The 857,619-nt window shown below is 39.1% G+C and overlaps 3 protein-coding genes, 1 long non-coding RNA gene, 1 other non-coding gene and 1 pseudogene across 11 annotated transcripts; 3 read left to right on the top strand and 3 right to left on the bottom strand.

Annotated features, from left to right (window-relative positions):
- The first annotated feature begins 289 nt into the window (after nucleotides 1–289).
- Nucleotides 290–81,579, top strand: TARBP1 (TAR (HIV-1) RNA binding protein 1). 4 transcript variants are annotated; one of them, XM_060191976.1, is made up of 30 exons: nucleotides 299–1,485; nucleotides 3,493–3,590; nucleotides 5,523–5,592; nucleotides 10,346–10,494; nucleotides 11,262–11,314; nucleotides 14,799–14,896; nucleotides 17,009–17,144; nucleotides 19,024–19,120; nucleotides 20,928–21,017; nucleotides 25,228–25,369; nucleotides 28,379–28,475; nucleotides 29,994–30,166; nucleotides 32,560–32,657; nucleotides 34,033–34,194; nucleotides 36,851–37,038; nucleotides 37,373–37,631; nucleotides 37,738–37,926; nucleotides 39,833–40,023; nucleotides 40,196–40,267; nucleotides 40,640–40,760; nucleotides 46,386–46,496; nucleotides 50,921–51,070; nucleotides 52,784–52,870; nucleotides 66,854–67,050; nucleotides 72,304–72,385; nucleotides 74,144–74,315; nucleotides 77,720–77,911; nucleotides 78,294–78,418; nucleotides 79,571–79,707; nucleotides 81,191–81,579. In XM_060191976.1, exons 1-30 carry the CDS (start codon nucleotides 570–572, stop codon nucleotides 81,351–81,353), a joined length of 4,815 nt encoding a protein of 1,604 aa, XP_060047959.1. In that variant the 5' UTR covers nucleotides 299–569; the 3' UTR covers nucleotides 81,354–81,579. The 4 variants fall into 4 exon arrangements, 3 of the variants coding, with proteins under 3 accessions (XP_060047959.1, XP_060047960.1, XP_060047958.1); XM_060191975.1 differs by having other exon boundaries at nucleotides 300–1,485; nucleotides 28,376–28,475; XM_060191977.1 differs by lacking the exon at nucleotides 50,921–51,070 and having other exon boundaries at nucleotides 28,376–28,475.
- Nucleotides 81,580–86,011: 4,432 nt separating this feature from the next.
- Nucleotides 86,012–91,245, bottom strand: LOC103113388 (cytochrome c oxidase assembly factor 6 homolog). Of its 3 annotated transcripts, none has more exons than XM_007522918.3 (3): nucleotides 91,109–91,245; nucleotides 90,492–90,651; nucleotides 86,012–86,353 (listed from the first exon to the last, which is right to left on the bottom strand). In XM_007522918.3, exons 2-3 carry the CDS (start codon nucleotides 90,633–90,635, stop codon nucleotides 86,258–86,260), a joined length of 240 nt encoding a protein of 79 aa, XP_007522980.1. In that variant the 5' UTR covers nucleotides 90,636–90,651; nucleotides 91,109–91,245; the 3' UTR covers nucleotides 86,012–86,257. The 3 variants fall into 3 exon arrangements, with proteins under 3 accessions (XP_007522980.1, XP_016043547.1, XP_060047962.1); XM_016188061.2 differs by having other exon boundaries at nucleotides 91,000–91,125; XM_060191979.1 differs by lacking the exon at nucleotides 91,109–91,245 and adding an exon at nucleotides 90,795–90,930.
- Nucleotides 91,246–91,404: 159 nt separating this feature from the next.
- On the top strand, nucleotides 91,405–94,141 carry LOC132538903 (uncharacterized). The gene is made up of 3 exons (XR_009550208.1): nucleotides 91,405–92,058; nucleotides 92,167–92,369; nucleotides 93,408–94,141. It is a non-coding gene; the product is annotated as an uncharacterized LOC132538903 (long non-coding RNA).
- Nucleotides 94,142–174,767: 80,626 nt separating this feature from the next.
- SLC35F3 (solute carrier family 35 member F3) lies at nucleotides 174,768–656,206 on the bottom strand. Of its 2 annotated transcripts, XM_007522917.3 has the most exons (8): nucleotides 655,971–656,206; nucleotides 655,348–655,577; nucleotides 298,160–298,484; nucleotides 193,596–193,815; nucleotides 187,186–187,311; nucleotides 181,611–181,803; nucleotides 180,452–180,541; nucleotides 174,768–176,354 (listed from the first exon to the last, which is right to left on the bottom strand). In XM_007522917.3, exons 1-8 carry the CDS (start codon nucleotides 656,021–656,023, stop codon nucleotides 176,119–176,121), a joined length of 1,473 nt encoding a protein of 490 aa, XP_007522979.1. In that variant the 5' UTR covers nucleotides 656,024–656,206; the 3' UTR covers nucleotides 174,768–176,118. The 2 variants fall into 2 exon arrangements, with proteins under 2 accessions (XP_007522979.1, XP_016043545.1); XM_016188059.2 differs by lacking the exons at nucleotides 655,348–655,577; nucleotides 655,971–656,206 and adding an exon at nucleotides 321,707–322,062 and having other exon boundaries at nucleotides 174,775–176,354.
- LOC132539128 (U6 spliceosomal RNA) lies at nucleotides 460,782–460,889 on the bottom strand. Its single transcript, XR_009550434.1, has one exon. It is a non-coding gene; the product is annotated as a U6 spliceosomal RNA (small nuclear RNA).
- On the top strand, nucleotides 547,307–547,785 carry LOC132538902 (large ribosomal subunit protein eL21-like; annotated as a pseudogene).
- Nucleotides 656,207–857,619: the final 201,413 nt, after the last annotated feature.

Genomic DNA, 857,619 nt, shown 5'->3' on the forward strand with positions numbered 1-857,619 from the left:
ACTGACAAATAACCAAGACAGCACCATGCAATGTAAACTGAGGTTCTGTTTCTGTATTTAACAGCAATGCTGTCAGAAACGCAAAAATACAGACACAGAAACTAACATTTCTGAGACTGCATGTGAGGGTACAAGCGTTGTGCGGGAAGAGCTGTTTGCTACAGTAAGCTTAGGCAGTTGATTCTAAGAGCTGGGGCTGGGGATGAGCGTGTTTCAGTACTTTTAAGAATCTTTCAGTAAGTCGTTATGGTGTTTGTTTTTTGTCCAGAATCCATTTCAGAGTTACTGTATCGACTTGCACCCAGGCAGTTGGCGTAAATACTAAATTCATGTTTAGCAAGATAATCTTTTCATCTTAAAAAAAAAGAGAGAGAAAAAAACAATAGTTGGGGCAGGAGACAGGATGAGGTTTCTGACAGCTGGAGGAGCCAGTATAAAGCGCTCTTTCCAGTACTGCCGGCCGCCAAGCCACGCCCAGTCAGCGCGTGCCGGCGCCTCGTGAACGCGCACGCACCCGCGCACGCCTGCGCCTTCCTCCGCGCGCCCGGCGGCGGTAGCGCGCTCAACAAATGGAGTGTGTGCTTGCGGAAGCGCTGCTCTCGCAGATCCCGGACCCCCGGGTGCTGTTTGGGGCGCTGTGCCGCGGAGAGGCGTCCGTAGAGCGCGTGGAGACACTGCGCTTTCTTTTGCAGCGATTGGAGGAACAGCAGGCGTGCGGCGACGGCGGCGCGGCCGCGCTCCCGGCGGCGGCCCGCCAGGTGGCCGTGGAGTACTTAGTGTCTCTGATGCGGGCTGGCCCCGCGGTTGACCCGGGCCATCAGCGCCGCCGTCTGCTGAGGGCGGCGGGTGCAGCCTTGCGCTCCTGCGCGCGTCTGGCCGAGGGTCAGCAGCTGGCGGCCGCCCTCGCGGAGGAGGCGCTGCGAGACCTGTGTGCCGGGTGGCCGGCGTCCGGGCCAGAGGGCGCTGCCCGGGCTCCGCGCGCCGAGGCGGCAGTGGAGGTGCTGGCGGCCGTCGGGCCATGCCTGCGGCCCTGCGAGGACGAGGGGCTGCTGCGGCGAGTGGCGCGCGTCTCCCTGGCGCTCGCCCTGGGCGGGGAAGGGGGTGAGGCCGGGCCCGCCGAGGATGTGGCGGCGCTGGTGACCGGGCGGCTGCTGCCCGCGCTGGGCCAGTGCGGCGGGCCGGCGCTGCGGGCCGTGTGGGATGGGCTGGTCGGGCCCGGGGCGCCCTCGGAGCTGGGCAGCGTGGGCCCGAAGCTGCTGGTCCTCAGCGCCCTGGCGGAGAAACTGTTGCCGCAGCCGGGGGCGGGGGCGGACACGGGCCCGGATGCGCGGAGCTGCTGGCGCTTCTGGAGGAGCGTGCAGGCGGCCTTGGCGCAGGCCCAGGACGCGCTAACGCGCAAGCGCGCGCGCTACCTGCTGCGGCGGGCGGTGGAGGTGTCGGCGGAGCTGCGCGCAGACTGCTCCTGCAGCCTCCAGGACCGAAACGGTACAGCCCCCTTCCACAACTAACTTGACTTTAGGGGAGAGAGTTCCCTGGTTGCAAAAACCAGTCCTTCGGCATCATCTCTGAGATACGGTTCCCATATCGCTGAAAAAGCTTGGGATCTCATTTTGAGGGCAGTGACACAAAGTAGCTGAGAACAGTTTACGTTCAGTATCTGCAGGGCTTTTACATACCCAGCTTGGTAGCTGTGTTCTAAGGGCAAGCAAGGATTAACTTTCATCAGATTAAATGAACAGTTATTTCCAATGAATTGAGTCTTGATTGTTAAAACTTTGTCATAGAGCTCAGATTCTTTTGAAATTGCCTTTTTGTAGACTTCTTAAAGTTTTACTAATGTTTGTTAAACATATGATCCATAAGCCAACATCTTGACGGTATTTCTCCCACTGATTGAACAGATTTCAGTTGTTTTTTTACATGCTTTTAGAAAACATTCATACATGTATGTGCTTTTTAAAATATCAGTATGACTTTTATTAATAATTTGATAGTGGCTTACATGGTTGTAAGATTACATGCGTTTAGTTCCATACCGCACTTACTACCAAATTTCTTTTGCCCCCATGGTAACTGCCAGAGCTCTCTTAAAGCCTTGGGAGTTTGTGTTTAATCACGAAACAAGAGTAGGTGAAATAACAAGTCATACCTTTAATTTGGCGTGTTACTGTTGATTGTCTTGTTCACTGAAATGTGTGAAAATACACGTTACCCCTCTTAGTTTCTGCGTTATCAAAATGGGTTGATTTAAAATTGACTCAGTAAATTGAAATACTTGGGCTCTTGGTAAAGTGTGTGGTCCACCGACAGAGCTATCTCCTGGCTTTAGATTTACCTCTTTCAGCTGATTTTTTTTTTTTTTTGATGTTTACTGGCATGACTTCATATGTAGTTCAAAAAATCCATTGTTACGATTTTGGTTAGTTGTGAACATTTACAAGATTAAGACTACAAATACATTGTCCACAGGAGGAGATTACAGTTTCTCTGCAAGTTTTTCCTAGAGTTATTTCATTTAAACATTTTTTGTTTCTTTTGATACTTACCAGCTTCAAAATTTCATCCAGTTCTTTCTACAGACAAAATTTGATCATCACGTAGTTTATGCACTTTCTTGAAATCTTAGGACCCTTAGCCAGTTAGTTGCACAGCTGACACTTATATCTACTTTCATCATCATTGCCTTCACTGGTACCATGCTAGAGAACTCTGGAGTTCATATTGTCTTTTTTTTTTTTTTTCTCTCCAATTTACTCTTTGGTATAGTGTATTTTCCAGTGGTTGTTGAAGTACAATGCTTGTGTCCTTGGTAATTCCATCAAATGATATTTTGTATCTGATAAATTTTTATTTCTATCATTTGTATCTGATACTTCTTACATTGGGTTGTTGGAAAAGTCATGGTGTATTTTTTCTGTGCAAAAATGAATCATGACTTTTTCAACAACTCAGTTTTTTTTAAAAATATATTTATTTATTCCCTTTTGTTGCCCTTGTTTTATTGTTGTAGTTATTATTGTTGTTGTCGTTGTTGGATAGGACAGAGAGAAATGGAGAGAGGAGGGGAAGACAGAGAGGAGGAGAGAAAGATAGACACCTGCAGACCTGCTTCACCGCCTGTGAAATGACTCCCCTGCAGATGGGGAGCTGGGGTTCAAACCGGAATCCTTATGCTGGTCCTTGTGCTTTGCACCACCTGCGCTTAACCCGCTGCGCTACAGCCCGACTCCCAACTCTTAGTTTTTAACTCCTGAAAATTAACATCTGTTCATGCATGCTATTGGCTAGTACTTCCATTAGATTTCTTAATATTAATCATAATCTCAGTTCTGTTACTGAATCCATCTCTGACTTTGGTTTTATTTTCTGTTTTTGCAATGGCTCGCTTCTTTCTTTCTTCCTTTCATAGAGGCTGAAGCAAATAATTGTGTATAGAGAAACTTTAAAAATTGCAAAAAGAGTTAACAAATTGACTTTTTTAAACCATGTTAGGCCCAAGTCTGTTTTGGTGGGATGAAAAGAAAAAAGATGAACTTCTAAAGTTTTGGGAAAACTATATTTTAATTATGGAAGCTCTGGAAGGAAATCAGGTGAGTGTTTATATATTTTAACAAATCATGCATAGGTAGTCTTTTTTTCCCAAACATTCTATAGAAGCAATTCAAAAGGACCAGAATTGTGTGTGTGTGTGTGTGTGTGTGTGATTAATAGTAGGTTACAAGATTGTAAGGTTGCAGTATATAGTTCCGTAGCACACCAACCACCAGAGTTTTGTGTCCCTACCCTCCCACCACCCAAAGATAACCACTATAATTCTCACAAGTTTTATAAACAGCTGCCTTCCATCCTTCTTTCCGTCCTTCCTTCCTTTCTTTTTTTTTCCTTCTCAAGCTCATGTGTATCAGTTCTTTAGCTTCCACATATGAGTGAAACCATTGGGTAGTTATCTTACATTTCTTTACTTATTTTGCTAAGCATAATCACCTCCAGTTCTGTACATTTTGTCCCAAAAGACACAGTTAAAAAAACCCAACTTGGATATAGTAAAGTACAAGTGTACAGGTGATCCTTGACCAACTGTGGGCAAGGGCTTCAGACCCCCTACCCTACCAGTGCAGTTGAAGCTCATTGTATAACTCCTGAGGTTGGTTGAATCCATAAGTGCAGAACCTGCAGATAGAAAATGACAAACTTAAGAGTGAATATGAGCAGTTGAAACTCTGTTGCTCAGTAACTGTACTTGGCTGGCATATAAGTTCAGTACAATTAAATATAAACTCAGGAAATTAAGGAATAATTTAAGCCACATTAGATTATCATTAAATGAATTTGATTTTTAAACTTTTATCTCGACAGTGACATATAAAGTATTAGTTTTCAGTTGCTCACCATAACAAATAATCGCCAAAGAAATTTGCACGGGACACTTTTACTGAAAGCAATTCTGTGGTAGTTTGTAGTTAAGTCAATAAATTGCTCTATAATTTTGTAGTCTTTCTTATATTTGTACATACCTGGTCCTGAGAACTGATACTTAAAAAAAAATCATTTTAGACTTTGAATGGTTGAAGAAGACTCACTTAAGTTCACACACACACATACACATCTCTGAAGATAACCCATGCAAGTGTGAAATTTTAATTTTCATCAGATAGTTGCAAACTCAGATAGTTTCTTAAAGTATGTATTAATGGACCCAGTTTCCAGAATTTGTAATTCAGTTGATCTGTGTGGTGTCCAATATTTTGAATATTTTACAAGATTCCAAATGATACCTTTGCTGTCATTCTGGAATCACGCTTACAGAACCCAATATTTAAGCTGCAGACTACTATGGGACCTGTCATCTTTTTTAAAAAAATTTTATTTATTCCCTTTTGTTACCCTTGTTTTATTGTTGTAGATATTGTCGTTGTTAGATAGGACAGAGTGAGAGAAATGGAGAGAGGAGGGGAAGACAGGGGTGAGAAAGATAGACACCTGCAAACTTGCTTCACCACTTGTGAAGTGACTCCCCTGCAGGTGGGGAGCTGAGGGCTTGAACCGGGCCAGTCCTTGCACTTTGCACCACCTGCACTTAACCCGCTGCGCTACCACCCAACTCCTGGAACCTGCCATCTTTGTGGGTTTCTATGAGTTAAATCGTTAGTAGATGCCAGTTACAAATGGCCACCAGGCATTGCTTGTGAACAGAAATAACAGATTATACATACATGCTAATTTGCAGCTTTCTAATTTCCACAGGTGAAGAAGTAAAGGGAAAGCATTTCTAAATCCAAATGAACTTCACTGCCTTTCCTTAGTCAGTACATCATAAGACTTTCACTGTTTACTAATTCACCAACATTTTGAAGGGTATATGCAATAGATTTTGTTGCAGTGGTATCTGCAACATGTTCTAGTTAGTGTGAAGTACCCAGAAGGGCTCTTGTTACATAAATATATGAAATTTTTCTTACATGTTTAAAATGAATTTTTACTTGTTTTATAATGTTTTTGTTTTTTTCTACTCTTGTTTTCAGATTCATGTGATAAAGCCTGTTTTACCAAAGCTAAACAATCTGTTTGAGTATGCAGTGTCAGAGGAAAACGGTAACGGTTATTTTTATCTTTATTCTTTTTTTAAAATTTAAAAAAAAAAATTTGTTAATACTTATTTATTCATTTTATCTTTTTGTTGCCCTTGTTTTATTGTTGTAGTTATTGTTGTTGTTGTTACTGATGTCATCGTTGTTGGATAGGACAGAGGAAGGGAAAATGGGGAGAGAAAGATAGACACCTGCAGACCTGCTTCACCACCTGTGAATCGATTCCCCTTCAGGTGGGGAGCTGGGGACTTATGCCAGTCCTTGTGCTTTGTGCCAACTGTGCTTAACCACTGCACTACTGCCCGACTCCCTATCTTTATTGTTTTACATAATTTTTAGGTTTTTTTTCTTTGATTTTATAACTTGTTTTTGTTCATTAGAAAATTTAGACAAGCCAGGAAAGTGTAAAGAACATATGAATCTGTTGTGACCAAGAGTACCACTGTCAAGCTATCAGTGTTTCATATATTTAACTATAGTACTGATTGTTCTTAAAGTTTTTTTCTTCCATCGTAATATACCCACTGACATTTGTTCATATACTTAGTTGATAAGAACATACTTTTAGGCAATAGTAGGTTATTTTATTTAAAAATAATTTAGAGATATGTTTAGTTTTCTGAATTAAAAAATTTATTATCTTTATTTATTTATTGGATGGAGACAGAAATTGAAGGGGAGGAGGAAGTTAGAGAGGAAGAGAGATACCTGCAGCACTGCTTCACTACTTGCAAAGCATTCCGTCGACAGGTGAGGACTGGGGGGGCCTTGAACCTGGGACATTGTGCATTGTAACATGTGCTCAACTAGATGCTCCACGACCCCTGTGAACTTTTTACTATAGGAAATTTCTAGCAGTTCTAGGAAAGTCTTATTTATGTTAATCCCATCACTCCTATCAGCAGTGATCATCTTATGACAGACCTTTTTCTTTATCATGCAGCCTCCCCTCCTTCCCTTTCTCCCCATCAAATGGCTTAGAATCCCTAGAAAGTATAGATTTTCATCTACTATTATTTCCTTATGTCCTTAAAAGATAAAGACCTTGAGTTTGATCCCTATTAAACATGAGTACCATGAATAGAACCAAGAATGAAAATCGATTAGTGGAGTGGTGATTTGATCTCTCTTTCTCAGAATGTAGACTAAAAAAAAAAATTGGGGGCCAGGTGGTGGCAAACCTTTTTGAGTGCACTTGTTACAATGCGCAAGGACCCAGGTTTGAGCCCTCCATCCCCACTTGTAGGGGGAAATCTTTGCGAGTGGTGAAGCAGGGTTGCAGGTGTCTCTCTGTCTTTTTCCCTTTCAGTCTCCCCCCTCCTCTCGATTTCTGGCTATCTCTATCTAATAAATAAATAAAGTTAATAAAAAAATTAAAAAGTTCTTTAAAAAAATTGGGCTGGGGTATGAGCTTAGCAGTATTACACATGTGCAAGCCCCGAGTTCGTTTCATAATTCTGTATTTAAAAAAAAAGATAGATTCTCTGATAATGTTTGAGTGATGGCATACTCTACATTTTTTTTTTTTCCTCCAGGGTTATTGCTGGGCTCGGTGCCTGCACCATGAATCCACCGCTCCTGGAGGCCATTTTTCCCCTTTTGTTGCCCTAGTTGTTGCAGCCTCGTTGCGGTTATTATTGCCATTGTTGACGTTGCTTTGTTGTTGGATAGGACAGAGAGAAATGGAGAGAGGAGGGGAAGACAGAGAGGGGGAGAGAAAGCAGACACCTGCAGACCTGCTTCACTGCCTGTGAAGTGATTCCCCTGCAGAGGGGGAACCGGGGGCTCGAACCAGGATCCTTCTGCAGGTCCTTGTGCCTTGCGCCGTGTGTGCTTAACCTGCTGCACTACCTACCGCCTGACCCCCATAATAAGTGTTTTTATATCTTATTTATTTATTTATTTATGAGAGGGATAAGAGGAGAGAGAGAACAAACCAGATATCACACTGGCACATATGCTGCTGGGGATCAAATTCAGGACCTCATGCTTGAGAGTCCAGCACTTTATCCTGGATCACAGTATAATAACTTTAAATATGGCTTCTAAGTCCTCAAACAGTATTATAGTTTTTTTTAAATGAAGGGGTTTAATGGTTTACAGTGCAGTCATTGCCATGTGCATATAATTTCATTATATAATAGGCCTCCACAGAGTTTTCTTCCTATCTTCCCTCCTCCTCTCTCCTCAGAGTCCTTTGTTTTGGTGCAATACACCATGCCCAGTCCATGTTACACTTTGTGCTTTCCCTCCCATGAAAATTCTTTTAGGAGAAATCAAATGGGGGCCCAGCGGTAGCGCACTGGGGTGGGGCTGTGGTGCACTGGATTAAGTGCGCATAGTATGAAGCGCAAGGACCTGCACAAGGATCCCAGTTCGAGCCTCTGGCTCCCCACCTGCCTGGGGGTCACTTCATAAGTAGTGAAGCGGGGTCTGCAGGTATCTGTCTTTCTGTCTCCTCTCCCATCTCAATTTCTCTCTGTCCTATCAAAAAAATGGCCACAGGAGTATTGGATTCATAGTGCAGATATCTAGCTCCAGTGATAACCCTGGAGGCAAAAAAAAAAAAAAAAAAGGAAAGAAATCAAATGAAATTGCAACTCTCTAGTATTTTATAAAATTAAGTTGAGATTAGTGAAACAGCTAAATAAAGACTAATATTTTTTTGTGTTCATATGAGTGATAGAATGCTACAATATCGTATTTACACATGAGAATTATCCTGGGTAGGTGAATTTTAGTGCCTACTGTAGGTAATTATAGCTTCAGTTGTTTGGTCCCCTTAAGAACTGAGCTTAATTCAGCGGATTTATTATTATTTTTTTCTTTTCTCTTTTCTTTTTATAAAGATTCTTTTCTTTTAATTTTTTAAATTTATTTTCCCTTTTGTTGCCTTTGTTTTATTGTTGTAGTTATTGTTACTGTTGTTATTGATGTCGTTGTCGTCATTGTTGTTAGATAGGACAGAGAGAAATGGAGAGAGGAGGGGAAGACAGAGAGGGAGAGAGAAAGATAGACACCTGCAGACCTGCTTCAACGCCTGTGAAGCGACTCCCCACCTGGGAGTCGGAAGCTCCAACGGTTGCTTTGCGCCATGTGTGCTTAACCAGCTGCACTACCGCCAGACTCCCTTCTTTTTTTTTTTAATTTTTTTTCTGATACACTGAAATTTGTCACAGACTGTAAGGATATGTAATCCTATGTGGGGCAAGAATTTAGTTGAACCCTGTTGTGACTTCACTTACAGATTTACTATTAAAATTACTCTCTTATAACCACATTTTGCCCACAGCTTTAAGCAAACCACATCAAATAGCACTGACAGGTTTTGAAAAATTACCATTACTAAAGATGTGAAGAAACATCTTGGTATAAATGACATATAATAGACAATTTATTTATGTAGCAATATACCTTGAGCTAAAAATGCCATTTTTTCCCAGTATAATTAAATGGTATGTTAATAGGCTTCAAAAAAATCTAAGTTACATATCCCATTTTTTGTTTTCTCACATATATAATAGGTATTTCCTTCCTATATATTAAGCATCAAGGTAAAATGTGATGTACGGTATACTATTTTTATTTGATTTTTTTTCTATAAAAAAGTAGTTTTAGGGGAGTCGGGTGCTAGCGCAGCAGGTTAAGCGCACATGGCTCAAAGTAAGGACTTGTTTAAGAATCCCGGCTCAAGCCAGACTCCCCACCTACAGGGAAGTCACTTCACAAGCGGTGAAGCAGGTCTGCAGGTGTCTTATCTTTCTCTTCCCTTCTTTGTCTTCTCCTCCTCTCTCGATTTCTCTCTGTCCTATCCAACAACAATGACATCAATAACAACAATAATAACTACAACAATAAAACAAGGGCAATAAAAGGGAATAAGTAAATAAATTTTAAAAAAAGAAAAAAGTAGTTTTAACTATATAAGTATATGAAACAGCATGTACTGAAACAGAGTGGGGCCATATACTAGAGTAGATAGGGGAGACCTGCACTAGGGATGACACTGAACTTCCTAAATGAGAAGACAGCCCCATGTGCAGAAGCCGGACAATTTGGGAAGGGAGAGATTAGAAAGGCCAGTGTGGTATAGCAGGATAGGTATAAGACCCTAGGGTAAATAGAGTTGATATAGTTGTCAGAGGCAGTTAATACCTTATTTTGATTTTACTCTAAAAACTGTGAGAATCCATTCAAGAATTATAAGCAGAACAGTAACAGTTTCAGTTTTCTATATAAAAATGGGTTAAATAGATAAGAGAAGAGTTTGTTTTGACATCACTCTAAATCTGAAGTTCTAACTTGTATACATGAGTAGTATTTATTTTTTTGTACACTGTAGTTGCTATAGTATTTGTTTATAGTCTTTCTAAATCAGTCTTTGTTTATGAAATGCAGAGTATTAAAGTTATTTTGTTTAGTAAATTATTTCATATATAGTTCAAAACACTTACTTTTGGGCCGTCTTTGGGGATAATGTCATTGGGGAGGATGCCTGCTTTGCCGTGGATGGGATTCAGGTGTGAACCAGACGCCTATTGCACTGGGGTAAGCTTTGGTGCTGTGAAGTCTTTCCTCGTCTTTCTCTTTCCCTCTGTCTCTTTCTTTCTATTTGAAAGGCCCATAGTGGTGAAGCCTGGATGATGACAAAATAAAAAAGTCAATTTTATAGTTTTACATAAGAGTTAGTATGTATTTGGATTTGTTTATGAATATATTTTATAGGTAGTAACATAATTACATGTTTATTTTCACAGATTGTTGGCTCTTTCATCCATCCTGGCATTTGTGTATCTATAAAAGATTGTTTGAAAGTGAAAATAAAATCCTAACTAAAGAAGGTGTTATCCATTTTTTGGAGCTGTATGAAACAAAAGCTCTTCCATTTTCACAAGAATTTTCTGAGGTAATAATAGCCTCTCTTTTCCTTTGTTTTCTTTGCCAAAGGTGTTTTATTGACAGTATGTGCATTAATTAAAGAATTACTGCTGTTTGGTGATGCTGCTTTCCAGTTCTAAGTCAGTGAGCAGAGATTGCTTTTTGAACTATATTTAGTAGTAGTTTTATTTCCTTTTTTTTTTAAATAACTCACAAAACAAAATAAGAATGTGGTTTTAAGTTTAATGATATAGTACCAAGTAAATCACATTATTTCTTAGGTCTTATAATTAAATCTCAATTAGTGGTAACTTTGGTGAACTTTATTAATTGTTTGACTATGTCCTGTAGTGTTTTAATATGTACTACTTTTCATATTCTCCTATCCTTTCTGCACTTTCCATAAATTAATATTTTTGACCAATGTCTGCTAATATTCTTGATATATTTTCTTCTATTGTCTTTTAGGCATAGGGGCTTGTATTTTCCTTTTTTGTTTTGCTTTTCTTTGGTAATTAACCTTTATTTTCCACCATGTGTTCTTTTGCTGGGTGTCTTTCTTATGTACCCAGTATGAATTCTTTGAGAGATCCTATTCATTTTTTTCAGGTGGGGGAAATTCTGATTTGTCTAGTGGAATTGCTGTACTTTATAAGACCTGAATCAAGAGTTCAATTTAACTTACAGCAGCTCTTCTGCAGTTATTATGTAGGATGTTCAGTTAAGAGTAAGCTGACCTTTCAAAATTACAATTACAGCTTAACATAAATTCCTTCTATTATTATTATTTTTTAGTTTATTATTGACCAATTAATGGATGCACTTTCGGAGAGCTCTTTATATAGCAGGTAAATGAATGTTATCTTATTTGGTTGTGAATTTAATATATAAAGTTAATGTAGTTACTAGATATGACCAGATTTTTAAATGTATTTGGTATATAATGCATGTATGTTGTCTAATAAGCACTCAGCCTTTTCTTAACATACACTTCCTTCTATTGTCCCTTTTTTTTTCCTTTTTTCTTTCCTGTTGTAGCCCTTCCAGTCTTAGACTTTTGGAAATTATATCCTAGCATAATTTACATTCTTGGAAATTGTAGTGACTCTGGCTAACTAATTCTTTAAGCATTTTTTCTTTTAACTTTTAGCTTTGACTTATTTTTCCCCCAAACCTGCAGGGAGGAAGCTTCTCGAGTGGTGAAGTAGGGCTGCAGGTGTCTGTCTCTCCCTCTATCTTCCCCATCTCTCTCAATTTCCCTCTGTCTCTAGCCAGTAATAGAAATAAATAAAAATAAAATGTCTTAAAAATAATCACAAAAGTTTGTCAAAAATAAATAATGCAAAGAAATCTCACTTATTTTTTCATCCATAGTCTCCTACTTATGTTTTAGTATATTTGCTTAATTACTTCCTAAAGAAAGAACCTATTTATTTCTGTCTGCTAAGCAGACTTACCCATCTATATTTAGTTCATTGTCTGTCTGTTACTTCACCCCTGATTCATTTATTTATCCATATTAGGAACCAAGAATTAGGCTAGGGAGATAGCTCACTGGGTATTATACCTGCAGTCATGTGCACAACTCAGGTTTGAATCTCTGCATCATGCCTGATGTACTGTGGGAATGGAGAACACTGATGCTGTGATGTCTCCCTCTCTGTGTTTCTTTCTGAATGAAAATATCCTGTAACAGTGAAATTGTACATGCCTATAGTCCTAGTTCCACTAAAATAAATAAATAAATACATAAGCAAATGAATAAAAATCAAGAAGTCTTATCAGCATTTCTTTTGGCCACTAGGGATATTGCTGGGACACAGTGCATGCAGAAAGACTCCACTGCTCCTAGTTGCCATTTTCACCTTTTGATAAGAGAATAAGAGTTAGAGATAGAGAGCGAGGCAGAGAAAGAAACATCTGCAGTGTTGCTCCACTACTTGTGAAACTTACCCCCACAGATGTGAACATACCAGTATTTCCAATTCCAGTTTAATATCACACTATTCACTCTGACTTCCCCTTCCCCAATCATGTGATGGCTATTGTTACCTGTAACATTACACTTGCCACTTTTATCCTTTGAAAACGTTGACAGTGACAACAGTTTTTACTGTTGTGCCTTAGCTTCATTTTTTGAGCATTGGTTCTATTCCTGAACTATTAAAAAATATTAAACTTAGGGGAAGCAAAGTAGATCACTTGGATAGTGTACTTATTTTGTCATGTGTATGACCCAGGTTTGAGTTCAAGACTGAAGACTTGTCTTAATTTGATTTTTGCTTGCCCCCTTGCTTTATTTTGTTATTTCCCACATATAAGTAAGAACATTCAGCATTTTTTGCTTTCTGTAAGTTCCATTAATATTTCTTGTAGGACTGGATTAGTGGAAAAATAAATTCCTTTATTGCTTATCTGACCATCTCTTCATTACATCCTTAGATCTGGCTGACAACTTACTAGATGGAGTATTTTCGAATAGAGGTCTCTTCTATTCAATATTTTGAGTATGCCTTGCCAGCCTTTCTAGCCTTTAGAGTTCCTTTTGAGAAATCAACTGATAATCTTATGGGAGTTCCTTTTTAAGTGACTCTCATCTTTCTTTTGCTACATTTAATATTCTCTTATTACCTTTGATCTTTGTCATTTTTATAATTATGTGTTTTGCTGAGCTTAAGAAATTACTATTGCTAGTTTTCTGATTCAAGTAGAAATTGGAGAGCAGTAAAACTAACTTGGTACTTTCTAAGAATTAACAGGTACAGTTATTATGAAATATCTTCAGTTTTCTAATACGCTAATATGTTCAATTTAATGACAGTGTTCTTTTTAGAAGCATATAGCAGGGGAAAAAAGGACTCTACTAGATGTTAACCATTAAGTGTTCTTGAAGAAGTTATTCATTACTTATAATATGTTGGACTCTAAGGCACGAGGTCCTGAGTTTGATCCCTGGCACTGCATGTGCCTGAGTGATGCACTGGTTCCCTCTCCCTGTCTCTCTTGTTAATAAGTAAATATGAAGAAAAAAAAATAAGTATGTCCTTTAAAAAAAGGTCATACATTTCTTATATGTGACATTCTATGAAATTAACATCCAAGGATTTTAAATTATTGAGTTATATTTTGAAAAATATAACTATTTGCTTTATATATATATTTATTTTTATTGTTGTGTTATGGATGTTGTTGTTGGATAGGGCAGAGAGAAATGGAGAGAGGAGGGGAAGACAGAGGGGGAGAGAAAGATACTTGCAGACCTGCTTCACCACTTGTGAAAGCAAACCCCGCTCCCCCCCCCCGCAGGTGGAGAGCCAGGGGGCTCGAATCAGGATCCTTAATGCTTTGTGCCACCTGTGCTTAACCCACTGCACTACCGCCGACTCCCTATTTGCTTTTAAATTTATTATTTATTATGCATTATTTTTAATCTGATAGGACTGAGAGTAGTTGAGAGGATATTTAGAGAGACACTTGTAGCACATCTTCATCATGCTTGGTAACGTGTGTGCACTCAATTTAGTGCACTGCTGCCCACCCCCCAAAAAACACAGCTTTAAATTATCATTCTTATGACACTATTTCTTTTTAAATTAAAAAAATTATCTTTATTTGGTGGATGGAGACAGTCAGAAAATGAGGGGGAGGTGGAGATAGAGAGACAGAGAGACACCTGCAGCACTGCTTCACCACTTGCAAAGCTTTCCCCCTGCAGGTGGTGACCGGGGGCTCAAATCTGGGTCCTTGTGCATTGGACCATGTGCACTCAACCAGGTGTGTCACCACCTGGATCATTTAAATGACACTATTTTGCATGGTTCATAGATAATGTAATTTCAAAGAAAGCTTAATTAAAAGGAAATCCACATCTACTGAATATGGTATATTACTAACCCATACTCCTTTTCTTGAAAGATCTGGATGATTTTGTAATCAATCAAAATTTTATTCAAAGTAATTCTCAAGGGGTCAAGTGGTGGCACACCTGGTTAAGCGCACACATTACAGTAAGCAAGGACTCAGGTTCAAGCCCCTGGCCCGTACCTGCAGGGTGGAAGCTTCTCGAGTGGTGAAGCAGGGCTGCAGGTGTCCCTCCCCTCTCAATTTCCTTCTGTCTCTAGCCAGTAATATAAATAAACTAATAAAATAAATTAATAAATAAAAATAATTACCAAAGTTTTGTTAAAAAATAAAATGTAGGTTTAGAAAAAGTAGATTTTCCTTTTTGTAATTGTTGAAAAGCTTTTGAGTTGCATTCTGTTTGCTTTGAGTATAATAATTTGCGAATAGATTTTAAATGTTTTGTCTTTTTCTTTTCTTCTTTGTTTTTAGGTTCCCGGGTCAGCTGATAGGAAGTGCCTCTCCATTGGGATTGAAATTACAGAAGTTTTTAGTCACTTATGTTTCACTTCTTTCAGAGGAAATAAAGAGTACGTGTCAATAAAGACAAATACTTGTTTAAGTTTTTAAAAATAAGTATATTGGTTGTGTTATCTTATGACTATCATAATTAATATTTCAGTTGGTGTACTTTTTTTCAGGATATGTGTAGTTTTCAAAATCACACAGATTGAATGTACATCTTTTGTATATAGTATATTACCAGTATTGGCATGAGTAGTTTGGAAGTAATTTTAGTAGGTATGCTCCAGTTTTCTGTCTTTTCTAATTATCTATGTTGATTTTTAAGGTAGCAGTAGATAGTCTTGGTTAAGGGAAAACATGTAACTAGTATGTCCTTTGTGGCAGTGTTTCTCTTTAAATGACAGAAAGATTAGGAGAAGAATATACTTGCTTTATGTAGCATATTGTGTCCTAGAAATGTCCCTCCTCTTCTGACTAGGTGCATATATTTCTTTCTGATAAGTTGGCAAGCAAAATACAAAGCCAGTATTATTTTGTTTGCTAGACACTAGAACTTACTCTACTTTTGAGCTCCTTTTTTCATTCTTGGTTTAGTCACAATGTAATTGTGGGCATGAAGTTTTTCTTTTGTATTTAATCTATGAGTAGAGGAAGATAATGACAATTACTGGCATTTATTCAGAAGTCAGAAAAGAAAAAGAGCAATGGTCTATCTAGCCCAATTTCAGATTTATAGAAAGTTGGAGAAGAGAACTGTTAGGGCCACCCTTTTGTTTGCTAGATTTTAGCAGTTTCTGTAGTGTTGGGTTATTTGCTGACCATATTGACACAGTGATTGAAGTGATTGTGGTTCAGTGCTAGATAACTAGTAGTCATTTGTAATTGTGTTGAGTGAATGTGAGCTGGAATCTTTCCTGTTGCCATTGTATTAGAAATAAGGTGTTAGACAAAAGATAGGAATTGAATTAGTTTAGTTGTAGAAAGGGCAAGTAATATTTACTAGAAGTTACTTGTACCTGGGGCTGCATTTAATTTAAGACATACATTTTATCTGCTCAATCACCTCTCTGGCCACACATTATTTTCTTTAACATCATTTATCCTCCAGTATAGTCGAGTACTAATCTTATGAAATTGAAATAGGTGATTGTTTTCAACAACCTTTCTCAGATGTAATTTATGTACCATAAAATTCACATTTTTAGTGTTCAGTGTAGTGTTTTTTTCCTTCTAGTATATTCACAGTTTATATAACCATCACCACTAATTCCAGAATATTTTCATAATGTCATGCACATTAATAATTGCTTCTCATTTTCCTTTCTCCCTAGCACTTGTCAGCCAATGATTTATTGATATTTGCCTCCATGATTTTCCTGTTCTAGACATTTAATATTGGTGAAATAATGTTTCCTTTTATTTTATGTCTTGTTTCTTTCACTTAACATATTATGTTTTTAAGATTCAACTGTGCTAGGGAGTCGGGCTGTAGCACAGCGGGTTAAGCGCAGGTGGCGCAAAGCACAAGGACCAGCATAAGGATCCCGGTTCGAACCCCGGCTCCCCACCTGCAGGGGAGTGGCTTCACAGGTGGTGAAGCAGGTCTGCAGGTGTCTATCTTTCTCTCCTCCTCTCTGTCTTCCCCTCCTCTCTCCATTTCTCTCTGTTGTATCCAACAACGACATCAACAATAATAACTATAACAATAAAACAAGGGCAACAAAAGGGAATAAATAAATAAAATAAAATAAAAATAACAAAAAAAAGATTCAACTGTGCTATAGCATACATCTTTTTTTTGTGGTTGAATAATATTCCACTGTATAAATATTTCATGTTTTATCTACCCATCCATTAATTGGTAGATAACTTGGGTTGCTTCCACTATTGATGATTATGAATAATGCTGCTATGAATTTTCATATATAAGGTTCTTTTTTAAGAGGAGCTAACAACTGTTTTCCACACTGGCTGCACCACTTAGGGGTCCAATGTCCATATTTTTTTGATAATGCTTATTATCCTCTGCCCTTTTGATCGTAGCCATCATAGTGGATGTGAAGTTGTATGGTTTTTTAATTTGTGTTTTCCTACCTACTGGCTAATGATGCTGAACAACTTTTCATGTGTGCATTGGCAGCAATGACTAATTTTTTTTTTTTTTTTTTGTCTTTCAGGCAGTTTCCTATTCAAGTTTATTCAGAAGATGACAACTAGACATTGGTGTGCTGTTCCCATTTTGTTTCTATCTAAGGCTTTGGCAAGTGTTCCAACATGTAAAGCCCTGGGTCTAGAAGGACTTTTTGCTCTAAGGTAATTTACTTAGTGTATGTTGACATGTGCCTGTTTCTCACACTTTGCATCTCTGTTTTAATTTGTAGTGAGTGATTTTTGTTAGCATTGACATTAGGGTTTTTGAACCTTAATTTTATGTAAGAAATGTAAAATTAAAATCTGTCATTTATGTAAACTTTTTTTTATTAATATTTGGCCATATGTTTTCTTTCTTTTTTAAAAAATATTTATTTACTCCCTTTTGTTGCCCTTGTTTTATTGCTGTAATTGTTGTTGTTGTTATTGATGTCATCATTGTTGGATAGGACAGAGAGAAATGGAGAGAGGAGGGGAAGACAGAGACTCCCCTGCAGGTGGGGAATCGGGGTATTTATGTAAACTTAACCTCCTTTTTGAATTACTGATTTAAAATTGTGCCATAATCATTTTAACATATTTTGATCTCTTTAAAATAGGCCAATCAGATTTTTTTGCTATATCATTAAATAATGTCAGTATTTACTAGGTAGGGATAAAATATCAAATAGTGGGAGCTGGGAATAGTGCAGCTGGTTAAGCACACGTGGCTCAAAGCAAAAAGACCGGCATAAGGATCACAGTTGGAGCCCCCAGCTCCCCACCTGCAGGGGTGTCGCTTCACAGGCATGAAGCAGGTCTGCAGGTGTCTATCTTTCTCTCCCCCTCTCTGTCTTCCCCTCCTCTCTCCATTTCTCTCTCTCCTATCCAACAATGCATCACTAACAACAACAATAACTACAACATAAAACAACAAGGGCAATCAAAGGGAAATAAATATTTAAAAAATTAAAAAACATATCAAATAGTAATATTGATTACAAAGTACTTCAAAAGATCTAAACATTTTTACTTTAAAAATATGTGTTGTATTATTTTTATTTTTTGTATGCTGGGCTTCATGCCTATGTGATTCCATTGCTCCCTTTAGATTCCTTTTTGTTTCAGAAACAGGGAGGGAAGGAGATGGAGAAAGGGAGAGAGAGATACAGGGATATCATAGGATTGTTGATGAAGCTCCCCTTGGTGCAGGTGCTCTCATGTAGTTCTGGGTTTCAAACCCTGCTCCTCACACATGGAAGTGTTTGCTTTACTTGGTAAACTATCTCCTAGTCACCAGTCTGTTGATTTTTAAAATTCTTTTTTTTTTTAATGAGAGAATAATACATGCAGGGAAGGGGGAGGACACCAGAGTCCCTGCTCTGGTTTATGGTGGTGCTAAGGATTGAACCTCAGACCATGGAATATCAGGCGTGAAAGTCTTTCGTATAACCATTATGTGATCTTCTTATCCCTGTTATTTTAAAAGGAGACTTGTTTTATATAAAAAGTGAGCTTTAGGGTGGCAGTAGATAGTATAATGGCTATGTAAAGCGACTTTAATGCCCAAGTCTCTGAATTCCCAGGTTCAATTCTCACACCAGAGCTGAACATTGCTCTAGTAATAAATAAAGTGAGCTGTGATGGAGGTGATTATGCTTAGTGAAATAAGTAAAGAGATAAAAGACAACCAGATGGTTTCTACTCATGTGGAATCTAGAGCTCTAATTCACATAAACTTGCTAAAACAAAACAAAACAAAACAAAAAACCAGAAGTAAGCAAATTGTTTCTTAGATTTGTGAAAACTATGGTGGTTATCTTTGGGAGGTGGGGTGATCAGGATACAGAACTTTGATGGCAGGTGTGGTGTGACAAAACTATGCTTTGTTATCTTATAGTCCTGTATCATACGATTAATAACAAATAATAAAATAAAATCAAAGCTTTCAAATTCTGACAGTGACTTTTTACACTACAGATGGTAGTTACAACTGATATTTACTAATTATGAGAATTGTCCTTGGGAACATGGACATGAATGTTTTGTTTTTTGTTGTCAGGGTTGTTCTTCAGTGCACTATGATCACACATCAGATTCTGTTGAGAGGAGCAGCACAGTGCTACCTTCTTCAGACTGCTATAAATTTGGTAGATGTGGTGAGTTTACCTCATGATATTTGAATTTAAAGGCCTCCCTTAGTGAATGAATATGCAAAAGACAGTTGACTTAAGCTTAAGATATACCTTTAGTATACTTTGAGTTAATACTGTATTAGGGGAAATTCATTGGTCTTTTGTTTCCCCAACATTTAAAAGTTCATCACTCATAATCTCAACAGCGAATTGAGGAGAGAGCATGTTTTTTAGGAATTTGAAACTTTCTTCAGGAAAACTGGAAACATTTACATGTTAGGCCGTGAGAGAGAGAGAGAGAGAGAGAGAGAGAGAGAAAGAGTGGAGCCCTTTTATTCACATCTTGTCTGAGGCCCACCTAGGCAAGAGAGCAAGAGAAAGAGAGAAGCTCCTCAGAGGTCTCTTACTAACATGTTGATGGGGTATTCACCTACGGCTGAGAGCACAAAAAAATAAAAGAGAGAGAAGCCTCCCAGAGCTCTTACTCACATGGTGACCTAGGCAAAGAGACTGAAGCCATGCCTACAGGTCTAGCTTATAAGACCCGGGCCCCACCTTCACCTTTCTCAGCCATACCTGGCACCACTACCATTTCCTGGATAGTACCCTCCAGGTTCTTGTTCCTCAACAATACTTTATAAAATTGACCGCAGCTAGCTTTTGGGAATTTGGATTTCAGGGGAGGTCTCCCAACTTATAATTGTGGCTTACTATGCCTGAAGTTTTTGTATAGAATATATGGTTCATAGTGAATACCTGCTTTCTTTCTGACGGTCTAATTTTAGTGGGTACTATGCAGAAGGTGTCAATGTGAATAACTCTTAAGAAAAATTCTAAACAGTGAGTCTTTAGTGAGCTTTCCTGATAGAGATAGCAATTCATACTTTTATCACAACTAACTGGGGGATTCAGCACATTCTGGTGACTTCTCAGGGAGAGGACTGTGGAAATATTTTGCTAGGTTTACTCTGTTCTGCCACATCTTTCAGAAATTTGATTGTTAAGGAATATCTATTGCCTTTATCTACAGTTTTAAAATCAGTTTATTTATTATTAGATAGAGACAGAAAGAAATTGAGAGGGTGGGAGAGATAGACAGACAGACACCTGCAGCCCTGCTTTACCACTTGTGAAGCTTTCCCCCTGCAGGTGGAGACTGGAGTTTGAACCTGGGTCTTTGCACACTGTAATGTGAGCACTTTTATTTATTTATTTATTTATTTATTTATTTATTTATTTATTTATTTATTTTATAACCCCTCAGTAATATTATTGCTGGGAATAGGAGGCAACACACTTTTTTTTTTTTTCTGTGAAGAGCCAGGTTAGTATATACTTTTGGCTTGCAGATCATTTGTCTCTGTCATACCTAGTCAAAAGCAGCCAGAAAGTTTATAAATAAATGGTTATGGTTGTGTTCCAATGAAACTTTACAAAATAGTCTGTGAGTGGTATTGCTAATCCAAGGCCTAGAGCAAGACATTTAATTTCAAGTTACACAGTCTTTTGGGAATAAAAAAACCTTCATGGTTTTCTTAATGCAGAGGATATTTTTGCGACTTTGGTAAGTAGTAAGAATGTTGTACTTTTAGGTGTGACTGTCTTGTCTTTAAGAAAGAAGCTTCATTTTAAGGAAGATGGATTTATAAAACAGCCTTTCATTTTAGGTGATATATTGGTTTTAACCTGTGTGTTCATTTTAAATGTTGAATGATATCTTTTTAAAAATAGCTTTCTTTTGATTTAACTAACAGTCTATTTTAATTGTATACTAGATTATTTTTATAGTGAATTTATTTTACTCAATTAAAATATAAAACTTCTTCCTCAGGAAAAAGTGTCACTTTCTGATGTTTCAACTTTTCTCACATCTCTGAGACAAGAAGAGTCCTTAGCACGAGGAACTTCATTGTGGACAGAGGTGAGATTGAGAATAACTTAATTTCCAGTTGAATTCATTATGGTCATTTATATAAAAAATAATGACTTTTATTATCTATCAACATACACTTTACATAGTGTATATTTACTTTGAGTAGACCTAGTGAAAAATGCTGCTAATAGTCTTATGAAGAAGTAAGAGATGGGAGACAGAAAAATGCTTGGGATAGGGATAGACCTATAAGAAGAGAAGAGAAGAAAGTGTAGTTGGCACATCTCAGTTTTAGATGAGATATATTAGGAATAATGCTGATTAACTAGTTCAGTAATATAAACCTTCTCTTTCTCTTTTTTCTGTCAGTTGATGTCACTTTTCATCTACTCAGTTGCTCAAGCCTGACACTTGGTAATTAGTAATTCTGACATTATGCCAGTGTTCCTTGAGTGGCAGGGTAGGAATGACCCAGCCCTCCTTCAGAGAATGGCTTAGTCCCTACCATTGCTACTTTCTAGGGAGGACAAGTTCCTGGAGTGTCCCACAAGAGGGCTTATCATGATGTTCCTGATGGACATGACCAGTGATGATGGAGAGGGATTTGTTAGAGGTCTAGGCCTATCATATCTATGTGGGAATCCAAGGATTCCCTAACTCAGGCCCCAGGTAGTGGGGTGGTCTGGTATTGACCAAAAAGGCCATGATTAAGTGAGCCAGTCCATATCCAGTTTTTTGGGGGCATATCTTTTCAACTCATTTGAGTAAATATCAAGGAGTAGTTATTGGGCTACTTGCTAATATTAAGAAGCTGCCAAATTTTCTTCCATAATAGCTGTACCATTTTTCCAGATGTGAATGAGAGTGTAGTTGCTCCACATCTTCATCAGCATTTAGTACTGTTGGTATATTGTATTTTAGTTATTCTACTTGGTATTTATTGTCAACTCATTGTTCTAATTTGTAGTTTTCTGATGCCATGTGATGCTGAGTATGCTCTCATATTCTGTGGTATCTCTATGTCTTTCATAAGGTTATTATTTAGATCTTCTGCCCATTATTTTTTTTTTTGTTAGTGAGTTACAAAATTTTAAGACATTATTTCCACTACCAGAGTTATATGTTTCTATCCCCCTCCAGCAGAATCTGCAATAGTTCTTCCAAGGTCTCAGATATGGGTTGACTATATATTTAAATCTATCTGTCTGTCTGTCTGTCTATCTATCTATCTATCTATCTATCTATCTATCTATCTATCTATCTCTCTATATTTTTTTGCCCATTTTTATTCATTTCTACAGCTCTGTGTTCACTTCCTCTCTAAGTCACACCAGCATTTATGACTACATTCAAGTATACTTCCTTTTTAACCTTTTTTTTTCTTTTATTATTATTATTATTTTATTTCCACCAAGACTATTGCTGGAGCTTGATGCCTATATGATGACTATATGATGAATCCACTGCTCCTGGCAGCCTTAAAAAAATTTTTTTTATAGGACAGAGAAATCAAGAGGGAAAGGGGATATAGAGAGGGAGAGACAAAAAGTCACATGCAGCACTGCATTACTGCTCCTGAAACTTTCCCTTGTGGGAGGGGCCTGGGGGCTTGAACCCATGTCCTTTTGCATGGTAATCTGTGCACTCAACCAAGTACAACATCAGCCCCTTTTTTTTTTTTTTTTATTGATAAGCTTTAAGAATTCTTTGTGCTTTTTGGATGTCAGTTTTATTTGTTAGAAAATATTTTTTCCCAGTCTGTGCCTCTTTTCTCTTTAGTATTTAAATATAAACTTTGGAGATTGGTATTATAATGGGAAATCAAGGGAAAATGTTTCGCAAAGACTCCTGGCTAGATGCTATCTTATACTCTAAGGCCAATATGTAAACTCTTAGAAAGGAAAATAGTCTAAATTCGACAAAGGGAAAAAAAATCAAATTTGAACTTGAGTTTATTTGCCAGTTATCCTGTTATGATAGGATCATTTCTTATGGGTATGCATGATTTTGATGTGGACCTAAACCCTGAAATTTTAAGATCTTTTAAACCACTGAAAAAAAAAATTCTAGTCTTGTAAGTTTGAGGTGAACATAAAGAGAAAAAGTAGATATTGTTAAAAGATACTGAGGCTATGCTGCCGATGTCTCTCTCCCTATCTTCCCCTTCTCTGCTTCTCTCTGTCTCAGTCAACCAGTCATCAAGAAATATACTTAGATTATGTTTTAAGATTATCCTATTGGATAATTCCTACACAGAAAACTTCCTTTACTGTTACTGATCTGCTCACTCAATGGAATGTCATTAGAATGTCTTTTTTTCTTTTTTTTTGTCATGACAGATTTGTTTATTCTATCATCTATTTTTTCTTTGGCCAAATGATGCATTGCTATTTTATTTTTCTATGAACTGATAATTTTGTTGATCATTTTTTTTAGTAAAAAAGTATGCTTAAAAGCATTTTTATCTTTAGAAAGAGACATTTTATACTTACTTTGTATTTAAACTCATGTATTGGTATAAACATTAAAAGATATATTGTAGGGGAGTCCGGCGGTGGCGCATTGGGTTAAGCGCACGTGGCGCAAAGTGCAGGGACCGGCGTAAGGATCCCGGTTCGAGCCCCGGCTCCCCACCTGCAGGGGAGTCACTTCACGGGCGGTGAAGCAGGTCTGCAGGTGTCTATCTTTCTCTCCCCTCTCTCTCTGTCTTCCCCTCCCTCTCTCCATTTCTCTCTGTCCTATCCAACAACAAAGCAACGTCAACGATGGCAATAATAACCGCAACGAGGCTGCAACAACTAGGGCAACAAAAAGGGGGAAAAATGGCCTCCAGGAGCGGTGGATTCATGGTGCAGGCACCGAGCCCAGCAATAACCCTGGAGGAAAAAAAAAAAAGATATATTGTAAGAAAATTAAGAGTACAGTTAAATTTCAGAAAATTCATATCACATATGATGAGATACTTTGTTAAATCCTGTGACCTATAGTTCTGTAAGTCTACCAAAAGAATAATTGAATATAGGCCATGACAGTATTTCTGTTTTTTTAAATTAGTGATTTAATATTGATTTACAAAATTATAAGATAATGGGTATAATTCTACACTGTTCCTACCACCAGAGTTCTGTGTCCCCCATTCCCTCCATTAGAAACTGCAGTAGTTTTCTATAGGTCACAGATATGAGTTGATTATTAATTCTGTAGCTATCTGTTTATATTTATATATATTTGCCTATTTTTTTCCTATGGTCCTGCCTTCCTTTCTAAGTGACACCACTACTTCTGAGTGTCCCCCCCCCTTTTTTTTTTCCTCTTGTCTCTCCGGGTCCTTAATATAATTGGAGTTCAGAGCCATCTGGTCATCTTCCCTAATATTTCTCCCCCTCTGGGATTATAGACCAAAGTTCTTTATGGGCTGCAGAAGGTGGGAGTTCTGGCTTCTGTAATTGCCTCTGTGCTGAACATGGATGCTGGCAGATCCTCCATAACCCCACCCTGTTTCTGTCTTTCTCTAGTGGAGTAGGGCTCTGGAGAGGTTAGGTTCCTTGACACATTGGTGAGGTTGTCTGCCCAGGGAAGTCAGGATGGAATCATAGTAGCATCTGCAACTTGTGACTGAAAGCAGGACAAAACATTTAATAAACAGGAACCAAAGAGTAGGAATAGAGCAGATGAGAATAGAGCTCTGATTAATGTATTCAAAAGCACACATGAGGGTGGGGGAAGTAGCATAGTGGTTTTGTAAAGAGTCTCATGCCTGGCTCCAAGGTCCTAGGTTCAATCGTCTGCACCACCATCAACCAGAGCTGAGCAGTGCTATGGTAAAAAAGCAACAACAGAACTACATATGGTAAACTGATGGGAGCATAGGGACTTTAATTATGACTTATGTTTTATATTCTACAGTCCCTTAGTATATAAAGCTGCAAGGAACTTTAAAGTTGTTAATAGTTTCCTGTGATGTCTTATTTTTAATATAATGTTCTTTATAATATATAAAAATTATATGCTTTACAAAATATTGACTGTTAGTGAAGTTTATAAATTCTTCAACAGAAATTAGAACATGCATCTATATTTAATTATATTCACATTTCATGTATGTGTGCAATTATTTTTTTTTGGCATTGTCTGAACTCATTATTTTACTTGTATGCAGTTACTTCAGTTAGTTGCAAAAAATAAATTTGGTTTGGGAAAATTAAAAACCCTTTGTTTAGTTAAACTTTTAAGATAAAGTGATTGTTTTCTCTTTTAGCTCTGTGATTGGTTGAGTATTAATGAAAGCTGTTTTAGGCAACCGTCAGCTTGTAGCTCTGTTGAACCTCACGAGACATCTTCTTTAAAAACTTATGTAAAGGACCTTGTTCAACAATATGTTAAAACACCTTCTTGGGAAAGTAAGTGAAATGATGTTTATAGATTCATATAATCAGAATATTTTCCAGGGGATTTTAATTTTTTTTTTTTTTTTTTGGTCAAGATGCAAACTTAATCAAATGCATGTCAGTTTATTGATGTCAAACTTGTATTTCAGTCAAATAATGAAAATAATAGAATGTAGAAATACTGTTTCTTTATCTCCTCTAGAATTTGGTATTTTAAACCATTTTATGTGTTTTATTTTTTAAATATATTTATTTTCCCTTTTTGTTGCCTTTTTTATTTTTCATTGTTGTAGTTATTATTGTTGTTGTTGTTGATGTCATTGTTGTTGGATAGGACAGAGAGAAATGGAGAGAGGAGGGGAAGACAGAGATGGGGAGAGAAAGACACCTGCAGACCTGCTTCACCACTTATGAAGGGACTCCCCTGCAGGTGGGGAGCCAGGGGCTCGAATTGGGATCCTTACACCAGTCCTTGCGCTTTGTGCCACGTGCACTTAACCCGCTGCCCTACTGCCCGACTCCCCATTTTATGTGTTTTAAAAAGCTAAAATTATCACCAGAGTAAGAATTATATACAAATATATACAAATAAATTTAATCTGTTCTACAATTTCTGAATCCTTTGGGCACTAGGTAAATGGATATATTTTTGGAGCTTGTGTAGATAAATCTGTATTTCTTCAGTTTGTTTTCAAAATTATCTACTTTGAACAGATTATGAAAAATAATTTTGGAACAATTACACTTGAAAAGATTTTCTTGTAAACTAAATGCTTATTTATATTCAATTTTGCAGCATCTGTGGAGAAGAATGTTAGACTACATGAGGGAAGAACTAATAGCACATTCATTATTAGGATTCCTTTTTTCTTTTTTTAGTGTTTCCTCTACATTAAATTATTAGTGATTATTTTGAGGGAATTGCATTTTTTGATTTAATGTATCTTTAATTTCCTAGCTTTGTCTTAAACTAAGTAATTTTCATCTACTGATAGTTCTAATCTGATCATGAAGTACATCTTACATGATCAGATCATTATCTTCTAAAGTTCATGAACTTAACCATTCATTCCTCTTAGAACAATTCTGTTTTTGGGTGTTTTGATTGTCTTTATTGTACAGTAAATCTGTGCTTTACTTAGAAATTCTTTTCACTAATTCTGTGAATGTTTTGATATCTACGCTAGAGTAAAAATAGATTAACTGGGAGTCGGGTGGTAGCTCAGTGGGTTAAGTGCACTTGGCTCAAAGCACGAGGACTATCTTAAGGATCCCGGTTCGATTCCCCGGCTCCTCACCTGCAGGGGAGTCGCTTCACAAGCAGTGAAGCAGGTCTGCAGGGATCTTTCTCTTCCCCTCTCTGTCTTTCCCTCCTCTCTCCATTTCTCTCTGTCCTATCCTACGACAATGACATCAATAACAACAATAATAACAACAACAATAAAACAATAAGGGCAACAAAATGGAATAAATAAATAATAAAAAAATTAAAAGATAGATTAACCTTCCTAAAATAGCTATACACTTTGTCTTTATAATTGAGACTATATAGCAACATTAGATAAGACGAACTATTAAAACTGGATAAAAGATTCTTCTCAGTTTCTACCTTAACAGTTCTAGGATTTTCAATTCACAACTGAAATACTAGAATTACTGTTATTTTAAAATTTATACAATGGAAATATCGACGAGACCATAGGATAAGAGGGTACAATTCTATAGAAAACCCAGAACCAAAACTCCATATCCCATCTCCTCCCTTGAAAGCTTTCCTAATCTTTATCCCTCTGGGATTATGGACCCAGAATCATTATGGGGTACTGAGGGTGGAAGGGCTGGCTTCTGTAGTTGCTTCTCTGTTGAACATGGGCGTTGGCAGGTCGATCCATACTCCCAGCCTGCCTCTCTCCCTAGTGGGGCAGGGCTCTGGGGAAGCAAGGTTTCAGGACACATTGGTGATCTGCCCAGGGAGGTCTGGTTGGCATCATGGTAGCATCTGGAGCCTAGTGGCTGAAAAAAGAATAAATAAGACCTTATCCATTTCTTTCTCTTCTTTATATAGAACTACTTTTCTTTCATTATCTATCTATCTATCTATCTATCTATCTATCTATCTATCTATTTATTTTTTACTTTTTAATTGCAGCCAGAGTTATCATTGGTGCTCATTTCCCAACCCTAACCCTAACCTCCCTGTTCCTGGCTACTATTTTTTCTTTTCTTTTATTTAATAGGACAGAGAGAAGTTGAGAGGGAGAGAAAGAGAAACACCTATAGCACTACTTCACCACTTGTGAAGTTTCCACTGCATTTGGAGGTGGGGTGCTTGAATCTGGGTCCTTGTACTTGGTAACCTATGTGCTTAACCAGATGTGCTACCTCCTAGCCCTGTATACTACTACTGTAACTTCCAGTAACTTCCTCTAGCCTGATAAATAGAAACAGAAGCCCTTTACATATTTACTATTTCCTCTGAGTGTTTCTTCTATTTGTGTAGCCTTGTCTTTGTTAACCTCACAGTTACCCTAGCAACCTTCCATTTCCTGAAATAGGACACGGCCTCTCCCCAGTGGACTTGTGATAAACTATTCTTCACCCATTTTTCAGCCTCATACCCAGTCCAATTTAGGGTGGCATTCTATTCCTACCTGGATGACGACATGTTCTCCTAACCTACACTATCCTGTTACCATTTATGACCATCACTGCAATGATAATTTCACCTTCCTTTGTGTATTCTTTGGTGGGTATTTTTCCCCTCTGTGCACTGTCAACCCCATGTTCACATGAGCCATTGAATCTGTAGCACAGAGTCAATATGTGGGAGACATGCAAAAATCTCTTTGAATTCATACTTACATGTGTAGAACAGTGAGCCATGCAGTAGTATATTTATTCTGCTGTATTTCATCTTAGCTGTATTTCTTTTTATTGTTGGCAAAAACAATTTGCTGTTCTGACTTTGAAGAATTATGTTAATGCTTTGCAAACCTGAACTAGTCATTGTTATCCAAGCAGGAGAAAAATGCTATATGCCTGACTGGCTTGAAGCCAAACTGGTTGCTACAATGGTCTTACTGGCTGTTGATGTGGAAGCAATGAAAGTTCAATATGGGTAAGTGTTTCTAGACTTGAAAGCTTAAAACTGCTAATCAGTAAGACTTTTTAAATAATTGGTATGGAATTGGTCATAGAAGGTATTAAAGGAGAGAAATAAACATGTAACATACTAAAGGAAATTTCAAAATGACAGGAACAAAAGTTCTTTTGTTCTTTAGGTTGGTAAGTTAAAGTGTTAAATTAAGAAGGTCAAAATTGATATACATTTATTGCTGAATTTATGTAGAAGATGAGTTGTAAGATCCTAACATAATTTACTGGACTTGTCCCTTTGTAAATGTCTTTTTTTTTTAAGATAACAAAAAAAAAAATCTCTTATTTTGAAAATTTGAAGACATAAATTCTCACCAGATTATAATTGTTGCAAAATAACTTTCATAGTATATTTATAAACTAAATAGTTATTTACCTAGTATGAAATCTGCTTTCTAGACATGGTGATAGTACTAAAACTTACTGTAACAGTTTTTCATAAGTCCTTAATTTCTTAATGTGCTTTTATTAACATGTTAATTTTTGCTTTCTGTATTTTTGAATTGCAGAAGCAGAGTCTCAGCATTTTAATTTGCAGATAAATGTGGGATTTCCTTCATACTAGTTTCTAAAGTTGAATACACTGTATTTTCCCCTATGCTTTCTTTTTCTTTTTCTTTAATTAATTTCATAATGACCCATAAGACCATAGGATAAGGGGGATACAGTTCCCACCATCAGAGTCCCATATGCCATCCCCTCCATTGGAAGCTTTCCTATTCTTTATCACTCTGAGACCATGGACCCAGGATCATTTTGGGGAGCAGAAGGTGGAAGGTCTGACTTCTGTAATTGCTTATTCACTGGACCTGGCAGTTCATAGGTCGATCCATACTCCCAGCCTATTTCTATCTTTTCGTATTATGGCAGGGCTCTGGGGAGGTGGGGTTTCAGGGTACATTGGTAGTGTCATCTGTCCAGGGAAGTCAGGTTGGTTAGCATCTGCAACTTAGTGACTGAAAAAGCAGTAAGATACAAAGCAAGCTCCTGTGCTGAATATGGGCCCCAGATCAAATTGATGGGGTTTACAGTTAATAATATTTATATACTTTTCCCATATTTGGGAGTTGCTCTCTATCCAGATCCAGATTTCTAGTCCTATTTTAAACTCTTACACCATCTCCCCAGACAATCCCTTTAGCTCAACTGCATGCTAGCTGTTAGGCTCCGACAAAAATTGGGAAAGTCATAGGCCCCTTGGAATATACCTAAAATAGACCTACTAGCTTTTTCTAAAATGAAGATCCCACATCTCATCTGCTTTCTTCTTTCTGTGAATGACTGGTCACTGACAAAGACTGAACGGTCAGTGAGAAAACTGGAAAGATCAGTTCTAATAGGTGCTAGGTATTTAAATCACTCAGAAGAGTAACACTTTCTGGTTAAACCCGCTAGCTAATTAATGCCACAGATTATAGATGGAAAATAATTTTCTTATGCTTTTGAAATGCTTGATTTGGACATGTCTTTTAATATGTAGTGATGAACAGAGAACACAGAATGTATTGAGGATGTTCTTAGATCCACTTCTGGATACCCTCATGAAGTTTGCTACAAATGCCTACATGCCACTGGTGAAAACGGACAAATGCCTTCAGTTGCTGTTGAAGTTATTGCATACCTGCTTGTTGAAAGGTCCCAGAACCCAAGATGGTGAGGATAAAGAGTTTCTGTTAGCTTTTTTGACATAGCATTGGTATTTAGCATGAGAGCAAATTCACGGCCTTTGTGATAAAAAAAAAAAAAAATCTTCATGCATTTAGCAAATATTTACTGAGTATCTCCAGGTGTTGCTGGGGGATATTGTAGAAAAGGAATAACCTGTTATGCTCATGTAGTTTGATAGCTAGCATGAAGTTAGATAAAAATATTGTCTGGGAAAATGGTGTCAGAGTAGAGAAAAGGGACAGAAGTTGGACTAGGACAGAAAGTAGCTCCCATCCTTGAAAAAATTCTATGAATAAAATTAACTGTTTTATAGAGAGAGTCTAAAAGAGGTTTCCCTCTGTCCTCCATGTTGTCCTTTTCTCTCTTCTTCTCTCCTTCTCTTCCTCTTTCTCCTCCTCCTTTGTTTTTCCTATTAAAACTAGGGATGACATAGGAAGAAAAGCATAATATGAAGGAACTGATGCAGAAACTGTGTAGTCAGTTGCTTTCTTCCCCTCCTTTATTTAGCCTATTGTTACTATCCTGATATTCAAGTTTATTGATTGTTTTATTAATTAAAAAGTGGTTTACAAACTATTTCAGAAGTATAATTTCTTACCTCTTCAGAATGTGTTATCCTAACTTGTCTCCAGCAGAGTACCAGTATCGCTCCCCCAAAGTTCATTGGAGCTTCTCTACCCTTTTAACCCAGACCCCCCCTCCCCAGTCCTCTTGATAAGCTCAGTTTTTCAGTTGGAGACCAAAGACTTGTTCTGTTTGTTCCCTTTCTTGTATTTCTTCCAGTGTGGTTATTTTAGTCAGTTATTATATGGTTTGCCTATTAAAAAAAATTGATTTCAGGACCAGGCATCTGGTAGAGTGTACACGTTACATAGTGTACAAACCCCTAGTCCCCACCTGCATGAGGGGGGCTTCATAAACAGTGAAGCAGTGCTCTAGATATCTTTATTCCCCTCTCTTTTTCTTTCTCCCCCTTCCCTCTCAGTTTCTTTCTGTCTTTATTAAAAAAAGTTGCTGGGAACATTGAATTTATTGTGCAAGCACTGAGCCCCAGCAATAACCCTAAGAGAAAAAAATTGGATTTGATTTTTGTGTATATGTTCCATTTCCTCGCTGAACCTATTTATTTCAAGAGTGTTTTGTTTTGTTTGTTTTATTTTTGTTTGCTGCCAATATCATCTCACTGGGATTTTCTTCTTTTCTCTAGATAGAGGATAAGAAACAGAGAGAAAGAAGTAAAGGTGAAATGGTGTGTGTGTGTGTGTGAGAGAGAGAGAGAGAGAGAGAGAGAGAGAGAGAGAGTAAAGCTACTGTTAGCACTGGTAGCTGAAGACTCTGAAAGGTAAAAAGCAGTTTGAGAAAGTAGTGACACCAGTCAGCAGTGCCCTGAGGCCTCATCCCTGGTAATATGTGCACCCACATGTGCAGTCTACCAGGTGAGCCACTTGCCAGCCCCCTCAAAACCACTCTTGATGTTGAAGAGTATTAGAACATTTTTTTTTTCTTACTAGGTTTTCCTAGCATCAGCAGCATCCTGGTTTTGCTATTTGTCTTTTCCCATGTTAACTAGGAATTTACTGATTTTTCAGATGTCCAACTATTTCGGGTTATAGCTTATTGACTGTTACTTTGTAAGACTCTGGATCTTCTTTAAATTGTGTGGAAAATGTTGGTAATATTTTTGTTAAGCAGTCGATCAGGTTAAATTTAAGACTTCTGACCCAACTTCTGTTCCATATCAGTTTTGTTTTCAAGTCCTTTGCAATGCCATCTTGACCTGTGTCCTATGTGTTGCAGCTAGTGTCTAGTCTAGGACCTGGGGATTTGTCTTTGCTCTGTTCTGAATGTCTTATATGCTGATTAATAACGTACATAGCAGCACAGGTGTGAGCCCAGGAATTCACAAATCATTTTGGGAGCCAGTTTCCTACCTCACATCTCTCTAGAACAGCTTAGGTACTCATTGTTGGCTTTTCTGGGGTTCTTTTTCATCTTCTGCTAGAAAGTTGGGGCTTAATCTGTTGCCCATTTTCTTTACTGTTTCTGAATCGGATTCCAGCCTACAGGAGAACCAAAGTAGACTTTCTGCAATTCACTGTCACTTCTTTCTGAACCTATCTGCTACTTTTACATTTTAGACTCTTCAGCTAGCTGTTTCAGATACTCTACATGGGCATTTAGCTGCTGTTTCAGCATATCTATAACTAGAAATCCTAAGTGAATTCTAGGATTAATTATAGATTTTTTTCACAGCTTTATTGACTATTACATTATTGGAATTTATTTTTCATAAATGATTAATCTGTGTGATTATTATAGATTATTATAGATTATTAACATTTCTATTACTTTAGTTACATCTTTTACCCTCCATACAGATGAAGTGTACACTCTTCTTCAGAACTTGGTCATGTCTACTACAGAGAGCATTTCTGAATTTATTCTCAGAAAACTTACTATGAATGAACTAAGTAGTGTAAGTATTCGTTGGTATAACTTTTCATTATTTGATTGTCAGGCACTGTATTAAATTAAAAAGAATGTAATAATAAATTAAGAAGTGGCTTTTGGAAGCAAATGAGTAAATTAGAACTCTAGAATCTTCTAGTTCTGGTTCCATCAGTATAGTAATTCTGATCTTGGAAAGTTATATAACCTTCCCAACCCTCAGTTTCTTCATCTGCAAAACAGAGATCATACATCTGGAGTTTGGTAGGTTTAAATAGTATAACATAGTTGAAATACTTAGCATATTCAGTTTGGTCCCAAATTCTGATTTGCTAGGATGGAATAGGACTAGATAACATTACATAATATTTACTTTTAGGGCTAGAGAGATAGCATAATGGTTATGCAAAGAACTTTTGTGTCCAAGGTTCTAAGGTTCCAGATTTAATCCCCAGTACCACCATAAGCCAGAGCTAAAAAATGCTCTGGTAAAAAAATAATTTAAATTAATTAATAAATATAAGTATATATAAGCATTTTTGTGTATATATATATATATATTTAAACTTATTGCCGCCTGGATTATTATTGGGGCTTCATAATTTGTGTTCTTGGTGGACATTTTTCTCTTTTTCTTTTTTCTTTTTTTTAATTAGAGGGTGAAAGTCAGGAAGAGAACATAATATTTAATGTTAAAGCTCTATAAGTGATTCTAAAAAGCAGTTACAATTGGGAAAAAAAAATAGGGCTGAGGCAAAGGATGTTGTGAATATGCTCTGCTCTCTGCATTATTCTTTTTAGGCAGTTGAACAAAATTAAAGTGTGGCCACCCTCCACCCCCACAGAATGTATTGAAGCACCAGTTCTTGTAGATTGTGGTCCGGGAGGTGGCTCAGTGATAAAGCTTTGGACTCTCAAGCATGAGGTTCTGAGTTTGATCCCCAGCAACACATGTGCCAGAGTGATGTCTGGTTCTTTCTCTCTCCTACTATCTTTCTCATAAATAAATAAAATCTTAAAAAAATAGAATTGGCTGTTATTTCATATATATATATATATTTGTTAAAATCACTAGGGAAAATTTTTGAGGCAATCAGAAGATTAAATTGTCAAAGTAAGAAAATGTACTTATTTTAACATTGATTAAGTCCTCTCCTCTCTTATCCTCTCCTCTCCTGTCCTCTTCTCTCCCTTCCTCTCACCCTCCCTTTCCCTCCCCTCAAAAAAAAATCCAGTTTATAGTGGTATTAGGGATTGATCCTGGGACTTTGGAGCCTCAGGCATGACTTTTTTTTTTTTTAATATAACCACTATGCTATCTCCCCTAAATTAATTTATTTTGTATCTCCATTTTATGAAATCTTGGATTGACTTGCGTGTTAACTATCTGCTATTTATTCTAGGTTTCAGATATGGATCGTTGCCAATTATACCTGATGGTATTGACTGAACTTATAAATCTCCATTTGAAGGTTGGGTGGAAAAGAGGTAACCCTGTTTGGAGAGTTCTTTCTTCTTTGAAAAATGCATCTATTCGGCATCTTCAAGAGATGGGCAGTGGGCAGGTAATCCTCTTTAATTCAGGCTTGCCGTTATTTTTTAGTAAGACATACATTGATATCATAGAAAGCATCTGCCAAGATTCAATTTTTCAAATAGTGTCCTTTGTTCATAATAATTGCTGAAGATTGAGGCTCCTATTAGCATACTAGATATAATCTTTCACCTTCTGTATCCCACAATGATCTTGGGTCCATACTCCCAGAGGGTTAAAAAATAGGAAAGCTATCAAGGAAGGGGATGGGATACGGAGTTCTGGTGGTGAGAATTGTGTGGAGTTGTACCCCTCTTATCCTATGGTTTTGCTAGTGTTTCCTTTTCAAAAATAAAATAAAAAAATAAATAATACTAGATATATGTATGGTGATTTCAATCTTGAAGTTATTTATACAGATATAGTGGGTTTAAACTATTTGCTGTTCATGAACCAGCAATGAACACTTTTTTGTGTGTCCAAAGTTATCAGTCTGGCAGAACCCTCCATTCTTGACTTTCTGCCTCATTTCTCTTCCATCCCATGGTGTACCTGTGCAGCTGTCGCTGGAGGCTACCATATAGAGTTCCACAGATCACAAGCACATGCCAGCTTTCTCACCAGGGCTTTTTTTCTGTCTGGTGCTACCTCTGAGAATGCCTTCCCTACCTGGATAGTGAGCCTACTTTGTCATGTCCACAGGTCTAGCTCAAGCCTGACTTCTGCCACATCGGAGGAAGCTGTTTTGCTGAGGTGTTCTCTCTCTTCCCTTTCCTTCTCTGTTTGATAAAGTCAGGCTAAAGGGGGCTAGACGGTGTTCTACCTGGCTAAGCACACATATTATTATTCTTTTAAATTTTTTTATTATCTTTATTTATTGGATAGAGGCAGCCAGAAATTGAGAGGAGGAGGGGAGATAGATAGAGAGAGAGAGAGAGGGAAAGAGAGAGAGAGAGAGACCTCCAGCACTGCTTTACCACTCACAAAGCTTTCCCCCTGCAGGTAGGGACTGGGGGCTTGAACCCAGGTCCTTGTGCACTCAACCAGGTGCGCCACCACGCAGCCCCATGCGCACACATTACAGTGCACAAGGACCTGGGTACAAGCCCCTGGTCACCACCTGCAGATGAAAAGCTTCACAAGTGGTGAAGCAAGGCTGCAGGTTTCTCTCTCTCCCTCTGTCTCTATCTTTCCTTCCCCTCTCAATTTCTCTCTCTATCCAATAATAAATAAAATACTAAAAAAAATAAACATAAAAAATGAAGTCATGCTAAAGCAGAAAAGCCCAGAGGACACCCCCTAAAAAATTAAGAAAAAAGAAGAACCGGGTGTGTGTGTGCGTGCATGTGTGTTTATGTATGATGTAATTGTGTCTCATCTTTCTCTGTGGCAAAACTCAAATCACATTATCTTTCATTTAAATTTTAATTATGATACACAGAGAAATAGGGTGTGAGAGGGAGAGAGGGAAGAGAGACATCTGTAATCTGCTCTACTGCTAATGAAGCTTCCCCCCTGCAAGTGGGGATATGGGGCTTGAACCAGGGTTCTCACACATGATAACATAACTTGTATAATTTACCCATTGTGATGCCCTGTGCCCCCAAATCACATTTTATTTTAGAGGTCTTTATAATCAGTATCTCATTTTTTTTTTTCTTTCACTTTCCTACTGCTCTTTACCCATTATGGTATTTATTTCCATCTTATTTTTGGAGTAATTTATGTCTTCTCTGCTGGTTTTTAGCACCTAAAGACAGTTCTTACACATGACAGAATAAAATACAGTGGTTAAGAGTACAACTTTTTAAATATATATTCTCTTTTGTTGCCCTTGTTTTTTTTATTGTTGTAGTTATTATTGTTGTGGTTATTACTGATGTTGTCATTGATGGATAGGACAAAGAGAAATGGAGAAAGGAGGGGAAGACAGAGAGGGGGAGAGAAAGATAGACACCTGCAGACCTGCTTCACCGCTTGTGAAGTGACCCCCATGCAGGAGGGGAGCCGGGGCCCCCCACCGGGATACTTACTCTGGTCCTTGCGCTTCGTGCCACGTGCGCTTAACCCGCTGCGCTACTGCCCAGCTCCCAAGAGCACAACTTTTATTGTTGATCTTTGTCTTGTAAGTATGAAACCAAGATATCTTGGTTTTCTTCTTTTATACTCTTAAATGTATAATTTCAAATACTTTACATAATACAACCCAATAGTTAATCTTAGTAATGCTGTGAAATAGATTCTTTTACTCTTCCCATGACACATTCTTTTCTCCATTATTATTTTCCTTCTTTCCTTTATTAACATTCTTCAGCCAGACCAAGATTCACATATAGGGCTTTTGCTTCCAAATATATACAGGTTGAGAAATACTGAATCATGCAGTTTGGATTTTGTTTATAGCTAGTCTGTTATATACAGACTTCAAGGAACCCTTCCAAATGAAAGTATCAATTTGTCCTTTTAGTGTGAATTGCTGAATTTTTATTGCCATTTTACAGATTTGTTACACATTTGTAGAGGAATGTTAAAAATGAAATGGTGTGTTGTTTCCTTTTATTTCCTCTTATTCATAAGAAGAGGGGGTGGGATTGACAGACATACAATTTTGAAGTCCTTACTGCTTTACTTGCTTCTCTATAAATCTTGCTTCTGTTTAAGTTAAGACTATACTGTGATCTCCTCAGGAGCCAACACTTAGTACACAGATTCAGAGAGTCGTTAGTATGGCCTCCTTGGCCATGATATGTGAAGCCGTTGACCAGAAGCCAGAACTTCAGCTGGACACTTTGGATGCTGGGCCGACAGAAGAGTTCCTCTCTTCTCTTCAGCTCAATCAGACACTGCAGAAGCCCCTCACAGAAGAGCAAGGCAGGTATGTCCACCCCTTGATTGTAGACTATGCATGGAAGGTATCCTCACTATAGATACTTAAAAAGTCATTTTTTTGTTTCAATTGTGATTACCCAAATTTTATAGGATTATAGAAATTTTCAGTGAATCATAACATGAGTGAAAAATAGCCTACTTTTAGGGTCTTTAGAAAATTGAGGTTTGTGTAGTTTCCTTGTTGTTTTTTTTTTTTTGTTTTGTTTTTCTGAGCTGTTTAGTCATGATTCTGGTACTAAATTCTCCACTCGTAAAGATAGTATCCTACATGCAAAGTAAATTGCTTGGGTGACTTTATTCTACTTGGACTTTTTTTTCAGTGTTTTGGAACAATCATCTTCCCAAGGATGGGGGAAAATAGTTGCGCAATATATTCATCACCAGTGGGTCTGCCTCTCCTTCCTATTGAAAAGATATCACACCCTTATACCAACCTCAGAGTGTGAAATTCTGGAACCCATTTTACCAGCTCTTCAAATGCCAAAAAGAACTTTGCAGTTTGCACTAGAAGCTCTCACTGTTCTTCCTTCTGATCAAATTTTACCTGTGTTCCATTGCATGAAAATTTTGGTTCCCGTGGTAAGTTATAGTAAGACATAATTTGAAAGATACATATAAGATCAGAAATCAGTTGCTGAAATTGTGATAATTCTGTACCTTTTTTTTTTCCTTCTTTTCTTACCAGCTGCTGACTTCTTCTGAATCACTCTGTATAGAGTCTTTTGACATGGCTTGGAAAATTACATCTTCTTTAAGCAACACACAGTTGCTATTCTGGTCTAACTTAAAGGCTTTTGTTCAGTTTGTTTTTGATCCTAAAGTTCTTAGTATTGCTGCAAAATTGAAGAGCCAAGCATATCTCAAAATAAAAGAGGTAATTTTAAAACATTGGGGTAAAAAAAAAGAAATTTATCATCTTAGTCATTTTTAAGGATACATGTGAATTAAGTATATTTATATTATTGTAACTGATCTCCAGAATTTTATCTTGGAGTATTGAAAATAACTGCTTTTCTCCAACTTCCCAAATCCTAGTTCCTATAGCTACCACTTTACTTTCTATTTATTTTTTACTTTAATTAATTAATTAATTTATTTTTTGCAACCACAGTTATAACTCAAGCTCAGTGCTTGCAAGAGGACATCTGCCAGAATTGCCAATTTGGGATTTTTTCCTCCCTCCCCTCTTGCTTTCTCTTTTTCTCATGGAGACAGTAATAGAGAGCAAGAGAGAGAGAAAGAGAAAGAGACATTTTTACCACCTCTCACCTCTCATTGATTCTTCTGCCCTAGATGGGGATCTAGGACTTAAACCTGGGTTCTTTCTGGGTCTGCCACCACCCAGGCCTTTATATTTTATTTCTATGAATTTGATTACTCTATATAAGAATGTAACTAGTGTTTTCTTTTTAATTTATGTGAATTGTAATACATGGGAAACTAAAATACTAGAATACTTAAAACTACTGGATTTGGGGAGTCGGGCTGTAGCACAGCGGGTTAAGCACACGTGGCGCAAAGCACAAGGACCGGCATAAGGATCCCGGTTCGAACCCCGCTCCCCACCTGCAGGGGAGTCGCTTCACAGGCGGTGAAGCAGGTCTGCAGGTGTCTATCTTTCTCTCCTCCTCTCTGTCTTCCCCTCCTCTCTCCATTTCTCTCTGTTGTATCCAACAACGACAACAACAATAATAACTACAACAATAAATCAACAAGGGCAACAAAAGGGAATAAATAAATTTTAAAAAATTAGATTTAAAAAAAAACTACTGAATTTGTTGCTTATCTCACCAATAAATATTTGAAACTTCTTCATTCAGTGTCATAAGAAGAAAGTATCTGACATGAAAAAAATAAGTGTTGAGTTGTCGGAAAAGTCATCATACAGTTTTGCATTGAAAAACAGAAATGCATCATGACTTTTCCAACAATCCAATATTAATTCATGGTAGGCCATGAATCACATCTGTTTCACATTTTATTTTATAAAATTTTTTATGTTTCAACTTTTTAAATTTGTGTGAAAATCTTGGGAAATTGGGCAGTTTGGCAACACAGGTCGTTTATGCATGTCAGCAATTTATTTGCGTAGGACTTAATCTGCTTCTCCACTTGCTGTCATTCTTTAGCATCTGCTGGTGCTAAAAGCAAATGTCAGAGCACCACTTGTGACTGCATTTATGCTGTTGATTTTTATGTTTAAAAATAATTATTTGAATATAACTTTTATCAGAGATCTCTCTGGTTTCTGAAGGCATTTGCCCATACAATCACTGATATATCATATGGAACATGACATTGCTGAAATGACAGATTGCCTAGGAATTCACATGTACCTCTTTATCCAGAGCAGGAAATGGAAGGTTAAATTCTCTAATTATTCCCACAGTTCTACAATGCCTCTCAGTTCTTTTGTGCATAATGTACTCTATAGAGACCCCAGTGCCTCAGGAAAAGGAAGGCCACTGACAAAGTGCAAATCAAACTGAACGTGTCAGTGTCCTGGTGGTTATTTCCTTCTTCCATTCTTTAACTTTTAGCAATTTCTACTACAGAATTGTGGGTGGACATCACTATTAGTAGAATTTTGTTAGTAATGAGAAATGAAGAATTAGCATTTGGTGATTATTAGCCATTTTGCAAAATTCTAGCAATAATCCATTTTTAATTTTTATCCTTTGCTCAAACTATCATTCAAAGTTCATTCAAATAACAGTTTTTGGCAAATATTATACTTAAAAATAAGTTAAAGAGAAAATAACCATTGTATTTTATTATAGATTATGTTCAAGATAATTGAAATGTCTGCTATAAAAACTGGAGTTTTTAATACACTGATAAGTTATTGCTGCCAGTCTTGGATAGTTTCTGCTTCAAATGTATCCCAAGGATCACTATCAAGTGCTAAAAATTATAGTGAACTTGTCCTTGAGGCATGTATATTTGGAACTATGTTTAGGCGTGATCAAAGGTAAAAAGATATCATTATTTAAATATGTATTAACATATGTCAAATAACATATTGAGTAGAGCTATGTCTTTAATTTGAGTTTTAAATGACAAAACCACGAAGCATAGGTTAATTTTACATTCGAGAGTTTTGATTTTTTCTAAGCTAACATCTATTATTCTTTTATGGAAAGACTTGTTCAGGAAGTACAGACCTTCATAGAAAATCTTGGACATGATTGTGCAGCAAACATTGTTATTCAAAAGTAAGTATAATGGATTTCCCATATCTTGATATAAATGGACTATGGAAAACTTAACATCAGATGAGAGGCATTGCATAACAGTTAAATATAATCAATGTCTACTAATGATGTCAGTATAGAATGAGCCTTCCAGAAGGATGTTAGAAAATGTTTTTCCCTGGCTATACTTTCTATGCCAGCTCTCCTTTTGATATATACACATATATATGTATTTGTTGTTCTCTGTCTATTTAAAAAACATTGTCAGTAAGTGTACAATTAATTTTATAAAACTTTGGAACATTTTAATATTATGATATTTCAAAGCTAATATTTGATCATTATTATGTTTTGAAAATGTATTAACACAGTTCATCATTTTATATTTTCTAGTACTAAAAGAGAGGACCATTATGTGAGAATCTGTGCTGTTAAATTCCTGTGCTTATTAGATGGCTCAAATATGTCTCATAAATTGTTTATGGAAGATCTTGCAATCAAACTATTAAATAAAGTAAATATGCTTTCTTTTACTTAAATGTATTTTTGTTTTTATATGACTTATAAACCAGTACCCAACATACATGCTTTATGTTCCTAGACCTCATATTTCTGGGTATTTTTTTAATCAAAAACAACATTAAGTTTATGTTCTGTGTTTTTAGTTAAATTTTGGCTTTAGAGAACAATATTTTCCTATTCTTCTGAACTTGGCTTTTGTGTATTTCCATTACTGCCCCCCCTTCCTTCCTTCCTTGTCTCTTTAATTGTCAGGTGTTTTTTATTTTACTTTTCTTATTTTTACCTCTTAATCTAGTTGTATTTCTTTTTTTGTGTTTTTTAATTTTTATTTATAAAATGGAATTATTGACAAGACTATAGGATAAGAGGGGTACAATTCTACACAGTTCCCACTACCAGAACTCTGTATCCAATCCTCTTCCTTGATAGCTTCCCTATTCTTTATCCCTCTGGGAGTATGGACTCAGCATCATAATGGGGTGCAGATGGTGGAAGGTCTGGCTTCTGTAATTGCTTCCCCTCTGAACATGGGCATTAGCAGGTCAATCCATACTCCCAGCCTGTCTCTCTTTCTTTAGTGGGGCAGGGATCTGGGGAGGGAGGGCTCCGGGACACATGCTAGGGTCGTCTGCCCAGGGAAGTCAGGTTGGCATCATGATAGCGTCTGAAACCTGGTGGCTGAAAAAGAGTTAAGATATAAAGCAGAGCAAATTGTTGACTAATCATGAACCTAAAGACAAGAATATTGCAGATGAAGATTTGGGGTCTCTGTTTTGGAAAAAGCTAGTAGATCTATTTTAGGTATATTCCAAAGGGCCCATGACTTTACTAGTTTTTGGCTGAGCCTGACATCTAATATGCAGGTGGAACCAGGTTATTGTCTGGGGAGATGGCATCATAGTTGGAAAAAGGACTAGAAAGCTAGATCAGGGAAAAGAGTAGCTCCCAAATATGGGGAAAGTATATAAATATTGTTGACTGCAATCCCCATCAGCTTGATCTGGAGCCCATATTCAGCACAGGAACATGTAACCTCTGCATCCCTGTAGGTCTGAGCCTGCATCCTGTGGTTACGGCTAGGAACATTCCAGGCTACACTAATTTCAGGACCCATCTTCCTCTGATAGTAGGTAGAGTATGTTGTCCAACCTCCCTTTGGAAAATGGAACAGTCCCTACCATTGTTGATTCACATTGAGGACAAGGTCCTATAGGGGCCCACAGAGGGGTCCATTATGTTGTTCCTGATGGAGAAGACCAGTGACAGTGGCAAGAAGGATCTGTTAGAGGTCTAGGCCATCATGTCTGTGTGGGAATTCTGGAACCCCCTGACTAGGGCCCCAGGTGATGGGGTAGCCTGGTAATGACTAAAGAATCATCATTAAAGTATGCCAGTCTCTTGCCCTTATTAACCTTTTTAAAAAAAAAAATATTATCTTTATTTATTGGGTAGAAACAGTCAGAAATTGAGAGAGTAGAAGGAGATAGGGAGATAGACACCTGCAGCCCTGCTTCACCACTTGCAAAGCTTTCCCCCTGCAGGTGGGAATCAGGGGCTCAAACCTAGGTCCTTGTGCATTATAACATGTGCGCTCAACTGGGTGTGTCACTGCCTGCCCTCCTTATTCAGCTTTTGAAGTCCTTACTTTATGTCTTACAAAGTTAGCTTTGGTGTGATTGAGGGACGTGTAATAGGAGGTAGGTCAGGAGAGGGTATCTAGTTCTAAGTAGAAACTTCTCTCCTCTCCTTGCCTCTTCCATCTCTTCCTCTCCCCTCCCCTCCCCTCCCCTTCCTTCCTTCCTTCCTTCCTTCCTTCCTTCCTTCCTTCCTTCCTTCCTTCCTTCCTTCCTCCCCCCCCCTTCCTTCCTTGTTTCTTATAGAGACAGAACTGGAAAGGGAGAGAGGGGGAGAAAAAAATACTTGAGCCCTGTTTCATCTCTAGTGAAGCTTCTGCCCTGCATATGGGAACTGGGGATTGAATCCCTGGCCTTTGTGCTTCTGGTATGGCACCACCTTCCAGCCCCAATAACTTATTTATTTATTTATTTTTCACTCTGATTTTTTTTTAATTGGGGAATTAATGTTTTACATTCAACAGTAAGTACAATAGTTTGTACATGCGTAATATTCTCCAGTTTCCCTCTAGGTCCTCTGAATCCTTCTTGGACCTGTATTCTCTCCACCCACCCACCCCAGAGTATTTTACTTTGGTGTGATATGCCAATTCCATTTCAGGTTCTACTTGTGTTTTCTTTTATGATCTTGTTTTTCAACTTCTGCCTGAGAGTGAGATCATCCCATATTCATCCTTCTGTTTCTGACTTATTTCACTTAACATGAATTTTTCAAGGTCCATCCAAGATCGGCTGAAAACGGTGAAGTCACCATTTTTTATAGCTGAGTAGTATTCCATTGTGTATATATACCACAACTTGCTCAGCCACTCATCTGTTGTTGGACACCTGGGTTGCTTCCAGGTTTTGGCTATTACAAATTGTGCTGCCAAGAACATATGTGTACACAGATCTTTTTGGATGGATATGTTGGGTTCCTTAGGATATATCCCCAGGAGAGGAATTGCAGGATCATAGGGTAGGTCCATGTATAGCCTTCTGAGAGTTGTCCAGACTGTTCTCCACAGAGGTTGGACCAATTTACATTCCCACCAGCAGTGTAGGAGGGTTCCTTTGATCCCCACAACCTCTCCAGCATTTGCTGCTGTTACCTTTTCTGTTGTATGACATTCTCACAGGAGTGAAGTGGTATCTCATTGTTGTCTTTATTTGCATTTCTCTGATAATCAGAGACTTGGAGCATTTTTTCATGTGTTTCTCAGCCTTTTGGATCTCTTCTGTGGTGAATATTCTGTCCATGTCCTCCCCCCGTTTTTGGATGGGGTTATTTGTTGTTTTATTGTTGAGTTTGGCAAGCTCTTTATATATGTTGGTTATTAAACTCTTGTCTGATGTATGGCATGTAAAGATCTTCTCCCATTCTGTGAGGGGTCTCTTGGTTTGGGTAGTGGTTTCTTTTGCTGTGAAGAAGCTTTTTAATTTGATGTAGTCCCATAGGTTTATACTTGCCTTAGTCTTCTTTGTAATTGGATTTGTTTCATTGAAGATGTCTTTGACATGTATGCGGAAAAGAGTTCTGCCAATATTTTCTTCTAAGTATCTGATAGTTTGTGGTCTAACATCCAAGTCCTTGATCCACTTGGAATTTACTTTTGTATTTGGTGAAATACAGTGGTTCAGTTTCATTCTTCAGAAAATACAACCCAACAATATGCTGTCTACAGGAAGCCCACCTAACTCAACAAGACAAACAATAATTGATTGTTTTAAGTATGAAATTATGTTTAAGTTAATATTACGTTGAAAGAATATTACATTGAAAAACTAGTAAAGTAAATGTGCAGTTAAGGACACAAATTGTAGTTTTCCACAATGAATTCGATAAATACGTGAAATAAACATAAGGAAATTCCATTAATACAAGAAAGTAGACATGGCTTAAGACAAAGTTGTTTGTAAGGCTGAAGCAACATTGTTGAAATTAGAAGAAAGGTTATATGTTCAAAGTAAGAGGATACATTGGGTTAAGGTCCTGAAAGAAGGCAGTAAAGATACTAAATTCTCGTTATGGAAATTGGAATGGGAAGAGAATTAAAAAAAGCAAAATTATTGTTTAGGACAATAATTTAAATGTCTTCTCTGGAGCAGAAGCATTAGTATTACCAAGGGACTCAGAAAACTAGATTCTTTAGAAATATAGTTTCTCTTACCAGAAACTATAGGGATGGTTTCCAGCAGTCAGATTTATAAGTTCTCACAGTGATTCTGAAACTGTAGTTTGAGCATTACTGGTCTAGCATGGATGAGTGCCCAGTTAAAACTACTAAACATATTTCCTATGAAGATAGTTGGGGCAGGTGACATTTACTATTATTATTATTTCTTTTAGCAGTTTCTGACAACTTGAAAGATAAGAAATCAAGACCATGGTGTTGATATGTATGTAGAGTTGAGGTTAAATTAAAGACAAACAAGCAAAAAACTTGAAAGTATTGTAGATATTATTCTTGGAGTTCATTTGGTTGGGAGGTACATAAAACCTGAGAGGGCTGATAGACTAGTAGAGAAAAAGAAAGATCATTGTGAATTAAAAAGCAAGTTGAGTAGAACAGGTAAATTGACAGGTTTTACACTGGAAAGGAATTTTGATACATTCAAGTGAGCTTCTGGTGATATGTTTATTGGATCAAAAACCCTTATACTGGATATATATTTTTGATTTGCCCTAGAAATTCTTTTTTTTAAAAAAAGATTTTATTTGTTTGTGAGAAAGACAGGAGGAGAGAGAAAGAACCAGACAGCACTCTGGCACATGTGCTGCCAAGGATCAAACTTGGGACCTAATGCTTGAGAGTCCAAAGCTTTATCACTGCGCCACCTCCTGGACCACTGCCCTTAGAGATTCTATTTGTAGCTGCATTGACACTGAGCAGTATATAAAAATCTAAAAATACCTGTATCAAAAGAAAGCCTTCCCAAAGAAGTGACAATATTAGAGGAGGAAATAATGGTACATTTCTTCAAGTTTAAGACTTTATTTGTTTATTGGATAGAGACAACAGTTGAGAGGAAGGGGGGAGATAGAAGGCAAGAGTATGCCTGCAGTACTGATTCATCACTCATGACCTGCTGCTGTTGACCTGGGGCTTGAACCCTGGTCCTTGCACGTTGTAATATGCACTCTACCAGATTCATCACCATCTGGCCCTGGAAATAATGAAATTGTAATCATTATCAGGAGTAACTAAAATGTTTGTTAGCTCATATCAGTTTATATATAATCAAACACATAAAATGAGATTGTGGAAGAAAAAGATAATTTAGAGTGGTGATTAGTACTATATGCTAAATGCAAATGGATTTGGAGATGGTGGATGATGTATTTTTTATTTTGAACACATTTGAAAGTATAATGTTAACTTAGCAACTAGAGGACTAGTACTTAATAGAACAAAAGTAAATATAACAGTTGGCTGGATTTAGACAGCATAGATAAGTACAAGTAAAGGAAAGCTGCTAATGTAGACAGACTCTGTGCTATTTTACTGTATCTCGTGGCATTGAAGTGTCTATTTCTGTGGTGCTGTTGTCTCTGTGATATTTCTGTGAATTACAGACAACATTTCCAACTTAAATAAGACAAAGAGACATAACATGAGAAATTTCTGTATCAGTGAGTACACTGTAATAGCAATATCTCAATGTCATCTCACTCCTATGATTCTATTTGTATTTCCCCCTTCACTGGACACAAAGAAATTTGGAAATGTATTTCTAAATGTTCTTTGTACTAAGTAGTTACATTGTTCCTTTTCTAATTTTAAAAGCAAGTAAAAGTTAAACAAGAGCAACTAAATTTTTCTTAAGGAAACTGTAAAGGGTATTACAGAAAGTATATTTCTTCATCTTCTTTCTGCCTTTTGGGGTTTAATAAACACCATGCACAGTTTAAACTTCTTAAAATTGAAGTCATCATTGATTCCATTTTCACTAATCATAAATTCAGTTTGTAATTTAATATTGACTCCCCCCTCCCACCCTAGGATGAATTGGTGTCCAAGTCTAGAACTCGATACTATGTAAATTCTCAGCAACACAGAGTGAAAAACCGAATATGGCAGACTCTGCTAGTACTCTTTCCCAGATTCGATCAGGTATGATATTTATACCTCTAAGCATTTTTCCCCCACATGAGTGAACTGTTAAGTAGAAACTATCTTACGCTGTTTTGAATTTGATAAAATGATTTGCTTGTTTGTGTTCTTAAAACTAAAGCAATTTAGAGTTTTTTTTTTAATATTCTTTTTGTCGCCCTTGTTGTTTTATTTTAATTATTATTGTTGTTATTGATGTCGTCATTGCTGGATAGAATAGAGAGAAATGGAGAGAGGAAGGGAAGACAGAGAGGGAGGAGAGAAAGACAGACACCTGTAGACCTGCTTCACCACCTGTGAAGCAACTCCCCTGCAGGTGGGGAGCCAGGGACTCAAACCAGGATCCTTATGCCTGTCCTTGCACTTTGCACCACGTGCGCTTAACCCACTGCGCTACCGCTCTACTCCCCAGAGTTTTTATAAGTAAGAAAGTGCCTAGGTGTTTAGTTATTATAGAAGTGAATATAAATTGATTTACATGGCCCCATTTAATATTTTTCCTTCAGTATTTTAATGTATTTTAACCATTTAAAGTTGCAAATGTTATTTGATCAGAACATGTAAATAACTTTAACTCTTAATTTTCCACAGTTAAATAAACTTGGAGTGCTGTGGTTTGAAATTTTCTGTGTATTTAGAGACTGCAGACTGTACAATTTAGCATAGGACTGTCTTTCCACATCACTGATTTTCTTGCTCTTGCTTTTAAAAGTACTGTGGCCATATAAACCAGAAAAATAAAGGCCAAGTTTTCTGTCTCTTTCAACAGTCTTTTTGCCCGAGAGTAGCCTTTTCTTTTCCTTAAGGAAGCAAAGAATAAGTGATTATACTCTTTGTCTTATTTCTCTAATTATCTGTGCTTACTGTTCCTATTAAGAAAATAAATTATCAGGCCAGGGAGGTAGTGCCATCTGTAGCAGAAGCAGGTTCTTATGCTTCAATCACCAATGTCCTGGGTTCAATTTCCAGCATTACCATAAGCCAGAACTAAGTAGTGCTCTGATTTATAAAGAAAGAGGAGGAAGACAAGGAGGAGGAGGCAGTGGCCTAGTTCATGCAATTTTAAATTTGTATTGCATAGGTGATCACAGAAGCAACTTTTTTTTTTCTTCCTTATACCTTAGCACTGCTCAGCTCTGGCTTATGGTGGTGCTGGGGATTGAACCTGGGACCTTTGGAGGCTCAGGCATGAAAGGTTTTTACATAACCATTATGTTATCTTCCTAGCACTTTTATGTAATTTTTAAGCATTTTTGAATGCTGAAAAACTCCTTTGGATCTTTGAAGTTTCCTACCATCAGCCCTCTTTAGCCTCCTAAATGTTGTATGGAAATTACATTTTATCTCCTTTTTGTGGCACTGCAGTCTCATACATGTGAGAATCTATTCTTTCTAGGCTTTTCTTTTCACTCTTCTTAGATTTCAGATAGATACTCAGCACTGCTTCATCATTCATAGAGCTTTTCCCTGGTGACATGGTCCTCCCATGTGATGCTGGGACTCAAGCATCATGCATGGTAAGGTCTGAGCTCTGCTAGATAAGCTATCTTCTAGCCTTAAGAGATAATTTAAAAAAACTTACTTTTGTATAATATAATTTTTAAAATATAGGTAATAAATATCCAGTGACTAAATATTTAAATGTACTTAGCTTAATGTTTGGTTAAATGTAAAAAGAAATAGCTAAAGGAGTTCTTTCTGGGGAGGAATACTGTTAGCTATGTGATGGGGACTGCTGATTTACATTATTGAGCTGATAATATTTGATTTTTAAAATACTGGGCTGGGGAGACAGCATAATGGTTATGCAAAAGACTTTTCAGATCTGAGGCTCTGAGGTCCTAGGTTCAGTTCCCAGCACTAACTACCATAAGCCAGAGCTGAACAGTGCTCTGCTCACTGTTTCTTCCTCCCTCCCATCCTTCCTTCCTTCCTTCTTTCCTTCCTTCCTTCCTTCCTTCCTTCCTTCCTTCCTTCCTTCCTTCCTTCCTTCCTTCCTTCTTCCCTCCCTCCCTCCCTCCCTTCCTTCCTTTTTAAAATTTTACTTTATTAGCAATTGCATAATGATCAACAAGATTGTAGAATAAGAGGGGTACAGTTCCATAGAATTCCCACCACCAGAGTTCCATATACCCTTCTCTCTATTGGAAGGGTCCCTAGTCTTTATTCCTCTGGGAATAGGAACCAAAGATTTTTATGTGGTGTAGAAGGTGGGAGGTCTGGTTTCTTTGATTGCTTCTCTACTAGACACAAGCATTAACAGGTTGTTCTTTCTTACTCTCTGTTTCTCTCTCTTCCCCCCTCTCCCTTGTTAACATAATATAAAATAAAATATTTTTAAAGGTATATATATATTATTTATTAAACATAAATTATATCTAAAATATTTTAGAAGTGTTTCACTTGATTATTGATAATATCCCTCCCTCCTTGAATTAGTCTCACCCTCCCCACCTCTAGGAATAAGATATTAAGGGAAGATGGGGCAAATGTCAGAGCAGGCAGGTCCTGTAAAGAAGGAAAAACAACATATTTTGGAGCATCCTTTGCTGAGAATTTAATTGTTATATCTTTTGATGTTGTTTAATCTTCATAACAGTCTTCCAGAGCTGGCCATAAATATCCCTGTCTTACACATGTAAGGGGGCCTGCCTAAGTAGCATAGCTAGTAAGAAGTGGAGATGTACTACAAAACCAAGTCTGACTTGAATTCCTACTCTACTTGTTAACACTGCTTCAGAACTTAAAAGCTGCATTTCTATTCCTTTTTTTTTCTCTACCAGTAAGGAATTCTTAATTAATATGGAATCTCCTTTCGAATAAAGAAATACATGAAGGGAGTTGGGAGGTTAAGCGCACGTGGTGCAAAGCGCAAGGGCCCGCATAAGGATCCTGGTTTGAGCCCCCGGCTCCCCACCTGCAGGGGAGTTGCTTCACAAGTGATGAAGCAGGTCTGCAGGTGTCTGTCTTTCTCTCCCCCCTCTGTCTTCCCCTCCTCTCTCCACTTCTCTCTGTCCTATCCAAGAGTGACAACAATAATAATAACTACAACAATAAAACAAGGGCAACAAAAGGGAGTAAATAAATATAATTTAAAAAAGAAATGCATGCAGTGCACTTTTTATGTGCTTATATATATATATCACCTGCTATATAGATTTGTTTGTTTACCTAGACATAAGTGCAGTTTGGGGCAATGCTTTTGGAGCTCAGGACTGTAGCCAGAATTGGGGAGGCAGAGAGGAAGAATCGTAGTTAAAAAAGACAACAGAGAAATAAGAGGCCTGTTTCTCTTGACTTATATTTGCCTCCTATTCTTTTTGGCATTTGTCATCCTTGTTTAAGTCAATGGCATATTAGCAGATCTTGATTTTAATATGAAATCTGCCATTTACTGTGTTTTGGGCTATGAAAAGTCATTTAATTTTTTTTTGAATCTTTTCCTTTTAAAATGCAGACAATGAGAACTTTTTGTAGGGCTGATAGGCAAGTAAAATGCAAGGTGTTAAAAACACCACAATCTTTCCAATAATTTTTTTTAAAGAATTGTTGTTAGGAGAGTTACAGATTCAATACTTTAATAAAACTGAAGTTTTTTTTTTTTTTTTTTTTTTCCCTGCTAGAGTTTTTTGTTGGGACTTCCTGTATGTTTTTACTTCTTTTTTAAATTTATTATTTTTTTTTAATTTTAAAAAATATTTATTTCCTTTTGTTGCCCAGTTTTATTGTTGTAGTTATTATTGTTGTTGTTACTGATGTCGTTGTTGGGTAGTACAGAGAGAAATGGAGAGAAGAGGGGGAGATAGAGAGGGGGAGAGAAAGACAGACACCTGCAGACCTGCTTCATCGCTTGTGAAGTAACTCCCCTGTAGGTGGGGAGCTGAGGGCTGGAACCAGGATTCTTAAGCTGGTCCTAGCGCTGCTGCCCGACTGCCATGTTTTTACTTCTATTCCCAGTTTACTGTCTCCTTTTTTCCTTCAGATAGAGTGTGAGGTATAGAGAGGGAGAAAGAGACGGGGAGAGAAACAACATTATCCTACTGGTCATGAAGCTTCCCTTGTGTAGATGCTCTCATGCAGTAACTGAGGGTTCAAACCTAGGTCTTTGTGTATGGTTGTTCATGCTCTACCTGGTAAACTGTCTCCCAACTCCTTAAATTTTGTATAACTAGTTTTCATCAAAATTAATAACCATTCCACAGTTGCTAAGAGACAGTATCTTGTTTCCACAGAAAATAAGTGATAATTATGCAGTGTGATAGAAGTACTACCTAATGTTTTTACAATCATCACAATATGTTAAATGAATGTATCAAATTAACATTAAATTTACACAATGTTACATGTCTATTTCATCAACAAAATTAATTTTTAAAAATCATTTACTACCGTGACTATTAAATTTGTGAACTTCTTTTCCTCAGAATTTCCTGACTAGAATTATTGACAAGATTTTTCAGGCTGGTTTCACAAACAATCAGGCATCTATAAAATATTATATAGAATGGATTATTATATTGATTCTTCATAAGTTCCCTCAGTTTCTTCCAAAGTTCTGGGATTGTTTTTCATATGTAAGTAAAATAAATGTCTTTTTTTTTTCTTTAATTAAGGAAAGATATGGGCAAGTTGAGAGATTTAGTTCATTTGTAATAGTTGATTTTTGATGATAAATTTCTTTGTTCCTCAAATGTTGACAGTAATTTCTGTATTTATGACACAAAAATTTTAACATTTAACTTGTTTTTGAGTACTTAACCTGTTTCAACAAAATGAAACTGAGAGAGCTTTTATTATTGAAAAAGGGATAGCATCCTTAAGCAATACCTTCTCCCCAGTTCACCCCCCCCCATTTTTCTGTGACTAGTTCCTAGTTGAACATTCCTTTGCTTCTAATGAAATAGAGAAAATAATAGAACACAGGGTAGACTCTAATGCTTGCTCACTAAGAAGAGGAACCTCTAACACTCAAATAACAACAAATGTCAGTCTATTAGTATTTATATTTTATCTGTATCATCCACACCCTTAACTCTTCTTCAGTTTCTTTTAATGCAGTGTTGAGAGACGAACAGAGACCTCATAGTGCCATACTGCTGAGTGACCTCCCTGCCCATTTTTTTCTTTTCTTTTATATACCTGAAGAGATGAAGGGAAAAAAAGTTAGAGAAAGAGAGGAGGGATGTCAATGCCCTGCTCCACCATCTGTGCTTCTCTCCCTGTGCTATCCTTGATGTTCTCAGGACTCAAACCTGGTGTTTTGTAACACACATACTCTAAAAAGTTAATATATTTCCTTTCTTCTATTATGGGTGGCATAGTGGTTATTATAATTGGAATTTTATTTCACTATCTCATTTGATTGTCTCTGTATATTCTATGTTTCATGAAGTGAAGGGCCTTATTTATGTTTGTTTTCCTCTTTCTGACACAGTACCTAGCACATGGAAGAAATTAACTAACTGATAGTTTAATAAAAGAATTCATCATTTGATTTGCCTTTTGGAACAGTTTATGAACTGCAATGTCCTTTCTAATCTAGCATCTGTCAGTTTATTGCCACTACAGCAATGTGTTATTTCAAATTACTATTATTAGGGTTTCTAAATTCCAGTTTAATACTCATCATGACTTTTAAAAGTTATCTGCAAAATTTCACATTAAGGTTTTAGTCTTAAACTCTTGTTATTCCCAGTCTACGCTGTTTTCTTCACATCTAGTTTGCCTTTGCCTTCCATATACCTTGTTCCTTTGTTCATCTTACTTACTTTTTTACCTTCTTTTCTCCTTCGTGCCTACCCACCCTTCTTTTTAAAATTTATTTATTTATTTATTTTCCCTTTTGTTGCCCTTGTTTTTATTGTTGTTGTAGTTATTGCTGTTGTTGTTGTTAGATAGGACAGAGAGAAATGGAGAGAGGAGGGGAAGACAGAGAGGGGGAGAGAAAGACAGACACCTGCAGACTTGCTTCACCGCCAGTGAAGCAACTCTCCTGCAGGTGGGGAGCTGGGGGTTTGAACCAGGATCCTTACACTGCCATGTGCGCTTAACCTGCTGCACCCAATTCCCCCCCACACACACACACTCTTAAGACCTAACCTTGTCTGAAGGAAATTTGACTCTTCCACCTATTTTACAGTATGATTAGTACCATATTTTGACTTCTTTCCTTTTAATCCCATATTCCTACCCAGCCCCTACCTGCCTCAGAAAAGAGGCTGCTTCACAATGCTCACAGATTCAATCTAGTCTTGAATAGTTATTTTGCTTATCTGATTTATTTTCAGAGTGAAGAAAGCTTTAAAACAAGCATTTGTACATTTTTGTCAGTTTTGTCACATACGGACATCATTACTGAAAATATTCCAGAAAAGGTGGGTTTAAGTTGCATGTGAGAGGATCTTAAATTTGTGTGTGTGTGTCTCCAGGGCTATTGCTGGGGCTCAGTGCTTAGACTACAAATCCACTGCTCCTGGAGACTATTTTTTTCCTTGTTGTTTATTGTTGTTTTTGTTGTTGTTATTGCTGCCATTGTTGTTAAATAGGACAGAGAGAAATCGAGAGAGGAGGGCAAGACGGGGAGAGAAAGACACCTGCAGAATTGCTACACCGCTTATGAAGTGACCCCCCTGTAGGTGGGGAGCTGGAGGCTTCAACCAGGATCCTTGAGCTAGTCCTTGTGCTTCACACAATGTGCACTTAACCTGCTGTGCTACTGCCTGGCCCCATACATTTATATATCTTTTTAAAAAAAATTTTATTTATTCCCTTTTGTTGCCCTTGTTTTTTATTGTTGTGGTTATTATTATTGTTGTTGTCGTCATTGTTGGATAGAACAGAGAAATGGAGAGAGGAGGGGAAGACAGAGGGGGAGAGAAAGATAGACACCTGCAGACCTGCTTCACCGCTTGTGAAGAGAGTCCCCTGCAGGTGGGGAGCCAGGGCTCGAACCGGGATCCTTACACTGGTCCTTGTGCTTTGCACCACCTGCGCTTAACCCGCTGCGCTACAGTCCGACTCCATCATTTATATATCTTAATGCTGAATATCCTTTGCAGTTTTTGTTGTATCTCATGTTCTATGTCACTGCTTTGCTAATGCACGTACATACACAGACACAATGCAGTTAGGTATTGTCTGCTTGCACACATACACAATGAGCTATTATGTCAGAGTACATACTGAGTCTATAGACAAATGAATGCACAATCTTTTTTTTTTTAAATTTTTTATTTAAGAAAGGATTAATGAACAAAAACATAAGGTAGGAGGGGTACAACTCCACACAATTCCCACCACCCAATCCCCATAACCCACCCCCTCCCATGATAGCTTTCCCATTCTCTAGCCCTCTGGGAGCATGGACCCAGGGTCGTTGAGGGTTGCAGAAGGTAGAAGGTCTGGCTTCTGTAATTGCTTCCCCACTGAACATGGACGTTGACTGGTCGGTCCATACTCCCAGTCTGCCTCTCTCTTTCCCTAGTAAGGTGTGTCTCTGGGGAAGCTGAGCTCCAGGACACATTGGTGGGGTCTTCAATCCAGGGAAGCCTAGCCAGCATCCTGGTGGCATCTGGAACCTGGTAATTGAAAAGAGAGTTAACATATGAAGCCAAACAATTTGTTGAGCAATCATGGATCCCAAGCTTGGAATAGTGGAGAGGAAGTGTTAGGGAGGTACTCACTGCAAACTCTAGTGTACTTCTGCTTTCAGGTATATATTTTGCAGTAGTTTATGGATACGTGTGCATATAAGCTCTCTCTCACAGAAACTGGTGTATATCTAGGTTATGGGACTTTGTTAGAAAGTGAACTACCTGAGATGAAATTAGAGTGTACTATAAAAGGAAAGGTCTCACCCGAGTAATGAAGCTGAAGGGTTGTCATTCCACACGTGAAGTCTCTGGATACAGCCTGAGGTGAAGCATGTTGAGGTGGCAATCGTTGCTTTGGTTAGGTTGTGATCGGCGGATGCAATATTATTTGGTTTGGATTGGGAGATGCATACGGGAAAGTGGGCCCTATCCAAGGGTTCCAGGACTGGGGGAAGTAGGGGCTCTATAGTGAAGATGTGAGGTTCCTGCTGTCTTAGAGTTCAAAAAGACAATCGATAGTTAATATTATCATCACATTATTTGTTAATTGGGTTAACTTTGAAAAGTCCTTTTGTTATGGTTTGCTGTACAGTATCCAGTATCTTGTATATAGCTGTGCTATTGGATGCTTCTAATCTATTTGGTCTAGGCTTTTGAGAGAGTCTGCATATCAAATACATAGCCTATATATTAAAAAGATTCAGTTTGTCTTTTGAGAAACTTTGAGACATACAATTGATTTCCCCCTCTCTTATTAATTAACTACTGATTTATATGTCTACATTTTGCTAGGAGTGTACATAAACACCATTCCCACCACCAAAGGACTGTGACCCATCCCTCCCGCCCACTCCCACCCCCCACTGGCCCAGGAAGCTACATGTCTACCCCTCACCACTGGGTTTTTACTTTGGTGCCCTACTTACAATTTGATCAGGTCCTGCTTTTAGTTTCCCTTTCAGATCTTCTTAGTCAGCTTCTGTTGATGAGTGGGATCATCCCATACTCATCTATGAATGCACAATCTTTTACAGTACTATTTTTAAATTTTATTTTAACGAGAGGGAGAGAGAGATACAGAGACAAAGAGTCCAGAGCACTGCTCAGCTCTGGTTTATGGTGGTGCTGAGAATTGAGCAGTACTATTCTTTTTATACATATATAATTAGCACTTCTTTTATTACAATTGTCTTATGTAATTTGAATTATAAAAAAGTCATTCATTCAAATACTTGATGTTTAATAAGTGCTATTTATTATTGGGTAGAGACAGAAATTGAGTGGGGAGAGGGAGGTAGAGAGGAAGAGAGACAGAGACACCTGTAGCCCTGCTTCAGCACTCATGAAGCTTTCCCTCTGCAGGTGGGGAAAAGAGCCATGAACTTACATCCTTGTGCACTATAATGTGTGCACTTAACCAGGTGTGCCACTGTCTGGCCTCAGTAAGTGCTTTACTATCATGTACAGGCAAGTTGAAATACATTAGAAATAGAAAAATTGTGTACACATTAGGCTGAGTAAATTCTGTGTAACTGATAAACAGCCAGTAGTGGAAACTTTCTTTCCTTAGACATCATATCTAAATTTACAGCTGATGAATTTTTGTATTTTTATTTATTTAAATTTCATCTTACCTCTAACAGAACTAGTAAGACTTTTGAAAGGCTGTGTTCATCTTTGTGGTTTTTTTTTCTGCTTAACTCTGTAAGGCTTTTCCTGGGCTTCCAAAGTTATCACAAAGAGCCAGTGCCCTCTATTGGCTTTCCTTCAGTATGCCTCTTACCAAAGACACTGTGGCTGTCTGGGTTGTTTCTAAATATTCTGCATCCATAACTCAACTGCTAAATGAGTGACTTAAGAAAACGATTGCTGGGGGGTTCCTGGAAGATGGCGGACTGAGAAGCTGTTAGTGGCTTGAGCTCTGACCACATCTTCTGGAAACGGTAGGATTTTCTGCCTTTAGTAGGCCAGTCAATAAGGGGTCCTAGCAGTGAAACCAAGGAGGTGACTATAACTTAATTTGGGTTAAGAAATAGAGTAGAAAAAAAGGGAAAAAAATTTTTTCCTTTTAATTATTAAGCACACTGCCTCCCCCCCCATAACCAGTCCCTGGGGACCAGCTCCTAGCAGTCTCCCCTGCTGAGCTTCTGTCTTTACCAAATTCCTGTCCCACCAGGGAGTATCATTCATTCTAAGTCTATACCCTTCTGAAACCTCTGGCCTTTTTTCTTTCTAAGTAGCCAACCCCCCCACCTCACCCCACATAGCTAATTAAATAATTAAAAATAAATAAATAAACTTTCCTTTCACCGCTCTTTTATGACTGTTCTTTTTCTTATCTTTTTCTTTTCTCTCTCTTTCTTTTTTTATTCTTTTTCTCATTCTTGTCATCCTTTCTTCCTTAATCCTACAGCTTCCAAAGCCACAGGCCCCAGCCCCCAAACAGTGTGCTTTTTTGAATTCACTGATACACATTTGGGAATTATTTTGGGGAAGAATTCTGACTCAGTGTGGACTCCCACTGTGAGTGTCTCTGCTCAACTTCCCTTCCTCCTTTAGCCACCCCTAGAATATACAGTGGATAGTAGATGTGCATAACTGTCTATTTCAGCTATCCTTGTCTAGTCCTGAGGTTCTTTTTTTTCCCTCATTCTTAACAATTAGCTGCCTCTGATCACGAGGTTTGAAGTAATCTGGGACAGGGTTTTTTTTTACCCTGCTCTATTTTATTATTAATATTATATAAAGGCATATATCTTCCCCCCCTTTAGGTTAATCAGAATTAACTCTTAGGGTATCTTTCATTGCTAGGGTAGTGGGCATCTTATCTATTGTGGGAGGAACTTCTCTCCTTACTCCTACCTCCTCTACAGACTCTCCCCTCCCTCCTTCTCCTAGCTAATTAAAAAAAATTAAATTAAATTAAATTAAAAATAAAGTAATCAAAAAAAACCTTTCCTTTCACTGCTCTTTAATCTCTTTAATTACAGCTCTTTTTCTTATCTTTTCCCTTTTCTCTCACTTGTCTCTTTTTTCTTTTTCTTTTTTTTTTATATCTTGTCATACACTTCTTTCTTCTTCTTTGCCTTTCTGAATTTGTGAATTATTTTGGGGAAGAAATCTGACTCAGAGTGGACTCTCTGTGTGTATCTCTGCTCTAGTTCCCTTTCCCCTCTTGTTACCCCTAGAATATACAGTGGATAGTAGATTTGCATAACTGTCTATTCTTGCTATCCCTTCTTTCTTTTCTCTTTCTTCTTCACTGGGATTTGGTTACTATTCTTTCACAGGCTGGAGAAATTGTTTGGCTAACTGGTAGTGATTAAACTGCTTCAATACTTGCTTCAGTTGCTACTGTAATTCCTGAGGTTGGTGAGTGCAATTGTCATAAAGGTATTTAGTACAGTGTTGCTTGTGCTCAATACACAACAGCTGAGGAACAACAGAGCATAAAAAAAGAAACACATAAATCAAAAAAATGGGTAGATCAAAAACAAATAAAACTGCTACTCCAATGAATGAAGACAAGAGCCCAGAAGAAACTACAAATCAGCCAGAAGTAACCATAGATAAGAAAAGTATGCAAGCAATAATAAACTTATTAATCACAGAAATGAAAACAACATTGGAGGAAAGGAATGGCAGTATTAGGGAAACAACATTGGAGGAAAGGAATGGCAGTATTAGGGAAACAACAGTTGAGACCCCCAAGGAAAATACTGATTATCTTGAGGCAATTAGAGAACTGAAAGCTGAAGTAGCTGTAATGAAGAAAGAAGCTGAGGCAAGGGAAAGCAGACTAACAGAAGCAGAAAACAGAATTAGTCAGACAGAAGATGAGTTAGAGAAAACTCAGAAAGGTGAAAGAGCTCAAAAAGAGATTGAGAGACACTGAAAACAACAACAGAGACATATGGGATGATCTCAAAAGAAGTAACATTCGCATAGTTGGCCTGCCAGAGGAAGAAAGAGAGGAAGGAGAAGCAAACATTCTAGAGGAAATAATAGAAGAAAACTTCCCAGACCTGAATAACAGAAAGGACATCAAGATTCAAGAGGCCCAGAGAGTACCAAACAGAATTACCCAGACCTGAAGACACCAAGACACATCATAGTCACAATGAGAAGAAGTAAGGATAAAGAAAGGATCCTACAGGCTGCAAGAGAGAAACAAAAAGTCACATACAAGGGAAAACCCATAAGATTATCTGCAGACTTCTCCACTCAAACTCTAAAAGCCAGAAGAGAATGGCAAGATATCTATCGAGCCCTGAATGAAAAAGGGTTTCAACCAAGGAAAATATATCCTGCTAGACTTTCATTCAAACTAGATGGAGGGATCAAAACCTTAGACAAACAACAGTTAAAGGAGGCAACCATCACCAAACCGGCCCTGAAAGAGGTTCTAAAAGACCTCTTATAAACAAGAACATCACTATAATACTGGCAATATATCAGAGCAAACAAAAAAAAATTTTTTTTTGAACAATGGCACTACAATACATTAAATCCATAATATCAATAAATGTCAATGGCTTAAACTCACCCATCAAAAGGTACAGAGTTGGGGGATGGATCAGAAAACAATCCAACCATATGCTGCTTGCAAGAATCCCATCTGTCACAACAAGATAAACACAGACTTAAAGTGAAAGGATGGAAAACTATCATACAGGCTAATGGACCACAGAAAAGGGCAGGAACAGCCATTCTCATCTCAGACACGATAGATTTTAAATTAAATAAAGTAATAAAAGATAGGCAAGGACATTACAAAATGATTAGAAGATAAATCAGCCAAGAAGACAATAATCATTAACATCTATGCACCCAATGAGGGACCATCTACATACATCAAGCACTTACTGAAAGAATTTCAAAAATACATCAATAGTAATACAATAATAGTGGGAAACTTCAATACCCCATTCTCACACTTAGACAGATCAACAAAGATACAAGAGAATTGAATGAAGAGATTGACAGACTAGACCTCTTGGACATTTTCAGAGTCCTTCAAGGATAGACCACATGTTAGGCCAGAAAGACAGCATCAATAAATTCAAGAACATTGAAATCATCCCAAGTATCTTCTCAGACCACAGTAAAGTAAAACTAACATTTAACAACAAACAGACAATTATTAAAAGTCACAGAATTTGGAAACTAAACAACATGCTCCTTAAGAACCACTGGGTCAGAGATTCACTCAAGCAGGAAATTCAAATGTTCCTGGAAACAAATGAAAATGAAGACACAACCTATCAAAATATTTGGGACACAGCTAAAGCAGTACTGAGAGGGAAACTTAATAGCCATACAATCACATATTAAACTCCAAGAAGAAGCTCAAATGAACGACCTTACTGCATACCTCAAGGACTTAGAGGAAGAGGAACAAAGGAACCCTAAAGCATCCAGAAGGACAGAAATCACTAAAGTTCGAGCAGAAATAAACAACATTGAAAATAAAAGAACCATACAAAAGATCAATGAAGCCAAATGTTGGTTCTTTGAAAGATTAATAAAAATTGACAAACCCCTAGCCAGACTCACCAAACAAAAAAGAGAGAAGACTCAAATTAATAGAATTGTAAACGATGGAGGAGATATCACAACTGACACCACAGAAATCCAGAGAATCCTGCGAAACTTCTATGAAGAACTATACGCCACCAAGCTAGAGAATCTGGAAGAAATGGAACAATTCCTAGAAGCATATGCCCTTCCAAAACTGAACCAAGAAGAACTACAAAATCTAAATGCACCAATCACAGACAAAGAAATTGAAACTGTTATTAAGAATCTCCCGAACAACAAAAGTCCTGGACCATATGTCTTCACAAATGAATTCTACAAAACTTTCAGGAAACAGTACCCATACTTCTTAAGCTTTTCCATAAGATTGAAGAAACAGGAATACTCCCTTCCACCTTCTATGAAGCCAACATCACCCTGATACCAAAAGCTGATAGGGACAGAACAAAAAGGAAAACTACACACCAATATCTCTAATGAACATAGATGCCAAAATATTAAACAAGATCTTGGCCAACCGGATACAGCAACATATCAAAAAAATTGTTCATCACGACCAAGTGGGATTCATCCCAGGAATGCAAGGCTGGTTCAACATCCGTAAGTCAATCAATGTTATTCACCACATCAATAAAAGCAAAGCCAAAAACTACATGATTATCTCAATAGATGCAGAGAAACCCTTTGACAAAATCCAACACCCATTCATGCTCAAAACTCTACAAAAAATGGGAATAGATGGGAAATTCCTCAAGATAGTGGAGTCTATATATAGCAAATCTACAGCCAACATCATACTCAATGGACAGAAGCTGAAAGCATTCCTCCTCAGATCGGGGACTAGACAGGGCTGTCCACTGTCACCGTTACTCTTCAACATAGTACTGGAAGTTCTTGCCATTAGCAATCAGGCAAGAGAAGGGAATCAAAGGAATACAGATTGGAAGGGAAGAAGTCAAGCTCTCACTATTTGCAGATGATATGTTAGTATACATAGAAAAACCTATAGAATCCAGCAGAAAACTACTGGAAGTTATTAGGCAATATAGCAAGGTATCAGGCTACAAAATCAATGTACAAAAAATCAGTGGCATTTCTTCATGCAAACACTAAATCTGAAGAAGAAGACATCCAGAAATCACTCCCATTTACTGTTTCAGCAAAATCAATCAAATACCTAGGAATACAGTTGACCAAAGAAGTGAAAGACTTATATACTGAAAGAAAACGATTGCTTGGATTGAACACAAATCATTTGACCAACAAAAGGAAAAATGTAGAATGAACTGTTTTTGCCAGTATCAATGATAATAGTATTCTTTCTCTTTCCAAAAGACATTTATTTCATTTTTCTTTAAAATTCCATTATTGATTAGCTGAACTGTTGACTTTACTTGACTTACTTTAAAATAAACTGAACTAAATCTAGTCAAAGTGACCCAACAAAGAGGAGTGATAAAGGACCATCCTTCTGGCTATAAGGGAAGCCTCATATTCTCTAGGATTTTCTTATTTTTACAAACTGGGAATGGGTTAGAGCATCCTATGAAAAGAAGTTCCATTAGGACAGTTTAGACACTTTCAGAGGCCAACCATTCAGACTCCCAGAGTAATATTTCTGGACTAGAATTTTTAATCCTGCAGTCCTTGATGTTATTTTTTTAAATAGACTACTTTATTGGGGGCAATATCACAAGATAGTTGTTGTCACTTGTGTACATTTTATTCTTAATTTAATAATAAGTGTGTACTTCAGATTGTAAAAATCATACTTCCCATACTAAATAAAGTAGTTATTTAACAGTGATCAAATATTTAAATAACTGGTGTAATTGTTAACAGTTTTTTAGGGGCTAGATGATAGCTCAGTCTCTAGAATATCTATTTACCACTCAAGACCTGGGGTTTGAACCCTGGTACCTATCACAGGAGACCACAATAGACAGCACCAGAGGAAACATCATGAAAAGTGGAGTGGGTTGGGCTGGCAAAATAATATACCTGGATAGTGTGCCTGCTTTGCAATATATGCAATCCATTAACTCCATAATATCAATAAATGTCATTGGCTTAAATTCACCCATTAAAAGGCACAGAGTATGAGGATGGATCAGAAAACACAACCCAACCATATGCTGCTTGCAAGAATCCCACTTGCCCCAACAGGACAAATATAGACTGAAAGTGAAAGAATGGAAAACTGTCATACAGGCTAACGGACCACTAAAAAATCAGGAACAGTCATTCTCATTTCAGACATAATAGACTTTAAATAAAATATAGTAATAAAGGAGTCTGGCGGTAGCACAGCAGGTTAAGCACAGGTGCTGCAAATCACAAGGACCGGCGTAAGGAACCCAGTTCAAGCCTCAGCTTCCCACCTGCAGGGGGGTCACTTCACAAGCAGTGAAGAAGGTCTGCAGGTGTCTGTCTTTCTCTCCCCCTCTCTTGTCTTCCCCTCCTTTCCATTTCTCTCTGTCCTATCCAACAATGACATCAATAACACAACAATAATAACTACAACAATAAACAAGGGCAACAAAAGGGAATAAATAAGTAAATATTTAAAAAAATAAAGTAATGGGAGTCGGGCTGTAGTGCAGCAGGCTAAGCGCAGGTGGTGCAAAGCACAAGGACCGGCATAAAGATCCCGGTTCGAACCCCGGCTCTCCACCTGCAGGGGAGTCGCTTCACAGGCGGTGAAGCAGGTCTGCAGGTGTCTGTCTTTCTCTCCTCCTCTCTGTCTTCCCCTCCCTCTCCATTTCTCTCTGTCCTATCCAACAACGACAACAACAATAATAACTACAACAATAAAACAACAAGGGCAACAAAAGAGAATAAATAAATGAAATAAATATAAAAAAATAAATAAAGTAATAAAAGATAGGCAAGGTCCCTACAAATGTTACTTTTAAAAACGTGCAACAAGGAGAGTTGCTTAAAATCTGTTAAGGGGATCATAGGCAAGAAACTGCTATCTATCGTAGTGTAGATGAAATAGCTCAAGATTAGTTCTGAAAATAGATTCACCTTATAAGCTGTTCATGATAAGATTTGATATAAACAGCATTTTTTTTCTATTAAGCCCTTTTTATAGATGCAATATGCTACATCTCATTTTACTTTTTAAATAAGCTTTAGGATAGAATATTCTCAATTTCAGTTATCTTCTGAGGGAAGAAACTAAATGGAGATACTGATCTACTTGGTTATCTCTCCATTTCTAATTTATACAGTCCATTATTGAGATGGTGAAGTAGCTTAATTGGATAGTGTACTACTTTGCCACATGTGTGACCTAGCACTCCTAGCCCCCTATGCATTGAAGGAATCTTTAGTGCTGTGGTCTCTTTCACTCTATGCCTCTGCTTCTGTCTTAAAAAAAAAAAAAGTCCATTGTTATCTAATAACTGTTTCCTGCTTAAAGACTTCTTAGGGGGCCAGGCTGTGGTGTACCCAGTTGAGTGCATGCATTACCATGGTCAAGGACCTAGGTTCAAGCTCCTAGTCCCTACCTACAGTGGGGAAGTTTCACGAGTGATACGCAGTGCTGCAGGTCGGTCTCTCTCTCTCTCTCTCCCTCTCCCTCCTTCCCTCCCTCTGGGACTTCCTCTCTCCTTCCCTCTCTCTCTCTCTTTATCTTTATGCCCCCCTTTCTTCTCAATCTGCTTCCAAAATAAGTATATAAATAAAAGCATTAAAAAAATACTTCTTAGTAAATAATTTAAAATGCCCATGTTCTTTATGATGTTACTGATATTTATTTCATAAGTAAATTAATATTTACTTTATAGTGTTGCCTTTCATTTTACTTAGCTTACTTGGACTAAGTAGTCAGGATTTAGAACTAAACAGAACAAATGTGAGAACACAGTGTTAGGTGGAGATTAAAAGACAGGGCTTAGGAGGTGACTCAATAGGAGAGCGTGCCTTCTGTTTTTGAAGCCCTATATTTGATCCCTGACACCACCACCCTGAAGTGGATAATGATATTCTGATGTCAGTCCTCTCTCCCCCCCTCAGTAAAAATTCAGTCAAAATAAGTTGGAAGTATCTTATATCAGAAGTAGAGAAATTACACCCTTCCACCACACGTGCACATGTAAGAGTTATAGAAACCAACTAACAGAATTCCGAATGACTAAAGCTGAAACAATTTGAGCAACAAAATAAAATAGTAATTTAATACATCCTTCAATGTGAATAAGTAAAAAAAAAAAAAAAAAAGAGGCAACAAATTTGTTTTTCAGAACTCTAAATCATTTATGTTCATATTCTGTCCTTAATGGGAGTACACAGCTCTTGTTCCTTAATCATGATTTGTAGTAGTGACATCATTCTAACTAATTGAGTATGGGGGCCCAGGTGATGGCACACCTGGTTAAGTGTACAAGGACCCGTGTTCAAGCCCACAGTCTCCACCTCCGGTGGGGAAGCTTCATAAGCAGTGGATTAGGGCTGCAGATGTCTCCCAAGGGCAACAAGAGGGAAAAAAAAACAAAACATACCATGACTTAGGAAGCAAAAGGAGGCAGGACCATAGAAAAAAGTAGGCAAAAATATATAGATAGTTATAGAAATAATAGACATCCTATGTCTATGACTTTGGGAGAACTATTGCTGTTTCCAATGGAGGGAATGAGAACACAGAACTCTGGTGGTGAGAACAGTGTGGAATTATATCCCTGTTATCTCATAATTTTGTAAATCAGTGTTAAATAACTTTAAAAAAAAAACCAAAACTGGAGACTTGACCAAAGCATAGGCAGAGTGTTAAGGTTGTGAAAGGGCTGTAAGCAGTTTGAAAGGGAAATGGTTCCTGTACCTGGGGTAAGACATTCAGTTTATATTCCTTCAGTTTTCCTATTATATGAAAGGGGTGTAATGCTACCTGTGTTACAGAATTGTTGCCAAGAGTAAATAACATGAAAGTGCTATATGTGTGAGTGTTGGTTTCTTTTTATCAGAATCATCTTATTTCTTCTTTGTACCTGTCAGAGTTTGGGATCAAAGCTTTTTGCCATTCATTCATTTATATTTACTCTATCCCCCCCACCCCCATAGCACTGCTCAGCTCTGGCTTAGATGGTGCTGGGGATTGAACCTGGTACCTCAGAGACTCAGGCATGAAAGTCTGTTTGCATGATCATTAAAGAATATACTTTATTTATTTACTTGTTTTAATGAGAGAGATATAGAAGGAGGGGGAGAGACAATAGAGCATTGCTCAGCTCTGGTTTATGGTGGTGCTGGGGATTGAACCTGGGATCTTGGAGCCTCAGGCATGAAAGTCTCTTTGCGTAACCATCATGCTGTCTCCCCAGACCCGTTTTTTTTTTTTTAATGCTTTTACTCAGCACAATTCTTTTATTTATTTATTTATTTATTTATTTATTTATTTATTTTACCAGAGCACTGCTCAGCTCTAGCTTATGGTGGTTCAGGAGATTGAACCTGGGGCTTTGAAGCCTCAAGCATGAGAGTCTCTTTGCATAACCATTATGCTATCTACTCCTGCCCTGATACTCAGCACAAATTCTAGATCATGGCTATAAAGAAATAAGCAAGGTGTAGTTTTTGTTTTTGTTTTTTCCATTTTGTTGGGGGGATTCATGGTTTACAGTATCGTTGTTGACACGAGTACTATTTCTCATCTTTCTGATAGGTGTCTGCAAAACATTCTCACCCTCAACTTGGGTCCTTTTCCACCATCAAACACCAGGATCCCAACAACCCCACTCCCACCCCCGGCCAGATCCTGCCTTTCCCTTTCCTCCCAAGAGTTCATTGCAATGGTGCAATACACTAAAAAACAGTCCCAAGCTTTATTTTATGTTTTCCCTTTTTCTACACAAGGTGTAGATCTATCGAGAGAGGTATGTAGACCAAAATGTGATTTCTCCTATTGTAGAAGGAGTGCAGGGTGCTGTGGGAGCACCTAGAAGGGACTTTGTGATCTTCAGGGCAGACTTCTTATTCAGCACAGAGACCTATAATCCAGGAAATAGTAGTAATATAAAAGGATGCTTGACACAGTTATAAGATTGTTTTGTTGGAGATGGAGGCTCTAGTTTGTGATTGGAGAGGGAATCAGGTCCAGTTTATGAAGGGCCTTTGTAAAACTTAAAAAGGTTACCACAGTGTGAGAGAATGAGTCTTAGAGCCAGACAGACCTGGGACCACATCATAGCCTCACCTCCTACTTGGTTTGTGAACTTGATCAAATAAATTAAAATTTTTTAAAGTTCTGTTATCCCCCTTCTAAACAGTGGCATATGTTGTACAGTAAGTGGCTTATGAGGAATTTAGACTTTATCTAAACTGTACTGGAGAGATGTTGAAGGATTTTAAGTACTAATATAACCTGATTTTTTTGTTTTGTGGATGCAGTGAAAACTTGGTCATACTGAGAGTTTGTTTCTTTAAAATCATTTCTGCCTAACTAGCTACATTTTGTTTTTGCATGTGAATTCAATGGGAAGATTAAGATTAATTGCCACCAAGTTTATTGCTGGAGCTTGGTGCCTGTATGACAAATCCATCACTCTTTGCCATCCCCCCTCTTTCTTTTGTAATAATCCAAATTGAGAGAGATGGGGGAGATGAGAAAAGAAAAGAGTCACTTGCAGATTTTCTTCCCTGTGAAGCTTCCCCCTTGCAGGTAGGGACCCGGGACTTGAACACAATCCTTGAGCATGATGTTTGTGTATTCAACTGGCTGTACAAAGTGGAGTGGTAGAGATGGTTGTGAAAACACTTTGGTTCTATAATGACAACATAGAACTACTGTATCTACTTAAAGCTAGGTATGGGGTGTAGGGGAAGATACACTGCAGATCTAAATGTAAAACAAATGGCTACATAATATGTTTTTTCTCTTTTAAAATTTTTAAAATTATCTTTATTTATTCATTGGATAGAGACAGCCAGAAATCAAGAGGGAAGGGGGTGATAGAGAGGGAGAGATACAGACACCTGCAACACTGCTTCATCCCTTGTGGAGCTTTCCCTCTGCAGGTGGGGACCAGGGACTCAAACTTGGGTCCTGAGAATATGCTGTCTCTTGAGGAAATTGTTAATGGCAGAGTGCCTAATTTCTCTTAGAAATATAAAGCTGGTGAAATGAAACTAACATTTTTATTATTTGTTTGCCTTGTTTGTGGTAAATACAATAAAAATAAAATGGTCCATATTTACATATGAGAACTTTTTTTAAAATCTTTTCAGAAACCAATTCTGAAGCAAGCCCTTATTATTATACTACAATGGTGTTTTAATCACAATTTTAGTATTCGACTGTATGCACTAGTCGCTCTTAAGAAAATCTGGAGCATCTGTAAAGTATTACATGTTGAAGAATTTGATGCTTTAACTTCTGTTATTGAATCAAGTCTTAATCAGGTGGAAAGCATGCATGGAGCAGGGTAAGTAAATATGTATTCTTTAATTTACCTCCTCCAATAAAGTACATGCAGAAGGCATTGAACTTTGTGTCCCCATATTACTAGCTTTTCATTATTCCTTCATGCTGGATAAAGCAAGGCTTAAGCAGCACACTGAACTACAGAACTACAGTAGTAATTATCAACTTTGCTTATTGTTTCATTGCTTTTAAAATTCTTGATCTTTTATTTTACAAATAATATTTTATACCCTTTAGGTGTTTCTTTTCAATATAGCCAAGTGTTGTCATCTTCTGTTATCAAAAGAAAATAAAAACTACTGAAAAACAGTATGATTTAACTATTCATGATATTCTCTTAACCTCACACTTGTATTAATTAAAACTGGGCACTTTTTTTCTTTGTGAAAGAACTCTGTTCTTCAATTAGAATATAATACTGACACAGAAAATCAGTATTGAGTTAAATGCTACAGTGGATGGAATGGGAAAGGGATCCATATCCAGTATTTTGTAAAGCCTATTCTGTTCTTTCACACTCATTAAGTTGCCACACAAAAGCAGGCTTAAATTTCTTCTGGAATCTGAACTTACTTCATCTTTAAAGTGTGCTGTTATTGTTGCCATTATTGTTTTATTATCACTGATTATTACCAGTTAGTAATGCTGAGGCTTTTATAAATTTAGGAGACCCAATAAATACAAAATCAGCATAATTTTTTAAGAAACTCAAAAAAATTACTAATTTATATAAATACATTGAAAAAGGCTGGAAATAGTATGTTAAGCATTTGAAATACTGAAAATGGGGAAGTGCATAACATATAGGGTATTTATCTTGACTGTTGAATAATTATATGGTACAAATAAGACTGTGAGTCCTACACAAAGATTCATGTGGTTCTCTTGGTCATTAACATTAGTAGTTCAGAAATGCTAGACTTACTAACTTTTTAGCTATATCCCTGATAACGGGAATTAAAAAAATATTTTATTAACTCAATGAGAAGGGATAGGAGGAGAGAGAAAGAACCAGACATCACTCTGGTACATATGTTGCCAGGGATTGAACTCAAGACCTCATGCTAGAGAGTCCAATGCTTTATCCATTGTGCCCCAGATAATATCTCTGCCAAGTCTTATTTTTTAAATATATATATTTTAATTATTTATTTATTTATTGGATAGACACAGCCAGAAATTGAGAGGGAAGGGGGTGATAGACAGGGAGAGAGACAGAGAGAGATACCTGCAGCACTGCTTCACCACTCATGAAGGTTTCCTCCTGCAGGTAGGGACCGGGTACTCGAACCTGGGTCCTTGTGCACTGTAACATGTATGCCCAACCAGGTGTGCCACCACCGGCCTCATTTTTTTTTTTTTAGTGTGTGAGTGCATATATATTTGTCGTTTCTTAGAATTGATGTATATGCAATTGAACTTATTTATGAGAGTAGATTTAGACATAGCAATTTTTCCACCAGGGTTATCACTGGTGTGCCATTTATTCCAATTATTATTATTTTTTTACTTTATTATTTTTTTTCTGATAGGACAGAGAGAAACTCAGATGAAGGGCAAGACAGACAGAGGAAAGGGGGACCTGTCTGCAGTACTGCTTCACTGCTCATGAACCTTCCTTGCTGCAAGTGGGGACCAGAGACTTGAATCTAGGACTTCACACTTGGCAATATGTGAGCTGTGCTGGATGCACCAATGCTTGACTCCATAAATGGGTTTGAATAGCTGCCAACCTTTCCATCAGTGACATGATTGTGTTACAGACTATCTCAGTCCTCTGTTACGCATTTTAATGAGGTTTTGTTTAGGTTTTAAATATTAGACATAAAGCCTTTTTGAATAGGCTGAAAAAATGCTACCATGGAGAAGAGGAGATAATTCAGAAGAGGGGAAGTAGAGCAATTATTTTTTAAATATTTATTTATTTATTTATTCCCTTTTGTTGCCCTTGTTGTTTTATTGCTATAACTATTGATGTCGTCGTTGTTGGATAGGGCAGAGGACAGAGAGAAATGGAGAGAGGAGGGGAGACAAAGAGGGGGAGAGAAAGACACCTGCAGACCTGCTTCACCACTTGTGAAGTGACTCCCCTGCAGATGGGGAGCCGGGGGCTCGAACCAGGATCCTTACACCGGTCCTCACATTTTGTACCACCTGCGCTTAACCTGCTGCGCTACCACCTGACTCCCAGTAGAGCAATTTTTAAGGGATGGCTCACTAAGGAAAGATAGAAACAGGATGGTGGTGTGGAACAACCTGCCAACAATGCTCATGTCCAGTGGAGAAGCAATTACAGAAGCCAGAACTCCCACCTTCTTCACCCCATAAAGGATTTTGGACTATACTCCCAGAGGAGTAAGTTTTAGGGGAAGATGACCAGAGGACTATGAACTCCAATTTCATCAGGACCTGGAGAGAGAAGAGAGAGAGAGAAAAAAAAAAAGGTGGCGTGGGGGGACACACTCTGAAGTAGTAGGCATGACTTAGGAAGAAAAGGCATAGTCATAGAAAAAACAGGCAAATATATATAAATATAGATAGTTATAGAAATAATAGTCAACTGTGACTAATGAGAACTAATGCAGTTTCCAATAGAAGGAATGGAGTCACAGAACTCTGATGGTGGGAAAGATGTGGAATTATACCCCTGTTATCTTATAATTTTGTAATTCAATATTAAATCACTAGTAAAAAAATTGAAAAAAAAAGTTTAAGGGATGGAAATCAGTGTATATATTGGGGTCTTATCCTTTGAAGTGAGACCCTTGAAAACCAAAAGGGAAAGACAGGTACAAAAAGAGGTAATAGGATATGAAAGATTTTTTCATCCAATGCCTTCTAGTTCTTAACCCAATTAAATGTGAGGCATGCCACTTACTTGATGGCAAGAAGTTAAGAAAGTGTTTGAAACTTTAGAAAGAAAGATACATTGGCCATGGCAGGAGAGTAATCTTGTCAGGAACATACCTTGAAATTGCCTCTTAACTTGGGTTGATCATTAATTAAGTTGAAACTTAATCATGTATCATTTTTGTCACTAACTTCTTTTACCTTTAAAATTTGGCAGACATAGGGGCCAGGCGGTGGCACACTAGGTTAAGCACACAAGTTACAGTGCACAAGTCACAGGTTCAAGCCCCCGGTCCCCACCTGCAGAGGGAAAGCTTCATGAGTAGTGAAGCACTGCTGCAGGCGTCTCTCTGTCGCTCCCCTGACTTTCTCAATTTCTCTCTGTCTCTATCCAGTAATAAATAAAATAAAATTGGCAGAGGTCAACCAGGAAGTAGCTCACACACTAGAATGACCATCTTATCATGTATGAGTCCCCAGGTTAAAGTTCTGGTATCACATGAGAATGTCAAGGTGGTGGTGGTAGGGGCTGGGGGGAGGAGTGTGTATTGTTTCTCTCTGAAATAGAATGAAGAGCACTGGAATCATGAATGTGTAAAGCCCTGGTGCCACAAATAGTAACACAGTTCTTTAAAAAAATAAATAAAACAAATATTAAGAATTTTAAATGGTTTTATTAGGGAAATGATTATTTACATGACATTTGTGACATGAATATACCTTCTTATCTCCCCATGATTTGTATCTACATGCCACTATCACCATCAGCTTAAGTCTTCCTCCATCATAGTGCATTGGGTTCCCAAAGCTCTCTCAGTCCTTTCCCCACCCCGCTTCCTTAGAGTTTGTAGCTTTGCTGGAGTAACCTCTAGTCTTAAATTTCACCTGCGTTTTCCTAGTTTTTCTCTGTTTCTTATGTCCCACCAGTAAGTGAGATTATTTAGTATTCACCCTTCTCCAAGCTTATCTCACTTAGAATGTAAACAATTTAGGCTACCCAGGAGGTAGTATAGTAAATAAGTGTTAGACTCTCAAGCATAAGGTCTTGAGTTTGATCCCTGACATAACATATACCATAATAATGCCCTGGTTCTCTCCCCCCATCCCATTAAATGAATAAGTGTTTTTGTTTTTTTTTTTAATATTTATCCCCTTTGGTTGCCCTTGTTGTTTTTTGTTGTTGTAGTTATTGATGTCATTGTTGGATAGGACAGAGAGAAATGGAGAGAGGAGGGGAAGACAGAGGGGGAGAGAGAAAGATAGACACCTGTAGACCTGCTTCACTGCTTGTGAAGCGACCCCCCTATAGATGGGGAGCCGGGGGCTTGAACCGAGATCCTTACACCGGTCCTTTCGCTTTGCACCACATGCGCTTAACCGGCTGCGCTGCGGCCCAACTCCCAAATGAGTAAGTGTTTTTAAAGGAATTTAAAACTTTCTCATATTAAATTTGTATAGTTTACGAAGGCTAGTACAGTCTGGTTATGTGTTGCAAATTTTCAGAGTTGAAAGGTGAATTTTATCATAATGGTTTTCTTTCTTGGTGGGTGGAGGGGAAGTATTTCCTGCCTGAGGTTCAAGGATTTCTATCCAGATTTCTTACATTGTTTCTTTTATAACTTTTTCAGCAAGCATGTAAGCTGTCTGTCTGGTAGGCTATGAACATGAGGTTTTCCCCATCAGTATCAGCTGATGACCACACTGTTGCTTCCTGTCACATTTGTGGAGCATAAACCTCTACACACTCTACTATATATTTATCAATACTCATACTGTACCTGTAAAGAAGAGTGCTTCATTTTTTGCTGAATCATGGTTTGTAATATGACTTTGGGACAGCTCTTTAATTTCTCTGTCTTTAATTTCAATTTCAAAAATCACAGTCTCAGTTTTTAAAGGATCTTGATCTTGAACTTAGGAATTATAAATCTTAGGATAAGTGGGGACTGGGCGGTAGCGTAGTGGGTTAAGTGTACATGGTGCAAAGTGCAAGGACCAGCATAAGGATCTGGGTTGGAGCCCTGGCTTCCCACCTGTAGGGGAGAGGGGATCACTTCACAAGCAGTGAAGTGGGTCTGCAGGTATCTATCTTTCTCTCCCCCTCTTTGTCTTCCCCTCCTCTCTCTGTTCTATCCAACAACAATGACAACAATAACAACCAGGGCAACAAAGGGGAAAAAATGGCCTCCAGGAGCAGTGGATTCATAGTGCAGGCACCAAGTCCAAGCAATAACCCTGGAGGAGACCAAAAGAAAAAGAAAAAGTTGTCATAAATCTTAGAATAAATTCCACAAAATAATTCCTTCATACAGAAGTATGCAAAAAAAGATTTGTAATTGATATCTTACCTTTGCCAACATTGATTTCATTTATCTGTAGTTCATACCATATTTTTAATTACCAGGAATGCCAAGAAGAATTGGCAACGCATCCAGGAGCATTTCTTTTTTGCAACATTCCACCCACTTAAGGATTATTGTCTGGAGGTAAGAAGGAAATGTCATTTATAAATTTTCTGTATCTTATATACTTGTATTGCTGAAGGGTTTTGTTAACACATCTTTTTTCTCTTGCTTACAAACAACACCTTAACATTGTAAAATTCTAAGTTTAATTTTGTCACTTATGAAGAGGACTTGCTTGCATTTCACACATAGTGGTGACAATTGGCTAGTCATTTTCACTTTCTATTTCTCAGGCAGTGTCTGGCTTGTAAACACTGGAAGGGGGAATATTTAACTCTAAACAGAAATCTGTTCTGACATTAAAAGGAATTGAGTGAGAACATTTGTGCAGGTGAGATTTTGTTGTTAATGAAAGAAGGAAAAAGATCTACTTTTTTGTAAATTGCATTTTGTAGTTTCTGGGTGACGAAAGTTGTATAGCAAAAGATACAACACCTCATTGATTGTAATAGAATGTGCTTATATGTCTTTAAGAACTACAAACATGTTTATGAAAACTAGCATATAAGTTAACATAATACATAAACTAGTAAAAGTTATATAAATTAGGTTACTTTTTCCCATTTTCAGTTATAATTATAATGTTCTGCCTTTGAGTTTAAAGCATATGACCTAGGACTTTTTTTTCTAAACAACTTGAGAACATCAGTAACTTTAGTTTTATATGTTTTTGTGAATAACTAATTAACATTTAAGGAAATACAGATTTTCATGTAGAGCACTAATGTATACTTGGCTGTTAACTCATTGAAAAAAAAATTACGATTTTTCAGATACTTTAACATGCTGTGTTCTGTGTTCTGTAGTATCCAGAATGCTTTGCCATCTTTCTGAAGAACTCTTTTAATAACTTTAGTGTTATTAAAGTGTCAGTCTTTTCTATTCAGTTCTCCAGCAGGAGTAAGTCCTTTTGCTTCTGTTTTTGTCTTGCATTTGATTACTTCACTCATACATTTTTTTATATTTTGCTCTTCATTTATAATCACAACTATATTGTGTAAATAAAATAATGGTTTTATTTCTTTATACCTTTGAAACTATATGTAGTATCAGCTTAACAAACAAGCAGTTGCAATCATTACACAGTTTAAATTTTTACAAATTCTATTAGCATGAAGAAAACCATATTCATCTTAAGTGCTTTTATAAAAACTTGTACATTATGAAGACTTAGCATTTCATTTTGAATTGTTATTTTTTTCTTTCACTTTTATGTGTCTAGACTTCTGATGATTTTATGGTTCCCAGTATTCTTTTAATAGATAAGAACTGCTGGGATAATGTCTAGATAATTACTATTTATAATGATGTCAAAGCGTGGAGTTAAACCTAGCAAACTCAGTGGCATTTCTGTCTAGTCAAAGCAGACTTTAGATAATAAATTTAACAGTTACAAGAGTAAAGATTGGCATCAAAGAGCTTCGATTTGACTGCTCATGAAGGTGTTTGATTATCAGTAAAGCACGTAGCCAAATGTCCAACATTAATGATGATTAATTCAAAAATACTTTTTACTAAGAGCACACTGGAAAATTACAGCTTAAAATATCAATGTGGAAGGTCTGCCTAATCTCAAGGATCTCCTAAATTAACCCCCAATTCTCTAGAGAGTAAGAGAAATAAATATGTAGATAGTTGCATCAAGATGTAAGTAAAAACACTTGGCTCATTTTGATGGTTTGGAAGAATGCATCTGTCCTGGGTTTTACTTTGAACATACTATATGTTTCATTGTCATTTTTAAGAGGAAAAATTTAGATTTCACAATTTTCTTTTCAGACTATATTTTATATCCTTCCACGCCTTTCAGGCCTTATTGAAGATGAGTGGATTTCCATTGATAAATTTACTAGCTTCACTGACATTCCTTTAGACGTAGGATTTCAGTGGTACCTCTCTTCAACTCAACTTTGTGAACTAAAGGCGGGTGACTGGTCTCAACAGGACATAGGTAAAAATTATTTTTAAGAGTTCCCTTTACTTCTTTTGGTTAGTTATACTGATTCAAGTTCCTTAGAACAGTTGATGGCATTACTGTTTTAATTGATGTGGTGTACTCTGTTCTTTCATTAAGAGAAAGACAGTGAATAAATACGATATATTGATATAATATATATATTGATATATATATATATAGTATATAACGTCATATGTGGGCCATACAAAATTACCAACTTAAAAATTAGCGCTTAATGTTGCTGAAAAAAAAAAAGCAACAAACTAGACATACTGAATTTTGAGTGCCATCTGTGGTTGCCTTGTAAGAGCCCAAACCAAGTGATTTTGATGGTGGCTTTCCCCATTCCTGGCCTGTGTAATTTTAACTTTCAAAATCTTTATTTCTGTTCAGCCTCATGCCCCCCCATTTTTTTTCCTCTAGGATTATTTATTACTGGGGCTCAGTGTCAGCACTATGAATGTACTGCACTTGGTGGCCATCCCCCCCCCTTTTTAATTGGAGAGGATATAAATTGAAAGAGGAGGGGGAGATAGAGAGGGAGAGATAATGATAGACACTTGAAGACCTGATTCACTGATTGTGAAGCATCCCCACTGCAGGTGGGGAGCTAGCACCTCAAATCTGGATCCTTGTACTTAGTACTATGTACACTTAACTGGGCCACCACCTGGCCCCTGTCCAGCCTTTTTCTTGAGCCTGCTGGAAACTTGCAACTAGAAAACTAGATTTTCCAAACTCTTTATACTTAACATAGCAAAATCTAATTTATCTTTTTCTGTTGTCATATTCATCTATTACCAAATCTTTATTCCTTTGCTTCTCAAATATGGTTTTTTCTCATATTCTTTAAGCCCCCCTTGTAATGACTAAATTTAGACTGTCTTGCTGGACTAATAAAAAAAAAAAAGAAACTTTCAGTGGTTTTCTAACTCAAAATATCACTTCTCAGAAGGATTTTTCTAAAATACAAAACCAAATACAGATCTTTCTCAATTTATAATGTATATTCTGATTATAAGTTGAAACTTGGAAATTTAAGTTGAAAAGCTCATCAGTTTTGGCTTACAAATGAGTATTATATAGGGGTTCCTACTAACTTTTGTTTTCTCCATTATACTGTTGTAAACTTAAAAAAGCTCACGTCAAGCCATACAGTCATTCATTGTCTTCAAATCCCTTTATGGCTGTTATCTTTAGATTAAACTCTTTTTTAATTTTTTTTTTTAATTTTATGTTTACTTATCCTTTTGTTGCCCTGTTTTTTTTTTTTATTGTTGTAGTTATTGTTGTTATTTATGTCGTCATTGTTGGGTAGGACAGAGAGAAATGGAGAGAGGAGAAGAAGACAGAGGAGGAGAGAAAGACACTTGCAGACCTGCTTCACCACCTGTGAAGCGACTCCCCTCTAGGTGGGAGCCAGGTGCTTTAACCCGGATCCTTCCACGGTCCTTGCGCTTGCGCCACGTGCGCTTAACAGGCTGTACTACTGACCGGCTCCCTTTTTTTTTTTTTTTTTTTGCCTCCAAAGTTATCCCTGGGGCTCAGTGTTGGCGCTACAAATCCACTGCTCCTGGAGGCCATTTTTTCCATTTTTATTGCGTAGGACAGAGAAATTGAGAGGGGAGGAAGAAATAGGGAGACAGAGAGACACCTGCAGACTTGCTTCCAGCTTGTGAAGTGACCACCCTGCAGGTGGAGAACTGGGGGCTCAAACCTGTATTCTTGCGTGGGTTCTTATGCTTCATACTATGTGTGCTTAACCCGGTGCACTACTGCCGCCAACCCCCCCCCCCAAATAAATTCATTTTAACTATATATAAAATCCTTCAGGCGGTAGTGTAGCTGGTTAAGCGCACATGGTGCAAAGCGCAAGGACCAGCCTAGAGATCTGGCTTGAGCCCCTGGCCTCCCACCTGCAGGGGCAAGCTTCATAAGCAGTGAAGCATGTCTGCAGATGTCTTATCTTTCTCTCCCCGTCTTCCCCTTCTCTCGATTTCTCTCTGTCCTATCCAACAACAGTGATGGCAATAACAACAACAGTGATAGCAACAACAATGATAAACAACAAGGGCAACAAAAGGGAAAAATAGCCTCCAGGAGCAGTGGATTTGTGATGCAAGCACTGAGCCCCAGCAATAACCCTGGAGACAAAAAAAAAAAATCCTTTGGAGAGGCTCCAAAATCCCTGGCACTACCATAAAACAGAGCTGAGCAGTGCCCTGGTAAACAAACAAGAACAGCAGAAATAGTACTATATTTTCAGCAGTATATATCTGCAGGAAATTCCCATCTACTGCACTGTTGTTTCTGAGATACACCGTTGCTTTATGAAGCTCTAGAAGAAAGCAAAATGCAATCCTGGAAAATAGCATACTTTATGCAATAGACTTTCATGCCTTAGGCACCTGAGCTCCGGAGTTCAGTCTCTGGAACCACCATAAGCCAGAGCTGAGCAGTATTCTGACAAAGAAAATGATAACCCAGAGCTGAGCAGTATTCTGGCAAAAAAAAAAAAAAAAAACGAGAGAGAGAGAGAGAGAAATGTCACTTATTTATTTATTTATTTATTTATTTATTTATTTATTTTTACCAGACCACTGTTCAGTTGATTGAATCTGGGGACTTTAGAACCTCAGGCATGTGAATCTCTTTGCATAACCATTATGCTATCTCCCCTACCTGCTACCAAACTTGATGCTCCTATCTGTGGATTCTAAAATGCTTCCCAATTTTATGTAATGCTAAAATATTTTTTAAATGTGTTTTCAGTTTTCATAAAATGTTGTGATATGTTAGCTGTAATTTAAGTTGATAACTTAAAATTATTTCTGAAAGGGAGTTGGGTGGTAGCACAGCAGGTTAAGTGCATGTGACGCAAAGCGCAAGGATCATGGTTTGAGCCCCTGGTTCCTGGCTTCACAGGCGGTGAAGCAGGTCTTCAGGTGTCAGTCGTTCTCTCTCCCTCTCTGTCTTCCCCTCCTCTCTCCATTTCTCTCTGTTCTGTCCAACAACGACAACATCAATAACAAGTGCAACAAGAGAAATAAATATTTAAAAAAATTATTTCTGAAAAGTGGCAATTTTGTCAAAATGCAAGGAAGTTCTTTAGTTAATGAACCTCACTCTAAACTTTTAAACTCTTAAAAACTATGTAATGTGAGCCAGGAAGTGAAACAGTAGGTAGAACATCTGACCTGTGAACATAAGGCTGCAAATTCAACCCCTTGCATCACGCTTGCTAGAGTGATACTATGGTTTTCTGTATTAATACATGAGTGATATTCTGGCTTTCTGTATTAATACGTAAGTAAATTTAAAAATTAAAAAAACTAGGTATATAAAAACTAATAAACGTAGGAAGACAGATTTATATAGGAATTCTTTTTTCTTTTCAGATTCTAACTCAGGTGAAGCAGATTACCCATCCGAGTGGACTGATGTTCAGAAGAAGATTATTCCATGGAAAAATAATGTTACAGATTTAAACTTGGAGCAAGTATTTCAGGATCGTGCTGCCAAACTTGGGAAGTCAATTAGTAGGCTGATTGTCGTGGCCTCACTCATTGATAAGTCTACCAATTTAGGAGGTAAAATAGTTTTCTGGGGGACTTGCTTACATCTTTTGATTCTACAAATTTATTTATTTATTTTGGATAAGAGACAGAAAGAAATTGAGAGGAGAGGGGAGGTAGAAAAGAGGGGAAAGAGACACCTGCAGCCATGCTTCACCCCTCAAGAAACTTCTCCCCTGCAGACGGGTCCTGGGGGCTTGAACCCAGGTCCTTGTGCATTGTAATGTGTGTGCTCAACCGTAACTGGATCCTGATTCTATAATTTTTGTATTTAATCAGTTGTCTTATGTTGCCTTTTTCAATATTTAATTCTCTTTGGAAACTTTAGAGGAATATATAGAACTAATTGAGTTTAGCATTATACCAGAAACAATAATCCCAACTTGTTTCTTTGTAGGACTGTGCCGCACCTGTGAGGTATTTGGGGCATCAGTGCTTGTTGTTGGCAACCTGCAGTGTATCAAAGACAAACAGTTTCAGCACCTCAGTGTTTCAGCAGAACAGTGGCTTCCTTTAGTGGAGGTGTGTAGAATGTAATTTATTATGGAATTTTTAGTTGCTAAAATTTTTCAGAGTACTGTTTTCATGTATTATCCTTTGAGTAACTTATGGTAGTACAGCCTCTAGTGGTTTTAAAAATAATATATAGATCAAAATACAGCTCACTTCTGCTCTCCTATTCCCTGTATTGTCTTTCATGCTGTTGTATATTTGTAGAAATTATCAGTAAAAAAATTCTTTTATGCAAAATTATGTTCTATTGCTACTCATCTCTAGATTTAGGAAAAATTTGTATGAATTTATATGATGTTGGAGGCAGGCTTTTATCCATTTTTAGATTTCTTTTATAGTGATTGGCAAAATTAGATTGCATGGATATGATTCCACACTTCCCCCCCCCCCCCCGACTCACCCAAGGATAACCACCATAGTGTTCATAAAGTCTTAGAGACAGTTTGGCTACTTTTTGTTTTACCACCAGGGTGTTTTTCTTTTTACCAAAGCACATCTGAACCCTAGCTTATGGTAGTGGCAGGGATAGAACCTTGTTCTTCAGAGCCACCTGACATGAAGGTCTCTTATGTAACTGCTGTGCTATCTCCCCAGTCCGGCCTAGAGGGCTTTTCACTGGGGCTTTGCACATGCAGGATTTATTGCTCCTGGTGTATCTTTTCTCACTCTCTCCCTCTCTTTTTTTACTTCCTCTCTTTTTCACCTCCCTCCTCCCTTTCTCCCTCACTCTTCTTTCTTCCTTTTCTTCTCTTTTCTTTCTTTTTCTCTTCTTTTCTTTCTTCCCTTTTAGAGGGAGAAGGGGAGTGAGGTGGGAAGAAGAGAAACACTACAACACTACTCTTGTACTCATGATGATGTGTCTCTTCTGCAGGTATCCCCATGTAGTGACCTGAAATTCAAACTCAGGTCCTTCTGTATGGTGTGTGTGAACTGGGTGAACTATCCTCTGGCCCCCAGAGTAATATATATATATATATATATATATATATATATATATATATATATATATATATATAATAATTCTGTCCTTTTCCTTTAAAAAACAAACAAAAACCTTTTAACCACCTTAATTTAGTAAGACTGTTTTTGACACCGACTTTACTCCAAGCAGGACTATAATTAAATGACTGACTAATATGCTCTTTTTAACCTAACGTTAAGGTAAAACCACTTCAGTTGACTGATTATCTGCAACAGAGAAGAGCAGAAGGGTATACCATCATCGGTGTTGAACAAACTGCCAGAAGTTTAGACCTAACTGAGTACTGCTTTCCTGAGAAATCTCTACTCCTACTGGGGTAAGAAAATTCCCTTGACTTGATTTAAAACATTTGTAGGAAGCCCCCTAGTTTTTATTTTATTTCATTTATTTGTAATGGCCAGATGAACACAGAATTGACCTACAGATCTTGTTACACTGTTGTTTATTTTATTTGCATCATGTCTTTTTTTTTTAAATATTTTTTATGTTTATTTATTTTCCCTTTTGTTGCCCTTATCTTTTATTGTTGTTGTAGTTATTATTGCTGTTGTTATTGATGTCATCATTGTTGACAGAGAGAAATGGAGAGAGGAGGGGAAGACAGAGAGGGGGAGAAAAAGACAGACACCTGCAGACCTGCTTCACTGCCTATGAATCGACGGAATCCTTATGCCGGTCCTTGTGCTTTGCACTGCCTGCGCTTAACCCATTGCTCTACCGCCCGACTCCCGCCATTATGCCTTTCTAGTAACATTAAGAACATTATGTGATTTGCTCCTGTGGTCCTCTGTGATTTCAGTATTTACATGGGATTTATATTTAAATAAATAACTTCCCAAAGATTCATGTCTGGAACTTTGGGGGCCATCCTGTAGGAGCATGGCAAACAGAGTAGCACCTACTACTGGGTTTCTCATTCTTTTACTGGCTAGTTACATAATACACCAAAGGAATTCTTAAACAGTTCCATCAACAAAAAAGCATAATGGGTTCATTGACAAGAGGAACAAAATGGAGAGGGGACATCTACAGAAGGGCTGTGGCAGAGATAACAAATAGCAAGGCCATCAAATTTCTTTTTTTTTTTTTAATTTCTTTCCCTTGTTCTTTTGTCATTTTGCCCTTGTTCTTTGTCATTGTTATTGCTGTCGTTGTTGGATAGGACAGAAAGAAATTGAGAGAGGAGGGGAAGACAGATGGAGGGGAGAATGATAGACACTTGCAGACCTGCTTCACCACTTGTGAAGCAACCCCCCTGCAGGTGGCGAGCCGGGGCCGAACAGGGATTCTTATGCCGGTCCTTGCACTTCACACCATGTGCACTTAACCCACTGTGTCACCGCCCAGCTCCTGCAAGGCCATCAAATTTCTACTAACAAACTTACAGTATTTCAAGGCTGATTTTAACTAACACCCCTAGTGGGATCTTAGCAGATATATGGCTGCCAGTAGCTAACAGGTCACGTACCTCCTCATTCACGTTGGGAGCTTATCACTGTTACAAGATGCTCTGGCTCAAGGCAATGGCCTCATAAGTAACTGCTGGCATTTGAGAAGTAACAGAAGTTGTTAGCCCTTCAGAATAGTTAATTAGGTCCTGGTTTGTATGACCTGAGGTAGGCACAAGACCTGGCATGCTAAGATACATGCTCTCCAACAATATTAGAGGAACACCTCTCATGGGGAGATGAGGAATTATACTGATGTATCAAACCATACTGTAAACCATTAACCCAGTAAAATATGTCAGAGGAAAAATTATTACAAGAAAACTTCAGTCTTCAACTTTTCTTCATCAGAAATGAACGTGAAGGAATTCCTGCAAATCTGATTCAGCAGCTGGATGTTTGTGTGGAAATTCCTCAACAAGGTATCATCCGCTCACTTAATGTCCATGTGAGTGGAGCTCTGCTGATTTGGGAATATACCAGACAACAGCTGCTTAAGCATGGAGTCCACTGAGTTAAGATGTGCTTTATCTGAGATGAATTATTGGTGCTATTGGAACATTTTTAAAAACTATTTGGACTAATGAAATAGACACTGAAGTTTACTGGGATATGTATTTTTTTTTTCTTAAAGTTTAATGCCAAAACTTTTTCATGTGCCTTAAGTATAGTGATATATATTGTTCCATTTAATATTTTAACTAAATTATACTTCTTTAATAAAGTATTTTAAGAAATTACGGAAATATAGTAATGTATTATTTCTTTACTAGACACTACTATTTTTCAGTATTATGACCTGTGGTAGAAGGCAGAGTTAAAGTCACTGTCATCTATGAATACATGTGTATTATGCCACGAGGAAGCAATGTCTGGGGTAGAAACAAAGGCTCTGTCTGAGGAATGCCAGGTCTTGTGCCTACCTGCGGTAGGCACAAGACCTGGCATGCTAAGATACATGCTCTCCAACAATATTAGAGGAACACCTCTCATGGGGAGATGAGGAATTATACTGATGTATCAAACTATACTGTAAACCATTAACCCATTTTTTACTGCTATTTGACTTGACAGCATGCTTTTCTATAAATTTCATAATGCTCAGGTAACAAGCTCAGATTTATTTTTAAAGATCATAAACTAGGTCATAAGTACTTCGGAAATTTTTAGCAAACACCTTTGCTCAGAATTCTACAGAAGTAGACAACTACCAACATGGACCCATATTAGGTAAATTCATCTTGAACTCCATTAGCAGAAGTGAGAATGGTACTCAAAAGGGTTGATAGACTCTTCCTATTTAAAAAAAATTTTTTTTTGGTATTACTTAAATGTACTCTGGGTAATTGTGTTTATACTTTTTTGTTTAAGTAATACCTAAATTTGTTTATTACCTGGATATATTTTTGTCACTTTATTGAAATAATTTGTTTTTCAGAAGAATCAAGATAGTAGATAGTTTATGTATTGCTTTCAGCTGATTCTGCTACAGTATCTTGGATAACCATGGACATTTATCAAAATTAAGAGAGTAGTTACAGTAATGTTCACTAAACTATATTGCTTGTTTCCCTACTAATGTAACATGACAGCTCTTGGGGCTAGCAAGGTAGCTTGCCTGGGAAGATATGAAGAGTGTCAGTTATAATGGCAGCCCACAGGCCTTGAGATTATGCAAAATGCGTTATCTGTTGTAACTCCTCACCTCTGGCTGCTACCCTGAAGGGCTTGGGGTTTGAATATTTCTTGATGTCTCCTATACCTTGAAAGTAATTTGTGCTTCGATAGTTTCTACTGTTTACCTAAAAGTATCTTTGATCTTCCTGTTCCTTTTGATGTGATTTTATCAATAAATATTCTGCCTGGAGTTCTGATCAGTGGCACACCTGAGAGGCTCCCATCTCAGGTGTCTAGGTGCTATCCCTCCAGATTCTTGAGATAAACTATAAAGTGACTGAAGTTTCTCTTCTCAACCCTGAGTGTCAGATCTCAAGGTCCTGCTTCTCCTACCCACATATAATAAGCCAGTCCCTTTGTATACCTAGAAAAAAACACTGACCCAAAGCAGTGAAGCCCCAGTGATGGCAAAATAACTTTGTGTTTGAGGAGTCATCCCAGGATGTAGTATTGTATTTAATCATCACGTCTCCTAATTGTCCAGTCTCTTGACAGTCTCATCCTTCCCTTATCTCTTCTTGACCTTGACACTTGGGAGATTTGTCTGGTGTTTTACTATTAAACTGAACTTCTGGGTTTTAAGGAAGTGTACTTAAGAGATAAAGTGCTCCTCTCATCACAAGTCAATATGGCTAACAACCTCCAGAATTTGTTTAAAACACAACTGGTCACATTTTCTATAAAGTTGCTACTTCATTTCTCCATGGTGAAAAGTTTAAGTCACTGAAGTCTAGTCTAAATTCAAAGGTAGCAAAAACAAACTGTCACCTTTGGAGGGAAGACTATTGAAGAGTTTGAAGAAAACAAAATGCAATTATTCTGGAGGGAATGCCTGTAAATTTTTGCTAATACACATTTTCTTCTAAACACTTTGCCCATTAACTTTACTTTTCATTGATGTACTTTTGGTTTACAAAATTGTGTGCCAGGAATGTAGCTTCACACCTCAATATGCCACACTATACCCTCTACCAAAGGTATAGTACCATTCACCCCATCAAATTAATAGCCCACTAATTATGGTGATACTCTAAATAACCCTAATTTCATATACATTTATAATTTGGAATTCTGTATAGAAGGCTTTCTTATTCAGTATCATTATGAATGGTTGGCTCTTGTTTCCTTTTTGATATGCACCTATTTTTTTCCCTCTCATATTCTTAATTTATGGCAATATTTCCAGATTCACCTTTTAGCTTCTGTACCCCAAACCTTGAATCAGACATTTCTGTAAGTAGTACTGGTTTCACTTACTGGAGTAGTGTTTTCTATGATATGAGTGCTAGGTGTGCTTGCTGCTGCTGAACGGGTTGGAGCTAGGGAAAGTACATGTCTACCAAACCATGAATATGTAAGTACAATGTCTAGGTATGTTAACATAAACATGAGATTTACTGGCATCTCTGTCATTGATTTACAACCACAAGATTTTACCATTCACTTCATTTTTATTAGCTATTAATGTGTCACAAACCTGATTCTCATTAGTTTGACTTGTAAAACAAAACTTTCTCAATTGGTGTAATTCCCTTTACAGTATCTTCTCAAAAACCACTTTTCAAAGTTAAATTAGCCTTTTTCTAGCCCACCTCTTTCACTGAGTTTACACACATTTATCACAATCAGCATTCTAAAAAACTCAATAGCACTCCCACCTTCTGCACCCCCAAAAGAATTTTGATCTATACTGCCAGAGGGATAAATGATAGACGTAAACCAGAGGGCTTTGTACTCCCATTCCATCTGGATCCGAGTATTTATCACCAGGAATCTTGTTTTTATAGTATTGATAAAAAGTAAGTGACTATGGAAAACAGAGAAAGCCAGGCACCATCTCTCTTCTCTGAGAGAGAAGAGAAAAAAAGGAAAGACTACCCAGAAGTAGTAATAGGTGCAGAGCTGACTTAGGAAGTGAAGGCAAGACTATTTAAAAAGTTGGGGGAAAAAAATACAATTACAGAATCAGCCTGTATTGGTGACCTTGGGAGAACTACTACAGTTTCCAGTGGAGGGGATGGGATACAGAACTCTGGTGGTAGGAACTGTAAGGAGTGATACCCTTATTATCTTATAATTTTGTAAATCAATATTAAACCACTAACAACCCATTGGGTCCTTCCAAAATCCTGCATACAAGTAATTATTTATACTGTATATTTATGTGGGTTTTGACAAATACATACTTATGGACTCACCAACACAGAACAGTTTCACAAACTAAAAACTTCTTTTTCTTCTATACTCAAACTCTAAAGCACCAGCATTTAACTGGCAGTTTATTTTAGCTTTTCCAAAATCATATATAGGTGATCTCTGATTTTAAAATGGACATACATTTTACTTTGTGGCTGTGTGAAAGCAAAACATATTCAACAGAAACTATACTTTGGGTGGCGGATAGTGGTGCACCTACTTTAGCTCATGTTACCATGTACAAACATGTTACCATGTACAAAGACCTTGAGGATTCAAGTCCCCGCTGTCCACCTGCATGCAGGAGGGAAGCTTCACAAGTGGGGAAGCAAGCACTACAGGTGTCTTCTTCTGTTTCAATTTCTCTGTCCTATCAAATAAATAACTTTATAGGCTCTGAGCCCCAGCAATAAATAACTCTGGAGATGAATAAACTATACTTTGAATTTTGATCTTTTCCTGGGCTAGTGGGAAATGTGTTGCAAAGGTCCAGTGGACTTTAGTGGACTGGTGTTTTGGTAAAGGGGGTGAACTGTGGTCATACATTTTGAAGAGGTAAGAAATTTTACTTCAGGGGCCAGGCAGTGGTGCACCTGGTTAAGCACACACATTACAGTGTGCAAGGACTTGGATCAACCCCTGGTCTGTACCTGCAGGGGAAAAGCTTCACAAGTGAAACGGGGCTGCAGGTGCCTCTCTCCCTTCTTTCAATTTCTGTCTCTATCCAGTAATAAATAAGTAAATAATTTTACTTCTAAAACTCTTGTAAACCAAGGTTATCTCAAAACTATACATTATAATATTACAGGATTATAGTTTTACATTACACCCACCACCAAAGTTTTTTTTTTTTTTTTTTTTAACAATGATTAACAAGATTGTAGGATAAAAGCAGTACAAGTCTATACAGTTCTTGCCACCAAGTTCCATAACCCATTTTCTCCACTGGAAGCTTTCCTATTATTTATCCCTTTGGAAGTATGAACCCAAAATTCCTCATGGGGCACAGAAGGTAGGAGTTCTAGCTTCTATAATTGCTTTGCTGAACATGGATGTTGGCAGGTTGTTCCATACCCCCAGCCTGCTTCTGTCTTTCCCTAGTAGGATAGGACTCTGGGGAGGTGAGGTTCCAGGAAGTCAGGTTGGCATTATGGTGGTGTCTGCCTGTCCTCCCATAGCCATCATAATCCTCACAAAGTCTGAGACATTAAAATGTTAATCTGCATTAAAATGTTAATTTCAACGACAAGAGCTATAACATCTGTTTACTAACCATCCTCCAAACAACAGAAAAGTACATGATTTTATAACAGGCTTTAATTGTGCTCTTCAAACATAGACTTCATACTAAATTAAGTAAAAAGTATATTTTGTACCTTTTTAATGCTTCATAGTTTGAACAACGGGATCTTTTTGTTACTTGGTCATTTTTAATTACTGAGAATTATACAAATGTAGCAAGTATTGATGTTTACCATGATTCAAACTACTATTGTTCAACATTTAGTGGAGCATTTCTGAATATCCAGAAAGTTCAGGAACAGTCTAGGATTTTGCAGTTGTTTGTGATGGCTCGAACTGTCCTGCTTCAAATTTTTCTTTGAATTTTAAGTAGTCTCTTCTCTTATCAAAATATTTTATCTGTTAAAAGGGTTTAAATAAAGACAAGTCATATAGTTTAGATAAACAAAAGCATAAATTTGAATTATTCAACATAAGTTACATAAATGGCATGACATATTCTAAGACCATTTCTGAATATGTGCATGTCTTTAAAATGATTTTTAAAACTTTAGTTAATTCAATAAGAGAGAAATTGAGAGGGAGGGGAAATAGAGAAGGAGAGACAGACACCTGCAGCCCTGCTTCACCACTCATGAAGCTTCCCCCCTGCACGTGGGGACTAAAGGCTCGAACCCAGGTTCTTGAACACTGTAGTGTGTGTGCTTAACCAGGTGTGCCACTGCTCAGACTCTGAATTTGTGGGTCTAAATTTCTAAAGTGGATTACAGACCTCACTGAGATTTTAATCCAGTAATCTCCAAAAACATAAATGCATTTTGACATGTGAAATGTGCCATGAAACTTCAGAGTTCATAGAGCTCTCAGCCGTAATACTTCATGATTTAAAGACACTGTGAGTTGGCAAGATAGCTTACTTGGATTGTGTGCTTGCTTTTGTTATGGAAACAACAGAGGTCTGAGTCTGATTTCTACAATACTGAGGAAAGCTTTTGTACTGATTCTTTCTCTCTGTATCTGTATCTCCTATCTGAAAAAAAGCCGTGAAGACCAAAAAGAGGTGGAGAGAGACAAAGCAGACACAGAGAGACATGAGATATTGTACAACTTCTTGTAATATACTAAGTTAATGACATTTTGCTGATTCATCAACCGTAATGTTTTAATCCATTTTATCTCATCAGAAACACTCTCAAGGCAGATAATGAATAAATCATTTCATTGCAAAGTTTCATAAATCATAAGGACTTCCAGATTACAGCATCTTCTTTCCATAAGGAACTTGGCAAAATGGTAAAATTAGAGAAGTAGAAAATCAAGGCCAACCACAAAACTGAGGTGCCAAAACAAGGGCAAACTCACATTTTCAGTGTCAAAACAGAAAACACTAACTTTTTGTTGCTGTTGAAGGTATTTCTTAAGATTTAATTATTTACTATTTCAGTGTAACTTGAGTAAGTGTAATTAATTAGCTTAGGCTGAGAATGTAAAAATCTTCCAAGTCCAGATTCAAACTAGGATAACAGACATGAGAGCTACCTACAAATTTAACATTTCTCCTGAGGACACCCTGCAGCCATGGGACATTCTAATGGACCGCTTATTTCTTACTCACTAATATACCTTGTTTTCTAAAATCAAACTATCAGAAATTTGCCCTCAAGTTCTACCAGCAAGCATGAAATATGCAATGCCTGCCTAGAGGATCTAAGGACCTTTGAAACAGAGAAGCAGCCTGAATTTCCAACCAGGGTATTGAATTATAAGTAAAGGATTTCTGAACATCCCTGTATGACATTCAGTGTTCATATATGTAGAAAATAGGACTCTGTTTTCAGTCAGAACTGATTATCTATTTATACAGTCCTGCTTTGCTCTGAGTCTTTCAAAGCACTGCTTTATTTTAAATTTAAACCACAGCTTTGCTCCAAATCCTGGTTGTTCCTTCCCTTTGATTGATGTAATGCTTGTAATTTCTCTGATGTTCAAGCTCCTTGATTATAATTGTTAATAAATCTGATTGTCAGGCTAGAAAAGTTATTTCTGGTGGTTCTAGGCAGATGGTTGGGATAGGTATATATATATTTCCAGACATATTTGTGGAATATTAAATCTTTGCACCATGGACAATTCCATTTAGATATATTATTGACATTTCAGTCCCAGTTTGCCTAGACTCTGCTCCTCTCCAAACATGTATCTCCTCTAACACCTATTTCAAGAGTGTATTACTCACCACCCACTCTGACATGAGATCTCTTTCCCTACTTGTTCTCACTTGGATTGTTCTCATAACTCTTTACTGGTTTCTCTACCTCGTTAATCTATCTGAAACATTATTGCCCAACACAATCTTTTAAGAAGCTAAATCTGAACATGTCACTTGCTTAAAATCTGCTGGTTTGAAGGTAAAAATCTTGACAAATCTAGTTTCTTCATCTAGTCCATCCCCTCTGAATTTACCACCAGTTCCCGAAGTGCTAACTGTATAGAGTAAATTCGTTTCCTTACTTCATGTTGTTTGCATAGACCACAAACTACTCAAAAAGATCTTTTCCCTCTTTCATTATATTTGAGCCATAGTATGTGTGATTTCTCTAGGCTGATGAGAAAAATTGTGCACATTTAATGTCAGAGTTCTCTAAACCATTAAATAAAGCCTGATTGTGTGAATGTCAAAATATTGGGATTTCTGAGACATCTCAAGTGCTTATATAAAAAAAAAAATCAGCATCTGAGTTTGTTGTCAGGATCAGATATCTTGGATGATGCTAGAATGATAGATTATTCCTTCACACACAGTGAGGCAACAGAGACTTTAAATAGAAACATTTTCAAGTTAGACGGAAGGGTATTACAGGAATAGACGGAAGGGTATTACAGGAAATAAGCAGTACTAGAGAAGAGTAACTTATTTTTGTGACAGGTAGCTATTATGTAACAATTTTAAAGTTCTAATGTTTTATAAGTATTCATGTAAAATTCTGTTTGGTGATTTTATTTTTATCTTTACTTCATAACTTCAGCCAAGTAAAAGAAGACAAACTTTGGAATCAGAGGCCTACATGAAAACACCCTCTCTACAGCCTTACTGGTTAGCTGATATGGAACAATTTTTCACCTCTCTGAGCTTTAGTTTCTATTGTGTAAAACAGACACAATAACACCTCACAAAACTAAATGAAAAAGTGAATAAAAGCAAAATGTCTCACACAGAATACACTCAGATCAGACTTCCATTTCTGCCCCCTTCTCCTGCCTTCCCCTTATAGTTATTAACTTCAGCAAGTAATAACTGAGTAAATACCACAGCACAGGTTATAATGGAGCAAACAGCTGAGGGGGTAGGCTAAGAAAGAGAACTTAGTTATGAGCTAACTAACATTAGTATCTCTAGAAAGTCTTCAATGAGGAAGTGATTATGATTTTCAAATGCTGCAAAATTATTTTGTTACAGTGCCCTTCTCCCTACTTTGTTTGAATCATCTATAACTTTGCAGGTTGTTTTCTGTAATAAGCATTTCATAACTATTGGGTGATTTTCGTATCCTTTACTACCCTCGTCTCAGACTTACTTAACCCATCTTGCTCTTCAACCTACCTTGCTCTCAGGATTGCTCTCAAGACTTTGTCCTTGACAATAATTACAGCTCTCTCAAATCCCAATTCCAATCCTCCAATCACCACCTCTTTATTTTCCCCATTAAGGTCCTTATTGATGCCAAAACTCCACTGACCCTACCATCTTTCAACTGACTGTCCCATCCTCTCATATTTTCACTTGTCTCTTTAATTCTCCAATAGCTTCCTATAATTATGTAAAAGTGACCATTCTTGGTCTATCACCTCTCTGATCCTGTTAGTCTCTCTGTGCTGTTCCTTAAACACACTAGACCTTTCCCCTCTGCAGGGCTGTTGTGTGCGTATGTTATCTACTTTGACTCCTTGGATTACTTCAGAAATTCACCAGTAAACGTTAATGACCTAATCTCCAGGGCTGTGTTGATGTTAGTGTCCTTTGCTAAGGTTGGCAATATGGGAGTTCTGTTGGACAGGGACCAGGAAGTGTTCAGTCTTATTTATACAATGGTTAAGACTGCTTCTTCATAACACCCAACTTGAGAGCTCGACAGAAGAAAGGGCCAAGCCAGAGATGCAGTTCTGGGCACGGACATTTTAAGCCATGGTTGTAGACAAGTTTGTCTTGGTATGAGTGTAGCACAGAAGGGAGCTGTAGGGAGCATTAGTCTTTATCAGGAATTCATTCCAAAAACCAACCGCTGCTAGAAGAATAAAACTAGAAGAGTCAAGTATGAAAAGAAAAAAAACCCAAAGATAAAGGGCTTTTATATTTAAATAGACTTGAATTATTACTATGCTCTAACAACACTGGGCTTGTACAAGTTAGTATTATGACTCCTTATCTTTCATGAGAAGCGCAGGAAAAGTATGTAGAGCAGGGAAGTGCATGGAACGTGGACTCAGACTGAGCCCAGATGCAGACATACAGAAAGAAATACATCCAAATCAGACTTACCCACTGCTGGGGACAACTTGATTCAAATGAGCTTCTTAACTTTTTACACTGAGAAGCGTCCTCTGTATGCTCGTCTAAACACTTCCAGTAGGCATCCCGGGCTCCCCAGCAATCCTGCCTTTCTTTCATAGACGGGGCTGCCATTCCCAGTGGGGCCAAACTGTTGGGCAAAATAACGTTTTTAACAAGGAGTTTGTCATTTGAGAACAGGCAAAGCAAGTCAAAATAACTATCCTCTCTAACGATCCGTTTTAAAGTTATGCCTCAGTACTTCAAATCAAATGGTACCGTCACAGCACCCACTTTTAAAGTTTATCCCTAAACCAGGCAGCCGGGTTCCACCGATGGGGTGGCTGCCTGATGCCAGAAAGCCCGCGTCAGTCTGTAACTTGGGGTTCATTCATTATCTTGAGTCTGCAAAACCACCAGCAATACCAGAGTACAGCACCCAGTTCACAAGCTTGCGGTGTGAACCAAAGTGCAGTACAAACAAAACCACTGGAACAACCTTAGGCGCAGGTCAAGGAGCGCCACCCCATTTTTCAGGAGAGGAGCCCGTGGCTCCCGGAGTCAACGACGCCGAGTCCACACTCCACGGACGCCCGGCCGAGACCCACCAGCAGGCCCAGCTCCTTCAGCTCCAAGGAGAGGAAACGACCGTGCAACACAAGTCACTGGAAGGGCGGGGACCGCAGGGTCGCGGGGACCGCAGGGTCACTTCGCCCGCATGGGGACAGGCTGCGTAAACTCCACTAAGTCAAGAACAAGCTTCCCGGCGGCGAGCGCCTCTTTTGTCCCTTACAAGCCACCGTTTACAGTTCAGTGGGGCTGGACTTCCGGTGCCGCGCGCCTACCTGTAGGAGGGACTTCCGGCTCTGTTCAAACAGAAGAGGCGGTGCTGCGGGAGCGAGGCTGGGGAGAGATTAGTGTGCGGTCCAACCTTAGATCCACCTTGGCTTTATCAGCATGTTCTTTCGTAATTCACCGGCTGTTTTCCTACAGGAATTGTGCCCCTTTCGTAAATCTAAAGTTCTATGTATTAGCTACATCCAGCGCTGCTTGATATACTTGGCAAAGCGTTTTTGTGCAGCAGTTTTCACTTGAACAATGGCTGGAAACTGAAAGGCCTCACTCCTCGCTACTTAAAGTGAAAGAAACTTGCCCCAGAAAGACGCCTGATCAGGCTGAGAATCCAGGGTCCGAGCTCTGGGCCGCCCGGCTGAAGTTTCATCCCCAAATTTCACCCTACTGTCACTTTAGCTTAAGGCCTTCGAATTATCTTCGGTGGTGGGAAGCTCTTTTTAGTTGCTATTTAAGCAACTTTAGTAACAATATGGAAGCCAAGTTTCGATCCACTGAGATGTGCTCCTTGGTAAGAATGAAATATACGACCGAACAGAGTTTACAGCTGTGATCTGTGGACTTGGAGCTGGAGTTTGCGCAGGAGAGTGAAAAAAAAAAAAAAAAAAAAAAAACAGACTTGTAGCCCTTTATTCCCCAAGTGCCAAGGTATTTTAAAAGAGAATGAAAAGAGCAGCTCCAGATAATTTGAAAGGGCTCCATTTAAGTACGTAAATAAGTTCTCTCTGAATAGTATCTTTAATTTAAATCACATTTATGGTACGGGTCATCTGACATCTGGTTCTCCTAACAATCCTTTTGTTCCTTCATCTAGGGCTGTCTGCAATCTAAACGCTTTTGGAATGGATAAACAGATTACAACTCTGCACTCAGGCTTGGTGATTGAGCTTTTTAAAATTCAGCATATGTAGATTTTCAGAGTCCATGAAAATGTATGAAACTCAGTACTGCCAAGCATGCTTTATAATGTTACTGGCTTTCTGGAAGCATTTCTGCAATAATTGATACACTCAAATGGTGGGTTGCTTTAGCTTTACCACTATCACTCATTTCTGTAATAATAATAATAGTTGTAGTAATAATAATCAGTATTTATCCTTTCTCCTCCTTACCTTCCCTCCTCTTTTTCCCTTTCTCCTTCCTTCCTCCCTCCCTTTTTCCTTCCTTTACTTCCCCTCCCCCTCCCTGTCCCTTTTCCCATCCTCTCCCTCTCTCCATCTTCCAGGGTCATCACTGGGGCTCAGTGCCTACAGGACGAATCCAGTGCTCCTGGTGGCTATTTTTTTTTCCTGTTTCTTTTCTCTTTATTCTCTCTCTCTCTCTCTTTCTCTTGTTCTATCTCTCTCTTTCACCAGACAGAAAGAAACTAAAAGCACAGAGGGAAATCAAAGACTGCTGCCTGGCTTTAGAAGCTTCCCCTCTGTAGTTGGGGACCCAGGGCTTGAACCGAGATCCTTGTACATAGTAACCTGTGTGCTCATCCAGGTGGGCCACCACCTGGCCCCCTATCTTATTTCTTTTACACATCTTTCAAGGGAAGCTTATAGGAAAATAATCTTTTAAATATAAGACAGAGACTTGCATGAGTTCTGAATTGGGAAAAAAAAACCTGCTTTGAATTTTTAATTAGCAGCTGGGGAAATAACTCATCAGCTTTGCATGTCATACATTCCCTGGCACCACATCAACATATGTGGTTCTCTGACTTAAATCTCTGTCTCTCTCTCTCTGCTAAGTGTAAAACTCTCTTGCATATGTAACAAATAAAAATATAATACATGAATTTTTAAGTCTGTAGGTACTTTAAGATATGTAACATGATACTTCACAGACTTACAAATATAACTGGTGGTCAAAGAAAAAGCCATTCTGTCAGTAAAAATGTTGGGCCCAGGAAAAATTTAGTAAACTCATGGGCCCCTTGGAATATTCCTAAAGTAGACTTCCTAGCTCCTTCCAACATGAAGATCCCAAATCTCATGTACATATATTCTTACCTTTAGGTTCCTGATAATTAAACAATTTGTTCTGCTTTATATCTTATTGCTTTTTCAGATGACACCAAACTGACTTTCCTGGGCAGATGACCTGTGTCCTGGAACCCCACCTCCCCAGAGCTCTATCCCACTGAGGGAAGATAGAAACAGGCTGGGAATATGGATCAATCTGTCAGTGCTCATGTCCAGCGGAGAAGCAATTACAGAAACTAGACCTCCTACCTTCTGCACCCCATAAAGATCTTTGGTCATGGTGCAGGAGGTGGCGCAGTGGATAAAGCACTGGACTCTCAAGCATGAGGTCGTGTGTTTGGTCCCTGGCAGCCATGTACCAGAGTGATGTCTGTTTTATTCTCTATCCTCCTATCTTTTTCATAAGTAAATAAAATCTTTTAAAAAATTAAAAAAAAAAAAAAACAACTTTGGTCCATACCTCCAGAGGGATAAAGATAGGGAAGCTTCCAATGGAGAGAAGAGGATACAGAACTCTGGTGGTGGGAATTGTGTGGAATTGTATCCCTCTTATCCCACAGTCTTATTGATCATTATTAAATCACCAGCAAAAAATTTTTAAAAAATTTTAAATTGAAAAAATATTTCTAGCTGAACAATAGTAACATCTGTAAATGGAGCTAATGTAGTACTTAATATGGAGAGCCTTCATTAACTACATGGTGAGCACAATTAAAGGCAGAAGAGGGAAATAATGTTAAAAATAGAAATGAATGAAGGGAAATACAGGTGGTAGGTCAGATATTGCCTATACTGGCTCAAGAAAGCTAACTATTTGCATATACTGGGAAGGTGGGGTTCCAGGACACAGTGAGGAGACCGTATGCCCAGGGAAGTCAGGTTGGCGTCATGGTAGCATCTGCAGCTTGATGGCTGAAAAGCATTAAGATACAAAACAGCCACCTGCAAGGGAGTCACTTCACAGGCGGTGAAGCAGGTCTGCAGGTGTCTTTCTCTCCTCCTCTCTGTCTTCCCCTCCCTCTCTCCATTTCTCTCTGTCCTATCCAACAACAACAACAACAATAATAACTACAACAATAAAACAACAAGGGCAACAAAAGGGAAAAAATAAAATAAAATAAATATAAAAAAATTAAAAAGAGAAAAGATACAAAACAGCAAATTTTCTAATAATCAGGAACCTAAAGGTAAGATTATAGTAGATGAGATTTGGAGTCTTCATGTTCAAAGAAGCTCAGAAGTCTATTTTAGCTATATTCTGATGGGCTCATGACTTTACTAATTTTTGCCTAGGCTGGATGGCTCTTGTGCAGGTGGGCTAAAAGTATTGTTTGAGAGGATTTTGGGAATAGGACCAAAAAGCTGAATCAGGACAGAAAGTTGCTTCCAAATATGGGAAAAGTATATAAATACCATTAACTGTAAATTCCATCAGTCTGACCCAGAAATGTGTTTTTGTTTTAATACATCTGGCTCTAGGGATTTTAGATAAATTATGTGAACCTATATGATTGAATGAACTTACTACTTTGGGATTGAGAAGAATGCTTTGGGCCGTAAAGAAAAAGTTCAATAAGTAAGACTACATTAAAACTAAGGACTTTATTTACCAAACAATACCATAAAGCAAGTGGAAAAGACAAATTTACTGTGTGGGAGAAAGTTTGTAAAATGTGTAATGAATAATTAGTTCTTAGAATATATAAAGAGCACAAAACAGAGACCAGGTGGTGGCACAACTGAGTGCACGTTACAGTGCACAGACCAGAGTCATTACACATTTTGACCATGTGTCAAATTTCAATAGTGAGAGAAGAAATTTGACCAGAGAATACAGTTGTATTTCCATTTATATAAGGTTCAAAGCTGGAAAAAATAACTATACTGTTTAAATATTTGCTTAAGTAATAAACCAACTAAGAAAAAAAAATCATGAAGGAATGTATAGAGGACTTCTGAAGTAAAGACCAGGTTCAGTTTCTGAACTTGTGTGGTTGTCTTATAATTTTTCTTTAAACTGTGGAAATATTATGACTTCATTATTCTGTATGAATGATGTATGCAAATTGTTAAGCAAAAAGAATAGAGGAGTAGTTTGATAAGTCACCATTAGTATATTTGCTTCACAGAAAGCTAAAAATAATAGTCATACAGAAAGTTTGAGGTATGGGCAGTGGCACACCTGGTTAAAGGCACATGTTACCATGCAGAAGGACCTGGGTTCAAGCCCCTACTCCCCCACCTGCAATGGGAAGTTTCATAAGTGGTGAAGAAAGTATTCCAGGTGTCTCTTTTGTCTCTCTCCTTCTCTCTCTACTCCTCTTCTCTTTGGCCTATGAAAAAGAAAAAGATAGTCACATGCAAGTTTATTGTACAATTACTATTTTTTAAAAAATTTTTATTTATAAAAAGCAAACACTGACAAAAACCATAGGATAAGAGGGGTACAACTCCACACAATTCCTACCACCAGAACTTTGTATCCCATCCCTTCTCCTGATAGCTTTCCTATTCTTTATCCCTCTGGGAGTATGGACCCAGGGTCATCATGGGGTGTAGAAGGTGGAAGGTCTGGCTTCTATAATTGCTTCCCTGTGGGGAAAGGCCCACTTTCTGGGAAATCCAGGATATTATTTCCATGAGAGTCCAAGAGGGTCGACGGCGAGCCCCTCCTCAAAGGAGGGGCGGTAGTCAGGTCCCCACTCGACCCCATAACCTTAAGATAGATGGAGTTTTCCTGACCAGGAACCTTCTTGCACATACTTCCTCACTACTTTTGAACAAAGGCCATAAATTACCATATATGGTCAACTGAAACCCACTGTAAATATCCTGGTTTTGCTTAACTGCCCCCTTCCCCCCTGGCCTGAGGTGCTGGTGATTCACCTTTAGAGAGAAGCCTGCTTATGTATGGTGAGCTCATGACCAGACCTTATATGGTAACTTCCCAGTAATGTCCAAACACCTGATAGGTCAAGATTTAACACCGCACTGTGTGTGGCTTAATGATTACCTTAACTTTTTCCTAACCCTTGAGTATATCTGCTTGCTTGTACACCCAATAAACGAGATGTTTCCTTGAAGCTTCTCCCAGAGTGGTGGTTTATTCTGTGCGATTGTGTCCCCAGAACTCCTCAGGGTGGCCCGTTCCCCCTCCTCCATGGTCGTGGGTGGATGAGCAGAGGAGAACCATAGAGGAGAACCGGCCCCCACACTTCCCCACTGGACATGGGTGTTGACAAGTCAATCCATAGTCCCAGCCTGTCTCTGTCTTTCCCTCGTGAGGTGGGGTTCTAGGGAAGTGGGGCTCCAGGACACATTGGTGGGGTCGTCTATCCAGGGAAGTCTGGATGGCGTCATGGTAGCATCTGGAACCTGGTGGCTGAAAAAAAAAGTTAACATATAGAGCCAAAAAAATTGTTTACTAATCATGAACCTAAAGGCTGGAATAGTTCAGATGAAGAGCTGTGTTTTATAAATATTTAGTAGTCCTATTTAGTAGTTATATTTCAAAGAGGACATGACAATACTAGCTTTTTTTTTTTTCCCCCTGAGCTGGGCATCTGATGTGCAGGTGGATCCAAGTTATTGTCTGGGGAGATGATGTCATGGCTGGAAAAAGGACCAGGCAGCTGGGTCAGGGAAGAGAGTAGCTCCCAAATATGGGAAAGGTATATGAATATTATTAACTGTAAACCCCATCAATTTGATCTGATCTGGGGCCCATATTCAGCTTAGGAGCCTATATGGCCTCTGCATGCCTTAAACCCCAAGACAGCAGGAACCTCCCACTTCCTCTATAGAGCCTATATTTTCCCCAGTCCTGGAACCTCTAGGGTGGGGCTCACTTTCCTGCATGCTTCTCTCATTTCATACCAGATGATATTGCATCTGCCGATCCCAGCCTAATCAATCCAATGAGTACCATCTCAGCATGCTTCACTTCAGGCTATATCCAAAGATGCCAGGCATGGAATGTCAACTCTTCAGCATCATTACTGGGGTGAGACCTTTCCTTTCATAGGGTTCTCTAATTCCATTTCAGGTGGTTCAGTTCCTAACAAAATCCCAAATCCTACTTAGGCTAGGTCCCATGAGATAGAGCATATGTTCACATGTATCCATAAATTAGGGCAAAATATATACCTGAAAGCAAAAGTGCACAATTAGTATGCAGTGAGTCAGTATATGCAGCAAGCAAGTAGAAAGACCTGAAAAGGCACCATAAAGTATTTTTAAATTTATTTTATTTTTATGAGAGTATTACTTAGCGCTGGCATATGGTGTTGCGAGTATTGAACCTGGGACTTCAAAGCCTCAGACATGAGAACCTGCTTATGTAACCATTATGCTATGTATCCCCACCCACTAATTTTAATGGATTTCATATTTTATGTGCCTTTGTATATCAAAAGTCACTAGTTTGGTGTTAACTGCTATTTGTGAAGCTAAGAAACTTCAACTGTTAGTGGTAGGCCCAGACCTAGACAAAGAAACTATTATCAAAGAGGTTCAAAAAATCATAATAGGGGTCGAGCGGCAGCGGGTTAAGTGCACTTGGCACCAAGCACAAGGACCAGTGTAAGGATCCCGGTTTGAGCCCCGGCTCCCCACTTGCTGGGGAGTTGCTTCACGGGCGGTGAAGTGGGTCTGCAGGTGTCTATCTTTCCCCCCCGCTGTCTTCCCTTCCTCTCTCCATTTCTCTCTGTCCTATCCAACAACGAACAACATCAACAATAATAACCACACAAGGGCAACAAAAGGGGGAAAAATGGCCTCCAGGAGCAGTGGATTTATGGTGCAGGCACTGAGCCTCAGCAATAACGCTAGAGGCAAAACAAAACAAAACAAAAAACCATAATAAATGCCCTCACTTTTACTCCCAAGAAAATCTGTGTCATCAATGAGCAGTAGTGGTTTAGCTAATGGAGCTAAAGCCAATGGAAGGGAAAGTTTTTGATCTTTTGAAGATCAAAAGTTTAATACAAGATAAAAATTGCAATGACCACATTCAACATATAAAATTTTGAAGATGACAGGCAAATAAAAAAATGTGGGTGCCTGGGAGTCGGGTGGTGGCGCAGTAGGTTAAGCGCACGTGGCACAAAGCACAAGGACCCGCGTGAGGATCCCAGTTCGAGCCCAAGTCTCCCCACCTGCAGGGGGGTCGCTTCACAAGTGGTGAAGCAGGTCTGCAGGTGTCTGTCTTTCTCTCCCCCTCTCTGTCTTCCCCTCCTCTCTCCATTTCTCTCTGTTCTATCCAACATCAATAACAAACAACAATAATAACCACAATGTTAACAAGGGCAACAAAAGGGAAAATAAATAAATATTAAAAATTTTTTTTAAATGTGGGTGCCATAAGATGATTTTACATGTGCTGTTTTGACACAAAGGGGGTGTAATCTCTCAGCCTATGTTTGGAGGAGCGTGGAGGCGAACAGAGTCAGTGTGAGAGATGGAAGACGTGCTGGCTGTTGGTATCCAGGGGGAATTTCGTGTGGGTGTTCTCTAGTCTGAACTAAGTAGATCCTGAAACAACTGGTGGGCAGGGCCAGACAGAGCCAGTAGCACTTGAAAACGTATGTGTTGTTTTTCTGTTGCTGCCCACAGACTTTTATTTATAATCTCAACTGTTTTACAAAACAGTTATCACAGACACCTACTCAGGGATACAAAGAGAAGAAATTCCTTTGATTTCGGTGTTGCTGCAGCAAACCTGCATTTCTTCTAGACCTCTGGGGTGAATCCTTGTCTTCTTCCTCCCATTGCCTTTAGAAATGATCCAAGATATTGTCATTCTTTTTCCCTTTTTCTTTTTTCCTTACCAAGAGCTCTCTCATAGCTTCAGCTATCAGAAAGAATTATGAGTGTATGTCTTAGTGCTAAAATAACCTTTTGCCAGCTTTTACTACCAATAGACTTCTCAAGTTGTTTGTCATTCCATCAATCCAAATACATTCAAAACTGTCCTACAAATTTTGTCTGCCACTGTGGAAACTTTGAATCCTCTTTTATCTTCCTAGTCTATATTTACATTGTTACTTTCCTCCCTATAATATTAAACACACAGTGCAAGTAGTTGTGCTAGGTCCTTGGAGATAGACAAATAAGACAAATCTTGACCCATCAGAAGTTCAGGCAAGTAGAGAATGTGGGGCATATTATTCTTTTTTTTTAAATAATTAAAAAATATATTTATTCCCTTTTGTTGCCCTTGCAGTTATTATTGTTATTGTTGTTGATGTTGTCATTGTTGGATAGGACAGAGAGAAATAGAGAGAGGAGGGGAAGAAAGAGTGAGGGAGAGAAAGATAAGACACCTGCAGACCTGCTTCACTGCTTGTGAGGCGACCGCCTTGCAGGTGGGAAGCCCAGGGCTTGAACTGGGATCCTTAAGCCAGTCCTTGCACTTTGCCCCACATGCACGTTTAGCCCGCTGCACTACAGCCTGACTCCCCACATTATTCTTTTAAAGAGAAATAAGAGATGTGAGTGAGACATTCACCAATTGTAGTGGGAGCTAGAGAGGAGTATATTCACTCCCATTTACTGTCTCAGCAAAATCAATAAAATACCTAGGAATAAAGTTGACCAAAGAAGTGAAAAACTTGTATACTGAAAACTATGAGTCGCTACTCAAGGAAATAGAAACTGATACCAAGAAATGGAAAGATATCCCATGCTCATGGACTGGAAGAATAAATATCACCAAAATGAATATTCTCCCCAGAGCCATATACAAATTTAATGCAATACCCATCAAAGTTCCACCAAGCTTCTTTAAGAGAATAGAACAAATACTACAATCATTTATCTGGAACCTGAAAACACCTAGAATTGCCAAAACCATCTTGAGGAAAAGAAACAGAAATGGAGGCATCACACTCCCAGATCTCAAACTATATTATAAAGCCATCATCATCAAAACAGCATGGTACTGGAACAAAAATAGGCACACAGACCAGTGGAACAGAATTGAAAGCCCACACCTGTGGACATCTAATCTTTGATAAGGGGGCCCAAAGTATTAAATGGAAGAAGGAGGCTCTCTTCAATAAATGGTGCTGGGAAAACTGGGTTGTAACATGCAGAAGAATGAAACTGAACCACTTTTGCTGGGAAATTGTGCAGAGCCATGTTGTCCCCTCAGGCTACTGCTAGTTCCCGCGAGAGTTGGGACATTCTCAGAGTGCCTGTTTTGCCATGTTGTGCCCTCAGGGCATTGTCTATTTCCCCCGCAATATTTGGAGTGCTTTGGCCACTCCTCCCCCTTCCCATTCTCATGAGAGTTATTATCCTATCCTGGAGTGCTATGGTTACTCTTCCCCCTTCCCATTCTCGCGAAAGCTGCTCCTATAAAAGCCCTTCTTTTTCCACACGTCACTCTCTTGCCAGTGCTCCACTCTGGTGTTCAGACGCAGGAAAGGTTACTGCGTGAGGCGGCCATTTTCGCTACCTCCACGTGGCCCAACCTGCTTCTCTAGCACCCAACTCTAAGGTGCCAGCACAAATAAAGATTTGTGTTCCCTCTTCGCTCTGGACCTCCTCTGTCTCATCTCCGCGGCCCACACAACAACACACTTTATCTCACCAGAAAGAAAAATCAACTCCAAATGGATCAAAGACCTGGATGTTAGACCAAAAACAATCAAATACTTAGAGGAAAACATTGGTAAAACACTTTCCCACCTACACCTCAAGGACATCTTTGATGAAATAAATCCAATTGCAAGAAAGACTAAAGCAGAAAGAAACCAATGGGACTACATCAAATTGTAAAGCTTCTGCACAGCCAAAGAAACTATTAAACAAACAAAGAGACCCCTCACAGAATGGGAGAAGATCTTCACATGCCATACATCAGACAAGAAACTAATCACTAAAATATATAAAGAGCTCAGCAAACTTAGCAACAAAAAAGCAAATGACCCCATTCAAAAATGGGCAGAGGATATGAACAAAACATTCACCTCAGAGGAGATCCAAAAGGCTAACAAACATATGAAAAACTGCTCTAGGTCACTGATTGTCAGAGAAATGCAAATTAAGACAACATTGAGATACAACCTCACTCCTGTAAGAATGGCATACATCAAAAAGGACAGCAGCAACAAATGCTGGAGAGGCTGTGGGGACAGAGGAACCCTTTTTGCATTGCTGGTGGGAATGTAAATTGGTTCAGCCTCTGTGCAGAGCAGTCTGGAAAACTTTCAGAAGGCTAGACATGGACCTTCCATATGATCCAGTAATTCCTCTCCTGGGGTTATACCCCAAGGACTCCATAACACCCAACCAAAAAGAGGTGTGTACTCCTATGTTCCTAGCAGCACAATTCATAATAGCTAAAACCTGGAAGCAGCCCAGGTGCCCAACAACAGATGAGTGTCTGATAAAGCTGTGGTATATATACACAATGGAATACTATATAGCTATCAAGAACAATGAACCCACCTTCCGATCTTGGACAGAGCTAGAAGGAATTATGTTAAGTGAGCTAAGTCAGATAGATAAAGATGAGTATGGGATGATCCCAATCATCAACAGAAGTTGAGAAAGAAGATCTGAAAGGGAAACTAAAAGCAGGATCTGACTAAATATGGAGTAGGGCACCAAAGTAAAAACCCTGTGGTGAGGGGTAGACATGCAGCTTCCTGGGCCGGTGGGGGGTGGGGGTGGGTGGGTGGGGTGGGACATAGTCCTTTGGTGGTGGGAATGGTGTTTATGTACTCTCCTAGTAAAGTGTAGTCATATAAATCACTAGTTAATTAATATGAGAGGGGGAAAATTATATGTCTCGAAGTTTTTAAAACACAGACTGAGTCTTTTTAATATATAGGCTGTGTATTTGATATGCGGACTCTCTCAAAAGCCTAGACCAAGTAGATCAGAAGCAACCAATGGCACAGCTACATACAAGATACTGGGTACTATACAGCAAACTCTAACAAAAGGGCTTTTCAAAGTTAACCCAATTGCCAAATAATGTGATGATAATATTAACTATCCATTGTCTTTTTGAACCCTAAGACAGCAGGAACCTCACATCTCCACTAGAGAGCCTATATTTCCCCCAGTCCTGGAACCTTAGGATAGGGCCCACTTTCCCGCATGCCTCTCCCAATCCATATCAAGTAATATTGCATCTGCCGATCGCAACCTAATCAACGCAACGATTGCCACCTCAACATGTTTCAGCTCAGACTGTGTCCAGAGACTTCAGGTGTGGAATGACAACCCTTCAGTTTCATTACTCGGGTGAGACCTCTCCTTTCATAGTATACTCTAATTCCATCCCAGGTAGTTCACTTTCTAACAAAGTCCCAAAACCTAGATATAGACCAGGTTCTGTGAAAGAGAGCATATGTTCACACTTATCCATAAACTAGTGCAAAATATATACCTGAAAGCAGAAGTACACTAGAGTTTGCAGTGAGTACCCCCCTAACACTTCCTCTCCACTATTCCAACCTTTGGATCCATGATTGCTCAACAACTTGTTTGGCTTTGTATGTTAACTCTCTTTTCAGCCACCAGGCTTCAGATGCCATCAGGATGCCAGCTAGGCTTCCCTGGACTGAAGACCCCACCAATATGCCCTGGAGCTCCGCTTCCCCAGAGATCCACCCACCCTACTAGAGAAAGAGAGAGGCAGACTGGGAGTATGGACTGACCAGTCAATGTCCATGTTCAGCAGGGAAGCAATTACAGAAGCCAGACCTTCCACCTTCTGCAATCCACAATGACACTGGGTCCATGCTCCCAGAGGGATAGAGAATGGGAAAGCTATCAGGGGAGGGTATGGGATATGGAGATTGGGTGGTGGGAATTGTGTGGAGTTGTACCCCTCCTATCCTGTGGTTTTGTTAATTTATCCTTTCTTAAATAAAAAATAAATTTTTAAAAAAGTTAGTGGAATCCTAATTCCACTGAATCATAAAGTCTGATAAGAGTTTGAAGACTCTGCCACAACTATTTTTAAAAAGCAATTGACAAAATAATTTATTGGTTTTTCTTGAAGATAAATGGTACTCTTTGTTTTTCAACTTCTAGATAAAGTTATCTGATCAAAAAGTAGTTTTTCTTAAAAAATAATTTTAAAAAATATTTATTCCCTTTTGTTGCACTTGCAGTTATTATTATTGTTATTGTTGTTGATGTTGTCATTGTTGGATAGGACAGAGAGAAATAGAGAGAGGAGGGGAAGAAAGAGTGAGGGAGAGAAAGATAGACACCTGAAGATCTGCTTCACTGCTTGTGAAGCAACCCCCCTGCAGGCGGGAAGTCCAGGGCTTGAACTGGGATCCTTAAGCCAGTCCTTTCGCTTTGCCCCACATGCGCGTTTAACCCGCTGCACTACAGCCTGACTCCCCACATTATTCTTTTAAAGAGAAATAAGAGATGTGAGTGAGGCATTCACCAATTGTAGTGGGAGTTAGAGAGGAGTATGTTCAGAGCAATCAAAAAAGGGAGCAGCACAAGAGGTAGCAGAATATAATGTATAAGAAGGCAAGTTCTGGAGCCAGACCAGGTTTGACTCCTATCTCACTTTTGAAACTTTAATAGGTTACTGAAAACACTGTTTCTTCAACAAGAATGTGGACAAATTTATTTTTTGTGTGCTGCAACAGTAAAAATAATACATGCAAAACTCTTGAAACTATGCCGAGCACATGAAAATATTTCATTCAGCAAATATTGTTGAGAAATAACTATGGGCCAGGTGTTATTTCAGGAACTTGGGAGACATCAAATATGTGAAAGTGAACATTCCTGCCTTAGTGGAATGTGCATTCCAGCAGGAACACAATAAATAATAAACATAAAAAGTTCTATATATGGCATATAAGTATTACAAGTAAAAGATAAATGTTAGTTAACTATTATTCTGCTTTCAAAGTCAATCTTGGTCTTAAGGATAAACCCTTTAAATAAGACTCTTTGCATAATCATTATGCTATCTACCACTGCTTATGCTTTTTTCCCCATCATGCATTGCACTATTAAAAAAAGTTTTTTTATTTATAAAAAGGAAACATTGACAAAACCATAGGATAAGATGGGTACAGCTTCACACAATTCCCACCACCAGACCTCCGTATACCAACCCCTCCCCTGATAGCTTTCCTATTCTTTGACCTTCTGGGAGTATGGACCGAAGATCATTGTGGGATGCAGAAGGTTGAAGGTCTGGCTTCTGTAATTGCTTCCCTGCTGAACATGGGCATTGACAGGTCGATCCACACTCCCATCCTGTCTCTCTCTTTCCCTAGTGGGAAAGGGCTCTGGGGAAGCGGAGCTCCAAGGCAGATTGGTGGGGTTGTCTGTCCAGGGAAGTCTGGTCACATCCTGTTAGCATCTGGAACCTGGTGGCTGAAAAGAGTTAATATATCAAGCCAAGCAAACTGTTGGACAATTATGGACCTAAAGGCTGGAATAGTGCAGGTGAAGCATTGGGGAGTCCTCCATATTGTAGATAGCTAGTAGGCATATTTTAGTTATTTTTCAAAGGGCCTGTAGCTATACTAGTGTTTTTTTTTGTTTTGTTTTTTGCCTGAGCCTGAAATCTGATAAAACTGCACCATTTTTTAAAAATACCAAGAAAGGAAATAAGCACTGCCCAATTACATAATACATACTCCAATTTTTTATTATCTAAAATTCTTATGTTAACTTATTAAAAAATTTAGACATACTTATGAATTATTTATTTTGTTCAATAGATCAGAGAGAAATTGAGAGAGGAGGATGAGCTAGAGACAGAGAGATACCTGCTGCACTTGCTTCACCACTTGTGAAGCTTCCCCTTGCATGTCCTGGCACATGGTAAAGTTTATGCTTAACCTAGCACACCACTGCTGGCCTAAGGCATGGATTTTTAAAATCCTCACCTGCAAGGGGGGGTCACATCACAAGTAGTGAAGCAGGTCTGTATGCAAGTGTCTCTCTTTCTTTCCCACTCTCGGTCTTCCTCTCCTCTCTCAATTTCTCTCTGTCCTAGCCAACAACAACAGGGGAACAATAACAGCAACAAGAACAATAATAGGGGGAGGGAGATAGCTGCCAGGAGCAGTGAATTTGTAGTGCAGACACCGAGTACAAGCACCGAGCTCCAGTAATAACACTGGAGGCAATAAATAAATAAATAAATGTTTTGGTTTTAAATCCCCAACCTGCTAATTCCAACATTCCTGTTGTTTCTGATTATGATGTTTTCCTTTCAAGTTATTATTTTTGTTTTTGGAGTGCCTTGTAATTTTTCTCCTTGGTCTCTGGACATGGTGCACCATACAATGAGAACTGCCTTAATGTACATTATCTTATCTTTTTTTAAAAATTTATTTATTTAAGAAAGGAGACATTAACAAAACCATAGAATAAGAGGGGTACAATTGCGCACAATTCCTATAACCCGATCTCCACATCCCACCCCCTCCCCTGATAGCCTTCCCATTCTCTATCTCTCTGGGAGTATGGATCCAGGGTCGTTGTGGGTTACAGAGGGTGGAAGGTCTGGCTTCTGTAATTGCTTCCCCGCTGAACATGGGTGTTGACTGGTCGATCCATACTCCCAGTCTGTCTCTCTCTTTCCCTAGCAGGGTGGGGCTTTGAGGAAGTGGAGCTCCAGTACACACTGATGGGATCGTCTATCCAGGGAAGTCTGGTCAGCATCTGGAACCTGGTGGCTGAAAAGAGAGTTAACATACAAAGCCAAACAAGTTGTTGAACAGTCATGGACCTAAAGACTGTAATAGTGCAGATGAAGTGTTGGGGGTATTCCCTGCATGCTCTTGTGTACTTCTGCTTTCAGGTATATATTTTTCCCCTAGTTTATGGGCACGGGTGAACCTATGTTCTATCTCAGGGGACCTGGACTATATCTAGGTTTGGGGACTTTATTGGGGAGTGGAACACCTGGAATGGAATCAGAGAATACTATGAAAGGAGAGGTCTCACCGGAGTGATGAAGTTGAAGGGTTGTCATTCCACACCTGAAGTCTCTGGTCACAGTCTGAAGTGAAGCATGCTGGGGTGGCACTCGTTGCATTGATTAGGTGGTGATCCGTGGATGCAATATTATTTGATTTGAATTGAGAGCAGCATGCAGAAAAGTGGGCCCCACCCTAAGGTTCCAGGACTGGGGGAAATATAGGCTCTATAGTGGAAATGTGAGGTTCTTGTTGTCTTAGGGTTAAAGAAGACAATGGATAGTTATTGTTATCATCACATTATTTGGTGATAGGGTTAACTTTGGAAAGTCCCTTTGATAGGGTTTGGGTATAATACCCAGCATCTTGTATATAGCTGTGTTGTCGGTTGCTTCTATTCTCCCTGGTCTACGGTTTTGGGAGAGAACATATCAAAGACAGCCTATGTATTAAAAAGACTCAGTCTGTGTTTTAAGAAGTTCTAGACATATCATCAGTTTTTGCCTCTCATATTAATTAAATAGTGGTTTATATAATGTTTACACTTTAATAGGATTGTACGTACATTGTCTTTTCTAATTTAATCGTCAGATGTGGAGAGAAGAACTCCCCTACAGTCCTCTGAGTAGGTCTTTTTGTCTTAACAAGTCTGTGCTTTGGGACTACAGACTTATCAAGTCAATCTTAAGGTCCCCCCCTTCGATGGGAGAAGATGTCTAATGTAAATTGAAGTTGAATTATTTCCCTTCCTCCAGGTAAGTTAGGCTGATAATATCCCCATAAGTGTATCTCTGTTTAACTTGTTCCTCCTGAGGAAAGACCTGGTTAAGAACAGATATATTTCAAAATGTTTTTATTTTATTTTATTTTATTTATAAAAAGGAAACACTGACAAAACCGTAGGATAAGAGGTGTACACCTCCACACAACTCCCACCACCAGAACTCCATATCCCATCCCCTCCCTTGATAGCTTTCCAATTCTTTAACCCTCTGGGAGTATGGACCCAAGGTCATTGTGGGATGCAGAAGGTGGAAGGTCTGGCTTCTGTAATTGCTTCCCTGCTGAACACTGGCATTGACAGGTCAATCCATACTCTCAGCCTGCCTCTCTCTTTCCCTAATGGGTTGGGAGTCTGGGGAATCAGAGCTCTAGGACACATTGGTGGGGTTGTCTATCCAGGGAAGTCTGGTTGGCACCATGCTAGCATCTGGAACCTGGTGGCTGAAAAGAGAGTTAACATATAAAGCCAAACAAGTTGTTGACTAATCATGAACCTAAAGGCTGGAGTTGTGCAGATGAAGAGTTGAGGGATGGGGTCTCTGTTTTGTAGCTAGCTAGTAGGCATATTTTAGTTAAATGCCAAAGGGCCTGTGGCTAGACTAGTTTTTTATTTTTATTTATTTATTATTTTTTTCACCCGAGCCTGAAATCTGATATGCAGGTGGATCCTAGTTATTGTCTGGGGAGATGATGATGTCATGGCTGGAAATAGGACCAGAAAGCTCGATCAGGGAAGAAAGTAGCTCCCAAATATAGGGAAAGTGTATAAATATTGTTGACTGTAAACCCCATCTATTTGATCTGATCTGGGGCCCATATTCAGCTTAGGAGCCTGTGTGATCTCTGCATCCCTGTAGATCTGACCTCACATTCTGTGGTCATCAGTAGGAACATTCCAATATCAGGGCCCATCTTCCTCAGGTGTAGCATAGAGTATGTTGTCCAGCCTCCCTTCAGGGGATGGATATTTTGTCCTAATTTATGGATACATGTGAACATATGCCCTATCTCATTCTCTACCATTGTTGATCTTAGTTGAGGGCAAAGTCCTATGGGGGGCCCACAAAGGGGTATGTTTTGTTGTTCCTGATAGAGATGACCAGTAACAATGGAGAGAGGGATTTATTCAAGGTCTAGGCCCATCACGTCTGTTTGGGAATCTCAAGACTCCTCAACTAGGGCCCCAGCTGATGCGGTGGCCTGAGAGTGACTAAAGAGTCATTGTTAAATTATGCCAGTCTCTTGCCCTTACTCAGCTTTTGCAGTCCTTGCTTAGATAAAAATAGTTTGACAGTGAGTGAGGGAAGTGTAATAAGAAGTAGTTGAGGAGGGTATCTTAGTCTAAGTAGACACTATTTCATTATGAACTTCATACTGACTCACTGCAGACTATTGTGCACTTTTGCTTTCAGGTATATATTTTGCCCTAATTTATGGATATATGTGAACATATTCCCTATCTCATGGGACCTGTTCTATATCTAGGTTTTGGGACTTTTTTAGGAAGTGATGCACCTGGAATGGAATTAGGAAATCCTATGAAAGGAAAGATCTCACCAGAGTAATGAGGCTTAAGGGTTGACATTCCATGCCTGACGTCTCTGGACACAGTGTGAAGTTGAAGCATACTGAGGTGGTACTCACTGCTTTAATTAGGTTTGGATCAGCAGATGAGATATCATTTGATATGAATTGAGATGTTTTATGCAAGGATTTTTCTCAGATATCTACTGTGGGGACCTGGCTATTGTGAAATAAAGCTTACAATAGTGTGGAGGCACCCCTGCAACCAGGTTTCCCCTCTCCCACTGAGCCTCCAGCTCACGTCTGGTTTTTATACACTTGCACTAGTTCCAGTGAAGGTTTCTGGAATTTTGTCTCTGTTTTATTCAGTTTTATCTATATTCTATTTGTCTCTAACCTAGGGGACAGTTGTTTGCCCTGTGTCGTTGCTGCTTTTGTAGATTGTAGAAGGTTTCCTTCCCCCTTCAGTTTGTTTACATTTTAGTTATTAAGATGTGATGGTGAAGTGGAAGGGATTTACTTACTAAAAATTTTAAAAAGAAATACTGAAGTAGAGCAAAACACAAATGATGACAGAAAACAAACATTGCAAAATTCAGAGGCTTCTCCCAGTTGCTCCTCTGATTCTTCAGCAATAGAGCTAACACCTTCTGCAGGGACACTATTACTCTCCTTCCAAGAGTCAATTCCCTCAAGGCTCAGCCTATCTCTCAGTATAAAAACAAGCCCCCCTCACTTCTTTTTTTAAATATTATTTTAATTTATTTATTATTGAATAGGAACAGAGAGAAATTCAGATGGGAGGAGGTATATGAGAGGGAAAGAGACAGAGAAACACTGGCAGCCTTGCTTCACCAGTTGTGAAGCTTTTCCCCTGCACGTGGGAACCAGGGGCTTGAACCTGAATCCTTGTACACTGTGATGTGTGCACTTAACCAGGTGCACTACTGCCTGTCCCCAGACCCCCATTTCTTTTTGGAGCTTTCTCTAGTGTGGGACTATGTATAAGCTTGGTAGAGCTTAGGGAAAACTCCCCCCATCCCTGGATGGAGGTCTAGGAAAGACACCCCCTTGTTAGCCTCTCTCACAGAGATGAGCAAAGGGGAAAAATGTCTCTCAGACTCAGTTTCCTCTTATCAGACTCTCAAGCCCACAGAGAGCTCACTGTTTCTCCCTGCTAACTGCAGGCCATATGGCTGTCTGCTTTAAGGTTCATTCAAAGTTCACATAGTCACCCAGAGTTCACATAACTACCTCACTTTTGATCACGAAAGAGAACATACTCCATGAAACACCTCCCTGACATCAGTCAGCGAAGCCCCCAAAACACTTATTTCCTTATATCCTTTGATATGATGATTTACATCAAGCCTTGTTTATCTTCTCTCTATCTCACCCTGCTGGTTTAACCCCTATGCTCTCTCAAATGCCCTTAGGTAATTAACCTGTTTGCATCATGGAGAATAATTATCTTGACCTTTATGTATCGCATCAATTCTTGTCATACCAGCTCCCTACCACAGGGGCAAGCTGACCTTTAAAAAACCTGTAATTTCTGACGTATTTGAAAAATGTTCTTTGTCTGCATCCCTATTTAAACCCAAGCCCACCTTCCAATAAATGAGAGTGTTCCAATTTTCCCCAGTGTCTCTTGTCTATATATCGTTGAGTCCTCGAGCTAGTGAGGGAGAACTGGTAGTTTACTTTCCTGGCTGAGAGTCACCCTGCGTAAGCCCCAGCACTCTAGAGCCTGTGCTGATTAGATATGCCTCTTCACCTACATTTGATTTCCAGCCAGTAAAGTTCTGTTATTTAAAAGTTATTTTAAATAACTTATTTTAAAGTTCTGTTAGTACCTTGGATTTTTGGACCACACATAGGATTTATACTTTCTAGTCCTTGTAGGTCTGTAAATATGTAGAGACTTAGTCAGCTTTACAGAGACTCTATTTACAAAGCACAGGTTATTTGCCAGTAAATTCACCTCCAGGTAAAGTTCCTTTTCACCATAAGCCCATGCTGTCATAGTTCTTTTTTTAAAGTTAATAATAACTTTGTTTGGTTTTGAGATAACCTGGGTTACGAACCTACAAATGTTTCAGAAGTACCAGTTCTCACCTCCTCAAAATGTCTTACCCCATCTCTACCTCTACAAAGGTAGGAGTGTAAAGTACTTTCTTTGGTGGAGTATTGTTTCATTCAAAACTTTTAGTGTATTTTGCCCATACCTTTTTAGCCTCTAGAGTTTATTTATTTTTTATTTCATCCCTTCATTGCCCTTGTTTTTATTGTTTGTTAATGTTATTATTGCTGTCATTGTTGTTTGATAGGACAGAGAGAAGTCGAGAGAGGAGAAGACAGAAGGGGGAAGAGAAAGATAGACACCTGGGAGTCGGGCTGTAGCGCAGTGGGTTAAGCACAGGTGGCGCAAAGCACAAGGACTGGCATAAGAATCCTGGTTCAAGCCCCGGCTCCCCATCTGCAGGGGAGTCGCTTCACAGGCGGTGAAGCTGGTCTGCAGGTGTCTATCTTTCTCTCCTCCTCTCTGTCTTCCCCTCCTCTCTCCATTTCTCTCTGTCCTATCCAACAACGACAACAACAATAATAACTACAACAATAAAATAACAAGGGCAACAAAGGGAATAAATAAATAAAATAAATATTTATATAAAAAAAACCCAACAAACAAAAAAAAGAAAGATAGACACCTGCAGACCTGCTTCACCACCTTTGAAGCAACTCCCCTACAGGTGGGGAGCCAGGGGCTCAAACCAGGATACTATGTTGGTCCTTGCATTTCATGCCATGTGCACTGAACCCTCTGTGCACCTGCCTCTAGAGTTTCTGCAGAGAACTAAACTGATAGCTATATGGTATTTCACTCATAGGTGACTCTGCTTTTCTCTAGCAGCTCCTAAGAATCATCTGTCTTTGATCTTTGCCATTTTAACTACCAATGTAATGTTTATCCAAATATTAGTTCTACCTAAGTTAGAGATGAGAGTGTTCTGCAGAGAATGTCCTTTCTTTCATGGGGAGATGAGGAACTGTATCCATGTCTTAATAATAGTTCAGTAAACCATTATCACTCAATATAATGATAAAAGACAAATATTAATTCTATCACTTTTCTAATTCTCCTTGTCTCCCTATAGCATGAATTTTATGTCATAATACACACACACACACACACACACACACACACACACACACACGATTTGGTGACTTCTTCTACCTTATCCCTTATTTTCTTGCTCTCCCCTTCAACTTACTTTGCTTGCTTTCCATGTCTTCCTGCAGACATTTCCCTTGCTTTAGTTCAGTCACTGCACTCTTCACTCCTCTGATCACTGTTACACAATTATCTATAAATTTTATTATCATTTCTCTGAAATTTGCTACAGTGCTCTTTATTTTTTCTTATCTTTATTTATTGGATAGAGATAGCCAAAGATCGACAGGGGTGGGGGAGATAGAGAGGGAGAGAGACAGAGAGACACCTGCAGACCTACTTCACCACTCATGAAGCTCTCCCCCTGCAGGTGGGGACCAGGGGCCAGAACCTGGGTCCTTGCACACTAATGTGTTCACTTAGCCATGTGCACCACTGCCTGGCCCCTTGCAGTGCTCTTTTTTAATTCTTCTCAATTCCATGGGCATCTGTAGGACCACAGCTTTGAGGTTTTTAGTAATAGGTTTATATAGTTCTATTGAATTCTTCAAGCTGTTGTCTTTGGTCAACATTGCAGATGATTTACTTTGTTTTCCCATTATGCTTGATTCTCAGTGAAGACGGGCTAGCAGTCTGTGTACAGGCAAGCTACAGCAGGCACTGAGGTGGATGGCTGGAACTGGATGTGTGGATCCTGACTGTTACCATAAACTTAGACTCAGCTGGGCCCAGAGTAGGTAGCCATGGCAGAAGTGGTGCTGGAATGGATGGGAACAACAGAATAGCCGGAGCTGAAGAAGCCAGAGTCAGTCATGATGAGAGCCCAGTAGGGCAGATGGTAACAGTGGTGAGATCCTGGCCAGGTAACAGGGGCCAAGTTAGGAGTGGTTTTTGTACCTTTGCTATGAGAGTTTCTGTCCTGAACACTTGGATTTTTTTTTTTTAATGTTTGTTGTGAGTTCATCTGAACTCCAAAGTTATTTCTATGTGGTTTTCCTTGCATGTGGTAGGTTTTGTAGTGGTGGTAGCAGCAACAAGGTGAAAAAAAAAAAGCCTGTACACAGACACTTTGGTCAGATGTTCTCTTTTTATAGTAGTTCTTTAAACTTACAACAACCAGAGTCCATTTAGCACAATAATTGCCAGCAACTAGTAAAACAAGACTTGGTCTTTTATCTGAATAATGAAGTATAAACCTATGTTAGCCCTTTTTCTTCATCTGTTTGGGTAGAGAGAGAGGGAGAAAGAGAGAGATTATAGTATTCAAATTTCCTTTTGTGTAATGGGGCCAGGCAATGGCACCTGTGTCATGCACATCTAAGTGAGCTATTTCCATAGGCCAGTTTTAAATATCCATAGTATTTTCTCTTATTCAGCTTATAGTCATTGACTTGCTCTACTTATAGACTTCTAAGAATTAGATGCTCATTTCACTGTATTTTCGTGTAATTTCTTTGTTTTGGAGACAAATAGAATTTCACACTTACTACTTATTTGTTCCATAAATACTTTAAAAATAGAATCTGCTTAAATTGAATAGAGTGTGTCTATATAAATAATAAAATAGTAAAAGTATAAAATATGGGTTATAAAGTTCACCAAGAAGTTTAATACAGCCAGTGTGAACCTATTCAATACACAGGAAGAAACTGTGTTATTTTTGATCTGGGTGTGATTGGGAGAAATCACATGAAAGTATGAAAGTAACCTTTTGAGCTGGGCCTATCAGGATAAATGGAATTTCCAGAAACACATAGAGTAGTTCAAACAAACAGAAATATAGGAGCAGATGCGGAATGTGAGAGATAAGACCTGTAAACAGTAAGGAAGATAAAGGGGTGGGCATCCATGGTCTCTGGACGAGAATGGTAGGGGATACAATCAGAAACTAGGCTCAATGTTAGGGTCATCAAAGCCAAAATGAAATGTGAGGTAACCGTCTTGTCAGCCACAGAAGGTCACCCAGGTGATAAAGCAAGGAAAGAGCAAGAATAAATATTATCTTGCTTATTTCAGCCCGACATCTCAATTGGTTGAGATTCTTTAGTTCTTGATTCTGTTGTTAAAGCTGAGTTATCTCCTTCAATTCCATATTTCTTGTAGGTTTGAAAACCATCCTTGAATATGCACCCTTAATCTGACTACAAAAATGTACAAAATTCAAGACCATATTTACAACCCTAAGTGTGACCTCACTCACTACTCAAATTATTTGGATTATGCTTAGTTGACCACATAGTTCCCATGTATAATAGCATCCAGTTCTCAACAATAGTAGCAGATATTATTACTGCTTATGTCAACACAATATTTCCATTAAGTATATATTTCAAAACTTTCAGCCACCAGTAAGGTGAGGTTATTGAAAATAACTGAATTTCTTTAAAAGCCAATATTTTTCCTGCACTAGGCATTTGAGTCTCAGTTTCATTCCACTGAGGTTGATCAAAAGTCAAAGGAAGTAAGGATTACATCAAATAGATCCTTCAGAAAGCCTTCAGGGAACTGTAATTCCTATAATATATATATGATCTAAATGAAAAGTTTTAGAATTGAGTCAATTAATTTTTTCTGAAGAGTTTTGATATTAACTGTGAAGTTTTAAATCTGACAAATTTAAATAGGTGATTAGTGAAATTAATTTAGCCAAGAATCATAATTTCTTTATCTAAGTAGACCTGAATTTTCTGAAAAATTTAAAATAATCTAGCAGTGCCAGCATGAGCCCTTAGTCACCAAGGTAATAGAGTGGGTTTCCATGGAAACCAATGGGTCTGTACCAGAGAAATGTTTTGAATTTTAATGGTATGAAAAAGCCTCATCTAAGAAATATCAAATACTTATCACCAGGTGAAAGTTTCTGGTAGTTTTATGCTCTTAACTGTTAATAAATATGGCTGTTTTTATCAGGAAACAAACCAGATATATAAATGATTGTAAATAGCTAGTGTTCAATCTTTACTTCCACCACAGAGTTTTAGTATTCATATGTAGTTTGATCTTTATTGTAGAAAAAGGAAAGGCTTATATCCTAATGTATTACACTTTTTAAAAATATTTTATTTATTTTCTTTTTTGTTGCCCTTTTGTTTTTATCATTGTTGTGGTTATTATTATTGTTGTTATTGATGTCGTTGTTGCTGGATAGGACAGAGAGAAATGGAGAGAGGAGGGGAAAATAGAGAGGGAGAGAGAAAGATAGATACCTGAAGACCTGCTTCACCGCTTGTGAAGAGACTCCCCTACAGGTGGGGAGCCAGGGGCTTGGACTGCGATCCTACTAATATATTACATTTTTTATAAGTTTAATGAGTTATAAACACTTATTGCCATTACATTTTTTTTTTTCTGCTGATGAGAATAGTAGATTGGTCCACAGTTACACCACCATCTACTGATATACTAACTATTCTAATCACATGAGATAGAGAGTATATTAAAGGACTTAGAGTTTGTTTTAGAATATACTTTCTAAAGGTGAAGGCATACCTAGTTGAACATACACGTTGCCATCACAAAGTATAAACCCTGGTCTGCACTTGAAGGGAAGATGCTTCACTGCTGGTGAAGCAATGTGACAAGTATCTCTCTGTCTCTTTCTCCCTTTATGTCTCCCCCTCTAGTTTCAGTTTCTCTGTTCTATCAACAAAATTTTAAAAAGACAAAAACCAAACAAAAAGAAAGTAGTTTCTGCGTTATAGAGTAATTCTCAGAGCATAGTGCCGTTCCTTTTTTTAAAAAATCACTCTATCCTCTTTCTTTTTTATTTTAAAATATGTTATTTTTTGATATTTATTTGATAGAGACAGAATTTGAAAGAGAAGGAGAAGATAGAGAGGGAGGAAAAATGAGACACCTACAAAGTTGCTTCACTACTCACTCTGTTCTCTTTCCAGGGGATGCTCAGGAAATATCTGTGAACTGAAAATTTTGCTAAACATTGAATTGACAACTGCTCCTAAAATCTTATTCATAAATAGGAGGGTATCTACTCTAGGCTTTCTTGCAATTCATAACTAAGCAGAGTGGGGAATTTACAAGTTCAAGAGAGGTCAGTTGAGGGGCCTTCAATTTATTTTTTGTATTATTTTAATTTTCTTTATTGGAGGATTAATGGTTTAGAGTCTAAAGTAAAATACAATAGTTTGTACATGCATAACATTTATCAGTTTTCCACATAACAGTTCAACCCCCTCTAAGTCCTCCTCTGCCATCATGTTCCAGGACCTGAACCCTCCCCACAATGACAGTCTTTTACTTTGGTGCAACACACAAGTTCTGCTTTGTGTTTTCCCTTCTCCTCTTGTTTTTCAAATTCTGTCTATGAATGATATCATCCCATATTCATCCTTCTCTTTCTGGATTATTTTACTTAACATGATTCCTTCCAGCTCCATCTAAGATGAGGTGAAGAAAATGAATTCACCATTTTTTATAGCTGAGTAGTATTCTATTGTGTATATATACCACAGCTTACTCAGCCACTCATCTGTTGTTGGGCACCTGGGTTGTTTCCAGGTTTTAGCTATTACAAATTGTGCTGCTATGAACATAGGGATAAACACTGTGTCCAGAGACGTCAGGCATGGAATGTCAACCCTTAAGCCTCATTACTCTGGTGAGATCTTTCCTTTCATAGGATTTCCTAATTCCATTCCAGGTGCATCACTTCCTAAAAAAGTCCCAAAACCTAGATATAGAACAGGTCCCATGAGATAGGGAATATGTTCACATATATCCATAAATTAGGGCAAAATATATACCTGAAAGCAAAAGTGCACAATAGTCTGCAGTGAGTCAGTATGAAGTTCATAATGAAATAGTGTCTACTTAGACTAAGATACCCTCCTCAACTACTTCTTATTACACTTCCCTCACTCACTGTCAAACTATTTTTATCTAAGCAAGGACTGCAAAAGCTGAGTAAGGGCAAGAGACTGGCATAATTTAACAATGACTCTTTAGTCACTCTCAGGCCACCGCATCAGCTGGGGCCCTAGTTGAGGAGTCTTGAGATTCCCAAACAGACGTGATGGGCCTAGACCTTGAATAAATCCCTCTCTCCATTGTTACTGGTCATCTCTATCAGGAACAACAAAACATACCCCTTTGTGGGCCCCCCATAGGACTTTGCCCTCAACTAAGATCAACAATGGTAGAGAATGAGATAGGGCATATGTTCACATGTATCCATAAATTAGGACAAAATATCCATCCCCTGAAGGGAGGCTGGACAACATACTCTATGCTACACCTGAGGAAGATGGGCCCTGATATTGGAATGTTCCTACTGATGACCACAGAATGTGAGGTCAGATCTACAGGGATGCAGAGATCACACAGGCTCCTAAGCTGAATATGGGCCCCAGATCAGATCAAATAGATGGGGTTTACAGTCAACAATATTTATACACTTTCCCTATATTTGGGAGCTACTTTCTTCCCTGATCGAGCTTTCTGGTCCTATTTCCAGCCATGACATCATCATCTCCCCAGACAATAACTGGGGGGGGTGTGAGACCAAAACCAATGTGAAGCATACAACAATTCCCCCTTTTCTTTTTAACTAATTGAGCATAGTATCATACAGGCATTTTCAAAAAAGAAACTGGCACAAACATGGAGGAACATGTAAGCGAGCAACAAGAACCAGTGTGCTGCCAAGGGAAGACCTGAGGGAGCCATTTTTTGCCTCTGTGGGCAAAGTTTTGTCAGCTAAAGAACCTTTGCTGCCTCTGTAGGCTTTTGCCTCGATGGGCATTTTTTTTTTCTGTGGGCATTACCTAGCATGGGGGGCAGGGTATGGCCTAGAGTCCCAAGGCAGCTGGCTGCAGTCAGTCTTTGAGAAACCCAGCAGCATAAAGGGAAGCTGCTAGTTTTGTGCAAAGTGTCCAAGAGGTGTACCAGTGAGTCCGATAGAAGTGCCAGTCCAAAGCAGATGTCCACCGAAGAATTGCCAGGGGGTGAATTGTTGTATGTCTGTCTCAATGGGGAATGTCAGCCATTGGAATTCCACTTTTCTGTAGAGAACTTGACAGCTGCAATTCACTTACTTATGAAACAAAACTTGTAGCAGGTTAGAAGTTTACCACAATTGATAACTCTATTACAATTGGAAGTCTTTTTAGTATGATTTTAAGGTTGTTTAAACAATAGAATGTGTAAAGGTAAACATAAGAACCATGGAAAGCAAAAAGTCTCATGCATGAGAATCATTAGCATAACCATAGCGCAATCTAACGTTTCTAATTGAGAAGGTAATCCAGAGTTTTACATATCAACAAGTCTATTTAACCTTTTGTTACACCCATTGAAGATGGAGACACACCCTAGGTGTGCGCAGGTGTTTTTTTTTTTAGACTTAGTTAAAATATATTGATTTTTAACTAATTTTTAACTCAGACTTTAAATGTAAGTTAATTTTGCCTTTATGAGAACTATGTTGAAAACCTTTTTCATTTAACTCTGTCTTGTTACGAAGACATGTCATTTGAAACATGAGTTTAGATCTATACTGTCTTAGCCGCCGGGGAGTGCATTGTCCAGTGGTGGCTTCTTGGGAAACTTCACTTCAAGGAATTGTAGGTAGCAATCTCTGCAGGAATCTCTTCAGAGCGGAGTTGGGGATCTCAGCCAGGGGGCCCAGTTTCGGCAGGGAGCCCGTGGTCTCCCGGTGGTCCAGGATCTGTCCAGACTTCATAGTAGGAGGGTGGGTGGTCCGGCCGTGCAGAAGGCGCGGGCCGAGGTGCCTCCGGGTGGTGGCCATGATAGGCTGCAGCCTTGCCCGCCATGCCTGCTGCCCTGCTCTCGGTGGCCAAGCAGTGTAGGGGGAGCCCACTCCCAATGCCCCGCGCCATGCGGCGGAAAGCTGGCTCATGCAGGCTAGCGTTGGGCTCCTGCGGGCTGGCATTAGGCAGAAACCTAAATGTTCCAGAAACAGAGAAACAGTCTTATGAAGAAAGGGCAGAGGCCTTTGGAAACCTCTTCACAAGCAGAAAAGAAGGCCATTGTAGATAGGTAGGCAAAGTCTTCACTTATCTGGGGGGATGTGCAGGTCAGGTCCACGTGGGCGCCATATGTTGTTTTCTCTGGGGCTGGCTTCACGGGTGGGTAACAGAGATGACCAGAAACACACAGCTGAGCTGAGAACACAGTTTAATCTTTATTCATGAGCGGACAAACATGTGCTCTTCTGTCTTTCTCCTCCAGTGACAGAGGGGGCGGGGAGAAGGAGAGGCGCGAAACTAGTAGGGGCTAAACCACAATCTCCCAGAGACGGGGGGGGGGTGAGACCAAAACCAATGTGAAGCATACAACACAGACCACCATATTTGTTTTCATTATTGGGGATTAATGGTTTACAGTCAACAGTAAAACATGTGTGTAACATTTCTCAGTTTTCCTCACAACAATTCAACCCCCTCTAGGTTCTTCTTTGCCATGATATTCCAGGTCTTGAGTCCTCATCCCCACTCCAGAGCCTTTTATTTTGGTTCAATGCACTAAATCCAGTCCAAGTTCTGTTTTGAGTTTTCTTATTTTTAAACATCTTTTTTTTCTTGTTACTAGTGATTTAATAGTGATTGACTAGATTGTGGGATAAGAGAGGCACAATTCCATATAATTCCCACCACCAGAGTCTCATAACCCATCTTTCTCCATTGGAAGGTTCCTATGCTTTCTTCCTTTGGGAATATGAACCCAGGATCTCTATGGGGTGCAGACAGTGGGAGGTCTGACTTCTGTAATTGCTTCTCCACTGGAAATGGTCAATGCATACCCCCAGCCTGTTCCTATCTTTTCCTATTGAGGTAGGGCTCTGGGGAGGTGGAGTTCCAGGACACTTTGGTGAGATCATCTGCCCAGGGAAGTCAGGTTGTTGTCATGGTAGTATTTTTCAACTTCTATATATGAGTGAGATCATCCCATATTAATCCTTATCTTTCTTATTTATTTCACTTAACATGATTCCTTCAAGCTCCATCCAAGATGGGCTGGAAATGGTGAAGTCACCGTTTTAAATAGCTGAGTAATATTCCATTGTGTATATATACTACAACTTGCTCAGCCACTCATCTGTTGCTGGACACCTGGGTTGCTTCCAGGTTTTGGCTATTACAAATTGTGCTGCTATGAACATAGGTATACACAAATCTTTTTGCATGGGTATGTTGGGTTCTTGAAGATCTCACAGGAGAGGATTTGCAGGGTCATAGGGGAGGTCCACTTCTAGCCTTCTGAGAGTTTTCCATACTTCTCTTCATAGGGGCTGGAACAATTTATATTCCCAACAGCAGTCAGGAGAGTTCCTTTGTTCCCAAAACCTCTCCAGCATTTGTTTCTGCTACCTTTTCTAATATATGACATTCTCACAAGAGTGAAGTAGTATCTCATTGTTGTCTTTATTTGCATTTCTCTGACAATCAATGACTTGGAGCATTTTTTTAAATTATTTGATTTTTTTTTTATTTATAAAAAGGAAACACTGACAAAAACATAGGATAAGAGGTACAACTCCACACAACTCCCACCACCAGAACTCCGTGTTCCATCCCCCCATCCCCTCCCTTGATAGCTTTCCTATTCTTTAACCCTCTGGGAGTATGGACCCAAGGTCATTGTGGGTTGCAGAAGGTTGAAGGTCTGGTTTCTGTAATTGCTTTCCCACTGAACATGGGTGTTGACAGGTAGATCCATACTCCTACCCAGCCTCTCTCTTTCCCTAGTGGGGCGGGGTTCTGGGGAAGTGGAGCTCCAGGACACATTGGTGGAGTTGTCTGTCTAGGGAAGTCTGGTTGGCATCATGCTAGCATCTGGAACCTGGTGGCTGAAAAGAGAGTTAACATATAAAGCCAAACATGTTGTTGACTAATCATGAACCTAAAGGCTGGAGCAGTGCAGATGAAGTGTTGGGGGTGGGGGGTCTCTGTTCTAGTAGGCATATTTTAGTTAAATGCCAAAGGGCCTGTAGCTATACTAGTTTTTTTTTTTTCCCCCGAGCCTGAAATCTATATGATATGCAGGTGGATCCAAGTTATTGTCTGGGGAGATGATGTCATGGCTGGAAAAAGGATTTTTTCATATTTCTTGGACTTTTGGATGTCTAATACGATGAATATTCTGCTCATATCCTCTCCCCACTATGTGGATGGGATTATTTGGTTTTTGTCACTGAGTTTGTTGAGTTCTTCATATGATTTGGTTATTAGCCTCTTGTCTGATATATGGCATGTAAAGATCTCCCATTCTGTGGGAGGTCTCTTTGTTTGGGTGGTGGTTTCTCTTGCTGTGCAGAAGCTTTTTAATTTGATATAGTCCCATTGGTTTATTTATGTTTATTTTTCATTTCTTTATAGAGGGATTAATGGCTTACAGTTGACAGTAAAATACAATAGTTTGTACATGCATAACTTTTCCCAGTTTTCCTACACAACAGTTCAGCCCTCATTAGGTCCTCTTTCATTGGTTTATTTTTGATTTAGTCTTCTTTGTAATTGAATTTGTATCATTGAAGATTCCTTTAAAATTTAAATGGAAAAGAGTTTTGCCAGTATTTTCCTCTAAGTATTTGATAGCTTCTGGTCTGAAGTCCAAGTCCTTGATCTATCTGAAATTTACTTTTGTGTTTGGTGAAATACAGTGATTCAGTTTCATTCTTCTGCATGTTCCAACCCAATTTTTCTAACACCATTTGTTGAAAAGACTCTCCTCTCCCCATTTGATAGTCTGGGCACCTTTGTCAAAGATTACATGTCCATAGGTGGGGCTTTCAGGTTCAGCTTCTTAGTGAATTCATTAATTAATTCTGAAAAGATTACTTTTTAGAAGATGGGTAGCATACAAAATAAAATTCAGGGACTTGATTCTACTTGGTAAAGATAGACATACCCCAGTCCATTCAAATCTCACACACACACACACACACACACACACACACACCCCTATATATATGTGTGTGTGTATATATATATATATATATATATATATATATATATATATATATTGTATTTAGAGATAGTAGACACACATATATACCACATTCCACTTATATAAGAAGAATAGAATAAAGTGGTAACGCTAGAAGAAGAAGAAGAATAGAATAAAGTGAATTGTGAGTGACAGAAATTGCTACTCTTGTCTCTGATGAGAAATTGAAAGGATGAAATGAAGTCAAGAAAATATTTGTAAAAGGATTTCCTAGGGAAAGAGAATACCTAATACAATAAAACATGACACAATCCAAAGTGAGTGTGATCCTGTGGGAGACATGTTTATTATAGGATAGAACATGACCTGTAAAAACAACGATCAGAAAAAAAGTGTAATACACATTTTCTTTTATTGAACTTTATATGAAATCAAAACAAAATGTTGTATTACAAAGGGGAAAACTAACACAAAATACTTTCAGTTACATAAATGAACAAAACAAATACATTCTAACACATTCCTGTAATTAATACAAATCATTTTTGCTTATTTTTATAAGCAGTAATTTGTAAATTTTCTCAGTGACTTTATCAAAATTTTTTTCTTTATATATTCAAATTATTTAGAAAGTATATCCAGATGGGTTAATTTATGTATAATTATAGTTAATAAAAACATCAATTTTATTTAGATTTTTTTTCTCATGAGAATATAATTAAATACTTAGAAAAAAACCCTTAAAAACAAATTTGACAGATAATAATAAAAAATAATCTCCATTTCAGGGGCTGGGCAGTGGTGCAGCAGGTTAAGTGCACATGGATTGAAGTGCAAGGACTGGCATAAGGATCTCGGTTCGAGCCCCCGGCTTCCCACCTGCAGGGGAGTCACTTCACAGGCGGTGAAGCAGGTCTGCAGGTGTCTATCTCTCTCCCTCTCTGTCTTCCCCTCCTCTCTCCATTTCTCTCTGCCCTATCCAACAACAATGACATCAACAACAACAACAATAATAACCACAACAACAATTAAAAAAAACAAGAGCAACAAAAGGGGGAAAAAAAAATCTCCATTTCATAATGAATGCCAAAACTGAAAGTGTTCATTTTTTAAAAATTTTTCTCAATTCTGGAAGCTTTCAAAGGCCTCTGCCTAAAAAGAATTCCACCATATTACCTTCCTTTTAAAATCCATAAAAAATTCTGTTATAGTTATAAAATATCTGAAGTATTTCTTCTCTTAAAAGTATAGAGCAATGCAACGAGTACCACCTCAGCAAGCTTCACTTCAGACTGTCCAGAGATGTCAGGCGTGGAATGTCAACCCTTCACTACTCAGGTGAGACCTTTCCTTTCATAAGATTCTCTAATTCCATTTCAGGTGGTTCACTTCTTAACAAAGTCCCAAAACCTAGATATGGACCAGGCTCCATGAGATAGGGCATATGTTCACATGTATCCATAAATTAGGGCAAAATATATACTTGAAAGCAAAAGTGCACAATAGTCTGCAGTGAGTCAATATATGCAGCAAGCAAGTAGAAAGACCCAAAAGGACACCATAACATTCCTAGTGTAATAGTTTCTACATAGACTTAGATATCCTCCTCACCTACCTTCTACTGCACATCCCTCAGTCACTTTAAAGCTAACCTTATCAAAGTAAGTATTGCAAAAGCAGAATAAAGGCAAGAGACTGGCATATATATTAATTTCTTTATTGGAGAATTAATGTATTACAGTCCACAGTAAATACAATAGTTTGTACATGCATAACATTTTTCAGTTTTCCACATTACAATACAACCCCCACTAGGTCCTCTGTCATCCCTTTCCAGGACCTGTACTCTCCCCTCCACCTACCCTAGAGTCTTTGACTTTGGTGCAATACATCAACTGCAGTTCAGGTTCTACTTGTGTTTTCTCTTCTGATCTTGTTTTTCAATTTCTGTCTGAGAGTGAGATAATCCCATATTCATCCTTCTATTTCTGACTTATTTCACTTAACATGAGACTGGCATGCTTTAGCGATGACTCTTTAGTCATTATCAGGCCACACCATTAGCTGGGGCCCTAGTTGGGGAGTCCTGAGATTCCCAAACATACATGATGGGCCTAGATCTTAAATAAATCCCTCTCTTTATTGTTACTGGTCATCTCGATCAAGAACAACACAATAGATCCCATTGTGGGCCCCCATAGAAACTTGCACTCAATGTGGATCAACAATGGTAGAAAATATCCCATCCTCCAAAGGGAGGCTGGACAACATACTCCCTTTGGAGGATGGGACATTTTATACTGTTGTTATTGATGTCGTCATTGTTGGATAGGACAGAGAGAAATGGAGAGAGGAGGGGAAGACAGAAAGGGGGAGAGAAAGATAGACATCGGCAGACCTGCTTTACCACTTGTGAAGCGATTCCCCTGCAGGCAGGGAGCCAAGGGCTCAAACTGGGATCCTTACATGGGTCCTTGCACTTTGTGACACCTGAGCTTAACCCGCTGCACTAACGCCCAGCTCCCTTCTACTCCTTCTATCTTATCTCAGTTAACATGATTCCTTCATGTCCCCTCCATGATATGAATAAGGAGAAGATTTCGTTATTTCGTACAGCCAAGTAATAGTCCATTGTGTATATATACTACAACATCTTAACCACTCTGTTGTCGCGGCAGTCAACTGCGGCATTCCCTTCGGACAGGGAACCAGGAAGAGGGCTGTGGGAATGAAGGTGTTGAATATACAGTGGTTGGGTTTGAGAACAGAGCATAGAGGCGATTTGAATCAAGAGAGGGGAAAGTGGGTTGTCATCAATTTTCACATACGAACAAGCAAGCCATGGAAATAAGTTAACAGTATACACACTGTCAGAAAAAAGGTTGAAGGATTCTGGTACAGCTTTTAGTGCAAGAAAAACAGCATAAAGTTCTTTGTACTGAGGGGAATTATCAGGAAGCTCAGTAAAGAGAGGTTTAGGAGATTGTCTGTCTGGGTAATATATAAGGGCAGCAGCTCCCCTTTTTCCGCCATCAGTAAAGATTGTAGGAGCAGAGGGAATGGGATCCCGAGAGAAAAGTTTAGGTGCTAGTAGAGGCAGAAGAGGTAAAGAAGCTATCAATTTATTAGAAGGAAAATGGTTATCTATTTGTCCTGGAAACCCCACGAAGCTTATGGCAAAGCGGGAATGATGGCGTATAAGCCATTCTGTATCTGTGAGAGAAAAGGGCAGAATGATTAAATCCGGTTCTTTCCCTAAGACCTGCACAGACCTATTTCTCCCTTGGCGAACCATGAATGCTAACGCATCTATCTCAGTGAGGAGTCTTGGAGCTCCTCCTACTGGCGTGTGAAGCCATTCGAGAACCCCATGGTCTTGCCACAGTGCCCCTACTACTGTGGGGGTGGAGTTAAAGATTAGAAGGTTTACCGGAGAGGAGGGGGAGAATCGAACAAGGTGCATGTCCTGGAGGGCCTGGTTAACCCTTTCCAGTGCCAAGGAGGCCTCAGGAGTTAACTTACGTTTTGAAGAGGGCTGTTTGTTTCCTTTCAACAGGTCAAACAGTGGTTGGAGGCAGCTTGTGGGCAGCCAGAATCCTTCAACCTTTTTTCTGACAGTGTGTATACTGTTAACTTACTTCCATGGCTTGCTCGTTCATATGTGAAAATTGATGACAACCCATTTTCCCCTCTCTTGATTCAAATCGCCTCTATGCTCTGTTCTCGAACCCAACCACTGTATATTCAACACCTTCGTTCCCACAGCCCTCTTCCTGGTTCCCTGTCCGAAGGGAATGCCGCAGTTGACCGCCGCGACAACATCTGGCGCCCATCGTGTTCCGTACCCACACCACGCCCAGCCTGAGGTCTCCGAAACTGCCCAGACACAGGTAAGTGGCATCCGCCCACTTCTGTGGCCCCGCGTTTCCCTCCACCATGGGATTTTTTCCGTTTTATGAGGAGGTGTCCCAGACATTCTATCCTTCTCTCCTGGGACAGGCTTTCGATCTCAGAGACGCTTTAATTTTTGCTACACCATGGGTTCTCATGGCTATATTTACTATTTTCAGGATATGTACAAGGCCTCCTGCCAAAAGGTTAAGTGACCTTGAGGCTGAGATACAGGAGTTAAAGGATATTTGCTTAGGACTTAAACACCCTAAGCAATCTGCAGTCAGCCCCAAAACCGCTACCTCCGGAGACACGTGTTCGGTTTCTCCTGCGGCAGCTTCCGCTTCCACGACCCCTCCCCCTACTGCCCCTGAAGACACGTGTTTGGCCACTCCTTTGACCCCTGCCCCAGCTGTCCCCACAGACACGTGTTTGGCTGCTCCTTTGACCCCTCCCCCAGCTGTCCCCATAGACACGTGTTCAGTTCCTTCTGCTTCTCTGGCCCCGCCCCCTGCTTCCCCTGAGGCTTCCGGTTCTCTAGCCCCTCCCCCTGCCATTCCGGTTTCAGCTCCGCCTGAGGCTTCTGTGTTCCTGAACCCTGCCCCTGCCCCTGCCGCCCCGGTTTCAGCTACGCCCTCGGCCCCTGCTGCCGCCTGAGGCTTCCTCGTCCCTGACCCCGCCCCCTGCTGATACGTCACCATTAAGGGACCTAGTGACTGAGATACGAGAGCTAAAGGATATTTTTTCAGCATTTAAGGATTTTAAACCATGTGCAGTCCACCCCGGGAGCTCCGTCCCCGTAGATATGCGTTTAGTCTCCCCTGCAGCCACTACAGCAGTTTCTACTGAACTTTCCACTTCTGTAGCTCCCTCTCCCACGCCATCGGACCAAATCCACACATTCCCGGTAAACTTGGCCCCTTCTAAACAAAACCCTCAGCCGTGGCAGCCATAGCAGTCAGGGAGGACGGGATGCACTCTCCATGGACCAAGTCCGTCTTGAGAAGCTTTTACCAGCATTTAAATACACCACAAGACTGGAAAGAACTGGCTCGTGCTGCACTCCCAGACCCACTCTATCTTCAGTGGCAGGCATGTTTCCGCGATGAGTGCTCTAGGCAATCGCAGGAAAACAGTAACAAACAGGTAGAATGGAATTTTGATGCTTTGTTTGGAGTAGGAGCTTATGAATCTGGAGCTCAGCAGGCAGAAGCCAGGTTTCCAACCGGTTATTTTGAACAGGTATGCATCTGTGCAACACAAGCATGGGAAAGGGTGACCACACCTGATGTAGATCCATCAGCTCCCATTAACTCTTTTCACCAAGGCTCTGATGAGTCATTGGCGAGCTTCATCTCAAGGGTGAAGAGAAGCTTAGAGAGAAAGGTTTATAATCCTGACGTCCGCAAACTACTCCTGCGCTCTATTGTCTGGGAAGGCATGACACCACAATTCCGTCAGGTATGCCTTAATCTTAAACACCTACACCCAGATAATTGGATTCTAGCGACACAGGAACTTACATCAGGCAATTATGGGACACCCGCTACGACGCAGGTCTATGCAGTTGCCCCACGTAAGCAAAACGGGGCCTGCTTTCAGTGCAGTCGCCAAGGACATTGGCGTAACCAATGTCCTGATAAGTTGCGACCACACCTCCAGTCAGGGAAACCACGCCTCCAGCCAGAGCAACCCCGCTTTCAGTCAGGGAGCCAGAGACCACGTACTGTTTGTCCAAAATGTCGTAAAGGGTTTCATTGGAAGAGAGATTGTCGGTCCCAATTTCATAAAGATGGTTCGCCCCTGAATGGTACAAATTCGGGGCCTGAGATTTTGTGGACCACTCCTGTTTTAGAACAAGGTCACCCTTCTATGACAGTAAAGATTGGCAATATTCCTTTTAAATTTCTGATTGACACGGGGGCAGCAAAGATGATTTTAAGGCAAGAAGAGGTTCCCCAAGATTGGGAACTCATCCCTGGACCCAGTTTACATGGAATAGGAGGGATGACGAGAGCATTTTGCACACGAGACTCACTCATGTGGGAAGACCCAGAAGGTTCTACCGGACACTTCCGCCCTTTGGTAGCTAATATTAGCACCAACTTACTGGGCAGGGATCTTCTGGAATGTCTTGATGTTAAGATATCCACAGACGCCTCTGCAGAGCGTAAAACTCATTCCCGCAATACCAGGTCTATTCAGCACCCCCAATACTAAATGCCACTGTTCGTAGCCAAACACCCCACTTAAGCTGGCTTTCTAATGAGCCTGTCTGGGTGGAACAGTGGCCTTTACCTAGGGATAAACTAAAAATTTTAAAAGAGCTCGTCTGAGAGCAGTTGTCCTTGGGACACATTCGTCATTCTCGAAGTCCATGGAATACTCCTGTCTTTGTGATTAAAAAGCGCTCGGGAAAATGGCGCCTCCTTCAAGATCTCCGTGCAGTAAATAAAACCATGCAGGTCTGGGGCTCCCCCCAAAGGGGTTTGCCTCTTGCTTCTGCAATTCCCACGGGAATTCCAATCATAGCTATTGATATACAAGATTGTTTTTTCTCTATCCCCTTGCATCCGTGAGATTGTAAACGTTTTGCCTTCTCTGTTCCGTCTATTAATAATGCCAGCCCCGCTGATAGATTTGAATGGGTGGTGCTGCCCCAGGGTATGGCCAATAGTCCTACAATTTGTCAGGAGGCTGTTAAATCTGCCCTTGTCCCATATATTCATCTGTATAATTTTTCATTATACAGATGATATTTTAATATGGGGAAAATCAGATACAGATCTCTATGCCTTACGTGATTTTCTCATTCCTGCATTAAAGAAAAGCAGCCTTAATGTAGCCCCTGAGAAGATACAGCTAATCCCTCCAATATCCTTCCTAGGTTCAGAGATTTCTCTAACACAAATTTGTCCCTTAAAACCTAATGTTACCTTCCCTTCTAACCTTACTCTTGCTTCTTTACAAAGTTTTCTAGGAAATTTAAATTGGCTTAGGCAGTATCTCTATCTGCCCACAAGCTGCCTCCAACCACTGTTTGACCTGTTGAAAGGAAACAAACAGCCCTCTTCAAAACGTAAGTTAACTCCTGAGGCCTCCTTGGCACTGGAAAGGGTTAACCAGGCCCTCCAGGACATGCACCTTGTTCGATTCTCCTCCTCCTCTCCGGTAAACCTTCTAATCTTCAACTCCACCCCCACAGTAGTAGGGGCACTGTGGCAAGACCATGGGGTTCTCGAATGGCTTCACACGCCAGTAGGAGAAGCTCCAAGACTCCTCACTGAGATAGATGCGTTAGCATTCATGGTTCGCCAAGGGAGAAATAGGTCTGTGCAGGTCTTAGGGAAAGAACCGGATTTAATCATTCTGCCCTTTTCTCTCACAGATACAGAGTGGCTTATACGCCATCATTCCCACTTTGCCATAAGCTTCGTGGGGTTTCCAGGACAAATAGATAACCATTTTCCTTCTAATAAACTGATAGCTTCTTTACCTCTTCTGCCTCTACTAGCACCTAAACTTTTCTCTCAGGATCCCATTCCCTCTGCTCCTACAATCTTTACTGATGGCGGAAAAAGGGGAGCTGCTGCCCTTATATATTACCCAGACAGACAATCTCCTAAACCTCTCTTTACTGAGCTTCCTGATAATTCCCCTCAGTACAAAGAACTTTATGCTGTTTTTCTTGCACTAAAAGCTGTACCAGAATCCTTCAACCTTTTTTCTGACAGTGTGTATACTGTTAACTTACTTCCATGGCTTGCTTGTTCGTATGTGAAAATTGATGACAACCCACTTTCCCCTCTCTTGATTCAAATCGCCTCTATGCTCTGTTCTCAAACCCAACCACTGTATATTCAACACCTTCATTCCCACAGCCCTCTTCCTGGTTCCCTGTCCGAAGGGAATGCCGCAGTTGACCGTCGCGACAACACCACTCATCTCTCTTGGAACATCCGAGTTGCTTCCCTGTTTCAGCTATTACATCTAAGTTCATTTTCCACGTCTACGCTCGACCGGACCTGCCAATATACGCGGATATCTTCGCCCACCCTGTCCAACGCTTGATGTCTCGTCACCCAATCTGGTCCCCTATGCCTACACTGAACTTCTCTGTTCCAGTCTCTTGGAAACAGAGTTGGCAGTCAGCTGAGGTAAAGAACAAACACCTCATCACAGACCCCTACAAGCGTCAACCCCACTTTGACCTAGCATGTTATGATTGGGCCTTCCTCAATCGCTATCGAACAGGCCATGGCAGTGCGCTGCTATGTTCCATCGCTGGGGAGCCAGAGATGACCCGAACTGCCCCTGCGGCTACAGACAGATTATGACCCACATAGTCAACGACTGCCACCTCTCCAGATTCAAAGGAGGTCTTGAAACTTTACATCAGGCTCAACCTAATGCTGTTGACTGGCTACGGAAGAAGGGCAAACGATAGAAGAAGAAGCTATTACAAACTGTGCTGCTAAAAACAAGTGCACATAAGTCTCTCTGAATAGGTATTTTTATGTTCTGTGGATAGACCCTTAGGAGAAGTGACTGTTCATAGGGTAGATTCACTTCTAATGTCCTGAGATATCTCTAGACTGTTTTCCACAAGGGTTGAACCCATGTGCATTCCCATCAACAGTTATTCCTTCCCTCATACCCCCCCACATTCTCACCAGTGTTTATTTCTGTCCTTCCTTTCATTATTTTTATAAATTTAATTATTTAATTAAGTTTTTTTCTTTATTGTGGGATTAATGGTTTACGGTCAAAGGCAAAATACAGTATTTTGTGCATGTGTAACATTTCTATTTTCCACACAGCAATTCAACCCCCTCTAGGTTCTCCTCTGCCATCATTTGCCAGAATTTCAACCCTCACTCCCACCCCTGAGTCTTTTGCTTTGGTGTAATATACCAAACCCAGTGCAAGTTCTGCTCTGATTTTTCTTATTTTCCAAGTTATTTTTTAAAATTATTACTGCTAGTGATTTAATAACGATTTACTAGATTGTGCGCTAAGAAGGGTACAATTCCACATAATTCCCACCACCAGAGTGCCATATCCTATTTCCTCTATTGGAAGGTTCCCTATTCTTTATTCCTCTGAGAGTATGGACCAAAGATCTCCATGGGGTGCAGAGGGTGGGAGGTCTGACTTCTGCTTCTCTAATGGACATGGGCACTGAGAGGTAGATCCATAACCCTAGCCTGTCTCTACCTTTCCCTAGTTGAGTAGGGATCTGGGGAGGTGGGGTTCCAGGATCTGTTCTTTCTATGCATGATATTATTATGGTTTGAAGTGGCAAAGTTTTTTTATTATTTGCATTTTTCTTCTTTCTTTTTTAATATTTATTTATTTATTCCCTTTTTTGTTGCCCTTATTCTTTTATTGTTGTAGTTATTGATGTTGTCATTGTTGCATTAAACAGAGAGAAATGGAGGAGGAGAAGACAGAGAAGGGGAGAGAAAGACAGACACCTGCAGACCTGCTTCGCTTCCTGTGAAGTGACTCCCCCCTGCCGGGGGCTCAAACTGGGATCCTTCTGTCCATCCTTGAGCTTTGCACCATGTGCCTTTAACCCGCTGTGCTACCGCCCGACCCCCCTGACTTTATTTTTTCACGTCTGTTGGCCACATGTATATTTTCTTTAGTAGGGATTCTATCCATGCCTCTCCCTATTAACAATATATATATATATATATATATATATATATATATATATATATATATATATAGTATATATCTATATCTATCTATCTATATATATACACACACACACACACATATATATATATATTTATATATATATGTTGTTACTGAGTTTTATTAGCTCTATTAACCCTTTGTTACATATCATGAAAAACTCTTCTCCCACTCAGTAGTTTGTCTTTCTGTTTTGATAATAGTTTATTTGGCTGTGTAGAAACTTTTCAATTTGATTTAGTCCCATTGGTTTGCTTGTTTATTTATTTATTTATTTATCTATTGTCACTGTTTTTGTTTTCCTTGCTGTTGGGCTTGCTTCCTCAAAGATGTTTCTGAAACAAGCATCATGGAGTGCTCTGTCAATGTTTCTTTCTTTGCATTTGATAGTTTCTGATTAGTATCTTTGCTTCATTTAGAGTAGACTTTTATGCTTGATGATATGTAGTGGTCCAGTTGCATTCTTCTGCATGTTTCAACCCAGTTTCCTCAACACCATTTGTTGAAAAGAGCCTCCTTCCTCCATTTGATATCTTGAGCTCTTTTGTCAAAAATAAGTGATCTGTAGGTGCGTTAGCTTATTTCTGGGGATTCAATTCTATTCCACTGGTTTGTGTGTCTACTTAAGTCCAAATATCAATGCCTTAACAATGTTTCGTCTGTTCTTTTTTCCACAGATCTTTTAAATGTTTATTTTATTGCAGAAATGTTGCTTTACAATAATGTTGTCTCAAGGTTACAATTTCACATCTTTCTCAAATATGTGCTAAGCCAATCCAAGATCACATCTTCATACCATCAAGATTTAGCATCTGAACTGGTTATTTTTCATATAAACCTACACATAAGAAGTAGTGTCTCTTCTTGAAAAATCTGTACATGCACCTTGCTCCACTGGATATTAAGTGCCTTTAAAAGAAAAATAAGTTTGACTTCTCTTATGTGACCTTTTGAATATTTATTCAATATTTATATGTTGATGCATTGAACATATACAATAAAGTGAGTAGCAAACATCACAAGATTGTGTAATGATCCTCTTTTAAACACTTTAGATTTCAAAGTAAATTGAGTGTGAAAATTAAGTGTTTTTTGTTGTTGTTGTTGTTGTTTAGAGGCAAATTGCTATTTTATTAACTTGGTTCCAAAAGATCTAATAAGCCATTTTTTGCTTCTATCTGTATCTATCCACTACTTATCATCTATCTATGTAACATCTATTTTTATTGAGGTTAATTTTTTTATTATTTTATTGGAGGTTAATGGTTTAGAGAGTAGTTGCTAAGATGTGGGTGTACTCTCTCATCTCCTTGTGATACTTGCAAAACATTCTCATTCTCAAATTAAGTCCTATTCCATCATCATCATACACCAGGACCTAACACCTTCCCCACTCCTCCTCTTCAGTTTTTTTTCTAGAGTCCTTTGCTTTGGTGCAATACACTACATCTGGCTCAAGTTTCACTTTGTGTTTTTCTTTTTGGTCCTTGTTTCTTTAATTCCACATGTAATTGAGATTGTCCAGTATTTGATCTTCTATTTTTAGTTAATCTTACTTCTCTTTTTGGTATATCTCACTTGATTCCTTTAATCTCTACCCAAGATAAAGCAAAGGAAATGATTTCATCATTCTTAACAGATGAGTAGCATTCTATTGTGCATATATATATATATATATATATATATATATATATATATATATACCAAGGCTTTCTTAGTCACTCACTTGTCATTGGACACCTGAGTTACTAGTTGGGCTATTGCAAATTGTGTTGCTATGAACAACTCCACAGACAATGTGCTCTCTTGATCTAACATTGTAGTTCTGCCCCACTGGTCATACCTTCTGTTCTGGAACCTCTGATCCTTGCAGAAACAAAGACTCAGGTAATTTCCTTTCTCTGCAGCACTACCTAGTCTTCCTGTTCCTGAGCACTTTTTTGTTGTTTTTCTCTCTTGCTAATTAAAATAAACAACTTTAAGACCCTCTCTTGAAGAAAGCTCCCTAGCTAGGGGCTTGCCAGAATTTCCCTGAGGGGAATATTGTAAGTCCATGTGGGTGGGGACTATGCTAGTTGCCAGGTTTGCATCCTTGTATCCAACGGCTTATTAGACATTTAATATTTCTGAAACTTTGTTTGTCTCTGACCTCTTTCCTTTTTTAGTTTTTTATTAAATATTTAAAAAATCTCTTCATTTATTATTGTGTAGAGACACAAATTTGTTGCTATGTTTCACATTGGTTTGGTCTCACCCCCCCCCCCCCGTTGGTATGTTTCATATTGGTTTTCTCCCCTTCTCCCCAACCTCTGAGAGAATTGGTTTGGCCCTTGCTAGTTTCGAACCTCGCTTTCCCCACGCCCCCTATGCTAAGGACGTCCAGGGTCCCAACAGCAGCCGCTGAAGGAGAACGATGGAGAAGCACATGGTGTGGTGATTTACCCATTCGTGAATAAAGATTAAACTGCAGCTTCTCAGCCCAGCCGTGTGTCCCCAAGTCTCTGTCTCTGTCTACTGCCACGATGCTAGCCTGGCCTGCTGGAGCCCCCGAACCTTAACAACACCCCCTGCCTCTGGGAGGTGGTGGTTTAGCCCCTGCTAGTTTCCTGTGCCCCCTTCTCCCCGCCCCCCAAAACCCTATGGACTTCCAGAGTCCCCGCCACAGCCGCTGGGGGGAGAAAGATGGAGAAGCACATGGTGTGGTGATTTGCCTGCTCGTGAATAAAGATTAAACTGCGTTCTTTCCCCAGCCGTGTGTCCCTGAGTCTCTGTCTACCGCAACAAAGCTAGCCTGGCCTGCTGGAGCCCCGAACTTTAATGACAAATGGCGCCCAAGTGGACCTGACCTGCGCATCCCCCAGATAAGTGACAATTTGGCTACCTATGCACTATGGCCTTCTCTTCTGCTTGTGAAGAGATCTCCAAAGGCCTCTGCCCTTTCTTCACGAGACTGTTTCACTGTTTCTGGAACATTTATCTCTGGACCACTCTGTGGTTTCTGCCCAACGCTAGCCTGCATGAGCCGGGGCATTGGGCGCGGGCTCTCTCCATGCTGCTTGGCCGCTGAGAGCAGGGCAGCAGGCATGGCGGGCAGGGCTGCAGCCCATCATGACCGCCACCCTGGGGCACCTCGGCCCGTGCCTTCTGCACTGCTGGCCCACCTGCCCTCCTGCTATGAAGTCTGGGCAGATCCCAGACCACGTGGAGACCATGGGCTCCCTGACGAAACTGGGCCCCCTGGCCAAGATCCCCAGCTCGGGTCTGAAGGCAGAAGAGCTAAAATACACAGAGATCCCTGCAGAGATCACAACCTGCAATTCCTAGAAGTGAAGCTGCCCAAGAAGCCACCGCTGGACAACGCACTCCCTGAACAGCTAAGACAGTATAGATCTAAACTCGTGTTTAAAATGACATGTCTTCGTAACAAAAGTTTTCCTCCTTGTGTATTGAAGACCATGTTTATGTGTGTGTTTAAAGTTTGATAAACATTAACTTTAAGGTTAAAAATGTAACTTTAAGGCTATATTCTTACCAGACAGAGTTAAATGAAAAAGGTTTTCAACATAGTTCTCATAAAGGTAAAATTAACTTACATTCAAAGTCTGAGTTAAAAATTAGTTAAAAATCAATATATTTTAACTAAGTCTAAAAAAAAAAAACCTGTGCACAACTAGGGTGTGTTTCCATCTTCAATGGGTGTAACAAAAGGTTAAATAGACTTATTGATATGTAAAACTCTCAAATTCCTTCTCAGTTAGAAACATTAGATTGCGCTATGGTTATGCTAATGATTCTCATGCACGAGGCTTTTTGCTTTCCATGGTTCTTATGTTTACCTTTCCACATTCTATTGTTTAAACTTTAAACAACCTTAAAATCATACTAAAAAGACTTCCAATTGTAATAGAGTTATCAATTGTGGTAAACTTCTAACCTGCTACAAGTTTTGTTTCATAGTAAGTAAATTGCAGCTGTCAAGTTCTCTACAAAAAAGCAGAATTCCAGCAGCTGACCTTCCTCATACAGCATTCCACCCCCTGGCATTCTTCCGTGGACATCTGCTTTGGACTGGCACTTCTATCAGACTCACTGGTACACCTCTTGGACACTTTGCACAAAACTAGCAGCTTCCCTTTATGCTGCTGGGTTTCTCAAAGACTGACTGCAGCCAGCTGCCTTGGGACTCTAGGCTGTTTCCTGCCCCCATACTAGAAAATGCCCGTTGAGCATGGCCCCTCTGACCTCTTTCCTATATTCCAAAGATTTTTTATATAAAAATCTCCTAACACCCCCATAAAACAGATATCTCAAACTAGTATGTCTGAAATCACTCTCAGTTCCCTCCTCAATCTATGGTTTTTATATCTTTCCCCATTTGAGAAATTAAACTGTAATTCAGAATAAAAGTAGTACCTCACAGGGTGTGCTGGCTATGCAGATTGAGTATGGTAACTTCTTTATAAAATGATGAAACCAGGGACCTGGTGGTGGTGTACCAGGTTAAGCATACATACTATGAAGTTCAAGGACCCGTACAAGGATCTGGGTTACAGCCTCGGATCCCCACCTGCAAGGGGATCACTTCACAAGTAGTGAAGCAGGTCTGCAGATGTTTCTCTGTCTCTTTCCTTCTCTATCTCTTCCTCCCCTCTCAATTTCTTTCTGTCCTATCCAATAAAAATGGAAAAAAAAATGCTGCCTGGAGCTGTGGATTTGTAGTGAAGGCACCGAGCCCAGCGATAACCCTGGAGACTAAAACAAACAAACAAACAAACAAACAAACAAATTAAATGATGAGGCCCTAACAACAATCATATCTTAGTGGCCTGGGAGGTGGTATAGTAGATAAAATGTCAGACTCAAACATGAGGTCCTGAGCTTGATCCCTGACAAAAACTGATTTATTTTTTCTGTCTCAATAAAATAAATAAATAAATCTTTTAAAAAGATCATGGTTTGGGGATTGGGCAGTAGCACAGCAGGTAAAGTGCATGTGTTGCAAAGCGCAAGAACCAGTGTAAAGATCCCGGTTTGAGCCCTGGCTCCCCACTTGCAGGGAAGTCGCTTCACAGATGGTGAAGCAGATCTTCAGGTGTCTTTCTCTCCCCCTCTCTGTCTTCCACTCCTCTCTCCATTTCTCTCTGTCCTATCCAACAACGACGACATCAAGAACAACAACAATAATAATTACAACAATAAAACAACAAGGGCAACAAAAGGGGATAAGTAAATAAATACTGAAAAATATCATGGTTTAATAAACTCTGAATACTCCTATTTTACCTATATGTTTTCTATATATATTTCAAAGTTACAAAATATATCTGGCATTGTATAAGAAGCTTTTACTAACTGGATCCTTTTGAAAAAAATCCTCATTTATAAATCGTTCCTGCCTTGAAATAAAATTGATATTAAAATCTCAGACATATGACCATTTGTATAATGAAATTAGTGACAAACGGTTACATCTGCTTATATTGAATAAGATCTTATATTGAATAATTAGTACTGATTTTCATAAGACAGGATTTAAATTTCTAGAAGAAATGAAAGCCTATTACTCACATCCTATTAATAGGAAAGAAGCTTATTTCCTATATTATCTTCACAAACAGGATCTTTTCCAGAAAGAATCAGAGTAGTCCACTGACTTCATATTTGTAGAGTCTGTGTCTAATAGTGTTTCTTTGCAAACAAATGTTTCCTATCATAAGCCTCCAAGAGAAATCTAGTGAAGATATATAGTGACTTCCACCATAGAGTATGCTATTTTGTATTCTCTGTCCTTTTTTCATCTTTCCTTCCTATTTTCAAAGAAGGATCCATTACTGGAGTTTCGTCCATTCCCAGAACTCCTGCTGTGTTGATTGCCTTCATTTTCAGGAAACTAAAATTTCTGAAAACCCATTTTCTGCTGTGAAGGTCTTGGACTAAGCAATAAGAGAGAGCTGTAATTTCCAAGATAGAGGATGATATAGAGAATCATAGATTTCAGAGGAAATTGAGAGTTTGATTGCAGAAATAATAGTTTGAGATGCCTATCATGCAGGTGTATACATATTACTTTGGGATTTAGGAAAGAGGGAAGAGATAGAGTTACAAACCTGGAAATCTTAACTATTTTAATGATCTAGAAAGCCAAGTTTTCAAATGGAGTAGTTTATGATACAAAAAAAGCTTGATTTTTGTAGATGGTGTACCTCTGTTCAGTAATGAACATTGGCTATTTTTTTCATTTTTTATTAGTGATTTAATACTGCCTCATAAGAGTATAAGATTACAGGGTATAGTTCCACACTGCACCCACTGCCGAAGTTCTGTGTCCCAGTTCCATGATAACCACCATAGTTTTCATAGTCTTAGAGATAGTTTGGCTACTGATTTTTTTTTCTTCTCCTACCCCTCCTCCTCTGTTTCCTTCTCCTTATCATCCTTTGTGGGTTGTTTCGAGCTCTCCACCTCCCTGGCCACTGGTGGCAGAGACTGGGTGGCCCCTGGAGGTCTTGGGGGGCAAGGAGAGGAAGGAAACACACAACCTCCTCTGGGAGAAGCCTCAGAGATGACTTGTTTATTGGGGGATACAAGCAAGTAGATATAGGTTTGAAAAAGGTTAAGGTAATCATTAATCCATACACAATACAGAGCTAAATCTTGACCTATCAAGTATTTGATCACAACTGGAAAGTTACCATATAAGGTCTGGTCATGAGCTCACAATACATAGGTAGGTTTTTTTCTCTAAGGGTGAATTACAAGTACCTCAAGGTTGGGGCGGGGGAGGGCGAAGTTGAGCAAAGCCAGGATATTTGCTGTGGGTTTCAGTTGGCCATACACAGTAATTCATGGCCTTTGAGGAAGCATGTGCAGGAAGGTACCCAGTCTGAAAAAGCCCATCTATCATAAGTTCACGAGGTCAGGAGGGACCTGCCCACTGCCCCTCTGGGAGGGGGCTCAGGGTCAACCCGCTCATACATTCATGGAAATAATGGCTTGGACTTCCCAGACAGTGAGCCCTTTCCCCACAGTCCTCCTCTTCCACCTCCTCATTCATCCTTCACTTTCTTCACAAATGCATGTGTTTCAATCCATCATTTTTTTTCAAGTCCATATTTATCCATTTCTGAGACTTTGTGAGAGCTATGGTAGTTATCTTTGGGAGGTGGGAGGGTAGGGACACAGAACTTTGGCAGTGGACATGGTGTGGAATTATACATTGTAATCTCACAGTCATGAAACTCACTATTAATCACAAATAAAAAATGAATTGAAACAGAACAAACTAACAGAATACATTCTTTTCTCCTAAATACTATGTGCTTGATCTATTGTCTGGCATTTATTCACTCATCTCTCTATCCATTTGGGGCATATCCTTATAATACCAACTTTAGGTTTTGTCTTATGACTTTTGGTGTCCAACATGCATGTGAGTGACAGTAATGTGTAGGGAGACTCCAATGTGTTTGCATTTGCAGTGACTCTTGTCTTCTTGATGATCAAGACGAGAAAATAATTTGCTATTACTGCTGCTTATGTAACTTGGGCTATAGAGCAACATCCATGGAATAGAGAAGAGTTTCATTCTCATCCAGGTACCAGTCTCAGACATCCTTATCTTTGGGAGAACCACTCAGCTGAGTGAAGCCTAAACCAGCCAAATTCCATACTCATTGGAGACCAGTGAATATAAGCAAACACTTGCTACAGAGCACTGAGTGCAAGGGGATTTTAATATTACTATTATTTCATTATATTGTGGCAATAGGTGATGAAGAAAAAAAGCCAAGACAGTCTATGTTCTATCCACTCAGGACATATTAAATGATTACTGGTTAGTTATTGAAGTGAATTCTAGTTAAATAAAATAATGGGCGAGATGAGACAGAGGATGTTTCTTTTCTGATGATGGTTTTAAATTTCAAAAACGCCTTTGTGGAGATGGAGTGTTATGTCTCAAAAGAATAATACCAGAGGCCTACTGGTGGTGGTGCACCTGGTAGTGTGCACACATTATATTGCACAAGAACCAAGTTCAATACACCCCCCCCAACTGTAGGTGGGAAACTTAATGAGTGATGAAGCAGTGCTTCAGGTGCTTCTCTTCCTCTATCCCTATCTCCTCTTATGTCTCAGTTTATCTCTCTCTTTTTTTATTTATTTAGGAAAGGAGACATTAACAAAACCATAGGATAAGAGGGGTACAACTCCACACAATTCCTACAACCCGATCTCCATATCCCATTCCCTCCCCTGAGAGCTTTCCTATTCTCTATCTCTCTGGGAGTATGGATCCAGGGTCACTGTGGGTAGTTTATGTCTCTTAAAAAAGAATTTTTAAATTTTATTTTATTTATAAAAAGGAAACACTGACAAAACCATAAGATAAAAGGGGTACAACTCCACAGAATTCCCACCAACAGAACTCCATATCCCATCCCCTCCCTTGATAGCTTTCCTCTTCTTTATCCCTGTGGAAGTGTGAACCCATGTTTGTTGTGGGATACAGAAGGTGGAAGGTCTGGCTTCTGTAGTTGCTTCCCCACTAAACATGGGCATTGACAGGTCAGTCCATACTCCCAGCCTGCCTCTCTCTTTTCCTAGTGGGGCAGGGTTCTGGGGAAAAAGAAAAGACTGCCAGAACCACTAGATTTGTCCTGCAGGCACTAAATTCCAATGATAACCCTGGTAGAAACACACACAACACACACACACACACACACACACACACACACAGGTAGTAAGGTAACACTACCCTATTAAAACATTGTGCCCACAACTTTATAGCAGCAGGAAATGGGGGAAAGAAGCTGTGAACTGCTCAGAGATAGAGATAGCAGGCTTTAAAAAGATCATAGCTGCCATACTGGAATCAAGTATAGGGAGCAATAAAATCTGGGGTGGAGCCTCAGACAAGCACTCCATTTCCTGGCATAACCTGCCAGTCTGTCCTCCCTCTGATCTGTCCTCCCACCACCAATTTCAAACTTCTGCTTTGACAGGACACTATACTTGATTTCAGTATGGCAGTTATGAGAACACAGGGGAATCACATACAACAATGAACCAAGATATCAGCTTGTAAAAAATCCAGTCCAATAGAGATATAAACTTCCGAAAGAATACTTCAAAAGTATAGTCCTAAGAATGCCTACTAAAATGAAAAGGTCAACAGAAGAGAACTTCAGCAATGTCAAGGAATGTATGAGAAAAAGAATAAGGTGATGGGGGGAATCAGAGGAATAACAAATTTAGTGACATAAAGTAAAAAAAAAATACAGGAGTATAACGGCAGAAAGATAGAAGACTAAGATAAAAATGTTAGGCAGGAAGATAAGATAGAGGAAGTCTTCTAAAACCTAGAAAAAAGATACAAAAGAGAGTAGCATCCCTGTAGATCTGAGCTCACATTCTGTGGTCATGAGTAGGAATGTTCCAAGCTGCCCCAATTTCAGGACAACATACTCTATATCCCACCTGAGGAAGATGGCTCATTAACTATTTTGTCTCACTTTATATCCTGCCACCTTCCAGTCGCCAAGATGCAAACACTATAATGATTCCGTTCTGATTACTCTGGGCAGATGATCTTACCAGTGTGTCCTAGAACCTCTCCTCTCCAGAGCTCTACTCCACTAGGGAAAGATAGAAACAGGTATGGGGTCTGGATAGAACTGTTAACACTCATGTCCAGTGGAGAAGCAATTACAGATGCCAGAACTCCTACCTTCTGCACCCCAGAATAATTTTGATCCATACTCCCAATGGACAATATCTGATAGAAGGAAGAGAATAGAGGTCTCCAAACTCCAACTCCATCAGGACCCACAGAGAGGGGAATATTAAGAGAAGGACATTTGGATGTAGTAATAGGGTTATGTGTGGCATGGAGGGGAAGAGAAGACAGAACCTGGGAGAAAAAGGGGGAAATTATGTACAAATGTAGACAGATAGTTGTAGAGATGATAGTTAACCCCTGTCTGCAACCTTAGTAGAATGGCTGTGGCTTGCAATGGAGGGATTAGGGATTCAGAACTCTGGTGGTGTGAATGGTATGGGATTATACCACTGTTGATGTGCCACTTTGTAAATCAGTATTAATTAAATAACCAATAAAATTTAAAAAAAGATAAGGTGAGGAACTGGGTGGTGGTGTACCTGGTTGAACCCACACATGTTACAATGTGGAAGCACTCAGTCCCCAACTGCAGGAGGATAGCACAGTGAGTGGAGAAGCAGTGTTGCTGGTGTCTCCCTCCTTCTCTATTTCTCTCTTCTCTTTCAAGTGCTGGCTGTCTCTCTCCAATACATAAAAAGTAAAGATATACTATTGTTTTTCCACCTGAGCCTGAAATCTGATATGCAGGTGGATCCTAGTTATTGTCTGGGGACATGATGTCATGGCTGGAAAAAAGGACCAGAAAGCTGGATCTGGGAATAAAGTAGCTTCCAAATATGGGAAAGGTGTATAAATATTATTGACTGTAAACCCCATTGATTTGATCTGACCTGGGGCCTATATTCAGCTTAGGAGCCTATGTGACCTCTGCATCCCTGTAAATCTGACCTCTCATTCTTTGGTCATGAGTAGGAACATTCCAAGCTGCCCCAATATCAGGACCCATCATCCTCAGATGTAGCATAGAGTTGTTGTCCAGCCTCCCTTCCGAGGATGGAACATTCTCTACTGTGGTTGATCCAAATTGAGGGCAAGGTCTTATGCAGGCCCACAAAGGGGTCTGTTTTGTTGTTCCTGATAGAGATGACCTATAACAGTGGAGAGAGGGATTTATTTGAGGTCTAGGCCCATCATGTCTGTTTGGGAATCTCAGGACTCTCCGAATAGGGCCCAAGCTGATGGGGTGGCCTGATAGTGACTAAAGAGTCATCCTTAAAGTATGCCAGTCTCTTGCCCTTATTCAGCTTTTGCAGTCCTTGCTTTGATAAGGATAGCTTGGGAGTGAGTGAGGGAAGTATAATAGGAAATAGGTGAGGAGAGTATCTAAAGCTAAGTAGACACGATTTCATTATGAACTTCATACTGACTCACTGTATTGTGTACTTTTGCTTTCAGGTATATATTTTGCCCTAATTTATGGATACATGTGAACGTATGCCCTATCTCAAGGACCTGGTCTATATCTAGGTTTTGGGACTTTGTTGGGAAGTGAACCACCTGGAATGGAATTAGAGAATTCTATGAAAGGAAAGGTCTCACCTGAGTTATGAGGCTGAAGGGTTGACATTTTATGCCTGACGTCTCTAGACACCGTCTGAAGTGAAGACAGGTCCTTTGGAATATAACTAAAATATGCCTACTGGCTACCTACAGAATGCAGACCTCCCCCCCAAACCCTTCATCTGCATTACTCTAGCCTTTAGGTTCATGATTAGTCAACAACTTGTTTAGCTTTATATGTTAACTCTTTTTTCAGCCACCAGGTTCCAGATGCTAGCATGGTGCCAACCAGACTTCCCTGGACAGACAACTCCACCAATGTGTCCCAGAGCTCCGACTCCCCAGAACCCCTCCCCACTAGGGAAAGAGAGAGACAGGCTGGGAGTATGGATCGACCTGTCAACTCCCATGTTCAGTGGGGAAGCAATTACAGAAGCCAGACCTTCAATCTTCTGCATCCTACAATGACCTTGGGTCCATACTCCCAGAGGATTAAAGAATAGTGAAGTTATCAAGAGAGGGGATGAGGGGATGGGATACGGAGTTCTGGTGGTGGGAGTTGTGTGGAGTTGTACCCCTCTTATCCTATGATTTTTGTCAGTGTTTCCTTTTTATAAATAAATAATAATAAAAAATAAAGATAATAGAAATTATTATGAAAAAGATGAGAATACTAAATGTAGCCAAATAAAGGTAGAGGGTCACCTATAAGGGAACTCTCATAAGACTATTGGTTTTTTTTTAACAGAAATTCTAATGGTGAGAAATGATTAAAAGTTTTAAATGATTAAAAGTTTAAATGGGAAAGTCATAGGAGGGGGCCAGGTGATGATACACCTGGTTAAGCACACACATCACAGTGGGCAAGGAAAGTTTCACAAGTGCTAAAGCAGGACTGCAGGTGTCTCTCTGTCTCTTTCCTTTTCTATCACCTCCCACCCATCAATTTCTCTCTGTCTCTATCCAAATAAATAAATGAAAATATATTTTTAAAAAAAAGAAAGAAAAAGCCATCTACTCAAGAGTACTCTCTGTCCTGGGAGATGGCACAGGGCCTAAAGGGTTAAAAAGTTCACAAGTATGAGGTCACGAATTCACTCCCCAGCATAGTCTAATAACAATGTTCTCCATCTCTCAGATAAGCAACAGTTAAATAAACTCATGTCCACTAAACCAATCCTACAAGAAATACTCCAGGAACTTATATGAAAGAAAAATAATGGTGGCTTTCTCTCACATGGAGAAAATAAAAATTCAATTCAAAGGAACTTTTCTGCAATGAAGACATATAAATGGACAGTAATAACACAGAGTGATGATACACATCTATAATCTCAGGGAAATCAAAACTACAATGAAAGGATTGGAAAAATAGTTTACCTGGATAGTGAACATATTTTGCCATGTGCTTAACCCAGGTTTGAGCCCTATCTTCACCACATTAGAGGAAACCAGTGCTGCAATATCTTTCTCTGTGTCTCTGTTTCTATATTTCTAGCTGAAAAAAAGTCAACCTGGAGCAGTGAGGCCCTAGTGACAACAAAAAAATTGCAATGAGATACCATTATATCCCTATTCAGATGGCCCAGTAATACAGTTTTTTTATGTTGTCTCTGTTTCCTGTCCTTTAAAAAATTTTTTTTTAATTTAAGAAAGGAGACATTAACAAAACCATAGAATAAGAGGGGTACAATTCCGCACAATTCCCATAACCCGATCTCCACATCCCACCCCCTTCCCTGATAGCCTTCTCATTCTCTATCTCTCTGGGAGTATGGATCCAGGGTCGTTGTGGGTTACAGAGGGTGGAAGGTCTGGCTTCTGTAATTGCTTCCCCGCTGAACATGGGCATTGACTCCATACTCCCAGTCTGCCTCTCTCTTTCCTTAGTAGGGTGGGGCTCTAAGGAAGTGGAGCTCTAGTACACATTGATGGGGTTGTCAGTCCAGGGAAGTCTGGTCAACATCTTGCTGGCATCCGGAACCTGGTGGCTGAAAAGAGAGTTAACATAAAAAGCCAAAAAAATTGTTGAACAATCATGGACCTAAAGACTGTAATAGTGCAGATGAAGTGTTGGGGGTATTCCCTGCAGGCTCTTGTGTACTTCTGCTTTCAGGTATATATTTTTCCCCTAGTTTATGGGCACGGGTGAACCTATGCTCTATCTCAGGGGACCTGGACTATATCTAGGTTTGGGGACTTTATTGGGGAGTCGAACACCTGGAATGGAATTAGAGAATACTATGAAAGGAAAGGTCTCACCCGAGTGATGAAGCTGAAGGGTTGTCATTCCACACCTGAAGTCTCTGGTCACAGTCTGAAGTGAAGCATGCTGGGGTGGCACTCGTTGTGTTGATTAGGTGGCGATCCGTGGATGCAATATTATTTGATTTGAATTGAGAGCAGCATGCAGAAAAGTGGGCCCCACCCTAAGGTTCCAGGACTGGGGGAAATATAGGCTCTATAGTGGAAATGTGAGGTTCCTGTTGTCTTAGGGTTCAGAAAGACAATGGATAGTTATTGTTATCGTCACATTATTTGGTGATAGGGTTAACTTTGGAAAGTCCCTTTGATAGGGTTTGGGTATAATACCCAGCATCTTGTATATAGCTGTGTTGTCAGTTGTTTCTGTTCTCCATGGTCTAGGCTTTTGGGAAAGACAACATATCAAAGACAGCCTATGTATTAAAAAGACTCAGTCTGTGTTTTAAGAAGTTCTAAACATATCATCAGTTTTTGCCTCTCATATTAATTAAATAGTGGTTTATGTTTACACTTTAATAGGATTGTACATAAACACCACTCCCACCACCAAAAGACTGTGTCCCATCTCCCCACCAACCCCACCCCCACCCCCAACCCCCACCCCTGCTGCTCCCGGAAGCCCAATGGCCACCCTCCCTTTCACCACAGGGTTTTCACATTGGTGCCCTGCTCTCGATTTAATTAGATCCTGCTTTTAGTTTCCCTTTCTGTTCTTCTTTCTCAACTTCTGTTGATGAGTGGGGACATCCCATACTCATCTTTATCTTTCTGACTTAGCTGACTTAACATAATTCCTTCTAGTTCTGTTCAAGATGGGTCATATAAGGTAGGCTCATTGTTCTTAATAGCTACATAGTATTCCATTGTGTATATGTACCACAGCTTTCTCAGCCACTCATCTGCTGTTGGGCACCTGGGTTGATTCCAGGTTTTAGCTATAATGATTTGTGCTGCTATGAACATAAATGTACACACATCTTTTTGGTTGGGCATTATGGAATCCTTGGGGTATATCCCCAGGAGAGGAATTACTGGGTCATATGGAAGGTCTATGTCTAGCCTTGTGAGAGTTCTCCAGACTGCTCTCTAGACAGGCTGGACCAATTTACATTCCCACCAGCAGTGTAGAAGGGTTCCTCTGTCCCCACAGCCTCTCCAACATTTGTTGCTGCTGTCCTTTTTGATGAATGCCATTCTCACAGGAGTGAGGTGGTATCTCAATGTTGTCTTTATTTGCATCTCTCTGACAATCAGCGACCTGGAACAGTTTTTCATATGTTTGTTAGCCTTTTGGATCTCCTCTAAAGTGAATGTCTTGTTTATATCCTCTGACAATTTTTGGATGGGGTCATTTGCTTTTTTGGTGCTAAGTTTGCTGAGTTCTCTGTATATTTTGGTGATTAGTCCCTTGTCTGATGTTTGGCATGTGAAGATCTTCTCCCACTCTGTGAGGGGTCTCTTTGTTTGTGTGATAGTTTCTTTGGCTGTGTAGAAGCTTTTCAATTTGATGTAGTTCCATTGGTTTGTTTCTGCTTTAGTCTTCCTTGCAACTGGGTTTGTTTCATCAAAGATGTCCTTGAGGTTTAGATGGGAAAGTGTATTACCAATGTATTCCTCTAAGTATTTGATAGTTTCCGGTCTGACATCCAGGTCTTTGATCCATTTGGAGTTGATTTTTGTTTCTGGTGAGATAAGGTGGTTCAATCATTCTTCTGCATGTTATAACCCAGCTTTCCCAGCACCATTTATTGAAGAGAGCCTCCTTCTTCCATTTAATACTTTGGGCCCCCTTATCAAAGATTAGATGTCCATAGGTGTGGTGGGTTAGTTCTGGGCTTTCAATTCTGTTCCACTGGTCTGTGTACCTATTTTTGTTCCAGTATCAGGTTGTTTTGATGATGATGGCATTATAATATAGTTGGAGATCTGGGAGTGTGATGCCTTTGTTTCTGTTTCTTTTCCTCAAGATGGTTTTGGCAATTCTCGGTGTTTTCTGGTTCCAGATAAATGTAGTTTTTGTTCTATTTTCTTAAAGAAGCTTGGTGGAACTTTGATGGGTATCACATTAAATTTGTATATGGCTCCGGGGAGAATATTCATTTTGATGATATTTATTCTTCCGATCCATGAGCATGGGATGTCTTTCCATTTCTTGGTATCAGTTTCTATTTCCTTGAAGAGTGACTCATAGTTTTCAGTATACAAGTCTTTCACTTCTTTGGTTAGCTTTACTCCTAGGTATTTTATTGATTTTGCTGCAACCATAAATGGGAGTGATTTCTGGGTGTCTTCTTCTTCAGTTTTAGTGTTTGAATAGAGAAATGCCACTGATTTTTGTACATTGATTTTGTAGCTTAACACTGGATTCTTTAGTTTTTTTTTTATGTATACTATCATGTCTTCTGAAAATAGTGAGAGTTTGACTTCCCTTCCAATCTGTATTCCTTTGATTTCTTTCCCTTGCCTGATTGCTATGGCAAGAACTTCCAATACTATGTTGAAGAGTAATGGTGATAGTGGGCAGCCCTGTTTAGTACCTGATCTGAGGGGGAATACTTTCAACTTCTGTCCATTGAGTATGATGTTGGCTGTTGGTTTGCTATATATAGATTCCACTATCTTTAGGAATTTCCCATCTATTCCCATTTTTTTGTAGAGTTTTGTGCATGAATCGGTGTTGGATTTTGTCAAAGGCTTTCTCTGCATCTATTGAGATAATCATATTGTTTTTGGCTTTGATTTTATTGATGTGGTGAATGACATTGATAGACTTACGTATATTGAACCAGCCTTGCATTCCTGGGATGAATCCCACTTGGTCGTGATGGACAATCTTTTTGATATGCTGTTGTATCTGGTTGGCCAAGATCTTGTTTAATATTTTGGCATCCATATTCATCAGAGATATTGGTCTGTAGTTTTTCTTTTTTGTTGTGTCTCTATCTGCTTTTGGTATTAGAGTGATGTTGGCTTCATAGAAGGTGGGAGTGTCCCTGTTCCCTCGATCTTATGGAAAAGCTTTAGGAGTATGGGTATTAACTTTCCTGAAGGTTTTGTAGAATTCATTTGTGAAGCCATTTGGTCCAGGGTTTTTGTTGTTGGGGAGATTCTTAATAACAGTTTTGATTTCTTTGTCTGTGATTGTTGCAGTTAGGTTTTGTAGTTCTTCTTGGTTCAGTTTTGGAAGGGCATATGCTTCTAGGAATTCTTCCATTTCTTCCAGATTTTCTAGCTTGGTGTCATATAGTTCTTCATAGAAGTTTCTCATGATTTTCTGGATTTATGTGGTGTCAGTTGTGATATCTCCTCTATCATTTACAATTCTATGAGTTTGAGTCTTCTCCCTTTTTTGTTTAGTGAGTTTGGCTAGGGGTTTCTCAATCTTGTTTAATTTTTCAAAGAACCAACATTTGACTTCATTGATCTTCTGTATGGTTCTCTTATTTTCAATGTTGTTTATTTATGCTCTAATTTTAGTGATCTGTCCTGGTTGCTTTAGGGTTCCTTTTTTCCTCTTCCTCTAAGTTCTTAAGCTGTTCAGTAAGGTTGTTTAATTGGGTTTTTTCTTGTTGTTTAATATGTGATTGTATGGCTATGAGTTTCCCTCTCAGTACTGCTTTAGCTGTGTCCCAAATATTTTGATAGCTTGTGTTTTCATTTTCATTTGTTTCCAGGAATATTTGTATTTCCTGCTTGAGTGTCTCTCTGACCCAGTGGTTCTTAAGCAGTATGTTGTTTAGTTTCCAAATTCTGTGACTTTTAATAATTTTCTGTTTGTTGTTAAATGTTAGTTTTATTCCACTGTGGTCGGAGAAGATACTTGGGACGATTTCAATGCTCCTGAATTTATTGATGCTGTCTTTGTGGCCTAACATGTGGTCTATCCTTGAGTATGTGTTATGTGGATTTGAAAAGAATGTGTATTCCAATTTTTTGGGGTGAAGAGCTCTGAAAATGTCCAAGAGGTCTAGTCTGTCCATCTCTTCATTTAATTCTCTTGTTTCTTTGTTGATTCTGTGTTTTATTGATCTGTCTAAGTGTGAGAGTGGGGTGTTAAAGTCTCCCACTATTATTGTATTACTATTGATGTATTTTTGAAGTTTTTGAGAAGGTGTTTGATGTATTTAGATGGTCCCTCATTGGGTGCACAGATGTTAATAATTGTTATATCTTCTTGGCTAATTGATGCTTTAATCATTATGTAATGACCTTGCCTATCTTTTATTACTTTATTTAATTTAAAATCTATTGTATCAGAGATGAGAATGGCTGTTCCTGCCTTTTTTTGTGGTCCATTAGCCTGCAGGATAGTTTTCCATCCTTTAACTTTAAGTCTGTGTTTATCTTGTTGGGTCAAGTGGGATTCTCGCAAGCAGCGTATGGTTGGGTTATGTTTTCTGATCCATCCTCCCACTCTGTGCCTTTTGATGGGTGAGTTTAAGCCATTGACATTTACTGATATTATGGATTTAATGTGTTTAGTGCCATTGTCCAATAAATTTTTATTTGCTCTGATATATGGCAAGTATTATAGTGAATTTCTTGTTTATAAGAGGTCTTTTAGAACCTCTTTCAGGGCTGGTTTGGTGATAGTTGCTTCCTTTAACTGTTGTTTGTCTGAGAAGGTTTTGATGACTCCATCTAGTTTGAATGAAAGTCTAGCAGGATATATTATCCTTGGTTGAAACCCTTTTTCATTCAGGGCTCGATAGATATCTTGCCATTCTCTTCTGGCCTTTAGAGTTTGGGTAGAGAAGTCTGCTGATAGTCTTTTCATTGTGACTATGAAGTGTCTTGGTGTCTTCAGATCTGGGTTAATTCTGTTTGGGACTCTCTGAGCCTCTTGGATCTTAATGTCCTTTCTGTTGTTCAGGTCTGGGAAGTTTTCTTCTATAATTTCCTCTAGAATTCTTGCTTCCCCTTCCCCTCTTTCTTCCTTTGGCAGGCCAATTATATGAATGTTATTTCTTTTGAGATCATCCCATATGTCTCTGTTGTTGTTTTCAGTGTCTCTCAATCTCTTTTTGAGCTCTTTTACCTCTTTCTTAGTTTTCTCTAGCTCATCCTATGTCTGGCTAATTCTGTTTTCTGCTTCTGCTAGTATGCTTTCCCTTCCCTCAGCTGTTTTCTTCATTACAGCTATTTCAGCTTTCAGTTCTCTAATTTCTTCAAGATAATCAGTATTTTTCTTGAGGGTCTCATCTGTTGTTTCCCTAATACTGCTATTCCTTTCCTCCAAAGTTGTTTTCATTTCTGTGATTAATAAATTTATTATTGCTTGCATGATTTTCTTATCTATGGTTACTTCTGGCTGATTTGTAGTTTCTTCTAGGTTCTTTCCTTCATTCATTGTATTAGCAGTTTATTTGCTCTTGATCTACCCATTTTTAATGTGTTTTTTATTTTTATGTTCTGTTGTGCCTAAGTTGCTTTGTTTTATGTACAAGCCACACTATACTAAATACCTTTACTGCAAATGCAGTCACCACCCTCAGAAATTACAATAGTAACTAAAGCAATGACTGAAGCAGTTTAACCAATACCAGTTAGTCCCACAATGTCTCCAGTTCAAGAAAAAATAGCAACCAAATCTAAATGAAAAAGAAAGAGAAAGGAAAAAGGGATAGCAGGAATAGACAATTATGCAAGTCTACTGTCCACTGTAGATTCTAGGGGTAGCAAGAGGGGAAGGGGAAGTAGAGCAGAGACACACACAAAGAGTGTCTTCTCTGAGTCAGACTTCTTCCCTGAAATAGTTCACAAATAAGTATCAGTGAATTCAGAAGGCAGAGGGAGGAGGAAAGGAGAAAGGAAGATGGGAAAAAAAGAGAGAAAAGAAAAAAGAAAAGAAGGAAACAGAAAAAAAAGCAGTGAAAGGAGTGTTATATATATATATATATATATATATATATATATATTTAATTGGCTTGGAGGTGTGAGAAGGGCGATAGTGTATAGAGGAGGTATGAAAAGTGAGACAAGTTTCTCTCACAGTGGGTGATAATTCTTGTCATCTAGCAATGAAAAGTATACTAAGAGTTAATTTTGGTCACCTGTGGGGGGAAGGGATATGCGTGTATATACAATAGTATTTGTAAAATAGAACAGAGTAAAAAGCCCAAGCAGTGGGTCTACAGCCTGTTAGCCTGTGTACATTGAGTCTAGACAACTGATTGAGAAAGAAAACACAATACAAAACAAATGGGGAAAAAGGAAAAAAAAACTTTCAAGCACTCTTTCCCAGGCTGGCTGAGGCTTGCTTGATTAGCTAATTGTCACTTGAATGGGTCTAAGTCCCTTACTCAGAGGAACAACAAAAATAGCCTAGAAATTTGGAAGCAGGGTTTAATGGCACCCCGGTGGGCCAGGAATTTTGGTAAAGAAAGGAGCTCCATGGGGAGCCTGCTAGCAGCAGCTCCCTACCCCCCCCCCCCATCTGGTTATGGGGAGAGGGGGGCTGAGAGAAATAATCAAGAAATTTCCTTTCTTTTTGTTCTAATTTTTAACCCAAATTGAATTATAATCACCTCCCTGGTCTACCTTTAGGATGCCTCCTTGCTTGTCCCACTGAAGGCCAGGATTTCAAGGCTTTCTAGCAGTTGATGTCAGAGCCCACAGGTGTTGCTGCTTTCCAGTCGCCATCTTGGCTCCGCCCCTCTACAGTTTTTTTTTTAAGTAAATAGTAAGTAGTGATAGGTTGAGGAGAAACTGGGACTCCCTTTTTAAAACTAATTTAAGAATGATCAACAAGACTGTAAAATTAGAGGAGTACAATGCCATACAATTCCTACCACCAGAGTCCCAGATCACATGCATCCCTTCCATTGGAAGTTTTCCTATTCTTTATCCCTCTGGGGTATGGACTCAGGATTATTATGGGATGCAGAAGGTCTCACTTCTGTAGTTGCTTCTCCTCTGGACATGGGCATTGGCAGGTAGATCCATACTCCTAGCCTGAGAAACTAGAACTTTTAAAAAATATATATTTTATTTATTTTTATTTTAAAATTTTATTTATTAGAGAGCCAGAAAGTGAGAGAAGGAGGGGAGATAGACAGAGACAGAGAGAGACAGAGAGACACCTGCAGCACTGCTTCACCACTCACAAAGTTCCCCCCTGCAGGTGGGGACCAGGGGCTTGAACCCGGGTCCTTGTGCACTGTAATATGTGTGCTCAACCAGGTATGCCACCACCTGGCCCTGAAACTGGAACTCTTATTTTTTAAAATTTTATTATTATTTATTTTCCCTTTTGTTGCCCTTGTTTTTGCTGTAGTTATTGTTGTTGATGTCATCATTGTTGGATAGCACAGAGAGAAATGGAGAGAGGAGGGGAAGATAGAGATGGGGAGAGAAAGAGAGGCACCTGCAGACCTGCTTCACTGCCTGTGAAGCAACTTCCCTTGCAGCTGGGGAGCCGGGGCTGGAACCTGGATCCTTATGCGGGTCCTTGCACTTTGTGCCACATGCGCTTAACCCGCTTCGCTACTGCCTGACTCCCAAAACAGGAACTCCCAAAACAGGAATATGTTGTTTATTGGAATATAAAATTGTGCAGCTGCTGTGAAAAACTTTTTCAGTTCTTCAGAAAACTTAACAAAAAAATGATAGTGTACTGGTAAATGGAGATAGTGATACATAGACAACTATATAAATAGTGGATAAAGGTGTGTATGTCCAACAATACCTATGGCAGAAGATATGTTTGGACAGATAGGTAAAACACAGATAATAAATAATTCTTCCAAATACTAATCCTTTTCTGACTGATATATAGCTGACTGTGACTTAAATGAACATACGTTAAACATATAATTAGGGAGTGTCTCTTCACAAAACAGCATGATGTAACTTTAGGAGGGATGGACATTTGTCTAAATATTTTATAAAGGACAGAACTACATATTGTCAGAGCAAGTGAAGGCAGATTGTTCCTAGAATCCAATTTGGGACTGGATATGGGTGCCACTGCTCATAAATTCAGCTAATGGAATAGAAAGTGAGCTGCTTTCAATACAGAGATGTGACCAGATCAATCAAACAAGCAACAACACAAAGAACAAAGAATCAATAAGAGAACATTTCAGTTCCTTAGCTAAGACTTACAAGAAAGAATTCAATGTGGATTTCTAATGATAAGTCTGCAAGCACAAAAATCAAAACTAAAAATAGAAACTATTCTAACTTTTATGGGAACTCAAAAGTGTATACCATATGAATGATTTTCTTAACATTAGAATTAATAATGGATGTTTGCAGGAAACACTACATATTTCCAAATAATGCAGAGGAAATTGAAGACTATTTTGGTGTGATGCCAGGTTATGTTATAATTCACTTGTGAAGAAGTCAGTTCTAAGAATTCTGTGTCTGTGAAAGAGCACATTAAGGATTTTAGATATTTTTTTATTAGTGATTTAACAATGACAGACAAGGATGTAGGATAAGAGAGGTATGGTTTCATACAATTCCCACCACCAGAGTTCTGTATCCCATCCCCTCCATTGGAAGTTTCCCTATTCTATATCCTTCTGGGGTATGGAACAAAGATCTTTATGTGGTGCAGATGTGAGATGTAATTGCTTCTCTGCTGAACACAGGCATTGACAGGTTGATCTACACTCCCATCCTGTTTCTTTTTTTCTTTCTTTCTTTCTTTCTTTCTTTCTTTCTTTCTTTCTTTCTTTCTTTTTAAATAATTTTTATTTATAAAAAGGAAACACTAACAAGAACCATAGGATAAGAGGGGTACAACTCCACACAATTCTCACCACCAGACCTCTGTATACCAACCCCTCTCCTGATAGCTTTCCTATTTTTTAAAAATTTTATTTATTTATTCCTTTTTGTTGCCCTTGTTGTTTTATTGTTGTAGTTATTATTGTTGTTGTCGTTGTTGGATAGGACAGAGAGAAATGGAGAGAGGAGGGGAAGACAGAGAGGAGGAGAGAAAGCTAGACACCTACAGACCTGCTTCACCGCTTGTGAAGCGACTCCCCCGCAGGTGGGGAGCCGGGGTTCGAACCGGGATCCTTATGCCGGTCCTTGTGCTTTGCACCACCTGCGCTTAACCCGCTGCACTACAGCCCGACTCCCAGCTTTCCTATTTTTTAACCCTCTGGGAGTATGGACCCAAGAACATTGTGGGATGCAGAAAGTTGAAGGTCTGGCTTCTGTAATTACTTCCCCTCTGAATATGGGTGTTGACAGGTTGATCCACACTCCCAACCTGTCTCTCTCTTTCCCTAGTGGGCTCTGGGGAAGCGGAGCTCCAAGGCACATTGGTGGGATTGTTTGTCCAGGGAAGTCTGGTCACATCCTGCTAGCATCTGGAACCTGGTGGCTGAAAAGAGAGTTAACATACAAAGCCAAACAAATTGTTGAACAATCATGGACCTAAAGGCTGGAATAGTGCAGATGAAGAGTTGGGGGGGAATCCTCCATTTTGTAGATAGCTAGTAGGCATATTTTAGTCAAATTCCAAAGGGCTTATAGCTATACTAGTGTTTTTTTTTTTTTTTTTTTTTTTTTTGCCTGAGCCTGAAATCTGATATGCTAGTGGATCCAAGTTTATTGTCTGGGGAGATGATGGCTTGGAAAAGGACCAGAAAGCTGAATCAGGGAAGAGAGTAGTTTCCTAATATGGGAAAGGGGTATATGTATTGTTGACTGTAAACCCCATTGATTTGATGTGATCTGGGGCCCATAATTAGCTTAGGAGCCTGTGTGACCTCTGCATCCCTGTAGATCTGACCTCACATTCTGTGGTCATGAGTAGGAACATTCCATGCTGCCCCAGTATCAACCCATCTTCCTCAGGTGTAGCATAGAGTATGTTGTCCAGCCTCCCTTCAGAGGATGGAACATTCTCTACCATTGTTGATCCAGGTTGAGGGCAAGGTCCTATGGGGTCCCACAGAGGGATCTATTTTGTTGTTCCTGATAGGAATGACCGGTATCAATGAAGAGAGGGATTTATTTGAGTTCTAGGCCCTTCAAGTCTGTTTGGGAATCTCAGGATTCCCCGTTTAGGGCCCCAACTGGTGGAATGGCCTGATAGTGACTAAAGAGTCATCCTTAAAGTATGCCAGTCTCTTGCCCTTATTCAGCTTTTGTAGTCCTTGCTTTGATAAGGTTAGCTTTGGAGTGAGTGAGAGAACTGTAATAGGAAGTAGGTGAGGAGGTTATCTAAGTCTAAGTGGATGCTATTTCATTATGAACTTGATACTGAATCACTAAAGACTATTGTGTATTTTTGCTTTCAGGTATATATTTTGCCCAAATTAATGGATACATATGATCACGTGCTCTATCTTATAGGACCTGGTCTATATCTAGGTTTTGGGACTTTGTTAGGAAGTGAACCTCCTGGAATGGAATTAGAGAATACCATGAAAGGAAAAGTCTCACCCGAGTGATAAGGGTGAAGGGTTGGCATTCCATGCCTGACCTCTCTGGATACAGTCTGAAGTGAAGCATGCTGAGGTGGTACTCAGCAATGATTAGGTTGGGATCGGTGGATGCAATATCATTTGGTATGACTTGAGAGAAGCATGCAGGAAAGTGAACCCCAATCCCAAAGGTTCCAGGACTGGGGGAAATATAGGCTCTATAGAGGAAGTGGGAGATTAAGAGATTAAGATATTAGGGTTTAAGAAGACGATAGTTATTGCTATAATCACATTGTTTGGCAATTGGGTTAACTTTGAAAAATCCCTTTGTTAGGATTTTCTGTATCATCACCATATTTTATGTCATTTGACATTATTTATATATAGCTATGCCACAGGTTGCTTCTGTTTTCCCTGGACTATGCTTTTAAGAGAATCAACATATCAAAGACTCAGGCTATGTATTAAAAAGCCTCAGTCTGTGCTTTAAAAAGTTTGAGACATTTAATCAGTTTTCCCCCTCTCATATTACTTAGAGATTTATATGACTACAAATTAATAGGAGTGTACATAAACACCATTCCAACCACCAAAAGACTCTGTCTCATCCCATTCCATTCCTTCCCTCCCCACCCCCCCCACCCCCATGAAACTGAACATTCACCCTCACCCTCCTCCCAGGGTTTTTACTTTGGTACCCTACTACAAATAGTCAGATCCTGCTTTGAGTTTTCCTTTCTGTTATTCTTTCTCAACCTCTGTATATGAGTGGGATCATCCCATACTCGTCTTTATCTTTCTGATTTAGCTCACTTAACATAATTCCTTTTAGCTCAATCCAAGATGGGTCAGAGAAAGTGGGTTCATTTTCTTAATAGCTGTGTAGTCTATATTACTTCTTTTGAAGCCATCTGGTATGTCTCTGTTGTTGTTTTCATTCTCTCTTAATTTCTTTCTGATATCTCTTATTTCTTTCTTAGTTTTCTCCAGTTCGTCCTCAATCTTGCTAATTCTGCTCTCTGCCTCATTTACTCTATTTTCTCTTCCTTTGATTGTTTTCTGTAGCTCATCTATTTTGTTACCCTGTTCTAATACTGTATTAGCTTGTTCAGCTAGTTGTGCTCTATTTCAGCGTTCAGCTCTCTAATTACTTGGAGATTATTAGTGTTTTCTTTCAGAGACCATTTGTTGTTTACCCATTTCTGATGGCATTTCTTTCAAACTCTTTTCTCTCTCCTGTGACTAATGTCTCAATTAGTGTTTGGATGTTGTTCTCACTCTTATGTGGTTCTACCTTTGGGTGGCTTTTGTCCTGGTTCATTTATCCAATGTTTCTTCTCGGTTTGACCAATGTATATAGTGTGCTATGAGGTCCCTCTCTCTGTACTTTTCTATCCACTGCTCACTGTTGCCTGGATTGACTTGTGTCTAAGTAAGGTACTTAAATCTTTCACAGTTGTGGAAATTAACAGTTGTTTCAATGTTATCTCAGTCTCTAAATTGAAGCACAGTGGCTATTAAAACCTCTTTTGTTCTTTTTCTTCCCTGTAAGCTATGGTAGCCTGAAGGCTTTTTACCTATAAGTAGGTTTTTTTTGCTTATTCTCTCTCTCCTGACCAAGAGATAAAGCAGGGTGGGGGATAGATATTACAGTGATTATGCAAAGAGACTTCCACACCCCAAGGATCCAAAGCCCCAGGCTGAATTCAGCTTCTTTGCAGGCAGCCAGAGCCACACCAGACAGAACTGCTTGGTCCTGTGAGTTTCTAAACAAATCCCATTTATAGTCTGTGGGTTATGAAACAATTATTCAAAATGTTCTTATCATGAGAACAATGTGGAAAGGCTCCCACTATATAGCCCCACCTTTAGACCACTGAGGTGGAGATCTTCTCCTGAGGTCCCTGGTCAGTTCTCAGACCCCCAGTGTCAGCACAGGGCCTCTCCACTGCTGCTCCAGCCTCCGAGGGGCAGTAGCAGTGGAGACTCACAGTTGCATTTGGTTAGCATTAGAGGAGTCCTTTCCTCTTTTCAGCAGTGTTTTTGTTGGTAAAATAAACTGGAGGTGGCTCTTCAGTCGGCAAACTGCAGGACTGTTAGCAGCTGCTCTGGAGTAGATACAGGATATTGCCCCAGGAATCTCTCCTTATGCTCCTCTCTTTCCATGAGCCACACATGTTTTCACTCACTGGTGACTTGGTGGGTTCCCAAAGCAGTCCTAGTCTCTTCTTGTTTTGGTCTTAGGTGATCTTCTTTGATATTGCTAGTTGACCAGGGAGAGGAGAGGAGAGAAACACAACTGCTGCTACTCTGTAGCCTCTAGTGTTACTCTTAATTTAGTGGCTATTGAATAGGAGGAAACATAACTGTTGAGTTGAACTAATTTTCGTATCTAGTGATATTTATACTAATGAAATATTATAATTTCATTTTAGTTATTTGTATGTATCCCATATTTCTTTTTGTGCTGATATTTTTGTGCTGATATTTGTATGTATCCCATATTTCTTTTTGTGCTGATATTTCTTTTATAAATACTCAACTTTAGTTTTGTTGATCCTTTTTTTAAACATTTTTTAAATTTATGATTTGATAGTGACTTACAAGATTGTAAGGTTACAGTTACAGTTCCACAGTACATTCACCACCAAAGTTCTATGTCTCCACCATCCTAATAACCACCATAGCTCTCACTTAGAAGCAGTTTGATTTTTTCCCCAAGTTTATTTCTATCAGTTCTCTACATTCCACATATGAGTGAAAACATACAGCAGTAATCTTTCATCCCTTTACTTATTTCACTAAACATAATAACCTCATAAGCATAATAGTTTGATCTATTTTGCCCTAAGGAAAATCTTTTTTTTTTTTGATTGCAGAATTGTATACCATGGAGTATATATCCCGCAATTTCTTTATCTAGTCATCTGTTGATGGTCATTTAGGCAGCTTCCACTCTTTGGCTATTGTGAATAATGCAGCTATGAACATGGGGTGCATATGTCCCTTCAAATTAGTGTTTGCATATCCACTGGGTAAATGCCCAAGTGTAATATTACTGGGTCATAAGATAAATCTATTTTTGTGTGTGTTTATTTAAGGATTCTCCATAGTCTTCTAAAAATGTTGCACCAGTTTGCATTTCCACCAACAATATAATAGAGTCCCTTTTTCTCCACAACCTTGCCAACACATGTCATTTTCTGCCATTCTTACAGGTGTGCAGTGGAATCTCAATGTGGTTTAAATATGCATTTCTCTAATACCTTAAGTGGGGTATGACTCTGGGTTATGTATATTAGAAAAGCTACTGTGAATAACTTCTGCCTACTTTTAAAAGTTGTTCATTTTCTTTTTGTTGAACTGTATGCATTCTTTTCTTTCTTTTTTGGTATGGCTTATTTTGTTTTATTATTTATTTTTTAATTTTATTAGTGTCTTGATACTGACTTATTGTTCCAGCCACCAGAGTTTTGTATTCTCATTCCCTCCATTGGAAGCTATAGCAGTTCTCTCAAGATATGGGTTGACTATTGTTTCTATAACTATGTGTCTATATTTATATATATTTACCCATTCTTGTGTGAGTTCTTTATAGATGTTTGATATCAATTTTTTGTCAGATGTTTGATGTGAAAATATCTTCTCCCAGTTAATGAGTTGCCTGTATATCCTTGAGGAAATTTCTTTTGGTGTGTAGAAGGTTTTTAATTTAATGTAATCTCATTTATTTAATTTTGTTTTAAATTCACTTGCTGATGAGGTTGAATCTCCAAATACATCTTTGATTTTAAGGTCCAGAGCATTACACTGATATGATCTTCTGTGTATTTAAGTTTCAGGCCTAATATCCAGTTCTTTGATGTGTTTTTATTTAATTTTGATGTATGGTGTTAAATAGTTAATTTTATTTTTCTATATGTGGCAGTACAGGCAGTACAGTTCCTCCCAATACTGTTTGTTGAAAAGATCTTTTCTTCTTCTTCTCATCCTTCTTCTTCCTCTCTTCCTCCTCCTCCTCTTTCTTCTTCTTCTTCTTCTTCTCCTTCTTCTTCTTCTTCTTCTTCTTCTTCTTCTTCTTCTTCTTCTTCATCTTCTTCTTCTTCATCTTCTCCTTACTGCTCCTTCTTCTCTCTTCTTTCCTCCTCCTCCACTTTATTGCCACCAAGGCTAATGCTGGGGATCCCTGCCTGCATGATGAATCCACCACTCCTGGTAGCTGTTTTCCATTTTTTATGTTTTTAATTTTATCTGATATTAATAGTTTGTTACAAGATTATTAGATTACAATGTATCATTCCATATCATACCTACCACCCAAGTTCTGTATCCCCATACTTCACCTCCCAAAGATAACCACTATAGTTCTTATAAATCTTACAGTTTGCTTGCATATGTTTTTTTTTTGGCAAGTTTATGTAAATCAGATCTTGAAGAGAACTTCTTTACCTGATTGGAAAGTTTTAACACCTCTGCCAAGTTGCCTGTACATGTGCAAGTTTAGTCCTGGGATCTCTATCCTGTTTCGTTGGTCTAAATGTTCATTTTTTGTTCCAGAACCACACTGTTTTAATTACTATTGTTTTGTAATATAAACATGATGTCTCCATTTTTCTTTAGCAGTGTTTTGGATATTCGTGCTTTTTTATGGTTCTACATAAATTTTTGGATAAGTTGTTCAATTTCCTTAAAATACAACATTGAGATTTTAGAGGGATTACATTGAATCTATAGACTACTTATGGTAAGACAGTCATTTTAATGATATTTATTCTTCCAACCCATGAACAAGGAGTGTTCTTCCATTTTATTTATTTTTTTGTGATTCTCTCTATATATTTTAATTATGCCCTTTGGATAAATCTTTAGGAGAGAATTTCTTGGATATATGTTTTTAGAAATTCTTCCATTTCCTCCAGGTTCTCTAGTTTGGTGGCAACTAGCTATTCGTTGAAGCTTCACATGATTTTTTTGGATTTCTGTGGTTTCTGTTGCAATATCTCCTCTATCATTTACAATTCTATTTATTTGATACTTCTCCCTTTTTATGTGAGTCTGGCTAAGGGTTTGTCAATTTTGTTTAATTTTTCAAAGAATGAACATTTCTTTGATCTTTTGTATGGTTCTCTTATTTTTGATGTTGTTTATTTCCTCTCTAATTTTAGTGATTTCCGTCCTTCTGATTGCCTTAGGGTTATTTTGTTCCTCTTCTTCTAAGTCTTTAAGTCATGCAGTAAGGTCATTTACTTAAGCTTTTTCTTGTTCTCAAATGTGTGCTTGTATGGCTATGATTTTCCCTCTCAGTATTGCTTTAGCTGTGTCCCAAATATTTTGGTAGGTCATGTCTTCATTTTCAATTGTTTCTAGGAACATTTGAATTTCTTGCTTGAGTTCTATTTGACCCAGCATTTATTGAGCAGTATGTTGATGAGTTTACAAATTTTTTGACTTTTAGTAATTTTCTGTTTATTGTTAAATGTTAGCTTTACTCCACTGTGGTCTGAGAAGATGATTGGGATAATTTCAATGTTCTTGAATTTGTTGATACTGTCTTTGTGGCCTAACATGTGGTCTATCCTTGAGGGTGTGCTGTGTGGATTTGTAGAGAATGTGTATTCCAGTTTCTTGGTGTGAAAAACTCTGAAAATGTGCAGGAGGTCTAGTCTATCCATCTCTTTGATTCATTCTTTTATTTCTTTGTTGATTCTCTGCTTAGTTGATCTGTCTAAGTGTGAGAGTGGGATGTTGAAGTTTCCTACTATTACTGTATTAGCACTGATATATTTTTGTAGTTCTTTCAGTAAGTGTTTGATGTATTTAGAATGGTTCTCACTGGGTGCATAGATGTTAATAATTGTTAAATCTTCTTGGTTGATTGATCCTCTGATTGTTATGTAATGGCTTTGCCTATCTTTTATTACTTTATTTTATTTAAAATCTACTGTGTCAGATAAGAATGGCTGTTCCTGCCTTTTTTTGTGGTACATTAGCCTGTATGATAGTTTTCCATCTGCTAGTGGCTCAGGGTGTGTCTTTCCTTTCTGTAGCCCATTCAAGCTTACATGTGATCCATTGATCTCCTCCTGGCCTCATCTGAGCTCTGCTGTGTGCTTTCTCAATCATTGGCCTATAAATCCTGTCCTCAGTTTATAATCCTAGTGTCCAAGCCACTGCTTTTCAGAAAGTTAAGAGCTGTAGTCATGCCGCCATCTTGGCTCTGCCCCCTTTCTTTTTTAATGTATACAAAAATTGAACATAGTCATACAAATGTAAATTGAGGTTGCTAAGAAAAAGAAATAGGTAAAATAATGGAGCTGTTTATTATTGACTACCAAGACTTAATTGCAGTTTCAGCTTCTCCACAAGAGAAATTTTAAAATAATCAATTTTTTATTTTGTGCCCTACTCTACTCCCACATGTGAGAACACTCAGGTCTTCCAATAAACGGTAGCTTTGTCCAACTTGATATAATCTTTCTTTTCTTTTGCTAGTGATCTTACCTTATTCTTTTTTCTGACTATAAGCACTATAAATACCTTGGATTTTTCTTTTACAAGTTCATTTGTTTTGATTCTCTATATTCCATATATGAGCAAAACCATCTTGCAGTTGTCTTTTACTTCCTTACTTCACTAAACATAATCATCTCAAGTTCTATCCATTTTGTCTCAAAAATTTAAGAGTAGTATTCCATTTAATATAATCCCATAACTCATTATCCAGTCATCCATTGATGACATTCTTAGTTAACAGCAGAATCACAGAAAAATTTCATGCTGAGATATTTTGAATTCTCAGGAACTCCTTCTATAATGTCTTTTCATGTTTCTAGAAAGTTGCTAGATTAAATGACTAAACAGAGAAACTTGTCTTTGGAAACTTTTCCTTTGTTCAGTCTCCCCACAAGCAACAGGAACTGGAGAGCAGCATAGTGTGCCCCACCTTTCTAGAAACAATATACATGCAAGTTAGTCTCTTGACCATTTCCTAATAGAGTCATAGAATATTCTGAAAATTATTTTACCAAATTCATCCTAGACAACCCTGGTGGGGAAGTGGTGAAGGCTTTATCACATTTAATGTCTTTTTATTTTTAAGTGTCAGGGCCTCATATGTATAACATCTATATGAGTTAATTTTCTCTTTATTTCAGAGAAATGGAAGAGAGAGAGACAGAGAGGGAGAGAGAAAAGAAGAAGGAGGAAGAGGAAGAGAAGGAGAAGAGAGGGAGAAGAGGGAAGAGAAGTGGAGTGGAGGGGAAGGGAGAGAGAAAGACACTGCAGTATTACTACTTTATCTGTGGATCTCCTCTAGTACTATCCCATATAATGCTGGAACTCAAATCCAGGACTTGTGCATGGCAAAGTACATGCTCTACCAGGTTAACTGTCTCATGGTATGACATTTTATGTATTTTGATTTATTTTAGCAGTTGCAAAGCATTTAAGAAGCAGATGTCTCTCTTATTGTGTCTGTCTTTGAATCTTCTCATTTATCTTATGCTCAGAAGTCCCTGTCATTTTTTTTTTAACATTGGCATTTAAAATTTCAATAGCATTTGTCCTGCAGGGGAAAAGTTGGCAGAACATGTTTTTTTTCTACATTGTTAGATATACCAAAAAAGTACTCTACAAATAAAATCTATAATTCACTAGACTTTAATACTACTAAATATTTATTAGTAAGAATATAGGATTTGGTAGATAATTCAAGAAGGATTTGAGGTTCTAAACAGTTACTTAGAACCTTTTCTTTGAATAAAAATAAATAAAAATATGAAATTAAACACTATCAGAACAACATATGAAAGTAAGTTATAGGGAGTCTGGCGGTAGCACAGCAGGTTAAGCGTAGGTGGCACAAAGCACAAGGACCGGTGTAAAGATCCCGGTTCGAGCCCCTGGCTCACCACCTGTAGGGGACTCACTTCACAGGCAGTGAAGCAGGTCTGCAGGTGTCTATCTTTCTCTCCCCCTCTCTGTATTTTCTTCCTCTCCATTTCTCTCTGTCCTGTCCAACAACAGCAACAACAACAACAACGAGAATGACTACAACAATAAAATAATAAGGGCAACAAAAAGGGAATAGATAAATAAATATTAAAAAAAAAGAAAGTAAGTTATGAAAGCTTTGATTCAGGGGCTGAGTGGTGACTCACACGTTACAATGCACAAGGACCTGGATTTAAGACTCTAGTCTCTCCACTTGTAAGAGGAAAGCCTTGTGAGTGGTGAAGCAGTGCTGCAGGTGTCTCTCTGTCTTTTTCCCTCTGTATCATCCTCTTCCCTCTTGATTTCTGGATGTCTCTAGCCAATAAAGAAATAAAAATAATAAAAAAATTTAAAAGCTTTGATTCAATAGTGCTTTTGTGTGAGTCAGATCTGAGAGCAACTGGATATACTAATGTGTGTTAGACTTTAAATTGACACTAATGGTGAGACTATGTATTTTTAAATTTAAACTGCTTAAATGGTTACAAAAAAAAATTGAAGAAAATTGCCAGGCTGCAGCTGGATGAGTATGTATGCTTAACTCTTTTGCTATAGTATAAAAATTATTGACTATTAAGTAGTGGTTAGTTTGTAAGTATGATTTAAACACATCTTTAAAAATAGAAGTAGCCTGATTGTTTGGAATAATATGCTAATCAAAAGTCCACAGTAATGTGGCTAATGCCCACATATACACACTCGCACTCACAAACACATGATCCTTGATAAAACCGTCTATTGGGTATATATACTGCCACTCAGCACGGCCTCTGACAAAGCACAGGTCTGCTGGGTGAATAATTACATCACTTGAATTTAAAATTTCCATCAAAGAATGTTTTAGAAGAAAGGGTGTTCAGGGGATAAAAAAAAAAGTAAATTTCGGGTCAGGTGGTGGCACACCTGGTTGAGCACACCTATCCGCAAGGACCCAGGTTCGAGCCCTCAGTCCCCACCTGTAGGAGGAAATCTTTGCGAGTGGTGAAGCAGTGCTGCAGGTGTTTCTCTGTCTTTCTCCCTCTCTATCTCCCCCTTCCCTCTCAATTTCTGGATGTCTCTATTGAAGAAATAAAAATAAAAAAGTAAATTTCTAATTCCTGGTAAATGGATGTGAGCCAAAATGACATACTACTTGCTTTATTTATAATCAGATTATTTCTTGTTAATTGGTCTGAGGGTTTATCAAACTAACCTATTTTCAAAATGGTCTTGTCAATAAGCATCACTACCTTGAAACAATATGTTGAAGATAAAGAGTGACATTGTTGAGATCTGGGTACCACAGTCACCATTCAAGGTAGAGCTCTTGGATGAACATGAATACCTATTTTGGACACTAAAGAGTTTAGGTTATCCACTAGTTGATGGCAACTAGTGGTGCAGAGTCAACTTTACTCCTTAGATATATAAGTAGACAGACAGATTCCTTTCCTGGCACATATAGTTACTGAAATATGTCACTATATGCCTGAAATTTACACAGTATCATAAACCACTATTACCTTGGGCATAATGGTTATGCAAAATGACTCTCATGCCTAAGACTCTGAGGTTTCAGATTCAATCCCCAGCATCTTTATAAACCAGAGCTGACTAGTACTCTGGTATTTCTCTTTCTCTGTACCTTTCTCTTTGTACCTCTTTAATTAAAATAAAATATGACTGGGGAAATAGCATAATAGTTATGCAAAAGACTTTCACGCCTGAAGCTCTGAGGTTCTAGGTGCAATCCCCAGCACCACCATACACAAGAGCTGAGAGCAGTGTTCTTATTTCTTGGTGTGAATCTTTCCCTCTATATCTCTCATTTAAAAAATTAAATTATGATAATGAGTGAGATCATACCATATTCATCCTTCTCTTTTGGGCTTATCTCAATATGGATCTTTCAAGCTTTTTTCAAGATGAAGAGAAGAAGATGATTTAATAATATTTAATAGCTGAGTAGTATTCACACATACAACTTTCTTAGCCACTCATCTGTTGTTGTATACCCAGGTTGCTTCCAAGTTTAAACTAATACAAATAATGTAGATATGAGCATAAGATATCTTTGAGTTAGTTTGTTAGTTTTCTTAGGATATATCTCCTCTGGAGAGGAACTTCTGGGTTGCAGGGTAGCAAGAACAAAAAAGGGAAGCACAAAGAAAAACTTGGACTGGTTTGGAGTATTGCACCAAAACAAAGGATTCTGGGGGAAAGAGGACAGGGAAAGAGGGACTTTCAGGTCCTGGTACATGATTGAAAAGGGCTTAAGTTGGAGGTGAGTATGTTTTGTAGACACCTATCATGGTGAGATGAGAAATTATACCCATGTGTCAACAACTATACTGTAAAACATTAGCCTCTCAATAAAAAATTAATAAAACATTATTAAAAAATTGTTGGGGTCTGGGTGGTGGTGGTGCAATTGGTTAAGTGCACGTTAGTGCATAAGGACCCGGGTTCAAGCCCCTGGTCCCTACCTGCATGGGGAAAACTTCATAAATGGTGAAGCAGTGCTGCAGGTGTCTCTCTATCTCTCTCCCTATCTCCCCTGCCCCTCTTGATTTCTGGCTGTCTCTATCCAAAAAATAAATAAAGATAATAAAAAAATAAAAAACTCTTGTTGGTAAGATTACAGCACATTCCCCCCCTTTTGTTTCCCTTGTTGTTTAACATTGTGGTTATTATTGTTGTTGTTATTGCTGTCGTTGTTATTGGATAAGACAGAGAGAAATGGAGAGAGGAGGGGAAGACAGAGAGGGTGAGAGAAAGACACCTGCAGACTTGCTTCACTGATAGTGAAGCAAACCCCCCCCCCCCCGCAGGTGGGGAGCCAGGGCTTGAACAGGAATTCTTATGCTGGTCCTTGCACTTCTGGCCAGGTGTGGTTAACCTGCTGCTCTGATTCCAGCATATTTTAATGCATTTTTTGTCACTTCCAGGCCAACCCATCAACTAGGGCTCTAGTCAGGGAATCTTTGCATTCCCACATAGATATGATGGGCATAGACCTCTAATAGATCCCTCTCTCCACCATCACTGGGCACTTCCATCAGTATCATCATCATAGGCCCTTTTGTGGACCTCTACAGGACCCTGCCCTCAGTGTAGAACAGCAGTGGTAGGGACTGCCCCACTCTCTGAAGGGAGATTGGGTCATCCTATTCTGCCACTAGTGGAAGACTGGTCCAGAAATGAGTGCAGCCTAAAATATTTCTAGCTGTGACCATGGAATGTGAGCTCAGACTGACAGGGATGCAGAGGCTACACAGGCTCCTGTGCTAAATATGAATAGACATGGGCCCAAGGTCAGATCAGTGTGGTTTACAGTTAATGGTACTTATATACATTCATCATATTTGGGAGCTACTTGCTGCCCTAATCCGGTTTTCTAGTCCTACCCTAAACTCTGACACCGTCTTTCCAGACAATACTTTTAGCACACCTACATGTTAGCTATCAAGCTCAGGCAAAAATTACTAAAATCATGGCCCCCTTGAAATATACCTAAAATAGACTTCCTAGCTTCTTCCTACACAAAGACTGTTAGTTTCATCTCATCTATTCTTATCTTTAGGTTCCTGTTTATTAAACAATTTGTCCTGCTTTATATCTTACCACTTTTTAGCCATCAAGTTGCATACACTATCATGACGCCTTCCTGACTTTCCTGGCCAGGTGACCTCACCAACATGTCTTAAAATCTCACCTCCTCAGAGCCATATGGCAATGAAGAAAGATAGAAACAGGCCGGGGGTATGGGTCAATCTGTCAATGCCAATATTCAGTGGAGAAGCCAGGCCTTCCACCTGCTGCTCCACATAAGTATATTTGGTCCACACTCTCAGAAGGATAAAGAATAAGGAACCTTCCAATTGAGGGGGTGGGATATGGAACTCTGCTGGTGGGACTTGAATTGTATGGATCTGTACCCCCGTTATGCTACAGTTTTGTTAAGTCATTATTAAATAACTAACAAAAAAAATTCAAGGGAAAAAATTATCCTTTGCTGATTTACTGCGACAATTACACTAAAATGCAAAAATAAAAAAGCATAATTATGAAGAAATATTTATGAATACAATTATTTACCCTCTACTGAATGTTATGTCAGTGTTTAATTAAATGTCTTACTTAAAATAACAAGAAAATATATTACTTAATGTATTGTTCTGAAAATCGACAGAAAAAAAGAAAAATGTACACATCTGTAAACATGATATATTGTACAGTCCTAGATTTTTTAAAAATTCAGTAAAATGTAAATGAATAATCAACAAAGTTTAAAGATAATACTTTCAAATTAAATTAAGTATGCTTTTCAAAGTTTAATTTAACTCTAAAGAGGTAAATACATACAAAAAACCCCTTACTGCCTCAATTAAAATTGATACAGAATTATAAATCATTTTGGTAGTAGTACTTAACTTGACTGATTCAAATTAATTGAATAATCAAACATAAAAAAGCTATATGATCCTACCAGACATGGTTTACCTGTGCTCTCACCTTAACTCTGTCATTAGCACACAACAGAATCCTAGCAAAACAAACTGATTAGATAATTAGTCTTCAGTTTTCAGAAATGAACAGTGAGGTTTCTTGGAATTTCTCTGAGAAGTTTTCAAGTTCTTTTAAGTTGTCTTCTCATGGCATAATGCTGCTTCTTTAAGGTGTCTTTCTTTTTTTTTAAAAAAAATTATTTATAAAAGGAACCATTGACAACACCATAGAATAAGAGGGGTACAGCTTCACACAATTTCCACCACCAGACCTCCGTATACCAACCCCTCCCCTGATAGCTTTCCTATTTTTTAACCCTCTTGGAGTATATACCTAAGATCATTGTGGGATGCAGAAGGTTGAAGGTCGGGCTTCTGTAATTGCTTCCCTGCTGAACATGGCCATTGACAGGTCAGTCCATATCCCCAGCCTGTCTCTCTCTTTCCCTAGTGGGGAAGGGCTCTGGGGAAGCGGAGCTCCAAGGCACATTGGTGGGGTTGTCTGCCCAGGGAAGTATGGTCGCATCCTGCTAGCATCCGGAACCTGGTGGCTGAAAAGAGAGTTAATATACAAAGCCAAGCAAACTGTTGGACAGTCATGGATCTAAAGGCTGAAATAGTGCAGGTGAAGTGTTGGGGGGTCCTCCATTTTTATAGATAGCTAGTTATTTTTAGTTATTTTTCAAAGGGCCTGTACCTATACTAGTTTTTTTTTTTTTTTTTTCTTGCCTGAGACTGGAATCTGAATATGACTTTTGTTTCCTCATTCCCTTTATTCATGATGGTGTAGGAAAGGGAAAGGTCCTGGATCTGCATAAGTCTGGTGAGTTAGACAACTCTGATTGACTGCAACAGGATGGTAAGACAGACTCTTGAGCCTTGAAGGACCGAATTCTGAAAAAGAGTGGGAGGGTCACAGAGGCTTCTGAGAGCCTTTGAACTTTTTCAGCAGTACTAACTTTTTGTCTTCACTTTTCTTATGCCATTGGATTTCTTTTTATTTTTTTATTAGTGATTTGATAATAATAGAAAAGATTGTGGGATAAGGGGGGGTACAATTCCTTACAACTCCTGTCACCAGTTCTGTATCTCATCCCCTCCACTGGAAGCTTTCCTATTCTTTATCCCTCTGGGAGTATGGAACAAAGATCTTTATTGGGTGCAGAAAGTGGGAGGTCTGGCTTCTGTAATGCTTCTCCACTGGACATGGGCATTGGCAGGTTGATCCATACTCCCAGCCTGTCTCTCTCTTTTCCTAGAGGGGCCGGGCTCTGGGGAGGTGGGGTTCCAGGACATATTGGTAAGGTCGTCTTCCCAGGGAAGTCAGGTTGGCGTCATGGTAGCATCTGCAACTTGGTGTCTAAAAAGCATTAAGATATAAAAACAGAACAAACTGTTTAATAATCAGGAACCTAAAGGTAAAAACATAGCAGATGAGATTTGGGGTCTCCATTTGGAAATAGCTAGGAACTCTATTTTAGGTATATTCCATGGGGCTCATGACTTTTGCCTGAGCATGAGTTTTTTGCCTCATGAGTTTTTGCCTGAGCCCAAAAGCTAACATTAAGGTAGGCTAAAGATATTCTCTGGGGGAGATAGTGTCAGAGTTGGAAATAAGAACAGAAAGCTGAATCAGAGCAGAGAGTAGCTTCCAAATATGGGAAAAGTATATCACTACCACTAACTGTAAACCCAAGAAATCTGATCTGGGACCCATATTCAGCACAGGAGACTGTGTAACTTCTGCATTCCTGTAGGTCTGAGCTTACATTCTGTGGTCATAGCTAGGAACATTCTAAGCTGCTATCATTTCAAGACCCATTTTTCTTCGAGTGGCAGAGTATGTTGACCCAGCCTCCCTTCGAAGAGTGGGGCAGCCCCTACCATTATTGCTCCATTTTGAGGGCAATGTCCTGTAGAGGCCCACAAGAAGGTCCACGATGCTGTTCCTGATGGAGATGATCAGTGATGGTGGAGAGAGTTATTTTCGAGGTATAGGTTCATCATATATACATGGGTTTCCCTGACTAAGGCCCTGGATGATGGAGTGGTCTGGTAGTGACCATAAGAGTCATCATTAGGCGGGACAACATGTTCAGTTGGGGCAGCTTGGAATATTTCTACTCATGACCACAAAATGTGAGCTCAGATCTATAGGGATGTAGAGGTCAGATAGGCTTCTAAGCTGAATATGGGCCCCAGATCACATCAGATTAATCAGATTTATAGTCAACAATATTGACCTTTCCCATATTTGGGAAACATACCTTTCCTGTATTTGGGTGCTACTTTCTTCCCAGATCCAGCTTTCTCGTCCTTTTTCCAGCCATGACATTATCTCCCCAGACATTAACTTGGATCCACCTGCATATCAGATGTCAGGCTTAGAAAAAAAACCAAACTACTAGTCATGGGCCCTTTGGAATATAACTAAAAAAGGCCTACTATCAGAGACCCCACAACTCTTCATCTGAACTATTCCTGCCGTTAGGAATCTACAAAACAGAGACCCCACAACTCTTCATCTGAACTATTCCTGCCGTTAGGTTAATGATTAGTCAGCAATTTGTTTGGATTTATATGTTAAATCTTTTTTCAGCTACTAGGTTCCAGATGCTAGCATGATGCCTTCCAAACTTCCCTGGACAGACAATCCCACCAATGTTTTTCAGAGCCCTGCTTCCCCAGAGCCCTGCCTCACTAGGGAAAGAGATAGGCGGGCTGGGAGTATGAATGGAGCTGTTAATGCCCATGTTCAGTGGGGAAGCAATTACAGAAGCCAGACCTTCCACCTTCCGCACCCCATAATGACCCTGGGTCCATACTCCCAGAGAGATAAAGTATAGGAAAGCTATCAGGGGAGGGGATGGGATAGGAAGTTCTGGTGGTGGGAATCGTGTGGAGTTATATCCCTCTTATCCTGTGTTTTTTGTCTGTGTTTCCTTTTTAAAAATAAAAATTAAAAAAATAAAAAGAAATCATCATTAAAGTATGTTGGTCTCTTGCCCTTATCCAGTTTTTGTAGTCCTTACTTTATCTGACATTGTTGGACTTAGAGTGATTGTGGGAAGTAGGTGAGGAGGGTATCTAGGTCAAAGTAGAAACAGTTTGATTAAATACTTTGTTGTCTTTTGTTAGGTCTACTTGCTTGCTGGACTTATTGACTCACTGCAAACTACTGTGCACTTTTACTTCAAGGTATATATTTTCCCCTAGCTTATGGATACATGTGCACATGTGCTCTCATGAGCCCTGCGGACCAAAGATCTTTATGGGGTATAGAAGCTGGGAGGTCTGGACCCTGCAATTGCTTCTCACTGGACATGGACATTGGCAGGTCTATACATACCCTCAACCTTTTCTACCATTCCCTAGTGGGGTAGGTTCTGGGGAGAACACAGTGGTGTCTAGGACACTACTGTTCCAGGACACAGTGGTGAGGTCATCTGCCCAGGGAAGTCAGGTTGGCATCATGATAGCATCTGCAACTTTATGGATGAAAAGATATAAAGCAAGACAAGTTGTTTAATAATCAGGAATCAAGGGCAAGAATATAGCAGATGAGACTTGGGGTATTCATGTTGGAAGAAGCTAAGAAGGCTATTTTAGGTATAGTCCAAGGGGCCCATGACTTTACTAATTTTGCCTGAGCCCAACAGCTAACATGTAGGTGGGATGAATGTATTGTTTGAGAAGATGATGTCAGAATTGGGAATAGGATTAGAAAGCTGGATCAGAAAGAATAGAAAATAAGAGAAATCTTTTGATTGCTATGCTGACTGGCCTCTAGAGGGCGACCACTTCCCCAGGTAGAATAGGAATGGAGCCTGGTTCCCAAGCTATCGTGTGGTTCTACCAAGAGGAACTCTTCTATTATTTTCTGTTCATGCCCTCCCCCCCTTTAATTTTATCATTTTATTGGGGGGGATAATTGTTAATAGTACTGCTGTTGACACATGAGTCTTGGATCCTTTTAAAGTTAGTCACAATTCATCTCACTCCTTGACATCTGCTTAGAGATAGGGATGGGATGTTTGTATCCCTGTTACAAATACATCTCCTCCCTTCACCCCAACTCCTGCTTATCGTAGCTTTATTGTTAATATCTACTGAGAGTTTTGACCTTTCAAATTTCACATACCTCACCATTTATACCTTTGTTTATTGTGGCAAAATATGTATTACATAAAGCTTAGCATTTTGGATATTTTGAAGTGGAATAATGTGACATTAAGAGCATTATACTTTGCAACCATTACTCGCATCTATGGTAGAGCTCTTTAATCCTGTATATTGTTAACTCTGTATCCACTGACCCTCAACTCCTTTGAACTCCAAAACTCACTATTCCACTTTTTCTCCATGAAGTGGATGTAGTGATTTCATTTAAGTGGAATAATACCTTTGTCTTTTAGCAACTGGTTTATTTCATGTAGTATGCATTTCCAAGGCCCATTTATGTCATAATTTCCTTTTGAAATCTGAATATACAACTGCATGCATATATTACATTTTGCTTATTCACTCATATATTGATGTATACTTAGGCTGCTTTTGGCCATGCAAGTAGTGCTGCTTTTAATGTACAGACATTTAAGTTCCAGCTTTCAAGTATTTAGGGTTTTGAACTTTTTTTTTCTTCTAAATGAAAGTATGAAGTGATTTGCTGTATGTAGGTTTTCCCAAATTTTTCATATCATGGCTTACTAAGAAAGAATGTTTTGTATTCTTGGGTTAATTGAAGGTCTGGAATGCAAGATAAAGTATTAGAAGTGACTGGCCTGGGATCCTGGTCACCCAGGCCACACAAGGGCTGGAGGGATAATCTTCTCACAGTAAACACTGGACTCACTGGGTCATGAGGGCTCTGCTTTGGACAGTTTCTTACTCTGGGTCCCAAGTGGCCTTTTGCAGGGTGGGGAGGGTGGTGTGTCCCATCTTCTCTTCATTTCCAAGTCACACATACACCTATTATTACATCCAAATGTCCCTCCCTTTTTCTACCTCTCTCTCCAGTTCCTAATGGATTCGGAATTCAGAGTCCTCTGATGATCTTCCCCCTACCACTTCTCCCCCCACTGGAAGTATGGAACAAAACTGTTTTTGGAGAGCAGAAGGTAAGAGTTCCGGCTTCTGTAATTACTTCTCGTCTGGACATGGGCACTGGCAGATCAATCCATAATACCCAGCTTGTTTCTATCTTTCCCTAGTGAGGTATGGCTCTGGAGCAGTGAGGTTCCAGGACACATTGGTGAGGTCATATGCCCAGCGAAGTCAGGATAGAATCATAATAGCATCTTCAACTTGGTGGCTGAGAGGCAGTAATATATAAAGCAGGACAAAATGATTAATAAACAGGAACCACAAAGTAGGAGTAGAGCAGATAAGAATGAGAATCTTAGGGTACAAAGAAACTAGAAAGTTCATTCTAGGCATGTTCTTAGAGGCCCATGACTATTATAGTTTTTTTTTTGTTGTTGTTTTTGAGTTTGATAACTATCATGGAGTTGGACAAAAATATTGCCTGAGAAGATGGTGTCAGAGTAGAGAGAAGGGCTAGAAAGTTGGATTAGGGCAGAGAGTAGCTATCTATGAATAAAAATCTATGAATAAAAGTAACTGGAGAAGGCGATTAGATGATAGGTAGGTTGTATATTTTCTTTAGTGTGAAAAATATATTGAGAAGAGATACACAGTTTTGTGGAAGGCTTAATAAGAGTTGGGTACTTAGAACACCATGCATGTGAATAAATGAAGGACTAATTCAATAAAAAAATTAACTGTTGTGTGGTCTGGGAGGTGGTGCAATGCATTAAGCATAGGATTCTCAAGCATGAGTTTCTCAGTTGGTTAAGCATTGGATTCTCAAGCATGAGTTCAATCCCCGGCAGCATATGTACCAGAGTAATGTCTGGTTCTTTCTCTCTCTCCTCTTATCTTTCTTATAAATAAATAAAATATTTTAAAAATTAACTGTTTACCTCATCCACCTGATCCTGTGCCTGCTGATCCCTGTAAAATAGTATATATAAATATATAAATTATATAATTATATATCATGTATTATATATGTAATTTATTTGTTTCTAAAGGTTTATACATCTGAATTATAAGATGGCCCAACTGACTTGTAATGTCCCTTGTTTCATATAGGTAAAGACAAAAAATCTGGAGAAGACACTGTCATTTCTCTTGCATGAGCTTACACATATGTTAGAACAAACCAGCTGGATCTTGAACTTTTTTCCTCCTTCTTGTATGCAGCTCAGACCTGTCCTTCAATTTACATCCACAGATTAGGCATAATAGAATTTTTTTTTTAATATTTGTTACCCCTTTCTTCTTCACCTCTTCACCTCCCACCCACATATATTTAGAGCAAGAGACTGTGAAACTTCTGAGTCCCTATTGGTCACAGTTCATGGTCACAGCTTGGAACATTGTAGGCTGCACTCATTTTAGGACTAGTCTTCCTTGAATGTCAGGGCAGGATGATCCAGCCTCCCTTTGGAGACTGGGGCAGTCCCTACCATTGCTGCTTTATGGTGGGGGAAAGGTCCTGGGGAGGCCTGCAAGAGGACTTATGATGATGTTCTTGATGGAAGTGATCACTGATGGTGGAGAGAGGGATTTATTAGAGGTCTAGGCCCATCATATTTGTGTGGAAATCCAAAGATTCCTTGACAAGGGCCCCAAATGATGAGGTAGTGTGATATTCACTAAAAAGGCCATTATTAAGTGAGCCAGCTAGAATTATTTTCTGTAATGCGTGTGCTTAACCAGGTATGCCACCACCTGGCCTCATAGACTTATTTTCTATAAGGCGCCAGACTGCCTGTTTTACATGTTTTACATTTCACATTTTCATTTTGAGAGAAAGGTGGGGGTGGGGGGTGCTTTGGAGAGGGAGAGGAAAGAGAGCATCTGCAGTGAAATTCAGCTTCAGTAATCAATTGATTCTAGAGATCATACTTGGGACTTCACATGTACAACTCCTTTGCTGTACCTCTGAGCCACCTTCTCAATCTGCTTTTCACTTTGTGGGAGTCAGGTCTGTCTTTGCAGTAAGTATTTTCTTCCCCTGAGGTGCTGGGTGGGTAGCATCTTTGAAACTGAAATTGCAGGAGGGAGGGGCTTGCAGAGAGAAAAATGTTGAAATAGGAGAAAGGAGAAGACTCTGAGATCTGTATCAAGTCAGAAGTAGGGTAGCAGCAGAATGATAAAGGGGTCATCACAGCAGCACTAAATGCTTCTTTTTTAAATAGTTTATTAATCTGTTTATCCAATAGGTAATGGAAACTGAGAACAATAATTGGCTAAAAAGTTCAGATCATGAATGCCCCTTTCCCCTTTCCCCTATGAAACGAAAGACTCCATGGTTACAGAGTGCACCATTGGGTTATGACAAGATTTCAAAATAATGTCTCCATTTCATATGTAACAATGTAAACTTCAAAAATAGTAAACTCTAACCCCCCTTCCCCCTCTTTACAGATCTATCACAGATAGAATTTTCTGGTAGACCTAAACTGTGGAAGTGAACAGCCTGGTGCTTAAAAGTTTCATAAAAAGGTTTACAGAGTCAGTAAATATTTTTTGATCTTGGTTATGAAGTGAAAGCAACCAGCAAGTCACCTCTTCACTGTCTACCTCATAGGCGCACTGCACACTGCAAACCATGTTCTTTTACACTGATCATCAACATTTTCATTTTTATACATACATACATACATACACATACATGTATATATATAATTTTATTTGTTTCTAAAGATTTCTACATCTAAGTTATAAGACGGCGCCAGTGACTTATAATGTCACCTCGCTTCACATAGGTAAAGACAAAAATTCTGGAGAAGGCACTGTAATTTCTCTTGCATGAGCTTACATAAACACATATGTTAGAACAAGCCCGCTGGTCCTTGAACTTCTTTTTCCTCCTCTGTTATGTGGCTCAGACCTGTCCTCCTTCAATTTCCACCCACAGACTAGCCATAATAGATTTTTTCCTTTTTTAAAATGTTTGTTACCCCTTTCTTCTTCACCTCTTCACATCCCACCCATCCATTCATCCATCCACCCATCTACCCTTCCATCTATCTAAATTAACTTTCACTTATCTTTTGGTTCAATGAAGTTCCTTAAAATTAAGAGTACAGCTCTGGTATAAAACAAAATATGACCTACCATGGCTGAAAAATAATCACAGTGTGCAATGTAATTTTCGGTTGCTAAGATTCAAAACATTTGCCCTGTCTTGTCAAGAATGTCTGTCACCCACAAAAATCTATGCAAAGATAAATTTAACCTGCTTTACATTCATTTTTAAAAAGAGCTGAGAGGTTCTTTTCTCTTTCATTTTGAATTAGTACCCTTTAGTGAAAGGTCTGATGTGAAAAAAGTGCAAGCAAATTGGACATGCCAATAAATACCGTATAACTTACTGCAGATTACCAAAACTGTACAGGTATGTACACCTTACCAAACTGAGGGTCCCTTTGTCAGGAATAGACCTCCAAATCTTTAACACCACAGAGTTCTAGGGCCTGGATATCAGCGGGCAAAGGAAGGGTGGGCTCTTCTGTTTTTGTTTTGAGATCCTGAGCCCAGGTCTGTGCCACCTTCAGCTGTCTCCTCCTTCTTCCTCACTTTGAGGCGGGTGAGAAGCTTAATCAACCAGACATCCCATTCCTCAGGCAAGAGCAGGAGGAGGAAGCCCAGGCAGATGATAATGATGGCGATGACCCGGACTCCGTTGAAGACTATTTTACTTGTATAGTGATCAACCACTGCATGGAACAGAGAGCTTGGGTTACTCAGAGATAAGTCAGGCCTGGGAACATGAAAGTATGCTTGTCCTTAGCAGAAGGGCAGAGACTTAAGGGTGCCTTTCTGCTTTGCCCACAGAATTTTTCTCAGTTTGGTTTTTCTCCAGATGGGCAGGGTTGCTATGAGTAAATAACCTTTAACTTAATAAAATATCTCTGGTATGAGGCCTTGCTCTTTCTTATATTTTGCCACCTGACCTGGTACCTTTATTAATATATTGATTTTTAAAAACTTTTTGATTTAACATTGTTTTTTAAGAATATCTTATTAAAATATTTTTGTTTACTTATTATTGGATAGAGACAAAGAATTGAGGGGGAGTAGGAGAGATAAAGAGAGGTAAAGAGACAGAGAGATACCTAATAGCTCTGCTTCATTACTCATGAAGTGTTCCCCTGAAGGTAGGCTTGAACCTCAGTCCTTGTGCATTGCAATGTGTATGCTTAACCAGGTGGCCACCACCTGGTCCCTTAAAATATCTTATTTAAGGGAGTTGGGCAGTAGCGCAGCGGGTTAAGCGCAGGTGGCGCAAAGCATAAGGACTGGCGTAAGGATCCTGGTTAGAGTCTCTGGCTCACCCCCTGCAGGGGAGTAGCTTCACATGCAGAGAAGCAGGTCTGCAGGTGTCTATCTTTCTCTCCTACTCTCTGTCTCCCCTCCTCTCTCCATTTCTCTCTGTCCTATCCAACAACAGCAACAATAATGATAACTACAACAATAAAACAAAGGCAAAAAAAGGGAATAAATAAATAAATATTTTAAAAAAGATAAAAAAACAATCTTATTTAACAGAGAGAGGAGAGAGAGAAGAAAAAAGAGAGAGAGAGAGACAGAGAGAACAAGCAGAGCACACTAGTCAGCTCTGCTTATGGTGGTCCTAGGGATTGAACCTGGGACCTCAGAGTCTTAGGCATGAATGTATTTTGCATAATCATGATATCTCCCAACCCACTATACACATACTGATTTTGTAAGATAAAAAATGGGCAGCTGGAGATTACATATGGATATATTACACATATATATGGGTTACACACATACTTATGTGCATATACATATGTGCATGTATATTTATACACAGTGAAGTTTTAATTGTGACCATCACTTGTGAGACTATGTGAAAGCTTGGTAGAGCTTAGGGAAGCTCCCCCCATCCTCAGATGGAGGTCTGGAAAGACACCCCGCTTGTTAGCCTCATTCATAGAGATGAGCCAAGAGGGAAAAGTCTCCTGGGCTCAGTTTTCCATTGTTAATCTCTCAGGCTTACAGAAATCCTATAGGCCTCTTACACTTAGTCTCTCCCTGCTGGCGGCCTCATGGCTGCCTGCTTTAAGGTTCATTCAAAGTTCATATAGTCACTTAAAGTTCACACATCCACCCCACCTTTTTGAGCACAAAGGAGAACACACTCTATCATACACCTCCCCAACACCAGACAGTAGCCTCAAAATGTTATTTCCATATGTTCTTTGATAGCTATGATTTACATCAGGCATTGTTTGTCTTCTCTCTATCTCACCTTACTGGTTTAACCCCTATGCTTCTCTCAAATGCCTTTGTATAATTAATTTGCCTGCATCATGGAGAATAATTGTCTTGACCTTTATGTATCTCATCAATTCTTGTCATACCAGTCCCCTACCATAGGGACAAGCTGACCTTTAAGAAACCTGTAATTTCTGACATATTTGAAAAATGTTCTTTGTTTAACTTTCTATATATACCCAAGCCCACCCTCAAATAAATTGAGTGTTTGTACCAAGATGCTCCCTGATGTCTCTTATTTAGATCTTTGAGCCCTTTAGAGCCAAAGAGGGAGAATTGGTAAGCTTACCGCCTGGCTGGAGCCACCCCACGTGAGCCCCAGCAACCACTGAGTAGCATGATCAAAACATACATATGGAATTATCATTGCTTTCTTTTTAAAAATTCTTTATATTTATTTATTTTCCCTGTTGTTGCCCCTTTTTATTATTGTTGTTGTTATTGACGTCATTGTTGTTGGATAGGATAGAGAGAAATGGAGAGAGGAGGGGAAGACAGAGAGGAGGAGAGAAAGACACCTGCAGACCTACTTCACCGCCTGTGAAGCGACTCCCCTGCAGGTGGGGAGCCGGGGGCTCAAACCGGGATGCTTACACCGGTCTTTGTGCTTCGTGCCATGTGTGCTTAACCCGTTGAACTACCGCCTGACACCCATATTATTGCTTTCTTGATCTGCAGTCAAATGCTCTGCCCCTGAGCTCTGCCCCCTCGCTATTGCTTTCTTTAAAGTATTACTTCATAATATGTAGAAGTAATGTACAATTAATAGACTGCAATATAGTGTAAGTATACCTCCATATATGCACTAGAGATACAAAAACTTTGTATGATTCGTTTCATTACACTATCCTGGAGCCAATCACCCTGAGATATGCCTATTCTGAAGACTACACTTGAAATGGTTCTTTGGAGAGAATATAAATTCTTGTTCTGACCCGGGGTATTCTTAGTGTAAAGTTTTAACGCCACCTGTGTTAACAAGAAAAAGGAATGGGAAATGGTTAAACTTGAATACACTTTGCTAGTAGCCCTCTGTGGAATGAAAGTGCCACTTTCATTCCACTACAATTCAGAAATCCTTTAGTATTTAACATTGATAGATTGTGCAGTTAATACAACAGATAGAATAATCAGAAATCCCATGAGCTGCACTAGAGAGAGATGTAAAGGTGAACCTGAAGGGAAGAGCTGCTTCCACCTGACATGCTACATGGTAGTAGACTCCATTCCTCTTCTATAATTTAGACTTGAATGTGATTCTTTCCTTTAGACATAATTGGAAACCTCTTATGCTATAGATAAGAACTTAAAATTTTTTTTTCTTTACTTACTTATTGGATAGACCGTATTGAGAGGAAGGGGGAGACAGAGAAGGAGAGAGACAGAGAGACGCCTGCAGCCCCGTTTCACCACATGTGAAGCTTTCCCTCTGCAGGTGGGGACCAGAGGCTAGAACCTGGGTCCTTGCACATTGCAACATGTGCACTCAATCAGGTGCGCCACCACCTGGCCGCTGATAAGAACTAAAAAATGATGATGGGCCAGGAATGTAGCCCAAGGGTAGATCATATGCTTTGCCAAGTATGAGGTCCTGGGCTCAATTCCCAACACCTCAATTAATCTTTCCCGTTAGCAGAGGTGGATCCTTTCCTCCCTGACCAGCCCTCCAAAGGACATTTTTAAAAGGGATCGGGACTGATATATGACACATATAGAACATGTAGGATGGGAGGGATGAGAAACCAAGTCATGGGAAAGGGCTGCTTTGCCTATGCTCCCAGTTATTGCCAATCTGGGAGGTTAATCCTCTACTGGGCTCTAGGTTGGGGAGTTTGGGAGATGAATTTGAAAGGATTTGTGCCAGAGCCAAGGAAATGAGTGCCATGGAGAACAGTGATTCACAAATCCTTTTGGGTTGAGAGCAGATTTTATGGGGGAGGGGGTATGAGATGAGGATTCTGGGAAGAAAGCTAAAAAACTATACCAAAATGAGCCAGGAGAAGGAAGGGAATGAGGGGCAGGTAATGACAAGCTTTTTGAAGAGCTGCCATCTAGGTGTTGGTGAATCTTCAGTGGAAAACAAAGTGAAGTCTTGATTTAATAGGGCAAAGACCTCTATCCTGGGAGGTAGAGATGATGCTTTCTCTTCTTCAGTTTGTTAAAATCTACATCATGCCCTGAGCATGATAAGCAAAATTTCTCTCCCAGAATGTCACTTGCAAATATTTTTTCATTCTACATAGTTTTCTACATTTATTACTACGACTACTATTTATCTCTGATCCCCACCCCAGTTAGATGATATGATTTTAAGTTTTCATTATATAGTGTGGTAAGCAAAAGTCAATAAATACTACATATATGACAAATGGTAACATTTTTCCCATGTGCCTTTTCTTTATATATATATAAAGTTAAACCAGGCATATCAGTAATCTATGTTGGTGTGTATTTATACATGAACATGCATTTTTGTGTGTTTACAAACAAACAGATAATCACAGAGGCTTACCTGCATTCACAGGTACACTGAGGACGATTCCAAGAGACATCAGAGTGGGGTATGTAACAGCAATTCCAAAATTTAATACAATATTGAATGCTGAAATAAAGAATGAAAAACACAGAGTGTCACTCCTGATCTTTTTGTCTTCCCTAATCTATCTGACCCCAACTTTTCTTATGAGGTTGAATTCATAGAAGTCACTTCTGCCCTTTGCTCTGACTTAGTGAGTGTCGCCCCAGAATTTGGTGATTAGGATCAGAAACTTTGATTACTCAGCTCTGCCCTCTTCCTTGAGGTTTGAAAAAGAAAAATGACAACTGGAAAAGGTACTCAGTGAGCAGACACCATAAAGTGGACTGGGACAGTGCTGCTTAGCCAACTAACTATGCCTTTCTCTATTGCTGGTCATGATGCTAGGATAGGTGTTGGAATCAGAGCTTTGAATTATTCAATTACTGATGGAAACTGGGGGAGGCAATTCCTAAGATGCTTTTTTGATTTCTTTTTTCAGAATTCAATGTATTTAATAGCATTGCCTTTGATCAGTAGGCCTTGCAGAAAAGCTTACATCAGTAGGTTTTCTTGGGCCTCATGAGACTATTATCAAGATAGTAAGAGGTTAAAGTGAGGCCTTCATTTTTCACTTTATCTAATATAAATTTATATGTTTCATATTTATAAATTCTCTCTAGTCTTGATTTCTCAGATAGTTTTTCTATCTTGGAACCAGCCTAATGCTAAGTAATATGACTTTTCAAATTATAACTGATAATGTTTATTGACACTTACCAGGAAATATCTGTTGGAAAAGTCATGATGTATTTTTGCATAGAAAAACAGAAAAAAAAGACACATCATGAATTTTCTTTCAACCCTATACTAATTAGCTCACCAACCTGTTACTGGCCTTGTAAGAAATGATATTTGTAGGTACATGCCAGATATTGGACTGTTTGTTAACTATGAGGAGAGCAATGACCATGGATACTATTAGTGCCACCGAACTAAGGTTTTATTTTACATGATATAATGATACTGAAAAGCAATAGAAATTTAAGGATACTAATAAACTGCTTTTAACATTCAGGGCACAGAGTTCCCAAAGTTCCATGGTCTTGCTTCTAACTCACTGATTTATAGAGATTCTGAGAAGATCCACACTTACTCAATAACAGGACTGAAAATCCACAAAGGTTTCCCCATGGAATGTCATTGAAAGAGCTCCAATATTCCACTTTGGTAAAGTAGAGAATGACAGGAATACAGGTGATGAAGAGGATGTTAAACACACCCAGTATGGACAAAAATAAGGCGGCTTCTCCAAACTTAGCACTGCCCAGGAGGAGCTTGAACAGAACCTGCCGAGAAAGCAGAGGGGTAGGGGATCAAGGTTCTTCTAGGACTCCAACTTGCCACAGTGGATGAAGTACTCTTTTTATTATTATTATTTATTTATAAAAAGGAAACACTGACAAAATCATAGGATAAGAGGGGTATAACTCCACACAATTCCCATCACCAGAACACTGTATCCCATCCCCTTCCTTGATTGCTTTCCTATTCTTTAACCCTCTGAAGAGTATGGACCCAAGGTCATTGTGGGATGCAGAAAGTGGAAGGTCTGGTTTCTGTAATTGCTTCCCCACTGAACATGGACATTGACAGCTTGATCCATACTCCCAGCCTGCCTCTCTCTTTCCCTAGTGGGGTGGGGTTCTGGGGAATTGGAGCTCCAGGACACATTGGTAGGGTCATCTGTCCAGGGAAGTCTGGTTGGCACCATGCTAGCATCTGGAACCTGGTGGCTGAAAAGAGAGTTAACATATAAAGCCAAACAAGTTGTTGACTAATCATGAACCTAAAGGCTGGAGTAGTGCAGATGAAGGGTTGCGGGGTGGGGCAGGGGGCGCTCTCCGTTCTGTAGATAGCTAGTAGGCATATTTTAGTTATATTCCAAAGGGCCTGTGGCTATACTAGTTTTTTTGTTTTTCCCTGAGCCTGAAATCTGATATACAGGTGGATCCAAGTTACTGTCTGGGTAGATGATGCCATGGCAGGAAAAAGGACTGGAAAGCTGAATCAGGGAAGAGAGTAGCTCCCAAATATGGGAAAGGTGTATAAATATTGTTGACTGTAAACCCCATCGATCTGATCTGATGTGGGGCCTCTTAACCAGTTTGGGGCTGGATCACATTGGGCAGCATGTGCCATGTGAGTTCTACTCGCTGCACCTTCAGCAAAGGGGTAGTAGCATCTCTCCCTTGCTCACTTGTCCATACATCCAAATATCAGTCATATCAGGATGGAGGATTACTCTCTAGCTACATAGAAAGGATCTTCTAGAATGCTGGGTTTTCATACTCATTATGATTTGTCTGTATTGTACTCATGACCCATGTGAGTGAAAATAGTGAAGCCATAGTCAGCTAGAAATATCTGCCATGACTACCATTCCTCTAGGACTTTTTTTCTCTAAATTGACTTTGGACTTGTACAACATAGCTATAAAATCACTGACCCTAGAGCCAGGTGTTGGCATAATGGGTTGAATGAACATGTTATAATATTTAAGGACCTGGGTTCAAGCCTCTGGTCCCCATCAGCAAGGGGGAAGTTTCATGAACAGGAAAGCATTGTTGTTGGTATCACGTTTCTCTCTCTCTCTCTCTTTCCCTTTTAAATTTCTCTTTGTCTCTATAAAATAAATACATAAAATATTAAAATAAAAACACTGACCTTCAATGAGCTTTAGCTACAAAGATATTTTTATAAATTGAAAATAGACATATTATAATACTTATAGCTCATCTTTGCTACATACAACCACAAATATCCCAGGAATGAGGTGGTTTTTAACAGACTGCATCCAGCTTATATTTTTCAGGCATGTAGAAGGCCAGCAAAAGAGGGAGAGATATGACTGGAGCAGTTGAATAAAATACCCTATAGTGGCAGCAGTTCCTAGTCCAACTCTGTGAACTATCAACAGTGACAGTCATTAGTGTGAATTTCTGCACTTTCATCCCCTTCTACTTTTGTTTTCTGCTTCTTTTCCTTTTCTTTCAACTTTTAAAAAATATTTATTTTATTTTAATTTTTTAATTTATAAAATGGAAATATTGACAAGACTATAGGATAAGAGGGATACATTTCCACAAAATGCCTACCCCCAGAGGTCCATAGCCAGTCAGCCCCCCCCCCCATAAATTCTCTATTTTTTATCCCTCTGGGAGTATGGACCCAGGGTCATTGTGGGGTGCAGAAGATGGAAGGTCTGGCTTCTGTAATTGCTTCCCCACTGACCTGCATTGGCAGGTTGATCCATACTCCCAGATCTATAGTCTCTCGTTCCCTAGTGGGGCAGGGATATGGGGAGACGGGGTTCCGAGACACATGGGGGGCAGCCTGTAGTGTTTCTAGCCATGACCCATGACCACAGAATGTGAACTCAGACCTACAGGGATGTAGAGGTTACATAGGCTCCTGTGATGAATATGGGCCCCAGATAAAACTGACAGAGTTTACATTTAACAGTATTTATATACTTTCCCCATATCTGGGAGCTACTCTCTTCCCTGATCCAGCTTTCTAGTCCTTTTTCCAACCATCTCCCTAGACAATAACCTGGGTCCACTTGCATATTAGATGTCAGACGAAGGCAAAAACTTGTAAAGTCATGGGAACTCTGGAAATTACCTAACATAGACCTATTAGCTTTTACCAAAACAGAGATCCCAAATTTTCATCTGCAATATTCTTGCCTTTAGGTTCATGATGAGTCAACAATTTGTTTTGCTTTATATCGTAACTCTTTTTCAGCCACCAGGTTCTTCTTCTTTATTTAAAAGCCATTTTATAACTCTTTCTTTTTCCTGTCACTGTCATGGTTTCACTACCCTGGGTCAATTTTTTCAGATAAAAAGAAAAAGATGGGGGCCAGGTAGTGGCACACCAGGTTGAGCTCCATGCACAAGAACCCACGTTTGAGCCCCCACTCCTCACCTGTGTGTGTGGGGGGGGAGTGGCCAGGTAGCTTTATGAGTGATGAAACAGATTTATTGGTGTTATTTTTTTCTATCTGTCTTCCCTCCTAATTTCTCTCTGTATTATCAAATAAAATATAAAAAAGGAAAAATGGCCACTGGGGGGAGTTGGGCGGTAGAGCAGCAGGTTAAGCTCTTGTGGCAGAAAACGCAAGGACTGGTGTAAAGATCCTGGTTCAAGCCCCCCAGCTCCCCACCTGCAGGGGAGTCACTTCACAAGTTGTGAAGCAGGTCTGCCAGTGTCTATCTTTCTCTCCCCCTTTCTGTCTTCCCTTCCTCTCTCCATTTCTCTCTGTCCTATCCAACAACGATGACATCAATAGCTACAACAATAAAAAAATGGCCAGGGGTTGGGCAGTAGCAGGGTTAAGTGCACATGGTGCAAAGCGCAAGGACTGGCATAAGGATCCTGGTTTGAGCCCCCGGCTCCCCACCTGCAGGAAGTCACTTCACAAGTGGTGAAGCAGGTCTGCAGGTGTCTATCTTTCTCTCCCCTTCTCTGTCTTCCCCTCCTCTCTTCATTTCTCTCTGTCCTAGCCAACAACGAATGACATCAACAACAACAATAATAACCACAACAAGGCTACAACAACAAGGGCAACAAAAGGGGGAAAAATGGCCACTGGGAGCAGTGTACTTGTAGTGCCAACACACTGAACTCCAACAATAACCCTGGAGGCGGAGAGACAAAGAGAGAGAGAGAGAGAGAGAGAGAGAGAGAGAGAACACTGAAGCTTCCTCCACTTCAGTGGGATCCCAGCTGGAACCTGGGTCACATCCATGGCAAAGCAGGCACCCTACAGGGGGGAACCATTTCGTCAACCCTCATAGCTCTCTGGGTATATGTGCAGGACACAGAGAAAGAGAGAAATTGACCCGAGCCATCCACCTGCTGACCCCTGTGGATATAAAGATCTGGAAGTAAAAGCGACAAAAATGGAAGTCTGAACCAGAATATTTGTGTTCATTGTGGGTTGTTTTCTGTATGTTCTTTGTTTCCCATTAGCATGCAGATAACTGAGTGTAGCAGAGTGTGACTTCTTAATATTTTTCATCATTTGGATAGTGACTTTGAAGTCTCAGAATGGTCTCAGACTATCACATCTTCTTGCTAATATGTGTTACAAAGAAGGAAGTTGATATATGTCTTTCTAGGGGCAGTGAGCTAAGGAAAAATAAGAATTAATGGTAATTTCAATTCCCAATACCCTAAAATGTATTATAGAACTGCAAAAAAGTCCTTTCTTATGAATTTATATAGCAGTTATTATTATTTTCTTCTCAATCCACAAAAGGTCAGCAAGTCTTAAAAACTTAAATCTCATTACTCCTTGAGTCATCCTGGTTAGTCTACCAAGTTGGAAACCAGAAAACATTTGATTTTCTATTGTGGATCAAAAAAGGAGGAGAAAGGAGAGAAGGAGAAATGAGGAAGGACAGTAGCAGGAAGCACAACTGAGTAGGGGAGAAAACAGAGTATTTTCTCAAAACTTGTTATGCTTAGACCTACAGTTGAAATAAACTTTCCAATGGCTCTTAACATTTTGTCAATGCTATTTTGTAATGCCCATATTACACTAGGTATGCATTTATTTATTCAGCCTATGCGACATTCTGGAGGTGTGTACAGATTCTTGTTTAATACTGGCATATTTATTTATTTATTTATTTTGCATTTTGTTACCCTTATTGTTTTTTATTATTGTTGTAGTTATTATTGTTGTTGTTATTGATGTTGTTATTGTTACATAGGACAGAGAGAAATGGAGAGAGGAGGGGAAGACAGAGAGGGGGAGAGATAGATACCTACAGATATGCTTCACTGCCTGTGAAGTGACTCCTCTGCAGGTGGGGAGCCGGGGGCTTGAACCGGGATCCTTATGCCAGTCCTTTCGCTTTGTGCAATGTACTCTTAACCCACTGCGCTACCTACCACCCGACTCCCAATACTGGCATCTTAAAACAACAACAACAACAACAATCTTTTGCCAGAAGATTTAAATGACAAAGTTGCCCCAGATACTCAACTTGGGAAATTATCTGACCAAACACTGAGTCAGTCATTTAAAGTCCCTGATCTTTCTTCAGTCCCTATCAGACAATAAAGTCATTAATTTAACTCTGCAGATAATTTATCCCAAATATTGCAAACATATAGCTCTGATGGAAAAACCTAGAAAACTGAAGCCGAGGGAGTTGAATTACTTGTTACTACAACTCTCTGTTTAATGCACATTAAAAACAACTGTTTGGGAGCCAGGCAGTGGTACACATTACCATGTACAAGGACCCAAGTTTAAGCCCCCACTACCCACCTGCAGGGAGGAAGCTACATAAGCAGTGAAGCAAGGACTGCAGGTGTTGCTCTGTCTCTCTCTCTCTCTCTCTCTCTCTCCCCTACCCTTATTAATTCCTCTCTGTCCTATTACATAAGGGAAAAAAATAAAAGGAAAACTGACCACCAGTGAATTCATCTGGCAGGCACCAACCACCATCAGCAACCTTGGTGGCCAAAAATAAATAAATAAATAATAAACAACAAAAAAGAAAGAAAGAAAGAAAAAGAAAAAGAAAGAAAAAAACTTTATCTTAAAGCACAGGGACCAACAGAGACTCTCTGAAAGTCATGGGGCAGTCATGTTGAGACTTCCTGTTCTTGAGATGCTACCTCAGAGAGCTGACTCTCCAGACACTTACCTTATAGAGGGCAGACATGGATGCAGAACCCACCACCAGTGCTATGCCAATAACAGAGTGACTGTGGAAGCCATCGGCATATGTCATCATCACAATCCCAGCAATGGCGAGGATGGCGGCCACAATCTGGATGGAAGGAAGGGGACGGTAGTTAGGATAGTTGCTGAACAACTAGATGCTACATAAGCACCAGTGAGGTTGAAATACTCATGAGAAATCAATAATGGGAGGGGAGAGTGAGAGCTCTATTGCAGTTCTTTGGCAACAAGCTAAGGCTTCTCTTCAGTCTATATTGTGTTCCTGATGAAACAAGGAGAGATTCTTGGGAACCTGAGAAGGAGGTGGCCATACTCCCAATAACAAGTTGTTTGGTGATGACAGGGCCTGGTAGATAACACCTCTGCAACATTTGGACATTCTCTTAGCTCCTCCCCAACCTTCTGAAAACACTTCATATGATCTTGCTTTTATGTTATTTCATCTTAGAAGAGAGAGCACAGTGACAACTATACATCTTGGCTCCATTTTACGTTATATAGTCATGAAAATAAGCTTAGAGGGCAGGGGTAGCTAGCATAATGCTTATGCAAAGAGACCCTCATGCCTGAGGCTCCAAAGTCCCAGATTCAATCCCCTGCACTACCATAAACCAGAACTGAGCAATGCTCTGGTAAAAAAAAAAAAAAAGAAAAGAAAAGTAAAGAAAATAAGCTCAGAGAGACTAAGTAACTTGCCCAAAGTCACAGTGTTGCTCTGTGGCAAAGCAGATGCTGAAATTTTAATTCTATCAGTTGGCAGAATTAGTGTCTCTGTATATAATCAGGAAAGCATGAAATCAGATTATGATATTTTTCAACTATACACTAAGGTGTGAAATGAGTTTTGCTTCAATCTAGCAAAAGGCAAAGCTCTTGAATTTTATGCTTAGAGTTGTGTACTTTTAGTATACTCCTCATATAGTGTTTTCATATAATGGCACTTGCAAAGTCTCTTGAGAGAGAAGGTAAGTATCACTGACTGGAGCAGAGCCAGACTCTAATCTGATTACTTATTCTTTTCTGTCTCAGTAATCCACTTTCATCCCACTGCTACATTCTGCACCACACACTGCATATGTTTTATATTCAAATGATACTTGTACCGTGCACAACTGTTCATTAAGAGAAAAGAGCAGAGATCACAAGCCAAGATGTGAATCCTCCCCTTACCCCAAAAGGCTAAGTAACAAAAACAGGTGAGGCAAGGGGTGGTTTTTGCTCCACAGCACAAACATAATGCAAAGATGTTGTTTGGAGTGAATCAATCCAGCTAGACATATGGTCAACAGAAAAATCATCAGAGAAAAAGGAGGTGAGATGGCTAAGTTTTAGGTGATTTGCTGCTTCTCCAGAGACACTTGAATATTTCCAAATTTGGATTGAAGCAGTAAAGGGAAACAGGTTTTTTCCCCCATGAAACCTTAACCTCTCTATTTGTTAAATGATAGATATTGGCTTCAGCCTGAGATGTGCTGTGCAGAAGAGCTGAGGGAAGGGGCAGGAAACATAACAAATAGATACTGCGCATCCTTTGGCTTTTTGTTCAACACTGAGGATCCCAGGTCCCCATGAGTTCATTCTGACAGGTGACACTAGGAACACTGATCCTTCTGGGTCTCTTCCTGGGTAGGGGGTCCCAGCTACAAGTTACAGGATAATCCAACCAAATGTCTGTGGGTCTCCCACGCTCTGGGCATCAGCAGAACCACTGAAACTCCTAACCTCAAGCTTAGAGCCAACTAGTGGGTGACTCAGTAATTGTCTCACCCTCAACACCCCAAAAGCCAAAGCAAAAGAACCCTCTCAAGTTGGGGGACAAAGTCTGAGAGTATTTTCTTAACAGTAATTTCTTTTAAAGACTCTAGTTCTATCTATAAAATGGAAATATATATTATATAAATATATATGAATTCTATAATATAATATATAAATAATAAATAACATATTAACATAATAATACAATATATCAATATATAAATTATATCTATAAATATATAAAAATAAATTTATATATAGATATATAAATAAATTATATTTATAAATATATCAAAAATATATATTTTACCAGAGCACTAATCAGGTCTGGCTTGTGGTGGTGTGAAGGACTGAACCTGGGACTTAGGAGCCTCAGGTATGAGAGTCTCTTTGCATAACCATTATGCTATCTACTCCAGCCACTATTATATTTTCTATCAGAATCTGGGTTGTTCGGTTTACTTTATGAAGTACTTTCCTACTTCCAAAGCTCAGAAGTTCTCATCAAACAGGCCAGTTTTGCTTCCAGTGATTGTGCATGTTCCTCACTTTCGAGACTCCTTTTGGGAGAGTATCTTATTTTACACTAAGAAGCTAATCATTCCTGACCTTTCCTTTCTAACCATTTCCTGCTCCCCAACCCTCACATGATCCAACAAAGCTTGAGAGGATGTAGGGAACCAGATTGGTAGATACAATCAGCTGTAAGACCAAGAAGGACAAGAGAGACTATCACTGTTAAAGCTGGTGAAAAATTAGCCCAAGGAGGAAGAGACACAGGCACTCTTTAACATCTTCAAGGTGGCCTCACAGGTGATCCATTATCATAACTTATCTAGTCCCCAGGGTTCTGGATCTAGAGTCCCCAAAAGTCACTGTATACCTCATGCCCCCTCTGACCACATTGTTCCTGCTCATACCAGGAGGAGAAGGAAAGTGTCTGAAGCCCTAGAGTACCAAGAAAGAAAGGAGGGGGTGGATGCAGCACTCTCTGAAGTCCAATCATTTCTCAGAGTGGTACTGCTCTCCACTTTGGCTAAACATGGGATGGACCAGATACCCTCTGCTAGAGGCAGAGGCTTGTAATGTATTTTAGATCTATAATTTTGGGCTATTTGGAAATTGGGAAATAATATCCTAAATTAAAAATATACTTCTCAACAGTTTCTCTCTGAATACCAAGACTGTTCTGTCAACTCCAAGAATGTCAGTTTTGAGGGGCCTTGTATTTGGGGGGCTGGAAAAGGGCCTGAGTTATAGACCCCTTTGTGGTGTGTGTTCTGTGTCCTCCCTTGTGGTAGGGCACAGCTTTTCAGATGGGAGCTGGGGAAGTAGGATCCAAACTGGAATTAATCCAGATGAGTCTGGAGAAACACTGAAAGCATTTCAACGCTTTTGAACAGCAACAGACCTGATTTAAGCAGGAACTGGTCTTAGAAGTACAAGCCCCAAGGTATGTGTTTCTGGGGTTTGAGGGTTCATCTGAATGAACTCTTAACTATGTTTTTTTTGCTCTTTCCTTAGTTCCTGCTGGTTCATAAGTCATAAATATTGGTTACAAACTATCATTGAACACTTTAACAACCTCTTCTTCTATTTCTCCTATGGTATTACACAGTCTACCCTTTCTTTATCCAGATGCTGATCACAGCTGGGTGGACCTTGGGTTTTGGAAGGCAGTACTTAATACAACACAAAACTACCTTTCTAAATTCTTTTCAGCTTCCGACATGGCCAACATTATTAAAGTCAAACAACAACCCTTCTTGTTGGGTAGGGAGTAAGAATATTAAGAGGCAACATGGATTGAGTTTTATGTGCTAATATGCATCACCTTATTCTATTTTCATCATTGTTCTAAAAGTACTAATATTTTATTTTTAAATGAGGTGATTAAAGCCTCAGAGATGTCAAATAACTTTCTCAAGATTCAGCAACTTTTAAGAGCAGGCCTAGGATCCAAACCTTAGTCACTTGGCTCTGAAACAGAACATGTTCCTGTTGTGTTAGAAATCCTGAGCCTAGAGAGTCAGGAAACATAAGAAGTACATCTGACCACAAAGTCAAAAGATGACACGGAGGCCAGCCTGTATTACTGCTGATGTCATGGATAACTAGAATCTCCTTAGTATTAGAAGATAGATTTATTTCTGCTCTTCTCACATGTATGGAGTTTTTTTTTTTTTTTTTTTTTACCTTCAGGGTTATCAGTGGGGCTCAGTGCCTGCACTATGAATCCATTGCTCCTGGAGGCCATCTTTTCCCATTTTTGTTGCCCTTGTTGTTATTATTGTTATTGCTGTTGTTGCATAGGACAGAGAGAAATTGAGAGAGGAGGGGAAGACAGAGAGGGGGAGAAAAAGATAGATACTTGCAGACCTACTTCACCACTTGTGAAGCAACCCCCCTGCAGATGGGGCACTGGGAGCTCGAACCAGGATCTTTGCCCCTTGTGCCATGTGTAATTACCCCCTTACACTATTGCTGGGCCCCCGACTGGAGCTCTTAAAAACTTTAAGAGACTACAACACTTGTGATGTCAATAAATGTCTAACAGATACAAAATTACAAACATAAAGCTAAAACACATCAATTTTTTTATTCTGATTCTCAAACTTTTAAGCTCAACCATATCTGTTCTCTTAAATTTTTGGAAAATTACACATTGGATGGTACTAGTTAACCAAGCAACAGACTAAGAAAAGTCTAGGAGAACACATGCATCACTTAAGACTTTACCTTGAACATAAATATCTGTTTATCAAGGGAAATCTTTAATTTGCTCTTGTCAACATCTGGTGTCACACATTTTTTTGCCAGTATTCTAAATTCTTGCAGCTGAGAAGAGGGAAATACACCTCGACTTGGAATGGAAAGCTCTTAGATGATATGTCACAAACTTCTAAGTGTAGTTATATAGTAATTTAAAATACACAACTTTACAAGCTATAAAATTCCATTATCAACATCAACTCCTTGATTCTTGGTTTCAGTGCTGGCTTGATGCTGAAGACATCAACACAACACAAATAAATTAGTTTCAACTAATCAGAAGTTTGAGATGGTTAAATTTCATAATTCTTCAGGAATGTTAGGAAGAGACTGTCTTTTTTTCATGCATAGCAACAAAGAATAGAGTTTAGCAGGGGCTCAGGTTTCTTTTTGTACTTCTTTCTCTTAACTACATAACATTTTTGTTTTCTTCTGCTTAGATTTAACCTTGAAGGTTCTCTATTCTGTATAGGGCTCATTAGGAGTTTGTTTTGAACATTAGAATCACACCCAAGTTCCATGCATTCTCTTGGCTCTGTGAGTTAAAACAAAGTTAGTAGACCCCAGGATAGCAGAGACCTCAAAGTTCAGTCAGGCAGACTGTTGGCAGACTACTGCGAGAAGTACCTGTGTTTCTTGTGGAGAGTTATTAGATCATTTATGTACTGAAAGCTTTTCTGGTAGCAAAGTGAGTGAGGTTTTTTTAATTCCAAAATGAACACTAAGCCTCCAAACAAATTCCCCCCTACTGCAAACTAAAAATACAACTCAGTGGTTGACTCATGTTCCCCATTGCTGTTGAGTAACTAGTTGGGTGTGAATTCACCATTAGGTGATGTCATTGTTCTCAGGGAAATGACAAGTAGAGGGTTTGTAGTCTGCCCATTTCTGGGTGCTAGTATGGCTCACTTTAATGGGACTATCTATCAAAAGGACTCTCAGCTTCATGGCTAGTCTACATGGTCTGTGGGTGCAGGAAGTAAGTGAGCCATGTACTCTGACTACAGGAGAACTAGCTGTGTGTCTGATGCAACTTTTGTCCTTTTGTGCATCAAGGTGATGATGGGGCAGTCGCAGCTCTTGGTCATCGATGGTGGAAAAGCAGAAACTATCAGAATTCCATCAAAGCTAATATATCATACACTCCTTTTATTCAGGGTGAGTCCCTCAGTCTTCCAGGTGATATTTGATAACACATCATATTTCATACAACTGGAATGAGATTTCGCTAACTGGCTTTCGTTAAATTTTAATGAAATTTACTAAGTCTAGGTTGTAACAGGAAGAGGTGATTCAAGGGATATCATTTCACTCCTCCATTGTCTGGGTGTGAAGCAATATAACTCTGCCTCTCCAAAATGTAGATTTAACATCAATATGCCTATGCTACTTTGACTTTGTACATACAGTTCAGAAAAAAGACCTACTAAGACTTCATTCATGTGTAAGCACAAAAGATCCTTTTCTTCCAGATATGTCCTAGGCAGAGTGTATGTGTTAGCAGAGAATTCCAGGCTGTAGGGCACTGCTGCCTGTGTGATAGGAATGAGCATATGAGAGGGGGAGCTCCTCACCATTCTGAGGTTGGGTGCCCATGGATACATACTTTAGGGAATGCTTGTTGAAATGCTTGAAAAGAAAGGTGCTTGAAATGAATGCTGTCTACTATGCTTTGCAAGCAAGAAGTTTTCAAGGCACACCAAGAACCAGGCCTTCTGCTGAAAATCAAGGAAAGTGGTCATCAGCTTCTACTTATAGTCCAGCACATGGAGTTAAGCAAGCCAATGGGCAGGTTTTGGTTGAAATCACTGAGTGAGGGGTGAAGACAGATAATAAGGAACTTACCCTCACTCCCATGAACCTGTCCCTGAGAACGATCCATGAGAGCAAGAACACAAAAGCTTTGTTGCAGCAGAACAACACGGAGACATCCGTAGTATTTATTTTCTTTATTGCATGTAAATACAGGTAGTTTGTGAGTGTCCAAAGAACACCAAAGGGTGCTGCCTTGGTAAAAAACACCTTCAAAGTCAAGCCATTGTCTCCAAAAAATCGACAGCATTCCCTAAAACAAGGAAAGAAAGGCAGTGTTATTATATTCTTGGGTTGAGACAGACCACTTTCCCTTACACCCAGTTTTTCTCTCTCTCTTATTTTATCAAATACAGAAAGGGGTGGGGGTCTTGTCTTTATTACTATTGTTAATTTTTGTAGACTACCTCTATTAAACTCTTCAATCTAATTATTTAATTCATCAAAGATACTACTGTACAAAAAATCTGATGCCAAAAGCTATTCATTTTGTTTTTGTTAAGTTTGAGTTTATCAGTAAGTCAGGAGGTAGTGCAGGTGGGGCAAAGCACAAGGACCAGCATAAGAATCCCATTTCGAGCCTCTGGCTCCCCACCTGCAGGGGAGTTGCTTCACAGGTGGTGAAGCAGGTCTACAGGTGTCTGTCTTTCTCTCCCCCTCTCTGTCTTCCCCTCCTCTCTCCATTTCTCTCTGTCCTATCCAACAATGATGACATCAATAACAACAATAATAATAACTACAACAAAAAAACAACAAGGGCAACAAAAGGGAATAAATTAAAAACAAGTTTGAATTTATCTTTTTTTCTCACTAGGGTTATCACTGGGATTCAATGCCTACATGACCCTATTGCTGCTAGAATCCATCTCACATTCTAGGTAGAAGGTGAGGCAAAGAGAAAAACAAGAGAAACACTGAAACATTGTTCCACTACTCATGAAGATTCCCTCCTGCAGGCACTCTCATGAGGTGACCCAATTTTCTAACCTGGGTTCTTATGTATGGTAATGTGTGCATCAGATGAACCACCTGCTGCTCAACCCCCCAGGTTTGGAATTTATATTTCTCACTATAAAGTAAAATTAGAAATTTGTAGTCCAAAGAAGGTCCAATGCAATGCAATCAACTGAGGGATTCTTTCACTTTCTTAGTAAGAGAAGGAAATCATCAAATATTATTGATTGATTGATTATGGAGGAGGGTGAATACTTGAAGAAAAAAATACTGGTACATATATTTTTAAAGATTGCTCTAAAATGGAAGTATCTTTGTGATCATGCAAAATTAAAAAGCTTCTGCACAGCAAAGGAAACCACTACCCAAACCAAGAGACCTCTCACAGAATGGGAGAAGATCTTTACATGCCATACATCACACAAGAGGCTAATAACCAGAATATATAAAGACCTTGCTAAACTCAACAACAAGAAAACAAATAACCCCATGCAAAAATGAGGGGAGGACATGAATATTCACCACAGAAGAGATCCAAAAGGCCGAGAAACACATGAAAAAATGCTCCAAGTCTTTGATTGTCAGAGAAATGCAAATAAAGACATGAAATACCACTTCACTCCTGTGAGAATGTCATACATCAGAAGTAGTAGCAGTAACAAATGCTGGAGAGGCTGTGGGGTCAAAGGAAGCCTCCTGCACTGCTGGTAGGAATGTCAATTGGTCCATCCGCTATGGAGAACTGTCTGGAGAACTCTCAGAAGGTTAGAAATGGACCTACCCTATGATCCTGCAATTCGTCTCCTGGGGATATATCCTAAGGAACCCAACATACCCATTCAAAAAGATCTGTGTACACATATGTTCTTGGCAGCACAATTTGTAAAAGCCAAAACCTGGAAGCAACCCAGGTGTCAAACAACAGATGAGTGGCTGAGCAAGTTGTGGTATATATACACAATGGAATACTACTCATTTGTAAAAAATGGTGACTTCACCGTTTTCAGCTGATCTTGGATGGACACTGAAAAATTCATGTTAAGTGAAATAAGTCAGAAAGAGAAGGATGAATATGGGATGATCTCACTCTCAGGCAGAAGTGAAAAACAAGATCAGAAAAGAAAACACAAGTAGAACCTGAACTGGAGTTGGTGTATTGCACTAAAGTAAAAGACTCTGGGGTGGCTGGGGTGGGAGGAGAATACAGGTCCTTCAGAGGACCTAGTGGGGGTTGTATTGTTATATGGAAAGCTGAGAAATGTTATGCATGTACAAACTATTCTGTCTATTGTCAAATGTAAAACACTAATTCCCCAATAAAGAAATTTTTTAAAAAGAAAGAAAACAAGTGAAAGACCTGCATACTGAAAACTGTGACATTAAATTGACATTAACTGTTCAAGAAAATAGAAAAATACAATAGAAATAGAAAAAATACAAAGGAAATGGAAAAATACAAAGTAGAAAGATATCTCATGTTCATGGATAGGAAGAATTAGTACCATAAACACAGACTGAAAGTGAAAGGATGGAAAACTATCATACAGGCTAATGGACCATAAAAAAAAAAAAAGGGCAGGAACAGCTATTCTCATCTCTGACACCATAGACTTTAAATTAAATAAAGTAATAAAATATAGGCAAGGCTATTACATAATGATTAAAGGATCAATCAACCAAGAAGATTTAACAATTATTAACATCTATTCACCCAGTGAGGGACCATCTAAATACATCAAACACCTCCTGAAAGAACTACAAAAATACATCAATAGTAATGCAATAATTGTGGGAGACTTCAACCCCCCACTCTCACATAGATAACTAAGCAGAGAATCAACAAAGAAACAAAAGAATTAAATGAAGAGATGAACAGACTAGACCTCCTGGACATTTTCAGATCCTTCACCCCAAAAAACTGGAATACACATTCTTTTCAAATCCACATAGCACATACTCAAGGATAGACCACATATTAGGCCACAAAAACAGTATCAACAAATTCAAGAGCACTGAAATCTTCCCAAATATCTTCACAGACCACAGTGGAGTAAAGCTGACATTCAACAACAAACAGAAAATTACTAAAAGTCACAGAATTTGGAAACTCAACAACATACTGCTTAAGATCCACTGGGTCAGAGAAGCACTCAAGCAAGAAATTCAAATGTTACTGGAAACAAATGAAAACAAAGACGCAACCTATCAAAATATTTGGGACAGAGATAAAACAGTATTGAGAGGGAAACACATATTAGAGAACAAGAAAAAGTTAAGATAAATGACCTTACTTCACGCCTTAAGGACTTAGAGGAAGAAGAACAAAGGGGTGCTAAAGCAACCAGAAGGACGGAAATCACTAAAATTAGAGCAGAAATAAACAACATCGAAAATAAGTGAACCGGGTTTCAGGTGGTAGCAACAGGCTAAGCGCACATGGTGCAAAGCTCAAGGGCCGGCAAGGAACTGGTTCAAGCCCCTCACTCCCCACCTGCAGTGGAGTCGCTTCACAGGCAGTGAAGCAGGTCTGCAGGTGTCTGTCTTTCTCTCCCCTTCTCTGTCTTCTCCTCTTCTCTCCATTTCTCTTTGTCCTATCCAACAACAACAACGACAGCTATGACAACAATAACAACTACAACAAGCACAACAGCAAGGGCAACAAAATGGGAAAAATAACCTCCAGGAGCAGTGGAGGCACCGAGCCTCAGCAATAACCCTGGAGGCAAAAAAAAAAAAAAAAAAAAGAAAGAAAGAAAGAAAGAAAGAAAGAAAATAAGAGAACCATACAAAAGATTGATCAATGAAGTTGGTTCTTTGAATAAGTAAATGAGATTGACAAATCCCTCACCAGACTCACTAAAAAAAAAAAAAAAAGGGGGGGGGAGAAGATCCAAATAAATAGAATTGCAAATGATATAGGAGATATCACAACTGACACAACAGAAATACAGAAAATCATGTGAGACTTCTACGAAGAACTATATGCCACCAAGCTAGAGAATCTAGAAGAAACGGAAGAATTCCTGGAAACATATACCCTTCCAAAACAGAACCAAGAAGAACTACAAAACTTAAATGCACCAATCACAGACAAAGAAATTGAAAGAATTATTAAGACTCTCCCCAACAACAAAAGTCCTGGACCAGATGGCTTCACAAAGGAATTCTACAAAACTTTCAGGAAAAGCTAATACCTATACTTCTAAAGCTCTTCCACAAGATCAAGGAAACAGGAACATTCCCTTCCACCTTCTATGAAGCCAATATCACCCTGATACCTAAAGCAGATAAGGATACAACAAAAAGGGAAAACTACAGACAAATATCTTTGATGAACTCAGATGCCAAAATATTAAATAAGATCCTAGCCAACCGGATACAGCAGTATATCAAAAAGATTGTCCATCACAACCAAGTGGGATTTATCCTAGGAATGCAAGGCTGGTTTAACACATGTAAGTCAATCAATGTAATTCACCACATAAATAAAAGCAAAACCAAACATCACATGATTATCTCAGTAGATGCAGAGAAAGGCTTTGACAAAATCCAACACCTATTCATGCTCAAAACACTACAAAACATGGGAATAGATGGGAAATTCCTCAAATTAGTGGAGGCCATATATAGCAAACCTACAGCCAACATCATACTCAGTGGACAGAAGCTGAAAGCATTCCCTCTCAGATCAGAGACTAGACAGTGTCCATTATCACCATTACTCTTCAATGTAGCACTGGAAGTTCTTGCCATAGCAATCAGGCAAGAGAAAGAAATCAAAGGAATACAGATTGGAAGGGAAGAAGTCAAGCTCTCACTATTTGCAGATGATATGATAGTATACATAGAAAAACCTATAGAATCTAGCAGAAAATTACTGGAAGCTACTAGGCCATATAGCAAGGTGTCAGTTTACAAAATCAATGTACAAAAGTCAGTGGCATTTCTTTATGCAAATACTAAATCTGAAGAAGAAGATATCCAGATATCCCTCCCATTCACTGTTGCAGAAAAATCAATAAAATATCTAGGAATAAACCTGACCAAAGAAGTAAAAGACTTGTATACTGAAAACTGTGAGTGAAAACTATTCAAGGAAATAGAAACTGATACCAAGAAATGGAAAGACATCTTATGATCATGGATTGGAAGAATTAATATCATCAAAATGAATATTCTCTCCAGAGCCATATACAAATTTAATGCAATACCTATCAAAGTTCCACCTAGCTTCTTTAAGAGAATAGAACATAAACTGCAAGCATTTATAAACATCCAGAATTGCCAAAACAATCTTGAGGAAAAGAAACAGAAATGGAGGCATCACACTCCCAGATCTCAAACTATATTATAAGGCCATCATCATCAAAACAGCCTGGTAATGGAACAAAAATAGGCACTCAGACCAGAAAACAGAATTGAAAGCCCAGAACTAAACCGCCACACCTATGGACATCTAATCTTTGATAAGGGGGCCCAAAGTATTAAATGGAAGGAGGCTCTCTTCAATAAATGGTGCTGGGAAAACTGGTTAGAAACATGCAGAAGAATGAAACTGAACCACCTTATCTCACCAGAAACAAAAATCAACTCCAAATGGATCAAGGACCTGGATGTTAGACCAGAAACTATCAAATATTTAGAGGAAAATATTTGTGGAACACTTTCCCACCTAAACATCAAGCACATCTTTGATGAAACAAACCCAATTGCAAGAAAGACTAAAGCAGAAACAAATAAATGGAACTACATCAAATTGAAAATCTGCACAGCCAAAGAAACTACCACACAAACAAAGAGACCCCTCACAGAATGGGAGAAGATCTTCAGGGACCATACATCAGACAAGAGACTAATCACCAAAATATACAAAGAGCTCAGCAAACTTAGTAACAAAAACCCAAATGACACCATCCAAAAATGGGCAGAGGATATGAAGAGAACATTCACTACAGAAGAGATCCAAAAGGCTAACAAACACATGAAAAATTGCACCAGGTCGCTGATTGTCAGAGAAATGCAAATAAAGACAACACTGAGATACCACCTCACCCCTGTGAGAATGGCATACATGAAAAAGGACAGCAGCAACAAATGCTGGAGAGGCTGCGGGGACAGAGGAACCCTTCTGCACTGCTCGTGGAATTGTAAATTGGTCCAACCTCTATGGAGAGCAATCTGGAGAACTCTTACAAGGCTATACATGAACCTTCCATATGACCCAGTCATTCCTCTCCTGGGGATATACCCCAAGGACTCCATAACCTGACCAAAAAGATATTTGAACACTTATGTTCATAGCAGCACAACTCGTAATAGCTAAAATCTGGAATCAACCCAGGTGCCCAACAACAGATGAGTGGCTGAGAAAGCTGTGGTATATATACACAATGGAATACTATGCAATTATTAAGAACAATGAACCCACCTTCTCTGACCCATTTTGGATGGAGCTAGAAGGAATTATGTTAAGTGAGCTAAGCCAGAAAGATAAAGATGAGTATGGGATGTCCCCACTCATCAACAGAAGTTGAGAAAGAAGAACAGAAAGGGAAACTAAAAGCAGGATTTGACTAAATCTGGAATAGGGCATTAAAGTAAAAATCCTGGGGTGAGGGTGAGGGTGGATATATGGCTTCCCAGGGTGGTGGTGGGGTGGGTGGGTAGGTGGGATGGAACATAGTCTTTTGGTGGTGGGAATGGTGTTTATTTATACTCCTATCAATTTGTAGTTTATAAATCACTAATTAATATGAGAAGGGAAAATTTTATTGTATGTCTCAAACTTTTTAAAGCATAGACTGAGTCTTTGTAATATATAGGCTGAGTCTTTGATATGTGGACTCTCTCAAAAGCCTAGACCTTGGAGTACAGATGCAACCACTGGCACAGCTATATACAAATAATGTCAAAGGATAAATTATGGTGATGTTGGGTATTATACAGCAAATAGTAACAAAGGGATTTTTCAAAGTTAACCCAATTACCAAATAACGTGATTATATTATAACAATAACTATCTATTATCTTCTTGAACCCTAAGACAGCAGAAACCTCATATTTCTGCTATAGAGCCTATATTTCACCCTGTCCTGGAACCTCTAGGGTGGGGCGCACTGTCCTTCATGCTTCTCTCAATTCATAACAAATAATATTGCATCCGCCGATGCCAACCTATTCAATACAACAAGTACCACCTCAGCATGCTTCACTTCAGACTGTGTCCAGAGATGTCAGGTGTGGAATGACAACCCTCAGTTTCATTACTTGGGTGAGACCTTTCCTTTCATAGTATTCTCTAATTCCATTCTAGGAGGTACACTTCCTAACAAAGTCCCAAAACCTAGATATAGACCAGGTCCCGTGAGATAGAGCATATGTTAACATGTATCCATAAACTAGGACAAAACATATACCTGAAAGCAAAAGTACACAATAGTCTGCAGTGAGTCAGTATAAAGTTCCTAATGAAATAGTATCTAATTAGACTTAGATACCCTTCTCACCTATTATAGTTCTCTCTCTCCAAAGCTAACCTTATAAAAGCAAAGAATTCAACAGTTGAATAAGGGCAAGAGACTGGCATACTTTAATGATGACTCTGTAGTCACTATCAGGCCACCCCATCAGCTGGGGCCCTAGTCGGGGAGTCCTGAGATTCCCAAACAGTCATGATGGACTTAGACCTCAAATAAATCCCTTTCTCCATTGTTACCAGTCATCTCTATCAGGAACAACAAAATAGACCCCTTTGTGGGCCCCCATAGGACCTTGCCCTTAACTTGGATCAACAACAGTAGAGAATGTTCCATCCTCGGAAGGGAAGATGGACAACATACTCTATGCTACACCTGAGGAAGGTTGGTCAATATTGGGGAAGCATAGAATGTTCCTATTCATGACCACAGAATGTGAGCTCAGATCTATAGGAATGCAGAGGTCACATAGGCTCCTGAGCTGAATATGGGCCCCAGACCAAATCAAATCAGTGGGGTTTACAGTCAACAATATTTATACCCCTCCCCCATATTAGGGAGCTACTCTCTTCCCTGATTCAGCTTTCTGTCCCTTTTCCAGCCAGGAAATCACCTCCCCAGACAATAACTTGGATCCACCTGCATAGCAGATTTCAGGCTCAGAGAAAAAAAAAAAAACTAAAAAAAAAAAATCTAGTAAAAAACCTAAAACTAAAAAAACCCATATAGCAATAGGCCCCTTGAAATATAACTAAAATATGCCTACTAGCTAGCTACAAAATAGAAGACCCCCCCCCCCCAACACTTCATCTGCACTATTCCAGCCTTTAGGACCATGATTATTCGACAACTTGTTTGGCTTTGTATGTTAACTCTATTTTCAGCCACCAGGTTCCAGATGCTACCATGATGTCAAACAGACTTCCCTGGACAGTTGACCCCACCAATGTGTCCTGGAGCTCTGCTTCCCCAGAGCCCCACCCCACTAGGGAAAGAGAGAGACAGGCTGGGAGTATGGATCAACCAGTCAACACCCATGTTCGGCGGGGAAGCAATTACAGAAGCCAGACCTTCCACCTTCTGTATCCCACAAGGATCTTGGATCCATACTCCCAAAGGGATAAAGAATAGGAAAGCTATCAAGGGAGGGGATGGGATAGGGAGATCTGGTGGTGGGAACTGTGTGGAGTTGTACTCCTCTTATCCTATGGTTTTGTTAATTTCTCCTTTTTAAAATAAATAAATAAATAAATAAATAAAAAAGAATATTTCCTTAGTATCACATAGTTTTCTATTTACTGAATTTTCCTTCCTCTTTCTATGGAATTGTAGCAGGTGATATTCTACAAGCATATTGACATGGATATTCTGTTGCGTTTTTGCCCACCATTGGAACTAGTAAACGTATTGTGATATTATATCACTCCCAATTTTTGCTCTCAAAATTAAAGAAGACAAATATCTTCATGCTTATAGTTTTCTTCAGGTTTTAGAATTTATTCTGAAATAATTGCACTCATAATAGAATACAGCTTATAGATTATCCAATCGTTATTAATCAAATTCCTCATCAATTTACATGATTAGGATATAATTGCATAACTACTATAGAGAAAGCAGGTATCATGGAGAGAATTAGGTTCTAGCACTCTAGGGTTTTTGCTCTTGTTTTGTATCTAAAAGGTAAGGTAGTTTCCCAGATGCCAGTGAAATCCTTAAGATGTGCTAAAGATTGATGGTAGAATGGACTAGAAGCATAATGTATTAATATAGCCTGAAGCCATTTGAATCTTCATTAAGAATTACGATGTAAAAATATTAAGGCAATTATAAAGAATACACCAGCGTCAGTAGAAGGCTAACTCTTTGATACTGAGGTCAGAAAATGAAACAACCCAAATCGGCAAAAGTCTGAGAAACATCCAGGTACAAGCAGAAAACTGCAGGATAAATGTCTATATCTTTTCTTAAACATTTATAATTATTTAACACTTTTTGGTTGTCAGTGTTACTTCACAACTCCAGGCTGATTATTTTCAGATGGAATGGAAGAGACAGGCAGAGAGGGAGAAACACCACAGCACTGAAGCTTCCCTCACTGCCATAGAGGCAAGAGGACAGAACCTGGATTGCATGCATGCCAAAATAAGCACCTTCCCAGGAAAGCTATCTCATCATCCCTTATTCAATATTTTAAGCTAATAGAAGCAAACATTACTATAGTCATAATTAGCCTTTACTTTGAAAAATTCAAAACATTTAGAACATTTTAAGGAAAATGCTTTTCCCATGTAAGCCATTACTGCACATAAGGAAGTAAAACTGGGGGCTGGGTGGTAGTGCACCTCCTTGAGCACACACTTCACAGTGCACAAGGACCTGGGTTCGAGGCTCTGCTCCCCATCTGCAGGGAAAAAGCCTTGCGAGTAGTGAAGCAGGGCTGCAGGTGTCTCTCTGTCTCTCTCCCTATCATCCCACGCTTTCTCAATTTCTGGCTCTCTATCCAATAAATAAAAAAATATAATAAAAATTTTCAAAAAGAAAATAAAACTGTACTTACACATTTTCCATTCCATAGCAGACCAAAGTAGCTTTATATATTAGAATTAAGTTTTAAAGATGTGCCTAAACCACAGTAAAAATACACAATAAAAAATGAATCATGGTTATTATTGTGATCCTCTACACTGTATGTTTTCTAAGCAACAAAGTAGAGTGCTTTGTCTAAAGTGAGCACAGAAATTGTATGCACTCAACTATCCATCTATAATCTCTCTCTCTCTCTTACTAGTCAGTTCAAAAAACATATGCCTGAGACACTTTTATAGGGTACCACTAGTGTCATAGGGCATCTTTTTTAAAAGGGATCCACAACATACACGAAATTTTATTCCCTGGTATAGTATCCCCCTCCCCCAATAATCCAGACTTAACTATGTCTTAGAAAAGAAATATTTGAGAAGAATAAGGGATTTCGCCAATGAGGAATTGCTTCCTTCACAGGCATCTATTTTCTGTTTGGAGCTTAGTCGGTTATTCTGCACACACAATGAACCACAGAAATATCTGAAAAGCAAAGAGATAGCATCTGTTCTTTGAACATCACCTTGTTTACAAAGCCCTGACATGTTATAGTGCAACAATTCTAGATTCCATGCCAAAGAGGGAATACTGAAGCAGTAAACCGAGGGCTGCTTAGGAGCTTCCATTATGTGTGGGAGACTGAAACAGTAGCTGAAGTAATTTGACCACTTGGGAAGGATGGAAGACTATACAGTATGACTTTCCTCCCACTCTGAGACATTCTCTTAGAAACAATTTTACTTTTTTTCTAGGGGGTTCATTCAAATATATTCCATATGAAACAAAATTGCCTAGAGAGTTTCTGCTTGTAAAAGTGTGTGTAATGCATAAAAGGTTTTCTGTTGCAGAAAGACCACTTGTTATCAGATGAGATTTTTCTCCCTGGCAGGTGCAGATACACAGTCTGGGGGTTGGTTCTCATGAGGGTGGTTAGTGATAAAATGGAACCTGTAGCTCAGGAGGAGTCAACCTTCTTTAATGAAGTACATCCCTCCTCAAAGTAGAGGGTAACAACACTTAGCAATGATTAACAGGCACAAGAAGAACAGCTATTGAATTTTTCCATATACTTATTTATTATTGGATAGACACAAAGAGAAGTTGAGAAGGAAGGGGGAGATTGAGAGGGAGAGAGACATAAAGACACTTGTAGCCCTGCTCCACCACTCCTGAATATTACCCTCTAAAGGTGGGGACCAGGGGCTTGAACCTGGATCTTCAAGCACTGTAATGTGAGCACCTAACTAGGTGTGCCACTGCCTGGCCTCCAGATATTGAATTTGCACTTCCATTTTGCTGCCTCTTCACTTCTGCTCTAGGAATGATTTGCTGTGAAATTCACTAAACTGTCAACATTAAACCAGGATTATATTATCACAACATAAAATCCAACAGCAATTTATTGGAGTGAAAAAGTTATGGCAAATGCTATGGACTTCTCTTTGGTTTTCTAAAAGAAATTGAAGAGGACTTCTGGAGGCATGGTTATGGAATAATAGAAGTCTCCCTTTGTTCTCCCCAATCAACTACTAAAACAGGTCACTTGAGAACTCAACAAAATACAACCATGATTTCTTCAGAAACTCACTAAGCCACAGGAGAAAAAAAATTTTTTCCAATGCTATTACCCCCCAGAGGCTGGAACAACAACAGGGAGACCCTATATTAACATCAAAGACACTAAACAGAATAAAATCTCCCTCCCCCCACCAAGATATATAGACAGGGAAATACAACACCTTAGCTACAGTACCTCCTGCTGGCACAACAACAAAAGCCACACTAAAAGTGGAAACTGAGAAATACACACAGTAATGACAGAAACTCTAAATGACCAGATATAGATCTGAAAAAAAAAAAAACGAGTTCAGAAAACTCATTATGAAATCAATACAAGAAACTAAACTTAACCTACAAACACAGATTCAAAAAGTCAGAGATCATTTTAGCAAAGAATTATAAAGTACAGAAAACAAACAAACTTCAACTAGAGTTGCAGTCCTCTGTTCAACTGCTGTGCTGTCTCCTCAGCTCAAGGTGTTCTCGGTATTGTGATAAACTTGGTTATGCTCCCACAAACTTGAGAATTCTGATATTATCATCCCAGTAATATTTCTCAGTATTCCCTTTCCAGAGTTTCTTCAACCTTCAGACCCCTTCCCTAGGCATCCTGAAATTCTGCCCCATAACACTTTTAATCTAGCTACTGTCCACATCCATTGAGTTTCATAATCACTGTTTGTATTAATGTCTCTTCCAGTAGATCACTGATAGCTTTCTGGAAGAAACCAGTGTCTTAAATACTTTTGTGCCTTTCAGGACTTACAGCAATCTTTGATTTAGAGTGCTAGTCAATAATTACTGGTAAATAAATGAACAAGACAGTGCTGTCAAAATCTAGGTGTGCTTTTTGCCAACATCAGCACATTCAGCACATTCATATGGCTAGAAAGTTTAGCAAGTGGATATTGAAAAATTGGAAATTATCTAGTCCAGTAGGGACTTAGAGACCAAATTTCTATACGCATATAGGAAATTCAAGGCACAGAGATGACAAGTTATTCCCAGGATCCTGGGATTTAGTTAGTAGCAGAGTTGTATCTAGAACTAAGGGATCTTAATTCCCCTTCCCATTTTATGCATTGATTTTAGTGAAACCTTAGAGGTAGCTGATGCCAGGTAAAGTGAACTATCTTTACCACAAAGAGAGTTATTACTCATCCTCTCTCCCAGACAAGAAAAAAAAAAGAAAGAAAGAAAGAAAAAAAATGAAAAGAAAACCAAGCAGAATCAATTTGTACTGTTTCCTTTGTCACTGCTGGCTCAGCGATTGTGCTAACAGTCAGGAATCTGTTTCCCTGGATTTTTCAGAAATGGGTATGAGGATTTAGGGTATATTCCCTGCAGCTAATTATGCAGATATATGGGCAATGATCTTTTCTGTTTTCATGAGCTATGCCAAAACTATTTAAAAGCATGGGTACAAATTTATCCTTAGGATAACTTCCCTGAATTTTTTCTTTTAAATGCTCTCCTTCTGACTTTATTAACAGACCTCTAAAAAAAAAAACTCTTCCTATGTAAAGGCTAAAGTAATTCAGTGTCAGATGGATTGACCATGTTTTCTTTATTTTGAGTCTACAACAAAATAAGATGCCATAAACTCAGTAAGAGTGACAAGTCAGGACTGACATCATGTGAATAATTTTATAAAATTTTAAATGAGGGTGGGGGTGACAGCATAATGGTTATGCAAACAGACTCTCATGCCTGAGGCTCCTAAGTCCCAGGTTCAATCCCCCACACCACCATCTGTGTGTCTCTCTCTCTGCATCTCTCTCAAAAAAATAAAAAACTTAATAAAAAAAATTTAAATGAAATTTTGGTGCATATCATGGGGCAGAAATGTTAACACAATTAATAACTATAATGTTCCATTTTAGCTGCGAATGATTTATATTGGCTGTAAACCTCTTCAAGGCAGGCACTAAGATTTCTGTATGGCTGTGCACCTACTGACTTTGAAGGCAGTATTCTTTTATCTCTTGCATTTGTGTCATTACCTCCTCCCCTATCCCAGGCCTCACCAGTCCCAGCCAGAACTGTCTCAAAATGAACAAAATAGCCTTTTCCGGAGTTGGCATATCTCTCTGTTCTACTGACTGAAGACATGCACTGCTTATTCTTGAAAAATCACTAGTGATTCCCTAAAATTCAATGATTGAGAGATGAACTTGTATTAATTTGGATTAGAAAAACCTTCATCATACACATGAGTTTCTGCTTTCATTTCTTTCACCCTAGACTGAAGCCTGAACCTATGCAGCTGCCACTCACAGGATTCCTGTTTGCCCTAAGAATTCTTGTTAGAAAATTCCTGTTTGTATCAATGGTACTTCTATTAGACCTTTTTAGACCTTTAGACCTATTAGATCTTTTTCTGAAAGAAACTGGTGTCTTAGATACCTTTGTACCATTCACGACAAGGACAATGGAAAGAAAGGACACCTTTGTAACCTTCAGCACCCAGGATAGTACACTTCTCTATGACTTCTAGTCCCGATTTTATTTATAGGTTCCTTTTACACAGAGTGTATAAATATCTAGTTACAATCAGTTTTGGTTGTGAGAGAGGTATATAGTCTAGGAAAGTGGATTTTTTTCAGTGACTTTTTAGGAAAGAGGTATCAGGAGACAAGGTCTTGCCCAAAATACTCATTTTGGAAACCTGATCATGATTCTTACATCTACAAATTGATTTCCTGTATGTCTGTAGGCTTCAATGTTTCATCTTAGAAATACCAAGTTTATACAAATGACCTCTAATATTTTTAAAAGTCTATTTTTATCAGAGACAAAGATAAAAAGAATGAGATGAGAGAGGGAGAGAGGCAGAGAGGCAGAGAAAGACAGACAGACAGAGAGAGAAAGAGAGAGAGAGAGGGAGAAAGAGAGAGAGAGAGAGAGAGAGGAGAAATGACACTAGAGCACTGTTCAGCTCTGGTACATCCAGTGTCAGGGACAGAACTAGGGCCCTCTAGGATTGCAAATTCTCTGCTTTACAGCTGAACTATCACCCCAGATCCCCTAACATTCTATATTCAATAGTATATGAATATGTGATTCATATTTTAGTAGTTTAAGATACAAGGGTGGAAAAAACTCCTTGGAGCAAAGGCTCAGTTGCAGGCAGAATACCACTGTTCACAGGTTCAGGTTTCTTAGACAAAGGGAAGACAGGTCAAGTTTGCATGGTGACCTTGCTCCCTGTTCATGGAAACACCCCAGAGAGCAGTGAACCTATATGATGAGTGTGAACTCTCAGCCCTGCACTGCAAACTTGCAGGACCCATTCCCATCTATGGCAGGACATGTGGGAGTGCTATGTATTCAGGCCAGGATTCTAATTCTTATTTCAGTCTCTCAGAATGTTCCACCAGGCATAATGGTCATTTTTTTAATTTATTAGTAACAATCCAGAAAGTAGATGATTTTTAGGGAGCCAAAATCTTTCCTGACCACATTATCTATGCAAACTGAGATCTGAGACCCCACTGGTCTGCAGAGGGCCACAGCACAAAAAGACAGATGGCTTTCCTGCTGTCCTCAGCCACAGCAGTAGGGAGCAGCTGTTTCAACCATTGATATGCTTGTCACAGTTCTAAATATGCTGAATGGTCAGGCTCTTCACAGTAGGCAGTAAAGACTTTGGAACATCATTTACAGAATAGAAGAGTCAGGGCCTCATAAATCTCTGCATGTCTCATACCAAGACACATAGGCACCACCCACCCCAACCTACAGCTAAGTCCATACATGTGAAATCTGAGTTATAGTTTCCATGGAACACAGCCAGCAGGGTAGTGCTTTCTGCTACACTCTAACTCACATTGCTTTGTTACTCTCATTTTATTTTCAAATCTTTTTTGTTGTTGTTCTCTATACATCAAGGCCCTCTGCTGGTCCTATTTTTTATCTTAAAATATACTTGGAAAGTACCAGGTTCAGTTGTAGTTGTTCCTATTGAATACAAGAAGACACTAGCTATTATTTATTTATTATGGTGATTTTATCCAATCACAAAAATCCTTTCTACTAGCCAGACCTGTGTTATGCCTACCTGTTATTTTAAGAAACTGCTCTTTACACCGATAGTATGATCCAGGGTGCAATTTCATTCTCCACCTCAGACCTCCTTTTTGAGATCTAAATACGTATTTTATCAAGTTCCCCTGGTGACCCGTGTGCACATCCACGTTTGGAACTAACCTCTTATTAGTTGGATTGAATGGCAGGTGCTACCTAGCTTGTTGCCTTTCTGACCACATATGTGGAGCATCAGACATCAAATTGGACTCTAGCCCTTTAACTCCAATAGCCATAACAACCAGTCTTTGACCTTTTCAATTATTGTTTTCAATTATTCTTTGGTGGTGAATCCAAAATTTAAGCATAGATGCATTGGTGATTTATCCCAACACAATTCAATCTCTCTTACCCAAATGAGCAATGGGCAGAAAGGAGCAGAGTTAAAAGATAAAAGGAGGGAAATGAAAGGAAAGGCAATAAGGCCTTTCTCCATCCTAGATACTGTATTAACTGCTACAGGTTTTGGATGTTTGGAATCATTCCAACCTCAGGTTGGGCACTCAACACCTCCATCAAATCTCTTAAGTCTTTACCTTATTCTACCAGTAAAGTTTTTCCCAGAGAGAGAGACCTATAGATTTACTTCACTGCTTTTGAAGTGTCCTGGATGCAGGTGGGAATTGGGGGCTTAAACCCAGGTCCTTGCACATGATAATGTGTGAGCTCAAATCTGAAGAGTTAATTCTTGTGGCACTTCTGGAAATATAATTATTATTTAAATAATTATAAATAATTTGATGTATTTTTTTCTAATCTTCAGGATTCTCAAAAGTGTCTGAAAGGTATCAGAGGCTTGTGCCTCCAACATTAATCCAAGGAAGCCAAGGATGGCCTTTAGTTTCTTCTTTTGTTGATAAGTGTCCCCATATTTGACACTGAGTTTCTGGAGGGAAGGTACAGCTTCCATTTCAGGCTCTCTTGCAAGTATATGGAGATCAGTCTCTCCTGAACCATGAATTCTGCCATTTGCTATGAGCTCTCAGGCTTGCTGGAATATAATTAAAAAGTGCCTCAGTTGGGATATATATTTATGAACTACTACCTGGGTGGTGGCGGCATTGCTACATTGCTATACTTTTAACTTATTTATTACACCAGGGTTACTGCTGGGGCTCAGTGCCTGTACTATGAATCCACGACTCCATGAGGCCAGTTTTTTATTTTTTCTTTTGTTTGATAGACCAGAGAGAATTTGAGTGGGGTGGGGGAGATAGATAGATAGAGAGACAGACATGTAGACTCACTTCACTGCTTTTGAAGTGTCCTGGATGCAGGTGGGAAGTGGAGGCTTAAACCCAGGTCCTTGCACATGATAATGTGTGAGCTCAAATCTGAAGAGTTAATTCTTATGGCATTTCTGGAAATATTATAATTATTATTTAAAAAATGCTTCACACCACTGTCTGTTTCTGTAGTTCCTATTAGATGAATATTCTAGCTTCTTATTTTACTTATCATCCATAACCTAGTTCATTATCTCTGAACTTAGAAGAAGTATATATAAAGATGAAAAATACTTAAAGAAGCTATTTCATCAGATTTCCCAATTAAATATTACTCTCCAGGTATATGTGATTTATTGCTTAACATCAATTTCTAGAATGTTTATTGAGTTAACTTTTAGTGTCATCTCATATACAATGATCTCTTTTTTCTCTATTTTCCTCAATAAAACATTATGTTTTCATTTATAATGTTTAAATTGACTTAACACCAGTTTACAACATTGAAAGATCTTAGGTGTATAGTTTTACACACTCTCTCTGTATCTCTCATATACACAAATTCATATAAAGTTTTTGTGCCATCACATCAAACTGAATCTTTCTCCTTTACCATGTTTCACCCTTGCTCATTTCCACCTATAGCTACCATTGTTCCATAGATTTCTCTCCTCTATTTTCTTGTTTTGTTAGTTATTTGATAATTATTTACATAACTGTAAGATCACGGGGGTGTGTAGTTCCACACTACACCAATCATAAAAAAATTCCTGGGGGCTGGGTGGTAGCACAGTGGGTTAAGAGCACACAGAGTGTGCAAGGACCTTCATATGGATCCCAGTTCGATCCCCTGGCTCCCCACCTGCAAGGGGGTCCCTTCGGAAGTAGTGAAGCAGGTCTGCAGGTGTCTATCTTTTCTCCCTCTCTGTCTTCCCTATCTCTCTTGAATTCTCTTTTTCCTATCCAACAACAACAACAGCAATAACAACTATAACAATAATAACAATAAGAGCAACAAAATAGGAAAAAGAATGGCTTCCAGGAGAAGTGGATTCATACTGTAGGCACTGAGTCCCAGTGCCTGGTTACTCGAGGCAAAAAAAAAAAAACACCTTCACAGAGACATTTATTATTATTATTATTATTAATTTTAATATTTATTTATTTCCCCTTTTGTTGCCCTTATTTTTTCATTGTTGTTGTAGTTATTATTGTTGTTATTGATGTCATCATTGTTAGATAGGACAGACAGAAATGGAGAGAGGAGGGGAAGACAGAGAGGGGGAGAGAAAATCCGACACCTGCAGACCTGCTTCACCACCTCTGAAGCGACTCCCCTGCAGGTGGGAATCCTTATGCCTGGTCCTTGCACTTTGTACCATGTGCGCTTAACCTGCTGCACTACCTCCTGACTCCCTATTATTATTATTTTTACCAGATCATTGCTCAGCTCTGGTTTATGGTGGTGTGGGGGTCTGAACCTGGGACTTTGGAGTCTCAGACATAAGAATTTCTTTGCATAACCATTATGCTATCTACCCTCACCCCGCCCCACAGAGTCTTAAGAATCAGCTTATTAGTATTTTTTTGAAAGTTTGTTTCTGTAGTATATTTTACATATGAGTGAAACTATTTGGTTCATTTAGACAGTCACAGTTCCATCCATTTTGTCCCAAATGACACAATGCAACCTCTCTTTTTTAAAAAAGATTTTATTTATTTATTTATTAATGAGAAAGATAGGAAGAGAAAGAACCAGACATCAATCTGTCACATGACTGAGTAGTATCCTGTTGAGTATATATTCCATAACATCTTTATCAGTGATTTGTTGCTGAATACTCAGGTTTTATTTGATAATTTTCCTATTCTGAGTAGTGCAGTTTGAACATGGTGGGGGAACATATGTCTTCCAAAGTTAGTGTTCTCATGTTTGTTGGATAAATGCTTAGAAGTGGGATTACAAAATGGCATTTCAACTTTTCATATTTAAGGACTCTCCACAATAGTGTCCAAAGAGGCTGTGTCAGTTTGTATTTCCACCAGTAATGTACCAGAATAACCCTTTATACACAACCTCATCAACATTTGTCATATTCAATTATTTTTCTGTAAGTTATTCTTTTTTTTTAATTTGGAGGATTAATGGTTTACAGTCTACAGTAAAAATATAGTAGTTGGCACATGTGTAACATTTCTCTGTTTTTCATATACAAATTATCCCACCTCCCCAGAACTTCCTTCTGTAGGCTATATTCTTACAAGTTTGTGGTCCTTGGATATGGTCTCTCTCTTTTTACTCTGGGATTACTATTACCATTCTATTTGCTTTTCTACTGACATTTGATATGTCTTATAGAGCTGTTTCATTTTTACTACATTTTAGTCCCCTTGCAAGGTTATCTGAAGTCAGAGTTTAAGAACCCACAATCAATCCTCTATCATGAGCCATGCAGGACCAGAGTACTGCAAGTGGCTATGGAGACTGGTGAACACAACTCTGCTATAATGACATATCACTATCCCTTTTACTGATTCCTGTTCATGCATTCAGTCACCTTTACAGGATGGCATGTCTTTCAGGTCAACCTGGCTGTGCCCTGCTGAGGTTTCTCTGTGGATTTGGGTTCTCTGTATAATTTTAGGGGACAGTTTTCTAGTGACTATTCTGCTATGGATCTACTCCTCTGAAAATTTTAGACACACTTCTATAAATACTTTCTTTTGTTTTTACCTGAGTCTGACAGACCCTTGGAATACATCTAAAATAGACCTACTAGCTTTTTCCAAAATGAAGACCCCAAATCTTCACCTGCAATAAATACTCTTGCCTTTAGGTTCATGATTAGTCGAAAATTTGTTCTGCTTTATATCTTAACTTTTTTTCAGACACCAGGTTGCAGATGCCACCATGATGCTAACTTGACTTTCCCGGACAGACGACCCCACCTAATGTGTCCTGGAGCCTTGCCTCCCCAGAGCCCTGGCCCATTAGGGAAAGAAAGGGATGCATTGGATCGACCTTCTCGTGGTGCATCCCGTGAGTACCCATTCATTGGGGAAACTGATGATCCTTCCTAGCCGACTGAATCCACATGGATCCCAGTCACTTTCAAAGCTAGCAACAAGCAGCTCCTGACAGCTTTCAACCTGATGCTGTTGACTGGCTATGGAAGAAGGGCAAACGATAGAAGAAGAAGGGAAAGAAAGAGACAGGCTTGGAGTACGGATCGACCTGCCAATATCCATGTTCATCAGGGAAGCAATTATAGAAGTCAGTAGTTTATTGTTTCTGTAAAAAAAAAAAAAAAAAAGCAAAAAAACAGAAGAAAAATATATTTTGTTTTGTCTCCATGAGAAGTTTCATGTTTCTTCAAGAATATTTGGAATGTTGCCATTTGAAGCAAGTGGCCTAGACACATACATTTAGAGAAGCCAGCAGCTCTTCAATCACCTCTACCCTTCTACCCAAATAAAAGAGTAACCTCTTTTTTTCTCTATTATTTTGAACCCTTGGGCATAGGAGACAGAATCAGAACAAAGTCTTTCAACTTTTTCTTTAACATCTCTCTCTCTCTTTTATTGATTTAATAATGATAGATGAGACCAGAGGATAAGATGGGTACAGTTCCACACAATTCCCACCACCAGAGCTTACCCAGAACACTAGGCTAGTGGCAGACACGTAGAAAGAACTTGACTAAAATTTGTTTGATGTATGAATTCTGTTTAAAATTGAAATAGAACTTCTCAAAACGACTCACACAGAAGGGAGATGAATACAAGGAAAACATTAATGTGGAATATGAAGAGAACAAAGGGAAGTATGAATGAATGCTTTACAGTTGTCTTGTGAATGGACCTAGATATTTAGATATTAAGATACACATAGACATGCAGATATAGCTATATATAAATTCTGCCCTTACTGTTTCTTAATTGTGCATTCTAGGGGAAGTTAATTGACTTCCCTGAATCTCAAAGTTGTAATATATAAAATAGAAAGAGAAATACCTATTTAAAAAAATTATGATTAGGTGGCAAGGTCAACATGACTGAACAAGGAGTTATATCACCTTTTCCAACAATAATGGCAAAGCTATACCTATATATTGAACATTTTACTCTGGAACAGATGTGAACCCAAACAAACACGTTTCTACAGTAAGGGACAAATGATCAATATGCAGGCAGTGACAACACAGAGACACCTACCCCCCAAGAAAGAAATGTCACTGCCTGATAAGGTGGAAAATTTTAATCTGGGGATGAAGAGTGTAGGCTGTATCAAACTCTTACCCTTTTTATCTCCCTCTTCCATCTCAATTTCTCTCTGTCTCTATCCAATAATTAATTAATTAATTAAAAATAAAGAAATAACTGCTGAGAATTTCACTGGAGTCAGACACTCAAAACAAAATAGTCCCAAACATAGTAAACATCTAATTAAAATGGGGAATATCAACAGAATCCTAAATGTAGCAAGAGAAAAATCAAAGAGTGAAATCTAAAGGGAATCCCCATAAGATTATCAGCTAATTGTGGTATGGGAGGTGGTGCAGTGAATAAAGCATTGGACTTGAAAACATGATGTCCTGAGTTCAATCCCCTGCAGCAAATGTACCAGAGTGATACCTGGTTCTCTCTCTCTCTCATCCTATCTTCCTCATTAGTAAGTATAGACAAATTTAAAAAAACGATTATCAGCTATTTTAATATTTTGAATAGAAAAGGCTCCTAAACAAGAATACTCTACCCAGTTATCATGCAGATTTGAAGGAATGATGAAGTCTTTTCAGACAAAATAATTAATTTATTATTATAAGCCAGCCACACAAGGAAGACTAAAGGGATTAATAAGAAAATACTGATTGATTTCACTCATATTGGGTATACAAATAAATAAAGCAAGCAAACAACCAAAGTCAAATGAAAATAAACCTTCAAATTTGGACTGCACTGTCTACCAGAGGGGCCTGGTTACTAGTGAGTTAGCAAAAAGAAGGGGGACAATAGATCTTCATGGAGAGATATAGGTGATTTGGTGGTAGATGTGATGTGGTAACACATTTTGAAAACACAAGTAATTGTACTTAAAACATTAATTAGTTAATTAATTAATGTATTATTGGATAGAGACAAAGAGAAATTGAAAGGGAAGGGGGAGGTAGAGAGGGAGAGATACAGAGAAACTTCTGCAGCCCTGCTTCTCTATTTGTGAAGGTTTCTCCCTGCAGGTGGGGACCAGAGGCTTGAACCTGGATCTCTGTGCACTGTAATGTGTATGCTTAACCAGTTGTGCCACCATCTGGCCCTAAGGAATTGTACTTTTAAGATATATATAGTCTTGTAAACCAGTGTTAGATAAAACAAATTTTTACAAAGTTATAATTCATTTTACTTTTATCGCCATAATAAAAACATGCATTTAAATTCCTAGAAACTGAGCACGATCATTTTCCTGCTATAATGTCCTGCCATAGCACTTTTAACCACAAACCAACATTTCTTGCTGCAGAATGTTTTTTGTGTTGTCATTGCTAAGGTGAAAATATGATCATTGATCCTTCAGGTCTGGAATTCTCTGCCTTCAAATACTCTGCTTTTTCAAGCATTCCAGAATCCACAGTGTTATTTTATGTTCCCTGTAATGTCAACTAGAGCTACAAAATCAAGGCTTGCCTTATGGTGACACATATTTTGGTTTAGGCTAACCTGGTAGAGAATTGACAATTGGCTATTGAGAAGACTGTCCTGGTGTATAGGGATTTCTATCAGAGTTTAGAGATGAGGTCCAGAATAGGATTGGGAGAGAAGACAAGGTCTTTCCATCTGGATCATGAGCTCAAATCCCAGGAGGAACCTATAGGCTCAGACAAACCCACTATCAGTCTAGTAGAGCAGACAAGCACTTGTGGCTATAGTCTTGGCTGGCAGCAGAAAGTACCTATCATTTTTGTGGGTCTCTGAAACATATTTATTCATCTAGTGAAGGATTTAAGGTTATTTCTTTATTATAGAGAAGGATCAACAGATCTGTGTGTACCTGTCCATAGAAATGACCAAAGATGTTGTATAGGACCTTGAAGCTCTGCCTTGCTGCTAACTCCATAAGGATGTGAGACCAGACTCCTCTACTCTGTGTACCAGAGAATGACATGCATTAGAAAAGAACAGAGCACTTGGGCTCAGTCTCAGCCTGGCAGCCACAGTGTTTCTTGTTCCTGACCAGGGCTGTAGCACTGACAGTAATTTGACATGATGCCATAATAGAGTTGGTTTGTTCCACACAATACAGTATAATCCTGAGAACAAGTACATAGAAGTCTTCACACAAGCCTGATATAATTGAGTCACAGGACCTGACAATATAGGTGGCTATTTCCAAGTGAAAGTCTAGGCATTTTGAAGGTAATCTTTGAGGTTACTTTATCACTTATGGACCCCTCTTAAGTTCTAGGGGGAAAAAATTTGAGCCGCCTAGTCTATTCACATCTACTTATTGACTTAACCCATGATGTATGTGTGAAATTTTAAACTAGACGCTTAGTTTTCCTCTGAGATTTTAAAAAGTTTTTTTTTTAACATCTCATCAAATCTGTTTTTCTAGTGGAGTATCAAAGTTGATGTAGAGACAAAGGGGAAACTGAAGTTGGAGATCTTCTCATCTTTTAATATGCTCAGGTTGTATAACAAAGTTGTGGGGGTGGGCAGACAAAAACATTTATTTATTCACAGTTCTGGAGACTAGACATACAGATCGAGGTGTCAGAAGAGTTCTTTTCTGATGCTGGGCTATCTTCTCCCTATTTTTTTTTCAAGGTGGGGTGGGTGGTGGGTGGGACATCCTTATACTAATCTCCCCTTCTTCTAAAAGATGCCATTGTGATTGAATTAGGACCCATACTGATGATTTCATTTTCTCTTTCTGTTTGCTTGTTTGTCTCTGAGATGAGATTTCACTACTCTGGACTGTAGTCAGACAGGAGAGAGAGACCAAGACCCCACAGCACTGAAGCTTGTTTCAATGAAGTGAGGGCCAGGCTTGGACCTGGGTCATGCACTTGACAAAGCAGCACACTATCTAAGTGTGCTACTTCTCTGGCTTGACCTCATATTATCTTAGTTGTATCTTTAAAGATCCTAACCCCCAAATATAATCTCACTATAGCTCCTGAGAATTAGGGAATTCAGCATAAAATATTGGGGGGGGAGTGACAAATTTCTGTGTTAGAAGGCATTTTGCTGTCCCTGCCTTTTGCTTTTAGAAAGATAGTCTGAGCATTTCACACAAGTTGTGGGATCTGTAGATACTTTCTAGGGCTGTCCTAGTAGCACAGTCATTACAGAGATTGTATACAGTTTCCTTTATGTGAGAGTAGCATAGTGGGTAAGTAAGGTAATAGACAAAGTTACACTTGATCTTCAATACTGTTGAAATAACTGACTTGTTACTCAACTTCTTTGAGCCTCCACTTCCAAATCTTGAAAAAAAAAAAGATAAGGATGCATCCTGGGATGACTGTGCAGTAGAAATGAGGTACAGCAGATATGCACTTGCACTCAGCTCTGTGCTGTCCTTTGTGAGAGCTTATAATTGAGGCTACTCCTAACCACATGCTAAGACTGTGTTAGAGGCATTGGAAGAGTCACTCCAGGCTATTTTGGGGCTCAGTCACCTAGCTTTCTGTCTGTGTTTAATTCAGAGTTATCTAGCCACTTCCTTGTCCTGTTCCACGCCCCTATTAGGAACTACAAGCTTCATTTAATGCTTCATTGTGACTTCCTGGTTGAGAGGACCTTCCTTGTTATTTTGTTCTTCATTGGTTTCCAATAAATAGCCTGACAATGCCTATTACACTTACAAGCTAAATTCATTTAAAGATGAATCAGAAGAAAGGTTAAAACACAGCCATTAGTTACACTAATTATAGCTCCTTTTTTTTATTGTGAATGTGCTTAGGCATCTGAAAGTAGGTGGTAAACAAGGAAAAGATGAGATAAAATCTACCTAAAAGGGAGTATATTTGCTACCTAAGATGATATGATGGACATCCTCATATCAGTGTAAACCCAAGAGCTGAAAACAGAAACTATGTCTTTAATGATATATTGGTTAGTATCAAACCACTGAAATTACAGGCTATGTTCCAAAGGGGACGGCTCCTGGTGGCCAGAGTTGCATTTTATCATAACTCTAGTGTCAGAATCAAAGGTCAGAGAGGATGTGATCTTCCTCAAGGATATCAGTGAACCAAGTAATGAGCCATTGGTAGAGCCATGGTTAACACGATCGCTTGTTAATTAAGCAAAGATGTATTGGGTGATGTACCTGGCATGCAGGGATTATCCAGGAAGGACTAACTTAATGTGCTGTAAAATAAAAACATCATTTATTTATAATGGAACAGGGCCAAGTACTGACAATACAACTGTAAATGGGACTAGTCCATACTCACATTTTTTAAGACTGCATTGCTCTTAACTGTGAGTTAGTCTTTGATAATCAGTCTGTCCCTGTTCTAGACCTAGCCTATAAATTAAGCCAACTCACTCAGTCCCACTCCAAAAGTCTCTGATGTCTTATCCACTTTCACATCTGTGCTGATGCATGGCCATTTTTTTCAATGCCCTATGTTCTCTTTTTTTTGGGTCTCTGGCATTTTACATAGACTCTCTTCTGACCTACTGATCAAGCCAGCCCATATAGCTCTCAGACCCTTAATCCCTGGCACAGATCAAATTTTTGTTCCCCCTTTCCTTCACATCAAGATGAAGATAGGAAAATGGCAAATTAGCTCATTTGGATAGTGTGCAGCTTTGTCATGTGTGTGACTCAGATTTAAGCTTAGTTACCACAGTGTGAGCTCGTGTTCGTTCCTTCTCTCTCTCTCTGCCTTTAAAAATAAAGGAAGAAAAAATATATTTAAAAACAGACATGCAATGGGGCCAGGTGGTGGGTGGCACACCTGGTTGAGTGCACATGTTACAATGCACAAGGACCTGGGTTCACATCCCCAGCCCCCACCTGCAGGGGGAAAGCTTTGCAAGTGGTGAAGTAGGGCTACAGGTGTCTCTTAGTCTCCCTCCCTCTCTATCTTCCCTTCTCCTCTCAATTTCTGGCTATCTAATAAATAAAGATAATAATAATAGTAATTTAAAAAATAATTAAAAAAACAGACATGGAGGGGGCTGAATCATGACACATCTGGTTGAGTGCACATTACCTTACATACAGACATGGGTTCAAGTCCCCAGTCCTCACTTGCAGGGAGAGGGCTTCACAGGTGGTGAAGCAATGTTGCAGGTATCTCTCTGTCTCTAATAAGTAATCAATAAAATACTATAAAGATGGACATGAATTCTCTTGGATTAAGGAAGTAGAAACTAAATTAGATGAAGGTTTATTGTTTGAATGAAGTTACAACCTTTCCCTGGGAGCACCTGCATTGCTACATTCCTATGACTCTGATTGGACCAAAACTTTACAGATACCCCTGTACTGGAGAGCCCTGTTGTATAGAACTGTAACAGTTAATGTAAACTGTAGACTAAAGATGTCTTCAATCCAGGGCCAGACCACAGTGCATTTGGTTTAGCACACAAAGCACAAGTTCAAGCCCCCTGTAGGGGGGATGTTTCATAACTGATGAAGGAGTGCTGCAGGGGTCTGTCTTTCCCTCTCTATCTCCCCTCCCATCTCAATTTCTCTCTATTTTATCAAATAAATAAAGAAAATACTATTAAAAAGCTGAAAAATGACTTCTTATGCCCTCAGGCGCCTATTTAACACACAAAGCCCAAACTCCCCCTTGATAATTATCCACTCTTTCTGTATATGTGATACATGGCTCTGTATTGGGTTATCAGATGTATTTTTCCCATGTTTTTCTATACAAAAATAGGTCAGGACTGTAGAAAATGAGGTATTCTCATAATCTCAGTGGTAGGGAAGAAAGTGACTGAGTTGGTAGCATGGCCAAAAGTAAGATTCTTATAATCCAGCATGAGGAATATCAAAACAAGCAACAGATGTGAAAATAAGTATACAGGGAAAGGAAGGGCTACTTACAGCACTTTTTTTCCCAGAAGAGTATTACATTTATAGGTCCAGAGGATGGGTGATCAGGCTTTGTAAATAATTAGTGAGAATCAGAAAAAAATATAAGTTAATTTTTGAAATTAAACTAGTGCTATAGTTGGAAATGTACCCAGAGAAGGACTTTTCTGATAAACCAATATTTCATTACATTCCTCAACAATGCTCATGCATACCTTCCCCCTTACTAACATGTGTTTTCTCTTACAATTATGCAGGACTTTCTCTGATAAATATCTACAAAATGTTATATCACCCCTGCTTCTCCTTTCTGATGTGTGCTTAACAGCCTTTGCAATCAGATTCATTTCTCAACCTGTGAGTTATTTACTTTCCAATAAAGCATCCTCCCTTTATCTATTACAGCTGTTCTTGTGATTTTTTTTTTTTTTGATAACACAGCAGGCTCAGGAGTCCTTGGTCTAGCAGGGGGGCACAGATTATGAACCACATACTCATCTCTCCTCTGTGTTTCCATCTGGCTTTACAAACCACAGGAGTGCAACCAAGCCTCAAAAAGTTAAATTGAGGAGAAAGACACTCAAATGACAAATATTTCAGCCTTAGTGTCTCTCCCAAATGATTTAGTGTGACCACTTTTTAAAGTTAACAACTTCTCTCTCAGCCATTCCTTTTTTGTTTATACTGCAGTACCATGTGTCTTATAGTATAAAGCCATAAATCTTGTTTGTCCTCATTTCTTGTCACAATTTATCGTGTATCATTCTTTTCAGCACATAGCTGGGGAAAGAACCCATGATCTTGTTCATGTGTGGTACATTGAGCTTCCTCCTCAGCCCAATTTATTAGTAGTTTACATTTTAATTAATGATTTAATATTGATTTACACATTTATAAGATAACAGGGCAGGAGCTGGGTGGTGGTACACATGGTAGATCACATACATTACCACAAGCAAGGACTAGATTCAAGCACCCAGTCCCCACCTGTAGAGAGAAAGTTTCATGAGTGGTGGAACAGTGCTGCAGGTATGTCTCTTCCCCTCCCCCTCCCACCTTATTTTCTCTCTGTCTCAATCAATGAATTAAAATATTAAATAATGAAAAAAGTACTAATATAACAGGTGTATAATTTCATATTACAATGTCCACCGAAGTTCTCTCCCTGTCCCATTCCAATGATGACCACCATAGATCTCTCAAGGGCTTAGAGGCAGGTTGGTACTTTTTCTTTTTTAAAGTCTAAATTCATTCCAATTCTCTGTATTCTAATATAAGTGAAACAATCTGGTAGTTGTCTTTCACTTCCTTTCTTACTTCACCAGGCATAATCACCTCCAGGTCTTTCTCTTTTGTCCCAAAAGACAAAAGATCATCTTTTTTAAATTTTCAAGGAGTACTCCTTTGAATACATGTTCTATTCTGTACTTCGTTTACCTATTTATCTATCAATGGGCATTTAGGTTATTTTCAATATTGTGGATAATGCAGCTATGGACATGGGTGTGCATGTGTCCCTTCAAATTACTGTTTTCATATCTTTTGGATAAACGCTCGAGTGGTATTGCTGAATTTTTATTTGGTTAAGGGATGCTCAACTATCTTTAGTAATGGCTGCACCAGTTTGCATTCTCCTAGCAGTGTAAGAATTCCTCTTTCTCCACATCTTTGTTATCATTTGCCATTTCCTGATTTGTTGACATAGGCCATTCTGACTGGTGTGAGATGAAGTCTCAGTGTCATTTTAATGTGCATTTTCTTTTCTTTTTTTTTACTATTTATTTATTCCCTTTTGTTGCTCTTGTTGTTTTATTATTGTAATTATTATTGTTGTTGTTGGATAGGATAGAGAGAAATGGAGAGAGGAAGGGAAGACAGAGAGGGGGAGAGAAAGATAAACACCTGCAGACCTGCTTCACCGCTTGTGAAGTGACTCCCCAGCAGGTGGGGAGCCGGGGGTTCGAACCGGGATCCTTATGCCCATCCTTGCGCTTTGTGCCACCTGTGCTTAACCTACTGTTCTACTGCCCGACTCCAAATTGTGCATTTTTTTAAATTATAAGTGAAGAGGGATATTTCTTCATATGTTTGTGGGCCATCTGTATCTCTTCTTTAGAAAACTGAGAACTTGGTAAATTTTAGACACTCAAAATAAGTGTTTGCTGGAAGGATGAATTGCAAATAAGTGGTTGAATGAGTCAAAAAGAAACAAAGAATGTATTGCATCTCCTCCTGCAGATAAGAAATTGACAGAGGAGTGATTTGCTTACAATAACACAGAATCCAGGAATAGGTCATGTAGGGGGGGAAAACCCAATCAAGGTTTCTTTGTCTATTGTTTACTCATAAACCATGTGGGTAGGAATTTTACCCAAGATTACAGATCAAGGAGCATGATTAGCATGTCATACTGAACTGCACATGATGAAAAAGGATCAGTTCACATTCATCTGCATTTGCACATATGCTCTAAAGTTGCACCCTTAAATTGATCTTTCCAGTCACCCAAAGTTCCAGCAGCTAAATTTAGTTTTCCATCTCTAGACTATCTCTGATGAAGGATTTCACAAAGACCCCCCCTCACTCTTCTCAGAAAGTATCCTCCTGCTCTGGATGACTTCAGAGAAGGTGGTATCATGCCTATAAAAATGGTTCTAGTCTTTCTTCTTTACCTTTTAGGAACTGAGTAATTGCTTTCTTATTCTTTTTAAAAATACAGTTTTTAAATAATTTATTTTATGAGAGAAGGGAGAGAAACTAGAGCACTGCTCAGTTATATGTGGTACCCAAGATCATACCTAGGATCTCAGGCATGCAAGAAAACCCTGAGGAATTGCTGTTTTTAACTTGCCCATATTTACAGTCCAACACTGGTGGAGAGGAAGACTCCTAGACATCCCCCAGAACTCTGCATGAACGTGTTTATGCCTCCTACGTAAATTACTGTGGATATTAGTGGCAAGGTGTCAGATACTGGTACCAAATATTATTTATAAAAATGCCCTTGGCGGGGTGGAACCAATATGGCAGACTGAGAAGTAGCTTCTGGTCTGAGTTCTGACAACAACTGCTGGAAACGGTAGGATTTTTTGCCTTCAGCAGGACAGTGAATTCGGGGTCCTAGCTGTGACACCAAGGGGGCAAATATAGCCCAGTTTAGGTTAGAATATAGAGGAAAAAAATAAAGGAAATTTTTTTTTATTATTCCCAAAGCGCACCCCTGCCCCCCCATAACAAGACCCTGGGTGCTAGAAAGCTGCTCCTAGCAGGCTTCCCTGCTGAGCTTCTTTCTTTACCAAGATTCCTAGCTCAACAGGGGTTCCATTCCAAGTCTATTCCTTTCTGAAACCCTAGGCCCTCTTTCTTTCTAAATGGTCAATTGGATCTACAAAAGGGAAAGACTGCCGTGATGTGTTTTTGTTGTTGTTGTTTATTTGTTTGTTTTACTTTCTTAACAATCAGCTGCCTCTGCTCAGGCAGCTTGAGGAAATCTGGGACAGGGTTTTTTACTCTGCTCTATTTTATTATTAATATTATATAAAGGTGTATCTCTTTCTCCCCCTCCTATAGCTTGACCAGAATTAACTCTTAGTGTATTTTCCATTGCTAGGGGACTAAGCATCTTATCCATTGTGAGAGGAACTTGTTTCACTACTCCTATCTCCTCTACCCACTCTCCCCTTCTGCCTCCTCCTAGCTAATTAAAAAATAAAATAAATAATTAATTAATTAAAAACTTTCCTTTCACTGCTCCTTTATTACAGTTCTTTTTCTTATCTTTTTTTCTTTTCTCTTTCTTGTTTTTCTTCCTTTCTTATTCTTTTTTTCTTGTCTTTCTTTCTTCCTTCCTCCTTCTTTGGCTTTCTGAATTCACTAATACTCACTTGTGAATCATTTTGGGGAAGAAATCTGACTCACAGTGGACTCTCTCTGTGTATCTCTGCTCTACTTCCCTTTCTCCTCTTGCTACCCCTAGAATATACAGTGGATAGTAGATTTGCATAATTGTCTATTCTTGCTATGCCTTTTTTACTTTCTCTTTCTTCTTCACTTGTACTTGGTTGCTATTTTTTCACAGACTGGAGACATTGTTTGGCTAACTGGTAGTGGTTAAACTGTTTCAATCCTTGCTTCAGTTGCCACTGTAATTTCTGAGGTTGGTGATTGCATTTGTCACAAAGGTATTTAGTACAGTGTTGCTTGTACTCAAAACACAACAACTGAGGAAAAACAGAACATAAAAATAAGAAACACATTAATAAAAAAATTGGTAGACCAAGAGCAAATAAAACTGCTACTACAATGAATGAAGACAAGAGCCCAGAAGAAACTGCAAATCAGCCAGAAGTAACCATAGATAAGAAAAGTATGCAAGCAATAATAAACTTATTAATCACAGAAGAAAAAAAAAAACTTTGGAGGAAAGGAATGGCAGTATTAGGGAAACAACAGTTGAGACGCCCCCCCCCCCCCACCCCAAGGAAAATACTGAATATCTTGAGGCAATTGGAGAACTGAAAGATGAAATAGCTGAACTGAGGAAAGAAGCTGCGGTAAGGGAAAGCAGAAGCAGAAAAAAGAATTAGTCAGACAGAGGACAAGTTAGAGAAAACTAAGACAGAGGTGAAAGAGCTCAAAAAGAGATTGAGAGACACTGAAAACAACAACAAAGACATATGGGATGATCTCAAAAGAAGTAGCATTCATATAATTGGCCTGCCAGAGGAAGAAAGAAAGGAAGGAGAAGGAAACATTGTAGAGGAAATTATAGAAGAAAACTTCCCAGACCTGAATAACAGAAATGACATTAAGATTCAAGAGGCCCAGAGAGTTCCAAACAGAATCACCTAGACCTGAAGACACCAAGACACATCACAGTCACAATGAGAAGAAGTAAGGATAAAGAAAGGATCTTAAAAGCTGCAAGAGAAAAACAAAAAGTCACCTACAGGGGAAAACCCATAAGACTATTAGCAGACTACTCCACTCAAACTCTAAAAGCCAGAAGAGAATAGCAAGATATCTATCGAGCCCTGAATGAAAAAGGGTTTCAACCAAGGATAATATATCCTGCTAGACTTTCATTCAAACTAGATAGAGTCATCAAAACCTTCTCAGACAAACAACAGTTAAAGGAAGCAACCATCACTAAACCGGCCCTGAAAGAGGTTCTAAAAGACCTCTTATAAACAAGAAATTCACTATAACACTTGCCATATATCAGAGCAAATAAAAATTCATTGAAAAATGGCACTACAATACATTAAATCCATAATATCAATAAATGTCAATGGCTTAAAATCACCCATCAAAAGGCACAGAGTGGGAGGATGGATCAGAAAACATAACACAACCATATGCTATTTGCAAGAATCCCATCTGACACAACAAGATAAACAAAGACTAAAAGTGAGAGTATCTTCTCAGACCACAGTGGAGTAAAACTAACATTTAACTACAAACAGAAAATTATTAAAAGTCACAGAATTTGGAAACTAAACAACATACTCTTTAACAACCACTAGTTCAGAGAGTCACTCAAGCAAGAAATTCAAATGTTCCTGGAAACAAATGAAAATGAAAACACAACCTATCAAAATATATGGGACACAGCTAAAGCAGTATTGAGAGGGAAACTCATAGCCATACAATCACATATTAAACAACAAGAAAAAGCTCAAATAAACTACCATATTGCACATCTCAAGGACTTGGAGGAAGAGGAAAAAATTAACCCTAAAGGAACCAGAAGGACAAAAATCACTAAAATTAGAGCAGCAATAAATAACATTCAAAATAAGAGAACCATAAAGAAGATCAATGAAGCCAAATGTTGGTTCTTTGAAAGATTAAACAAAATTGACAAATCCCTAGCCAGACTCACTAAACAAAAAAGGGGAAGACTTAAATTCATAGAATTGTAAACGATAGAGGAGATATCACAACTGACGCCACAGAAATCCAGAAAATCATGAGAAACGTCTATGAAGAACTATATGACACCAAGCTAGAAAATCTGGAAGAAATGGAAGAATTCCTAGAAGCATATGCCCTTCCAAAACTGAACCAAGAAGAACTACAAAACCTAAATGCAACAATCACAGACAAAGAAATCGAAACCGTTATTCAGAATCTCCCCAACAACAAAAACCCTGGACCAGATGGCTTCACAAGTGAATTCTACAAAACCTTCAGGAAACAGTTAGTACCCATACTTTTAAAGCTTTCAATAAGATAAAAGAAACAGGAACACTCCCTTCCACCTTCTATGAAGCCAACATCACCCTGATACCAAAGGCAGATAGGGACACAACAAAAAAGGAAAACTACAGACCAATATCTCTGATGAACATAGATGTCAAAATATTAAACAAGATCTTGGCCAACTGGATACAGCAGCAATTCAAAAAGATTGTTCATCATGACCAAGTGGGATTTATCCCTGGAATGCAAGCTTGGTTCAACATACATAAGTCAATCAATGTCATTCACCACATCAATAAAAGCAAAGCCAAAAACTACATGATTATCTCAATAGATGCAGAGAAAGCCTTTGACAAAATCCAACACCCATTCATGACCAAAGAAGTGAAAGACTTGTATACTGAAAACTATGAGTCACTATTCAACGAAATAGAAACTGATACCAAGAAATGGAAAGACATCCCATGCTCATAGACTGGAAGAATAAATATCATCAAAATGAATATTCTCCCCAGAGCAATATACAAATTTAATGTGATACCCATCAAAGTTCCACCAAACTTCTTTAAGAGAATAGAACAAACACTACAATCATTTGTCTGGAACCAGACAACACCTAGAATTGCCAAAACCATCTTGAGGAAAAGAAAAAGAAATGGAGGCATCACACTCCCAGACCTCAAACTTTATTATAAAGCCATCATAATCAAAACAGCATGGTACTGGAACAAAAATAGGCAGACAGGCCAGTGGAACAGAATTGAAAGCCCAGAACTAAACCCCCACACCTATGGACATCTAATCTTTGATAAGGGGGCCCAAGGTATTAAGTGGAAGAAGGAGGCTCTCTTCAATAAATGGTGCTGGGAAAACTGGGTTGTAACATGCAGAAGAATGAAACTGAACCACTTTATCTCACCAGAAACAAAAATCAACTCCAAATGGATTAAAGATCTTAGACCAGAAACAATGAAATACTTAGAGGAAAACATTGGTGGAACACTTTCCCACCTAAACCTCAAGATCATCTTTGATGATATAAACCCAATTGCAAGAAAGTCTAAAGCAGAAACAAACAAATGAGACTATATCAAATTGAAAATCTTCTGCACAGCCAAAGAAACTACCACACAAACAAAGAGACCCCTCACAGAGTGGGAGAAGATCTTCACGTCCCATACATCAGACAAGAGACTAATCACCAAAATATACAAAGAGCTCAGGAAACTTAGCAACAAAAAAGCAAATGACCCCATCCATAAATGGGCAGAGTATATGAACAAAACATTCACTACAGAGGAGATCCAAAAGGCTAACAAACATATGAAAAACTGCTCCAGGTCGCTGATTGTCAGAGAAATGCAAATAAAGACAACACTGAGATACCACCTCACCCATGTGAGAATGACATATATCAAAAAGGACAGCAGCAACACATGCTGGAGAGGCTGTGGAGACAGAGAAACCCTTTTGCACTGCTGGTGGGAATGTAAATTGGTCCAGCCTCTGTGGAGAGTTGTCTGGAGAACTCTCACAAGGCTAGACATGGACCTTCCATATGATCCAGTCATTCCTCTCCTGGGAATATACCCCAAGGACTCCATAACACCCAACCAAAATGATGTGTGTACTCCTATTTTCATAGCAGCACAATTCATAATAGCTAAAACCTGGAATCAACCCAGGTGCCCAACAACAGATGAGTGGCTGAGAAAGCTGTGGTATATATACACAATGGAATACTACGCAGCTACTAAGAACAATGAACTCAACTTCTCTGACCCATCTTGGTCAGAGTTAGAAGGAATTATGTTAAGTGAGGTAAGTCAGAAAGATAAAGGTGATTATGGGATGATCCCACTCATCAACAGAAGTTGAGAAAGAAGATCAGAAAGGGAAACTAAAGGCAGGATCTGACTAAATTGAAAGTAGGGCATCAAAGTAAAAACCCTGTGGTGAGCGGGAGGGTGGACATGAGGTTTCCTGGGCTGGCGGGGGAGTGGGGGTGGGTGGGATGGGACACAATCTTTTGGTGATGGGAATGGTGTTTATGTACACACCTATTAAACTGTAGTAATATAAATCATTTTAATTAATATGAGAGGGGGAAAATTAATTGTATGTCTAACAAAGGGACTTTTCAAAGCTAACCCAATTACGAAATAATGTGATGATAACAGTAAATATCCATTGTCTTCTTGAACCCTAAGACAGCAGGAACCTCACATTTACACTATAGAGCCTAAACTTCCCCCAGTCCTGGGACCCTAGGGTAGGGCCCACTTTCCCATATGCTTCTCCCAATTCTTAACAAATAATATTGCATCCGCTGATTGCAACCTAATCAATGCAACGAGTGCCACCCCAGCATGCTTCACTTCAGACTGTGTCCAGAGACTTTAGGTGTGGAACGACAACCCTTCACCTTCATCACTCGGGTGAGACCTTTCCTTTCATAGTATTCTCTAATTCCATCCCAGGTGGTTCACTTCCTAACAAAGTCCCAAAACCTAGATATAGACCAGGTTTCAGGAGATAGAGCATATGTTCACTGTTATCCATAAACTAGGGCAAATATATACCTGAAAGCAGTAGTACACAAGAGTTTTCAGTGAGTACCCTCAATACTTCATCTCCACTATTCCAACCCTTGGGTCCATGATTCTTCAACAATTTATTTTGCTTTGTATGTTAACTCCCTTTTCAGCCACCAGGTTCCTGATGCCATCAGGATGCCGGCCAGGCTTCCCTGGACTGAAGACCCCATCAATGCGTCCTGGAGCTCAGCTTCCCCAGAGACTCACCCTTCCAGGGAAAGAGAGAGGCATACTGGGAGTATGGATCAACCAGTCAAAGCCCATGTTCAGCGGGGAAGCAATTACTGAAGCCAGACCTCCCACCTTCTGCAACCCACAACAACCCTGGGTCCATGCTCCCAGAAGGATACAGAATGGGAAAGCTATTGGGGATGGGATGGGATATGGAGATTGGGTGTCAGGAATTGTGTGGAGTTGTACCCCCCATCCTATGATTTTGTTAATGTCTCCTTTCTTAAATAAATAAATTAATTAAAAAAAAAAACAAAAAAATGCTCTTGGAAGATCTCATTAACATCCAAAGAAAGATTTGTCCTCACTTTTCATTTAATTTTAACAACATCCCTAACTATTTTTACATGGCACCTCTTTTTCTTCTGCCTTGTTTTCCTCCTGATGATTTGTAAAATAGAAAAGGGCTGGACTAGCTGGTGGCTGAGTGCATGTGTTACAATGCACAGGGACCCGGGTTCAAGCCCCCAGTCCCCACCTGCAGGGAGAAGGCTTTATGAGTGGTGAAGCAGGGCTGCAGGTGTCTCTCTGCCTCTCTCCCTCTCTATCACCCTCCCTTCCTCTTGATTCCTGGATGTCTCTATCCAATAAACAAAGAAATAAAAAAATTAGAAAGAGGCACAGAAAGTGTCTTGACTCAAGAATTAATCTTCTGGAAGGAGTGTTATTATGATAAGGTCTGAGATTCACTCTGTTTATTCTTCATCTGTTATCCTCATTCATTACAATGTTCTTCTTTATTTCAGGCTCCAGCCTAGGACTTAGTGGTAGATATTTATAGAAATATGACATGACTCTTACTTTAATGAAACTTTCTACTCTTTGTTGTTTAGAAAGCATGAATGTTGCTGTAATATTGAAGAAACTTTCTACTCTTTGTTGTTTAGAAAGCATGAGTGTGGCTGTAATATTGAAAACAGCATGTAATATCTTATAAAAGAGACAAGTCATATAGATGCTGAAGGCTAGGAGACTCTTAGCACTGCCTCTCCAATGTATCATCATTTATGATCTCTTCTAATCACTAAGTCTCTCTGCACTGAGCACTCACAGATTTTCATGGCTAACTCTCATTGTGGATGAGAAAACACAGGCACTATAGGCTGATCTCAAGGTCAAGGCCACAACATGTGAGAGGACCAGGAATATATGATATGTTTCAGCACTTCTGAAATAGAAGAGACAGACAAATTTGAATGAGAAATTTTACTTTTTTTCCTGAATATTCCATTTTGATATTACAGTTAACTGTGAAAAATGAATAATGAAATTCCACATCAATGATCAATATTATGCCTCATAGAAGTCATCTACCCCAGTGTTGCCTAACATGTGAATGAATTAGCCAGTTCTGGGCTTAGATAACCTGAACTCATCTTTTGAACCTTACATATCTAAGATGTGCTATCTTGGACAAGTAACAAAAGCTGCCAGCAACTCAGTTGCACATGAATAAAAAGGGAAATAAAGGCAAACCCATGTGTCTTTTCTTAAGGTTTACACTAATTAATATGTGTATAGTACCTGGCACTTATTTACTTCCAGATAAATAATAGTCATCATCATTTTTTGTGCTGGTGTGTATGTATTAGTTATGTATATATGTATAATACAAGAAAACAAACACATATGTTATATGTCAATCAACTCATTCATTCATCTACATACCATGGCTATAGATGTATGTGTGTATCTACTTAACTAATTTATGGAGGATTTTTTGGTACTTTTCTGTGTCTGCAGTTCTGAAAAAAGAATCTGTGACTGCTTAACTAGGGATGACAATAATGAGGAATTCAGGATGAATGAAATGGTACCTAAGAGAATTCTACTCAACTAATGAGACGTGAAGCCTATAACATGAACAATTCTGTCTTCTGTCTGCAGCACTAAAAATTTATATCTGTGAGGGCAAGCTAGAGAGTGAATTGGTGCAAAGGCATAGCCAGGGTGTTTGTTCTTCCTCAGCAAATGTGGTCAGCACATCTTACCCACTTTGACTTGGTGACTTTGAGTTTGAACAGTGTATCTTCTTTGATAAAGGGGGCCCAAATTATTAAATGGAAAAAGGAGGCTCTCTTCAATAAATGGTGCTGGGAAAACTGGGTTGAAATATGCAGAAGAATGAAACTGAACCATTTTATCTCACCAGAAACAAAAATCAACTCCAAATGGTTCAAAGACTTGGATGTTAGACCAGAAACTATCAAATACTTAGAGGAAAACATTGGTGGAACACTTTCCCACCTAAACCTCAAGGACATCTTTGATGATATAAACCCAATTGCAAGGAAGACTAAAGCAGAAACAAATCAATGGGACTACATCAAATTGAAAATCTTCTGCATAGCCAAAGAAACTATCACACAAACAAAGAGACCCCTCACAGGATGGGAGAAGATCTTCACATGCCATACATCAGACATGAGACTAACCACCAAAATATACAAAGAGCTCAGAAAACTTAATACCAAAAAAGCAAATGATCCTATCCAAAAATGGGCAGAGGATATGAACAAAATATTCTCTTCAGAGGATATCCAAAAGGCTAACAAACATATGAAAAACTGCTCCAGGTCGCTGATTGTCAGATAAATGCAAGTAAAGACAACATACCACCTCACTCCTGTGAGAATGGCTTATATCAAAAAAGGATAGCAGCAACAAATGCTAGAGAGGCTGTGGAGACAGAGAAACCCTTTTGCACTGCTGGTGGGAATGTAAATTGGTCCAGCCTCTGTGGAGAGCTGTCTGAAGAACTCTCACAAGGCTAGACATGAACCTTCCATATGACCCAGTCATTCCTCTCCTGGGGATATACCCCAAGGACTCCATAATGCCCAACCAAAAAGATATTTGTACACCTATGTTCATAGCAGCACAATTCGTAATAGCTAAAACCTGGAATCAACCCAGGTGCCCAACAACAGATGAGTGGCTGAGAAAGCTGTGGTATATATACACAATGGAATACTATGCAGCTATTAAAAACAATGAACTCAACTTCTCTGACCCATCTTGGATGGAGCTAGAAGAAATTATGTTAAGTGAGTTAAGTCAGAAAGATAAAGAAGGGTATGGGATGATCCCACTCATCAACAGAAGTTGAGAAAGAAGAACAGAAAGGGAAACTCAAAGCAAGAGTTGATTGAATTTGCAGTAGGGCACCAAAGTAAAAACCTTGGGTGAGGGGTGAGGGTGGATGTTCAGCTTCATGGGGCAGGGGAGGGGGGGAAGGGACACAGTCTTTTGGTGGTGGGAATGGTGTTTATGTACACACCTATCAATTTGTAGTCATATAAATCACTATTTAATTAATATCAGAGGGCAAACATTTATTGTATGTCTCAAACTTTTTAAAGCATAGACTGAGTCTTTTTAATACATAGGCTGAGTCTTTGATATGTGAACTCTCTCAAAAGCCTAGACCAGGGAGTACAGAAGCAACCAGTGGCACAGCTATATATAAATAATGTCAAAGGATAAATTATGGTGATGTTGGGTATTATACAGCAAATCCTAACAAAGGGATTTTTCAATGTTAACCCAATTGCCAAATAATGTGATTACTGCAATAACTATCTATTGTCTTAAACCCTAAGATAACAGGAATCTCCCGCTTCCTCTATAGAGCCTATGTTTCTCTCAATCCTGGAACCTCTGGGGTGGGGCTCACTTCCCTGCATGCTTCTCTCATGTCTTGCCAAATGATATTGCACCTGCTGATTCCAACCTAATCAATGCAATGAATGCTTCACCTCAGATTGTGTACAGAGACATCAAGCATGGATTGCCAACCCTTCACCCTCATCACTTGGGTGAGACCTTTCCTTTCATGGTATTCTCTAATTCCATTCCAGGAGGTTCACTTCCTAATAAAGTCCCAAAACCTAGATATAGACCAGGTCCTGTAAGATAGAGCATATGTTCATATATATCCATAAATTAGGGCAAAATACATACCTGAAAGCAAAAATACACAATAGACTGTTGTGAGTCCGTATCAAGTTCATAATGAGATAGTGTCCACTTAGACTTAGATACCCTCCTCACCTTCTTCCTATTACAGTCCTCTCACTCACTCCAAAGCTAACCGTATCAAAGCAAGGACTGCAAAAGCTGAATAAGGGCAAGAGACTGGCATATTTTAACAATGACTTTTTAGTCATTATCAGGCCATTCCACCAGCTGGGGCCCAATCGGGGAGTCCTGAGACTCCCAAAAAGACTTGAAGGGCCTAGACCTCAAATAAATCCCTCTCCCCATTGTTTCTGGTCATCTCTATCAGGAACCCCCAAATAGGCCCCTTTGTGGGACCCCATAGGACCTTGTCCTGAACCTGAATCAACAATGGTAGAGAATGTTCCATCCTCCGAAGGGAGGATGGACAACATACTCTAGATGGGTCGATACTGGGGAAGCATGGAATGTTCCTACTCATGACCACAGAATGTGAGCTCAGATCTAGAGGGATGTAGAGGTCACACAGGCTCCTAAGCTAATTATGGGCCCTAGATCACATCAAATTGATGGGGTTTACAGTCAACAGTATATCTACCCCTTTCCCTTATTAGGGAGCTACTCTCTTCCCTGATCCAGCTTTCTGGTCCTTTTCCCAGTGATGACATCATCTCCCCAGACAATAATTAGGATTCACCTGCATATCAGACTTCAGGCTCAGGCAAAAACAAAACAAAACAAAACAAAACAAAAAACCCACTAGTATAGCTACAGGCCCTTTGAATATAACTAAAATATGCCTACTAGCTATCTACAAAATGGAAGACCCCCAACACTTTATCTGCACTATCCCAGCCTTTAGGTCCTTTAGGTTCAACAATTTGTATGGCTTTGTATATTAACTCTCTTTTCAGCCACCAGGTTCCAGATGCTAGTAGGATGTGACCAGACTTCCCAGGACAGACAACCCCACCAATGTGCCTTGGATCTCTGCTGTCCCAGAGCCCTTTCCCACTAGGGAAAGAGAGAGACAGACTGGGAGTATGGATCAACCTGTCAACACCCATGTTCTGCGGGGAAGCAATTACAGAAGCCAGACCTTCCACCTTTTGCATCCCACAAGGATCTTGGGTCCATACTCCCAGAGGGTTAAAGAATAGGAAAGCTATCAGGGGAGGGGATGGGATACAGAGGTCTGGTTCTGGGAACTGTGTGGAGTTGTAGCCCTCTTATCCTATGGTTTTGCCAATGTTTCCTTTTCATAAAAAATAATAAAAAAAACATATGGGACACAAGTTTCTTGGCATTTTCACCAGTTTGAACTGTAGCCCAGATGAACTTGGAGTGTGTATCTATAATTACAAAGACATATTTTGCCTGCCAAACTGTGGGATGTGGGTGACGTCGATTTGCCACAGACCATTGGCCTTAAGGCCATGGGGGGTTGACCCCAGGGGTTTGGATCCAGGGTGTTCTGATAAGGGAGGCACAGGAGGAACAGGTTTTAATAATGTGTTTAAGCTGGGATATACGAATGTCTGGAAAGCATGTTTGTAAGCCTGTAAGGTTGGTATGAGTACAGAAGCAAGAATGGGTCTTTTGAGAGAGGCACACACAAAACAATGAGAGGCACTGGGGGGTAGTTTGAAAATCTAAATTTTTGTAAATTTTTAAAAGATCAAGTGTAGCCAAGGCTATGGCTAATTGTATGTTGGGGGAGTATATAAAAACTATGGATATGAGTGACCTTACGAATCAGTACACACCCATAGGTAAGCATCTGAATATTGTTGCCAAGTCACATAAGCTGAAATTGGACTACATATAGGGGAACTTCTTATATTAAGATGAGCAGTTGTTTCTTCATGTGAAGGCTTGTCACAGCTGTAATCATTCACTTACGAAGAAAAAAACTTGTACCAAGTTAGAAGTTCACTAGAATTGATAACTCAATGATTAGGATTAGCTTAAATATCTTTATATAATTTTGAAAGGCCTTTTTAACAATAAAATGATTACCATCTCTTTAGTATGATTTAAAGCTGTTTAAACAATTTAAGCACAATATTAGAACTTAGTTTACTGCTAAGATCTTAGTAATTTATTTATCACAAGTTTATTTAATTACTTATTCATACTCTTATATTTCAGATGTATTTTATTTCTTACGTAACACCCTTTGAGTGGTTATGAGTAAAGGTGGATATAAAACTTTACTAGATCTTACACTTTAAAATTCTGACATGGGCATGCTTGTTGGAAAAGCAGAGCCCAGCAGCAAGCCTCATTTGTCCTGGATATTTATAGTCTTATTAAAAAACCCTTAGATCTTGAAGGGGCCTTATTTAAAACAGAGGCCTTGAAGGCCAAGAAAAATGGCTGATGTTTAAATGCCTGGTTTTTCTGTGACTGACAGAGCACCCTCCCCAACCCCCCAGCGTAAGGAGGGAGCCAGGGGAGAAGGTTAGTGACATATAGGCTAACAGAGAAAAGGCTGCAAGGTTCTGTGACGTGGTGAAAAGTGAGATAGACGGAATTCTTTAAATTGAGGGGAACTGTCAGGAAGTTCTTCAAAGAGAATCTGGGGGAAGATGTTGGTGGCGTTAGGGATGGGGGAGTCCTGGAAGAGTTTGGGGCCCACCCAGGGCAAATGGGGGAGGTATTAAAGACCAGCAGCTGGAGAGGCAGGGAGGGGTCATATCTGGTCTCCTAGAGCCTGATTAACTTGTCTGGGGTTTTCAGAGGCACTGGGTGTCAGATGCTTATGGGAAGCAGGATTTTCACTGGGAGGCAGGAAAATCCTTTAATTATACGCGGGAGTAGGACGGCTTTCACTGCCTCCAGGCAAATGGTAGGGCTATTAACCATGCCCTGGGGCAGGACTAGCCACTCAAATTTGTCTGCGGGCCTGGAGTTATTAAGCACTAGAACAGAGAAAGCAAAGCGTTTGCAGTTGCGGGGGTGTACGGGTATGGAGAAGACACAATTTCGAATGTCCATGGCTATGAGAGGAATCCTGGTCGGTATGCCAGGGGTAAGCCTCTCTGGGGGGAACCCCAGATGTGCATAGTCTTATTGACCGTGAGAAGGTCTTGAAGTAACTGCCATTTTCCGGATTTTTTCTGGATGATAAATACTGGGGTATTCCAAGGGCTATGAGAATGGCAGCTGTGTCCCAGAGCAAATTGCTCTTGGATCAGCTCTTTGAGAGCAGACAGTTTCTCCCTAGGTAGAGGCCACTGCTCCACCCAGACTGGGTCACTGAAGATCCAGTCGAGGCAGGGAGTTTTAAAGCTAGCGGTGGCTAAAATGATTGGGGGTGATGGTTGGATAGAGGGGGACAAGGCAGACCTCGATTAAGGAGGTCCTCACTAGTCATTACAATGATATCAAGGGCCTCAAGGATGTCTCTGCCCAAGAGATTAGTGGCTACATCAGCCACCAAGGGGGTGAATGTGCCCTGTGGTACCATCTGGGTACTCCCAGGTGAGGGCGTCCCAGGTGATGAAAGCTTGGGATGCCCCACCTACTCCCACTAGATGGGGTCCCGGGGTCAGTTCCCACGGGGGGAGCACCTCTTGCCATCTTAGGATGGTTTTATCTGTGCTGTTATCTATTAGGCACTTGAAGGATCTATCTCCTATTTTGATTCTGATGGTGGGATGGTACTCTTCTTCTGTGGTGGTTACCCAGTAAATCTTGGCACTAGCTGCTGGCCCTCTTGCTGGTGGGGCTGAGGACTGCCCCTTAACTAGTTTAAAGGTAACAGTAGAATGTCATTTTTTATGGTATTTGGCATGGCAGTCCCTTTTCCAGTGATAGCCCTTCTGACATCTCAGACATAGTGAAGGCGGGGATTTAGAACCCCTATTTGGGTTGGAATTGGGACAATTCTTCCGCCAATGGTCTGAGCTCCCACACTGGAAACAATCCTCTTTTCCTTCAGCTCCTCTAATGCCACTGCAAATACCTGGGCCATGGTGGCAGCCTCCTGGGAGTGGGAGCCTATGTCCTGTGCAGCCACAATCCAGCGGTCTACATGCTCATCCATAAGACCCTGGCAAGCTTGACGAAAGTCAGATAACATCCCTTCCCATACTAAGGAGCACAGGAAGAGGTCCCATGCAACCAGGTTGGGAATTTTTTGCTCAAGGGTGGACCTAACTTTGGTAATGAATTTTGTCAAAGACTCATCAGGCTCCTGCCTATGGGAGGCAAGAGAGGAGGGAGCCACACCCTGAGGAGGGCTAAGGCGGTCCCAGGCTTGGAGAACACACAGTCAGACTTGGTCAAAATAACCTGGAGGGAATCCAGCCCCAGCCTGCTGGAGGCCGGTCTCTCATCATCCTGTTCTGAAAAGGGCCTCAAAATCCCAATTGGGCCAAGTTTGTCCCTTTCTTTGGGCCTGCTGGAGACATTTGTCTCAAAAGAACGCTTCCCATTGTAAAAACAGGGGGTCTGGAAGGGGTGAGTTTGCTAAAGCAGTCTTCCAACACATCGTGGCAGCAGACCATACGCAAACCTCTTTAGGGTCCCATTGCAGGGAACAGAACATCTTTATTGACGCAGTTACAAGTTTATAAAGGGGTAGCTGTGCAGGGTAAGTAGCCAGCTGGCCAATGAGGTCACTATCTCCTTATAAGGGAAAAGAGAGCAAGGCAATGAGAGAGTATGGATGGTGATGCAGGAACAGGGAAATAGAAATATAAGGAAGGCAAAGTCCACCAGAAAGGGGAGAGGGGTGGGTGATGCAGCAAGACTGATAGGAAGGTTGGAATTCCCCTGCGTACTCTTGCCACATCTGGTATGATCACAAGGCTGGCATGCCAAAGCGGAGACTGACAGATGAACTTGGGGGGGGGGGGTCAGCCATCAATACTCAAGCACACATCAGACCCACACCTCCTCACCTATTTCCTATTATACTTCCCTCACTTACTCCCAAGTTATCCTTATCAAAGCAAGGACTGCAAAAGCTGAATAAGGGCAAGAGACTGGCATACTTTAATGATGATTCTTTAGTCACTATGAGGCCATCCCATCAGCTGGGTCCCTATTCGGGGAGTCCTGAGATTTCCAAACAGACATGATGGGCCTAGACCTCAAATAAATCCCTCTCTTCACTGTTACCAGTCATCTCTATCAGGAACAACAAAACAGACCCCTTTGTGGGCCCTCATAAGACCTTGCCCTTAACTTGGATCAACAATGGTAGAGAATGCTCCATCCTCTGAAGGGAGGCTGGACAACATACTCTGTGTTACACCTGAGGAAGATGGGTCCTGATATTGGGGCAGCTTGGAATGTTGCTACTGATGACCACAGAATGTGAGGTCAGATCTACAGGAATGCAGAGATCACATAGGCCTCTAAGCTGAATATGGGCCCCAGATCACATCAAATCAATGGGGTTTATAGTCAACAATATTTATACACTTTCCCTATATTTGGAAGCTACTTTCTTCCCTGATCCAACTTTCTAGTCCTTTTTCCAGCCATGACATAATCTCCCCAGACAATAACTAGGATATACTTGCATATCAGATTTCAGGCTCAGGTGAAAAAAAAAAAAACTAGTATAGCCACAGGCCCTTTGGAATATAACTAAAATATGCCTACTAGCTATCTACAAAATAAAGGACCCCCAACTCATCTGCACTACTCCAGCTTTTAGGCTCATGATTATGCAACAACTTGTTTGGCTTTATATGTTAACTCTCTTTTCAGCCACCAGGTTCCAGATGCTACCACGATGCCATTCAGAATTCCCTGGACAGACAACCCCACCAATGTGTCCTGGAGCTCCTATTTCCCAGAACCCTGACCCACTAGGGAAAGAGAGAGGCAGGCTGGGAATATGGATCGACCTGTCAATGCCCATGTTCAGCGGGGAAGCAATTACAGAAACTGGACCTTCCACCTTCTGCATCTCACAATGACCTTGGGTCCATACTCCCAGAGGGTTAAAGAATAGGAAAGCTATCAAGGGAGGGGAGGGGATACAGGTTTCTGGTGGTGGGAATTGTGTGGAGTTGTACCCCTCTTAACCTATAGTTTTGTCAGCATTTCCTTTTTATAAATAATAAAAAAAAAAGTTACCCACTATATATAAGAAGGAAGCATTATTTCTATTTTGTAAAAGGAAGGAGCTCTGAATCAAGAGGGCAAGACATTTACTAATAACCCCAGGAATGAATCCATTAGTTAACAAGACCAGACTGGATATTTTCAGTTTCTACATTGCAGTCTTCACAAGATTTAGTGACAAGTATTTTAAGACCTTTTTTTTTTTTTAACTTTCTGAGATGAATAATGACTCATCATACTGTTGGTGCTCTGTACATGGTACAAAATACAGTTCTTTTTCTCACTCCTTCTGCCAGCAGGGAACCTCTTCACAATAGTAGAAAAAGTTTAGAAAATCTACTTCAGGGATAACCACTGGAGATATTCAGTGGATTAAGTATGTTTTTAAATTTAAGCTACTCTGAGACTTTAGGAAGATTATTTCAGCATTCCATAATATTAAATCTTGCAGTGAAATTCCACAAGCAAAAATCTGAAGAACACAAGAAGTGCACACATAGGCTGTTGCTATAGTAAATTATCCTGTTGTCAGAACTGTGTTACTATAGGGAGAAATATTTCTTTTCCCCTTGAAAATGGCCGCATTTTCCCATTTCACAACCTGTATGGATTGACAGCCTTCCATACCGTGATGAATATATATATATCAGTAATTTATAAAGTCTCTCTCCTATGCTGCTATGAAATTTACCTTCCCCCTTCACAAGACCTAGTTATAGGCAGATATCATGCCCATTTGGCCTTGGCAGTTATTATATATACATGAATGAATGAAACCCAAAACAATAGGTTGAGAGACTTTTGTATGGCTCTATCTTATAATAGCCATCCATCACAATTAGCAAGGCTGTGCCAGAATGTTTCCAGAATATACAGTGAGCTTTGTGGAAGTTACGAGCTTATTCAAAGGTTGTGGAGAGTGAGGGTAACAGAACTGTTTGAAAACCCAAGACTCTGGTGCATACCTGGAATGAAATACTTAAGCCTAAAATTATTTCTATTATGGATCATGCTTCACATCTCAAATCCTGGCATGGCCTACAATTGAAAACAATTTGATAGATTTATTTATTTCCATTTTAGAAGCTGAGAGGGCTTAAGAACTCTCTTGTGAAGATTAAAGGATAGAACCTCTCCCTCTAGGCTGACTGTTGTCCTTTCTGAAAACAAGGTAATTTTCTGACTCATTGGCAGAAGTCCAAGGACTGTGGCAAACTTTCTTTGAGTGAATTTGGGTGTGCCAAAAAGTTTGCATGAATAAAATTAACTAAAGGAACCCATTGGTAGGCATTGTAAAAATCAGAACAACCCCCCAAACTCAATTTATCCTAGGAGAATAAATGGAAATGGAAATAGTGTTCTGCACTTTAATGACGAAGTGAAGATTAGGAACGTAGTACGTTCTACAACATCAATCATTTGGTGCCAGCTTTAGAGAAGCGAATAGTGTACCGATAAGCCATAGCTGATCATTGCTGTGGTGCAAAAACAAAACAAAAGAAAACAAGAAAAATGGCCTAAGCAGATTTTATCTGCCTAGCATGGATTAAGAGGGGAGAGGTCACTGGAAAATGTGCCAACTTGTTGATCTATTCTGCTCAACTCTGATTTCTTCCCCCTTTGCCTGTGTAGAAATCTTTCCAAATGTTATTTCTCAGTATTCTTGACTGTAAGAATATGTTGTTCTAAGACAGTCATAGGCAGGGGAAGGGTGTTTTATTATGCCCGTTAACAGCTCTATACCAGGAAACAGTTATATTGCAAAACAGTTTTACACAATTGTTTATAGCAGACTCTTGTTCTTTAATATATTGAATATTAGATTTCTAGAAACGAATATTACATATATAAGCAACACAGAGCACACAACAATCAGTTTAAGATGTAGAATATTTCCAGTAATGCTCTTTAAATCATTTCCCCCCAATAGATAATTATCATAGGCTTATAGTCCCTATATATTTCTTTATAGCACATATAATATATATTCCTTAAATCAATACATAATTTAGTTTTATATACTGTTGTTAAAATTCAGTGGCTCTAGCTGGCCGGGCTAGCTTCACGGTCGGGTAACAGAGACGACCAGAGACATACGGCTGGGCAGGGAAGCTGTATTTCTTTATTCAGGAACAACGATTCATAAACTAAACCAAATTAATCACCAAACAGAACTCTGCTGCCTCTTTGCCCCGCGACGGCACCAAGCACTCTCAAACTCTGGAACTCTGGAACTCTGGAACCCTCTCGGGGTTCCTTGGGGCGGGGCCAAGCGGCCCGCGAAATTAGCAGGACTGATCCAATTTTCTTGGCGGGGGAGAGCTAGAACAACCCAATGTAAAGCATACAACAATATACATTAAACACATCAATATATTTAAGTGCTATTCACATCAATTTCATTTGGCTATATTTTTCTGTGACTTGATTTTGTTATTGCCAACATTATGGAGTTGCTGTGAAAGACCTTTTAGTATAGATTGATTATGGTGATGATGACAGTGATAATGATTTGTTATCTCTAGGGCTTCATTAATCTGGGCTGACTTTCTAAAACAGAAAAAATGAGATAGAAAGGCAGAGAAGGAGAGAAGAAAAGAGGAAGACAGAGCCGGGAGGGAGAGAGACACATGAAGGCCACAACTTTCTTCAATGCTGTTGGGGCTGGGCTTGAACTTGGTTAAATAAACAGTTTGAACATTTTTTTTTTAATTCTCTTTTTGTTGCCCTTGCTGTTTTATTGTTGTAGTTATTATTGTTGTTGTCATTGTTGGATAGGACAGAGAGAAATGGAGAGAGGAGGGGGAGACAGAGAGGGGGAGAGAATGATAGACACCCGCAGACCTGCTTCACTGCCTGTGAAGCTACTCCCCTGCAGGTGGAGAGTGGGGCCTGGAACTGGGATCCTTAAGCTGGTCCTTGTGCTTTGCGCCACTTGCATTTAACCTGCTGTGCTATATGCCTGACTCCCAACAGTTTGTTTGTTCATTCGTTCATTTATTTATTTATTTATTTATTTATTTATTTATTTATTCCTTTATGTTGCCCTTGTTGTTTTCTCACGGTTGTAGTTATTGTTGTTGTTGTTGTTACTGATGTTGTCAATGTTGGATAGGACAGAGAGAAATGGAGAGAGGAGGGGAAGACAGACATGGGAAAGGTAGACACCTGCAGACCTGCTTCACTGCCTGTAAAGCGACTCCCCTGCAAGTGGGGAGCTGGGGGCTGGAACCGGGATCCCTACACTGGTCCTTGCACTTTGAGCCATCTACGCTTAACCTGCTGTTAAGCTACCACCCGACACCCCAGTTTTTTTAAAATATTTATTTTATTTATTTATTCCCTTTTGTTGCCCTTGTTGTTTTATTGTTGTAGTTATTATTGTTGTTGTCATTGTTGGATAGGACAGAGAGAAATGGAGAGAGGACAGGAAGACAGAGAGGAGGAGAGAAAGATAGACACCTGCAGACCTGCTTCGCCACCTGTGAAGCGACTTCCCTGCAGGTGGGGAGCCGGGGTTGGAACCGGGATCCTTATGCCGGTCCTTGTGCTTTGCGCCACCTGCGCTTAACCCGCTGCGCTACAGCCCGACTCCCCCCCAGTTTTTTTTTTAATGCAAGTACAAAGTTTTCTCTATCGTCCTAAGCTAGCAATGGAATTTCTATATCATAGTTAATCATATGTAATATTAGAATATCTTTAAGGGTAGAATATTAATTTATCCTATCAACAATGAACACAACTTTTATATACTGATTGTGCTTCCTTTACCTGATACCACTGGATTTGCTATTTTTGTCAGTCTCATAAACACAAAAAAATCTCTTATTTTTTCCCTTGACTTAACCCCCCCAAAAAGCTTTGTATTATTCATTTAACAGTGTTTTATAAGATTATGAAGTTTCAAGACTATAATTTTCTCATTGGTTTTTATGTAAAGGTCCTAGGTTACTCTATAATTTTGAATATTTAATACACATTTGTGCTGCATAATGTGCATTTGAACTCTTTATCTATTTTTTATTGTACATTTGTTATTTAGTTACTTTTGAAATTCAACTTCATAACTAGGTACTGAGAAAATATAATTAATCTTGAAATTCATAAGGAAGTGACCGAGGAGGTATCATAGTGAATAAAGCATGGGGCACTCAACTGTGAGGTTCTGAATTCAGCCTGCCATCACATGTGTCAGAATAATGCTCTGGTATTCTCTCCCCCTGTCTCTTTCCCTCTCCTTCTCCTATCATAAATAAGTAAATAAATAATTATAAAAATAAAATAAATTCATAGGGAATCTAGAGGAATGCCAAACAAACCAACTAATCTAGAGGAATGCCAAACAAACCAACCAGTTCTGACAGAACAAAATACTCCTAATTTAAAAAATGACTGTGTATTTACAGCAATCACAATAGTGGAGCTATAGGCAGAAAGACAGAGATATAGAATGATGGAAAAGAACATGGAACAAAAATAAATCATCACAGACATGATTAAATGAACTTTGGAAAGGGTAGCAAGGTGAATTAATGTAAAAAAATCAGTCTTTCGAAACAAATGAAGTTGGTAAAAAATCACATGTAATGTTAGCTGTTGGGAGAAGGCAAATATTAGTGAAGTCATTGGCTCCTTAGAACTTACCTAAAATAGACCTACTAACTTTTTTCAAAATTGAGACCCCAAATATCATCTGTTATATTCTTGCCTTTAGGTTCCTGATTATTAAACAATTTGTTCTTCTTTATATTTAATGCTTTTTCAGACACCAAGTAGCAGATGCTACCACAACACCAACCTGATTTTCCCGAGCAGACGACCTCACCAATGTACTCTGGAGCTCCACCAGAGCTCTGCCCACTAGGGAAAGATAGAAACAGGCTGGGAGTATGGATCCACCTGCCAACACCCATGTTCAGTGGAAAAGCAATTACAGACGCCAGACCTTTCACCTTATACTCCCCATAATGACCTTGGGTCCATGCTCCCAGAGAGACAAATAGGAAAGCTTTCAAGGAAGGGGATGGTATATGGAACTCTGGTGGTGGGAACTGTGTGGGATTGTACCCCTCTTATCCTATGGTCTTTATGATACTTTTTATTTTACAAATAAATTTTAAAAAAGAGATCACATGCAAATAAATAAATTAAATCCTTATATACCTATAGATGTAATTCAAAATGGGTCAAAAATCTAAGTTTGAGAGCTAAAATGATACAACTCTTAGAATAAAACATATGATTTGTAAGATGTGTCACCAAAAACAGAAGCAGCAAAATAAAAAAATGGATTTAATAGACATTAAGTCTCTGCATCAAAGGGCACAGCTAACAATATGAAAAGACAACATAAAAAATAGGAGGAAATGCTCACAAATAATTTATCTGATTTGTGTTATAGTAAATAAATTCCTATAACTTAACAATAAGAACCACAAAACACAAATAATCTGATGGAAAAATGGGCAAGAAACTCAGCAACAAGAAAACAAATGACCCCATCCAAAAATGAGGAGAGGACATGAGCAGAATAGTCATCACAGAAGAGATCCAAAAGGCAAAAAAAAAAAAAAAAAAAAAATGAAAAGATGCTCTAAGTCATTGCTTATCAGAGAAATGCAAATCAAGATAGCTATGAGATACCTTCTCCTAGCCTTACTCCTGCCAGAAAAGGTAGCAGCAACAAATGCTGGAGAGGTTATGAGGACAAAGGAATCCTCCTGCACTGCTGGTGGGAATGTAAATTGGTCAAACCCCTGTGGAGAGCAATCTGGAGAACTCTCAGAAGGCTAGAAATGGACCTATCCTACGACCCTGCAATTCTTCTCCTAGGAATATATCCTAAAGAACCAAACACTCATCCAAAAAGATGATGACTATGGATGATCTCACTTATAGGCAGAAGTTGAAAAACAAGATCAGAAAACACTAAGCAGAACTTGGACTGGAGCTGATGTATTACACAAAATAAAAGACTTGGGGGGTGAGATGGAGAGAGGTTTCAGGTCCTGGAACATGATGGCAGAGGAGGACCTAGTGAGGGTTGTACTGTTACGTGGAAAACTGGGAAATGTTATGCATGTATAAACTACTGTATTTATTGTCTACTATAAAACATCACTCCCCCAATAAAGAAATGTAAAAGAGAGAGAGAGAGAGGGACATAGTACATACTACTTTTTACAGGAGCACTGTTCTATTCAGAGAGATTAATGAAGTAACACCAAGACAAGAGTACTTTAAAACTTTTAGAGCTACCACATTACTTATTTGATAGGAATGCTCTACCAAGCGGGAGTAATTGATCTGCAGGAGAACATGAGGAAAAAAGCTGGAATGGTGTCTTTGAGGAGACACAGTGGAAGGTCTCATACATAGACCCAAATGCTGTTATCAGTTTTAATGTAATCAAACAGACTAACTTTCACTTTGGAATATAATTTATAGCCCAGAATATCCAGCCATGGATGAGGCCATCTTTTCCAGTGTGACACAGGCTGAAAGGGAACTGAAACAGGCAGTGAAACCATTGTCTAAGATGGGGGATGAGGTGGTTTCAGGCATGAAAGTCTAGTTCACATGCCTTCTCTAGAAGACATTCCGTATAATATGGTAACAGACTGGAGTGTTACTAATGGCTGAACTGAAATTCTAGTAGTGCACCAGTATATTTTGACATTTATGACTATAGCTGAAGACCAGAGTTATTTGTAGGAAATACATATATTTAGTTGGCGAACAAGGTGACCAAGTCACTTGGCCTGTTTTTTTTTTTTTTAAGATTTTATTTATTTATTCATGAAGAATGGTAGGTGAAGGGAGAGAGAAAGATAGACATTACTCTGGTACATATGCTGCCAGAGATTGAACTCTGACCTCATGCTTGAGAGTCAAGTGCTTTATCCACTATGCCACCTCCCAGATATATATTCAGTTACTGAGATGACATGAAGCTATGTCATCTGGAAGTCTTAGAGTTTCCTTATTGGGAGTAAGAAGGTCCCTTGTTTATATTACTTATATAGTTCTGTTCCTTTTTCCTTTCCTTAGCAGTTTACTGAAGAATTGTTGATTTATAAGACTGTTATCAGACAAGTATAGTTTCACATCTCCCCAAGGTATATATCAAAGTGCCTCAGCCAACACTGAACTGATTTCCCTCTACCATAAACTACTGGGAACGTAACTCCTTTTCACTCTCCTCTTACCTCTCCCTCGAATCCCTGAAAAAGACCAGAGATTGTTAACTGTGTTTTCTCTTATTTTACTTCTTAATTCCTACTTTATGAGTTAGATAACTTGATATTAATTTTTCACCATCTGGCTTAATTAGGTAATTTTTAGGAGCATCTCAGGATTGCGCTGGTTGCCATGGAGATATTTGAAACCTATCCCCTGATGTCCTGCAAAGGAAGAAGGTTAAAGATAGAGTTGAATAGTAAATGAGCAATTAGTTAACCAATCATGACTATGTAATGAAGTCTCAGTAAAATTCTATGAATATGGGAGCCTCAGAGAGCTTCTAGATTGGTGCACATGAAGATTAAGAGGGAATGACATATGTAGTGAGGGCTGGGAAGATCCTTAATTTTTTCCCATATTTTTCCTTATGCTTCTTTTCTACCTGGCTATATTTGTCAGTATCTTTTGTGATTAGTAAGTGTTAGAACATATAAAAGTAAGGAGTTAAGAAGAGCTTTGTCTAGCAGCATTTTCAATTCAGAGATCTTTCAGAACATCAATACAATAGAAGTCTTGGCTTATTATTATTTTAAATTGGAAAAAGATTTTCTGAAACTCTGTTTTGTGAACAGTCTCTTCACTCCGGGGAGATTTTGGCAAGGGTTATGGCTCTCATCTGCCATGTGAGAGCCTGGCCATAGGCTTGTTTTGGAAGCATGCCTGGCCTAGCCCCTGCGTGGGTGACCTGCAGGTTGGATAGCCACCTGGCATACACAAAGACCCTTGTTAAAGGATTTTTCTCTCAGGGATTGAACTCCATTCTCCTAGCAAAGAATTTGCTAGTCCTGAGGAACTCTCATACTAAACACACATATAAACCTCATATATTCTACTTCACTGGAAAACAATATATAAGTGAATCCTAAAATACTAACTTTAATCTCTGCTTCTAATAGAACAATTTTACTTATGTGGTATCACCTTTGGGGGGTAATTATTGATATGTTTAGACTGAATTCTGGCATCCTATTTTGTGTCTTCTGTCTAATCTGCATTGTGTTTGTTTTTCTTTCTCTGTTTTAATGAATTGAGTTCTTCCACACTCAATTCACTATACATTATATATATATTTTAACTAGTAGTTATATCAACATTTTAAACATGTAGTTAACCTTCTTTTTTATTTAAAAACTAAAATTAACATATTTTTAATGAAAAAAGTTTTTTTTTTTTTAGTGAATAATTACCAATTGTTTTGTCCATCCTGGTCTCTTTCAACCCATTGTTCTGAGCTGCATTTTTAGTTAATTCTTCAGACTGCCCTTGAATTTTTCTTTGGTAAAGTATAACCAAGTTTTCAATCTGCTAGCTGAATTTTAGGTTTTGATATTTTATCAGTTATATATTTTTTATTTAGAGATTTATTTCAGTGCTCAGGGCTGACAGAGAGAGAGAGAGAGAGAGAGAAAGAGAGAGAGAGATTGACAGCACATAGCATAGTGGTTTGAACCTGGATTTCTAGCATGACAGGCACCCTCCCAGGTAAGTTATCTTGCAAACCATATTTAGAAATTTTACTTGGGGTTTTTCCAAGTCTAAAAAAATATGTTGTATTAATTTTCTACCGTTTTCATAACAAATTAAAAAATCATGGATTCATAAGCATCATAATTACCTTATGGCTGTTTAGTTCACAGGTCTGACTGGCTTGAAATCAGAGCATCCATCCCTTGCTCATTCAGGTTGTTTGGAGAATTCAGTTCCTTGTGACTGAGAATCCCATTACCTGGCACACTGTCAACTGGACCCTGTTTTTATTTTCTTTTCTTTTTTTTTAAAAAAAATTAAAAAAAAATTATTTGGGAATAGGGCAGTAGCGCAGCAGGTTAAACGCAAATGGCGCAAAGCACGAGGACCAGTGTAAGGATCCCAGTTCGAGCCAGGTGGTTTGAGCTCCTGGCTCCCCACCTGCAGGGGAGTCACTTCACAGGCGGTGAAGCAGGTGTGCAGGTGACTATCTTTCTCTCTCCCTCTCTGTCTCCCCCTCCTCTCTCCATTTCTCTCTGTCCTATCCAATAACAATGACTTCAATAACTACAACAATAAACAAGGGCAACAAAAGGGAATAAATAAATAAATATTAAAAGAAAACCTTTAAAAATATTTTATTTATTTATTTTTGAGAGTGATGCAGAGAGAGAGAGAGAAAACAAAAACAAAAACACCAGAGCACTGTCCAGCTCTGGCTTATGGTGGTGCGGGTGATTAAACCTGGGACTTAGGAGCCTCAGGCATGAAAGTCTCTTTGCATAACCATTATGCATCTACTCCCACCCCTGTTTCAATTTTCTAGATGCTCCCCTCCCTGCCAACCAGTACACAAAAACCCCTTAGGTATGTCCTTGTTCCTCCATTTTCAAAATCATTAAAGATAGGTCAAGGTCAAGCTCTTTCCACCCTTCAAACCTCCCCTACTTTTGTTCTCTCATTCCTAACTCCTCACAACCCTCTTCTATTTTTGAGGACCCTTGTGATTATATTGGGCTCATTTCTAGGATTTTGATAAAATTAGAAGACTTTTTTTGGTAAGATTCTTATTTAGTTTTTGATACAGGGGAAGTAAACTTGAAGTCTTTCTCATGAATAATACCATTGAACAGACTCCTGGGCTGAGTCTTCTCCTCTTCCTCCCCCTCCCCCTCCTCCTCCCTCTCCTCTCCTCTTTTATTTATAGACAGATTGAAAGGGGGTGGGAGGGAGGAGTCCAAAGCACCACTCTACCATCCATAAAGCTGCTCCCAAGTGCTGTCCATGGTACTCCATGTAGTGCTAGTATTCTAATCCAGGATTAGAATACTAGCACTAATCCTAGACCCCAATGTTCTTAACATGAATCTCATCTGTAAAGTTCCTTTTTCCATGAAAAGCAATATTCACAGTTTCTGGGAATTGGGATATGGTTCTCTTTGGGGATGTCTTCTAGACATATTGTTCTTATTGTATAAATTATATTTCATTTTATCTCTGCTTCTTTACACCATACTTACATTGAATTGTTTAATTATCTGTAATTTACTGCACATGTGCTTCTTCTACCTAGTCCCCCGCTCTTTTTTTTCCTTTTTTTTTTTTTTAACAGTAAGCTTATCTTCAGTGGCCTTAGCTGCCAGTGGACAGAGTTCTGGACTGTATGGGCTCCCCAAAGGGAAATTTTACACTTTTTTTTCCTCCTGCCACAACTCTCTGGGTTAATGGCTCCAATCATTTTATATGGTTTCTTGCCTTCTGGCATTGATAATTTTGACTTCAATTTTTTTTTCTCATTTTAAAAAATTTTTTATTTATAAAAAGGAAACATTGACAAAACCATAGGATAAGAGGGGTACAACTCCACACAATTCCCACCACCAGATCTTTGTATCCCACCCCCTCCCCTGATAGCTTTCTTATTCTTTATCCCTCTGGGAGTATGGACTCAGGGTCATTGTGGGGTGCAGAAGGTGGAAGGTCTGGCTTCTGTAATTGCTTCCCCGCTGAACATGGATGTTGACAGTTTAATCCATACTCCCAGTCTGTCTCTCTCTTTCCCTAGTAGGTTAGAGCATTCTTCTGGATACAGTGGTTAAGATATTGGCCCCAACAAATACCAGTGACCTCACTTGGAAGTGGAATCTAAGAAACACAACAAAGGCAAACACAGAGTTAAACATTAACAAACTATGGTCTATTTGAGCAATTCTTTTTAAAAAATTATTTATTCGTTTATTTATCCAGTAACGTTAAGATTGCTCAAATAGGGGGCTGGGCGGTAGCACACATGGTGCTAAGGATCTACATAAGGATCCTGGTTCGAACCCCTGGTTCCCCACCTGCAGGGGAGTCGCTTCACAAGTGGTGAAGCAGGTCTGCAAGTGTCTTTCTCTCCCCCTCCCTGTCTCCCCTCCCCTCTCCATTTCTCTCCTCCTATCCAACAACAACAACAGCAATCAACAATAATAATAACAACAATAACAAGGGCAACAAAAGGGAAAAAATAGCCTTCCGGAGCAGTGGATTCATAGTGCAGGCACAGAGCTCCAGCGATAACCCTGGAGGCAAAAATAAACGAACAAATTGACTTCAATTTTTAACTGAACATGGAACTGCCTGAATTACTTTTTTTTTTTTTGTGGATACCAAAGGACCAGTGATATACTTCCAAGTTGCAACCCCCTGGTCTGCCTTTTTCCTTCTTCTTCTACTTCCTTAGAAAAATGATATCTTTATCTCATTTTGAGTTCTACATATCTTCTGTAAAGCCAGTATATAGGAAAGGAGGAAGAGAATAGTTGGGGACAGAGTAAGAGCCAGAGATACAGACAGGCTCAGCTTCATGTGCACACCACATAAACATCTGGAGGGAGGCATGGGGGCTCCTCATACTGTCTGTGTGCTCTGCTATTATATTGGTTTTTTTTTTTTTTTAGTACTTTTTGAACAACAGACAACATATTTTCATTTTGCTCTGGATCCAGTAAACAAAGTAAATTCTCCTGGTTGTGGATCAAGAGTGAAACTCATAGACAGGAACTAAGGGGTGCAGGCCAGGACTATAGAAGGAATGAGAGATGAGGATTAAAATGAAATGAGGAATGGAGTGTGGATGAGTGATCCATCATGCCACACACTTACTAGAAATAAAATAAATGATGGTACACATTGTAGCAGTCAAGTTATAAAATTCATTTGCAGATGAACAACAATTTTAAAAGTATTTTTATTTATTATTGTATAGAGACAGAGAGAAATTGAGAAGGGCAAGGGAGATATAAAGGGAGAGAGATAGAGAGACACCTGCAGCCTTGCTACACCACTCATGAAGCTGTCCACTAGCAGCCAAGGACCAAGGGCTTGGACCTGGGTCCTTGTGTACTGTAAAGTGTGCGCTTAACCAGGTACACCACTGCCTGGCCTTATGAAGAACAGTTTGCAAAGAGAGATGGAGACTACAGACTAAAAGACTCAAAAGACATATGAGTCAGTGACACATTTGGGAGACAAGTGAAAATTTGAACATTGACTGGATGCAAGGAATTGCTACTAATTAGTATGGTGACGGTGTTGTGGCTATTAAAAAAAAAAGAGTCCTTATCTTTGGAAGTGCATTTTGAAATCATTACACATGAAATATATCTGTGATTTGTTGCATAATTATACAGTTGTGCAGGAATATAGATCAAACAAAATTGTCCTTGATTTTATAGTTATTGAAGTAAGATAAATAGGTAAGTTCACTGTAATTATATATATGTATATATATGTAAATGTTTTAAAGTCCATAATTTAAAATTAAATTTCTCCTGACCAGCGTATTTGACAATGGGCCACATGCACCAATAAGAATAGAAATAATATTTAAATAACAAATGGAAGGGTGCCAAAAGCTATGGCATGATAAAACAAACACCCTACCTCCAATTGGAGCAGCTCTCACCAAGACCCCAACCCCCATAGATAAGTTAACTGATTAAATGCATTTCTATTATTAGCTTCTTTATACATACTGAGAGAAGTTGTCTTTCAACTATTACCGGTATTTGGGAAACATATACCAAATACCTCCAGTCATTAAAATTATGAATTATGAAAAAAGCAGTGCCACTGAAGATATTGCTGAATAAAAAAAAACTCAAGGCATACAATATTTTATTTTTAGAAGAATTTTCTTTTTTACTTTTTATTATCTTTATTTATTTACTTATTGGCTAGAGACAGACAAAAATTATGATGGAATAGGGAGATAGAGAGGGAGAGACTCAGTACTGCTTCACCACTCACAAAGCTTTCCCTCTGCAGGGGGTTACTAGGGGTTTGAACCTAGGTCCTTGCACATTGTAACATGTGTGCTCAACCAAGTGTGCAACCATCTGGCCCCAAGTTACAATATTTTATGTATTTGTCATCTCAGCTATATCAACATATGCGAGTTGATAGGTATAATGAAACATCACAGTAATAGTGAAGGCTATGTTTGAGTACTGAGTGACTAGTTTTTCTCCTTATTCTAGTTTGAGACTATTTTTTGAGGGACGAATAAAAATGTACTTTTATAACTGGAAACAAAAATTATAATCTTTAAACACAAAGTTAATCCTAATGAGTCTAACCAAGAGACTCCAGATTTCTGTTTAAAATGCATAAACTGCCAGTACTATAACTTGCACAATCCACCAATATTTGCATCAAGGCTCCCTGATATCCAGTCCATCAATTCAAGTTTGACATTTCCAGTGTGATTCAGAACCTCTGTTGTCTTTATCTGGCTTCAGGGAAAGCAAATTCTCCTACTCTTCTCTATCTTAGATATGGAAATCACCTGGAGAGACTCCCAGTCCTTTCTTTAAAGATTCTGCTTTTATTGGTCAAGAAAGGGGTAGGTGTATGGCACCTGGTGATTCTTAGGTCATCAGAGTTGAGCTCACACAACTGTCTTTACTTTCTGTGAGCAGTAGAAAGAAATCTCAGGTGTTGGTTATGTGAGTGCTGTTTCTCTCTATATACCAGTGTTTCTTAAGCTTTTACTTATATCATTACCCATGGGACTATTAAAAACACAGATGACCCAGTGCCTACATAGGTTTCTGTTTCTAGAGATCTAGGATCTATCTGTGAATGTACATGTCTAACAAGTTCCTGGGACCCTTCTAAGAGCCAGCCACCCTTCAAAGATGGTTCAGGTCACAGTGCCTGCTGCAATGAGCAAATGGAGCCCTGCATGGCATGCTGGTGAGTTCTCTTTCTGACTCTACCAAGATTAATTTTACTTAATATTTTTTCACAAGAGATGTGGAAAAGATTTTCTTTTTCTTCCAGGATTATTGCTAGGGCTTGGTGTTGGCACTACAAACCCATTGCTCCTGGAGGTCAGTTTTTTAAAAATTTAAATTATATTATTGGGGGAATAATGTTTTACAGCCGACAGTAGATACAATAGTTTGTACATTCATAACATTTCCCAGTTTCCCACATCACATACAACCCCACTAGGTCCTCCTCTGCATCATGTTCCAGGACCTGAACCCACCCACCCCCACCCCAGAGTCTTTTACTTTGGTGCAGTACACCAACTCCAGTCTAAGTTCTGTTTAGTGATTTTTCTTCTGATTTTGTTTTTCAGCTTCTGCCTATGAGTGAGATCATTCCATATTCATCCTTTTGTTTCTGACTTATCTCACTTAACATGATTCCTTCAAGCTCTATCCAAGATGGGCTAAAAAGGTGGAGTCACCATTTTTAATAACTGAGTAGTATTCCATTATGTGTACAGTCCACAACTTACTCAGCCACTCATCTGTTGTTGGACACCTGGGTTGCTTCCAGGTTTTGGCTATTAGAAATTGTGCTGCTATGAACGTAGGTATACACAAATCTTTTTGGATAGGTGTGTTTGGTTCCTAAGGATATATCACCAGAAGAGGAATTGCAGGATCATAGAGTAGGTCAACTTTTAGCTTCCTGAGAGTTCCTGGAGCCCATTTTTCCCTTTGTTAAATAAAAAAAAAATTATTGGATAGATGCTCTAATTTTAAGGAGAAAGGACTTTGCCTGCTGCGGCACGAGTAACAGACTTGGCTGTGGGGTGAGTTAAAACAAATCAAGGCTTTATTAGGGTGGTGCAAGGGCATAGGACTTTAATATACCAGGTACCACGAAATAAGAAGTTATAGGCAGGGATAAATAAGACAGTTTCATAAGCCCAAGAACAGTTACCTAAAGTTCAGCCCTATGTGTTCATATTGTTCCAGTCACTGTCAGTCTGGCGGGTCTTAGGAAGCGTCAGATGGGGAGGCACTGGGGAAATCAGGAGTTAGAACTGGCAAGATAATGAGAAAGGTAACTACCAAGGTTAAAAATCATGTGTGTCCAAGCTCCAGACAAGCCACCATCCTACTGTCCTGAATTCTGCACCAGCTGCACCCCTAATCTGGGCCAGCCACCACCAGGCACCGCCATCCACCCCTGTGTCCAGTCACATTTCATGCTTAGGCAAAGAAGGCTAGACTTCTGGCCACTTCTGAGTTCAGTCACTTTACTCCAGTTTGTCAGGCTGACACCAGCTCCGCCAATCACGGCCCTATAGCAGTGTTATGCTATGTCACAACAGATAGAAAAGAGAGAAATTAAGAGAGGAGGGGGAAATATAGAGGAAGAGAAAATGATAGACACCTGCTTCACTGCTTGTGAAGTGTCTTCCTTGCAGGTGGGGAGCAGGGGCTTGAACCAGGGTCCTTGAGCTTAGTACTATGTATATTTAGCCAGATGCACCACCAGCCCCCACCTACATAGATGGTTTGTTTTTCATACTAAACACTACAATAGAAATGACAACTCTCATTAAAAAGTTTCTGTTGCAACCAGTGGTATTGCTTTCTAAGACACAGCTATATATAAATAACATCAAAGGACGTATATTATGGTGATGTCCTGTATGATACAGCAAATCCTAACAGTGGGATTTTCAAAGTTAACTTAATTGCCAAATAATTTTATTATAGCAATAACTATCTATTGCCCTCTTAAACCCTAAGATAATAGTCTGCTTCCTCTATAAAGACCATATTGCCCCCAGTCCTGGAACCTCTAGGGTGGGGCTCACTTTCCAGCATACTTCTCTCAATTCATACCAAATGATATTGCATCTGCTGACCCTAACATAATCAGTGCAATGAGTACCACCTCAGCATGCTTCACTTCAGACTATGTCCAGAGAGGCATGGAATATCAACCCTTCAACCTCATTACCCGGGCAAGACCTTTCTTTTATCATAGGATTCTCCAATTCAATTTTGGGTGGCTCACTTCCTAACAAAGCCCTAAAACCTAGTTAAAGACAAGGTACCATGAGATAGGGTATATCTACACATGTATCCATAAATTAAAACAAAATATATACCTGAAAGCAAAAGTGCACAATAGTCTGCAGTGAGTCAATAAATGAAGCAAGCAAGTAGAAAGACCTAAAAAAGACATCATAAATAAATGAAGCAAGCAAGTAGAAAGACCTAAAAAAGACATCATAAAGTACCTAATAAAGTAGTTTCTACTTAGACCTAGATATGCTCCTCACCTGACTTCTATTGCATGTCCCTCAATCACTCCAAAGCTAGCCTTGTCAGACAAAGTAAGGACTACAAAAGCTGAATAAGAGCAAGAGACAGACATACTTTAATGATGACTCTTTGGTCACTACCAGGCCACCCCATCACCTGGAGCCCTAATCAGGGAGTCCTGTCATTCCCACACAGACATGATGGACCTAGACCTCTAACATATCCCTCTCACCACTGTCACTGGTCATGTCCATCAGGAACAACATAATGGACCACTCTGTGGGCATCTCTTAGACCTGGCCCTCAATGTGAATCATCAATGGTAGGGAATGTCCCACTCTCCGAAGGGAAGTTGGATAGCTTACTCTGTCTATCACCTGAGGATGATAGGTCCTGAAATTGGCACAGCTTGGAATGTTCCTAGCCATGATTGTGGAACATGAGCTCAGACCTACAGGGATGTAGAGGTTACATACCCCTGTGCTGAACATGGGTCTCAGATCAGATTGATGGGGTTTACAGTTAACAATACTTACATACTTTCCCCATATTTGGAAGCTACTCTCCTCCCTGATCCAGCTTTCTGGTCCTTTTTTAAAAATTTTTTAAAACAATTTTTTAATTTAATTTATTTATTCCCTTTTGTTGCCCTTGTTGTTTTATTGTTGTAGTTATTATTGTTGTTGTCGTTGTTGATAGGACAGAGAGAAATGGAGAGAGGACAGGAAGACAGAGAGGGGGAGAGAAAGACAGACACCTGCAGACCTGCTTCACCGCTTGTGAAGTGACTCCCCTGCAGGTGGGGAGCCGGGGTTGGAACCGGGATCCTTATTCCGGACCTTGTGCTTTGCGCCACCTGCGCTTAACCCACTGCGCTACAGCCCAACTCCCTCTGGTCCTTTTTTGAATAATGACACCATCTCCCCAGAAATGGAGGCATCATACTCCCAGATCTCAAACTATATTATAAGGCCATCATCATCAAAACAGTCTGGTACTGGAACAACAATAGATACACAGACCAGTAGAACAGAACTGAAAACCCAGAACTAAACCCCCATACTTATGGACATCTAATTTTTGATAAAGTGACCCAAATTATTAAATGTAGGAAGGAGGCTTTCTTCAATAAATGGTGCTGGGAAAACTGGGTTGAGACATGCAGAAGAATGGAACTCACCAGAAATAAAAGTCAACTCCAAATGGATCAATGACCTGGATGTTATACGCAAATGAAGAGATCCCTCAAGAATGGGAGAAGATCTTCACATGTCACACATGAGACAAAAGGCTAATAACCAAAATATATAAAGAGCTTGCCAAAATTAGCAACAAAAAAGCAAATGACCCCATTCAAAAATGGGCAGAGGATATGAACAGAATATTCACTACAGAAGAGATACAAAAAGCCAACAAACAAATGAAAAATTGTTCCAGGTCACTGAATGTCAGAGAAATACAAATAAACACAACACTGAGATATCACCTAACCCTTGTGAGAATGGCATACACCAAAAATGACAGCAGTAACAAATGCTGGAGAGGTTGTGGGGACAAAAGAACCCTCTGCACTGCTTGTGGGAGTGTAAATTGGTCCATCCTTTGTAGAGAACAGTCTGTAGAACTCTCACAAGGCTAGAAATAGACTTTCATATGACCCAGTAATTCCTCTCCTAGGGATATATCCTAAGGAGCCAAGCACACCCAACCTAAAAGATATGTATAGACCAGAGGCAGGGCCAAGATGGAGACTTGGAGACAATACATGGCTTGAGCTCTGCAAGGAAGCTGCTTTCAACCTGGGAATTTTGGCCATCAGATTCCAGATGATGCCAATCTGACTTTGCTAGGCAGACAAGCCCACCATGTGTCTTGGATTCCTGTCCTGCCTTCACAGATCCCTGTCCCACTAGAGAAAGAGAAAGAGAGGCTGGGAGTATGGATCGACCTGCCAATGCCCATGTTCAGTGGAGAAGCAACTACAGAAGCCAGACCTTCCACCTTCTGCACCCCATAATGATTATGGATCCATACTCCCAGATGAATAAAGAATAGGGAAGCTATCAAGGGAGAGGACTGGATATGAAGTTCTGGAGGTGGGAATTGTGTGGAAATGTACCCCTCTTATCCTATAATAATCTAAACACACACACACACACACACACACACACACACACACACACACACACCCAATACTCTTCAATTCCTAGCTCCCAGACCTCCCTTCTCTCTCTCTCTCTCTCTCTCTCTCTCTCTCTCTCTCTCTCTCTCTCTCTCCCTCCTTTTCTCAGAAGCAGTTTATCTAATATTTCCCCACAGATACACCCTGTGTAGTAAGTAGGATTAATCATTGGGTCATATTGTACATAGCAACTCTTTTCTTTTGCTAGCAGCCATAGATGTCTCTGTGTTTGATCCTATCAGGAAGGTAACCAAGTGCAAAGCCTCATGACCATGGGCACACCTGCTCCATAAATGAACCCAGAACAGTGACAAGTAGCTTGCTTTTGTTCTAAAGCCATTATTAGCTTAACTGTTTGCCTAAAAATAGACAACTTACTTTTATCTGGCTAACTAAAAGCTATAACACAAATAGTCCCATTTTCCTAAAGTACACAGAGGGATGGATGAGGGAAGTGAAAAGCAGAAGATGGGGACCATGCTTTGGCACTACTAAGAGTTTCATTATGACCTGCTTTGAGTCTATGACCAGACTATTGCTCTGGAACTAGTCCCCGAAGCTGTTTCATTAACAACGTATCCAAAGGTAATAAGCTTATGACCTGGGCATAAGAAAACTTTCATTTGGCACACTCATGTCCTTCTTCTGCCAAAATTAAATGCCAAAGGACCTCCCAAGGATCAGGAAAGGGAGTAATAAGGATAGTTCTCCTGGAAGGAAGTAGAGCTGTTTCCTTTTTCTGCAAGAAGAGGCAGGTCCTAACGTTGATGACATCACTACCATCTCCTGAGTGTTAACCCCATGCCAGATGTTGGGCAAGAGCTTTTATATGCATTCTTTTTTTCAAGACACTTTTAAATGTGATTAATAGTGAATGACATGATTGTAAGATTATAGAGTCTAATTCCACAGCACACTCACCACCAAAGTTTTGTGCTCCAACCCTCCCAGTGATAATCACCATAGTTCTCACAAAGACTTAGAGACAGTTTGCTTCTGGTTTTTATTTTATTTTATTTTTTAAGTTCATGTGTATTAATTCTCTAGATTCCACATGAATGACTATCCAATAGTTCTTTTTCATCTTTTTACCACTTTCTTTAAGCATGATCACCTCTAGTTCCAACCATTTTATCTCGGAGGACACAATACCATCTTATTTGATTGCAGAGTAGCATTCCATGGAGTATGTACCCTATAACTTCTTTATCCAGTCTCCGTTGATGAGCATTTAGGTTGCTTCTGCTATTTGGCTATTGTGAATAATGTAGCGATGAATATAGAGGTACATACATATAAATTCCTTTGAATTAGTGTTTGTATGCCCTTTGGATAAATGCCAAAGAGCGATGCTGCTGGATCATAATGTAATTCCATTATATACATTCTTTATTAAAATATTCTCTCTCCATCTCTCTCTCTCTCTCACCAGCTCTAGCTCATGGCAGTGCAGGGACCTGGGACATTGGAGCCTAAAGCATGAGAGTTTCCTTGCATAACTATTATGCTATCTGCCTCACCTCTTCACTCTCAATTTCTGTCTTTTTATTATTTTTTATTTTTTATAAAATGAAACACTGACAAGACCATAGGAGGTTAACCAGTTATTTCTGTAGTATAGTGGCTACCAAGTTCGCCTCACACTCTCAGTTTCTTATAGCAAACAATTCTGTAACTTTAACCCCAAGTCATAAAGTGAAAAGATCAAAGCTTAACAGAAATACTGTTAGGGACATCTGCCTACTCTCCCACTTCAGGAACCATTTTAACAGTCTTTCTAGGTTTATCACTGACAGGATATGTTGAAAGATGCAGAACCAACAGCTACAGTCAGTGATCAAAACAGGAGGAAAAGAAAGGAGGAAAAGACTATATATTCCATAGACCCCTGTTTTTGAATCATCTCTAATAAAAAGCCTTCAGCCTTCAGAGAAAGAAAAAAAAATTACAGCTGTATTTAATAGGAATAAGAGCCAGAGGATTAGTTCAGAATAAGTTGGAAAGATAACCCCTGAATCCTATCTCTTAAAACTTGAGGTCAGGAGCCTAGAGGACAGAACAGCCCCCTTTCTGGGTACATTTATCCTAGGTTATTCTGTCTAGACATCTTTCCTAGGAAGAATAAAAGTTTATTAGCCAAATGGCATTTTAGTTAATTTTTGTACTGGAATAGACAAGGACCCATATTTGTGCCAAGTGCTTGACTTTTCTAGTGATAATATCTTGCTCAGACAAATACTGAGTCAATACTACAGAAGAGTGTTCCAGTGCTAGCTCATTACTGAATGCCTTGAGATTATGTTATGTGCCAAAATTGTTGTAAACCAAGAGTTTTCCCTTAGCATGTAATACTACTGGGAGGGGGCGGCATAGAAGCTGGAGAGCTGTCAACTTTTTAAATTTTGGTTATTGATTGATTTTTATGAAGAAAGGAAAGACAGACAGAAAGAACACTGCTTAATGCTCAATTCTGGCATATCTGCTGATAGGAAGCAAACCTCAGGGCTTAGGCACAAAAGTCCTATGTTCTAGTTCTGAGTTATCCCCTTAGCACTGGAGAAATGTCACTCTTGTGAGGATGTACATGAGCAAAGAGCATAGGATACCCTCTCTCCCCCTCCCCTCTGCTTCCACCTCTTCTTCCCTCTCCCTTCTCTCTGCCTCCACCCTTTCTTCCCTTCCCTCTTTCATCCCTCCCCTTTTCCTCTCTCTCTTCCCTTCCTCTTTCCCCCTTTTCTTTCCCTCCTGTCTCCATTCCCTTTCTCTCTCTCCTTCTCCCCTTTCTCTCTCTATAGAGAGACAGAGTGAATGAAAGAGATCGTAACACTGAAGTTTCCACTATGGTTGGGCTGGGATTAAAGCAAGATTGCAACATGGTAAAGCAGCACACTATAAATACAAGTGAGCTATTTTGCCAGCCTGGGCAAAGGATTTCTTGATTGCAAACACAAATTTTAAAACTCTGACCTGTTTTCTCTGATAGTAGTTAAACACCTTAATTTTTCTCAGTGGCTTTATCCATTGATAACCTTGGTGGTGGGGTGGTAACAGCACCCACAACACAGTAATACCTTACTTACCAACAGAATTACTATGGGGATTCCAGAACTGTCATGCCCCTTTCTCATATCCATAACTGGCTATGGTGGCAGCCTGAATGATGTCACCAGTAGCAAACCCTATTTAGCATTCACTTATCAAAAACTATACTTAAATTGTTCACTTTCAAGAGAAGAATAAATCCATAAATACTTCCATTTTTCTTGATTTCTTCTAAAAATGTTATTTATATGGATGTTTTGATTTTCAACTTTGTTCCTCTAATGGACACCTCCTCTGGAGCAACAACTAAGAGAAGTAAACACAGAGTAATTCAGGCAAATATCTTGTTCTTGATCTTGGGCAATTATGGTAGAGAGGAAGTGAGTGAAACAGGAGGTATTCTCCCAAAAACCACATGTTCACTCACAAAATAGCTCATCTCATCTAATCCTTATATTAGCTTTACCACATTAAGATGATTTGTTTTCCCATCTCAATCAGTGAAAAAGATAAGATTCTGAAAGGTTAAATGAATTACTATTAGTACTCAAATGTTTAAATTCCAAATCCCAAAGTTAGAACTTTATCCACTAGCCCAACTTGTTCTTACCATTCAAAAGCCAAAAGAGGAGGACATTGGCATCAAGGACTTAACCTCTGCTTGTTGAGTTCTCTGGGGTCCCGGATAGAAATTACACAGGGCAAACCTTAAACTCTCCAGGTAACTTGTATCTTAATTCTAGATGAGTATCACAAAATTTTAGAGTAAGATTTAGCTCCCTTGGTCAGAGCTGGTGATTTTTCTTCTCTTTAGGTGACAACATATTGCAGAGCAATGGAAAGGCAGACTGTTCTAACACCATACAGCTGCCCTTCACTGTGCAGAGTTCCCTCGGGTGCTTGCTGTAAGTTTAGGGTTTTTGGGAGAAGGAATCAGAATGTCTAGACACTGACTTTTGGAGAAACATTTTAACCAGTTTACTCTATGATTCTATGTTATGTTAAGTCTGAAAACTGCTCAAACACAGTAACTAGTCCTAAGAGGCTCATGTCCAGAAGAAAATATTTAATTATCAGATCAGTTAATCTTATACAGATGGGTGCTTCAAAAATGAAAAAACAAAACAACAAACAAACAAAAACATTAACCCAAAACAACAGCATTTGTTTTCTGTAGAGGTTAAACACTGCTCTTTTGGTTTACTTTCCTACAGGATCAACTTTCCTTAGCAGACTTATCCTCAGGATCAACTCAAAATACTGTAGGTCAGTCTTTGTTAAAATGAACTCTCAACTGAAATGGTTAACAGAAGCTGTGATTTCTTAGGCAAGAGCATTACCATCAAAACAAAGATGTCACTGGATATAGCAGTCTGACTAATAGAGACACAACCACCAGAGAATAAAAATAGTCCCACTCTGCCTAGACATGGATGTCAGCATAAATCAGGAGATGGCTTCTTTCTGTTGAAGCAATCCTGCCCCAGAGGAGCACTGAGCCTCCGCAGTCTGCATCTGCATCTGGAGAATGCATTCTGAAACTGTGCTTAGCAGCTCGGTTATGTATGCTGCAGTTTGGATTGAATAAAAACCCACTTTCATTCTCTCTTATTATTGTTGGTTTAATTAGCTAATGGAAGGTGGGAAGTGATTAGCTTGCAGCTGAACTGCAGGGATATGCTTTTGTTTAAGGCTTATGCAATATAGTGGGGAAAGAGTTAGAATGTATGAAATGCAGTCTTTTGGAGTGAAGATTTAACACAACAGTGGAAGTCAGAATATTCTAGGGGAAGGTCTTTTAGGGGTCATTTTATCCTAGAACAAAATGCTACAATTCTCTTTTTCAGTTTGAAGGCTCAAAAACAGATGTAAGGGGTTTCTTTAAAGTCTCATTTTGCCCAGGAGAGTATTTTCAGCCCTGACAATTAGTCTTTTTTATTTTTGATTATCTTTATTTATTGGACAGAGACACCCAGAAATTGAGAGAGTAGGGAGAAATAGAAAGGAAGAAAGATGGGACTGGGCAGTAGTGCAGCAGGTTAAGTGCACATGTAGTGAAGTACAAGGACCTGCGTAAGGATCCTGGTTCAAGCCCCTGGCTCCCCACCTGCAGGGAGGTCGCTTCACTGGCAGTGAAGCAGGTCTGCAGGTGTCTTTCTCTCCCCCCTCTGTCTTCCTTCCTCTCTCAATTTCTCTCTGTCCTGTCCAGCAACAACAGCAATGACAACAATAATGACAATAATAATGACGACAACAAAAGTAACAACAAGGGTAACAAAATGGGGGAAAAAATGGATACCTCGTGCAGGTACCTAGCCCCAGCAATAACCCTGGAGGCAAAAAAAAGAAAAAAAAAGAAAAAGAAAGAAAGAAAGGAAGAGAGATACCTGTAGCACTGCTTCACCATTTGCAAAACTTTCCCCCTGCAATTTGGGACTGGGGGCCGAACCCAGGTCCTTGCACACTGTAACATGTGCATTCAACCAGGTGTGCCACCAGCTGGCCCCTTCAATCAGTCTTTATATTGTAAAGTTCTTGATCATCTATCTCTTATTATACGACACACCTTTCTATAGACACAATAACTTGTCAAAAACTCATCTAAGAGTATGGATTTTAGAATAGGACACATTATTCTATATGCCACTAGCAGTAGAAAACATTATATGGTGTACTTCCATCAGGCAGGATGGTCACTTCAGCTCAGACAGAATAACATTAACACTGTAAGGAGATGTCTGATGCTATTGGCTTGCTTGAACACTAAAACCAACATACATACAAGCACACATACAATGTATCATACAATACACATACAAGCACACATACAATATATCATACAATACACTAAAACCAACATACATACAAGCACACATACAATATATCATACATGCATACATACATATACTGGGCATATAAAATTAGTGTTTTAAATGTGAACAAGTAATGTTTTGTAGATAAAATTTGTTAAAGTTCCCCCTTGATGATTTAGCTTCATCATTTATAGTCTGTCAATAACTTCTTGAATCCCAGTGGAACCATTCACTGTCTCAGCTATTAGTTCAGCTTGGTTTCATTTATATATTTGATTTTTTAAATTTTATTTATTTTATAAATATTTTCTTTTTTATATTTATTTATTCCATTTTGTTGTCTTTTTATTATAGTTATTCTTGTTGTCATCATTGTTGGATAGGACAGAGAGAAATGGAGAGAGGAGGGGAAGACAGAGAGGGGAAGAGAAAGATAGACACCTGCAGACCTGCTTCACCACCTGTGAAGCAACTCCCCTGCAGGTGGGGAGCCGGAGCTTGAACAGGGATCCTTGCACTTTGCACCATGCGCGCTTAGCCCACTGTGCTACAGCCTGACTCCCTATATATTTGATTTTTAAATAGCATCTGGTTTCTCCAAGGCATTCTTACATCTTTATTATTGTACTCTGTGCAATTAAAAAATTGTATAGAAAAGCAGAAATCATTCTTTTTAAAAATTTTTTAAAAATATTTATTTATTCCCTTTTGTTGCCCTTGTTGTTTTATTGTTGTAGTTATTATTGTTGTTGTCGTTGTTGGATAGGACAGAGAGAAATGGAGAGAGGAGGGGAAGACAGAGAGGAGGAGAGAAAGATAGACACCTGCAGACCTGCTTCACCGCCTGTGAAGCGACTCCCCTGCAGGTGGGGAGCCGGGGTTCGAACAGGGATCCTTATGCCGGTCCTTGTGCTTTGCGCCACCTGCGCTTAACCCGCTGCGCTACAGCCCGACTCCCGGCAAAAATCATTCTAATGGGAAATTATTCACTAGTGAACTAATGCAGTAAGAAGTATTTTCTACTTGAATAGCTTTTTCCATTTAGTGAAACAAGTCTAATGGAATATAAATGATGTTTCTACTCAACTAGCTTCCCCATTCAATACTAGCATCTATCTTCAGCCTTTGATTCAATGACTTACCCGCCCTTACTTCCCAAGTCCCCATGCACACAAAATCCCTAGTAATCCATAGCCGCGAAGTTGGAAAAAATATCAAATCATATACAGTGTCACTAGCAAAAGATGGTTGGCTGTTGTAGAGAACTAACAATTAAAGAAAAAGGTTTAACAAGGATAATATCTGAAAGAAGGATTAAAAGAGAATAGTCTAAAGAATTTAGAAGAAACTTGGGGAAAAGTGTTAACAAACTTGTAGAAATAATTCATTTTAGGATCTGACTGACGGAGGGAATATTATGCTTTGATCCTTTTCCAGAATGTCAGGTAGTTAGAGTATCTGCCCATACACTTTTCAGATTGACTTTCTTTTCAGTTAGTTATTTGAGTTTAAATTTTCTCCATATCCTTTAAGTATATGACAGTTATGAATAAGGATGTAATAAAAATCCGTGATGATTGTTATTTAGACATAAGTGTTCATCTTATGTGTAAAACAGGTTTTGCAATAAACTACACATGTGGTTTCCAGAGTGGTTGTACTATTTTGCATTTTTACCAGCAATAAATGTTAGCTTCCTTTGCTTCCAGATATCAACATTTGGTGTTGGTATTAGGTACATAGAGGTATCTAACATACAATGTTTCATACCTTTTCATGTACCTACTAATTATATATGCAATTGAAGAATCTGTTGATATATTTTAGCTACTTTAGAAATTAAAATTTTCTCCATTAAGGTGGTTTGATCCCTTTATCATATATTAGGTGTCTATATTTGTGTGGGTTCATTTCTGAGCTCTTTGTCCTATTCCATTGGCCTGACTGCCTATTTTTGTCCCAGTACCACACTGTTTTAATTACTATTGCTTTGTAGAATAATCTAAAGTTGGGGAGTGTGACATCTCCATGTTACTTCTTTTCTCTCAGGAGTGTTTTTGGTGTGTATGTGTATTTACACACGAATTTTTGCATAATTTACTTAATTTTCTTGAAGAGTGTAACTGGGGTTTTGATAGGGATTGTACTGAATCTACATATTGCTTTTAGAAGAATGGCCATTTTAATGCTTATTCTTCCAATGTCTGAACAAGACATGTTTTTCCATTTGTGTGTGTGTGTGACCTTCTGTTTCTTTTAATGATGCTCTATAGTTCTCACTGTAAAGATATTCTACATTCTTTGTTAGATGCAGTGAAAGTTACTTTATATTTTTGTTTTAAATAGTAAATGGTATTGATTCAGTGGTGGAAAAGAAGGCCTCTTCAACAAATGGTGATAGGAAAATTTTGCAGCCACACGTAAGAAAATAAAACTAGACCAACACCTAACATTATGCACCAAAAATTAAATCATAACATCAAAGACCTGTATGTTAGACCTGAAACTATAAAATACATAGATGAAAACATTGGTGAATTACCTTGGGACATTACCATCAAAATGTAGTCCAAGACTCATTCCTAAGGACAAGTAAACTAAAACAAGATTAAATTAATACGACCATATCAAATTAAAAAGTTTCTACACATCAAAAGAAAAACTCTATAAGGATAAACAGACAACACAGTGACTGGGAGAAGATATTTACACATCACACATCTGACAAGGGATTTATATCAAACATCTATAAAGAACTCATATAATAACAAGAACAATTAAACTAAAAAGAAAACATAGTCCAATAAAAAGGAAAACCAAATATTTAAATAGGCCATTTAAAAAAGAGAAACATATGGCCCACAGATATATGAGGAAATTATCTACTTCACTTATCAGAGAAATGCAAATTAAAATTACACACCTGTGAGAATGGCTTACATCAACAAATCAAGAAATGACAATTGATGAGGATGTAAAGAAAAAGGAATTTTGTTACACTGTTGATAGGGATGCAGACTGGTAACAACCCCATGTAAAATAGCACAGGGAGAGATCAAACAAATAAAAATGGAAATATGTTATCGTCCAGCAATGTCACTCCTACATATATATTCAATAGGCATGAAAACACTAATTCAAAGGGACATGAGCACCCCTGTGTTCATAGATACATTATTCACAGTAGCTAAGGAGTGGAAACAGCCTAAATGCCCATTAACAGATGGCTGGATAAAGAAGTTATAGAACATAAACTCAACTGGATACTACCCTACAATAAAAAAGCAGTATTATATCCTTTGGGACAAAACTATCTATATATTTGCCCCCCCCTTTTTTTCTATCGTACTGCCTTCTTTTCCTAAGTTACTCCTACTATTCTGAGTATCCTTCCTTTTTTTATCCTTTTTTTTTTTTCTTTCTCTTTCTGGGTCCTGATGGTCTGTATTATTTCAATAGATTTTTTAAAAACTTTATTTACTTTACTTAGAGACAGAGAGAAATTGAGAGGGGAGGGGGAAGTCAAGAGGGACAGAGAAACAGAGAGAGACTTGCAGCCCTGCTTCATGACTTGTGAAACTTTCTCCCTACAGGTGGGGGTCAGGGGCTTGAACCTGGGTCCTTGTGCACTATAATGCATGTGCTTACCAGGTGTGCCAACACCTGGCCCCTCTGGGTCCTGATGGAACTGGAGTTCAGAACTTTCTGGGTATCTTCCCTCTAATACTAATTTACCACTTTCACTGCCTTTTTTTTCCCTTTGCCATCTACCCCGACTATTGCAGGGGGCCCAGTGCCTGCACAAAGAATCCATGTACCTGGCAGCCATTTTTCCTTTTTTAAATTTAATTTTATTTCTTTTTTCCCCTCCTTTCTTTTTATTAGATGGGCAATGAGGAACTGAGAGAGGAAGGGGATATAGACAGGGAAAGGGAAAGAGACATTTGCAGATTTGTTTCAATGCTTACGAAGTTTCTCTCCTGAAAGTGAGGAATAGGGAAAGGCTGCTGGAAACAAGTACTTCTGCATCATAACAAATGTACTCAACTGAATGCACCAGCACCAGGCCCCTGCTTTTTTAAATGTAAAAAATGACTACCTTGGGAGAGATAGCAAAATAGCATAATGGCTATGCGGAGATTCTCATACCTGATGTCCCAGGTTCAATCCCCTGCTCCACCATAAGCCAAAGCTGAGGAGTGCTCTGGTAAAAAACAAAAGCAAACAAACAAAAAAACTACCTCTTGTTTTTTTTCAGGTAATGTATCTTGAGTAAATGCTTTCAGCTAATTAAGTCAGACAATATAACATGATAAACCTCTTAGCAATGGTCATGAGATAAATTTAGCATTCTGAGCATCACATTATTGCCACTGCACAACTAATCTAAAATATATAGTATGAGTGACAGAAAATATGACTAAACACAAGGTAGTAAGTTTTATTTTCTATTTATGGGATACTTCTTTCTTACTGATTGACTTGCAGTTAATATTTTTTCATTGCTGTAAAATCAGTCACACAGAGAAAATAGTAGGTATACAGATAGTTTGCATTGAGAATAAAAAGAAGATCCTCCTGTCAGAAGTTAAGTATTGGAACTTTCATTCTTACTGTCATCCAGAATTGATCCAAAGTCCCAGAGCCAAACTATGAAGCATACATTAAATGTCCCTAGATATGCAGGTGTCAATAGGATACATTTCTAGAAGCAGAATTGATTGGTTAATGGGCATTTAAAACTTTAATAGATATTGTCAAATTGTACTCTAAAATTATTGTACCAATTTATCCTCCTTCTGTGCTTGCCTTCAGCTGCACTGGGTGTCATCAGACCATTTAATCTTTTCTGTCTAGAAGCTTCATAGCTGTTTTGTGTATTGTCAAACAGAAGGGCAACATATGTAAAAAAAAAAAAAAAAAAAAAAACTAAAAATCCTCATCAAGTTCAATCAGCACGTGTGCAGGGATTTTTATTCAATGTGCAAGAGTGGAGAATGGAGACTGAGGTCAGAAATAGGGGAGACTGGTCAAAGGGAGCAGGAAGTGGTTTTAGCTGACATGAGCTATGAGCACCTGCTCTGTATTTATAGTTTAACAGCATTCATTATAAGTTTGCACCATAGTCTCGTCAGGAACAAACTAAAAAAAAAAATAGATGGAGGAACTATTAATTTTCAGCAAGCTACAAACAATGTTGAGATGACATTTTACTTATACTTCATCTCCTCTGTTTACTTGCAATCCTCTTATATAATTTCCTAGAAATGAAATACTAAGTCAGAGCAGATGTGTATTTGTGACTTTAATAAGTTCTTTCCCCCTTTTATTTACTTATTTAATTTTTCTCTAATTGGTGGGACTAATGGTTTACAATCAACAATAAAATACAGTAGTTGGTACATGTGTAACATTTCTCAGTTTTCCACATAACACTCTACCCCCCCCCCCCAGGTCCTCCTCCGCCATCATGTTCCAGGATCTGAACACTCCCCACACCCCAGAATTCTTTACTTTGGTGCAATACACCAAATCCAGTCCAAGTTCTGCTTTGTGTTTTCCCTTTTGTTCTTATTTTTTAATTTCTGTCTATGAGTGGGGTCATCTATCTCATATTCACCCTTCACTTTAATAATTTCTACTCTCACAATCTTATCAATCATTACTAAGTCACTAATAAAAATCTGTTGAAAAATACAAGTTCTACTACACATGTTGTCTAATATAGTTTTACTAATTTATATTCCACTAGCAAAGTATTTAAGTACTTGTTTCCTCACAGCTTTGCCAACACAACATCTTAAGTAAATCCCTTTGTCAATCTGACAAGATATAAGTATTTGATCATTGTAAATACACATTTTTTTCATTACAAGATAAATACAATTTTCATTCATTGGAATCATTTCCACTTTATTTTCTATTAAGTTGTTGGTAAAGGCTACTTATTTATTAAGGAGTTCAACATTTTTTTGTTGTTTATGGTCTGGATAGTGAATACTTTCCCCAGTTTGTCTTTGTTATTTTGCTTATAGTAATCTTGATTTTATTATTATCACTTTTAAAAAATACAATTTAATTTTTGACTGATGAATCTTGATGGATCAGAACCTTCCACTCTTTAGTCATATTTTTCTGGTCCAGTCATACTTCCTCCCTTCCTATTCCACCCCCTCCCCGCTTCCTTCTTTTATTGCTTTTTTGCTTTTGTTAATGGGTTTCCTATTTCTTGAAGAAGGGTTTCTATCTCCATTGTCTTTATTAGAGATTTAGATTCTAGGCTTCCTGGTTCCACCAGGGTAGCCACGATTGAATTTAACATTTTAGTAAGTGCTCTGAAATGCTATCTCTGAACAATGAGATCTTGTTCAAAGTGGGCTGGGAATGATATACTCTGACATATTACACCTACTGACTTCATTTAATACTTACGAATCCCTTTCTGGCAAATTCATTTTTAGATGGTCTCAATTAACCTAGAATGATTTGAGACTCCATTTACCTTAATGGGGAACCCTTGGAACCTTCAGACTAGTTTACTTGTTTGAACTAGAGAAAAGTCATAGAACTAAGAAAATTGATTAGGAGGCCTAGTTTAGCTATTATCTAGATGCTTCTAAATATAATACAGAAAAGAAAAAAAAATCCCTTCTGGCAGTCCTAATTGACTTGACTGTCTGAGAAATTTTCTGCTGTTTCTTCCCTTCTCTTGCCTCTCCACACTCCCTGCCCCCCCATCTCTCCATTTCTTTACTCATCTCTTGCTGAATTTCCTTTATATCCATATGCTTCTCCTCCATCAGAAAATTCTAACCTATAAATTAGACTAGTACCAAAGCCCACTTCTGTACCCTGCACTCATCAATGAACCTTTCAAGACAAGATCAGAAGGATATGGAGAACTCTTTTGTTAGTTTCACTCCATGAACAAAGGCCTAGTTTAGGATCTTTGTCAAGGAATTCACAGATGCTTTGGGGAAGGATTGATTTGCTAATTCAGATAAACCAACTTGGTTACTCTGATCTTTATTAGTTGTAGCAGAAGGCAGGGCAAGGAAATGACCAAATAATCAAATGGAAAGATCCTTGAGGGATTATTTTAAAGACACCTGAGAACTAAAGGGGCTCAATGCTTAGCAAGAACACTGCAATGATCTTCCCCCAAATCATTAGTTGGGAGATTATAGCTGTGCTCCCCCCAAACTGAGAAAATATTTTTTGATTGTTTTGAAATATCTGTAAATATCAGTTCTTTATTTTTTATTGCCACCAGAGTTATCACTAGGAATCAGTGCTGGCACCACTCTGAGGGGGTTGGGTGGTAGCACAGTGCAAAGCACAAGGACCATTGTATGCCCTTGATTCCCCACCTGCAGGAGGTTGCTTCACAAGTGGTGAAGTAGGTCTGCAGGTGTCTATCTTTCTCTTCCCCTCCCTGTCTTCCCCTACTCTCTCAATTTCTCTCTGTCCCATCCAGCAGCAACAACAGCAATGGCAACAATAACGACAACAACAAGGGCAACAACTAGGGCAACAAAATGGAAATAATAGCCTCCAGGAGCAGTGGATTCATAGTGCAGGCACCGAGCCCTAGCAATAACCCTGGAGGCAAAAAACAAACAAAAACACCATTCCAAGTGGCCAGCCATTTTTTTTTCCTTTTTCCTATTTTCATTAGATAGGACAGAGAAAAATTGAAAGGAAAAGTGGAGATAGAGAGGGAAAGAGGAAGAGAGACACCTGCATACCTGTTTCACAATTTGTGAATCACTGCAGTTGGGAAGCTGGGGCTTAGACCTGGATCCTTGCACTTTGGAACATGTTCACTTAACCAGGTGTGTCCATCTGAAAACATCTTTAAATAATATTCAGATATTGAAGATACTGGTTACAGTACTAGAACTCTCTTCAATATTCCATTTGTGGATAAAGAACTCAGTGTTTAACACTGTTAAAAACAACAATTAGGGAGTTGAACGGTAGCGCAGCGGGTTAAGCACAGGTGGCACAAAGTGCAAGGACCAGCATAAGGATCCTGGTTCAAGCCCCTGGCTCCCCACCTGCAGGGGAGTCGCTTCACAAGCAGTGAAGCAGGTCCGCAGGTGTCTATCTTTCTCTTCCCCTCTTTGTCTTCCCCTCCTCTGTCCATTTCTCACTGTCCTATCCAACAACAACGACATAAATAACTACAACAATAAAAACAAAGCAAGGGAAACAAAAAGGGAATAAATAAATAAATAAATAAAAATTAAAAAAAGAAAGACAACAACAACCACAAAAAACAACAATTAAACTGGGCCACTTGCGGAGGCCATGATCTCATAAACTTGGCTCAATAACTTATTAAAACTCTTTATAAGGCACCAAAAGAAAGATCATTCAAATTATGTGTTGCTCCAGTAAAGGAAATAAATTCTCTCCCCAAATGAAAAGGTTCACAATTTTCCAACCCTCCTGAGTGTCTGTTTATTTTTATTTTAAAAGCCTAACACTTCAAAAGAGATTGCTACAAGTTTAAAGTCAATGTTGAAAGAAAGCACAGGAGCAAAGGGAGATTCTGGAGAGCACAGGCAATTTGTTTTCACTGAGTTTCCATGTGCAGAGTTGGAGTTACTGGGACATTGCACCAGCATCTGGCAGAGAACACAAGAAAGGTGCTTTGCACTGCATGTAGTGGGAGGTGTTTCAATAAGGTAACCACACCTGGCAGTTTCAGCAGGCCAATGTGAAGGTGGCCCAGGTGTAAGGCATAAGGAGTATAAAAGAAGGGGTACTTTATGGTGTCTTTTTAGGTTTCTCTGCTTGTTTGCTGCATTCATTGACTCACTGCAAAATACTGTGCACTTTTGCTTTAAGGTATATGTTTTCCGCCAACTTTTGGACACCTCTACATATGCCCTATCTCATGGACTATATATATCTAGTCTATATCTAGATTTTAAGGTTTGTTAAGAAGTGTACCACCTGAAATGGAATTAAGGAGTCCTATGAGCTAGGAAAGGTCTCATGAGAGTAATGAAGCTGGTGGGTTAACATTCCATGCCTGACATTTCTTGATACAGTCCGAAGTGAAACATGCTGAAGTGGTGCTGGTTGCATTGATTGGGTTGGGATCAGCAGATGCAGTATCAGTTGGTATGAAATGAGAGAAGCATGCAGGAAAGTGAGCCTTACCCTAGAGGTATCAGGACTGGGGGAAATATGGGCTCTATATAGAGTTAGCTGGAGGTTCCTCCTGTCTTGGGGTTTAAGAAGGCAATAGATAGTTATTCTGCCAATGCCCATGTTCAGCGGGGAAGCAGTTACAGAAGCCAGACCTTCTATCTTCTGCACCCCATAACAACCCTGGGTCCATGCTCTCAGAGGGTTAAAGAATAGGAGGGAATAGGAGGACAGCTATCAGGGGAGGGGATGGGATATGGAGTTCTGGTGGTGGGAACTGTGTGGAATTATACCTTTCTTATTCTATGGTCTTGCTTGTGTTTCCATTATAAATAAAACGAGAGAGAGAGAGAGAGAGAGAGAGAGAGAGAGAGGGAGAGAGAGAGAAAGGATTTGCATGGAAAGGCCTTTTGGCGGTTTTCTAGGACCCCTTGGGAATAATCTCTCCCCAAGCTTTATCTTCTTTCTAATTTCACTACTGCAGGTATCCTACCTCAGGACTTAATAGAGGAAAACACACACCTATTATGTATGTCCTCTTGTAATTCTTTCAAGTGAATTTTGCATTGAACCCACAAAAGGGAACTTTGTTCTCTCATTTCCTCTTCTACCAACATGGGAAATGGATAGATCCCTAGTGCACTCCACAAAAGAATATCCATTTAACTTCCCTTTGGCATTCTCTGAGGATAAATGATGGGGAGTTTTCTAGTTGTCTTCATATAAAAAGAAAACATTGACATAGGATAAAAAATCCATAGGATAAGAGGGGTACAACTTCACACAATTTCCATCACCAGACCTCCATATCCCATTCCTTCCCATGATAGCTTTCCTGTTCTTTAACCCTCTGGGAGTATGGACCCAAGATCATTGTGGGATGAAGAAGGTTGAAGGTCTGTCTTCTGTAATTGCTTCCCCGCTGACCATCATGATTCTTAAGACATTTCTTTTTCCTGAGGTCAGATGGTTGTGGTACCTAATCAGTCCATGACAATTTTTAGGTCACAACCAGTTCCTTAAAAAAAGTACTATTATAAGCTGGGGCCCTGGGAACCTGGGGGCCCTGGGGACCTGGGGACTTGGGGACCTGGGGCCAGCCAGTGGTGTACCAGGTTGAGAACTTAAATTACTATGCACAAAGACATAGGTTCACTTCCTACCAAGTGGTGAAACACTGCTGCAAGTCTCTCTCCCCCACTCTCTTTCTTTCCCATCCTGTCTCAATTTCTCTCTGCCCTATCAAATAAAGAACATAAGTAAATAGTCTTTAAATATTTTATTTATTAATTAATGAGAGGGATTAGAGAAGAGAGAAAGAAACACATCACTCTGGTACATATGCTGCTGGGATCAAACTCAGGACCTCATGCTTGAGAGTCCAGTATTTGATCCATTGCACCACCCTCAGACTACTTAAGTCAATATTTTTAAAAAAAGTACTATACTTCTATACATTTTTCAAGTCAGAAAGACAAAGATGAGTATGGGATGATACTCATAAACAGAAGTTGAGAAAGAAGAACAGAGAGGGAAACTCAAAGCAGAATTTGACTGAATTTGGAGTAGAGCACCAAAGTAAGTATCTCTGGGTTGAGGGTGAGAGTGGGGGGCGGGGGAGAGAATGCAATGGGAAACAAACACAGTCTTTTGGTGGTGGGAATGGTGTTTATATTCACACATATTAATTTTTGGTCATATAAATCACTATTTAAATAATATGAGAGAGGAAAATTTGATTGAATGTCTCAAACTTTTTAATGCACAGAACATAGGCTGAGTCTTTGATGTGTTGACTCTCTTAAAAGCTTAGACCAGGGAGAACAGAAGCACCTGGTGGCACGGCTATATACAAATAATGTCAAAGGACATAATTTATGATGTTGTGTATGATACCATAAATCCTAACAATAGGATTTTTCAAAGTTAACTTAACTGCCAAATAATATGACTATAGCAATAACCATCTATTGCCTTCTTAAATCCTAAAATAGCCGTAACCTCCCGCTTCCTCTATAGAGCCTATATTTCCCCAGTCCTGGAACCTCTAGAGTGGGGCTTACTTTCCTGAATGCTTCTCTCAATTCATACCAAATGATATTGCATCTGCCAATCCCAATCTAATCAACACAACAAGTACCACCTCAGCATGCTTCACTTCAGACTGTGTCCAGAGATGTCAAGCATGAAATGTTAACCCTTCACTCTCATTACTCGGGTGAGACTTTTCCTTTCATAGGATTCTCTAATTCCATTTCAGGTGCTTCATTTTCTAAAATAGTCCCCAAACCCAGATATAGACCAGGTTCCATGAGATAGAGCATATGTTCACATGTATCCATAAATTAGGGGAAAATATACACCTGAAAGCAAAAGTACACAATAGTCTGCAGTGAATCAGTATAAAGTTTATAATGAAATAGTGTCTACTTAGACTTAGCTACCATCCTCACCTACTTCCTATTATACTTCCCTCACTCACTCCAAAACTAACCTTATCAAAGCAAGGACTGCAAAAGCTGAGTAAGGGCAATAGGTTGGTATACTGTAATGATGACTCTTTCATCACTATCGGGTCACCCCATCAGCTGGGGCCCTAGTGGGGGAGTCCTGAGATTCCTAAACAGACACAATGGGGCTAGACCTCGAATAGATCCCTTATCCCAATGTTTCCAATCATCTCTATCAGAAAAAACACAATAGACCCCTTTGTGGGCCCCCATAGGACCTTGCCTTCAATGTGGATCAACAAAGGTAGAGAATGTTCCATCCTCTGAAGGGAGGAGCATACTCTATGCTACACCTAAGGAAGATGGGTCGATATTGGGGCAGCTTGGAACATTTCTACTCATGACACAGAATGTGAGGTCAGATCTACAGGGATGCAGAGGTCACATAGGCTCCTAAGCTGAATATAGGCCCCAGATCACATCAAATCGATGCTGTTTACAGTCAACAATATATCTACCCTTTTCCCTTATTAGGGAGCTACTCTCATCCCTGACCCAGCTTTCTGGTTCTTTTCCCAGCCATGACATCATCTCCCCAGAAAATAACTTGAATCCACCTGCATATCAGATTTCAGCCTCAGGAAAAAAAAAAACTAGTATATTCATGGGCCCTTTGGAATATAACTAAAATATGCCTACTAGCTATCTACAAAACAGAGACCCCCCCCCCAACTCTTCATCTGCACTACTGCAGCCTTTAGGTTCATGATTATATGACAACTTTTTTGGCTTTAGATGATAATTCTCTTTTCAGCCACCAGGTTCCAGATGCTACCATGATGCCAACCAGACTTCTTTGGATAGACAACCTCACCAATGTGTTTTTGAGCCCCACTTCCCCAAAGCCCTGCCCTACTGGGAAAAGAGAGACAGGCTAGGAGTATGGATCGAACTTTCAATGCCCATGTTCAGTGGGGAAGCAAGTACAGAAGCCAGACCTTCCACCTTCTGCAACCCACAATGAACTTAGGTCCATACTCCCAGAGGGATAAAGAATAGGAAAGCTATTAGGGGAGGGGATGGGATATGGAGTTTTGATGGTGGGAATTGTGTGGAGTCATACCCCTCTTATCTTATGGTTTTGTCAATGTTTCCCTTTTATATTAAAAAAAAAGATTCATTTCCACTGCATTTCCATGGGAATTTCCCCTTTACAAATGACATGAACTACTGGGGTGGATCCATCCTACCAACACAGGGTTGTTCCAGCTGTTTAATTCTTTACAAAGAAAAGTTTTCTATGGGAAGGGATGGGTGTGATGATATTTAAAAGCAAAATGAACTGTGATGCATCCTGAATCTGAGTAATACCTGTTGAGGGTTAAGTCCCAGAAATATGTATATAGCTCAATATGTTTAAACACACCCAGATGTGCCCCTCTTCTGACCACAATCCTCTACCCTGATATGTACACACACACAGAGGCACACACACACAGAGGCACACACACACAGAGGCACACACACACACACACACACACACACACACACACACACACAAAGTTTTTACAAAGCAAACATACAGTATCTGAAAATGGCATATGTTGTTAAAATTCGGAGCTCTTGCTGGCCAAGTAGCTTCACAGCGGGTAACAGAGACGCGGAGACAACAGCTGGGCAGGGAAGCTGTATTTCTTTATTCAGGAACAACGATTCATAAACTAAGACAAACTAATCACCAAACAGAACTCTGCTGTCTCTTTGCGGCGGCACAAACACTCTCTCTTACTCTTTTACTCAGGAACTCTCCAACTCTGGCACTCTGGAACTCTCGTACTGGGGAACCCTCTGAAACTCTTCCACTGTGGAACTCTCTCTTACTCTGTAACTCTGAAACTCTCGAACTCAGGAACTCCGGAACTCTCGGACTCAGGAACCCTCTCTCGGGGTTCCTTGGGGCGGGGCCAACCAGGCCCGCGAAATTAACAGGACTGATCCAATTCTCTTGATGGGGGAGGGCTAGAACAAACCAATGTAAAGCATACGACAGGCATACATGCATTTAAATGGGAATTGCCCAAACCCTTTTTATTTTTTCCCCATATAAATTCATTCTCTACTGGGTAGTATTGGTAAACAACTTGGGTGTTTCTTGGTTTGTACTCTCTGAAATGCAGTTCTGAAGCAATAAGAACTGTAAAAACATGAGGCTTGTAACACTGGAGCTATAAAGTGGTTGTTGCAGCTCAAACATTGATTTCTTGGTCAATACTCTGGTTTTTAGTCAATAGTCTTCATGCCTGGAGTTGATGAGGATGAGACTTTGTGTAGTTGAACCCTCTTAGGAGACTAGCAACCAGAATCTGTAAATTGGGAGACAGTCTGAGTTCTAGTGAGGGAGTGGAATATGATGCCTTTAACTGGTCCTTGTACAAACAAATGATTATATCAGAAGGAACCATTAATATACTTCACATGTGTCCAAGTCTATACTATGGCTGTACAGCTTACACCTAGCCTTCACTATGCTAGAGGACTCATAACTCTGGAAAAGTTAGGGTGATGGTGGGAGGAATTTTTTTTTTTTACCTTAGTGGCAGCAAGGAACAGAGTTTGGTTTCTGAGCTATGATGTGAAACTTGTAGGAGGAACAGACTTGTATCTCTGGCCTTGGCATCTGATCAAGAAGAAAAGACATAAAACTAAGAGAAAGATCAGTATTATTAATACAGTCAGAGCAGCTCTTTTTGATCTTTTTTTCTATAAAGCAAGTCTCTGTGTCATTTAATTAGAAGTAACTTTTTAGTAAAATACCTTCAAAACACAAACTAGCCAACTAGCCTAAGCAACTGACTGATCAACCAACCAACCTATCAAATATGTAAATAAAACCCATCACACATGAATTCATTCTCTCTCTTGTTCTAAGCATGTAGCACCCACTATGCCATGCACTTATCCCTGTTCCTGCCTAGGAAGCCATTGATGGTGCCCACACTCTCTCTCATTTGGCTTCACATTATGGCTTTCAGCCAGGTCTTGGACTCATTGTGGTTTTTGATCCTTTGATGTTATCATATCCTTCTATATCTATTGCATCCTAGGACAATGCTATGACCTGGCCATTCCTGTCACCTGCCACAAATGGCAGCCCACACAGGCTCCCAGTTCTCAGAAATTAATCCCCAGAGTCACAGAAATGCTTTACTCTGTGTCCTTGCCACTTCTGTGAGCAATTTCCTATTCATGCCTTAATTCATCAAAAGGCTATATTTGTCTTATGTGTGGTTTTTGTTAATGCTAGGTCTTCTGGCAGTTCTGTGCATAAAAGGATGTAAGCTAAGTTATAAATTATTGCATTTTCAGTGGTCTGTATACTGCTGTCCTTGAACATTATCTGCATAAAAATAATTCACATAAGACAGGGATCAGTATGGGAAAAGGTATTAAGGAGACACCTTATTTGTAAGCATAGCAAGCTTTTGTTCCTATATTAGTAATTTAGCAGTTCTAGAGCAATCTCCCACTGTCTGAATCAATTATTGTCACCTTTATTAGCTAGTCTCTTCTATTCAGTTGATATTATTTTCTGCTTTGTTAGTGAAGACTCTGTTTCTCAGAGAAAGGTTCTGACTGAAGGATTCTTGAGTTTTGAAAGCATTACAAAAGATATCTAACTTAGAAAAACCCTTTTGGTGTTCAGATGGGCTTCAGATTACTCAGGTCCCTGTACACCAACTTTTAGAGAAAATCTAAGTGTTTGATCTCTCCCCAAGTCAGGCTAAAGAAGGCTCCTTGAGGATCTGCTGCTTCCTTAGTAGAAACTTCTTCCTGAGCCACTACTTTTGCTTCTAAACCTCTAAAGTAAAGTATATTTAATAATAATAATCGTATGAAACAAACAAAAAATATTCTGCACTGGCTGCCTGTTGTAATTGAGTAACAGCTCTTTTTGACATAGGTAATTCCATAACTTCCCCTATATAACATATTTGCTTCAGGTGTTGTAGAAGATATTTAAAAAACACTTTTTTATTGAGGAGATTAATGTTTCACAGTAAACAGTAGTTGGTACATGTGTAAAATTTCTCAGTTTTCTGCAAAACACTCTAACCCCCCATCTAGGTCCTCCTTTATCATCTTGCACCAAAACCTGAAAGTCCCCACCAAATCAAGTCCAAGTTCTGTTTTGTTTTTCCACTTTTGTTCTTATTTCTCAACTTCTGTGAGATAATTCTATACTCATCCTTCTCTTTCTGGCATATCTCATTGCACATGATTCCTTCAAGCTCTATCCAAGATGAGGTAAAGAAGGTGCATTCATAGTTTTTAATAGCTGAGTAGTAGTCTATTGTGTAATATACTACAACTTACTCAACCATTCATTTGTTGTTGGGCACCTAGGCTACTTCTAGGGTTTGACTATTACAAATTATGCTGCTATGAATATAGGTATATATATTTTTTATTGATGGGTATATTTGATTCCTTAGGATATATCTCCAGGAAAAGAATTGCAGGGTCATAGGGTAAGTCTATTTCTAGCCTTATGAGAGTTCTCCTGAATGTTCCCCATAGGTGGTGGCAAAAATAGCTCCTATTCTGTGTTCTTTTCCTTTAGGGGTTTTGCTACCATTGATGGGGTGGGAGATTATGCCCCCTTATCAGCAGGTGGGCTCAGGACACCTTTGAAAACCTCAGAAGTCAACACTGACATTTCCATTATGCTATGTCCTAAAGTGAATGATATTTCTTGTTCAATGAGGGTCATTACTGGGCCTATAAGTAATGATGAAACCAGTCAGACTAGTCTGTGCAACCAAGCTGTGAGGATGCCCAGGCTATCCATAGAAGCCATATGAGGTGTTGAGATTGATAAGTACCAGTTGGGTTTGCAGGTGAGAGCCAACAACAACTACCAGACAACAAGGGAAATGCCTCAGATGATTGGAGACCCAACTGTCAAGTTACTTCATCCCACTCAGCAAATCTTCCTGGCAGAGGCTTTGACATTGTTGAGAAAAGTCATTCCTGGGTGTCCTGTCAGAATTCCCAACCTACTGACATAAAGTTTTGAAGTAGTTTCTTAAACATCAGCATTAATAAGAACAGACAAAAACTTTCAAATCACACGAGACTGGAATGTGTGTATGATTTATTTATTTATTTTTTCCAGAGCACTGCTCAGATCTAGTGGGCTGAGGGGCTTGAACCAGAGACCTCAGAGCCTCAGGAACCAGTCTTTTGCATAACCATTATGCTATCCTCCTGACAACATATGCAAGATATTTAAGAATGGAAATATTTAAGAAAGAAAAGATATTTAAGAAAAACATTTAAGAAAAATATTTAAGAAATATTTAAGAATATTTAAATAAATATTTAAATAAATAATAAATATTTAAATAATAAACATTTATTTAATATTTAATAATAAATTAATATTTAATGATAAATATTTATTTAAATAATAAATATTGAAATAAATAATAAATATTTAAAAATATTTAAGAAAAATATTTTAAAAATATTTAAGAAAGAAAAGAAATCCTGTAGATTTCTTTGTACTGGGATTCTCAGGGTATAAGTTTTGAGAATGTGAAACTCTAACCAATATAAATGCCAAAGGAAACCTTCCTGCAGAAAAGTCTACACTCTGGCTTCAATCAGACATAAAGATGCATCCCTCTGCTCCAGAACCTACAAATTTCAGACCTGAATCATTTCTACAAAAGAACTGTTTGTAGAAAAAAAAAATTACTCTAAATCTACTTTATACTTAGAGGGATATTTAAAATGGAATCAGTTTGTTATCCTGGATGGTAGGAGAACTGGTTGTAGGATAGAGCATCTTTTACAGGGCTATGTTCTTGGGGAATGCCTGAGAGTCCATTTTAGCAACTCTGTTCTTACAGTGGGCTGAGGCTGACAATATTGACATGACTCCCACATGATAATCCTCACTGCCCTTCTTCCTTCAACCCTTACATGTGTATTCTGAGGTGGGTCTGAGCTAGTTGTTAGAGATATGCAGGCCAGCAAGGTGACCAGGATCATTGTCTCTGTGTTAGCAGCTGCTATTTCCTGTGCAGACACACTCTTAAATTACTATATCATAAGCTCTCACTTAACCTCATTAATAATTATCTTCATAGTTATGCAAAAGACTTTCATACCTGTGGCTCTGAACTCCCTGATTCAACCCCCAGAACCACCATAAACCAAAGCCGAGTAGTGCTCTGGTTAAAACAAAAAAAGTCATTAATAGTAACTTGGAGACTACAACTTTAAGTAAAATGGTATTTGATGAGACTGTTTCCTTGAATAATGTTTCCTTCTTTTTTTTATTTCCTTACTGGGGAATTAATGTTTTACATTCAACAGTAAGTACAATACTTTGTACATGCATAACATTTCCCCGTTTTACATATAATAATACAACCCCCACTAAGTCCTCTGCCATCCTTCTTGGATCTGTATTCTAATATTTCTTTCAATGTCTGCTAGGATTCTTCTTTTTTCCCTTCAATCTTTGAACAAAACTATATTTGAGGATCTTCTGTATTCAGAATAACAATTGAGTCATATAGAAGTTCTTAGCTAGGGAAAATGTCCAAATGTACTTGGTTGAGGCTGGAGGTTCAGATCAACTTCAACTCCTTGGACTGAGATGCAAGAATAGGGACTATGTTTGCTAGCCTTATGTGAACTGCTGTGCTCAAACCCTGAATTCAGAGACTTGGCACAACAGAAGTTCCTTTCTAATCCATGTTATAGGAAAACACTTGGCACTATACCACTTGCATCTCTGTGGTCCTGCCACTCCTTGAGGCTTGGGAGTCCTTATGCATTCAGCAAGTGGAACCAGAAGACAAGGGTGGGAAAAGACTGTCATGGCCTTTATCTGCTTCGTTGACACTTATAAATTTGGAAATAAGTCACTAGACCCAAATTAGAAGTCAAGAGAGTGTGGAATAGCTTCTGGCTGTATGGCTTCTCCTTGCAACAAATCTACACTGTTCAGGGGAAGCAGAAATCTTTGTTGTGGAGTTTTTCATCTCTGATGCAGGATGATTTCAATGTCCACCATTGAGTCAGTGCACTATAGAAAACTCATGGCTTGCGTAGGACTCATATGAGCTGGGATTTTGGATATGATACCTAGATGGCTCTACCCTTCTTCTAGAAAAGCTCTTTTAAGCTTCACAAGCCCCTTCCAAAAGACCCTACAAAAAAAAAAAAAACTAGTATAGCCATAGGCCCTTTGGAATATAACTAAAATATGCCTACTAGCTATATACAAAATTGAGGAGCCCCCCAACTCTTCATCTGCACTACTCCAGCCTTTAGGTCCATGATTGGTCAACAATTTGTTTGGCTTTGTATGTTAACTCTCTTGTCAACCACCAGGTTCCAGATGCTAGCATGATGCCAACCAGACTTCCCTGGACAGACAACCCCACCAATGTGTCCTGGAGCCCTTATTCCCTAGAGCCCTTTCCCACTAGGGAAAGAGAGAGACAGGCTAGGAGTATGGATCGACCTGTCAACACCCATGTTCAGCGGGGAAGCAATTACAGAAGCCAGGACCTTCCACCTTCTGCATCTCACAATGACCTTGGGTACATACTCCCAGAGTGTTAAAGAATAGGAAAGCTATCAGGGGAGGAGATGGGATACAGAGTTCATGTGGTAGGAATTGCGTGGAGTTGTACCCCTCTTATCCTATGGTTTTATCATTGTTTCTGTTTTATAAATAAAAGTTTTAAAAAATACATACAAAATAAGCCCCTCTGTCCATCTTGTATAAACTGAGAATCAGACCTTTACACAGACACCTACTATGTCAACTACCTCTGTTTCCTATAGAGAAGAAACCATGCCTACTAAGAAACAAAGGAATTCCTTGTTCTGGGTTTAAACACATCAACTTTCATCCAACTTTAATAAAACCAAATGCTCACAAAGTAACCAATAAGCAATAGTGAGATCCAATGTTAATTCACAATAAAACATTAACAAGCTTGTCCTCATTCTGTTGGTGAATCACTTAAAGACTTTCTTTGAATAGTAAAAAAAAAAAAAAGTCTTCTATTCCCCCCCAGAGAAACAAGTAACAAAATAAATGACCTATAATAGTTCTAACAGTGTGTTCCAATAATAAGAGAACTTTAGTTTCCAGTGCTTTTAATTTATCTTTCTATAAATAATGTGTGTGCGATTGAGAGTAACACATTAAATGTGCTATAAAGCAAGGCACTTAGATGAGAAGCGAGAGAGGATCCTGATGTACTCTTCAGTGTTGCACTAGGTATTATCAGTTGTTTTGCTTTCTCTCTACTTAAAGCAAAAAACAGCCAACGAGGTAAATGTGATTACTATAATTCTATTTTAAAAGGTCCAGGAATAGAATTTGCAAAGATATCAGAAAAAGCAGCTTGTTCTAGTAAGATATTTCCTTTGTAACAAACTCAATTAGATGATATGGGGTATGGTCATCAAAGAAATATGCATTTCCAATGACCGAGTTTCCCAGGGTCAGGTTCACTGATTCTAAGATACATGGAATCCACTCATAGCAGGAACTGCTCAGAACATGATGATCAAGGTTAAAAAATTCATCTGTTCTTTTCAAGTGCCCTCTTCTGGAAAACCCCTGAACCTTTCAGGCCTAGACCTGTAGGACTTTAGGTAGAGGGTGGAGGGCATAATGTGCGTATGGGAGCTGGGCATGTAGCCCAGTCTGCTTTGGCTTATGCTTAAAGTAGACAGAATGTGTTCTGGTGAAAAGGGTGCTGACTCTAGGAAATACTCATATGGACACCATATATAGGATTTAGTTTTATTTTAAGAATAAGACAAAAATATTTCCTCGTGATTGTTTCCTTGTAATCCCCAATTCCTCAGCTGAAGAAGACTTATGTGGAATACAATGTAATAAAGCTACAGATAAAAAAATGTAAGAGCCCCAAATCCCTTTGCTCTGTGGTTCAACTAGAAATACGGTTATGTGCATTCAAACTGTTAAAAGTGGAGAATGACAGTTAGCAACCATCACCACAGTAATTATTCCCATAGCTGAGGAGCACAGACTACCACTTTAGCACTGACCGAATGTCAAGTTTCAGTCAAAGTGATCTGCACAGAGTATAGCAAACCTTGCACCCACTTGTGGGTATAGGCATTATTGCTCCATTCTCAACTGTGAGAACATTGAATTGAAAAGGGGCACTTAAGGATAACTCAAAAGTCATACAGATTGGAAGCAATGGATTAGATCTGAACCAGCATGATTTCAATACCTGGGTTCCTTCCCTCAGTCACCTGGCTTCATCTTTATAATCTGGGATTCTAGTGTCAATACAATGTTCTGAGATGAACTGTATTGTGAAGGGAGTTATGAGTGCACTGGAAGTCAGCTTTAGCATTCTTCAGAATACCAGCAATTTTCCTTTTTGTTTATCTAAAAAAACAAAACAAAACAAAAGGGGCCAGGTGGTGGTACACATGGTTAAACGCACATGTTACAATGTGCAAGGACCGAGGTTTGAGCCCCCTGTCCCCACCTGCAAGGGAAAAGTTTCACAAGTGATGAAGCAGGTCTTCAGGCATTTCTGTCTTTCTCCATCTCTGTCTCCCCATTTCTATCAATTTCTGGATATCTCTATCCAATAGATAAATAAAAATTAATTTAAAAAAGGACATCAAGAATTTAGCAAATGAGTTACTTTCCTAACATTCGGCTTTTCTTCCAGAAAGACATGACAATGGTATGTGCCACAAGAGTTCTTTGACCTATTCTGTCATCATAACTTAATTCACCTCTGCTAAGAAATGTTCCTTTCCCCAATAGCCCCAAATAGTGACAGGACATGATGCTGTCCTCTTTGCTGTGGGCAACAGAGTATGTTGAGCCAGCTTCTCTTGGGAGAGTGGGGCAGTTTCTACCATTGCTGTTGTGCATGGAGGGCAAGGCCCTGTAAGGGCCCACAAGAAGGTTTATGATGTTGTTCCTGATGAAGATGACCAGTAATGGTGTAGATAGGGATTTGTTAGAGGTCTAGGCTCATCATATCTGTGTGTGAAGCCTAGGATTCCCTGACTAGGGTCCCGGATGATGGGGTGGCCTGGTAATGATCAAAGAGCCATCGTGAAAGTATGCCCATCTCTTGCCCTTATCTAGCTTTTGTAGTCTTTACTTTATCTGACAGGGTTGAACTTAGAGTGATTGAGGGAGGTGATTTAAAAAACAAAAAGCCCCAAATTCCACTTGGTCCAGAGATGCTTTACCCATGAATCCACATGTTAGTACTAAAACATACACACTATGGTTCCTGCTCTTTACAGATTATGGGTGGTAAGGAACAATCCCACCATGGATATCTTATCTGAACCTTCACACCAGTTACATGACTGAGTTTTGCTACTGGAGGACTTTGTTCTGTTTACTTTAAAATATTTTATTTATTAATATCTTTATTAATTTATTGGATAGTGACAGAGAAATTGAGGGCAATGGAAGTTAATAGAGGGAGAAGTGGTGCATCTTGTTGAGCGCACGTGTTACAGTGTGCAAGGACCCAGGTTTGAGTTGCTGGTCCCCACCTGCAGGGGGAAAGCTTCATGAATGGTGAAACACACTGCAGGTGTCTCTCTGTCTCTCTCCTTCACTATCACCCCCCTTTCCTTTCAATTTCTGGCTTTCTCTATCAAATAAATAAAGATAAAAATTTTTTAAAAAGAGGGAAATGGAGAGGTGAAGAGAGAGACTTGTAGCCCACTGCAGTTGGGAACTGGGGGCTTGAACACAGGTACTTGTGCATTATAACATATGTACTCAAACCTGTTGCACTACCAGCTGGGACTTGTCTATATACATACATATATATATATATATATATATATATATATATATATATAGAGAGAGAGAGAGAGAGAGAGAGAGAGAGAGAGAGAGAGGGAGAGAGAGAGAGGCCAGGTGGTGGTGCACCTGGTTACCATTTACAAGGACCCATATTTGAGCTGCTGGTCCCACCTGTAAGGGAAAAGCTTCATGTGTGGTGAAGTAGAGTTGTAGGTGTCTCTTTGTCTCTCTCCCTTTCTATTTCCCCATTCCCTGTCTCAATTTCTCTCTGTCTATATCCAATAATAAATAAATAAAATTTTACAAAGAGAGACAGAGAATGAGACAAGGAGTGAAAAGGAGAAAAGAAAGGTGCTGCTCTACCACTCATGAAACTTCTCCCCTGCAAAAAGGATCCAGGAACTTGAACCTGGTTCCTTGACCATGGTAATGTGTGTGCTGTATTGGGGTGAGTCAACACATGGCACCTCATGTGATAATTATTTATTATTATTATTATTATTATTATTGTAGCCATTCTTCAAACCCACAAATATGAACACTGTAATTACCTTTTTATTTTGCAAAATTTCAGTGAGTCTGAATGGAGACTATAACACCGCTGCTGTTGAATGACACAAACTCTGAAATTTTTAAGGTTGGTTGAATGACTTTAAACTAACTAAACTGGAAAGACAAATTCCTGATATCAGTTCAAGGATTAAAAGTGGCTTTAGATAACTGGAGGGAGGGGTCAGTGCATATGAGAACAGAGATTGAGAACCAATATAAGATTTCCCATATGCCTCTGCTGAAGTGAGAACTAGGTCAGGAAATGTCTAGGACTCAGGGTAAGAAAGGGAAAGCCTATGGACTGGGAAGTGGTACAGCAGGTAGAATGTCTGGCACATGAGGTTCTAAGTTTGATCCCTCATAGAGCATCATAAAGTGATGCTCCAATTCCCCCTCCCTTTTTCTCTCTTATAAATAAACCATATATACAAACAAAATAGAAACCCATAAGCTTGTATCAAATAGGACCCTGACTGCTCCTAGAAGGTCAGAACTGCTAAGGCCATAGCTTAGGACTGCTTGATGATACCTAAGCATTAGCATTCACACTGGGCCTGAAACACACATACCATTAATTATTTGCTGGAAAGAAGATTTCCCCTTTATTTTCAGAATGCCTGAAATGACACTGAAGCACTTTCCCCAACACAAAGCTTTACCTGTGGCTGGGCAGTGGCATACCTGGTTGAGCACACATGTTACAATGTGCAAGGATCCAGTTTCAAGCCCCCAGTTACCACCCACAGGGGGAATGCTTTGCAAGTGGTGAAGCAGTGCTGTATGTCTCTCTCTCTCTCTCTCTTTCTCTCTCTCTCTCTCTCTCTCTCTCTGTGTCACCCTCTTCCCTTCTCAAGCTCTGGCTGCCTCTATCCAATAAATAAATAAAGATAATTAAAAATTTTTTTAAAAAGCTTTACTTTAGGCTGTAGAAGAAGTTGACAGTTCAAGACAGGAGACTTTGTAATGCTTTAAGGTTTAATTCTCAAAAATTCTTGCTATTGCCAAGGAACGAGGTGTCCCCTAGCCCTAAATAAGGAAACAAACACCAAAACACTGACATTACACCATCCCTGAGATGCAATGAGAACATGTTCTGTAACCACTATGTCATTAGCATTCATACAAGAGCATCTCTGCAAGGCTGGATGCAGGCCTAGAAAGTTGGCTTACCAGTAGAGTGTCTGCCCTGCATGTATGAGACCCTAGGTTCAACCCTGGGCACTGCATTAAAGAAAACAAATGGTACATCATCACAACTGGCAGAAAACAGCCTTGATTTTTCTTTCATTAAAAAAAAAACCTGAAAAAAAGAAAGAAAGAAAGAAAGAAAGAAAGAAAGAAAGAAAGAAAGAAAGAAAGAAAGAAAGGAAGGAAGGAAGGAAGGAAGGAAGGAAGGAAGAAAACCTGGACCAGGCAGTGGCGCACTCGTAAGAGCACATACTACAGTGTGTGAGGAGTCAGATTCAAGCTCCTGGTCCCCATCTGCAGGGGGGAAGTCTCACAACTGGTAAAACAATGCTCTATCCAATAAGAAAATAAAACATTAAAATAAATTTCTAGCTGTAACCATGAACTGTGAACTCAGACCAACAGGGACTCAGAGGTTGGGGCTCCTGTGCTAAATGTAAATATATGGGCTCTGGGTCAGGTTGACAGGGTAAACAGTTCATTTTATTCATGGATTCTCTTCAAGACTGGGAGATACTCTCTGCCCTAATCCAACTTTCTAACCCCATCTTCTCAGATAATATTTTTGTCTACCTTCATTTTAGCTACTAAACTCAAACAAAAACTATGAAAGTCATAGGTCCCTAGGAACATACTTAAATTAGACTTTCTCACTTCTTTCCACCCCATGGTCCCTATTCTTATCTTCTCCATTCCTACTTTTTTTGGTTCCTGTTCATTAATCATTTTTTTAAACTTTCTTTTTTTAAATATTTATTTTATTTATTTATTCCCTTTTGTTGCCCTTGTTTTATTATTGTAGTTATTATTGTTGTCGTCATATTTGAATAGGACAGAGAGAAATGGAGAGAGGAGGAGGAAGACAGAGAGGGGAAGAGAAAGACAGACACCTGCAGACCTGCTTCACCGCCTGTGAAGCGACTCCCCTGCAGGTGGGGAGCCGGGGACTCGAACCGGGATACTTACGCCGGTCCATGCACTTTGTGCCACGTGCACTTAACCCGATGCACTACAGCCCGACACCCTATTAATCATTTTGTCCCACTTTATATCTTGCTGCCTTTCAACCACCAAGCTGTAGACACTATCATAACTATCATGATTCCATCCTGTCTTCCATTGGCAGACAGCCTCACCAATATGTCCTGGAACCTCACCTCTCCAGAGCTCTACCCTACTAAGGAAAGATAAAAACAGGTTGAGGGTATGGATCAACCTGTCATCACCCATGTCCAGCAGAGAAGCAATTACAGAAGCCAGACCTTCTACCTTCTGCTCCCCATAAAAGTCTTTGGTCCATACTCCCATTGGGGGAGAAGTAAAAGTGGGGGGAGATGACCAGAGGGCTCTGAACTCTAGCTCCATTAGGACCCGGAGAGAGAAAAGGAAGAAAAAAAAAGTAAAAAAAGTAAGAGGTGTAGGTGTGACTTGAAAAGCAGTAGAAGATGGAACTGTGGAAGAAGTGGGCAAATATCTATAAATACAGATGGATAGTTATGGAAATGATAGTCAGCCCATGTCTGTGACTTTGGGGGAGCTGCTGTTGCTTCCAGTGAAGGGAACGGGGATACAGAACTCTGGTGGTTGTAGTTTTGTGGGTCAATAGTGAGTCACTAATAAAATTAAAATAAAAAGAGGAAAAAATTCTTAAAAAAAAAAAAGAAAGCCAAGTAAAATTTAGTCCTCTGAGGAATCTACTACTTTTACAGTGTAGCCCCAGCCTCTTGCTCTAGTACAGAACCCTTCCCAAAAATGTTCAAAAGTGTTTTTTTTAGTCCCATTATCCACTTCTGTCTTATCCTCGTACCCCCTGCTCATCTAACACCATTTCAGATCTCTTTCTGTCTCTCATTTGGTATCTGCTACTCAGCTATACTCCCCTGAGGTTAGAAACATTCACATTGAGGGCCACACTCTATTCACAACTGCCCGCCTGCCCTAAACATGACAGCTACAAGGGTTTTCTCACCAGAACTAGCCCTTAGCCTTGCTTTCATGCCATTCTCTAGAGATGTGTGGTTGGCTATAACCAAAGATCTGTGACAGTGTTTCACTGCTCAGTTGAGAACTTTACCATAGCTATCTCCAACACTCACACCAGAATTCAAATATCTGAAGGATGTGGGCAGTGTGCCAGGGTCTGTTCCAGTCAATATTCTCATCCTTATCACTTCACCCAACTCATTTTTACAAGTCAGAGATCCCTCAGTGTCGTCTCTATTTTCTTCTTCAATCTATATTTTTGATATTTACTTGTTACTCTGCTCAGAGTTCAGAACTCAAGAAGATCATCTGCTATCTCTAAAGAAGCTACTGAGTAGGGGAGATAGCATATGCAAACAGATTCTCATATCTGAGGTTCCAAGGTCCCAAGTTCAGTGGCCTTCACCATAACCCAGTCCTGAGTAGTGCTCTGGTAAACAAACAAACAAACAAATAAATAAAAGAAGGGAGAAACTGGCCATCTAAGAGAGCACTCCATCTTTACCTGCACATGAACACCCGGGCCTCTCCCCTGGGACTACCCTGCAGACACCCCTACCTTCATGGGCTATCTGGCTTCCTTTCTAGACTGTTGGGACCATTTATCACTGTATCCCCAGTGCCTCACCACAGAAAATGTACAATAATTATCTTGAGGATAAACAAACTCTTAAATTGCAAATTTTCTTCTTCTCTCCTCTGACTTGGGATGTTATACATGCAAGACTACACATACACACACACACACACACACACACACACACACACACACACACAGCCCTTGGAGGATATAAAAAGACAAGCATCAAAATTGCCCTTTCATTTTACTGTGGATTGTAAACCATTATTCACCCAATAATGAAAAAAAAGAATACATATAATTTAAGAGACCTCTTTCCCCATACTTATTTTGGTTTGTTCAGTGCAGTGAAGAACTTAAAAGGTTTTTTTTCCTCAAATAAGATAAAAAATAATGCAATGTAGATGTGTGTACCATTACCCTTCACATAATGAAAAGTTCTTGGATTATTTACTGTTAATTTATTATAGACTTTTATTAAAGAGGAAATATTTCTGAATACTAAACTTAAGCCACATATTTTCCTGCCTTATAATCAGTTCATCATATGTTATTATTGGTGCCTTTGGCTAATTAGTTAAAGATATCAATATAAGTGGTGCAGTAAAGCACTAGAATCTAAAGCATGAGGTCTTGAGTTCAATCCTTGGAATCACATGTACCAGAGTGACATCTGGTTCTTTCTCCCTCCCCACCTATCATTCTTCATGAATGAATAAATAAAATATTTTTTAAAAATGAGTTTGTGTTTTAAAAAATATATACATCAATTTAAGAGCATACATACTATAACATAGAGATTCCCACTAGATGGCAAAAGTTAAAGCAATGTCATTTTACATTTACTTATTTATTTATTTATTTATTTTCCTTTTGTTGTCCTTGTTGTTTTTAATTGTTGTTGTAGATATTGCTGTTATTGATGTCATCATTGTTAGATAGGACAGAGAGAAATGGAGAGAGGAGGGGAAGACAGAGAGGAGGAGAGAAAGATAGACACCTGAAGAACTGCTTCACTGCTTGTGAAGTGACTCCCCTGCAGGTGGAGAGCCAGAGGCTTGAACCGGGATGCTTACGCTAGTCCTTGGCTTTGTGCCACCTGTGCTTTACTTGCTGTGCTACTGCCCAACTCCTTACTTTACATTTTTATACCTCTCCATGTGCCCTACATTAGACAGGGATGGCACTATAACAAGAGGTTGAAAGCATAACAGAAATTTTTTAAAAAGTGCTCTTTCCACTTCTGAGGGTTAGAATACTTCTCAACATTTATGAAACAAAATCCATCGGCTGACTCATAGAAGCCTGACACTACAGGAGGCAGAGGCAAACATCTGTCACCACCTTACTCACTTCTTCTTTTTGGGGGGGCAGCAATGTGCTAGCAGAAGGTTCCAGCAGTTACTAAAAGGAGGTCACTGATGGCAGAAATTCCTGGAAAACCCAACAGGTCTTTAAGTGCCCTAGATCTGATTTCTGCTGGTGTGTCAGCCCATGGCACACCATGGCAGCGAGCTGTCCTCTTGTCCCAGGATTAGAGAGGCAGAGAGGTTGTATGTATCTTCAGGACTACATACATGCCAAAACTACCTCCCCTAGCCCACTGGTATCCAGATATGCAGGAACCCTCTAGGAAGTGAGCCCCATATGCACTATCTCTGTGCCCAGGGCATGCCTGCTTCCTCAGAGCATCCTTGTTAGACAAGAAATAGGGAATTCGAGAAGGCTGGGGGCTCTAGGGATATGCACTGGGGAGGTCACACTTGTGAGGCTGAAAAGCCAAGACAGCTGGGCTAGAGAAACTTATAGTCATCACCCACATTTCCAATAGCAATGCCCAGTCATGAGAAGCCTGGTAGATTCTAGCACGCCTAATGCAGCCAGCAGGGACACAAGCTGATGGCTCTAAGATGTGACACTTACATGACCCCAGAGGTGAGTACTCACTTCAAAACCCACTCCTGATGGCTTAAAGAGACCACAAATGGGCAGGGGCTACATCCTTCATATGACCCAGAGGCTATGACAATACAGAATAGTGCCTTGCATTTTTGTGACATTTTAACTTGTAGGGCATTTGCATAGGTGGTGTCTCATTTGCTCACACAGTGATCACTCTTTAGTGTGTGTGTCATTGCCTTCATTTGTAAATGATCATCTGATAACCCATTTTACATTTATTTTACATTTATTGCCCACTTTAGCAAGAAGCAGAAAACCAAGGCTCAAACATTGTAAGGGGTCAGACATCAGTTGTATGTTAGATAGTAAGTCCTGATCAGTATATATAGTCAGATCAGTAGCTCAGACTCCAGGGCTTTTCCTGTCAAGGTGCAGCCCAGTGTGTGGAACAATACCGCCAGCACCCCTGGGAGTAGTGTTAGGAAAGCAGAATCTCAGATCTACCCACACACACTGAATTGAGGCTGGTCTGACAACTAAATCCAGGTGACTTGAAAAGTGTTAAAGTTTTGAGGGGCTCTATGCTTATATACTTTCCTCTCTGCTATGGATACTTTCCTAACTTCACCTGGAAGAAGTAGTCTAAATTGGGAGGACTTAGAGAAAAGAAATTTCCACTTTATTGCTTCCTGAGAACTACTATATAAGCTATTCTGTTCATCCAGCATCTACTTTTCTCTTTAACACTCCCCCCTACCTTTTTTTTCCCTTCCAGGTCCTGCACATCCCAGCCCCCTCAGCTGACTCCAGATTTTCTCTCCAGCATTAGTTTTAAGAAAGTCACAAATATTGAAGACTGGGGTTTTGTTTTTTCTTGCTTTCTGGAAATTCTAAAGTTTGTTTAAAGAACTCTTACTTTGAATTGTGACAGAGTTATGAGTTCAGGACTGTGTAAAGGCTGGTGTTAATTTTTTTTTCTCTCCTTCATTTGGTAGAGTAACCTCTTCAATAGTACACAGGGCTTAATTTATAGATTAATTGATTAGTAAATTAGCAGCTCTGTAGTCATTCAATTGTCACCCCTCCTGACATTTGACAAAGTAGTCACCATCATTCTCCCATGATTTTTCCTAGGTACTTCTTATAGAAAACAATTTTAAATAAAGATACCAGTGTCTTTCATGTTTAACTAGTGGACTTTATTGATCTTTCATTTTTTTCCCACTCCATGGCTTTTTCTTTCTTTTTTTTTTTTTTTGCCTCCAAGATTATTGCTGAGGCTCAGTGCAGGCACTACCAATCCACTGCTCCTGGTGGCATATTTTTTCCCATTTTTTATTGGATAAGACAGAATGAAATTGTGAGGGGGGGGGAGAGAGAGAGAGAGAGAGAGAGATAAACACCTGCAGAATTGCTTCATTACTCGTAAAGTGTCTCCCTTGTAGGTGGGGAGCTAAGGGCTCAAACTCAGATCCTTGTAGCTTCTTGACTTTCTTAACCACTACTGAGCTTTGTCACTTCTGTGTTGTGTTCACAACAATCAGTTAAGAGGTACTGGACCTACCTGATTCCAGCAGTGGTCATCTCATTGAAAGTGGTGGTTGTATTGAAAACATGTACTTAAGATAGCAGCTGGCAGGGCTAGGGAGACAGCTTAATGGTTTTACAAAAGACTTTTATGCCTGAGATTCCAAGGTCCCAGGTTCAATTCCTAGTACTACCATAAGTCAAAGCTGACTAGTACTCAGGTATCTCTCTCTCTAATAAAACAAATATTAAAGAAAGATAGCATCTGGCTCTGGCCTTCAGAGGAATCTCTGTCTAAGATTATGAAAGAATGAAAGAGAGGAGGGAGAGAGTGTTTCATCTTCTCTGCTAGCAAGAGAGGGCAAGAAGGAGCACATGTGCTCACTTTCAGCCTGTTGTGAGAAGTAACAACATAATACTCTCTTTCAGTTTAAAGAAAGGTATGTGCTAATTAAAACTTAAATACACATAAGTCCACTTAGTTGTTAGATACATCATTTACTCAATATTTGTGACTAACGTCAAGCCATTATTTTCCTTTTGCCTTTGGGACAATCCTGGGCCCTATCAAAATTTCTAAACTGATTTGTTTCAATATGCTATTCAGGAGAGGTGCTTAAGTGCCTCTTTAGGAAATTTTGGCTGGTCCTGAAGCCAGTAGTTAAAGTTAATACTGAGAATGCCCCAGGCCTATGTTTCTGTTTCTAAACAGGTTCCACACTCCCGCATGCCCTATCTCCACAATTTGTTCCAAATCCTTTTTTTTTCACTAAGAGGAAGTGTGAGGCCCCCCTTCCCCTGGAATTAGTGTTCTGAGTTAGAGGTAGTTCTTAAAAAAGAGTCCAAATAACTATTTGAATAGGTAAAGAATTTGGCACTTTCAGCTAACTTTACAGTGACATAAGGACAGATGCCCAGAAAAACTCTGGTCTTAAAGTAGCCTGTCCCCAAGCTTATTTGTTGCTTGGACCCAATGATGCTTCATTTTGTGACTTCTGATATCAACTTCAGATAGGGTTAAAGTCTGATACAAATGATGAATTTTGGGGGCTATATGCCTGGTGGTATAGAGGAGAAAGTGGTAAAGGGGTGAAGAGCTTTCTACTATCAAACATTCCATTTCTGAGACTGGCAAAAGGAAGATTCCCAGGACTTATGTATGGTCACCTTCACCAGCATTGTTCCTTGAGTGTTTTCTGAGTAGCTTTCATTTGTTCAGCAGCAAGTTCCTGACACATTCTACACAGGGTCTGTGCTCTATGCAAACACTGAGATCTGGTGACTGACTCAGATGAGGACAACTGGACTCTTGAGGAGAACTGGGGGATTACTGAGGGAGGTGGGTTAGACTCAGACTGTCTGGCCTCTGTTTTCAAGGGGAAGTCATACTAATAAATTCCAAAAGAGAAAATATAATCAACAAAGTTCAGATACTCTGCTTTGGTTCTGACAGTCATCCTGACAGACAGTCAGACTTAGGCACTCATATAACTAAAGTAATAAATAGCAGGTTTCAGATGGAATGAGGAATCAAGTCTCTGTTGTGAACACCCCTGAGGGAAGGCAGGCCATAAGCAGCAGTCATATCACCCGGCTCCGTGGACTTTCAGTCCTCACCCCAGGTTGAGTATTGGTATGCTTCTGGATTCTGCTTGTGAAGCCTTCTGATTTTATCATCACATTGGGTTCTCTTGTGTTGCTTGCTATGTGTTCTGTTTGCATGTCCACTGTTGGCTGGGCACCCCATGCCTCCAAGATATTGGTTTGGTCTCCCCCCACCCCCAGCCTCTGGGACATTTGGTTTAGTCATCATTGGTTTGTGCTTCTTTCTTCTCCCTGCCCCCTATTGTACATACTTCCTTGGCTCCTGACTCTCCCGCCAGAGGACAGAGATGCAAGACAGAATTGGGTTGTGATTAGATTAGATTAGATTAGATTAGATTAGATTAGATTGTTGAACTGCATCCCTGCTTGTGAATAAAGATTGAACTGCATTCTCAGCTCGGCCTTGAGCCTCTGGTCGTCTCTGTTTCCCACCCGCGAAGCCAGCCCGGCAAAAACGACAAAATGGTGCCCAAACAGGGACTAAGACCAATGTGGCACCTAACCTGCCCATCCACCAGATAAGTAAAGTGGTTTGGCTACCTATCCACTATGGGCTGCAGTTGGCGAGGCTGGTGCAGCACATGGTCCTGCCGCTCTCTTGCTCTCCATGTCTTTGGGCAACGCTGCTGGAGCCGCCGCCTGACCTGCGGGCTGCAGAGTCCATGAGAATGCGGGTCCTGCCTCCACGGAGTGACTCTGGGCCACACTTTGGTTCCCTGACCAGGAAACTTTGGTTCCTTGTGGCCGTGATCGTGGAGATTTCCCCTGGGACTTTCTGGACTACCTCTCACATGTTTCCCGCGAAGAGAGACTACTCTGACTTGGGGAGTGTTCTCCATTGCCCTGGCGGTCCCCAAAAGTGGAGACACATGGTTGGTTTTGCCCTCCTGATTCGGTTCTTTATTCTATGGGAAGACTTTTTAAAAAAATGGGTGCCTGCAGCAATCCAGCAAAAACTGCTAGAAGCACCCTAAATGGAATTTCAAAGAGCTTTTTGGACTAGGATGCCCTCCGGGGACTCATGATGCTACATGGTGAGATCTCAATAATCTGGTTCAAGAAATCCATTTGGACCCCTGTTCTCTGACATCGCCCACAAGATGGCATGACTACAACACACACCCCCAAAACCAATGATGTCACCTGATGTGATCTGAAGAACCTGATTCACAGACTCCAAGGACAGAACTTTCTTACTGCCTGTCTGCCCTTCCTGCTTCTGCTTTGCCTGTCACATTTTGGCGGTTCTAGATCACTCTCTACAGAAAAGTGGAATTCCAGTGGCTGACCTTCCCCATGGAGATAGACACAGAACATTTCATCCCCTGGCATTTCTTCTGTGGTCATCTACTTTGGACTGGCACTTCTATCGGACTTACTGGTACACAACTCTATAGCAGCTTCCCTTTATGATGCTGGGTTTCTCAAAGACTGACTGCAGCCAGCAGCCTTGGGACTCTATAGGAAACACCCCCCCCCCTTGCTAGGTAATGCCCACAGAGGCAGGAAATGCCCATTGAGGCATGAAACGCCCCCAGAGGCAAGAGATGCCCACAGAGGCAGGAAATGTCCTTAAGCCTGATATAAGCCTTGCACTTTGAGGCAAGAAACGCCCCCCTCAGGTCTTCCCTTGGCATCACACTGGTTCTCGCTGCTCTCTTACTTGTTCCTCCATGTCTTGTGCCAGTTTTTTTTTGGAAAATTCCTGTATGATATAGGTTTCTGTTCACCCCACACTCCTGATACTATGGCCATTAGTTAAAAAGAAAAGGGGGAATTGTTGGTATGCTTCTGGATTCTGCTTGTGAAGCCTTCTGATTTTATCATCACATAGGGTTCACATGTGTTGCTTGCTATGTGTTCTGTTTGCATATCCACTGTTGGCTGGGCACCCCCTGCCTCCAGATACATGAATATTCTTAGAATCATCACAAGTATAAAAAGAAACTTCACAGTCTGGTTTACCTTTCCCAAAGGTAAAATGATACACTTATCAACACAAGTCATTATCTAGACCCTCAGTAGTTCCTTAACACAAAGTTCCACATAAAGCTTCTATCTGCTGGATAGAAAGCACAACACTAATACAAAATGTACTCAGCTCTCAGAAGTCCATGGGTTAAAGAAAAAGGAATTAAATATAAATGCAAAAATGACAGTTGAGGAAGAGCATGTTCCCTTTCTCCCTTTTCTGGGGTCCTACCACAGGTCATTGCTGGATGAGGCTGCCTTCTCCTACTTCATATCAAGGGGTCCCTATTGCTGAGAGTTAGCAGTGGAGGAAGCAGGTGTTCACCTCCTGCAGGGAGCATTGGGCTCCTCTGAGGGGGCAGGTGATACTGACTTCTGACCACTTTTACCACTGACTAGGCTCAGAACCAGGGCCACCTCACATCAGGAGCACTTAGGAGAACATTCCCAGAGATATGGACCCTAGGTCGGAGGCACCTACCTGTATCGCTGCTTCACAGACTGTTTCTCTGCTGACTTGCAGATATGTCCAGCATAGTACAAGGGGAAGAATAAAGAGTTCCAGTTGGTGGCAAACCAAGTCAGGGTGAAGGGTGCATCAAACTTCCTGAAGGTCAGCTTGGCCAGCTGTGTGGAGCCGGCCCAGGAGGAGCACACACACAGCACTACTGCCACACCCCAGAAGATCTTCTTGAGCTGAGCCTTGGAGCATCTCCAGCAGAAGTGGCTTGTTCTCCCACTGGCCTCTGTCCCTGCTGGTGCCTGGGCTTCAGTAGGGCCAGGGGATTCCCGGGGTCGCTCCTCCCCTAGGGAAAGAGAAAGCATGGTTAACTGAGTCCTTGCACCTCATCAACCTGGACCCATCCAGAGCACCAGCATCATCATCACATGCCTGACTCAACTCCAGTGATCATGGTCAGTACTCTGGGGAGGAGAGGAGGCACAGGGGGTTGTGGCATGGAAAGAACTTTCTGAACCAAGAATTAACTTCGAAGTGTGGTCATGGCCACCCCTCAGTTTCTTGAAAATGCAGAATCTATGGTCCTACCCTCCTTTCACTCCCTCCCCCAATCATTATCTGCATTTCAATGGTGAACTATTTGTTCAGGGTTTGGGAACCCTTTTTTCAGAATACACAGAATATTTCTCTATCAGTGCTGTACACTGGACACTAGGTGGTATTAGGAGTTGGAGATTCCTCCTATATGAAGTGGTTATAGGCCTTGAATTCTAGAAGCTCCCCAGTACACTGAAAGAAGATTCACTTCTCCACTCACCCCCACTCTTCCTCAAGATTCTCCTACTATATTTTAAAACTTTATTGGGGGGGGGTAGTTAATAGTTCAGAGTACAGTTGTTGATACATAGATACAACTCTTCATCTCCCCATGATAGGTGGGTAGGTATCTGAAAGAAACTCTCTTTCCAACCCTAGGTCCTTCTCCTCCATGATACATCAGGGCCCCAAGGTCCTTCTATCCCATTCCTTCCCTCTTTCTTCATAGTCTTTAGCTTTGGTGCAATAATCTGCACGCAATCCAAGTATTGTGTTATATTTTCCCTCACTGTTCTTGCTTCTTAAGTGCCACCTATGAGTGAGATCATTTGGTATTGGTCCTTCTCTATGGAAAAACTAGATATTCCCTTCATTGCTTTATTTGCTGTCTGATTTCTTACAGATAGTCTTCAGTTCCACTTTAGTGTGTTACTTAAAAACCTAGTCCCTGGCAGTTGATGCAGTGAAAGCCTCAGACAAGCCATTCTAGAGTCATGTGACTTCTGGAAACAGGGCTGTAGCCAGCCTAAAGCTTAGCTCTGTCACAAGTTGTTCCCACAGCCCATGGGAAAGTGGAATAGGCATTATTTCCAATTGTTTGGATTTTATTCATGATTCTGTGGTTGTTGGTCAGCTAGAAATTTAAACAGAGTTGTAACTCTGTCTAAAAGTTATCTGTCCTTTTTTTATTTTTATAGTTTTGTTAGTACATAATTGGGAAATGGACAGACAGTACTAACTTAATTGGTTTATCTTGGCTACTCTGTAAGGAAGGAAATTTCTTTGGACTCTGATGCACTCATATCTACTCATAATGACCTTAGCAGTCATCCTGGACTCAAAGAATATACAATAAATTAATTTAAATAATAAAGACAATACATCCCTAAGCATGACACTTTTAAAACACCTGCCAAAGCTGTGGAGGCAAGAGACAGATTGAAGGAAAAGACACAGAGCACTGGAGTTTCCTCTGGTTCTAAGCCTCTCCAATGTGGTGTGTAGGCTACATCCAAAGCAAAGCAGGCATCCTACCTGCTGAGTTCTCTGATCATATTTCTTATATTTCTCTCTCCACATTGTTCACAGGAGTGGATCTCTGTCATATAAATTTTCATGTGTGCTGCCCTGAAGGGTCTAGCAGTCTGGGAACTGCCACGTAGCTTATTTCTGCTTGACTAATCCAAAAGAAAGAACTGTGTGGTGTTTCCAAAATGAGCATTAACTTTCCCACTGTGAACAAGCTAAAATTTATCATGAGCTCAGACTACTCACAGACATCTGGGTGGCTCCTGTCAATATACAGAGGTCTGTTGCTGGCATCACAGAATTTGCTAGGCCCACTGGTAAGCTGACCACACCTCCTACTCACAGCACCTGCAGTGGACATCTGGCACTGATGTAAAGAAATTGGTGTGTTGTCTTTTCAGCAGTACAATTGGTTCCAGAATTACCAATGACATTTCAGTCAGACACCCACTTTTTGAATGCCAACAGGATGTCTGGTTCAGGACAAACTCAGGACAACCATTCAGCTGCGAGAGACTGGGAATGTTGTGTGTGAGTGGTGGGGTTCTGGAATTAGTCATTTTTCTGGATCTAATTTTTTTTCCTAGTATCTTTCACAGTTTCCAGTGCTCTCTTTTCAGTGATTCTCAAATAAGAAAAAGATTTGTAGTGAGAGCCCACATGTGATAAGAATCAACAGTTAGGGAAATAGGCAGAAACTCATTCTCCCATCTTTCTCCTAAGAAAGAAGTCCTGTCCCAAACTTTCTTGCTTCAACTTGCCTTTGTCTTTCCCTTCCACTTTCCCTTCTTTGTTCTCCTCTTTCTCATTCTTTCTATCTTTTGTCACTAAGATTATCTCTGGGGCTCCATGTGTGCATGACAAATCTACCTCACTCAGTGGTCTTTTTCCACCTTTTTATTTTTTCTTTTAGGACAGAGAGAAATTGAGAGGGGAGGAGGGTTTAGAGAGGGAGAGAAAATGAGAGCCATCTGCAGCACTACTTCAGCATGCTCACGAAGCTTCCCCACTGCAGTGGGAAATGGGATTTGAACCTGGTCTTTAATGCGTGGTAACATGTGCACTCAACCCAGTGATTCACTACCTAGCACTGTCCAGAATTTTCTACTCTGAATATTGGACTTAGAGCTTAGTGTATTTTTTTTTAAAAAACAGAAGGTAAAACTATAAGATGAAAGAAACTCCAGACAAATAAAGAGTATCTTACTTCTATATTCTCTCACAAAAGGAACACCTGCATTGTCACTGCAGAAATTTGTCACACTGGCATAGACATGAAATAATTGGTTGGTCCTTTGATCATGTTTCCCAGACCCATAGGAATAAGCAAAAATTGAGAACATCCTTGATCCTATTCTCTTCCATGTCTGTAGCCATAGCTTATGATGCTGCAACATTACTGTTAATATCAGAAACTTCAATTTTGCATTAAAGTTGAAGAGTACTTTGTCTTTTTTGTTTTTGTTTTTTGCAGTTCTGTGGGAAACTGAGTTTTTATAGTTTTCTCCTGCTGTTGTGTGAAGACTGGCTTCTGGCTGACACTTCGAGGTGTTCTGAGAGCTTGATACACGTCTAGCATCATCCTGGTGGAGTGCACGATTGTGCCCATGGGTTCTGACAATTTCCTCAAGACCAGCTAGCACTGTTCTTTAGTATTGTTTGTTTTCAGTGCTCTCTCATCTACTTTGTCTTTTCTTTCCTATTTTATGCCTTCTTGTTGTCTTGGCTAATGATAATGACACCCAGTGCTCAGTACTTCACTTGGTGCTGGCTACATCACTGAAATTAATTTAGTTGAAATACTTATCTTTTTGTTGTTGTTGTTTGTTTTTGGTTTTGTTTTTTACAGTTCTGTGGGAAACTGAGTTCTACCTACTGAGATTCAGTGCAGTGGGTATGTCAATGAGTACTCGTGGTGTACCCTGGGGCCACTGCTCACTTTGTTGTGTCTTAAAACAACTGGGGAAATAGCACACTCTGGTAGAGTACACTGCACCATATGTGAGAACCAGGGTTCAACCTCCTGGCCACCACATGTGAGTACTGTGCAGAGGGGAGATTGCATGGTTGATGGAGCTGCTTCTCTCTCCTTCTTTAAAGAAAAAAAATCTACTTGGAATTTCAGCCATATGTAGATGCAAAGTCCAAGAGGAAAACTCTGATGGCAAAAGTAATAATGAGAAAAACAGTTTGGGGTCTGTGAGATAGTTCATCTGGGAGGGTGCCTGCTTTGCCATGTGTGTGACATAGGTTCACATTTGGCCCCTGATGCACTGGGGGAAGCTTCAGGTGCTGGGGTTTCTCTCTCTCTCTCTCTCCCTCTCCCTCTCCCCCTTCCTCTCTCTCTCCCTCTCTCCTTCTTTCTTCCTTATACTCTTAAAGTAGTGAAACTTCAGGTATCACAAAAAAGCAAAGCAACAAACAAAAATAAAATTCTGAAGTAAAATCCTAATACAAGGTAACATATTATACAAATTCAGGTAATATAATCAATAATGGCCAGCCATTATTTGTTTGTAGTCAAAGATAATCCTATTTAGGAAGTAGGAATAGGATAATCCTATTTAGGAAGTAGGAGCCCGTCCCAGGCTCAGAGTCCTAGTACACACCGAGGGCTGGCATCCCGGGCTCATAGGTCTAGTCAGAAATCCCTCACAAAATCAAATACTTTAATACTTTCCTGATTATCAACATGATTCCTGATCCTGGCACTGGCTGCAGGGCAAGGAAAAACACTAGAAAGCAAAAGTTATATCCTCCCTCCAGACATCCTGGCTTTGTCTAGCACGAGTGCCCACAATCTAAAGGACATTCAATTTCAGATCAAAGAATGTGTTTTAATTTAGATACTATCTTCCTGACATTTTGGGTTAGCCTTACAACCTTCTAGTATTGCGCTAATTTTCAAATAGTGTAGTGAGTCAGAGTTAGTATCACTGTCAAGAACCCCCATTGCAATGATTACAGAGGTAAGAATATCCACATAGAAATAAAATGCAGTTTCACAGTATTAACTTGTCACTTAACAATGAACTCTGAAGGCCTAGGAAGTGCTCATTGAGTAGAGAACATGCCTTTTAGGCATAAGGCCCTGCCTGGGCTTGATCCTGATACCGCATGGGAGTACCATGGGTAGTACCAGAGTGAGAGGGGTACCATGGATGGTGGAATGGTGCTTTGATGTCTTTCATTTTACTTCCTTCCCTGTGTTTCTCTCAAAATGTAGAAAAATTGGACTAGTAGATGGCTCAGCAATATAGCACATGCACTAGTCCCTGGGTTCAATCACCAGTATCACATTATGAAACAATGGAATGGATGACTGGATGAATTCAGGTCTACAGCATGCATTTGTAGTCTAGCAAATAAAGTTTTAAAACAAAGAATCAATTAATGACTTTAATGTTACAATGAAGGTGAAGAACCACCAAATCATGTAATGTGAAATTTCATTGCTAATCTAGTTTTGAATTAAAGTAGATTTGAACTAGGAAAATTGTTCTTTTTGTTACTTTGCCACCAGGGTTATTGCTGAGACTCTGCACCTGCACAATTCAAACCCCCCCTGGTGAATTCTTCTTCTCTTACTCTTTATTTTTTAAGATAGAGGGAAAAAGAAGAAGAAGTGAGAGATAAAGAAGAGAAACATCACAGCATTGCTCCTGCAACTTCCCTCATGTAGGAGCTTCCATGGGAACATGAACACAGGTCCTTTTATGTGAAAAAAATGTGTGTAGTCAACCAGTTGAGACATGCCTGGCCCCAAATAAATTATTATTTTTTATTTATTTTTACCACTAGGGTTATCTCTGGGGCTTGCTGCCTACAGGACTGCACCAGTCTTGCCAGCCATTTTTTTCTCTTTCTTTTTGTCAGATAAGGACATAAAGAGAGAGGAGAGAGAGAGAGAGAGAGAGAGAGAGAGGAGAGACACCTGTAGCACTGATCCACTGCTCATGAATCTTATTCCTTACTCTTCAAATGGGGACTGGGGGCTTGAACCTGGGTTCTCAAACATGGTAAAATATGTGTATTCTACTTGGTGAATCACCACCCATTCTCTCCACTGAACCCCTCACCCCCAATCCCAAATAAATGTTTCTTTTTGCTTTTTTAAACATTTATTTATTTATTTTCCTTTTTGTTGCCCTTGTTTTTTATTGTTGTTGTAGTTATTATTGTTGTTGTTATTGATGTCATTGTTGTTAGATAGGACAGAAATAAATGAAGAGAGGGGGGGAAAACAGAGAGGGGGAGAGAAAGATAGACACCTGCAGACCTGCTTCACCACCTGTGAAGCGACTCCCCTGCATGTGGGGAGCCGGAGGCTCAAACCAGGATCCTTATGCTGGTCCTTGCACTTCGTGCCACATGCGCTTAAGCCCCTGTGCTATTGCCTGACTCCCTCTTTTTGATATATATATATATATATATATGAAGGAAGGGAAGGAGGGAGGAAGGAAAAAACATGGAACAGTGGATTCTTAGTGCCAACACTGAGCCCTAGTTAATCCTGGTGGCAAGAGAGAAAGAGAAAGGGTGAGGGGGATGGGAGAGGGGCCAGGTGGTGTACTTGGTTGAATGGATATGTTACAATGTGTAAGAACCCAGGCTCAAGCACCTGGTCCCCACCTGCAGGGGGAAAGCTTTGCAAGTAGTGAAGCAGTGTTGAAGGTGTCTCTGTCTTTCTTCCTCTCTATCATCCCCTTCCCTCTCAATTTCTGGCTGTCTCTATGTAATAAATAAAGATAATTAAAAATAAAAGGAAAATGTATTTAAAAAAGAGAGGATGGGAGAAAGAAAGAGAAAGCTCCCCCACCCCCAAAAATTATTCTATAACTTGGTTACCTGTCTGAATAATTTTAGCAAAGGTATATTAATAAAACTTAAACAAAAATAAAAATCATATCTTAAATGTATACTCTTATTTGAAAAGTAACACAGGCAGGACAAGATTTCTTAAAATGTTCTTAAAATGATCAGAGAGAGGTTCTTTAACTATAAGAATATTCAGGGCTAGTGGACACTGAGAATATTCAAAACGTAACTACGTAGTGTATGCTTCCCATATTACAAATGTCTCCTGGAGTCCACCCCATAAAGAATCAGATATCCAAGTCTAATTCATTATAAACTTTCTATTTTATTGTGCTGAAACTCTTACAGTAAAGATTTGCCAGTTTTATTACCTCACATATTTCTAGTTCTCTTATTAAACTAGACCTACCCCATGTAAATTAGGAATATTCTTTGAAAAAAGTTCTGGACAGTATAAAAAACATGTTGACTTATTGTAATCTTAGTGATAACCAAATATAATACTTTTTGCATTGTGCTGCATTTCCCCAATCTTTTATGCTTAGACATACACACGAGAGAGAGAGAGAGAGAGAGAGAGAGGAGAGGGAGATAGAGAGATAGAGAGATAGAAAGAGAGAGAGAAAACAAAACTGGTGTCATGATGTACTTCATCTAGTATTCATTTAACCTAATTTAAACCAGTATGAAGTTTAGAAACCTTACAGGGTTATGACCTATTCTAGGAGCATTTTGATCAGATAGGAAATTGTCATAAGGCATTAACCCTGTGCCAAGAACTTGGTCAACAAACAGAACACATATTACTGTTCTTCAGGATCTTAGTCTATCCAGGAGTGACAAAAGGGAGCTCTGAAAGAACTAATGACAATTCCATGCAAAATGGTAAGTTTGTGATTGTAATGGGAATTGAGAATAGTAACAAGGCCTAGATCTCAAATAGATCCCTCTCTCCACTGTTACTGGTCATCTCTATCAGTAACAACACAATAGACCCCTTTGTGGGCCCCCATAGGACCATGCCCTCAACGTGGATCAACAACGGTAGAGAATGTTCCATCCTCCAAAGGGAGGCTGGACAACAGATTCTATGTTCCACTTGAGGTAGATGGGTCCTGAAATTGGGGCAGCTTGGCATGTTCCTACTCATGACTACAGAATGTGAGCTCAGATCTATAGGGATACAGAGGTCACATAGGCTCCTAAGCTGAATAGGGGTCCCAGATCACATCAAATCAATGGGGTTTACAGTCAACAATATTTATATACCTTTCCTATATTTGGGAGCTACTCTCTTCCCTGATCCAGCTTTCTGGTCCTTTTTCTAGCCATGACATCATCCCCCCTGAAAATAACTTGGATCCACCTGCATATCAGATGTTAGGATCAGGAAAAACGAAGAAACAAACAAATAAAACCACTAGTATAGTCATAGGCTCTTTGGAATATAACTAAAATAGGACTATTAACTATCTATAAAATAGAGACAACCCCCTCCAACTGTTCATCTGAACTATTCCAGCCTTTAGGTTCATGATTAGTCAACAGTTTTTTTTTTTGCTTTATATGTTAACTCTTTTTTTCAGCCACCAGGTTTCAGATGCTAACATGATGCTAAACGGACTTCCACAGAACCCTGCCCCACTAGGTAATGAGAGAGACAGGCTGGGGAGTATGGATCAACCTGTCAATGCCAATGTTCAGCAGGGAAGCAATTACAGAAGCCAGACCTTTCACCTTCTGCACCCCATAATGACCCTGGGTCCATACTCCCAAAGGGATAAAGAATAGGAAATTATCAGGGGATGGGATGGGATACAGTGCTCTGGTGGTGGGAACTGTGTGGAGTTGTACCCCTCTTATCTTATGGTTTTTGTCCACATTTCCTTTTTATAAATAAAAATTTAAGAAAAAAAAAAGAAGTAGAGAAGAAGAGGCTGGCCCTGGCCCTCAAGAAACAGACAAAAAACATCCTGAGTTAAGAAAGGAACAAAGTTCAGGGTCAGCTATATAGTCTGTGGAACAGAAAGGAAGATGGTGAAGTCTGAAATCCAAAGTTGATTTTCTGTGCTGTAGGATACCCAAACTCTCTCTGGTCAGACACATAGGTTAGACACTTAGGATGAAGGGGTTTGAGCCAACTCATATTTTGCCGCTACTTTATGTAGGGAATATATGCTTCAATATCCATTGAAGATAACATGAGTGAAATAGTATATTTAGAGTGACATGGAAGTTATCAGGGATTTGATAATCAAACACAATTATTCTCCACTACTTGAATTCTCAGGTCATGTCAATGAATTGTCTAATTTATACTCAGATTTTAGAAAGAAGGAACTGCAAGGGCATTATGCCTCTAAAAGTTCGCTCAAATATCCACTGAAGGAAACTTGTTTACTTTCTCTTCCCTCCCAAATGGCAAGTTAAGGATTTCCTCTATATTTGGCTTCTTGCCTCTAGTTTAGCTGACAGCAGCAGCACAGGTTACCTCAATGAAGTCAATGTTGATTTGGCCTCATGATTTCCTGTCCCAGCTCCTTTGATTAATACTTATTAAGAAATACTATGCATGCCACCCTCAATCCCATTCTTCAACATACCTTGTCTTCCAACAACCCTTCTTTTATGATCTTTTGTCTTCCTGTTTAGCATTGTACTTTTGCCAATAGTTCTGGGACTAACACAAGGTAGATTAGATGTTATAATTGTGCATGTCCTTTTATCTGTGCCACTGCCAAATGCTCTGTTAATACCATGTAAATCACACAGAAGTGCTAGTGGACAAGATAATTCTCATTCCTTGGTGGAGTTGCTTCGAATAAACATTTTGGATAAAGGTGTGTGTGTGTGTGTGTGTGTGTGTGTGTGTGTGTGTGTATGTGTGTGTGTGTGTCTTCTCTTGCATGAAATGTCTACTTTCATGGCATGGTGAGAGGTCATCATATTGATGTGGGAACTTCCATCCTGAATTCTGGCAATGACTGAATCATAAACCAGTCTTATGACCTACAAAATCACACTCAGAAACTCACCTCCTATCATGGATTTTTTTTTTTTCATCAGAAAAATGTAACGGTTTATTCTGCTATCCAAAGATAATTGCAATTTACATTTTGTTTACACTTTTGGATATTTTTAGAGTTATATAGTTTACATATACTTTTGTATGCTATTTTTTGGTTTTATAAAACATTCAGTCACATTAGTCAAACAGAAGCAATATGTAAGAGCCGCAGCTATTAAGAACAATGAACCGACCTCTCTGACCCATCTTGGATGGAGCTAGAAGGAATTATGTTAAGTGACCTAAGTCAGAAAGATAAAGGTGAGTATGGGATGATCCCACTCATAAACAGAAGTTGAGAAAGAAGAACAGAAAGGGAAACTCAAAGCAGGATCTGACTAAATTTGGAGTAGGAGACCAAAGTAAAAACCCTGGGTGGAGAGTGAGGGTAGATGTTCAGCTTCATGAGGCTCTGGGGGGGAGGTGGGGAGGGAAGGAATGGAATGGAATGAGACAGAGTCTTTCGGTGGTTGGAATGGTGTTTATGTACACTCCTATTAATTTGTAGTCATATAAATCTCTAAGTAATATGAGAGGGGAAAACTGATTGAATGTCTCAAACTTTTTAAAGCACAGACTGTCTTTTTAATGCATAGGCTGAGTCTTTGATATGTTGACTCATAGTCCAGGGAGAACAGAAGCAACCAGTGGCATAGCTATATACAAATAATGTCAAAGGACATAAAATATGGTGAGGGTGTGTATGATACAGCAAATCCTAACAAAGGGATTTTTCAAAGTTAACCCAATTTCCAAACAATGTGATTATAGCAATAACTATCTATTGTCTTCTTAAACCCCAAGACAGCAGTAACCTCCTGCTTCCTCTATAGAACCCATATTTCCCCCAGTCCTGGAACCTCTGGAGGTGGGGTTCACTTTCTTGCGTGCTTCTCTCAAGTCATACCAAATGATATTGCATCCACCGATCCCAACCTAATCACCTCAGCATGCTTCACTTCAGACTGTGTCCAGATACGTCAGGCATGGAATGCCAACCCTTCACCCTCATCACTCGGGTGAGACCTTTCCTTTCATGGTATTCTCTAATTCCATTCCAGGAGGTTCACTTCATAACAAAGTCCTAAAACCTAGATTTAGGCCAGGTCCCATAAGACAGAGCATATGTTCACATGTATCCATAAATTAGGGCAAAGTATATACCTGAAAGCAAAAGTACACAATAGTCTATAATGAGTCAGTATAAAGTTCCTAATGAAATAGTGTCACTTAGACTTCACTACCCTCCTCACCTTCTTCCTATTATACTTCCCTCACTCACTCCCAAGCTGTCCTTATCAAAGCAAGGACTGCAAAAGCTGAATAAGGGCAAGAGACTGGCATACATAATGATGACTCTTTAGTCCCCACCCCATCAGCTGGGGTCCTAGTTGGGGAATCCTGAGATTTCAAAACAGACATGATAGGCCTAGACCTCAATAAATCCCTCTCTCCATTGTTACCGGTCATGGTCACCTCTATCAGGAACAACAAAATAGGCCCCTTTGTGGAACCCCCACCCATAGGACCTTGTCCTCAATTTAGATCAACAAAGGTAGAGGATGTTCCATCCCCGGGAGGATGGACAACATACTCTATGCTACATCTGAGGAAGATGGGTCAATATTGGGGCAGCATGGAATGTTCTTACTCATAACCACAGAATGTGAGCTCAGATCTACAGTGATGCAGTGGTCACTAAGACTCCTAAGCTAATTATGGGCCCCAGATCACATCAAATCGATGGTGTTTACAGTCAACAATATATATACCCCTTTCCCATATTAGGGAAGTACTCTCTTCCCTGATCCAGCTTTCTGGGTCCTTTTTCCAGCCATGACATCATCTCCGCAGGCAATAATTTGGGTCCACTGGCATATCAGATTTCAGGCTCAGTGGCAAAAAAAAAGGAAAACAAAACAAAACAAACAAACAAACAAAAAACACCCAAAACTAGTATAGCCACAGGCCCTTTGGAATTTAACTAAAATATGCCTACTAGCTATCTACAAAATGGACGACCCCCCCCCCCCAACTCTTCATCCTTAAGTCCATGATTGGTCAACAATTTGTTTGGCTTTATGTTAACTCTCTTGTCAACCACCAGGTTCCAGATGCTAGCATGTTGCTGATCAGACTTCCCTGGACAGACAACCTCACCAATGTGTCATGGAGCTCTGCTTCCCCAGAGCCCTTCCCCACTAGGAAAAGAGAGAGACAGACTGGGAGTATGGATCAACCTGTCAACACCCATGTTCAATGCGCAAGCAATTACAGAAGCCAGACCTTCTACCTTCTGCATCTCACAATGACCTTGGGTCCATACTCCCAGAGGGTTAAAGAATAGGAAAGCTATCAGGGGAGGGTTGGGATACAGAGTTCTGGTGGTGGGAATTGTGCGAATTTGTACCCCTCTTATCCTATGCTTTTTTCAATGTTTCCTTTTTTAAAATAAAAAATTAAAAAAAAAAGAAATCCCCCCCAAATGTAAGAGCAATGTCTGCTTAGCAGAATATAACTCTAGGTGATACTAGGTCAGTTGTAAATTTACTTTAGTGCCAACTCATTCTGGAAGCCAGGCTTATTTCTTATCTTATGAGTTCTCTATTATCTTCCCCTGAGAAATCATGAATTGGGTGATTTTGTTTGTTTGTTTGTTTGCATAGTGAAAGCCATTTCTACAATGAAAGTTTAAGAAAAAAATGAAAAAAAATTTGCACTCAGTTTAAACTTCTCATGGTCTCATCCAAATTACAAGAGAACATAACTATTTCATGTTTTACATTTCTTGAAAAAAAGCAATTTTAAAGAAGTTCTATATGTTTGTACATAACGCAAACTTCATGTTTTAGGAGCAACGGACCTAGAGCCAGGGCCAGAGATGACCTTCTGATCAGCTCAGTTCAATCTCCCAAAGCAAAGGATATATCATTGCACAGAGAACATGAGGAAACAATTCTCAGTGGCATCTCAACCATATCTGTCCAGATTTTTGATAGCTTTTTAGAGGCATGGAGATATATATTGCCATCACTGTTATTACTAGGGCTCAGTGCCTGTGGTATTTTATTCCTTTTTGTATTTGATAGGATAGAGAGAAATTGAAAGGGGGAAAAGGAGATAGAGACAGTGACAAAAAAAGAGACACAGGTAGCACTGCTTCACTGTGTATGAAGCTCCCTCCCTGCAGGTGATGACTGGGGGCTTGAATCTGAGTCCTTGTGGATGGTAATGTGTGTGCTCAACAGAGTTCTCTGATGCCCAGCCCCAAGGCATTGACCTCTTACACAAATTCTTTTATTTTAGGAATATAAGTCATGATTTTTTAAAATAAAATAATAGAATTGTGAAGCTTTAATACTATGCAGTCTTCGAACATTTTATCACCTCTAAGTGAATTATTGTATTCATTGTCATTATTCCCCATTCCTGTATCAACTTCAGGCAATCACAGATCTGCTTTCTATCTTTCACCTACTTGGTTACTGCATATAAGTATGTAGCATTTTTCATTTGACTTACTTTGTGAAGCATAAAGTCAATGGGGCTCATCCATATGTGTCATTGTTGTTGGATAGGACAGAGAGAAATCGAGAGAAGAGGGGAAGACAGAGAGGGAGAGAAATATAGACACCTGTAGACCTGCTTCACCGCTTGTGAAGCAACTCCCCTCCAGGTGGGGAACCGGCGGCTTGAACCGGGATCCTTATGCTGGTCCTTGCACTTTGCGCCACCTGCACTTAACCCTCTGTGTAACCGCCTGACTCCCCACAAGGAGATTTAATAAATCACTTTTCCCTGTTTAAATGTTGGCAGTCAATATGATTATTCTTGTTTTATGGGGTGAAGAGTAACTTTCAGAGCCCTAGTTATCCAAAGGTCACAAATCAGTGAGTAGCTGAGATGTAGTTCCAAATATATGTCTCACAAAAATGAAGTATGCCCAAAACACAACCACAAGAAATATGTCCTAATTCTGTCCTTTCAAAGCTGAACAGGGTCATGGTATTAAGCACTCTGATTGGATTATTAGACAATTTGTTCTACTTTATATGTTGGCGCTTTTCAGCCACCAAGTTGCAGATACTGCCTTGACTTCCCTGGGTAGATGATCTCACCAATGTGTCCTGGAACCCCACCTCTCCATAGCCCTGCCCCACTAGGGAAAGACAGAAATAGGCTGGGAGTATGGATCAACCTGCCAACACCATGTCCAGCAGAGAAGCAATTACAGAAGTCAGACCTTCCACCTTCTGTACCCCATAATGAACCTGGGTCCATACTCCCAGAGGAATAAAGAATAAAATAGCTGGGGCATGGGCAGGTAGCAAAATTGTTATGCAAAGAGACTCTCATTCCTGAGACTTTAAAGTTCTGGGTTCAGTCCCCTGTACTACCATCAAGCAGAGCTGAGCAGTGCTCTGGAATTTAAAATAAATAAATAAATAAATAAAGATTGGCTAACTTCCAATGGAGGGGTTGTGATATGGCACTCTGGTGGGGGGAATTATGTGGTATTGAACCCCTCTTATCTTATGGTCTTGTTGATCATTATTAGATCAATTAAAAAATGGTCATTAGGAACTGTGGCATAAAACAGGCAATGAGCCCGGGGATAACTGCTGGATTAAAAAAAATCATCTAGAACTAAGATACAGGAAAACATAAATTATGATAACACTACTCAATATGGGTAAGCCCTAAACAATTCCATTTAGGCCCTAAGGGGAGGAAGAGTGAATGTTTGCCCTGGGAAGGGAGCAAAAACCCTGTTTCAGTACCTGATCTGAAAATATTTGAGCTTGAGGGGATCAGTTTTAATCCAACTGCCCTGCCCTGCTAGTCACGGCCTGTGTGTGTAGCCTCCTGAAATCTTCTCGTCTGCACATTCCAGCTTGGGGCAGCTCTGCACACAGTGGGCACTCAGCAGCTTCAGACAGTGGGCTATTGGTGTTGCCACCAGCCTGCCCAGCAACACAGACCAACAGATACATGGCCCTGTTCTGTTCTTTCTTGTTGAAAGAGTTCTTCAGTTTGCCTGTGGACTGGAGAGTCTAGGCTGTTGAAACTTACAGGGTTAAACATACACAGAAGAGGTCCCTCCAAAGGAATCTGTGGGAAGGAAATAATATGGTGAAAACACCTTCACAGAACAATACTCTTTCTTTCTTTCCTTCTTTTCTTTCTTTCTTTCTTTCTTTCTTTCTTTCTTTCTTTCTTTCTTTTTCTTTCTTCCTTCCTTCCTTCCTTCCTCCTTCCTTCCTTCCTTCCTTCCTTCCTCCTTTCTTTCTTTCTTTCTTTCTTTCTTTCCTTCTTTTTTTCTTTCTTTCTTTCTTCCTTCCTTTCTTTCTTTCTTTCTTTCTTTCTTTCTTTCTTTCTTTCTTTCTTTCTTTCTTTCTTTCCCACCAGGGCAACTGTTGGGGCTTGGTGCCTGAATAATGAATCAATCCCCTATTCTTGGTGACTATCTTTTTTCTTTTTATGTTTTTGAAACTGAGAGGAAAGTGGGAAAGAGGGAGGGGGAGAGTGAGAGGGGAAGGGAGAGGGAGAGAGAGGGAGGGAGGGAGAGAGAAAAAGAGAAAGAGAGAGAGAGAGAGAGAGAGAGAGAGGACTTGTAGCACTGCATCACTTGTAAAGTTTTCCCCCTGAAGGTGGAGACTGGGGGCTTAAAGCTGAATCCTTAAGCATGGTAATACATGATGTGTTGGGTACACCACTGCCCACTCCCAACCCACAAGGCAACATTTTAACCGATGGCACAGTTATCACACAGGTTATTTTGAACTGTGCACTGGTTTTGAAACTGTACTCCCAGTCTTCAGCTGTTAAATTTATATGGCAGAACTCGACTTGCTTGGGGGAGTGTTAGTAGGGTGAAATATACCTCTCTAAATTTTTATCTCCTGCCCAAGAGTAAAGTTTCTGCATCAACTGAGGGTGACACAGCTGAGCTAACTTCGGCCAGTGAGCCTTTTCTATGAAAACCCCTGGGCCTTCCCTAGGCTAAGCCTAGAACTCTGAGGGCTGCTATATCCCCTTTTGAACAGGTCCATCATCTGTGGGTACTGTGTCAAGTCTAGTAGTTTTCTGCTGCTGAAGATTCAGAGAGCAAGTTATATACATATAGCCAGTTGTCCACTTCCCGTGCTCAAATGCTCAATGCCATAGCCAGGAGGAAGTGTGTCCTTTTGCCTGGACACACAGACAGAGGCCACAATCATTTGTCTTGGATGCCATTCCCTCTAGAGTTCCACTCTGACCATTTTGAAGGCTTTGAATCAGATGATCTACTCTCTGCTAATGAATAAGCTACTTAATTGACTCAAAGGATGTCTCTGCTGAACAACAGATGGAAGATCTGTTCTAATCCTTTCTTTTCAAAAAAAGAGAAGCCAGAAGGGCTCCAAGAGGTGAGATGAAATGTCTGATATTTTAATTATCAGGAAATGAAACCTGAGTGGCCTGACCCTTGCACAGTGCTCTTCCCTGCATCAATACCCAAGTTACACGGTGTCTTAACCAGCGAACATGCATCACTCGCCAAAAAGGCTTTTAAGAATTACAGCTCTTCACAGCTCTCCCAATAAGCTATTCTGAATCCTCTGCCACCTCTGCAAGCCTTCAATCCCCATCCATCACATTCCGCAGCAATTCCATTCTACTTCCTACGTTATGAAAGCCATCAGCTCAGGTCCTTGGCTCCCCTCCCCATTCCTCAGCACCTGTGTCTCTGCATTAACATTTTCTTTTTCCTTCTCCAGGCTACTCTCTTCCTTTTTTTCCCTCTTGTGCTCTCATACCCTGGCCCTCTACCTCTCAAAGGCTACTACTACTTCAGTTCTCTTTAAAATAAATAAATAAATAAATAAATAAATTTTTAATTGAATTTATTTATTTTGGATGGAGACAGAGAAAAATTGAGAGAGGGAAAGGGTGATGGAGAGTAAGAGAGAAAACAAAACAACTGCAGCACCACTTGTGAAGTTTCCCCTGCTGCAAGTGGAGACTGGGGGCTTGAACCAGGGGTGTTGTACATGGTGATATGTGTGCTCTACCAGATCTATACTGCCCAGCTACCAAATCTTCTTTCTCTTGAAGACATAAGACATGTCCTGGAATGAGCTGCCTCCTTCCAGTTGACAGAAGTCTCTCTCCTTCCTTCCTTCCTTCCTTCCTTCCTTCCTTCCTTCCTTCCTTCCTTCCTTCCTTCCGAAGACAGCAGAACTGCTCTCACCTCCTACTACCAGACAGCCACACCAAGTATCTTGCAACTACCTCTCCTCCCTCCCTCACCCACCCTTTGCAATCTGGCTTAGAGCTAGAAGCCACGTAAAATGGTTTCTACAGATCCACCTGCTTTGGATGTATTTGATACGATAGCACATTCCCTCTTTTAGGCTTTTCCCCCTGATTTTTTGTGCCTGGCCCAGACACTGGGACTTCTCTTCTGCCTTTCCTGTCTCCCAGGTGTGAGTGACCACCAGGGTTTTGTGCTTGCCTGTTGACTCTCATCGATCATCTCCCTGCTTTCATGAAATTTATGAATTATATTTCAACATATAGTTGTTACTTGTGTGTCTTGGGAACATTTCTCACTGTTTGGAAGTTATATTGGACGAAGGGTTATATTTCACTCCTCTCAGCATCTCCAGTAATGTCTGGTTCATTCCTTATGCAAATATAGGTGATGCATGGGACTACCTACATCCAAGTTAGATGGCACATCATTTAACAAAGTAACAGATACCAGATTAAACTAGGGTTTAGAGTACTAGATATAGGTGTACCCATAAACAAGGGGCAATCATATAACTCAAAGTGCTTAATAATGGCTAAAGTGCCTAAAGAAGGCATCACAAATTCTGTAACTAATTGGATTTAGACCAAATTAGCAGGACAACCTAGAGAAAGGCCCAAAGAAGACAGATCCCCAAAATCTAACTCTGGCTGGGCTCAATGCCAAAATAACTGAGAGAAAATCTAAGATAATCATATAAAGAAAGAACTACAAAAGTTGAATAAAGGCAGGAGACTGGCCCACTTAATAATGGCTTGTTTGGTCAATATCACACCACCCGATCATCTGAGGCCCTAGTTAGGGAATCCTTAGATTCCCATGCACATACGATGGGCCTTGACCTCTAAAGTGTCCCTCTCTCCACTACCAATGGTCATTTCCATAAGGAACAGCATATTATGGGCCCTCCCAGGACCTTGGCTCTACCATAAAGCAATGATGGTAGGGATAGCCCCAGTCTCCAAAGGGAGGCTGGGGGGTATTCTGCCCTGAAATGAGTGCAGCCTGCAATGTTCCTCAGATGCGACCATGAGCTATAAGCTCAGACTAATAGGGACTTAGAGGTTACAGAGGCTCTGGTACTAAATATAAATATGCATTTACATATGGGCCCTGGAGCAGGTGGATGGATGTAAGTAGTTAATTCTAGTGACAGAATTATGTACATATACATATGAATGGGAGCTACTTCCTGCCTTAATCCAACATTCTAGCCCTTCTCTCTACTCTGACACCATTCTCTCAGACCAAACTAGCTACCAAACTCAAGCAAAACTACTGTAGTTGAATGCCCCCAGGAACACACCTAAAATGGTTCTCTTAGCTTTCTTCTACCCTAAAATCCCTAATCTCATCTGCTCTGATCTTACTTTTTGGTTCCTGTTCATTAACCATCTTGTCTCAACTTAGGTCATGCCACCCACCAGACATCAGGCTGCAGATGCTACCATGACTCCACCCTGAATTCTCTGGGCAGATGATCTCACCAATGTGTCATGGACCCTTGCGTCTCCAGAGCTCTGGTCCACTAGGGAAAGGTAGAAATAGGCTGGGGGTATGGATCAACCTGTCAACACCCATGCTCAGTGGAGAAGCAGCTACAGAAGCCAGAACTCCTACCTTCTGCTCCAATAACCTTGATCCATACTCCCAGTGGGGGAGAAGTGATAGGATGAAGATAAGAGGACTCTGCACTCCAGCTCCATCAGCAACCAGAGAGAGAGAGAGGAGGAAAAGGAGAAGAACATATGGAGGTAGCTATGATGTTATGAGTGGATTGAGTAAGCAAAAGAAGGGGCAACTATGTATAAAAGCAGACAGATAGTTGTAGAGAAGATGGTTGGCCCATGTCTACAACTTTAGGGAAACTGTAGTGGATTGCAGTGGGGAGAGTGAAGATTCAGAACTCTGGTGGTGGGAATGATATGGATTCAAACCCCTGTTGACATGTAATTCTGTAATATAAAAATTTAAAAAACCAAAAAATACATCATGTTTGCTTACTACATGAATGAATACCTGTCACTGAGGTCATAGGCCTGTGAAAAAAATCAGCATGGGAAAGATGTTTTGATGTAGAAAGCTTTGGAAGTATATTTCCAGATTCTTCTCTGGTTGGGCCAACAGGGTTGGCATAACTGAGTAACCCAGGGTGATAGTCTAATCTCATTAATAGGAGCAAAGGAGGCAGGTCTATATTGGGGCTGCTGAGAGGCAGTGAGAATTTTATCACCATCAGCAGTGGTCTTGGTAGCCTCAAGGGGTGGCCCAGGAAGTTTAGGGTGTAAATATCTACTGAATGGTTATAAAATAGTAGGGGTGGATGTAATCCTCCCTGTTTGTCAAACAAAATGCAGTCGTATAAAAGTTTGGCAACGCTTTAGAACAGGGTGGTACAAGCATGGCACCTGGCACCCTTGTTTTCTAACTGCATGAACTTGCATGAATGATTTTCCTGGACCTCAGACTCTCTTAGAATTGGTATAACAATACTTTTCCTTCCTTTGAGAAAATAGAAAAGATGTAGCAATCTCCCCAAAGCACTTACAGCATGGCTGGCATATGAGCAGAAATTATTCACATGAAGAGTAATATGTCAGGGATCCGGCAGTGACACACCTGTTACAATGCATGAAGAGCCTGGTTCAACCCTCCAGTCTTGATCTTCATGAGTTGCAAGTCAGTCTCTCCCTCTCCTTCTCCCTCTCCCTCTCCCTCTCCCTCTCTCTCTCCCTCCCCCTCTCTCTCTCCCTCTCCCTCCCTCTCACCTTCCCTTTTGACCTCCCCTTTTCTTCTCAACTTCTTGTTAAAAGAAAAGAAGAAAGAAAGAAAATAGTGGCTGTAAGGAGGAATGAGTTCATCACATTAGCTTTAAAATAAACCTTTACAGGAGTTGGGTGGTAGCGCAGCAGGTTAAGCACATGTGGCGTAAAGCACAAGGATAGATGTAAGGATCCCGGTTCGAGACCCCGGCTCCCCACCTGCAGGGGAGTCACTTCACAAGTGGTGAAACAGTCAGGCAGGTGTCTTTTTCTCCCCCTCCTCTCTCCATTTCTTTCTGTCCTATCCAACAACAATGATGACATCAATAATAATAATGACTACAGCAATAAAAAACAACAAGGGCAACAAAAGGGAATAAATAAATAAATATTAAAGAAATTTAAAATAAACCTTTACAATAAGCCTGGTGCCAATAAACTAAAATAAAAACATGCAGTCTCCTTATTAACATTCAAGAAAACTGATTTCCAGAGAGCTTTAATCATAAACCAAAGTTACTTAGATTCAGCATGTGAGGTGGGTCTTAACTTGTGTTATGTAAGTCCAAAGCCTTCCCTCACTCTTTCCATAATTATTCATGTTGTTGGGCTCTTGGGGGCACTTACTGGATTGTTCAACTGCTAATTCCTATTGAATGTAATTTTATTGAGCACAAATTAGCTGGTTATGAAAACAGATGATTCTATTAAATACTGCTCTACTAGAGAGTGTTACTGATTAATATTCAGTGTCTATGTCTGATGAGAAATCAAGAAGGATTTTAAAATAAGACAGGCTGTCAGATATGAAATATATTATCAATGTGGTTGAAAACCACTTTTCAAGTCTCAACTCCTATCCATGGCCCAGTTGTACTGTCCCAATGCTTTTCTGTCTGAACCTGTATTCATTCATTTCATAAAGTAGCTTCCCCTATCCCTTGTTCCTGGCCAGACTAATTTCAGTTGCAAGGTCCCCACCTTTTCCTCCTCTAGATTGGCCTTCCCTTCCTTTCCTCCCCTCCTCAGGAAGGCTTCCTCAGTTGATTCAGTTATCAATCCTTCAACACTTTGCTCTTAGCTCTAAACCATCACTCACTACCTGGTGTTAGACAATTTATTGATATATCTCCTTTCTTATAAGAGGAAGAGACTGAAACATCCTTAAGAGAATGGAGTTAGGACTGTTCATTAGAGCATCTCCAGGGCCTTGGTAAATAAAGGACACAGGTGAAATTGGAGAAACTTTTTCTTGATTAAATGAAGTCATTGAATTTTTTACTTTGGTTTTATATGTAGTTCATTCTGATACTTTCTTTTTCTCCAAAGACACTATACAATATAATAAATAAATATTCTTTTTTCTGGCTGTGTTATTTTACTGTAGCCTGTTTGCTATCCACATGGAAATAGTCACTCCCAGTGTGGGGACCACTGTTTCCTGTGCATCTAAGGCAAAACAAAATGCTTCAGTACTTCTAAAATAAGCATACACAATGAAAACAGACCCAAAAGAAACAGACCCAAAGTCAAATTAAAGAAAAATATCAAGGTAAAAAATCAGACAGAAAGGGCTCTGTGTAAGCTCAGTCAAGCCAAAGTCAGGTCTCAATATTTTAGCAAAAGGAACCTTGAGGTTCTCTAGTATCATTTGAATTCTGCAGATGTTTCTAGTTATTATACCCTCACATGGAGTCTAAGAAAAGCCAGGTTTACTGATTGTGAAAGACAGTTGCTGGAATACTGCCATTTATTAAGCATCTACTGTGTACCAGACCTGGGCTAGATATTTCACCCTCTTCCTTCCTTGTTGCGTCTCCAGAAGTCTGCTGCTGCAGTAGGGGCTTACTTCTGTTTTCAGCTAAGGGAACCACGACTCAGCATTTATGACTCATACAAGTCAAACTGTATGGGAATCCTTCTACATAGTCTTGATTTCCAAAAGGTCCAAATTTTCAGTTTAAGACAGTTACCCTTGGTCTTACATGCAAATGTTGGTTAAGTCACCAAACCCACAGCTTGCTAAGGCTGTCAGTATGATTAGGAGATCAAAGGTCACTTGATCACAGCCCTAATAGAATTAGGGGGAGGGTATCCCCATTTTTATTTCCTGAAGGCAAACCCTAGGTCTGATTAGAGGAGAACACCTGTATCAGAGATACCACAAATGAGGTCACAGGACACAGCCTAGGTGGCCTCACCATCCACATCCAGCACAATCCTTTTCCTATCCTGTACTGTCCCAGGAGGGCTGGGGACCCCCTAAGAAGATACCTGCCACTGGGGAGCAGACCCTGCATTTCTTCAATGGTGGGGTTGCTGCACACCAACGCCCAACCCAAAGATCCCATGTGTGAGCAGATACTTCAGCCTCCCTAAAAGAAAACATCCAACTCCTGGCTTCTTCAGTTAACATAGACCTCTGCACTAAGTCCCTGGGGCTGGGAAATGCACTATGTGCTACCTAGTCTTTCCTACAATTAGGATAGGAGTATAGAGCTACAGAGAAAAATAATCACAATGAAAAAAAAATATGGGAAATGATGACAAACAGGTAAGATATGGTCAGATAATACAAACTGATACTCTGAAGAGCATGGGTTTGGGATCAAACAGTTCAGACTTCTATTCCAGTTTCACAACCTCCTAGCTGCAGGTTTGGGACTCAAACTGTTCCCCTGTTCTGGGCTACAGTATTTATGGTAATAGTAATAGACCAGAATGGTTACTGGCAGGCCTCTGAATGGGCTGAGTACTGAACAGACAAGTGCCCTGAACTATCTTGCTCCTGCTGTTTCTTCAGCTCCTTACAACAAACAAGAACTCAACCAGGGTTCTTAAAACCCACTGTATGGAGGTCTGAGTTCATCTGCAGGGAGAAGGCAGATCTTCTAGCCTGTGGTCACTCACCTCACTGTACTGAGCTCTCCAGAACACCTGGAGTCTGCTTTCCTCTCCCTGCTGGCTGCTTGTCCCTGTCTAGCCTTTACCTGGCCAACTCAGGAAGCTCTGGGGAGACTTAATCATTCCACCTCTGCCTTCTGGGAGGATTTACGGATAGAGACAGGATAGAGACAGGTTTCTCCCCTTGCCACCCCCACATTAGAAAGTGAGGCACCTTTTACTCTAGCAGGATTACAGCTGTGTGTACTAAGACACAGTTTTCCAGAGACACTGGTGGGTCTTCTTCATTGCTTCCATCCCCAACTGGGGGAAATATGTTTACAGGATGGTGATGACTTTTCAGGCACTTCCCTGGTGTGCTGGAGAATGTTTCAGAACAGCAGGAGACACCTCAGCCTGCTGCAGGCCTCTGCTTCCACAGCTCAGCAACACCCACCTGGATGACTGAGGATGGGGGCTACTACAAACCCAGAGAACTCAAGTGAGTGGGTGAAGGGGCGCACTGGTCAGTGGGGAGCATTGCTTAGTGTCTGGGCAACCTCTCCTGAGCAGCTGGCAAGTGTCTCAGGACAGGTAAGGAGAGCCAGATGTGCGCACAGGAAGGAGGCAGCCTCTTCTGCACTCACTGTAGCTGGGTCAGTATGCTGGGCGCTCCTCACACCCTGCCACAGCCAGAGCAGCTAGGGAGCTGCCTGGCTGCTACCCCCACAGGCAGCCTGGCACTGCAGTGCAGGAAAAGCTTCCCAGGGAGCACGCACAGCTGCCCCCATGGTCCTACAGCCCTGTGGCTATGCAGTCTGGGTAAGGTGTCAGCCCACGCTGGGGTGCAGGGACCCTGAGCCAGGTTCACTGTCGCCCCCCTCCCAATCTGTTACCTTCCACTTTGGTGAGGGTTAGGACCGGACTGTTGCAGGCGCTGAGCGGGGCCACCCTGGCCGAGTGCTTCTTCATGATGAGCTGTCCGTCTGCAGGAGCGCCGCTGACACTGATCGCCTACATCCTGGGGCCGGTTGGAGAGCGTCTCCGGGGTATCCTGCCAGCCGGCCTCCTCTATGGAGGCTCCTAAGCCACTCGGGGTTTGGGGCTGGACTCTTGGGCGGCCTGCGGTCCCCCTGGCCCCGCGCAGCTCACTGCGGCGGCCACCCCTCGGCGCACATCTTCCCGGCCACGCAGCTACTCCACACACGCGCGCACAGTCTCCTGCTTGGAGGTTGCTGCAAACTCCAACGTCACGTACAAGTGCACTCCCCACTCCACCCCCGCTGGCAGGCTGGCTGGCGGGCGGCTCACCTGCCCCGCCCCTGCTCAGGACGCCCTACCCCAGTGGGGTCCTTCCCTCAGAGCCCAGGTTCTGGCTGCTGGGCAGGGCGACTAAACAAGTCACCAGCTCTCCATCAGCCCTTGAATGAGACCAGCAGGTTAGAGGGGGGAAAGACCCTGTAAACTTAGCCTCCGTGTTTCCCAAGTTTTAAAAGTGAGGTGTTTGGTTTTGGATTGGATTGAATTGTTGTTTTATAGAGACATCCAGAAGTAGTATTAGGTATAGGTGTGACTTAGGAAGAGAAGGCAGGACCATGGGGCGGTGGGGGGGGGGGAGAGGGCAAACATATATAGATATAGACAGACAGTTACAGAAATAATACTCAACCCATATCTACAACCTTGGGACAACTACCGTAGTTTCCAATGGAGGGAATGGGGATACAGAATGTGGTGGGAACGGTCCAGCATTATATTCCTGTTATAATTTTGTAAATTAGTATTAAGTCATTAATAAAATCAATCAATAAATAAAATAGATATTAAACACAAAGGATAAAAATATGTAAAGTTACAGGAATACAAAGCTTCTCAGTGCTTATCTCAATATTTTATCAACTTTCAGCATCTACAATAAAATATTTTGTTTCATTTCTGGTGGACAATTTCTCTTTCTCTTATCCTTTTATTTCCCTTTTTTCTCTTTCTTTTCTTTTTCCTTTATTCCAATCTCCCTCCCTCCCTCCCTTCCTTCGTTCCCTCCTTCCTTCCTTGAGCATGAAGTCACCCAGATGCGAACAAGCACAAGAGAACAAAAGCTTGGGATTTCTGCTGCTGCCCCAGTACCCCAGTCTACAGTGGACAACTTCCAGGAAAGTGGGAAAGCTTCATTTCTGTCCAGCTCCCAGGTTCCTGCCACGAGTCTGATGCTTGTTTCTCCAGGCACTGGTCCATGGCTCCCACTCAGATCTGACCAGTAGCTACTGGCCAATGATATTTCTCAAAAAGTGATGACATGCCTATTGTATCACCAGTGGGGGAATCCCTTTAAAATCACTGAGCCACAGGAACATTTATCCCACACAAGTGCATAAACAAAGAGCGGGAGTCGGGCTGTAGCGCAGCGGGCTAAGTGCAGGTGGTGCAAAGCACAAGGACCGGCATGAGGATCCCGGTTCGAACCCCGGATCCCCACCTGCAGGGGAGTCGCTTCACAGGCAGTGAAGCAGGTCTGCAGGTGTCTATCTTTCTCTCCTCCTCTCTGTCTTCCCCTCCTCTCTCCATTTCTCTCTGTCCTATCCAACAACGACAACAACAATAATAACTACAACAATAAAACAACAAGGGCAACAAAAGGGAATAAATAAAAAAAAACCAATAAAGAGCTGCTGCCCTTGTCCATGAAGATAGGATTTATAGGATTTATGCATCCCCAATACTCAATGAAACTCATGGGCACCCCATTTGCACATGTCCAGCCATCAGCATTATCCACTCTCCATGGGGGAGCTGAAGGCTTAGCAGAAATTCCAAGTGAGCTCTACAATTGGTAAATCCTTACTCAGAGCTCCAGAACCTTCAATTCTCTCTGATATAGGCAGAGAGTAATATATATATATATATATATATATATATATATATATATATATACACATATACACATACATATATATGTATATATATAATTATTATTCCTAGCTCGGCACCTATATAGCATTTTTTTGGTGATATCAACCTGCACACATCCAGGTCTCTGGCAAATGTGGTTCCTAGATATTGCTACTGTTAGGTTCTTATTTGGCTTCTTGAAAAGCCATGATGGGAGTCGGGCGGTAGCACAGTGGGTTAAGTGCACGTGGCGCAAAGCGCAAGGACGGGCTGGAGGATCCTGGTTCGAGGCCCCGCTCCCCACCTGCAAGGGCGTAGCTTCACAGGTGGTGAAGCAGGTCTGTAGGTGTCTATCTTTCTCTCTCTCCCTCTCTTTCTTCCCCTCCTTTCTCCATTTCTCTCTGTCCTATCCAACAATGATGACAACAACAATAATAATAACTACAACAGTAAAACAACAAGGGCAACAAAAGGGAATCAATAAATATTTGAAAAAAAAAGAAAAGCCATGATAAACATCCCTGATGAACATGATGAATCTCCAAGACCATAGGGGTTTCTAGGGTTGCTTCTCAATCCCTGTAACCAAAGAAAGATTCTCTGCAGCGCCCTCTAGCGGGTAGACTCCACACATAAGCTTCACACTTAATTTCAAGATCAGTAGAGATGATACTAGTCACTAAGCCATTCCTTCTTTGTAAGGTAGTTAAAAAAAACTTAAGCCAAGGGACTCTTATATATTGAGTAGGGCTTTTATTATGTAACATTCCTATATATTGTATTTTCAAGGTCAATTATCATTTAATATATGCATGGGAACCAAATTATAGCACTACTGTACTAATTTTTTATACTTAATATGTGTCAAGTACTGTGTTATTTTTTCACTGTTACCTGCTTATACAGATAAGTAAGCTGAAACTAAGAGAGATTTTTCAAATAAATATTCCAGGCCTAGAATGAGTAATTGGTTGAGAGGGATTTAAACCAGTCTGAACAAATAAAAAGCCTAAACTTAACAACTGCTGTACAATCCTCTTACAACTGTAAAATGCAAATATTCCTTATGATATTCCCATAGACATAACATGCATATACATAGCATGGACTATGCATATCAAAATAATCCATAACCCATTTCCTTAACTTAATATAGGGTGGATATATATCACTGGTAGCTCACCTCATGGAGGAGCTGAGTTGTGTCTGTCAGTCTCTTCCAGCACCTCAAATCAGCCTGTCTATAAATCATTCAGCTGCCCAGTTCACAACAATGTGCTCAAAAATATGTTTTTTTCTTTTTAATTTTATTTCTTTCTTTTAAAAAATTTTTAAATATTTATTTTCCTTTTTGTTGTCCTTTTTATTGTTGTAGTTATTTCTGTTGTTGTTATTGATATCATTGTTAGATAGGACAGAGAGAAATGGAGAGAGGAGAAGACAGAGAGGGAGAGAAAGACCTGCTTCTATGCCTGTGAAACGACTCCCCTGCAGTTGGAGAGCCAGGGTCTCCAACCGGGATCTTTATGCTGGTCTTTGCACTTCACCCATGTGCACTTAACCTGCTGCGCTACCGACCGACTCCCAAAAATATGTGTTTTTAAATATCTACTTTCTATAAATTGCAATGTTATGGATATTAAGGAAACACTATTAAGTACTCCTGTCACTAGCTTTTAATCAAAAAATCATTTTTTTCCCTCTTTCTGCAGGAGATATCAGGACTTTTTGATACCTGAGACGTCATTACTTCCTCAGGTCCATCCACTGTGTTTTTCAAAGAGGAGGTACCAATAGTCACCTCACCTTCCTTCCCTTCCTAAACTTGTAAGTACTGAGTACTGTTTTTCTCAAAGCAGTCTTGTATACTCTATCACCCTGTGTTTGAACCAAAAACTTTTACCCACCTCTGTCACAAAACCAAACAAAACATCCCATAGACTCATAAAAAGATTTTTAAAAATCCAGTTTTTTTTTTTTTTTTGGAGTGGTGTACTTGAGATGTATTCTTTAAAGAATTATTCTAAGAAGTTCACTGTGTACTGGTGTATAAACATGCACCAATATTGTGATAATTTCAACAACTTAAAAACTATGCTGGGGGTTCGACTTAATGACCTAGTTCAGGGATACTTAGAAATCAATCTCTCTCTCTCTCTCTCTCTCTCTCTCTCTCACACACACACACACACACACACACACACACAAACACACTCCTCATATAGAAAGCTAAAGCTCATATTGCAAAAAAAAAAAGCAGATTTCAACAGAGACATGATATCAATGGAAACAAAACTAATGTCCAGGTGGGAATATGGGTTATTTGACCTCTGATGCACATTGCTATTTGGCAAATATTAGCAATAGGTAGCAACTGAAGGCTGTCATTGCACACCTACCTACCTTAAATTTAGTATTTTAGTATCAGTATAACAGTAATTAATCTGAAAGGGATGCTGGGAAAATTTCTTTTTTAGATCATTTTCACTAATAGGTTGTTCCTGTCATCTAAAATTGTTTGGAACTGGGTTTGCTCAAAGTCAAACATTTCCACCTTGGACATGAGATGGCATTTGTTGTGTCTCATTCACTTGCTTTTCTCTTTTCATAGATATAGTTGAGGAGGTAGATGAGCTGCTCATTGGTAATGCTTAGCAGCATGGTATTCTAGACTCCTAAATAGTAGGTGTGGTTTTTGTATTCTTAGTATTAAAATCCAAGCATGAGGTGAGTCCATTAACTAGAGCAGGGAGGGGGGAGGAGGGACTAGAAAGAGCCTTTTTACACCCAGAGAGGGATAAACAATGGGGAAGTTTCCAATAGAGGGGATGGGACACAGAACTCTGCTGCTGGGAACTGTATGGAATTACATCCTTACTATAATTATACTCACTTAAAATCTTGTAAATCAAAATTCATCACTAATAAAAAACAAACCATTACAAAAAGAGATTTCAATGCAGAACTTACAAAATGTATGAATGAGTTATATACTCAATGCCCTGCCCTCAGCAGCCTCCATGCCTATTCTCCACTCTTACAAATCTAGTGTCCCCAGCTCTGGGAGAATATTTAGATTCTGTTCTCTAATTTGTGTTGCCCTAGTTGCCTGCTCTAATCTTCCTGGACTGGCTCATCCTTCTGCTATCCATGGTGGACACTGGCATATTCTCTCCTCTATACTGATAGGTGAGTATCTACAGTACCACTGTTTATTTTGTATCTACAGTACATCTTTTTATTTTGTGTTTTAATAATTTATTATTTCCAGTAGTCTTTGGGGGTTCTCTACATATATTTGGAATTGTATGGAATCACATTCTTCTGAAATCAGGCTTGTTCAGGATGGTATGGCCGTAGACAGAATTACATTCTTATTACAATTATACTACCTTAAAGTCTTGTAGATCAAAATTTTAAAAAATTAAAAAATGAAATTGTGTTGCCATCAGCAAATACTGATAATTTGATTTCTTCCTTTCCAATCTGTATACTTTTGATATCTCTTTCTTGTCTGATTACAGTGGTGAAGACCTCAAGGACTATGTTAAATAATAGTGGACATCCTTGTCTGGTTCCCAGTTTTAGGAAATTTAGGCCTTTTACCTCAGCCTAAACTGCACTCAAAGTCCTTCATATATTCTGGTTTCTCTTCAGATCATACAAAGTGTCTTTTATGCCCTTCAGCTCTGTTTGGAGTTTTTTTTTTTTTTTCTCTCTACATTTTTAATTCTTTGGTAAAAGAATCTGTGAGTTCTTGAATCTGTGAGTTCTTGAATATGTTAAGTTTAATGTTCTATCTTTCTCTCTCTTTCTTTCTTTGTCTCTCTCTCTTCCTTCCTTCCTTCCTTCCTTCCTTCCTTCCTTCCTTCCTTCCTTCCTTCCTTCCTTCCTTCCTATCTTTCTGCCTCCTGTGTTATTTGGGGGGCTCAGAGTCTGCACTACAATCCACTGCTCCAAGAAGCCATTTTTTTCACTTTTTATTGCATAGGATGGAAAGAAATTGAGAGGTGAGAGGAAGATAGATAAGGGGAGAAAAAGACACTTGCAGACCTGCTTTATGACTTGTGAAATGACCCTACTGCAGGTAGGGAGCTGGGGCTTAAACTGGGATCTTTGCTTTGTACTATGTATGCTTAACCTGGTGTGCTACCATCTGGCCCTGTTAAGTATAGTTTCTTAAACTGATTTCATAGTGAGTTTTCTAAACTGTTTCTCTGTCATTTTTTCCATATCTGTGTCTGATTATTTGAAGTTTCTATTGTTTCTGTGCATTTCTTAATTTCCACATTTAGTGGCTTTTGTTGTTATATTAGCAGGAGGCATGATTTTTAAAAAAAATTTAAAATATTTATTTATTCCCTTTTTTTGCCCTTGTTTTATTATTGTAGTTATTATTGTTGCTGATGATGTTGTCATTGTTGGATAGGACAGAGAGAAATGGAGAGAAGAGGGGAAGACAGAGAGGGGGAGAGAAAGATAGACACCTGCAGACCTGCTTCACCACTTGTGAAGTGACTCCCCTGCAGGTGGGGAGCCAGGGCCTTGAATCAGGATGATTAAGCTGGGTTCTTGCACTTTGCATTTGCGCTTAACCCACTGCGCTACCGCCCAACTCCCAGGAGGCACTATTTCTAAGATGTTGGACTTCCCTGGTTGTATATCTTGGTGGGGAAGGGAATATTTTATCCTTTGCCATCAGGCTGGGCTAGTGATTTTGATGTCAATACAGTGGCTCCCCATCATTGCCCTAGCCTGGAGGTAACAGCACTGGAGAACTTCTTTCTTCTTAGTGTTCAAATAAAAAGCAGAATTTATTTCCTTAGCCAGGTGCCAGTGCCTGTGTAAACTCACACAGGATTGGTTCACAGTCAGGTTTTTGCCATAAATCCCAATGATCCTTGTGTGTGTGTGTGTGGGGGGGGGGCAGTTCAGTATCTTGATGCCCCTGGGTCACAGTTTAAGGCCCCCCAAACTGCCTTCTTTCCTTCCTCCCACCATGTGCTCAGTTTTGTAAGGACCAAGATGGTGCCCATTGCCACTGAGCAGGGCTTTTAAAAGTCTCGAAAGCCTCTCACTCACTCCTGAACATACTTGCCTGTACCCACTTGAAATCATAGCTTTTAGATAGGGCTGCCACTTTCACCAATACTATTCAACATAGCATTGGAAGTTCTTGCCATAGTAGTCAGACAAGACCAAGGTCTTAATGAGATACAAATTGGAAGAAAAGAAGTCAAATGGTCATTGTTTTGCAGATTATATGATAGTATACATAGAAAAACCTGAAGAATCCAGCAGGAAGTGCCTGGAAATTATCAGGCAACAAAGAAGACAAATATCAAAAACCTAATTCCAGCTGGGTTCAACAAATGACACTCAATGCTTAAACAACTGAGAGAAAGTCAAAGGTCAGATAAAGAGAAAACTATAAAAGTTGGATAAGGGAAAGAGACTGGATCACTATCATAGTAGCTCATCATCTGAGGCCCTAGTCAGGGAATCCTTGGATTCTCACACAAATATGATGGGCCCAGACCTCTAATGGATCCTTCTCTCTACCACCACAGGTTACATCCATCGGGAATGTCATTACAAGCCCTGTTGCAAACCTTGCCCTCACCATGTGATGGTATAGGGACTGTCTTAGTCTCCAAAGGGGGGCTGGGATATCCTGCCCTGCTGCTTGAGGAAGACTGGTTCTGAAATGAATGCAGCCTGCAATGATCCCAGCTGTGACCATGAGCTGCAAGCTCAGACCAGTAGGGACTTAGAGGTTACATGAGCCCTGTGTTAAATATATATAGTCCCTGAGTTGAGCAGATGGGGGTAAATAGTTAATTTCTGCATAAATTTTTTTTCAAGAATAGGAGTTACTCTGCCCTAATCCAATTTTATAGCTCTTTTCTCTACTTTGACACCATTTTCTCAGACAATACTTTTATCCAACTTCAGGCTAGCTATCAAACTCAAGAAACACTACCATAGTTGTGGGCACCTAGAAACATGCCTAAGATGAACTTCCTACCTTCCTTCTACCTTAATATCCCTAATCTCATCTACTCTGTTCCTACTTTTTGGTTCCTATATATTAACCATTTTGTCCAGATTTATATTTTACCATCTTCCAGCTACCAAGTTGCAGATGCTATCATAATTCCATCCTGACTTCTCTGGGCAGACGACCTCACCAATAGGTCCTGGAACTTCACATCTCCACTAGGGAAAGATAGAAACAGGCTTGGGTTATAGATCTACCTGCAAATGTCCAGAAGAGAAATAATTGCAGAATCCAGAACTCCTACTTTCTATACCCCCAAAATAATTTTTATCCATACTCCCAGTAGGAGAGAAGTGATAGGAGGACGAGGATAAGAGGGCTCTGAATTCCAATTCCACCAGGCCCAGAAAGAGAAGAGGAAAAAGAGGGATATTTGGATGTTGTAATAGGGTTATATGTAGCCTTCAAAGGAAGAAAAGACAGGACCTTAAAAAAAAAGAGGCAATTATATACAAATATAGACATATAGTTGTAGAAATAATAGTGAACCCATATATTCAACCTTAGGAACACTGCTGTAGCTTAAAATAAAGGGAATGGGGAATCAGAACTCTGGTGGTGGGAAAGGTATGGATTTATACCCCTGTTGACATGTAATTGTATAAATCAATATAAAGTCACTAATAAAATTAATAAAGAAATTATTGGGCAATATAATAAGGTTTCAGGTTACAAAATTTATATACAAAAATTAGTGGTGTTTCTTTACACTAAATCAGAAGAAGTCCAGAAATCAATCCCACTCACTATAGCATCAAAACAGTAAAGGATATAGGAATGAACCTAACAAAAGAGGTGAGAGACTTGTATACTGAAAACTGTGAGTCACTAATTTGAGGCAATATATTAAGATACAAGAAAAGTGGAAAGATATTCTTAGACTGGAAGAGTTAACTATGCCAAATTAAAGTTTATGCCTAGGTCATACACAGATTAAATGCAATCCCTATAAAGGTCTCACCTAATTTCTTTACAAAAGCTACAAACTTATCTGGAACCAGAAAATACTTAGAATTGCCAAAACAATCTTGAGAAAAAAAGAACAGAACTGAAGGCATCACACTCCCAGAGCTCAAACTACATTACAGGACCATTGTAATAAAAACTGCCTGGTATGGGGACAAAAATAGACACACTGAACAGTGGAATAGAATTGAGAGCACAGAAATAAGCCCTCACACCTATGGGCATCTAATATTTAACAAGGGTGACGAAACTATTAAGTGGAAAAAGAAGAGTCTCTTCAACAAATGGTGTTGGAAAAACTGGGTTGAAGCATGCTGAAGAATAAAATGGAACCACTACATTTCACTACACACAAAGGTAAATGCAAGTGGACTAGGGACTTAGTTAGATACTAAGAAACTATCAAATACTTAGAAAAATGTTGGCAGAACTCTTTTCCATTTCAATTTTATAGGCATCTTCAATGATATGAATCCAATTGCAAGGAAAATGAAAACAAAAATAAACCAATGGGACTACACAAATTAAAAAGCTTCTGCACAGCAAAAGAAACCACAACCTAAACAAAGAGATCCCTTACATATGCAGGAAGATCTTTACATGCTATACATTAAATAAGAGGCTAAAACCAAAATATATAAAGATCTCATCACACTCACCAACAACAACAACAAAACAAACAAATGACCCCATCCAAAAATTAGGAGAGGATATAAACAAAATATTCACTACAGTAGAAATCCAAAAGGCCATTAGACATATGAAAAAATGCTTCAAGTAATTCATTATCAGAGAAATGCAAATCAAGACAACAATGGGATACCACATCACTCCTGTGAGAATGTTATACATCAGAAAAGGTAGCAGCAACAAATGCTGGAGAGGTTGTGGGGACAAAGGAACCCTCTTGCACTGCTAGCAGGAATGTCAATTAGTCCAACCCCTATGGAGAGCAGTCTAGAGAACTCTCAGAAGGCTAGAAATGGACCTTCCTGATGGCCTTGCAATTCCTCTCCTGGAGATATAGTCTAAGGTGTTAAAAACATCCATCCAAAAAGATTTGTGTGTATCTATGTTCATAGCAGCACAGTTTGTAATAGGCAAAACCTGGAAGCAACCCAAGTGTCCAACAACAGGTGAGTGGCTGAGTAAGTTGTGGTATATATACACAATGGAATACTACTCGGGTATTAAAAATGGTGATTTAACCTTCTTCACACCATCTTGGGTGGAGCTTGAAGGAATCATGTTAAGTGAGATAAGTCAGAAAAAAAAGGATGCATATGGGATGAGCTCACTCTTAGGCAGAAGTTGAAAAACAAGACCAAAAGGGAAAAGACTAAGCAGAACTTGGACTGGAGTTGGAGTATTATACTAAAATAAAAGACTCTGGGGTGGGGGTGGGGTTCAGGTCCTGGAACATGATGTCAGAGGAGGACCTGGATGGGTGAAGTTAGATTATTATGTAGAAAATTGAGAAATGTGACACATGTACACACTACTACATTTTACTGTTGACTGTATACAATTAATCCCCCAATAAAGAAAAAATACTTAGAAAAAATTAAAATATTATTCACCAAAGAAGAGACATAAAAGGCCAACAGACATCTGAAAACATGCTCAAATAATTGACTGTTAGAGAAATGCAAATAAAGACAACAATGAGATACTAATTCATTCATGTGAGAATGTCATACATCAGAAAAGATAGCAGCAACAAATGCTGGAGAGGGTATGGGGGCAAAGGAATCCTCTTGTACTACTGGTGGGAATGTAAATTGGTCCCACCTCTATAGAAAGTAGTCTGGAGAACTCTCAGAAGGCTAGAAATATACCTACCCTATGACCCTGGAATTCCTCTTCTAGGGAAATATCCTAAGGAGCCAAATATATTCTTTCAAAAAGATTTATGTATATCTATGTTAATAGCAGTACAATTTATAATAGTCAAAACCTACAAGCAACCTAGGTGTCCAACAATAGATAAGTGGTTGAGAAAGTTGTGTTATGTCTACACAATGGAATACTACTCAGCTATTAAAAATGATGAAATTACCTTCTTCACTTCACACTCAGCTGAGCTTGAAGGAATCATGTTAAGTGAGATAAGCTAGAAAGAGAAGGATGAATATGGGGTGATCTCATTCATAGACAGAAGCTGAGAAATAAGAACAGAAGGGGAAACTTAAAGCAGATCTTGGACTGGGTTTTGTGCACTGCATCAAAGCAAATAACTGGGAGAGGTTTTTTAGGTCCTGGTGTCCAGTCGTGGAGCAGGGCCTAGGTGGGATTAGAATGTTTTGCAGAAAACTGAGAAATTTTACACATGTACCAACCACTGTATTTACTATTGACTGTAACTCCAATTAAAAAGTCAGTAGTAAATTGGTGAGTTTTTAGGTGATTTTAAAAAGTTTTTGTTGCTTTATTTATTATATAATTTTTATTTATAAAATGGAAATATTGACAATACAATAGGATAAGAGGTGTACATTTCCACACAATTCCCACCCCCAGAACTCCGTATCCCATCCCCTCCCCTAATAACTTTCCTATTCTTTAGGAAGTATGGACCCAGGGTCATTATGGGGTACAGAAGGAAGTATGGACCCAGGGTATGGACCCAGGGTCATTATGGGGTACAAAAGTATGGACCTAGGGTCATTATGCAGTACAGAAGTATGGACCCAGGGTCATTATGGGGTACAGAAGGCAGAAGGTCTGGCTTCTGTAATTGCTTCCCTGCTGAACATGGGTGTTGGCAGGTTGATCTATACTCCCAGCCTGTCTCTTTCTTTCTCTAGTGGGGGAGGGACCTGGGGAGGTGGGGCTCCAAGACACATTGGTGTGGTCATCTGCCAAGGGAAATCAGGTTGGCATCATGATAGTATCTGGAACCTGGTGGTTGAAAAAGAGTTAAGATATAAAGCAGAATAGGAAAGCTAACAGTGGAAGGGATGGGATATGGAACTCTGGTGGTAGGAAATGTGTAGAATTTTACCTCTCTTATCTTATGATTTTGTCAATATTTTCTGTTTTTAATTTTACAAGTAAGTTAGATTAAAAAAAGAAGCTCATTATGAGAACTCTCCAAGAATCTAAGCAATAACTGAAACTGAAAGAGCATTTTACTGTGGGATTAAAACAAAAAAAAGAGGAACTCAAAACAGAATTTTCTAGGGAACTACAAAGCTTGAAAGACGAACTTCAAGTAGAGTTCACTAAGCAGGTAGGAAGCATGAAAGAAAAAAATTTAAATAGAATTGCTGGGAGTGAGAGACATCTTTAGTGCAGTTCAAGCTCAGGTAGAAGGCTTAGGGAGTAGACTTACACATCCAGAAGAAAGAATTTCCAATCCAGAAGATACAATTAGTTCACTCTTTCAACTGAAATATGAGGGAGAGAAAATTTTTAGAAAGAATGAAGAGACTTTCTGTGAAATTGCAGGTGCCACTGAAAGATCAAATGTGAGAGTGACAGGAAGACTGGGTCAAATGACTAGAGATAATTATCAGAGAAATTTTAACTGAGAATATCCCTCACCTAGGCAATTCTAAGAACAAACTTATCCAAGAGGCAGATAGGTCACCCAGGTTTATAAATTCAAAATGACCAACACCATGGCACATTATTATAAACCTATCAGAACTCAATGACATGGAAAAAATTTCAGGTGCTAGGGAAAAGAAAAAAGTTGCTTACGAAGGTACAGCTACCAGGCTCTCATCAAATTTCTCTTCACAAACCTAAAAGAAAGGAGAGAGTGGAATAACATATTCAAAGTAATAAAAGAGAGGGAATTCCAATCATGAATTTTGTATCCTGCAAAAATTATCATTCAAATATGAGGGAGAAATAAAGATTTTCTAAAATGTTCAGAAACTAAAGGGATTGCCACAATTATCCTCATCTTACAACAAATACTGAATGGAGTCCTACAAGAAAGGAGGAAGCAAAAGAATACATGTTCTAAGTGAGCAGCAGTACTAGAAATAGGACACAATAAAAATAGGAAAGAACAACAACAAAATTAAAGGACAAAGCAGCTTTAGATATTTGTTAATCAAGATCAACTTCAAAAAGACTTTTATCGATATACAATCTTAGTTATGGCACTTATGGTGACCACAAAACAAAACAAGGAACAGAGATTTACAGAAAGCACAAGAAAAATCTGCAAGGAACTCACGACAAAATCTCATCCAAACAAAAGAACAGATAGAAACAAATGGGCAAATATTCAACACTATAAAGTAAACTCAAAATAAAAATCACACTAGACATAAGTAAACCACATATATCAAATAACCTTAAATGTGAATGACCTAAATTCACCTGTCAAAAGATTCAAAGTAACAAAATGGATTAAATAATAGAATCTATCCATTATATGTCTGAGGAAACACACATTCAAATAAAAGGCAAACTGAAACTGAATATAAGAGGCTGGAGCAAGATGTTCCATGATAATAAGTCACAAAAAAGGGCAGGGACAGCTATTACTCTCTGATAAAATATACTTTCAGGTAAAGAAAGTAATCAGAGACAGAGAGGGACACTACATAATGTTTAAAGGATTAATCCAACAAAAAGGTATATTCATCATAAATATATATGCCCCAAACATAGGAGTACCAAAATTTATAAAAAAAAATACTGAACTTAAGGGAGACACTGACAGCAACACAGTAATAGTAGGAGATTTTAACACGCCACTCACAGCAAGGGACAGAACATATGGACAAAAAAATCAATAGAGATATAACAATCTTACATGAAACCACAGAAGAAATAGACCTAATAGATGTGTACAGAATTTTTCATTCCAAAAGTAATGAATACATATTCTTCTCAAATACACATGGAATATTCACAAGGAATGGCAATATGCTGGGTCACAAAAAGTCTAAATAGATATGTAAATATTAAAATCATAGTGTCCTCTCAGACCATGAAGGCATGAAACCAAAACTCACCCCAAAATGGAAAAGAATGTTGTCCAAAGACTGGAGACTAAACAATATGCTTCTGAACAATACATGTATCATTGAAGAGATAATAAAGAAATTAAGAATTATGAAGATGACAGCTTGGAGACAACACCTGGTGTGAGCTCTGCAAGGAAGTTGCTTTCAACCTGGGAATCTTGGGAGAGGATAGGATTTTGGGGCCAGTGGTGAAGGAAGAACGGGGGCAGACAGGGTGACACCAAAGAAGAGTCTTAGAGTCCACTCTTGGCCTGGCAAACAGGGGCCATAAAGGACAAAGGAAACAAGGATTTTGGCTTGGCTATTTCTGCATTCACCCGCCCCCCCAAATCCCAAAACCAGTCCCTGTCAGCTGGTAGGTTGCTGCTGGCAGGCTTCCTGCCAAGTTAATTAATTTCTTTATCAATTTTCCTAGCTCAGCAGGGGTGTCTTCCCCAAGGAAAGACCATTTTTCTTTTTAAAGAGGGCTGGAGCTCTATCTGAGTCACTGAATACCTGACCAATCAGGGCCTCAGCCCTGCCTAAGAAAGACTAGCTATTTACCTCTGGAGTTTGTTTAACAGTTACTTCTTGTAATTGTTTGTCTTTGCTTTACTTAGGAAATCGACCAGGCTGTGTTCAGCCAATCAGGAGCAGTCTAAGCTGCAGACTGACCATTAGGGTTTTTTATTCTAATTTATTTATTTATTTATTATTATTATATGTATGTGTCTCTTCCCTCCTCTCCAGGTTGACCAAAATTAACTGTTGCTAATATTTCCATTGATGGGTAATTGGGTGTGCTATCCCTTGTGAGAGAAACTTGCTCTTCTCTTTCTCTCTTTCCTCCATGTTCCTTTTCCTCTCCTCCTAGCTAATCCAAAAACCTCTTTCCTATCATTGATTTTTTTCCCCTTTCTTCTTTTCCTTTCTGAATTCTGGCATCTTGTGGAAGAAGTATGACCCAGAGTGGACCCTTCTCTCTCTCTCTCTCTCTGTGTGTGTGTGTGCGTCTCCTTTCTCTTTTTCTTTCTCTTCTTGCTATCTCTAGAATTTATAGTGGACACTTGATTTGCATAATTGTCTATTCTTCCTTTGCCTTTTTTCCTTTTTCTTTTGGATTTGTTTGTTTGTGTTCTTGGAATGAAGGTATTGTTTGACTAATTGGTTTTGGTTGAACTGCATATTATATTTGCACAAGTTTCTATTGTACTTTCTGAGGTTTATGACTGTATTTGTGAAAATATCTTACTTTAGTGTAGCTTGTACTCAAAACACAACAACTGAAGAATGACAGGATAGAAAAATAAAAATTTCATCAGTAAAAATTGTTAAAGAGCAAATAAAACTGCTACCATAATTAATTAGGACAGGAACCAATAAAAAACTCTAAATCAGTCAGAAGTAACCATACATAAGAAAAATATCCAAACAATAATATACCTATTAATCACAGAAATGAGGAAAAGGCTATCAGAAGTAGGTAAACAGCAGAGGAGACCCTCAAGGAAAATACTGGCTACTAAAAGCTAATTAGAGAACTGAAAGCTCAAACAACTGAGCTAAAAGGACAACTAGGAGAACAAGCCAATACTATAACTGAGCTGAAGAAGGAAGCTGAGGGAAAGGAAATCAGACTAACAGAAGCAGAAAACAGAATTAGCCAGACAGAAGATGAGCTAGAGAAAACAAAGAAAGAGGTAAAAGAGCTCAAAAAGAGACTGAGAGACACTGAAAACAACAACAGAGACATATGGGATGATCTCAAAAGAAGTAACATTTGTATAATTGGCCTACCAGAGGAAGAAAGAGTGGAAGGGGAAGTAAACATCCTAGAGGAGATAACAGAAGAAAACTTCCCACCCTAAACACAGAAAGGACATTAAGATTCAAGAGGCCCAGAGAATCTCAAACAGAATCAAGCCAGACCTGAGCACAAGACACATCATAGTTACAATGAAAAGAAGTAAAGATAAAGAAAGTATCCTAAAGGCTGCAAGAGTAAAACAAAAAGTCACATACAGGGGAACCCATAAGACTACCAGCAGACTTCTACACTCAAATTCTAAAATCCAGAAGAGAATGGCAAGATAGCTATTGAGCCCTGAATGAAAAAGGGTTTCAACCAAGGATCATATATCCTGCTAGACTTTCGTTCAGACTAGATAGGGGGATCAAAACCTTCTCAGACAGGCAACAGTTAATGGAGGCAACAATCTCCAAAGCTGCCCTGAAAAAGGTTCTAAAAGACCTCTTATAAACATGAACATCACCATAATACTTGCCATATATAATAGCAAATAAAAATTGTTGAATAATGTCACTGCTATACCTTAAATCCATAATATCATAAAATGTTAACAGCTTAAATTTACCCAGGAAAAGGCACAGAGTAGGAGGATGGATCAGAGAACAAAACCTAACCAAATGCTGCTTGCAGTAATCCCATCTGAACCAACAAGAGGAATACAGAATTAAAGTGAAAGGGTGGCAAATAATCACATAGGCTAATGAACCACAAAAATGGCAGAGGCAGCCATTCTCATTTCTGACACAATAGACTGTAAATTAAACAAAGTAATAAAAGATAGATAATAAAATAAATAATAAACAATAAAACAAAGTAATAAAAGATAGATAATAAAAGATAGATATGTAACCAGTGAGGACCTATCTAAACACATCAAACACCTACTGAAAGAACTACAAAAATACATCAGTGGTAATGCAGTAATAGTGGGAGACTTCAACATTCCACTCTCACACTTAGACAGATCAACTAAGCAGAGAATCAATCAATCAATAAACAAGAATTAATCGAAAAGATGGATAGACTAGATATCCTGGACAATTTCAGAGTTCTTCATCCCAAAAAACTGGAATACACATTCTTTTCAAATCCGCACAGCACATGCTCAAGGATAAACCACATGTCAGACCACAGAGACAGTATCAACAAATTCAAGAACATTGAAATCATCAAAAGAATCTTCTCAGACCTCAGTGGAGTAAAGCTAACATTCAACAAAAAACAGAAAATTACTAAAAGTCTCAAAATTTGGAAACTCAAAAACATGCTGCTTAATAACTGCTGGGTCAAAGAGCAACTCAAGCAAGAAATTCAAATGTTTCTGGAAACAAATGAAAATGAAGATGCAAGCTATCAAAATATTTGGGACATAGCTAAAGCAGTACTGAGAGGGAAACTCATAGCCATATAAGCACACATTAGAGAACAAGAAAAAGTGCAAATAAACTAACTTACTGAACATCTTAAGGACATAGAAGAAGAGGAAAAAAGGAATGCTAAAGCAATGAGAAGGACTGAAATCACTAACAGTAGAGCATAAACAAACAACATCAAAAATAAAAGAACCACACAAAACATCAATGAAATAAAATATTGGTTCTTTGAAAAATTAATTAAAAATGACAAACCCCTAGACAGACTCATTAAAAAAGGGGGGAAAAGACTCAAATAAATATAATTGTAAACAATAGAGGATATATTACAATAGTTAGAACAGAAATCCATAAAATCATGCAAAACTTCTACGAACAACTATATGACACCAGCTAGAGAATCTGGAGGGAACTGAAGAATTCCTAGAAACATATACCCATCCAAAAGTGAATGAAGAAGAACTACAATACCTAAATGGACCAATCACAGACAAAGAAATCAAAACAGTTATCATGAATCCTCCCAACAACAAAAGTCCTGGACTAGATGGCTTTACAAACAAATTCTACAAAACTTTCAGGAAACAGTTAATACCTATACTTTTAAAGCTCTTCCACAAGGCCAAAGAAACAGGAACACTCCCTTCCACCTTCCATGAAGCCAACCTCACCCTGATACCAAAAGCAGATAGGGACACAACAAAAAAGTAAACTGTAGACCAATATCTCTGATGAACATAGATGCCAAAATATTGAACAAGATTCTTTTTTTTAAGATTGATTTTGTGTGTTTTTAAAAATTTTTTATTTATAAAAAGGAAATATTGGCAAAACCTTAGGATAAGAGGACAATTCCCACCACCAGACCTCTGTATCCTATCCCCTTCCATGATAACTTTCCTATTCTTTAACCCTCTGGGAGTATGGACCCAAGATCATTGTGGGATGCAGAAGGTTGAAGGTCTAGCTTCTGTAATTGCTTCCCCACTGAACATGGGCATTGACAGGTCAATCCATACTCCCAGCCTATCTCTTTCTTTCCCTAGTGAGGAAGGGCTATGGGGAAGTGGAACTCCAAGGCACATTGGTGGGGTTGTCTGTCCAGGGAAGTCCGGTCGAATCCTGCTAGCATCTGCAACCTGGTGGTTGAAAAGAGAGTTAACATACACAGCCAAACAAATTGTTGAACAATCATGGACCTAAAGGCTGGGATAGTACAGAGGAAGATTTTGTAGATAGCTAGTAGGCATATTTTAGTTATATTTCAAAGGGCCTGTAGCTATATTAGTGTTTTTGTCTGTTTGCCTGAGCCTGAAATCTAATATGCTGGTGGATCCAAGTTATTGTTTGGGGAGATGATGTCATGGCTGGGAAAAGAACCAGAAAGCTGGATCAGGGAAGAGAGTAGCTCCGCAATATAGGGAAGGGGTAGATATATTGTTGACTGTAAACACCATCGATTTGATGTGATCTGGGGCCCATAATTAGCTTAGAAGCCTGTGTGACCTCTGCATCCCTCTAGATCTGAGCTCATATTCTTTGGTCATGAGTAGGAACATTCCATGCTGCCCAGTATCGACCCATCTTCCTCAGGTGTAGCATAGAGTATGTTGTCCAGCCTCTGTTCGAAGGATAGAACATTCTGTACCTTTGTTGATTCAAGTTGAGGGCAAGTCCTATGGGGGCCCACAAAAAGGGGTCTATTTTCTTGTTCCTAATAGAGATGACCAGAAACAATGGAGAGAGGGATTTATTTGAGGTCTAGGCCCATCAAGTCTGTTTGGGAGACTCAGGATTCCCCGATTAGGGCCCCAGCTGGTGGAATGGCCTGATAGTGAGTAAAGAGTCATCATTATGTATGCCACTTTCTTGCCCTTATTTAGCTTTTGCAGTCCTTGCTTTGATAAGGTTAGCTTTGGAATGAGAGAACTGTAAAAGGAAGTAGGTGAGGAGTGTATCTAACTCTAAGTGGACACTATTTCTTTATGAAGTTGATACTGAATTACTACAGACTATTGTGTATTTTGGATTTCAGGTATATATTTTGCCCTAACTTATGGATACATGTGAACATATGCTCTATCTTATGGGACCTGGTCTACATATAGGTTTTGGGACTTTTTTAGGAAGTGAGCCTCCTGGAATGGAATTAGAGAATACCATGAAAGGAAAGTCTCACCCGAGTGATGAGGGCACAGTCTGAGACGAAGCATGCTTAGATGGTACTCATTGTAATGATTAGGTTGGGATCGGTGGATGCAGTATCATTTGGTATGACTTGAGAGAAGCACACAGGGAAGTGAGACCCTTCCCCAGAGGTTCTAGGATTGGGAGAAACATAGGCTCTATAGAGGAAGCAAGCAGGGGATTCCTATTGTCTTAGGGTTTAAGAAGACAATAGGTAGTTATTGCAATAATCACATTGTTTGGAAATTGGGTTAACTTTGAAAAATCCCTTTGTTAGGATTTGCTGTATCATATACACCCTCACCATATTTTATGTCCTTTGACATTATTTGCATATAGCTATGCCACTGGTTGCTTTTGTTCTCCCTGGACTAAGCTTTTAAGAGAGTCAACATATGAAAGACTCAGCCTATGTATTAAAAAGGCTCAGTCTGTGCTTCAAAAAGTTTGAGACATTCAATCAGTTTTTCCCCTCTCATATTACTTAGTAATTTATATAACTACAAATTAATAGGAGTACACATAAACACCATTCACACCACCAAAAGACTTGTGTCCCATCCCATCCCCATTACCCCCCTGGGTCATATGGAAGGTCCATGTCTAGTCTTGTGAGAGTTCTCCAGAGTGCTCTCCACAGAGGCTGGACCAATTTACATTCCCACCAGCAGTGCAGAAGGGTTCCACTGTCCCCACAGCCTCTCCAGCATTTGTTGCTGCTATCCTTTTTTATGTATGCCATTCTCACAGGAGTGAGATGATATCTCAATGCTGTCTTTATTTGCATTTCTCTGACAATCAGTGACCTGGAGCAATTTTTCATGTTTGTTAGCCCTTTTGGATCTCCTCTGAAGTGAATGTTTTGTTCATATCCTCTTCCCATTTTTGGATGGGGTCATTTGATTTTTTGTTTCTAAGTTTGCTGAGTTCTTTGTATATTTTGATGATTAGTCTCTTGTCTGATGTATGGCATGTGAAGATCTTCTCCCATTCTGTGAGGGGTCTCTTTGTTTGTGTGATAATTTCTTTGGCTGTGAAGAAGATTTTTAATTTGATGTAGTCCCAATGAACAAGATTCTATTCAACCAGGTACAGCAGTATATCAAGAAACTTGTTCATCATGACCAGGTGGGATTTATTCCAGGAATGCAAGGCTGGTTGAACATACGTAAGTCAATCAATGTCATTCACCACATAAATAAAAGCAAAAGCAAAAAACACATGACTATCTCAATAGATGCAGAGAAAGCCTTTGACAAAATCCAACACCCATGCTCAAAACACTACAAAAAAGAGGAATATATGGGAAATTTTTCAATAGTGGAGTTCATATACAGCAAGCCTACAACCAACATTATACTCAGTGGACAGAAACTGAAACCATTCCCCCCTCAGATCAGGGACTAGACAGGGCTGTCTATTATCATCATTACTCTTCAATATAGTATTGGAAGTTCTTGCTATAGCAATATGGCAAGAGGAAGGACTACAGATTGGAATGGAAGAAGTCAAACTCATTATTTGCAGATGCTATGACAGTATATACAGAAAAACCTAAAGAATCCAGCAGAAAGCTACTGGAAGTTATCAGGCTACAAAAATCAATGTAAAAGACCAGTGGAATTTCTTTATGCAAACACTAAATACCAAGAATAGGATATCTAGAATTCACTCCCATTCACTGTCACAGAAAAATCAATAAAATACCTAGGAATAAACCTGACCAAAGATGTGAAAGACTTGTATATTAAAACTATTAGTTGCTATTCAAGGAAACAGAAAACGACACCAAGAAATGGAAAGACATCCCATGCTCATGGGTTGGAAGAATTAATATCATTAAAATGAATACTCTCCCCAGAGCCATATACAAACTTAATGCAATACCCATCAAAGTTCCACCAGTTTCTTTAAGAGAATAGAACAAAAAGTACAATAATTGATATGTAACCACAAAACACCTAGAATCGCCAAAACAATCTTGAGGAAAAGAAAAAGAAATGGAGGCATCACCCTGCCAGATCTCAAACTATATTATAAGGCCATCATCATCAAAACAGCCTGGTACTGGAACAAAAATAGGCACACAGACCAGTGGAACAAAACTGAAAGCCCAGAACTAAACCCCCACACTTATGGACATCTAATTTTTGATAAAGGGCCCCAAAGTATTAAATGGAAGAAGGAGGCTCTCTTCAATAAATGGTGCTGGGAAAACTGGGTTGAAACATGCAGAAGAATGAAACTGAACCACTTTATCCCACCAGAAACAAAAGTCAACTCCAAATGGATCAAGGCCTGGATCTTGGACCAGAAACTATCAAATACTTAGAGGAAAAAAATAGTCGAATATTTTCCCACCTAAACCTTAAGGACAACTATAATGATAAAAACCCAATTACAAGGAAGACTAAAACAAAAACAAATCATTTGGACTACATCATAATGAAAAGCTTCTGTACAGGGCCAGGTGGTGGCACACCTGGTTGAGCGCACATGTTACAATGTGCAAGGACCTGAGTTCAAGTCCCGAGTCCCCACCTGCAGGGGGAAAACTTCACAAGTGGTGAAGCAGTGCTGCAGGTGTCTCTCTGTCTCTCACCTTCTCTATCCCTCCCTTCTCCCTCGATTTCTGACTGTGTCTATACAATCAATAAATAAAGATACTAAATAAAATAAAAAGAAAGAAAGAAAAGTGTCTGCACAGCAAAATGAACCATTACCCAGGGAGTTGGGCAGTTGCATAGTGGGCTAAGTGCTGGTGGCTCAAAGTGCAAGGATTCTGGTTCCAGCCCCAGGCTCCCCACCTGCAGGGAAATCGCTTCACAATTAGTGAAGCAGGTCTGCAGGTGTCTATCTTTCTCTCTCCATCTCTGTTTTCCCTTCCACTCTCCATTTCTCTCTACTATCCAACAATGACAACATCAATAACAGCAACAATAATAACTAAATAATAAAAAAAACAAGGGCAACAAAAGGGAATAAATAAATAATACTAAAAAATTTTTAAAAAGAAACTATCACCCACAGAAAGAAAACCCTCATAGAATGGGGGATCTTCACATGACATACATCAGAAAAGAGATGAATAACCAAAATACATAAAGAGCTCAGCAATCTTAGCAACAAAAAGCATATGATACCATACAAAAATGGACAGAGGATATGAAGAGAATAGTCACTACAGAAGAGTTCTAAAAGGATAACAAACATATAAAAAATTACCCCATATCACTGATCAACAGAGAAATGCAAATAAAGACAACATTGAGATACCACCTCACCCCTGTGAGAATGCCATACATCAAAAATGACAGCAGCAACAAATGCTGGAGAGGTGGGGACAAAGGAACCCTTCTACACTGCTGGTGGGAATGTAAATTGGTCAAACCTGTGTGGAGACCAGTTTGGAGACCCAGTAATTTCTCTCTTAGGAATATATCCCAAGGACTCCATAACACCTATCCAAAATGATATGTGCTCAGCTATGTTCACAGCAGCACAATTTGTAACAGATAAAACCTGGAAGCAAACCTGGTACCCAACAACAGATGAATAGCTGAGAAAGCTGTGGTGTATACATAATGGAATACTATACAGCTATTAAGAACAATTTACCTTCTCAGACCCATCTTGGATGGAGCTAGAAGGAATTATGTTAAGTAAGATCAGTCAGAAAGACAAGGACTAGTATGGGATGACCACACTCATAAACAGAAGTTGAGAAAGAAGTATGGAAAGGAAAACTTAAAGCAGAATCTGACTGAGTCTGGAGTAGGACACCAAGGTAAAAATCTCTGGGTGGAGAGTGAGGGTAAATGTTCAGCTTCATGGGGGTGGACACACAGACCTTTGGTGGTGGGAATGGTGTTAATATGCACTCTTATTAACTTATAGTCTCATAAATCACTACTTAATATGAATGGGGAAAATGGATCAAATGTCTTAAATTTTTTATTCATAGAGCATTGCTCTGAATATACATTCCTTCAATCTAAGCACTTAAAACTTCAAATTGGTAAACAGATTGAATTTTAACAGTGGGCTCAAATTCTTAATACATTTCTAGTAATGACTTGTTCTTTGAAATATTAAATCACCTAAAAGTTTACACAAGGTGGAACAGAAACCATTGGTGGCATTACTTTGTAAGATATAAATATATCTAAATAGCATAGAAGGACATAAATTATGGTGAGTTGTAGCATGATACAGCAAATGGTAACAAACATGTTTTCAAAATTAATCCAATGGCCAAATAATTTGGTTATAGCAATAAATACCTATTGCTTTCTTAAACCCTTAGACAGCAGGAACCTTCCCCTTTCTCTATAAAGCCCATATTTCTCCCAGGCCTGGAACCTCTAGGGTGGGGCTCACTTTCCTGCATGCTTTTCTCAATTCATATCAACTGACAGTGCATCAACTGATCCCAACCTAAGGAGTGCAATGAGTACCACCTAGGCATGTTACACTTTGGACTGTGTCCAGAGACATCAGGCATGGAATGTCAACCCTTCAATTCATTACTCTGATGAGACCTTTCCTAGTTCATAGGACTCCTTAATTCCATTTAGGGTGGCACACTTCTTAACAAAACCTCAAAACCTAGATATACACCAGATCCCATGATAAGGGGTATATACCCATGTATCCATAAGTTAGTGGAAAGTATATACCTTAAATCAAAAGTAAACAGTAGGTTGCAGTGAGTCCATAAATGAAGCAATCAAGTAGAAAGACCTAAAAAGACTTTAAAGTACCTAATGAAACAGTTTCTACTTAGGCCTAGATAACCTCCTTACCTACCTCTTATTATATATCCCTCAGTCACTCCAAAGTTAACCTTGTCAGACAAAGTAAGGACTACAGAAGCTGAATAAGGCAAGAGATTGGCGTAATTTAATGATGACTCTTTAGTTACTACCAGGCCACCCCATCACCTGGGACCCTATTCATGGGACCTGGTATTCCCACACAGACATGATGGGCACAGACCTCTAACAGAGTCCTCTTAACACTGTCACTGTTCATCTCCATCAAGAACAACATAGTGCACCTCTTTGTGGGCCGCTATAGGATCTTGCCCTCAGTGTGGATCAACAATGGTAGGAAATGTTTCATTCTCCAAACGGAGGTTGGACAACATGCTCTACCTACTACCTGGGATGGGTCCTGAAATTAGAGCAGGCTGATATGTTCCTAGTCATGACCACAAAATATGAACTCAGACCTATAGGGATGCAGTGGTTACATAGGCTCCTGTGCTGAATATGGGCCCCAGACCAAATTGATGGGGTTTACAGTTAACAATATTTATATACTTTCCCCATATTTGGGAGCTACTCTCTCCCCTGATCCATCTTTATAGACCTATTTTCCAACTATGACACCATCTCCGCAGACAATAACCTGGGTCCACATGCATATTAAATGTCAGACTCACGCAAAAACTAGTCAAGTCATGAGCCCCTTGGAATATACCTAAAATAGGCCTACTAGTTTTTTCCAAAACGGAGACCCCAAGTCTTTAGGTTCTTGATTAGTCAACAATTTGTTCTGCTTTATGTCTTAAAAGTCTTTTTCAGCGACCAGGTTCCCGATGCCATGATGACAACCTGACTTCTCTGGGCAGATGACCCCCACCAATGTATCCTGGAGCTCCACCTCCACAGGTCCCTGCCCCACTAGGGAAAGAGAAAGACAGGTTGGGAGTATATATCAACCTGCCAACACCTATGTTCAGCGGGGAAGCAACTACAGAAGCCAGACCTTCCACCTTCTGTACCCCATAATGACCCTGGGTCCATACTTCCAGAGGGATAAAGAATAGGAAAGCTATCAAGGGAGAGGATGGGATACGAAGTTCTGGGGGTGGGAATTGTGTGGAAATGTATTCCTCTTATCATATTGTAGTGTCAATATTTCCATTTTATAAATAAAAATTATATAATGAATAAATAAAGCAACAAAAACTTTTAAACTTTTTTAAATCACCTGAACTAGTCCTGCTCAATTAATCCACTCTGGAATACTAACAACTTTATAGTCCTTTACACTGTTAAATAGTATGAATAAAAAATTATTTTTGTGGCTAACCATGCAAAATAATCCCCTAATGTAGTTCCAGGAACCAGAAATGGAGTTTTATCCACATAAGTCAGTCTGAAACATTCAGAAGCTATCAAATTAGAGCAGGTACAGTATTTCCAACAGTAGAAAAATTCTCATGATTGAAAGAAGGTGACTCCTGTGCACTGGAGGCAACTCATTCCCTCCCCAGTTGGCAGAAAGAACTGCTGACCTTTACAACAATTCACTGTAAGTTTAGGCAAAATAGGACCATGAGAGCACTCAGGGACACATTCCTTCTCTTTTTTCAGGGGTGTATATCACCAGGACAAATGCAGATACATGAGAGTTCTAGGACTTCTCTTTTTTTTTTAACTAGAGAGGAATGGCAAGTTTGGATAACACCAGGCAAGTCACCAAGAAGCAGGAACATATTATTCATGGTGGGCTTCATGTATCTCCCCTTTAAACATCTCCATCACTGTTGTAAGGTAAGTAGATAACAGTATACTATGTGGTTATGCTGGGTCCAGGGGTAAGATTATGATAAGCAAAAGGAGACGTACTGATGTAGGAATGGGGTGTCTTCTTGATTGCTGCAGGTTATAGTCTGGGGTCAGTTGGATGCTGAGTAGCATAGTCTGGATGTGTTTCTCTGCAAAGCCTAGATCATGACATGGAAGGTGCTGAGAAGGGGCATGTACCCTGGGAGAGCATCTCTTTCAGGACAGAGTTCCTAGGTGGGTACCCAGGGCAGGTGGGCTCCCTTTTCTGGGAGCTTCAGATTAAATTTAGCTAGTTAACAACACAAACAGGTCTAGAATTACTACACAGTACCTAGTAGGTACTCAATAAATGACCATTTTCTTCTATCTTGAAATGGACATACCCACTTCTGTATTTTTTATGATAATATGCATTAGTAAAGAAAGTTAGCTCTTCTTATGAATAAATTCATTTGTAGAAATTTGCTTACTATGTCACTATGTTCTTTTAATTTTTTTTAGAAATTATATTTATTTATTGGATGTAGACAGCCAGAAATCAAGAAGGAAGGGAAAGAGAGACACCTAAAGCACTGTTTGCCACTCACAAAGCTTTCCCCTTGCAAATGGGGACCAGTGACTCATACCCTTGTGCATTGTAACATGTGCGCTCAACCAGATGCACCACCACCTGGCCCCTCCGTGTTCTTTTCTTTTAATGCAGTGCCAGAAAATGAACACAGGGATGCCTGAATATGTGGATTCCCTATCTTAATTAAAAAAATAGTTTGTTTACTAGAGCGCTGCTCAGCTCTGAATTACAGTAGTGCAGGGTATTGAGCTTGTGATCTCTGAGCCTCAGGCATGAAACTTGTTTTCATAACCGCTATGCCATTTCCCTGGGTCTCCTCACAAATTTTAGCCTATATTTTGAGGAAAGAGAAAAATAGCAAGAAAATACAAGCAAACAAGCAAGAAACTAAGGAAGAAGAGAGGGAAAGAGAGAAATACACCAAAGCACAGCTCTACCATCCATGGAATTCCATTTGTGAATCTTCTGTGCTCTTGCATAGAGCCAGAGAATGAACCCAGAGTCTCAGACATGGTAAGGCATGCGATCTACCACTAATCCACCTTCCCAGCTCCTTCATGCTCCTTTTAAAAATGTAGCTGAGGACTGGTTAAAAAATTTAGGTGTTTTGATGCCGGCCCCCACTACACTGAAGGAAGTTTTGATGCTGTGGTCTCGGTCTCTCTCTCTCTCCTTGTTTCTATGAATCTAAAAGAATATAGTTGGTATCTTATAGTGTTGTGAAGATTATATAGTACTATTATATACTATTACAATGGTAACTGGCAAATAATAAGGACTAGAACAATCATTAAATCAATCTCTTCCACTATGTTCCACAATGAGGAGAGGCTCCTTTGGCTTGTGGCCTCTTGCTGTCTAACATGGTGACATATACTATACTTCTATGCCAGCTATTCAAAGTAGAGAGATAGGTAGGCAGTACATTCAAATGTTCAGAATAAGTTTTCTAGGATTGTCTGCTCACCATTCTCTAGATAACCCTTCTGTCTGTTGGGAAGCAGGAGAGTCAGACCCATGCTGATGGAGTCCCTTCCTCTTATTGCTCTCTGTACCCCACCAGTTGAATATGAGAAAGGGTTCAGACTCCAGGACACTAAACTTAAGATGAAGAGTGAGATCTAATGTCATCTCAGAAATAACTGCTGTGTTCCAGATGCTGCATTCATCAACCACAGTAGTGCTCCTGTCTAGTTCCTCTGTGGACTGGAAAATAGAATACTGACATACCCCAGAACCTTGTCCACATGGGACAGACAGATTTCCTTGACTGATATTTGTTTCCCAAGACAAGTCAGGGGGACTGACCATCAGACATAGATATAAAGGAGACAGGATTGTGGTTTGGGGAGGATCCTGCTCACTCTGGCCCATAAGCACAGGTAGATCAGGCCTATGTTCCATTAGGACAGAGGAGACTGCTGATGAGCAGGCAGAGCTTCAGAAATCCTGACCTGAGATCAGAATCTTTTCTCAAGTTGTCGCCCTAGGCAGACATTTGAAGGAAGGATCACATTTGTTTTTGTCTTGGAATTTTGTTCAATATGGGTAAACCCTGCATGTTCATTTATACTCACATTTTCTTATAAACAGATGATGTAAACTTATGGCATTGACTAGTGCAGTCGATTATTAAAAATATATTTTACCTTCCTTATGATTTTTCCATAACTTATTTTATTATTAAAACATAGTATGTGATACAAAATACATTAATCTTCTCATGTTCTCAAAATAGTTTGCTACCTGCTGGAAGCACTTAGTTATCTATTTTTAGGGAATTGAAAGTTGCATATAGATTTGATAGAGGGGACCACTGAACTCCTGTACACCTCCATTAAAAGGTTAAGTGTATCCTTGTTTGGGGTTCTTGCTGGGATGTAAAGGCTGTGAAGCAGAAGAAGTTGAATCTATACCTGCAAATTCAGCATTGCTACAGGGGCAGGTGCTGTCAGGATTGATTTCCTAAACTAACCCTTGAAATAGATCTTTCTGAGACAAGAAAGTTCTGCTGACTGTTAGAGGAGCTCCAGACAGTATAGGCCTCCTTTGTGTGTTCAAGTTCGAGCTAATCTATTCTTTACACTGTCCTTGACTCCTGCCAGCTTCTTTCCTATCCTGAGAACCTGATTCTCCTCTTTGACGTAGCACTGAGACTACTAGATCTAGGAGATCATTAGGCCCTGCCCCAGGTTTACCTCTCCATATACCCTAAAAACATGAAACACCTCTAAGTATCATGAATATTATGATGTGCTTGCAGGGGTCACACATAAATACCTGAGAGATACATAATGCCCCCACATATACAAGATATCCTTGTCTCTCTACCCAGCACTGGGCACACCATTGCCCTGCTGTTCTCATCCAGCAGAACCTTCTAGAAATTGTCCTCTGCTTGACCTGCCTCCCAAGGGGGTGCCCTCTAGAATTCCAGTTATTAAAATAGTTCCCTTTGCTGGGTTTACTTCCCTGTAGTCTTGGATTAGCCATATTTTGCCCCTATGGAAAAATTTTTCTCTGGATATTGGTGAACTTTGCTCCCCACCCATTGAAAAGACCAGCTTTGCTCAGAGCAGTGTATTGACTCTGGACCAAGTAGCTATTTCAGGTTCTGCATAGACTGGCTGCAGAGAAAGGTGTGGCCCAGCAGGGCTAGGTTCCTAGAGTGGAAAGCAGTCAGAGGTCAGAGACATCAACTTTATGAGGCAGCAGCAGCTGGTCTCTAGTATTCACTTCCAGTGATCACTCATGGAAAGACTTGGGCTAGGTAGTTATTCTGTTCTGAGCCTGAGATTCCTGTTCAGTGACAATGAAGGTGAGCTCTGACCAGTGATACTCCATGCATGAAATGATGGGCATTCCCTCAGAGCACAGCTACCCAAGTTCTCTGTAATTCTGAACTTACAGAATAAAACATTTCCAAGTCAGAGATGAGAATTTTCATGTCAAATAAGGCCACTTGACAAAGAAAAAAAAAGTTCAAAGACATAAACTGTACCTTCCACAAATAAGCCTTAGGAAGTGCCAATTTCCCTTTGTTTTTCATAGACTACCTGTTGGGTCTATGCTGGTCATGCAGAAGTACTTGTATACATAAGAAAAGTGCAGTAGTTCACTACAGGAGTGGATAGAGAGCCAAGACAGAGAGACAGCCCACAATTTAATCAGCTATGAGGAACACAAATGAGTTGTGTAAAAACAAACAAAATAAAGTTCTGCCTCAGCTCATGACTGTTCTTTATTTGGGGTTAAAAGAATGTCCTACAAATATTGGGCAAGGCCAACACTTATGTCCAGCAGAGAAACAATTACAGAAGCCAGAACTCCTACCTTCTGCACCCCAAAAGCAACCTTGATCCATACTCCCAGTGGGAGAGAAGTGGTAGGAGGAAGAAGCTAAGAGGGCTCTTAACTCCAGCTCCATCAGCACCCAGAGAGAGAGGAGTAAAAGGAGAGGGACATTTGGAGGTACAAATGGTGTCATGAGTGGCTTGGAGGGGAAGAGAGGACTGGACCTGGAAGAAAAAGGGGGCAGTTATGTAGACAGTTATAGAGATGATGGTTGTCCAATGTCTTAGGGGAACTGTGATGGCTTGCAGTGAGGAGACAAAAGATTCAGAATTCTGGTCATGGGAGCGGCATGTTGACATGTAATTTTGTAAATCAATATTAAAGCACTAATAACATTAAAAATGTATTGGGCAAGGGCAGAAGAGATAGCATAATGGTTATATAAACTACTTTCATGCCTGAGGTTCTGAGTTTCCAGACTCAACTCCTAAAGTCACCATAAAACACAGAGATCAGCAGTACTCTGGCAAAACAAACGATGTCAAATTTTGGGGAGAAGCTAGAAAAGGCAAATTTCTGGAGGTAAGTCTACATTTTACTCTTGAATGATTGCTACAATCAGTGGGGCCTTTCTCTGAAGTGACTGTCTAGAGCAGGAGAATGAAATAGGCCCTTCAAACCCACAAAACTCTCAGTAATGAAAATTATCCACGGTTTATTCTGAAAATTATTTATTGGTGTCAGTGTTTTTGCTTTGTAGAGTCTCAGACTACCTTCCAACAAATAACTATTACTTTGACAATGCTGGTTTGCCTATGGTTTTTTTGGAGGTGAAACTATGGCCATACATTAATGCTCTGAGGACTAATGACCAACCTAGAGAACTTGCTTGGGAGAAAACCAGAATTGGTTTAGATTTACCATCAAATATCAACACACTAGATGTCAAGCTAGTAAGAATTTTTTAAAAATATCTAGTGAGGCAGGTGCTGTCAGGATCAATTTCCTGAACTTGCCCCCTGAAAAAGATTAAGAATGTTCTAGCCACTTGTCAGAGAAGCTCGAGGAAGCACAAACCCATTTGTGCAGAAGACCTAGGAAAGCCTGCTCTCTACATAGCACCTGTACCAGCTTCCTGAGAACCTGGTTTTCATCCTTGAGCCTAAGTCTAAGACTGGATCTAAGAAATGCTGGTCCAAAAATAAAGGAAATTGTTCTTGGATTTGTGGACTCCAACTTTTTTTTTTTTAATTTTAAAAGATTTATTTATGCTTCATTAGTGATTTTTTAATTATCAGATTACAGGAGTATTTTCATACCCATATTTGGTACATATAAATCACCACACCCCCACCAAAGCTCTGTGAGGCCCTTTTAACTCACTCCCAACCTTGCCCCATAACCATCATAGTTTTCACATTTTATAAGACAATGTGCTTATTCCCTCTCTCTCTCTCAATTTGCTTTCTCTCTCAAATTAATTTGCTTTAGTCATCTATATTTTCATTTTTATTTTAGATGATTATCTGCTAAGGAAAACTTGATTTGTCTTTTATGAAAGTTGGCAATATATTGATGATCTATTGATAAGAGCTCACATTAATAGTCAAAGCTAAAACAGAAATCAGTAACCTTCCCATGTATATATCCCATAAAATGGGCTTATTTCATATTGCTGGAATTCCTGAACTAAAATGCCTGTGTCCAATTAACTACTATTTTCCCTTTTAAGAAAATGTTTTCCAAAAATATTTTTATGTGGACATATAAAGATGTTAACTCAAGTTTTATTACTACTAGGTGAAAAATTAGGAACATGCTAAATGTTGTATATGGACATTAGATATAAAATAAGATGTATTTACACACAAAAAAGAGTATAATGTAGTATAAATAACATAGGCAATGCTATGGAGAAACATCAAGGGGGGCTGTGTGGTGGCACACCTAATTGAGTGCACATGTTACAACACGCAAGGAGTCAGGTTTGAATCCCCAGTCCCCACCTGCAGGGGGAAAGCTTCACGAGTGGTGAAGCAGTGCTGCAGGTGTCTCTTTGCCTCTCTTTCTCTCTATCTCCCTTTTCCCCCTTGATTCATGGCTATTTCTATCCAATAAATAAAGACTGAAAAAAAATTTAAAGAAAGAGAAACATCAAGGCATGCACTTAAGAGGCAACTTATACAATTTTTTTTCCTCCAGGGTTATCACTGGGGCTTGGTGTCTACATTTCAAATCCACTGCTCCTGGAGGCCATTTTGTTATAGGATAGGACAGAGAGAAATCGAGAGAGGAGGGGAAGATAGGGGGAGAGAAAGACACCTGAAGAGCTGTTTCACTGCTTATGAAGTGACCCCACACACACACAGGTGGGGAGTGGCGGCTCAAACCAGGATTCTTGCACAGGTCCTTGTGCTTTGTACTAAGTGCACTTAAGCCCAGATATCTAACATATTTATATAGTACATTTCTATATATGACTCATGTGTAGGTCATATCCTTTTCAGTCTATGGATACATGTATGTATGTTGTCACTATTTAAAACAATATTTTATTTATTAATTTATTGGATATATATACATACACACAGAGGGAGAAAGAGAGAATGAGAAACTGAGATGGAAGGAGGAAGTAGAGGGGGAGGTAAAGACACTTGAAGCACTGGTTCACCATTTGTGGAGCTACTTCTCACAGGTGGAGATGGGGGGCTTGAACTCTGATCCTTGTGCATGAGCTGCCAACCACCCAGCCCCTGATGTGACTATTTTAAACTACACAAATAAGGAGTAGTGATACATTCACTTTCCCCTTCAGATTTCTCTGAAAGAGAAGGTTGACTACTTTTAGAAGTTCAGTAGAGGGTAGGGTTAAGACCAATCTGATGCTTAACTTCAAAGTGTCTAAATATGCCTCTTGGAAACAGATAGAAATGCTAATGAGAGCAGGAAAAATCCTTGTGTGCAGAATAATGGTGTAATTTTATTCTAAGATATCTGGGCAATTTCCATTATTTTTAAATAAGATTTGCATTTTTTTTTAAACCAGAGCACTGTTCAGCTCTGGCTTATGGTGGTGCAGGGGATTGAACCTGGGACTCTGGAATCTCAGGCATGAGAGTCTGTTTGCATAACCATTATGCTATCTACCCACTGCCCAAGATTTGCATTTTTAAAGTCACTACCCCACTGTCTTTTTATTATAGATGGGTCTACAGCAAAAACAAAACCATTCTAATTTCCATATATTAAATCTTTTGGTTTTCTCTTGTCCATTTCACATCTCTGCTGTGTAAAACCTCATAAAAATAAGAGAGAATAAGACAGACATGTCTAATAACACTGTTGATTGTTGCTGTATTATATACTAGCTCCATTGAGTTGTGGTAGAGTTCATGCTGGGGAGAGCTCTGTTGATTCAGGAACTTCCACTTCTGATGAACTGTAGTGTTGGAATTTTGTTCTGTATTGTACATGAGACACTGGCAGATGTGGTTTTGTCAGTGTTTCCTTTTTATAAATTATATATATATGTATTTGAAATGCAGAAGGTTGGAAGTGATATGGGAAAGAACTATGAAACCCTCTTCCTGAGCTTGCAGTAAAGACAGGATCATCCTGAAGAAACACTCAGAAATTAGTGGTGGGCTGGTAAAGTAGCTCACCTAGATAGTGTCCTGCTTTAACATATGCATAACCCAAGTTTGAACCCAGCCCCCCCTCCCACAAGTTGTGCTGTTGTCTCTTTCACTGACTGGAGAGAAGAGGGGAGAAATAGCAGTGGTAGAAGTGAGTGATCTGGTATGTTCTTTCTTCATAAAAGCATTCTTGAGCAAATTGACTCAACTCAATCCTTTCCCCTTCTCTCAAATTTTCTTTCTTTATGCCCCTCATCTACATCCTATACATCTTTAAGTCTACTAAGACTATAAAAATGGAAAAAAAACATTAAATGATAAACCATCATCCACATACATGCATACTAAAGACTTGAATTCTCTGTGTACTGCACTGAGGCCCAAACCTGGTGGCAGCTCTGTGTGGAGCCTAACTTACAGGAAATACATAAGAGGAGAGCATTGATTTTTTTTTTTTTTGCTTGTTTTAACCTTGACTATTTATTTAAAGTGAGCTGGCATCAGATGCTTTATTGGTAGCAGAATTCTAATTTGGGATTAGTAACAACTTGAAACATCAGAAAACATGAGGGATGACTAATTTGAGAATCTGCCTTCATCCTTATAATTTAAGGCACACTTTACTTCACTCATAGCCAAGTAATAGTTATTTCATTAGTGAGATGGGAGAAACTGCAAAGCATTCAAATCAGGTGTCACTGGTACTAATTAAAGATGACATGTAAACTTAAATTGCTTGCTTATATGTGTAAACTGGAGTAAGACCACTTTAATTTCAAATATTTACAACCTTATCCAGAAATGATATCAGCAAACATACATTTGATTTCACCCAAATACAGCAATTCAGAAGAAACATCGCTACATTTAAGTGGCGCGGTGAGGTCAAGTTAAAATTCAGAGTGCATGAGCCCAGTTCAGTTAACAGCCAAAAGAATTTTTTTCACATTTTAGAGACTGTTCACTCCTGTTTGTTGGCAAACATTGTTATGTATGTCTTTGTAGAAAGGGGACCAGGAGATTTCTTCAGAGCAAATTTCCAAGGTGGAAAAGGTTTTGAATATCACCTAGTACATCATCTTTAGTTTTATTTCTTCCTGACCCTAGCAAAGGATGATAGAGAAACATAAAACTATGGCTATTCTGGGAATGCTAAATAGAAACAACCTAAATATACCTCCAGAAGTGCACAAGGGCCAGAAATGAGAAGAGCCTGTCTCACAGCTACAGCTGCTGTGCAACTGAGAGTATTTCAGATCAATGGGTTCTACTTACAATTCAGAGACTCTCCTGGAGAGAAAGAAAATAGCCCATTTTCCCTTTGATTTCCATTTTAATTCTGACTAAGATACAGGAGATATACAATACTTTTTAAGCAACTCCTTAATTTTAGGAAAAGAGTTGTGCCTTTTAAAAATGCAGTGTTGTATTTATCATATCCCAAGGGATGTTTTCAAGATTGGAAGGGTGCATGTGGGGAGATGGAAGGTAAGTAAATAATCAGATGTTTGTCTTCAGTCAGATACAGCAGTACATAAGAAATATTTCTTTGCTTGAGTGGATGAGGAGATCATGTTAGAATTCAGAGTACATGTGCCCAATTCGTTTGAAATCATGAAAACTCATCCACATTTTGGAGATGGTTCACTCCAAAGAGTTTCTTTTGGTGTAGACAATATCTAAAATTGTGATAATGCTGGAAGGCATCACTACTCTTCCATTTAAGTCCTGTTCACTGTTCAGCTACCTTTGAAATAGGTGTGACACATTTTTACAGTGGTGAGGAGAACTAAGTTTTTTTTTTTAATTTTCAGATTGATTTATTTATTCACATGAGACAAAAGAGAGAGAGAAGGACTCTGGCATATGTGATGCAGTGTAGGACTCCATGCTTTCAACTCCATGGTTCTAGCCATTGCTGCACTTCTTTGTTTTGCTTCTAACTACTACTTTTGAGTCATCTGTTGCATCATAACATGCAACAGTGTACTGAGAACTGATTTCCTGACGTGACCGTCACTTTATCTTCCACACCTGTGCTTCTGCTTCCTGCAGCTAATAATGGGCAAAAGCCAGTCAGGAAATACTGTATATTGGGACTCTTGAGCCGCCTTCTAAGCAGACACATTGTACTGGGACCAGAGTTTCAGGTTTCCTGCACCTCCTTTCCTCTCTGGTGGAGAAGCGGCCACCTGCCCTCCACCCTGTGGCGTGGCCACCAGGTGACATTATACAGAAAAGCGGCCGAGAACTAAGTTTTTTTTTTTTTTTTAAGTTTTATCACACTGAGTATCAGAACTTGAACCAGAACTGCGATGTGCCCTGCCTTGCTCACTTTTTGATTAGGTAACACTGTCAAGAACTGGGCTGGTTGCTCAAGACATTCCTTCAGTTCTCTCCCTAAGTAAAGTATAAGTTACTCAAATAGAAATATGTAGGATTGTTGAGGGATGCTTTATATTTCCAAGAAAAAAATTCTCTTGTCAGCACTAATAAGGCATTGTTTTATTTATTTATTATCACTTTTCTTTTTTTTCTTTTTTGCCTCCAGGGTTATTGTTGGGTCTTGGTGCCTGCACCATGAATCCACTGCTCTTGGAGGCCATTTTTTCCTCATTTTGTTGCCCTTGTTATTGTTGCCATTGATGTTGTTGTTGTTGGATTGGACAGGGATAAATGGAGAGAGGAGGAGAAGACAGAGAGGGGGAGAGAAAGATAGACACCTGCAGATCTACTTCACTGCTTGTGAAGCGACTCCCCTACAGGTGGGGAGCCGGGAGCTCAAACCAGGATCCTTACCGGTCCTTGCGCTTTGCGCCATGTGCATTTAACCCACTGTCCTACCACCTGACACCCTATTTTCACTTGTCCATGCATATTTTTTAAAAGTCAGAATACAGACAGTATAAAAACCAGGATCCATTCTCCCTTCTACTACAGTGCACAATTACTACAGAATATCTCCTTCTCCTCCTTCTTTTAGAAAAATTACTACATCCAGATACTTATATTTGGAATTAATCTCAGAAGGATTCATCACTCCTGCCAATTCTTCGTCTATTATCAAGCAGGAGGTTTCTCAAGGAATCCGTTTTATCCAAGACATCTATGGTGATGTTAGAATGACCAAGCATATGAGAGGCATCTTAAAATAAGCTTATGGATCTCTTTCAAAATCCTTGATAGGCACACATGGTTTAATCCAGATGATTTACTGAATATGTAGTGGAAGTGGTAAACCAGTGTTCCAAAAATAAAAGCCTGATCATCAGCATTTTCCAGTTGGAAGGCTGTAAAATTTCATGATGCAGTTAATTTCAAATTATCAATCTGATGTCACGGGACTTGATTCTGGGTGATATGCAATTTGCTTCTTGTGAACTGGTAGGAGCCAGCTTTGTCTTGGATAAAACATATTTATTGAGAAACCTCCTGCTTGGTGATAGATGAAGAATTGTTTGGTGAAATAGCTCCCTTGGATAGTGTGCAATTTTAACACGTATCATCAGTCTAGGTTCAAACTTGGTCCCCATGACATTGAAGGAAGCTTTCATGCTGTAGTATCTTCCTCTCCTCCTCCTCCTCCTCCTCCTCCTCCTTCTTCTCTCTCTCTCTCTCTCCAAAGAAATAATAAACAATAAAATGAAATGTTAGATCAAAGTTGCAATGACGTAATGAATATATATCAGTAGGGGGAAAGGTGAACAAGTTGACACAGATTACTTCTTACATCTTAACTGCTTATTGTCCTCACATGGTGCTTTAACTACTTCAGCTGTTTATCAGGTGTAGCACCTGGGCCTAGAAAAAAAGATGATGGAGAAGATTGAATTTCAACATATGTGTCAATAAACTGGACTTGAACCAGTCTCGTTAAGCATTATTCCTTCTTTATAAAAAATATTGTCTGATTAACACCAGAGAGAGAGAGAGAGAGAGAAGCAGAGAATCATTCTAGCACAGGCAATGATGAGCCTCAAACTCAGGATGTCATGCCTGAAAGTCCAGCAATCTAGTCATCATACCACCTCTCAGGATGTGAATGGTCTTCTTTTCTAAGATATTTTCTTTACATTCTACTGATTATCTCTCAAATATGTTTTAAAATGACATTGCCTCTTAGTCTCCACTCCAATTTATTTTCTAATACCCCTAGCCTGCACCAATGCTATCTTCATATTTTTTTCTCTGAACTCATCAGTTGGTACTGAGTCCTAGTCTTTACCTGCTACTTGCTCTCATCTGGAGGGTCTCTGAATCCTCAAAGCCCAGCTAATGTGGTCAATGCTCATCATCCCCTGCTTCTCCCTCCTGCAAACACACCTTGTTTTCCTCCAACACCTATGTTTCTGTGGAAGACACAGATGTTACATATGATCTCATTTTACCTCCTTCTGAATGGAAAACCTCTCCTCAGTCATAAGTCCCATATTAGATCCTACCTTCTCTGAGGATATCATGCTTTTCCCCCAGGGTAGAGCTGCTCCCATGGGAGTTACTATGCTCCCATCAGCGCTGTATGCAGGCAGAAACTAGCATACAAAGTGTATTCCATGGAACAATAACTACTAGGGGTAGGGGCTTTGGGAAATTATTCACAATAACCACCCCCCCCTTGTTGATCCATAATATACATTAGTTTATTAAGGTCTCTGACGATAACTGTAATAAAAACCTCTGCTGATTGATTTAACCTATGGTTCATATACATATTTGATCACAGAATCACTTTTCTCAGTCTAACATTTTAATACCCCCAGAAGTTGTTGAAATTGCTTATCTCTTGAACTCATCTCTGAGCCCCTGGAGGACAGAGATGGTGGCTAAGTGTATTTACTACATGGAAACTTTGTAGTATTAGCATGTAAATAGCTCCATACTTACTTCGTTCCCTCTTGGGATTGCTCTCTGAAAAACTCAAACACTACAGTTTCTATCATTTGCCTTTTCAGAACTTTTGCTCAGAAAATGGAGGCAGAATTTCTGCTCTATTTTTACAAAGATGAAATCCAAAGCACTGGCGATACTGCAGTCTAAATCTTACTGTCATTAATGTTTTAGTATCAAGTCCATCATGATTTCTAGTGAAGTTTTAAAGGAAACAGCTCTAGCCACCAACATGAAAATGAGCAAAATGCTTCCATACCAACTCGTTTCCTATTTGAGCAGAGGTGCTAATCAATGTGTCTGAACATCTAGTATGGGTATTCTAGATCCTTTCTTTGCTCTTTGTTGAAATCATTCAGGTGCCAGAATTGCTATTTCCAGGATTACCCATCTCAAAGTCTCACTAGTACTCATGAAATCTAAGGTGGTTTCCACAAACTAACATATCTTCTTGGGTTTATATTTATATCACAGGTGAGGGGAGAGTCTGTCAAGGTTTCCTAACAGAAAATGTTAATTAGGGCCAAAGCCTGTGTAGCTTTATTAGCAGTAAATCTATTTGATCTTGTTAAGAATAAAAATGTGGGTGTTTTTCAGCTGTCTTTGTTTTTCTGGTTGGTTGTTCGACAAAACAGATGTATTATTGCTGCAAACATGCTCAGATGACAATCTGATGCTGCTTCTTTTGAAGTTTCTTTTCCCTCAACAACGTGGAGTCAAGGTCACTGAGGATTGTCAAGCATCTCTGCACAATGCTTATGGTACAAGGACTGCAGTATTCTTTGATGTAACAATAGCAGCTATGTGGTCTGATTTTACAATCTGAACCCTGCTAGGCTGTCAGTCTCCATCTTGGGTTCTCAGTGAGAGAGCATCTTACTGTATCCACCTCCTTAACCACACAAGAGCATGGTAACAGAGGGGTCTGATGGTTCCTGTTATGTATTCACAGATTTATTAATAGACCTATTGAGAAGAGGGATCAGAGGAACCTGACTAGAGTTTATACTGTGAGAGAATCTACACCCCTTCTGCCCCAGCACAGCAAGGTTTGTAGAAAGTATTTGAACATTAATAAATCTGTGAACAGGCCTATGCATCCTCATCATTTCCCTTCCAAAGAGACCAATCGATCTCTCTTTAAAAAAAATAACGTCATTTTTAAACAAGTATTTTATTTACTCTATTTTTGAGAGAGATGCAGAGAAAGAAAGACACAGAGAGAAACACCAGAGCACTGCACAGCTCTGGCTTATTGTGGTGCTGGTGATTGAACCTGGGACTTCAGAGCTTCAGGCATGACAGTCTCTTTGCATAAGCATTATGCTATCTACCCCCACTTGATCGATCTCTTTTTAATTCCTACCCATGCAAGCAAGCATCAGAATAAAATCTGACTCTTCCCACACTGTCAATAGTCAAAGTAAGTCTATTTTTACAACTTTAATATTTAGCTGTGTATTATCTTTGATGGGACAGAACATCAGTGGGATGGGGGGAAACGACTAAAATTTCATGAGAGATAAAGACAATAGGAAAGTAAAAGGTATGAGTGGGGTCTATGGGTATCAAGTTTGGTGTCTGAGAACATGAAGATTAAATTGAAATCTGAGGACAAAGTAACTAGGTTTTAAGGAGCTAGGAAGAGGTGAACATAAGAAAAAGAGGTTTCATGGGCCTAGACCTCTGATGTTTCTTTCTGATGGAGTCTTCTATTTCATAGAGAAATGCTTTCTTTCTTTCTTCCTTTCTTTTTAAAAGTTTGTTAAAATCATTGTTTCTTTAACTCAGACCTGAAAGTGGTGTATCTAAACTGCCAATCTTCCAGTTTGGCACCAACCATCCTGAGTATGGACTTTTAGTCCCAGGAATCTTTCTCCCACCTCTTTTCTGTCCATAAGCCACACGTGTCTGTACTCACCTGTGTCTTGGTGAGTTTCTAAAAATTATCCTGGTTGTATTTTATTGAGTTTTCAAGTGATTTTCCTTGCTTTTCCTAGTTGACCTGGGAGAGCAAAGTGATTCTGCTATTACTTTATAGCCATATCTCTAGAATTCCTCCAGTGATAACCCTTTGAAAAAAAAAACTTTTATTTTTCATTTTTCGCCTTGCTAGAACTATGTTTGGGAGCCAGAAGGGATGAAGGAAATTAGTTGGAATAACACCAAATATGAATAAAAGAAATTGGTGGAAATAAGGCAAGATATGACTATAAGGTTAGACTTGGGCTCATTCCATGACTAGGAGGGACTGGAAGCAGAAGAGGTAGAGAAGGTCTTATTGCTGATGAAGACTGCCCTAATAGCTGCTATGGGAACACTTAGCCTACAGATCACTTAGGTGAGGTGAGAATCTGCTAATAGAAGGGTTCTGACCACATGTTCTGCAGTTGGTCCATCTCTCTTGTTCACCTGATTCCAAAACGTGACTGGTTTTGTTACCTTTGTTAGGGCTGCATGCAAGTTTAAGAGGCAGGGAGGTTGAACAGTCATTTCTCTCCTGCTCAGAACAGGGTGTGTAAATAAAGAGGTGTTCACTGGGTGACTGGCAGAAAAGATGTCGAAAGTTTGGGTGTCAAGAGTATATTTGTTATTCCTAAACATTGAAAAACCTATAATGTTTCTAAATAACTCTGAGTGAAATGGGGTGAAGGTGGAACATAAAAATAAACACAAATGGCCCCATTAGAAAATGGACAGAGTATATAGACAGGGTCTTCATGAAAGAAGAGATCCAAAGGGCCAACAGACATATGAAAAAATGCTCAAAGTCATATATTATCCGAGTAATGCAAATAAAGATAACAGTGAATAACCCTTTTATTCTTGTGAGAATGTCATACATTAGAAAGCACAGTAACAAAAAAGGTTGGAGATGTCTGGGGTGGAGGAGGGGGAGGAACACTTCTACACTGCTGGTGGAAATGCAAATTGTTCCAACCCTTATGGAGAGCAGTCTGGAAAATTCTCAGAATACTAGAAATGGACCTGTCGTATGATCAAGCAATTCCTCTCCTGGGGATATATCCAAAATAATGAAATATACCCATCTGAAAAGATTTATGTAAATCTATATTCATAGCTACTACTTTTATTTATGTAAATCTATATTCATAGCATACTACTATATTCATAGTAGCACAATTTTCAATAGCCCAAACTTGGAAACAGCCCATGTGTCTAATGATGGATGAGTGGCTAAGAAAGTTGTGGCACATACGCACAGTGGCATAATACTCTGCTATTAAGAATTATGAAGTCATCTCCTTTGACTCATCTTGGATGGAGCTTGAAGGAATCATGGTAATACAAGATGGTTTCATTCAGGGGGTGGAGCCAAGATGGCGACTTGGAGGCAGCTGCTGGTGTGAGCTCTGATAACAATTGCTGGAAAGGGTAGGATATCTGGCTGTCAGCAGGATGGTGAATAAGGGGTCCTAAGAGTGACACCAAGGAGGTTACTATAGCTCAATTTGTGTTAGAAAACAGAGAAAAAAGAAAGTAAATGTTTTTATTATTTCTGAAGCGCACCCTTCTCCCCCACCCTATAACCAGACTCCGTGCTGGAGAGCTGCTACTAGCAGGCTCCCCACTGAGCTTTTTTCTTTACCAAGAATCCTGGCTCACAAGGGATGTGACTCCAATCCTTTTCCTTTCTGCTTCACTTTGCTCTTATTTTTTTTCTTTCTAAGTGGCTCAAGCTCAATCGGAGTTGACAATATATCTGACCAATCAGAGCTTTACCCTGCCTGGGAAAGACTACCTGGAAGTTTTTTTTGTTTTGTTTAACAATTGGCTGTCTTTGCTCAGGCTGTCTGAGCAATCGGGAGCTGCCCAAGCTTCAGACTGACTGTTAGGGTTTTTCACTCTGTTCTATTTTATTATTACTATTATATATACACATGTCCCTTTCCCCCCTCCTTCAGGTTGACCAAAATTAACTTTTAGTGTATTTTCCATTGCTAGATGACTGGGTGTCCTATCCATTATGAGAGAAACTTGTTTCACTCTACCTACCTCCTCTATCAACTCTTCCCCTTCCCCCTCCTCCTAGCTAATTAAAAAACAAACAAAACTCTTTTCACTGCTCTTTTTTTTTCTTCTCATTCTTGTCTTCTTTTTTTCCTTCCTCCTTCTTCTGCTTTCTGAATTCACTGATACTTGTTTGTGAATTATTTTGGGAAAGAAATCTGATTCAGAGTGGACTCTCCTTGTGTGTGTCTCATCTCTACTTCAATTTCTCCTCTTGCTACCCTTAGAATTTACAGTGGACAGTAGATTTGCATAACTGTCTATTCTTGCTATCCCTTATTTCCTTTCTCTTTTTCATTTGGATTTGGTTGCTATTTTTTCTTGGACTAGAGGCATTGTTTGGCTAATTGGTATTGGTTAAACTGCTTCAATCTTTGCTTCAGTTGCTACTGTAATTTCTGAGGTTGATGACTGTATTTGTCATAAAGGTATTTAGTATAGCGTGGCTTGTACTCAAAACACAACAACTGAAGAACAACAGAACATAAAAAAACACATCAATTAAAAAAATGGTTAAACCAAGAGCAAATAAAGCTACTACTAGAATGAATGAAGACAGGAGACTATGGTAGTTATCAGGAGTGTGTGTGGGGGGGGTGTCACAGAACTTTGGTGCAGTGTGTGAGGCCTTACATACACTTGAATTTTATAATCCAGTAAAACACTATTAAATCACTAATAAAAAATGAAAAAAAAATCCCTTAAAATAAAATCATGGAAGTAGATGTATGCATTTTGACTATTGTTTTCTTCAAAACCCAGAAAAAGGAAGAAGACCAAAAAAAATTGAGTGTTTAAAACTATTTATAGGGGTGATAAAGAAGGATCAGTGGCGAGAGATACCCATTTTCCTTATATGAGGCCCTGAATTCAATCCCCAGTGATGCTTATGCATCAAGGACAGAGACAAGAGCAACCCCACAGGGCAGACCAGTGTTTTGGTGTCTCTCCTTCATTACATTCCCCCTGCCACCCCCCCACCCCAGGAACTGCTAAGTTATGGTTTATGGTGAAATGGGGAATTGAAACCTTCAAAGTTGAAACCTCAGTCAATATAAATCTTTTTGGATAAGCATTATGCTATTTTTCCCATCCTTTATTGCCCTCTCCCCTCCCCACCTTTTTTAACAACAACAACAACAACAACAACAAGACTGATAGTGGACTCTGCAATAGCATCCTTGTTTGAGACCTTGGCTCAGTTTTCCACCATTGCATAGAGATATTTTAAGCAAAGAATAAAAACTTGGAAACATTTTTTAATGCTGTGCTAGAGATTGAACCCTGACGGAGCCCAGTATCTCACACATGTACACCACCACTGAGAACCTCTTCAGTTCAACATTTCCCCCCATTATTTAGAATAGAACGAGAGATATAAAACTCCCTACCATCCATGGGGTACCAGGGAGGGAGCCCAGAGGATCAAACTCAGAACTTTATACATGCAGGCATCTACCATGAAGCAGTGATGCTGCATATTTGAATTGCAAAATGATCACAGGATAAATTGTCTACACCTTAATTTCTGTAATTTTATGTGAGTTATATCTCAAAGTAGGAGAAAATGCAAATACCTCACCATCTTCAGCCTCATACAAAAAATACAAATTAGAACTGCATTATCTCTTGTTTAACAAACTAGAAAAATCAGGCACCTGACAATATACTATGACTGGTAAGAGATACCATCAATCACTGCTTCTGGGTATATAATCCAATAGGAAAAAGAAAGTTGCTGTCCAGCAACATGCTTGTAATTTACCTCTGCTCCAATAATTCCACCTCTACCATCCAAAGACATTTACACAGAGAATTTGTTGCAGCACTATTTGTGAAAATGAGAGAACAGAAAGAACACAAGTGCTTGGTGATAGGAGGAGCATAAACCAAGGCAATCAACTAAAGAAAGTAATGAATAATTTCAGTTGGTCTTGAGGTGACTTGCAGTTTTGATTGAGGTCTGACTGTTCTCTCCCACAGAAGACAAAGGGCTTCTTTAATGGCTCATCACAAGTCTACAGAAATAAATGTTGAAGATGATCCTAGAAGTTGTTGTCACACCAGAAGGAAAGCTGACAAAAAGTAGGACAAAAGAACACAAGTTTCTTTTAACCAAAGATGGAAATATCAGAATATAAGTAATAAGTAATCATTATGAATAACACCATACTTGCTAAAAAGTAAAAGTTATCTCACAATTTATATGTGAACTATCTATCAGGGGTACTAAGTAATCAATAGAGAAGTGTCTTAGTGAGTGAAAAGAGAAGAATAAAAAAAAAGAGAAAATGATAGAATGGATTAAGACAATTCACTCATGACTGCTAGTATACAAATAAACTTAAACATCCAACTTTTGATAAAAATGCACAGTCACATATTATTCTAATGTCCCAACCATCCAAAAACAAAAAACCAAATACCTCAATAAAATGATAAAAATCAGGACACAGAATTAGACATGAATCCAACTGAATTTCTTTTTTTTAATTAATTTTTAAAAATTTATTTCCTTTTTGTTGCCCTTGTCTTTTTTTATTGTTGTTGTAGTTATTGTTGTTGATGCCATCATTGTTGGATAAGACAGAGAGAAATGGAGAGAGGAGGGGAAGATAGAGAGGAGGAGAGAAAGACAGACACCTGCAGACCTGCTTCACCACTTGTGAAAGGACTCCCCTGCAGGTGGGGAGCTGGGGGCTCAAACCCAGATCCTTACTCCGGTCCTTGCGCTTTGTGCCACCTGCACTTAACCCACTGCACTACTGCCCAACTCCCCTGAATTTATATATAGCAATGTTTAATCATTAATTTATGTCAGAGAAACAAGGAATATGTCATATAGCATGCAATCAACACAATTAAGTTGTAGAACACTCAAATAAATAGCAAGGGGCAAAAAATAAATAAGTAGGGGAGGTACCTAAAGATCAAAAGACACTTGTAGTCATAATTTCAATTTGTAGATATTTAGATCTGGATTCAAACAGCAAAGATTTATCAAATGATTTTTGTGAACTGAATGCTGGGTAATTGATGAACAGTACATATATAGTGGTACATATATAGTGGTCACTGTATTACTTTTTTACTTTGCAAAGGTTATATACTTTCTGTTAGCAAAAATATACAAGGTGTTCAGATGAGTAAATCTTCTAATGTCTGTTGTCTCTTTTATTAGATGTATGATGACTCCTGGAGTACTTTGTGCCTCCATATCTGAACTTCACAGAACTTACATCAGTTCTCAGAGGCCTTTGCGGTAGAATATGAAAAAGTAGAATAGATGTGAATGAAATCCCCAGGATTAGAGCTTTAGGTAGACAATCACCTGATAATAGTAAACCCAATGCTAATGAGTTTAGGTATTTGAAATGGAATAATTGTGTATAAGAATAAATATGTGTTGTGTGTCAGGAGTATTCCCTTCCAGCTTCTATGAAGGCAACATCACTCTGATACCAAAGGCAGATAAGGATACGACAAAAAAAAAAAAAAAGAAAGAAAGAAACAAAATAAATACAGACCAATATCTCTGATGAACATAGATGTTAAAATATTGAACAAAATTCTAGCCAACTGGGTACTGCTGGGCTAGCTTCTCAGGTGGGAGACAGATGACCAGGGACTCATGGGTGAGCTGGGAACACAGTTCAATCTTTATTGATGAGTGGGAATGTAGTGCAATCAGTCTAGTCTCTGTTCATTAGAAAGTCTTGTCCTTTATATCTCCTGAGGTGGAAGTGTCAGGTCGGAACAGTAAGTATGCAGGATAGGGGGTGGGGAGAAGGAAAAAGTGTTCGTGGAAGTACCAAGCTTCCGTCTTTCCAGTGGGGATTAAACCAATGCCCTGTAGGCAGGGCGGGTCTCAGGTAAAGCAGTGATTATGTAAATAGGCCACAGCATTAAGCAATGCAAGTGAACCTAACGTGACGATCAAAACAGAAGGGGTCTTAGAAGCAGAATTAGATGCAGACCAACAGGTACACAATTTATTAAAAAGATTGTGCATAATGACCAGGTTGGTTTAATATACATAAATCAATGTGATCCACCACATCAATAAAAGCAAGACCAAAAACCAATGGTCATATCAATAGATGCAGAGAAAGCCTTTGACAAAATCCAACATCCCTTTATGATCAGAGCACTAAAATAAAATGGGAATAGATGGAAAATTCCTCAAGATAGTGGAGTCCATATATAGCAAACCTACAGCCAACATCATACTCAATGGTGAAAAACAAGAAGAATTTTCCCTTAGATCAGATACTAGACAGAGTTGCCCGCTACCACCGTTACTGTTCAACATAATGTTGGAAGTTGTTGCCATAGCAAGAATCAGGCAGGAGCAAGGAATTAAAGGGATACAGACTGGAAGACTATGCAGATGATGTGGCAATATACATAGAAAAAAATCTAAACAATACAACAGAAAGCTCTTAGATATTATTAGACAATATAAGAAGGTGTCAACCTACACAAAAGTCAGTGGCATTGTATGCAAACACTAAGTGAAGAAGAAGAAATTCATAAATCAATCTCTTTTACTATAACAACAAAACAATAAAATACCTAGGAATAAAACTAATAAAAAAAGTGAAAGACTTTTATACTGAAAATTATGAGTCACTATTCAAGGAAATAGAAAAAGACATAAATAAGTGGACAAATATTCTATGTTCATAGGTTGCAAGCATTAACACTATCAAAATGAATATTCTATCCAGAGTCATATACAAATTTAACACAATCCCCATCAAGATCCAACAAATTTTTAGGAGAATAGAACAAAAGATACAAATGCATTTGGAACCAGAAAATACTTAGAATTACCAAAACAATATTGAGAAGAAAGAACAGAGTTGGAGGCATCACATTCTCTGACTTCAAAGTATATTATAGTGGCACTGTAATCAAAACTGCTTGGTACTGGAACACAATTAGACACACTGACCAGTGGTATAGAATTGAGAGCCCAGAGAAAGGTGTCCAGAGTATCAAGTGGGGAAAGGAGAGTCTTTTCAACAAATGGCATTGAAAAAATTAGGTTGAAACATGCAGAAGAATGAAACTGAACTACTACATTTCACCAAACACAAAAGTAAATTCCAAATGGATCGTAGACTTGGATGCTAGACCAGAAATATCAAATACTTAGACTAAAATATTGGCAGAAGTCTTTTCCATCTAAATTTTAAAGACATCTTCAACAAAACGAGTCCAATTACAAGGAAGACTAAAACAAAAAGAAACCAATGGAACTACATCAAATTAAAAATCTCCTGCACAGCAAATGAAACCCCTACCCAAACATAGTAAGCCCTTCCAGAATGAGAGAAGATCTTAGCTGCCATACATGAGAGAAGAGGTTAAAAGCCAAATTTATAAAAAAGATCATCAAATTCAGCATCAATAACAAAAATGACCCCATTCAAAAATGAGAGGAGGATATGAACAGATTATTCACTGAAAAAGAGATCCAAAAGGCCAACATGAAAAAATGCTCCAAGTCATTGATTGTCAGAGAAATGCAAATAAAGACAATGAGGTATTGCTTCACTCCTGTGAGAATATCACACATCAGAAACAAAAGCAGTGGGGCAGAGCCAAGATGGAGACTTGGAAACAGCACCTGGCATGAGCTCCAAAAAAAAAAAAAAAGCCAATCACAGACAAAGAAATTGAAATATTTATTAATAATCTTCCCAACAACAAAAGTCCTGAACAAGATGGCTTTATAAACAAATTCTACAAAACCTTTAGGAAACAGCCAATAACTATATACTTTTAAAGCTCTTCCACAAGGTTTAAGAAACTGGAACACTCCCTTCCACCTTCTATGAGCCAACATTACCCTGATACCAAAAGCAGATAGGGACACAACAAAAAAAGAAAACTATAGACCAGTATCTCTGATGAACAGAGATGCCAAATACTGAACAAGATTCTATTCAACCAGTATATCAAAGCAGTATATCAAAAAGATTGTTCATCATGACCAAGTGAGATTTATCCCAGGAATGCAAGGCTGGTTGAACACACGAAAGTCAATCAATGTCATTCACCACATCAATAAAAGCAAAACTAAACACCACATGATTATCTCAATAGATACAAAGAAAGCCTTTGACAAAATCCAACACCTATTCATGCTCAAAACACTGCAAAAAATGGGAATAGATGGGAAATTCCTCGAGATAGTGGAGTCCATATAGAGCAAACCTACAGCCAACATCATACTCAATGGATAGAAGCTGAAATCATTCCCCCTCAGATTGGGGACTATACAGGGCTGTCCATTATCACCATTACTCTTTAACGTAGTATTGAAAGTTCTTGCCATAGCAATCAGACAAGAAAAAAATCAAAGGAATACAGATAGGAAGGGAAGAAGTCAAACTTTCACTATTGGCAGATTATATGATACTCTGCATAGAAAAACCTAAAGAATTCAGCAAAAAACTACTGGAAGTTATTAGGCAATATAGCAAGGTGTCAGGCTTCAAAATCAATGTACAAAAATCAGTGGCATTTCTTTATGCAAACACTAAATCTGAAGAAGAAGACATCCAGAAATCACTCCCATTCACTGTTGCAGTAAAATCAATAAAACACCTAGAAATAAACCTGACCAAATAAGTGAAAGACTTGTATACTGAAAACTATGAGTCACTATTCAAGAAAATAGAAAATGACACTAAGTTATGGAAAGACATCCCATGCTCATGGGTTGGAAGAATTAATATCATCAAATGAATATTCTTCACAGAGCCATATACAGATTTAATGTACCCATCAAAGTTCTACAAAGCTTCTTTAAGAGAATAGAACAAAAACTACAATCATTTATCTGGAACCAGAAAACACCTAGAATTGCCAAAAAATCTTGAGGAAAAGAAACAAAAATGGAGGCATCACTCTCCTAGAACCCTTATATTATAAGGCCTTCATCATTATAAGAACCCTTATATTATAAGGCCTTCATCATCAAAACAGCCTGGTACTGGAAAAAAATAGGCACACAGACCAGTGGAACAGAATTGAAAGCCCAGAACTATACCCTCATACCTATAGACATCTAATCTTTGACAATGGGGGCCTATAGTATTCAACGGAGGAAGAAGGCTCTCTTCAATAAATGGTGCTGGGAAAATTGGGTTGTAACATGCAGAAGAATGAAACTGAACCACTTTATCTCATCAGAAACAAAAGTCAACTCCAAATGGATCAAGGGCCTCGATGTTAGAGCAGAAACTATCAAATACTTAGAGGAAAACATTGGTGGAACCTCCCACCTAAACCTCAAGACATCTTTGATGATATAAATCCTGTCGTAAGAAGGACAAAAACAGAAACAAATCAATGGGACTACATCAAATCGAAAAGCTTCTGCATAGCCAAAGAAACCATCACATGAACCAAGAGACCCCTCGCAGAATGGGAGAAGAGTCTCACATGCCATACATCAGACAAGAGACTAATAATCAAAATATACAAAAAGCTCAGCAAACTTAGCAACAACAACAACAACAACAACAAAATGACCCATCCAAAAATGGACAGAAGATAATGAAGATATTATTCACTACAGAAGGGTTCCAAAAAACTAAAGAAACATATAAAATTACTCCAGATCACTGATTAACAGAGAAATGCAAATAAAGACAGCACTGAGATACCACCTCACCCCTGTGAGAATGGCATACATCAAACATGACAGCAACACCAAATGCTGGAGAGGTTGTGGGGACAAAGGAACCCTTCTTCACTGCTGGTGAGAATGTAAATTGGTCAAACCTGTGTGGAGACCAGTTTGGAGAACATTAACAAGGGTAGAAATAGACCTCACATATAACCCAGTAATTTCTCTTCTAGGGATATATCCCAAGGTCAGTTTGTAATAGCTAAAACCTGGATGCAACCCAGGTGCCCAACAATAGAAGAATGGCTGAGAAAGCTGTGGTATATACACAGTGGAATACTACACAGCTATGAAGAACAATGAACCCATCTTCTCAGAGACATCTTGGATGGAGCTAGAAGGAATTATGTTAAGTGAGCTAAGTCAGAAAGACAAAGACGAGTATGGGATGATCCTACTCATAATTAGAAGTTTAAAAAGAAGAACATAAAGGTAAACTCAAAGCAGGTTTTGACCGAATTTGGAGTAGGGTACCAATGTAAAAATCTCTAGGTTGAGGGCAAGGGCGGGAGTTCAGCTTCACTTGCGGGGTGTCGGCTGGGCATAGGATGAGACACAGTCTTTTGTTGGTGGGTATAGTGTTTATCTACACTCCTATTAATTTGTAGTCATGTAGATCATTACTTAATTAATATGAGAAGGGAAATGAATTGAATGTCTCCAACTTTTTAATGCACAGACCACGGGCTGAGTCTTTGATATGTTGATTCTCTTAAAAGCTTAGACCAGGGACCAGGTGGTGGCGCACCTGGTTAAGCGCATACACTACAGTGCGCAAGGGCCCGGGTTTAAGCCCCTGGTCACCACCTGCAGGGCTGCAGGTGTCTCTCTGTCTCTCTCCATCTCTATCTTCCTTTCTCCTCAATTTCTCTCTGTCTCTATCAATAAAAAATAAAATTTAAAAAAGAAGAATTAAAAAATATTTAAAAATTTTTTTAAAAAGCTTGACTAGAGAGAACAGAAGCAACTGGTGGCACAGCTATATACAAATAGTTCAAAAGACATAAATTATGGTGATGTTGTGTATGATAGAGCAAATCCTAACAAAGGGATTTTTCAAAGTTAATCCAATTGCCAAATAATATGATTATAGTAATAAATGTCTATAGCCTTAAATCCTAAGACAATAGGAACCTCCCACTTCATCTATAAAGCCTATATTTCCCACAGTACTGGAACCTCTAGGGTGGGGCTCACTTTCCTGCATGGTTCTCTCAATTCATACCAAATGATATTGCATCTGCAGATACCAACCTAATTAATGCAGTGAGTACTACCTCAGCATGCTTCACTTCAGACTGTCCAGAGACATCAGGCATGGAATGTCAACCCAATCCTTCACCCACATTACTTGGGTGAGACCTTTCCTTTCATAGGATTCTCTAATTCCATTGCAGGTGGTTTCCTATCAAAGTCCCAAAACTTAGATAGAGACCAGATCTCATTAGATAGGACATAGGTCCACATATATCGATAAATTAGGGGAAAATATATATCTGAAAGCAAAAGTACACAATAGTCTGCAGTGAGTCAGTATAAAGTTCACAGTGAAATAGTATCTACTTAGATACACTCCTCACTTACTTCCTATTATACTTCCCTCACTCACCCTAAAGCTAACCTTATCAAAGTAAGGACTGCAGAAGCTGAATAAGGGCAAGAGACTGGCATACTTTAATGATGATTCTTTAGTCACTATCAGACTACCTCATAAGCTGGGGCCCTAGTTGGGGAGTCCTGAGATCCCCAAATAGACATAATTGGCCTAGACCTTGAATAAATCTCTCTCCCCAATAACCAATAGACCCCTTTGTGGGCCCCCATAGGACCTTGACCTCAACTTGGATCAACAATGGTAGAGAATGTTTCATCCTCTGAAGGGAGGCTGAACAACATACTCTATGCTCCACCAGAGGAAGATGAGTCCTGAAATTGAGGCAGCTTGGAATGTTCCTACTCATGACCACAGAATGTGAGCTCAGAGCTACAGGTTTGCAGAGGTCACATAGGCTCCTAAGCTGAATATGGGCCCCATATCAGATCAAATCCATGGGGTTTACATTCAACAATATTTATACACTTTTCCCATATTGGGGAGTTACTCTCTTCCCTGATACAGCTTTCCGGTTCTTTTTCCAGCCATGACACCATCTCCCCAGACAATAACTTGGATCCACTGGCATATAAGATTTTAGGCTCAGGTGAAAACAAAAACAAACAAACAAAAACAACAACTAGTATAGTCATAGGCCCTTTGGAATAGAACTAAAATAGGCCTGCTAGTTATCTACAAAATGGAGACCTCAACTCTTTATCTGCACTATTCCAGCCTTTAGGTTCACTATTAGTCAACAACTTGTTTGGCTTTATATGTTAACTCTCTTTCCAGCCACCAGTTTCCAGATGCTACCTGATGCCAACCAGACTTCCCTGGACAGACAACCCCACCAATGTGTCCTGGAGGTCTGCCCTAGAACCCCACACCACTAGGGAAAGAGAGAGATTGGCTGGGAGTATGGATCAACTTTCAACCCCCATGTTCAGTGGGGAAGCAATTAAAGAAGCCAGACCTTCAACCTTCTGCATTCCACAAGGACCTTGGGTCAATACTCCCAGAGGGATAAAGAATAGGAAAGCTATCAGGGGAGGGGATGAGATGTCGAGTTCTGGTGGTGGGAATTGTGTGGAGTTGTAGCCCTCTTAGCCTATAGTTTTGTCAATGTTTCCTTTTTATGAATAAAAAAATAAATAAATAAAAAGAAAAGAAAAAGTAGCAGCAACAAATGCTGGAGAGGTTGTGGGGACAATGGAACCCTACTGGAGTTGTTCTATTGGAACATGATGGCAGAGGAGGACCTAGATGGGGTTAGATTGTTATGTGGAAAACTAAGAAATGTTACACATGTATGAATTACTATATTTTACTGTTGATTGTAAACCATTAATCCCACCAATAAAGAAAAAAGAGTATGTATTGTGTGTGTACATGTGTGTGAATGTGTTTAAATGTGTGTGCATATATGTATGCGTTTGAGTGTATCTTCTATATTCCTGAAAGAACACGAGCAACTTCATTGCACTGCTAATGAGGCCCTCTTACCAAGGATTCTAGTTAACTTACTACACAGACGTCAGTGTTCTTATCCTCCTGATCCCTCTTGAACCTTTGCAGAGAAGGAACTTATATGAAGGCAGTCATCCCTCTGTACCTGTTTCGTTAAGCTCTAAAGTTCTGCCCAAGGAAAAGGCACAGGATGTACTGACTTTTAGACCCAGCATCTTGAGATCAAAGAATGAGCCACCATCTTTTAAAGTGGAGGAAAGTCAGATTCACAGTGGTGAAATTTCTATAATATGTGGAATCAAAAGCCTTACAAACAAGAGTTACAGACTGTCATTTCTAAACTGTGCACTGTGATTACTTATCCTTACTTTCCAGAGGTTGGCAGGGGCATGGGAAATCTTATTCAAAAATCAAGTTCCAACAGCTCTAGGATAAAACTATATGTGTACTACTGCTAAACTGCTGAAAACTTTCTTCTGGGTGAGTCAGAATGAAAACCCAAGGTCACAGAGCTTATTCAGTGGAAAGAGTGGGGAGAAGAAACTTTCTTTTTTTGCTATTTATTCTAAGTAAGCATCATGAATTCAAATGCCCAAGTCAAAAAGGGTTTTGTAATCAGTCTCAGATAACTGCTACATTTTTTATAGGCCCTAACCAACCCCCATTATTCTCTTTTATTGAACCTTAAATATTAAGTTATTTTTTAACACAACTGGCAAAATTTTAAGAATTGTTGCCATGAGCTAGCACTCACAAGAGACCTGCTTTCTCTTGGATGTGCATCAACTTATTACTAATATGAAAGCTGGCTATTAGGGAAGGGACTTCTGAACATCTGAGTTAAATCTGTTGCCCAAAATTATGGTTTGATTAAAAAAATTATTTTTGGACTTAATTTTTTTTCTCCTCCAGGGTTATTGCTGTGCTCGGTGCCTGCACCATGAATCCACGGCTCCTGGAGGCCATTTTCCCCCCTTTTTGTTGCCCTAGTTGTTGCAGCCTCGTTGCGGTTATTATTGCCATTGTTGACATTGCTTTGTTGTTGGATAGTACAGAGAGAAATGGAGAGAGGAGGGGAAGACAGAGAGAGGGGAGAGAAAGATAGACACCTGCAGACCTGCTTCACCGCCCGTGAAGCGACTCCCCTGCAGGTGGGGAGCCGGGGGGCTGGAACCGGGATCCTTACACCGGTCCCTGCGCTTTGCACCACGTGCGCTCAACCCACTGCGCCACCGCCTGACTCCCTGGACTTAATTTTAATGTGTTTCCAAGCTTCCCTTATCAGCTTCATTGAATTATGAATCAAGAATATAGACTTTCAGCCTAATCTCTGAAGTTATTCTTTAAATATTTTTATTATTATCTTTATTTACTTGATAGAAAGAGCTAGAAATTGAAAGAAAGGGAAATATAGGAAGGGAAAGAGACAGAGAGACACTTCCAGCTCTGCTTCACAATTTGTGAAGTTCTCCTCCTGGAGGTGGGGAATGGGGGCTTGAACCCTGGTCCTTGAGCATTGTAATGTGCATTCAAGCAGGTGCATCACCACCCGGCCCCTTCAATCTTTATTTACTTATTTATTATTGGATAGAGACAGGGAGAAATTGAGAGGGGTGGGGGATAAAGAGAGGAAGACCTGGTGTTGGGATGTCCTTCCTTTGTACTGATGTGGTGGTCCTACTGGGCTCTTTCTGGCTGGGTAGGTCTCTGGATTCATGGCTACTGCCAAACTAGCCTACAGTACAGTGTCTCTATACTACACACAGAGAAGTCTGTAACTGTTCTCCCTTCTGCGAGTATCTAGAAACAAATGACAATCATACAGGTCCATTGATCTATTTTGACTTCTCTTCTAGCCAAATGGCACAGGGAAACTGTTTCTTCAAAGATAAAAAAATGTATTTTCAAGATTTATAAGGAATAGTTTTACGCATTTTTAAAAATTTCTTTATTGGTTCGAGCCCCCTGCTCTCCACCTGCAGGGAAGTCACTTCACAAGCAGTAAGTCTTCAGGTGTCTATCTCTCCCTCCCCCTGTGTCTTTCCCTCCTCTTTCCATTTCTCTCTGTCCTACCTAATAATGACTACATCAATAACATCAACAATGACTACAACAACAACAACAAAACAACAAGGGCAACAAAAAGGAAAATAAATTAAAAAATTAAGGAAATAAAAATAAAACTTCTTTATTGGGGGATTAATGGTATACAGTTGACAGTGAAATACAATAGTTCGTACATGTATAACATTTCCCAGTTTCCCACATAATGATTCAATCCCCACTAGGTCCTCCTCTGCCATCATGTTCCAGGACCTGAACCCTCTATCCCCACCCCAGAGTCTATTAACTTGGTATAATATACAAACTCCAGTCCAAGGTCTACTTTGTGCTTTCCCTTCTGTTCTTGTTTTTCAACTTCTGTCTATGGGTGAGATTATACCATATTCATCCTTCTCTTTCTGACTTATCTCATGTAACATGATTTCTTCAAGCTCCATCTAAGACTGAGATGAAGAAATGAATTCACCACTTTAAATAGCTGAGTAGTATTCCATTGTGTATATATACCACAACTTACTCAGCCACTCATCTGTTGTTGGACACCTGTGTTGGATGGGTGCATTTGACTACTTAGGATATATCCCTAGGAGGGTAATTATTGGATCATATGGAAGCTCCATTTCTCCCCTTGTGAGGATTCTCCAGACTGATCTCCATAGGGATTGGACCACGTTACAATGAACAAGGACCCAGGTTCGAGTCCCCAGTTCTCACCTGCAGAGGGAAAGCTTTGTGAGTGATGAAGCAGGGATGCAGGTGTCTATCACTCTCACTCTCTATCTCTATTCTCTCAATTTCTCTGTTTCTTTCCAATAAATACATAAAGGCCATATAAATAAATTTAAAGAATAAATAACTAAATAATTTTTAAAAAGAACATTGCTCTTAGTGGAAAACTATGAGGTTGTTTCTTAAATTGGTGACATTTCATACTATTTTCAAAGCTGTCCATTTGCAGCCTTCTGGTTATACCTGGGCTTTCTCTAGTAATGTGGTTTCTATAAGAGCCCTGGAAGGTGAGTTTTCATATATGCACAGATGATCCCATACATAGGAGTGGGATGCATTTCAACACCTGGTAGCTATGTGGTCTGAATCTCAGTTTTCTCATATACTACATGGATGGTAGAACTGTCAGAAAGTGAGGTGATGAAATACAATGGTGTCTGAAACACACAAATAGCAGGTGTACTATATGTCTTAGATGAAGAAAAATGGTTTCCACCCACTCACCTAAAGTCATCATGTAATAAACAGAAGTAAGTTCTATGGACTTGCTATATTCATTGGGTCTTATGTAAGCCTACTTGCTTGTATGCACATGGTGGTGAGCTGATGCCCCAAGTGGCTCCTTTATTTAGTCACCAACATCATTGGACAATGAAGTGTCATGATCATTTGCTACAAGGGGACTATCAACATAGTGCATAGACAGTGCACTCTCCTGTGTACCATGTCAATGGAAGCAAGGATGCCCATGTTGCCTTAGTTGCTTAGCTTGTGCCATAAGGGGTGCAGCAGTGTCAATGAATGGTATTTACAGTCTAGGTTCTACTTGCTACTGACCCTGGCACAGGCCTGGAAGAGAACTCTTGCTTTGCCAAAGGGGCCCTTTGCTTTATCAAAGGGTAAACCTTTCAAAGAGGTTCCAGATGCTGGTAACAGCTGGGAGGAAAGGAAAGTTATCTTTAGCATACACATGGGGAACCTTTCCCAGAGTTTAGGAGTCCTCACGATCATCTCTTAAATCTGAAATTTATTATGTAGAACAGAAAACTTATTCTGGGCATATGATTGAGACTGACTTAAGGCAGTGTTCCCCTTCCCTTCCACTGAATTCCCTTCCATTGACTTAACACAGTGTTCCCCATTCCCTTCTATTGAATGACTGTAATGGTCAGGCGGTGACTAGCTGCTGAGAGCAGGGGCTACTGTCTGAATGGCCCTGGTCAAGGCAAAAGATATTTAAAATACTACACTTCATTCTAGAATTCGACAATGCCTTGTCCCTGTGGATTATAGGGAATGCCTGTGGTATGAGTAATGTTACAGAGGGAACAAAAATCTTTAAATTTTTTGCTGGTAAACATATTCCCATTGTCAGTTTTAAGTTGAACATGCAAGCCCATTACGGCAAAACAGGAGAGCATATGGCTTATAAGCTTTTTAGAGCTTTCTCCCGTCTGAGCTGTCACCCACATAAATTTAGAAAAGGTATCAATTGAGACAAACATATATTTTTGTTTGACAAAGTTTGGTATGTGGGTGACATCGATTAGCCAAAGAGCATTGGCTTTTAAGCCTAGGGGGTTAACCCCAAGAGTCTGAATATGAGACTTGCACAGGAGGAGCATGTAGCAAGGATATGTTTCAACTGTGGTAAAGGAACATCAGGAAATCGAGCTCGAAGGCCTTTAAGATTAACATGGGTTAGGGAATGAAAGTCAGCAGGATCAGAGACAGAGACTAGGAGAGTTCCTGTGGAGGCAAGGCGGTCAGCTGCAGCATTCCCTTCGGACAGGGAACCAGGAAGAGGGCTGTGGGAATGAAGGTGTTGAATATACAGTGGTTGGGTTCGAGAACAGAACATAGAGACGATTTGAATCAAGAGAGGGGAAAGTGGGTTGTCATCAATTTTCAGATAAGAACGAGCAAGCCATGGAAGTAAATTAACAGTATACACACTGTAAGAAAAAAGGTTGAAGGATTCTGGTACAGCTTTTAATGCAAGGAAAACAGCATAAAGTTCTTTGTACTGAGGGGAATTCTCAGGAAGCTCAGTAAAGAGAGGTTATGGGGATTGTTTGTCTGGGTAATACATAAGAGCAGCAGCTCCCTTTATTCCACCATCGGTGAAGACTGTAGGAGCAAAGGTGATGGGATCTTGAGAGAAAAGTTTAGGTACTAGTAGAGGCAAAAGAGGTAAAGAAGCTATCAATTTATTAGAAGGAAAATGGTTATCTATTTGTCCTGGAAACCCCATGAAGCTTATGGCAAAACGAGAATGATTGCATATGAGCCACTCTGTATCTGTGAGAGAAAAGGGCAGAATAATTAAATCTGGTTCTTTCCCTAAGACCTGCACAGACCTATTTCTTCTTTGGCAAACCGTGAATGCTAACGTGTCTATCTCAGTAAGGAGTCTTGGAGCTCCGCCTATTGGTGTGTGAAGCCACTCGAGAACCCCATGGTTCTTCCACAATGCCCCCACTACTGTGGGGGTGGAGCTAAAGATTAGAAGGTTTACCGGAGAGGAGGGGGAGAATCGAACAAGGTGCATGTCCTGGAGGGCCTGGTTAACCCTTTCCAGTGCTAAGGAGGCCTTGGGAGTTAACCTACGTTTTGAGGAGGGCTTTTTGTTTCCTTTTAACAGGTCAAACAGTGGTTGGAGGCAGCTGTTAGGCAGATAAAGATACTGCCTAAGCCAATTTAAATTTCCAAGAAAACTTTGTAAAGAAGCAAGAGTAAGGTTAGAAGGAAAAGTAACCCTAGGTTTTAAGGGACGAATTTGCGTTAGAGAAATCTCTGAACCTAAGAAAGATATTGGAGTAATTAGCTGTATCTTCTCAGGAGCAACATTAAGGCCATTTTTCTTTAATGGAGGAATGAGAAAATCACGTAGGGCACAGAGATCTGTATCTAATTCTCCCCATATTAATAAAGCATCCATGTAGTGAAAAACATTAAGGCCCTTATGAATATATGGAAAAAGGGCAGATTTAACAGCCTCTTGACAAATTGTAGGACTATTGGCCATGCCTTGGGGCAGAACCACCCATTCAAATCTATTGGCAGGGCTGGCTTTATTAATAGAAGGAACAGAGAAGGCAAAACGTTTACAATCTTGCGGATGCAAGGGAATAGAGAAAAAACAATCTTGTCTATCAATAGCTATGATTGGAATTCGCATGGGAATTGCAGAAGCAAGAGGCAAACCCCTTTGGGGGGAGCCCCAGACCTGCATGGTTTTATTTACCGCACGGAGATCTTGGAAAAGACACCATTTCCCAAGCGCTTTTTAATCACAAAGACAGGAGTATTCCATGGGCTTCGAGAATGACGAATGTGTCCCAAGGACAACTGCTCTCGGATGAGCTCTTTTAAAATTTCTAGCTTATCCCTAGGCAAAGGCCACTGTTCCACCCAGACAGGCTCATTAGAAATCCAGTCTAAGCAGGGAGTTTGGTTATGAACAGTGGCAGTTAGTATTGGGGGTGCTGATTAGATCTAGTCTCGCAGGAGCGGGTGTTAGGCTCTGCAGAGGCATCTGTGGATATCCTAACATCAAGACATTCCAGAAGATCCCTGCCCAGTAGGTTGTTGCTAATATCAGCTACCAAAGGGTAGAAGTGTCCGGTAGTCCCTTCCGGGTCTTCCCACATGAGCGAATCTCGTGTGAGAAAGGCTTGGGTCACCTCTCCAACTCTGTGTATATGGGGTCCTGGGAGGAGTTCCCAATTTTAGGGAAACTCTGCTTGCCTTAAAATCGTCTTTTCTGCGCCCCTGTCAATCAAAAATTTAAAAGGAATATTGCCAATCCTTACTGTCATAGTAGGGTGACCTCGTTCTAAAACAGGAGTGGTCCACAAAATCTCAGGCCCCGAATATGTACCATTCAGGGGCGTGCCATCTTTATGAAATCTGGACCAACAATCTCTCTTCCAATGAAAACCTTTCTGACATCTAGGTCAAGGTGTTCGTGGCCTCTGGCTCTCTGACTGAAGGTGGGGTTGCCCTGACTGGAGGTGTGGTTGCCCTGACTGGAGGTGTGGTTTCCCTGACTGGAGGCGTGGTTGCCCTGACTGGAGCTTATCAGGACATTGGTTACGCCAATGCCCTTGGTGACCGCACTGAAAGCAGGCCTCTTTTTGATAAAGTGGGGTAACTGCATAAGCCTGTGTCATAATGGGTGCCTCATAAGAGCCTGATCTAAGTTCCTGCGTCGCTAAAATCCAATTATCTGCATGTTGGTGTTTAAGACTAAGGCATGCCTGATGGAATTGTGGAATCATGCCATCCCAGACAATAGAACACAGGAGGAGAGAACGGACTTCAGGATTATAAATCTTTCTCTCTAAGGTTGACCACACCCTGGAGATGAAGTCCACTAAGGATTCATCGGTGTTTTGGTGAAGAGAGTTAATGGGGACTGAGGCCTCTCCTGTGGATGGGGCTAAGCTTTCACATGCTTGTGTTGTGCAGATGTGTACCTGTTCAAAATAACCAGTTGGAAACTTGGCTTCTGCCTGCTGAGTTCCAGATTCAAACTCTCCTGCTCCAAACAATGCATCAAAACTCCATTCTAGGGAGTCGGGCTGTAGCTCAGCGAGTTAAGTGCAGGTGGCACAAAGCACAAGGACTGGCATAAGGATCCCGGTTCGAGTCCTGGCTCCCCACCTGCAGGGGAGTCGCTTCACAGGTGGTGAAGCAGGTCTGCAGGTGTCTATCTTTCTCTCCCCCTCTCTGTCTTCCCCTCCACTCTCCATTTCTCTCTGTCCTTTCCAACAATGACGACATCAATAACTACAATGATAAAACAACAAGGGCAACAAAAGGGAATAAATAAATAAATATAAAATAAAATTTAAAACAAAACAAAACTCCATTTTAGCTGTTTGTGACTATTTTCCTGGGATTGTCTAGAGCATTCATCACGAAAACATGCCTTTCATTGCAGGTAGAGGGGGTCTGGGAGTGCAGCACAAGTTAAGTCTTTCCAGTGTTGGGTGGTATTAAGGTGCTGGAAAAAGCTTCATAAAATGGACTTGGTCCATGGGGCATGAATTTCGTCCTCCTTCACTGCCTGCCTGAGTTCTCTGAGTTCTTTGGAGGAGTATGGATGCCACACCGGAGGGTTTTGTCTATTGGGGGCCACATTTACCGGGAAGGTGTGGACTTGGTTTAATGACGCGGAGGAAGGAGTCACAGAAGTGGAAGCAGCTGTAGTGGCCACAGGGGAAACTGAACATTTATCTGCGGGGGCAGAACTCTTGGGGCAGACTGCAAAAGGCTTAGGGTGTTTAAGCTCTGAGAACATATCGTTTAACTCTTGTATCTCAGCCTCAAGGTCTCTTAATGATGAGGTATCAGTGGGGGGAGGAGTCATGGAAGCGGAAGCCGCTGCAGGAGAAACTGAACACATGTCTGCGGGGGCAGAACTCTTGGGGCTGAATGCAGAAGGCTTAGGGTGTTTAAGTGCTGAGCACATATCCTTTAACTCTTGTATCTCAACCTCAAGGTCTCTTAACCTTTTGGCAGGAAGCCTTTTACATATCGTGAAAGTTGCAAATATAGCCAAGATAACCCATGGTGTAGCTCCAATTAAAGTGTCTATGAGATCGAGAGCCTGTCCCATGAGAGAAGGATATAATGTCTGGGACACCTCCTCGTAAAGCGGAAAAAATCCCATGGTGGGGGGAAACGTGGGGCCACAGAGTCAGGCGGCTGTCACTTACCTGTGTCTGGGCGACTTTTCTGGACCTCAGGCCGGGCCACCCAGCAGGGCATGAGTGCGGGACACGTTGGGCGCCAGGTGTCGGGCTGCGCCATGGAGAAGAGAGAGAAGAGATCCGGAGCAAAGAGGCAACACAAATCTTTATTATTGGGTCAGACGGGTGGTTCAGGCCACATGGAGTCAACCGAAAATGGCCGTCCCCCACTACTTCACCACCAGGCAAGAGAGAGAGAGCAAGCGCGGAAGTGGGAGGGCTTTATAGGGAAACAACCAGGAGTGACGTGTCAGGACAGGATTGGTTGAAAAGGGCACTGCGAGGATATCGCAGGGAGTGGCAAAACCTGAGGGCAAAGACTGCATCTGTATAATTCCCCAACAATTGTTAAGTGATAGTTTAATTCCACTGTGGTCTGAGAAGATGCTTGGGATGATTTCAGTGCTCTTGACTTTGCTGATGCTGCCTTTGTGGCCAAATATATGGTCTATCCTTGAGAATGACCCATGTGGACATGAGTGAAATGTGTATTCCAGTTTCTTGGGATGAGTGACTCTGAAAATGTCCAGTAGTTCTAGTTTATCTATCTTCTCATTTAGCTCCCTCATGTCTTTATTGATTTTCTGCCTGGATGATCTGTCAAGTTGAGAGAGTGGGGTGTTGAAATCCCCTATGACTGTGTTGTTAATAATATATTGCTGCAGCTCTTTCAGTAGATGTTTGATGTATTTCTATGGCTTCTCAATGGGTTCATAGATATTAATAATTGTTAAGTCCTCTTGATTGACCAATCCTCTTGAGCATTAAGTATATACATCCCTATCTTTTTAAATTTTATTTATTTTAAAGTCTATTGTGTCAGATATAAGAATAGCTGTTCCTGCCCATTTTTGTGGGACACTGGCTTGTACGATAGCTTCCATTCTTTCACTTTGAGTCTGTGTTTGTCTTGTTGAGTTAGATGGGTTTCCTGTAAGACAGCATATTGTTGGGTTCTGTTTTCTGATCCATCTTCCTACTCTGTACCTTTTAATAGGTGAATTCAGGCCATTGGAATTTATTTATATCAAGGATTAAAGATATTTTAATGCTATTCTTGTAGAGTTTTAGAGTGTTTTGACATATAGCCTATTTATGGTGATCTGACTGTTTATAGGAGATCTTTCAGAACTTCTTTTAAGGGCAGGCTCGGTGATAGTTGGTTGTTTCAACTGTTGCTTGTCTGAGAAGGTTTTTATGACTCCATCTAGTCTGAATGACAGTCTAGCAGGATACAGTAGTCTTGGTTGAAAACCTTTCTTATTGAGCACTTGATATATATCTTGCCATTCTCTTCTGGCCTGTCATATTTGTGTGGAGAAGTCTGCTGCTAGCCTTATGGGTTGTCCTCTGTAGGTGACTCTTTGTTTTTCTCTTGCAGCCTTCAGGATTCTTTATCTTTATTCCTTTCCATTTCAAATATGATGTGTCTTGGTGTCTTTAAGTCTGGGTTAATTCTGTTTGGGGCCCTCTGGGCTTCTTGAACCTTTATGTCCTTTATGTTGTCTAGACTATAGATGTTCTCAGCTATTATTTCCTGAAGAATGCTTTCTTCCCTTCCTCTTTTTCTTCCTCTGGTAAGCCAATAATGCATATATTTTTTCTTTTGAAGTCATCCCATAGGTCTCTGTTGTTGTTTTTAGTATTTCTTAATCTCTTTTTGAGATTTCTTACTTCTTTTTAGTTGTCTCTAATTTTCCCTCAATCTTGCTAATTCTGTCTTCAGTCTCATTTATTCTATTCTCGATCCCCTCTACTGTGTTCTGGAGTTCTTCTATTTTGTTACACTGTTCTGATACTGTGTTAGCTTGTTCTTAGCTCAGCTATTTCAGCTTTCGGCTCCTTAATAACCTTGAGATAATTAGTGTTTTCTTCCAGAGTCTCATTTGTTGTTTCTGCATTTCTGATGATAATTCTTTCAAACTCTTTACTCCCTTATGTGATTATTTCTTTAACTAGTGTTTGGATGTTGATCTCAGTATTTTGTGCTTCAACCTTTTTTTTTTTTTTTCCCTCCAGGGTTATTGCTGGGCTCAGTGCCTGCACCATGAATCCACCGCTCCTGGAGGTCATTTTTCCCCCTTTTGTTGCCCTTGTTGTTGCAGCCTTGCTGTGGTTATTATTATTGCCATTGTTGATGCTATTCGTTGTTGGATAGGACAGAGAGAAACAGAGAGAGGAGGGGAAGACAGAGAGGGGGAGAGAAAGATAGACACTTGCAGACCTGCTTCACCCGTGAAGCCTGTGAAGTGACTCCCCTGCAGGTGGGGAGCTGGGGGCTCGAACCGGGATCCTTATGCCGGTCCCTGCACTTTGCGCCACATGCGCTTAACCCACTGCACCACCACCCGACCCCCCCGTGCTTCAACCTTTGTGGGGCTTTAAGCTGGACTCTCATCCTGATTCATTTCTCCAATATTTCTTCTTGTTGGTTTAACCATTTTATATAGTATGTTATGAGGTCCTTCTCTCAGTACTTTTCTGATCACTCTTTACTGATCACTCTTGACTGGATTGACTTGTGTCTTGGTAAGGTAATTAAAGGGTTCACAGTTGTTGAAATTGAAAGTTGTTTCAATAGTATTTTAATCCCTGATTTAGAGCTCAGTGGCTTAAAAGCCTCTTTTGTTCTTTTTCTTCCCCTGTAGGCTATGGGATCTTGAGGGCTTTTAAACTATAAGTAGGCTTCTTAGATTAATCACTGACTCCTGACCAAGAGATAAAGTGGGTAGGGCAGAGATAATCCAGTGGTTATGCAAAAAGACTTTCACAGCTCCACCACTAGGCCACTGAGGTATAGATTTCCTGAATTTCTTGATTAGTTCTCTGTCCCATGGTGTCAGCAAAGGGCCTACTTGCTGCTGCTCCAGATTTTGAGGGTAGTAGCAATGGTGACTCACTGTTGCATTTGGTGATTCTCAGGGGAGTCCTTTCCTACCTTCAGCCATCTCTTTACTGGTGAAACAGACTGGAAGTGGTGTCTCAACTGGTAAACTGCAGGTCTGTTACCAGCCACTTAATCTCTCTAGGCTGCTCTCTGTCCACGAGCCACATGGGTTTGCACTCACCGTGATTTGGTGGGTTCCTGAAATCGTTCTAGTCCTGTCTTATTGTGGTCTCAGGTGGTCTCCTTTGGTATTCCTAATTGACCCAGGAGAGGAGAGGAGAGAAACACAGCTGCTGCTGCTCTGTAGCCCCATCTCTGGAATGGTGAAATCTTAATAAGGTCTCTTGTTAATAGTATTGTACTGAGACAATTCTGGTTTTGGTTTTTGTACCTTATTTAAGATGTAATCATCAGTGGGAGTTGAATCAAAGGTACACAGGATTTCACTGTATTATTTTAATATTATGTGAGTCTAAAGTGATTTAAAGATATTTTTTAAATGATGTGCTCCAGGTATAGTGAGATTCACCATATCAAGTTTTACTGAGATTTTTTACTTAGTAACCAGATAGAAGGACATGTAGTAATAATAAGATGGTAGGACAAAGGCACCCATACATACAAATATCATTGTAATCTTGTGCTTAAGAGAAGATTCCCTGGACATTTCTTATAACTTTCTGCTAGAGATGGTTGCTCCATTGGTTCCTGGATTTGGGTAAACTGGGGTAGGTGGTGGAAGAACTGAGTTTATAGGTGTAAGGTGAAGGATGATAAACTAATTAGGAAGTGGAGTTTTGGAATCTGTAAATGAGTCTAAGCACAAATGGAGCTGCAGATGCCATAGGTAGCTCTGGCTTAGTTTCTTTACTAGGACAACACATTTTGTATGATCTGTTGCTAAACAGAAGGACCATATGCTACTCATTGGCTGTATCATCTTCATACTCACTTAGAGCCTGCTGAACCTGCCATATAGAAAACATGATAATAAGGGGTTTTCCCTCATAGAGTTTCCTTTTTAGAGCGAAGCCCAATAATACACACAACAAAAAGTGAACTCTATAGATATTGTGATGAGAGAAAAATATTGTGATGTGATGAAGAGTACTGAGAATCTTTGAAGTGGGAGGTCAAGAAAGGCTTAATTGAACTGGCATGTCATCTACAATTTGAATGACAAGACAACTCTTGTGAGATCTCCTGGAGAACACACTTCCAGAGGGTGAAGTAAATACTGGGTTATCAAAATGAGTATGGCTAGAGAAGGGAAGGCAAAGGTGAGAGGGTAAGAGTACATGGGCAAGATGAAGGGACATAGAGGTCGGGTGGGAATGTAGTCAAAAGGGTGTGGATGGATGGAGAGTTTTAGGAAGCATTTCCAAAATTAGACATCTTCATCCTCAGCACATTTGTTATTTGTGTCAGTAAGAGTTTACTATATGAGTTGTCTTGTTTGCAACATGGTGTTTAGTAACATCCTAACCTCTATAACCGGATTCCAGTAGTACTGCCCAAACTTTTGGGGGGGGGGGGTTCTAGGAATTTGAGCTTGTATGATTCACCACTCCTGGTGGACGTTTTACTTTTAATTTCAGATAAAAACAGAGGTAGAGAGAGAGAGAGAAAGAGAGAGAGATTGGTTGGTTGAGGACTTAACCCTCAGCACCTCAAATTGCGATTTGGCCTGGAAATATGGTTCTTACAGATGTAAACAATTAAGATAAGGTCATGGGGAAATGTAGAGTTCTCTAGTCAATTTGACAAGCAACCTTTGAATACAAAGCAGAGGAAGAAGATGGTTTTTGCAAGGCTGAGTTAAAATAGAGTTTACTGTCATAAGTCAAAGAATGCCAGGAGTTGCCAGAGGCCTCCAGAATCTGGAAGAGAGAGGCAGAAGCATCCTCTACAAACTTTGGAAGCATAGCTCTTTAATGCATTATTTTCCAATTCTGGCCTCCAAAACCTAGAGAATCAACTTTTGTTGCCTTAAGCCACTAAGTATATGATATTTTGGCAGGTCTAGGAAAAGAAAATATAACCACATTCTATGCTATTAAAGTGGGTTAAGAGCAGCTAGGGTACAGTCCTAGAACCTCTAGGGTGGGGCTCACTTTCCTGCATGTTTCTCTCAAATGATATTGCATCCGCCGATCCCAACCTAGTCAATGCAACTAGTACCACCTCAGCATGCTTCACTTCAGACTGTGTCCAGAGTCGTCAAGCATGAAATGTCAACCCTTCACTCTCACTTCTCAGGTAAGACCCTTCCTGCCACAGGATTCTCTAATTCCATTCTAGGAGGTTCACATCCTAACAAAGCCCAAAAACCTATATATAGACCAGGTCTCATAAAATAGAGCATATGTTCACATGTGTCCATAAATTAGGGCAAAATATATACCTGAAAGCAAAAGTACACAATAGTCTGTAGTGAGTCAGTATAAAGTTCATAATGAAATAGTGTCTACTTTGACTTAGATACCCTCCACACCTACTTCCTATTACAGTTCTCTCACTCACTCCAAAGCTATCCTTATCAAAGCAAGGACTGCAAAAGCTGAATAAGGGCAAGAGACTGGCATACTTTAATGATGACTCTTTAGTCACTATTAGGCCCCCCCATTAGCTGGGACCCTAATCGGGGAGTCTTGAGATTCCCAAACAGACATGATGGGTTTAGAACTCAAATAAATCCCTCTCTCCATTGTTACTGTTCATCTCTATCAGGAACAACAAAATAGACCCCTTTATGGGTCCCCCAAAGAACCTTGCCCTCAACATGGATCAACAATGGTAGAGAATGTTCCATCCTCCAAAGGGAGGATGGACAACATACTCTATGCTACACCTGAGGAAGATGGGTCCTTAAATTGGGGCAGCTTGGAATATTTCTACTCATGACCACAGAAGGTGAGCTTAGATCTACAGGGATGCAGAGGTCACATAGGCTCCTAAGCTGAATATGGGCCCCAGATTAGATCAAATCGGTGGGGTTTACAGTCAACAATATTTATACCACTTAAACATATTTGGGAGCTACTTATTCTCTTCCCTGATCCAGCTTTCTGATCCTTTTTCCAACCATGACATCATCTCCCCAGACAGTAACTTGGATCCACTGGCATATCAGATTTCAGGCTCAGGGGAAAAAAGGAAAAAAACAAAAAAACAAAAAACTAGTATAGCCACAGGCCCTTTGGAATAGAACTAAAATATGCCTACTAGTTACCTACAAAATGGAGGACCCCCTCCCCAAACTATTCCATCCTTTAGGTCCATTATTGGTCAACAATTTGTTTGGCTTTGTATGTTAACTCTCTTTTCAGCCACCAGGTTCCAGGTGCTAGCATGATGCCGACCAGACTTCCCTGGACAGACAATCCCACCAATGTGTCCTGGAGCTCCAATTTCCCAGAGCCCTTTCCCACTAGGGAAAGAGAGGGACATGCTGGGGGTATGGATCGACGTGTCAATGCCCATGTTCAGCGGGGAAGCAATTACAGAAGCCAGACCTTCCACCTTCTGCATCCCACAATGACCTTGGGTCCATACTCCCAGAGGGTTAAAGAATTGGAAAGCTATCAGAGGAGGAGATGGGATGCGGAATTCTGGTTGTGGGAATTGTGTGAAGTTGTACCCCTTTTATTCTATGGTTTAGTCAATGTTTCCTTTTTATAAATAATAAGTTTTAAAAAAGCAGATAGGGTTTAAGCCCATCTTTCTCAGTTTCATCTTGGAGACCAACAGTTGAAAATCTGGAGAATGTAATTCAGAATTCAGATTCTTGGATTTAGTCTTACTCTGCAGAGCCAGTTTCTGTGACTCCAGTCCAGCACAAATATTTATGATAGACTTTCCAGGTGAGGTTTATATACATCATAGTCTGATAATATTGTTCCAGATTTTGAACCTCAAATCTCACAGACCCCAAAACTCAGGCTTGCTAATTTCTCTTAGGAATAATTTATGCAGGATAAATTTGGGCTTAATTAGTTAATGAGATAGACTGGAGTATAACTAGGAAGCTGATCAACATACATATTTATGACACAGGGATATAGTGTGCTAAATACCAACATTATTGGTCTGTGTAGGATTTTTGTAGACAAAACATTTTAACTGAAAGGAGATGAGTGGTGGTGTACCTGGTAGAGTACACACTTTACTATACACAAGGACATTGGGTTCATGTTCTTGGTCCCCACCTCCAGGGGGGAAATTTAATGATCAGGGGAACAGTGTGATAGTTTGAAGCCCACACTTTACAAACCAAGAGTCAAAGAAGATAAATCTGAATAGACAGTTTCATGGCTATGAGACACTGTTTATATTATGGGGCATATAGAAACTTCTCTGAAGTGAGCTAAGCATTAGTTTGCAAATTAAATTTCTTAATTGTTTTCTTGGCTCCCCCTAACAAGGACAAATTGATACTGCCAAAATTATGATGGTTACTGTTCCTATGGCAGGGCCATGACAATGTAAATAGGGAGAAAAAGAGATGTTTTAATGCAATCATAACTGCACCTTCTTGAACAATCTCCAAATACAAGATGACTTAGACAACCTGATCATTTCTGTTTTGAGGCCAGTGGTTGGTTTTCAGTTCTGGATCACAGCAGCTTTTGGTTTGCATGGCTGTGGACCCAGCAGCTAAAATGTGAACTGCATGTAGGATATCTGGGTGAAGGCAATAGGTTGAAGATGGTACAGGGAGTTAAAGATTTTGATAAAACTCTAGCCAAGGTCCAAATCTCCATATCCATATGGAGATTGGGCGGTGGGAATTGTGTGGAGTTGTACCCCTCCTACCCTATGGTTTTGTTAATTAATCCTTTCTTAAATTAAAAAAAAATTAAAAAAAAAATAAACATATATATCTGTCAAAAAAAAAAAAAACAACTCTAGCCAAGGGATGGGCACAGAAGAGGGAGTCTACTGGCTATTTGGAATTGATCTTAGGTTGCAATGGGTATTTTGTACTTTGAGATTTGTTTTTCAGTTGCTGATAATCATTGTAGAGTACCCTAAAGATATATAGTTCAAACATGTGCCCTGTGATGGTTGAACTCTAACCATTATGTTGGCCACTTGGCTACATCTACTTGGAGTGAACATGGTGAAGAAATAACTCTGCTTTGGCATAAGCTAGACAGAGTCTGACATCTTCTGGATGTTCAGCATTCACCTCTAATGGGAACAAGAAGACTAGGGAGGAATGAATGAGATAGGACTATATGCAGAGTCCCTACACAGTACTCAGAACAGGGATTTCATGTTTGTATATGCTTGTAGTTTTGTTCTATTTTTTAATTTTGTTTTTTAAATTATCTTTATTTATTTGTTGGATAGAAACAGCCATAAATTTAGAGGAAAGAAGTGGTAGAGAGGGAAAGAGACAGAGAGACACCTGCAACAGTGTTTCAACACTTGTGAAGCTTTCCCCCTGCAGGTGGGGACCAGGGGCTCGAACACAGGTCCCTGCACATTGTAACCTGTGCACTCAACCAGGTGTGCCACCACCTGGACCCTGAAGCTTTGTTCTTTTGGCTAAGGTGGGATAATATATTTACTGTACTTATACAGAGAAGGGTAATCTGTTGTTCACCCATTTATAGTTTAAGGAACTGGCTCATATGGCTGTGGATTGGAAGACACAAACCCAGAGAATAGAGCAACAGGCTGAAAAGTTACAAATCAGTCAATTTGGAGCCAGGTAGTGGCATACTTGGTTAAGTGCATGTACTACCATGCACAAAGACCCAGGCTCAAGCCACTAGAACCCATCTGTAAGAGTGAAAGCTTCATGAGAGTTGAAGTAGTGCTGCAGGTATCTTTCTCCCCTCCCCTCTTGATTTCTGTGTCCATAAAATGAATAAATAAAATATTAAACAAAAGAGAAAATAGTCAATGGGGCTGGGAGACAGCATAATGATTATGCAATCGACTTTCATGCCTGAGGCTCCTGTAGTCCCAGGTTCAATCCCCAGAACCACCTTAAGCCAGAGCTGAGCAGTCCTCTGATCTTTCTCTCATTAAATTATATTTAAAAGTATTTTATAAAAATAAATAAAAAGAAAGAAAATAAAATAGTCAATGCAATTCAAGTCTGTTAGCAGAATTCCCTGTTCTTTGAGGAAGCAGTCAGGTTTTTCTCTTAAGGTCAGTGACTGATTAGACTGAGCTCACTCACATGATGGAGGATAAACTGCCTACATATTTTAAAATCTATTTTTTTTTGCCTCCAGGGTTATCTCTGGAGCTCAGTGGCATTTTTTTCACATTTGTTGTTGTTGTTGGATAGCACAGAGAGAAATTGAGAGAGAAAGGGAAGACGGGGGTGGGGGGGGAAGAAAGACACTTGCATACCTGCTTCCTCACTTATAAAGCAACTCCTGTGCAGGTGTGGATCTGGGGGCTCAAACCAGGATCCTTATGCAGGTCCTGTTCTTTTACCACCTGGACCCTAAACCTACTGTTTTAAATGTTACCTTGTCTATAAAGTACCTTTATAGCAACATCTAGACTTGTTTGGTAAGAAATCTGTCAACAAAAGTCTGACTAAGTGGACATGCCATCACAGAGGTTGAAAGCTAGGTCTGCTTGTGAGGTAGGTATGCGCTTGCATTCTCTAGGAGCATGGTTAACAATGTGTGAGTAAGACAGACATGCCTGTCCAGGGCACTACTTTAAAGAAGTCACACTCAAGAACACTAAAATCCCCAGCAAATCTTTCAGATAGTGTCAGGACCCTCAGTTATCCATAGTTACAGAGCCAGTTTACATCAGAGTCCAGGGATGAGGTGGGAAAGCTGAGATCCAGAGAGGAGAAGCATAGGAGAGTTTGCCCTAGGTCACATCACTGCCAGACTAAACTGGCTACTTCAAGCTGAAGGTGCATGGAAGAGCTACCTGCAGAAAGATTTTCTAATTCCATTCTCCCTAGGAAATTAGAACAGAGGGATGAAATGCAGAGATTGGGAATCCCTGGGGCTGAGGTTTTTGAAGGAATGCATGTCACCATGGAATGCATCTGTCTTTTGTCTCAAGTGACTGTTCAGTATGTGGCCATCCATAGATTTCATGAAATACCTCAGGTCTGCTCAGAATTTCCTTTCTGCTTAAGGCAGTTAGAACCCCATCCAGGTTCTTATTCTGTGCTCAGAGCATATACAGCCCTTCCTGAATCTTTGCAGGTGAAATGGATTTCTCTATATGTATGAAACTGAGAGTTTGACCACATGTCTGTTCACGGTTAGGTACCGGAAGTCCCAATGCCACCTCTCTGGCCCAGAGGCTTCCCTTGTAGCTGTCCCAGCTTTGACACCCCCAGGAACAGAACATCACAGCCCTGGACTCTCACCCTGCATTTCCTGGCAGGCAGGAAGCAGCAGAATCATAGGCACTACATGCCAAGAGCCATTAACAGTCACTGCTGTAAGTGATACAGACCCTTTGGCAAGCTATCCTGCCCATGTGGAACAGCCTTTCAGGGAAGTTCACCCCTGCATGGTAATGACACAGGATGGTCTGCAAATGCTGTTCTAAACCTCCAACTCTTTAGTTATGAGAATAAGGATGAAAGGATCTGGATGTTAATGGAGCAGTGACTGCACCAAGGCTGGGTTGTGGAGTGAGCTACCACTCAGCAGGGATATGGAGTGCCCTTGTCATGTGGATCCCTGTGGGAACATCCTCCACCACCACAAGTTCAGGGGAGCCCAACAATATGAAGCTGCAATAATTTTTTTTTTTTCCTTCTTACTGCCACAAGGGTTATTGCTGGGGGTGGGAAGCAAAGTGTAGATGCCTATATGACTAATCCACCACTCCTATTGGTCATTCTTCTTTTTTTTTTTTTCCTTTTTTCTTTCCTTTTATTTGATAGCACACTGAGAAATTAAGATGGGATGGGAGGGAGGAAATAGAAGGAGAGAAAGAGAGACACCTGCAATATTGCTTTAATGCTTGTGAAATTTCCCTCCTGCAGGTGAAGACAGGGGGCTTGAACTCAAGTCCTTGCACATGATAATGTATGCACTCAACCAGGTGCACAACCACTCAGACCCAATTTTATTTTATTTTATTTTATATTTTATTTATGTATTTTACCAGAACATTGCTCATCTCTGGTTTATCATGGTACAAGGGATTGAACCTGGGACCTGGGAATCTCAGGCAGGAGAGCCTGTTTATATAACTAGTATGCTCTCTCTTTTGTCCCCATCCCCAAATTTTTCAAAGAGTTCAAGTACACTGGAAGAACATTTGGTGCTGTAGTATCTCCACCTCTATTTCCATGTCTGTCTCTTTTTGTCTGAAAAAAAGTCAGTTCATAGTGGTGAAGTTTGGGAAAGGAGGCAAAAATCATTTTGAAAGACCTTCAGGGATCATCAGAAAGTGACACTAAGGTATAGGGTTCTGGTATCATGGCTTTAGTGCAACGTAAGAAGAGCAAGCTACATTAGAGTTTGAGAGAGAAAGAGAAAGAGAATAAGACCAAGACGAGTTCACTACTCAACCATTTTACATGGTGCCTGTGATAGAATCCAGGGTCCCCTCACACACACAGGACATTGCACTTTACCACTGAGCCACTTCACCTCCCTGGCCCACCATCAACATCCTTGACTCCAAAGAACTTAGACATGTGCAAGGTTGGAAGACTCATCCATAGGTGAATCTTACCTGACATTTGCTTTTGTAAATAGTCTTATGGGGAAGTGGCCAGAGCCACTTGCTTAGGCAACAACAACTGCAGAGATGTGACAGGGAATATAGGGCCACAGGGTCTAAACCACTGGCATGTTGCCCTTGCTGACTTACTGGCTGGGGGACAGAACACAGACTCAGAAATAGGATAGAAACCCTAGGAAATTAACCTTACAATACTCTAGTTTTTTCATCTACTCAAAAGAATCAGCACTATCCACCTCACTGCTGTTGGAAGCAAGAGGAAGAGAGATTAAATGGTATGATCTCCTGCCACAAAGGATGCAATCCCCATAAAGGATTTCCTTTCCTATGCAAACAGACTTATGATACCCTCCCTTTCTACTTCAGAGTTATTATTATACAACAGATAGAAAATCACTCTGATTTATGTGAACATATGTTCTATCTCACAGGACCTGGTCTATATCATAAATTAGGGCAAAATATATACCTGAAAGCAAAAGTATACAATAGTCTGCAGTGAGTCAGTATAAAGTTCATAATGAAATAGTGTCTACTTTGGCTTAGATGCCCTCCTCACCTACTTCCTATTACAGTTCTCTCACTCACTCCAAAGCTAACCTTTTCAAAGCAAGGACAGCAAAAGCTGAATAAGGGCAAGAGACTGGCATACTTTAATGATGACTCTTTAATCACTATCAGGCCACCCCATCAGCTGGGGCCCTATTCAAGGAGTTCAGAGATTCCCAAATAGACATGATGGGCCTAGACTTCGAATAAATCCCTCTCTTCACTGTTACTGGTCATTTATATCAGGAACAACAAAATAGATCCCTTTGTGGGTCCCCATAGGACCTTGCCCTCAACTTGGATCAACAAAGGTAGAGAATGTTCCATCCTCCAAAGGATGGAACAACATACTCTATGCTACACCTGAGGAAGATGGGTCCTGAAATTGGGACATCTTGGAATGTTCCTACTCATGACCACAGAATATGAGATTGGATCTACAGTGATGCAGAGGTCACATAGACTCCAGGGCTGAATATGGGCCCCAGATCACATCAAATCGATGGAGTTTACTGTCAACAATATTTATGCCCCTTTCCTATATTAGGGAGCTACTCTCTTCCCTGATCCAGCTTTGTGGTCCTTTTCCCAGCCATGACATCATCTTCTCAGACAGTAACTTAAATCCATCTGCATATCAGATTTCAGGCTTAGGGAAAAAAAGAAAAAGAACAAAAGAAGAAAAAAAATAGTATAGCCACAGGCCCTTTGGAATATAAATAAAATATGCCTACTAACTAGCAACAAAATGGAGGGCCCATCAACTCTTCATCTGTACTATTCCAGCCTTTAGGTTCATGATTGGTCAACAGTTTGCTTGGCTTTGTTTGTTAACTCTCTTTTCAGCCACCAGATTCCAGAGGCTACCATGATGTCAAACAGACTTTCCTGGACAGACAACCCCACCAATGTGTCCTGGAGCTCTGCTTCCCCAGAGGCCCCCCCCCCCCCACTAGGGAAAGAGAGAAGCAGGCTAGGAGTATGGATCGACCTGTCAACACCCATGTTTATAGGGGAAGCAATTACAGAAGCCAGACCTTCCACTCTGCATCCCGCAATGACCTTGGGTCCATACTCCCAGAGGGTTAAAAAACAGGAAAGCTATCAAGGGAGGGGGTGGGGAGGTGGGCTCCAGAGTTCTGATGGTGGGAATTGTGTGGAGTTATACCCCTCCTATTCTATGGTTTTGCCAATGTTTCCTTTCTATAAAATAAAATAAACTACCAGGAGATTCCTCTTTAAAAAACATAATGAAAAGCATTCTTAAAGGTGAAAGGTGTTTTTGGCTGCAAAATCTCACTTTAAGTATTCTTTTTTTAAAAATTTAAACTTTTAAAAAATTTATTTATTTATTTTCCCTTTTGTTGTCCTTGTTCTTTTTCATTGTTGTAATTATTATTGTTGTTGTTATTGATGTTGTTGTTGTTGTAGAGGACAGAGAGAAATGTAGAGAGGAGGGGAAGACAGAGGGGGCAAGAAAGATAGACAACTGCAGAACTGCTTCACTGCCTGTGAAGTGACTCGAACCAGGATCCTTATGCCGGTCCTTGCACTTTGCGCCACATGTGCTTAACCCGCTGCGGTACTGCCCGACTCCCTTAAGTATTCTTTTTAAAAAATATTTTTATTTATCATTCTGTAGAAACAGAAAGAAACTGAGAGAAGATGAGGAGAAAGAGAGGGGGGAAAGGGAGAAGGAGAGGGAGAGGGAGAGGGGGAGGGAGAGAGGGAGGGAGGTAGGGGAAGAGAGAGAGAGAGAGAGAGAGAGAGATACCTGCAGGCAGCCATGCTTCACTACTCCTGAAGCTTTCCCCTTGCAGGTGGGGACCAGGGGTTTGAACTTGGGTCTTCATGCACTGTAATGTGTGAGCTTAATCAGGTGTGCTGCCACCTGGCCCCCTATATGTATTCTTGGGGAGAGACCTGAGCCAGACAACAGAAGCTGTGGGGCCTTGGACATTTCCTTTGCCTCTGTTTCAGTTTCTCTCTTGAAAAACAGCAATGTCAATTATACTTCCTTCAGAAGTGCAGAGGACATAATAAGTTGTAATGACACATAAAGAGTTTCACACAGTAGACACTAATGGCTAGCTATTATTTCATTATAGTTCTAATTACAGCTGGAGTGAACAGCTGAATAGCTGGGAGAATGTGAGTGATTTGGGCAAGGGTTCTGAGATGGAGGAAAAGTAAAACAGAGAAGGAATGGGTGTGTGGTCCCTGTTAGTGGTCTGACCCTGGGAGAGAAGTAGTCTCTCCATTCCTGTGTGGGATATTTTTTAATTATTTTATTTTATTTTAATGAGAGATATACAGAAAGACAGAAAGGAAGGAAGGGAGGGAGGACACTGCTTAGGTCTGGCTTATGGTGGTGCTGGTGTTGAACCTAGGTCCTTGGAACAGCAGGCATGAAAGTCTTTTTTTTTCTTAAGTCTCCAGGATTATCTTTTATATAACTATTATGTTGTTTCCTCAGCACCCTGGGAAGAACCTTAAATGACCTAGAATAATAACATAAAAAAGCTATTTAATCTTCAGACACCCTTGGGGTTTCTAAGTAAAAGAAAAAGTCCTTCATTTGAGTACTTCGACTGACAGTACATTGATATTACACCTGCTCATGTCTGGGTTTGGCCAACAGCCCAAATGCTGGTGTCTTTACAGAGATGATGAAGATGGAGTTGTCATTTTTTTCACTTTTAGTTAAAAGTTCTTTTTCATAAGCACTGTGCTTTTTCTGTGTTGCTTTTGTAAAATGAAATATTGCTCCCAAATATCATGGTATCTTCTTGTAAGATGTCAGGTAGGTATTTTTCAATGTCTCAGTGATGGCCAAACATAATTATCCTTGAGAAAAGTACCAGCAGTAATCCTGATATGTTTTTGCAGAGTGCATTAATGAATTATCATAACTGATGTTTGTTCATATGGGAAAATCTGAAAGATATACATCCCTAATGTTTAGACAAACCTGTACTCTGCCAATCAGGGCAAACAAACACAAAACCTTTGGTATCTACATCTTAAGTGTCACCATTGCCAGAATGGTATGGGAGGGGAAGGAGAGAGCAGGGAAAAAAAGAGGGAGAGAAACCAGACTATAAGAAGGAACATTTTACTATTAGGGTTCCTCTGCTATGGTCTCTTCTGCATTCTAATTATTATTTTTTTGGCATTAGTTTTTTTATTTCTTTCTAAAGATGATTATCCTTTTATGCAGTTTCAAGGAGAAAGCTGACAGTGATGGGGAAAAAAGCATCTTCCTTCCTAGGCATTGAGCAAGTGGAAGGTACATGATTATCAGGGAGTTGTACAGCAGGAAAGGGAACCCTTAGCAAGGCATAGCAGATCTGGGAGTGAATTGGAATTCAGTTCACAAGATGGCTCAGGGAAAGAGAGAAAAAGAGGGAAGGAGGGAGAGAGAGGGGTAGAGAAACATTGCCAGATTCAGTTGATGAGTTTAAAAATTAAGGCCATCTGCTTGATGGGCTACTGAAAAATCTGGTTCCTAATCTGACAGAGAGGATGTTCTTGGAAAGCCATCAAGATAAAAGTTTCACATCAAAGAAGTTTGTTCCCATCTGCCTTCCTTCAGACATGGCAAGCACCTTCCTCTCACCAATTTCCTTTTCTCCCCTTCTGCCTCAATCAACTTTTTCCCTATATGGAATATGTCTGCCTGCCACATAGGGAGTTCAGTGCTCTCTTCCTCTTCATACTGTCCTATTTCTTCTCTTTATTTATTCTTTTACTGTCACTAGGATTGTCACTTCAGAATGAATCCATTGCTCTGGTAGCCATTCTTTCCCTTTTTAAAAATTCTTTTATTTGATAGGATAGGGAGAAATTGAGAGGGGAGGGAGGAGGAAGAAGGAGATAGAGAAGTAGAGATAGAGGTAGACCAGTGTTGTTAAAATTCGGGGTTCCAGCAGGCCGGGCTAGCGTCGCGGCGGTAGACAGAGACTCGAGGACACACGGCTGGGCAGAGAAGCTATATTTCTTTATTCAGGAACAACGATTCATAAACTAACCCAAACTAATCACCAAACAAAACTCTCCTGCCTCCTTCTCACATGGCGGCGCCAAGAAGTCTCGAACTCTGGAACTCTCTCAGGGTTCCTTGGGGCAGGGACAAGCGGGCTGGAAACTAGCAGGACCAAACCACAATCAACTAGAGATGGGGGGGAAGGGGACCAAGCCACTATGGTTATACTCTAGATTTTTTTAATTCATTTAATAATGGTTGACAAGATTGTAGGCTAAGAGGGGTTCAATTCCAAACAATTCCCACCACCAGAGCTCCATATCCCATCCCATCCATTGGAAGCTTTCCTATTCTTGATCCCTTCGGGAGTATGGACCCAGGGATCATTATAGGGTGCAGAAGGTGAGAGGTTTGGTCTGTAATTGCTTCTTCGCTGGACATTGACTCTTCTAAGGTGGGTAATACAATTTTTTTCAGTATCTTCACTATTTTTTAAATTTGTATTACCTTTATTTATTAGATAGAGATAGCCAGAAACTGAAAGAAAAGGGGAGGTAGAGAGACAGAGAGACATGTGAAGCTTCCCCCTGCAGGTGGGAATTGGGAGCTTGAACAAAGGTCCTTGCACCTTGTAACATGTGCATTCAACCAGGTGCTCCACCACTATTATTCTTTTACTGAGCTATCTATTCTATTGGCCCTCAAATACAACTATAAATTTATAGATGTAAGATTTGAATTTTTGCTCTCATGATGGCTAATAAAGTTTACAGGGATGAAGAAAGAACTGATATAAAAAGCATTCATATACTTAATACCACATAATTCACACTTAAATTTAACCAGATGTTGGTTGCCAGAATTAAGTCTCTATAGGAGATATAATTTGTGAAAAAGAAATTTCATTAACAAGTAAAGGGAAAGATAAAACACTAAATTATAAGTGCTCATTTAACTGGTTCTCAGTATTGTTAAAGTCATGGAAAAGCAGACCATCCATTCTCCCCTAGGTTTCATCCTGCAGGAGCACCCCCATTCTGTCCCATCACCCCAGTTCTAATCTAAGAAAAGCTCAGATTGTGTATTTCTCAATGTGGTCTAACTATAAAACAACACATTATCTGACCAGTTTTCACCTAGTTGATTTAACTTCTCAGTCTCTAAAGAAGAGGGGGTTAGTTTTTATTCAGTTTTTACCACTATTCTAGGAATATATTTCTCCTAATTGATATTTTGGTTTTCAAATGAAAGCTAGAGGAAAGACATTTCAACTGATGGCATTACTCTGTAAGACAGAGCTCAACAAGGGCAACAAAAAGGAAATACATAAATATATTTTTTTAAAAAAAGACAGAGATATATACTAATAATGTCAAATGACATAAATTTGTTTTAACTTTTTATTTATTAAAAAAAGGAAACATTGACAAAACCATAGGATAAGAGGGGTACAGCTTCACACAATTCCCACCACAGACCTCCGTATACCAACCCCTCCCCTGATAGCTTTCCTACTCTTTAACCCTCTGGGAGTATGGACCCAAGATCCTTGTGGGATGCAGAAGGTTGAAGGTATGGCTTCTGTAATTGCTTCCCCGCTGAATATGGGCATTGACAGGTCAATCCATACTCCCATCCTGTCTCTCTCTTTCCCTAGTGGGGAAGGGATCTGGGGAAGTGGAGCTCTAAGGCACATTGGTCCAGCAATAACTATCTATTGCCTTCTTAAACCCTAAGACAGGAGGAACCTCCCACTACCTCTATAGACCCTGTATTTCCCCTAGTCCTGGAACCTCTAGGATGGAGCTCACTCTCCTGCATGCTTTTCTCAATTCATACCAAATGTTATTGTGTCTGTTGATCCCAACCAATGCAACAAGTACCACCTCAGCATGTTTCACTTTAGACTGTGTCCAGAGATGTCAGGCATGAAACGTCAACCCTTCAACCTCATTACTCAGGTGAGACCTTTCCTTTCATAGGATTCTCTAATTCCATTCCAGGTGGTTCACTTCCTAACAAAGTCCAAAAACCTCGATATAGACTAGGTCCCATGAGACAGGGCATATGTTCACATGTATTGATAAATTATGGCAAAATATATACCTGAAAGCAAAAGTGCACAACAGTCTACAGTGAGTCAGTATGTGCAGCAAGCAAGTCGATAGACCAAAAAAGACACCATAAAGTTCATAATGAAATACTGTCTACTTTGACTTAGATACCTTCCTCACCTATTTCCTATAACAGTTCTCTCACTTACTCCAAAGCTAACCTTATCAAAGCAAGGACTGCAAAAGCTGAATAAGGGCAAGAGACTGGCATACTTTAACAATGACTCTTTAGTCACTATCAGGCCACTCCATCAGTTGGGCCCTGCTTGGGTAGTCCTGAGATTCCCAAACAGACATGATGGGCCTAGACCTCAAATATATCCCTCTCTCCATTGTTACTGATTATCTCTATCAGGAACAACACAATAGTCCCCTTTGTGGGCCCCCATAGGACCTTGTCCTCAACATGGATCAACAATGGTAGAGAATGTTCCATCCTCCGAAGGGAGGATGGACAACATACTCTGTGTTCCACCTGAGGAAAATGGGTCCTGAAATTGAGGGCAGCCTGGAATGTTCCTATTCATGACCACAGAATGTGAGCTCAAATATACAGGGATGCAGAGGTCACATAGGCTTCTAAGTTGAATATGGGGTCCAGATAAGATCAAATCGATCAGGTTTACAGTCAATAATACACCTTTCCCATATTAGGGAACTAATATGGGGAAAAGGACCAGTTTTGTGGTCCTTTTCCCAGCCATGACATCATCTCCCCAGACAATAACTTGGTTCCACCTGCATATTGGATGTCAAGCTCTGGAAAAAAAAAAAAAGCTAGTATAATCATGGGCTCTTTGGAATATAACTAAAATAGGAGTACTACCTATCTACAAAACAGAGTCCCCCCCAACTCTTCATCTGAACTATTCCAGCCTTTAGGTTCATATTTATCAACAATTTTTTTTTTGGCTCTCTATGTTAAGTCTTTTTTTTCAGCCACCAGGTTCAAGATGCTACCATGATGCCAACTGGACTTCCCTGGGCAGATGACTCCACCAATGTGTCCTGGAGCCCTACCCCACTAGGTAATGAGAAAGACAGGCTGGGAGTATGGAACAACCTGTCAATGCCCATGTTCAGCAGGGAAGCAATTACAGAAGCCAGACCTTCCACCTTCTGCATCCCATAATGACCAAGGGTCCACACTCCCAGGATAAGGAATAGGAAAGCTATCAAAGGAGGTGATGGTGATGGGATAAGGAGTTCTAGTGGTGGGAATTGTGTGGAGTTGTATCCCTCTTATCCTATGGTTTTGTCATTGTTTCCTTTTTACAAAAAAATTTTTTTAAAAAAGAAAGAAACTTTCTTAGGTAAATCATCTTGAAACTAACAAGCTTTTTAAATAGTCTCCCCCCAAAAGATATAGGTTATAGACTTAATATTTTAAAGAATGTTCAGTTAACAGTCTTACTGCCATGTATAGGTGGCTGAAGTTTTTCTATATATCATCAATAATTTGTTCTTTATACCTGTTAAATAATTCTAATGTGATGGGCATATTAAGTCTCAAATGATGCCAGTAATGTTGCCTATTTCCTGTAAGATTTCACTTTTTCCTTGTTTTGTTTTTGTTTTGAAAGGCAACTATGCTCATTACTATGCTACAATGTTTTAATGAATTTTCTTTTGTAACAAGTCTTTTTTTTTTAATTTGTGGTTAACAATGAAGAGTTCATAGTTCCTTGTCAGGCAAATAGGTGTTGCCATCCAGTTTGGTGGGGTCTTGTCTTCAGCATGAGAAAGAATTCAAAGACAAGACAAAAGGAGGGATAGCTGAGGTGGGGACTCTCCTATGAACAGCACTTTGGTTTTTAAGATGCCTACTTATGGTATGGTAGGAATATTTAAGCAAGTTCAAATGGGCTAGGATCTTCTCAGAAACACTAGCGTGCCTTTCTTAATTCTTTGTAAGATATTTCCAAGCATCATATATCATATGTAAACACTTTTTTTTCTTTACCTGCTTCAGATTTTCTTGGGATTGTAGTAGGAGTCTAATTACACCAAGGAAAGTACACATATATAATCACTGAAAATCTCAACTAAAATAAATATGAAGCCTTAAGGGTATAAACCCCCTATATGAAGCCTACTACTCTTTTTTTTTTTTTCCCCTCCAGGGTTACCATTGGGGCTCAGTGCCTGCACTATGGATTCACTGCTACTGTGGCCATTTTTTTCCAATTTTTTTTGGATAGGACAGAGGGAAATTGGGAGAAGAGGGGGAGATTGAGCAGGAGAGAGAAGGAAAGAAAGCTTCAGACCTGATCCACTTCTTGTGAAGCGAACATGTTGCAGGTGGGGAACTGGGGACTTGAACCAGGATCCTTGTGCGGGCCCTTGAGCTTCATACTAAATGTGCTTAATCTGATGTGCCAATTCCTGGACCCCAAAATACCACTCTTTATCAGGTAACTTTGTGTTGTCCACTGGTTTGTCTAATTTTTTTTAGTTATTTATTTTCTAAAATTTTATTAGTGATTTAATAGTGATTAACAAGATTATAAGATAAAAAGGGTACAATTTCATACAGTTCCTACCACTAGAGTTCCGTGTCCTATCCCCTCCATTTGAAGATTCCCTATTCTTTATTCTTTGGGAGTATGGACCAAAATTCTTTATGGGGTGCAGAAGGTGGTGAAGTTCTGGCTTCTGAAATTGCTTTTCTACTGAATGTGAACATTGGCAGGTTGATCTATACCCCTAACCTGTTATATCCTTATGTTGCACACATGGCTGAAATCATCCAGTACTTGATTTCCTCTTCGTAACAACTGAATAGAATTCCATTATATAAATATTGCATATCACTATGATGTCTACCAACAGGTTTTTGGGTTACTTCCAAATGTTAACTACTAAAAGTGGTGCTCAGATAAGGTATCCAGTTGGTATAGATCTAACTTTTTATGTTAATAGTTTTGTATTCTTCAAATATATACCCCAAAATGGGATTGCTTGATCATATGGTAGCTCTATTTTTAGTTTCTTGAGAATGTTCCATATGACTTCCCAAATGGCTGTAGTTATTTACATTCCCAATAACAGTGTATGAGACTTGTTCTTTCCTTTAAAAACATTATTTTGGGCTAGGGAAATTGCATAGTTAGCAGCAACAAAGGTCATAGTTTTAATCACTAGCACCACAAGCCAGAGCTGAACTGTGCTTTTGGGGAAAAAATTGAAATTAACACACACACACACACACACACACACACACACACACACACACACACACACACACACACACACACTTTCAACAGGAGAACACAGCAGTGAGGTCTTTGATGTCCTTATATACACAGACAGAACTTTAAACCCCTGACTCCTCATTTCAATATGAATATAGGAATTTGAGCTGTTGGCATAAATTTACAGGGCACCCTGAACTGAGGTGGGCTGGAGCTCCTGACTGTGCTTACTCTGTGTTAGATAACATTCAGATACAGAGAGAGATAACGAGAGACATCATAGCACAGGAGCTTCCCCTGATGCCATGGCATGTCCTAGGTGAAATCAGGGTTCAAACCTGGGTTGTACATAGTGCAAACAATGTGCCCTATCATGTGAGTATCTCTCTGCCCCCAGAATATAAGATTTTAGTGATACAATCCACAGGAATTATGACTCAAAATCAATCCTCCATTGTTGAACCCCGATTCCACCTAGGATGTGTCATGGCATCGGGAAACAGTAACCACTAGAACAGTCATTATTTCAGTCTCTTCCACTAGGATCCATAATGGGGAGGGACTCACTTTGGTTTGTGGCTTGTTCCTGCCTAACATGGTACATATATTATACTTCTACATCAGGCATTCAAAGCAGAGAGAGAGAGAGACAGGCAAAGTATCCATAGATCTAGAATAACATTTCTAGAATTGTCTACTCACCCTTCTGATGAGTATCCCTTTCTGTTTGCAGGGAATCAGGAGAGAGACCCCTGCTGACTGACTCCCTACTGCTCAAGACTCTGCCCCTCACTGGCTTAATGTCAAGAAGTACTCGGGGACACCCAGACACTGATGATTGAGATCTGATGAGGTGAGGAGGGAGATCTGATGCCATTTTAGAAATAGCTGCTATGTTCCGGATGAAGTACTTACCACAGCTAGACTCCTATCTCCATGGGCTGGAAACTAGAATACTGACCTACATGATGCCATTCTGCCTTCCCAGGGCAGACAACCTCACCAATGTGTCCTGGAACCCCACCTCCTCAGAGCCCTGCTCCACCAGAGAAAAGTATAGACAGGCTGGGGGTATGGATTGACCTGTCAAGACCATGTTCATGTCCATCAGAGAAGAAATTACAGCAGCCAGATCTCCAACCTTCTGTGCCCCTTAGAGATCTTTGGTCCATTCTCCCAGAGGGATAAAGAACAGGGAAAATTCCAATGGAAAGGATGGGAATGGTACGCGGTACGCTGCTGGTAGAAATTATATGAATTGTACCCCTCTTATCCCACAACCTTGTCAATCATTATTTAATTTAAAAAAGGAAATTGAAAAATAAGAAAACACAAAGCAAAACGTGGATTGGGTTTGGTGTATTACATCAAAGTAAAGAACTCTGGGGTGGAGGGGGAGGGTCCTGGAACATGATGGACTAGAGTGGGTTGAATTGTTATGTGGAAAAGAGAACTGTTATACATGTACAAACTACTATATTTTATTTTTGTTACTGTACTTTATTGTTGAGTGTAAACCATTAATTCCCCCTAATAAATAAAATATTTTTTTAAAAAAGAATAGCAATAACTTGCCATGAGTTGAAGTATTCAATAAACTAAATTTAGATAGGCAGGTTCACCGGTTCTACAGGGTCAGGGAATTTCAGGATTAGTTAAAAAGAGATCCTTAAAAAGATATCCTGGGATTTGGGCGGGAGCACAGCGGGTTAAGTGCACATGGTGCAGAGCGCTGGGGCCGGCGTCAGGATCCCAGTCCGAGCCCCCAGCTCCCCACCTGCAAGAGGTCACTTCGCAAGCAGTGAAGCAGGTTTGCAGGTGTCCATCTTTCTCTCCTCCTCTCTGTCTTCCCCTCCTCTCTCCATTTCTCTCTGTCCTATTCAACAACAACAACAACAACACCGATGGCAACGATAACAACTACAACAAGCACAACAAGGGCAACAAAATGGGAAAAATAGCCTCCAGGAGCAGTGGATTAGCACCAGTAATAACCCTGGAGGCAAAAAAAAAAAGATATCCTTAAGTGTCCAGGAAAGTCCTGCACTTCATACTGTCCCTGACCCCTGCTAGATTATTTCCTTCTCCTCTTGCAAATCTGATTCTCCCCTTTGATAATTACTGAAACTTGTAGGGCTAAGAAATCACTGGGTCCTCCCAAAGCCTGACTCCCTGGCCCACCTCAGCCTCTTCAAAGATCCTTAAAACACTAGGCATATCAAAAGGACTAGAAGAAGGTCTTACAAAAAACTGGGCAGTAATGTCTTTCCCCTAAAGTGACTATTGACTATTGTGTAAGGGTATGTGCCCCCAAAATTCACTAATGCCCCTGTGGGATTTAAAGGAGACAAAAGTTTCCTAAAATTGTTCCTAAAATTATTTAACTAGTAATAGTAAATTTGTCTCATGGACTTGGAACTATGGCCTAACAAATAGTTCCTTTTCTCTGTCAAAGGTTTGTTTGTCAGTGCTTTGGGAATATATCTGCAACCAACCATACAACAAAGTTGAGGATCAAGACTTGGGGGCTTGTTGGAGAGAAAATTAGGCTTGGTTTAGCTTTTCCATCATTCATTAACATTGTAGATACTGCTTTTATTGGGAAACTTTTGAAATTATCTAGAGGAAACAGGTACTGTCAAAATCAATTTCTTGAACTACCTCCTGAAACAGATCTTTCAGGAATCAGGAAAATCTGCCCAATTGTCAGAGATATTCTTTGTGACTCTCAAGAGAGCCTGCTCTGCATACAGTGCCTGACCTCCCCTGGCTTTCTGAGAACCTGGTTCTCCTCCATGACCCAGAGCCCAAGAATGCATCTAGGAAATTCTGGAGTGGGGAAAGGTGGTGGTACACCTGGTTAAAACACACACATTACTGTGCAAAAGGACCCAGGTTCAAGCCCCTGGAGGGAAAGCTTCACCAGTGGTGAAGCAGGGCTGCAGGTATCTTACTGTCTCTTTACTCTCTACCCCTTCCCTCTCAATTTCTTTCTGTCTCTATCCAATAATAAAAATGAAAAAAAAATTAAAAAAAGGAAATGCTGGGGCGAGGACAAAGGGAATTTTGCTTGTATTTGTCAATTTCAATTTTGATTTGAGATGATTGTCATAGGATTTTATATACTATTGAATAAAAATTATATATTTTACTAGTTGGTAGTATATATTGAGTTTCCTAAAAATAAGTATGTCCTATTACTCATGATGCCATCATCTTAAATTTTCTTCTAAAGTTTCTAATGTGAAAATAGATGCTCATTCAAATTTGATTTCTTCTCACTAAAATATTATGAACAACCTAATCATTCTACATAGGAAATGCAGTCTCAAGTATCTGTGTAAAATATTATAATGTAGTTAGTAAAAACATCAAAATAGAAAAATCAAGGAACATATTTAATATGATATTTATATATATTACACGTTTTCTATTTATATTACTGTTTTTCTTCATACTTAGATGGTGTCATTTGCAGTTTGGTTATATATACATGGTATGTATATATACTTGCCTACTAGCTATCTACAAAATGGAGGACCCCTCAATTCTTCATCTGTACTATTCCATCCTTTAGGTCCATAATTGGTCAACAATTTGTTTGGCTTTGTATGTTAACTCTATTTTCAGCAACCAGGTTCCAGATGCTACCATGATGCTGACCAGACTTCCCTGGACAGACAACCCCACTAATGTGTGCTAGAGCTCCGCTTCCCCAGGACCCTTCCCCACTAGGGAAAGACAGGCTGAGAGTGTGTATCGACCTGTCAATACCCATGTTCAGCAGGGAAGCAATTATAGAAGCCAGACCTTCAACCTTCTGCATCCCACAATGACCTTAGGTCCATACTCCCAGAAGGTTAAAGAATAGGAAAGCTATCAGGGGAGGGGATGGGATACAGACTTCTTGTGGTGGGAATTGTGTGGAGTTGTACCCCTCTTATCCTATGGTTTAGTCAATGTTTATTTTTTATAAATAAAAAATTTTTAAAGAACATAGGTTGGGAGTGTTTTGCAGAAACCTATTAGAGAAATGAGAATTACAACTGTATTGGAAACCATTATTAGCTCTTCCACTCCCACCAATAAAATGATAGAAAAAAATGATCAGACAAAGATTATAGTGTATTTGGTTACAAAATTATATTTATATTTATATTTTATTTATGTGATTGAAGCAGAAAGAAGATGAGATTGAAAGGGGAGACAGAGAGGGAGAGAGAGTGAGACCACACTGCTTCAATGCTGATGAAGTTTCTCTCCTGCAGGTGGGACCAGGGCTTGAAATTGGGTCCTTGAACATTGTAACATGAGTACTCAATTAGGTGCACCCCTGCCAGCCCATATAAAATACATATACATATTTTACTAGCATAAGTATTTCTCTACATGGAATGATTTGATTTGATAATTTCTTTCTTCATGAAAGCACACTTGAAGAAACTGAATTGAACCTTACACCTATCTCTCAATGTTTCTTCCATTACTATTGTCCAACATAGATCCATCTCAATCTACTCCTTACCATCCCTAACTCCTTTCAGCCCACTCTTTGTAAAACTGTAAAAACAGGGCAGGGTGACAGCATAATGGTTTTATGCAAAAGACTTCCATGCCTGAAGTCCTGACATTCTAGGTCCAGTCCCCAGCACCACCATAAACCAGAGATGAGTATTTTCTGCCCCCTTGCTGACATCTTCCATTAAAATAAAATGATTTTTTTATAAAAGAAAATAAACATTACACTAGCATTTAAATTTAAAGACTGTAAAAATGGGTGGGGGAGGAAGACAGTATTATGCACATGTAAGTTCTGAATTTTTTTTTTTTTCTGACTCCAGGGTTATCTCTGGGGCTTGGTGCCAACACTACGAATCCACTTCTTGTAGAGGCTATTTTTTTCCCATTTTGTTGCCCTTGTTGTGACTGTTATTGTTGTTACAGCTGTTGTTGTTGTTGGATAGGACAGAGAGAAATGGAGAGGGGCGGGGAAGACAGAGAGGAGTAGAGAAAGATAGACTCTTACAGACCTGCTTCACCGCTATTAAAGTGACCCCCCCCTGCAGGTGGGGAGCTGAGGGCTAGAACTGGGATCCTTATGCTGGTCCTTGCGCTTTGTGCCATGTGCGCTTAACCCACTGTGCTACCACCCAGTTCCTTTTTTTAAAAAAAAAAGGTTTTATTTACTTATTAATGGAAAAGATAGAAGACAGAGAAAGAACCAGAGATCACTCTGGTACATGTGCTGCTGGGGACTGAACTCAGGACCTCATGTTGAGAGTCCAGTTCCTTATCCACTATACCACCTCCTGGTCCACAGAGATTTGAATTCTCTGTGCACTGTGGTAACATTCAAACTTTGTGGTAACTCTGTGAGAAGTAATGTATGGGAAGTACGAAAAAGCTCATTGCTTTTTTTTGTTTTAACCTTGAATTTTTATTTAAAGTAGGCTAGCATCAGATGCTTTATTGGTAGAATTCTAATTTAGGATTAGTAACAGCTAAAACAACCAAGATGTGAAGGATAATTAGCTTGAAAATCTGTCTCCATCAGCAGTATCCTCAGAATTTCAGACACACTTTACCATGGTTAAATAATAGTTGACTCATTAGTGATGTTGGAGAAAGAAACCACAAAATTTTCACTTCAAGCTGGAGCTAATATAATATGTAAACTGGAATGGAGATCATTTTCATCTCAAAATATGTACAACCATGCCCAGAAATGGCAACAGCAAATATACATTTGTCTTCACTCAGATGTAGCAATTTATAAAAAACATTGCTACATTTGAGTGGCAGTGCAATAAAGTTAGAATTCAGAATGCCGCTTATGAAGTGAACCCCCCTGCAGGTGGGGAACTGGGGGCTCAAACCCAGATTATTGCATGAGTCCTTGTGCTTAGTGCTATGTGCACTTAACCTGGTGCACCACAGCCTGGCCTTGCTGTGTTTGTTTGACATGTTCATGTGTACATTTCCTTTGTATGAAGCACAAAGAAAGACAAAGTTTATCCATCTTATACCGAATCATAATGTCATTTCATGATGGATTGATAAGGCACTTTATCCGTTCTCTTGTGTTCATGTAAATGACATATACAGAAATGGTATTTAAATCTGTATTTGATTATCATTTGTTAAATCTGCGTTAATTTATCAATTATCTTATTTAATTTGGTCCTCTGTGCAACAGCACGTCTATTTTTTTTCTATGTGGTTTGTAAAACCATTTTTAATTTAACTTCCCAATGCAGACATTTACTAGAATAACTACAACTACATTTCTAGTCATTTTGTTTATAACTTTTGTGTTTATACAGAATACTCTTAAATCCTACATGACACAAAATATTAAAAGAATTACTTCTTTAAAATAAAAAAAAATTCAGAGTACATGAGCCAAGTCCAGTTTACAACCATAAAAATTCTTCTACAGGGACTAGACTGTGGTATAACTGAAAGAGTACATACATTCACTATGTGTAGGAACCAAGGTTCAAATCCCCTGTCCACACTTGTAGCAGAAAAGCTTCATGATCTCTTTGTACTTCTTTATTTCTGTCTCTATGAATTAAAAAAAGAATTAAGGAAAAAAGAGGGGAGTGACCTAAATAATAATAATTATTATTATAATCAATATAAAAGCTTCCACACTTTGGAGATAGTTCACTTCTCCATGCAAAAGGAGGACCAAGGGACTGTTTCAGAGCATTATTTCTAATGCAGAAAAGGTTTTGACTATCACCTAGTACATTACTCTTAGTTTTACTTCTTCCTGGTCCAAGGAAAGGACGATAGAGAAACATAAAACTATGGTTATTCTGGGAATGCTAAATAGAAACAATCTAAATATACCTTTAGGAGTGCACAAGGGCCAGAAATCAGGAGCCTGTCTCACAGCTGCAGCTGCTATGAAGCTGAGAGTATTTCATATCAATGGGCTCTGTTTGCATTTTAGAGGGAGGGAAATAAAGAGGTCAACATTTCTTAAACTTACATTTTAAGTTTTAGACAACATTCAATTAACGCACAGTGCTTTTAATTTGATTCTTTGCTATTAGGGAAAGATTTTTGCCCCTAGACCAACACACACACACACATACACACACACACCACACTCCTTCTAGTTGAGTGCTCCAACTAGAAATTTTCTAGAAATATAGGGTCCATATGGAGAGGTGCTGTGGAGATGGAAGGTGGCTTACAGCATTAGAGAGGATCTGAGGTGTTTTTTAAAAGAAGATAGGCATAAACAAAATAGCAAACTCACAGACTGCTTATAAAGAAAGTGAATACAATAGATTGAGAATATATGTATATACAGATATATTATACAAATTTATATTATTTAGCTAGAACATTAAAATTATAAAGTCTTCAAAAACTGGTTGATAAAATTAATATGAATATTGAAAGGGCCTAGTAGATTTAATTTCTTAGAATTCACATTTAACAAGATTTATGCAGGACAGAATTAATTTACTATGCCAGATACTGGAATATTTAGCAACAAAGGAACTTTTCTCTTTTTCTTCTTCTTTTTTTAAAATTTTTATTTATAAAATGGAAACACTGACAAGACCATAAGATAAAAGGGGAATAATTCTACACAATTCCCACCACCAGAACTCCTTATCCCATGCCCTCCCCAGAGAGCTTTCTTATTCTTTAACTCTCTGGGAGTATGGACCCTGGGTCATTATGGGGTGCAGAGGGTGAAAGGTCTGGCTTCTATAATTGCTTATCCACTGAACATGGCATTGGTAGGTTGATTAATATTCCCAGCCTATCTCTCTCTTTTGCTAGTGGGGCAGAGGTCTGGGGAAGCAGGGCTCCAGGACACATTGGTAGGGTCCTCTGCCTAGGGAAGTCTGGCTGGCATCATAGTAGCTTCTAGAACCTAGTGGCTTAAAAGAGAGTTAACATATAAAGCCAAACAAATTGTTAACTAATCATGAACCTAAAACCAAAAATGTTGGGGTCTCCATTTTGGAAATAGCTAGTAGGTCTATTTTAGGTATATTACAAAGGGCCCATGACTTTACTACTTTTTGCCTGAGCCTGAGATCTGATATACAGGTGGACCCAACTTATTGTCTGGGGAGATGATGTCATGGCTGGAAAAAGGGCTAGAAATCTGCATCAGGGAAGAGAGTAGCTCCCAAATATGGGAAAAGTGTATAAATATTTTTGACTGTAAACCCCATCAATTTGATCTGGGGCCCATATTCAGCACAGGAGCCTATGTAACCTCTGCATGCCTGTATGTCTGAGCTCACATTCTGTGGTCATGAGTAGGAATGTTCCAAGTTGCCCCAGTTTCAGGACCCATCTTCCTCAGGTGGAATATAAAGTATGTTGTCCAGCCTCCCTTCGGAGGATGGAATATTCTCTACTGCTATTGATCCACACTGAGGGTAAGGTCCTATGGGGGCCCAAAAAGGGGTCCATTATGTTGTTCCTGATGGAAATGATCAGGGACAGTGGCAAGAGGAATCTACTCGAGGTCTAGGCCCATCATGTCTGTGTGGAAATCCCAGGACTCCCCAACTAGGGCTCCAGCTGATGAGGTGGCCTGATAGTGACTAAAAAGTAACCATTAAAATATGCCAGTCTCTACTTTAATGATGATTCTTTAGTCACTATCAGGCCACCCCATCAGCTGGGGCCCTATTTGGGGAGTCCTCTGATTCCCAAACAGACTTGATGGGCTTAGACCTCAAATAAATCCCTCTCTCTATTGTTACTGGTCATTTCTATCAGGAACAACAAAATAGACACCTTTGTGGCCCCCCATAGGACCTTGCCCTCGACTTAGATCAACAGTGGTAGAGTATATTCCATCCTCCTAAGGGTGGATGGACAACATACTCTATGTTACACCTGAGGAAGATGGGTTGATATTGGGGCAGCATAGAACGTTCCTACTCATGACCACAGAATGTGAACTCATATCTACAGGGATGCAGAGGTCACATAGGCTCCTGAGCTAATTATGGGCCCCAGACCACATAAAATCAGGGGTGTTTACAGTCAACAATATTTAAGTAGAGACTATTTCATTAGGTACTTTATGGTGTCCTTTTAGGTCTTTCTACTTGCATGCTGCATATGCTGACTCACTGCAAACTATTGTGTGCTTTTGCTTTCAAATATATATTTCCCTAGTTTATGGATACATGTGAACATATGCCCTACCCATCTCATGGGACCTGGTCTATATGTAGGTTTGGGGGCTTTGTTAGGAAGTGAACCACCTGCAATGGAATTAGAGAATCCTATGAAAAGAAAGGTCTCATCTGAGCAATGAGGCTGACATCTCTGAGGTGGTACTCGTGTTAATAGGTTGGGATCAGCAGATGCAATATCATTTGGTATGAATTGAGAGAAGCATGCAGGAAAGCGAGCCCTACCCTAGAGGTTCCAGGGCTCGGGGAAATAATAGGCTTTATAAAGGAAGTGGGATGTTCCTGCTGTTTTAGGGTTTAAGAAGGCAATACATAGTTATTACTATAATCAAATTATTTGGCAATAGGATTAACTCTTAAAATCCCACTGTTAGGATTTGCTGTATCATGCAAGACCTCACCATAATTTATGTCCTTTGATGTTATTTATATAGTTGTATATATACAACTGTTATATGCAAATATAGATGTTATTTATATAGTTGTATCTTATAAAGTAACACCACCAGTTGCTTCTGTTCTCCCTAGTCTAAGATTTTAGGAAAGTCAGCATTTCAAAGAACAAGTCATTGTTGAAATGTATTAACAAATTGAGCCCACTGTTAAAATTCATTCCGATAGGGGGTCGGGTGGTGGCGCAGTGGGTTAAGCGCATGTGGCGCAAAGCGCAGGGACCAGCATAAGGATCCCGGTTCGAGCCCCCGGCTCCCCACCTGCAGGGGAGTCACTTCATAGGCGGTGAAGCAGGTCTGCAGGTGTCTATCTTTCTCTCCCCTTCTCTGTCTTCCCCTCCTCTCTCCATTTCTCTCTGTCCTATCCAACAATGAATTGCGTCAACAAGGGCAATAATAATAACCACAACGAAGCTACAACAAGGGCAACAAAAGGGGGAAAAATGGCCTCCAGGAGTGGTGGATTCAGGGTGCAGGCACCGAGCCCAGCAATAACCCTGGAGGAGGAAAAAAAAATTCATTCCGATTACCAATTAGAAGTCTTAAGTGCTTAGACTGAAGGACAATATACTCAGTCTATGGTCTGTGAATTAAAAAGTTTGAGACATTCGGTCCACTTTTCTCCTCTCATATTAATTAAATAGTGATTTATGAGATTACAAGTTAATAGGAGTGTGTACATCAACATAATTCCCACCACCAAAGGACTGTGTCCTGTACCCCCCCTGTCCCTCAGAGAACATAAACATCTACTCTCACCCTCCACCCAGAGATTTTTACTTTGGTGCTCTACTCCAAACTCAATCAGATCCTATTCTGAGTTTTCCTTTCTGCTCCTTTTTCTCAACTTCTGTTTATGAGTGGGATCATCCCATACTCATCTTGGTCTTTCTGACTTATCTTGCTTAACATAATTCCTTCTAGCTCCATCCAAGATGGGTCAGAGAAGGTGGGTCCATTGTTCTTAATAGCTGCATAGTATTCCATTGTGTATAGATACCACAGCTGTCTCAGCCACTCATCTGTTGTTTGGCACCTGGTTTAATTATAGGTTTTAGCTATTGTGAATCGTGCTGCTCTGAACATAAGTGTACACATAGTTTTTGGTTGGGTGTTAGGGAGTCCTTGGGTATATGCCCAGGAGAGGAATTACTGGGTCATATGGGAGGTTCATGTCTAGCCTTGTGAGGGTTCTCCAGACTGCTCTACACAGAGGTCGGACCAATTTACATTCCCAGCAGCAGTGTAGGAGGGTTCCTTTGTCCCCACAACCTCTTCAGCATTTGTTGCTGCTATCATGTTTGATGTATGCCATTCTCACAGGGGTGAGGTGGTATCTCAATGTTGTCTTTATTTGCATTTCTCTGACAATCAGTGACCTGGAGCAATTTTTCATGTGTTTGTTAGCTTTTTGGATCTCTTCTGTGGTGAATGTTCTGTCCATATTCTCTGCCCATTTTTGGATGGGGTCATTTGCTTTTATGTTGCTAAGTTTGCTGAGCTCTGTGTATTTTGGTTATTAGTCTCTTGTTTGATGTACTGCATGTGAAGATCTATTCCCATTCTGTGAGGAGTCTCTTTGTTTGGGTGATGACTTCTTTTGCTGTGCAGAAGCTTTTCAGTTTGATGTAGTCCCAATGATTTGTTTTTGTTTTAGTCTTCCTTCCAACTGGATTTGTATCACCAAAGATGTATTTGAGGCTTCGGTGGGAAAGTGTTGCACCAAATGTTTCCTCTAAGTATTTGATAGTTTCTGCTCTAACATCCAGGTCCTTGATCCATTTGAACTTGATTTTTGTTTCTGGTGAGATAAAATGGTTCAGTTTCATCTGCATGTTTCAACCCAGGGAGGAGCTAAATAAATTTGGGTTGCATTAGGCTATAGAAACAAATTGGAAAAGGTTGTTTGTAGTCAAAGTTCAATCTGAGTCTGAGGTTTGTCATTTCTTCACTGGTAACTAGTGAAGGACAGATTGTTGCTTAATGAGGCTTCCTGGAATCTGCAGCAGAGCTTCCTCCCTTCACAGTTTCTTAAATTCACTTTGAATGAGGTTTACTTTATCCCATTTCCCAACTATAACCATTAGCTACCAGAGTTGTTTGGCAAAGCTGGAACTCTCAAACACCCAGATCACTTCAGTGAAGTCACTCTGTCCCAAACAGATTGTTATTCCAAAACTATACATCTCTTGAGTAAGGTATCTCGTGAAGGATCTTTTTTTATCTACTTGATTCCAGCTTCTTTTCTAAGTACAATGTAAACAAAAAACTCCCTACTGATGGGGATAAGGGTAGTCCATGTCCATGCCCTTATTCTTGCACTTTTCCTCCATTTTGGTCATTATCCCTTCACTTCCCTTCCTTTTTATTTCTTCTCTGGAGTTTCACAAAAGTGTGACTTTAGTATTTCTGGCCCTTTTTTCATTCAATGGAAAGGATCTGGTGAAGCTTGGGTTTTCTCTGTGCTTCTCAAGTTACATGCTAGTAAGGATGAAAACCCTAAAGTTAGACATTTCTGTAAAGCTACTTGTAGATTTTGGAGAAAAACAAAACAAAATATAGCATCATGTTTGACAATGGAAACCCAATATCAAAATTTAAATTTTAAATATACATCAACTATTCACTAAACAGGAGTGAAGGGATAATGCTTCCTTATAGAGTTTCAAGTAATTTATGTTTATACTCTCCCATCCAAGAACTGGACTTTAATTCCCTTCCCTTGAGTGTGTACCAGAAGAGATTAAAGAACTATATCACAGCTAACAAAATGCATGGGATCTTGGAGAAGAAAACTGTGTTAATGGAAAAATTGGTGAAAACTAATTAAAAGTCTGAAGATTAATTGGTCCCTTGGTTACGTAAGATCTTAACTGTAGCAGAAACTCAGTTAAGAGAATATGAAATGCTCATTACTATTCTTGAAACTTTTCTGAAAATCTAAAATTATTCCTAAATAAAATCTTAATTTAAAATAAACATTAAAAGGAAAAATAGAACAAAGAAAGAATAGACAGTATCACCTTGTTTGGCAGGACTACAAATCCCTCTACTTATCCTTATCTCCCAAATTTTTTACAGTAAATCTGGATTAATTTTTTAACAAAGGAAATAATGAAATCTATTTATAGATAATTCTCTCAGAGGAAGTAAGTACATAGCCAAGTTAGGAGAAACAAAAAGATATTAGGGTTAATATGGTTAAATAGAAAGGGGAAAATAAAGATTTTTCCCCACCTATAGTGCTTTAAAATGGCCAAATACAAGAATCTTGCTAGAGATTTGAACTATGAGTTTTCAATCTAAGAGACAATGAAAAGTCATAGTATTCAAGGTCTGTGATTCAGGCAACATGATGGAATGATTTGACCAAATAATCATAAATGAGTTTGAAATAGATTATAATTATCTTAAGAGGCAATTTTGCTTTTGTTAAGAATAGAAAATTATGGGGCCAGGTGGTGGCACACCTGGTTAAGTGCACACATTATAATGCACAAAGACCCTGGCTCAAGCCCCTGGTCCCCGTCTTCAGGGGGAAAGCTTCATGAAGGGTGAAGCAGGGCTTCAGGTGTCTCTCTAACTCTCCCACTCCCTCCCTCCCCCTCCCTTCTCAATTTTTCCCTCTGTCTCTATTCAATAATAAATAAATAAAGATTAAAAAATTATTTAAAAAGAATAGAAAATTACAAAATACTGAAGAATGAATGAAAAAAAGTCAACAAATGTGTTTTCCTGAAACTATTTCATTTTTATTATCTCCACAATAGTTATTTATAGTGAGACAACATAATGATCAGGTCTGAATGAAAGAAAATATAACTCAATAAAAAGTGAGGCAAAGAAGTGAATGGACAGTTTTCTAAAGAAGAGATACACACTGTCTACAGAAATCTGTACAACTTTTATTTAGTTTTATTCATCTACATTTCTTCCAGCTTTTTAAAAACATTTATATATTTAATGAGTATAAGAGTCATCAGATCATCACTATCATATATGCAGTGCCAGGGATTAAAGCTAGGGCCTCAAACATGCAAGTCCTGTGTTGTATTTTCTCTTCAATGTATACTTCCCTGGCCACTCTTTCTGGAAGCTTAAAATAAATTTCCTCTCTGAGGATAATTCTGTCAGGACTTTGTAGGGACACTGGTTCTTCTATCATTCCTTAGACTGTTCTATTGTGCACCAGAGGAAAGTTAGAACCTTCTGAGGTGGTACTGGTGTGTCTCAGGTAATAGTGTCTTTTCCATTTTCCTGGTCCATTCTGTCATCCCCATGAGAAGAGACCATGATATATTGCTCCACCATGGTTTAGTAGGACTTGCCACAGTGTAAAACCATGACTTTCAAGATCCCTTGAGCTCAGACACATTAATTTGAATAAAGTTTGGATTCTAGACTGCCTTGACCACATTTAAAATGTAGTTTTCCTTTTTATTACCATAACCTTTCTGGCAGTTAATCATAACCATTTCCAAATTCTATACAAGCTAAGTAACTCATTTATATTTATGAATGGATTGCCTAACAAGAATCTGTCATCTCCCGAAAGAATATGAACTGTTCAAGTGAATAAATGAAAAATCCAGTCATAAAAACTTTTTATGACTGGAGAGGTAACTCAGCACATGAAATACAGAACTAGGATTCTTGATTCCTTGAGTTTGAGCCCAACATCTTATACCATTATATATAACAGTGCTCTGCTCTATTCTGCTTTGATATCTCTCCCTCCTCCATCTCTTATAATATAAGTATAAAAGAAAACTTTGATATTTTCTCTGAGCATCTTTGGATGTCAGAAAAGGCCCATAGAAAAGGATAACACAGACAAGATAATGTAAAAGGTTCAAAGACTTCCTTAAAAGCATACATGCAACTGCTATGCTTTTTTTTCTATCAACAAATATTAAAAGGAAATATTACAGTGAGTTTCATCAGTGAACAGCTGAGATTTCTGGTAAAGAAAAGAAAAATCAGTGGACAAAGGTAATTGTACATGGATAACAGGAAAAGGAAACTGATGGAAAAAAAATCAGGGAAATGTCTGTTACAAGTAATAAGCACACTACACAGATACATATTGAAGCATACAGATAAAAATAATCTAATAAAAATGGGCAAAATCTAAATTCTCTGAGTCTATTAAAAACAGAACTAGAACTGTTTTATAAACTAGTCAAGAAGCATCAAGGCTAAAATATCAACCATATATTCAGAAGTTATATCTGATTCTATGTAAGTATGCTATTTACATGAATTGCAATAGAAAGCCTTCATCTGGCATATAAAAATGACCATTTTGGGGGCCCAGGAAGTGGTGCACCTGGTTAAGTATACACATCACAGTGTGCAAGGACACAGGTTAAAGCCCTTGGACTCCACCTGCAGGAAGAAAGCTTAATGAGTAGTGAAGCAAGTCGGAGGTGTCTCTCTGTTTCTCTCCTTATCTCCCTCTCCTCTCTCAATTTCTCTCTGTCTCTACCCAATAATAAATAAATAAAATGATTTAAAAAAATAAATTTGAAAAAGCCATGGGCAAAGAACTGTATAGACAGTTTTCTGAAGAAGAGATACATATGAACAAGTAGCAGCTACTGTTTCGTGCTCTTGGTCAACTAGGAATAGCAATGAATAGCAATGAATTCTACAAAACCTTCAAAAAAGTATTAATCCCTCTACTTTTTAAAACTTCCAAAATATTGGACACAAGAATACTCCCTCCCAGGTTTTATGAAACCAGACAGGGATACAAAAAAAAAAAAAAAGGGAAAAGAAAAAAAAGAAGAAAACCACAGACCAATATCTCTGATAAATATAGATGCTAAAACATTAAACAAAATTCTAGCCAACCGGATACAGCAGTATATTAAAAAGACTGTTCATCACGACCAACTGGGATTTATCCCAGGGAAGCAACGTTGGTTTAATATACATAAATCGATCAATGTGATCCACCACATCAATAAAATCAAGACCAAAGACCACATGATTATCTTATAAATGCAGAGAAAGCCTTTGACAAAATCCAACATCCTTTGTAATCAAAATGCTATAAAAAATGGGAATAGATGGAAAATTCCTCAAGATAATGGAGTCCATGTATAGCTAACCTATAGCAAATATCATACCTAATGGTCAAAAACTGGAATCATTCTCAGATCAAATACTAGACAGTTCTGCTCACTACCACTATTACTAGTCAACATAATGTTGGAAGTTCTTGCCATAGCAATCAGGCAAGAGCAAGGAATTAAAGGGATACAGATTGGAAGAGAAAAAGTCTAACTCTCCCTATTTGCAGATGATAATACAGTATACATAGAAAAACCTAAAGAATCCAGCAGGAAGCTTTTGGAAATTATCAGGCAATATAGCAAGGTGTCAGGCTACAAAATTAACATACAATGGTCAGTAACTTTTCTTTATGCAAACACTAAGTTTGAAGAAGAAGAAATCCAGAAATCAGTCCTTTTACTATAGTAACAAAAACAATAAAATATCTAGGAATAAGCCCAACAATAAAAGTGAAAGGCTTGTATACTGAAATTTATGAGTCACTATTAAAGGAAATAGAAAAAAGACACAAAGAAGTGATCAGATATTCCATGTTCATGGCCTGGAAGAATTAACATCATCAAAATGAATATACTACCCTGAGCCATATACAAATTTAATGCAATCCCCATCAAGATCTCAGCCAATTTGTAGGAGGACAGAACAGAAGCTACAAATGTTTATCTGGAACCAGGAAAGACCTAGAATTGGCAAAACAATCTTGAGAAGAAAGAACAGAATTGGAGGCATAACAGATCTCAAATTGTACTACAGGGCCATTATGATCAAAAGTGCTTGGTACTGGAACATAAATAGACACACTGACCAGTGGAATAGAATTGAAAGCCCAGCAGTAAGGCCCCATACCTATGGACATCTAATCTTTGACAAAGGTGCCCAGATGATTACATGGGGAAAGGAGAGTCTCTTCAACAAATGGTGTTGGAAAAATTGGGTTGAAACCTGCTGAAGAATGAAACTGAACCACTATGTTTCACCAGACACAAAAGTAAATTCCAAGTGGATCAAGGACTTGGATGTAAGACCAGAAACTATCAAATGCTTAGAGGAAAATATTGGCACAACTCTTTTCCATCTAAATTAGAAAGACATCTCCAATGAAAAGAATCTAATTACAAAGAAAACTAAGGCAAAACTAGACCAGTAGGACTATATCAAATGGAAAAGCTTCTGCATGCCAAAAGGAACCACCATCCAACCAAGAGACCTGCCACATAATGGGAGAAGATCTCTACATGCCATACATCAGACAAGAGGCTAATAACCAAAACATATAAAGAGCTTACCAAACTCAGCAACAAGAAAACCATTAATGACCCCTTCCAAAAATGGGGAGAGGATATGGACGCAATATTCCCCATAGAAGAGATCCAAAAGACCAATAAACATAAGAAAAAATGCTCCAAGTTATTGATTGTCAGAGAAATGCAAATCAAGACAGCAATGAGATAGGACTTCACTTCTGTGAGAATGTCATACATCAGAAAAGGTAGCAGCAACAAATACTGGAAAGGTTGTGAGGACAAAGGAACCCTCCTGCACTGATGATGGGAATGTAAATTGGTCCAACCCTCATGGAGAGCATTCTGGAGGACTCACTGAAGGCTAGAAGTGGAACTACCTTATGGCCCTTTCCTTGGGATACGTCCTAAGGAGCCAAACACACACATCAAAAAGATTTGTGTATACCTATGTTCATAGCAGCACAATTTATAGTAGACAAGACCTGGAAGCAAACAAGGTGTCCAACAACAGATGAGTGGCTGAGTAAGTTGTGGTATATATACACAATGGAATACTACTCAGCTATTAAACATGGTGATTTAACCTTCTTCATCCCATCTTGCATGGAGCTTCAAGGAATCATGTAAAGTGAAGTAAATCAGAAAATTAAGGATGAATATGGGATGATCTCACTCACAGGCAGAAGTTGAAAAACTAGATCAGACAAGAAAACACTAAGCAGAACTTGGACTGGAGTTGGTGTATTGCACTAAAGTTAAAAACTGTATGGTGGGAGGGGCAGGGTGGAGGGTTCAGGTCCTGGTACATGATGGCAGAGGAGGACCTAGTGGGGGCTGTACTGTTATATGGAAATGTTATGCATGTACAAACTATTTTATTTTATTGTTAACTTTAAACCATTATCCCCCAATAAAAATTAATAAATAGAGAGATACACATGGTCCACAAACATATGGAGAAATGCTCCATTTCACCTACTATTAGAGGGATTTAAATTAGAACAACATTGAGATTCCACCTTAAATCCATTAGAATGGCCTACATCAACAAAGCAGGAAATGTTAGGTGTTGGTGGGGTTGTGGAGGAAGGGGATTTGACTACAGTATTGACGGGGATACATATTGGTACAGTCCCTTTGGCAAAGTGTACATAGAGTATTTAAACCAGTTAAAATGGAATCAGAAAATACCTAAAGTTGTCAAAGCAATCATGAGGAAACAAAGAACATCCCTGGAGACATCACACTTTCAGATCTCAAACTATTATTCTAAAGCTATTGTAGTTGAAATTTCCTGGTGTTGGAACAAAAATAGATATAGTGACTAGTGGAATAGAATTGAGAGCCCAGACATAAGCCTCCACACCCATGAATATATAATGTTTTACAACCTGGAAACAAAATATTGAATAGAGTTTCTTCAATGAATGAGGTTGAGAAAATTGTTGAAACTTGCAGAAGAGTAAAACTAAACCACTTCATCTTATCGCACACAAAAGTAAACTCCCAATGAATTAAGGATTTGGATGTTAAACGAGAAAACACCAAATATTTAGAGGAAAACATGGGTAGAACTCTTTTTTTTTTCTCCAGGGTTATTGCTGGGCTCAGTGCCTGCACCATGAATCCACCGCTCTTGGAGGTAGCCTAGGTGTCCAATAACAAATGAGTAGCTAAGAGTGTTGTGATATATATAACTCAGATATGAAGAATGATGAATTTACTTTATTTACCTCAGTTTAAATAGAGCTTGAAGGAATCATGTTAAGTGAGATATGCCATGTAAGTGAGAAGGATGAATATGGGATTATCCCATGGGCAGAATTGAAGAAACAAGAACAGAAGGGGGAAACACAAAGTGAAACTTGGATTTAGAGTGGTGTACTGCACTAAAGCAAAGGACTCTGGAGAAGGAGGGCAAGGAGAGGGGTAGTGGAATGGAGGTTTTCATATCCTGATATATGATGATGGAAATGGACCTGAGTTCGAGGGTGGGAATATTTTATAGACATCTATCACGGCAAAATGAGAAAATGTCCCCATGTTCCAACAACTATACTGTACATAATTAAATTCTGATAAAAATGAAAAAAATAAGGAAATATCTTATGATCCAGCAATGCAACTATTTGGAATTTATCCAAAGGACATGAAAATTCTAATCCATTACTTCTTTATTCCCCTCAAAGAGAGCAATACCAGGTAGAACCCATGCCTTGCTGGCTGTATATTTGCATCTGTTATATTCTGGGGTACTAGGGATATTTTTCACTTATTATAGATTCTGTCTTACTGACTAGTTTTAGTTTTAATATAAGGCAACACACAGACTGAAAAACTATATTGCCTCTGCCACCATGTTCCTGGAGTCTTCTCCAAACTTAGTTAATCTTTAATAAGGTAGTAGATTTCATTCTGTTAGGCATGGGTTAAATTCTTTTTTGTTTTATTTCTTTTCTTTTATTTATTTACTTTTATTAGTATTGAAGTATCACCAGTATGGAGTGACCTTCAGAGAGAGAGAGAGAGAGAAACTACAGCACCAAAACTTCCTCCATCCTCCAGTGTAGTAGGGCCCAGGCTTATAGCTGGATCACTCACATGGCACACAGTGAATACATTATTCAAATGAGCTATTTTTCCAGAATGGTATGGATTATAGCGTAATGATATTCCTTATTGAAAAAAAATACAGGAAGGAAAAGGATGAGCAAACAGTATCAAGCATTTTACAAAGTTTTGGGATCACATTTAGATCATTTAGCCTTCTATATTTAGCATAGAATTATGATAGATATTGACACATGAACCTGATAAAATAGTACAAGATCATAGTACATCACTGATTAAGGATCTCCAGAGTTTTCTATCTTGTAGTTTTTAAATCCATACCACCTTCTCTACAATTAGAGTCAGCAAACTGAACTAGTCTTCAAGAAATGCAAGAAAAATTGGCTGCTTTATTCAGTCAGTTTACATTCATACATATTTCTCTTCAGGAAGTGAAGATAATTACTCCTTACATTTGAGCAAAGTTCAAAAGCATACAATTTGCTGAACTCTTATAGAATAAATCCGATTCCTTACACCTTGTTGTTTTGAGTACTACACATGGGTGAGCAAAGTCCTATCAGAGGGCAATGTTACTTCTGATTAGTTTGAGGCTGTTTGATGGCCAGCATGTAAAGGAATCTAATATCTTTTCCCTTTTTTTTGAAGAAAGTCAGGAATATTTCTGGGGAAGAGAATGAGTTTCCACATGCAGTGCTATTTTCCATTAAGTCTGATGAAAAGTCTTATAGTTCCTAGGTGCTACCTGGTCTGTTTCAGACAGCAGTCAGTAAATGAACAAGGGTGAAAAAGTATAGAGCCATCATAAACATAACTGCCTCTAATAAGTCATCTTTGCAATAGGAAACACAACAGTGTACTAAGCCAGAGGAATAAAAATATCCACAATTGAAGACAAAATTAGAATAGCTCTCAGAAACTAATAAAACATGAATACTGAAGATCAGAAGACTGTATTGAATAACCAGTTAAGCCCAAAATGTTTCAGCACTTCTCAACACTATGACCCATTTAAGTCCTAAACTCATTTTAATATGGGACAATTTTGGATGCCATTCAAAGTGGATTTTGTTCTTGGGATGCCATCCAAAGTGGATTTTGTTCTTGGAGTTACTGGAAAAACATCATTAGAACATTGTATCAGTCACAAGGATGAGGCTAATTTGGAGACGAGAGTGTTTTGCAGACACCTATTTCGGTGAGATAAGAAATTGTACCCATGTGCCAACTTTATTATAAACCATTAACTCCCAATTAAAAAATGAACAAAATGAAGAATATTGTATCACTCACTGTGATATGGTAAGATTATCTTAACTGGTGTTTCCACAAGATTCCAAAATACTCAATATAAAGTAAAAACTGATGACAGCATCTAGTACAGGTGAGACAAAGGTTGAGATTTTAGAGTTTCTATTCTGATGTCAAGGCCTTTAATGATTGACCTTGGTTCTCCAACACTGGTCATATCACTCTGTCCTTCTTGCCTTCTTTTTCCTATATGTTTGCTCCTTTTGCTGCTCTTATTTGAATTCACATTTCTAGTCTACCACAAATTATCTCATCTGGAGTTAGAGTTCCTTTGCTTCTTCTCCTGTAATACTCCTTTCAGTAATTCTTGCAAGATAGGGTTGTTGTTGGTGAATTCCTGTAGTTTATGTTTGGGAAGCATTCAATATTTTTATATTATCTTAATTTATTTATTGGATAGAGAGAGCCAGAAATCAAGAGAAGGGAGTGATAGAGAGGTAGAAAGACTGAGAGACACCTGCAGCACTGCTTCACCATTTGCAAAGCTTTCTCCTTGCAGATGGGGACTGGGGGTTCAAACCTAGGTCCTTGTCACATGTAACATGTGCACTACCACCCTGCTAATGTTTAGGAAGCTTTTGATTTCTCCTTCATACTTGAAGGATGTTTTGGCAGTTTATAGAGTATTTTTGGCTTATAGTTCTTTTTTTTTTCCTCCAGGATTATTGCTGGGATTCGGTGCCTGCACCACAAATTCACTGCTCCTGGAGGCTATTTTTTTCCCCTTTTGTTGCCCTTGCTGTTTTATTGTTGTTGTGGTTATTAATATTATTATAATTGTTATTGATGTCACTCCTGGATAGGACAGAGAGAAATGGAGAGAGGAGGGGGAGAGAAAGATAGACACCTGCAGACCTGCTTTACCGCTTGTGAAGCGACTCCCCTGCAGGTGGGGAGCCAGTGACTCGAACCAGGATCCTTACACAGGTCTTTTGCGCCATGTGCACTTAACCTGCTGTGCTACCGCCCAACTCTCGGCTGATAGTTCTTATCACTTAATATTATAAAAATGTCATTCCACTCCCTTGTTGCTTCTCAGGTTTGTGTTGAAAGATCTGGTGGGAGACTGATGGCTTTGCTTCTGTATTTCAGTTTTATCTTTTCCTTACATCCTGCAAAATTTCTTTCTTGTCTTTATTTTTGGAGTGTGTTACTATTATGTGTCTTGGCATTGGCTGTTTGGGGTTCAGTAGTTTGGGTTTCTGTTCAGCTTTCTCTATAACTTTATTTTGACCATTGTTCAAGTACGGTAGTTTTCTGCAATAATTTCTTTGAATATGCTCTCTGTTCTTCTCTTTTTCTGATCCTCTCTTTCTCTTCATCCTCAGGCACCTGAATAACTTTCACATTAAAAAAAAAATTTATCTATAAAATGGAAACATTGACATGACCATAGGAAAAGAGGGGCACATCTCCACATAATGCCCACCTCCAAGCTCCAGATACATTCCCCTCCCCGGACAGCTTCCCCATTCTTTATCTCTCTGGGAGTATGGACCCAGGATCATTATGGGGTACAGAATGTGGGAGGTCTGGCTTCTGTAATTGCTTCTCCACTGAACATGGGCATTGGCAGGTCAATCCATATCCTATAGGGGCCCACAAAGGGGTCCATTATGTTTTTCCTGATGGAGATAACCAGTGACAGTGGAGAGAAGGATCTGTTAGAGGTCTAGGCCCATCATGTCTGTGTGGGAATCCTAGGACTTCCTGACTAGGGCCCCAGGTGATGGGGTGGCCTGGTAGTGACCAAAGAGTCACCACTAAAGTATGCCAGTCTCTTGCCCTTATTCACCTTTTGTAGTCCTTATTTTGTCAGACAAGGTTAGCTTTGGATGTGTAATGGAAGGTAGGTGAGGAGGGTATCTAGGTCTAAGTAGAAATTATTTCGTTAGGTACTTTAAGGCATCTTTTTAAGTCTTTCTACTTACTTGCTTCATTTATTGATTCACGGTAAATTATTGTACACTTTTGCTTTAAGGGGTATATTTTCTCCTAACATAGATATTCATGTACATAAACCAAATTTCATGGGCCCTGGCCTATATCTAGGTTTTGAGGTTTTGTTAAGTACGCCACCTAAAATGGAATTAAAGAGTTCTATGAACTAGGAGAGGCCTCACCACAGTAATTTAGCTGAAGGGTTGACATTCCATGCCTGAAGTCTCTGGACACAGTCCAAAGCGAAGCATGCTGAGGTGGTTCTGGTTACATTGATTAGGCTGGGATAACTTTCACATTTTTTCTTCTGATGGAGTCTGCTATTTCATAGAAAACTACTTCATTTTTCATAAACCATTTTTCTTCAGTAGCCTTGTACTGCGAGAGTAGATGGTTTTATTTTCTAGCCCTGTTATTCTATCCTCAGGCTGGTTTATTCTTGATATTAGCCCTCTCATAAAGGCATTAGTGCTGGCCATAGCCTCTTAAATACAGAATTTCTTTTTGGAGTTCTCTTTGTGAGTTCTTTAGCTCTTTGGGGAAGAGATTTCTAACTTTCTTAATTTCCTTAATGACCTTGGGGGTAGAAAGCATAATGGTTATGCAAAGAGACTCTTATGACTGAAGCTCCAAAATCCCAGGTTCAATTTCCCCCTCCGCCACAAGCTAGAGCTGAGCAGTGCTCTGGTTAAAAATAAAAAATAAAATAAATTTTCCTTAATGTCCTTAATGTGGGACAAAGCAGCTAGAATCCAGGGCTGTAAGATCATCAGTTGGGACTGTTCATAGGTCAGCAGGAAGAGAATCACAGCAATGTCACCCAAAGTAGCAACTGATCTATAATTCTGCCTCCCAACTCAGTAGGAAGAGGACAGCAATCACCTGGAAGAGTAAATGATCTATATTATTGGAACATTTAAAACACCGCCATAGAATAGAAGGGGTGAGTAGTGATTTGAGAAACACAGCCCACCAACCTCATCCTGTACAATACCTTAATTAAGTCTTTAATTTGAACATTCAGATAAAATGTGGGGTCTTGCTTTCCCTGAGGGACCAGGGAGGAAAAGCCAGTAGTTCAAATTCTAATAGGCAAATCAGACACCCTGCCTAGCAATCTCCCTCTGTACCCAGAAATATTCCTTCATTGGTTTCATCTGCTACAACTTCTGCACAGTCCTTAGATAATAAAGATCTGTTTATTCCTACTGCCTCAGGTCATTCCTTCCAGTGTAATGTTCTTTTCGTGGTCTGGAACATAGTCTCTTAGACTTGAGGCAAGTTTCTGTACATAGGTGAGCCTCTGTTTATTAGTCCCATAAATCTATTTTTAATATTAGTGATTTAATAATGGTTGACAAAATTATAGATAGTAGGAGTATGATTAAAAACCTTTTGCTTAAATCTTTTATCTCCAAACAAGTACTTCATACCCTATATGAAGTCTAGGAGAACAAACTGGTAAGTCAATTTTTATGTCCTCTAAGCCCTTTTCAGGCACTCAAAAGCTATATAGTAAATTTAACCGTATCAAGTTAGTTGATACGATTTCTCATAGCATAAACATGTTCATCTGATTATCTGTCTCTTTTTATTCAATATATCACCCTTCTAGGGAAAGAGAGAGGCAGACTGGGAGTATGGACCGACCAGTCAATGCCCATGTTCAGCGGGGAAGCAATTACAGAAGCCAGACCTTCCACCTTCTGCAACCCACAATGACCCTGGGTCCATGCTCCCAGAGGGACAGAGAATGGGAAAGCTATCAGGGGAGGGGGTGGGATATATGGAGATTGGGTGGTAGGAATTGTGTGGAGTTGTACCCCTCCTACCCTATGGCTTTGTTAATTTATCCTTTCTTAAATAAAATAATAATAATAATAATAATAATTAAGTCTTTCTCATTGAGCACTCAATAGACATCTTGCCATGCTCTTCTGGCCTTTAGTGTTTCTGTGGAGAGATCTGCTGCTAATTTTATGGGTTTTCCTCTGTAGGTGTCTCTTTGTTTTTCTCTTGCAGCCTTTAGGATCATTTCTTTACCCTTATTCCTTTCCATTCTAAATATGATGTGTCTTTGTGTCCTTAAGTCTGGGTTAATTTTGTTTTTGACCCTCTCAGCTTATTGAACCTTTATATCTTTGATGTTTTCTAGACTGGAGAAGTTCTCAAATATTATGTCCTGAAGAATGCTTTCCACCCCTCCCTTTCTTTCTTCCTCTAGTAAGCCAATACTATGTATATTATTTCTTTTGATGTCATCTCACATGTCTTTGGTGCTGTTTTCAGTATCTCTTAATTTATTTTTTAGATCTCGTATTTCTTAGTTTTCTCTAATTCATCTTCAGTCTTGCTAAGTCTGTTTTCTACCTCATTTATTCTATTCTCTCTCTCCTCTTTTTTTTCTGTTGCTCAGCTATTTTGTTAACCTGTTCTAACACTGTTTTAGCTTGTTAAGCTACTGTGCTCTTAGCTCAGCTATTTCAACTTTCAGGTCTCTAATTACCTCAAGATAGTTTGTTTTATCAGAGTCTCATTTGTTGTTTCCATATTTCTGATGATATTTCGTTCAGATTCTTTCCTCACTCCTGTGACTATCCTCTATTAGTGTTTGGATGTTTTCCTCATTCTTATGTGCTTTTACCATTGGGGAGGTTTTATCTGGGGTTTTGTCCTGGTTCATTTCTCCAATGTTTCTTCTTGGTTTAACCATTGTATATAGTTTATTATGAGGTTCCTCTCTTTTTCTTTTATAATGTTTATTTATTCCCTTTTGTTGCCCTTGTTGTTTTTATTATTGTAGTTATTATTGTCATTGCTGTCGTCATTGTTGGATAGGACCAACAGAAATGGAGAGAGGAGGGGAAGACAGAGAGGGGGAGAGAAAGATAGACACCTGCAGACATGCTTCACTGCCTGTGAAGCGACCTCCCTGCAGGTGGGGAGCCAGGGACTGGAACCGGGATCCTTCTGCCAGTCCTTGTGCTTTGTGTCACGTGTGCTTAACCCACTGCACTACCACCCGACTCCCAGGTCCCTCTCTTAGTACTTTTGAATAAATGCCTTTAAACACAAGTTTAAGTCCCCTTAGGACTTTAATTAACACTTCATTTCTGTGGGTCTCTGATAAACTTTTGTTGTTTTCCCTGTTATAGAATGAGTTTATTTTTATAACTCTTCTGAAAAAAATCTATCCACAAGTACTTCAGATATTTTGGGTGAGCTTTAAATAAATAACTTTTCATAATTCCATGAAAGTAATTTAAATTGAAGGAAACTGAATAGTATATGCAGTCAAACTTATTACATTGAAATTCTAGCTTCACTACTTAGTTGCTTTAAATCTTTACTCACTAATTATTATCATCACAAGATTTTATCCATCATTAGAAATTCACTGTGAAAATCAAAACATGAAACATTTAAAAAAATGAATATGTAGTATTTATATAAAATTACAATAACCAGGGATGGACCCTGGCCCCTCAGACACACAAGTCCCATACTTTACCACTGAACTACATTCCTAGTTTGATTTTGCTTATTATTATATTCAGCAAATCCACTTCTAGAAATTATCTTGGGAAGATAGTTGTGGGTGAAGAGCAATGCTTATCATAGCATTCTTTACATCAGTGAACTATTTTAAATAATATAAACATATAACAAAAAGTAAAATTCAAATTAGCAGTATAATAAATAGAAGTGCAACAGTGTTGAGACATTACTCCATAATGTAAGATAATGTTCAAAGCATATATTACAGTGGATAAAGCAATAAAATGACAGGGTGGACAATGAGCATTTTTCTAGAAAGCATATGTAAACTGGAAGACATTGGAAAAATAAACTGACTATCCTGAAGCATTGAAGTGGTTGATGCAATCTTTCTGACTATTTTAAATTACTCCTTATTATTCAAGAAATAATCATAAGCAAAAGATTAGAAGACAAACAAAGAGAAAAAAAAGAAGACAGAAAGGCAGTAGAGAGACTCTGATTGCCTGAACAACTCTCTGCCTTTCATATATATATGGCTTTCATATATATATATATGGCTTTCATATATATATACATATATATATATAAGATGAACTAAGCTTTATACCCTCTCTCAGAATTTTCCTTCAACCTCTATGTTTAGGCAGTGCTTGTGGCAATCCCAGTCTCAGCTGCTTCTAGGGAAAAGAACTGTAGGTCTCTCCTCTACCCCACTCTTCTCAGTTTATACATAGTCTAGAATAAACAAAAACTTTGTTTTCACAAAAGAACCTTATTATTATTACTTATTATTTGCTGAGCATCAACAGTCCTTTATAAAAAGAGACGAGTGATCTGTTCTAAATTAAGCTAACTAATAAGTGCCTGGCTCCCGGGAACACAGCCACCTGCCAAATGCTTTCTAGTTTTTGGGTCTATTAAAAGCTACTCCCCTCCATACTCTTCTCTCCAATCAGGGGAAAGACACTGGGTGGACGGCATCATTGAGTCTGTTAAAGATACTAGTTTGTAAATGTTATGCCTTTCCCTACCCCTGGCACTGAAGCCAAGAGTTATTGATTAATTCCATCTACAACCATAACTTTAGCCCAATATGATACATGTAATTCATAGTCATTAACCCTATTTTCACCCCTGGTTTACTTTTGACCTTGTCTTAATTTATTTAGTAATGAAGTGCACACAAATACTCCACACAAGAGAATAGCTGCTAATGAGACGAGGAGGAGGGTGTGGGTCAGGGTGGAAGAGGAGTGCTACCATGCTTGTAGAGCAGATACATGGTGGGAACACAGAACAGCCTTTCTGTGATCTTCAACTTACAAATCCAGGATAAAACTATCTGCCATAAAGAACATGGACAAGAAAACAAAACAAAAAACAACAAAAAACCTGAATGCTAATATTTAGTTAACTGCTTTTTGTATTTGCTAAAATCATAGATTTTATTAAGGAGATAATGACATTTAAACCAGCTTTCAATTCAACCATCACACACACACACACATGAGAAATTAAAGTACACACATTGATTAAAAGATCATTAGGGAGAAAAAAAAAAACAGATATTCCCTGATGTTCTTTATTCTTTTTTCTTTCATCCTAAAACTACCCAATCCTGATTTCAAATTTGTTTTACATCTGTATGAACTAAAAAAAAAATAAATAAAACACACACATAAAATTGTACACTGTGTTTATATGTGAGATTTGTTGGTTATGCTTTCTTTTATGAGTCTCTTTTCATTTTCATGCTGTCTAATGTTCCAACCTGAAAAATATCATAATTTAGAAGTATAGTTCACTTTATTACACTTCACTTTATTATGCTGAATATATTGTTTTCTTTTTAGAAAATACGTTTTTTTTACTGGGTCTTCAATTCTCTATACCAACTTTTTCAAATAGAAAGAGACAGAGATAGAAAGAGGGAGGAACCTTATTACCTATTCCCTATTATACTTCCCTCCCTCACTCCCAAGCTATCCTTATCAAAGCAAGGATTGCAAAAGCAGAATAAGGACAAGAGACTGGCATACTTTACCGATGACTCTTCAGTCACTATCAGGCCACCCCATCAGCTGGGGCCCTATATGGGGAGTCCTCTGATTCCTAAACAGACATGATGGGCTTAAACCTTGAATAAAGCCTTCTCTCCATTGTTACTGGTCATCTCTATCAGGAACAAGAAAACAGACCCCTTTGTGGGCCCTCATAGGACCTTGCCCTCAACTTGGATCAATAATTGTAGAAAATATTCCATCCTCCAAAGGGAGGCTGGACAACATACTCTATGCTACACCTAAGGAAGATGAGTCCTGAAATTGGGGCAGCTTGGAACGTTCCTACCCATGACCACTGAATGTGAGTGCAAATCTACAGGAATGCAGAGGCCACATAGGCTCCTAAGCTGAATATGGGCCCCAGATCAGATCAAATCAATGGGGTTTATAGTCAACAATATTTATACACCTTTCCCATATTTGGGAGCTACTCTTCTTCCCTGATCCAGCTTTCTGGCCCTTTTTCCAACCATGACATCATTTCCCCAGACAATAACTTGGATCTACCTGCATATCACATTTCAAGCTCAGGGGAAAAAAAAAAAACTAGTATAGCCACAGGCACTTTGGAATATAACTAAAATAGGCCTACTAGCTATCTACAGTACGGACGACCTCCCCCCCCCCCCAACTCTTCATCTGCACTACTCCAGCTTTTAGGTTCATGATTATTCAACAACTTGTATGGCTTTATCTGTTAACTCTCTTTTCAGCCACCAGGTTCCAGATGCTAGCATGATGACCACAAGACTTCCCTGGACAGACAACCCCACCAATGTGTCCTGGAGCTCTGATTCCCCCAGAACCCCACCCCACTAGGGAAAGAGAGAGGCAGTCTGGGAGTATGGATAGACCTGTCAACACCCATGTTCATTGAGGAAACAAATACAGGTGCCAGACCTTCCACCTTCTGCATTCCACAATGACCTTGGGTCTATATTCTCAGAGAGTTAAAGAATAGGAAAGCTACCAAAGGAGGGGATGGGATATGGAGTTCTGGTGGTGGGAATTTTATAAAGTTGTACCCCTCTTACCCTATGGTTTTGTCAGTGTTTTTATAAATAAAATAAAATAAATACAATAAAAAAAAGAAAAATAAAGAGGGAGGCAGGGAAAACCCATCATTACAACTTCTACCAAAGCAGTGGGGGTGAGGCTCAAACCAGAGACATGTGCATGGCAAAGCAGGTAGCCTTCAGGATGAGCTATTTTGATTGTCTGGCAAGCTTATTATGAGTAAGTTTATTAGAGTAATTTTGTTCCCAATAGCATTTACACTTTGTGTCTCTGTGTCACGTTTTTGATAATTTAACAATATTTTAAGCTTTTGCATTATTTATGTACTTATTATGGCCACCTGTGATCAGTGATCTTTGATGTAAAAGTGTCACTACTTGGGAGACCATGTCCACAGAAGACCACAAATTTATTAATCTATAAATGTTGAGTGTGTTCTAATTGCTCCAGATCAACTGGCCATTAACCTATCTCGCTCCTCTTTAGGCCTCCCATCCCCTGAGACAACACTGAAATTAGGTCAATCCATAACATTACAATGGCTTCTAAGAGTTCATTAGATTAAAAGCTAGAAACAATCCGTTCAGTGAGAAAAGTATATCAAAAAAAGACCATAAAGTAAGGTACAGTTTGCCAAGTTTTATATCTTTCTTCCTTTCAGTCTTTCCTTCTTTCCTTTCTCCCTTCCTTCCTTCATCCCTCCCTTCCTCCTTTTCTTCCTTCTTCCCCTTCTCCTCCTCCTCTTCTTTTTTTCCTCCAGGGTTATTGCTGGGGCTTGGTGGGTTACCAGCATTATAAATTCACTGCACCTGGTGGCCATCCCCCCTTTTTTTCATTTTATTTGTTAGGACAGAGAAATTGAGAGTAGAGGGGTGGGTAGAGAGGGAAAGATAAAGATTGATACCTGCTTCACCCCTGTAGGTGGAGAGCGGGGCTCAAACCCAGATCCTTGCATGGGTCCTAGCACATAGTACTATGTGCGCTTAACTGGTGCACCGCTGCTGGGCCCTCCATTTGCCAAGTTTTGAATGCAGACAAAAAGGACTTGAAAGAAACTAAAAGTGTTATCCAGAAAAACACACAAACGATAAGAATGTGAGTCAGGCTAGTTGTTGATATGGAGAGAGTTTGAGTAGTCTTGATCCATAAAACTAGCCAACATTTTCCCTGAAGCCAAATCCTAATTCAAAGCAAAACCTTCAATCTTATGAAGGTTTGAAAAGTAAAGAAATTTCATGAGAAAAGTTAGTAAACAGCAGAGCTTGACTCATGAGGTTTAAGATACAAAACAATCTTCATAACATAGAAACACAAAGTCAGGTGGAAAAAGCTAATGTAAAAGCTACAGCAAATTATTCAGATTAGCTAATATCATTGATGAAGGTAGCAATAGACTTGTTGATATGTAAAACACTACCTTCTCTATTAGAAATGGTAGATCGCACAATGGCTATGCTAATTATTCTCATGCCTGAGGTTTCCTCTCCGGCCCACACCTAGGGTGTGTCTCCATCTTGAATGGGTGTAACAAAAGGTTAAAAGATGTTGTTGATATGTAAAAGTCTCAAATTCCTTCTCTATTAGAAACGTTGGATCTTGCAGTAGATATGCTAATAACAAGTTTTGTTTCATAGTAAGTAAATTGCAGCCAGCTGCCTGTGGGACTCCCCCACCAAGAGAATTGGATCAGTCCAGTTAATTTCGCGGGCCCGCTTGGCCCCGCCCCAAGTAACCCCGGGAGAGGGTTCCTGAGTTCCTGAGTTCAAGAGTTTCAGAGTTACAGAGTAAGGGAGAGTTCCACAGTGGAAGAGTTTCAGAGGGTTCCCCAGTACGAGAGTTCCAGAGTCCCAGAGTTGGAGGGTTCCTGAGTTCGAGAGTGACAGAGAGAGTGCTTGCACCACCGCAAAGAGACAGCAGAGTTCTGTTTGGTGATTAGTTTGTCTTAGTTTATGAATCGTTGTTCATGAATAAAGAAATACAGCTTCCCTGCCCAGCCGTTGTCTCCGCGTCTCTGTTACCCGCTGTGAAGCTAACCCAGCCGGCTAGAGCCTCCGAAAAATTTTTAACAACAATACTAAACAACAGATTTTTTTTTTCTTGTATTACAAAACAGCTCTTCCTATATGGGAAGAAGGACTTTCATAAGAGGCTGACTCTCTTGCTAATGACTAATCAGTCAGTGTCCTTAAGTTGAAGTCAGAACTCACTAAAACCCTAAAGAATTGTCTACTCTGTGCTTTACAAGTGGAACAAAGCCTACATGACTATATGCTTACAGATATGATGAAAGAAATATATAACTTGCTTATTGCCACCAGGGTTATACCTAGGGTTTAATATGTGCACAACTCCACCATCTCCAGTGACCATGTATTTGATACAGGGTAAGTGACAGATGAAAAAGAAAGAGATACAGAGAGAATGAGAGACATCTGAAGTAGTGCTCTACTGCTCATGAAGCTTCCTCTTACAGGTGGGGACAAGGGATCCTCACACATGGTAACATATGCACTCTATGGGGTGAGTAGCCACCTGGGTTATTCACTGAACACTTTCATATTCATAATGTTCCTGCTTAGTGGTAATGTTCCTGGTTGCCTATGTGCTCTGATGGAAGGTGCACAAGATCATGTCTGTTAACACAACATCCACTCTGTAGCCCATGCATCAACGAGTGATTTTGACTTTTAAGTCTTACTATTTAAGAAATACAATTCAGACTGGGAATTGGTGAACCTGGTTGAGTGCACATGTTACCATGTACAATGACTTGGGTTCAAGTCCCTGGCTTCCACCAGCAAGAAGGAAGTTTCATAATCATCAAGCAAGTGATGCTGGTGTCTCTCTCTGTCTCTCTCCCTCCCTCCCTCTCTCCCTCCCTACTTCCCTATGTCCTCTCAATTTTCCCTTCTACCAAAAAAAGAGAAGGGAAAGGAGGAGAAGGGAAGGGAAGGGAAGGGAAGGGAAGGGAAGGGAAGGGAAGGGAAGGGAAGGGAAGGGAAGGGAAGGGAAGGGCCATCAGGAGCAGTGATAGACTAGTGCAGGCACTGAGACCTAGTAACAACCCTGAAGGCAATAAAAATATTTTTGTTTTCCTTTCTATTCTTATTTCTCAATTTCTATCATATGAGATTTTTTTAAATGATATTTTATTTGTGGGGTCAAGCAATGGTGCACCTGGTGAAGTGCATATATTACCAAGTGCAGGAATCTAGGTTTGAGTCCTTGCTCCCTATCTCAGGAGGGGCCACTTAATAAGCAGTGAAGCAGGTCAGCAGGTGGTTATCTTTCTCTCCCTCCATCTCCCTTCCTTCTCAATTTCTCCCTGTCCAATCCAATTAAGAAAATAGAAAAAAAAAAGGAAAAATGACCTCCTGGAATGGTGGATTTGTCCTGCCAACACCAAGCTCCAGCAGCAACCTTGGTGTCAATAAAATAAATTCTGAGAGTTTGCCATGCCTTTTTCCAACAAAGAATTGATGGAAAGCATGATTATCCAGGAAAATTAAACTTTATTGGACACAAAAACATGTTAGGGAAAGAGAGAGAGAGGTACAGGAAAAAGAGAAAGAAAGGGGGCTCACTTACAGGCTTTATGGTCACATGGTAGTCTGGAAAAAGAAAGAGCCCCAAAGTTTCACCCCCTTTAAAGCCAAAGGCCCCACCTACAACTGCAACCACTCCCATTTCTGAGTGGTGCCTTCTCTCCCTCAACAATTTGTTGTTGGATTTGATTTGCCAAGATTTTGTTAAGGATCTTTGCATCAATGGTTACCAGGGATATAGGCTTATAGTTTTCTTTCCTGGTAGAGTCTTTTCCTGCTTTGGGGATCAAAGTGTCATTCACCTCATAGAATGTTTTTGGTAGTGTTTGCCCTTCTACAATTTTCTGGAATAGTTTGAGGGTAGCAGATTTTAGTTTTTTTCTCAAAGTCTTACAGAATTCATTAATAAAACTATCTGGGCCTGGGCTTTTATTCTTGGGAAGATTTTTTGATGACTAACTCAATTTCTAAACTAGTGATTGGCTTGTGTAAACTACTTCCTCCTGGGTTAGGTTCTGCAGTTGGTTATCATATGAAATATTTATTTGGTCTATATTATTGTTGGGACTTGGTATTTCTCAGTGTTAGTTAAAATAGTTAAAAATACTCAACTTTTGAAATACTCAAAATATTTCTCTGAGACTTTGAGTTACTCTAGCTAATGACTCTGGCCAAGGATTTATCAATTTTGCTTACCCTTTCAAAGGGTCTGGTTGCCTTAGGCCTTTCTGTAATTCAAGATCAATTGCAAACTTTCTCAGTAGGTGGGCCTGGAACCTGAGATTTGGAATGTTGCTTTGCAGGCTCTCTCAGTAGGGGAAGCAGGCCTGCTTACCTCAGAAATGCACCCTCCCCTCCACTGAATGGGGTGTGGGATAGGGGCTAGGGTGGATGGGGAAAAAAAGCCTCGTAGATATTTTGTGTTTTCAGTTTTTTTTTTTTTAAGTTCTTCTGTACATACATGCTACATGTTCCTTTTGTGGCTTTTTTGCATCACTATTTTTTTTAAATTTTTTATTGGGGGATTAATGGTTTACAGTAGACAGTAAAAGACAATAGTTTGTACATGTATAATATTTCCACAATACAACCCCCACTAGGTCCTCCTCTGTCATCTTGTTCCAGAACCTGAATCCCCACCCCCCCCCCCCACCCCAGAATCTTTTACTTTGGTACAGTACACCATGCATTCCTATTTCTAATGTTCCTCCCATTCTCCGTGACCTTCTTTCTGGACAGATAGTTCAGAATCCGAAGATCTTTCCCAAGGAAGAGTTTTCTAGGTTTGGCTTCTAGTCACTATCTTGGCTCTGCCCACTCACCACCAATTTTTGTATGTTAATTTTGTAGCCTGACACCTTACTATATTGCCTGATAACTTCCAGGAGCTTCCTGCTGGATTCCTTAGGCTTTTCTATATATACTGTCATATCACCTGCAAATAATGACAGTTTGACTTCTTCCAGTTTATATCCTTTTAATTCCTTTTCTTGCCTGACTGCTATGGCAAGAACTTCCAATGCTATGTTGAATAGTAATGGTGAGAGTGGGCAGCCCTGTCTAGTACCTGATCTCAGAGGGAATGCTTTCAGTTTCTCACCATTGAGTATAATGTTGGCTGGAGGTTTTCTGTATATGGATTCCACTATGATAAGGAATTTTCCATCTATTCCCATTTTCTGTAGTGTTTTGATTATAAAGGGTGTTGGTTTTTGTCAAAGGCTTTCTCTGTATCTATTGAGATACCCATCCAGAAAGATCTATGTATACCTATATCCAAAGCAGCCCAATTTTTATTAATTAAAAGCTGGAAGCAACTTATGTGTTCAACAACAGATGAATGGCTGAGAATGTTCTGGTATATGTATACAGCTATTAAGAATGATGAAGTCACCTTCTTCACCTTATCTTGTATGGAACTTGAAAGAATCATGTTCAGTGAGATAAACCAGAAAGAGAAGTAATGAATATGAGATTATCTCTCTCATAGGCAGAAGTTGAGAAATAAGAATAGAAAGGGGAAACACAAAGCAGAACTTGGATTGGGTTTGGTGTATTGTACCAAAGTAAAGGAATCTGGGGGCAGGGGATGCTTCAAGTCCTTGTGCATGATAGTGAAGGAAGACAGGTGGGCGGGTTACAGTGTTTTGCAGAAAACAGAGACGTCTTACACATATATCAATGACTGTATTTACTGTTTACTGTAACATTAACCAATATATATATTTTAAAAGAGTAGGAAAGAAACAATGTTTCTTTAATTCACATTGAAAATCATTAGGTACAGTTGATTTGTGCCATATAAGACTTTAATCAATAAATGTGCATGTTATGTATATATGACAGTTAATGTTTATTTTGACACTTTATTTTGAATTTATAGGCAGCATGCAATTTTTTTCCAGATGTATACTAAATGGGAACATTTCTATGCTTACAAATCTTTTATGCTGAAAACATTTGTTTAATTTATTTCTTTTAAAAAAAATTCAGGATGTTGCATTTTTTACACTAAGTTTTTGTTATGATAGTTCTCATGTACTGAAACACCTAAGTTATTATTCCTCAAAGAGGTTTTTAAATCAGTCTATTTAAAATGTCATCTTACATTTCATTTTAATACCCTTGTTGTATAACTTTTCCTTTATACACAGTCAGGAACATTTGTCCCTTCAGTTGTACCAAAATGAGATCATTACATTAAATTAAATTGATTTAATCATTGTCAGGTATAGATTATATACAAAATACATCTGAAAATAATATTTCATTATTCAGCAGGCACTAGGGGGACCACAGTGTGAAATACACACACTTGGTGCCTATGATGTGAGAAGAAAAGGTACATCTTTATTTTTTTTGAGATGTGGGCAATGATATGAGAGAGATATTTATATAAAACAATGAATGCAAAGTACTTTTAAAACTCTAAAAAACTGGGGTTTGAGCAGCAGATTTCCTGGTTGAACCCATAGTTCCAATGCACAAGAATTTGGGGCCAAAGCCCCACTCCCCATCTATGGGGGGAGGGGGCTTCACAAGCCATGAAACAGTTCTATAGATGTTTCTCAATCTCTTTTTATCTCTATTTCCTCATCCTATCTCAATTTATCTCTATCGTATCAAATAAACATTTTTTAAAAAGAAAAAATAATTGGCCACTGGAAGTTGTGCTCCCATCATGCAAGCACGGAGGCCCACTAATAACCCTAGCAACAATCAGAAAAACAAACAAAAAACTCTAAAGAGTTTTGCAAATATAAAATATGGTTATGAGATAACTTTGAATTACAATGTTATTAAAGGCTTATAAGTGAGCAAAGAAATAATTTTAAATTCCAACAGGGGTACTGAGAAGGTGTTATGAATAACCTCTATCATGGCAGCAGGGCTAAATTCACAAAGGGATATGTTTAGTATAAAACACCACATCCACTTTAAGTTTCACCTTATGCAGAGCTTGAGATACACTGATGGAGATGGGGAGATATATTAATGTGTGTTCTCCTACTGAGGGTGGGTGTGTAAAGTAAACATAGGTTATTATTGAACAAATATCTACTTTGAAAGAAAAGTCCCCAGATCTTTATTTATTAACCCTTGTTTGCAAAAAGAATGAAGACTCAGAGAAATGTCTCACCCAGAGGTAGGACCACACAAGAACAAAATAAACATAGAATGCCTTGTTATAATAGAAATAGAAAGTAAAAATTTTTATGTTATTATCAGAGGAGTTTCCTAACTCCAGGGTGACTTTTTCAGATAGATACTCTACAGAAAGACAGACTAGATAGATAGATAGATAGATAGATAGATAGATAGATAGATAGATAATAGTGAGTTCAAGAGACCATACACTGAAACTTCATCTAATATGGTAGGGGCCAGGTTTAAGACTGGGTCACCTACATGTCAGAGCAGCTCACTATCCAAGTGAGACATGTTGCTGGCCCCAGGCAATAACTGGTCAAAGAATTATTAGAACATGTAAAAATGAAAATATATGTAGTTCAAAATCAAAGTTCACTGACCAAATATGGGTGCGTGAGCACCAAAAAGTAATAATTATTGTAATAGATAAAATAAGATAAAATAAGAATACATGAACTTATATTGATATGAACAAATAAGTAACTGGAGAAAGGGAATGCTTCTCTTTAGAACAGAAAAACAATAAGTGCTGGTGTTCAAGAGTTTCCTGATCCCAGACTTCCTGATAATTCTTACTAGAAACCCTACTGATACTTATCTATACCTCCATGCATGTAAGAACATGTCTGCTGGTTGTTTTTACCAGGTACATTTTTGTTTGTTTGTTTGTTAAAAATGTCACAAGGCCTGTTCACTAAGAAAATCTCCAGGCTGTCATTTGTTACAATTCTTGCACTTTGGAGCAGTGGTCTGGAAAAGGTCATGCATTAAACCATAATAGGCCCACAGACCAAGGATAATAGTAACATGCAATTATCCATGAACTCTGATGATTGTCACTTTTCCTGAGACTTTGGGGATTGTACATAGAATGACCAGAGGATAAACCCAATATTTCTTAGCACATCAAGTAAGTGTACCTGATGTAATGGCATTTAGACAATGGTAAGTGCAGTTAAGTTTTAAATACTATACATGACTGAGTTTTCCTATGAGAATTTTATTCTGACCTTCCTATATGATGTATAACTAGCTGTAATTTGTACCTTGACAACTACTCCCTTGATGTATGTTTACTTAAAAAAAAATCTCTGACCTCCCTCCTTCCTTTGTGATTTCATGCATGATTCTATCAATAAATACTCTTTTGGAGTTCTGGTGGGTTCTCTCACTTGACACTGTCCCATCTGTCTGTCTTGCCTATGTCCCTCCAGATCTCTTCATATTATTAGCTTCATGTCTAAAGTTAATCTCTCTCCATCTTGAGACATGTTGGATCTTAGGGTCCTAGCCTTAGCTAAGGTTCTTCCCAACAAAGTCACAATTACTCATCACCCCATGCATCATGTGACAGCACCTCAAGATTCTTTCTGTTCCATCCCTTCCTCTCCTATTCTAGAGTAATTTGCTTTGGTTTTGCTTTGTGCTTTCCCTCTCTGTCCTTATTTCTTAAGTTACATGTGTAAGTGAGATCATTCGGTATTTTGTCTTCTTTTTGGCTTTTATCACTTAACATGATGTTGTTAAGTTCCACTCAAGAGGACATATAAGAGATGACTTTATGAAAGAACAGAACTGGAAGCATCACACTACCAGATCTCAAATTGTATTATAGGACCACTGTAATCAATACTTCTTGGAACATAAATTGACACACTGACCACTGGAATAGAATTAAGAGCCCAGAAATAAGCCCTCATGCCTACATACATCTAATCTTTGACAAAAGTGACCAACCTATTAGGTGGGGAAAGAAGAGTCCTTTCAACAAATGGTGTTGGAAAAACTGGGTTGAAACATGCTGAAGAATGATATTTCTTAAAAAAAAATTTATTTATAAGGGGCCAGGTGGTGGCACACCTGGTTGAACACACATGTTACAATGCGCAAGGACCCAGGTTTAAGCCCCTGGTCCCCACCTGCAGGAGGAAAGCTTCACAAGTGGTGAAGTAGTGCTGTAGGTGTCTCTCTGTCTCTCACCCTCTCTATCCCTCCCCTCCCTCTTGATTTCTGTCTCTGTTCAATAACTAAGTAAAGATAATAAAAAAATTTAAAAAATTATTTATAAAATAAAAAATATCGACAAGACCATAGGATAAGAGAGGTACAATTCCACACAGTTCCCACTAACAGAGCTCTGTATCCCACCCCCTTCATTGGAAGCCTTCTTATATTTTATCCCTCTGGGAGCATGGATCCAGTAACATTATGGGGTGCTAAAGGTGGAAGGTCTAGATTCTGTAATTGTTTCCCTGCTGAACATAGGCGTTGGCAGGTCGATCCATACTCCCAGCCTGTCTCTGTCTTTCCCTAATGGAGGAGGGCTCTAGAGAGGTGGGATTCCAGGACACATTGGTGAGGTTGTCTTCCCAGGGAAGTCAGGTTGGCGTTATGGTAGCATCTGCAACTTGGTGACAGAGTAATAGAGCTGAAGGGTTGACATCTCATGCTTGGTGTCTCTGGACACAATCCGAAGTGAAATAAGTTGAAGTGGTACTGGTTGAATTGATTAGGTAGCAGCAGAAGCAGTATCAATTGGTATGGATCTAGAGAAGTGTGCAGGAAAATGAACCCTGCCCCAGAGGTTCCAGGACTGGGAAAAATATGGGTTTTACAGAGAATGGGGAAGGTTCCTAGTGTCTCAGGGGTTTTAAAGGCAATAGATAGTTATTATTATAACCAAGTTATTTGGAAATTTGGTTGACTTTGAAAATCCCATGGTTAGGATTTGCTGTACCATGCAATACCTCACCCTGATTTATGTCATTTAATGCTCTTTACATATATTGATATCTTATATAGTGACACAACCACTTGTTCCTGGTCTCCCTGGTCTAAGACTATATAGATGATTTAATATTTCAAAGAAAAATTCATTATTAGAAATGTATTAACAATTTAAACCCACTGTTAAAATTCAATCAGGTTACCAATTTGAAGCCTTAACTGCTTAGATTGAAGGAATATATACTCACAACTGGGGTCTATGCATCCTCTCATATTGATTAAATAATGATTTATAAGACTACAAGTTAATAGGCATGTATATTAACACCATTCCCACCATCAAAGTCTGCGTCCCTATCCCTACCCTCCTATAGTGAAGCTCAAAATCTACCCTCACTCTCCACCCAGAGTTTTTTTAACTTTGGTGCAATACTCCATATGAGTCAAATTCTGCCTTGTGTTTCCCTTTCTGTTCTTCTTTCTTAACTTTATGAGTGGGATTACACCATACTTATCTCTGTCTTTCTGACTTATCTCACTTAACATAATTCCTTCTAGCTCCATCCAAGATGGGTCAGAGAATGTGGACTCATTATTCTTAAAAGCCAAGTAGAATGTAATTTCTTTCCACTAAATTTCCACTATATTTCAGCAAAAACAAAAATAAATTCCAAATGGACCAAGAACTTGGATGTTAGACCAGAAACTATGACATACTTAGAAGAAAATACTGCCAGAACTCTCTTTCATCTAAACTTTATAGGCATTTTCAATGATATGAATCCGATTACAAAGAAGGCTAAAACCAACATGGGACTACATCAAATTAAAAAGCTTCTGCACAGCAAAAGAAACTACTACCCAAACCAAGAGACCCCCTTACAGAATGGGAGAAGATCTTTAGAAGGCATACATCAGAAAGGAGGCTAATAACTGAAATATATAAAGAACTCACCAAACTCAGCAACAAAAAACCAATGACCCTCTTGAAAAATAGGGAGAGGATATGAACAGAATATTCATCAAAGAAGAGATCCAACAGGTCAACAAACTTATTAAGAAATGCTCCAAGTCATTGATTGTCAGAGAAATAAAAGTGAAAACAATAATGTGATACCACTTTACTCCTGTGAGAATGTCATATACTAGAAAAAGTAGCAGCAACAGGTGAGAGGTTGTGGGGACTAATCCTACTTTTTAGCCCTTTTCTCTACTCTGACACCATTTTCTCAGACAATATATTTTATTTTATTTTTTAAATTTTTTATTTAAGAAAGGATTAATGAACAAAAACATAAGGTAGGAGGGGTACAACTCCACCCAATTCCCACCACCCAATCCCCATAACCCACCCCCTCCCATGATAGCTTTCCCATTCTCTAGCCCTCTGGGAGCATGGACCCAGGGTCGTTGAGGGTTGCAGAAGGTAGAAGGTCTGGCTTCTGTAATTGCTTCCCCGCTGAACATGGGCGTTGACTGGTTGGTCCATACTCCCAGCTCAGACAATATTTTTATCCAATTTCAGGCTAGTTATAAAACTCAAGCAAAATCTACCATAGCAGGCACTTAGAAACATGCCTAAAGCGGACTTCCTATCTTCCTTCCACTGTAAGATCCCTAATCTCATTTGCTCTGTTCTCCTGCACTGCTGGTAGGAACATGAATTGCTCCATCCCCTAGAAGAACAGCCTTGGAGAACTCTTGCAAGTCTAGAAGTGGACCTGCACATGTTAACATACCCAAGGTCCCTAATCCCCACCCACAGAGGTAATGTTCCATGAGTAGTGGAGAAGTGCTGCAAGTGCTATTTTTGTTTCCTTCTCTCTTCCTCTCTATCTCTTAGTATCTATCAGAAAGATTTTTTTTTTTTAAGAACAAAAGGGCCCTGAGAGCAATAGAGTTGTCATGCAGGCACCAAGTTCCAGTGATAACTTCTGTGGCAATAAATGAATACATACATAAATAAATTACTTTATACTAGTGAGATATGTCTATACCACCTAAGGAGAGGCTGACACTGATATTAGCATCAGCATTAATGATATCATATGCCAAACAGTAAGTACTGAAGATAGAACTTCTGTTGCATTTCTGACAAAAAAGTCACTGGTATTTACCAGTGAGGAAACACTAGTCAGCTGAGAAAAATCCTAGAAAATAAATGTTCTTTTTCAAAAGTATCAAGGTCATGAAAAACAGAGACAGGTGGTTCCAGAGGTGGCACAGTAGATAAGGCATTGGACTCTCAAGCATGAGGTCCTGAGTTCAATTCCTTGTAGCACATGTACCAGAGTGATGTTTGATTCTCTCTCTACTATCTTTCTCATTACTCAATAAATGAAATCCTAACACACACACACACACACACACACACACACACACACACAAACACAACAACTATTTCAAATTAAAGGACAATTTATTATTATTATTGTTGTTGTTGTTATTTCAATTAAAGGAGGTTAGAGTCAAGCACCATGTGGAATACCCACAGCACAAAATGAAGTTGTAGAGCTCCCCCCTCTCATTTATGACTATATGCATGAATGAATGAATGAATGAATGAAAAGTAGTCTGGGAGCTGTAAAATTATACATGTACAAAACCTCTACTCTGCATGCAGAGAGGAGGCATAACAAGTACTGCAGTATATATGTGATCTTATATTTGCTCTATGATTATTTGTTTTCCTTTCCTATGAAAGATACCAATAAGCAAGTTGGTGAAAACAGAATTGCCATGCAGATTATAGTATTGCTTTAATTTACTGATACTTTGATGCCGGTAAAATATGGCTATGTAAGAGAATATTTTCATTTTCAGTAAATATATATGAAGTTTAGAGAACATTTTACCTACAACTTACCATTCTCAAATTATTGAGAATGAAAGAGAAAATAACAAGCTAAATATGCTAAGTCATTCACATTTGGGAATTCAGAGCATATATAGAATCTAAAAAGTTTTAAAATTTGCCATTTTAAAATGGGGTTAGTGACTAATATTTGGTTTTTCCTTATTCTTAACCATTTGGACTGTAGGAAAGGGTGGTGATTGAAGGTAACAAATTGGGGCTGTGAGCTCTACAACAGGCTGAAAGATCAGTCAAGGGCAAACATAGGTGTGGAACCACCTCAGGGAAATATTTTTGGTTAACAGTCAGGAAATAGCCAAGACTTCTCACAGTCTGAAGAGCCAATTATGTAAATATCTGAGATGTAAATGCATCTACATAAACAAACATATGGGCAGAAGAGGTAAATGGGAACAAAAATATGAACAAGAAAAAAATGGGAGAGTGGGGTTAGTGGTGACTCACTGGGTAGAATACATGTTTCCATGCATGACAACTCAGGCTCAAGTCAGGAGCCCCACCTGCAGAAGGCAAGCTTATGATCAGTAGAGTAATGCTGCAGGTGCCTTTCTACCTTTCCCTCTCTCTTTCCCTCTCCATTTCTCTATCACTCACCCTTTATCAAAATGGCAGGAAAATGAAGACAATAGTTGTTGTTGTTGTTACTATTATTTCTGGGAATAGTGGATTCTTGTAGGCAACAAGCCTCAGTGATAACACTGGTGGCAATTAAAAAAAATAAATAGTGTCTGGGTGGTGGCATATTCAATTAAGAGCACAAGGGACTTGGGTTTGATCCCCTGTTCTCCACCTGCAGGGGGTACACTCCATGAGCAGTGAAGAAGGTCTGCAGGCATCTATCTTCTTCTCTCCCCCTCTTTCTCTCCTTCCCTCTCAATTTCTTTATGTCCAGTCAAAAATAGAAAGGAAAAAAAAAACATGGAAGAAATGGCTGCCAGGAGCAATGAATTAGAATAGTGCAGGCACTGAGCCCCAGAGACAGTCCTGGTGGTAAAAATATAAATAAATAAATAAATACGTACATACGTACATAAGAGATAAAGATGGGAAAGATACTTCAGAAAGTGAACTGTGAAATCCTCAAAATGTAGAGAGAAACCTTGTAAGTGAAGGTTTTTCTGTAGATTATTATACTTTTCCTTATTGGAGCAGAAACCTTCGTGAAAATATGATTGCACTTCTGTGGAACAATGGGAATTCAGGGTAACTGAAGTGGAGTGAATGGCTTCACAATGATCTGTTTATTTTACAGACCTTTATTATTTTTTCTGTTTTACTATGTTCCTATATTTACAAAGTAGCTCATCTCCGCTTAAAAGCACCTTGAAATACATTTACAATATGTGCAAAATATCTTAAACTACTCAATTTAAAATGTTTTCAAAGGAATCAAACTTTAAAGATACTACTTTAGCACCACCTTGTGTCTGCACATTTATATGAGAAAATTTTTTCTTTCCATTTCTCCCAAACATCCTCCTCAATACTACTTATTTTTTTAATTTTTATTATTTTTTTCTTTATAAAAAGGAAACTTTGACAAAACCATAGGATAAGATGAGTACAGCTCCACACAATTCCCACCATCAGAGCCCCTCCCCTCCCCTGATAGCTTTCCTATTCTTTATCTCTCTGGTAGTATGGACCCAGGGTCTTTATGGGGTGCAGAAGGTGGAAGGTCTGGCTTCTGTAACTGCTTCCCTGATGAACATGGGCATTGACAGGTCTATCCATACTCCCAGCCTATCTCTCTCTTTCCCCCAAGGGGGCGGGGCTCTGGCGAAGCAGGGCTCCAGGACACATTGGTGGGGTTATCTGTCCAGGGAAGTCTGGTTGACATCCTGCTAGCATCTGGAACCTGGTGGCTGAAAACAGAGTTAACAGATAAAGCCAAATAAGTTGTTGACTAATCATGAACCTAAAGGCTAGAATAAATACTGCAGATAAATGAAGAGTTGGGGGGGGTTCCATTTTGTAGATAGCTAGTAGGCCTATTTTAGTTATATTCCAAAGCGCCTGTGACTATAGTAGTTTTTTTTGTTTGTTTGTTTTTTCCCCCTGAGCCTGAAATCTGATATGTAGGTGGATCCAACTTATTGTCTAGGGAGATGGTGTCATGGCTGGGAAAAGGACCAGAAAGCTGGATCAGGGAAAAGAGTAGCTCTGAAATATGGGAAAGGTGTATAAATATTGTTGACTGTAAACCCCATTGATTTGATCTGATCTGGGGCCCATATTCAGCTTAAGAGTCTTAAAGTTTTGCAATGCTATATAAAAAAAAAATCTTGGAGGTTCCCGGAAGATGGCGGACTGAGAAGCTGCTAGTGGCTTGAGCTCTGACCACATCTTTTGGAAACGGTAGGATTTTCTGCCTTTAGTAGGCCAGTCAATAAGGGGTCCTAGCGGTTACACCAAGGAGGTGACTATAACTTAATTTGGGTTAAGAAAGAGAGTAGAAAAAAAGGGGGAAATTTTTTTTTTTCCATTTAATTATAAAGCACACCTCCTCCCCCTCCACACCCCCCATAACCAGTCCCTGGGGACTAGCTCCTAGCAGGCTCCCCTGCTGAGCTTCTGTCTTTACCAAATTCCTGTCCCACCAGGGAGTATCATTCATTCTAAGTCTATACCCTTCTGAAACCTCTGGCCTTTTTTTTCTTTCTAAGTAGCCAACCCCCCCCACCTCACCCCACATAGCTAATTAAATAATTAAAAATAAATAAATCAATAAAAATCTTGCCTTTCACCGCTCCTTTATGACTGTTCTTTTTATCTTTTTCTTTTTTCTCTCTCTTTCTTTTTTTTTTTCTTCTTTTTCTCATTCTTGTCATCCTTTCTTCCTTAATCCTACAGCTTCCAAAGCCACAGGCCCCAGTCCCCATACCACCAAACAGTGTGCTTTTTTGAATTCACTGATACACACTTGGGAATTATTCTGGGGAAGAATTCTGACTCAGTGTGGACTCTCACTGCGAGTGTCTCTGCTCAACTTCCCTTACTCCTTTAGCCACCCCTAGAATATACAGTGGATAGTAGATTTGCATAACTGTCGATTTCAGCCATCCTTGTCTAGTCCTGAGGGCATTTTTTCTTTTCACTGCTCTTTAATTACAGCTCTTTTTCTTCTCTTTTCCCTTCTCTCTCACTTGTCTCTTTTTTCTTTTTTTTCCTTTTTCTTTTTCTTTTTATCTTGTCATACACTTCTTCCTTCTTCTTTGCCTTTCTGAATTTGTGAATTATTTTAGGGAAGATATCTGACTCAGAGTGGACTCTCTATGTGTGTATCTCTGCTCTACTTCCATTTCCCCTCTAGTTACCCCTAGAAAATACAGTGGATAGTAGATTCTCATAACTGTCTATTCTTGCAATCCCTTCTTTCTTTTCTCCTTCTTCTTCACTGGGATTTGGTTACTATTTTTTCACGGACTGGAGATATTGTTTGGCTAACTGGTAGTGATTAAACTGCTTCAATAATTCCTTCAATTGCTACTGTAATTCCTGAGGTTGGTGAGTGCAATTGTAATAAAGGTATTTAGTACAGTGTTGCTTGTACTCAAGACACAACAACTGAGGAACAAAAGAGCATAAAAAAATACATAAATCAAAAAAATGGGTAGATCAAAAACAAATAAAACTGCTACTCCAATGAAGACAAGAGCCCAGAAGAAACTAAAAATCAGCCAGAAGTAACCATAGATAAGAAAAGTATGCAAGCAATAATAAACTTATTAATCACAGAAATGAAAACAACATTGGAGGAAAGGAATGGCAGTATTAGGGAAACAACAGTTGAGACCCCCAAGGAAAATACTGATTATCTTGAGGCAATTAGAGAACTGAAAGCTGAAATAGCTGTAATGAAGAAAGAAGCTGAGACAAAGGAAAGCAGACTAACAGAAGCAGAAAACAGAATTAGTCAGACAGAGGATGAGTTAGAGAAAACTAAGAAAGAGGTGAAAGAGCTTAAAAGGAGACTGAGAGACACTGAAAACAAAAACAGAGACATATGGGATGATCTCAAAAGAAGTAACATTCACATAATTGGCCTGCCAGAAGAAGAAAGAGAGGAAGGGGAAGCAAACACTCTAGAGGAAATAATAGAAGAAAACTTCCCAGAACTGAATAACAGAAAGGACATCAAGATTCAAGAGGCCCAGAGAGTCCCAAACAGAATCAACCCAGACCTGAAGACACCAAGACACATCATAGTCACAATGAGAAGAAGTAAGGATAAAGAAAGGATCCTAAAGGCTCCAAGAGATAAACAAAAAGTCACATACAAGGGAAAACCCATAATATTATCTGCAGATTTCTCCACTCAAACTCAAAAAGCCAGAAGAGAATGGCAAGATATCTATCGAGCCCTGAATGAAAAAGGGTTTCAACCAAGGTTTATCCTGCTAGGCTTTCATTCAAACTAGATGGAGGGATCAAAACCTTCTTAGACAAAAAAGAGTTAAAGAAGGCAACCATCACCAAACCAGCCCTGAAAGAGGTTCTAAAAGACCTCTTATAAACAAGAACATCACTATAATACTGGCAATATATCAGAGCAAACAACAAAACAAATTTTTTTTTTGAACAATGGCACTACAATACATTAAATCCATAATATCAATAAATGTCAATGGCTTAAACTCACCCATCAAAAGGTACAGAGTTGGGGGATGGATCAGAAAACATAATCCGACCATATGATGTTTGCAAGAATCCCGTCTGTCACAACAAGATAAACACAGACTTAAAGTGAAAGGATGGAAAACTATCATACAGGCTAACGGACCACAAAAAAGGGCAGGAACAGCCATTCTCATCTCAGACACAATAGATTTTAAATTAAATAAAGTAATAAAAGATAGGCAAGGACACTACATAATGATTAGAGGATCAATCAGCCAAGAAGACTTAACAATCATTAACATCTATACACCCAATGAGGGACCATCTAAATACGTCAAGCACTTACTGAAAGAATTTCAAAAATACATCAATAGTAATACAATAAGAGTGGGAGACTTCAATACCCCACTCTCACACTTAGACAGATCAACAAAGCAGAGAACCAACAAAGATACAAGAGAATTGAATGAAGAGATTGACAGACTAGACCTCTTGGACATTTTCAGAGTCCTTCACGTCAAAAAACTGGAATACACCTTCTTTTCAAATCCACATAACACATACTCAAGGATAGACCACATGTTAGGCCACAAAACAACATCAATAAATTCAAGAACATTGAAATCATCCCAAGTACCTTCTCAGACCACAGTGGAGTAAAACTAACATTTAACAACAAACAGACAATTATTAAAAGTCACAGAATTTGGAAACTAAACAACATACTCCTTAAGAACCACTGGGTCAGAGATTCACTCAAGCAGGAAATTCAAATGTTCCTGGAAACAAATGAAAATGAAGACACAACCTATCAAAATATTTGGGACACAGCTAAAGCAGTACTGAGAGGGAAACTTATAGCCATACAATCACATATTAAACACCAAGAAGAAGCTCAAATGAATGACCTTACTGCACACCTCAAGGACTTAGAGGAAGAGGAACAAAGAAACCCTAAAGCATCCAGAAGGACAGAAATCAATAAGTTAGAGCAGAAATAAACAACATCGAAAATAAAAGAACCATACAAAAGATCAATGAAGCCAAATGTTGGTTCTTTGAAAGATTAAACAAAATTGACAAACCCCTAGCCAGACTCACCAAACAAAAAAGAGAGAAGACTCAAATTAATAGAATTGTAAACAATGGAGGAGATATCACAACTGACACCACAGAAATCCAGAGAATCCTGCGAAACTTCTATAAAGAACTATACACCCCCAAGCTAGAGAATCTGGAAGAAATGGAACAATTCCTAGAAGCATATGCCCTTCCAAAACTGAACCAAGAAGAACTACAAAATCTAAATGCACCAATCACAGACAAAGAAATTGAAACCATTATTAAGAACCTCCCCAACAACAAAAGTCCTGGACTAGATGGCTTCACAAATGAATTCTACAAAAATTTCAGGAAACAGTTATTACCCATACTTCTTAAGCTTTTCCATAAGATTGAAAAAACAGGAATACTCCCTTCGACCTTCTATGAAGCCAACATCACCCTAATACCAAAAGTTGATAGGGACAGAACAAAAAAGGAAAACTATAGACCAATATCTCTGATGAACAAAGATGCCAAAATATTAAATAAGATCTTGGACAACTGAATACAGCAACATATCAAAAAGATTGTTCATCACGACCAAGTGGGATTCATCCCAGGAATGCAAGGCTGGTTCAACATCCATAAGTCAATCAATGTCATTCACCACATCAATAAAAGCAAAGCCAAAAACTACACGATTGTTTCAATAGATGCAGAGAAAGCCTTTGACAAAATCCAACACCCATTCATGCTCAAAACTCTACAAAAAATGGGAATAGATGGGAAATTCCTCAAGATAGTGGAGTCTATATATAGCAAACCTACAGCCAACATCATACTCAACGGACAGAAGCTGAAAGCATTCCCCCTCAGATCGGGGACTAGACAGGGCTGTCCACTATCACCATTACTCTTCAACATAGTATTGGAAGTTCTTGCCATAGCAATTAGGCAAGAGAAAGAAATCAAAGGAATACAGACTGGAAGGGAAGAAGTCAAGCTCTCACTCTTTGTAGATGATATGATAGTATACATAGAAAAACCTAAAGAATCCAGCAGAAAACTTCTGGAAGTTATTAGGCAATACAGCAAGGAATCAGGCTACAAAATCAATGTACAAAAATCAGTGGCATTTCTTTATGCAAACACTAAATCTGAAGAAGAAGACATCCAGAAATCACTCCCGTTTACTATTTCAGCAAAATTAATCAAATACCTAGGAATAAAGTTGACCAAAGAAGTGAAAGACTTGTATGCTGAAAACTATGAGTCGCTACTCAAGGAAATAGAAACTGATACCAAGAAATGGAAATATATCCCATGCTCATGGACTGGAAGAATAAATATCATCAAAATGAATATTCTCCCCAGAGCCATATACAAATTTAATGCAATACCCATCAAAGTTCCACCAAGCTTCTTTAAGAGAATAGAACAAACACTACAATCATTTATCTGGAAAATGAAAACACCTAGAATTGCCAAGACCATCTTAAGGAAGAGAAACAGAAATGGAGGCATCACACTCCCAAACCTTAAACTATATTATAAAGCCATCATCATCAAAACAGCATGGTACTGGAACAAAAATAGGCACACAGACCAGTGGAACAGAATTGAAAGCCCAGAAATAAATCCCCACACCTATGGACATCTAATCTTTGATAAGGGGGCTCAAAGTATTAAATGGAAAAAGGAGGCTCTCTTTAATAAATGGTGCTGGGAAAACTGGGCTGAAACATGCAGAAGAATGAAATTGAATCACTTTATTTCACCAGAAACAAAAATCAGCTCCAAATGGATCAAAGACCTAGATGTCAGACCAGAAACAATCAAATACTTAGAGGAACACATTGGTAAAACACTTTCCCACCTACACCTCAAGGACATCTTTGATGAATCAAACCCAATTGCAAGGAAGACTAAAGCAGAAACAAACCAATGGGACTACATCAAATTGAAAAGCTTCTGCACATCCAAAGAAACTATTAAACAAAACAAAAAAAGAGACCCCTCACAGGATGGGAGAAGATCTTCACATGCCATACATCAGACAAGAAACTAATCACCAAAATACATAAAGAGCTCAGCAAACTTAGCACCCAAAAAGCAAATGATCCCATCGAAAAATGGGCAGAGGATATGAACAAAACATTCACTACAGAGGAGATCCAAAAGGCTAACAAACATATGAAAAACTGCTCTAGGTCACTGATTGTCAGAGAAATGCAAATTAAGACCACATTGAGATACCACCTCACTCCTGTAAGAATGGCATACATCAAAAAGAACAGCAGCAACAAATGCTGGAGAGGTTGAGGGGACAGAGGAACCCTTTTACATTGCTGGTGGGAATGTAAATTGGTACAGCCTCTGTGGAGAGCAGTCTGGAAAACTCTCAGAAGGCTAGACATGGACCTTCCATATGATCCAGTAATTCCCCTCCTGGGGTTATACCCCAAGGACTCCATAACACGCAACCAAAAAGAGGTGTGTACTCCTATGTTCATAGCAGCACAATTCATAATAGCTAAAAACCTGGTAGCAACCCAGGTGCCCAACAACAGATGAGTGGCTGAGAAAGCGGTGGTATATATATACACAATGGAATACTATGCAGCTATCAAGAACAATGAACCCACCTTCTCTGACCCATCTTGGACAGAGCTGGAAGGAATTAGGTTAAGTGAGCTAAATGAGAAAGCTAAAGATGAGTATGTGATGATCCCACTCATCAAAAGAAGTTGAGGAAGAAGATTTGAAAGGGAAACTAAAAGCAGGACCTGACCAGACTGTAAGCAGGGCACCAAAGTAAAAGCCCTGTGGTGAGGGGTAGACATGCAGCTTCCTGGGACAGTGGGGGGTGGGAGTGGGTGGGAGGGATGGGTCACAGTCTTTGGGTGGTGGGAATGGTGTTTATGTACACTCCTAGCAAAACGTAGACATATAAATCACTAGTTAATTAATATGAGGGGGAAAATCAATTGTATGTCTCAAAGTTTTTCAAAACATAAACTGAATCTTTTTAATATATAGGCTGTGTATTTGATATGTGGACTCTCTCAGAAGCCTAGACCAAGTAGATCAGAAGCATCCAATAGTACAGCTATATACAAGATACTGGGTACTGTACAGCAAACCATTACAAAAGGACTTTTCACAGTTAACCCAATTACCAAATAATGTGATGATAACATTAACTATCGATTGTCTTTTTGAACCCCAAGACAGCAGGAACCTCACATCTCCACTATAGAGTCCCTACTTCCCCCAGTCCTGGAACCCTTGGATAGGGCCCACTTTCCCATATGCCTCTCCCAATCCATATCAAATAATATTGCACCCGCCGATCACAACCTAATCAACACAACGATTGCCACCTCAACATGCTTCACTTCAGACTGTGTCCAGAGACTTCACGTGTGGAATGACAACCCTTCAGCTTCATTACTTGGGTGAGACCTTTCCTTTCATAGTATACTCTAATTTCATCTCAGGTGGTTCACTTTCTAATAAAGTCCCAAAACCTAGATATACACCAGTTTCTGTGAGAGAGAGCCTATGTTCACACGTATCCATAAACTACTGCAAAATATATACCTGGAAGCAGAAGTACACTAGAGTTTGCAGTGAGTACCTCCCTAACACTTCCTCTCCACTATTCCAAGCTTGGGATCCATGATTGCTCAACAAATTGTTTGGCTTCGTATGTTAACTCTCTTTTCAATCACCAGGTTCCAGATGCCACCAGGATGCTGGCCAGGCTTCCCTGGATTGAAGACCCCACCAATGTGTCCTGGAGCTCAGCTTCCCCAGAGACACACCTTACTAGGGAAAGAGAGAGGCAGACTGGGAGTATGGACCAGCCAGTCAACATCCATGTTCAGTGGGGAAGCAATTACAGAAGCCAGACCTTCCACCTTCTGCAACCCACAAAGACCCTGGGTCCATGCTCCCAGAGGGATAGAGAATGGGAAAGCTATCAGGGGAGGGGGTGGAAAATGGAGATTGGGTGGTGGGAATTGTGTGGAATTGTACCCCTCCTACCCTATGGTTTTGTTAATTAATCCTTTCTTAAATTAAAAAAAAAATCTTGTTCTTAGTCTGAAGAAGTCACATACTTAAATATGATCTGTGTTTTCAGCAAGCAAGGGCATCATTTTCAGTGTCAAGTGTACATGAGCCTAAGAAAAGATTTATGATCCTGTCCAAAGTAGAATTACAAAAACCCAATGAGATTTTCGTTGTAGATCTCAAATATGTAACCACTATATATTATATATAAAACTCTCTTCTTAGTATAACAGATCTTTTCTAAAACAGAACCCCTTATAAAGGTTAGAAAGATAGTTCACCTGGACCATGCACCTGCTTAGTCATATGCTCGACACAAGTTCAAGTTAGACCCCTACTACACTGAAGGAAGTTTTGGTGCTGTGGTTTCTTGTGTTGTGTTTTTTCATTTTGTTTTACTAGAAAACTGCTTATTTCAGCTTATGGCAATGGTAGAGATTGTGCCTGGGATACTGGAGCCTCAGGTACAGAATTATTTTTGCATAACCACTATGTTCTCTCTTTACCCTAGGCATGGTGATATCTTTCCTTCTTTCTTTATGTCTGAAAAAAGTTAGCCCAGAGTAGTGAAGTTCAGGTCATAAATATATATTGGGTAGCTGGAAAATTCATGAAGCATTTTTGTATAGAAAAACAGATGAATACTTAATGACTTTTCCAATAACCCAAATATATATGGAACCCTGCTCTACAGAAGTTTGTTCATTGGTGCTATATGCCTTTTGGAGCCAGTGGAGGGAGAAAGAGTTTCATGGAGTCACTACTGTATTTAGGAGATTAGGAAGGAGACAGAAAATGCAGAAGCCCTTTGACTATTTTCATCAACAAATTCAAACAAGCTTAAATTAACATGGAACTGAATTCTAAATCAATACTCCCCTATCTCTGCATAGATCTTAGTTTACCTGAAGATAAGTCAGTTATATATATATATATTCGTATTCATTTCATTTCTTAACATTTAAAGGTCTAAATAAACAGAAATTACAGAAATAAAGTAGAAGCCTTTCACAGAAACTCAAGTGCATATTTTTAAATGTGTTTTCTTTTTCAAAATTAAGTAAAAGCTCAACATATTTCCATCAGAGATAAATACAATGATTAACCTCCCAAAGTAAGAGTAGAAATCTTTCACTGGTACATAGCAGTATGCTTAAGCCATGCATGCTAGCTTGTCAGACTATAGTGTGTATTTGTTTCCAAACACATACTTAGTGATATCACAACAGTAGTTTGAAGTTATCTATGATGGGACATTTACAAGATAAAAACTGACTAATGTTATAAACTTGCCCCCACCCCCATAGGCAGCTGATTGTGAATTACTTACTAACACATCACTGCACAAGGGTATGGGAGAGAGAGCAAGTGAATCAGTCTTCATGCCCTAATCAGAATTAATTTTACATATACTATGTCTCACAAAATAAAGCCCTGAAAAGAGGAAGACTTAATTTCAGGGTATTCTATGATTAAGTTGCTCAATATATTCAATCGCAATTATATCCTTCAACACTATACCTACACATATCAGTTTCTTCCTCTTTTTTAAATTGATTTAATAGTGATTGACAAGATTGTAGAATAGCAGGGTACAATTCCATACAAATTCCTACCACCAGATCCTTGCATGGGTCCTTGAGCTTTGCACTATGTGCACTTAACCCAATGCACTACTGCCCTACCCCCTTCCCTCAGAAACTTTAATGATGGAAGTTATTTGTGCTAGCAAGTACTAACAACTCAAGTTATTAATTTCTCCAAAAAATTAAGTAAAATTCCTAGATACAATGCAAGAGCGTAGTTATTTATGATTTATTTTGGAAATATAAGATAAACAATTTTCTGATATACAACTTTGTGAGAGGAAAAAAATGGAAGAGAGTGCTGAATGCAAAGCTTTAACAGAGGATAAATTATATACAGTTGTCTGAGCACAAGTATAATCAGACAACTAAAGCAATGCTGAGAGAAGGTCTGGGGTGCTAGAGAATGATGCACCTGTATTAACTCACCCTGATCCCCTTCAGGGATGAGCTCTCAGGCCTCTCCTTCCTCCTGAATCCTAGTGGAGAGTCATAGGATCAAGAGAGACACGGCCAGTCTTCCTTTAACTGCCTTTCTATGTTAGCAAAGTCTTATCTCATTGTTTCCTCTATCTTTTCAAATGAGTCATTTTTTTCCCCTTCTTTCTCTGACCTCATCCTAGGCAAGCACCTCCTGCCAGGCTACTCTAAGAGCCACAGTCTGATTGTTCACGGGTGTTTGATGCCTTTTGCAGCCAACAGAGGGAGTAGGAGTTTTATGAAGTCACTACTATAGTTAAGGAGATGAGAAAAGAGACCAGAAAATACAGCTTTTTCACCACTTTCATTGACAAATTCAAACAAGCTTAAATTAACATGGAGAAGGAACTGAATTCTAAGTTAAGCTCACTGTGCTTCTCTGTCATCTGATTTTAAAATTAATATGTAACTTGTTTTCTCCACTGAACTTTTGCTTCCTTAGTTTCCTATATTCTTTTTAAATTTTTTAAAAATATTTATTTATTTATTCCCTTTTGTTGCCCTTGTTGTTTTTTATTGTTGTAGTTATTACTGTTGTTGTTACTGATGTCATCATTGTTGGATAGGACAGAGAGAAATGGAGAGAGGAGGGGAAGACAGAGAAGGGGCGAGAAAGATAGACACCTGTAGACCTGCTTCACCGCCTGTGAAGCAACCCCCCTGCAGGTGGGGAGCCCGGGGCTCAAACCGGGATCCTTAACTCCGGTTCTTGAGCTTTGTGCCACCTGCACTTAACCCGTTGCGCTGCAGCCTGACTCCCAGTTTCTTATGTTCTTATGTTCTAAAAGTATACTGTCTATAATCACTACTGATATAACTTAACTTGGGGCTAGAAATTAAATCACTTAGTGGAGTACACATATTTTCTGCATGAGGATCTGATGGTAAGCTCCACGAGCAGAATAAGACTGCAGGTACCTCTCCTGTCTGTCCCTATCCCTTTCTATCTCTGTCTCACTTCCTAGCACAAGAAAAAAAAAGACAAAATTGTTGTGCAGGCACCATCTGATCTGGGGCAAAATTTTTCCCAATGGCAAAAAAATTATACAGAAGTACACGTGCGCACACACACCCACATATCCATCCATATTAGACTTTCCCGTGATAATAAAATAAGAGTCCATGTTTTCAAAGTTTGGTTTAAGAGATTACATCTTTCTATTATAAAAATATAACTTAATAAACTTGAAATATACTCAATTGGGATTGCTTAAAATGTCTGCTAGTATAGCAAAATATTTTGTTATGATTATTCTCCCAGAATTAATTTCTAGATGTAGATTATCATATGCATGGATATAAATCTATATGGCTAAATTTGCTCTTCCAATTTACATTCCAATAAATGTTGGATAAGAAACATCCAAGTCACTATTTTCATTATAGTTTAATTTTCTAAGATTGAATATGTTTATTGTATTTTCCACTCTTATGATTAATAGAAATAGATTTATTGTATGTTTTTCTACATGAATTAATTACATAGTCAAATAGAAGTTCTTTCATTTGTTCATTTATTCAACAAATGATTACTGAGTACCAACTATGTATGAAATATTATCTAAAATAAGCATATCATCTCAAAGCAAAATATCAACAGCTCCTAACCCAAGGAACTAACTCTTGCTGACCTACCATCCCTTTTGGGGGTCTTTTTTCATAGACCTGAGAACTCTGCAGTTGGCATGACCTTTTTCAATCCATTGTCAATTTCAATCTATGAAATTCACCTGGAGAGGTCTCCAAATGTCATCTTTTTATTCTCACAGACATCTACTCTTACTAAGGGACCCAAGGGCTGTTACAAGTGTTATGGAATCTAACCATCTGCAAAACCTATGAGAAAAATGCTAGGGAATTCTATCTTCCTTCTTTTTTTTTTTTTTTTTTTTTTGCTACCATGCAACAAAACCTTTATTAACATTTTGAACAGGTTTAGCTATTACTGAAATTGGAAACTTCTCAACTTAAATTGGGACAAATGGCTAGAGAAAAATATGGAACGCTTCACGAATTTGCGTGTCATCCTTGCGCAGGGGCCATGCTAATCTTCTCCGTATCGTTCCAATTTTTAGTATATGTGCTGCCGAAGCGAGCACTCTATCTTCCTTCTAAGCAGTGAGCTCTCCTTTTTCTCCATCTTAGCTTCCAATCTTTTTTCTATCACTTTTCTAGCTATTCCAGATGCCTTACAACTTGTCATAGTCATTATCCTCAGAACAAGTGTTATGAGTGTGTGTGTGTGTCTCTGTGTGTGTCTGTGTGTGTGTCTCTGTGTGTATGTGTAATGCAGGGCATTACTTCTGGCCATGTCATATCTCCACAGCTCTGTCTACCTAGTACATAACAGTTTCAATGTTCAGCTGAATATTTACTGCACTAGAAACTCATTCATGATCCTATGGGGAAAGATAACTGGCATCAGATCCCAGGTGGGACCTACTGTGCCCTCTTCAGAGAACAAAGAGTACAGTGTGCCTCCTCACAGCCTTCTCCCACTTGTCTTTCAAACTCTGTGTCATAACTGAAGGCCCAATAATTACTTGCTCACTTTTATATCCTATTACCTTTAATAAGTCTGGAACACAGTTGCCCTTCCATAAGTATGTCCCCACCCTTTGATCAGATGGATATAAGCTGTATCATATTTCATGATGCATCTCCTTCCAACTTCTTTCAGGCTTCTCCGGCACCCCTCCTAGTGTTGTCAAAAAGGTGACTTATAGGCTCTGAAAACAAAACATCCAGAAAGGAAAGATACAGTCTTTCGTTCCTGTAGATTCACAAAATTCCTTTCTGCCCTATGAAAAAAAGAATTCTTTATCAGAAAGTGATGCTTTTTCACAAGGCCCTAGGAAATGTGAGAATTTCTTGATCTTGGCCTCTAGTAAAAGGCTTGACTAATTTCTACTGCCTGTAATGTTCCCACAAAGAAGAACATTGCTCACAGCAGTTCCCTTTCTGCATAGAAAACCACACTGGTGTATGGGGGATGACCTCACTAAAGTCAGAGCAGAATGACTTTCACAAAGTAGGATATTTTTTCCCACTGATGTTTCTGACTTTCAAACAGTTCTTGAGTAAGAGGCTCTATTAGACCATCTGATAACCAAAATAAAGTTCACAAATGATTAAAATAACTGTGCTTAAATACTTTGCAGTGGGTACAATAATCACATGCAGGGGATTAATACCTGGATTATATGACAGAGAGATTTAGAAGAAAAAAATAGAGCTGCAAATAAAACCAGTAATATCACTATTATTTTTCTTTCCTCTTTTTAAGATTTATTTTTATTATCTTTATTTATTGGATAGAGACAGCCAGAAATTGAGAGGAAAGGGGGAGATAGAGTGAGATAAATAAACAGACACCTGAAGCTCTGCTTCGCCATTCACAAAGCTTTCCCCTTTTTGCAGGTGGAAGCTGGGAGCTTGAGCCTAGGTCCTTGTCCAATGGAACATGTGCACTCAACCAGGTTCACCACCACCAGAACCCTATTTTTATTTTCTTTTATGAAAAATAGAATTTCTTGTTATCAATATGGTTTCACCACTCTGGAATGACTTCTTCAGAATAGAAACAGAAGAGGCTAGAGGTTGAGGGATGGGAATTGAGGAAATAAGCTGAAGATTTTTCCAGTGTGGAAGAGACTAGGCTAAAAAAAAAGGAATAATGGACTTTTAATAGTTTATTTTATTAAAGAATAGAATTAGTCTCTTTTTCTGATGAAGGAGAAACAGTGCTCATCAACCCCTTATTTTCCTTGTCAGTCTGGCTAAGACTTTGTAGTTTTTTTTTACCCTTTCAAAATACCAGTACTTGGTTTAACTGACCTCATGTATTTTTTATCATTTTCTTGTTTTCAGTGGCATTTATTCATCTTTAACCTTTATCATTTCACGTACTTTGATGCTGGGTTCTAAGGTTTCTGGTGCAAACCTTGGATCAAAAAAATTACTTCAAACACCATTGGCATTCAGAGAAGCGTCTGGAGATGGGAATACATGGTTACATCCTGAATGGGACTGCACTATGTATCACCATGAGGAGACTTTACTTATGATATTTACTGAGAAAAGTATATATTAAATCAGTGTATGGAATGAGGAGCATAAGAAGCATGACAGTTTATGCCTGATCCCTAGGGCATTGTTATGTACCTCCTCTGGCTTGCAGCAAGTATTCACTATCTACCCTCACATCTATCTGATGTATGTATTCCATACTCTGTGATGGTCAGCCCTGTTTGCTATTGTATATAGATTAGGCTGTTGCCTTTGGGGCCTTTTGACCTCATTGTTCCTTAGCTTATGACACCTATCCATCAGAGAACAGGAACTCTAGCCAGAGGAAAACATGGGTGCCCATAGGTAGTCAAATATTCCTTTATTCTATACATAGCTCTTAATAATGAAGGAAATGGAACAGCAGAAAATTAATGCATACTTGTATCACCGAGTAACAGACATTATAAAGCAATGGTCTCTAACACTTTTGGGTTTTGTTTGTTCTTTTTCCAGATTCTTCAGATTGTTTATTTAGGCTTTGTTTACTTGGATATTAATATCCCTCTACATATTGTTTTTCTTGGGCCCCAAAGGTTCTGGTAGCTTGTGTCTTCACTATCATTTATTTTCAGAATAAAACAATTTTTCTTTGACCCACTAGTTGTTAAGAAGCATGTTAAGTCTCCATATTTTGGGGTTTTCTCGGGCTTTCTTTTGGTGGTTAATTATTAAATTCTACTATGGTCTTAAAATATGCTTGAAGTGATTTTAATGCTTCTGAATTTATTGCTGTCATTGTGGTGGTCTAGTGTATGATTTTTCTTTGAGAATGCTCTGTGGGCTTGAGAATAGAATGTATTCAATTGGCGGGAATTGTGTGAAGTTGAACTCCTCTTATCCTATGGTTTTGTTAGTGTTTCCTTTTTTTTTTTTTTTCTTTTTACATATTTAGTTTTTTTAGGTTTTTATTTTGTTTTATTTTTTTAATTGGGGAATTAATGTTTTACATTCAACAGTAAGTACAATAGTTTGTACATGCATAACATTCCCCAGTTTCCCATATAACAATACAACCCCTACTAGGTCCTCTGAATCCTTCCTGGACTTGTATTCTACCCACCCACCCACCCCGGAGTCTTTTACTTTGGTGCAATACACCAATTCCATTTCAGGTTCTACTTCTGTTTTCTTTTCTGATCTTGTTTTTCAACTTCTGCCTGAGAGTGAGATCATCCCACATTCATCCTTCTGTTTCTGACTTATTTCACTCAACATGATTTTTTCAAGGTCCATCCAAGATCGGCTAAAAATGGTGAAGTCACCATTTTTTTACAGCTGAGTAGTATTCTATTGTGTATATATACCACAACTTGCTCAGCCACTCATCTGTTGTTGGACACCTGGGTTGCTTCCAGGTTTTGGCTATTACAAATTGTGCTGCCAAGAACATATGTGTACACAGATCTTTTTGGATGGATATGTTGGTTTCCTTAGGATATATCCCCAGGAGAGGAATTGTAGGATCATAGGGTAGGTCCATGTCTACTCTAGCCTTCTGAGAGTTCTCCAGACTGTTCTCCACAGAGGGTGGACCAACTGACATTCCCACCAGCCGTGTAGGAGGGTTCCTTTGACCCCACACCCTCTCCAGCATTTGCTGCTGTTACCTTTTCTGATGTATGACATTCTCACAGGAGTGAAGTGGTATCTTGTTGTTGTCTTTATTTGCATTTCTCTGACAATCAGAGACTTGGAGCATTTTTTCATGTGTTTCTTGGCCTTTTGGATCTCTTCTGTGGTGAATATTCTGTCCATGTCCTCCCCCCCATTTTTGGATGGGGTTATTTGTTGTCTTGTTGTTGAGTTTGGCAAGCTCTTTATATATGTTGGTTATTAAACTCTTGTCTGATGTATGGCATGTAAAGATCTTCTCCCATTCTGTGAGGGGTCTCTTGGTTTGGGTAGTGGTTTCTTTTGCTGTGAAGAAGCTTTTTAATTTGATGTAGTCCCATAGGTTTATACTTGCCTTAGTCTTCTTTGTAATTGGATTCGTTTCATTGAAGATGTCTTTAAAATTTATGTGGAAAAGAGTTCTGCCAATATTTTCTTCTAAGTATCTGATAGTTTGTGGTCTAACATCCAAGTCCTTGATCCACTTAGAATTTACTTTTGTATTTGGTGAAATACAGTGGTTCAGTTTCATTCTTCTGCATGTTTCAACCCATTGTTTCCAACACCATTTGTTGAAGAGACTCTGCTTTCCCCATTTAATAGTCTGGGCATCTTTGTCAAAGATTAGATGTCCATAGGTGTGGGGGTTCACTTCTGGGCTTTCAATTCTAGTCCACTGGTCAGTATGTCTATTCATGTTCCAGTACCAAGCAATTTTGATGACAATGGCCCTATAATACAATTTGAGATCTGGGAGTGTGATGCCTCTGGTTCTGCTCTTTTTTCTCAAGATTGTTTTGACAATTCTAGGTCTTTTCTGGTTCCAGATAAACATTTGTAGCATTTGCTCTATTCTCCTAAAAAATGTGCTTGGGATCTAATGGGGATAGCAATAAATTTGTATATGGCTCAGGGTAGTATATTCATTTTGATGATGCTAATTCTTCCAACCCATGAACATGGAATATCTTTCCACTTCTTTGTATCTTTTTTAATTTCCTTGAGTAGTGACTCATAATTTTCAGTATACAAGTCTTTCACTTCTTTGGTTAGGTTTACTCCTAGATATTTTATTGTTTTAGTTGCTATAGTAAAAGGAATTGATTTCTGGATTTCAATTTCTTCTAGCTTAGTGTTTGCATAGAGGAATGCCACTGACTTTTGAATGTTAATTTTGTAGCCTGACACTTTACTGTATTGCCTGATGATTTCCAAAAGCTTCTTGCTGGATTCTTTAGGTTTTTCTGTGTATACTATCATGTCATCTGCAAATAGGGAGAGTTTGACCTTTTCTCTTCCAATTTGTATCCCTTGAATTCCTTGCTCCTACCTGGTTGCTATGGTAAGAACTTCCAACACTATGTTGAATAGTAATGGTGATAGTGGGCATCCCTGTCTACTACCTGATCTGAGTGGAAATGCTTCCAGTTTTTCACCATTGAGTATGATGTTGGCTGTACGTTTGCTATATATAGACTCCACTATCTTCAGGAATTTTCCATCTATTCCCTTTTTTTGTAGTGTTTTGATCATAAAGGGATGTTGTATTTTGTCAAAGGCTTTCTCTGCATCTATTGATATGACCATGTGGTTTTTGGTCTTGCTTTTGTTGATGTGATGGATCACATTGATTGATTTACATATATTAAACCACAAAACAAAAAAGGGAGAAGACCCAAATAAATCCAATAGTAAATAAAAGAGGAGATATCACAACAGACACTGCAGAAATTCAACATATCATGTGAGGCTTCTATGAACAATTATACGCCACCAAGCTAGAGAACCTGGAAGAAATGAACGATTTCCTAGATACCTAGCAACTTCCAAAACTAAGTAAAGAGGAAGTGGATAACATGAACAGGCCCATCACGGCTAATGAAATTGAAACAGTTATCAAAAATCTCCCCAAAAATAAAAGTCCTGGACCAGATGGTTTTACAAATGAATTCTACAAAACCTTCAAAGAAGAACTAATACCTCTACTTTTAAAAGTCTTCCAGAAGATTGAAGACACTGGAATACTCCGTGCCTGCTTCTATAAAGCTAACATAACTCTGATACCAAAAGCAGACAGGGACACAACCAAAAAAGAAAACTACAGACCAATATGTCTGATGAACATAGATGCTAAAATACTGAACAAAATTCTAGCCAACCGGTTACAGCAGTATATTAAAAAGATTGTTCTTCATGACCAAGTGGGGTTTATCCCAGGCATGCAAGTGTTACCTTTTTATAAATAACAATTTTTTTAAAATAATTTTTTCAATGTTCTTAAACTGAAGAATGCTTTGAAGGTACAAAGCCTTGAAGATGCTTTGTAGGTACAACCTATCTCTTCATTTAAATCTTTTGTTTCCTATTTAATTCTATCTGGTTGATCTATTTGGGATAGTAGGGTGTCAAAGTCCCCTACTATTGGGTCTGGGTGGTGGTACACCTGGTTGAGTACACATGTTACAATGAGCAAAGACCTGGGTTCAAGCCCCTGGGACTCACCTGCTTCACAAGTGGTGAAGCAGTGCTGCAGGTGTCTCATTGTCTCTTTCCTTCTCTATCTTCCCCTTTCAGTCTCTGGCTATCTCCAATAAATAAATTAAAAATTCTATGTAGAATCCTACTATTATTGTGTTGCTATTGCTATATCTCATAAGTAATAGCAATATATAATAATAGTTGCTTTACCTATTTTGGTCTTCCTTCAGTTGGTGCTTAGATGTTGGTTGTTCTTAGATATGCTTGGTTGATTGATCTCCTAAACTATTATATTGGGTTTTTAGAAGAGTCATGGAGCATTTTTCTATGCAAAAATGTTTCATGACTTTTAAAATAACCCAATATAATGTATGTTTCTACCTCTTACTACTTCAGCTATCTTAAAGTCTACTGTGTCAGATACCTGTCTTGGAACTAAGAGTGGATCTGTCTGCTTGTTGCTATTTTCCAAACTCTCACATATCCTATTTTGAATTCTTTATTATTGTGGACCTCCATGTGTTTTGGTTTGGTTTGGTTACTAGAATATCACTGTCATCCTTTGGTAATGTTATATTTCCTTGGTTTTCCATGTTCCTTGGAGTTTTGTGTTGCTATTTTCATACTTGAAGTTGCAGATACTTAAAAAAGTTTTTCTTTTTTTCTTTTTCTTTTTTTTTTTTTTACTAAGTGGCTTTGAGTTTAAAAATACCTTTCACAATTCTTGCTATAGATTTTGATATTATAGCTGCTGTATATTATTGTTCACCCTTATGGCAGAATCTTTATGTTTTTTATTTTCTATATATCCTACAAAATACCTGGCTGATAAGCTTTGTGTTTATTGGAATGACAGGAAAGAAGGCAGTATCATGAGTTTATTGAAAAGATAGGTAAGAAGGAAACACTGGAAACATTAATCCCTCAATAAAGAAACTTAAAAAAAAAGAAGGAAACATTGGGAGTCAGGTATCTCCTAAAAGGACTTGTCTTTCTTATTTTCTTGAAGGTGGTCCTAGAACTTAATTAAGTTTGTGGATTCTCCTTTGCTTGCAGACAATATTCTGTTTTCTACAAATATTTCCTATCTATTAAGCTTACTTTCTGAAGTATAAACAAGGGCACATGGTACCTTGGGAAACTGGTAGACTTGGGTGAGATATTTTCCTTATTTTCAAGCAGATTTCCTTATTCTGTCAACAGGAATTCTATCCTTTTATTACCCCATGGAATTTTATGTCACTTAAAATATTTTAATATTTTATATATTTAGTGGACAGAGATAAATCAATGGGGATGAGGAAGATAGCAAGGGAAAGAGACAGAGACCCTTGTATCACTGCTTTACCACTCACAAAGCTTTCAACTCCATTTGGGGACCGGGGCTTGAACCTTGGTACTTGTGCATTGTAACATGTGTGCTCAACCAGGTGTGGCACCACCTGGCTCCTATGTCATTCTTTTAGTCTATTCTTTCCCACCTCTAGGTATGGTGAGCCTAACTTATTATTCTATACATTATTACTGTATAAATTGTGGTGACAATACTATAATAACTTGCTAATAGTTTGCATGCTTTGAGTCAGATATTTTTCACTGGCATTGAACTGTACAGATGGGGAAGTAGGGCATTTTTCCTTTCCCCAAGGGAGATCACAGGATGTAGTATCTAACCCTAAGTCATACTATCTCAAGGGAAGAGGTAATACTGGCTAAATTTTTCTTTGTACTTACTTCTCCAACATTTCCAGGCTCATTTTTCCTTTTTTCAATGTGGTACTGTAACTTCTCTGGAGGTTATAGTTCCATAAAGGTTTTCTTGCCCTTAGGTGATTGACCAGGTCTGTACTGCCAATACTCTAGGAGAGTAGACAATGGACTAGAACTGGTATACAGCCTCCCATAGATTCCAGAGCTAGTGCCAAAGACAATTATAAAGTTATAACCTGATATACAGATAAATAGGCAAGATAATTTTTTTTTAATTTATAAAAAGGAAACATTGTCCAGGGAGAACAAAAGCAACTGGTGGCATAGCTATATGCAAACAATGTCAAAGGACATGAAATATGGTGAGGGTGTGTATGATACAGCAAATCCTAAGAAAGGGATTCTTCAAAGTTAACGCAATTGCCAAACAATGTGATTATTGCAATAACTATCTATTGTCTTCTTAAACCCTAAGACAACAGGAATCTCCCGCTTCATCTATAGAACCTATGTTTCTCTCAATCCTGGAACCTCTGGGGTGGGGCTCACTTCCCTGCATGCTTCTCTCAAGTAAGGCCAAATGATACTGCATCTGCTGATTCCAACCTAATCTATGCAACAAGTACCATCTCAGCATGCTTCACCTCAGACTGTGTACAGAGACATCAGGCATGGATTGCCAACCCTTTACTCATCACTCCAGTGAGACCTTTCCTTTCATGCTAGTCCCTAATTCCATTCTAGGAGGTTCACTTCCTAACAAAGTCCCAAAATTTCTTTAATTTACAAAAAAAAAAAAAAAAGGAAACATTGACTAAACCATAGGATAAGAGTGGTACAACTTCACACAGTTCTCACCACCAGAACTCTGTATCCCATCCCCCCCCCCATAGCTTTCCTAATCCTTAACCCTCTGGGAGTATGGACCCAAGGTCATTGTGGGATGCAGAAGGTTGAAGATCTGGCTTCTGTAATTGCTTCCCCATTGAACATGGGTGTGACAAGATATTTTTGCATCCCTTGGCATATGATACTGGATCCCACAACTCCCACAAAGGATAGGTGTTGATTTTTTTTTTTTTTGCTGTTGAATGAGGGGGAAATAAAGAATGGCTTGTGCCACTATCATACTTACATCATCCGTACACCCAAGAGTTGTTTTAAATGTTGAAAGATTTGATATCCATCCATTAAAACTGGTAGTTCGTTTGTCAATATCCCTTTTACAATTCTTTCCTTTTTTGATGTACCCACTCAAGTCTGGTCAGCACCTTATGCCAGTAACCACACTTAAATTTTTAGACATCTTACTCTGTAAAGACTTTACTGTATATATCTGAGATGATCCTTGCTACAGTCACAACCTTAGTCTCTGTACCTTAGAAAACTTTGCAGGGATTGCCTTAATGACTTTAGAATTTAGGCATTTTAGCCAGGGCATTATGGCTACATCACTTATGTGAGTATCAGCATAAGGTTGGTAAATATCATGTTAGATCCTTTGTATATTTCTACCATTTAACTGTCTAAGTCTCCAAACTTCAGGGCACTCTATATTTCCTTATGATGTTGTTTGCAAACAGAATACTTTTTTATAGCTTCTTTTTTTGCAGATTAATAACTATATACAAGAAGAGTTTGCTATCAACAGTGCCCCCCCACCACCACTTTTGTCTAATTTTACAGGCACATGAAGAACATTATCTAACTTTCAGGTCACTTCAGGTGACAATTTTACTGACTTTTTGTTACTGTGTAACATCGGATGGTATTTTTTATAGCCCCTAATAATGGTCCCTCTTTGTCCATTTACCAAGAACTTAAAACAATGTTATACACAACCAATATCAATTTTGGAGGACAGGGGGATATTACCACCCAAAGTTGATAGCCAGCCAAAATATTTATTTTATTTTTATTCATAATTCAACCCATTTGAGTTGAATCATCTATGCTTTCGTTCCATTTGGATTTATATTCTGGGTTCTAGACTGATGTAAATGCTTCATTTGGAATGTTGCTAACAACTTGGCAGGGTGGGGGTGGGAGACATGGTAGACGATAGCAGACTTAAGAGTTTTTCTGCTCAGAAGTGGCACACATCACTTCCATTCACATTTCATTTAGGCAGATTCAAGTTTAGGATCAAGCTAATGTCAATGTGTGGGGAAGTATAATCCTTCCTCAAGAAAGAAAATGTATATTTGGAAATGATCATGCAGGATGTTTCTGTTAACAAAGAAGAGGGACCAGCTGTTGTTTAGAGCAAGAAGTATCTTCCTCAGATAAGAGTATTGCTAGATATAGAACTGAATTTGGTATTTCAGCTTTCGTTTAAATAATGGCAAGGACTATCACCACTTACTCCTCCCATCCCAAATGTGAAATCTTCTACTGTGGTGTGGGGATCAATATGTTGCACCAATATACCTGTGGTCATGACCCCATCTGATGATGCTTCTAAATAACAGAAGTCCGTCATTTAGAAGAGAACTTTTACTTAAATACAGACCAGAAGACCCAGCCACCTTTTTCTTCATTCTTGGAACCCTGGCCTCTAAGGTTGGCCTTGAAGACCAGATGTGGTTTTGATTAGAGACAGATGGTCAGAGAGAGAACATTTCTCTTACAAATAATAATGAAATTCAATTGTCAAGGCATTATCGGGGAGGCATTGGGAAAGAGATGATGTTGAGATTAGTTAAGGTAGACAAATGCATATTATTAAGTCACCTTTTCATAGACAGGCTGGTTGAACCTTAACTATTTCACACATACACCGGTATGTGTGAAATAGCAGTTCCAAACATTTTTCCCACAAGACTATACATTTATCACTTCTGCCTTCTCCAGAAATTTCTATTTATAGTAGAAAGTCTAATCTTACATGTTTATTTTGTGTTCTGACAAATAACTCTGTATAAAGTCAATTTGATAGGCACAAAGTGCTCATGTCAGTGAATTTTCCCATGCATCATCCTATTCACTTTTATTTCTCTCACTTATTTGGCTTCTATTTCAGTTACAAGTAGATAAATGAGTTTGTTTGGCCATCTGTGTATGTTTCCTGCCAAATGCTTTTTCAGAAGTTCAGACTTCAGCTGCTGTGGTTTGGAATTTGTGTGGAAAACGTGGAAAGCTGACAGCTGCTAAGGCAGCTTGACTATTCTTGTTTTGTATGTCCTGAAACTACAGAAGGAATTCAGAGAGTAGATGGAAACAGTTGAGGTAGTAATGTCACGGGAGCTGTCACAACTTGGATAGTATTTGGGTTTCATCCCATATGATTTATACTTCCTATTAACAGAAACAGGTGAGCACTCCCATCCTCCCTCATTCATCTTTTATCCACCATGTGGAGGAAATAACATTCATAATTTATAAAGTATGTTTGTACAGTGCTAAAAAGTTGGATCTTGCGTAAGTTTAGGTTCTTTTGGAGAAAGCTCAAGTAGTTCAGGTCAGTTTCTCTAAACTTGCTTTTTTAATGTTTTCTCCAAAATAAGGAATCACAGGCAAAACAAACAGCTCTCATTTATGAATCTGCTAAGTCCTCAAGAATCAGTAGTAGGCATAACTATTAGAATACAAACTTCTATAAAACAAAGCATTCCTTTACCAAAGAGGTCCTGGGAAATGGAAGACACAATGTTCTGCTGTTTCTTTCATACAGGGAGCAGAAAAGTATATTCATTCTATGTAGCCACTGGTACTAATACTTTCTGAAAGACTGCAAGTCAAACCCCAAACTTGCACAGTAGTGCAGTGGTATAGCAGTTCATGCTTCTCCCTTGAAAGAGGAAAAGTCAATTGGCTTTCTCCTCTCCATTGAGCAGAATCGATTGCATCTTGTCTATGCTTGAAGCAGAAAAATATTTGACCTATTCATTTTATGTGAGTATTGCTACAGCAAAATCCAATGTTTTGCCCATAGCTAATCAGTTCTTCCCCACCCCCCACCCCTCCTCTCTCACCAGAGCATTAATCAGCTCTGGCTTATGGTGGAACTGGGGCTTGAACCTGGGACTTCTGGAGCCTCAGGCATGAAAGTCTCTTTGCATAACTCACCCAGCAAATTATTAATGATGAAAAATCTCTGCTTTAGTTTATTTCCTAGCTACTATCTGTCCAATGTACATTCTAGCACATTTGTTTTAATGTTGTAGAAAGAGGATCTACTATGACCTGCTTGCTAAATTTTAACCAAGTGCTTCCAACCCCAATCAACATGCCTGAGAATTCTTCACCAGAAAAATATCTGGAAGAATTTATGACATGAATTTTCCTCATCTCAAGAAAATATTCACTTATTGTGTATTTATTGTATGCCAACAACTACCTTAGGAATATATTTTCTTATATAGTTCACACAACAGTCCATATGTAATCATAGTAACACTGCTGAGAATAGACTTGATAACTTCTCAAATGAAATTTACTTTAGATCCCAGAGAGGTAGTCTTACAGTAAAGCACATATCCTACAAGTATGAATGGAGCTCTGGGTTCAATCCCTGACCCTACAAAGCAACAGCAAAGATAAAAACAAAAAGTATATCAACATTGTGAACAGTATACTGGCACTTAGATCTGTCTATCTCATAAAGATAAAAATTAATTTGTACACTAATTATTGGCATCACAGTGGGAGTGCTGGCATGATGGCAACATCAAGCATAGTGGAGGTTCTATTATTATCTCCACCTTTCACCAGCTTGTAGGCATTGCTACATTAATACCTTAGATGGACATGAGGGCGATCTGGCTACGACATCTGTCACCCCATTGATCGCCAGGGTTGATTCGGCTGATCTGGCTGGCTAGGCGGGTGTCCCCTTCCTCCCTCACTGTTCCATGTGCCTCCCTCCCGAAGTTGTGCACTCAGTCGAAGAGGACAGCCTTCCCCGAATAGAGAAGGACCGGTCTTCGGTCTTGCGCTCCCCTGCTAGAACCTCCAAAAAATCTCTCAAGAATACCTTAGAATATACCTAAGATAGACTTCCTAGCTTCTTTCAACATGAAGACTCCAATTCTCATCTGCTATATTCTTACCTTTAGATTCTTGATTGTTAAACAATTTGTTCTGCTTTATATCTTAATGCTTTACAGCCACCAAGTTGCAGATGCTTCCATGACACCAACCTAACTACCCTGGGCAGACGACCTCATCAATGTGTCCTGGAACCCCACCTCCTCAGACCTATTCCACTAGGGAATGGTATAGACAGGCTGGAAGTATGGATCAACGTGTCAATGCCCATGTCCAGTGGAGAAGCAATTACAGAAGCCAGACTTCCCACCTTCTGCTCCCCATAAAGATCTTTGGTCCATACTCCCAGAGGGATAAAGAATAGGGAACCTCCCAATGGGGGGGATGGGATATGGATCTTTGGTGGTGGGAACTGTATGGAATTATACCTCTCTTTTCCTATAATCTTGTTGATCATTATTAAATCAGTAATTTAAAAAACAATACCTGGTTTATTTTACAAATGCAATCCACCGGAAGTATATACTGAATAAGAATAGTTATCTAGGCCCACATGAACCCACAGTCTGTAAAGGAAAGATAGTATATTCACTGAAGAGTGATGGCAGTGAGTGTAAGAAAGAGGGAGAGATCATTATATAAAGTACCTAATCTGATTTAGTGGTTCAGAAATATATTTCTTGAAACCTGTAGCATGAGGAATGACCTAATCTAAGACAGAAAAAGTTAGACTGCAGAGTATTCTCAGCAGAAGGAAAGGCATGGGCGGACACCATCTGGTGGAAAGGAGCTTGTGTTCCAGGGACTAGAAGAGGAACCAAGTGGCTAAAATGTAGCTGGTGAAATGAAGATGGATGAGAGACGAGGCTTATGAGGTAGCACATCACCAAAGAACAGCTCCAGATAAGATTGTAAGAATATGGAATAAAAAACATAAATTCAGATCCTTGGCCCATTCTGGAATAGTCCTTCATGTATGTATTCATGTATTCATTTATTATAAGGAAGGAGAGGGATTATCTATTTTTTTCCAGGCTACATTGCAAGCTGTTCCAGGGTCATTTAGATTCATTATAACAACAAACAGATTTAGGGACGGTTCTTTGGAAAATACACAGAGGAAGTGAATAAAATCTCCCAAGGATACTGAAGGAGAACACACACCAATCCTTTCTGATCATCTGCCTATAAGAAACAGGAGCTTTCTGACTATCCTACTGCATATAATGAGTCTCAATAAAAATACTACTGGAGGAACAAGATGGGTACTGAGAGTATGCTATGAATATGATGTTTAATAATATCCATTATAATTATTGTTGGTGATATTGCAGCAGGAGTTGAGGAGGTATTTCATAAGGATGCTGGAGAAAGAATTCAAGCATTTTAGAAGGTCTGGTTTTGTGTGTTGTTTTATTATTATTGTTATTGTTCTTTTTATTGGAAAGGTTTTACTCAGCATCTTAACACAAAGATGGTTCTTGATTAGAGGTGGACAACTATATTATGGTGATGATAATGACATGCATGTATTTTCATTTTGACTCTTCCTATTCTTTCTAGTACTATTTATTGCCATGCTCTATGAATACATAATAGCTAACGAATGTCTATCTAATTAAGAGCTGGGGTTTTCACACCTAATAAATAACACAGGCTCATTAAGAACTAAGGTTCACACACATTAATCAACAGTATTAATATCCTGGTACAATATGTATTAAATAAAACAATTATTTTTTAAAGCTTATTGACTCTCCAAACATTGTCTTTGAATTTAGCAGAATTCCATGGTGCTCTATATTGTGAACTTAATAAGTATTTCTCAATCAGACTTGTGATTACAAATTCATAACAGCTCAAAGTTTGACATTTCTACATCCTGCATTTTTTTTTCTTCCATATTAGTTACTTCAGCTTACCCAACAGTTATGGAACTCTACATTCTGACATTATGCATTCTTCAACCTGGAGAAGAGTTTCTTTTTGGAAAGAGATGCATTTTCGACAAGAATGTCACTCTGTATTCTATGAATCAAGGTGCAGTTGGTACTAAGGAAATCTGCCTAAAGTATGACTGGCATCTTAAGGTAAATCCTTATCACACCAAATATTGTATCTGTTAGTTGCCTCCCAGAATCAATTGCTAAACATTATTCATTTTTACCTAGATATTTCTACAACAAAATGTTTGAGCACCTACCTGGAATAATACACTTTATATACCATACTTTCTCATGTAGTCATAACTAAGACCTACACATATTACATATCAGCATAAAATGCATTAACAATATTTATATTTCCAAACTCAAATAAAACTCGCACTGATCTCATCTTTCTCCTTGCCACTGCAGTTTTTTTATTTGCTTATTTGCTTGTTTTGTTGTTGCTGTTCCTGTCATGCAGAGAAACTGGTAGATTCTAAATTGATCCACAGAAATGCTCATGTTTTGAACTCTCTTGAAAAAGGGAGATACAATCTGTATAACTCCATTTGTAATAAAGAGAAGACTGAGCATAGATCAACAGTAAAATGAACAAAAATAAGGTATGTATTTTAGTATGGCTACTTGTGAACTTAGTGTTTTGGGGTTTTTTTGCCCTTTATTTTATTTTTATTTTTATTTATTTAGTTTTATTTAAGAAAGTGGCAAACGCTTAAGAAGAAGAAGAATTTAAGAAAGGAGACATTAACAAAACCATAGGATAAGAGGGGTACAGTTCCACACTCACTCATCAACAGAAGCTGAGAAAGAAGAACAGAAAGGGAAACTAAAAGCAGGATCTGATTAAATCGAGAGCAGGGCACCAATGTAAAAACACTGTGGTGAAGGGGAGGGTGGCCATTGGGCTTCCTGGTGTGGCAGTGGTGGGGGGGCGGGTGTAGGTGGCTGGGATGGAACACAGTCTTTTGGTGGTGGGAATAGTGTTTATGTACACTCCTATTAAATTGTAGACATACAAACCACTATTTAATTAATATGAGAGGGGGAAAATTGATATATGTCTAGAACTTCTTAAAACACAAACTCTTTTTAATACATAGGCTGTCTTTGATATGTTGACTCTCCCAAAAGCCTAGACCAGGGAGAACAGAAGCAACTGGTAGCACAGCTATATACAAGATGCTGGGTATTATACCCCAACCTCTAACAAAGGGACTTTTCAAAGTTAACCCAATTACCAAATAATGTAATGATAACAATAACTATCCATTGTCTTCTTGAACTCTAAGACAACAGGAACCTCCACTATATTTCCACTATAGAGCCTATATTTCCCCCAGTCCTGGAACCTTGGGGTGGGGCACACTTTCCTGCATGCTTCTCTCAATCCAAATCAAATAATATTGCATCTGCGGATCGCAACCTAATCAATGCAATGAGTGCCACCCCAGCATGCTTCACTTTAGACTATGTGCAGAGACTTCAGGTGTGGAATGATAACCCTTCAGCTTCATCACTCGGGTGAGACCTTTCCTTTCATAGTATTCTCAAATTCTATTCCAGGTGTTCCACTCCCCAATAAAGTCCCCAAACCTAGATATAGTCCAGGTCCCCTGAGATAGAGCATATGTTCACACTTGCCCATAAGCTAGGGAAAAATACATACCTGAAAGCTGAAGTACACAAAAGCCTGCAGGGAATACCTCCCAACACTCTGAACTGTAGTGTTTTAATAAATTTCTTCCTAGTGTGTTTTAATGCATTTCTTCCAAGTGGACTTTACAATTGGTTTTTCTCTGCCAGACAACCTGGGGTGGGGAAATGGTTGCCTCTTCAGGGAGGCTGGGGAGAGAAAGGAGACCAGGTAGTGGGAAAAGTGAAGCAGATTTTTCCACTAGTATTCTAATTTTTTAATGGTTTTATTTATTTATTTATTTGCCTCCAGGGTTATTGCTGGGACTCAGTGTGTGCACCATGAATCCACTGCTCCTGGAGGATACTCCCCTGTCCCCTTTGGTTGCCCTAGTTTTTTTATTTTATTTTTTTTATTGCGGTTATTATTGTTGTTTTTACTGATGTCATTGTTGTTTGATAGGACAGAGATAAATGAAGAGAGGAGGGGAAGACAGAGGGGAGAGAAAGATAGACACCTGTAGCCCTGCTTCACCACTCATGAAACAAACCCCCTGCAAGTGGGGAGCCAGGGGCTTGAACTGGGATCCTCACCCCAGTCCTTGCGCTTTGTGCCTTGTGTGCTTAACCCACTGTGCTACCTCCTGGCCCCATATTCTGATTTTTAACTAGAAAATAAGTTCAGAAAAAACCTGCAGATACTAAGAGTCATGACAAACAACAAAAAGGATAAAGGAAATATTTACATGTCACATGAAATGTCAGACAAAATTTTAGGGAGAAAAAATGTTTTGAAGATCTGCTTTATAGGCCCACCTAGTTTGAGTTGAAGATCTTAAAAATTTAGTTTTCCTTATTTTATTTTATTTTTTTAATTTGATAACACAGAGAGAAATTAAGATGGGAGAGAGGAATAGAGATGGAAAGAGACAAAGAGGTTTGTGCAATATTGCTTTACCACTGATGAAGCTTGCCCCTGCAGGTGGGGACAAGGACATGAACCTGGTCCTTGCATACGCTAACATGCACTTAGCCAAGTATGCCACTGCCCAACCCTCAAAGACTTTTTTTTTGCTTAGGCACACACAGAACATACAACAAAGAAGAAATCTAAGGAAAATCTCCCACCTACTTCAGAATGGAATTAGGACTAAAGCCACACCATTATTACATAAGTATTCACCAATTACAAGAGGACTAGATAATAGTTTTGCTTTTATGCTGTAATAAATATATTTCTAATCATCACACACATAAACTAATTTTATTACTTCCCTATGATAAATATTATTATTCTCATATATGAAGATAAGAGTTGGAATCACTTGTCAGTTTCTCCAATAACAGAGAGCACTATAACTTGACCTCCTATATCAGGGGTCTAGGGATGCCATTATCAAATGTGACAATCTACAACATGATACAGAAGATCCCCTTATCTTTGGACCTCTTATGCAAACCTGAAACTGAAGATAGGATCAACCTTCATATGTAATGTGTTTTTCCCTGTGCATATTTGTAGCTATAGTCAAGTAAATTTTAAAATAGGTGCATTAAGAGATTAACAATAATGCAATTGAATGATTGTAAATTTTTTCTGTAACTCAGCTATGAAGAAAGATGAGATCTTCTCTTTTGCTACAACATAGTGGAGCTGGATGCATTGGATCAACCTTCCCGTGGTGCATCTCATGAGTAGCCATTTATTGGGGAAACCGACGATCCTTCCTAGCCGGGCAAACGCTAAAAGAAGTGGAGCTGGAGAGACTCATGCTAAGTGAACTGATAACAGGTGATATCACATACAGATAAGACTAAATAAGAAAAGCAAGTGAAAACACAGGGTGGGACATTAATAAACCATGGTCTATTTCAGCACACTTAAGGTCCTAAGAGGGGGACGTTAAAAGGAAGTCAGGAGTTCAATGTCCTAAAAAAGACTGAGATGACAATTTGGTGGTATGCTGATATCCTGGGTAAAAGTGAAAGTGCACCCCTGTGACAACAACAGTGTAAATCAGCAACTGACTTGGTTGAAATAAATAAACAAATAAATAAATAAACAAGTTATGAGGACTAGAGAGATATTTCACTGGATAGGGCATGCGTCTTGTCATGCACATGGTTCAGGTTTGAGCTATTATATTCTCTCTTCACCTCTCTCACTCTTTCTCTCTCCCGCTTATTTTCTCACTACAAAATAGTGTCTGCCGAGAATGGTAGAGCTGTGTAGGCACCAGACACCAACGTAAGGTGGCCCAACTGCCAACTACCTGGCTGACAGTAGAGATCAAATCTGATGCAAAGTGAGGAAGAAGTCATAACATCCACTACAGCATCATGACCAGTCACAGAAATGAGGACTGCAACAGGAAAGGAGGTGTATTATTTCCCCGATTGGTCATATGTATGCATGTTGATATCCAACTCTACAAATATGTATAACTACATAAAGTGAACTGGCTTCATACCCATTAAGCCATTAGTTGTGGATTGCCTGTAGCATTCAAGATGGCATCTGACAAAAGTGTAACCATGGATGCCGATATAAAGCTGGCTTAAGAAAGTGCTGTAAGTACATTATGCCCTGATTATCTGACTCCTGGTTTCAAATATTTCACTGATGAAGCATGAAGTTAGAGGATTTAAAAGGCAAATCAATTTCCCACTAGTTCCAGTTGTATTCTAAAGCTGAATATTATGTAGTTGGCCTCCTTCCAGATATGGAGGCACAGGGAACATCAGCAGAGATTTCTGCCTGCAAAATAATAGACTTCTAGACTTAAATTGAAGTCACTGTTGGAAACAGATGGAACCACATTCTGGGCAACAACTCAGTCTCCAAAAGCAAAGGCAAGTTCTCAGTGCAGGCAATTAAACACGGAAAACCCTTGCTTGATCAGTCCTTCTGGAGGTCTGACCAGACACCTGCATGTATGGTGACTGCTGGCCATGTATGAAGTGAGCTTTCTGCCTGTCCAGCTGGGTGGTCTGCTACTTTGACAGTGTTTTTGAAGAGCAACCATTGGCCCTGGTCAACATGTTTGCATCTGGCAAAAACATCTCACAGCTGCAGCAGACTCCCTCTACACCAATGTTCCAGTTTTTTTTTTTTTTTTTTTTGCCCTTCCAATCCCATTGTGATCATCTTGTTGCCATGTGCACAAGGAAAATGGCAACACATAGGGTAACTTGTCTTTATTCTTACCAGAGCATGTTTAAGAGGCTGGAATTTTCTTTTTTTCTCACACTAAATTTCCCTTTTGAACTGGGCACAAGATGTGTTGTCAGAGTCAGGGAAAAACAGACTTCCCATCCAGTCTCAGAGAAGTAAGCAGTTTAAAAGCCTTCCCCAGGGCCATATCCCTTGAAGGGGTTGATAAACCAGGGTATTTGATGTATGTGTAGTAGAACCTTAAACAATGCTGGGGGGAAACTATACAAGGGGAAAAGTTAACCTATCCACAAAATGACTAACATAAGCAGAGAAACACTAGAGGACGGGGTGGGCTGCTTGTGCCCAAGGAATGGAGAAAGATGATGGTGAAAACATTCTAGCAGATAACTGCTGATATTTACTTTTTTACTTACACAGTGTTTCTGTACATATGCTATCTCATCAGAATGTGGTGGGAATGTCAGAGAGGTAATCTTAGAGTCAAAAACTGGCTCAGGACTGAAAAGATGGCTCACTGAGTAGGGCACCTCTAACTCTATAAGCTCTTTCATTCTTGTTCCCACTTCTCTCTGTTTTTCAACGTCCCTCTCTCTGTCTGAATAAAAATGTAGCTTGGAGGGGTTTGGTCATGGCTCATCTGGTATAGTACATATGTTACTAAGTGTGAGAAACTGGGGTTAAGCCCCCAGTAGTCACCTGCAGAAGAGAAGCTTTATGAGTGATGGAGCAGTGTTGCAGGTGTCTCTCCTTTCTGTCTCCCTCTCACTCTATTAAAAAAAGAAGAAAAAGGGTAAAAAAAAAAAAAAGACCACTGGGAATGATAAAGTCTTGCAGTGATAACTCTGAAGAAAAAGAAGGGGCTTGGAGTGGTGAAATTTTACATTTGAAAGGTCCCAGTTACACACACACACACACACACACACACACACACACACACACCTACCTGGATCAGAAAAAACTTCTTCAGTGACTGAGATTCATTTTTATTTGTAGCACTTTGTAATATGAGTAAAACATATCTATATGTCTGTAGCCTAGATGTCAGGTCATCTTTTCACAATGTCAAGCTGGTCTTGAAATCCTGTTCTATAATAACATGGTCCCATTAGATGTTCAGACTTGACAATCAAAGAAAGAAAGAAAAACAAAAACAAAAAAAAAAATGAGCAAAAAACAACAAAGGGATCACGGGGAGGGATACCTTATCTTCACAAATAATCTGGCCCCAGGAAGCTATAGAAAATGGAAAAGAGAAGGGAGAAATACAAGAATAAAATTACTTCTCTCTCGGTATCTTACCTCATAGATCTTCTTAAGTCTTGCTGATGCATTTGTACAGAAACATGCAGATCAAAGAGGAGAGATAAACAGATGGAGAGAACATCTTACAGTCTAAATTAATATTATTAGAAATAAAAATTCCAACTCAACGATTGCCACCTCAACATGCTTCACTTCAGACTGTGTCCAGAGACTTCACATGTGGAATGACAACCCTTCAGCTTCATTACTCGGGTGAGACCTTTCCTTTCATAGTATACTCTAATTTCATCTCAGGTGGTTCACTTTCTAACAAAGTCCCAAAACCTAGATATACACCAGTTTCTGTGAGAGAGAGCATATGTTCACACGTATCTATAAACTACTGCAAAATATATACCTGGAAGCAGAAGTACACTAGAGTTTGCAGTGAGTACTCCCTAACACTTCCTCTCCACTATTCCAAGCTTTGGGTCCATGATTGCTCAATAATTTGTTTGGCTTTGTATGTTAACTCTCTTTTCAGTCACCAGGTTCCAGATGCCATCAGGATGCTGGCCAGGCTTCCCTGGATTGAAGACCCCACCAATGTGTCCTGGAGCTCCGCTTCCCCAGAGACCCACCCTACTAGGGAAAGAGAGAGGCAGACTGGGAGTATGGACCGACCAGTCAACACCCATGTTCAGCGGGGAAGCAATTACAGAAGCCAGACCTTCCACCTTCTGCAACCCACAATGACCCTGGGTCCATGCTCCCAGAGGGATGGAAAATGGGAAAGCTATCAGGGGAGGGGGTGGGATATGGAGATTGGGTGGTGTGAATTGTGTGGAGTTATACTCCTACCACCCTATGGTTTTGTTAATTAATCCTTTCTTAAATAAAAAAATAAAAAATAATAATAAAAAAAGAAATAAAAATTTAAGGACAAACTTCCCCATGCATATGTTCCACTTTTCACAGGAAGGCACTGAGATCTTTTTTTCATCAGACTTGACTGTCTCCAGACTCCTGGAAGTGGAATTTTTACAAATGAATGATAAGCCCTGCAGTAGTGTGGCAGAAGGGTAAGCATGTCAGCAGCTCATGCTTGGCATTAATGGAATCTTGCTTCTCACAATCAAAGAAAACCCAGTACAACTCATCCCAGGTAGCCTGGGGGACAAGATGAGCACTAGCTCATATCAAACTATACAATAAATTAACCTGGCCACACAAAGGGAAGTAGAGTTAACTAAATACAGTTCAGTCATTCAGTGAAAAGCTAGTGCAACAGTTTAGGATATATTTGGAGAAACATGTAAATCTAAGAGTACATGAAAAAGGCAAGTCATCAGATCAACCATAAGGTAAAAATCCATGTATATAAACCTTTAGCGGGAATCAACATTTCTGGATACGCATGAGTATACACAAATAACTATATAGAAAGATATCTGGAAGACTACAAATTAAATTATTAACAGTAATTAATTCTAAGATGGAATAGTGGTTAGTTTGTAGGGATAAATGAAAAAAATTTTGGTTTTTATTCCATCTGAAATACATATTTTGGACGGGGATAGATAGCATAATAGTTATGCAAAGAGACTCTCATGCCTGAGGCTCTAAATCCTCTGCATAGCCATAAGTCAGCTGAGCAGAGCTCTGGTTAAAAAAAAAGAGAGAGAAGTAGAAGAAGAAGGAGGAGGAAAAGAAAAGAAATACATACTTCAATGAGTAAGTATTTAATGATACAAGCACGTTCATGTATCATTTATGAAGTAAAAAAAAAAATTAAGCACAAAAGGGGCCATGTATGTAGTTCAGAGTTAGAGCACATGCCTTGTGTGTATGGAGCCAAAGGTGTGGTACCTGGCATGTAAACAAAGCAAAAGAACAGTTGAGAACAAGTTAATGAATGTTAAAATGAATTCGTTATTGCAGACTGGTATTTCTACTCTAGAATTTGTCAGGACTCTTTGGAAGAAAAGCTCTACTTGCCCCTGTTGTACTGCTACTGTGTGAATTTTCTTCTAACCCCCATTGGCCAAAAGTTTTCATTTTTTGGTCAAAAGTTTGTAGATCTGTTTCTTTGCTGAATCACCAGGGTACTGTAAGCAGGGCACAAACCCCATTCAAATAGTTTTTTTATCTCTAGCTACCATGCAGTGCCCAGAAACCAGTTACTCTAATTGAGTGGATGCCTGTTTTGAAGTGATGCTAATTAACCTCTGTTGGTCACCAAAGAACAGCAGGAGGAAAGAGGAGCATTCTCACAAAGCCCTCTGATTGACAGCACAGTGCCATATTGTCAGACCAAGGTTTCTATTTATTATTTAGCAACTCTTTCAAGTCTAGCCTCTTTAAACCTGATTTTATAACACTCTATCTTTCCACATACTAAAAAGTCAATAAGGAATACAAAGGAAGGCATTATTTCAAAAGGATTTCTCTTAGTTGCCAAATCCTGACTGTGTTAATTATCTCTGGCACACATTTTCATCTTTAGTAAATCAGAGAGTATCTTGTCACTCACAGTCTTTATGATGATAAGGGTACCAGAACATGATCCTTGCATGATCAAAGACCCAGGTGACACTCTCCAGTGGCCTCTTCTTCTACCTACTGCATTACACAAGTTCTCATTATCTATATCTTTCCCCATGTGGAATATTTAACTTTTGGGCAAAAAGTCAAGTATTCTTGGTGACAACCTATCTTGATTGCTACCTAGTTGGGTGATACTGGGAAGGACTTATATCTTTACTTTAGGTTCCTCTTAAAGGATCAACCCTGGATTGCTGACCACCAGAGCAATACCAGATTCAGTATTCTGAATCTGGGTATTAAACATTTAATCCCATCAGGTAGGCATGTCACTAACTACAAGTTTGAATCACTGTCACAGATAGTTGGGTGGGAAGGTGGCATGGTAGACTTCCAGGAGCTCTAGCTTGAGCAAAAATTCCTTATTTTGCATAACTGACTATAAGAATGTAATCCCTCTACCCACGCCCAGGTGAGCAATCAAGATTTCAAGGCAATGTGTGTGTGTGTGTGGGGGGGAGGGGGGTTGTAGGTCAAAAAGGTAGAAAGGAGAAAAAGTTCTTCTTACGCATACCTGTTTTTGTTGTTTGTTTTTGTACCAGTAGTTCAAATGGACCATATGTCAGGTTCACAGGTTCGTTTCAGAATATTCTCAAAGAACTTAGTGTGGGAAATAAGATGATCAGGAGGGACAGTTGATAATCCTGCCAGTAGTCTGTCTCATATTTGACAAGAGGGCATAAATTATTGTTGATCAGGGAAAAGTTGTTGAATGAGCAGAGCTGAGGTTATTGTGTCAATACATAAATGTTAACTGCATAGTCTCTACTTTCCAGAAGCTCTAAGTGATCTATCCTAAAACATTACCATCTTAATTCCATGTAATTTAACAACAGGGACTGGGGAGACATAATAATGACTATGCAAAAGATTTTTATGCCTGAGGTTCTGAGATCCCATCTTCAGTCCCCAGTATCGCTATAAACCAAAGGTGAGCAGTGTTTTGGTCTCACTCCCTCTCTGTATTTCTCTTACCAAAATAAAATTAGTAAAACACCAAAAAATAAATGGATTTAACAATAGCAGCTATCTGCTCTTCAGTTGAGACAGGACTGTACAAGTTGGATACATCTTTTATTATCTGTAAATACATCCTTGCCCAAAAAGTTCAGCACTGAAGCAAAGCACAATTATTAATCATGTGTAATCAATGTGCTATGTGAAAGATATTGAGGAATTTAATAGACTAAAATTATGCCTTTCCCAGAGGTTAATACTTCTCTTTGCAATATTAGTGTTCTATTCATCAACTTAAGTGTTTACTCACAAAACACAACTGTGTTCAATTAACTCCTGTTCCAAACTATGCCAACACCCAACTGACTGTGGAACAAGGTTCAAACTCTTGGGAATAGCCTTCAAAGCCTTTCATCATCTCACTCCCAACATTCAACCTAGCTTAATCTTTCCTTCATTAGCATGTACCAGTGCTCCAAGTAAATATGGTAACCTTCCATGTTGGAAACACAGTTTATGTGTCAAGAAAGATCCTCTTCTGATTTTAAGGAGACGGATGCAGCATATAGAGATAGATACAAATATAGAGTCAGACAAAAAGAATTCAAATAAAGACCAAATCCATCCATCCATTAGCTCATTAACTCATTCATTCACACATTTCTCCAATGCTTTTGATAGACGCCAAGCTAAGATGAGATGGAAGTATAGGATGTGAAGGAAAGAAAAAAACTGAACAGGATGCAAAACACAAGGACCAGCATAAGGATCCTGGTTGGAGCCCCCGGCTCCCCAGGGGAGTCACTTCACAAGCGCTGAAGCAGGTCTGTAGGTGTCTATCTTTCTCTCCCCCTCTCTGTCTTCTCCTCCTCTCTCCATTTCTCTCTGTCCTATCCAACAACAATGACATCAATAATAACTACAACTATAAAACAGCAAGGGTAACAAAAGGGAGTAAATAAATAAATATTTTTAAAAAACTGAACAAGATACCTCCTGACCCCAGTATCTTATACTATTTTCTGTTTAAATACAAAGAAAGTGCTGATAATTTTCTTTTTTACCTGTAACACTAGTGTCCCCATTTGGTTCAATAGTTACACTAAACAGCAACTACTTCCAGGCTGTCCCTGCTTTGAATAACCATGTCAGATAAAGTAAGGACTACAAAAGCTGGATAAGAGAAAAGGACACATTAATGATGGCTCTTTTGGTCACTCCCAGGCCATCCCAACATCTGGGGCCCTAGTCAGGGAATCTTGGGGTTCCCACACAGACATGATGGGCCTAGACCTCTTAACAGATACCTCTCTCCACCAACACTGTTCATCTCCATCAGCAGCATCATAAACTCTTTCATGGACCTCTATAGGACCTTGTACTCAATGTGGAACAACACTGGTAGGGACTGCTCCACTTTCCAAAAGGATGCTAGGTCAACATATTCTGCCACTCGAGGAAGATGGGTCCTGAAATGAGTGCAGCCTAGAATGCTCCTAGTTATGACAACACAATGCAAGCTCAGACCTACAGGTTACACAGGCTCTTATGGTGAATATGACTAGGCATGGGCCCCAGATCAGATTGATGGGTTTACACTTAATGGTATTTATATACTTTACTCATAACTGGAAGCTACTCTCTGCCCTGACACAGCTTTCTAATTCTATTTCCAACTCTGATGCCTTCCCCTAGACAATACCTTTAGTCTACCTGCATGTTCGCTGTTGGACTCAGGCAAAAATTAGAAAAGTCATGGGCCCCTTGGAATATAACTGAGATAAACTTCCTAGCTTCTTCCAACATGAAGACCCCAGTTCTCATACGCTCTATTCTTACCTTTAGGTTCCTGCTTATTAGACAATTTGTTCTGCTTTATATCTTAATGCTTTTCAGCCACCAAGTTGCAGATGCTTCCATGATACCAACCTCAATTCCCTGGGCACACAACCTCACCAATGTCCTAGAACCCCAACTCTCCAGAGCCCAGGCCCACTAGGGAAAGATAGAAATAAGCTGGGAATATGAATCAACCTGCCAATGCCCAGGTCCAGTGGAGAAGTAATTACAGAAAACGGACCTTCTACCTACTGCATCTCATAATGGCCCTGGGTCCATGCTCCAAGAGGGATAATTAATAGGAAAGCTTCCAATGGAGGGGATGGGATATAGACCTCTGGTAGTGGGAACTGTATAGAACAATACTCCTCTTACCCTACAATCTTGTCAATCATTTTTAATTCAGTAAAAAAAAAGAACACCTCCAGCTCCCCAAATAATAGTCAAAATAAAGATGGATATGAAAATGGCCTGGAATTTATACAGGTTACTACAACATGTGTGCTCAACCGGGTGTACCAACACCCAGCTTGTCAGGTTCCTGTGCTAAATGTTAATGTGTACAGGCCCCTAGTCAGGTCTATGTGGTAAAGAGATAATTGTATTTAATATACTTTCAGGCACAGAAGCTACACTATCTGCCCTTACCCAGCTCCCAAGTTCTATTCTCCACTCTGACACCATCCTCCTAGATAACATGTCTAGTCAACTTTCATGTTAACTATTAAGCTCAATTAAAGATTACTGAAGGGAGTCCGGCAGTAGTACAGCAGGTTAAGCACACTTGGTGCAAAGCGTAAGGACAGGCTTAAGGATCTGGGTTCTAGCCCCTGGTTCCCCACCTGCAGAGGGGTCAATTCACAGGCAGTGAAGCAGGTTTGCAGGTGTCTTTCTCGCCCCTCTCTGTCTTCCCCTCCTCTCTCCATTTCTCTCTGTCCTATCCAACAATGATGACATCGAGAACAACAAGAATAAAACAACAGGGGCAACAAAAGGGAATAAATAAATATTTAAAAAAAGATTACTGAAGTCTGTGTTCCTAGGAACATACCTAAAAGAGACATCGTAGCTCCTTTCCATCTTAGGTTACCTACTCTCATTATCTATAACACTACTCTTTGGTCTCTGTTTTTAAACATTTTGTCCTGCTTTATATCTTACCATTTATCAGCCACCAAATTCCAGATGCTACTACAGTCTCATTGTGAGCTCTATAGACAGATGGCCTCACCAATATATTCTAGAACCTCACCACTCCAGAATGCTATCCTTTTAAGAAAAGAAAGAGTTGGGGGGGGGGGAGGTGTGTGGAGCCAATGGCAACTTGGAGACAACACCTGGTGAGGTGAAAGCAAAGAAGCTGCTTTCAACCTGGGATTCTTGGAGACAATAGGATTTTTAGATCATCAGTGGAGAGGAAGAGCAAGGGGTGGTCAGGGTGACACCAAAGAAGAGTCCAATAACCCAGTCTTCGGCTGGCAAACAGAGGCCATAAAGGACAAAGGAAACAAGATGTTTGGGTTGGCTATTTCTGAACTCACCCTCCCCCACCCCCACCCCTAAGCCAGCCCCAGGGGCTGGCCAGCTGCACCTAGCAGGACTCTTGGTGGAGCTATTTTCTTTACCAATATTCCTGACTCAGCAGGGGTTTCACCCAAAGCCTTTTTTTCTTTTTTTCTTTTTGAAGGGGGCTGGGGCTCTATTAAAGTGATAGAATACCTGACCAATCAGGGCCTCAGCAACCTGGGAAAGACTAGCTATTTACCTCTTTTTTGTCTTTCTTTTTCTTTTTTTTTTAATACTTATTTCTTGTAATTGTTTGTCTTTGCTTGGTTTAGGAAGGGGACCATGCTGTGTGCAGTCAATCTGGAGTGGTCCAAGCTGCAAACTGACTGTTAGGGTTTTTTATTCTATTTTATTTTATTACTACTATTATTATATAGGCTTTTCCCTTATCCCTCTTTTTCAGGCTGACCAAAATTGTTGCTTTTTTCCATTAGTAAGTGACTGGGTGTGCTATCCATTGTGGGAGGAACTTGCTTCTCTCTCTATCTTTCCTCCACACTCCTTTTTCTCTCCCCATAGCTAATCAAAAAAAAAAATCTCTTTCCTTTCACTATTTTTTTTTTCTCTTCTTTATTCTGAATCCACTGACACTCATTTGTGAATTATCTTGTGGAAGAGTGGACTCTTTACCACCACCACCCCCGTACGTGTGTGTGTTTTTTCCTTTCCTTTCTCTTCTTGCTACTTCTAGAATTTATAGTGGACAGTTAATTTATGTAATTGTCTGTTCTTGCTTTCTCCCCCCCCTTTTTTTTTTTCTTTTGGTTTTGTTTGTTTTTGTTCTTGAACTGGAGGTGTTTGACTTACTGGTGTTTTGGTTGAACCGCATCAATCTTTGCTTCAGTTGCTATTATTGTACTTTCTGAGGTTTTTGATTGCACTTGTGAAGACTTTAGTTTAACGTGGCCTGTACTCAAAACACAACAACTGAAGAATGACAAAACAGAAAAATACAAACTACATCAATAAGAATATGGTTAAACAAAAGAATTAATTGAAGAGATGAACAGACTAGATCTTCTGACATTTCAGAGTTCTTTACCACCCACCCCCGCAAATGGAATACACATTATTTGCAAATCCACACAGCACCCACTCAAGGACAGAATACATATTAGGCCACAAAGACAGTATCAACAAATTAAAGAACACTGAAATCATCCCAGGCATCTTCTCAGACCACAGAGGAGTGAAGATAACACTCAACAACAAACAGAATTGCCAAAAGTCACAAAATTTTGAAACTCAACAACATGTTGCTTAATAATCACTGGGTCAAAGAGGCACCCAAGCAAGAAATTCAAATGTGCCTAGAAACAAATGAAAATGAAGACACAGGCTATTAGAGGGTTGGGAGCTTAGTGCAGCGGGTAAGCACACATGGCATGCAGCGCAAGGACCAGTGTAAGGATCCCGGTTCGAGCCATGGCTCCCTACCTGCAGGGGGGTCGCTTCATGAGTGGTGAAGCAGGTCTGCAGGTGTCTATCTTTCTCTCTCCCTCTTTGTCTTCCCCTCCTCTCTCCATTTATCTCTGTCCTATCCAGCAATGACATCAATAACAACGATAATAATAATAACCACAACAACAATAAAAAAACAAGGGCAACAAAAGGGGAAAAAATTAGCCTCCAAGAGCAGTGGATTTGTGGTACAGGTACCGAGTCCCAGCAATAACCCTGGAGGCAAAAAAAAAGACACAAGCTATCAAAATATTTGTGACACAGCTAAAGCAGTACTGAGAAGGAAACTCACAGCCATGCAAGCACACATTAGCGAACAAGAAAAAGCTCAAATAAATAACCTTACCACACGCCTCCCTTAAGGACTGAGATGAGGAACATAGGGACCCTAAAGCAACCAGAAGGACTGAAATCACGAAAATTAGAACTGAAATAAACAACACTGAAAATAAGAGAATCATACAAAAGATCAATGCAGCCAAATGTTGGTTCTTTGAAAAATTAAACAAAATTGACAAACTCCTAACCAGACTCACTAAAAGAAAGAGGAGAGAAGACTCAACTAAATAGTATTGTAAACGATAGAGTAGAGATATCACAACAGACACCACAGAAATCACAAAATCATGCAAGACTTCTATGAACAACTATATGACACCAAGCTAGAGAATTTTGAAGAAATGGAAGAATTCCTAGAAATATATACCCTTCTAAACCTGAACCAAAAAGAACTGCAAAACCTAAATGGACCAGACACAGACAATGAAATCAAAACAGTTATCAAGAATTTTCCCAACAACAAAAGTCCTGGACCAGATGGCTTTATAGACGAATTCTACAAAACCTTCAGGCTACAGTTAATACATATTCTTCTAAAGCCTTTCCAAAAGATGGAAGAAAGAGATAGGCTGAGGGTATGTGTTGGAAAGTGGGGCCCACTGTCCTGGTAAGTCCTGGCCTTTGTTTCCATGAGGTCGAGCTGGTTGACTCCTAACTCTCCTTTCAGGAACCCAGAACTTTGGTGACAAGAAAGAACTTTGGCTATTCCCCATCACTGAGAGGGAACAGAATCTGAAGAACACCTGAGGAAGTCAGGCCCTGTTTCCCTTACCTGAGAGGGAAGAGGAAAAAGGAAGCACACCTAGAAGTTATAATAAGAGCAGGTGTGATTTAGAAAAGAAGTGAAGATGGTGCCATAGAAGTAAATAAAAATGGGAGACAAGGGGTGCTTACAAGGTTGATAACCTTTGAAAATAAATTCAGGAGCCTCTCCAAATTAACATGTGTTGTCCAGTCAGTAATAAGAGCTATGCTATTTCTGAAATACACTTTCTTTTATTATTTTTTTTTTCCATTAACATCTTCAAGATTCTACACAATCCTTTATGTTCACCAATAGGAAAGATCATTTAAGCACAGGGAACTGAAAGGTTTGGGACAAGTCTGGAAGTTGGGTTCCATTCAGTTATCTACTCCCTCTTTTCTTACCTAGTTTTCCTGTCATAAACAAACTGAGATGATATCTGAAAATTTCTGTAACATATAATTCATTTAGTGATTTCTTTAAAAATATATATACATCTCAAGACTATGTACATCTTTAAAATATTTTATTTATTTTGGGTAGAGACATAAAGTGATTGAGAGGGAAAGAGAAGGTAGAGGGGGATAGACAAAGAGCACTGTTCAACCACCACTTGTGAAGTTCCCCACTCCCTTGCAGGTGGTGACCAGGAACCTGAACCTGGGACCTTGTGCACTGTAATGTGGCACTCTACCAGGTATATACACCGCTGACTCCTAGGACTACACATCTTAGACTACAAATATTAACTAACTCAAAATTAATTATTTTTCATTGTGCAGAGTAGTTTTTGGAATGGTTCAATTTAGCCTCAGATTTTTGTTCCTCATAATTACTTGATGTCTTATAAACAACTGAATGTGATCCATTGCTAAGCCAACCACACAGGTATATACAAAATCAACATGACAAAAAAGGATTCATAAGTAATATACTCTTTCCTCCAACCATACTTTTTTTTTTGGTTATGCCTCTGCAATAGTTGTGATCAACAATTAGAAAATGATTCATTAGAGTTGATAGTCACTTATTAAAAAAATATTGGTTTTACTAGAAAGTGACTTTACCTTTTGCCTCACAATGCTTCTCCCACCCAAAATGTAATTTTCCACAATAAGCTCAAAAGAGGGAGCTATTCTGACTGACAAGTATATCATCCTATTACAACAAAAGACATATTAAGGAGAAATTTCTAGGAAGAATTCCAAAGTTCACTCAACCCTTCATAAGAAATAACTGAAAATCTGATGATGAAGCTGCTTCATAAACCCTTTGGAAGGAAGACAATGAGGCCATAGGAGAAACACTTGGACAAATAAATAATAATAATAATAATAATAATGATGATGATAAATAACCTGTCCTTCCTGAGATCCTCTGTTTATAATTATATATTAGAAATGGGCAGGATGTATGTAGGTACAAGAAAATGGGATGATCCAACATAAAACAGGCCAAGGAAGATGTTAATACACAGCACAAGAGTATAAGGCACATAAATCAACAAAAGATGTTAAGAAATAAAAAGGCAAACAGGAGAGATAAATATAAGCAAGACCACAGGCAAATCAGAATCCTGCCCTATGATTCATTTTATCAAAGGACATTCTGGGAACCAGCATTCCTGCTTCATTAATCCTGTGCTTTCCAGAAAACCATCAGAAGTTAGTGTTCAATTTAGCCATTTAAGAGGATAGGATACTTCTGCCTAAGCTAAAATTACCCTTAGCAGATATCTGACTTGTTTTGTCAAGTTAAGCAAAAAAAGATGAAGACAAAAAGAGAAGAAAATGTCTTTTGCTTTTCTTCCTCCACTCAATATGTACTTTGAGTTTAAAAAATTCTGTCAACAACCACTCAAAAATATTTGTTTAGGGTCAGGAGACATATGAAGATGGAGAGAATCCATTGGGTAACTCTGCAGTGTAATTTCTATGCAAAATAATATATCACTGGGATAAAATTTGACAAAAGGATATCAGTCATATCAGGTTTCTGCATGCAGCTTTTACAAAAATGACACAACCAAAATAAAAATATGTGTGTGTGTGTGTATGTATGCATATAACGCACACACACACACACACTCAAAAAAACCAACTTATCTTTATTTTATTGGGGATTAAAGCAAAAGTAAAACCACATGAGAAGCCCCTTTCCCTTGGTTGAGCATTTTTGTAATGAAGACAGTTAGTTTTGGCTCTGGGTAAACAGTGAGCTGAAATCCTGCAATTAAAAATGTATAAAGTTTTGGTATTCACAGGAACTTTTATTTACATATGAAACTATATTTGATGATGTACTTTCTAAGATATTGTGTTATTCATAAAATGACAAAAGAAATAAAAGAAATAGAAATCACTACACAGAAATATCTTTCAATTTATCAACTTTTATAAGTATACATCTACTTGTAGATGGTGAATATAAATTATATAAAACTATTTCACACATTTATATGAAAACTGTCTCCTTCTTGGACCCATAGAACATATACAGAAAGCATTGATTCAAAGGCATGCTAAACTGTCTATTCAAGGGGTTTAAACTTGGAAGATAAATATTCAAAGGTGTATTCTGTTCTACAGAGAACCAAAGGAAACGAAGACATCTCAGCTGATAAAGCATTAAGAAATGGCAGTGTATAGAAGAGTAAAAACTGGGTTCTTATTACATCAGCTAGAGAGAGTCTGTAGTTACAAATGGAAGGGCATTCATTCACTCCATCCACAGTGGCTCACTACAGTCTCCTTCCAGTCTCTCTCCTTTGACATGGAGCTGGGATGTATAAATCAGAAACATGAATACCTGTGAACACAAAAATCACTGCTTTTGTAATCAATCTTTTTTTTTTTTTTGGTATTATCTTTATGTATTTATTGGATAGAGACAGCCAGAAATCGAGAGGGGAAATGGGTGATAGAGAGGGAGAGATAGAGAGACACCTCTAGCACTACTTCTCCACTTAAGCTCCCTCCTACAGGTAGGAACTGGAAGTTTGAACCCAGCTCCTTGCACACTGTAACATATGCACTCAACCAGATGTGCCACCAGCTAGCCTCTATTCCATTTTTTTAGTACTTTTATAACTTTTAGTTATCTGAAGATTAGACATGATTTTACTAGTTTACTGAGAAGTTACCCTCTATCTCTAATACAGTTTCTAGGGTATAAATAAGTCTTGGGTTTCTTCTCTTTTTTTTTTATAATTTTTATTTATAAAAAGGAAACACTGACAATAACCATAGGATAATAGGGGTACAACTCCACACAATTCCCACCACCAGAACTCTGTATCCCCTCCCCTCCCCTGATAGCTTTCCTAATCTTTATCTCTCTAGGAGTATGGACCCAGGATCATTATGGGATGCAGAAGGTGGAAGGTCTGGCTTCTTTCTGTTAATTGCTGAACATGGGCATTGGCAGGTTGATCCATACTCCCAGCCTGTGTCTCTCTTTCCCTAATGGTGTGGGGTTCTGGGGAAGCAGGGTGCCAGGACACACGGGTGGGGTTGTCTGTAGGTTATTTATATATTATGGGTGTTAGACCCTAATTCAATATATGATTTACATTTCCCTATACTCTAGGTTCTATTTTTACTTTCTTGATAGTGTCTTTAGTGACCTCTGCATCCCTGTAGGTCTGAGCTCATAGTCTGTGGTCATGAGTAGAAACATTCAAAGCTGCCCAGGGAAGTCCGGTTAGCATCACAGTAGCATCTGGAACCTGATGGTTGAAAGAAGAGTTAATATATAAAGCCAAACAAATTGTTAACTAATCATGAACCTAAAGACAATATCTCTGTCCTTATACTAGTACCACAATGTCTTGAATAAGCTATGAAATTGGGACATATGAGTCCTCCAACTATGTTCTTTAAGATTGTTTAGGCTTTACAGAGTCCTTATTAATTTAATTTCCATATTAACTTAAGATTTTGGGATAGATAATTTCTAAGATCCAGATCTGAAATTCCAGTATTTGTCTAATAAAAGTGAAATTAATTAGTTACAGAAAATTACTTATTGTGAGAGTTCACTAGAGAAAGAATATATAATAACAAAAGAGCTCAAATTAGATTCCCAAGGAACAAATGTATTAATGTTCAAGTGGAGAAGAAAAAGTCTACACAGGATTCTGAGGAGTAACTGAGAAGGTAGGAAAAAATAAGGGAAAGGTAATGTGAAAGGAGCCAGAGGAGACTGCTTCAGAATGGAGGGAGGATTCACAAGGGCAGTACATAACTCAGACAACAGCAAAGAGGCAAAATGAAGATGGAAAAATGCCTATTTTTATTTATATCTTTATTTATTTATTGTTGGATAGAGACAGAGAGAAAATGAGAGGGGTGGGGAAGATGGAGATGGAGAGAGACAGAGAGACATCTACAGCCTTGCTTTACCACTTGCAAAGCTTTCCCCCTGCAGGTGGGGACCAGGGGTTTGAACCTACATCCTTGCGCACTGTAATGTGAGTGCTTAGCCAGTTGTGCCACCACCTAGTCCAGAAAAGTGCCTATTTTTAGACTCATCCAAAGACAGGTCTCCAGTGATCTTGGTCAGAGTGGCTTTGGTGGAGCGACAGGACTAGAGGACTAATTAAAAAGAACTAAGAACTGAGAAAAAGTTGAAGACATGGCAGCGGGGAGTAAGGGTTACTGTTGTTGAGAAACTAGAAGAGAAACAGTAACTTAGAGGCTATGGTGTTCTAACAAGAGAAACCTGAATCTTTCTTACATGCTGATGAAAGGAGTCAGAAGGAAAAGGCTAATGACAAAGGGGAGAGACAGGAGGAAGACATGATATGTAGAAAATGGAAAGGACTTCCTGCCACAAGTGAAAGGACCACCCTGAGATGAATGACAGACTGTTTAGTAGGTGGGAAGGAGGAAGCAAGTAGGTTTGCAGACTTCAAGGTCGGAAGTTGAAGCAATCCCTCTTTATCAGCTTTTACATCTGCAGAGGTGAAATAGGTAAATCATCTGCTGACAAGGGGGAGAGTTAGTAAACAGGAAAGTTTGAACAAAAAAAAAAAGTTTGACAGAGATGTTTTGGAGATCAGGCACAAAGCAGACTAAATATTGGATGAAGGCCAAGAATACTGTGGGCTGACTGAGGCTGATGACCATAAACTCTTAGTGGCTGCCACCCACTTGGTTGTGAGATTTTCTACAACTGCACTGCACTAAGTGCAGGTTATGGGAGTCCATCCTCCAGCCAAAGCTGACTGACCCTCTGAAGTCTGGTCCACAAAAGGTTATGCTATCAGACAGCTCAATTTGTCAAACTTATCCTCAGTAAGAGTCTAAGAACTCCCTTGTGGCTCTACCTCCTCACTGTTGGACTCATTCTGATCAGGCTCCCTCCACTTTGACAAGACATTGTTCTCAGAAGAGAACTGCTGAGCTATTACTTTCTCCCCAGGAAACAATCTTGCCTTCTAAACTTGCCGGTTGTGTTAAAGATGTTGTCCTCTTGATACCAATTTAAATTAAAATAAAGACAGATATTAATACTACAGAGTAATATATGGCTCATACAATTTCATACTTTTACTTGTCAAAGAAAGAAAAATTATGTAGTGAATTACTGAAATTAGTACCTTTCCAAACTTCTTTCAATGTTCTATAGATACCACCCACTACCATATAGGATGGATTATCTCTTCTTATTCTAAAGATAAGTATTCTTTTTTTTTAAAATATTTATTTTATTTATTTATTCCCTTTTGTTGCCCTTGTTGTTTTATTATTGTAGTTATTATTGTTGTTGTCATTGTTGGATAGGACAAAGAGAAATGGAAAGAGGAGGGGAAGACAGAGAGGAGGAGAGAAAGACAGACATCTGCAGACCTGCTTCACCGCCTGTTAAGCGACTCCCCTGCAGGTGGGGAGCCAGGGTTCGAACCGGGATCCTTACGCCGGTCCTTGTGCTTTGCGCCACCTGAGCTTAACCCGCTGTGCTACAGCCCGACTCCCAAGATAAGTATTCTTATCATTTTACCACTTGATCAGCATAATGTGCTTAGCTTACATGCTATTAACTTGCACAGAAAATATGTTTCTTTGGAAACATTCCTATATTTTCATGTATATTTAAATACATTCCCTTCCTTCGTTCCTTCCTTCTTTCCTTCCTTCCTTCCTTCCTTCCTTCCTTCCTTCCTTCCTTCCTTCTTTCCTTCCGACTACCCTCCCTCCCTCTCTCTTTCTTTTTTATTTGAAAGGACAGGGATAAATTGAGAGGGAAGTGAAAGAGAGGGAGAGAGACATCTGTAGACCTGCTTCACCACTTATAAAGCAAGGGCTGCAAATGAGGAGTGGGGGTTCTAACCTGGGTGCTTGGAAAGAGTTTTGTGCATAGTACTATGTATGTTTACCCAGGTGTGCCATCAACGGGCCCCAAATATATGTTTTTCTAAAGAACAGTGAGGTGAAAGACCTTGCAACTATGCAGGAATCAAAATTAGTTGTTGACTAAGTTTCCCCTGAGGAGCTGTTTTTTTTTTAAATTTTTTTTTCATTTATAAAAAGGAAACACTAACAAAAACATAGGATAAGAGGGGTACAACTCCACACAATTCCCACCACCAGAACTCTATATCCCATCCCCTCTCTCCTTGATACCTTTCCTATTTCTTCAACCCTCTGGGAGTATAAACCCAAGGTCATTGTGAGATGCAGAAAGTAGAAGTCTGGCTTCTGTAATTGCTTCCCTGCTGAACATGGGCATTAACAGGTCAATCCATACTTCCAGTCTGCCTCTCTCCTTCCCTTGTGAGGCAGGATTCTGGGGAATCAGAGCTCCAGGACACATTGGTGGGGTTGCCTGTCCAGGGAAGTCTGGTTGGCATTATGCTAGCATCTGGAACCTGGTGGCTGAAAGAGAGTTAACATATAAAGCTAAACAAGTTGTTGACTAATCATGAACCTAAAGGCTGGAATAGTGCAGATGAAGAGTTGTTTGTGTGTGTGTGTAGGGGGGTGTCTCCATTTTGTAGATAACTAGTAAGAATATTTTAGTTGTATTTCAAAGGGCCTGTAGCTATATTAGTTTTTCTTTTTCTTTTTCTTTTACCCCTGAGCTTGAAATCTGATATGCAGGTGGATGCAAGTTATTTTCTGGGGAGATGATGCCATGGCTGGAAAAAGGACCAGAAAGCTGAAGAGAGTAGCTCCAAAATATGGGAAAGGTATATAAATATCAGTGACTGTAAACCCTATTGATTTGATGTGATCTGGTGCCCATATTCAGCTTAGGAGCTCACATACTGAGCTCACATACTGTGGTCATGAGTAGGAACTTTCCAAACTGCCCCAATTTCAGGACTTATCTTCCTCAGGTGGAAGACAGAGTATGTTGTCCATTCCTCTTCGATAATGTAACATTCTCTACTATTGTTGATCCACATTGAGGGCAAGGTCCTATGGGGGCCCACAAAGGGGTCTATTGTGTTGTTCCTGATAGAAAGGACAGGTAACAATTGAGAGAGGGATTTATTTGAGGTCTAGGCCCATCATGTCTGTTTGGGAATCTCAGGACTCCCTGATTAGGGCCCCAGCAGATGGGGTGACCTGATAGTGAAAAAAGAGTCATCCTTACAGTATGCCACTCTCTTGCCCTTATTCAGCTTTTTCAGTCCTTGCTTTGATAAGGTTAGCTTTGGAGTGACTGAGGGAAGTATAATATAACAGGAAGTAGAAGAGGAGTTTTTTTAAGTCTAAGTAGATACTATGTCATTAAGAACTATACTGACTAACTGCAGACTATTGTGTACTTTTGCTTTCAGGTATATATTTTGCCCTAATTTATGGATATATGTGAACATATGCTCTAATTCATGGGACCTGGTCTATATCTAGATTTTCAAACTTTGTTAAGAAGTGGACCACCTGAAATGGAATTAGAGAATCCTATAAAGGGAAAAGTCTCACCCGAGTAATGAGGCTGGTTGATGTTGGTATGCTTCTAATTCTGCTTCTAAAAACCCCTTCTGTTTCATTTGGTTTAATCCCTCCCTGCTTAACACTGTATTCTATTTACATAACCACTGTTAACTAAGCAGCAGCCTCCCTCCAGGGCATTGGTGATTCAGTGGTAGAATTCTCGCCTGCTCAGCTCCCTCTCCTTGTCACACCCTGATTTTCACCAGTCACTTTTCTCTCCACCCTATGTCACATCCTGTTTACACCCTACTTGGCAAGTATATATAAGGACAGGTTTATGAGTTTTCAGTTTAGTTTAGTTTTAGCTTAGCTTGGCTTAGATTGTGCTGTGTCCTTCATGAATAAAGAGATACTGCGTACAGCTCAGCCATGAGTCCCTGGTCGTCTGTCTCCTGTCAGTGAAGCTCAGCCTGACAGGCTGACATTCCATGCCTGACGTCTCTGGGCACAGTCTGAAGTGAAGCATTCTGAGGTGGTACTCCTTGCATTGATTAGGTTGGGATTGGTAGATGCAATATCAATTGGTATGGATTGAGAGAAGCATGCAGGAAAGTAAGCCCCACCCTACAGGTCCCAGGACTGGGGGTAATACAGGTTCTATAGAGGAAGCAGGAAGTTCCTGCTGTCTTAGGGTCCAAGAAGGCAATATACAGTTATTACTATAATCACATTATTTGGCAATTGGGTTAACTTTGAAATATACCTTTGTTAGGATTTTCTGTATTATATACAACATCACCATAATTTATGTCCTTTGACATAATTTGTATATAGCTGAGCCACCAGTTGCTTTTGTTCTCCCTGGTCTAAACTTTCAAAAAAGGCAACATATTAAGGACTCAGCCTATGGTCTGTGCATTAAAAAGTCTGAGACATTTGATCAATTTATCCCCTCTCATATGAATTACACAGTGGTTTATATGACCAAAAATTAATAGGAGTGAACAAAAAACTCACAATCAAAAGACTTTGTCCTACTGCATTATCCCCCCCCCCCCCCCCGCACACACACACCACTATCACCATGAAGCTGAACATCCACCCTCATCCTCAACCCAGGGTTTTTACTTTGGTGCCCTACTCCAAACTCAGTCAAATCGTGCTTTGAGTTTCCTTTTTTTTTTTTTTTTTTCATGATGAAGAATCTTTTTAATATACCGCTGTATCCAGTTGGCTAGAATTTTGTTCAATATTTTAGCATCTATGTTCATCAGAGACATTGGTCTGTAGTTTTCTTTTTTGGTTGGGTCCCTGTCTGCTTTTGGTATCAGAGTGATGTTGGCTTTATAAAAGCTGGAAGGGAGTATTCCAGGGTCTTCAATCTTCTGGAAGACTTTTAAAAGTAGAGGTATTAATTCTTCTTTGAAGGTTTTGTAGAATTCATTTGTAAAACCATCTTTTATTTTTGGGGAGATTTTTGATAACTGTTTCAATTTCATTAGCTGTGATGGGCCTGTTCATGTTATCCACTTCCTCTTTACTTAGTTTTGGAAGTTGGTAGGTATCTAGGTAATTGTCCATTTCTTCCAGTTTCTCTAGCTTGGTGGCATATAGTTGTTCATAGAGGCCTTGCATGATATGTTGAATTTCTGTGGTGTCTGTTGTGATATCTCCTCTTTCATTTTCTATTAGATTTATTTGGGTCTTCTCCCTTTTTTGTTTTGTGAGTCTGGCAAAAGGTTTGTTGATTTTGTTCACTCTTTCGAAGAACCAACATTTACTTTCATTGATCTTTTGTATGGTTTTCTTATTTTCAATGTTACTGATTTCTGTCCTAACTTTAGTGATTTCTGCCTTTCTGGTTGCTTTAGGGTTCCTTTGTTCATCTTCTTCTAGGTCTTTAAGATGTGCAATAAGGCTGTTTATTGGTGCTTTTTCTTGTTTCCTAATGTGTGCTGAGTGAATAAAACAAGCATAAGATGTATACCTGACACCTAACGAACGCTCCAGTATTGCTGCTCTATGCAGGGAATGCTGTTCCTGCCATGCTTCTGCTCTCTAGTGGCCTTTACCCTGGGAGGAAGCATGACTATTTCTGCGAGAGAAGTCCTGATGGTACAATATGTATATCAACATGGACCCAACAAGAAAAAATCTCTGACACAGTCATTTGATGTCAGTAAACTGGGGTGGGACCTAATCAGCAACTTCTAACCTCTCTTCATCTCTTTCATTTCCCAAAAGGGAAACTGGGTATGAGCTCCCAGACCAAGAAACACCAGTAGTGTTTATGGGGACTGTATATGCAAATTTAGAAAGTTGAGAGGAGCATTAACGGTTCCAGTAGCCATCACATGGAATTCAATGCTACAATGAACAGATTGGTCATGCAATAACATTAAAAAGATGTCAATTGGAACATTTTTTAAAACTATAGAAAATAAACAAGTTATATATGTGGAAAAATAGAAAAATATGTTAATTAATGTGGAACATTAGAGCAGTCCTATGGATCTGATTAGCTATACACATGGAAACTATCGGAACTTTTAATTTAAAAACGAGGGGAACACACCCAACATTCTGTTATATTTGTCTGTGGGAGACAGCAATGCTCTGAATATAATATGATGATCGTATTTTCTAAATTGGAGGTAGTCAACAGGATCTAAATCCAGACTGCAACATCTAGATAGAATACAATACTTATATTTTTTAAAACCTGAATTCTATAGTTTGCATGCACTTGAAAAGATTCCTCAGTACATACAGGAAATGCATAAATTTAAAAATTACTGAAAAATATAGATATAAAAGGTTATGTTTTGGGGGCTGGGGGGTGGCACACCTAATTAAGTGTACATAATACTAAGTGCAAGGACCCACTCAAGGATCTGGGTTCGAGCCCCCACTGTCCACCTGCAGAGGAGGTGCTTCACAAGCTGCAAAGCAGTGCTGCAGGTGTCTATCTTTCTCTTTTCTCTCTCCATCTCTCCATCTTATTCTTGTCTCAATTTCCCTCTGTCCTAGCCAATAAAATGTAAAAAGAAAAAAAGAAAAAAGCTGCTAGGAGCACTGGATTCATAGTGTAGGTACCAAGCCCAGCAAAACCCTGGAGGCAATAAATAAATAAATAAATAATACAAAAGGTTTTATCTTCAGTTTTGTTGTGCTGTCCTTTCATGTCAGCAGAGTGTTGGGGCAGCTGGCCTGCAGCCTGCTGTTCTCAGCAAAGAACCATTTGTAAGGAGAAAGGCATGAAGTCGGGTGGTAGCACACCTGGTTATTCACACATATTACTAAGCACAAGGACCAGCACAAGGATCCAGGTTTGAGCACCTACCTCCCTACCTGCAAGGAGAGACCTTACAAGTGGTGAAACAGTTCTGCAAATCTCTAGAGAGAGATCTCTTTCTCTTTACCTCCCCCCTTTCTCTCAATTTCTCTTTGTCCTATCCAGTAAAAAAAAAAAAAAAAAAGGACTTCAGGGGCAGTGGATTTGTAGAGCAGGCACCAAGCACCAGAGATAAACTTGGAACCAATAAACAAGCAAACAATAAATAAATAAATAAACATTCTGGGAAATACATAATTCATCTGATACAAGAGGAGGCTGAAATCTGTATATATGTCATCAGTGTCACTAGGGCTAAGAGTAGTCTACATAGCAAAGAGTGTGCTGCTAACACTGTTCTCTGGCTCCTCACCTTTTCCAGGCCATTTAAGTCAGCTTCCTGATGGATGAGGTGATTGGAAGAAGAATCAGTTGGCTCTGTATGGAATGGTTGCACAAGGTCTTGCTGCATTGATTGTTGCATGGTAAAGCTTAGCTATGGCAGACTGGGAAGGTGACACAGTAGATCAAGTTTTGGAATCTCAAGTATGAGGTTTCTGGGTTTGATCCTGGCATCACATATGCATAAAGACCCATAAAGTCATAGGCCCCTAGGACTAAAACAGACTTCCTGGGGCAGAGGGTAGATAGCTTAATGGTTATGCAAACAGACTCTCATGCCTGAGGCTCCAAAGTCCCAGGTTCAATCCCCCACACCACCATAAACCAGAGCTGAACAATAAACTGGTAAAAAAGAAAAAAAGAGAGAGAGAGAGAGAGAGAGAGAAATAAAAAATAAAACAAAACAGACCTTCTAGTATCTCACCACCCTAAAATCTCTAATCGCACCTACTCTATTCCTACTTTCTGGTTCCTGTTCATTAAGTATTTTGTCCTGCCTCTTATCTTACTGCCTTTCAGACACCAAGCTGTAGATGCTACTATGATTTCATCCTGAACTCTCTGGGTGGATGACCTCACCAATGTGTCCTGGAACTTCACCTCTCCAGAGTTCTACCCACTAGCAAAAGATAGAAACAGATTGGGGGTATGGAATGAACTGTCAATGCCCATGTTCTGTGGAGAAGCAATTACAGAAGACAGAATTCCCACTCTGTAACCCAAAAGAATTTTTATTCACATGCCCAGAGGGGGAGAAATCTTAGGGGAATATGACTAGAGGGCTCTGAACTCCAGTTCCATCGGGACCTAGAGAGCAGAGGAAACAAAGGAAAGACATTCATAAGTAATAATAGGTGAGACTTAGAAAGAAAAGGTAGGACCATAGGGAAAAAAATGGGCAAAAAATATAGAAACAGGCAAAGAGATAGTTATAAAAATAATAGTCAATAAGTATTTGTGACTTTCAGAGAACCACTGTAGTTTCCAATGGAGGGAATGAGGATACAGAACTCTGCTGGTTGGAATGGTGTGGAATTGTACCCATTTTCTTGTAATTTTGTAAAACAATATTAAATAACCAATAAAAATAATAAAAAACTGTGATAGTATATCGTATAATATATATACTGTGTGAACTTGAGATTAGCTTCCATTCTTTGCCTCAGTGGAATTCCCAATGTAGTAGATGAGGTAGAAATTTAGTGGGAAATTGAGCAGGAGTTTGAGTCTAGAATATAATTGACTCCGCCTGCAGGGTTAGGGGGTCGCTTTACAAGCAGTGAAGCAGGTCTGTAGGTGTCTTTCTCTCAAAGTCTCTGTCTTCTCCTCCTCTCTCCATTTCTCTCTGTCCTATCCAACAACAATAACAGCAACAACAACAATAAAAAGAGCAACAAAAGGAAACAAAATAGCCTCCAGGAGCAGTGGATTCCTAGTGCAGGCACCTAGTCCCAGCGAAAACACTGGAGGAAAAAAAAAAAAAATATATATATATATATGAAAGCAACCCATAAATAGGGAGACCTAGCAAGTAGCTCTTCATATCACCTGGGTCATTTCATTCCTATGCCTACGAGCCTTTGCGAAAATAGACACCATGGAGATTCTAGGACATGCTGCTGCTATGTGGAGTCCTAGTCAGCAAGTCTAGTGAAACCAAGGAACAAAGAAGAGGTCAGGGTAAAAAAGGAGAGGTAGCACCACATGCAGGCACACATGCGGGCAGAAAGGTGGGGTAAGGCTACAGATCTGAGATTCTCAGTGTTGGTACAGAAATTAGATGGAAGTGACAGCAGAGGAAAAATCTCATTTAACTTCATCTGCTAGGATGGGAAAAGGCTTGGGGAAGAGGTAGTTAGAGATAACACTATATGGCGAGTTGGGCAGTAGCCCAGCAGGTTAAACGCACATGGCGCAAAGCACAAGGACTCCCCTCCAACTCACCCCCTCTCCCCACCTGCAGGGGAGTTGTTTCACAGGTGGTGAAGCAGGTCTGCAGGTGTCTACCTTTCTCTACCCCCCTCTCTCTTCCCCTCCTCTCTCCATTTCCCTCTGTCATATCTAACAATGATGATATCAATAATAACAATAATAATAACTAAACAACGATAAAAAACAACCAGAACAACAATAGGGAAAATTAAAAGAGAGAGAGAGAGAGAAACTATATGGTCAATATTATTTATTAAAACTTCAAATAATTACTGTTCATTCTTTTAACTAACTTCCAAGAACAGCCTTATAGATAATGGTATATCATACTGGGTGAAAAATATTAGCAACTATTGACTACTACAAATGAACTGGGTAAATTTAAATAAAGTGCCCCCCCATTATTTTATCAGAAAGTGAGTCTTTATAAGACTTTATGAGCATTATGGAAGTTCCACTTACTTGGGCTTCCCTACACAATTAAATTTATTTTTTCCAGTCAGTTACAAGACATTAAATCATTCCCATGGATAGTCAAATCAATGCAGAACAATGCCACCAGATGGCAGTAAAGCCAGGATGAATGGAATTGATCCCAGATGACTGAAATGCCATCACACGTTTGCTATATAGGCTGGGGTAGTTTGGTCATTTCTCTGACTTCATAATAACCTGACTACACATCATTATATAAGTGAAACTTATGGGCCTCATATATGTCAACTTTTTAGTTTACTTACTGATTTTCTAAAATCTTTATTCATTAGATTTTCTTAAACAGAAGCACATGTCTAAACTCATTCTACTACAGAAATGATCAGTTTTGAAACTGGAAGGTTAAGTTTGTGTTGAAGAAAGAACAATTGTTAGGGAATAAGCAAATAAATAGTCATTGTATCATTATTGATAAGCCTTACATGCTTAAACTTTTATGCCAATATTTACATGACTGAAAGAAAGACATGACACCTATTTTCATAGTACTCTCAGATTACTCATATATTAGTGTATGTGGGTCTTATGCAAGGTTGAACATGGACGGCTGACCTCCTGGAAGCCTGTCTGTTAGTCTCCCCTTGGCATGCCAGCTGTTGTGGTTGAGCAAGACAAGCTGGAGTATACCAGCCTATCAGTCTTACTGCAACACCTCACCCCACCTCCCTCTGGTAAGCTTCACCATCTTTAAGTTTCTATTGCGCCATTCCAGCATCACCCTCTATACCTTCCCCTTGCCTCACTCACTCTTCCCTTATAAGGAGATATTGGTTTCATTGGTTGGCTTGGCTACCTTCCCCACACAGCTACCCCTTTACAAACTTGTAACTGAAACAATAAAGTGCCCCATCCACTGCCTGGGTGCTCTAGGTGGTTTGTTATTCCTTCTGCTGCCAAGGTATGCTGGAAGACCACTCTGCGAGCTCACCCTTGACATTGCTGGTCTGAGGTCCCCTGCTCTCCGCTTGTCTCTGATGGCCAACAGACCTGGCAGTGACGAGGGAGTCAGGCTGGCCTATTCCCCTGATGAACCCGACAAGTGTATACACACACATATACATGATTTATTCTAAAACTAATAATTAAAGGATATAACTTTTAAAAAGTCAGTATACCTTTATCAAGTGATACACTGAAAGTTCTGAAAGTATAAAACATCAAATCAGAAGCCCAGCTGCTAAAAAATATTCTCCATTCTCACAGTTCTCATATCCCTTCTCACATTCTCCCAGCTGAAGTACATAACTATATGCACTTTAATTTTATATGAACCTTTCCAAACAGATACCAACTTAGTCTATGTTCTATCTCTTACCATTAGCAATATCCATATTTTGACATCTTCAGGTTATTTGAGCCAACTAGCACTAATTTTTTTTCACTATTTTTCATTTTAGTCTATTCTGAACTTGCTATTCAATACCTGGATACTAAATCTGATTTAGTTACTTTATTTCCTAAACTCACAGGGGTAAATGCTTCAAGATTCCTTTTAGTTTTGGTAGTTGTGAGAGGAGAAGAAACTCAGGTAGCAAATAACCTTTATCTCCCAAATGCCAGGATGTCTAGACTACAGTTAATTTATTTGAGATGTGTTTGAACATGGCTTTCTAAGGCTGCTAAGCCAAATGATTTTCATGCCTTAACTTGATTTAATAGCCTACATTAAAAATCCTTTAAATTAATTACATCAAATGAATCCATCTAAGGAAAACATGACTACCATACAAAACGGTATAATGTGATTTGTGTGCCGGGGGTTGGGGGGGGGGGGATGTATGATTGTGTAATGTGAAACAATCTGCTGGCAGAAACAACTAGACTTACAATTAAGACATACAATCTGGAAGCACAATTGTAATGGCTAAATTATGTGACACAAAAAAATGTAAAGAAAAAACATAAAGGAATTATCTGAAACTGTATTAAATGAATGAAACAGCACATATTTTGCCTAGTAAATACTAAATATTAAATATTAGTAAATAGTAAATATTAAATAAATATATAAAGATTGTTTGATTCCACTGCTTTGAGATCCAAACAAGTCAGTTTCCCAGAAAAAAAATTCCCAGAAAAGATGTAAATACCTCAAAAATTAAAAATGGAAATTTCATATAACTGTTATCTCACTTCTAAGTAATTTATCTATTGAGTATCAAAACACAACTTCAAAGGCATATAAGCACCACCAAGTTCACTGCAGCATTACTCAGAATACTCAAGTTGTAACTGCCCACTGGCAGATGAACAGATAAATACTATACACACATATGCACACATGTATGTGCACACACACAAACACACAGGGATACTGCTTAACTCAGTCTTGCCATTTGCAGTAACATAGGTGGACCTAGGGTGTATTATGACTGATTAAATAAGTGAAATGGAAAAAGAGAAACAACATAGAATTTCACTAATATATGGTACATGAAGAAACCAAACAAGTCGCCTCAAAATAACCTTTTTATCATCCATATTTATCTGTTTTATAGAGAAAGAAATTAAGGGTGGAGGTGTGATAGAGATGAGAGACAGAGAAACATTTGCAGTCCAGCTTCACCACTTGAAAAATTTTCCCTCCTGCAGGTGGGGACCTGGGGCTTAAGCCTGGGTCCTTGTGAAATGTAACATGTGCACTCAACCAGGTGCACCACCCCCCCTAATAAAATTTTAGACCAAATTAGTAGTTAGCAGAAAGAAAAGTGGTGGAAAATTTAGATAGCAAAGGTCACTTGTTTGCTTACAGATGAATCTAAAATTTTAGTTGAGAATATAATATAGTACATATAGATATTGATGCTATAATGATGCACACCAGATAACTATGCAATGAAATTTCAGTGAAAATATTTTAAAGATATTAAAGTGCAATTTTATTTGTTTATAGATTTATTTACAAAGTTTATAAGTTTTAAAGCACGAAAAAAAATATGACATAGAGAACCACTACACAAAATAGAGGAACTGATAGAAATTAGGAGTATTTGATTAGGTGATGTTTGGTGCTTTGTATAGGCCTTTCTACTTGCCTGCTGAGATCTAAATCTAATCACAATATACCATTACCAATATTGGATAAAAAAAAAAAAACTAAGAAAAAAACTGGAAATTTGAGGCTGGCTAAATAACTGAGCCAGTGAAGTACAAGATTTGTATGCCCAAGGTTCCCAGATTAATCCCATGTCCCCATTACAAAGTTGTAATCTAGTTTGTATTAATTTTTCCCTATCTCAGTGTTTATCAGGATCCAGGGAGATAACTGAATTTGATAGAGTACCAGCTTACAAGTCCTAATGTCCCAACAGCCATAGATGCAATCTCCAGAATCACCATATGCCAGAGCTAAGCATATGCTGGTTTCTTTCTTTCTCTAGTTCTCTTTTATAATAAACAAATCAGTCTTAAAAAAAAAAGACAGTCTCCCACTATTATTGTATTACTATTGATGTATTTTTGAAATTCTTTCAATAGGTGTTTAATGTATTTAGATGGTCCCTCGTTGGGTGCATAGATGTTAATAATTGTTAAGTCTTCTTGGCTGATTGATCCTCTAATCATTATGTAATGTCCTTGCCTATCTTTTATTACTTTATTTAATTTAAAATCTATCGTGTCTGAGATGAGAATGGCTGTTCCTGCCCTTTTTTGTGGACCGTTAGCCTGTATGATAGTTTTCCATCCTTTCACTTTAAGTCTGTGTTTATCTTGTTGTGACAGATGGGATTCTTGCAAGCAGCATATGGTTGGGTTATGTTTTCTGATCCATCCCCCCACCCTGTGCCTTTTGATGGGTGAGTTTAAGCCACTGACATTTATTGATATTATGGATTTAATGTATTGTAGTGCCATTGTTCTAAAAAACGACAAAGCAGAGAACCAATAAAGATACAAGAGAATTGAATGAAGAGATTGACAGACTAGACCTCTTGGACATTTTCAGACTCCTCCACCCCAAAAAACTGGAATACACCTTCTTTTCAAATCCACACAACACATACTCAAGGACAGACCACATGTTAGGCCACAAAGACAGCATCAATAAATTCAAGAGCATTGAAATCATCCCAAGTATCTTCTCAGACCACAGTGGAGTAAAACTAACTTTTAACAACAAACGGAAAATTATTAAAAGACATAGAATTTGGAAACTAAACAACATGCTCCTTAAGAACCACTGGGTCAGAGACTCACTCAAACAGGAAATTCAAATGTTCCTGGAAACTAATGAAAATGAAGACACAACCTATCAAAATATTTGGGACACAGCTAAAGCAGTACTGAGAGGGAAACTTATAGCCATACAATCACATATTAAACACCAAGAAGAAGTCCAAATGAACGACCTTACTACACACCTCAAGGACTTAGAGGAAGAGGAACAAAGGAACCCTAAAGCAACCAGAAGGACAGAAATCACTAAAGTTAGAGCAGAAATAAACAACATCAAAAATAAAAGAACCATACAAAAGATCAATGAAGCCAAATGTTGGTTCTTTGAAAGATTAAACAAAATTGACAAACCGCTAGCCAGACTCACCAAACAAAAAAGAGAGAAGACTCAAATTAATAGAATTGTAAACGATGCAGGAGATATCACAACTGACACCACAGAAATCCAGAGAATTCTGCGAAACTTCTATAAAGAACTATATGCCACCAAGCTAGAGAATCTGGAAGAAATGGAACAATTCCTAGAAACCTATGCACTTCCAAAACTGAACCAAGAAGAACTACAAAATCTAAATGCACCAGTCACAGACAAAGAAATTGAAACCGTTATTAAGAATCTCCCCAACAACAAAAGTCCTGGACCAGATGGCTTCACAAATGAATTCTACAAAACTTTCAGGAAACAGTTAATACCCATACTTCTTAAGCTATTCCATAAGATTGAAGAAACAGGAATACTCCCTTCCACCTTTTATGAAGCCAACATCACCCTGATACCAAAAGCTGATAGGGACAGAACAAAAAAGGAAAACTACAGACCAATATCTCTGATGAACATAGATGCCAAAATATTAAACAAGATCTTGGCCAACCGGATACAGCAACACATCAAAAAGATTGTTCATCATGACCAAGTGGGATTCATCCCAGGAATGCAAGGCTGGTTCAACATCCGTAAATCAATCAATGTCATTCATCACATCAATAAAAGCAAAGCCAAAAACCACATGATTATCTCAATAGATGCAGAGAAAGCCTTTGACAAAATCCAACACCCATTCATGCTCAAAACTCTACAGAAAATGGGAATAGATGGGAAATTCCTCAAGATAGTGGAGTCTATATATAGCAAACCTACAGCCAACATCATACTCAATGGAGAGAAGCTGAAAGCATTCCCCCTCAGATCGGGGACTAGACAGGGCTGTCACCGTTACTCTTCAACATAGTATTGGAAGTTCTTGCCATAGCAATCAGGCAAGAGAAAGAAATCAAAGGGATACAGATTGGAAGAGAAGAAGTCAAGCTCTCACTATTCGCAGATGATATGATAGTATACATAGAAAGACCTAAAGAATCCAGTAGAAAATTACTGGAAGTTGTTAGGCAATATAGCAAGGTATCAGGCTACAAAATCAATGTACAAAAATCAGTGGCATTTCTTTATGCAAACACTAAATCTGAAGAAGAAGACATCCAGAAATCACTCCCATTTACTGTTTCAGCAAAATCAATCAAATACCTAGGAATAAAGTTGACCAAAGAAGTGAAAGACTTGTATACTGAAAACTATGAGTCGCTACTCAAGGAGATAGAAACTGATACCAAGAAATGGAAATATATCCCATGCTCATGGATTGGAAGAATAAATATCATCAAAATGAATATTCTCCCCAGAGCCATATACAAATTTAATGCAATACCCATCAAAGTTCCACCAGGCTTCTTTAAGAGAATAGAACAAACACTACAATCATTTATCTGGAACCTGAAAACACCTAGAATTGCCAAAACCATCTTAAGGAAAAAAAAAAGACAAATAAAAATGTGAACAATACTAAATTCCCGATATGCCTATTAGGATATTCAACTTAACAACAGCAAAATATACATTATTCATAGTAGACATGGAGCATACTCAAGACTGAATACATACTAGATAATAAAATAAACCTTGATAAAACTTAAAGTACTGAAATACTATAAAGGGTGTTGTCTAATCAAAATTGAATAATGAGAAAAAATCTGGGAAATTCACAAGATGTGAAAATTAAATAAAACACTTCTAAATAATGAAAGAACAAGAGAAAATCAAAATGAACATTAGAAAACACCTTTGATAATCAGTAAATTTAAGCATTTTTTTTTTTTACATATGCCTATTGGCTCTTTGGAGTCTCTGTTTTTGGATAAGGTTATTTTTTTGATTATTGCTGAGTTTGGTGAGCTCTTCATGTATGTTAGTTCTTAGTCCCTGCACTTTGTACTATGTTCACTTAACCTGTTGCACTACTGTCTGACCCCCTAAAATCACAAATATTTATCTGTAACCAGAAAACATCTAGAATTCTCCAATCTTCAGAAAAAACAAAAAAGAACTGAAGGAATCACATTTACAGATCACAAACTATATTATAAGGCCACTATAATCAATACTGCCTGATTTTGGAACAAAAACAGACACACTGACTAAATTAGTAGTTAGCAGAAAGAAAAGTGGTGGGAAATTTAGGTCATAGAGTTCATAATAAAACAGAATTGAGAGGGCAGAAATAAACCTCCACAATTTTGGTCATCTAATTTTTTACAAGGGTATGCAAACCATAAAATAGAGCAAGAAGAGTCACTTCAATAAATGGTGTGGGAAAAATTGTGCTGAAACATGCAGAAGAATGAAACTAAAACACCACATATCACCAGAAACAAAAGTAAACTCCAAATGGATCAAATACCTGGATGTTAGACCAGAAACTATCATATATTTAGAGAAAAATATCAGTGGAACTCTTTTCCATCTAAATTTCATAGTCATCTTTAATGATACAGACCCAATTGCAAGGGAAACTAAAAAAAAACTAAACCAATGAGACTACATCGAATTGAGAAGCTTCCACACAGAAAAAGGAACCAGCACCCAAACAAAGAGACCCCTTACAGAATGGGAGAAGATCATTTCATGCCATACACCAGACAAAAGCCTAATAACCAAAATATATAAAGAGCTTACCAAGCTTAGCAATAAATAAGTAAATAAATAAACAACCCCATTAAAAATGGGGAAAGGATATGAACAGAATTTTTTTCACCAAAGAAGAGATGCAAAAGGCCAACAGGCATATGAAAAAAATGCTCTAAGTCATTGATTGTCAGAGAAATACCAATAAAGACGATGAGGAGCTATGACTACTCCCCTGTGAGAACAACAGCAACAACAAATGCTGAAGTTGTGGGGACAAAGGAACTCTTCTACACTGCTGGTGGGAATGTTAATTGCTACAACACCTGTGGAGAACAGTCTAGAGAACTCTTACAAGGCTAGAAATGACCTAGTAATTCCTCTTCTAGGGGTATATCCTAAAGGTCAAACATACTCATGCAAAATTATATATGTACAACTATGTTCATGGCAGTACAATTTGTAATAGCCCAAACCTGGGAGCAAACCAGGTGTCCAAAAAAGGATGAAAAGCTGAGAAGGTTGTGATGTATATACACAACAGAATACTACTCAGCTATTAAGAATAATGAATTCACTTTCTTCGACCTATCTTGGATGGAGCTTGAAGAAATGTTAAGTGAGATAAATGTTAAGTGAGATAGAAAGAGAAAGATGAGTATGGCTGATTCCATTCATTAACAGAATTTGAGAAAGATGAACAGAAAGGGTGTACAGAAGGTGGCAGACCAGGTTACGAACACATGTGTGAAGTATAAGGACCTGCCCAAGAATCTCGTTTCTAGCCCCCAGCTCCCCACCTGCAGGGGGGTGGTGGTGAAGAAGGTCTGCGGGTGTCTTTCTCTCTCCCTCTCTTTCTTGCTTTCCTCTCTCAATTTTTCTCTTTCCTGTTCAATAAAGTTGAAAAAATGGCCATAGGAGCAGTGGATTCATATATAGGCACTGACAAAATTTTTTTTTTTTTTTTTAAAGAACAGAAAGGGAAACACAAAGCAGAACTTGGACTAGGTTTGGAGTATTGCACGGTAGTAAAAGACTCTGGGAGGAATGGGGGAAGAGTAGATTTTAAGCTCCTTAGGAGGGTGAGCATAGGGACGAAGATCTATTGTGGTGGGAACAGTGTTAATTTAGATTCCTACTAACCTATAATATTATAAATTACTATTAAAAAAAAAAGAAACTGAACTCCTATGAAAAGAAGCTTTTCAATTTGATGTAGTCCCATTGTTTTTTGTTTTCATTTTTCTTGCAATTGGACTTGAGTCATTGAAGATGTCTCTAAAATCTAGATCAAAAATAGTTCTGCCAATGTTTTTTTCTAAATATTTGATGGTTCCTGTTCTAATATCCAAATCCTTGATCCATCTGGATGGAGCTTGAAGGAATCATGTATGTGAAACAAGTCAGAAAGAATAGATGAATATGGGTTTATCTTACTTGTGGGTGGATGTTTAGAAACAAGAGCAGAAAGGGAAACCACAGCATACAACTTGGGTAGGGTTTGGTGTATTATACCTAAGAATAGGACTCTGTGGAGGAGGCAAGGGCTTTGGAATCCAGGTGCATGATGGTGGAAAAGAACTCAGGCTGGGAGTGAATGTTCACAGATACGGGAAGTTTTACCTATGAGTCAACAGATGTATTATAAACAATTACCCCTCCATAAAAATAAAAAGAATACTCTTGAGATGAGTGAAAATAGAGATATAGCTTACAAAGTCATAAAAAACTTGGCTAAACCCTTCACCCTCATAACTCGGGTGAGACCTTTCCTTTCATGGTAGTCTCTAATTCCATTCCAGGAGGTTCACGTCCTAACTAACAAACCCCCAAAACCTAGATATAGGCCAGGTCCCGTAAGATAGAGCATATGTTCACATGTATCTATAAATTAGGGCAAAATATATACTTGAAAGCAAAAATACACAATAGTTTGTAGTGAGTCCGTATGAAGTTCATAATGAAATAGTGTCCACTTAGACTTAAATACCCTCCTCACCTACTTCCTATTACAGTTCTCTCACTCACTGTGGTCATTAGTAGGAACATTCCATGCTGCCCCAGTATCTACCCATCTTCCTCAGGTATAGCATAGAGTTACGTTGTCCATCCTCCAAAGGGAGGATGGAACATTCTCTGCCATTGTTGATCCAGGTTGAGGGCAACGTCCTATGGGGGCCCACAAAGAGGTCTATTTTGTTGTTCCTGATAGAGATGACCGGAAACAATGGAGAGGGAAATTTGTTTGAATGTTTGAGGTCTAGGCCCATCAAGTCTGTTTGGGAGACTCAGGACTCCACAATTAGGGCCCCAGCTGGTGGAATGGATCAGGGAAGAGAGTAGCTCCCTAATATGGGAAAGGGGTATAAATATTGTTGACTGTAAACCCCATCATTTGATGTGATCTAGGGCCCATAATTAGCTTAGGAGCCTGTGTGTCCTCTACATCCCTCTAGATCTGAGCTCACATTCTGTGGTCATGAGTAGGAACATTCCATGCTTCCTCAGTATCGACCCATCTAGAGTATGTTGTCCATCCTCCCTTCGGAGGATGGAACATTCTCTACCATTGTTGATTCAGGTTGAGGACAAGGTCCTATGGGGTCCCACAAAGGGGCCTATTTGGGGGTTCCTGATAGAGATGACAAGAAACAGTGGGGAGAGGGATTTATTTGAGGTCTAGGCCCTTCAAGTCTTTTTGGGAGTCTCAGGACTCCCCGATTAGGGCCCCAGCTGGTGGAATGGCCTGATAACGACTAAAAAGTCATTGTTAAAATATGCCAGTCTCTTGCCCTTATTCAGCTTTTGCAGTCCTTGCTTTGATAGGGTTAGCTAACCTTATCAAAGCAAGGACTGCAAAAGCTGAATAAGGGCAAGAGACTGGCATACTTTAATGATTACTCTTTAGTCACTATCAGGCCATTCCACCAGCTGGGGCCCTAATTGTGGAGTCCTGAGTCTCCCAAACAGACTTGATGGGCCTAGACCTCAAACATTCAAACAAATTTCCCTCTCCATTGTTTCCGGTCATCTCTATCAGGAACAACAAAATAGACCTCTTTGTGGGCCCCCATAGGACGTTGCCCTCAACCTGGATCAACAATGGCAGAGAACGTTCCATCCTCCCTTCAGAGGATAGACAACGTAACTCTATGCTATACCTGAGGAAGATGGGTAGATACTAGGGCAGCATGGAATGTTCCTACTAATGACCACAGAATGTGAACTCAGTTCTAGAAGGATGTAGTCAGGTCACACAGGCTCCTATACTAATTTTGAGCCCCAGATCACATCAAATTGATGCAGTTTACAGTAATATTTATACCTTTTTCCCATATTAGGGAACTACTCTCTTCCCTGATCCAGCTTTCTGGTTCTTTTCCTAGCCATGACATCATCTCCCCAGATTTCAGGCTCAGGCAAAACAAACAAACAAACAAACAACAAACTAGTATAGCTATAGGCCCTTTGAAATATAACTAAAATATGCCTACTAGCTATCTACAAAATGGAGGACCCCCCAACGCTTCACCAACACTATTCCAGCCTTTAATTGTCCAACAGTTTGTTTGGCTTTGTATATTAACTCTCTTTTCAGCCACCAGGTTCCAGATGCTAGCAGGATGTGACTAGACTTCCCTGGACAGACAACTCCACCAATATGCCTTGGAACTCCACTTCCCCAGAGCCCTTCCCCACTAGGGAAAGAGAGAGCCAATATAGGAGTATGGATTGGTGTGTCAATGCCCATGTTCAGCAGGGAAGCAATTACAGAAGCCATACCTTCAACCTTCTGCATCCCACAAGGATCTTGGGTCCATACTCCCAGAGGGTTAAAGAGTAGGAAAGCTATCAGGGGAGGGGTTGGTATACAGTGGTCTGGTGGTGGGAAGTGTGCGAAGCTGTACCCCTCTTATCCTGTGGTTTTTGTCAATGTTTCCTTTTTATAAATAAAAAATTAAAAAAAAACTTGGCTAAAGTTGTACTTAAAAATTTTATCATAACTCCCTATATTAAGACAGTAGCTAGGTCTAGCAAAATAACTTACCTGGCAAGGTGCCTGCTTTTCTATGCATGTTACCACTTTGTCTATCTCATATATCTTTATTATTATTATTATTATTATTATTATCAGAAAAAAAGGAAGGAGAAGGAGAATGAGGAAGAGAAGAATGTAGTGGTAGTAGTATTTTCTGCCACTAGGATTATGGTTAGGATTCACTGCCTGAATGGAGGCTGTACCCTTCCAGTGACCATTCCCCTCCCCCCATTATATTGATACAGAATAAGATACAAAGAGAGAAGGAGAGACAGAGAGAAACAGATATACCTGCAGCACTACTCCACCTTTGGTGATGCTTTCCTCCTCCAGGTAGGGATCTGGGGGTTAAACCCAGAATCCTACAAATGGTCAAGTGCAGTCTACTTGCTGGCTGCGCCATCCAGCCATAGTTAAAGTGTCACATTCTAGTCAAAACACTGTCCAAGAAAATTGGAAATCTATAACAACTGTTATTCCTGTGGAACCCTCACACATCCCATATGTATGTTAATTTGCTGGGGAAATGTGAATAACAATTTTATATAAAATAGAAAAATTAAATTTATATATTGTTTTATTAGAAATCCCTTCATGTATCTCATTTTGCAACAACAACAACAAAATCTCTGAAAAAGATATTGACAAGAATACTGACTGCTACTTTCTTAAGTAAACAAGAAAAACAGTTCAAATAACTATTTACAAAAAAACAGGAAAATTATGATATACTCATAGAGTTATGTACTATACAAATATCAAGTTGATTTGAGCTTTCATTCAAGTTCATATAAAGACCATTTTATAATTTAATGTGCAGATTAATATAAACTACATAAAGTTTGAAAACCAAGTAAATGATTTTCAGTTTTTATTGATGCCACACACTATTGCTCTCAAAGGTCCTGAAACCTGATCATTGTTTCTATGTCAAAAATATTTTGAGGGTGGTCTGGGAGGTGGCACAGTGGATAAAGCATTAGACTCTCAAGCATGAGGTCCTGAGTTTGATCCCCGGGAGCACATGTACCAGAGTGATGTCTGGTTCTTTCTCTCTCTCTTCCTATCTTTCTCATAAATAAATAAAATCTTTTAAAAAATATTTTGAGGGCCAGAAAACAGCTCACCTGGTAGGGTGCCTGCTCTCCCAAATACATGACCCAGATCTGAACCCCAGCACCACATGGGGGTGCTACAGCAGCAGGACAAGCTTCAGTGCTTTACCTTCTCTTTGGCCCTCTCCCTCTTCCTCTCTGTCTCTCTAGCTTAAATAAAATAATGGAAAAGTTGCCCGAGGAACTGTGAAATTGTTCAAGGTCCCATAGCTAAAAAAACAAACTGTCTTTGTAATAATATTAAGACATTTTTCATTAGTAGTTCATCATGATTGTAAAATGGTTTTCTATAGATGGGACATGCGACATCAAAATAATCAAATGTATAAGCAGATACTGGAGTCCAGTTATCTTTTACTAAGCAAGGCATTAAAGACATTTACAAAATGTACAGCAAAGTCCTTTTTATTTTGATTTGGAAAACAGTCAATTTTCATTAAAACTTATAACAATGTAAAATATAAAATTTTATAACTTCAGGTATTTTTCTTCTAAATTTCTTAGCATTTGTTTCAAACACTAAATACAGATCATTTTATTCTGTGTATCACAAATAATTTTATGGTGTTTTGTATACTCTAATTATGCAAAAGGAATCTGATATCAAAATATGTGAGGAGTACTGCTATAAGACCATAAGTGGGAAATATGAACCTTTAAGATTCTGGTTACTCTGGGAAAGAGAGAGACTAAGAGATAGGATCTAGGAGTTAGGACCATGGGGCCGCAAAGGCAGTAGCTTCAACATGGTTTGCTTTTAAAAAGCTGAATTAAATAGTATTCAGTAGAACTGGATTGTGGTTATATTGTAGTTTCGTACCTTTTGGTGCACTTTAAATAGTTCACAATAAAAATAAAAATAAAGTTATATTATCTAGACAGATGGAAATAAATACCAGGAAAAATGAATAATCAAAATAGTTAGGAAGTTTACAACAGTGTGAGACTAGAGGTGGGCGACTGAAGGTGTAAAATGACTATCCTTCTTAACAAGTTCTTAAGTACCATTTGATTTGTTACTATGACACCCACTCTACTTCATAAAAATAGAAGCTTGCACAAAAACATAAATAAAGGAAACTGGAGAAAATACATGAACTATGCAAAGCATATTATACTGATGAGAATAAAATCCAGAAGAAAATGAAGTAAGACTAATCATCATTTGTGAGATACAGGGATTATACTTTCTTTTACTCTTACATATTCAAAATGAGATCGTATGACTTATATAAGATTATTCTTAAACCTAGCAAATTATTTTAAAAGGCATATATATATATGCTTTTTTTCTCTTGGGGAAGTAACTGAACATGATTGTCACTTGGATTCTTTTTTATATCAGATTTTTTTTATGCCAGCTCTTTGTACCTTACAGATTATGATCACAAATAAATTTTTTAAATAATTTTACCATAGGGACGTTTATTTAAAGATGCAATTAATTCCATGAAATGATACTAAATTGACACCATGTCATCAGAGTCTGTTAACCATACAATAATTTCTTTCAGTAGTGTCTTAATTTAAAAAATAAATGACTCTGTAATGATCCACACAGGGGGTCCAATGAACTATACTGCAACCATTTTCATATGCCACTTCCCTCTGGTGCTATCAGTGACAGCAGTTGCTGGATGAAAGCAGATACCCTGAGTCTGGCAAGATGCTGGGGGAGGTTATGCAGTGAACACACATGCATGGAGGTGGAACTGAACTGGGCTTCTCTCCTACAGAAAGAGAAGCATGGGAATCAAGGGAAGGTCTATAATAGAAATTCTGTTTTCAGGCTGGGAGTATGGAGCAACCTGTCAACTGCCATGTTCAGTGGGGAAGCAATTACAGAAACCAGACCTTCCATCTTCTGCATCCCACAATGACCTTGGGTTCATACTCCCAGAGGGTTAAAGAATAGGAAAGCTATCCGGGGAGGGGATGGAATACAGAGATCTGGTGGTGGGAACTGTGTGGAATTGCATCCCTCTTATCCTATGGTTTAGTCAATGTTTCCTGTTTATAAATTAAAAAAAAAAATTCTAGTCTGACCACAATGTAGGAACCATCTTTTTAGGTCTTACCCAAATAACACATTTGAAGTTATTTGGGTAAGACCTAAAAAGATGGTTCCTACATTGTGGTCAGACTAGAATTTTTTTTTTTTTTTTTGTCTTTTGTTGATAGTGCTTCATCAGTCCAGGCTGACTTTTTCAGATGGGATTGAAGGGTCAAAATAACTCTACAACACTTAGGGTTTCTCCAATGTGGTGTGAGAGGGGTTCGACCAGGCAAAGTAGGTAAACCATTCAGGTCAGCAATTTTAACAAATAAGAAAAAAAAATGTACACAGGGAACACAAATTAAACAGCTTTTGAGAAAAGTGGAACACTTCAACTGGAAAACAAAGAGCTTCCTAGGGCAGTTGGAACAAGTACAAATAAAGTAGCTTAAACAACACATGCTTATTCTCTCAGTTCCGTAGTTGAGATACACATCATCAAAGCTGTCAGCAGCATGATTTATTTGGAGGGTCAAAGGGAGAATCTTTTTTATGCCACTCTTCTAGGTTCTGCAGATTCTGGCAATTATTGGTATTAGCTGGCTTGTAGATACATCAATTCAGTCTCTGCTTTCTTCACATAATCTCCATCTCTATGTCCTATCTTCTTAAAAAGACACCAGTCACTGGTTATTCAGTTTACCTTAAATCCATAATTACAGCATTATGCTGTGTTCATAAAGGACATGTTCCCAAGTAAGATCCTATTCTGAGATTCTGGGTGAATGTGAATTAATTTAATTACTTAATGTGTATAAATAATATATATGTGTGTAATTTCTGATTTGTTCTATCTTCCACCCATCTACTACTCACAGGATTACTGAGCATCTATATGTCTGCATTATATGGACACTTTGCAAGAATGTTTAAGTGTAACAGAATATACCATGATCTCATTCACTTTTAAATGACCTTTAGTACCTTTTTACTTTAGAAATAGAACTTTTGCTATGAGAGTGACCAGGAGAGCATTTATTTTATTTTTTTAAACCAGTATATATAATTTCTCTTTTGTTGCAGGGCAGCATTTATAAAAGCTATTATAAAATATACTACTGTTCTGTTATCATCATTTAGATCTGATGTATATGTGCATGTATGTGTGTTGGTGTGCACATGTGTATAGTTAGAAGATGAATGGACAGACGGATATATAGACAGACAGGCTAAATAGCTGGATACATGCTCTCAATTATAATTTTCTTTTTCTAGATTAGCAAGATTAAATTGTACACTTAAGTCTTCTTTACATTAAGGCTTAGGGAAGTGATTAGTCATTGGTCAGTGGAATTGAGTAGCAGTGATACATATCACTTCTGTTCCATGAAAAAAATGTCCTCCCTTCCTTCCATGGAAATTATAGCAGCATTTCTGAAAGCAATAGCAAATTGAGACTGGGTAGATAGCATAATGGTTATGTAAAGAGACTCTCATGCCTGAGGCTTTTCCAAAGTCTCAGGTTCAATACCCCACACCACCATAAGCCAGAGCTGAGCAGTGCTCTGATAAAAAAAAAAAAAAAAAAAAAAAAAAAAACAATGGAGCCAGGCAGTAGCGCAGCGGGTTAAGCAAACGTGGTGCCAAGTGCAAGGACCAGCCAAAGGATCCCGGTTCAAGCCCCTGGCTTCCCACCTGCAGGGGAGTCACTTCACAGGTGGTGAAGCAGGTCTGCAGGTGTCTTTCTCTCCCATCTTTGTCTTCTCCTCCTCTCTCCATTTCTCTCTGTCCTATCCAACAACGATGACTACAAGAATAACTACAACAATAAAACAACAAGGGCAAAAAAAGGGAATAAAAAATAAACATTTTTTAAAAATAACAAATAAATAAACAAAACAAACAAAAAATAGCAAATCGAGACAGAAGAAGCATGAATCCCTGGGAAGCATGGAAGAGTAAACCCAACATAGTTGCTACAATTATATCAGATAGTGAAGGAAGGAAGAAACAGTTTGTACTATATTCATCTACAGAGAATTTAGGACTATTTATTACAGTATTGGTGGTTCTTAACCTGTTTCCCACTAAAAACTGTATAGGATTAATTCTTTGGCTAATACTATTGATGAGGACATTACCAAAGGAGACTATCTTACTAAGCAACTGAGATCAAACTTAAAGATCAATATCTCCCCGTATAGATAACTCCTATGTTTCTATCCATTAAAGCTAACTTATACTGTAATAGTTCTTACACTCAGCTAACTTTCCTGGGGGATAGTCCAAATAATCAATATCAGTACTTGCATATGTCATACCTGCAATGTCTTGTTGAATTAATTTTTGAAGGCTTTCTATCTAGCATCTTCAGACACTATTTGATCCAGTTTTTGTTTTTTTTTAACTTTTCCTATGAATCCAGGACAGGCAGTATTCCTAGCATCTTTCTGTACTGCCTGTGATTCCTCAGATTGCCCCAATCACCAAATACTCTGAACCACTTGTTCTCCCCTGTTCTATCCTTAGGAGATGACAAAGGTGAATTCCCTTCAGGGTCAAGTATTCAGTTTTCCTGTGGTTCAACAGTTCCTTCTTGTACTATAATGTACTAATACATGTACTGAGATAGCTTTGGGAAGGAATTTTTTCTTTTGCATCTGGGGTTATTGCTGGGGCTTGGTGCCTGCACCACAAATCCACTGCTCCTGGAGGCTATTTTTTCCCTTTTGTTGCCCTTGTTTTATCATTGTTGCTGTGATAGTTATTATTGTCACTGCTGCCATTGTTGTTGGACAGGACGGAGAAAAACTAAGAGAGGAAGGGAAGATAGAGGGCGGAGGGAAAGATAGACACCTGCAGACCTGCTTTACCACTTGCGAAGAGATTCCCCATGCAGGTGGAGAGCCAGGGGCTTGAACCAGGATCTTAAAGCTGGTCCTTGGGCTTTGCGCCATGTTCACTTAACCCACTGCACTACCACCCGACCCCCAGGAATTTCATTTTTAACTTTTCTTTTTGATAGAGACAGAAAAATGGGTGGGAGGGATAGAGAAGGATAGAGAAAAATATTTGCAGTACTGTTTCTCCATTCATTAAGTTTTCTCCCTGCAATTAGGGTGTGGCTGCTTGGACCCAGGTCCTTGTGCAAAGTAACTTTTATGCTCAACTAGCTGTGCCACTGCCTCACCCTGCATTTATAACTTCTAAGAGTCAGACACATGGGTAGGAGCCACTAAACATTAATTTTGTAAATGTACAAGAAAATGTCTCACTAAATATCCTGTGTGCAAAGTATTTGATGTCCTCTATTGACTTTTTTTTTTAGTGATTTAATAATGATAAACAACACTAGGATAAGGGGGGGGGGTTACAATTCCATATAATTCTTACGACCAGAGTTTTGTATCCCATCTCCATCACTAGAAGGTTCCCTATTTTTTATCCCTCTGGGATTATGGACCAAAATTCTTTATGGGTGCAGCAGGTCTGACTTCTCTACTGCATTGGTAGGCCAATTCATACCCCTAGCAAGTTTCTATCTTTCTTATTTGAGAATGTGGAACACTACCACCACTAGAAGCACTTCTTAGAAAAGTTTTAGTTTAGAAAAGTGTTAGGAGCTGATGGATGTGCTCAATATTAATGCACACTAGAATGGCCCAAGAAAATTGTATTTTTAGGACACTATAAATATGAATTTAGTCACAGCAAATGTTAACAATATTATCTTTAGTTTTGACTGATAAGATCTTGAGACAATAAGTATTATATTTGCCCCTAAAACAGAGAAACATTATAAGGATGAAAATCAGAGGAGTGTGTGTGTGTGTTTTGAAAGTCACAGACAATAGTAATGAAAGGTGCTTCTAGATAACAATAGATTTCGGGAAACAGAAATCTTTTTAGTTTCTTTGTAGACTCTTTGCAGTCTCAACAGTTTAACAAATGTCATAGCCCAATTCCAACATATAAGGCTATGATGTTGGTTGGTATTGTTTTAAACAGTAATACATTGTTCTGAATAATGAGACAACAACTACTCACTGAACAAATGCAGTTGGTAGATAAATATTTCAGTGTAGAGTCCTTCTGTTTTTGTTTGTTTTCATTTTAATGAAGGAATGATATGTGGAAATAGCAGTTGTGTGTTCATGATAGTGCGGTGATTATGCCTAGAGGATGATGTGTCTATTTTAAAACCCAACAGAAGAATCCCTTCCTTTCTCCCTTCTGTCTGCTTCCTTTCATTACTGCCCAGTAGCAGCAGTGTATACCTGGAGAACCAAAAGTAAGGTGATTTGTCAGCCTCAGTAGTCATCTTAATGTTCAAAGTTCTGAAATTACTAAGGAGGAACTATGTGCAAGACCTGTTCTATTTTGCAAATCAGGTGGCCTGATGCATCTCAGGGACACCCTTATCCTTCTTCTCAATCAGAGGCTTGGTTGGGTTTGTTTATTTGTTTATTTCAAAAGCTAATATCTCTAGCCTATACCTTTATGAATCTAAGACCATTTACATCAATCTTACATTTCCAGAACCCTGAAGAAAGTAACTGATATTCTACAGTTATTTAAAAAATGGTGCCTTTAAAAAGGGAGTAAATAAATGCTGGGTGAATTTCAGAGCTGGGACTGAATATGCAGGAAGGAAAAACTAGAGATCTGTGCTCAACTATTGAAGATATTTCCCAATCTACAATCTTGAGCTCTTATTCTAGCCAGAAGAAAGAAAGTAATTCAAAATTTCATTGCTCTGAAAATACTGTTGCTAATTAGAAACTTTTAAAAACCACTACCACTACAAGAGACCCCTCACAGAATGGGAGAAGATCTTTACATGCCATACATCACACAAGAGTTTAATAAGCAACATATATAAAGAGCTTGCCAAACTCAACACCAAGACAACAAATAACCCCATCCAAAAATGGGGGGGAGGACATGGACAGAATATTCACCACAGAAGAGATCCAAAAGGCCAAGAAACACATGAAAAAATGCTCCAAGTCTCTGATTGTCAGAGAAATGCAAATAAAGACAACAACAAGATACCACTTCACTCCTGTGAGAATGTCATACATCAGAAAAGGTAACAGCAGCAAATGCTGGAGAGGGTGTGGGGTCAAAGGAACCCTCCTACACGGCTGGTGGGAATGTCAGTTGGTCCACCCTCTGTGGAGAACAGTCTGGAGAACTCTCAGAAGGCTAGACATGGACCTACCCTATGATCCTACAATTCCTCTCCTGGGGATATATCCTAAGGAAACCAACATATCCATCCAAAAAGATCTGTGTACACATATGTTCTTGGCAGCACAATTTGTAATAGCCAAAACCCGGAAGCAACCCAGGTGTCCAACAACAGATGAGTGGCTGAGCAAGTTGTGGTATATATATATACAATGGAATACTACTCAGCTGTAAACAATGGTGACTTCACCATTTTTAGCCGATCTTGGATGGACCTTGAAAAAATCATGTTGAGTGAAATAAGTCAGAAATAGAAGGATGAATATGGGATGATCTCACTCTCATGCAGAAGTTGAAACACAAGATCAGAAAAAAAAAAAACAAGTAGAACCTGAAATGGAATTGGTGTATTGCACCAAAGTAAAAGACTCTGGGGTGGGGGTGGATGGGTGTGGAGAATACAGGTCCAAGAAGGATGTCAGAGGACCTAGTGGGGGTTGTGTTGTTATATGGGAAACTGAGAAATGTTATGCATGTATAAACTATTATATTTACTGATGAATGTAAAACATTAATCCCCCAATAAAGAAATAAAAAAAACTTGAAAAAAAAGAAAAATAAATAAATAAATAAAATCCAGTATTCTTATGAGTTACTAAAAGAGAAAAAGAATGAACTTCCAAAGGTAGTCTAAATTCAAGTAAATTAATCCTCATACAAGAAAAATATAATTTCTAAAAAGGAGGAGGAGGTTGCAGAGGAGGTGGAGAAGGAGGAGGAAAGGAGAAGGAAGCAAACAGAGAAGGAGAGGAAAAATCTATTGTCTGGATATTTGATTTTTTTAACTTGGGTAACAGCAAGAACTTTACAATAGCCTCCCCCCCTTGCTCCCCCCCACACACACTTTAACTAAATTTCTAAGTATAAAAATTGTAGCTGTGGCTTTGGAGGTGGTGTAATGGTAGAAATCTGGACTTAAAAGCATGAAATAGAATGGTATATAAGACTTTGCCTGAAAAGCCACAGTAAAACTCTAGCAACATTGCTTCTCCTTCTCAACTTGTAATTATAGGTAGTCAATCCAGAGGGAATTTTAAATGCTTAAGACAGTAGAAATGCAATTTGTGCTACATTATGAGCGTTGGTGTGTGTACAAGAACAACAGATTCCATCTTGCTGTTCACATGCATATTTCTTTTAATCTCTTACTCCCTTCACTAGGATATGTCATTTAGCAAAAGGCACTGATTAACAACGCAGGCATCTGCCATTTCCCTTGTATCTCAGTACAAGGGAATAATAAACAAGGATACAGCCATTCAGAGAAATGTTATTCAAGGATGACATCTTAAAGTTTTGGAAGGAACAAGAAAATCAAGTCCCAGGAAAATTATTTCCATGTGACTTGACCTCATCCAGCAACCAGAAAGCCCTGTGTTTGATCCCTAGAACTGTATCGGCTAAAAGAATAATCTAATATATCTCTCTCCCCATCCCTTTCATTTTGTCTCTCATTGCTAAACACATTTATTTGAAAAAAAGAATTTTGCTCCCAGGAAAGCACCAGTACTATCCTCTCCCCTTCTCTGTCTCCATCTAACATAAAATTTATAAGAAACGTAGCAGAGGGTGGTAAGCAAGACAGAGCATATTGAGAAAGAGGAGAAAAAAGAAAATAAAAGGAATTGTGCTTTACTTATTTCCAGTTTTTTTTTTTTTTTTTTGCAACTGTTGGTGATTGTACTGTTTAAAAGGATTCCCAAAAGTCATCCTAAAGTGTTATTTAGTGTCCAAACTACAAAAAGACTGTGATATGCTTTGTGGAATGAAAAGGGAAACAGTAAATAAAAAATTAAAAACTACATGTGCTAGAAAAGCTTTGTGTAGGCAGATGTTATAGTGGTGTTATCTGTGAGTTCAGTTTCAAGGAATTATTTGAAGGGGCCAGTGGTGGTTCACCTGGTTAAGCACACACATTACAGTTTGCAAGGGCCCAGGTTTAAGTTTCAGGTCCCCAGCTGCAGGCAGAAAGTTTCACAAGTGGTGAAGCATGGCTGCAGGTGTCTTTATGTTTCTCTTCCTATCTCTCCCTGCCCTCTCAATTTCTCTGTCTCTATCCAATGATAAATGAATAAAAATATTTTTAAAAGGAATTATTTGACATAATACTTACACAAATCATTTGGTCATATTTTTCCACTTGAAAATGTTATGGTTTACTAAAGAACTGGTACTGGGATAAGTGCACATAGTATGAAGTGCAAGGTTCCCGGTTCGAATTCCCAGTTCCCCACCTGCAGGGGGGTTGATTCACAAGCGGTGAAGCAGGTCTGTAAGTGTCCATCTTTCTCTCCCCTCTCTGTCTTCCCCTCCCCTCTCAATTTCTGTCTGTTCTATCCAATAAATAAAAATAAAATAAAAAAGAATTGTTATTTATAAAACATTAATTGGCTTAGGTCCTTTTTATCTTTAGATTGACAGAATAAAAATACAGTTGATTTGGAATAATTATTTTTAAATGTTTATTTTTATTAATTTATTTTTGCCTCCAGGGTTGTCATTCCTGGTGGCCTTTGTTTTCCACTTTATTGGATAGGAGAGAGAGAAATTAAGAGAGGAGGGGGAGATAGAAAGGGAAAGAGACAGAGAGACATCTGCAGACCTGCTTCTCCACATGACCCCCCCCCCCACGTGGGAAGTAGGGCCTCAAATCGGGATATTTGTGTCCCCGTACTTAGCATTATGTGCTTAACTGTGTGCCACTGCCTGGATCCTTACAGGTTTATTATTTTATTTTAGTGTGAAAGATAACGAGAGAGAGAGAGAGAGACTGAGACCCCAAGACCAACCCAACCAGAGCACTACTCAGCTTTGGCTGATGGTGATACTCGAGATTGAACCTGGTACCTCAGAACCTCAGGCATAAAAGTCTTTCACATAATCATCATGCTATCTCCCCAGCCCAAAATACTGTAATTCTAAATAAAGCTGGAAATATTTTATGATCCAGCAATACCACTCCTAGGACATGAAAACATTAACTCAAAAATGATTTATGGGCCTTTTGTTCATAGCTGCATTGTTCACAATAGCCAAAGCACAGATGTAACTAAAAAGTCTATAAATAGACGGGTGGATAAAGATGCTGTGATATACATATAATACTCTCATATTTTTAAAAGATGACATTGTATCCTTCAGAACAAAACAGATAAAACTGGAAGGGATTATGCTAAATGATATAAGTAGATAAAGACACCTACCAAATGGTATTTAGCTCATATGTGGACTATAGATAACTACAGCAAACAAACTTGCAAAAAATGTGACCAAACTGTTCCTTAGATTTTGAGAGAACTTGGAGATTAAGGAGAAGCACAGGGCATTGGTGGTAGATGCAGTGACTTACACACACACACACACACACACACACACACGAATTTATATCCTTTAAACCTTGTAACTTTGTAAACCTTGTTAAATCACTAATAATAAAACATACAAAAATAAAAAGGGCAGATCATTAAAAACAATAAAACAAACAAACAATGTAATTTTACTCTCTGGGTGGTATTATGCTTGTGAATTAAATGAAGAGGACTTGCTTTCATCTACATGGTATATAATCTCTCAAACAAAAAACTGAAACTATTTTGTGGTTATGCCATTGAGGTTTTCTGGATACAGCTAAAGATTACAAATGAGGACATGCATTTTAAAAGGTGTCTTTAAACAGAAACTCAAATAAACAAGGTGATCAGCTGATCAACTGATGAAGATGTGGAAAATAGTCCAACCCTATGTTTCTCTTAGGATTGATACTTTGGCATTCCATTACTCCATTTCAGTGACATCACTGAATATAACAATTGTAAATAATGAGAACTAATTGTATGATTATTCTAGTTTTGGTTATTGACTTTGTCTGCCTCCCTAATTTTGGCCCTGGAGCTGGAGGCCAATGAGACAGTGGTTGCCTATTCAATAATACAGAGTCCATAGATACTACAGAACCTAACAGAAGAATAATGAGAATCACGTGTACTTTATAATTCTTATTTTATATAATCCTCTTTGTTAGTTTTCTATGGTAGAGACTATGATTACTAACACCTACATGTTTAAAGTTTTAAAAAGTGCAGTTGCAATTATTGGAATCAGGATTTGAACTCAGGCAGCAAGACTCCACAGCCACCTATGTACCTCTGAGTTATATTTCTACCCTCTCCTTCCTCCCAGGCAGGGTGACATTAGAGATGGAAGGGAGACAACAGTTCATATATGAGTATAAAAACACCAGATCAGAGCTTCTCCACTCTTGGCTATGACATCCTCTGGCAGTCTAAGAGTGTTACTCTGTTAAAACATGTAAAGCTCAGGGAAATAACTAAGCAGCACAATTTACATATATGAGGCTCTGTCTTTACTTCCTGGAACTGCCTACATTAAAATAATAATAATAATGCCTCCAAAATTAAAAAAATAGTAGATGGTAGCAAACACCTTGATCAATCTTTCATTTTTAAATTAATAACCCATATAAAATTACAAAATAACAGAAGATTTGGAAAAAGATTTATCAAAGCTCTAAATGTACCTGTGTATCAATACATTCAATAATGAGATCTTAAAGAGGTCCTAATAGCTCTAACTTTGAAATATTGGTTAGAAGTATCTATGATGTGATATTAAAACATTTATTTTGTTGGTGACAAAGTAAATGATTAAGATAACTAACTAGCTGGGTGGAGGGTAGATAGCATAATGTTTATGCAAACAAACTCTCGTGCCTAAGGCTCCAAAGTCCCAAGATTAGTCCCCCACACCACCATAAGCCAGAGCTGAACAGTGTACTGGTTAAAAAAAAAAATCAACTACAATGTTTTCAAACATCAAAAATGAAGGGAAAATTGAATTTCAGTTTGAAGTTGGCTTCTTCTCCCCTTGCATGCTCCCTTTCTGATAAATTCTTTCAGAATGACTGGATTAAGATACTTACACAACCTGACAGGGAAGACAGACTAAGGAGCAAGGATACAGGACAAGTATTCAGCTTAGAAAATACCTTTTCTAAGTTAACTTATTTCTTACTTATTACATATTTCTATCAGGAAATAGAAAGATTAGCCTAGCACCATTTTATTCCTCTGTCCCTTAATTCCCACCATGGGGTGTGAAAAATGAGATGGGTCAGGAGGAAATATATTAGAAGGGATTTCCTACTTTTTAAACACCTGTGAACTGAGAAGAATTTCCAGAATAACATCAAGTGTGAAATGTAAAGGAGACCAAAGGTTGCTAAGTCTTTCTTTCCTGCAAGTGAGGCAAAAAATAAATAAATAGAAACTTCAAAGAATATACATATAAGGGGGCTGGGTGGTGGCACACCTGGTTGAGCGCACATGTTACAGTGTTCAAAGACCCAGGTTTGAGCCCCCAGTCCTTACCTGCAGGGGAAAAGCTTTGCAAGGTGATGAAGCAGTGCTGCAGGTGTCTCTCTGTCTCTCACCTCCTTTTTAATATTTTACCTATGAGAGAGAATGCAGAGAGAGAGGAGGAGGAGGAGGAGGAGAGAGAGAGAGAGAGAGAGAGAGAGACTACAGCACTGCTCAGTTCTGGCTTATGGTGGTGTGGGGGACAGAACCTAGGACTTTGCAGCCTCAGGCATGAAAATCTGTTTGCATAACCATTATGCTATCTCCCTTGTCCTCTCTCTCCCTATCACTCCCTTCCCTCTTGATTTCTGGCTATCTCTATCCAATAAAGAAAGATAATGCAATTTTTTTTTAATGTTATTATTTATTTTCCCTTTTGTTGCCCTTGTTGTTTTTATTGTTGTTGTAGTTATTATTGTTGATGTTATTGGTGTTGGATAGGACAGAGAGAAATGGAGAGTGGAAAGGAAGACAGAGATGGGGAGAGAAAGAGAGACACCTGCAGATCTGCTTCACTGCCTGTGAAGCTACACCCCTGCAGGTGGGGAGCCAGGGGCTTGTACCGGGATCCTTATGCTGGTCCTTGTCCTTTGCTTTGCACCACCTGCACTTAACTTGCTGTACTACCGCATGACCCTCAAAAAATTTTAAAAAGAATATACACATAATTTAAAGAATTTACAGTTTCTATAATCAAACTATATTAAAAAAATAAAAGTTTTTGCCAATAGTCTTGGATTATGATGATAATTTTAGGTTCCTATCAAGTTTTAACAATGAGGAATGGCTTTTTTTTAAGTGCAGTAGTTTATTATAACTTCTAAAAATACAAAAATTTCAAAGTATAAAACAGATTCTTCATGTGTCAGAATTCCAAAAGGGAAAACTACCCACTAAACTATCCAAAGAGGCTGTACACCTCTGGTCTTCAACTGAATGTGATTATTCAACAAATCTGAAGAAATACATGACTGCCCACCCCCAGGTTGCCCCAGGATGTGAATATTACTTTATTTGCTCTCACCAAAAGTGGAAAAAAACCTTAGATGAAGATAAACAAATCAAAAGGAAATTCTGGTTTAGAGAAATGCAATTTGAGCTAAGTGTATGTCATCTTTCTAGTCAATGTGAGAACAGTCACAAATGTATTAGCATGATACTTTAATTAACTTGAATGTGAATTAATAACAATTGCAGTTAGTATGTTCCTTATGTCTTGGAAATTAGAAATCGGGACACTGATTAGCCTTCATTGATTCTAGTTAATAGCAAATAACCTAAGAAAATGAAAACCAAATAAATAAACAAGTGGGGAACAAAAGTCAGCCTGGCAGCATTGCAGAAATCTGGAATCACAGTTTGGAGATGACAGAGAACAGATGAGACAAAAGAACTCCTGGGGGTGGTTCTGGGTGACAGCCAGTGGTGGTTGCAGAAACCAGTGCCATCCTAGAGAACACAAACAGGAGTGAGTAAGGATGCTACTGCTAACTACTCCTCTGGCATATGCTGTACTTTGAAATTCTTCCTCAGACAATGGCTGTTTTTTAGTAAGAGTAAAGTGGAAGCAAGGGTACAATGAAAGAAAGCACAGCCATGGCTAAAATACTGCATCAGAGTTAAAAGAAAGCCTAAGGAAAAGGGACTATATACATATTTCACTGAAAAAAAACTCACAACTGGCTGAGAAATTAAAAAAAAAACAACACACACACATTTTTGCTTAGAATGGAGCTAGAAACAGGTGCACATTTCCAGGAAAACCACTACTGATGATGCATGATGAACAACTGTTTGAAATAATGTTTTGGCTTCAAGATATCTGATTCAAGGCAGCATCCTTGGTCTCTCCTGACTCTCATCTTCTACTGGATTTAACTGAATACCCAACAGACTAGAATCCTTGGAAACAATGTTGTTTGGAGGGAGGAGCCATGCAATTGAGTGAGAAAGGACAAGAAAGAACATTTCCAACCAGCATGCTCTGGAAGTGTCTCAGGTCAAAGGTGACCAGGGACTCTACTTCAAAAGAATCAGACTCAATTTCAATTATAAAACTTAAAAAAATTTTTTTTACTATCTTTATTTATTGGATAGAGACAGCTAGAAATCAAGAGGGAAGGGGGTGATAGATAGAGACACCTGCCACACTGCTTCAACCCTTGCAAAGCTTTTCCCCTGCAGGTGGGACCGTAGGCTCAAACCTGGGTCATTGCACATTGTGTAATATTGTGGTGCGCACAACCAGGTGCTCCACCACCCAGCCCCCAAACTTTTTTTTTTTAACTTAAACACATTAATCTGTTTAGACTTGATCCGGGAATGCTTCCATATATCTTCCATTCCCAACCTGATATCCTCATAAGGTCTCATGCGTTGTGATGCAGGGCAAGTCTGGGTAAATGGGACCCCGTAGAAACACTGCTGGGAAAAATCTATACATTCTCTAGGACAGGTTTTAAATAGCTTCATGCTTTTGTTTTATGATAATCTCAAAGTATTAATGAGAGTATATTAAGAACATGTCAAAAACCATTCATTCACCAAAGATTTCAAATACAGCATTCATAGATGTATTCATAACCCAGTTCAGAGATGTGCTAATTTTTTTTTCAGAACTGCTTTTATAATTTTGGAAAGAACAAAGGAATTTAACAAGTGTTTATTATGCTTGCATGGAAGCCCACATCTCACACTCCCCAGACCCCAACACCAATTTCATTCAGAGTATACACAAGTCCTTTTCAGGCCTCTCTTGGTCTTCCGTCTCCCTCACTTATCCCAACATTGCCTCTTCCCTTTCCTCATTCTCAAACTATACCAGGCAAGCATCTCAAACAGAATCAGACACTCTTCCACAGTAGTTATTTTTGCCTCAGCTGCTCCCTCTCCATAATATGCTTCCCTCAGGCTAACCACTACATGGCTAGTTGACCTTGCACAAAACTTTGTTCAGGTGTTAATTTTTCTATCTACTATAAATTGTAGTCTTTGACTATTATGAATTGTGCTGCTATGAACATAGGTGTACACATATCTTTTGGGATGGGTGTGTTTGACTCAAGTGCTCAGTAAACATTCACAGAGGAAGTGAATAAGTGGTATCTAAGAGATACAAGGTATTTTGTTTTGTATTGATATTTTTGTTTTATTTTGGTAGCTTAAGTGGAGAAAAAAAATAAGGAAATTTGAGTGAGCACACCACACCCCTCATCTCACAAAACAAAAAGCAAATGGATTTATTCAAGGTCTAGACCCATAATTAAATAGTGATTTATATGATTACAAATTAATAGGAGTGTACATAAGCACCATTCCCACCACCAAAAGACTATGTCCCATCCCATCCTCCCCCCTCCCCTGCCCCAAGTAAAAATTTCTCGGTTGAGGGTAAGGGTGGAAGTTTGGCCTCGCAAAAAGCAAATGGATCTGCATGATAGAAATGAGTACACTAAGTTTATACCAATAAAGAAAACAGGGAATAACTCTGAGAATCTTTTTCCCTATTAAAAGAGGTATGTGTAGTTAGGGGTATATATAGTTAGCAATATACAAACACAAATATTGCTTTATGAAACTGGTAAAATTTCACCAGATTTTCCAGGGAAGTCTTAATACTTGCCTGGTTCCATACATACATACTTAGGATTAATGCCTCTCTCACAGAAAATGTTTTCCTGGGGGCTAACACATTTCCAAAATAAGGGCTATACCTGGTCCCAGCCTAACCCAGACTGAAGAAGAGAAGGGGTGAGAGCCAGATATAAATCTCTCCTGTATCTTTTGAAATACTGGGGATACTTTTGCAAATTTTACTTTTTATTTTCCACCACAGTTAACACTGTGGCTTGGCACCTGCACGTCATTTCTCTCAAAATCAATCTCTCTCTCTCTCACTGATATGGGTAAGAGACAGAAAAAAAAAATGGAAAAAAGAGATAGAAGAGACACATGCAGCAAAGCTTGACTTATAAAGCTTTTCTCTCTGGAGGTAGAGACTAGACTCGAACACAGGTCCTCACTCATGGTAACCTGTGCGCTCTACTGGGTTATCCACCACTTGGCTCCTCAAGTGTCAGAAAATTAAGGAATCATCCTAGCATGCAGCAACTTGAAAGAACCATGGCCATCACCTGAGACCAATGTGTTTGTTTCCCAATGAGTATGTGGTTCAAAAACAAATACAAAGTTAGATTTTAGAACTAGTATACCAATGTGAATATTCCAGTCTCTCAGACAATGCTCTGCTTTTGTTTCTTCTCAATCTTCCCATAAAGACTCATTCAGTAAAGACTCAATCTTCCCATAAAGACTCATTCAGTAAACAGAGGCCTTAGCCCACTCAGGATTTTAGAACCAGAAGTGATGCTTCCTACAACTTCCATAACAAGAATCAGGTACAGAGGCTTGCTCCCTCATGCCTACCTATGTCTAGTAACATTTGATAACAGCTTAGATATCCTTCTCTGTTAGTGATACTCATATCACTAAGGAGTCACAAAAGGGACTTTAGAAAAAATAGTTTCTACTCAATCACAATTGCTACCATTATAATCATTAACAGTAGCAGTGATTTATTCCACTGTGTAACATGGAGGCTTGTTTTCATTCCAGCTCTTGAAAAAATAAAAAGTAAATCTGCAGGAGGCAGAATACAAACCTTCAAGTACAGGATGCTCTGAAGGTAAGGAAGCTCAGCTTGCAATCTGGCTCTGCATCTTATTATGCAAGTGACTCAACCTCTATGCTTCTCAGGGGTTGGCATGGAGATCTCTTAAAGAGTCTCACAAATCCCTTGTAGTCTATGAAAAACACTATAAAAAGCATAAATTCAGAAAAAATGGTTTCACCACAAGATATATATCATACTATAGGGGGAAAAAACATGCTACTCTATTAATAGTACTGTTTCATCTTAGAACACACTGATGACTTATGCCTTCATTTCAGAGATCTTAAAAATGTCATGTCTGCTGTGGATTTAGCTTTTGCAGGAGCCTGAAGTGGTTGACAACTGAAATCTCCACTCCAGGCTGAGAGGAAGCAACTCACATTTGCCTTTAAACATTATTTGAAAGGTCTGAAGAATTTTTACTTTTCAAATTTTATTCTTTTAATCTATACTAAAAATATTACTTTCTTGTTAAGGATTCTTCCCTTAATGTCGTCCCTCTCAAATAAATTCTTTTAACCCAAAAATTATTGGTTTTTTGAATATGAATTTTCATCTTTTTAAAAAATATTTTATTTTATTTATTTATTCCCTTTTGTTGCCCTTGTTGTTTTATTGTTGTAGTTATTATTGTTGTTGTTGTCGTTGTTGGATAGGACAGAGAGAAACGGAGAGAGGAGGGGAAGACAGAGAGGGGGAGAGAAAGATAGACACCTGCAGACCTGCTTCACCGCCTGTGAAGCGACTCCCCTGCAGGTGGGGAGCCGGGGTTTGAACTGTGATCCTTATGCCGGTCCTTGTGCTTTGCGCCACCTGTGCTTAACCCGCTGCGCTACAGCCCGACTCCCCATGAATTTTCATCTTAATGCATACTGAACAAGATGCAAATCTGCATATGAGAGGCTAGTTCAGGGTAGTTCAGATAGAAAACATAAAGAAGAAATAAACATTATAGTGACTTTGTACTATGGGTATGGAAACCACACAGTTATCAGAAAATCATCTGATTTCTTTTGTTTATGGTTGTGGTGATTTGGGAATCTAGAATTTTAGTGCCTCAGGCATTAGTTTTGTCTTCTTAGTTCAAAATCACCTCTGCAGGCACTGAGCCCCAGCAATAAGCCTGGTGGTAGAAAAAGCAAAAGGGGCGGACTCTGGTGTTTTTCTCAACAGAAGACAGGTTGAGTGTTTGAAGAGGAAGTTCACAGATGTCATTTTTATCACTTCATGTCCAAAGCACACAGTGTTTAAGAGGAAAAATGCAAGACTATCTTTACATGCAGGGGCATCATTAACAAACTGGTTGTAGACCCTGTTGCCAAAAAGCAGGACTCACCCCAGATAGAAGCTTGCCCTCCTACAGGATGAGTCAGCCTGTGCTCTCAAGAATAAATACTCTTGCTAAAACCTATTTGCTACCCTTTCCTCTTACCAAGCTTTCTAAAGTTTAGCATGGCTTGACAGTGAGAGCCTTGCTGCTCTTTTGGCTCAGTAGGAAAACAGCCTATATCTCACATAAAAGAAAATCATTTAAAAGGCTGGGAAATAGCTCACCTACTAGAAGATAAGCACACTAAAATGAAGAATCCTTCAACAACTATTTTCCCCAAGATGGTGGATCACGGGATTTATCCAAGGATTCTCAAATACACAGAGCATTATGCAGAGTACAATCAGTCAGTTGCTCTGTCACTGTCCTTACTAAACTCCTCTTCACCACTCTATGGGGAAAGGAATTCTTAAACTTGAGCAGCTAAAAAATTACTACCGCTTGTAATGTCTCTACCCTATTATCACCTACACATCTGAGAGTTGGTGTAAACTTCAGTTTTCTAAGGTATAAAAGGGGAACGGCACAGTCAAGATGATTATGAGGAATCTGGGACTACATAGATTTAGACAACTGAAGTCTTATAAAATATAATTCAAATAAAAACTGCTGAAAGCATGGTTGGAAACGATAAGAGGCATTTATTCTAGGTGGGGAGAAAGCACAATGGTTATGCAAAAAACTTTCACGCATGAGACTTTGAGATTTAATCCCATAAACCAGAGCTGATCAGTACTAGGTCTCTCACCTTATCTTTCTCTCTGTATCTCTGTGATAAAAAAATAAAAAGAGGAATTTATTCAATATTGGAAATACAATTTCCAGTAATCTTTGGTATGAATAAATGTACTGCTGCCTCATCTACAGTTTCTCCTACCTTATTCATTAAGTGTTTATCAAGAAATATTTGAGAAGATACATCTTGCGTTATTGAATTTCCCTGTTACATTAAAAAGAAGTTCATGAAATAATTCAGGTTTGAGACATATCACAAAGTTTGATTAAATCTCTGAGATGACAAACATTCTGAGGCTGACGTATTTTTGCCTTGCTGCTCTTTTGGCTCAGCAGGAAAATAGCTGGTACCGCACATAAAAGAAAATCATTTAGAAGGCTGGGAAATAGCTCACCCAGTAGAGTGCACACTGTCATGTACAACAACCCAGGTTTGGACCCCCAGCCACCATATGGGAGTACTGAATGGAGAAGTTTCATGAGTGGCAGAGCCATACTGTGGTGTCTGGCTTCCCTCTGTTTCTATCTCCCTCTCTGAATCTCATCTTAAAAAAAAAAAAAAAAAAAAAGAGCATGCTAGTAGTAGTACTGTACATATAGAGAGACCTAGAAATAAGCCTGGTAGAGAAAAATAAACAAAAATAAAAGTGTTTAATTCAGCATTCTGTCATGTTGGTACAGATTATAGGGCCCAAATTTTCAATCTGGGCTCTACTTCTCTGAGTATAGCCTCTCTGAACTCTACCATGTGACTTCTAATTTATTTCTTCTTTTTTTCTCTTTTTAAAAAGAAGTATTAGCCTCCAGGGACAATGTCACAGTCACTGCCAAATAGTAGCAGTCATTCTCTCTTGATGCTAATTATAACAACAGCCAGAAGAAGCATAGTGCACCATGAAAAAAGAAATTAACTTTGCCAACTATTCCTCACCCATTCTGACTTGTCCACCACAGGCTCTGAGAAATATCTTACAGTGAAGCTTCATTTATAAGCTCCATAATGTGCTAATTCATTTTTCCACTATAAAAATCAGGAACAGCTGAGTTTTTAAATTTCCATTTGCAGTACATTCAGACCTTTCTTAGTTTCTGTTCCATTCCCATTTTTGGTAACAAAGGGGCACTCAACAGTTGCTTTTTTAGTCTAATCCAGAAATCGACAGCATACCTATACATGCAATGATATACAACCATCTTCCATTTGACATAATGGGCATCATAATATGTTCTCTGTAGCACCTATTCCTGGGTCATGCAGATCAGGTTGTTAATAAATGCATTGCCTATTTCACATAACCTTGCTAATCAACACAGACCCAGCCATTGCCTAAAATTGGAAATAAAGGTACATTATCTCCTTACTAATGACGCCAAACCTAAGTCTACAGAGAAATCAAAGTCAAGGCTAAGACTCAAATTTCCTCTTTAGTTTCTGAGTTAGACTGAAATCCCAATTAACAACATATACTTTTGTCAAACAAGGAACCAGAAAATAGCTGTTATTTTTTTAACAAAAAAAATCAAAATCTACCCCTATTTCTACTATTTTGCATACATAAACTTGTTACCTTGTTGTTCACTTATACATTCTTATCTACTTTACAATTTTAATATCCTTGTTATAAAGACTAGAATTTGGGTACCTGAAAGAATGAATTTAGCAATTGTCTTAACAAAGCACTTTGATAAAAATTATCTCTTATTAAGATCAATCTGCTTTTAATAAAGAAGAAGCATATCCTAAATGTTGAACTACTTATATTAATTTATTCATTCACTGGAACTAATATTTAGTCTGTGCCATGTTTGCTATAGTGATGCTGTGAGGAACAGACAGAAGTAAATATATTGTCCCTATTTTCATGTTTTTTAAGTTCTAGAAAGAAAATGTATACAAATAAAATGGCTTAAGGGATTATAAACACAGAAATAAAATATGAACAAATGCAGGTGAAAATCACAGAACTCAGTCCCTACATAGTAGAAAGCATCTCTGAGCTGGATGCAAGGGGCCAGACTCTAGGCAGATATGGGAGATATAGGAGGAACAAGACAAGAGGCAGAAGACAAGAGGAACAAGACAAGAGGCAGACAAAAGGCAGAAAAAAAAAAAAAAAAGAAAGGCACAAGGCAGGCATATTGAGGGCTTCAGCAAAGACAGCAAACACATCAGCTGAGCTAGACAGCAGAACACAAATATAGAATAGCAAAGACCAGTCTGGCATGGTACCAAGAGCCAACACACACACACACACACACACACACACACACACACACACACACACACACACACACAGACAATCTAGATTGCCTCTCCCCTGAGTGTGTGAGACAGCAAAAGACACACACACACATACACACACACACACACACACACAATCTAGATTGTCTCTCTCCTGAGTGTGTCAGACAGCAAAAGAACTGTACCTCATAAAGAATTCTGGTCCATATACCCAGAGGGATAAATAATAGGGCAGTTTCCAATGGAGGGGCTGGGACACAGAACTCTGGTAGTAGGAATTTATGGAACTGTACCCCTGTTACCTTACAATCTTGTTAATCATTATTAAATCAGTAATGTAAAAATTCAATAACATAATCTTAACTGCTCTGGGAAAAGTGCTGTTGCAATATGTTAATGGGTAGGCAGGGGAAACGAGCTGGGCATGGTGTAGTAACAAATTGTGAAATTCTAGAAAATTAAGTCAAGAAGAGCCAGAGCCAGGATAGGTGCTAAAATGTCTCAAGGTTCACATTCTGAGTTAATAGGTATTCACCCCTCCCCTCAATAAGTAATCTAGACTCAGAGTGGAAACCCTAGGGTTATTCCAATCTGTCTAGGAACAGAGCTCAGATAAAAGGTATGTCATGGGTAGCCTCTGCACTGTAAGCTTTCTTTCTCCAAACTTAAAGTTGTGAACTCTAAGACAGATCCAAAATTCTAATGTCTGCTCTAAAGTCAGAATGTAATAAGACTAACCTCTGCCATTTCTAAGAAGCATGAGACTACAAGACTTTGCATGATTATCTTATTTAACTTACTGATAATCCTATAAACAAGGCATCATAGATCCAATCCTAGAGGTGAAGAAATTGTCTGGCACCATATAAACTGCACTAGCTAAACATTTGCTAAAATTACTCATCATACTTAAGCATTAAAGTGGTCATATAAGGACACACTACAAGAAAAAAATGTTTTCCACTATCAGAATACATTAGACATTTCTTCAATCTGTAAAATGCATTTAGTTTTTCCACAGCTTTATTGAGAAAAAATTGACAAACAAAATTATATACTTACTATACAGACTGTGATATTTTGCTAAATGCATGCATTGTGGAATGATAACTGCCAAGTTAATTACCAGTTTAGTCACCTCATATGCATGTGGAAAGAAGGAGTAAACAACACAGTATTATGAACTATAGTCAATATGCTGTGCATTAGCTCTCCGGAATATATCCACTCTGTTTCACTGACACTATGCACCTTTTGCCCAACACATTTCCACATCCTCATCTTTGCCCCAAACAAGAACAACTGTACTATCTACCTTTTGTTGTTGCTGTTGTTCCACCAGGATTATGGATCTTGGTGGTTACATAACATTGCCGACCATCCCCAGTGATCAATTCTTTTTTAGTAAAGGATGAGAGAGATAGAGACAGAGATGGAAAGAGGAGACAAGAGATGAGCTATCTGCTGCTTTACCGCTCATGAAGCTTCCCCTCTGTAGCAGGAGACCTATTAATAAGTGTGTTCTGCTGGGTAAATTACTACCTAGTCCCTTACTTTCTGCTTCGATCAATTCAACATTTCCAGTTTTCCCCTGTGGTCTTATAGCATTGTCTTGGACACATAAGGAAATATTATGGATGTATCTAACCATATACAGTTATTTAAATTTAATATAAAATCTAGTTTCCTAATAACATTTTCCACATTTAAGTGCTCACACATGACTAGTGATTGAAGTTAAATAGCAAGATACAATACCAGCTGTCAAATATTTTTGTTACTGCAGAAAGCAAGTCTACTTCATTCTCTTAGATGGTATTACTCTATAGCCTCATGCAATTTGGGGAATATTTTTCCCCTAAGTTCAAAGTCACTGTCCTAATGAGGTACCAACTCTTTTCTGAAAATTCATTCATATTCCACCATAGTTACACCAAATTATCTCAACAAATGACAGTTTCACATCTATTCTATACCATATATATATATATAAAGTGTAGGTGACCAAAAGCAAAGTCAAACATACATTTTGCCCTGCAGGAACTTACAGAATAGTAGAAGAAAAGTTTAAATGGTTATAACTAGGTAGTTTCAAATTTGCAACACATAAAAAAACACTGCTATCTAAAATATACTAAATCAGGGGAAACTAAAAAAAAAAGGAAGGTGACTGAATTGTGAAATAGTCAATTGATAGAATAATACAAACGTAGTTTACATAGTTGACATACATGTGTCAACATCAGTAGATCATTAAATTAAATTTTTTGAGGAGTAAATAAATTATAGGGCAATATTTGCATAACAATATTTGAAAATATTGGTATGGAACATCAGTATATGTTGTTTGTGGATATATATATATATATATATATGTATATATATATATATATATATATATAGCCATAATGCTTTATTTTTTTAAACAGATTTGAAATAATTATGAACATCTTAGCATTCCTTAGCTTCCAATGCAAAATAAACAGAGGAAGTGGGAGTCAAGTGGTGGCACACCTGGTTAAGCACACACATTAAAGTGCACAAAGATCTGGGTTCAAGCCCCTAGTCCCCACCTGCAGGGGAAAAATTTTATGAGTGGTGAAGCAGGGCTGCAGGTTTCTCTCTGTCTCTTTGTTTCTCTATCTCTTCCTCCCCTTTAACTTCTCTCTGTCTCTATATCCAATAATAAATACTTTTCAAAAACTCTAAAAATTAAAATAACAAATGAATTGAAAGCTCACTGAAAAAACAAAAAAGACATTTTCTGTTAAGGTAGAAGAAGGAATGGTGCCTAGACATGACAGAATGGAAAGGGTAAGAAGGTCAAGGAAGGTTTCAAGTGCTGATGCTTTTGGAGATGAATGACACACAAGTTAAGTAGGAGCAATCACCAAAAGACCAGAAAGTATGAAGCAGCATGGTGTTTGGGAAAATCCCTAAGTAGAGTCCAATGTCCTTGGAAGCAAAGTAGAGGGAGGTGTGGAGAAAGTTACTGCAGAGGCAATTAGCTTCTGCGTCACTGGTTATCTTAAATGAATCTCCTGTGGGCACTGGGGAGCTACTGATGTGCTTTAGGATATAGAATGGCAGGGTCATTAAAGATCAATGCTGTACTATGCAGAAAGACTAGAGTTTTTTTGTTTGTTTGTTTTGTTTTCTCTTTTTTTCCTTTCGCCTTTTTGACAACACTCACACAAACAACTAGCTGAAAGTCAGGAGGCTAAGAGCAAACAAAACAAGGAAAACAAAGCTGAGGAAGATTAATGAAAGTGCCTAATAAATTTGTCAAGGTTCCACTCAATTGTCACTACACAAGGTTCCACTCAATTGTCTCTGAAGTTAACCTCAAGATAGCTGTGTAGCCATTGCCTTTCAGCTCCAAATTCATCATTCTTTCTGCTGTGCGAGTGAAAGAAAGAAATTAACTATTTTCCTCACCTACTTCCTATTACACTTGCCTCAGTCACTCCAAAGCTAACCTTATCAAAGTAAGGACTGCAAAAGCTGAATGAGGGCAAGAGACAGGCATACTTTAACGATGACTCTTTAGTCACTTTCAGGCCACTCCATCAGCTGGGGTCCTAGTTGGGGAGTCCTGAGATTCCCTAACAGACATGATGGCCCTTGACATCATCTCCTCAGACAATACCTTGGACCCACCTACATAGCAGAGGTCAGGCTCAGGAAATAAAATAAAATAAAATAAACTCCTCTCTCCATTGTTACTGGTCATCTCTATCAGGATCAACACAACAGACCCCTTTGTGGGCCCCCACAGAACCTTGCCCTCAACTTGGATCAACAACGGTAGTGCATGTTCCATCCTCTGAAGGTTAGGCTGGACAACATACTCTATGTTATACCTGAGGTGGGTACTGAAATTGGGGCAGCTTGGAATATTTCTACTCATGACCACAGAGTATGAGCTCAGATCTACAGGGATGCAGAGGTTACATAGGCTCCTAAGCTGAATATGGGCCCCAGATCACATCAAATCAATAGGGTTTACAATCAACAATATTTATACACCTTTCCCATATTTGGGAACTACTCTCTTCCCTGATCCAGGTTTCTGGCCCTTGACATCATCTCCTCAGACAATACCTTGGACCCACCTACATAGCAGAGGTCAGGCTCAGGAAAAAAAAAAAAAACTAGTATAGTGATGGGCTCTTTGGAATATAACTAAAATAGGCCTACTAACTATCTAAAAAATGGAGACTCCCCAAATCTTCATCTGCAATATTCCAGCCTTCAGGTTCATGATTAGTCAACAATTTGTTTGACTTTATATGTTAATTATCTTTTTTCAGCCACCAGGTTCCAGGTGTTACCATGATGCCAACCTGACTTCCCTGGGCAGACGACCCTACCAGTGTGTCCTGGAGCCCCACTTCCCCAGAGTCCCACCATGCTAGGGAAAGAGAGAGGCAGGCTGGTAGTATGGATCGAACTGCCAATGCCCATGTTCATCCGGGAAGCAATTCCAGAAGCCAGACCTCCCACCATCGGCATCTCAGAATGTTCCTAGGTCCATATTCTCAGAGGGTTAAAGAATTGGAGGTCGAAGGCCAGGTGGTGGCACACCTGGTTGAATGCACATGTTATAATGCGCAAGGACCCAGGTTCAAGTCCCCGGTTCCCACCTGCAGGGGGAAAGCTTCACGAGTGATGAAACAGGGCTGCAGGTGTTCTCTGTTTCTCTCCCTCTCTATCTCCCCCTTCAGCTCAATTTCTTTCTATTTTCTTTTTAAGATTTTACTAATTTATTACTGTTAAAGAGAGGAGAGAGAAAAAGAACCAGGCATCACTCTGGCACATGTTTTGCCAGGGACTGAACTCGGGACCTCATGCTTGAGAGTCCAGTACTTTATCCACTGTGCCACCTCCAGGGCCACACTAAAAAAATCTAAGTCAAAAAAAAAAAGAAGAAGAATAGGAGGGCTATGGGGGGGTGGCATGCAGATTTCTAGTGGTGGGAGTTTTATGGAGTTGTATCCTATTATCCTATGGTTTTTGTTGGTGTATTTCCAGTTTATAAATAAAAATTTTAAAAAGAAATTAATTATTTTTCTATTGCAATGAGCACAATCCTGAGTTTTCTCAGTAGAGGGTAGTGGATTATGCAGAAAGAAAGGACTTCTCTCCCTAGTTCCAGAGGACACTATCAGTTAGCAGTGTCTGTTAGGATGTTGTGTGTTGAGGTACTTTATTCCAGGCATACTCTAGAATATCACTTGGACAAGTCTGATGATGTTCTTCTTGCAGAACAAGAGCAACCTACATATAGCAGCACCCTGAGTCCCTGTGTTTGCTTACCTCCATTCAGGAGATCCATATCTTATGGCCCTCCCAGTACAGACATGGGATATTCCAGATTTTCTACCCACAAGGCTAAGAGAGGCTAATAAGCAAATGGATGTAATTATTTTAGCCTTGCTCTGTGTATGTCTAGCTTTTATATCATTTTTATAAGTAGAAAAAAAATACAGTGCTTAAATTTCACTAAAAACAGTGAGCCCTTAATCTCCAAAAGCTTTGAGGAATAACCATGACTAGCAGGAACAGAATCACAACTGAGATGGCACTGGAGTTTAGACATGAGTTTGGGGTTCGATGACACTCCCCATGCAGTCTAACCTTATTCTAGCAGTTGTGCATTATAATTCAGTTTTATTTTTAAACCAAATCAAGTTTCAGATTTCTCATCCTACTAAGATAGGCTAGGACTGACTGCTAGCTGTATTGAATGAGGGAATGAAAATAAGTGCAATTCAGCGCAGTGCCTGCACCCCAGTAAGCCCTCAATGACTGCTGCCATTAGCAATCACTGCAGAGTAGAATCCCCACATGCAAATCCTAACTGTGTGCCAGTGATTAAGGGGCAAAGATTTCTACCATATAATAAAATTGCATCAGGACTGCCTGATTTAGAAGTGAACTTTTAAAGTTTTTTTTTTTTTGTGATTAAGAGTGGGTTACAAGATTATAATATTACAGGGCTTAGTTCCACACCACAACCAATACCAAAGTTCTGTGCTGCCACCCTCTTAACACCCCAAAGATAACCACCAGGATTGTCACAAAGTCTTAGAAATAGTTTGCTGGCTTCTGGTTTTATTGGTTGTTTTGCTTCTGTTTTCTGTTTTGTAAGTTCACAAGTTTTCAGTTCTCTAGATTCTACATATAAATGAAAGCATCCAGTAGTTGTCTTTTATCTCTTTACTTATTCTGATAAGCATAAATGCTTCTAGTTCTATCCATTTTGTTCCAAAGGACACAGAACTGTGTTTTTTGATTGCAAAGTAGTTATTCCATAGAGTAAATACCCCATTTTTCCTTTACCTAGTCATCTGCCAATGAGCATTTAAGCTGCTTCCATTCTTTGGCTTTTGTGAGTAATGTAGCTATGAACATAAGGTGCATATGTCCCTTCAAATTAGTGTATGGACATCCTTAGGATAAATGCCTAAGAGTGGTATTGTTGGACCACAAGGTTATTTTACTTCTGTTTGTCTAAGGAAACTCTGTGCTGTCTTCCAAAAAGACTACACCAGTTTTCACTCTCACAGATGCAGTGTATCAGAGTCTCATTTTCTTCATAACTTCATCAATATCTGTCATTTCCTATTTTACTAATGTAGTTCATCCTTATAAGTGTGAGATGGTATCTCCATGTAGTCAGAAAAGACTTTTAATGAGCAGCGAGTGTACCAGGGAGACCAATAGTTTCATCTGCTCCATTCTTACCTTTAGGTTCCTGTTTATTAAAAATTTATCCTGCTTTATATCTTACTGCCTTTCGGCTACCAAGTTGCCAGTGCTACCGTGATGCCAACCTTACTTCCCTGGGCAGAAGACCTCACTAGTATGTCCAGGAGCCTCACCTTTCCAGAACTTTTCCCACTAGAGAGTGATAGAAACAGGCTGGGGGTATAGGTTGACATGCCAACATCCATGTTCAGCACAGAAGCAATTATAGAAGCCAGTCCTCTCACCTTCTGCACCTCATAAAGAATTTTGGCTAAAGAATGCAGAATCTTCCAGTGGAGGAAATGGGATATAGAACTTTGGTGATGGAAATTGTATGGAATTGTACTCCTGTTATCTTACAATCTTATTAATCATTATTAAATCACTAATAAAAATTCACTTGAGCAGTGAAATCATGCAAGCATCAGACTTGAGCAAAATCCTTGAAGAAAGTAAAAAAATAAATTTTAGAATAGTGGGCAACACTGTAGGTGTAGGATTTGACAGAAATACTGGTTCCAGGGGGCTGGGCAGAAGGTTATGTGCACATGACACAAAGAACAAGGACAAGAATAATGATTCTAGTTCAAGCCCCTGGCTCCCCACCTGTAGGGGGAATGCTTCAAAAGTGGTGAAGCAGGTCTTCAGGTGTCTATCTTTCTTTCCCCCTCTCTGTCTCTCCTCCTCTCTGGATTTTTCTCTCTCCTATCCAACAACAACTATAACAACAACAGCAACAAAAAGGGGAAAAAAATGGCCTCCAGGAGCAGTGGATTCCTAGTGCAGGCAATGAGCCACAATGATAACCCTGGAGGCAAAAAAACACCCATGTTCAGCAGGGAAGCAATTAGAGAAGCCAGACGTTCAACTTTCTGTATCCCACAATGACCTTGGTTCCAAACTCCCAGAGGGTTAAAGAATAGGAAAGCTATCAAGGGAGGGGATGGGATACAGAGTTCTGGTGGTGGGAATTGTGTGGAGTTGTACCCCTCTTATCCTATGATTTAGTCAATGTTTCCTTTTTATAAATAAAAAATTAAAAAAAAATAAGATACTGGTTCCAAATACACACAAGCTTTGTCTGCCTCCTTGCTAGGGGCTGGAGATGCAGTAACATACAAAACCCCTCTTGTGATTTTGTGAGGCTGGAGAACTTGTAAACAGTGGGGTGCTTAATTGCTTACTTGGGATATGTGTTATTTCCCAGGGACAAGCAGGAATCTCTACTTTCCCCTTCTGTAGGTGGTGCACTCCAACCCTGGGGCATCTGAAAATATTTAAATGCAACTTGAATACCAACTGCCTGGTTGACTCTATCATAGATTCGAGCAGTTTTTCCATCAAAGGCCAGTAATCAGTCTTAACATGAGTGGAAAGCTGAGGCAGAGCTGACACTCCATTTAAAATGAATGGCCTTTTTGGCTAAAGCAGCCATCTTTCAGTAAATCACCAAAATGACTAACACAAAGGGAAAGAGGAGAGGAACCTGCTATATGTTCTCTAGGCCTTTTAGAAAATACGGAGTTTTCCTTTGGCCACATATATGCAGATCTCTAAGAAAGATGATATTGTAGATATAAAAGGAATGGGCACTGTTCAAAAAGGAAATGTCCCACAAATGTTACCATGGCAAACCTGGAAGAGTCTACAATGTTACCCAGCATGCTGTTGCTACTGTTGTAAACAAGTAAAGGGCAATATTACTGCCAAGAGAATTAATGTTCGCATTGAGCATATTAAGCACTCTAAGAGCAGAGATAGCTTCTTGAAAAGTGTGAAGGAAAATGATCAGAAAAAAATGGAAGCCAAAGAGAAAGAAAGGGACTTGGGTTAAACTGAAGAGCCAGCCTGCTCTACCCAGAGAAGCATACTTTGAACCAATGGAAAAGAAGCAGAGCTACTGGAAGTCATTCACTATCAATTCATGGCATGATTAATATAAAAACTTAATGAAACATCAGAACTATAAAACAATAAAATGAATGGCAATCATGGTCTATGGAGGCTTATACTTTAGCCAGCATGGGCTTAACCATCATCAGGAGCTATATTTCTCTTCCCACTGTTTTCAATCATGCTGTTACTGCCTACCTCTCACTGCCTACATCTCCTTCTGTCTCCTCATCAAATCAGTCTCCATTTTTCACTTAGAAACATTGATTATGAAACTTTACTTTATATATATATATATATGCTCCAGGAAAGTAAATATGTCTGTATATCCATATTTGACTCTATCCTTTGCTTAAATTGGTACATTTTAAGACAATTCTAGGCTACTTTAATCCCAGATCATTCAGTAATAATTATGATGACAATATACACTGGACATTAGTATATGACTGGCAATTAGTATAATTTTACTGAACATATTTATTTAAAATATTCATTTTTTTTACTTTATAAAAAAGAGATATTGACAATACCATAGGATAAGAGGGGTACAACGCCACACAAATCTCACCACCAGAGCTCTCTATCCTATCTCCCCTTGAAAGCTTTCCTATCCTTTATCCCTCTGGGAGTATGGACCCAGGATCATTATGGGTGCAGAAGGTGGAAGGTCTGGCTTCTGTAATTGCTCCCTAGCTGAACATAGTTGTTGGCAGGTCAATTCATACTCCCAGTCTGTCTTTCTCTTTCTCTAGTGGAGCACAGATATTGGGAGGCAGGGGGCTCCAGGATACACTGGTGGGGTCGTTTGCCCAGGGAAGTCAGGTTGGCATCATGGTATCATCTGGAACCTGGTGGCTGAAAAAGAGTTAAGATATGAAGCAGAACAAATTCTTGACTGATCATAAACCTAAAGGCAGATGAAGATGAAGATTTGGAATCTCTGTTTTGGAAATACCCAGTAGGTCTATTTTTAGGTATAACCCAAGGGGCCCATAACTTTAGTAGTTTTTGCCTGAGTCTGACAGCTAACATGCAGGTGGACCCAAGGTATTGTCTGGGGAGATGGTGTCATAGTTGGAAAAAGGACTAGAAAGCTGGATCAGGGAAGAGAGTATCTCCCAAATATGGGAAAAGTATATAAATATTGTTAACTATAAACCCCATCAATTTGATCTGGGGCCCATATTCAGCACAGGAGCCTACATAACCCCTGCATCCCTGTAGGACATACCTCACATTCTATGGTCATGGCTAGGAATGTTCCAGGCTGCACCAATTTCAGGACCCATCTTCCTCGAGTAGTAGAGTATATTGACCATCCTCCCTTCAGAGAATGGAACAATCCTTACCATTGCTGATCCACATTAAGGGAAAGGTCCTCTAAGGGCCCACAAAGTGGTCCATTATGTTGTTCCTCATGGACATGACCAGTGACAGCGGCGAGAGGGATCTATTAGAGGCCTAAGCCCATCATGTCCATGTGAAAATCCCAGGACTCCCTGTCTAGGGTCCCAGGTGATGGGGTGGCCACTTAGTGACCAAAGAATCATCACTAATGTATGGCAGTCACTTGCCCTTATTCAGCTTTTGTATTCATTAGCTTTAGAGTGATTGAGGAAAATGAAATAGGAGGTAGTTGAGGAGGGTATCTGGGTCTAATTAGAAACTATTTCATTAGATAATTTACGATGTCTTTTTTTAGATCTTTATACTTGCTTGTTGCACTTGTTGACTCACTGCAAACTATTGTGTACTATTACTTTGAGCTATATATTTGCCCCTAATTTATGGAACACAAGGCCTATCTCATAGGCCCTGGTCTATATCTAGGTTTTGAGGTTTTGTTAAGAAGTACACCACCTGAAATGGAATTAAGGAGTCCTATGAGCTAGGAAAGGTCTCACCAGAGTAATGAAGCTGAAGGGCTGACATTCCATGTCTGAGGTCTCTGGAAACAATCTAAAATGAAACATGTCAGAGTGGTATTGGTTGCATTGAATAGGCTGGGATTAGTAGATGCAGTATTGGCTGATATGAACTGAGAGAAGCATGTAGGAAAGTGAGCCTCATCCCCAGAGGTTCAAGGACTGGGAGAAATTTGGGTTGTGTGGAGAATGGTGAAGTTTCCTGCTGCCTTAGGGTTTAAGAAGGCAATAGATAGTTATTGCTATAACCAAATTATTTGGCAACTGAGTTAACTTTGAAGATCCGATTGTTAGGATTTGCTGTATCATACATGACCTCACCATAATTTATGTACTTTAGTGTTATTTACATATACCTGTATCTTATAAATTGACACCACCAGCTGTTTCTCTTCTCCCTAGTCTAAATTTATAGGTCATTTAATATTTCAAAGCCCAAGTCATTATTAGAAATGTATTAACAATTTGAACTCAACGTTACAATTCAATCTGATTACCAATTTGAAGCCTTAAGTGCTTAGATTGAAGGCATATATACTCAGAGATATGGTCTATGCATCAAAAACTTTGAGACTTTCAATCCATTTTTCCCCTCTCATATTAATTAAACAGGGAGGGTGGGCATAATTCATTGGAAAAAGATGGGTTCTGAAAGTAGTGCAGCCTGGAATGTTCCTCACATGACCACAGAATGTGCACCCAGACCTACAGGGATGCAGAGGTTACATAGGCTCCTGTGCTGAATATGGGCCCCAGATCAAATTGATGGGGTTTATAGTTAACAATATTTATATACTTTTCCCATATTTGGAAGATACTCTCTTCCCTGATCCAGCTTTCTAGTCCTTTTTCCAACTATGACACCATCTCCCCAGACAATACCTTGGGTCCACCTGCATGTTAGCTGTCAGACTCAGGCAAAAACTACTAAAGTTATGGGCCCCTTGGGTTATACCTAAAAATAGACCTACTGGGTATTTCCAAAACAGAGATTCCAAATCTTCACCTTCATCTGCCTTTAGGTTTATGATCAGTCAAGAATTTGTTCTGCTTCATATCTTAACTCTTTTTCAGCCACCAGGTTCCAGATGATACCATGATGCCAACCTGACTTCCCTGGGCAAACGACCCCACCAGTGTATCCTGGAGCCCCCTGCCTCCCAATATCTGTGCTCCACTAGAGAAAGAGAAAGACAGACTGGGAGTATGAATTGACCTGCCAACAACTATGTTCAGCTAGGGAGCAATTACAGAAGCCAGACCTTCCACCTTCTGCACCCATAATGATCCTGGATCCATACTTTCAGAGGGATAAAAAAATGGGAAAGCTATCAAGGGGGAGGATTGGATATGGAGCTCTGATGGTGGGAATTGTACCCCTCTTATCCTATTATCTTGTTAATATTTCCATTTCATAAATAAAAATTTGAAAGTAAGTAAATAAAAAATGGGTGTAATAATAGTATGTACCAAAAACTGTTCTTCACAAAGGTTTCAAAGATCCTGCACTAAGTATACTGCATAGAAAACAATAAGGGCATAAAAATGGCTCATCCATCATTACCATTAATATTACTACAACTCACTCCTCTACTGGCCTATCTTTATAATCCTTCGTGAACAATGACCAAATTATGGTAAGACAATTTTACTGAAGGCAATAAAAATTTCACATCTGTCAGTTATATGGCCTTTCTCTCCACTTTTCCAACTTCATAGTAACAAATACCCTTCCCTTGTGGCTATACAGAAAGACAATTACTTTATATTTGTCACTTGGGTAACCAGGCAACTGACAGTCTTCTCTCACAATAAAAATGCTCCAAATGTTTCAGTCTGATTCACTTCAGTAGGCAGCAGGTTGGGTAGCTGAGTCATTTGTACTTCCTGAGAGGTACAATTAGGGACCCATGGATTTTAGCAGAACCACTAATCTCTCCCCAGGCATTAGACTAAACTGAGAACATATGTAGAATCCCCAGTGTAAATGAACTCCAGGGGGACTTGGAGCCCACAAGTAGAGCTTTACAGGAGGCTGTATGATGTTGAGAATAAACACTGGACCAGAATTCAAGTTCACTCTGGTCCCCACTCTGTGCCAACTGAACTATGTTATCCTAGACAAGACATTTAGCTACCTGGGTTTCCATTTCCTTATCTATGCAACAAGGATATTAGAAGTAGAGAAATGATCTTTAGAAAAATGAAGGAAGGATAGAACAGCCTGCTTTTGACTCAACACTAAGTCATATCACCTTCTTTTCCAAAGAGCCTTCTTGACTCCTATGTCAAGAGTTTCACCTATAAGTATCAAGTATCTACTTCTCCAACTGAATTTCTTTTTTTTATTTAAATTTATTTTTTATTTAAGAAAGGATAAATTAACAAAACCATAGGGTAGAAGGGGTACAACTCCACATAATTCCCACCACCCAATCTCCATATCCCATCCCCTCCCCTGATAGCTTTCCCATTCTCTATCCCTCTGGGAGCATGGACCCAAATAAGCAGCATACAAAAATTACCTGTTTATTCATCATAGTATACTAGGTTTTATCAGTACAGTGAAAACTTTAGCAATTAGTCATTACAAATTCAATGGGAGTGGGAGGGTGGGCCTGGTAGGGTGCACTAGGTTAAATGCACTAGGTTAAGTGCACATAAAATGAGGTACAAAGACCCACACAGGGATCCCGGTTGGAGTCCTCGGCTCCCCACCTGCAAGGGATAGCTCCACAAGCTGTGAAGCAAGTCTGCAAGTGTCTGTCTTTCCTTCTCCCTCTCTATCTTCCCCTCCTCTCTCAATTTCTCTCTGTCCTATCCAACAACAAAAACAATAAAATAGAAAAAAAATGGCTGCCAGAGCAGTGGATTCATAATGGAGGTACTGAGCATCAGCAATAATATTGGAGGCAAAAAAAAAAATCAATGGAAAGTAGTAGTTTTCTTCATGTCAGTAGAATTAATAGGCTTATGTCTTTTACTTCGCTTGAACTGGATTTCAAAAATAACTTTATTTAATATATAACCCAGTAACATAAAATTTAGTAGAAAATGAAGTTAGAGGGAGTCGGGCTGTAGCGCAGCGGGTTAAGCGCAGGTGGTGCAAAGCACAAGGACGGGCATAAGGATCCCGGTTCAACCCCAGTTCCCCACCTGCAGGGGAGTCGCTTCACAGGCGCTGAAGCAGGTCTGCAGGTGTCTATCTTTCTCTCCTCCTCTCTGTCTTCCCCTCCTCTCTCCATTTCTCTCTGTCCTATCCAACAACAACAACAATAATAATTACAACAATAAAACAAGAAGGGCAACAAAAGGGAATAAATAAATAAAATAAATATTTAAGAAAATGAATAAAATATTTTTAAAAAGAAAATGAAGTTAGAATAAAGGGAGAATAATATTTTAAGTAGCTGCATACTGAAAGGCTCTCATAAAGTTGGAAGATACAGGTTATGCTAATAGTTGAACTTTCTGGTAGCCAAGCAAAGAGAAAGTATAAACAGCTTTGTTGTATTTTTTTTAAAGTTTTTTTTATTTATTCCCTTTTGTTGCCCTTGTTGTTTTATTGTTGTAGTTATTATTGATGTCGTTGTTGTTGGATAGGACAGAGAGAAATGGAGAGAGGAGGGGAAGACAGAGAGGGGGAGAGAAAGACAGACACCTGCAGACCTGCTTCACCGCCTGTGAAGGAACCTGCCTGCAGGTGGGGAGCTGGGGGCTCGAACTGGGATCCTGACGCCGGTCCTTGAGCTTAGCGCCACCTGCGCTTAACCCGCTGCGCTACAGCCGACTCCCTTTGTTGTATTTTCAATTGCCACCAGGTGGGAGGAGGGGGCTTGAACCTCAGACCTTACACATAGTAATGTGTGCACTCAACTAGATGTGCCCAACCACGTTTGCTCAGACAGATACACCTGGGACCCTGTAATTAGTATTTAAAATGTAGAATCAATAACTGATCATCACAACTTGTCCTTATTCCATGTATGAGAGGGAGGAGTGATGTGGAAAATGCCAGATTCTAAAAGGAGAGAGAAAACAAAGAACAGAGAAGGAAGGGGACATGCTTTGATTCCAATTTTGCAGCCATGTTACAACTCTCAAGCTCACTTTAGTCACTTTTCAAGAAAGATCTCAAGGCTATGACAGGGTTCTGTTCCCCTCAAAAACAGGTCAGGGTAACCAACATAAAAGCAGAATAAAAAGGAACTGCTCATTCCAATGGTTGTCATTTCTCCTTACGCGATCTCTATAACAACACAACTCAGAGAGCATCAGAGACAGTGATACTAGTTTGGGGAAGAACATAAAGCATAAATATGTTTTATCAACATATCATATCATCATCATTATCACTTTCAATGACATCATTTCATAATCATTAATAGATGACAATTTTAAACAGTAACTATTTAATAGGTACTTGATTAAACTGTGTTTCTTGTTTGTTTTGTTGCAGTTCTGAGATTTCACACATGCATGATCTGACCACATTCAAGTCAACTTTTTCATTTGGCTGGCAGAGACATGGAAATAGAGAGATAGATCAAGAGAGAGAGACTAATACCACAACACTAGAGTGTCTACTGTTCTGGCACTCCCATATGTTGCTGGAGTTCAAATCTAGGCCATAGACTTAAAAAGACATGCACTCTAACAACTGAATTATCTTCTGACCCCAAGTTAAGAACTTCAATATACTGTGCCTGTATGTATTGTTTAGACTGAGAAAATAGTCCACTGTTATCTTATTTACAATGCTATTAAATAACAACTGAAATTTGAATCTCCCCCAAATGTTTGACTTTAAACTCAGTCTTCTTTGTTTAACTGCTAACAATAAAAGTTAAGTCTGAGTATTCTACTCTCCTAAGGGAGGCTGGGTCAGCCTACCTGTATAAAATTAGTTCTGAAATGAATGCAGCCTAGAATGTTCTCAGCTATCACCATGTACTGTAATCTCAGACTAGCAGGGACTCAGAGGTTACACAGGTTCCTGTGATAAATGTGAATATATATGGGCTCTGGGTCAGATCAATGGAGTATACAGTTATTTATATACTTTCTTCAAATCTAGGAGCTACTCTCTGCTCTAATACAGTTTTCTAGTTCTATTCTCAACTCTGACTACATCTTCCTAGACAGTATTTTTAGTCAATCTATATGCTAGCTATCAAGCTCAAGGAAACTTTACTAAAGTTATGGACTCTAGGAACATACCTAAAATAGACTTCTAGCCATGATGCCAACCAGACCTCCCTGGACAGACAACCCCACCAATATGTCCTGGAGCTCTGATTCCCCAGAACCCCACCTCATTAGGGAAAGAGAGAGGCAGGCTGGGAGTATGGATCGACCTGTCAATGCCCATGTTCAGCGGGGAAGCAATTATAGAAGCGAGACCTTCCTCCTTCTACATCCCACAATGACTTTGGGTCCATACTCCCAGAGGGTTAAAGGTGCCAGTCTCTGTTCAGGTGCCATTTGCCAGTCCCTGTTCAGGGCGCCATATGTCAGGCTGGACTAGCTTCATGGGCGATTGAGCGAGACGACCAGGGACTCAATGGCTGAGCTGGGAAGCAGTATCTCATTTATGAATCTAATACATCGCCTTTTATGCATCTCCTCACCGGAAGTGACAAGGGAAAGGAAATGACTAGGAGAGGGGGCAGAGCAAAAAAAGAGCACAAAAAGAACATAGAAAGCTTCCATCTAACCTGTGGGGATTAAAGCAATACCCTGCAGGCAGGGCAGGACCCAGGTGAAACAGTGATTATGTAAATAGACCACATCATAAGCAATACAAGCGAACCTAATGTGATGATCAAAACAGAAGGTCTTATAAGCAGAAGTTAGAAGCATACCAACATTTCCCCCTTTCTTTTTAACTAATGGCTATAGTATCAGGAGTGTGGGGTGAACAGAAAACTATATCATATAGGCATTTTCAAAAGAACTGGCAGAAGACATGGAGGAACAAGTAAGAGACCAGCAAGAACCAGTGTGATGCCAAGGGGAGGCCTGAGGGGGCATTTCCTGCCTCAAAAAGGCCTATCAGGTGAAAGGGCATTTCTTGCCTCTGGGGGCATCTCTTTCCTCTGGGGTCATTTCATGCCTCAAAGGGCATTTCCTGCCTCTGTGGACATTTCTTGCCTCTGGGGGAGTTTCATGCCTCAAAGGGTGTTTCCTGCCTCTGCTGGCAAGACCTAGTAAGGAGTTGAGGTTCCTACCTCTGTGGGCAGAGCCTACAGGTGATGGGACGTGGCCTATAGAGTCCCCAAAGCTGCTGGCTGCAAAGTCCATGGACTGCTGTGGTCAGTCTTTGAGAAACCTAGCAGTGTAAAGGGAAACTGCTGTAAAGTTGTGTAAATTGTCCAAGAGGTGTGTCAGTAAGTCCAACAGAAGTGTCAGTTCAAAGCACATGACCACGGATGAATTGCCAGGGGATGAAACGCTGCACGTCTGTCTTGATGGGGAAGGTCAACCACTGTAATTCCGCTTTTCTGTCGAGAGTGAGCTTTGGAGTCTGTGAATCAGTTTCTTCAGGTCGTGCCAGGTCACATCATTGGTTTGGGGGGGGCTGCTGTAGTCATGCCATCTTGTGGGCAATGTCAGAGAACAGGGGCCCAAATGGATTTCCAGGGGTTCCATATGAGCAGATGTTTTTTCACGTGAAGACAACAACTGTAATTCACTTACTTGTGAAACAAAACTTTTTAAGGTTGTTTAAACAGCATAAACTCATTAGAAGGACCATGGTTAGAAGCCTCAGGCATGAGAATCATTAGCATAACCTTTATGTTATCTACCCCGCCCATATTTATACAGTTTTCAGGATTAAACATTTCACATTTATGTCAAGACATAAAAAAAAAAATCAAAAGAGAAAAGAACAATTTTTGGATTGTTTTGGGATGTCTCTAGAAATCATGGCTGCATCCAGCATTTTTTTTCAAGTCAATGTCATACAAAAATTCAGTCATTCAAATCACTCTCTTACGAAATGCAACTGAAAGCAGACAGCAAACTTAAAATATTCAGAGAGAACAATAGGGGGGAATTGAGAGAAAAGCGGTAGGCAGTTTTTGTTTCTTTCACCTTGAACCAGATTATCCAGATCTCACCATGTAGCATCATGAGTCCCCAGAGGGCATCCTAGTCCAAAAACCTCCTCAAAATTCTATTTAGGGTGCTTCTTATGGTTCCTGCTGGATTGCTGCAGGCACCCGGTTTTAAAAATGTCTTCCCATTGAAGAAAGAATCTAATCAGGAGGGTAGAACTAACCACATGCCTCCATTCGTGGGGACTTCCAGGGTACTGGAGAATGCTCTTCAAGTTAGAGTAGTCCTTCTCCATGGGAAACATGAGAGAGGGAGTCCAGAAAGTTCCAGGGGAAATCTCCGTGCATCTTCCAAGCTCTATGATCACGGTCATAAGGAACCAAAGTTCCCAGTCAGGGAACCAAAGTGTGGCCCAGAGCAAAATGTTCCAGAGACAGAGAAACTGTCTCGTGACAAAAGAGTAGAGGTTTTGGGAAACTTCTTCATAAGTAGAAAGCCAGCCCATGGTGGATGGGTGCCAGGCTAGCTTCGCAGGCGGGACACAGACAACCAGCGACTCATGGCTGAGCTGTACACAGTATCTCTTTATTCATGCAGAAAGCAGCACAATCTAAGCCAAGCTAAGCTAAACTAAACTAACTATAATCACAATCCTGTCCTTATATATATACTGTGATCTCAGACTAGCAGGGACTCAGAGGTTACACAGGCTCCTGTGATAAATGTGAATATATATGGGCTCTGGGTCAGATCAATGGAGTATACAGTTATTTATATACTTTCTTCAAATCTAGGAGCTACTCTCTGTTCTAATACAGTTTTCTAGTTCTATTCTCAACTCTGACTACATCTTCCTAGACAGTATTTTTAGTCAATCTACATGCTAGCTATCAAGCTCAAGGAAACTTTACTAAAGTTATGGACTCTAGGAACATACCTAAAATAGACTTCTAGCCATGACGCCAACCAGACCTCCCTGGACAGACAATCCCATCAATATGTCCTGGAGCTCCGATTCCCCAGAACCCCACCTCGTTAGGGAAAGAGAGAGGCAGGCTGGGAGTATGGATTGATCTGTCAATGCCCATGTTCAGCCCCTGCTGAACAATTATAGAAGAATTAGTTGGAAGCAATTATAGAAGCGAGACCTTCCTCCTTCTACATCCCACAATGACTTTGGGTCCATACTCCCAGAGGGTTAAAGGAAAGGAAAGCTATCAAGGAAGGGCATGGGATGGGATACAGAGTTCTGGTGGTGGGAATCGTGTGGCATTGTACTCCTCTTATCCTATGGCTTTGTTAGTGTCAGTCTCCCACAGGACCTTGCAGTACAACTGGAATCCCAGTATCACTGAGGTTTTATCTGGAATTGTTAGCAGGGTCCTTATCTGCTTTATTGTCTTGCACTAAGGGATACCTTTAGTTAACAATTAGATTCTTTGGAAGATTAATCTATCCTATACACAATCAGAACCAAAAAGGAACAAAGAAGTTCCATTATATTGCAAAAAAAAAGTTTTTTTTTTTTAGAATCAACCTGGAATTTTCGTACTGGTAAATGAAGCAGTGGTTTCCAGTATTAAAGACCCCCTTCCCATCTCACAGTGGGTGATTGTCAAGTGAGTTGAGAGTGGCCAATAAGCTCTAGATACCCACCTTCTCTGGTCTGTTCTAGTTCTCTTCACCTTTCTCCACATTTTCCTTCCTCAGAGTTGGATTGTAACCTACTGTAAACCTCTGGTCCTTGTGGTTAACCTCCTTGGATTCTAGCATAGGGACAGACCAGCCACCTGTAGAATCACTGGATGTAGACATCTTGTGGAACAACTCATTCATAGCTGAAATTGAAGCCTAAAGGCTGCTATTATTTCTGTCTCTGAATCTTTACAAATACATGGAGTCCTTTCCGATTTGTTGTCAGCTGAGGTCAGTGGAGTTAGCTGAAGTTGAAGCCTAAAGGCTGCTATTACTTATGTCTCTGAATCTTTACAAATATATGGAGTCCTTTACCATTTGTCAGCTGAGGTCAATGGAGTCCCTATCATTTTCAATATCAATTGGACAGCATGCATTATTGGCCTAGTATAAACATCCAGGTTTGACAAGGGTATATGTTGCCTTGACTGAAAAGATTATTACTAGTATCCAAAGCTTAGTGCAATATTTGCTATATGGTGAGCTTTTTTAAATCTTTTTTTTCTTTTAATATTTATTTATTCCCTTTTGTTGCCCTTGTTGTTGTAGTTATTATTATTGCTACTGATGTCATCGTTGTTGGATAGGACAGAGAGAAATGGAGGAAGGAGGGGAAGACAGAGAGGGGGAGAGAAAGATAGACACCTGCAGACCTGCTTCACTGCCTGTGAAGTGACTCCCCTCCCTACAGGTGGGGAGCCAGGGGCTCAAACTGGGATCTGTACTGGGTCCTTGTGCTTGACGCCACCTGCGCTTAACCCACTGCACTACCACCCAACTCCCGAGTTTTTAATAATAAAGGAACCAAACTGTCATTCAGGACATAAAACAAAGAACAGACCTGATGCTATAATTTATTTAAGCAATTAGCCAAAAATATTTCATGAGTAGTGATAATACTAGTAAATAGCTGATCCACACATACAAATGGTGCCTGAAATTACAATGTAGGGCATCCCTCAGTAAACACTATGAATTCAGGCATTTTATTATTGCAGTACAAATAGATAACTCAACAACAGATAATCAGATAATTTAATACCCTATTGTATAACATAAATCCCTCCTGACAACAACAGGTAACAACAGAACTAGATCCTCTGCTAAATTAGACTGAAAGAGATGTAGAAGACAGAGCTGCTTCTATCTGAGAGCTGTGACTACATAAGTTTGTGCTCATTGTAGATTTTCTCCTCTAAAAGCCAAACTGCCACTTTGTAATCACTTAAGATATGGAGGTGGATGATTTTCTCAACTCTCCTATAAAATTACTTGCAAGAAGTAGATATTATGGAAAAAGAAAAAATCCTTGCAAGTACTTAAGACAAGTTTTCTGACTTCAAAGTACAACTTGCAAGAGAAGTAGGGCACAAGGATATGGGAGGAAGCTATAGAGCTGCTAGTAGACTGGACAAAACTGGGCTAAATAGGGGGCACATGCCAATGCCTTTCCACAATGTGACATTCTAATGTCAATTAACAAGGATACATGAAGAAAGGTCTCCAGGAGTTCGTTTCTGTATTTGCTGCCAAGCCATGGCCAATTACCAAAGTATTACCAGGTCAAGAGACTGACAATAACTACCCTTAACATCTAAGACCAACTGGCTCGGGAGATATGGGTTTATGCAACAGATTCTTAGGCCTTAGGCTTAGAGGTTCCAGGTTCAGTCCCTGGCACCATTACAAGCCAGAGCTAGCCAGTGTTCTAGTAAAAACAAGCAAACCAGCAATCATATAATATCAACTAACCAATGAAATATATTGTGTTTAAAATAATTTTCAATGGCTTAGGTTAAAAATAAACCCATAGGAAGTACTGGGGGGAAAGTATAGCTTAAATAATTAAAGCTTAAAAAGCAGCCTGAACAGAGAGTCTGACTCCTGTTAGATTCCTGCGAAATTGCTACTCCATGTCCTCACTTTCATGCAAGTTTGAAAGTTTCCATAATAAAAAGTTTGAAAAAAAAAAAAGACTTGTTAAGGTATACAGTAAAGGGAATCGCTCACTCGGATAGTGTGTCATTTTGCCATGTATGCCAGCCAGGTTCAAGCCCAGCCCATGCCATATTAAGGAAAGCTATGGACTCCCCCCCCCCCCCCCCGGGCCTCTCCCCCCCCCCCCGGGCCTCTCCCCCCCCCCCCCCCGCCTTTCTCCCTCACTATCTCTATAAAAATTTTTAAAGGGTGGTAGCGCAGCAGGTTAAGTGCACGTGGCACAAAGCACAAGGACCAGTTAAGATCCCGGTTCAAGCCCCCAGTTCCCCACCTGCAGGGGAGTCACTTCACAGTTGGTGAAGCAGGTCTGCAAATGTCTCTCTGTCTCTTTTTCTCTCTATCTCCCCTTTCTCTCTCAATTTCTCTCTATCTCTATCCAATAAAAAATAAATTTTTAAAAATTTTAAAAGAACATTAAAATTTTTTTAAATGATACAAAATAAATATTTACTGTGCTTAACACTGAGTAGTAAGATTAGTAATGATTTTGGTCTCTGTCTTTCTTATCTTTATATGCAGTTTTAAATTTTTCTACAAGATTATAATAAAAGTCAGATTGCTTAAAATCTGTTATAGAATTTATATTTTTCTTGAAGGAATATTAAATTTTCTAACCACTATATGATCACAGCGAGCTACCAAGGATCCAAAGACTATTACATTTTCTTGTTCTTCTTATTCTCCTCTCCCCCATCACTGGGCCCTTCTTCTTTCACTTCTGTTTATTTGATTGTTTGCTTAGTGGTTTTGGTGGAACTAGGCCTTTTACACATACAATTTATTGGCTGTGGACATCTTTATTTTCATTCAGCTTAATATGGAGGAAGGAAGGAAGGAAGGAAAGAAGGAATGGAAGGAGTGAGGGAGGAGGAGAAAAAGAAGGAGAAAGAGAAGGAAGAGAAATAGGAGGAAGAGAAGGAAGAGAAAGAGAGAGAGAGAAAAATATGAATTGAGAGAGAGGAGGAAAGAGAGAGAACATTACCATGGGATATTCCATTCAGTACTGGGGTTTGATCCTGGGCTGTATGACAAATAGGCAATATATTCAGCGAGATGTTTCTCTAGCTCTTCTTTTGTTACTTAGTAAGACAAATTATATAGAATAACACATTTTATTTTTTTCCTGATTTACTTGTAGTAATAGCATAAGTTTTTTAATATATATATATATATATATATATATATTCCCTTTTGTTGCCCTTGTTGAATAGCGTAAGTTTTATGGTTACCTTACTCCTTTTTCATTCACATAATGTTATGGGATTCTCAGGCACAGAGAGGAGAAACACAGAGGCTTTCCAACAGGAAGGACCATTTATTATTCTGACAGATGTAGCTGTACCCATGTCCAGAAAACTTGGATGATGAACACTTTGTAATTTTGCTTTTATATAGTTATCATTCGTATGGCAAGTCACAGCAACAAATTTAAAAGGTTAATTTTTTTTCTACATAAGGAGAGCATACTTTGCCTTCCTTATCAGTGGGGTTTGTTAAACAGACCCTTTTAGCAGGTGGGATAGAGGATTCACTGGCAGCTGGGGCAGGGGTGGCTGTTTCTAGCTGCTTTCTTCATATTCAAATTGAGAAGTTAACCCTTAGCTTCTCTCTTGAGAAATTAACCCTTGCTTGACTCAATATCTTGGATACTTAATATCACACATAAAAACATTTATAATACACTAAGACAAATACATATGTGTATTAGTGATACTCAAGTCATTTTTAAAATGGGATAGGACTGCCATACATGGGGGAAAGTGTAAAAAGGAACCAGAGTCCTCTTCCCAGCCAGCAGCCTGTACCTCCACATTGGGTATGGAACATCTCAGTGAGAATGTGTCTGCTCTGGTTTATAGTTTGTATGCCACCCTGAGCAGTAGCACTCAATTATATCCATGCAAAGTTTAATGACAGATACTTTCTGAAAGATGTTCTATACAGTGATTTCATTGTTGTTTGAATGTGATGAGTGAAACTTTACAAACCTAGATGGTATAACATAATACACACAGACACTCTGTGATAGAGCCTGCAGGCAGTTTTATTACATGTGTCATTAGTCTTCATTAACCAGAATGTCAGTAAGTGATACATGACTTTACTTCCTTTATGGTGGTAACTTCCTACTCACTTTTCAACCACCACTTTGAATAATGCAGCTCAGAAGGAAGAAATGCTCATTTCTTGTACTCAAGCTCTTTCTAAGTTCTGTTACTAACAGATAACACATTTCTCATAAATGGAAGGTAGTAATAGCCCCAACTGGCACCACAATTTCCTTACTTGTAAAATCAAGCAGAAAAGAAATTATTTTTTCTTCACTTCTTTTAAAATTTATTTATTTGTTTATTCAATCAAGACAGAAAAATCGAGGAAAAAGAGGAAGACAGAGAAAGAAAGAGAGACACTTGCAGCACTGTTTCATAGTTTGTGAAGTTCTCCCTTGCAGGTAAGGACCAGTGGCCTGAACCCGGGTCCTTGCATATTATAACATGTGCACTCAAACAGGTGTATTACCACTGGCCCCTGATTCCCTCTGAATACACAATCCTACAAAATCATGAAACTGTGTTTGGTAGTTTACTTTTAGTTTCCTAGAAAGAGAGGTATTCCACAGCTATTATATTATGATGTAATTTTTATAAGATACCACACACAGTTTAAACAACCTGGAGGGTTCCATTCACACACACTCTCTATTATGACACAAGCATCTACCATGGGCATAGACCTGATCATTCAATAGATTGCTTTACCTCTGACATCAAAATGCTTTATCTTTTTCATTTACAGAAACTCTTTCACTACCCTACAAGGTAGCATTTTTATTTTATTTTTTGTTCCTTTTTTAAATTAGTGATTTAATACTGATTTACAAAATTACACATCAACAGGGGTATAATAAGAGGTATATAAGAGTTCTGGATCCCCAATCCCTTCATTGTAAGCCATCACAGCTCTCCTAGGTTGCAGATATGGTTTAACTGTTATCTCTACAACTATCTGTCTACATCTGTACATAACTGCCCCTTTTTTCTCCCAGGTTCTGTCCTTTGTTCCCCTCCAAGCCACACATAACCCTATTACTACATCCAAATGTTCCTCTCCTTCCCCCTCCCCTCCTCTGTAGGTCCTCATGGAGCTAGAGTTTTAGAGCCCTCTTATCCTCTTCCTATCACCTCTCCCTCACTGGGAGGACGGATCAAAATTATTTTTGGGGTGCAGAAGGTAGGAGTTCTAGCTTCTGTAATTGCTTCTCCACTGGACATGGGCATTGGCAGGTCAATCCATAAGGTAGCATTTTTAAAAATACAATTTAAAGACTACCTAAATCAGAAACTTATGATGGGGCAGTTGTTAAAACATAGACTCCAAGGTCCTAATCTTAACATCCTAACTCCAAAATCCTGAGAATAGGATCCAAAAATAGTCATTTGAGCTTTCCTGTAGATAATACTCCTTATATGTGCAACTCCTATGCTTTACAGCCCAACACGCCCTTCTAGGCTCCTGTGGTTACTTCATAGCTACAGGAGTTCATACTGGCTTCTTCTACTTTCTAAATATCCTGGATTTTATACCTTGTAACATACAGATTAGAATATATACCATGAAATTTTCTAACACTAAGTGCAACATATACATAGAATATATATGTATATGTATATATATTCTCTATTGCTATTATCTCAAAATAATTTTATGCATAGTAAATGTTTAAACCATGCAATCAAGTTTATCTGAGACATATAATAAAATAAATTATAACTTATGAGTGAATTCAGATGCCTTTGTTAGATATTCAATATGTTAAACTCACTGACATGTTTGTAGAGGATGAAGTCATTATTCAAAGAATATGGGAATTAGGCTGGAGAGATAGCATAATGATTTTCTAAAAAGACTTCCATGCCTGAGGCACAAAAAGTTCCAGGTTCAATCCCTAGCACTAACAAAAGCCAGAGCTGAGAAATGTTCTGGTAAAATAAAACACACACACACACAAACACACACACACACACACACACACACACACACACAATCCAAGCTTCAATGAAAGCAAATAAATAAGAAATGGGAAGTTGTACATGCAGTGCATACTTTTATTAGAAATAATTGAACACTGAGTGAAGGTAGAAGTTAAATGAAAAGAATGTAAACTTAGCTGCTATAAGGAATCTTGATTTGGGGTAAAGAGGAAGACTACAACTTGGTTTACAGGATAACTACTCAAATGTATTTTATTAGAAACCAAATAAGGGGCAGAGTGGTAGTAATGTGGTTGAGTGCATACATTATAGTGTGTAAGGACCCAGGTTCAAGCCCCAGCCCCTACCTGCAAGGGAGAGCTTTATAAGTGGTAAAATAGTATTGCAGGTGTCTCTCTTTATCCTTCTTCCCTCTCAACTTCCCTATCCAAAATAAATAAATTATATTTTAAAAAGAAAGAAACCAAATAAAAATATATAAACATTATCAGGTGATGTTTCACCCAGTACAACACACATATTGTCATGCATAAGGACCCAGGGTTTGAGCTTCCAGTCCTCACCTACAGGAGGGATCTCTCCTCCTTGTCTCTGTTACTCAACATTTATAAAAAGGAATTGGCCACCAGGAATGGTGGAGTCCTGCAGGCACTAAGTACCTTTGATAACCCTAGTAAAAAAAAAAAAAAGTTATAATCACCCACCTGAGCATGAGTTTTTAGTTTTTTTTCCTGAAAAACTAACATTTTCAGAGAAAAGAACTCAGTCATCAGAGACAGTTTCCATAATGAGCAAACACACTGAGTCATAGCAAGAATTTAAGTTTAGCCAGAGGCTTAAAAAAAAAAATAATCAAATTCAGTATGAAGGTGTTAGGGGGATTAAAACTGTTTCCTCTGAATCAATTGCCTAGCCAAGTCTGTAATCAGACTTGGAGAAATTCTGTACTCTCCATGTAATAAAATGACAGTTTTGGTTTAAAAACAAAAACAACAAGAACAGGGGATGGGTGATGGCCTATCCAGCAGAGTGTACATGTTACCATGTTCAACACCCTGTTCCCACTGACAGGAAGGAAATTACAAAATTTGTGTTACAGGTGTCTCTCCTTTCTGTCTCTCACCCTTTATTTAAAAACAATGGTTATAACATTGATAGCTAAATAAATAAACAAACAGATAGATAGACAGATAGTAAATTTCCTAGTTCTGTCATGTAACCAGCATACCTGCATACATCTGAGATCACCTCGAGGCAAAAGAGATTCCCCTTTGCTTCCCACCCATGTGAACACAGAGACCTATGCTATATTGCTTTTAACTTCCTGATCTATATTACAACTCTCTCTCTGGAATTATTTTCTTAGCATTTCATTTCTTTCTTTATTTATTGGATATAGACAGAGAGAAATCAAGAAAGAAGGAAGAGGTAGAGAGAGAGAGAGGAAGTTAATTACCCCCAGCACTGCTTCACAACTCAGGAAGCTTTCCCCCTGTAGGTGAGGACTGGGGGCTTGAACCTGGGTCCTTGAGTACTGCAATATATGTGCTTAACCAAGGACACCATTGCCCAACCCACAATCATCTCTAAAGTGTCTAGTTCCCCTGCTCCTGCCACCTTTATTTTTGGGGATGTTGCAGGGGGGGGGGAGAGTGTGAAACAGAGGACTAACACATGCATAATTTCTTAGCTCCAAGTCACTTTTTTTTCATTCACTCAGATATAGATAGGGGGTGGGGAGAAGGAGACACCACAGCATCACCATTCCTACTTGGTATGGGGCTCCAATATGGGAAGAGTACATGACAATGCAGGTACCTACCTGATGAGCTATCTCTCTGACTCCTATGATATTCCTTTAGAATCATAAGTTTTTCCACTCCAGGAGCCACATGTTACAGGACTTTCCACTTTCTGTTCTTCCCAAGAGTGTGAGCTATAACCGAATTATAAATGTCTGGGTATTTCTGGAGGTTCATATGTGTTCAAAGTTAAAAGGTCCTATGATACTCAAATTAGTGAGATTGATCATTCACCTCAAATAGCGCCACTGAGCCACGCAGCATCATAAAGGCCAGTGTTCTGGGTGGCCCTGAGCACCTAACTCTGTCCCTGGTCACTGATCAGTTCTCTACAGATTCTGCTATCAGCTATAGCATTCAAGACTACAGGCCCCGCAGTTCTGCTTTCCTTCCTGGGCCTTTTCTCACAGACCATCATTGTCAGCACCAAAGTATGATATTACTCTTGACAGCTCTTCTCTCTGGATAGCCAGTTCTTCTCTCACACAACTGGAGTCAGTAAATGGAGGGAGAGGTGTCATGGGCATCAGTGGAGATGCTAAGCAGTCAATTTTGATGCATTAACTACTAGTGTCTTATATCTGGGAGGAAACAGTGTCCTGAATTTAAACATCCTATCTCTAACTAGGGTCTGGAAATAAGTGACAAACCTATAGACAATGATAAAGGAACTCTATATTTTACTGCCATTGAACAAAATAATTAAAGATCATTATTCAAGTTGAGGAATTTAAGACAGTAAGGAGTCTACCTCAGCTAGGAAAGAGTGCCCATCTCTCTCACTCATTATCCCTACATGGAGTACAGACACCAAACTAGATCCAAGAAACCAGCATCAATGATAGTGACAAGCATGTCTCTGATAAAATAATGATACCAGTTTACTACAACTGAGCTTTGTATTTCTGGAAATCACAAAAGTAAGATGAAAGTAAATGTCTTTCCTGTTCTAAGTGATTTTTCCAGGCTTCTGAAAACAGATCTGTTAGAGTAAACCAGGCCTCCTGACACTGGGTCCAAGGGCCTATGCTACAGTCTAGATCTGGTACTTAATTAGTTGTGGCTTTTATATGACAAATTTTCTTTGAAGAAGCTGGGGAGCTCTACAAAGAAACCTCCTACTATTAATCTTCCTCTCATTGTCAAACAGGATGTACGAACCCCAGGAGAGAGGACAGGAGGTGGCTACAGACAGGCAGGAAAGATACCGGGAAGAATAAAGGGTGGAAGGAGGAAAGACAAGTCAGAGAGAAAACGTAAGGGCAGGAAACATAATCCTTGGCAGTTCCTTGAGCCAAGCTTACTGGTGGGAGCTCCACCAGCTGTTCACAGATAGCACAACTGCTCCTGCACACCTGGCTGTGATGTGGGGCTTTCTGCAGGAATGATAGAAGACAGTCTGAGAAACAGTACTCTTCTGAATTTAATAGTGTTAATGGAAGGGTCAACATTCCAGGATAGATCTATAAAACTTGGTAGAGTCACATGCATAGTTATCTAAAAGGATAGAAACTTCAAAAAGGATAGGAAATTGGATATTTTATAAGTTTTATTTGGCTGCTATCTTACTGATATCTATCTATATCCCCAGGAAAGATATGTTGTAGTTCTCCCCCTGGCCCCAGTTCCTCAGAAGTGATGTTCTTTGGAAATTGAGTCTTGTACATATAGTTAAGATGAAGTCTTACTGGAACAGAATGAATCCCTATTCCAACCTGTTTGGTGACCCAATAAAAAGATAGTGAGGTCAAAGAAACACAGGGAAAACAGCCTGTGAAGATGGAGATGATGGAGGCAGAACTAAAGTCAAGGAACACAAAGGACCACCGGCAACCACCAGTTTTCAGGATAAAGCCCTGAAACATTCATTCTCAGTCTCCAAAAGGACCCAATCTTCTAGCCTGCAGATAGATGAGACAACAACCTACTGTTATTTTTAATTCATCTAGCTTATATTTTAGTAAGGCAGTCCTAGGAAGATAATTGACTCTGCATTCCTAAAACTTTCCATTCAATGTGGAGGCTTGCCATTCTTTTCCTTTCTTTTTTTTTTTTTACATTTTAATTTGGAAAACACAACTTAAAAAGAAAACAATAAGGAACATAGTTTCTTTTCAATATCAGTTAAACCTATCTCAGACTTCTGAATAAATAAATGCCTCTCAACACTCCAGAGGGGAAAAATTTATTGAAGTATTAAATTTAGTTTTCTGACTAAATTAATCAGTTTCTAAAACATTCCTTACATGTGCAATGATTGGATTTGTAGCTTCTGGTATAATATTTCTTCTGTGATTAACATAGGTATACACATATCTTTTTGGATGGGTGTGCTTGACTCCTTGGGAGATAACCATAGGAGATAAATTAAGGGGTCATAAGGAATGTCCATGTATAGCCTTGTAATGGTTCACCAGATTGCTCACCAAAAAGGTTGGACCAATTTACATTCCAACCAGCAGTGCAAGAGGGTTCCTATTCAATATGACAGAGGGAAGTAGACTGTCTCGAGTTCTTAATGCTTCAAATTTGTAAACTGGTTGAAATTTGACACTGGGTTTAAATTGTTAAAGCATTTCTAATAATTTCTTTTTTGAAATATTAAAAATATTAAGTCAACTATAATCTTATACCAGGTAGACCAGAAGCAACAGGTCCTGTCAGTATCTCAGATATATGTAACTGCAAAGAGCATTAAATGAAATAAATAATTATGAGGTCATATATGACACAGCAAATCCTAACTATGGGATTTTCAAAGTAAACCAAGTTCCCAAATAATTTTGTTGTAATAATAATTATCTGTTGCCTTCTTAAAGTCTAAGACAACAAGTAACCTTCCTCATTCTCTTTTAAATCCTTATTTCTCTCAGTTCTAGTACCTCTGAGACTTTGCTTGTATTTCTTCATGCTTCTTTTGATCCATACCATTTGATACTGCATCTGCTAACCTCAACCAAATCTATGCACCCAGTGCCACCATGACATGTTTCACTTTGGACTGTCTCCAGAAACGCCACAAACCTGAGACGTCAACCCTCCAGCTCCAATACTCTGATGAGACCTTTCCTAACACATGGTACTCCCTATTTCAATGGCACACTTCCTAACAAAGTTACAGCACCTAGATATAGAGCATGTTCTAAGAGGTAGGGTACATGTGCATATGTATCCATAACTTAGGGGAAAATATATACCTTAAAGTAAAAGTGCTCTGCTGGGATAGCCTGAGGGTGCTTCTTCCAGAGCTAGTGCTCTCTGGGGTGGAGAGAACTCAACTGGAGCTGATCTAGGCTGCTGCGTGGGAGAGGGATCAGGAACTCGTGCCACACTAACTTCGCAGGAGATACACTCTGGAACTCTCGGAGCCGGAAAGCAATTTCCAAGTGTCTTTAATCAGAAGAGCAGCTGTTTTTATACTCTCCAAGTAGGGTGGAACAGGATGTGACATAGAGAGGGTGGAGCGAAAAGTGACTGGTGGAAGATCAGGGTGTGACAAAGAGAGGATCAGGGTGTGACAGGGAAAGGGGGCAGAGCAGGTGAGAATTTTACCACTAAACCACTAATGCCCTGGAGGGAGTGTGGTGCTTTATGTAAATGTAAAAGTGATTTATGTAAATATACCAAAGCTTTGAATGGGATTAAATCTATCCCTATATAGGCATATGGTTAAGCAGAAGCCAGGGGGAGCTGGCATACTATCCAATAGTGCTCAACAGTCTGCAGTGAGTAGACTTAGAATCAATAAGTGCAGCAATCAAGTAGAAAAACCTAAAAAAAAAAAAGATGCCATAAATTACTTCAACAAATAATTACTACTTAGTCCTACCTACTCTCCTCTCCTACCTACTTCACTTCCCTCAGTCAATTTAAGTCTAAACTTTTCAGATAAAGTAAGGACAACAAAAGCTGGATAATGGCAAGAGATCAGCACACTTTAATGAGGGCCACTCCACCACCTGGGGCTCTAATTAGAGAATTCCTGGATCCCCATATAGATAGGATGTGCTTAGGCTTCTGACTGATCTCTCTCTCTACTGTCACTCCTCACTTCCATGAGGAATGTCTTCATAAGGTCCCTTGTGTGTCTATTCAGGACCTTACCCTCAATGTAGAATAGCAATGGTAGTTATTGCTCCACTCTCTGAAGGAAGACTAGGTCAGCCTACTCTGCCACTAGAGGAAGACTGGTCCTGAAATGAGCGCAGCCTCCAGTCTTCCTAGCTGTGACCCTAGACTGTGAGCTCAGACAGACAGGGATATAAAGTTTATACAGGCTTCTGTGCTAAAGATGAATAGATATAGGTCCTAGGCCAGATAGATGTTTATTGTTAATGCTATTTATATACTTTCCTAATATTTAGGAGCTACTCTTTGTGCTAATCCAACTTTTTTTTTTTTAACTTTTTAAAGCACAGAGTCTTTTTAATAAATAGGCTGAGTCTTTGATATTTGGACTCTCTCAATAGCCCAGACCAGGTAGAACAGAATCAACTGGTGGTACAGCTATTTACAAGATGCTGGATATTATACAACAAACCCTAACAAGTGGACTTATTTATTTATTTATTTATTTTACTTTTTTTTTTTAAATTTGGGAATTAATGTTTTACATTCAACAGTAAGTACAATAGTTTGTACATGCATAACATTCCCCAGATTCCCATATAATAAGACAACCCCCACTAGGTCCTCTGAATCCTTCTTGGACCTGTATTCTCCCCACTCCAGAGTCTTTTACTTTGGTGCGATATGCCAATTCCATTTCAGGTTCTACTTCTGTTTTCTATTATGCTCGTTTTTCAACTTCTACCTAAGAGTGAGATCATCCCATATTCATCCTTCTGTTTCTGACTTATTTCACTCAACATGATTTTTTCAAGGTCCATCCAAGATCAGCTGAAAATGGTGAAGTCACCATTTTTTACAGCTGAGTAGTATTCCATTGTGTATATATACCACAACTTGCTCAGCCACTCATCTGTTGTTGAACACCTGGGTTGCTTCCAGGTTTTGGCTATTACAAATTGTGCTGCCAAGAACATATGTGTACACAGATCTTCCCTCTTTCCCCCTCCAGAATAGCCGCATTAATACTATACCACTTTAGAGCTCCCTCCTCCCTCAATTCACATACATAGCAGAAACTAGCACCACCTGTGGGCAACATCAGAAATAAAAACAGGTGGATTAAACTAGGAAAACAATGGCTCTGCAAAAATGAGATGATGACCAGAAACTTGTGAATATAGAAGAGCTATCAAAGAAAGAGTTTACAGAATGCATTGTTAGGGCATCTGAACAAATACAAAGCCCTCAGTTTAATATAGAGAAATGGATTAAGACAGAAATCCATTACTTCAAAGATTCACTTGATAGGAAAATGGAAAACTTGAAACAGAGTCAGAGGGTATGAAGGACACATCAAATGCATTCTAGTATCAAATATCAAATCAAAGAAGATTATCAGAAATAGAAAATAAACTGGCTACAGTCCTTGATTGCAAAAGAAAAGAAAAATTTAGGAGTAATGAATCAGCTTGAGATTGAAGTCTACATCAGAAAAACAAATTGAACTATAAGGGTCTCAGAAAGAGAAGAGAAATAAGGGAACAGAAACCATATTCAAGAAATAATCAGAAAATTTACCAAATCTGGGACGCAGTGAGGATATAGATACTCAGGAACTCCCAATAGGCATACACCAAGATATCAATGTGAAACTATCAAGTCAAAGAAAAAAAAAAACTTATAAAATTCCAGGGAAAAGAAGTAATGACTTATAAAGGCAGTATAGTCAGACTTCCATCAGATTTTTTGTAGGAACCACAGAGGCCAGGAAAGACTTGAGTGGCATATTCAAGGTTTTAAAAGACAATTATTACCTGCCACACATATTTTACATTGCAAAAATTATCGTTCAAATATGAGGGAACAATCAAAACAGTACCAGACATATAAAAACGAAAGAAGTTTTCCATTACCAGACTTGCCTAGCAAGAATTATTGAAAGGTGTGCCACAGAGAAAGAAGCAAGGAACATTTAATTCACAGTAAAACAGACCCAAAAACACAAGCCATAAAAATAGGTACCCTTAAAGTATGAAAGGGGAGGAAGAAATAGATAATTGATCAAGCAAAGAGTAAAGAGACACAAGAGTTTAAGACTCGTAGATATGTTCATATAGAATACATTTCTATATAAAGTATATGTATAACACTTTATTGTATAACATATTTACATGTATACAGTCCTCTCAGTAGTTAAATGATGTCATTTTGTCTCTGGTGCTTTTTAATCTTTACTATACTTTATTTTTTAATCTTTCTTATGATATATTATATATCATATATAATATTATATATGATACATTACTATCATATATAATATTTTGAGGTTCTTTAATTTGGTGGTTGAGTTCAATTATTCTTGCTGCTATGACTAATATCTGTTAACAAATGACCTGCATTTCTCTGAATGAAAACTAGTGTATGGTTTTACTCATTGTGCAATAAAGAAAAAAGATGAAACATATGAACTAATTTTAAAAAATAGGCCAAATGTTGCTAATACTTTGTGAAAACTATAGTGGTTCCCCTTGGGAGGGAGTGTGGTGGGAGAGCCAGTGTGTGTGTGTGTGTGTGTGTGTGTGTGTGTGTGTGTGTGTGTGTGTGTGTGTATGTGAAACTATACCTCTGTAATCTTATAATCTTTTAAACCATTATTAAATCACTAATACAATAAAATTTTTGTGTTTTTTTAAATATTTATTTTATTTATTCCCTTTTGTTGCCCTTGTTGTTTGTTTTATTGTTGTAGTTATTATTGTTGTTGTCATTGTTGGATAGGACAGAGAGAAATGGAGAGAGGAGGGGAAGACAGAGAGGAGGAGAGAAAGCTAGACACCTGCAGACCTGCTTCACCGCTTGTGAAGCGACTCACCTGCAGGTAGGGAGCCGGGGTTCAAACCGGGATCCTTATGCCGGTCCTTGTGCTTTGCACCACCTGCGCTTAACCCGCTGCGCTACAGCCCGACTCCCAATAAAATTTTTAAAAAGAATCAAACCTGGGGCCTCAGGCATGCACATCCTATGCTCTTATGCCCTAAGCTATATTGCAAGTCCTTCAATGGATAGTAAATATTAAAATCCTGTTTGTTTGTTTTTTTTCTTTAGATTTATTGATTATATTTGAGAGAGAGAATTTCACTTGAAGCAGAGAGAGTAGAGAAGAAAGCCAGAGCACACTTCAGTACATGAAGTACTGGGGATTGAACCAGGAACCTCAGGCATGCAAGCTGAATGATCAGTTGAGCTATTTTCCCAATCACAGACTCTTTAAAACAATGTATTTGTCTGGGATTATGGAATGACCTGCCAACACCTATGTCCAGTGGAGAAGCAATTACAAAGCCAAATCTTCCACCTTCTGCTCCCCATAATGACTCTGGGGCAAAACTGGAGATACTTGTTCACTAGGAGCTTCTTCTCTGTAGATGGGAACCAAGGGTTGAACCCAAATCCTTACTCATTTTAATGTATACACTCAACTAGGTGTGCCACTGCATAGCCTCTTTACTGTTTTATTTGTAAGGGTTATTTATTGTGTGAAAGGAGGAAAGAATAAGAGCGAAGAAGGGAGGGAGGAAGTGATCACCATAACATCATTCTATTATATGCAGTTCTGGGGAGTGAACTAAAAACTTAATCTTGTAAGCACTGAGCCCTACCATAGTGCTACCTCCTCTGCCAGCCACTCAGTTCCTTCAGTTGGGAAAGCATTGTGATCAGAGAAAGGGAAGAAAAATAATGATGATCCCCAAGAGGGGGCAGTTTGGGGGACTCATCTGAATAGTGCTGGGCTCTACAGTAGTAGTGTTCACACCTGGCACTCTTGTCCCCTCCTGGAACTTGTCTTCTAGCTCTTTACACAACTGGGTTCTCTCTTCCTCCAGGCCCTGGTTGAAGTATTGGTTTTTTAGATACACATAGTCTTCTGTGTGCAATCCTCCTGTGCCTTATGCTTCTCCTTATCTGCTTCCATCTTAGCAACTATCTTGATTCTCTAAACAATGCACTCATTTATTTTGTTGTCTGCCATTACTCATTCTGCTATAAAAATACCACAAGTGGGAGTTGGGCGGTAGCACAAAGCACAAGGACTGGCATAAGGATCCCGGTTCGAGCCTCTGCTCCAAACCTGCAGGGGAGTCACTTCACAGGTGGTGAAGCAGGTCTGCAGGTGTTTGTCTTTCTCTCCTCCTCTCTGTCTACACCTCCTCTCTCCATTTCTTTCTGTCTTATCCAACAACAATGACATCAACAATAATAACTACAACAATAAAAACAAGGGCAACAATAAATAAATAAATAAATAAATACCACAAGTGCCTCATGCATACCCAAAGCCTTTGATGCTATGAATGCATTCAGTACTTTAAGAGACTGTCACTGAGAATTATGAAGAGAGTAGCTCCAAGGATCAGAGCTCTGCTTCAGCTCCACGTCACATCAGAAAGAACTGTTTGCTAGTGGTAGCTTCTAAGGATTGATGTACCTGCTTTGAGCTATATCTTGTATCTTCTTCCTGGTTGTACTTTTCTCTTTTGGCAAATTAAAAATATGATTTCTATCCTGTTGTATAAGTTCAGCGCGCCAGTATGCCAGGCTAGCTTTGCGGCGGTAGACAGATGACCAGGGACACAAGGCTGAATGGAGAAGCTATATTTCTTTATTCATGAGCCAACGGTTCAAAAAATTAATCTAATCTCATCACCACACAATTCTGTCCTCCATCTTTCTCCTCCAGCAGCAGTGTTCAGAACTGGGAAGTATCTAGGATAGGGGGCAGGGAGAAGCAAGAAGTGCGAAAAGGCAAAGACTAAACCACAATCTCCCGGAGGCGGGGGGAGTGAGACCAAAGCAATGTAACAGAATGACCATGTAAATAGACCACAAGGTCAAGCAATGAAACAGAAGGGATCCCAGAAGCAGAACTAGAAGCATACCAACAATTCCCCCTTTTCTTTTTTAACTAATTGACCATAGTATCAGGAGTGTGGGGTGAACAGAAACCTATATCATACAGGCATTTTCAAAAAAGAAACTGGCACAAACATGGAGGAACAAGTAAGTGAGCAACAAGAACCAGTGTGATGCCAAGGGAAGACCTGAGGGGGGGGGCGTTTCTGTGGACAAGGCTTTATCAAGCTAAAAGACATTTCCTGCCTCTGTGGACTTTTCTTGCCTCTACAGGCATTTCCTACCTCTGTGGGCATTACCTAGTAAGGAGGGAAGAGGTATGGCCTATAGAGTCCCAAGTCAGCTGGCTGCAGTCAGTCTTTGAGAAACCCAGCAGCATAAAGGGAAGCCACTGTAGAGTTGTGTACCAGTAAGTCCGATAGACGTGCCAGTTCAGGGAGTCGGGCTGTAGCACAGCGGGTTAAGCGCAGATGGCGCTAAGCTCAAGGACCGGCGTCAGGATCCCGGCTCGAGCCCCCGGCTCCCCACCTGCAGGCAGGTCCCTTCACAGGTGGTGAAGCAGGTCTGCAGGTGTCTGTCTTTCTCTCCCCCTCTCTGTCTTCCCCTCCTCTCTCCATTTCTCTCTGTCCTATCCAACAACAATGACATCAATAATAACTACAACAATAAAACAACAAGGGCAACAAAAGGGAATAAATAAATAAAATAAAATAAATTTAAAAAAAAAAAAGAAGTGCCAGTTCAAAGCAGATGTCCACTGAAGAATTGCCGGGGGGATGAATTGTTGCATGAGGAAGGTCAGCCGCTGGAATTCCGCTTTTCTGTAGAGAACTTGACAGTTACAATTCACTTACTTATGAAACAAAACTTGTAGCAGGTTAGAAGTTTACCACAGTTGATAACTCGATGATTATAATTGGTTTAGGTATCTTTATAAATTTGGAAGGTCTTTTTCATTTTATTTTAAGGCTCCTTAACCAATTCTGCTTCTGGGATCCCTTCTGTTACATTGCTTGACGTTGTGGTCTATTTACATGATCATTCTGTTACATTGGTTTGGTCTCACTCCCCCGCCTCGGGGAGATTTTGGTTTAGTCTTTGTCTTTTCACGATTCTTGCTTCTTCCTGCCCCCTGCCGCCAGAGGAGAAGGATGCAAGACAGATTTGGGTTGTGATTAGTTTAGATTAGTTTTTTGAACTGTTCGGTTGTGAATAAAGAAATACTGCTTCTCTGCTCAGCCTTGTGTTCCTGGTCATCTGTCTACCCGCCTGTGAAGCCAGCCCAGAGAAAACAACATAATGGCACCCTGAACAGGGACAAGAATCTCAGCTCCACACACATGCAATAGACCAAAGAAGATCAGATAAGTAAAGCCACAATGGCCTGCCTTTATACTTATCGAGAGGTTTCTAAAAGCCTCTACTCTTTCTTCATGAGACAGTTTCTCCATCTCTGGAACATTTCGTTATGGGCCACACTTTGGTTTCCACCCGCCGCTGGCCCGCCAGAGCCTACTCGCCGCCGCAGGACACGGGGCTTTGGCCGTGGGCTCCCTCCACCCTGCTGGGCCACTGGGAGCAGGGTGGCAGACATGAAGGGCAGAGCTGCAGCCCATCCTGGCCACCACCCCGGGGCACCTTGGCCTGCACCTTCTGCACTGCCGACCCGCCCTCCCGGACCACCCAAGACTGCGGGCTCCCTGCCAGGACTGGGCCCCCTGGCCGAGATCCCCAGCTCGGCTCTGAAGGCAGAGGAGCTAGAATACGCAGCCGCTGGACAACGCACCCCCTGAACAACTAAGACAGTACAGATCTAAACTCGTGTTTAAAATGACATATCTTTGTAACAAAAGTTTTTCTCCATATGTATTGAAGACCATGTTTATGTATGTGTTTGAAGTTTGGTAAACATTAACTTTAAGGTTAAAAATGTAACTTTAAGGCTACATTCTTACCAGGCAAAGTTAAATGAAAAAGCTTTTCACCATAATTCTCATAAAGGTAAAATTAATTTACATTTAAAGTCTGAGGTAAAAATTAGTTAAAAATCAATATATTTTAAGTAAGTTTGTCTAAAAAAACCTGCACTTACCTAGGGTGTGACTCCATCTTGTATGGGTGTAACAAAGGGTAAAAAAAAAAAAAAGACGTTGATATGTGAAGCTCTCAAATACCTTCTCAATTAAAAATGGTAGATTGCACAATGATTATGCTAATGATTCTCATGCCTGAGGCTCTAGCAGTGGTTCTTTGCCTTACCACATTTTATTGCGCTTAAATTGGTTAAGGAGCCTAAAAATGAAATGAAAAAGACCTTCCAAATTTATAAAGATACCTAAACCAATTAAAATCATTGAGTTATCAAATGTGGTAAACTTCTAACCTACTACAAGTTTTGTTTCATAAGTAAGTGAATTGCAGCTGTCAAGTTCTCTACAGAAAAGCGGAATTCCAGCAGCTGACCTTCCTCATGCAACAATTCATCCCCCCGGCAATTCTTCGTGGACATCTGCTTTGAACTGGCACTTCTATCGGACTTACTGGTACACAACTCTAGAGTGGCTTCCTTTTATGCTGCTGGGTTTCTCAAAGACTGACTGCAGCCAGCTGCCTTGGAACTCTATAGGCCATACCCCTTCCCTCCTTACTAGGTAATGTCCACAGAGGCAGGAAATGCATGTGGAGGCAAGAAAAGTCCACAGAGGCAGGAAATGTCTTTTAGCTTGATAAAGCCTTGTCCACAGAGGCAAGAAATGCCCCGCCTCAGGCCTTCCCTTGGCATCACACTGGTTCTTGTTGCTCACTTACTTGTTCCTCCATGTTTGTGCCAGTTTCTTTTTTGAAAATGTCTGTATGATATAGGTTTCTGTTCACCCCATACTCCTGATACTATGGTCAATTAGTTAAAAAGAAAAGGGGGAATTGTTGGTATGCTTCTAGTTCTGCTTCTGGGATCCCTTCTGTTTCATTGCTTGACCTTGTGGTCTATTTACATGGTCATTCTGTTACATTGCTTTGGTCTCACTCCCCCCGCCTCCGGGAGATTGTGGTTTAGTCTTTGCCTTTTTGCATTTCTTGCTTCTCCCTGCCCCCTATCCTATGTACTTCCTGGGTTGCTGACATGGCAGGAGGTAAAGGATGCAAGACAGATTTGGGTTGTGATTAGTTTAGATTAGTTTTTTGAACCGTTGGCTCGTGAATAAAGAAATACTGCTTCTCCGCTCAGCCTTGTATTCCTGGTCATGTGTCTACCACTGCGAAGCTAGCCAGCATACTGGCGCCTGGAACTTTGATGACATATGCTTTAACATCCATTGAAGAGTTTAAAATAGTCCAAAGCAAATCACATAGCCTTTTGGACATGTCTTGGTTTTCCAAGCTTACAAAAGGGGGTGATTCCTCACAATGTGAGGACATTAGAGTGACATGGATGTAAACATTGAAAGCTTTCAACAGCCATATGTAAAGAAAGAATAGCATCTGTTTGTTTTGAACTCTTTATTAATGGCAGCAATTCCTTCAAGCTGCTCTAAGCGTGAAAAGTGTTCCTCATGATGGGCTGGCCAGTCCAGTACAGGCCTACAATAGGTGCCAGGCAGCCCAGTACCAGAAGAAATAAGGCTCCAAACCCAGCACAGGTCATACACTTCTCACATGCACAAAGCAAAATAATGTGGAGTCACTTGTGAAATGCCACTATTACTTTATAACCTCTCATTTCAGGAGTTGACCTGTACTACTTATAACCTCAGAAGGTGGCATACCTCTCCTTGATACCCCCAATCATCCCGGGAGGCTTTTGCCGCTCTAGGGAGATGGAGAGGGTAAAATGATTTAGGTATATGAAAGTTACTTTTAGGAGAGACTCATCATTACAATGTAGAAAGGGATGCAAGTGTGCAAGAGCAAAGGTAGAGATAATAAAATTCACTGAGTGCTTCCAAAATACTAAGTCATTCTGCTGTGCAAGGAATGGGGATTAATTCATCATCACCATGCTAAAATATGCAGTATCTTCCTAATCCACCCATTTTAGTCATCGGCCTGAGTATGAAAAGGGATACACTGTATAGATCTTATAATATAGCTTGGACATGTTAACGCTTAATTTCTGCCGGAGCTGCTAATCATTGCATGCCCCAGGATGAATTATGAGTATAGCCACCTTCTATAATAAAGAGCCTTGTTACTTGTGAAATGTCAAAAGAGCAGCTTCTCAAGGTGGAAAAAAGGCATTAGAGGGATGCACAGGATAATATAGCAACACACCAACTTTTGATGTTCTGGAGAAACTACCAAAGACCTCAATTCATTTTACTCTGAACCCTCTGATTACAAACCCCTATGAGGTGAAAATTCCATTTGGCCTAATTTTGTCTGACTAGCAATTAGCAGTACTAGGCACAGTAGGAACCCAATAAATGTGGTGTGTGTACCCAAAGATTCATGGATGCTGGGCCAAATGATCTTTGAAACTCTTCCTAGTCCTAAATTCAGTATTTTAAATTGACATGGGGTTACCTAAAAAGGATAAATATGGTCTTTTGTATTAAAGGTTAAAAAAAAGAGAGAGAGAGGTGTTTAAATGTATAACCTGAAATCCATTGAGGAACATTATTAAAAAAATGTTTAGTGATTTAAAATTGTCTTATAAGGGGCCAGGCAGTAGCACACCTGGTTAAGCACACACACTACAGTGCTCAAGAACCCAAGTTCAAGCCCCTGTAGGGGGAAAGCTTCACAAGTGGTGAAGCAGTGTTGCAGGTGTCTGTCTCTTTTCCTCTCTATCTTTTCCTCCCCTCTCAATTTTTTTCTATCTCTATCCAATAATAAATAAGTAAATAAGTAAAAATAAAATTAATTAAAAATAAATAAATAAAAATTTTCTTATAAGATTATATGATCTTAATGAGGAATGACCCTACTCTGCACCCACCAGCAAAATTTAGTGTCCACCACAGCTCTCATCCAAACAATAACCACCACAGTTCAAAGAAGAACATTTTAAATTTTTCTTATCCTGACAAGGAAAATGAAGGGCACCTGCACATGGAAAGAAAGAAGGAAATCAGTGACATGGTTATCAACTATTCATTTAAGTGGAAGGAGACCAGGCAGGCATATAAACAGCAATATCCCATGTACCAATTAGTTTATCATACAAAGACATAAACTCAAATGAGTATGGAACTCACATCCAGAAAGATTGATTTGGTCTCTAGAATATGACAATCTCATTCAGTCTCTTAGCACAAAAGGGAGACTGTGGGTGGTAGGAAAAATGAAATATGAAAGCATATGTATGTTGGGAAAGAAACATATTGTGGGAAGTGTATCTATATCCTGTCACCAACAAAACATTGCTCATAACATGTAATGCTACAGAAAGTACTCAGGTAAGTCACTGAGTGGTTAAGTCAGAATATCTGAAATGAAATCCAGAAAATTTTAAATTCCCAAGAAAGGTTAACTTAGAGTTAAAATTCCACCTTCTGCACCCCATGATGACCCTGGATCCATACTCCCAGAGGGTTAAAAAAAATAGGAAAGGTATTAGGGGAGGGGAGGATATACGAAGATCTGGTGGTGGGAATTGTACCCCTCTTATTCTATGGACTTTCCAGTGTTTACATTTTATAAATTAAAAAAAAATCACTAATCTTTCCCCAATCCTGCCATTAACTAAGCAATCCTGGTCAAGTCACCTCACCTCTGAGAATCAGCAGAAACTCAGAGCATGAGAACAATCCATCTCTATGTCTCTTTCAATAATAAAAGTTTTATTGTTCCATAAAACTTTTAAAGTTTGTAGTTATTTCTACCCATTTAAATTTAAAACTTAACTGACATTCACAGTACTCATGAGAATCAAACCACAGAATTCCATTAGTTTCCTTATGTGACTAGTTACTGAAAAAAAAATTATATCTTTTTCAAACTTCCTTTAATATTATTTGCTGCTAACACTACCTATTCTTGTTCCCCAATGAAATGCTTTCGCCTGGCCTTAGAGGAAATGAAAAGGTCACTGGGGAGATATTTCCATTATGGGTACTTACTGCTTTTCTTTTTCTTTTATCCTCTTGTAGCAGCTACAGTGAAGGGCAAAAAGTCTTTTTTAAAGTTTTTTTTTGAAAATCCTGGCTGTCAACTTATTCAATGCTGGAACTGTAGATAAGACTAAGCTGCCTTTAAAAATAAACCTCCCTCAGTGATAAGCAACTTTTCTGCCTAACTACTGAATCTACTACTCTTATATTGGTGAACAAATGACGTGATTAGGAAATAATGATAGGTTTCAGAATTAGTAACACACAAGAATGTCATTAAAATCCTTTAGTTATCTATTTAACCATATGCTGTTGAATAATAGCCTCTATGAGTGAGTGGTAAATGAAAAGTACTGTTCATCAGGAAGTAAAGATATTTTTCATTATGTTTACCACTCATTTTATAGGTTTCTGGTTATATCCACAGCTCAAAATATAGTATAAACAACAGTTTCAAATGTCTTTCTATTTTTCTACCATGGAAAAAAGGGATAAAGTTTAGGTCAGTAGTTCATGTATTCTTGTTTAGTATTCAAAGGTCAAGTAAAATTTGAGTGAGGTTAAAAGAACTTGATTATATATATATTTTTTATTGTATAGTCTGGAATTAATCCTTAGCTCAGTCCTCTCCAAAAATCAGAGATAACCCTGAATTAAAGTTCTATGGTATAATTACCAATTGGAATATAATAATTAATGCTCAATATTTTTGCTTGATCTTGTAATTTAAAAGTAATTCTTCATTATCTCACTCTTACCTTGGAACTCTTCCTCTCTTTTGACTAAAATGTATAAAGTATCTGAGTTGGAAAGCACCTTAAATACCACTTGATTAAAAACTAATAAAAGCATGTTTACAAAAATATTTATGATGACCATTTTTTCCTTACTGGAGTAAACCTCTCAGGGATAAATATATCCATTAAACCATATAGCAGGTCCAGTATGTGTCCATTAGTCTCTCTTGCTAGCACCAAAGAAATTAGAATGAGAAAGTCAGTAATTTTGAAGAATATACACTAGAAAAAAAACTAGCAACTAAATAAAAAAAATCTACATTCAGGACACATAGAAAAGAGCAATCATATAAGAGATGTACCTTGTGTTGACAGCCATTATTCAGAGAAGACTTACAGAACATAAAGGATATATCAGTCATAAGGATCAATACAAGCACAGAAAATTAGAAACATAAAATAGTAGAGTCTTTACTCTGATGGATACAGCAGTAGAGATTCTACACCCATTCCTAGCTTAGCTTTTTAGAGAAAGTTTTTGGACACACACACCATCTTTTGTAAAGTTGGAATAACTACATGGGGGAAAAAAAGGCTGAGTGTAATAAGAGGTTCAACAATCTAGCAAATATGTGCAGTATTATTAGCTAATTCACTGAACTTCCAGATGAGTCTAGACTCATCTCCCTCCTGATCACAACATCCTAAAACACAAAAATTTCCAGTAGAATTTTCCAGAAGAATCCAGTCAATCTGGTGTTACTCTCCTCTCTTCTCCTGGGTCAACTAGGAATACCAAAGGAGACCACTTGAGACCACAACAAGGCAGGACTATAACAACTTTAGGAACCGACCAAACCACTGGTGAGTGCAAACACGTGTGGCTCTTAGACAGGAAGGAGCCTAAGGAGAGATTGAGTGGATGGTAACAGTCTGGCAGTTTACCAGTTGAGGCACCACCTCCAGTCTGCTTTATCAACAAAAAAACTGCTGAAGGGAGGAGAGGACTCCCATAAGACTACCAAATGCAACTGTGTGTCTCCATTGGTACTACCCTCAGAGGCTGGAGCAGCAGGGGGGAAACCCTATGATGACATCAAGGGACAGAGAACTGAGCAGGAAACTCAGGAGAAGAGCTAAACCTTGGTGGCCCAGCAGTGGGGCTGTATAGTAGGAGCCTTTCCACATTGTTCTCCAGATGAGAACATGATGAATAATTGCCTCAGAACCTACAGACTATAAACTGGACTTGATTAGAAACTCACAGGGCTCAGCAGTGCTGCCAGCTTGGCAGAGAAGCTGAATTGAGCCCAGAGCTTTGGATCCTTGGGGTGTGAGATACTCTAAAGAATGCAGCAGAAAACTACTGGAAGTTATTAGGCAATATAGCAAGGTGTCAGGCTACAAAATCAATGTACAAAAATCAGTGGCATTTCTTTATGCAAACAATAAATCCAAAGAAGAAGACATGCAGAAATCACTCTCATTCACTGTTGCAGCAAAATCAATAAAATACCTAGGAATAAACCTGACCAAAGAAGTGAAAGACTTGTATACTGAAAACTATGAGTCGCTACTCAAGGAAATAGAAACTGATACCAAGAAATGGAAAGACATCCCATGCTCGTGGATCAGAAGAATAAATATCATCAAAATGAATATTCTCCCCAGAGCCATATACAAATTTAATGCGATACCCATCAAAGTTCCACCAAGCTTCTTTAAGAAAATTTAAGAACAACAACTACATTCATTTATCTGGAACCAGAAAATACCTAGAATTGCCAAAACCATCTTGAGGAAAAGAAACAGAAACAGAGGCATCACACTCCCAGATCTTAAACTATATTATAATGCCATCATCATCAAAACAGCCTGGTACTGGAACAAAAAATAGGCACACAGACCAGTGGAACAGAATTGAAAGCCCATATCTAAACCCCCACACCTATGGAAATGTAATCTTTGATGAGGGGGCCCAAAGTATTAAATGGAAGAAGGAGGCTCTCTTCAATAAATGGTGCTGGGAAAACTGGGTTGAAACATGCAGAAGAATGAAACTGAACCACTTTATCTCACCAGAAACAAAAAACAAGGATCAAGGACCTGGATATTAGACCAGACATTATGAAATTCTTAGAGGAAAACATTGGTGGAACACTTTCCCACCTAAACCTCAAGGGAATCTTTGATGATACAAACCCAATTGCAAGGAAGACTAAAGCAGAAACAAATCAATGGGACTACATCAAATCGAAAAGCTTCTGCACAGCAAAAGAAACCATCACAAAAACAAAGAGACCCTTCATGGAATGGGAGATCTTCACATGCCATACATCAGACAAGAGACTAATCACCAAAATATACAAAGAGCTCAGCAAACTTAGAAACAAAAAAGCAAATGACCCCATCCAAAAATGGGCAGATGATATGAATAGAACATTTTCTACAGAAGAGATCCAAAAGGCTAACAAACACATGAAAAATTGCTCCAGGTCGCTGATTGTCAGAGAAATGCAAATAAAGACAACACTGAAATACCACCTCATCCCAGTGAGAATGGCATACATCAAAAAGGCATACATATGGCAGCAACAAATGCTGGAGAGGCTGTGGGGACAGAGGAACCCTTCTGCACTGCTGGTGGGAGTGTAAATTGATCCAATCTCTGTGGAGAGCAGTCTGGAGAACTCTCACAAGGCTAGACATAGACCTTCCATATGATCCAGTAATTCCTCTCTTGGGGATATACCCCAAGGATTTCATAACACCCAACCAAAAAGAAATGTGTACACCACTGTTCATAGCAGCACAATTCATAATAGCTAAAACCTGGAAGCAAACCAGGTGCCTAACAACTGATGAGTGGCTCAGAAAGCTGTGATATACATACACAATGGAATACTATGCAGCTATCAAGAACAATGAACCCACCTTCTCTGACCGATCTTGGATGGAGCTAAATGGAATTATGTTAAGTGAGCTAAGTCAGAAAGATAAAGATGTGTATGGGATGATCCCACTCATAAACAGACATTGAGAAAAAAGAACAGAAAGGGAAACTTAAAGCAGGATCTGACTAAATTTGGAGTAGGGCACCAAAGTAAAAACCCTGGGTTGAGGGTGACAGTGGATGTTCAGTTTCACTGGGAGGGGATAGGGGGTGATGGGATAGGACACAGACTTTTGATGGTGGGAATGGCGTTTATGTACACTTCTATGAATTTGTAGTCATATAAATCACTATTTAATTAATATGAGAGGAGGGAAATTGATTGAGTGTCTCAACTTTATAAAGCACAGACTGAGTCTTTTTAATACATAGGCTGAGTCTTTGGTATGTTGACTCTCTTGAAAGCCTAGACCAAGGAGTACAGAAGCAACTAGTGGCACAGCTATAAACAAAAAAAATGTCAAAGGACATAAATTATGGTGATATATTGTGTATGATACAGCAAATAATAACAAAGGATTTTTCAAAGTTAACCCATTTGCCAAATAATGTGATTATAGCAATAAATATCTAATGTCTTTTTAAACCCTAAGATAACAGGAACCTCCCACTTCCTCTATAGAACCTATATTTTCCCCAGTCCTGGAACCTCTAGGGTGGGGCTCACATTTGTGCATGCTTCTTTCAAGTCGTACCAAATGATATTGCATTCGCTGATCCCAGCAAAATTAGTGTCAGCAGTACCACCTCAGCATGCTTCAATTTAGACTGTGTCCAGAGATGTCAGGCATGGAATATCAACCCTTCAGCCTCATTACTCAGATGAGAACTTTCCTTTCATAGTATTCTCTAATTCCATTCCAGGTGGTTCACTTCCTGACAAAGGTCCAAAACCTAGATATAGACCAGGTCCCATGAGATAGAGCATATGTTTACATGTATCCATAAATTAGGGCAAAATATATACCTGAAAGCAGAAGTACACAATAGTCTGCAGTGAGTCAGTATAAAGTTCTTAATGAAATAATATCTAATTGGGAGTCGGGAGGTAGCACAGCGGGTTAAGCGCCAGTGGAGCAAAGCACAAGGATCCAGGTTCGAGCCCCCGGCTCCCCACCTGCAGGGGAGTCGCTTCACAAGTGGTGAAGCAGGTCAGCAGGTGTCTATCTTTCTCTCCCCCTCTCTGTCTTCCCTCCTCTCTCCATTTCTCTCTGTCCTATCCAACAATGACAAGGGCAACAAAAAGGAATAAATAAATAAAATAAAATAAAAAATGAAATAGTATCTAATTACACTTAGATACCCTCCTCACCTACTTCCTATTACAGCTCTCTCACTCACTCCAAAGTTAACCTTTTCAAAGCAAAGACTGCAAAAGCTGAATAAGGGGCCAGAGACTGGCATACTTTAGTGATGACTCTTCAGTCACTATCAGGCCACCCCATCAGCTGGGGCCCTAGTCGGGGAGTCCTGAGATTCCCAAACAGACATGATGGGCCTATACCTCAAATAAATCCCTCTCTGCATTGTTACTGTTCATCTCTATCAGGAACAACAAAATAGACCCCTTTGTGGGGCTCCCAGAGGACCCTGGCCTCAACTTGGATCAACAAAGGCTGTTGTCCTTCCATCCTCTGAAGGAAGGAAGGACAACATACTCTATGCTACACCTGAGGAAGATGGGCCAATATTGGGGCAGCTTGGAATGTTCCTACTCATGACCACAGACTGTTAGCTCAGATCTACAGAGATGCAGAGGTCACATAGGTTCCTAAGCTGAATATGGGCCCCAGATCAGATCACATCAATAGGGTTTACATTCAACCCCTTTCCCATATTAGGGAGCTACTCTCTTCCCTGATCCAGCTTCCTGGTCATTTTTCCAGCCATGATATCTCCCCAGACAATAACTTGGATCATCCTGAGTATCAGATTTCATGCTCAGGGAAAAAAAAAACTACTATAGCTACATGCCCTCTGGAATATAACTAAAATATGCCTAGTAGATATCTACAAAATAGAGAACACCCAATTCTTCATCTGCACTATTCCAGCCTTTAGATTCATGATTGGTCAACAATTTGTTTGGCTTTGTATGTTAACTCCTGTTTTAAAGTTTTTTTAAAAAATATTTATTTATTTATTTTCCCTTTTGTTGCCCTTTTTTGTTGTTGTTTTAATTATTATTATTATTATTGATGTCCTCAATGTTAGACAGAACAGAGAGTGAGAGAAAGACAGACACCTGCAGACCTGCTTCATTCTCTGTGAAGGGACTCCTCTGCAGGTTGGGAGCAGAGGCATGAACCGGGATCCTTACGGCAGTTCTTGTGCTTCAGGCCACCTGCACTTAACCTGCTATGCTACCTGCTGACTCCCATATGTTAACTCCCTTTTCAGCAACCAGGTTCCAGATGCCAGCATGATGCCGACCAGACTTCCCTGGACAGACAACACCATCAATGTGTCCTGAAGCTTTGATTCCCCATAACGTCACCTCACTCGGGAAAGAGAGAGACAGGCTGAGAGTATGGATTGACCTGTCAATGCCCATGTTCAGTGGGGAAGCAATTAAAGAATCCAAACCTTCCACCTTCTGCTCCCCACAATGACCTTGGGGTCATAATCCCAGAGGGTAAAAGAATAGGAAAGCTATCAGGGGAGGGAATGGGATAAGGAATTCTGGTGGTGAGAACTGTGTGGAGTTGTACCCCTCTTATTCTATTACTTTATCAATGTTACCTGTTTATAAATAAAAAAATTAATTAAAAAAAATTGGCAAGATCTTCTAGAATGAATTAGAGACAACTAAAACAGAAGTAAAATATCTTAAAAAGAGATTATGAGATACTTAAAACAACAACAGAGACATATGGGATGACTTCAAAAGAAATAATATACACATTATTGGCTTACCAGAGAAGAGAGAGACGGGAAGAAAGCATTCTACAAGACATAATAGCTGATAACTTCTCTAGTATAGACAACATGAAAGACATACAGGTTCAAGAAGCCCAGAGGGTCCCAAACAGAATTAACCCAGACTTAAAGACACCAAGATACATCATATTTAGAATGGAAAGAAATAAGGATAAAGAAAGGTTCCTGAAGGCTGCAAGAGAAAAACAAAGAGTCACCTACAGAGGAAAACCCATAAGATTAGCAATAGACTTCTCCACACAAATACTTCAGGTCAGAAGGGAATGGCAAGATATCTATGAAGTGCTCAATGAGAAAAACTTTCAAACAAGACTACTTTATCCCGCTTGACTGTCATTCAGACTGAACGGAGGCATAAAAACCTTTTCAGAGAAGTAACAGTACATTACTTGACAACTACTGGGTCAAAGAGGAAATAAAGGAAGAAATCAAATGTTTCAAGAGTTCAATGAAAATGGAGACACAAACTATCAAAATATTTGGGACATAGCTAGGGCAGTACTGAGAGGGAAGTTCATAGCCATACAAGCACACATTAGGAAACAAGAAAAAGCACCAATAACAAGCTGATTGCACATCTTAAATACCTAGAAGAAGAACAAAGGAACTCTAAAGCAACCAGAAGGACAGAAATAACTAAAGTTAGGGCAGGAATAAATAACATTGAAAATAAGAAAACCATACAAAAGATCAACGAAAGTAAATGTTGGTTCTCTGAAGGAGAGAACAAAAGACAAACATTTAGCCAGACTCACAAAACAAAAAAGGCAGTAGATCCAAATAAATAATATTGTAAATGAAAGAGGAGATATCACAACAGACACCACAAAAATTCAACATATCATGCGACGCTATTATGAACAACTATATGCCACCAAGCTAGATAACCTGGAAGAAACTGACGATTTCCTAGAAACCTACGAACTTCCAAAATTAAATAAACAGGAACTAGATAATATGAACAGGCCCATCACAGCCAACAATATTGAGAGTTATCAAAAACCTTCCCAAAAATAAAAGTCCTGGACCAGATGGTTTTACAAATGAATTCTACAAAACCTTCAAAGAAGAACTAATACCTCTATTTTTAAAAGTCTTCCAGAAGATTCTACTCCCTTCCAGCTTCTATGAAGTCAACATGACTCTGATACCAGAAACAGACAGGGACACAACCAAAAAAGAAAACTACAGACCAATATCTCTGATGAACATTGATGCTAAAATATTGAACAAAATCCTAACCAACAGAATACAGCAGTATATTAAAAAGATTGTTCATCATGACCAAGTGGGGTTTACCCCAGGGCTGCAAGGTTGGTTTAATATACGTAAATCAATTAACATGATCCACTACATCAATAAAAGCAAGACCACATGTTCATATCAAGAACCACATATTCGTATCAATAGATGAAGAGAAAGAATTTGACAAAATCCAACATTGCTTTATGATCAAAATACAAAAAATAGGAATAGATGGAAAATTCCCCCAAGACAGTGGAGTCTATATATAGCAAACCTACAGCCAACATCATACTCAATGGTGAAAAACTGGAAGCATTTCCCTTCAGGTCAGGTACTAGACAGGACTGCCCACTATCACCATTATTATTCAGCATAGTGTTCAAGGTTCTTAACATAGCAATCAGGCAGGAACAAGGAATTAAAGGAATACAGAATGGTAGAGAAGAAGTGAAACTCTCCCTATTTGTAGATGACATGATAGTACACAAAGAAATACCTAAAGAATCCAGCAAGAAGCTTTTGAAAATCATCAGGCAATACAATAAGGTGTCAGGCTACAAAATTAACATTCAAAAGTCAGTGGCATTCCTCTATGCAAACACTAAGTTAGAAGAAGTTGAAATCCAGAAATCAATTGTTCTTATTATAGCAACAAAAACAATAAAATATCTAGGAAAAAACCTAAACAAAGAAGTGAAAGACTTGTATACTGAAAATTATGAGTCACTACTCAAGGAAATTGAAAAAGACACAAAGAAGTGGAAAGATATTCCATGTATATGTGTTAAAGAATTAACATCATTAAAATGAATATACTGCCCAGAGCCATATACAAATCTAATGCTATCCCCATCAAGATTCCAAACATATTTTTAGGAGAATAGAAGAAATGCTACAAATGTTTATCTGGAACCAGAAAAGACCTAAAATTGCCAAAACCATCTTGAGAAGAAAGAACAGAACGGTAGCCATCACACTCCCAGATCTCAGATTGTAGGGCCGTTGTCATTAAAACCGCTTGGTACTGAAACATGAATAGACACACTGACAGTGGAATAGAATTGAGAGCCCAGAAGTAAGCCCCCACACCTATGGACATCTAATCTTTGACAAAGGTACCCAGACTATTAAATGGGGAAAACAGAGTCTCTTCAAGAAATGGTGTTAGAAAAAAATGGGTTAAAACATGCAGAAGAATGATACTGAACCAGTATATTTCACCAAACACAAAAGTAAATTCCAAGTGGATCAAGTACTTGGATGATAGACCACAAACTATCAGATACTTAGAGGAAAATATAGGCAGAACACTTTTCAGTATAAATTTTAAAGACATCTTCAATGAAATGAATCCAATTACAAAGAAGACTAAGTCAAGTGTAAACCTATGGGATGACATCAAATTGAAAAGCTTCTGCACAGCAAATTAACCACTACCTAAACCAAGAGACCCCTCATAGAATGGGGGAAAATCTTTACATGCCATACATCAGACAAGAGTTTAACAACCAAAATATATAAAAAGCTTGCCAAACTAAAAAACAAGAAAACAAATAACCCTATCCAAAAATGGGGAGAGGACATAGACATAATATTCCCTACAGAAGAGATCCAAAAGGTTGAGAAATACATGAAAAAATGCTCCAAGTCTGATTGTCAGAGAAATGCAAATAAAGGCAACAATGAGATACCACTTCACTCCTGTGAGAATGTCATACATCAGGAAATGTAGCAGCAACAAATGCTGGAAAGGTTATGAGGACAAAGGAACCCTCCTGCACTGATACTGAGAATGTAAATTTGTCCAATCCCCCCCGTGGAGAGCAGTCTGGAGGACTCTTTGAAGTCTAGAAGAGGACCTACTCTATGATCCTGCAATTCCTCTCCTGGGGATATATCCTAAGGAACCCAACACACCCACCCAGAAAGATTTGTGTATACCTAGGTTCTTAGCAGCACAATTTGTAAAAGCCAAAACCTGGAAGCAAACCAGGTGAACATAAACAGATGTGTGGCTGAGTAAATTGTTGTATATATACACATAGGAATACTACTCAGCTATTGAAAATGGTGACTTCACCATTTTCAGCTCATCTTGGATGGAGCTTGAAGAATTCATCTTAAATGAAATAAGTCAGAAACAGAAGGATGAATATGAGATGATCACTTTCAGGCAGAAGTTGAAAAATAAGATCAGAAGAGAAAACACAAGTAGAACCTAAACCAGAGTTGGTGTGTTGTACCAAAGTAAAAGACTCTGGGGTGGGTACGGAGGAGAATACAGGTCCAAAAAATATGACAGAGGACCTAGTGGGGGTTGTATGTTATGTGGAAAACTGATAAATGTTATGCATGTACAAACTATTGTATTTACTGTCAAATTTAAAATATTAATCCCCCAATAAAGAAATTAAAAAAAAAAGAATCCAGTCAATCCATATGCCAGGAGCAACAACCAAATGATCACTGTTTTATGTCACTGTGTTCTGATGTGGTCTGTTATGCAGAGAACTGACAACTTCACAACATTCACTTCCACTGGAACTACAGTATTCTGAAATGGGGAAAAGAAAAGTGACTAGAGGGAGTCAGGCAGTAGCTCAGCGGGTTAAGTGCACGTGGCACAAAGGACAGGTGTAAGGATCCTGGTTTGAGCTCCAGCTCCCGTACCTGTAGGGGAATCGCTTCACAGGCAGTGAAGCAGGTCTACATGTGTTTATCTTTCTCTTCCCCTCTCTGTCTTCCCCTCCTCTCTCCATTTCTCTCTGTCCAATCTAACAATGATTACATCAATAACAACAATAATAATAACTACAACAATAAAAAAAAAACAAGGGCAACAAAAGGGAAAATAAATAAATATTAAAAAATAAAAATAAATGTGACTAGAGAGGTGAGAGACCACATCTAGTAAGAGATCATCAGTGGATGGAGCTAGGAACATAACTAATAATATGTTATGCTTAATCTTTCTCTACTATTCAGTCTACATTTAAAAGTAGTAAACTAGTGTAGTTGATACAAAACAATCTTCTCTTACTCAGGAAGCTACACTGGTCTGAAAGCCATGGAGTAGGCATGGCTTTCCCCTCAGATCACTTTTGTAACTTGCTTGATCCTTAGAAAAAAAGGTAAATAGGGTAGCAGAAGGCAAAGATCTCTTCTTTAATTAGTGGGGTTAGAGGGGTAGGCTGACAATCCATTCTTGGATTCAACTGGAAATAACAGAAAGCCACCCGGGCACTCTGCAACAGGTATGATTGATTTTTCTCAAGTAATGTCTGGAGACATGTGGTCCCTAAATGTGACTATTTATGGATGTCAGCAAAGATCAAGACTGCTTCTAGCTTCCTGGTCTGTCTTATCAGGGAGCTTGCATCCTTATAGCTGCAAGAAGACTGCTTGCTGCATTGTAGCTTAACTCATCAGGGGCAGCAAGTAAGCAGCACTTTCTTGTAGAGAGAACTGCTTTTACTTATCCAGTAAGGAACTCCTTTTTCCAGACATCTCCACATATATTTTACTTGCCAAAACAAATACTATGGTCACCCTTAAGTACAAAGGATACTTTGAGCTTGAATTTCTTACCAAGTGATTTCCACAATACAAAAAGGTCAGTCACAAAGACCTTTCAGTTTTCTAAGACCCTTTTGTAATAGGTTCTCCATCTTTACCAACTTTTGGATAATTTGGCAACTTTCTAGTTTAATTTTCTAGCACCTCCACTTCCTGGCTAACTTCTGAATGATGAGGTCATGGTTTACCATCTAACTTCTGTCTTCTGTGCATACCCTTATACCCTTTCTTAAACACTCTTAGGTTTTTCTTTTCTTCTCTTTTCTTTTTTTAGAGTCAGGCACATCTGGTTGAGTACACACAACACTACTATGCTCAAGGATCTGGGTTTAAGGCCCTAGTCTCTATTTGGGGAAACTTCACAATATGTGAAACAGCTCTACAGGTGTTTTCATTTCTCCTCTTTATCTTCCACTCCCCTATTGATATTTCTGTCTGTCTCATTAAAGAAAAGAGAGAATCAAACTCCACAAAAAAATTCTTCTGGCAGCAACAAATACAAATTAATTAATTAAAAAAGAAAGAGGTTCTAGCCCTGGAGCTATGTTCAGATAGAACTTCATACTGGAGAAGCATAATGGGCCTGTTTTGTAATATCTGCAAGTCCTACTATTAGAAATGAAGCTTCGGTCTGCTTTCCCCACAAACTATATCTGATTCACATTGCCCAGTCACTTTTTTCTTTCTTTTTTAAAAGAAAAATCATTTATTTTTATAAGAAAGGCAGCAAGGGAGACACAGACCCCATAGGACTGCTCAGTTGTAGTGCTTAATGGCATCATGGATTAAACTTGGGAAATCTCAGGCTTCATGGTGTGCTGCCACTTCACAATCACTCCATGTCCTTTCTACTTTTTAAAATAATGCATACCAATATTGCTCTTGCCCCTCTGACTTGGCTATGACCCAAATTGTCTCCTCCCCTTCCCTTACTTCTCTTCTTAGCAGCGGCACAGCCCTTAGAGCACACATGTTATCATGTACAAGGACTGGTGTTCAAGCCACAGTCCCCACCCGCAGTGGGGAAGCTTCATGAGCAGTGAAGCAATGCTGCTCTTTCTCTATCCCTCTTTATCTCTCTCTTCTCTCTCAATTTCTACCTCTATCCAATAAATAAAAAAAATTTAAAAAAGAATTTACCCTTAGCCACTGAATTTCACTCAGTCTATTCTTTGACACTTCATGGGTCACCTATCCCTAGTATTTGTGCAGGTGTCACCTTATTTTTAAATAATTTTCCTGTTAAGACACTGTGTGTGAGACATGTGCCATCATTGCTTTCTAGGACTCCATTCCTCCAGAAAGTGATTTGAAGGACGTTTGCAACACTTTACATGGTCTCTTTAATTGGTAGTTTCCAGCTAACTGTAAAGATTCACTATAATTACTTAAGTTCACCTTCAGAGGTAATTTTATGTCTCTTGCCTAACTGCACTAAGATCTCATGTCTATTTCACACTAAGTTTCAAACTTTAAATCATTCTTATTTTCCAGCATCAAACATCATTTAACTTAAAGTATTATTGAGTTTCCCTTCTTAGAATTTCATAAACTTTTTCTTACCTTGGCAAATCCATCATCAGTAGCTTATTTCATCATCACCTCACATTTGGATGTTACTTTAGGTTTCAGGTTTATTAAATAAATACTTCACAATATAACCACACTATTAATCCTCAAGTTTTACCACCTTCTCCGCCCGCCCCCCCTTCACTCTCTATAGTATTTTCATGACTATCCTACACAGGTCAAAGTTCAAAATTCTCCATCTGAAAAGATCACTACTCAAGGTGACATATAATCAATATTTATCCCCCTATCTTCTTGGAAGCTAGCTAGAAGCAAGCAAGCCTTTTCAATGAAAGTGAAATTTAACATCTCCAGTTCTAGGAACTGGTAGAAAACATATCTAAAGGGTCAATGAACTGGGTGCAAGTAGCAGGTAAAAGAGAGATAACTCATAGCAAAAAGATAATAAAAAAGAGTCAGCAGAATTATTTTTTAAACTTAAGAAACATTTCTGGATATACAGAGACTAAGTAATATGTGTGTCACAGGGAAAGTCTATTGTATGGGAGTCGTTGAGCCAGGTATGACTGCAGGACAGCAGGTAAGAAAACCTAGGATGCAAACCTAGGATGGAATCTATAAGCAAGCAAGAAGAGGTTTGTTTCTGTGACATTGCTGGGGGAAGGGGGTACCGCATTGTCAATACCACACAGCTGAGACACAATAGATAGTGAAAAATAAATCTAAGTGACTTACTACATGAATCCTTGAGTAACAAGAGCCTCCCACAAACAACTATTATCAAGAAAAAAAAATCCCTTTGAGTAATAAGTAATAAAAAAATAGAAAAAGAGAATTAGGCAGAGGTGTGACCTGGGAGTACAACAACCAGAAAAGACTATTCCTCAAAACAAAATATATCAACAATTATTGAACTTTACAAAATATACAAGCTACAACTGAGATATCCTCAGAAACACCACAGCCTCAAGTGAATTCTCATAGCCTTGGTTTCAGTAAGAAGGAGAATGGGGGAGTCAGGCAGTAGTGCAGTGGGTTAAGTGCAGGTGATGCAAAGCACAAGGACCAGTAAGGACCCGGTTCCAGCCCCCAGCTCTCCACCTGCAGGGGAGTCACTTCACAGGTGATTCTCCCTCTCTCTGCCTTCCCCTCCTCTCTCCTCTCTCCATTTCTCTCTGTCCTGTCCAACAACAACGAGGACATCAATAACAACAACAACAATAACTACAACAATAAAACAACAAGGGCAACAAAAAGGAATAAATAAAAAAATATTAACAAAAAAAAGAGAGAATGGGACTGAAGCCGAACACAAATAATTTAGAGCTCAGATGAAACACTGCACCATTTTTACTCTATACAAAGCAGTAGTCAAGGATACACACAGTGCTGGCATTAAAGAAGGGAATGCATGAACTTTAATCCAGGACCTCAGGGGAGTTAGCTTGCTGAATTACAGGCAAGGAAACACCAAAAAAGGAAGGAAAATTTGTGAACAAAAGAAGTCAGTTTTATCACCAAGATCTAAAGGTAATTTGTGACAACTAAATGGTAAAGTCAGCCCTGGTTCTATGAACATTGCTGCAGCCAAGCAGCAAAATTCTAGGCTTGGTCACAGGTTAAAATAAAAAAGAGGAACCAATACATGCACTACATGGAGTGAAACAGCTCAAGGAAACAACAACAAAAAAAATCTAACCACAGCCACCACCCCTCAACCATGCACCATATAAACTAAGCAAAGGCCAGAGACCACAACAATTACACCATCTGCTGGCCTGCAATAACCAGAATGATAAATGTATAAAAAGAAATACTATAAAAACAAACTACCAAACATGCCAAATCAGACAGACAGAAATGAAACAGAAGGAATTCAGGAATATACAGATTTAGATGGAGTATCAGAGGAAGAATGCTGAGGCACATCAGACTGTCTAAGAATCTAAGCAAAGAATGGAGAAGCATACTCAAGAGTTGAAAGAATAGTTCACTCAGGAATTAGGAAATGCAAAAAAAAAAAGCAGCTTCAGAGTTCTCTAAGGAACTAGAAAACATGAAAGGAGAATTAAATCACGGTTCTTTAAGAAATAAGCAAATGGGTGGGGGTAAATAGCATAACAGTTATGCAAACAGACTCTCATGCCGAAGGCTACAAGGTCCCAGGTTCAATCCCCTGCACCACCATTAAGCCAGAGCTGAGTAGTGTTCTGGCAAAAAAAAAAAGGAAGTAAGGAAGGAAGGAAAGAAGAAAGAAAGAAAGAAGAAAGAGAGAAAGAAATTAGCAAACATGAAAGAAGAACTTCAATCAAAGTTTATTAAGCAGTGAGGAAGCATGAAAGAAAATCTTGAAAGAGAACTGCAGGGAGTGAAAGACGCTTTGAGTACAGTACAAGCTCAAGTAGAAGCCTTAGGAAATAGACTCTATCATGCAGAAGAAATAATATCTAATCTAGAAGATAAAATTAGCCCACTCTTTCAATATAAAGATCTGGGAGAGGAAAGGCTTAGAAAGAATGAAGAGGCTTTCTATGAAATCACAAACTCCATCAAAAGGTCAAAAGGTCAAATGATAGGAATTTCAGAGGATGATGACAGAATGAAAGGAACAGAGACTATACTTGGGAAAATTTTAGCTGAGAATTTCTCTTGGACAATTCTCTGAACATATTCATTCAATAGGTAGAGCATACACATATACACACATATACACACTTGAATATATGCCCCAAACTCTGGTCCACCTAAATATATAAAGCAAATATTTACTGAACTTTAATAATTTCTGTCTGAGCCTGATATGTGGGTAGACTAAAATTACTGTCTGGGAAGATGGTGTCAGAGTTGAAAATAGGTCTAAAAACCTGAATTAGGGAAGAGAGTAGCTCCCAAATAAGAGAAGAGTATATAAATATCATTAACTATTAACCCCATCAATCTGACCTAATGCCCATTTCTATTTATAATTAGCACAGGAGCCTGTGTAACTTCTGAGTTCCTGTCAGTCTAGGCTTACAGTCCATGGTCATGGCTGGGAACATTCTAGGCTGTAATCATTGCAGGACCAGTCTTCATGGATCCCACATTCTTGATTTTCCCTCAGGTCTCTCTCTGTGTTCATCTTAAACACACACACACACACACACACACACACATATTTATTCATGAGAAAGATAGGAGGAGAGAGAGAACCAGACATCACTCTGGTACATGTGCTGCCAGGGACTGAACTCAGTACATCATGCTTGAGAGTCCACTGCTTTATCCACTGCGCCACCTCGCAGATGACAAACATATTAAGTTCCTATTATATCTACTGAATAAACCAGAATACACACATTCTTCCTCCCCTCCCCCCCATTTATTTTTTGGCTAGGACAGAGAAAAATTGAGAAAGGAGCAAGAGACAGAGTGGGAGAAAGACACCTGCAGACCGGCTTCACTGCTTGTGAAGCTCCCCCCTCTACCTTGAGGTGGGGAGCCAGGGGCTCTAACCTAGATCCTTGCATGAGTCCTTGTTCAGATCCTTGTACTTAGTAATATGTGCACTTAACCAGGTGTGCCACCCCCTGGCTCTCCAATACATATATTCTTAAAGAAAGGTGAGGCACCAACTCCCACATCTTCCCAGTAATTTCCCAAGAGTACTAATGAAGATGGAAATAAAATGCAGGTACTTTGAAAATACTGATGCTCACAGGAAAGTTCCCAGGAATGAAGGGGTCAGATGTAGAGGAAGACCTAGCAAGAATGGTACAAGCACTTTTTTAAAAGATTAAGGGAGGAGGCAATAGCATAGCACAGCAGGTTAAGCACACATGGTGTGAAGCACAAGGATACTGGTTCTAGCCTCCGACCCCCCAATGCCCCATCTGCAGGGGGAGTCACTTCACAGGCAGTGAAGCAGGTCTGCAGATGTCTATCTCTCCTCCTCTCTTGATTTATTTCTCTCCTACCCAATAATAACAATAAGGGCAACAAAATAGGAAAAAAATGGCCTCCAGGAGCAGTGGATTCATAGTACAGACACCAAGCCCCAGCAATAACCTTGGAGGCAAAAAAAAAAAAGATTTTACATCAGGACCAAATGAAATTTATTCCAGGGATGCAAGCCTAGTTCAATATAGATAAATCAATAAATGTGATCCACAACATAAATAAAACAAAAACCACATGCTTAGTTCAATAGATGCAGAGAAAGATTTTGACAAAATCCAATACCCTTTCATGATCAAAACATTAGAGAAGATGAGATTTAAAAATTTCTTAATTTAGTGGAGTCCATATAGAGCAAACAACAGCCAACTCATACTCAATAGTGAGAAACTGAAAGCACTCCCATTCAGATCAGGTGCTAGACAGGTCTGCCTACTATCACCATTAGTATACAACATAGAGTTTGAAGTTCTAGCCATAGTAATTAGGAAAGAGAAAGGAATTAAATGGATATAATCAAAGAGAGAGTAAGTCAAACTTTCACTATTTGCAGATGATATGATAGTACACACAGAAAAACCTAAAGAATCCAGTGGGAAGCTCCTAGAAATTATCAAGCATTATAGTAAGGTGCTAGGCTACAGAATTAACATACAAAAGTCAGTGGTATTCCTTTATATATACACTAAGTTAAAAGAAGAAAGCTAGAAATCAGTCCCATTCACTATAACAGCAAAATGATAAAATATCTCGGAATAAGCCTACCAAAAGAAATGAAAGACTTGTATAATGAAAACTATGGTTCACTATCCAAGGGAAAAGAAAAATCTTGAGAGAAAAAAAGAACAGAACTAGAGCCATTATGCTCCCATGCCTCAAACAATATCATAGGTCCATTGTAATAAAAAAAAATACCTGGTATTGAAGCAAATATAGACACACTGACTGATGGAATAGAAATGAGAGTCCAAAAATAAGCCCTCACACCTATAGACATGTAATTTTTTGATAAGGGGGCCTAATTATTAAATGGAGAAAGGAAAGATTTTTCAGCAAATAGTGCTGGGAAAATTGACTTGAAACATGTAGATGACTGAAACTGAAAAATTACATTTCACCACACATAAAAATAAACTCCAAGTGGATCAAGGACTTGAATGTTAAACCAGAAATTATCAAATACTTACAGGAAAATACTGGCAGAATTTTTTTTTATTATGGGTATCTTCAGTGACTCAACGTCCAACTGCAAATAAGACAAAAGCAAAAATAAAGCCAATGGGATTACATCAAATTGAAAAGCTTCTGCACAGCAAAAGAAACCACCACCTAAACAAAGAGACTCCTTCCAGAAGATCCATATATAGCATACATCAGACAAGAGGTTAATAACCAAACTCAGCAAAAAAAAAAAAAAAAAGCAAAGGCGAATCCAGTCCTGCTGTGAAGATATGGACAGAATATTACCAAGAAGAGACCCAAAAAGCCAACAGACATGTAAAAATGCTCCAACTCACTGATTATTAGAGAAATGCAAATAAAGACAACAATGAGACAGCATTTTACTTTTGTACGAATGTCATACATCTGAAAGAATAGTAACAGCAAACCAAGTGTCCAACAACAGATGAGTGGCTGAGTAAGTTGAAGTATATAGACACAATGGGATACTATTTAGCTATTAAAAATGGTGAATTCACCTTCCTCACCTCATCTTGGATGAAGTTTGAAGGAATCATGTTAGGTGAGATTCGTCTGAAAGAGAAGGATGAGTATGGGATGACCTCATTCACAGATGTTGAACAATAAGAACAGAAGGCAAACACAAAGCAGAACTTGGAATGAAGTTCATGATAGCACCAAAGTAAAAGACTCTGGGGTAAAGAGGAGGGTTCAGATCCTGGAACTTAGAGGGGGCTGAACTGTTATGAGGAAAACTGAGAATGTTATACATGTACAATCTATTATATTTTACTGTCAACTGCAAACCTCTAACCTGCCAATCCAATAAAGAAATTTTAAAAAAATGTTGTACTTATGTGAAGTAATAGATACGCTAACTAAGCCTATTACGATAATCATTTCACAGTGTATATATGCATTATATCACCAGGCCATATACCTTAAACTCACACACTATTATATCAGTTATATCTCAATAATGCTGCAGAAAAATAAAGTAAAAGAAAAATGTATTTACTCAGATAGCTAGAAACATCATCATGGAAGAACAATTTTGCACTTGCTGTCTATTCTTCCTAAACATGCTTAGAAACTGAAATGTTCTTATTGTCCATAATATAATTGAACTAGTAATTTTTACTGTTTCCTCAGTTCTGAAACTCATTCTGGAGGTAAACTATGGCTCTCAGTTTGTGCTCTGTGAATACAGATGCATATGTATATGAGAGTACTGGAGGGGGCTGAGAGAAAAGAATTTTATTCACTCAGCAGAGCCCTTTCTCATATACAGTTTAATGATTATACATTAGTATTGATGCTGACTCACCTTTGCTGGTCTGCATCACAGGTCACAACAGAGTCATTAACCAAATCAAAAAGTTCTTCTATGTGCGTGAATTTTCAATTATGACTAAAAGAATAGCAAAAATCAACACCTGTTCCTGCCATTCAGTAGCTTCCCTCATTCTCCCTAGATTTGCTTTTCATAATTTTTAAATATACCATATTTCATATTTCATACTATATTCTCAGAGACCACATTCACATAACATTTTATAGTATACTGTCATTTTGTTATTGGCTATTACTGTTTTAGACATTTACTGCAGGAGCCAGGCTATATCACAGCAGCACACATGGCATGAAGTTCAAAGACTGGAGTAAGGATCCCGATTTGAGTCCCCGGCTCCCCAACTGCAGGGGAGTCGCTTCACAGGTGGTGAAGCAGGTCTGAAACTGTCTATCTTTTTCTCTGCCTCTCTGTCTTCCCTCCTCTCTCTATTTCTCTCTGTCCTTTTCAACAACAACAATAATGACGACAATAAATGACAAGGGCAATAAAAGGGAAAAGATAGCCTCCTTTCTCTAGCTATATACAAAACAGAAACCCCCCAAATCTTTATCTGCAATATTCCAATCTTTAGGCTCATGATTAGTCAACAATTTGTTTGGCTTTATATGTTAACTCTTTTTTTAGCCACCAGGTCCCAGATGCTACCATGATGCCATCCAGACTTCTCTGGACAAACGACCTCACCATATGTCCCAGAGCTCTGCGTTCCCAGAGCCCCACCCCACAAGAGAAAGAGAGAGACAGGTTGGGAATATGGCGTGACCTGCCAACACCCATGTTCAGTGGGGAAGCAATTACAGAAGCCATACCTTACACCTTCTGCACCCATAATGATCCTGGGTCCATACTCTCAAAGGGATAAAGAACAGGAAAGCTATCAAGGGACGGGATGGCATACAGAATTCTAGTGGTGGGAACTGTGTGGAGTTGTACCTTCTTATCCTATAGTTTTTGTCAGTGTTTCCTTGTTATAAATAAAAATTAGGAAAAAAAAAAGAAAAAAAGTAGCCTCCAGGAGCAGTAGATTCACAGTGCTGGCACCGAACCACAGCAATAACCCTGGAAGCCAAAAAAAAAAAAAGAAAGAAAGAAATGAAAAGAAACCATGCAAAAAAAACCATTTACTGCACCAAATTTATAAATCAAATCTTATCAATGGTAAGAATGTATAGGAAAAACGGCATTTCTAGGGTTCAGTACTAGCAGTGGTTCTAGACGTCCACTGGGGGTGGGTCTTCGAACACTTCTTTCCTGCACAAACTGGGATGACTGCATGTGTGCAAGCATGCTAGCTCATATTTTGCACATCAGTGGTTTCATCCTAGTCAAATTATAATTCTTCTGAGGATGAGCAATTGATAACAATCTTTCTTCTTTAAGTATATACTAGTTATGTAAGTTGCAACAGAATCTTATGACTAAGGGGTCATCACATAAATCATAGTTTCTTCTGTTATCACAATCTTCGCAGCTGGTTCCACAATCTTCTTTGCAATGGTACAATCTGTACCTGTTTCTGCACTGAGGTCACTGATTATCCTTCCCTAGTTGTGATCACTTCTCTGTTACTACAACCAAATTCATATCTCTCTCTTTCTCTCTCTCTCTCTCGCCTATATTGTGTTTCTATGGAAATGACTGGTTTATAAGAAGTCAGCAAACTTTGCTTAAAACTGACCTTTGGCAGGCAATGCATGCCTAACCTATACCATGGATGAAAACACAGAGTTGATTGTAGGAACTTGGGTATTGAAATACCCAAGCAGTACTTATGGGAATATGAAATTGTTATACTCCCTATTAGATGTGGAATTTTCTCCCAGAAATTAAAGAAAAACACAATGGATACTGGAAATAATTTAAACTAAATATAAGCACCACCCTTCTCTTTCTGGCTTATCTCACTTAACAGGATTTCTTCAAGCTCCATCCAAGATGAGGTGAAGAAGGTGAATTCACCATTTTTAATACCTGAAGTATTCAAACATTTTAAGTGTGACAATGATGTGAGCTAGCGTCAGTATAATATAGTCTATCTTGCTGATATAAAATATGGGATGTTACTAGATGGGTATTTGGATATATATGTAGAGCAGAGATTGGAAATCAGTGAAGTGTATGTTCAACTTAGGAAACTAAAAAAGGAAAACAGGAGTATGGGGAGTAAACAAAAAGGAGAATAAAAGAAAAGTTGACGTTGAGTTAAAAATCCAAATATTTGTATACTCATATCTCTCTCAATATGTATAAAGTTCAAACAACACACTTATGCTAAAGGCAAAATAGATATTCATTAAGTTTTGATAGTTACTACTCACTGAAGTTCATGTTTTTATATTTTTCCTTTCATTTGCTAATACAAACTTACCACATTAACAGATACACATGGCTTCTTCCATTTTATGTGAGAGATGTAAGACTAATTGAAACAAAAAGGCTAACTGAGTAGAAATAAAAACTGGAAAATGACATGCATATTGTCCCAATTTGCACACATTTTGCTAAGTAAACATGCTTTATTCATTAGTTAACTGAGCAGAAAACAACAGAAAAAAATATTTCTTAAAATTATGGAAAATCTTGTGTATTTTATTTTTCAACTTTGGAAAATAGCTATGAATTTTTCCAATAATTTTGTTTTACCATTTATAATTCAGAGAACTACCAAATTCCCTTTAGATAACCTAACTGATGGAGATCAAAAGACCTCTTTTCTCAAAATTTACTTTTCTTTTTTTCTATCTTTTATTGGGAAGTTAATGGTTTGCAATATAATTGTTGACACAAGGGCACAGTAACTCATTTCCCTGTGATAGACATCTGTAAAACACTCTACTCCAATGTAGGTCCTTTCCACCATCATGCACCAGCAACTCAAAGCAACCCCAGCTCCATCCTTCCTCTCCTTCCCCAGAGTCCTCTGTTTTGGTGCAATATAGGAAAATGAAACAAGTCTTTGTGCATTATAGGAAAAAAAAAACATGTTTTGAAAGTAATAAGGCACTACTATCTGTTGGGACTATGTGTAAGCTTGATAGAGCTTAGGGAGAACTACCCCCATCCTTGGATGGAGGTCTGAGAAGATAACCTCTTGGTGAGTCTCTCTCAACTGAGGTGAGCATAAGGGAGGAAACTCAGACTTAGTTCTTTCCTTCTTGACTCTCAGGCCCACAGAAACCCCAATATTTCCCTCCATTAACTGCAGGCCACATGGCCGCAGATTCACTTATTCAAAGTCACCTTCTGATCACAGAAGAACACACCTTATCACACACTCCATCATACACCTCAGGCACCAGACAAGAGAAATTCCAAACTATATGGCCTTTTGATATCCATCTTCTCTCTGTCTCACCCTTCTGGTTTAACCCCTATGCTTCTCTCAAATACCTTTGGATAATTAAGTTGCTTGCGTCATGGAGAATAACTGTCTTGTATCTCATTAATACCTGTCATACCAGCCCCTTATCATAAGGGCAAGCTGACCTTTAAGAAACCTGTAATTTCTGACATATTTCAATAATAATTCCCTTTGTTTGGTTTTCTATTTAACTCATGTCCACCTTGCTAATAAACGAGTGCTGAGCACGCTGAAGGGCTCCCCGGTGTCTTTACTCCAGAAAGAACCAGTCTGTTACCTTTCCCCTGGAGATCACCCCACCAGAGACCTGACAACTATCCACTATTGTCTCTTTTTTCATCTTCAAAATTACCTTGGAACAATTCTGACTATTTTCTAAAACAAAACCTAGTGACCTGGCAGTGAACAGCAGGTTAAGCACACATAGTGTGAAGCCCAAGGACCAGCATAAAGATCCCGATTCAAGCCCCCGGCTTCCCACCTGCAAGAAGGTCGCTTCACAAGAAATGAAGTAGGTATACAGGTGTCTAACTTGTGTCTATCTTTCTCTCCCCTCTTTATCTTCCCCTCTTCTCTCGATTTCTCTGTGTCCTATCCAAAACAGTAACAATAATAAGGGCAGATGACCTCATCAATATATCCTGGCATTTCACCTCTCCAGAGCCCTGTCCCACTAGGGAAAGACAGAAACAAGATGGTAGTATGTATTGCCTTGCCAAAAATCCATGTCCAGTGGAGAAGCAATTACAAAAGCTAGACCTGGGAGTCAGTGGTAGTGCAGCAGGTTAAGCGCATGTGAAGCAAAGATCAAGGACTGGTATAAGGATCCTGGTTCAAGCCTCTGGCTCTCCACCTGCAGGGGAGTTGCTTCACAGGCAGTGAAGCAGGTCTGCAAGTGTCTATCTTTCTCTCCCCCTCTCTGTCTTCCCCTCCTCTCTCCATTTCTATCTGTCCTATCCAACAATGACTACATCGTCAACAACAAGAATCACTACAACAATAAAACAAGGGCAGCAAAAGGGAATAAATATAAAATAAATAAGTAAACAAAAGCCAGACCTTTCACCTTCTGCACCCCATAATAATCCTGGGTCCATAATCCCAGAAGGATAAAGAATAGGAAAACTTCCATTGAAGGGTATGGGATACAGAACTCTGGTGGGTGGAATTGTACCCTTCTTATCAATATTAAATAAATTAAAAAGAAAGAGAGAGAGGGAGAGAGAAAGAAAAGAATCTGGTAGAGAGTTGATCTCCTGTGAAGTTTTCTTTTTTTATTATTGATTTAGTAATAATTGAGAAGATTGTAGGATAACAAGGGTACAATTCCATACAGTTCCTACTACCAGAGTTCCATGTCCCATCCCCTCCATTGGAAATTTCACTATTTTTTTTATCCCTCTGGGAATATGGATCAAAATTCTTTATGAGGTACAGAAGGTGGGAGTTCTGGCTTCTGCAACTGCTTCTCCACTGGGCAAGGGTGTTAGAAGGTTTATCCATACCACTACTCTGTTTCTATTTTTCCCTAGTTGGTTAGGGCTCTGAGGAGGTGGAATCCCAGGACACATTGGTGTGTTCATCTGCACAGGGAAGTCAGGTTGGTGTCATAGTAGCACTTGCAACTGGGTATCAGAGTAATGGAGCTGAATGGTTGACATCCCACAACTGGCAACTCTGAACACAGTTCCAAGTGAAACATGTTGAGGTGGTACTGGTTGCATTGATTTGTTTGAGGTCAGCAGATGCAGTATTAAATGGTATGTATCAAGAGAAGCATGAAGAAAAACTAGCCAAGCCCCCATAGGTTCTAGTACTGGGAGAAATATGAGTTTTATATAGAATGAGGAAGGTTTCTTGCTGTCTTAGAGTTTAAGTCAATAGGTAGTTACTGTTAGAAGCAAGTTATTTGGGAATATGGTTTACTTTGAAAATCCTATGGTTAGGATTTACTGTACTATATAAGACCTTACCAAGATTTATGTCATTTAATGGTACTTACAATTAACTATAACTTTTTAAATTTTTTTTTATTTATAAAAAGGAAACACTGACAAAAACCATAGGTTAAGAGGGGTAAAACTCCACACAATTCCCACCACCAGAACTCTATATCCTATCCCCTCCCCTGAAAGCTTACCTATTCTTTATCCTTCTGGGTCTATGGACCCAAGGTCATTACGGGGTGCAGAAGGTGGAAGGTCTGGCTTCTGTAGTTGCTTCCCCACTGAACATGGGTATTGGCAGGTCAAGTCAGAAAGACAAAGACAAGTATGGGATGACAAGTAGGAACTCATAAACTTAAGTTGAGAAAGAAGAACAGAAAGGGAAACTCAAAGCAGGATTTGACTGAGTTTGGAGTAGGGCACCAAAGTTAAAATCTCTGGGTTGCTGGTGAGGGTGGATGTGTGGCTTCATTGGGGGGCAGGGGGGAAGGGGGTGGGGTGGGATAGGACACAGTCTTTTGGTGGTGGGAATGGCATTTACGTAAACTGCTATTAACTTGTAATCATATAAATCACTATTTAATTATTATGAGAGGGGTAAAAATTGATTGACTGTCTCAACCTTTTTTTTAATATTTATTTATTTATTTATTCCCTTTTGTTGCCCTTGTTATTTTACTGTTGTAGTTATTATTGTTCTTGATGCTGTTTTTGGATAGGACAGAGAGAAATAGAGAGAGGAGGGGAAGACAGAGAGGGAGAGAGAAAGAGAGAGAGAAATATAGACACCTGCAGACCTGCTTCACCACTTGTGAAGTGACCCCCCTACAGGTGGGGAGCCGGGGGCTCGAACTGGGATCCTTATGCTGGTCCTTGTGCTTTGCACCATGTGTACTTAACCTGCTGTGCTACCACCCGACTCCCTGTCTCAAACTTTTTAATGCATAAATCACAAGCTGAGTCTTTGAAATGTTGACTCTCCTAAAAGCTTAGACCAGTGAAAACAAAAGCAACTGGGGGTGTTACTCTATAAGACACAGCTATATATAAATAACGTCAAAGGACAAACATTATGGTGATGTTGTGTATGATACAGGGATTTTCAAAGTTAACCCAATTGCCAAATAATTTGATTATAGCAATAACTATTTATTGCCTTCTGAAACCCGAAGATACCAGGAACCTCCCACTTCCTCTATAGAGCCTATATTTAGCTATATAGAGAGCCTAAAAAGACACCATAAAGTTCCTAATGACATAGTGTTTACTTAGACTTAGGTACCCTCCTCACCTACTTCCTGTTAAACTTCCCTCACTCACTCCAAAACTAACCTTATCAAAGTAAGGACTGCAGAAGCTGAATAAGGGCAAGATACTGGATACTTTAGTAATGACTCTTTAGTCACTATCAGGCCACCTCATCAGCTGCGGCCCTAGTCGGGAAGTCCTGAGATTCCCAAACAGACATGATGGGCCTAGACCTTGAACAGATCCCTGTCTACATTGTCACTGGTCATCTCCATGAGGAAAAACACAACAGAACCCTTTGTGGGCCCCCATAGGACCTTGCCCTCAATGTGAATCAGCAAAGGTAGAGAATATTCCATCCTCTGAAGGGAGGCTAGACAACATACTCTATGATACGCCTGAGGAAGATGGATCCTGAAATTGGGGCAGCTTGAAATGTTCCTACTCATGACCACAGAATATGAGCTCTGATCTACAAGGGATGTAAAGGTCACATAGGCTTCTAAGCAGAATGCCCCTTCTGTTTCACTTCTATCTGTTTGATTTGGAATGTTTGGTAGTTTGCTTCTGCAATACTGCTGTGATTGCATTTATTGTACTGGTTATTGCTGGTCAACAGGTGGTATTATTATTGTGCTCTCTGGGCTTCACTTTATTTATGTGTGATGAAGTAGATGGGTGGTGATCAGATACGTTTTTTTGTTATTTTCTTGAGTTGTTTTGTGATTCATATTATGTGTGTATACAGTTTATCTGTATGATTTTAATTTAATACCAAACATCAGGTGTTTTATGCTTGGCTGCAGCTATGTTTATAACAGCAGGGCTCTCACTTTACCATTTACTCACCTCCAGAGGCCATAAATTACCTTTATGTTTTGGTCAGAGAATGGACTTCTTTTGGTCACAAACGCTCCTTGGATTTTTTTGTTTGTTTTGTTGTTGTTGTTCTTTTTGGTGTTTCCTTGCCTGTAATTCAGTAGGCTAACTCTGATGAGGTCATGGATTTGAAGGTCATATGTTATTTCTCTCACTGCCAATAATGTAGTGGAAAGAAAAGCAATCAGGAAAGGAAACCTAAAGCAACCAGAAGGACTGAAATAACTAAAGTTAGGGCAGAAATAAATAACATTGAAAACAAGAAAATTACACAAAAGATCAACAAAAGTAAATGTTGGTTCTTCAAAAGAGTAAACAAACTCAACAAAATTTTAGCTAAACCCACAAAACAAAAAAGGGAAAAGACCCAAATAAATCCGGGTGTAAATTAAAGAGATAATGCAACTGACACCACAGAAATTAAACATATCATCTGAGTACTCTACCTATGAGCAGATTATATGCCACCAAACTAGAGAACCAAGAAGAAATGGATGAGTTCCTAGATACCTAGAAATTTCCAAAATTAAATAGAGAAACTAGAAAATATGAACAGGCCAATCACAGCCAAAGAAATTGAAACAGTTATGAAAAACTTTCCAAAAATAAAAATACTGGACCAGATGGTTTTAGAAATGAATTCTACAAAACCTTCAGGGAAGAGTTAATACCTCTACTTTTAAAAGTCTTCCAGAAGATTAAAGTCACAGGAGTACTCCCGTCCAGCTTCTATGAAGCTACATCACTCTGATTCCAAAAGCAGACAGGGATACAACCAAAAAAGAAAACTACAGACCAATATCTCTGATGAACATAGATGCAAAAATATTGAACAAAATTCTAGCCAACCAGATACAGCAGTATATTGTTCATCATGACCAAGTTGAGTTTATCCTATGGATGCAATGTTGGTTGAATATACATAAATTAATTAACGTGATCCACCACATCAAGACTAAAAACCACATGGTTATATCAATAGATACAGAGAAAGCCTTTGACAAAATCCAATAAACTTTTATGAGCAAAATGCTACAAAAAATGGGAATAGATGGAAAATCCCCCAAGATAGTGGAGTCTATATACAGAAAACCTATAGCCAATATCATAGTCAATGGTAAAAAACTGGAAGTATTTCCCCCAGATCAGGTACTAGACAGGGCTGCTCACTATCACCATTATTATTCAACATAGTGTTGGAAATTCTTGCCATAGCAATCAGGCAGGAGCAAGGAATTAAAGAATACAAATTGGAAGACAAAAAGTCAGACTCTCACTATTTGTATATGATGTGATAGTATACACAGAAAAACCTAAAGAATCCAGCAGGAAGCTTTTGGAAATTATCAGGCAATATAGTAAGATGTCAGGCTACAAAACTGATATATGAAAGTCAGTGGCATTCCTCTATGCAAACACTAAGTTGGAAGAAGATGAAATCCAGAAGTCAATTCCTTTTACTATAGCAACAAAAAAAATAAAATATACAGGAATAAACCTAACCAAAGAAGTGAAAGACATATATACTGAAAATTATGAATCACTACTCAAGGAAGTTGAAAAAGACACAAAGAAGTTAAAGAATCTCCCATGTTCATGGGTTGGAAGAATTAACATAATTAAAATGAATATACTACCCAGAGCCATATACAAATTTAGTGCAATCCCCATCAAGATCCCAAACACATTTTTTTTTCTTATATTTAAGAAAGTATTAACAAAACCATAGGGTAGGAGGGGTACAACTCCACACAATTCCCACCATCCAATCTCCATATCCCACCCCCTCCCCTGATAGCTTTCCCATTCTCCATCCCTCTGGGAGCACGGACCCAGGGTCATTGTGGGTTGCACAAGGTGGAAGGTCTGGCTTCTGTAATTGCTTCCCCACTGAACATGGACATTGACTGGTCGGTCCATACTCCCAGTCTGCCTCTCTCTTTCCCTAGTAGGGTGGGTCTCTGGGGAAGAGGAGCTCCAGGACACATTGGTGGGGTCTTCAGTCCAGGGAAGCCTGGCCGGCATCCTGATGACATCTGAAACCTGGTGACTGAAAAGAGAGTTAACATACAAAGCCAAACAAGCTGTTGAGCAATCATGGACCCAAAGCTTGGAATAGTGGAGAGGAAGTGTTAGGGGGATACTCACTGCACACTCTAGTGTACTCCTGCTTTCAGGTATATATTTTGCAGTAGTTTATGGATACATGTGAACATATGCTCTCTCTCACAGAACCTGGTCTTTATCTAGGTTTTGGGACTTTAGAGGGGGAAAATTAATTGTATGTCTCGAAGTTTTTTAAAACACAGACTGAATCTTTTTAATATATAGGCTGTGTAATTGATATGCAGACTCTCTCAAAAGCCTAGACCAAGTAGATAAGAAGCAACCAATAGCACAACTATATACAAGATACTGGGTACTCTACAGCAAACCCTAACAAAAGGACTTTTCAAAGTTAACCCAATTACCAAATAATGTGATGATAACATTAATTATCGATTGTCTTTTTGAACACTAAGACAGCAGGAACCTCACATCTCCACTATAGAGCCTCTACTTCCCCCAGTCCTGGAACCCTTGGATAGGGCCCACTTTCTCGTATGCCTCTCCCAATCCATATCAAATAATATTGCATCTGCCGATCACAACCTAACCAACACAACGATTGCCACCTCAACATGCTTCACTTCAGACTGTGTCCAGAGACTTCACGTGTGGATTGACAACTCTTCAGCTTCATTACTCGGGGGAGACCTTTCCTTTCATAGTATACTCTAATTCCATCCCAGGTGGTTCACTTTCTAACAAAGTCCCAAAACCAAACACATTTTTTAGCAGAATAGAAGAAATGCTACAAATGTTTATCTGGAACCAGAAAAGACCTAGAATTGCAAAAACAATCTTGAGAGAACAGAACTGCAGTCTTCATACTCCCAGATCTTAAACTGCTTGTTACTGGAACATGAATAGACACACTGACAGTGGAATAGAATTGAGAGCCCAGAAGTAAACCCCCATACCTATGGACATCTAATCTTTTACAAAGGTGCCTAGACTATTCAACTGGGAAAGCAGAGTCTCTTCAACAAATAGTGTTAGAAAAAATGGGTTGAAACATGCAGAAGAATGAAACTGAACCACTATATTTCACCAAATACAAAAGTAAATTCCATGTGAATCAAGGACTTGGATGTTAGACCAGAAACTATCAGAGACTTAAAGGAAAATATTAGCAGAACTAATTTTAAAGACATTGTCTTTAAATGAATTAATGAAATTAATCTAATTACAAGAAAAGACTAAATCAAAAATAAACCAGTAGAACTACATCAAATTGAAAAGCTTCTGTGGGAGTCTGGCAGGAGCGCAGCGGGTTAAGCGCAGGTGGCACTAAACACAAGGACCAGCAGAAGGATCCCAGTTCGAGCCCCCATCTCCCCACCTGCAGGGAAGTCACTTCACAGGTAGTGAAGCAGGTCTGCAGGTGTCTGTCTTTCTCTCCCCCTCTCTGTCTTCTTCTCCTTTCTCCATTTCTCTCTGTCCTATCCAACAACAATGACATCAATAATAACTACAATAATAAGGGGGTCGGGCGGTGGTATGGTGGGTAAAGTGCATGTGGCACAAAGCACAAGGACCAGCGTAAGGATCCTGGTTCGAGCCCCCATCTCCCCACCTGCAAGGGAGTCGCTTCACAGGCGATCAGGCAGGACTGCAGGTATCTGTCTTTCTCTCCCCCTCTCTGTCTTCCCCTCCTTTCTCCATTTCTCTCTGTCCTATCCAATAATGAACAACATCAACAATGGCAATAATAATACCCACAACGAGGCTACAACAACAAGGGCAACAAAAGGGGGAAAAAATGGCCTCCAGGAGTGGTGGATTCATGGTGCAGGCACCAAGCCCAGCAATAACCCTGGAGGAAAAAAATAAATAACTACAACAATAAAACAACAGGGGCAACAAAAGGAATTAATTAATTAATTTTAAAAAAGAAAGAAAAGCTTCTGCACAGCAATAGAAATTAATTCTCAAAGAGACCCCTCATAGAATGGGAGAAGATCTTTAAATGTCATACATCAGAAAAGAGGCTAAAATATATAAGAAGCTTGCCAAACTCAATAACAAAATAACAAATGACCCCATCCAAAAATGGAGAGAGGGCATGGACAGAATATTCACCACAGAAGAGATCTGAAAGGCAGAGAAACATATGAAAAATATGTTCCATGTCACTGATTGTCAGAGTAATGCAAATTAAGACAACAATGAGATCCACTTTACTCCTGTGAGAATGTCATACCTTCCCCCCCCAAAAAAAAGATAGCAACAACAAATGCTGGAGAGGTTGTGGGGACAAAGGAACCCTCCTGCACTGCTGGTGAGAATGTAAATTAGTCCAACTACTGTGGAGAGCAGTCTGGAAAACTCTCAAAAGGCTAGAAATAGACCTACCCTATGGCCTTGCAATTCCTTTCCTGGAGATAAATCTTAAAGATCACAACACAGCCATCCAAAAAGTCTTGTGCATACCTATGTTCATAGCAGCACATTTTGTAATAGCCAAAATGTGAAAGCAACCCAGATGTCCAACAACAGATGAGTGGCTGAGAAAGTTGTATATATGAATACTATTCAGCTATTAAAAATGGTGATTTCACCGTTTTCAGCCCATCTTGGATTGAGCTTGAAGAACTCATGCTGAGTGAATTAAGTCATAAGCAGAAGGATGAAAATGGGATGATCCCACTCACAGGCAGAAATTGAAAAAACTAAGAAAAGAGAAAATACTAAACAAAATTTGGAATGAAGTTGGTGTGTTGCACTAAAGTAAAAGACTAGGGTGAGTGGGTTGGTGAGCGGGGGAGGGTTCAGGTTCTGGAACATGATGGCAGAGGACCTAGTGGGCGTTGTATTGTTATGTGGAAAAGTGCAAAATGTTATGCATATACAAACTATTGTATTTACTGTTGAGTGTAAAACTTTGATCCCTTAATAAAAAAAAAAGCAATCAGGCAAGAAGGCTTTCTTGCATTCTATTCTTGCTGCTGCCATTTCCTAACAGGCATCATTGAGAAGGTCCCTATGGTCATCATTCATCTTCTATTCTATATTCTAAATAGTGAAATATTTTTTTTTCTTTCCCCAGCTCCTGAAAGAATGTGTTACCATTAAATCCCAAGTGCCTACTAATTTACTATTTTAATTGACATATAATTTATCTACAATATCCATTCTATAAAAGAGAACTTAGAGGTTCATATAGTGAATCTTATCAGACCTGTAACTTACCTACAAACTTAATCAGTGTGAATTATTTATTTAACTTGTAGTGGAAAAAACTCATGACTCCCTTATACCAAGCTATTCAGAAAATGCAGTACGTGATGAAATAGTTTCTTTTCACTACAATGATTTTTTTCTTTTATTTATTTTGGCACATTGATCGAAAATATACTGATTAAATCTCTGATTTAATGTTGAATATTTATGAATGGCAGATTTAGCCATCACATTTTATCACTTAGGAAATAAAAGAAGTAACTATTTTGGTTTATAATGCAACTGGTAAACAAAATGAGGGCTTTTTTTTCAGGCTACAGAAGTGCATGGTCTTGGGATTATACCTTTTAAAAAGCAAATGGGACAATAGGAAAATTGAACCTTGGTTTTCACTGGGTAGATAATGTGGGACAATTACAGGACTTTGACTGAATTTCTTAAAAAATAAATCACCACTGCTGTATTCACTTGAAAGCTTAGGGGTTCATTATAGTAAGCAGCTCTTTAGAGACGTTGCCAGGAGAATGAATCTTATGAGAGTTATTCTTGGAAGGTGAGAAAGATAACAAGTGGAGAAAGTTTGAAAAATTGTTGAAAGAAATAACTTTTGGGAGTTTTTTTTTTTTTCTTTGAGAACAACTGCTAAAAGAAGCTAGTTCATCCAGAGTACTTTTTTTTTTTCATACCGTGTAAGGTGTTATATGATCTATGACTTCAGAAATGGAAGAGGAGAGCATGTCAGGGGTTGAGAGTCAGAAGGCAGTGATGAGCCGAGAACCAGAACCAGACTGAAGACTGAAGACTAAAGTGCATAATAGTCCTCTGTGATTATATTTAGACTTAATACGATTGGCAATCTAGTAGAAATGCCTAAAGAAGGCACCATAAATTTTCAAATAAAATATTTATTACTTAGGCCTAGACATCCTACTCTTCTTTCCCCTACTTCACTTCCCTCAATCACGCTATCTACCCAACTAACTACACAAAAGAAAGTGAGATACATCTCTTCATCTTTTTTGACAGTATAAGCATTAATTTCACCCCTTGGTAATCTTTAGAAGAAATACAGTAGGGGACTAGGTGATGGTGTACCCATTTGACTGTACATATTACCAAGTACAATGACCTAGGTTCAAGCCTCTGCTTCCCACCTGCAGTGCAGCTGCTTCACAAGTGGGAAAGCAGGTCTGCAGGTGTCTGCTTTCTCTCTCCCTCTTCAACTTCCTGTCCTCTCTCAACTTCTCTCTGTCCTATCTAATAAAAATTAGGAGAAAAAAATTACCGCTGGGAATCATGGATTCATAGTACCAGCACCAAGCCCCAGCAATAACTCTGGTTGAGAAGAAGAGGAGGGAGGAGGGATTCTGTATACAATTGGCCAAGAAATATACTGGCAAAAAACACATGTCAACTAAAGGACAATTATTGCCCCTGTGATAGAGATAGAGAACTGCATCACTGAAGTGAAGCTTTCCCTCAGTTAGTGGGGACCAGAAGCTTGAACCTGGGTCTTTGCACATTATAGCATGATTGCTCAACCTGGTGTGCCACTACACAACCCCTACTCAGAAATATTTTAATGAGCTATTTCAAAAACACATCTTACTGAAGAAAACATTCATAATGATATGAATTTAAGTCATGTATGCATATCTTGATGATTTTTATGGTGAATATATTTCCCCTATCTATTTCAATAGACTGAGTACTGTAGGGATATAGTAAGTATAACTTACTATAGATGTGAAAGATGTTTTAATGAGGATCTTGTAGCAACCTGACCTTTACAATGAAGCTGTGTCTAGCACAAGTATTTTGTGGTAGCTTTTCTGAATTCTAATTTGGGCATCATGTGAAAAATGTGATCTCACCATGTTTCTTAAAAATTTTATATTTATATGTCGTTAAAGTTCGGGGCTCCAGCAAGCCGGGCTAGCTTTGCGGCAATCAACAGAGACTCGTGGACACACGGCTGTGCCGGGAAGCTGTATTTCTTTATTCACGAACGATTCATAAACTAACCCAAACTAATCACCACACAGATCTATCCTGCATCCTTCTCCGGTGGCTCTGCCAGAATTCCGGAACTACGTAGTATGGGGGCAGGGAGAAAAAGAGGCACGAAACTAGCAAGGGCAAACCAATTCTCCTGGCGGGGGGAGAGCGAGACCAAACCAATGTAAAGCATAGCAACATTTATATTATTATTGTAATATTCCTTTCAAATATCTGTCTTCCAGGAAGATATCTGTGCTGAAATTCCCATCTGCGTCTGCTTGTTTTTGAATCCAATCTATAAGATACTTTAACATTTCCATCACAGTTATTTTAAAATCCCTGTCTGGTAGAACTCATGTCTGCTAACATCTACATCTGGGTCTGTTGACTGCTTTATTTTCTGAAAAAGTGTTATTTTTCATAAAATATAATTAATAAAAATAATATAATTTTTGGTGTCTTATGATATTTTATTGAATATTGCATATTATATGTATAAGAACAGAAGAGACTGAGCTATATACTATTGATACCTAGGAATGAGTACAACACATCTTCTTGTCAAAGCTCATCAGTATGAGGAGTTGAGTCAGTCTAGTTGGAAATTAATTAAACCTGACTTTACCTTTGTTAATTTTATTACTTTTCCATTTTCACCATGCCCCAAGCAGCATATTTACCTAACTTGCAGGGTCAGAGATTTCCACTTCACCTGCGTGAGCTAATTTTGCTTCTTTTTGTTGTTTTGTTTTGGTATTCCAAGGGCCCTAAACATGAATGATTGAACCAGAAAGAGAAGGATGAATATAGGGTCTCACTTATAGACAGCAGTTGATAAAGAAAGGGATACACAAAGCAGAACTTGGACTGGGTTTGGTGTATTGCACCAAAGTAAAGGACTTAGGCGAGGGAGGAGCGGGGTAGGGAGGTGGGATGTTTTCAGATTCTGGTGTATGATGGTGTGGTGAAACTGGGGGTGAGAATGTTTTGCAGAAAACCAAGAAATTTTACACATGTTCCAACAACTGTATTTACTGTAAACCATTAATCCCCCAATTAAAAAAAATAAAGTCAGTGTAGAAAAATGAGGAGACAAATGATGTTTAAATTTTTCACTTAGGTAACTGAGTGATCTTAAGATAATGACACCCACCAGGGTGCGTGTGTGTGTGTGTGTGTGTGTGTGTGTGTGTGTGTGTGTGTGTGTGTGTGTGTGTATTGATTCTAGAATTCAGGAGAAAGGTTTAGGCTGACTGTAGTTACAAAGAAGCCATGAATCAGTATTATTACCCTCAGTTTTTATTTGAAAATCATGGTATAAGCAGTAAATATCCAATCTACCAGTGATTAGAGAAAAAGGGGTTCTTGAAGGAGCACTGAAGCCCTATGTCCATTAAGGGAAGCTAACTGGTCAGACCTAAAAATGGACATGAGACTTCAGAAATGGGAAGTAGAGTCTAAGAAAAGCTCATGCCAGAGATAAAGGATATAGCTGACAAATCTGATCTTTACTTACTGAATATTTGCAGACATCTGGTTGTCTGAATTGGGTTACATGGTCTACTCTGACTTTATCAGGAGGTAGGGCATTGAGAAATACTGCCTCTGTCTTAAGTGATTCGAAGCTGCAGTGAGAGGCATACTTATAATATTAACCTCTATCAAAATTATGTACAGTGAGGGTCCCCCCATCCATGCAAATAGATCCTCGGATACTAATAGGCAGAGTGGAATGAGACAGATCCACAAAGGGAGAACAGGAAAGAAAAAAAAAAAGGCTACCACATCAGATTGGTTGATAACATCAAATACAACATAGCAATTGGAAAAAAGTGAACACAAAGTATCATTTTAAATACTTTGCCTATTTATCTATTTATTTATTTATTGTATAGTGTCAGAGAGACATTGAGAAGGCAATGGAAGATAAAGAGGCAGCTGCAATACTGTTTCATGATTTGCAAAACTTCTTGTCTGTAGGTGGGAACCCAGGGCTTCAAATGGGTAGTGTTGCACATGAGCTCAACTGAGTGCACAGACCCCTGCCTAACACCTATTTATTTTTATTATGTTTTAAGAAGAGGAAATGGAAGGAAGGAGGGACAAAACCCTGATTCCACCATTCTTAAAGTTAGTTGTTTGTCTTCTCCGCTCTCATGCTTTCCATACAGTGTGGGGAAATTTAACCCAGGACTTCAATCACCCCAAAATATAAGCTCTACTGTTGAGCCACTTCTTTAATAACTCCACTGGTTTATTAGTAGATTATAGGATCTCTGCAAAGCACCTCCCCATTATCTATGCATTGTAGAATTTGCAATGACAAGCATATCCTAATTCATCCCAGTCTTTGTTTCAATGTTTCAGTTTCTTTCAAGTTGTTAAGATCTAAAAGTGGTATCTAGTTCTTAGAACATCAGGCTAAATAAATAAATACTACTGCATGTCTAATTGGCTTAGACATTGGTATAATTAAGTACTGTTGGGAACTTTGTGAATTTCTATTGTAGAGAAAAGATTCTCCACTTGTAGTAGATATATCTTCCTAAAATGGAGGAATGAAGAATGTGCCACATAGAGAGTTGGGTAGATCTGTTTCTACAGGTGAGCGATGTCAGAGTGATTTCATCATGGATATTGCTCAGTTCCTGCTCCTGACATTTTTGGGTTCATTTGTGGAAGAACCACTTACAAAAGTCAGTGAGAATCTGGTTTAGAAGAATGTTTCACTTAATTTGGGGGTGGGAGGGACTGAACATTTTCTGCAAGGCAGAGTGTGGTAAATTCAGGGAAAGAAAAAGAGACCATAAATTATATAAATTGCCAAAAGTTCATGTCAAATGTCACAATGGCCCTTTTATCTTATTTTGAAAAAGTTATTTTAAATGTTATATAAAATGTAAGCAATAGATGCAAACGATGGCATAAAATAATTATTGCTGCCCATCTTACTGTAGCTACTGTGTAGACAATGAAATATATTTATATACTGGTGTGAACATAAATTTATTACACGGTTCTATAACCAAACACATTCACAACTTTATTATTTTTATTTTTTAATTTTTAATCTTTATTTTTATATTTATTTATTTTCCTTTTTGTTGCCCTTGTTTTTTTATTGTTGTTGTAGTTATTATTGCTGTTGTTATTGATGTTGTCATTGTTAGATAGGACAGAGAGAAATGGAGAGAGGAGGGGAAGACAGAGAGGGGGGGAGAAAGACAGACACCTGCAGACCTGCTTCACTGCTTGTGAAGCGACTCCCCTGCAGGTGGGGAGCCAGGGGCTTGAACCGGGATCCTTACACTGGTCCTTGTACTTTGCACCATGTGCGCTTAACCTGCTGCGCTACCGCCTGACTCCTTTTATCTTTATTTTTATTGCATAGAGACAGCCAGAAATTGAGAGGAATGGGGAGATAGGGAGAGAGACAAAGAAGCACCTGCAGTCCTGCTTCACCACTAATGAAGCTTTCCCTCTGCAGGTGGAGACTGGGGGCTCAAACCTGGATCCTTGCGCACTGTAACATGTGCACTCAACCAGGTGTGCCACCACCCAGCCTCAACTTTATTTTTTTAAGTGTGATAATTTGAACATTGCTCTACAGTACTAATATACACATGATGCCATTTCTATCTTTCAGTGTCATACAGTAAAATAGCTTTATATGAATACTGAGCTTATTTCTGTCAAACTATTGTACTTGAGAGAAGAACAAAAGAGCTAAAAGATATAGAGATGCAGTAAAGAACTGGAACAGAACATAATTTAAGTGTTTCTATTGAGCCTGAGTGCTGTCTTCTATCCAGTCTTTCCTAGATGTACCTCAGACCCATTATTCTTATAAAGTGTGTGTATTGTCCCTTTGAGTATGACCCTCTACTTACCAAGATGGATTCCCATATAGGATATCTAAGCATAAACCAACTCCTTTATTTGGTACTCACATGCAAAACTGGTGATCAGATATGATTTTGACTAACTCCTGCATAAGATGTGTTGCCATGTGCCTGTGCGTTGTTTTGTCGTTTATTTAAGCCTTTCCATCTTGAGGACCGTTAATTAGTCCAATTGTTTTGTTACTACTAAATGTTCTGCAGTGACTATCCATTGTGCATTTATTGTATGGATCCCCTCCCTCCCCCCTTTGAGACAGGTAATCAGAAACAGAATTGGAGAAGGACTGGGCAGTGGTGCACCTGGTTGAGCTATCACTGCAAAAAAAAAAAAAGCCTTCTGAAAAGTATGTATCACTGTAAAATATTTGTACCAAATGTACACGAAGATGTCTAGTTCCTCATGTACTGGATAGATCATTACTTTATTTTTCATTATTTATCTTTGGTTGTCACCACTCAGGTTTCACTAGTTCCTACATTATGCTTGCAGTCAGCGTAGGCAGTTAGAACAGTTAGAAACGAACTGTTCTCTTTCCCTGAACCTTATATGGCTGTAACTAAGGTATCAAATCACTGCAAGCATGCCTTTATTTTTTTTTATATTTTTAACTATGGTATTTCTGCCCCCCAGTTATTCTAATGAAATTTTGATTATTTTTCATAGCTCATTAGATCTTGTTTTTCCCTAGAAACCTACTTTCTTTGAGATATAGTGACCTTGCATTTTAACTTTGGTATTAGAATTACTACAGATTTAAAATGTCAGTAATTAAAATTTCCAAGAGTCAAAAGATGTGTCTTTAAAGATTCTATATTACAACTGTTGCTGAGTAAATATTTAACTGGAACCCCTCCCTTTAAATCAGTGCATTTGAGGAAATTCATGAAAGAAAGGGGCCATTGTGCTGTCTATTTATGGATGGATAGTGACATTTGTATTAGTGCTTGATGCACAATCTTTGCTCACATCTTCTGTGTGGAATGCATAAATTTATCAGTTACTTAAATTTTTGTGGATATATTATTTTATCATCATCATCATCATCATCATCATCATTATTATTATTATTATTATTATTTGGATGTCAGTACTCAGGACAGATTTTTCGGATAGAAAAGGGGGAGAGGGGAAACCATAACAGCACAGAAGTTTCCTCTAGGGTGGGGGTTGGGTTTTAACCTGGTTAAAAATCATGGAAAAAACCTGGTTAAAACTCATGGAAAAACAGGCATATTCTGCAGGTGAACCTTTTTGTCAGTCCTAAAGCTTTGTGGAGTTTTATAAAAGAATTGTCCTACAACTTGCACAGCCAAATGATTATTACAGGTTCAAGATGATTAAACTGAAATCTACCCCCTGGTTATATTAGCACTGACATATTTAGAAACTTTTTATAGGGAGTGTTCTTTTCTTTTTAGATTATATCAAGAGAATACTTAGCTTTTGAGTATACTTAGGTTGGTAAATAATTAAACTTTCAGATGAGAGTTTTTTATAGTTTGAAGTATAATTGACATGTACACATTTAATGAATGCGAACATATGGGTATAGCACCTTTGAAACTGTCACAATAGTCAAAATACTAGACATATCTTTTATTCCTCATAGTTTCTTTCAGCTACTCTGTCTTGTTTTGTGGTAAGAATAAACTTTCCCATCTAAATCTCAAGGGCATCTTTGATGATACAAACCCAATTGCAAAGAAGACTAAACCAAAAACAAACCAATGGGGCTACATCAAATTCAAAAGCTTTTGCACAGCAAAAGAAACCATCATCAAAACAAAGAAACTCCTCACAGAATGGGAGAATTTTTTTACATGCCATATATCAGATAAGAGACTAATAACCAAAGTCTATAAAGAGCTTACCAAACTCAAAAACAAGAAAACAAATGATCCAATTTAATTGTGGGGTGAGGATGTGAATAGAATATTCCCTACAGAAGAGATAAAAAAAAGTCCAGCAGACAAATTAAAAATTGCTCCAAGTCACAGACTGTAAGAGATATGCAAATAAAGACAACAGTGAGGTATCACCTCACTTCTGTGAGAATGTCATACATCAGAAACAACCGCAACAACAAATACTAGAGATGTTATGGAGACAAAGGAACCCTCTGGCCCTGCTGGTGAGAATGGAAATTGGTCCAACCCCTGTAGAGAGAAGTTTGGAGAAACCTCACAAAGCTAGAAATGGACCTTCCTTATGACCCAGTAATTCCTCTCTAGGTATATACACTAAGGAGTCAAGCACACCCATCCAAGAAGATATGTATAAAACTATGTTCATAGCAGCACAACTCGTAATAGCCAAAACCTGGAAACAACCCAGGTGCCCAACAACAGATGAATGGCTGAGAAAGTTGTGATACTATTATATAAACAATGGAATACTACTCAGCTATTAGGAATAATGAACTTACCATCTCTGACCCATCTTAGATGGAGCTAGAAGGAATTACATATTAAATGAGCTAAGTCAGAAAGAGAAAGAGAAGTTATCAGATGATTCCACTCACAAACAGAAGTTGTGAATATAGAACAGGAAGGGAAATGCAAAGCAGAAGTTGATTGAGTTTGGAGTATTGCACCAAAGTAAAAAACTGTGGGTGGAGGGCGACGGTAGCTTTTCAGTTTCACTATAGGAGGATTGAGGTAGGGACACAGATCTTTGGTGGCAGGAATAGTATTAATATACACTCCTATTAACTTATAGTCTTATAAATCACTATTTAATCAATATAAGAGGGGAAATAGGTTGAATTTATCAAACCATTTAATGCATAGACCTCAGGTCTGAGTACATATCCCTTCAATATAAGCACTAAAGGTTTCAAATTAGTAGCCTGGTTTAATTTTAACACTGGCCCACATTTTTAATGCATTTCTAATATTAACATTTTGAAATATTAAATCATCTATAATCTTAGACCAGGGAGACTAGAAGTAACTGGTCTTGTCAGTATGTAAGATATAGTTAATTTTTTAGGTCTTTCTACTTGCTTGCTGCATATACTGACTCACTGCAGACTATTGTGCACTTTTGCTTTCAGGTATATATTTTGCCCTAATTTATGGATACTTGTGAACATATGCCCTATCTCATGGGACCTGGTCTATATCTAGGTTTGGGGACTTTTGTTAGGAAGTGAACCACCCAAAATGTAATTAGAGAATCCTATGAGAAAGGAAAGGTCTCACCCGAGTAATGAGGCTGAAGGGTTGACATTCCATGCCTTACGTCTCTGGACGTAAGGTAAAGAACAAACACCTCATCACAGACCCCTGCAAGCGTCAACCCGGCTTTGACCTAGCATGTTATGACTGGGCCCTCCTCAATCGCTATCGAACAGGCCATGGCCGGTGCGCCGCTATGTTCCATCGCTGGGGAGCCAGAGACGACCCGAACTGCCCCTGCGGCTACAGACAGACTATGACCCACATAGCCAATGACTGCCACCTCTCCAGATTCAAAGGAGGTCTCGAAACTTTACATCAGGCTCAACCTGACACTGTTGACTGGCTACAGAAGAAGGGCAAACGCTAGAAGAAGAACGTCTCTGGACACAGTCTGAAGTGAAGCATGTCGAGTTGGTACTGGTAGCATTGATAAGCTTGGGATCAGCAGATACAATATCATTTGGTATGAATTAAGAGAATCATGCAGGAAAGTGAGCTCCATCCTAAAGGTTCCAGGACTGGGGGAAATATAGGCTTTATAAGGAAGTAGGAGGTTCCTGTTGTCTCAGGGTTTAAGAAGACAATAGATAGTTATTGCTATAATCACAGTATTTGGCAATTAGATTAACTATGAAGATCCAATTGTTAGGATTTGCTGTATCATACACAACATCAATATAATTTATGTCCTTTGACATTATTTATATACAGCTGTGTCTCAAATCGATGGGGTTTACAGTCAACAATATCCATACACCTTCTCCATATTTGGGAGCTACTCTCTTCCTTTTCAGCCCTTTTTACAGCTATGAAATCATCTCCCCAGACAATAACTTGGGTCCACCTAATATGCCTGGGATGCTAGTAAAAGGACCTAAAGAAGGCATCATAAATTCTCTAACCAGTTAGACTTAAACCAAATTAGCTTAGCAATCTAGTGAAAGGCCTAAAGAAGATAAACTCTATAAACCTAATACTGGTTTGGATACAACAAATGACTTTCAACACTTTAACAACTGGAAGAAAGTCTAAGCTCATGAAATAAAGAAAGGTTAACAAAAGCTGGATAAGGGCAAGAGACTGCTTCACTTAATGGTGGCCTTTTCGGTCAACAACAGACCACCTGAACATCTGGGGCCCTATTTTGAGGATCCTTAGATTCCCACACAGATAATGGACTTAGACTTCAATAGAACCATCTCTCCACCATCCCCAGTCACCTGCATCAGGAACATCATCATAAACCCTCTAGTGGGCCACTCCAGGAATTCGTCTTCCCTATAAAGTAGCAACAATAGGGACTGCCCCACTCTCGGAAGGGAGGTTAAGTCTTCCTACCCTGCCACTCAAGGAACACTGGTCCTGAAATGAGTGCAGCCTAGAATGTTCCCAGCTTTGACCATGGACTGCAAGCTCAGACTGACAGGGACTCAGAGATTATACAGGCTCCTGTGCTAGATATAAATATATATGGGCCCTGGGTCAGGTTGATGGGGTAAGTAGTTAATTGTATTCATAGATTTTCTTCAAAATTATGAACTACTCTTTACCCTAATCCAACTATCTAGCCCCTTTCTCTGCTCTGACACCATCTTCCCAGACAATCTCTTTGTCCAATACATGTCAGCTATCAAACTCAAGCAAAAATTAGTAAAGTCATGGGACAATAGGAACATTGTATCTAAAATATCTAAAATATATTATATCTAAACATTCTATCTAAAATATATTGCCTCACTTCTTTCCATCCTAAGATCCCTGTTCTCATGTGCTCTGTTCCTACTTTTTGGCTCCTGTTTATTAATCATTTTTTCCCATTTTATATCTTTTTTTTTCCTTTGCCTCCAGGGCTATCAATGGGGCTCAGTACCTGCACTACAAATCCACTGCTCCTGGAAGCCATTTTTCCCATTTTTGTTGCCCTTGTTGTTACCCTTGTTGTTGTCATTGCTGTTGTTGTTGTTGTTAGATAGGACAGAGAGAAATTGAGAGAGGAGGGGAGACAGAGAAGGGAAGACAAAGACAGAACCTGCATACCTGCCTCACTGCCTGCGAAGACTCCCCTGAAGGTGGGGAGCAGGGGGCTCGAACTGGGATCCTTAAGCTGGCCCTTGCGCTTTGCACCACTTGCACTTAAGCCACTGCTCTATCACCTGACACATACCTCCCCCCACTTTATATCTTACTGTCTTTCAGCCACCAAGTTGCAGATGCTATCATGACTCTATCCTGACTTCTCTAGGCAGACAGCTTCACCAATGTGCCCCAGAACCTAACCTCTCCAGAGCTCTACCCCACTGCAGAAAGGCAAAAACAGGTTAGAGGTATTGGTTGACCTGCCAACACCCATATCCAGAGAAGAAGCAATTACAGAAGCCAGAACTCTCACTTTCTGTATCCCAAAATAATTTTGGTCCATACTTTCTGAGGGACAGAAATGATAGCCAAAGATGAGCACAATGCTATGAACTCCAACTCCACCAGGACCCATCAAGAGAAGAAGAAAAAAGGAAGGTCATTCAGAAGTAGTAATAGGTTTAGGTGTGACTTAGAAAGAAAGAGAAGACAGGACGATAGGGGGAAAATGGGCAAATATATACAAATATTGACAGGTAGTTATAAATAACAGTTAACCAATATCTGCAACCCTGGGAGAACTGCTTTAGTTTACAATGGAGAGAATGGGGATACAGAACACTAGTGGGGAAAACGGCACAAAATTATACCCCTGCTATCTTATTCTTCTTCTAGCGTTTGCCCTTCTTCCATAGCCAGTCAACAGCGTCAGGTTGAGCCTGATGTAAAGTTTCGAGACCTCCTTTGAATCTAGAGAGGTGGCAGTCGTTGACTGTGTGGGTCATAGTCTGTCTGTAGCCGCAGGGGCAGTTCGGGTCGTCTCTGGCTCCCCAGTGATGGAACATAGCGGCGCACCGGCCATGGCCTGTTCGATAGCGATTGAGGAGGGCCCAATCATAACGTGCTAGGTCAAAGCCGGGTTGACGCTTGCAGGGGTCTCTGATGAGGTGTTTGTTCTTTACCTCAGCTGACTGCCAACTCTGTTTCCAAGAGACTGGAACAGAGAAGTTCAGTGTAGGCATAGGGGACCAGATTGGGTGACAAGATGTCAAGCGTTGGACAGGGTGGGCAAAGATATCCGCGTATATTGGCAGGTCCGGTCGAGCGTAGACGTGGGAAACAAACTTAGATGATGCCGCATCCCGACGAATATCTGGCGGGGCGATGTTGCTAAGAACTGGCAGCCATGGAACTGGGGTGGAACGGATCGTTCCAGAAATTATCCTCATGGAGGAATATAATTTGGAATCGACCAAGTGGACATGGGGGCTACGGAACCATACTGGGGCACAGTATTCTGCAGTGGAATAGCATAATGCCAGAGATGATGATCGTAGTGTAGAAGCGCTCGCGCCCCATGAGGAGCTGGCCAGTCTTGCAATGATGTGATTCCTCGCACCCACCTTTGCTGCAGTTTTTATGAGATGTTCATGAAATGACAGAGTGTGATCGAGAGTAACGCCAAGATAGATTGGCTGGGCTTCATGCCGGATTCTCGTATCGCCAAGCTGCACATTAAGCTCACGCGAGGCCGAGGCATGGTGTAAATGGAAAACAGATGATACCGTTTTTGCAGTGCTAGGGATTAGTCGCCATTTTTTACAGTAATCAGATATCAGAGACATGTCTTTCGTGAGTGTTTCCTCGAGGATGTCGAACTTGGACGCCTGAGTTGCACAGCAGATGTCATTGGCGTAGATGAACTTCCTTGAAGAAGTTTCTGGGAGGTCATTGATGTAAATATTAAATAGCGTAGGAGCCAGAACAGAGCCCTGGGGGAGGCCACTTGAGACAAGTCTCCATCTGCTAGACTTGTCACCCAGATGCACCCGGAATCTTCTGTTTTGGAGAAGAAACGATATAGTGTTGGCCACCCATGGAGGCAGACATCTTGAGATCTTGACTAGGAGACCACGGTGCCAGACCGTGTCATAGGCTGCTGTGAGATCAACAAAGACAGCACCCGTCTTTAAATTCTTCTGGAATCCATTTTCAATGTAAGTTGAGAGGGCCAGGGCTTGTTCACAGGTAGATCTTCCTGGGTGGAAACCAGCTTGGGCGGGTGATAGGAATTTCTCTGTAAGAGGAGAAATACGTGACAGAAGCAGCCTCTCAAGGAGTTTGTAACACATGGAGAGGAGAGAAATTGGTCTATAGCTGGCGACCAGTATTGGGTCTTTCTTTGGTTTCAAAACCGCTATTATCTTCGCACGATGCCAAACTTTGGGCATAGACTCAGATTCCAAGATGTGGGACAGGAATGAAGCGAGCCACTTCTTTGCCTCGGGGCCCAGGTTAAGAATGAGTTCTGGGGTGATGTTATCATAGCCAGCAGCTGTTCCCGGTTTAACCCTCTTCAAAGCGTCTTCCAGTTCAGACAGTGTAAAGGGAGAGAGTTTTGGAGATGGACAAGATAACCGGAAGTGGGATGACCACTCATGGGAAATTTCTCTTTTCCAGACTGGGTCGATCTTAGCACGTCCAACTTGAGTTAGGTGACTGGCCACTAAGTTTGGTGATACGGGAGGATGGGAGACGGGAGGGGGTTGGCTACCGGCACCCAGTCTGTGAAGAAGCTTCCAGGCCTTCCTACTTGAGTGGGTGAAGTTCAGACTTTCCGTGAGTTGTTGCCAGCGGGCTTGGCGTGCTGCATCCAGGGAGGCAATGAGATGGTCAGCCACATCTGGGTCACCCGACTCATCATACTGCTTTAGTAGTTGCTCGCATTCAGCATCAAGACAAGGCGTATAGTTAGCACGTCTCCCACGAGGAATGGCTTGGGAAGCTGCTTTGAAGATGGCTTGGCGGAAGCGCCTGTAGGAATCTTCAGAGGGGATAGAGTTAGTTGGAATTGCAGGAATAGATTTGTTGGTAAGATCACCGAACAGACGCCAGTTTGCTTTCCGAAAGTTCCATCTTAGTTTCTCCGAGCACAGAATCAGTGATATCTTATAATTTTGTGAATCAACACTAAGTCACTAATAATTTTTTTATTCTTTTTCCACTTGCAAGGCTGTTGGCAGCATTCAGTTCCATTTGGTTACAGAAATGAGAGGTTCAGCTATTTGTTGGCTAATGGTTGAGGCCACCCTCAACTATTTAAAGGCCATATGGGCTTACCAACACAGCCAAACTTTGTATCAAGAATTTCAAGAAGATCTAAAGTTAGTTTCCTAGCAAGATGGAATCTCATACAACACAACATAGTCACATAATTGATGGCCAATCATGTGTCATATCCTGTAGGCTAGAAACAAGACACAGGTCCTAGTCAAATATATGGAGGACAGAATAATCAAGGGGTGAATGTCAGACACAAGATCATAGGAGACACATTGGAGGAGTATCCCTGCCACACTGTAACCCTGAAATTTTAGTCTTTGCTGCATAATCAACAGAATGAGTGCTAGTATTTATCTGAGACACCTTCAAAAATGTTCACAGCAGGTTTACAAAGGAGTTATCACTCCCTCAGTTTTAGGACTTTCATGCTCATCCTTCTTTTCCCAAAAACTCTTTGAAATTCAAACTCTACCCTTGCCTTCCACTCTTCCTTGTGAATACTTCATTTTGAAATCAATCAATTGTTCCCTCTTCAAGTACTAAGAGTGCTTGCTGCTTAATACACTACGGCATTTCTGCTTTCTCTATTCCACTGTGGATTCCAAAAGGTTATCCCTTCATCATGCTAAGGACAAATTGTCACTTTTTTTAAAATAATAGAACCCTTACTACTAAAACAGTACATGCAATTCTCATGCATTCACCTTGAAGCAAAAGGTATACCATCCTGCGTGATCTCTAAACTGTCTGTGCCTTTGTTTCTGCATCCAGAAATAGTAATGAGTCTTGGTAGGGAGTCCTGGAGGTGAATACTGCCAAGGGAACAGTTAAAGGAAAAATAGAGAGAGTTTTCCCAGTCTGACACTAGGAAGAAGGAGACCTAGAAGTTGCTTCTATTCTTTGTCCTTTGGCACAAGAAGAGAAATTTCTTTGGGAGCCATTTAGAAAAGCCCTCCTCTATGGCCTCATCCTAATCACTGAGGATGAGGAGAAAAGAATAAGTAAGTACTCAAGCATAAATAATAGCTAAGAGGAAATGTAAAATATAACAATGACATACCAGCATTCTAGAGCGTCAACACTTAAAAGTATAATCTGCACCACAGGTCAATTAATTTTCTCATCCAGGGTCCTAGTCAGGGAATCCTCGAATTCCCACACAGATATGATGGGACTAGACTTCCAACAGATCCATCCCTCTCTCCACCATCCTTGGTCATCTCTATCAGGAACAACATTGTAAACTCATGTGGGCCTCTACAGGACCTTGGCCTAAATATAGAACAACAATGGTAGGAACTGCCCCACTCTCTGAATGGAAGCTGGGTCAACCTACTCTGCTTCTCCAGGAAAACTGGTTCTGCAATGAGTGCAGCCTAGAATGTTTCTAGATATGACTATGGAATGTGAGTTCAGACTGGCAGGGATGTAGAGGTTGCACAGGTTCATGTGCTAAGTATGGACGGACATGGGCACTAGGTCAAATGTATGGGGTTTACAGTTAGTGGTATTTATATACTTTTCCCATACTTGGGAACTACTTTCTACCCTGGTCCAGCTTTCTAGTCCTATTCCCAACTGAAACCATCTTCTAAACAGTACTTTCAGCTCACCTGCATGTTAGCTGTCAGGCTCAGGTAAAAATGAGTAAAGTCATGACCCCCTTGGAAAATACCTAAAATATAATTCCTAGCTTTTTCCAATGTGAAAAATATATGCTATATTTTTACCTTTAGGTTTCTTATTAATAAGCAATTTGTTCTGCTTTATATCTTAATGTTTTCCAGCCACCAAGTTGCAGATGCTACTGTGACCCCAATATGACTTCCCTGGGAACACGACCTTACCAATGTGTCCTTGAACCCCACCTCCACAGAGCCCTGCCTCACTAGGGAAAGATAGGAACAGACTAGGGGTAGGGATCAACCTGTCAATGCTCATGTCCAGCAAAGAAGCAATTACAGAAGCCAGACTTCTGACCTTCTGAACTCTATAAAGATCTTTGGTCTATACTCCCAGAGGGATAAAGAGTAGGAAAACTTCCAATGGAAGGGATGTGATAAGAAACTCTGATGGTGGGAACTGTGTGGAATTGCACCCCTCTTACCCCACAGTATTATTGGTCATTATTAAAACACTAATAAAAAAGATAATAATTTTTTAAATGGCTCTTATGAAGCCAGAGAGATAGCTTACCTGATAGGGCATATGCCTTACCATGTGCATGACCCAGGTTTGAATCCTGACACAACATGAAAATGACACAGAACCTGGGGAAGCTCCCCCTCTCTCTCTAAATGAAAAAATAAAACAACTTGGAAGCAGTGAAACTGTGTGTGGGCATGAGACCCTGGCTCTAGAAACAAGAAAAAAGAAATTAAGGAAGGGGTTAGGAAGAAAGGAAAGACACAATGTCTTTTTATAGACTTGTTATGTTCCTTGTTCATTCTCAGGCTAGGCAAGTAGTTCCCGAAGTCAAGATATCTTTATCTTGTGTGGTGCAAAGTCTAACCATTTAAAGAAGAAAACTACAGGGTCTATAAGATAGTTCACCTGCTTGCTTTGTCATGCATTCAACTGAGATTCAAACCCAGCCTCCGTTGCAGTAGGAGAAGCTTCAGTACACTGATATCTTTCCCTTTCTCCTTTGTTTCTATTTCTTTTCTTCTTTTTTTTAAAATTGATTTAATAATGATCAACAAGACCACAGGATAAGAGGGGTACAATTCCACACAATTCCCACTGGAATTCCATATCCCATCCCTTCAGTTGGACATTTACCTATTCTTTATCTCTCTGGGAGTATGGACCTAGAATCATTATGGGATACAGAGATGGAAGGTCTGGCTTCTGTAATTGCTTCTGCACTGGACATGGGTGTTGGCAGGTTGATCCACACTCCCAGCCTGTTTCTATCTTTCCCTAGTGGGGCAGGGCTCTGGGGAGGTGGGGCTCCAGGACACATTGGTGAGATCCCTCAGCAGAGAACAGCAAAGTCCTCATGACAGTGGATGGAGGAAGAGATGTGGTAAAGGAAGAAAGAGGAAGGTAAAGATGTGGTAAAGGAAGAAAGAAGGAGGTAAACTACAAATATATGCCTTTAAAAGAAAAAAAATGGACTTCTCCATCAAATAAATGATGGTACCTGAATCATGTCCCAAATAGAAAAGGCATTCATTTATTTATTTATTTTATAGTAAAGCACTTTATTGTGGTATGATTGAAATGTTGAATGTATGCAACTCAATGTGTGTGGAAATAAGTCTACTCATAAAATCATTACACTCTATACTCATATGTGAGGGGAGAACCTAGGACCTTGCACCCTGTAAAGTGTGCACTTAATCCAATGTACCACCACCTGGCCCCCTATTGACTATTATTTCAATTACTGTCCATCAATATATATATTTGCCCATTTCTTTCAATGGTCCTGCCTTCTCTTTCTTTCTAAGTCACATGTATACTTGTTATTACTTCCAAATGTCCTTCCTTTTACCTCCTCTCTGTGGGTCTTGCAGCATGTACAATTCCACAGCTCCAGACCACTGTTATTATTCATATATGCATATATATGTATATGTATGTATATATATACATAGAGAAAGAGAAAGAGAAAGATGGAGAGAGAGAGAGAGAGAAAGAGAGAAACAGACAGACAGACACCATAGCACAGAAATTTCGTCTTCCACTGCCATTGTATTCCTTTGTGGTACCAGGACTTGAACCTGAGCTGGGTACATGATAATGCAGGCACCCTACCTAGTGAACTATCTCTCTGACCCAACATTTTATTTTTAAAATATTCACACAAAAAGTTTAAGAAAACTGTCAGGCTGGGTAAATAGCATAATGGTTGTGATAGGGTAACTCATGCTTGAAGCTCTGAGGTCCCAGGTCTAAACCCAGTCCAACAAAAACCAGATATGAACAGTGCTCTAATAATAATAACAATTTTAAAATAAAGGTAATTAAATAACATAAAATCATGAGCCAATAAAATAGCTCACTTGAATAGTAAGCTGCTTTGCCATGTGTGTGACCTGAGTCTCTGTCCCGCCCCAACACATAGAAGGAAGATTTTGTGCTGTGCCCCCTTCATGCTCTCTGCCTCTACCAAAAGAAAGATGAATGAATGAATGAATGAAAACCTTACATACTAAAAGTTCATTATATTTTGTTCATCTGTCATTTAATCTTATCTAGTCACATTTGTTTATGTTGAGCTTTTTGTTATTGATTTTCTTGTTAAAGCAGAGTAGTGATTAGCTCTGGCTTATAATGGTGTCAAGAATTGAACCTGTGACCTAGAAACCCTTGGTGTGAAAGTCTTTTGTGTCTATAGCCATACCACCATAAACACGCCCCGTCTCATCTGAAAGTCTTTTGTATAACCACTACTGTATCTCCCTAGCCACTGTCAAAATACTTGAATGTGAGGGGTGGAGCCAAGATGGCAACTTGGAAACAATACCTGGCATGAGCTATGAAAAAAAAAAAAAACAGCTTACAACCTGGAATTCTTTGGAGAGGGTAGGATATCTGGTGCATCCTTGAAAGGGTGAATAAGGGGTGGTCAGGGTAACACCAAAAAAGAGACCTCTTGAGCTGGCAAATAGAAGCCAAATGGACTCCTCACCACAGGGTTTTTACTTTGGTGCCCTACTTTCAATTTAGTCAGATCCTGCTTTTAGTTTCCCTTTCAGATCTTCTTAGTCAACTTCTGTTGATAAGTGGGATCATCCCATACTCATCTTTATCTTTCTGACTTAGCTCACTTAACATAGTTCCTTCTAGCTCTGTCCAAGATGGGTCAGAGAAGGTGGGTTCATTGTTTTTGATAGCTGCATAGTATTCCATTGTGTATATATACCACATCTTTCTCAGCCACTCATCTGTTATTGGGCACCTGGGTTGCTTCCAGGTTTTAGCTATTATGAAATGTGCTGCTATGAACATAGGAGTACACACCTTCTTTTTGGTTGGGTGTTATGGAGTCCTTGGGGTATAACCCCAGGAGAGGAATTACTGGATCATATGGAAGGTCCATGTCTAGCCTTCTGAGAGTTTTCCAGACTGCTCTCCACAGAGGCTGGACCAATTTACATTCCCACCAGCAATGCAAAAGGGTTCCTCTGTTCCCACAGCCTCTCCAACATTTGTTGCTGCTGTCTTTTTTGATGTATGCCATTCTTACAGGAGTGAGGTGGTATCTTAGTGTTGTCTTGATTTGCATTTCTCTGTCAATCAGTGACCTAGAGCAGTTTTTCATATGTTTGTTAGCTTTTTGGATCTCCTCAGAGGTGAATGTTTTATTCATATCCTCTGCCCATTTTTGGATGGGGTCATTTGCTTTTTTGTTGCTAAGTTTGCTGAGCTCTTTATATATTTTGGTGATTAGTTTCTTGTCTGATGTATGGTATGTGAAGATCTCCCATTCTGTGAAGGGTCTCTCTTTCTGTTTAATAGTTTCTTTGGATGTGCAGAAGCTTTTCAATTTGATGTAGTCCCATTGGTTTGTTTCTGCTTTAGTCTTTCTTGCAATTGGGTTTATTTCTTACAATTGGGTAGACGTGCAGCTTCCTGGGCCGGTGGGGGGTGGGGGTGGGTGGGTGGGATGGGACACAATCTTTTGGTGGTGGGAATGGTGTTTATGTACACTCCTAGTAAAGTGTAGTCATATAAATCATTAGTTAATTAATATGAGAGGGAGAAAATTAATTGTATGTCTCGAGGTTTTTAAAACACAGAGTCTTTTTAATATATAGGCTGTGTATTTGATAAGCGGACTCTCGCAAAAGCCTAGACCAAGTAGAGTAGAAGCAACCAATGGCACTGCTACATACAAGATACTGGGTATTATACAGCAAACCCTAACAAAAGGACTTTTCAAAGTTAACCCAGGGAGTCAGGCGGTAGCGCAGCGGGTTAAGCGCACATGGCGCAAAGCAAGGACTGGCGTAAGGATCCCAGTTCGAGCCCCCGGCTCCCCACCTGCAGGGGAGTCGCTTCACAGGCGGTGAAGGAGGTCTGTAGGTGTCTGTCTTTCTCTCCCCCTCTCTGTCTTCCCCTCCTCTCTCCATTTCTCTCTGTCCTATCCAACAACAATGACGTCAATACTAACTACACCAATAAAACAACAAGGGCAACAAAAGGGAATAAATAAATATTTTAAAAAAAAAGTTAACCCAATTACCAAATAATTTGATGATAACACTATCGATTGTCGTTTTGAACCCTAAGACAGCAGGAACCTCACATCTCCACTGTAGAGCCTATATTTCCCCCAGTCCTGGAACCCTTGGATAGGGCCCAGTTTCCTGCATGCCTCTCCCAATCCATATCAAATAATATTGCATCTGCTGATCGCAACCTAATCAACGCAACGATTGCCACCTCAACATGCTTCACCTCAGACTGTGTCCAGAGACTTCACGTGTGGAATAACAACCCTTCAGCTTCATTACTTGGGTGAGACGTTTCCTTTCATAGTATTCTCTAATTCCATCCCAGGTGGTTCACTTTCTAACAAAGTCCCAGAACCTAGATATAGATCAGGTTCTGTGAGAGAGAGCATATGTTCACACGTATCCATAAACTAGTACAAAATATATACCTGAAAGCAAAAGTACACTAGAGTTTGCAGTGAGTACCCCCCAACACTTCCTCTCCACTATTCCAACCTTTGGGTCCATGATTGCTCAACAGCTTGTTTGGCTTTGTATGTTAACTCTCTTTTCAGCCACCAGGTTCCAGATGCCATCAGGATGCCAGCCAGGCTTCCCTGGACTGAAGACCCCACCAATATGTCCTGGAGCTTCGCTTCCCCAGAGACCCACCCTACTAGGGAAAGAGAGAGGCAGACTGGGAGTATGGACCGACCAGTCAACATCCATGTTCAGTGGGGAAGCAATTACAGAAGCCAGACCTTCCACCTTGTGCAACCCACAATGACCCTGGGTCCATGCTCCCAGAGGGATAGAGAATGGGAAAGCTATCAGGGAAGGGGATGGGATATGGAGATTGGGTGGTGGGAATAGTGTGGAGTTGTACCCCTCCTACCCTATGGTTTTGTTAATTTATCCTTTCTTATATAAAAAATAAATTAAAAAAAGAAATATATATATGTATATATACACATATATATGTATATATACATATATATATATATACATATATATACATATATATGTATATGTATATATATATACATATATACATATATATATATATATATATATATATATATATATGAAGCCAAATGGACAAAGAATGGAACATCTTTGGCTTCACTATTTCTGAACTCGACCTTCCCCTCCACCCCATAACCAGCCCTAGTGGCTGGCCAGCTGCTCCTAGCAGGCTTTCTGCAGAAGAAATATTTTCTTTACCAAGATTCATGGCTCAGCAGGGGTGTCATTCCAAGCCATTTTCTTTTCCTTCTCTCTCTCTCTTTTTTACGTGGCAGGAGCTCTATTTGAGTGACAAAATACCTGACCAATCAGAGCCTCAGGCCTGCCTTGGAAAGACTGGAATTTCTTTTTTCTTTTTTCTTTCCTTATTTTTTTGATACTCTTATAATTGGTAGTCTTTTCTCAGGCTGCGTGCAGCCAATCTGGAGTGGTTCAAGCTGCAGACTTACTGTTAGCGTTTTTTACTCTATTTTATTTTATTATTACTATTATTATATACTATATACGTGTGTCCCTTTTCCCTCCTCTTCAGGCTGACCAAAATTACTGCTGTTGCTTTTTCCATTGATAGGTGACTGGGTGTCCCATCCACTATGAGAGGAATTTGTTTCTCCCTCTTCTCTGCACCCTCCTTTTTCTCTCCTCCTAGTTAAAAAAAAAAAAAAAAAAAAACTCTTTCCTTTTACTCCTCTTTTTTTTTCTTCCTTTCTTTTCCTTTTATTCCTTCTTTTGCTTTATGGATTCACTGACACTCATTTGTGAATTATTTTGTGGAAGAAAACTGACTCAGAGTGAACTCTCTGTGTCTCTCTTTTTTACTTTCCTTTCTCATCCTGCTACCCCTAGAATTTATAGTGGACAGTAGATTTGCATAATTGTCTACTCTTGCTTTCCCTATTTTCCTTTCTCCTTCTTTTTCTTTTGGTTTTCTTTGCTATATTTTTCTTAGACTTGAGGTGTTGTTTGGATAACTAATATTGGTTGAACTGCATCAATCCTTGTTTCAGTTCTTATTGCTATAATTTCTGAGGTTTGTGACTGCATTTGTGAAAACTTTTTAGTATAGCGTGGCTTGTACTCACAAGCCACAAACACAAATGAAGAATGACAGAAGAATACAAACCACAACAATAAAAAAAAAAGTTAAATCAAGAGCAAATAAAACTGCTACCACAATCAATCAGGAAAGGAGCTCCGAAGAAACTACAAATCAGTCAGAAGTAACCACAGATAAGAAAGTATGTAAGGAATAATAAACCTAACAATCACAGAAATGAAGAAAACTATAGAGGAAAGGCTATCAGAATTAGGGAAACAACATATGAGATTCTCGAGGAAAATACTAGCTACCTTGAGGAAATCAGAGAACTGAAAGCTGAAATAGCTTAGCTAAAAGGCCAATTAGCAGAAAAAGCTAATACTATAACTGAAGTGAAGAAAGAAGCTGAGTGAAGGAAAAGCATATTAACAGAAGCAGAAAAAAGAATTAGCTAGGCAGAGGATGAGCTAGAGAAAACTAAGAAAGAAGTAAAAGAGCTAAAAAAGAGGTTGAGAGACACTGAAAACAGTAAAAGAGAAATACAGGATGATCTCAAAAGAAGTAACATTTGTATAAATGGCCTACCAGAGGAAGAAAGAGAGGAAGGGGAAGTAAACATTCTAGAGGAAATAATAGAAGTAAACTTCCCAGACCTAAATTAACAGAAAGGACATTACGATTCATGAATCCCAGAAAATCCCAAGCAGAATCAACCCATACCTGAAGACACCAAGACACATCATTGTTACAGTGAAAAGAAGTAAGGATAAAGAAAGGATCCTAAAGGCTACAAGAGAAAAACAAAAAGTCACATACAGGGGAAAATCCATCAGACCACCAGCAGACTTCTACACTCAAACACTAAGAGTCAGAAGACAATGATAAGATATCCATGAAGCCCTCAATGAAAGCCCTGCTAGACTTTCATTCAAACTAGATGGAGGGATCACAACCTCCTCAGACAGGCAGCAGTTAAAGGAGGTTAAAATCACCAAACCTGCCCTGAAAGAGATACTAAAAGACTTCTTATAAACATCACCATACTACTTGCCATATATCAGAGCAAATGAAAATTATTGAATAATGACACAACAATACATTAAATACAATACATTAAATCTATAATAGCACTAAATGTCACCCATTTAATGGCTTAAACTCACCCATTAAAAGGCACAGAGTGGGAGGATGGATCAGAAAACACAACTAAATCATATGGTGCTTGCAAGAATCCCACTGGACCCAACAAGACAAACACAGACTGAAAGTGAAAGGATGGAAAACTATCATACACTCTAATGGACCACAAAAAAAGGGTAGAAATAGCCATTCTCTAACACAATAGACTTTAAATTAAAGAAAGTAATAAAAGACAGACAAGGCCATTACATACTGATTAGAGGATCAATCAACCAATAAGATTTAACAATTATTAACATCAATGAACCCAATGAGGGACCATCTAAATACATCGAACACCTACTGAAAGAACTACAAAAATACATCAATAGTAATACAATAGTGGGAGACCTCAACATCCCACTTTCACACATAGACAGATCAACGAAGCAGAGAATCAACAAAGAAACAAGAGAATTAATGCAGAGAAGGACAGACTAGACCTCCTGAATATTTTCATAGTTCTTCAACAAAAAAAAAAACTGGAATACACAATCTTTTCAAATCCACAAAGAACACCCACAAGAGTAGACCACATATTAGGCCACAAAGACAGTATCAACAAGTTCAAGAGCATCCCAAGTATCTTCTCAGACCACAGTGGAGTAAAGCTAACTTTCATCAACAAATAGAAAATTAATAAAAGTCACAAAATTTGGAAACTCAACAGCATACTGTTTAAGAACCACTGGGTCAGAGAGGCACTCAAGCAAGAAATTCAAATGTTCCTGGAAACAAATGAAAATGAAGACACAAGTTATCAAAATATTTGAGACAGAGCTAAAGCAGTATTGAGAGGAAAACTCATAGCCATATAATCATATATTATAGAACAAGAAAAAGCTCAAATAAATGACCTTACTTCATGCCTTAAGGACTTAGAGGAAGAAGAACAAAGGAACCCTAAAGCAACTAGAAGGATAGAAATCACTAAAATTAGAGCAGAAATAAACAACATAAAAAATAAGAGAACCACACAAAAGATCAATGCCAAATGTTGGTTCTTTGATAAACTAAATAAGATTAACAAACCTCTAGCCGGACTCATAAAAGAAAAAAAAAGGGGGGGGGACTCAAATAAACAGAACTGTAAAGGACAGGAGATATATCACAACTGAAACCAACTGAAATCCAGAAAATCATGTGAAACTTTTACGAAGAACTATACACCACCAAGCTAGAGAATCTGAAAGAAACAGAAGAATTCCTAGAAACATATTTCATTCCAAAACTGAACCTAAATACACCAATCACAGATGAAATTGAAACAGTTATTAGGAATCTTCCCAACAACAAAAGTCCTGGACCAGATGGCTTTACAAATGAATTCTACAAAACCTTCAGGAAACAGCTAATACCTATACTTCTAAAGCATTTCCAAAAGATCAAAGAAGCAGTTAACACTCCCTTCCACTTTCTATGAAGCCAACATTATCCCGACACCAAAAGCAGATAGGGACAGAACAAAAAAGGAAAATTACAGACCAATATCTCTGATGAACATAGATGCCAATATACTGAACAAGATTCTTGCCAACCAGGTACAGCAGTATATCAAAAAGATTGTTCATCACAGCCAAGTGGGACTTATTCCAGGAATGCAAGGGTGGTTCAACATACATAAGTCAATCAGTGTCAGTCACCACTTCAATAAAAGTAAAACCAAAAACCACATAATTATCTCAACAGATACAGAGAAAGCCTTTGACAAAATCCAACACCCATTCATGCTCAAAACATTGCAAAAATGGGAACAGATGGGAAATTCCTCAAGATAGTGGAGTCCAAATATAGCAGACCTACAGCCAACATCATACTCAACAGACAGGAGCTGAAAGCAATTCCCCTCAGATCAGGAACTAGACAGGGCTATCCATTACAGCATTACTCTTTAACATAGTATTGGAAGTTCTTACATTATCAGTCAGACAAGAGAAGGAAATCCAAAGGAATAGAGATTGGAAGGGAAGAAGTCAAGCTCTCACTATTTGCAGATGATATGATAGTATACACAGAAAAACCTAAAGAATCCAGCAGAAAACTACTGGAAGTTATTAGGCAACAAAGCAATGTGTCAGGCTACAAAATCAATGTACAAAAATCAGTGGCATTTCTTTAATCAAACACTAACTGAAGAAGAGGATATCCTGAAATAACTCCCATTCACTATTGCAGGAGAATCAATAAAATACCTAGGAATAAACCTGACCAAAGAAGTAAAAGACTATATACTGAAAACTATGAGTCACTTATTCAAGGAAATAGAAACTGATACCAAGAAATAGAAAGACATCCCATGCTCATGGATCGTAAGAATAAATATCACCAAAATGAATATTCTCTCCAGAGCCATATACAAATTTAACAATGCAATACCCATCAAAGTTCCACCAAGCTTCTTTAACAGAATAGAAAAAAAATTACAGTCATTCATCTAGAACCACAGAACACCTAGAATCATGAAAACTATCTTGAGGAAAAGAAACAGAAATGGAGGCATCACACTCCCAGATCTCAAACTATATTATAAGGCCATCATCATCAAAACAGCCTGGTACTGGAACAAAAATAGGCACACAGACCAGTGGAACAGAATTGAAAGCCCAGAACTATACCCACATACCCATGGGCATCTAATCTTTGATAAGGGGGCCCAAAGTATTAAATGGAGGAAGGATGCTCTCTTCAATAAATGGTGCTGGGAAAACTGGGTTGAAACAGGCAGAAGAATGAAATTAAACACTTTATCTCACCAGAAACAAAAGTCAACTCCAAATAGATCAAGGACCTGGATGTTAGACCAGAAACTATCAAATACTTAGATTAAAACATTGGTGGAACACTTTCCGACCTAAACCTCTAGGACATCTTTGATGAAATAAGCCCAATTGCAAGGAAGACTAAAGCAGAAACAAATCAATGGGACTACATCAAATCGAAAGGCTTCTGCACAGCCAGAGAAACCATCACCAAAACAAAGAGACCCCTCATGGAATGGAAGAAAATCTTCACATGCAATACATCAGACAAGAGATTAATCACCAAAATATAAAAAGAGCAAACTTAGCAACAAAAAAAGTAAATGACCCCATCCAAAAATGGGCAGAGGATATGAACAGAACACTCACTACAGAAGAGATCCAAAAGGCTTACAAACACATGAAAAATTGCTCCAGGTCACTTATTGTCAGAGAAATGCAAATAAAGACAACACTGAAATACCACCTCACCCTTGAGAATGGCATACATCAAAAAGGACAGCAGCAACAAATGCTGGAAAGACTGTGGGAAAAAGGAACCCTTCTGCACTGCTGGTGGAGATGTAAATTGTTCCAACGTCTGTGGAGAGCCATCTGGAGAACTCTCATAAGGCTCTCATGGACCTTCCATATGATCCAGTAATTCCTCTCTTGTGGATATACCCTAAGGACTCCATAACACCCAACCAAAAAGATACGTGTACACCTATGTTCATAGCAGCATAATTCAATTCATAATAGCTAAAACCTGGAAGCAACCCAGATGCCCAACAACAGGTGAATGACTGAGAAATTTGTGGTATATATACACAATGAAATATTACACAGCTATAAAGAGCACCTTCTCTGACCTATCTTGGATGGAGCTAGAAGGAATGTGAAGTGAGTTAATAATTCAGAAAGACAAAAACGAGTATGGGATGATCCCACTCATATACAGAAGTTGAGAAAGAAGAACAGAAAGGGAAACTTAAAACAGGATTTGACTGAGTTTGGAGTAGGCCACGAAAGTCAAAATCTCTGGGTTGTGGGTGACGGTGGATGTTCAGCTTCACCGGGGTATGCGGGGGTGGGGAGGAAGATGGAATGAGATGCAGTCTTTGGGTGGTGCTAATGTAGTTTATGTATACTCCTATTAATTTGTAGTAATATAAATCACTAATTGATATGAGAGGGGTAAAATTTTATTGACTGTCTCAAAGTTTTCAATGTGCAGACCATAGGCTGAGTCTTTGAAATGTTGACTCTCCTAAAAGCTTAGACCAGGGATAACAGAAGCAACCAGTGGTGTTACTCTATAAGACACAGCTATATACAAATAATATCAAAGGATATAAATTATGGTGATGTTGTGTATGATACAGCAAATCCTAGCAAAGGGATTTTCCTAGTTAACCCAATTGTCAAATAATTTGATTATAGCAATAACTATCTGTTGCCTCTTAAACCCTAAGACAGCAGGAACCTCCCACTTCCTCTACAGAGCCTGTATTTCCCCCAGTCCTGGAACCTTTAGGGTGGGGCTCACTTTCCTGCATGATTCTCTCAATTCATACCAAGTGATATTGCATCTGCTAATCCCAACCTAATCAATGCAACAAGTACCACTTCAGGATGCTTCACTTCAAACTGTGTCCAGAGACATCAGGCTTGGAATGTCAACACTTCAGCCTCATTACTTGTATGAGACCTTTCCTTTCATAGGATTCTCTAATTCCATTACAGATGGTTCACTTCTTAACAAAGTCCCAAAACCTAGATATAGAGCAGGTCCCATGAGATAGGGCATATGTTCACATGTATCCATAAATTAGGGCAAAATATATACCTGAAATCAAAAGTACACAATAGTCTGCAGTTAGTCAGTATAAAGTTCTTAATGACATAGTGTTTACTTAGACTTAAATCTCCTCACCTACTTCCTGTTATACTTCCTTCAGTCACTCCAAAGCTAACCTTATCAAAGCAAGGATTGCAAAAGCTGAATATCAATGCAAGAGACTGGCATATTGTAATGATGACTCTTTAGTCACTATCAGGCCACCCTATCAGCTGGGGCCCTAGTCAGTGAGTCCTGAGATTGCCAAACAGACATGATGGGCCTAGACCTTGAATAGATGTCTCTCCCCAATGTTACTAGTCATCTCTATCAGGAACAACACAACAGACTCCTTTGTGGGTTCCCATATGACCTGGCCCTCAACTTGGATCAACAATGGTAGAGAATGTTCCATCCTCCAAAGGGAGGCTGGACAACATACTCTATGTTCCACCTGAGGAAGATGGGTCCTGAAATTGGAGCAGCTTGGAACATTCCTACTCATGACCACAGAATGTGAGCTCAGATCTACAGGGATGCAGAGGTCACATAGGCTCCTAAGCTGAATATGGGCCCCAGATCACATCAAATTGATGGTTTTTACAGTCAAGAATATTTATACACCTTTCCCATATGTGGGAGCTACTGTCTCCCCAGATCCAGTTTTCTGGTCCTTTTTCCAGTCATGACAACATCTCCCCAGACAATAACTTGGATCTACATGCATATCAGATTTCAGGCTCAGGGAAAAAAACTAGCATAGTCATGGGCCCTTTGGAATATAACTAAAATAGGCCTACTAACTATCTACATAACAGAGACCCCCCCCCCAGTTTTCATCTGCATTATTCCAGCCTTTAGGTTCATGATTAGTCAACAACTTGTTTGGCTTTATATGTTAACTCTCTTTTCAGCAACCAGGTTCCAGATGCTACCATGATGCCAACCAGACTTCCCTGGACAGACAACTCCACCAGTTTGTCCTGGAGCCTGCTTCCCCAGAGCCCTGCCCCACTAGGGAAAGAGAGAGACAGGCTGGGAGTATAGCTTAACCTGCCAAACCCCATGTTCAGCAGGGAAGCAATTTCAGAAGTCTGTACCCCATAATGACCTTGGGTCCATAGACCCAGAAGGATAAAGAATAGGAAAGCTATCAGGGCAGGGGATGGGAAATGAAGTTGTGATGGTGAGAACTGTGTATAGCTCTACGTAGTCCTCTTATCCAGTGGTTTTGTCAATGTTTCACTTTACAAATAAAAAATTAAAAAAAAATACTTGAATGTACATTACAGGCAAAATAATGCTTTATTCCTAAATACTTCAGGATATCTTAAGAATAGGATAGCTTACTACATAACCACACTAACATTGGTATACCTGAGAAACATAACAATATTCCATTATATTGGATAATAGCAGTTCAGTCCCATTGCATCCAAAATTTCTTTTATATTTACATGTGATACTATATATGGTTTTGTCTGTGTTTCTGGTATAGAATCATTAAACTATGAATTTCCCATGTGATAACAAATAAGACTAATAAAGATGAAATAGTGTCTTTTGTTACTCATAGCAAGCCTGGTACAACCACAGTTGAGTTTGCATTAATGAGGTGACAATGGAGAGGGCAGGTTGCCAGGGGAACCAACCACCTACTATCTGGGAGGGGAGGAGGGACAAAGGCTGAAGTAATCACCAAAGCTCTACAATTTAATCAATTTTGTGTATATAATAAAGCCTCTAAAAAAAGAAGTCCAATGAGGATTTTATTTTTTTATTTTTTATTTCAGAGCTTCTGGGTTGGAGAACATGTGGAGGTGCTGAAAAGATAGTCCAACCATACCCTTTTCCACACACCTTGTCCTGCATATTTCTCTACTGGGTTGGTTCCACAGTTAAATTTTTTATTAAAAAAAAAAAAACTGATAATTTAGGAAGTAAACACTTTTCCTAAGTTCTGTATGTCACTCTAGCAAATTAATCAAACTCAGGGGAGGAGTTGGGGGAAACCTCCAACATTGCTACAATTGTCCACTAGTCAGAAACACCAATAGCAATCTCGATTTAAAGTTTTGTAAGACTGAGTCCTTAACCTGTGGGATATGAAGTTTTCTCCAAATAGATGTCAGAATTGAGTTAGACTACAGGACAGTTGGAGAGTATCACATACTTACTTAACATGAGGGGGGAAAAAAGCTATCATATGTGAAAGTAGTATTCAGAGGATTTTCTATACAATGCAAAGGAAAATAATAGTGTGTTTCTGCTTTACAGTATGTTTCCCCAAAACAATGTAAACACTTAGTTAAGGCAACCCTGGTGCATTGATGAAGCCTCAGATCTAGGATATCTAAGCTTCTAGAAGAAAAAGCATTATTTTATGGCCTCCTGCCCTCTTAGGTGGCAGAAGAGACACTGGTGCTTAAAACACCTCCTTCCTAAAGGAATAACACAAACCAGCAAGTATTAGAGAAATCCAGGACTTTGGGTATTGGTTTAAATGACTGTAGGCCATTTGCTAAACATAAAGAACAAACATTTCCAAAGATGCACAGCCTTCTATGTTCAGACTTCCATCTGTTTTCCATAAAGAAAAAGTGAGGGTTCAGGAAAGAGGCAGACAAGATAGAAAGAGAGGAACAAGGAAACAATGTCTTCCAATAATCTAATATTGTCCTATATTTTAGCTCAACTACATCCCTGAGTCTTAGAGTCATCCATAACTGGGGAAGTAGCTCTAGGATCATCTAACACAAGAAACTGCTGAATAGTGCCTCAGATCTTACCATTTTATATATACCATTATATAAAATAACACTTACTTGGGCTGGGGAGACAGCATAACCATATGTAAAAGACTTTCATGACTGAGGCTCTAAGTTCTCAGGTTCAATCCCTAATATGTTTCTCTCTCTGTGTGTTTCTCTCTGCATCTCTTTCATTAAAATAAAATGAATAAAATATTTTTTTCAAAAAATAAAATAAAGTAACAATCAGGACCTTATGATTTTTATTTACATAAAACAATACAAATGCCTCTTGTAAATATCACTCCCTTCATAGCTATAGTAACTGAATAGTATTATGCCTCAAACTGAACAGTCGAGAGAATATTTTTTTAAATATTATTTCTTTGAACACAAGAATTTACCCCTAAATGATTTGGATAAACTGTACAGACAGAATGTACAATGGTGAGGGGGAAAAAAGAAGGTATAACTGAGTTTATGTCCTAAGTCCTCTGAATTCCAGTTCACTTTTAATTCTTCTCAGACCTTAGAGGAAGAAAAGCATTTCACTCCAACTTCTTTAGAGCTAAAAGAAACAGAATGCCCATAATATAAAGCATTAGACATGAAATGTGCTAGTTTGGTAGCTTAATTCATCAATATAGTCAAATTTTCTGTTGTAATATATCAAAATTTGCTGTAATATATCAAATGAACAAATCAGAATTGTGATTATAATAACAGATCTCAAGTTTCCAACAGAAGAGAAAATGAAGTTCCCTAATGCAGTATCCTGCTACTACCTACTACTGGTATCTTACAATAAAATATTCTACAGATATTATGTGTACACTATAGACTTTAGTTTAAGAGTGACCAGTGTTCATAAATTACCCAAAAGTGCCAGTTAAGGAAGCATCAAAGTGAAACATGGGCAGCACATGTGCAGTTTCCCCAAGAGAAGAAAGGTATAAAATGTATGGATTGATATATGTCAACTTGTCTCCACACTATGTCATTTTCAAGGGAGTATTAGTTATGCCACATATTAGTATTTTTCTCTTAGAAATTTATGTAGTTATATCCATTTGAAGCAATGAACTATTTGATGTCTGCATAAATGAGTGGATTGGTGAAGGGACCAGCTAGTTGTGTGCCCTATAGAGCTCATATGTTCAAGCCCCTGGTCCCCTCCTGCAAGGAGTGAAGCTTTATGAGTAGTGAAACAGTGCTGCAGATGTCTCTTTCTTTCCCTATGTCTATCCCCCCACACAATTTTCCTCTGCCTCCATCCAATAAAATATAATAAATCTTAAAAAGAGTTGAAAATATATGGATATGCATTCCCAAAAGAGCCCACTGTTTGATGTGTTTGCAACCATTCAAGCGGAGGGTAGACAGCATAATGGTTATGCAAACAGACTCTCATGCCTGAAGCTCCAAAGTCCCAAATTTAAGCCCCTGCACCACCATAAGACAAAGCTGAGCAGTGCTCTGGTTAAGGAAGGAAGGAGAGAAGGAAGGAAGGAGAGAAGGAAGGAAGGAGAGAAGGAAGGAAGGGAGGGAAGGGAAGGGAAGGGAAGGGAAGGGAAGGGAAGGGAAGGGAAGGGAAGGGAAGGGAAGGGAAGGGAAGGGAAGGAAAGGGAAGGGAAGGGGAGAAAAAAAATGCCTCTTCATGAGTACTAGCTAAAATTTTATGTAGCAATTTTCAAAAGTTCTGCTTGGTCCACAGAATTTTAAAAGTAGAAAGGGTGACAGAAATCAGTAGTTTTAAGGGGGTCCTTTTACCACCTGAAAGTCACTATGTTTACATCCCAAAAGTATTCTGAGGAGAACATAAGATACAATGTATGTTGGGGACAAAATAAACTGAATTATATATGTATCAGTACCACATTTTACTATGGTTTTAATTTTTTTTTACTTTTTTAAAAGTTTTATTTAATTTTTTTATATTTAGTTATTTATTCCCTTTTGTTGTCCTTGTTATTTTATTGTTGTTATTATTGATGTCATTGTTGTTGGATAGGACAGAGAGAAATGGAGAGAGGAGGGGAAGACAGAGGGGAAGAAAAAGACAGACACCTGCAAACCTGCAGACCAATTGTGAAGTGACTCCCCTGCAGGTAGGGAGGGAGCTGGAACGGGGATCCTTCTGCCAGTCCTTGAGCTTTGCACCACCTGCACTTAACCCGCTGTGCTACTGCCCGACTCCCCCTATGTTTTATAGAATAAAACATAAGTATATAAATTTTATTTACACATTACTTTGAAAACACACTCAGTGAATACTGCCAGATAGGCCTATAACAATTTGCATTAAATATCTAATCAACAAAACATTGACATAGAGATTGGATAAACCCGTCAAATCTGTTTTTTATTTTTCTGGGTTGTAGTATTTAAATTGTCCTTAGCCTATTTCAATGAGCAATTTAGAAAGGAAAAAAGAACATATAGAATAAAGGACTCTGTGTTATTCCCACATATAACAAACAAGCATAATGTACTTTTCTGTGAAGTATTTTTTTAATTCTCATATGTACGCAGCACAAGAACACTGCACAGAACCCAGCTGTTTCATACCTATAATCATAATTGGATTGCCTTTATAAAAGAGGACAGCTTAACAAACATTCATTGACACTAAGCATATCCAATTTTAATATGGAAGTAAAATCAATATTTGCTAGAAGCATTACTCACCCGACCTTTTAAAATAAAATGACATACTCAAATTGTTAGAGCACTTTGTTGTTACAAAGTAGGTGGTGAAGAAGGATAAAAATAATCTCCTAATAGATTCTTATCTAGTCAAGCCCTGTATATGACATACAGCAGACTGACAAGGAGAAAGTTTGAATGTCACAGGAAACATAGGTAAACTGAAAAACTATTCTGATAGACCAGGTCTCAGGAATCCAAAATATCCTCTAGCTTTCTATGCTGCAAATCACCTGGAGGAACAATTTATTTCCTGTGATTCAAATAAATTAGGGCTATCTCAAGCTACATGAAATAAAAATGTGGGCCCATATCTTAGGCAATTGTTCAAGGGTTTAATCATCATCATTAACTAAAAGGATTTACCAGCTTCCTAACTGTACAAAGCCCTTTCTGGGATCTGCAATGAAACCAGGAAATAGCTGATTTATTCCTCTATGATCAATGCATAGTCACCATTGTATTAAAACAAAAGACATGTTTTACAAAACCTATGTCATACCACTGCCAAAGGAAAAATACATAAATAGTCCAGAGAAATACATACATAGTCCAGCAAGGGTAACTTCCTTTTTTAAAAAAAAATATTATCTTTATTTATTGGGTAGAGACAGCCAGAAATCAAGAGACTGGGGGAGACAGAGAGGCAGAGAGAAAGAGACACCTACAGCACCGCTTCACCACTTGCAAAGCTTTCCCCTTGCAGGTAGGGACAGGGGCTCGAACCCTAGTCCTTGCACATTGTAATAGGTGCACCATCACCCAAACCCAATAACCTCCTTCTGAAGTTCTTCAGTGACAGAAGTTTCATGACTTTCTTCATTTCAGCTGTCAGGAAGTGTTTTCTTAATAGAAAATTTCTTAGGATATATCCAAGTTTTGTCCTACATAAGCCTGAGTAGAAATGGCTCTGAAATCATATTCTGATAGAAGTTTGCAGTTATAAAGAACAGAAAGTCCAAGTCCTACTCAGTGAGCAGCCAGGGACCATTGCATTTTAACCTAGGAGGGCACTCATAATCAGTATGGTACCCTAAAATTTGCAAAGACTCGTTCTGGGTTGTTTCACACATCTGTTCTATTATTCCCAGGAAACAAGCTTTCTCTAATGCTTCACTCCCAAGAAGGACCACATATTTCCATGCAAATTCCCACCCCAGACTATGACATAATCACTTGGGTTTAATATCAAATTCAAGGAAGATATTCACTGAGCCGTTATGGGACAAGGGTTTTCACACCATTCTAATCTCTACTAGTCTATGCTGCATAAGTATTTGATGATGCCAAACACTCTCAGAACTTGGTGCATGGAAGTTAAGGAAGTCATGGAAAGATGAGAAGACACTTCCACAAGCGTCACATCTTGCCTGTAGAAGACATTTCCAATTTTCATTTATCTAGTATCTTTTCTTTCCTGGGCACAATTACTTTTTCACATGTCATTTTTAAAGTGAGGTTATCAGGGCCAGCAAACAGCCTTGCCATGGGTATGACCCCAATTTCAAATCTAGCCCCCCACCATACTGAAGGAAGCTTCAGTGTTGTGCTGTTTTATCTATCACTCTATTTATATTTAAAAAGTCAGTTCAGAGTGCTGAAGCCCTAGAAATGACCAAAAATAATAATAAACAAAATCAAAGTGAGGATTTCCAAAGAAGACATGGTCCTGATATGAAACTGGCTAGTGTAAATTTAGAGAATGAAAATGTTCATCATGTATTTAGCTAAGTTTGAGTGAAGACTCAGAAGATGAGAAATGGGAGTACCATTTCTTGGCCATGCAATGAAATCAGATGTGTTTAATTCAGTGTAATTATGTAAAACCCCACAGAAATGTAGATGCACAATAGCCATATATTTGTGTGTGTGTTGTGCAAATATTTGTGTGTATGTGTGTAATTACAAATTAACTTTTCTTAATAGCTTTAACAACTGTATATTGATTGAGCTATTAGAGATACTCTGTCATTAAGGATCAAATCACTATATCTCTATATGCCAAGAACCATACTGAATGCCAGGAAATAGTAATAAGCCCTGCTCTCACATCTCTCCATCTGTAATTTCAGTCATACCTTTAAACCAACCACAATAAATACAGGAGGTGACAGTACCAGAGGAGCCCCCTGGCAAGGGTACTTCACTAGTTCTTCCATGGTTGGGAAAGCTGCCTGGTAGAAGGGACACTTGAACTTGGAACTGAGGGGGTAAGGTGACACTGCATTAGCAACTTTCCTGATGACACACATAAGACAACTAGAGCCTAGAACATGAGGGTCAGTTTCTGTTTACAATTCCACTTCATATTTTATATTCCTATGCAAAAAAGTCAAATAAGCTTCTAGGAATACCTTACACACATTTCTATGTGTATGTTTTTCCTGTCCCTGCAATGCAAACACCCCCTCTACCTACCTCCTATAGCTTATTACTTTTCCAGCTTCCGAACTGAACCCATCACTGTGAGAAAAAGCTTTCTAAGTACTCCAAGTCAATCTTCTTCACACCATATTGCCACTTCACTCTCTTCTAATTTTGGAGATTTGGAGGCAAGGACTGTGTCTGTTTTCTGGCATACTATAAAAGCCAGTGAAGTTTATTAAATCAATAAACAAGAGTAGAGGAGATTTTATATATGCCAGCAAAGATCTAGATGTCATACATATTTTTTTACTTAATTCTCATGAGAATAATAGTAACTAGTTGAATATTCCCCATTTTATAGATAAGAAAGCAAATGATTATAGAAAGACAATGGCAATATTGCCATTAAGTGACAAACACAGCTGTGATGTGAATGCAGTTCCTTTCAAGTCTAATATTAGAGAAATCCAAATCTCTCCTCCAATCCAAATGAAATTTCTTAACTCAGTTAATAGCTTCCTTAACTCAATTCAATAGCTCACATACATATGAATGAAATTTTCAGTGCAACTAATGTGAATTTTTCCAACTACCAAAGTAGTGAACACTCACTGCTGAGCTGTATAAGACTAAGCACTTTGTAAAGAGACCAGGGATAGATTTCTGAAGAGCAGTTAGAGATCTCTTTGCCAGTTGGTGTACTGCACCAAAGTAAAAGACACTGGAATGTTTCAGGTTCTGGAACAGGATAGCAGAGGACCTAGTGGGGGTTGTACTGTTGTGTGGAAAACTGAGAAATGTTATGCACGTACAAACTATTGTATTTACTGTCAACTGTAAAACATTAATCCTCCAATAAAGAAATTAAAAATATGAAGAAGAAGAAGAAGAAGAAGAAGGAGAAGAAGAAGAAGGAGAAGAAGAAGAAAGAGGAGGAGAAGGAGGAGGAGGAGGAGGAGGAGGAGGAGGAGGAGAAGGAGAAGGAGAAGAGATCTCCTTGCCTAGGCCTTTATTTTTTAACACAGAAGATTTTGCTTCCCTGGAAGTCAGAACATGGACCACTGGCTTTTAACCATCAATGATCTCTGTGGACAAGGGGCATTTGTATTTCCTTAGAATATAATGATAATTATATTCTTTGACTCAAGTTTCCAAAAATCATTTACCTACATGTTTACATGCATTCATATTTTGAGGTTTAAGACATTGGAAAATATTAAGTTCTACACTCATCCCACATTGATCTGCCAGCCTCCAACATTTTTCTTTTAATCTAATATTTCATGTAACAATCTCCATTCTAGAATAATTTTTACAACCAAATTATAAACCTATTACAAGTGGGTCATATTTGAGTTGCTGACCTGACCTTTACTATTTTGAGAGGATCAAAAAGAAGTTGCTCACCATGGATTCAATTACACTCTGAGTCACTGTTCTAGTTACCACTGGTAACGATGATAGTGACCTATACTCACCAAGTGGCCTGAAAGTACACAGAGTAGAAAGACAACTCTTTCCCTGAAAATCCCTCTCCTTCATTCAAACGGGTTCATAAAACCCCTTGCTAGCATTTTAAACTTGAGGCAACTTGAAACATGTGGTTATAACCAACTATGTTACTCAGTTACCTACATTATGTCAGTCAGAACTATAAGATTTACACCCAGATAACCCAAGTTTTACTTTGAGCCCAGGTTCTAGTTGCTAATGGTGATGAAAGGCTAGAGCAAGCTAGATATATATAGAAAGTGGTCTTTTGGTACCGGCCTACCCTTCAATGACTTAAAAAAAAAAATCTTTATTATTTTATCTGAAAATTTGAACACCATTAAATCTATTCATTTTAAGTAATAAACATGACCACCTAGACAAATTTTTTCTTCTAAAATATTTCTCTACAATCTCACTACTTGAAAGCATACCTCATGGAAGCATTTACCAAAATCAAATATTCTTACAAAATGTAGACATAGTCTTCTTAACCCGATACAGATATTGTTGAGTTCTGATTGACAAAGGCAATGTAGTTAGCCACTTCTCTCATCATTTATCTCTGTATTCAGACACATATTAAATGCCCCCTCAAAGTTTGCTAAATAAAAATAAAGATGTGTTTTTAGATGCCATTCCTCCTGTGTAAGAGCCTCCATTTGGGATCTCCAAGATACAACTGGACCAGGAATCTATGTCTGGGTGTACACTATAAAGATGGCTTGTTCCTGCTGTTTCCCTTAGGAAGCCATCTCCTTCCCAATTTATATCTAAACTAGAAAAATGAGAAAAGAACAAAAAAGCAAAAGATATTTTACTTAGTCATTTCTCTTCTGCAGTGGTACAAGTTGGGAGAGAAAGTAGCTAAGAGAAGTTATCAGGGACCAGGTGGTGGTACATCTGGTTAAGTGCCCACATTACAGTGCATAAGAACCCAGGTTCAAGCCCCTGGTCCCCACCTGCAGGGGGGGAAGCTTCACAAGTGGTGAAGCAGGGCTGCAGATGTATCTCTGTCTCTCTCCCTTTCTCTATCTCCCCTCCCTTCTCAATTTCTATCTCTACTCAACAATGAATAAAAATTTAAAAAATAATAATAATAAAGAGAAACTATGTAAATCACTCTGAGTTCTAAAGAATGTATAGATTTACAGAGAACTGGTGAAGAACTGTGTTTTCTACAGAAGCAACAGATCCTTTGGGAAGACTGTTGATCCTAACTGGTCCAAAGAAATTTACAAAGTGCTCAGGTAAGAACAAAGACAATAATAGTCTGGTCATTCAGAAGATAATTCTATATTGCCACTACTGGTCAATGGAAAAAGAGATTACTTGGTGCATAAATTTACATTAAGTTAATAGATAAATGGCTGAGTAGGCTGTAATATATATACATATGTGTGTGTGTGTATATATATATATATATATATATGTATAATGAAATATTACTCAGCTTTTAAAAATGATGAGTTTGCCTTCTTTACCTCATCTTGGATGGAATTTGAAGGAATAATGTTATATGAGATAAGCCAGGAAGAGAAGGATAGATATAGGATGATCTCACTCATAGAAAGAAGGTTAAGAAATAAGAACAGAAGGGAAAACACAAAGCAGAGCTTGGACTAGAGTTGGTGTATTGCACCAAATTAAAAGACTGTAGGGTGGGGAGGAGGGTACAGGTCCTGGAACATGATGGCAGAGGAGGACAAAAAGAAGGTTAGATTGTTATGTGGAAAACTAAGAAATGTTACACATGTACAAGCTACTGTATTTTACTGTTGACTATAAACCATTAATCCTCCAATTTAAAAAAAATACATTAAGTGAGGCATTTTCACCCAAAGGCACATTTCAAGAGGCCATTTAAAATTATCTGGAAACATTCTTGGTTAAAACTTGGGGTAGGGGCATGCTGGAGACTAAAGAGGTCCTGATTACAAGTGGAATGAAGCAATGGCAATTTCTTACATTGAACCAGGAAGTAAATGCTGATTTATACTATATAGGATAGACCCTCCTATAATAAAGAACTATTCAGCACAAAATGTCAAAATTCTTGCCACCAAGAATTATAGTGCAGAGGCCCAGTGGTGGCACCTCAGGAAAAGCAAACATGTTACTGTGTATAAAGACAGTAGTTCAAGCTCCAGGTCCCCCCACCTGTAGTGGGGGCAAGCTTGAGAAGCTGATGAGCAATGTTGCAGGTATCCCTCTTTTATTTTCCTTCTCTTCCCCCCCCCCTCCTTATTTTCCTCTGTCTCTATCAATAAAAAGGAAGAAAGAAAAATGAAAGAAAAGGGAAAAAATGGCCATCAGAAGTCTCAGTGACAACCCTGCCTGGTGCCAAAATAAAAAAGGAATATAAGAAACACTGAACAGTTGCATACAATGCTGCTTTGTGGCCAGAGGTTTAATATATCTTGGATAGAGTTGATACCAACATACAGATAAGCATCCTTATCATTTTCCCCCCTACTTGGATAGAAGTGGATAACAGCCCAAGCACTATCTTAAAAAGTCTTTGACTATAATAGTAAGGCACTAGTTCCTTAAAATGTAAACTTAAAATTCAATTGGTTCATCAAAATATCAGTTGTTAGCTAAAGCATTTTTCTAAAAAAAAAAAAAAGGGGGGAAAGATATCTTGTAATAAAGAAGAAACTTCACTGCTTCACTGGAATTAGACAGTAGATTGTGGAATGAATCTATTGATTGCTATGATATCTATAGCCTTGTCTGCTAATATTTACTCTTTCTATACCAGTGACAATATAAAGGCCTCTTCCATATGTCCATTCCCCTGTCTTAATGACAAAGCACTTTTCTATCAAACACCATTAACAATTCCATAAGCTCTTCTCCCACCCTAAATGCCACAGATCTTCATTTCCACAAAGCACATGGGCCCAGTTACAAATAAAATTAGACAGGAAAACCTTATTATGACTTCAGAAGGTAAACAGACAGTACTAGAAAGCTGGGATTTATATCAGCCTTTAGTTACTAAGAAATCAAATAATTAAAAATAAAAATGAGAACATTCCTAGAAGACATAAAAAGAGTAACCTATACTTATGTATAAGCGAATTAGTTTACATTTTCCTTTTTCAATCAAAAGAGAACTTGGTCTCTTGTCATCCTTGATAATCAAAAAATCATTTAATCAGCTGCAATTGTAGCAACAGAAGCAGGGGACTAGAAGAGATGCAGATAACCTTAAAAGGTTCACAAAGTTAAATGCAATCACCACAGTCCTTTAAAAACAACAAAAGACATGAAAGCAAAATATTAAAATCCTATCTTTTCTCCAAAAAATTATTTAAAGGTGACTAGCTAATTACTAGCATACCAATGACCTTTATGGAATCAAGGAGTCTTAGGGAAAAACTAAAGAAAACATATTTTTAAAGTTGAATATGATTGTATTACAAAAGCCTGATTTTTCCCGCTAAGGACTAATAAAACATGTCAATTTCAAGTAATGAAAGTTAAAAACATATCTCAAAGATTATTAAGCTTTTAGTCTTCATCAGGAACAAAATAAAGCAATACCCAATTTCTTATACCAAATAAGATGAATGGCAGCCTGTTAATGTCAATATGTAGTGATGCAGCCACCTAATTACGTTTTAGTCACAGCAACCTGTGATTTCTGTAGTCAGTTTTGACCTTCCAAAGTTATAGGGAAAAAAAAAATGTCCATCAAATGGTGCCTGATCACACAGGTAATGTTTGCATACTTGACTACAGCATTGTCCAAGCCACTAGCCTGAATCCATTAGCAAAGAAAAGTTTCAGCCGCTGCACTTGGCATCAACCTCCTATCTCTCAGAAACCAAATGCCAGTATTTAGAATGATCCAGCAGGAACATACATTGAATAAGAGAAGAAAAAAAAAAAAAAAAACACCTGGGCAAATGAAGTAAATGTGACCTTAAGATCAAGGCCTTTCCAAGGCTTTCCTATTCATCACTGGGGCCTAAGAGACATGGGGAAGAGTTAATATTCCAGGAAGGCTAAGGGCAGTTTTAACTGAGTCAGTTGAGCCTGAATTTGAGGTGAGTAACACTTTCAGATCTGTGATGAAGCCACACCAAACAGAACACATTTGACTTTCCAATGTTTCTCATGCTAAGATACCTCAAAAACATGGCAATAAAGACAGAAAAGTGTGGAGGACAGGGGACAGACTGAGTCGGAAATTCCCAAAAAGATCCAGGTGAACTTCTCCAGGTCTCTCTCTTCCTAAAGTTGCAAACCTGGGTCTGCTCAGTGGGCAGCAGCCTTAAGGTTGCTGTGACAACACTCACACTCGGGCTCCCCCACCGCAGGGAGAAGGCAAGGGAAAGGAGACAGAGTAAAAGTGTCTGGGGGTGGGGGAGGTTTGCTTACTTTTGTAGCTCGCTGCCCAGGGCTGGTAGCCATAGTAGCCAGTGATGCGCAGGATCCGCTCCTCGATGGATGTGAGCCCCACCGGCCCGCTGGTGAGGTCTTCCACTGAGCGCGACCATTTCAGATCCTCCTTAATCGCCTCGTCCACCACCAAGTACTTGAGCTGCCGGAGCTGGGGGCTGATGTCAGACAGTCTCCGGGGACTGACGTCCGGTGACCTCCTCATGCCACTGTGGCCGCGGGTAGGCGAGCAGGGACGGGGACCCAGACAGAAAGAGGAAAGGGTGGATTCGGTGAGTGCTAGAGCCCAGTGCGAGCGCGGGAGCTGCCGGGCTTCCCGGGGCAGGTGCCGAGGCGAGGACCACGCTCCCGCCCTCCACCTCAGCTCCTCCCGCAGCCCCGGTGCCAGGTTCTTTGCTCGCTCGCCGGTCCCTGGGCGCCTCGGGGCAGTGCAGGTTGGAGCCAGCGGCCAGGAGAGGATGCCTGAAACTTCCTGAGTGGCTCAGCCAAGCGCACCGCCCCTCCGGAGCCCAGCCTGTGGGTGTCCGGGCTGCAAGAGGACGACCCGGCTCTCCTCCCGCCCACCCGCCCAGTGGTGTGCCCACGCCCCGGGCGCTACTCACATGGCGATGCTTTTGCCCCTGGGTGCTCCTCCGGGAAACTCTCGGATCCCCATAGGCAAAGGCAGAGTGGGGCCGGAAGCTCCCAGACTTGAGGCGGTGGGGCCCCGGGCCCGAGCAGCTCGCAGTGGCCGACTCCAGGGGGCGAGGGCGCACTTGCCGCCGCGGGTCAGCAAGACCTCGGCCGCTGCGCTCCGCGCCGCTCGTGCGCGCCCGCGTGGGGCGTCCCCGACCGAGCAACTCCGCGGCGGCTCAACCCGACTCCAGCCGGCCGGTCCACGGCGCTCGGGGCGGAGAGCCGGCAGCAGAGGCCGAGAGGGCGCCGCACCCTCGTCAGCCGCCGCTGGCCTAGCACTTCACCTACGCGGGAGCCGGCACCCAGCGGAGAACTAGCAGCTTTGTGCACTCTCGTGGCACCTGGGCGGGCGGAACTGCTTCGGCCCCGTAGAGGAGGAACCAGGCGGGGGCGCTGCCGCCTTCTTCCTTTCGCCCCAGTGGCGTTTGGGTCAAGCCAACAGCAGGAGCCAGCGCTGCTCTGGCAACACTGAGGCTTGGGGCGCTCTCCTCCTTCTCACTCTTAGGACTTGTCAATACAGCTCTAAATACAGCTCTAGGTTCAATAGTTCAATCTGTCAGTCTCTGTTTGAACCTCTCCCTCTCCACCTCTTTCCAACCTCCCGCCCCCACTCCAGTAGTGAGCAAAACTATTGGAAAGATTAAAACCTGGATCCACATCCACGAAAGCAATGCACAAAAAAACAAAATAAATAAATGGTATTTTCAGAGGGAACGCCGAAACACAGAAAAACTGTATAATGAATATTTTCTTCTTCATATGTTTCTGTTACCCTGCAGGAGTGGTTCAGGCAGGCTTGACTTACAGTGGGCTTAAACTCTCCTAGATGACACTTATGGGATTTCTGGTATGTTTAGCTTCTAACTGTAGTTTTCTGTCCAAAAGTCATTCTTTCCAGGAGAGAACCATTCCCGCAGGGTAACAGAAACATTTGAAGAAGAAAATATTCATTATACAGTGTTTTAAAGACTAATTTGAATTGTAATTGTACGCCCTTCCACTCTTTAGTCCAATGTAAAATGCATCCTTTGGGGTTTTTTTCTCCCAAAATCATACACATCACTGCTTTTTGTGTTAAGTCTCTCACAGCAAGTAAGAAGAGTAAAGGACCTGCTCAAATTTATAATGAGTATCTATAAAGACCAAAAGCACACTTACTTAATAGTTGGCAAATTACTTAGTAGCAAAAAACTAAACATTTATCTATAACATCAGAAGTAACAAAAAAAGGTCAGTTTTCCACCACTCCCTTTCAATGCCATATTGTAAGTCCTAGGTCGTGAACTTAGATAAGAAAAGAAAATTAAAACTACATTTATCATCGAGGAAGAAATAAAGCTGCATAATATCATAGATAATATAGTATCCTGGTAGAAAATTTCAAGAACTGGTCAAAATTAATTTGGAACAAACAGCAGTTATGACTGCTTTGCAGGATGCAAAGTTAATGAAAAAAAATCAAGTTCCTAATTGTAGGCAATGAACAAATGAAATGTAAAGTTTATCATATATATTGACATAAAAATTAAATACTGGAACCAGGAAGTGGCATACCTGGGTGAGCACACATATCATGTTCAGGATCTGAGCCTCTGCTCCCCACTTGTAGAATAGATGCTTCCAGAGTGATGAAGCAGGTCTGCAGATGTCTGTCTTTCTTTCTCCCTGTCTCCTCCTCATTTTTTTCTGTCTTCCAGGAATGGTGGGTTCTTAGTGCAGGCACAGAGCCCCAGTGATAACCCTGGTTGCAAAAAGAAAAAGTAATACTAAGCTGAAAATACAATAAAATATTTACAAGATATATGTGATGAAAACTATGAAACTCTGATGAAAGAAATCAAGGAAATAAACAAATGGAATCATGAATGTGTCTGTTCTTTCCATTTAGTGTATAGAGTCAATTCAATCCCCCCTCAAAAAATATTAGTAAATAATTTTGTGGATATCAGCATACTAGTTCTAAGCATAATTGGAATGACAAATGAGCCAGAGATGCCAATAAAACACAAGAAACTAGAGGTTAGAGGGCTAACACTACTCAACTTAAAGCCTCTATATGAAACTCTGATATAATGATATTGATGAAAGAATGAATGAAAAAAGATGGGAAGCCCAGAAATAGGGAATCAAAAAATCAAATAATGTTTGACCAAAAAAAGTGAAGTCAGGAGCATCTGGTTAAATGTACCTGTTATTGTGCACAAGGACCTGAGTGCAAGCACCCAGTAGAAACCACCTGCAAGGGGAAAGTTTCACAAACACTAAAGCAGTGCTGCAGGTGTCTGTCTTTTCCTCTCTATCCTTCTTCCCCCTTCAATTTCTCTGCCCTAACAAATTAATTAATTAATTAATTAAATGTTTTTTATATATATTTATTTATTTTCCCTTTTGCTGCCATTGTTGATTTTTTTATTGTTGTTGTAGTTATTGTTGTTGCTATTGATGTCATTATTGTTAGATAGGACAGAGAGAAATGAAGAGAGGAGAGGAAATCAGAGGAGGGAAAAGAGAGATGCCTGTGAAGCGACGCCTCTGCAGGTGGGGGAGCTCAGGGCTGGAACCCAGATCCTTGTGCCTGTCCTTGAGATTCATGTCACATGTGCTTAACCCACTGCACTACTGCCCGACTCCCAAAAAAGTGGGTTTTTTTTGTTTTTTTTTTTTTAGAAATTTTAAAAAATCTTTAAGAAATAAAAAAGAAGGGAGTCGGGCTGTAGCGCAGTGGGTTAAGTGCAGGTGGCGCAAAGCACAAGGACCGGCATAAGGATCCCGGTTCGAACCCCGGCTCCCCACCTGCAGGGGAGTCGCTTCACAGGCGGTGAAGCAGGTCTGCAGGTGTCTATCTTTCTCTCCTCCTCTCTGTCTTCCCCTCCCCTCTCCATTTCTCTCTGTCCTATCCAACAACGACAACAACAATAATAACTACAACAATAAAACAAGGGCAACAAGAGGGAATAAATAAATAAAATAAATATTTTAAAAATAAATAAATAAATTCTTTAAAAAAAGAAATAAAAAGAAGAAAAGTCTATAAATGGAGTCTATAATTGGAGAAAAGTCAATAAATGGTGCTGGGATAACTGAATAACCATATACAAAAGTAAGTGATCATAGGCTTAAATATAAAATACAAATATAAAAAAAAACCATACAAAATACCATAGAATAAAATTTAGACATCATGATTTTTGTGATGAGTTTTCAGATTCAATATCAAATTATCAAAAAAAATTCAGTAAATTATATTTCATAAGAATCAAAAACTGTGGGGAGGGGCAGAGCTAAGATGATGACTTGGAAACAGCTGCTGGCATGAGCTTCCACAAAAACTGCTGGAAAGAGTAGGATACCTGGCCTTCAGCAGGACTGTGAATTAGGGGTCCTAAGTGTGACACCAAGGAGGGTTAGAGAACAGAGAAAAAAGGGTGGAGCCAAGATGGCGGCTGGAATGTAGCAGCACCCCTGGGATCTGACATCAACTGCTAGAAAGCCTTGAAATCCTGGCCTTCAGCGGGACAAGCAAGAAGGTGATTATAATTCAGTTTGGGATAAAAATTAGAGCAAAAAGAAAGGAAATTTCTTGATTATTTCTCTCAGCCCCCCATCCCCATAACCAGACCCCAGGGGTAGGGAGCTGCTGCTAGCAGGCTCCCCATAGAGCTCCTTTCTTTACCAAGATTCCTGGCCCACTGGGGTGCCATTAAACCCTGCTTCCAAATTTCTAGTATAGTTTTGTTGTTCCTCTGAGTAAGGGACTTAGACCCATTCAAGTGACAATTAGCTAATCAAGCAAGCCTCACCCAACCTGCCAGAAAGTTTTTTTTTTTCTTTTTTTTCACCTTTGTTTTGTATTGTGTTTTCTTTCTCAATCAGTTGTCTAGACTAAATGTACATAGGCTAACAAGGAGCTGTCCAAGCTGTAGACCCACTGCTTGGGCTTTTTACTCTGTTCTATTTTATAAATACTATTATATATACACATAAAAACCCTACCCCCCACCTCAGGTGACCAAAATTAACTCTTAGTATACTTTCCATTGCTAGATGACAAGAATTATCACCCACTGTGCGAGAAACTTGTCTCACTTTTCATACCTCCTCTATACACTATCGCCCTTCTCCCACCTCCAAGCCAATTAAAATATATATATACAACTCTCCTTTCACTGCTTTTTTTTTCTGTTTCCTTCTTTTTTCTTTTCCCTATTTTTTCCCGTCTTCCTTTCTCCCTTCCTCCTCCCTCTGCCTTCTGAATTCACTGATACTTATTTGTGAACTATTTCAGGGAGGAAGTCTGACTCAGAGCAGACTCTTTTTGTGTGTGTCTCTGCTCTACTTCCCCTTCCCCTCTTGCTACCCCTAGAATCTATAGTGGATAGTAGATTTGCATAACTGTCGATTCCTGCTATCCCTTTTTTCCTTTCTCTTTCTTTTTCATTTAGATTTGGTTGCTATTTTTTCTTGAACTGGAGACATTGTTGGGCTAACTGGTATTGGTTAAACTGCTTCAGTCATTGTTTTAGTTACTATTGTAATTTCTGAGGGTGGTGATTGCATTTGTCATGAAGGTATTTAGTACAGTGTGGCTTGTACATAAAACAAAGCAACTGAGGAGCAACGGAACATAAAAATAAAAAACACATTAAAAATGGGTAGATCAAGAGCAAATAAAATTGCTAATACAATGAATGAAGACAAGAGCCTAGACAAAACTACAAATCAGCCAGAAGTAACCATAGATAAGAAAAGCATGCAAGCAATAATAAATTTATTAATCACAGAAATGAAAACAACTTTGGAGGAAAGGAATAGCAGTATTAGGGAAACAACAGATGAGACCCTCAAGAAAAATGCTAACTACCTTAATGCAATTAGAGAACTGAAAGCTGAAATAGCTCTAATGAAGAAAGCAGCTGAGGGAAGGGAAAGCAGACTAGCAGAAGTAGAAAACAGAATTAGCCAGACAGAGGATGAGCTAGAGAAAACTAAGAAAGAGGTGAAAGAGCTCAAAAAGAGATTGAGAGACACTGAAAACAACAACAGAGACATATGGGATGATCTCAAAAGAAGTAACATTGGTATAATTGGCCTGCCAGAGGAAAAAAGAGAGGAAGGGGAAGCAAACATTCTAGAGGGAATTATAGAAGAAAACTTCCCAGACCTGATTAACAGAAAGGACATTAAGATCCAAGAGGCTCAAAGAGTCCCAAACAGAATCAACCCAGACCTGAAGACACCAAGACACATCATAGTCACAATGAAAAGAAATAAGGATAAAGAAAGGATCCTAAAGGCTGCAAGAGAAAAACAAAAATCACATACAGGAGAAAACCTATAAGACTATCAGCAGACTTCTCTACCCAAACTCTAAAGGCCAGAAGAGAATGGCAAGATATCTATAGAGCCCTGAATGAAAAAGGGTTTCAAACAAGGATAATTTATCCCTCTAGACTTTCATTCAAACTAGATGGAGTCATCAAAACCTTCTCAGATAACCAACAGTTAAAGGAAGGAGCTATCACCAAACCAGCCCTGAAAGAGGTTCTAAAAGACCTCTTATAAACAAGAACATCACTATAATACTTACAACATATCAAATAAAAACTTTTTGAACAATGGCACTACAACACATTAAATCCATAATATCAGTAAATGTCAATGGCTTAAACTCACCCATCAAAAGGCACAGAGTGGGAGGATGGATCAGAAAACATAACCCAAACCATATGCTGCTTGCAAGAATCCCATTTGACCCAACAAGATAAACATAGACTTAAAGTGAAAGAATGGAAAACTATACTACAGGCTAATTGACCACAAAAAAGGGCAGAAAAAGCCATTCACATCTCAGACACAATAGATTTTAAATTAAATAAAGTAATAAAAGATAGGCAAGGTCATTACATAATGATTAAAGGATCAATCAGCCAAGAAGATGAACAATTATTAACATCTATGCACCCACTGAGGGACCATCTAAATACATCAAAAACCTTCTCAAAGAACTTCAAAAATACATCAATAGTAATACAATAATAGTGGGAGACTTTAACAGCCCACTCTCACACTTAGATCAACAAAGCAGAGAATCAACAAAGAAACAAGAGAATTAAATGAAGAGATGGACAGACTAGACCTCTTGGACATTTTCAGAGCTCTTCACCCCCCAAAATTGGAATACACATTCTTTTCAAATCCACATAACACATACTCAAGGATAGACCACATGTTAGGCCACAAAGACAGCATCAATAAATTCAAGAGCATTGAAATCATCCCAAGAATCTTCTCAGACCACAGTGGAGTAAAACTAACATTTAACAACACACAGAAAATTATTAAAAGTCACAGAATCTGGAAACTAAACAACATACTGCTTAAGAACCACTGGGTCAGAGAGACACTCAAGCGGGAAATACAAATGTTCCTGGAAACAAATGAAAATGAAGACACAACCTATCAAAATATTTGGGACACAGCTAAAGCAGTACTGAGAGGGAAACTCATAGCCATGCAATCACATATTAAACAACAAGAAAAAAACCCAAATAAACAACCGTACTGAACACCTTAAGGACTTAGGGGAAGAGGAACAAAGGAACCCTAAAGCAACCAGAAGGACAGAAATCACTAAAATTAGAGCAGAAATAAACGACATCGAAAATAAGAGAACCATATAGAAGATCAATGAAGCCAAATGTTGGTTCTTTGAAAAATTAAACAATATTGACAAACCCCTAGCCAGACTCACTAAACAAAAAAGGGAGAAGACTCAAATTCATAGAATTGTAAACGATAGAGAAGATATCACAACTGACACCACAGAAATCCAGAAAGTCATGCGAGACTTCTATGAAGAACTATACGCCACCAAGCTAGAAAATCTGGAAGAAATGGAAGAATTCCTAGAAGCATATGCCCTTCCAAAGCTGAACAAAGAAGAACTACAAAACCTAAATGCACCAATCACAGACAAAGAAATCGAAACTGTTATTAAGAATCTCCCCAACAACAAAAGTCCTGGACCAAATGGCTTCACAAATGAATTCTACAAAAACTTCAGGAAACAGTTAATACCCATACTCCTAAAGCTTTTCCATCAGATCAAAGGAACAGGGACACTCCCTTCCACCTTCTATGAAGCCAACATCACTCTGATACCAAAAGCAGATAGAGACACACCAAAAAAGGAAAACTACAGAACAATATCTCTGATGAACATAGATGCCAAAATATTAAACAAGATCTTGGCTAATCGGATACTGGCGCACATCAAAAATATTGTTAATCACGACCAAGTTGGATTCATCCCAGGAATGCAAGGCTGTTTCAACATCCGTAAGTCAATCAATGTCATTCACCACAGCAATAGAAGCAAAGCCAAAAACCACATGATTATCTCAATAGATGCAGAAAAAGCCTTTGACAAAATCCAACACCCATTGATGCTCAAAACTCTACAAAAAATGGGAATGGATGGGAATTTCCTAAAGATAGTGGAGTCCATATATAGCAAACCTACAGCCAACATCATACTCAATGGACAGAAATTGAAAGCATTTCCCCTCAGATCAGGGACTAGACAGGGTTGCACACTATCACCATCACTCTTTAACATAGTACTGGAAGTTCTTGCCATAGCAATCAGGCAAGAGAAAGAAATCAAAGGAATACAGATAGGAAGGGAAGAAGTCAAGCTCTCACTATTTGCAGATGATATGATAGTATACATAGAAAAACCTAAAGAATCCAGTAGAAAACTACTGGAAGTTATTAGGCAATATAGCAAGGTATCACGTTATAAAATCATTGTACAAAAATCAGTGGCATTTCTCTATGCAAACACTAAAACTGAAGAAGAAGACATCCAGAAATCACTCCCATTCACTGTTGCAACAAAATCAATAAAATACCTAGGAGTAAAGCTGACCAAAGAAGTGAAAGACTTGTATACTGAAAACTATGAGTTGCAACTCAAGGAAATAGAAACTGATACCAAGAAATGGAAAGACATCACATGCTCATGGATCGGAAGAATAAATATCATCAAAATGAATATTCTCCCCAGAGCCATATACAAATTTAATGTGATAACCATCAAAGTTCCACCAAACTTCTTTAAGAAAAAAGAACAACAACTACATTCATTTATCTGGCACCAGAAAACACCGAGAATAGCCAAAACTATCTTGAGGAAAAGAAACAGAAACGGAGGCATCACACTCCCAGATCTTAAACTATATTATAATGCCATCATCATCAAAACAGCATGGTACTGGAACAAAAATAGGCACACAGACCAGTGGAATAGAATTGAAAGCCCATATCTAAACCCCCACACCTATGGACATGTAATCTTTCATAAGGGGGCCCAAAGTATTAAGTGGAAGAAGGAGGCTCTCTTCAATAAATGGTGCTGGGAAAACTGGATTATAACATGCAGAAGAATGAAACTGAACCACCTTATCTCACCAAAAACAAAAATCAACTCCAAATGGATCAAAGACCTGGATGAGATACCACCTCACTCCTGTGAGAATGGCATACATCAAAAAGGACAGCAGCAACAAATGTTGGAGAGGCTGTGGGGACAGAGGAACCCTTCTGCACTGCTGGTGGGAATGTAAATTGGTCCAGCCTCTCTGGACAGCAGTCTGGAGAACTCTTATAAGGCTAGACATAAACCTTCCGTATGACCCAGTAATTCCTCTCCTGGAGATATACCCCAAGGATTCCATAATGCCCAACCAAATAGATATGAGTACATCTATGTTCATAGCAGCACAATTCATAATAGCTAAAACCTGGAAGGAACCCAAGTGCCCAACAGCAGATGAGTGGCTGAGAAAGCTGTGCTACATATACACAATGGAATACTGTGCAGCTATTAAAAACAATGAGACCACCTTCTCTGACCCATTTTAGACAGAGCTAGAAGGAATTATGTTAAGTTAGCTAAGTCAGAAAGATAAAGATGAGTATGGGATGTCCCCACTCATCAACAGAAGTTGAGAAAGAAGAACAGAAAGGGAAACTAAAAGCAGGATCTGATTAAATCGAGAGCAGGGCACCAATGTAAAAACACTGTGGTGAAGGGGAGGGTGGCCATTGGGCTTCCTGGCATGGTGGAGGGTGGGAGGGCGGGGATGGGTGGTGGGGATGTGACACAGTCTTTTGGTGGTGGGAGTGGTGTTTATATACAATCCTATTAAAGTGTAAACATTATATAAACCACTATTTAATTAATATGAGAGGCAAAAAACTGATGATATGTCTAGAACTTCTTAAAACACAGACTGAGTCTTTTTAATACATAGGCTGTCTTTGATATGTTCTCTCCCAAAAACCTAGACCAGGGAGAACAGAAGCAACTGACAGCACAGCTATGTACAAGATGCTGGGTACTATACCCCAAACCCTATCAAAGGGACTTTCCAAAGTTAACCATATCACCAAATAATGTGATGATAACAATAACTATTCATTGTCTTCTTGAACCCTAAGACAACAGGAACCTCACATTTCCACTATAGAGCCTATATTTCCACCAGTCCTGGAACCTTAGGATGGGGCCCACTTTTCTGCATGCTGCTCTCAATTCAGATCAAATAATATTGCATCCACGGATCGCAACCTAAGCAACACAACGAGTGCCACCCCAGCATGCTGCACTTCAGACTGTGTCCAGAGACTTCAGGTGTGGAATGACAACCCTTCAGCTTCATCACTCGGGTGAGACCTTTCCTTTCATAGTATTCTCTAATTCCATTCCAGGTGTTCCACTCCCCAGTAAAGTCCTCAAACCTAGATATAGTCCAGGTCCCCTGAGATAGAGCATAGGTTCAACCGTGCCCATAAACTAGGGGAAAAATATATACCTGAAAGCAGAAGTACACAAGAGCATGCAGGGAATACCCCCAAAACTTCATCTGCACTATACAGTCTTTAGGTCCATGATTGTTCAACAATTTTTTTGGCTTTGTATGTTAACTCTCTTTTCAGCCACCAGGTTCCAGATGCTGACCAGACTTCCCTGGACAGACAACCCCATCAATGTGTACTGGAGTGCCACTTCCTCAGAGCCCCACCCTACTAGGGAAAGAGAGAGACAGACTGAGAGTATGGATCGACCAGTCAACGCCCATGTTCAGCGGGGAAGCAATCACAGAAGCCAGACCTTCCACCCTCTGCAACCCACAATGACCCTGGACCCATACTCCCAGAGTGATAGAGAATGGAAAGGCTATCAGGGGAGAGGGTGGGATGTGGAGATCGGGTTATGGGAATTGTGCGTAATTGTACTCCTCTTATTCTATGGTTTTGTTAATGTCTCCTTTCTTAAATAAATAAAAAAAGAAATAAAAGAAAACAGAGAAAAAAGAAATTATTTTTATTATTTCCATAGCGCACCCCTCTCTCCCCCCATAACCAGACACCAGGGGCTGGAGAGCTGCTACTAGCATGCTCCCCACTGAGCTTTATCCTTTACCAAGATTCCTGGCTCACTAGGGGTGCCATTCCAATCCTTTTCCTTTCTGATTCCCTTTGCTCTTTTTTTTTTTTTCTTTTTAAGTGGTTCAAGCCCAATGGGAGTGACAAATATCTGACCTATCAGAGCCTCACCTCACCTGGGAGAGACTACCTGGAGGTTTTTTTGTTTGTTTGTTTTTGTTTTTTAAACAATTGGCTGCCTTTGTTCAGGGTGCCGGAGCCAATCGGGAGCCCTCCAAGCTTGAGAATGACTGTTAGGGCTCTTTACTCTGTTCTGTTTTATTATTACTATTATATATAAGCATTTCCCTTCCCCCCCCCTTCAGGATGACCAAAATTAACTCTTAGTGTATTTTCCATTGCTAGGTGACTGGGTATCCTATCCATTGTGAGAGGAACTGGTTTCACTCTACCTACCTCCTCTATCCAATCTCTCTCCTCCCCCTCCTAGCTAATTAAAAATAAATAAATCAATTGAATCAAAAACTGTTATACAGAAACACTGTCAAATATTATTTTATTATTTGTTTATTTATTTAAAAAGGAGACATTAACAAAACCATAGGACAAGAGGAGTAAACCTGCACACAATTCCCACCACAAAAATCTCCATATCCCATCCCCTCCTGTGATAGCTTTCCTATTCTTTATCCCTCTGGGAGTATGGACCCAAGGTCATTGTGGGATGCAGAAGGTGGGAGGTCTGGATTCTATAATTGCTTCCCCACTGAACATGGGCATTGACTGGTCAATCCATACTCCTAGCCTGCCTCTCTTTCCCTAGTTGGGTAGGTCTATGGGGAAGTGGAGCTCCAGGGCACACTGGTGAGGTCCTCTGTCCAGAGAAGTTTGGTCTGGATCCTGGTGGTTGAAAAAAGAGTTAACATACAAAGCCAAACAAATTTTAAACAATCATGGACCTAAAGGGTGGAATAGTGCAGATAAAGTGTTGGGGGGTACTCACTGCAGAGTACTTCTGCTTTCAGGTATATATTTTGCCCTAGTTTATGGATACTTGTGAACATATGCTCTATCTCACGGGACCAGTCTACCTCTAGGTTTTGGGACTTTGTTAGGAAGTGAACCACCTGTAATGGAATTAGAGAATTCTATGAAAGGAAAGGTCTCACCCAAGTAATGAAGCCTAAGGGTTGTCATTCCACACCTTCTTCTAGCATTTGCCCTTCTTCCGTAGCCAGTCAACAGCGTCAGGTTGAGCCTGATGTAAAGTTTCGAGACCTCCTTTGAATCTGGAGAGATGGCAGTCGTTGACTATGTGGGTCATAGTCTGTCTGTAGCCGCAGGGGCAGTTCGGGTCGTCTCTGGCTCCCCAGCGATGGAATATAGCGGTGCACCGGCCATGGCCTGTTTGATAGCGATTGAGGAGGGCCCAATCATAACGTGCTAGGTCAAAGCCGGGTTGACGCTTGCAGGGGTCTCTGATGAGGTGTTTGTTCTTTACCTCAACTGACTGCCAACTCTGTTTCCAAGAGTCTGGAACAGAGAAGTTCAGTGTAGGCGTAGGGACCAGATTGGGTGACGAGACGTCAAGCGTTGGACAGGGTGGGCGAAGATATCCGCATATATTGGCAGGTCTGGTTGAGTGTAGACGTGGGAAATGAACTTAGATGATGCCGCATCCCGACGAATATCTGGCGGGGCAATGTTGCTAAGAACTGGCAGCCATGGAACCGGGGTGGAACGGATCGTTCCAGAAATTACCCTCATGGAGGAATATAATTTGGAATCGACCAAGTGGACATGGGGGCTACGGAACCATACTGGGGCACAGTATTCTGCAGTGGAATAGCATAATGCCAGAGATGATGATCGTAGATTCCACACCTGATGTCTCTGGACACAGTCTGGAGTGAAGCATGCTGAGGTGGTATTCACTGCATTGGTTTTGTTGTGATCAGCGGATGCAATAATATTTGGTATGAATTAAGAGAAGCATGCAGGAAAGTGCACCCCACCCTAAGGTTCCAGGACTGGAGAAATATAGGCTTTATGTGTAAATGTGAGATCCCTGCTATCTTGGGGTTCAAGAAGACAATAGACAGTTACTGTTATAATCACATTGTTTGGTAATTGGGTTAATTTTGAAAAATCCCTTTGTTAGGATTTGCTATATAATACCTAATATCACCATAATTTATGTCCTTTGACATTATTTGTATATAGCTGTGCCACCGGTTGCTTCTGTTCTCCCTGGTCTAGGCTTTTGAGATAATCAACATATCAAGACTCAGCCTATGTATTAAAAAGACACAGTCTATACATTAAAAAGTTTGAGGCATACAATCAATTTTCCCCCCTAATATCAATTAATAGAGATTTATATGACTACAAATTAATAGGAGTGTACATAAACAACATTTCCACCACTAAAAGACTCTGTCCCTTCCCACCCACCCACCTCCCCCCGCCACCCCAGAAGCTAAATATCCACCCTCACCCTCATCCCAGCGTTTTTACTTTGGTGCCCTACTCTCAATTTAGTCAGATCCTGCTTTTAGTTTCCCTTTCTGTTCTTCTTTCTCAACTTCTGTTGATGAGTGGGGACATCCCATACTCATCTTTATCTTTCTGACTTAGCTAACTTAACATAATTCCTTCTAGATCTGTCCAAGATGGGTCAGAGAAGGTGGGTTCATTGTTCTTAAAAGCAACACAGTATTCTATTGTGTGTATATACCACAGCTTTTTGAGCTACTCATCTGTTGTTGGGCACCTGGGTTGCTTCCAGGTTTTAGCTATTACGAATGGTGCTGCTATGAACATAGGTATACAAATATTTTTTTGGTTGGGCATTATGGAGTCCTTGGGGTATATCTCCAGAAGAGGAATTAATGGGTTATATGGTAGGTCCATGTCTAGCCTTGTAAGAGTTCTCCAGACTGCTGTCCAGAGAGGCTGGACCTATTTACATTCCCACCAGCAGTGCAGAAGGGTTCCTCTGTCCCCACAGCCTCTCCAGCATTTGTTGCTGCTGTCTTTTTTGGTGTATGCCATTCTCATTGAGGTGAGGTGATATCTTAATGTTGTCTTTATTTTCATTTCTCTGACAATCAGAGACCTAGAGCAATTTTTCATGTGTTTGTTAGCCTTTTGGATTTCTTCTGTAATGAATGTTCTATTAATATCCTCTGCCCATTTTTGGATGGTGCCTTTTTGCTTTTTTTGGTGCTAAGTTTGCTGAGCTTTTTGTATATGTATATGTATGTGTATGTGTATGTGTATGTGTATATGTGTATGTGTATGTGTATGTGTATGTGTATGTGTATGTGTATGTGTATGTGTATTATTAATAGTTTCCTTGTATGTGCAGAAGCTTTTCAATTTGATGTAGTCCCATTGGTTTGTTTCTGCTTTAGTCTTCCTTGCAATTGGGTTTGATTCATCAAAGATGTCCTTGAGGTGTAGGTGGGAAAGTGTTTTACCAATGTTTTCCTCTAAGTATTTGATTGTTTCTGGTCTGACATCTAGGTCTTTGATCCATTTGGAGTTGATTTTTGTTTCTGGTGAGAGAAAGTGGTTCAATTTCATTCTTCTGCATGTTTCAACCCAGTTTTCCCAGCAACATTTATTGAAGAGAGCCTCCTTTTTCCATTTAATCCTTTGGGCCCCCTTATCAAAGATTAGATGCCCATAGGTGTTGGGATTTACTTCTGTGCTTTCAATTCTGTTCCACTGGTCTGTGTGCCTATTTTTGTTCCAGTACCATGCTGTTTTGATGATGATGGCTTTATAATATAGTTTAAGGTCTGGGAGTGTGATGTCTCCATTTCTGTTTCTTTTCCTTAAGATGGTTTTGGCAATTCTAGGTGTTTTCATGTTCCAGATAAATGATTGTAGTGTTTTTTCTATTCTCTTAAAGAAGCTTGGTGGAGACCTCATTATTTTGTGCTTCAACCTTTGGGGGGCTTTTAGCTGGACTCTTGTCCTGGTTCATTTCTCCAATATTTCTTCTTGTTGCTTTAACCTTTCTATATAGTATTTTATGAGGTTCCTCTCTCAGTACTTTTCAAAATTACTGATCACTCTTGACTAAATTGACTTGTGTCTAAATAAGGTAATTAAAGGGTTCACAGTTGTGGAAGTTGACAGGTTTTTCAGTAGTATTTCGTCCCTGAGTTGGAGCACACTGCCTTAAAAGCCTCTTTTGTTCTTTTTCTTCCAGGTAGGCTATGGGAGCCTGAGGACTTTTAAAATATAAGTAAGCTTCTAAGCTTAATCACTGACTCCTGAGCAAGAGATAAAGCAGATAAAGGGTGGGGCAGAGATAATCCAGTGGTTATGCAAAGAGACTCTCACAGCCCCATTGCTAGGCCACAGAGGTATAACTCTTTTCCTGAGTTTCCTCTTTAGTTCTCTGTCCCCTGGTGTCAGCACAGGGCCTTGCCTCCACTGCTCCAGCTTCTGAGGGCAATGCAGATTCACAGTTGCACTTGGTGAGTCTCATGGGAGTCCTCTTCTCCCTTCAGCAGTCTTTTTGTTTGTGAAGAGACTGAAGGTGGTGTCTCAACTGGTAAACTGCCTGGTTGTTAGCAGCCACTTAATCTCTCCCTAGGCTCCTCTCTGTCCACCAGCCACATGTGTTTGCACTCACCAGTCATTTGGTGGGTTCCTTAAGTCATTCTAGTCCTGTCTTGTTTCAGTCCCAGGTGGTCTCCTTTGGTATTCCTAGTTGATCCCGGAGAGGAGAGGAGAGAAGAGAAACACAGCTGCTGCTGCTCCTTAGCCCCACCTCTGGAAGTCTCCCCTATTTGTTTATTTAATTCAACCAAATCACTTGCTGATTTACACTGCTGTTGTCAGAGCAGTTGATCCAGGAGAGGAGAGGCGAGGAAAGGAAAGGAGAGAAACACAGCTGCTCTACAGCCCGGCCTCTCTTTTTAAAATTTTATTGTCTTTAATTATTTATTTAATTATATATAAATAAATAAATTAATTAAATATTAGACAGATACAGCCAGAAATTGAGAAGGAAGGAGGTGACAGAGAAAGAGAGAGACAGAGAGACATCTGAAGCCCTGTTTTAACACTTGTGAAGCTTTCCCCCTGCAGATGGATACTGGGGCCTCAACCTGGGTCCTTGTGCATTGTAACATGTGTGCTCAACCAGATGCACCACCACCCAGACCCCTGCTATAGTCTTACTTTTAGGTTCCTGATTATTAAGCAATTTGTTCTGCTTTATATTTTAGTGCTCTACAGCCACCAATTTGCAGATGTTACCATGATGCCAACCTGACTTCTCTGAGCAGCAATGTGTCCTGGAACCCTACCTCCCCAGAAACCTACCCCACTAGGTAAAGATGACTGAGTTTATGGGCCAACCTATCAATGCCCATGTCCAGTGAAGAAGCAATTACAGAAACTAGATATTCTACCTAGTGCACCCCCTAAAGGTCTTTGGTCCATCCTTCCAGAAAGAAAAAGAAAAGGGAACCTTCCAATGAAGGGGATGGGATATGGAACTCTTGTTTTGGGAATTGTATAGAATTATACCCCTTTTATCCTATAATCTTGTAAATCATTAAATCACTCCCTTCCCTCTCAATTTTTGACAGTATCTAACCAATAAATAAATAAAAATTTAAAAAATTAAAGAGAAAAGAAAATGAGAATAGAAGAAAAATTTTTTAAAATAACACTTTTCCCACCTGCAGTGGAGAAGCTTCATAAGCAGTGAAGCAGTGCTGCAGGTGTCTTTCTGTCTCTGTTCTTCCTTCCTATGCCCCCCAACATTTTTTTCTGTCTCTATTTAATAAAAAGGAAAAAAAGAGAGGGATCAGACTTCTAGGATTGATTGTATCAGCACTGAACTCCGGTGAAAACCCTGATGGAAATTAAAAGAAAAAAGAGTTTCAAGGAGGAAGTGATCACTTCCTGTACTGCGAATTAAATGCAACTAGAACCATATCTCTGATATAAGAATTATTAAGATGTTCATTCCATTTATAATATATTAATTACCTGAAGAAATAGCATTTTATCTACTTTGTAATATATCTACTTCAGCATTTAGATTCCAGATTGATTTCTGCCTGTCTCCCAGTATACCTCAGAATTGTCAGTTCCTGTCAGTATAATGAGTTATGATAATAAGTTTTTTCCTAAAATTTACCCAAAACAGATATTTGTAGTTTAGAAAAGTGATTTCAGAAATGGTCTACAAAGCTGAAGAGATAGCTTACCAGGTAGGGCATGATGTGCCTTGCTATGCTTGGGGCCCAAATTTGAACTCTGATATGCCACATGGGAAGTGCCATGACACCAGACTTTGGTGCTATAGTCTCTCTCTCTCTCTCTCCCTCTCTCTCTCTCCTGGCCCCTCTCTCCCTCTCTCCCTTTCTCTCTCTCTTCCTCTCTTTCCCCCTTTGTTTCTCCCTCCGAATAAAATAATGGTCTGGGATAATGAAACTGTGTGTGGCCAAGGTCTTATCTCTATAAATAAATAAAGAAATAAACAAACATTCTTTCAAAAGTCCTCCATATATATATATATATATATATATATATATATATATATAGTAGGTATTATATATTTTTCACTTGTTATCAATGATATTCAAAACCTTATCAAATTAGGTTGGAAAGACAGAGAGTTCCATGTATATGCAGATCTGAAAACTACAAAGCCTTGCAGTTTCCCATTGTTTCCATTTCCTGCATAATTTAGGATATAATTCCTCCAAGTTCATAAATGTGAGTGGTCCAAAGAAATAATTCAGAAGTGATTGTCCCTTCTGCCCTGAATGCATGGCAGTTTCTTCTGTGTTTTGTTTATGAATAAATTCAATCTGTGGCTTCACTCACTGTTTGTCTCTTTTAGATCAGCATGGCTTTGCCAACTATTCAGATAGTCAATGTAAGGTTCTTCAAGAAATAAATTTAAATTTTCTAGAAAGACTTAAGTAGGTGGTTGCTTCTGGTGGCTGTTCAATGAAAAATTTCTTCCACTGTTTCTCTGAGAGGAAGAAAATGTAGTCTCTGCTATTTACCTCTGCTGTCTGGGGTATTTGCCTTCCAAAGGTGCCATTTATTATTATTGTTGTTGTTATTTTGCTGATGAGCAATGCGAAATCTGATTATACTATGTTTAAGCAGATGCATCACTTTCATTTCAAACTTTCTTCAACTGTTAGTTTTTAATACTGCTTTACTGATTTACTTCTTCTTCTAGCATTTGCCCTTCTTCCATAGCCAGTCAACAGCATCAGGTTGAGCCTGATTTACTGAGGCAGGGTTATTATATAGAAAAAACCCTTAAGAGCCAGATGGTGGTTCTCCTGTTAGAGTACATACATTACCATATGGAAGGATCTTGGTTCAGGGTTCCCAACAGCAGAGGGAAAGTTTCACAAGTGGTGAAATAGAGCTGCATATTTCCATCTATCTATCTTTATCCCTCTCTGTTTCTCATACCCTATAAAAAAAAGAGAGAGAAAGAAGAAAAAAAGATGAAGAAAGAGAGAAAGAAGGAAAGAAAGAAAGAGAGAGAGAGAGAGAAACACTGGTCACCTGGAGTAGTGGAGTTGGTGTGACACAGAGCTCCAGTGATAATCCTAGTAGCAAAACAATAAATGAAAGAGAGAGAGAGAGAGAGAGAGAGAGAGAGAGAGAATGGAAGAGAAACCAGAGAGATTTAGATGGGGAAAAAAAGAAGGAAGAAGAGATGCTATTGATAACTGTGTACAGTCCCTCTACTCAAGAGCAGAGTCAGACTCTGCTGCCTCTTGCTTTTGATCTTGTTGGTGATTTATGTTTGTTTTTATATCCAAAAGGCCATAGAGAGTCACATGCACTCCATCATGATCACTGGAAACCATTTCATTTTTTTCAGAGATGCCAAAGTTTCCTTTGGGAACATTTCCAGTTTCTCTGTGTGCTTATGGCTGCATGTCCCTCAGGACTTCTAGGTCAAGACTTCAGGAGGAATGGTTGGTGATAAATACATTCAACACAGCAAGTTTTGTTTCTATTACACTGACCCTTTAGCCCCTTTGAAATTCATGCGTATGCCCAAAACTGAAATAACTTCTTCCCAGGACTGGGGGTGTGCACAAACACACATACATGCAATTTTGAGTATAATTTCAAGAAATACAAAGGCCTTGTGAGAATGACCTACCAAACTCAAGTTAAGAGTTCAGGACTGGATGGTTGTAGAAACAGCCCAACTGGATAGAGCAACTCACTTAATACCTGCAATTGATACTTTGATCCCAGTGTGGTGCTTTTATATTTTAAATCACTCTTTCTCCTGTGAAATTCTCATATGTGATAAATAAAATAATTTTTTAAAATAATTCAAGACTGAGGAGGTAGCCTATCAGTGTAGTATCTCTTTTGCATGTGTGAATGAAGGACTGGTTTTGACTCCTGATGATACATACAGCAAAAACTAGTCAGAACTACACAAACCTGGGGCAGTGTTTTGTGTGTTATCTTTCATTTTTTTCTCTCTCATTAAAAAATGGACAGGGGAGTTGTCTCAGAGGGAGAAAGTAAGCATGAGACCCTAAAAAAATGGGGCCAGGTGGTGCACCTGGTTAAGCACACACATTACAGTGTGCAAAGGTGCAGGTTCATGCCCCTGGTCCCCACCTGCAGGAGAAAACTTCACAAGTGGTGAAGTAGGACTGCAGATCTCTCCCTCTCTCTCTCTCTCTCTCTCTCACTATCTCTATCTCTTTCTCTCCTATCCCTTTAAATTTCTCTGTCACTATCCAATAATAAATAAATTAAATTTAAAAAAATGAAAAAAAGTCATAGACTTACTTCTTGCTTCAAAATTGATGATTAACTCCACTCAATTCAAATTAACAAGAATTTGTTGAACACTGACTTTGGTCAAACAAGTATTTAGTGATGAACAGGAGTGCAGTATAGCCCTATACATAAGGGCAAAACAGGTAGAGGAGAAACAGACTTACTTTAGGTGGCTGGTTAGTGGTGCACTGGGTTAAGTGCACATAGTATGAAGCCCAAGGACCTCACAAGGATCCTAATTTGAACCTCTGGCTCTCCACCTGCAGGGGGTTAACCTCACAGATGCAAGTCTAAAGGTGTTTAGACTTTCTAAAAGGTGTTTGTTCTTTCTCTCTCCTCTCTAGCTCGTCCCCTCACCACTCTACTTCTTTCTGTCCTATCCAATAAAATAGGGGAAAAAAAAAAAAAAGGTCCACCAGGAGCAGTGGATTTGTAATACAGGTACTGAGCCCCAGCAGTAACTGGAGGCAAAAAAGAAGAGAGAAAAAAATAAGACATACTTTACTTTAATAGAACATTCTCTTATGTTGTAATCATTCATAAAATGGGCTGCAGTGGGACCAAATAGATTGCAATTTAGGAAACTTAACTGTGTGTTTCAAATTAGATCACATGTTTTTGGTATTTCTGACTGCCAATTAGAATGTAAGTAGAAGACAGGTAAGCTACTTTCAGATTTAGAAGATACTTTTAGGTTTAAGAACTAGAAAGGCAGAGAAAAAGAGAGGATTAGCCACTTCCTGTCTTATACTAGTCACATGCCTCAATGCTGAGAAGACCACAGGATTGGTAAAGACCTGTGAGAGGAAGACTCTATAGATGGAAATTTCGATGACTTTGGAGAAGGCAATATCAGTGGTCAGTATTAATGGATGTCAACATACTTTAAAGGCTATATGGGCCCAGTTTCTCCTCAGAAAAATGCCTTTTCTACTTAGAGATCAGAAGGGATCCAGAGAAGACTGTATTACTCATGGAGACTGTCAATGGTCAACTCTAAGATGTTCCCTTAGAAGGGAAGGAGTAGGGAGAGAAAATATAGCACTCTGGAAGTAATTATGTTTTTGTTTGTTTGGTTGGTTTTGGTTTTTGTTTTTAACAGAATAGCAAACTGCCTAAACTGGAAAGAGTTAAAGTTTCCCTAGTACTTGGTGGGTTTTTTTTTTTTTTTCACACAGTTGAGGGCAGAATGAAAAATTTGTGACCTACTCTACTAATCACCAGGGAGAAGAATTCTAGAGATAGACAAGACATTGCAAAAGCAGAATAACTGTATTTTAAATATTTAAGATATTTTAATAAGTAGAATAAACCACTCTGCTTATAGAGAAAAATACTAATTTCCAGAGGGCAAAAACTTAGCTAGGGGGCAATTATAATAGATTAGCAGAGCTAGAGGTGTAATTTGTAGACACTTAACCCAATTATTGACATTATTAAATTAATATCTTCACAAACAGCTGAGTTACATGTCAATGATCTTTATGTCTGCAGTTGGTATGGGAAGTTGGAGAGTCATAATAAATCCACTGGTATGAATGACAAATTGGCACCAGTTTGCATGGAGAAGAGTTCAGGGTTAAGTTTTTGGTTCACTTTGACTCATGAAACTCCCCTCCTGCCCAAGCTCTGTGGAACCAGCACTGAATAGAGTTTCTCAGAGTTCTTTTCTTCCAGCAATGGCATCACCTTTGGATGACTCATCTTTGGAATTAATAAAAGGTCAAGGAACCTTTGGTGAGCTACTTATAGTGGCACAGAGTTAGCAACAGTAAAGATAGATTCTGCCAAAAGGAAGATAAAGAGGAAGTCATGCTCATTCATATCCTTAGAGGACAAAATATATAGAGCGGTAGAAGAGCTGATCAGGGTCCAGAAAGAAAGTTAATATTTAAGAAGTACTGATGATAACAAGTGCCCTGGATAGCATCTACACAAAGCTATAGACCTCTTTATCAGCTCTAAGTACTAAGGAAAGTACTAAGACCACAGCTGGGTGAAACAAGATATGTATGTATTTATTTGATAAGACAGAGAAAAATTGAGAGGGGATGAGAAAATGTAGAGGGAGACAGAGACAGAGACACCTGCAGCATTGCTTCATCACTAGTGAAGGTTCACCCTGTAGTGAACTTAGGGGTGAACCTTAAGTAGGGGACTTAGACTGGGTCCCTATGCACTTTAATGTATACACCCAACCACTGCCAAGCCCTTGAAACATGAGCTCTTAACAGGCAAATATATAACCCTTTACCTGTATTTACACATAGCCAGATACTCACTCCATCCTTCTATCACCACTTGGACTCAGTTGGATTTGGAACACCTATTATAGTAATAGCAAAAGAGGCTTTTGTCATTCTAGACCATTCTAAATGTGTATGTGGGGGATGGTGGCTGGTAACTGTGCAAAAAATTAGAATACTATAAACTATATCTCTGTGTGGCATATCATAAAACACTAATAAAAATTTCTGCCAAGAGTATCTAGGAAAATGCCATGACCCATGCTTCTTCCTTTTTTGCCAGCTTATTCCAGAATCTTTTGGTGGGTATCATTCCAGTTCAGGCTTCCTGCTAATCCTTACCTGTCCACCTCTATCTGGTCATTCAAGTGTTATTACCAATGCATGAATTAATTAGAGATTCCAGGGAGGTTTTGTGTAATTGCTGAAAGTTTAGATTTTCAAGGACTGTGCCTCTGAATATTAATTGCATTTCTAGATCCTCATCTATTTCTGTTCTTATATCTGACCCAGTTTTCTGCACAAAGCTTTTCCCTTGCTCTATGGGAAGCAGTCTAGAAGTCCTGTGACTGATAATGCAAACAGAAAAAAATACATCTTGAATGGCACCTGAAAACATTTTCTTCACTACTTAGAAGCTGTTTATACTTTCATTACAAGATTAAGTGTCTCATCCTCAGGAACTGGGACACTGGCATTGAGTTTCACATACTCCCTCTCTAGTATGTCACTGTTTGATGTCCATGAGGGGGAATTTTGTACAAATACCCTATCTTCGTTATTTCTACCTATTGCTCTAGAGTCTCAGATTTTTTTACATGCATGCATGTGATAGGTGGTGGGTAGGTACATAGATAGAATATAAAATAAAATTGTGTCAGAGTTCTCTGATTCTCTTGACAACTCTGCAAATAAATGAATATTGAAGAGAAAACTTACATTGATTTCATTTCAGCTTAATCAACCACATTTTAGCCAGTTTGCTATTCTTAGTGTCAACCTGGAATTATTCTCTCACTTCAATTCAATTGCTATTTCTCAAAAGATTCTCATTACTGTCCTTTTAAAATGCTATTAAAGTTTATAGTGTACTCTCTTCTTTATATTCTGTATTGACTGTCTTTATTCAAAGAGGTTGACTTTGGGTTTGGAAAGTAGAAATCATTTGAAACAAATTGTCTAAAATGTTGTTAATTAAGCTGAAACAAAATCAATTTAAGTTTTCTCCTCAAATATTCTTTCATTTGGAGAATTGTCAGGAGACAGAAACAAATCAGCCAACTCATGCAGTCATTTTTTTTTCCTCACACAGAATCTCTGATGTTTCAGCTTCTGCATAATAATTCTCCTAGACTATCTGATGGTGGCAGATAAAATCTACATAAGCAATGCATTATATCTAAGAAACAAATCAGCACTCAATCATTTAACAATTTTGCTACATTTATTTTCTAGAGCCTCCCATAGTTGTTTTTCTATTTTTTGTTTAGTTTTAGCTTTCAGATCATATTGAAAATAATAAAAAAATAGCCAAAATAGTCTTGTTTTGCCCATGGAAAATTCATAAAGTGTTTATGAATGACACTTAGTATAAGAAATTGACTAATGAAACTATAGAGACAGATTAGTCTAAAACCTGCAGAGCTGATGTCTGAGTTCCAATTCAACCAATAACAGACTGAGGAATTCCCATTTCAGGAGGAGAGCCAGTCTCTGGTTCTATGCAGATCTTCAGCTGATTGGTTAAGAAATATGCGGACTCTCTCAAAAGCCTAGACCAAGTAGATTAGAAGCATCCAATAGCACAGCTATATACAAGATACTGGATACTGTACAGCAAACCCTAACAAAAGGACTTTTCAAAGTTAACCCAATTACCAAATAATGTGATGATAACATTAACTATCGATTGTCTTTTTGAACCCTAAGACAGCAGGAACCTCACATCTCCACTATAGAGCCCCTACTTCCCCCAGTCCTGGAACCCTTGGATAGGGCCCACTTTCCCATATGCCTCTCCCAATCCATACCAAATAATATTGCATCTGCCGATCACAACCTAACCAACGCAACGATTGCCACCTCAACATGCTTCACGTTAGACTGTGTCCAGAGACTTCACGTGTGGAATGACTCGGGTGAGACCTTTCCTTTTATAGTACACTCTAATTTCATCTCAGGTGGTTCACTTTCTAACAAAGTCCCATAACCTGGATATACACCATTTTCTGTAAGAGAGAGTTTATGTTCACACGTATCCATAAACTACTGCAAAATATATACCTGAAAGCAGTAGTACACTAGAGTTTGCAGTGAGTACCTCCCTAACACTTCCTCTCCACTATTCCAAGCTTGGGATCCATGATTGCTCAACAAATTGTTTGGCTTCATATGTTAACTCTCTTTTCAATCACCAGGTTCCAGATGCCACCAGGATGCCGGCCAGGCTTCCATGGACTGAAGACCCCACCAATATGTCCTGGAGCTCCGCTTCCCCAAAAACCCATCCTACTGGAGAAAGAGAGAGGCAGACTGGGAGTATGGACCGACCAGTCAATGCCCATGTTCCGCGGGGAAGCAATTACAGAAACCAGACCTTCCACCTTCTGCAACCCTCAATGACCCTGGGTCCATGCTCCCAGAGGGATAGAGAATGGGAAAGCTATCAGGGGAGGGGGTGAGATATGGAGATTGGGTGGTGGGAATTGTGTGGAGTTGTACCCCTCCTAACTTATGGTTTTGTTCATTAATCCTTTCTTAAATAAAAATAAAAAAAAAAGAAAAATAAAAAAAGAAATATCTACCTTAGAAAGAACAATCTGTCCATCTAATTGTAATTTTATAGAAAAACACATTCACATAAATGTCTAGAATAATCTTTATATTTCGTGTCTAGTGACTGATCCATATACATATACATTTTCTTGTCATTACCTAAAAGGAGGCACACAATTTACAGGTATTGTCCCCAATAGTATCAAAGAATGTCTAAGACTTATAAACTCACCTTATGTAACTCGAGTTTTTTTTTTTTTCTTTGCAAATGGTATTAGAGAAAACTGAAGTCACTCAGTTGTTCAAAAGGAGAACCTACTCCAAGAACCAAGATTTTTGACTCTTTGGGCAGTATTCTTTATCTAATCCTATCCTGGGAGACTTTTTATACCATTAATATTTCCTCTGTAGTAAATCTGCATTTTTATAAGATTATTGTTTAGGAGATCACTGACAAAGTTCATAGGATAGTTGAACAATTTATATTTTTGTTGGTATGCATGAGACCACTTCTGTTTCATTTGGTTTAAATCCCCCCTGCTTAACACCATTCTATTTACATAACCACTGCATTCTATTTACATAACCACAGTTAACAAGCACCACCCTCTCTCCAGGGCATTGGTGGTTCAGTGATAGGATTCTCGCCTGCTCCGCCCCCTCCTTGTCACACCCTGATCCTCTCCTTGTCACACTCTGATTTTCACCAGTCACTTTTCTCTCCACCCTCTCTATGTCACATCCTGTTTCCACCCTACTTGGCAAGTATATATAAAGATGGCATTGTGAATTTTACAGTACTTGAGTTTAGCTTAGCTCAGCTTAGATTGTGCTGTGTCCTGCATGAATAAAGAGATACTGCCTACAGCTCAACCATGAGTCCCTGGTCGTCTGTTACCCGCCTGTGAAGCCAGCCCGGTGAAAACAACATAGCCCGGCGAAAACGACGTATTTTAGCATTGGCTATAGTGTAATAATAAAGAATGATACTTGATGCAGCATTTGTGTCATCATTCCAAAATACCTCTTTGAGTCAATCAAAAACATTCATTTGACATTTTTTAAATATTTATTTTATTTATTTATTCCCTTTTGTTGCCCTTGCTGTTTTATTGTTGTAGTTATTATTGTTGTTGTCATTGTTGGATAGGACAGGGAGAAATGGAGAGAGGAGGGGAAGACAGAGAGGAGGAGAGAAAGACAGACACCTGCAGACCTGCTTCACCGCCTGTGAAACGACTCCCATGCAGGTGGGGAGCTGGGGTTCGAACCGGGATCCTTATGCCAGTCCTTGTGCTTTGTGCCACCTGCGCTTAACCCGCTGCGCTACAGCCCGACTCCCTCATTTGACATTTTTCACTTACATACTTATCTTAATATGCCAGCTGTCTACTTGGCAAGTTGACTTAACTTTATTCAAAATTTAATATGAATTCCTTGTTGTGATTAAGAGTTACTCATTTTTATCCTAACATGCATTCAGGTTTGCTTAATGAAGGTGCCAGCATGTTGTGATGCTGAAAATTTCCATTCAAAGTTGGAGAAGTTACTAAAAAGTCAGAAACTGAAAGTCAGGAGATGGTCAGTCTAGAATTTCACTGCAATGAATGATTGTGAGACTTTGATTCACTCCTTTCATTTATTAGACTATCAGTACATTCTGTTCTTCAATTTTGTAAAATGGTTTAAAGATACTCACATACATTACTTCATTGAACTATTATAATTTACTGTGAAGTGAATATTATTTTATGTATTGTACAGTCAAGCTTTCATCAGCACAAGTATAAAATTAAATTTTGTCACATGTCTTTTCTTTTTAAATTACTTAGGAAAAGATACATACTTGTAGTAACTACTAGTGCTAATCAGATAACTTTGGGGGTAACCACACATAGAAAACTCTTGACTAGATGATCCTGGATATAGGAAATGAAGAACAACAAATATTTAGGGTAGATAAAGATAGTATCATTATATAAAACCTATTAAGACTCCTTAATTGGGGCCAGGTGGTGGCACACCTGGTTGAGAGCATATGTTACAGTGCGCAAGTACCCAGGTTCGAGCCCCTGGTTCCCACCTGCAGGGGGAAAGCTTCACAAGTGGTGAAGCAACACTGCAGATGTCTCTCTGTCTCTCTCCCTATCACCCCCTTCCCTCTCAATTTCTGACTGCCTCTATCCAATAAATAAAGATAAAAAAATTTTAAAAAGACTCCTTAGTCAAAGAAAAACTGGAGATTAAACATAGTAAATTTGGGGGGCATGGCAAGGATGGAGAGCATGATTGCTAGATTTAAGAATTTGGAAAATGTAAAGCATAATTTCCTTGATAGTGGAAGGGTTCATAATCACCTCAATTTCTTTTTTCTTCACCACTTTAGTTTCAATTCATGGATTTATAGCTCAAACTTCTTCAATATCTGTCTCTAGTAGTATCTAATGGGTAGCTCACTTCTGGCATTAAAAATAATCACACTCGGGTGGGGGTATAGCATAATGGTTATGCAAAGAGACTTTCATGCCTGAGGCTGTTAAGTCCCAGGTTCAGTCCCCCATGCCACCATATAGCCATAAGCCAGAGCTGAACAGTGCTCTGGTTAAAAAAAAAAAAATCACACTCATAGTCTTTGCTTCCCACCATAAAGTATAAAGTTTGCTCTTCCTGTACCTTTCCTTCATTAGCAGTCATCTAATTGGCCCCTGTGACTCGGGCCAATATCCTTGAATTCATTCTTGAATCACCTTTCCCTCACATGCATAGCCAAACCATCAAGTCACAATATTTGTACTTTAATATAATTTCTCTTCCTGCTCTTTAATATAATTTCTCTTCCTGCCCATTTCATTTCTCCATTCCAAGAAACTGCCTCTAAAGTCTATTCCCAGTTTAAAATCCAGAGTAATCCTACTATAGTATAAGTCAAATAATATTACTTCCTTGCCTAGATTTTCCAGTGTTTTTTTTTTTCCCCTCAATTAAAATAAGAGACATTGTGGAAGTGTCAAATGCCTGTCCTCCAACCTTATTATTTATTCTACTTCAACATAATTTACTGAGCCTGTCTTCAGCTTTACCAGCTTCTTGGCTGCTTTTCCAATTTTTCTGCATCCTTATTTCTTTACTTAGGCTACTGGAATGTTAAGAAGAGTAGGGATTTTGTCTGTTGTATATACTGATAATCTCTAATGTTTCAGATCTGTCTTGGTACAAGGTAGGCATTTAGTCAGTATTTGCTGGATTAGATTTATTTATTTTTTGTTTGCTTTTTTATTAGTGATTTAATGATTAACAAGACTGTGGGATAAGAGGGTTAAAATTCCATACAATTCTTACCACCAGAGTTTCATATCCCATCCCCTCCATTGGAAGATTCCTTATTCTTTATCCCTTTGGAAGAATGGACCAACAATCTTTATAGGGAGCAAAAGGTATGAGGTCTGGCTTCTGTAATTGCTTCTCTGCTGGACATTGATAGGTCAGTCCATATCTCCCCCCCACCCCCCGCCACCACCTATTTCTATCTTTCCCTAGTGGGCTAGGGCTCTGGGGAGGTGGGATTCCAGGACTCATTGGTAATTTTCCCAGGGAAATCAGGTTGGAATCATGGTAGCTTCTGTAGCTTGGTGGCTAAAAATACATAAAGATGTAAGGCAGAACAAATTGTTTAATGACCAGGAACCTAAAGGTAAGAATATAGTTGATAAGAATTGGGGTCTTTATGTTGGAAGAAGTTAGGAAATCTATTTTAGTTATAGTCCCAGGCCCTCCCATGTCATCCTCATGGATAAATCCTCAGTCCTTATGTGAAAGGAACTTCTGTGTCTAGAATGCTTTCAGTGCTTGGAGTTCATTCAGCATCTGTACCTGTAGCAGCTTGTCTGCTTTAGTACAAATCCAATCCTAAATGAGTGCTGCTGGGCATTCTGTGAATTTAAATTAAAAACTAATTAAAGACTTATTGACTTGAAATGATTTCAGGACAATGGCTTCAGGCACCCACAAAAATGTTTCTTGATGATTTATCTTAGATCCAGTTTCTCCCTGACACAACATTAAGCAAACTCAGTGCTTCTCTGCAAGTGTTACATACAGCTCACAATGCAAGAGACCTACCTTTTCACCCTTATCACCCAAATGAATCTGTAGCATCATAGAAAATTCCCATGACATTTCAACAAACTTAGACAATTTATGGGAGAAAATCTCATCCTATGACTTCATCTAATACTTGTATTGAAAGCAATTTGAGTACGAAACCACAAGCATCATTCACCTGAAAAGCACATTTGAATCTACAGATTCTAATGCCATTTTAATGTAGTTCAGATGATGGAATAAACCAATATTCTTTCTATTCAGTTAACATAAGCATAATGTAGTATCATACCTCATCAGATTCAACATTTTTTGACAAATTTATTGTTTCACCGATCTATGTTAAACCACCAATGCTCTCTAGAAATTCTCCTAAGTTCTACAGTAGAAGATGCAGAGTGAGTTATATCATTGAGGATTCTGGGGCCATCAGTGAATTCCTCCTCCTTCCTGCTCATTTCAGCAGTGACCTTGGCAGTTTTTTTCCTCAATTCTATCTATAGATGAACATTTAGGAGAGAGAGAGGGGAGAACTGGAAGAATTTCCATGTGCAGATAATTATTGAGGGGCCTGGGCAGTGTCAGACCCATTAGGAGTGTACACATTACCGAAAATAAAGATCCAGGTACAATTTCCTATTCCCCACTTTCAGTGAAAGCTTCACAAGTGATGATACAGTGCTGCAGGTATCTCTCTTTCTCTCACCCCATCTCTTCCTACTCTATCAATTTCCCTCTGTCTCTATTCAAAATAAATAAATAAAATATTTAAAAAGAGAAGTTATCAGGACAGAGTCTAGATGGAGGCCTGAAGGCAGAAACCATACAGTTCCCCCCTCAAAAAAAAAAAAACTGATTCAAACCCTGAGAATTCCAAGTGGAATCAAGATGTCTAGGCCTGTAGGATGTAGAATATAAAGAAGGGGACAAAGAGGAACCACAATGGATTATTATATCTCATTTATAAACCAGCAAAAGCTGAAAAGGACAAAGGAAAAGGAAAAGTGTGAGATTCCCAGCTCCCCAACACTCACCCTTTAGGCCAGAGTAGACCTGTTTAGGGGAATAGGACAGAGACAAAGATGCCCACCTGTGTCGTTAAGCTCACCAAGCAAAATTCCAAAACTAAACCTTTTGTCAGAATTCAGTGGAGAGTCATTTAAAACCACCTCACTGGATTTCAGCCAAAGACAGTACCATGGGACATTTTGGGTGTGGTGGGGTATCTGTTCCTCTATTTTGACTTGACTTACAACCTATGGTTGCTTATTTTTTACTTTATTAGTTTCTTGGCTTGTTAGTTTATTGTTAGTTGGTTGTTGCCTGAGGATTCTTTGTGATTTTGCCTGTAGGAGGCATATGTGTTGGTGTGGATTTGCCTTCTTTCTTTCTTTCTTTCTTTCTTTCTTTCTTTCTTTCTTCTTTCTTTCTTTCTTTCTTTCTTTCTTTCCTTCCTTCCTTTCTTTTTCTATCTTCTTTCAGTCTGCTTGATGAATCTTTCCTTTCACTTTTGTTGTGGTTGTGTATTGGATGGTGGTTGATTTGGTTATTTTGGGGGGAAACATCTGGCATGGTATTTCTCTTTTGTTTATGTTACTGAATTTTTTCCCTCTGTTGTTTGACCAGTCCTTCATTTTGTTGTTATTGTGCTTGTATTTGCTGAGGTTTGTTTATGGTTTCATTTGTGAGAGGAATCTGGTGTGGTGGAACAACTTCTTCTTCTTCTTCTTCTTCTTCTTCTTCTTCTTCTTCTTCTTCTTCTTCTTCTTCTCCTTCTCCTTCTCCTTCTCCTTCTCCTTCTCCTTCTCCTTCTCCTCCTCCTTCTTCTTCTTCTTCTGTCTTGTTTTTACCTTCCATTCTCTGCCTTGATCAAGTTTTTGTGTTTGCTTTTCTTGCAGCTATTGTAATGGATGGTGGTAGAATGTGATCTCTTCTGTGGGTGGGGTTTGGTCTGCTCTTACTGGAGCTTTTTGTTTATTTATTTGTTTTTGTTTATTTTCTTCTTTTCATCTTATTTATTTATATTTTTCTTTCTCTCTGGTTCAATTAATCTTTGCTTTTTGTTGCTGTTATATTTGCAGAGGTTTATGATTTCATTTGTGAGAGGACTTTGGTTTGGTGTAGCTTTCCTTCACACAACAAAATAACTGAACAACAGTAGCCAGGACAAAAAACTACAGCACACACACATGCACACACACACACTGGTTAAATAAAAAATGGTTAAACCAACTACAATAATGAGTCAGGACAGGAGTCCATAAAAAATTCCAAGTAAACCAGAAGCAACTAAAAATTAGGAAAATATCCAAACATTAATAGATAAATTAATCTCAAGAGTGAGGAAAGATTTTGAGGAAAATTCTATAAGAAAAAGGCAAATAACCAATGAAACACTGAAAGAATTTATGAACTATCTTGAAGTGATTAGAGAACTGGAAGCTGAGATAAAAAGCCAGCTAGTAAGTTGTGGTATATATACACAATGGAATACTACTCAGCTGTAAAAAATGGTGACTCCATTTTCAGCCGATCTTGGATGGACCTTGAAAAATTCATGTTATGTGAAATAAGTCAGAAACAGAAGGATGAATATGGGATGATCTCACTCTCAGGCAGAAGTTGAAAAACAAGATCAGAAAATAAAACACAATTAGAACCTGAAATTGGCATATCACACCAAAGTAAAAGACTGGGGTGGGTGGGTGGGGGAGAATACAGGTCCATGAAGGATGATAAATGACATAGTGGGGGTTGTATTGTTAAATGGGAAACTGGGGAATGTTATGCATGCACAAACTATTGTATTTACTGTTGAATGTAAACCATTAATTCCCCAATAAAGAAATTTAAAAAAAAAGCCAGCTAGCAGAATAAGCTAATACTGTAACTGAAAAAGATAAAAATAAAATTAGCTGAACTGAAGAGAGAAGCTGAGGGAAGGGAAAGCAGAATAACAGAAGCAGAAAACAGAATTAGCCAGACCAAGGAGGAATTAGGTAAAACTAAGAAAGATGTAAAATAGCTAAAAATGGGAGCGAGAGAGAGATTGAGAGACAATGAAAACAACAACAGAGACATATGGGACAATTGGCCTACCAGAGGAAGAAAGAGAGGAAGGAGAAGAAAGCATCTTACACAAAGTAATAGAAGAAAACTTTCACACCTTAAACAACAGAAAGGACATTAAGATTCAAGAATCCCAGAAAGTACCAAGCAGAATCAACCCAGACCTGAAGACACCAAGACACATCATAGTCATAATGAAAAGAAGTAAGGATAAAGCATTCTGAAGGCTGCAAGAGAAAAAACAAAAAGTCACAGACAGAGGAAAACACATAAGACTGTCAGCAAAATTCTTCACACAAAAACTAAAAGCCATAATAGAATAGCAAGATATCTATTGAGCTCAAAATTAAAAAGAGTTTCAACCAAGAATAGTATATCCTCCTAGACTGTCACTCAGATTAGATGGAGGGATAAAAAACCTCCACATACAAGCAACAATTAAAGGAGGCAACTGTCACCAAGCCTGCCCTGAAAGGAGTTCTAAAAGTTCTTCTATAAAAATCAAGAACACCACCAAAAAAAACTTGCCATATATCAGAACACTCCAAAGAATGTTGAATAATGGCACTACAGTACCTTAAACCCATAATATAAATAAGTGTCAATGGTCTAAACTAACCCAGTAAAAGCCATAGAGTAGGAAGTTGGTTCAGAAAACACAACTCAATCATATTCTGCTTGTAGGAATCTGACCTGATTCAACAAAAGAAACACAGACTCAAAGTGAAAGTATGGAACACTATCACACAAATTAATGCCCCCCCCACCTGCAGGGGGGTCGCTTCACAAGTATTGAAGCAGGTCTGCAGGTGTCTATCTTTCTCTCCCCCTCTCTGTCTTGCCCTCCTCTCTTGACTTCTCTCTGTCCTATCCAACAACAACGACAGCAATAACAACAACAATAATAACCACAACAATGATAAAACAACAAGGGCAACAAAAGGAGAAAAAGTAGCCTCCGGGAGCAGTGAATTTGTAGTGTAGGTACCAAGCCCCAACAATAACCCTGGAGGCAAGAAAAAAAATGTTAGAAAAGCAAGGCCCTAGACACACTCTCTCAGGGGTCTGCATACCTCTAAAGCATCTATTTTCTATCTCAGCTTTGTCTCAATAAATGCACATCTCCATGAAAAAAAAAAGATTATTCATAGCAACAAAGTGGGATTCTTCACAGAAACACAAGGCTGGTTCAATATATGTAAGCCAATCAATGTCATTCACCACAACAATAAAAGCAAAACCAAAAACCACATGACTATCTCAATAGATGCAGAGAAAGCATTTGACAAAATCAAACAACCATTCATGCTCAAAACACTACAAAAAATGGTAATAGATGGGGAAATTCTTCAAGATAGTGGAGTCCATACATAGCAAACCTACAGCCAACATCATACTCAACTGAGAGAAACTGAATGCATTCCCCCTCATGTCGGGGACTAGACTGGGCTGTCCACAATCATCATTATTTTTCAACAAAGTATTAGAAGTTCTTACCATAGCAATCAGGCAAGAGAAAAGAATCAAAGGATTACACATTGGAAGGGAAGAAGTCAAACTCTATTTGCAGATGAGAGCATAGTGTACATAGAAAACCTACAGAATCCAGCAGAAAGCTTCTGGAAATCATTAAACAATGTAGGAAGGTGTCAGGTTACAAAATTAATGTATAAAAATCAGTGGCTTTTCTTTACTGCACTAAGCAGAAGATGAGGATATCTAGAATCCCCATTCAGTATTATAGCAAAATCAATGAAGTATTTAGGAATAAACGTGAACCAAGAAATGAGAGACTTCAATACTGAAAACTATGAATGCTATTTGAGGAAATAAAAAATAACACAAATAAATGGAAAAATATCCTATGCTCATGAATTGGACAGATTAATATCATCAGAATGAATATTTTACCCAGAGCTATATACAAATTAAATGCAATATCCATCAAGGTTTCACCAATTTTCCTTAAGAGAATAGAACAATAATTGCAATCATTTATCTGTAACCAGAGAACATCTAGAATCAACAAAACAATATTAAGAAAAAGAAACAGAAATGGAGGCATCACACTGCCAGATCTCAAACTATAAGGCTATCATAATCAAAACAGCCTGGCACTGGAACAGAAATAGATATACAGACCAGTGGAACAGAACTGAGAGCTGAGAAATAAGCCCCCACACCTATGGGAACCTAATTTTTTACAGCAGGAAAAAACAGCAGGAACCTTCCACTTCCTCTATAGAGCGTATATTTCCCCCAGTCCTGGAACCTCTAGGGTGGGGCACACTTTCCTGCATGCTTCTCTCAATTCATACCAAATGATACTGCATCTGCCGATCCCAACCTAATCAAAGCAATGAGTACCACCTCAACATGCTTCACTTCAGGCTGTGTCCAGAGATGTCAGTCTTGGAATGTCCACCCTTCAGCCTCATTACTCGGGTGAGACCTTTCACAGAATTTTCTAATTCTGTTCCAGGCTCAGCCTGACGCTGTTGACTGGCTACGGAAGAAGGGCAAACGCTAGAAGAAGAAGAACAGTGGTAAAGTAGGTCTGCAGGTGTCTATCTTTCTCTCCCCCTCTCTAAATGGACACAGTAAAGAAAAATGGAATGGAGCAGGCTTAAATGTTTTAGAGGAATGCCATGCTCAGGTGGGAAGATTAGGACTTTCTGTGGAGGAGGGAAGGCTTAAATGGCTGCCAACCTTGTGAGATTTATGCGTCCTCCTGTGCTCAACCCCTCTTTAGAGAGAGAGACTTACCTGGAGAGACTCATCTCATAGGTTTAAGCGCAGCCTGCTCAACCATCTCTTCACAATATCTCTATATCTTTTCTATCTTTCTACCTAGTAATAGCATAAGATGTACAAAGTCTATAAAAGACTATCATGGGGCAGAAACCTTTTGGGCATAAGCCTAAATGATATAACAAAATAGGAAGAGACAAGTAGGGGAGAAGTAAAAAGCCAGTGTGGTGTGAAGGGAAGGATTGGTGTGTAAAGGAACATTCCCTGTTTGGGTGGAGAAAGGGGCAAGGGTACATAATGAGGGGGAGGCGGGAGGCATGACCCACCAAACAGAGGGGCTATTTGGCATTGTATAGTCCTCAAGGCAACAGTCTGTAAAGTCTATGAATTACTCAGGATCAGTCTATGAAAAACCAGCATCGTGAACGGAAATAAGCTGCTTCAAAATTGTGTAAAATGTATATAGGGTATGTCAGAAAGTCCGATACAAGTCTCAGTCCGAAGTAGATGGCTAGGGGGAGAATTGGCAGGGGATGCAACGCTGCATGAGGGAGGTCAGCCGCTGTAATGTTGTTCTTTTGTAGATAGCTAGCTGGAACTGCCAACACGTAACAAGCAGGTCAGAAGCAGGAACGGTAACCAGGCATGAAGAAAGTTCTGTCCTTGGAGTTTGTGTATCAGGTTCTTCAGATCGCGTTGAGTGACATCTAGGGTTTCGGGGGGTGTGCCACGGTAGTCGTGCCATCTAGTGAGTGACGTCAGGGTGTGCAGGGGTTCAGATGGTTTTTCCGGGATTCCTGTGAAAGAAACATAAACAATCTGCTTCTCGTGGTTAGCAGGGCATCTGATTTGAATGCTTTATAGAAAAAGAGGTTTGGTGCCTTGACCAACTGAGTATTGGGGGATGTATCTTTCCTATTCATTTATGATTATATTTTATATTATTTGTCATGGTAGTCAGCCGTTTATCTGGAAGGTCCTGGGTGATTCATGGGGAAAAAGACCTTATCTTTGAGGGGACAAAGGGTCTTTCCTCTGACCATCCTGGGTGGAGCTAGAAGGAAATAAGTTAAGTGAGATAAGTCAGAAAGTCAAAGATGAGTATGGGATGATCCCACTCATAGAAGTTGAGAAAGAACAGAAAGAGAAACTCAAAAGACAATCTGACTGAGTTTGGAATATTGCACCAAAGTAAAAATCTCTGGGGGGGTGGGTGTGGGGGAGTGTAGATTTCATCTTCACTGCCTGGGGGGGGGATGGGGGGTAGAAAGGAGGGTCACAGACCTTTTGTGGAGAGAATAGTGTTAATATGCAGTCTCATTAACTTAGTCTTATAAATCACTATTTAATCAATATAAGAGGGGAAAATGGATTGAATGTCTCAAATTTTTTGAAGCATAGACCCAAGTTCTGAGTATATATTCCTTCAAGCACTTAAGGTTTCAAATTGGTTACCTGACTGAGTTTTAACAGTGGAGTTAAATTATTAATACATTTATAATAATGGAATTTATTTTGAAATATTAAATATCCTATAATACTATACCACAGGGACAAGAGGCATGGTCTTGTCAGTATATAAGATACAGTTATTTGTAAATAACATTAAATTACATAAATCATAGGTACAGTAAATTCTAACCTTGAGATTTTCAAAGTAAAGTGAATTCCCAAATAACTTGGTTATAATAATAACTACCTATTGCCTTCTTAAACTCTAAGACAACAAGCAACTTCTCCACTCTATATAAAACCCTTATTTCTCCCGGTCTGGAACCTCTGGGGCTTGGATCATTTTCCTTCATGTGTCTCTCAGTCTATACCATTTAGTACTGCATCTGCTAATGTTAATCAAATCAGTGGAACCAGCGCCACCTTGTCATGTTTCACTTAGGATTGTATCCAGAGATGCCTGGCTTGGGATGTCAGCCCTGCAGCTCCATTACTCTGACACCAAGGTGCAGATATTACTATGATGCTGACCTGACTTCCCAGGGCAGATAACCTCACTAATGTGTCCTGGAACTCCACCTATCTAGAGCCATGACCCACTAGGGAAAGATAGAAACAGGCTGGGAGTATGGATAGACCTGCCAATGCCCAAGTCCAGTGGAGAAGGAATTACAGTAGCCAAACCTCCCAACTTCTGCACCCCATAATGATGCTGGTTTCATAATCGCATGGGATAAAGAATAGGAAACTTCCAATAGAGGGGATAGGATGTGGAGCTCTGCTGGTGGGAATTGTGTGAAATTTATCCCCACTCATCCAATGGACTTGTTGATCATTGTTAAGTCAAAAAAAGAGAGAGAGAAGTGATTGACATCTCCTGTGTTGCCACTTCAATACACAGCTATGCAGAAATTATCATCTCTGTTGAGGTTTGGTAGATTTTGTTTTTCAAGATGTTGGTTGATTTTATGAGTTATTAAATCTGTGGGCTTAAAGTAGTTAATGACACTGCAGTATTACCTTTTCATTGTCCATTGGAGCAGCAGAGGTGGACCCTCCTTCATCTGGTAAGAGTAAGTCATGTCTTTTTTCTTTCATTTTCCCATTAGTCTGCCTAGAGATTTTAAGTTGAGCCCCAAAGAGAATGGACAATGTGATGTGATTGTGAATGGCAGAATGGTTATAGATGAAATTTAGCTCCAGCATCAATATATAGTAAGACCAGTCTGGAAAACAACTCCTGCCATTGTGGTCCGGGAGGTGGCACAGTAATAAAGCTTTGGACTCTCAAGCATGAGGTCCCGAGTTTGATCCCTGGCAGCATATGTGCCAGAGTGACATCTGGTTCTTTCCCTCTCCTCCTATCTTTTTCATTAATAAATAAATGAAGTCTTTAACATATATATATATTTGAATGATGGAGAGTTGAGATTCTTAATGGATTTTGTTCTAGGATCAGCCTTGATCCTAGGGTGAGAAGATTTAGAGTACTTAATAGCCCTATATCCAGTTTCTGATTTACCCACCCTCCTCCAGCACCACATGCATAAGCAACTGACATTTCTAGAAGGAGAGATTTCATATGAACTAAGCTTCAGTCTTGAATTGAACTGCAAAGTCAACTTTCTTTCAAAGTTAACTGCAAAGTTGGTATGACAGACTTTGGCTTTCTGTAGCAGTGACCTCCTTAGTTCAAATTTATCATTTTTACTGATCTTTCCAAAGAATCAGTTTTACGTTGTGTGAGAATTCTCTATTAAGATCCTGTTTTTAACTAATTAATTGATCAATTGCCAGCGGGGTTATCCTTGGTGCTCAGTGTCTGCACAATGACTCTATCATTCCTGGTGGCCATTTTACCCCATCTTATTTTATTTCCTGATAGCAAGAAATACAAAGGAAAGGAGAAGAGAGAATAATGAGAGGAGAGATTCCTGCAACACTACTTCACTGCCTGTGATGCTTTATTGCTACGAATGTGATCTTAGGCTTAAACCTATGTGTACAGTACCTGGTATGCCACCACCCAGCCCCTGAGTTGATTTGTTTTAATTTTTATCATTTATATTATTTTGCTTACTTCAGGTAAAATTTTTACCTTTTGTGACATTTAAGAATGAGTCATAGGTTTTAGATTTTAGGTCTTTTCTCATCAATTTCTTTTGCAATTGGTACTATACAGTTCATGCTAAGCATTGCTTTTGCTGTATTCCTAGAATGTTGATAAATTGTTTTTTAATTTTAATTTATCTCAAGACATCTTAAATTTCATTTTCCAAAATGCTTTAAAATATCTTTCTGCCATTAATTTCTAGTTTAATTTTACTATGATGAGGAACCATGCTTTGTATGATTTCTACTTTAAAATATTTAAGCTATATTTTTGAATCAGATTCTGTCATATGTTGGTAAATGTTTAGTGACATGAATATATAATCTGTTGTTGTTGGATAAATCATTACTGTTTTTTTCTTATTAGATTAGTGTCTGGTGGGTGTTAATTACAGATATTATGCTATTGAAATCTATGACTCTGAAAGATGTTTTATGTATCTCTACTCACAGTTTTCTCTGTATGTTTGCAATAGAGAGAAGGGATAGGACAGAAATAGGGAGAAAGAGACCAGAGCAATACTATGCTATTTTATATGGTACTAGAAACTGAACCCGGAGTCCAGGACTTTGTGCAAGATATGTGCTCTATCACTCAATCTAGTTCTCAGAAAGAAATTACTTTTTTTTCTGACTTTTTATCTGACATATGTTTGCAGTTGTTAGGAACATATGCAATTTGATTGTTACATCTTCTTGGAGAATCTACTCATTATTTGGTAACTTCTCCTTTTATCTCCCGTAACTTTCCCGCTTGGTAACTTCTATTATTGAATTAAAATAGGTATGTTTGTGTTAATTTATCCTTTATTAAATAAAAAATAGATTTAAAAAATATATATATATTTCTAACTCTGAAAAAAAAGAAAAATGGATACTAACTAATGAAACCGATATTACAAAATTGTATATAACTTTGATGGAAAAAAATTTCAAAACGCTGTTAAAAAACATAAAAGAAAGCCTACATAATTAGAAAGACACTATATTCATCAATGGACTAAATATTATAATGATGTAAATTATCTCTAAGTCATTCTTTAAATTCAATATGATTTTAATAAAAACTCAAGAGTGAAAAAAAAAAACAGTACTCCTTGAGGTATTTCTATTTTTATTTGCTTAGCAGGAGTGGGAAAACCCAGCCTGCAGAATGTAGACAACCTAGGAAATCATTTGGTCTGGCCCTGTTAAGGCAACTGGGATTTTTCTCATACAAGTATTAAGTATTAATTTTAATTTGATATTTTTATATCCTGGGAATGATGTTACAAACACCAAATGGCCCTTAGCAGGAAAATTTTTCCCATCCCTGATTTAAGGACTCTTTATACTATTTTCCATAGGAGCTGCACGAGTTTGCATTCCCACCAACTGTGTAACAGAGTTCTTTTTTCTCCACATCCTTGCCAACACTTGCCATATCCTGCTTTTGTTGATGTAGGCCTTTCTCAGTGGTAGAAAGTGATATCTCATTGTGGTCTTAGTTTGCAATTCTTTCTTGATAAGTGAAGTATTTAATCATTGACAGTGGGTCACATTTATATTTTCTTTAGAAAAATGTCTATTCAAATATTTTTTTAACATTTATTTTATTTATTTATTCCCTTTTGTTGCCCTAGTTGTTTTATTGTTGTAGTTATTATTGTTGTCGTTGTTGGATAGGACAGAGAGAAATGGAGAGAGGAGGGGAAGACAGAGAGGAGGAGAGAAAGATAGACACCTGCAGACCTGCTTCACCGCCTGCAGACCTGCTTCACCGCCTGCAGACCTGCTTCACCTTTAAGTCTGTGTTTATCTTGTTGTGACAGATGGGATTCTTGCAAGCAACATATGGTTGGATTATGTTTTCTGATCCATCCCCCAACTCTGTGCCTTTTGATGGGTGAGTTTAAGCCATTGACATTTATTGATATTATGGATATTATGTAATGCCATTGTTCAAAATAAATTTTTGTTTGCTTTGATATATTGCAAGTATCATAGTGATGTTCTTGTTTATAAGAGGTCTTTTAGTACCTCTTTCAGGGCTGGTTTGGTGATGGTTGCCTCCTTTAACTGTTGTTTATCTAAGAAGGTTTTGATCCCTCCATCTAGTTTGAATGAAAGTCTAGCAGGATATATTATCCTTGGTTGAAACCCTTTCTCATTCAGGGCTCGATAGATATCTTGCCATTCTCTTCTGGCTTTTAGAGTTTGAGTGGAGAAGTCTGCAGATAATCTTATGGGTTTTCCCTTGTATGTGACTTTTTGTTTCTCTTTTACAACCTTTAGGATCCTTTCCTTATCCTTACTTCTTCTCATTGTGACTATGATGTGTCTTGGTGTCTTCAGGTCTGAGTTGATTCTGTTTGGTACTCTCTGGGCCTCTTGAATCTTGATGTCCTTTGTGTTATTCAGGCCTGAGAAGTTTTCTTCTATTATTTCCTCTAGAATGTTTGCTTCCCCTTCCTCTCTTTCTTCCTCTGGCAGGCCAATTATACGAATGTCACTTCTTTTGAGATCATCCCATATGTCTCTGTTGTTGTTTTCAGTGTCTCTCAATCTCTTTTTGAGCTCTTTCACCTCTTTCTTAGTTTTCTCTAACTCATCCTCTGTCTGACTAATTCTGTTTTCTGCTTCTGTTAGTCTGCTTTCCCTTGCCTCAGCTTCTTTCTTCATTACAGCTATTTCAGCTTTCAGTTCTCTAATTGCCTCAAGATAATCAGTATTTTCCTTGGGGGTCTCAGCTGTTGTTTCCCTAATACTGCCATTCCTTTCCTCCAATGTTGTTTTCATTTCTGTGATTAATAAGTTTATTATTGCTTGCATACTTTTCTTATCTATGGTTACTTCTGGCTGATTTGTAGTTTCTTCTGGGCTTTTGTCTTCATTCATTGGAGTAGCAGTTTTATTTGTTTTTGATCTACCCATTTTTTGATTTATGTGTTTCTTTTTTAATGCTCTTTTGTTCCTCAGTTGTTGTTACTTGAGTACAAGCAACACTGTACTATATACCTTTATGACAATTGCACTCACCAACCTCAGGAATTACAGTAGCAATTGAAGGAAGTATTGAAGCAGTTTAAACCTGTTAGCCAGACAATTTCTCCAGTCCGTGAAAAAACAGTTACCAAATCCTAGTGAGGAAGAAAGAGAAAAGAAAGAAGGGATAGCAAGAATAGACAGTTACACAAATCTACTATCCACTGTATATTCTAGGGGTAACAAGAGGGGAAAGGGAAGTAGAGAAGAGATACACACATAGAGAGTCCACTCTGAGTCAGATTTCTTCCCCAAAATAATTCACAAATTCATAAAGGCAAAGAAGAAGGAAGGAAGTACTGTATGATGAGATAAAAAAAAAGAAAAGAAAAAAATGAAGAAAGAGACAAGAAAGAGAAAAGAGAAAAGATAAGAAAAAGAGCTGTAATTACAGAGCAGTGAAAGTAAAGTTTTTTTTGATTACTTTATTTTTAATTTAGTTTAATTTAATTTTTTAATTACCTAGGAGGAGGAGGGAAGGGAGAGTCTATAGAGGAGGTAGGAGTAACAAGACAAGTTCCTCCCACAATAGATAAGATGCCCACTACCCTAGCAATGAAATTAACTTAGGTACCCTAAGAGTTAATTCTGATCAACCTAAAGGGGGGGAGATATATGCCTTTATATAATATTAATTATAAAATAAAGCAGGGTAAAAAAAAAAACCTGTCCCAGATTACGTCAAACCTCGTGATCAGAGGCAGCTGATTGTTAAGAAAGAGAAAAAAACTACCTCAGGATTAGACAAGGATAGCTGAAATAGACAGTTATGCAAATCTACTATCCACTGTATATTCTAGGGGTAGCTAAAGGAGGAAGGGAAGTTGAGCAGAGATACTCACAGTGAGAGTACAACTCTGAGTCAGAATTCTTCCCCAAAATTATTCCCAAGTGTGTATCAGTTAATTCAAAAAAGCACACTGTTTGGTGGTGTGGGGGATGGGGCCTGTGGCTTTGGAAGCTGTAGGATTAAGGAAGAAAGGATGACAAGAATGAGAAAAAGAAAGAGAGGGAGAAAAAAGAAAAAGATAAGAAAAAGAACAGTCATAAAAGAGCAGTGAAAGGAAAGAGTTTTTATTTATTTATTTATTTTTAATTATTTAATTAGCTATGTGGGGTGAGGTGGGGGGGTTGGCTACTTAGAAAGAAAAAAGGCCAGAGGTTTCAGAAGGGTATAGACTTAGAATGAATGATACTCCCTGGTGGGACAGGAATCTTGTTAAAGAACGAAAGAGGCTCAGCAGGGGAGCCTTCTAGGAATTGGTCCCCAGGGACTGGTTAATGTGGGGGGTGGGCAGAGGAGGTATGCTTAATAATTTAAAAGAAAGAAATTTTTTTCCCTTTTTTTCTACTCTAGTTTTTAACCCAAATTACGTTATAGTCACCTCCTTGGTGTCACCACTGGGACCCCTTATTGACTGGCCTACTAAAGGCAGAAAATCCCACCGTTTCCAGAAGATGTGGTCAGAGCTCAAGCCAGTAGCAGCTTCTCAGTCCGCCATCTTCCAGCTAGTTGTATTCTTATCTCAGCTCTTCAGCTTTCAGCTCTCTATTAACCTTGAGATAATTAGTGTTTTCTTCTGGACACTCATTTGTTGTTTCTCCATTTCTGATGAAAATTCTTTCAAACTCTTTATTCACTCCTGTGATTATTTCCTTAACTAGTGTTTGGATGTTGACCTCATTATTTTGTGCTTCAACCTTTGGGGGGCTTTTACCTGGACTCTTGTCCTGGTTCATTTCTCCAATATTTCTTTCTGTTGGTTTAACCTTCTATATAGTATGTTATGAGGTCCCTCTCTCAGAACTTTTCAAATTACTGATCACTCTTGCCTAGATTGACTTGTGTCTAATTACGGTACTTAAAGGTTTCACAGTAGTGGAAATTGACAGTTGTATCAATATTATTTTAATCCCTGAGTTTGAGCACAGTGGCTTAAAAGCTTCTTTTGTTCTTTTCCTTCCCTGTAGGTTGTGGGTGCCTGCAGGCTTTTAAACTATAAGTAGTTTAAGTATAAGCCAGTGTGGCAGAGTTAATACAGTGGTTAGGCAAAGAGACTCTCATAGCCCCACTGCTAGGCCAGGAGGTATAGATCTTCTCCTGATTTCCTGGTTAGTTCTCTCTCCTCTTGTCTCAACACAGTGCCTTCTCCTCTGCTGCTGCACTTCTGAGAGCAGTAGCAATGGAGATTCAAAGTTGCATTTGCTGAGTCTTAGGGGAGTCCTCTCCTCCTTTTAGCAGTGTTTTTATTGGTGAAACTGACTTTAGGCGGTGTCTCAACTGGTAAACTGCTGGACTGTTACCAGCCACTTAATCTCTCCCTAGGCTCCTCTCTGTCCACTATCCACAGATACTTGCACTCACAGTTGATTTGGTGGGTTCCTGAAGTCATGCTAGTCCTGTCTTGTTGTAGTCCCAGAAGATCTCCTTTGGTATTCTTAGTTCATCTTGGAGAGAAGAGGAAAGAAACAGAGCTCCTGCTGCTCCACAGCCCTGCCTCCAAAAGTCTCCCCTCTTCAAATTTTTCGTTTGAGAAAATGATACATTTATATGTGATGAATTTTTCATTTTTGTGTAAACTGGTTCCAATTGATTTGTGTTTCTTTGAAACAAAACATTAATCAGCACAATGAGTTCATGAATTCCCAATTCCATTATAAGACCTTGGTTCAGGGAACATGTCACTTTTGTTCATTTAACTCAAGTTTACTAAGCATATACTATGTATAAATACTGGCATTGGAACACACAAGTGAAAAAGTATCCAAAATATTTATATTGAGATGTGTAGATATAGGGAGAATGATAAAGGAAGATATTTGAGAAAGAGAAATTTGAATAGAAACCTCACAGAATTTAAGGAATTGATGTTGCAGGTAAAATCAATAATAAAGGTTTTGACACGGAAACATGTTTCACATTTGAGAAATGGAAGCTGGAGTCACTAGGGTGGAGTTATATAAAGAAAGCTAATATAAGAGTGGGTTTAAAAAGAGAACCAGGCATTGTTGAACTTCAGACTTGGATTTTATGGGAAGTTTCAGGGCAAGACAATCAGAAGAGGAAAGGACCACAATCTAATTAAAGTTATTTATTCATTCCTTCATTCATTAATTCATTTGTTCATTTATTTTCTATTGACACCAGGGTTAGTGCTGGGGTTTTGTGCCTGCACTATGAAATCACCATTCCCTGCAGCTATTTTCTTCTTTTTTCCTTCTTTCTATTTGATTTGATAGGCCAGAGAGAAATTGAAGGGCGAGAATAGAAAGAGATGGAGAGACACAAAGAGACAACTGCAGCCTGTTTCACTGCTTGTGAACTGTCCTCCCTGCAGGTGATAAGTGGGGGTCCTTGATCATGGTAATATGTGTGCTCAACCAGGTGTGCCACCAGCCAGCTCCCATGATTAACATTTTTAAATTGTCATTCTGCCTAGATACTTTTTGGTAGTTGGAGTGGATAGAATGCAAGTCAGATGAAAAAAGAGACAAGATAAGCTGTTTGTATAGGATCCATGTAAGACATAAAATGTATTCTCACCAAGATAATAGTACTGGAGGAAGTAAGAGTGGGAGGACTCAAGATAGGTTCCAAAATTAGTACTTGTAGGATTTGACATGGGCTAGAAGTGATATTTGAAAGAACTGGAGAATGACTTCAAGAATTTTGGCCCAAGTAACTGCCAGAATGCAATTATCACTTACTGATATAGGAAAGACTGGAAGAGAAGCAATTTGGTAAAGAAAACAAAAAATCTTCTTCTTCTTCTTTTTTTTTTTTTACTTGCTAATACTATATTACATATCTCAGTGGGATGTGTATCCTTAATTTCTTCTTTTTTTAAATTTTTTATTTAAGAAAGGATTAACGAAAAAAACCATAAGTAGGAGGGGTACAACTCCACACAATTCCCACCACCCAATCTCCTTAACCCACCCCCTTCCATGATAGCTTTCCCATTCTCTAGCCCTCTGGGAGCATGGACCGAGGGTCATTGAGGGTTGCAGAAGGTAGAAGTTCTGGCTTCTGTAATTGCTTCCCCGCTGAACATGGGCGTTGACTGGTCGGTCCATACTCTCAGTCTGCCTCTCTCTTTCCCTAGTAAGGTGTGTCTCTGGGGAAGCTGAGCTCCAGGACACATTGGTGGGGTCTTCAGTCCAGGGAAGCCTGGCCATCATCCTGGTGGCATCTGGAACCTGGTGATTGGAAAGAGAGTTAACATACGAAGCCAAACAATTTGTTGAGCAATCATGGATCCCAAGCTTGGAATAGTGGAGAGGAAGTTTTAGGGAGGTACTCACTGCAAACTCTAGTGTACTTCTGCTTTCAGGTATATATTTTGCAGTAGTTTATGGATACGTGTGCACATAAGCTCTCTCTCACAGAAACTGGTGTATATCTAGGTTATGGGACTTTGTTAGAAGGTGAACCACCTGAGATGAAATTAGAGTGTACTATAAAAGGAAAGGTCTCACCCAAGTAATGAAGCTGAAGGGTTGTCATTCCACACGTGAAGTCTCTGGACACAGTCTGAGGTGAAGCATGTTGAGGTGGCAATCGTTGCGTTGGTTAGGTTGTGATCGGTGGATGCAATATTATTTGGTTTGGATTGGGAGATGCATATGGGAAAGTGGGCCCTATCCAAGGGTTCCAGGACTGGGGGAAGTAGGGGCTCTATAGTGGAGATGTGAGGTTCCTGCTGTAATTTGATCAGGTCCTCCTTTTAGTTTCCCTTTCAGATCTTCTTAGTCAACTTCTGTTGATGAGTGGGATCATCCCATACTCATCTTTCTGACTTAGTTCACTTAACATAATTCCTTCTAGCTCTGTCCAAGATGGGTCAGAGAAGGTGGGTTCATTGTTTTTGATAGCTGCATAGTATTCCATTGTGTATATATACCACATCTTTCTCAGTCACTCATCTGTTATTGGGCACCTGGGTTGCTTCCAGGTTTTAGCTATTATGAATTGTGCTGCTATGAACATAGGAGTACACACCTCTTTTTGGTTGGGTGTTATGGAGTCCTTGGGGTATCAGCCCAGGAGAGGAATTACTGGATCATATGGAAGGTCCATGTCTAGCCTTCTGAGAGTTTTCCAGACTGCTCTCCACAGAGGCTGTACCAATTTACATTCCCACCAGCAATGTAAAAGGGTTCCTCTGTCCCCAAAACCTCTCCAGCATTTGTTGCTGCTGTTCTTTTTGATGTATGCCATTCTTACAGGAGTGAGGTGGTATCTTAGTGTTGTCTTAATTTGCATTTCTCTGACAATCAGTGACCTAGAGCAGTTTTTCAAATGTTTGTTAGCCTTTTGGATATCCTCTGTAGTGAATGTGTTGTTCATATCCTCTGCCCATTTTTGGATGGGGTCATTTGCTTTTTTGTTGCTAAGTTTTCTGAGCTCTTTATATATTTTGGCGATTAGTTTCTTGTCTGATGTCTTGCATGTGAAGATCATCTCCCATTCTGTGAGGGGTCTCTCTGTTTAATAGTTTCTTTGGATGTGCAGAAGCTTTTCAATTTGATGTAGTCCCATTGGTTTGTTTCTGCTTTAGTCTTCCTTGCAATTGGGTTTGATTCATCAAAGATGTCCTTGAGGTGTAGGTGGGAAAGTGTTTTACCAATGTTTTCCTCTAAGTATTTGATTGTTTCTGGTCTGACATCTAGGTCTTTGATCCATTTGGAGTTGATTTTTGTTTCTGGTGAGAGAAAGTGGTTCAATTTCATTCTTCTGCATGTTTCAACCCAGTTTTCCCAGCAACATTTATTGAAGAGAGCCTCCTTTTTCCATTTAATCCTTTGGGCCCCCTTATCAAAGATTAGATGCCCATAGGTGTTGGGATTTATTTCTGGGCTTTCAATTCTATTCCACTGGTCTGTGTGCCTATTTTTGTTCCAATACCATGCTGTTTTGATGATGATGGCTTTATAATATAGTTTAAGGTCTGGGAGTGTGATGCCTCCATTTCTGTTGCTTTTCCTCAAGATGGTTTTGGCAATTCTAGGTGTTTTCATGTTCCAGATAAATGATTGTAATGTTTGTTCTAGTCTCTTAAAGAATTTTGGTGGAACTTTGATGGGTATTGCATTAAATTTGTATATGGCTCTGGGGAGAATATTCATTTTGATGATATTTATTCTTCCAGTCCATGAGCATGGGATATCTTTCCATTTCTTGGTATCAGTTTCTATTTCCTTGAGTAGCGACTAATAGTTTTCAGCATACAAGTCTTTCACTTCTTTGGTCAAATTTTTCCTAGTCATTTGATTGGTTTTGCTGAACCAGTAAATGGGAGTGATTTCTGGATGTCTTCTTCTTCAGTTTTAGTGTTTGCATAAAGAAATGTCACTGATTTTTGTACATTGATTTTGTAGCCTGATACCTTGCTATATTGCCTAATAACTTCCAGTAGTTTTCTACTGGATTCTTTAGATCTTTCTATGTATACTATCATATCATCTGCAAATATTGAGAGCTTGACTTCTTCCCTTCCAATCTTTATTCCTTTGATTTCTTTCTCTTGCCTGATTGCTATGGCAAGAACTACCAATACTATGTTGAAGAGTAACGGTGACAGTGGACAGCCCTGTCTAGTCCCTGATCTGAGGGGGAATGCTTTCAGCTTCTGTCCATTGAGTATGATGTTGGCTGTATGTTTGCTATATATACACTCCACTATCTTGAGGAATTTCCCATCTATTCCCATTTTTTGTAGAGTTTTGAGCATGAATGGGTGTTGGATTTTGTCAAAGGCTTTCTCTGCATCTATTGAGATAATCACGTGGTTTTTTGGCTTTGCTTTTATTGATGTAGTGAATGGCATTGATTGACTTACGGATGTTGAACCAGCCTTGCATTCCTGGGATGAATCCCACTTGGTTGTGATGAACAATCTTTTTGACATGTTGCTGTATCCGGTTGGCCAAGATCTTGTTTAATATTTTGGCATCTATGTTCATCAGAGATATTGGTCTGTAGTTTTCCTTTTTTGTTCTGTCCCTATCAGCTTTTGGTATCAGGGTGATGTTGGCTTCATAGAAGGTGGAAGGGAGTATTCCTGTTTCTTCAATCTTATGGAATAGCTTAAGAAGTATGGTTGGTTATTAACTGCTTCCTGAAAGTTTTGTAGAATTCATTTGTGAAGCCATCAGGTCCAGGACTTTTGTTGTTGGGGAGATTCTTAATAACAGTTTCAATTTCTTTGTCTGTGATTGGTGCATTTAGATTTTGTAGTTCTTCTTGGTTCAGTTTTGGAAGTGCATAGGTTTCTAGGAATTGTTCCATTTCTTCCAGATCTCTAGCTTGGTGGCATATAGTTCTTTATAGAAGTTTTGCAGGATTCTCTGGATTTCTGTGGTGTCAGTTGTGATATCTCCTGCATCGTTTACAATTCTATTAATTTGAGTCTTCTCTTTTTTTTTTTGGTGAGTCTGGCTAGGGGTTTGTAAATTTGTTTAATCTTTCAAAGAACTAACATTTGGCTTCATTGATCTTTTGTATGGTTCTTTTATTTTCGATGTTGTTTATTTCTGCTCAAACTTTAGTGATTTCTGTCCTTCTGGTTGCTTTAGGTTTCCTTTGTTCCTCTTCCTCTAAGTCCTTGAGGTGTGCAGTAAGGTCGTTCATTTGAGTTTCTTCTTGGTGTTTAATATGTGATTGTATGGCTATAAGTTTCCCTCTCAGTACTGCTTTAGCTGTGTCCCAAATATTTTGATAGGTTGTGTCTTCATTTTTATTAGTTTCCAGGAACATTTGAATTTCCTGCTTGAGTGAGTCTCTGACCCAGTGGTTCTTAAGGAGCATATTGTTTACTTTCCAAATTCTGTGTCTTTTAATAATTTTCTGTTTGTTGTTAAATGTTAGTTTTACTCCACTGTGGTCTGAGAAGATACTTGGGATGATTTCAATGCTCTTGAATTTATTGATGCTGTCTTTGTGGCCTAACATGTGGTCTATCCTTGAGTATGTGTTATGTGGATTTGAAAAGAAGGTGTATTCCAGTTTTTTGGGGTGTAGGAGTCTGAAAGTGTCCAAGAGGTCTAGTCTGTCAATCTCTTCACTCAATTCTCTTGTATCTTTATTGGTTCTCTGCTTTGTTGATCTGTCTAAGTGTGAGAGTGGGGTATTGAAGTCTCCCACTATTATTGTATTACTATTGATGTATTTTTGAAATTCTTTCAGTAGATGCTTAATGTATTTAGATGGTCCCTCGTTGGGTGCATAGATGTTAATAATTGTTAAGTCTTCTTGGCTGATTGATCCTCTAATCATTATGTAATGTCCTTGCCTATCTTTTATTACTTTATTTAATTTAAAATCTATCGTGTCTGAGATGAGAATGGCTGTTCCTGCCCTTTTTTGTGGTCCATTAGCCTGTATGATAGTTTTCCATCCTTTCACTTTAAGTCTGTGTTTATCTTGTTGTGACAGATGGGATTCTTGCAAGCAGCATATGGTTGGGTTATGTTTTCTGATCCATCCCCCCACCCTGTGCCTTTTGATGGGTGAGTTTAAGCCATTAACATTTATTGATATTATGCATTTAATGTATTGTAGTGCCATTGTTCTAAAAAAATTTTGTTTGCTCTGATATATTGGAAGTATTATAGTGATGTTCTTGTTTATAAGAGGTCTTTTAGTACCTCTTTCAGGGCCGGCTTGGTGATGGTTGCTTCCTTTAACTGTTGTTTATCTAAGAAGGTTTTGATTCCTCCATCTAGTTTGAATGAAAATCTAGCAGGATATATTATCCTTGGTTGAAACCCTTTTTCATTCAAGGCTCGATAGATATCTTGCCACTCCCTTCTGGCTTTTAGAGTTAGAGTGGAGAAGTCTGCAGATAATCTTATGGGTTTTCCCTTGTATGTGACTTTTTGTTTCTCTCTTGCAGCCTTTAGGATCCTTTCTTTATCCTTACTTCTTCTCATTGTGACTATGATGTGTCTTGGTGTCTTCAGGTCTGAGTTGATTCTGTTTGGTACTCTCTGGGCCTCTTGAATCTTGATATCCTTTGTGTTATTCATGTCTGGGAAGTTTTCTTCTATTATTTCCTCTAGAATGTTTGCTTCCCCTTCCTCTCTTCCTCTGGCAGGCCAATTATATGAATGTTACTTCTTTTGAGATCATCCCATATGTCTCTGTTGTTGTTTTCAGTGTCTCTCAATCTCTTTTTAAGCTCTTTCACCTCTTTCTTAGTTTTCTCTAACTCATCCTCTGTCTGACTAATTCTGTTTTCTGCTTCTGTTAGTCTGCTTTCCCTTGCCTCAGCTTCTTTCTTCATTACAGCTATTTCAGCTTTCAGTTCTCTAATTGCCTCAAGATAATCAGTATTTTCCTTGGGGGTCTCAACTGTTGTTTCCCTAATACTGCCATTCCTTTCCTCCAATGTTGTTTTCATTTCTGTGATTAATAAGTTTATTATTGCTTGCATACTTTTCTTATCTATGGTTACTTCTGGCTGATTTGTAGTTTCTTCTGGGTTTTTGTCTTCATTCATTGGAGTGGCAGGTTTTTTTTTGATCTACCCATTTTTTTTTTTGATTTATGTGTTTCTTTTTTTATGCTCTGTTGTTCCTCAGTTGTTGTGTCTTTAGTACAAGTAATACTGTACTAAATACCTTTATGACAATTGTACTCACCAACCTCAGGAATTACAGTAGCAACTGAAGTAAGTATTGAAGTAGTTTAATCCTTACCAGTTAGCCAAACAATTTCTCCAATCCGTGAAAAAATAGTAACCAAATCCCAGTGAGGAAAGAGAATAGAAAGAAAGGATAGTAAGAATAGACAGTTATGCAAATCTACTATCCACTGTATATTCTAGGGGTAACAAGAGGGGAAAGTGAACTAGAGCAGAGATACACACATAGAGAGTCCACTCTGAGTCAGATTTCTTCCCCAAAATAATTCACAAATTCATAAAGGCAAAGAAGAAGGAAGAAGTGTATGACAAGATTAAAAAAAAAAAGAGAGTGAGAGAGACAAGAGAGAGAAAGGTAGACGATATGAAAATGAATTGTAATTAAAGAGCAGTGAAAGGAAATTCCCAAATGTGTATCAGTGAATTCAAAAAGCACCCTGTTTGGTGGTGTGGGGGATCCTGCTAGGAGCTGGTCCCCAGGGACTGCTTGGGGGGGGGGGCGGGAAGGAGGTATGCTTGAAAATTAAAAGGAAGAAAAAAAAAGTTTTTTTTCCCATTTTATCCCTACTCTAATTCTTAACCCAAATTGTTATAGTCACCTCCTGGTGTTACCGCTAGGACCCCTTATTGGCTGTCCTGCTAAAGGCAGAAAATCCTACCATTTCCAAGAGATGTGGTTGGAGCTCAGCTGCTAGCAGCTTTTCAGTCCCTATCCTTAACTTCTTTAGCCAGTCATCTATTTAAGGGCATGTAGGCTGCTTCCCACTCTTTGATTATTGTGAATAATGCAGCTACAAATATAGGAGTAAATACTTCCCTTCTATTGTTTGAGTGCCTATTGGATAAGTGCCCAAGAGTGGTATTGCTGGATCATAATGTAACTCCATTTTCATTTGTTTTGGTACTGCCCATATAGTCTTTCAAAGGGGTTGTACCACTTTGCATTTTTACCAGCAGTGTAGCAGAGTTCCTTTTTCTCCATAACCTCTCAAATCCCTGTCATTTTTGGTTTGTTATGTAAGTCATTCTCTTAGGTGTGAGATGGAATTTCAGAGTAGCCTAAATTTACATTTCTTTAGTGATAAGTGAAATGGATAATTTGTTCATGTGTTTGTGAGCCATGTGTATCTCTTCTTTAGAAAACTGTCTGTTTTTTCACCCACTTTTTGAGGTTAGCTTTGTTTCGTTCATAGATCTGTACTACTTCTGTATAGATGCTTGATATCATATTAGAGATGTTAAGGAGATTTTTATAAACAAGTTGGAACTTAGACAAAAGTCTATTTTGATTATTAAAATACAGATTACTTTTTCAAGTAAAACAAAGACTGTCAAATAGCTAGACTACCTGATATGACCATGCAGATCATGACTCAAACTTGATAAATTGGATTGAGCTTAGTTCCTAGCTCCAGCAATTAGTATGTTAAATACAAAATCAGGAAACAAAAAGATAGCTATTGGAAAATAAAACATTCTTACCCTTTTCTGTTTGTCTTGTTCTTTTGAATAGTATAGACTAACTGAAACTGAGTATGGGCTTTGTCCTAAGAGATAGTTCTATGAAGCCACAATTCAAGAAGTAGAATATCTGAAGTCTTCAAACCTTGTCCTATTTGCCTTTGAATCCTGGTACTTCCCCAGCACCTGCCTGTATAAAAGTTCAGTCTCTTAAAAGATTGGGGAAATTGATTTGAGGGTAAACTTCTTCCTCAATTGAAGGTTTCAATGGGAAAAAATCCCCTTTATGTAAAAACTATAATAAAACTCAGTTTTCTATAGCACCAGGCCATGAACACATGTGTAGATTCACAAGTATTGAATTGATTGAGATCAATAGTAGGAGTGAATTTAGCAAGAGAAAGGGATTGAAGAGTAAATTCAAATTATTCTAATATATAGATTATGGAAGGAAAAGAAGTATCAAAGGAAAAAAATCTAAGGAGGCGCACTTGCAAGATGGGTGGGAGATTAGAAGAATGTGCATCTTGTGTTTTCAAGAATAAAATCAAGGGTTCATTGAGACTAAATGTACAAAACCATAGAGATAGTCTTAGTATTGGCAAATGGGTGATTAAAAAGAAAACCTGATTAGAGGAAGATAAACCAAGTGTGAGTAAAGTGCAGATAAATATCAGACTAAACAGTACTGAAATAAACACTGGTCATTAGCTATTATGCAAAACAAGTTAATGCTGAAAATACAATTCAGCAAAGCACTGATCTTGGATAAGGGAAGCATATGGAACTGGGGATCTGCTGAAGGGAGCTTAAAAGACTGGAAGTGATGCATTACTTATATAGTGTATATGGATGTTTACTTTCTTGTTATTATCTTTTCAATAATTTTTAATTATCTTAATGTATTTATTGGATAGAAACAGCCAGAAATCAGGAATGAAGGGAGAGAAAGAGAGGTAGAGATGCAGAGAGCTATCTGTAGACCTTCTTCACCATTTGTGAAGCTTTCCTCCAGCAAGTAGGTATGCATTGTAACATAGGCACTCAACTAGGTATGCCACCACCAAGCCCCTCTTTCTTGTTATTCATTTAAAATAACTTTTTAATTATCTTTATTCACTGATTGTATAGAGACAGTCAGAAATCGAGAGGGAAGGGGAAGATAGAGAGGGAGAGAGAGAGAGACCTGCAGACCCACTTTACCACTGGCAAAACTTTTCCCCTGCAGGTGGGAGCCAGGGTCTAAAACCCAGGTCCTTCTGTATTGTAACATGTGCTTTCAACCATGTGTGCCACTACCCAACCCCTCTTGTTATTCTTTATAATTTCACCTGACACAAATATAGAAAATCTTTTGTACCAATTCCGCTTCTTTAAAAATTAGTTAAAAGTAGATGAGTGTTAATAGAATACATACATGACAAAGCATTACTAAAATCTTAAATTTTATGTCAGAATAATCAACATATATATTTAAAGACTTTTTAAAATTAATTTATGAGAAATGATAGGAGAGAGAAAGAACCACACATCACTCTAGTACATGTACTGCCAGGCATTAAACCTGGGACCTCATGTTTGAGAATCCAATGCCTTATCCACTGAGCCACCTCCTGGACCACATCAATATATATTTTTATAAGATTTCTTAAGTTAAAAATATGTTACACCTGTTCTTGACCTGTAAAAATCTATCATACAAAATAGAAAAAAGTGACAATGGCTGGGAAAGACCTGTAAACCTCAAGTTCAGAGAACTCCTAAACTTTGATCTAAGAGGTAAATAGCAGAGAATCTGAACACTGTTTAAAGTTGAATATATGTTGAGATTTATAATATGGAATCTGTTATCAGCATGCTTGTATGACATGTATACCCAGAAGAGAAAATATGAAGAAATAAAGTAGTGAAGGGACAACTAGCTTTTAATGTAGAGAGGTATTGGAACCCACTGCTCACTAGCATCTTAGAGTTGAACAGAAGCTACTATTCTGTTTCAGGAGAAAAGGGCTAGTTCAGGGCATAAATTAGATACATGAAGCAAGTTAGCAATTTCTCATCACACCAGTCAAATGGCAATCCCTAGAAATGAGGACTTGGCATAGATATTATTGAAAAGTTTCCTAGAAATTGTGATGTGAATACAGGATTGAGAAACAGAGCTCCTGAAAATGCATTGAACAAATTAAGCAAGAGGAGAAATTTCATTAGTGAATTAGATTTTACATATTTAGTGGTGCCAAAGCAGTGGACACATAAATACTGTATGTATATATATGGACTGAGAGGGAGTTCAATGGTGGGATGTGTGCATTACCATAGAGTCATACAGGCTTCAGTGAAATTATGACATGAGTGAATCATGGAACCAGGGCAAACTCTGGTTCTGTGGTGTTTCACCCTCTCTCTCTAGCTCTCTATCTGAATGGAGTTGGGAATAGTAAAATGCAAGTGAGACACCGTGGCTGAAAGAATGAGGAAAAATTGGGAGTCGGGCGGTGGCGCAGCGAGTTAAGCACACATGCCTTCAGTGCAAGGACCTGCGTAAGGATACCGGTTCAAGACCCCGGCTCCCCGCCTGCAGGAGAGTCGCTTCACAAGTGGTGAATCAGGTCTGCAGGTGTCTTTCTCTCCCCCCTCTGTCTTCCGTTACTCTCTTCATTTCTCTCTGTCCTATGCAACAACAACCACATCAATAACCATAACAATGTTAAACAACAAGGGCAACAAAAGGGAAAATAGATAAATAAAAAAATTTTTTAAATGGGGAAAAATGCAAATAAAGAGAGAAAGGAAGAAAGAGAGAGGGAGAGGAAGAGAGAGGGAGAGAGAGAGAAGAGAGAGAGAAAGTAGGAAAGAAAGAAAGAAAGACAGAAAGAAAGAAGGAAGGATAGAAAGAAGAGGGAAAAGAAGAGAGATAGTAAGAAAATAAGTAAGAGAGCAGGTGGCGCAAAGCACAAGGACCGGCATAAAGGATCCCGGTTCCAACCACGGCTCCCCACCTGCAGGGGAGTCGCTTCACAGGCGGTGAAGCAGGTCTGCAGGTGTCTATCTTTCTCTCCTCCTCTCTGTCTTCCCCTCCTCTCTCCATTTCTCTCTGTCCTATCCAACAATGACAACAACAATAATAACTACAACAATAAAACAACAAGGGCAACAAAAGGGAATAAATAAATAAAATAAATATTTAAAAAATTAAAAAAAATTTAAAAAAAGAAAATAAGTAAGGTCAAGCCTTAGTCTCTAGTTAAACTCTATCTTGGCACAATTGTAAATATTTCTTTCTCTGTATAGTTTATATCCCAAAATCTGTTCATCATAAATATTTTTCTTTATTTGGGGATAGTGGTTTACACTTAACAGTAAAATATAATAGTTGGTATATGTGTAACACTTCTCAGTTTTCCACATAACACTCTAACCCCACACCTAGATCTTCTTCCACCATAATATTCCAGAACCTGAACACTCCCCAGACTCTTTTAATTTGGTGCAATACACCAACTCCAGTTTAAGTTCTGCTTTGTGTTTTTCCTTCTGTTCTCATTTTTCAACTTGCTGGCTTATTTCACTTATTCCTTCAGTTTCCGAGATGAGGTGAATAAGGTGAATTCACTTTTTAAATAGCTGAGTAGTATTACATGATATATATATATACTATATATAGTATATGTATACATACCACACTTTTCTCAGCCACTCCTCTATTATTGGGCATCTAAGTTTCTCCCATGTTTTTGGCTACTACAAATTGTGCTGCTCTGAACATAAGTATATACAGTTTTTTTGAATGGGTCTGTCTGGTTACTTAGGATATATCTCCAGCAGAGAAATTGCAGGGTCATCAGGTAGGCCCATTTCTAACCTTCTGAGAGTTCTCCAGACTGATCTTCACAGAGACTAAACCAATTTACATTCCCACCATCAGTGTAGGATGATTCCTTTGCTCCCACAACCTTCCAGCCTTTGTTGCTGCTGCTATCTTTTCAAATGTATAACATTCTCACATGAGTAAGATAGTATTTCATTGTTGTCTTTATTTGCATTTCTTTGACAACCAAAGATTTGGAGCATTTTTTCTTTCATATGTTTGATTGTCTTTTGGATCTCTTCTTTGGTGAATATTCTGGTCATGCCCTCTACCCAATTTTGGATGGGGTCATTGTTATTGCTGCTGCTGAGTTTGTTAAACTCTGTATATTTTGGTTATAAGCCTCTTGTCTGATGTATGGCATGTAAAGTTCTTCTCCAATTCTGTAATGTATCCTATAATAAAACAATTTGAGATTTGGGAGTGTGTTGTCTGCAGTTTTGCTCTTTTTTCTTATTTATTTGTTTACTTTGTATTCATTTTTTTTTCACCACTCCTATGTAGACACCAAGAGATAACCTCTGTAGTTCTCCCATAGGCTTAAATATAGATAGACATCTTGTTTTTTTCACATTCATATACTCTCTATATATTGCATATGAACAAAACCATTCTGTAGTTTTTACCTCCTTACTTGCTTCACTAATCATAATCTTTTCTAATTCCATCCAGTTTATATAAAAGTACACAGTATCATATTTTTTAAATATTTGAATAATACTCTGTTGATTATATGTCCCACCACTTTTTATCCATTCATCTGTTGAAGAAAATTTTGGTTATTTCTAAATTCTTGCTATTGTGAATAAAGCTGCTATAAATCTAGAGGTGCACATATCCCTTCAAATCAGTGCTATTTTATCTTTTGGGTATATGCCTAGTAGTGGAATTGCTGAATCATATGGTATTTCCATTTTTATGTGCTTAAGGATTCTCCATACTGTTATACATAGTGGTTATATCAGTTTGCATTCCCACTAGTAATATAATAGAACTCCTCTCTCTTCACATTTTCTCCAACACTTTTCTTCTGTTTATTGATGGATCCCATTCACACAGGTGTGAGGTGGAATATCAATATGTTTTTTATTTATAAAATGGAAATATTGATAAGGCCATAGGATAAGAGGAGCACAATTCCACACAATTCCCACTACCAGAATTCTATATCCTATTCCCTCCCTTGAAATCTTTCCTATTCTTTATCCCTCTCAGAGTATGGATGCAGGACCATTATGGGGTGCAGAAGGTGGGAGGTCTGGCTTCTGTAATTGCATCTCTGCTGAACATGGGAATTGGCAGGTTGATCCATACTCCCAGCATGTCCCTCTCTTTCCATAGTGAGGCAGGGCTCTGAGGAGGCATTTCCGCAAATTTCTGTGGGCTAAATGTATCTCTTGTTTAGAAAACCATCTATTTATACATTCTTCTCACTTTTTAAAACAATTTATATGAGTGATTTAATAATGATTAACAAGATTGTAAGATAACAGGGGTACAATTCCATATAGCTCCCACCATCAGAGTTATATTTCCCATTCCGCCTATTGGAAGTGGCCCTATTCTTTATCCCACTTTGGGAATATAGACCAAAATTCTTTATGGAGTACAAAAGGTGTAAGGTACAGCATTTTTTTCTCCACTGTACATGGATGTTGGTAGGTCAATCCTTAACCCCAGCCTGTTTCTATCTTTCCCCATATGGAAGGATTATGGAGGGGTGAGACTTCAGGACACATTGGTGAGGTCCTCTGCCCAGGTAAATCAGGATGGTATCATGGTAGCATATGAACCTTGGTAGTTAAAAGGCAGTAAGATATAAAGCAGGACAAATTGTTTAATGAACAGGAACCAAAAAATAAAAATAGAACAGATGAAATTAGTGATCTTTGTGTGGGAAGAAGCTAGGAAGTCTATTTTAGGTATGTCCAAGGGGTCTATGATTTTACTAAGTTTTGCCTAAGCCTGATAGTTAACATGCAGATAATAAAAATATTTGGGAAGATGGTATCAGAGTTTAGAATAAGACTGGAAACCTGTATTAAGGAAGACAGTAGCTCTCAAACATGAGGAAAATGTTTAAGTACCATTGACTGTTTACTCCATCAATCTGACCTAGGACCCATATATATTCAGATATAGTACAGCCTCCTAGCATGTCATACAGGAGCCTGTGTTGTATATGCCTCTGGGTAGTATATTATTTTTGATGATGTTAATTCTTTAAATCCATGAACATGGAATATCTTTCCACTTCTTTGTGTCTTTTTCTACTTTATTGAATAATCACTCATAATTTTCAGTATACAAGTCTTACACCTTTTTTTAGGTTTATTACAAGATAGTTTATTGTTTTCCTGCATAGTAAAAGGAATACATTTCTGGATTTATTCTCCTTCTGACAGTGTTTGTATAAGGAATGCCACCAACTTTTGTACATTTATTTTGTAGCCTAACACTATATTGCTTGATAATTTCCAGGAGATTCCTCCTCAGTTCTTTAGGTTTTTCTATGTATACTTCATATCAGCTGAAAATAGTGACAGTTTGACTTTTTCTCTTCCAATCTATATCCCTTTAATTCCTTTTCTTGCCCAATTGCTATGGTGAGATCTCACAGCACTATGTATTAGTAACAGTGATAATGGCAGACCTGTATAGTACCTGCTCTGAGAGGGGGAATGCTTTCAGTTTTAACCATTAATTATGTTGTTGGTTGTAGGTATTCTGTATATGGACTCCACTAGATTAAGAGATTTTCCATCTATTCCCAATTTTTGTGGTGTTTATTTTATTTTTTTATTATCTTCATGTTTTATTTTTGTTTGAATGAGTAGACATTTATATTTTATTGATTAAATTATGATTGACAAGTTCATTAGATAAGTTGGGTACAATTCCACACAATTACCACCACAAGAGTTCTGCATTCCATCCCCTCCACTAGAAGTGTAGTGTTTTTTTTTAATTTATTTATTTTTCCATGTGACCATAAACTAGGGAAAAATATATACCTGAAAGCAAAAGTACACAAGAGCATGCAGGGAATATCCCCCAACACTTCATCTGCACTATTTCAATCTTTAGGTCCATGACCGTTCAACAATTTGTTTGGCTTTGTATGTTAACTCTCTTTTCAGCCACCAGGTTCTAGATGCCAGCAAGATGCTGACCAGACTTCCTTGGACAGACGACCCCATCAATGTATACTGGGGCTCCGCTTCCCCAGAGGCCCCCCCTACTAGGGAAAGAGAGAGGCAGACTGGGAGTATGGATCGACCAGTCAACGCCCATGTTCATGGGGGAAGCAATTACAGAAGTCAGACGTTCCACCTTCTGCAACCCACAAGGACCCTGGATCCATACTCCCAGAGAGAAAGAGAATGGGAAGGCTTTCAGAGGAAGGGATGGGATATGGAGATTGGGTTATGGGAATTGAGTGGAACTGTACCCCTCTTATTCTATGGTTTTGTTAATGTCTCCTTTCTTAAATAAAAAATTATTTATTTTCACTTTTGTTGCCCTTTTTATTGTGGTAGTTATTGTTGTTGTTATTGATATCATAATTGTTGGATAGGACAGAGAAAAATGGAGAGAGTAGGGGAAGACAGAGAGGGGGAGAGAAAGATAGACACCTGCAGACCTGCTTCACCGCTAGTGAAGCAACTCCCCTGCAGGTGGGGAGCCGGGAGCTCCAGCCGGGGTCCTTGCGCTGTGCGCCACATGTGCTTAACCCACTGAGCTACCACTCAACTCCCAGAAGAGTAGTGTTTAATCATGAAGGGATGTTGGATTTTTGTCAGAGGTTTTATCTTCATCTATTGAGCTAATCATGTGTTTTTTGTTTGTTTGCTGTATTTTGTTTTTATTGGTGTGGAGGATCACATTGATAAATTTAAGTATATTAAACCAGTCTTGCGACCTTGGGTTTAATTCCATTTGATCATGATGTACAATCTTTTTAATATGTTGCTGTAACTGACTGCTTAAAATTTTGTTCAATATTTCAGCATTTATGTAATAAATTGGCCTGTATTTCCCTCCTTGTCCTCTTCCTCCTCCTCCGTGTGTGTGTGTGTGTGTGTGTGTGTATGTGTGTTTCTGTACCCTTTTGGCAGTAGGGTGAAGTTGGAAGGGAGTATTTTCCTGTCCTCAATATTTCTAAAGAACTTTAAAAATAGAGGTATTCTTTAGCCTACCTGAATTTTAGGTGTTGGGCTTAGGCAAAAATTAGTAAAGTCATGGGCACCTTACAATATACCTAAAATAGACTTCCTAGCTTTTTCCAATATGGAGACCCCAAATCATTCACTATATTCTCACCTTTAGGTTCTATATTATTAAACAATTTGTTATATCTTTATGCTTTTCAGCCACTAAGTTTCAGATGCTACCATGATGCCAACCTGACTTCCCTGGGCATACAACTTCACCACTGTGTCCTGGAACACCCCTACCCCTTAGTTCTACCCTACTAGGAAAATATAGAAACAGGCTGGAAGTATGGATTGACCTGCCAATGGCCATGTCCAGCAGAAAAGCAGTTACAGAAGCCAGACCTTCTACCATCTGCACCCCATAATGACCCTAGTTCCATTCTCCCAGAGGGATAAATAACAGAAGTTCTTTAAAGACTTAGAATAAGATGAACATAGGAACCATAAAGCAATAAGAAGAACTGAAATAACTAAAATTAGGGCAGAAATAAATAATATTGAGTTTAAGAGAACCATACAAACAACCAATAAAGCTAAATATTGGTTCTTTGAAAATGTAAACAAAATCAACAAACCCTTAGCTAGAGTCACAAAAAAGTGGAGGGGGGCTCAAAAAAAAGGGGAGATATTACAACAGACACCACAGAAATCCAAAGTATCATTTGAAACTTCTGTGTTAGAGAACCTGGAAGAAATGAATGAGTTCCTAGATCCCTAAAAACTTCCAAATTAAAACAAAGAGGAACAAGAAAATATGAACAGGCTAATCACAACCAAAGAAACTGAAACAGTTACTAAACTTCCCTAGAATAAAAGTCCTAGATCGGGGAGTCGGGCATTAGCACAGCAGATTAAGTGTACTTGGCACTTCATAGGCGGTGAAGAAGGTCTTTAGGTGTCTATCTTTCTCTCCCCATCTCTGTCTTTCCCTCCTTTCTCCATTTATCTCTGTCCTAACAACAACATCAATAACAACAATAATTACAACAACAATAAAAAAACCAACAAGGGCAAAAACAGGGAAAATAAATAAATACACAAAAAAGTCCTGGACCAGATAGTTTTACAAATGAATTCTACAAAACCTTCAAGGAAGAGTTAATATCTCTAATTTTAAAACTTTTCCAAAAGATTGGGGATGAAGCCAAGATGACTCTGATACAAAACACAGACAAGGATACAATAAACAAAGAAAGCTACAGACTTAAATCTCAGATTAAAATAGATACTAAAATACTGAACAAAATTCTAGCCATTGGTATACAGCATTATATTATAAAGATTGTTCATCATTACCAAGTGTAGTTTTCCCAGGAATGAAAAGTTGGATTCAATATGTAAATCAATCAACATGATCCATTGCTGTAATTAAAATAAAAAAGACTTTGCTGTGGCATGGCTAGGCAGGTTTAAACAATCAATGATTAATTAAAGCAGAAAGATAAGCAGTTATTGGCATGAGTAAGAATAAGTTAGGTCCATAATAAGTCCATGAGTTAGTTACCAACAGTTCAGTCCCATGTGTTCAATTTCTCTGAAGCAGCATGACATGACTGGTCCTAGGAAACTGAGCTGGGATACATGAGAGCAAGAGAAGGAACCTGGCCCAAGAGTGGTAAGAATATTCCAGACCCATGAGACAGGTTAATTCCCAAGGTTTAAATTCACATGCATGAACCTCAGGAGAAGTGACCAAGGTGAAGACAATCATCTAGGAAAGGTGGGATCCATGAGTGGGCAGTCCAGTGCTGGGAAATTGTGCAGATGCAGTCACATTTGCCATGTTGTGCCCTCAGGGCATTGTCAATTCCCCGTGATAGTTGGAGTGCTTTGGTTACTCCTCCCCCTTCCCATTCTCTAGAGAGCTATTCCCATAAAAGCCCTCCTTCTTTCGCCTCTCTTTCTCTTGCCCGCCTTTCACTTTGGTGATTAGACGCAGGGAAGGTTGCTGCATGAGGTGGCCATTTTTGCTACCTCCACGTGGCCCAAACTGCTGCTCTCTCACCCAACTCTGAGTTGCCAGTGCAAATAAAGGACTGTGTTCCCTTTCTGCTCCAAACCTCCTTTATCTGTGTCCCGCCGCCTCAAGTAACAATCCACGAAAAGGGAGCAGGCATATAGCAAAAGAGACCCTCTTCCAACTGGCACATGCTTAATTTCCATCCTGATGTCAGCTATATGCTAATTATATGACAACAATCTACCACATGAATAAAAGCAAGACCAAAAACCTCATTATATCAATAGATATAGATAAAGCCTTTGACAAAATCCAACATCCCTGTGTAATCAAAAGACTACAAAAACATTGGAATAGATGGAAAATTACTCATGATAGCGGAGTCTATAGCAAACTGACAGCCAACATCATACTCAATGGTGAAAAATTGGAAGCATTTCCCCTCAGATCAGAACTAGACATGGCTGCCCATTAACACCATTACTATTCAGCATATGTTGGCTACTAGGCAGGATCAAGGAATTAAAGGGATACAGATTGGAAGAGAAGAAGTCAGACTCTTTGCAGATGACATAATAGTATATATAGAAAAGCCTAAAGAATCCAGCATGAAGCTCCTAGAAATTACCAGGATAGTGAGGTGCCAGGCTACAAAAATTACATACAAGTCAGTGCCATTTCTCTATGCAAACACTAAGTTAGCAGAAGAAGAAATGCAGAAATCAATTCCTTTTACTATAGCAAAAAACAATAAAATATCTAGGAATAAACCTAATTAAAGAAGTAAAAGACTTATGTACTGAAAGTTATGAGTCATTATTGATGGAAACAGAAAAAAACACAATGAAGTGGACAGATATTCCATATTCATGGATTGAACATTATCAAAATGAATATTCTATTCAGAGTCATATACAAATTTAATGTGATACCCATCAAAGTCCTACAAATTTTCTTTTAGAAAATAAAACAAAAGCTACAAATACTTATCTGGAGCCAGAAAATACCTAGAATTGCCAAAACAATCTTGAGAAGAAAGAACAGAGAAATGCAAATAAAGACAACAATGAGATACTACTTCACTCCTGTGAGAATGTCATACATCAGAAAAGGTAGCAGCAACAAATGGTGGAGATGTGGGAACAAAGAAACCCTCCTGCACTGCTAGTGGGAATGTCAATTGGTCCAAGCCCTGTGGAGAGAGAGCAGTCTGGAGAACTCTCAGAAGGCTAGAAATAGACCTACACTATGACCTGGCAGTTTATTTCCTGGAGATAATATTGTAAGCAACTCAGCACACTCATCCAAAAATATTTGTGTATACCTATGTGTGGGCTGCAGCTCTGGGTCCCCTGTCCCCCTGGCCAATGGCAGCTAAGGTCAGAACAGCCCCCTGGGAGTCCTGGGGTAGCTCCACATGGTGAGGGCAAGTGCTCAAAGAGACAAGCAGTCAGCTCTGGGAAAGCCTCATTGGGGCAACTCTTTTATTGAAGGAGAAAGCAAGCAGGTATACCTATTGCACAGGGAGAAGGTTAAGGTAATCATTAACTCAAACACAAAGCAAAACAATGCATAGTCACATTTTGATCTACAAACTATTGGATCACATGTGAAAGGTTACAAGATTTGATCACAAGCTCACAATGCAATTTTCCCTGGGGGTAAATTACAGGCACTCCAGAGGAGGGGGTCAGTTGAATAACAGGAGTTTGCAATGGTTTTCAAGTTTGACCAAACACAATGTACAGTAATTTATGGCCTTTGTTTTAAGAGGAGAGGAGGGACATGTGCAGAAATGTGTTCCCCATCTGGAGAAGCCATCTGTCATTAGTTCACTAGGTCAGGGGAACCTGCCATTTTCTTGACCTGGGAGTGGGAGAGCCTGGGGTTGACCCACTTGGGCCTCATGGAAACAATGGTCTGGACTTCCCAGACAGTGGGCCCATTCTCCAACACCTATGTTTCTAGCAACACAACTTTTAATAGCCAAAACCTGGAAGCAACCCAGGTGTTCAAAAACTGATGAGTGCATGATGAATAGTCTATATATACAGTGGAATACTAGTCAATTATTAAAAATGGTGAATTCACTCTCTTCACCCATCTTGGATGGAGCTTGAAGGAATCATATTAAACAAGATAAGTCAGAAAGAGAAAGAAGAATATTGGATGATCTCACTCATGGACTGAAATTGAAAAATACTACCATGATGCCAACTTGCCTTTCCTGGGCAGATGACCTCACTAATGTGTTTGGAAACCCCACTTTCCCAAAGCCCTTCCCCACTAGGGAAAGATCAACCTGTGAACACCCATGTCTAATGGAGAAGCAGTGACAGAGGCCAGACCTCTGACCTTCTTCACCCTTTAGAGATCTTTGGCTCATGCTCCTAGAGGGATAAAGAATAAGAAATTTTCCAAAGGAGGGGATGGGATATGGCCTCCTTTCTCTAATATGCTACCTTCTTCAACATGATAGTTGTTGCAAATGTAGACATAGTTCTTTGACTGGAAATATTTCTAAAAGTGTCAGGACATAAATTTGATCTCATTTATGTATAAAGACTGAGAAGCTAGTTAGTAGATGGCAAAACAAAATTTAGTCTCCAAAAACTTATAAAGGGATCATGCCTGGCACATTTAAGAAACTTCTGAAAATTTATTGACAAAGTTGGTATACTTTAGAATGTTGGCAAACTATATTCATAATTAATAGAACTGAAAAGCTGAATTTCTAGCAATTATTTAAAGACAATAAATAGTCAATAGAAATTAGAGGGGAGTTGGGTGGTAGCACAACGGGTTAAGCGCAGGTGGTGCAAAGTGCAAGGACCAGTTTAAGGATCCCAGTTCAAGTCCCGGCTCCCCACCTGCAGGGGAGTTGCTTCACAATCGGTGAAGCAGCTGCAGGTGTCTATCTTTCTTTCCCCTCTTCTTCCCCTCTTCTCTCTCCATTTCTCTCTGTCCTATCCAACAACAACGACAACAATGATAACTACAACAATAAAACAACAAGGGCAACAAAAGGGAATAAATTAAAAAATATTAAAACAAAAAATTAAAGCAATAGCACCACTATACTCAATAGTTTTTGCTTGTTTATTTGTTTTTCCACCAAGCCTATCACCAAGGTTTAGTCCCTGCATGATAACTCCACTGGTCCTGACATCCATTTCTTTTCTTTCAGAGAGAAGCTGAAATAAAGAGAGAAAGAGAGGCACCACAGTACTGCTCCACTATTCATGAAGTTTCTTAGTCCCCAGTGCAGGTGAGGACTAAGTGCTTGAACATGGTGATTCTACCCTTTGTGCCACAGCTCAAGCCCTATATACAACAGCTTTAAAAGTATATTAGATCTAATGTTTAGAGAACCTTGAAAGATGTAAGAACTCTCACATCTTAAGGTGAGAAGAGATTTAACCTTAACAGAGAACAATTGTTAGTCCACATGCAAATTAAATATGTATACCATACCAATTTATCCTAGTACATACCTTCAAAAAATTAACACATATTTCAGCCACCAAGTTTCACATGTAACTATGATGCCATTCTGATCTCTCTGGGCAGATGACCTCATTGATAAGTCCTGGAACCTCACCTACCCAGAGCCCTACCACACTAGGGAAGAATAGAAACAGACTAGGCATATGGATCAATCTGCCAATGTCCATGGTCAGAGAAGAAGCAATCACAGAAGCCAGACCTTTCATCTTCTGCACACTATAAAGAATTTTGTTCCAGTGGTCCAGGAGGTGGCGCAGTGGATAAAGCACTTTATTCTCAACCATGAGGTCCCAAGTTCAATCCCTGGCAGCACATGTACCAGGGTGATGTCTGGTTCTTTCTATCTCTCCTATCTTTCTCATGAATAAATAAATTAAAAAAAAAGAATTTTGGTCCATACTCCCAGAAAGCGATTAAAAAATAGGAAGCTTCTGATGGAGGACATGGTACACAGAACTCTGGTGATGGGGACTGTGAGGAATTGTACTCCTGTTATCTTACAGTCTTGTTAATCATTATTAAATCACTAATAAAAAATTACTCCCAGAGGGATAAAGAATAGTAAAGGTTCCAATAGAGGGGATGGATATGGAACTCTGGTGCTGGGAATTGTACCCTCTTATCCTATGGTCTTGTTGATCATTATTAAATCAATTTTAAATAAAGGAAAATATTTGCTTTAGTGGTACTTATAAATGAACATAATATAGAAAGATGAAAAGCAATAATTAAAAAATTCATACTTTTTATTTTTATATTTATTTATTTACTTATTTATTCTTTTGTTGCCCTTGTTTTTCATTGATGTAGTTATTATAGTTGTTGTTATTGATGTTGTCACTAGATAGGAAAGAGAGAAATAGAGCAATGAGAGGAAGACAGAGAGGGAGAGAGAAAGATGGACACCTGCAGATGGGATTCACCACCTGTGAAGTGACTCCCCTGCAGATGGGGAGCTGGGGGCTCTAACATGGATCCTTAGTCCGGTCCTTGCACTTTGTGCCACATAAGCTTAACCAACTGTGCTACAGCTTGACTCTCTAAAATTTCATATCTATGAAATCATTTCATATTTATCTGGAGCAGCTAAGCTTACTTTCATGTCCGGAGTAATAATGTCAGAAAAAAGTCCAGATTTGACTGGTTCTAAAATTCCAAGTTTTCCCTAGTACTTGGTGATGTTAGGGATTGAACCTGTAATCACTGTGGTCTCATGTATGAAAGTCTTGTTTTCTACCACTGTGCTATGCCTACAGTCCTTTATGTGGGCATAACTACATTTAACACCAATGCCTAGCTTCTTTGCATATTTTTCAGATACCCATTTGTCATCTCATATGTGAGATTTTAGTCCATTTTCCAATTGCCCTGTATGTTTATGGATTGATTTTTCATAATTCTTTAATAATTGCAAATGAGTTCAGTATTGTATATATAACTTCCAAACATTTTCTCCCAGTTTATAACCTATATATTCATTACATTTAGCAGGGTACTTGTAAAGAATGTGAACTTTTTTGTTGTTGGGTGGAATATTCTCAGCTATTTCTTCTTGGTTGAGTGTATATGTGATTTCATCTGTATGTTGGATTTTCTTCAAGCTATTTTGTCAAGTGTTGAGAGAGAGAGATGTTGAAGATCACTTGTACTACTTTAGATATGTCTGTGTCTCCCTGAAGTTTTTACTAACTTTCACTTCACATATTTGCAACTTTGTGGTATGGTGCATACTTAGAACTGTTCTGTTGCTTCATGACCCTTCAATCATTATGTAACATAGCCTTCTGATTCTAGTAGTTTTCTTTGCTCTGAAGTTGATTTTATCTAATATTAGCAAGTATCTCCTGTTTGGCCTTATGTAATTTTTGTATAATATATTTTTATACTCATGCTACCAAGGTTATCCCTAGGGCTTGGTGCCTGCACAAGGAATTCACTATTCCTGGCAGCTATTTTATTCTTCTTTTCCCCTTTATTTTTATATAGGACAGAGAGAAATTGAAAGCGAGAGAGAGAGAGAGAGAGAGAGAGACTCACAACCCTACTAAACCATTTATGAGGCTTCTCCCTGCAGGTGGAAACCAGGGACTTGAACCTGGGTCTTTGCACATGGTAATGCATGCACTTGACTGGGTGCACCACCACTGGGATCCTTCCTTCCAGATACCATGTAATTGGTTTATGTTTTCTAAATTTACTCTACAATTATTTTAGTTGATTTTTTTTTCTTGTTAAGGTCTTATTAGTTCCTATTTTCTACTGAAACATGTATATTTCCCTTTGTTTTTAAAAAAATATAGGCCAGACCTTCTACCTTCTGCATCCCTCAACGACCCTGGGTCCATGCTCCCAGAGGGATAGAGAATGGGAAAGCTATCAGGGGAGGGGGTGGGTTATGGGGATTGGGTGTTGGGAATTGTGTGGAGTTGTACCCCTCCTACCTTATGCTTTTGTTCACTAATCCTTTCTTAAATAAAAAAATTAAAAAAAAAAAAAGAAACAGAGAAATTGAGACAGAAGGGAGATATAGAGAAGGAGTGAGACAGAAACACTTGCAGCACTGCTTCATCACTAGTGAATCTTCCTGCAGGTAAGGACCATGATTATTTATTTATTTATTTATTTATTTGCCTCCAGGGTTGCTGGGGCTAGGTGCCTTCACCATAATCTACTGCTCCTGAAGAGCATTTTTCCCCCTTTTGTTGCCCTATTGTTTTATCATTGTTGTGATTATTATTGTTGTTGTTGATGATGATGTCGTTGTTGTTGGATAGGACAGAGAGAAATGGAGACAGAAGGGGAAGACAGAGGGGGGAGAGAAAGACACCTGCAGATCTGTTTCACTGCTTGTGAACTGCTTGTGAACCTGCAGGTGGGGTGCCGGGGTCTTTAACCCTGGTCCTTACACTGGTCCTTGTGCTTTGCACCATGTGTGCTTAACCCGCCAGACCCCCTGGGAACCGGTATCTTGAACTGAGGTCCTTGTGCACTGTAATGTGTGTACTCAACCACACTCTATGACTTTGAATTTTATGTAAACTGTTTTTAGATTATTTTTTTTCTCCAGTAGGGAAAGTATGGTACCTTGTTACTTTTAGTTCATATAGAATGAATTCATTGCTCCTAGCAGTCATTTTTTTTCCATTTTTTAATTGGATAAGACAGAAATTAAGAGAGGAGGTGGGAAGAGGGAGAAAGATAAGAAAGATAAACACCTGCAGCCCTGCTTTCCTGCTTGTGAAGAGAACCCCTCCCTACCCCACTTCCCCATATGGGGAGTAAGGGACTGGAACTGGGATCCTTCAGCAGGTCCTTACACTTTATACTATGTGCTCTTAACCAGGTGCACCACTGTTGGGGCACCACCGCAAATGTAGAATTTGGATGTATATGACGAGGAAGGCTTGGAATTTTTATTTCATGTAGAAGCTACGTATTTCAGCTAATGGTATTGAATTAATAGTATTGAGTTAAGCAAGTGCAAAATAAGGCTGATCTTCATCATCTAGACTAATGGAGTAGCTTTAACAATATCTCCAAAATGGAGTCTGTAGCTATTATATGCAGCATTTTATGTTTACACTTGGAATTTCAAAACCAAATTTGTTCGTGTCTTTAGGGAGCAAAAAACACTGTCATTTTTATTAAAATGTGTCATACTTGTAACAAATGTTTAAGCATTAAAACCATAGTTTAAAATATATAATGTAGTATTTTTAGAGATGCAGGGACATTTGAAAACAAAAATATACAGAACTATTCACAGATCACTTTTGAATTTTTCAGAACTTGAGCTAAAGGATTTCTTGCACTGGAATCCTTCCCTAAGCCTACCTGCTCTTTTTTTTTTTTTTTTTTTTTCATTCTATAAAACTTGCCTGCCAGACCAACCTTGGAGGTGAATTAATGACCAGTGCAAGGCACCTACCTAGAACCATACTGGGTTCTTACCCAGGAATTTTCAACTCATTTGGGCCAGAGCATACTTTTCTCTACTAGGGTTGAGGTGTTGCCGAGGGGAAGTTGTCTTGTCAGTTTCTTTAAGGCAGCTGTTTGTCAGTTTCTTTACGGTGTAGGGTAGAGCCCCTTTGGGGATGAAGGAGGATTTTTATTTTTTCCTACCAGGGTTATTACTAGAGCCCAGTGCCTGCACAAGCAATCCACTGTTCCTGGAAAGTATTTTTTGTTTCTTTGTTTGTTTATTATTTATTTATTGCCTCCAGTGTTATTGCTGGGGCTCAGTACCTGCACTATGAATCCACTGCTCCTGGAGGCCATTTTTCGCATTTTGTTGCCCTTGCTATTCTTGCTATTGTCACTGCTGTCATTGCTGTTGTATAGGACAGAGAGAAATCGAGAGAGGAGGGGAGAGAGAGTGTGGGAGGAAAAGAAAAACACCTGCAGACCTGCTTCACCGCCCTGGAAGCCACGCCCTGCATGTGGGAAGCCGGGGGCTCTAACCGGAATCTTAAGCGGGTCCTTGCACTTAGCGCCATGTGTACTTAACCCACTGCGCTACTGGCCGACCCCCGTTTATTATTATGATAGAAATTGAAAGAAATAAGGTAAGAGATGGGAAAAAGAGAGACACCTGCAGTTTCCAGGTGAGGAGCTGAAGGCTCGAATCAGGTTCCTTGGCAGTGGTATCTTGTGAGATTTACTGGTTGTTCCACCACCCAGTCACCAGGCCTTGTTACGTAGCCATTTTCCAAGGTGGAACTCTATTTGAGTTCTGTTTGGTCATTCAAGTCATCAGAAAGATAAATTTGCAACATTTGACATTCAGTTTATTTGATTTATGATATTTTGAATACTTAGGAATATTGAGTTTTAGACTGGTTTTCCCTTTGAGTAGTGTACAAACTCTCATTGTGGTTTGGAAGCAGTTTTATTACCATCAGTCTCTGACATGCAAGTTCAAAAAGTTAATGAAGTGATAGAGGAATATGATTAATCAAATATACTTTCAAACATTTAGAGATATATTGTATCCTTTTCTAATTTATGAAATGTTTAACACATCCTCTCTTTTATTAATATTTATTTATTGCCTTTTAATGTTTTTTAAAAAAATGGAAGGCAGTAGGAAACTGGTTTTCTGCTTTCTCATAGCATGAAAAATGTATCGTGTTTTTACCTAATACCTCTCCCATCAGAAGGCTGGCTGAATTCTCTGCCCCATGGGACTGAAGTATCTCTCATCTGACACTATTATGTATGGAGAATCAGACGTCCTTAAATCAATTTTCATGAAGGAAAGACAGGCTTCTAAATCAGAAGGGACTATCCAGAGAGAATATAAGAACAAAGGCTAAGTGAGCAGGTAGATTGTTAAGTCAAATTTAGGATGGTCTCAGAAGACAGGAAGATCTTGTGAGTATGACCTCTGTAGGGCACAATAGTTAGCTGTGGCCGAAATTGGGGTTTTGGGTTCCCTAGTTTTACTGTGTGTATGATATGGACCAATTTTTCCTTAATTTTATTATTTTTGTTGCCAGGATCAACTCTTCTGAGACAACCTTCTTTTCAGGAAGAAACAGAGAAATAGACAGATGGAGAGGGTTATGATACACAGAATCAAAGCTTCTCCCAGTGTGGTAGAGAATGGGCTTGAACCAGGGTCACATGCGATAAAACAGGTGCTTTCCCAGCTCAGCTATCTTGCAGGATTCTAGACCTATTTATTAAAATTTTAAGGAATAAGCAACACATAAAAAATCTTATCCAAGTGATTGTGTAAATGCTGTGAAATTGGTACAATATCTACTTCAGTTTCTTCCATTTGTTTCTGAAATACTGACAAATGCTTAATAGCATAATTAAAAATGTTTTCCTAACTCTAGGTACTTATAATTTGTTTTTAGGAAGGTATATAGAATCAGCACTAAATATTCACAACTTTATGAAGTCATCATTATTACTGTTATCCTCATTTTTCAGTTAAAAAAATCACTGCAGCAGAGAGAAATCAAATAACTTGTCCAAGGTCATGCAATTAATCAATAGAATAGCTGAAATTGAAACCCAGATAGACTGACCTTAAAATATGATCCTTCTTTTATGATATGAAACTGTCTTCTAAGCAGAAACCTCATCTTATTTATACACTTCCCTGTCACTACAGGTAGATTGGCAGATGCAATACGACTTTCGTATGGGTTCAAACTCTTTGCAGTAAGTAACTTGCCTCGTCTCTTTTGTTGAAATGACTTTTTATTCTGTGCCTTTGTTTCTTTGTAATGTGTTGCCACATAGAAGAATCACATTGCTTAATGAGTCTAAGTATCCAATTCTTCTTCTTTTAGCATTTGCCCTTCTTCTGTAGCCAGTCAACAGCGTCAGGTTGAGCCTGATGTAAAGTTTCGAGACCTCCTTTGAATCTGGAGAGGTGGCAGTCGTTGACTATGTGGGTCATAGTCTGTCTGTAGCCGCAGGGGCAGTTCGGGTCGTCTCTGGCTCTCCAGCGATGGAACATAGCGGCGCACCGGCCATGGCCTGTTCGATAGCGATTGAGGAGGGCCCAATCATAACGTGCTAGGTCAAAGCCAGGTTGACGCTTGCAGGGGTCTCTGATGAGGTGTTTGTTCTTTACCTCAGCTGACTGCCAACTCTGTTTCCAAGAGTCTGGAACAGAGAAGTTCAGTGTAGGCGTAGGGGACCAGATTGGGTGACGAGACGTCAAGCGTTGGACAGGGTGGGCGAAGATATCCACGTATATTGGCAGGTGCAGTTGAGCGTAGATGTGGGAAATGAACTTAGATGATGCTCCATCCCGACGAATATCTGGCGGGGCGATGTTGCTAAGAACTGGCAGCCATGGAACCGGGGTGGAACGGATGGTTCCAGAAATTATCCTCATGGAGGAATATAATTTGGAATCGACCAAGTGGACCTGGGGGCTACGGAACCATACTGGGGCACAGTATTCTGCAGTGGAATAGCATAATGCCAGAGATGATGATTGTAGTGTGGAAGTGCTCGCACCCCATGAGGAGCTGGCCAGTCTTGCAATGATGTTATTCCTCGCGCCCACCTTTGCTGCAGTTGTTATGAGATGTTCGTGAAATGACAGGGTGCGATCGAGAGTAACGCCAAGATAGACTGGCTGGGCTTCATGCCAGATTCTCGTATCGTCAAGCTGCACATTAAGCTCACGCGAGGCCGAGGCATGGTGTAGATGTAAAACAGATGATACCGTTTTTGCAGTGCTAGGGATTAGTCGCCATTTGAGAGGCTGCTTCTGTCACGTATTTCTCCTCTTACAGAGAAATTCCTATCACCTGCCCAAGCTGGTTTCCGCCCAGGAAGATCTACCTGCGAACAAGCCCTGGCCCTCTCAACTTACATTGAAAATGGATTCCAGAAGAATTTAAAGACGGGTACTGTCTTTGTTGATCTCACAGCAGCCTATGACATGGTCTGGCACCGTGGTCTCCTAGTCAAGCTCTCTAGATGCCTGCCTCCATGGGTGGCCAACACTATATCATTTCTTCTCCAAAACAGAAGATTCCGGGTGCATCTGGGTGACAAGTCTAGCAGATGGAGACTTGTCTCAAGTGGCCTCCCCCAGGTCTCTGTTCTGGATCCTACGCTATTTAATATTTACATCAATGACCTCCCAGAAACTTCTTCAAGGAAGTTCATCTATGCCAATGACATCTGCTGTGCAACTCAGGCATCCAAGTTTGACATTCTCGAGGAAACACTCACAAAAGACATGTCTCTTATATCTGATTACTGTAAGTATCCAATAGTGAACATTTTCAGTGAGATATTTGATACCAGGCTCTTATCAACCTTCTGATGACAACCTTCTTGCTTCTCCACCAGGTTAGTTCTCAAGAGAAAGTTTCTCCACTTCTTTGGGTATGGTTAGACTTCATGAATAATTGCTCTCAAACATTGTTAATACTGCTTAGTGCTGATCACCATCATGATTTCAAATTAAGGTATCACTTCATATTTATTCATAAAAAATCAAGTAAGATGTAATTCTGCCAGTTGCCAGCCTTTGAATTACAATTTCAGATCTCCTTTGATTTCTAGTCTGCCAACCCACTTTGCTGATTTTGGAATACTAACTTTCACATGTTCATGAATTTAAGTTAAATCTTTTCAGTCATCTATGTGTTATCATGTAATTATCTATAGTACATTTCCTATTTGTTTGTCAGGAGATCCCTGAGTTGAAAATTGTCTTAGATGTACAGTATTTCAGAACTGAAGGGAAACTTAGTGATTTGGTAGATCCAGAAATAATTATCAAATTATATTAACAATTGCCAAATCAGTGATGCCTATTCAAAATTCTACACAAGTCAAGATATACTCACAGAGATCTTGCCGCCAAATGATTTAAGATGTAATATAGGAAACATTATGCTTATTGATTTTGATTTAAGCAATAATAAATAGGAGTCAAGCTCTACAGAAAGTTCTTACAATAAAAGGAGAAGCATAACTTCATTGGCAGAACTGTCACATGTGAATGATTCTCTGGGTCACAAAGGATCAGATAAAAATAGGCATAAGTAATAGCATCCCAGACAGAAGTTAGCAGAGCAGTCCACAAGACTTGAGAAAGTAATCAAGGGGAAAACATAATGGTTTGGAGAAGCATATGATAGTTGAAGATGAAATCCTCCTAATCCTCCTAATGCATTAACAGTTCATTTGGGCACTGCACACAAGAGAAGTGGTACACCATTATATGTACTTGGAAGGAAAGCCAAAAGGCAAATGATGGCCACAGAATGGAGGAAGCAATTTGTATATTGCTTGTGAGTTACATGCTGTATGTACAATCACTGACATTGTGAGCTCCTGGGAGTTTTTGCAGAATAATAAAAGCCAGAACGTACAGCAGGTGAGGTTGCCTATATGCCTGTGTAGGTGCCCAAAATTAAATAAATACAATGAAGTAAGATAGGGCACAGGAACTTTGGTGGCAAGACAGTGAATTGTATATACAAATCAGCACAAAATTATCTCTCTGAAATCTACAATTTTGTGCACCAATGCTTAGACCTCTAATAATAAAAATCATTTAAAAATCAGAAATACAATATACCATTGGAACAAAGCAGATACACTAGGCCTCAAATGTCTTGCTAAAAGGGCTATTTTATTTTTAAAGAAGTAAAAGCACCTCTGAATATTCTATACAGGAAAAGGTGGTTAAGTTTTGAGTTTTAGATGGAAAGAATCAGAAAAGCTTTGTTTTTAAGAGACAAATCTATGGTTGGTCCCATTTCTTTTTTATTTATTTATTTTTTAATTTCTTTATTGGAGGATTAATGGTTTGCAGTCGACAGTAAAATACTATAGTTTGTACATGCATAACATTTCCCAGTTTTCTACATAACAATACAATCCCCAATAGGTCCTCCTTTGCCATCATGTTCCAGAACCTGAACCCTTCTGTAGAGTCTGAGCAAACTGGATTCAAATCCCAGATGGCTACTTGGAACCTAGAAGACTTGACGCCTACCAGTCAACGCCCATGTTCAGCGGGGAAGCTGTTACAGAAGCCAGATCTTCTACCTTCTGCAACCCTCAGTGACCCTGGGTCCAGAGGGATAGAGAATGGGAAAGCTATCAGGGGAGGGGGTGGGTTATGGAGATTGGGTGGTGGGAATTGTGTGGAGTTGTACCCCTCCTACCTTATGGTTTTGTTAATTAATCCTTTCTTAAATAAATTAAAAAAAAAGGTTGGTCCCATTTCTAACTAGCTACCTAGAGGATTCACTTTACATTCTTTTCTGTTTGACACCACAGACCAAACCAAACAACACTAAGCATTTAAACATTTACATTCCCTTCACATATTCTCACCCATTCTTACTCACATTTATATCACAGGATCTTATTCCACTAACAGTTGTCATGGAAGTGTTGGTGACTACTATTATTTTAGAAGCAAAGAAAACTTTCATATACCTAAATGTATTTTAAAAAGATATTTTATATTGTTCAGTCAGCTGGATTTTGGGGAAAATCTTCTCATATAAGAGATGAAAGATAGTCATATCTTTCTCTTCACTGCAGAAGACTATCTATATGGGTAGTATCTTTTCATGAAAGTTAGAATTTACCTCCAGGGAGTCAGGCATTAGTGCAGCAGGTTAAGTGCACATCAAGTACTGGCTGGCTTAAGGATCCCAGTTCGAGACCCCAGGTCCCCATCTGCTGTGGAGTTGCTTCACAGGTGGTGACACAGGTCTGCAGGTGTCTATCTTTCTCGTCCCCTGTCCCTCCCCTTCCTCTCTCCATTTCTCTTTGTCCTATCCAACAATGAAGACATCAATAAACAACAAGGACAACAAAAAGGGAAAATAAATAAATAAAAATTTAAAAAGAAAGAAAGAAAATTTATTTAAAAAATAATTTACCTCCAATTCTTTTGTAATTTTAGGTTTTTCCTTTTATAGTCTCTAAGCATTCTGTTTCCTGGTCTTTGATCTAGACTCCTTTGTCTTCTTCTAGGTATATTATTTTTGCCCTCCTCAGTTATGTTTCTCAGAACATAGTTCCAGGATTTCTGATTTTCTCACACTACTACTGTTTGCTGTTTCTAGGCATAAGCACTCATTTTGAGATTTCAATTACCATTTCTGTGCTACTGAGTCTTACAACTTTATTTCCCACGCAAACCCTTTTCCCCTTTTCCTCAGTGCCACTTAGCTGTCTAAGAGGTACTTCAAATTTACCATATCTAAGGTTGCCCTTTGTCTCTTAGACCCTCTGCCTTTATGATCGATGCCTAAGATAGCTCTAGGAGACCCAACTGGACTCTCTCCCTCTTATTACTGAATGACCTTGTCATTTAGGATCATCACTAAGCACAGGTCTGTTTACCTCAGTCTGTCACCATAGCCTGCTTCTGTGCTAATAACCAATTGCCTCACAAGGATGAAGTACTTTTATATCATATATAAGTAATTCATTCTCATAAGAGCAAAAACTCCAAAACATTTGGTCAGAGGAAAAAAAAAACCTAAATGATGATTCCAGGAACACTATTCTCAATATTCAAAAATCAATATTTTTGTGGTACAGTTATATATTTTAATATATTAAGTTAATGGATATTTGGTTAGACCCTGATCTGTGCACAGTCCCAGTTATAGCTATAGGGAATGTGGAGATATCAGGTGGTCTTTGCCTCCTGCCTATTAAGAATAAATATTGCTATTTACCAATACCAAAAAAATGCTTTGCAGTTTTACTTGGTTTGAGAGATTGTACCTAGGACAATATGCAAACAAGGCATACACTCTATTGCTGCGTGATTTCCAAGGTGCCCCAAATGGGATCCTTTTTATCTCCTTTATTCTTCTCCTTTTTGTTCAGTCATCTATTCAAGAACTCTAAATCAGTTGCTTTACAATACTGTTGAAATATCCCTCTGAGCAGATGTTCAGTTTCTAGAATTAAGAGGATCTTTGATTTTATTATTCAGGACTTTGGAATCCCAGAGTTAGAAGAGAGATGATATAGATCAGGTCAAATTAAGAAGTTAAAAAGAAAGAGAGATTCCCCAGTATGCTGTTTCATCTTTGGGGAACTGGACTGTCAGACCAACCTCAATCAAATGAAATGGAAGACTGGGGGTTACATTTAAAATATTCAGAGGCTGCAGATAGGTTTCAGATGCTTTTGCCTGTGCACACAGTACACTTTCTATGACTAAATTACAGATAAATTACAGTCCAAGGAAGGGAATGTTTCTTCTCCCTTGCTGAGCACCACAACTATTCAGTTGTGCCCATGACATGGAAATGAATTAGAGAAAATAGTCATGAGCCCTCAATATGATATCAAGATCAAATGCCTGAAACAGGGAAGTCAATGACAAAACTTGATCCCAATATTCAAGCTTCAACACTGCTTCCACTGCTAATATATAAAATCATGCCATCTGAATTTGAAGTAATCAGGTTAAGTGAGATAAGTCAGAAAGAGAAGGGTGAATATGGGATAATCTCACTTATGGACAGATGTTGAAAAATACTACCATGACACCAACCTGCCTTCCCTGGGGAGATGACCTCACCAAGGGGAACCCCACCTCCCTTAGCCCTACCTCAATAGGGAAAGGTAGAGAGACAGGGTGAGGTTATAGATTGCCCCGTCAACACCCATGTCCAGTGTAGAAACAATTACAGAAATTAGACCTCCCACCTTCTGCACCCCATAGAGATCTTTGATTTATACTCCCAGAGGGATAAATAATAGGGAAGCTTCCAATGGAGGGGATAGGATGTGGCACTCTGGTGGTGGGAATTGTATGAATTGTACCTCTTTTATACCACAATCTTGTCGACCATTGTTAAATCACTAATAATAATAAAAAGAAGTTGAAATATAGGAAAAACACAAAGCAGAACCTAGACTGGGTTTGGTGTATTGCACTAAAGTAAAGGAGTCTGAGGTGGGGGGAAAGGTTCAAGTCCTGGAATGTGATGACAGTGGAGGACCTAGAGAGATTGTTATGTGGAAAACTAAGAAATGGTACACATATACAAACTATTTTATTTCACTCATGTCTACAACCCATTAACCCTCACCCCTAATAAAGAAAAATTAATAATAATGCCATCTGGCAAATAACCCAATAAAATCTGTGTTAACAAAAATTTAAACTTGCAGAACTTCTGGGGGCTTTGCTCATTTACCTTCATGCTTCTCTGGATACATACCATTTGAAACTACATCTGTTGATCTCAACCAAATCAATGTAACTGGTGCCACCTCCACATATTTCACTTTGGACTGTGTCCAGAGATGCCAGGCCAAAGATGCCAACCCTCCAGCTCCAATACTCAAGTGAGAACTTTCCTAGCTCATAGGACTCCTAAGTTTCATTTCGGTGGCACAATTCCTGGTAGAATTATAGAACCTAGATATAGACCAGGGCCCATAAGGTAGGGTACATGTGTAAATGTATGCATAAGTTAGGGGAAATATGTACCTTAAAGTAAAAGTGTGCAATAGTTTATAGTGAATCAATAAGTACAGCAAAAATGTAGAAAGATCTAAATTGACACCATTAAGTACTTAATCAAATAGTTTCTACTTAGACATAGATACCCTCCTCACCTACTTCCTATTTTACTTCCCTCAATCACTCTAAGCCTAGCCATGTCAGATAAAGTAAGGACTACAAAATCTGGATAAGGGCAAAAGACCAAAACAATTAAATGATGGCCCTTTTGATCACTACTAGGACACCCTATCATCTAGGACCCTAGTCATGGAATCCTGGGATGCATACACAGATATGATGGGCCTAGACCTCTAACAGATCCCTCTCTCTACCATCACTGTTCATCTCCATCAGCAACAACATCATTAACCCTCTTCTGAGCCTCTATAGGAACAATAATGTAGGACAATGTAGAACAACAATGGTAGAAATTGCCCCACTCTCTGAAGGGATGCTGGGTCAACATACTCTGCTACTCAAGGAAAACTGGTACTGAAATGAGTGCAGCTTAGAAATGTTCCTAGATATGACTACAGAATGTGAGTTCAGACAAGTGGAAATGCAGAGATTACACAGGCTCATGTGCTAAGTATGTAGTGATATGGGCACTAGCTCAGATTGATAAAATTTATAGTTAGTTGAATTTATATATTTTCCCCATATTTGGCAGCTACTCTCTGCCCTGATCCAGCTTTCTAGTCCTATTCCCAACACTGACACTATCTTCCTAAACAATACCTTTGATCCATCTGCATGTTAGCTACTGGGCTCAGGAAAAAATTAGTAAAGTCATGAAACCCTTGGAATATACCTAAAATAGGCTTATCAGCTTCTTCCAACATTTGGAGAAGCAATTACAGAAGCCAGACCTTCTTGCACTCCATAAAGATCTTTGGTCCAGACTTCCAGAGAGATAAAGAGTATGGAAGCTTCCAGTGGAGGGGATGGGATGTGAAAATTGTGGTGGGAATCATGTGGAATTTTACCCTTTTTGACCTACAGTCTTGTCAATCATTGTTTAAACACACACACCAAAACAAAAAACAAACAAACAAACAAAAATACCACTTAAACTTGCTTTAGAGTCAGGCTGAACCTCCAGTTTCTTACAACATTGCTATGAAACTCAGCATACAAATAAAGAATGGAAAAACCTACAAATAAAGAAAGACCAAAATTTTAATCCACAATCTATAGCAATTTACTTCCAGAGAATAACCTTTTTCTAAAATAAACAACCTAGAGAGTCAGTCTTGTGAGAGCTCAGATTTAAATTATGACCCCAATATCTCTTCCTTGTCTTTACTCAGAGCCATCAGGTTTTCACAAGCTTTCTCAACAGAAACTTGAAATGCAAGAGAGGTTAGAATGACATTTTTACTGTACTAAGAGATAAGGATTACCAACCCTAAATACTCTCTCTTGCCAATCTATAAGAGATAAGGATTACCAACCCTAAATACTCTCTCTTGCCAATCTAATCTTCAAGTATGAAGGAGAAACTAAAATCTTCCCAAACATCCAGAAACTGAAGAAATTCACCACCACAAACCCTACCTTGTAATAATTACTGAAAGGAGCTCTATAAAAAAGAAAGTCTTAACTCCAAATGGGGCAATCTCATTTGTGGTAGAATATAAATGGAAATTCAAACAACAGCAACAAAATGAGCAAACATATAAGAAAAGGGAAGACAGAAAGGACAGAGTAGTATGACCAATGTTGGTAAACCAAAGCCAACTATAAAAGACCTAGACATCAGAACATAACCTCTAAAATCTCAATCTTTGCTTCACCTTTGATTGAAATTGAAAGAAAAGTGTAGGTGAAATGTAGCAGACACAGAAAGGGTGGGATGGTATACTGTACCAAAGCAAGGCACTATGAAGAGAGAGCGGAATGGGATCTGGGTCTTTGATAGGGGGTGAGAAGACTATTTAGCATATATCTAATATATAGAAACTGAAATCATCCACATGTATAGACAAATGTGCTATAATTCATTAATCTCTTAATTAAAAAATGAGGGAAGGAATGAAAGAAGAAAGGGAAGGAAGGAGGAAAGGAGAGAGGGAGGGAAATGAGGGGGCCTGGGGTTTTCATCTATAGACCTAAGAAGATGAACCAAATCTTTTTTTCTCAGTGGTTTTCTTTTCAAGTAAATTTGCTTTTAGTATTCCAAAAACTATAAACTCTTCTCTGTTTTCCATGCCCTCAGGGCCCCTGGGAAGACAGAAAAAGCTTGATAATTTCAGAGCGGGCATAACCAAGAAACCATGGCAATCAGTGTGCTGATTACAGATGAATATATATATCCAATTTAGGTTTTTAAGCACTGTAATAGATAATAAAGAAAAAAAAGAAACTTGTTACAAAACAAACAAGAAATTAATGGTCCCAAAGGGATGGGACTACCTGACATGACCCAACAGGGATAAGGTGACCAGAGATTGATAAATTGAATTAGACAAAAGATAATCTCATCATTCTGTTCCCCTCAAAATTAATTTTATTAGTGATTTAATATTGCTTTACAAATTATGATGGTATAATTCCATACCATTACCACCACAAGTGTTCTGTGTCCCTTTCCCCTCCACTGGAATCTGCAGTAATTCTCCAAAAGTCACAGATATGGGCTGAGTATGTGTGCGTGTGCATGTTCGTCTGCGTGCGCATGTGTGTGTGTGTGTGTGTGTGTGTGTGTGTGTGTGTGTATAACCCTAACCCTAACCTTAAATCTTTTTTTTTCCTATGGTTTTACCTTAATATTTTTTTTCTTGCCTCTAGGTTTATCTCTGGGGCTTGGTGCCAGCACTACTAATCCATTATTTCTAGCAGACATTTTTTTTTTCCATTTTATTGGATGAGATAGAAAAGGGGGAGATAGAGAGGGAGAAAGATATACACATTAAAGTGTAAACATATAAACCACTATTAATATGAGAGGGAAAAAATTTATCATATGTCTAGAAGTCCTTAAAACACAGACTGAGTCTTTTTAATAATAGGCTGTCTTTGATATGTTGACTCTCTCAAAAGCCTAGATCAGGGAGAATAGAAGCAACCGGTAGCACAGCTATATACAAGATGCTGGGTATTAGACCCCAAACCTTAACAAAGGACTTTCCAAAGTTAACCCAATCACCAAATAATGTGATGATAACTGTCCATTATCTTCTTGAACCCTAAGACAACAGGAACCTCACATTTCCACTATAGAGCCTATATTTCCCCCAGTCCTGGAACCTTAGGGTGGGGCCCACTTTCCTGCATGCTTCTCTCAATTCAAATCAAATAATATTGCATCCGTGGATCACAACCCAATCAACACAACGAGTGCCACCCCAGCATGCTTCACTTCAGACAGTGTCCAGAGACTTCAGGTGTGGAATGACAACCCTTTAGCTTCATCACTTGGGTGAGACCTTTCCTTTCATAGTATTCTCTAATTCCATCCCAGGTGGTCCACTCTCCAATAAAATCCCCAAACCTAGATATAGTCCAGGTCCCCTGAGATAGAGCATAGGTTCACACGTGCCCATAAACTAGGGAAAAATATATACCTGAAAGCAAAAGTACACAAGAGCATTTAGGGAATACCCCCCAACACTTCGTCTGTGCTATCCCAGTCTTTAGGTCCATGATTGTTCAACAATTTGTTTGGCTATGTATGTTAACTCTCTTTTCAGCCACCAGGTTCCAGATGCCAGCAAGATGCTGACCTGACTTCCCTGGACAGAGGACCCTATCAATGTGTACTGGATCTCTGCTTCCCCAGACCTCCATCCTACTAGGGAAAGAGAGAGGCAGACTGGGAGTATGGATCGGCCAGTCAATGCCCATGTTCAGCAGGGAAGCAATTACAGAAGCCAGACCTTCCACCTTCTGCAACCCACAAAGACCCTGGATCCATACTCCCAGAGAGATAGAGAATGCGAAGGTATCAGGGGAGGCGATGGGATATGGAGATTGGGTTGTGGGAATTGTGTGGAACTGCACCCCTCTTATTCTATGGTTTTATTAATATCTCCTTTCTTAAATAAAAAAAAAAAAAGAAAAACACTTGAAGACTGCTAGGAAGCTGACTCCCTCTAGGTAGGGAGGGGGTGGGCCACAGGCTGAAACATACTTTTGTGGGTCCTTGCACTTCCCATTATGTGCACTTAACAGGTGAGCCACCACCTGGCCCTGCTTTCACATCCTTTCTAAGTCACTTCTATATTTATTACTACTTCTGAGTGTCATTCCTTTTTTCCTCTTCTCTCTTAAATAAAAGAAATAGTGCCTGGCTTCCTTTGGTGTTTTCCAGGTTTGCTTCTTTTTCAGTGATGGTCTAAAAACCAAAAGATTACTGGTCTCAGCACTCCGTGGTAGTATTTGAAAAGAAGAGAAACAAAATAGCATGCTAAAACTGAATTTACAAAAGAACAGCCATCAGAAATTCATCCCGTTCCTGTTTGTCTTCAAAACAACGGGAAGAGTTTAAAACCTGTTAACAAGTTTTGTTTCAGAAGGAAATGCATGGAAAATCCATCTTAACCCTGGAGGACAAATGATCTGATGTCCTCATGGCCCTATCTCATTTGCCCTTGAATTTATTTCCTTTTTTTTTCCAGAAAAAAATAGACAAAAATAGGAATTTCTCATCCCTCTTTCTACCTGTGCAAATGTTACTTGAAACAAAGAGACAGGGGAGCAGACCTATTTCTTTCTTCCATACCTTAATAGAAAACCTTTCCCTTTCTTGCAAAAGCAAATATGATAGTATTTTTGTTTGTTTGGCATTGAGAAGTAGCTCCATGTTTGATTGATAAAATTAATGTCTCTAGTATCACTCTGGGGAGATGGAATATAATCCTTGTAACACTTAGTCTCAAATGACCAGAACTTGATTTGTTCTTATTTGTTTGCTTGTTTCCAAAAAAGGAATGATCATAGAAAGCTAAATAGACACCCTTAGCCACTTTCATAGAATGCCCCACTTCCAGATGGCCTGCCTCCAGTTTCCTTAGGACAATAGTATCCATTCAGGGTACACTTACACACTTCCTCATACTCACCCCAACCAAGCCCCCACTAAAAACTGTTCCCACTCCTTTGACAGTCTTTGAGTCTCTGCAAAAAGTACGGGTGATGGTATCTGACTCCATTAGTATCATAGCTATGAATAATGGTGTTTGCTATTAGGTGGATTCATTTATTACTACACTGCTATTCAGATACATTGGCTCAGCTCAAGCTCCTGGCTTCAAATATTATTGAAAATAAAAATGCTATATCTGTTTGACAGGTGTGAAATAGGGGAAGATTACTGGTTTTGAATACTTTTTAGAAATGTAGAAAGACAGAAGTGGCTTAATCATTTGTGGGAAATACTTTATTGTAAGGTATAACACCCAGGACAGATAATATAGATCTAGGTATATGTATAGGTAGGTATATACTATACATATAGGTATAGTATAGGTAGAGATACAGGTGGAGATAGAGGTATTGGTGTTGGCACAATACGTATATGGGCATAGCAGAGATGTAGGCACAAATATAGGCATCTCTCCCCTACTTTAAAGCAAAAAGTGGGAGTAAGTAAATCACATTGTGAAGAAAGGATTTTGTTTCTTGTTGGACAAGACATGGATAAGAAAGAAAAAAGAAAGTCTTGAAGGCCAGGCAGTGGTGTACCTGGTTAAGTGCACTGGGATCATACATAAAGGAGCTGGGTTAGAGCCTGTGCTCACGAGCTGTAGGAGGACTCTTCACATGTGATGAAGCTAGTCTTCGTCTTTCTTTCTCTCTCTCCCTCTATTTTCCCTCCCCTCTCAATTTCTCTTTGTCTAATCAAGTATAATATAAATAAAGGAGGAAAAAGCGATTCTAGGGAGTAGTTGATTCTTTGCACTGGCACCAAGGCCCAGTGACAGCCCTGGAGGCAATAAAAATAAACTAACAAAAAAAATTCAGTCTTTAGTGACAAGTCTAATCATAATAAGAACATTTCTTCTCAAAAACTGGCTATACGTAAGCTGACTTGTTTATGTATTTACAAACTACAATACACATATTGCATTTTAACATTCAAAATATGTCTTTTACTTTTCTTCTTATTTAGATGTAGGCAATCACATGTAACTTTTTATAATTACATCTATAATATTATATGTAATATATTGTGAATATTATCAATTTATTAATACTTGAAATGTTTCAAATAGGATATGAAAAAGAAAGCAAAACATACTGCACTTAATAGTACAAAAGTCTTATACTTACAAGTAGAACTTTACGACATAAACTTTCTTGAATCCAAATTGTGTGAAGTGAAGGAGCCATTATCACTAGTTATATAGAAAAGCTTTTGAATATTCCCAGATATACAGATTAGCACATAATGTCTAAATTAACACTAGTTTTTAGTATAAGCTGAAATGCTATGGTAAATGTGGTCTCTATGTAGCAAGACACATGAAAGGAGATTGGTGTTGCATAATTATCTCCAGTTCCATTACTTTGTCTATTGGACACAATATCATCTTTATAAGTTACAGGATAGTATTGCATTGATTATATGTCCTATAATTTATTTTTTAAAATATCTTTTTATTCTATTTTCTTATTTATTTATTTATTTATTGGATACAGACACCCAGTAATGGAGAGGGAAGAACCCAGGTCCTTGCATATTGTAACACGTGTGCTCAATCAGGTGCACCATTGCCTACCTCACCCCTCCCACTCCCCACAACTTCTTTATCCAGTTGTCTGTCATTGAACATTCAGGTTTTCTCCACTCCTTGATTACTGTGAATAATGTAACTATGAACTTGGAATGATGCAACTATGAACTTAGAAATATATAATAATATAATAATATAATAGTGCAACTATGAACTTGGAACTATCCTTGAAATGTTTATTTTAATGTCATTTGGATATAATTCTAGTAATGGTATTGCTGAATCATAAAATTTGTATTTATCTAAGTACTTTCCAGACCATTTTCCATAAGGGCTCCATCAGTTTGCATCAGCACTATGACGGAGTTCCCTTTTCTCTACATCCTTGCCAATACCTGTCATTTGCTGCTTTGCTAATGTAGATGGTTCTTTAGGTTTGAGGTAGAATCTAATTTTGGTTTTAGTTTCATTTCTCTAATAAGAAGTGAATTGCAACATGTTTTCATGTCTGTGGTTCATCTGTATATTTTCTTTAAAGAGTTATCTATTCAGCATATTTATTCAGCATTTTCATTGGGTTATTTTTGTTAAGGGGTATATTTTCTCTCTAAATATTTAATAGAAAACCCTTGACAGATGTATCATAAGCAAACATCTCCCAACTGCTGAGATGCCTTTTTCTCCCAGTGAATTTTCTTTCCATGTGTGGAAGCTGTTGACTTTGATGCAGTCCCATTTATTTAATCGTGTTTTAATTTCTCTTGTCCATGAGGTTGAATCTCCAAATACATCCCTGATGTTAAGATCCTGAACTATTTCACCAATCCTTCTTCTATAATTTCAGTTCTAATTTTTAGGACTTTAATTCATTTGAACTATTTTTGGTGTTTGGTGGTAAATGGTGGTCTTTTTACTTTGTAGCACTGTTCAGTTTTCCCAGCATTATTTATTGAAGAGAGCTTCTTCCCCCACTCCTTGAATATTTGTGGCCTCTTCGTCACATACAAGCATGTGTTGATTTATATCTGGGCTCTCTGTCATGTTCTGTTAGTCTGAATACCTGTTTTGTTGTTTCTTTCAGTACCACAGTGAACATTGCTTTGTAGTGTAAAATGAAGTCAGGTAGTATGATATCTTCATGGAAGTTTTAGTATAAATTGTTCATTTTTTTTGAAAAATGTAATTGAGGTTTTGGTATGTATTGCATTGAACCTATAATCTAAAATATATATATATATATATACTTATAGTTTAAAAGCTCTCTGGTTCCCATAGCCTACAGGGAAAATAAATAGCATAACATAAGAGGAGACAGCTACTGTGTTTCACCTCAGGGATCGAGATAAAACTGAAACAACTGTTAAGCTTCAAAACTCTGAACTCTTAAGTACCTTATTTAGATAAAATTCAATCCAGGCAAGTGGGATTAATAGATTGAAAAGCAGTGAGGGAGGGACCTCATAACACAATAAATATAATGGTTAAACTTGAGAAGAAACATTGGATAAATGAAGCAGAACAAAAGCCCAGATATAAGTCCCCCCAAAAATAGATGCACATAAGAATGAGGATGACATCCAAACACTAATAGATGTGATAATTACAAGAATGAGGAAAGCTTTTGAAAGTAACATTAGCAGAAATGGAGAAACAACAATGAGACTCTAAAAGAAAACACTAATTATCATGAGGAAATTAGCTGAAAAATAAAAACGGGGGGAGAGAGAGCATAATAACTGAGGTGTAAAACAATTGCAAGATCGAGGATGAATTAGAGAAAACTAAGAGAATTGAAAAAGAGATTAAAAGATACTGAAAACACAAGAGACATATGGCATGACCTCAAAAGAAGTAATATACACATTATTGGCTTATAAGAGGAAGAAAGAGAGGAGAGGGAAGAAAACATTCTATAGGTCATAATAGCTGAGAACTTCCCTAGTCTAGAGAACATAAAAGACATAAAGGTTCAAGAAGCCCAGAGAGTCGCAAACAGAACTAAACCCAGAACTAAAGACACTAAGACACACCATATTTAGAATGAAAAGGATTAAGGATAAAGAAATGATACTGAAGGCTGCAAGAGAAAAACAAAGAGTTGTGTACAGAGGAAAACTCATAAGATTAGCAGCAGATTTCTCCATGCAAACTTTAAAGGCCAGAAGAGAATGGCAAGATATATATTGAGTGCTCAATGAGAAAGGCTTTCAAACAAGATTACTGTATCCTGCTAATCCGTCATTCAAACTAGATGGAAGCATAAAAACCTCTGACAAGCAACAGTAGAAGGGATTAACTATCACCAAGCCTGCCCTGAAGGAAGTTCTGAAAGATCTATAAACAGTCAAAACAACACCATAAAAATGAACCAGAACACTCTAAAAATTTAGAATTATGGCATTAAGATATCTTCAATCAATAATATCAATACATGTCAATTGCCTGAATTTACCTATTAAAAGGTACAGAGTTGGAAGATGTATCAGAAAACACAACCCAACCATATGTTGTTTGCAGGAATCCCACCTAACTCAATAGACAAATGTAGATTTAAAGTGAAAGGATGGAAAACTATCATACAAGCCAAGGGACCACAAAAAACACAGGAACACCTATTCTTATTTAACACAATATGATTATCTCAATAGATGCAGAGAAAACCTTTGACAAAATCCAACATCATTTAAGGTCAAAACACTGTAAAAATGGAAATAGATGGCAAATTACTCAAGATATTGGAGTCCACACATAGCAAACCTACAGCCAACATCATACTCAATGGAAAAACAGGAAGCATTCCCCCTTAGATCAGGTACTAGACAGGGATGCTCACTATCACCATTACTGTACAACATAGTATTGGAAGTTGTTGCCATAGAAATCCAGCAAGAGCAAGGAATTGAAGGGATACAGAATGGAAGGCAAGAAATCAAACTCTATTTGCAGATGACATGATACTATACATAGAAAAACCTAAAGAATCCAGCAGGAAGCTCTTGGAAATTATCAGGTAAGGTGTCAAGCTACAAAAATTAACACCTAAAAGTCAGTGGCATTCCTTTATGCAAACACTAAGTTAGCAGAAGAAGAAATCCAGAAATCCCTCTTATTGTAGTAAAAAAAAATCAATGAAATATCTAGGAATAAACCAAAGCAAAGAAATGAAAGACTTGTATACTGAAAATTATGTCACTAGTCAAGGAATTAGAAAAGGATACAAAGATGTGGAAAGATATTCCATGTTCCTGGGTTGGAAGAATGAATATCATCAAAATGAACATACTACCCAGAGCCATATCCAAATTCATTAATATCATTAATATCTCAACCAATGTTTTCTTAGGAGAATAAAACAAAAGTTATATATATTTGTCTGGAACCAGAAAATACCTAGAAATGCCATAACAATCTTGAGAAGAAATAACAGAACTGGAGGCATCACACTCCCAGATCTCAAATTGTATTATAGGGCTATTGTAATCAAGAGTGCTTGGTACTAGAACATAAATAGACATACTGACCAGTTAAATAGAACTGAGATCCCAGAAATAAACCCCCACACCTATCAACATCTAATTTTTGACAAAGGTGCCCAGACTATTACATTAAGAGTATCTCTTCAACAAATGATGTTGGAAAAACTGGGTTGAAACATGCAGAAGAATGAAACTGAATCACTATATTTCACCAAATGCAAAAGTAAATTCCAAACAGATCAAGGATTTGGATGTTAGACCAGAAACAATAAAAAACTTAGAGGAAATATTGGCAGAACTTTTTCTGTCTAAATTTTAAAGTCATCTTCAATGAAATTAATCTAATTGCAAAGAAGACTAAATCAAAATTAAACCAATGGAACTACACCAATTAAAAAGCTTCTGCACAGGAAAAGAAAGCACTACCCAAACAGAGACCCCTTACGGAATTGGAGATCTTTACATGTCATACAGAAGACCAAAATGTATATAAAAAGCTCAGCAAGGTTCCAGGATTTATAGTTTATGGAATAGCTGTGATCCAAACTCTGCTCTCCCCAAAACAAGAATTGAACACAAGAGATCGAATTGGACACATAATCCAGCTGAAAAATCTGCAGCCTCGGGTCATGCCAACTTCCAGACACCAAGTTACAGATGCTATCATGACTCCATCCGACTTCTCTGGTCAGATGACCTCACCAATGTGTCCTGGACCTTCCATCTTCAGAGCTCTGGTCCACTAGGGAGAGATAGAAACAGGCTGGGGCTGACCAACCTGTCAACACCCATGCTCAGCAGAGAAGCAATTACAGAAGCCAGAACTCCTCTCTTCTGCACCCCTAAAACAACTTTGATCTGTACTCCCAGTGTGGGAGAAGTGATAGCATGAAGATAAGAGGACTCTGAACTCCAGCTCCTTCAGCACCCAGAGAGAGAAGGAAAAGGAGAGGGACATATGGAAGTAGTTATGTTGTCATGAGTGGATTGGAGGGGAAGAGAGGATTGAATTAAAAAAGGGGAGCAACAATGTATAAATGTGGACAGATAGTTGTAGAGATAATATAGATGTAGAGATGTTGGATTGCAGTGGGGAGACTGCAGATTGAGAACTCTAGTGGTGGGGATAAAGTGGGTTCTAACCTGTCAAAATTTTGTAATATAAAAATAAATAATTAAAAACAAAATAAAGAGCTCAATACAAGAAAACTAATGACCCCATTCAAAAATGGGGAGAGGATATGAACAGAATATTCACCAAAGAAGTGACCCAAAGGTCAACAAATGTATAAAAAAAATGCTCCAAGTCATTGTCAGAGAAAAGCAAATAAAGACAATAATGAGATACCATTGTGAGAATGGAATACATCAGAAAAGATAGTAGCAACAAATGCTAGAGTGGTTGTGTAGACAAAGATACCCTCCTACACTGCTGGTGGGAATATCAGTTAGTTCTGACTCTGTGGAGAGCAGTCTGGAGAACTCTCAGAAACCTAGAAGTGGATCTATCCTCTGACCCTGCAATTTATCTCCTGGGGATATGTCCAAACAAACCAAATACACCCATCCAAAAAGACTTTATATACCTATGTTCATACCAGCACAATTTGTAATAGCCCAAATCCGGAAGCAAGCGAGGTATGCAACAACAGATGAGTGGCTAACAAAATTGTGCTATATGTACATAATGGAATACTACTCAGCTATTAAAAATGGTGAATTTACCTTCTTGACTTCATCTTGAATGGAGCTTGAATCATGTTAATGAGGTAAGTCAGAGATAATTCAGAAACAGAAGGATAAATATGGATGATTTCACTCATAGATAGAAGTTGAATAACAAGATCAGGAGGGAAAACACAAAGCGGAACTTAGACTGCAGCTGGTGTATTTAACTAAAGTAAATGACACTGCGGTGAGGTGGCAGGGTGGGGTTCAGGTCTTGGAACATGATGGCAGAGGAGGGCCTAGTGTGGGCTGAATTGTTATGTGGAAAACTGAGAACTATTACACATGTACAAATTATTGTATTTTACTGTTGACTAAAAACTATTAATCCCCCAATAAAGAAAATTTTTTTAAAAAAGTAAGACATATCTTTAACTGCATTTTAGGGCATTAACAGTGAACTTTCAGAGGAATCTAAGAAGAAATTGTACACAGCTTTATGTCACTCATCATAGGAATGGGGAATATCTAGTTTGTGGTCTATATAAAGCCCCTGAAATCATTTACTCTGGCCTGATAAGGCAACCAGAGTTTTTTCTCATAACAACATAAGCTGATAATTCTTAAGTTGATAATTTTGTGTGTCCCACTTGTAATGCTACAAATATACAAATAGCCCTTGACTCTGTGGTAATATAGAGATTCTGAATTTGTCATAGGTGTGTCTTACCTGATTCTCACCTCACTCAGTTCCTCATATTATCTAAATCCTGGTTGACAATCTTTTACCCACTCCATCTCTGTTACTTTCATCTTAAAATATAATCATTTTAAAATTATAGTTGTGGGAGTCAGGTGGTAGCGCAGCGGGTTAAGCGCAGGTGGCGCAAAGCACAAGGACCGGCATAAGGATCCCGGTTCGAACCCCGACTCCCCACCTGCAGGGGAGTCGCTTCACAGGCAGTGAAGCAGGTCTGCAGGTGTTTATCTTTCTCTCCTCCTCTCTGTCTTCCCCTCCTCTCTCCATTTCTCTCTGTCCTATCCAACAACGACAACAACAATAATAACTACAACAACAAAACAACAAGGACAACAAAAGGAAATAAATAAAATAAATATTAAAAAAATAAAATAAAATAAAATAAAATTACAGTTGCAGGGTCAGGTGGTGGAGCACTTGGTAGAATGAATGTAATAATGTCCAAAAACCTGAGTTTGAGACCCATGTCCCCACCTGTAGGTGCAAAGCTTTGTAAGTGATGAGGCAGTGCTGCAGGTGTCTCTCTGTCTCCCTTTCTATTACCCCTTTCACTCCAAATTTCTGACTGTCTTTATGTAATGAATAAATATAATAAAAATCTTAAAAGATAAGAATTACAGGTGCTTTCATTTACTTTTTAATGAGAGAATAATAGAAAACTAGAACATGATTCTAGCATATGTAGGGCCATGGATAGAACTTGGGGCCTTACATATGCAAGTCCTATTCTCAGCCTGTTATGCCATCTTCCCAGCCACCTAAATGTTTATTTATTTAAAATACTATTGTCTTGAAGTCTAGAAAATTAAGAACTCAGAGCAAGACAGTGTCTATATTTCTCTAGGTGAAAAAAACAGATAAACATGTTTGGTTTGGAAGGCCTTACCTGTATTTTGGATTAAACCCAGCAACCGTTATCAAAAGCCCCTCCAAAGGTATCTATATTTGTTTCTGTATCTGGTTGCTCTCATTTCCCCCAGGAGCACATTTGCACCTAGCATGCCACATGGCATCCCAGGAGACAATCTTTTTTTAAATCATTGTTGTGGTTATTATTATTGTTGTTGCTGTTGCTGTCATTGGATAGGACAGAAAGAAAGAGAGGAGGGGAGACAGAGGGGGGAGAGAAAGACAGACTCCCACAGACCTGCTTCACTGCCTGTGAAGTGACTCCCCTGCAGGTGGGGAGCCAGGGCTTGCACCAGGAACCTTAAGCCAGTCTTTGCGCTTCGCACCATATGTGCTTAACCCACTGCACTACTGCCCGACTCCCAACAATCATTTTTTTTATAATGATCATTTTCAGATACCTGCTGTCTGAAAGTCATTCTGTGAGTTGTGATTTTATATAACCTATTTCTGTGGGGAGGGGTTGTCTATCTTTCTTTCTACCCCTAAAAAAATTAGTCACAACATTGCTCTCTTCAAAATGCTGATCAAACACACCTTCATGAAGATGTACCAAATAAATCCCAATGAGCCTTTATAAAGGGCCTTTCAGAATTTCGGCTGCAGTCAAATTGGCATGTAGAACTCCCCGATGTTCTCAGTTTCTTACTCAATTTTGGCCTCATGACTGTAAACATTATTTTTCAATTCTCATGTAACATTATCAATTCCAATTATCCAGAAACACTGTTTTTGAGTGTCTCTATCCCTCTTTATATGTCTGTGGAAAGCAAAAAGGAAAGAGTTTTGAGAATCTATCTTTCAGCTGAAACATTCAATTACATCCTCAACTGCAAGCTGAGAACTGATCAGTATACCAAGGTTTGGGCAGGTTTATTTGTCAGTAGAGGAGAAAATATTATTTCTTATCAGCTATATAGAGCGTGAAAAACTGAGAAACCCAACAGATAAAAAAATAATCTGTCTACATTTTGACAAAACCTCAACTGGGAGAATGCAAACCAACTGTTTTTCTACTCACCCACTAGAACCATTTTCCCAGAATAGGGTTAAAAGTGAAGGAGATGCAGTATCAAATGGTATGGATTGAGAGAAGCCTGAAGAAAAGTGATCCAGACCCCAGAGTTTCCAGGACTGGGAGAAATCTGGGATTTATAGAGTATGGCAAATGTTCCTGCTGTCTTAGAGCTTAAAAAGGCAATAGATAGTTATTGTTAGTCCCAAGTTATTTGGGAATTTGATTGGCCTTGGAAATCCCATGGTTAACATTTTCTGTATCATACAAGACCTCAAAATGATTTATGTCATTTAATGCTATTTACATAAACTGTGTCTTATATAGTGACACAACCAGTTGTGTCTGGTCTCTTTGGTCTAAGGTTATAGGTGATTTAATATCTCAAAGAAAAAGTCCTTATTATAAATGTATTAACTATTTAATCTCACTGTTAAAATTTAACCAGGTTACCAATTTGAAGCCACTTGATATTGCATCTCCTTCTTCTTCTTCTTCTTCTTCTTCTAGTGTTTGCCCTTCTTCCGTAGCCAGTTAATGGCTTTGAAAGTGACTGGGATCCATGTGGATTCAGTCGGCTAGGAAGGATCGTCAGTTTCCCCAATGAATGGGTACTCACGGGATGCATCACGGGAAGGTCTATCCAATGCATCCCATTGCATCTCCTTATCTCAACCAAATCAGTGCAACCAGTACCACCTCAACATGTTTCACTTCAGATTGTGTCCAGAGACACCAGGCATGGAATGTCAACCCTTCGGCTCTGGGAAAAAAAATAAAAATAAATAAAGTTTTTAAAGGGAGGGATATATTTACTTCTCAAAAGAAAAAAAAATTGACACTTTTGACTTGCTGATGGCAAAACAGGTGAGTCTGTAGAGAAATCCATTTTTATGGTTGGTGGTGCTCTATCTGGGTCTCAGACAAAAAGAAAAAGGAAACCTTGAGGAACTGCTTCTGTGAGAAAAAAAGAAGTTGGAGAGAGGGTGCTGTGTCTATAGCGGAATGCCTGTAAAGTCTTGCTGGACAATGTACAATAGAATATTTCACTCCTTATAAACCAGTCTTAGGTTCATATGGGCATATACCACATAAATATATCAAACTCATGTTTTCAGAAGTAAAGACATACTTTCTGTTTATTACAGAGGTCCTCATGGAGATTGCACTGTGATTCAGACATGACAGAGGTCAAAAGACATCTGTTTATTTTATATTTCACTTTTGGCAATAGAAATCTTGTCAAAATGAGAATTGCATATAACTCTCCTTGGCAGTGGTGTGACCAGGGAAGGAAATGCTTGACCTACTACAATCAGCCCCCATTGTGTATTTCATGAGACCTGTGGAGAGAGGGGAGCTGGCATTCATAGTGGACAGTAGTAAAGGCAGTAACTGGCAAGCAAAGGGATAAATGAGAAATGGTTCATACTCTACCACTGTGTGTTGTCCTGAGCTCTCTGCCTCCCTGGCCACTGGAAGGAGAGACCAGGGTGGCCCCTGGGGGTCCTGAGGTACCTTGGTGATGAGGGAGAGTGTGTGGAGAGGAATCAACCACATGACTTCCTTCTCCAGGAGAAGCTTCAGAGAGACTACTCATTTATTGGGGGATACAAGCAAGTAGAGGGTTTGAGAAAGGTTAAGGTAATCACTAATCCACATACAATACAGACTTAAATCTTGACCTATCAACTATTTGATCACAACTGGCAAGTTACCGTATAAGGTCTGGTCATAAGCTCACAATACATAGGTAGGCTTTTTTCTCTAAGGGTGAATTATGAGCACCTCAGGGCAGCAGGGAAGGGACAGTTGAGCAAAACCAGGATATTTGCTGTGGGTTTTGGTTGGCCATACACAACAACTCATAGCCTTTGTTCAAAGAGAATGAGGAAGCATGTGCAGGAAGGTTCCCAGTCTGGAAAAGCCCATCCATCTTGAGATCATGAAGTCAGGTGGGGACCTGCCTCTCCTGAGAAGGAAAGGGCTCAGGATCAACCCTCTCAGACTCTCATGAAAATAATGTCCTGGACTTCCCAGATGGTGAGCCCCTCCCCACACACCAATTGGCCCCTGCAGAGAGCAGTGACTTTGACACTTTGAGTTCTTTGACACTATGAGTTCTGCATAGATAGTATGAAAGAATCAATTTTTGAGTCCTGAAACTGGGCTGGCTCATAGGCTCCTCACATGTGACTGTCTGCAAGGGGCCTGGAAGGAGAATACTTAGATACCTTAACCTACTCCTAGTGGGAATTTAAGAAGAGAACAGAGGGGGTGAGTGATGATGCACCTACCTAAATACACATATTAGTGTGCAAGGACCTGGGTTCAAGTCCTCACCGGAAGAAAAAGGGGAAGATTCACAAGTGGTGAAACAGTGTTGCAGATATCTCTCACTCCTTCCCTGTCTCCTTCTTTCTTTCCTTTTCTTTTTGGTAGATTTTTTGTTAGTGACTGAATATTGATTTACTGGGATACAACTCCACACTGATCCCCCACCAGAGTTCTGGATAACCAACCCCTCCATTGGAAGCTACAGCAGTCCTCAAAGCTTGTATTATTTCTGCAACCATAAGGCCTTTTTTTTTTTTTAGGTCCTACCTTTTCATCCTTTCCAAGAAGTCTGATTTTTTTTTTTTAATTTCTTTGTTGGGGAATTAATGTTTTACATTCAACAGTAAATACAATAGTTTGTACATGCATAACATTTCCCAGTTTTCCATATAACAATACAAACCCTACTAGGTCCTCTATCGTCTTTTTTGGACCTCTGTTCTACCCACACACACACACACCCACGCAACCCAGAGACTTTAACTTTGGTGCAATACTCCAATTCCAATTTGGGTTCTACTTGTGTTTTCTCTTCTGATCTTGTTTTTCAACTTCTGCCTGAGAGTGAGATCATCCCATATTCACCCTTCTGTTTATGAGTTATTTCACTAAACATGAATTTTTCAAGCTCCATCCAAGATCGGCTGAAAACAGTGAAGTCACCATTTTTAATAGCTGAAGTAGTATTACCTTGTGTATATATACCACAACTTGCTCAACCACTCATCTGTTGTTGGACACCTGAGTTGCTTCCAGATTTTGGCTATTACAAATTGTGCTGCTAAGAACATATGTGTACAGAGATATTTTTGTATGAGTGTGTTGGGTTCCTTAGGATATATCCCCAGGAGAGGAATTGCAGGGTCATGGGGGTAGGTCCATTTCTAGCCTTCTGAGAGTTCTCCAGAGTGTTCTCCATAGAGGTTGGACCAATCTACATTCCCACCAGCAGTGAAGGAGGTTTCCTTTAGCCCTGCAACCTCACCCAGCATTTGCTACTGCTACCTTTTCTGATATATGACATTCATACAAGAGTGAAGTGGTATCTCGTTGTTGTCTTTATTTGCATTCTCTGACAGTCAAAGACTTGGAGCATTTTTTCATGTGTTTCTCAGCCTTGTGGATCTCTTCTGTGGTAAATATTCTGTCCATGTCCTCTTCCCATTTTTGGATGGGGTTATTTGTTTTCTTGTTGCTGAGTTTGGCAAGCTCTTTATGTATTTTGGTTATTAAACTCTTGTCTGATGTATGGCATGTAAAGATCTTCTCTGATTCTGTGAGGGGTCTCTTGGTTTGGGTAGTAGTTTCTTTTGCTGTGCAGAAGCTTTTTATTTTGATGTAGTCCCATAGGTTTATACTTGCCTTAGTCTTCTTTGTAATTGGATTCATTTCATTGACGATGTCTTTAAAATTTATATGGAAAAGAGTTCTAGTCCTGTCTTATTGTGGGCCCAGGTGGTCTCCTTTGGTCTTACTAGTTGACCCAGGAGAGGAGAAAGGAGAAACACAGCTGCTGATGCTCTGTAGCCCACCTCTGGAACTCTTCTCTCCTTTTCAATTCTCTCTGTTTCTATCATAAATAAATAAATAAATAAATAAGGAATTCATAATGTGTGGGTGGAGGCAGGAGGTAGTAAAATTGTAATAAATAATTTATACACAGCGTGGAGAATTCTGAGGAACTTAGGACCACTGAGACATGCAAGGCACTAATTTGACCATTTAAATAAATAATACAACTTGTTCTGCTTTCACAAAGATAGAACTATTGATCTGCCATTAAGAAAATACTCACTTGGCATTTTGTCTATAGCTTGTTATTCAGATTTATGGTTGATGTTGTCTGTTGTTATTATTCTTTTAGCAGTAGTAACATATTTACAGTAAAAGGCCCACAATCTCTTCTGAATGGTGATTTGCATTTTGGATACTTGGCAAAGACAAAAAAATGTAATTGGGGTTTAAGTTTTCATTTATAAATAATGAATAGAGAAAGAAGATAAATAAGACAGAAATCTGTTACCTAGTTCAAAAAAATAACTTGAAACATTCTACTCATTAGTTTAAGACTTTAATGTGGGAGATAGGGAAGAAGTTGGCACACTTAGCTGAGTGTACACACTACTAGGCACAAGGTTCCAGGTTCAAATCCCCACTCCCTATTACTGGGGTGATGCTTCACGAGCAAGGGATCAGGTCTGCTGGTGTCTCTCTCACTCTTTACCTTCCCCTCCACTTTCAATTGTTTTTTGTCCTATCAAATAAAATAGAAAGAAAGGAGCGGTAAAAAAAAATAGCCACTGGAAGCAATAAACTCTTAGCACTGACAAATAGCCCCAGGGATAACCCTAGTGGAAAAAAATGTATCAAGGATCATAAAGGTGAACAATAGAAGTAGTTGCTTTTGAAGGGGAGCAACTTAAAGACAATTTCAGGAGGCAAGGCTATAGAGCAAAAGCAGCTGTGTTTCTCTCCTCTCCTCCCCGGAGTCAACTAGCCAAAGTCAACTAGACCACCTGGGACCACAACAAAAAAGGACTAGAACAACTTCAGGAACCCACCAAATCACCAGTGAGTGCAAACACATGTGGTTCATGGCCAGAGAGGAGCCTAGGGAGAGATTAAATGGCTGGTAATAAACCAGCAGTTTACCAGTTGAGACACTACCTCCAGACTGTTTCAACAAGAAGACAGATAAATAGAGGAGAGGACTCCCCTAAGACTCACCAAAAGCAACTGTGAGTCCCCCAGAATCTGGAGCAGCTGAGGGAGGCCCTCTGCTGACACCAGGGGACAGAGAACTAACAAAGAAAGGAGAAGATCTATACCTCCTTGGCCTAGCAGTGGGGCTGTGAGAGTCGCTTTGCATAACCACTGGATTGTCTATGTCCTACATTGCTTTATCTCTTTGACAGGAGTCAGTGATTAAGCTAAGAAGTCTACTTACAGTTTAAAAGCCCCCTGGATCCCATAGCCTACAGGGAAGAAAAAGAACAAAAGAGGATTTTAAGCCACTGTGCTCCAACTCACAGATTAAAATAATATTGAAACAATTGTCAATTTCAGCAACTGTGAACTATTTAAGTTCCTTACTTAGACACAAGTCAATCCAGGCAAGAGTGATTAGAAATTTGAAAAGTACTGAGAGAGGGACCTCATAATATACTACATATGTTAAATGGTTAAACCAACAAAAATAAATATTGGAGAAATGAACAAGGACAAGAGTCCAGCTAAAAGCCCCCCAAAGGTTGAAGCATAAAATAATGAGGTCAACATCCAAACACTAGTTAAGGAAATAATCACAGGAGTGAGTAAAGAATTTGAAAGAATTGTCATCAAAATGAGGAAACAACAAATGAGATTCTGGATGAAAACACTAATTATCTTACAGTTATTAGAGAGCTGAAAGCTGAAATAGCTGAGCTAAGAACACAACTAGCTGAACAAGCTCAAACAATATCAGAACAGGAGAACAAAATAGATGAACTCCAGAAAACAGTAGAGGGCAGAGAGAATAGAGTAAATGAGGCTATAGACAGATTTAGCAACATTGAGGACTAACTAGAGACAACTAAAAAACAAGTAAGAGATCTCAAAAAGAGATTAAGACATAGTGAAAACAACAGAGACCTATGGGCTGACTTTCAAAAGAAATAATATATGCATCATTGGCTTACCAGAGGAAGAAAGAGAGGGAGGGGAAAAAAGCATTCTTCAGGACATAATAGCTGACAACTTCTCTAGTCAAGACAACATAAAAGACATAAAGGATCAAGAAGCTCAGAGGGTCCCAAACTGAATTAACCCAGACTTAAAGACACTGAAACATATAATATTTACAATGAACAGGAATAAGGATAAAGAAAGGATCATAAAGGCCATAAGAGAAAAACTAAGAGTCACCTACCAAGGAAAACCCACAGGATTAGAAGCAGACTTCTCCACACAAACACTACAGGCCAGAAGAGAATGAATGGCAAGATATCTATTGAGTGCTCAATGAGAAAGGCTTTCAACCAAGACTACTGTATCCTGGTAGACTGTCATTCAGACTGGATGGAGGCATAAAAACCCTTTCAAATATGCAATAGTTGAAAGAACCAACTATCACCAAGCCTTCCCTGAAAGAAGTCTGAAAGTTCTCCTATAAACAGTCAGACCGCCATAAATATGCCATATATCAGAATACTCTAAACATCTACAAGAATGGTGTTAAAATGTCTTCTATCTTTGATATCAATAAATGTCAATGGCCTTAATTCACCTATTAAAAGGCACAGACTAGGAAGATAGAGCAGAAAATACAACCCAACAATATGCTATCTACAGGAAGCCCACCTAAGTGAACAAGTAAAACACAGACTCAAAGTGAAAGGATGGAAAACTACCATACAAGCCAATGGCCTACAAAAAAGTCCAAGTACAGCTATTCTTATATCTGACATGACAGACTTTAAAATAAATAAAATTAAAAAAGATAGGGATGGACAGTACTTAATTCAGTTGATCAGTCAATCAAGAGAACTTAACAAATATTAACATCTATGCACCCAATGAGAAGCCATCGGAATACATCAAACATCTACTGAAAGAGCTACAGCAATATACTAACAGCAACACAATCATAGTATGGGATTTCAACACCCCACTCTCTCAACTTGACAGAGTATCCAAGCAGAAAACCAATAAAAACATGAAGGAACTAAATGAGGAGATAGATCAACTAGAACTATTGGATACTTTCAGAGTCATTCTTCCCAAGAAACTGGAATACACATTTTACTCAAATCCACGTGGGTCATTCCCAAGGATAGACCATATGTTAGATCACAAAGACAGCATAAACAAATTCAAGCGCATTGAAATCATCCCAAGAAGCTTCTCAACCACAGTGGAATTAAACTAACACATAACAATTAACAAAGGATTAGTAATAGTTCCTAAATGCAGAAGCTCAATAGTACACTCCTTAACAACTACTGGGTCAAAGAGGAAACAAAGGAAGAAATCAAAATATTTTGAGAGTTCAATGAAAATGAAGATACGAGCTATCAAATATTTGGGACTTAATGAAGGGAGTACTGAGAGGGAAGTTCATAGCCATATAAGCAAACATTAGAAAACAAGAAAAAGCACCAATAAATAGCCTGATTGCACATATTAAAGACCTAAAATAAGAAGAACAAAGGAACCCTAAAGCAACCAGAAGGACAGAAATAACTAAAGTTAGGGCAGAAATGAATAACATTAGAAATTAAAAAAACCGGGAGTCGGGTGGTAGCACAGCAGGTTAAGTGCACCTGGCGCAAAGTGCAAGGACCGGTGTAAAGATCCCGGTTCGAGCCCCCGGCTCCCCACCTGCAGGGGAGTCGCTTCACAGGTGGTGAAGCAGGTCTGCAGGTGTCTATCTTTCCCTACCCCTCTCTGTCTTCCCCTCCTCTCTCCATTTCTCTCTGTCCTATCCAACAACAACATCAACAACAATAACAACTACAACAACAATAAAAACAAGGGCAACAAAAATGAAATAAATAAATAAATAAATAAATATTTTTAAAAAGAAATAAAAAAAACATACAAAAGATCAATGAAAGTAAAGTTGGTTCTTCGAAAGAGTGAACAAAATCGACAAACCTTTAGCCAGACTCACAACACAAAAAAGGGAGAAGACCCCAGAAAATCGGATCATAAATGAAAGAGGAGATATCACAACAGACATGGCAGAAATTCAACATATAATGTGAGACTTCTATGAACAGTTATATGCCACCAAGCTAGAGAACCTAGAAGAAATGGATGATTTCCTAGATACCTACCAACTTCCAAAATTAAGTAAACAGGAACTAGATAACATGAATTGGTCCATCACTGCTAATGAAATTGAAACACTTATCAAAACCCTTTCCAAAAAATAAAAGTCCTGGACCATATGGCTTTACAAATGAATTCTACAAAACCTTCAAAGAAGTAGTAATACTTCTACTTTCAAAAGTCTTCCAGAAGATTGAAGACACTGGAATACTCCCTGCCAGCTTCTATGAAGCCAACATCACTTTGATACCAAAAGCATACAGGGACACAACCAAAAAAGAAAACTACAGACCAATATCTCTGATGAACATAGATGCTAAAATATTGAACTAAATTCTACCCATCCAATATACAGCAATATTAAAAAAAAATGTTTATCATGACCAAGTGGGGTTTGAAACAACTCAAGGCTGTTTTAATATATGTAAATCAATCAGCGTGTTCCACCACATCAATAAAAGCAAGACCAAAAACCACATGGTCATATCAACAGATGCAGAGAAACCCTTTGAGAAAATACAGTATTCCTTTATGATCAAAACACTAGAAAAATGGGAATAGAGGGAAAATTCCTGAAGAGAGTGGAGTCTATATATAGCAAACTTACAGCCAACATCATACTCAATGGTGAAAAACTAGAAGCATTCCCCCTCAGATCAGATACTTGACAGGGCTGCCTACTATCACCATTACTATTCAACATAATGTTCGAGGTTCTTGACATAGCAATCAGGAAGGATCAAGGAATTAAAGGGATACAGATTGGAAGACAAGAAGTCAAACTCTCCCTATTTGCAAATGACATCATAGTATATATATAAAAACCCAAGTAATCCAGCAAGAATCTTTTGGAAATTTTCAGGCATTATAGTAAGGTGTTAGGCTACAAAATTAACATTCAAAAGTCAAAGGCATTCCTCTAGGCAAACACTAAGTTAGAAAAAGAAGAAATCCAGAAACCAATTATTTTTATTATAGCAACAAAACAATAATATATCTAGGAATAAACCTAACCAAAGAAGTGAAAAACTTATATACTGAAAATTATGAATCCCTCCTGAAAGAAATTGAAGAAAACACAAAGAAGTGGAAAGATATTCCATGTTCATAGGTTGGAAGAATTAACATCATCAGAATGAGTATACTACTCAGCACCATATACAAATTTAATGCTATCCCCATCAAGATCCCAATCGCATTTTTTAGGAGAAGAGAACAAATGCTACAAATGTTTATCTGGAACCAGAAAAGACCTAGAATGGCCAAAACAATCTTGAGAAGAAAGAACAGAACTGGAGTGTTCACATCCCCAGATCTCAATGTGTATTATAGGGACATTGTCATCAAAACTGCTCTGTACTGGAACATGAATGAATAGACATACTGACCAGTGGAATAGAATTGAGAGCAGAGAACTAATCCCCCACACGTATGGACATCTGGTCTTTGACAAGTTGCTCAGACTATTAAATGGGGAAAATTCTCTTTAACAAATTGTGTTGGTAAAAATGGGTTGAAACACGCAGAAGAATGAAACTAAACCACTATATTTCACCAAATACAAAAGTAAATTCCAAGTGGATCAAGGACTTGAATGTTAAACCAGAAACTATCAGGTACTAGAGGGAGATATTGGCAGAACTCTTTTCCATATAAATTTTAACGACATTGTAATGAAATGAATCCAATTACAAAGAAGACTAAGGCAAGTATAAACCTATGGGACTACATCAAATTAAAAAGCTTCTGCACAGCAAAAGAAACTACTACCCAAACCAAGAGACCCCTCACAGAATCAGAGAAGATCTTTACATGCCATACATCAGACAAGAGTTTAATAACCAAAATACGTAAAGAGCTTGCCAAAGTCAACAACAAGAAAACAAATAACCCCATCCAAAAATGGGAAGAGGACATGGACAGAATATTTACCACAGAAGAGATCCACAAGGCTGAGAAACACATGAAAAAATGCTCCAAGTCTTTGACTGTCAGAGAATGCAAATAAAGACAACAACGAGATACCACTTCACTCCTGTATGAATGTCATATATCAGAAAATGTAAAAGCAACAAATGTTTGGAGAGGTTGCAGGGCCAAAGGAAACCTCCTTCACTGCTGGTGGGAATGTAGATTGGTCCAACCTCTATGGAGAACACTCTGGAGAACTCTCAGAAGGCTAGAAATGGACCTACCCCCATGACCCTGCAATTCCTCTCCTGGGGATATATCCTAAGGAACCCAACACACTCATACAAAAATATCTCTGTACACATATGTTCTTAGCAGCACAATTTGTAATAGCCAAAATCTGGAAGCAACTCAGGTGTCCAACAACAGATGAGTGGTTGAGCAAGTTGTGGTATATATACACAAGGTAATACTACTTCAGCTATTAAAAATGGTGACTTCACTGTTTTCAGCCGATCTTGGATGGAGCTTGAAAAATTCATGTTTAGTGAAATAACTCATAAACAGAAGGGTGAATATGGGATGATCTCACTCTCAGGCAGAAGTTGAAAAACAAGATCAGAAGAGAAAACACAAGTAGAACCCAAATTGGAATTGGAGTATTGCACCAAAGTTAAAGTCTCTGGGTTGCGTGGGTGTGTGTGTGTGTGGGTAGAACAGAGGTCCAAAAAAGACGATAGAGGACCTAGTAGGGTTTGTATTGTTATATGGAAAACTGGGAAATGTTATGCATGTACAAACTATTGTATTTACTGTTGAATGTAAAACATTAATTCCCCAAGAAGGAAGTAAAAAAACACAATTTCAATGCAAATTTAAAGTGCCAGAATAGGATCAAAAATAGCTTAGATATTATGCAGAAAACTTGCATCTCTGGGATTCTAAGGTTCCAGATTTATTCTCTGGCACAACCATATGCCAAAATTGAACAATGTTTCATTGTGAATTCCTAGTGTAAATTTCTGGGTCATTCTTTCGTGCTTGAAAAAATAGTTTTACTTTGAGGCTATATTAGTAGTAATTACTCAAAGATATCTGTTTGTGCTTTCTACTAGATGCTTCTGTTACACTAGAAGCATATGCAAGCTTGTATGTATTATTCAAGAATTATACTGGTCATGTCCTCTGTATATAAAACAATGATTAAGGTGCTAAATCACAGGGAAGAGAGAATAAATAGAACTCTATATTAAAAGTCATATAGTTTATATCTTACAAATTAAGTTTATTTTTTCTATTACTCATTGCCCTTTAGTTACTTAAACATATTTGCATTTTAAGACCAAGATTTTTCTTCACATTTCTATTTACATTAATGGGAAAATATAAAATGTTTCCATAGAATATGTACATTCTCAGTGTTATTGATTGATTTCTCTAACTTTTAAGATAGATTTCTAGATATTACCATTTATTAAATTCCTCCCTAATTTATATTTTCAGTTTATTGATTTGCAATTGTGTAAATTTTGTAGTTTATATTTTCCTATTTTATCTACCTTGTCAAATTTGTAGCATAATTTTTCATTATGCTACTTTACTATTTTAATGCCCAATACATTAGTAATTATGGTCTATGATTCATCATTGAAGTTATTAATTTATGTCTTCTCTATTTTTTCTTAGATAAAAGTTGATTAGAAATATGTACTATTAGGTACCGGGTGGTGGCACAGCAGGTTAAGCACTTGTAATATTAAAGCAAGGACTGCATAAGGATCTGGGTTCAAGCCCCCGGCTCCCCACCAGCAGAGGGGTCACTTTAGACGTGGTGAAGCAGGTCTGTAGGTGTCTACCTTTCTCTCCTTCTCTATCTTCCCCCTCCTCTCCCAATTTCTCTCTGTCTTGTCCAATAAAAAAAATGTCAAAAAAATGACTGCAGGAGCAGTGGATTCATAGTGCAGGCACCAAGCCCAAGCAATAATCCCAGAGGCAAAACATTAATTAATTAATTAATTAAAAAGAAATATGTATTATTAATCACTTCAGTTTTTCCTTTATTAGTTTTCTTCCATTGGTTCCTCATTTGTAATTTAAGTTTTTCCCAACTATCCTTAAATAGTATTGTCAATAAAAGAGGTAAAAAAGCAATTTGTTTACTTTGATGAAACCACTTTTACTACTTTTTCTAATCTTATAGGTTCTATAGTCAAGTTAATCCATGGTAACTGATAATCTGAAGTATGGGCAGTCATTACTGTCAGCAGTAAAAATACTCCCCTGTGAGTACTTTCTAAATTCATGTTTTATTCTGGTCCTCTCCCATATACCAAATAGCAATAGGAAGCACTTTTAGGTATCAGATAAAAAAATAAAGAAAAAGTCTATGAAGACAAACAAGAGAATAAAAGAAAATGTGTATGGTAGTTATAAGATTTTTTTTAGGGTTAGGATTTCTTTCTTTTTAATTTTTTTTAAATTTTTACTTAAAAAAAGGAAACACTGACAAAAACCATAGGATAAGAAGGCTACAACTCCACACAATTCCCACGACCAGAACTCTGTATACCATCCCCTCCACTGATAGCTTTCCTATTCTTTAGCACTCTGGGAGTATGGACCCAGAGTCATTATGGGGTTCAGAAGAGGGATAGTCTGGCTTCTGTAATTGCTTCCCCACTGAACATGGGTGTTGACAGGTCAATCCATACTCCCAACCTGTCTCTTTCTTTCCCTAGTGGGGCAGGATTCTGGGGAAGTGGGGCTGCAGGACACATATTGGTGGGATTGTCTGCTCAGGGAAGTCAAATTGGCATTATGGTAGCATTTGGAACCTGGTAGCTATAAAAAGAGTTAACATATAAAGCCAAACAAATTGTTGAGTAATCATGAACCTCAGGCTCTCCCGGCACTAGTTTTTTTTTTTTTTTTTTTTTTTCCTGAGCCTGCAATCTGATATGAAGGTGGATCCTAATTATTTTCTGGGGAGATGATGTCATGGCTGGAAAAAGGACCAGAAAGTTGGATCAGGGAAGAGAGCAGCTCCCAAATATGGGAAAGGTGTATAAATATTGTTAACTGCAAACCCCATCAATTTGATCTGATCAGGGGCCCATATTCAGCTTAGGAGCCTATGTGACCTCTGCATCCATATAGATCTGACCTCACATTCTGTGGTCATGAGTAGGAATGTTCCAAGCTATCCCAATTTCAGGACCCATCTACCTCAGGTGGAACACAGAGTATGTTGTCCAGCCTCACTTTGATCCAAGTTGAGGGCAAGGTCCTATGGGGGCCCACAAAGGGGCTATTGTGTTGTTTTTGATATGAATTAATGAATCATATAATAATGAATATGAATATGAATAATCATATAATTAATGAATATGAATTATTGTGTTGTTTTTGATATGAATTAATGAATTTTTATATGAATAATGAATTAATGAATTATGGAGAGAGGTATTTATTCAAGGTCTCAGCCCATCCTGTCTGTTTGGGAGTCTCAGGACTCCCTGACTAGTAACTAAAGAGCCATTGTTTTGTGAGTAGGTATTTCTACATCTCATCCTCAGGTGATTTTCTCTATCTCGTTCTCTTCCTCTCTCACTGGGTAAAAGTGATTATTTCCCCTTTTTGGCATGAACAGTGATTTGACTGAATATTTCATTAAACTGTTTCATGCTGATCATTTGCCATACAGCCATAACTTAGCATGCTAAGTCTTCATCTTGTACAAACTTAGATTGGAATATCACTTGGAGATTTGGTCTAGGACAGTAACCAGATTCAATGATTTCGAAATCATTTTGAAGACCCAATTAGTGGACCGACTCTTCTACTGAGTGTTCAATAAATAGTAGTAAAAGCATATACACTTACAGCTATATAATTCTTGTTAGAGAAACAGGTAGATCTCAAACAGGGAAATAATTCTCATTCTTAACCATGATTCTCAATCTAGATTTCTTCAATAGGAAAATGAAAATATTAGAGAGCCTCTTTGTGAGATATTTTCTGTCTAGAAGAAAAAAAGAAACCTTCATGGAACACATACTTCAAGGAGAAAGGAATTCTAAGGAACTGTACTTCAGATAATTAGGTAAAATAGTGGGGCAGTCCCTGATCCTTCAATAAATATTTAATGACGAGATAAAACCTGGAGAAATAAGCACTGCTCTGTCTGAGTAATGAACTAGAATGGAATTACTTGAACCATTCATAGGATTTTTCTATATAGCTAGATATGAGATCAAGAAGATTCCATTCATCAAGCAGATTTATGGAAGCTCCATTATTGGTGTATATTCACATAGGAGGAATTGGCATGAGATAGAAAAAATGAGTTGGTTATCAAATTTTCCAGAGAGTGGTCCTTTATACCTTTAATGCCCAAAGCACATTTGCCAATAATTGCTCTGATTTGGACTTCTATGGGTAAAAATCACCACTGGCTGTTACAAGAAATGCTTGGCCTCTCTGCTCATGTTTTCCTTTAGGTGAAGATCACAGTGCTTTTAAGGTAGCAGAGCCTAAGTGTTCAAAATAATAGTTGCTATCCTAGTTCATTTCACTGAAACTGTTCCAAAAGATAGAAATCATTTCAGTTCTGCTTACGTTTTTTAGCTTCACAGGAAGAGGTTCATGAGTAAAGATTAAGTTCTCCTTGTCTTTCAGTTCCTTTGGAGCTCCCAAGAGCTCAGTTTGCAGTCAGTACATGATTGTTTGCCATGAGACACTGTCTCTGTCAAGGAGATAAAATTTGTTTTCTCTATTATTATCTATCATTAGTCAGAGCTTTCATAGGTCACAGTACAGTTCTCATACTAGATAGAATATACAAACATTCATTTTTTAATTACAAGTTATTTTTTCTGGAAATCATAAATTATTTTCTCTATTTTATAAAGAATTAAAGATACTTTGAGAAAGGCAGGAATATCAAATCAAAGACTGAGTTGAGGAGGCTTAAGTTGAATATGAATCCATAGTTAATAGAGGGATATGGTTCAAATTCCTATCACTTGTTAGCTCTTCTATAAGACATTTTTGTCTCTAACATTTTTTATTATTGAACTGAGTCTGAGAACTAGAAGAAAGGCCAGTTACATATAATGAGGATTTGAACTGCAGATTTTTTTCAACTGAGTTATTCTTCATATGTCTAGAATATCAGAAGCTTGAAAATGTTGCTAGGTCCCTTTCAATGACAGTGTGGTTTGTCATTCTCATTTTTATGGAAATTTTTCTGACATTGTTTAAAGTGTTTTCTCAAGTTAAACTTTCCTATAATTATCTCACATATCTACTTTAAAAAAAAATTTTTATCTAGTTGATGATGAGAGAAATGGGGAAGGAGAGAGAACCAGAACATCATTGTGGCACATAGGATACTGAAGGTTGAACTTGGGATCTCATGCTTGAGTGTCCAATGTTTTATCCACTGTGCCACTGGATGCCTCTCACTTCCTTTCTTAAAGTCACATGAGGGGCCCAGGCGGTAGCTCAGTGTGTGAAACGCACATGGCACAAAGCTCAAAGACTGGCATAAGGATCCTAGTTTGAGCCCCTGGCTCCCCACCTGAAGTGAAGTGGGGGTAGCGGGTCGCTTCACAAGTGGTGAAGCAGGTCTGCAAATATCTTTCTCTCTCCCTCCTTCTCCTCTCTTGATTCATTTTTTAAAAAATTTTAATTATCTTTATTTACTGGATAGAGACAGCTAAAAATTCAGAGGGTAGGTGAGATAGAAAGGGAGAAAGAGAGACACCTACAGCACTGCTTGACCACTTGCAAAGCTTTCCCTCTGTAGGTGGGGACCGGGGGCTCAAACCTAGTTCCTTGAGCACTGTAACATTTGTGCTTAACTAGGTGTGCCACCACTTGGCCCCTTCTCTCTTGATTTCTCTCTGTCCTCTCCAACAAAAATAACAACAACAACAATAACAACAACGATAAATAACAAGGGCAATAAAATGGGAAAAATAGCCTCCAGAGGCAGTGGATTTGTAGTGCAAACACTGAGCCCCAGCGATAACCCTGAAGGGGAAAAAAAAAGTACACATATGTATGAAAATGAAAAAAAATAACAAGATATAAGGAAAAAGTCAGTTAGTTCAGCTGACTTTTCCTACAATTCCAGATTAGTGGATCTGAGTCAATGATGTTTTAAAATGCTTTCTCCCAGTCATGGGACAATTACATCCCTAAATCTCCAAGGCTTTCCAGTTGCTCTGTGAGTATGCAGAGCTCTAGAGAGAAAACCAGGTGTACTCTCAATTCCAGAAAGCCTTTATCAGATCAAAAAGTGGTATTAGCTAAGAGATAGTTTACTAGGTGCGGAAACCATGGATAGCTTGGAGGAGTGCAGAGCTCCATGGATGGTGGAGCTATGGTTGCTTTCTTATGTTTCTCTCTCTCTCCCTCTCTCTCTAGCTCTCTCTCTATCTCATAAAGAATATATATAGGGTCATGGAGGGTGCTCAATGATACTATGGATGCACATGGTACTGGGTGCACCACATTAAAAAATTAAAAAGGGAGTCGGGCGGTAGTGCAGCAGGTTAAGCATAGGTGGCGCAAAGAGCAAGGACCGGCTGAAAGATCCTGGTTCAAGCCCCTGGCTCCCCACCTGCATGGGAGTCAGTTCACAAGTGGTGAAGCAGGTCTGCAGGTGTCTATCTTTCTCTCCTCCTCTCTGTCTTCCCCTCCTCTCCCCATTTCTCTCTGTCCTATCTAACAACTACAACATCAATAACAACAACAATAACTACAGCAATTAAAAAGATAAGGATATTTAAGTTTACCAGGCAACCAACTGATTCCTCCAGGTTGTGGGTGAATTGTACTTTCAGTGTATATATTAGAATGCAGAATTCAAGTGAAGAAACCACCCTTCTGTTGCATAATGCTTCATAAGCAAAACTCTTACATTTTTTATTTACATCATCCAGGCTAACATAGTTCCTAATAATCAGTTACTATTCTATCTTTTCATACCTCACTTCTTTCTTATTCTTATAGTCTATCTCTGGCTATGTGAGAATTAAATGCAGATCAAAACCATTATGAGCCATCACCTCACACCTATAAGAATGATAAACCTCTAAAAGATAAGAAGCATAAATGTTAGTAAGAAAGTGGAGGGGCCAGGTGGTGGTGCACCACGTTGAGCGCACACGTTACAGTGTGCAAAGACCTGGTTTCAAGTCCCCAGCCCCACTTTCAGGGGGAAAGCTTCACAAGTGGTGAAGCAGGGCTGCAGGTGTCTCTCTGTGTCTCTCCCTCTCTATCACTCCCTCCCCTCTTGATTTCTGGCTGTCTATATCCAAATAAATAAATAAAGATAATTAAAAAAAATTTTTAATTTAAGAAAAGACTAATTAACAAAACCATAGGGTAGGAGGGGTACAACTCCACACAATTCCCACCACCCAATCTCCACATCCCACTGCCTCCCCTAATAGCTTTCCCATTTTCTATCCCTCTGGGAGCATGGACCCAGGGTCATTGAGGGTTGCAGAAGGTAGAAGGTCTGGCTTTTGTAATTGCTTCCCCGCTGAACATGGGCGTTGACTGGTCGGTCCATACTCCCAGTCTGCCTCTCTCTTTTCCTAGTAGGGTGTGTCTCTGGGGAAGCTGAGCTCCAGGACACATTGGTGGGGTCTTCAATCCAGGGAAGCCTGGCCAGCATCCTGATGGCATCTGGAACCTGGTGATTTGCTGGGAAATTATGCCGATGCAGTCACATCTGCCATGTTGTCTCCCGCGAGAGTTGGGACATTTTCGGAGTGCCTGTTCCGCCATGTTATACCCTCAGGGCATTGTCTATATCCCCACGATATCTGGAGTGCTTTGGTTACTCCTTCCCCCTCCCATTCTCACGAGAGTTATCATCTTATCCTGGAGTGCTATTGTTACTCTTCCCCCTTCCCATTCTCGCGAAAGCTGCTCCTATAAAAGCCTTTCTTCTTCCGCACCTCTTCTCTTGCCAGCGGTTCACTCCAGTGTTCAGATGCAGGAAAGGTTACTGCGTGAGGCAGCCATTTTTGCTACCTCCACATGACCCAACCTGCTTCTCTAGCACCCAACTCTGAGGTGCCAGCGCAAATAAAGATTTGTGTTTCCTCTTCGCTCCGGACCCCCTCTCTCTTCTCCGTGGCCCTCGCACAACAGCATCTGGCTCAACAACATCTGGCGCTCAACGTGTCCCACACTCACGCCCAGCCTGAGGTCCAGAAAGGCCACCCAGACACAGGTAAGTGGCATCCGCCCGCCTCTGTGGCCCCGCGTTTCCCTCCACCATGGGAATTTTTTCGTTTTATGAGAAGGTGTCCCAGTTATTATCTCCTTCTGCCCTGGGACAGATTCGCACTCTCACAGACGGTTTAATTTTCACTACCCCTTGGATTTTTATAACTGTGGTTGCCACTTACAAGATATGTACAACATGGTCTGCCATGAGGATAAGTGACCTTGAGGCTGAGATACGAGAGTTAAAGCACATGTGCTTAAGACTCAGATGCCCTCAGCGATCAGCAGATAGACCCAGAACTTCCGTTCCCACAGACACATACACGTGTTCGGAAGCTCCTCCTCCAACCCCGCCCCCTGCCGCCCAGTGTTCAGCTTCTCCTGAGATACAAGAGTTAAGAGATATGTGCTTACAACCTAAACACCCTAAGCGATTTGCAGTCAGCACCCAAACTTCTGTCCCTGCAGACACGTGCTCAGTTCCTTCTGCGGCTTCCATGACCCCTTCACCCACTGTCCCTGCAGACACGTGTTCGGCTCCTGCAGACACATTTTCAGTTCCTTCTGTGGCAGACACGTGTTCAGTTCCTTCTGCTTCTCCGGCCCCACCCCCTGATTCCCCTGAGGCTTCCGGTTCTCTAGCCCCTCCTCCTACCGCCCGGTTTTGGCTTCCCCTGAGGCTTCTGCTTCTCTGACCCCACCCCCTGCTGATACGTCATCATTAAGAGACCTAGTGGCTGAGGTACGGGAGTTAAAGGCAGCATTTAAGGACTTTAAACCATGTGCAGTCTACCCCAAGAGCTCCGTCCCCATAGATATGTGTGCAGTTTCCCCCGTGGCCACTATAGCAGTTTCCATGGCACCTTCCACTTCTGTAGCTCCCTCTCCCATGCCATCGGACCAAATCCACACCTTCCCGGTAAACGTGGCCCCTTCTAAACAAAACCCTCAGCCATGGCAGCCATACTCCTCTAAATACCTCGGAGCACTCAGACAAGCAGTCAGGGAGGATTGTATGAACGCTCCATGGACCAAGTCCGTTTTAAGGAGTTTTTACCACCATCTTAACACGCCCCAAGATTGGAAAGATCTGGCTCGTGCTGCACTCCCAGACCCCCTCTACCTACAGTGGAAGGCATGCTTCCGCAATGAGTGCTCTAGACAGTCGTAGGAAAATAGTAACAAACAGGTAGAATGGGATTCTGATGCTTTGTTTGGAGAAGGAGCTTATGAATCTGGAGCTCAGCAGGCAGAAGCCAGGTTTCCAACTGGTTATTTTGAACAGGTACATATCTGTGCAACACAAGCATGGGAAAGGGTGACCCCACCTGATGTAGATTCGTCAGTTCCCATTAACTCTCTTCGCCAAGGCACTGATGAATCATTAGCGAGCTTCATCTCAAGGGTGAAGACAAGTTTAGAGAGAAAGGTTTATAATCCTGACGTCTGCTCACTACTCCTGCGCTCTATTGTCTGGAAAGGCATGATACCACAATTCCGTCAGGCATGCCTTAATCTTAAATACCTATACCCAGATAATTGGATTTTAGGGACACAGGAACTTACATCAGGCAATTATGGGGCATCCGCTATGACACAGGTTTATGCAGTTACCCCACGTAATAAAAACGGGGCCTGCTTTCAATGCGGTCGCCAAGGACATTGGCATAACCAATGTCCTGATAAGCTGCTACCACGCCTCCAGTCAGGGAAACCCCGGCTCCAGTTAGAGTGACCACGCCTCCAGTCAGAGCAACCCCACTTTCAGTCAGGGAGCCAGAGGCCACGTACTGTTTGTCCAAGATGTTGTAAAGGGTTTTACTGGAAGAGAGATTGTTGGTCCAAATTTCATAAAGATGGCACGCCCCTGAATGGTACAAATTCGGGGCCTGAGATTTTGTGGACCACTCCTGTTTTAGAAGGAGGTTACCCTTCTATGACAGTAAAGATTGACAATATTCCTTTTAAAATTTTTATTGACACGGGGGCAGCAAAGATGATTTTAAGGCAAGAAGAGGTTCCCCAAGATTGGGAACTCATCCCTGGACCCAGTTTACATGGAGTAGGAGGGGTGACCCAATCATTTCGCACAGGAGATTCGCTCATGTGGGAAGACCCAGAAGGTTCTACAGGACACTTCCGCCCTTTGGTAGCTAATATTAGCACCAACCTATTGGGCAGGGATATTCTGGAATGTCTTGATGTTAGGATATCCACAGATGCCTCTGCAGAGTGTAACACTCGTTCCCGCGAGACCAAGTCTAATCAGCACCCCCAATACTAAATGCCACTGTTTGTAGCCAAACACCCCACTTAAGCTGGCTTTCTAATGAACCTGTCTGGGTGGAACAGTGGCCTTTACCTAGGGCTAAGCTAGAAATTTTAAAAGAGCTTGTCCGAGAGCAGTTGTCCTTGGGACACATTCGTCATTCTCGAAGCCCATGGAATACTCCTGTCTTTGTGATTAAAAAGCGTTCGGGAAAATGGCGCCTCCTCCAAGATCTCCATGCAGTTAATAAACCCATGCAGGTCTGGGGCTCCCCCCAAATGGGTTTGCCTCTTGCTTCTGCAATTCCCACGGGAATTCCAATCATAGCTATTGATATACAAGATTTTTTTTTCTCTATTCCCTTGCATCCGCAAGATTGTAAACGTTTTGCCTTCTCTGTTCTTTCTATTAATAACGCCAGCCCTGCTGACAGATTTGAATGGGTGGTGCTGCCCCAGGGTATGGCCAATAGTCCTACAATTTGTCAAGAGGCTGTTAAATCTGCCCTTGTCCCATATATTAATAAGGGCCTTAATGTTTTTCATTATACAGATGATATTTTAATATGGGGAAAATCAGATACAGATCTCTATGCCTTACGTGATTTTTTCATTCCTGAATTAAAGAAAAGCGGCCTTAATGTAGCCCCTGAGAAGATACAGCTAATCCCTCCAATATCTTTCTTAGATTCAGAGATTTCTTTAACGCAAATTTGTCCCTTAAAACCTAATGTCACCTTTCCTTCTAACCTTACTCTTGCTTCTTTACAAAGTTTTCTAGGAAATTTAAATTGGCTTAGGCAGTATCTCTATCTGCCTACAAGCTACTTCAAACCATTGTTTGACCTGTTAAAAGGAAACAAACAGCCCTCCTCAAAACATAAGTTAACTCCCGAGGCCTCCTTGGCACTGGAAAGGGTTAACAAGGCCCTCCAAGACATGCACCTTGTTCGATTCTCTCCCACCTCTCCAGCAAACCTTCTAATCTTCAACTCCACCCCCACAGTAGTAGGGGCATTGTGACAAGACCATGGGGTTCTTGAGTGGTAGATGCATTAGCATTCATGGTTCGCCAAGGAAGAAATAGGTCTGTGCACGTCTTAGGGAAAGAACCAGATTTAATTATTCTGCCCTTTTCTCTCACAGATACAGAGTGGCTCATATGCAATCATTCTCATTTTGCCATAAGCTTCATGGGGTTTCTTCTTCACACTGTCACTGGTCATATCCATCAGGAACAACATAGTGGACCCTCTGTTGGCCTCTACAGACCTTTCCATCTATGGGGGTTAACATTGATAAGGACTGCCCCATTTTCTGAAGTGGGAGGGTCAACATACTTTGCCACTCGAAGAAGATGGGTCCTGAAATGAGTGCAGCCTAGAATTTCCCTAGCTATGGCCACAGAATATGAGCTCAGATATACAGGGATGCAGAAATTACACAGGTCCCTGTGCTGAATATGGGCCCAGATCAAGTCAGTGAGGTTTACAGTTAATTATATGTATATGCTTCTTCCATATTTGGGAGCTAGTCTCTTCCCTGATCCAACTTTCTAGTCCATGTTACCACTCTGACACCATATTGCCAGACAATGCCTTTAGCCCACCTGCAAAAATTAGTAAAGTTGTGGGCTTCTTAGATTATACCTAAAATAGACCTACTAGCTTTTTCTACCTTTGGATTTTTGATTATTAAACAATTTTTTCTTTATATCTTAATGCTATTTTAGCCACCAAATTACAAAAGTTACCATGATTACAGCTGACTTCACTGGACAGATGACCTCAACAATGTACCCTGGAGCCCTATCTCTATGGAGCCCTGCCCCACTAGGGAAAGAGAAACAGGCTGGGAGCATGGATTGACCTGCCAATGCCCATGTCAGTAGAAAAGCTATTACAAAAGCCAAACCTTCTACCTTCTGTACCCCTTAATGATCTTGGGCCAATTTTCCCAGAGAACAGGAAAAGCTTCCAATGAAGGGAATTCCATTGGAGTTCTTCCAATACAGAACTCTGGTGGTGGGGATTGTGTGGAATTGTACCCCTCTTATCCTATGATTTGGTTGATCATTATTAAATCTATAAAAGTAGGGGCAATTATATACAAATATAGACAGATAATTTTAGAAATAATAGTTAAACCATACCTGCAATCTTAGGAAAACTGCTGTAGCTTACAATAGAGGGTTTGGGGATTCAGAACTCAAATGGAGGCAACTGGAATTATACCCCTGTTGAAATGTAATTTAGTAAATCAATAACAAAAATTAAGAAAAGGAATTATATAGCATTATACCCCTTTTATGCTACAATCTTGTTAATCATTATTAAATTGCCAGTAAATAATAATAATAATAATAATAATAAAGTGGAGAAAAAAAGGGAGTCCTCTCATGTATTGGTGGGAATGTAAATTGGTACAGTCACTTTGAAAAGCAGTAATGCATTAATGCTTACATTTTGAAATATACTTTGTTATTAGTTGTAATAACTCACCTTCTCTGAATAAAAGGCTTTCATAATTGCAAAAAAAAAAAAGAAAAGCAGTATAGCAATTAAAATTTTGTTTATTTATTTATTTTGCCTCCAAGGTTATTGCTGGGGCTTGGTGCCTGGTACGAATACACTGCTCCTAGAGGCCATTGTCCCCATTTTGTTGCTCTTGTTGTTGCCATTATTATTATTGTTGTCATTGCTGTTGTTGTTGGGTAGGACAGAAAGAAATCAAGAAAGGAGGGGAGACAGAGAAGGGGAGAGAAAGACACCTGCAGACCTGCTTCACTGTCCATGAAGCGACACCCCTGCAGGTGGGGAGCTGGGGAGCTCAAACCTCACAACAGTCCTTGTGCTTTGCACCACATACACTTAACCCACAAAGTAACTGCCTCACCCCTTTAAAAAATTTTAATAGAAATATTCTGAAGTAACTATTCTACTTGTGAATAGTTATCCAGATAATATGAAAATACTAATTCAGGTATGAATACACTTTGATGTTCATTCTACCACTACTCATAATAGTTAAGAATTAGAAACAACTCAAATACCCATTTATGAATGGTACATAAATAGTAGAATTAATATTCAGCTATAAACAGATAAATTCCTATTAGCAATAACATGAATAGGCTTAGAAGGTGTCATGATAGAGGAAATGAATCAGATAATAATACCATAAGAGGTCCAGGTGGTGGCTACCTGGTTGAATGCACATGTTATAGTGCTCAAGGACCCAGGTTCCAGCCCCCAGTCCCCAACTGTGGGGGAAACGCTTCACAAGAGGTGAAGCAGGTTTGTAGGTGTCTCTCCTTCTCTCTCCCTATCTCCCATACCCTCTTGGTTTCTGGCTGTCTCTAGCCAATAAATAAAAATTAAAAAAAAATTAAAAAAAGAAAATGCCTGAACAAGAACAGAATAATACTAAAACAGTGGAAAACAGTGGATAAACTGGACAAAAGTATTCAGTTTAATGGTGTCAACTTAAACAAAAGGCCATCATTATATGAGAAAAATAACTTTATTATTTCAAAATTTGTGTTAAGGAATCATCTGGGAATAAAACAGAGTCAAGCAGTGTCACTTTGCAGTGGCAGGACATGGTGGAGAGAGGGAAAGAAAATCCGGAGCAGAGAGGGAACACAATCCTTTATTCGTGTGCGGGCACTTCAGGGTTGGGTCAGAGCACAGTGGTTCAGGCCATGTGAAGGTATCCAAAAATGGCCATCCCCTGCTATGCACAGCTCCCCTCCGGCACCAAGGTAAAAAACAGAGTGAGAGAGCAAGAGGGCAGAAGTAGGAGGGCTTTATAGGGCAACAACCAGGAGTGACATGTTGGGACAGGATTGGTTGAAAAAGGCACTTGAGGATACCATTTTAACTCGTGGGAAGTGGCACTAGCCTGAGGGGACATCTGCACAGCAAAGCAGGAATACTGATAACTTTTCCTCACCTTCAGTGGGAAAATAAATGCACTTACAGGTACATAGGAGAAACATTATCACCATGAAAGAAATTTATATTACATCTATAATTTAAAATAACAAGGCACTTGACTATGAGGACATATGTTAATATCTTCATAAGATAATGCAAGAATGTGTTCTGAATGGCTTGATGAAAGGAAGTGCAAAGAGATATAGGCTGACTCAATATAGTATTGTTTGTTGAGTCAATAAGGAGCTTCCTAGTCTTCCTTTGTCTTCCCATTGAGGCAATGGTCTGTAAACTAGTAGGAGAAGGAGAGAAACTTTCCAGCTTGTGGTGAAAAATAAATTCATTCTCTTTGCCCAGTTTAATTTCACAGTGGTGGTGAATAGAAATTTGACTTTTGGTGATAAGCATAAAGTGGCGTATATAGATTTATTTATTTATTTATTTTATTTATAAAAAGGTAACATTGACAAAACCATAGGATAAGAGGGGTACAACTCCACACAATTCCTACCACCAGAACTCTGTATACCATCTCTTCCCCTGATAGCTTTTCTATCCTTTAACCCTCTGGGAGTATGGATCCAACGTCATTGTGGGATGCAGAAGGTTGAAGGTCTTACTTCTGTAATTGCTTCCCCACTGAACATGGGAGTTGACAGGTTGATCCATACTCCCAGCCTGTCTCTCTCTTTCCCTAGTGGGCTGTGTTTCTGGGGAATCGGAGCTCCAGAACATATTGGTGGGGTTGTCTGTCCAAGGAAATCTGGTTGGCATCATGCTAGCATCTGGAACCTGATGGCTAAAAAGAGAGTTAATATATAAATGTTGGTATGCATGAGACCCCTTCTGTTTCATTTGGTTTAAATCCCCCCTGCTTAACACTATTCTATTTACATAACCACTGTTAACAAGTTCCACCCTCCCTCCAGGGCACTGTGGTTCAGTGATAGGATTCTCGCCTGCTCTGCCCCCTCCTTGTCACACTCTGATTTTTACCAGTCACTTTTCTCTCCACTCTCTCTATGTCACATCCTGTTTCCACCCTACTTGGCAAGTATATATAAAGACAGCATTGTGAGTTTTACTGTACTTTAGTTTAGCTCTTAGCTCGGCTTAGATTGTGCTGTGTCCTGCATGAATAAAGAGATACTGCCTACAGCTCAACCATGAATCCCTGGTCGTCTGTTACCCGCCCGTGAAGCTAGCCCGGCGAAAACAACATAGCCCGTTGAAAACAACATATGGCGCCTGAACAGGGACTGAAATAAGCCCTGAAACATGGACCGGCATCAACGTGGGACCCTACCCACCCATCGTCCAGATAAGTAAACTTGGCTACCCATCCACCATGGGTTGCCTTTCTACTTATGAAGAGGTTTTCCAAAGCCTCTACTGTTTCATCATGAGACAGTTAGTCTGTCTCTGGAACATTTTACTCTGGGCTACATTTAGGTTCCCTGACCGGGAACTTTGGTTTCTTATGACCGGGATCATAGAGCTTGGGAGATGCACGGAGATTTCTCCTTGGACTTTCTGGATTCCCTCTCCCATGTTTCCTGAGGAAAAGGACTACATTTTGCTCCGGGCCACAATTTGGTTCTTTATGACCGTGATCGTAGACCTTGGTATATGCATAGGGATTTCCCCTGGGACTTTCTGGACTTCTTCTCGAATGTTTCCCATGGAGAAGGACTACTCTAATTTGAAGAACATTCTTGAGTACCCTGGCAGTTCCCAAGTATGGAGACACGTGGTTAGTTCTACTCTCCTGATTGGATTCTTTCTTCGATGGGAAGACACTTTTAAAAATGGGTGCCTGAAGCAATCCAGCAGGAACAGTCAGAAACACCCTAAATGGAATTTCGAGGACCTTTTTGGACTAGGACGTCCTCCGGGGATTCTTAATCCTACATGGTGAGATCTCGATAATCTGGTTCAAGTTGCGTTTCATAAGAGAATGATTTGAATGACTGAATTTTTGTTTGACATTGACTTAAAAAAAAATGCTGGATGCAGCCATGATTTCTAGAGACATCCAGAAACAATCCAAAAAATTGTTTTTTCCCTCCTTTGATTTCTCTTTTACATCTTGACATGAATCTGAAACATTTAATCCTGAAAACTGTATGAGTTATGGGTGGGGCAGATAGTGCAATGATTATGTTAATTATTCTCATGCCTGAGGCTTTTAACCGTGGTTCTTCTGTTTACCTTTCCACATTTTATTGAGTTTAAACTGTTTAAACAACCTTAAAATCATACTAGAAAGGACTTCCAATTATAATGGAGTTATCAATTATAGTAAACTTCTAATCTGCTACAAGTTTTGTTTGACAAGTAAGTGAATTTCAGCTGTCAAAGTCTTCACATTAAAAAGCATCTACTCAAATGGAATTCCTGGAAATCCATTTGGATCCGGTTCTCTGACATCGCCCCCGGAAACCAATGATGAGACCTGAAGAAACAGATTCACAGACTCCAAAGCTCACTCTCTACAGAAAAGCAGAATTCTGGTGGCCGACATTCCCCATAAAGACAGACGTACAGCGTTTCATCCCTTGGCATTTTCTTCTGTGGTCAGCTACTTTGGACTGACACCTCCATCGGACTTACTGGTACACGCTGCTGTGTTTCTCGAAGACTAACTTCAGCCAATTGCCTTGAGACTTTATAGACCATGTCCCCTCGCCTGCAGGCTCTGTCCCAGAGGCAGAAAACTCCCCCTCCTTATTAGGTTATGCCCACAGAGGCATGAAGCGCCCCAAGAGGCAAGAGATGCCCACAGAGGCAGGAAACGCCCTTTGAGGCAAGAGATGCCCCCAGAGGCATGAAGCGCTCCCAGAGGCAAGAAATGCCCTTTGAGGCAAGAGATGCCCCCAGAGGCATGAAGCATTCCCAGAGGCAAGAAATGCCCTTTCGCCTGCTAGGCCTTGCCCTTTGAGGCAAGAAAGCTCCACTTGGCATCACACTGGTTATTGCTGCTTGCCTATTTTGTTTTCCATGTTATATGCCAGTTCTTTTGAAAACGCCTGTACGATATACGTTTCTGTTCACCCCATAATGGCCATTAGTTAAAAAGAAAGAGGGAATTGTTGGTATGCATGAGACCCCTTCTGTTTCATTTGGTTTAAATCCCCCCTGCTTAACACTATTCTATTTACATAACCACTGTTAACAAGTTCCACCCTCCCTCCAGGGCACTGTGATTCAGTGATAGGATTCTCGCCTGCTCTGCCCCCTCCTTGTCACACTCTGATTTTTACCAGTCACTTTTCTCTCCACTCTCTCTATGTCACATCCTGTTTCCACCCTACTTGGCAAGTATATATAAAGACAGCATTGTGAGTTTTACTGTACTTTAGTTTAGCTCTTAGCTCGGCTTAGATTGTGCTGTGTCCTGCATGAATAAAGAGATACTGCCTACAGCTCAACCATGAATCCCTGGTCGTCTGTTACCCACCCGTGAAGCTAGCCCGGCGAAAACAACATAGCCCGTTGAAAACAACATATAAAGCCAAATAAGTTGTTGACTAATCATAAACCTAAGAGCTGGAATAGTTCAGATGAAGAGTTGGGGGGGAGTTTCCATTTTGTAGATAGCTAGTAGGCATATTTTAGTTATATTCCCAAGGGCCTGTGGCTATACTAGTTTTTTTTTTTTTTCCCTGAGCCTGAAATCTGATATGCTGGTGGATCCAAGTTATTGTCTGGGGAGATGATGTCATGGCTGGAAAAAGGACCAGGAAGTTGGATCAGGAAAGAGAGTACCCCCCCAAATATGGGAAAGGTGTATAAATATTGTTGACTGTAAACCCCATAGATTTGATGCGATCTGGGGCCCATATTCAGTTTAGGAGTCTATGTGACCTCTACATCCCTGCTGAGATCACGTTCTGTGGTCATGAGTAAGAACATTCCAAGCTGCCCCAATATCGACCCATCTTCCTCAGATATAGCATAGAGTATGTTGTCCATCTTCCCTTCTGAGGATGGAACATTCTCTACCATTATTGATCCAAGTTGAGGGCAAGGTCCTATGTGAGGCCCACAAAGGGGTCTATTTTGTTGTTCCTGATAGAGATGAGTGGTAACAATGGAGAGAGGGATTCATTTGAGGTCTAGGCCTATCATGTCTGTTTGGAAATCTCAGGACTCCCTTAATAGGGCCCTAGCTGATGGGGTGGCCTGATAGTAACTAAAGAGTCATCTTTAAAGTATGCCAGTCTCTTGCCCTAATTCAGCTTTTGCTGTCCTTGCTTTGATAAGGTTAGCTTTGGAGTGACTGAGGGAAGTATAACAGGAAGTAGGTGAGGAGGGTATCTAACTCTAAGTAGACGTTATTTCATTATGAACTTTATACTGACTCACTGCAGACTACTGTGTACTTTTGCTACATATTTTGCCCTAGTTTGTGGATACACGGTGAACATAAACTATCTCACGGGACCTGGTCTATATCTAGGTCTTGGGACTTCCTAGGAAGTGAACCTCCTGGAATGGAATTAGAGAATACTATGAAAGGTTTCACCCGATTAATGAGGCTGAAGGGTTGACATTCCAAGACTGACATCTCTGGACACAGCCTGAAGTGAAGAATGCTGAGGTGGTACTTATTGCTTTGATTAAGTTAGGATTGGCGGATGCATTATCATTTGGTATGAATTGAGAGAAGCATTCAGGAAAGTGAGCCCCACCCTAGAGGTTCCAGGACTGATGGAAATATAGGCTGTAAAGAGGAAGTGGGAGGTTCCTGCTGTCTTAGGGTTTAAGAAGACAATATATAGTTATTGCTATAATCACATTATTTGGCAATTGGGTTAACTTTGAAAAATCCCTTTGTTAGGATTTGCTGTATCATAACAAAATTACCATCATTTATGTCCTTTCAAAGAATAGCAGAAATGGAAACTAAAAGCAGGATTTGACAAAATTTGGAGTAGGGCACCAAAGTAAAAACCCTGGGCTGAGGTTGAGGGTGGATGTTCAGCTTCACGGGATGGGGGGGGGGGTGGGAGGGAACACAGTCTTTTAGTGGTGGGAATGGTGTTTATGTACACTCCCATTAATTTGTAATCATATAAATCACTATTTAATTAATATGAAAGGGGAAAAAATGATTGAATGTCTCAAACTTTTTAAAGCACAGTCTGACTCTTTTTAATACATAGGCTGAGTCTTTGATATGTTGGCTCTCTTAAAAACTTAGACCAGAGAGAACAGATTTTTTTTCCACCAAAGTTATTGCTAAGACTCAGTGCCTATCCAATGCCAACACTTCTAGCAGCCATTTCTTTCTTTTTTTAATAGAGGATAAGAGACAAAGAGACTTTGAGAGGAGGATAGATAGAAGTAAGACACCTTTGTGAGATTATAAATTAATAGTATTATGGTTTCCCACCTTTCCCACCATTGAAGGTCTGCGTCCACCCCCCAACCTCCTTAGTAACCACTATAGTTTCCTATAGTGTGGATAAGGGTTGTCGTTTTGTTTGTTTGTTTCAAGTTCCTGTATTCAGTTATCTAAAGTTCACATATGAGGCCATCTTGCAGTTGTCTATTACCTTCTTACTTACTTCACTAAGCATGTTCTCAATTTACATCCATTTTATCCCAGAGGATGCAATATAATATTTTTTACTGCTGATAGTACTCTGTTGAATAGTATGTCCCATAACTTTTTTTTTATCCACTCATCTGTAAAAGGGCATTTTGGTTGCTTCCACATTTGGCTACGCACACATCTTTCCATGTTTCAATTTTGGTGGAATAAAATTGAGATCCCCTAAAAGAACTGCCCCCACCCTACCTTTTTATTTTCAAATTCAACACTTTTCTTCTTCTTCTAGCGTTTGCCCTTCTTCCGTAGCCAGTCAACAGCGTCAGGTTGAGCCTGATGTAAAGTTTCGAGACCTCCTTTGAATCTGGAGAGGTGGCAGTCGTTGACCATGTGGGTCATAGTCTGTCTGTAGCCGCAGGGGCAGTTCGGGTCATCTCTGGCTCCCCAGCGATGGAACATAGCGGCCCACCGGCCATGGCCTGTTCGATAGCGATTGAGGAGGGCCCAATCATAACGTGCTAGGTCAAAGCCGGGTTGACGCTTGCAGGGGTCTGTGATGAGGTGTTTGTTCTTTACCTCAGCTGACTGCCAACTCTGTTTCCAAGAGTGTGGAACAGAGAAGTTCAGTGTAGGCGTAGGAGACCAGATTGGGTGACGAGACGTCAAGTGTTGGACAGGGTGGGCGAAGATATCCGCTTATATTGGCAGGTCCGGTCGAGCGTAGACATGGGAAATGGACTTAGATGATGCCGCTTTTCTGTTTATGGGTAACTCAGCTTCTAAAACAAATACTGGCTCAATATCAAAGGTTGGAAGACAGTTTTTTTCAAGTAAATAACAATCTAAAAGAGGCAGGCACAGCTATATTTGCATCAGTTGAGATAAATTTCAAGCTTAAAAATATAATAGGAAGAGGTCTAGGTGGTGGTGCACTCAGCTAAGTACACATTTTACCAGACACAATGACCCTGATTTGAGTCCCCACTCCCCACCTGCTAGGGGACACATCACTAGTGGTGAAGCAGGTCTGAAGGTGTCTATCTTTCTCTCCTCCCTTTTTTGCCCTTTTAATACACACAATAGAGATGTGAATGTTTCCCTAATAAAAGCTATGGTTCAGCTACACTTGCTGAAGCCAAATAAACAATTGTGAATTGACGGAGACAGAAATGAAATGTTTAACTTATATTAACTTAAATGTACAGTCATCAATTTTGTCCTGACAAAATTGGGAAGTTAGTATTCAAGTCCTATTACATAAATAAAATTGATTTATGCTTAAAAAATAAGAATGAAAAAAGAAAGAAGAAAGAAATGAGACACCTGCAGCACTTCTCCATTGCTCATGAAGTTTCTCCCCTGCAGTTGGGACTGGGACTTGAACCTAAGTCGTTATGCATGGTAATTGAATGCTCCACCTGGTGGTTCACCCTTGGCCCCTACATAGATTTTTTATCTACAAGTCTATAAGTAGATCTACACCATTTTACAAATGAATGTTACTTCAATAACTATTACTTTCCTTGAATTTTAGGCTTTTTAAAAAAAATAATAAAACTCTACTTTAAGTACTCTGTACTATTTGTTCTTTTGGTTCTCTGTAGTAATTAAAAAAGTAAAAACTTCTGCTGGCTTAGCTGGTGGGCTAACAAACACCAGTTTTACTACAACACAGGTTTATTTAGTATATAAAAACTATGGCAGCAAAAATAAGAAAAAGGGGTGAGAGATTGGCTACTCATATGGCATGGGCCGTAGTGCTTAAACATTGTTTAATAATGTTCAGTTTCAACATGTGTGGGTCCTGGGGGGAAACCAGCACAGGTCAGGGTAGAAAGCAGAGATGCCCAATGAAGGGCAAGCAGGAAAAGAGTCAGGACAGAAGTGTCAAAAGGCTGAACTGTTGCCAGCCACTTCCTTAAACTCACAAACTTTTGTGAGTTTACATAAGCTTGTCCTATACTTTCTTCTTCTTTTTATTGATTTAATAATGATTGACAAGATTTTAGGATAAAGGGGTACCACCACCAGAATTCCATATCCCATCCTGTCCAATGGAAACTCTCCTATTCTTTATCTCTCTGAGAACATGGATCCAGAATCATTATGGTGTGCAGAAGGTGGGATGTCTGGCTTCTGTAATTGCTTCTATTTTGATTTCAGATGTATGCTAATTACATTCATGTCCCATAATTCATTTTGTTCACCTTAAGTGAACTGTGTTCCTAACAGTTCTTATTAATTTGTATGGTAAAATTTTCTCTGAATATCTGACAAGTGTGTTTCAAGACCTAAATGAAATTATGAAAATGTGAAGTGTTACATGCACAAGAAATTCGTTCTATTCATCTTACATTTATCTCACTGCCTTACCTGGAAAAGAATTTTTCCATGCACTATATCTACCTTAGAGACAGTGGTGTTGGGAAAAACTGTGTTTCTAGGAAAAAGGAGCTTTAATGAAAGTAAATGCTCCAACCACAGTCAATATTAAACTATCAACTATTTAGCTGACATTCAGACGTTTTGAAACCTGTTGAGAAACAGCATTCAGAAGCCTATAAAATCCATTTCCAACTTGTCTAGGGATTAGATCCAACTATCTTTCTGCTGAAACCTTGACTTGTTCCAACTTCCTGTCCAAGACCAACTCTGCTGCTTCTTCTGTTTAGGACACTCAACAGTTTCTTCACTTATCCTCTTCTTACACTTCTGCTCTCTACTCTGATTTGCATTGGAATAAAGAAGTAACCCTGTGTAGCTGTACTGGTACACAAGGGGATATTGTTAAATAATAAGGGATTTTTCAACCCAGATGTTACATCTCTAATTGCTAAAAACCATTTTGGGTGGGAGTATTTATACCAGACAAATCAGCAAGAGATACAAGTCAGAAATCCCCTGAGGAGAGCAGCACAGCCATTTTGGATAAGGCAGCTTAGAGCTCACTCAGGGTGATGTAGCTGCAAAAAGAAGAATGTCCAGAGATGGATATAACTAGATGACACCGAATGAGGATAAAAAGAAAGCCTAGAAAACAGATAACAATTCAGAGGAACTCTTCATCCCTCTTCACCTCCTTGCTTTGTAGCCCTTCTCACTAGAACATCAAGGAACCTTGCTGGAGAAAGACTCTGTGTAACGGAACCAGTTAACCAGCAGTCTGCAGGACTGAGGCATGTTTTTGTATTTATGGTAGCTGTCAAACACCTGTCAAAATGGATTGAAAAGAAGTATAATACAAGGATAAATCTACAGTTGGTTTTAACGGCATAAACTCAGGATCCTCCTGGATAGACTTTCCTCTATTCGCATGTGACTGAGGGAAAGCCCATTCTTTCTTAATGGAAAGATTCTTGGCATATCATGGCTTGACTTGCAAAATTTAGTCCAGTTGCCACAAAAAAGAGATGTTTTTCCCTTTTCTTTAGGCTAAGCCCAGTTTCCTAAACCTTGATTTTTTGGCACAACAGTAACTTTTTTCCTCAGTTTGAAACCAATCTTCTTATGAAATATGAACCCACACTCCAGGGATATGGAATGTCCCTATTGTTCGAACAAGACAATCTTGCAATAAGTAACACATTTTAATACATGTCTCTAAGTCAGAAATAGTCAACCTGTACAGCTTCACTTAGGTACAGATTTCACTAAACTTTGCTTAATACTTTTTGAGTGTACAAATTTTTTTTAAAGCCTTCATCTTTTTTTCTAGTACCACCATTTAAATTCCTGACTTTGTGATTTTTGTGATGCCACAATGGTTAACAAGAAATATTAACCAGAAGATGGGGTGTACTGTCAAACATCTGATAATCTGAGGCGATCACATACAGTGGAAAACACATGGCAAGAGCAGATCTGGAACTTCAAATTAATTTGCAACATTCCTGGGAAGTAGCCAGTCTTACACACACACACACACACACACACACACACACACACACACACACAATTACCCCTCTGTTGATATCCTAACCCCACTGTAGATCAATCAGTTGCAATACAGAATCTCATTAGTGTATCTGTGTGTTTTACAATTATTTATTAAAATTATCAGATGTGCAGTGACAAATTAAGTTGTTTCTTATATACACAATGGAATATTACACAGCTGTTAAAAATGAATATGTCATTTCCTTCACCTCATCTTGGATGGAGCTTGAAGGAATCATGTTAATTAAGATAAGCAAAAAAGAGGATGGATACAATATGATTTCAGTCATAGGTGCAACTTAAGAAACAGGGGTATAAAGGAAAAACACAAAGTTGATCTTGGACTGGGTTTAGTGCATTTCAGCAAAGTAAAGTAGAAGAGGAGGCTAGTCAAGGGGTTAGAGGAGGATTTGGTTCCTATGTATGATTGTGGAAAAAGATCTAATTTGAAGGATGAGAATGCTTTGCAAACAGTTATCAAGGGGAGATAAGAAATTGTACCCATGCGTTAACAACTCATTTGTAAACTATTAATCTCTCCCTCCATAAAATGATAAAAGGGAAAATACACTTTTCATATTATTTAACAGAATGAACTGAGAGGCTCACACATGTACACTACATGTACACTACTGCGGGGTAGTGTACATGTACTCCTGGCCTCAATTTTTCAATTTATATCAATAAAGAGCTAGAGAGAAAAAGAGAAAGGGAGAGACACACACACACACACAAACACACACACACACAGACAGAGAGAGAGAGAAGGAGAGGGAGAGAGGGAGAGAGAGAGGGGTAGAGAGAGGGAGAGGGAGAAGGAGAAAGGGAGAGGAGAGAGGGAGAGAGACTGAAAGAGAGAGAGAGAGAGACTAAACTACTGACCTACCACCCACAGGACTCCCTTTGCAGGCTCATGGTGCTCCCAGTGGTGGTAGAGACTGAACCTAGGGCCACAGAGTAAGATATCCACTGAGCTATTTCTCAGTCTCCAAATTTTCACCTTTAAATTCGAGGACTCTGGATTGGAAATCCCATATCCTACTATAGAACCATTCTTATTATTTAGAGTAACTAAAAAACATGGGGAAATGGAGACAAAATGGAAGCTAAAATATACTAGGACAGACATCTGAGAAAGTGAGGGTAAGTTTTCCTTCATGTTAGATCTATTAGAAAGGGCCAGGGGAGTCGGGCGATAGCACAGCAGGTTAAGTGCACATGGCCCAAAGCTCAAGGGCGGGCTTAAGGGTCCCAGTTCGAGCCCCCGGCTCCCCAACTGCAGGAGGTTGCTTCTCAAGCTGTGAAGCAGGTCTGCAGGTGTCTATCTTTCTCTCCTCCTCTCTGTCTTCCCCTCCTCGCTTCATTTCTCTCTGTCCTATCCAACAACAACAGCAGCTATGACAACAATAACAAGTACAACAAGCTTAACAATAAGGGCAACAAAATGGAAAAAAATAGCCTCCAGGAGCAGTGGATTCGTAGTGCAGGCACTGAGTCCCAGTAATAACCCTGGAGGCAAAAAAAAAGAAGAAAGAAAAAGGAAAAGAAAAAGAAAAAGAGAATGCCAGGAAATGACTAAAGACTGAGTTGCAGATCTGAACGGGCAATGTAAAATACTTCAATAAGTGATACTATGGTCAGTTTATATGTGTATAGCTAAATAAGTTTTCCAAAATCTTAAGTGTTTGTATTGGCAACCTCAAATATATTTTATTTATTAATTTCATTGCCACCAGAATTATTATTGGAACTCAGTGCCTACACTTGAATCCATCACTCTGGGTGGCTATTTTTCCATTTTTACCTCTTTTTAAATTCTATTTGATATAACAGAGAGAAATTGAGAGTAGAAGGATATATATGTATGTATACATATACAGAAAAGGGAAGGGGAGACAAAGGCAGAGAAAGGCAGAGAGATTCCTGCATAACTTACTTTATTTCTGTGAAGCTTCCCCCCTGCAAGAGGGGAACCAGAGGCTTGAACCAGGTAATGAATGTGCTCAGCCAGTTGTGCCATCTCCTGGCCCCACTTTTTTTCTTTCTTAATGGTGGTAACAGCATCTGATGAGTTCAAAGTACTATGGAGGCCAGGCTCTCTCTTCTTGTGAGGAGCTATGCTGAGAAGGAAGACAGAAATTTGCACTTTCCAACTGCAGGTGTAGCCTTTGTAACTAGCCCTTCAGCAAGGCAGCCCCAGGGCAACTATGCAGGCCTTTCTGCTGACAAAAGCTAATGAACATAAGTAGGAACTGTTCCTACTTATGACCACAGAATGTGAACTCAGATCTACAAGGATGCAGAGGTCACATAGGCTCCTAAGCTGAATATGGGCCCCAGATCACATCAAATCGATGGGGTTTACAATCAACAATATTTATACATAAATAATTCCCATATTTAGGAACTACTCTCTTCCCTGATCCAACTCTCTGGTCCTTCTGCCAGCCATGACATCACCTCCCCAGACAACAATTAGGATCCACCTGCATATCAGATTTCAGACTCACGCAAAAACAAAGAAACAAACAAACAAAAAACACTAGTATATACACAGGCCCTTTGGAATATAACTAAAATATCTCTTCATCTGTACTATTCCAGCCTTTCAGCCTTTCGGGCTATGATTGGTCAACAATTTATTTGGCTTTGTATGTTTTCAACCACCAGGTTCCAGATGCTAACATGATGTCAACCAGACTTCCCTGGACAGACAACCCCACCAATGTGTCCTGGAGCTCCACTTCTCCCAGAGCCCTTCCCCACTAGGAAACGAGAAAGACAGGCTGGGAGTATGGATTGACCTATCAACACCCATGTTCAGTGGGGAAGCAATTTCACAAGCCAGACCTTTCACCTTCTGCATGCCACAATAACCTTGGGTCCATACTCAAAGAGGATTAAAGATAGGAAAGCTATCAGGGGAGGGGATGTGATACACAGTTCTGGTGGTGGGAATTGTGTGAAGTTGTACCCCTCTTATCCTATAGTTTAGTCAATATTTCCTTTTTATAAATAAAAAATTAAATAAAAAAGCTAATGGAGCTGGTGACTGAGGTTATGGGTCTAAGGCTAATCACAAAAACCTGTCCAGAAGAAACATTTGCCCCTTCATTCCAAAGAATATGAGCATGGCACTCCCAGACCACTTTTACTATAGGATTTAGCTTTTACTAAAGGCTGCAAAAGCATACCTTTTAGTGTCCTGGATAGGAAATTTGCCCCACTCAACAAAGGCTTTCCTCTCTCAAGCTACCAAGCCCTCTTTATTTAAAAGTTGCTTCCTAGAAACTGGTCATATAGTCCACTATTTTTATCCAATTGCATAATTCAGCTCTTTAGAGTGTTCTTAAAAACTGACCCCAGCACGTTTAAGGAAGGACATACAATGTAGGGAACTATGGGTTGAGTCAGACTTTCCAGAGAAAAAGAATAGGAAGGAGATTTGCTATAGGAATTAATTCAAATGTTTATAGAGGCCACAAAATTCCATCATCTGCTGCAGAAATCTAAAACCCCAAGAAAGTCAGTGGTGTAATTTGGTCTGAGTCCAAAGTCTTACCCAGAGTCTCAAGAACTAGCATTGCTGAAGACAGAAGACAGCTCTTAGCTCAAGAAGAGAGGGAAAGAATTGACCCATCTGTTCAGGTCCTCACTGGATTAGATGAGACCCACACACATTGGTGAGATTTCTTTATTCAATCTACTCATTGATATGATGACCTCTTCCAGAAACACACACACACACACACACACACACACACACACACACACACACACACACACACACACCTCTAGAAATTGTGTTTTACCAGTGCTCTGAGGACTCCATAGCCTAGTCAAGTTGGCATATAAAATCAACCATCAGGTAGGTAGTGTGAGCAGTAAAATTCAAGTGCCTGGGTCCATAATCTGTGGAGTAGGAGATAGCTTGGGGGAAGACTATGCATTCTCAAACCTCTGCTAAATGGTAAGAGGAATAAACAATTTATAGTACATGGTGCTCAATGAGTCACATTTCAGCAAGGAGGGGCTATCTATAAAGTGTACCTTCATATGGAGCAGTAGTCCTTACTGGCCTTTCTTGTTTACTATTGTCTATGCCAGGAGGCCTTATGGATTTCAGATTCTTTAGCTAAGAGACATAACACATAAAATCAGTCATATGTAGAGTTTTAGTGCAGTTCTGAGTATATATTAGAGTTTCTCTGTTTCACATGTGACATACACTACATCCATTTTTCTATGCTGAGAACTGCATGCCAAAAGCATGTTACAAAATGGCAGCTACCCCTTGCTCTTTGTCACACTTTATTCAGAAGTGGAGCCGTTAGAAATTCAGAAAAAGAGGACAAATTAGAATTCAGCATTCTTATCTGCATTATGTACAAATTATAATTTATTGTTTAGAAACTGAACTGTTTTTTAAAAGGATACGAGTCAGAAAGTATAAAGTTGTAAGCTCCAAGTGTGATTTTTTTAATTTTTTCCTCTAGGATAGTTACTGGGGCTCAGTGCCTGCACAATGAATCCACTGCTCTTGGTGGCCATTTTCCTCCCTTTTATTGTATAGGACAGAGAGAGATTGAGAGAAGGGGGGAGATGTAGAGGGTGAGAGAAATAGAGACATCTGCAGTTCTGCTTCATCACTTGTGAAAAGACCCCCCTGCAGGTGGGGAGCTGTGAGCTCAAACCAGGATCCTTGAGAGTCCTTATGCTTCTTATTATGTGAACTTAACCCAGTATGGCACCTCCCAATCCCCCAAATGTAAATATTCTTTAATGTTAATTTGTAAATTAGCATTCTCTTATTATAATCCCTTAAATTTGAATTTAAGAACAAGTAACTTGGGGGAAAATAAATGCAGAGCTTGTCAAGTGTGGCTGTTATCTGAGCCTTATGTGGTGCTCTTACAAAACCACAAGAGGGAGTACAAGCTAACAGTCCTATTAGCACTGGTAGGGCACTTTTGAAATGCATTTAATCCTGGAGAACATAACATTTTGGTATCTGTTTTGCAAACATAGTAAGAAAACTGGGAAAGAGATGAATTATAAACTCTGTTCTGAAGAACAGAGTTTCACTATTAGACTGGTCTTTGCTGCTGGAAGATCTGGGTTTTATCTTGGTTAAGTTCTAGAATAAGAACATCTAAAAATTTATTAGTCTCAAGAAGAAGGGTTAATCTCTATTTCTTCTTCCCTGGGGAGGGGGAAGAACCATGACTGCTCTAAAGTAGAATCCATTTTTAAATTACCTGAATGAAGAAGATAATCTGTTGGAAAGCTCAGAAAATACAGTTATCCTAGACTCTTTTGATAATATGCCCAATGGTGTCTCTATAATGGACTCTCTTAACTCATTTGAACAAACTGAAAATGTGACAGATGAGCAAAGAGAGAATCAATTCCAACAGAAGTGAAGTGGATCAAATAATTCCAAACAGTGATAAGTTTAGACATAATTTAGAAATAAATTTTGAACTTAACAACAGGAGCCCAAATTTAGAAAATGCATGTGTATCATCTACAAAATTTTCTACAGGTAAAAATATGATAAATCAACAAAGGCATATGGAAAATTTTTTTGAAAAAGCTCAATCTAAATTTGAAGAAAAAGAACTAAACAATTTTGGACTTCACTCCCACCTGATGGAGGTACAAGAATGAGAAGCAGGAGCCCAGAATAATACAGGTGGTAAGAACTTATGCCACACCACCACCCAGATTAGCAAGTTAGGTTTTACAAATATTTCTTCACAACTAGAATGTGTAAACATCTTGCTATAAATGAAAAGAAGAGACTCTTTAGAAACCATAACAAAGAAATACTGAGATAACAAATATGTGATAATAGAAGTTCTGTGTCTGACACAGGGTGCATCAAATTTTGAGTCAACTTCAAACTCTGGCTTTACTCCTAGTTCTGCTTTCACCACTACCACCACCACCAGCAGCAGCAGCAACTCAAACTCTAGTGAAAATATTTGGAAATTAGTTCACTGCTATTTAAAAGCATAAATGAAAACATCTTATCATCTAATTTATTTTCAAGCACTTGTCTAGAGAACAAATCTATGATACCAGATTTATGACAATGACCCCTGGGTCTCCCAAAAGGAAGATAATTAGTGTCAACCTGCAGATCTCACTAAACAACAAAGTGATGACTTGTTTGTAAGATCTTCTAGAAAGGATGTCACATTAAATAGCTGCATTATTTGCCTAACAGAATACACCAGAGAGCAAAATCCACTTACTGCCTTGTATATAATATATACATATATATGTATATATATTATATAGATCGACACTTAAAAGCTTAAATAATATTATTTTTGTTATAAAGAAAAATATTTTATTTATTTATTATTGGAGAGAGAGAGAAAGAGAGAAATTGAGAGGGTAGGGGAGATAGAGAGAGAGACACACCTGCAGTACTGCTTCATTATTCACGAAACTCTTCTCCTTCAGGTAGGGACCAGGGACTTAAACCTGTGTCCTTGTACACTGTAATGACTTTAATGTCTACACTTAACCAGATGCACCACAATCTGGCCCCTAAGAAAAAAAAATTGATAACAGGAAAGCAAATGCTATCTTGTCTTGTGTTTTATGCCTGAGTGATTTCTTCTAAGATAACATGAGCACCTCCATGCTGTCTTGTGAAAATCCAGATAGAGTGTGGTCCTTAAAGTACTGAGCAGCAATGGATAGTATGACCAAGGTTTTTACACAATTTGAGCACTTCTAGAATGTTCCTAAGCTAGGAAGTTTCCAGAAAAATGTAGTGATGAAATGCTTTCAGAACAGATTTCTAAAGACTACTTTCCTCTACTGCTCTTAAGGTCACAGATTTCCTGGCATTACTTGATGAGAGTGAAATTTTCCTCTGTCTGATGAAGAAAGATAGAATTCTGGGTGATTCCCCACCTGCAACATCTTGACAAAAGCCTTCTTCCTTGTGCACTGAATTTTCCTTCACATGGACTTGTATTTGGTATCTTGACTCATCCTGGAATGCTCAAGATTGTCCTTCTAATTGCCAGGCCCAGAATCTGACTGTTAACAGAAAACTGTTGTCTCTCTTCTTTTCTGTACTTAGTTAACATTTCCTAGGTCACTGCTATCTCTGATTATGGATTCTGGCTAATATATCACTTAACTTATCATTATACAAGTGCAAATTAAAGCTGCATTGAAATTCTTTTTATTTTTATTTTATTTTATTTATAAAAAGGAAACACTGACAAAACCATAAGATAAGAGGTGTACAACTCCACACAATTCCCACCACCAGAACTCTGTATCCCATCACCACCCTTGATAGCTTTCCTATTCTTTAATCCTCTGGGAGTATGGACCCAAGGTCATTGTGGGACGCAGAAGGTGGAAGGTCTGGCTTCTGTAATTGCTTCCCCGGTGAACATGGGCGTTGATAGGTCAATCCATACTCCCAGCCTGTCTCTTTCTTTCCCTAGTGAGGTGGGTTTTGGAGAATCGAAACTCCAGGATAGTCAACATGTTTATACACCTTTCCCATATTTGGGAGCTACTCTCTTCCTTGATCCAACTTTCTGGTTCTTTTTCCAGCCATGACATCATCTCCCCAGACAATAGCTTGGATCCACCTGCATATCAGATTTCAGGCTCAGGGAAAAAAAAAAACCTAGTATAGCCACAGGCCCATTTGGAATATAACTAAAATATGCCTACTAGCTATCTACAAAAGGGAAACCCCCCAACTCTTCATCTGCACTATTCCAGCCTTTAGGTTCATGATTAGCCAACAATTTTTTTGGCTTTTTATGTACTGCAATTCTACCACAAACCTTTGAGAAGAGTCTAAATCAACAAAACAAGAAATGATGTGTTGGTGAATGCAAACTGTTGCAGCCATTATTGAGAAAAGTATGAAAAATCCTTAAGCAAATAATAATGGTGATATCTTATTTCCAACAATACCACTCTTAGGCACTTATACAAAGGATATGAAAACACTAATTCAAATGGATAAATACACCCCATGTTCTTATCTGTATTGGTCAAAATAGTCAAAATATGGAAGCGGCCTAAAAGTACATTGATATATAACTGGATAAAGAACTTATAGTATATACATTCAATGAAATACTATTCAACAATTAAAAAAATGATACCGTGTCCTTCAAAAAAAAATAGATGAAACTGGAGGTGATTATGCTTAGTGAAAGTAAGGAAGTAAAAGACAACTATTAGATAGTTTCACTTATATGTTGAATCTAGAGAACTGAAACACATGAACTTGGTGGAGAGGGGTGCACCCGTTAAGTGCACACAGTGCTATGCTCAAGGACTCAGGTAAGGATCCGGGTTCAAGCCCCTAGCTCCCCACCCGTAGGGGGTTTGCTTCACAAGCAGCAAAGCCAGTCTGTAGGTGTCTGTCTCTCACCTTCTTTATCTTCTCATCTTCTCTCAATTTCTCTTTGTCCTATCCAATACAATGGGAAAAAATGGCTGCCAGGAGCAGTGGATTCATACTGTAGGCACCAAGCCCCAGTGCTAACCCTGGAGGCAAAAAAATGAATAAATTAATAAACAAATTAACATGCAAAAAAAAAACTAGCCATCCTTTTTCTAAGACTTCAGAGAACTACTGTGATTATCTTTGAGGGGAATGGTGGTAGGAGTGGTATAGAACTATATTCCTGCTACTTTATAATCTTGTAAATGACTAATAAAATTGTATGAAAAATATAAATTGTGGTATATAGAAAATTTTAAAAATAGATGTTTTCACACTTATGTGCATAGCAACATTGTTTACATTATCAAAACATTTATGGAATGGAACTGGGTGGTGGCACACCCAATTGAATACACATACTACTATGTGTGAGGACCCTGGTTCCTGTCCCAGTCCCCGCAGCATGGGGGAAATTTTACCAGCTGTGCAGCAGTACTACAGTTGTCTCACTTTCTTCCCATCTTTCATTCCTTCTACCTCCCTATATCTCTCTATCTCTATAAAATAAAGAAATGATTACCAAGAGCAATGGAGTGGCTCAGGCACTCAAGTCCCAGTAATAGTTCTAGTGCAAAATAAGGAAAAAACAACTAAGAAAGAGTAAGAAAAGAAAGAAAGGAATAAAGGAAGGAAAACCATAAATTGACTTGAAATGGAGAAAAATGCAAAAAAAACTGTAAGTGCTAAATATTGAAGTTAAAATTTACAGTGAAAACTGAAGATAAATTTTGAAAGAAACGCAAATGAAGACAAGTTCCTTTAGTCTATGAATAAAAAACTCCATTTGGGGCCTGGTGGTGGCACATCTGGTTGAGCGCATACGATACAGTGTGCAAGGACCTGGGTTGAAGGCCGTGGTCCCCACTTGTAGGAGGGAAGCTTCATAAGTGGTGAAGCAGGCCTGCAGGTGTCTATCTCCCTCTTCCCTCTCAATTTCTAGCTGTCTCTATCCAATAAACAAATACATATAATTTTAAAGAAAGAAAGAAAATATCCATTCACTGAGGTCTGTCAGTTTAAAGTCTCAGTCTTCATGACCAGGAACTATGGAACTAAACTATATCTTTCTTTTCACATAGCATGAAAGCCTTATTAATTGGGATGGTGATGGTAAAATATCAACCGAAATCTCATCCATCACAATTATGAATGTCTTATAAAGCAATTCTTTCTCATTTATTTTTCCAACTTTTGTTTTTTACTTTTGACTTTACTAGATTTCTGACCAATGCCTTAAATCAGCAACTCACATTGTAGCAGAAAAACAAGGAGAGATTAACTGCAACCCTTTGTTCAGCAAATAATCCAACCACCATTCAGAATTTGTGGGAGAGAAACTCAGGACTTAGAGCTCATTATTTGGTTACTTTTATCTCTTCCTACACAGTTGTGTCTAGGTGGGAGTTAGGCTAGCCTCAGGATTTAAACAAACAGGACTTGAAGAAAACTAAGAAGCATTACTAGAAGCACTCTGTGGATGTCTTATTGACTTTCAACATGGACATGTTACTTGAACACATCATTCTAGACTTTCCTATAAAACTCTATTTCATTTAGAGGTTTTACTTTTATGATACACTCATAAATGCTATACATAGAATGTCTAAGGACATTATGTATAGGAGCAATTAGAAGCAAAGGTACACATTCTCCTTTAAGTGATAAATTATTCATAGGCAAGTATTTCCCTTATAAATGACCTTATTTATTGAGATTTGTTTCTCAAAGTCCTTTTCTCTTTTATGCAGGTTTGTCACACTGATGCATTATATGAAGTGGAAATGTTATACTAAAATTATTTCTAGAAAGTTCAGATGGCCTATGATAAAATATATGTGTACTTCTTTTTATATACATACACCCAATGAAATCTGAATTTTCAATGGATGTGACATTTCCACCAAGGAGATGAAATTGAATTCTAGGAGAAGTAGGAACAGAAGATAAAGGAGTTTTAGACATTATAATAGTCTGTGACTCTCCAAAGTTCTATTTTATCCTATAGAGTTGTTTTATTTAGTATTTAATTTCTCTTGCTGAGCTGAGATTAAGTTCAAGTCAATTCACACATATGTAATTAAAGTGTAATCTTCAGTGGGAATAGTTATGCAAAGATTGAGAAACACTCCAATATAATAATAGTATGAAAAAAAAAATCAAAGACACAGGTGATAACAGAAGAAGCACAATAATAACTGTCAGCCAGTGGGGCATTAAAAACAAAGGATGAGGGAGTCAGGCAGTAGTGCAGTGGATTAAGCGCAGGTGGTGCAAAGCGCAAGGACCTACATAAGGATCACGGTTCGAACCCCCAGCTCCCCACCTGCAAGGGAGTTGCTTCACAGGTGGTAAAACAGGTCTGCAGGTGTCTATCTTTCTCTTCCCTTCTCTATCTTCCCCTCCTCTCTCCATTTCTCTCTGTCCTATCCAACAACAACATCAATAACAACAATAATAAATACAACAATAAAATAAGGGCAACAAAAGGGAATAAATAAATAATTATTTTTAAATGTTTAAAAAAGTATGGGAGCCAGAGAGCTAATTCACTGGGTAGGGCAACATCATTGCCATGTGCATAGCCCAGGTTTGAAGGTTAGTACCTCATGGAGGTGCTATGGCAACAAAACTCCAGTATTGTGCTTTATCTCCCTGTCTCTCCACATGACTCTATCTGAATGAAAAAGTGACAAAGAATAATGAAATCACACATGTGCAAGGCTGCAGTTTCACACAGAGAGAAAAGCAATGGTAGGTGGCACAGATAAGGATGACATGCTGAAGTCCTTTGTAGAAACATACAGCTCTCCTGTAACCTGCCTGTGGCATCCAACTGTTGTTCTATCTTAAAGGTGTTTTACCCACTAATTACACAGGAGTATGAATACTACATGTGAGTTAATGCTCAAGTCCAGTTGTCAGGATAATAACCCTCATGAAGAAATGTTCTTATAGTATTTCCACTGATGAAAGTATCTCTTAGAATGTCTTTGGTATTGCTTATTTACACTGCAAACATTACACTTTCATGTGACCTTCTTAGTGACATAATTATCATTTTGCAATACTATCTGTATGAAAATAGTAATTCAAAAAGATACATGCATTCCTATGTTTGTCACTGCATTATTCATAATAGCCTAGAGCTGGAGACAAACCAAGTGTTCATCAACATCTGAAGCAGGCTGGGTAAGGAAGTTGTTTTACACACACACACAGAAAATTATTTCTAAAAAATGAAATCCTGCCACTTGTAAAGAATGTGGATGGGATCGGGCAGTAGCACAGTGGGTTAATCATATGTGGCACAAAGTGCAAGGACCTGCTTAAGGATCCCATTTTGAGCGCCAGCTCCCCACCTGCAGGGGAGTCGCTTCACAGGCAGGCGGTGAAGCAGGTCTGCAGGTATCTATGTTTCTCTCCCCCTCTCTGTCTTCCCCTGCTCTCTCCATTTCTCTCTCTCCTATCCAATAATGACATCATTAACAACAACAATAATAACTACAACAATAAAAAGAGCAACAAAAAGGGAAAATAAATAAATATTAAAAAAAAGAATGCGGATGAACCTAAAGGGCATTATATTAATGAAAAGGACAAATATTTGACTAAATCTGGAGTAGAGCACCAAAGTAAAAACCCTGGGGTGAGACATTCGGCTTCCCAGGGCAGTGGGGTGGGGGTGGGGGTGGGATGGAACACAGCCTTTTGGTGGTGGGAATGGTGTTTATGTACACTCCTATTAATTTGTAGTCATATAAATCACTAATTAATATGAGAGGGGAAAAATTGATCGAATGTCTCAAAATTTTTTAAAGCAAAGACTGAATCTTTTTAATACATAGGCTGAGTCTTTGATATGTTGACTCACTCAAAAGCCTAGACCAGGGAGAACAGAAGCAACCGGTGGCACAGCTATATACAAGATACTGGGTATTATACAGCAAACCCTAACAAAGGGACTTTTCAAAATTCCATTCCAGGTGTTTCACTTCTTAACAAAGTCCCAAAACCCAGATATAGACCAGGTCCCCTGAGATAGAGCATATGTTCACACATATCCATAAACAAGGGCAAAATATATACCTGAAAGCAAAAGTACACAATAGTCTGCAGTGAGTACCCCCCAACACTTCATCTGCACTATTCCAGCCTTTAGGCCCATAATTGTTCAACAATTTTTTTTGATTTGTATGTTAACTACCTTTTCAGCCACCAGGTTCCAAATACCAGCATGATGCCCACCAGACTTCCTTGGACAGATGACTCCACCAATGTGTCCTAAAGCTCCACTTGCCCAGAGACTCACCCTACTAAGGAAAGACAGAAGCAGACTGGGAGTATGAACTGACCAGTCAATGAAGAAATCACAGAAGCCAGACCTTCCACATTCTGTAACACACAATGACCTTGGGTCCATACTCCCAGAGGGATAAAGAATGGGAAAGCTATCAGAGGAGGGGATGGGATATAGAGATCTGGTGGTGGGAACTGTGTGGAGTTGTACCCCTCCTATCCTACGGTCTTGTTAATGTTTTCCTTTTTAAATAAATAAATAAAAGAAGAGGACAAATAGCATTACTTCACTCACATATGGTATACAAAGGAAATAAACAACTAAATTAAATAAAACATAAACTTTTAGATTTTAAAACTGAGTAATTAGTGATTTCCAAGAGAAAAAAATGAAGAGGGTGGGTACATTGCATAAAGAGACTAGTTGTATAGTGAGGGGTGGAATTAGACTTTCAGAGGTGAACATAATGGAGTATGTACAGATGTTAGTTCACAGTACTATATTCTACAGTGTAGTAAACAAGTGTTACCTGACAAAGAAATAGAAAACTGTCCTGTGGGTATACCAGACATGTGCTGTTTTACTTTAGGGAAGTTTGATTTCAATAGTTGCAAATAAATTCATACATCAATAAACAACAGCTAAACTTTATGTGTATTTTCTCAAAATTAAGTAGAAATTTTAAGGGCAAGGGACTGGTCTTTTCTTACTCAATGGCAAAAGTGGACAAATAATGCCTTTACATCCTAGAAAGGGAGGTTTGTAGTTTCATTTAGTCTTAACCCTAATTAATGCTGAATGTTTATCTTGATTTTTAAAATCATAGTAAAACAAGGAGTATAAAGCAACTTCTGGGGGTAATGGATATATTCTATAGTTGAACTGTAGTGGTTATTACATCATTCTATGTATTTTTCAAACTCATTAAGCTTAAAATAGGTGAATTTTAGTGTATGTAAATCAAAGTGGAAAAAAACATGAGTTACTCATAGGGTCACCCAAAGAGCAACAACCCAATAAATTATCCACATATGTGACTTCAGTAGTCAGTATTCAAAAAACCTTCCCTGACTTATTTTCTCAAAATTAAGGCAAAAAGCAGCAGAAAGCAGTATCACAATATTTTGCCTATTTTGTAAATGTAGTCATTATTTACCTTCTAGGTTCATGTGGTTATTTTTAAATTCCTGTTTAAAGGAATAACATTTATTTATGTTTTTCTGTTCTCTGTAACTATAAACTATAAAATTACCTTTTTAGGAAAGGTATTCAGGAAATAATAGATTTTTGAGAGACTGAGGATAAATTCTAAAAGGAAAGATGTAGACTATTTTCCCAGCGGGGAAAATCAGCATTATCATATTTGTTATACTAATGATATATAATGATATTAATGCCCTTTTTATCTCATTTATTTTTTGAAACACATTTGATATGTGACATTCTATCAGTGTCAAATGTACAACATAATAATCTGAAATGTTTTCATATTGCAAAATATTTGTCATGCTTGTATTAGTTACTTGAGTTATCATAGTTAAAAGTTGGGTATTCGATATCTTAGCAGATATTAATGTTTCACTACATGTAGCATCAGTAACTGTAGTACCATACCGTTCATTATATTCCCCAGGGAACTTTTGCTTTATAATTGAAAGTCTGCATCTTTTAACTCTATTTTCCCATTATGCTCACTCTTTACCCATCTCACCTCTGTTAACCACCAGTTTGCTCTCTATGTTTTCAGTTTTATTCTCATCTAAGTTATTTTAATAATAAAAAAGAGACTATAGTGCTCTACGATATTCTAAATCTAAAGTTCCTTAGAATGTTCTATAACTCCCAAAGGCTATTTTTTTTCATAAATAGGGAATTAGTACATCCAATAGAGACTTGGATTATGTACAGTCTGATTTTGATCATAAAACAGAACACTACACTTTTCAAAACAATTTGTCTCTCAGAAGTAATATGGCTTTCTCCAGATAATTGCTTTTTCCTTTCAAACACATGGCCTTCTCTCATCTATTGATTTAATGAAGAAAGTCAGCATGATACTCCAAAATGTTCTTGACTTAATAAATTAACTCAAAAATAATTTAGGGCAAGGAAAATGATTCCTATAAATCATGCATCCTTCTAAGCAGACATTGTAAGAGAAGCACATAAAGGAGGTTGGATTCTTATGTGCTCTATCTTATTGTTGTGAAAAAATTTACACCCTAGCCAACAAGTAAGAAAATTGAATATCAATTTCCAATTCAGCATGTATTTCACCCCTCCACTTATTGAACAGTTCATTGTTGTAGAGGTACTCATTAAGAAAGAAGGTGCTAGGCACAATTTGGGGGGAGGAGAGATATATAAGAAAGTTAAGGTGTCATCAGGATGCTGGCCAGACTTCCCTGGATTGAAGACCCCACCAATATGTCCTGGAGCTCAGCTTCCCCAGAGACCCACCGTACTAGGGAAAGAGAGAGACAGGCTGGGAGTATGGACCGACCAGTCAACGCCCATGTTCAGCGGGGAAGCAATTACAGAAACCAGACCTTCTACCTTCTGCAACCCACAATGACCCTGGGTCCATGCTCCCAGAGGGATAGAGAATGGGAAAGCTATCGGGGGAGGGGGTGGGATATGGAGATTGGGTGGTGGGAATTGTGTGGAGTTGTACCCCTCCTACCCTATGGTTTTGTTAATTAATCCTTTCTTAAATAAAAAAAAAAATTAAAAAAAAAGAAAGTTAAAAATTAAAGTTAAGGCCATGTTCAGCGAGGAAGCAATTACAGAAGCCAGACCTTCTACCTTCTGCAACCCACAATGACCCTGGGTCCATGCTCCCAGAGGGATAGAGAATGGGAAAGCTATCGGGGGAGGGGGTGGGATATGGAGATTGGGCGGTGGGAATTGTGTGGAGTTGTACCCCTCCTACCCTATGGTTTTGTTAATTAATCCTTTCTTTAATAAAAAAAAAAAAAGAAATTCTCAAAAAAAAAAAAAATTAAAGTTAAGAATGAATACAGTGTGTCATTGAATACTCTTTATTGAGATCAAGCAAGATATTTCCTAAGTCATTCAGGCTTGTCCCAAAAGCATCAAGGCCCAAAACAAAGACAAAAACAGAGCTACATGCTAGATAAGTAGAACATTTAAAACTTAGAGACCTTATCAGTGAATTTACCTAAGACTGATCTTTTAATCGTGTTTGTTAATGAATATTTTATGGTTACATTCCTTCTCAGTTTTATTCCTAATATTTTGACTCAGCTATACTTGCTAATCAGACTTAGTGCAGGAAAGGGAAGATTATAGGAAAACCCAGTAAAGACCTCATCTGGAAGAGAACTAGTCTATTCCTCCTATCTTGACACTGTCTGCTTGCCACTCTGAAAGTCTTTTAATAAATGTTAGAGTGTACTGTCCCTTTAAAAACACAGCTGATACAGTCAATTACTTTTTCCTAATTCTCCGCCTGCCAGGGGAACACAATTTCTTTACTTTCACTTTCTCCTCAATAAAACACTATTTGCTTGCTCACTAGAATTACATCACATTCAAATTTTGTATAATATTTCTTTTATGTGTTAATTCATTAGATAGAAACAGAGAGAAAACAAGAGGGAAGGAGAAGATAGAAAGAGAACCAGAACTGCCAGAGGCAGGGCTACTGACCAGCAGCAGCAGTGTTTCTCTCCTCTCCTCTCCTCTCCCGGGTCAACTAGAAATACCAAAGGAGACCACCTGAGACCACAATAAGATGGGACTAGAACAACTTCAGGAACCCACCAAATCACCAGTCAGTGCAAACACATGTGGCTCATGGACAGAAAGGAGCCTAGGGAGAGATTAAGTGGCTGCTAACAGACCTGCAGTTTACCAGTTGAGACACCACCTCCAGTCTCCTCCACAAACAAAAAGACAGCTGAAAGGAGAAGAGGAATCCATTAACACTCACTAAATGCAACTGTGCGTCTCCTTTGCTACTTCCCTCAGAAGCAGGAGTAGCAGAAAGGAGGCCCTGTTCTGATACCAAGGGACAGAGAACTAACAAGGAAACTCAGGAGAAGATCTCTACCTCAGTGGCCTAGCAGTGGGGCTGTGAGAATCTCTTTGCATAACCACTGTATTATCTCTGATTCACCATGCTTTATCTCTTGGTCAGGAGTCATTGATTAAGCTAAGAAGCCTACTTATAATTTAAAATCCCTCAGGCTCCCATAGCCTACACGGAAGAAAAAGAACAAAAGAGGATTTTAAGGCACTGTGCTCCAACTCAGGGATTAAAATACTATTTAAACAACTGTCAGTTTTCACAATGGTGAACCCTTTAATTACTGTACTTAGACACAAGTCACTCCAGGCAAGAGTGACCAGTAATTTGAAAAGTACTGAGAGAGGGATCTCATAACATACTATATAGAATGGTTAAACCAACAAGAAGAAATATTGGAGAAATGAAGCAGGACAAGAGTCCAGCTAAAAGCCCCCCAAAGGTTGAAACACAAAATAATGAGGCCAACGTCAAAACACTAGTTAAGGAAATAATCACAGGAGTGAGTAAAGAGATTGAAAGAATTGTTATCAGAAATGCAGAAACAACAAATGAGACTCTAGAAGAAAACACTAATTATCTCAAGGTTATTAGAAGCTGAAAGCTGAAATAGCTGGGCTAAGAACACAAATATCTGAACAAGCTCAAACAGTATCAGAACAGGGTAACAAAACAGATGAACTCCAGAAATCAGTAGAGGGCAGAGAGAATAGAATAAATGAGGCTGAAGACAGAATAAGTAAGATCAAGGATGAATTAGAGACAACTAAAAAAAGAAGAAGAGATCTCAAAAAGAGATTAAGACATAGTGAAAACAACAAAAGAGACCTATGGGATAACTTCAAAAGAAATAATATATGCATTACTCGTTTACCAGAGGAAGAAAGAGAGGGAGGGGAAGAAAACATTCTTCAGCACATAAGAGCTGAGAACTTCCCTAATCTAGAAAACATAAAAGACATAAAGGTTCAAGAATCCCAGAGGGTCCCAAACAGAATTAAGCCAGACTTAAAGACACCAAGACATATCATATTTAGAATGGAAAGGAATAAAGATAAAGAAAGTATCCTTAAGGCTTCAAGAGAAAAACAGTCACCTCTCTTCTCATCTGGAAGATGGTGGACTGAGAAGCTGCTAGTGGCTTGAGCTCTGACCACATCTTCTGGAAACGGTAGGATTTTCTGCCTTTAGTAGGCCAGTCAATAAGGGGTCCTAGCAGTGACACCAAGGAGGTGACTATAATGTAATTTTGGTTAAAAATAGAGTAGAAAAAAAGGGAAACAAAATTTTTTCTTTTAAATTATTAAGCACACCTCCGCCCCTTTCCCCCCCCCCCCATAACCAGTCCCTGGGGACCAGCTCCTAGCAGGCTCCCCTGCTGAGCTAATTTCTTTACCAAGATTCCTGTCCCACCACGGAGTATCATTCATTCTAAGTCTATACCCTTCTGAAACCTCTGGCCTTTTTTCTTTCTAAGTAGCTAACCCCCCCACCTCACCCTGCATAGCTAATTAAATAATTAAAAATAAATAAATAAATAACGCTCTCCTTTCACTGCTCTTTTATGACTGTTCTTTTTCTTATCTTTTTCTTTTCTCTCTCTCTTTTTTTTCTTTTTCTCATTCTTGTCATCCTTTCTTCCTTAATCCTACAGCTTCCAAAGCCACAGGCCCCATACCCCACATCACCAAACAGGGTGCTTTTTTGAATTCACTGATACACATTTGGGAATTATTTTGGGGAAGAATTCTGACTCAGAGTGGACACTCACTGCGAGTATCAACTTCCCTTCCTCCTTTAGCTACCCCTAGAATATACAGTGGATAGTAGATTTGCATAACTATCTATTTCAGCTATCCTTGTCTAATCCTGAGGGTTTTATTTTAATTATTATTTTTTTCTTTTTCTTAACAATCAGCTGCCTCTGATCACGAGGTTTGAGGTAATCTGGGACAGGGTTTTTTCTTTACCCTGCTCTATTTTATTATTAATATTATATAAAGGCATATATCTTCCCCACCTTTAGGTTGATCAGAATTAACTCTTAGGGTATCTTTCATTGCTAGGGTAGTGGGCATGTTATTTATTGTGGGAGGAACTTGTCTCGTTACTCCTACCTCCTCTACAGACTCTCCCCCTTACTCCTCCTAGCTAATTAAAAAAATTAAATTAAATTAAATTAAAAATAAAGTAATCAAAAAAAACTTTCCTTTCACAGCTCTTTAATTACAGCTCTTTTTCTTATCTTTTCTCTTTTCTCTCTCTTGTCTCTTTTTTCTTTTCTTTTTTATCTTGCCATACACTTCTTCCTTCTTCTTTGCCTTTCTGAATTTGTGAATTATTTTAGGGAAGAAATCTGACTCAGAGTGGACTCTCTATGTGTGTATCTCTGCTCTACTTCCATTTCCCCTCTTGTTACCCCTAGAATATACAGTGGATAGTAGATTCTCATAACTGTCTATTCTTGCAATCCCTTCTTTCTTTTCTCCTTCTTCTTCACTGGGATTTGGTTACTATTTTTTCACGGACTGGAGATATTGTTTGTCTAACTGGTAGTGATTAAACTGCTTCAATAATTCCTTCAATTGCTACTGTAATTCCTGAGGTTGGTGAGTGCAATTGTAATAAAGGTATTTAGTACAGTGTTGCTTGTACTCAAGACACAACAACTGAGGAACAAAAGAGCATAAAAAAATACATAAATCAAAAAAATGGGTAGATCAAAAACAAATAAAACTGCTACTCCAATGAAGACAAGAGCCCAGAAGAAACTAAAAATCAGCCAGAAGTAACCATAGATAAGAAAAGTATGCAAGCAATAATAAACTTATTAATCACAGAAATGAAAACAACATTGGAGGAAAGGAATGGCAGTATTAGGGAAACAACAGTTGAGACTCCCAAGGAAAATACTGATTATCTTGAGGAAATTAGAGAAATGAAAGCTGAAATAGATGTAATGAAGAAAGAAGGTGAGGCAAGGGAAAGCAGACTAACAGAAGCAGAAAACAGAATTAGTCAGACAGAGGATGAGTTAGAGAAAACTAAGAAAGAGGTGAAAGAGCTCAAAAAGAGATTGAGAGACACTGAAAACAACAACAGAGACATATGGGATGAAATCAAAAGAAGTAACATTCGTATAATTGGCCTGCCAGAGGAAGAAAGAGAGGAAGGGGAAGCAAAAATTCTAGAAAATAATAGAAGAAAACTTCCCAGACCTGAATAACAGAAAGGACATCAAGATTCAAGAGGCCCAGAGAGTTCCAAATAGAATCAACCCAGACCTGAAGACACCAAGACACATCATAGTCACAATGAGAAGAAGTTAGGATAAAGAAAGGATCCTAAAGGCTGTAAGAGAGAAACAAAAAGTCACATACAAGGGAAAACCCATAAAATTATCTGCAGACTTCTCCACTCAAACTCTAAAAGCCAGAAGAGAATGGCAAGATATCTATTGAGCCCTGAATGAAAAAGGGTTTCAAGCAAGGATAATATATCCTGCTAAGCTTTCATTCAAACTAGATGGAGGGATCAAAACCTTCTTAGACAAACAACAGTTAAAGGAGGCAACCATCACCAAACCGGCCCTGAAAGAGGTTCTAAAAGACCTCTTATAAACAAGAACATCACTATAATACTTGCAATATATCAGAGCAAACATAAATTTTTTTTAAACAATGGCACTACAATACATTAAATCCATAATATCGATAATGTCAATGGCTTAAACTCACCCATCAAAAGGCATAGAGTGGGGGGATGGATCAGAAAACATAACCCAACCATATGCTGCTTGCAAGAATACCATCTGTCACAACAAGATAAACACAGACTTAAAGTGAAAGGATGGAAAACTATCATACAGGCTAACAGACCACAAAAGGGCAGGAACAGCCATTCTCATTACAGACATGATAGATTTTAAATTAAATAAAGTAATAAAAGATAGGCAAGGACATTACATAATTATTAGAGGATCAATCAGCCAAGAAGACTTAACAATTATTAACATCTATGCACCCAATGAGGGGCCATCTAAACACGTCAAGCACTTACTGAAAGAATTTCAAAAATAGTAATACAATAATAGTGGGAGACTTCAATACCCCACTCTCACACTTAGACAGATCAACAAAGCAGAGAACCAACAAAGATACAAGAGAATTGAATTAAGAGATTGACAGACTAGACCTCTTGGACATTTTCAGACTCCTGCATGCCAAAAAACTGGAATACACCTTCTTTTCAAATCCACATAACACATACTCAAGGATAGACCACATGTTAGGCCACAAAGACAGCATCAATAAATTCAAGAACATCGAAATCATCCCAAGTATCTTCTCAGACCACAGTGGAGTAAAACTAACATTTAACAACAAACAGAAAATTATCAAAAGTCACACAATTTGGAAACTAAACAACATACTCCTTAAGAACCACTGGGTCAGAGATTCACTCAAGCAGGAAATTCAAATGTTCCTGGAAACTAATGAAAATGAAGACACAACCTATCAAAATATTTGGGACACAGCTAAAGCAGTACTGAGAGGGAAACTTATAGCCATACAATTACATATTAAACACCAAGAAAAAGCTCAAATGAACGACCTTACTGCACACCTCCAGGGCTTAGAGGAAGAGGAACAAAGGAACCCTAAAGCAACCAAAAGGACAGAAATCACTAAAATTAGAGCAGAAATAAACAACATCGAAAATAAGAGAACCACACAAAAGATCAATGAAGCCAAATGTTGGTTCTTTGAAAGATTAAACAAAATTGACAAACCCCTAGCCAGACTCACTGGCCAAAAAAGAGAGAAGACTCAAATTAATAGAATTGTAAACGATGGAGGAGATATCACAACTGACACCACGGAAATCCAGAGAATCCTGCAAAACTTCTATGAAGAACTATACGCCACCAAGCTAGAGAATCTGAAAGAAATAGCACAATTCCTAGAAGCATATGCCCTTCCAAAACTGAACCAAGAAGAACTACAAAATCTAAATGCACCGGAAGTTGGGCTGTAGCGCAGTGGGTTAAGCGCAGGTGGCGCAAAGCACAAGGACAGGCATAAGGATCCCGGTTCGAACCCCGGCTCCCCACCTGCAGGGGAGTCGCTTCACAGGTGGTGAAACAGGTCTGCAGGTGTCTATCTTTCTCTCCTCCTCTCTGTCTTCCCCTCCTCTCTCCATTTCTCTCTGTCCTATCCAACAATGACAACAACAATAATAACTACAACAATAAAACAACAAGGGCAATAAAAGGGAATAAATAAATAAAATAAATTAAAAAAAAAATCTAAATGCACCAATCACAAAGAAATTGAAACGATTATTAAGAATCTCCCCAACAACAAAAGTTCTGAACCAGATGGCTTCAGAAACGAATTCTACAAAACTTTCAGGAAACAGTACCCATACTTCTTAAGCTTTTCCAAAAGATTGAAGAAACAGGAATACTCCCTTCCACCTTCTATGAAGCCAACATCACCCTGATACCAAAAGTTGATAGGGACAGAACAAAAAAGGAAAACTATAGACCAATATCTCTGATAAACATAGATGCCAAAATATTAAACAAGATTTTGGCCAAGCGGATACAGCAACATATCAAAAAGCTTGTTCATCACGACCAAGTGGGATTCATCCCAGGAATGCAAGGCTGGTTCAACATCCATAAGTCAATCAATGTCATTCACCACATCAATAAAAGCAAAGCCAAAAACCACATGATTATCTCAATAGATGCAGAGAAAGCCTTTGACAAAATCCAACACCTATTGATGCTCAAAACTCTACAAAAAATGGGAATGATGGGAAATTCCTCAAGATAGTGGAATCTATATATATAGCAAACCTACAGCCAACATCATACTCAATGGACAGAAGCTGAAAGCATTCCCCCTCAGATCGGGGACTAGACAGGGCTGTCCACTGTCACCGTTACTCTTCAACATAGTATTGGAAGTTCTTGCCATAGCAATCAGGCAAGAGAAAGAAATCAAAGGAATACAGATTGGAAGGGAAGAAGTCAAGTTCTCACTATTTGCAGATGATATGATAGTATACATGGAAAAACCTAAAGAATCCAGCAGAAAACTACTGGAAGTTATTAGGCAATATAGCAAGGTATCAGGCTACAGAATCAATGTACAAAAATCAGTGGCATTTTTTTATGCAAACACTAAATCTGAAGAAGACATCCAGAAATCACTCCCATTTACTGTTTCAGCAAAATCAATGAAATACCTAGGAATAAAGTTGACCAAAGAAGTGAAAGACTTACATGCTGAAAACTATGAGTAGCTACTCAAGGAAATAGAAAATGATACCAAGAAATGGAAAGATATCCCATGCTCATGGATTGGAAGAATAAATATCATCAAAATGAATATTCTCCCCAGAGCCATATACAAATTTAATGCAATACCCATCAAAGTTCCACCAAGCTTGTTTAAGAGAATAGAACAAACACTACAGTCATTTATCTGGAACATTAAAACACCTAGAATTGCCAAAACCATCTTGAGGAAAAGAAACAGAAATGGAGGTATCACACTCCCAGACCTTAAACTATATTATAAAGCCATCATCATCAAAACAGCATGGTACTGGAACAAATAGGCACACAGACCAGTGGAACAGAATTGAAAGCCCATATCTAAATCCACACACCTATCGACATCTAATCTTTGATAAGGGGGCCCAAAGGATTAAATGGAAAAGGAGGCTCTCTTCAATAAATGTTGCTGGGATAACTGGGTTGAAACATGCTGAAGAATGAAATTGAGCCACGTTCTCTCACCAGAAACAAAATCAACTCCAAATGGATCAAAGACCTAGATGTCAGACCTGAAACAATCAAATACTTAGAGGAACACATTGGTAAAACACTTTCCTACCTACACCTCAAGGACATCTTTGATGAATCAAACCCAGTTGCAAGGAAGACTAAAGTAGAAACAAACCAATGGGACTACATCTGCACATACAAGGAAACTATTAAACAAATGAAGAGACCCCTCACAGAATGGGAGAAGATCTTCACATGCCATACATCAGTCAAGAAACTAATTACCAAAATATCTAAAGAGCTCAGCAAACTTAGCACCAAAAAAGCAAATGACCCCATCCAAAAATGGGCAGAGGATACGAATAAAACATTCACCTCTGAGGAGATCCAAAAGGCTAACAAACATATGAAAAACTGCTCTAGGTCACTGATTGTCAGAGAAATGCAAATCAAGACAACACTAAGATACCACCTCACTCCTGTAAAAATGGCATACATCAAAAAGGACAGCAGCAACAAATGCTGGTTGTGGGGACAGAGGAACCCTTTTACATTGCTGGTGGGAATGTAAATTTGTACAGCCTCTGTGGAGAGTAGTCTGGAAAACTCTCACAAGGCTAGACATGGACCTTCATATGATCCAGTAATTCCTCTCCTGGGGTTATACCCCAAGGACTCCATAACACCCAACCAAAAAGAGGTGTGTACTCCTATGTTCATAGCAGTACAATTCATAATAGCTAAACCTGGAAGCAACCCAGGTGCCCAACAACAGATGAGTGGCTGAGAAAGCTGTGGTATATATACACAATGGAATACTATGCAGCTATCAAGAACAATGAACCCAACTTCTCTGACTCATCTTGGACAGAGCTAGAAGTAATTATGTTAAGTGAGCTAAGTCAGATAGATAAAGATGAGTATGGGATGATCCCATGCATCTACAGAAGTTGAGTAAGAAGATCTGAAAGGGAAACTAAAAGCAGGACCTGACCAAATTGTAAGTAGGGCACCAAAGTAAAAACCCTGTGGTGAGGGGTAGACATGCAGCTTCCTGGGCCAGTGGGGAGTGGGAGTGGGTGGGAGGGATGGGTCACAGACTTTTGATGGTGGGAATGGTGTTTATGTACACTCCTAGTAAAATGTAGTCATATAAATCACCAGTTAATTAATACTAGAGGGGGAAAATTAATTGTATGTCTCGAAGTTTTTCAAAACACAAACTGAATCTTTTTAATATATAGACTGTATAATTGATATGCAGACTCTCTCAAAAGCCTAGACCAAGTAGATCAGAAGCAACCAATAGCACAGCTATATATAAGATACTGGGTACTCTACAGAAAACCCTAACAAAAGGACTTTCCAAAGTTAACCCAATTACCAAATAATGTGATGATAACACTAACTATTGATTGTCTTTTTGAACCCTAAGACAGCAGGAACCTCACATCTCCACTATAAAGCCTCTACTTCCCCCAGTCCTAGAACCCTTGGATAGGGCCCACTTTCCTGTATGCCTCTCCCAATCCATATCAAATAATATTGCATCCACCGATCACAACCTAACCAACGCAACGATGGCCACCTCAACATGCTTTACTTCAGTCGTGTCCAGAGACGTCAAGTGTGGAATGACAACCCTTCAGCTTCATTACTCTGGTGAGACTTTTCCTTGCATAGTATACTCTAATTCCATCTCAGGTGGATCACTTTCTAACAAAGTCCCCAAACCTAGATATACACCAGTTTCTGTGAGAGAGAGCATATGTTCACACGTATCCGTAAACTACTGCAAAATATATACCTGAAAGCAGAAGTACACTAGAGTTTGCAGTGAGTACCTCCCTAACACTTCATCTCCACTATTCCAAGCTTTGGGTCCATGATTGCTCAACAATTTGTTTGGCTTTGTATGTTAACTCTCTTTTCAGTCACCAGGTTCCAGATGTCATCAGGATGCCGGCCAGGCTTCCCTGGACTGAAGACCCCACCAATGTGTCCTGGAGCTCCACTTCCCCAGAGACCCACCCTATTAGGGAAAGAGAGAGGCAGACTGGGAGTATGGACATACCAGTCAATGTCCGTATTCAGCGGGGAAGCAATTACAGAAGCCAGACCTTCCACCTTGTGCAACCCACAATGACCCTGGGTCCATGGTCCTAGAGGGATAGAGAATGGGAAAGCTTTCAGGGGAGGCGGTGGGATATGGAGATTGGGTGGTGGGAATTGTGTGAAGTTGTACCCCTCTTACCCTATGGTTTTGTCAATTAATCCTTTCTTAAATAAAAAAGAAAAAAAAAGAAAAGAAGAAAAACAGTCACCTACAGAGGAAAACCCATAGGATTAGCAGCAGACTGGTCCACACAAACACTACAGTTCAGAAGAGAATAGCAAGATATCTATTGAGTGCTCAGTGAGAAATGCTTTCAACCAAGACTACTGTATTCTGCTAGACTGTCATTCAGCCTAGACAGAGGCATAATAACCTTCTCAGACAAGCAACATTTGAAAGACTCAAGTATCACCAAGCCTGCCCAGAAAGAAGTTCTGAAAGTTCTCGTATAAACAGTCAGACCACCATAAATAGGCCATATTTCAGAACACTCTAGACATCTACAATAATGGCATTAAAATGTCTTCAGTCTTTGATATCAATAAATGTCAATGTCCTGAATTCACCTATTAAAAGGCACAGAGTAGGAAGATGGAGCAGAAAATGCAACCCAACAAAATGCTGTCTACAGGAAATGCATCTAACTCAACAAGACAAATGCAGATTCAAAGTGGAAAGATGGAAAACTATCATACAAGCCAATGGCCCACAAAAAAGTCCAGGGATAACTATTCTCATATCTGACATGATAGACTTTAAAATAAATAAAATTAAAGGAGATAGGTATGAACACTATTTAATGTTAAGAGGATCAGTCAACCAAGAGCCAAGAGGACTTAACAATTATTAACATCTATGATACAATGAGAATACATCTAAATACAACAAACACCTACTGAAAGAGCTACAGGAATATACTAACAGCAACACAGTCATATTAGGGTACTTAAACACCCCACTCTCTCATCTTGACAGATCTTCCAGGCAGAAAATGAATAAAGACATGTGAGAGCTAAATGAGGAGATAGATAAACTAGAACTATTGGTCATTTTCAGAATCATTCAACCCAAGAAACTGGAATAGACATTCTACTCAAGTCCACATGAGTCATTCTCAATGATAGACCATATGTTAGGCCAACAGAAGCAAAGACAACCTAAGCAAATTCAAGAGCATTGAAATCATCCCAAGCATCTTCTCAGACCACAGTGGAAATAAACTATCACTTAACAATCAACAAAAGATTAGTAATAGTCCCAAAATGTGGAAGCTCAACAGTACACTGCTTAACAATTACTGGGTCAAAGAGGAAATTAAGGAAGAAATCAAAATGTTTTGAAAGTTCAATGAAAATGAACTCTCAAGCTATCAAAAAATTTGGAACACAGCTAAGGCAGTCCTGAGAGGGAAGTTCATAGCCATATAAGCACACATTAGTTCTGGGGCTCATGTAGGGGTGTCTCTCAGCCAGGAAGGTAAGCTTACCAAGGCTCTATCACCAGCTCAAGTGACTGCGTGATAAAGAAAAGACTCAGGGAGAATTCTGGTAGAACACACTCATTTATTGGGATGTGGGTTTTGGTTAATATAGAAAGTTAAACAAAGAGCATTTTTCACATACATCAGAATTCACAGTTTTCTTTGAGGTCAGCTTGCCCCCTACGGTAGGGGGTTGGTATAACAAGAGTTGATGTGATACATAAAGGTCATAACAATCAGGCATTTAATACAGGCATTTAATTATCCAAAGGCATTGAGAGAAGAATAGGGGTTGAACCAGTAAGGTGAGGTAGAGAAGGAAGAACAAGGCTTTGAGGACATCAAAAGGGCTCCAGGAAATAAGGTTTTGGGGGCTTTTCACTTGTCCAGTGTTAGGAGTGTGTGACAGGATGTGCTCTTCCTTTGTGATCAAAAGGTGAAATTATCCTCCTCCATGAGGATAATTTCTGGAACCATCCATTCCACCCCAATTCCATGGCTGCCAGTTCTTAGCAACATGCTCCCGCCAGATATTCATCGGGATGCGGCATCATCTAAGTTCATTTCCCACGTCTACGCTCGACCAGACCTGTCAATATACGCGGATATCTTCGCCCACCCTGTCCAACGCTTGACGTCTCGTCACCCAATCTGGTCCCCTATGCCTACACTGAACTTCTCTGTTCTAGTCTCTTGGAAACAGAGTTGGCAGTCAGCTGAGGTAAAGAACAAACACCTCATCACAGACCCCTGCAAGCGTCAACCCAGCTTTGACCTAGCACTTTATGATTGGGCCCTCCTCAATCGCTATCAAACAGGCCATAGCCGGTGCGCCGCTATGTTCCATCGCTGGGGAGCCAGAGACGACCCGAACTGCCCCTGCGGCTACAGACAGACTATGACCCACATAGTCAACGACTGCCACCTCTCCAGATTCAAAGGAGGTCTCGAAACTTTACATCAGGCTCAACCTGACGCTGTTGACTGGCTACGGAAGAAGGGCAAACGCTAGAAGAAGAAGAAAAAGTGAAGTGGAATGTGTGAACTTTGAGTGAGTGAATCCTAAAGCAGGCAACCATTTGGCTGACAGCAGGGGGAACTAAGTGAGAGAGGGTGTAGGCTTTTTGTGAATTTGGGAGTCTTACAAAGTGGAAGCTGAGTCTGATAGACTTTTCCCTCTTGGCTCATCTCTATGGAGAGAGGCTAACATGAGGGGTGTCTTTTCAGACCTCCATCCGTGAAGATGGGGGGAGCTCCCCTAAGCTCTACCAAACTTCCACATAGTCCCACACATTAAGAAACAAGAAAAAGCACAAATAAACAGCCTGATTGCACATCTTAAAGACCTTAAAGAAGAATAACTACGAAACCCTAAAGCAACCAGAAAGACAGAAATCACTAAAATTAGGGCAAAAAAAAATAACACTGAAAATAAGAAAACTATACAAAAGATCTACATTATATGGAAAACTGGCAAATATTATGCATATAGAAACTATTGTATTTACTGTCGAATGTAAAACATTAATTCCCCAATAAAGAAATTAAAATAACAAATACACACAAATTCTGTCTTATAGAGACAAAAATTCATTCATGTTTGTATATTTGCATACCACATGAGCATGATCACACTTCCATTAACACAAAAACATGCTCACATACAGAAACACATACGTACTCACACTCTCATGAACAGACAGTGGGAAAAAAAAAAGAGAGAGAGAACCAGAGAGTCAGCTGCAGCCCTGCTTCACCACTTTCATTTCAATTCTAAACACAAGGATCCTATACACTAGGAAGATCCACAGCAACAGCCTGAGCTAGAGGGTCTGTGGTGGCATAAAGGGGAATGCTTTAGTGCTCTAGAACCTGCTGGTGTACTGATTGGCCTAGGTGGCGCAACCAGGCCCCTTATGGGCTGATGCCAAAAACCTGAGGAACACATAGATGTCATTCCAAATGGAATTTTTAAAATTTTTATTTATAAAAAAGAAACTGACAAAACCATAGGATAATAGGGGTACAAATCTACACAATTCCCACCACCAGAACTCCGTATCTCATCAGGGCCCTCCCCTGATAGCTTTCCCATTCTTTGTCCCTCTGGGAGTATGGACCCAGGGTCATTATGGGGTGCAGAAGATGGAAGGTCTGGCTTCTATAATTGCTTCCCTGCTGAACATGGGCATTGACAGGTTGATCCATACTCCCAGCCTGTCTCTCTCTTTCCCTAGTGGGGTGGGGCTTTGGGGAAGTAGGACTCCAGGACACATTGGTGGGGTCATCTGCCCAGGGAAGTCCGGTTGGCATCATGTTAGCATCTGAAACTTGGTGGCTGAAAGAAGAGTTAACATATAGAGCCAAACAAATTGTTGACTAATCATGAACCTAAAGGCTGAAAGAGTTCAGATGAAGAGCTGTAAGTCTCCATTTTATAGATAATAGGCCTATTTTAGTTATATTCCAAAGGGCCAATGACTATACTAGTTCTTTTTTTTTTTTTTTTTCTGAGCCTAACATCTGATATGCAGGTGGATCCAAGTTATTGTCTGGGGAGATGATGCCATGCCTGTTGACTGTAAGCTCCATTGATCTGATGTGATCTGGGGCCCATATTCAGCTTAGGAGCCTATGTGTCCTCTGCATCCCTGTAGATCTGAGCTCACATTCTGTGGTCATGAGTAGGAACTTTCCAAGCTGCCCCAATTTCAGGACCCATCTTCCTCAGATGGAACATAGAGTATGTTGTCCAGCCTCCCTTCAGAGGATGGAACATTCTCTACTATTGCTGATCCACGTTGAGGGAGACCAGGGAGAAAAGTAGAAACCAGAGGCATTGCTCTATAAGACATAGCTATACACAAATAATGTCAAAAGATGTAAACTATAGGGATGTTGTGTATGATACAGCACATGCTAACAAAGGGATTTTCAAAGTTAACCCAGTTATAAAATAATCTGATTACAGCAATAACCATCTATTGTCTTCTTAAACTCCAAGAAAGCAGGAACCTCCTGCTTCCTCTATAGAGCCTATATTTCCCCCAGTCCTGGAACCTCTATGGTGGGGCTCACTTTCCTACATGTTTATCTCAATTAATACCAAATGATATTGCATCTGCTGATCCCAACCTAATCAAGGCAATAAATACCACCTCGACATACTTCCCTTCAGAATGTGTCCAGAGATGTCAGGCATGGAATGTCAACCCTTCAGCCTCATTACTCTGGTAAGAACTTTTCTTTCTCATAGAACTGTAATTCCATTTCAGGAACAAAGTCCCAAAACCTAGATATAGACCAGGCCTCATGAGATATGGCATATCTTCACATACATCCATAAATTAGGACAAAATATATACCTGAAAGTAAAAGTGCACAGTAGTCTGCAGTGAGTCAATATATGCAGCAAGCAAGTGGAAAGACCTAAAAAGACACCATGAAGTTCCTAATGATATAATTTCTACTTAGACTTAGATACCCTCCTCACCTACTTGCTATTATACTTCCCTCAGTCACTCCAAAGCTAACCTTATCTAAGCAAGGACCACAAAAGCTGAATAAGGGCAAGAGACTGCCATATTTTAATGATGACTCTTTAGTCACTATCACGCCATCCCATCAGCTAGGGCCCTAGCTGGGAAGTCCAGACACTGCCAAACAGACATGATGGACCTTGAGTTAACCCCTTTCTCTATTGTTATGGGTCATCTCTCTCAGGAACAACACAACAGACCCCTTTGTGGGCTTCCAAATGGAAATTTTAACTGTTTCCTAACTAGTTTCATGTCCTGAAGTTAGTTGTTCTACTTCTCCCTACTTAGTTAAGGAATTTATTACTGGAGAGGAGAGTGTTTGTGTTGTAGAATTAGCGGGAGAGAGAAGAGACCAGGAACTCAAGGCTGAGCGGGAACACAATGCAATGCCTTTATTGATCAGAGAAAACACATTTATATCTTTTGAAACAGAAGTGGCAGGTCGGAAAAGGAAGGTTCTAACCAGTGGGGATTAAACCAATATCCTGCTGGCAAAACAATGATTATGTAAATAGATCACAGCATCAAACAATGCAGGGGACCTGGCATAATGACCAACATTGTGTGTGTGTGTGTGTGTGTGTGTGTGTGTGTGTGTGTGAGAGAGAGAGAGAGAGAGAGAGAGAGAGGGAGGGAGAGAGGGAGAGAACCTCCCTTTTGTGTGTGTCTCTCATGTGAAATGATTTCTTCCAGTCTCATATGAGACAAATATATTGCTTAAACAAAGAATGAAAATTAAAGCCAGGGTTGTGCTCATTTGAATAGGATAAACATCAAAGGCTTTTGTTAAAAGTCAGGTTCTAGGTATCTGCTATCCATAGATTCTGATATAGTAGGTCCTAGATGGATACAGGAAGTGTATTCTCACTTAACACCCAGGTTGTCCTAATATGGTGGCTGCCAGAGCTCACTTAGAGTGAAACCAAGCAAGGCAATGATCTTTGTCTCAGGTAACAACTTTAATGAAAGCCTGACCCATCAATGTCATGAATCCACTCAGATTAAAGGATCCTTATGGCCCCTAAAAGAGAACAAGCTTGAGAGCCCATCATTCCTGTAACTGCAACACTTGCAAACTTTTCTTCTGTGAGTAGGGATCTTGTTTGGGGTGCCTCAAATGTGGTGAGTTGTTGCAACATGAAAATAGGTAAGTGATTATTTGTTATAGACTCTAATGTCTCTGAGGAAGGTAAAGCTGTGCAAATAGAAGGTTTCTGAGGAAAATAGAGCTATGTAAATTAAATTCAGCTTGTGCACTGTAATGCTTAGCAACTCTGAGGACAACAAAGCTTAATGTTTCATCTAGTTTTTTGGTATTCTGATATTTCTAGTTGGGGTAGAGACATACAGCTTCTGTCAATCTTGTGTTTTTAAAAACATTTATTACCTCTGGACATCAACATTGGAAAACATTATTATTCTACCTCTAATTCAAATAGCCAAAAGCAGAAAACATAAATTGGTGTTTCCAAGTTGTGAGCTGTTGCTGGGATGTTATGTGACTCTGGACTTAGTGAAACTCACCAAGCTGCAGCACCATTCTTCACTAATTCGTGGATCAAGTGTGAGAATGGTTATAGAACCACTCTGGCCAGGGCACAACTTCCTTTACATAACAAGCTGAGGGTATGGATCGACTTGCTAACATCCATGTCCAGAGGAGAAACTATTAGAGAAGTCAGACCTTGTGCCGTCTGCACCTCATAAAGAATTTTGGTCCATATTCCCAGAGGGATAAAGAATAGGAAAGTTGGGGATTGAGGCGTTAGCACAGCGGGTTAAGCACAGGTGGCACAAAGTGCAATGACTGGCTCAAGGATCCCAGTTCAAGCCCCCCATCTGCTGGGGAGTCGCTTCACAGGTGGTGAAGGAGGTCTGCAGGTGTCTTTCTCTCCCCCTGTCTTCCCCTCCTTTCTCCATTTCTTTCTGTCCTTTCCAACAATGATGACATCATCATAAACAACAACAATAAAACAACAGGGGCAACAAAAGGGAAAATAAATAATAAAAAAAATTTTAAAGAATAGGAAAGTTTCCAATGGAGGGAATGGGGCATGGAATTCTAGTGGTAGTAATTTTAAGGAATTATACCCCTGCTATCTTACAATCTTGTCAGTCATTATTAAATCACTAAAAGTTAAAAAAAAATAGCACCTTCCTTGAATGTATTTGTGAGTTCCTCAAGAACCTGTTAAGCCTACATGTTAGAGAATGCTGGAAGAGTTTAAGATTATTTCAAGTGAGAGTAGGATGTCATCAGAAGAAAATGTGACCAAAAGCAATTGTGTGGAGAAACTGAAGCAGAGATTGTGATTATTCTGCCTACATATCATCAGATCAGAGTTTATGGACTGACTCACATCAAAGGGCATAATAAACAATGTGACACCAGAGGCAGAGGATCTGTGAAATCAAATCAGATGCTGAGCATAGAAAAGAGAGTCAAAATTACATTGTAGGGGAACATGGGGGGAACAGAAGGCCAATGCTTGCTTTTCCCTATTCCCAAAGTTTTGTCACACATTTTTCTTAACAAAGAATTGGAAAGAAAAGCATGATTTTTAAATTAAACTTTTACTGAAAACAAAAGATGTTAGAGAAAGAGAGGTAGAAAAAAGAAGAAAGGAAGAAAGAAAGAAAGGAAAGAAGGAAGGAAGGAAGGAAGGAAGAAAGACTAAGAGCTGACATTCATACTGCTCACATGGTAATCTCAGAAAAAGAGAGAGCAAGGGAAGGGAGAGACTTTCATAGTTGTGGTCTGTGCCCTGAGAGAAGGAAGGGCTTCTCAGATTTGCCTAATATTCCTGCTACATATTTATTTATAGTCACTAGGGTTATCACTGTCCTTGCATGGCTCCGCCACAGCAATAACTTTTTCCTCTTCCTTATTTTATGATGAAGGATGAAAGACAGGAAGAAATAGAGAAGGAAAAAGAGAGACATATAAAAATAGAGATACCTGCAACACTGTTCAACCACTAATGAAGCTCCCACTCCCTAAAGATGGAAGCTGTGAGCTAGAACTGGGTACTTGCACAAGTGCACTCTACCAGGTAAAACACTAGCTAGATATATACACATATACGTATATGTATATATTGTACATGCACTTAATAAATGCCATCAAGATATAATTTAATAAATATATCTAGACATGTATTTGTAAATCTATGAGTAGCTGAAACGGAATGAGTATGGCTGGGGATGAGAATAAGAGATGGAGGTAAGGGGGTCGGCGGTAGCGTAGCTGGTTAAGCGCACATGACACAAAGCACAAGGACCGGCATAAAGATCCCAGTTCGAGGCCCCGGCTCCCCACCTGCAGGGGAGTAGCTTCACAGGCAGTGAAGCAGGTCTGCAGGTGTCTGTCTTTCTCTCCCCCTCTCTGTCTTCCCCTCCTCTCTCCATTTCTCTCTGTCCTATCCAACAACGAACAACATCAACAATAACAATAATAACCACAACAAGGCTACAACAACAAGGGCAACAAAAGGGGGGAAAATGACCTCCAGGAGCAGTGGACTCATGGTGCAGGGACTGAGCCCCAGAAATAACCCTGGAGGCAAAAAAAAAAAAGAGATGGAGGTAGAAGGGAAATAGAAAACAGAAGTATAAGACACTGGGACTTTGAGTGACACAATTTAATTTTTGTTTTAAGATGACTAGTACAGGGGCTACTGTGGTGATGTCTCTTAGTGAAAGGACTATAACCGTCAAAGAGGCAAGAAGTGATCAGATTGGGGGCTGGGTGGTGGCGCAGTGGGTTAAGTGCACATGGCGTGAAGCACAAGGACCTGCCCAAGGATTCCCAGTTCCAGCCCCCAGCTCCCCATCTGCAAGGGGGTCACTTCACAAGCAGTGAAGCAGGTCTGCAGGTGTCTATCTTTCTCTCTCCCTCTCTGTCTTCCCTTCCTCTCTCAATTTCTCTTTGTCCTATCCAACAACTATATCAATAACAACAATAATAATAACCACAACAACAATATAAAAACAAACTAGCAAGGGCAACAAAAGGAAAAAAATAGCCTCCAGGAGCAGTGGATTTGTGGTGCAGGCACCAGAGCCTCAGCAATAACCCTGGAGGCAAAAAAATAAATAAATAAATAAATTTTGAAAAAGGAGTAATTCGATTCCAGAAAATATTGTGAAAAATTAAAGTGACAGTTTTCATCTCACATTTTCAAATATTAGAAACTTTCTCATAATGTTTCTGAGGGAAATTAAAATAGTGCTGAACCGTGGAATCAATTACAGAAGCCAGACCTTCCACCTTCTGCACCCCATGGTGACCCTGGGTCCATACTCTGACAGGATTAAAGAATAGGAAAGCTATCAGGGGAGGGGATAGAATACAGAGCTCTGGTGGTGGAAATTGTATCCCTCTTATCCTATGGTTTTGTCAGTGTTTCCATTTTATAAATAAATAAATTAAGAAAAACTAGCGCTGAGTGCTGTAAAGGTATCTCATGTAAAATATATATATATATATATATACATATGACTTAGACATATATGACTTAGAAAATAGCTCCTTGGTTCAACTTTATTGGGTATTTGGCTACTAAATCTGATTGCAGCTTTTTTTTTTCTCCCTAAAAGAAGCAATTCTATGGCTGGAGGAATAGGAACCTATGTGAATTTGCACTGAATTTTCTTGTTTATTTTTCTGAAGATCTGTTTAATACAAAATTATTGTCAGAGAATCACTCAATTCTATAGTAGTTGGCAATTTGAGAAAAATTTTGGCCATTCAGTATTTGTTTTTTTTTTTTTTTGTCAGCAAGAATTTTAGTTGCCTTTCAATTAAAAAGCATTCTAATTGTTACATTTTGATAATTTTCTTACATATTTATGAATGTTAAAATGTTCTAAAAACTTGTAACAATGGTGTCTTTAAGCTACATAAATTATTTAGATAATGTTGTATATTTACAATACCTGACAGATGCTTTTTATTTAATTTAATTGGGAAGGATTTAAATAATGGCTGTAATAAACTCAGAACTCATTTGGGATACCTGTTTAGAAGACCTTGGAGTAGGATTAATAAAAGCAATAGCAAAAACATATTTATACTTTCTTACAAACATAATTTGGTGAAGGTCAATCCACTACACACATTCACATTTCAATGTTTTGTTTATAAAAATATCATTTATATTATATACTGTAACTAGTTTGGAGGTAATTGTTGAAAAATAAACTTTGAGAAGTCAAAAAAAATTAAAGCATGTACAAAAATATATAGGACAGCATAATAAACCCTCCCTGAGTACCTTCCTCTCATTTTCACCAATTTACTTGGGGAACAATTCCTAAAACTTAAACATATTTATGATTTTATGATAGTTCCTAAGGCTTACTTGTTAGAGGTCCAAGATTCAATTCCCAGCACCACCATATGTCATAGGTGAGCATCTGGCTAAATAAATAAAGTCCTGGTAATTAATTCCAACAAATGTATTATCTCTGGTTTTTTCCCTATATTTTTCTTCTGATTATATGTCACATTTTCTTGTTTCATTGTTGTACTATTTTTATTGTAGGCTGGACATTCTAAATGTGACACTGTTAGGAGTCTGAATTGTGTTGTTTTCCTATCGAAAGTATTGATGCTTCTGGGAAACCCGGAAGGTTGTTATTTGAAATGATTAATTAGTAAACCTCTGTTCACACTGACCAACATGAAATAATGCACAAGGGCTGGGAAGATAACTCAGTTTGTCAGAGCACCAGCTGGCATGCTGGAGACCCCCACCATGGGATCAGATACCTTGTGCCAGAGCTGAACAGCGTTCGGGTATTGGCATTCTCCTCTCCCATAACAAAAACATAAATAAATAATAAATTTTTTTGAAAAATAAAATACCAGTGTCAGAAAAGAAAAAAAAGTATCATTACAAATCTTAGTCACAGTAAAAGACTAATAAGGGAATAATACTATGGAAGCCTATGCTCATAAGAACAAAAGAAATGAAAGTCAATATTTGGTAAATTATGCTATATCATTAATGATATCAGTTCCCAGAAAATACAAATTCTGTGTTTTCCTATTCCATTGTTCAGTTATTACTTTGAAAAGATATGGAAAAATCAGGATCTGCTATATAGTGCTAAAAATGATAGAAAAATAAAGGGGAATATATCTCAATCATATATGAGAAGGAGAAGAGAGACAGATAAACTCACTCCACTACAGCATATGCAGTGATCCTGTGCCAGGAAACAAACACTTGGGTCTCTGATATCCAAATCTTGTGCTTTAGTGACAAATAACCTCCCCTACTATTCATTATATTTTTATTGTATTTCAGGATATTGAAATATATATAATTATATTTATTTCATCACTGCATCACCTAGACCTTTAACACCTTTTACTCTGCCACACACCCATGTTCTTTCCCAACTTCCTTTTTTCATTTTTTAAAAATATTTTCTGTATTTTTATTGGGTAGAGACAGAGAAATTTAGAGGGGGAGGGGAAATAGAGGTAAACAGAGAGGCACTTGGAGCCCTGCTTCACCACTTCTGAAGCTTTTCTTGTGTAATGGAAACCAGGTGTACAACCCCAGGTGCACCACTGCCTGGCCGGCCAATTTTTGATTACTAGCTTAGAAGTCGTTTCAGAAACAATTAGGTGCCTTTTCAGAATCCAGAGGCAGCTCAGTCAGTAGTAAACAGAACTTGCAGGCCTGAGGTCCCTAGTTGATCCCCGACTCCACCTATGCTAGAGTGGCATTTTGCTTCTATCTCATAAAATAAATATTCAAAAATGATTTTTTAAAAAATCTCTTTTCTTTTTCTGTTCAGTTATTTCCCTAAGGCATATCTAATACTGAAGTCTGATCAGATTTTGCATCTGTTTTGTTCACTGATTTTCAGTTACAATTCATTGCATTTATTTTTCCCTCAGCAAAATCTTGACTTCTCCCAACACAAAAACAGAGGCTGGTTTCAGAAGAGATGTACCACAATGAAATTGATTAAGGTTTTGCCTTACACTAAATAGTTCTTTCTTCTAAACTCAGCTTTCTATTTGGTCAGAAAGGGTAGTTTGAAAATGAAGCAGTGATTTAATCAATTATACTGAACGCTAGTTCAGTATTATTTATTGAGAGTTATTATAAATGGAGAAAAAGAAGTCAGTGTGCTTACTAAAACCATCTTTGGCATTTCAGTCATTATTCAGGCATAGCCATACTACCATACTTGTACATTATTTCAGTAAGTAAATCATTTTTTAGTGGGAGTTGGGCATAGCACAGCGGGTTAAGCTCATGTGGCGCAAAGCTCAAGGACCAGCATACTGGTTTGAGGCCCCTGTTCCCCACCTGCAGGGTAGTCACTTCACAAGCAGTAAATTAGGTTTGTAGGTGTCTGTCTTTCTCTCCCTCTCTTTGTCTTCCCCTCCTTTCTTCATTTCTCTGTCCTTTCCAACAGCGATGACATCAATAACAATAATAATAATAACTACAACAATAAAACAACAAGGGTAACAAAAGAGAATAAATAAATATTTTAAAATTATTTTTAGTAGTTTAATTAAATTTTATTAGTAGAAATTTAACATGTTTTTGCAAAAGTAGACCTCCAGGGTATAAATTACATCTATACATGGTGTACATTAGGTCACTGCACCCTCTACCAAATTCTTGTGCAAATCCCCTCCCCAATAACCACAATAGGTTTCATGAAGTCCAAGAAAAAGCATGTTTGTTTCCTTCATCTACACTCCACATATTACCTCTTTATTTATTACATGTAACATAGTTACCTCTACACCCCATCATCTGGGGCCCTACTAGGGGAGTCCTGAGATTCCCAAACAGACAAGATGGGCCTAGACCTCAAATAAACCCCTCTCTCCATTGTTACTGGTCATCTCTATCAGGAACAACAAAATAGACCCCATCGTGGGCCCCTATAGGACCTTGCCCTCAACTTGGATCAACAATGGTAGAGAATGTTCTATCCTCCGAAGGGAAGCTGGACAACATACTCTACGCTTCATTTAAAGAAGATGGGTCCTGAAATTGGGGGAGCTTGGAACATTCCTACTCATGACCACAGAATGTAAGCTCAGATCTACAGGGATGCAGAGGTCACATAAGCTCCTAAGCTGAATATGGGCCCCAGATCACATCAAAACTATGGGGTTTACAGTCAACAATATTTATACCCCTTTCCCATATTTGGGAGCTACTCTCATCCCTGATCCAGCTTTCTGGTCCTTTTTCCAGCCATGACATCATCTCCCCAGACAATAACTTGGATCCACCAGTGTATCAGATTTCAGGCTCAGGGAAAAAAAAAAAGAAAAAAGAAAAAACTAGTATAGCCACAGGCCCTTTGGAATATAACTAAAATATGCCTACTAGCTATCTACAAAATTGAGACTCCCCCCCCCCAACTCTTCATTTGCACTATTCCAGCTTTTAGGTTCATGATTAGTCAACAACTTGTTTGGCTTTATATATTAACCCTCTTTTTAGCCATCAGGTTCCAGATGATAGCATGATGCCAACCAGACTTCCCTGGACAGAAACCTCACCAATATGTCCTGGAGCTCTGATTCCCCAGAAACCCACCCTACTAGAGAAAGTGAGAGACAGGCTGGGAGTATGGTTCGACCTGTCAACTCTCATGTTCAGCGGGGAAGCAATTGCAGAAGCCATACCTTCTGCCTTTTGCACCCCAGGTATAAAGAATAAGAAAGCTATCAGAGAAGGGGATGGTATACAGAGTTCTGGAGGTGGGAATTGTATAGAGTTGTATCCCTCTTATCCTATGGTTTTGTCAGTGTTTCCTTTTTATAAATAAACTAAAAAAGTAGTTACCTCTAGTTCCATCTATTTTGTTTCGAAGGATACAATCTCATTATATGTTATTGCAGAGTTGTGTTCAACTGAATATGTACCCTATAACTTCATTATCCAGTCACCTGTTGTTGTGCATTCTAGTAAATAAATTCTTAGAGAATTAGTAGTTCAAATTACCTGATTAGTAATGTTTAATATGTTACATATACTTAAGAAAAATCCAACTGCAACAAGTACCACACAACTAGAGCATGCTTTTTTTTGTCTTTGCTGAAGCTTCACCACTCTAGGTCACTGTGGCCTTGCAAGTGGTACACCGGTTAAGGGGAAGGAGGGAGGGACAGAGAGAGGGAGAGAGAGAGAGAGAAAGAGAGAGATTCCACAGCACTTAAGTTTTATCCAGTGTAATGGGGGCCTGTTTTTGAGTCTGGCATGCACATGGAAAAGCAGGACCATGAACCAGATGAGCTATTTTGCCTTCCCCAGAGCAAAGATATTTTTTAAAAAGACACACACACACACACACACACACACACATCATATATTAGTAACGAGAGAACACTAATTATGTACAAATCTTTATATTCTAGGAGTACACCTGATTACAAGCTGTCATGTATTTCCTGTCTGAACTTTTGTATAATTGGTTTTTAATTCCTCTCAATAAAACTGTGGAAGTAGAGAATCATAATTTAAAATTGAACATAAAGCCTTTAAAAGTATCACCTTGCAATTAACTTCATCTAGTCATCAGATTTAAGGACAAGATAATTAATGTTTGACAACTGGAAAATTAAGCAAGGGTTCAAGTGGCTATAAGGCAAGCAGGCAGTCATATTCTTAGGGAAAGCAGAGTTAGCAATGGACCACCAGGGTCCAAAGGACTTGCCAGGGGTACACAGATGATCTTCTGGAGATAACCTCTACAATTATGTTTGAAATGTTACATCTGTGTAAAAAGCTTAACTGTTGTTAAACTCAATAATTCAGAATAGCCTGAATAATGAACAATGGTGCTTACAAGAACAGTCAAGAATAGCATAGAAGCAAGGGACAGGGGATTGTGTCAACAGAGGCTCACTTCCCTGGTCAGGATGAGTGCAGAGTGTAGTACAATTTCTTACTCTGACTTTCTTTGTCTCAAGCCTTGATCACTTTCTAGTGACTACCCTTACGAACACAGCCATCATGCCCCTGATTATGCCTTGCCCTTGTCCTCCTTTACACTGTGACAGAATTTCCATCCATGCACATCAGCCAACTTGCAACTACTAGGATGGGCATATACCTCTTGCTATGTCTCCCTTTCTTCCTCATTCATGCTGACTCCAAGGTGATAGAGAATTCACATAAGTGTTCATGTTGCACAGTACTTATGATTTGGTACATAAGCACTCCAGTTTTCTCAGATTTCAGCTTATGCTGAGTTGTACTGACAAGTACATCCTACACCATTTCCCAAAATTCTTTCCCCATGGAATTGAAGTCTCTTATTTCACTGTGGTGGCCATTTTATTAAAGTAATCTCATGGATCATTTCCATTCCCTATAATACACCCCTACCCCCTACTACTCTTCTCTGCACCTCTAAAGCAAACCAACTGCACTTTAACCCTTGTATCAGGGATTTACTTGTGGGAGAACCTAAGAGCTAGCCAATACTTGACCTCAGTCCCTCAGTAACAGAATTTTTAAGAACCATCACATTTTCTGACTAGTCTTTGAGTGTTTTTTTTTTCTTTCAAGATGAAAATACTAAGTTGGAGCCAAGACAGCGACTTGGAAACAACAGCTTGTGTGAGCTCTAAAAAGAAGCAGCTTACAATCTGGGATTCTCTGGACAGGGTAGGATACTGGGCCTTCAGTAGGAGGGTGAACAAGGGGTGGTTCGGGTGACACCAAAAAAGAGTCCTATAACCCACTCTTGGGCTGGGAAACAGAGGCCAAAAGGACAAAGAAAGGAAAATCTCTAGCTTGATTATTTCTGAACTCACCCTTCTCCCCAACCCCAGAAATACCCCCAGGGGCTGGACATCCACTAAGCTCCTAGAAGGCTTCCTGTTGAGCCATTTTCTTTACCAAGATTCCTGCCTCACCAGGGGTGTCATTCCAAGCCTTTTTTCTTTTTCTTTTCCCTCTTTTTTTTTTTTTTTTAGGTGGCTGGAGCTCTATTTGAGTGACAAAATACCTGACCAATTAGAGCCTCATCACTGCCTGAGAAAGACTACCTGGAGGGTTTTTTTTTTTTTTTTTTTGATACTTCTTATAATTGACTGTCTTTGCTCCGGTTGCCTGCAGTCAATCCAGAGTGGTCCAAGCATCAGACTGACTGTTAGGGTTTTTTACTTTATTTTATTATTACTATTATTAATACATGTGTCCATTTTCCCTCCTCCTTCTTCAGGTTGACCAAACTTAACTGTTGTTGTTTTTCCACTGTGAGAGGAACTTGTTTCCCTCTCCCTCTCCCCTCTACTCTCCTTTTTCTCTCCTCCTAGCTAATTCAACAACAACAACAAAAAAAACCTCTTTCCTTCCACTCTTTCTTCTTTTTCCCTTCTTTTGCTTGTTGAATTTACTGATAATAATACATGAATTATTTTGGAGAAGAAATCTAACTCAGAGTAGATTCTCTGTGTGTGTCTCTCTTTTCTACTTCCATTTCTGCTCTTGCTATCCCTAGAATTTATAGTGGACAGTAGATTTGCATAATAATCTATTCTTGCTTTCTCTTTTTTCCTTTCCTTTTCTTTTTCTTTTGGTTTTGATTGCTATTTTTTCTTGAACTAGAGGTGTGGCTTGGATAACAGGTATTGATTGAACTGAATCAATCCTTGCTTCAGTTGCTATTGTTGTAATTTCTGAGGTTGGTGAATGCCTTAGTGAAAGGTCTTTAGTGTAGCATGGGTTATACTCAAAACACAACAACTGAAGAATTACAAAGTAGAAGAATACAAACCAAATCAATAAAAAAAATTAAGTCAAAAGCAAATAAAACTGATACCACAATGAATCAGGACAGGAGCCCAGAAGAAACTCCAAATCAGTCAGAAGTAACCATAGATAAGAACAGTATGCAGGCAACAGTAAACCTAATAATCACAGACATGAAGACAACTATGGAGGAAAGTCTATCAGAATTAGGGAAACAACCGATGAGACCCTCCATGAAAATACTAGCTACCTTGAGGTAATTAGAGAACTGAAAGATGAAATAGCTGAGCTAAAAGGCTAATTAGCAGAAAAAGCTAATACTATAACTGAACTGAAGAAAGAAGCTGAGGGAAGGGAAAGTAGACTAACAGAAGCAGAAAACAGAATTAGCCAGAGGATGAGCTAGAGAAAACTAAGAAAGAGGTAAAAAAAAAGAGCCCAAAAAGAGATTGAGAGACACTGAAAACAATAACAGAGACATATATGATAATATCAAAAGAAGTAACATTTGTATGACTGGCCTACCAGAGGAAGAAAGAGAGGAAGGGGAAATAAACATTCTAGAGAAAATAATAGAAGAAAACTTCCCAAACCTAAACAACAGAAAGGACATAAAGATCCAAGAGGCCCAGAAAGTCTCCAAAATAATCATTCCAGACCTGGAGACATCAAGAAATATCATAGTTACAATGAAAAGAATCAAGGATAAAGAAAGGATCCTAAAGGCTGCAGGAGAAAACTAAAAGTCACGTACAGGGGAAAACCCATAAGACTATCAGCAGATTTCTCCACTCAAACTCTAAAAGCCAGAAGAGAATGGCAAGATATCTATCAAGCTCTGAATGAAAAAGGGTTTCAACCAAGGATAATATATCCTGCTAGACTTTGATTCAGACTAGATGGAGGGATCAAAATCTTCTCAAACAGGCAACAGTTAAAGGAGGCAACCATCACCAAGCTTGCCCTGAAAGAGGTTCTAAAAGACCTCTTATAAACAAGAGCATCACCATAATACTTGCCATATATCAAAGCAAATAAAAAATTGTTGAATACTGGCATTACAATACATTAAATCCATAATATCAATAAATGCCAATGGCTTAAATTCACCAATGAAAAGGCATAACATTGGAGGATGGATGAGAAAACATAACCCAGTTGTATGCTGTGTGCAAGAATCCCACCTGACCCAACAAGACACCAGCAAATGCTGGTGAGGCTGTGGGGACAAAGTAACCATTCTGTACTGCTGGTGGGAATGTAAATTGGTCTGACTTCTATGGAAAGCAGTCTGGAGAACTCTCACAAGGCAAGACATGGACTTTCCATATGACCCAGTAATTTCTCTCCTAAGGATATACACCAAGGACTCCATAACACCCAACCAAAAAAGATAAGTGTATACCTATATTCATAGAAGCACAATTCATAATAGCTAAAACCTGGAAGCAACCCAGGTGCCCTACAACAGATGAATGGCTGAGAAAGCTGTTGTATATATACACAATGGAATACTAGGCAGCTATGAGGAATGCTTAACCCAACTTCTCTGACCCATCTTAGATGGAGCTAGATAGAATTATGTTAAGTAAGCTAAGTCAGAAAGAAAAAGACTAGTATGGGATGATCCCATTCATAAAAAGAAGGTGAGAATGAAGAACAGAAAGACAGCAGGAACCTCCTGCTTCCTTTGTAAAGCCTGGAACCTCTAGGGTGTGGCTCACTTTCCTGCATGCTTTTCTCAAGTCATTCCAAATGATATTGCATCCACCTATCCCAACCTTATCAATGCAATGAATAACACTGCAGTATGCTTCACTTCAGACTGTGTCCAGAGATGTCAGGCATGGAATGTCAACCCGTCAGCCTCATTACTGGGTGAGACCTTTCTTTTCATAGGATTCTCTAGCTTCATTTCAGGTGGTTCGCTTCCTAACAAAGTCCCAAAATCTCTATATAGACCAGGTCCCATGAGATAGAGGATATGTTCACATGAAGTTAAGGCAAAATATATATGTGAAAGAAAAAGTACACAATAGTCTGCAGTGAGTCAGTATGAAGTTCATAATGAAATAATGTTTACTTAGATACATTCCTCACCTACTTCCTATTATACTTCCCTCACTCACTCCGAAGCTAACCTTATCAAAGTAAATACTGCAAAAGTTGAATAAGGGCAAGAGACTGGTATACTTTAATGATGACTGTTTAGCCACAATCAGGCCACCCCATCAGCTGGGGTGCTAGTCAGGGAGTCCTGAGATATCCAAATAGATATGATGAGCCTTGACCTCGAATAAATCCATCTCCCAACTACTACTAGTCATTTCTATCAGGAACAACACTATAGACCTCCTTGTGGTCCTCCATAGGACCTTGCCCTCAACTTGGATCAACAATGGTAGAGAATGTTCCATCCTCTGAAGGGAGGCTGGACAACGTACTCTATGCTTCATCAAAGGAAGATGGGTCCTGAAATCAGGACAGCTTGGAACATTCCTAATCATGGTCACAGAATGGGAGCTCAGATCTACAGGGATGCAGAGGTCACATAGGCTCTTAATCTGAATATGGGTCCAAGATCAGAACAAATCAATAGGGTTTACAGTCAACAATATTTATACACATTTCTCATATTTGGGAGCTACTTTCTTCCCTGATCCAGTTTTCTGGTCCTTTTTCCAGTCATGACATCATCTCCCCAGACAATAACTAGAATCCACCTGCATATCAGATTTCAGGCTCAGGAAAAATAAAAAAAACTAGTATAGCCATGGATCCTTTGGAATATAACTCTACTAGCTATCTCCAGAATGCAGAAACCTCCCCCCAACTCTTCATCTGCACTACTCCAGCCTTTAGGTTCATGATTAGTCGACAACTTGTTTGTCTTTGTATGTTAACTCTCTTTTCAGCCACCATGTTCCAGATGCTAGCATGATGCCAACAAGACTGTCCTGGACAGATAACCCCACCAACGTGTCCTGGAGCTCAGATTCCCCAGCACCCCACCCCACTAGGGAAAGAGACAGACTGGGAGTATGGGTTGACTTGTCAATGCCCATGTTCAGTGGTGAAGCAATTACAGAAGTCAGACCTTCCACCTTCTGCATTCCACAATGACACTGGGTCCATACTCCAAGAGGGATAAAGAATAGGAAAGCTCCCAAGGGAGGGGAAGGGATATGGTGCTTTGGTGATTGGAATTGTGTGGATTTGTACCCCTCTTGTCCTATGGTTTTGTGTTTCCTTTTTATAAAAAAAAATGAGAGAGAGAGAGAATGTGATGAAATATTCACAGTACTAAAAGATAAATTTTACCAGTCACACATACTCTACCATGCCAAACTATTCTTCAGGTATGAGATAAAATTTAAACTCTTTCAAGCATACAGAAACTAAAGGAACTAGCCACCACCAATTCTGTTTTTCACTTGAAGGAAGGGAGAAAGGAAGAAAGAACAGGGTGGGGGAGAAGAATAAAGAAAAATAAAGAAAAATCCAGAATTTATCAAATTCTCTTTAAGGGTTTGGTGAGAGCTATGGAGGTTATTGTTGGAAGCCTGGGGTGCAGAACTTTGATGGAGGGTATAATCTTATAATCTTGTGAACCACTATTAATTGCACATAAAAATGTGGCTAAAAAAAAAGAGAGAAGCAGCTAGTTATGAAAGATCATGTTACATAATTTCATTTATATGGAATGTCCAGAACAGATATATCTATAGAGATATAAAGCACACAGTGCCTCTATAGCACTAGAAATGGGGAAGGCTGGGGAAGGTTACATGAAGTGACTGCTCATGGGTAGCAGGTTTCTTTTTAACTGACAAGAACATTTCAAAACTAGATGGCAATGACAGTAGTACAATTCCAAACCTGATAAGGATCATTTAATGGTACACTGTAAATATGTGAATTACATCTTTATTATCATTGGGCTTCACTACTCAGAGCCTACCTTTTCAGAGAGAGAGACAGAGATTGAGAGACAAAGTGAGGAGAGAAAATATAACACAGTATAAAAACATCTTCCAATGTTGTGGGGGGTCAGAGTTGAACTTGGGTCAAGTGAATGGCAAAACTGCAGCACTACTGAGGTGAACTACCTTTCTAGTCCTATAAATTGTATTAATAAAACTGGAAGGGAGATGGTAGTTCACCTGGTAGAGCTCCCACATTACCATGCACAAGGACTTGAGTAGATGCCCCTAGTCCCCACCTTTGAAGGAGAAGTTTCATGAGTGGTGTTGTAGTGCTGGAAGTATCTCTCCTCTATTTGTCTCTCAGTCTCTCCCTATCTTTCTCTGTTTCTCACCCTCTATCATAAAGAAACAGAGATAAAGAATGAATGAGAAAGGAAAGTGCAATACAGAAAAAAAAAATGATTGTAGGCACTAACTCCCAGGGGTAATGCGGGGGGGGGGGGGCAAAAGAAAGCTGTTAAATATTGAGTTAGTCTTGTCTACGGATCCAGCATGATAAATTAACCTTGCATGTATCCCATTATCAGAAGCAGATAATTAGGCATAAATCTTCATCAAACAGTTCATGCTTTAAAAATTGAAGAAACTGAATATTAGAATAAGAATATATTAGGAAACACAAGTGTTTTCTACCAATATATATCTTGATGGGCTTACAGACTTGGAAATGATGTATTGGAAATTCTTTAAAGAAAGTATATTTAAAATAATACTGAAGGACATCTTTACATGTGGATTTTGTGAATATATATATATATATATATATATATATATATATATGTATAACTCAAACATTGATCCTCCAGTGAACATAAGAGTAGTTGAGCTTTACTCTTAAATTTTCTTTCCTACTGACACAGAACTATAACCAGATGTCTGATGCTATTTATTCTAATACCTAAAACTATTAAAGTGTGATTTATATTCCATCTCTTTTCTACTGGGACTAGATGAGAAATGAAAGTAACTGAAAATGCAATCACTGAAAAACAGTTCAGCAGAATGCTTCATTTCACTGATAAGATGAAAATGCAAGTTCATTCTTAAAGTTCTCGGCTGCCTTTGAGCTTCACTTTCTCATGTATGGCCAAATTCATTCTGGTAATGGAAGAATGAAGATATGTCATAACAGAAATCATTAAAAATGGTGCCCAGAGGATAGAAATATGAAATATCTGATGAAATGCGAACACTTTTGCCTCATAGATGATACTATTCCAGTAAAAGTCCTTAATTCATTTCCTATTCTGAAATACTTAGTGAACATTTATATAATGCATTACCAGTCTTTTATTTATTTTCCCTTGTTTTATTATTATAGTTATTATTGTTGTTGTTATTGATGTTGTCATTATTGCATAGGACAGAGAGAAATGGAGAGAGGAGGGGAAGACAGAGAGAGGGAGAGAAAGAGAGACACCTGCAGACTTGCTTCACCATTTGTGAAGTGACTCCACTGCAGTTGGGGAGCCGGGAACTGGAACTGGGATCCTTGCATGGGCCCTTGAGCTTTGCACCACCTGCACTTAACCCACTGCACTACTGCCTGACTCCCAATTATCAGTCTTTTAAGGTGTTCCCTTTGTAATTGGTGTGGACTTCTCACAGGAAAGAATTCAAAAATAAAAGCTTGGGTTATAGTCTATGAAATTATTATGTCATGCCTTTTTCTGGATTGTAAAACAAATTTAAGTTTTTTATGAAAACTTCCAGGAAGAGGAAATATGTAGCATAGAGAGTGATTCCTGTGACATCATTTCAAGAAGAGGAAAACAGTTCTAGTGACTAAAACAAATACATTTCTGATGACTCCTAAGCACACAGGTCTTGCAACCTATGAACAGGTGTAGAATTGCACAAAGAAGTCCCAAGATTATTGTTTCTGTTTGTTTCCCAGCCTGGCTTCCAGTTAAATAACATCACATAAGCATCACTACAATGAAGGAGAAATTTTTTTCTATTGTGTATTTCACCAGTTCAGCTAGAATACTCCTAGATAAATGGAATAGAGAAAAGGTAGGATCTGAAATAAAACTTAGTGTGTGGCTTATCCCTGCTAAAATATGTGTTCATGTGAGCTTACAATTAATTGCAAGTGCTGTATTCTAATCTCCCTATTTTTTGGGACAAAATAGTTCCCTTGTTCTATGGTTAGTGCATATTCTTGCATTCTGGCTATTCATCTCCATCTCCATTCATTACAGCATTAGACCCAGGTTTGACAGAATTAGCACCTTCATGGTATTGTTAGGAAAGTAATCTAATTAAACACCATTGCTGCCATCTCCCTAAAGTGTTGTCTTTAACATTGTAACTCCAGAAGGTTTGTATTTGCTTATTCATCCTCTATCAGAGAAATCCTTTGAAGTTTGGGTAATCTTCTATAATGATTCAAAATTATCTTGGTAAGAGGTAAGAATGGCAGGAAGCTATTTATTTCCTGAAATGGGTTTATTCTGTTTCCAAATATTAATAATGAGAACTACAATAAGATGATCATTAACCTTCATTCCATATTTTCATCTTTCAGGAATCACCTACATTCTAAGCACACTTTTTTCATATTAATTATTTGTATGTGACACCAAACTTAGTGGAGTGGTAGAAAGCCATTTCTTTCTTTCTTTCTTTTTCTTTTTTTTTTTTTAGTTAGTGATTTAATAATGATAGACTAGATTGTGGGATAAGACAGGTACAATTCCATACAATTCCCACCACCAGAGTTCTGTATCCCAGCTCCTCCATTGGAAGCTTCCCTATTTTTTTATCCCTCTGGGAATATGGAACAAATATTTTTATGGGGTACAGAAGGTGGGAGGTCTGACTTCTATAATTGCTTCTCCACTGGACATGGGCATTGACAAGTCAATCCATAACCCCAGCCTGTTTCTATTTTTACCCAGTGGGGTAGGGTTCAGGGAAGGTAGGATTCCAGGACTCATTGGTGAGGTCGTCTGCCCAGGGAAGTCAGGTTGGTGTCATGGTAGCATCTGCAGCTTGGCGGCTGAAAAGCATTAATATACAAAGCTGAATGAATTGTTTAATATTCAGGAGCCAAAATGTGAGAATTTAGCAGATGAAATTTAAAAGAAGGAAAGAAAGAGAGAGAGAGAGCCAGAGAGAATGGAAGGGAAACAGAGAAGGGATTAAAATTTTAGGATGAAGTTGAAGGTAGTTAATATATCTGTATTATCACTTAGGTTTGCCCACAAGATACCTACCCATCTGTCACTTTGATCAGGAGAAAAAAGTCAGAAGCTCTATCAGTGGATCTATAATCCCATTTTCTACCTCAATTATATAAAAAGCAACTATGGAAAGAAGAAATGAGTGAGATGATTTGATGAACATAAGGCCTCCATTTCCATGTTATACAACATATAGAAAATAGCCACTTTTTTTTCTTTGTACAAATGGTAGCAACTGAGTTACTAAGGAATGGATGTTGGACAGACGGAGTGATTTGCACAATTTCAGTGTGATAGTTTGTGGAAACATTTGTCTTAGTGGGAATTTCAATTCACTTCTGATAAAAATAAATCTGAACTCCTACAATCATACTTTTGGATGGCATGTTCTTCTACCCTTTAAATAGTATGACATTATATTTTATCTGACTGACCTTGGATCTTGCTTCTACTAGTAATTGCTTCTTTGCAAAGGCAGGTTCACTGTGTTTCCAAGATCTAGCATCTATATATGTGAAAAAGGAAACATATGCTTAAATAATGTGTAATATATACTTTTACATAACTATTATTACTATTCCTGGCCACTAAGACTTAATTGAAGCATTGTGTCTATACAGTTTCACTGTAACCAGAAGACATTTTTTGTGTTACTGAATTTTTTGCCTAGAGGGTGAAAAGTAGAGAGGCAGAGAGGAGAGACACCACAGCACTGTTTCACTACTTGTGAGCTTCTTCTGTGTGGTGCTACTATGTGGTCCTCACAAACGATATCTCTTAGCCTTTAATATATGCTATATTTCTTTGTAAGATTGTAAAATTATATGCATACGGCTCTAGTTGTATATCTTTGAAGAAAACAGGAATTTGTGATTAACAGGCCATCTTCTGACAGTTCTGTGACATTGCACTGCACCTTGCCTATGTTTGCTTTATCAGTCCCAGGTTACAGAAGCAATTAGTGCTTACAGTTACTTAGGAAAACATAAAATCTGTTAGCCATATATTAAGAAAGTTATCCCCAGAGGTTTTAAAACTTTATATCTACTTTAACAATCTCTTTTAGGCATTCTTTCTGAACTGAAAAATATTAATCTACTGCTCATATATTCTTCTAAATAATTTTGTGTTCTGTTGTTACCCATTGGTTAAACGGAACTCTGGTATTTTTTTTTTTATTTTTATTTTTAGCAAATCTCCTTTGCTTTAGTATCTGGAAGACACACAGTTTCTGACATATAGGAAAACTGTAAGTATAGCAAATTGATGCTCCCTGCCCCCCCCCCTCTTCTGAGCAGCAGGGCTGCCTCATAGTCACATCCACTTCTCCCCAGGATGGAGGGCCACCTGTGGTGAGGCAGTCACCTGAGAAAGATTGGTTGGGGGCACAAGAAGGAAAAACTAGCAGAGGATGGGTAAAGAGCACCTAGTTAGAGAGCTCACAGGAAACTGATAGATGTTTTAAAATATAGCCTGGGAGAATTTTCCACTCCTGGTATTTTCACTGCCCTGAGGCTGTTCCATATTGCACATCCATTGCTGCAGGGGGGAAGATGATACCAATCAGAACAAAGGGATTAATGATTACTTTGTGACTTTCAGGATCAATCCTGAAAGTCCTTTTCAGAAATAGCAGTTGGGTGAGAAAAAAAAAACTGGAAAAAAGAAGAGAAGAGAAGAGAAGAGAAGAGAAGAGAAGAGAAGAGAAGAGAAGAGAAGAGAAGAGAAGAGAAGGGAAAGGAAAAGAAAAGAAAAGAAAAGAAAAGCTGCAACTAGACTTTCATGAAAAGGAGATTTTGTAAATTATTACTGGAAACCAGGACTACTACTCACCACACAAAAAGCCAAAACTGACAACAGACTTTTTGCACAGTTTCATTATCCAGAACTATCTGCTCTGGAAACTGCAGTTGACATTGTAAATTCATAAATCTGTTAATGCCTTACAAGGTATTATAGAATCTTTCTGTCTGGTATCTTTTCCATCATTGGGATCCCAGCAAGCTCTATTTTCTTACTAAACAATGACTAAGGAAGAGGAAGATGAAATGTGTTAATTTTCCTGACTTAATGACAGTCATTCCTGGCCTGGAGTAGGAATACAGACAGGTCTGTAGATGGGATCCAGAACCTACTCACTCTGGTGCATTCATATGCATTTTGCAGGGTGTATCTACTTATGCAACAAAAGTAGATCTTGCAAACTCTTTAGATAAGGGTGGTTAACTATTTCATACCTCATTGACAGACACAGAGATTTCTTGTTTCTAGGGAGATAATTAGGTGAAAGCATCTTTCTTGGATTTTAATTTTTTTTCAACTCCAAATAATCAGCCACTTAGGCACATTCTGAGACAGCTTGTCTTTGACTCAAATATTTCCTATTTTCTGTTTGAAACTTTTTCAAGGAAACAACCTCAAAAGGTGCCCAAATCCTTATGATAAAAGTGAGACAATGGCATCTCTTCCAGCCTGAAAATGGAATCCTCAAAATCTATGTAGATTCCTCTATATCTTGTATATACAGTTTAATTGATGTTTTTTTTTTTCTTTTTCTGCTGGCCCATCTGATACTGTCTTGTAACTTCATCTCTAGTTCTATACTAATTTGCAAAAAATTAAGAATAATACTCCCATCTAGCAAGGACAGCAAAACTCATATGACAGTACCAAGATAAGATTCAACTATACACAGATGCCATCTTGAGAGATGATGGTAAGACAGAACGGGCCCTAGATCATCTGGATTTCATTCTGACTTAATTTTAAGTTTGAATTAGTCAAAAATGGAGTGAAATTTTAAGGAGAACCAAATTTCTTTACCAGACAGGATTAAGTAAGCACTTTAGGTGCTATCAGAGTAACTGTTGGCAGGTTAAGCCATACTCCCAGGCTGTCTCTCTCTTTCCCTAGTGGGGTGGGGTTCTGGGGAATCTGAGCTCCAGGACATATTATTGGTGGGGTCATCTGTGTAGGGAAGTCTGGTTGGCATCATGCTAGCATCTGGAACCTGGTGGCTGAAAAGAGAGTTAACATATAAAGACAAACAAGTTGTTGACTAATCATGAACCTAAAAGCTGGAGTAATGCAGATGAAGAGTTGGGGGGGGGTCTCCATTCTGGAGATAGCTAGTAAGCATATTTTAGTTATATTATAAGGGCCTGTGGCTATACTAGATTTTTGGTTTTTGTTTTTTTCCCCTAAATATTGTTGACTGTAAACTCCATTGATATTATCTGATCTGGGGCCCATCTTCAGCTTAGGAGCCTATGTGACCTCTGCATCCCTGATGGCAAGCTTTCTTACTCAAAAGCCTAGTTTAGGAAGAACACAGCTTATTTAGTATGAGATATCTTTAGCTGCTTGTTAAACAGTTTATATATGATTTATTTCACTGTGAGGCACACCATTAACTCCCAAAGCTCCCATTCCTTGAAAATGAAGTAACGCTATAACATATTTATCTCATATAATGGAATTTGAGTCTTTCCCTTCTTTGTATGTTTTATTATTATTGCTTCTTATTCTAAACCCTTGCCTAGCCTCTAAGAAGAGGTGTGTGCTGTAGAGGAGATGAAGGATGCTAGGACTGATGACTACACAGTGTCACTACATGTCTTTCTTAGTTACCATGGGAGCTTAAAGAAGAGAATTGAAGGAAGTCCTGCCATTTGCAGTTGGTGCTTGAAGACTGAAAGGGATGAGGGATGGGAGGGAGATGCTCCCTAACTCTTCCCAGTCTGGCTAAGTGTCCTTGATCCCTCTGTAGCTTCCATTTTAACATCATAATATTAGTGGTTTAGCCCTCTAATGGGGAGAGAAACTTTTGGTTTAATAGCCTTTGAAAATAATACTATAGGGCACCAAAGTAAAAACCTTGTGGTGCGGGGTAGACATGTAGCTTCCTGGGCCAGTGGGGGGTGGGAGTGGGCGGGAGGGATGGGTCACAGTCCTTTGGTGGAGGGAATGGTGTTTATGTACACTCCTAGCAAAATGTAGACATATAAATCAGTAGTTAATTAATATGAGAGGGGGAAAATCAATTGTATGTCTCAAAGTTTCTCAAAACACAAACTGAATCCTTTTAATATATAGGCTGTGTATTTGATACGCAGACTCTCTCAAAAGCCTAGACCAAGTAGATTAGAAGCATCCAATAGCACAGCTATATACAAGATACTGGGTACTGTACAGCAAACCCTAACAAAAGGACTTTTCAAAGTTAACCCAATTAACAAATAATGTGATGATAACATTAACTATCGATTGTCTTTTTGAACCCTAAGACAGCAGGAACCTCACATCTCCACTATAGAGCCCCTACTTCCCCCAGTCCTGGAACCCTTGGATAGGGCCCACTTTCCCGTATGTCTCTCCCAATCCAAACCAAATATTGCATCCGCCGATCACAACCTAACCAACGCAACAATTGCCACCTCAACATGCTTTACCTCAGACTGTGTCCAGAGACTTCATGTGTGGAATGACAACCCTTCAGCTTCATTACTCGGGTGAGACCTTTCCTTTTATAGTTCACTCTAATTTCATCTCAGGTAGTTCACTTTCTAACAAAGTCCCATAACCTAGATATACACCAGTTTCTGTGAGAGAGAGCTTATGTGCACACGTATCCATAAACTACTGCAAAATATATACCTGAAAGCAGTAGTACACTAGAGTTTGCAGTGAGTACCTCCCTAACACTTCCTCTCCACTATTCCAAGCTTGGGATCCATGATTGCTCAACAAATTGTTTGGCTTCGTATGTTAACTCTCTTTTCAATCACCAGGTTCCAGATGCCACCAGGATGCTGGCCAGGCTTCCCTGGATTAAAGACCCCACCAATGTGTCCTGGAGCTCAGCTTCCCCAGAGACACACCCTACTAGGGAAAGAGAGAGGCAGACTGGGAGTATGGACCGACCAGTCAACGCCCATGTTCAGCGGGGAAGCAATTACAGAAGCCAGACCTTCTACCTTCTGCAACCCTCAACGACCCTGGGTCCATGCTCCCAGAGGGCTAGAGAATGGGAAAGCTATCATGGGAGGGGGTGGGCTATGGAGATTGGGTGGTGGGAATTGTGTGGAGTTGTACCCCTCCTACCTTATGTTTTTGTTCATTAATCCTTTCTTAAATAAAAAATTTAAAAAAATAATAAAATAAAAAAAAGAATCACCATGAAACAAAAAAAAAAAATTGATCTTTAAACAACGTAGGAATTCTGAGTCCCTCAAATGTAACCTACAGTCTGTGGCTGACTGAAAGCCTAATTAGTAATATAAAACCTATGAAAAAATCATATATGTATATAATATATATGCACTGTTTTTTAAAAACTTTTTATTAGTTATTTAATAATGATTAACAAGATTGCAAAATATCAGGGATACAATTCCATACAGTTCCCACCACCACAGATCTGTATCCCATCCCCTCCATTGGAAGTTTCCCTATTCTTTATCCTTCTGGGAATATGGACCAAATTCTTTATGGGGTGTACAAAGTGGAGGGTCTGGCTTCTGTAACTGCTTCTCCACAGGACATGGACATTGACAGGTCGATCCATACCCCCAGCCTGTTTCTATCTTTCCCTAGTGGAGTAGGGATCGGGGGGGGGGGGGCAGTGAGGCTCCAGAACACATTGGTGAGATTGTCTGCCAAGAAATGTCAGGATGTCATCATAGTAGCATCTGCAACAACTTGATGGTTGAAAGACAAATTGTTTAATAAAATGGAACCCTGTTGTGACACAGTATGGATTTTGGGATCTAATTAGTAAATGGCTGATGTCAACCTATGAACATAGTATGAACTTTCACAAGCCCACAAGGGATTGTGGGTGCATCCTAACTTATTTAAGTGTGAACCAGGTGGAAGTTGGCCTCTTTTCCTGTGTGCTTTCCTTCTTTTCAGACCGCTGCCATACCTCTCCCAGGAGGCTGGCAAACTCTACTGCAGCTCTCTCTTTTCCTACAGTCCAATCTTCCTGCTCCCTGCTTTCTTGTTCTATGGCTGCTTCTCCCAGGAACTAAACACATGTAGCTGAGTTCCAGTAAACTTAGCTTATAAGACTCTCCTTTATGGCCATAATGAGTAACCTATATCTCTTCCAAGGTAATTACCTATAATGGTATACCTAAAATATACCATTCTGTAATGCCAAGCAGTACTCCCTGAAGTCTTTTAATTTTTAATTACAATAGAACCCAAAGGTAGAAGTAGAGCAGATAAAATTAGGGATCTTTTGTAAGAGAGAGATCTGTCCCCTGGGCTAGGTCAAGGCCTATCATCTCCACATCGAGTCTTGAGAGGCTGGGAACCTTCCCAAAGAGAGGTGGTAGGTGTGTCCCTTCTCGACCATGTGGGCCTAAACTGGCACCATGACTCCAGGCTGGGGGCGGAGACTCCCTCATCACAAGTTCCTTAACTCATGACCAAGAACGTGGCCAGTGCCTGTTAGGGACATGCTACTGGCATGACTTGGTGTGGCATGAGGTATGGTCCTGTGATTGGATTGCTACTACTTCCCCTTCCCTAAACAGTATATTAACCCCACCGGCTGTACAATAAGCGAGCTGTCTCTCTGAAGCACTCCCGCAGGTTCCTGTCTTTCTCTGCTTGCTCACCCTCTCCACCGGTTTCCCCGCAGCAGTGTGTCGCCCCTTCGACCAGCACCCAGGACAATCTTCATGTGGGAGGAAGCTAGGAAGTCTGTTTTATGTATGTTCCAAGAGTCCTGTGACTAGTAATTTTTGCCTGAACTTGCTAGCTAACATGCAGGTGAACTAAAAATATTGTCTGGGAAGATGGTGTCAAAGTTTAGTATAGGGATAGAAAGTTGTATTAGGGCAGAGAGTAGCTCCCAAACATGAGGAAAGTATATAAATACTATTGACTGTTTACCCCATCAATCTGACCTAGAGCCCACATATTCATATTTAGCACAGGATCCTGTGTGACCTCTGACTCCCTATCAGTCTGAGCTTGCAGTCCATGGTCACAGTTAGGAACATCCTAGGCTGCACTCAGGCCCAGTTTTCCTCAAATGATATAGTAGGCTGACCCAGCCTCCCTTCAGAGAGTGGGGCAGCACCTACCATTGCTGCTCAACAGTGAGGATGAGTGTTCTTACAGTAAAGAGAGTGAAAGCAAAGGGAATGTTTCAAGAAAAATCATAAGGAAGAGCTGGCAATAAAGCTTACCTGGATAGTCTGCCTGCTTTATCAATAATGCGATTTAGGTTCAACTGACTCCACTCTGGGGAAAACTCCAATGTGTGTTATCTTTCTCTCTCTCCTTTTCTTTGTTTATCTGAAAAGGTGAGTTATGGCTGAGTCAAGGGTTTGCTTTCCATAGCTCAAAATGCCAGTTAAGAAATAAAAATAATTTGTTCCATAAAAACGAGGTTATTTCAGGCTGAAGCTCAACTTGAAATATAACAGACTCATATCTCAAAGAACCATCCTCCAAATTATGTTATGAACATAGTTGTACAAACCTAAAATATACATCCCGTACTACTACTGTATCACATTAATAAATCCTTTATTGTTTAAACTCGCTCATAGCCTCACTTTAGCCAAGTCCTTTTATTTTGTAATTACAATACCTATTTCTGGATTTTTTGTTTCTCCTTTCTGAGTTTGTTGAATTCTTTACATACTTTGGATGTTAATCCTTTGTTTGATGAACAACATGTAAAGATACTTACCCACTACAAACTGTTAACTCCCAAATAAAATTAAAAACATCTATTTGGGGGCCCAGTGATGATGCATCTTGTTGAGCTCACATGTGCAAGGAACAAAATTCAAGCCCTGGCCCCCACATGCAGGGAGAACTTTCACAAGTGGTGAAACAAGGCAGGTGTCTTTCTTTCTTTCCCTCTTTATCTCCCCCTTTCCATCTCAGTTATCTCTATCCAATATATAAATAAATGAACAAATGAATACCTTTTTTGAAAAGAAAAAAAATATTTTAACACCAACAACCATCTCCCTTTTAGACTGGATTTCAGGGCTTATAAAGTACAGTGAACCAGTGAAGGAGAAGATGTTTACTTGCATAGCCATTTGGCTAAAGTCAAAGGTCCTGTCACAGGGCTTTCTGTCTGGCTTTCTCTTCCACAACAGGTTATTTTTCTAAGCCTAGAAGCAGTCCTTTTGCAAACTTCTTTATCTAGTTAAAAGGAGACCTGTCACAAAGAATGAATCAGCAGAGCTTACTGGTCTATAAACATTGAGATACAGTTATTAAGTAATATTTCCCCAAACTTTAGGATAAAATCATTAGGTAATAGACATAACAGGTTTTCACTTCTTCTCAAGGTCTAGGTGAAAAACTTCTGGTATTTCACACACACCCATTGTTGGGAGGTTAATGATGTAAATGGTATAGTTGACTCATAAGAACAACCTCTCATCTCTCCATGATAGGTATCTGAGAGACATTCTCTACTAACATAGCTCCTTTTCCACTATCATACACCAGGACCCCCAAAGTCTTCCATCTCATCCCATTCCCTACTGCCCTAGTGTCCTTTGCTTTATTGCAATACACCATGCCCAGACCAAGTTTCACATTATGTTTTTCCTTAATGTCCTTGTTTCTTCAAGTTCCACATTTGAGTGAGATCATTTGATATTATTCTTTCTCTTTCTGGTATCAACATAATACATTCAAGTTCCATCCAAGATGTAGCAAAGGAGATGATTTTATCAGTTTTAACAGTTGAATAGTATTCCATTGTTTATATAGACCACAACTTTCTTAGACCCTAATCTGTTGAACATCTAACTTGTTTCCAAGTTTAGGCTGCTACAAACTGTAGTAGTCTCTATGAACTTAAGTCTACATAGCTCTCTTCAGGTAAGTGATTTTTATTTCTTTTGGATATATTTTCAGGAGAAAGAGTACCAGGTTATAGAGTAGGTCTATTTCTAGCATTCAGCTGAGTCTCCAGACTGTTTTCCATGAGAATCAAACTGATTTACTTTCCCATTTGCAAGGTAAGAGAGTTTCTTTCTTCTCACAACAGTCGGTGTTCCTGTCTATTCTTTTTTTTTTTATTAGTGATTTAATAAATCATATGTCAATAAGGGTATAATGTAATTTCATGCTGTTCCTACCACCAAAGTTCTGAAATCCCAGTCCCTCCATTGCAAGTCACAGCAATTCTAAGATTGCAGACTTGGGTTAGCTATCATCTCTATAACTATCTGTCTACATTTATACATAACTGCCCCATTTTTCTTCCAGGTTCTGTCTTCTCTTTGCTTCCAAGCTACTCATGACACCATTACTACATCTAAATGTTCCTCCCCTTTTCTTCCTCTTTGGGTCCTGATAAAGCCAGAGTTCAGAGCCCCCTGATCCTCTTCCTCCTATCACTTCTTGCCCACTGTGAGCATGGATAAAAAAAAATTTTGGAGTACAGAAAGTGGGAAGTCTGGTTTCCACTGGATATGGGTGTTGGCATGTCAATCCATACCTCCAGCCTGTTTCTTTCCCTAGTAATTAAAGTTTAGGCTACTACAAATTCTGCTTCTCTGAGCATAAGTGTACACAGGTCTCTTCAGGTAAGTGATTTTTATTTCTTTTTATATATTTTTTTTTTCAGGAAAAAAGTTACACCTTTCTCTAGGGGTAGAGCTCTGAATAGGTGAGATTCCAGGACACATTGATGAGCTTGTCTTCCCTGAGAAGTCAAGATGGAATTATGGTAGCATCTGCAACTTGATGTCTGGAAGGTGGTATGTTTCTTGTCTTTTTCTGATGTATGATAGTCTCACAAGTATAAAGCAGTAACTCATTGTTTTTATTTGCATTTCCTTGATCATCAGTGACTTTGAGCATTTTTTTTATGCGTGTGTTAACCTTTTGAGTCTCTTCTTTGGAGAAGAGTCTTCCCACATTGTTCTTTTCCGATATTTTGTTGTTAATTTATGAGTTTTGTGAGTCTCTTATGGATCTTGCTTACCCTTTGATCTATATGGCACGTAGAGATTTTCTCCCAATCCATGGGGAGTCTGTTTTAGTAGTGATTCCTTTTTCTATGCAAAAGATTTTAGTTTGATGTAGTCCCAATGTTTTGTTTTACTTTCCTGAAGTTGGACTTGTTAAAAATTTAAAAGTTTATATCATCAAGTGTTCTGGCAATATTTTCCTCTAGGTTTTTGATAGTTTCTTGTTTAATATCCCAAATATTTTTTTCTATTTGGAGTGGATTTACTTTTGCCTCCAGGGTTATGTCTAGGGCTCAGTGCTAGCACTATGAATTCACTGCTCCTGGGGGCCTTTTTTTTTTTTTTTTTTCCATTTAATTGGATAGGACAGAAGGGGAAATAGAGAGGGAGAGAGAAAGACACCTGCAGACCTACTTCACCACTTGTAAAGTGCCCCCCCCCATAGATGGGAAGCAAGCTGGGCTTGAACCTGGATTCTTGCGTGGGTCCTTGGTTTAGTACTAAGTGGTCTTAACTGGAGGGGCGCCACCAGCTAACTGGTACCCTGGATTAATTTTGTGATAAAATGTGGTGGTCTGCTTTCATTTTTCTGCATGTCTTAACTCAAATTTCAGGTAAGTGATTTTTATTTCTTTTGCATGTATTTTCAGAAAAAAGATTATACCTTTTTCTAGGGGTAGAGCTCTGAATAGATGAGATTCCAGGACACACTGATGAGGTTCTCTGCCCTGAGAAGTCAGGATGCTTGGTAAATAGACTCTCCATTTATTGTTTTGGCACATTAGTCAAAATTTAAATGTCTGTAGGTATGGAGGTTTATTTCTGGGTCCTCAATTCTATTCCACAGGTCTGTGAATCTATTTTGGTTCCAGTACTAGGCAGTTTTGATTATAGTAGCCTTGTAATATGTTTTGACCACAGGAAATGTAATGCCTTTGTTTTTGATTTTTTTTTCTCTCAAAATTGCTTTGGCAATACTAGACATTTTCTGGTTCCAGATACACTTTTGTGTCTGTTATTCCACTCTTAAAATTTGGTGGGACCTCAGTAAGCATTATATAAAATCCATATATTGCTCTGGGTAGAGTAATTATTTTGGTGGTGTTCATTCTTCCAAACAATCAGCATAGGTGCCTTTTAGTTTCTCTGAAAACAGTAACAGTTTACTTTTTCTCTTCCAATCCATATCCCTTAATTGTCCATTCTCTTGCCTGATTTCCTATGGCTAGGACTTCCAAGACTATATAATATAGTAATGGTGACAGTGGACATCCTTTTCTTGTACCTGATCAAAGAAGGAACTCTACCAAGTAGACTGAACAACCAAACAGAAGAACAATAAACAAGAGAATTAATGAAGAGTTGCATAGATTAGACCTACTGGACATCTTTAGAGTTCTTTACTCCAAGAAAGTGGGATACACATTCTTCTTAAGTCCAGATGGAATATTCTCATGAATAGACCATATACATGGCCACAAAGACAGAATTAATAAACTCAAAAGCATTAAGGTTATCCCAAGCATCTACTCAGATCACAACAAAATTAAACAAGTATTAACCAGAAAACAGAAAGTTCCAAATATGAAAACTCAACTGCACCCTACTTAAAAACTACTGGGACAAAGTGGAAATTAAAATATGTTTTGAAAATTAATGAAAATATAAGTTATCAGAACATTTGGGACACAGTGAAAGTAGTACTATGATAATCTCTTTTTAAAAATATTTTATTTATTTTTTATTTATCTTATTATTTATTAATCTTTATTTATCTTATTTTATTTATTTATCTTATTATTGGATAGAGACAGAGAAATTGAGAGGGGGGAGATAGGGAGAGAGACAAAAGGACACCTTGCATCCCTGCTTCACCACTCATGAAGCTTTTCCCTTGCAGCTGGGAACCAGGGGCTTGAACAAAGGTCCTTCCACACTGTAATGTGTGTGATTAACCAGGTGCACCACTACCTGCCCCCCTAAGAGAGAACCTCATAGCTATATGTGTATAGTAGAAAATAAAGAAAAACTCAAGTAAACAACATAACTGAACTTCTCAATGAATTACAAAGAGAAGAGCAAAGGACACCCAAAGGCAGTATAAGGAGCAAAATGATAAAAATTATAAATAATAAATAACATTTAATATTTTAAAATTGAAAAGATCAGTTAGTCTAAAAGTTAGTTCTTTGAAAGGAAAAATCAATAAAACCTTGGCCAGACTCACTAAAATGGAGGAAAAAAACCTAATAAATTGGGTAGTAAATGAGAGAGGAAAGATAACAACAAATACTGTAGAAATCTAAGGTATTATATGTGGCTTTTATGAACTAAATGTCACCAAACTAAAGAAACTGGAAGAGATGGATGAGCTCCTAGAAATATATAATCTCTTACGACTGAGTCAGGAAGAACTGTAGAACATGAACAAATGAATTACAAAGGAAGAAACTGAAATAGTAATTCAAAATTATTCCCAACAGCAAAATTCCAGGTTAAAGCCACTTCACAAAGGAAATCTATAAAACCTTCAAGGAAGAGCCAACACCTATACTTTTCAAGCTCTTCCAAAATATCTAAGACTCAGAAATTCTTCCTACCACCTTCTGAAAAGTAGATATCACTCTGATGCCAAAAACAAGGGCACACACACACACACACACCTACAAGACAATATTCTTGAACATAAATATTGAGACTGAACAAGATCTTACAAGTACATTAAAAACGATGCACTATGACCCTGGGATTTATCCCAGGGATGCAAGTTTAGTTCAATATGCATAAATCAATAAATGTAACCCATCAAATCAACATGGGAGATCAAGATGGATCTGTTGTCTTGCTTACTTATTGGCCCTAAGCAGTGAAGTCATAGATGCAGAAAGAGGAAAGGGAGGAAGGAAGGAAGGAAGGAAGGAAGGAAGGAAGGAAGGAAGGAAGGAAAAAGAAAATGGAAGAAAAGAGAGAAAACAATGACAGAAGAAAATTTTCAAGGCTTTAAAACACTTATAGTACTGCACTGTGTTATTTATTAATACTGTAAGTGGGGAGTTATTTGTGTACAGGAAATTTATATATGAGTGGATATGTGCAGTTCAAACCCATGGTATTTAGGGGTCAACTGTGAAATCACAGCTTAATGATTGAAAACTGAAGAGGAGAAATCCAGAAAAGGAGGAAGTTGTGATAAAAGGAAGACTAAAGGGGGAGAAAAAAAGAAAAGATAAATAGAAGACAAGCTTAAAAATTAGAATAAATAAAAGCTGGAGTGGGTACTTTAGAGCATTTTGCCAGTCTTTTATGCTGACACTTAATTCTTACCTAATATTATTTTTTAATTCTGCTAGTAGATTATACCAGGGCCTAATTCTTTGCTGCTGTAATTTATCAATTTATATAAAAAAAGAGCATACTTTTTCTAGTTGTTTCCCTATTTTCTATAGTGGAATGGTCCTGGATCCCACAGACCATGGAATCTGTGTCAGTCCAATCTGTTTGGCCTTGTATGTAAAGGTAAATTTATTCAGGCAATGTTAGAACAGAGGAAGAAAGGTAATTCAGCCTACTAAATATAGAGTGGCTCTCTGAAAAAAAGGCAATCTTGGCTGTTCTGAGTGTTGGAAAGGTCTGCTAGTGATAAGGGTGTTGGATTGACTTTACTGGACTGCCTTGGGATTCAGGGACTATATGGAATTGAAACAGATCATGTATAACTTGTTCAAAGAAAATGGCCATAACTAATTATGTGTGTGTTTCCTTGCATCATTTTCCTGCAATAAGCCATATTTCTATTTTTATCACCATTTCATGGCAGCTCTGGAAGTAAGCTAGACAGGTGAACCTGAACATATACATACCTACACACACACACACACACATATATATATATATATATATGTATATATACACATACACACACACACACACACACACACACATATATATATATATATATATATATATATATATATATATATATATATATATATCCTGTATCATTGTCCTGACCATTACCTTGTATGAAGTTCTTTTTCTTTTTTTTTATTTATAAAAAGGAAACATTGACTAAACCATAGGATAAGAGGAGTACAACTTCACACAATTTCCACCATCAGAACTCTGTATCCCATCCCCTCCTCTGATAGCTTTCCTATTCTTTAACCCTCAGGGAGCATGGACCCAAGGTCATTGTGGGATGCATAAGGTTGAAGGTCTGGCTTCTGTAATTGCTTCCCCACTAAACATGGGCGTTGATAGGTCAATCTATACTCTCTTTTAAGGTGTGTTGCTATAAGAAGAGAAACTATCACATGAAATAAGGACACTGGCACAAAATGAGAGACCATAGCAAGGAAAAGGCACATTGTTCTCATTGGAATTACCTTGATGTCGAAGTCAGTAAAGCGAATCTCCCTTTGGGTATCGGAAGAAACTCTGGCACTATTTCTATAATTTGTATTCTTTACCTTCTACTCTTTTTAAATGTATTTTTATTTATTTATTGGGGGAAGAATGTTTAACAGTAGACACTAAATACAATAGTTTGTACATGCATAACATTTCTCAGTTTTCCACACAATATAACCCCCACTAGGTCCTCTGCTATAATGTTCCAGGACCTGAACCACCCCCATCACCACCCCAGAATCTTTTACTTTGGTGCAATACACCAACTCCAGCCCAAGTTCTGCTTAGTGTTTTCTCTTCTGATTTTTTTTTTCAGCTTCTGCCTGAGAGTGAGATCATCCCATATTCACCCTTCTGTTTCTGACTTATTTTACTTAACATGATTTCTTCAAGCTCCATCCAAGATGGGCTGAAAATGGTGAAATCAACATTTTAAATGCCAGAGTCCACTATTTTTTTAAAAAATTTCTTTATTGGGGAATTAATAGTTTAACTTTCTACCCTTATCATGTGGACCCTGCACTAAAAGCCAGGGACAACTAGTTGTTAAATTGAATCCAAAGGGGTGAGTTTCCTCAGAGATCAGTTGAACTTTACTGAGAACTATATATGTACATGCATTTTTAACAAGGTAGATGGATCTTGTTTATTATAAAAAAATATGGGAAACCAAGTGGTGGTGCACACAGTTGAGTACAATAATACCATGTGCAAGGACCCATGCAAGGATCTGGGTTCAGGCCCCCAGCGTCCCACCTGCAGGGGTGACATTTTACAAGCAGTGAGGCAGGTCTGTAGGTCTCTTGTTACTCTCTCTCTTTTCAGGTTTTATGAATCTCTGTTATTAGATACACAGGCACTTTAGAACTGTTATTTATTTATTTTTTTTGCCTCCAGGTTTATCACTGGGGCTTGGTGCCTGCTCTACAAGCCCACTGGTCCTGGTGGCCACTCCCCCCATTTTATTGGATATGACAGAGAGAAATTGGAAGAGGAAGGGGATATATAGGGGGGGGAGAGACATGGGGCTCCAACCAAGATCATTAACCAGGGCCTTGCATTTAGTACTATATGTGCTTAACAAGGTTCACTACCACCTGACACTCCTCTTTCTCTCCGACTCTATTCCCCCTTCCCTCTCAATTTCTGTCATAGCCAATAATAAACAAACAAAATGCCTGCCAGAAGCAGTGGATTAGTACTGCAGGCACCAAGTCCCAGAAATAATACTGGAAGAAAATAAATATAAAAAAATTGAATTTTTTTTTTTAAACAGAGCACTGTTCCGCTGACTTATGGTGGTGTGAGGGATTGAACCTGAGACTTTGGAGCCTCAGGCATAAGAGTCTGTTTGCATAACCATTATGCTATCTACCCTCTGCCCAAAAAATTGAAATTTTGTGCTACATATGTTTGCACCACTAACTAGAAAGTAGAAACACAGATATATGCATTGTCATACTCTGTATAAACACACACACACACACACACACACACACACACACACACACACACACACACACATATATGGGGAGAGCCAAATCAAGATACAGCTGTGAGGCAGTACTTCTTTGGACATAAGCTCTGGCAACTGGTAGCCTCAGTTCATATTCATCACTATCCCTAATTAGGGTAATACTAGGCAAATTACTGAACTTTTTGTGCCTCATCTAGGAAAGGGAGGAAGTACTAATATTCATTAAGATTGCTCTGAAGAATCAGTAAATTAGCGACTTTTTAAAGTGCATGGGTTACTAGGGAGGTAGCTCAATGGGCAAAGCCCAGGACTTACAAGAATGAGGCCCTGTGTTCAATTCCTGGCACTGCATATGCAGGAATGATTCTATGGTGCCTCTCTCTCTCTTATGAAATAATATTTTTAAATGTTTTAAATATGTAGTAAGTTGATTATAGATATTATAGCTATTACTATGAATGCAAAAGTCATAGGGCAATTTAAAGATCTTTGTGTGTAGAATCCTAATGATAGACACAGATGGGAACTGTATTTCCTATAGTCATTCATAATCATAGGCTGTGGACAGCTATTCAGAAACACTGACCTCTTTCAGGCAAACACGAACTGATCTGGAGGTTCACCAGTGTACTTGGTGTGCTTGCATATCTTTTTTCCTTGCATGAATAGAATGAGCTGTCTCTTATATGGAGTGACCTGGTTCCTTCCTCCTAGAGAACTTAAATGACCTGGGAAGTAGGCAAGCTCTGATGTCTGAGGGCCTAAAAATAAGCCAGAAGGGGCAGGCACAGGTACCCGATAGGTTTCTATAGACCAAATGGCAAATACTGGGAGCAGCTTTTATTAGTATGTTCCACCTTGATGTGTAGATTCCTGATAACAGCGGTGGGGTGGGGGTGGGGGTGGGGTAGATGTAGCCAGAGAGGTACAGTATGGCTGTGCAGATAAGCCAGTTAACCATGACACAGCCACAGCTGATGTGTCATTATAGACTTTGTGGGGCAGAGACTGTTGAGGGCTCTATGTCCCAAGAAAAGGAAGCTGTTTTTTTTGGGTTTTTTTCCACAACACTGTGCTTGCCAGAGAGAAAACAGATCAAACAAGGAAATTATTCATCTCTCCTGGCAGAGAGGTTCCTTTCACTCTAGGAAACAGTACTTGGAAAGACAAGGCTGGATAGAAACCACATAAACATGAACCATGAGGACACCCACTCACTTCTTTAATTCTGATTCATTGGTTACTACTCAAAAGTCACTGAGATAGCTACTCTTGTGGTGAAAAATTGAAGGATGAGATATTGAACATTTGAAAAAATGTGTTTATCAGTAGCCCAAAAGTCCTGGTGTGAAGGAAAGGAACTGCCCACATTCTAAAATGTTTGCCTCCAGGAAGGGCTTTTAAAAAATGTTCTGAGATGATCAATTTCAAATATTAATATTCATCACTTGCCTGTCTTCTTGACCAATTTTATTTTTTCCTTACAAATGTTGTATATACATTTATAGTTGTTCACTATAGTTGATTTTGGAAAACATTTATCATGATCACTTTTGTCATACTCTATAGCATAAAGTGTCATTTATCTGACATCTAGGACAGTTCAAAGTTGAGTCCTTCTGTGAGGTGGTCAGACTGTGGTGATGAGGTAGAGGATCCCTGCCCTGTCAACCCCCAAATCATGGCCCAACAAGGGACAAGTCCTCCAGCTTGAAGCAGAGATTCAAGGCCTAAGATGGGCATGGCTACAATGAGAAAGAGGAATAACCAAGGTCCTGGTGACTCCAGCTTTCAGGAGACCAATGCTGGGTCTCCGGGCACTGCCTAGCAAAGCATGGTCTATGTGGCCTGTCAGGAGGATAATGCCCTCACATGAAGCACCTGATAGCTTTAGGTCAAAGCTCACATTTTGATTGATGTTAAGCGCTTTTATCTGATACTAACTGATGAAATGAATAAAGTCTGTATGGAACAGCAATAAAGAGGAAGCTAGTAAGGGAAGCAAGCAGAAGCAAAGTTAGCATTCCCACTGCCTCTCCCTCTCCCTCTCCCTCTCCCTGGCTCCATGTGCTTTTCCTCCATGTGTGTTAAGGGGGGTCACCTTTCCTGGACCATTCCCCCTTTGCTGTTATTGAGCTGATAGGAAAAACAAAGCCTTCTTGTCTTTTATTACTTCCTCCACCCCCACCCCTTGTATAGAATTTCCCTGTTATAGTACTACGTACTTATCAATAGTTGCCTCTTGAACAGCATAGGTTTAAACAGTTGGAGGCCACTTACACACATATTTTTTTCCATTAAATACAATTTGCCCTTCATATCAGTAGGCTCCATATCTACCAATTTTACCAGCTATGGATTAATTGGTTAGTCAAATCTGAGGATGTGTAACTTGGAGATAATGAAGGTAAACTGTAAGAAATTTGTGTATTCTTGAATTGAGAGGTGCCCTGAAACTAATCCCTTATCAAGGTCACACTATAGTTAAGCTATAGTTAAGATCAATTTTATTGTGAGCTTATGTTCCACTTTCCCGTCTGCCTTCCACTCCCTAGCTGTTCAGTGCTCAATTGTGTATACACTGAGTGCATCTTGGCAATATGGATAGTTCTGCTAGTAGATTTCAGCCTACTTAGTCTTGTTGACAAGGCAATTTCTTCTGTCATGTTCCTGAAATTTTCTGATCTCCCTCTTGGGAGAGGATCATGAAGAGGGCAGTTGCCAGCACTGTTTAAACAGTGAATGATCACTGATTCCTCTGTCACAGAATCTTGACTTTCAGACAGCTCAGTGATTAAAGGAAGTTATCATTGCTGTTGGTATTTGCCAGTCATTGTTGATAACAGACTGTATTTTAAATTTGAAGTTGTGCTTATTTTCCCTAGCAAGATCTACTCTCTCGTCTCTAATTAACAGCCCAGGCTTTTTTAAATTTCCTGCTTCATAGATTCAGGGACATTCTTAGTAAAAGCAGTCTCAAGTTTATGGCTCCTCACTCCAGGAATTTGTCCTCCCTACAAACTAGCAATGGTAGGGATTTCCCCACTCTCTGAAAGGAGTCTGGGTCATCCTACCCTGCCACTCAAGGAAGACTGGTCTAGAAATGAGTGCAGCCTAGCATGTTCCCAGCTGTGACCATGAACTTCAAGCTCAGATTGACAGGGATTCACAGGTTACACAGGCTCCTCCTGTGCTAAATATGAAAATACATTGGCACTGGGTCAGCTTGATGGGGTAAATAGTTAATTATATTCATAGATTTTCTTTTAAGTTTGGGGGCTACTCTCTGCCCTAATTCAATTACCTATCCCTATTCTAAACTATGACACCATCTTCTTAGACAATATTTTTGTCCACCTCCATTTAGATACCAAACTCAAGCAAAAACTACAAAAGTCATGGGTCCCTAGGAACATATCTAAAATATATGCTTCCTTGACTCTTTACAGCCTAAGATCCCTATTCTCATCTGCTCTATTGCTACTTTTTGGTTTCTTTTCATTAATCAATGTGTCCTGTGTCTTACCACATTTCATCCACCAAGTTGCAGATGCTATCAAGATTCCATCCTGAACTCCTGGGGCAGACAAATTTGCTAATGTGTCCTGGAGCCTCACCTCTCCAGAGCCTTACCTGACTAGGGAAAGATAGAAGCAGGCTGCCAATATCCATGTCCAGTGGAGAAGCAATTATAGAAGCCAGAGCTCCCACCTCCTACATCTCAGAAAGAATTTTGGTCCATAATCCCCAGAAGGAGAGTATTATTAAGGAAAGAGGACCAGAGGACTCTGAATTCCAACTCCATCAGGACCCAGATAGGTGTAGGTGTGACTTAGAAGAGAGAGCAGGGTGATAGAAAAAAATGTCCAAATATGTATAAATATAGTTACATAAGTAATAGTAAACCCATTTCTGCAACATTGGGGGAAGTACTATAGCTTCCAATGAAGGGCATGGGAATACACATGGGGGGAATGGTGCAGAATTATACCCATTATCTTATAACTATATAAAGTCACTAACACAATTTAATAATTTCTCATTAAAAGTATGTCATCACATGGCATCTTCCAGCAAAGCACCAATATTCCTCTACCAAAGTTCCCTTGATAACATTAGTTCTATAGTCTATATATAAAGGCTTATTTTCATCTGCATTTGCTTGTTCCCTTGGTTTACATTTTTATTTACTCCATGTGAGAGAACATTTTTTTAAGTCCCTTTTATATCTCTTATAGGGCTGGTTTGATGGTAGTAAATTTAATTGTGGCTTATCAGAAAAAGCTCATCATTCTTTCAATCCTGATGCATAATTTATTGGATAGAGCATTCCTGAAGTGGAGGTATTTTTCACTCAGAACTTTTTGAGTATATCCTTCTAGTCCTTTATAGCCTTTAGAGTTTGTTGAGAAATCAGCTTAAAGTCTCATGTGTGTTGCTGCTTTAGTGACTCTTTGCTTTTTTTTTTTTAATGTAATTCATGCTCTAGGCTTTATAAGAATCATCATTAAGTCTGGGAACTATAAGGAAGAATGTGTTCAGACCTCAGCACCACATGATACTGCCTCAGGAATGAAAACGTCACCTCATGAGCCATGAAGTTGTACATGTGGGAAGCTCTGACTCCTCAACTCCTAAGAAACTCAAGACTGATACAGACATCAGTCAATATATAACAGTTTGTTCAGAATCACATTCCTTCAGCTCAGTTGGTTATGTCAAGATGTGTTTGTACTATTTATTAGGTACTGTCAGCCTTAGATTACAGTCTCTCCAACAGAAGCCCCCCCATATTAAGTGCTTTAGACACCTCCTTACATATCCCCAAGTGACTATAGAAGACATTCACTGATTATTAGTTGTCACTGTTGATTATTATAACATTTATTAAGCTATAGTATACAAAAAAAATTCTGTGGATGTTAAAATAGGAAATCAAGCAGTTTGTGAGAATGTATGGGTTAAGGAGAGCATTTTGTATGAAATGAATGTGTGGCACTTAAAAGAAAAAAACCTAGTGAACCCTCTTCAACCAGCCACCCATACCTGACTAATCTCTTGGCATTTCCAGTATTTATGTGCATTCATTGCCAACACAACTATTACTCTACCATTTTTAGTTGTTCAAAGGTTTGATTCCCAAGTATTTTAATACAAATATACTCCCCCCCCCCCTCGAATCTTGTGCTTTAGCAACAAAATTATTCCAGATATCCTGGAAAAAGGTCATACTTGTCATTTGCATTCAACTGTTTGACATTTTCACCTACTGCTACTTGTTATCACAAAGTTGTCTATCAAGGAGAATGTTTCTCCTCCATATGTCTTCATCTACCTGCTTGCAGGTAGATGAAGCTGATCCCACTATTCTATGTGTTCCAGAACCACTTATTTTAATTGAACCAATTGAGCAGGAACAAGGCTACACTAGAAATGCACAGCAGCTGGGCACTAGGCAGTGGACTCACCCAGTTAAGCACACATAATACTAAGCACAAGGACCCGCACAAGGATCCAGGTTCGAACCCCCAGCTCCCCACCTACAGAGGGTCTGCTTCACAAGTGGTGAATGGATTGTCTATTATTTCCACAACTGTCTATAATTATATATATTTTCCCATTTTTTCTTTTTCTTTTTAAAAGTATTTTATTTATTTTATTTTTGAGAAAGATGCAGAGAGATAAAGACACAGAGAGAAACACCAGAGTACTGCTCAGCTCTGCCTTATGGTGGTGCGGGGGATTGAACCTGGGACTTTGGAGCTTCAGACATGAAAGTCTCTTAGCATAACCACTATGCTATCTACTCGTGCCCTTGCCCATTTTTTCTAATGTCCTGGTTTTCTTTTTTTAAAAAAATTATTAGTGAATTAATAACAACAAGAATGTAAGATAATAGCAGTACAATTCCATACAGTTCCCACCACCAGTTTTGTGCCCCATCCCCTCCATTGAAAACTCATTCTTAATCCCTCTGGAATATACACCAAAATTTTTATGGAGTGCAGAAGGTGGAAGGTCTGGATTCTGTAATTTCTTCTCCACTGGGAGTGGACATTGACAAGTTGATCTGGAACACATTAGTAAATTCATCTGCCCAGGGAATTCAGGATGGAATCATGATAGCATCTGCAAATAGAGGCTGAAAGGCAGTAAGAAAATTGTTTAATAAATAGGAACCCAGGATTTCGGCAGTAGCACAGCGGGTTAAGGGCATGTGGAGCGAAGCGCAAGGACCGGTGTAAGGATCCCAGTTCTAGCTCCCAGCTCCCCACCTGCAGGGGAGTCGCTCCACAGGCGGTGAAGCAGGTCTACAGGTGTCTTTCTCTCCCCCGCCCCCCTCTGTCTTCCTCTCCTTTCTCCATTTCTCTCTGTCCCATCCAACAATGATGACATCAGTAACAACAACAATAATAACTACAACAACAATAAAAAAAGACAAGAAAGGCAACAAAAGGGAAAATAAGTAGGAACCCAAAGGTAGGAATAGAGCACATGAAATTAGAGGACTTCATGTGGGAAAAAGCTAGAATGTCCATTTTTGGTATGTTCCAAGAGGTCCTTGACTTTAGTAATTTTTGCCTGAGCCTGATAGCTAAAATGCAGGTGGGCTCAAAACATTGTCTGGGAAGAAAGTGCCAGAATTGAGAATAGGCCTAGAAATCTGAATTAGGGCAGAGAGTAGCTTCTAAATTATCAGGAAAATATATAAATACTATTGTTAGCCCCATCAATATGACCTAATGCCATATTTATTCATATATAGCACAGGAGCCTATGTGACCTCTGAGTCCCGATCAGTCTGAGCTTGCAGTTCATGGTTACAGTTAGGAATTCTCAAGGTTGCATTTACTTCAAGACTAGACTTCAAGTGGCATAGTAAATCAACCAGGCCTTCCTTTGGAGAGTGGGGCAGTCCCTACCTACCACTGCGGCTCTACAGTGAGGGTAAGGTCCTGTAGAGGTCCATAAGAGGGTTTATGGTGGTGTTCCTGGTGGAAGTAACCAGTGATGGTGGAGGGTGGAAACTATTAGAGGTCTAGGTCTATCACATCTTTGTGGGAATCCAAGGATTCCCTGACTAGAGTCCCAGAGTATGGTGTGGTCTGGTAGTGACCAAAAAGGTTATCATTAAGTGAGTCAGTCTCTTCTTGCCTTTATTTAGCTTACTTTTGGTGTCTTCTTCAGGTCTACCTGCTTACTGAATTTATTGAGTCTAAGTATATTCACTGCAGAAAACTGAGCACTTTTACTTTGAGGTATATATTTCCCCCTTATGGATACCTGTGCACATGTACCCTGTTCTTTATGTCTTGATCTATTATCTAGGTTCTGTAACTCATTTGAAATGGAACTAGAGAGTTCCTTGTGTTAGAATAGGTCTAACAGACCAGAAGCAACTGCTTGTGTCACTATATAAGATATAGCTATAGGTAAATAGCGTGAAATAGCATAGATCATGGTAAGGTCTTGTAGGATAAACCAAATCCTAACCATGGGATTTTCAAATTAAACCAAATTCCCTAATAAATTGATTGCAATAATAACTATTGATTGCCTTCTTAAACTCCAAGACAGCAGGAAATAAAACCCGTATTTCTCCCAGTCCTAGAAACTCCAGGGCATGGCTTGTCTTCCTACATGCTTCATCCATACCTTCATCCATACCATTCATCCATACCTTCATCCATACCATTTGATAGTGCATCTGCTGAGCTCAGCCAAATCAATGCAACCAGTACCACCTCGACACATTTCACTTTGGATTGTGTCCAGAGACACCAGACATGGAATGTCAACCCTTCAGCTCCAACATTCTGTTGAGACCTTTTCTAGCTTACAGGATTTCTCAATTCCATATTGGGTGGTACACCACCTAACAAAGCCACAGAACCTAGATGTAAATCAGGGCCCATGAGATAGAACACATGTACACATGTACCCATAGTTTAGGGGAAAATACACTTTAAAGCAAAAGTGCACAATAGTTTGTAGTGACCCAAAACAAAAACAAAACAAACAAAAGACACGATAAAATGTTACTTTAAATACCTTTCCCATATTTGGGAACTACTCTCTGCCCAGACCCAACTTTCTAGTCCTATTTACAACTCTGACACCATCTTCCCAGATAGTACCTTTGGTCCACCTGCATGTTAGCTATCAGGCTCAGGCAGCAATTAGTAAACTTGTGGGCCCCTTAGAATATACCTAAAATAGACCTACTAGCTTTTTCCTAAACAGAGATCCCAAAACCCATCTGCTACATTCTTGCCTTTAGGTTCCTGACTATTAAACAGTTTGTTCTGCTTTATATCTTAATGCTTTTTCAGCCACCAAGCTGCAGATGCTACTATGATGCCAACCTGTCTTCCTTGGGCAGATGACCTCACCAATGTATCCTGGAACCCCACCTCTCCAAAGCTCTGACCCACTAGGAAATGATAGGGATAGGCTGGGAGTCTGGATCAACCTGCCAGTGCCCATGTTTAGTGGAGAAGCAATTACAGAAGCCAGACCTTCCACCTTCTACACCCCATAATGGCTCTAGGTTCATGTTCTCAGAGGGATAAAGAATAGGAAAGCCTTCAATGAAGGGGATGAGATATGGAACTCTGATGGTGGGAATTATGTGGAATTGTACCCCTCTTATCCTATGCTCTTGTATTTTTTATTTTATACATTGATAACAATTAAAAAAAAAGAATAGGTCTCACCTGATTATTGGAGTTGGAAAGTTGATATCATAGGTTTGGAGTCTGTGGATACAGTCTGAAATTAAATGTAGCATTGTGGTACTGGATGCATTGATCATTGAGGTCAGCAGTGGCAGTATCACAGGGTAGGTGATCAAGAAGAGAAGCATATAGAAATATGAGGAAAGTCCCAGAGGTTCTAGGACTGGAAGAAAAATGAATTTTAAAGAGAATGTGGAAGATCGCCTGCTGTCAGAGCTTAATTAATAATAATTATCATAACCAAGTTATTTGAGAGCTAGGTGTACTTTGAAAATCCCATAGTTGGGATTTGTTGT

Source organism: Erinaceus europaeus, chromosome 6 (genome assembly GCF_950295315.1).
Source record: "Erinaceus europaeus chromosome 6, mEriEur2.1, whole genome shotgun sequence".
Lineage (NCBI taxonomy): Eukaryota > Metazoa > Chordata > Mammalia > Eulipotyphla > Erinaceidae > Erinaceus > Erinaceus europaeus.

Excerpts from the sequence above, each read along its gene's own strand:
- LOC103113388 (XM_007522918.3), bottom strand. The coding sequence starts at position 90,635 with ATGGCAGCCCCGTCTATGAAAGAAAGGCAGGATTGCTGGGGAGCCCGG. Across the intron at positions 86,354-90,491 it reads CAAGTTGTCCCCAGCAGTGG|ATAAAATATTTTGATAAGAG; the intron begins GTAAGTCTGATT and ends CCCTTTTAACAG.
- SLC35F3 (XM_007522917.3), bottom strand. The coding sequence starts at position 656,023 with ATGGGGATCCGAGAGTTTCCCGGAGGAGCACCCAGGGGCAAAAGCATC. Across the intron at positions 655,578-655,970 it reads AGGGGCAAAAGCATCGCCAT|TGGCATGAGGAGGTCACCGG; the intron begins GTGAGTAGCGCC and ends CCGCGGCCACAG. Across the intron at positions 298,485-655,347 it reads CTGGGCAGCGAGCTACAAAA|GGGAGGAGCGACCCCGGGAA; the intron begins GTAAGCAAACCT and ends CTCTTTCCCTAG.
- TARBP1 (XM_060191975.1), top strand. The coding sequence starts at position 570 with ATGGAGTGTGTGCTTGCGGAAGCGCTGCTCTCGCAGATCCCGGACCCC. Across the intron at positions 3,591-5,522 it reads AAGCTCTGGAAGGAAATCAG|ATTCATGTGATAAAGCCTGT; the intron begins GTGAGTGTTTAT and ends TCTTGTTTTCAG. Across the intron at positions 78,419-79,570 it reads AGTGGCTTCCTTTAGTGGAG|GTAAAACCACTTCAGTTGAC; the intron begins GTGTGTAGAATG and ends CCTAACGTTAAG.